Raw genomic sequence first — 1,153,433 nt, 5'->3', positions numbered from 1 at the left:
TAAATAAATACTTCAAATTTTTTCAGTTCTAATTTCTAATGTAGTTAATATACATAGATATAACCACATAAGTCCTTTAGGGCCCTCATAATTTTTAAAAGTATAAAAAGATTCTGGGGCTAAAAGTTTGAAAATGAGAGCCCCAGAGAGTGTCACAAGGATTCCATTTCATGTCTCTTTGAGATCTCTTCTTGACCCTGTGTGATTGATGTGCTCTCAGGAGCCCATCAATAAATGTTGAGTCACTTCACTTCCATTCACTCACTGTTTCTAACTGCCCATTGTTGTAAGCCTGAATGAATAAATGGATCTTGCTTTCACATCACTACCAGCTTCTATTTGTCCTGAATCCTCATTTCCCATTGATGATGCGTCAGGAGTAATAGCCGCTATTATGACAATTTAAGAGAATCATGTAAAAATCAATAAATGAGATCAGATTCAAAAATGCATCTATATCTCTGCAGAGCACTCTGTCTTGATAAAAGCCGAAATTAACTGGGGAGACAGTGCTGTTTCCCTGTGGTGTTGAGGGTTTTACATTATAAGAGGCAAGACTAAGAACATAAAAAACACTGGAATAAAGGTAGCAAAAGTTATGACTTGTTCTCCAACTCTGAACCAAATACTTGTGGAAAAGATTATAATGAATAATACCTTATCTTTAGGAGAAAAAATGTCTGATTTCTTTCTCTGCTTTGAAGCCTCTGATGAATTCTGGCTGTTTGCCCCACATTTTGATCTTTGGATAAGGATGGTGTCCTCCGGGCTCCTTTCCTTCTGAGGTCCACCAGGAATGTCTGTCTGAAGGCTTTCACTGGGATTTTATATTTAACACTTGGCAGGTAAATGATTTCAGAAAAAGTGTAAGCCTCCGCTCACATGTACGCTCTACGAGCCTCTGCGGAAGGACGGACTGGGCATGGAATCGAGCGGCGCCAGGGGCAAGAAATGACATTTACAGCAAGGACTCAGTGCAGGCTCCGCCCCTCACCTCCCTCCTGGACCATGCAGGCAGGTTCCAGCTGCTGCTCAGTGGGTTGGTTCAAAGGCAGCATTAGTCTGCCCTTTGGAAAGGGCACTGTCCTCTCTTGGCAACCGAACTGAGATGACCTCATTCTTTTCAGTTACAAATTTTGGCGGTTTTGATTCCATGTTATCAGTCAGAGGCCGTCGTTCCTTTCAAGTCCAAATCTAGCTTCTGCCAAATTTTGATGAAACAGAAGTCTTTCTTATTTCTTTTCAAATAGTGTTTTTTTTTAACGCATGCTCGTTTCAGATCGAATTAAAGTCAAGCTTAGTAGCAAAAAATGTTTGTTCTTCTTTGAATTTGTTTGTCAAAATCCTTTAAAGTGACACATACAGTAATCTTCCAAAAATTCTCCTTTCCTGCTCGCTTTTTATTTATAAAAAAATGGTATGTTTGTATCATTGTCATATATTAATTTTTCATTTTTTCCAAGCCCTTTTAAATGTATTTTTTAAAAATGCAATAAGGATGGTTAGTCAATCCTTTAACAGCTGAAAAAAATTATGCACAATTATATATGAAATACATGAGTGCCCTCTCTTGTCCACTTCAAAGTAAAACACTTTTAGTAAGGGTAATCAAAGAATTTTCTCTCTGTAGTGGCAGGAAACAAAGTCAGCCCCCTGTAATATAAGCTAAGTTATTTGTCTTCCTTTTTTGAAAATCCGATCTATAAATGCATGACATTTTCCATGAAGAAGAGTGAAACTTACTGGAAGAAAATGAATTTTAAAGTAAACACATTTTTTTATGAGAAGTTAAAACGCTAGCCTTTATTAGAAAACGGACACAAGTTTTCATTTTTCTTTCTTAATTTTCAGGGGCTATGCTGAATTCAAGTTAACCTGGCTTTTAAAACGAGTTTAATTTTTGGGGCGCCTGGGTGGCTCAGTGGGTTAAGGCCTCTGCCTTCGGCTCGAGTCATGGTCCCAGGGTCCTGGGATCAAGCCTCATATTGGGCTCTCTGCTCAGCATGGAGCCTGCTTCCTCCTCTCTCTGCCTGCCTCTCTGCCTACTTGTGATCTCTGTCTGTCAAATAAATAAATAAAATCTTAAAAAAAAAAAAAACGAGTTTAATTTTCCTTTTGACTGAAATGATTGCATAGTAAGTGAGTTCTAATTTCCCAGATGTTAAACCTGTAAACAGTTATATTCTGATTTTCACTTTTTTTTGTTTGTTTGTTTAAGCAACGGAAGAAAAGCAATAAATAAACTGATTGTTTGGAGCCAGTTATTTTTTATATTGCTGCTCAGTCATTAAGCTGCACAAAAAGACATGCTATGGTGCTATTACTTTTGAAAGAATATTTACTTCCCATTGCTATAGCCCTACTGTCTTCCCCAAGAAGTCAGTGAAGTGGACAAAACGTACATAGGTCTTTGTGCCTGGTATGGAAGGCCGACTTGGGGTAGAGATTTCAGGATAAAAGGATCTTAGATCAGAAGAAACTCAATGACCAGGACTAACATTCATTCTACACTCAGTGAGGGTAATGAGGAATGCTCTGCTGTACTTTCAAGAATGAAGCCATTTCAACGGCAGTTCCTTGGAAGTTTTGAGTAAGTGAAAAGAATATTGGGTGCTGCTTAGTTGCCTCCTAGAGCCTCAGATGAAATCGTTTTCACCATAAATTCTTTACATCCTATGAAACACATTTCCTGAAGGCATGAAGGGAAGTTGTATTTATTGGAGAGGTTTTCTGAAAGTGCAGCACAGCTTTCTAAATCTAAGAATCTAGACCCCTCTCAACTCCCACCCCACGCCCTGGTTTTGCACTCTCGTCAACTATGCCTGTTGCCAAACGAGGTATCGTAGCGCTACCACCGCCGTGAATGTTGTGATGACTTACAGCACGTTACAGAAAATCCTGCTGAGGATCAGATCTCCTCACACTGCGTTGAAGAAGAGAGTCCTTCAGGAGCTGGCCATAGTAGCCATTGGCAAGGTCCAGGATCACATATTCAAAGATGTCAGGACGTTCATTCCCTTCTAGAATAGGCTGCTAGTGTTGTTACCTGAGCCATTTCAATATTCCACTTCAAAGAAAAAGCCTGCCAACTATGGTAAGAGTGAGATCACCAGTAGGAGAGGTGAGCCTGCTCTTGTGCCATTATTAGGAAAATACACGAGGGTTACCTTCACAACTACGAGGGTTGTGACCAGGGTTATCTTCACAACTACCCTGGAAAGCAGAATCCGTGATCATCGCCATTTTACCCAGGTTGTTAAGTAAGTTCATCAGTTCATATGGAGAACTCCACTGGATGGAGCTAGGGTTTGACCTCAGCGGTCCAGTTCCAGTGTCTTTGCCATACCCCAGCTCATCTCACTGCACCAAGCTACCCTTTCAGGGTTCCATCCAAACACTACATCCTCACAAGGGCTTCCTCAATTCTCTTAGCAGAGCATCATGTCTCTCTTCTAAGCTCTCATAGCACTATCCTTGGTCTTCCTCTAATGCCAACTTGCATCTGGTGGTTTTATTGTTTATCCATTTATGTCTTTGCTCTCCAATTAAATTGTAAGATCATCAGGACAGTACCCAAATGCAATTCATTTTTGTATGAAAACACTTATAAATTGGGTTGGTGATTCACCAAACAGCATTTTAAATAAAGTTATTGGACTGATAAGATCTCATCAGTGTATCCATTCATTCTACTCATATTTATTAAGATCTAGTGATATGGCCAACCTGTTTCTAAGGGGTTACAGTGATTAATCAAACTGCAGAAGAACTTTTATGATATAACTCATGGATTAACTGTTCCAAGATTTCAAGTCACAGGTCTTCCATTAATGCACCTTTTTAATTAATGGTTAGTTATTAATAGAAAGGTAGTTTACTGATCAATCTTACAACATTATTGATAGAGTAACTCAGAGATTATTTATTTTATGTAGGGAGGTTTGTGGGGAGCATTTCAATATAAAACTTATAGGCAGTATATACAGAAAAAGTTAACAAATCATTTCTACAATATCAATGGACCAATAGTGCAAATAATATAGAATTATCTGATGTTAGGATATGGATAACCACTTGGAAATGAGCTTCAGATGATATTGTAAAAAATTGGCAGAAAGCATGCAGAAATCTGGAGCTCTTAGGAAAAAATGAACCAGGATCCAGTTGTGTTTCATTCATCCAGTAGATCAAATATCCTCCTCCATGGGTTCAATCTGACTGGGAATTTAACACTATTCCTCTCTGGGTGAGGCTTCCCTCCATCATCACTGAAGAACTCTCTTCAAGGTGCTATCCAGACCTGATACTGTTTATCAGATAAAATTAAACCAAATAGTCTCAAGTTGTTTTGAGTGTTGACAGATGAGATTTGGAAAATGACAATCTGTGGTCTATGAGAAATTAGTTATGTTGAGGTGATTATGACTGTGTGTGGTACACATTTTGATGTCTTCTGCTTGGCCCATCTCAATGGATAACTTCTAGCAAATTCAAATTTGCAAAACAAAATAATCTGACAACCTGTAAGGGTGGGAAAGGATGTTGGTTCATTTCCCTAAAGACTTATCTCATAGAGAAGCCATATATTATATGAAAAAGAAATATAATTCAACATTTCTCTGCCAGAAAAGGCAGCCAATTTTTTTTTTTATATTGTTCTGGGAAGAAAATGATCTTTCTGCAATTTCCATTTACTCCTTCCTACCAAGTCTAGAACTTGACTCTTTTGGAGATGGCGATGGTATTGCAACATTTTCAGGAAGTGAAACTTTAAAGTACAAACAAGTTTTATTGTGCAACCCCCCAGCCTCCCTCCTTTTTCTCAGTGGAGATCCATTGTTGTCTTTAGCTTCTCGGCTCTGGGTTTTGGCTTCCTGGTTACCTACATCCTCTGTTTCTCTCTTGTCTGACCCTTCACCGCAACACTGCGGTGTTCACAGTAATAACAGGTGGGCCAAAATGAGCTCATGCTGATTAACATAGAGCATGCAATTTCATAGGAATTTTATTATAATTGAGCAATAATTTTTGGATACCTATTTTTAAAATTTATCTGGAAAGCAAATTAGAGTATTTCCCCAAGGCTTCCAATGACATTATATGTTTTTCGGGATTCTTTTTCATGCTGGTACTCTAAGCTAATGAGCTCAATAGTCTTGGTAAGAAAAAAAGATGGAAGAGGTAGAAGTGCTTTAAAGTTATTTTTAGTCCAAATCTGGGTTTATCACTGTAGCAATGTATCCCTATTGTGCTACCTTAGGGCATCCAAAATAATCAGAGTGGAATGGATAGGAAACTAAATTGAGAACCAATAATCTCCTAAATACCTACATTATTTTACCCCCCACAACCCTCTTTCTATATTTCTTTCTATATTACAGGAAGGGTAAACAGTGAGTTCTCCCATTCAGTAGCTTATTGTAGATGACTTTCTTGTTCATTCTGTCCTGGATAGGTTACACATGGGGATGGCTATTGGGAAAGGTCTCAGGCTGGAGAGGTGAAAAAGAAATATTTATTTGCTCCTGTATATATATATATATCAACATATGCTTTACACATATCCTCTCATTCGATGCTCATAAGTAAGTCATGAGTCAGTTAATACTGCCTCTTATATATGAGCAAACCGAGTTTTTCAGAGGACGATGCATTCCAATCTACTGTCAATAATTTTTATCTGTTTAAATGCTACAATTCCAAGCAGAGATTTATGCAATACAAACAGTTGACTTCTCCATTCTTCCCTCTCCTCTGTTGCTCTCCCACATGCGTGCAAAGACACACTTGTGTTCATGCCTATGCTTAGAAAATTATAGACCTATACGCACAAGGCTCAGGAAAGCCAACTGTCCTGAAATGAAAGCGCAGTGAGGCATCTCAATTTGTAATCCTGAATAGAATAGATGAACTCTCAATGTGATCAATGATTAATGCCCCAAATGCTATTTCTTTGCCTCCCCCCCACTCTAGGTGATGTCCCGTTGTTCCTCACTTTTCAAGGAGCCATCCCTACCGCTCTCACACCACCAGTTCTTCTAATGTGTTGTCCCAGACAGGTTTGATGGTTTTCCTATGGCTTCTAATAATAAGTCAAGTCGAGCAGCCCTGGCCTTGGGAAATGACTGGTAACTCCCTCAACACAGTATTAGCTCCATCGATGACAGAACAGAACATTTCCTTTCTTTTCTTTGTTCATTTTGTGGCTTCTCCAGCAATCCAATGAGCTCCTTCTTTCCTAAATCACTTTCTGCTCAGCCACTTTTCAACGTTGTCTGTTTCAAATGGCACAGATCAAACAACACTAGATTGTTGTCAAGAGACAAAAAAGTTAAATCTCTTGGGGAGAAGGTAAAAATAGCTCTAACTAAATCCCTGATGGACTTTGGAGAAAACTAAAATATGCTCATTTTTCTTTCAAATTGACTGGCTGTCTTCATTCTTCATTCCTAGCATGACAATAAAGTCCATTATTATTATTGTTGTTATTGTCATTTTATTACTGTTAATCAATAGCATGGTGGTGCTTAGATAAAACAGGGCAACCTTCGTCAAACTTTTCCCCTTCTGGACGAAGACAAGCAAAACAGCATGCTTTGTCAGTATGGATTTTTCTCCACCAAGATAGTCCTCAGCTCCGTTCTATGTAAATGTTATTAAACTCCACATTAAACAGCATGTGTGTGTGGGTACTGTGCCCAGAAGTGCTTGACAGCTAATGAATAAACATAGAGTTTATTTCTAGCAAGTCTTTTTTAAGGATACGGTGCCTGAATACTTTTTTGGCAAAAAGACCCATTTATTTTGTTTAAAAAAACACATATGCTCACATGGAAACTCAAGTAAACCAGGCAGAGTGTCACTCCAATTCTTGAATCTATAAGGAAGTCTGATCATTTTGCCTGAAGAATGTCAGGGGGACTAAGTCCTATTCAGTTCAGAGAAAATGCTACTGCCCCACTTTCTGTTCCAATCCCACCGTTCAAGAGCCTGGTGTCACTTACCCATCTCAGGCACTCTCCAGAGAGCCTATCTCTTTTTCAAAACACAAGGACTTGTGAATACAAAGTTCAAAGGGCTTTCCAAAGCACAGTGAATTTAGCCCTTATTTGGAAAAAGAAACACAGTTTAAAAAAAAAAAAATCTAACAAAGACAGCAGGTACGCCCAATACAGAGCTTAGAGTTAGAATTTTCATCCCTTCTCTCTATGTGTGTAGGTATCTTTATTTGTATTACTTGTTGGCTTACCTTATTTTACTGCTTCATGAAACATATATGTGCCTAGATTGAAGAGTTTACCTTCTTTTAGCATGGTGGTGAAATAAAGGATTACTTTTTTTTTCTATCTCACTGCTACTGAATTTAGTCTCCACATTTCCCTAATTTATGTGGAGGGGTCTCAGGCAGTTGATAGCCAAAGATATTAGCACAGAAAACTACTTAATCTAAGTGTACAACATGAAGTTTATGCATTCAAATGGTGTATGGGGAGCTAATAAAACTCAAATGGAAAGTGTGATATAAATTTGCATCTATGCGGAATTCTTAAAAACCAAGACTACATCTAACCACACCATCGTGTGTCCTGGTTTACCAAAATGAGAGGAACTATTTTGGTAACAACTGCCTTTATGGATGGCTGAAACTTACATCACCCACCAAGTACAATGCAGCATTTGAGAGCCAAATCCCTGAAATGATGAGGACCTGCTCTGAAGGAAATCCAGGGCAGTCATGGCTGGTGACCGTTCCGTGGACAATGTCCTGGGCTCATCTTTGCATCATCCCCTTGGCACTGGACCTGTGATTAACAACCGGTCAGCCTGGGGCCTGTGTGCCTCTTAATGAACTCTGAGCTTTAGAACAAAGCTATCATTCTAAGGAGTAGTTTAGTGTGTTGTAATGAACTGAAGGAAGGCAGAAAGTAAAGGCAGGGAGACACAGGCACTCTGCTGGAAAGCACGGTCATTAAAAATAATGAGCAGTCTTTCACTTCCTTCTTTTTATTAACTTTCTGCAAAGGACAACCCAACATTTTATTATTTAGCACAGTCTCCACTTTTACAAATATCCGTTAGCAGATGGCTAAGAATGTTTCCACAACATGGTCCATAACACTTAGAACCACCCTGGAAAACACTCAGGGTCTTTTCCTTTCCCTTTTTCGTCCTGTACATCTTAGAACTGGCCTTTCCAATAACTGCCTCAAAGCTAAACCAAAATTTGCCATCGTCTCTACTTCTAAAAAAACCCACAAAGGTAGCATTTAGGGGGAGAGTTGAAAACAGGGGGCACAGACAAAGAAAAGGACTTCAAATGCTCATCCTAAAGTACTATTCGTTCCAAACTTCTCCTCCCATTGCCCCTGCAGTGCTCATTTATGTCTAGGAATCTCTATGATGGTGTTGACACTTAATTGCTGGCACTGTTTTGCATTCAGAATTCTGATAGGAGTAGAGAAGGCTGAATGAAGCGGGTGGTTGGTAAAAGGCCAGAATTTTAGTCTGGAAGAGATTTCTAGAATGAATTATGAAGCTAACTGCTCTGACTTAGTACTTTGTTCCCTTGGAGAACTGCTGCCTTAGTGCCAAATAGCAGAGCTGAACTCTGATCTTTTTCCCTTGTAGTTAATAACTTAAGCCAAGCTTGTGATCAAAGGGAAGGAAGCACAACAGCTGAGACCCAGGGAAATTGTTGGCTTGACCAGAAGTCTCTGTGACTTGTGGATCCAAGTGACCCAAGGTTTCTATTAAGCAGAGAGTGAGAGAGGAAGAAGTATTTGAATATCTATTATGTGTCAGACACGTGCAGGTGCTTTACTTATGCTATTTCACTTAGCCCACACACTCACCCCAAGGAATCGGCTCTTTCTTCCATGAGTGATATATAAAAAAGTTAGGAGCCACCCATCCATCCGTCCATCCGTCCATCTATCCAACAAATATTTATTGCAGAATATAACCATGTTCTAGGCATCATGCTGGATGCTGGGGATACAATGATAAATGAGACACAGTGCTTGCCTTCACTGAGCTCACAATTTAATGGATATGAAGGATAGTGTGCAAATATTCAGAAGCCTGATGAGCATTACAGAAGGGGCAGCAGGTACTTGAGCAGGTATAGAGAGTAGAGGATTTACTCAACTATTCAACATAGGATTATTGCAAGGCCATGAGAAGCACTGACATCGAAGTTTACTGAAAATGTTTATCTTGCTCTTCTGATGATCTATATCTGTGTTAATACATAGACATGTGACTATTGAATTCCATGTAATGGAGGGACTGAGTTTTTCATTTTATCTAATTTTAATTAATTTAATATTTAATTCTAATAGTGACAGAGGATTGGTAGCTACCATATTTGACAGCATAGAATTCCCAGGGGGCTGAGAGTATTCTTAAACTTGTCTCCTCTACCATTGTCTTTGGAGAGATTTTGGTATGAATCAGTCTAGGAAGCCTAAGGAATTTGTTTCTGTTGTAGTTATATTGAGACCCCTTCCAATTTACAGGAGGCTTCTATTTCTGGAGTGGCCCTGAGGAAGACATACAGCAGCTCTAGGAAACCAACTCTGATACAGACTCCAATTAGATTCAACCCCAAACAGACCTGGATGAGTTCTTACACCAAAGTATTCTACTAGGATTCGCCAATTTAGAGAAATAATTCCACATTGGGTCATTTAAAGCAAGAGCAGAGTCCCAGGTTACCCTGCAACCCATCAGATATGGTGGGTGTCCCAAGCTCTGCTTTAGTCTCAGTTAGAGGGAGAGATGAAAAGGCTGATCAACCTCTGGTTATCTCAGTGACGTAGAGAGGAAGACGATTTAAGTCTTCCGCAAGGTCAAGACCAGTAATTGTAGGAAATACCACACATGTGCACAAAAACGTAAACATAGGCACATATATACTCACAGGCAGGCACATATACACACTTGCCTTTGGGTGTTGGTGTCTCTCTCAGAGTTGGTGACATATGCCGGACACGGTCATTTCGTTGAGAGCGCTAATCAGGAACTCATGTGAAAGGGCGCTTTAAACCTAAATAGAAATGCAACTGAAAATGCTTTAGATCCTTTTGCCAAAGCACCTAACTTATTATCTGAGCTTACTTTAGGTTAAAAAGATGCTATCTATCAAGCAATAAATAAAATGAGTCCTGCCAGATACTTAATTATTTATAATAAAATTTATTACCTTGCTACTGACTTAAGCTCCCGTATTTGACAGAGCTTTTGGCTTCAGGGACATATTCTCTTAGCCCCAGACTACTTTTCAGAATAAACTACTGTCAGATATACTTCATACTGCCTCTTGGATGGAAAGAACTATTTGTCTTTCTCTACCGAATGCTATCTTCCCAGCCAGCCACTTGACCTCACACCCCCCACCACCCCCACTAACCGTGAGATGATGCACCGCGCTTCTGACATTACTGCACCTTAGTACTCACTCAGGCCATGACCGACAGACTACTGCCTCAGGCTTCCCATGCAATCTGGCAGCCACACCAAGAAGCAACAGGAATCAGAGTCACAATTATCTCTTGCTTTATTCTTACAGAGAGGAAAGGAGTCAGACCATTAAAAATATGATACATATTGTATTTTCGTAGGCTTGCTAGTTGCCAATTATCATCTCAGAAATTGGTCTTACGCAAGATTTCTTCATCAGTAAATTGGCTTGGTGCATGACTGACCTCAGATTATTTCATGAGATTGTAGCAATAAAAGCTTCCATTTATTGAAAGCCAATAATGTGCTAAGATGTTTATTACACACATTCATCATCATATTCAGTTTTTACAACAACCCGTAAAATAGGAACAATTATTCCAGTTTTTCAGGTGAAGGAATACCACATCCATGAGCCAACACAAATCGTGTAAGGTCACACAGCTTGGAAGTCACAAACCCATCCACTCCTGTCTAACTCTGTGCTCTTCTGTTGCATCAGCCTCTCTTCCCATGAGTAAGATCCTTGGGAGGAGAGAGGTAAAAATGAAAGGGACAGAGGCGGAGGGAAGGATGCCAAGTTAGCTCATTTCTTCAAGTTAGTAGAAAGTGATAAAATGTCTTTCAGTATATGTCTTTTACCTTTGCCTAGCACAAAGATGCCGCCTGGAGTTTGGTTTCGGCAACTGGGTAGGACATTGGCTGTTCACAGAGACTGGAAAACTTGGAGGAAGCAAATGGTGTGAGGGATAAAATGAGTTCTATTTAATTTCCAGAAGGCATCACTGTAATGCTTTCTTTTACCTTTACCAGGTAGATTGAGACAAGATCTTAACTCTGGTGATTTTATATGAATATTTTAGTGAATCAATCAGGTATTTCCATTTGGAAACCCCCCCCCCCCGCAAAATACAAGAAATGTTTATAATTATTTTTTTTTAAAGATTTTATTTATTTATCAGAGAGAGAGAAGGGGAGAGAGCGAGCACAGGCAGACAGAATGGCAGGCAGAGGCAGGCTCCCCGCTGAGCAAGGAGCCAGATGTGGGACTCGATCCCAGGACGCTGGGATCATGACCTGAGCCGAAGGCAGCTGCTTAACCAACTGAGCCACCCAGGCGTCCCTATAATTACTTTTATAATTAGCTCTATTTTGAAGTTTGCCAAAAGGTACATACTTCCAGTTATAAATAAATAAGTCATTGGGATGTAGTTTCTACCATTGTGTCTATAGTTTATAATACTGTATCGCATATATAAAAGTTGATAAAAGTGATGCCCTGGGTGGCTCAGTCAGTTAAGCATCTGCCTTCAGCTCAGGTCATGATCCCAGGGTCCTGAGATCAAGTCCCGAATCGGGCTCCCTCCTTACCAGGAAACTTCTTCTCCTTCTGCTTGCCATTCCCCCTGCTTGTGCTCTCCCTCTCCCTCTCTTTCTTTTTTTCTCCCTCTCTCTGACAAATAAATAAATAAAATATTTTTAAAAATAAATATAAAAGCTGCTAAGAAGGTAAATTTTAAAAGTCTTTATCACAGAAAAAGAATTTGCAACTATGTACAATGATAAATGTTACCTAGACTCGTGGTGATCTTTTGCAATATATACAAATATCAAATCTTTCTATTGTACACCTGAAACTAATAAATTTTTAAATGTCAATTACAAGACAACTAAAAGACTAGCTCTATTTTACCAATTGTAATAAAGGAAAACTGAAATCTTTGGAAATGTCATTTTCACTTTTTCAGACTCTCTAGAGTATTTTTTTAATACTCAATAAAATTCCTGAACATTTTTTTTAAGATTTATTTATTTATCTGAGAGAGTGTGTGCATGTAACTGTGTGAGTGGCCAGAGGAGGTGGGGGTGGGGAAGGAGAGCAGGAGGGAAAGAATCTCAAATAGACTTCCCACTGAGCACTGAGCCCAACTTAGGGCTCAATTGCAGGAGCCTGAGATCATGACCTGAGCCAAAATCAAGAGCTGGACACTTAACTGACTGAAACAGCCAGGCACCCCTGGCTGTTTTTGTGTTGGATCTCCTCAAAAAGGTACATAAAAGGAGCACCTGAGTGGCTCAGTGGGTTAAGCCTCTGCCTTCGGTTCAGGTCATGATCCCAGGGTCCTGGAATTGAGCCCCACAACGGGCTCGCTGCTCTGCTCTGCTCTCTCTGTCAAATAAATAAATAAATAAATAAATAAATAAATAAATAAAGGTACATAGAAGTTCTCAAGAAAATTCTTTCTTTTTAATGCACCTATATTCTTTAGACTCAAAGAAGATTATGATTTAGTAAAATCTCTCATTTAAAAATACAATGACTTATAAAGTCAGTTCTAGAAAACACAAGATCATAGCTACATTATTACAATGTAATAATTACAACACAGGTGGCAAGAAAGAGAATCATCTCCTTTGTGGGAAAAGGAATCAAATCTCTTAACCCAGTCCTGGAAGACAGTGTTTCCTTAACAGCCAAATATTGGGGTTGTGGGAAAGGCAATCTGGGCCAACACAGGCAAAAAAAACCCTTGAATTTTGGGGAGAACACCATCTGCCACATAATTTTATCTTCTCTAGGAATATGCACCTTAAGAGAAAAAAAAGTCACTTGGAAGCCTTAGGATCTGATCTTCCAGAAGTTTTGTTGAGTTTTATCAAGCTTGTTTTCTTTCTTATATTTAAAACTATCTTAGAACATCAGAAATTATAGCAAAACTTTAAAGGTAGATTGACTTTTCAAGTGACTACTCATCCTTTAAAACTATTCCAGATAGTATTTGATAATTATAAACTTAATTATCTACATATCTGATATTTTTATAGACCGAAGAAATGACAATTGGCTGAAGTCTTTATTTTTTTATTTTTTAAAGATTTTATTTATTTGCGAACACACGAGTGGGGGTGGGGGGGATGGCAAAGGGAGCAGCAGACTCCCTGCTGAGAAGGGAGGCCAGGCCCCTGACCTCAAAACCTGAGCCAGAGGCAGACATTTATCCACCTGAGCCACCCAAGCACCCCTGAAGTTTTTATTTTTTAATTAAGTATTTTAGCTTTCTGTAATACTATCCTCTCAAATTACATCATTTTTTTCCATATAAGTGCCTTGTCTTTGTAACTTTTCATGTACTCGGGAATTCTGCAAGTAAAAAGACATTCAGATACAAACTTAATTTGAATGTAAAGTATATCTTAACTAGTTTCTTTACCCAATAATTCAATGTCCCTCAGTGACTAGGAATACTGATTCTATTTAAAGATAATTATAAAATTGAAATAATTTAAAACCTGTATGACTTGGTCAATTTCTGCTGGCTAGTAATTATAAAAATTAAAAATATATATTTGTTAATGATAGTGGTGTAGATAAATTCCAATTTCCCTTCTGTACTTAGACTTAGCTGGTCGTGATTGTTTATGGAGTTTGATGATTTGTTGTTATTCTAATTGTGAAAGGAGTAGAGTATGCAAATTACTAGAAAAATCTCCTACTGACAAACTATGCAAATGGAATATCAGGTGACTGGATATATTCTTTTGTGTCATTAGTCAGCGGATTAAACTGTCTTAAAATGCAAACTGATAGGGCTGACCCCACCTTTCAAGCCTCCAAAGAATCATTTATGTTGTCAACAATGTAGCCAAGACAATAAATGCATATTCTGTGTGTTTCCTTTTAAAAGCCGGAAGGATTCTAGTTATCCTTGGGAAGACCCCATACTAGAGCTTATCTATAATAGTATTTATAATAATAGCATTAGAATCCCAAAGCCAAACCTGGGGAGAGTAAGCGGCTCACCATGCAGTGCAACCATAGATGAGTTTTCCAGACTATAGTTCTGAGGGCGTAGACCTGTAGGAACAGAAAGGGAAGGATCTCAAGCATTGTTTGTTTTCTTTTTTAACTTGGCTTTTCTACAGTCCTTCTTCTAAGATGCCATTTGTACATACAAATCACTTCAGTTTATTTTTAAAACCCACACAGGGAGATACTGTTTTGTTGTGGTTACATCCTAGTCCGTAGAGGCCTAAAGCCTCCCATTGTGAGAGGAAATGAAGCCTGGCTGATCTTTAAGAGGCCTGGATATACATGTGGCTCCTTTCATCTCAGGCTTGTAATTGCTGTGATTCAGCCCCAAGCCTATTTCCTAAGGTAGCCTACTGAGAAAATCCTCAGTATCTCACCCAAGATATATTAAAGAAGTTTGGTCCCACAAATGAAGCAAAGATGGCTTTTACGTTAACAAGCTAAAGGACCAAGTCACTTCCCTCCCTCATCTGAAGCCATCAGTTGTGCCAGTAAGCTGTGTTGCTGAAGTCATAGTCTCACTTAGAGAGCCAAGGCACTTTGATAAAACACAACAGGACATCAAGACGGATCAGATCCCAACGCTTCCAAACGAAAAAAAAAATTTTTTTTTGAAGGTACATGTACCTGGAGAAGGTTGCATTGTAGATTATGATCTCTCAGCAGTTCCCGTGTGCGGCCTGTGTTGGCCCAGAATGCCCTTCCCACAATCCTAGCACTTGCCTGCTAAGGAAATGCTTTTCTTCAAGCATTGGACCAAGAGTATCCTCAAATTTGAACCCCCTCTCCCAAAGGGTAAAGGATTGCCTTAAAGGATTGCCTTCCTTCTCACCACCGTTGTAGCAAGCAATTGTTACTGGGTGTGTTACTGTTCTGCATCCTGGACTCTAGATCAAATGAGACCATAAATTCCCCAAGGGCCTTAGAGTTCTTGGCCCCTTTGCATCCCTTGTGCACAGCACGTGCTAGCCCTGAATAGCTCTATCACGAACTGAGGAAGCATGGTCTGACCAAGTATTGAAATTTAGACACAGAGAATGAAGTCGTTCCAACGCTGATTCTAATGTCCTTGAGTGATGATCCATTTTTGGAAAACACTGTCCAGAGAGTACAGCTATGTCTGCCCCCAGTGGGACATTGAACCACTTCAAGAACTGCAGACGTTCCTTAGAAACAGAAGAGGAAACTGACAGCTAAAGAAAATGAACTGAAGAAGGAGGGAATGATATTATTAGACAAAAAAAGAGTAATGTGAAAAAAACATTTTTTTTTAAGTTTCATTTATTTATTTATTTACTTATTTCTTTATTGAGAGAGAGAAACAGTATAAGTGGGAGGGAGGGACAGAGAGAGGGAGAAGCAGACTCCTGCTGAGCAGGGAGCCCGACACAGGGCTGGATCCCAGGACCCTGGGATCATGATCTGAGTTAAAGACAGATGCTTAACCAGCTGAGTCATCCGGTGGCTCTAATGTAAAAAATCTTTATAAACTATCATTTTTACATTTACACTGTCATTTTTAGAATATCTGACAAGGCTAGCAGATTTCCCCACCTTCCTTTATTCCTTTTTTGGGGACTGCACCAGCAGATTGCCTAGAAAACAATGTTTTGGGTTATTTGGGAGAGACTATTCCATCTTTCTTTGTAGAAATATATTTTAAGAACCTACGTGGGACATTGCTACCTTATCCCACGTTCTCTCTAATGCCTATACTTGCCTGTAACTAAACATATCTAACAACTGGAAGTAAAAACTTAATATAGAAGCAATGGCTAAATCAAATACATTTGAGATCTTTCTTATTTTTGGAATAAACCAAGCTACAGATAACAGAAAATCCCTTACTAAGTTATACGAGTCATTGTGCTCGTAGATCATCAAAGCATTCTTTTTATTTTTTTTTTAAGATTCTTATTTATTTATTTGACAGACAGAGATCACAAATAGGCAGAGAGGCAGGCAGAGAAAGAGGGGGAAACAGGCTCCCTGCTGAGCAGAGAGCCTGTGGCGGGGCTCAATCCCAGGACTCTGGGATCATGACCTGAACTGAAGGCAGAGGCTTAACCCACTGAGCCACCCAGGCATCCCAATCTTCAAAACATTCTAATAATTCAAACCATTTGTTGAATTTTAGGAATTACTGGTGTGCTTTTTTGTTTGATGTCATTGTTACTAGTTCAATGATGCCCCTATCTGAACTACGACTGGACAGAGGGAGCTCGCCCCCACTGAACTGGTAACATTCAGTACCTACTGGCACCACGGTGCTACTGGTGCAGGGCTGGGCCCTCTGAATCTATATCCAGACACCTGACCCAACCAGCGTCTCTCACCAGTGTCTGCCCTGTTATGTGCCTTGCCGCCCTCATCAGCTCTGGGCCACTCAAGAGCAGCAGATGAGTGACATGGATGTTTCTGTCATTGGCCATCTCAGCCCACGCTGCAGCTGCCGAGAGTCACCCTCACCTGCAGGCACTAAACACCTGGGCTCAGTATCCTAAATCATTTGCCATCTGGCACGGAAGCCCTGTATGTCACTGCTCGTGTAGCCCATATGTTTGTAGAGGTGTTCAACCAGCCGAACAGCAGTACTGCCCAGAAGGCTCTGGTCTTCACAGGTACTAAATGATGAACATCTGGTTTTCTTAAGTTACCAAGTAATCATCTAGAGCCTGCCTAATAATTTCTAGAAATTCGGCTTTGACACTCATGAACATGAAATGAGAAGGCAACATAGACAACTACTTAAACTGTCTGATTTTCATGACTCAAATAAAAATGAGCGCTTAAGTACAAAGCAAGAACTAGCTATATTTTAATCTCATTTTGTCCTTCTATCATCTCTGTTTTGAGATATTATTATGATCATTTAAAGATGGAGAAACTGAAGCACAGAAAAGTGGACGAAATCACCCAACGACCCGTTCTCTGGAGAGTGAAACAACAGAATTAAAATCCTCATGATGCATCTTCAGAGTCTGTGCTTTTAAGCACTGGGTTCTACTGTCTTCCTAATAAGTAAAGTCATTTTCTCTAAATGATCAGCTTGGTGTGGTGAAATGCACCGAACTCTGGTCTGAGTTCTGGTCTCATCACTTACTGGTTGAAATTTTACCAAAGCTATTGCATCACTGTTAGCTTCCATTTTCTCTCTCTAAACTGAAAAAGCATAAAACCTTCCTTGAAACAGTTGTTATAAGATTAGAGAATAGAATACATAACATGATTCTATGGCACCTGGAACATAAGAAGTCTTTGATGAATATCAGTTCTGTGGTCTAAATGCAAGGCCTCTCGGTACTATGAAGGCAATTGGCCAGATCTGGTTCCCTGCCATAATTATAATGACAATCATCCTCTAACTATGACACATGCAAGTTTCACCACGTGGCACGCACTGTTCTTAATCTTTCACTTACATTGGTTCATCTGATCTCATTACCTTCAATATGCATGAGATGTTATTATCAGCACCCCCATTGTAAAGGTGCAAGAAATAGGAGCAAGAAAATGAAGAAATTTTCCCCAGGTCACCTACAGAGAGTGAGTGGTAGAACCTGGATTTTCACACAGACAGTCTGGCTCCAGAGTCTGCACTCTTAGCCATTCTGTTCACTCTTAGCATTTACTAGGGTTTCTATAAATATTTATAGAAAGAATGTGTAATTCCTAAAATTGCACAATTATTATTTCTCTTGTTAGCTTTATGCCTTCTAATCCCTACATAATATGGATCTTAATGGTAGGGTGCTATGATTTTTAACTCGAACTCATGAATTTATTTATTGGCCCCATAAGGATAACAGACTTTGATGAAGAGAGAGAAAATTACAAACAACAACAAATACAACTAAGAGATACTCACTTAAGAAGCTACAATAAGACACAAGATTCCAACTGTGGGTTCTAAATTTTCAGGAAATGAGGAAAATAAAGCACAAATCAGAAAATAATTGAATTGCCTTTCATCTTTTGGTCTGGATTGTCCCAGGAATGAATCAAATTATTGTAAATAATTTTAAAGTCTTCTGTGCATTTTACAAAAGGAAAATCTCCTTTGATAAAAAAAAAATGTTTTTGATTACTTCACTTAAGATTGTCCTATAACTGACTGGCAGTTTAGAATTTGTTTATACATCATTGTCCAAGTTAACCTTCTAAGAAATGTTAGATACAAATATTAATAAACTGAGTTCTTCCTAAACATAAAAACCCATTGTTTACCATGGTTCTTTAATCTCTGTTGGTATTTTTGAGAACTTACATAAAAAAGTGTAAGACCAAAACAAACTTCTAAATCTCTCCAATGATTTTTTTTAAAGATTTTATTTATTTATTTGACAGACAGAGATCACAAGTAGGCAGAAAAGCAGGCAGAGAGAGAGGAGGAAGCAGGCTCCCTGCTGAGCAGAGAGCCCGATGCAGGGCTCGATCCCAGCACCCTGGGACTATGACCCAAGCCGAAGGCTTGATCCCAGCACCCTGGGACTATGACCCAACCCAAAGGCACTATGACTCGATCCCAGCACCCTGGGACTTTAACCCACTGAGCCACCCAGGCGTCCCTCCAGTGATTTTTAAGAGATAAAGCTTCCTTGGTTAGATTTGTTTTTCTCCCCTTTATTATCAGTGAAATCATTCCATGCATTGAATTTGACACTAAATTTTTTCACATTTACTGTGTTGGGCGACCACAAACCTGACAAATGAGAGTTGATTACTATCCTTAATGGTGCTAAGAATTCCTTTCAGACCTAAGACGTTGTCTAATTGATCAAAGTCACATAACTAGTCATTTCTGAAGATAAGAGTCATCCAAAGGCCATCTCAACCCAATGCTGCAGGACTGGGTACTCCACACGTGTCTGAATGACAGACGATCCAAAAAGTGCTCTGTGGAAAAGGAAAGGATTTGAAGGCTGTCAAACCTCAACAAACTAATAACCCAGAATTTTGGCACACATCAATGTTAGAAGCAAAAGTTCTTCAGGAGAGATGTGGCAATGCTCATTTCTCTAGGTCCAATTGTAAACTCTTAGGTGAAAAATAACCATCTTGGACTAGTTTGAGAGTTAACAAATGAGAAATCAAGTTCAACCTATTTTGAGCTTCAGACATGCTTTTAAGTGGAAAATTCAGAAGTCATTTAGAAAGACAACCTACACACCAGTATGATCATGGGCTCTGAAGTCTGACCATCCTAGGATGAGTCTTGCCTCTTGCTTTATTAACTCTCTTCTTAGGTCTCCTCATCTTCAAAGGACTCCTATAAAAATTAAAAGAAGTAACACATGTAAAGTGCTGGATGCAGTGCCTGGCAGAAAACTCTCCAACCCTCCCCCAAACCTCCCATCTGTTAGCTGTTTGACGTTGGTCAAGTCCCATACTTCTTTATGCTTCAATTTCAATTCTTATGTAAAAATAGGAAATACAATAAAAATTTTAAGGGTTTGTTATAAGGGTTAGGAAACATACAAATTTCTGACATTTAGGAGGGACTTAATAAATGGTAATTGTGATTAGTATTAAGTCTCTATTACGCAACATATCCTATATATATGTATACAGTGTGCCATGTTTAAATTTTACTCTACAATTTTTAAAACAGCTCTTGCAAAGCTGAAGTGCAGCAGGGAAAAGTGAACTTGTACCTCTGCAGTCCTGATGTGAATTTGAATGAGGAAACTAGTTAAATAAATCCTGTTATTTTAGCTTTATTTTGTTTCAGAAGCAGTCAAAGTACAGTCCTAGCCTAGGAGTTGTTTTTGAAGGTCACTCATCCAAACGACTTCTTTAAAAGCACCTTCAAAAATTCCACATTATAGAAAAGGCACAAACCCCTCCTTTTGAGTTCTGAGTTAGTCAAGCAGAATACTTTATAATTGAAAAAGTAATTTTCTATATCTGTGTACATTGGATGTTCCTTTTGATTCTTTTGAATTCCTCTACTTGATTTTTGGCCCTTTGAACTATGGTTCAGTGGTGGAGTGATTCATGATTTTACTCCAACAAGGGATGACTTCTTGAAGTCTTTCTTACCTTTTCTTAGTTTTACTCCTGCTCAATGCAATACAGTTTGGTGATAAGCACCACCTGAGCATGATAAACTATTGTTTTTAAAGTTTGTTACTTTGTTGAAGACTATAGAAAAATAATAAAAATTTGACTTATAAAATTACCACCTATATTCTCCCCAAACTTAAGCAAACAAAACATGCAAACTGCAAGCTACTGTGGTTTCATTGTGAGCCCCTATGTAGACACAAGATGCTATAGTATATCCAGACCCTTCATCTTCATCCCAGAAGAGTGACACCAGTGTATTAAGTCCCCAGATCCATTTGGATTGGGCCTTCACTAATGGGTTTGAGTCACATGCTTATCCCTGAATTTGTGCTAGAAGGATGGCCTTTCTTGATTGATTAGGCCTAGGTTACAATCTTTCCCTTTACTGGTAAATGGGATTCATCAAAACACGTAGTCAGAGAGGGGACGAGAGTTGGATCCCTAAACCAAAATCACAGGTGACTGCCAGAGGAGTCAGCAATCAATGCCTATCATTAGACATTCATTCTATTTACAGAATCAGTTCAAGTTTCTCTCCCAAGACAAGAAGTTTAGTTCCTGAGGGCAGGGTTCCCATCCCAATCCTTGCACACAATAGGCATCAAAAGACTGCATTCCTGCAAGCTTTATTCCCCTTCGGTTTCTTCTCAGCTTGGGGGCAAACTGATTTTATAAGGGTAAGATCTTTTTGGTCTTACTGTCTTTCCAGTTCACACCAAGTAAAAGCCAAACTGACTGCAAATGATCCAAAGGGCACCACACTCAGGTCTCTCCATTACTTCTCCGCCCTCCTCTCCTATCTCTTATACAGGCTCTGCTCCAGCCAGTCTGGCCCCACGACAGCTCTTCCAAAAGGCCAGCTTCCGGTTTCCTTCTGCCTGGACTGTTCTTTCCTCAGATAGGCACGAGGCTCATTCCTTCTCAAATTCCCTTCAGCTAACACTTTCCTGGCCAGACCAGCCTTGTTCATAAATTTGTCCATAAACTCCCATTCCTTCTTCCCTGCTGCATTTTTTCCCCAGAGCCTTTATCACCACCTGAAACACCTACATTATTTATTATTTTTGTTGTTGTTCCCGTCACTAGAATATAAGTGCTGTGAGGTCAGGGGTTTCAGAGATTGTACTTCATGACTCTATCCATTGAGTATCCACTGAATGAACAGACAACATTCACGCATCCCCTGGTGCTCCAGGCCATGGGAAAAGTGAGGCTGGGGCACTCCTATCCTGTTCTTCAAGAGCACTTTCCCCATCACTCTGGTCTCCACAACATGGATGCACTTACCCTCACTCACTTGTATTTCCCTAATGCCTAGCACAGAGGACATGCTCAATAGATAAGTGAATAAAGTTGTGTGAATAACAAATGTTTTTTTTTTTTTTAAAGATTTTATTTATTTATTTGTAAGAGAGAGAGAGTGAGAGCGAGCACAGGCAGACAGAGTGGAAGGCAGAGTCAGAGGGAGAAGCAGGCTCCCTGCGGAGCAAGTAGCCCGATGTGGGACTCGATCCCAGGACGCTGGGATCATGACCTGAGCCGAAGGCAGCTGCTTAACCAACTGAGCCACCCAGGCGTCCCAATAACAAATGTTTTGAACGTGGCACTGACAGTGAATGCTTAGAGAGATTCGGGAAATCTTACATCATTCTGACTTGTCAGTTATCCCAGAGAGAATAGTAAATTCACATGAAAGCAAATTTTGTCATGTGACTGGGCTATTATATCATCCCTTTCATGAGCATAGGGCATAGGCCCTGATGAACATACTCAAAATCAAACCAAAGACTCACTCTTTTTCTAGCCATTCATGTTTCCTGTTTTTCCTCCAATGCCCTTGCTCCAACACATACACACACATACACACACACACACCGTGAAGCAGTTTGTCATCTAATACAGCATATTACAGCAATACATTCATTAAATGAGTACAGTGACAGGAACTATAAAACTTCTAAGTTTCTGTTGCATTCACAAAGTGTTCTGAGGAGCGGAATAAGAGGTAGAAGTCTGATCTAACATGAGAGAGAGAGTGGAAGGGAGGAGGGAAAGGCCCAGAGGCAATGTAGCTACATAGACTCCCACTTTGGCCCAGTAAACCAGGCTGGCCTCCAGCATGACTCAGTTTGAAGCCCCCTCAGAAGACTTGGCTGACATTACTTCCTGCCCCAGTCAGACTTGGCTCAAGAACTGGAACAGGCCAAAACCTGCTAAAGAGCCCATTAGTAGATCCAACAGGAACTGGGAGCAGGGAAAAAGGAAATAAGGCAAGAACTGAAACCTTCTGTTAAAACAACATCAATTCCCCATAAATGTCATCTTTTATCAACAGAGCTCACATTGAAGACTTGTGAAAGGCCTGAAGTTCTAAAAAGGATGATTTGTGCTCAACACTCTTCCATACCCGATATACCCAATATAAACCCCGGTTAATGTTAAATTTCGAACAATTATAAACCTGAAAGTCCTAGAACATCAAAAGTTGCCCAAAACACAGGGTCCAAAATAATCTGACACAGTTATTCTAGTACACCAAGACTAATTATGTGTAGTATAAGATATCTTGTTTGGACATTTGACTACATTTCTAGAGAAACAAATACATCTATAAGTGTCCAATGAACTGGGTCAGAGGCCACTGGAATTGCACTGAGAAACAAATGTAGATCACTCAGAACATCAGCTTTCAGTCCTGTTTTTAAAAACTTCTAGGTAAACATTGACTTTTCAAAAATTGCAGTGCTATCTTCCTAGAGTATTGGGAAACTTTTTGATTTTCTTGGATGATAATACTATCACTATACGTCAAAAAAAGACATCTTGAGATAATGAAGATAATTCATTTAATCCTCATGACAGCTCTATAGTGGAGGAGTGTTAACGTTATCCCCACATACGCAGCTGAGCAAACAGAGGCACAGGGGATGTAAGTAGCTGTCCTCACACAGACAACATCCTATAGAGCCAGGACTGAAACCCATACTGTCTGACTCCTAAGATCACAACATCAACCATCCCACTGTCCATCTTCTCAGTGAATAGCAGCCATTTTTAGTCATCACTGAATCCTTCTAGTGCACAGATTAAGAGATTCTTAAATCGAAAAGCCAAATATGCTGCTTAGGCATTCAAGGTATATCCTTCACCTTTTGAAAGGAGCTGAATCTCAGTAAGTCACTGCCTTGCTGGAAGCTTGTTGGGCCACCTGTAGGTCCTTCCCACATTCCCATTCTGCGATGATGATGATGTGCTACTTTTTGGTTTTTCTTGGTCTTGGCTCTTATTCATAGTTCACACCAATACATTTGTTCTATTTAGCTCTTGGATCTTTCTCTCATATCAGAAAAATGACTTTGCCTCACCTGTGTAATGTGACTTTTCTCTCAGAATATGCTTAGGGTCTTCTTCCCTCTGTTCTGCAGCTGGGATAAGACAATCTGGAGACATAGACTCAGTTAGAGTACTGACAATTCCATCAACCAATACCCAATATGCTAGAGTGTCTTACAGACACATTTTTTCCCTGGGCTGTGACCAAGAATATTTAAGTTTAGGAACATTCCAAATGAAGATTTTATAATAGTTTCTCAAAATGACTGAACTCATCCGTAGGCTCTTCTCAAATCTTCTGAAAAAGTGACAATTCTGTGCCAGCTATCCTTTGGCTGTTTAAGCTTAGCTGACTTGTAGACTAGAGATTTATGCAGATGCCACTGCCCTACCTCATTCTCAACCAGTCAGTGGCTTACTGGGGGTGATTAAATAGCCACCGCTGTCGGCTTTCTTTATGTCCCAGCTATGATTTTTACGAGTGGCGATGATTAGAGTTACAAAAAGGAGCCCGGATATCTCACTCAATAGTCGCTGTCCAGACTTAGCTAAAACTTGACAGACAATTATGATTTTGATTTTGGAATTAATTCAACAAATATCTGTTAAGCATAAATCATATACAAAGTAAGGTAGTAGGCTGTAAAAATATAAGAACAAACAACAACAATAATAATAATGGTTACTATTTTAATGTCTTATTATGCTAAGCTCTGTGCTGAGCACTAAAAATTTATTTCATTTGATTCCCATAACATTATAATTATATTACGATGATCCTATTACCTCATTCTATAATGAGGAAACTGAGGCACAGTAAAATAGCTTATCCAAAGTCACACAGCTAATACGTGAAGGAGCTAGAAGATTCTCTCCCCCAGCCCCTCCCCCCACTCATACACGCTCTCTCTTTCTCTCTCATATGCATGCTTTCTATCTCTCAAATAAATAAATAACTCTTAAAAGTAGTAAAAACAAATAAAAAATAAAGATCCCTCTCTGGTAGACACTCTTAATCTCCATCAGCGTGGGTGGGTTTGGCGGGTTCTTCTCCACAATGTCCAGAGTTCAGCTAAGCTAGTGGGGTAGCTCCACACTGAGCAGCATGGGAGCCATTGCTCCCTGGTTATCATAAGGCAGCAGAACTGATAGAAGCATCTGATCCATGACTATGTGACCTTGGATCTTTTATTATAACTTATGTTGACTAAGACCACAGAGTGAAGGAAACAATAGCTGTTGTTTGTTGTTCGTTTACCACGGTAGATGCTGTAGTGTAGCGTCACATGCTACTTCCCCTCATACCAGCATGTTACCATTGGAGCTTTCCACTGGACTGTCATCGTCCTGACTGAAAAGTTTCCCTAGGAGACAGGTGGCTATGGACTACGGGGCATTACTACTGGTAATGTTTTTATTTCTTTTCAGTTATTGGAGCTGTTGCCTACAGAGTTAAAGCCTAGAATCATGCATGGCCAGATACTAAAGAGTCTTCTTGCAGTTTAAGACTAAAGTCTTAAACTATATTTCATATCATTTTATTCCTAATGCTGGGCACCCTAACACAGTTTCTTCCCAAGGGCTAGCCACACATTTATACTAAGATTTAATAAAGTCTCTCTCTCTCTCCTCAACCAAACTTGAGTCATATTCCTCAGAGTCCCTTTTTGATTAGGTCTGAACTCTATGCTCTGTCTTTGGATGACTTAGGCCAGTTTTAACAAGAATCCTACTGGGGCAGTTTAATGATATCTAATCACTTTGGGTTACCTTCAGCAAGAATCCTGTCCTGCCAGGTGACCCAGGACCCCCCTTAGCTTTGGTATTCCCATCCACTGTCTCCTACCCCATACTTTGGTTATAAATCTCTACTTATCCTTGTCATATTCAGGGTTAAACCCAATCTCTCTTCCTTAATACAAAACTTCCTTGACAAAAATATTTCCTACCATCTTTAGCAAGTATCATGAACATTTTTTTGTTAACACTTTTTAATGCCTCTCTTCTGTTTCATTAAAAATATCTTTTGGAATCAACCACTTTTTGTGAATTTTTGATTAATTGTGACAGCTGTGCCATGTGTTTCTGCAGAATTTTAAGCTTCATACCATTACCTTTCCAAATGTTCTCAGAACCAAAAGAAGTTGATTTTTAAAAATATGGACTCAGTAGAATTATATCTAGCAAAGCTGCTTGGAATATTTTATAATTAATGGTTTGAAACCTGTCAAGTCCCAGAATTAAGCTTGCAAATAAACTCACAATGATTGTCAGTGTTCTTTGATAAAGAAGCTATACCCAACAGTGTAAAATAGATTTGGTCTGCAAGTAAGCTCAAAGTCAAGTAAAAGAGCTGAGCATCTTTAATTTGGAAAAGAAACATTAGGGCTGTGATCAACTTGTAAACTTATACCCTTTTTCCTAAACATAACATTGTTGTTAAAGTAGTTTTTAAATCTTCTTAAGAAATGTTCACATAGGGGCGCCTGGGTGGCTCCGTGGATTAAAGCCTCTGCCTTCGGCTCAGGTCATGATCCCAGGGTCCTGGGATCGAGCCCCGCATCTAGCCCTGCATCGGGCTTTCTGCTCCGCAGGGAGCCAGCTTCCTCCTGTCTCTCTGCCTAGTTGTGATTTCTCTCGGTCAAATAAATAAAATATTTAAAAAAAAAAAAGAAAGAAAAAGGAAAAGAAATGTTCACATAATAAAGATGTTGTTTTGAAAACTGCACTTCAATCCAGAAAGTGAGGCTATTGTAATCATACCAAAAAATAATATTTCCTTTCACTGGAATGGATTTTCATGTTTTCTTTTTACTATCTGAAAATACATGTTGGTGGGTTATAAAGGATGGACCAAACCAGGGATGGGAGAAGACCAGTGGATTGTTAACATTCCACTTTCCTGCCTTAATCTCCTTAATCTGATTGCTCAAATCACTCATACAAGGGTCCTAAACCACATTAAAATTACTACCTGGGGGGCATTTCTAACTACTAATGAGATAAACAGGATGTGTCGGTTGTCATTCTAAAAGGCTTACATGACTCAGCGAGGGCCTCTAGCAATAAGTTTACCAAACTGTTTTTAGACTTCAGGATCCTCTTCCACTTTCTCCTCCTCTTTTTCTTCAAGAACTTCAAGCATAGGAGCAGACTCATTCCATAGGAAATCTACCTAAAGTCTACTTTTAACCCTGGCATGAGGTTGACAGATCTCTCTTGCAAGGATATGATTTAATGGGTAATTCCAACTTTTACTATAGCGGATGTGAGTAGACTTTGTCCACGTGAGCAGAGGATGAAGAAAAAAAAAATTTTAAAGATTATGTTGCATAAATTCCTGAAACTATGATTTGATTTTCTATAATTATGAAAAAAATCAATCATCAAATATAAGTAATAAATAACCACCCATGTACCCACAACTGACATTTATCAAATATTGACATTTTTGCCTTAATCTTTCTTTTTTTTTTTTAAGATTTTATTTATTTATTTGACAGAGAGAGATCACAAGTAGGCAGAGAGCTAGGCAGAGAGAGAAGGGGAAGTAGGCTCCCCGCTGAGCAGAGAGCCCAATGCGGGGCTCATGACCTGAGCCAAAGGCAGCGGCTTAATCCACTGAGCCACCCAGGCGCCCCTGCCTTAATCTTTCAAAATCTTTTTTTTAAATAAAATATTTCAGATTGTTAAAGCTTAGAGTGTACCCTTTCCTCAGTTTACTTTCTTTCCTTCCTAGATGTAGCCACTGTCTTAAATTTGTAGCTAATTATGCCCATAAATATTTTATGCTTTCATCACAAATGATATATTCATTAACAATATGTTGTATCTTTTGTATGTTTTAAAAATTTCTATTCTGCATATGTAATCTTTGTATACTTAAAATTCCATGTCATATATATAATTTCAGTCGGTATGTTTTTAATGTTCCATATAGTTTCATACCAATTTCCCCCTGCTGATGGACATTTAGGTAGTTTCCAAATTATTCCTATTATACTAATTTGACTTTGATGCTTTCAAGTTGAAAACAATTTCTCAGAACACCAACATCAAACATGGCCATTCCATGATGGTGATGGATCAGAACACAAACTAGCAGTGTTTACTATGTAATCATGTCTGAATATAGACAAAAACATGAACACTGGTCCACAAAAATGACCAAACATCTCTCTCCAGCTAATATGACTGAAAGCTGCTTCTTTACCAATTACATCTTTAGACTCATCCTAGACCTCTCTCCCTCTAAATAAGATTTAATAAAATACATGATCATTCATTTGTCCCACTCCTATACAACTCAGAGTGGAGGCACACTTCTTAAGTCCTCTCCCAAACCACCTAAAACAAGGCTAAATTCATAAGTACTTTCTAGCCCCTCTTACTTGAGCACTTCCCTGTTCCCCAATGTGAGCATCATCTTTCATGAAACAAGTAAGAAACACAAATTATTCAAACTTAGGTGTGTATGTTCCTGGTGGCCCGTGGCTGGAGAGCATGGACACTAATGAGGCTGAACATCTTTTCGCACTTACATTGGTCAGAATATCCATCAGAGGTGTGAGTTGATTTTGACTCCAAGATAATCAGAGAGGCCAAAGCCTCTTGAGGGTCTCCTTTTGTTCTGCACCTTTTTTTTTTTTTCCCAAATTGTCTGTTTATGCCCTTTGACCATTTTTCTATTGCCTTATTTCTTCATTTTATTAATATTTATAGTTCCTTATATTTTCCAGATATAAAACCTTCATCGATTATACTGAAAATAAATATCTTTATTTAGTCATCCTTATTGATTTTTTTAATAGTGTATGATCTTTGTGACCCGAGAAATTCTTCCTTATATAAAGGTCATAAATATATTCTATTTTTCTTCTATTTCCAATACTGAAGCTTTGCCTTTTTTCAGTTTCACCATTATACTGTACTACAATTGATATTTGTGTATGGTAGAAGATAGTAATATGATTTCATTTTTTCCCAATCTGATAACCAAACTATTCTTTTTAAGTAGGCTCCACACCCAGTGTGGAGCCCAGTAAGGGGCCCAAACTCACGACCCTGAGATCAAGAGCTGAGCTGATATCAAGAGTCAGATGATTAACCAACTGTGCCACCCAGGTGCCCTGAATGAGAAACTATTCAATAAAATATATTGGATAATCTTTCCTTTCTCCATCCCCATACCTGACGCTTGCCAAGTTTCTAAAGATGTGTAAACCTTGTTCTTGAGTCTATCCTGTCCTATCATTTAGTTTATTAATATACATTAATTGATACTATTTTCATTATCATTGTGCCCTATCCTTTTCCTTCACAACACCTATAATTTGTAAGTAAGCATTTATGTCTAATGTCTAACTTCCTCATCAGACAGTACATTCCATATAGTACCCAACACAGAGTAGAGACTCAATATATATTTGTTGAATGAATGGATACATGAGTAAAAGAATAAATTAATATTAGAATAGAGCCATAATAAGAAGCCAAGTGATCTCACCTTCATCTGCCTGTGGCCTTCTGCATGTCCAGTTCTCAACTCTTCTAATTTGGGCAGATTATTGGGGTTCTACAGATATCTTCTTCATTTACTTCTTTTTGTTTTTGCTGTTCCACAGAAAGAAGAGTTCCAAATTTGTTCTTATTGCTTCATTTTTATTTCATCCCACCTGTATTTTTCAAACAGAGATACTTCAATTTTCATGCAGGTGAAGATTTTCTCATATTTTTCCTCTCATGCTCTTCGAAGTTTCCCCCAGTATTTGCAACAATTTCTTCCTATCATCATAATAACCTTTATAGTAATACAGTGAGTACTAGGGCCAGAGTCTGTTCCATATATACTCTAAGTATATTAGCTCATCTAACCCTTACAATATACCATGGGGTATGTTCTCTTATTATAAATGTTTAAAGAGGAGGGAAATAAGACACAGAGAATTGAAGTAGTTTACCTAAGGTAACCAAGCTACTGCATGGTTAAAACAAGATGTAAATCCAGGCAGTCTGGATGGGGGGAAGGAGAGAATTTAAGGTCTGTGTTTGTAACTTATTTTATATAGACATTGCTGATTCTATATTTTGAAAAGTATTTCTGATCATATTATTTTTATGAAGGTAATTTATTAATTACATAAGGGGGGTACTCAGGGGATGGTTCTTGCTTCGTACCTGGAAACTGTGGAGCTGGCCTCCCCAAGCCTGCACAGTCATGGTTTAAAATCCTACAGGAAGAAGCATCCTGCCTCTTTCAGAATCTCTCTATTAACAGTATCACACAAACACATGCACAGATATACATTACCTTTTCTTCTCTCCTCCGAATTACCTGTTTCCTTTGGAGTCAGATGTCCTCAAGTGTTCAACTGACAAGCTTCCTTTTCCTTTGCATGGGCTGAAAGATGGCAGGTGTAATCAGGAGAGGAGTCAGCAACCACCACTAACCCCCTTAACTTGCCCTCCCCTGTATAGGTTTTCATCTCTTTTAGAGGATATTTTTTAGGCTGCTGTTAAGGTCTTTGCAAGCATTAGAGTTGGGGTTGGAGTTTGTAGATAGTTTGTATTTAGTAATATCTTGTTTTCCAACAAATGTTAATAAGGATGTGGAGAAAGGGGAACCCTCTTAAACTGTTGGTGGGAATGCAAGCTGGTACAGCCACTCTGGAAAATGGTATCTTGAGGTTCCTCAAGAACTTAAAAATAGAGCTAACCTATGACCCAGCAATTGCACTACTAAGTATTTATCTCAATGATACAAATACAGTAATCCAAAAGCACCTGCACCCCAATGTTCATAGCAGTAATGTCCACGGTATCCAAATTGTGGAAAGATCTGAGATGTGCATCAACAGATGAATAGATAAAGAAGTTGTAGTAGAGATATATAATGGAATATTACTCAGCCATCAGAAAGGGGGAACACTAACCATTTATATTGATGTGGATGGAACTAGAGGATATTATGCTGAGCAAAATAAGTGAATCAGGAAAGACAATTATCATATGATTTCACTTATATGTGGAATATAAGAAACAGAGCCGAGGACTGTAGGGGAATAAAGGGAAAACAGAATGGGAAATCATCAAAGAGGGAGAAGAACCATGAGAGACATTTAACTACAGTAAACAAACTGAGGGTTGCTGGAAGGAGGGTGGGTAGGGGCATAGGTTAACTGGGTGATGAGCATTAAGGAGGGCACGTGATGTGATGAGCAACGGCTGTTATACGCAACCGATAATTTATTGAACACTACATCTGAAACTGATGGTGTATTAGTTGGCTAATTGAATTTAAATTTTAAAAAATAAAAATAAATAATATATTGTTTTCAAGCATACAGTCCCTTAATCAACTTATAGCTTCTCTTTCCTCCCATCATTGTCCCAACAGAAACAGTGGAGGTTCTATGACAAAGAATGAGTTCCCACTTGTTTGTGCTTCAGAAAGTTCTGAATCTCACACCTTTCTTTCAGTTGGGCCACTGATATCCCTGTGCTGTTATAGTCTTATTTTTTTAAGTGCATCTTTACTGTACTTTAATGAGGTTGAGGGGCTTGGTAAATTAAACACATATGCTCTATCTCATCTTCAACTGGTGATCGGAATAGAAATAACTTATAAAATCCTTGAGAAAGATCTCAAATTTTCTTAGATGTGTCACTAGATTTTTACAGGTATAGAAAAATTAATTTATAAATGAATATCCTAAACAAAATAGAGCCATCTACTATAACATAACTAGAAGTATGCCAAAGATCACAAACTAGGTAATGTTTTGCAGGAGTTTTTGTGACTTCCCACTTGCCTCTAAAACATTCTGCCACTTGCTTTCATTTGCTCATTTTATTTTGGAATTAATTCTCGAGGGTATTGTGAGTTCTTTTTTTTTTTTTCCAGAAAAAGTGAAACAAAGAATAAAATATTTTTCTAAAAATATACTAAGACAGCTGTGTATATTTTTAAAAAATCTGTCCACAGCCTTCAACATAACTAGTTCGATCTATCAACCTCAAGGCAAAGTACAGGAAATTATTTTTAACAACTTTTTTTTTTTTTTACTGGTTATAAAAGTAGTTCATGCTCATTATAGAAAATTGGTGAATATACACAAGCCAAAAAAAAAAAAAAAAATATCTCCTAATCCTAGCATTAGAATGAAGAATTTCTTGAATCTCTGCTTGACCTGTGACTTCTCAGTATGTTTAATAATGATACCAATAAATGTATCAAAAATTTTCTCATCTGGTCTTACTAATAATCAGTAAGTTACTTTCTCATAATCATACAGGAAGCTGCCCAAATGAAGACTTTAGAATTACTTTTCTTTTTCAAAAGCATAAGTTAGGCTCTAAAAGATTTGAAGAATAATTTTTTTTAAACATTCTCTCTCTGTCTCTGTCTCTCTCTTGATCAAAATAGGGATTCTTCAGCCATTTGGTAACTACTCTAAAAGTCAGCAAGTCCAAACCTGGTTTGTCTGTATTTTTCCTCTTTTTGTTTGTGAAAGTAAGATTTGAAAAATGCATGTGGGTTTTGAATCTCCTGCTGCGCCAGCCATGATTTCCCATAAAAGGGGGAACATTTATTTGTGTATATGAAGTCCTGGACAGCAGTACTTGGTCAGACGTGAGACAGATGTATGTGTGCACAGCTGTTTGTGTTTAAGGACAGAATACAGACATAAATAAGGTTAGATATCCTTGGATTGATGCTAGAATATTTTCATACACCATATTCAAAGGAATATCTGTCATAACTGAAAACAAGGGGAAATTTATCAGAAACAGAGCACAGACCCTTTCCCTAGAGCCAGGATAAACAAAACCAATATGGGCCTATCAAGCTAAGGTCTTGTAAAATAAACTTCATTGTACAAAAGAAAACCACCTTTTTTATTCATAAAAATATTGTCAGATATTAAAGTCAGATAGGACTGTCTTCTATGAAATGAAAGAGTAGAGCTAGATTTTTCTGGCTTGTCGGTCAGTATCAGCATTGCCATTATGTTTAAACTACTAACTCTAGAAAAGAATGCTTTGTGAAAGAAGGCTGTTGCTGTTTTTGCCAGTAAGCTTCTTTTCCTGAGACAGACTAGCAACATGTTTCTTTCCTATGAAAAAAAAAAAAAGTTTATTTTGAAACAAAACTGCCACTTCTATGGTATATTTCAATGCAAAATCATTCTCAGAATGATGTTTTTCTCTGCATGATACAAAAGGCACAGCATACAAATGACAAATCTGAGACCGAAGGTCACAGAGATTTTTAGAGAGTCTTAGAATTTGTCTTATAGCTATCATGACCCAGAAATTTGAGGTGTGCCTCAGGGGGAAAAAAAAAAGATAAGGGAGAATTTTGCTAATTGCTTTATTTATCTAAATTCTCTTTGGCCTAATCTAATTAAGAAAAATCATTCACATGATATGCTAGCTGGATAAAATAATTTGTCAAGCAAAATTTATTCAAATGAGTTTTTTTAATGGATGGTCTAAACAATACTCATTTTCACACTATATCTGCCAAGATTTTCACATCTCAAACCCTCCTTTTCCTCTACCCAGGTTTTCCCTGCAGAAAAATCCCATTAAAACTTCAGAGCAGGCCTTCAAAGTAACTATACACTTTGTTTAGAAGGTACTCTTGTTTTGATGAAAATCCTAAAACAATTCCTTTAAAGGGTTTGTTTAAAAGAATCCAAGACACAGAGATATCCACAAGACTGAAATGCTATACTTTATTTACATAAGTTTGGACTTTGAAGAAGTGTTTTGTTTTGTTTTCTTGTCAACCCAATAAATCATATTGAGAATCATGGGTGACTTACAATGTTCAAGAACCAAAGAAGACAACTTAGTCTGTCCTTTTAACCTCACTCTGATAACTTGGCCATTATTAGTTTAAGTCTTATGATGAAAACAGAGGACTAAAAAAGTAGAACTTGCTGTAGCAATCTTTGCCTGGACAATTAAGGCATTCCACACAGCATCTAAAAGTGGATACTTGCTGAACTGTTATAGGCCTTCAAAAATAGTAAAATCCCTTTGAGACATATCTATATCACTTGTATAACATAATTTTTAGAAGTACATATTTTGTGCTATTATATGTACAGAAAAATGCAATGGAAAAGCAATGAAAAGGGAACAAAATTATGGAGCAATGAAAAGTCCTCCCCCACGCCCCATAAACTTGAAACTAATACTTGAAGCAGTGTTAGAAAGAAGTTTATACTATAAAATAAGATGTGCTTTTTACTGCCAGAGATAAATGGTAGCATCATAATTTGGAGGGGGAAAAGGTTAACCTAAAGACTTAAATATTTCCAAGAGGAAGCTTTTAAATTATATTTTGTAAGATCTTCTTTAGAGTGTATGTTCATTTTCTGATTTGATAATTTTATTCTCTTGTTACTCAGAGTATTGTGTCAATAAGGACTGAAAGCTGCTAGCAGAGAAAGAAAATTTGCAAATTTACAAGGTCAAACACTATTTCAAGTCAAAAGAAAAATCATGCCATCTATGGTGATGCAAAGGATTTTTCTGGCACCTGCTTGGTGCCATGCCTGCCAGCATAACACTGACAACACCTGATGACAATGGCTTATTTGCTCGTCTGTCCTTACTCCACTTCCTTTGTACCATGAGCTCCACAAAGAAAGACAAGGCCATATCTCAAGTTATTCTTTTCATCCATACACTTGGACAATGTTGGTCTTGCAGATCAAAGAACCAGTTCTCTCACAGGGAAAATAAGAACAATATGTCACATTCGCCTGCTGGTGTCCCCACTTCCGAGTTTCCAGGTGGAGGCTCCTTCTTATCATTGGAGCATCATCACTCCATCTCGCTTCCACGGACATGTGTCATAAATAGACCCTCTTCTTCAGTCCCTCTCCCCATGAGCCCATGTCAACACACACACACACGTGCGCACATACGCATACACTCAGACACCATTTACTCTAAGATTCCTGAGTCATCTGGCAGAATACACTAGATTAGGCTCTGATTTCTCCCCACTGGGCCTGAGCAGCATCTCTGAAGCCCACCCATTGGTGCATTTGACTCTATCATAGAGTTTTTGTCAAGTGGCTGTTTTCCTGCCATGACCCATCAGTGGCTTGCCTATCCAGCTCCTGGCCAATGACATGTGAGTGTGGTAGAAAAGAGCGACCAAGAGCTGTGTCCACCTCATTTTAAATGAACTATCCCCAGCATGCAGAAAATTATGATATAATAAATATCTGTGTGTAATCACCACCAGTCCTATTAAATTTCATTATTTTGCCATATTTTCTTCTGATCTCTTTCCTTTTTAAAACACAGAATAGATATGGGTAAGCTCATCATGCCACCTGCCTAGAACCCATCTCAACCCCCCACCCATGACATATATGAAGGTCAACACTAATCCACATTTGGTGTGTATTATTCCCTTGCATGGCTCCGTACGTTTATTGGAACTGAATGCATCTGTAAACATTGTATAGCACTGACTTGTTTGTTTTATACAAATATATGTTTTATATTTTACATTGAATTCTACAACTTTTCTTTCAACATGGTATGTTTGTGATTTATAGATGTTGATTTTGACTTATCTCTATGTTTGTACTCAGAAGTATATAAATAATTTAGAACCTAAAATATGTTCTTTATAATGTTTATGCATTCTGGAAGGAATACATTCATTTTAAATAACTAAAATCTTTTTCCAAAATATTGCATATGACTTCAAAAGTACGCCTTGTTGCAAAACTGCCAAAATAAACTTCATGTTTGTCCATTTTGCTAGTAGACGAACAATTACTTTGTAGGAAATTTCCCCAAGAATGAACAAACAAGTTGACATATGACACTGAATGCTATACTTACTCCTTACTTGGTGTCTTTTTAAAATTTAATTTAATTTAACTTTATTTCATGTTATTTTTTTCTATTCTATTCTCTTCTTTTATTTTATCTGAGAGAGAGAATATGAGCTAGAGGTAAGAATAGAAGGAGAAGGAGAATCAGACTCCTCACTGAACAGGGACCCCCACCGGGAGCTTGATCCCATGACCTTGAGATCATGACCTGAGCTGAAGGCAGAGGCTTAACCAACTGAACCACCCAGATACACGTCGTTCCTTACTTGTAAGATACCAGGATTCTAGATAACTGCCACTACTCATCAGAATAATTTAGCAAAAAGTGTTTTCTTGAACAAAAATATTTTTTAAGCAAACAGGAATAAGAAAAACTAAATATATGCACATATATCTATCCTGTCAATATTTGGAGTGAAATCCATTGACAAAATTAATTTTTGAAATGCTATTTGATACTCAGAAAAATAAAATTATCTTACCTCAATCAATGTGAAAGAGTAAGTCTCGTATTATTTTTTTTACAAAAAAGGAGTACACTGCTTAGATTTCCTAAATCAGTTGTAAAACTTAGTAACCACAAGGGAGAGCCTTGAATGAAAAATCCATGGATTCATAGTTTTGTTCTTAAATTAGTGATGCAGTGATAGTAAAGAACCAAACATAAGAAGGAAGTAGTGGACAGAAGACAGAATGTTGAATCAACTGTTCTCTATGTTCCATTAACACATGTCTGAAAATTTACATGTTGTTGATTTTCAACCAATAGTTTTTCTTAACTTGGCTTAAAAGTTCCCTTTGACTTGTAATATATTATTAGCCTTGGAAAAAACAATAAAAGGTCCATCTTATTGAGCTTTTAATATATTCCAGACAGTATGTATGGTGTATATTGTATACACATAGTGTGTTATATGTAGAAATATAGTGTTATATATCAAATACTGCATAATTTTCTTCATAATTCAATAAGAAAGGTCTTTGTGGGATTTTTTGGTTTGGTTTTTTATTTTTGTTATTGTTGTTGCATCATTTTGCAGTTTGGGAAGTTGAAATTTAGAAAGGTGAAGAAAGTGGAACCAGGGTGAACCAACCAGTTAGTTGGGTATCTGCCTTCAGCACAGTTCATGATCCCAGGGTCTGGGGATAGAGCCCCACAGTGGGCTCCCTGCTCAGCTTTTCCTTCTCCCCTCTGCTCATGCTTTCTCTCTCTTGCTATCTCATTCCTCTCCTAAATACATAAAATCTTTAAGAAAAAAAAAAAAGGTGAAGAACATAGTCGTAAATATGTGTAATCCCACCTACTTTGAGAATCCTGGGTCCTTCTCCTTTCTACATGAGTTTTTTGGTAATAGATTTATCAATTTCTTCAAAAATGACTGTTAGGACTTTAAATAGGAATGCATTGAATCTATAGATTACTTTAAGGAAGATTGCCAAGTTAACAAAATTGAATCTTCCATTTTATTAAAATGATCTTACAATTCATGAAACAATCCCTCCATTTATTTAGGTCATCTTTATTTTATAAAGTTTATTTTTCAGTCTAGAGTTTCCATTTGGGTTTTTTTATGGTCTCCTTTTTTTTTTTTTTTTCTTCAACAGGATTTCCATTTCTCCATTGAGATTTTCATCCATTGAAAACATGTTTCTTTTTGTTTGTCTGTTTGTTGTTGTTGTTGTTGTTTACTTTATTGAGGACAGTTATATCACTTTTTAAAACCTTGTCCGATAGTTCTAACATTTAGTTCAGACTAATTTTTTTTCCTTTTGAAAATGTGTTTCTTTTTCTTGGTCTTGCATATTTTGGGTAATCTTGGATTTATCTGGATATTAATAATTGTAAATTGTGGAGATTCTGGATTCTGTTTTCTCTGATGAGCATTGCTTCTTCTGTTTTAGCGAGTAATTTTTTCCATTGGGCTTGAACTTCAAACCCTTCTGGATTTCTTGACTGGCCCCTCCAGTTTAGTTTAGACCTTCTGCCTTTAGCTGTGCTGCTTTGAGTCTACTTCATGCATATATGATTCAGAGGGGCAGAAATTTGAGCAGACAGAATTTGGGGATCCCATTTTTGGGATCCACCTGTGTGGATAAAACTTTATGGATGCATGATTCTAATTCAGCTGGCCAGGTCTAGGTCTTTCCATGTGGATCCCCACACCTCTCCCTGTATGCCCTGGATGGCACTTAGTCCTGGGTAAGAGCTATCTTAAAGAGAGCACCCTGTGTTCCCTCCTTTAAGCAGGATTCTCCACCAGGTCTGTCTTCTGCTTACTGCCCAGTAACTCTAGGTAATTATTTTATGTGTTACTTCCAGATGTTATAATTACTTCCTATAAATTTTTCTTTTCTTTTCCATCATTTCAAGAAATAAAACTCCCTACCTAAAAACTGATATTCTGAACTACAAAGATTTTATTGAATTTATGAATTCAACTTGGACATATTTGAAATGCTGTCTTTATCCCAATAGAAACAACTCCTTTAATTACTGGTGAGCCCAACATGACTAGACACTCTCAATTATTCAGTGCTGGTCATTCATGAACATCTAGATTCCAAGAATTCTCTGTTCCCATTATACCATGGTCTTTCCTTTTCACTATAGCCATTGACCTACAACATCAAATGGTAAAGTTGGAAGCAATAAACTCCTGGTCATTGCTTTCAATAAAAACAAATAGGAGAGATACTGGCCAGTTTTGACTCTAGTGAGATTTAAGAAATTCCACAGGACCTGGTTTCCCACACTACCCTTGATCCTCGTCCCTGTTAAGTGTACAGCCTGCTCTCCCAGGTACTACTTCAAATTAATTTTAATCTCTCTTTTTTTAGTTGGTCGATTCACGACATCACTCAATGCATATTTATTTTCTCAACTTTCACTTCTTCCCAGTTGTATCTTTTCTCTGCTATTTATCTCTATTTTCCAAGCTTACTTCACTTTTAATGCACCACCCACCAAGCCTGTAGCCTACCCCTGATAAAGCTTTTTAATTGAACAGTCCTTGTATTCTTCTTTCATTCTCAAATCCCTATAGGCTTGTGGCAGAGATAGGTTACAAAAACCTAAATTTCTTTCCTTCTTGACATTATCCATTTTCTCCCAAATAACTTGAAATAGTGTAAATATTTGCTAGGGATTTTATCCTAATACCCCAGGCAGTGAGACATCAGTGGTAAAACAAAACAAAACAAAACAAAACCCAAACAAAACAAACAAAGACCAGAAGGGACATGTCACAGGGAATTTTCTACACAACTTAATGACTAAAGGGAATCTTTATTTAATTAAAATTTTATATCTGTCTTATTTCCGCCCATAAACAACACTGAATTTCTCAGGGCTCTTATTTGCATTTTCCATTTCCTTTACGCTAATGATGTCTTGAATTCTTGGCTAGACCTCATCAGAAAAGTCATTTTCCCTTGAGTAGGAGTAGCAAATGAAGCATACCTCTTAGACATACTCGGCATTTCCCAAAAGCTTCAGAACAAAGGAGTCATTGCCAGGGCCATCATCAAGGGATGTTCAAAATCCCATAGGTCTAGACATCTAATCAGAGAAGACAAATAACCTGTCAATAATTGTGTTTTTAAATGTTTCGGTTTTTTTACCTGTAGGTTGAAAGAAAGATAACTTGCAGTTCTATATGAATCGAAAATAGTTCTGCAGTCATACTCCATGTGAGACACGGTTTAAGCACTTTACCAGTATTAGCTCAAATGTGGTGCATTCTATTATTATCCTCATTCTGTTATAGTTCAAAAACTTTTATAATATCATACACCTAGGTTTGGCAAAGCTGGGGTGTGAATCCTGGTATTAGCCTTTAGACGCTGTGTCTTTATACACTACACAACACCATGCTATCTTGGTTGGTGTCATTTATGTCCTAATAAAGAAGGACATATTGTTGTATCCAACAATACATGAAATAAAGATGCCAAGATAAAAGAAGGTACTCAAAAAATCTTGGACTATATACTTAAGTGTAAATGAATGGTAATACAGAATACGGAAAGAGGTAATGTAAGTATCAGATTGCACAGCATGAAATGGCCATTTTTATATCTCGAACTGTGCATATCAACCATTTCAAGTGGTTCAATTAAGTATTAAATCAGGACACTTGAAATAGATATTCAAAGGAAAAAAATGTAATACTAGTTTGGAATTAAAAACATGAACTGTTTTAGTATGATCTGGGAGTTAGTGAGATGTGGCTGGGTGAGAAGGCAGAAGTGAATTATTTTTAAAGGTCTGCCCTGTCAACAACATGGCACAGGAAAGTAAAACTGTGCTCAGGTTTTAGCTTAGGGAGGAGACACATAGCTGAGAACAAGAACGCCTTAGTGGTGATAGGCACTGAGTTAGTATCTTATTTTTGCAGAAAAGGGGAGAAATATGTGTTTGATTACAAGCATCAAAAAAGGAAGGGTGTTTCTGAAGAACTGACCTTCACTGCAGGCATGTAGCCAGAGTCTGGAGAACAGGCAGGTCAGGAAGGATGGTGGGTGTTCAGGACCCCACCCTTTGCAAAGCCCATTGGGAATGGCAAAAAGGAATTTCTCACACCTGGTCAGAGCCTCATTCTCTGTGGGTGGTATCATCCACAGCTGTAAATAATCTAAATATGCTAGTGTCTTTTATGAGCTGCCTCTGGTGGAACACAATGACATAAAAAAATTGTGACCTAAAGAAATTGCCCTACTTTGAACTCTAGGCAAAGCTGTAAACATTGCTGACATTTCTTGATGTCAATTAGATTGTATTTTCTAGCATTCTTTCTTAATTGGTTTTGACTGGACTGAGACATACTGATGACTACAGTATTCTTAGTAATTACATCTACAACTTTCCAAAAGTGTTCAAGAAAACAGAGCACACTACTAAAACTGCTTGAGATAAAAATTTAAGTATGACTTTAAAGCTTATGAACATGAATAGTTAGAAGAGAATTTGAGGTAAAGTCCAAATAACTCTATTTGTCTCTAATGTCCATTTGATTTCCCTTATCTATTGAACAGGATGCTGAGTTATTATGCATTCTATGCTTGTGCAGTGTTTGGAGTGCCCTTGAAGAGTTACAATTTCCTTTTTACTTTTTGTACAGAATTTGTGTTTAATCGCAACAAACACTTAGACCCAACTCCAGGATTACTGAAGAGGGAAATAGAGAATTCAAAAATGGTAAAAATATTATTTTTTTAAGTTTTTACTTTATTTATTTGTCAAAGAGAGAGAGCACAAGCAGGGGGAGTAGCAGACATAGGGACAAACAGACTTCCTACTGAACACGGAGCCCAATGTGGGACTCGGTCCCAGGACTCTGGGATCACGACCAGAGCCGAAGGCAAATGCCTAACTGACTTAGCCAACCAGGCATCCCAGGAAAATACTAATTTGAACACACTGTTTGATATGTTTATTCTAGCATGGCATACCAAATCTAATGAAAAGAGAGGGAAGTATATTAATAAACTCATATTAAAACAGAGTAAACAAGAAAGTTACTTGAATTAGGTGTAGTAATATGATTTATGAACTTCTGGGAAATGGGGACTAACTGAAATCTGCCATCGGCTACATGTCCATGAGGATGCTTGAAAAAGACAAAAAATATAAAGTATGTTAGAAAAAAAGTCATACCTACTGATAGGAGTCAAGTGGTCAGTGATCAATTTCCACTAAAAATGGATCAGGTTCAGAGAAGATAAATCATTCCATTAATGACAACGATCAAATATAGTTAACCCTTGAACAACATGGGAGTTGAGGCACCAACCTCCAACACAGCCAAAAATCTGGATATAATTTTGACTCTCCAAAATCTTTTTTTTTTTTTTTTAAGATTTTATTTATTTATTTGACAGAAAGAGATAGAGACAGTGAGAGAGGGAATACAAGCAGGGGGAGCAGGAGAGGGAGAAACAGGCATCCCACTCAGCAGAGAGCCTGATGTGGGGCTCAATCCCAGGACCCTGGGACCATGACCTGAGCCAAAGGCAGATGCTTAATGACAGACCCACCCAGGAGTCCCTACTCCCCAAAATCTTAATTACTAATAGCCTACTTATTGACTAGAAGCCTTACTGATAACAGAGGTGATTCACACATATATCTATCATCTACTGTATCCTTATAATAAAGCAAGCTAGAGAAAAAAATGTTAAGAAACCATAAGGAAGAAAAAGTACGTTTATAGTACTATACAGTATTGAAAAAAAGTCCATAAATAAGGGGACCTATGCAGTTCAAACCCATGTTGTTGAAGAGTCAACTGTACTTTGATACATTTAAGTGATAAATTATACTCTCTTCCTTATACTCTGGCTGTGATGTTAAAAGTATTAAGGAAATGACCCCCAGAAAAAAGAAAGAAGAAGGAAAAGAGACGATGAGGTCTGTTGAGTTGACACAGATGGAATTTTAGGTACTGGAATGGAGAGTAGCCGCTGACTGCAGACAATCTGAAGCCTGAATCCACTGAGGAATGTTCTGGGTTTTGAATTAAAAGTAAAAATTAAAATTAAAAGTAAAAATTAAAATTAAAAGTAAAAGTAAAAATTAAAATCTTTGTTTTACCCAGGATCTCAGTAAACCTTCTGGAATGTGCTAGAATTGTTCACATCAGCCACTTGCTTCTCATGAGCAGGCCAGTCTTCCGAAAAGTCCTATGTGAGAGAGATCAAGAAATAAAGCCTTTCATGAGAATTACAAAAGAAGCTCCTCTGTCTAGTGGAATCCTAATTCCTTGTCCGTGATATTCACATTCCACATCCTTTGTCATTAAAAACATTTCGCATCTTCTGTCCGCATCTTTCCATCAATAAGACCTGTCACCTCATTGTAACAAACGTGATACAGTTTAATGACAAGCAGAGTGGATGCCAGAATTAAATTCTAAATTAGCAAGTGGAAAAAAATGTTTGAATAGCTAAGTCAAATACACAGCACCATAAAGAGGGCAAAATTAAATCATATACGTTATTTGTATTGGGGAGGAAGATCCTTCTCTGCCACAGGGTCCTTCTAGCTGGACTTAGAATCAAATTGACATGAAAGAGATAAACAGGAGAAAATGAAATTTAATAGGCTAATGCCAAGGGACTCCACACAGACATGAGATTCCAAAGACAATGAGGCAACATGAACCTTTTATGGGTTATGGAGAGGGGCAGGGCTTGCAGACTCAAAAGGGAGAATGGCCATTAGCAGGAAGGTAAAAGGAAGTGTTTGGAAGAACAAAGGTTATCCTCTTATGCAGGTAAGTCCCTTAGGTAGAGGGGCCCCTCTTCCTGGTACAGGCTCTTGCTTCTCATATAAATTTAGGCCTTGAGGAAGAGGCAGAGAAGTTTTCCTGCATTTGTTGGGTTTTTATTACTTTTAATTCAAAATAATCATTGTGCCAAACGGGCACATTCTGAGTGTCTCATCCTGCAACCCCTCAACTGAAATAATTGTACTGATATAAATGAAAAATCAATTATTTTGCGACAAAGGAAACCTAGATGACATCAAAACAGTAGAGATTTTACTGATCACAAATCATAAATGCACTGATCATAAATCAATAAAATATAAAAAGGTAATGGGGAAACTTATTTATATAGAACTAGCTGGAAAGTAAGAATTACCTTTTTAAAGAAACTTTAAATCACAAACTAAACATTAAAATTTCAAAGCTAGATAGAGTAAAAAAAGTAACATCGTACCAAAATATAAGGTATAGCTAAAGCAGAAATACTTTCAAATTTAAAGAAGTTACATGGTGGGGCGCCTGGGTGGCTCAGTGGGTTAAGCCTCTGCCTTTGGCTCAGGTCACGATCCCAGGGTCCTGGGATCGAGCCCGCATCGGGCTCTCTGCTCAGCGGGGAGCCTGCTTCCCCCTCTCTTTCTGCCTGCCTCTCTGCCTACTTATGATCTCTGTCTGTCAAATAAATAAATAAAATCTTAAAAAAAAAAAAAGAAGTTACATGGTGTAAAATTAGAAAAAGACCACCAAAATTAACCAAAAGAAAATACATAAACAAAGTTAATTAAAAAAAGTTGGAAAAGCAAAAATAGAAAACAAAATATTTAAGAAAGTATAGATACACCCAAATTACATTATTTGAAAAGGCCAATAAGAAAACAATTCCTAGGAAGATTAATTAAGGGAAAAATACAGAAAGAAAAATGATACAAAGTTTAGAAATGAGAAGAGATATCATGCCATTGGTAACATAAGAATTAAAAAGAATGCTGTCTGCAAATTATGATAGGCATTTTCAAGACCCAGAGGAAACTGGTTTCTTTGCAAAAGATAAAAATTGACCCAAGAAGGAGTAGAATGCTTATATAAACTGATTATAAGAGAAGGGATTTACAATGTGTGGTAGATTCCTCACGTACCTAACATCCACACCCTGGCCATTGTGAATTTTTTCACCTTTTGACTTTAGGCTTGGCAACAAGACTGTCTTTAACCACTAACATGTGGGTGAAAGGAAAATATGACACCCTGAGCCTAGATACTCAGAGGCTGGAGGTGTTTCTGCTCTCTCTCTATTTGCCTCTGACACAGCCACAAAAAGAATATGGCCTCGCCAGCCATGTCTCTAGGGAGGATGTGAAGGACACATGAGACAGGGGAGCCAGCCAAACCCAGTAGACAGCAGTGATCGCCAGCCCCTGTGTAGATGAATAAGCAAGATCAGCTGGACTAAGCAGCGCCACCTCATATGACGTGCAGACCTCTGAGAAGAAAACACCGTGAAGTTTCCAAGTGTAGGCTTGGTGGACTCTGCGAGCATTGCTGAATGAAAGTGAACATGTACCAGTGCTATGCAAGTTCTTTCATCATAAAGGGCACAAGTACAAGGTTTCACAGAGGATTTTCCCTAATCTTAGATACAGATGATTTCAGGATAAATTGGATCTTTCCTAGAACACAGTAAAAGAATGTAAACTTTCTTAGTTCATTTTATCAAACCAGACCCCTTAATACCCAAAACTGCTATAGTAACAAAGAAAGAGGGAAAAAGAAAGAGGCAGGGCACCTGGGTGGCTCAGTGGGTTGGGCCACTGCCTTCAGCTGGGTCATTCTTTCAGCGTCCTGGGATTGGGTCCCGCATCGAGCTCTCTGCTCAGCAGGGAGCCTGCTTCCCTCCCTCTCTCTCTCTCTGCCTGCCTCTCTGCCTGCTTGTGATCTGTCTCTGCCAAATGAATTAAAAAAAAAAAAGAGGCAGACAGAGAGAAGAGGGGGAGGGAGGGACGGACAGAGAGAGAAAGAGAGTAAAGGAGAGAGAGAAAAAACAATAGGCCAATTTCATTTTCTAATACACAGCACAATTTATAAATACAATATTTGTTTTAAAAAATCTGATTAGTAACTGAAAAAATTAACATATTATGATGAAGAACGGTTAAGGAATATAACTTTAGTTCTATTTTTTCTCTCTTCTCCTGGTGTAAAAATCCTATGTTTATTCAGCTGACAGATGTTGTCCCATAGATTTTGAATGCTCTGTTCTCTTTGTTTCGATCTTTTCTGTCTTTGTGTTTCAGTTTGGGCGACATCTTTTACCCTGTCTTCAAGTTCACTAATGCTTTCCTTAGCTTGTTGAGTGTACTAATGGGCCATAACAAAGGCATTCTCCCTTTCTGTTACCATCCCTGTTACCCCTAGCACTTCTACTTGATTTTTTTCTTGATAAATGTACCGTGTGTGCTTGAAAAACAATGTGATCATGTTTTACATGTGTGCTAATTAAATCTTCTGTACTTTCTATATCCAACTGAGAAAGATGAGTTAAAGTCTCCCATAAGATTGTAAGTTTGTGTTATTTGTATTTTGAACCTATGCTCTTGGATACATACAGATTTATGATTGTGGTGTCTTTCTGCTGGAAGCTGTCATTATGAAATGTTCCTCTTAATCTCTAATAATGCTTTGTGCCTTCTAGTCTACATTTTCTCTGTTAAGTATAGACACACCAGCTTTCTTTGGTTCTTATTTGCATATTGTTTTTTCCCATCATTTTCTTCTTGAGCTTTTTTTGTACACTTATATTTAAGAGGTCTCTCGTAAGTTGCCAGTAATCATCTTTTGGTTCTCTATTCAGTCTGACAGTCTTTTTCTTTTCTTTTTCTTTTTTTTTTTTTTTTAAGTACTCTCTATACCCAGTGTGGGGCTTGAACTCATGCCCCCAAGATCAACTGTCTCATACTCTACCAACTGAGCCAGCCAGGCACCCCATGTCAATCTTATACTTTTTACTCAAGCTACTTAATCCCTTTGCAGGTGAACACATAGGTCTTCAGGGAAGGCCTTGTTGGCCTGCCGCAGGGAGCATTATCAGCAGAGAGCCTCTTGCCGTCAGCTCCCTTAGTGCCAGCCTAAGCTGCAGAGAAGCACTTGCCCCGAGTCCTTTTGCTTGCCCCTAGAACTTGCTTGAGCAAGTTCTAAAGGCTGGGGCCATTTCAATCCAACACTAGACAGGTCTGTTGGCAATATCTGCTCCAGCGCCCCCTATCAGTTGGCAGAGAATTTGTTGGGTCTGAATTTTATTCATCCTCTCCCCTTGCCCTATTCTCCTACCTGTGAGTCTCCCCTGTTCTTAAGCCATGATCTGTGATGGAAACTTGACAGATCTCTGTCACCTCAACCCTCTCTGTTGGACATAGAGCTCTCTTCTTCAGAGTTTCTAACCTCTGTGCAAAGGAGCTCAAATCTGTCAAATTTCTTGAAAGGGAAGGACTATGGAATGCTTTGAGATAGATCTGTGTTTCCTAAGTACCACAAAGTATAGTACAGTTATTCTACATACAAAGCTTGAATACTTAACTCCTGGCCTCCTGCATACAGCAGAATTCTGCAAATCTGTGGTGGGGGGAAAAACAGTGAATGTGAATCATCACATCAAACCCCTAAACCAGTACAAGTTTTGCTGATTTCTATTCTCCTAGCAGAGATTCTTTCTGCTTAGATAAGCCCAAAGTTCGCCTATGCCCATACTCAGAATCAGCAAAATCTCCAAGCAGGAAAAAAAAAAAAAAGTAAGGGACCATCTGCTTACCTGAGGAAGATTCTTTCTTTTTGGAATTCTAGTTGTTCGAATAATCTGTACTTATACAGCTTTCTGATGACTTCAGAAATAGGATTTTTTCCATTTTATTTTATTGTATTACTTTTCAGTTTTCCAGAATTCATTGTTTATGCACCACCCCCAGTGCTCCATGCAATACATGCCCTCCTTAATACCTGCCATGGGGCTTACCCAACCTACCAGCCACCTCCCCTCCAAAACCCTCAGTTTGTTTCTCCGAGTCCACAGTCTCTCATGGTTGCTCTCCCCCTCTGATTTCCCCCTACTCACTTCTCCTCTCCATCTCCCAATGTCCTCCGTGTTATTCCTTATGGTCCATAAGTAAGTGAAACCATATGATAATTGACTCTCTCTACTTGACTTATTTCACTCAGCATAATTTCCACCAGTCTCGTTCAGGTTGATACAAAGGTTGGGTATTCATCCTTTCTGATGGAGGCATAATACTCTATTGTATATATGGACCACATTTTCCTTATCCATTTTTCTGTTGAAGGGCATCTTGGCTCTTTCCACAGTTTGCCAACTATGGCCATTGCTGCTATGAACATCGGGGTACAGAGGGACCTTCTTTTCACTCTATCAGTATCCAGGGCTAAATACCCAGGAGTGCAATTGCAGGGTCACAGGGATGCTCTATTTTTAATGTCTTAAGGAATCTCCACACTGTTTTCCAAAGTGGCTGCACCAACTTGCATTCCCACCAGCAGTGTAAGAGGGTTCCCCTTTCTCCACATCCTCTCCAGCACATGCTGTTTACTGTCTTGTTAATTTTGGCCATTCTAACTGGTGTAAGGTGGTTCTCAATGTGGTTTTGATTTGAATCTCCCTGATGACTAATGATGATGAAAAATCATCCAGCTTCTCTAGTTGTTACAGTGGGGCTGTCGGTTTGCTGCGACCTCCCACAGCTGCTCAAATTGCAAGTCCCAGTTACTGATCAGTCTTAGTATCATCCTCTTCCTTCTCGATCCATTCCACTGCCAAGTCTCATTGGGTCTTTCTCCAAGGCTGCTTGAATATTGTCCTGTCTTTTTCTTTCTGGGGCCACCACTTTAGTTTGGTCTTTCCTGGATGGTTACCAATGACACCAGTTTCTCCTGCATGCCTCACAGGACTCTTCTGTACAGAAGCATTGTTCAATACAGACGTAATGATTTTGATTTCCAGCTAGAGTTTTGCCCTAAGACCTCTCTTGTTTTATCGTTCCTATTGCTCATGCTTCACTCAAACCAAACTGCTTAGGGTTCCATTACCATGCTCCACAAACTACCACTGTTTGCTCTTTGTCTGAGTTACTTTTTCTACTTGGCGAGTTATTTTATTTTTTTAAGATTTTATTTATTTATTTGACAGACAGAAATCACAAGTAGGCAGAGAGGCAGAAAGATAGGTGGAAGCAGGCTCCCCGCCGAGCAGAGAGCCGGATGTGGGACTTGATCCCAGGATCCTGGGATCATGATCTGAACCAAAGGCAGAGACTTTAACCCACTGAGCCACCCAGGTGCCCCCTTGGCGAGTTATTTTTAATCACTTCCCCTCTAAACATCTGCTTATAGAAATCCTCCCTGTGATTCAAGTGACTGTTTTAGTACTGCTTCGCCCATGAAATCTTCATTTATGCACCAACAAGTTCTCCTGATTTTGTCTTCCTATAAATCTTCCTTTTATCTAGTTTTAACTTGTTTCCCGGTGCTTACTAAATCTATCCTACCTTATATTTGTGTATCTCCATGACTAAAATGTAAAATTTCAAGGTTAGGGACATATTTGTACTACGTTTTATAAAATGCACGTTAATTAGGCACATTTTGCATAATGAAGAATAACTGGCATTTGTAAAGGAAAAAGAGAGTCTAGAAATAAGTTGCTGTCTAATTATATAGAGAGATTTTCTGATGTGGGAGCCCATTCCCCGTCTTTTTTCACTTTGTTTTTCACCTTATCTCTGTGATACTGGATGTGAGAAATATTGAGATTATTGGCAGTGGATGCTTGGACCAAGGTAAACCTGCTTGTCTTTCCTTTTAGCTTGATCACCTTCAAGCCATTGTTGGAGAGCAGCATGCTCTGGAACAAGTACAAAATATTGGTCTAAGCAGCATAATATGTTTGTCTTAATTTTAAAGTCAAAGTTGAAAAATTCAGTATTTGTCCGCAAAGTGCTTTCAGCACCTCAGAGGAGTAACATAATCCAAATACAAAGTGCCATTATGTTGTTATCTTCAGCTTCCCAGTTTATGAGGTCATGCCTATTACTCACGAAGTTGGATACTTCACATTTCTACAAATCCTTCCCAGAAATAGTCCCACCCTACATAAAACTGTTAAAAGTGAAGATCCTTGGTTTTAAAGTAAAAATAAATAAATGATGAAACCCGGTACAATGACCCATTAAACTCCACTCGGAACAAAGGAACATCAATGAGAAACTTTATAAATGAAGCAGAGAAACACTTACTTGTGCATCAGCTGAACTCCTTTGTCTATCGCCTGCAGAGTATCAACTGTCATGTTCTCTAAAACCGTGAGTTATGAGTTGCCAGCAAGTGCTTATCATTGCCTGTCATCAGCCTATGTGGACTTGGACTTGGGGGAAATAAGCACAAGGATCTCAAGCTTGAAATGATTAATAACATCGTTGAGAAAGATTACAAAAGGAGAATTCTTTCCTATCATTGCATAATTTGGTATAAGCTATGTTGGTTGTGTCTACATAAGAAAAAATAAAACTACTTAATTCAGCAATTTGGTTTAAAAATAGACAAAGAGATAATAGAAGCTATGCAGCCCATATTTAATAATGTAAATCATGTAAATAAAACAAGATATATGTTCCATATTTTGTATAATTTTAAACCAATTTCCTTTATCTCTAAACTCCAGGATTAAATGGAAAAGCAGCTGAGGGTGAACAGAAGGGTCAAGAGTGTGGACTTTAAAACAGGACGGCCTCCGTTCAAGTTCCCAGCTTAACAATTAGTTATGCAGCTTCAGCAAGTTAATTAGAATCAAGGCTTCTATTTACTGCTTACCTTGATTGGGGTGTTGGCTACTGGGTGTATACATTTATTAAAACCCATTTAACTGAACACTTAAGATCTGTGGATTTTATCTAATATAAATTTTATCTCAATTTAAAAAAAGTTAAAACTCAGCATTCCTGTAGGAAGGGAAAAATCGTAATAGTTATTACACATTTGTTGTATAGATTAAATAAGATAATGCATATAAAATGCCCCAGAAATCATAACTAGTATCATTTGAATAAGTGATCAAAATTTTTCAAGGTAAATATTCCCTTTTTTCCACTTTAAACAAATGAGGAAACAGTCTCAGAAATGTGCACTACCTTGCCAAAGATTTGAAGTTGAGCTTTAAATCCTGATCTGTTAAATGCCAAAGTCTTCTTCAGTCTAAAGGAAAATTAGGATGGGCTTTTTAAAGGAAGTTCGGCTGGAATGAATGAACAGTTAAGTGCAGATCCTATTCTTTTCTTGGAGCTGTCAAATGATTCAAATGTTTTAGTTAGAAATATTCTGTTCACAGAAAATTCAAATTTGAAAGTTTGCAATTGAAACCTTGTAACGGTATAATAGGGAGGGATGGTTACATTATGGAAGATGGAAACTTCCACCGTGCTTTCTGCTAGCTGCTAAGGGAATATTTTGTTGTTTCAAATATGTTTAGACTGGTGATTTTCAAGCTGACAGACTAATGGATGATCTTACAAAACAGATAAAGATACTTTGTGGATGTCTTCCTTCAGCATGGTGAAATATACACAAACAGGGAATTGGCTGCAAACATGTTGCTTTTATGGTTTGAATAAAAAGAAAGCCACCATGAACTATTATATTATTTGCCTAGGGGAACCTATTTCCAAGTGATATTTGTAGGTTATGAAATATTCACCTAAATTATGCCTGTATCAAATATTTCTATAAAAAATGTTCCCACATTTCTACTAAATCACAGTTGAATTTAGTTCCACTTTTTAGCTGATTACCTTTTGCCATATGAATGTGATCTTGAAAATTAAATAAATTTGAAACAAGTCATCAGCTTTGATTCAACGTAAATATTATAAATTCATTCATATCTTACAATTCATTCTGATTTTTGAAATTCTGACTTTTTAAAAAAAAGATTTTATTTATTTATTTGAGATAGAGAGAGAGAGAGAACAGAGAGGCAGGCAGAGAGAGGGGTAAGCAGGCTCTCTGCTGAACAGAGAGCCCGATGTGGGGCTCGATGTCAAGACCCTGAGATCATGACCTGAGCCGAAGGCGGAGGCTTAACCCACTGAGTCACCCAGGTGCGCCAAAATTCTGACATTTTAAAGAAATTATGTAAACAGTTTGACTATCTTTTGGAACCTCATGTAAAATACTTAAGTATCAGCATCTTCATATTAAAAAAGTCAATGTGTTTCTTTTATTCCCTCATTAAAGTAGGCTAGCAACCACATTCAGAAAAAAAAAAAAACACAAAAACAAATGTGCACTAAGTGTGCTTGGTGTACAAAGGCATCCTTAAAGAACTTTGAGTTTACCAAAGGGAAATAGAGTTTATCCTAAAGTGACTATAATAAAAATCAGTATTGAGGGCATCATTTAACCCAAGAGCAGTGGGAGCAAAGCAAGAAAGATATTTCTGAAAAATATTTTTCAGATTTGTTCTATATAGAGAAAGTTCAAGTTTGAAAAACTTACATTTAATTAATAATGTAAGGATATAGATTTGACAAAGGGTAATTCAGTGAGAGGAAGTAAAATAAGAAGAGACACAAGAATACAAGAGCAGAGACTCGAGAGCAGGAAGATTAATAGAATTGGTCTACACAGTTCAGGTAGTAGAGAAATGGGAGTTAAGTATTAGGATGGTTGCAAACAGATTGTGAAGGTCTGAGAATGCTCAAATACACAGGCTGGACTTTAGTTCTCCAGCCTGTGAAATCCTGGCGTTAACTTTGTTACATTCTCAGAGTGTGGTCTAGGGAACACTGGGGTCCTCCACGAGACTTTCAGAGAATCTACACGTCAAAATTATCTTCATTACAATACTAGGACTTTAATAGCCATTGTCACTCATCGTCTCACAAATTTACTGTCAAGTTTTCCACAAAGTGTGACATCACAAAAGATTGAATGCAGAAGTACATATAGGATCTAGGTGTCTTTTCTTAAGCCAGACATTACGGAGATTTATAAAAATATAAACACATACCATTCATCCCAATAATAACATTTTTAGAGAATATAGTTATTTTTCATAAAAACATTTATATTAACATGTAATGGTTTATTATAATTGACAATAAATATATTTTAAGTTGTCACTTCTACTAATTATATATATAATTATATGTATTTAATATATATTATATATTATATTATAACTATTATAATATATACTTATAATGTTATAATTATATTATTATATATAATTATATATATACACACATGCACACATATATCAGTAGATATATTGGTATCATATATGTCAGAAGATATAAACCCACATAAACCAACACTGTTTGGGGTCTTCACTAATCTTTAAGATTTTAAAGAGATCAACCCAAAAGGTAGGAGAACCATTGTCACAATAGTAATTTGACTTTGCTATAGACTCAATTGTGACCCCTAGTGGATACATCCAGCAATGGTAAGATAAATGGACTGATTCAATCACCAAAGTAAAAGGTCATCATTCGGAATTCCACCGCCAATTTTTCCTGAGACTTCATTCAAACTCTTCTATCAGGGGTACCAAATCCCTTTCAGCTAGATTGGCCAAGGCCAGGATCTCCCAAGATGCTTCAGGATCACCTGTGGAGCAGGCTTCAGAGCAGGAATCTTGGGTCTACCCCAGGACTCCCAACCAGCTCTTGGGGTAGACCCCCTCTCTGTTCTATCAAGAATTCCATATTATTCTTACAAACACTGCTGCTTAAGATTCTCATTTTAGTATATTTGTGGTGTACTTAAATTTACAAAGAGGTATCATAAAATGGTCATTAAAACTCATATGATATCAGACATTTCCACTCAGAATCTCAGTTATCACAGACTTAGGTGTTTTTGCCACCAGTAGGTAAGTTGTCAGGCAAAAACTGAGAACCTTGAAGTTTACAGGGCTTGTTCAGGGAATAACGAAGTACCCGTGCTGAGACCTTAATTCATCAAACACCACTCTGCCCTCAAGGAGCAGGAAGTGTGGGTTAAACCTGAAAATGTAAGATTTGCTTGTGAAAGGGAATCACTAGAGACTGCAAAAGCTAAAATATTACCACTGACCATTGACAGAAGAAGTTTACTGACTCCTGTTCCAGATCAGTGCTTTTTAAACTTCAACAAATTAATCTTCCAGGGATCTTGTTAAAATGCAGATTCGAGGGGCTCCTGGCTGGCTCAGTAGATTAAGCACCAGACGGACTCTTGGCTTTGGCTCAGGTCATGATCTCAGGGTCCTGAAATGGAGCCCCAGCTGGTCAGGCTCTGAGCGCAACAGGGAGTCTGTTTGAAGATTCTTCCCTTCTGCTCCTCCTCCCACTCATATGTGCATGTAATCCAACCCACCCCATACGTCTTTAAAAAAAAAAAAAAATAACCCGCAGATTCAGATTCAGTGGGTCTTGTGTCAAGATTCTTATTTCTAATTAGCTCTTAGGAGATGCTGCTGACTTAATGGTCCCAGCAGAAACGGTTTGAAATGCAGAACCATGGACCCCACTGCAGTCCCACTAAATCGGAAGCTGCATTTCACCAGGATCCACAGATGATTTTCATGCTCATCAATGATTACACCAGAAGCACTTCAAAAACAAAACAAAACAAAACAAAACAACAACAACAACAACAACAAAAAACGCATGGCTTTTGACTTCAGGCAAAAATGAATTGGAAACTCAGTCTCCCTTACTAGGTGTGGGATTATCAGCATGCAATTTCAAGCCCTCCAAGCCTCCTTTTCTTCATCTTTAAAGTGGGGACAAAAATACTTTCTCCATCCACTTTCTAACTGTTAGGAAAATCAAATGCGATCACAGAAACAATTTAGAAATAATAGCTAACACGTATTGAGGATTTACTCCATGGAAATCATAATGGTGAATAATTTACAAACAAATAGAGGTTCTGAGAGGTGAAACAACTTGTGCAAATTCGCATAACAAGCTAGAGAAAGGGCAGAACTGGTGTTCAGTTCCCGCCAATAGGTGCCTGCTCCTACACGCCTTATAATCATAATTGTGCCACCTTGAGGGTCCTCCAGCCCTATTCAAGTACCTGTATCAATGACTTGTCTTCTTTTTTTGCAAACATAGTCCACATCTCCCTGCATAAGTGAAATATATAATCTGGGCCACTAGGCAAAATGCTGCAAACTTGACTACACACACTTGACCTTCCCCAAAAGTCAAAAAGCGGTGGAGTAAATCAAAACTTGTCCTAACCCATGTTCGAACAACTTTGTTTAATTAGGTTCAAGCTTCCAGAAAACCAGGAATGGTCAACTCTTATGATGACTAAATCATATATTGAAGGAGATAGCAGTGTGCAAGTACCTCAATTATGTAGTTTCCTTGTCTTTAAAATCATCTTAGAGTATTATTCTCGGGACAGTTTTGGCACCAAAGCCTCCATCTGCTTATAATTTCCCGAGTGTTTTCATGGCTTTTTCAGTCCTTGCTGTTTGCTCAGCAGGAAGTCAAATTGCATGAATCATTTTCACCAGGCAGTCCCCATCTCTGCAACTCACTTTCATTTTTCCTTCCTGCCCTTCCGAGAGGGTCACAGCCCTGGAAACTTTCTTTGAAAGAACATTTTATAAAAGATGCAACAGCATCCTCTACTGACAGTGGTTCAAAGTGTCAACAAGGGGCACTAACTCACTTTAGTATTTCAGTGTAGTTTGGATCATTCTTTCTTTAGTGCATTTATTAGTAGTTTTTATTTTCTTATTTTATGGGGTTTTTGATTGAAAATGAAATTTTGGTATTTAATATTTTGAACCACTTTACTGAGGCATGACTCACATATGAAAAGTTGTATATATTCAATGTATGCAACTTGATTAGTTTGAAGATAAGTATACATCTAAGAGACCATCACCACAGACTACACCTTAAATATACCCATCATACCCAAAAGTCTCCTTCTGTCCTATTTATTATTATTATTGTCATTATTGATAGGAATACTTAACATAATATCTGCCCTCCTAGGAAATTTTTAAGTGCACAATATTGTTGTTGTTGTTGTTGTTTAAGATTTTATTTATTTATTTGACAGATAGAGATCACAAGTAAGCAGAGAGGCAGGCAGAGAGAGAGAGAAGCAGGCTCCCCGCTGAGCAGAGAGCCTGATGCAGGGCTCAATCCCAGGACCCTGGGATCATGACCTGAGCTGAAGGCAGAGGTTTAACCCACTGAGCCACCCAGGCACCCCTAAGTGCACAATATTGTTAACTATGAGCTCAATGCTGTATAAATTAATCCCTAGGATTTAGTCATCCTGCATACCTAAAACTTTGTACTCTTTTACTATTGCCTCCCCATTCCGCCTCCCCCACCAGCCCTTGGCAATCACCAGTTTACTGTCTGTTTCTATGACTACTTTAGATTCCTCATATAAGTAGCATCATGTAGTATTTGTCTTGTATCTGGCTTATATCATTTAACACAATGCCCTCCAGGTTTATCTGTATTGTTGCAAATAGCACGATGTCCTTCTTTTTCAAGATATTATAGAATAATATAATATTATTAATATTAATTTATTATTATAATAATAATATTCCACTGTATTATATACCACATCTTTTTTTTCCCCATTTATCTGTCAACATATGTTGGGGTTGCTTCTATATCTTAACTACTATGAATAACGTTGCAGTGAACCAGATGGCCTCCTCACTGGTGAATTCTACTAAATATTTAAAGAATTAATGCCCATCGTTCTCATACTCTTCAAAAAAAAAAAAAAGAGGAAACATTTTTAAACTCATTTTATGAAGCCAGTACCACCCTGCTATCCAACCCAGAAAAAGACACCACCAAAAAACTGCAGGCAAATATCCTTGATGAGTATGGATGCAAAATTCCTTAAGAAAATATTAGCTAATCAAATTTAACAGCCCATTAAAAGGGCCAAACACCATTATCAAGTGGGATTTATTCCTGGGATGCAAGAATAGTTCAATGTACACAAATCGGTCTGATACACCACAGTAACAGGAAGGTCAAATATCACTTGATCATTTCAAGAGATGCAGAAAAAGCACCCGGCAAAATTTAATACCCTTTCATGAAGCAAACGCTTAACAAATTGGGTATAGAAGGAACATACCTCAACACAATAAAATCTACATATGACAACCCCACAAATAACATCAGACTCAAAGGTAAACACTGAAAACTTTTCTTCTAAGATCTGAAACGAGGCACTCTCATCACTTCTATTCAGCATAGTCCTAGAGGTCATAGCAATTGTCAAGAAAATAGAAGATATCCAAATTGGAAAGGAAGAAGTAAAAGTATCCATTTGAAAATGACTTTTTATATATAGAAAATCCTAACTACTCCACCAAGAAAAGGCTAGAACTAATAAATCAATTCAGGAAAGTTGCAGGATACAAAAATCAACACAGAAAAGTAGCTCTGGAGCACCTGGGTGGCTCAGTGGGTTAAGCCTCTACCTTCGTAATGATCTCAGGGTCCTGGGATCGAGCCCTGCATTGGGATCTCTGCTCAGTGGAGAACCTGCTTCCTTTCCTCTCTCTCTGCCTGCCTCTCTGTGTGCTTGTGATCGCTGTCTGTCAAATAAATAAATAAAATCCTTAAAAAAAGAAGAAAAGTAGTTCTATTGCTATACACCAACAACAAACCATCTGAAAAGGAGAGTGCTTTTCAATAGTGAAATATAATGGTTTTCACCAGAATAGCATACCGATGGTTCTAAAAAGCATACAGTTCTCTCCAGATGGCTGAGTCTTGCTCCAGAACCTCAGGGCCCTGCACAGTGATTCTTCCACTAAGTCTTATTACATAATTCACATATATTCCCCAACCACTACAGGGTCTGTCGGATCACATGGCCCAAGTGGCACTGTTACCTGCCCAGCTTTCTCTACTCTGGGATCCATTCAGAGATCTCAGATGGTCACAGAACCCAGTGTAAGGACCAAAGTAAACTCACATAGCACCTACAGCATAATAAGTATGTAAGCAGTGTTTCTTGAATGAGAGAATCATTGAATAAATGACATGTTTTCAGAGTAGGAAATCTGAGGTCTACTTTTGAAACTTAATTATAGTTTAGACATTTCCCAGAGTTCCTTAAAAAGGTGCATTAGAATAGAATCTCAATAAAATAGGGCTCTGTCATCACAAATATGTGTTTAACTCAATAAAGAGAAACTATTTTTTTAAAGATTTTATTTATTTATTTATTTGACAGACAGAGATCACAAGTAGGCAGAGAGGCAGGCAGAGAGAGGTGGAAGCAGGCTCTCTGCTGACCAGAGAGCCTGATGTGGGGCTTGATCCCAGGACCCTGCGATCATGACCTGAGCTGAAGGCAGAGGCTTTAACCCACTGAGCCACCCAGGCACGCCAATAAAGAAAAACTATTTATAACCTTCTTGATAACAGTAGTAATAGTATAACCATTATTGTAGCACTTTATGAAGAACATTTATATTGAGTTTACATTTGATATGGATCCTCAAATGTAGCTATAGAAAAGCTATCTTTGGAACTGAAAAGATTGGCAGTGGGTATGTCCCTCTAATAATCTTCAGTTGGACATCATGTTTTTTATTTTTATTTTATTTTCTAAATTAAAAAAAAATTTTTAAAGATTTTACTTATTTGACAGAGATCCCAAGGAGGCAGAGAGGCAGGCAGAGAGAGAGAGGAGGAAGCAGGCCCCCCACCAAGCAGAGATCCCAATGCAGGGCTCCATCCCAGGAACCCAAGTAAACGACCTGAGCCAAAGGCAGAGGCTTAACCACTGAGCCACCTAGGTGCCCCTCGTGTTTTTTTAATTTTTAAATAAGACTCATGTATTTTTAACTTTGCTGCAATCTTTCAGAGACTCAGGCCTTTTATCTCGGCTAACTGTGAAACTCCTATCTCTATCCTCCAATTTATTTAAGAAAAAATATAAAAGACTCAAGAAAACCATGATGATCAAGAAAATAAATTTAACTATTTTGGTGGATTATGATTTGATATAAGCTTAGCATTAGAAACAGAGCTGTCTCTCTCTCTCAACACTGTTCAGAGAACTACCTCTAGCAACACCGGACACAGATTGATACTAAGTAGGCCTGTGTAGTAATCATTTTGTGTTTTGTCCCTCCCTGCTTCAGAAACTGATTCTGATTTACTCAAGACAAAAGAAAGTGTATCTGGTTGAAGCCAAGAAAAAGGGCCAAAATCACTCCAATAGTTGGTGTATTGAAGACTCACGGATGTAACGGCACAGCCCTGGTCTCCTCAGCTTGCTCTACCGATACAAAGTGCTCCCACTAAAGCTCCCACTGCTGTCTCTGGGCCTTGATGGTAGCCATTATCAATATCTCCATGTGTTACTACTCTGGATTCTACACTGCCTCTACTTCCTGGAGTCACTAACTTCTGACTAAACTCAGAGATGGTGCTTCTGATTGGTACAGTAAGAGTCATATGACTGAGTCTTAGCTGTAAGAAAGGTCAGGAAAGAAAATATCTGATATTCTCAGTCTCTACACAGGGAAACATTGTCCACCTGATAAAATGGGGGCATGCATGGAACATAGAAAAGTTAGTTTAGAGGCTATGCACCAAAATAAAGGATGACTGTCCCCCAGAGTCTGTCTCCAGCAAGATTTTAAGGTAAACTATCTTTTGCCACCTCATGACGGCACATGGGAGAAGAATGAGGCACAGACAAGTCAGCTGCAAGAGAAAGGGAGCAGGGGGTGACAGTAGAAAAGACTGTCACCCCAAACAATTTCTCAGTCCCATATTTATTAGAAAGTGGGTAACAACTGACAAGCCAGAGTAGGTTACGCATTACCATGAGTCTTGTAGATACGTAAGAAGAAAGGCAAAAATACGTCTGGTCACGTAGTACATGACCTACAGTGAGCAAGCTCGAACGAAAGGATTGTCTGACTAACTGCGGGTGCTCTCCGGGGAAGGGGAGATAATGGAGAAATGAAGCAGGCGGCTTCTGTCCTGAGTGGGCCGTGCATCCCCAGTGGCTCGGCTTCAAGGACGTCTCTTGTCCTCTCCCCCAGAGGCCTGTTGCCAGTACATGTTTTTCTCGAGGCTATATCTAAGCACGCTTGATAACTAGTATACTTTCTCGTAAGTTATATTTTCAGCAGTACGTTGTTCTGAGGGACAGTTACAATCTTTATTCTAGATTCTGGGCAACTTTCCTTTTCAGTTTCTTCCTCTCATATCTCACCTAAAATCCCAAGTCTAGGATTTGCCCTCCTTATACTCCAAAGACACAATACTTTTTATATATATATATATATATATATATATATATATATATATGTGTGTGTATATATATATTATATTGTTACATTGTTACAAGCCCTTCATTATATATATAAAATATATATAATATATAAAATATACTACTATATATTATTCTATATATATTATACTATATATAATATATATCACATATTATATATATTTTATGGTGAATCCTAACTAAAAAAGGAAACAGAAGAAAACACAGGCAAAAATACCTCTACTACTTATCTTATTAGAAGATTCTGAAAATCTATGTACCAAATTATATACTGCATGATAGCAGGAACTGTGTCTACTTGCATAACCGTTCTTAGCATAGTGTCTGGGCAGAGCTGGTTTCTATAAATATATGCATAATGGCTTCAGGAAATTTTTCTCTCCCTAATTAGACCACAAAGCTAGGCTCTGGAAAATTCAGTTCTTCCTGGCTAGCTATACCTTATTTAGAGACAGCAGAGAGGTATCCCATTATATGGCAAATGTGATATATTGGTAGTGGTTACTCATGGAACTATACCAAGGAGAATTTTGAGGATACATCCGGACTGATTAGTAGAAATGTCTTGATTAATGCTCACTCGGTATCCCCAGTAGAAGAATCCTGGCATACTTCCTGGTATCCACCATCTCTGGCATAGATATAGAGAGATTCTTATTGTTTTATATTTTATTAGCTCAAAGAAAAATAGGGTTTCTTCAAAAGACCCCTTTTATAAAATGATGGAAAGACAGAACCAAAAGGAAAAATGAATACTAGCATGGGATAGATAAGTGTCTCCCTCTGAAAGTAGTCTTTATGCTAATGTAAAAGAAGTTGACTACCTTCTGACTTGGCGGGCACTTTAACAGGCATCATCCTGAGATCATCCTTTTCTGTCATCCAGGTTGGATGAAGCTGCTGAGAAATCACTCAGCATTACCTTCTAAGATGGTGCTATAATAGGTTACACCGTTGCATTCATTATGTGGTATGTTGAAAGGGAATAGAAATCAGACAAGGGAAAAGAATAGATGAATAGGAGAAAGCGTAGAGTCAGAAGGGACAGGAACGGCAAGTGCTAAGTGAGACCAATCTAATCTACAAACTGGACTGTGGTAATGATTTCCAGAGTGAGGGGTGATGCCTAATTTAGAACAGGTCAGGAATACAAGCAGTGGCGTTGAGTAGTTGAAAAAAATCAGATTTGGGTCAGATTGCCCATGGAGATCTAACTAGAAACAACATATGAAGAAAAAAAAAAAGCCTCTCCACTACCCTGAGGCCTGAGGTTACCAAAGGACACCTACCACCTCCCTACACATGTTTGCGTATGAGCTGCGTCTGATTACAGAGATACAGAGAGAGAGGAACCCATTGTTGCACACACCCTTACATACACACCCATTGTTACAAGCCCTTCATTCTCAGGCAAAGCAATTTCCAGAAGATTTAAAAGACCAGTTCATTTCTCCTTTTGGGAAATAGACATTAAAGAGCAGGATAATTAAAAATAAAAATAAAAAAAAAAAACATTTCTTTTGAATTACAAAGCTAGTGTGCATGTTCAGGGAAAGGCACAGACTCAGAAAAGACCCGAGAAGACGTTAAATTTACAGGCAGGCTGATCCTTGGCACAGAGACAGCCTAGGTCAATCGAAATCAAAACAGAAAAAAAAATAAATAACAAACCCTGGGTAAAGAGGAGAATCTGATCACTAGAATTATCACATAATTTGAATGCCTAGTTTTCAACAACAACAAAAAAGTCATAAGACATACAAAAAGACATACAAAAAACATAGGATGGTATGGCCCATTCAAAGGAAAAAAATAAACCTATGAAATTGCCCCTGAAAAAGACCAGATGGTAGACCTACTAGATGAAGACTTTAGAATAGTTCTCTTAAAAATGCTCAAAGAGGGGTACCTGGGTGGCTCAGTGGGTTAAACGTCTTTTTGGCTCAGGTCAGGATCCTAGGGTCCTGGGATCAAGCCCCATGTCCCTGCTCAGTGGGGAGCTTGCTTCTCCCTTACCTGCTGCAACTACGCCCTGGTTGGGCTCTCTCTTTCTCTGTCAAATAAATAAATAAAATCTTCAGAAAAAAAAAATGCTCAAAGAACTAAAGGATAGAGGTGCCTGGGTGGCTCAGTGGGTTAAAGCCTCTGCCTCCAGCTCAGGTCATGATCCCAGGGTCCTGGGATCGAGCCCCGCATTGGGCTCTCTGCTCAGCAGGGAGCCTGCTTCCCTTCCTCTCTCTCTGCCTGCTTCTCTGCCTACTTGTGATCTCCATCTGCCAAATAAATAAATAAAATCTTAAAAAAAAAAAAAAGAACTAAAGGACCACACAAAGTCAAGAAAACAAAGTATAAACAAAATGGAAATATTATTAAAGAGAAAACCTGAAAAGAAATAAAAAAGAAATTTTAGAACTGAAATATACTATTTATGAAACCAAGTTCATTGGAGGGATTCAATGGTACGTTTGATTAGGCAGAAGAGTCTATGAACTTGGAGACAGGATAATTAAAATTGAGTCTGAAAAACAAAACAGAGACAAAAAACGTTAATGGATCCTAAAAGACCTGTGGGATGTCATCAAGTGGACCAACATATAGATTGTGGAATACCAGAAGGAGAAGAGAAAGTGGCAGAGAAATAAGGGCCAGAAAAATTCCCAAATTTGATGAAAGGCATTAAAAAAAACAAGCTCAATAAACTCCCAGGTGAATTAAAATGAGCCACACTGACATGCATTATAATCAAACTGTTCAAAGTTAAAATCAAAGAGATAATATCAAAAGTGGAAGAGAGAAGCAATTCATAATGTACAATAATCCTCAATAAGATTATGAGCAGATTTCTCATGAGAAGCTTTGGAAGCCAGAGGCAATGGACTGATGTATTCAAAGTGCTAAAAGAAAAAAGACCTGTCAGCCAAGAAGCTTACATCTGGCAAAAACTATCTTCTAAAGTAAGGGAGATTAAGACATTCTGAGATAAATGAAAGCTGAGGGAGCTTGCTACCATTAGACCTGCCTGCAAAAAACAAATGAAACGAAACAAGACAAAAAACTAACAGGACCCCTAAAAGTTGAAATAAAGACACTAGCTAGTAATTGAAAGCCATAGGAAGTGATAAAGATCTCAGTAAATGTAAATAAATGGTATATTATAAAAGCTAGTATTATTGTAAGAATGGTTTGTAATTCCACTTATTTTCTACATGATTTAAGGACCTACCACATAAAAACTAATTATCAGGTCATGTTTCAAGACACACAATGTAAAAAAAAAAGACACACAATGTATAAAGATGTAATTTTTTGACCTCAGTAACTGAAAGTAGTGGGAAGGAGCTATAAAAGAACAGGTTTTTGTATGTTATTTGAAGTTAAGCATAATTCAAATTAGAGTTATAACTTTAGGATGTTAAATTTAATCTTCATGGTAACTTCAAAGATAAGAGTTATAGAATACCACAAAAGAAAATGAGAAGAATTAAAATGTTCACTCCACAAAAAAAGAATCAACTGAATATAAAATACAACAGTAACACAGGAAATTAGGGACAAAAATGCTCTGAGGTATATCAAAAAAATAACAAATAAAAGAAGTCCTTATCAGTAATTATTCTAAATGTAAGTAGATTAAATTCTCCAGTCAAAAGACTGAGATTGGAAGAATAGATTAAAAAATATGTTGTCTTGTTTTCATGTCAACTACTATCTATAGTAGTTGATCTAGATCTACTATCATACTATATGAACTACTATATCATATTATATAACATATAGTATATGTAATATCATACTATATAACATATCATACTATATAACAACTACTATATAACATACTATATCATACTATATCAACTACTATCTATCTACTATCTAAAGAATCACTTTAGATCCAAAAACACCAATAGGTTGAAAGTGAAGTGATGGAAAAAGATATTTCATGGAAACAGTAATTAAAAAAAGAATAGAAGAGACTATACTAATGTCAGACAAAATGAATTTAAAGTAAAAAAGTATATGAGACCAAAAATGACATTAAAATTAATAAGAGCTTCAACAGAAAGACATAATAATTAGAAACATTTATGCACCTAATAACAGACCATTGGTATACATAAAGCACATACTGGCAAAATTGAAAGGAAAAATAAACATTTCTACAATAATAGCTGGAAATTTTAATACTCCACTCTCAATAATGGATAGAAAAACCAGAAAACAGACATACATGGAACATACTACCTAACAACAGAATATACATTCTTCTCAAGTGCACATGGGACACTTCGTAGCAAAGACAATGTGTTTAGGCCACATACTTAGTCTCACTATGTTTTAGAAGACATATACCATACAGAATGTCTTCTCTCACTACAATGAGATGGAGTTAGAAATCAAAAACAGAGATAAATTGGAAAACATAAATTTGTGGAAATTAAAACAATATACTCTTAAAGAACCAACGGAGAAAAGAAGAAATCAAAAGAAAAATTAGAAAATAATTTGAGATAAATGAAAATGAAAATAGGACATGCCAGAATTCATGGGAGGGAAATTTACACTTAAAACACTTACATTAAAAAAGAATATCAACAATTTATCTTTACAATTTACAAAACTAGAAAAAGTACAAATTAAAATTAAAACTAGCAGGAGGAATGAAATAAAGATCAGAGAACCAATACATAAAATAGGTCATAGAAAAACAGGGAAAAATCAATGAAGCAAAAGTTGCTTCTTCAAAAGTGTTAATGAAATTGAAAACCTTTAGCCAGATTAATGGGAAAAAAAGAGAAAGACTCAAATTACTAATATCAGAAATTAAAATGGAGACATTACTACCATTCTATAGAAATAAAAAGGATTATAAGAGAAAAATATGAACAACTGTGTGCCAACAAATTGGATAACCTAGATGAAGTGAACAAATTCTTAGAAACACAAAACCTTACCAAGACAGAGTCAAAAAGATATAGAAAATCTGATTAGACTTAAAACTAATAAGTAGATTGAATCAGTAATCAAACACAACTCAACAAGGAAAAGTCCCAGACCTGAGGACTTCTCTTGTGAATTCCACCAAACATTGAAAGGAGAACTAACACCAATCCTTCTCAAACTTTCCCCCAAAAATCAAGAAGGAGAGAGCTCTTCCTGACTCCTAATTCCCTCTTTGAAGCCAACACTGCTCTGATACTAAAGCCAAACAATAATGCTACAAGAAAACTATACACCAATAGCTTATAAACACTGATGCAGCCTTTTTGATAAGGACAAATATCCAGAATATACAGAGAATTCCTACAATTCAACAACAACAAAAAGCAAACAACCTAATTAAAATATGGGCAAAGTACTTGAATAGACATTTCTCCAAAGAAGATATACAAATGACCAATAATCACACAAAAATATTCAAAATTATTAGTCATTAGGGAAATACAAATCAAAACCACAAAGAAAACCACCATAGTCTACGGCTACTATCAAAAATAAATAAAGGTTGATGAAGAGAAATTGGATCCGTTTTGCACTGTTGATGGGATTATGAAATGGTACAACCACTATGGAAAAGGGTCCTCAAAAAATTAAACACAGAACTACCATATGAGCCATCAGTTGCCCTTCTAGGTATACACTAAAAAGAAATGAAAGCTGGGTCTCAAAGAAATATTTGTATACCCATGTCCATAGCAGGATTACTCACAACAGCTAAAACATGGAAGTAACCTAAGTGTCCATCAACAGATGAATGGATAAGCACAATGTGGTATATTCATGAAATGAAATATTTTTAGCCTTAAAAAAGGGAAGGATATTCTGACATGTGCTACAACATGAATGAAACTTGAATAGGGCATTATTAATTAACAGAGGGTGTTTCTGCTTTATCAGATGGAGAGTTGTGAAGATGGATGGTTGCACAAATATGAATATCCTGAATACTACTAAACTGTATATTTTTAAACAATTTTTTTAGATTTTATTTATTTATTTGACAGACAGAGATCATAAGTAGACAGACAAGCAGGCAGAGAGAGGAAGGGAAGCAGGCTTCCCATTGAGCAGAGAGCCCAATGTGGGGCTCGATCCCAGGACTCTGGGATCATGACCTGAGCCGAAGGCAGAGGCTTTAACCCACTGAGCTATCCAGGTGCCCCTAAACTGTACTGTATATATTTTTTTTAAATGGCTGAGGTAGGTGCCTGGGTGGCTCAGTTGGTTAAGCAACTGCCTTTGGCTCAGGTTATGAGCCAAAGGTCAATCCCGGAGTCCTGGGATTGAGTCCCGCATCGGGCTCCCAGCTCTGCAGGGAGTCTGCTTCTTCCTCTGACCTTTTCCCCTCTCATACTCTCCCTTTCTCTCTCTCTCTCAAATAAGTAAATACAATCTTTAAAAAAAAAATAGTTAAGGTGGTAAATATTATGTGTATTTTACCAAACAAAAATCTAAAGGAAAAAAAAAAAAACTTAAGTGCATGACCTAGTAATATTTTACAGATCAATATTTTCAGCAAAAAAGAGAAAAACACTATTAATAACTCAAATTTGTAGTTACAACCATGAAATTTGGAAAGATTGAGTGATTTTTCTCAATGTCACAGAGCATACATAACCAGAGCTGGAGTTTGACACCCACCCACTCAGAGTTGCCTTCTAGCCACTATAGTACTTTCAGAGCTATGTTCTCTATTTAAAATGAGAGGGTGAAGCTAATTTAATACATTCTACTATTTAAAACACATTCACAAACAATAGCTCACTTTATCTCATAATCTTTATGTTAGGAGAATAAGCAAGGCAATTTTTTCTTCTATCCATTTTACAATTCACAATATAGAGGTGTGTATCACATGCTTTGTTAGGAGATCCCACCCCTAGAAACGAGCAGAGCATATAAAAACTTAGGTCTTCACCGTGAAACACTGGGTATTAAACTGTGAAAGGAGTTTATCTTTGCTTTGTTTGCTAATTTGAACATTTTCTGTATAGTAAAAGTAGAAGAGTAGAGAGGTGATTACCCTTTCACAGAAATGTGTGTTTTGCTTACATTAAATACTTAATAGCTTTATCTATATAACAAAGAATAACTACCTACTAATGTACCAGACACAAATTATACATATAAACTTTTGGAGCTGAAAAGCACCTTAGAATTTATTTATTTCAAACCCCTCACTTTACAGCTGACCAAATAGGCCTAAAGTTTAATGTTACACTATTTACTAATATTATAGTCTAGAAAGTTGGGGTATTCCCCAACCTTTCATCCCATTTCAAGTCTCCTCTGTTTATATCTTAAAGATTCTCAAAAAAAAAAAAAAAAAAAAAAAAAACTATTGCATTCAAAAGCAAGTTCTTTATTTGCTCTTGGAGGCCAAGGAAGATTTTATGTCATTAAGAATGTTGTCAGATTAAAGTAGCAAAAAGAATATATGCACATTAATATAATGAAATAGATATGATATGGATAGAGGTATCACTGTTAAATTGTGTTAGGAATAACTCAAAGACAGCTTGCCCAGTGCATAGCAAGGATTTGCTCCTCAAGCTCTCCAGAAAATTGCAGGGGAATATCCATTTGACATTTTTTCTTTTTTCCACCAAGAAATAGTTAAAAGTGGCCAGCAGATGCCACTGTTGTCAGTTGTAAATAATTTTTACATTTCAAATAAAGGAGATGAGTCATTACAGAAAAAAAAAGAAATAGGTTAAGTAACAAAAATAAGCATGTTATCTTAAAAAAAAAAGTGACAAAAGCAATGCATAATGGAATCTTGTTGTTTGCCTTTAGTTAAGCACTTGGCAACTAAAAGACATGAACTAAACTATTGAAAAAAATTAAGGAAAACAGTCAGTCTTCTTTGTTTGAAAAAAATGCTTATGCTTAAAAATTAGAAGTTGCTGGGATGACCCATGTTGAATAATAACTATATCTAAGAGTAGAGATATATTGTATCCTGATGAGGGACAACAAAGAAATGTAAAATTAAAAAAAAAAAAAAAGAACTATTGTTACTTTGCATCCTAAAACAGTTTTGTGTTTATCAAACCTACACTCAGTTGTAAATGAGTTGTTACTGCAAATTTATTATCATGTTACTATCTTATATTTCCACCAATGTTTGTGGGTATTAAGTCTTTTTAAAATAATTTAAAACTTATAAATTAAGGCAGACTGACATAGTTTATTCCTTGAGGAAACAGTATTCATGGTGGCCAATCTTTACTTCTAGGATGATCTCACAAAATTCACAGTGGAGCCTGATTAAACTCTCTAGGAATAACTGTATTTTCCTGAACATATTCTTGGGACGCCCTTTCATCATTATTTTAAAATATCAATCACACTAAATATCTATAAATTATGGTTCATATAGATTTTCTCACATATTTTCATATGGAATTGAATTCTTGAGTATTTTAATTTCTTCACAGTGAAATATCAAATCTATACTGTAAAGTCAACACTCTGATAGCTGCTGTAAGGATTCAAAAATAGAACAAAGATAGTTTCTTGCCTTAAGCAAATAATAAGGTGGAGTGAAAGAAAGGCTTTGTGTTTGGACAGATCTGCACTTTGCTAAAGTTTCGGCCATCATATGAAATGATCTGTAAAATGGTGATGTTGCATACAGTTGTTGTAAAGACTGAATTAGTGTCTCTCAATATCTGGCACAAAATAGTAGATAGATAAGTGCTCATTTTTACTCAAATAACAATTTTGGAGAATGGGTAGGATGAGTGGTCAAAACCTTAATCATATACAAAGTAGCAAATAATAAGGGAGAAAAGGGAAAGAATATATGCAAAATTAAAATTAAAATATTCCAGGAACACCTGGGTGGTCAGTCAGCTAAGCATTCGACTCTTAGTTTCAGCTCAGGTTGTGATCTCTTAGTGAGGCCAAGGCCTGAGTTGGGTTCTGGGCTCAGCTGGGGGTGGGCGTAGTCTGTTTAAGACTCCCTTTCCTTCTGCCCTACCCCTGCCACTGTCTAACTCTGTCTTTCCTCTCTCTCACAAAGTAAATAAGTAAGTATTAATAAAATAAAGTAAAATAAATATTCTAGACAGAATAGCCCAGGAACTTTTATGGAGAAAGTCACATTGAGCTCATACTTGAGAGAAAATCAAGCATTTAAAGTGCAGAATAATGTGAGATAACTTCATTTAAGATAAAGAGTAGAATACGAGAGAAGAACCAATGTCGCATGGCACTCAACCCAATCATCATTTCTATTAGCAGATCCAAAATAGTGTATTTTAAAGTCTGTTTAGAAATTAAGTGGTGAAATTTCTGAATTTCATAACTATATGGTGGTTATTTTAGAGATTGCCTATTTTCTTAACAAATACCTGCTGAAGTATTATGGAATAAAAAGTCATGAGATAATCTCATCTCAAACTCTCAACTCAAATTCCCATCTCAAACTCTCAACTTACCAAGAATAAATAATATTGTGTATATGCATGACTGTGTGTATATACTAAAAGAGGAAGAATGATGGAGCAAATGTGGCAAAAGGTTAAAGATAAGTGAATCCAGTTAAAGGACATAGGGGGGCACCTGGGTGGCTCAGTGGGTTGAGCCACTGCCTTCGGCTCAGGTCATGATCTCAGGGTCCTAGGATCGAGTCCTGCATTGGGCTCTCTGCTTAGCAGGGAGCCTGCTTCCTCCTCCTCTCTCTCTGCCTGCCTCTCTGCCTACTTGTGATCGCTGTCTGTCAAATAAATAAATAAAATATTAAAAAAAAAGGACATATGGGAAGTATTTGTGCTATTCTTGCATTTGTACATCTTAAATTATGTCAACATTTATAGTTTATAAATTTACAGTTTAAAACTATGAAGATGAATTAAATACATTCAGGTAAATGAAAGCTAAGTTTGTGCCAGCAGACTAAAATTGTAAGAAATTATGGAGAACGTTCTTCAAGCTGGAGAGAAATTATAATAGAAAGAAACTCACATCTATATGAAAGAATAAAGAGCAGGAAGTAATAAATATTTGGATATATATAAAGATAATTTTATAATATTTATTTTAAAAGACACTTGGCTAAAACACAATTTTATTTAAAAATGCATTTTGGGTTTATAACATTCAAAGTAGATTATGATAGGTTAAGGATATATATTGGAGTTCCTGCACCAAGCACTAAAAGAAAGAAAAGGGGGGATACATAAAAAGAAATATAAAATTGAGTATGAAAATAATAAATTAATCCAAAAGGAAGGCAGAAAGGGAGGATTAATAGAAGAAAGAATGTATGAGACAAATAAAATAAGAAAATGGTAGACTTAAGTCCAACTATATTAATAGTTGACTTAAATGTAAATGGCCTTATACTCTTAAAGAAAAAACCAAATTTTCAAATTGGATTCAAAAATTTAAAAAGCGCAGGGGGAGGAGTCAAGATGGTGAAGAAGTAGCAGACTGAGACTACTTCAGCTAGCAGGAGATCAGCTAGATAGCTTATCTAAAGATTGCAAACACCTACAAATCCAAAGGCAGATCAAAGAGAAGAAGAAGAGCAATTCTAGAAACAGAAAATCAACTACTTTCTGAAAGGTAGGACTGGGGAGAAGTGAATCCAAAGAGAGGGGAAGACAGACTGCGGGGGGAGTGGCCAGCTTCTGGCAAGTGGCGGAGCAAAGGAGCACAAAATCAGGACTTTTAAAAGTCTGTTTCACGAGGGGCATTGCTCCAGAGGCTAAACCGGGGTGAAGCCCACGTGGGGTCAGCGTGACCTCAAGTCCCCCAGGGTTACAGAAGAATTGGGGGTGTCTGAGTGCTGCAGAGCTTACAGGTATTAGAAAGGGGAAGCCGGCTACAAAGACAGAGCCGACAGTGAGCTCCCAGCTCGGGGTTACCTTGGCCTGGTCGCAGGCTCAGTGAGCTCAGAGCACAGCCCGAGGTCAGGCAGACGGGAGTTATTGGGCGCTGTTCTCTGAGGGTGCACTTAAAAGTGGGGCCCTGGGCTCTCGGCTCCTCTGGGCGGGAGACTGGGAGACCACCATTTTCATTCCCATCCTCCGGAACTCTACAGAAAGCACTCAGGGAACAAAAGCTCCCGAAAGCAAACCCAAGTGGATTACTCAGCCTGGCCTCTGGTAAGGGCGGTGCAATTCCGCCTGGGCAAAGACACTTGAGAATCACTACACCAGGCCCCTCCCCCAGAAGATCAACAAGAAATCCAGCCAGGACCAAGTTCACCTATCAAGGAGTGCAGTCTCAATACCAAGGAGAGCAGCAGAATTCCAGAGGAGGAGAAAGCAAAGCATGGAACTCATGGCTTTCTCCCTGTGATTCCTTAGTCTTGTAGTTAATTTAATATTTTTTCGTTTTCATTTTTTTTCTCTTCTTCTGCTAAGTTTTATTTTAACTTTTACCCTTTTATTTTTTAACGTTTTTTAACTAGTTTATCTAATACATATTTTTAATACTTTTTCTTTATTCGTTTTCATTTTGTAGTTGCTTCTTTTCTTTCTTTCTTTTTTTATTTTTTCTCTTTCTGAACCTCTTTTTATCCCTTTTCTCCCCCCTCACAATTTGGGATCTCTTCTGATTTGGTTAAAGCATATTTTCCTGGGGTATTTGCCACCCTTTTAGTATTTTACTTGCTCCTTCATATATTCTTATCTGGACAAAATGACAAGGTGGAAAAATCCACCACAAAAAAAAAAAGAACAAGAGACAGTACCAAACGCTAGGGACCTAATCAATACAGACATTGGTAATATGTGAGATCTAGAGTTCAGAATGACAATTCTCAAGGTTCTAGCTGGGCTCGAAAAAGGCATGGAAGATATTAGAAAAACCCTCTCAGGAGACATAAAAGCCCTTTCTGGAGAAATAAAAGAACTAAAACCTAACCAAGTTGAAATTTAAAAAAAGCTATTAATGAGCTGCAATAAAAAATGGAGGCTCTCACTGCTAGGATAAATGAGGCAGAAGAAATAATTAGTGATATAGAAGACCAAATGACAGAGAATAAAGAAGCTGAGCAAAAGAGGGACAAACAGCTACTGGTCCACGAGGGGAGAATTCGAGAGATAAGTGACACCATAAGACGAAACAACATTAGAATAATTGGTATTCCAGAAGAAGAAGAAAGAGAGAGGGGAGCAGAAGGTATTCTGGAGAGAATTATTGGAGAGAATTTCCCCAATATGGCAAAGGGAATAAGCATCAAAATCCAGGAGGTGCAGAGAACCGCCCTCAAAATCAATAAAAATAGATCCACACCCCATCACATAATCGTAAAATTTACAAGTCTTACTGACAAAGAGAAAATCCTGAAAACAGTCCAGGAAAAGAAGTCTATAACATACAATGGTAAAAGTATTAGCTTGGCAGCAGACCTATCCACAGAGACCTGGCAGGCCAGAAAGAGATGGCACGATATATTCAGAGCACTAAACGAGAAAAACATGCAGCCAAGAATACTATATCCAGCTAGGCTATCATTGAAAATAGAAGGAGAGATTAAAAGCTTCCAAGACAAACAAAACCTGAAAGAATTTTCAAACACCAAACCAGTTCTATAGGAAATATTGAAAGGGGTCCTCTAGCAAAGAGAGCCTAAAAGTAGTAGATCAGAAAGGAACAGAGACAATATACAGTAACAGTCACCTTACAGGCAATACAATGGCACTAAATTCATATCTCTCAATAGTTACCCTGAATGTTAATGTGCTAAATGCCCCAATCAAAAGACACAGGGTATCAGAATGGATACAAAAAAAATAAAACCCATCTATATGTTGCCTACAAGAAACTCATTTTAAACCCGAAGACACATCCAGATTTAAAGTGAGGGGGTGGAAAAGAATTTACCATGCTAATGGACATCAGAAGAAAGCAGGAGTGGCAATCTAATCAGATCAATTAGATTTTAAGCCAAAGACTATAATAAGAAATGAGGAAGGACACTATATCATACTCAAAGGATCTGTCCAACAAGAAGATCTAACAATTTTAAATGTCTATGCCCCCAACATGGGAGCAGCCAACTATATAAACCAATTAATAACAAAATCAAAGAAACACATCAACAATAATACAATAATAGTAGGGGAATTTAACACTCCCCTCACTGAAATGGACAGATCATCCAAGCAAAAGATCAACAAGGAAATAAAGGCCTTAAATGACACACTGGATCAGATGGACATCACAGATATATTCAGAACATTTCATCCCAAAGCAACAGAATACACATTCTTCTATAGTGCACATGGAACATTCTCCAGAATAGATCACATCCTCAGTCCTAAATCAGGTCTCAACCAGTATCAAAAGATTGGGATCATTCCCTGCATATTTTCAGACTACAATGCTCTGAAGCTAGAACTCAATCACAAGAGGAAATTTGGAAAGAACCCAAATACATGGAGACTAAACAGCATCCTTCTAAAGAATGAGTGGGTCAACTGGGAAATTAAAGAAGAATTTAAAAAATTCATGGAAAAAATGATAATGAAAACACAACAGTTCAAAATCTGTGGGACACAGCAAAGGCAGCCCTGAGAGGAAAATATATAGTGGTGCAAGCCTTTCTCAAGAAACAAGAAAGGTCTCAGGTACACAACCTAACCCTACACCTAAAGGAGCTGGAGAAAGAAAAAGAAAGAAACCCTAAACTTAGCGGGAGAAGAGAAATCATAAAGATCAGAGCAGAAATCAATGAAATAGAAACAAAAAAAACCCCAATAGAACAAATCAACGAAACTAGGAGCTGGTTCTTTGAAAGAATTAATAAAATTGATAAGCCCCTTGCCAAACTTATCAAAAAGAAAAGAGAAAGGACCCAAATAAATAAAATCATGAGTGAAAGCGGAGAGATCACAACTAACACCAAAGAAATACAGACCATTATAAGAACATACTATGAGCAACTCTTTGCCAACAAATTTGACAATCTGGAAGAAATGGATGCATTCCTAGAGACATATAAACTACCACAACTGAACCAGGAAGAAATAGAAAGCCTGAACAGGCCCATAACCAGTAAGGAGATCGAAACAGTCATCAAAAATCTCCAAGCAAACAAAAACCCAGGGCCAGATGGCTTCCCAGGGGAGTTCTACCAAACATTTAAAGAAGAACTAATTCCTATTCTCCTGAAACTGTTCCAAAAAATAGAAATGGAAGGAAAACTTCCAAACTCATTTTATGAGGCCAGCATCACCTTGATCCCAAAACCAGACAAGGATCCCAACAAAAAAGAGAACTACAGACCAATATCCTTGATGAACACAGATGCTAAAATTCTCACCGAAATACTAGCCAATAGGATTCAACACTACATTAAAAGGATGATTCACCATGACCAAGTGGGATTTATTCCAGGGCTGCAAGGTTGGTTCAACATCTGCAAATCAGTCAATGTGATACAACACATCAATAAAAGAAAGAACAAGAACCATATGATACTCTCAATTGATGCTGAAAAAGCATTTGACAAAGTATAGCATCCCTTCCTGATCAAAACTCTCCAAAGTGTAGGGATAGGGGACACATACCTCAATATTCTTAAAGCCATCTATGAAAACCCACCGCAAATATCATTCTCAATGGAGAAAAACTGAAAGCTTTTCCGCTAAGGTCAGGAACACGGCAGGGATGTCCATTATCACCACTGCTATTCAACATAGTACTAGAAGTCCTAGCCTCAGCAATCAGACAACAAAAGGACATTAAAGGCATCCAAATCGGCAAAGAAGAAGTCAAACTATCACTCTTCGCAGATGATATGATACTCTATGTGTAAAACCCAAAAGACTCCACTCCAAAACTGCTAGAACTTGTACAGGAATTCAGTAAAGTGTCAGGATATAAAATCAGTGCACAGAAATCAGTTGCATTTCTCTACACGAACAACAAGACAGAAGAAAGAGAAATTAAGGATTCCATCCCATTTACAATTGCACCCAAACCCATAAGATACCTAGGAATAAACCTAACCAAAGAGGCAAAGAATGTATACTCAGAAAACTATAAAGTACTCATGAAAGAAATTGAGGAAGACACAAAGAAATGGGAAAATGTTCCATGCTCCTGGATTGGAAGAATAAATATTGTGAAAATGTCTATGCTACCTAAAGCAATCTACACATTTAATGCAATTCCTATCAAAGTACCATCCATATTTTTCAAAGAAATGGAACAAATAATTCTAAAATTTATATGGAACCAGAAAAGACCTCAAATAGCCAAAGGGATATTGAAAAAGAAAGCCAAAGTTGGTGGCATCACAATTCCGGACTTCAAGCTCTATTACAAAGCTGTCATCATCAAGACAGCATGGAACTGGCACAAAAACAGACACATAGATCAATGGAACAGAATAGAGAGCCCAGAAATAGACCATCAACTCTATGCTTAACTAATCTTCGAGAAAGCTGGAAAGAATGTCCAATGGAAAAAAGACAGCCTCTTCAATAAATGGTGTTGGGAAAATTGGACAGCCACATGCAGAAAAATGAAATTGGACCATTTCCTTACACCACACGTGAAAATAGACTCAAAATGGTTGAAGGATCTCGAGATCCTTCCTTCCTGAGAAAGGAATCCATCAAAAAACTTGAGGAGAACACAGGCAGCAACCTCTTCGACCTCAGTCGCAGCAACATCTTCCTAGGAACATTGCCAAAGGCAAGGGAAGCAAGGGCAAAAATGAATTATTGGGATTTCATAAAGATCAAAAGCTTTTGCACAGCAAAGGAAACAGTTAACAAAATCAAAAGACAACTGACAGAATGGGAGAAGATATTTGCAAACGACATATCAGATAAAGGGCTAGTGTCCAAAATCTATAAAGAACTTAGCAAACTCAACACCCAAAGAACAAATAATCCAATCAAGAAATGGGCAGAGGACATGAACAGATATTTCTGCAAAGAAGACATCCAGATGGCCAACAGACACATGAGAAAGTGCTCCACATCACTCGGCATCAGGGAAATACAAATCAAAACCACAATGAGATATTACCTCACACTGGTCGGAATGGCTAAAATTAACAAGTCAGGAAATGACAGATGCTGGCAAGGATGCGGAGAAAGGGGAACCCTCCTACACTGTTGGTGGGAATGCAAGCTGGTGTAACCACTCTGGAAAACAGCATGGGGGTTCCTCAAAATGTTGAAAATAGAACTACCCTATGACCCAGCAATTGTGCTACTGGGTATTTATCCTGAAGATATAAACGTAGTGATCCGAAGGGGCACTTGCACCCGAATGTTTATAACAGCAGTGTCTACAATAGCCAAACTATGGAAAGAATCTAGATGTCCATCAACAGATGAATGGATCAAGAAGATGTGGTATATATACACAATGGAATACTATGCAGCCATCAAAAGAAATGAAATCTTGCCATTTGCGACGAGGTGGATGGAACATGCTTAGCGAAATAAGTCAAGCGGAGAAAGGCAACTATCATATGATCTCCCTGATATGAGGAAGTGGTGATGCAACATGGAGGGTTAAGTGGGTAGGAGAAGAATGAATGAAACAAGATGGGATTGGGAGGGAGACAAACCATAAGTGACTCTTAATCTCACAAAACAAACTGAGGGTTGCTGGGGGGGAGATGGGGGAGGGTGGTTGGGTTATGGACATTGGGGAGGGTATGTGCTATGGTGAGTGCTGTGAAGTGTGTAAACCTGGCGATTCACAGACCTGTACCCTGGGGATAAAAATATATCATGTGTTTATAAAATAAAAAATTTTTTAAAAAATTTAAAAAGCGCAGAACAATTATAAGCCATTTATGAAAGACATTTTAAATATAAAGATATATATCGGTTAGGAATAAACGAGCGCAAGAGGTGTATCATGCAAATGCTAATTAAAAGAAAGCTGATGGAGATATTTCACTACCAATATACTTTAAGGGAAGGAGTATTATTAGAGATATATAGGAACATTTCATAAGGGGAAGAGTGTCAATTCATCAAAAAGGCATAACACTTATAAGCATATAGATACCTAATAATAGAAATTCTTAATTCGCGACAAAATTTGGCAGAACTAAAGGGACAATTATAGTTGAAGAATTTGACATTAATTATAATAGAACATCAATATTAGCATTATATTAGTAGAATAATAATGATTAGTACTATAGTTAAGAGTAATCAATATTACAATTAGAAAAAATCTCAATAATATAATTGACACAACAATTTTAAAAATTGTATCTCAATAATTGATACAGCAATGAGAAAAATAATACAGAAAAATTTGAACATTAGAATAAATTATGACATTGCTTTCTTAAATAAATCTGCCCCAAATTACTGCACAATATGCATTATTTGCTATTAAATCACAGCATCTCATAGAACTCTTCCACTCCCTTGTCAAATGCTATTTAGATGTTAAACGGGGAAAAAAAAAATTCAGAACATGTAATTGTGCTTGGCAACTAGGAGTTCATTGTGATTTTAGTGAAAGCAGTATCAATGAAATATTGAGAGTTGCAAGTCATGTTATCATGGACCAAGGCTTGAATGAAAGGTGAAGATGAAGAGACCATGAGGATAGCAGTTTCTCTAGGGAAGTTTCTCTCAGAAAATAAGAGGAAGAAGAGTGATTAGTGATGGGTGACAGGGGAGAGACATATTTTTGTTTTAAAATAGAAGAGGACCTAGTGTATCATGCTAAGTGAAATACTTCAGACAGAGAAAGACAAATACCATATGATTTCACTTATATGTGGAACCTAAGAAACAGAACAAACAAGCAGAAAGAGACTCATAAACACAGAGAACAAACTGTTGGTCCCCAGAGGGGAGGGAGATGGAGGGGAATGGGTAAAATATATTTTACAACTTCTAGTTATAAAATAAAGTCACAGGGTGAAAAATACAGTTTAGGAAATACAGTCAATAGTATTGTAATAAGATTATACGGTGACAGCTGGCGACTACACTTATCATGGCTAGCACTGTGTCATGTTTGGAACTGTGGAATCCCTATGGTGTGCACCTGAAACTAATAAAACACTGTACGTTAACTATACTTCAATAAATTAAAAAAATACAAAATAAAGTAAAATAGAGAACATTGAACACGGTGTTATTTTGGATGAAGAGAAGGAGCCAGTGGAGAGAGAAAGGAAGGGAAAGGGGAGAGAATAATCTCTGGGGAAAGGTTCTGGAGAATTCAGAGTGAAAAGAAATCAAGAGCAGAGGTTGGGGGACTGGCCTTCAGCATGAGCAGGGAAATCTTTCTCACTAAAGAGTGGGGAGAAGAGATAAAATACATGTAGAGAATGCTTCATCTTAAATAACAAACAAGTATAGAAAATTATTATACACTGCATATTAATATTTACAACTAATTTAAGGTAGAATCAAAAGCATGCTTTTTGATAAGAGATGCTTAAATGTTTTAAATTGCCTTCACATGAAATGCTTTACTCCCTCATGTTTCTTTCTTTCTTTCTTTCTTTTTTTTTTTTTTTTGGAAGTGAGGAGTGGGTGGGTGTATGAGAAGGATGGGGGAGAAGAGAGGCAAAGAGAATAAAAAATGGTCAAGCAATCCTCAGAAAAAGAAACCTAATAGCAAAATATATATAAAAGAATCCTCATCTGATCTAGTAATCAGATAAATATAAATACTCAAACAATGAAATACTATGTTATACCCCAGCAGATCAGATTTTTCGAAAATTCATGCATCATTGAAGATGTGAATATACTAAAAATTTTATACCTCACCAGTGGTAATTTAAATTGATTTTATTGCTTTGGATAGTATTTTGACAATTTCTGGGGAAGCTGAAGATGAAGGATAAAACATATTATTGTTTACCAGAATCTGCTCCCTCCCCTTAAGAGAGAATTCTACGTCTTCACCCAGTTCCCTGTGCCCAGCAATCCTCCCCTGTAGGAAGAGTATATTTCCCTGACCCAATGACTAGGATTTGGGTGTGTGATTTCATTTGGCCAATTGAATATGAGTATATATTCAAGGACATGAGTATTCCTGATCTAAACAGAAGCTTTCAAAAGCATCGCAAGTTTTTGTCAGCCTCCTACCCTTATTGCCTTTGCCATGAGAGGAGTATACAGCAGACACGAGCCACTTCCATTCCAACTGCAACAACTTGAATAAAAAATTCTTTGAATTTCTGGAGTGGCTTTAGGGTTATAGAATTTTTTGGTGAAGGATTCTTTTTTTTTTTTACATAAGGAAAATGAGAACAAAATGCTAATGTATCACACAAGTATGTTTATTATTTAAATGTTCATAAGCTTTTATGATGTTCATATGTTCAAATGTTCATAAGATTTTATAAATGAAAACACTTCTAGAAAATGCTACACATTTTGTATTAATGATTGTAACTGGTTTAAGGCACATAGTGCAAAATACTTCATTTCTGATACAGAGATCCCTAAATGCTTATCTAACCACATTGGCACAAAATTGCTTTAGTACCTTATATGGTACGACATATGTTTGAGGAAAAAAATGTTTGGGGAAAAAATAAATAATAATAGATGGGAAAAAACTTTGTGGGTGAAACCAGTTACTACTATTACTGGCAAAAATCTATTAGTAGATTCATTTTTTGGTTTACAGAGTAAGTTGCCATAGAAAAATACTGTCTATGATTCATTTTAAATCACATTATTATAAAATATACAAATTATTCACCTGAAAAAATCTCTTACTACCTGAGAACTTGCCCATGAATAGTTAATTTTTTTTTATGTTTTGGCTTAGAGAAACCTCAGATACAAAATAACTTGAGCATCTCTAATAAAAATTTTCCATATATAAACATAATTTTGTCTACCAAAAAAGGATTTTCAAAATTTCAAACATTCCCTTTACTTGATTAATAAAATACAGTACATAACTTTGAGAAAATAGATTTTTAAGAGTAAAATATACATATATGAGTTACAGAGACAGAATATAAACATTATAAAAACAATGTATTGCTCTTATAAGTACAATCAAATTAGAGGTAGGTGTTTTAAGTAAAATTCAACTATATCGTATCTTTTTCTGTGTTATATCTATAAATATTCATATTTAGTATTTAACCCAAGCATATATTTTTAACATAAAGTGTACTGCATTTTTAGGATGATTTTTTTTTATTAGAAGCACCATAACCCACAATTTAAAATTGAAAGAAATATAAAACAGGTATCTATGCTGTATCAGTAGAAAGTATAATGGCTATGTACTCTTTTGATGTAACTATGGATTTGCTATTTACCTGCCAGATTCAATAATGTTTCTAGGTGTTTTAAATAAATTCATTTTCCTAATTTTTACTTGCTCCATTTTAACAAGTAGAATAAATATTCACTGTACAGTACAATACTGAGTAATGATTTATATGTGTGTTTATAGGCATAATGTAACTGTGATCCAGTGCAAGCTATTTGTTAACAACAACATTATTTTGGCATAATTCATTCAAATATCTCTGTATATTATACCATAAATTATTTTGTCCTTTTAAAAAGTTCCTAACTAGAGTCATATATCTGTTAAGTTTATTTTGAAGGCTTTGGAAAAAGTAAGCAGTGATTTGATTCCCTGATGAGCACCCTGAAAAAAAAAAGCACAGCCATTTTGGAAATGGAAATCCCAGGAAGGGAGGAGTTCAGAAATGAGCACCAGTTATTTATAGATATTCCAAAGAATATCTCCTCATACTTCCCACTTCTGAATGTTCATACGACTTGAATTGGGAGACCAGTAGTCATGTGAGGAACACATTTCCCACAGAATCCTCCACATCTGCCGAAGACTTTGGTTCCATCCTGAAAATAGGAAGAGGCGGAAATACAGGAAAATTGGGCAAAAGCTGGTATCTGTGTACATAGGCAGAAAAAGCAAATGCTTTAAATCATACAGCAGAAATCATTAGCCAAAGTTTCCTATAACAATTACATTTGAGGTCAAAGATCATACCACTTCAGGATTAGTTGAAATTGGTGGTCATGGGAATCAGATAATCTGAGATTCAGATTAACTACTGATGATCATAAACCACATTATAATTTAGACAATTCATCTCAATCCACGTGTTTTTTCCTCCAGGTGTATTTGCTTCAGTGAGGTTGTTAACCTCTCCCAATTTGCTGTCCGATATTTATATGATTTTATAGAAGATTCTCATAGGCTAAATAAGAAATATACAAACTTGCCCTTAACTGTATACAAGTCATATTCTCCCTTGTTAACCTCAAGCATCTCATGGAAGCCTTAGAAACACAGCTTGAAGTATAGTTTGTGATAAAATGGGGGGAGAAAACTGGACTGAAAGCATTTGTAATTTGAATTGTAATTAGAAATTGTGATTAGAAAAGAACTAAGAAGGGAGTTTTCGGTTTTTGTGTGTGTGTGTGTTTGTTTTTGTTTTGTGGGTGGTTTTTTGTTTGTTTGTTTTGTTTTTTTAAGAAAAGCAAAGCTGTTCATTGAGGAATAAGTTGACAGAGACTGGTGAGAGGGGTGGGACAGAAATTCTCTCTTGATTCCTTTCCATCCTTGGTCCAAAAGTCAAAGGACTGAAGACAGTTTGATAGGATGAAGCAAAACCAGTCTGAGCTCCTATATGAGCTTCTGAAGAAAGGAAGGGGTTTTTTTTTGCTGTTGTTTGTTTGTTTGTTTTGGGGGGGGTTGTTTTGTTTTTAGTCTAAAGAGGGCAGGCAGAGAAGGAAACTCAGTTCCTAGAACATTTTGGGATAAAGAGTGTTTGAGATTAGGGACTTTTGAAGTTGCCTTTTCTTTCAGAAATTTTTCTTAGCTCTCAAGAATCTAAATAAAGACAGAAGAAGGGAATGGCAGCAAAAATTCCCCTTTATGTACATTGCTATTCCCAGATTGCTTAAGTAAAAACCTAATCTTGGTTAAATGTCCTGGCAAATGCAAAGAAGCTTGCATTTCCGTATGTAAACCTGGATTCCACCAATCATAGCTTCATACGAGGCCACAAGTTTCAGGAAATACTTTCACGTGCAATATTTTTGATCAAGGTAGACATTCTCAGTAGATTAAATAATTAATTAACCTTTAGAATGGAACTTAAATAGAAGTAAAAGGAGATTATACTAAATATTCATATCTACTGGTGACCTCTTTACAATTAACCAAAAAATATAGAAAAGCTGGATAAATAAGGTAAAAATATTTCTCTTTTACACAGAGACCTGCTCAGAATATACTTTAATTAACTTATTCATATTCTTATACCAAAAGGGATTAGACCACATATGCCAAGAGTTTAAAAATAGCTGTTTGCTCTAAAAGCTGACTTCTTACCCAAATGAGAGAAATAATAAAATTTGTAAATGCTTCATTAATTAAAACTTGGTTTTGTAGTCTTCAGAAATAGAATGTTTTAGTCTATGAATATCAGAAAATTGAATTTCATTACAAAAAATATTGATACAAGTATTAAAAAAAAAGTCACTTTTATCCCAAGAAAGAAAGACCATAAAACAGAAGGGGCAGGGGCCATGGATGGTACTGATTGATGAGCAACATAGGTGAGAATACTCAGAAAGTAGATCCTGATTTACTAGAGATAGAGTCAAGCTATCTGAGACACAGTCCCTGTGAGTAACAGGAGCCGTCTCAGGAGACACATGTGCAAGTACCCTATACTAACAAAATTACATGTGTCCTACCTGTAAAAGCCCAGTACGATGTTATCTGCATAAAGGCAGAGGAAAATATGCATATAACCATAAAACTAGTCCTGATTTTTATAGAAACTATGAAGAATATATGCCAAATGAAAAATGGCCACCCCATCACTAAATCAAGGCAGTGAGATAAATAAACCAAAAACCCACTCCTCACTATGAAACAGTAAAACTAACAAATCTTTAATAATTAAAATACAGCTAACAGCACCACCTCTTCTTGAAATACATGCATTTCAAGTCATTAGCTCTAAACTTGAGCTACATAGAATCTATATGCCCTAGTATTTAATATTTCTGGTTCAAATATTGGTAACCTATACATGAAGTTTATATGCAAATAAGGCCACATATATACATTAATCAAAATGACCCTGGTTTCATGATTTCAAAGATTACTATTATGCCCCATTATATGTAATATGCCTCATCTATGCAATAACTCATTAGGCATTAACTTTATAACTCTAAAGTTAAGATAAGGGACCTTTAATTCTAGTTCACAGCACAGAAGTATTTCAAACAAGCATGTTGGTCCAGCAGGACTTACTTGTGATCTGTGTATGATGACAGAGGCATAACTCCCCTGAGCAAGCCACTTTGCTGTGCTAGATATCTTCATTCCAGTTCCTGCCAAGTTAATGCTGAACTGTCCCTAGATTATAAACAAAACAAGACAGATGAAATTCATAAAATATTTAAGAATGCTCAAAAGAAACACCTGAATTTGAATTATATAAGAAAGGTCTGGGGTGCCTGGGTGGCTCAGTGGGTTAAAGCCTCTGCCTTCGGCTCAGGTCAGGTCATGATCTCAGGGTCCTGGGATCAAGCCCTACATTGGGCTCTCTGCTCAGCAGGGAGCCTGCATCCCTCTCTCTCTCTGCCTGCTTCTCTGCCTGCTTGTTATCTCTGTCAAATAAATAAATAAAATCTTAAAAAAAAAAAGAAAGGTCCCAAATTGGTTTTTAAGTGTCTTCCTTTAAAAAATGAAAAAAAAAATTTTTTTTTGAGAGAGGGAGAGAGTGTGAGCACAGAGAGGGACAGAGGGAGAGGGAGAGAGAATCTTATGCAGGCTCCATGCCCAGGGCAGAGCAGGAGGAAGGGCTCAGCCTCCTGACCCTGAGATCACGACCTGTGCCAAAATAAAGAGTCAGATGCTTAGCTGACTGAGCCACCAGGTGCCCAAAATGAAAGAATACTAATGTAACTTTACTCTAAAGGAAGTGGACCAGCTAATGTTTTTTTAAAAATTTATTACAGATATGTCTTCTCAATATGAGATACCTGAATCAATATCATATAATGTGATTTGTGTAAAAATAAATCCGTCTAACCCTAGGACTCTAGGCTTGACTGGCTACAGTTAGTGTTCCTAGAGCAGTAGGCAAGTCTTAATAGAAGGGGTGCTCATAGGGACTAGTACCAAACTTAACATTTCTCCAATTTCTATTTTTGACCCCTTCTTGTTCACTTCCCTGATAATAATTCCCCTGTTTAATGTATTTTCTAGAGTCTCCTGTCAATGTTCCATAAAGATATTACTTCTTAACCCCACACACAAAACTACGGAATGTATCATTTATTGTCCCAGCTATTGCATTCTTTTTAAAGTACACAGAAGTGTATATGGGATGTGTGATACCACATGATTTACACACAGTATGTGAGCCCCCTAGTGGCTTTATGATCTAATTCTTTTTAAGACACAAGAATCACTTTCATGTCAAAATATTTCAGACTATCTCTGTTAAAAATTAAACTTTAAATGTCTGTTCATTGAGAAAATGTGTGACTAAAATAGGTAAAATTCTGACACATTTATATGATCTTGCAGTACAGAATTACACACTGAAAAAATAATTAACAAATGCTAATTAAGCCTATTGCCAATGTTCAAACATACATAGATTCAGAGTGATAGCCTAAGCTTACATGAATCTTGAGGAAGACTGTGATAAAATATAAGGGATTACATTATATTATGTGAAAGAAAATATTACCTAGTCATGAAAGCAAAAGTGAAATAGATTTCAAATATATATATAGTAAATTTTACTATTGTTAAAACAATTATATATTGACTTAGTTTAATGCTAAGAAATCCAAGTTATTTCTTAACTAAAATCAAAATAAATTCAAATCCACTTATAGTACAATTTTAATATATGAAGAATTTTCCCTGTAAGAGAAATAATGGTTAGATAAATTCCAAATAAAAATTTCTTATTATATACATCATTTAATTATAAATTTAGAATATGACCTAGATGTTTCATTGCTATATTTTCAAAGTCCAGAATAGGGCTTGGGTACTCAGTGTTCTTGAATGAATTAAGTACAGCATTACAAATATTAAATTTTCATATTACATACACATAAATACACAAATACACATCTAAACCTTTCATACATTGTGATAATGAATAACATTAACACTAGAAACAATGGTATTTTGTATTGGTAAATACTTGAAAAATAATTTTAACTACTTCTCTAATACTTGATTAACAACCTGATACCAGTTTAGCATTGAATATCTTCATTGATGGGATTTTGATAGGGATTGTATTAAACGTGTAGATTGCTTTAGGTAGCACAGACATTTTCACAATATTTGTTCTTCCAATCCATGAGCATGGAACATTTTGCCATTTCTTTGTGTCTTCCTCCATTTGTTTCATGAGGACTTTATAGTTTTCTGAGTATATATGATTTGCCTCTTTGGTTAGGTTTATTCCTAAGTATCTTATGGTTTTGGGTGCAATTGTAATGTAAGGTAATTCTAATAAGAATTCCACTGGGAATTTTTGTAACTCTAGAGAACTGATTTTAAAATTTATATTAAAAGACAAAGAAATTAAAATAGTTGAAACTATTTTTAAAAAGAAAAAACTTGTAGGACTCACACTACCTTAATTTAGTGCTTATTAAAAAGCTATCATAACCAAGACACTGCTGTGAGAGGGAGGTAGATCAATGGAACAGAACAGTTCAGAAATAAACCTATATTAATAAGTCCACTTGGTTTTTGACAAAGGTAGAAAGTTAATTAAATGGAGAAACTACAGTCTTTTCAACAAATGGTTCTTAGACAATTGGATGTCTACATATAAAAACCATCAGACTTCACATGAAATTAATTCAAAATCAATCATAGGTCTATAAAACTATACATATTTTCAAAGGAAACATAGGAGAAAATCTTTGTAACTTGGAATTAGTCAAAGAGTTCTTCAGTATGAAACTAATTGCACAAGCCATATAGGAAAAAGATAATATATTATGTGTCATTAAAACTTAAGATTTTTGCTGTGTGAAAGATACTTAAAAGAAAGATACAGTTCATACCAGTAAAAAAACAATTTGCAGATGTCATATATAACAAAAGACTTGTATCCAGAATATGTAAAGAACTCTTAAAATTAAATAGTAGGAAATGAACAATCCAATACTTAAAATGAGCAAAAGACTCTAAAATACACTTCATCAAAATGGATATGCAGATGACCAATAAGCACATGAAATATATTTAACATCTTTAACCATTAGGGAAATGCAAATTAAAGCCACAGTAAAATTTCACAGAACATGGGGAGGGGAGAGAAAACTTGACAATCCTAAGTGCTAACAGGAAAGCAAAGACTGGAACTTAAATCTTCACTGGTGGGAATACAAAGCCACTAGAACTTACATATCTTCACTCTATAAAATGTTTTGGTAGTTTCTTATAAGTTAAACATATATGTGACCCTATAATCCCATTCATAGCATATTTATCCCAGAAAAATTAAAATGTATGTTCACATGAATACCTATACACAAATGTGCATATCAGGTCTGTTCATAAACTCCCAAACTTTAATCAACCCATATCTTCCAAAGAGTGAATGGACAAACTATAGGACAACTGTACAACATCTGTATGATGGAGTAATTTTCTCAGCAATAAAAAAGGAACAAATTGCTGACATCTGAAGCAACACAGATGAATGAATCTCAAAGGTGTTATGTTGAGTGAAGAAAGCCAATCTTCAAAGGTTATATACTGCATGATTCCATTCATATGACATTTCAGAAAAGACAAAACTATAGCACAGAGAAGATCTTGATCAGTGTTTACCAGGAGGTAGGTCCAAAGGAGAAACTGACTCCATGAATGGCATATGAGGGAACTGTCCTATATGCTAATTATGATGTTGATAAAATGAATCTGTACAGGAGAAAAGCAAGATGGTGAAGGACTAGGAGACCTAAATATCATCAGGTCCCAGGAGTTCTGCTGGATAGTTGTCAAACCATTCTGAACAGCTACAAACTCAACAAAAGAGAGAAGAGAAGAAGAGCAGCAATTCTACAAACAGAAAATTGACTACTTTCTGGAAGGTAGGACGTGCCAAGAAGTGAATCCAAAGCAACATTCGGGAAGATAGACCGTAGGGGGAGTGGCCAGTTCCTGACAAGTGAGAAAGCAGTGGAGCACAAAATCATAACTTTTAGAAGTTGGCTTCCCTAAGGGACCTCTCTCCAAAGGCTAAGTGGGTGGTGGAGCTCTCACGGGGACAGTGTGGTTTCAGGATCTGCAGGGTCACAAAAAGACCAAGGGTGTCTGAGTGTGGCTGAGCTCCTAGGTTTTAGAGCAGGGAAGCCAGCTGCAGAGATGGAGCAGAGGGCTTTTAGGTTGGGGTAAAATTAAACCATGATCCAGGTCACAATCGGGCCACTGCTCTTCGGGCAGGAACCCAACAAGCAGCAGATCTGGGGAGACTCACTTTTCTCCTCTGGGAGGAGCAATGCGGGAGCACACTGCAGGAATCAGCTGAGTTTGGAGACTCCAAATGGGGCTGGGCAGCAGAGATAGAAACATTCAGTCACAGGCCAGGTGAGCTCGGAGTTCGGCTGGAGACCAGGGAGATGGGAGGGATTGATTGCTTCTCTCTGAGGGTGCACTAAGGAGTGGGGTCCCCAAGCTCTTGGCTTCTATGGGCCAGAGAGTGGGAGGCCTCCATTTTCATTCCCGTCCTCCAAAACTACAGAAAGTATTCAGGGAACAAAATTCCGGAAACCAAAACCAAGCAGATTACATAGCCCGGCCCCTGCAAGGATAGTATAGTTCTGCCTCAAGCAAAGACATTTGAGAATCACTGCGGGGGAGGAGCCCAGACCCCTCCAGAAGATCAGCAAGACCATTCAGCCAAGACCAAGTTCACCAATCAATGAGAACTGCAGAATTCCAGATTTAGGGGAAAGCAACACATAGAACTCACGGCTTTTTTCCATGATCCTTAGTTTTTTAAAGTTAAATTTTTTAAATTTTATTTTTTTATTCTATTTTTTAAAAATTTTCTTCTCCTACTTTAATTTTTTTTTATTATTTTATCTTATCAATACCTTCTAAAAATCCCTTTATGTTTTCATTGTTATGGTCATATTTTATCCCTTCATTGTATTTAACCTTATTTTTTTGTATACATATAGGCTATTTTTTCTTTAAAATTTTGAGATACAATTTCTTCTAATAGATCAAATTATGCTCTAAATCTATCACATGGCTTTGTTCTCATCTCCAGCCTGATCACATTCTTTCCTTTTTTTAACCACCTTATCAATTCCTTTTTTAGAATATTTTATAATTTTCATTACAGTCATATTTCATCCCTTCATTGTGTTTACCCTTATTCTTGTATATGTATATAAGTTTTTCTTTCTTTAAAATTTTGGGAGGTAGTTTCTTCTAACAGACCAAAATTACACCCAAAACCAAGTGTGTGGCTCTGTTGTATTCACCAGCCTAATATAAATATATATATGTGTATATATATATATTTTTTTTTTTTTTCTCTTCCCCTTTCTTCTCCCCCTAGTTTAGGGTCTCTTCTGATTTGGTTAGTATATATTTTTCTGGGGTCACTGGTACCCTTTTAGTATTTTGTTCTCTCATTCATCTATTCTTATTTGGATAAAATGGAAAGGTGGAAATCTCACCAAAAAAAAAAAAGAAAAGAAAAGAAAAAGAAAAGAGGTAGTAGCAACAGCTGCGGACCATATCAATATGGACATTATAAATATCTTAGAACTAGAGTTCAGAATGACGATTATCAAGGTGCTAGCTGGGCTCAAAAAAACCCATGAAAGATATTAGAGAATCCCTAACAAAAAGAACTAAAATCTAAACAAGCTGAAATTAGAAAAGCTATTAATGAGGTGTAATAAAAAATGGAGGCTCTTGCTGCTAAAATAAATGAGGGAGAAGAGAGAATTAGTGATATAGAAGACCAAATGATGGAGAATAAAGAAGCTGAACAAAAGAGAGACGAGCAACTACTAGACCACAAGAGAAGAATTTGAGAGATAAGTGATACCATAAGACAAAATAATATTAGACTAATTGGGACTGCAGAAGAAGAAATAGAGAAAGGGGCAGAAGGTATATTGTAGCAAATTATTGTAGAGAATTTCCCCAATTTGGAGAAGGGAACAAGCATCAAAATCCAGGAGGCACAGAGAATTCACCTCAAAATCAATAAAAATAGGTATACACCCCATGATCTAATAGTAAAACTTACAAGTCTCAGTGACAAAGAGAAAATTTTGAAAGCAGCTTGGGACAAGAGGTCTGTAACATAAAATGGTAGAAATATTAGATTGCCAGTAGACCTATCAACAGAGACGTGGTAGGTCAGAAAGGACTGGCATGATATATTCAGAGCATTAAACAAGACTAATATGCAACCAAGAATACTATATCCACCTAGGTTGTCACTGAAAATAGGAGAGATAAAATGTTTCCAGGACAAACAAAAACTAAAAGAATTTGCAAACACAAAACTAGCCCTACAGGAAATATTGAAAGGGTGCCTGTAGGCAAAGAGAGAGCTTAAAAGTAGTAGAACAGAAAGGAACAGAGACAATATATAGTAACAGTCACCTGACAGGCAATACAATGGTACTAAATTCATATCTCTCAACAGTTACCCTCAATGTAAATGGCTAAATGGCCCAATCAAAAGACACAGGTTATCAGAATGGATAAAAAACAAACAAACAAACAAACAACAACAACAACAACAAAATCAATATGCGGTCTAGAAGAAACTCATTTTAGACCCAAAGCCACATCCAGATTGAAAGTGAGGGGTTGGAAAACAATATAGCATATTAATGGACATCAAAAGAAAGCTGGGGTGGCAATCCTCATATCAGATAAATTAGATTTTAAGCCAAAAATATAATAAGAGATGAGGAAGGGCACTATATCATACTCAAAGGGGCCATCCAACAAGATTTAACAATTTTAAATATCTATACCCCTAACGTAGCAACAGCCAACTATATAAACCAATTAATAACAAAATCAAAGAAACACATTGACAATAATACAACAATAGTAGGGGACGTTAACATCCATCATCCAAGCAAAACTTCCAAGATCATCCAAGCAAAACATCAATAAGGAAATAAAGGCTTTAAATGACACACTGGACCAGATGGACAACACAGATATGTTCAGAACATTCCATCCCAAAGCAACAGAATACACATTCTTCTCTAGTGCACATGGAACATTCTCCAGAATAGATCACATCCTGGGTCACAAATCAGGTCACAAACCATACTGAAAGATTGGGATCATTCCCTGCATATTTTCAGGCCACAAGGCTTTGAAACTAGAACTCAATCACAGAGAAAAGTTGGAAAGAACTCAAATACATGGAGGCTAAAGAGCATTCTTCTAAGAAGTAAGTTCTTTTCAGTTCAATCAGAAAATTAAAGAAGAATTGAAAAAAATTCATGGAATCAAATTAAAATGAAAACAGAACTATTCAAAAACTTTGAGATGCAGCAAATGTGACCTGAGAGGAAAGTATATAGTGATACAAGCCTTTCTCAAGAAACAAGAAAGGTTTCAAGTATACAAACTAACCCTACATCTAAAGGAGATGGAGAAAGAATAGCAAAGAAAGCCTAAACCCAGCATGAGAAGAGAAATCACAAAAATCAGAGCAGAAGTCAATGAAATAGCAGAGAAAATCAACGAAACTAGGAGCTGGTTCTTTGAAAGAATTAATAAGAATGATAAACCTCTGGCCAGACTTAACAAAAAGAAAAGAAAAAGGTCCCAAATTAATAACAACATGAATGAAAGAGGAGAGATAACAACTAACACCAAAGAAATACAAACAATTATAAGAACACAGTATGAGCAACTATATGGCACCAACTTCAACAATCTGAAAGAAATGGATGCATTCTTAGAGATGTATAAACGACCACAACTGAACCAGGAAGAGATAGAAAACCTGAACAGACTCATAACCAGAAAGGAGATTGAAGCAGTCATCAAAAATCTCCAAATAAACAAAAGCCCAGGGCTAGATGACTTCCCAGGGGAATTCTACCAAACATTTAAAGAACTAATTCCTATTCTCCTGAAACTGTTCCAACAAATAGAAATGGAAGGAAAACTTCCAAACTCATTTTATGATGCCAGCATCACCTTGATCCCAAAACCAGACAAAGACCCCATCAAAAAGAAGAATTACAGACCAATATCCTTGATGAGCACAGATGCAAAAATTCTCACCAAAATACTAGCCAATAGGATCCAACAGTACATTAAAAGGATGATTCACCACAACCAAGTGGGATTTATTCCAGGGCTGCAAGGTTGGTTCAACAACCACAAATCAATCAAGGTGACACAATACGTTAATAAAAGAAAGAACAAGAACCATATGATACTCTAAATACATGCTGAAAAAGCATTTGACAAAGTACAGGATCCTTTCTTGATCAAAACTCTTCACAGTGGAGGGATAGAGGGTACACACCTTAATATCATCAAAGCCATCTATGAAAAACCCACAATGAATATCATTCGCAAGGGGGAAAATCTGAGATCTTTTCCCCTAAAGTCAAGAACACTGCAGAGATGTGCACTATCACCACTGCTATTCAACATAGTACTAGAAGCCCTAGCCTCAGCAATCAGACAACAAAAAGAAATAAAAGGCATCCAAATTGGCAAAGAAGTCATCAAACTCTCACTCCTTGCAGGTGATATGATACTTTATGTGGAAAAACCAAAAGACTCCACTCCAAAGCTGCTAGAACTTGTACAGGAATTCAGTAAAGTGTCAGATTATAAAATCAAGGCCCAGAAATCAGTTGCATTTCAATATAACAACAGCAAGACAGAAGAAAGAGAAATTAAGGATTCAATCCCATTTACAATTGCACCCAAAACCATAAGATACCTAGGAATAAACCTAACCAAAGAGACAAATCATCTGTACTCAGAAAACTATAAAGTACTCATGAAAGAAATGGAGGAAGACACAAAGAAACGGGAAATGTTCCATGCTCATGGATTGGAAGAATAAATATTGTGAAAATGTCTATGCTACCTAAAGCAATCTACACGTTTAATGCAATCCCTATCAATATCCCATCAATTTTTTTCAAGAAATGGAACAAGTAATTTTAAAATTTATATGGAACCAGAAGAAACCTCAAGTAGCCAGAGCAATGTTGAAAAAGAAAACCAAAGTTGGTGGCATCCCAATTCCGGACTTCAAGCTCTATTACAAAGCTGTCATCATCAAGACAGTATGGTACTGGCACAAAAAAACAGACACACAGATCAATGGAACAGAACAGAGAGCCCAGAAATGCACCCTCAACACTATGGTCAACTAATCTTCTTTGACAAAGCAGGAAAGAATGTCCAATGGAAAAAAGACAGTCTCTTGAACAAATGGTGTTGGGAAGATTGGACAACCACAGGCAGAAAAATGAAACTGGACCATTTCCTTACACCTCACACAAAAACAGAATCCAAATGGATGAAAGACTTCAATGTGAGAAAGGAATCCATCCAAATCCTTGAGGAGAACACAGGCAGCAACCTCTTCAACCTCAGCAGCAGCAACTTCTTCCTAGGAACATCGCCAACGTCAAGGGAAACAAGGGCAACAATGAACTATTGGGACTTCATCAAGATCAAAAGCTTTTGCACAGCAAAGGAAACAGTCAACAAAACCAAAAGACAACTGACAGAATGGGAGAGGATATTTGCAAATGACATATCAGATAAAGGGCTAGTATCCAAAATCTATAATGAACTTATCAAACTCAACACCCAAACAAACGATCAACACCCAAACAAATGATCCAATCAAGAAATGGGCAGATGACATGAACAGACATTTCTGCAAAGAAGACATCCAGATGGCCAACAGACACATGAGAAAGTGCTCCACATCACTTGGCATCATGAAAGTACAAATCAAAACCGCAGTGAGATTATCAAATCACACTAGTAGAATGGCTAAAGTTAACAAGTCAGGAAATGAGAGATGCTGGCGAAGATGCAGAGAAAGAGTAACCCTCCTACACTGTTGGTGGGAAAGCAAGCTTGTGCAGTCACTATGAAAAACAGCATGGAGTTTCCTCAAAAAATTGAAAATAGAGCTACCCTACAACCCAGCAATTGCACTACTGGGTATTTACCCTAAAGGTACAAATGTAGCGATCCAAAGGATCACTTGTAACTGCATGTTTATAGCAGCAATGTCCACAAGAGCCATATATGAAATAGCCTAGATATCCATCAACAGGTGAATGGATAAAGAAGATATGGTGTGTGTGTGTGTGTGTGTGTGTGTGTGTGTGTGTATAAAAATGCTGTGCAGCCATCAAAAATTAAATCTTGCTATTTGCAACAACATAGGTAGAACTAGAGGGTATTACACTGAGCAAATAAAGTCTATCAGAGAAAGACAATTATCATATGATCTCTCTGATATGAGGAATTTGAGAAGCAGTGTGGGGGTTATAGGGGATAGGGAAGGAAAAAAAATGAAACAAGATGGAATTGCAGGGAGACAAACCATAAAAGACTCTTAACCTCATGAAACAAATTGAGGGTTGCTTGGTGGTGGGGCGGGGTTAGGGATAGCGTTGGTAGGTTACAGACATTGGGGAGGGTATGTGCTATGGTGAGTGTGATGAAATGTGTAAGCCTAATGATTCACAGACCTATAACATGGGACAAATAATACATTATATGTTATAAAAAAGAAAAACTGGAATTCAACACAAAAAATTAAATATTAAAAATGAAAAAATTATCTATACATATGTTAAAACTGCATACTAAAAAGGGCAATTTTTTCTGTATGTTACAAAAATTTTTTTTTAATTTGAATGGGTGTAACATTTTATTTGAAGAATAAATTTTTCAATTCCCTTGCAAATAAAACCCAACAACATGTTATATGTAAGGGACACACTTAAAGTGATTCATAAAGGCTAAAATTAAAAGGATGATCAAGAAAATACTCAAGGAAAATGAACATAAACAAAGAATAGGGGCAACAATCCTAAGAGACAGTAGAATTCAAGCCTTAAATCAGGAAAACATGACAAATCAGTACTAGAAACCATAATTTACAAAGAAGAAATAACATGTAAACATTATGAATTGCATAACACAGCAACTTTTATGAAGCAAAACCACAGGAGATGCAAGTAGACATAGGCAGAAACCCCCAATAGGAATTTTTAATACACTACTTTTAGTAACAAGACAGATCAAGCAGGGAAAAATAAGGAGAGGGATCATCTAAACAATATAATAAAAAAGGTAAACCTTATGGATATATATCCAACTCTACATTCTTATAGTAAGAAAATATATGTTCAAAACATTTAACTGGCTCTGAATATTCAAAATAATGCTGGCCATGATCTATTGACATTGGCTGAATGTGGTTATTTCTCTTATGTGATCAGTTTTAATCACAAAACGGCTGAAGAGATACATGATATGTTTTATTGTCAAATTTTTGTGGCTCTTTGAAAAGTACCAAACATTTTACTTTACTTCACTTTTGATGTATGTATTCTAAAGTCACATCACACTCCTTAACTTCATCTTATATTGCAATGTGGCAAAGTTTATTTTCCCTAAGGAGTGCCATATGTATCCATTCTCTTTTTAGCATTCATGTCCCAAAGTGCCCTGTCATATGCAATCACAGAGGATGTGGTTTTGATGAATCCCAAACAAAATAAGTTCTTTCTGTGACATCAAACATCTGGAGAGTATTCATGCAGATGTTGTATAACTTAACACAGGATCTGGTTTATATATTTGACGGAACATCTCTAAGAATACTAGACATTCTGTATTTTTGGTAACAGAAACCTCAGTCACTTGAATAGAGAATGAATATAGATGGGCAAAGTTCCTGTTGATAATACATACTTATCTATGCCCAATAACATCTAACTTGGGAAATAAAACTCTGCATTCCAGATATCTGGAGAGCTATGTGAGGGAGGCATCTCACCTTGATCAGTAGAGAGGAATATTTTATTACTGTACTGGTTCTTTCTGTGACTTTCTCAAGGATCTTAGGTAGGTTATTAACATATAATGTCTGTTTCTCCTAAGTATAAAGTGGGGTTACCTAGTTTATATCTTTCACAAGATATTATAGGGAGGAAAAGGGGTTACATTGAAACTGGAGAAAAGGATTTAGAAATTAATGGAAATAGCTCTCTTACCTTTTAAAACTCCAATTGTGCTAATACTTCTTATTCCAATTCCACACTCATCAAGAAATATTCTATTTATAGTAATTAATTTTTTATTATTTCCCCTTAGTAAAGTTAAACAAGATAAAAGTTTTGACTCCACTTGACAGGTATATGATTTACTTGAATATCAGCTCTCTTGTGAATTTTGTTGAGGTCTCACTGACAAGACCTTACTCAATTCAACATGTAATAAAAAGGACTGGATTCCCAGAACTTCACAACCTTTCCAAAGTAATGGCATCTCTGAGACCCTGTATCAGACTTTCACAACTCTAAGTGGCATTCTCAGTTTACTTCTCTCTAATCACATCAAGTATTTGATGAGAAGGCACAGGTTACAGGAAGGATGGGTTGCTGGACAAAGTTGATCAGTCTTGACATGGGTTGATCACTAAAGAATGAATACTCCCTACTTAATCTCTACTAAATCTCTATTTAAATGGAAGTGTTATTTTAAAAAATCCAAACCTGAGTAAAAATTTTGCTGAGAGGGACACATGGGTGGCTCAGTCAGTTAAACATTGAACTCCTGATTTTGGCTCAGGGCATGATCTTGGGCTGGTTGTACAATCAAGCCCCAAGTCTGGCTCTCAACATAGCAGGGAGTCAGCTTCTCTCCTTGTCTACCTTTCCCCTTCTTGTGCATGCTACTCTCTCTCTTTCTCTCTCTCTCAATCTCTCAATAAATAAATAAATAAATAAATCTTTTTAAAAAATTTGCTGAGAATGTTAAAAATTTTAGATTTCACATCCTTGATTTTAGAAGAGATGTCTGAAGAGACAATATTTAAGACTTCAGAGTTGATCAAGATAAGGACAGTCCTAAGAACATAATTGAATAAAAGGTGTGGGTCAGAGAGTCACATTCTGGGAAGAAGACCAATCATCTGACAGACCAATATGAGTGAGGTGGGAAAGGGGAAGAATGGACAGAGATAGAGCTAACCAGCTTCAAAGAGCAAATGATAACTTAAGACTTCCCTGCCGATTTACCTTTATAAATATAGCCAAGAGAGGAAACATTTCTGTTTGGCAACTTGAGGACCTCTATGGTCTCACTCTCCAGCAAAACAACCATAACTGGTAAAAATTATAAAATATAACAACTATTTAAGGTCTCTGAAAAAATATCCCAAGGTTATACAACAAATGGAAAACATTAATTCACAAAAATCTGTATCTAGGTAAAAAGAGTGTCTGTGGCATTTGAACCATGACCTGCCCTCTCCTCCTACCTCAGTAAGATGACAGTTTTACTCTTGATGGGAACACAAGATTCTATTTCCCTAGCTCCCTACTAGGGTTAGGTTTTCTCTTGGGAGGGAAAAACCCCCAGGAATTCTCATCTCACCCAGTTTACAGAAGCTCTATTACAAGCAAGAATAGCTGGGGCTCTGCCACTCAGTTCCTACTCATAGAACAGAAGATCTGCCCCAGGCATGGTAAGCTGAGAATGCAAGACTCAAATCATCCCCGTTCAAAATCACTGCTAAAGCGGAGGTTCTATGCAGAGAAGGGCAAGCCAAGAAGACCAGGGCCTACTGCTATGACTCAACATCCTGCTTAAAAAGTGGTAATGTTACTCTGAGAATTTGGCCCTATCCCTAGATCCACAGAATTGGTGCAATGTTTCTTCCTTAGAAGAGAGTCAAGATGTAAGGACAAAAATACCATAGCCTTTTCTAAGAGGTATGAGCTTATTTGAGAAAGAACATGGGAAAATTTCAAGCCTATAGATGTTATTGAAAATGAGATTTTAATGGTGTGCAGCTAAGAGGAAAGTGGTGACAACTCAATGAGAGCAAAAAACAAAATGGTAGATAAAACTGAATTTAACAGAGAGAATCAAGGAAAGAAACAGCTAAGAATGGCTCCTTTTGAGGTCTTACCTGACCTCAAAGAACCTGCAATACCACCCTGGCCAAAAGGCTCAAATTTAGTTGAATCAGACAATGGAGTAATTTACTCCTCCATGATGTTATTGAAAGAATAGAACAATCATCTAGCAATTAGGTGAAACTAAGAGCTGAACATGGTATCAGTAGATTCAGACCAACTTAAAAACTTAATGGGGAGTTGGGAAAGAGACAGAGATTCCAGCTAAAAACACCATCATTCCAGGAGGATCAGAGTGACTGTGTACATATCCAAGGCTGTGCCCTCCAAGGAGTGATATCAAAGACTACACAGGGAAAACAGAGGTCACTGAAATAGTCCAGCCAAGGAACTAAGCAAATAAATAAGCAAGCAAGAAACAAGACTTTGGTGGGAGGAGCTGAGATTTAGTGTCCATAGCTACTAAAATACATGATCTAAAATTCCCAGTTTTCAACAAAAAACTGAGATATGCAAAGAAACTGGAAAGGATGACTCAGATTTAGGGGGAAAAGGCATTAGAAACTGCCTGTGAGAGGTTTCAGATGTCTGGCTGAGCAGATAAAGACTTCAAAGCAGCTATTATAAATATGTTCAAAGAACTAAAGAAAACCATCTTTTAAAGAAAGGTATGATAATAATGTCTCATCAAATAGAAAATGTCAATATAGAGATAGCAGTTACATTTAGAAAAAGAAGAAAAGGACAATTTCAGAGCTGAAATGTACAATAACCAAAAAGACAAACGTCAGTAGAGGGGCTCAAACAGTAGATTGGAGCAGGCAGAAGAAAGAATTGAACAGATATCAATAATGAAGATGCAATCTGAAGAACAGAGAGAAAAAAGAAGGAAAATGAACGGAGCCTCAGATAAACAGAGAATTTAGGTGCAACCACTAAATGCACCAATGTATGCATAATGGGAATACCAGAAGGAAAGGAGAAAGGAGTAAAGGATATGTTTAAATAAATAATACCTGAAAAATTTCCAAATTTGGTGAAATACGTTAATCTACACTTCTAAGAAACTCAATAGATTTTAAGTTTGGCAGATACACAGAGATCCACATCCAAATATGTGATACTAAAGATAATGAAAGTCAAAGACAAAGAAAATCTGTACATATCAAGAGATAAATGACATAAGAACTCCAATAAGATAAATAGCTACCTTCCATGTTTTTATCTAAAATACAGAAGACAATGGGGTGATATATGTAAAGTACTGAAAAATGAAAACTGTAAGTTGAGAATTTTATAACAACCAAATCGATTTTTCAAGATGAAGGCATTTCCAAATAAACAAAACAGAGAAGATTTGTTTATTAATGGTCCCGTTTTACAAGATACGTTAAAGGAAGCTCTTCAAGCTGAAATCAAGTAATACCAATGGGTCAACCAGGAAATTAAAGAAAGATTGAAAAAATTCATGGAAACAAATGAAAATGAAAACATAACTTTTCAAAATCTTTGGGACACAGCAAAGGTGGTCCTGAGAGGAACGTACATAACAATACAAGCCTTTTTCATGAAATCAAGTAATACTAGACATTAATACAAAACTACCAAATAGTATTTATAAAGGTAATTTTGTAGATAATTATAAAAGATGCTGCAGTTGCACATTTCTTTTCCTTTCTTTCCATAACTTATTTTAAAACAATTGTATAAGCCAATAAATAAATGATTATATTAATGAACTGTAATGTTTATAAAGGTAATATATTTAATAATAATGACAAAAATGGAAGGCAGATGGAAGAAAAGCTGTTTGGGAGTAAGGAAAGGACACCAGCTAATAACTCAAAACCACAGGAAGAAAAGAACCCTAGAAATGTTAACTGTAAAAGTTCACATAAAAACCTATAAATACATAATTTCTCATTATTTCTCTCATATTTTCTAAAAACCATAAAATTATTATAAAAATGTATTGTGGGTTTGCTACATATGTAGATTGTATAACAAACATAACACCACAAAAGGAACAGGAAATAGAGCACATAAAGGAGAAAAGTTTCTATATTTAACTAGAATTAGGTAGTATAAATCTGAAACCAATTCTGATAAGTTAAGATGTATGTTGTAAACTCTCTAGCAGCAATTAAGAAAGCAATTAATGAAAATGCTTTCTTAATTTAGTTAAATTAAAAAAATAATGAAAAATTTATTAAGGAAATTAAAATGCTATATTCAAAAACATTCAGTTGATAAGAAAAGAAAGCAGTAAAGAAGAAATGGAGGATCAAAAACAACAGAAGACATACAGAAAACAAAGTAAAATGGCAAATATAAATCAAGACATATCAATATCATTAAACAACTCATCAAAGGCAGAGATCCAATGAAGTGCCCTCTATAGGAGATACTCTTAAGATCCAAAGATGTAAATAGGCTAAAAGTAAATGGGATAAAATCATATATCATGAATTATCCGTAAGCTGAGTGACCATTCTAATGTCAGATAAATTAGACTTCTAAAACAAACAAAAAAATGCTACTTCAGATAAAGAAGTACATTTTATAATGATAAAAGTATTGATATGTCATGAAATTATGACAACTATAATCATAACCATATATAAAAATTCCAAAGTAGGTAAATAAAACCCAAAGAAAGATTAAAGTGAGAAATAGACAATTCAATAATAATTGCAATGTTTCAGTGAATAGAACAGCTAGGCAGAAGATCAACAAGGAATGGAAAAGCTGAGCAATACTTCAAAACAATTGGGCCTGACAAACATCTATAGAATATTTCATCAACAACAGAATACACATTCTTTCCAAGCAATATTGAACATTTTCCAGAATAGCCATATGCTATGCCATAAGACAAGACTCAATGCATTTAAGAGTATGTATATAGAAAACAAAGTTGTATTTTTCAATCGCAATGGAAAGAACTCAGTGACAGAAGGAAATCTGGGAAATTCATAAATATGTAGGAATCAAACACTACACTGTCAAAGAACCAGTAAGTCAAAGAAGACCTCCCAGGTGATAATGGAAAATACTTTATGATGAATGAAAATGAACACACCACACACCAAAACTCAGAGGATGCAGCAAAATAAATACATAAAAGGAAATTTAAATCAGGAAATGCTTATATTAAAAGAGAAAAAAGACATATCAATAACCTGACCTTCCACCTTAAGACATTGGAAAAAGAGCAAATTAAATCTAAAGCAAGTATAAATAAAGAAATGATAAAGAATAGTCTGAAAATTGATTAAACAAATAAAAAATAGAGAAAAACAACAAAATCAAGAGTTGGTCTCTTTGTTCCTACGTATAACCCAGTGAAGCTAAAGCAGGAGGAATGAGAACATTTGAATAGACCAATTACTGGCAATAAAATGGAATCAATTAAAAACAAAAAAAAACAAAAAACAAAAAACCTTCCCCATAACAAAAGACCAGGACCAGGTAGCTTCACAGGTAAATTCTACCAATATTTTAAGAGTTAAATCCTACCAAATATTGAAAGAGTTAATACCAATTCTTCTCAAACTGTTCCAAAAAATACAAAAGGAAGGAAAGCTTCTAAGCTCATTCTATGAGGCCAGTATCACCCTGATACCAAAAACCAAATGGACAACAAATACACACACACACACACACAGAGAGAGAGAGAGAGAGAGAGAACAAACAATCAATATCTCTGATAAACACAGATGCAAAAATCCTCAACAAAATACTAGCAAACTGAATCCAACAATATGTTAAATAAAAATCATTCACCACAATCAAGTGGGATTTGTTCCCAGGATGCCATGGTGGCTCAATATTCATAAAATAATCAATGTGACACATCAACAAGAGAAAGGATAAAAACCATATGATTATTTTAATAGATGCAGAAAAAGCATTTGACAAAGTACAACATCCACTCATGATTAAAAAAAAAAAAACCCTCTGCAAATTAAGTCTTGAGGGAATATACTTCAACATAATAAAGACCTTATGTGAAAAATCCACAGCCAACATTATACTTAACAGTGAAAATAGAGCTTTTCCCTTAAGACCAGGAATACGACAAGGATGTCCATTCTCACGAAGTCCTAGCCACAGCAATCAGACAACAAAAAGAAATAAAGACATCCAAATTGGTAAGGAAGAAGCAAAACTCTCATTATTTGCAGATGATATGAGACTATAGAAAAGCCTAAATACCCTCCCAAAATATGCTAGAACTGGTAAATGAGTTCAGTAAAGTCATAGGATACAAAATCAATGTACAGAAACTGTTGCATTCCCATATACTAACAATGAAGCAGCAAAGGTGAAATTAAGAAAACAATTCCAATTATGAGTATACCAAAAAAACAATAGAATATCTAGGAATGAACTTAAGCAAAGAGGTAAAAGACCTAAATCCTGGAAACTATAAACATTGAAGACAATACACACTCAAGGGTTGGGAAAAGAAATATTGTTAAAATGTCTATACTACCCAAAGCAATCTACAGACCTAATGCAATCCCTATCAAAATACCAACAGTATTTTTCACAGAACTAGAACAATCTTAAAATTTGTATGAAACCACAAGAAATTTTGAATAGCCAAAGCAATCTTAAGAAAGAGAAACAGAACTGGAGGTATCACAATTCTAGACTTTAAGTTATATCATAAAGCTGTAGGAGTCATAACAGTATGATACTGATGCAAAAAATACATACATCACTAGAACAAAACAGAAAACCTAATTCATTCAGAAATGAACCCAAGATTATATGTTCAATTAATCTTTGACAGAAGAGGAATGGATATTCAATGGTAAAAAAGACAGTCTCTTCAACAAATGGTATTGGGGAGACAGGACAGCTACATGCAAAAGAGTGAAGCTGAACCACTTTCTTGCATCATACACAAAAATAAACTAAAAATGGATTAATTACCTAAATGTGAGACCTGAAACCATAAAAATCCTTGAAGAGAGCCTAGACAGTAGTTTCTCTGACACTGGCCATAGCAACATTTTTCTAGATATGTCTCCTAAGCCAAGAGGAAAAAAAAAAAAGCAAAAATAATTTATTGGGACTATATCAAAATAAAAAGATTCTGCACAGCATAGGAAATAGGAAATAGTCAAGAAAACTAAAAGGCAACCTACTGAATTGGAGAAGGTAATTGCAAATGATGTATCTGATAAAGGGTTAGTATCCAAATCTTAAAAAAAAAAAAAAAAGAACTTATATAGGGGCACCTGGGTGGCTCAGTCAGTTAAGTGTCTTTGGCTCAGGTCATGATGCCAGGGTCCGGGGATTGAGTTCTACATCTGGCTTCCTGCTCAGTGGGAAGTCTGCTTCTCTCTCTCCTCTGCCCCTCCCCGCTGCTCTTCTCTTTCTCAATTTCAAATAAATAAATTCTTAAAAAAAAAAAGAGAGAGAGAACATATAACACAACACCAAAAACTCCAAATAATCCAACTACAAAATGGGCAGAAGACATGAACAGACATTTCTCCGAAGAAGAGGTATAGATGGCCAACAGACACATGAAAAGATGCTAATCATCACTCATCATCAGGGAAATGCAAATCAAAACCATAATGACATATCACCTCATACCTGTCAGAATAGCTAAGATCAACAACAAAAGAAGAAACAGGTGCTGGTGTGAGGACATGGAGAGAAAGGAACCCTTGTGCACTGTTGGTGAAAAGTCAATCTGGTTCAACCATTATGGAAAACAATATGGAGTTTCCTCAAAAAATTAAAAAAAGAACCACCATATGATCCAGTAATCACCTTAGTATGTTTTTAATCCCTAAAATACTAAAAAATTAATTCAAAGGGATACATGCATCCCTATGTTTATTGTAGAATTATTTACGATAGCTAAATTACGGAAGCAGCCCAAATGTTCATCAAGAGATGAATGGATAGCTGGAGAGAGAGAAGATGGTGGAGGAGTAGCAGACTGAGATGACATAAGGTCTCAGGAGTTCAGCTAGACAGTTATCAAACCATTCAGAACACCTACAAACCCAACAGGAGATCGAAGAGAAGAGCAGCAATTCTAGAAACATAAAATCAACCACTTTCTGAAAGGTAGGAGATGTGGAGAAGTGCATCCAAAACGATGGGAAGATAGACCATGGGGGGCCAGGGGTCAGCTCCCAGCAAGCGGTGGAGCAATGAAGCACAACATTCGAACTTTTTAAAAGTCTGCTCCACTGAGGGACATTGCTCCAGAGGCTAAGCGGGGTGGAGCTCTCACAGAAACAGTGTGTTCTCAGGCCCCATGGGGTCACAGAAGGATCGGGGGTGTCTGAGTGTAGCAAAGCTCACAGGCATCAGGGTGGAGACCCCAGCTACAGAGATGGAGTGGAGGAGTGAGCTCTCAGCTCAAGGTTACCTTAAATCATGATCTGAGGCACAGTTAGACCACTGCTCTTCGAGCAAAGACCCCACAAGTGGCAGATCCAGGGAGACTCACCTTCCTTCTCTGGAGGCAGGAATCTGCTGGGTTTGGAGACTCCAAATGCGGCTGTGCACCAGAGACAGAAACGCACAGGCTAGGTGAGCTCAGAGCATGGCTGGAGGCCAGGAAGACAGGAGTGACTGACGGCTTTTCTCCAAAGGCACACTGAGGCATGCCACACCCTGAGGTCTGGGCTCCTCCCAGGCTGGAGATTGGGAGACTGCCATTATCATTCCCATCCTCCAGAGCTCTATGGAAAGCATTCAGGGAACAAAAGCTCCCCAGAGAGAACCTGAGCAGATTACTTAACCCTGCCCCAGGCAAGGGCAGGACACAATTCTGTGGGCAAAGACATTTGAGAATCACTACAACAGGCCCCTCCCCCAAAAGATCAGCAAGAAATCCAGCCAAGACCAAGATCACTGATCAAGGAGAACAGTGTAATTCCAGAGGAGGGGAAAGCAAAGCATAAAATTCATGGCTTCTTCCCCATGATTCTTTAGTCTTGCAAAGTTAATTAATTTATTTTATTTTATTTTTTCTTATTCTAATTTTTCTTAACTTTTCCTCTTTCTTCTTTTAACATTTTAACATTTTTTAACTGGTTTAACTTGACAATACCTTTCTATGAAAAATCTTTTTAAACCTTCATTATTATAGTCATATTTATGACTATTATAGTCATATTATATTACAGTCATATTTATTATAGTCATATTTTTATTTTATTTATTATATTTTTATTATACTCATATTTTATGACTTCATTGTATCTAATTTTATTTTTTGTATACATATGGGGTTTTTTCTTCTAGAAAAATTTGGGATACAATTACTTCTAATAGATCAAAATATAACCTAAATCTAGGACAGGGCTCTGTTCTAGTCTCTGGCTGAGCAAATTCTCTCTACTTCCTTTTTCCTTCTTTTTCCAACCAACTTATATAATCAATTGCTTTTTTAGTATTTTTTTTTATTTTCATCTTTACAGTCATATTCCATCCCTTCATCATGTTTAACCCTTATTTTTGTATATATATATAAGTTTTTCTTTCTTTAAAATTTCAGAAGCTATTTTCTTCTAAGAGACCAAAACAACCAAAATCAAGTGGGTGCCTCTGTTCTATCCACCAGTATAATATATATATATATATATTTTTTTTTTTTAATTAAAAAAATATTTTAACTTCTTTTTACCCCCTTTCTTCTCCTCCTGATTTGGGTTTTTTTCTGATTTGGTTAGCATACATTTTTCTGGGGTCTTTGCCACCCTTTTAGTATTTTATTCTCTTGTTCATATATTCTTATCTGGATAAAATGAAAAGGTGGAAAAACTCGCCACAAAAACAAAACAAAACAAACAAACAAACAAACAAAAAAAAAACAAGAGGCAATACCAAAGGCTAGGGACATAATCAGTATGGACAGTGGTAATATGTCAGATCTAGAGTTCAGAATGATGATTCTCAAGGTGCTATCTAGGCTCGAAAAAGACATGAAAGATATTAGAGAAACCATGTTTGGAGAAATAAAAGCCCTTTCTGGAGAAATAAAAGAACTAAAATATAACCAATCTGAAATAAAAAACCTATTAATGAGATACAATAAAAAAAGGAGGCTCTTACTGTTAGGATAAATGAAGGAGAAGAGAGAATTAGTGATATAGAAGACCAAATGATGGAGAATAAAAAAGCTAAGCTAAAAAGAGACAAACAACTACTGGACCACGAGGGGAAAATTCGAGAGATAAGTGATACCATAAGATGAAACAACATTAAAATAATTGGGTTTCCAGAAGAAGAGAGATGGGGGCAGAAGGTATATTGGAGCTAATTATTATAGAGAATTTTCCTAATATGGCAAATAGAATAAGCATCAAAATCCAGGAGGCACAGAGAACTCCCCTCAAAATCAGTAAGAGTAGGTCCATACCCAGTAATCTAACAGTAAAACTTACCAGTCTTAGTGACAAAGAGAAAATCCTGAAAGCAGCATGGGACAAGTCTGTAATGTACAACAGTAAAAATATTAGATTGACAGCAGACTTATCCACAGAGACCTGGCAGGCCAGAAAGAACTGGCATGATATATTCAGAGCATTAAATAAGAATAATATGCAACCAAGAATACTATATCCAGCTAGGCTGTCACTGAAAATAGAAGGAGAGATAAAAAGTTTCCAGGACAAACAAAAACTAAAAGAATTTGCAAACACCAAACCAGTCTTACAGGATATGTTGAAAGGGGTCCTCTAAGCAAAGAAAAAGCCTAAAAGTAGTAGACCAGAAAGGAACAGAGACAATATGCTGTAACAGTCACATTACAGGCAATATAATGGCACTAAATTAATATCTCTCAATAGTTACCCTGAATGTAAATTGGCTAAATGCCCCAATCAAAAAACACAAGGTATCAGAATGAATAAAAATACAAAACCTATCAATATATACTGTCTACAAGAAACTCATTTTAGACCCACCTCCAGATTTAAAGTGGCAGGGTGGAAAATAATTTACCATGCTAATGGACATCAAAAGAAAGCTGGGGTGGCAATCCTCATATCAGATAAATTAGATAAATATAATAAATATATAAATATTTATATATTTATATATAAATATATATTTATATATAATATATAATAAGAGATGAGGAAGGCACTATATCATACTCAAAGGGGCTGTCCAAAAAGAAGATCTAACAATTTTAAATATCTATGCCCCTAACATAGGAACAGCCAACTATAAAAACCAATTAATAACAAAATCAAAGAAGCACATTGACAATAATACAACAATAGTAGGGGACTTTGAAACCCCTCTCACTGAAATGGGCAGATCATCCAAGCAAAACATCAACAAGGAAATATAGGCCTTAAAGGACACACTGGACCAGATGGACATCACAAATATTTTCAGAACATTCCATCCCAAAGCAACAGAATGTACATTATTCTCTAGTGCACATGGAACATGCTCCAGAATAGATCACATCCTGGGTCATAAATCAGGTCGCAACCAGTATCAAAAGATTGGAATCATTCCCTGCATATTTTCAGATTATAATGCTCTGAAGCTAAAACTCAATCACAAGAGGAAATTTGGAAAGAACCCAAATACATGGAGGCTAAATAGCATCCTTCTAAAGAAAGAATGGGTCAACCAGGAAATTAAAGAAGAATTGAAAAAATGCATGGAAACAAATGATAATGAAAACACAACAGTTCAAATTCTGTGGGACACAGCAAAGGCAGTCCTAAAGAAAGGTCTCAAATATACAACCTAACCCTACACCTAAAGCAGCTGGAGAAAGAACAGCAAAGAAAGCCTAAACCCAGCAGGAGAAGAGAAATCATAAAGATCAGAGCAGAAATCAATGAAATAGAAACCAAAAGAACAGCAGAACAAATCAACGAAACTAGGAGCTGGTTCTTTGAAAGAATTAATAAGATTGATAAACCACTGGCTGGACTCATCAAAAAGAAAATAGAAAGGACCCAAATAAATAAAATCATGAATGAAAGAGGAGAGTCACAACCAACATCAAAGAAATACAAACAATTATAAGAACATAGTATGAGCAACTATAGGGCAGCAAATTCGACAATCTGAAAGAAATGGATGCATTCCTGGAGACGTATAACTACCACAACTGAACCAGGAAGAGATAGAAAACCTGAACAGACTCATAACCAGTAAGGAGATTGAAGCAGTCATCAAAAATCTCCCAATAAACAAGAGCCCAGGGCCAGATGTCTTCTCAGGGGAATTCTACCAAACATTTAAAGAAGAATTAATTCCTATTCTCCTGAAATTGTTCCAAAAAATAGAAATGGAAGGAGGACTCCCAAACTCATTTTATGAGGCCAGCATTACCTTGATCCCAAAACCAGACAAAGACCCCATCAAATAGAAGAATTACAGGGGCACCTGGGTGGCTTAGTGGGTTAAGGCCTTTCCCTTCAGCTCAGATCATGATTCCAGGGTCCTGGGATCGAGCCCTACATTGGCCTCTCCGCTCATGGGGAGGCTGCTTCCTCCTCTCTCTCTGCCTGCCTCTCTGCCTACCTGTGATCTGTATCTGTTGAATGGATGAATAGAATCTGAAGAAGAAGAAGAAGGAGGAGGAGGAGGAGGAGGAGAAGAAGAAGAAGAAGGAGAAGGAGGAGGAGAATTATTACAGACCAATATCCTTGATGAACACAGATGCAAAAATTCTCACCAAAATACTAGCCAATAGGATCCAACAGTACATTAAAAGGATGATTCACCACAACCAAGTGGGATTTATTCCAGGGCTGCAAGGTTGGTTCAACAACCACAAATCAATCAAGGTGACACAATACGTTAATAAAAGAAAGAACAAGAACCATATGATACTCTAAATACATGCTGAAAAAGCATTTGACAAAGTACAGGATCCTTTCTTGATCAAAACTCTTCACAGTGGAGGGATAGAGGGTACACACCTTAATATCATCAAAGCCATCTATGAAAAACCCACAATGAATATCATTCGCAAGGGGGAAAATCTGAGATCTTTTCCCCTAAAGTCAAGAACACTGCAGAGATGTGCACTATCACCACTGCTATTCAACATAGTACTAGAAGCCCTAGCCTCAGCAATCAGACAACAAAAAGAAATAAAAGGCATCCAAATTGGCAAAGAAGTCATCAAACTCTCACTCCTTGCAGGTGATATGATACTTTATGTGGAAAAACCAAAAGACTCCACTCCAAAGCTGCTAGAACTTGTACAGGAATTCAGTAAAGTGTCAGATTATAAAATCAAGGCCCAGAAATCAGTTGCATTTCAATATAACAACAGCAAGACAGAAGAAAGAGAAATTAAGGATTCAATCCCATTTACAATTGCACCCAAAACCATAAGATACCTAGGAATAAACCTAACCAAAGAGACAAATCATCTGTACTCAGAAAACTATAAAGTACTCATGAAAGAAATGGAGGAAGACACAAAGAAACGGGAAATGTTCCATGCTCATGGATTGGAAGAATAAATATTGTGAAAATGTCTATGCTACCTAAAGCAATCTACACGTTTAATGCAATCCCTATCAATATCCCATCAATTTTTTTCAAAGAAATGGAACAAGTAATTTTAAAATTTATATGGAACCAGAAGAAACCTCAAGTAGCCAGAGCAATGTTGAAAAAGAAAACCAAAGTTGGTGGCATCCCAATTCCGGACTTCAAGCTCTATTACAAAGCTGTCATCATCAAGACAGTATGGTACTGGCACAAAAACAGACACACAGATCAATGGAACAGAACAGAGAGCCCAGAAATGCACCCTCAACACTATGGTCAACTAATCTTTGACAAAGCAGGAAAGAATGTCCAATGGAAAAAAGACAGTCTCTTGAACAAATGGTGTTGGGAAGATTGGACAACCACAGGCAGAAAAATGAAACTGGACCATTTCCTTACACCTCACACAAAAACAGAATCCAAATGGATGAAAGACTTCAATGTGAGAAAGGAATCCATCCAAATCCTTGAGGAGAACACAGGCAGCAACCTCTTCAACCTCAGCAGCAGCAACTTCTTCCTAGGAACATCGCCAACGTCAAGGGAAACAAGGGCAACAATGAACTATTGGGACTTCATCAAGATCAAAAGCTTTTGCACAGCAAAGGAAACAGTCAACAAAACCAAAAGACAACTGACAGAATGGGAGAGGATATTTGCAAATGACATATCAGATAAAGGGCTAGTATCCAAAATCTATAATGAACTTATCAAACTCAACACCCAAACAAACGATCAACACCCAAACAAATGATCCAATCAAGAAATGGGCAGATGACATGAACAGACATTTCTGCAAAGAAGACATCCAGATGGCCAACAGACACATGAGAAAGTGCTCCACATTACTTGGCATCAGAGAAATACAAATCAAAACCACAATGAGATACCACTTCATGCCAATCAGAATGGCTAAAGTTAACAAGTCAGGAAATGAGAGATGCTGGCGAAGATGCAGAGAAAGAGTAACCCTCCTACACTGTTGGTGGGAAAGCAAGCTTGTGCAGTCACTATGAAAAACAGCATGGAGTTTCCTCAAAAAATTGAAAATAGAGCTACCCTACAACCCAGCAATTGCATTACTGGGTATTTACCCTAAAGATACAAATGTAGTGATCTGAAGGGGCGTGTGCACCCAAATGTTTATAGCAGCAATGTTTACAATAGTCAAACTATGGAAAGAACCTCGATGTCCATCAGCAGATGAATGGATAAAGAAGATGAGATATATATATATATACACATATATATGTATATATATATATCTCATGTGTGTGTATACACATACATATATATATATGTGTATATATATATACAATCATTTGATTGATTGTATATATATTTGACAAGATTTCATTTCTTTTGATGGCTGCATAGTATTCCATTGTGTGTGTATATATGTGTGTGTGTATACACTCACACACACACACAATGGAATACTATGCAGCCATCAAAAGAAATGAAATCTTGCCATTTGCAAAGACATGGATGGAACTAGACTGTATTATGCTGAGTGAAATAAGTCAATTGGAGAAAGACAACTATCATATGATCTCCCTGATATGAGGAAGTGGAGATGCAATGGGGAGGTGTTGGTGGGTAGGAAAAGAATAAATGAAACAAGATGGGATCGGGCGGGAGACAAACCATAAGAGACTTTTAATCTCACAAAGCAAACTGAAGGTTGCCGGGGGTGAGGGGGGTATGCAGAGGGTGGTGGGGTTATGGACATCAGGGAGGAAATGTGTTATGATGAATGGTGTGAAGTGTATAAGCGTGATGATTTACAGACCTGTACCCCTGGGGCTAACAATGAGACAAATGGATAAAGAGGAAGTTGTGTACATAAACATATAACACCGTGGAATATTATGCAGCCATAAAAAGAATAAACTCTTGTCATTTACAACAACATGGATAGATCCAGAGAGTATAATGCTGAGTGAAATAAGTCAGAAAGAAATTAATATGGTTTTATGCATATGTGGAATTTAAGAAACAAAGGAAAAAAGAAACAAACAGAAAAAGAGGCTTTTAACTATAGAGAACAAACTGATGGTTACCAGAGGGGAGTTCGGTGGGGACAATGGGTGAAATAGGTGATGGGAATTAAAGAAAACATTTCTCATCATGAACACTGGGTAATGTATAGAATTGTTGAATCACTATATTGTACACCTGAAAAATAATACTGTAAGTTAACTATACTGGAATTAAAATGTGATAAAAAGAAAAAGAAGAATTAATTCTTCACAAACTCTTCCAAGAAAGTAAAAGAGGAGGGAATACTTCCCAATTCACTTTATAAGGCTGACATTTCCCTGATATCAAAACTGGAATATGGACCTCACAAGAAAATGATTAGGTCAGTTGTCTTTTATGAAAATAGATGAGAAATTCCCAACAAATCAAGTCAAATCTAGCAACATATAAAAAGAATGATACTACCTGGCCAAATGGGATTTCTCCTAGGAATGCAAGGTTGTTTCAACATACAATAGTCAACCAGTGTGATACACCGTATCACTACAGTAATGGACAAGAGCCTCAGGATCACCTCAGCATATGCAGAAACATTTCAAAAACCAACACCCTTTCATGATAAAACCACTTAAATTAGGACTAGAAGGGCACTTCCTTAACTTGACTAAGGCATCTATAACATTCACAGCTAACACGCTTAATGATGGACTGAATGTTTTCCCCCTAAAACCAGGAATAAAACAAGTGTATCTACTCTCATCATTTTTTTTTTCTCTCATCACTTTAACATTGCTCTAGAAGTTTTAGACAGGGTAATGAGGCAAGATAAAGAAATAAACAGCATCCATATTGCCAAGGAGGAATTAAAACTATGTTTATTTGTAGATGACATCACAGTGTATATAGAAAGTCCCAAAGAATCCTGTAAAAAAAAAACTACTATAACTAATAAATTAGTTAAACAGGGTTTCAGGATACAAGACCAATTTATAAAAACTACAGGCAAAAATTAGTGATTTATTGGGTTCCACATCTGGGAGATTTTTTACTGGACAACTCTCTCTTGTCAGAAACCTTCTTTATCTTGAGCTGGAATCTGTTACTCTATTAATGCCTCCTGGAATAACACACTGACCTCATTCCTCTTTCATGGAGCTCTTTAAATAGTTAAAGATAGTTACCATAACTTCACATTCTTTTCTTAGTTACCTTCATTTTCCTTGTGTGACATGATTTAAATGCTCTTTTCCCCCCGCCCTGGTTTTTGCCTCCTACTCCTATATAGATTAAAAGTTACCCTTTTCAAACAGAAATTTAAAATATTTTGGTGTTAATATTATGTTTAGATACTTTATGATCATATGGGGTGGTTTAGAAATTACTCCACAATCTACATGAGTCATATTGAACTCATGATGGATGAATAAAACACCAAGGTCTTTTTCATATAACATCACCAGCTTCTATTTGCATTTCTGGACCTAAAATTTATAAATTCATTCCAGTTAATTTTTTTCTTATTCATTTGAGCCCATAGTTCTAATGCATTTGGTCTCCTTTAAGTATCTTTGTATAGTATAGAAAATGCCCTCTCTTTTCGACATAAGCATGACTTCTCTGTCACATGATGAAAATAGTGAATGGGAAATCCCAAGAGAGGGCTCTGGCAAACCATCAGCTACTTCTCTTGAGAATATCAATATTATAATTATTACTTCTTACACATGATGTTTCAATTAGTGATGAATCTTCCTAACCATGCCAAATTAATCTAGCTTACATGTCTCCATCTTATAATGCTGATGTTCACATAGACTTTATAAAATCTCTTGATGAGAGTAAATTTCTCCTAGAAAGCACACTCTATACTGGAAATCACAGAGATGGCCTAAAGGCTGTGTGCAGAGAATTCTGAAAATAAAATAAAGCAAGAGCAAAGTCATGGAAACACACTATTTCACAAATAACAGTTATTCTGACACTGGTATGGACTCAGACAGCTGATATAACCAATGCTAGCAGCCGTGTATGGAGGCCACATGCTTGTGATCCATTCCTTCACTTTGTTATGTACAACCATTTGTTTCCAGGGACCAGCTGGAGAGATTAAAAATGAAAATGCATGGTGGAAGGAAAAATAGGCTCTGAACAATTTGCAATCTGTGTTACTGCACCTTTCAAACAAACCTAAAATTGGCAGAGATGTTTTTCCCCCCAAAATTTATCTATAATCTTTGACATAAAATTCCATATAGGAAATTTACATTTTTCTATTTACTTATGCCTTTTGCAATATTCTGGTCAAGAAAATTCGGAGAAACAGTATCCATTTTTTTTCCACAGTGAGAGAAAAATAAACAAATATGAAATACCTGTGGGCATCTGGCAGCACTATAGCAATCTCCAGCTGTGGCAAATGGCACTGCTTTTCCAAATATTGTTTGGGCAAAAAGAAGATCTGTGACTAAAAAAAATAAATGAAACTTTTTAGCACTGAAGAGTTGCATATTTTCCAATCTTCACTGCAAAACATACAGTCTTTATATTATATTCTTAAATATATTTATATAATTAATTCTAAATTTTAAGTGAAAATGTTATGCAATTACAGTACACATCAGGTTTTTGATAAATGATTTTTAATACAAAAATGTTTATCTCAAAAGTTGCCCTATAAATCACAGGTACATGTATAAATTAATCGAGGTTTTAAGAAAATAAATACATTGTTATATTTTACATTATAGGGAATATCTAAAATAAAGTGGGGTCAGGAGCAAATTATAGAAGGAAAAACATTGAAGGTTAATATATCATGACAAAGCCACACATGAGTGCTTATAGACCATATATGTGATGTGTATATATGAATTCATTTAGGCAACTCAAAAACAAAAGCATCCAACTAAAATATTTGCTATTTTGATTTCTAATATTACTGCATTATATTGCTATTTTTTTTTGAACCTTACTTTTGCCAACATCATTAGCAAAATTTCCCAACTGGCAATAATGCTGGAGATTCTATATGAAGTATCAAAAATAGAGACATAGGCTCAAATACAGGTTGGAAGGAACCCTAAAAGTCAACTGGTCCATTAACTTATTCATGCTTGAATCAAATAATAATCTAACCAACAATCTTCTAGTCAGGGGCTCTCACCTCCGCTAATGTTGTTTCAAATCAATTCACCTTTCAACAAGACTGAAAGATCACTGCATGTCCCCATGATGACACCAGTTGCCTACAGGTAATCGTCAAAGGTAGCATTCCTAGAAATATCATATCACCAAGGACACATTTTCAAGACTAGGAGGCTTTCAGTTATGTGCCAGAGTCGCCTTGTACCAAATCCCGAGAACCAGCTGGGTGTGTCTCTTTCAACATCATGTACAAAAAGCTCGTGTTTATAGCTTGAAGTTGGCATGGTGAGGATATATATAACCAGGGACATTGGTAAATGCTATAAGTCAGACTTTGTCTCCTGGTTGTTAAATGCTGGTTGTTAAACAAGTATCCACACATCACTGCTTCCACTGGAATTTATGGATTAGGCTAAGGCAGAGCAGACAGAAATTTCAAGTCAAGCATCCTTTGCTACTATCTCCCCCATCATTACCTGGATACCCCACAGATAGCTCTAACTCAACACCCCCAAACTAAATGCATTATCTTTTTCTCCAAACTTATTTCCTCTGCTGTATTTCCATCTCACTGAACTATGTCACCATCCGCCCTGTTATTTTGGAAAACTTTCCAAATATTTTATGTTGCTAATCCCCATGTTCCTTCTGTCTGAAATCTAACAGAGTGTACCTCTTTAATATTCTCCCTATTCTGAACCATACCCCTATTTTAAGGCCACATCATTTTCTATCTGGATTATTATATTAACTTCTTAACTACGTTCGTGGATACCAAGTCTCGTCCTTCTGCTGAAACTTTCCCCCAGTGGTTCTCATAACTTATAAAATCAACTGTGTAGTTAGTACACATTGTTCTTAATGATCTGCTCTCTGGGAAATTCTTTAACAAGCTGTCATCTCCCAACCTTCATTTATGTTTAGAGAAAAATGGGCTTTTTATTTTTTTATTTTATTTTTATTTTTTGACTTTTAATTTTTTATTTTTTTATAAACATATATTTTTATCCCCAGGGGTACAGGTCTGTGAATGGGATTATGGGCTTTTTATTTTTTAATGTAACCAAGATGATTCACCTTTCCAGGCTTCTGTTCATGCTGGTCCCTTCTCCTGAAACTACTTTTCTCTACTTCAGTTAATTCAAATTTATCTTCAAGATTTCCTCAAGACAGTTTCTTGAGGAAAGTTAAAGACTTTTTACTCAACAAATATTTATTTAGAATCTATTTTGAATACGATATTATTTTAAGTACTCTAAGAACACATCAGTGGAAGGAGAAGAGGCTAATGGAATCTGAATCTTACCAGAGTGAGACAGGTAATAAAGTAAATATTACATTATATTAGGGGTGGTACTTGAAAAAAAAAACAGTTAAAAGAAAGAGAGAAGAAGGGATTTTAGGAGTGGAGAGTGTTACAATACTGAATTGTAGGAATACTACAATTTTAGTAGGCATAATAATCCAGGGGAAAATGGTGTGGATTCAGATGAAGGTGGTAGCAGTGAGGTAGTGAGAAAGTGATATTTGGTGTCACCTATAGATATTTTTAGATATTTAAGATATCTTATAGCTTAGACTGCCCCAACAAACCACCATGAGCTGTGGCTTAACCAACATAAATACATTTCCCTAACATCTGGAGTCTGGAAGGGGGAAATCACTGGGTCAGTATGGTCATGTTCTGGTGAGGGTTCTCTTCTGGCTTGCAGATGGTCATCCTCCTCACTGTGTCCTCTTTTGGCAGAGAGAGCTCTAGTGTCTTTTCCTCTTTTTATAAGGGCATTAATCCCATCATGAAAGTCCAACCTTCATGATCATACCTAAACCTAATTATCTCCCCATAGCCAAATATCATCACATTGGAGATTAGGGCTTTATCATATGAATGTTGGGAGACTTGATTCAGTCCATAGTAACATGTATGTTAGAGCTTCACCTCACAGAATTTGATGATGGACTGCATGTTGGTGTGAGAGAAATGGAGGAGCTAAGATGTTGCTAGATTTTAGCTGGAGTATCTAGATTATATATGCCATTTCTTGAAATAATAAAAATTTGAGATAGGGGGCGCCTGGGTGGCTCAGTGGGTTAGGCCGCTGCCTTCGGCTCAGGTCATGATCTCAGGGTCCTGGGATCGAGTCCCGCATTGGGCTTTCTGCTCAGCAGGGAGCCTGCTTCCCTCTCTCTCTCTCTGCCTGCCTCTCCATCTACTTGTGATTTCTCTCTGTCAAATAAAAAAAAAAATTAAAAAAAATTTTGAGATAGGAAGAGAGGCTATTGGAAGACATACTGAAAGTAGTTGGGGATTTATTGAATTTGATATGCCGATGAGACTTTCATGTGGATTTGCTAGTCAAGAGCTAGATATTGGAGTTTAGAGGAATAATCCAAATTGGAGATATATATTTGGGTACATCATTTGAAATCTGTAAGTAGAATGAGATTCCCAAAGGGATCACTGTGTCCCAAAGCTCTTCAACATTCAGTGTTATGGAAGATTAAGAGTAAACAGTCGAGCTGAGAAACCGTGAGAAAGACAGGAGAAAGTGGCCAGGACGGGAATCAAGTAAGATGAAAACCAAGTACCTGTCATTTGGATTTCGAGAAATGGAGGTAGAATCAGTAGTTTAAGAGGGAAAGGAAAGTTTGCTGAGGGAATGTTCTCGAATAGGTACGAAGTGATGAAACTGAAGCACGAAAGAGGGCAGCCTTAGGTGGGAGGGGAAATCGTTCACCCACAGTAAGCAGGAGAGAAGGAAAAGTCTATAGGTAAAAGTTTGGGAAGTTTGTAAATGGGGTGATGTGGTAGGTTGTGGAAAAGCTCTTCCTAGTTTTTATTTTCTCATGAGATAGGAAGCAAGATCATCAGCAATGAGTAGACAAAGTGGAAGTGTTGGAAATTTTAGAAATTTTAAACTAAAGGAGAAGATGTTAGGCATTTAAGGATGTGGGGGTGGAAATGAACTAGTGAAGGGCAACAGGATTACTCAAACAGCATGTAACTTAGTAGTAATGCGTTAAAGGGGAGATCAGTCAGAAGGGCAGTATATAGGGGGCCACACTCATGTTGCATGTTGCAACTGGATCACAGGGGAAATGTTTAATCAGGACTGGGTTTTCGTCATCCAAACTGGAAGAAAAAAAAGAGAGATCAGGGAGTTGAAAATGTATTGTATTGTATTGTATTGTATTGATTTGACATTGTATTCTCAGGGCCCAGCCAAATGCCAGGCAAATGGTAGAGTTGTTTGATAAAATGACGAAGGAAGTTGAGGGAAATTGGAAGGGGAGGTGAACCATGAGAGACTATGGGCTCTGAAAAACAATCTGAGGACTTTGAAAAGGTGGGGGGTGGGGGGTTGGGGGAACCAGGTGGTGGGTATTAGAGAGGGCACGGATTGCATGGAGCACTGGGTGTGGTGCAAATGAATACTGTTACGCTGAAAAGAAATTTTTAAAAAAGGTATATAACAGCTTAATAAACAGCAAATAAGTTACCAAGTTCCCCCTATGTACTTAGCAATATTACAACATACAGTATTAAATAACAACCAGCATTTACTGAGCATTTCCCATATGCAAGGCACTTACTAGGTATGTTACTAGTATTATCTTTTAATCCTCACCAAAAAGGAAAAAAAAGGAAACAAAGAAGAAAGGAAAAACACCTGAGAGGCAGCTTTTCACTTTATAGAGGAGGAAATTTGGGCTTAAAGATATATTTCCAAGGTCATGCAACTGGTAAATGGATGCGAAGAATTTACTCCCAGTCTAACTCCAGAGTCGTAAACATAACAGTGAAATGCTTCCCCAGTGCAGTAACAGTGGGTGTTCAGTAAATTATAATTCATCATCATGTGACTGTGATATAGAGATTATGTACTCATGCATTCTATGTCTCAATAATTATTTTGTTTCTTTCTATAGTCTATGCACCATACTAGGTACTGGTGATTCAATTGCAATTTAGAGTGTCTGCTTCCAAAATGAACTTCTTTGCCTTTTCCTATAGGTATGCAAGTTCTAGGATGGAAGGTTGCCTTATGTTCTGTGTATATTAGGTTCTGTAAATATGTTTTGATTTTACTAAATCTCTGAATTACTTCCTAGAAAGGCAGCAGGTACAGAAGCTGGGATCTGTGGGTGGGACTTTATCCCTCAACACCAATTACTAACTGTATGAATTCAGACAAGTCATTTAACTTTATAAGTACCTCTGAATTTCATCACTAGCAATAGTGTGAGGCAATTCTGCCTTAACTAGTACAGAATTATAAAAAAGATCAAATGAGACAATTTATGGGAAAATACTTGACAAATTGTGAGAAGAAATTAATGTTAGTTATTACCTTAAGCCCTGCAAAAGGCTTATACAATTATGTTGAGGATATTAACTTCCTTGTCCCTAATGTAATTGGGGATTTTAAGGTAGAGTCTTATATCTTAGAAGGGAAGCATCTTATCACTGTTTTTACGACTACATTTTTATTAAGGGTCCCCATGGCTCATGCTATTGCAAAGGAATTATGTACCTATTAAGATCTTTTTAAAAAATTAAGTAATTATTGCACAATGCTAGGCCCTTCTCTATACCCTGGCTATCACATATGTCAGAATATTGTTAGAATATCATTAGCAAATAGAGATTTTCTGTTTTAGAGATTTGGTACTTACTTTTATTTTTTCTTTTTTTTTTTTTTTTATTTTTTTTTTTTATTTATTTATTTGACAGAGAGAGATCACAAGTAGGCAGAGAGGCAGGCAGAGAGAGAGAGGAGGAAGCAGGCTCCCTGCTGAGCAGAGAGCCTGATGCGGGACTCGATCCCAGGACCCTGAGATCATGACCTGAGCCGAAGGCAGCGGCTTAACCCACTGAGCCACCCAGGCGCCCTATTTTTTCTTTTTAAAGATTGTATTTTTCAGAGAGCGAGAGAGAACAAGTAGGGAGAATGGCAGGCAGAGGGAGAAGCAGGCTCCCCACTGAGCAAGGAGCCCGATGTGGGACTCGATTCCAGGACCCTGGAATCATGACCCAAGCTAAAGGCAGACACTTAACGACTGAGCCACCCAGGTGTCCCAGCACTTACTTTTAATTTGCATGGAATTGAGATCAATTCTTATTTTGCTGAAAACAGTGTATCCAGCAGCCAGGTAGTCATTTTTACACACACAGTCTTGCCTCCTACTTCCATTAAAAGGGCATTCATATGGATTTTGTAGTCTGAAACAACATTAAAGTATTTTTAGTATTAGATGCAGTAATTCCCCCATCATGTAGATAAATAGTAAACTTCGGAAATGGGAAGATATACTCTTCAGTATTATAGTGTAAGTAAGTTAAATGAGAAAGAAGTTAAAGTCACTCAAGATTAATATATAGTTCTCAATGGGACGTTCAAGAATGGTTTATGGAAAAAAATTCACTATAGTTCTCCTAGTTTTTATTACTGGTATTAATTTCATTTCTATTAAAATATACCTAGCTCTGTTGTTCCACAGCTCACTGTCAGTATTCTTCTTAGTCAATCTCTGAGCACATGTTAATACTCAAGTCTTCAGTATTCAACAGGCATGGACAACTCCTGGCTTAGGTCCTACTATATCCACTTGCTCCTAAATTACTTGTCCCACTTATGAGATACTCAAGTGTCACTCTGAAAGCTGGAAGTTGTAATTCTCCTGATAGAACATAAAAATTCACAGATAAGCCAAAAAACCTCATACCTAACACCATACACTTCAGAAAAGTTGTCTTCTTCACCTTTGGCCAATGTTATATATTCCTTGGGGTTCACCAAGAGCATGTCAGCACAATAGATCTAAATGGAAAATGAAAACATTTAGAAAAGCTTTTTACAGTCAATAGCCAATGTTAAAATCAAATGCAGACTGTCTTCAAAATACCTTTATTATCCTTCCATTGATGTTAAGGTAATAGTCACCGTCCTTGGTAATGTTGTTTTTTACTTGGATTTCTTTGCAGCTTGTAAATGTTTTACCTTCAAGGACAAGTGAATACAACTTATTGACAATGAACAAATTACAAACAGATCATGAATTTAGCTCAATCACACAAATATTAATATACTTTGAAAAAACAAACATCTTGTTATGTGGAATGTATGACTGCTACAAATATTTATTTTCACATTTTAATTAAAACTCCCAAGGAACACTTAGGTATTAAGTAGATTTTTAAAGTCTATTACTTACAGTCATTGATGTAACATTTCTTTTGAGCATCTGGTTTTAAACGCTTTAAACATAAGTTACTGGACAAACCACTTTCAGCCATGCATTCTACTCTTCTCTCCATTGTCCCAGCTCCACAAGTCACTGAGCACTGTGAAGAGTACGGTTTGGCAGTGAAGTATGTAATGGATACTGGGATCATGACCTGAGTCGAAGGCAGATACCTAACTGACTGAGTCACCCAGGCATCCCTTCATATGCATTAATTAATTATTATTAATTAATAACCATGATTATTAGTAATGCACTAATTAATAATTATTGATTATTAAGACTACAGAGCTTTTATCATTGTTATATGCTAAGATTGCAAAGCAATATTCACTTGCTTTCTATCAAATTGGAAATGGAATATAGTGCCAATGACTTTCATTACTCACACATCAGATTTACTTCTTTAATTAACTAATAAATAGTTCTTAAGCATCTACTCAAAATGAAAGGCACTGTGCAAAACTCTCAGAGGAACAGAAATAAGTCATTAGTTACAGTCCCTGCTTATAAGAAGATTATAGCAAGCATAGAAAAAGAAATATTTATACAAGTATCTGATAGTGGTTTTTATAGACAAAAGGGGTAGGAGACAGCTCTGAGATCAAGTTAGATAGCAGATTACCAGGTATCCTACACCTAGAAAATCTTATTCAAAAGGCTTTCAGTTCATAATTACATACTGACCTTGCTCCATTTCCCCACTTTCCAAGTGGCCACATGCAAACAGCTCCTAAAATTGCATTTGTAAACCTGAGGGGAAGGCAGCACAGGGCATTCTCGATAGTCTATAGGCCAAAGTTGATGAAGCTTATATTTCTCAGTAGGCCGGATAGCAACGCAATATGTAATCCTTTGTCGGTAACTAAATCCACAGTTACCTGCACACTGAAAAATACACAATTATAAGGGAGAAAAAAAATGTTCTTAAACTTAACTAGGGCCTACTATTTGCCAGGTGCTTAATATATACTAAGCTATATACTCCGCACAATAATCTTATTTATCAGCTTAACTTGCAGATGAATAAACAAATGTTCAGAGGCATTAGGTAACATTTCCAGAGTTGAGCCAATAAATGGAAAGGATGCAGATTCATGCTTGACTGTCTATTTGTAGTGCCTATGTTTTTTGGTTCTGTTTTCCATTACACTGCTAAGAACAGTTTAATTGGATTGAAGCCTTATCTCCCAGTAGGCACAACTTCACAGAAATGGAACATATTAGGAGTTCTTACCTGAAATAAAGAATAGTTATTAGCCTTAACTTACTAGTAACTATATATAAGTTAACATACATTTATCTGAAAACCTACAATGTGATATATAATACCACTTGACTAAAATAAATAAGTGATGTAGACATAAAGATCCAAAAAAGGGAAAGCAGATGTTTGCTTCCGGCAATAATGGAGTGACAAGAAATAAGTTGCCTTCTAACCTGAAGCAATAAAAACATCTGGAAAAAATATAATAAACAATGACTTTTCAGACACTAGACATTAGGCAATGAAGTGATACTTGGGAGATGGAAATAAAAAAGTGATCCTATAACTGCTCTAGTCTGCTAGAAACACAAGGGGACAGCAGAGTTCTGACCAGTGCACACACATATGTGAAGACACCAAGTGAGGCCAAAGAATGAACCAACCAAAAGATAGGACTTACTGTATCTGGTACTCACATGGGACTAAATATTCCCTGCAGTCAGACTGGAAAACTTTATATACATGGGATAATAGGTAGAGTACTCAAAGGGGTCTTGACAGAGTAGAGGGGAAATAACCTTAGACCAAATAATGCACTGGTCTGACCTAACAAATCTTAGGAATAAGACAAGAAAAGATTACAGTGTTTCCACACAAAATAACTTCATTCTAGAATGAAGCTCATAATGTATACATAGGAATAAAAAATATCCAATAGCCAAAAAAAGTAAAATTCATGTCTAACATGCAATTAGCTGGCATGCAAAGAAGCAGGAAAATATAACCTATAATGAGAAAAAAAATCCACCTATCAACACAGACCAAGAGGGTGAGTGAAAACAACTAAGTAAGGACAAGTGAAAATTCTGTCCTCCAGAAAAGCAATGAGGAAACTGGCAAAATTTGTCAGAATTAACTTTCCCAGAGCCTTAAAAATTAACCAAAGGCTTGCAGCAATCCAGGAAGCATTTATTCAAGAAATAAGGTTAAATCTCAGGATGAAGAGGGAACTTTGTGGTGTTCCGACTTACTCTATACCCATTATCCCCTCTCTAGCTCCATAGTAGCCTTCAAAATGAATAGTCCTGCCAACATGGTGAAAACCTGCAGCCTGGCCACTACAAGAGAGGAGGAACTGGGTTGGACATCCTTCAAAGTCTCCTTCCCATAGAATTGTCATAATTTGAACTGCTTGGTGGTTTTTTAGAAGATCCTACTTGCAAGGCTGTCTTTATTCGACTTGACTTAGAGCTTGCTTGCACCAATGCTAAAAGCCTTTTCACTAGGGGTGTTTGTTGAACCCAATTAAAGGCCACTGTTTAACTTTGCAGCCTCCAGAGCAGGGATAACAGATGGAGCAAAAAATAGGATAGTCAAAAAAGCTTAAAAGGAAAATCTGGGAAATGAAATGTCTACAACAGCTTTGAAAAGCTCCAATATATTCATAGGAACTAAAAGTCTGTGGATATGCATAAGGTTGTGCACAAATCCAGGACTTCACACATGCTCAGGAAGCACCTGGGAAGAGCCTACACTCTCATCTCTGACTGACATCTAAGCTATGAACAAAAGCAGGACCTTAAGCTTATGGAAGAGTTGTCAACTCCCTGGCTGAGTGTTAAAGGTGCCTCCATTTACAGAGCTTCTTGGCAAAGGTTGGAGATTGTTTCTAGGTAGCTAAGGAAATCAGTATCGAATTATTAGCTCACAATTATATTAATCAAGCAAAACTTCAGTGACTACATGTGACAAAGGATACAGACTTTACAGTGAGTTAAAAAAAACTCACCAAACAAGCAAACAGCAATAACAATACATTCTGGGATGGAGAAAGAACAGAACTGTAACCAAGAGATTGAATTAATAATAATAATAATAATAATAATAATAATAAAAGTTCACACAAAGAAAAGCCCAGGACCACAGACTTTGTTGGTAAATTCCATCAAATGTTTGAATAGGAATTAGCATTAGCCTTTCTAAATCTCTTCCAAAAGAAAGAAGAGTAAGGGACACTTCCTAATTCATCCTACAAGGCCATTATATCCCTTATACCAAAACTAGGCAAAGATGTTACAAGAAAAGAAAACTCTTATGAATGTAAATATAAAAATCCTCAACAAAACACTATCAAAAAATTCCAGAAACTGGGGGGCCTGGGTGGCTCAGTGGGTTAAAGCCTCTGCCTTTGGCTCAGGTCATGATCTCAGGGTCTAGGATCGAGCCCCACATCGAGCTCTCTGCTCAGCAGGATGCCTGCTTCCCCCCCCCCCTCTCTCTGCCTGCTTCTCTGCCTACATGTGATCTCTGTCTGTCAAATAAATAAATAAAATCTTTTAAAAATTTCAGAAACAAATAAAAAGGGTTATGTACCATGACCAAGTAAGATTTATTTCAGGAGTAAAATAGGTAGGATTGTAAAATGGTGAAACAACTACGGAAAACATTTTTGAATTTCCTCAAAAAATTAAAGTTACCATAATACTCAGAAATTTTACTTCCAGGTATTTGCCCAAGAGAAATGAAAACATTCATTAAAAAAAAAAAAAACTTGTACACAAATGTTCTTTTTTTTTTTTAAAGATTTTATTTATTTATTTGACAGACAGATCACAAGTAGGCAGAGAAGCAGTCAGAGAGAAAGGAAGGGAAGCAGGCTCCCTGCTGAGCAGAGAGCCTGATGTGGGGCTCGATCCCAGGACCCTGAGATCATGACCTGAGCTGAAGGCAGAGGCTTTAACCCACTGAGCCAACCAGGTGCCCCCACAAATGTTCTTAATAACATTATTCAGAATACTCAGAAAGCCAATCAACACAAATATCCATCAACTGATGGATAAACAAAATGTAGCATATCTCTAAAATGGAATAGTATTCATCCATAAAAAGAAACGAATGATGGTTCTATACTATATCATGGATGAACATTAAAAATACCATGCTAAGTGAAAGAAGCCATATACAGGAGACCACATATTGTATGATCCAGTTTATATGAAATGCCCACAGCAGGAATATCCACAGATGCATAATAAAGGTTAAGTGGTTGTGTGGGGCTCAGGGGAAGAAAGCAATAAGGAGTGACTACTCATGTGTATGGAGTTTCTTCTTGAGGTGATAAAATGTTCTAGCATCAGATCATGGTGATCTAATGGTTCTACAGACCATCATGGTGATATAATGGTTGCACAAACTTAAGAGCACCCTAAAATTCTCTCAATCATAAATGCACATACATAGATGTTAGAATTAGCAGAGAAGGACACTAAAAAGTTATTACTAATTGTATATTCAAAAAGTAGAGACACGAAAGAACTAAAAAAAACTGAAATCAAAACTTCTAAAGAGAAATATGACACTGTCTGAGATTAAGAAAATTAGAGAGGATGGGAATTAATGGCAAATCAGATATCACAGAAGATTAGTGCACTGGAAGCTATCCATATACTGGAATATTATTTAATAATCAAAAGAAATAAGCTAATGATACATACTGCAACCTGACTGAATCTCAAAATACTTAAACTCATCAAAATAATTAGGAGCCACCTGAGTGGCTCAGTCGGTCAAGTGTCTGTCTACAGCTCAGGTCATGATTCCAGAGGTGGGGGACCAAGCCCTACATTGGACACCCTGCTTGGCAGGGAGTCTGCTTCTCCTCTGCCCCTCACCCTACTCAGGCTCTCTCTCTTTGTCTTTCTCGCAAATAAATAAATAAAATCTTCAAAAAAATAATCAGACAAAAAATAGTACATACGGTGTGATTTTGTTTATGCAAACTCCAGAAAATGCATAATATAGGGAGGGGTCCCTCACATAGCAAACAGATTAGCTGGCCTATAGTTTGAAGGGAGAGGGGAAGGAAGTATAAGGTAACACAAGGAAAATTTTGGGGCGGATGGGGATGCTCTTGATTTTGAATATAGAAGTGGTTTTATAGGCGTACGCACCCATCAAAACTTAGCAAGTTATATATACACTTTCAATATGTGTGGTGTATTGTTTGTCAGTTATACATCAAAACAGCTGTTTTTAAAAAGGAGGCAACTCCTCAGGGCCAGTCTGCCAAACTGTTCTGCTCATTGATTTCACACTTGCCCCAGCTGACGCTTCAGAACTGAACTAGAGTTTAACACACACGTTGCTATTACTGTCTCTGCACCATCCACCTGTCAGTGGTTCCATCCCCTAGACTGACAGGCATATCATTATCTGCCCCCATTTTCAAATTTTTTTTTTAAGATTTCATGTATTTATTTGAGAGACAGAGAGAGCGCAGAGACCAAGTGAGCAGAGGGGAGGGGCAGAGGGAAAAGCAGACTCCCTGCTGAGCAGGGAACCCCCCAAAGCGCCATCCCAGGCCTCCGGGATCATGACCTGAGCTGAAGGCAGATGTTTAACCATCTGAGCCACCCAGGTGCAGCCCCTCCACCCCCCTACCCCATATTCAAATTTAGACACAGTTTCAACTGCATCAAATTTGAAACTTGGTTGTTTTTTCCAGAAGCAACATTTCTCAACTTTCTTGGCCTTACCTGTGACGAGTCTCCTGTTACCACAATATACCTGCAGGAAGGGTTCTCACACTTTTTGATCGAAAGAGGTCTGGTTGAAGGATCACAGAAACTCTCATTCACTTGAATGTTTTGTGCATTGGTGCACTTCACTTGCCGATGTGTCTCTTTTTTGGTACATGACGATGAACACTAGAAGTGCAATGACAAAATGAACAACGCATTCTTTCAGGCAGTGTCTTTGATACCTTAGGGGTCAGTACTCACGTTCAGCCACTGTCCTGCCACCCACTGGTACTGGTCGCAGTCCTGCTGCCAACATTGCCGCTGAAAATAAGGCCGGGTGGATGGATCACACATTTCATCAGCCACCCTACCAATGCCTCGGAGTCGACAGTATACATCCCTTTGCTGAACTCCAGAGCCACAGGTCACAGAGCACTGCAGAGAGGCCCCCAAAATTGGAACAATTAGCTAACAAATATCGAATCATGTAAACACGACAAAATAGTGCCATAGCCTATTTTCTTGTTTCTTTTCAACATAGCCTGATATTACATCAGGCACTAGAGAGAAAATACATGCAATTAGTGTTTTTAAGAGTATGAAGCATCCATACAAATGTGCAAATAAATTTTCTTTATTTTGTAGTATCTACTCAAGCCTTACGGCAACTATTGACAGGTTACATGACAAGTTCTATCAATCAGTCGACAGTTATCCCAAAAGATAACTCTCTATTCTGACTTAAATGTGCTTAATAACTTTTAAACTCGCTGCACAAGGAAACTACTTGGCTACGTTGCTTTTAAACATCATTTAAATCCTTAGACTTTCTGTATCATCTCCCTCCAAGGAACAATAATTTCCAAGATTGTGTTATACTCGTCTTTATGCTTGCAGCACAAACTTTGTACAATTTGAGGATCCAAATATTTGCTAATCTGTTGATTCATGACTACCTTCCAATGGACAAGTGCTTGGGAAGCTGGTTGCATAAACTGTAAACATAGACCATCTTGTTGTCTTAGCCTCCCCAGGTCTCATTTTCCTGATGTGCACAAAGATGAGTCTGTATCATTTGTAAAATTTCATAGAACACTTCCATACAGGTATTCCTGGTAGCAGCTCTGCCTCTGACAAGCAGGGCTGAGGACCTGAGGCTCAGAGATGGTAAGTCACTTGCCTGAGCTCCTGCCTCTAGTTACAAGATGAAGGTCAGTTCTTTCTGATTTCAGACACTGAGCTGTCACTGTGCTCCCTGAGGTGGGTGGGGAAGGATTTGGTAACCTCTCAGAGCCTTCCCAGCTCTAGAATACAGTGTGCTATTATAAGAGAGCGTGGCTACAGCCAAGAGCTATGGTGCCAACACTAATAAAGTGTGGAGAATGCCCAGGGGTATTTATTTAATTTGTAAGTTTGGTTTTCTCTGCTGCTTGTGATTCCAGAAAGGATTGTAAGTCCTACTGAGGAATATCTATGGTCTCATCACTGTTTCCTGTGATACCATAAGGTCCATTGAGGCATCTGGGTGGCTCAGCTGGTTAATCATCTGATTCTTGATTTCTGCTCCAGTCATGATCTCAGGGTCGTGAGATGGAGCCCCACATCAGGCTCTGCACTGAACAGTGAGTCTGTTTGAAGATTCTCTTCTCTTTGCCCCTCCCCTCTTTGTTCTCCCTCTGTCTCTCTGACTCTCTTGAAAATAAATGAATAAATCTTAAAAAAAAAAAAAAATCGGGTCCTTCACCACGTTCTGAATTTCTGCAGGAGCTCAGAACAATGAATTTATTTTTCTACAACAATAAATGTATATCTGCAGAATAAGGATTTACCGTGAGTGAAAAAATATTTAGATCCCACAATAACTAAGAACTTGGTTCACCCTGTAGACTTGAAATCCTTCTACAAACTGTTGTACCATTTTACTCTAGATGCACTTGAAAGTTTAGAATTATAAACAGTATAAGCAGTGAGTATAAGCAGTAATCACTGTCTTAAAAGAGAACTTATATCTATTTTTTAACCTATGAAAAACAGTATTACCTACATAGCTTATACTTACCTTCGTCTAATGCTTAAGCAGTAGAATTTTGCCCCCATTGAGTGTTTTCACAAAAAACTCAGCTCCATGTGTGGAGAAAACAATAATTTAGTGTGTGTTTTATGCAGGGCATAATATTAAGTAGACTAAAATGTCTGGAGATAGTTTAGCTTATCTGAACCTCTTGTGAAAATATTTAGCCTATAGAATAAGGCTCTTGCAAATATTTTTCAGGGATAATTTCAGAAATATAAGCTATATTTGGAAAACTTCCTGCCTCTAAACCTGAAAAAAAAATTTCCTGGAAAAACACAATTCACAAAACATAGCTTAGCAAGAACTTCTAGCAGACAAATATAATTTTCTAAAATTCAATAAACCACAGTGTTTACTGATCCTCTGGCCATAGCACATGTTTAGAAAAATCTGCTGTGACCATGGGTAACTACTATTGTGGATCTCTTCCCTAAAAGGAAAAAAAAATGGATTACTGCTTGGAAGAAAACAAATAACTTTTTGTTTTTCAGTTTTCTTTTTTTAAGAGTATAAAAAAGTAAACTGATACAATTTTAGATTTGAACAAAAAAAGAGAACATATGGCTTAAATGAAATATTTCTTAACCCAATGTCATCAATAGTGCTAACTGCCAGATCCAACAAAAATGTTTCAAATCTTTTCTTAATTTCATGGACACATTCAGCAGCATTAACCTGCTTCTCTTTGCACCCTGTAAGTGCTCTGAACAGTTTCTCCTATGCATCAATTTTCTAAATCTGTTCTCCCTTTTTTTTTTTTTTAAGATTTTATTTATTTATTTGACAGACAGAGATCACAAGTAGGCAGAGAGTCAGGCAGAGAGAGAGAGGGGAGGAAGCAGGCTCCCTGCGGAGCAGAGAGCCCGATGCGGGGCTCGATCCTAGGACCCTGGGATCATGACCCAAGCCGAAGGCAGAAGCTTTAACCCACTGAGCCACCCAGATGCCCATAAATCTGTTCTTTTGATCTCGACATTTACATTTGCATGCGTTTGTAAAAATTTTTTATGTATTTACAGAAATTACATATGTTTTTTACATAGATACGTCAAGGGCACCTCAAATTCAATATTTCCAAAGTAGAATCTCTGCCTGGCCAGGTCCCCCTACAGTGGTGGATGCTGTGAAGACACAGTTACTCACTCCTTAGTTGAGTGGCTTACTAGCATGAATTCTCAAGGTACACCTCTAAGTCTAAAACATGTACCCTTATTTAACAGCTTCATAGAACTACATACTTATAAGCATGTTCTGTATCATCTTTCTTAAAAATCCAGATAGCTAATGTAAAGCACCAACACTGCATAATTTAATTCAGACAGGATAATCAGTCAAATATCCTATTTATATGTAATATGCTATAACACTGCAGAGACTGGCACCTAACAGACTGGACAGTGGAATTGGAGAAGGTGAATTTTAGCCAACCCACAGGTACTGTAGCCATTTTAGCTATTCAGAGCAGACTTAAAGAAATGTTAGAATGTGTGTTGCAAAAATAAGTTCACCAAACTGCTATTTTATAAGCCACTTAAAATGCAAATGGGAAGTGTTCTCTCTTTGTGCATTATTTATTAGTTCTTATTAAGATTTGGGTCTTGAGGGGCACCTGGGTGGCTCAGTCATTGGGCGTCTGCCTTCGGCTCAGGTCATGATCCCAGGTCCTGGGATCGAGCCCTGCATCAGGCTCCCTGTTCATCAGGGCACCTGCTTCTCCCTCTCCCTCTGCCACTCCCTCTGCTTGTGTTCCCTTTCCTGCTGTGTCTCTCTCTGTAAAATAAATAAATAAAATAAAATAAAAAAGATTTAGGTCTTGACATTGGGAGGGTATGTGATATGGTGAGTGTTGTGAAGTGTTTAAGCCTGATGATGCACAGACCTGTTCCCCTGGGGCTAATAATACATTATATGTTAATAAAAATAATTTTTAAAAAAGAAATTAATTCTAAAATTGTATGACAAAAATCATCATTCTTAATGGTTCAGCATCTTAAATTCTGGGGAGATCTAGATTAAATTCTAGACATAATTAAGGAAATGAAACCTATAAGATTAATATTTGAAACAAAAAGTCTGCATTTTAAGATCTTATATATTCTTCATGTTTTATATAATTTAGCCAATTAAAATAAGATGCTACTTTTTTTTTTACTTAAAAAAAGATTTTGGTCTTGATTTCCACATAGTAATTTGTAACTGTGGCTTATTTCAAGAGAGTCAATCGTGCAGCAGTAGTATTAGCAATATAGGGCATTTGGAGTTAGGAGTGACTTTAGGAATACATAACTTCAATTTCTCTTCAGTTTTGAAATTCCTTTTATAGCAATAGTAAACGAAGACCACCAAACCTACCCATTCTTTCCTACCCTCAATCCGCGTACATTCACTACATCCTGAAAGTGGTCATTCCATTTTTGGGTGACTCTAAGGTTAGTGAATACTCAGCTATTCTGAGCTTAAATATTCTTCTTTAAACGTTTACCCATTGTCCAGAATCTGTCCTCCTTCCCAACAGAGAGCAAATCCATATTCACTTTCATGGGAGAAAGTATGAAGGTATAAGGTCTAAAATCGTGGGAGCTGTTTTCTGACCAATAGGAGTTGACCAATAAAATCACAGATATGCCAGTCTAGCACTCTGACCTTATAAAGCTGCTGAGTCAAACTTAAAGCCAGTGACATAGCTTTGTTACAGAATGAGGAAATGTCTTGGAATTTAAGCCAGTAATCCTCAGGGCTTTTCCAACTTGCAGTAGGACACAATGGAACTGACAGAACAGTAGTAACCATTTGACTGTACTTCCCTTGAGATTTGGTAAATTTTTCAATGCTTTTCTTAAAGTGTGGGTCTTCTGGAATAGGCACTGCTCCAAAACTCTGAGCAGGATCTGTGCCAAAGATCTGAATGCTATCCATCATTAACGTAGCCTGATATGTTGCTAGTAATTTCAGCAACTACGTCATATATGATATGATCAACAAAACTCTGTTATGGTCCATAAGCTATAAAATCCATATATATCTTATACCCATACAACATACTTTTTAAAAATGTAAATAAGGTTGCAATGAATTCAGCACAACATAGAAATTATGTTCCCATCGAAGGCATTACTATGTGTGATGCAATGAGTCTATAACTGTTGCCTTTTAGGTGCCCTCATGAGAGTGGCAATATGTTGCTCAGGAAATATAAGGATGTATAATGATACTAATGAAATAATTACAATAGCAACTATACTAAGAAAAGCTCAAATGGACCTGTGTTCAAGTGCTTCGCCAACAAAACCCGCCCCCCGCCAAGACACACTTTTGGTCTATGACCTATACAAGCTACTTAGCCTCTTTAGCTGTTGTTTTCTTTTTTCCAAGCATTGTCGGGAGGTGACTGTCCCTCGTTGCTCCCTTCCTATTCTCATCTCTTCCCTTTTCTTGTATAGATAAAGTTATTTCTCCCTTGAAAAGTTTCTTTTTTTTTTTTTTAAGATTTTATTTATTTATTTGACAGACAAAAATCACAAGTAGGCCGAGAGGCAGGCAGAGAGGCTGGCAGAGAGGCAGGCAGAGAGGCAGGCAGAGAGAGAGGAGAAAGCAGGCTCCCTACTGAGCAGAGAGCCCGAGGTGGGGCTTGATCCCAGGACCCTGGGATCATGACCTGAGCCGAAGGCAGAGGCTTTAACCCACTGAACCACCAGGCACCCCAAAAAGTTTCTTGATACATGCCTTAAACCAGAGTAAGTCATCTCAGCCCACTCAGAGAAATCCATCAGAAAGAGAGGAGAAAGGAAGGGAGTGAACAGGCAGAAGAGAAATGCAAGAACAGAGTTGCTGGCACCAGTCAGAAGAGATTTGGAAGTATAGATTACTCAGTCCCAGAGCAAAAAAAGGACGTCCTCCCTGTGCTGGGGTTCCAGTCTGTCTCCAAAGCTAGAAACATCACTTAGGAAGAGAGAAGCAGCTCTGGGTTCTTAGTCAGTGGCTATGGGGACTCAATTAAGATTTATTATCTTTTAGGTTATAAGAGATATATACATATACATCAGAAATTTCTGAAAATAAGGAAATATGGATTTATGTATTTTGGAAATACAGAAAATATGGAATTATAGAAATAAAAAATCACTTAAAATATTAACATTTAGCATATAGTGTCAAAAATTTTTTTCAGGGGCTTTGGGAGAAGGGGGCACTAGCTAATAGATTTGTAAGATTTTGGAACTTCTGTCACCTTTGGTTCCAGCTCTGCTTTTAATCTAGTAGAAAGAAAATGATGGGCCTCTGAGAAGGGGAGCCAGGCAAGTGGTTGGTAGCAGGTGACTCTAGATTCCACAGGGTGGAGTGAGGTTCTCTAGGTCATCTTTCTAAGTTGTCCAGCAGATCTGTCATGATCAAGAGGAGGCAAGAATTCTGGACTTTTTCTTTTTTTTTTTTTTTCCTAAGCATAAAACTACATTTGGATGGTACTGAACTAAATAGATGGAGTATGAGAAAATGAGGACTCTAGCACCATGTTAGCCTTAAAAACCTGAATATAACGAGAGAAGCTAGTATTCCCATATAGGTAAAATTAAGTTTAAAAAGTAAACAAACCCTTTCTGGTTTCAGAGAGTGGAGGGAGGTGTTTTTTTTTTTTTTCTTTTTAAATGATTCTAGTATTTACTTTGCCTCTAAAGGTATACATCTGGAGGCAGAGGACAAATGGCCCTCTGTACCAATGTTTGTTTCTGTTTAACAGCAGTCACTACAATGCATTACTAAATCCTTTCATTGAAAAATGATATCAAATACCAATTAAGAGTGTTACTTCAAAACTCATTTGAGCACCTCTGTGGTCACAATTTTCTAAATGAGTCTTTCCATTTGAGGTATAATGTAAAATAGTAATAAAATGAAATAATTTTATAGTGAGTGATTATACTAAAGCAATGTTACAATTTATAAAGTCGGAACAAAGTAGCAACCAGTGATTATGTCGTAACTACCTCTGAAATTACACTTCTGCTGAATATATTATTAAATGTAGTGCAGTGACAGCCTGCAATTGTTAACCTCATGTGGGTACTTTTTATAGAATAAATCAAAAGCCAACGACTTCACAAATGGTCATTTGTTTCTGGCAGAGAGTTGAGGACTGTGTGGGTGTATGAAGCTAATTTCTATGACAAGGAAAACCAAGTCAAAGAGAAGAAAGCAGACTCTGTACAAAAGCATCTGTGTTTTTTATAGTCTTTGAATATTCATATCTGTATCTTAGAAACCCCTTAAACATGTTCATGCAAAGTCTTTTTTTTTTTTTTTTTTTTTTTTTTTTTTTTTTTTTTTTTTTTTTTTTTTTTTTGGTTTCCAGAGTTTGGCTTTATTTTGCAGTACAGAAATCATCTGGAGCCATCTGAGACAGACATCCCTGAAGCGGAGGCTCTGTCAAATCAATACTGCGTCGCAGCTTGGTCCGTTGAGGAAGCCACACCTGGGGTACATGCAAGTGAGTCTTATATAACTTCATACTTGGTGGTAAGCCAAGGCCAATTTGTTAGCACTGATGATTGATTCCCTGTTGTGCGGCTGGAGGTCAAGGGTCAGAAAGCGTCCCCTGTGAATACAGACCATAGCAGCAAGGGAATCCTGGGGAATCAATAGGAATCTGGTGGCCAAGAAGCAAAAAGCCTCTCCCACTTCCACACCCATTCCCCCTTGGTTCGGCTGATGTCAGAATTAGGAAGTCCTGCCACACGCTGGGTTCAGTGACTTTACAGTGTTTCACCCTTTGGGAGAAAACCACTTTTCACATCTTGGTCCAGATAAAATAAGGCAAACCCTGACCTGAAGCAAAAAATCACAATATGACAAATACATAAATTAAGAGTTGGAAAGTGTTTTTTGCAACTAAATCACAATATTCAAAATAAGAAGTGTTCAGCTAGATACTGAGTTAGGTGCTTAGTGAGCAAGTTATCCATCGTCCCTGAGATTTTGTGGCCTGAGACCATGCTGAAGAAGTAGGCATGGGTTAAGTTGTTGACTCACCAATCACAGAAGATAGTTAGACATACAAGGATATTTGAGTTATACTAGAGCTCACACTATATGCAAGTAAATAATGGCAAAAATACATATACAGGGGCCATTGTACACCTGGGAACAGATGATGGATTAGACTGGAATGTTTGCAAGGAGATTCAAGAGTTACTTTGAAAGAGAATTGGAAGAACCTGTTGAGTGACTGACTTCAAGGTCAAGAAAGAAAGAGAATGATGCAGTGTTTCTTTCTTAAATAACTTAGTAGGTAGTAGTGGCATTTATAAAATAAAATCAGTTAAAGAAAATCTTTTAAATCGTAGCCTTTTCTAAAGCCTGAAAAAATAATTTTATTACTTTACCAAAATTCAGTGTTGAAGCAAATTCTCGAGATATATGGGTTATTTTGGTGTGTATGGGATGAGAAACAAACATGTTTGCTCCCAGTTTTCAGCCAAATATGAAGCACTGTTCTCAGCCTGTGAACACTTGACAGAGGCTCTCTCTTCTACAGAGAAATCTGAGATGCTCAATTTGGCAGCATTTCCTTCAGTAACAATGACGTGCTGACACAGTGCCACGCAAAACTGATGCCCTGCCCCATGACTCTAACCTCACAGAGTAAATGATGATGACTTAGGAATTTAGGGGAACCCCACTTCTTCTGGCTCCTCTCTGAACCCCTATCTTTAACAGACATCGCTCCAACATCACACAGAAGCAAGGAAGCTGCATCAGCAGAAGAGAGGTTTTCTTTCCTTCTGAAAACTCTGCTCTTTAAGAAATGGCTAAGCCCATTGAGGTCCTGCTGAGAGCAGCCAGACCATTCTGTGAAGAGTCTGCCCCCATTGAAATCAGGCCCCCAGAAATCACTCTGGTGAAAATTTCCCACTTCATTTATAGCTTTTACCTCTTTGCTACTTCCCAATCTGGTCTTCATTTGACAACCATGATCACATGCATACAACCCCCAATTTAGATTTTGGGCTTAGTTCCCCGTGGATGCCAGGGTAGCTATCAGTCATCTTTCATTAACCAAGTTCTCATTCTGGATTTCATGTATATATTGGCTTTATTTTGGCTAAATCTTTCCAAGTCTGTCCACTCTAGCCTTAGACCAACTCAGGCTCCCTAGCTCTGATGTGTCCCTAACTCTTAAACAACTCTAGTTAAGATCCTGTTTAGAACCTACCAGTCCCTTCTCCAACATGTAACCTTTGTTCAAATCCAAGACTGTGGTTGGCAACAAGGCAGTCACTAAGCATATCATCATCTATACTTTACTTTTAGACTATCTGGAACAATATGATTATCAGTAACTCCCCATCCCTGATATTCAGTAAAAGAATTTTTTGAAAAGTTTACAGTCACTGGGGCACCTGGGTGGCTCAGTCATTAAGTGTCTGCCTTTGGCTCAGGTCATGATCCCAGGCTCCTGAGATGGAGCCCCATATCGGGCTCCCTGCTCAGCAGGAAGCCTGTTTCTCCCTCTCCCTCTGCCTGCCGCTCTGCTAACTTGTGCTCTCTCTCTATCTCTCTGTCAAATAAATAAATAAAGTATTTTTTTAAAAAGGGAAAAAAAGAAAAGTTCACAGTCACAGAAAAATCAACTAATTCATTATTAACTATAGACTTAGTAAACGTGTACTGTACATTAATTCAGAGCATAGCGCAAAAAATATATAACAGAATAAAACACATTTTAGTGGAGTAAAACCTTCAAGGTTATTGCAACAGACTTGAGATTTTCTTTTTACATGCAAAAATACGTTTATAATTATAAAACACATCTCATACCTCCTTCCATCTATTGGCTTTCCATGAAGGGCATCTGACAGATCTACAAGCTTTTTGAGTTCGAGGTTTCTGTAAGTGACTGCAGTATTTTTCTTCTATTTTTCCTTGGAACTGGTCAATGCAAAGCACCTCACGATACTTTAAACCTTTACCGCAAGAAGCTGAGCACTGGAAAATAAACAAATATGCTTAATTAATTTTATCTTGACTAATTTATCATCAAAATGTATAAAATGAAGAGTCGAAACATCATTGCTTTGATGTTTTCATTAAGATATATCTTGGGTTCCTCGGATTAGAATTTAAAATCTGTCCATCTGTCCTGGACCATCAGTGGATGTTGATACCATAAAGTATCCATTAATTCCATAAGTAGTACTGACTGTCTACAGTATAGCAAGTATTCTTCTAGTATAGAAATGTTTTTGATCTTTTAAAGGTAAAGACTATCTGAAGCTAACTCCTGTTATCACACATGATTTAATTTTAATTTTGCATGGTCACCACCTATTTTATTTTAACCCCATATTTCCCACACTGCACTTTGATTTAAAAAAATGCAATGATTTCTTTATGGAGAAAGAAGAAAAATTATTTTTAAGTGCAATTCAATTCAGTTTTTTTGTTTTGTTTTGTTTTGTTTTGTTTTTTATCAATCTGGGAAAAGGTCTCTCTATACTAGCAACCCTCTAATATACTCAGTTTTTTAAAAAAGGAAATTCTCGGGGCACCTGGGTGGCTCAGTGGGTTAAAGCCTCTGCCTTTGGCTCAGGTCATGATCTCAGAGTCCTGGGATGGAGCCCTGCATCATGCTCTCTGCTCAGCGGGGAACCTGCCTCCTCCTCTCTCTCTGCCTGCCTCTCTGCCTACTTGTGATCTCTCTCTCTGTGTCAAATAAATAAATAAAATCTTTTTTAAAAAAAGGAAATTCTCTGTAAAGGTATAAGTGAAGTAATAACTTGACTTCATTTTTCAGCCAGTTGCCATTTAATGAGTGAAGCCAGGACAATGTAGTGGGAAGAGCTTGAACTCTGGTATTGAATACCATGTCTGCGTCTTAATACTTGCACAACTCCAGGCACATTTCATTACCAGTCCGACTCCACTTCCCCATTTATAAAATGGAGATAGTAAGACCAGTATTACAGCAGATGAGATCAGATTGCAGATGAGATCAAGAATATGAAAGGTCAAATCCAGTCCCATTACAAGTGGTACATCCTCAGTAAATATTAGCTTCCTCTTCTACTGTTGTCCTTTGTATAGTCTCAGGATGTTGGAAATTTTCAATGTGATATATGTACCAAGGAAAAGTTAAGCAAAGACATGGATTCCAGACAACTCCTCTTGTACCTCTGAGACAGCTGTTCACATATGGTTTCATTTAGAAACATATACTGAGTTCAGAGAGCACAAGATAATATATTATACATTTTATCTATCAGTTCAAATAATATCTAATACAGACTATTAAATGCTTTAAATATTTCAAATAAAAAATAGTGGGGGTGTAATTTATCTTTTTATATTATCTGCAATACTGTATCTCATTTGTGTAGGTAATTAATTTAATAGTATCTTGATTATTAAGACTTATTACCATATCCCGAACGCTCTCTTTAACACAGTCTTACATGTCACTTAGAACATACTTAATTCTGTGAAAATCTCTAAGGGATTTTCATAATTTGTGCATTCTTTCCTGTTGACCTTCTCTTCTGGATCTACCCACTTGCTCTACTCTTCCTGACTTGAGTACTTTTCAGTTTCTTGTCTTCCCTGTCTATTTTTCAAAGAGTATGGTATGATTTATACCCAAAAAATCACATATTATTTAGTATCAGGCATATATCATCACAAAGTATATGTACATGTTCACACATGGAAATAATGCTTTTCCCCTTTGGTATATATTATTTTTTCTAATCTTTGTGATCTTTAGAACAGAAGAATATTCACTACTCTTCATGTCAGCCTCTTTTAAAAAGTAAGCATTACTGTGAATATTTAAGATAAACATAGGTGTTCTTATGGAAGATGTAAAAACATTTAGAATCTTATTCATTTTGTGATTATTGAGTTTCTACCATATGCCAAGAGTTGCAGATACAGATTCATTAAACATCTCTTGCTTTTGCCCTTGATTTATTCTCAAAGTACTTATAATTTAAATGACACATACCACCGATTAAATAAATAGCAAAGTAGAGCATAGATAATATTAAACCCAATAAAGATCAGGAAAAATACACACGACATAAGGACCATTAAAATAATACAATAAAAATTATGGATTTAAGGAATTCTGAAAAGTAGCCATTCTTTTCTGGGATGTTTGATAAGTACTCAAGGAGAAAGTGATATTTAAACTCCGTTTTGAAGAAGTGGGCTTGCTGATGGAAAAAATGGGTGGTCATATATTTGTTTAATATCTCTATATGGACATTGTCCACGTGTCTGTTTTGTAAAATTCTCAGAGTTCTAAGAGTGCCAAGAATCCAAGAATCACACAGTAAGTATGCAGTAAATTATTGATATTTCTGATAATAATGAGCAATTCATTTACAAAACTGTATAATACAAATAGGGGACACTGAAGATCTTCCTTTATAATTGAGCAATATATTTCCTCTCTGAGCAATATCTATGAAGGGAATGTAAACTCACACATTGTAGTACACTGTCAAAGTCAAGATTATTCTTCACAAGACTGAACAGTGTCTCCTACTCTAACTCAGCATCATCTTTCTCTTCTTCATTATTCCAATCTTTTACCAAGACTATTATTAAACATAATTTTAAACATTTTTTGGTTCCCAAACTGACAATGGCTCTCTATGATCTTTATTAGCAAATCAAAACTTATATTCTTCCTTGTTTTCTTGATCCACTAAATTTCAGTCAGCATATCTTTCTGACCTCATGTCTGTTACTTTTCAATATGCAGTGTTGCTCTACTTAGGCATTTCACGTTCACTCAATAAGAGCGCCTAATTTATGTTGTTTCCTTTTACCTCAACTAATCACTTCCCTAGGTGCTTTCTAAATGTGACTTATCCTTAAAGCTCTAAGTCAGTCCCATGTCTAAGGTAAATACATATCAATCTTTCACTTCTCTGAATTCTTCTGAGTCTCACTGTTTTTCTCACTTCATCATTTTCTACTTTTGTCACACACTTTATCTACCCAGACTTCTGGAGGTCAAGGACCTTTTAGAGATTACCCACATTACCCACAAAATGGCAGGTACAATAAATATTGGCTGATTAATTGATGTTGATCCTTATTGCAAGCAATTCTTATTTGTTTTTGTTAAAATCTAAAGTAATTTATTAAAACATTTAAAATTCCTTGAAATATATTTATTGCTTTATAAACACAAAGTTTCTCTAGGAAAGTTAGACAAAAAGTACAAAATCAAAGAACTGCAAAGTAAATTATGCCTGGTCACACTTTTAAAGCAGTGCTTCCTTTCCTTCTATTCTTTTGAAGAGGAGTAAATGCATTATTTTATCATGTTTGATGAGTTCCATGTGAGGATTTAAGTAAAAGAGAACATTTAGGCAAAGAATAATATTTTAGTTGGAATGAGGTAGTCATAAAGTAAGTAACTAGTGAAATGGTAGCCTCTTTCTCTCACACCACAATACACTCTGATTTGTAAAGATACCACAAAATAGCTCACTTGTTAGGATACTCAAACATGAGAATTTTTTTTCTTCTGGCACTCCAGGAATTTTTTTTCTTCTATTTTATATTCCGGATACTGTCCTACTCCCTTGAGATTTTATTAACACTATATAGTTTCCAACATTCTTGTCAAGAGAACTCTTAAAAATCACCCCTATTGTCCTTAGTTGACAAAGTCTTAAATTCTGAGATACGTTTTCCCGAGTACCATGAAATAGTAGATGTAGGATACAATCCACTTCAGAAGTAGCAACACCAAAAACAGATAACCTGAACTGACTATTCCTGTAAATTAGGTAAAGACAAATATCTATGTATGGAAAAGAAAACATGTGAAACAAATGGAGAATTTGCAAGCCCTAAAAATGCAATAGAATCTCCTTGGATGGCACTTTCAGTTCCAAGATGGAATTTTGGAATTAACCATTCTAATAGGATTAACCTGGAACAAGTCTATTTTTGTTTTTAAAGTTGTGCATAATTCCAGGATAAGATTACTTTTGATATTTGAGGTGTGATTATTTTGTTAAAAATATAACAGAAGAGCGAATTAATTGACAGTTTGTTAAAGATGTTGATTCTAGACACTAAAATTGTTAAAACCAAATAGAGCAATGAATTTTATTTAGCTCCAGTTCTAGGAAATGGAAAACATCACCATCAGATGCACAAAAAGGTACTCAACATCACTAATCATCAGGGAAATGCAAATCAAAACCACAATGAGCTATCACATCATACCTGTTAGGATTATCATCATCAAAAAAAGAAAAAAAAAGAGAGAGAGACAGAGAGAGAAATAATTACTCTGGTGTTGATGTAAAGAAAGGGAACCCTTGTGAACTGTTGCTGAGATTGTAAACTGTTACGACCACTATGGAAAATAGTACAGAGGATTGTCAAAAAATTAAAAATAGAACTACCATATGATCCAATCATTTCTTCTGAGAATTCACCCATAGGAAATGAAAACACAAACTTGAAAAGATATCTGCACCCCTACATTCATAGCAGCAATACTTACAAAAGCCAAGACACAGAAACAACGTAGGTCCATCAATGAATAAATGGATAAAGAAGCTGTGGTATATATATATAGATATATATACTATGGGATATTATTCTACCATAAACCTGGAGAAAATCCTATTTGCAACAACATAGATGGATCTCAGAGGAATTATGCTAAGTGAAATAAGTCAGAGAAAGATAAATACCATATGATCACACTTATATGTGGAGTCTTAAAAAAAGAAACAAGTTAGAGATCAGATTTGTGATTATCAGAGGTGGGTGGGGGAGGTGAATTGGAGAAAGGTGATCAAAGGTACACACTTCATAAGTACTAGGAATAGCATGACTACAGTGAACACTGCCATAATATATATAGGAGATTGTTGAGAGTAAATTCTAAGAGATCACAAGGAAGTTTTTTGGTTTTGTTTTTATCATATCTGTATGAGATGACAGATGCTAACCAAACTTATGTCAATGATCATTCATATGTCAAATCATTATGCTGTGTACCTTAAACTTACAGTTATGTATATCAATTATATCCAATAAAAGTGGAAAATATTAGATGAAGTGAATTTTTTCTTTATTTCTAGATATCACATCATCTGTTAGTTATCTGCTGAAAACGTAAGCACTCACAACCATGTGGCTGGGTGTCACATCTATCCAATTGTTCATTGTATGGTGATACTTGCTAATTTCCTCAAACAAGGAACTCTTATACTAGGTGACAAAAGTGTTCACATAATTTTTTTGTTTTAGGAAAGCTAAACACACAGAACTGCAATCATTACACATTACAAATCTAAATCCAGAAATCATTCTCTCAAGAGCAACTGGAGAAGCATCAAATTATAATGTACAAAATGGAGTGGTTTGATTTAAACACAATTATAGCTAAAATATAATCAGGTATTGGAGTGTCTCTTGAAATAATTTAAGAAAATTAGTTGTGTTTGCCTTTGCCTTAAGTGGCATTCCAAATAATCAATGAATTTCTCAATATAGGGACATGTATTATTTATCTTTAGTTTGATCTTTTTCAAAACTGAACTATGTCATGCTTCTGTAGTAAAGTTAAATTTTTTAATGGGAAATTTTGACCATAGCTATTTTTTTTAGGATTTTATTTATTTGACAGAGAGAGACATGGTGAGAGAGGGCAAGTAGGGGGAGTGGGAGAGAAAGAAGCAGGCTCCCCGCTAAGCAGGAAGCCCTAGATGCTGGGCTGGATCCCAGGACCCTGGGATCAGGGTCTTGCACCTAACTATTGCACCTAGCTATTTTGCAGGAGAATTTTTTTAATGCTTTGGTAATTATATGTTAAATGTCTTTATAACAGTATCACAAATCAAGATTTATCTATGAAATGGTATAAGAAAATGATAGTTTCAGATCAAGACAGACCATAAATTAGGTATTTTGTGGAGTAAATGACTTGTGCGCATCGATTCATGCATGTATGTTTTATCTATTCCTTTTGATTTTTAAGAAGCCTATAACATTCTCTAAATAAAATAAAGAGGCTGTCTCTGAACCCCAGGAACAGCATGGTTTTTGAAATCTTCATCAAGCCAGTAACACCTACATAGCTAAGAGAAGAGCCTAATTACAGTAAAATCTTAGATATGAGTTTTATACAATTACTCAGTAATTGGGAGCATGCCCCACATTGATGGAACCCTCTTTTAAATGGAGTTCTCCTCAGTTATTAAAGAAGTAAAACATTACTCTTAATCTCACAAAACAAACTGAGGGTTGCTGGGGGGAGAAGGGTTGGGAGAAGTGGGGTGGGGTTATGGACATTGGGGAGGGTATGTGCTATGGTGAGTGCTGTGAAGTGTGTAAACCTGGCGATTCACAGACCTGTACCCCTGGGGATAAAAATATATTATATGTTTATAAAAAAGAAAAAAGAATGGAAAAAAAGAAGTAAAACATTAACATAGTTAGAATAAATAGCCAGAATATACTAGAATAGGGTATTCCTGTGTTTAAAAAAAAAATTAACAAAATATGCATATTAAGAGTAGGATGTCAACTCTGCAAAATAGTACTGCTACTGTTCCTTTAATGCAATGCATATGTGCACTAAAAAGTAAGATACTAAATCTATCAACAGGGACCCTATTCATACTATTTCCTGAAAGATTATACCTTGAGTTTTAAAGTTAAATGGAGTTTGAAAATTCTTTTTAACCTGTTACAGACCTTCTTTGACTATGCAGCTTTAATAAACCAAGACAGCATTCGGTCCCCAAAATAATCACTACTGAAATAGTTCATACTCTATTTGCCTCTAATTTAAAATTTGCAACTTCAGACATATAGCATTTTTTAAAGTCAGATTCATTTGCAAAAATGTTTTGAGTCCCAACTTAAAGGACAAAGAAATGCATTATTAACAAACATATCTAGCAAGTTTTCTTTACATTCACATCATTGGTTAATAATAACATTTTAATTTCTATTTCATGTTCTAAAATACTATTTCTAAATATTTACATATATTGTATATATTTATATATTTATGTACATAATGAATTTATGGTTCAAAGCTAATAGGAGTATCTCATGGGTAATTAATTTGGTTAATTCAATTGGAAGTACTATTTAAAGATAATTTATTATAAGATAATTGTTAACATTTTCTAAATTATGACTTTGGAAAATTTTTGTGATTATTTTCACTTTCAAATATAAAACCTGAAGTAAAGTTGCAATAATTAATGCAGGTACTTCACAGAAATTTTCATTTACCATATATTATTTTCTATACACAAAATACTAGAAAATTAGAATGAAAAATCACCTCAGTGAAAGTTAACTAAAATACTCAATTATTGGATTAGTTTTCTTCAATAATAAGATTTGATGAACAATCACTACAAACATGCTAAAATTTATTTTGCTATGTGAAATAGTAAATGTAATTCTAATTCAAAATGTAAGCACTATCCATAGTAAAAGAAATAGGAAGATTTATCATTAGTTTAAGTCCTGTAATTTATTATTTTAGCTTTCTCATGGTATAGTATCATCGCTTCTTGGCCTTTTGGCTAAGACCAAGTGTAGTATATAATAGTGTAGTATAGTTTGGGGGTAATGAACATTTCAGACTTTTCTATAAAATCTGTTTAGCAAGTGGAACTCATCTAAAGAGTTCCTGTTTAGAGTTTTTATTGACTCATTGAGTAACATAAATCTTCGCAATCATAAGGTAACAGGATAAATGTTATTGTCAATATGAGGAATATAAATCTTGACTAATTTTGGTAATTCTTTAGGGGCCATTATTGTAAGTTTACTTTTTCTTAATGTCTTTATACAACTCACAACAACTGGGATGTTCCTTTCATAAGACCACATGACACATTCCATAATGAAAACCACCCTTGTCCCCTGGGAGCCTACATCCAGAATCATGAGCCTCTGCCTCCCCGGATAGAACAAAGTAGAAAACTGTTCAGTGCGAGTAGACCATAAAAAGGTTAAAAGATCATAATAACGACTAAAAAAGCATGCCTTTAAAAAAATAATGACTTTTGGGGCGCCTGGGTGGCTCAGTGGATTAAGCCGCTGCCTTCGGCTCAGGTCATGATCTCAGTGTCCTGGGATCGAGCCCCGCATCGGGCTCTTTGCTCAGCGGGAGCCTGCTTCTCTCTTTCTCTCTCTGCCTGACTCTCCACCCACTTGTGATCTCTCTCTCTGTCAAATAAATAAATAAAATCTTTAAAAAAAAATAATGACTTTTAAGGCATTGCTATAGTAACATTTACAAAATTCTTAAAATCAAGTGCCAGCGGAATAGCAGGATTTACCATTTCAGATTTCGCCAAGTGTTTTTGTGCTGGCTTTGTGAGTGAACAGAAATAAACCCAAGAAGCTTGCTTTCAAGTAGGGTTATAAAGGTCTGGAAAGGAATATACAAAGAGAATTCTCAGATGAGAAGTAAAAAAAGAGATCTGTGAACGCTTTCACAAGACAAAGTCAGAGTTGAAATCAAAAGAACAGTATCCATTGAACATATTTATATCTACTTATCATATGTAATAATAGCTGTGATGCAAGAATATTTTAGGGATTAATTTCTATGAATTTAAGCTAATTTCAGAATTATCTTAATTAGATTAAAAATAAATTCTTTGGGTCAAGTTTCAGGTGGGGTTTCACGGTTTTTACTTTTGGAAGTAGAGGACAGAATAAAAGAGCACAGGATTTGGAATCGGGCACCCACATTTTTTTTTTTTTTGGCTCAATTTTTTTTTTCATATAATTTTTTATTTTTTATAAACATATATTTTTTATCCCCAGGGGCACCCACATTTTAATCTCCGCTGTCACTGGTTGAGCAACCTTGGCCTAGGTACTTAACCTTGCTGATCTTCAGTTATCTCGTCCGAGACTGGCAATAATAAGACCTGCCTCAGGTAGTTGTGAGATTAAAGGATAACATATGAATAACCTAAAACAGTGCTTGACACAATTCTCTAAATGCATATTAATCTTCCATTCCCCTTTCTTTTTTCTTCCTCTCCTAGTCCTGAGGAAATATAAAATCGTGAAAATACAGTCAATGAAATGGCTTTCTCTATGAAACGCTTGAATGGAACATAGGGATTGTTCAAGGCTCATACATTCAGATTTCATTCAATGGTGAGATAGAAAGGTAATCACCCCAGTGGAATTCCAGTAAAAGTCTATCTTGTTCTCCATGGGGAAAAAAAAAATGTGCTTACCTAGATACTGAAAAACACATCAGGTACACTTAAATTATAGTCACAGTGGGCATAAGGAAGAGAAATTGGAAGGGAAGGCAAATAAACATCTGATTTGAAAAATTAACCAGTTTTGGGACGCCTGGGTGGCTCAGTTGGTTAAGCAGCTGCCTTCAGCTCAGGTCATGATCCCAGAGTCCTGGGATCGAGTCCCACATCAGGCTCCTTGCTTGGCAGGGAGCCTGCTTCTCCCTCTGCCTCTGCCTGCCACTCTGTCTGCCTGTGCTTGCTCTCTCTCCAAATCTTAAAATAAATAAATAAATTAATTAATTAATTAATTAAAATTAACCAGTTTTAGTTAAAAGTGGTGGAGTGACCACGTGTATTCATTTCCTCTTCATCATCTTTTTTCATCCTACAAAGTCAGAGTGAATCAAATACATTTCAATGACTTTGGAAGATCTAAAGAGGATAAAAGGAATGAAGAACACCAATGAGAAGGAAGACAAACTTGCACCGGCAGAGCCAAGAGGCTCCGCAACAGATGCAAGGGGGTGGGGGGAGCACAGCTCCTCTTCCACACATTAGCAAGATCTACAGCTTATTCTCTGCAGAAATTAAATGTGTGCATGGGGGAGCTTTTGAATTGGGAATGCTGAAGGAAAAGTTGTGGAATTCCACACATTGAACTCTTGACCCTTACTTAGTCTCTCTGCCCATATTATTGTTGCTTGCAGACAAGGCATTAGAGGGTCCTTCTCTGAGAAACTGGGTCTCCAAAAGAACAGACCTTCAAGTATTGACTTACAGGGAAAACCAGTTACTAAACTCTATGCAAATGCAGAGTTTCCAATTAATTCTCTAGTACCTTATTTTTAAATAATAATGAGCTGCAGAAAATCATCAACTTTTGAAGAAAATCTTTGGCAGGAAAAACAGAAAACCATTCCCACCATCACCTTAGAGAAAGGGTATGAAAGTTAAAGAGATAATCAAGAATCACTCCTCCAAAAACTGTAATTAATGTAAGAGAATAAATATTGTCTGATGAAATAAGAATAGGTTACTATGACCTCAAAACAATCAGAAGGCAAGAAAAAGCTTCTGATAATTAAAAACATAACTGAAATAACTCTGGAGATAGTTTAGATATTGACAGTTTCCCACTGAGTAAAACCAAATGACAAAGATAGGAGAATCTGAAGAGAATTAAAGGATCAATCCAAGAATCCCAATATCCAACTAGAATGAGTTCAGTAAAGAAAACCATTCCATAGAAATTATAAAAAAAAATTCTGAACACAAGTCTCCTTAATGAAAGGGCCTAAAAAATGACTAACAAACTGAATTTTCAACACACAAAGTTGCCTCATCATGAAATATTGGAATGATAGGGATAAGGATACCAAAAGCTTCAGCAGCATAGAGAGAAAGATAAGGGCACATAGCACAGCTTGGAATTCAGAATCACCAGACTTCTCAATAAGGAGGTCAAATGCTGGGAGATAATGTCTAAAACATTGCAGGGAAATTTTTTATTTCATTTATGTGGGATTTAAAAAACAAAACAAAGAAAAAAGATAAAAATGCAAAGAAAAAAAACCCCACACCAGACTTTTAAATACACAGAACAAAATGGTAGTTGCCGGAGGGGAAGTGAGTGGGAGACGGGTGTAAGAGACAAAGGGGGTTAAGAGGTACAAACTTCTAATTACAAAATAAGTCACAGAGAAGTATAGCACACTAATTCGAAAAGACGTATGCATCCGTATGTTTATTGCAGCATTATTTACAAGCCAAGATATGGAAGCAACCCAAGTGTCCATCCATAGATGAATGGATAAAGATGTTGTGTATATATACAATGGAATGTTACTCAGCTATAAAAATGAATGAGATCTTGCATTTGCAGCAACATGGATGAACCTAGAGGGTATAATGCTAAGTGCATTAAGTCAGACAGAAAGACAAATACCATATGATTACACTCATATGTGGAATTTATGAAGAAAGAAAAAGCAGACCCCCCCCAAAAAAAAACCCCACTCAAATACAGAGAATTGGTGGTTACCAGAAGGGCAGTGGGTGGGGAGATGTGTGAAATAGATAAAAAGGATTAAGAGAACACTTACTGTTAGGAGCACTGAGTAACGTATGGAATTACTGAATTATATTGCACACTGGAAACTAACACAACACTGTATGCTAATTATACTTCAATAAAAAATTATAGGAAAAAGTTGAGGGAAATTATTCTCAAACTAGAATTCTATAACCATTGAAATTATTAGTCAGATACGAGAATTGATTAAAGACCTTTCTGTGTTTGCAAGATGGAAAAATGTTTTCACCTGTTTCTTTTCTTTTTTTTTTTTTTAGGAAGATACATAAAAATGTTTGAGAGAGGAAATTTTGAAAAGAATTACCTGATGCAAGAAAATGCCACCAACATTGAAGATGAGTAAAAAGACTTCAATAGGATGAGAGAATGGGACAACAAGGTTAAGTTCATCCAGGCCAGATCAGAGAAGGAAGATTTTATTTTGGAGGTGTCTAGGAAAGAGGAAATATCTGGACATTTAAGAAAAAATGTTCAAGGAGATTTTACATACCTGTTTAGGCACCTGAGAGAAACACTAGTGGTTGGACACTTAAAAAACTAAGCAATATTTTAAATGAAGCTTTTAAAAAAATATTTATTTATTTGACAGAGAGAGATATAGTGAGAAAGAGAGGACACGAGCAGAGGGAGTGGCAGGCAGAGGGAGAGGGAGAAGCAGGCTCTCTGCTGAGTAAGGATTCCGATGTGGGACTCTATCCCAGAACCTGGGATCATGACCTGAACTGAAGGCAGATGCTTAACCCACTGAGCCACTCAGGTGCCCCTAAACAAAGCTATTATTAACTCCAGGAAAATTAAAGAGTTCTGTAAAAAGGAACAATGCACAACAGTATAGACACTGGCATAAGGAGCGCTATTATAACTGAAATTTATTTGGAAGATAGGGTTAGTGGCCTTATATAAGAGAATTAAAATCTCAACGTCTATTAAATGAAGCCAATAGGTAACATTATTTGATGCAACAAGAAATAGCAGGAAAAGCCTATTAATTGGAAATATGGAGGCAAATAGCAGAAAACGGAAGGATTTAAAGATTATTTCTGAGGTAGGAAAGACTGCAACAGGAGATAGCTTTTTCTTTATCAATATTTTAGCACCATCTCTTAACTATGTACATATGTCCCATCAATAAGACTATTCAAAAACTATAATCAATTATATTTCATTCATTAATGAAGATTAAGGTCAAACTGAAAAGTTGTCTTGAGACAACTAAGTCCACCCTAGGTCCACCTTGTCATGGAGGATGTTATTAGCTACTTTATGAAGACAAGTAAAGTATGCTTCCTGATTTACTTGTGACATAAAGTTGAGAGAACTTATTTAAAAGTCACATCTGGGATCTAAATAAAAACCTGAAACTAAAAAAATAGTCAGGCATGAGAATAAAAAGTAAGTGAGTTGAGGCTAGAATAAAAAGAAATAGAAGAGAAATCAAAGTTCTACACGCTGGCTTAAAAATATTATCTACTGCTAAGGATAAATAAAATGATTAATGACAGTATCACTTCTAGGTTTATACTGATGTAAGATCAGTATAAGAAAAACTGAGTGACTACTAAAAACAAATTTGATGCAATATCGAATATATTGGATGCAGCATTCGCACCAAGGATTGCAATATTCTTTACAACTAGACCATTTTGCTAACAAATGAAATTCTACATGTCACATTTGGAGAACAACAACAAAGGAGATTGGGATGGCTAAAGAATTAAAATAGATATATTTAACCAGGAACACAGAAGAACAGCTATCCTTAAGTAGTTGTCCTGTGAAGGAGGAATTTAATACATTCTTACTTCAGTGTACAGAATGAGAATTACAGGTGAATCTTTTCTACCTACTGGTTTTGGCTCAAAACAAAGAACAATTATATAGTTTTCCTGAAAAGAAATAGGCTACATTGTGCTGTGGTACAGTCTCCAATTTCAGAAAGATTTGCTAGGCATGGAAACTGTATACTTCAGTGGAGAAACTGAATTTATGCTTTGTGTAGGATATGAAAATTGAAGTTCTCTCCCAACTTTAAAGATGGGATACAGAAAAGAAAGAAAGAAAGGAAGAAAGAAAGAGGAAGGAAGGAAAGAAGGGAAAGACCACAGTGCTTTTCAAGTATTGTAAGAATCACAATTTAACTCTTTAGATATGTATTTAATAGGTTCACTTTAAAAAATTCTATTTGTTTCCTCAAATGAAAAAATGCAATCTTTTTTTTTTTTCCTTTAAAGAGAGAGCAAGCTTGGGTGTGGGGAGAGGGGCAGAAGGAAAGGGAGAAGGAGAGGGAGAGAGAGGAAGAGAGGGAGAGAGAGTGAGAGAGAATCTTAAGCAGGTTCCAAGCTCGGCATGGAGCCTGACGTGGGGTCCATCTCACAACACGGAGATCATGACCTGAGTCTAAATCAAGAGTCAGATGCTCAACCGAGTCACCCAACACCCTGAGAAAATGCAAATTTCTGCATACCTGTATTATGGGGGCATCTTTGGTAGAAGGCAAATAGGTCATTTCTTAATTCTTTAGAATTATAGGATACACCTCAGTTTTATATATTGTCCCTCTCTTATTATGACATCAGTTACCTGAATGAAATCCTGAAGTTAATACCAGGACTTCAAAATTTTAGTTTCTAAGAAAATAGGCTCCCCAAAGGAATCTGCCTTTTATTATCTTAATCACAGCTACAATTTTTCCAACCAATTTGTCTTTTAAAAAGTTCTCTAGAGCTTTCCTAAGCATTAAAAAGTATATAAAAAAATTCCCAATGTATAAGTGAGATTTACTCCCAAGTTTTCTCCATGCTTTGACTTACAAACTATAAAATATTCTCATAGCTTGAATGCCAAATTTGAAGACAATATTGAATTTCATAAAATGCAAAAAAATCTCCAAAAGCTTTCAATATAGACCATAATCTTAAATGACTTACTCTACCATATCTAAATAAAGGGAATAGCTTAACATAACAAAATTGAATATTGGGATGATTTTCCTGTATGAATTATATGGCAGGAAAAGCAGCTAGATTTTCTACCAAAATATACCCACACATTAAAGATGTTGAAGAATTGGGGCACCTGGGTGGCTCAGTGGGTTAAGCCGCTGCCTTCGGCTCAGGTCATGATCTCAGGGTCCTGGGATCGAGTCCCGCATTGGGCTCTCTGCTCAGCAGGGAGCCTGCTTCCTCCTCTCTCTCTCTGCCTGCCTCTCTGCCTACTTGTGATCTCTGTCTGTCAAATAAATAAATAAAATCTTTAAAAAAAAAAAAAAAAAGATGTTGAAGAATTATGAGAATTCTAAACTTAAGAACAGAAACCACATCTATGTTTACTGAACAAGTAAGTATATGCCATGTAGAATGAAACATGAGAAAATATATACAAAGATCTTTTAAATATGCAATATTTCATATGAATGAGATAGTGAATTTTGTTTTACAAAAATAACACAGAAAGGAAAGCTTCATGTAATAGAGATCTTTCTTCAAAATTGTTGTTGTTCTGATACTATGGGGTGCCCTGTGGATCAACAGAGATAAGGGTATCCTCCTGCATTTATCTAAAATTGAGATCTTGCCAATTTCAGCAAAGTAATGCTGGCATGGAGACAGTATTCCATATGAGCTACTGTTTTTTTTTCTTTTTTAAGGATTTTTTCTTTATTTATCTGACAGAGATCACAAGTAGGCAGAGAGGCAGGCAGAGAGAGAGGAGGAAGCAGGCTCCCAGCAGCGCAGAGAGCCCGATGTGGGGCTCTATCCCGGGACCCTGGGATCATGACCTGAGCCAAAGGCAGAAGCTTAACCCACTGAGCCACCCAGGTGCTCCTGAGCTACTGTTTTTGAGCCTGGTCCCCAACACTAAAGAAATGCTTGGGAGTGAGGAAGGAACCATGCCTGATTAATTTCCATACCACTAGGTGTGAAAGTCCTCCAAAAGCCCAGGAATCCACACTAGAGAACTTTCCCTCAGTTGGAAGAATGGGGATTCTCTTTGGTGGCAGAATAGGGCGTCTTTTTTTTTTTTTTTAAATTAATGTGGCAGTATAAATTGACTTTAAAAAAAAAGATTTTATTTATTTGGCAGAGAGTGATCACAATTAGGCAGAGAGGCAAGCAGAGAGAGAGAGGAGGAAGCAGGCTCCCCACTGAGCAGAGAGCCCGATGCGGGACTCCATCCCAGGACCCTGAGATCATGACCTGAGCTGAAGGCAGAGGCTTAACCCACTGAGCCACCCAGGCACCCCTATAAATTGACTTTTTATTCTTCCATTCTTCTAAAAATATAGTATACTACCATTTACAGAGCATAATCTACATTTTAATTCTTACACTATTTTTAATGGTATCCCAAATAGAATGTTATTAATCATAGAAAATGCTTTCTGGTTCTATCTATCAAATATTATATTTGGGTTTATGATAGATAAAATTAATTATAATGAAAAAAACTTCCATAAATATATATTTATACCCTGAAAAAAATGACAAGCTAGAAAGAGAAATGATTCTGCTTTGGACAAGCCTACTTCTGACAATTTTAATGACTATACCAAAGTTACATTCCACAGAAATCTGTTTGATAAAATAATTAATTATATTTTAGAACTAATTTATAGTAGTTGCTATTAAATAAGATCCCATTAAAATGAATTTGTCTCAAAAATAAATTATGACAATCATCTCCATTTCTTGTGATATGAGTACTGGTGTTATAAGTGATGAATCACTGAATTCTACAACTGAAATGAATATTACATTGTATATTAACTGGAATTGAAATAAAAATTTGAAAAGGAAAAAATAAAAACATTTATATCTGAAAAAACAAAAGGCATTTATATATGGCTAACTGTTTAGATTCTGTATAGTTCTTACATGTGACTCAAAGATTTTTATCTGATATTTTTAATTTAAATTTTCAAAGGGGGGGTACCTGGGTGGCTCAGTGGTTAAGCCTCTGCCTTCAGCTCAGATCATGGTGTTGGGGTCCTGGGATCGAGCCCCGCATTGGGCTCTCTGCTCAGTGGGGAACCTGCTTCCCTCCTCTCTCTCTGCCTGCCCCTCTGCCTACTTGTGATCTCTGTCTATCAAATAAATAAATAAAATCTTAAAAAAAATAAATTCTCAAAGGCTTTTTTCATATATAGATTATGTAATTACTAATTATTGTTAATAAATGTATGCATATTTCAAATCTTCATATTAAGAGCCAATTAAAATCAATATTTACCCTAAAATAATAATTTCAATTTGCTTCAATATTGTTTAGTTTGTTTGCTTTTTCATTGCTTTTGCTTACACTTGGTTCTTTCATACTCAGTCATTAAAATCTTTTCCAGATAGCAAGCAATAGCAGTCCATCTATCAGTATATTGAAGAGCAAGCTGAAAGATATATAAAATGCATGCTTTAAAAACAATAAAACAAAATCTCCGCCTTTCAAGTCAGGACACGGGATATTATGTCCAATATCTTCCATGTCCCTCTCACAATAGCACCCTTCTCCCCCTTTTTCAGGGACTACTGCAACCCTTAATTTTTATTAATTATATCCTTCCTTTTCTAATTTTAAAATTATGTTGTATCTGTAAGGTTTCAAACTAGAAAGGAAAACTACTATGAATATTATGAAATACGAGTTGTGTTACATGAATTAGTCATTACACAACTGTGGGAAGAGATAAGGAAGGAGAAGTGTAAAAAGGATTAGAAAAAAATAACCATGCCTAGTATTAACAAATCAGATCTGGCAGGATGCTAGGCAAGTCCAGCTACTACAGTGGAAGTACAAAGAGGCTTGGTGGAATATTCAAGGGAAGGTTATTGGCTCTTGGGGCTATTGCTTCATATGTAATATGCATGTAAGTTTCCTCCTCCATATCTACTAGTTGCAATATATATAAATCTTTTTTGAAAATATGTAATATTTCTTATCTCCTGACCCATTCCTATTGTTCTCCTCCATACCAAGTGCTTTAAGACTTCATTTATTTATTTGTCAGAGAGAGAAAGAGAGCGCACAAGAGTGCATAAGCAGTGGGAAGGGCAGGCGGAAGGAGAGGCAGACTCCCCGCTGAGCAGGGAGCCTGATGTGGGACTCGGGACTTGATCCCAGGATTCTGGGATCATGACCTGAGCAGATGTTTAACGGAGCCACCCAGGTGTCCCACAAAGTGCTTTGTAAATATCACTAACACATAATAGTTACTAGGTAAATATCTACGAAGTTTAACAAATGCACAAAGATTATAAATTCAAAAGCCTGATAATGTCAAGTATGGACAAGGATGTAAAACAATTGGAAGTCTCATTCAACCACCCTCACAAAACAGATAAGAAACCCAAACCTGTGCATACACTAAGATTCAACTTCTTTCTACATATTGACAAGATCTCCATGCAAAAAACACGTGAGAAATATTCTTAACAGCATTATTTTCAAGTCTCAAATTTAGAACAATACCAAATGTTTGTCAAGTGGTGAATCATATAAAACATATTTGCATACTCATAAGTCATATAATTGTATGTTCCCACCAGATTTGCAGTGACAAACTACAGTTACAACACGAATCTCACAGACGTAATATTGTGACTCTCAAATTATCTAAGTTCTATGTATATAAAGTTCAAAGTCTGGCAAACATCTATATTTATGTCTGAATAGGTATTACCCTTGGAGGGGGATAAGGACTATAATGGGGTACATGGGGGAATTTCTAGGGTGTTGATAGCCTTGGTTTGGGTGCTGACTACACAGATGTGTTCACTTTGGAAAATTCACTGAACTGTACCTTATTTTGCTGGATATCATATTTCCAAAAAATTTTACTTAAAAAAGTCCAGTTCAAATTAATTTTTCTTATACTAGAGTATAACTTGCTTGAGTAGATCTTGTTTCCAGTTGTTCAGTGTGTTATCAGCCTTATATACTACTTGGGTTTTTAGCTCCTTGAAGAAAGAGAATTATTGGATAAGTGATAGTAAGCAAAATACATCGAGCTTCTAGATAATGGCCCCTAATGCTAACCACCTTACCTACTGTTCCATTTAACTCTAAAAAAAAAAAAAGTCCTCTTTAGGTAGTCACTGTTTTTATTTCAAGAAAACAAATTCTTAGAAATATTAATTTGCCAAAGTTCCTTCCATGAACTCAAACCTAGGCATTCTACTTTAATATTTACTCTTAACCACAAGATCAAGGATAAACTTAATACGTATATTGCACAGACTTAGGAATTATGATCTTTCTCCAAATTCTTCTGGTAAGTGAAAGCCTACATTCACATTTCTCTTGGTAAAATAAAGATTATGCTCCCTTATGTGAGACTAGTTAGCGTAAAATCAGTTTATTCACCATCAAACTGTAGTTTGTAATCCTAGTACTCCAGATTAACTTTTGGACTCATTGTGCAAACATAATGAAACAAAATCTTCCATGATGACTTTTCTCAACTTTATTCTCTTGACTATAAAGCTCTTGATAGGATGTTCTCTTGTATATCTTTTCCTTCCATCTCCAAATGCCATTTCACCTCTTGACCAAAAACAGTCCCATCAATACCCCTCCTGGCTGCTTCTACTCAATAATTTGTGTTGTAACTAGAAATATGTGAATCACTGAATGGTCCCTAAAACATTACCCTTAACTTTAAGAAGAGCCCCCTTTGGACCCCCCAACTCTAGTCTGTCATTTTCAGTGTGCTCATACTTTATGAGAATTGCCTAATCATTTTCCTAAAACTCAGCTTTAACACCCACTTCAAAAATTTAATAGTTAATATATATATTCAGAATTTTTAAATTTTTAAAAAACTCTTAAGCATGATTCTTATTAATCCTCCTTGATATGACCCTGTCATAACTTTTTCAAGTTATTTAAATTTTAGTTAACATATAGTGTAACTTTAATTTCAGATACAGAATTTAGTGATTCAACACTTACAACACCCAGTGCTCATCAAAAGTGCCCTCCTTAATCCCCATCATCTATTTAACCCATCCCCTACCCACCTCCCTTCTGGTAACCATCTGTTTGTTTCCTATAGTTAAGAGTGTGTCTTGATTTTCATCTTTCTCCCCACTTCCCCCATGTTCATTCGTTTTCTTAAATTCCACAGGTGAGTGAAATCATATGGTATTTGTCTTTCTCTGACTGCCCAAGTTTTATTTCTAACCTTATGCCCACCTGGTGTCTCTCACAAACCAATCTATTAATCAAAATGAACCACTTTTTCCAGCCTCTGGTTTTGCTACAAAATGGTCTTCCACCCCAACTCAAGTTCTATCCACCAAGGCCCATGCAGCCTCCTCCATAAATCCTTTCAAGTTCAGGCAACTGAAGTATACTTTCTTGGGCTTTCCATGACATGTTTCTGCCTCATTACTTGTGTGTATATTTAATTTCCCCTGAACCGTGAATCCTTGGAGGACAATATGTCATTCTTATCTTTAGTTTTCTACCATTCCTAGCCCAGTGCCTGACATAGATAGGCTCTTAATGATCTCGAATGGACCAACGATTTTTTTTTTTTTTGAAGTTCAGTGGCTACCATTGCCTTCATAGTTATTTCCAAAGTCTGAGTTTTCCCAATTGCAAAATATCAAAAATCCAGGAAAATCATAAGTTCAGAATGGTCTTAGAGGATCACTTTAGAATTCAGCTGTGTAAAGAATTTATGTGATTTACCAAAAACTTCGCAATATTTCATTTAATTCTCATACCTATATGTATATCATAATATAGGAGACTTATTACAATGGTCATATTACACTCTGATGTGATAAAATACCTTCCTAAACATATTCTACTAGATTTAGGATTGAGATAAATTGGTGCAGGAATTTAAGAACCATCTTTTAAGAACACTCTTTTCTCAACTTTGTTCTCTTGATAACCAGAAAGCAGATGCTATCTATGAGAATCAATGAGTTAATTCCAATCTCCAGTTGTTTGACATTTTAGAGAACTAAACTTTTATACCTCATAGGAAACGATGAGGATCTAAGTCACCGTCTTTCAAAAGTCTTTCTCGGAGGTGGCAAGGTGATTCAGTGGAGCACCAACAACATTTCTTAAAAGAATTTGTTTATATTTTATCTAAAATGAGCTTCAACATAGAGGTTTATATGCTAACCTGACACATACTCATTAATGGTATCCTGACTTTCCCATCCCACTTTGTGTACCAACTGCCATTCATACATACCCACTTAGGAAGATAAATGGATCATAAGTATAGACTCAATAGTCTAACGAGTTACACAACAAATATTTTTAGTTTCAGGCTCAGCTTTGCTGGTTGTGTTCAAATGATCAAATGGGCTCATGAAGATGAATTGTTCATTTTTCCATTACAAAAAGGAGGCTTGTTCCAAATTTGATTCTTTCTATCAGTGTAATACCTAATACTTTAAAAAACAGACCGGTAATTTCTCCTTTAAAGGAGACACTTAAGAGTGGATGGGACAGCAATGATTTTTGGAAACTACTTTTTCTTAGAACATTTTAAAACTCTGGAAGTGTTTCTAGTATTATGTGATTTAGTTACCATAAACAATATGTCAACTATCAAAACTTTTAAATGTGTATTTTGAAAGTTTTGAGGCAAAATTTTGTTTAAATGGCTTCCAAATCTTTCAAAGTCTCATTGAGCTTTAACACTATTTGTTAAAATATATGTAAATATACAAAGTTATACAACACCAAAAAAAAACCTAAATAATTTGATTAAAAATGGACAGAGGACCATAATAGATATTTTTCCAAAGATGACACACAGAAGACCAACAGGCATATGAACAGATGTTCACTAGCACTAGCACTAGTCATAGTAATCATTTTTCAAAAAAATAAAAAGACCACCTTACATTTATCAAAAAGACAAGAAGTAAGTATTGGCAAGTGTATGGAGAAAAAGGAACTCTCGTCTACTGCTGGTGGGATGTAGCAAAACTGAAGCAGCCACTGTGGAAAACAGTTTGGGGGGCCTCAAGAAATTAAAAAGAGAACTACCATGGGGCTTGGTTATTCCACTACTAATATTTATTCCTCCCAAAATGAAAACACTAATTTGAAAGGCCTTTTGTACCTATATCTTTGTTGCAGAATTATTTACAATAACCCATATATAGAAGCAACCTAAGTGTCCACTGATAGATGGATATAGAAGAGGTGGTATATATACACAATGGAATACTACTCAGTCATAAAAAGGATGAGATCTTGCCATTTGTGACAACATGGAGGGACCAGATGGGTATCATGCTAAGTAAAATAAGTCAAGGACTAATAATGGTTTCACTTATACATGGAATCTTAAAAGTGAACTAACAGAAACAGACTTATAAGTATGGAGGACAAACTGGTGGTCACCTGTTGGGGGGGAGAGGCAAAATGGGTGAAGGGATGTGGGTAGAGGCTTCCAGTTATGGAATGAGTAAGTCACAGGAATGATAAGTACAGAGTAGGTAACAGTCAGTAGTACTGAAATAGCACTGTATGGTGACAGATAATAACTATACTCCTGGAGAGCATAGCATAGTGTAGAGAGCTTTAGAATCACTATGTTGTATACCGTAAACTAATGTAATATTGTGTGGCAACTATACAGCACTAAAGGAAAACACAGAATTCATTCTAGTAATTTTTAGGAAATGAACATCACGGGAAAATGGAAATTTGTCACACAAGTTTCAAATTTTTTTTTTTTGCATAATTGGTAACTGGATTTAAAAATCAGTTACTAACCTACAACAGGAACATCCCATGATAAACTTTTCTATATGGAGGTATGTATTTTCATGTGGTAATTTTTTTAGCTATGGAAGCTACTGAAATGACAAATTGGAATAAACCAGATTTGTAAACTGCTAGGACAGTGTTGAACCAAGATTTTCAAAACAAATGAAACATCATCCCATTTGTTTAAAAAAATTCAATTCTAGTCTAATTTAAAGTGTACTATTAGTTTCAGGTGTACACTGTAGTGATTCAACACTTCCACACCTCACCCAGTGCTCATCACAGCAAGTGCCCTCCTTGGTCCCCACCATCCTACCACTTTTTAAAAATGAGATTACTATCACAGTTCAGTAAGAAATTACTCATTAAAAATATTTCTTATTCTAATTCACATTTATATGTTTCATAAATCATATATTAGCTTGCAATGTCTAAATATAAAAAAGGTGACATGCTCAAAACATGTTACTGAGAAATGTTATCTATGATCAAGGGATTAGAAATCAACTATCTAGAAAGTGTCAGAGAGACTCTTTAACAAGAGTAATGCCAAAGTCTTTGTTGTTCCTGTGGTTATATAGGAACTAAAATGGTCTTCTCAGACTGCTGAAAGGTAACAGAAAAACTAGGGTATCTAAATGAGCTAATAATAATGCCTATATATCCTACATAAATAGGATCATCATGAAGTACAGAAATACTGTAGAACACTTGAGAATATGTGGCTATAAAACATCTAAAAATCTATTTCCTGAAATTCTTAAACATTCTCAAGCATTACATCTGGGAAAAGAGAATTACCATAGAAACATGTCCATTTTAATATAGATGTATAAAGAAAAACATGGCATAGCACCATTTCACATTGAGTTTTTTAGATTTGACATTCTAACTTCATTCAATATAACACACTCACAAGTCTCTTTTAGGATATCATCTGTAATATAGGATATTATCTATTTAATTTTTCCTAGGTTTTACATTTCAAACCTCCAAGGCCCATTTGTATCTCCAAAATTATTTTCATTCCATCATATATCTTGGTCCACATTCTTTTCGGTGAGACATGAAATCCACCTACACAAAGGAGGAAGATGCTGCAATTATGCACAAAACTATTCTAGCACAGGGACTGAGAACACCACTCATTTCTTGCTAGGTTATAATGGAATAGATTCTACTAGTTTGGCCCTTCTAGAAAAATCTACCAGCAGAATTATTGTGTTGTCAAGTACCATCCTCATTACTAATTCTTGGATAATTACAACCTATTAAGGTCCCAGGGCACAATGCCTAACATGTAGGAAAGGCTCACCTTTGGGAGAGTCAATGACTGTACTGTAGAAAGAGTAACAAATCAATGGAAACATGAGTTTGATACTTACTAATAAGGTGTGTGAAACTATGATAAACTAGGAATACGTTTCCAGCTTTCACTATGGTTATGTATAACTTTTCCAAACTGAAGAAAATTTATGACTATAAGTAGTTTCACTGAGTTCTACACTCCACAAAGATCTGACAGTTTCTTGAAAACATTTCCCTACACATGACCTTTCCCCTGGGCTGCTCCTGGTAGTAGGAGCAACAAAGTCAGGATCAAGTTTCTTCCTGAGTGCATTTCATCCTCAGTGAGAGCTATAGTGGAAGGAGGCTCCCACCACAGAGGTCAGCCCTTCAGTGTTCTTTTGTTACACAAAACTGTGAAGGTGACAAACTACGCATTTACTGGGTATATGTTGCTACCACATGCTCTTTGCTAAAAGAGCTTCTGTTTGTTGCAGTCCATTGCATCATATGAGAGATTTAGTATAGTGCCTACATAAATACATTTTAAAAAGAAACACTTGGGGGAAAGCACTAGAATCTAGAAGATTCAAGTATCAAACTTTAATTTTTTAAAATGAATCTTCTCATTTATGGAGGGAAAAAAATCCTTAATAGAAAAAATTTGCTCTTTAGTTCTCTGGGATCATCATTAACCCCAGACCACAAATGACTGCATTCTAGGTAGACCATAAAAGTAGGAAAACGAATCAGCTAAATGAGACTTAATGGGAAAATGGAGAAATTATTATAAGTTTACTTAAAGAGTGTTTGCTAGAACAGTTTGATTACATATGCAATGTTCCATAGTATATATGAGACAAGAGAAAAATAAAACTTTTACTCACCTTTTAAAGACTATCTTGGTCATGAGGTTTTACCTTACCAATAAATAAGTTTACATCATAAATTTTTATTGTTTATAAAATACAAATTTTTCTATTTTGTATTTAAAACTGATAGCTGAACAATAGATCTTATGTTTTTAATCACCAATGTTCCTAATGGATTTAAAACATAATGTTTAAATATTCAAATTATGAAAACATACACTATTCAGCAATTAAATGTTTAATAAGAAATTAATAGTTAGTTAATTTAAGAAAAATAGCACCAAGAGAAAAGAGGCATTCATTACAATACAGGATCTTTCCAGAGACTTAAAACATTTTAGGTATTGATCCAAGTAGTAAAAATACAACATACATATGAATTATGCAAAGCACAAAGTCACAATACATGTTATTAATAAACAAGGGTTAAAATACAGTCATTTCACATTGACTAATCACAAAAATACAGTCATTAAATTAACAGACATAGGTTAAGTTTTATTTCCTTAATCATGTTTATAAATTATTACAAGATTTTCCGCAAGATGGAGAAAATTTAAATGTATATTTACAACTTTCTTCCTAGCTACATTTTAATGATTTAACACTTTATAAATCTGCTTTAAAATGAAATGTTTGAGATGTCATGTTGTTCATATATGTATATGTATACATATATACACACATTTGTAATTTTCTAACCTAGTAAGTAGGATCTGCTGAAATTAAAGTTACCCTTGAAAGAACATTAATCTGATATGTTAATAAGAGGTATTCTGAAGTTTGGCTAATATATAGCAACACAAAGAGGTAAAAAGTTATATCTAGTTTTAACAAAAACAAAAACAAAACTTCAGATCCCTTAAACCCTTTTAATATAAAAGGCTAATTTAAGGAATAAAATTCTTTATATAGTAACAGAAATCCAGGCACTTTAATATATATGTACTTTATACCTATAAAAAGTGAATAAATAAGTTTGCAAAAACTCTGATATAAACATTGTGATTTTTAAAATTTCACCTTCAATTTACAAAAAAAAAAAAAAAAGACATTATAGTTCCTCACTAGTGCAAAGACTGAATTATTCAATGAACTCCTTTTGGAACAGGCATGGGTAAACAATGAAGAATTGTGTACTGCTATGTACTATTTTGTAACTGTGGTCATTTTCTTGGTTATTGGTTTTTGTGAGGTTGAAAAAGTTATCTATGCACAGAACTTTACTTAACACTCAGGTTTTTTTTTCACTTACAATATCATTTACATACAAAGAGCATGACACAAATATATCGAAATATAGTACTAGATATGTTCCAATACCATATATAAACATTGTGTGACACTGTACACCTTAAACGTACACATTGTTACATGCCAAGTATATCTCAAAACTTGAAAAACAAAAAAACTGTCTAAATACCCTAGTGAATATTTGGAGAAGGTTAATAGACATTGTAAGGTGTTTTAAAATATTAATTAAAAACACCTAAAATTGACCCCAAATGAATATTTGTAATGCTAAGAGTCTATAACTTTAAGTACATCTTATCCTAGATTTAAAAAGCATCATGATGTTTATTAAATAGAACAGGGGTCAGCAAACTTTTCCCGAAAGGGCCAAATAGTAAATATTTCAGGCTTTAAGGGCTAGTCTCTATTGCAATAATTGTTGTACCCAAAAGCAGCCATAGAAAATACTTTTAAAAATGTGATTACTGTGTTCCAATGAAACTTATTTACAAAAATAGACAATTGGCCAGATTTGGTTCATGGGCCATAGTCTGCTCACCCCTGAAATAGAAAATATGATTGAAATAATTTTAGGTATGTCAGTACCTAGCACAAATGCTTAATGCTTTGTGAATTAATGAAGTGATGAATGAGTAAAAAAATAAAACTTGGCTGTGCTCAGAAACAAATGTCATTACAATCTAATGCTCTAATTAACTGGTCAGGATGCTTCTTTCCTAATTGGGACAAAACTCCAAAAAAAAAGCAATCCATAGCCTTAGTAAGAACTAGGCTTGCAAACTAGAGCCAGAAAAATTCAAGACAATGTAACAGAGCTAGTAAAGAGAAAGTGAATTTTCAGTGTAAGATGGCTAACAAAAAAGGGTATCGTTCTATAGTTGAGTTCCTACTCAAATCTCTCCAATCAGACTGTAAACTCCATGGGAGTAAGAAGTAATTCTTTTTTTTTTTTAATTTCTGTATCACACTGCCTAGGATATACATGATCAATATTTTATTAAGTAAATATGTGAATGCTTTATGCTAAATATGTTTTTGTTAGTTCTAACAAAGCCATGCAACAATTTAAGATCCTCCTATAAAGTTATAATTTCCTTTTGTTTTAATATTAGTCACACTGACTATAGAGATCATTTCAGCCTGAACTAGAACTTGACTTACTCACCAAATAGCATGAGTTTGAAACTTAGGTTTAAATCACAATATAAAGCTTTGACGGGAAAGCAAACCAAATGCTGGCATCAGGGTTGGTTTTAAAGCCAGACTTATAACTATTTTCCAAATAAAGAACTGTTTAACCTTGTAAATTATAACTAGACATCCATTTTTCACCTGGATAAAGTGTACTTGGTTGTTTAGGATTTAAAATATCAAAAGTGACCAAAATGCTAACTTCAACATATTTATATATTAATTATTCTTCAAGGCCTGGATATTTGAAATATACTAAATAAATCAGTCATGAACAATACTTATGAATTTTGTTTATGGCTCCAGACAATAAATTAAAACATCCCCAAAACAAAGTAACTCCACACGGTGAAGAAATATTCATATAAATTACTATATAAATATTTTCCATGATGTATGTAACAAACTGTAAACAATTCACTTTAAATTTCTCTATCTTTTAATATTTTCACATTTCCAAACAAATACTAAGTTTAACAATGGTAAAAAAAAAAAAAAGTTTTAAAGAATGTTATTTGCTATAGGATCAGTTACTAGACGTTGACAGACAAAAGCCACATACAGTTATACACTTAAACAAGACACAGCCTTAATTTGCCATTGTAACAAGCACAGTGTTAACATTATATACATATGCATACAGTCAAACATTTACAATTAGAGGACAAGCCAAAGATGTACTGGAGGAAAATATTTCCATTAGAATAGTGCTATGGTTCAATATTCCTTATAAAAAATAAATACATATAAAACTATTATTTATATTACAGTACTTGAAATTGAATGCATTCTTCTTCCAAACTATCAACTTTAATACCACAAGACATGGTGGCCAGTAATCTGCTTAAAACATCAGAAGATAGCATGTACCACAATTTATAAACAAGCAGTTAAAGGAGGCACAGTAAAACAAAACAAATCAGACAAAATATAATAATACTATCGTACCGATTTCCATGGTCCCCGATGCCATGTCACCTCATCAGGGCAAGCATGCACATGACATTGTACCACACTAGGTGGCTTGTTTAAGATTTCACAGTTTTGCTCTTGCGACATTTGGCCATTGGGAAATTGACATATTACGAATCTCGACTTTATTCCTCCTCCACACGTTTGTGTACACTAAAAATAAGAAAATCCAAAACTATGTTGTTTTAAAGACAGTAATATATTGCTTTATTCAATGTTCAATACATAATGTATTAATGCTAGAATTTTCTTCCTGGTAAAAAAAGCTTTAGTTCTATTATAAAAAACAAACAAAAAAACAAAAACAAAAAACCTAGACAAATTTTTGAGGATTGGTATGTTTCAGTAAGATATCAAGGATCTGCAAAATAGACAAGTCAAATAAAACGGATTCGCTTAAGTAATAAGTATTAACTACATAATTTAGGATAGCCTATCAATAGATTACTGGGTAACCACGAAAGCTAGTAAGTTAAACCCAAATTTATAAACAGGGAAAGATGTTCAGTGTGTATTACATGAAAGCAGCATGTGGCAAAGCAGCCTTTGTAATATGAATCTATTTGTGGAATCCATACAAGACCGAAGTCTGGAAGGAAATGTATCAAAGGTTGAAAGTTCTTATCTTATCATAATTTTTCCTATCATTTCAATTTTTACAATGAGCATGCCTAATAAGCTCAGGAGTAAAAATGTCATTTTCATTTTAGAAACTGTCAAAGAACACTTTTTAAATGTACTTGGTATTCATTAGTACTTGGTCAGAAGTATATCTTTACACAATGATTTCCAAATGCTCTGTGAGAAAATATATTCTAAAAATCATTAAACAAAAATATTTGACTAAAGTAGTTGGTTTATTTTGTCCCTGTAAAGCCAATATAAATCTCTTATTCTTTCTCACGCATAATACAGGTGGAATTAATATTCATGAGAACTACTTTAAAAATGATCTTCAGGGCGCCTGGGTGGCTCAGTGGGTTAAGCCTCTGCCTTCAGCTCAGGTCATGATCTCAGGGTCTGGGATCGAGGCCCGCATCAGGCTCTCTGCTCAGTGGGGAGCCTGTTTCCCCCTCTCTCTCTGCCTGCCTCTCGGCCTACCTGTGACCTCTCTCTCTCTCAAATAAATAAATAAAATCTTTAAAAAAAAAAAAATGATCTTCAAATCCCCAGAGTCTAGAAGAATGCCAATTGAGAACTCTCTGCTTAGAAAATTTACCACGAGTGGCTCTGTAATAGGATATGAGGATGGTTATATATTAATCTAATTTTCTATCTTTATATCCACCAAATCTTCTAAGGAAAGAATAGACTAATTTTAAGAGAGGCATTAGCGGTCCATAGACATACTGGCTAGCATATTAGATTCTGTTAAAAAATCTGGAGTATTTCCTATTATGTAGGAGTGATTTATACCATGACGGTCTATTAAAAGAACAAGAATTTCCTGAAAATAAAACATTTCTGTGTAGTATCGTGAAGTAAGGTTATCCCAAGGAACAGTGTGAAGTACTTAACTTTGTCTTCAGAAATTCACCATTGCCCCAAGTTTAGAAAGCATGATGACTTACTTCTCCCCAGCTTCCGTAGTTCCACCGTGGACAAGGACCAGAGTCGCAGTGCTGGGTCTCTGGGGGCCTGGAAGCTGTATCACAGTAATGGGCACTCTGTCCATTTTCATCCTGACAGACCACAACCCGGTGCTGAAGACCTCCACCACAGCTGCTGGAGCACTGCCAAGGATAGAACACAGACTCTGGGTGCCGCGTCATGAAATTACATAGAGAAGAACATCAGGGTCTGGACTCAGATTCAAGCTCCCCCTTTTAACACTCCCCTCACTGGAATAATCTGAATTGAGAAGAATCTGCCCAAAACATTAGTGTATTAGAATTTGCTGATGAATGGTGGAATAGTAAAGTCTGCAAGGGCCAATGCAGCCCTGTCCTAAGGGTTAAGCAGAAAAGAATAAGAAAAAATGAAGTCTTAACTTTGATATTGTTTTTCTTTGTCTCAACTTTTATCTAAAGTAAGAGCTACACTTGTAACTTTTGTAGTTTCATGGTTTTACACCCACTTACTGCACTATTATAGTAATTTCTAGGTTTGTTTTTTAATAAACATTTGCAGTCTTAACCTCTTAAAAAATTCTTCTGTTTTGATTATAATGGGCTCTAACCAGATTGTTTTAAAGTGCATTCCTCTGTAATCATAATATCACATTAGTGTATACTTCAATAAGAACTCTGGGGACTTGTCATCTGCATCAAAAATCACTTAATCCTTTTAAGACTGAAACTATTGATCTTCAGATAAATTTAGCATTAAAAGTATTTGGTATCTGTTAAAAGGCTATAATCGAACAAAATCACAGAATTAATATAACTCAATAAAGACAACTTACTGATCCCCACGGTCCTGTTCTCCACTGGTTTCCTCTGATTGACGGATGGACCCCCTGATTTTGATGATCTTCTGGTTTGTGAGTCAATGGAAAATTTCTGCCTGGAAAATGACTCGGCTGCTCTGAGGAGCTTGGGAAGTGACTGTACATGGGTGGGCAGGCTGCCAGGTTACATTCTTGTTCTATCAAAGGGCGAACTGCTGGGTCACAGTAATTCTCATTAATTGGCTGATGGTAGCTGATGCATAAAACTTGTCGCGTTGTTTTCCCATGGCCACAGGAAGCTGAACACTGATCACAAATTTAGCCAACATTTATAATGTAATAAGTTACATTATGATACTAAATATCAATGACATTTCAACTTGTTCATTTTTTTTTTCTCATAAAAATACTTACAGGTGACCAATTCCCAGTTTGCCACTCCCCACAAGGGTTAAAACAAACAGATACTTCAGCAGGTCGGGGTAAATGGGCACAATGGGATTCGTCTGCTATTGCATCATAAGCATCGCGACAGCTTACGTAGCGCGCTTGGTTGCCTTGTCCACAAGACACAGAGCACTTAAAAAAAAAAAAAAAGTTTACCAAAGTCTTATATGGGACTTCTCTCTTCTAAAACATGAAGTCTCTTTAAAAATAAATAAATAAATAAATCCTATCGCTTGGTTTCACTTCTGAGTCAAATAAAGACAGAGCAACGAATGCCCCACTCAGTTCAGATCGTATATATGCCATGAGAATAAGATACTACTCAATTCATGGAGTACTAATTATTATTTGCTAAAAAGATTCAGGAAACACTTTGTGAGACAATCTTATTTTAAATAACTGTAAACATCTAACAGAGTCCCATAATTAAAATATTCAGAGAATATCTGAAGCTTACTAATATAGCTTCTATATAAGACAAAGCAAAGCATATACCCCAAATTAAAAGCTGATAAAAGCCCAACTTCACATCTACTCTGTATAACCACTTCTGATATAAATATTATTACCCGCATTTTGTAGATGAGAAAACAGACCTAGAAAACATCAATTTCTTGCCCAGAGACAAAAAGCTCTGGGTAAGTGCAGGATAGAGCAGCATTTAGCCATTAAATTACCTATTTCTGAACCTTATACCACTTCTCTGTTAAGCTACGTGGGAATGAATGCATAACATTAATTTGGCTAACCTGAAGCAATCATTTTGTTGATATGTAAAAACCTCCATAATACAAACACTGTAGTTTGTTGTTTTGTTTTTTTTTTTTTTAAAGATTTTATTTATCTTTTTGGGGGCGAGAGGGCACTAGGGTGGGTATGGGCAGAGGGAGATGATGAGGGCCAAGCACACTCCCCATTGAGTTGGGAGCCTGATGCAGGGCTCAATCCCAGTACCCCTAGATCATGACCTGAGCTGAAGTCAGACACCTAACCAACTGAGCCACCCAGGCACCCCCAAACACTGTCCTTCTTTTTTTTCTTTTTAATTTTTTATTTTTTATAAACATATATTTTTATCCCCAGAGGTACAGGTCTGTAAATCGCCAGGTTTACACACTTCACAGCACTCACCAAAGCATATACCCTCCCCAATGTCCATAACCCCACCCCCGTCTCCCAAACCCCCTCCCCCCAGCAACGTTCAGTTTGTTTTGTGAGATTAAGAGTCACTTATGGTTTGTCTCCCCCTCAATCCCATCTTCAAACACTGTACTTCTTAAAGGAATTCACTTACTGGGGTCCAGGAACCATGTCGCCACTGGGCAATTTTTCCTATGGGAACAGCTGGCAATGAGGTAGCCCCAATTTTAGGGATAACAGGGCAGGGTATGACCATACAGTCCTGTTCAAAAGAAAAATGCATCTCAAAACATCAATGAATTCATCACGCTGATTTATATTAAATTCTATACTTCATTTCTTCCACATGGCTAATTCAAGAAGAACTGCATAATTACAAATTAGTCAGGTAAGCATTTTAATTTTTCAGAAGTATAAGGTACTGTCAAGGGCTACAAATGGAGAGTACAGATCTGAATCCTAAGGTCTGGATCATTCTATCTGATGATTGAAAAGAAACAGTGCCATAGTCCTTCAAAAGTACCACTAAGCTGAAAAATCCTAGGGGTCCTCTAGAACACTACCCTCAGAAAGTTCATCACACCATAGTCACAACAGATACGATCCTTCTGCAGTGCAAAGAATGAAAACCACAAAGTTCAATGAGTGATTCAGTGGCAGGACTAAACAAATTAACAGAGCTGTGAAGCTGGCAACATTTTAAAAGAGGTAAATTCTCCAACATACACGTGCACAAACATGGAGAAATATGTATGAAATAAGTTCAATACACTGATCCTCCCGTAACAAATCTTTTTGTTCCTAATCAGGAAAAGTCCCTTACCTGTCTGTCACTTGGGCGGCTGGCCCCACGGCACACTCTGTCGTCTAACACAGCACTGAGGAGCTCACTGACACATTTAACAGCACGCATCTGATACCCACGTCCACACGTGGCCGTGCACTGCAAGGGTATAGGCATGTATCGAACACCGTTATCCAAAAATTGTATCAGCCTAATTTTCTAAATACAGTTAATATACTTTCAGACCTTTTTATTAGTTCTTTACATTGGATTCCATGCAAAATTAGCAAATGGAATCAATATACATTTGTTCCGATGTAGACAGATAATACCGAAGTTAAAATGGATAAGAGTTGTCATAACTTTAAGAAGTTATGTAAAAATGTGACTTGAGTCTTCATATTTAGGGAGCTAACATCATTTAGAGGGACTAAATACTTTTCAAAATCTACCTGGTGTATGTAGGTCTTTAAACATGCTAAGTACGTTTCAAAGAGAGGAAGAAGGAAGAGCATAAAGTTAAATGGAAGATGGGACAAGGTTTCCCGTCCACAGCGGCAACATCCATGGGTTAACCTGCTGTCCGCCTTCCTCCAGCCTGATCACTGCTCATCCTACAAATTCCTAGCTGCCTGGTTGGTGAAACTTCTAAACAATGCCGACTCTACATGCAATAACGCTTATTTAGACAAAGACCATGAAAACATTTATAGCTTAAACGAAGCTGAAAAATAAATATGCAGCATTTTGGTTAACACGTGAGTTCAAAAGCAAAGTTGAACTATTTACCCCAGCAAAATTAGCTGCACTGGTAAAATTTCACAGATCAGAGTTTACATTTCCAGAACTCCCCCCACCCCCCCGCAAAAAACCAACCCAAATTTAGCTGGCTCCATTAAGAAAGCGAACACACTGCAATTCTGGTGCTACTCGATAGAGATGAATTAAATCAGGAAAACCATTCTCATATACTCACAGAACCCCACGGTCCTACTTGCCAGGAAGCACATGCATGAAGCTCACACGGTCTCAGAGACTCAGGTTTGGTACTGGGATTACAGAGACCATGACTCAAGTGGTCTTCATTCAGCTGACACCACACTTGCCGCTGTTTTGTTCCTTTTCCACATGTAACAAGACACTGAAAGAACACAGCTGATCATTATTTTCAATCTTAGTCAATATTCAATCTTAGTCAATATAAATGCCTAAAAAAAGACACAGTAACCAAGTCACACATTAAAATGCCCATGAAATGGAAGACCATTCCTAACAGCATTTTCCCTTCAGTCCTTCAGAGATATTCACCAGGTAAAATCAGCCACCCCCAATTTGCTGCCCAAATCCCAGTGCAGCATCCATTTGTCCTAGAAACAAAGGTACAAAACTAACCTTAAGTATGTATCACAGGCTACTGTGGACACGGGGACTTTATGAAAATGGTTAGTGATTAACCACCAATCAATGTTATTGTTAGCCAGACAGCATAAACAATTGAAGAACAAACCATTAATTTGTTATTGCCTTGATAATACAGTTATTTTACAAAGCAAGAACAAATTCCTTTAGACTTCTTTAAAGTTTTAAGTTGCAAAGCTTTCCTATGAAACACTGTAATAGTTCTTAGCCTCATCTGTTCAATGTTACCTCACTCCACTCACTAGTAGCCCAACTGGGACAGGAAAATTCATTGCAATTCTCAGTTGTCACCCGTGGAAGCTCTTGGCATTCTCTGTTAGCAAGACGGTGGCCAAAGTTATTTATACAGTAAGATTCTCGAGACCGTTCCCCTCCTCCACAACTCCTGGAACACTGAAATGATGAAAACAAAAACCAGTGGTGACAAATGAAAAAAAAAAAAAAAAGATTTTAACAAGAATATACTTTAGAGTAACAATTATTTAACAAAAAGGGGGGGCAACTTTTTTTTTAAGATTTTATTTATTTATTTGACAGACAGAGATTACAAGTAGGCAGAGAGGCAGTCAGAGAGAGGAGGAAGCAGGCTCCCTGCTTAGCAGAGAGCCCGATGTGGGGCTCAATCCCAGGACCCTGGGATCATGACCTGAGCCAAAGGCAGAGGCTTTAACCCACTGAGCCACCCAGGCACCGGGGGGGGGGGGCAACTTTCCTTAAGCAATCAATACTGGTTATCTGTACCTGGGACCATTCTGAATAATGCCACCTTGTTAAGACACAGTCACCGTGGCAGGACTCTCGTGTGGCAGGTTTAAGTTGGTCACCACAATAGCGATCATCTACTAGAACAGTCTGTCCTTTATGAATGGAATACCGCATGCAGTGGACATCCAAGGACCTATAGCCTTGACCACAATGGGATGAACATTCACTTTTGCCAATGATGTGCCACCTAGAAAAAAAGATGTCATTACACTTAGGGATACCAACTCATGCGATTAAAAAAAAAAAAAGGATTCAGAGAAATTCATACATATGATTCAATTTTGAAAATTCTGTTAGAATTCATTGACAAGCCACTTGAAAATACTTGATGTATCATCAGATAAAAAATTCTGACAGAAGCCCAAACTTTCATTTTTACAGATGAGAAAATGATGCCCAGAGCTGTGTGTCCGCATGATATAAATGCTTGACTTCTGTTAGAAATCATTTTCCCCCCAAAATGAAATTCAACTTATTCTCCAAATATATAAAAATGGAGGTGGTCTGGTTTAAGCCAGAGATGGGAAGGCAGCACTGTACCTCACGACTTCACTCTGGCATCTGGTGGTGCTTTTGGAGGTATCCAAGGAACCCCAAGCTTTCCCAAAAGCCTTTAAAAACAACTGGTTTAGATCAAGATTACTTAAGTACTCAACAGCAGATTTAAAACTGGATATATCTGAATCACAATCAGGTAGTGTCTCTCTCTATACAACCACACTAAAGTTATTTCATGATCAGGAAATATCTGGGAATCTGACTGTATCAATAAGACCAAGTTTTAAAAGTTGGCAAACTAGGTTTTTGTAAAGCATATCACTTGTAATCTATTTTTAGACATTTTTTCAGAGAAAACTTTTTTTTCCTGCAAGTAAAAATCTGCTAGATTTAGCCAAATTATACCGATGTAGTGTAGCAATCTATCAGACAACACGAGTGCAACAGTTTAACAGAGCATAGAATTCAAAGTTTGTTTCAATTTCAATTCCCAACAGCATCTGGAGGATTTTACTGTGCTTCACTCCACAGCAATAAATGGATGTGACTTTTTCAAGCAGCTCTTTCACTATGCCTTCAAACAACAACATAAAAATATAAAAAAGATCTTCCCTGCTGAATGAGAGGTTCTGGCCATCCCTGAATGTTAATGATCACTCGCTGGAGAGGGTTGTTCTTAGCTTTGCTTTATGACCAATTCCTGCCCCCCCCACACACAACCCCCACCAAAAGACAGGAAATTTAAAAGTGATAGTTCCCTGCTCCAGAATCTAGGATGCTTCTTAATGTAATGGACAAAATATGGATAAGATTGAGAAACCAATTTACTAATTTGTTAATCCTCAAACTTCAAAAATTTATTGGTTTATAAGTTCAAGGGAATTACACAATTATTCTACAAAATTTACTGTTTCAGATCTTTAAACTATGGATTTTAAGATTAGAGTTTACCCGTATATTTTAGATTTGTTTCCATTTCTTACACAAAATTTTGAGGCCTATATACTGGTATTCATTAAATACTATAAAAAAATTTCAAGTCAGTTGCCAAGTTTCACAATAAATTAGTGAGCCTGAAATTTTATACTGGCAGGGACACAGGACAGACATTAATTACATGTCCAATCTGAGCAGGGATTGGACTAGATACTTTACATCTTATCTCACTTACTGATTTTGACCTGGTTACATTATACTTACACTGGTTACATGATACATTTTTCTTTTACCTTAGTTCACAGTCTGTATTGCACTTTTCAGTCACAAACAATGGAAGTGGTAGGTGGTCACATCTTTGATCAGACACTACCATGTGATCACTCTTCCGAATGCAGGTAATTTTTCTTCTGTGAAGACCTTGGCCAAAGTCAAATGAAAAGGGAGACAAACCATAAGTGACTCTTAATCTTACAAAACAAACTGAGAGTTGCTGGGGGGAGGGGGGTTGGGCGAAGGGGGGGTGGGGTTATGGACATTGGGGAGGATATGTGCTTTGGTGAGTGCTGATTCACAGACTTGTACCTCTGGGGATAAAAATACATGTTTATAAAAAAATAAAAAATTTAAAAAAAAAAAAAAAAGGAAGTTTCTTTAAGTAGATGTTCTAGAATTACTTAATTCTGCTAATAGCCTAAAGGATTCAGCTAAGAAAGTAAAAACATTCCAACACAGGATACAGGATACTACTAGCATATTCATTTAGTCAGGAATGACTGTCTGGAATAAGCAAGAGGCATCCTGAAAGACTGAGGAGTCTGCTTAGTAAAGAGACTTAGGGAGGGCAGGCCGGAGAGTGAATAGAAAGAAATTCATGAGAGCTACCTGGAGTCTTTAGTGGAGAACTGAGTGGTCAGGGTTGGCACTGATGCTGTGTAGTACATTATTAGTTCTTTGTTATTTGCTTCCCTTTTCCCCATAATAGGAGTGCCTCTCTCCACTTGCTACAATGTTACTATAACTTCCCCTGAAGGGAATATACTTCCCTGTTCTTTGACTTTGGGCTTATGCCAACCAACTGCAAAAGGGTGTGCCTCTTTCCGTATCTAAGCAGAAGCCCTAAAAGCCACTAAAAACTTCTGTACTCCTCACCTTCCCTTTCCCTCCTCTCTAAAACAGCCTTTCTCAGAAGAGGTTGATCTTTTAGCCTGGAATCATGAATGGAAAAGACCCAGAGTAAAAAGATAATTGGTGGTCAGGTTTGAGGGGGCAGGGCGGGGAAGGGATTTTTTAGAGCAGTGGAAGTATTCTGCATGATACTGTAATAGTAGATATGCACAATTACATATTTGTCAAAACCCACAGGATGTATAACACAAACGGTGAATCCTAAGGTAAACTATAGATTCTAGTTAATAATGCAACAAATGTAACAAATGCGCCTCACTCATTCAAGATGTTAAAAGGGAAACAGGAAGAGAGGGTGAAGGAGAGAATGTGTGAATTTTCTCTACCTTCTGCTCAGTTTTTCTATAAACCCCAAACTACTCTAAAAAATACTCTTATTTTTTTTTTTAATGACATGGATGCAGATACCAAGCTGAGAACAGTCATAGCCAATTAGCAGCTAAAACGTAGTAGGACCAGGAAATAAACCTTTGTCTTTCAAAGCCATTGAGATTTCCTGGTTGGCTGTATGCAGCATAACCACAGGGAAAGTAAAATTAAGAAGTGATTATAATGGGCCAGAGCAGACAGAACTTTCCACTTTCTGCCATGAGGAGACAGGAGAAAAGTTTAAGCAGTCAGTGACATGATCAAGTTTCTGTTTCATCAAAGTTCAACTGTATACTTTCAGTTAGCTAAATAAACATGAACGTGCGTGTTTACCTTTGCTCCTTCCTAAATATCATCTGAAAAAAACATAAGGGATTTTGAAAAGGAATAAACCTAAAAGAACAAAAAGAAAAAGGAAACGCAGTAGGCAAGAAAAGGAAATTCTGAATATGAAAAGTGGATGGAAATAACTAACAGAGCCAAGGAAGCTATAAACCTGCGGAGGAAACAAGTGAATAATAAACCATTCATGCCAAAGAATGCAAGAAAATCCCAGGGTTGAAAACACCAGGTTCAATGAAGAGATGAATGTGTAAAAGTAGGCCTGAAAAAATGGATAATGGATTGAAAAGTATTTAAGAATAATTAGAATTTTACCTTTCTAGTGGAGAATAGCACTATCCAATAGAATGTGAGCCATGTACATAATTTCACATTTTCTAGTAGTCATGTTAATAAACATAAGTGAAGCATTTCATTTAATGTGTTTAACCTCAAGTATCATTTTAGCCTATCAATATAAAAATTGATATTTTTTTCATACCAAGTTCTCAAAATCCATTGTACATTTCACATTTATACTACATTTCAATGGGCTAGCTATATTTGCTAGCAGCTACCATATTGGGCAGCAAAGCTCTAGAGGAACTGAACTTGAAGGCACAGACACAGCTCAGGGAAGTTGGGGAAGCATGGTTCCAAAAATAGGAGAATTAAGAAAAATTCTCCATACTGAATGATGAGAACCAGGCCTACTGGACTCTTTCCATTTCCCTCTGGCTCCTGGTTTTTATGGTTTTCAAGTCTCCCTGATGACCATTAGAAGATGATTAGATTCCTCTCTTGAGAGGCTCTTTAGCCCCCAAAAGATCAACTGACAATGACCTGTGGGGCTTCTCCTCCAATGATACATGAAAGAGCTACTGAATGATCCAATTACTTTTTTTTTTTAAAGATTTTATTTACTTATTTGACAGACAGAGATCACAAGTAGGCAGAGAGGCAGGCAGAGAGAGAAGAGGAAGCAGGCTCCCCACTGAGCAGAGAGCCTGATGTGCAGAGAGCCCGATGTGGGGCTCGAACCCAGGACCCTGGGATCATGACCTGAGATGAAGGAAGAGGCTTTAACCCACTGAGCCACCCAGGCACCCCCAATTACTCTTTAATGGGGTCCTACATGACTTGTCTGACCAACACAGAACTTTCAATCAGCATTTTAGGCTTAAATATAAACAAACAGTCAAGGATCAGCGGACATTTCAGGAACTTCACTAACACAACACAAGACCAAAATAAAAACAAAACAGAACTAAAATGAAGCAGATTATATCAGAAGAAAATTTAAAGACTATGATTAATACTGTCATAGACACAGATATTACACATCTATGAAACAAAAGCAAGGTGCCAGGAGTAAAAATGTTAATGTGAAGTCAGAAATTAGCAAATAGTGATCAGTCCAGGAGGCTGAATATCTAAAACATACAAATTTCAGAAAGATGTAAGAGAAAGTTCAATGTGAGGAAATTACTAAAGAAATCATAGGTAAAATTTCTCAAGTCAAAGAATCTGTTTCCAAATGTGAATGGCATCCTAATGACCTAGGAAAATAGATATCCAATATCAAGGCAAATTGTCCTGAAATTGTCCTAGAATTAAAGACAGGAGCTACAAAACTTCCACAATGGATAGTGTCATGTGGAAACACAGGAAACCAGAAAACAAGACTTTCAACCCTCTAAAGCACAATTATCTTAGAATTTATTACAAACTACTGATCAAATGTGAGAATAGAATAATGCCATTTTCAGATACGATAGGTCTCAAAAAGACTACTTCTCTGGAATATCCTGAGGGATATATTCCACCAGTGGGGGAAATAAAAAGAGGAATTCAGGGAAATCCAACACAGAAGAGAATCCCCAGAACAATACTGAAGGGGAAGTTCAAGATGACAGTCATGTACAAGAACTAAAAGCAACAAAACCAAACTAGAGCAAGAGAAAAGAGGGTCATATTAACAGTAGACTGATTAAAAAGTAAAGGAAAATTGAAACCAATAGATAATGCGCTTGAAAATACTATGATAAAATTTATAGCTCTCACAAAGTTGGGGAACTCATGGGGCACCTAGGTGGCTCAGTCTGTTAAGCATCTGCCTCCCTCCAGAGACACCATCCCAATGAAAACTTCTGTTGCCACGCAATCATTCTGAGCACCACTATCCCAACATCGCAGGACCAAGCCCATGTTGTTTTCTGAATGGGGCACCACAACTTCTTTGTGACCTTGGGGTCAGTTCGTTAGTCTGTCCCTCATATTCCCATCATGCATGGTCACTGCCTCTGGCTATCCACCTTATCTCAGCTCATTTCCATTCGGTCCTGAGCCCCCTCTCCTCTGGACCACTGCTCCCTTAATTCCCCAAACTTTTCTCCAGTCCCCCTGAGAACTACTTTCGATTGCACCAAACTTCTGTAGCTTCATATTCAATCTCTCACAAACTGCTCCAACTTTTCTGTGGTTCTCTCTGTGCAGGCCTGGAGCATTGCACTTACTACCCTATACCAAGAAAATCTATTCCTGCTGGTTTTATCCAGTAGAACTTACAACCTGAATGCAAAATTGGTGTCTTAATTCAAAACAAAGTAGTCCCTCAAACTTACTGATCTGAAAAATCTTACACAATTAAATATCCATAATCACAGTTCTTCCAAAGACTCTGGTCTCTTCATTTTCTTTCTCTGCTGTAAATTTCCCTGCTTTTCCACTTGCCACTATGCTCCTTTCAATTATTCAGGCTGACAGGACAAATGTATTTTCTTGTAGTCACAGAAGGAAAATACAAGAATGAAAGGAGTCAGATACCCCAACACTGAAAGGAAGAGATATGTTACTGGAAAGGTGTATGGAAGGGAGTGGGTGAGAGAACACTTCACTGGGAAACAGTAGATCTTAGTACCCCTTCTTCTGTGGTCTCAGTTACCTGCATCAGTCAAGGTCCAGAAAATGATCCACTCCCTAATGTACCATCTGAAGGTCAATAGAGCCTACAGCCTATCTCCGTCACAAAGCCTACTGAATTCACCACACTTCATCTCACCCTGTGGGCATCTTATCAGCTCACATCCTCACTCGAACGGTGAGGACAGGACAACAAACTGAGAGAGACCACACTCACAGACCTTTTATTAAGTACAGGTGACCCTTCAACAACATGGGTATGAACTGTGCAGGTCCACTCACACATGGTTTTCTGATAAATAAACTACAGTACCATAGATGTATTCTGTCTTCTGATTTAGGTATTTTTGTCCTTGAGCTTGCTATATTGTAAAACTACAGCACTGAATACATATAATGTAGAAAATATGTATTAACTGCCTATTATTGGTAAGGTTTCTAGTGAACAGTAGGCTATTAGTAGTTCAGTTCTTGGGGAATTTAAAGTTTATGCAATTATTAAAAAAAGGTTTTTTTATTTATTTGAGTGAGTGAGCGAGTGAGAGTGCATGAGCAGGGGGAGGTGCTGAGAAAGATTGAGAGGGAGAGAGAAACAGACTCCCCACTGAGCAGGGAGCCTGATACGGGGCTCCAACCCGGAACTCCGGGATCATGACCTGAGCCAAACACAGACACTTAACTGACTGAGCAACTCAGGCATTCCCATATGTGAAATTAATTTTAACTGCATGGGTGGGGGGTTGGTACTCCTAACTCCTATATTGTTCAAGAATCAGCTGTATATGGTTATAATTGTTTGATTTTATTATCAGTTATTGTTAATCTCTTCCTGTGCCTAATTTATAATCATAATACACATGTATAGGAAAAAACACAGTACATATGAGCTTCAAAAGCATCCACAGCTTCAGACAACTACTGGGGGTCTTGGAATGTATCCCCTGCCAATAAGCCGGGGGATGGGGTGTACAGATTATAAGTAAGAGAAACTTCTTCCAACTGCAAGAAAGAATGAGGAAAAAAAAAAAAAGCAGTAACTGAGAATGCTGGAAAGGGGAGAGAATAATGAGATTGTTAAGTATCAGAAACAATGACAGGGGGGAAACATAGAAGAAAAGGGTAGGAAATATTTTTATGTTGGTGTGGTGATGTGTGTGTGTGTGTGTGTGTAGACAGTTGGGGGACTCCACAGGCAGATACCCCCAAAAGTACTCCAAGTTATACCAGCACCCACACACAACATCAGTCTCTCTTACTTAATACCAGTGTACCTTGACACATCTTGGTACAATCTTGCCATGGACCATATGCATCCCATGTGAATAGGTCGCTCTTCTCCTCCACAGGGATACTGAAGGAATATCGCACATCAGGATTGTATAAATTACCCACACATAAAACCTCAACAGAAATACACAGGAGCATACAATTAATTCATAGAAAAGTATTCTTGAAAGACATCATTTTTATGATTAACAAATGCAAAGCCCTGAACCATCAGTTTACGAATAGGCTTAAAAGTAGGTCTTATTAATGACTCCTGAGAATTTACCTGCAAAACAACTTCTTCTTCCAGCCGATCAGTACTATTAATTCTTTCAACTGAGCTGTTTGAACCACTGTATTCAAAAATAGCTCCTTGTATGTGGATTTCTTTTTTTGACATACTTACAACAAAATTTCCATTCAAAAGAAAATTCCCTTGAGTATCAGATAATGCTGTAAAAGAACAGTACTCGTGAAATAATACAATAGTACAATCAATAATACGAAAAGTACTTTAACTTTTAAAATGCAAATCTTTTCTGAAATTAAAGTAAATGTAAATTATTTTTGAGGAAATAAATTGTATTTTACTATAATGTGTGATCTAATCCATATGAAGGGAAACTACAGCATGTCACCTAAAGATACTAAATTTACCCTATACTTTTCTGAGAATGTCATCTTTCAAGAGGCCTGCAGCTTCAGGAGAAACAGATAGGAAGAGAAAAAACATAAGTCACAGACCCAGAAGACATATCAGCTAAAGCAGTCCTGGTCATCGATGGTGAGGAAATGAATACCAGCCCAACGGCTGCAATATTCCAATATTCTCTTGGAAAAAATATACAAAGCTATGAAATTCTAGGGGTGAATATTCTAAGGAGCCATGCAATGACCATTCTATTCTTTCATATAAATGTCTGGATCTTTTTCATGGAGAGACACTCTGTCATTATTGACACACCCTGAATGACTGCTTTCCAGAATTTCCCAGACAGAAGGAAAGGTTTGTAAAGCATTCTTTTCATATTTGGGCCTAAGTGAAGTTCTTTAAGGCTAAAAGCTAATTTCTGAAAATAAACATAATGAAGCCTATACCTTAGAAGTCTATTATTAATTTTAGATAAAAAGAAAAGAATTTTATTCTAAATATGCATGCAACTTTAACTGAACATAACCTTTGGTTATTTAAAACACTCTTATGGGGAAAAACCAAATTTTCAGAATTTTGTTTAGTAATTTTAAAAGAAGATCCAGCATATAACTCAAGAGGAAACATGTACAGGAAGTCAGAGGACTTAAGCTCAGTATGAACTGAACTGCATGTTTGTTCAAGGGGCTCTTCTTGCCTTCTAAGAATTTACATCAACCACAGACCTCCATGAAATTGCACGAATCACATGTTGGTCGTTTACTAGAAATGTTTACCAAGGTAATTGTCATCTTCTGGTTTTCCAGAATAGCTGTGCTGAAGAATATCAATGTTTGTTGCTCCTGGGGGAATCTTGACAACAACATTATAACCTGCAATATAATTTTATACACGTTAACTTTCATAAGCTGATGGCCCAGAGGCTGTTTTGGCTGAATGACTAAAAACACTGAATAGCACAGACTTAATTTCATTTTATCTTTGAAAAATGATAGTGTTCACTCTTTTTGCATCTATGCATTACACTATTACTAAGGATTGAAGGAAAAATAGTTGTCTTAAAATACACAGTTTGGGGGCACCTGGGTGGCTCAGCGGGTTAAAGCCTCTGCCTTCGGCTCAGGTCATGATCCCAGGGTCCTGGGATTGAGCCCCTGCATTGAACTCTATGCTTGTCTGGAGCCTGCTTCCCCCTCTCTCTATGCCTGCCTCTCTGCCTACTTGTGATCTCTTTCTGTCAAATAAATAAAAACTGAAATCTTAAAAAAAAAAAAGAAATACACAGTTTGGGATCCTTAAGGTACAACCATTTTTTCTTCTAAAATTCTAGACTAGAATTGAGACAGAGTGAATATTATAGTTCCCAAGATATTTAGAACACATTCATTTTTTAAATTTTACACTAATACTTTTAGATTGTATACTTCCCACTGCGGGAAAAAAGAGAGGATTTCAAATATTATTCACCAATTCTGAAGATATCAAAATAGTTGCTCATTGTTCCATGTTTACACAGAGAGTCAGTGAACAGCAAAATAATGAAAGTAACATATTTTTAAGCTTTTAGCTTCCAGGGAAAGCAGAATTCCTATAGCTATCCCAAAATTTTACATGATTTTCAAAAGTCTACTAACAAATTGTCATGAGAAAAGTTAAGCATTTATGGGAAGGAAATGAAAACAATATTTCTATTTTATGAGACCAAATTCAACAACACTGGCGGTGCTCAGAAGATGAGGAAATACTTCATATTAAAAAAAAAAAAAAGAATGTTTTCCCTATACTACACTCATTACATAGTTTTCCAAATACTCTGATTTTTCAAGTCCACAATTTTGGTCTAGTGAGTATTCTAAGTTCCCTTTCCTTATTAGTTTTTCCTTCTATTTAATACATGAGTAAAAGGCGTTGCATGGGTTTTTCTTGTACACTAACTTTGATAAATATGGAATGAAATTAAAAGGAAGTTCTAAAAAAGATCAAATTTGTAGCTTTGATGTGAGGTTACCTTGTATGTTTTTAGAGTGCTTTATATCCATTTAAGGCATCAACATTTTGAATATAAAGTGATACATGGTCTTCTGATTCTGACTACACTATATGCACATTGGTTTTAAGTCATCAGTCTACAAGAATTTTATGATTTTTTTCACAATAAAATATTCCTACTATGTCCTATTTATGTCATCTCAGTTAAGGTTTTTGAAGAAAGCAATTCCTAGACCTTACAAATGTGAAAGACAAAGGCTACCACCAGGGGGCAGAAATGTGACAAATGCTACAAACAAATGAGTTCAGTATCTTTTTCCATTTGCAAACTGATTATTAATTCCTAATACAATTTTGGCAAGGTTATATATTTGATCCTAATTTGGCACATGTGGCTTCAAATAGAAAAAAATGTTTTTCAGTGACTAGAGCCCAAACTTTGATACATATGCCACTGGTTTTAACAAGGGATCAAATGTGTGTGGCTCTCATGAACTAATGAATCCTAACTATAAAAATCATGTCATGGCTAGCAACTAAGATTCTTAAGCATCACCAGAGTATAGATGTACTATACTTTTGATACAGATTAATATATAAATTCTGTGTTTGAAATTATACTGCTTTAATTGAAGCAATTCACACTAACTTAACTCTGTTCAAACTAAAAAATCTATTTTTCATTTTGCAAGAAAGCTTCTAAAGGGCTACATTTGTTACCATACAAAGCATAAGGTTTCCTAGAAAAGTCTCAGAAAACATCCACTATATTCTCATAAAATTTTTAAAGAAAAATGAAATCATGGCCAAATATAAGTTATAAATATAATCCAGATACTTCCTGAAAAACCAAACACAATAATCCCAAATCAACACTTGAATTAATGGTTTCTTCACCTTTAATCAACACTTGAATTAATGGTTTCTTCACCTTTAATCATGTTTAATATATCAATAAGAAACCCAGCAGATAAGATAGCTTATAGAAAAAAGTGGTTTAGGGACGCCTGGGTGGCTCAGCTGGTTAAGCGGCTGCCTTCGGCTCAGGTCATGATCCCAGCGTCCTGGGATCGAGTCCCGCATCAGGCTCCTTGCTCGGCGGGGAGCCTGCTTCTCCCTCTGCCTCTGCCTACCACTCTGTCTGCTTGTGCTCACTCTCGCTCCTCTCTCTCTCTCTGACAAATAAATAAATAAATAAAATCTTAAAAAAAAAGAAAGAAAGAAAGAAAGAAAAATGTGGTTTAAGTGATGAAAAGTAATTGAAAGCAAGTTTCCTGAAAAAATTATGAGTATTACATTTCAGGTTACAGGAACATCAATAAAGACACTATTAATTGGGGGGCTATTCAAACATCATTATTAAATAGCACTGGATTTACTCTAATAAACGCACCTACTGTATTTTCAAGAATCAGATTTGCTTTGAGCAGATGAACTCATTAATTCAAGGATACATCTTGTATAATCTTTTTATATTTAGGAATACAAAATATTTTGTTTTTTTATATGTAGGAAAGTTTTACTAATCATTTTGAACTAAGGGTACAGAAAAGGCAAAACAATAAACCATTATTATTCCTTCATTATATACTCCATTATGATATCAAAAAGAAGGGAAAATTGAAAACAAATACACAGCTTACCATAATGAGCACTATTGAAGACACCTGCCATTGTCCTGCATGAAGAATTATCCCCACCACACACTCCACATTTGTCTCTCTTTGCCTTAGAGTTTAACACATGATCACAGCCAGCTTGCTTCAAAATAACAATGATGATAATCAGTATTATAAAAGTGACTAACTATAAGTATGATGCTTTGACAAACTTTTCACAAATATTCTTTCGATTAATGGGAGCTTTGGTACAACAGGATTTTTCAGAATATCTACTGATTTTGTTGTACATGAACATTTTCACACACCTTCGCATCACACGGCTGAAAAAAGTGTTCTGCGAAGGGTTATCCACATACCCTCCTGTATCAAAACCACATGGGATGGCATTTAAAAAGGCAGATTCCCAGATTTTCTGAATTAAAAATCCTTGGAGGAAAAACTAGGAATCTGGGACACCTGGGAGGCTCAGGCGGTTAAGCGTCTGCCTTCAGCTCAGGTCATGATCCCAAGGTCCTGGGATCGAGCCCCAGTTTGGCTCCCTGCTCAGGGAGGAGTCTGCTTCTCCCTCTCCTCCCCTGCTCTCTCACTTATGTTCTTTCTCAAAGAAAATCTTTCAAAAAACAAAAAACAAAAAAACAAAAAGCTAGTAATCTGCATTGAAACAAATATGGACCACAATTCCTATGTCCACTGTCTATTTAAGCCATTCTTTAAAGAACTGTTAATCCAAAGAGACAAAAAGTACGATTGGGTAAGTAACATATTTAAAATAACTTCCAAAGATGTCTTTCATGATTTTGTAACTCGTGATTTTAGAACTCTGGGAATAAACGGAGTCCACTTGAAAATTTATTTCTCCAATACTAATAAACAGCCTAGTAAGTTGTGTTTATGTTAAGAATGAATAATTGGATAAAGGTTGACAGGGAACTGTTTGGTTCAGGGGTTTAAAAGAACAAGTGCAGTTCTCCATGCAGATATACTGCAGTAACTCTTAGCTCTTTAGAATACTTCTCTAGGGTGCCTGGGTGGCTCAGTGGGTTAAGCCGCTGCCTTCGGCTCAGGTCATGATCTCAGGGTCCTGGGATCGAGTCCCGCATCGGGCTCTCTGTTCAGCAGGGGCCTGCTTCCTTCCCTTCCCCTCTCTCTGCCTGCTGTGATCTCTGTCAAATAAATAAATAAAAATCTTAAAAAAAAAAAAAAGAATACTTCTCTAAAGTTTCATGATCAGGTGAGAAACTTTCATAAGCTTCAGTCTTTTATACACAAGGCAAATATTTCCAAAACGAATTTTAAGCTGATGTTTTCCAAAAGTAATAGGCATCTGTAAGTTCAGAAAACCACTGTTTTTCATTGTGTAGGATTCTGTGCTGTTAATTTACACAAAACTTTAATTTTTCAGGCCACTGAGTCCCCTTTTTCTAGTCTCTGGTTCCCTTTGAACACCTCATTGACCTTTGAATGCAAAGCATTTCATCACCAGATAGATGCTTGGCTAAGAGAAAATTGGTACCTTAACCCAAGGAATGAGTTCATAATATTCCATTCTTATTCTTTATACAGAATTCATTATCCTAGTTCTCAAACTCACCATTGTTAAGAGCACCTTCTGCAATGTGTGTGCTTTAATTCCAGGCTTCATCCGCTTCTCACCTAGAATCTGAAGTGGCTGACCTATATCTGATTCTCTCCTAACCCAGTATATTCTGAAGATTCTAACATGCAGATCAAATCACATCTCTCACTCAACTCCAAATCCTTCTAGAGACCTCCAGGACTTCAGAAAAAAGGTGCATTTAACAACTAGTCCCTATCCAACCAGTCCATGAGCATTCTCTGAACCATTTACACACTTCTCCATAGAACACTTCTTCCTCACTATTCCTATGCCACCTTGCTGATGACCCCATAGCCCTGCATTTGAATTGTTCATGTGTCTATCTCCCCTACAAATCTGTGACCACCTCTGTTTTTCCCTCTGCTACAGTCTTTCATCCAGGAGACTAGACAAGTAGCCAACATTTTAGTACGTGCTCAGTGAAGGTCTGAATATGCTCAGGAAGTTAAAGACAAGGATGAAAAGAGGGAGGAAGGAGGGGTGCCTGGGTGGCACAGTCAGTTAAGCACCTGACTCTTGGTTTCAGCTCAGGTCATGATCTCAGGTCATGAGATGGAGCCCAACATCAGAGTCCACATGGCATTCGCTTAGGTTTCTCTCTTCCTCTCCCTACCCCCTCTCAAATAAATAGATGTTATTTTTAAAAAGAGAGAGGGAGAAAGAAAGAAAAGAGGGAAGGGGTAATATCATCACTAACCAACAGGGAGAGGTCACCAGGGAAGGTCACATTTGAAGTAGCCAAAGGACTTTACAACCGTGTGTCCTAAGATTTTCTTTTTAAGAAGCTGATTCTCTGTATGCAAAACAAAATCAAGAAATTTATTTTAATGTTTCATGAATCACTCTTGATGACAGAGAGCTGCCTAGTAACAAGGTCTCCTGACCATATTCCTACCAAAAGGGTGACAGCCCCCAAGAGTACCGCAATGGGATTCACAGGCACGGATTCTGAGGTAACAGAAGTAATACGCGGTTAGAGAAAGAATATTCTGACAGGCACGTTAAACGCAAGTTTACTTACCCTACAGAGTCCTTGAACACAGATGTCATTAGTTTCGGTCCCACAAGGAGTACCATCAGCAACCCTATCCTTCAACTGGTAGAAGTTAGTGGTTCCGGCAACCCGACAATAGAGTTTACAGCGATCTTTTATGGCAACTGTAAGAAAAGGTTCAATTTGGGGTGTACAGTAAGACAGCTGTGTGTTCCTAAGTCTCAAGAAATTTTTCCATCAAAAAATATTCTAACTACTTACTCCCACTGTATTTTGGAAGCCACCTCACATTAGGGGAAAGACCATTGATGTTGAAATGTTTACCATCAAAATCAGAGCACTGCTTCTCTCGAAAGTCTTGCTTGCCTTTTGGACATGAATCAGTGTTACATGATCGAAATTTCATCCTGCGGCCCACACAGTACTTTCCTCCGTTTCTTGGCCTAGTCAAATTCATTACATTTTAAAGCACATCAGTACAATGTTCTTTCTGCCGTTTACTTCTAAAACTGTTCCATTCTGTCCCAGGATCCGGAAAACCACCTATGTCCCATTGATACTTTTTTTGTTTAACAGAAGTACGTTAAATGGTTCTTAAGCAATTCAATGGCTAATACACTGTAAAAATACTCATTTTCAGGTGGACGCTATGGCCTAGAGGGCAGCAATGATAACTTATTCATGACTTGGTTAACTCACAGGGAACTAATGATGGGATTTTGTTTCAAAATGTCAATTAGGGTTTGTTCATTTGGGGAGGTTAAAAAAAAAACAAAAACAAAAACAAAAAACCTAGTGAACCACAGATGATGAAGACAAGACCATGTTAAAGAAATATAAAGGCATCTTTGTTGTGTATATACCACTTATCACTCACTTCAAAGACTTTCATGGTATTAATTTCTATCCACCCATCTCTTTATTTCAACTTATGCTGGAAAATAAAAACTCTTATTGTTGGTATTTTTTAAATATAAAGACTTCAAGCATAATTCAGATGATCTGAAATTCAAATGAACTGTGTCATTTCAGAGTGTGTCCTGTCTAGGCATTAGGTTGCTGGGGGGAGGGGGATTGGGGGAAGGGGAGTGGGGTTATGGATTGGGGAGGGTATGTGCTATGGTGAGTGCTGTGAAGTGTGTAAACCTGTTGATTCACAGACCTGTACCCTGGGGGATAAAAATATATGTTTATAAAAAATTTTTAAAAAACTCTTTATGGCCTACCAATTTATGTATCATAACAATAGACAAAAGTCAAATAGACAAGTCAAAAGCTTATGGAATCCTACATCTTTGTGCTTCAGTACTTAGTCAAGTTAAACACACTGATGCATCTATAACATGAGAAGCAGAGAAAGAAACAATGACATGTCAAATTACATAAAACAGTAAAAAATGGGTAATGAAAATGTGTTTTTTTATGCAGAAGAGCCAAGACACAGTTAATGGAGCCAGGAATTCCAACGGAAACACAGTAAATAAAAAAATGCCATTACAGTACTGTCATTTTTACAACTCTTTCTCAAATTTACACTAAATCAGATTTTTTAAAAAAGAAAGTGATCCTATCTTAATTCAGATTCTAAAGATTAAGCTAGCTAATTTTTTTTTCAAGGATTGAATCTACTGAGATAAGGTAATATGGTTTAACATATTCCAGAAGTTAGTTCTAAGTCTCAGAAACTTACAGACTGACCTCCAGTTTAGAAGTGAATGAAACTGATGTTTACTTTCTGGTGCCTTGAGATAATCTTAATTTACAGTGACATAAAAAAGACATACTCGGGGCGATTACAGAGCCTGGTTGTGCTCTTGATTCCACCTCCACATGTTCTTGAACAAGAGCTGTATGGTCCCCATGGTCCCCATTCACCGTCTACAGGACGAGCTTCCATTTCTTTGTTTACGCACAGCCCATGGTGGCAATGCTTTAAAAACAAAAACATAAAGTGATTCGTATGTTCCCAGTTAGAATATCGGTAATTAGAATAGCATAAATATCCATAAAGAAAATGTACACAACTGAAAGCACAATATTAACCCAGAAATGTGATTCCTTTTGACCCTCTTATAAATATTTTCTGAATATTTGCTAAGTAACTATAAAAAGATTTGTGGAATCAAGAAAGAACAGGAAATTTCCTTGCCTTTGAGATTTTGAGTCCCATTGGCAGAGGGAAGACCTGTTGTATGGGGAAAGTGTAGTAAAATGAAAATTTAAGTGAATAATACAATATACATCTGTGATTCCGGTTTGCTATGCAAAGATATAGATCACTCTCCCACTCTTTAAGCTAACTTCTTACTTCATCTCATCCAAAGTCTCAATGATCACTTTCATATATTCATCAAGAAAATTGAAATGTACAAAAGAATCTGCTCACTATCTCCTAGTACTCCTGCTATTCCCCCACCTAACAGCACCTGTGCTCAGTACTCAGCCATCCCACCTGTTAGGATTCATGAAAAGTCAAAGACCCTAGGGAAAGTCAATCTCTCTACCTGTGCACATAATCCCAACCCCTCACTGCTCAACACAGCACTACAACAGTTCTCCGATCTTTCCTACATCATCACTGTTTCAGTCTCCACTAGATCAAAACTAACGAGAAGTGGTCCATGCACTGTTGCCCGTCATTGCAAAGAGTACAGAAGCTGAAAGTTAGCGCTTAGAAATGTTCATAGGATTTGATAGTAATTCCATGTTTATCAAAATTAATGTATTTTTTAAAAGATTTTATTTATTTATTTGACAGAGAGAGAGAGAGAGAGAGAGAAAGAGAGGTCACAGAGAGGCAGGCAGAGAGACACGGGGAGGCAGGCTCCACGCCCAGCAGAGAGCCCAATGAGGGGCTCGATCCCAGGCTCCTGAGATCACAACCTGAGCCGAAGCCAGAGGCCCAACCCACTGAGCCACCCACGGGCCCCTATCAAAATTAATTTAAAAGTTGGCTATAGTGCCATTGTATTACCTGTAAGGTGACTGTTACTGTATATGGTCTCTGTTCCTTTCTGATCTACCACTTGTAGGCTCTCTCTTTGCTTAGAGGACCCCTTTCAATATTTCCTATAGAGCTGGTTTGGTGTTTGCAAATTCTTTCAGTTTTTGTTTGTCCTGGAAGCTTTTAATCTCTCCTTCTATTTTCAATGATAGCCTAGCTGGATATAGTATTCTTGGCTGCATGTTTTTCTCGTTTAGTGCTCTGAAAATATCATGCCAGCTCTTTCTGGCCTGCCAGGTCTCTGTGGATAAGTCAGCTGCCAATCTAATATTTTTACCATTGTATGTTACAGACTTCTTTTCCCGGGCTGATATACACAATGGAATACTATGCAGCCATCAAAAGAAATGAAATCTTGCCATTTGCAACAACATGGATGGAACTAGAGTGTATCATGCTCAGTGAAATAAGTCAAGCAGAGAAAGACAACTCATATGATCTCCCTGATATGAGGAAGTGGTGATGCAACATGGGGGCTTAAGTGGGTAGGAGAAGAATCAATGAAACAAGATGGGATTGGGAGGGAGACAAACCATAAGTGACTCTTAATCTCACAAAAGAAACTGAGGGTTGCTGGGGGGAGGGGGGTTAGGAGAAGGGGGGTGGGGTTATGGACAATGGGGAGAGTATGTGCTTTGGTGAGTGCTGTGAAGTGTGTAAACCTGGTGATTCACAAACCTGTACCCCTGGGGATAAAAATATATGTTTATAAAAAATAAAAAATTTATTTATAAGTTGGCTTATATTTGTTCTCATGGTGGCAAAATACACAACATAAAATGTACCATCTTAACCGTTTTTAAGTGTACAGTTCAGTGGCATTAAAATGCATTCACACATTGTTGTCCAACCATCACCACTATCTATCCACGTAACTTTTCATCTTCTCCAACTGAAACTCTATACCCCTGAAACAATTAACTCCCCGCTCTCCCCTCCCTTGGCCCCCAGCCCCTGGCAACCACCATTCTACTTTCTGTTTGTAAGTACTAGACTACTCTAAATATCTAATTAAAATCATGCATTATATGGGGTGCCTGGGTGGCTCGGTTGTTAAGCGTCTGCCTTTGGCTCAGGTCATGATCCCAGTGTCCTGGGAACAAGCCAGGCATGGGACTCTCTGCTCAGCGGGGAGCCTGCTTCTCCCTCTGCCACACACTCTGCTTATGTTCCCTTTTTTGCTGTGTCTCTCTCTGTCAAATAAATATATAGAATCTTTAAAAAAATAAAATCATGCATCGTTTGTCTTTTTGGGGCTTATTTCCCGTATACAGCATAATGTCCTCAAAGCTCATCCATGCTGTAGCATGTGTCAGAATTCCCTTCTTTTTAAGGCTGAATAATATTCCATTCTATGTGTAGATCACTTTTTGTTTATTCATCCATCCATGGATGGCCACTTGGGTGTCTCCCACCTCCTGGCTATTGTGAATAATGCAGATATGAACAGGAGTGTGCAGAGATCTCTTCAAGACTCTGTTTTCTGTTCTTTGGGATATACAGCCAAATGTGGTATACTGCTGCATCAGATAATTCTATTTTTAATTTAAAGATCTGTCACACTGTTTTCCATAGAAAAATTTGGCTTACATTTTGAATGTCTTTTTTTCTTTTTGCTTTTCTAGTCATTGTTGACATTTTATAAAGGTATCAGTTTGAATTATTAGAAATTTGAAAAAAAGACTGGTCCTTTACTAGAGATAATTTGAGAAGTGCTCCACTAGATCATTCTCAATATACAAACATACTTATTTCCCCTCTTTATTTTCTAAACATTTATTTAGAGAGAGAGCATGTGCACAAACACAGGGAGGGGCAGAGGGAGAGAAATCCTCAAGCAGACTCTCCAGTAAGCACAGAAGTAGTGTGGGTTCTATCCCAGGACCATGAGACCATGACCTGATTTGAAATCAAGAGTAGGATGCTCAACTGACTGAGCCACCTAAGTGCCCCATCTCTGTTCTTTAAAAACGAAACTCTTAGATCTCCCTTTTCTCACTAGCTACTGTTCTGTTTCTCCTTGAAAGAGCTGTCTGCACCCATTGTCTAAGGCTCAATGCCTGTGCTCTCATGGTCCCACCCGCCATCTATCTGCTCTTGCGTACATCACCAATGGCCAGTTCTCAATCTTCTTCCTTGATTTAGCAGTATCATTCTTCCCCCCACCCCTTGGTTTCTAGGGCTCCACTTAATGCTAGAACATCCTGGGCTCAGATCTTGACTCATACATAAGCTGCTTATGCATCTTCATATGTCTAACAAACATTGTCTAACAAACATTGCGGACATTCACACCAAAACCCAAACTGCTGACCCCTCAAAATTCTGCTGAGTTGATTTGATTAAGCTAAAAACAGTCATCCTACCTCTAACGGTTCACATTTAATATGTTAGTAAGTGATCTAGTTCATTCAAAAACAAACCGACTGACTTTCAGTCATCACCCCAGTGATCCCAACTCTAGTGTAAGCCATCATCTTCTCTCGTCTCTATCACTGCCATACCTCTCTAAGTAGATCTGCTTCCAACTCGCCCCCTATAGTTTAGTCTCAACAGTTATCAGAACTTTTATTTCAAAAATTTACTAATTAGGTGACTCATCTGCTCAAATCCTTCAATTATTTCACTTCGAATAAATGCAGAGTTCTCACAATGGCTCACAACGCCCTACATGATACTCCTTCACTTACTTCCTACACATCTCTTTTCACCCCAGCCACAACGTCTTTCCTTGCTCTTCCTTGAACACTCCACCAATACCCAGGATTTAGGAGCTTACCTGGTGCTTTTGTCTGGAGCTCACTCCATAATAGCCTCCTTAGCTACTCCTCATTTTCTTTAAGACAGCTCATTAGGCAACTTCCAGTAAGACCTATTTTGACCACGATGTTTTAAATTGTAATCTGCCCTCTCCTACCACAAAACTTCCAGTCCTTTTCTGGCTCTATTTTTCTTGTTCACAGCACTTATCAGTAGTATTATATTGTTTGTAATACTGTAGTCTCCCCCTAAAATGTAAGCTCCATGAAGGCAGGATTTTTTTCTTTTTTGTTTACTGATATATCCTCATCACTTAGAATAGTGTCTGACATATAGTGGACCCTTGATAAGTGTTTGTTGAATGAATGAATCCTAAAACCGAGTTTATTAGCAGAAAAAATTATTTGTTTCTTCCATTAGAACAAATCATTCAAAATGAGAAAGTCATATTAAAAGTGAAAAGAAAAATCTCAGAATAGAATGTACTATGTGCATGTAAGCTCTGGGGGCACCTGCAGAAACATTTCAAATAATCCCTGAGCACTATTTCTGATAAATCCACAAATGAAAAGGATATAATGTTATATTGTTTACCATGTACTAAATTAAGTCAGTGTCAGGTAAATTTCATTGTATTTTCATGCAAATGGATTTACCTCCACTTTCAAGTATTTAAAAGATACTCTATGTAACACAGTCACAAAATAAAGGGACTAAAAGAGAGTGTTAAGGCAAAAAAGAAATAGGAATTTATTTAAAATTTCTCTTGAATAAAAGACCCACTGAATACTGAAAATGGCTAATGCATAGGAGCTCACTATTTTCAATTGTAATATGTTTTATTTAACTCAGTACATCTATTATTTCAACATGCAACTAATACAAAAAGCTAATGAAATATTTTACGTTCTTTTCTGGGAGTGCTAAGTCTTTAAAATTCAGGAGCTCACTATTTTCAATTAAAAAAAAATGAATTTATATCTACCTTGATCCCCACATGTTTTTACCCCAAATGCCATTTCTGCTTTTAACCTACACAAGCTTTAAAGAAGGTCCCAGTATCTCAACACATTTACCTTGAATTCCAACAAATCCAAGCTCTTCAAACCACCTCACTGGGGAATTATTCAAATGGCTAGTGAGCCAATGAAAAGATGCTCAAGATTGACGATAATCAGGATAATGCAAACTAAAACCACAACGATATTCCATTTTGCACCTAAAGGCTATTACTATGTTAAAAGATCAACAATATCAAAAATTGTCAAGAAATGCAGAGCAACTGGAACTTTCATACATTGACTGCGAGATGTATAAAATGATACACATATTAAAGATCAAACTCTAAAATTCAGTTGTAGCTTCCAACAATGAACAGAAGTCTGCTAGAATTCGGACCCTAACATAATTGGGCGCTCAACCATTTCAGAGTACTTCAGCTACAGCAAAAATTGCTAAAGTTCCAAACACAACTTCACTATTCAATTAATTTGTCATGTAAGCTATATTCACGGAAAACACACGCACTTCGATGGAACACATGAGAGACAAGGGTAGTAGCTGGTACAAATGTTTCAATTAACAGCTGGTGAAGCACAAGGTCAGCTAGGGAACCCAACTCAAGTTTCTACCTGTGAAGCTAACGAAGGAGACAGCACTAGCCACCCCATTCCCAAGCCAGGGGCTCGGCGAGCTGAGAAGGTGCGAACAGAAATATATTCAGTGCAGACAACACTGGATACCAAAGCCAAGGGAACTTGCCTTCATCCTGAAGCACCAAGTACAAGCTGACTTCATCCTTACACGTTTATTGTGGCGAACCCTATCACTAAGCAGATTTAGATTAATTCATGCTGATGCTAGAATGGTGAAAATGTAGGATGTTCAGGCAATTTTAGGGGTACATTTTAAGACACTGACAACCAATAAATATCTGAAGAAGCCACTTAAAATTATTAATTATACTTAATTGAATTTTATGGGCAAAAATGTATACAATGGTAACATCCTTCAATTTGGGGAAATTGCTGAAATGTTAGGACCTTTATGTTTATCCTTCTTGTTAACAAGTCTATAATATATTTAGATAACTATCCACATAGTTACCTATATATCTTAAACATTCACCTGCTAGATCATGGGTGGAAATAAAGGTAAAATCAAAAATTTAATTCCTTGACTGTGTACTACATCAAACCAACACAGCAACATTGATTCACTAGCAGAGCAAAAGCTGATGAAAAGTGAAGAGCGTTGAAATGCAGAGCAATTCTTATCCTTGGGTAATCTCCTAATACAAGACTCACCCTTGGGGAAAACCTACCATCCCAGGACCACAGTTTGTCCCATCTGCCAGTGGCATGTGCTGAGTGCGACAGCCCTTGTGAACTCCTTCTGCACTCGTGCACCAGAGACGTCTGCATTGCTTCTGCACAGCAACAGAAAGCAGACAAGAGTAAAAGAACACTACGACCATGGAACTGATTTAGTGCAATGCACTGGTTTATACATTCACCTTACAGAATTCATGGTTTCCTGTCAGAGCTAGAAATAATTGGCAAAAAAAAAAAAAAAAAACAACTTTAGAGGTAAACTGACGACTAGAACATAAACACATAAAATGGCAATGTTTCATTTTTAAGACTTTTTAGATTTTCATTATACATTGAACAATGGGAGAGAGAAACTGGAGTGGAAATATTCACAGTTATGGGAGACATTTTTTCTCTTTGCAAGACATTTTTCTAAAGGACTTTTTGTTGTTAAATGTTATTCACAAGGAGTTTCCAAAAGCCTCTTTTGATACGATGATAGAATGTATGAATAATGTGCATAGAAATACTGTATAATGTACACTGGTTTCCTACTTTGTGAATATAATGCATACTTTCAACTTTTGAACAAAGGGTTCTCAAGTTTTCACAAGAAGCAAAATCCACAGAGGTTCACAGGAGCTATACCCAAGATAATTCTCTTCTTCTTTCTGAATTTAAATTCAAAGTTTATTTAGTGTATAAGTCAGGTAAAAAAAGAAATGTATCTTTAACAAAAAAATTAAGTTAAATCTTCCCTCCTCCATACTGGATATTTAAGAGCCTAGTAACATTTTTTATTGTAAGTTTAAGATTTTAAAAACACTATTACTATGTGGAATGTGCTTTGCCTATCTCTGCACTCACTTTTTTGTTACATTCATTCATTCATTCATTCAGTGAGCATTTAGTTTGTGACACCTAGTTTGTGGCAGATCCTGAATTAAACCCTGGGGATACATATTTCAATGAGCGAATGAGGCTGCACTCCTGGTCCAATGATCTCATGACCTAGGAGTGTCTCTAACTTATGAAAAATCCTCAAAGTTATAAAGTAATAAGAGCTTAGTGATAACAGGCCCTAACTTTCATTTCTACAGATTCAAATCTATGTAAATTAAAATGTAGCATACTCTATTAGGTTTCTGGGGCCTTTAATATAACTCATTATCAAGACACTTAAATTTTCTCTCCCCACCCCCCAAATAGTTATTTGAATATATTTGAATATAAATATTTGAATGCCTTTAATTTTCAATAAACTCTTGGTGTCTATTTTTTAAATGAGAATACTTCACCCAGGATTTTGTGAGGGTTAATAAAGATAATTTTTAAGTACCTAACACAGTACATGGCATATAATAAGACTAGATAAATTTTAGTTTCCCCTTTTTTAACCCCTTTCTGGCAAAGAGCAAATTTCTCTAAGACTTACAAACTCCCAAGATACATTTAGCTCACCTTCTGTTCAAGAGAATAAATGCACATTTTTGAAATATATTCTAACTGGAACTTCAGAGTTTTCAAAAAAAGAAAAAGGGGGGGACAATTTTTCTTACCAAGTAGGGACATACTTGTGATCCAGGACCAAACATAAGTTCACATTGCTTGTTTACATCATATATTAATCCAGGAAGTTGTGAAGACAGATCATATATTCTTCCATTTGGTTTGTCAAGAAGGCATTCCCCATGACCAGTACTGTACCAAGGACCGAAAAGTATTGTGAATATATGTGGATGTAAGGTTCTTTATCACATTTACAGTGTCCTATACTTTCAAAAGGAGTATCACTGTTTTTTTCATAATTTAGAAACCAGTTCTTATCAAAGTCAGGAAGAAAAACCTTGCAATTCACAAAGGACTTTTAAGGTGTTTGTTCTCATTTGAGCCCCACAACTGTTTTGATGATACAATTCTTAAAAAGAACAATGACAAATTCATCATAATATAATTTATGAATCACTCTATACTTTTGATCTATTTTGTTGCCCAACAGTAATGCCTTCTATTTAATGCACAAATTGTCAAGATGTTAAAAAAAGGTTTTCATTTGAGAAAGTACACTATGAGTTCTAAACAACTAAACAAAGGAATTTCAGTAAGAGTTACGTTGTCTCCACTTTAAAGAGGTAGAGGTAGAGGTAGAGTTTACATTTTGGTTCTTCTGCTTCCCAGGATGTATATTAAACTTAACTTCTCTGAGCCTGAGTCTCCTTATCTATATTAACAGTGATACTATTCACCTTGCACGTTTCTATTAGAGTATTTGTATAAAGGACATAGAAAAGTGGTAAATAGCAGAGGAAATGTGTATTACTCCTAGTTTGTAATGCAGTAGCTAGTGTACGGAAACTGAAAATGTTCAACCATTCCAGCTGGTTTAAAAAAAGAAAAACCTGTTCCAAAAAAGTAGGAACAATTTGTAGCACTGTCATAATTTTAAAATTTAGAAATTTTTACTGGCTACACAGATATTAAGTTTTGACCAAAAATTAACATATAAACTTAAAAGAACCCTAACATGTATTTTTTTAAATTCCCATTGGAAAGAGTCCTATTAACTCCTTTCAAATATAAGCACATCCACTGATACTGTTAATCAGTATCACAGTTAGCCACTGAACAAAACTATATGCAGTCATGTATAGATCAGCAACTGTGTATTATGCTTTTAAATCAATGCCCCATACAAGGATAAGTAATCACTGATCATTTGGGGATGTATTTATGAATCTATATTCCAAACCATGGTTTCATTCATTCCCACAGTTCTCATAAGGAGAGGTAACTATAAACTGTCTAGATTGGAGATTATAAGATGCAAAAGAAATAAGTATTACATTAATAACAACAACAACAAAAAAATCCCCAGAAAGAGCTTGGCCTTGCCTTTTGGCAACTTTCAGTAATAAGGACAGAAACCCCCTTTAAGTAAAAGTGGGAAGTAAAGAAACCTGGTGCTAAATGGAGAGATGAGGCAAGAAAAATCTGGATCTACCTTCCTTCTTCAGACCTAAGAAAATCCTCCAAAAGACTATATAAACATATAGACTCCACATCTCACCAGCTATACAGAGCTTTTCGGAATGTGCATAGTTTGACTTCAGCTATTGTCTGTCCTTTAAAGACACCTCAATCATGAGCTACTCAAACTCCTCTTGATATATTATCCAGTATCTTCTGAAAAAATGCAAACATACACAAGGAAGCTGTGAATCTCAATAGGGCGCCCCTCAGAAAGGAGTGATCCTAACAGAGTGCCTAAACTGGGGGTGGGGGGGGGAGAAAAAAAGAAAAAGAGAAAGAAAGGAAGGAAGGAAGGAAGAGAAAAGAAAAAAGACAGCTAGCTCTGACCTGCCCCACTCCTAAAATACTTTACAAGTGAAACATGTAAACACGTATATAGAACTCTTTCCTTGTTTTTAAAAATGCATTTGTACCAAGTACACTTAAATTTAAACAGAAAAACTAAACAGAAATGGAACCACTTTAAAATAACATATAAATTCAAATTCTATAGTCTAATAAATGTCCCATTGTTTAACTACAGTAATATAATTTCAGACTTACTCTAGGAATTCAGTGATATATTTCTGACTACATTTTGACCAGGTCCAAGGACTTGTGTGGTAATTTAAAGTTGGAGCCATTACATGATATTGATGTTTAATTCCAGTTTCCTTACATTTAAAACTATCATCATGTGGAACGTTAAATCTAAAAATAAAAAAAAAAACACTTAAAATAAAGAATATGAAAATATGAATATATTAGTAACAGATCTCTTATTCCTATAAAGTAAAATACAGATAAATCCAATCACATCAAAATGTATACTCTTGACCCCTCCCATAAAGCATTATAAAACCGAGATTATCTTCATGTTTAGAAGCACATGATCTGAGAAACAGTCGATTATAACGTTGATCAGTAGCACAGTCTGCTGATTTGGTATGTGAGTCCAAACAACCAAAATATGTGGAGTCTGGCTCACCTCATCATGATACAGATACAGCGTTCACATAAACACTTGCAGGTTTCAGCATGCGTATCCTAAGAGATGTGTGTAGGTAGATTACATAAAATTGATACCACACTAGTTTGTGGATCACAGACAATTTACTACAGTATCAAAACTTCTTTAATCCCTATTTCCTTATCATTCTATAGTATCCATCTGTTTTACATGAAACAGCCTCAGGACTGTTTCTGGTCTATACTCAGTGATTATTGATTGAACTGGAATAACAAAAACGTTCCTAAAGGGCAACCAAATCTTCCTAAGAGCCATGCTATTAAATAATCAGCTGGAGAGCAGCACAGCCTATGCATTCTTTTGAGGACCTAAGTATGAACTTGTATTTAGAAGGAATGCCGAAACCACCTAGCTCAGCTCTTTGTCTGCTGAGATGTGTACTTAAAGATCAGTCTTTTAATTAAACTACTTACCCATATTCTAAAGACACCTAAACAGTTTTTCAGGAAGAAAATAGATGGCTAAGATGGCAGTCTTTGCAAGAACAGTTTTCCATTATTTAGTAGCCTTGGAAACCAGTGCTTTCCGGATGTTGTGCTAGGTATCTAGAGCCCTCAGGTAAGCTCCTGATTCTATTCTATTCCCATGTCAACAATTTGAGTGTGCCCCTTGCTAACAATCATGACACATAACTGTGCTCAAAGGGAACTGAAGATGCACTAGTTTCATAAAAATGATTTCCACTTGAAGTTATGCCTGCTGAATGCTCTTAATGAAGTAGGGCATGACCAGGAAAGAAAATATAGTCCAACTAACAGAGGAACTCTAGCTTCAATTCCTTATTAGCATATAAACAAGAAATCCCAGGGGTGCTGGGGGGTACACATATGGAATCCCTGTCAGAGGATGAGTTTGTAGGGGTTTCTAACTTTCCATGGGAGCTCTGAGGCTATCACAGGGAATCATGGCCTCCATTCTTAGAGCATAGAACCCCAGTAGAATTTTTAATAATGCAGGAACAGATAGAACCCCTCATTTTTACAAAAAACAAAAAAACCCAAAAATATTAAAAAAAAAAAAAAACAATCCAAACAACAACAACTATGAAGCTGGATAAATAACTTTAAAAAAATCTTTTAATGATTCAGAATTTCCCACATGCCACATTCTCTGCTGGGGCTCTGAGCTGTAAGAGCAAGAGGTGAGCTGGTATTACAAATATTACTGGGAGTTTCCCAGAACCAGAAGGCCCTGCGGGCCCTCCCATAAGATGGAAGAGGACAGTACCTGGTCATGTATGGGATAACAAGGGACAGAGGCCAGAAGAGCTTTTCATGTAATCCAATACAGTAAATGAAATAAAAGAATTCCCAAGTTCTAGTTCTTTGCTTAGTCTGTTCATCTGTGCAGCCTGTCTGACCTAACAGATCACAAAAGAGCCAGAGTTAGCATTTCAGGGATGAGAATTACACTAACAATATTTTTAAAGACATAAAGCTGCTAATTACTCAATTGAAGATGGAATTTTGGCATTCTGGGCAACGATTAAGAGAAAGCACATTACTGAGGCAGCAGAAGGTACTTACACATGCCCAAGCTCATGGGCTATGGTAAAGGCAGCACTGAGTCCATTTTCTTCACTAATAGAACAGCTCCGTAAAGGATCACACAGGGTACCTAATTCTGCTAAACCTGAAAAATTTCATGTTTTTATTTCAAAATGGGAAACATCAAATCATAAAGGACTAAATTTTTAAGATTTCTTTTATGTTGCGTTAGCCAGCATATTAGTTTCTGATGTCATGTTCAATGATTCATTAGTTGTGTATGACACCCAGTGCTCATCACACGGGCCCTCCTTAATGCCCATCACCTCCTTACCCCCTCCCCCTCCCCACCACCCTTCTTAACCCTCAATTTGTTTGACAGAGTCCAGAGTCTCTCATGGTTTGTCTCGCTCTCTGATTTCTTCCCCTTCAGTTTTCCCTTTGTTTCCCTTTGGTCCTCCATTTTATTCCTTATGTTCCACATATGAGTGAAACCATATGATAATTATCTTTCTCTGCTTGACTTATTTCACTTAGCATAATCCCCTCCAGTGCCATCCATGTCAGTGCAAGTGGTGGGTGTTCATCCTTTCTGATGGCTGAGTAATAGTCCATTGTATATATGGACCATATCTATAAAGAACTAAATTTTAAAGCATTTACTACTGGTGTTCCTCCTTAGAAAGGGAGGCAGAGTTGGCTGTTAGTATCACAAATATCTTCTAAGGTGGAAGAAAAAAGAACAGAATGATTTTTCTGCAGTTGAAAACTTTTTACCAATTCTTGGATTCTTTTACTGAAGAAAACAACCCTAAATATGGGGTGAATAATTGTTTAAAAAAAGGAAGAGAAGAAAAGTATTTGTTATAGGAAGGATGAAATTTTAGGCAACATTAGTGTGGATACTAGAAAAGGAAATAAATGTTTAAATTGGTAACAGAATATAGAAGAAAAGTATAAATTAATGAATTTGCTTTAATAAAGTTTGAGGCAGTATACAATTACGCACCTATAATTGAGTGATTATATGCTAAGTGCATAGAATAGCACCTGGCATCTAATATATGTTAAATAAAATGACTGACATTTAAAGGCACCCAATAATTTTTTAAAACTAGAATTTAATTTTTTTATAATTTTTATTTTTTTATAAACATATAATGTATTATTAGCCCCGGGGGTATAGGTCTGTGAATCGCCAGGTTTACACACTTCACAGCACTCATCATAGCACATACCCTCGCCAATGTCCATAACCCCACCCCCCTACCCCTACCCCTCTCCCCACCGCCACCCTCAGTTTGTTTTGTGACATTAAGAGTCTCTTATGGTTTGTCTCCCTCCTGATCCATCTTGTTTCATTTATTCTTTTCCTACCCCCCAAACCGCCCCCCCACGTTTCATCTCCACTTCCTCCTATCAGGGAGATTATATGATAAAGACACCCAATAATTTTGTCAATATTTTAGAAAATGTATCCTATTAAGATTTATTCACTTTTTAATATAAAGAATGTCATGTAATGTCATTGTGCTGCTGAAAGATAGAGTATGAACTGACCAGACAGCAAAGACAAAAATTACAGCTGATAGAGTCCTTAAAAACAATCCAGAATAAGACTTTGAAAATAAATGTTCTTTACAACAATCCACTGTCCGTCAACTCAGCTGGCATTCATTTACCTTGATAGCATAGTTTTTATTAGTATTATCCTTCAGTATTTTCTTATAAATTATCTGTTCTCCTAGGACAATTCCTTTCATAAAAAAGCAGAATTTTTCATATATAGCCAGTTGCTTACTGGAAAGTTCTTGGCATTTAGAAATTTCTTAATATAGAGCAGACCTGTATTAACTACTGTGCTTTAGCTCTATACTCCCCTGTATGCTTTCATTTGTAGAACTTAAAAGCCTGGACAATTTCCTAGCATTAAGGTAAATTTCCTAACAATGTTGCGCTTTAAAAAAATGTTGAACTGAGGAATCTAAAAATGCTGGAAAAGTTCAGACTAACAAGTTCAATCACCAACATTTTTTTATTCTAATAAATAAACAAACAAAAAAAAATCTGCTCTCTTTCTGAACCCACAGTCAAAGGGATGGCTTGGGCAAAGGTCCCCCCCAAAAACATTTTCTTAGTTAGAGTCAAGGCCAAAATTGAGCAAGGAAAAAAATAAGATTATTAAACAGTATGCTGTCCCAAGTATGAAAGAATTATTATTTTCCTAAAGTATGACTTCCTACTTATATGTACAATTTTTTTAGTCAATTTTGGTCAATTTTATATTTCTCTGTTAGTAGAACTTAAACTAAACACATTTTTCTTAAATATCTTGCTATTCCTATGCCTTCTTTAATATGTTTAATCTGTTAAATGGCTCAATTCCCAAATATTTATTTTCAGGATCACATAGATATTTCAAAAAAATATATTGACTATTATCACACAAACTTTATGTTTCATGCTTACAGATGAATATATTCCAAGCTAAATGTTTTAATCACATAACAGATCCATGGAAATATGTATTATATATGATTAGAGACCCAACTCAAAAATGCCCAAAAACAGGCAAGAACAACAAATCGAGTGAATATATAACTTTAGGGCACCAGGCAACTAACTGATGGTTTGTGCCTAAATTCACTAAAGCTGATATTGGGTTCTATACAATTGGTGGGTCAGAGAAGAATATAGCAGTATGGGCCCAAATCTGATACAGGTTCCCTATGTTTGGAAGTTCAAGAAACTTCAGAGAGTCACCCAATCTAGCCATTTTAAAGAATAAAAACCATTTTTCAACATATTTTGCAAAAAGGGTTCACAGATTGTGCAATGATATCTACAAGAGGTAATGCATAGCAAGATACCCAGTAATTTCACCACAGATTTCAAAGGGAAAATAAAATACTAATACTTGTGGTAACGTAAGTTGTGTAGCCTTGGATAAATTATTTATTCTCACCTATGAAACTTAAAGTTGCTCTTACTTCATAGGTTTGTTGTGAAGATTAAATGAGTTAAATCACATAAAACCTTGCCATAGTGTAAGATACACAGTAAGCACTCAGGTAGATCAGCTATTATTATCATTACCCTAATGAATGATTACAGGGGTACCTGGGTGTCTCACTCTGTTAAGCATCTGACTAACTTCAAAACGTTAAATTATTCATTAGCATTACATATTAATAGGTACATCAATATTATTAAAGATACAAATCTCAAAAGAAGACATACAAACAGCCAACAAATATAGGGAAAAAATGCTTTATATCACTAATCATCAGGGAAATGTACATCAATGCCACACTCCACACCTGTTAAAATCACTGTCATCAAAAAGAACAGAGATACGGGGCCCCTAGATGGTTCAGTCAGTTAAGCGCCTGACTGATTTTGGCTCAGGTCATGATCTCAGGGTTATGAGATCAAGTCCCATGTTGGACTCTGCTCTGGGCATGGAGCATGCTTAAGATTCTCTCTCTCCCTTTGCTCCTCCCTCGCTCTCCCTCCCCAGAGTGGGGGATATGCTTTCAGGGAAGGAAGAACAAAGCTGGAGGTTTCATAATCCCAGATTTCAAACTATAATACAAAACCACAGTAATCAAAAAACTATGGCATTGGTGTGCATGCGCAAGCGCGCACACACACACACACACATACACGAGACATGTAAATCAATAGAACAGGACAGAGCCCAGAAATAAACCCACACTCTTATGGGCAATGCATAAGGAGGCAAGAATATGAAATGGGGAAAAGATAGTGTCTTCAGTAAATGGTGCTAAGAAAACCAGAAAGCTACATGTAAAAGAATGAAACTGGACCACGTCCTTACACTATACACAAAAATTCAAAAAGGATTAAAGACCTAAATATGAAATTTGAAAACCATAAAACTCCTAAGTGAAAACATAGGCAATAATCTCTTAAATATTGGCTTTAGCAACATCTTTATGGACATGTCTCCTGAGGCAAGGGAAACAAAAGCAAAAGTAAACTATTGGGGCTACACCAAAATAAAGCTTTTGCTCAGCAAGGGACTCACCATTAGTAAAATGAAAAGGCAACCTCCTGAATAAGATATTTGCAAATGATATATCCAACAGGAATTAATTGCAAAAATATATAAAGTAGTTAACTCAAAAAACAATACAATAAAAAAATGGGCAGATGACCTGAATAGACACTTTTCCAAAGAAGACATAAAGATGACCAATAGATACATGAAAAATATGCTCACCATCACTAATCATCAGGGAAATGCAATTGAAAACCATAATGTAGTATCACCTCACACCTCAGTCCAAATGGCTGGTATCAAAAATACAAGAAATGATAGGAGTTGGCGAGAATGTGAAGAAAAGGGAACACTCATGCCTGGGCTGGGTGGAGTAGGAAGATCCTGAGCTTATTTCCTCCCACAGACACATCAAGGCTGCAGCTACATGCAGAGGATCTCCCTAACAAACGAAGACTATTGGAACAGCAATTCCAAAGCCAAAGATATTAAGAAAAAGCCATATTAAGAAGAGTAGGAGGGGTACCAATACAGGCTTACTGGGAATGAAATTCCTAGGAAGGCAACCCATTAGCAGGAGGCATATCACACACAGGTATAGGACTCCTCCCTGAGGAGTGAGGGTTTCAAGCACTGCATCAGCCACTCCCTCCACCTTGAAGATGTGCACCAGGAAGATGAGCCTCCTTGTCTGCTTTGAAAATCAGCAGGACTTAACTCCAGGAGAGCTATAGGGTGATAGAAAATGGAGACTCTGTTCTGAAAGGACCCCACGCAAACTCAATTACTCACTCTTAGACCCAACACAGAAGCAGCAGTTTGAAAAGCACCTGAGCCATACATGAAGGAAATTTTGTCTACCAACTTTAGAGCATGTGCCAAATGGGCAGGAATCTGTAGGAACTTTCTCCAGGAACAAAAGCTTTGGTGGGCAACATTTCATAGCCCTCCTTCAGTCTAGCTAGCCTAAACCTGGGAGGCACCAGCTCTGATACTCTCCATCTATCTTGCTGGCAACATCCATACCACATACACACACCCTCCCCCACATTTCACTGTGGACCTCATCCACTCACCCTGACAAGTACTCTCCCAAAGTGACTTCCATCCCACCAGTGGGCAGCCTTAAAGGTCCAGTGATCTTCCAAAGAGACCCCCATGCCAATGTAGGATGCCAGCCCTTTCCAACAGCATACCTACAACAGTTGGAACAACTGCACTGGGGTCTAACCATACTGACTCACACAATAAGTTCTTACTGGTTCTTACTTCTTACTAAGTTCTTACTTCTTCTTCTTCTTTTTTTTGGTTTGATAGCTGCGCTTATTTCTCATTCCTCTCACACAGCAGCGCAACCTGCATTGTGACCCAGTGACTAGGAGGTCTCCTTGTGGGTAGATACACTGAGGTTAGAGAGGTCGACGGTAAGCCAGTGGTCGTCAGAGTCCTTGACCGCTCATGTGTCTGATAGACAGGGCATTCGAATGTGTAGAGCTCGGCATCCGTCTGCTCAGAAGTATGTGCTTGGTTGGTAGATATCTTTGTTGGCAAGAAGTAGATTTCAGAAAACTGCAGCACAGCTCACGAGGTAGCGAGTCTTCTAGAACTTTCTATTCATGATTCCACCTTGCTCCCTCAATGAATAAACCAAAAATGTGCACTCCAACGTGTGTGCTGTCTGTTCCCTTAAAGGCTCTCCTGACGATGTTGAGTTTCTTTTGGATGATTATGGAGAACTCCTCGTCTTTGATGTCAGTGGCATCCGAGGCCACGTGTTGGGTAATGGTGAGGGTGTCTAGAGAGACTCCTTGGGACCGTCCATAGTCTTGAAGCACAGCAGTAAGAAAGGCTTGTGGAAAGAAGAAATCTGGGAGCCAGTATCTTGCAGGAAATCCTTCAAAGAAATCACGGTGTTCCTTGACAGGGTATCTGGGGGCTTGGGCAGATGATGGTGTGGAATGCTGCCAGGTTGTGATGAATTTCATATACCGATGATGTATCGCGGTGTAAGCCATTTTGGCCCAAGTATTGAAGAAATTCACTCGCTGGATGAGATCATTAACCCAGGAACTCAGTGCCTTACAGGACATGTAGGCATGTTTCTGCCACAGCGTAGGTACTCGCGTACTAAGGAAAGAGTTGTATATTTCCTCCAGTTCTTGGGTGATAATGATCTCCCCTTTTATGGCAAGTTGAAGGTCTTTCAAAGATTTATGCACAACCAGTAAGAACTTATCAGTAGGAACAGCAACAGGTTCCTATAAGACAACCATACCAGGGGCCAACCTATCCACTGTGTGCCTATAGTCCCAAGCCATCAAGCTATAGGCCAGCCTCTTCCACTGGTGACCCCCAGCAGTTGTAGACTAAACAGTAGGGTGCATGCACTTTACACAAAGGACACCACCAGAGTACCTAGTTCTATTAACCAGGGGGACTATACTTTTGGGATGCACAGGATGCCTTCTACAAAGGGACAATACTTTTAACACCAGCAGATGGAGCTGATCTACCTAATACACAAACACAGAAAGTCAGACAAAATGAAGAGACAGAATATTATCCAAGCAAGAGAACAAGACAAAACCTCAGGAAAAGAACAAAATGAAATGGAGATAAGCAATCTACCAGATAAAGAGTTCAAAGTAATGGTTACCAGACTTCAAAGTAGATGAACTCAGAACTTCAACAAAGAGATAAAAATATAAAAAGGAACCAGTCAAAACTGAAGAGTAACTAAAATGAAAAATACAGTAAAGGGATTCAACATATTAGAGGATGAAGAACAAATCAGCAATCTGGAAGACCGCGTAGTGAAAACCATCCAAGCTGAACAGCAAAAGAAAACAGAACTTAAAAACTGAGGATAGGTTAAGGGGCCTCTAAGAAAACATCAAGTGTATGAGTGCTTGCATTTTGGGGTCTCAGAAAGAGAAAGGGGCAGAAAACTTATTTGAAAGAAATAGCAGAAAACTTCCCTACCTGAGGAAGGAAACACATCCAGGTCCATGAAGCATGTAGCCTCAAACAAGATGAACCCAAAGAAGTCTACACACAAACACATACTAATTAAAATGTATAAAGTTAAAGAATCTTAAGAAGAACAAAAGAAAAACTACTTAACATACAAGGGGACATCCATTAAATTAACAGCTGACTTTTCAGCAAAAACTTTGCAGTCCAGAAGGGAATAGCATGATATAGTCAAAGCGCTGAATGAGAAAAAAAATCTACAACCAAGAATAACCTATACCAAGGAAGGTTATCATTTAGAATTGAAGGAGAGATAAAGAGTTACCCAGAACAAAAAAAATTCCATCACCACTAAACTGACCTTACAAAGTAGTAGTGCAATCACTTATAAAGCTGCTCTGAAGGTTAAAAGACAAAAGTTGTAAAATCAACTTGATCTATAGTTAAGGGATATACAAAATGAAAGATTAGAAAAATATGACCTCAAATACATAAAACATGGAGTGTGTGGGAATAAAATGCAGTGAGTTTAGAATGTCCTTGAATTTAAGAAACCAACTTAAAATACTTAAAATATATGTAGGGTGTTATATAGAAAACTCATAGTAACCATAAACCAAAAACGTATACTAGACAGACACACAAAATAGAGAAAGGAATCCAAGCATAACACTGAAAGTCATCAAATCACAGGTGAAGAGAGCAAGAAAGGAACAGAGAAGTACTACTACACGACTAAAAGAAGTTAACAAAATGGCAATAAGTACATACCTATCAAGAATTACCTTAAATGTAAATAGATTAAGTGCTCCAAAGACATTAGGTGACTGGTTAACAAATAAGACCTATTTATTTGTTGCCTACAAAAGACACTTCTGACCTAAAAACAAATACAGACTGAAAGTGAGGAGATGTAAAAACATATTCCATGCAACTGAAAGTTGTGGGGGTGGGGGGCCTAGGGTAGCAATACTTATGAGACAAAATAGGCTTTAAGACAAGGCCTAACTGAATGGGAAGCCATCAGAGAGAAAGATAAACCATAAGAGATTCTTAAGTATAGGAAACAAACTGAGGGTTGCTGGAGGGGAGTTGGGTAGGGAACAGGGTAATTGGAGATGGACATTAAGGAGAGGGCACATGAGGTGTGAGCACTGAATGTGTATATGCAACTGATAAATTATTGAGTACTACATCTGAAACTAATGACATACTATAAATTGGTTAACTGAATTTAAGTAGAGCAAAGACTAATAAAAGACAAAGAAGAATATTATATAATGATAAAGAGGTTGTTCTAACAAAAGGATATAATATTTGTAAATATCTGTGCACCCAACATGGGAACATCTAATACATAATGCAAATATTAACAGACTTAGAGGGAGAAACTGACAGTAATTTGTTAATAGGAGACTTCAACACACTACTTACATCAATGGATTGATCAGACAAAAAAAACAGTAAAAAAGCAGCTTTCAATGGCACATTAGACCAGATGGACCTAACAGATATACACAGAACATTACATACAAAACCAGAATATACATTCTTTTCAAGTGCACATGGTACATTCTGCAGGATATGTCATATGCTAAGGCACAAAACAAGTCTCAACGAATTTAGGGAGCCTGAAATCATAATCAAGCATCTTTTCTCAGCATAATGGTATGAACTACTGAACTAAATTACAAGAAAAAAATCTGGGAGAAAACATAAAAATGGGGGCACATAGGCAGCTCAGTCAGTTAAGTACCTGCTTTCAGCTCAGGTCCTGATCCCAGGGTCCTGAGCTTGAGTCCTGGGAACCTGCTTCTCCCTCTGCCTCTGCTTCTCTCACAGTCTTTCATGAATAAATAAATAAAATCTTTTAAAAACACAAACACATAAAAATGGAGGCTAATCAACACACTACTAACCAAACAAAACAATCAACAGGCCAAAGAAATAAAAATCAAAGTAAAAAATACATGGAGAAAAATGAAAACACAATGGTCGAAATTCTTTGGGACATAGCAAAAGCAGTTCTAAAACAGAAGTTCATAGCAATTCAGACCTATCACCTTATGAAAAAAGAAAAAAAAAGTCAAACTATCCAATCTTATACCTAAAAAACTAGAAAAGAACAAAGCCCAAAGTTATAAGGTATAAAATAAAAATCAGACTAAAAATAAATGAAATAGAGACAGAAAAATAGGAAAGGTTAATGAAACCAAGAGCTGGTTCTTTGAAAAGACAAATTTCATAAACCTTTAGCCAGACTTAGAAAAAAAGAGGACCGAATCAGAAATTCAAGAGAGGCTACAACCAATACCACAGATACACAAATGACTTGTAGAAACTACTACAAAAAGATTATAGACCATAAGCTCGATAACCTACATGAAAGGTATAAATCCCTAGAAACAAACCCACCAAGACTGAATCAGGAAGAAATAGAAAATTTGAATAGACCAATTACCATGATTAAAATAAGTAATCAAAAAACTCCCAAACAGAAGACAGGACCAGATGGCTTCACAGATGAAATTTATCAAATAATTTAAAGTTAACACCTATTTTTTATCAAACTATTCTGAACAAATTGAAGAAGGAGGAACACTTCCAAGTACATTCTATGAGACCACAATTACCCTAATATCAAAACCAAAGACACTACAAAAATAAATTACAGGCCAATATCCCTGATGAATATAGACAGAAAAATCCTCCACAAAATATTAGCAAACCAAATTTAACAATATATTAAAAAGAATCATTTACCACAAGTGGGATTTTTTTCCCAGAGATGTAAAGATGGATCAGTATCAACAAAACAATCTGATCTTAATAAAACAAAGGATAAAAACTAACTCGATCCATGCAGAAAATCATTTGGCAAAACTCAATATGCACTGATGACAGAAACTCAATAAATGGATATACAGGGAACGTACTGCATTATGTTCAAATATGCCACATATGACAAATCCACAGCCAATGTTACATTTAATGGTGAAAAACTGAAAGGTTTTCCTGTAAGATCAGGAAGAAGACAAGGATGTCCACTTTTATTCAACACAGTACTAGAATTCCTAGCCACGGCACTCAGTCATTTCAAGAAATAAAAGGCATCCAAACTGTAAGGAAAAAAATAAAAGTGCCACTATTTGAAGATGGCATGGTGTTATACACAGAAAACCCTAAGGACTCCACCAAAAAGTATTAGACTAACTGAATTTGATAATGTTGTGGATACAAAATTAACATCTAGAAATCTACTGTGTTTCTATACACTAACAGAGTAGCAGAGAAGTTGAGAAAATGATCCCATCTGTAATTGTAAGAAAAATAAAATACCTAGAAATACATTTAACCAAGAGGTGAAATTTAACAAGTAAACCTGTGTTTGAAAACTATAAAGCACCAATGAAACAAATTGAAGATGACACAAATGGAAACATATACTATGCTCATGATTCGACAAAATTAATATTGTTAAGATATCCATACTACCAAAAACAATCTATAGATTTGATGCAATGCCTATCAAAACATCAATATTTTTCATAGAACTAGAATAATCCTAAGATTTGTATGAAACCACAAAAGACCCCAAATAGCCAAAGCAGTCTTGAGGGGGAAAAAAAAAGGGGGGCAAGCTGAAGGTATCACACTCACAGATTTCAAACTCTACTCCAAAATTACAGTATTCAAAACAGTATGGTACTGGCACAAAAACAGACACATAGATCAATGGAACAGTAGAACTCTGAAGTAAACCCACACTTTTATGGCACATCTTTAACAAAATAAGGCAAGAATACATAACAGGGAAAGACAGTCTCTTCTATAAATGCTGTTGGGAAAACTGGTCATCTACATGCAAAAGAATGAAACCGCACCACTTTCGCACACCATATATACAATCTCAAAATGGAACAAAGAACTAAGTTTAAGACCTGAAGCTATAAAACTCTTAAAAGCAGTAAATTCTGGAATATCAATCAGTCCATTATTTTTTTTTTTTTTTGGATCTGTCTCCTTAGGCAAGGACAAGAAAAGCAAAAACAACTGGGGCTACATCAAAACTACAAAGCTTTTGCATAGTGAAAGCACCATGAATAAAATGAAAAGGCAACCTACTGAATGGAAGAAGATATTTGCAAATAGTACATGGAATCAATAAGGGGTTAATATCCAAAATATTTTTTTTAACTCCCTAAATAAATAAATAAATAAACTCCTACAAACAAAACAACAGTCCAGTTACGAATGGGCAGAGGACCTGAATAGACATTTTTCCAAAGACAACATACAAATGTCCAGACACCTGAAAAGATGCTCAGCATCACTAATCATTAGGGAAATGCAAATCAAAACCACAATGAGATATTACCTCACACTAGTCAAAAATGGCTAATATCAAAAAGACAAGAAATAAGTATTGGCAAAGATATAGAGAAAGGGGAACACTCATACACTGTCGGTGATCATGTAAATTGGTGCAGATACTATGGAATACAGTATGGAAGGGTTCCCTCAAAAAACTAAAAATAGCAATATCATGTGATCCACCAATTCCACTTTGGGGTATTTACCTGAAAACAAAAACACTAATTTGAAAAGATATATGCATTCCTATGTTCACAATAACCAAGATGTGGAAACAATCTGATTGCTAAGACCATTGATAGATGAATGGATAAAGATATGGTATGTATACATATGGAACCATATATGGTATACAATGGAACATTACTTGACCATGAAGAATGAAATCTTGCCATTTGTGACAACACAGATGAATCTAGAGTATATATATGTTAACTAAATCAGAGAAATACAAGTACCATTTGGTTTTACCTATATGTGGAACCTATAAAACAAATCAGCCAACCAATCTGATAAATACAGAGAACAACCTGGTAGTTGCCCATGAAGGTTGGGGGTAGGGGATGGGTGAAATAGGTGAAAGGCATTAAAAGGTACAAGCTTCCATTTATAAAATAAGTTACAGAAATGTGAAGTACAGCATATGGAATAAACTCAATAAAACTGTAATAACTATGATGATGTATAGTAACTATATAGTGAGCATTTCATAACAAATATTGAATCTCTATAGTGTACAACTAAAACTAATAATGTATGACATTTATACCTCAATTAAAAACAAGAAGCATTTTTTTAGGGCTCAAAAAACTAGTATTAAATCTTCTGCCAAGAACCTATGGCAGATATTTTTTTTTCTTGTCATAAGTATTGTATTTAATATTCTTTTAAAATTCTGCTTAGACATACAAAAAAGAAAAATAATAGGCTTTCACTATGAAAAGAACATGTGGTGAAAAAAATAGTTTACCAAAATTCTACACAAGGATTAAGATGTAGAATAGCATATTTACCTTTTTTTGCATATTTTTTTATTTTTTAAATTTCTTTTCAGTGTACCAGAATTCACTGTTTATGCACCACACCCAGTGCTCCATGCAATACATGCCCTCCATAATACCCACTACCAGGCCCACCCAACTTTTCACCCCCCACCCCTTCGAAACCCTGATTGTTTTTCAGAGTCCATAGTCTCTCATGGTTCATCTCCCCCTCCGATTTCCCTTAACTCCCTTCTCCTCTCCATCTCCCCATGTCCTCCATGTTATTTCTTATGCTCCACAAATAAGTGAAACCATATGATAATTGACTCTCTCTGCTTGACTTATTTCACTCAGCATAATCTCTTCCAGTCCCGTCCACGTTGCTACAAAATTTGGGTATTCATCCTTTCTGATGGAGGCATAATACTCCATAGTGTATATGGATCACATCTTCCTTATCCATTCATCCATTGAAGGGCATCTTGGTTCTTTCCACAGTTTGGCGACCATGGCCAATGCTGCTATGAACATTGGTGTACAGATGGCCCTTCTTTTCACTACATCTGTATCTTTGGGGTAAATATCCAGTAGTGAAATTGCAGGGTCAATTTATATTTCTTAAGGAATCTCCACACTGTTCTCCAAATTGGCTGCACCAACTTGCATTCCCACCAACAGTGGAAGAGGGTTCCCCTTTCTCCACATCCTCTCCAACACACATTGTTTCCTGTCTTGTTTATTTTGGCCATTCTAACTGGTGAAAGGTGGTATCTCAATGTGGTTTTGATTTGAATCTCCCTGATGGCTAGTGATGATGAACATTTTTTCATGTGTCTGATAGCCATTTGTATGTCTTCATTGGAGAACTGTTTGTTCAGGTCTTCTGCCCATTTATTGACATGATTATATTTTTTGTGTGTTGAGTTTGAGAAGTTCTTTATAGATCCTGGATATCAGCCTTTTGTCAGTACTGTCATTTGCAAATATCTTCTCCCATTCCGTGGGTTGCCTCTTTGTTTTGTTGACTGATTATTTTGCTGTGCAGAAGCTTTAGATCTTGATGAAGTCCCAAAAATTCATTTTTGCTTTTGTTTCCTTTGCCTTTGGAGACTTATCTTGAAAGAAGTTGCTGTGGCTGATATGGAAGAGGTGACTGCCTATATTCTCCTCTAGGGTTCTGATGGATTCCTGTCTCACACTGAGGTCTTTTATGCATTTCGACTTTATCTTTGTGTATGGTGTAAGAGAATGGTGGAGTTTCATTCTTCTACATATAGCTGTCCAATTTTCCCAGCACCATTTATTGAAGAGACTGTCTTTTTTCCACTGTATATTTTTTCCTGCTTGGTCGAAGATTATTTGACCACAGAGTTGAGGGTCCAAATCCGGGCTCTCTACTCTGTTCCACTGGTCTATGTGTCTGTTTTTATGCCAGTACCATCCTGTCTTGGTGATCACAGCTTTGTAGTAAAGCTGGAAATCAGGCAATGTGATGCCACCAGTTGTTTTGTTTCTCAACATTTTCTTTTTTTTTTTACTTTTAATTTTTTATTTTTTATAAACATATATTTTTATCCCCAGGGGTACAGGTCTGTGAATCACCAGGTTACACACTTCACAGCACTCACCAAAGCACATACCCTCCCCAATGTCCATAATCCCACCCCCTTCTCCCAAACCCCCTCCCCCCAGCAACCCTCAGTTTCTTTTGTGAGATTAAGTCACTTATGGTTTGTCTCCCTCCCAATCCCATCTTGTTTCATTTATTCTTCTCCTACCCACTTAAGCCCCCATGTTGCATCACCACTTCCTCATATCAGGGAGATCATATGATAGTTGTCTTTGTCTGCTTGACTTATTTCGCTAAGCATGATACGCTCTAGTTCCATCCATGTTGTCACAAATGGCAAGATTTCATTTCTTTTGATGGCTGCATAGTATTCCATTGTGTATATATACCACATCTTCTTGATCCATTCATCTGTGGATGGACATGTAGGTTCTTTCCATAGTTTGGCTATTGTGGACATTGCTGCTATAAACATTCAGGTGCACATGCTCCTTTGGATCACTACGTTTGTATCTTTAGGGTAAATACCCAATAGTGCAATTGCTGGGTCATAGGGCAGTTCTATTTTCAACATTTTGAGGAACCTCCATGCTGTTTTCCAGAGTGGCTGCACCAGCTTGCATTCCCACCAACAGTGTAGGAGGGTTCCCCTTTCTCCGCATCCTCGCCAGCATCTGTCATTTCCTGACTTGTTGATTTTAGCCATTCTGACTGGTGTGAGGTGATATCGCATTGTGGTTTTGATTTGTATTTCCCTGATGCCGAGTGATATGGAACACTTTTTCATGTGTCTCTTGGCCATCTGGATGTCTTCTTTGCAGAAATGTCTGTTCATGTCCTCTGCCCATTTCTTGATTGGATTATTTGTTCTTTGGGTGTTGAGTTTGCTAAGTTCTTTATATATTCTGGATACTAGTCCTTTATCTGATATGTCGTTTGCAAATATCCTCTCCCATTCTGTCAGTTGTCTTTTGATTTTGAAAACTGTTTCCTTTGCTGTACAAAAGCTTTTGATCTTGATGAAATCCCAATAGTTCATTTTTGCCCTTGCTTCCCGTGCCTTTGGCGTTGTTCCTAGGAAGATGTTGCTGTGGCTGAGGTCGAAGAGGTTGCTGCCTGTGTTCTCCTCAAGGATTTTGATGGATTCCTTTCGCACATTGAGGTCCTTCATCCATTTTGAGTCTATTTTTGTGTGTGGTGTAAGGAAATGGTCCAATTTCATTTTTCTGCATGTGGCTGTCCAATTTTCCCAGCACCATTTATTAAAGAGGCTGTCTTTTTTCCACTGGACATTCTTTCCTGCTTTGTCGAAGATTAGTTGACCATAAAGTTGAGGGTCTATCTGGGCTCTCTATTCTGTTCCATTGATCTATGTGTCTGTTTTTGTGCCAATACCATGCTGTCTTGATGATGACAGCTTTGTAATAGAGCTTGAAGTCCAGAATTGTGATGCCACCAACGTTGGCTTTCTTTTTCAATATCCCTTTGGCTATTCGAGGTCTTTTCTGGCTCCATATAAATTTTAGAATTATTTGTTCCATTTCTTTGAAAAAGATGGATGGTACTTTGATAGGAATTGCATTAAATGTGTAGATTGCTTTAGGTAGCATAGACATCTTCACAATATTTATTCTTCCAATCCGGGAGCATGGAACATTTTTCCATTTCTTTGTGCCTTCCTCAATTTCTTTAATGAGTAGGTTATAGTTTTCTGAGTATAGATTCTGTGTCTCTTTGGTTAGGTTTATTCCTAGGTATCTTATGGTTTTGGGTTCAACTGTAAATGGGATTGACTCCTTAATTTCTCTTTCTTCTGTCTTGCTGTTGGTGTAGAGAAATGCAACTGATTTCTGTGCATTGATTTTATATCCTGACACATTACTGAATTCCTGTATAAGTTCTAGCAGTTTTGGAGTGGAGTCTTTTGGGTTTTCCACATATAGTATCATATCATCTGCGAAGAGTGATAATTTGACTTCTTCTTTGCCGATTTGGATGCCTTTAATTTCCTTTTGTTGTCTGATTGCTGAGGCTAGGACCTCTAGTACTATGTTGAACAGCAGTGGTGATAATGGACATCCCTGCCATGTTCCTGACCTTAGCGGAAAAGCTTTCCCTTTTTCTCCATTGAGAATGATATTTGCGGTGGGTTTTTCATAGATGGCTTTGATGATATTGAGGTATGTGCCCTCTATCGCTACACTTTGAAGAGTTTTGATCAGGAAGGGATGCTGTACTTTGTCAAATGCTTTTTCAGCATCTATGGAGAGTATCATATGGTTCTTTTTCTTTCTTTTATTAATGTGTTGTATCACATTGATTGATTTGAGGATGTTGAACCAACCTTGCAGCCCAGGAATAAATCCCACTTGGTCGTGGTGAATCACCTTTTAATGTACTGTTGAATCCTATTGGCTAGTATTTTTGTGAGAATTTCTGCATCTGTGTTCATCAAGGATATTGGTCTGTAGTCCTCTTTTTTGATGGGATCCTTGTCTGGTTTTGGGATCAAGGTGATGCTGGCCTCATAAAATGAGTTTGGAAGTTTTCCTTCCATTTCTATTTTTTGGAACAGTTTCAGGAGAATAGGAATTAGTTCTTCTTTAAATGTTTGGTAGAATTCCCCCGGGAAGCTGTCTGGCCCTGGGCTTTTGTTTGTTTGGAGATTTTTAATGACTGTTTCAATCTCCTTACTGGTTATGGGTCTGTTCAGGCTTTCTATTTCTTCCTGGTTCAGTTGTGGTAGTTTATATGTTTCTAGGAATGCATCCATTTCTTCCAGATTGTCAAATTTATTGCCGTAGAGTTGCTCATAGTATGTTCTTATAATAGTTTGTATTTCTTTGGTGTTAGTTGTGATCTCTCCTCTTTCATTCATGATTTTATTTATTTGGGTCCTTTCTCTTTTCTTTTTGATAAGTCGGGCCAGGGGTTTATCAATTTTATTAATTCTTTCAAAGAACCAGCTCCTACTTTTGTTGATTTGTTCTATTGTTTTTTTGGTTTCTATTTCATTGATTTCTGCTCTGATCTTTATGATTTCTCTTCTCCTGCTGGGCTTAGGGTTTCTTTCTTGTTCTTTCTCCAGCTCCTTTAGATGTAGGGTTAGGTTGTGTACCTGAGACCTTTCTTGTTTCTTGAGAAAGGCTTGTACCGCTATATATTTTCCTCTCAGGACTGCCTTTGTTGTGTCCCACAGATTTTGAACCGTTGTATTTTCATTATCATTTGTTTCCATGATTTTTTTCAATTCTTCTTTAATTTCCCATTTGACCCATTCATTCTTTAGAAGGATGCTGTTTAGTCTCCATGTATTTGGGTTCTTTTCAAACTTCCTTTTGTGGTTGAGTTCTAGCTTTAGAGCATTGTGGTCTGAAAATATGCAGGGAATGATCCCAATCTTTTGATACCGGTTGAGTCCTGATTTAGGACCGAGGATGTGATCTATTCTGGAGAATGTTCCATGTGCACTAGAGAAGAATGTGTATTCTGTTGCTTTGGGATGAAATGTTCTGAATATATCTGTGATGTCCATCTGGTCCACTGTGTCGTTTAAGGCCTTTATTTCCTTGCTGATCTTTTGCTTGGATGATCTGTCCATTTCAGTGAGGGGAGTGTTAAAGTCCCCTACTATTATTGTATTATTGTTTATGTGTTTCTTTGATTTTGTTATTAATTGGTTTATATAGTTGGCTGCTCCCACGTTGGGGGCATAGATATTTAAAATTGTTAAGTCTTCTTGTTGGACAGACCCTTTGAGTATGATATAGTGTCCTTCCTCATCTCTTATTATAGTTTTTGGCTTAAAATCTAATTGATCTGATATAAGGATTGCCACTCCTGCTTTCTTCTGATGTCCATTAGCATGGTAAATTCTTTTCCATCCCCTCACTTTAAATCTGGAGGTGTCTTCGGGCTTAAAATGAGTTTCTTGGAGGCAACATATAGATGGGTTTTGTTTTTTTATCCATTCTGATAGCCTGTGTCTTTTGACAGGGGCATTTAGCCCATTGACATTCAGGGTAACTATTGAGAGATATGAATTTAGGGCCATTGTATTGCCTGTAAGGTGACTGTTACTGTATATGGTCTCTGTTCCTTTCTGATCTACCACTTGTAGGCTCTCTCTTTGCTTAGAGGACCCCTTTCAAGATTTCCTGTAGAGCTGGTTTGGTGTTTGCAAATTCTTTCAGTTGTTGTTTGTCCTGGAAGCTTTTAATCTCTCCTTCTATTTTCAATGATAGCCTAGCTGTATATAGTATTCTTGGCTGCATGTTTTTCTCGTTTAGTGCTCTGAAAATACCATGCCAGCTCTTTCTGGCCTGCCAGGTCTCTGTGGATAAGTCAGCTGCCAATCTAATATTTTTACCATTGTATGTTACAGACTTCTTTTCCCGGGCTGCTTTCAGGATTTTCTGTCACAGAGACTTGTAAATTTTACTATTAGGTGACGGGGTGTGGGCCTATTCTTATTGATTTTGAGGGGCGTTCTCTGAACCTCCTGAATTTTGATGCTCGTTCCCTTTGCCATATTGGGGAAATTCTCCCCAATAATTCTCTCCAGTATACCTTCTGCTCCCCTCTCTCTTTCTTCTTCTTCTGGAATCCCAATTATTCTAATGTTGTTCCGTCTTATGGTGTCACTTATCTCTCGAATTCTCCCCTCGTGGTCCAGTAGCTGTTTGTCCCTCTTTTGCTCAGCTTCTTTATTCTCTGTCATTTGGTCTTCTATATCACTAATTCTTTCTTCTGCCTTTATCCTAGCAGTGAGAGCCTCCATTTTTTATTGCACCTCATTAATAGCTTTTTTGATTTCAACTTGGTTAGATTTTAGTTCTTTTATTTCTCCAGAAAGGGCTTTTATATCTCTCGAGAGGGTTTCTCTCATATCTTCCATGCCTTTTTCGAGCCCGGCTAGAACCTTGAGAATTGTCATTCTGAACTCTAGATCTGACATATTACCAATGTCTGTATTGATTAGGTCCCTAGCCTTCGGTACTGCCTCTTGTTCTTTTTTTTGTGTTGAATTTTTCCGTCTTGTCATTTTGTCCAGATAAGAGTATATGAAGGGGCAAGTAAAATACTAAAAGGGTGGCAACAACCCCAGGAAAATATGCTTTAACCAAATTAGAAGAGATCCAAAATTGTGAGGGGGGAGAATGGGGATAAAAAGAGGTTCAAAAAGGAAGAAAGAAAGAAAAAGAAAAAAAAAAAGAAAAAAGAAAAAAAAAGAATTAAAAAAAAAAAGAAAACACCTTTCAGAAAGTGGTTGTTTTTCTGTTTCCAGAATTGCTGTTCTTCTTCTCTTCGATCTGCCGATGGATTTTCAGGGGTTTGCAATCTTTAGATAAGCTATCTAGCTGATCTCCGGCTAGCTGAAGTAGTCTCAGCCAGCTACTTCTCCGCCATCTTGACTCCTCCCCTCTCTTTTTCAACATTTTCTTAGCAATTCAGGGTCTTTTCTGATTCCATACAAATTTTAGGATTATTTGCTCCAGCTCTTTAAAAATACCGGTGGAATTTTGATTCGAATGGCATTAAAAGTATAGATTGCTCTAGGTATTATAGACACTTTAACAATGTTTATTCTTCTGATCCATGAGCATGGAATGGTCTTCCATCTTTTTGTGTCTTCTTCAATTTCTTCCATGAGTGTTCTATACTTCCTCAAGTACAGATCCTTTACCTCTTTGGTTAGGTTTATTCTCTGGTATCTTATGGTTCTTGGTTCTATAGTAAATGGAATCGATTCTCTAATTTTCTTTTCTGTGTTTTCATTGTTACTGTATAAGAAAGCAACTGATTTCTGTACACTGACTTTGTATCCTGCCACATTACTGAATTGCTGTATGAGTTCTAGTAGTTTGGGGGTGAAGTCTTTTGGGTTTTCCATATAAAGTGTCATGACAGACATTCTTAATGGTGTAACCTTATAAGTATTCCCTTTAAAATCCAAGGGGAAAGACTACTATCATCTCTTCAATATTTTACAGAGGTTTTTGACTTGCTGTAAGAAAAAAAGGATTGAAAGGAAGGACAACTGCCATAATTCAAATGATAATAATTGCCCACATTGAAAAAATAGATAAATTATGAAGTTTTGAGTGATGAATCAGGTGCCTGGAATTAAAATCAATAAATAAAACAGTCTATTGCATTTCTATCAATATTCTATGCCATTTACAATAAAAAAGTAACAAAATTTGTGTATGACTGGCCTAAAAGAAAACATGTGTTTTTGAAAGACATTGAAAAAGACCTACATAAGTGGACAGAGAATTATTTTATAAGGAATTGAAATGCTGATCTAAAAGAACAAAGGTCTAAGAATAGCCAAAATACTCTTGAGAAAAATAAGTTATATACTCTACCAATTAGTAGGATTTATTATAGGGCTATAAATATTAAAATACAATTGACTCTTGAACATGGGAATTAGGGACACCAACTCTGTGCAGTAGAAAATCTGCATATAACTTTTGCCTCCTAAAACTTTAACTACTAATGGCCTACTGCTGACCAGAATGACGAAAGAGTTACTAACACATTTTATGTATATATTATATATAGTATTCTTACAATAAAGCTAAAGAAAATGTTAAAAATCATAAATAATTTATAATACTGTACTAAGGAGGGAAAATCTATGTATTAATCTATATATAATCTATGTATAATTTGACTTATGCAGCTGTAAGTGTGTTGTTCAAGGTCAACTGGTAGTGTAGACTTAGTATATGGGCTAACTAGGAAAGTAATTGTCTAATGGAATGGAGGAATGATTTGCAGACTCTCTTACAAATATAAATTTTTTATGACACTGGAGATTCTAAGTTAAGGAGGTGAACTTTCAATGTGTGGTCCGAGGAAACTGGTTATCAAAATAGATTTCTTTTATCCAAAATGGTTTAGAAATTTAAAGGTGAAAGGACAAGTTTTTAAATGTTTAAGAAAACAGGATATGTTTAGACTTTGAGTTACAGAAGGTATTCTTAAAATATGAATTTGCTAGCCTATAATTATAAATTCAGTTCTTTTATACAATTTCACAAAGAATGAAACTAAGCAACAAATTATTGAGAGGTATTTGCCATACGTAGAAACCAAAATGGGTTTAGTATCATGAAGTTATAAATAATATCTAAAAAGCAGTAAGATAGTCCAACTTATTGGTATATGGCTTTTCATAATACCTTCTTACTGTATTTCTGTAGTGGTGTTATTTCTCTTCTCCCATTTGTGATTTATTTGTGTCCTTTTTGATAAGTCTTGCTAGGAGTTTATCAATTTTACTAATTTTTTCAAAGAAACAGCTCCTGGTTTTACTGATCTGTTCTATTTTGTTTGTTTGTTTGTTTGTTTCTGTATCATTTATTCTAAGTATTTACTTTCTTCTATTAACTCTATGGTTCATTGCTTTTCTAGCTCCTTTAGGTGTAAGGTTAGATTTATTTAAGATTATTCTAATCAGAACTACAATGAGATATCACCTCACACCTGTCAGAATGGCTAAAATTAAACAACACAGGAAACAACAGGTATTGGCAAGAACACAAATAAAGGGGAACATGTTTGCACTGCTGGTGGGAATGCAATCTGGTACAGCCACTCTAAAGAACAATATGGAAGTTCCTCAAAAAGTTAAAAATAGAACTATCCTAGGATCCAACAATTCCCCTACTAAGTATTTACCCAAAGGATATGAAAATACAAATTCAAAGGGATACATGTACCCCGATGTCTATAGGAGCATTATCTACAATAGCCAAATTATGGAAAGAGCCCAAATGTCCTTCGAATAATGAGTGGATAAAAAAGTTGTGGTGTGTGTGTGTGTGTATACAGGTAATGGAATAAAAAACAATGAAATCTTGCCATTTGCAATGACATGGATGGAGGTAGAGGGTATTGTGTTAGACAAAATAAATCAGAGCAAGCCAAATACCATATTATCTCACTCACATGTGGAATTTAAGAAACAAAACAAATAATCATGGGGCAGGGGGAAGGAAAACCAAGAAACAGATTTTTAACTATAGAAAGCAAACTGATGTTTAGCAGAGAGGAGGTGGACGGTGGGCTGGGCTGGGTTAAACAGCTGATAAGGATTAAGGAGGGCACTTGCTCACTTGCTGTGATGAGCACTGGATGATGTACGAAATTATTGTATCACTAAATTCTATACCTGCAACTAATATTACACTGTGTGTTAACTGTAATTTAAATGAAAACTTGGACAAAAAAAATAAAAATTAAAAAAATTAAAAGCACATGGAGGCTTAAGTGGGTAGAAGAAGAATAAATGAAACAAGATGGGATTGGGAGGGAGACAAACCATAAGTGACTCTTAATCTCACAAAACAAACTGAGGGTTGCCGGGGGGAGGGGGTTTGGGAGAAGGGGTTGGGATTATGGACATTGGGGAGGGCATGTGATTTGGGGAGTGCTGTGAAGTGTGTAAACCTGGTGATTCACATACCTGTACCCCTGGGGATAAAAATATATGTTTATAAAAAATTAAAAAATTAAAAAAAAAAAAAAAAAGAAAAGAAAAAAAAAATTAAAAGCAATAAGAAAATAACAAATACCATAGTGGAAAAATAAGTCCTATCTCTTTCATTCTTCAGAATAAAGGAAATATAAACAGCCAGCAGATATGAAAAGATGTTCAAACCCATTAATAATCATGGAACTGAAAATTACTACTGTAATGAAACACATTACATTTAGATTGGCAAAAATGATAAATCTGAAGATACCTTGTGTTGAGAAGGACAAAATCAAAAAGAATATTTATACATTATTGATAAAGATGTAAACTGGTACAGGCACTTTAAGATATACCAAAGTTGAGCATCAGCAAATTTTTTTTAATTTATTTTTTATTTATTTTCAGCAGAACAGTATTATTTTTTCACCACACCAAGTGCTCCATGCAATCCGTGCCCTCCATAATACCCACCACCTGGTACCCCGACTTTCCACCCCTCCCGCCCCTTCAAAACCCTCAGATTGTTTTTCAGAGTCCATAGTCTCTCATGGTTCACCTCCCCTTCCAATTTCCCCCAACTCCCTTCTCTTCTCTATCTCCCCACGTCCTCCATGCTATTTGTTATGCTCCACAAATAAGTGAAACCATAATTGACTCTCTCTGCTTGACTTATTTCACTCAGCATAATCTCTTCCAGTCCCGTCCATGTTGCTACAAAAGTTGGGTATTCGTCCTTTAATGACATAACAATTTCAATTGCAGGAATGTACCTTAGATTTTTTTTTCTTTTCCTTTTTTTTTTTTTTTTTTGACAGATGGAGATCACAAGTAGGCAGAGAAGCAGGCAGAGAGAGAGGGGGAAGCAGGCTCCCCGAAGAGCAGAGAGCCCGATGCAGGACTCGATCCCAGGACCCTGGGATCATGACCTGAGCCCAAGGCAGAGGCTTTAACCACTGAGCCACCCAGGCGCCCCTGTACCCTAGATTTTAAAGAGAAGTTCATTATGAAAACCTAGAATTGGCCTAACTATCCACTAATAGCATATAGATATGTAAACCGAAGATGAATATATATATAGGAGTGAAATTCCATGAACTATAACTACAACGCTCAAAAAGAAGCAACATCAGTTTCTTTTATGAACACATAGATATATAGAACTATTTTTCAATATGGATGAAAGGAACTGGAACATATAAAATTCATGTTATTGGCTACCTCTTGGAGACATGCAAAGGGAGAGAATAAGGACTTAGCAAAGGTCATATGACTATATTAAGTTTTGGTTCTTAACTGTGGTAGCAGATTTATGGCTATTCATTTTATCATTTTGCCTTAAATCTGCATATAGTTTATGTGTATCTAGTAATTGGTACAGCTCTTATTCTTTAAAATGTATTGAAGCAAAAGCTAATAATGACAATCATTAATCAAGACAATCAAAATAATTATAATGTAAAAGGAAAATAAACATTTTAAACAATTCAGTAAATTATATATTAAAGATTTCTTTGAGAGAGAAAGAACACACAAGCTGCGGGGAGGGGCAGAGAAAGTTTTAAGCAGACTCCATCTGTGCTGAGCGCAGAGCTGGCTGGAAGGCTCTATCTCACGACCCTGAGATCACAACCTGAGCCAAAACCAAGAGTCAGATGTTTAAGCAACTGTGCCACCCAGGCACCTCTATAAGTTATATTTAATTTGCAAAGTAACTTACCCAATGTGTCACATTTCTCTCTAGCTCCACAAATGTCTTCCCTTAAAACAAAAAATTTTGAAGCATTTTCAGAAAAATATTTTTACAAGTCAAAACAAAGATAAAGAAGCTTGATCTGTGATGTGATTATTACCACAAACTCATTTCTGAATCCAGGCCTTATTAAGCTCTCAATAATTTTAAACCTAGGATAACACACCATTTGTATATACCAATAAGCAATAAGCGTTTTATAAAGGTGTCTGCTGAAAAGAGTTGAAGCTTTAACCACGTTTAACAATAAACTTTCTAAGTGTTTACAAACACTGTTGGATGTGGTTAAAGCTTCAACTCTTTTCACCTCTGCCTTTACTTATCCTGTAGGTGTAATGTAGTTTATGCTTTTCTAGATGTTTCAACATCATTATAAGCTTCAGTTCTTATTCTCCACCACAGATAATATTCTCATATACTACCAATTTACTTATTTCTTTTTTTCTTCTGCATTACTTAGTCCCTAAGCATTCAATTTGACAGTTCTCTTGTCTTTCTTTACCGTATCCCTCTTCCAGTCTCCTTTGTCTACCTCCCATCTTTAATTCATTATCTTCAGTCTTTGTTGCTTGGCCTCTACTTGCAATCCAGAGAAGAACCATGGACTGATGATATAATATGGTGTATAAAATTACATCAATTCTGCTTCAGTTCTGAAATTTTACAGCTATTTTACATGGACTAAGTGTTTCACTTCAGAGTTCTAGAAAGCAGAGAATTCAGAGTCTGACCCCTAAGTGGAAGAATTATTTCCTTTTGTCAATCAACCAATCCTAAGATCTAAATATCCTGGTAGCCATCAGTGTTGCTGAAGCGAAGGGATGAATTAACAATATATAGTGGTGCTTGTAAAATGGACAATCATTTTATAATAGCAGGAGTTGTTTTCCTTAAGCAGGTTGAGAAAGACCCTTGTAAATGCAGTTTAGTAATTAAGACATGGATTGAACATCAAAACACAGATTTTTTTTTTAAGTACAAGAAGTCAAAAGTGGACAACCAATTACATTCAAAGCTCTTCTTTCCAAGTGATTAAAATATCAAGTGGGGAATGAACATAACTTATATTCAGTTCCATAATTATGTTCCTTTGCACTTATTTTTCATAATTCTGTCACTAAATAAGGAAATTATTTTGTTTGGGTCGATCCATTACTCAGCAACCTAACATTGCTAATTTCCTAAGGAATCAACTAGCATTCTGGTCTAAAAGAAAAATGTTTTCATACAATAGTATCTTTTCCAGTACAAGTTCTCATAGAACACCACAGTGTATTATTAACAAGAAGTAGTGATCATGCAGAAGAGAAAGGGTAAACAACTGCAGTGGGAAGGGTTATTTCTAAAATTGTACCTAGTGATAAGAACAGCAGTGTCATGGTGAGAAGGGTGAGCATCATCAAGAACATTCTGACTTTGTTGCCACAAACAGAAGTTACGCAATGTGGTAGCTGCATTGTAACTGATGACTGGTCCTTCCTATACAAAAAAAAAAAAAAAAAGAGCAATTCAATATTACATTAAAATATCCACAGCCTTTCTTTTTCTCCAGGCTTGGCAGCTTCCTTACAATTTATCAAACAGTATTTTCAGAAGCAAGTGAAGTGGCATATCTCCCTCATATTTATTCAAAAATGTTAGCAATACTTAAAACATAATTGAAAGGAGGTCTAATGAGATGTTTTCAATGTAACCATCCAATACTGAAGATTAAAAAACTTCTAAAAAACTGTATTTTAATTTCTTCAATGACAGGATTATAAAAGAGAATAACCTCATTGTTTTTAAACCTTAGGTTTTTAATGTTTTTATTATTGCCTTTCTTTTTATTTCCATCACAATATAAAAAGTTAATCTCACTCCTTTTCAAATCAAGTTTTTAAATGTAAATTTCAGAAGTATCTCATTTCTAATAACAATTTTGTGATCTATATATGTTACTAGGAGCTAACTACAATTAAAATTACTAACTTCAGGCCTGGTTCTTACCTGTTCATTATGAATTACAACTAATTTTACAATTACTATGTTGATAAGATTTCCAATACTTGAGTCCTTGTAGATTGCTGCAACCTGCAAGGAAAAAAATGTAGGATTATCTGCATTGTAGAATGTTGAACAGCATTGGAGTTCATTTCTAGTTCTTAATAGAATTGAACTTAATTATTAACATAATGTGTTATAAGAGAATATGTTCTATCTTGGTGTTAAAGTCTTTTTACATATGTTCTAGGATTTTCTAAGACAGTCCTTTAGATGTTGTAAATGTAAATTTTGATGTAGTAACTTCTAATTATATCACTTTTTTAAACTGTTAATTATATACACTTTAATTAAAAAGTGTAGGATAGGTGCCTAAATGAGTTGCTTCTTCTCAAATATTGACTGAAACCAGTCCTAGAACATCTATTCTGATTTAGCTGTGCATCAGAATCTCCTATGGACCTTTCCACAAACCCAGACACCTAGGCTAAATCTCTTATAAATTAAACAGAATCTCTGGGGTTGAGACCTCGGCATCAATTATCTTTTCAATTTCCCCAGTATTTTTTAATGATTCCAACGTGAACCTGACTTTGAGAACCAGTATCTTTAAACCTACTGAGATCAGCCCGTGGATCAGCAGTGTATGTATTCCCTAGAGCTGACTGAAATGCAGAGTTGCAACTACATCAAAAACTAATAATTTATTATATGTTGGCTAACTGAACATAATAAAAATAAAAATTTAAAATTTAAGAATCTAATAAAAAAAAAAAAAAAGACCTGCAGAATTACAGACCCCGCCCTGTACTAGTGAATCAATCAGTTTGCATTTTAACAAAGTCCTCATGTAACCTAAACACTAACGGCTTGGAAAATATTTTAGATGATTCAGCAGGAACTTCACTTCAATCTGTGTCACAGTCCATAATTTACATAACCATTATTCTCCATAAAAATATGTAAGTTTTACCTATTTTTCTGGTAGTTTTACCTACTATTTTCTACAATGGCTGCATATTTCCAATTCTGAGTGTGCTTATAATTTTAATGATTAGTACTACTGGAATCCATGGAAACAGATTCATCCAAAATCACATAAGAAACCCTAACAGAGGTCAGGTCACAGGTCATAACCTGGTCTATAATTATTCAAGACTGAAAAATGCAATTCTATGAGCCCCTCTACATAGGCTCAGTTTGTGATTCCTGGTTAAGGTGCTAATTCACTACATTCATCTCTTCTACTTGTAGCCATCCTAAAGGTTTTTACTGTAGTAGTGGTTTCTTCCACATTCAATGCCTCTGTCTTGCACTCCTTCAGAAACATAATCCCCTCAGGACCTGGCCTTAGTAACATTTTTCTTGATAGGTCTCCTCAGGCAAGGGGAAAAAAGCAAAGCTAAACTACAAGGACTACACCAAAATAAAAAGTTTTTGCACAACCAAGGATAAGAAAAGGCAAGCTACAGGGCGCCTGGGTGGCTCAGTGGGCTAAGCCTCTGCCTTTGGCTCAGGTCATGATCCCAGAGTCCTGGGATCGAGTCCCGCATCGGTCTCTCTGCTCGGCAGGGAGCCTGCTTCCTCCTCTGTCTCTCTCTCTCTCTACTTGTGATCTCTGTCAAATAAATAAATAAAACCTTAAAAATAAATAAATAAAAGGCAACGTACAAAATAAGACATTTGCAAATGATATATCCAATGGGGATTAGTATCAAAAATATATAAAGAACTTAAAATAAATGAAGTTTTATATAGATATATCTTAAAAACAATCCAATTAAAATAGAGCAGAGGCCCTGAATAGACCTCTTTCCAAAGATGACACACACTTTGCCAACAGACATATGAAAATTTGCTCAACATCACTGGCCAGTGAAATGCAAACCAAAACCACAAGATAATACTTTACACCTATCAGGAATGGTTAATATAAAAAACAAAACAAAACAAAACAATAACAAAAAAACCCAAAAACAAACAAACAAAAAAACAAAACAAGAAATAAGTGTTGGTGAGGAAGTGGAGAAAAAGGAACCCCTGTGCACCATGGATAGGAATGTAAAGAGGTTGCACCCACTATGGAAAATAGTAGGAAGGCTCCTCAAACAATAAAAACAGGAATATCATATGATCCAGTAATTCCAGTCCTGGGTATTTAGCCAAAGATAGCCCTAATTCAAAAAGTTATATGCACCCATATATTTATTACACAGCATTATTTACACTAGCCAAGATGCGGAAGCAATCTTAAGTGTCCACTGATACATGAACAGTTAAGACACAGTGTCTTTGTAACAAAGTATCACTCAGCCATAAGAATGAGATCTTGCCATTTGTGACAACACAGAGGAAACCTAGAGAGACAATGCTAAGTGAAATAAGTCAGACCAAAAAAAAGAGACAAATATGATTTCACTATACATGGAATCTAAAAAGCGAAACAAAGCATTAACAGACTCAAATACAAAGAGCAAACTGGTGCTTGCTGGAGGAGAGGGGATGGGGGATGGGCAAAATGGGTGAAAGAGAGTAGAAGGTACAAGTTTCCAGTTACAGAAGTCATGGGGATGAAAGGTACTGCATAGGGAATACAGTCTATGGCGCTGTAATAGCATTGGATGGTGACAAAAGGTAGCTAAACTGGTAGAGAGCATAGCATAACACAGAGCTGTCGAATCACTCAAATCACTGCTATATACTTTGTCAACAATATCTCAATTTCAAGTTTCTGAAACCTGGACTACCATCTTCTGGACACTACCCAAACCAAGATAAGCCATTGCTTGAGGAGATCCTACTTGTCTCATCTTTTGGATAAATATTCAGCATCTACGTCCTGCTTTGTTGGCTAGCAACTAACTGAGAGATAAGGAAGACATGGGCCCTGACCTTCTGGAGCTTAAAATTTGCTGGAAGTACTAGTAGTGGAGACCTCATTCCATCAGCCCAAGTGGTTTCAATATAATGAGTGACATACACGGCTGCTGCTGCTGCTTCTTTTGCGACATGGAGTACAACCAGAACCAGAGCCAAAAGCATCTCCAGAAATGCTGACACTGTGGGGTCAGCATGGGTTTCAACACACATTCTAGCACCTTTTCTGTGGTTTTAGCTGCACAGCCACAAATATTTACAGGTTGGTCTACCAACCGTGTTGCCTTCAGCTCTGGCAATAGCATTTTTTGGCAAAAGTGTTGGTCTTGGGAGAGGGGTTGAGAGTAAGTTAAGACAGGGACAATCAAATGGTTGGCAATTTCAAGCATTCAAGTCTGTTAACACTGCAGTATTGCTCACTTGAAAATGAGAGCTGTGGAAAGTTGTTGAGCTGATATTTTCCATGTTACTTTAAAAAAATACTTTTCTCCCATAGAAAACAAAGTATACACATACTCGTAACTACAGTTATCCTCTGATGCAGTGAATTTAAAAGTGGATGCTTTTCTAAGTCAAATTACAAAGTAAATAATACATCTCAAAGGTATGTGCAAAGGCTCTTTTCCCCCTTAAAAAACAAATGGTTGTAAAGACTTTTATGTCACAGGGAGCCATGTATTCCCAGTTACTCCACATAGAAAAAAGCTTAAGTATTATGAAGTATCTACACAGCTAATTTCTCTACTCATTGCCCCAAAGATGTTGACCAAAATTGACTATCCAGATATTTTAGTATCAGCTACAAAATATATAGTCTTAAAAATATTGAGTTTCAGAAGGAAACAGATACTGCACCTGAAAAGTAACAGATCTATAAGGAATATGCAGTAAATATATCTATAACGGAATATTACTCAACCATACAAAAGAATGAAATTTTGTCATTTATAATGACATGGATGAAGCTACAGAGTATTATGCTAAGTGAAATAGAACAATCAGATATAAATACCATATGATTTCACTCAAATGTGAAATTTAAGGAACAAAGTGGGGGCACCAAGAAACAGACTTTTCACCATAGAGAATAAACTGATGCTACATCCAGAGGGGAGGTAGGTGAGGGAATTAACGAGCACACTTGCTATAATGAGCACCAGGTGCTATATGGAAGTATTGAATCACTATATTGTAACACCTGAAACTAATATCACATTGTACATTAACTGGAATTTAAATAAAAACTTTAAAAAAAACCCTCATTCTGGGGCGCCTGGGTGGCTCAGTGGGTTAAGGCCTCTGTCTTCAGCTCAGGTCATGATCCCAGCGTCCTGGGATCGAGCCCCGCATCGGGCTCTCTGCTCTGCGGGGAGCCTGCTTCCTCCTCTCTCTCTGCCTGCCTCTCTGCCTAATTGTGATCTCTGTCTGTCAAATAAATAAAATCTTTAAAAAAAAAAAACCCTCATTCTTCCAGACATGGAAAATACAAAGGGCTCAACTTAATTCTTCACACACACCTTTCCCCCCAAAACCCTCAGATTAATATTTTGCTTTTATACTAAAATGGTATCCTGAATTAAGGTTATCCTATTTAATGGTATGAATTTCTTCTTGTATGTGCTGACCATCATCTATGTGCTCATATTCAATATATATATCTCTTTTACTATATTTGGATATTTATTAAGATGCAATGATGTAACAATTCAATTAAACGGAATTATGAAACAGGCAGATGAATGACCAAGGGGCCTGTTTCATTATTCAGAGGATTTTCTAATCGGCATGTACAACGTGTTTCTCTCATCCCCAAACCACCACCCCATATTAGATTGCCACAATGGTAGGATACCATGTTTGCTATTTCTCCATGAATACATTCATAAGTTTATTGGCTTTAGCTCTAACCATTGAATCTATCTCAGGGAATTTCAGCATTCTACCCTAAGTCCTTTTAATTAACTCTTGGTACAAAAATTGCTTTCAGAACCCTGATGTGTTTCATGACATTGCTCTACTATAGTCACTTGACCATGGCCCCAAAGAACTCTTAGGTTGTCAGGAGACCTTGGTTTTAGTTCTAGCTCTATTGCTAGTTACAAGGAAGCTTCTCAATTCAGGAATTTGGCCTATCTACTTTTTGTCTCAATACCTGCAACCATGTTGAGACACAGAACACCCTTGGTCACAATGCCCTAGTGCATTTAATTAGTATTTACCACACGCTATTTGGGGAGGAGTATGGAGAGCATTTGTTTTAAGGAACAAAATCATTCCACAGTTTGAGAAACGTTTAGTAAAAAAGTTAAGTAGGTATCTTCAGCATCTTGAGAAGTATTATTTCACACACATGCTTGAACATTTTTTCCCCTTCTTGCTATGGAGCATATCACAGTTCTAGTACTCCATTCCACAGACTACACCTTAGAAAACGTTAGACCAGATATCTAAGGTAACCTCTTGTTCTACAGAGCCATGCAATACTGATATATGTAACTATAATCACCACATGTTAGAGGGCTGCATTTTAGAATTTTTATTGTTCTAATTAAAATGTATTGAATCTTCTATTCTTTAAGCATTTGTTCCCCTAGCATATCAGGTTTATGTTTCTTTTACAGATAGATCTCACAAAACAGTAATTCACAGACATTTATCAAAACAGGTAGAAAAGAGGGAAACCTGGGTGGCTCAGTGGGTTAAAGCCTCAGGTCATGATTCCAGGGTCCTGGGATCGAGTCCCACATGGGGCTCTCTGCTCAGCAAGGAGTCTGCTTCCCCCCCACCACCACCCGTCCCTGTCCCTCTCTGCCTGCCTCTCCGCCTACTTGTATCTCTGTCTGTCAAATAAATAAATAAATCTGTTTTTAAAATAAGGTAGAGAAGAAATGGTATAAATTCTATTGTTTAAATGTTTCAAGCAAATTCTAGGCAAAATACACTTCATGCAAATCATGAAGTTACTATCACCATTAACTGACCAACTATTTTGAAGTAATCTGTATATAGAGCTTCAGCAAATGTACATATGATATGCTTACAGGCTATCTTCATTTTTATCATTTTAGCAATTTTTGAGATAACAGACATATTACTTTTAGATATTCAACAATGACTTGATAAATGTATGTATTGTGAAATGATCACCACAAAAAGTTAACATCTACCATATACAGTTATAATTTTTTTGTTATGAGAGCTTTTCAGATCTACTCTAAACTACTTTCAAATGTAAAATAATCACCATGTCAACCATTCACCATGCTGTGTGTTATACCCCTAGGACTTGTAACTGAAGTTTGTAGCTTTTGACCACTTTCACCTTCAAAATCACCTATATAAAACTGATTTTAACAAAGTGAAGAGATTTTGTTTATAAGGATCTCTACTCTTGTCACATCTTTTCACTTAAAGTTAGAAAATTACTTTATTACATTCCACTACATGCAAAGTATGTATGTGCAGAGAATTAAACTGAAACATAATAGGTCAACTATACTTCAATTTTAAAAAATTAAAATTAAATAATTAGAGCAGAGTTGAAGAAAGGAAAAGCAAACATTAATGGTCATACCTGAAATATAAAAAGTACATTATTACGTTTTTATTTTAGTATGGTTGAAAATTGTCTACCCTGAATTACATCAATGAAAGCAAGGATATTAAGTCAGTATGATGCAAGTGAGGGTTTTTGTTGATAGATGCCTCTAAGAGCAACTATATTTTAATAAACAGGGCTAATTCCTGATGATCATATGGTGCTCCTTAAATTTACATGATTAAATCTCTAAAAAGGTGAATATTACAAAGTCAAGCCTTTGTGAACCTCTGAACTAGTAAATATCTTCAAGGTCTATTAAATAAGTCACTGAATATCAAAGAGAGTCTGTTGAAGAAGGTAACTCCTCTAGTTGACAAATATGTTGGTAGTTTAACTATATGTAAATGCCATTTTAGTCAAATACTGTCACCCAAATTCTCTAAAGATAAATACTTTTGTATTATCTTTAGATAATAATTTTGTATTAAATACCTCAACATCTCTGAGCATTTAACATAAACTCATTTCATTAGATACGCTATACACAATTCTTTCCAGTTTTCATGCTGAAATCATTTTGAAGAAGATCATTATGCTATTTGTATAGCAACTCTAGTGAATTAAATCACACAACATTTCTGTATCACTGTACACATTTTGTTAAACTGTTGAGTAAAGAAACAGTTTAAGACAGTACAAATGTGTACTTTGTGCAGGACGGTTAAGAGTAGATAGTTCTGTAAATGGTGTATATAATCCATTTGGCTCAGTGTCGAAGCATTCAGCTATTCTCCCTATCTTATCTGGAGCCAACACACACAAACTTTTTGGTGACTTTGAACTTTTCTTTAAGTGGTTCACAATTATACTTCAAGTCTAAATCACATTTTCCTGTCTTTTTCCTAAATTACTATCACCAAGAACATTACCAATATCCTGTGTTTTTGTTTGAATAAATGCAGTTAAGACTTTCTTAAAAAACAGGAGAGAATGTGCAGGATCTCAAGGACTCCTTCCTCAACCCGAAACACCTGTGGATACTTACATGGAGACAGCATTCCTCTTACCTCTTCAGAGCAATTTTGGAAATGGAACTCATGAGTGGAGATAAAACAAGTTGAACTAGATTTGACCATCTCTACAAGGTGTGGCTAACGGTCCCGGTTTGCCTAGGACTATGGGGTTTCCAGGGACAGGAGTCTTAACACTAAAACTAGGAAAGTCCCAGGGGACACAAGGAGAGTTTGTCACTCTAGGTCACAATTTCCTTTCACGTGGTTTATATCTGCAAATATCGTTGTGATCATGGTTTTTCCTGTGAACAGTCTTTAACTTTTTATTTAAATTCCAGTAGTTATCATACAGTGTAAAATTAGTTACACATACGGTATAATCATAGTAATATTAGTTTCAGGTGTACATTGCAGTGATTCAACACTTCCATACAACAGGCAATGCTCATCACAAGTGCCCTCCTTAACACCCATCACCCGGTTCACCCATCCTTCCACCCACTTCCTCTCTAGTAATCAGCAGTTTGTTCTCTACAGTCAGGAGTGTTCCTTGGTTTGGCTCTTTATCCGTATCCTTATTTTTGTTTCTTAAATTCCATACATTCTTTTAATGAAAAAGAATGGAGAAAGCATTAAACTCAGTAATTTATAAATCATCTGAAATTTGACCTCTGAAGAGGAAAGAAAGCATATACAAAACCCAAACCACCTCAAAAGAGGGTAAATTTTTCCTCCTATCCATCTACATTGGGAACGCCTCCCTTTTTCCTGACCCTGCTGCGGTCTGTCTGCTTATGATTGAGAGCTCAATACAACCAGTTGACTAGATGACTTAACATCTCATCTTCAACTGAAATTGGCTCTCCTAGTGGAACTAAGAACCTAGAAAGCGTACACATTGGGCTACTGTTTCAAGCAATCTGAGAAGCTGATTTACTTTCTGTGAAGTCAAAAGGTCTGTTTTGCCCTTGACGAACTGTGGCTTTAAAACTCCCATGGGCAACTTCAGTAATCTCCAAGTTGTGTCACAGTATCTTCCAAACAGTAATTATATTGATTTTTATGTGAAATACAGGTAACAAAACTCTTCTGAGAATGCCATTATCACCAAAACTGCATGTAGCTGCATATTTTTTCCGATAAACATTCTTCCTATTTTCCTTTCCTCCTAGTTCATATTTGCACAGCACAGGTATCAAAGTTGCCCATCATTAAGCAGTCTTCACAATCTGTTGCATTTACAAAATCTAGTATTTTCCCCCTCAGTATCTCTACCCTCCTCCCCACAATTTTCTTAATGAATATTTCCTTTAACCATTTAAAATTACAAAGTTTACCCTCTACTGCTCCATATAATTGATTCAATTTCCTGCATTATCAACGAACATCCTCTGTGTCCGTGCTGTCATTAGAATCTCCTCATAATGAGCATGCCACACCCACATGTAGATAATTATACATCTAGAAAATTACACATCTAATTACTTCAGATTCAGAGGTAAAAGCATGTTATCAGGATAAATTTCTATGTATAGCTCTGTTTTCATTTTAAAAATTTCAAGTCAACAAGTGTCCATTTTGTACAATTTCAGAAATCATTTTGAATCATCTGTTTTTTTGGTCTACTTTACAATGACATGCATTCTGAAAAAAGTATTAATCACTTATTCATTCTATCTTTAACTATAAATGCCCACTTTGTACCAAATACTGTACTTAGACAACATAGGCTATTTATTCTTAGCACATATAATCATAAAAATTTAAGGTGAAATATTATATATAAGGAAAACAATAGGGTCTCAGTGTCTTCAAGTCAAAATGTACTTAAGTGGGCATTTCTAGCTAAGAAAACTTTACAATGGCCAATAGATGTATGCTGGCCAAGCTGTTCAATCAAGTGGGCCTGAATTCCCTACATGTTTACAGGTACTTCCAGCCATTGTGTGTATTCCAATACCCTAAATCTGTATAAATAAGTCACTATATAATTCATTAACTAAATCAGGAGACTCCTGAGCATGAAAGGTGGGTGCTTTTAGTAATTACTCCAAAACAGGCCTAAATCCAGAAATGTCCCAGACAACAGTTTAAGTAGGTGTTTGTATAGGATATATTTGTATAGATCCTTCACTAGGTCTAGAATTCTGTTCCATGGATACTGCCACCACCCCTGCTCAAAAGAGATGTTAATGTCAGATCAGTAACTCACAGCTACTGTGATCTTACATTCCAAATTTGCTAAAGAGGCTCTCTCTCAGTAATATCCTATCTTTTTATCCCCATAAATACATTTATAATTTGAAGTATCCTTTCTCCCAGGGGCACCTGGGTGGCTCAGTGGGTTAAAGCCTCTGCCTTCAGTTCAGGTCATGATCCCAGGATCCTGGGATCAAGCCCCACAACGGGCTCTCTGTTCAGCAGGGAGCCTGCTCCCCCCCCCACCTCCCCGCCTCGCTTGCCTCTCTGCCTACTTGTGATCTTTGTCTGTCAAATAAATAAATAAAATCTTTATATATATATATATATATATACATATATATATATATATAAAATATATATATATATATAAAATATATATATATATAAAATATATATATATATATAAAATTTCTCCCAATGAAAATGAAAACAATGGTCCAAAGTCTTTGTTATACAGCAAAAATGGTTCTAAGAAGGAAGTTTATAGCAATATATGCCTACCTCAAGAGGCAAGAAAAATGTCAAATGAACAATCTAACCTTAAACCTAAAGGAGCCAGAAAAAGAAACAAAACCCAAAACCAACAGAAAGAAGGAAATAATAAAGATTAGAGCATAAATATAGAATTATTTTTAAAAAAGCAGAAAAGATCAATAAAGCCAGGAGTTAGTTCTTTGAAGGATCCACAAAATTGATAATCCTCTAGCCAGACTCATCACAAAGAGGACTCAAAGTCCCAAATCTCACAAATGAATGAAATACCAACACCACAGAAATACTAACAGTTGTAAGAGATTATAAAAAATTATATACCAACAAATTGGATAACTTAAATGAATTCCTAAAAACACATAACCTACCAAAACCGAAGCAGGAATAGAAACTTTGAACAGAATGATTCCCAGCAATGAAACTGAATCAGTAATCAAAAAACTCCCATGGGTGCCTGGGTGGCTCAGTGGGTTAAAGCCTCTGTCTTCAGCTCAGGTCATGATCCCAGGGTCCTGGGATCGGGCTCTCTGCTCAGTGGAGAACCTGCTCCCCCCTCTCTCTCTGCCTGCCTCTCTGCCTACTTGTGATCTCTGTCAAATAAATTTAAAAATCTTAAAAAAAAAAAAACCAAAACCTCCCAATAAGCAAAAGTCCAGGATTAGAAGTCTTCATGGGTGAATTCCAAATATTTAGAGTTTATACCTATTCTCCTCAAACTATTCCGAAAATCAAAGAGGAAGGAAAACTTACAAATTCACTCTATGAGGTTTTCATCCTGATATCAAAACCAGATAAAGATACTACACAAAAAGAGAACTACAGACCAGTGTCTCTGATGAACATAGACGCAAAAATCCTCAACAAAATACTAGTAAGCGGAATCCAACAACAACAACAAAAATCATTCACCACAATCAAACAGGATTTACTCCCTGGATACAAGGGTGGTTCAATATTTGCACATCAATCAATGTGATACACCATATTAATAAGGATAAAAACTATATGATCACTTGAATACATCCATAAAAAGCATTTGACAAAGTAAAACATCCATTCATGATAACCAAAAAAACCCCACAAAAAACCTTAATAAAGTAGGTTTAGAGAAAACATACCTCAACATAAATAAAGGCCTTATATAAAAACCCACAGCTGGGACACCTGGGTGGTTCAGTTGGTTAAGCATCTCACTTCAGCTCAGGTCATGATCTCAGGGTCCTGGGATCAAGCCTGATGTTGGACTCCCCACTCAGTGGGAAGTCTACTTATCTCTCTCCCTCTGCCCCTCCCCATGCTTGTGTGCTCTCTCTCAAATAAATAAAATCTTAAAAAGAAAAAGAAAACCCAAAGCCAAAATCATACTTAATGGGAAAAACGAACTTTTCCTCTAAGATCAGGAACATGACAAGGGTATCACTTTCATTACCTTTATTCAACGTAGTACTGGATATCCTAGCCACAGAGATTAGACAACGAACAAAATAAGAGGCATCCAAATTGTTAAGAAGTAAAACTTTCACCACTTGCAGATGTGGTGATACTATACACAGAAAACTCTAAAGACTCCAAAATACTACTAGAACTGAAAAATGAACTCAGTAAAGTCACAGGATACAAAAATCAATGTACAGAAATGTGTTCCATTTGTATATACCAGTAATGAAGCAGCAGAAAGGAGAAATAAAAGAATCCCATTTACAAGTGTTCTAAAAACAAAATACCTAGGAAGCTTACCAAAGAGGTGAAAAGCTTATACTCTAAAAACTATAAAACATTGATGAAAATGTTTCAAGAATACCCAAAGAAATGCAAGGCATTCCATGCTCATGGGTTGGAAGAACATTGTTAAAATGTCAATACTACTCAAAGCAATCTACACATTTAATGCAATCCCTATCAAAATGCCAATGGCACTTTTCATAGAGCTAGAACAAGCATCCTAAAATTGTATGGAACCACAAAAGAATAACCAAAGCATCTTAAAAAGAAAAGCAAAGTTAAAGACATCATAATATCAGACTTCAGGTTATATTACAAACTTGTAGTAATTAAAGCATAAAATATAGACATGTCGATCAACTAAACAGAAAACCCAGAAATACATCCACAACTATATGGTCAATTAATCTTCAACAAAGCAGGAAAGAATGTCCAATGGGAATTTCTCCCATTTTTCCCAATGGGGAAAAAAAAACAGTCTCTACAAAAAATGGTGTTGGGAAAACTGGATGACTACATGCAAAAGAATGAAACTGGATCACTTTCTCACACCAAGCACAAATATAAATAATGGATTAAAGACCTCAACGTGAGACCTGAAACCATAAAAACCCTAGAAGAGAAAACAGAGGGCATTTCTCTGGCATCAGCCATAGCAACAGGGTTTTTTTGTTTGTTTGTTTGGTTGGTTGTTTTTTTTTTTTTTTTAGAGCTGTCTCCTAAAGCAAGGAAAATAAAAGCCAAAGTATACTATACACACACACACACACACAATACAAAGCTTCTAAAAAAACTTACAAAGCTTCTGCATAGCAAAGGAAACAACAAAATTAAAAAGCAACCTATGGAATGGGAGAAGATAATCTGCAAATGGCATATCCAGCATAAAGAACTGATACAACTCAATACCCTAAAAACAAATAATCCAATTTAAAAATTGGCAGAATATATGAAAAATATTTCTCAAAAGACATCCAGATGGCCAACACATGAAAAGATGCTCAACATCACTCATCATCAGGGAAATGCAAATCAAAACAAGGCGATATCACCTCATACCTGTCGGAATGGCTAAACTCAAAAACACAAGAAACAAGCGTTGGTGAGGATGTGGAGAAAAAGGAACCCTCTTGCACTGTTCATGGGAAGGCACACTGGTGTAGCCAATGTAAAAAATAGTGTGGAGGCTCCTCAAAAAGTTAATAGAACTACCCTACAATGCAGTAATCACACTACTGGGCATTTATCCAAAAATAGAAAATAAAAGTAATTTAAAGGGATACTTGCACCCCTGCTTACTGAAGCATTATTTACAATAGCCAGATTATAGAAGCAGCCCAAGAATCCACAGATAAACAAATGGATAAAGAAGAGGCAGTATATATACATATACAAATGGAATATTATTCAGACATAAAAAATGAAAACTTGCCATTTGCAACATCATGGATGGAGCTAGAGAGTATAATGCTAAGCAAAATAAGTCAGAGAAAGTATCATATGATCTCACTCACATGTTGAATTTAACAAAACAAGCAAGCAAAGGGAAAAAAAAAAAAAAGAAAAACCAAGAAACAGACCCTTAACAGTAGAAAACTGACAGTTACCAGAGGGGGAGGTGGAGGAAGCAGGTGATGGGGATCAAAGAGTACATTTATCAAGATGAACACTGATCAATGTATAAAATGGTTGAATCGCTATACTTATTTACCTGAAACTAATATAGCATTATATTAACTATGCTACAATTAAAAACTTAAAAAATAAATTATCATTTGCCCCAATTTCTGATTTGGTAAGTGTAACAGGAGCAAAATAGCATCCCCTTCCTTCCATGCAGAAATAAGAGGGTTTAAAAATCAGATTCAAGGGGCAAAAGATCAGTGCTACCAAGATCTTCCCTTTACCAAGGGATAGAAAGTATTCATGCAATGAATAATTCTTCAAGTATTTTCAGTAAGTGTTTTCAGAGATTTTCAATTAATGTGAAGAAAACATTAAATATCTTAGAAAGTTTAAATGACAGGTTTACTTACAATTGACATTAGAGTTAGTACATAGTGCTGCAGATTCTGTCCATGATGATGAACCATTTTGGCATCGGCTGTAACCATGACTTCTACATATCTTGGATAGGATAAGAAACGTTTTTTCCTGGAATGTAATGGGCTTCTTTCATCTTCCAAGGATTTATTTTTTGAAGGGTACCCTAGAGCCATTTCCTTCTTTACATTAAGATCTTCGGTCATATTGCTGTTGCGGTGAAGGGGTAAAGTGGTCTGCTTTATTTGACTTTCTAGGGGGAAAAGAGAATATAATGCAGAGCCATTAAATTAGATGGGACTAAAAATATTGCACAAAAATTTAATACATACACATCTGCTTCCAATGTGAGACACAAAGATAAAAAGAAGTTAAACAGTGTTATGCAGCAGTATTATGAGGATTACTATGCCTAGTAATAAAATGTTCATTTTCATAGATTGCCTTAAGAAAAACCAAACTCTAAGTCTTTTTTTTTTTTTTTAAGTTTTATTTATTTATTTGACAGAGATCACAAGTCAGCAGAAAGGCAGGCAGAGAGAGAGGGGGAAGCAAGCTCCCTGCTAAGCAGAGAGCCCGATGCGGGGCTCGACCCCAGGACCCCAACATCATGACCTGAGCTGAAGGCAGAGGCTTAACCCACTGAGCCATCCAGGTGCCCTAAGTCTTTTTTTTTTTTTTTTTTTTAAACAGCTATGGCGGTTCGAGTTCATTTATTAACCACTGTGTTCATTAAAAAAAAAAAAAAACAAGGAAAGTAGGTAAATTAGGCCCTCAAGCAATGATATTTCAACCCATTACAAAGTAATCACATTTTGAAGACAATATGGAGAAGCTTTTGTTAGACTTAAGTGAATATCACCATAGACAGAAAAATCAAACCATAGAACAATGGTGGCTTTTTGAATCCAGAAAGTTAAATGTAGATATAAATTTTATAATACTTGATTATATAAAATATCCAAAAACATGCTTATGTTTAAATACAGCATTCAAATTATTCAACATTAGAGATTATTACAGAGGCGATATTTAAGTCCTATGCATTTATAGAAACTAATTATTTGTGCTATTAGAAAAAAATTATAAGCTGCATAGGTGCTCATCCTATGTCCTGCTCCATTTTTTTCTCTCCTTTTTCTCTTTTTTTTCAGACAACTGTTTTGTGGAAGTGTTTTCAACGGAAGAGTACACCAAAGAATCAGTTAAGAAAAAAAATCAAAGGCCCTGGAAACTACTCAGACTTAGTTGTACTATAAAGATTAGACAAATATAAAACTATTACAAAAATAATTTTCTTTTAAGTAAGCAGCAACCTTATGCTTGTAAGAAACAAGAGCATTGTTTCCACAGATTCCCAAACCCTCCTACCTTTTAATATTACTGTGTACTTAGGTTTTAAAATTCACCTCAGTGGGAAATTCTGAATTTGGCAAACTGAGTGTATGGCCTTAAAATTTTGTCCTAAAATCTTTCTCCTGGGGTGACTCCACCACTAAAATATCCATGACCACTTAATAGATCTTGGAAAAGAGCTCAGACATAATTTATATATTACAAATTATATATATTATAATATATATTATACTCATTAAAATACAAATTAAAACACAATGAAACATTATATGCCCCCCCCAACAAAAAGGCTAAAATGAAAAATACTGGCAATGACATGGCATGGTAATAAAATGTGGGGTACCTGCACATCCCTATCCTGCTGATGACACTGAAAATTGGCATATTCAACTTGGAAAAAATTTTCCTAGGGCAGGAGGGAATTGGGATAGGTCATATAACTCAGTGCCAAAGAGATAAAATTGTTTACTTTTAAATACCAGACATAAGTATATATATAACTACTTAAATATAAGTGTATTACCAAAGAGAAACAGATACCCAGAATTTCCAATTTTAAAGGGAAAAAACCATTGTAAGTAAAGAAATATGGAAAAAGAATCAGAATGTCAGTATGAAACACAAACAACACCTAACACCTTCTGCTTACTGTCAGTCAAGTGCTCTTCTGGTAAATTTACTTATATTAATTCATTTAAACAGCACCATAAGAGATAGGTATTGTTAACTCCATATTACAGATGAGAAATCTGCAACATAGAGATTAAAAAACCCACAACCACAATTGATCACCAATGGAACTGCAAATAAAAACAAAAGAAACAAAACTAAATAGACCATTTATCATAATAGCGCATTCATCATAATAGCAGGGAACAGTTTAGATTTGCCTATCAAAAACAAAAGTTTCGCAGATATTAGGTCAATAAAATCCAGTCATATGTTAACTAGCACCACTGGGATTCAAATGCTGGGAATTTGGCTACAGAGTCAGTGGAGTACCACTTTTAGTATCACTAAAAGATACTGTTTGACAATGAAGGTTAAAGGGAAAAAAATCAGAATTTAGCAAATACAGCATTAGAGATGTCAAAAGTCTAATTTCTATCAGAAATGGAATGGGGGGAGCCTGGGTGGCTCAGTGGGTTAAGCCTCTGCCTTCAGCTCAGGTCATGATCTCAGGGTTCTGGGATTGAGCCCCCCAAGGGGCTCTCTGCTCAACAGGGAGCCTGCTTCCCCCTCTCTCTCTGCCTGCTCTATGCCTATTTGTAATCTCTGTCTGTCAAATAAATAAATAAAATATTTTTAAAAATTTAAAAAGAGAAGAAATGAAATAGGAATGTTCTATATAACACTTTGCCAAAACAAATGAATTCAGAAGAAATATAATTTCATACTCCATCAACACACAACAGTATGAATGCATACTGTTTAAAAAGTGAGAAAAATTAAATAGAACCTACTTCTTGGTGCTTTATAAACTCAATATACACTTTTATAAATACATATGGATATACAGAAAGCAAGTTGATGACCTACATGGGATTTAAAATGCTGGGTGCCTCAGATGAGCGGAGGCAGGTCAAAATGGAAGGGTGGGTAGGAATGGAATTATGTGACTGCATACAGGCTGCTGTCCAAGTCCTGCATTTCATGTTGATTCATAGATTTAAAAAAAAAAAAAGAATTTAATTAAAAAAATATAAAGACTGCATGCGCACAAAGCAGGGGGAGCAACAGGTGAGGAAGAAGCAGACACCCTACTGAGCAGGGAGCCCAATGCAGGACTCAATCCCAGGACCCTGGGATCCTGACCTGAGCCAAAGGCACATGCCCAATTGACTGAGCCACCCAGGTGCCCCAATTTTTAAATTAAATTCTTAAATAGTAATATACCAAACTAATAACTATTAAAATAAAACATCTCTCACTACTATCATGTACTATTGTTTTGGTAATACTACCTAAAGCAGTAAGACAATAAAATGAAATACACAATATGAATATTAGGAAGAAAGTTTTCACTGTTTATTTAGTATATAAATGGCTTTTATAACTAAAATCCCAAGAGACTCAATTTAAGACTTCTTAAACTAACCTCAACACACGAATAACTGAATGAGACATTATTCAGCTGTTAAAAAATGAATTAGTTCTGCATGTCTAATATAGAAGGATGTCCATGTGTTTTTAAGTAAAAAATTTAAGTGTCAATGATATGTACAGTATAATCTTATTTTTGTAGAAACTTCCAAGGATTCAAGTATTTAGCCATACAAATTTACATAATGAGACAAAAGGTATGTTAACTATACACCTCAAATTTCTAACACCTCAACATAGAAGGTGGATAGAATTATTTTATTCTTTCACATCTCTGTGTCCATTAAACTATTACAATAAACTTGTTTTATTGGAACTTTTAACCATGTTATACAAACAGCATCTACATGAAGGAAACAAAAGCGAAAATGAACTTTTGGGACTTCATCAAGATCAAAAGCTTCTGCACAGCAAAGGAAATAGTCAACAAAACAAAGAGGCAACCCATGGAATGGGAGAAGATATTGCAAATGACAGTACAGACAAAATGTTGATATCCAGGATCTATAAAGAACTCCTCAAACTCAACACATACAAAACAGATAATCACATCCAAAAATGGGCAGAAGATATGAACAGACACTTCTCCAATGAAGACATACAAATGGCTATCAGCCACATGAAAAAATGTTCATCATCACTAGCCATCAGGGAGATTCAAATTAAAACCACAATGAGATCCCATCTTACACCAGTTAGAATGGCCAAAATTAGCAAGATAGGAAACAACATGTGTTGGAGAGGATGTGGAGAAAGGGGAACCCTCTTACACTGTTGGTGGGAATGCAAGTTGGTGCAGCCACTTTAGAGAACAGTGTGGAGATTCCTTAAGAAATTAAAAATAGAGCTTCCCTATAACCCTGCAATTGCACTACGGGGTATTTACCCCAAAGATACAGATGTAGTGAAAAGAAGGGCCATATGTACCCCAATGTTCATAGCAGCGAGGGCCATAGTCGCCAAACTGTGTAAAGAACCAAGATGCCCTTCAATGGATGAACGGATAAGGAAGATGTGGTCCATATACTTTATGGAGTATTATGCCTCCATCAGAAAGGATGAATACCCAACTTTTGTAGCAACATGGACGGGACTGGAAGAGATTATGCTGGTGAAATCAGTCAAGCAGAGAGAATCAATTATCATATGGTTTCACTTATTTGTGGAGCATAACAAACAACATGGAGGAGGGCGATGGAGAGGAGAAGGGAGTTGGGGTAAATTGGAAGGGGAGGTGAACCATGAGAGACTATGGACTCTGAAAAACAATCTGAGGGGTTTGAAGGGGCGGGGGGTGGGAGGTTGGGGAAACCAGGTGGTGGGTATTAGGGAGGGCACATATTGCATGGAGCACTGGGTGTGGTGCAAAAACAATGAATACTGTTACACTGAAAAGAAAAAAAAAAGATATACTTACCATTCAAAAAAAAACAGCATCTACAAGTTTTACAGGCTAAAACACTTCGTCTCATTACATTTTGATATTCATAATCAAGCAGTGAAACAAATGATAACATGACCTTTCCAAATATCCAAATGGGTATTATTCAAAACTCCTTTGCCAATTACATCATCTTTATGAAATGCTTATTTTTATTTCTGTTCCAAGTCAAATGCTAAAATGATGTGCATCCTTTATTAATAGCAAGTGTATTAGGACCCAAAAATAATTTAAAGCAAATCATACCCATCAAATCAGGAACATCATGCAATGGATTATTTGCCCACTAGAACATAAAATATTTAACTATATCTGTAAATATAACACTTTTTTTTTTTTACAGTATAGTGTATTGCAGAATACAGGGAAATTGTTAAAAAATAATCCCTAACATAAACTACTAAAAAATTTACTGTTAAATATAAACTAGAAATGTAACTAGAAACCCATAATTCTACATAAACACCTTACTGGCACTTTGTATTCAAATTCTATAAAATAATTCATTTTCTTTTCCTATTCCTAGGTTTGCTCTATTAATATGAGTAACAACTTCCTCATATGCACAACTCTTGCCAAACCAAGCCCTTCCATTGAGTTCTTCCTGTCGTTGCCCCCTTTGTATCTGCTCACCAAGCTTTGCCATTTCTCCTTCAAAATTTTCCTTGTTTTGTTCCTACTGTCAACAGGGTCCATGTCTCTAAACTCTTCCAGGTCCTTCACACCTTAAAATATTAGAATCACAAATGCAAAAATAAAGTCTTCAAAAACGGCCCCACCACCTTCAATCCCTGTCCCACCCCTTTTATCCTTCATTCACATCCAAAAAATTCATTTTCAGGAGCATCTTATTTATCTCAAATTACCACTGATCCACATGACCATAAGTCCAAGCCCCTCCTCACAGCCGGCCACTAAACAATACTGTTTAGCACTACTGGCAAGCTATATAAACTCTTTAAACACTAAGAACACTATAGGGCAATAGGTTATGCCTTGTGTAAGTGCTCAAAAAAAAAAAAAATTGGGAAAAAGGATGGATAAAAAATTGGGGGAGAAAGGGAAGGAACACACTGAGAGGCAAAAGGTTTGTGAGACTGGAAATTCAAGGGTATGATTAACTCTAATTGTGATGTACAACAGCAGCAATTCAAAGCTGGAGAGATTGCTTTTGATTTGCCGGAGAGCAAGTGAAATATTCACTCTGGTCTCTACAGAGCTTAGAACTGATACTAATGCTCTGTGTTTGACCACATGAACAAATGTTCTACTTCTCCAATAGCATGTAACTGTTTTGAAAATGAGCATAAAAATCCAATGAGGCTTATTCTGGATTATCTGCATTTAAACCACTTGTTCAAGGGCCAAGAGGGTTCCCAGCTCAAATAATTCTGTGTGCCCTAAATAGTGATCATAGCAGATATTGTGAAATCTAACTTATTTCCTCAGGATTTAAACTTTTCTGGATTATATGTCCTATTGTGCCATGCTATGGAGTTTTGTTATTAATCCAACTATAAACAGTAATAAACCCAATAAGCACTAGTAAGAAGTATTATGTGAAGTGTACACTTCACGTAAGTTATCCCCTTTATTATTAATTCTGTAAGGTAGGTACTATTAGTATCCTCATTTTGTATGTGAAGAAAGGGGAACACAGGAAGGTTAAAGTCAACTGTTCAGGTAACAGGTAATAAAATATAATTCTGAAACATTTTTTAAAACATTAGTTTTCAATACAAAGACTCATGAAAATCTAGTCTCTACGATTTGTCAATTTTAGAAATCACCACTACCCTTATAGAATTACAGCACATAACTTATAAAGTATTTTATAAAGCTTTATTTCAAAGAGGTTCCCCAGTTAATTAGAACCCCACCTCCTAGTAACAAATGTGCAGATTATGGACTTGCCCATGACTGGCCGAAACTTGAAACATAAAAGAATCATTACATCACTAGTCCTCACTGCATCCCTGAATCAGTTTCAATTACAGTGCACATTTTTAAAACAGACATGTGACACAGGTTACACACAATTTCAGTAGCTACCAATCAGGTGGCATAACAAAGAAATGAATTCAGATTTCCTCAATATCAATTATTACATTAGAGTTCTAGATCACATGTCTCTTCAAAAGGTCATATGTGGTAATACATGTAGAATGCTAAGAATTTAGTAACCAGGGTCATAATGGAAAATGCTGTCTCCTACAGGACTAAAAGAGGAACTAGCTAGTCATATTCATGAAAATATGGGGTCTAGTCCTTCTTGAATTACAGAATCAGAGCTGAGTCAAAATTTGAATATAGTCATTTAGCTCTACCGTGCATAGACCTGGGACAGATCCAGAACTGTCCTTTCACTCTAGAGGCTCTGAAAGAAAAAAAGAACACTGGAAACCCCCAAATTATTCCCTATTAATCCCACACCCACCAAGAAATTCTAGTTCCTTCAGCTATGTTGGCTGACAGGACAAAGAGCACACAGGTCAAGCATTAGAGTAAATACCTTTTCTTCACCTACAGTCTCAAGAAGCCACCCCATGAGTTCACTCCAAAGATGTAGAAGACAGGTTTCCCTAACAAGCTGAATCAGGAGCTGAAAACAGGCACACATTCATTCATAAATTCCAAACCTTTAGGATTATTTTTCTTGGAAAGGAACATGCACCGGTGGTCTCTTTCGAGTTTTTGGCATCCCAATCTCTACACTCAAAGGGTATAGAAAAACTGTGTAACCCTTTGCCTTTTATGAGTGCTTTTTCTACAACTTCAAATCCTGTCCTTTATCAGAAATTCTAAGCCAAGTGGGACTAAGAAAAATAAGCCAAATGACACAAGTATAAAAATACAGAGGGACAACTATGCACGTGCCAATATGATATTCCAAACTCCTACCCTATGGCTTCTTGAAGGGATATTTGAAAATCATAGAAGTTAAATTTATACCCTAGCATCTGAAGATGCAAATAAAATAAAACGTTTCATTCCTTAAAGAAAAATCACTTATTCAGAACTCATGTTGAATACTGATCTCTAGTGTGTTTTTTTTTGCAAGTGTGGCTGAAGTTAGAATATAGCACAACACTAATAAGACTGACAAGAGTACAGAATTCTACCTTATTAATCTTATCTTCCTACTCAGATGAACCTTCACGCATATCCACTTACCATGTTTTGTTTTGTTTTTTTCTGAGAGAGAGGGTAAAGAGGAAGAGGGAGAAAGAATCCCAAGTAGGCTCCACACCCAACATGGAGCCCAATGTGGGGCTCAACCTCATGACCCTGAGGTCATGAACTGAGCTGAAATCAAGAGTCAGACACTTAACTGACTGAGCCACCTAACCACTCCACCACTTACCATGATTTAACACATACCCTATTAACTTTTGTCCAAACTTTAGAGCAGTTACTCTGGAACTACAAGATTTCCCACATTATTGGACAGTCGGCCTTGTGCCTGTGGAATCATTACAAAAATTCACTGAGGTCATTTTAAGTACTATTCTAATACCTCCCAAAATGCAGTTAAAGTGGGCATTTGCAAATATTATAACCTCTATTTGCTCTACCACAATTCAAGTGTTGGTATAATACTATTTTTCTACACTAGTACTAACTTGTTCAAAATATTTGAGTATTTCCTACTAGTTTGTCTTGAATTTTTTTATAATAAAGTTATAACTCATAAAAATCTAAAAGGTAATCTAACTTTATACTTTAACTCATTCTTGTCAAATGCTACTCTGGCCATTTTAATTTATTCTTCCTAGATCTGTCCTTCCTGAAATAGCTTTTGACTAAAAATAGAATTCTCATGTGAAATAGTCTTTTAATCTTTGATATTGCTTAAGGGTTTAAAAAAAAAAAAAAAAAACTAATGGTATTTTTCAAAGTAATTTTAACATTAAAAAACTTAGGTCTAATTAGAGCCAGACACTAAAAAGTATTAAAAAGTAAAACTCTGAAATCATAATAATACTTAATATCTGTATTACAGAATTAACTTTTATTCATATTGCTTTTGTCAGCTTTTACTAAGTCTATTAATTTTCATTGGTTCAGGGGACATCAAACTTTGAAGTCACTGATAAACTGAATTTTGATTTTCAAATAGGTATTTATTTCATGGTACATCTCAGAATTTAATCGATCACTGCATTTTAAAAAGAAGGTTTTTTTTTGTCAATCTTAACATCAGGATGTTAATCTAACATCTAGGTACATTTATATATATGCACAAAAAGTTGTAGACTGCAGACTAACAGGTCACCATGAGAGAGTTTTATCCTGTCAGTTTTCTGGCTCTCTTCCAAGAAAGAAAAGCCCAAGAAAGCAGCCTTCTTGGGGTAGGTCCAAAGGTCTGGATATTCTCCACATGAAACAGTGTATCTGTCGCCTGACCTGGCAATGGGCCCAAATCTTACTCCAGCAGTAATGATCTTCACAAAGAGTAGAACACAGGCGGGTACTGGCCAAGAGCATGGACCATGCTGGTGCAGTTTCCCCTGCATTTGTACTCATTGTGAGAACAGTCCAATCTCATGTCTCCAGGTCTTTAAATAGGGCAGCAATACTGAATCAGATTCTAATTGCAAATAATTAAAGTCTTTACTTTCTTTTCATGAGGAATTATCACATGGGTAAGCAGTAGAGAGCCAAAGATTAAAATGTACTTCACTAAGCATTTGCAATTAAATTGTGTTTTGGTAGACCAAAGGAAAACTGTAAAACAAGCTATATGGTTGATTAGTAATCTAAAACTATAGATAGAAAAATTTACATTTATTGCTCTCCACAAGTCTATTGAGTTATTTTCACTTTAGTCAGTACATCTGTAATATTAAGTGAACAAAACAAAAATGATGACATCCTTATATAGCTCACATACCATGGTCCATCATTTTAATCATTCCCTTCAATAGTTCATCTTCTTGCTTTCAGCGCAAGCGAAAAATTACAAACCAAAATGACTCATGAACACACATACAAAAATTCTAAAGAAATTACCAAATCCAGTATGGTAAAAACAAACTGCGTATCTAGTCAACTTTGTTCAAGAAATTCTAGCCAGTACAATAAAATAAAAGGTTGAAAGACTGGAAAGAAATAGCTGTCTACATGATTGTTCATGTACAAACCCAAATCATCAACAGATAAGCTATTAGAATATATGATCGAGGCTGCTGAATATTAAAAACAAAAATTGCCTGCATTTTTATGTAGAAAAAAATGAATTTTTAAAATTAAAAATCTCCCCCAATACTCACTGACAAAAAGAGACACAACAGAGGTGCCTGGGTGGCTCAGTGGGTTAAAGCCTCTGCCTTCGGCTCAGGTCACGAGCCCAGGGTCCTGGGATCAAGCCCCGCATCAGGCTCTCTGCTCAGTGGGGAGCCTGCTTCCTCCTCTCTCTCTCTGTGTGCCTCTCTGCCTACTTGTGATCTGTCTATCAAATAAATAAATAAATAACTTTTTTTAAAAAGACACACAACACCACTATAAAGATGTATAAACTATTACATGGGAAATAGAGGATATACCATTTGGATGGGTTAGAAGACACACTGTAAAGATATCCCTTCACCAAACTGATCTCTTGATCAATAAAATCCAAAATTCTTTTTCCTTTTGCAGAAACCAACAACCTGATTCTAAAATTTATATGCAAATACAAAGGGTAAATAACCAAGACAGTCTTGACCACATTAAGTGCTGCTTCTACCACATTTGAGAACTTAAGAGTTTGTTTTAAATATACTATCGTTGTAGCACAATGAATAGACCAACAGAAGTCCAAGATATGTCTGCATATAGGGATACTTTTCTGAAAAATTTGATACATTTTTAAAGTTCCTATGAAGTATCTGTTAACTTTAACAAGATAAAGTTTTTTTACTATTGCTTTTCAAAGATTTTTTTTTAAGTCCACTATTTTGGGATTTTGACAAAAGTAATAAATTAAACTTATTTTCAGATAGGTCTTTTTATTTAATGCTATATCTCTAAGTTTATCATAGGAGTTTTTTAATGAAGGTTTTCACAACAGGAGTAGTTCCCACCAAAGGCAGCCTAAAAATAATTCATCTAAGTCTCTTTATAATACTTAAGTTTAATTCATGCCAAGATTCTTGAATCCATTTCAATTAGCACATTTGAGGTCACCAATCATCTCTACTTTGCAAAATTCAATAATCAGTTTGAAATCTTCATATTCTTTAAATTCCTACCATTTTGCCAATTAATCTGTCCTACCTTTTTTTTTTATTGTATTTTAAAGATTTTATTTATTTATTTGTCAGAGAGCGAGCGAGAGCAAGCACAGGCAGACAGAGTGGAAGGCAGAGTCAGAGGGAGAAGCAGGCTCCCTGCGGAGCAAAGAGCCCAATGTGGGACTCGATCCCAGGATGCTGGGATCATGACCTGAGCCGAAGGCAGCTGCTTAACCAACTGAGCCACCCAGGCGTCCCTCTGTCCTACCTTTTTGAGAAGTCTTCACATGATTTGGGGGCACACATTCCTGTCCTCGTACTATCTTCCTGGCCTCTTAAATTTTCCTAGTTTAATACTCCCCTCCCCAAGTGCTGAACACCGGCTTGCCCCGCAGTTCAGTTCTTGGACTCTCTCCTCTGTATTCTAGTCTATTCCCTAGGTGCTTTCATCTAGCCTTAGAATATAGGACACTCTTAATTCCTGTTTTTTCAAGTCCAGACCCCCTTACCAACCTTCTAATTTACCTTGTCCTTGTCTCCTTCTGGACATCTAATTGATCACTCAAACCCAAAATATCCAAAAACCAACCAACCAAACAAACAAACAAAAACTCGTGATATTCGTTCCTAAACCTGTAGTTCCCACAGCCTTCCCCATTCTCAGTAAATGAAAACTCTATCCTTCCATTTGTTCAGGCAAAATTTAAAAAAAAGAAAGAAAGAAAGAAAAAGCCAAAACACTACTTAATCTGACCACTCTTACTTTCAACACTCACCCCCAACCCCAGTTGTCAGCTTGACCATCAAAATGTACACTGCATGAGGCTACTTCTAACTTTATGGCTACACTCTACATCCAAGACCTTATCATTGCTCAGCATAACAACTGCAGTATCCTAACCCTCCCTGCCTTTCCCTTGTTCTTCTGGTCTTGTTTCCATTTACCAATCTGTGTGATCCCTTTAAAATGTAGGCTGATCCAATCCCTCTCCTGTTCAAAATCTTTCCAGTATTAGAACAAAATCCTTATGATTTATAATGTCCTATAATGTGTTGGGGTGGATTCACCATGAACCAAAAACAGCTCAAACTTCTGGTCTCTTGCTTTAGAAAATCCCTTTCCAAGGCCTTGAAAAGAATCCTAGAGATCTTGCATTCCTAATTTTTCATCAAGCACCCCCCAATCTGTTTAGTCTTCAGGCCCCACAACGTGGATCCACCCATTAAGTACTCAGTCTAGCCTCCCACTACCTCTGTGACTTCATCCCCTACCACCTCCCTCCCTCCCATACTTGTACAGACTGGTTGTGGGACATGTTAAACAGGCCCCAGCACCTTTGTAGCTTCCGTGAAGGAGATACTCAATAAATATTTTACAAATGAAGGAACAAATGAATAAACAAATCCATGTTGGGGCAAGGTTGAGGTCTCAGCCTCCAAAGTTATTAATGCAAAACAAGAAAAGAATCTCCCCTTCGCTTTTTTCTTCACGTATACACGTGGAGCAGGGAAGACCTGCATAGGTCTTACCACGGCACTCCTCTTGCCTTCCTTCTGCTCCCAGCCCGCCAGGAGGTGGGAAACAGGACAGACTGTTGACCCTACACCATCGATTTTCTTCCCAGCTCAATGCTATGAACTGGGGGCTCCAGGACGAGTAGAGGATATACTAATGAGAATTCAGAAATTTCTATCTGCTGTTGCAAGATCAGATTTTGAAAACCATAACCTGAATATTACCCTTGGCCTTCCGGTTGGTGCTGTCCCATCCCTCAAATAAAATGCTGAGGAATGTGTGTCCCAAAAAGCCCAGGGAATTATCCCGATTTGCTAGAATAGACACACAATTACTGGATACAGCAATAGAAAAGGGAGTTAACGTAAAACTCTAACCAGTTTCACACTGTTACTGGTCCTTTCACATAGCCTGTATGTTAGTGACTAGTACCTTGGTCCTCCCTCCATTCCACTTCTCAGCACAAATGAAGTGTAGCTGTTGATCTACTAATGTCAAGAATATCCTTCATTCTGACTTCCCATGTCTCAGTTATCTCCTTTGGTAGTGCTCAACGTAGCTCAATTTTCCTAACAATAATCACAACTATTCACCTGTTGGTGCACATTCTTGTTTCCTCTACCCAGCATCTATTCCTCTAACAGTCCCCAGTTTCAATGTGGGTACCTAATCCTGCCCCTTCCCCTTACTCAGCCTGTGATTCCAGTTGCATCATCCTGACCCCACAAGCAGGGTGGGTCTGGCTGATTACAGCTCTGCTACCAGTAACAGCAAACGGTCCAGGCCAAGTCAGGTCAAGTAAAGTAACCAGACCCTATACCAGGACCTTAGTTTTAAATACTGGGGTCAAAGGACTCCCAGTACTCACTGGATAGCTGAGTTTAAAGCCCAAATCCCTTAACAAGGCTTAGATACCTTCATTAGCTTGTTCCTCCTTCCCTTCACAGCAGGATGTCATCTTGCCATCTCCTGATATCCCACACTTTACTACTTTTAGCTCCCGAAGTGGTTCAAGCACTGTCTCCTCTCCAGGCATTTGCACATGCTGTTGCTTCCAATTGGAATACTTTTTACCCTCTCTCTTTCTCTTGACCAACTCCTGCTCACTTTTGGGCCTCGGCTAAGAAGGTATTTTTTCAAGTAAGCCTTCTCTGACTTCCCCATCTGAATTACATCTTCGTATGAGGCCCCACATCATCTTCTGAATGAACCTCGTCTTACACACCTGACTGAGCAGAAAGGTTATTTGGGTACTAGTAATTCCTCACCTTTTTGTGCTGCAGTTATTACATATATAATGTATTAGTTCTGTGAAGAACGTAAAAAAGTGGAATAAAATGCCACCTTTTACTTTGAGAACAAACAAAATCTTTAAAAAGGTGGGACAGCAGAGGTATATAACAAATTTAAGAACAATGCAAGACAGTGTTAATTACACGCAGAACAATAGAGCCCCTAAATTGTGAGACATTCCATTGCTCGAGATTCCAGAGACCGCATTCTTAATCTTACAAAATTATAAGCAGGTACATAACCACAAGAAAGTAATTAAGATGCTAATTATAAAACAATTTAATAGCAATTTTCAATAAAGCAAGAGTCTAAGAATGTACTATTAGTGAAAGACCTAAAAATGAATGACTCCAATCACATTTTTAATCACATTTTTATTTGTATAAATGAAGAACATCCTAAGTATTTAAATCAACTATTTAGACTAAAGCAGGTTTTTTGTTTGTTTTGTTTTTATAAATTTGAAATGGTATGGAAGGAAAAGATTAAGGAAAAGATTAAGGCAAGAAACAAGCCAAAGGACATAGAAGGTGGTAGATCACTGGTAGATCACTGGCAAACACTGCCAGGAGGGATCTAGTTCAAGCAGGGGAGGCTGACATTGCTGTCAAGGGAAAACTCACAGGAACTTTACCTACCAAGTTGCACTTTACCAAGTTGGCTGGAAACCTTACCTAGGAATTTCAAAAACAGGAAGTACACTAATCTAGAGCCAAGATGGAAAAGTTCTTCATGGAGGTAGAACAGACAAACAAATGCACAGTATATTTCAAAGGGTTAATAGTCTCAGTCCCTCCTCAGCAGACTGATAATCAGATGAACCAGAATAGGTTATAGGAGTAAAAACAAAACGAAAACAAACGAAAGAAACTCTTAACCTCAGGAAACTGAGGGTTGCCGGAGGAGAGGAGGCTGGGAGGGACGGGGTGGCTGCGTGATGGACGCTGGGGAGGGTGTGTGCTACGGTGAGTGCTGTGAAGTGTGTAAGCCTGACGATTCACAGACCTGGACTCCTGAAACAAATAATACATTATACATTAATTAAAACCAAAATTTTTTAATAAAAAAAAAAAAGAACTAAAACCAGCAACAAATGAGAAGCTCTTATTTTACAAACCATGGAAGGAAATAAAATTCTAACTGATTTAAAGCACTTTGACACAATTATATTCAAGACACTGGCAGATCTTAGTCTCCAATTAGAGGACCATGAAAAGCATTTTTCATAATCTGTATTAGGCAGCTGTATTGCAGAAGATTAACAATTATCAAAACTTTAATGGGTCAAATTTCACAATCCAGGATTTTTCTTTGGGGATAAAACTTAAGAACATTACTAATAAGACTAAAAAATAACTACTTAAGAAAATATCCTAAGGTGTACAAAAGTTAACAAAGCAGAAGGGAGATGCGAATGGCTGAGGCAGATAATCTGTTATCCCAATATACTACTTCTCTAGATAATAGGACTTTAAAAGTAACACTTGCAGGGTGCCTGGGTGGCTCAGTGGGTTAAAGCCTCTGCTTTTGGCTCAGGTCATGGTCTCAGGGTCCTGGGATCGGCCCCGAATCGAACTCTCTGCTCAGAAGGGAACCTGCTTCCTCTCTCTCTCTCTCTCTGCCTGCCTCTCTGCCTACTAGTGATCTCTCTCTGTGTCAAATAAATCAATCTTTAAAAAAATTTTTTTTAAAAAGTAACACTTGCTAGGTTTCCATTATAGCAGGTGTTTCAATTTAAATAAATTTGGACCTCTCCACCACCCAAAAAAAGTCTTCTTTGGTGGGGATGGGTACAGATGGAAAGGGAGGTGGAAGAGAGTGGAGGCTTCAAGATTTAGATGTACTGAATCCAAGTGCCACTGAGACACCCAACAAAAGAGGAGGAATGGACAACTGTAGGCCCGAGATTTAATCTTAACAAGCTGGAGTTAATATTTAAAGGGTGTATCCTTTAATTAGGGAAGTAGAAAAAAAAATAATGAAGACTATTAAAAATGGTCTAAGATGGTTGCAACAAAAAGCACTTCTAAAAATTACTTAACTTAGAAGATGGGAGAGTAGTAACCAGCAAGAAGAGACATGGGAAGAAAGAAGCCAAGGTAGAAGCATATTGGGTCAGAGAAGCCAAAGGTATAGGACAAATACATGAAGAGTCAATCAATAGGTTGACTAAGCCTGGGTGGCTTAGTCAGTTGAGTGTCTGACTCTAGATTTAAGCTCACATCATGATTTCAGGGTTGTAAGACTGAGACCCACATCAGGCTCCATGCTCAGGGGGAAACCTGCTTGAGTCTCTCCCTCTGCCCCTCCCCCCACTCAGTACTCTCTCAAATCTAAAAAAGTCAATCAATAGTGAGAAATAGTCTCTAAAAATGCATTAATGGTGAGATTATTGCTTTTGCCAAGTAGGTCATAAGTCATCTTTGAGAGTAGTTTTAGTAAAGGGTGAGGAGAAGAGTGAGTTCTCTGTAGTTATTTATGGATTTAGAAGCTTGAGCTGACTCTTAAATAAAACACCATTAACAACACCATTTTAAGTTGACTCTTAAAAACACCATTAACAAGCTTATTAGCTCAAAATATTGGCCATGGTCAGAGACCTTGGCCAGAGATTTTATAAACAGGTGGCTAAGCAGCCAAACATAGCTCTTGTGTTTCTTCCCCATCCCCACCCCCCACACAAAAATCTTAGATTTTCAAATTATAAAAATACAAAAGATCTGGTAATACTGGTCCCACATTTCCTGTGCATCTTTTGTCAGAAACATGACTCTGTGTCCTGGAGTCTCCCGCAGTATCCTATTGACACCTCACTTTACTCATGTCCTGTAACTGCCTGGTCCCTACAGCTGTGAGCTACTGACACCTGACCTTTACTGAAACATTAAATTAACCATTTTCTACCTTCCCTAGGTTAAGACCCAAAAGGTAGGGTCTCAAAGCCAGTAGAATGCTTTCCTGGACTCCCAGCTTCCCAAGTCAATTGAGGCCCCCAAAGACGTCCATATTCCCCCCAACGGTTACGGATTATTTCCCATTTAAAGATTTAATCGGCATGTACATGAAATTTATTAGAATTCTCATATGTTCACAGGAATGTTATCCACATGGATTGCACACAGAACAAGCTATACCATCTCAAAGCTGAGGAAAAAGCTTTAAGGAAATTATCTTCAATTTACCCTTTTTAGTGCACTATACTTGGCATTCAAATCCTCTGCTGACAATTCAGCTGCTGTGACTCAGTCCCTTGGCCTTCAGTCTCTTCTCCTTCAAATCCAAAATTATCTTAAAAAAAAAAAAAAAAAAAGCTGCCCACTGAGCGATACCTTAAAAGATCATAGGAAGTCTCAGCTTTAAAACTGTCTCCTCCATGCCTGCAGGATAGCCTACAAAATCCAACAGTCCCTTCAGTTCCGCATCTGTGTGCCTGCGAGCCCTATCTCCCCTACTTCCCATGCTCTTCACAGCCGTCAGGACTCTGAGCATGGCCGTGCCATCGCCTCTTCTCTACAGGCCCGTTCTAACGTTTATGAGTTAAATAATTCCTGATTTGACCTTCAACTGCAGGACCAGACAGCGCAGTGCTTATGTCTGCCAACACACTCGTCTTCACAGGCACACTAAAACCATTAAAAATCATCCAACTACAAACCCCAGTAGGGTTTAGTTTCTGCCCAACAGAGGCTTTGGCCCCCTACCAACTTCCCACCCCTGCAGTAAAAAAGCCTTTTGCCTATTCCTTTCCCCACACTCCTTTCTGCCTCCTGACCAACCCAGATGCTTCCCCCCATGGCTTGTCATGGGGCAGGTCCCCATTGCTGGCAAATTATAAGCAAATGCTTTCAAAGGCAGTTATCTCCATGTCTGTCACGTTACCATCCTTGATCAAAACAAATCCTGGGTACCTTTTTAATGCAAGTCCCCCTCTAGGATCACCCTTTTTATTTTGCTTAGAAAATGCTTAGAAAGCCTTCAGGATGGAGATTAAGTGGTTTTAAATATCACCTCTTTGGTAAAAACCCAGAGCAGTTGTTCTCAGCCTCTTGAGCTGCATACAATATTGCTTCTAACACAGGGCAGCCTTGGTTGTTTTGTGATTTCTGTTCTTGTGCTCTTTTACACCCACTGGGCTTTGAGAACCTGAATGAAGTGAATCACTCAAGTCTTACCCAGTACAATCCTTTGCACATGTTAGGGACTCAAAGACCAAGAAAGAATAAATGTAGAAAAAACTAGGAAAAGCACAGAAACTTTAAAGCTGGCCAGCATCATCTAAAACCCATTGAATGACATTACATTTTCACTCATGTCAAGTCCCGTTTAATAGAACACGTGTTTTAGGTTCCTAACCCCATGACACGGAGACAAGAGGGACAGAGTTGCAGTGGAAGAAAGGGAGCAGGGCTTACTGGGTCTGAGAAACATAGACCTGGTCTGCTCTATTTTGAAGGATAAGCATTAAAACTATACTTCATATCCAGAAGATTTCTTCATTCCTGTGAACATTTTCAGAGGTTCCCCATTTTAAGGTTTTAGTTTTGTTAGGGTAGATGGTGGTAGTGTTGCAGGGCTGTGGAGGTTGTTTGCTCATTTTGTGGGTTCTGTGCTTTGCGATTTCTACTCAATTTTACTATGTCTGAGGTCCACCTGGGAGCCTGGTATTCACAGCAGCCAGGTTTGGTCACCAAATATAATTTGTATGACCTTGGGGCACATGGTGAAATCTGATGTTGAAAACAACCTAATTCATCAAGGCTGAAGCTGCTGTGAATGGCAACATTTTAGGGTCATAATGAATTAAGACGATCAACAGACGTATGGAAAAAATGATTTTTCCTTTTCCACTTAACCTTTTTGGTCCATATGCTAAATCTTTAAGCCAACCCATCTGGAGAGGTTCTCATGAATGTTCACCTATAGAATATAAGATCCTGCAAGTATTTCTGAATAGTGTGTGAATCAGGGAAGAAAAAGCCTTTGATAACATTTTACTAATTACATTCACAACTCTCCATTTTTACTAACAAAATGATGATTAGCAGCTAATTATTTAGGCCATTAATTGATTGCTTTGTGATTAAAGATATGTATGTTAATTATACTTAAAATTGAAGGCACTTTAAGAATTGAAAAGAATGGATACTGCCTTCAATGTTTCAGTAATTAAATGTTGTGGAAAAGTAGATTGTGATTAAAAAACAAAATTCTATCGCTTTCTATTTTTTGTGTGTTTTTTATAATAAATCTTTAGTATAAAATTTTTTTTAAACAAAAAGACTCTGGCTTTTCTTGTACCATTCTCCTTCTGATAATGAACACCGAGTGTGAATGCAAAACCCTGCATATCATTATGTGAAACATTTATGCATTCAGAGTGTCTACTTGGTGGTTTTCTTCTTAAGAAGCTAAACAATTCATTAAACAAGCTGCTCCCGAATGGTAGATCAGAACAAGCATAAGCTGCCTTCTGTAGAATTCTATTGTGAAGCTGTACCCATTTGTGTTTTCTTTGAAGCCATAAAAATGAAACCCTTATGCTCATATTAAAAGCATAAGAAAGGCATCTATTATGTCAATAGATTTAAAACACGGCCTTAGACACAGTGAGAACCACTCCAAAATGGCACTCTTATAATAGCAAAGGTTAAGAAGTGCATTCCCAGAGAAAACCTTCAAAGGCCTACATATCATTATATCCCAAAACAGATGGCATTGCAGCGTTGGGAACTATAGTTTATGGACACCTACAATATCAAATAAATCCTTTCTAATCCCACTCCTTTGTCTAGATTTTGTACTTTGATGATAACTGCAGGTGCCTTTCTCCATTCTTCAGAGAATGACAAGGATATGAAGATTCATGTACGTACATGGACACAACTCTTACTGGGACTTCAATGCACAAATATTTTACCAGCAACAGATTTATACTCTATAGATACCTAGGATTCCTACCTTCTAATCCATTATAAATCTTTAGTTTGAATTTTGTAGGAAAAAAAAATAAAAAATATACATCATGTTGGTAGAAGTAATAAACTCATAAAGGCCGTTTTACAAAACAACGTGGAATTCTCTACTATCTATGTGTATACTTAGGAGAACCTCAAACACAGTGGATGGGGACAAGAAAATTCACAGCAGCATTGTTTATAATAATGACAAACTGCAAATAACCCAAAAGTTGATCAATAGGAAAATGGTAGATGAACTGTAATGTACTCAATGCTGCAGAGCAATGAAGAATGAACTTCTGTACACACCAACGTAAACCTCAAACACAAGGCTAAGCAAGAGTGAGACAACTATAAAAGGGTTTCTTTACATTTAAAGCTGAAAGGGTACAAAACTGAACAACAGGTTATTGTGACTTAGCTTGTTCAATTATCTAAAATTCTGCTAAGAAAAAGCACACTAGTGTGACTAACCGACTGAAGTAAAAAGTTTAGGATTATTTGCTACAAATCTCATACCACATACGTTTTTGGATCTGAATTTAGTTTACAAAATTGCCTACAAACACTTCTAATGGGCCCTTATGGGTCAAGAAAATGTGTTTAAAATATCATACTTAAATATTTAAGGAAGATGTGTCAAATTGTAACTTATGGAAATACTAAAATAGTATAATTTTACCAGAAACCTTTACTTCATAGTTTACCTGAAACTTCACAAGGCTTGTGCGATTGCAGAAAATAATTGCTCTTTAATTCCTGTCTGTATATGAGATGTGGCTTGTTATGATCATCTTCATGTTCACTCCCATCTGCTTTCATTATAGGTTCTAAGAAATATTCACCATCATGTGCTTTAAAAGTTCCCATCTGAAAACAAAGAAAATAATTAACTTGGTCACCAAGGGAAAGCATGCAGTGCCACAGGTTAAAGTGAGCACACAGAAGCAGGACCTCCAGAAGTCTGTTCACTAAATGTCATCCACTGACTAGACCATTTCCTTTCCATGATTCCTTTCACGCTCTTGGGTATGGAGTCATGAAGCCTAGACAGTGTTCTAATAGAGAGGACTGGCATTCCAGGTATAAATAATGGCATAAGTAACGACATTGAAATGGCAAAAAATCTAGTACCTTCTAGTAATAAGAAAGTCTGTTTGGCTTGGTCTATATAAGGCGACGAGTGAGAAACAAAACTTAAGGTTGTCTAGGGTCAGATAAGAGATATTAAAGGTGATCAATTTAGAATTTGGAAGCAATGAGGAGCCAGTGAGGAGTTTTCACAAAGACCTACCTTCTGAATTCCAGAATCCACTATCTAACTTGCGTTTGAACATCTCCATTTACAAAACTAGTAGAATTCTCAACCTGAATACATCCAAAGCCAAACTCTTGATTTTCAGTCCAAACCACCCTATTTTTCAATGGTCCCTATGTCAGTAAATGGCAACAGTATTATTCCAATGGTTCAGGCCAAAAGATCTTAGAGAAATCAAGAATGGGCTCTTGTGCCCACACTAACATCCCACATTCAGTTCATCTGCAAATCCTGGTGGCTGAACCTTCAAGAAAACTGAAATCCAACCATTTCTGCCAAGTTTTACTACCACATCCATGATCTAACCTCACATTCTGTTTCCTGTGTGAACCAACAACCCTTTAGTCTAGTCTCTATGGAGGAGTCACAGTAATTTCTCAAGTCTAGATCATGTCACTCAAAAAACAAACAAGACTAAGTCATTCAGTAAAAGCCAAAGTCCTTACAATAGTCTATAATGTCCTGAGGTGCCCATCCCTTCCTCCACTGTCCTTCCAAACACACAGGTGACCAACAACTGTGACTTCTCCCACTTCCACCTTAGCTCATTCTAGAGCTCCTGGTGCCTCAGATATTTCTCAGATAGGACAAGGAAATGCCTACCTCAGGACTTCTGCACTTAAACTTCTGCTTCAAGCACTTCTCCCCATTGGCTCTTCTAGCACTTACTTCAGGTTTCTGCTCGACATTCATCACCCTGTATAAAATGTCACCCCACCTCCTAGATCTATCCCTTTTACCCAGTTTCATTTTTCTTCAAAGCACTTATCACTACCTCATATTTGTCTGATGCTCTCCACTAAAATATATGCTCCATTAGAGCAGAGCTTTTGCCTATACACTTCTTTGAATGCCTCTCATGCCTGCCACATACCAGATGTTGGTGTAAAATGTTAAATTAATGAATAAGACTAAGGATCAACTATTTTTAAAAAGACTATAAAAGTAGGAAGTTTAATTTAGTAATATTGTGTGTTCTAGATGGTAGCCAAAAAAAAAAAAAAAATACTAGCAGTTCTAAGATAAAGGCTGGAAATTTGAAGAGAAGTAACAGAACCTGATTTATAGTGACAGAAATGACATCTGTTGGAAGTGACAGATGACAAGATGCCAATGTCTGAGGAAAGCAGAAAGACAGAGACAGTGAGGGAGAATTTATGAGAGATAATTTTCTGGTAAAAATAGGATTTACCAAAATGACTCCAGAAATGTTAAAACTGCAGACAGACCCAATTCCAAGACCACTGATCATGTGTATTTCCATAAACTATGGTACAGCCATGCAGTAGACTATCCTGTGGTTACAAAGAATAAACATTCCATGTAGTGTACAAAAGATCTCCAATTATTTCTTGGATACTCTTCCAGTGAAAGTATTATAGCTTTGCCTAAAGGCTCTTAAGGATGCATTTTTCTTTTTTTAGCTTGGAAAGGAGCCTGGTAAGAAATTTGCTCTAGCATATCTAATTCTACCAGTTCCCGTTTTCCAACTATAACTAAAAATCACTTATTTTCAATATATAATGAAATTCTACCTCCTTGTGGTTTCCCAGGCAAAATAATTTCAATTATGCTTACCAATAACAAAGAGACTATTTTTGAAACCTGAGTAAACGAACCCATGGAAAAATTGCTTTCCACATTTTTTAAAAAGCATGCTGAAGGGAAATGTGATAGGATCTTGGTAAAAGATAGACACGAGGTGACTTATTACCTATCTAAATGCATCTACAAAACTACTTTGAATACAAAACTACTTTTCCCACACTATGCTGAAGATCTTGGAAATTTTTATATGCTTTTTGGATAAAAAAAAAGATCTAATAATGAGGGGTTTTTATCATAACACTCCAGTAAGACTACACAGGGGTCAAACTTGAATTCCCACATGGACAATGAGAATAGCTCTATCTGGAGTCTATCAGAACCTCCTTTTACATTGTGCTAGAACACTGTAGCCTGCTAAGAATATGGCCTTTATAACTGAAAGACTTTTCTTCAACAAGAACCTTATGTTTTAGAATACTTAATTTAAGAATAATTTGTCTTCAAAGTGACTCCTCTGTATTTATCAATGAAGAACTTGTGTTACTTCCATCATTTTTTCTATAATCTACCCCATTGCAGAGGACTTTCTGTTCAAGTAAAAGTATTATAGCTTTGCCTAAAGGCTCTTAAGGATGCATTTTTCTTTTTTTTTTTTAGCTTGGAAAAGAACCTGGTAAGAAATTTGAGGACTTAAAACAGGTGGTTCACAGAATTATATTTAGATGATGCCATATTTTTAGAAACCTATCTGCAGAGGGCCACTGCAATTTGATTCATGAGAAATGCCAATCAAATTCCAAACACTTTCTTTCGAGGACTATTAAAAGCAGCAAAAATAGTTTTCACTTGGGAAAGGGTTTTCTAGTGATTGGAGCAATGATCTATTTGCCGAGCTGTACTGAAAGGCAGTAAGTGATTATACATACAACTGGTTCCAATTTATTCTCATAATTCAAAATTTTTATGTTTCGAGTATTTTTATATATGTAATTGTTTTTCCAAAATGTGACTTCATATTGTGGCATTTATATATACTTTTTTCCAAATACATGGCAAACACATGTACTGTAACCACAACCAATAATGTACTCAGATTTCATTAGAGAAAAAATAAGTAAAATATATAAACTGTTTGGATGCTTTTCCCAAATCATTTACAGTTATCACATTAACATTGGCAACTACAACATTAAAAAATAATGTCTGAGTGAAGCAATTAGAGCCTCTACTGAGAATTTTACTAAAAAATTGCTCTCAGCAATTAATAAAATTGGATTTTAATTTCAGGGGTGGATCACCAGTAATTAAGTATTTCAGTCTTCATGGTGGTAGTTCTTCATTAGTCATATACTGAGAATCAGTTTAATCTTATTTATAATAGGAACCTGATCAGGAGTCCTGTATTTGCACTTACAGAAACTTGGGCCAGTCACTTCACATTGGATTCTCAATTCCATAACTTGTACAACAAAACAGAAATAAATCCACCCAATTTCTTGAGAAAAGCAATATGCTAAAATGTCAATGATTTTGAAATGGGATGAAAGATTCTCCCCCCAAAACACAGAGGTGACAACCACCCTTTTCCCCTTAGGTAGACTGTGATTATTATGTAATGAAAGATCATGAAGAGGAATGCAGAGTCATTTTTCTTTGGGATTTTCCATTTGATGCAGAAGGTTTTTCTCCCAGACAGTTTGTTATAACACCACTGATCAAGCCTAGGAAATAGCGTATTACACATAAGCACGCACTGAATGATCAACAGTATGAAGAATATCTAGTTGTTTCCACAAGCCTGAAGTAGAAAATTCTAAGGTTTTCAAGAAGAGGGGTCTTTTCCTCTAGCAGCATTCCTTATTCCCCTATCCATAGGACAACTCCGGATCTCCAGGAGGAAAGTGAGAGGAGGTAATAAAGAGAAAACGCACTGCCTGTACTTCCCCACCACCGCTCCCCGCTCCCCAAAGAGACCACTCTCACCAATCTTTGCTCATCAGGATCAGGAAAAGGACTGTGAAGTCATCCACCTAAGCCATAGGTAGCCAAGGGAGTCTGATGCAACTAGTGTCCCAGCAACATCAATAACAAGGAATAAATTCTGTAATATTTCTCTTTCATGAAGGCAGAGAGGTGTTTTTGAAGCTATAAGAACTCACTCAAAGTGGAGAGAATGGTCAACATTCTTGGGGACCTAGGGAGTGGTTCTCAGGACAGTCTGTCCGGATTTCTTTCTTTCTTTCTTTTTAAGATTTTATTTATTTATTTGACAGACAGAGATCACAAGAAGGCAGAGAGGCAGGTAGCAGGGGGTGGGGGGGGGGAAGCAGGCTCCCTGCTGGGCAGAGAGCCCAATGTGGGGCTCCATCCCAGGACCCTGGGATCATGACCGGAGCCAAAGGCAGAGGCTTTAACCCACTGAGCCGCCCAGGCGACCCCTCTCTCGATTCCTTACTGAAATATCTGGAGACATAAAACCTAAGATCATTAGAACAAGTAAGAACTTGAAAGAAATCATTCAGAACGGTTTTGTAGGTGCATAATGGAAATATTTTCATGATCTATTGTTGAATACTCTAAGTCAAGGTTACTTGAAAATATGTAGCATCTAGAAGGACATGTGCCTAGGACATACACCTGCCAGACCATGTCATATTTACAGCATGGTTTTTAGTTTCTTACAATTTACAATTAACATATGCACTCTTTGATTATTTAGGCAAATATTCTTCATTTTCATGTCTCCCATTGTGTTTTTTCCTAAAGTTCAGCATAAACTGTAGTTTTGTTCTACTTTAGTACAGCCGGACTTCTACTGAGCTTATCGGTGAGGTGAGAATCCACTATTTTGCTTTGCAGTAGGAGATTCTTAGCATTCAGATTTAACATAAATGCCTTTTAGACTTTGGCAACTCCTGCAGAAAACTAACTTGAAGCAATTAAGAAAACTCGATCTGCCATCAGAAGTCAACAAAGTTTTTGAGGTATTAAGTCGTCAAAGAAACCATAGGCTAAAGAAGCCTTGACTGCTTTAGTTGTAACATAATCCATAGACCCTCGGTTACCTCAACATTCCTGAAAACTGTCCCCATCCCCACTGCCAGAGAGCATCCTCCCAGAAGCTTAGATGAAGCCATGGAGAAAGATGGGCTAGACCCTCCCACAGAGCAGAACCAGAGGCCTTGGTGACTGGACTTCCCAGAAAGAGGAATCAAGGAAGGGAATCAAGGAACGCTCTTGCCATAGCAGTAGGTCTCCACAGCCCCTCTGCAGAAAAGGTCCAAGGTTGCTATAAATCAGTTACTAAGAGATGCCTCTTTTCATAGGAAGTTTAAGGTTAGGGTTGCAATCATGTTGTATATAGGGTTGGGGACAAGGACAGTGCCTCTGCGAGGTTGTCTCCTCGGAGACAAGATGACTATGGTGTGTGGGAAAAGAACAAATGGACATTCATGAATTAAAGGGCAGCCTGTCGTATAGACTGGTGGTGAACAACACTATCTATTCTCTCTTCTTCCTGCTCCATTACTTGCGCCTCATTTTCCAGCCTTTTGCATCTGGGTAGAACCAGGCCTCAGTATAATGTAAATGGAAGTAGTGTGTCACTTTTGGACTAAGGTAATCAAGAGCCAGCATAATTTCATGCTATTCCTGTGGTAATAAAGCATTCATGTAGCTCGTGAATATTCAAATGCCCTTATAATGACATTACTGTACCACCAGTATCTAACAGTGACTAGGATATAATAAATGCTTTCTAAGTATTTGTTGGAACATAATCCTTCTTCCCCTGAAGAGTAGTATGAATTGACCAGCTTGAGTATATTTTATAGAAAACAGGAAGTAGGAGCCAAACAATAAAGCTTCAGATAACAAGGTGCAATATAACCCCATATGAATGACACTGCTTGGATATCTGAGACTTAACCTATGCACAACTTTTCAGTATTTCAACTGAAATTGTGAAAATAATTTTCTTGCATTGCATGACTGATGTAAAGAACTAGTCTAATTACTTAGCACATTAAAAGCTGCTTTAGCTCATTCATCCATGTATCAAGCATTTCTATGTTCTGTACGGGGTGTTACAATTATCCCCACACTTAAAATCTATAAATAAGATAGAAGTATGAGCAGCCACAATTCAATATATGATGTATAAGGAATCATCCAGGAGTGGAACAAAAGGCAGGCCTGGTCAGCTCAGTTTAGAGAAGATCAGGGAAAAAGGAAAGGCTTAAAATTCGTGTAAAAGATGAAGAGGGTTTTTTTTTTGTTGTTTTGTTTGTTTGTTTTAAGATTTTATTTATTTATTTGACAGAGAGAGAAAGAGCACAAGTAGGCAGAGAGGCAGGCCGAGGGAAAGGGAAGCAGGCTCCCCACTTAACCAACGGAGCCACCCAGGTGCCCTGAATGATGAAGAGTTTAAGAGAAAGGACATTCTAGACAAAGTAAATATAAATCCAAAATATTATAATATATAAGCCTATTCTGGAACCAAACACATGTTTCTAGAATTAGCTCTTACTTGTCACCTGTTCTGTCATTATCTTTCTTGGTTAATGGTCACAGGATCACACAATCATTTAAGTAAGTCAAAAATCATTTTGATCTGCTTTTAGGGTCCAAAATTCTAATGGGCCTTCTACAAGGCTTCTACGAGGCTGTTAACTCCTGATGTGTTGAGTTATTTGTGTAGGCCTGGCTGTTCTATGCACTGGGGAAAGTTTAGCAACATCCGTTTCCTCTAGCCAGTATATGCTAAGAACATCTACCACACCCACCCCCAATTATGATCACCAAAATGGTCTCCAAATACCACCAAGAATCCCAAGGGACAATACTGTCACCAGGTGAGAACCTCTGGTCCACAGCAGCATAGCTTCCATAGGCACCCACTCTCCCCCTTCACTGCTGCAACCACTTTACTTCAAAGGCTTCTTCTTCCCTTCCCATGGTACACTAAAAGAGTGGTCCTTCCGGTGACTCTCAGTCACCTACTCCCTTCACAGTACTGCATTAAGGGAGGCCCCTCCCAGCACAGGAAACCAACCCACCATCCCAGCTCAAGCCTTGCTCTTTCACAGTGAGTCCAGGCCTTAATGTGAGGTCTGCCTTACCCTCCCCTCTCAACCCCCTCCCTTTTCCAGCTACACAGGGCCCTAAGGAATCCCCAACTTCCCATATCCACATGGAGTCATCCTTAAAGGTGCAGTTGAGAGGCCTACTTCCAGCACAGGTCTCAATGCCCTTATTCCTTCCTCAAAGTTCACACAGCACTTTCCATATTCCTCTTAACAGCATCCAATAGACTTCAAATGTCTGTGGGCCTGGTGTCAGTATGTGGTGGTCTTGAGAATGCTAAGCATAACTGGCCAAGGACCCCAACTATCAGGGTTTGAAATCCATCATGTTTTGCAGCCCAACCAGCTTACTCTCAAGTGCTACTCCCACTTAGTAGCGGAGTGTGACAATACTAAGGGTATCCTCATCCTTAGGCAGGAGACTCTTCTCCCAGCCCAATTTGGCTTGGGGTGAGCGTTCCTGAACCTTGCTTAGACTCCCCAGCAGCCTTGGATGCCTCTACCCAACATTCTCGTCCTCCCTGTTTCAAATTTCACCACTCTATTTTCTCTGGCATGGACACTCCTCCTAAATAAAATGCTTGCACACACAACCCCCTCTTGTCATCTGCTTCTTGGAGGACCTAGACTAACACCAGAATTTTAAGAAACATAAGAAATTCTTCCTTGTATTGGAGTACTTGGCGGAGTAGATGAATAACTAAGAGGTCCTTATGACTTTTTCCCAAAAAAAGTTATGAATCAGAATGGCCTATGTAATGACCTAGGGCTGTGCTAGTTGTGGGCAAATAGGAAGTTTAGAAAATTTTCCTACAGCAGACAAAAACCAGTAAAGATGCAGATAGGAAATAACCGTAGGGCAACTGAACAAGAAGTCACTAAACCAATTCAGTAATCAGAGCATCAGTGCCTGACGTGCTGCAGAATGGTTATGAGAAACTTCAAAAAAGGACACAGCACCATTCCACGTGACTGCATGAGAACACTGTATTAGCCAGATGCAATGTCTGGTTTTATGACATCTGGAAACGGTTTCGTTCAACCAAAAAGACTGCATTGCTTCAAATCCCACCAAGAAATAGTGAAGTTAACAGTCTAGGCAGTGGGGTTAGTCCCTGAGGGCCTTTGGAAGAAGAGAACCCACTGGGTAATAGGAGAAGAGGGTTAGTGGACACTGTTGGGAAAAGCCTCTAATTTATACATGCCATCCTGACAAGTATACACCCAAAATTCAGCTCAGAAAAATACTGACCTCTACATTGGCAACAGTGCTAACATTATGAGCAGATAGAGAAAAGGACCATGAAAACAAAGCTTAAAGTTGGATATAGAGGTATTAAGGCCTGAGAACTATACATTCTGTGAGAGTTGAAGCAATGGACTAAAAAAGTTAGGACTTACAGGTAACTTTAGGATTCAGTTCCAATTTCACATCTACTGTAGATTTTAAAAATGAATAAATCTGTTTAGACATGTTTGAATTATGTTATACTTATGAGAAATTAAACAGAAAAGCAGAAGTTATACACATATGAAACAAGACTTCTGGCAGACCCTTAGCCCCTTCTGGTTTTGGGCCCAAAACACTGAAAGCTACTAATCAAAGTTCAGTGATTTAGTGAAATATGTAAATACCAAGACTTCTAAGAATGGGAAAAAATAACTATAGAGAAATTAAAGTTTGCATACTTAGGGTTAAAGAAACACTAGCATTCCACTAAATCCAACTGATGTTGAGTGTCAATTTTTTAAAAATGGGTGCATAGAGATATTTCAAAAACGTTTTGGTTTTCATTCCCTTCCTCTAACATAGACATTCCTCAGTAGCCAGCAGAGAGAGGGCAGATGCTACCTGAAGTGGAAGATGGAAGAGGAACTGATCAACTAAACAAGATGTGGAAGGGGAACTTCGTGCATTTCCAGAAGAAAAGGGGCACAGGAGACATAAAAAACAGATGCCAAGATGTCCATGAGCCAACTTCTCCACTGAGGATGAAGATCCTAGAGGCAGAAGACATGCTAGTTTAAGGGAACTGCCAAGAGAAGTGCTTCAGCATGCTAAGTGGGTTTCAGGGAAGGGACCCTTTGCAAGGGACCCCCACAAAGTTAGAGGTGTGGCAGAATGTGGTCAAGGGAAGAACTAAGTCCCCCTTGACTTTCAAATACTACAGAGGGTTTCAGATCCTTAGAGGGTTCTAGAAGGTTACCAAGAGCATCACTATACCACCTTGCATGGTGAAGGTATGGCAGCAGAAGCAAAGTAACTGATAATGGCTGCACAACACAGCAGCAGCCAGATCACATAAGTGGTGTAGCCAGACCTCGCAGGGAGAGGCAGCACCGGTGAGAGCCCAGGACAGATGCCCAGGAGCCTCAACTGAGCAAAGGGGGCCACAAGTTCTTAGGCCTAGAATTCAGATAGAGCAACTGAAGGATCATCACTCTACCTTCCTCCCAAACAATGACCTCAGGACAAACACCACGGCTTGCTGGGGATCAGTTTTCATCAGTAGCCAATGTATGCTTGAATCTAGCAATGTAAGGGACAATAAATATTAACAGGAGAAAAAGAGGAATCACATCCTCATTTCAATATATTCAGGAAAAGTAAGTACAATTATATGCATTTATAATTAAAAACAAACAGAGCAGGAAAAAGAAACTAGGAAAAAAGAACTACTCTAAATTTTAAGTTTGGCTCTAATAGTCCTTCAGTAAATGTCAATCCTAATGTTAAATGGACTGGCAGAGGTCAAAGCTAGATCACGGTCACATACACGAAGTCAAACATCAGTCCGGAAGCAACAAAGAGCAGGGCTAGAAGATTAGCAATAGTAACTTCACAGGCATTATATCAAAGTTGATCTACAAACAATCCAGCTGGTCCAGATTGTTGATACAACAATTTTATCCAAATCTAAAGACTAATCTGAGACTGAGAAGAATTGCATATAATGACAAATGGACTGCAGAACCTACCAGAGGTTCAGCTATTTGAGAACACCATTATTCTAAAGGAAGTTAATGACTGATTCAGTAGCTAGAAGATACACAGTTATAAACATATAGTTAATATCAGTTCTGGTGGAAATATCAAAAGTGAGAAAGTCAAAGAAACGTCACTAATCTCATTAGTAATTTAGACTGCTGATTGGCCATGATCGCACTACTAAGATACTTAGATCCTGGTAATTGTTGTATTACTGGAAATTTTCTATCTCTACGATGATGGATGTCCTCAATGCAGCCTTACAAAGAAATTAAAACACATAGGTATAAAATAAATTTAAGATGTTCAGTCTGATAAGGGCAACAAATCTTTCAAAAGCAAAGTACATACATGAGTCAGATTAATAATGCATACCTTAGACAATTATATCCAAATTGTCACAGTAACAGGTGAGGATAAACTCCAGTCAAGACCTAAAAACCATTTCCAACTGTTTCTTGATTTCAAAAAGGGGACACTGAATAATTTGACCTACACCAGCAGTATGCATCAACATGAGTAGAAATATCACTAATAATGCTTTCCATCTGGAGTGTTTTTCCATGCCATGAAATACTAAATCAAGAAAACATTAACCATGACAAATTGTGGTAGTAAATCTAGGTTTTTCCAGACGAGCTAACCATTCTGAAAGGTTCTAGAAAATAATATTTTTCTTTCCTTTGATATAAGTGACTGTGTAAATACTAGTGTTTCTGCCATTCTGGTGTTGCACACTTTCTACATGTAACACAGCAGAGAGGAAGGAAATTGTTCAAGGCATTCCATGTAACTATAGCTCAAAGTAGCATGAAAAAAAAAAAAAGCAAGGAGACCTTCCAAATGTATTTAGTAACGACCCAAAACTCACACCAAGGAAGACCTCCTACATCAGTTCCTACATCAGTTAACTTAGAGGAAGCATTTCATTTGAATGTTAGAACCCAGTAACCAAACTCCTAGTTGTTTCTTCTTGAACAGGTCCTTAATCAGGAGTTAACGAAGTATCTAATTTAACTATTAAAACTGCGGGTTTCATAATCTTGGATGGCAAAGTGTTAGACCTATTTTCACTAACTTCTGATACTTAAGATTTCCTTTAATTATTACTGTAGGTAAAAAACCACAGACATTGTGTAAGTAAGTAACTAAGTAAGATACCTTTGTATCAGAGTTGACGTAGCTATCTGGAGAGTTTATACTCATTATCACTACCACAGTAAATAGACTCCTCCCCAACAGATCACTTAGTGCATTAATGAAGTAATCAAACCTTAAGTTGTAGTATTTGTAACATTTTGATTACTGTTAGTCCTTAACAGGAAGCAAATTAACATTTTACACATTTAAAATATGTTGAGAAATGTCTTAAGTGTCACCAGACTGAAGAAGTTTATGGTTAAGGAGGGGAAAAAAGATTAGAACCTCTGCCTTCAAGGGAGATGAACAAAACACAAAGAACCCACTATTTTATTTCATTTCCTCTCTCCACAGTAAGGTCCACCCCCACCCCTACACAAAATCTCCATTTTTTACTCCTGTCACTCCAATGAACATTTCTCACTTGCTGGCACCAGGTCCTCCCAGATACTGTCAGATATAGTGCCTTTTGAACAGGAGCCGATTCAGTCTCTGTGGCCATCCCCATACTATCAAGAAAGCCAGCTTTTTCCTTTTGAGATTTTCGTTTTACGTATATTCATTTACTCTAAATTCAAGGAACAGATTTAATTCAGGGGAGTCTGCTTAAGTAGTCAGGAGTTGGTGTGTCAGTGAAGTCAACTGACCTCCTGTTGAAAAAGGCACTTCACGTGTGGCACAGGCCCCATAGGACCACTCCCTGATTCACTCGCTCAAGATCTGACATTTTCAGGAGTCTCCCTGCCTTTGCACAGAGGGATCAGTTTTGCAGCAGGTAGACTACGGATCCTCCAAACCCCTCTCGCCATTGCAAGAAAGAGTGGCCTCCAGCTTGGGTTGATGGAGGTATTAATCCCTCTGATAACCCCACCCCAGCCCCATCTCTGGGGTCACCAACCATCACCTTGGAAAAACCCAACTGGCCAACTCCGTTAACACAACCTGTAACTGGATCCCAGGAAAAATGCCGAGGGGCCCGAGGGCACTTACCAGTCCTCCACAAAGGCTGAAGACCGCTGTGTGATCCTCCCGAGCATTGACCTGGCCTCGGTAGAAGCAGTGACGGAGATCTGGAGGCACCACGCCGCGCTCCGCCCCGCGCGCCGGGGCTCCCAGGTGCACCTCGGTGTAGCCAGCCGCCAGGAAAGCCGCGTCCGCGCTCAGGTTCAGCTGGAAGAGCTGCCCGTAGGCGCTGATCCGGTAGTGGGTCCTGAAAGGCGCGGGCTCCAGAGCCTCCGAGCTGCGCTTCCTCCGGCTGAAGTGGTGGCTCTGAGGGAACACTTCGCCAAACTCGTTGACCCGCGCGGGGGTCACCACTTCGTAGGAGACCAGCGTCCTTACCAGGGCTTCTACAACCAGAGAAACATGGCCACTGAGCTCCCCCTACGCGTTTCCAACTCCACGACCCCCAACTTCAACCAAACGCCCCGGAGGCGAGACGAATGCACACAAGCTGGCGAGAGCGCGCGCACACACATACACACACACGTGCTCGGCTTTCCCACATCCCGGACTTACTCCGACCTTCCCAAGCAAAGACCCTGACACGCACGGCCCAGAACAAGCCACCTCCTTCTCCCAAACCTCTTTGCTTCCCAGCCGCCAACCGGTGCGGTCCTGGCGCACGCGCCTCTCTGCCCCCACGCGCCCCCACCGCGTGGTCCGGGGAGCGAGAACCGACCCCGCGCGCGCGATTCCTCGAAACCCGGCGCAGCCGCAACCTCTCGGGGTGCATGGGGCTGGCTGAGCCCCGAGTCCCGCGAGCCCCTGCAGGACCAGGATCCTCACAACCGGGCTGAGTCACCCACCCCACTCCGCCCGCCTGTCCCACCCGGCCCCTCGCCCCCACCTCGCTGCTGGAGGCGTCCCGCAGTGACCCTACCTTGCCTGGGGTGGAAGTGAATTTCCCAAGACCTGGTGATGAAGAGCGAGAGCTGGTAGAGCAGCCCCGTCAGCCACCTGGCCACCCGCATGGTTCCACCCGGGGGATCCCAACCGGGGAGGCCAACCCGAGCCGCCGGCCGCCCAGCCCGGCTTCCCCGCGCTCCGCAGCCTCTCCTCCCTCTCGCCCGCCGTGCTCTGCGCCGGCCGCCGCGGCGCCTCAGCAGCCTCCGGAGCAGCAGTCCCGGCCCCGGGCCGGACTCTCTCGCCACACCGCCAGCCTCCGCTCCCTGAGCCGCTGCTTCATCGCACTGCAGCCCCACAGCTCCCGGCTCGCTCTCGGCAGCCTCGCTCCGCTCCCTGCGCCCGCACTGTCCTCAGACGCCTTCTCCCCAAGTCCGGATCAACGCGAGGAAGCAACACAACCTAGCAGGAACGGTGCCAATATAGCCACCCCAGGCCGGGCGAACGCGGGGGAGAGCCCGCCTCTAGGGGCCGGACCCGGCCAATCAGCAGGAGGCGCGGCCCGGGCTCGCCCTCCCGCGTGCAGCCCGCCCCCAACTCCGAGGAGTGCGGTCCCCGCGGGCTCCAGCGCTGGCAGAGCCGCGTGCTGTGCCTAATCCGAGGGCCAGCGGGACATCATTCCGGGACCTGGAAAACCCGAGACTGCTACAAGCTGTGCGAGGTCGAGGTCCAGACAGGTGATAGGTGTGTGAGGTTGTTAGTTCTTACAATGAAATGAAAAGCATCAGCTGGAAAGTTTCTGTTATTTATATTTCACGGTAATTTTAGACTTCTCAATCAAGCAAGATAAAATAAGCTACAGCGGGAAGTTTCTGTAGGCAGGGGATGACTCCAATGAAGCTGAATGACCAGGTCTCATTGGCGAGGACCCCTGAGTGTTCTAGGAGTTGCTGGGAGTTTAGGAGCATTGTAGGTGCGGAAGGGAATGTGAGGTTGTAATCAAGCAAGCACTTCTAGGGCTGAATTTCTGGCAGTTGTCTAAGGAAATTCGAGGTGAAAAGGATCTCAGTCTCCACGGTTCCTGTACTTGTGATTTTTTTCCCTTCCAATATTCATCTTTGTACTTATTTTCATATAAAGGGACCCCCAAATTATAGAAACGTCAAGCACCACAAAACTTGTATCTGCATGTCATTTTATGAGACTTTCTGCTGCAGTTTTGCAGTATTGTCTCTTTATGATATCCAAATGACTCCATGTATCCACAATTCTCTACGTCATCCTCAACAATGATTGTAGCGCTGGGTCCCATTATGTCACCTGGTGTCTGTTAAATTCCTTAAACCTCATTAGCAGCAGAAAGCAGTTGTCATTCCAGAACTACTTTCTCATTTCTCAAATTCACCTGTTTGACTTGCAGGTTCCATATTGTATGAAAACAAAGGACGAGGAAGAAATCAGATTGTCTTGAAATCCAACCAAGGGGGAGAAAAAACTGTGAAAGAAGAAGTAAAGGAATATACAGGTAAATCATCATAAGCACAAAGGAATAGACTCTCAATTTAGTTCCTGACTGCCCTTCCTCCTCTGAATTCTAAACAATAAAAATTCTGTTCGCTTTGAACTGACCTCTCAAGGCATGCCTCCTTACTTTTGTATCGTGCATTTCGTTCAATTGTTGTTCACCATGGATGTGAACAAATCTTGTTCGAGGAAGGAGAGTTTAATTTTACTTTTAGAAATTACCCAGCTCTGTGATGGTAATTCTTCCCCAATCACTCCTCTTTCTTTGTACCCCTTCCTCACAAGTGTCCTTTCTCCCATCACAGAATCATAGGTATCTAATTTCCCTCCTTAGTTAACATACTGTTCCTCTAAAAGAAAACAGACTTTACCCACACCTGTCTATTTAGTGGTTAACTTGAGTACATTGTAATTTAGAGTCATTTTAATTACATTGCAGCTCTAAGTGTATCTTTACACCAGGAGCCATGCTTTCCTTCATAAAAATAACAGAAAATAGAACTGCACCTGTGTAACTGGCTATCTACACAAGGAAGGCAAAATAAATACTTCATTTCCATTACTATTTGTCACTCAAAGTAGTTTTTGCAGTGGAATATTTGATTTTCAGCCTGTTCTAGTTTTTTGGAAATTCTGTTTTAAAAATAGGACTGTTTCACCTTTTATTAAAGAAATGGGGGCGCCTGGGTGGCTCAGTGCGTTAAGCCGCTGCCTTCCGCTCGGGTCATGATCTCAGGGTCCTGGGATCGAGTCCCGCGTCAGGCTCTCTGCTCAGCAGGGAGCCTGCTTCCCTCTCTCTCTCTGCCTGCCTCTCTGTCTACTTGTGATTTCTCTCTGTCAAATAAATAAATAAAATCTTTAAAAAAAAAAAAAAGAAAAAAAGAAATGGGAAGCTGTATGAGGTGCATATTCTATGGTATTATAATCTTTTTTAAAAATTTCATTTATTTATTTGACACAGAGAGAGAGAGCACAAGTAGGCAGAGAGAGGGCGGGGAGCAGGCTCCCTGTTGAGCAGAGAGCCCGATATGGGGCTCAATCCCAGGACCCTGGGATCATGACCTGAGCTGAAGGCAGAGGCTTTAACCCACTGAGCCACCCAGGTGCCCTGGTATTATAATCTTTACTATGCCCAGTCAAGAGTATTATTTCTCTCATTTTGTGGAAGATAAATGTTACATTTTCATATAGTATCTAAGTATTTGAGCTGGGTTTCCACAAATCCTTTCTGGTTTCAATGCCTTTTCAGTATATTAGGCTTAACTGTTATGATATTCATATTGTCTCTCTTCCTTCCCCCTTCTCTGCCAATGAAAATGCCATGAGTCAACTAATCTATGTCTTTTCAATCACACAATTTCCTCACATTGATAATTATAGCTACCACTTACGGAATCTCTTTGACATGTAGGTACTATACAAAGGACTTTAGAAAGATTGCCTTGTTTAATTTACACATTCCCTCCACAGAACTCAGAAATTAAGTAATTTACCCAGGTCACATATCAGGTTAGACTCAAATCCCCATAGTTTCAGATTCCATACTTTTTATAAGAAAATTATACTTTTCATACCAGCTCAATTCTGATGTATTGCAATTGTAACCAGCAACTCAGAAAATGAAAGCCATAGTTACATTAAATGTAATTTTGTTTGATTTGTAATTGTGACAATCATCATTATGAATATAAGCTATGCTGTGAGGTTGGCACAGTGTAGAGAAAATATTTTCAATCTTGCAAAGCAGAAATATTCTTACTATAAGCAAGATAGATCTTATTTTTATAACTAATTCTACCACAACCATCTGTGTAAAGTTCAACAATTTACCTAAACTCTATAAACCAATTGTAAAATAGAGGTAAAAATAGTAATCTCATGCAACTCTTATTGTGATTAAAAGAGATAATACAGGTTACACACTTGGCATGTTCATGCTGATTATGATTTTTATTACATTATAATATGGAACTGATGTTCATACCAAAAGGAACAGCTAATTGAATAGAAAGTGCTTTTCTAATACTGGTAGGTTGGAAGTAGGTAATCAGTCTTCACTGTGTACCTGAGACTGGGAGTTTCCTGAGAAGCAAGACTTTCTGTGCTAAAACTTGGGAAGTCCTGGGCAAACTGGGATGAACTGGTTGTACAAGTTTAGGTTTTTTCAACAGAAGCAGTTTTGGAGCTAGGTGGGTCTTTGTTTTAGGGGGAGGGGAGCTGCCCTATTCAATATAGAATATTTAGCAGCATCCCTGGTGTCTACTCACTCAGTGCCAATAGTCCCCCACCTCTGTTGTGACAACCCCAAACATTTCCAGACATTGTCAAATGTCCCCTGGGAGCAAAATTGACCTCTCTTGAGAGCCACTGACCTAATAGGGGGATAGAATTGGAAAATGATAAATGCACAGTAGTGGGTTTAGCAGGAAATCCCACAGATGCTGCTCCATTCTTAATTACAAATGGCCGGTTGCTAAGTAGAAATGCTATGTATTGTAGCAGGTATGGGAAGTTATCCATCATTATAATTAAAACAGTACAAGCTATAGTCATTATGTCAATTTTTTTAAAAGATTTTATTTATTTGACAGAGAGAGAGATCACAAGTAGGAAGAGAGGCAGGCGGGGCGGGTGGAGAGGGGGGTGGTAAGCAGGCTCCCTGTTGAGCAGAGAGCCCGAATCCAGGCTCGATCCCAGGCCTCTGAGACCACAACCTGAGTCAAAGGCAGAGGCTTAACCCACTGAGCGATCCAGGGGCCCTCGTTATGTCAATTTTTAAAGCATTGTTATTTCCAGGTATGCAGAGAAGAATCAAGCTCCTCTGCCCAAGCAATTATTATACTCTGTTCTAATTTTTTATGTAGCCTGCGTTCAGCACCAGATTGTAAAAGTCATGTGAGGAGAGACCACAAACAAGCTGTTTAAAGCAGTATCCCCAGCACTAAATGTGTCCTCTTAGAATAGAAAAAATGTTATTATTCATTATATAAATAAGTACTAATACTAAAATGTATATAACTTAAAAGAATAGGCAAAGTACCAGACAATCTTACTGTTTGCTTTTAATTAGGATATTTATACCATTAAATTTAATATTATAATTAACATATTTATATTTAAGTCTGTCATCCTGCTATTTATTTTCTAATTGTTCTATTCTTTTTTCTGCCTTCTTTTGGTTTAACTAAATGTGTTCTATCATCTCACTTAATCTGTGTTAGCTATAACTCTTTCCTTATTTGGTGGTTAATCTAGGATTTATAATATACATCTTTAACTCATCTCTGACTACCTTCTAGTATGCAAATTCAATTCCATCCCTTCCAACTTTGGTGCTGCTGTTGTCATCATACATTCAACTTCCGCATATATTACAAATCCCACTTTGCATTGATGTTATTTTTGTTTAAACAGCTATTTCCATCTGGTATCATTTTTGTTCTGCCTGAAAGGCTTTCTTTAACACTTCTTGTAGTGCAGGTTCTACTGGAGATGAGTTTTTTCTGTCTGTCTGTCTGCCTTTCTTTCCTTCTTAACCATGCTTCTTTTCTTTTTAATTTTTTTGTATTTTTCTAATTTAAATTCAATTAATTAGCATAGTATGTTATTAGTTTCAGAGGTAGAGTTTAGTGATTCATCAGTTTTACATAATACCAAGTGTTCATTATATCACATGCCCTCCTTAATGTCCATTACTCAGTTACTCATTCCCCCCACCTCCCTGTTTTAAGTTTATTTTTGAAAACTATTTTTTCTGGGTATAGAATTCTAGGTTGAAAGGGTTATTTTCCTTTTACATTTTGAAAGCTGTTGGTCTACTATCTTTTGCATTTTTATAACAAGAAATCAGTCTTCATCTTCTGTATATAAGATATCTTTTGTCATAACTGCTTTTAAGATTTTCTACACTAGTTTCCTTTAATTTATTTATGGTATATCTTAATGTGTGTGTTTTTTTTAATATTTCTTATGCTTGGAGTCCATGGAGTTTTGGGAGACTATGACTTTATTATTCTCATCAAATTTGAAAATTTGGGGTCATTATTTTTTCTTTTTTTCAGATTTTATTTAAATATGCTAGTGAATATATAATGCATTATTTTTTATAAAAATTATGTATTTTTTTATTTTTCAAATGTAAGTTTTTGTTCCCTCTCTTCTTCAAGGCTCCAGTTATGCATGCATGAGACAGCACACAGTTGTCCCATAACTCTCTGAAGCTCTGTTATTGCTTTAAATTCTCTTCTTCCTTTCTGTGTCTCAAATGGATAATTTTTACTGACATCGTCAAATTCACTATTCTTTTCTACTGCAATATATAATTTGTAATTAATTGTATTCGCATTATCTTTCATGTCACACACTGTCATTTTTATCTCTAAAACTTTAGTTTGGGAATTTTTGTATCTTACATGCCTCTACTTAATTTTTGAACATATGGAATGTAGTTATAATCATTCTTTTGATGTCTATTTTAAATATAGGTCAGAGGCACGTGGGTGGTTCAGTGGGTTAAAGCTGCTACCTTTAGTTCAGGTCATGATCCCAGGGTCCTGGGATCGAGCCCCACATCAGGCTCTGCTCTGCAGGGAGCCTGCTTCCTCTTCCTCTCTCTCTCTATCTCTCTCTCTTTGCCTGTCTCTCTGCCTACTTGTGATCTCTGTGAAATAAATAAATAAAACCTTTAAAAAAATAAAATAAAATAAAATATAGGTCAGTTCTCGGTCAGTTTTGATTAACTGATTTTTTCCCCCTCAGTATTGGTCATACTTTACTGCTTTAAAGCCTAATAATTTTAGATTGGATGAATTTTACCTTTGTGGATGCTGGATAGATTTGTGTTCCTACAAATCTTCTTCAGTTTTGAGCTGAGATGCAGTTAGATTTCTTAGAAATAGATCTTTCCTGTTCTTTCTTTTAAAATTTATTAAGCAAGGGGCACCTGGGTGGCTCATTGGGTTAAGCCACTGCCTTCGGCTCAGGTCATGATCCCAGAGTCCTGGGATCGAGTCCCGCATCGGGCTCTCTGCTCAGCAGTGAGCCTGCTTCCTCCTCTCTCTCTCTGCCTGCCTCTCTGCCTACTTGTGATCTCTCTCTGTCAAATATATAAATAAATTCTTTAAAAAAAATTTATTAAGCAAGAATGAAGCAATGTCAGTCTAAGCATAATTATTCCCCACTACCAAAGCAAGGCTGCTCTATGTACCTTACCCAATGCTCATTATTAGAGAGCTTTTCCAGTCTGGTTAGTGGAAATGGGCATGAATCCCATCCCTGTAAGAGCCAGAGGCAGAGTTACTTCTAACTCCATTGGGTTATTCTTTCCCTATTCTTGTGGAATTTTTTTCACATGTATGTGCACTAATTTTAAGGCTGAACTATTTCATATTATTTGAGTATAGTGAGAAAATCAACTTAAAAGGTGAATATTGCTGCACACATCAAGATGGTTTACCACTTCCTCCTGGAAATTTCTTTTAAGAAAAGAGAATTCCCAGATCATATACTGATCATGATAATCAAGGAAGGTAGAAGCCGCATAAAGGAAGTAAAGAAAATATTCAGAAAGGAGCAAGAGAGCTCAGCAGGAACACATGTCAAGTAACACAGGAAAAGAAAAAAACCAACTTTTTGAAGGTGAGTGGTTACCCTGTATTGTAAAAACTGTAGTCCTTGTGTGGAACATCAAAGGTTGTGTACATGAGCAGGTCCATTAGCAGAAGTCCTCCTGGGCCATGTTTGGTCCAGAGAAGCAGAGGAAGAAGGCTACGCAAATAATAGCAAAGAGGAGCCAGAGCTATAGGAAGCATCCTGTCTCTGTGACAGCAGAGAAAGAGAGTAGCTAGAAGGCTACTCTGTACATCTCAGACCAACAAATAGCAGGTCCAGGAAAATAAAGTGAATTCAAGGATGAGGTGGGTTGTTGTTTTTTTCTGTAAAGGATTATACACAATAAATGCAGTATATTATAAGAAAGAAATTGGGAAAGAGCATCAAACTTATCTACAGGTGAAGAAAACACACCAGAAAAATCTTGCAATGGAGCATATAAGAAGTGTGACCATTTTGTTTTAAATTATTTAAAAAAAGTGAAAAGATTACTTCTGAAGTCAGACCTAAATCAGAAGTATAGGAACCCAGGGAAGATACAGGAAGACAAAAGAAGAAATGAAGTATGATTAGCAGAATCCGAAAAAGAAATAGAGGAGGAAAAGAATCTTAACCAAATTGAAAACAGCATTAGAGAGAATGGACAGTGCGTGTGTAGGGGTAGGGAATATGGAAAAAATGGGAAAAGTGACCACATTGAAATGGAAATAAAGAGAGGAAAGAGGGAAGGAAGGATGGAAGGGAGGGAGGGAAGAACGTTTGGTGGATTTGGGAGAAAAAGAAGTAGAAACGATATGCATGAGAGAGCCACATACACATATTTGGAATATCCTGTGAAGAAAAAAGAATCAAACAAATAAACAGAACATGTATTAAAGTCATAATTCAAGAGTGACTTTGTTGAAATTAAAGACTCAAATCTGTGTATTATAAAGACACAATGAGTACAAAGAATTGACTGAGAATGGTCAACATCAAGACATTTCCTAGTAAAGCTATTGTGCTTTAAAATGAAGCTTTTGTTTCCGCTTTTTTCCCAGTGAAGCTAAATAAATGTTATTTATCGGCATAAAATAAGTAGGTTATATTTACATTTCTCCACTGCAACATTTTACATCAAATGATAAAGAAAGGAAATTCTTGATAGGTATACTCAAAGAAAGAAAATTTGAGACAAGGAGTGTATCCAGCCAAGCTGTCCCTTAAGTACATATTATAAACAAACTGTTTTAAATATGCGAGAACTCAAAGAATATTTTTCTGGTGACCAAAATGCAGCCAGCCAAAGAATGGGTGACTTATGGCAAAATAATGGAAAATGAGCTTTGAAGACTTTTAACTTAGAACTAAGACTGATATAAATGTTGAATAACAGAATGGAATGCAAATATTTAGAGTAAAATGAAAAAGAAAAAGAAATAAATGGCAGTTATAAATATATAACTATATATCACAGCAACTGCCTCATGTAGCACAAACTGAGTATTCTAAGAAGACAGGAAAGAACAGTTCAGTAGTAAGAGTTTTTTTTTTTTTAATTTTTTATTTTTTATAAACATGTATTTTTATCCCCAGGGGTACAGGTCGGTGAATCAGCACTCACCAAAGTACATACCCTCCCCAATGTCCATAACCCCACCCCCCTTCTCCCAACCCCCCTCCCCCCAGCAACCCTCAGTTTGTTTTGTAAGATTAAGAGTCACTTATGGTTTGTCTCCCTCCCAATCCCATCTTGTTTCATTGATTCTTCTCCTACCCACTTAAGCCCCCATGTTGCATCACCACTTCCTCATATCAGGGAGATCATATGATAATTGTCTTTCTCTGCTTGACTTATTTCGCTAAGCATGATATGCTCTAGTTCCACCCATGTTGTCGCAAATGGCAAGATTTCATTTCTTTTGATGGCTGCATAGTGTTCCATTGTGTATATATACCACTTCTTCTTTAATAGTAAGAGTTTTTAATTCACATCTATCAGTTCACAACAGAGTAAAAGGGCAAGAATGTAAGTGAGAAAACAGAAGACCTATATAATTTAACTAATAAAATAGTTCTGTCTTGAAAATATACCTTTTGTATAAATGTGTAACATTCATAAATCCCAAAAAATAAAAGTAGTCAGACAACATTCTCTGATCACAGTTTAATAAAACTAAAAAATAACAAAAGCAGAAAAATCAAAGTTTGTTATAGAGAAAGTTTTAAAAGTCTTGGGTCAAGTAGAAAAGTGGAAACATGTTGAAGAATTGGTTTAGAAAGTCAGCAATACTAAAAAGCTATATATCTGAACGTATGGGATAGAGATAGAAATTTTAGATCACTTTTTAAAAGGAATGAAAAATTAATTCAGCAAATAATTCAAATATTGGTAAAAGATAGTGGAATAAAGGAATTAATGAAGATACTAACAGAAATGAAAGAATTAGAAAACAACCTATAGGCCTTAAAATTACACTAAAGATAATATGTTTAACTTATCTTGATGGGAAAATTTGTCACAGGAGGAGGAAGATTCAAAGTCCATTTGAGAAGTGAATCTGTAATATGTGAAACTGAAAACAAAAAAAGATATTCACATTATCCTAAGGACAAACTTTTGTGATTTGTTTTGTTTTTCGTCATGGGTGGTGAGAGTGAATTTACAATGAAAAGAACTAGACATCTTATTTTCAGTTTATATAGCTGAAAGGAATACAAACATGAAAGGAATATATAGCTAAAAGTAAGTTTTATGATAGTACCAAAAAGTAATGAAATTAATAAATAATAACAAAAGCTGTGTGTGAAACGATGCATCACAGTAACAGTGATGGCATCCTTGGATAGTAGATCACAGCTAATGTCTGTTCTCCATATTTCTCTACAATGAGCACATATGCCATAAGTAAGAATAATTAAAATGTGATTTCCTACCTTAAAACATACCTAAAAATCAGTTCTAGAAGGATTGAAAATCAAAATGTAAAAGATAAAGTAATTGTGTTTTTAAAGAAAACAGGATAACATATCTATGGCCTTGGAGTAGGCAAAACTTTCTTTAGAAGAATATAAGTCAATCAAAAATGATAAACTGGATTGTAGTAAGATTAGGAAATTCTGTTCATCAAAAGACATTATTATTATTATTTGTTATTTATTAGAAGAATAAAAAATGTGGAAGAAATTATTTGCAGGGTTTCAGAGGGGAAGGGGTTGGGAGATGGGGTCACTGGGTGATGGGTATTAAGGAGGGCACATGTGATGATGAGCACTGGGTGCTAGACGCAACTAATGAATCACTGAACACTACATCAGCAACTAGTGATGTACTATATGGTGGCTAACTGAACATAATTTTTAAAATTTTTAAATAAAAACAAAAAATTATTTGGAAGTCATACATATATATCAAAGGATTAGTTTCTAAATAAGAATCATCTTGGAAAAATGAACTATTGGGATTTCATCAAGATCAAAAGCTTTTGCACAGCAAAGGAAACAGTTAACAAATCAAAAGACAACTGACAGACTGGGAGAAGATATTTGCAAACGACATATCAGATAAAGGACTAGTGTCCAGAATCTATAAAGAACTTAGCAAACTCAACACCCAAAGAACAAATAATCCAATCAAGAAATGGGCAGAGGACATGAACAGACATTTCTGCAAAGAAGACATCCGGATGGCCAACAGACACATGAAAAAGTGCTCCATATCACTCGGCATCAGGGAAATACAAATCAAAACCACAATGAGATATCACCTCACACCAGTCAGAATGGCTAAAATCAACAAGTCAGAAAATGACAGATGCTGGTGAGGATGCGGAGAAAGGGGAACCTTCCTACACTGTTGGTGGGAATGCAAGCTGGTGCAGCCACTCTGGAAAACAGCATGGAGGTTCCTCAAAATGTTGAAAATAGAACTGCCCTATGACCCAGCAATTGCACTACTGGGTATTTACCCTAAAGATACAAACGTAGTGATCCAAAGGGGCACGTGCACCCGAATGTTTATAGCAGCAATGTCCACAATAGCCAAACTATGGAAAGAACCTAGATGCCCATCAACAGATGAATGGATCAAGAAGATGTGGTATATATACACAATGGAATACTATGCAGCCATCAAAAGAAATGAAATCTTGCCATTTGCGACAACATGGATGGAACTAGAGCGTATCATGCTTAGCGAAATAAGTCAAGCAGAGAAAGACAACTATCATATGATCTCCCTGATATGAGGAAGTGGTGATGCAACATGGGGGCTTAAGTGGGTAGGAGAAGAATCAATGAAACAAGATGGGATCGGGAGGGAGACAAACCATAAGTGACTCTTAATCTCACAAAACAAACTGAGGGTTGCTGGGGGGAGGGGGTTTGGGAGAAGGGGGTGGGATTATGGACATGGGGGAGGGTATGTGCTTTGGTGAGTGCTGTGAAGTGTGTAAACCTGGTGATTCACAGACCTGTACCCCTGGGGATAAAAATATATGTTTATAAAAAATAAAAAATTTTTAAAAAAAGAATCATCTTGGAATGATGGTAAAATTAAGAAATTTTGAGGACACAATGAAGAGAGTAGGAAGTGTGAAGAAAATTATTCGTAATACATTTATCTGAAAAAAAATTTGTATCCAGGGCACATTAGAAAATCCTCCATCAAATCAGGAAAAGACAGATGACCAAATAGAAAAAGAGTCAAAAGACTTAAAAATATATTTGATAAAGGAAATTTTCAAAATAGTCCACGTAGGAAAATGCGTTCAACATGATTGGTTGAGAAGGAAATGCAAATAGAAAACACAGTGAGTGCTACCACACACCGGGAAAATGAATACACTTAAAGTACGGGGAAAAAATGAACAGAATCTATCAGATGGTAACGAGGACTGGGTATAACTGGTGCTCCCAGACATTGCAGGTGGAGGTACAAAGAGCTACCACCACTCCGGAAACAGCTAAGTATATAAATACTGTGCAACTCTTGAGCATATCTCCATAAGAAATGCATCCATAAGTTTGAAGAGAGAGATGTACCAGAATGTTCACATAAGCACTATCTCCGTAATAGTCAAAACCTGGAAACTACCCAAAAGCCAATCAATAGTACAACAGATCAGTGAATTGCGGTATATGTATACGATGGAATTCTCACCAGAATGAGAATATACAATTACAACAACAGGCAACAACACAAATGAATCTCATAAAAATAATTTTTATAGAAAGACCCAGATCCCCTGCCACACCCCCAAAAAGAGTACCTACTGCTTGATTCGATCTCTATGGAATATACAAGAGCAAGCAAAACTATTCAATGCCGTTAGAAGTCAAAATAGTGCCTAACCCTTAGGGTGGAGAGAATAGAGATTGAAATAAAAATGAATGGACTTCTAAGATGCTGGTAAAATTCTGTTTTTTGACCTGGGTTCTAGTTGTACAGGTAGATTTGGTCTGTGAAAGTTCATATATCTGCACTCTTATGATGTATATTTTCATATCATAATGCTATGTATCATTTATCTGATATATATGTAGATGTATAATACTATATTAAACATTTTAGTTAAAATATTTTACTATAGAGAAGACCTATGTGGAAAAACTTTAAAAGTATTTCAAGTAATTAAATATTAAAATAATATTTTGTAATTAAATATTAAAATAATCTTTTGAAGTAAATATTTAATTCCCCCCCCAGACCCACATTAACCCAATAACCAGAGCCTATAACTAGAATCTCATGAGCCAAAAATACCAGGAAAATTCTAACAATAAGTATCTTCCATGGCTATCTTCTGTCACTTAACCACATATTGAATTTTTCTTTTAAAAATAAAAAATTATTTGCAGGGGTGCCTGGGTGGCTCAGATGGATAAGTGACTGACTCTTGATTTTGGCTCAGGTCATGATCTCAGGGTGGCAAGTTCAAGCCCTACTTTGGGCTCTGTGCTTGGGAGGGGGGTACTGTTTCCTGAGATTCTCTCCCCCACTCTCTGCCCCTCCCCCTCTGGCTCTCTCTCTCTCTCTCTCTCTCTCTTCTCTCTCTCACTCAAATAAATAAGTCTTTAAAAAATGATAGAAATAAAAAATAAAAAAAGGAAAGAAAGAGGTATATATTTTCATCCAAAGAACATACTTGTATTTAATTAAAATACATTGCTAACCACATGATATTTAGCTCACAAGTTAGAAAAAGAAGAAAAGGAAGGATAGGAAAAGAAGGGAAGAGAGGGGAATAGAGTTCAATACATTTTTCTTGATTTTAAGGGATTCATGAATAATTCATTGGTTTTCTTTTGAACTATGTAGTGCTAAGTCTACTCAGGAGAGTGTAGAATTCTGATGAATTTAATCATCATTTTACATTTTATTTGTAACTTCTTGACCTTTTATATTATACTGCATTTTAAGGTCCATAACCTGTTGGTTGTTACAAATATTATAGGATTCCTTGATAGAAGTATTTTTCTGACATAGTGGATTCTCATTGAATATGCCAATTGACTTTCTATTCAGATGTTAACATTTCATGAAAATGAATTATAATTGGAAGAGTCAACTGCTCTAAAAGAAAATGAGTTTTTAAGAGTCAACTGCTCTAAAAGAAAATAAGTTTTTCTAAACACTGACACAATTTTTATCTGCTTAAAAAGTCTTTATATTAGAATAAACTGAGGTGTCTTGATTCTGAAAATTGGCCTTTTGGCCAAATACTCTTGAAAACCAGTTCTTGATAGTTTATGGTCTAAAATCCATATTAATAAAATGTTTTCTTCTAGGCAAGTACTTAATAAGGAATATATTTTGCATTTCATTTTGTTAACAAGATAAAATTCTAGAATCTATTAGGGATAAAAAGGTCAAAAGAATTATTACCATTTTTAAAAATTCTATGTTAAAGCAAAGATATGCTATACTTAGGAAAAACAAAAATAACTTTCTTTTAAGGTGTTAAATTGAAATAGTGTGGCATTTAACCAGTATAATTTTTTGCCAGGAGAAAATAAATGATAGATCAGAAAACACAGGAGCCAGTCTTGAAGCTGACTCCTTTGACATGATTGACTGCCAAATAAAAATGGAATATCACCAATATGAGGTGAAAATAAGGCAAGGAGCCTTTAGCATTCCAATGAAGGAAAGGATGGCATCACTCCCAGGGCTAAAGAAGAGAGTGCTCTCTCCAAGGTCCAGTTTGAATTACAAACCTCTGGAAGCAATGGGAGGAGCTAATAATACAGCAATGTTCTAGCTGGGAAGGTGCCTGGAAAGCCATCAGACTAACATGATGATGACTGAGTGGTTTAAATATAAGACTCGTGGTGTCTGCAAAGAGCCAAGTAAATGTCTGCACTCAGGAGAATATGACACCAAGCAAAAATTCATCCAGGCTTTTTCATTTCAATATATATTACCTCATTTCTCAAAAAAATATAATTATGTATTTTCTAGAACTACAGACTGCTTAGAGTGATTCTCAAGGACACTGTCACATCAAAGAACAAGTATGTCAAATACTTTAGTCTTGAGGTCTCAAAGTGTTTTCTTACCTAGTGACTGCAAAGACTGTACTGGATAGCTTCTGTAACCATTTACAAGCCTAACATTTTATTTGTCTGTAATTTTATAATTAAAGATAAAGTATAAAATAGCCAAGATGCACCTGAGAATGGAAGAAACGGTGGGGCGGAAGAAGGTCAACGTAAATACTGACTCTTCATTACAGTGGGAAGGCGGTAAAAATAGATGTTGCACTTTGGGATATAATACAGAAACTTGAAGAAATTTTTTATTCCTTAATGAAACAAGATAAGATTGGGAGTCAAAAGCTGAAACAAATATTCCGGCATCCAAAGGAGACCAGTGAAGCTCAGAGGAATTACATGTAGTCAACCAAGTTCCATAAACAGGGTAGAGAGAAAAATATGCATTGCACAGTTTATTTTGAGATGTTCTATAGAAACAAAATTTATTCAGATCCATCCTTTCATACTGCATATAAATATAGAAAGAATTTTTTTAAAGATTGTATTTATTTATTTGACAGAGAGAGAGAGATCACAAATAGGCAGAGCAGCAGACAGAGAGAGAAGGAAGCAGGATCCCTGCTGAGGAGAGAGCCCAATGCGGGGCTCCATCCCAGGACCCTGAGAGCATCACCTGAACTGAAGGCAGAGGCTTAACCCACTGAGCCACCCAGGTGCCCCGATAGAAAGAATTTTTAAAGTATTAAGGTGATGAAAACTGAAATGAACTCTTAACAGAAACACAATGTCTTCATGACTTCATATATGCACACAAGCAAACTGAGACCAATAATACATTTCATGTCAAGGGATGTAATTTTACAGAAAGCTAAAGTAAGAAAAACACCTTATGAAAAAAGTATAATTCTATAGAGTTTTCCAATTGTTTGCTTTTTCCTAATTCTATTTAAAAGTACAGGAAAAATGGTTGGAAACGTGTACATTTCAGAGCCCAATTATGAGCAATGTCAGTAAGTCACATTATCACTGTATTACCACATATTTTTTAACTCATTGCCCAATTTGCATACTTAATTTCAACTGAGTAGTGAATATATTCAAAACTTAAAATACCTCAAGGCCTCTATTGAGGATCTTAAAATGTTTTGCTAATATTCTGTAAGAAATTTTCAATCTGTTTTCAGGAAAAACACAGGTCCCTTTCACATAACATAGTAAAAACAAAATGTAGTTTTGTTGAATTAATATTATACACTTTTTTGAAACTATGAACATAATCTATTATCTATATCTCTATAATCACATAATCTGCTTGACTAAAATTATTCAACGTATATGATTAGAAGATGAAATGATTTTCAGTCTGACATAGCTAATTAAGCAAACTCTCAGGAATCTTTCTTCACCCACATGGTTTTAGAGAAATACATGTAAATCCTACCCTAAGTTTCTTTTCCCTATGAGATGATGCTAAGAATACGCAAAGATTGTGGAACCCAAATTAGAAACATTGCTGAAATGCAAATAATAAGTTATCATCCCTTAACATCATCTTTCTCCATTCTTCTTGAAGGAAACAAAAATTCTAGCAAGCACACCAAGCTGCACCCTATGGACTTGGAACTTTGAAAATACCTGGATATTCATTTCCTTGAAGAAATAGAAAATAAGAAATGGTAGGCTAATTTTCTTTTTTCTTTTTTCTTTTTTCAGAAACAGAGAGAGAGTGCGTGCCCGAGTGAAAGTGGGGGAGGGGCAGAGAGGGAGGGAGAGAGAATCGTGAGCAGCCTCCATGCCTAGTGCCAAGCCTGATGCAGAGCTCAATCTCATGACTCTGAGATCATGACCCGAGCTGAAATCAAGAATTTGACACAACTGACCAAGCTACCCAGGCGCCCTAATTATCTATTTTTGACAATGGTTTTCCAGGATCTGTATCAGCATTTATAACATTGAAATATTTATTAATAATTCTTATTAGCTCTTTGTCTCATTTAATGTAAGCTACAATGAAGGTAGGAGGAGCAGGGTGGGGACCCTGAGCTATGTGTGAAATCATCATGGAAACCACATCTATGACCAATCAGTGAGAACTGGTAGGCATGCGTCTCAATTATTATTACAAAGCCCCACATGTGAACTTATTTAAATCCTCTCTTCCGGGGATTAGTTTATTACAACTGGGATTGGAAACAAGTTTTAGGGTGGTTCATTTTAAGATAGTGTTTTAAAGAATCAGGACAGAAAATTGAGATTTATGAGCCCAAGCATTTCCAGAAGAACGGGAGTAGTCAACTAAGAGAGAGGGCCAAATAGAATGAGGAATGATAAATATGTTATCAGCATTCATGAAAAGGAAATCATTGATGACCTTGCTAGGGCCATTGGTATGAAACTGGAGTAGATGAAAGTGGAATAGAGGCTGAGGAGGCACAGACAGGGACCTCAGACATGCTTTCAAGTCACTGCATTAGGAAGAGAGAATGGTCTCTGAGAACTATGTGGTTGAAGAAGGGCTTGCGTTTTCTAAACTTTTTAAATTTAAGAGTGTCAGGAGACTATTTAAAACCTGGAGGGATGAAGCCGGTAGAGAGCAGGTAGTTAGGACTGAGAGGAGAAAGGGGACCAAAGATGGGATTCTGGGAAGTGGTGGATGGTTTGACCTAGGGAAGGAAGACATAACCATCTGGTAAGAGGGTGGGTTAGAATTCAATAAATACATCAGTGTGGAGGTAGGCAATTGAGGGACTTCTACGCTTAGACTTCAAGTTTCCCTGTGATGTAAGTAACTAAGTTACCTTCTAAAAAGGAAGGGCAGGACAGGGGTAAGAAGTTTGGGGTGAGTTGAGAAGGTTTGAAGGGTCTTGGTCCTGCTAAGGCCACGGATGGAGATAGAGAGGGAAATGTTACAGGGTGGCCCGGAAGTATGGAGAAGTCTCCTAAGGCTGGAGAAGTTTGGAGTGGTACTAGACTGCTGTTTAGGCCATTTTCCTCAACAGAACCCCATCACCTCATTAAAAAAAGATATTGAGAAAAATAAAACGGTGCTTCTAAGGATTCCTGAGATCATGCCACTTAATGGAAACTACATAGCTTTTGCCAGGCTTTAAGATAATTTAAAATTCATGAATATTGAAACTTCCAAGGGGACCCAAGATTTCTCATATTTCTAGGTAATATCATTGTCAGCCTCCTGAAGGCAGTGATCATATCTTTTTACATTATGTTCCAAGGACCTAACAGGGCCACCCATGTCGTAAACTTAATACATTTTGATAAATATGTATTGAAATCAGTGCTAAACACATGGATTTCTTCATCTGCTATGAAAATAAGGCATCGCCCACCTGTCTTCAGAACCAGAAGAAATCAGTACAAAGTCTAAGTATAAAGTAAGAAGAGCATAGACTACTTACAGGCAAATTGCATGTGGAAAGGCATACATGTACTTTCAATTTGCTATGTTCTCACAGGGATATGAAGTTTTTTAAAGATTTTATTTATCTATTTATTTTTAATTTGACAAAGAGAGAGAGATCACAAGTAGGCAGAGAGGCAGGCAGAGGGGGAGGAGGAAGTAGGCTCCCGGTGGAACAGAGAGCCGGATGTGGGGCTCGATCTGAGGACCTGGGATCATGACCTGAGCCGAAAACAAAGGCTTAACCCACTGAGCCACCCAGGCACCCCAGGAATATGAATTTAAAAGAGACCCAATTACACCTATGAAAAGATCGTTGTAGTTCATTAACGTATCCGGTAAGCAGCAGAAGGACTTAGTAGCCAAACAGAGGGCTGAGTTCAGGAAATGCAGTGAGCCCAAGTATAAATTTAACAGTCTTCATTGAGGGTCCATGAACTTCGTCATAAAACAAGAAATGAGAGTAGTTATTTACCATCAACAGTAATATTCTGGGGTGCTTACTATGTGCCACGTTCAGGGACCAGCACTTAGATGAATTTTCTAATCCTCACAACCACTCTTGGAGGCAAGTACTACTTGTGTACTCTGTTTGCATAAGGGGGAAGGATTCTTGGAGAGGGGGAATAACTAGCTAGAGATAGCAGATCACATCAGTGGCAGAGCTGATATAACTCCATTTCTCTGTCACCGGAGTCCACGCTCTTTCCCGAGCCGTCCTCCCATCCAGCGCAACGCCTTCGGTTGCCCAATATGGATACAGAGGCCCAGGGAATAAAGGGAGTATTCATGAACTTTCTTAATGTTCAAACCATAAACTGAACATAGGTGTCTTCATCCCTGGCCCAACAATCTCTTATCTATTCTTGAAAACTCTAAGTCCTGATACATGAATTCCTAGTGTTTGAAACTTAACTGCAATCCACTGACTTAATGAACAAAATTCATCCAGTTAAGTGACTGGACCCACTGTCCTTAATGCTTCTGACCAAACTGAATCTATTTTAATTCATTGATTACATAGAGAATATATTTTCAATTAAAATATTTGAGAAAAATTTTGTCTTAATACCCCTCACTATTCGCCCTCACTGTGATATGAAAGGAGCAAGAAGCAAAGGCCACTATAACAAGCTTTTGAGAGAATCCTCAAAATAGATAAAAATGACAGTAGCTAAATATGACTATGATAAAGCATTAATCTAAGCCCTTCAAATTTATTAATTCATCTAACACTCACAGAATCACACCACAGAATATGGGTACAATTAGCATCCGCCTTTTCCAGCTGGGAAACATGAAGTACAGAGAGGTCCTCTCACGCAGTTAGGAAGCGGCAGACTCCGTATTTGGATCTTGGCTTCCTAGATCCACAGCCCACACTCCTGCTGAGAACCTTCTCCTTTATATTTGCATTTACAAATATAAAAGAATGTTAAATAGGACTTTTCTAGTTGTTGTTGTTGTTGTTTTAATTTCAGCTGAGGCCCCAGATCCGAGGTTAATGGATAAAAAGTGCCATGTCTATGATCTAAAGGATACATCATCACGGGAATTTTTTTTTTTTAAGATTTTATTTATTTATTTGTCAGCGAGAGAGAGAGAGAGAGAGAGAGAGAGTGAGCACAGGCAGAGTGGCAGGCAGAGGCAGAGGGAGAGGCAGGCTCCCCGCCGAGCAAGGAGCCCAATGTGGGACTCGAACCCCGGACGCTGGGATCATGACCTGAGCCGAAGGCAGCTGCTTAACCAACTGAGCCACCCAGGTGTCCCATCATCACAGCACTTATTGATAGGTTTTCCAACTGTTCCAGAAACTGTCACCTCTTGAACAATCTATGGAAGATAAAGCTAGAGATTTATTAGAGAGACATTCCTTCTAGGGCAATTTGTAGGATGATTCCCTAGTGATAGAAGGCAAGGAGAAATCTTTAGATAGAATTGTGGGGTACCATATTCATAGGAAAGTCAATTGGCATCTCATTCCCCGACTAGATGCTTCCTCAACTGCATAAATTCCTTGGCTCATCCTAGGCTAATACAAGAGTGAAGTATGAAAGCCCCTGAGGGCATTAAATGAATTCCTGGAGATCGGAGCTTAGAATCTATGAATCTGACTCTCGCCTGGAGCAGCGTGGAGGTGGTGCGTGGCTACAGTTGCCTTTGTCTGCTAAGTGAGTAGAGAAAAGAGGGCAGTTGTGGAAGCGGCCAGCTTGTATTTCCAGAATTTTGCAGAAGTTGGTTGCATAGAGTTCTGATGGGCCAAGCAAATGTCATTGAAATAAGTCAGATTTTAGCCTAGGAGAGTCGTCTACCTAACCCCTGCTTGAGAAAGTTGTCTGATGGAGGAAGAAGACCCAGCAGGAAAAAACTGTTTGGGGGGCGGGGGGGGACGCCTGGGTGGCTCAGCGGGTTCAGTGTCCAAGTCTTGATTTTTGGCTCAGGTCATGATCTCGGGGTTATGAGATGGAGCCCTGTGTCAGGCTCAGCATGGAGCCAGCTTAAGATTCTCTCTCTTCCTCTCCCTCTACCCCAACCCCCACATCACTCTCTCTCCCTCTTTAAAAAAGAAAAGAAAAGAAAATGACTGCTTGGGGCCCACCTGTAGTTGAGAAGGGAGGTGAGAGGCCCAACAAGGACGCGTGTGGAATCGGTGTGCGCACAGGCACAGAGGAAGTGAAACCAACAAGACAGACGCGCCTGTGATGTGATGAAGGGTCAGCCTGAGCAGTGACCTTGAATGAATCACAGAATTAATTAGGAACTATAGAAACAACCTCTTGGGGCTGCCGGAAAACACTCTAAAAAGCCACAAGAAGCATATGTAAGTCACTTCATCAGGGAAAGGGGTTTGGATTTTCCTTTTGGCTCCTTATCACTCCTACATCCCAGCCCAGGAGACACTGCATGTCGAGGGTTAGAGACACTTAATAAATGCCTGTTGAATAAATAATGAACACTCTGGCATCTGTAGAGTCTCTCATTACCAGTCCTTGCAAAACTGCATGTCTAGCAATTCTCACTATATTCCTAATTGTTTTTTCCATCTTCTTTTGTATAATAGACATCTATATCTTCCTCGGCTAAACATGCCTCTTTTCCTTTCTTTCAGCAAATGTAACCTCTTCTTTTGCAAAACTGGTCCTCCCCTGCTTAAACTTTTTGACATCAGCAAGGCTGCCAGTCACAGGCACATGAACCAGGCTCAGCATTCAAAGAGTCCCATTGTTTTAGCAACAAGGATTGTGCAAAGGATTGGCACAAGACTCAAACCTGGTTAATCAGCATTATTCCACAGAAGTGTTACATACAGAAGCAGAAGAGAGGAAGCCTGTCTTTCCTTGGAGTCATGAAACTATCATGTTTTCAGCCCAAGAGCTGAAGCTACCAGCCACATTCACGGTCACATGGGAAAAGTCAGTTTGAAGGAGAGAATGGAAGCCAGCAAAGACCAGTTTGGGGTTACGTGTGTGTGTGTTCACGCACGAGAAAGACAGAGAGAAGCAGAGAGAAAAAGCACAAAAGTTTCATGAGGAAAGTAGTAATTACATTTTTCAGTTTAAATTTTATTAGCATTTTCATGCTGTTTAGAGAAAAATTATTTTCACAAATCAAGAGAAAACACAAACACACATAATAGAATACATACTGGGAAGACACCTGTGAATGTCGATCAACAAGGAGCTGATTCAGCCTCACCAGGCTTGCCTATTTGAGATTGTTTGTTTCAACTCTGTCACCGTGTGTGACACTAATGAAGACTCTTGCTTCATAGTCTCTGTGCTAGGAGCTGCATTGTTTTCTGTAACACTCTGGAGTCCTCCATAAATATTTAAAGCATGCCAAGCTTGTTATCTACAAAGGAGATTCTGGGCAAGAAGTGAGCTCAAAGCTCCCTTAGCCCATTAGAATGGGGTGAGAGAGTCATTATAAAATCATAAAGCTTTGTAACATGCAGGCTGACTTCTCCTTATTTTAGAAGTTGTTTTTGATTTTTCTCATATATCTTTCTCTGTGTATCCTGTTTCTGACTAGATGGTCTTGTTTAGTATTTCTAAAGGCGATCACCACACGGATTCTTAAAATCAAAGAACATAAGGCAGAGAGGGAGAAACTGTGGTTGAAAACTGAGCTAAGTCTCAAATGTTAAAGAAAAGTGAATCAAAATTGTCATGAAACACCAACAGATTTGAAAGTTGAATTATTCAAGGCGGCAAATTTTCTGGATTCCAGTACTGTGCTGCAAGAATTGGAAACAGATAACAGAGGCACTGTTATATATTTTTCACTTCTAACCCTCTGCTGCCACCACAAAGCACCCCAGTCTCTGTCCCCATTGCCAGTCGGCAAGAACCTTGCATGGAAAATAACTAAGCAAGTCCCTGGTTTTATTTTTCAGCGACAGACACACCTTAAGGTTTCTACAAAGAAGACATTCCATTTAAGTTGTAGCTAATCCATCTGTGTAATAATGTACCAGGTAAGACTTGCTTTTATCCCCCCTACACACACACACACACACACACACACAGTTAGGTATAATTGCAAATATAAAGACTGGATATAGTAAGGCAGATAGTTTTGGAAAATGTATAAAATTCCCATCATTTTTCTTCAACTTAAAATCTTTAAATTGACATTGCCCACAGTTAGGCTAAGATCACAGAAATGATAGACTCTCCAACTTTAACTTCATTTCAAAGTTTGATACCTCATAAGTCCATATATTTTTTTAAATAATTGCGACATCAACAAAAAAATTAAATGCTCTTTCAGAGACACTCTTCCTTTGTTTGTTTCTTTGTTTTTGTTTTTAATTTTCTACCCCTCACCTTAACAGTACGCATAAATAGGATTTATTTCTGACGTGAAGGCTGTCCTAGTCTCCGTGATTTGAAGAGTTCTGAGGAGAAGCCCTGCCCACATGCTTATTTTTCTTCTCCTCAAACTCGTTTGTATGAAGTCCCACATCTCTAGAAAGCCACAATCATGCTGTGGGGAAATTCCTGAAAGAGAGAGGAGGAGGAGAAAAGCTGCAGCGGGCCAGTCACTGCCTAGGAAAGGAACTATCATGGCAACACCCAGCAAAGGAATAACTAAGAGGTGTAATGTCAAAGCAGAGGGGGGATGTTCTTCAGACTCAAGCGATATAACATGAGAAAGCACTACTACAGAACCTGGCACACCAAGTTTTGTACAAGTATTTCCTTCCTTCCTCTCTGCCTTGCTGGTTCTCCGTGGAACAGAGAATAAGATTGACATGGGATACCACTCAGACCCCAAAAGATGCATAAATGTCCACATTTCCAACAACAGATTGGAGTTCAGTTAACTTGGTAGGTACCACGCATGCAGCAGACTTGTTCTAGACAATGCATGTCTAATAAAATAAGTTTGGAAGGACTAAAAGTTCCCACTATATCTCTCAGCTAAAATTACATACAGATGCTGCTCAGTGCCTGTATTAACTTGTAACTGTGAACAAATTATAAGGTTTTAAGATCACAGAAAGGTTTTTGAAGTTGAAAATGACCACCATTACAGACAAAATAACCTGTCACTTCTTTTAGAGTTCAGGAAAATAAAATGTTGGTAAGAAAATAAAACATTCTGGCTTCATGCCAGAACATAACATTACACTCTCTCATGTACTTCTAAAGTGCTTATCTTAAGTGTCAGCAAATGGCTGTTTGTTTAAATCCATCTCCCTTGAAAATATTTAAGGTCTTTTCGATTGACAATACAGAATGTCTGTTATGTATAAGATTATATGTTAACTTTGTTCTCAAAGAATAGTATCCAAACTTTTATTTCACCTGAATCAAACTCACTTTAGCTGTAAAACTCACCCACAAATCAAGGAAAGAAAAATACTTGATGTATTTTGAAAAAGGCAACAGCTGTCTATATTTTAATTCTGCAGTGTGATTGTCTTTTTCCTTGTTTTCATTGTTTGAGACAAACAGCATGCCAAATTTAGAATCTATGTATGATAAGTTAAAATTTCTGTCTACAGGCAGTATATCTTAAAATATCAAAAAATATATAAGTTCAGGGAAAAAGGCCTAATTATCATTTTATCCTGAAGTTTTTGAAAGTTCTCATCTAATCACAAAGAATAACTAAAACTGATAGGAAATTTTAAGGAGGTTGCTCTCATGCACACTGTGATTAATCAGAAAATATGTGGTATTAGCTCTCAAAGGGGGAAAAAACTAGTTCTCTTGAGATTTCTCATCTGCAGCTGTATTCTATAGAAGTCTAAAATTCATTGAAATGAATTGCCCCAAGGTTCAACCCAAACTTTTTCTTTGAAGGGCACGCTGAGGGTAAACGTTTGAGTCTAATTATTATGCCACTTCAAATACACTCTTTGGTCTGGATCGGTGAAACAGAGTCATCCGCGCATAGGTTCAGCCTCGCAAGCGTCTACCCTTCTGACCCTCCCTTAGTTCCTCTTCCTGCATGACACACTTTTCTGGCTTTTATTCTCCTTGCATCTTTCCAACTTGCATCTTTTCTTTTCAGAGAAAGAAAATTAATACGAAAGAAACTGAACCACAGTACTGAGTGCGTAGGCGTGCGGGCTAGCAAAGAGAATCTAGCACACACGGACTGGAAACTCTATTGTTTGCTTCAAATAATGACTATCAAATAATGATTAATTGTCAGTAGCAATAGAAGGCCTCCTAGGATATGCCAAGATGCCAGAAAATTTCAAGTCTGGGAGTACCTTCTGGAGCATAGCACTGATATACCACCTCCTTTAGCACGAGGATTATCATTTGATCATGGGTTAGCAGGTCTAATGCTTTTGGCTATTTGGGGGTTGTATTAATTGTTCTACAGGCCAGATCTGGGCTCTACTTTATCCTTAGAATCTGTGTGACCTTGAGCAATTCATGTAAATGACCTGTTCCAAATCCCTTGCCCCTCATTTGTAAAATAAGGAAGCTGGGCCAAATCAGTTTCTAGCCTATGAGTCAAAAACCCCTTTGGTGCCAGATAAACCAAATGTATAATGGAATATACACTACTATCTATATACTACAGTATATACTATACTACTATCACACAAACACATGTAATATAATGTCTTCAAATGTGTGCAGGTACTATCGCTGTGAGTAAAATACAAGCTCATGTAAAGAGCTTACGGAATTCAGAAAACCATTTTGTTACTTTGCATTTTTATTAATCATCCTATAGTAAAATCACAACTGCTATTATGGGAGCAGTCCCCCTAAAATGTTTGGTCACCTCTAAAATTCTAAAAATCCTTGGAAAACAAATTCCATGCAAAATTCTAGAAGAGCTACCGAAATTTTAAAATAGAGCTAGTGGGCCCCTCTCTGTTCCATGGCCTGTTTTCTGTCTCACTAGCCAAGGGTGACCATTACTATCTATGAGTATGGATTCTAACCAGAATGCCTTCAGATTCCAACTTAAGCTAGGCACACCAAAGACCTTGAAACATGTCTTTTTTCCTTCCCCAGAATTTCCCATGGAGATAGTCTAGCCTGTACCAACCCCAATGTTCTTCTTTGAATGCAAAACTTCAGTTGTGAAATTCCATATTAGAAAATAGTTTAGAGAGGCCACATGAAAAATTTCTATTCTTTCAGAATTTTTTAAAAAAGTAGCATTGGGGAAATAAAATACTTGTACAAAGTTAGTCCCAAAAAGATAGGAAAAGCTATTTTCTGTACCTATTGTGTTGCTTTAGACATGATGGATTTTCTCTTCTTCTTTTTTTTCTTTCATTAATCTTAAATTAAAATATATGTCTCCCAAATTGCCAAGTGGGCTAAAGTCCTTATCAGTGATAGCAACTGATTAATTATTAAGATAATGGATAATTCTTTCTTTGGTCTATTCATCTGTTGTCTTTATCTCTATTGTCTACATATCCTCATCACCCCCTCGGTGGACTTTTCTCAGGTTTCCGTGCTTCCCAAATCTCAGAGCTCTGGACCCCTCTCAGCAGTGTTCAGAATGCTAATGCTTACCTACTCTCTATATTCTGGTTTCTTCCAGATAGAATTCCCATGGTCCCAAACCACCACTTTCCCATCCCCGCTTGATTCCAATCCATTCCCTACTCAACTCTATTCTATTCTGCCATCAGAACTGTTTCTCTAGAATAGATTTACTTCCATTAATAACAGCACCCAAGTTTTTTTTTTTAACCTTCAATTACCAGCCTAGAAAGTTTTACAAGGTGAATATGAACCTGACTTTTTAAGCCTCATCTCCAACCAGCTGAATCTTATTATTATTTGAATGCACCATGATGTTTTTGTGGTGCTCCTTATTGTGTCTAGAATATTCTGTCTTCAAAGCCTCCTCACCCCTGTATCCTCTCCTGTCAAACTTTTATTTATTCTTCAAGATCCAGATTAAATATACCTCCTATATTTAGCTTTCTCTACTCCTTTTTCCATAACAGAATTGATTGAATCCTCTGTGAGACATTAACTAAATATGTGTGTGTGATATCATACTAGATACTGAAAATACAAACCTTTATCATGAGGCAAGTTCTGAGCTTCAGTGAGCAGACTAGTAAAGAATACAATCTGTAAAGAAATAAGTGCTATTTTTGTCAGTTCTAAGACAGAACTCTGTACCCAGTGCAACTGAGCACAAAGAAGAGAGTGGTGAGTTCTATCAGAGAGGAAGGGAAATGGATCAAGAAAGGCATTGGAGAGGAGATAATATTTGCTCTGAATCTTGAAAGAACACTAAATCCAGGGGATAAACAATGATCAAAGTCTATTCACTCATCCAGTTACCCATTCAACCAACATTTCTTGTGACCATGATATGTCAGGCACTGCTCTAGGTAATGAAAACATAAAGATAAAATAACTCTTTATTTTATAAAAGACAACAAGTGAATAAGCAACTATATCACAGAGGATTTCATTGATAGCCTCTAAAACAGCTCCCTGTGATAAGGAGAATGATTCCAACTTCATTCAATATTTGATTCCTGACAGCTTTCATGCCCTGACCTCCTCCCTTCCCTTTTGCTCCATAACAGGGCAAGGATGTAAGAAGCCTTGGCTCTATCATTAGTTTTCATGGAAAAGTTCAAACCATCCCAAATCCATTCCTGTGGGAATCCTCACTAAGGTTCCACTCTCCATCACAAGAAAAACCAAAGACACTGTCTTCTTCTCTCTTCTTCCAAGACATTCCAGACTGGCTTTGGGCCTGCCCTACTTTCTTTAGAAAGACCTACTATGTGAGTAATAAATATTTGTAAGCCATCTTGGTGCATGTGTGGTGTCATCTGTCTTAACACGTGAACCAGTTGCGAGCAGAGGTTTATTACCCTCCACGGGGCAACTACAAAATACCCCCAAGGATCCCAGCCTCCTAGTGTTTATGTTCTTGTGTAATCCCCTCCATTTGAATGTGGGCTGAGCATGACAAATAGAATATACAATAGACAAATAGAATATAAAAGTGACATATCCTATCACTTTTAAGTAATAGGAGTAAAGTAATCCTGTGCATTTAGATTACAAAGACTCTGGTTTCTTCCTTGCTTGTGCTATATTGCTGTCTTCCTCACTCTGATGGAAACCAGCTACCAAGTTTTGAGTTACCCTAGGAAGTCCACATATCAAGCAACTGAGGGAGGCCTGTGGTCAATAGTCAAGGAGGAATGGAGGCCCTCAGGACACCAGACTATATGAAACTGAACCTGCCAACAGCAATGTCAGTGAGTTCTGAAATGGACAGTCTCACAGTTGATCCTTCAGATGAGACCACTGCTTTGACCAGCAACTTGATTGTAACCATGTGAAAAATACTTGAAATAAAGGACCCAGTTAAGCTATGCCTGGATTTCTGGTCCACATAAAGTGTGATTTAATAAATTTTTATCATTCGGCAATAGCCAAACTATAGAAGGAACCTAGATGTCCATCAGCAAATGAATGGATAAAGAAGATGTGATTATATATATATATATATATATATCATGCAGCCATCAAAAAAACATGAAATCTTGCCATTTGCAATGATGTGGATGAAACTAGAAGGTATCGTGTTAAGGAAAATAAGTCAATAGAGAAAGACAATTATCATATGATCTCACTGATAGAGGAACTTGAGACACAAGAGATAGGATCACAGGGGAAGGGAGGGAAAAACGAAATCAGATGAAATCAGAGAGGGAGACAAACCATAAGAGACTCCTAATCTTGGGAAACAAACTGAGGGTCTCTGGAGTGGAGAGGGGCGGGAGGGATAGGACGACAGGATGATGGACATCGGGGAGGGTATATGTTGTAATGAGCACTGGGTAAAATATAAAACTGATGAATGACAGACTTGTACCCCTGAAACAAATAATATATTAGATGTCAATAAAAAACTAATAATAAATGTTTATCATTTTAAGGCATCGGGTTTCAGGGTAACTTGTTAAACATCATAGATAACTCATATAATGGAGTATGGCAGTGATAAAAATATGCGAAGATAGTGTGATACTTTGTGGGGGGTTGGTGAGGCATGGATGGCTAACCCAATCTGAACATCATGGTAAAGCACGGAGACTTCAGAATGACGAATTCATGAAATGCAGGTATTTAAAATAACTCAATGTGAGGGGTACCTGGGTGGCTCAGTGGGTTAGGCCTCTGCCTTCGGTTCAGGTCGTGATCTCATGGTCCTGGGATCGAGCCCCGCATCGGGCTTTCTACTCTGTGGGGAGTCTGCCTCCCCTTCCCCCCGCCCTCGCCTTCTCGCTTTCTCTGCCTGCCTCTCTGCTTGCTTGTGATCTCTGTCAAATAAATAAATAAAATCTTAAAAATAAAATAAAATAACTCAATGTGGCTAAACTAGAAAGTTGGAAGAGGGTTTGTCTCTGGCTGGGCCTGGAAAGATGTACTATAGCAGGATAGGAGAGTGTCTTGTAAGGCCATGTTAAGGGGCAAAAAGAAGTCATTAAAGAATTCTAAACAGTACAAAAACATGATCATATTTATGTAACCTGAGCCTGTGCTGTTTTCATCCTCAGATTCAGACATGTCTGGGCAGATTTTAAGGGCCAGTGGCCCAGGCCCTCAGTAACTGGCTCGCGTGAGTCGTCAAGAAATATCCTGGGAAATGAGTCAATCTTCAAGAAGCAAGGATTCCTAGGACCCTTAGAGTCAGTGAGAGAAGAGAAGTCATTCTAAACGCAGCAGTGTAGTATCTTTCACTCTGATTAGCCTTCGTTCCAGCCTCTGCGGATTTATGCTTGAGCCCCAAGAAGAAATAATTGTAGTCATAAGCAGGAAATCCAAAAGGACTATTTCACAAATTTCCCATGGGACTCAGATCCCAAGACAATACCATCAAATCAACAGCAGTGTAGTCAGTAGATTTGGCAGAAAGAAAAGTACTGGCTGCTTTGCAAGAACATTGGCATCTTAAATACTGGACACCAGCATTGGCAACAGCACCCCGGTAAGGACTCCAGATCTTCCAGGAGGCATTACTTTTTTTTTTTTTTTTTTGAGCTAGAACAAGAGAAAAGAAAAATAATGGACAACGACAACAACAGCAAAACAAAAACCTAGAAACAAAACAGAACTACTCTAGAGCACACATGAAACATCACTAGCCCCCTAGGTGCCCAAATCTGGAGAAGAATTTGAGGAAACTAGAGTTTCTTTGATCAGGATTGTGGGGGAAGGAGATTAAAAAAAGGAATAATGCTGTTTTTTATTAAACTTTATTCTTCAGAATAGTTTAGACTTACAGAAAAATTGAGTAGCTAGTACAATATTCCCAGATGCCCACTCCCTGCACTTTCCAAGATAATTGATATCTTACGTTACTGTGGAATATCTGTTTATAATTAATGAAACAATATTGATATGATAAATGCTATAGTTTATTCAGATATCCTTAGTGTTTATCTAGTGTCCCTTTTCTGCTCTAAGATTCCATTCAGGAGACCACATTACATTTAGTTGTCATGTGTCCTTAGTCTCTTGGCTGTGACATTACCTCAGACTTCCCTTATTTTCAATGACCTTGATAGTTTCAAGTATATTGTAGGATTCCCCGCTATTGGAATTCTCTGAGGTTTTTCTTTTCTTTTCTTTTCTTTTCTTTTTAACTTGTTTTTAAAATTTTTTTCTTGTTTTTAAAAATATTTTTTAGGGGCGACTGGGTGGCTCAGAGGGTTGGGCCTCTGCCTTCGGCTCTGGTCATGGTCTCAGGGTCCTGGGATTAAGCCCCACATCGGGCTCCCTGCTCGGTGGGGAGCCTGCTTCCCCCTCTCTGTCTGCCTTCCTCTCTGCCTACTTGTGATCTCTCTCTTTCTGTGTCAAATAAATACATAAAATATTTTTAAAAAATGAATATATAAAATCTAAAAAATAAAGTATTTTTTAAATTGAAATTCAATTAATTAACATATTATGTATTATTGGTTCCAGAGGTAGAGGTCAGTGATTCATCAGTCTTATATAACACCCAGTGCTCATTACATCATATGCCCTCCTTAATAACCATCACCCAGAGGCTCCATTCCTCCACCTTCATCCCTCCAGCAACCTTCAGTTTCTTTTCTAGAGTTAAGAGTCTCTTATAGTCTGTCTCCCTCTTGGTTTCCTCTTGTTTTATTTTTTCCTCTCTTCCTCTATGATCCACTGTTTTGTTTCTTAAATTCCACATATCAGTGAGATTATATGATGACTGTCTTTCTCTGATTGACTTATTTCATTTGGCATAATACCTTCTAGTTCTATCCATGTCATTGCAAATCGCAAGGTTTCATTTTTGATGGCTGAGTAGTATTCCATTCATTCCATTTATCCATTCATCTGTTAATGGACATCTCGGCTCTTCCCATAATGTGGCTATTGCAGACATTGCTGCTTTTCTCATCCTTTTTGAGGAACCTCCATATTTTCCAGAGAGGCTGCACCAGCTTGCATTCCCACCAATAGAGTAGGTGGATTCTCTCTGGGGTTTTTCATTCGATGAGACTGCATTGTAAGTTTGGGGGAGGAGAGGTACTATTTTGATATTGAAGTTATGCCCATTTTTACCTCTTCACTGCCTTGGCCTGGGAAATGTATAATGTATTACATTTATATTTTGGAAAGATCACTATGGCAGAGAAAATAGAGAGTGGGGACATTAAACCAAGCAGCACAACCAACTTAAAGATGCCTGCAATGATTCAGATAAGATACAATAAAGATTTGAGCTAAAGTAACTGTGGTCTGAAGACTGGATGGGAAAGATATAAGGTATGTTAAGAACTTAGAAATGACGAAACTCTAAAGCCAATTGTATGTGGATGGGAGGAATCTGCAAAATTGACTAGGAAGAAATGGTTCAATATGTGGAAGAAGAACCAGAAAGAGCAGAATACCTAAGGCAAAGGGGGGGAACATCTCAGGAATGTTGAAGTCTAATAAAGAGGGCCAACATGATCTTTGGACTTGGAAATTAACAGGGCTCTTAGGGGCAGCAGCATGATTAGAAGGTCTAGAAAGTGAATTGGATGAAAGGAAATAAAAAATAGTGAATGTCAACGTTACTAATTCTAAATATAAAGAAATGAATCATCAGGGTAGAAGTCAAGAGATACTGAGAATTAGGATGTTTAACGATATAAAAGACATGAGCGTATTTTTGCAGAAAATGATGTGGAAGAAACCAGTAAAAAAAGAGGGGGATTGAAAATATGGTAAAATGAAAAATTGGTCTGAGAGCAGATGAAAAGATGAGATCACGAATGATCAGAAGCTGCACACAGCAAGTATTTACCTCTCTGTTCCGGGCACTGGGGCCAGGCCTTGATACATTATTTGCATTAACCCTAACAACACTCTTGGGTGTTTGAGTGTTGCGATTATCCTCATTTTATGGATGAAGAAACTAAAGCATTCAGCAGTGTGAGTCAAGATTTGAACCCAGGAAGATCACCCCCACTTGCTTAATCACCGCTCTATCTTGCTTCTCCAAAGCGTGGGTGGTAGCCTGAAACAGCAGAAGAGGTATCTGTAATATGGAGGGAAAGCTACAAACGTGGGTGGCTCAGGGTGGTTGCATAACAAATATTTGCAGGATGAATGGAAGAATAACAGCGTGCAGATATAGATATGTAGCTATAGGGGCAGGGAGGTAAGGGAGGGCGCACTTCACAGTACTGCTTACATCACCATCTATGAATGTGTAACACTTCGTACATGAGTGGTAGAACACTTGTCTCATTCCATCACAATTCTGCATTTCACCTCCGTCTCCTCACTTACCTAAAATCTCGCTTCTCAGCAAGGAGAGAGGCTGGGGCTGACCTGCCCCTTGAATTCCTTAGACCAGAACTGGGAAAGGCTTCAGAAGGTGTCTGGGGCAAAGAAGGAGCCAAGTTCAATGAAAAGTTGAAATCCAAAAAGCTGAGAATCAAAGTTCCCCCAAAGAGATGGAAGTCGCAGAAACAGGTTTGGAATCCAGAGAGTAGAGGCAAGGATTTGAAATCCTGGAAGTTGATGGGGCGCCTGGGTGGCTCAGTGGGTTAAGCCCCTGCCTTCGGCTCAGGTCATGATCTCAGGGTCCTGGGACCGAGCCCCGCATCGGGTTCTCTGCTCAGCAGGGAGCCTGCTTCCTCCTCTCTCTCTGCCTGCCTCTCTGCCTACTTGTGATCTCTGTCTGTCAAATAAATAAATAAAATCTTTAAAAAAAGAAAAAAGAAAAAAAAAGAAATCCTGGAAGCTGAGAACCAGAGAGAGGCCTGGGAAAATGAGCTCAACAGGTGTCAAGTCTGAGTCTGACTTTCAGCTGCCAGTCACAGTGATGGATGGCCAAGCTGGCAAGTGTAAAGGGTTGTGAGGAGTCAATACCTCCAGGGACTGAACATCCTAGGGGCAGGGGATTTGTCTTTTTTTACCTACAATTACGTTCTTAGCGTCTGACACAGTGCCTCTCTATACTAGATAGAGAACATGTTAAAAATACTGAATAGGCCAGAACCCTTATCTATGGTTTGAACTAAAATCTTCAGAGTGATTAGTGACTCTTTAAATTATAACATCTGAATTTGAACTTGAGAATTATGCTATAATGTCATTTGAATTTGCAGTATGTCCCTACTTTATCATTGGACATGACTCACACATATAATACATAGTCTTATTTAAGATAATAAATGATTACCCTTCAAAGGGAACAATAATAGAAACACAATTCATAAATTGATTCATCATTCTTTCTAATTACAGTCATGGCATCCTCAAACATTTTTATTGGAGACATGTGCAACCCAGCTGCCTCTCTTTGGTGTTCCAGTTTCCCCAAGTTTACCAGTTAAATTTGATCAGGGAAGTAGAAACACTATGAATAACTGTAGTAAGTAAACTATTATAGGTATTGGGCCTTATGATATTTTGGGAGTTAATGAAAAAGAACAGAAGACCATTGGTTCTGCCTCTGGTGGTGGGCTCAAACTCACTATAGGTCAAGGTTCTGGTGATCTGCACATGAAGAGGGGATGTCTGAGGACAAACTGGTACCTGAAAGCCATGAATACTCTCGATCCCGCGTCGGTCTCTCACGATCTCCAAATGTGAGATGCAGATGGCCTGAAGAAAAGAGTCATCTTTTCTCCATAGGGCGGCATACCTGCCTTGTTCAGGACCCTAAAGAAGCTGCAGGAAGACATGGGGGAGCTGGAGACCCCAACAAACTGGGCCAACAGATTGGCTACAATGTACCAAGCTTCAAAGGTGCCTGAAACTCTTCAACCTTTGGATCATAGTTGCTGCTGCTTTACTTATGTCTCCCAAATTTTCCATAAATCTGTCCTTTGTCAACTGTAAACTAGAACTGTATAGAAAGGGGAAATCTGGGAGATGTAGCTTTTGATTAGCTGAGTTGATACAATATAAACAACCATATTAAGTAAGGCTTACATGCTCTGCAAATTTGTGTTTGCCCTTCACTCAGGATCTCCCCTGCTGCAAAGCTGTGCAGAATGCTTCCAGGTTGGGGGCAAAGTACTCACATCATCCTGTTTCCACTTGGAGGGTAGGAGCTAAGTCTCCGCTAAAACTGTGGACACCTGGGAGCGGTGGAAGTAGGACATAGCACTAGAAGTGACCAGGCCAACACACCTCCTTTTACTTCCACCCACCAACAGGAAAACTAGATGTCAATGTCACCTTCAGTTCCTAGAACAGCCACCCATAGGTCTAGAGAAAGGAGGAAGATTTCAGATTCTTACCTCCACATAGCTCCACATCCAGCTTCTATATCTGCCTATGTCTGCTCCTCCCTCCAAGCCATCAAGGGAACATGACAGTGGGAACACACATTCCTTCAGGGAGAAAACATCCCCCTGCACCTGTCAAGTGTGGTTTGGGCCCCATGGTCCAGACGACATAATAAATAACAGTGGTCAACCTAACACATTTCCAAAACCAGCTGAATGAGTCTTAAATAACACCCCTTGTGAGGTGCCAAGATGAAATCAAGTTAGTCTTGTGCAATGTGTAACCCGGTTATTTTGTTAGCTTTTCCTATAGTAAGATGAAGCAATCAGGTCTGACTTTGTTTCTGCTGCTCTCTACTCTCACGACTGTCTAACACCGATGTTTAGACAAAAAGAAAATTCTCTCTCTCTTCTCTCTTTCCTCTCTCTCTCACACACACACCTCCCAAGAATAATCAATGCTTTTAGATATTTGGCAGCCTGACATCAGACTTGGTTTGGGGAAAAGAGAGTTTGTGTCTTCAGTGTTGGATGATCTTGCTAAAAATTACCAAATATATATCACTAAATAGAACCTCTAATATCTCATCTGAAGCATTTGCGTTCAAATTCATGGCTGTGTCATGGTTTTCTTCCAAAAACAATAGGTCGGTATTTATCCTACACTGACAAAACTTAAGCTCCACTTCTGTGATTCCCACAGCCTCCATCACCAACCAAAGTCTCTTCCACCAGTGAACTGACAGTCCCACCTCTGGATAGAGAAAAGTTTGACTTTTAAAGAATCCTTCTCTAATTGAAAAAGTTAAAAAGTTCAACCAGACATTTCTTTGCCTACACAATGCACCTCCCCACAGTTGAATTAGCCTCTCAGAGCCTCAGTTTGTGAAACTGGGGTAATACCTTTCTTAAAAGGTTATTTCAAAAAATGAATGACATTTAATACAATGTTCCTGTGACACATACTTAGCATATATTAAGTACTCAGTAAATAGAAGCTATTATATATTATTCATAAAACTCGATTCACACATAAGTGTACATGTATGTGTACAAACATACATGTGTGTATGAATACATGACCTTATATATTATCTGTTACTTATATCAGGAGAAAATAATTACTCTTTCCATATTGAGCACATATGCAAAAAAAAAAGACTTATCTATATAGAAATGGGAAATGGAGTGAAAGAGGCAGAGAGATATTGGGTGAAGAAAAGTTCATGAAGTAAAACAGACACTCTCATTAAATTAACTTGCAAAATCTCATCCATAATCCAATTTCGAATCTACCAACAGATATTTTAGAAAGTCTATATGACGTCAAGTAAACTGAAATCAACTGCCCTTGACCTTTATTTCTACTATAGAAACAATTCTAAAGCTTTTGAGGACAGTGAGTTCTAACAATTTTCCAGAGGTTCTTGGAAGAACATATGGTTTTGTATTGTCTAATTTTTCACCATATTTTAATCTGTTAAATCATAACATGTGTTTACTATGCTTAAACACACAAAGTTGAAAGGATGTTAATTTTTCCTGGCATTTCATATGCTCCAAATGTTTTTTTATTGTTTTCCTAAAGAGGGCTATTTCAGTAGGGGGTGAATCTCTGTACTTACCATGTTTTTCTAATTTAGCAAATTAATACAAATAATAAATCATTTGACCCATATTGCTAATGAATTCCCTAATGTGCCCGTTACTCACCAAATAATTGCTGAGATCCTACTGTGTGCCAAGTATTGTTCTAGACCCTGGCTAAAGAGAAACAAGTCTCTAGGAGGCCCTGGGTGGTCAGTCAGTTCAGCATCCACCTTTGGCTCAGGTCATGATTCAGGGTCCTTGGATGGAGTCCTGCATTGGGCTCCCTGCTCAGCTGGGAATCTGCTTCTCTCTCCCTATGCCCCTTCCCACTGCTTGTTCTCTCTCTCTCTCAAATAAATAAGTAAAATCTTAAAAGAAAAAAAAAAAAAGAGGAAAAACATGTCTTAGTTTCTGATTCTAACAGATTTATTAAATCTACTGCGGGGGCAGGCATACATTTTTTCAATCACCATACAATGTGATCAGAAGTAAACACAAAACACTGTATGGTAAGAAAGGAAGTAATAAATATTCTGTATGCAAGGGAAAGAAAGAAATTAGAAAACAACAATATTGTGGAGGTGATATATTTTTTTTAATTTTTAATTTTTAACTTTTTATAAACATATATTTTTCATTGAGTATTAAAAGAGTGGCTCAGACAGAAATAGTCAAAGAGGATTTTAAGCCGAGAAAACACGATAAGCAGTATCAGGGAGAGCTGAAAGACCATGAAACTTGCTGCTTTAAGACAAGTGATGCCCTGGGGTGGAAGCATTAGCAACAGAAGCAAACAAACACACCAGGTAAACTTGGAAAGGCATTTGGAAGAATTTGGAGTTGGTCCTATCAGAACAGAACCCTTTAAAGGATTTATTTTCAAAATATTGGCTTGGGTCAAAAATTCAGAAAGTGAAAATCAAATGAAATGGTATAGAATGGATGTTTTCCTGTGTATATCTCTTCTTGAATGTTAGCCTGGGCACCACAATATTATACTAGGTTTCCAAACAATTTGGAGCCTGTTAAAAAGATCTGCTAATGAACTACATTAACAAAGGTACAAAGCCAAGAAATTTTAGCCGATAGAAGTCTGGGAGTAAGCTCAGAATGGAATACACCTTCTGGATGAAGATTCTCTTTCTCTGCCATTACACTGTGGAGAGATTTACACCTAAAAGATTCAGGAATATTCTTCCAGCTTATCCCTCATCAGTAATTATAAGCTATCTATAAAACAATGTTTTTAATGATTCAGTCCTATAAAAATATAAATAAATATTTTTAAATATATAAGAACAATATATTTCTTTGGCATGAGGGGTAACATCTGCACAGAAAAGACGGAAGAAACAAGGACTTATGATTTCAGAGAGGCCAGGGACTGATTCATTAGAACATGGCAGAAGAAAATTTGTATGTGGAGGTTTATGTTGTGATGCAACATATATGAATATATAACAAATAATCCCCAATAATATTTAAAACATCCCCAGAAACTAACACTCTCAAAAAAGAAGCAAGAGGATTGAAGGAAGGAATACAAGTCTCAAGTATATTGATTTTCAGGACGTTACCAAGTAGGGAGGAAAAGGAGCAGAAGAGATCATGAATTTTTCAAATTCCAATGTCAGGATTTCTGAGAGTTAAAATCAGAATAAGCTTTCATTAATTTCAGTTTTATAGAAAAAATCAAATCTATTTCAACTTAAAACTATTTACATCCATTGGATTCTACTAATTGTCATAAATACATTGCATGTAGTTGTTATTAGTCTGTACATTTGAACTTGTATTTTTATTCACTACTTCTCCATGTCCTTATATTCATGCACAGTCATTGCCAATGACTCTGATGTATTCTCATTAGGATCTCTAGTCAGACCAGGGAGGTGAGAAGGAATTTCTACCATCTTCAAATCAAAAATCACTAATGGAATTACATCTGAAAGTACACCAGACCAGGAATTAGGAGACTGTATTTTAGTCCCAGTTGTACTGTTAATAACCCAAGTAGCTTGTTGTGAATTATTTTACCTCCTTCAGACTTTACTTCCCCAAGTATAAAATGAAATGGTTATAAGGAAGATCTAGACATCTAGATAATGTTCACTCTTGGACTCATTTCTTTCCTTGTTATGTATCCATTCAACTGAACTTTGCTATTATTTATACTTATTTTTATGATATTTCTATTGATTTATTCTGCCTGTATCCGGTGCTAGAGATACAGCCTCTTGGGATATAATCGTAGTCCTTACTCTCCTGGAATTTATATAGTCATGATAGGAGACAAAGAATAAACCAAAAAGTAGGTGAGATAATTTCATATAGTTATAAAGCTGGTAATATGATTAAGAATATCTGATGAGAAACGGGGATTTAGTTTTCGTACATGTGTACAGATGGAAGTAAAATGCAGAATGTCCTTGGACCCATCGTTCATCATATTTGAAGGATGTTTCTCACAATTAAATTACCCACCAGTACAAACAGCAAAAATAAGACACTTACAGACATTTCACATATTGTTCTTTATAGATTTATGCTGCCCAATTTAGGCAAAATATCTTTTTTAATATAATTATAATCTGGAACATATACACAGAATATTAACATAGAAGTAAAAAGATACTAAAGGGAAAAGGAAATGAGAAAGGGGTCATTTAGCTGTCCCCTCTTGGGACACTACCACAGATCAGAAGGTGGATAATATTTGCCATGCCCAGAATGGCAACACAGAGGTAGAATCAAGAAGACTGTGAATCCCAGTTTTCTGTATATGATTTCCCCTGGATTATGGACATCTGTTTCAGTTGTTTTCTTTCATTAAATGACAAAAGCTTGGATACACATATCAAAGCTGAAGAAGGCTGCACCTCACACCTGGTCCTGTACAGATGCTGGAAACCTCTAAAACAAATTGACGAGGAAGAGAAGAAATAGCCAAATAGACTATAGATAATAAACTGCTTCTTCCCAAGACCATGAATTAAGACTTCATACTTTAACTAAACAGGAAACCCTTTTTCTTTCATTTCTTTTATTCTGAAATTGGCCTGGAAAAATAACACCCTTATCTACATGTCTAGGACCATTGCTGAGGTGGGGTTGGAAGGAGCCTCTGGAAATTACCTTTAATTTCTGTCTAAGAGAAAAATCTAACTGTGCCTCTAACTTTTCACAAGCAAACTAAGAGATCTCATTGGTTGACTCCCTTAAATTTACTCTGTTGAGTTAGGAAAAAACTTCCCCTCCCTCCCCCCAAAACCCCCAAAAAACCTACCAAGGAGGCTTTCAGGCTTCGGGATGAAGGACTTTCAGCAGGTTCCTGCCACCCTGGTAAGGGATAAATATAAGTGAGGCTAAGATCAGAAACTCCTTAATTCCTGAAATTTGCAGAACCCACTGGTAAAGCAGTAACTGCCCCATAAAACATTTTATACTCTGGCCAAGTTTCTTGATAATAGAATAGCCTTTGATTATCTTTTAGCAGAAAAGCGGGAAGTCTGTTGTGGCCAACGCCATCTGCTGTATCTGGATTAACACTTCTGGAGAAGCTGAAACTCAGTTACATAAAATCATTAAGCAAGCCGTTTGGCTTGAAAGGGTGACTCCTTCAATGGAGCCTTTCTTTGATTGGTTTGGGCCTTAGGGACCATGGCTCTAAAGTGCATTAAAACTTTGGGAATTATCCTGCTTATAGTTATCATAATAATATCCCTGGTGTGTTATTGATAGGGTCCGTGATCAAAGGAGTGAGACTGATACAAAGCAAAGGTCAAGCAAAGCTTTATTTCTTGCCAAGCATCGAGAATCAAACCCACGGGTAGGGGCTGCCTCTTACAGAGAGAGCAACCCCTCCCAGCCTCACAGACTAACTTTTATAGAGCAAAGGCCATGTGGTTTGAGCCTGGCCAAACATAGGTGGCCAATGAGATTGTAACACACAGAGAAAGTTGCATAGTCGCTAGGTCACACAAGGGTGGCCAATTGAATTGTACAATTCACTCTATAGTAGCCTATCACCTTGGTCAGAATTGGTACCCAAAAAGGCAGGGCCCACATTCTTTGGTAGTTAGGGAGATAGTATGTGCGCTTTACCTGGCCTGACTAGTCCTTGTATTCTGGGCTCTGTTATCAGGGCCTGGTTGACCATATTGTGCTGGTTTCCCAGACTTGCTTTTAAGTAAGTTCCGGGGGGAGGGAGGGGAGCAGGGTCAGTTTAAGTTTTACTGCATAAACAACAAAATCACTGTTTAATGGAGATGGAATCGCTCTGTCTAATAGGCTCTTACATTGTATCCTCTCAAAAGCTTCAAAATACAGATTTGAAGCCACTAACTACCAAGCTGATGATCTCCCTGAGACTGGAACAGAGGAGAAATAACAGGAAAGACTGACAGGATTGTGGCCTCAAGTTATGGCTGATGTGTATCAACAGGGATTAACAAAAAACCATCTTGGCCCGTGGCTACCCAGTAAAAGCTATGAGAACCACAGGGTAGCTGAGAGTGACAGTAATGCCTTAGATTTGTATTATACCTCTCAGTTAAATTGAGAGTCTGATCAAAAGCGGGGGAATTGTTAAGAAGAAAACTAAAGGTTTAAAATGGCATTGCTTAGCCCAAGCCACCAAACTCAACACTTAACTCAGTTGCAGTTTTAGCCTCCCCCAGAGATTAAGTCTTAACTGGTCAGCCAGAAATGTTCTGATCAGCACCAATCAGGTAATCTGTCATATGGGCCCCCTCCATCCCTCAAAGGAATACGAGGTAATCCAGCTGATAAAACCCTCTGCCCTTCCGCCTAAGGGAAGGTGACCTTGCCTGGAACAATCCTATCTTTTCTTTTGCTAATAAAATTCTTACTCTACCCTGTTCCCTATAAAAACATTCCATTCTATACAACTCTGCTGAGCTCCCTTCTACTTGCTAGGTGGGATGTTGCCCTATTCAGGTATCACTTAAAAACTCAATTAGATTATTAAAGAAAAAAAGAAAGAAAGAAAAAGAAAAAGAAAAAGGGGGGAAGAAGGGAGGAGGAGAATATGATGACTAGGAATCCCAGCTTTCCTTATAGGATTTCTCCTGGATTATGGACATCTATATTTCCTTTTTTTTTTTTTTCATTAAATGTAAAACCATTCTGCCTTTGTATTTCATACAAAGGACACAAAGACAAATTAATAATTTCTTCAAATCACATCACACCATGTACTGTGATGTGCATACAGAGTTTACAGGTGTGTTTAAAACTAAAACAATCTGTATATTCAAGAACAACCAAGCAGAGCTTTGTTAGAATTAATTCTGAAAGCACGCATGACACCATAGAGTGCCAATTTTTAAAGCAAATAACCAGACTCTGTTTTAAATCATAAAGTCAAGATATCCCTAAAGTCATTTTTATTTCAGCTGATTTGCTAAACAAGTCCTATATTTTCCAAACACATCAATAAGGTAGTTCTAAAAATACTATGCCAAATGGAGTAGAATTTAAAATAATAGACAAGTAGCTCAAATTATGGATGATAGAGGATGCCTTCTTCATTTGTTCACACAGAAGATTTGGAAAATAATGATCAATGTGCCGCATGCATACTCCCAGAATTTCAGAGAGGAGTGAATGAGGATCTTCCCTTTACAGAGATATCGTATTGAATAAAAAGCTTTTTTTTTTTTTTTTTTTTTTAAATAGACCACATTGTATCTCCTTTAAAACATGAATGGCTTGGCCCCAGAATGCTACTCAATGCCAGTTTAGGGCAGAACAGCTGCTTCCTCATCAAGGAGCTCTGGGCAGCGCAGTAAAATGGATGGAATCACTTGGCCTTAGCCAGACTGTAACAATGTAACTGCAGAAAAAATCTGCCCAACCTAAAAAGTAACAAAATTATCTAGTTCAAGTTCAGAACTAAAGATACTATCAGTATTTATTTAGATCTACAATTTCTCTTTCACAGTTGAATATTAAAGTATACATACCGAAACCGTTTTAGATAAGACTGGTTTATTCGTGTGGAAAATATTTTATTTCCAGAGAATACCCATTTTGCAATCTTTCAAAGTGGTAAACATTTAAGTGTTTCAAAGTAGTCAACAATGACCCACTTGACCCTGAAGAAACAAGGTAAGTAATTTTTAAAACAATTATTTGACAATTATAAATCCTCTCTGAAAAGAAAATAAAATTTCTTTGAAGATAAAAGGTTCTGGCCATACTAGGCATCCTGAGACATAAAAGGAAAATTTATCCCAACTTAAAACAAAACAAAACAAAAAACTGAGACAGAAGTGTCACCCTGGTGATGTCATAAGGAATATAGAGCATTGTTCTGTGTGCCATTATCCATATGGGCCCATGGCAAGTTTGGTACAACTGTGTCCTAACCCTCAAGCTTTAAAACATGACATTTGTGAGGAAGTCGGTTCTCTTTTCTTTCAGTCTTTTGCTCTTTGCTTGAGGTACACGGGCTGCAGCTGTTATGCCATGAACAAGAGGAATTGGCCTGGATTACTTACAAACTGGCTGTGCTGTTACCAAAGATTGTGAAGAGCTGTCCAGCTACAGAAATTTTATGAAATCGACTATGATTTGCTTACCCAGTGGATCCAGAATTAACTAGTACTCAGTTTTTAGATTAAATATGGGGCATGGGTTTATTTAGCAGACATTATTCACTTTTGCTTCCAATTTGAAAGAATGTCTTTTGCTTTAGTTGTCCTAAGATCTGCCACATTGATGTGAATGGTTATAATTTTATGTATGGCAATGATCCTTAGTCTGTGAAAGTAAGAGGCTACAGCGTATTCTTCCCAATTTGGAAGTAAAATAGGTAACAAGATGTCTTTCTATTTTTTTTTTTAAGATTTTATTTATTTATTTTTACAGACAGAGATCACAAGTAGGCAGAGAGGCAGGCAGAGAGAGAGAGAGGAGGAAGCAGGCTCCCCGCCAAGCAGAGAGCCCGATGCTCGATCCCAGGACTCTGGGATCATGACCTGAGCCGAAGGCAAAGGCTTTAACCTACTGAGCCACCCAGGCGCCCCACAAGATGTCTTTCTAATCCTAAAATCAAAACCTGTTTGTGGGCATGCTTTCAGAACAATAGCAGAGACCTGCCCTCTACCACTGCATTAAATTTACAGAGCAAACACACACTGAAAGTATTTCTAAAACATGAGAAAAATAAAATTTATTTTAACTCTCAGAGTATAATCACATATTTATTGATGGCTGCTGACACAGTGCATCTTTTCTTACTCCTAGCTCTTTTAAACTACTTTCCCTATCATTTCCCCATTTCTCCACTATCTTCTGAATTATTCTAAACAAACTGCTGATAAGGATTTAATACTAGCTCAGTTTATCTCCATGATTAACGTTCCCTGAAACAGCATTGTTGCTTTTAACTCATAGGCATACTCATTACTTTTAACATCAATTGTTGCTGTTGGTCAATAAATATGAACTGGTAACTTCTTACAAATGTTTTATGTCCTTAAAATATTTTTGTTAACTTTTTGAAAACACAGAAGCACCAATGGAGAATGAAAGAAGAATGAGTAAGCCCCAAGTGCTTGAGTAAAAAATGTCAACTTGCCTGATTGCTGCTTTGACACCTGCTACAGAAATGTTGTGAAGGCTAATGGGATAGCCGCCCACACATCACTAGTCTGGGATGGGAGACAAACCAGGTTCACCCTGTCTAGCCCTTCCAACTTTGATGCTGTTGTTTGTGAAGCTCCTGCTGTCTATACTTACAGAACAGGAGTCACGTGGTGTTCATTTAAGAGCACAATGGTTTTAAAAGAATCAAAGTATGCGTGAGCAAGGGGTCTATGTACCATATACAATCACAATATTTTGTTCTTCAACATGTGAAACATGTAAAATAAATCGCTATAGAAATAAAATGCGCATTTTTCTCCAGCTAGCCCATTAATGTTGGTATTCTGGATTTCCGCCTTCAGTCCTCATTAATTCTCAACCTTATACTCTCCATGGGGAGTAGCTTCTTTTTTCATGACTCCAGAGGTATCAATAGATGAATGATCTCCAAATCTATATTTTCAACCCAGTCTCCTCACTTGAGCTCCAGACCCATATATGTGCTAAATCTCCCACAACTGTCCTACTTAACATCTCCAAATCTGAATGAATCCTTCTCCCCATATGCTTTTCCTTTAGTGTACTCTGTCTAGTGAATGTCATCACCATCCACCCAGTTATCAGGAGCAAAACCGGAGAACCTGGTTTCCTCCTCTTCTTCACCTCTCCTGACATCACCAATTCTGGTCATCTGGTTCTTTTCCTATTGATCTCATGACTATCTCATTAGTACAAGCACCGGGGAGCCTTAGATCACAGGAAGTACTAGGTAGAGGCTCAGTACACTTTCAAAAACATGTCTTCACTGCTTGATCACCCAATTCATTAACGTACTTAATAGCTCTAGCATGGGTTTTTAACATTTCATATGTCATTTCTTTAGCAAACTTTCACACCCACCAGTCCATAGTTTTGATAAGAGACTTGCTGCATCACAGAATGACAGTAATCTAATCTACACTAAGCACTTTTGCTCTATTTACTGTAAGTCAGAGATGTATTTTATCAGATGGATCCTTTGGCTGTGGATTTCAGCTTCTTCTGGTTTCTCTGGCTGAGCAAAAATTTACTATAGAGTGCAAGAAGTAATGGGTGATGGACATAAGAGAGTGTTTGGGCATGTGTACTCTATTTTTTCCAGCATCATAAAGTCAGATTTATCTACTACATTCAATGGAGTTTTAGATCTGCCAGATTGTACACAATCTAGAGAAAACAGAAAAAAGAAGTTAATACCAACAAACTTAGTCCTTGTTTAAAATTACTTTTTAATATTTTATCTATGTATTTGACAGAGAGAGAGAGAGACAGAGAGTACAAGCAGGGGAAGCAACAGAGGGAGAAGGAGAAGGAGACCCCCTACTAAGCAGAGAGCCTGATGTGGGGCTTGACCTCAGGACCCTGGGATCATGACCTAAACTGAAGGCAACTTTTTTTTTTTTTTTGGCAGACAGAGATCACAAGTAGGCAGAGAGGCAGGCAGAGACAGAGAGATGGGGAAGCAGGCATCCCGATGTGTAGAGAGCCCGATGCAGGGCTCAATCCCAGGACCCAGGGATCATGACCTGAGCCAAAGGCAGAGGCTTTAACCCCCTGAGCCACCCAGGTGCCCCTGAAGGCAGCCTCTTAACTGACTGAGCCATGCAGGTTCCCCCAACAAACTTCATTGTATATCTACAAAATTTTACCTTGTTAGAGTGGACTCTGCATGTGTTATCTACTTCTTCAACACTCAAAATGTAGGTAGTGTGCACCTCATGTTAGCATTGATGTAATTCTGGATTTTTTAATCCTGTATATTTTTTAAAGATTTTTTTTAATTTGACAGAGAGAGATCACAAATAGGCAGAGAGGCAGGCAGAAAGAGAGAGAGGAGGAATCAGGCTCCCTGCCAAGCAGAGATAATTTTGTATTTTTTATCAAACTTCCATTGTTCACAATAGATATGTGCAAATCTAGTCCCAGATCTTGAGCCTATCTCCAGTCATAGCCAATAACTTTTTTTCTGGACTGTTTTTGACCTTTAACTTTGGTGGTGTTGGGGGAGCATCAGGGGAGAATTAAGTGGGTGGGATTAGATCAACCTCACATTCTTTTTATTTAGTCCCAAATGAAAGTGATATTTACACATAATTCAAATAGATAAACTGGCTCCTAGCCTACCAGAGACAGGTAACCTGATTAAATGTATTACATTTATTGTTACTCCAAGAGTGGTCTCTGGACCAGCTCTACTGACATAATTGGAAGCTTGTTAGAAATGCTGAATCTAGGGCTCCCACACAGACATAATGCATTGCAATTTATTTTTTAACAAGATCCCTCAATGATTCTATCACATTTTTAAGACAGAGAAGCACTACATTGAATTACATTAAGCAAAAGAATTGTATGAAACTGAAGGAAGATTGATCAATCATGGCAGTTTGAAGAGGAAAGTCTCAGGGAAAATGAGCAGAGTCTATCTCTGTACGGTTTAGGGGGAAGAAAGCCAGTCTTAAAGACATCCTTCCATAGGACTTCATCTATGCAAATACTGCCCTAAAAGGAATCTATGCCTGTCACTCAACCTGTCCTAAAGAGGTGGAATAATGAGGAATCATAAAACCATCTATGACCAAAAGACACCTATGGACCAAATAAACATACCCTCTAGCAATGATCAAGGCTCATAAATGCTCTATTCACTCTGTACGATTATTCTTATTTTAGAAAAACTCCTATTTCAGTCCTTTTATCCTTATGGATTCTGGAGAGTCACATTTGATAATCTAATGAATCTTCATTCTAGTTCTGAGCTCTAGTATTAGTTCAGATAAATCTTATACAGCTCTATCTGCCCATAGAACTTGTCATCTTGGCTATATAATAGGTTAGGAAAAACTCAAGCTTTGAACAAGTTATAATATTCAGACTTGGTTTCTTATTCTCTTGTTCTTCCTTCTTCTGCAGTGTGCTTTCTTCCTTTTTCATCTTCCCCCTTCCTTCCTCCCTCCCTACCTCCCTTCCTTCCTTTCTTCCTTCCCTCTAATTATTTCTAAGCCATAAATAATAGTATCCCATAAATAACTCTTTGTTGGAACCATTGTGTAATCTACATACTCAGGAAGTATAATATAAGAAATTCCCTTGTGCATTCTTCAAAATTGGCAACTAGTATCCTCAGAAAGCGTGACTGCAATTTTCCTTCTATCTGATGAGATGAGTTGGGATTAAGGAATGCCGAAGGGTTAGTATCGAGTGGTGGAATATCCATGGGCCAAAATCAGTGTAGGAGTTTTAAATAGGGCAAATCTTTGCTTTGGACTCAATGTCCATTCATAAGTAACAGTAGACCTTCTCTTTTGATGACCTAATGGTGGAAATTCCCTGCATCCTGGCCAGCAGTGTAGAAATGTTGCTTCAAGCAAGATTACTGATGACTTTCAGTTATATCACATAAGATTGCCTATGTAAAGAACTAGCTCAAATAAAAAAAAGAAAAAAAAAAAAGGAGGAGGTCACGTGTCTTGAGAGAGCAAGTAGTATATGAAAGAAAGAGCATTAAACTACAAGTTGGAGACTGAAAGCTAGTCCTGGTTTCCGAGAGGGTGTAGCAATAATAGATGAGTTCCCTCGTGTCTTGGGCCCTCATTTCTTCAACTATGAAATGAGAATATTGGATTAGATGATCTTTAATACCTCTTCCAACTCGAACATCCTTTGTTCTGTAATTCATCATGAAAATGACTTCAAAGAAAAAAATGAAAGTGGGGTTTAAATGAAGTAAATGAACAGAAACGGGAGGAACCTAAAGGAGAAGGAGGGGAGGGGCGGGATGAAACAGTTTCGAACTGTTTGATTTGCATAAATAGAGCTACTTCTTTATGAACAAATGAGATCGACTTAAGGGACAAATTTCTGCCAGGTTTGTAGTCTTCCAAGTATTCTCAATGAGGTGGTATTTTTCCATTGGCAGATAAGAATATCTTCTAGTAAGTAAGCTGAATTTCTGCTGTGAGCTTGGGACTCCACAGAATATAAAGTGTGTATTTTCAGGAGATGATGCGGACACCTAGGAAACCTTGATAGAGACGCAAGAGTTCTCTGTTCTGGTTCACAGGAGCTGCTTGGCAGCAAATCCACAAGCCTACTACTTGTCTTTTCTCATCCTTTCTATGTGAATGAGAGGAGCCAAGAGAATAGAACATATCAGCAAGAGCTCTGTTATTAACTCCAACCCAGGTGCTTAGACTTTGATAGAAAAATTAAGTTTTTAATTGTATAATCCCATTCTTGGAGTCTCAAAAGAATTAGAATTGAATGGGAAGGATGCCCCTCCTCCCTTTTTTCACTTTCAGTGTAATTAATTATTTTAGAAAAATTATTTCACAACGCTGATTTTAAAACTTTCCCTTTTAACTGCTCTTTCATTTCTGCAGAGCCTGAGCGACTCCCAAAGTTCAAAGATCACAGTTCTTTACAAGGCAGCTCAGTATAACATGATTGTGTTCACACAGAGCAATGAACGACAGTATTTCATGCTCTTTCAGAGTGGTAACGGTTGGCAGGGAAAATTCTTGGTAATCCTTTCCACAGCTGCAAAAAAAAAAAAAAGGCTCTGTGTATCATATCACTAGACCTCATGGCAATCCAAATGCACAATACCTTAACAAATCTACAAATCTACTCAAAAATTCAAGATGACTATAGCTTCACACGCTAACATGAAATGATCTTATTTACAGAAAGTGTGTATTAAAGTTGTTTGCAACCTTGCATGAAATATGCACTAAGTTTAACCAGTTTCATCGGACAGTAGTTTATTTGGCTAGGATACACAGTACTGTGTATTGCCAGGAAGACGGCTGTTTAATAAGCGGGAAAAAATGGAGCTCATAAATGTTTGTGGAGGACTGGAATGTTCTACACTACGACTAAATTTCAGTAATGTATTATTTAAAAATTATAACAACACTTTGGAATGTGAAGTGTCTGATGTATTGTGTACCATAAAAACTAAACACAAATACCCTCTGTTTTGAGACAAACCCAGTAGCTTCAGTCGGTCCATTGCCACGCAGAGGAGTTAGAAAACAACCAACAGGGAAAATTTCTCCAGAGTCAGCGTTAAAAGGAAATTATTCTGCCATAGCGTTTCTTCAGGATTAGATGTATTTCCAAATGCAAACCATCAGCCAAAAAATAACAACAAAAAATCTAGGGGAAAATTTCAAGTGACACAGAGAGCCTCAACTGGAATTCAAATTCAGTAAATACGCTGAGGGTAGGGGGATGGTTTCAGGGAGCAGCATAACCAGGTTTTCTTGGGTTAGGGCAGGAAATAGAGCATCTCGAAGCATGTCCCATTACTTAAATGCAGGAAAGTACTGACTGGAACAGCTGAGTTTTTTCAAAGCTTTTACCCTTCAGTTAGTCGGATAAAGTAACTTGTTCTAAAGCTAATTGTAGGCTTCTTTTAAATACAGTGTGAGGGGTCGCCAATTTATGATTCTCTTTTTCGTTTATTGCAAAGATAAAAGTGGGGTATGTGTGTCTATGTGTGTCTGTGTGAGTGTGTCTGTGTGTTTCAGTTGAAAGGCTTTTATAAGTTCATGTTCTATACTCCTGGTCTTCTTAGCAGAGATATATCTTTGTTTTATTGGTGTTTCTGGGTATTCCTCATTAAATACTTAAAGCTACATTATCTTAGTATGTGTTTTAAGTATGTTCACTCTTTGAAGCAACCTTCAACAGAGCTTAAACAGAAAAGACGGGTAATCTGCCCAACGATTTTATAGTCTAATAAAAAATGTTTTTATAAAAAGGCATTAAGAGCCTATTACTGCCACTGTAAGGCCAATGGAAGATAGACACGCAAAGATTAATGGTTCTTTTTTGTTTATTGCAAAGATAAAAGTGGTGTGTGTGTGGTGTCTGACCCTGGGATCATGACCTGAGCCAAAGGCAGACACTTAACTGACTGAGCCACCTAGGCACCCCACCTTTTCTAAAAGATTTTATTTATTTATTTCAGAGAGTGAGCGAGCTAGAAAGAGAGAGAGAGTGACCCATTCTTTTGATGAACATTTAGGCTGTTTCCAGTTTGGGGCATTTACAGATAAAGTTGCTATGAACAGTTATGGAAAGGTTTTTATATGGACATATGCTTCCTTTTTTATTGAGTGTAGTCTTAAGAATTAGAAGACCAGGTCAGTAAAGGGTGCCAAAGCAGGGAGACCTCTTCTCCCTCTCCCACTCCCCCTGCTGGTGTTTCCTTTCACGCTGTGTCTCTGTCTGTCAAGTAAATAAATAAAAACTTTTAAAACAAACATACAAACAAACAGATACATAACCAGGTTATATGGCATGTTTATGTTAATTTAAGGAAAGTGCCAAACAGTTTAAGTGTTCGTACCATTTTACACCTTCCGCTGCAGTAGACGAGAACTTCAGTTCTTACCAACACTTAATGTAGTCCATTTTTAAATATTAGACATTCTAATATGTGGGCTGTGGTATCTCATTGTGGTTTTAATTTGCATTTCTGTAATTAATAATAACTTGGAGCATTCTTCCATCTTCAATTATGTTGTTTCTCTCCTTATTTACTTGTGAAATTTCTTTCTATATGCTGATTACAATTCTTATCTGATACATGGGACAATAATTCCTAGCATTTCTAATTTAGTTTATAGCTTGCTTTTTGATTTTCTTAATTGTGTGTTTTGAAGAGCAAGTTTTGAATTGTGATTAAACCCAATGTATCAGTTTTTTTCCTTTATGACTCATGTTCTTGTGTTCTTTTTGTTGTTGTTGTTGTTAAAGATTTTATTTACTTATTTGACAGAGAGAGATCACAAGTAGGCAGGCGGAGGGGGTGGGAGCAGGCTCCCTGCTGAGCAAAGAGCCCAATGTGGGGCTCAATTCCAGAACCCTGAGATCATAACCTGAGACGAAGGCAGAGGCTCAACCCACTGAGTCACCCAGACGCCCCATGTTCTTGTGTTTTAATAAAGAAAGATTTGTCTTGGGGTGTGTGGGTGGCTCAGTGGGTTAAGCATCTTCCTTTGGCTCAGGTCATGATCCCATGGTCCTGGGACTGAACCCCCTCCCTGCTCAGCTTTCCCTTTGCTGCTCCCCCTGCTTGTGTTGCTCTCTCTCTCTCAGTCTGTCAATAAATAAATAAAATCTTTTTTAAAAAATTTGCATCGTCCACATTTTCTCCTATGTCTTCTAGAAATTTTATCATTTTAGATTTTGTATTTAGATTGTTTTTGAACTAATATTTATGTATGATGTATATAGTAAGGTTGATTATTTTTTTCCCATTCAGACAATCCAGCACCATTAGTTGAAAAGACTTTCCCATTGAATTGCCTTGGTACCTTTGTCATAAATCTACTGATTGTGTATATATATCTGTGTTTCTAGACATCTTGTTTAGTTCCATAGATCTTTCACTTCCATAGAAAGCTCTCTACCATGCCGAGTTTGAGAGACTATCATGAATGTATGTTGAATATTGTCAAAGACCTCTTCTGCATGTATTAAAGGATATTTTTTCCTTTTTCCCATTAATATAGTCAATTTTACTGATTTATTTTTTAATATTAGTCAATCTTGCATTCCTGGGAAAAGTTCTTTTTGATCATGATGTCTTATCCTTTTTATGTGTAATAGTAAGTCTAAAATTTAGTAGAATAAATCTTTCAACTTTATTGTTTAATTTATTATTGTTGCTTTGTTTATACTAGATCTTCTGCATGTGCATCGAAGCTTTAAGAAAAGTATGTCAATTTCTATTAAGCAGCATACTGCAATTTTTATGGGGATTGCATTGATTCTACTGATCAATTTGGGGATCTTAAGGATATTAGTCATGTTAAGAATGTTGAGTCTTCATTATATCTCTTCATTTGTGCAGCATTTCTTTAATTTCCCTCAGAAATGTTTGTAGTAGTCTTGGATATTTTCTTTTATGTTTATTCCTAAATATTTTATGGGATTTATTTTGGAGGGGGTTGATACTCAGAACAGATCTGTAGATTTTTAAAATTTTGGTTTTCAATTTTTGCTGCAAGTGTATAAGAATACAATGAACTTTTGTATATGAACCTCATATTCTGTGACACTGCTAAAAATTTGTTACTTCTAGTAATTTTCTACATAAATAAAGCATCTGTAAATAGGGAGAGTTTTACCTTTTTTCTTCTTTTTATGCATTTCATTTCTTATTTTCTTTTTTCAATGGCTAGCTCCTTAGTTCAAAATTGAAGAGAATGATAAAGGCAAGAAATATTCGTTTGCCTCCAGTGCCAAGAAAAATAATTCAATTTTTCACCATTAAATACGTTAGATGTAGGCTTTTTTGTTGATACCCTTTATTCATTTGAGAAAGCTCTCTACCATGCCGAGTTTGAGAGACTATCATGAATGTATGTTGAATATTATCAAAGACCTCTTCTGCATGTATTAAAGGATATTTTTTCCTTTTTCCCATTAATATAGTCAATTTTACTGATTTATTTTTTTAATATTAGTCAATCTTGCATTCCTGGGAAAAGTTCTTTTTGATCATGATGTCTTATCCTTTTTATGTGTTGTTGGACTTACTTTACTAACATTATTTAAGGATTTTTGTCTGTCTATTCAAAAACACATTAATTGCTTCCAAGTTTTGGCAATTATGAGTAAAGCTGTTATAAACATCCATAGGCATATTTTGTGTGCATAAATTTCTACTCCTTTAGGTAAATACCAAAAAGTGCAAGTGCTGGATTTTATGGTAAGAAAGTTGAGTATTACAAGAAACTGTCAAAACTGTCTTCCAAACTAGGGTGATTTTGCATTCCCACCAGAAGCAAATGAGTGTTTCTCCTGTTGCTCCACATTCTTGTCAGCATTTGGTGGTGTCAGTGTGCTGGATGTTGACCATTCTAGCAGATGTATAGAGGTATCTCATTCTTCTTTTAATTTGCAATTCCCAAATGACATATGATATTGAAAATCCTTTCATATACCTACTTGTCATCTATATATCTACTTTGGTAGTATCTATTCAGGTCTCTTGCCCATTTATAAATTGGGTTATTTTCTTATTGTTAAGTTGTAAGAGTTCTTTGTGTATTATGGATAACAGTCCTTTCTATTTCAAATGTGTCTTTAGCAAATATATTCTCTTAGTCTGTGGCCTATCTTACAATTCTCTTGATACTGCCTTTTGAAGAGCTGAAGTTTTAATTTTAATGAAGTCCAACTTATCGTTATTTCTTTCATGAATCATGTCTTTGGTGTTTATCTAAAAAGGCACCATCATACCTAAGGTCATCTAGATTTTCTTCTATGTTATGTTTTACAAGATTTATAGTTTTCTATTTTACATTTAGATTTATGATCTATTTGAGACAGTTTTTGTGAAGGGTGTAAGGTCTGTGTCTAGATTCACTTTTCCATGTGGATATCCAGTTATTCCAGCACAATTTGTTGAAAAGACCAACTGCTCCATTCCACTGCATTTTCTTCTTGGCCAAATATCAGTTGACTGTATTAGTGTAGATCTATGTGCTCACTATTCTGTTCCATTTATCTATTTGTTTATCCTTTCACCATCACTATGCTATCTTGATTATTACAGCTTTACAGTAAGTGATGAAGTTGGAAACTATCAGTCCTCAAGCTGGATATTCTGATTTTTTTGCCTTTCCATATAAATTTTAGAATCAATCAGTATATATCCACAAAATAATTTGCAGGTGTTTTGATTGGGTATATTGTGAATGTCAAGATCAAATTGGCAAGAACTGACATCTTGACAATGTTTGGTCTTCATATCCATGAACATGGAATATCTCTCTATTTCTTTAGTTGTCTGATATGTTTCATCAGAGTTTTGTAGTTTTTATAATATAGATCTTGTACATATTTTGTTAGATTTATACTTAAATATTTCACTTGGGGGATGTTAATGTAAATGTAATGTATTTTTTTTTTATCTCAAATTCCACTTGTTAATCTCTGGTATATAGGAAAGTGATTGACTTTTGTACATCAGCCTTGTATCCTACAATTCTGTTATAATTACTTATTAGTTCCAAAAGTTTTTTGTTTATCTGTTTGTTTATCGATTCTTTTGGACTTTCTATATCGATGATCATGAGCTGTATTCATCCCACCCCAATCTGAATAGATTTATTTCTTTTTTGTATCTTATTGTATTAGTTAGGACTTCCAGTATATACAGAAACATGATATAGTGTTAGAGGAAATTCTTGCTTTGTACCTGACCCTAGAAGGAATGATTTGAGTTTCTTTTTTTATTTATTTCTTTCTTTTTAAAAGATTTTACTTATTTATTTGACAGAGAGAGAGAGATCACAAGTAGGTGGAGAGGCAGGCAGAGAGAGAGGAGGAAGCAAGCTCCCTGCTGAGCAGAGAGCCTGACGTGGGCCTCAATCCCAGGACCCTGAGACCATGACCTGAGCTGAAGGCAGAGGCTTAACCCACTGAGCCACCAAGGCGCCCATATTAATATTAAGTACTTAATATTAAGTACAGTGTTAGCTATAGGTTTTGTTTTGGGCTTGGGTTTTTGCTTTTTTTATTTTTATTTTTTTTAGAGAGAGTGTGAATGGGTGCAGGGGAGGAGAGTAGGAGCAGAGGGAGAGTGAGAGAGACAAAATCTTAAGCAGATTCTGAGCCGAGTGTGGAGCCTGACATAGGGCTTGATCTCACAAACCTGAGATCACAACCCAAGCCTAAATCAAGAGTTGGATGCTTAACTTACTGAGCCACACAGGCACCAGAACTATAGAACTTTTTTTATGTAGATTTTTTTTTCAAGTTGAGGAAGTTCCCCTCTATTTCTATTTTGCTAACAATGTTTATATGATCCATTGTTGGATTTTACTAAATTCTTTTTTTACGTCTATTTATATAATCATGTGATTTTATCTTTTCAATCTGTTAATATGACAGATTCAATAAATGTATCTTCAAACGTTGAACCAGACTTTCATACCTGGGATAAATCACAACTTGCTTGTAGTATGTAATCCCTTTTACATATTATTGGATTCAATTTGCTATTATGTTATTGAGGAGTTTTGCACCTACATTTGTGAGATATATTGTTCTGTAGTTTTCTTCTCTTGTAATGTCCTTGTCTCTTTTGGTATTAGGGTAAGCTTGGCCTTGTAGAATGAGTTAGGAAGTACTCCTTCTGCTTCCATCCTCTGAAAGAGATTATAGAGACCTAGGACAATTTCTTCCCTAAATGTCTGATAGAATTCACCAGTGAACCTATCTGGGCCTGGTGCTTTCTCTTTTGGAAAGTTATTAATTATTGATTTGACTTATTTAATAGATACAGGTCCTATTCAGATTGTCTGTTTTTTCTTGTGTGAATTTTGGCAAGTTGCATCTTTCAAAAAATTGGTGTGTTTCAAGTAGGTTATTGAATCAGTGGGCATAGAGCTATTTTTATCATTTTAATGTCCATGAGCACTGTAGTGATGTCCCTTCTTTGACTTCTGATATTAGTTATTATGTTCCTTCTTTTTTTTTTTTCTTAGTCTAATAAGAGTTTTGCTAATCTTACCATCTTTTTAAAAGTACCAGCTTTTGGTTTCATTGATCTGTTTTCTACTGGTTTCCTGTTTTTAGTTTCATTGATTGCTTCTCTAATTGTTATTATTTCTTCTCTTCTGCTTATGCTGGATTTACTTTGCCCTTCTTTTTCTAGTTTTCTAAGGTGGAAACTTAGATTATTGATTTTAGATCTTTCTTTTTCTCTAACATATAAATTTGATGCTATTAATTTCCCTCTGAGCACTGGTTTCATTTACCCCACAAATTTGACAGGTTGTATTTTCATTTTCATTTAGTTCAAAATATATTTTATTTATTTCCCTTGAAATTTCCTTTTTGGCCCATGTGTTATTTAGAAGCATGGTGTTTTAGCTCCAAGTATTTGAGGATTTTCCTATGTTTCGGTTTTCGATTTCTTTATTAAACTCATTGAGATCTAAGAGCAGAAACTGCATGATTTTTATTCTTTAAATTTGTTAAGTGCTTTTAATGGCCCAGAATATAGTCTGTCTTGGTGAATGTTTCATGTGAGTTTGTAAAGAATGTATGTTCTGCTGTTGTTGGATTAAGTAGTCTATAGATGTTGGTAACATTCAGTTGATTGTATTATTGACTTCAACTATGTCCTTACTGATTTTCCACCTGGCGGGCATGTCTATATCTGACAGAGAGGTGTTCAAGTTTCCAACTGCAATAGTGGATTCATTTATTTTTCCTTGAAGTTCTATCAGTTTTTGTCTAATGTATTTTGATGCTCTGTTGTTAAGTACATAAGTTTCAAGTACAGTCATATCTTCTAGGATACTTGGCTTCCTAATTATTATGTAATTTCCCTCTTGATCCTTGATAACTGTTCTTGCTTTTAAGCTCTGTCTGAAATTAATATAATGACTTTCACTTTCTTTGGCTGATGTTAACATGCCATATCTTTCTTCATTCTTTACTTTTTTCCCCCCATTCTTTTAATTTATATGTATCTGTATTTAAAGAGGGTTTATTGCAGATAATATACTGTTGGATTGTGTTTTTTGATCCACTCTGACAGTCTCTGTCAGAGATCTCTTAATTGGTATCCTTAAACAATTGATGAATAAAATGATTAATGGCTGAGGCACCTGGGTGGCTCATTGGGTTAAGCCTCTGTTTTCAACTAAAGTCATGATCTCAGGGTCCTGGATCAAGCCCCATATTAGCTCCCTGCTCAGCAGGGAGTCTCCTTCTCCCTCTTCCTCTGAACCGCCCCCTGCTTGTGTACTCTCTTGGTCTCTCCTTCTTTGTCAAATAAATAAAAATCTTTACAAAATAATAAAGTGATTACTGGCAAATTTTAAATTTTTATTCATCTCAAGTATGTTTTTATTTTCTTATAAAACATGGTTATAATAGCTGCTCAAAGTCTTTGTCTAATAATTCCAATATCTTAGCATTTGCTAATTCTTTTCCCTTAACAATTGTCCACATTTTCTTTGTTAAATGGTGAATAGTTTTCAATTGTATACTAGACATTGTGAATGTTGTGTAGACTCTAGTTCCTGTTATAATCCTCTGGGGCATAATGATTTTTATTTAATAGGTGATCAACATGTTTAGGTTCAGACTATAAATTCTGTCTTGCCTTTTGTGGGTGGTGGTTCAAATCTCAGTTCAATTCTAAAAATACTTTGTCTGCTTGTTTCAGCCTATCCACAAAAAAAAAAAAAAAAAAGTGATGTTGAGATAGGATTATACACAAAATTAAGGGATCTTCTTTTCTGGCTCTCTTTGCTCTGAGAATCTCTCTTCACTCTATAGCCTGAAGAGGCTCTTTGCTGGTTTCTCTGCTAGAAAAGATAGGCTTTCTATTGACATTTTACTCTTCCATGTATTCACTGCTAACATGCTGCTCTGTGGCTTGGGCCTACCCTTGGGGAAAAGTGTAAGAGGAAAAATTGAAAATATATACTGTGCATTCACTTTTGATTCCCTTCCTCCAATATTTGTTTACTTTTCAGAGTCTTTAGGTCATCTTTATATATATAGATAAACCTAATTTGAAATTAGCAAGAAATATGGGCTATAGTCAGCCTACACTACCATGCTAGACCCTTATTATTTAAATCAGTGTTTCTCAAACTGTGGGTTTGACAATTTATGGATCATATAATCAGTTCAGTGGAAACAATCAACAAAACTAAAAGGCAGCTTACTGAATGGGAGAAGATATTTGCAAATGACATATATGATAAAGGGCTAGTATCTAAAATATATACAGAACTTATCAAACTCAACACTCAAAAAAACAAATAATCTAGTTAAGAAATGGGCATAAGATAGAACAGACATTTTTCCACAAAAGACCTCCAGATGGCTAACGGACACATGAAAAGAACCTCAACATCACTCATCATCAGGAAATACAAATCAAAACAATGATGAGATATCACCTCATACTTGTCAGAATGGTTTAAATTAACAACATAGGAAATAAGAGAAGCTGGCAAGGATGTGGAGATGGCCAAGGACGTTGGTGGAATGCAAACTGGTGCAGCCACTCTAGAAAACACTATGGAGGTTCCTCAAAACCTTCAAAAAAGAACTACCCAATGACACAGCAATTTCACTACTAGGTGTTTACCTAAAGGATACAAAAATACAGATTTGGAGCAGTACTGGCACCCCAATGTTTGTAAAAACATTATCAACAATAGCCAAACTGTGAAAAGAGCCCAAGTGCTCATTGACTGATGAATAGATAAAGAAGATGTGGGAGAGGAGTCAAGATGGCGGAGAAGTAGCAGGTGAGACTACATCAAGAGTCTTAGCTAGATAGCTTATCTAAAGATTGCAAACACCTACAAATCCAATGGGAGATCGAAGAGACGAAGAACAGCAATTCGAGAAACAGAAAATTAACTACTTTCTGAAAGGTAGGACCAGCGGAGAAGTGAATCCAAAGCAACGGGAAGATAGACCGAGGCGGGAGGGGCGGGCTCCCGGCAAGCGGCGGAGCAAGGGGAGCACAAAATCGGGACTTTTAAAAGTCTGTTCTGCTGACGGACATGGCTCCAGAAGTTAAACCGGGGTGAAGCCCACACAGGGTCAGCGTGGCCAAAGGGCCCTCAGGGTCACAGAAGGATCAGGGGTGTCTGAGTGTCGCAGAGCTTGCATGTATTAGAATGGGGAAGCCGGCTACAGAGGCAGAGCTGAGGAGTGAACTCTCAGCTCGGGGTTACCTTGAACTGATCACAGGCTCAGTGAGCTTGGAGCGCAGCCAGAGGCCAGGGAGAAGGGAGTAATTGGGCGCTATTCTCTGAGGGCACACTGAGAAGTGGGGCCCGGAGCTCTCGGCTCCTCTGGGCCAGAAACTAGGAGGCTGCCATTTTCATTCCCGTCCTCCGGAACTCTACAGAAAGTGCTCAGGGAACAAAATCTCCTGAAAGCAAACCCGAGCTGATTACTCAGCCTGGCTTTGGGTAAGGGTGGTGCAATTCCACCTGGGGCAAAGACACTTGAGAATCAATACAATAGGCCCCTCCCCCAGAAGATCAACAAGAAATCCAGCCAGGACCAAGTTCACCTACGAAGGAGTGCAGGTTCAATACCAAAAAGAGCAGCGGAATTCCAGAGGAGGAGAAAGCAAAGCACAGAACTCATGGCTTTCTCCCCATGATTCTTTAGTCTTGCAGATAATTTAATTTTTTTTCAATTTTTTTTCTTTTTCTACTAAATTTCTTTTAACTTTTACCTTTTTCTTTTTTAACGTTTTTTAACTAGTTTATCTAATATATATATTTTTTTTCTTTTTTATATTTTTTCTTTATTGTTTTCTTTTTTTAATTGTTTTTTTTTTTCTGAACCTCTTTTAATCCCCTTTCTCGCCCCCATGATTTGGGATCTCTTCTGATTTGGTTAAAGTATATTTTCCTGGGGTATTTGCCATCCTTTTAGTATTTTACTTCCTCCTTCATATACTCTTATATGGCCAAAATGACAAGGCAGAAAATGTCACCCCAAAAAGAAGAACAAGAGGCAGTACCAAAGGCTAGGGACCTAATCAATACAGACATTGGTAATATGTCAGATCTAGAGTTCTGAATGACGATTCTCAAGGTTCTAGCCAGACTAGAAAAAGACATGGAAGATATTATAGAAACCCTCTCGGGAGCTATAAAAGCCCTTTCTGGAGAAATAAAAGCACTAAAATCTAACCAAGTTGAAATTTAAAAAAAGCTATTAATGAGGTGCAATCAAAAATGGAGGCTCTCACTGCTAGGATAAATGAGGCAGAAGAAAGAATTAGCGATATAGAAAACCAAATGACAGAGAATAAAAAAGCTGAGCAAAAGAGGGACAAACAGCTACTGGACCACGAGGGGAGAATTCGAGAGATAAGTGACACCATAACATGAAACAACATTAGAATAATTGGGATTCCAGAAGAAGAAGAAAGAGAGGGGGGAGCAGAAGTTATATTGGAGAGAATTATTGGAGAAAATTTCCCCAATATGGCAAAAGGAACAAGCATCAAAATCCAGGAGGCGCAGAGAACCCCCCTCGTCCACACCCTGTCACCTAATAGTAAAATTTACAAGTCTTAGTGACAAAGAGAAAATCCTGAGAGCAGCCTGGGAAAAGAAGTCTATAACATACAATGGTAAAAATATTAGATTGGCAGCAGACTTATGCACAGAGACCTGGCAGGCCAGAAAGAGCTGGCATGATATATTCAGAGCACTAAACGAGAAAAACATGCAGCCAAGAATACTATATCCAGCTAGGCTATCATTGAAAATAGAAGGAGAGATAAAAAGCTTCCAGGACAAACAAAAACTGAAAGAATTTGCAAACACCAAACCAGCTCTAAAGTAAATATGGAAAGAGGTCCTCTAAGCAAAGGGAGAGCCTAAAAGTAGTAGATCAGAAAGGAATAGAGACAATATACAGTAACAGTCACCTTACAGGCAATACAATGGCACTAAATTCTTATCTCTCAATAGTTACCCTAAATGTTAATGAGCTAAATGTCCCAATCAAAAGACACAGGGTATCAGAATGGATAAAAAAACAAAACCCATCTATATGTTGCCTACAAAAAACTCATTTAAGACCTGAAGACACCTCCAGATTTAAAGTGAGGGGGTGGAAAAGAATTTACCATGCTAATGGACATCAAAAGAAAACAGGGGTGGCAATCCTTATATCAGATCAATTAGATTTTAAGCCAAAGACTATAATAAGAGATGAGGAAGGACACTATACCATACTCAAAGGGTCTGGCCAATAAGAAAATCTAACAATTTTAAATATCTATGCCCCTAACGTGGGAGCAGCCAACTATATAAACCAATTAATAACAAAATCTAAGAAGCACGTCAACAATAATACAATAATAGTAGGGGACTTTAACACTCCCCTCACTGAAATGGACAGATCATCCAAGCAAAATATCAACAAGGAAATAAAGGCCTTAAATGACACACTGGACCAGATGGACATCACAGATATATTCAGAACATTTCATCCCAAAGCAACAGAATACACATTCTCCTCTAGTGCACATGGAACATTCTCCAGAATAGATCACATCCTTGGTCCTAAATCAGGACTCAACCAGTATCAAAAGATTGGGATCATTCCCTGCATATTTTCAGAGCACAATGCTCTGAAGCTAGAACTCAACCACAAGAGGAAGTTTGGAAAGAACCCAAATACATGGAAACTAAACAGCATCCTTCTAAAGAAAGAATGGGTCAACCAGGAAATTAAAGAAGAATTGAAAAAATTCATGGAAACAAATGATAATGAAAACACAATGGTTCAAAATCTGTGGGACACAGCAAAGGCAGTCCTGAGAGGAAAATATATAGTGGTACAAGCCTTTTTCAAGAAACAAGAAAGGTCTCAAGTACACAACCTAAACCTACACCTAAAGGAGCTGGAGAAAGAACAAGAAAGAAACCCTAAACCCAGCAGGAGAAGAGAAATCGTAAAGATCAGAGCAGAGGGCGCCTGGGTGGCTCAGTGGGTTAAGCCGCTGCCTTCGGCTCAGGTCATGATCTCAGGGTCCTGGGATCAAGGCCCGCATCGGGCTCTCTGCTCACCAGGGAGCCTGCTTCCCTCTCTCTCTCTCTGCCTGCCTCTCCATCTACTTGTGATTTCTCTCTGTCAAATAAATAAATAAAATCTTTAAAAAAAAAAAAAAAAAAGATCAGAGCAGAAATCAATGAAATAGAAACAAAAAAAAATAAAGAAAGAAAAAGAAAAAAATCAATGAAACTAGGAGCTGGTTCTTTGAAAGAATTAATAAGATTGATAAACCCCTGGCCAGACTTATCAAAAAGAAAAGAGAAAGGACCCAAATAAATAAAATCATGAATGAAAGAGGAGAGATCACAACTAACACCAAAGAAATACAAACTATTATAAGAACATACTATGAGCAACTCTACGCAAACAAATTTGACAATCTGGAAGAAAAGGATGTATTCTTAGAGACATATAAACTACCACAACTGAACCAGGAAGAAATAGAAAGCCTGAACAGACCCATAACCAGTAAGGAGATTGAAACAGTCATTAAAAATCTCCAAACAAACAAAAGCCCAGGGCCAGACGGCTTCCCGGGGGAATTTTACCAAACATTTAAAGAAGAACTAATTCCTATTCTCCTGAAACTGTTCCAAAAAATAGAAATGGAAGGAAAACTTCCAAACTCATTTTATGAGGCCAGCCTCACCTTGATCCCCAAACCAGACAAGGATCCCATCAAAAAAGAGGACTACAGACCAATATCCTTGATGAACACAGATGCAGAAATTCTCACAAAAATACTAGCCAATAGGATTCAACAGTACATTCACCACGACCAAGTGGGATTTATTCCTGGGCTGCAAGGTTGGTTCAACATCCTCAAATCAATCAATGTGATACAACATATTAATAAAAGAAAGAACAAGAACCATATGATACTCTCCATAGATGCTGAAAAAGCATTTGACAAAGTACAGCATCCCTTCCTGATCAAAACTCTTCAAAGTGTAAGGATAGAGGGCACATACCTCAATTATTATCAAAGCCATCTATGAAAAACCCACTGCAAATATCATTCTCAATGGAGAAAAACTTGAAAGCTTTTCCTCTAAGGTCAGGAACACGGCAGGTATGTCCTTTATCACCACTGCTATTCAACATAGTACTAGAAGTCCTAGCCTCAGCAATCAGACAACAAAAGGAAATTAAAGGCATCCAAATCAGCAAAGAAGAAGTCAAACTGTCACTCTTTGGAGATGATATGATACTATATGTGGAAAACCAAAAGACTCCACTCCAAAACTGCTAGAACTTGTACAGGAATTCAGTAAAGTGTCAGGATATAAAATCAATGCACGGAAATCAGCTGCATTTCTCTATACCAACAACAAGACAGAAGAAAGAGAAATTAAGGAGTCAATCCCATTTACAATTGCACCCAAAACTATAAGATAACTAGGAATAAACCTAACCAAAGAAGCTAAGAATCTATACTCAGAAAACTATAAAGTACTCATGAAAGAAATTGAGGAAGACACAAAGAAATGGAAAAATGTTCCATGCTCCTGGATTGGAAGAAAAAATATTGTGAAAATGTCAATGCTACCTAAAGCAATCTACACATTTAATGCAATCCCTATCAAAATCCTATCATTTTTTTCAAAGAAATGGAACAAATAATCCTAAAATTTATATGGAACAGAAAAGACCTCAAATAGCCAAAGGAATACTGAAAAAGAAAGCCAAAGTTGGTGGCATCACAATTCCGGATTTCAAGCTCTATTACAAAGCGGTCATCATCAAGACAGCATGGTACTGGCACAAAAACAGACATATAGATCAATGGAACAGAATAGAGAGCGCAGAAATAGACCCTCAACTCTATGGTCAACTAATCTTTGACAAAGCAGGAAAGAATGTCCAATGGAAAAAAGACAGCCTCTTCAATAAATGGTGTTGGGAAAATTGGACAGCCACATGCAGAAAAATGAAACTGGACCATTTCCTTACACCACACATGAAAATAGACTCAAAATGGATGAAGGACCTCAATGTGAGAAAGGAATCCATCAAAACCCTTGAGGAGAACACAGGCAGCAACCTCTTCGACCTCAGCCACAGCAACATCTTCCTAGGAACATCACCAAAGGCAAGGGAAGCAAGGGCAAAATGAACTATTGGAATTTCATCAAGATCAAAAGCTTTTGCACAGCAAAGGAAACAGTTAACAAAACCAAAAGACAACTGACAGAATGGGAGAAGATATGTGCAAGCGACATATCAGATAAAGGGCTAGTGTCCAAAATCTATAAAGAACTTAGCAAATTGAACACCCAAAGAACAAATAATCCAATCAAGAAATGGGCAGAAGACATGAACAGACATTTCTGCAAAGAAGACATCCAGATGACCAACAGACAAAGTGCTCCACATCACTCGGCATCAGGGAAATACAAATCAAAACCACAATGAGATATCACCTCACACCAGTCAGAATGGCTAAAATTAACAAGTCAGGAAATGACAGATGCTGGCGAGGATGCGGAGAAAGGGGAACCCTCCTACACTGTTGGTGGGAATGCAAGCTGGAGCAACCACTGGTAAATAGCTGGTAAATAGCATGGAGGTTCCTCAAAATGTTGAAAATAGAACTACCCTATGATTGCACTACTGGGTATTTACCCTAAAGATACAAACGTAGTGATCCGAAGGGGCATGTGCACCCGAATGTTTATGGAAGCAATGTCCACAATAGCCAAACTATGGAAAGAACCTAGATGTCCATCAACAGATGAATGGATCAAGAAGATGTGGTATATATACACAATGGAATACTATGCAGCCATCAAAAGAAATGAAATCTTGCCATTTGCAACGATGTGGATGGAACTAGAGGGTATTATGCTTAATGAAATAAGTCAATCGGAGAAAGACAACTATCATATGATCTCCCTGATATGAGGAAGTGGAGATGCAACATTGGGGTTAAGGGGGTAGGAGAAGAATAAATGAAACAAGATGGTATTGGGAAGGAGACAAACCATAAGTGACTCTTAATCTCACAAAACAAATTGAGGGTTGCTGGGGGGAGGGGGTAAGGGAGAAGGAGGTGGGGTTATGGACATTGGGGAGGGTATGTGCTATGGTGAGTGCTGTGAAGTGTGTAAACCTGGTGATTCACAGACCTGTACCCCTGGGGATAAAAATATATGTTCATAAAAAATAAAAAATTTAAAAAGAAAAGAAAAAAAAAGAAGGGCCATCTGTACCCCAATGTTTATAGCAGCAATGGCCATGGTCACCAAACTGTGGAAAGAACCAAGATACCCTTCAACGGACGAATGGATAAGGAAGATGTGGTCCATATACACTATGGAGTATTATGCCTCCATCAGAAAGGATGAATACCCAACTTTTGTAGCAACATGGACGGGACTGGAAGAGATTATGCTGAGTGAAATAAGTTAAGCAGAGAGAGTCAATTATCATATGGTTTCACTTATTTATGGAGCATAACAAATATCATGGAGGACAAGGGGAGATGGAGAGGAGAAGGGAGTTGGGGGAAATTGGAAGGGGGAGAGGAACAATGAGAGAATATAGACTCTGAAAAACAATCTGAGGGTTTTGAAGGGGTGGCGGGTGGGAGGTTGGGGAAACAAGGTGGTGGGTATAGGGAGGGCACAGATTGCATGGAGCACTGGGTGTGGTGCAAAAACAATGAATACTGTTACACTGAAAATAAATAAATAAATGGGGGAAAAAAGATGTGGTATATATGTGATGGAATATTATTTGGCCATCAAAAAATGAAATCTTGTCAATTGCATAACATGGGTGGAGCTAGAATATATCCTACAAAGCAAAATAAGTCAGTCAGAGAAAGACAAATACTGTATGATTTCACTCATATGTGGAATTTAGGGGGAAAGCAGATGAATATGTGGGAAGGGGGAAAAAAGATAGAGGAAAGTAAACCACAAAATAATCTTAAGAATAGAGAATGAGCTGAGGGTTGATGGAGAGATGTGACAGTGCGATGAGCTAAAGAACTGGTGGGTTTTAAGGAGGGCACTTGTAATGATGAGTAGTGAGTATTATAGGCAAGGTGTGAGTCATTAAATTCTACTGAAGCCAATAATGCACTATATATTAACTAATTAGATTGATTGATTGATTTGTTTATTTAAGTTTTTATTTATTTGAGAGAGAGTGAACAAGTGGGGGAGCATTGGGAGAGGGATAAGCAGGCTCCCCACTGAGCAGGAAGCCAATCCCAGGACCCTGTTATGATGTTCTGAGCGAAAGGCAGACACTTAACTGACTGAGCCACCCAGGGCCCTGTTAACTAACTAGAATTTAAGTAGAAATTTGAAAAGAAAAAAACAAAAATTAATTAAGTGGATTGTTGCCTCACATTTTAAAAATTAAGTGTATTAGGGACTAGACTAGATTGTATCAGGTTGAATCACATATAATAAAAGTAAATTTTGTTATAACATTTTTACTTGATTTTAATTTATAAATACTTATTGAACATCTGCTATGTATCAAAGACTTTTCCATTATAGGAAATATAGTAGTGAATATAAAAGGTGGATTGGAGGAGGAAGATATTTTTAATTTAATAGTATATATTATACTAAAATAAGCAATTTGGTACTATATCACATGTTAGACAAATAAGAGGGGGAAAAAAGTCTGTCATTCTTGTCTAGTCTTGTGTGGACAGATTTTATGGGGACTCTTGTGAAAACGTGACCTCCTCTAATTTACCAGTTCACTGACATCCATGTGATGATATCTGTACCATATCAGAAATCTAAGGAATAGAAATCTGTATTTTCTAGGCAGTGATCAGTAGCAACATGAATGGGAAGCCAAATTAGAGCTAAGGGCCAACAAAAAAGTGATTATAGTGTGTGTTTTTTTCCAGAGCTTATATAAAAAAAACCTCCCCCCTCCAAAATGTACAGGTGGTTCATACAGATTGTTCATGAAGATGAAAATGCAGAGAGTTTACATCACATCAAGAATGGAAAGCTATAATCACTGTTGTTAAAAATTCTTCTACCATTCCACAATGAAGAATTTTCTGCTGACCACATTTATCTTTAAGCTGCAGGTCCCTGACATGGTGCCTGGGCCCTTTCTTTCCACAATCCCATATTCTATTTTCTGACAACCCCATCATCACATTCCTATTTATTTCTTATACAGGACAGTGTTGATTTTCCTGTCTTCAACTTCTTATTTTCAACTTCTTACCTCAGAGCTGATAGTACATCAACATTAAGACCCATTCCATGTATTACTCTACTTCCTTTTGATAGAAAGGGTTTTTTACTTCGTGTTTAGGTAAGGTCAAATTGGGGGTCTTGATTGGATAATACGAGTCCTATTTTTGACCCCTAAACTTGGGAAGGGAGTAAAGCAGGCCCATTTGCTTCATGTCCAAGTATCCCCCAGAAGTAGAGGCAGGAGGCTTCAAATGTCTCTAGCAACCTATTGGATAGCCAATAGCTAAGTGGACCAGGGAATTAAATATAATCATATATTTTTTTTCCTATTCTAAATTTTGTTGTAAATATGCTTATTATGAGTAGAAATGGTACTCACCTATTTCTGAGAGAGCACTAATATTGAGATAGAAATATACAGCACAGCTTCCCATTCCAACACAGAGAAGAGATCATTAACTGAATTGCTCCCTGTAACCCACTTCTTCCACTCTCAAAATTTTTCTCAACCCAGCCCTATGGCAGCTAGCTGCCCATCAATCCATAGTGAAACAAGAATTCTATTGCACTATTATTGGTCATGGCAAAAACATTCTCAGAAAGTTGTGGTTTTGCCAGTTTTTACAAATAAATTTGCATTCCCATAAAGATAATTGCTAACTGAAAAAATGTCCAATCTACTTCTTTCAAATTTCTGTAGGCATCATTTTCAGCCATAGAAAGAATTAACTAAACATATGTAGCTAGAGAAAAATGTATATTTAGACAAACACAAAGATTCCTTTTAAAGAACAAATATTTCTTTCTAGTCTATTTCTTCAAAAAAAAAGTACAGATCTGGAAGCAATTTAGTAAATTTACAGCATGTAAATGATAATTAACTTTAGACAGAAATCGTTTGTTTTCTTGAAATGAGGTAGATAAACTCAAGGGCAAGATCAGGTTCAAATCTTAATCCCAGAGTTAAGTGAGACAGAAAGAGACCTAGTATGCAATGCCAACTATAAGTACATGCTAGGCTGCTTGAATTGTTGTCTATGTCCACAGGACTATTTTGCAGTAATAAAATCTACACATTTATGGCTTTGACTACACAGAGATTTTATGAATGTGATTATTTTAATTCAATCTGTTCAGCATATTTTTATGAGAGGAATTAGAATTTATATACCTCAAGTTCCAAGCCTGAAAATGTAATATCAAATTCAATTAAAGTTTGTTAATATGAGTATTAGTGAATTTCCTTAATTAAAAATAACACTGATCATGGAGAAAAATGGATGAACTGAAGCCAGAATTAAAATTCTGTTTTAAAAAACAAAACAAGGGGTGCCTGGGTGGCTCAGTTGGTTAAGCGAATGCCTTCGGCTCAGGTCATGATCATGGAGTCCTGGGATCGAGTCCCAGATGGGGCTCCCTGCTCAGCAGGGAGTCTGCTTCTCCCATTGACCTCTCTCCTCTCATGCTCTCTCGCTCTCTCTTTCTCAAATAAATAAATAAAATCTTAAAAACCAAACCAAACCAAACAAAAACCTGTGCTTTAGAAAGTCCACTCTATTTAGACTCCCTCTGGGAGGATCTTCTGCTCACAGCTTTTGCTGAATGAATAGTAGACCTTCTGTCTCCCCTCTTTACCCCACAGATGGCTAGACAGGGTCAACAAGTAATTTTAAGGTAACACATAATTAGGTCCACCAGAAGTCTAGATCATTATTTTGTATAAAGTCTCTACACAGAAAGAGGATAGCCAAGCCGATCAAGCTTATCTTGGAAAGCTAAAAATAATAGATATGGCAGAAAATGCCAGTTGGTGGGGAGCTGTGCAGCTGGAAGGTCAGGTGGACCCAAAGGTTAGAACAGCCATTTTGGACCATGAGTAAGATAAGTAACCAAAGGTAAGTTTTGGGAGAGAGAGAAAACCTACAAAAGCATAGAGAAGGGGGCGCCTGGGTGGCTCAGTGGGTTAAAGCCTCTGCCTTCGGCTCGGGTCATGATCTCAGGGTCCTAGGGTCGAGCCCCGCATCGGGCTCTCTGCTGAGCAGGGAGCCTGATTCCTTTCCTCTCTCTCTCTGCCTGCCTCTCTGCCTGCTTGTGATCTCTGTCAAATGAATAGAATTTAAAAAAAAAAAAAAAAAAGGCTTCAACCTCATTTAAAAAAAAAATCATAAAGAAAAGCAGGTAACTGAGCAGCATCTAAATTTGAATAGTTTTATCTCTCTCCCTATCAAGCAGTCTGAGATCATTGACTTTTCTGGGGACATCTCTCAAGGATGAGGTTTTGAAAATTACGTCTGTGCAAAAACATACCTGTGTTAGATCAGGTTCAAGACATTTGTCACCACTGGGGACTGCATGACCACGTCATTCTGGGTGCTAAACATTCAGTGTTCCCAGGAGGCAGCTGCAGCCATCCATGGAGACATCATTCGGGCAACACTTTTCATTGTCCCTTTTCTATCATATTTTTATACTTATCCATCTCCTAAACTTAGAACTTGGCCAGGAGGGTGTCAAAAGTAAAATTCTTTTCTCCTTTTCTGGGCTTCCATCTTCTCATGTCCCCTTAACACATTGCCTTATCAGATAAACATCACCACACTCACTCTTTTCACTCAGCCCAAATACATCATTAAATCATTCCCACCTTAACTCTTATAGCACTGTGTCTTCCTAGTTAAGGCTTTTTTTTCCCTTCCCTTCTCAGCTGAAGCATTTTGTAAGCCTTTAGATGTGTCTGTATATCACAACTCTCATGTAAGTGAATGAATGCGTAAGCGGATGACTGCCAAATCTTTACCTCTAATCCATCTCTCTCTCTCTCTCATCTACTTAACATATATTTCTTACTCTCTACTAAACATCTCCATTTGGAGGTCTCACAGCATCTCAACTCCACATGCTCAAAACAGAATTATTTATCTTTATCTCCAAATCTTTGTTTTCATATCCCATATCTTATTTAATACCAACCTATCAACCATTCTCTCAATCTGGAAGTCTAGGAGTCATCCTAAAACAATCACCCAATTCCACACATTGCTTGCTAAGTCTTGTCAACTTCACCGTATTAATTAAACTCCACCAACTTTCTCCATGCCTTTTTTTCTACCTGCTGTAATCTTCAGTAATGCCCTCTGGCCTTGATCTGACTAGTGCAATGTTTTCTAACCTGGATCCCTCTGGTTCCTGCTTTATTCCTTTCCGAGCCATCCTTGAAACAGCCTTCAGGTGATCCTTGTTTGTCACTTTTCTACTAAAAATGATTCAGTGGTTCTCATTTGCATGACCTTCTGGATAGATTCCCTTCCTAGCTCAAGATTTTCATCTTTGGTTTCCAACATGCAGATTACGCTAAACCACTTAACATTACTCAAAATAACCCTTACTATTCCCTCTGCTAGAATTTGCTTTCCAATTTTATGTCCTTTACACTAACCAAGACTTAACCTAAAAGTTATCTCCTCACTGATGGTTTTCCTCATACTTTTTACCTCCCTCTCATTTCTTGTCTTAACACTATATAAATTACAATTAGGACTATAACCCTGAACACATTGTGTTGTAATCAATTACTATTTACCTGTCTCATGAAAGAGACTATAAGAACCTTAAAGATATATCTTTACTTAGTTTGAATGCCTGGTGTATAAGTGGAATTCAGTAAATAAGTGTGAAATTAATTGACCTTTCAATTTGTACTATTCTTATCCAAGGTTGACATTGATATTTTGTTACAGATTGAAATGTCTCCCCCTAAAATTCATATACTGAAGTTCTAATGCCTAGTACTTCAGAATGTGACCTCATTAGAGACTTTGTCTTTACAAGGGCAATCAAGTTCAAATGAGGTCATTGGGGTAGGCCCTAATCCAAAAAACTGGTGTCTTCATAAAAATTTGGCCAGAGCGACACAAATGGAGGCAAGATGATTTAGAGAGATTAGGGAGAAGATGGCGGCCATCTAGAAGCCAAGGTGGGAGGCCTGGAACAGCCCCTTTCCTCAAAGCCCCCTGAAGGAACCAACCCTGTAAATGTCTAGACTTTTTACTTGTAGCCTCCTCAGAACTGTGACACAATAAATTTCTGTTGTTGAAGCCATTTTGTTTGTGGTACTTGGTTTTGGCAGCTCTAGCAAATTAATACACATTGCAGTTCAGCAATTAATTTTTACACAAGTTTGTTTGCTTGTTTTTTATTTGCCATTTTCATTAAATCTTTACTTAAATCTCTTACCTTGACTCTGGACAACTTTCACTGGGCCTGGTGTTGCAATGTTTTATATTAAATATCTATCTTTGAATATCTTTCCAATGCAGTAAAATGCAAATACCTGTGTACTCTTGTTACACTTCTATAAAACTTCCAGCGGATCTTGGAAATACTTCATTAAATTTAAATTCATAACTATGTCACCAGAGGCTTACTTTGCATATTCTCTGGCTCTACTACTCTGCACCATATATTACCTTCCTCTTAGATATTTCTTCTCTAACTGGAGTTAGATCAATCAATATACCATATATAACTTCTTCTCTCTGGACTTACAAACTTTGTAATTCATTCATTTTTCACACCACTGATTGAAACCCTATAGGATTCAACAAATTTGTTCCAAGTGCTGAGGGCAATAAAAGTACAAAGACATCAAATGCAGTCCTTGAGCCACAAGAAGCATGAAATCCAGCATAAGAGACGGATTAAGTGTAGAAGATCTTGAAACTATGACACATATGTCCAAAGATGTTTGTAACCCTCAAATACCAGCATATAATCTCATCTCATAGCTAAAATGGCTAACATAAAATACAAGCATTGCAGGGTTCTTTTGACAATTAAATGAAATGAGGTATCACAGAAAGCAGCACTATTGCACAACGGTGTGTGGCTTCTGTGTTTTGTCTAGACTTTCTTACCTGTCTATGACTCACATCCGCACACTAGCCTTGAAGCACTGACAACACAAAATGATATCTCAGCAAATATTATGTGCCATGGAGTTTTAAGTCTTCTTGAAAATCCTCAGATGCCAAGAACTTACCCTATACAAATGGATACCATTTAAGTAGGAAGGAGGGGTTTAGAGGAAGGCACATTTACTTGAGTCAGAAGTCACCTGATTGAACAAATTAAACTGCTTATTTTTAACAGGAATTTCAGAACTTTTAATATGTGAATGTGAATTGTGAATATCTAAGAAGAGGTATAGTATTATAGAATTTTCTCAATTTATATAATAGAGAAGACCTTTTTTCGCTGATTGACAGAGGGGAACACTGCTGCTCATATAACTAAGCCTGGGAATTCTGGTTATCGAAACAAATTCTAAACTACTGAGCACAGAAACCTTCACAACTTCCTGTTTACGTTTTTGTTTTTGTTTTTAAGTAGGCCACACCCCCAGCGTGGAGCCCAGCACAGGTCTTAAACTCACAACCCTGAGAATGAGAATCAAATGCTTAACAAACTGAGCCCCTTAATCATCATCACCCTAACTTGTAACCTGTCCTGCATTTCCACAACTTCACATTTCTTGTCCATGACATTCAACTTGCTTGGTATACACTTTCCTCTTTCCCTACCTCCTCAACCACTCCCAGCTCACAACAGACTAGATCTCATCACTTCTTCACTCAATACACTGAAAAACACATACTTCTTCTTTTTTTTTTTCCTGAAAACTTCCTCTAATATCCAAATTTATTTCTTATTTCCTCTTCTAGACCCTAATTGAACTTTGAATCTGTCTACATTCTAGTACGTTTCATGGGTAGAAAACTATTAGTTTGTGGCTCTTTTCCTTACCATTTGCAACCTTCTCAGAGGCAAGAACCGAATAATTAAAGTTAAATAGTACAAATATATGGAATTAGGTTTTGACTACAAATTATTGACATCTGATCCAATGGGCAAGGGATATTAGAAAGCTCATAAATGTCTTACCAAACAGCTGGCAATAGGAAGGAGTTGAAGAGAGAAAGAAGCAATGAAAAAGATGACGAAATAAGAGAATTAAGAGAAGCCAAGGATTTGTGGCTCCATCAAAGCAGGTGCAGTAGGTACCAATATTAGAAAAATAAGGCACTTGGGGTCTGAAACATTATTTCCAGAGTTCAAGATTTAGAAGTGAAGGTACAAATGCAACAGACCTGTAGGAAGATTTGGAGAAGCCTCAGAAGCTAATCAGAGAAAATTACAGTAGAGGCAAATTCCAGCCTAATCCCAACTAGAATTCTTCAGGTTATCTACAGCTGGATGGGAAAAAATGGACATGTAAGTCACTGGAGTTGGTGAGATTTCAAAGTGAGAAAAGACTATACATAATCTGTGAACATGAGTAGATTGCAAGAAAGAAGTATATTATGATCTGAATGCTTAAATCACTATTCAAGGGAAGATACGGTCTTAGAAATCAATAGATGGTGTTGCTGATCAGAACAAGACTATAATATAAGGAAATGGCATAAACCTCAAAAAAAGACATACCCTGTGACCTTACTGAATTCACTTATCAATCTAGTAGGTTTTGGGGTTTTTTTTTGGTAGAGTCTTTTTTAAAAACGATTTTTATTATTACTTATTTATTTGAAAGAGAGAGAGATCACAAACAGTGGGGAGGAGCAGAGGGAGAGGGAGAAGAAGGCTCCCTGCTGAGCAGGGACCACCCCCGGAACAAAGCAGGACTCAGTCCCAGGACTCTGGAATTACGACCTGAGCCAAAGACAGACACTTAAGAGACTAAGCCACACAGGAGCCCCTTGGTGGAGTCTTTAAAGTTTTCTATAGATAGTATCATGTCATCTGCTAATAGTGAGTCTTACTTCTTCCTTACCAATTTGGATGACTTTTATTTCTTTGTGTTGTCTGATTGCTGTCACTATATTGAATAAAATTAGTGTATTTATTGATGGTGACAAGGAGAATGCTGTTTTCTTTTTTGGACCTGATGAGTTAGATAGAAAGAAAATAATTCAGTTTTGAAAACTTTCTCACTCAAGGAGACAAAAAGAGAGGCAATGGAAAGAACATGTGCAAAGAAACACAGTAAAATACTAGCAGGTTTGTGTGAGGGACAATGGCAGACTGACTTAGAAGAAGTTGAAAATAATTCATTATTCTGTATCAGAACAAGATTCACAGGTTAATATTTTGTGCCTATAAAAGTATGGTGCAGAATATCAAAGAAAGTATTCACTGGTTAATAATATTTGTTTATAGGGGCATCAGGGTGGCTCAGTTGGTTAAGCATCTGACTTCAGCTCAGGTCATGATCTTGGGCTTATGGGATGGAGCCCCACATCAGGCTCCGCACTTAGTGGGGAAGTCTGCTCCTTCCTCTTTCTCTCTGTGCTTCTGCCCCTCCCTCTGTTCGTGCTCTCTTCCTCTCTCAAATAAATAAATAAAATCTTTAAAAAGTATTAATATTTGTTTATAAGCTACTGAATTTTATAATGTTTTGAACCTGAAGTACTTGGATCCCTTAGAATATCTGATCTTATTTTTAAAAATCAGTTATAAAAAGCATTTAACTTTAAAAATAGAAATATCAGGGACACCTGGATGGCTCAGTTGGTTAAGTCACTGCCTTCGGCTCAGGTCATGATGCCAGGTCCTGGGATCGAGTCCCACATCGGGCTCCTTGCTCAGCAGGGAGCCTGCTTCTCTCTCTGCCTCTGCCTTCCAGAGCTCTCTCTCTCTCTCTCTCTCTCTGACAAGTAAATAAATAAATAAATAAAATCTTAAAAAAAAAAGAAATATCATATGATCCAATAATTCTACTACTGGATATTTACCCCCCCCAAAAGAAAAAAATTTATTTAAAAAGACATATATGCACCCCTATGTTTACTGCAGCATTATGTATAATAGCCAAGATACAGAAGCAACCCAAGTATTCATCCATAGATGAATGTATAAGGAGGTCATGGTGCAAACACATGCGCGCGCGCGCGCGCACACACACACACACTGGAATATTCAAAGCAATAAAAAATGATGAGACGTGAGCCATTTGTAACAACATGGACTCAACTGGGGGGTATTATGCTAAGTGAAATAAGTCATACTGAGAAAGACAAATACCATATGATCTCACTCATAGGTGGAATCTAAAATAAAACAAATGAATGTGCAAATAAAAAGTAGAATAAGAAAAAATAGAATCAGACCTATTAATACAGAGAACTGATGTTTGCAAGAGGGGAAAGAGATAGGGGGTTGGACAAAGTGGGTGAAGGGGAGTGGGAGATACAGGCCTCCAATTATGGAAGGAATAAGTCATGGGAATAAACTCAGCATTAGGAATATAGTCAATGATACTGTTATAGCACTGTATGGAGACAGATGGCAGTTGTACTTGCGATGAGCACAGAATAATGTAGAGAGATGTTGAGTCGCCACGGTGTACACGGAAATTAATGTAACCTGTTTGTCAACCTGACTCAAGTAAAAAAAAAAAATGTTTAAAGAGCACTTATCATAAATTTAGGAGGGACATTGAAAAATTGGGAAGTGTTCCTGGAAAATGTGATTAGAGTTGAAAAGATCCAGGAATCTATATAATACAAAAAGTGGTTTTGAAGTATGTATGTTTAACGTACAAAAGAAAGGTCTTAAAGGGAGCATAATATTAATTTTTCTGGGAGAGAAATTAGAATTCTGCAGATTCCCAGAAGGTAGAACAAGAATTGATTTGCAGTAGCCTCATTCCTGTAGGCAAATCATGACTTGATATAAAGAAAACCTCTTCACAAGTAGCACTGAATAACAAGTTGGCTGCCTTCTGAAGTAGCTCACGCCCCAAAGAGAGAATTTCTAACAAAACTGCCAAAATATGAGTACCTTATTGCTCATGATTCCTGCATTGGAAGATGTTTGGATTTGATAACTGCTAAGGTCCTTTCAAACTCAAGCTCTAGGCTTAATAGTAGTGCATGTTCAGAAATCTGTTTCACATTTTAAGCAAAATTAAATAAAGTCAAGGACTTTAAGGAGTAAAATCCATATTTTATAAACTCTATTTTATTTTAGTGAAATGTTTAAGAGGGTTGAAATATCAATACGTTTTGAAAAAAAAATACTTGGTTTTTAAAACAATGTTGTTGTTGTTGTTGTTGTTTTTAACCATTCCTGTCTCCTAAAAGAATGAAAAACATCAGCCACTGAGGTTTGGTAAGTAGATTTGGGGAGAATCAACTTATGATTCATTTAAATGAATTTAGAGGAGGTTGACTAAGGTTTTCATACTTTATGTCTAGACTAGAAGCTTTAAAACCACACCTGTGTCTTCCCAAGCCTCTGAGAAATTTTGTCTGGTAAGACAGTTTTGTATGAAGAATAAAAAAAAAAAAAAACCAACAACAACTCATCACTCACAATACCCACAACTATGAGTCTGGAGATTGGAGATGTAGAAAGCCATCATTGTGTTGGCAACCCGAGTGCTATTTACATATGAGGCCAGAAGATCTCCCAAAGAGCTTCAGCCTGTGTGCTGGTACAGAATGCATATTCCAGAAGTAGCTCAGGGAGGGGTTATTGTGGGAAAGAAAAAAAACAAAAACCAAAAATACTGTGAACCATCTGTTAGTTTCCACTCCATAAAATCTCACCACCCTTCCTCATAAATCAATTCCAGGGCCCTGATTTTCTTCTCCCCAGCCACTCCTCAGCATTTTGGATCCTGTCACTCTCCCCACTTAACATTTGAGAAGGAGGGATATCCCGGAAGTAATACTGAGTGCATTCATTGTGTTTTAAGATAAAATGCAATAAAGTTCTCTCAATTTATTTCATTAGGTACATCCTGATTTATTCGTTTACTGGAAAACTGTTCATTACAAGCTTGCCATGACATAGAAATTAATAAAATAATCCCTTCAGTAATTAAGAATGTTGGTAGTAATCTTTAAACTTTGATTTTTAGCAGTTTAACAGTTTCTCTTCATATCAAAGAAGTTGTATTGGTTCTCCTCAACATAGAACACAAAGGCTGAGCACTCTGGTTAAAACAGCAATAAGGGGTCTGAGCTCCACCTCCTCTGCCGCCCAGGGCCCTGTCTTTGAATGGCCCATTAGTTCCAGAGGCAGCTCTGTGACTTAACAGATGAGAAAGACATGGAAATAACTACATCAGCACAAGGCAGAAATTGAGAATATAGACAAAGGAAAGATTAAAACCTATTAGGAGTGTTTGGACAGATATCACGCAAGAATTGGCATTTGTACTGCACATGGAAAAGCAAACAGAGTTTTGACTGAAAATGTGAAAAGGAAAAGGTGGGAAGAATGTCAGTGAAGGGAGAATTGGCTCTTAGAAGCAGAAACGTGTTTTAAGAACAAGTCACAGAAGGCAGACTGTTGGGTTTTGGTGTCCTGACAGGTCTGTCTTTCTCCCTCATTCTAGAAGGATCCTTTGTCTGGGAACGTCACGTAGTACTGCACAGAGTAGGCTCACCGGCCTTACCTCTGTGTTAAATAAGCTTGCTGTCATGAGAGTAAAATGAGACAAGAATATTAAATACAGACAACGTTAATACAACCATACAAGGATATAGTACTAAAATGGCAAAGGTCATTCAGGTAATTATTTTAGGTTCCCCAGTTTCCTTTGCACATCCTTTTCCCATTTCTACTCTCATAGTAGTTGAAATTCCCCCCAACCTGATGAATCCAAGAGGATAAAAGATTTAACTAGATCACACACTACTCTGGAGCTTGTTGTCTCTTGTATAAAGTGAAGGGATTAGATTAAAAGGTCACAAATACACTCTCAAGTTAAAACACTTGGCTCTCTCTCATCCTTTCTCCTTTCCCTATTCCCTTTTGTTCTCTCTCCCTCATACATGCACAATAAAAACGACATACACATTTTAAACAATAATTTTAAAATAACAATTTTAAAAATTACTTTATTTTTAGGCTACTTTGACGTTTTTATCCAGAGGTATTTTGTCTCTAAGTGAATATTGTTACAGAATATGTGTATAGTCTACTGATTAACATAAAATCATTTCATGCATGCATCATTGTACACATCTGATGTGGCTAAAAAGAGTTGATAATATAAAATGATTAATGTCAAATATGGGCTCACATAACTATTAAACCTGGAAAGAGCATCAGAGATTGCTCTGAGAAAGTAAAGTCTAATACATTCATTATTTCAATGGCCTTTCTAAGGTTCATCAGAACTCTCATTGCCTCCAGGGTTCAGATTCAGAGCAATGTTTAGGTAGTCTCGGGACTTCATTCTACTGGACACTGATTCTCAACTCCCTTGAAGAGGTTCATCTATGGTGATCCTGAAAGTCCATGAGGGACTTGGAAGCTTTCAGAATTAGAATTAACCCAGCCCTCAGACAGACCACTTCCACCCAGAACTCTATCAGTCCAAGTACTCACTCTCCTGGTAGACTAGACCCCACATACTCACAAAAATTTCTGTTACATGCTACTTCTTAATGCTGGATGTTTGGAAGGAAGGTGAGAACTGAACTATGCAGAAGTGTGTGGACATGCTGATCTAGATGATTTATCTAATTCTAACTGAATTAGAAAAGTCCTGGAAGGTTGGCAAAGCATAGGGAATAATCAGGTGAAACAATCCATACAAACAGAATTCCAAACAACTTTGTATTTCACGCATGTGAGGACATTCATGTTCTCTCAAACATGTTAAGTGTTATTAACTCATTAAAATTATTTGGATAATATCATGATGGAAATAATAGATAAATCAATTGACCTAATTAATAGTAGTTGACCAGACTGTTATTATTACACAAGAAGACATAAAATAATCTACATTATCTTCTATCTATAATCTATATATTATATTATTATACAAGAAGACATAAGATAATCTATAGAAAATTTCATGAACTTCAGAAAAGCCTTATTTAGTAATGTCTGCACCACTGTAGAAGAGATCATATGAAATCGTCAAATCAGCAAATCTCAGTAGTCAAAATACTTGTGGATTTCTTAAGTTTTCTGACTCCGGGGGTTTTAACAAACTTTACCATACATTCTGACATTTTGTACATTGGTAATAATATATGTTCCTGGGAGAGAGATTTAAAGTTCACTAGAGCAAAACAAAGAGAGCCTTTCTAATCAAACAAACCACACTATAAACACACTCTTGAAATTAAGCTAAGTGAATTTTATAGAATTGTTGGATTAAACTAGCCTCTAATTATACCAGAACCAATAGTTCTGCAATGATTATATTACGGGTTTGTCAGCATTTCCTTTTAACTCCTTACATTTAGTAATTAATAACTTGATCAGGAAATTTTACTTTCAGCTAAGGCTTGATAAGGGAATGGCCATAATTTATTATGAAGTTCATAATAACCACCTCAACTAAAACACAGAAAGCCGGGGCGCCTGGGTGGCTCGGTGGGTTGGGCCGCTGCCTTCGGCTCGGGTCATGATTTCGGGGTCCTGGGATCGAGCCCCGCGTCGGGCTCTCTGCTCAGCGGGGAGCCTGCTTCCCTCTCTCTCTCTCTCTCTCTGCCTGCCTCTCTGCCTACTTGTGATCTCTGTCTGTCAAGTAAATAAGTAAAATCTTTAAAAAAAAAAAAAAAACACAGAAAGCCAAACAGACTTTTCTAGGGATTCAGCTTTTATACCTTTTTCAATGGTATTCATTTCAGATTTGTATTGGATAATTATAGGTTGGTAGTACCTGACACATGTCGTGCTCATGTGTTACTCCTATAAAATGAAGTTTAAACTAACATGAGAAATAAAGATTTTTCTAAGTTGTCTTTAACATTTTGTATACAGAAATGGTAAGTTAGTCACAGAGTAAAAATGTATTACATACACAGTGATTATAAGGAAAAACAGATGATTGGGGGGCCTGGTGGCTCAGTGGGTTAAGCCCCTGCCTTCAGCCCAGGTCATGATCTCAGAGTCCTGGGATCGAGCCCCACATCTGACTCCCTGCTCAGCAGGGAACCTGCTTCCTCCTCTCTGCCTGCTTCTCTGCCTACTTGTGATCTCTCTGTCAAATAAATAAATAAAATCTTTAAAGAAAAAAAAAGAAAAACAGATGATCGATTTCTTATTTCAAAGTCACAACTGATGCACTGTTTATTTGATGAAGAAATTAGCTTTGAAGCTTTTGTTGAAAAAACAACACAATCATTTGAAGAAGTCAACACGATATTTGAAACAGATTACTCTAATGTTTAAAGCAGAGCCAATTTTAGACTGTAAATGACAGAATTCTTTCAAACTGTTGTGGCTTTCTAGGAAATAGATTTTTTAATTGCCTGTGAATATATGAATAAATTACATATTCTCCCAGGGAACAATTAGAGTGAAGTATTAACTACATGTTTTAAACTGGCTTTAATAAGGATTAGATTAAATATTGAATAATGAAAGAATGGAACTATATCCAAAGGCAAGGGAAATTATTTTCAGCTTCTCTCCTTTAATGCCACCACGACAGAGAATGTCTTACAGTATGATATTACATACTGCCTTATAGAAATATTAACTGTCTTACAATCATATTTATACCATCCTACAGTAACATTAAGATAGTCACTTAAATATCTCCATCTTATAAATTTTGTGGTTAAATTTTAAACATGGCTTCCCTACGGTCTGAAACCATACAGTTAATTCAGACAATTGAGTGAACCTCCACAAATCATTCACGGAATGTCCCTGGTATATGGAAATGAGATACAGAGTCTGTGCTCTCTTCCCAATGTTTATCCAATGCTTCTTGATCATGTAGTTCAATTACTTTGCAATTTGGGGGATTAATTGAAGATGGTAAAGAGAAAGCCCCAGGAAGATATTGTAAAATACCCCATGCTAAAAAGATTATGTGGTTTAGGCTTGACAAATGTGAAGTGACATCTGCTGGGCTCTTTTGTAGAATCAGATAAAGGAACTGGTTCATCAAGATAAAAAAAAGAATCCTTACCAGGAACCAGCGAGAGGACCATCGTCTACAAAGAAGCAGGGCCAAGCAAAGGATTCACACATATTGCTCTCAGGAGATGAAAGGGAGTGGTTTTTAATTCATTTTATGTAGACCATAGATAAGAAATCTTCTAGATCAAAGCCTAGCAACATAATGGAAACTAGTTGAATACAACTAGGTCTAAAAACATCTGTCAAGGGTTTAATGTGCAAAAATGAAATACTGTGGTTGTACTAGATGATCTTTAGAGATTCTTTCAGCTCTATTGTATAATACTATATTATGAAACAAGAACTAAAAGAACCCTTAATGTCTCCCTTGATGCTGGCACTTTATAATAGTGGAAAAAAGTATAACTTGCCTAACCATGAGAAACTGGGTTATGGCAAATGGTTGGAATACAAATTTTTTAAATTATATGAGAATTTCCAATGCTATATTATTTTCAGGTAAGATTTCCTAAGCTTTAATGTTTAGATGTCTTAACTATCAAATAAATACTATTTTAATATTAATTGAGTCATTGAGTATATTAACGTTTGTTAACTAAATTTCGACTACTATGCTCTTATCTTTGTAATATGTTCCGTACTGCATTGCAATTGCCTTTTTACACATGTAGCAAGAAATCCTATCAGGGGCATTACCCACAAGACAAAAAGCTGGTAAATTTGTTTTGTGAAGACTGATTTGAGTGGTCTCCCATTGTGATGAAAGTGTTGGGTCCATGGTCCACATTATTCTAGACAAAAGATAAATAGCCTTAAAGAACAGATCGCCCTTTTTCTGTGGAGACTATTCTGTGGAGATATTGTGTGCACAATATCTCCTTTAGGTATATAAATGTTCACCTAGCAGTGTCATGGTCCTGTCTGAAGCATATAATTAAAGGTCTTTTGGTTTTGAGGGATTTTGTTTTTAAAGCTGTCCTACTCAAATGTGGAACAGTTAGTTACCTGTAAGGAAGCACCCCAGAATAGCTGTACAACTGAAGGACCCTGGAACTGTACTAGGGAAGAACTGGAGCCTTGGCGAGGGACAAATTGGACCTTTGGACTTGCTGCATAAAGTGCTGCAACGTGGGGATAACTTGGAGAATAGCATTTATGGCACATGAAGGGCAGAGTAAGAGTTACAAACGCAGAAGCTTCTAGATGCTAGACGAGTATTTTTCTTGAGTAATGGGCTCTTGTGGGCTCCCTCATATAACAGGGGCAGCTGATTATTTTTGCCATGAGGAAGTGCTTCCACCTAGAATTGCCAGGCTTTCTGATTTTTTTTTCCAGAAACACCCCAAAATTTTAATGTGAAAACTCTGTTTTTAAATGGAGCTTATGAGGGCACCTGGGTGGCTCACACAGTTGGGCATCTGATTTCTGCTCAGGGCATGATCCTGGCATCCTGGGCTCGAGCCCTGCATCAAGCTCCCTGCTCAGCAGGGAGTCTGCTTCTAGCTCTGCTCCTCGCCCCATACATGCTCTCTCTCCCTCACTCTCTCTCAAATAAATAAATAAAATCTTTTAAAAAAATAAAATAAAGGCACCTGGGTGGCTCAATGGGTTAAAGCCTCTGCCTTCAGCTCAGGTCATGATCCCAGGGTTCTGGGATTGAGCTCTGTATCAGGCTCTCTGCTCAGGGAGCCTGTTTCCCCTCCCTCTCCGCCTGCTTCTCTGCCTACTCGTGATCTCTGTCAAATAAATAAAAAATTAAATCTTAAAAATAAATGAATAAATAAGTAAATGAAGCCAATGAATTTATGAATTTTAAAAACACTACAAAGATCATAGAAAGCAAATCTATAGGAGTAGATTCAGCTCAGAGTGTTTTGCATGCAATCTCTAGTGCAAATTTAGCACATTTTGGTTACACATGGACTGTCTGCACAACTAGATTGTGACCTCCTGGAGAGAAGGACCTTGTCTTTAATGCACAAAAATATGCCCGGTACCATACCAGGTACTTAACGTGGAGTTTCAATCCACACAAAAGTATTTTCATACATAATATGTGGACACCACTAAACGGTTCACCTGTAGGGAAATTGCAAAAAAGAGTTTTTCGCTAGAAAGAACCCTCTGCTCTCCTGATTTCTGGAGCCCACGGGGTCCTATGGTTTTTTTTTGTTTGTTTGTTTTTTGGTTTTTTTGCTTATTTGGAGTCTTAGACCTAGGTTCAAGTCTGCTGCCCCAGCCAAAGTTTCTTTCTCACCCTATCTCTGTTCTTACCTTATCTTCATTCACACTCTCTGGTTATGGGAAGTGATGGGTTGTGGAACAGACAGACAACAGAGTCTCAGGGGAGGGGTTGGAGCTGAGGGCAATGACACTGCGCTGGGTGAGCCCGCCCTTAGCTTCTGTAGACTTAGAAATGGAAATAAAAATTCTTTTCCACAAGCTATTCCAGCAAACCATATAGTGCATGTTTGTAAGTCTGATATCAACTGTTAACGATTACCTCGCCTAGGGTCAGGCAGAGAAAGGAGGGAAAATGCCTAGAGATCTTGCCTGGCTCCAAAGTAAGTACAGCCTAAACAAACCATTATTAGAAATCTTTCCTTTCCTGGCTCCCTAGCAATGGACTCCACCTTGCAGTATGTAAATCTACTGGTCAAATTTTCAAACACATTTCCATATTAAATAAGAATGTCTGTAAAGTCTGCTGCTCATTAAAAGTTTTGGCTGCACTTAGAGTTTCCCATTACAATAGGCTACATTGAAATAAAAAGAAGAAATCCATTAACTTGAGGTACAATGATACTTCTTATCATCTCAGAAGTCTGTCTTTGGTGTTTTGGGTTCTTTTTTACCTATCACACTACACACTCTCCCTAAATAATACTCCTTACTCCTGGGGCTTCAGTTACTATATATATGCTCATGCCAACTATTTGAACCTCTGTCCCATAGACCAAACCACCTACTAGATCACCCTTGACCCACACATACTCACAAGGCTCACTTTTGTTCATTTGTCAGAATTCAGTTTGATAGCACTTTCTCTGATGAAACTTCTCTGACCTTCTAAGACTAGATTTGGTATCTTCCTGATGTAATTCTTTTTTATCGTTTATTCATTCCTATTGCAGAATTTCCCCCATGTGTCCATTCAAACAATCAATAATTATTAAATACTAGGTTCTTAGAAATATAAAGGTAAGCAAATGTATGCTGTGCAAAGAAGCAGTCTAGTGTAGAAGAAAAATAAATAAGCACCACAAAAAGGAAAAATTACAGTAAGAATAACTACTACAAAGACCAGCACATTGTGCATTGAGAGAATAAAATATGGGTATGAACTAGTCAGGGAATTAGAGAATAATAGAGAAGTCAGGGATTTGTTAACTGGACAAAAAGGAAAGAAATAATATTATTAGTAGATGGACCAATGTGTTGTGTTCTTAATAAGCTCCACTTTTACCTGCTGGCCTCTCCCATTACACTGGAAACTACTTGGGAGTAGGAACAGTACCTTATTCACAATTATATTGCCAATGTCTATAGAAGTGCCTGGCATATAGTAGATACTCGGTAAATATTTGTTAATTCTAGTCTAGTGAGTCCCCTGACAAAATTCTACAATAGTACTTTAGACCAGAATTTATTGAAGTGTTTCCACAAGTGACCTTCTGAACTCCACTCCAGATCTACTGAAACAGAATTTCTGTGGGTAAAGTATGAAGACATGCATTTTTGAAGCACTCCCTCAAATGGTGTTAAGTACCCTGTTTTTTGATATTTATTAGCCTAAGCCAAGAAAATGGCCACACCAGGCATCTAATTTAAATCAGGACCTTCTCCAATAGCTGAGAATCCAGACAAAAGGCTGAATTTCCTTGAAAAGGTTGGGCAGGTTGTCAACAGAGTCCCAATCATGGGGGCTACAGATTCCCAACAGAGTTCAATACCGAACAATGAAATGATAAGCCATGACTCCAATCATTAACAACACACTTTTACTGAGGACGTGCAACATAATACTCAGGCTCTATGCTGAATGATTTGTATGAACTATGTGCTCTTAAACCTCACAGCAACCCTATAACATAGCATTTTATTATCCCCAAATAACAGATAAGGAAACGGGCACAGGAATATTCACTAACTTGCCCAAGATCACACAATTAGTGAGGCAGAGTGTTACATAGTAAGGCAATCGGCTGTAATCCAGTAGCTGCAAACATAGAGAACCGTCCAACTACAGTTAAGCTTTGCTCGGGAAAACAGGAACCAGCAACAAAGGAGACCACCCTGAACTAGTAGACTCTCCTGATTATACCTGCATTCCTAGAGGGGGACCTACGCTAGCTCAGCTTGCAGAATCAAGGAAAGTGGAACAACATCTAAAGGGTCTGGTTTTCTGAACCCTTCCACGACAGCCGACAGCCCTGTAGCAGTCCTCTCTTTCAAGATGTGTCTCTCTGACTGCCTTTAACACTGACACTGATTGTCAACGATCTCCATGCGGCAGGAATCCAAAGGCTGCCTCCTCCAGATTCCTTACTATTGAACAGTTCCCTGAAGCAGGAAATCAGCTCCATTTGTCCTCTTCCTTCACTCCCCACACCCCTAGCAAAGGAAGCCCGTGTGTAGCCTCTTGGAGCTGAGACTCTTGATCCAGGAGAGAGAGCAAGAACCCAGGCCAAGACCAGATCTTTTCTGTGAGCAATATGTGTACACTTGCCAGATAAACAACTCAGAGTGAGGGTCTTGTGCCCCCAGAAGGCCTAGGTCTCTTCAATTCTTCCTTTCCCCACTCAGGTATTCCAGGAGTAAATCAGCAAAACTGCTGGTAAGCCCATTTACAACTGAGGGGAAAGGTTCCAGTCTCTCCTTCTTGCTACATCTTTAACCTTTTATAAGTGGTTATCTCACAACACTCCTTGATATCAAAGATTGGAAATAGCCCCTTCCTTTCAACCTCCCTTCATAGACACCACTTTCCCCAGAAGACTAATGATTCCTGTTCTCTCTTTGGACTAGCTTTACTTGATTTCCTAGAAGAGGAGGTGAAAATGGTTACTGGTGATAGGGTCAGCTTCCTAATTTAGTTAAGACCTGCAGGAGAGTGGATAACCCCAGCTTCTGAAAGCTCCTTGAATATAGGATATAGGGACTTTAGGGTTCTTTCTTCTTACCTTTCGACCTTCACAAAAGATCAAGAGAAACAGGAAACATCTCACTTGACATCCTGTTAGAAGAGTTTATCTTGTGAAAAGTGCCTCTCCATCTTATTATATTCCATTCTTTTTTTTTTTAAGATTTTATTTATTTATTTGACAGAGAGAGATCACAAGTAGGCAGAGAGGCAGGCAGAGAGAGAAGAAGGGAAGCAGCTCCCCGCTGAGCAGAGAGCCTGACGTGGGACTCGATCCCAGGACCCTGAGATCATGACCTGAGCCGAAGGCAGAGGCCTCAAACCACTGAGCCACCCAGGCACCCTATATTCCATTCTTTATCATTGTATGGGAGTCTAGAATTTTATGGTGATAAAGCAAATTGTATAAATTGATATTTTATATTCCCATCCTTATTTTCCCTTCATTTTCTAAATGCCAACCCAAGTATGATGATAGATATGTATTACTGGAGAAAAGTTGTACCAAATCTGTTATAGCCAGCAAAGAGCTCTAATTCACACCTGCAATGGGTTTAAATAATAGGCCACTTGCTTGTATTATTTTCACTCTTAATGAACATCAAGGGGGGAAATAGCTCTAATGAAATCAAGTCAAAATAAACAAGAATAAAGCCACTGGGAGTATGGCCTGAAACAGCATTCTATAGGTGGAATGCCTTGGCTTAAGAAAATTACCTCCCTCAAACTCACTTTTCCTTCAAAGTCACTCCTTATCCAGTGATTAATCTATATGGGTACAAGCTCCTTGCTCAAACTCAGAACCACCCTAGATCCAAACCTCCCCCAGGGTTGACTGAGGCCTGAAGAGTATTTGGATTAGATTTAAATAATCTCAGAAGCAATTATGGGAAATGGAACAATTAGATTATTTTTAATGATAAGCATTCTATATATGATTTATATAATCTGTTAGGTTTTTAAAATATTATCTGTGTGGGGACACCTGGGTGGCTCAGTGGGTTAAGCCTCTGCCTTCAGCTCAGGTCATGATCCCAGGGTCCTGGGATCGAGCCCCGCATCAGCGTCTCTGGTCAGCAGAGAACCTGCTTCCTCCTCTCTCTCGGCCTGTATCTCTGCCTACTTGTGATCTATGTCTGTCAAATAAATAAATAAATAAATAAATATCATCTGTCTGATTTTTTAAAAGAAGACATTGTATGGATGTATTCCATAAAATAAATAAGAGGATTCCCCCCGCTTTTATTTTTATTTTATTTCTTTTCAGTGTTCCAAGATTCATTGTTTATGCACCACACCTAGTGCTCCATGCAATACATGCCCTCCATAATACCCACTGCCAGGCTGAATTATTTATCGAAGGAAAAATCAGAACATGTAATACGGGCTCAGGAATAAGAGCAGACTCAGTAAACAGTTGCAGATCTATGGGAGGCCAAGACCCATTACAAAAAACCATTGAGAGATCACTATCTTTCTCTATCATTCGATCAAACACACAGTTAGGAAAACAGGCAAATACATTGGAATGATTTCTTTTTCTAGCAACATTTTGAGGAGATATGTAGGAAGTAAAATATGTTGTATTTAAACACCTTTCTACTTATCCATCGTAAACTTTTATTAACTCAGGCCAAGTAGATGCAATAGAGTTATTCCAAGGCACAATGAAAACAAATATTTGCAAGTAAAGGCATTGGAATAGCAACATATATAGTTGAATTTTCAGAAGATACATTATAAATTTGCCATTATATCATAGAGCAATTTTGTCCAGTATCCCAAGAAAAGGAAAAAATTTACTTCACTTATCTGTTAACTTCCAATGTTTAATAATTTCACATATAGACATAGTTGTATAAACTTATAATTGTACATACTTCTTGGATTTATGTTTAATTGGCATTATAAGAAAAGCTGATAATTAAACAACTTAAATATAATTTCCTGAAATAGTTTAGGTTTATTCTTACATCCTGGCGGTTGGAATGGCCTTTGGTCAGATGGCATTTTCTTCAAGCACCACCTAGAAATACTTTCTTTGCAAGGAATTGAATCTACCTATTAATTGCATCATTTAAATTTATTTCTCAATTTTTGGAAACAGTTTCCCTAATGTTTTTAAATGATTGTCACCTTTGTAGCACCTAGAGAAACACAAATACTTTCCTATAAAATGTGAAATTCTAACTTCAATACACATTTTAAAATGCAAAGAACCCCTAAAATTATGACTGCATTATTTTTTTTTAAGATTTTATTTATTTATTTGCCAAAGAGAGAGACAGCAAGAGAAAGAACACAAGCAGAAGGAATGGGAAAGGGAGAAGCAGGCTCCCGCTGAGCAGGGAGCCCAATGTGGGGTTCGATCCGAGGACCCTGGGATCATGACCTGAGCCGAAGGCAGATGCTTAATGACTGAGCCACCCAGGCGCCCTGCATTATCTATTTAATATTAATTTTAATGCCCAATTGTGCATTCATTATTCTAATTAAAATAATTTAATTAAGGTATGTTTTAAAAATATCATTGTATACTTTGGTTTTATTAAAATATAATGAACAGGTTGAACTCTACTTGCACTGCTTATACCTTTGTAATATTTATAATTTTTTATTAACATATAATGTATTATATGTTTCAGGGGTACAGGTCTGTAATTCATCAGTCCTACATAATACACAGCACTAAACATAAAACATACCCTCTCCAATGTCTGTCACCCAGGCACCCCATCCCTCCTACCCCCTCCCACTCCAGCCACCCTCAGTTTGTTTCCTGAGATTAATTCTCTTATGGTTTGTCTCCCTCTCTGGTTTCATCTTTTTCTCCCTCTCTTGTTTCATTTTTTCCCCTATGATCTGTCTTATTTCTCAAATTCAATCTTTACAAATGTTTAATTTCATTTTTCTAAGATTTTATTTATTCATGAGAGAGAGAGAGAGCACAATCAGGGGGAGAGATGGAGAGAAAGGGAGAAGCAGGCTCCCAGCGAGCAGGGGGCCCAGAAGTAGAACTTGATCCCAGGACCCAGCTGGATTCCAGGACCCTGGGATCATGACCTGAACTGAAAGCAGATGCTAAACTGACAGAGCCATCCAGGGACCCCAGTAAATGCTTAATTTCAAGTGAGACCAAAGGCTTGTTTCTTTAGCTTGAAAGTTAGAGAATACCAAAACAGTAACCAAAAACAATCCAAACTGGAGTTTATTATAACATCTGATATGTTACAATAAAAAAGAAGAGAACTAGTACATCATGGCAAAAAATAAGGGCTTTCACTAAACGGCTCTATGAATGTGGGCCATTTGCCTAAGTTCTAAACCTCAGATCTAAAGAGGCTCACAGTGGATGGTGAGATTAATCGAGATAATGTAAATAAAACATATAAAATCCCTGGTACAGAGTTAAGATTTAAAAAAATTTAACTATTACCAATATCTGCATTAAAAACACCTGAATTCCTGTTTCTATTGTGCGCTCTAAGTCCTAAGGACGTCTTCAAAGTCCTAGACTTGCATTTTCTTCATGAGTAATATGGGGCATTTTAATCCCTAAATAGTCTTCTGTTCAAGTTTGTTTTGAAGGCTAAATGAGATGGTATATATGAAAGTGCTATGCGAATCATGATGATCCTGTGTGTTCCCATGTGGAGACTGAAAGCTCACTGCCAGAAGCAAACTGTCCAAGGTCGCATTGCTAGCAGTACTAGGGCCTGGATGGGAAACCACATCTTCCGCTCCTGAACCCAGGATTCAGTTCATTTTTTTCATACAGCTGCCACTTATAAAGGTTTTAAGAACTTACTCAGCAGAGGCCAGGGTTGTCCCAGAGCCTGGGACAGGTTTAAGCCAAAAAAAGAAGGGAAGGATCCTCAGCTGCTAGGGTGAGAGGGCACCAGAGTCCAGGGTTAGGACAGTTAATATGCTAACCACTCCTTTTCTAATAATAGTCCTCCCAGTATATTGAATTCAAGGCTCTGAAATCAATCTTTGGCTTTCCCATCATCACTCCCACTTGTGTTTCCAAATCCCACTACTGCCTCCTCTAAAATGATTCCATTCTCCTCACTGCTTCCCATTCCCATTGCCACCTTTGATTGCGCTCTCTGGATCCGGGAAACAGCTTGGGGCTGGTATCTCCTCCCTGGGCCACGTCATCCTCAGCACTATTGTGAGCTGAATCTTACAGGAATACCACTTTTCAAATTCAAGAGAGCTGGGATTATTCGAGGGGGTGGGGGCCAGGAGCTGGCTTGCACCAGCTCAGCTAGCAAGAACAGACGGTGAGCCTATCTCTTCTCAACTCTGAATCCCCTGATGTTAATGTTGATGACTTCAAATTGGCTCTGGGGCGTGTATTTATATTACAGATCCCAGGGAATGCTATGAATCGGGACTTATTTTCCCCCCAGAGAGCCAGTTGTACAGGCTTTAGCAGCATGGATGATATCTGACATATTCACTCCTTACAGGGCTTATGGATGGTGTCGAGTGTAGAGCAGTGACCAAGGCTAAAGAATTAAGTCGCTCTCCTCCTCAAAAATCTGTATGTGCTGTTCACCACAATTCACAGTCTTACTCTGCTGCCTGACTTTCTAGACCTCCCTAATTTGGTCCTTCCCTAGGAAATCAAAACTGTTTTCACTCTTTCCACTTAAGCTGGTAAGACTCTTTCCACTTAAGCTGGTAAAGCCACCACCAGCACTGGAACAATCTTTGATAGTCTCTGCCTCAGCTCACACTCTTCCTCCCACCCGGAAAGCCAATCTCTCCTTCTACTCCTAGTTGATTAGCCCAGATCAAATTTCACATCTTCCCTCAGACTTCCCATCATTCTAAAATCTTCTGGTCTCTATATAGTTAGTCCATTCATTTGGCATTTAATTCTTTTGTATTCTTTCATTCCTGTTAGTTTGGTTTCTGAAGATACATAGCAAACCTCTTAAAGGTAATGTCTATTTTTTTTTTTTTTAATTTGTATTCCCCCTACTGAAAATCAGGTAATTTTCAGTAGAACTCAAAAAGCTCATCTAACCCAGTGGTTTCCAAATATTTTTCTGTGGTCTAGTATTGTTCCAATCCAAAACATTTTTCTCAGAGAAATTCTGGACGGCTCCTTTTGAGGCAGTTGCTGCACACCTCCTCCCCCACTGCCAAGCTCACGGTTCTCAGCGTAAGAACCCTTGAGCCTCCTTCATGCAGCCCTCATGGACCAGTCACCCCAACTGTAGGCAAAACCATGGGGCAATCACTGCTCAGACTTTCTCAGTTTTCCCAGAACATTTCAAATAAAATACCTTTTTTTTCTATTTTGATCAACATTCCTAAGTGAAATAGCATTTTTTAAACATTAATCTGTGAAAAAATAAATAGTATAGGAAAAAGCTATGAAAGGAAAGCTGTGGTTAAATAAGATCTACTTTGTGGTACATAATTAAATACAGACTCCCAAACTGACAACTATTTGTGGAAATAATTATATATAGGGATACTATAAGGCTTTATATTATAAATGTGTACATTTTAATAACATTTCCCTTCTCTATGTGTACATGCATGTGTATAAATGTCTTTTCATGGTAAGAACATTCTTCTACAATTAAGTCCTTCCTCCCTTTTTTGCTGTTAAAATGGTCATTTTTTATGAAATGATGAGGGTAGTAGAATATAGTTACTAATGGCTTACTTTACAAAATTTAAAAGTCGATAATAATTTTTTCCTATACTCACCCTCACCAAAACTTTAAATATGTGTGTGTGTATATATAAACATATATGTATATATTTGCATATATATACATATTTATGTATGTGCAGTAAAGGTTAACTCGGGCCTGGTTTGTCCAAACCCTGCATTCGAAGGGTCCTCCTTTGGCTCCTGGGAAATAACCTGTAAGCCCTGAAAATATCCTGCCTAACCAAGTGATCTTGTACACTTGGGCCTTGGACCACACCAGATACTTTCTGAAAAAAATGTGACTTATGGTAAGTGCCTATTTTCATTTGCCTAAGACCCTCAGCCATGCTGTCTGAATTTAACTTCTGGAATGGACAGCAGACTGAGTACCCAAGGTCAGTCACAAGGGCAGGCTCCATGACTTTCTGACTCCAAGACAATCTGACTAACCCCAGTACCAAGCCTGGACATCAAGGATCCCGTGTACTTCCTGGTTGGCCAGACGTGTTGTCCCATGTCCTCGCTGAGAGCATTAAGCCCTGCCTGCCGTCTGTGCAACCCCAATGGGAGAGCACAATGGAAAGCTTGAATCTTGTCTCTTCCAGTCTCCACCCTCTGCACCTTTTTCTGCTGCTGATTTTAGTTTGAGTTCTGTGAGTCCTTGTAGCAAATCAATCCCCAATACAACATATATGCGTATGTATGTATGTGTATACACACATTTCAATGGTCGTGAAATTCAAAAGCTTGATAAACACTGATCTCAATTCATCCTCCTTCATCCCCACCTTCACACCCTCTTGATTCTACCCTACCTCACCCACCTCATCTTCTACTTCCTTGTCTCCATTTAAAAATGAGGAAACATAGGACCAGGAAGATTAAGTCATTGTCAATACGACATATTTAACTTTAGATAATATAGTTATTATATTTATAATAATTTTAAATTAAATATAGTTAACATTTGTTGAATCCATACTAAGAGGCACTATTCTAAACACTTTTCTTTCTTTAACTCATTTAGTCTCCACAAAAATCTGAGGAGGGAGGAATCAATATTTCCATTTTTAAGTGAGAACTCTGAAGTGTTGGATGTTAGATTTGCCAGAGGACACCAGCAGGTAAAGAATTTGATCAGGATTTGAGTTGGTTATTCTACATCTAGACCTCAGTCCTTAACCAGTATGTTACAGTGTCTCAGTGAATGAGAAAATTACTCACTGCAATTACCTCCATCACATGTTCTGTTCACTTCCTTGGGGTTACTAGCATAGATTGTCTTCATCAATGCAGTCAGGCAGTCATTCAAAATTAATGACCCAGACCAAGGAATGTTGGCTTGTACAGCAGGACCAATGTATTTGGCCACATGTGCAATCTGCCATGTGTGCTATGTGAGGGGCACCTCCTGGAGATGTTCAATATGGTGGTCTTATACTGATTCTAACTGGTGGGGAATTAGGCACTCTGAGAAGTTAAAGGCCTAATTCAGGGCAAGACAAGGTTTGTGACAAGGGACTATTAATTCATCTGCAAATAAGGTTCTATTTAGTATACATTTGTTAAATGCTTATGGTGTGTTTGCCCAAGAATCTCAGAGGATCCAAAGAAACGATAATATTTCTGCCCTTAATACAATCTAATAAGGAAAATGCACCAGTGAGTTACACACTAATCATAAAGCAAAGAACTCACTATAAACACAGATTCTCCAGGTCATCGTTTTTTTACTTAAAATAATGTAATAAATGCAGCATCATTTACTGGGATGCCGCACAAGAAGCAGTTAATAACACAGATTTGAAGGTTTAAATTCCACCTCGATTCTAGAGGCTTTGTGACCTTGGTCATGTTTTTCAACCTCTCAGTTTCCTCATATGTAAAACGTGAATAATAATAATAACAGTATCTACCTCCTATGGGTGTTAGAAAGTTCAAAATGAGTTAACATTTTGGAAATGTTTGGCACAGGTTCTGATACATGGTAAGTGTGAGATAAGGGTCTATTAAGTATGTATTGTGGTGTTTAGAGATTTTTTTTTTTTAATTCTCAATGGTATGTCTTTCTTAACATATCTCTTGTATTAGAAGACTTTAATCAGTTTGTTGTTTAGGCTCATTTGGGGATGGGATGAAGGAATAAAAGAGAAGGGAAAATAATCTCTATTTATACCATTTCTGTTCCTCACCATCAATAAACGAAAATTTCTTCAGGATGGGGAGTGTCTGGTTCCAAGGAAACTAAACATACTGGACATTCCTCACCTCACAGAAGCAGCCACATGTGAACATTTTATAGACTCTTAACCGATAGGTGATGAAATTAAGGCCAAATTTAAGGGTTAGGTGGGAAAAGTCTTCAATTACAATTCAAATTCAAATGACCTCTACTGAATTAGATGATTTAAGACAAAAAAACCCTGGAAATTTCAGATACTCACAAATAACATAAATTCAGTTTGGTTTACTTAATAATCACCTTCTGTATTCCAAGCAGATGGACAGAATTAATCAAAATTCTAAAATGCAGTGTATTTAGATACCCTGCTTAGATAGATACAAATATTTTTAGAAATTTGCCTAGAGTTTAGTAGGAAAAAAAGCATTGAAACAAAAGAAAAACTTCTATACTCCTAACATTGCCCTTAATACCAATTATTTAACAGAGAAAATAAGAACCAAGATACACAAAAATTACTTATTCACCTCTGTAGTATTTAAAGGAGCAACTGACATTTAAATTGTTTAGGTAGTTATATGCATGTTATTCCATAATTATTTACTTTGCAAATAATACAGTAGCTATTTTAACTTTTCTTTTTATCTTTTACCCTATTGATTTACCCTATTCTTATAAAAGGAACTCAGATCTTAGCAATTCATTGACAATATCAAGTTCAATCATAATCTCCTCTCACCTTCAATATAAATCAAAGGTCAAATACGCATACTTTACTTTTGTCATGACTCTCTACTTGTTTTGAAATGACCCTTCTGAAATGTGATCCAAATGGCAAACTTCTGATCTCACCTGAAAGCAACAGAAAATTCTGTGATAAATTGTCCAAGTAATTTTTCAGAAATCTAAGCAAAATAGATAGCTTTATTTTTTTACAGTATCTATTAAAAAATGTAAGTCAAGAAAAAGTGATTCCATGATAGTATTCAAAGTATAAAATGAGTAAAATGGCTTATCCATTTTCTTCTTATACACATAGATTAAAAACAAAAAAATGGAATGATACAAATCACTTGGTTAACCCTAAAGAAAAAAGGAAAGGAGAGAAAAAGGGAAAACAAAACACAAAATATTTTAAAGATTTAAGCTAAATACAACAATAATTACCTTACTATAGAAGAAATACATACTTCAATTAAAATTCAAAGATTATTAGAATAGATAAAATAACAACTATATGTTTACAAGATACACATTAAAGCATAAATGCCCCAAAAGTTTTTTTTTTTAAGTAGACAGAAATATACCAGGCAACCATTATATATAAGAAGACAATATATTAGGCTATATCATACAGAATAAACTTTAAGGCAGAAGTGGTACTAAAGATAAAAAGAGACATCTCATTATGTGTCAGTCCACTAGAAAGATGTAAAATTCAAATCTGTATGCCCATAGTAATATAGTTTCAAATGCATAAAGCAAAATTTGAAAAAAAACAAAATTTGATGAACATAAAAATATGTGATTAGGATGGAAGATTTTAACACACTTCTCTCAGCAATTGACAGAACTAGAATACACACATGCAGTAAGGATGTAGATAATTTGAATAACACAATTATCAACATTGACCTAAATGATGCATGAAGAACATTGTACCCTAAACTTCAGAATACACATTGTTTTTAAGTGTACATAAAATATTTACCAAAATTGACAATATGCTAAGTAACAAAGCAAATCCAAACAAATTTTAAAATACTGATTTCATAGAAGTTCTATACTACAGTAGGATTAAGCTAGAAATCATTACCAAAAAACCATCTTTAAAAACCTCAAATATTTTGAAACTTAGGAAAACACTTTTTAAATAGCTAATGGGTTAAAAAAAATACATAAATTTGAAAATATTTTAAGTTAGATAATAATGAAAATATGGTATTTCAAAACTTGTGGGCTGCAAGTAGAACTATGCTTAAAGAAAAAATTATGTCCTTAAATGTTGATTATATCAGAAAAAATAAAGACTTAAAATAAATTATCTAAGTGTAAATCCTAGGAAGTTAGAAAAAACAGTAACAAGTTAAATCCAAAGAAAACTGAAGAACGGAAATACTAAAGAGCAGAAACCAATGAAATATAAACAACCCTATAATAGAAAAAAATCAACAAAGCCGAAAGTTTGTTCTTTGAAAAGACTAAGAAAATTTATAAATCTCTGTAAAGACTGACCAAGAAAAAAGTAAAAAATATACAAGTTACCAATATGAGGAATGATTTATAGTTTCTACTACTATTTGAAGATAATAAAAATTACTGAAAAATTTGTGCCAATTAATTTGAAATGTTAAGGAAAATTGACACATTTTTAGAAAACATAGCTTATCAACACAGAAAAAAACAGAAACTTTGAATTGTCCTGTTCATTAAATACATATTTCTACATCTATTAAATAAGCTGAATGATAATAAAAATCTTCCCAAAAGAAAAATCTAGTTACCAGTGGCTATTGGTGAATTTTAGCAAATAACTAAGAATCAATATTAATCTTATCCAAACTCATCCTCAGAAGAGGAAATAGGAAATACTTCCCAACTGGATGAAATCTGGTAAGGAAAAACAATAATAGATGTAGGTTTTCAAAATAGTTTAATTCCAACATCAATAAACTTCAGACATAAATACAGCTTTGTAACTCCTAGATATTCTTTTTATCTTGTCCTAATTTTAAACTTTAAACAGAGTTCAAAAAAAGAAGAAGAAGAAGAAGCTGCTTGTTTGTGTAACTTCATTTGTACTAATAAGATAAAGGAATTCAGGTATTCAATAAGTGTTTATTGATTACCCCTGTTCTCCCTTCTTTTTATCTTCTCTCCTGACAATGGGCTTTCCCCCACTACATACAAACATGCTCAATTGCCTCTTTTCCTCAAAACTTCTCCCTTAACCATGCAATTTCCTCTCTCACCCTACTGCCTTCCTTAAACCATCCAGCCTTAAAAAAAATTAATCCTGATCTAATTTTTCACTTCTCCTTTTGTCTATCAGCATCGACAATCTGATTGTCAACCATACCATTCCACCCAAACTACTTTTAGAAAGGTGACCAACGAACTCCAAACTGACAAATGCAATGTAATCTTCCTAGCCTTTATTTTACCAGAACTTTCTGCTGCATTAACCTGTTCACATGTACTGTTTCTCAAAACTAGTCCCTTGAAAACCTTGACAATAATCCCTTCTGGCTTTCCAATCATTATTTTTCTGCCTCTTTGGATCCTTCCTCCTCTGATCATTTCACATCTTTCCTTCATGGACCCAAGGGGTGTCCAGACTGTTTGAAGTACAGTTTCAAAACAGTGTTTCAGAAATATTTAAAGGGAATGCAGATTTACTGCTTATATATATGAGGGAGAACTACTTGAATATATTTCTAAATAGACACTATTCAGCTTTTTCACATAGGCAATATTTTTATTTAGCAAAATAATTTGCATATCCATAATTGCTGTGCTAAACCTTTGAAGAAACATTTTACTTTGTAAGTTGGTTGGATATCATCTACTCTTTTACTGCAAATTTGCTTATTACCAAAAATTTAAAGTCTAAATATAAAAGTAATATATGCTAGTATGTTATCAGAAATTCTGATTTAATTAATTTGCTTTAATCTGAATTAGTTAAAATTGCTTCTTATTGTACCTTCCACTGAAACACTTTATTTATTTATTTATTTTTATTAAAGATTTTTATTTATTTATTTGACAGACAGAGATCACAAGTAAGCAGAGAGGCAGGCAGAGAAAGAGAGGAGGAAGCAGGCTCCCTGCTTGAGCAGCGAGCCTGATGCAGGGCTCGATCCCAGGACCGAGATCATGACCTGAGCCAAAGACAGAGGCTTTAACCCACTGAGCCATCCAGGCGCCTCACTGAAACATTTTAAATGACCTGAAATGCATAATGAGTTGTATTACTATCCTTAAAATAAATAACAGTATTGAAAAGAGGAAAAGATCACCAAGGCTTCAACCTCATACACAAAACAGAACTTGGGATAGTTTCTTCCTGGAAGCAACTCACAATTAGCCCTTTCAACAGGTGAAGTAAGAATGTGGTTATCATCCCGACCAAATAGCCCAAGGCCTTTCCCTGGTTGTCCCTTTGTCCTAAATTAAACTACACACGAATATGCAAGCCAGTAATTACAGAGAAAGTACAGAATATTAACCACAAGAGTTCTGAGATGTTAAAAATTTATGACCTTTCGGGGTGCCTAGTGCATTCTAGTACATCACAAAATTGGAGAAAACCAACCAGGAAAATTCAGGAAATTTATTTTAAACTTCCAAGTCTTTCTAAAAATATTTTCTTTTCTTTAAAGATTTTCTCTCTCTCTGTCTCTCTGAGTTGGTTGGGGGACAGAGGGAGAGGGAGAAGCAGACTCCCTGCTAAGCCAAGCCCCCCCTCCCCCCGCTATATGGGGCTCCATCCCAGGTCCCTGAGCCAAAGGCAGCACTTAACCAACTGAGTCACCCAGGCGCCCCTCTAAAAATATTTTAAAGACATTGTCTGACAACAGAATATATTCTTTATTCTCTAGCTTATCTCTAGTGCTTATGTAAACCTCTCATCAAATAAATATGATTCACTAAGGAATGAAATTTTCTAAATAGGAAAAAATAACTTGGTGAATGGGAAAAACCTGTGTGGAAAGGTTATTCTACCTGAAAAGGAATAGTTCGGGATTTTAAATAAATGTTCATGTTTAAAGGATATAAAGTTATTAGATTGAAATAGACTCTGTAACTCCTTCATTGTATTTCAATTCATTCACCAACATGTGGCCATTCTTCTAAGTTCTGTCTTCCTATATAAAATGCCCAGCTGCCCTTTAGGTCACTCTGAAGGGGCTGTGAAAGGCAAATATGTGCCCTGGCATGTAACCTGATCCTAAGAAGGAGCTCACTAATCTCTATTCAGATAACTCTTCATAGAATGAAACATGTTGTAAAAATGCTGATACCTTCTTTGAAAGGGTCTGCATACTCATAGTTTCAAGACAGAATAAAGGAGGCCATAATAGTGCCTACAATGTCTGACTGAGGTAAATTTGAACATTTACAAGAGGTGTTTGGACTGTCTGTTTCCCATTAATGACAAAACAAAGCACAAGTGGCAGCTACTGACGTTGCCTCCCACCCACCTCCGTTCACCCCTTAACCGCAACAGATTGTTCTCTTAACTGACACAAACAGAAGTGCTCTGCCATGAAACCCTATCTTTTGACAACGACTTTCCTAGCAGAACCAGGGTAAGATGAATGAGACAGGAAAGAAAACGGAATCAGAGTATCATCTTACTAAGCCTCGTCTTGCCTTCCTTCCATCCGAGGTTTCTTCTCTGGGCCTCAGCACAGAAGAGAATGGCTAATGGCTCCTTTTCATACTCTTTCAACTCCCACACCTTTCTCCCTCCCCATCTTCCCAGTCATGGCTCCAGACCCTCTTCAAGGGAAATCTCTGTTTCCCATTAAAATCGACTTTCTTAGTTCTTAACTGCCAAAAATCTCAAGTTCTTCCAAAATGGCTACACTGAAGGAACAACTGTAATAAATTAACCCATTCTAATGGAGATGGATAGAAAAGCCTGAAACCACCCTCCACCCCACCCCCCAAAAGAATACATTCTGGCAATATTTTAGAATGGTAGAAGATATTTTTCTGGCCAAGTAAAAAAGGGGGAAAAAAATGAGGGGTTAGGTGAAATCTAATCTTCGCCTCCCTTTTTCTCCTCTTATAACACAACTTATATCTTATCTGTTAACTCCTAAGGTGGGCATGCTGTCATTGAAATGTCAAGTACCAGAATTTGGGACCCTGTCTGCAATTTGCTAGGTGTACTTCCAGGAACAAGTCATTAAACTTTAAGCCTTAGGCCCATCAATGGTAAATGAAGTTTATAAAAATATCTAACTCAAAGAATTACGGTACAAATCAGAATGGCTTTTTATATAAACCTGAAAAGCATAAAAATGAAAACTTTGGTTTTGCTATGTGAGAGTACTGTCAGAAATCCCACCAATTCCATTGCGTGACTTTAACTTACCAGTCATGATGGTATTTTTTTTCTAGTTTTAATCAATAAACAATCAGATTCTTCACTGCTACATTGTAAAATTTATTGCTGCTTTAGCTCATTACAGTAGATAATCTTTTCCCAATGAACTGTATGTGGTACATTCTTTTTGACAAATAACCAGGCAAGAATAACTAAATGTGAGACCTTGGTGTGTGGCCAACCTGTCATCACCGAAGCCGGGCTTGGCTTGTGTGAAGAGAAGATGGTTGAATTAACAGACAGTCCAGGAGCTGTAATACATTGTCTGTGTGCCAAGTAGGCAGCAAAGAAATTAAAGCTCAGTGGTATAACTAAGCATAGCTGTGGGAAACAAGGAAGAGGTGGAGCAGATCCGTCGATTTCCAGGAAAGCTATTACAAAAGAGGAGATTAACATTAAAGAAAAGGTTAGAGAGTCATGAGCGAGAAGGAAATCACAAACTGTGATCAAATCTCTTAAGTAGTGAAAATAGTGGTCCATGGTTAAGATATAGATCTAAGATATTGATTATGAAAAGACAGATGGCCACAAGTTGACCTTTACTGCAACACTTACCATCAAAGTATAATTATACATTTTATTCTAAAGCTTCTAAGAATCTTTTTCTCACTGAATATTAATCTATATTCCTTTGGCAATAAGAAAGTACAATGACTGGCTAGCTCAAGGTCACACAGTCCTAGGAAAATCTAAGAAACAGATTTCTTACAACCGTTTTTGATGTTTCTAAAGGAGATGAAGATAACTTTGTCTCTTTCAAACATCTCTCTTCTTTGGAACACACTCTTCACATTAATTTGGACATCTGTAATCATGTTATACGTTGCCTTTTATCTTTAAAAAAATCTATTATCAGAAAAATGTTCATTTTAAATGTCAAAATAGATGAAAATTTATTTTTGAAATAGGATCTCCTGTACTATTCTTTATTTCCATGATAAAATCACTTATCTTGAAGAGTCATGAACTCTTTTTATAAGAAAATAGTTCACGAGGATTCATGTCATCATCTGTGACCCGTTATCTTTCTGAAAACATGCTATAAATGGAATAATACACTGACAACATTGCTTTGACTAGACGGGATCATTTCAACTACTTTAAAAGGACATAAGGTATAGTGTAAGATTAATGAAAAATATGTGTGTGAATGAGCTTATTATATAGCCTTTTAAAATAAAAATTAGTTCACTGTTTAAACAAAATAAATTTTATTTTTATGATATTCTTCTCCCCAACAACTTCAATGTTAACAATCGTTGGTGTGAATTTCTTTTTATTTCAGACTTCAGGTAGATCTTTTAACTGAGACCCAAGGATCTCTTCTGCCTTTACTTTTGTTCTTTGAGCTATGAATACTGTCATACTTAAGGAAAATGGTCATGTTCTTTAACCACAGAAGTTTAGACTAATGGTTCAGGATAATAAATTAATGATTTACCAAAAATAGTGATTTTTTTCTCCCATATGTAAAAAAATACACCTCTTCAGATCTTGAAAATACATAATAGGGGTGTGGGGTGACTCAGTGGGTTAAAGCCTCTGCCTTTGGTCCCGGGGTCCTGGGATTGAGCCCCACATCAGGCGCTCTGCTCGGCGGGGAGCCTGCTTCCCTCTCTCTCTCTGCCTGCCTCTCTGCCTACTTGTGATCTCTGTCTGTCAAACAAATAAATAAATAATAAAATCTTTAAAAAAAAGAAAATACATAATAAATTTGCAGATGTTTCAGGGAGAGAATAAAGCTAGCCCAAGGGATGAAAATGTAGAACATCTGTGAGATATGGACATGATGAACTTGATGACACAGTTTTTTTAAAGAAATGGGATTAAGAACAAAGAAAATGAGTCATGATACCAACTACAGTAAACATGTATAATTCAAGAAATTCCAGGATATTAGAATAGTGGAAACGGGGCGCCTGGGTGGCTCAGTGGGTTAAGCCGCTGCCTTCGGCTCAGGTCATGATATCGGGGTCCCGGGATCGAGTCCCGCATCGGGCTCTCTGCTCAGCAGGGAGCCTGCTTCCTCCTCTCTCTCTCTCTGCCTCTCTGCCTACTTGTGATCTCTGTCTGTCAAATAAATAAATAAAAGCTTAAAAAAAAAATAGTGGAAACGTAGCCAGATAAAAAGAATGTTAGGCTGTAGTAAAGTTATTGTCCTCTTATGAGGTACAGATTTAAAAATACATCTTAAGGCCAAAGAGAAAAGAAGAAGCACAAACTGAAATTATATTATACATTGTTAAAATATAGCATATTTGAGATATAACCTTTCCTTTGTGATGATGACATAGAAAATTGTCAATAAAATATGGCAGAATAGATCAGATGTAGAAATTTCTAAAGATATTTTAATAGTAGTTATTTCACAATGATGACATTATATGTAACTTGTGTCTCTTTATTTTCCCAAGTTTTTTTCTAAAGTTCCTATACAATTTCTCATAATATACATAACTTCTAAAGTATAAGAGTAAAGTTGTCTGGGGGCAAAAGTTTGATAGTATAGGACATTTTTTTTTTAATAAATCAGTGTCTTCGCTAAATTTATTTTGATATCCAAATTTGAGAGCTAATATAACATTTTTCTGTGACTATAGAAGCTGGCCAATTTAAACATTGATTTATTCAGTTTATTCAGTAAATGTTTACTGAGCATGTACTATGTGCCAACTATTATTCTATGTGCTGGGATGCAAAGGTGAACAAATCAGTAGAGATTATATAATGGTGGCAAGAAAGAGATTCTGAACAAATGAGCAGGTCAAGTGTAGACAAGGGCTATGGAGAAATGTAAAGAGAATGACTTAATATGAAAAATATTTCACAGTAAAGAATAAAGACACAGTGAGCAAATGTATGCATATAAACTGTCCTGCTATATGAAGCAGATGAAGCAAATGGGGAAAGTATGCAAGAGACAATAATGTTTGAAATTGGATAACAAAATGGAAAAAAATACTTTACCTCAGATAATACACACAAATAGTCTCTAACAGAGTCTGGATATATTAATAATCTGAAATAGTATACAGATCAGTTGTGGGGAAAAATCTTCTTTCATATACTTTTTCAATAGCAACACATCTGTACAGAAGGATACCTGTACCGGGGCAGAGTTTATAATAGTGAAAAATGAGAAATAACTTAAACCTCTACAGAAAGGGGGATGGATAAAATGTGGTACACATTTAAGATGAATGCTGCAATAAAAATATATACGTCTGTAACTGCATCAATACATTTTATCCCAAAAACATTTTGAGTAAAAAGTAGCCAAACTGCTAAATGACCAGAATAGCTTGTTAACATTTTGTGGCTTACACACACCTCAAACAAACAAACAAACAAATGCCACACACTTTCTATAGATATATATCTAGACAGAGGTAAAAGTTTCTTGCAAGAACTAGAAGAATGACAAACTAAACATGGTAGTGACCTTTGGGGAATGTAAGGTGGGCCAGAATTGGCAAGAGAGGTCAAATGGGATTTTAACTTTATCTGTAACACCTTACATTCCAATTTAAACAGTCTATATATCCACACGTGTGGTAGGCTGGAAATGTCCCCCAAAGATATCAGAACCCATTAACGCCACCTTATAAGACAAAGACTTTACAGATATGATTAAATTAAGGATTTTGAGATGAGAAGATCATCCTGGATTATCTGGAGGAGTCCCAAAAGTAATCACAAGTTTGTCTACAAGAGAGGTTGAGGGAAATAGGACACAGACACACAGAGAAAGCAAAGTGAAGATGGGGCAGAGAGATTTGGAGATGCTGCCTGTGAAGACTGGGGTGATGAGCCACAGGCCAAGGAATGCCAGTATGCACCAGAAACCAGAAGTCAAGAAACAGAGCCTGTCCCTGCAAGTGTCATGGCCCAATGAAACTGATTTCTGACTAGATCCTCTAGAACAATGAAGGGATAAATTCTTGTTGTTTTAAGTCACCCAGTTTGTAGCAATTTGTTACAGCAGCCACAGGAAACTAATACTTCTGCTGCCTATATAGCCTTTTTCAAGAGTACACACAGGGAAAACATTGTTAACAACTATTAGCTCTAGATCATGGGTTGTGGGCAATTATTAATTTCTTTATTTTCTGAATATTTCTAATTTAAAAGAAAGGAAAAGGACAACAATAAATATCAGGACAAGGAAAAGGAAAAGGAGAGATATGCTCAGAAATTAAGAATTGGAGCAATTACACAGTTCTACTTTTAGAGCTACAATTTCTTGATTAGGTATTAACTATAGCATCTTTGTTTAAAGATTATATACTTCTCTAAAACAGACTGTCACTAATGCAAATGGCCACTCCCTTTAATTTGGTTCATACACAATTTCAAAGCCTTTGGTATCTCTAGAAGAAAATCTAGTTCTCTGGAATACTCTTGGATCTCTTGGTTATTTCCAACACCTTGGAATTAGCATTCCACCATTAACTCAGCTTGGCCTAGGGACTACCATATCACAGCAAGTCCTTAGTCTCTTACACAGAATCTAAGGCTTGGGTTAGGTGAATAATCACAAAGAAATGATCAGCGACTATCCACGTTTAGTCCATATTAGTAGTCCTAAAACTGGCTCATGCTTATCTGTGAGGATACACCACCTACACCGGTGGCTCTCTAGTTTTAGTTTTATTCTTGCAAAACAGGTCAGCCTCTTGACTTTGCATTTTGATACCACAACCACTTCTTTGCCTTTAAAAGAACAAACAAACCAAATTTATAGCGTTTTAGATGTTTCATTTAAGGATTTTGGAATACCAACTGTTCTATTGATCCTAAATTCTTTATTCAAGTATCCAAACACCTTAAATTATGAAGGGCATTTTCCACAGGAAGACAACTAATTACATTACCTTTAGTCTGGACATTTGATCAAGGAGTTTCCTGTTTCATTTGGACAGGAATTTCTATTTAGATTACCAGTCAGATAGATGACCTATCACCTTTTTAATCAAACTAACAACTCTTCAATCACGGTTACAATGAAATCAAAAGAAATACAGGAACATACATTTTATAGGTGGAAAAATGCAGGTCACAACTCAGTAGTGTGAACTGCTCTCAGTAAAAAGGTTCTCATTGTTCAACAAAATAACAAAGTAAATTATAAACCGCACTAAAATTCATTTCAAATGTAACTTTCATACCTACAGCAGTATGGTGCCTTTCTATAATTTAATTCACAACTTATATTAGATATAAAGATCCTTAAATACTCTTCTATGTTTATTAATTGATAACCCCTTACCTTTCTTTGGCCTCACTGATTCCTTTTTTCCCCCTGAGGTACTACATCTAGAAAATTTTATGCTCAGTATCAGATTACATAAATTATGTCTCTCTAGCAGTCCTCGTTAGAGTACAAGTACTCTTGTAGTCCCTGCCTTGCTAGACCAAGACAATAACTGTGAAAAAGTTCTTCCCTTCTTGAAGATTATCCCTAGACCCACACTGTGGGTCTGAGCTGTGAATTTGGTACAGGAGTGGCCTGCAGGTAGATAGGGTGGTAGAATGAGTCTAGCTTGGGTGATTTTCTAATGGTTTCAACACTCTAGTGTCAAGAGATAAGCCAAGAGTCTGTTTCCCTATCTCTTAGCCCTTAACTAATTCTTCATGCCAAGGATCCTGTGTCCTGGTTTTCACTGAAAGGTTGTTTAGAAATCCAGAGATGAAGTGTTTTCTTTTCTAGATGAAATGCTTTAAGTTGTTATTTAAATAAATATTGTTATCATCTAAGTAAAACAGTCATTCAGGTAATTCTTAGCTTTGAAAAAGAATTTAATTTTTAAAGACAAAAGCTCCTTCTTTTTTGTTAAAAAGCTGAACAGTTTTCTACTGTGTTTCCTTTTAAGTGGAGGCCTCTCAATAATGTCCAACCCTCAGTAATAAAACTCTGGGGTGAACCCATCAGCTCTGGGTACATCATTATTTTTCAGGATGATTGGTGATTAACAAATGCATTATATCATCAACTTGCATTTAGTAAGTGCCCAAATGAACATAATGTTATGTTGCATGCTGTATGAGGCAAGTTAAACAGACACAATCCCTACCCTCTAGAAGGAAATTATTCATATTTATCAGATAGCAGCATGAAGTAATCCATGGAGCATTGAATGAGAGCACTTTTTATTCATGAGAGTATCACTAACTGATAGATATCCTTTAGGTAACCACTAAAAAGCAAGAGCAAAAACCAGAGGAATTTTTACTCTTGTCTTTTGCCTATGTATTCAGATAATGACTCTAAATCTCTGCTTCATGTCGCTAAGGAACAATCTAGCCACCATAAAATAAATTCTAGGGAAATTTCCATTTCATCTATAATAAGCTGGTTTCATTCATTCCATAATAAGCTGGTTATTGCAGAGATTCCCAAAGAGTAGCAAACTTATATTACTTAAAAATAATTTTAGGTGGTACATGAAAGAACATTTTAATAGTAATGTATTTATAAATGTATATTAGAAGTGATTTATATATCACTCTAAATTTTCATTAAAAATTTTGATATAAAATTTCCTTTTAGATATATTTAGTTAATTTTTTTGATTGATTGATTGATTTTTTTAATGTTCAGTTAGCCACTGTATCGTACATCTTTGGTTTTTGGTGCAGTGTTCAATGATTCATTAATGGGTGTTACATGCAATTTTATATTTTTAAAAATGTATTAAATAACATGCAAATATGGAAACAGTCATTAAGTTAGAAAGGAAGAAAATGAACTTTGGGAAACACTGAGTATGAGCTTAACGTGGAAATAGAAAGATATATTTATACTTTAATAAATATAAAACACCAAAATAGTCTGGTGGGTTTTTCACATAAAATTCTTAAGTTGTGACATCCTGGGGTTTTTTTGTAGAATCATGACCATTAAACTACCATGTAAGAAACTATAAACACACCAACAAAACCTATCAAAACTATTCATCAAATCTTTTTTGAAGTTCTAACCTTTTTTTTTTTTTTAAGATTTCATTCATTTATTAGACAGAGAGAAAGATAGCAAGAGCAGGAACACAAGCGGGGGTGGGGGGAGAACAGGCCTCCCGAGAGGTATTGAGCCGGATGTGGGACTCAATCCCAGGACCCTGGGATCATGACCTGAGCTAAAGGCAGATGTTTAACAACTGAGCCACCCAGGAACCCCTTTTCATCAATTAACTCATACTTACATACCAATAAAACAGAAGCTATTCCAGTTACAGTAAATAAAATATAATAAAATACTCAGGAATAAATTTGGTTAAAGAAGTAGAATACTTGTGTACTAAAAACTAAAACTAGAAAACATCATTGAGACAAATTAAAGACCTAAAGCATAAAAAGATAGCTTTTGTTCATGGATTGGAAGACTTAATATATTGTCAAGATCCTATACTGGGTGTTGTTAAAGATGAAGAGAATTTGAACCCCCTATATTGCAGATAGAACTCTAAAAAGGTGCGACCACTTTAGAAAATAGTTTGGCAGTTTCTCAAAAAGTTAAATATAGAGTTACCATATAACCCAGCAATTCCACTCCTAGGTATATACCCAAGAAAACTGAAAGCATATGTCCACACAAACACTTGTAGATGAATATTACAGCAGCGTTATTCACAACAACAGAAAAGAGGAGAATGCCCAAATGTCCATCAACTAAGGAATGGGTAAACAAAAATATGGTATATCCATACAAATAGTATCCATCCATAAAAAGAAATAAAGTTCTGAAACATGACCCAACATGGAAACATGAAATCTTAAAAACATTATGCTAAATCAAAGAAGCCAGGCCAACAGGTCAATATATCAAATACTCAGGAAAAGGCAAATCCATAGAGACAGAAAGTAGGTTAGTTATTGCCAAGCCTGGAGTGAGGGAGAAATTGGGAATGAGGGCTAATGGATACAGGTTTCTTTGGGGAAATATTCTGGAATTTGACAGTAGCAATGATTGTGTAACTTCATGAATATACTTAAACCCCCTGAATTGTATACTTTAGAAGGATATAGTTTATCTCAATTTTCAAAAGTATATACTACTATATACTTTTGAAAAAAGATTTATTTATGGGGCACGTGGGTGGCTCAGTGGATTAAGCCTTTGCCTCCGGCTCAGATCACGATCTCGGGGTCCTGGGATCAGGCCCCACATCGGGCTCTCTGCTCAGCAGCGAGACTGCTTCCCCCTCTCTCTCTCTGCCTGCCTCTCTGCCTACTTGTGATCTCTCTCTCTTTCTGTCAAATAAATAAATAAAATCTTCTAAAAGAAAGATTTATTTTATAATCTTAAAGATTTATTTTATAAACAAAATCTTTTTTAAAAAGATTTATTTATTTATTTGACAGAGAGAGAGAGAGCATGAAAACACATGAGCAGCAGGAAGGTCAGAGGAAGAGAGAGAGAAAGAGAGAGAAAATCTCAAGCAGACTCCCCAGAGTCTGATGTGGGGTTCGATATCACAACCCTGACATTATGATCTAAGCTGAAGTGAAGAATCAGTTGCTTAACCAACTGAACTACCCAGGCACCCCAGTACTATATACTTTCTGAAAAGTGCCTGGAGTATACATAAAGGAGATTTATTTACATCCTAGAACATGTGCTGGAGGGACAGGGATCTTTAGAAGACACCACTTCTCTCCCCACCTCCATGGCCTAGATAGTCCAACACCTGTAGGAAAGAGCACAAGCTCCCTCCCACTACCAGGCTAACAGTGGGTGCCACCTCCTCCTCTACATTCTCCTACAAATCCAACCCACCCAACAGGAGTCCCTCCAAGCAGCTCCTGCTTTGTCTCAACCAATAAGCAGCCACTTAAAGAGACTGACTCCACTCCAAAGTGACTCCTGTTCTGGGTAGAGGAGAAGATAACCACACACAAAAGTACACTCTCAGTCCCAGCAGTGGAACCTTATATTTGGGAGGGAAGAGAGAGTCTCTTGCCAATCAGTGTGATGGTAACCCTGGCCGGCTTCTGGCCTGACTACTGGCCCTGCCCACTAACAAAAGCCTCTCAGGGGACAAGAGGAGAGCACCCTGCGGGGTGGTAGCTCTGCAGCCCCAGAAAATGGGCTGAAGGTCAGCACCTGGTTTGATTGCTGATATTGCCCAACTCCAAGCCCAAGGCAGCCCCAGACAGGCCTCTGAACAGCACAGGACCAAACCCAACCCACAACAGGCAAAGTGGACCACTGCAGCTAACTGGACAGAAGGCAAATGAGGCTCAGCCACAACAGTGCATACAATACACATAGGAGACCCCACCAAAGTGCCTGGTTCTGGTGAACAAAGGACACTGTGCTACAGGGCACACAGAGCCTTTTCTTCATAAGGCCACTATTTTCAAGGGGAGTCAATGTAGCCAATTTTCCTAACACAGAACACAAAGAGTCAGACAAAATGAGGAGACAAAGGCATATGTTCCAAATGAAAGAACAAGATAAAGGCACAGCAAAAGAGCTAAACGACATAAAGATAAGCAATATGCACCATAAAGAATTCAAAGTCATGGTCATTAAGATACCCACTGGACTTGAGAAAAGAGTAGAGGATCTCAGTGAGAGTTTCAACGAAGAGAAATCATAAAAAAAGAATCAATCAGAGATGAAAAGCTCAATAGCTGAAATTAATGTGAGTGTGGTTATAACCATATATATGATAGATAAAGGTTAATATGATAGATAAAAATTAATATCCTTAATATGTGGAGAATTCTTATATATCAGTAAATAAAAGTTGAACGTATCAGGGGGAGTAAATAATTTACCCAAAAAAGATACCTACATATGGAATACTTTATAAGTTCTCTCACTGGTAATTAAAGAATGCAATTTAAAAAGTGAAAAAAAAATTTAAATTATTTTGCCTGTAATACTGACAATGTTCTAAAATAACTAGCATCTGTCACTGGCAAGTGGCACTGTGGGCAGTAATGCATAATGGTTAAGATACTAAGTTGGGAACCAGATTGCCTGGATCCAAAACCCACCTCATATCACCTTTATGATCTTTGGCAAGTTAATATCTCTAAATCTTAGTTTCTACATCTATAAAACAGGACTAATACAACCCCATAAGGTTATTGTGAGGTGCGGATTAAATAGTGTCAAATGATTGGAGCAGCTCCTTGTGCATAGTGAGTGTCTACTAAATGTTATAATTTATATTTCCTGACCCTGCCCAGTGACATTATGTGCCACTGTATTGATCTACTAAATCATAATAAATACTTGGGCTTATTTTCCACTGCCTTGTATACACCAGTATAATGCATACTTAATTGCATAATACACATTAATATAATACATGGTATTTGCTGAAGTCCTATATTAACATAAAAAATAAGATAAATTTTAAAAAATAAATTCTCCGGTCATTATTCTTCTTTTGAAAATTTTCCTATTATTGCACAATTTTTTCCCTAAATGCACTTTAAAATCCCTTTTTTATCTTCAAATTCCAAAGCACAATTATCTGAAAATAAGGCTTAGAATTGTACTTGACTATAGATGAGTATGGACAGAAATGTCATCCTGATAATACTGAGTCTTCCTATACATGCATATCCTATTTCTTCTTATTTATTTTACCTTTTTATTCTCTCACATAAATACATTTAAGCACAATAGTAGAACTTTGTAATTTTATTCATAGAGGCCAGAAAAGAGAAAATTCTATGTGTGTGTGTGTGTGTGCATGCACATGTATATTTGTGTGTATATATGTATATATTCACATGTATTCATACATATACACAAACACAATGAATTTATAAAATAAATTCTATAGGAAATTCTAAAAACACATATTTCAATAATATGGGAATAAACATATCACTTCTAAAAATGACTCCATTAAATGGGGGGAAGATTTACTTAAAATATAATTATGAGTGTATTCAGCTAAAAATTAATCTCAACACTTTATAATTAAACTATGTATACTATTAACCTATCCAGTGTCAAGAAATTACTTGTTTATGAGCTTATGAGGAGCTTATGAGAAGTTCACAGAAGTTATATGTGGCTTAGATTTCATGGCATTTGGATTTCTACTTGAGATATTTTGTTCATATTGACCAATCAATATGTATAGGGTAAAAAAATATATGTATAGGGTGAATGGACACCATTTAACATGTTTCTTTACAAGATGAATGTTCTTCACTAATCATTTCCCTTCCAGAAAGAGACCTTCTGATCTCTTGTTAGAAAACAAAAGGGCAGCTTCTAACTTCTAGCACATGGACTGAAACAAGCTCCGTAGAAATAGTCTGAAGCCAGGGCCATACTGGCCCAACTTCTAATCCATAAGCCAGGGCTAATGCTTAGCCCTAGAAAGTCCATGTAGTCTAATTGGGGGAACGGGTGAAGTACGATACAATCAATGGCAAAACCTTAAAAAGTACATCTGAAACAATATGGTAGACCAACTAGAGGCTAAAGAAGATGTGGGTCCTTTCATATGGACAGGCCACCTCTGAAACCCCAAAACGGGCCATTTCAACATGATTACACTGTCATCTGTTTCATGGTTGTAAAGATATTTTGTACTCTGATTCTTAAAGAAACAGTCCTCCCATATTAGATAAACCTCAGGCCCCACAAAAACCTCAGTCCACTCCCGATCTTCACTCTTCTAAATATACTTTTTATGGCTTCCTTTTGGGGGAGGGGAAGCTATTGTTTCCACTAAACCTAAAGAAAACACATTCTCCTGTCTTTGTCAGCTCATTGCTCTTGGAAATCTGCATCCTGTCATCTCGTAAGCCGAAGGAAAGATGAAGAAAAGGATGAATAAATTCCAACTCATTTAAACTTCTTTTTTTTTTTTAAGATTTTATTTATTTATTTGAGAGAGAGAGAGAGAGAGATCACAAGTAGGCAGAGAGGCAGGCAGAGAGAGAGGGGGAACAGGCTCCCCGCTGAGCAGAGAGCCTGATGTGGGGTTCGATCCCAGGACCCTGAGATCATGACCTGAGCCGAAGGCAGAGGCTTAACCCACTGAGCCACCCAGGTGCCCCTCATTTACACTTCTAATTGAAAAGAGAAAAGAATAGTTTGGGAAGAAGGCTAATTTTATTGCACAGAATGCTAATGACCAATAGATAATACTTGTGCACTACAAACACATGTCGACATTATAAACTCCTGGCTGTGGAGGAAGAGACCAAGAAAGCCTCCCTTGTACTAAAACACAGCTGTTTCCAGAAGCAAAGAAAGGAAAGGAGTGGGCAGTAGATGCCTCAGACTGTCCCCAACGTTTTATTTTGGTTACATTTCCAAAGCAGGACTGATGAGAAAAATGCTAAGACTGATGAGGAAGCACGACTATTTATTAAATGACATATGCTTGAAATTCACCTTAGAGAATTCAATCTTTTCAAGTATAAAAGCACTAAAAAAGCCTTACGCATCCCTTCATAAAGTATAAACTGAGCAGTGTTTCTGGATGGGGGAAGACAGCATAGCATACTTCTCATATCTTGCAAATGAAGGTGCAAAAAGGGGAGAGAACTGTAGAAAACAAGTGATACAAATAAAGAAGCGAGAAATCAACAAACTTGAAACATTCTTGAACTGATTCTCTTTAAACTTACATAGAAGATAAGTTTCTGAACATTTCTTCTTCATTTTAAATTTATTTATGCACAACGTGCACATATGAAAGAAATCCAGTATCTAACACTGTTACATCCAGTAAGTATTGTGAAGATTTATTCTGCCACATGTTTATGCATTTCTATTCTCTTTGTTGCTAGCACAACTAGCCCCAACTCTCTGTTATATGATGCTCATCAGGATTTCTAGTTCATCTAGTTTGTTTCAATCAAGTGTCATGTCCTCTCCTTTATTTTAGCCACACTCAAAGCAATAATGTAAAAGTAGCAAAGTTCCCCTTTACTAAGGAGCTTTATTTTAATTTCAGATAATTTTGAGCAATTCATTTTCTTTACCTTTGATGTGGTTTGGTTAATAGACAATTAGAAGTTACTTATACTCTTACTATTTACTTATTGTTTCTTGCCTTATTCCAAGTGTATTTCAATTGTAAAGCTGAAGAGATGCATTGTATGTTTTAATATGTAAACACATTGTGATTTTTTAAAAAATATTTATTTATTCGACAGAGAGATAGAGAGCATGAGTAGGCAGAGTGGCAGGCAGAGAGAGAGGGAGAAGCAGACACCCCACCCAGCAGGTAGCCCGATGTGGGACTCGATCCCAGGACACTGAGCTAAAGGCTGCCACTTAACTGACTGAGACACCCAACGTGCCCCACATTGTGATTTTTATATTAAAAATTTACAATGACTGGTATTCTCCAATGACTAATCAAAGCAATTAAATATTTCAATCTTCGTTTTCAGAGCTTCCTGAACCTAAAATTCCTCACTTATGGTAGTAGAGAATCCTTACTGCTTTTCAACTGTTCTCTCCTTCTTCCATAATTAAGGACCTTCTGACATTGTAGTCAGACTCATGGATGTGCAGAAAATGAACTACATTTCCTAGTCTCCCTTGTAGCTTGAGGTGGCATATGACTGAATTCTAGTTAATAACATGTAAACAAAACCTTTCTTTAAGAATAGTTGCTCCCCCAGGGTGCCTTGGTGGCTCAGTGGGTTAAAGTCTCTGCCTTCGGATCAGGTCATGATCCTGGGGCCCTGGGATGGAGCCCCGCATCGGGCTCTCTGCTCAGTGGGGAGCCTGCTTCCCTCTCTCTCTGTCTCTGCCTGCCTCTCTGCCTACTTGTGATTTGTCTGTCATATAAATAAGTAAAATCTTAAAAAAAAAAAAGAGAGAGAGAGAATAGTTGCTCCCCCTACCCCAAAATAGCTGGCTCTCACCATTTAGTCCTTTCTAGGTCCATTTTTCCCTTCCTGACTTTTAGAATGGGGCTGGAGCAGCCAATCTGGATGACAACTAGACCTTGGAAATAGAAATCTGTGTGTTACAGAACAAGATAGCAGGAATATAGTTTCTGAGGGCTTTGTGGAACAGATCTCCCCTGAAGCTCTGCACTGTCCATTTTGGAATTTTACTTGAGATGTAAATAAATTGTTCTCTTATTGGAACCATTGTTATTTTGGATTTCTGTTACCAGTAACTGAATACTACCATGTCTAATGCATGATATTGCACCAGCTAATTTCCCTGGACTTTTGTGTTAAATACTAAGATTCTTCTCTAACACATATGTCCTATTTAAAAAAAAAATGTATTGAAAAACATTTTTGTACACCATTTACAAGCTTTATAATGGCAATGAATTGCTATTTATGTCTGGTATAAAATAATGCATACCTGAATTTACTACAGCTAGCTACAGAAAAAGCGGAAAACATTCTTGTTGGAAAAATTCCTTGGACCTCTTCTGGGAATATAAACTCTTCACATGACATTCTAATCAAGCTAAGTTTTTAAAATCTCTTTGCTATCAATTGGCCAATAATTTATCCCCATCATAACTTTTGAGAAAAGGAACCAGACAGGAGCCTGGTGTGAAAGTTCAGATACCTTGAGAAAATAAAAAATAATAGGGCAGTTTTTCATAGATGGATCCAAACTCTGGAAAAGTTAGGCTTCCTTGGGCTAATTTATGATCATGATAGAATTTTATCAATATGAATAAATGAAATAATGAGGTCCAAAATACATCATGAAAAATAAATAGTATGATTAGTTGAGCCATTCATTCATTTATTCAATGAACATTGATTGGGGCGCCTGGGTGGCTCAGTGGGTTGAGGCCTCTACCTTCGGCTTGGGTCATGATCCCAGGGTCCTAAGATCGAGCCCCGCATCGTGCTCTCTGCTCAGCGGGGAGCCTGCTTCCTCCTCTCTCTCTGCCTGCCTCTCAGCCTACTTGTAATCTCTGCCTGTCAAATAAATAAATAAAATCTTTTAAAAAAAATGACCATTGATTAAATTTCTTCTTTGTATTATTTCCCATGTTTATTTCTTCAAACACATAAATAAGATAACTCTCTGCTAGAACATTACATTCTTAAATGTAAGCTTGCTTCAACATTATAGTGGAAATTATTATAACTTACACTTTTTAATTGATAGCTAGAAATAAATCAGCTTTACAAAGAGCTGTTAAGCCTAAGGTAATAGTAGAGTGAGACTATTTAAACCATTTTGATTCATTTATCAAATGAAAATTTTAATAGTTGCACTATCACTTCATAATTGTAGATAATTTAATGTATTAACTCATTTAGCAAGTACGTTGACATGTGGGCACATACGTCTGATTGACTACTCAGTGTTATATTTTATTGAATTACAAATGTTGTGCAATTGAGTTAGACAATATTGCTTCCCTCACACATAATGTGCAAGTTGTAGAATGACTGACCAGGATATCTCACCAGAACTTAGATTGAAACAAGAAAGGCTGGCATCTGCAGGGGCAGAATGACGAATTCAACTATAAGAGAGTAAATAAATGTTAAGGCTGTGACTAAAGAAGACCTAAGTAGGCAAAGATCCAAGTTAAGAAAATTAACAAAGGCAGAATGGAGTTGATAAGCACCTTGGACCCTGATTAAAAGTCAGGTAGATCAGGCATCTAGAAAGACTTGAAACTATGCTAGAAAATTGAGACCAAAGATAAAATTCTGAGCAACACAATCCGGAAACTCCAGCCAAAGAATTTAGCAGTAAGGGCTCAGGTTCTGACAAGAAGTCTTACAGCAGGGGCACCTGGGTGGCTCAGTGGGTTAAAGCCTCTGCCTTCGGCTCAGGTCATGATCCCGGGGTCCTGGGATTGAGCCCCCAGTCGGCTCTCTGATCCGCAGGGAGCCTGCTTTCTCCCCTCTATCTGCCTGCCTCTCTGCCTACTTGTGATTTCTCTCTCTCTGTCAAATAAATAAAAAATCTTAAAAAAAAAAAAAAAAGAAGTCTTAGAGCAATAGGTGTAAGTAATCAACAGTAAAAATGGGGTTTAGTATTGAGTGAACCTAGAGCTCCCTAGATGTTCAGTCCAGGGCTAGAATTTTTCTCATAGCAAGAGTTTGGTGTGAAAATTCTGAAACACTTAGCTGAATGAAAATTTGAGAGAATAAAGAATAATATGAAACTTCTTTATATAGGGATCCAAACTCCAAAGATGTTAGACTTCCTTGAACTAATTTTTTGAGCATGATAGAGTTTTATCGATACAAGACCATAAATGTTGTCAAATTGGAATCCCTTAAAATTAAGAGGTGGGACAATCTAGTGGAGACCTTAATGTGACATTTTTACTTTGGTAGAATAAGTATTATTGACTAGTCTTGCATCTTCCCAAGGAAAATGCATAATTTTCATTATTATTGGAAACCTTAAATAAGACATTTGGTTTTAAATGTGAAAATATGGAAGCTTGCCCTTTAGACCCTGGGTCTGATAGCCAAATCCTAAGAGGGAAAACCCAAAAGGCTGACTCACCTTGAATCAAAACAGCCACTGTGGATGCTGCTATGAGAATGGCAATTAGAATACAGAGCTTCTGACATCCACATAGAGAGTGAGAGAAGCACAGGTCTTTTATGGACATCAAAACACACACTGATGCAAAAATCTGTTTATTTATCTTGATACAGGATTTTAGTCTACCTGAGTTTTCATAGAAATTTCTATATTACCCAAATGTTACCTTCTGAAATTCCATAATCTTTGAAACAAAATAGAATCCTAGTTTTTTATTTAGATTGATAAAAAGAGGCAGAGGTAGGGTTGGCTTTCAATCCACATATAGTTCAATAAATGAACTTTCATTAGTGATATATGTGTGATTACCAACAGATAAATTTCAACTCGTTCTGCCCTCATGAGCATGGAAGAATAGTAAACTTTGAACAAACAATAGATAAAGAGATAATACTATGTGAAAATCAAAGAACAAGATTTCCAAAAGAAAAAAAGAAAAAGAAATCTAAAGGAAAGGGATAAAATTACAAATGGGCTTTCCGTCAAGCTGTAAGTACTCCAGGCAATGAAGGATGATTGAAGACTTGAATTAAAAACAGATTCAACCAACAAGAAACATATTTTGTAAGGAAGGACAGATGTAATGGCTTGAGGGGAAGAAAGAAAGTAAGCAGTGGGGCAGGGAACATGAAAGAGTGACTCAGCTATGCAGTCACAGAAAGGTGATCAAGAGAAGATGAGGTTAGAAAGTACAAAATGAACAGAGACTGACTTCACAAGTCAAGCAGGAAATTTCAAATTAATTTTAGGGTTCACTTAGACATTGTCAAATGGTAGCTGATCCGTAATTAACCCTATCCTCTTCTTAAAATTCTTGAGATGGGAAGAAGGAAAGTTTGCAAGGAAATGAACAGGGAGAAATTCAAAAGAAATTAACAGCTGTCTACACGTAAGAAAGCCCCAGTAGGAAAAGATTTCAAGCAGGAGACAACTCATCAATCACCCAGCTTAGTACCATCCCTAGGCAAAGTACTGCACTGTGGAAGAATGGCCTTAGCTCCACCTCTTAAAACAGCTTCTCATGCTTAAAACAGCTTCTCATGCTAGCTCTTGGCTTCTTTGAGCAAAAGGATCTTTATTGGGGCGCCTGGGTGGCTCAGTGGGTTAAGCCGCTGCCTTTGGCTCAGGTCATGATCTCAGGGTCCTGGGATCGAGTCCCGCATCGGGCTCTCTGCTCAGCAGGGAGCCTGCTTCCTCCTCTCTCTCTCTCTGCCTGCCTCTCTGCCTACTTGTGATCTCTCTCTGTCAAATAAATAAATAAAATCTTTAAAAAAAAACTATATATAAAAAAAGGATCTTTATCTATAAAGTGAAATTAATGACATATATTAAACAGAATATTAGCAGGACTAAATCTAATAAATTGTGGTAAATTGCTATGTTAATGATATTCGTCATTATTGAAAAAAATAGGAGCAGACATTTATTTTAGAGTGTTTTTAATCAGGAGACGAAGTTACTTAGAGCAGTGGTCTTATGCCCCCAAAGAGAATTGTGAGGGAGCAGGAAGTCACCCAAGACAATCCAGCTAGGGAGCCCATGATTCCAAGATACTTGGCTATCCTGCCTTAGTCCCTGATTTCAGGGAATTTGTGATCTGGTTTAGGGGACTACATGTGGAATGCTAAATAATAAGGCAACAAAAAGACATTATCATAAAGGAACCCATGACCCCATATTAGATTAGTTTTAGAGACAGGGAGGTTTGTGCTGGAATGTTCTTAGAACACCTCCTAGAAGAGAAAAGACTTGAATAATGCTTATGAGGATTATTTGAACTCGATAATAAGAATGAGGAATAAGAATAGAAGAGAAAAGCAAAATAATGAGGCTTAAAAACTTAAAGCACAAATATCCAGAGTACTGTGCCCATTTATATTAAAGAATTAACTAAAAAATGTAATAGAAATGTTAAATGCTGCTTACATTTCATTGAAATGAAAGAAATTGGCTACAAATGATAATCTAGTTCTGACTACATTATTAGACTCTGACATATATAACTCTGACAACAATTCATTATTTATTATTTGAGGAATGGCTAAAATAAATAACTATGGGATACACCTACCAGAGACCAAAAATCAATGAAAGAAAATAGAAGCCAAAATAAACACAAAGATAATTTTGCTAAAGGAAGTATTTTTTTATTTAGACAAAAATAATATATCAGGAAATAACCTAGTTAAAAATTATTACTCCCTGACTTTTATGCTTATTTCATATTTAAGGTTTAATAAAATTATATTGCTTCAAAAATATAATTGTTTTCATTGACCTTGAAAGAAGTTAGGAAAAGAAAAATGTTATCTTAAGAATTTTTAATACTATTTGAAAAACTGTTAGACCTTATCACAACCCGGTTTTATGAAGTATAAAAATTGCATTGTATCCTCTCTATTTATTTGTGGGAACTTTGAAAACACTGAATTGAAACCCAAAGTAGAAACACAAATATAAATATGCAAGAGAAGAGGAATCTGTGCTTAAATTAAAATTAAGCTGACAAAAGGTGCTTTCAGGGAACACAGATCTAGAACAAATTCTCACTCTCTTCATCTGCATTCCTCTTCGTTGGTCTTTTGTCTCCTGCCAGAAGTGCCAAATGTGAATGCTAAGTCTGTTGTGCTAGAAGTGTGAGAATATTGTTCAGGTGGTCCTTGGGCAACTTTTGAGTAAGACCCTACCACATTATCACCAAAACATTTCTTCCATTAAAGCATTTCTTAGGAAAATGCAAATAGTATCTGGCAGGAATAATGCATTCCACTACTAAAACCATGATTAACATTTCATTATCAGCTTAGCTAACTATTTACCTAGTAGGATTTATCTCAAGGATTTATTTGAGGGAACGGGAAGTTAGGGAAGATTTTGGCATGGCTTACGTATTGTTTAGGATTCTTTAGTAACAAGCAATAGAAACCAAACCTTGCTGGCATAAGTCAAAAGAAAACAAAAAGACACGAGCAGCTTACAAGCCCTAAAGGAGAGCTGAGAACAAGGTTGGAAAAAGTGGAACCAGACAATCCCAGAAGGTCTTCTGACCCCTTGTGTCCACAACTGCTCAGATATAAACAACAGTCATTACTTCACTCAAGTGTCAATTCCCACAAGAGCAATCAATTTGCCATATTTAAGTAGCTTACCTTACTCTTGACAACACTGGGAAGATCAGAGGAAGCATTTAGAGGGAAGAATTTGTTTGGTTTCTGTAGGAGAAAACCAAGCACTTGGGTTTCCATCATGTCAGTACTGCACACAACAAAAAAGCTAATTTGAAAAGAACAAATCAGAGAGCCATTAGCAAAGGAATAGAATCTGGGCAGCCAAAAAAAAAAAAATCAAACATCAAATGGCTACAATACAGTCTTTATGAACAGTTCCCAAGTGAAGCAGCTGTGGACACCAAAAGGCAGTGTCCCAGAAAGAAATTAGAGCTTTAAATGCACATTGATTCAACACATAAAACATAAGTTATTAAAAACAAGTCGTCAATTACTGTTTGAGCAATAGCAAAAATGACTGAATATAGAACATTTTAACCACACACCAAAACCCAATAAAAATGTTATGTCAAATAAAAATAACAGCATTAACAAGAAATTTAATGGCTAGACTGAAAACTACAGTCGGGTAAGAGCACAGGTCCTGGAGTGACCCTGAATAAGCCTCTTAGTCTCAAATGATTCATGTAACTGTGTGTGCCACAAATACTGTTTTCATCCCACAGACAAGCCAAAATTCTTGACAGTGGCAGATGTAACATTTATAAGTTACTGCATAAACTTGAGGTACACATGGGGTCACTCCTCTTTTATTTTTCTAATTAATGGCTTAAACCTCATACTGTCTTTTTAGTATGAAGTTCAGGATCTCCCTTTGGGCTCCTCCTTTCTCCTTTCCAAAATCCCTCTCTAGCCAGTAGAAAAGAGGTTCATTCTGTCTTCTACATGAAGCAGAGAGAAGACTGGTTCTGCCTTTGCTTCTTTCCGTGACACAGCATTCCTGTTGAAAGCTGGTTCAAGAGAATGTCAGACTGAGCATGTCCACTGGTGACATGCACCCCTGTTCAGGCAGCCTCAGGTCATGAAGAGAACATGAGCTCACTCATCCAGGGATAAACCCTACAGAGATTGCCCCACACTTGGTTCCCAAGATTACACAGGGTTGTTTCCATTCTTTACCACATTAAAGACTAAAGACCCAGAACTACTCTCCTTTTTCCCTCGAGATTTGGAAGTGTTTTGCTTTTAAATCCTACAAACTCAAAAGTTCAGATCCCATCTTTTTCCCCCCATACAAGGAGTCTTCTCAAAAACTCTCCATCAGGAATGAAATCTTCAGTGTCTCCTAGGTATGACCAACCCCCACCCACCCCCACTTTTGGAAGAGTCTACTTTCAGTGTCTCTCCAATATGATTCACTGGGCTACGGGAAATTCCCCAACTAGTTGTTAGATAATCACTTTTGACTTCCCTATTCTTTGAAATCAAGTCTAAGCACAATTTGCTTTTTCCAACTGTAATGCCAAGGAATCCTATTCTGGAAGGACAACCTGTTAACTCATTTGTGTCAATTCTCTATTTGCTTCTCAATGCATACAGAAGAAAGTCCATGGCCTGTAAGGTCCCTACATGACCAGGCTCACAGTGTTCTGAAGCTTATCTCATACCAGGCAATCCATTGCCCCAGTGACACTAGCCTTCGCTTTCTTCCTTGAATATGCCACGCTCATGTCCTGCTCTTGCCTTGGACTTGGCACTCCCTTTGAAGGCTTTCCTATGACTCTTCTTTCTTTTTTTTTTTTTGGAAGAGTTTTCAGCCCTGTTTTTTATTTTTTATTCTTAATTAACATATAACGTATTATTTGTTTCAGGGGTATAGGTCTGTGATTCACCAGTCTTACACAATTCACAGTGCTCACCATAGCACATACCCTCTCCATTGTCCATCATCCAGCCACCCCATTCCTCCCATCCCCTCCACTCCAGCAACCCTCAGCAATTGCTCTACTGGGTATTTACGCCAAAGACACAAATGTAGTGATCTGAAGGGGTACATGCATCCCAATGTTTATAGCAGCAATGTCCATAATAGCCAAACTATGGAAAGAGCCTAGATGTCCATGCGTAGACAAATGGATAAAGAAGATGTGGTATATATATACAATGGAATATTATGTAGCCATCAAAAAAGAAATCCTGCCATTTGCAATGATAGGAATGGAACTAGAGGTTATTATGCAAAGTGATGTAAATTAACCAGAGAAAGACAATTATCATATGATCTCACTGATATATGGAATTTGAGAAACAACACAGACGGTCATGAGGGAAGAGAGGAAAAAATGAAATGGGATGAAACTAGGGATGGAGACTTTTAATCCTGTGACTCTTCAAATGGCTGGTCTAACTTCACTTCTTGGTTTCAGTGTTACTGCCTCAGAGTCCTCCCCTCAATTCCTTTGCTATAGTCTAATTCTATCAGTCAATTTATTTCTTCTGTAATATCTACCACTTTTTATGATTTATCTTTATTTTTGTCACCTCCTACCAGAAGTGTCCTTCTTCTTCTTCATTATTATTTGCAATTCCTAGAAGTTCCTGAAACTAGTAGGTAATCAATAAATATTTCTCAAATAAAATGAACTAATCATAAAAAGTATAGCTTTTTTTTTTTCTTAAGATTTTATTATCTATTTGACAGGCAGAGATCACAAGTAGGCAGAGAGGCAGGAAGAGAGAGGGGGAAGCAGGCTCCCTGCTGAGGGGACCCCGATGCAGGGCTCAATCCCGGGACCCCTGGGACCATGACCTGAGCTGAAGGCAGAGGCTTTAACCCACTGAGACACCCAGGCTCCCCCAACGTATAGCTTTTTTTAAAATATCTGTCTCTTTATCTGTAAAGATGGAGATAACACCTGTGCTGTGAGGATCAAATAAAAAAAGAGCTTATGAAAGCTCTCTGATATGGTACTATTACAAATGTATAATTATAGCTGTACATAATATATTAGAAATAGGGAACTGATAAATCTTTAAGCAGTCACCAGCCAGGCTGTGAGCTCCTCCAGGGCAGGAACTATATCTATTCCTCTTAATACCATGTATTCCATGCTTAGCTCAGTGTTGTCTGCCATGTAAATGAGTTTTTGTTGAATGAATGAATGAAGCAATAAATGAGCACAGCAACTCTTGGCCTCCAGCAAGACTTCCATCTAAAAAGAATAAACTTAGTTGTAGCCCTTAGCAAAGAATTGCATCAATATTATTGTGTTCTAGTCTTCATTTATTCATTCATAAGAATTACTGAGTGCCTACTATGTGCCAGACACTGTGCCAGATGCTGAAAATACAATGATGAAAACAAGCACATCAACCAACTAACAAATAATGTCCTTGCCCTCAGGGATCTCAAAGTATGATGAGATACTAGTCAAATAATCAGAGAAATAAATGTATATAGTTACAACTAAGATAAACGCAAGGGAATGCATTTGAATTACTTACAAAATTATTATGCATAACTATTTAAACCAGATGTAATAAAGTTCTCAGACAGAACATAGATTTTGGTTATTAAGGAAAATAATTTTTGAAGAGAGAGCTGGATCCAGGAATATGTTAAATAAATTTATATTTTTGGCTCAGGTTTATTAAATTAAATTAACTAAAGAATGATTCACATGTTCAATTATCTGTTTTCAGGGGAAATTTCCTCTAACTCACTTTATCTTTCATGTTTCACCCATTTCTGTTCACCTCACCAGCCTTGCCTCTCGCAGCCACCGATCTGTTTTCTGTATCTGTGAGCCTGATTTTTTTTCTTTTTGATTCCACATATAAAAGAGATCATATAGTTTGTCCTTCTCATGTCACTTAATTTCACTCAGCATAATGCCCTCAAGGTCCATCTATGTTGTTAAGTTGTTAAAAATGGCCAGAGTTCATTTTTTTTTATTGCTGAATAATATTCCATTGTATGCACATACCACAGTGTCTTCATTCATCTATTGGTGGACACTTAGATTATTTCTATTTCTTGGTTATTGTAAATAATGTTGCAAAAAAACATGAGAACGCATATATCTTTTCAAATTAGTATCTTCATTTTCCTCAGAAAAATACCCAGAAATTGGGTTGCATGATCACATGATCATTGGTAGTTCTATTTTTAATTTTTTGAGGAAACTCCATAGTGGCTGCACAAATGTGTATTCCCAAAAGAGTGCACAAGGGTTCCCTTTTCTCCATATCTTAGGGAACATTTGTTATTTCTTGTCTTTTTCATCATAACCATTCTAACAGATGAAAAGTGGTATTTCATTGTGATTTTGATTTGCATTTCCCTGAATAAACAATGTTGAGTATCTTTTTATGTACCTCTTGGCAATCTGTAGGTCTTCTTTAGAAAAGGTGTCTATTCAACCCTTCTGCTCATTTCTAAAGTCAGATTTTTCTTTTTTTGCTATTGAGTTGAGTTCTTTATATATTTTAGGTATTAGCCTCTTATCAGATACATTGGTTGCAAATATTTACTCCCATTTAGTGGTCGCCTTTTCATTTTGTTGATGGTTTCCATTGCTGTGCAGAAACTTTTGAGTATGCTGTAGCTCCACTTATTTATTTTTGCCTTTGGTGTCAGATTGAAAATATCACCACAAAGATCTTTGTCAAGGAGCATACCACCTATATATATATATATATATTTTTTTTTTTTTGGTTTTATGGTTTTAGGTTTTTAAGCCACTTTGAGTTAACTTTTGTATATAGTGCAAGATAGGGATTGATTTCATTCTTTTGCATGTGGCACTCAAGCATTCCCAACATCATTTACTGAAGAGACTTCCTTTTCCTCATTGTATATTCTTAGATCCTTTGTCATAGATTAATTGACTGTATGCACGGGTTTATTTCTGGGTTCTCTATTCCAACAAAAATATCTATTTATTTCTGTTTCATCACTCTGTGTCTGTTTTTATGCCAATACCACGCTGTCTTAATTAATATAGCTTTGTAATATACTTTAAAATCAGGGCATATGATGTTTCCAGCTTTGGTCTTTCTCAAGATCACTTTGGCCGTTCAGTTTTTTTTGTGGTTCCATTCAAATTTTAGGATAATTTGTTCAATTTCTTTGAAAAATTACATTAGAATTTTGATAGTGATCGCATTGGCTCTGTAGAGTGCTTTGGATAGTATGGACATAGCAGTGTTGATTCTTCCAATCCATGAGCATGATACATCTTTCCATTTATCTGTAGCTTCTTCCATTTCTTTCACTAACATTTTGTGGCTTCAATATACAGGCATTTCCTGTCCTTAGTTAAATTTATTCCTAGGTATTTCATTTTTTTTTAAGAATTTATTTATTTATTTGAGAGAGAGGGAGGATGGGAGGGGAAGGACCAGAGGGAGAGGGTGAAGCAGATTCCTTGCTGAGCAGGGAGCCAGATTCGGGGCTCAATCTCAGGACTCCTGGGACCATGACCTGAGCCAAAGGCAGATGCCTGACTGAGCCACCCAGGCACCCCAGTATTTCACTATTTGATCCAACTATAAATGAGTTGTTCATTTCTCTTTGTGATAGTCTATCAGCATACAGAAACACAACAGGTTTTTGCATATTAATGTATCCTGCAATTTTACAGAATTTACTTATTAGTTATACAGTTTTTTTATGGCATCTTTAGGGTTTTCTATGTATAATATTATGTCATCTGCAAATAGTGAAAGTTTTACTTCTTCTTCAACAATTTGGATGGCTTTTATTTCTTTTTGTTGTCTTCTATGGCTAGGACTTCCAGTACTATGTTGAATAAAAGTGGTAAAAGTAGACATTCTTGTCTTCTTCCCAATCTTGGAGAAGTTTTCAGCTTTTCACTATTGAGTATGGTTAGCTGTGGTTTGTAATATATGACCTTTATTATTTTGAGGCACATTACCTCAATACCCACTTTGTTGAGAATGGTATATGTGTTATATACCATTAACCAATGTGGTGTATCACATTAACTAACTTGCAGATGTTGAACTATCCTCTATATTCAACCATTAAATTTATGTGTTTTAAGTGAGCCTGTTGCATCCAGCATAAAGGCACAAATGTGATTTACTTTCTGAAAAAAAAAAAAAAAACTTTTCTGGAATTATGTCAATATAATCATTATATGACATATATTTAGTCTCATTTCTATCACAGATTTGTTTTTTAACTGACAGCTAGTTTCAAAAGCCGAGATGGAGCTAGACACGGAAGAGATTTACTAAGTGCAATGCCTGTGAAAGAGAAAGGTGAGAGGGAGCGAAAGAGGTCAGGAAAAAACTTCAGACTGTGAGACAAGTCTGAAACTTAAGAAAGAGGGGAAAGTAAGGACAGTTGGGTAGGAAGAGCCTCAGACTATAGTGCTACTCTGAAAACACTGTGGCTAGTCCTAAGTGGGAGCTTTAGGCAAAACTGCCCATTAGGAGAGTAACTCACTGGGCAGAAATGACCAGGCTCTAATACTCATGCCATGCTAAGTCACTGGCTGGAGTTGCAGAACAGAACATGTCCTTAGTTCCCCTGCTGGAGCACATCTTAAAGGTGTTACAGTTGAGGCCAAAGGTTAACTGGATACCTCAAGGCAGGGTCACTCTTGAGTGAGTAGCTGAGTGAAAGAGCTCCATGGCTGCCACACAGATTCTATGTTTTATTCAAGTATAATCTACACACAGCAAAATGTATAGATCTTAAGTATACACAGTCTAACAAGTTTTAACAAATTTAGAAATCCATTTACCCCATCCCAAATAAGATACAGAATATTTCCTTCACAAAGAAAAGTTCCCTCAAGCCCTTGGATCCAACCCCCCTTACTTCTGACCCCTGCTACTCGCTTCCCCTCAATACATACCAACCAAGGTAAGCACTGTCCTGATGTTTATTACTGTAGTTTATTTTGCTTGCTTTGAACTCCATCTAAATGGAATCATAGCACATTCTCTTGTTTTGTTTCTGGCTTCTCTCATGCAATACAATGTTTTTGATATGTACACATGCTGTTGCATGGATCTTAAAATTTTTATTCCATTGTATGAATATACCACCATTTCTTCACCCGGTTTTCCTTTATAGGCATTTGGGTTGTTTCTAATTATTGGCTATTATAAATGAAGTTACCGAAATGTTTTTGTATATAACATTTTGTAATTTTTTTTGTTGACATAGGTTTTCATCAATTTTTGATATATACTTAGAAGTGGGATTGCTGAGTCCTACAGTAGAGTATGTTTAAATTTATGAGAAACTGCTAGTTTTCCAAAGTATTTGTACAATTTCTCACACAAACAGCTGGCTGGGTTTTGATTGGCATTTAATCTACATACCAACTTCGGGTGAACTTATATCTAAACAATATTGTCTTTCAGGCCATGAAGATCATGTCTCCCTCCATCTTCTTAGGTTTTATTTATTTTTCTTTCAGAAATGTTTCATTGTTAATGGCATAGAGGACATTAAGTCTTTATTAAATATGTTTGTAAATATTTCATGTTTTTATGCTATTTTAAGTAGTATTAAGAATTTCCAATGTTCAATTATTCATTGCTGCTGCATAGAAACAATTTTGATTTTTATACCTTGACCATGTAGTCTGTGAACAGGATAAAACCTCTTATAAGTTCTAGCTGTTTGTTTTGGTCTACTGGTAGTTCACTTTGCATTTTCTATGTACACTATCAGACTGTCTTCCAAAGATAAAAAATAATTTTTCCCTGTCCAAACTTGATGTATTTAATTTCTTTTCTTTGATTTATTCCTGGACCTGGTGAGGACCTCTAATACATGAAGGAAATGGTGAGTGCAGATATCTTTTCTTTTTTTCTGATTCTAGGAGCAACTGTTTAATATTTCACCATTTTCTCTTCAGTATGGACCACACTTTCTTGCTTCATTGAATGTCTTACTTTTAAAAATTCTATTCCCAACATTGAGTATAAAGGACCAGTGTTGTTTATTTCCCAAACTGTGTAAGTTCTTTCCTTTTTTTGGCTGTTGCGGGGGAGGAGGGTAGGGAGGCTGTTTATTCAGATTCTTCCTAGGCTTTGAATTGATCTGAAGCTGGACCACAGCTTCAGTTAGGTTGAGTTTAACCACCCTCCAATATGGAAGCTCATATGGCTCTCTGCTAAGGTAGGAAGAACTCATTCATCCTAGTACTCAGTCTGTCAAGCCTTCTAGGCATCCAAGATGCTTTTGTAATTCCACAGAAAAGTATAATTTTTATTTTGTCTCAGATTTCTTGTTACCATAAATATGAAGATCTTTTGTTATCTTTTTGCATCTTAACCATTAAGATTGTATTTTATTATTTTCTTTGCATGCAGCCATGTGTGCATATAGGTGCTTAAATCTTCATATATTTGGAAGAGTTGAATCTTATTCTTATCTTTACTGTCCCTTATTGTATACTGCTCACCATCTTTTTTTTTTTTTTATTTAGTGCTTGTTTCAATTTCATCTTCATTTCTCTGATGGCTCTGCTTTTGTCTTCTGCATCCTTCTTGAAATTTGCTAGCTCAGATTTCTCCTCCTCTTTTCATCTATTATTTACCATGTTTTCTTTCTCCTTCCATTTCTATTTGTAAACTTCCTTTGTAGAAATTATTGCTTTTCCAAATCCCTATCAAATTACCATCTATTTATTTCAAAGAAATGGAACAAATAATCCAAAAATTTATATGGAACCAGAAAAGACCTCGAATAGCCAGAGGAATTTTGGAAAAGAAAACCAAAGTTGGTGGCATCACAATTCCAGATTTCAAGCTCTAGTAAAAAGCTGTAATTATCAAAACAGTATGGTACTGGCACAAAAACAGACACATAGATCAATAAAACAGAATAGAGAGCCCAGAAATGAATCCTCAACTCTATGGTCAACTAGTCTTCAACAAAGTGGGAAAGAATGTCCAATGGAAAAAAGACAGTCTCTTCAACAAACAGTGTTGGGAAAATTGGACAGCCACACACAGAAGAATGAAAGTGGACCATTTCTTTACAACACACACGCAAAAAGACTCCAAATGGATCAAAGACCTCAATGTGAGAAAGGAATCCATCAAAATCCTTGAGGAGAACACAGGCAGCAACCTCTTCAACCTCAGCCTCAGCAACTTCTTCTTAGAAACATCACCAAAGGCAAGGGAAGCAAGGGCAAAATGAACTATGGAGACTTCATCAAGATCAAAAGCTTTTGCACAGCAAAGGAAACAGTCAACAAAACCAAAAGACAACTGACAGAATGGGAGAAGATATGTGCAAACGACATATCAGATAAAGAGCTAGTATCCAAAATCTATAAAGAACTTATCAAACTCAACACCCAAAAAACAAATGATCCAATCAAGAAATGGGCAGAGGCCATAAACAGACATTCGTTCAAAGAAAGCATCCAGATGGCCAAAAGACACATGAGAAAGTGCTCCATATCTCTCAGCATCTGGAAAATACAAATCAAAACCACAGTGAGATATCACCTCATACCAGTCAGAATGGCTAAAATTAACAAGTCGGGAAAGATAGATGTTGGAGAGGATGCGGAGGAAGGGGAACCCTCCTACACAGTTGGTAGGAATGCAAGCTCATGCAACAACTCTGTAAAACAGTATGCAGGTTCCTCAAAAAGTTGAAAATAGAGCTACCCTGCAACCCAACAATTGCACTACTAGGTATTTAGTCTAAGGATACAAATGTAGTGATCCAAAGTGGCACATGCACCCAACAGTTTATAGCAGCAATGTCCACAATAGCCAAACTATGGAAAGAACCTAGTTGCCCATCAGTAGATGAATGGATAAAGATGTGGTATATATATATATATATATATATATATATATATATATATATATATACACACACACATATATATACACAATGGAATACTATGCAGCCATCAAAAGAAACAAAATCTTGCCATTTGCAATGATGTGGATGGAACATGGAGAGGGTATTATACTAAGCAAAATAAGTCAATCAGATAAAGACAATTACATGATCTCCTTGATATGAAGAATTTGAGAGACAGGTCTGGGGGTTGCAGGGGATTGGGAAGGAAAAAATGAAACAAGATGGGATTGGGAAGGAGACAAACCCTAAGAGGCTCTTAATCTCACGAAACAAACTGAGGGTTGCTTGGTGGTTGGGGGGGTAAGGATAGGGTGGCTGGGTCATGGACATTGGGGAGATAATGTGTTTTGGTGAGTTCTGTGAAATGTGTAAGCCTGATGATTCACAGACCTGTACCCCTGGGCACATAATACATTATATGTTAATTAAGAAAAAAAAAAAGAAATGATTGCTTTTCCAAAGAAAACTGTTAATCACATTTTTTTATTTTTTCTTTTTTCCTTTTCTTTTCTTTCTTTTTTAACGTAGACTCCATGTCCAGCTTGGAGTCCAATGCAGGGCTTGAATTCATGACTCTGAGTTCAAGAGTTGGACAGTTAAAAAACTGAGCCACCCAGGTGCCCCATAACTTTTATCTTCTTTATGGTCACCTTTTGGTGATCTGTTGATAAATTCTGCATCTCTCTTCCACACGTTTATCTTATAGTATCCTTGTATTGAGATTGTGCCTAACTTCCTTTATTACTCACTATTGCATGAGTTGAATTTTCTGGACCAGTTACTTGGTGGAGATGCGAGGTTAGGACCGAGAAACCAAGATATCTTTTGTGATTTATAACTCGAAGATTCTCCCTTCTACTTTCTGTAAATACAACACATCATTGTTTGCAATGCTTTGTTTAGCCCCAGACCAAGTTCAGAAGGGTTTTCCCACCACTTTGCTTACTCAATTTCTCAGACCCTTCCAAACAAGAGATATAAACTTTTTCTTCAGGGCAGGCCCTTTATCTTCAGAAAAAGATTTTTTTCTTTAATGTGTGTGCTTTTGAGATTTGCTATTATTGGACCCATTTGCTTTTTTTTTCCACTTCCTGCCATGCAACTTTTGTCCAGGTATCAGCTGCCCTTGGTAGCTCTTATATGTACTTTGTTTATTATATTGTTTGCAGATTTTTTTTTAAATGTTAACTTCCCTATTGCTTTTATATGATTTCCAGGACAAGGAGGAAAAAGTCCACTTGTACAACCTATTCATATTATAAGTGACCCAAAGGTATTTTAGCCAATACCTAAGTTTAGCTCCTATTTTATAAAGACTTATTGTTTTGTCTACTCTTTTGGATGACATTAAACCCAATTGTAAAAGCAGTAACCAATGACTTAAAATGTTAAGCTCTTGAATTTGTCTAATTAAATACATGTAGAATATTTCCCAATAGCTCCTATAAAGAGAAATCTTGTTCAACTGCAATTACTAGAGCAATTCAGCTAATGATAAAAATACTTTGATTTCTCATCTGGAAAGTGTACTTGATAAAACAAACATTCTAACACTCCAGAAACAGGGAAAATTGCAGGATAGCCCCTAGCTACTCTTAGAGCATAAGGACATGAAGAATACCTAGTAGAGTTGGATGACCTGGGAGGGGGTTATAAGTATAAAGATATATTTCACTGTGAAATTAGAATACACATTGAAGTTGAAGGGTGGCTCCTAGTGAGTTCTCTTTTGCAAACACTAGGCAACCATCAGGACAAAGGTCACAGAAGTATTTTATGAAACCAATGACTTACGACTTTTTGTGGCTATGGAACTGATCAAGTCAGTTGTCAAATGCAGAATGAGAGCACAGGGGCATGAACCAGAAGGAGAGAAAAGTAAAGGTAAAGGATAAGGAAATAAATAAGAGTGTTCATATTTAAGATATTAATGTTTTTTAATTTTTTTATTTTTCTAATGCATACTTAAAATGCAGGATGATTAAAGATAATGAGGAATATTCTCTTTGTCCTCTTCCCTAACTCCACCTGGTTCTATATAATGTAGTGTTGCCCAAACTTTTCCCCTCATATCTAGGAAATATCTATATCACACCAAAGAGACTGAAGAGAATTTAGGAGTATGAATTACTGAAAAAAATTTACCTTTCTTTTTATAAATATGATCATAAAATTAAATTAATCCAACCACTAGAGAAAATACTATTAAGTTAATATAAAGTTTCAAAATGAAGTATTTTCAAAATTTTAATGAGAAATTTGAGTTTGTTTCTCTGACCATAGTGTTTCAGTAATGGATTCTGAGTGTGAAATGGCTCTACACACTTCCTAGTCAAAACTTATGATTAAAAAGTAGTGCTTGTGACAGTGTCTAAAAAATAGCAAGTTTTAATTTTTTTTTTACAATCACTCAAAGTTTACAACACTTGACATTATGTTTGTAGAAGTTAGCAGCTCTTTTCTTTAAAAAATCAATATTAAATCTTTTTCATGATAATTTTTGTATTTTTGTCAAATTTTTTTTGTCAGGTATATCAAACTAATCATGAAAGCCTAATTTGTAGGACACATACTACAGCAATCACTACAGCAATCACCCTGCACTTAAGTTTGGATGTTACAGTTGTTTTTATTATTTTGGTGACTATTATAGATACTATATCACAAAATTCTAATTTATACAAGACTAAAGTTAATCAATATATTTACCCTTTTTTACAGATAACACAACAACCTTAGACCATTAACTAATTTTAGTTCCCTCCCAGGCTCTGTGTTTTACTATTCTCTTGTAACCCAGAAGGTATTAGAGACATTATCAATTTATAAAGTCAGGATATGTTTATATTTAAACCACATATTCACCACTTTTCTTGTTCATCACTCATTCCTCCATTTTAGGCTTTTGATTTTGGATCCTTTACCCTCTCTCGGAAGTGTTTTTTGTTCTTCTTCCTTTTTTTTTTTCCATTTTTTTTTGGTTTGGAATTCCCTCCAACCCACCGAGCCACTCAGGTGTCCCCTGGAATTCCTTCTAGTGAGTCAGTACTCAGTTGTAAACTTTCCCAGTTGTTTCAACATATTCCATCATTGCTCTGGACAATTAGCTGTCACTCTATTCACTTCTTGAGAATAATCTTTCCCTGGCTGCTTTTAAGAGTTTTCTTTTTATTATTGATGCTCTGCATATTCACTCTGATGTATCTCAATGTGGCTTTCTCTTTACTTACACTGCTTGGGATTCATTGGACTTCTTAAATCCATATTTTAGTATCTTACTAGTTTCACAAAATTCTCAGCCATTACCTATTCAAATGTTGCCTCTACCTTATTCTTTCTCCTTTCCTTCAGATGCCAGTGAAATGTATTTTAAAGTTTCTGTCTTCCATAACTCTGTATTTTTTTAAAATCTCATTTTTGCTCCATTCTGAATTCTTTTGAACTACTTTGGTTCACCAGTTTGCTTTTCAATTTTGTGTAATGCTATTAGACTACAAAGGGTTTTAAGTTTTGATTATTAAAATTTTCACTTCTAGAAAGTCTGTTGGTTCTTTTACAAATATGCTTAATTATTTTAGCTTCTAGTTCCTCACACACTTCCAAGCTCGTCTCTTACTTCTTTAAAAAGAATAAATATGAGACCCATGTCTAAAATTCTGAAGTCCTGCATGTCTTTTGTTTCTGTGGGCTCCCATTCATGATGCCTTGCTTTCTTCTGTGATTTGATGTTCACTGTCTTTGAACATTTACTCAAAACCTGGGATAAAGTGACTTCAAAAGAACACTTGTTTTGGCTTCTATGACATGACCAGAGTCACTCATTTTATTTCAAACCAAGTTCATGGCTTAAGGGTTTCTGGATTCTGTATGAAAAAAGATCTGGTTTCCAGCTCTGACTCCATGTTTTACCTTTCTCAAGTTTCTTACTTGTACTCAATCTCCATGTCCTCATCCGTAAAACAAAAATAGTAACAATACTTATTCTATAGGTATGTACTAACAAGTTGCAAAGTGCTTAGCAAATAGTGCTCTATTATTGACAGCTATTATCATGATGTCATTTAAAGTGAGTCTTTCCCCAATTTGCCTTAATGTCATAAAGAATTAGAAATGTAGGGGCGCCTGTGTGGCTCAGTCATTAAGCGTCTGCCTTCGGCTGAGGTCATGACCCCAATGTCTGGGACTGAGCCCCTCATTGGGCTCCCTGCTCGGCGAGAACCCTGCTTTTCGCCCTCCCACTTCCCCTGCTTGTGTTCCCTCTCTTGCTGTGTCTGTCTGTGTCAAATAAATAAATAAAATCTTAAAAAAAAAAAAGAATTAGAAATGTACAAGTCAATTCAGAGATAGGCAGGAATTAAATATCCACTAGTTAAGCAGATAACTGAGACATTTTACATCAGGAATCAACAGAGCAAAGTAGTTATCATCATGGGCTTTAAAATGAAGGGCTAGGTTAAACTCTCTTTGCAACTTGGAGTTAAGCTACTTAACCTCTTTAAGCCCTAGAAAATTCATTTGTAAAATGAGAACTGTTATACTGCTTGAGAGCTCGTTCTGAGCAATGAAATTCTAAAATGAATTTAGTATTTAAATAAAAAGTAGACATTTTTAGGTAGTAATGACCAAAATGAAACTATTTAAATTATTTTGGCAATTCTGTAAAAGTAGAAAAGCAATCTAATGAGACCCAAGTCTCTTAAACTTTCTGTGAGGGTAAGTAACTATTTTAGAACTTTCCTGAGATTTTTTTTAAAAATACTTTATATATTATAATACATATACTTAACAAATTAATGTACTAAGATATGTCTGTGGTATTCATTAGGCATTTTTAACCTATTACATGTTATATACCTATGGGTCCCTGAGATAGAAAGATTAATGCTTTGAATAGTTAGTTATAGATGAACCAGATAATTAGTCAAATAAGTATAATGCAATGTGACTACTGGGATAGTACAGACTTAGACAATTATTATAAGAACACAGATTTCACAGACAAGATATTTAACCTAAGCAGAAAAGACATTCTGCCAACAGGAATGGGAGGTTGAGATGTATAACATAGGAAAACTTCCTGTATTTGGGAAAGAGCCAACAGAGCTAAAACAAAAGGTATGTTTTATGGAGTAAATAGAAGATGACACTTCAAAGATAATCTGAAGTCATACTGTGCAGATATATATCTGCTATGTTTAGGGATATAGACTTATATTCCATAGATCCTGGGAAGCCACCGAAAGGCTAACTGGCCAAAACACAATGACAGGATCAGATTTCTACTTTTATAAGGTTAAATGACATTAGTACACAGGATGGACTCATCAGAATGAAGAATAGAGGCAGTTGGTTAGAAAATTATGACAATAATCAAAACTAGAGAGAATATGTATATAAAAAAACACAATCATCAAATACTTCACTATGAAATTAAAATTTTCTCTCTCAGTACCTTGGGAGAATGCTCTTTGAATTCAGATTTGGAATAACTGCTTCTCAAATTTTCTAAAATCATTTCTAAATAGGAAAAGTGCTTTGTTATTATTTACATACCATAAAAAATTTATTAGATTTACCTTAAGATTAATTTATTGAAAAAAATGAACCTAAATTACTTTCCTTTTGAAAATCAGATGCAAAAAAATCTATTGTACTATAACCTAAAACACTTAAAAAGGTTTTTTGTGTGTTTTTTTTAAATAGAAATAGTCTTCATCTTCTCTTTTTAGAAAAGAACACTAGTCCTTTATGACTAGGGGTGGGGGTGGAAACAATAGTCAGCTAAGATTAAAACCCTATTGTAGTGAAAAGTTCAGAATCCTGACCTAACTAATCTAAGAGAATGCCAGTAGGGCTCATCAGGAAAGGGTGACTTGGAATAAAAGCATAAAGAATTAAATCCCTAACCCTCTCCACTCCCCACCCCCATCCTGCTGCTCGAACACCCTCAGTTAAGGAGTGACCAGTTCTTTGATCTCTTCCCTTTAAAAACAACTAAATAGCTCTTGTTTTGACTCCATAATTAAATTTCTTTCTTGTAACCGGGATTTCATTTCTATATTGGTAACTGGGCATTTATTTAAAAAAATTGATAATGAAAGAGACAATTTAATATATCTTATATTTTATAATATTTTCCAAAATACCTCAATTCAAAAAATGTCATGGATGTCCTGGCTTCTTACCAGGAGTACAAGTTCTCTTTAGTAAGACAGGGTCTATGTACACAGGCAGAGTAAATTAGCTCCCGTCTCACAGCAGCTGAGAAAATGAATTGCCTAAGAAGATTAGAGTCATTTTCTTTACTTAAAGATATTCCTGACAACCCAAACTGAAATTACACAAGATTAACTCCATTAACACCATTTCCCATTCTTTAAAGTAGTAGCTTTCCAGAAAGCAGCATTTAGACCGAATAGTTCAAAGCATATTTTAAGAGCAGACCTCAAAACGCTTAGAAATGCTAATATAAGTAAGTATCACTGAAGGTTTCAGGATGAGCTGCTGAGAGGTCACGTAACATATTACTGGTCCGATGGCAAGCCATACGCGAAATGGAAAGAACTTGCTTGCTCTTCTCCTTGCCATTTAGTCTGCATATCTCTTTTGCAGATAACGAACATTTCGAATCAAATGTTATCTGAAAGAATATAACATGGCTAAAGCCCTCAATAGCAGAGATATTATTTGATTTATTCTGTCTTACCCCCGGTACCTTATAGAGTGCCTTTAGTTTAGGGGTACTCAAATATTTGTTGATTATTATGTCAGACATTTGGCATTGCTTGGTGACCTATCAAAAATAGGTAAAGCATGGGTGCCTGGGTGGCTCAGTGGGTTAAAGCCTCTGCCTTCGGCTTGGTCATGATCCCACAGTCCTGGGATCGAGCCCCGCATTGGGCTCTCTGCTCTGTGAGGAGCCTGTTCCTCCTTTCTCTGCCTGCTTGTGATCTCTGTCTGTCAAATAAACAAATAAAATCTTTTTAAAAAAATAGGTAAAGCAGAAGGGCTCATAAAAAACAGACTAAGACAATATCATAAGACCTCAAGTTATCCATAAGACATAACTCTTCCGAAACTGAAAGCAAAACCCACAGCACAGGCACTAAAACTTTTAAACTATTTGTATTAACTACCATTAGTGCCATTAAACACATAAGACATAAATTTCCTTCTGACAATATGCTGGCATGAGTCACCAGAAGATGCATTCTGAAAATAATGCCATCCTAAACCACTAATTCCCTCACCTTACCCTCTTTGAGCCTTAAGTATTCTTCAGGGCATTTTTTTTTTTTAATTTACTTATTCTTCAAGATTTTTACTTATTTATCTGAAAGACAGCGAGAGTGAGAGAGAGCATGAGCTGGGGAGGAAGGGGAGAGAAAGAGGCAGACTCCCTGATGAGCAGGGAGCCCTATGCAGGACTTGATTCCATGACTCTGGGATCATGACCCAAGCCGAAGGCAGACAGTTAATCAACGGAGCGACCCCGGAGCCCCTTCTTCAAGGTTTTTAATTGCAAAATTAATACACAAATATATTTTACTTAAAAATCCAAACACTTCAGAGGTAAATTAAGAAAAAAAACCAAGAAGTCCCCTTTCCCTTACTTCCATATCTTCCTCCAACCTCTTTTTCTATCCTTACTTTAATGCAAGGAAACTTCGCTGTTAACCTAGGGCTTCATTTTTTTTTTTTTTTGGTCTCCTAAAGGTAGTTCCCAGGTGGAAAATATTGAAAACACTGACCTAAATGATTCTTAATTTGAATGAATTGCTCAATTCCCAGATTTAGAAAGTTATTTCCATTTACAAAAATAAATAAATATAAAAGTGTACTGAATTATAATTATGCTAAGACAGAGTCAGATCAGATCTCAAGAGGAAGTCATTAACCATTCCAATGTAAAACTTTCATCATATAGCACAGTAGCTGATATAGAGAATTTAGGTGCTGGACACTATTGTTAGTGTTTTATGGGGTTTTCTAAAAAAGGAGCAACGCTCTCACTGTTCTTTTTCAATATTAATATTGTACCAGGTACCACCTAAAACGACCTCCTATGACCCGCAATAACTTTGTATATCAATATGATACAAGTCCCAAAGTATTCTGGAAAATATTTCAAATGATCAGGGAATTTCCTGATGGATCTCCGCTCCTTTCATTTTGGTCTCAGAATCTCAAATGGAACCTTGTTTCTCTCAAGACATGCTCCAATATGCCTATGAATCAGTGGAAAGTAATACTGAGTGAGTAAAAATGAAAGTCATTAACAAAAACTTGTTTTCAGAAAGCAAATATTAGGTAGATGAAAACAGTACTGATCTACAAAACATAATCAAGTTTAGCCACATACTATCTTGTTTGACCTTCGATATGTCAGTAAACCACTCAGATATTTTTCCATCTGCAAAATCAGGGAAAATACTACCTACCTAAAGCTTGGGTACATGGATTAAAATGAGAGAAGTGACAAAGTGCCGGTACCACAAACAATAAATGTTGAATTGAAACTTGCGTATGACTTTCAGTTTTGCCTAAGTCAAAAACATCAGTGTTTTTAGCTTAATAAAAAGACCTCAATTTGTTTTACCTTAGTAATCCTGAGGCACTAATGCTTAGTTTCAAAAGCAACCTTGAAAATTAAAACTAGGGGTGCCTGAGTGGCTCAGTGGGATAAACCCTCTGCCTTTGGCTCCGGTCATGGGCCCAGGGTCCTGGGATCGAGCCCCGCATCGGGCTCTCTGCTCGGCAGGCAGCCTGCTTCCTCCTCCTCTATCTCTGCCTGCTTCTCTACTTGTGATCTCTGTCTGTCAAATAAAAATAAAAATTAAAAAAAAATTAAAACTAATTCAAAGATTATCCTTCTGAAGGCCTGAAATGCCCAGGAAAACTGCAAAATGCTAGGGACTGGTCATCATATGGTCCAAAGTATATTCAAGGTCTAATGCTGAATAAAAATCAACATGTCAAATATTATAGGCATATAAAATAATTTTCCACATCAACAGTATCTGAATACATTTTATAGTGACTTGAAAAAAGTTTAGTGAGTCTGTCCTTATGTATGGCCCAGTATTAAATAGATAAGATATCTAAAATTATAGTGCCATCTACAGGCAAAGAAAATAATATCAATGATAGCACACTTTAATGCTTTCATATTTTCTAATTGCTACTCAATATTTAAGAGACATCTAGAATTGAATAATTTACATAATTCACTTTCTTTCTTTTTTTTTAAAGATTTTTTTTTTTTTTTTTTTTTTTATTTGAGAGAGAGACAGTGAGAGAGAGCATGAGCGAGGAGAAGGTCAGAGGGAAAAACAGACTCCCCGTGGAGCTGGGAGCCTGATGCGGGACTCGATCCCGGGACTCCGGGATCATGACCTGAGCCGAAAGCAGTTGTCCAACCAACTGAGCCACCCAGGTGTCCCCATAATTCACTTTCTGATTACATTTGCAGAATATAATTTAGTATATGAAATGGCACATTTTTTTCTAAATTTTTTTACTATGTAATATAGCATTTTATTTTCAATAAATATTAATGATAAAGGTAATTTTAAAAATCCAATGGTACTACAAAGTCCAATTTTTGTGTTCTGAGATTTATTATTAAAATATATAATGACAAAAAAGAAACTTATTTTCATATTTTTTTCTTTTCCTTTCCAAACTTGCATCTGTGGATACTTATTTAACAATAACTAAATAGCAGGTACTTTTCTAAGCTGCTTTACATCCGTGAACTTGGTAAATCCTCCCAATAATCCTATGAGGTAGGTACATTGCCATTCTCATTTCACAGATTTTGAAACCAAAGCACACAAAGCTTAAGGAACTTGTCTCAAGGCCACATGCCATGTGGCAGAGCCAAGGTTCAAACTTGGGGAGTTTTTCCACAGTAACTATGCTTTTAATCACTATGCCAAAGCGCCTCTCTTTGTAAAAGCTGCTGTCAGTGTGCATATATACTGCATTTGTAATATCTATGTTTATTTTTGAGCGGCAACACTTTCTCACATACCTAAACTTTTATCATCATTTTTAATAAGTACATATTTTGCTATCAAGTCAATACATCTCATTTTACTTACTTTGTTGTCTAATGCTGGACTTTCAAACTATTTATAATTTCTTTCATTTTATATAAAAATGTTGCAATGAGCAATTTTGCAGTGCATATGACTCTTCCTTCTTTTGAATTTTATTTCCTTATGCTACTATGCCCAAAACAGTTTCACTGACTTGAGTATATAAAAGTGCAACATTACTGACACGTAATACTCTATACTGCTTCTTTAATTTCATCATCATGTTATACCACCAGCATTGAAAGAATGATTGGCTCCTCCTGATCAATATATACCATCCCTCCCAAATTTAACTGATATAAAGTGGTTAAGGATGATTTATGATGTGGGACAAATAATTCAGTCTTCAAATGGGCAAAATTTTTTCTCCCTCTAGCAACATAGAAGGTGGAGACAAACCTCTTACTTGTTGCTTAGGAGGTTGTTGTTATCTTGATTCTTTAAGTAAGCCTCAAAAAGAATCAATAACATACCCAACATCACTAGCAAGTGTCAGAGCTGGAGTGTGAGCCCAGGTGTGTCTGACTCTAAAATCTATGTTTTAGGTAATAGGTAAAAATATCACAGAAAGTCAAGAGGGTCAACGTATACTGAGATAAAGAAATTGTATGAAAAATTTTATTTCAATCTTCACTGAAGATAAGTTATCTCATAAAGGGGTAAGCTACCCTGGGGTAGCTATCATAAACATAGGGATTATATTTCCCTAATGTGTTATTCTGATCAATAATTTCAAAAACAGAAAAGAATGATGATTATAATTAACAAAATGCTTCATTTCTCTTTCTCTCCAACCATATTACAATCTAGTTTCATCTACATTCTAAGCAAGGAGCTAGGGGATATAAACATTACTTCAAACATGTTTTTTTTCTTCCATGTTATCTTGCCATATTATTTGTTTTGAATAGTCAAGAAATATTATAAATTTTATAGCACAGAATAAACATCACTGATATATTAGATAATAGAAAAAACATAGGTTTTAGGATCTTAAATCCAGATCCTGCTGCTTACTAGCTATAAGTCCTCTAGAACATCAGCACCAAACTCCCACTTCAGCAGGATGTTTTATAATCACAGGAGATAAAAATTATAAGGCTCCTAGCACATGGAAGGTGCACAGGAAATTTTAGCTTCCTTCCTTTTAAAGAGTAACATATATATGGTTTTATCAAGGGTAGTGGTTCTAAAAGTCATGCTTCATTATCTCCCTCAGACAGACTGTTGCATAACATGAAGCGTCAAGATCGAAAGAGATCAAAAGAGATAAAGTTGCTTCATCAATGTGAGAACCTTCAGTTTTGACATCAGTATCATGTTCTTCCATTAGTTGGTATGAGACATTACGGGGATGTTTCAGTATCTGTCTATAGCATCCTGGAACATTGAGCTTCAGAGTCGGTACTTTAAACCTACATGTCTGTAGTCCATCTCTGCTAAGTACTTCCTGGTACCACTGCCCAACTTTGTTCTTCGGGTACTGAATATTGTATCCAAGCACTGGAAGAACCACCTGTGCAGAAGAAGGACAAAATTACATGAAACAGCCTTCAGAAAAATATATGATCATTGTATCACTAAGATTCGGTATGTAAGAAAATCACTGGGGCGCCTGGGTGGCTCGGTTGGTTAAGCGTCTCTCTTCAGTGCAGGTCATGATCTCAGGATCCTGGAGTCCCGTGTCAGGTTCCCTGCCCAGCAGGGAGCCTGCTTCTCCCAATCCCTCTGCCACTCCCCCTGCTTGTGCTCCCTCTCTCTCCCTCTCTTTCAAATAAATAAATAAAGCCTTAGAAACAATGAAAGAAAGAAAGGAAAGAAGGAAGGGAGGGGGAGGGAGGGAAGGAGGGACAGAATGAAAGAGAGAAAGAAACAGAGTAAGGGAGTTAGTCACTGATATATGATCATTATGTCTCAGGATATAAACAATACAATCAGCCTGAAACATGCTATTAAATTCTACACTACTTTGATTATTTTAAACGCTACCAGGCAAAGAAAAGAGCTAACTAAAATCAAGAAGGACTCACAACAACCAAGGTAACTAGCTCAAGTCAGATATTATTAGACAAATTATTGTTAATGTAGAAGAGAGGAAACAAGAGGTTTGGGTACATTTAATTAGCCGACAAAGATTTAATCTCAATGTAGTCATATAATCCTAAAAGCATATTGTTTCTATAACAAATAACCCCTACTGCTCAGTGACATAAATGGTATTTTGGTTGATAACTTTACGCTCTTCTTTCTTATTTAGAAACATGAGAGTGAACCAGTAGCACCAAATAGTGTTTTGCTCAGATCCTTATGAAAAGACACTACAGATTATAGGGCTTTCCTCCTTTGCTGATGATTTTAAACAATACCAAAAGGTAGTCAGAAAAGGGAACAAGGTAAAAAATTCAAATACAGACAACATGAGTGGATTTCAAACTCATTATGCTAATTGAGAGAAGCCAGACATAAAAGACCACAAACTATATGATTCCATTTATTTGACATTCTTTCAAGGGCAAAATGATCAGGGCAGAAAATGAATGAACCGCTCAGGAGTGGGGGCTGGAGCTGGGGGTGGGGGTTGACTAAAAAGGGGCACAGGGAAATTTTAGGGAAAGATGAAAATGTTCTTTATCTCAATTTCTCTGGTAGTCACAAGACTGTATGTTTATCAAAACTCTTAGAACAATAAACTGATAAGAGTGATTTTTCTTGTAAATAAATTCTACCTGAATTATAAAGTAGTTAAAAGAAAAAGGTGGGAGCAAAGAACTGATCAACATTTTGTCTTTTGGATACAGTATCTACATACAGATCTAAGCGATACCAATTTTTTTTTAAAGATTTTATTTATTTATTTGACAGAGAGAGATCACAAGCAGGCAGAGAGGCAGGCAGAGAGAGAGAGGGAAGCAGGGTCCCTGCTGAGCAGAGAGCCCAATGTGGGGCTCGATCTCAGGACCCTGAGATCATGACCTGAGCTGAAGGCAGAGGCTTAACCCACTGCGCCACCCAGGCGCCCTAAGCAATACTGATTTTTAAACAAATTTACCTGATGTATTGCATACGTGTCAGCTGATTCCTCTTCCTCAGTTACTAGATGAACCTATATTTTAAAAACATGACAAAAATATGGATGATTCATTGCCTCAATTTTCCCTGTTATGTATAATTTGACTCTTATGCTGAATAAACATATACCCAAACAAGATTATTTTCACAATTTGTTTCTAGACTACATAAAAATTAGAATGATACTTGCTGTTTGGGCCACTGAGAACTGAAGTTGGAGCACAAAGGGGGTGTAGAGTGACACCCCAAGGTGACATTTCCACCTCATCACCAGCAGCCTTTCCTAACTTACAAAACTGTTGAGCTGAATCAAAAATCTGCCTCTGGGAAACCGCCCCCCATCTCTGTCGCCAACAAGTGCCATAATGCTCTCTGAGAAGTGATTCTCGAAATCTGAAAATACTGAAAAACATGGTCAAGTACAGAAGACCATGTTTTGTGGTTAGAGAGCTCCCTCCAGGTTGATATCAACTTATTTTTTTAATTAGCAAACGTGCTTTCGGTATATGGCTATTTTCCAACTAGGAATTCATCTAACTTTTTAACTGACACATTTCTCTATCTTGTTCACAGAGAAGTTAAAAGAAAATCTACCAAGTTACCTGCAGTAAAGGTGTAACTGTTAGTCTAGTAAACCTATCAAGAATCAGATTAGTTTCCTAAAATTTTTAACTGTAGATGCACAACATTACATGCCCTATACACCATTTATTAGAAACTGTACTGTCTTTTCATTGTCATGTTTTAACATGTTGGGCCTGTAAGTCCTGCCTTTTCTATTTGCAGTGCTTAGTAATAAAGTATAAATGATTGGTCCCAAACTACATAAAGACTTTTTTTTTCTAATAGAAGGAAAGTTAGTAAGATATGAAGGAGAAAAAGTTCTCCTTTCTCCTACAGCTCCAAAAGAAAACAGATAAAGTTCTGATCACAAAACTGTCCTTGCAAATGTTACTTTGAACAAAGAAGTCTTATAAGACATGTATTTCAGAGCTTATTACCATGTCTTGGCAGAGACTTCTGAAAATCTGAATTAGGAATGGCTAACTTACTAAATAATGCGTAGCCCAGGTAATATTTAAACGAACATGATTTCTGGAATGTGTGAAAAAAAACATGATTTTTCACAATTTATCCAAAGGGAATCACTGACATCTCTTCCATTCACAAGGTAAAATAAGACCTATAATTCTGCTAGATTTCTTTTTAAAGTTTCATATTTTATCTCAGTTAAATGACCATTCTTAGTGATTTATGTTCCCCAAAATCACTTTCTTATCTAAATACTCATAAGCCACCCACTAAATGAAACAGTGAAGCAAACATTGGTCACTCTGGCTTGCTTAGTCATTACTCTCTTTTCCGATAGGAGCACCCTCATTTTCAGGGAGCTTCCCTCCTGGTTCTCCAACATGATTTGGGTGATATGGTTCCAGGGAGGATCCTTTGGAACATAGGCTTAGCCGATCACATACTCCAGTCCACAGGAAGTGGTCTTTCCTAGCCAGAGAGACTTAATTCCACGGCCTTTATTCCATTGGGAAGAAAAGTCCTCTTGTCTACAAGTTGTAAGAAATAAGCTTAGAGTTGCTCATAACCATCTTGCCAGCGAAAGAACAAGCCAGACCAAGAATGGCTCTAACAGAGGAAAATATAGTTGGTAGATGAAGAAAATAGAGACAGATTATTTAGGAGTTTGGATATAGCTGTGTCTGAATTAGTCAGAGTCTCCGTTTTGAGAGCCAATGAATTCCTGTCCACTTTCCTTTAAGTTGGTTGGAGGAAGATCTCCATTACTTAAAACCAAAACAAAAGCCAACCAATCAAACAAATAAACAAAAACCTTAATTCATACATCCAGACTTCTACCATTAATTCAGATAAAGCTCCCTTTACATGGAGTTCAGAGTCTATGTTTCTTCATTTTTGAAAAATTGGGCCATGTTCTCTCTCTAGATGCTAACACCTTTTATGTACTCCATGATTTCTCTGGTAGAGATCAACTCAGGCTAGGTCTTTTAATTCTGTTACCTGTGTCATGTAATCTGGGTCTTGATTTTCATTTCTATAAAACAGGAGTTAAAAAAGAGGGTCTCTAAGATCCTCTTCTCATGTAAAATTCAGTGACGTTATGATGTTACATATGAAAGCACTACTCCAATCCCTCCACATTTATAACATCTTTGTAAGACTAACTTGAGATAATGTTCTTTTTGCATTATATTACAAAATAAGCTTCTTTACTTGATTTATGGATTTTAGTTTTATTATTTAAATTGCTTAAACCCACAAAGATAAAAGTACTAGTTGGATAGAGAGGAAATGAAAGAATCAACTTATGTAATATAAATTGTTAAAAGGAAAAAAGCAAGCTCTGAAATTGCAATTATATAAAATCACATTTATATAAAAGAAATACACATATTACACACCCCATATACCATTATTATAAAAAATTGTATTCTTTTTCGTATTTTAAGTTCTGAGCTTTATCTAAGCCCTCTTTTTCTTTCCTCAGTGTTAGCTAATAGAATAAAAATATACTCTCCTATGTATTTATGGGAAAGCATAGAAAAGGTCTAGAAGGACACATGCCAAAAAACAGAGGTTAATTTCTTAGACACAGGAGAGAGAAAGACAGTAAGAGTGATGAGGAGATGACAGCTTCATATGTAAATTTTTGATTTTTCACTTTTAATGATACTATTTTGTGCATTACTTCTGTAATTGTTTAAAATATATTCTTTAGGGGCGCCTGGGTGGCTCAGTGGGTTAAGCCGCTGCCTTCGGCTCAGGTCATTATCCCAGGGTCCTGGGATCGAGCCCCGCATCGGGCTCTCTGCTCAGCAGGGAGCCTGCTTCCCTCTCTCTCTCTCTGCCTGCCTCTCCGTCTACTTGCGATTTCTGTCTGTCAAATAAATAAATAAAATCTTAAAAAAAAAAAAAAAAGACAGCCCTGGGCATAGAAGCAGATGATAAGTAAATACAAATAAAAATATAAAATGCATGCTTAGTTCTAAATTGTTTCTCAAATCAAGGCTTCTGAAAATTAATGTTCCCAGTGTGGTAACTACTCTTTGACAACTTTGATTAAATGACACTTACTTTACTATTTGGGAAATGTTCATCAATATCTTCATCCAAACAGACCAAATCACCCTCTACAACTCTTGATCCATAGGTTGCAAGTCTGTAAGATACTGCCTCATTCCAAATTTTGCTGCTATATGCATGAACGTAGAATATGCGCATTGAGTGGGGAAAAGAAAACCATGCCTGGATACAACCCTCCTCTGTCATGCCAAAGCGATGCAACGACTCCAACAGTGCTCTCTCCCGAACTTTGAACTCAGGCATCAAGGAAAGTGTGCCTTTAGCATCCTCTGAAATAAAGAGAAAATCAGTGAGTCAGCCACTTTCATTTACAGGCCAGTTATAAAGACTTTTATTATACCTGCTAAATGAGAGGTAATGAACTTTAATATGAAGATGACGTTTAGCACCAACTATAAACCTGGCTATACCTGAAGAGTTTTTCTGTCTAATAAAGGTCATTAATCATATGGTCCATTCTCCATTCACTTTCCCTGCTTTAAAAAAAAATAGCAGAAAGCACATTAGTATACCTACTTCAAAATGGAGATAAATTAACTTGTAATTATTCAGATTTCTTAAAAAACAAAACAAAACCACTAAATAAACCTCTGAGCCTACATATTTTTAAAGAGCTATTATGAACATTTATACAGAATCTTTTGAGTAAGAAATGGCTGAATCCATCAAGGATGCTAACAGGCCTTGCTAATGGGATGCTTTTTAAAATTAAACTAACGAACTCTAATGCAAAGATGCTTATTCAGGTAGGAATCCTCATTTTAATAAATGTACCAGGTGTTTCTTATGCTCACTCAAGTTTAGGAATCACTGTCATAAAGAAATTATATTCTTAGAATTCTAAATAGATAGAAACATGTAAGTCATTTTGAGAGTCAAACCCATGTGGATTGACTGTAGAACCCAAACTCATAACCATTTTCTTTGGTGCTTCCCAGGAAACATTCTGTATTTACACCATGATATTGAGCTAAAATGTCCAAAATGACTGGGCTGAATGGGCAACTAAACCAAAAACAGTGCACAAAGAATTAGATATAACAAATAAACTTTTATGTAGTTTGTTTTTAAGTCTCCTCTAGTTGTAGTGTATACTTTCATTGGTACCAGTGTAGAATTTGAAATTCTTAACTCCTCTGAGGATTTTTTTTTTAAAGATTTTATTTATTTGACAGACAGAGATCACAAGTAGACAGAGAGACAGTCAGAGAGAGAGGAGGAAGCAGGCTCCTCGCCAAGCAGAGAGTCCGAGGCAGGGCTTGATCCCAGGACCCAGGACCATGACCCGAGCCTAAGGCAAAGGCTTTAACCCACTGAGCCACCCAGGCACTCCTCCTCTGAGGATTTAGACCAAGAAAAACTAAGAAGCTATTTCTCCCCTCACTCCTACCCCCAAACAAGAGTTAAAAAAAGACAAAAGTCCTGGATATCTGACCAAAAATGAGTCTTTGACATGTAATAAAATTATTTAATGTGTAATATATTACAAGCTATTTCTTATCACATTTATGTAGCAAAGCAATAAATACCCTCCTGCTGACATAACATTTGTATTGTGTATTTGCATGACTATGTATAGGGTAAAGAAATTTTTAAATACCAGTTTGAAGAAAATATTTCTTTGCTCTATTTACAGGATCATCCAGATCTTCCGGTGTAAGAAATAATTTTATAGCCTCCACCTTTAAAAATCAAGCAAGCAAACATATGTTAAACAAAAATGACAAATTACTTACTTTTTTAAAAAGATACAAATTCTTGGATACCATAAGAGAATAGGCACTTAACAAATAATATTTGAAACTGTAATTTTATCTTCAAGCTTTCAAAAATTAAACAGCACCATATTTGGAAATATATCTGCACAAAGCAACTTCATACATAGGTTTAAAATATTATGGACTGGAAAAAGTATCTGTCATTTCCATAGTTCTACTTCTGTCATTCTTTACCTCTATCATCAAGCTTAGAATGCAAGTATGAAGGAATCATATAAAACTCAGACTTGACCAACATATATAACAAAAATAGGGAAGGAAGAAGGCATAGGGAAATGGTGATCCACTAATTTCATTTCTGTTCTCAAGTCTTGGAATTGTCTGATCTTACAAATAATTGCCAAAATCTTTTTTTTAATTGCCAATTGGGGTGCCTGGGTGGCTCAGTCAGTTAAGCATCTTTCTTTTTTTTTCTTTCTTTTTCTTTTTTCTTTCTTTCTTTTTCTTTCTTTCTTCTCAGAGAAAGTGAGCAAGCACAGGCAGACAGAGTGGCAGGCAGAGGCAGGGGAAGAAGCAGGCTCCCTGCCAAGCAAGGAGCCCAATGCAGTCCTCCATCCCAGGCCGCTGGGATCATGACCTGAGCCGAAGGTAGCCACTTAACCTACTGAGCCACCCAGGTGTCCCAAGCATCTGTCTTTAGCTCAGGTCATGAATTTGGGGTCCTGGGATCGAGCCCTGCGTCAGACTCTCTGCTCAGCCGGGAGTCTGCTTCTCTCTCTGTGCTCTCCCTCTTCTTTTACCCTCTCTCTCTCAAATAAATAAATAAAATCTTTAAGAAAAGAAAAAGAGGGGCACCTGAGTGGCTCAGTGGTTAGAGCCGCTACCTTTGGCTCAGGTCATGATCTTAGGGTCCTTGGATCGAGCCCCACATCTGGCTCTCTGTTCCATGGGGAGCCTGTTTCCTCCTCTCTCTCTCTCTGCCTGCTTCTCTGCCTACTTGTGATCTCTGTCTGTCATTTATTTATTTAAATAAAATCTTTTAAAAAAAATTTGCAAAAGAAAGAAAAAGAGTCATGGTTGTTTAAATTTTTATGGGGCACCTGAGTGGCTCAGTCAGTTAAATGTCTGCCTTCGGCTTACATCATGATATTAAGGTCCTGGGATCAAGCCCCACATTGGGTTCTCTGCTCAGCAGGGAGTCTGCTTTTCTCTCTCTATCTCTCTCTCTGCTCCTCTGCCCTGCTCATGCTCTCTCTCTCAAATAAAAAATAAATTGCCAACTTTAATATTTTCTTTTAAAAACTAAATAGATAAAAAGATGCTCCTTTTTTTAATGTCTCTATGAGGTCCTGTATCGTTATTATTATTATTATTATTATAGGTCTCCAGCACTATGATTTCTAAGTATATGTTTTAGAATAGGAAAGGATCTTAAGACAGATTATTCAACTTAAAATTATACTCAATCTTACAGTAGTCATTCATTCATTCAAATATATATTCAGAAGCTAATTCATTCAAATAAATATTGCTAAGCATCTACTATGTGCTAGGCACTGTGCACTGTACTAGGGTTAGAGTGTTGAGCAAGAGAGATATGATGTTTGTTTACTGGAAAAGACTGAATAAACAATAACAGTAAAATATACTAAAACCTAAGATGGGAAGTCCAAGAGGCTTTGAGGTCACAAGATAAGAAGAATTCAATTTTTCTTGGGAGTGGGATGAAAATTTAAATTGAGATGCAGAGAATGTACAAGTTGGGGCAGGGATGCTTCAAAGGAAAGAAAATATGGCTGTCGAGCTGTGGGGCCAGCCTCTAAGCTGGCCCCCAATGATCTCCACTGGCTGCTACTCATGCCTACCACAGTCCTCCCCCACACTTATCAGGGTGGGTCTGTGTGCCCATTAAGTGGGACAGAGCCGGAATAAAAATGTCACTTTCCAGATTACATTATAAAAGACATTGAGATTTATGTTATGGTCTTGTGGTCTCTCTCACTCTTCTGTGCTCCTGGACTCGTCTCTCAGAGAAGTCATTCCATGAGTAGCCCTATGCTGAGAAACTAAATCTTCCTGCCTACAACCATGGGAGTGTGCTTGAAAGCAGGTTCTCTATGCCCATTCAAGTCTCCAAAGACTACAGCCTGGTTGATAGTGTGACTGCACACCATGTGAGACCCTGATGCACCAACACCCAGTGAGGCTGCTCCCAGATGCCTCATCCTCAGGAACACTGAGACAGTAAATGTCTGTCAATGTAGGCCACTCAGTTTTGGAGTAGTGCGTTACACAGCAACAACTGATAACATTCTAGCAAACTTTACAAAAATGAGAAGCATGGAATATGAAGTTTAAAAGACAGAAGAGCTTTTGTTTAAATGTTATGAGAAACAGGAATTTTATACAATTTGATGTCATATTTTTGGAACTGTAGGGTGTTAAGTTTTCTCTAAATCCTCTATTAATTTTTTTTTTTTTAAGAATTTGGTGAGTGCTGGCCAATTCTCCATTAAGTCTCAAACAAGTAAGAAACACAGGGACACTGCATTCAGTTTGCTTTATTATAACGTGATACTAAAAATATAGTAGCGGCTCAAAAGTGTTCAATAATGTAGTATGTGGTATATGTATGTGTGTGTGTATATATGCATTTATATGATGGGTTAAGAAAGCAAAGGGCTGGCTTATGTAGTAAGTACAACCGACAAAACAAATCAGATCATAGTTTTATTTAAATTCATACCATTTTACTCTTCAGCAAAGCCAGTCCAATCTGGTCGGTGTGAACTTTCCTTCCCATCCCAAATCTCTGTGGTCCGTAGTAATTTACAAATCCTTTATTCTACAAATACAAGAAAACCAATTAATTAGAAGAATATTGTGGGGCGCCTGGGTGACTCAGTCAGTTAAGTGTCTGCCTTTGGCTCAGGTCATGATCCTGGGGCCCTGAGATCAAGTCCCACAGCCTTCTCCCTGCTCAGTGGGGAATCTGCTTCTCCCTCTCCCCGTACTTGTGCTCTCTCACATGCTTACTATCTCAAATAAATAAATAAATAAAATCTTAAAAAAAAAAACCTATATTGTTATGGATTGCATACCCATGTTCCCCCCAAAATTCATATGTTGAAATCTTAACCTCCAGTGAGATGATATTTAGAGGTGAGGACACTGACACATGACCTTTTTAATTAGGTCATGAGGATAGAGCTCTCATGAATGGAATTAGTTTCCTTATAAGAAAAGAACATGGAGCTAGCTCCCTCTCTTTCCATCACATGAGAATACAAGAAGAAGATAAGGCTGGTGCCCTGATCTCAGGCTTCCAGCCTCTAGCACTCTAAGAAATAAACTTCTGTTATTTAAAAGTCACCAAGTCTGGTTCTTTGTCATAGACCCAAAGTGACTACAACAAATAAGTATAATTACTGTGTCAGAATATGTAACCAAGTCTTTCTCTTCATATTTATTTTAATGAAAGAATATTATAATCACTGATACACACGTAAGAGCCAAATGGTCTGAAAAATGGTATAAAGTTAAAGAAAAGAAAGGAGAAAACCAAACAACTAAAAGATAGAAAATAAAACCAACAAAAAAGCTTTAAGAGTATGTCAGATTTCCATTCACATTACTGAAGGGATTGTGGGATGCAGGTCTTTCAGTGCTAAACCAGCGAAGTTCCAAAACAAACTGTTTACCTAGGACTGGATCTGATTTTTGCCCAGAAGCTCTTTCTGATTTTGAGATGCTTCTGCTGTCTGGTGAGGCTGGGAATAAGAAATAAATTTACTTCAAACCCAGCAAGTCTTGGTTCCTTTATACATAACAATTCATTTTTTAGTTATCTCAGTTTCTGAAGGCCTGGGCCAAGACAATGACATGGCATCACTTCCCCAGGAAGAGAAAATTGTAAATTACTCTGCAACCTTAAAGACACTGGTCAGGGGATAAACATGCTCTCACAAAGAAAACACTGGGTCCAGATCGTTTCTTGAAAGCTAAGAATTTTTCATGCTCACTTTATAAGTATTTCTCATAACAATTTTTATTTCAAATTTAGAAAAATAGTATCAAATAATACTCTAGAATAACCAAAAAAGCTTTGAGTACGTCTTCAAATTATTTAGGACTGGATATAACAAAAGTTACTAGAAGTCAAAGTTAAAACCCTCTAAAACAAAACTTCAAAGACTTTTTTTTTTTTTAAACTTCAAAGACTTCTTATTTGCAGAATTAAAGTTGGCTAAAGTTAAAATCATTCTTTTTTTTTTTTTTAAAGATTTTATTTATTTATTTATTTATTTGTCAGAGAGAGAGAGCGCGAGCGAGAGCGAGCACAGGCAGACAGAGTGGAAGACAGAGTCAGAGGGAGAAGCAGGCTCCCTGTGGAGCAAGGAGCTCGATATGGGACTCGATCCCAGGACGCTGGGATCATGACCTGAGCTGAAGGCAGCTGCTTAACCAACTGAGCCACCCAGGCGTCCCAAGTTAAAATCATTCTTAATGGAGATTTTATAATAGGCAGTTGTATATTCATAAATTCCAAATGAAAGATGGGCAATAAATGCTATCAGAATCCAGAGAAACTCTCTCTCCTTTGTTTAAGGAATATCATTTAATAACAATTTTTTGAGGGAGGAAAAAGTTTAGGTAGGTCTAGGAAAAAAGGATAAAAACCCATCATATAAAGAATATTCAATCACAAATAAACGTGAATTTTTTTTTTTTTTAAAGATTTTATTTATTTATTTGACAGAGAGAAATCACAAGTAGGCAGAGAGGCAGGCAGAGAGAGAGAGAGAGGAGGAAGCAGGCTCCCTGCTGAGCAGAGAGCCCGATGCGGGACTCGATCCCAGGACGCTGAGATCATGACCTGAGCCGAAGGCAGCGGCTTAACCACTGAGCCACCCAGGCGCCCCAAATAAACGTGAATTTAGAAAATCTTTCATTGGAAGTCATTTTCCTGACCATAGGCATAATAGTGATTTAAAAACCAGTTTTGCTTATTTGTTTTCCTTTGGAGAGGAATAAAATTGTGTAAAAATGTCTTTGTGGTCAAGATCTTAGATCAGTGTTTCTCAGCGTTAGCTGTAGAGTAAAGTCACCTAGGGAGTTTTTAAAAAATACTAATAACCAAAGCTGCATTCCCAAATGTTCCTATTTGATTGGTTTGGGGGTAGGGACTGACTGCTGAGATTGCCTAGAAGCACTCCAGATTGAGGATTACTAGTTTAGATCAGGGGTTGTCAGACTACTAACGGCCCAGAAGTCAAATGTGGCCAACACTTGTTTTTATAAATAAAGTTTTACTGGGACACAACCATGCTCGTTCATTTATGTATCGTCTATGGCTGCTTCCACACAAGGGCAGAAGAGTGATTGCAACAGAGGCCATATGCCTACAAAGCCAAAATTATTTATTATCTGGTTCTTTACAGAGAAAGCTTGCTAACCCATACATAGTCTAGATGATCAGACTGAAGGTTATGGCATATTGAGATGCCTGGAAAATGTCACTTTTATATTTTAAATAGTTATTATTGTAACATAATAAAATGTGTATGATTTACCATTTGTATGCATTGAAAAAAAATTCACAATTAGATTGAAAAGAAAAAAAAGATTGTGCATAATTCTGTTAAGTAATATAACTATTTAATTAACAAAAAGTTCTGGAAAAAAATCACTGAACAAAATTTCCTCCCAAATTAATCCCTTTGCCTAAAATACTATTCTAGGGGCGCCTGGGTGGCTCAGTGGGTTAAAGCCTCTGCCTTCAACTCAGGTCATGATCCCAGGGTCCTGGGATCGAGCCCGTATCAGGCTCTCTGCTCAGCAGGGAGCCTGCTTCCTCCTCTCTCTCTGCCTCCTTCTCTGCCTACTTGTGATCTCTGTCAAATGAATAAATAAAAAATCTAAAATAAATAAATAAATAAAATAAAATACTATTCCATATGGCACATGCTAAAAAAACAAACACACAAACAACAAAAAACACCTCTCTTCTTATGCAGATAGATTCCCCCCATAACTCTATTTTTAAAATTACATTAAAGTTTTGTTTTTTAATACAAAAAATGTACTAAGAAGAAAATTAATAATAAGCCAAAGTGCCCTAATTATAATTTTTTAAAAATAATGACATGCATATAAAAAGAAAAGATACAAAAGAAAAAAGTTTCCCTTTTTGTCTCAACATAAAGATAAGGCCTACAAAGATTTTCCTGTTACACTATTTTAAAATTGAGTTTTCTTACCTTAACATTTTCTATTGCCTCCAAAATTCTTTCTCTCAGGTTTGCAGAGTCATTTATTTGGCTTCTTAAATTTCTGATGATAATATCAAAGTGATTTCCTTTGAGCTGACCGAGTCTAAGGGAATCATCTACAGATCGAATATTAAACACATTCATTCTTTTCTTTTCAATTTCTTTTTCAATATTTTTCAACCTATAAATGATAAATCATATAGACTTGTTAAATATTACACTTAAAAATTAATATAAGGTTTAAATGACAGTTGCCAGACAACTACTTTTATCAGAACACTAAAATTTTTTTTGAAATTCAAAAGGTAATGCTATTTCAACAAATGTGCACTAAAAAAAAATTACTCTAGGATTATATTCACAAAGTTATTTTATGAACTGAACAATTCAATCATTTATAATCTGCCACTTCTCAAAGTTTCTGTATTAAAACTGCCTATTTTTCAGTATAAATTTAAGACGTAACATTATTTAGAAGATAATCATATTAAGGCAGAATGTGCTGCTCAATAAGCCCTTAATCAATTAATTACTATTGACAGGAGGTTAACATGCTCCTACTTAATATGCTCCTAGTGAGTTTTTAACCTCACATTTATTTATTTGATGCAATGAGAAAGTAAAGTTCTAGCTTATAAAGTAATGTCAGATTACCTTTCTGGAGTCACTTTTCTAACAACCATTGCTTGATAGGTGATGGCTTTCTTGTCTTTTAGGCCTGCATAACTAAAATCTGAAGGAATCACACCAAGTTTGATAGCTAAAAATCCAAGTGCTTCAAACATTTCCAGATTTTCTTTCCGTAGGGTAAAGGCTGAAACAAACAAAAATCCCAGATTATACACACACACACACACACAGAGCTACATCAACTACTTCTTAGTAGACTAATAGATCTAATAGATTAATATAATGAATCAAATTATTAATGTAGCCATTTTTTAACAAGATATAAAATTAGTGTTTTAGATTTCAGCAGTCATTTGAAAAATGCTAATTGGCTCAGAAAATACTTATTGAAAAAACATCTAAATTCCTTAATTTGGCATTTTTATCTGAACTCAGTCTCCCTTTTCAGTCTCTGCATGTATATGCTGTATGACACAGAGAATGTCTCAGAATCTGTGGGTGGATTTAGAGCCTTCCACAGCTTTGTACTTTCACACATTTGAATCCTCTGTTTAAAATGTGTTCCTTCCATTTTACTGGCCATACTTGTGTTTATTCTTCATGATCCAACAGCAGCAGCAGTTCTCCCTTAAGTTCTTCCCAGGTTCCCAAGACTGAATGCTCCTAAAGCAGGGATCATGTTTGTTGTCTCAACTGTTATACCCATAGCCTAACACACAGCAAATAATTGCTGAATGGATAAATAAACTCCACAAGGTTGATTACACAAACTTGCATGTCTCCACAAGTTGTCATTATCAATACCATGACACATGCCACCATGCATTATAATTTCTCTCTTTATGTTTGCTCACCCCATAAACTGGGAGCTTCAGGAGTTTCAGAGATAAAAATAGCATTTGCTTTGTGGTAGGTGTTTAAAAACAGCGTGGGAGTTAGATTGTGAAGGTAGGGAGAAGGAACAAGCCCAGTACCAACTACCACCAAAGAAATTCCTCAATATGCTGGCCTATATACCTGCCAGCATTGATAGTAACAAAATACCTCAAGTCACCGTTCACCGTATTTACTTATAAGATACATCAAACTACTGCCCTCTTCCCTCAAACCATGAAAACAAATGCAGGTTTTTTTTCTGTAACTGTCATCAGCAGCTACAAGGGTTTCCCTGAATAGTGAATACTCTAGGAAAGATGAACATTAAACATAAATGTGATTCAGGAAGTAGAAGGATGTGAAATGTATGTATATATCTATCCATCCATTTATGAATAAATAAAATAGCTAAACATAGTATCACATTTTAGAATATCATAAGTTGCTTAAAAGAATGGGGAAGATCTATATATTTATATCTTCATATGAATAATCTCTAAAAACACAAAAATAGTAGGTTAAAAAATATAGATAGTGCATATAATTTGTGGGAAAAGTAAAAATCTACAATGCGATGTATATTTTCAATGTTTTAATTTCTACAAGAAAAATATTTTAAACTTAAGTGTTTAAAAATTGTTAAAGTATAAACAAACAGCTATAACTTCTGAAGAATATTCAAGCACTATCCATTACTTTCTAGATTTATTTTTACTACCAGGGCCACTATTTTTTGTACTTTCATACAGCTCCCCAGATTTCTCCAAATGTTCTATTACAGCCATGATAAGTTAAATGCACATGATCTCTGTTATTCTTTTTTTTTTTTTTAGATAAACATATAATGTATTTTTATCCCCAGGGGTACAGGTCTGTGAATCGCCAGGTTTACACAATTCACAGCACTCACCATAGCACATACCCTCCCCAATGTCCATAATAAAACCCCTCCCCCCAGCAACCCTCAGTTTGTTTTGTGAGATTAAGAGTCACTTATGGTTTGTCTCCCTCCCAATCCCATCTTGTTTCATTTATTCTTCTCCTACCCCCCTTAATCTGTTATTCGTAAAGAACTGATAAAAGAGGTACAAGAAAGGAGACAATCATATAAGCTAATTCTGTGTGCAAAATCACAATTTGTTCTTTCCACTTTTGGGTATCCTAACCAAATAAATACAAATATAAACATCTGATTCCAGGACAGCTGTTTTTATGACTTACTTCAAATGAAATTTTTAAAAAATTTATTCATTTGAGAGAGATACAGAGAGAGACAGAGCACAAGAAGGGGGAGAGGCAGAGGGAGAGAGAGAAGCAGACTCCCTGCTGAGCAGGGAACCCAACATGGGGCTCAATCCCAGGACCTGGAGATCATGACCCAAGCCAAAGTCAGATGCTTAACCATCTGAGCCACCCAGGTGCCCCAATAAAATGAAATTAAAAGCCCATTCGTAAAATGTAGAGAAATTATAACCTCGAGATATTTCAGCTTTTTGTTTTAAGATTTAATCACAAACTTGAAATAAAATGATTTCAGAAGATGTGCTGGCTAAAGATATAATGGTCAATAAAATAAAAATGATCCTTGCCTTGGAAGCATTTAGTCTTAGGAGGCTGCAAACAATTTGAGGAAGTGTTGCTGTTCTAGGGGTTTGAAGAACGAAAAGAAGTATGGCAAACAATCAAAGCATTAAGATCAAAATATCAAATATTTCAGTATTGGTAGGATTTGTGGGACCCTATTATTTTATGGGGCCTATAATATCCTCCCTTTCCCAAATACATACCTGTGTAAAGGTGAGTTTTATTCTTTTGATTCAATCAAAACAAAAAATTCCAAAAGACTGAATGTAAGAACAGATATTAGAATCGAGCTGACTTTTATTAAGGCAGATATTAGAAAGATTTGCAGAATTGTAAAATAATACCTCTTGTCACTAATTTTTTAGTTGAAAAATATGGTTATTTTTCATGTTACTAGTAATAGGTTTCTTTAAACTAGTTCATTATTTTTAGATTTTTCTGGGGTTTTTAAATTGAAGTATAACTAACACACAATATTACTTTAGTTTCACATGTACAACATGGTGGTTCGACAATTTCTCTAGTTTAAAAGGTTAGAAATCAATAGGTCATAACCACACAAACAAAAGTTGTTTGGGGTATACAGTAACTTATAAGAGCTATACTCTTCAGGTGTCTGAGAACCAAATGTTTGAGAGTCAATTAAGAATAATGTGAAAAAATATAGTAGTCCCTCAAATATATCAAATCTGTGGAACTAGACAGAAGTCACTAAAATATCTTAAGAGTCAAAGAAATGTTAAGCAAGCTCAGCCATGCAGGAAGGAACCTCCAGATTGTCTGAAATTATATAATTTGTTGCTGGTTAGCTTCAGTGCATAAGGATTTTTTTTAATTTGGGATTATCTAGAACTTAGAATATTTAGGAGAATCAAATCCATGATTTTGGTATTTGTGTTAATAAATCTGTGTCTTATATATGTGGAATGTTTAAGAGAATGAGACTTACCTAATTCCGATTATAAATGCATATAAATTTATATAATTATAAATTATAAATGGAAATAAAATTATAAATTGATTTAAATTTGTCTTCTTACATTGAAATCTCACTAAGTTAGTAAATAACATGGGAATACACAGGAAAACTTAAAGGCCACCAAATTTATACTTTTAATTTATAAGATTTATAACGTTTTCTGATTACTTGGAAAAAGCGAAGTGCTTTAAAAAAAGAAAATGAATTATACTAAACTTTAAAATTCAATTTCCACTTGTAGCCATACTGGAATAATCAGTACTAGATACGACCTCCCATTATAAACAGATAGCTAGACAAAACATATGGAACACCTGTTTGTAGCCACTGGAGAACAGGCAGCACAGAACTATGATTCAAAAAGAAAAGGAAAACAGGAAGTGAGCCTAAAATACTGTGCGTTTTTGTTTGTTTTGCCTAGATAGTTTCTAGACCATAGCACAGGGAAAAAGAATCCAGGTAGAACACAGCATTTATGCTGAATTAAAAGGGTTACAGGTTAGAGCTCAGGAAGGCTGAGTGATCAGGAATCAATAGGGCAGAGTTCTAGATAAGATGAAGCTCTGTAGGCAGAAGTCCAGAAATCTGCATAGGTGATCCCTTGAGGTATCTGCTTATTAGTGATCTGCACATGCCTAAGATCAACTGCTATATACCATTTATCTAATATTGCATAATAAGTCACCCCAAACCTTAGTGGCTTATAATGTTCACTTATCCCTCACAGTGCCTGTGGGACAGGAATTCAAGAGCACCTTAGTTTGGTGGCTTGAGCTCAGGTTCTCCCACGAAGTTGCAGTTAGATGTTGCTGGGGCTATAGTTATTAAAAAGCCTGACAGGAGCTGGAGAATCTATTTCCAAAGGGACTCACTCTCATGGCTGACAAACGTGCTGGCTGCTGACCAGAGGCCTCAGTTCTCCAATGGACTGCCTGGATATCCTCACAGTATATTAGCCAGCTTACCCCACAGTGAGCAAGCCAAGAAATAGGCAAAAAGTAGAATGCTTTTTATGACCTAGCCTTAGATGTTACACACCATCACTTCTGCCATATTCTACTGGCCACAAAAGGCATTTGTGTGAATACCAGAAGAGCACTGAAAATCTACTTGGGATTGACAACAATGATCCATCTTCTGGCACTAATACTATTAGTTCCACTACACACACCCCAAATTCAAAATATACTCTCTTTCTGTCAAATAAATGTACTTAATACCATTAAACTGTACATTTAATAGTGGTTAAAATGGCAAATTCTGTTATGTATATTTTATTTATTTATTTATTTTTTTAAAGATTTTATTTATTTTTCAGAGACAGAGGGAGAGAGCGCAAGCGAGCACAGGCAGACAGAGAGGCAGGCAGAGGCAGAGGGAGAAGCAGGCTCCCTGCCGAGCAAGGAGCCCGATGTGGGACTCGATCCCAGGACGCTGGGATCATGACCTGAGCCGAAGGCAGCTGCTTAACCAACTGAGCCACCCAGGCGTCCCTGTTATGTATATTTTATAACAATAAAAATAAGTTTTTTTAAGTGTTCTACTTTTTAGATAGGTATATTTGTTAAGAATTTTTAAAAAATGTGTTATTTTGTTCTTACAAAAGGTTGGCCTGTGCAAAATATGGGCAAGGCATACTTTACCTTGGTCTTTTTCTTTGTTCTTAGACTTGTAGATACCCCAATATCTCCATACAATTCTCTGGTGAACCATCAATTCCTCCCCTTAATAAATCCACCAAATTATTCATAGTTTTTATAAAACTAATTTAAACTAATGCATAAAAAGTTTCCACAATTTTTTAGTTCAATAATTCAAATTAATACAGTGAGAATTTCAAGCAGTATAAAATCTATAACTGCTTAAATCCCTTATCAGCAACTCTCCTTTCCACATTGAAAGCTACTTTTGCTTTTCCTTCAAAATAGATTTATCTGTTACCATTTACTGCATGCCTCATGTGTCAAGTGCTGTACTAGCAGCTTTCTCATGAATAAGGCAAATCACACACCAGACAAAATTTCAGGACAGAAGACATCCACATTTGAATAATTATATATATTAAAATTTTTCATTAATTATTTCATTTAATAGTTAGAATATCATTGTGAATTTACCATTACCCCATTTTAAAAGTACAACCAAGGGCGCCTGGGTGGCTCAGTGGGTTAAGCCGCTGCCTTCGGCTCAGGTCCTGGCATCGAGTCCCGCATCGGGCTCTCTGCTCAGCAGGGAGCCTGCTTCCTTGTCTCTCTCTCTCTCTCTGCCTGCCTCTCTGCCTATTTGCGATCTCTCTCTGTCAAATAAATAAATAAATAATCTTTTAAAAAAATAAAAGTACAACCAAATGTTACAAATTATTAAGTTCCTTGCCCATGGTATTATTTTTTTTCATTTTTCCATTTGTGGAAATTAGTCTTAAAGAAATTAAAAAGTTCATAGACCTTTTTTATGAACTGAAGTCATAATATAAAATAAAACCCACAGAGATTCAAGGTCCAATCTCTTCATTTATACCAGAGTCCCTACATTATATAATCCTGTTTCTGTGCCTCATATAATCTGTGTGAATTTGTGTTGCTGCTTTTATCTTAAAAGCATTGCTATATAAGGCCAATATTTATGATGAACACAGAGGCAGAGATCCTGAACAATATCCTAGCAAGCCAAATCCAAAAAAAATTTGGAAAAAAAAATTATTCACCAATCAAGTGGGATTTATTCCTGGGTTGCAAGGATGGTTAAAAATTTGCAAACCAATCAATGTGATACATAACATCAATAAGAAAAACCATGTGATCATTTCAATAGACACAGAAAAAGCATTTGCCATAGTACAACATCCATTCATGATAAAAATCCTCAAAAAAGTACGTGTAGAAAGAACACACTTCAACACAAAAAAGGCCATATATGAAAAACCCCCAGCTAACTTCATTTTTCCCCTATTTTATTTTATTTTATTCCAGTGTTCCAAAATTCACTGTTTATGCACCACTCTAGTGCTCCAGGCAATACGTACCCTCCATAATACCCACCACCAGGCACACCCATTTTTTATGAGAAAGAACTGAGAGCCTTTTCTCTAAGGTCAGGTACGAGACAAGGATGTCCACTCTCACCACTTTTATTCAACATAGTACTAGAAGTCCCAGCCACAGCAATCAAAGATGGAAAGAAATAAAAGGCATCCAAATTAAGGAAAAAGTAAAACCTTCACTATTCGCAGATGGCATGATACTATACATAGAAAACCTGAAAGACTTTATCAAAAACCTGCTAGAACTCATAAATGGATTCACTGAAGTCACGGGATACAAAATCAATGCACAGACATCTGTAGCATTCCTACACACTAATAATGAAGCAGTAGAAAGAGAAATTAAGAAAACAATCTCACTGACAAGTGCACTAAATAATAAAATCTTAAAAAAAAAAAAAAAGATACCTGTGAATAAACCTAACCGAAGAGGTGAAAGACCTATATTCTGAAAACTATAAAATGCTTTCTTTCTGAAAGAAATTGAAGATGACACAGAGAGACAGAAAGACATCCTGTGTTCATGGACTATAAAAACAAACATTGTTAATATGTCTATACTACAAAGCAATCTGCACATTTAATGAAATCCCTATCAAGATATCAATAGCATTTTTCACAGAACTAATCCTAAAATTTGTATGGAACCACAAATGACCCTGAATAGCCAATACAATCTTGAAAAACAAAACTGGAGGCATCACAATTCCAGACTTCAAGTTATATTACAAAGCTGAAGCAATCAACCCAGTAGGGTACTGACACAAAAACAGACACATAGATCAATGGAATGGAAAAGAAAATCCAGAAATGAACCCACAATTATATGGTCAACTAATCTTCAACAAAGCAGGAAAGCATATCTAATGGGAAAAAGACAATCTCTTCAACAAGTGGTGTTGGGGAAACTGGACCACTTTGTTACACCATACACAAAAATAAATTCAAAATAGATGAAAGACCTAAATGTTAGACCTGGAAGCATAAAAATCCAGGAAAGAGCATAGGCAATAATTCTCTGACACCAACTGTAGCAACTTTTTTTGTAGATAGGTCCCCTCAGGTAAGGGAAACAAAAGCAAAAACAAACTACAGGCACTACACCATAATAAAAATCTTCTACACAGCAAAGGAAATAATCAAAAAACTAAAAGGTAACCTATAGAATTGGAGGAGATATTTGCAAATGATATATCTGATAAAGGTTTAGTATCCACAATATATAAACTCAACTTCCAGAAAAAGTTGTTGCTACAACTCAACATCCAGAAAACAAATAATCCAATTTAACAATGTGCAGAAGACACAAACAGACATTTCTCCAAAGAAGACAAACAGATGCCTGCCTGGGTTGCTCAGTCTGTTAAGCATCCAACTCTTGATCTCTGCTCAGGTGCTGGTCTCAAGGTCATGAGTTGAAGCCCTGCATTAGGCTCCAGCCTGGGTGTGGAAATTATTTTAAAAAAAATGGATTATGGACATTGGGGAAGGTATGTGCTATGGTGAGTGCTGTGAAATGTGTAAACCTGGCAATTCACAGACCTGGACCCCTAGGGCTAATAACACATTATATGTTAATAAAAAATTAAAAAGTTTTTTTTTTAAAAAGGGAAGGAAAAAGAAGAAGACAACATACAGCTGGCCAACAGACACATGAAAAGATGAAAGATGTTCACCATCACTTATCATCAGGGAAATGCAAATCAAAACTACAATGATATATCACCTCACACCTGTCAGAATAGCTGAAGTCAACAATACAAGAAACAACAGGTGTTGGCAAGCATGTGGAGAAAAAGGAACACTCTTGCACTATTAGAACAGCCACTGTGGAAAACAGTATGGAGTTTCCTCAGAGTTAAGAATAAAACTTCCCTATAATCCAGCAATCTCACTACTGGGTATTTACCCAAAGATTACAAAAATACTAATTCAAAGGGATACATGCACCTCTACATTTATAGCTGCAATATTTATGCTTCCAAGATATGGAAGCAACCCAAGTGTCCACTAATGGATTGATGAATGGATAAACAAGTTGCATATACATAAAATGGAATATTACTCAGCAGGAAAGAAAGAATGGAATCTTGCCATTTCCAATGACATGGATGGTGCTAGAATAATGCTAAGTGAAATAAGCCAATCAGAGAAAGACACATACCATATGATTTCATTCATATGTGGAATTTAAGAAACAAATGAGCAAAGGGGGAAAAACAGAGAGACAAATGAAGAAACACTCTTAACTATAGAGAACAAACTGCTGGTTACCAGAGGGAAGGTAGGTGACGGGGATGGGTGAAATACGTGATGGGAATTAAGGAGTACACTCGTCATGATGAGCATTGGGTGATTAAAATAAAAACTTAAAAAATAAATAAAATAATGCGTTTAACCAGGAAAAAAAATTAAAAAGCTTTGCTCTATCTATAAAACAAGACCATCTGAAACACTTCCTATTCTTCATGTAGGATACAGACCAATTAAACCTGATCAGCCAAACTTGTAGAGTAAGATTTCATCAGTTCCTTCCAGGCCTAAGGATTGAATATATCTGCTAAACAGTGATTTTCAAAATGTGGTCCCCGGGCTGAGCAGAAAAAGTGTCACCTTGGGCATTTCTGAAAGCCCTGCCCCAAACCTTATAAACCAGAAACTCTGAGAATACAGCTCAGAAATCTGTTTAACAAGCCCTTTTCGTGATTTTTAATGCATGTTAAAGCTTGAGAACCTCCTCTCTAAAAGAGTGACAAAGAAGGAGCTCCTTGAAAGGAGGTTCTCTGCCTTGCATGGTGAAGTTCATTTGTTTAGATAACAAGGTGTTCTCTTCACTTTCCCAAGCACAGCAGACATGCTCTACTTATCTGAGTATTTAATTTTAATTAAAATAACTTCTAAAAAATGAAATCAAGATTTATCTCCAATAAAACTTATTAAACACAAAATAACTCCTTCAACCTTGAAAATTTGTGACTATGCTAATTATAAGCATCTGTGCTAACCATACTTTGATCAATAAGGTTAATTCTTAAAATTAGTGTAATTCGGAAGGCTTTATCTTCCACTAAAAACCACACCCAAATATTTTTTCTGACACCCCTCTGGTTAAGTCTATTTAATTCATTTGAAATTATTAATCTTTCACACTATTTTAACTAACTTTATCAAAGAAAATGGTAATGACTTATTACATTACCTGTATATATAACTTTTTGATCCCGGCATTCAAAAAGAGACCTTTTCCTGTGCTTGTGTGTTTTTTCCCGAAATCTTACTGTAATCACTACATTTGGATTACCAGCATTATAACTAAGTTCGGGGAAAGATTTGGTTTCTACAAGGTTTCCAAACTTTTTGTTGATAAAATGATGGACTGCTTTTCTGTGGTCTTTGTTTGTATCAGGTTTAAAGGTAAATTTGGAATTTTCTTTCTTTGCATCCAAATATTTAAAGAAGTCCGATGCTTCTTCTTCAGATACCAAGTGACAGAGTTCCTTAAACTCAAGATTTGGTTTTACAACAATCTCACTGTTTCTACCAACAGTTATTAAAAAGGGGAATTTCTGCCTAATAGCACTATGCAAAATAGCCCTCTGGTTTTTGTCAAGGATTCTGCCCAGTGAGAATTCAGGAGATGATCCAATTAGCTCAGTTTTAGAATTCCACTTCTCTTTTATATCGCAGGCAAAGTGATTCAGTAATTCATTAGTTTTTTCATCTAACAAGTTGTCTAAAACGTGAACTTTTTCTTCTTCACTTTTGGAAGTTCCATCACTGATAGTATCTTCCTTTTCTGAAGGAGACTGATCATTGTGGTCATCATCAGAGCACCCAGTGAAAGTACTGAATTCTTGGTTCCTTCCCTCTTTAAAGGATAAATTTTGAAAATCAAGTTTTGTCTTTTTGGCAAAATTATTTGGCTCAGGTTGTATTTTACTAATCAGCTCATTGGTGGCCTTATTAACTAACTGTCCCTGTTCATCAATCTCTATAACAACAAAGTCACTTGGTAAGCTTTTTATAGTGCCATGAAATCCAACATGATCAGTAATGAAACGCAAGGAACTAAACCTGATCCTAAAATCTGTATCCTCTTCCATCCTTAAATAACAATGCCTACAAAAGAAACAAAGAGGCAGTCAGTTACCAGAAAGAAAAGTTATGGATAACAATAAAGAAATATACTTGTAGGATTTTTCTCTCTCCCTTTCAATCATGAGTCCCCTTAAAAGGCATTAGCAATTTATTTCTATATGTCATGTGTATTTTCACTCTTCTATACCAAGATGAATTAACAGGTAAACTTTTCTGTTATAAATGATGATTTGCAACTTCATTCTTCACCCACTCCAAGTTTCCATCTATATCCCGGATTGAAATGGATCAGTTTCAAGTTTACTTTAAAAATAACCACTTGTAGGCCCACAAAGAGACCAGAACATAGGACTGAAAGTTATTTGTCTAAATCCCATCCTTGAAAATTTCCAGCTAATTCCAGAGAATTTGTGGCTAGATTTATATATTAGGGGTTAGAGATGAGAGAAAGGACTAGAAGACAGGAAGAAATAGTCCAAATTGATAGATAAATGAAGTTCTAAAAACCAGCTTGCAACTTGATTATGCTTCAAAACACACTTAAATTAATCATGAGCCTTAAACTTTCTTGAAAACCTAGTTCCAGACTTTTACAGATACAAACTTTTGATGTTGATCCACAGGAAAATTCCAACTGTCCTATTGGCATCAGAGAGAACACTTCACAAATCTTAAGCAGTAGGTAAGAGAATAATCCTCTGAAAAAGCCTTTATTCACTCTTCACACAGCCTACAGTTACCATACCAGACAGTGCTATATCAAAGATAAAATACCCAGGGACCACATACTATTCACATACTAACGACCTCTCTAGGTAACTCATCATCTTCTGGACCTTCATCCCATTTCTAAAATGTATTCTACTAATCTGAACCAATTTAGTAAAGCGCCCCATGCATCGTGTCACATGGAAATCACAGCAAAGTCTCTATATCCTAATTTCCTAGACTACATAAGGATATATTTATTTTCCTCTGTTCCTTAATTTCCTGCATAGCCTCCTCAGTTTCTTGCCGTAACTGAAACCTAGTTATTTCCCCATGATGCTGCTTCTCTAGTCCTCTCAAGTGAAGGCTATTCTTCCTTTCACACCTACTTAACTTAGGACCTGGAGGAAGTAAATATTTTCTGTTTGCCAATTCTGCAAACTATTTCTCACTCCTTTACCTCCCCCAAATCCCAACGCCTTTGAAGTTCATGCGATCAGATCAGGCTTTGTCATCTGCTATCATCTTCTCTTTGGTCTCCAGACGACTCCTCTTCATTCACAGATGATTTTAACAACTCCCTCAATGTCTTCCCATCCAGCATGACTTCCATGTCCATCCATATGCATCATCTGTTTAACACCACAGTCCCTCTGTTCCTTGATCTCCACTTCAAGTCACTTTTACTTCATCTTGGTCATAACCTTGACTTTCTCAACACCAAAAATTACATCAAGTTTAAGCGTCTGGCTCTCTGATTACTCTTGCTGTCCTTCCATCATTTATCACTCCCATCTTAGAAATTCTTACATATTGTGAAGGTCTCGAATCTGCCTCTACTTAACTAGTCCACTATTGCCTATTTTCCACATGGCCAGAACGATAATTTGAAAGGTAAGTTAAATCATATCACAACCCTCTTTAAGACCTCTAATCATATTGATAATGAAATCTAAATTACTTACCTTGGCTTCCAGAGACCGCTAAGATTCTGGACTCTATCTGTTCTCCAAATTTATCTTGTACCCTTTCCCATTACGCACTATACTCCAATTACAATGGCTTTCTTCAATTCCTTGTGTTAACTGTTGCCGCTGATTAAATTTGTAATTCCTCAGTCACAACTCAGAAAGGTTGTCTCTGACTGATATAAAGGAACCAACGGATCACTTTCACTTATGATAACCAGAGAAAGCATAATACAAGGGACCATTTAAGTCCTCCAAACAATTCAAGACATAGAAATAAGGTAGAGACATATCCTAAGTACATACAAACCAAATATGCAATGTGTTAGGGAAAACTAAACAGCCCAGATACATGAACAATAGGAGGAAAAGTTTTGTAGTACAGTTCTGGAAAATACAGCTAGGATTAGAACCAAAATGCTAGACAGTGAATGCCCAACCAAGAACTTGGGATGTGTCAAGTGGTCAACATATAGCTACTGGAGGTGTTTGAGTAGAAAAAACGACACAGTCCAAAAAGACGTTACAGTAAGATGAATGACGGCACTGAGCAGATCAATGTGATGAAGTCCAAGAGCTGGAAAGCAGTCATCGAGAGCAGTTTTAGGACTGTCCTAGTAAAGAATAATGATGTACTCTTTCCCCAGTAGAAGGAAGAGGATATAAAGACCTTCTAAGCTACTGGGTTAGCTAGAACACCTTGGGAAGAACGTAATGTTCAGGGAATTACAACTGAGCATCTTAGTAATACAAAGAGTGGAACTGAGCTGGAGGGAGGCTAGAAGCCCACGTGGAGTTTAACACAAATAGGCAGTATTCCTAGACAGCAGACTTCTTGACGAGGGTGCGGGGCGGAGACGAGTGGCTGACCCAAAGTTGGGGAATTGTTGGTTGGGGGCAGATTCTGCGGAGATGTTAGAAAGGCAGCAGGTAGCGCTTTTCCCCTCCTGCTCTTCCTTCAAATGCCAACGCTCCACTGCAGTCAAGCCTATTGGCTTTCCGCCACCAAGTCGCAGAACTAGTCTCTGGCGGGGTTGCCTTCTGGCGCATCCAAAGTACCCCGAGCACAACCAGTGTCTCCACCTGCTTCTCCCTCCACAGCCCCCGCCTGCCCCAGCGCTGATACTAGCTCACGTCGCCTCCCTCTTTCGGGCAAAAAGTCGGGGGTCCCAAGGCTAATCTTGTCATTGCCCCGCACACAGCCCCTATGTAAAGCAAGAAGCTCTATGGGTCTACCTCGCGTCCAAGTTAAGGAATTCCTGGGCACAACGCTGCGCGCATGTCCGGAAGTTCTAAATTACTTCGTCTGCGACAGCGGCGTATTTAAAGGGGCAGGCTCCCACTTAAAGAGGAGCCTTACGCGAGACCTGGAATTTCTCCCGCTGCAGAGCCGCCTGGCGGCGTGCAGAGGAGGTACGGGGCGGGGACTGGGGCGGGGACTGGGGCGGGGACTAATATTTTGGGCCCACCCCGTTCCGGTGCTCTCGCAGGCCGGGGTTCTTCCGCAGCCGGCTGAGCGGGGGCGGTGCCCCGGCCGCCCTGGCGCCCCGCTACTGGGCAGGTAAGGAATTCCCGCCATGCGCGTCTTCCTCACTGGGCGTCCGCGGCCCGCGCTCGGGTCTCCATCCCGTGCCCCCGAGTTGTTGAAGGACGGTTTCGGAAGAAAAACCGCCTTCTGTCTTCAAAATGAGAAAAGTTAGGAAGTAGGGGGTGTGGGCACAGTTTGCTCCCGGGTGCGTTGGGTGGGTTCCCGCGAGGATCAGTTCATCCGACCTGAGGAGGAAGCCAGGGCTTGGAGAGGCGGCTCCGAGTCCTTCTGGGGCTCAGTCCCACCTCGCGTCAAGGTTTTTCGCAACTCCGGGGCGGTGTGTGGCGGGAACCGGTTGACGAAATGAATTTCTTGCCCTGAGAACCAGGAAGTAAGGCCGGCTCCGGGCCCAGATGCTCGTCGCGTGGAAGGCGTTCTGGGCCTCCGCGAGGTTGCGCGCCTCCGCGAGGTTGCGCGCCTCCGCGAGGTTGCGCGCCTCCGCGAGGTTGCGCGCCTCCGCGAGGTTGCGCGCCTCCGCGAGGTTGCGCGCCTCCGCGAGGTTGCGCGCCTCCGCGAGGTTCCGCGCAGCTTGTCACTCTGGCTTCCACGTTCCCGGAAATCGGAAAGTGGAGAGGGGGGTAAGGATCGGTCCGTACTTTGTCAGACGGGGAAAGCATTGCCCGACTGCCTGGAGCAGGAGAGACAGCACAGGGGTTATAAAGAGACCCTGAGAAAGGGAGAGATCATTTGGGAACCAGAGCTCTGTTCCTGCCCGAAAAAAAACCTGTCTGCCCCAGGAGCCCTAAAGAGGAGAGCATATTCAAGTCGGCCTTTTTCCTGTCTGGGGGTCATCCTGGAAAAGATCTATCAGAAAGTTCCTATGTCTTTTACGCTCTCATGCTGAACGTGCATTTGAAGTTTGCTTTCTACCTCTACCTCTCCAGGGCAAGCTCCTGATCTTGCGGGTCAGACCTGCTCCATCCACAGCCTTCTCCATCCAAGTACCTGTCCAGAATCGTTCAGGCCAGAAACCTTGGCGCAGCCTCCTCACCCTTCATTTCTGCACACGGGATTCTATTTGCTCTTCTCGGGAAACTGCCCAGCATCCTGGGACTGCCCCTTCCCTGCGACCGTTCTGGTCCAAGCCGCCAGCGCCTCCCGCCTGGATCGCTGGTGTCCTCTGCTATTGGTCTCTTCCTGTTTCTCTGCTTAGTCTAGTATCCTTTACTCCCAGCAGCAGCCCGGGTGTCTTTTCTAAGACCTGAGTATAGAGCATCTCTCTCCTATTCTGGAAGCCTCCGCCGTCTTCTCACTCAGCGGATACACAAAATCAATACAAAAGTTATAAAGCTTTAGGAGACCTGGTGCCTTACCGGTCTCATCTAATCTGCCACTTTCCTGCACCTTCCTCCCCAGACTTACTGTCTCCCTGCTGTTCTCAGCGAACCCACTTAAAGACTTTTATGTTTTTAGTATTCCTTTTACCGAAAACTTCGCCCACAGATATCCCAGTGTCTGACTTTCCCAGTTTTTTTAAAAAGATTTTATTTATTTATTTGACAAACAGAGATCACAAGTAGGCAGAGAGGCAGGCAGAGAGAGAGAAAGGGAAGCAGGCTCCCCGCTGAGCAGAGAGCCCTATGTGGGGCTCAATCCCAGGACCCTGAGATCATGTCCTGAGCCAAAGGCAGCGGCTTAACCCACTGAGCCACCCAGGCACTCAACTTTCCCAATTCTTGAGACCCCTAATCACAGGGGACTTTCACACTGAGGCTTTCTCTGACTACCCTGTTTTAAAGTGAAACTCCTCTGTTTATTTTTGTCCACTCCATTGGCATCATCTAGCCTAGTACAGAGTTTATTGGCTTATTGCCTGTCTTCGTGTATTAGAATATAAGTTCCATGAGTTCGGTTTTTCTTTTTTTCCTTGTTTTCCTAGTGCTTTATCTCCAAGAACTTGAATCAATATCCAGCACAAAGTGGACACTCAGTAAATATTTGATTTATTTCAATATTCAATATTTCAGAATATTGAAAAACAATGTTTTTATGTTTTTAATACATCCAAACATTATATATATATGAAAGATTTTATTTATTTATCTGACAGAGATTACAAGTAGGCAGAGAGAGAGAGGGAGGGGGAAGCAGGCTCACTGCTGAGCAGAGAGCCCAATGTGGGGCTCAAACCCAGGACCCTGAGATCATGACCTGAGCCAAAGGCAGAGGCTTTAACCCACTGAGCCACCCAGGCACCCCTATATATATTTTTAATATATCCAAAGCAAGGGCACCTGGGTGGCTCAGTCATTAAGTGTATGCCTTCAGCTTAGGTCCTGATCCCGGGGTTGAGCCCCACATTGGGCTCCCTGCTCTACTGGAAGCCTTCTTCTCCCTTTCCCACTCCTTCTGCTTGTGTTCCCTCTCACACTGTCTTTCTCTGTCAAATAAAATCTTGAAAAATATATATATATGTACATATACATATATATATATATATATATTCCAAAGCATTTTAAATTACTTAGAGTGAATTAAATCCATGCTTGAGAATTATGTATTATTTTTAATATACAGCATACCAACACATATCCTAGTTTGAAAAGGGCAGCCCTATGTAATTTAATAGGTCCAAAAGTGTCACCAGCTTTTGCCCATAATGCTGGTACTGAGTTGTCCAGAAATAAAGATAATGGTTATCTAGCATATTTCACTTAAGAAAGCATGGGAATGTGTATTTTAGGGAGGTTATAAATATATTAAAAATGCTGTGCTTAATAAAATAAGACTGCTGCTACCTGAAAAGCTTAACTATATTGTCAGACCTCTTATTTCTGCTCTGTCAGTAGCCCCTCACTGCTATTCTGAAAACTGAGCTTTAATACAAATCTGCACATTTCTTTTCTTTTAAAAAAAAATGTTATATAAGAATAAGTTTGCCATAAAATAATTATTCCAACATTTTTAAAAAATCACCTAATAAGTGATAGGCGCTTTGCATTTGTTGGTTTAAAATCTTACAGCAAGTCTTAGGTATTATCATCTCTGTTTTACAGATAAGAAAACAAGATCCAAGGAAATTCAGTTATTAAGTCTGGTCATAATGGGTTTGTGGAAGAGCTTCATTAGAACCCAGGCCCATGCAAATTCTTCCTCCCCTCTATACTCTCTTCCTCTGATCAGAGTGCTAATGAATCAGTCTTAAAACTTCATTAATTCATTTGACAAAAATCTTTTATTTCCCATTTGGGGCACAGTACTTTGTCTTTTTGAGAACATCTATATGAGTAAGAAGTATTGATTTCCACAAGGAAACATTTGTTTTAGTATATTTCTCAGTTATCATCTTATCTTTGTTCTTGTCTGAGTTGTCTTATTTGAAAATGTGAATGGTCACCATGAGAATTAATGGCATGAGAAAAGTCATAAAGATGTTTATTTATTTGTAAGCGATATATCTTTTTCTACTTATATTAATCCTAAGCACACTAATTTTTAAAATTTTAGTTAATTTTATTTTATTTTCAGTGTCCCGAAGTTCATTGTTTATGCACCACACCCAGTGTTCCATGCAGTACGTGCCCTTTATAATACCCACCACCAGGCTTACCCCTCCACTGTCCCCCTCCAAAACCCTCAGTTCGTTTCTCAGAGTCCACAGTCTCTTGTGGTTTGTCTCCCCCTCCAATTTCTCCCAACTCACTTCTCTTCTCCATGTCCCAGTGTCTTGAATGCTTTGAAAGAAGTGATACATTTCATTTTTTCTCTACAGTAACTTATTTTTTTTATTGAAAATGCAGAAAGCAAGTGAAAACAAAACTTTCCTAAAAATCACCATCAAGAGATAATCACTGTTAATGTTTTAGTGCATATTCTTCCAGATGTGTGTGTGTGACATATGAATGTGTGTTTAAAGTAAAATTTTAAATTCTGAGATTTAGAACTTACAGACATATATAGAGAGAGGAGTTGTCAGAGGCTTTCCTTTTTTTTTTTTTGTTTTTTTTTTTGGTAGCCCTATGCTGTCCCCTCTGCTAGAAATCTGTGTTTAGGAAAGGTACTGAATTTATTCCTGGTCCTAAGACAGACACTTTTTTTTAATTTATTTTTTATTTCCAGCATAACAGTATTCATTATTTTTGCACCACACCCAGTGCTCCATGCAATCCATGCCCTCTATAATACCCACCACCTGGTACCCCGACCTCCCACCGCCCGCCCCTTCAAAATCCTCAGATTGTTTTTCAGAGTCCATAGTCTCTCATGGTTCACCTCCCCTTCCAAATTCCCCAAACTCCCTTCTCCTCTCTAACTCCCCATGTCCTCCATGCTATTTGTTATGCTCCACAAATAAGTGAAACCATATGATAATTGACTCTCTGCTTGACTTATTTCACTCAGCATAATCTCTTCCAGTCCCTTCCATGTTGCTACAAAAGTTGGGTATTCGTACTTTCTGATGGAGGCATAATACTCCATAGTGTATATGGACCACATCTTCCTATCCATTCTTCCGTTGAAGGGCATCTTGGTTCTTTTCACATTCTTTTCACATTTTGGTGACCGTGGACATTGCTGCTATAAGCATTGGGGTACAGATGGCCCTTCTTTTCACTAAGACAGACTTTTTATTCTCAATTCTTTGTAATTTAGTTCTAGCCTTTAGGATTACCAAGCAGTCCTCCTTCTACTAGTTTTGTCAATCACATTGTACTTCTTAAAATGGAGAGAAATCTGAGTAAATAAAGAAAAATAATGTGAATGGAGCCACTGCAAAGTCTATAGGCAGATATAGTTTCTTAATTTAAAAAAAAAAAGTCTTTCTCTCACTCAACACAATATTTTAAGTAGTTACTAAAGCCCAATTTGGTTGGGTCTCTGCTTAGGAGAACACACCATCTAAAAGAGAAGGCAGACACATAAACAGTAAAATATGTTAATCATTATACTAGAAGAATGACTGGTGACAGTTTGGAGCAAAAGATATGACTCTCAGGGAAAGCCAACAGTGCCTTTTGCATTGAGCTTAAAGAAATCATAGGCATTTGCCCAGTGACCCTCAAGGTGATTGGGCAGTTCTTTTACCTAGCACTAGGTGACCTCACCTCCTGCTTCACCAAGAAAATAACATTGCGTGGGAGTTCTCCCTCTCCCTTCAAATATGTCTGTATCCAAACCCCTCTTTCTAGATTTGGAAGAAAAATTTTCCTTCAGTTCAGGGCTGACATCTTTACATATACTCTGTTCACTATCCCTTTTGTATCCTCAACCAAGCTTAACTCTTAAAACAAATCCTAAACCAGGAGTTTTAAGGGCGTGGTTGGGGTCCCCAAGTCTCTTTCAAGAGATTCATAGAGTCAAAATCACTTATGGGTAAAAGATTCATTCAGAGTACAGAATTCAGAGATTCATTCAGATTTTAATGAAACAAAGTTCATTGATACAGTTTCAGATTTCACATTGCAGCTGTTAGGAAATTCTCTTTTATCAAGTTTCACTATAGTGTCAAAGAGAAGTATCTACTACTTTGTGAAAAGAGTATTAAAATTCCATTTCCAACTCTATGGATTTTCTTCATATGTGTCATCCAAATCAGTATAATGCAGCAGAGTAAATGCAAAAACAAATATGAGAATCCAGCTGTCTTCTATTAAGCTGAATATTAAAGAGATTAGCAAAACTATAAAATAATGTCACTCTTCTTTTTATTTTGGAGAATGTAGTTATTTTTATCAAAATATATTATGTATGCTAACATGTAGTATATTCCTTATTTTTAATCAGTTAGTGAATAAGTAATTTTTAAATTTTTCAGTGTCAATTTCTAATAAGGTAATTATTTGTAGATATAACCAACATAAACAAAAGCTCTTTGGATTCTACAGAAATTTTTAATAGTGTAAAGGTCATTGAGACCAAATTTGAGAACTGATGCCTTCCCCCTCCTTCCCTTCAAAGCCATATTTCTTAGAAAATGCATTTTTACCATTCACTCACTGAGCCATTAAAAATTTTCTTAAGCCACCCACTTCCAAATCTAACACACTCGTCAGTGTTTATTGGACCTCTCTGGGTCTTATATACCAACCTATCCTCCTTTCTAGAAATCTCTGCTATGCTATTGTCCTAGTTTTCTTCTTACCTCCATGGTTCATCAGTACTTTTTTTTTTTTTAAGATTTATTTATTTATTGGGGCACCTGGGTTGCTCAGTGGGTTAAACCTTTGCCTTCAGCTCAGATCATGATCTCAGGGTCCTGGGATCGAGCCCCACATTGGGCTCTCTGCTCAGCAGGGACCCTGCTTCCCCCTCTCTGCAGGGAGCCTGCTTCTCCCTCTCTGCCTACTTGTGATCTCTCTGTCTCTCCCTGTTAAATAAATAAATAAGTAAATATATAAATATATTTTTAAAAAGATTTATTTATTTGACAGACAGAGATCAAACTCCTTGCCTGGGCGTAATCAATGTTCTTGGTGCTATTCCTACTGCCTGGAATTTCCTTTTAGGTTGATCCTCATTCCTTTTCACTCATCCTTCCAATCTCTCTCCCCACCCAGATCTGTCTTGATATGTTTCCTTCAGACTGCCTTGGCTCCATTCTTACTGGGCCTCCACAGCCTGCACACACCACTTGGAACATTTATCAGTCACTGTAATTATTCATATCCTCTGCTGGTCTGAGAAGCTTGAAAATAAAGATTTTTTTCTCTTTTCTGTAGCTCCCATCACTTAGTACAGAGCCTGACATACGTTGAACATATGAATAAATGAAAGGAAATGTCTTGTTTTTATATAGAAAAGAGAGTGACCTGAACAGTGCATTGAGTTATTAAAGTAGGGACCTATGGAATGAATTTTGGAGTCAGATATGAGTTCAAGTCCAGCTCTCATTTACTGTCTTTGTGAAGTAAAGATATTAAAATTGCCTTCATCAATGTAAGGACTAAGTGAAATATATGAATCACCTAGCATGGTACTCGACAACAAATTCATTCATTCTTAACTCTTAACAGCAATATTTAAAAGTCGCTAATCAGTAGTTATCTATTAACAAATGAAATGGAGACATGGAGCTTACAGTCTAAAGGGGGAAGCAGATAATAAATAAGCAAATAAATACATGATTACAATTACATTGTGCAGTGGTGAAAGATATTTGGGTTGAAGGCAGATAGACCTACTTAGATGTGGTGGTCAAAGAAGGCCAAAGAGAAGAGAATACAAATATGGAAGCCTACGATACAGGGTGACATTTTGGTTTTTTTACTCTTTTATAGCTTCTGAATTTTGTACCACAAAAATATATCCTTTACTCCAAAAATTAATTATGTTACATTTTAAAGATAAAAGTACAGAGGGAATAAGGAGAATAATTGACAGAAGAATATCTGAATCCCTGTCTTGATTAATTAGACGAAAGTTGCCACTTGCTGAGAATGAGAAGCATGGAGGTCAAATAAAACCACATGGAGAGAGGTAAAGGCATGAAACAGTCACTAAGGACAATGAGCAAAGGCAACAGGATTCACAGCAGTGTAGAAGGCTACATGGAAAGAGGGTCTCCATAAATTTGTGTTCATACCTTTCTGCTCAGCTATCTAATTCTCTATACCTATATTCAGCAGTGCCTGTGTACAAGTAGAATTGTGAAATGTATCCCTGGCTGTCACTCTCCAGGGTGGAGTGTCAAAAGAAAGAGGGGACTGAGGAAATAAAGGTTCTCTCTGGAGTGTAGTTAAGGTGGTAAACCACAGGGTTTGGCTTAGTAGGGAATGAATTATTATCAGACAGTTCTGTTGGACTCAAAGTGGTAGGAAAAGTTAGTTATTTACCATATCTTTTAGTTATTTCATTGTTTTACTTCTACCCAAGAGTGTTGGAAAATGTTTAAATAAATACTGATTGAGAAAAATATCTTTAATTGAAAAATAAATATTTTATGAATAGAATTGATTCCTGAATATCTTCTGAATTTTCAGGAATTTTCTGAAAAAGTGAATTTTTCACTTCTTTGTGTAAATTGCACTTCAGAAATATCAGAAAAATAATTCTTCAATTTATCATGGATAATTATAGGTGGAGAAAAAAAGTAAGACTAGATGACAATTAGACAAATAAACCACAATTTTAATTTCTTCTTAGAATATCAATTAGTTGGGGTGCCTGGATGGCTCAGTGGGTTAAAGCCTCTGCCTTCACTTTGGGTCATGGTCTCAGGGTCCTGGGATTGAGCCCCATGTCGGGCTCCCTGCTCGGCGGGGAGCCTTCTCCCCTCTTCTTCTGCTGCCTGCCTCTCTGCCTACTTGTGATCTCTGTCAAATAAATTAAAAAAAAAAAAAAGAATATCAATTAGTGTTCCTTTATTATGGTGTAATCAGTTGCCGACTTTTCACATATTGTAGCAAAATGTGATTTATAAGCTTACAGATGTCATCCCTAAAACTACCATAAAATTTTAATGAGAATTTTCTGTATTTTAGGAATAGAAGATGAACAAACCCATAACATCTTCCACATATGTGCGCTGCCTCAATCTTGGACTAATTAGGAAGCTGTCAGATTTTATTGATCCTCAAGAAGGATGGAAGAAGTTAGCGGTAGCTATTAAAAAACCATCTGGTGATGATAGATACAATCAGTTTCACATAAGGTAACGTATAAAATTCTCTTCCTTTTTAAATTCTTACATCACAGTCTAGAATGATTAATAGATATAAATATCATCTAATGTTGCAATTCAGAAAATAAAACTCAGGGGAAAATAATGCTAATAAGTAACCTCTTTTTTTCCATTTTTGCAATTTTTGGTTCTTTCTCCATTATGTCAGCTAGGCTAGTGTTGTGATCTTGAAAATAAGTTTTTGGGTTAGAATCAAGATTCCCACTTTTACTCTAGTTTTCTGTTTAGCAAGCTGAGAAATTTCCCTCAGCCTCACACTTGTCACATCCAGATTGAACATAAGGGTATTATAAGAATCTCTAGTAAAAATCTAAGTGTGTAAATTTCTACTTCCCTTGACAGTGTACTTCAAATTGACATTTTAAAGTTGCTTGTAAATATACACATCTGTGAACGGAAGCCTCAGATCTTAGTGAGGATTTTACAACACTGTCTTCAGATGATCTCATTTTCATCTCTGTTTACCTCTGCTTGATTTACTATAAAATGTGTGTACAGATTTTATTTTTGTCAGTGATTTCAACCCAAATTTCAGCCCCAAATTTGTGTTTGGATGTAAGAAGAAAAGACATTAATTTGTGATTTTCAGCATTAACCTGATAAAGATCCCAAAGCCTTAACTCCCATCTTAGTCCTTCCAGGAAACATTTCCTTATATGAAGGATAAACATCTTAAATTACTTGAAAGAAATTTAGGTTTCGGAATGCCTGTGTGGCTCAGTCCATTAAGCATCTGCCTTTGACTCGGGTCACGATGCCAGGATTCTGGGATCAAGTCCCATATTCAGCTTCTTGCTCAGCAGGGAGCCTGCTTTTCCCTCAGCCTGCTACTCCCCCTGCTACTTCCCCCTGTGTTCTCTCTCCCCTCTCTGTCTGACAAATAAATAAATAAAATCTTAAAAAGAGGCAGATTAAGTTGAAAGCAACTTTCAAAGATAATTTATTGATATTACTATTAAAAACTTTTAGAGAATAGCTGAGACAATGTTGGTGAGGAGAAAAAGCTCTTCTCTACAGAATAATGGTGGCAAATAATTATTGAAAGATTTATAAAAAGTTACCAATTTACAATCACCCATGCAAGACTCATCAGCGTCGCTAATACCACAAGATGAAAAGTTGTTGATGAACAAGATATGCACAGGATTTCGAAGAATTATTCACAGGTTACTTATGAATTATGAAGGGTAAAAGTACTTTTATAAAGAAAAAAAATCTGAAATACACCTCCTTAACTAAGTAATCAAAGTTTGGGTCACTGATAATGGCACAGACTGCATTATGTGGGTCTGGTACAGTACAGTGGGACGAACATGTCACCTAGGTAGTGTTTTTACCAAACATTTTTTTTTTAAGATTTTTTATTTATATATTTGACAGAGAGAGAGAGAAGGATCACAAGCAGGCAGAGAGGCAGACAGAGAGGGTGGGGGGAAGCAGGCTCCCTGCTGAGCAGAGAGACCAATTCGGGGCTCGATCCCAGGATCCTGGGATCATGACCCAAGCCAAAGGCAGAGGCTTAACCAACTGAGCCACCCAGGTGCCCCACTTACCAAATATTTTTAACCTGAATTTAATCATGAGAAAGTAGCCAGACAAGTCTAGACTATGAGACATTCTACAGGGTGTTTAGCTTATACTGTAACATGTATGCATGCACACACACACACACACACACACACACATACACACAGGGAGAGGGAGAAGGCAAGAATACAAGTGTGGCAAAGTGTTATCCACTGGCCAGTTGGTGTATCTAGGTGAAAGGGAAACAGTTTTTCATGGTATTATTCTTACAACTTTTCTGTAAGTTTGAAATTTTGCAACATAAAAAATTTGGAGGCAAAGCAGAAAAAAATTGTTAAGTTTTTAAACGTTACTTTTCAAACGAATTTTTGAAGAAGAATGAAAAACTAATCTGTTTTTCCTTTAATGTAATTGAAATATAGTAAGGATCAAAGGAATAATTCTCCAAGTTTATGCATAGTATTCTGTTTCATGAAGGAGAATGATTTATTAAAAAATCCTATGGCTAGCAGAGTCATAAAACAGGTAGGGAAGTAATTCAGTTTAGTAGGTTGAGAGCACACCCTTATGTCAAGTGAGACAGCTGAATTTGGATCTCAGTTTAAATACTGTGTTTTTGCTGTATGGCTATGGGCTGGTTACTTGACCTCTCCACACCTGGCTTTCTCATTAATAAATGAGTGTTGTATCCATAGTATCTTTGAGAATTAAATGAGTTCATGTGGGTGCATCCTGAGCAGGTACTCAGTAAGTATTCAGTGTATGTTAACTTACAGGATCATCACCTTCAGCATCTTTTCCCCTTCTGCCTATCTTCCTGGTTCTCTGTAATTCTTGCTAGTTTTTCTGCGGCCCCTCTCCTTTAATGCTGTAGGAGGTACTGTGGGCGAGGCGGGAGCATGGGGGAATAATTCCTATTTTCAGTGAAGTCTATTTCATACTAATTTTGGGGTTTTGTCACTTGCTTTTAAGGAGATTTGAAGCATTACTTCAAACTGGAAAAAGCCCCACTTGTGAATTACTGTTTGACTGGGGCACCACAAATTGTACAGTTGGTGATCTTGTGGATCTTTTGATTCAAAATGAGTTTTTTGCTGCAGCAAGTCTTTTGCTACCAGGTAAATGGAGTGTGAGTAGGACATCAACAACTAGGGTGGAAAGGCAAGTAGCAGAAATAGGAACATGTCTCCTTACTCTTACTTTTTTCTCCTGGTAGATGAGCCTTACATTTGAGACTGCTTTTCATTCTTTCCACGTTCCCTAACTCATACAAGCACCTTAGACATAAGGCACTGCAGACTTGCCACTAAGGAGATAGAGGCTTCATGATCGGGTCTGAGCCCACCATTCAAGTCAGGGAGTTTTGTGCCAGTAGGAAGTTTAGAAGGACGGAAATTAGTTTTTTGGGTTTTTGTGGGGGGTTTTTGTGATTTGTGGGGGTGTTTTGTTTGTTTGTTTTAGCTCTTTCTTTTTTTCACCCTCAACTTCTACTCCAATGGGATCTGTGACCATGATTTCCCTACGTTGTATTCTGTTGGGTCACTGTCTGGATGCCTTCCTCATAACCTTATTTTTTTCCTTTGATGCCATTTACACTAGTAGTTCTCACTGTTTTGTGTGTAGATTCCTGGCTTTATTCCAGACCTCATTATCAGAATTCTTGACTTGGGTTAAGGCCGATGTTTTTAAACAAACACTTCAGTGCTTCTGATATAGTTGGCTCGTATGTTTTTTTGAAAATACTACCTTACCTTCTCTATTCATCTTTATCCAAAACGTACAAGTTCTTACTAGGTAGCTTCTTGTGTGTGCTGTGAGAAAAGGAGGTTTAAGCTGTGGAAATGGGAATGACATCAAATGAACTGAGTTCCTAGTTTAACTTTTTCGTAAACACTTTTTCTTATGAGAGGACAATTTGTATCGTACTTCATTTGGCAGATGCTGTTCCCAAAACAGTTAATATACTACCTTCTAATGAAGCTGTAACAGTTCAGCAGAAACAGTTGCCTCTCTGTGGCAAAGACAGGACATTTGTGGTACCTGTGCAGAATCTTGAACAAAATTTTATGCCACCTGACTCCTCAAGTCCAGAAAATCCAAGTTTAGAAGGTAGTGATACACGTAAGTAACATTTGCAGTGCTTTCTGCTAGTGGGTTTGTCATTAAAACCAAAGTTGCTTTGAAATCAATCTCTCCTTTTTTGTGTGCACACTGGCCATAGCTTTTTTTTTTTTAAAGATGTTATTTATTTATTTGAGAGAGAGCACACAAGCCATGGGAGGGGCAGAGAGAGAGGAAGAAGCAGGCTCCCTGCTAAGCAAGAAGCCGACATGGGGCTCAATCCCAGGACTATGGGATCATGGCCTGAGCTGAAGGTAGACAGTTAAACGACTGAGCCACCCAGGTGCCCTGGTCATAGCTCTTCTGGGGGTTTTCTTTTTTTCTCTCCTGACTTACTAAGCACCATCATCATTGTATTAGTCAGTGTGTTATCAGTGAATACAGGCAATAGGACATACAAACAACTGCAAAAGTATGACAAATTGTATAAATATTTATATAACTTGAAAAGGTCATTTTAGGGGACCTGGATAGCTCAGTCAGTTAAGTGTCTGCCTTTGGCTCAGGTCATGAGCCCAGAATCCTGGGATCGAGTCCTGAATCAGGCTCCCTGCTCAGTGGGGAGTCTGCTTCTCTCTCTGCCTGCCACTCCCTCTGCTTGTGCTTTCTCTCTCTCTGTCAAATAAATAGATAAAATATTAAAAGCAAGCAAGCAAGAAAGGGTCATTTTATAAAGAAAATAAGTGACTAGAGTTTTGGGTGGAGGATCACCAGGCAGAATTTTCAAGATGAAGCTTAAATTTTTATTTTTAAAAGATAGCTGTACTCTCTCTTATCACACCTGATCCAAAGTTGTAAATATTTGCATATATATGAAATAATCATGTTGAAAAAATATTAAGGTTCTTAAAACCAATATCTTTTTTATCAAAGTAGTTTTTCCTTATTTTATTGACATTATAGGTTTTCACAATTTTTCATTTTATGAATTGAAGAATGTCACAAATAATTTTGATGAGAGACCCATTTCTCTCGGTGGCAACAAGATGGGAGAGGGAGGATTTGGAGTTGTATATAAAGGCTTCATGAACAACAAAACTGTAGCAGTGAAGAAACTTGCAGCGGTAAGTTATATGTTTAGGAGTAAAAAGAATTAAAGGAAAAGTTGCTTCCTGGTGTGCTATACTGTAAGTTTTAAATTAATCTTTGGGAAATATATTATTTCAGTGTGTGTTTTCTTTTAAACATCATTCTAAGCTGGTAGTTCTTAACACTTAAAAAACTGTTGAAAGCTATGGATCCTGTTTCTACAGAAATGTAGTTATAGGCATACACATATGAGTATACATATAATTCCAGAAGATTCACAAAATGAAGTTAAGAAGCCCCGTTCTACATAGTGCTTCATGCATAATCTAGATGAAAATGGGAAGATACTAAGAAAATTTTGTAAAAACAGCTTTCTTATGTTACTTTTCTCATTTAAAAATAAGCTTAAAAATATAATAAAAAAGATTTAAAAAATTCTTGTCTAAGTCCTTCATTCCCATTTCTCCTAGACTGTTCACTGTGTACTTGATTTGTTATATTATAATTCTGTTATTATATTCTAGAAATATCCATATAATATACATTTATATGATGAAGATAGTCACCTGTTATCATATATGTTACAAATATTTTGTAGATTTTATTTGTCTTTTTCCCTTCAAATTTGCTTATGTTTTCTGTTACAACAAATGTCTTCTTCAGAATGCTTCTCATATTATTTCATTTTGTTTCTATAGTAACTCAGTGAGGTTTTTATGGTTATATGGTTTATAAGGATTTTTTTCCTTCCACTAACTAGCCATGGGACTTTGAACAAATCATTCATATTTCTAGTTCTCAGTTATTCTATAAAATGGGGAAAAAAATGCCTTACATTTTAAAAGAAAGCAAGATCAGCCAGGCCATCTTTTGCACCTCCTGATAGCTTTAAGAGCTTTGAGGTTATTGTATTGTATTATATATTCTTTTATTTTTCAGATGGTTGACATTAGTACTGAAGAACTGAGACAGCAGTTTGATCAAGAAATAAAAGTTATGGCAAAGTAAGTTAATTTGACAACGTAGTAGAGTGGAAAAGAGCAGCTCAAGGAGTAGGAGACCTGGTTTCTCACCCAGAGTGTGCCATGAACTAGTGATATTTCCAGATATGTAGAATTAAACTAAAGGGTTTAAATGAGAGGAATTGAAGGAATTTTGATTCTACAAGTCTGTGACTACATATATTCACATGCCTGAAGCTTAAATCTCACTTGTTACTTTACATCAGAGCAAAGTTCCAAAGGATTTCAACTATCATCTTTGTGGCTCCCAGAATTCATGAGAAATAAGTTATAGAGGTACAAAAAAAATACAGAATTATTGGCCCTTAGATATATTAACAACCCTAAACCAGGAAAAATTTGTATGCCAGTATCCTTAGAAGACATGGATGTCTTAGAAGACATTGGCTGTCATCAGGAAGAGTGAGAGAAACAAATCAGGATTCTATTCTGATAATTGTAGTGCAGTGTATTTTATGTGTCTGGTCTCATTTAATTTCATAACAGTTATTATAACCTCCCCTACCTTTTTTTTTTCCCATGAGATTTAGAAAAATTAGCCAGTAAAAAATCAGCTCTGTTTTTCATATCCATATCCCTACAGAAATGTAGTTATGGACATACACATATGATGCCAGATCCTGAGCTTTTTTCTTTTTCGTTTTCTTAAATTTATTTATTTTTTACTCCTGAAATGTAATTGACATACAATGTTAATATTAGTTTCAGGTATAACATGCCAACTCAGCAGTTGTATGCATTACTCAGTGTTCACCACAATATGTATAGTCCCCATCTGTCACCTTACAACATTATTGATATGAATCCTGATGAAATTTACCAATTTTATACTCAATTACACTCACTGCTATAAATTACAAATTGTGATTGCTTAACCTCAAGATAGAAATAATAGACTGGAATTAATTCAGTCATAGTAAAAATAATGCACACTGATTAAAAAAAAAGAAAAGCCTCTTTCTTTTGGGATTTTTTTCCCCTGTCACTCTGCAATCCTAAAAGTAATTTGTTCAAAATAGAGAAATAATAAAAAGCGTTTCTTAAATATATCACTCAGAGTGAGCCATGGCTAATATTTTGAGGTACTTGCTTCATGATGTGTGTGTAGCTTTTTTCCCATGTCATTAAAAATAATTTTAAAACATTTTGTTAGTCTATTAGTTTTAATTTACATATATAATCTTATATGCTGAATTAATCATTCAGCATATATGATTATATTTTGTGAAACCAGTACTCTCCTAGTTTTGTTTCTAATTTTCAACATTACAAATTAAAGTTCCTTTAAATCTCCTTGTATATAAATCTTTAAATGCAACTCTGCTTATTTTATCAGGTAGAATGCTAAAGAATCACTGGTTCAGAACGCATGAACTTCTTAAAAACTTTCCAAGTACATGTCCAAATGGCCTTTTAAATAAATTATGGTAATTTACATGCCTATCAGCAATGTATTACAATTTAAATTTCACTGCTACTTTACCACCATTGAATATTCTTACTGTTTCTTAATAAGTACCAATTTCTGGATCTTACCAGCAGAATGACCCCAGCCAAGTTTCTTAACTATTAGTTTTCGTATCTATAAAATGGGATAATAATAGTGTGTACTTCATTAAGTTATTATGAGGATTAAATAAAACAGAGCAGGTAAATCACTTACCACAGTGCCTTCTATATAGTATGAACTCAGGAAATGTTACCTACTTGTTTTTAAAATGTGCCATTTAAAATAAATAAATAAAATGTGCCAGTTTGATGGAAAATAGAGTACTTATTTGTTTTAATTTGCACTTCTTAAAATATTTATGAGGATAGACTGATTTCAATTCTCATTTGAAATCATGAAATCCCAGAATTTTATATGATTTTATATCAACAAAGTGAGTAAGCACTTAGATGGAATGCATATCATGTTCGAAGTATATTTCTAGGCTCTTATCTATTTGCTCGTTCAATTCTCACAGCATCCTTGTTACATCATAGGGGTTATTATCCACATTTGGTGAAGTTGCTGAGGCTTGGTGAGATGTTAACTTATTAAGTGTTAATTTGGCCTATAAGTCAAATATCGGGGGGGGGCGGTGGCAAAGCTGAACTTTAAACTTAGGACTTTGCCCAGTTTTCTTTCTGCTCTACCACAAATACCTAAGGTTTTGTTATAGTTCAGCTCTCTTTAGTTTTATTCCTTTCAAGTAGATAAAACTCAAATTAGGTCATAAATAATAAGATATCATTAAAGATCAACAATATACAAATTAGATGTAGTTAGAGATCAAATGTCTATAAGTCAGTGCTTTGGATATGTTAGAAAATTCTTGAAAGGGTCATCATAGCAGTTTCAACAGACTTCTTGAAATCTTTCCTGTAAAGCTATCATTGAACATTGTACTACACAAAGGTAGTTATTAGGCCAATCCTTAACCAAACTATCACAAGTTTCAAAGCTCTAAATTATTGAACTTTAACTATAAAATAGAAACAGTAGGTGTCTGGCTGGCTCAGTTGCTCTAGAAGAGCATTAGATTCTTGACCTTAGGGTTGTGAGTTCAAACCTCATGCTGGGAGTAGAGATTACTTAAATAAATAAAATAGAAAAAGGATGTTTTTCTAATGTTGATCAGTATTGACAAAGAACTACAGAAAATTGTAAATGGCTACAATAAACAAATAAATGTTATAAACATATGTATCATAATATATATAGCATATCATTATTTTATTGTGCTTTTTTTCTGTTAAAGCTCTAAATTGAATAACCTCCAACCAACAGCTGAATATATGTATGTGTCATAATAATTTTGAGTGGCAAATTATTTGTCGTAGGTGTCAACATGAGAACTTAGTAGAACTGCTTGGTTTCTCAAGTGATGGAGATGACCTCTGCTTAGTCTATGTTTATATGCCCAATGGCTCATTGCTAGACAGGCTGTCTTGCTTGGTAAGATATTTGCTCATCAGATTGTTTGGCTTTCTGTTTATGTATTGGAATACTAATATTCACCTTGTTACAAAATTATTTAAACCACATTAATCTTAATATTTTTCTGCTCTTTGAAAATTATATGGTTGATAGATAAACAGCTGGGATTGCTATTCTATAAGGTGATAATCTTAAATACAAAATTACCAGTCAAGACAAATCTTTGGAGGTGCTCCTATATATTTTTATTGTCAAATAAGAAATGCTGACTCGGACTTGATCTTACTTAGAGATTATTTTTGGACAATTTTTAAAAATTACAATCCCAAATTCTCGGTGATATAATATCATTTTCAGTAGTTGCTTGGAAAAATGTTCTGTTATATATTTTCTATAGATTTTTTATCCTTTTTTTTAATGGGTTGGTTACTTCATAAGGATGATACTCCACCACTCCCTTGGCATATGAGATGCAAGATTGCTCAAGATGCAGCTAATGGCATCAGCTTTTTACATGAAAACCATCATATTCATAGAGACATTAAAAGGTAAATGCTGTTCTAAAAAATGTTTTTTGGAAAACCATCTTCGTAGAATAACTTGCTCTCATTCTTTCTATTCAAATTTCATATGCATGTCTTAACTTACAGTACTCCTTGAAAGCTCTTCTCATTAAAACATCTATAATCTCCTTTTTTCGAAACCCACGTAGCTATTTTTAGTATTCATCCTACATGATCTTTTTTTGAATAGCATGGCATTTTGTTTCTCTTGACTGCTTTTGCCTTGTCAAAATTATTTTCTGGATCACCACTGTTTTCTGAATCACTGTCATCCTTCATGGGTGCATTTCAATTTTCTTCTTGCATAAATAGCCAATATTAATTAAGCACCTACTATGTGCTAGGCACTGTAGATAATATAGTTAGCAAAAGTAGCACTTGTAGTGTTTGAAATCAATCAAATGATCACTAATAATAGAAAATTAATAAGGAGTATATAGTATTTAATGTACAGTATTAGTATAAACAAGAGTTTTCTGAGGAAGTGCTATTTTAGCAGAGATCCAAAGAATGAGTAGGAAATAAGTGGGCACAATTTGAAGGTAACTACAGAAGGTAGGGAGAAAATCATTTTAGACAGAATGGACTGCATTTTTAAGACCAGTATTGAGAGGGAACATGAAAGCATAGATAAATTTTTGGAAGTGAAATGAATACAGTATAACTGAAATGCAGAAATTAAAGGAATGATTGATATAAAATAAAATTATAGAAGTCAGCCTGAAACTAAACCTGTAGGATCTAATAGACTAATGTAAGGACTTTAGTTTTATTATAAATGTAATAAGATGCCACTGAAAAATTATAAGAAGAGATGTGGCATCGTGTTTAAGTTTGGAGAAGATCCCTTTGACTTGAGTGTAGAGAACAGTTGGTAGGAAGGGCTAGTTAGGAAGCTATTACAGAAGTTGTGGTGGTAGCAGTTCATTATCAAAAGAAGTGAACAGATTTGAGAGATTAAGATGGCAGGACTGGGTGCTGGGTGTCTCAGTCGGTTAAGCATCTACCTTCGGCTCAAGTCATGATCCCTGGGTCCTGGGATAAAGCCCCAAGCAGGGAGCCTGCTTCTTCCTCTCCTTCTGTCCCTCCCCCACTCATGCCCTCTCTCACTTGCTCAGCTCACTCTCTTTTGCTCTCACTCTCTTTCAAATAAATTTTTAAAATCTTGAAAAAAAAAATAAGATGTGAGGACGTGCTGATATCTTGGCTGCAGAAGGATCAGAAAGAGGGACATGTCAGGAATGACTCCTGGATTTCTAGCTTCCTGAATTGCATTCTGGGATGATTGTAGCATGATTCACTTACATAGAAAGCACTGGAAGAGGACTAGGTTGACGGTTGAGAATGTGAAATCTCTTTTGTACATGTTGTGTTTAAGATTCTTTTAAGATATGGAAGTGGAGGGGCACCTGGGTGACTCAGTGGGTTAGCCTCTGCCTTCAGCTCGCGTCGTGATCTTGGGGTCCTGGGATTGAGCCCCACATCCGGCTGTCTACTCAATGGTGGGCCTGCTTTCCCCTCTCTCTGCCTGCCTCCCTGCCTACTTGTGATATCTCTCTCTCTGTCAAATAAATAAATAAAATTTATAGAAGTAGAAATGTTAGTGTCATATACAGATATGGAGCTGAAAAAGTCTGAGCTAAAGATATAAATTTGTGAATTACATACAGTTGATAAGACCTATTATATGATTGTAGTCTCTTAAGGAGAGATAGAGATTAGGAAAAGTCCCAAGATTTAGTCCTAAGGAACTTTAAGACTTAATGGCCAAATAGAAGAGAATGATTTCAAAAAGGAATCTAAGAAAGTAGGCACAGAAAGGTCAGATGAGAACCTGGTATCTGTGAAAATGAGGAAAGAGAGTATTTCCCAAAACAGACTAGTCAAAAGAATGTCATTTGCTTTTTAGAGGTCAGGGTGAGGACTGAAAAATCACCATTTGGTTAGTGCTCTGAAGAGCATTAGTATCTTTACAGAGCACTACTTTCGCACAGAAACTGGGCAGAATTCAGGATGTATTTGAGGAGAGAGTGGGAGCTAGAGAACTGAAATGTGAGTGTAGACAAGTCTTTTATGGTATTTAGATAGTGAAGGGTGATTACTGGAAATACTGTGTCATTCAGGAAACTTCTTTTAAGATGGCAGAGACTAAAGTGTGCTTTTATGCCTATGGGAAAAGGAAGATGATAAAATAGAAGAGAGAAGTGAAATAATTTATGGAGTGAGGTTCTTGAGAACATAGGAAGGAGTCCAAGTAAAGGGATAAGCCATAGATGAGAGGACAGCACAGTCTCTCATCCCTTACATATTGGTGGATTTCCTCCTGTTATCACCTCCTGTCTCTTCTGTTCCCAGAAAGTGTTCTTGCTGACATTATATTGACTTCACCTGCTATCTATATGTGGGTGACATCAAATCTGTATCATCAGCCTCCGATCCTATATTTTTAATATCTTCAGACCAAAAACACCTTGTCTCTGTGTCCCACAGAAGCCTCTAAGTTAACATACCAGAAATCAAATTTTCTCTTCCAAACCGAAGTGTTCTTCCCATGTTCCCTTCCTGGTCAAATGAATCACTATTCCTCCTGTCTCCCAAGCTAAGGACTTTCTCATTCCCTGCATCATACTCATTACAAAGTTCATTGAATGTGCCTCAAAATTCTCAGTTCCTTTTTTTCTTCCAGTGTTCTTTCTTTATCCAGACTCTCACTATCTCTCACTTGCTTTAATACAAGCTTTCCTGGTCAGTCTTTACCTAGTCTGTTCCACTTCTCAACTATTCACTACTATACCACCAGATTATGTTTTTAAAAAATCAAGTCTAGGGGCACCTGGGAGGCTCAGTGGGTTAAGCGTCTGCCTTCAGCTCAGGCCATGATCCCAAAGGTTGTAGGATTGACCCCCAAGCCGAGCTTCTCACTCAGTGGGCAGTCTTCCTTCTCTCTCTTCCTCTGCCCCTTCCCTACTTGTGCATGCTCTCTCACACTCTCTCAAATAAATAAATAAAAATCTTCAAAAAAAAAAAAATATCAAGGGATGCCTGGGTGGCTCAGTGGGTTAAAGCCTCTGTCTTCGGCTCAGGTCATGATCCCGGGGTCCTGGGATCAAGCCCCGCATCAGGCTCTCTGCTCAGCAGGGAGCCTGCTTTCTCTCTCTCTCTCTCTCTCTCTCTCTACGCCTACCTCTCTGCCTACTTGTGATCTCTGTCTGTCAAATGAATAAATAAAAATCTTTTAAAAAAAAATCAAGTCTAATAGCACGAATTTCTTACTATGAAAACTTCTGCTGGCATCCTGCTCTCAGGATCAAGTTCATATTCTCTCCATGTTTTGTTGGCGCCAATTTCTTTCTTTTTTTTTTTTTAAGATTTTATTTCTTTATTTGACACAGAGAGAGATCACAAGCAGGCAGAGAGGGAGGCAGAGAGAGAGGGGGAAGCAGGTTCTCAGCTAAGCGGAGAGCCCGATGCAGGGCTCAATCCCAGGACCCTGAGATCATGACCTGAGCCAAAGGCAGAGGCTTAACCCATTGAGCCATCTAGGCACCCCTCACTGGCACCAGTTTCTTGAAATTGATCATATGTTTTTATGTTTTCATCACTCTGCACATGTTGCTCTATTTGCCTGAAATGGCTTTTATCCCCTCATTTAACCCTCACCTTGTAACAATTCTTCAAGGCTAAGCACACTGTTCACCCTCTCCTTAGAATTTTCTCCAGTTCTTACAGGCATGTGGTTGTTCCCTCAGTATTTTGTACCTAATATCACCGCTATGGAGTATTTATTGGATTTTTAAAAAATTAGTTATGAACCTTTTTCATAGATAAGGTTTGAAAATCCCTCCTCCATGCAAGACTGAGCTTAAATACTATTATACATAGTGATTCCTTGATAAAAATTTTATTGAATGCAACTATGCGTGTATGAGCAAATGCTTGTAGTGAATAAATGAAGACCTTTTAACCATGTTCTTTCCTCTTTGCAAGATTTCAGATAGTACCAAAAAAAAAAAAAAGAATAACACCTGAAACTAATATATTAACTGTTAACTGTTAACAGTACTGGAATTAAAATTAAAAACTTAAAAAGAAGAATAAAGAAATTAATAATTGAGACACTTTGGTTGGAAATTTGTTTTTAAGTGAGTTGAGAAATATTAGGAAAGGAATAAGAATGGTGCTTTAGGAGACCGAGGGAAATTTTCCCTGTGATAAATTACTTTGAAATAATGAAAATATCTCTCACTGATGTGGACAGTTTTATTTCATTTTTATTCTCCTAAAATTTTTCCTCAAGAAACAAAAAGGGAAAGAAAAAGATCTTTTCTTTCTTTAATCTGAAACTAGATTTATTTGTATGAATTTCAGGTTTTTATGATATGTATTATAAAATGGTATAATCTGTAACTATGTACATATGTTCTGTATGTATATAAATATGAACTGTTTGACTTGCTTGAAAAGAAAAATATTTTTTTTCTTTTCAGTGCAAATATATTACTAGATAAAGACTTCACAGCCAAAATATCTGACTTTGGGCTTGCACGGGCTTCTGAGAAGTTTTCCCAGACAGTCATGACTAGCAGAATTGTGGGAACAACAGCTTATATGGCACCTGAGGCTCTCCGAGGAGAAATAACACCCAAATCTGATATCTATAGCTTTGGTGTGGTGAGTTTCACATATGTATTTATTAAAAATAATCATTTTGGCTATAACTGTGAAATTGAATTAGAATATTTTGGAATACCTGTCTTGCTTAGCTTTCTGATATAAATGCACGTGTTGTTTACTTTAACCCTAGTTAAATGATAAAGTTATAAAAGCTTCTCCAAATCTGTGGAACTTTTAAAAATGGATTTCTGAAGTAACTACAAGAAATAACTTTTTTACTACACTATCCTCATGAAATAATATGAAGCTTACATAAAATTAGTGCATAAAACAGATGCCTGGGTGGCTCATTTGGTTAAGCATCTGCCTTTGGTTCACGTCATAATACGAGGGCCCCGGGATCAAGTCCCGCATGAGGCTCCCTGCTCACTGGGGAGCCTGTTTCTCTGTCTGCCATTCCCCCTGCTTGTGCACATGCTCTCTCTCTCTCTCTGACAAATAAATAAAAGTCTTTAAAAAAAAAATAAGTGCATAAAACAAACCATGTCATACAGCACACCTTTTAATGTCATATTTTTTTAATGAAATATTTTTTTAAATATTTATTTATTTATTTGACAGACAGAGATCACAAGTAGGCAGAGCGGCAGGCAGAGAGAGAGGGGGAAGGAGGCTCTCCACTGAGCAGAGGGCCTGTTTTAGGGCTCGATCCCAGGACCCTGGAATCATGACCCAAGCCGAAGGCAGAGGCTTTAACCCACTGAGCATCCAGGCATCCCTAAATGAAATATTTTTAAAGAGACATTCACTTTGACATTTTCTGATATACTGGTCTGTTCCGAATAACTTTTAAGATGGAGTGAGTGGGAGTGGTTGGAGAAATCAAGTTCTACTTCATCTTATTTTTGCGTATATGTTTCCTATATGGAAATTTAACTTCACAGCACTGTGAAAGTAAGGCACAGAATTGTAAGATATGCCTAAAATTTAGAAAATAATATATTCTAAAACCCAGAGAAAATTATTTTTGTGAAGAGTCCCCTGCAAGACAGGAGAAAGAATGTCCAGAACACATATTGAATGGAGCTGATTATTTAATAAGTTGCTAATAGAAAAGTACTGCTTGTGGGGATTGGTAGAACCCAAGGTTTCTGTGAAGGAGTGGTGGTGAGAAAGAACCAACTCATGTCCTTTCTGCTTTTTCTTTTTCTTTTTTTTTTTTTTTATATTTTATTTATTTGAGAGAGAGAGAGAGAATGAATGGGGGGAAGAGGGCAAAGGGGGAGAGAGAGAGGCTCTCAAGCAGACTCCCCACTGAGCAAGGAGCCCAGTACGCGGCTCCATCCCAGGACACCGAGATCATAATCGGAACTGAAACCAAGAGTTGAACACTTAATGGACTGAGCCACCCAGGTGTCCGGTCCTTCCTGCTTTAATGCCTAAAAGGCATAATGCATTGTATGGAAATGATTAATCAGATTTCATAATAAAGATCCATATTCTTCAATTTAAAGTTAATTTAAAAAGAAAACCATATTCTTTTCAAATGTTGTCTTGAGTATTATAGTAATTTACTTTTTTTGTCTTCATAGGTTTTATTAGAAATAATAACTGGACTTCCAGCTGTAGATGAACACCGTGAACCTCAGTTATTGGTAACTGAAAGATTTATTATTTTTTCCAGCCCTTTTCTCTTTGCATTTATAATCTAAATTTGTATGGGTAAATTTGGCATCTAGCAATGTCTTTTTCTATTGGCAATCTTTTCATTGACAATTATAAAGTGGCATATGGAAAGAGCATCACATATTTCTAATTTCAGCTCTGCCACGAAGTATTTGTGAAGCTTGGAAAAGTCACATATATTCTATGTGCTGGGTAAAACCGGAATAGAACTATATGACGTTTTTAGGTCTTCTATAGTATATTTTTATTTTGTTTACTTTCAGGGTGATTACTAACAGCTTTTAAGCTCAGAGAGGGTAAACAAAATGGCTTCCATTCAGATTTGTATCAGAATAGCTAGTAGAATTTTCTATTCATTTCCCTAATGGAATTTTATTTATAAAGTTATGATAGAAAAAAATTTCCTGTGTATTTATTAGGCACTCATTGGCAATTATATAAATAGACGAACTGAATGCTAAAACCATAAGAAAATTGCCTTACCTTTTTTTTTCCTATATAGTAAATTTTAAGAACCTGGAGGGTCTTTTTATAAAAATAAAAAATTTCAGAAACCTTTTATAATGTAAAGATTTCAGAAATATTTACTATCATGAAGGGGTGCCTGGTTGCCTCAGTGGGTTAAGGCCTCTGCCTTCAGCTCAGGTCATGATCCCAGCACCCTGGGATCGAGCCCGCATTGGGCTCTCTGATCAGCAGGGAGCCTGCATCCTCCTCTCTCTCTCTGCCTGCCTCTCTGCCTACTTGTGATCTCTGTCTATCAAATAAATAAATAAAATCTTTTTTTAAAAAAACTATTTACTATCATGAATAAGTTTTTCTTAAAACTAGTATAATAACTATGCTGACTTTATTCTAATTTATGTATTCTAATGAGGCAAACCAGTGAGACAAATTCAGATACTTATATGTATAACAGATTATTCCCCTAGAATGGAGATTAGAAAGTCAAAGGGTATGATATTGTTGCTCAAGGGATGGGTGCCATTTTTCACTTTAAGAAAAGCAATAAGTACGATATCTATATATTATAATATTGTTACTGGTGTCCCTTTCTAATAAATACATTATAAAATCTTCCATTGGGTTACCTGGGTGGCTCACTCAGTTAAGTGTCTGCCTTTGGCTCAGGTCATGACTGCAGGTTTCTGGGATCAAGCCACACATTGGGCTCCCTTATCAGAGGGGCTCCCGCTTCTCCCACTCTCTCTGCATATTGCTCCCCCTGCTCAGGCTCTGTCTTGCTCTCTGAAAGAAGGAAATAAATAATCTTAAAACAAAACACAACAAAAAACCTTCTGTGCTTCCCTGGATATGCATTAATGCAGTATTACTTGTTATATAACATTTCACATTGAAGTGTATTTATAGAACATAATATTATTGTGAAAGTTATTATTTGCATAATATCTGGATTTTTTTATAGTAGTACACAGTGATACTTTGTCCTCATCAAGAAATAAAGTTATCTGTCCCATTGGGTGTTGGGCATCAAGACAGAAGCGTGGGTTGTAGATAGAATTTTGGAGCCATTAGTGTCAGGCATAGATAAAGCTTTGGCTATAGATTGGATTATACAGAGAAAGTGTGTGCATTAAAAATACAGGAGGAGAGAGGGAAAGAAAAAGAACTCTGTTTTGTTCTACCTTGTAATTTTTTATATTTTTAAGCAAATCCACCTGTCTAAAGGTCTAAATCCTTTTTCCTGAGACTTATTCCACTTTTATTTATTTATTTTTTTAATTTTTTATTTTTTATAAACATATATTTTTATCCCCAGGGGTACAGGTCTGTGAATCACCAGGTTTACACACTTCACAGCACTCACCAAAGCACATACCCTCCCCAATGTCCATAATCCCAACCCCTTCTCCCAAACCTCCTCCCCCCAGCAACCCTCAGTTTGTTTTGTGAGATTAAGAGTCACTTATGGTTTGTCTCCCTCCCAATCCCATCTTGTTTCATTTATTCTTCTCCTACCCACTTAAGCCCCCATGTTGCATCACCACTTCCTCATATCAGGGAGATCATATGATAGTTGTCTTTCTCTGCTTGACTTATTTCACTAAGCATGATACGCTCTAGTTCCATCCATGTTGTCGCAAATGGCAAGATTTCATTTCTTTTGATGGCTGCATAGTATTCCATTGTGTGTATATACCACATCTTCTTGATCCATTCATCTGTTGATGGACATCTAGGTTCTTTGATATTTGCAAACGACTTATTCCACTTTTAAAATGTTATAAAAGCTTCAAACCTGTGGTTTGAGTAAGTATGAAATCCAGAAAAACACAGAATCCATCTCAGTCATAAGTTTTACACATGACCACATAATAGTGAAAAATCATAAAACCTTAGGGATGACTATACTCTTTCACTTATTCTTAACGTGTGAAAGCAGTAGGACTATAAACTAATAAGATATTATCACAAGTATAACCAAAAGGGAATGGCCCTTCAAAGAAGCTTTGTATCACTAGATTCTGCCATCACTCAAATGCTTTCAAAATACATTTGGAAGAGTTTCTGGAGAGTTTATAATTGACTTCATATCAATAGTCTTTTTCATATTAGTTTCCGAGGGTTGCTGTAAAAAAATTAACACAAACTGAGACTTAAAGGAACTGACATGTATTCTTTCATAGTTCTGGAAGTAAGAAGTCTTAAATCAAGGTGTTGTCAAGGTCCATCTGTATTCCCTCTAGAGGGTCTGGGGGAGACTCTTGCCTCTTCCAGCCTCTAGTGGCTGTTGGATTCCTTGACTTGAGGCCACCTCACTCCAATTTCTGCCTCTCTGGTCACGTTATCTTCCCTGTGTCTGTTTTCTTCTCATTCTGTCTCTTAGACAGATGCTAGTCATTGAATTTAGGGCCCATGTGGGTAATTTCAGATGACTTCATCTTAAAATGCTTAACTTCATTATATCTGCAATGACCTTTTCTCCAAGTAAAGTCATATTCATAGATTCTGGGGATTAGGACTTGGACATATTGATTTCAGGGCCACTGCTCAACCAACTACATCATCCTTATCCTCATCTTCATCCCACCACATAGTCCTTGCCTCTCTCCCTATATATTACTTTTTTATCATGGCCCTGTCCCCTTTTTTCCTTCTGTCTTTTTCACTTCTATTCAATAATTTGAGTACCTATAGAGAAGTTTGCCTATGCAGGGAGGAGGAGTCTGGGTCCAGAAATTGGAATTGCTCTATCAGGAGTACATCAGGAAGCAAATCACCCTAAAAATAAAAAATAAAAAATTTAAAAAGGGGAGCAAATCACCCTGAGCCCCTAGTAAATGTTGCTATTGGGAATATGAGAGCCCTTAACTCAGCAACATAAATACAAAAATTAGAAGGCAGATGGCTGATAGTATCTAAAAAGTGTATGTGTATGTGTCTATGTATGAATATATGTATAAATAAATAAGTAAATAGGGTTTCTCCTGTATATCATTAACTCTTACTAAGTTTATAAAAATAGATAGTAAAATGAATATATGTTATTAGGAAGTAGAATAAATAATTCCATTTACATTCTGATTTCTTTGACTTTTATTTGAAACTCCTGATGAAGTTTTAACATTTGTTTTGGGATGCCTGGGTGGCTCAGCCAGTTAGGTCAGGTCAGGTCATGATCCCAGGGTCCTGGAATCGAGTCCTGTGTCAGGCTCCTCACTCAGAAGGGAGCCTGCTTTTCCCTCTGCCTCGGCCTGCTGTTCCCTCTGCTTGTTCTCTGTCTCTCTCTCTCTTTCTGACAAATAAATAAAATAAAATCTTTTTAAACAATTTTGTTTTAAAGCTAGATATTAAAGAAGAAATTGAAGATGAAGAAAAGACAATTGAAGACTATGTTGATACAAAGATGAATGACACTGATCCTGCTTCCATTGAAGCTATGTACTGCATTGCTAGTCAATGCTTGCATGAAAAGAAAAACAAGAGACCAGACATTAAGAAGGTACTATTTTTTATATTTATTTAAAAAGTGAAGGAGGTAGGGTTCATCTTTTTTTTCTAAGTTTACATTGCAAACCAATTATTTAATACAGTTTTGTTTTGTTTTGTTTTTTGTCTTTCTTTTTGAAAGGTTCAACAGCTGCTACAAGACATGACAGCTTCTTAAAATTTTACTGGAATAAACTCTTGGGTTTTTTTGGTTTTTTTTGTATACACCTGTCTAAAACATTTTTTAAACTAAAATTTTGTTTTTGTAAACATTCTTTTTTACCTTTAACCAGGCAGCATGGAGCAGTTTAGTGGCTACTAAAGCTTATATAGAACCCCCAACAAATATACAAGCAAAAGTAGAGCCAGATATCAACCCTAAGCCCTAGCTTTTTAGTGTCACCCTCAGTCCTTGAGTAATCCCTCAGACCTCTCCTCGGAACCTCACCAAACATGGTTTCAAAACTACAGAATTAGCAACAAGGACGACTGGACCATAGGGTGAAAAGACCCTAGGCCAAAGCCCAGTTCTGCTGCTAATTTGCTGGAGCGCTTTGGGCAATCCCTTCATGGCTTTGAGCCTTGGTTTTTTTTTTTTTTTTTTTTTTTCTTACTGGTATCATTAGGCTAAGATCTGTTGTGCTTCCCTGACAGGTAGTCATGAAAATCAAATGAGGCAGCATATGTGCATGCACTTTGTAACATGTAAAGTGATATAAAATTTGAAGTTTATATACAATCCAATTATAGTCATTTGTTTATAGGATCATGTTCAGAGTGTGCTATTTTAAGTAATCATTCACCACTAACCAAACATGCCCTGATGTTACTTCCATGATGGTATGGTCAACATTAGATTATGTTACCTGGCAAAAATGAAGGAATTTTGCAGATGCTGTTAAGGTGCCTAATCTTCTGACTTTAAGTATCAACATAGAGACTCTGCTGGGTGGGGCTGACCTAATAAGGTGAGTTCTTATAAGAAGCCTGAGAGATTATCCCATGGGCCTTGAAGAAGTAAGCTACCATTTGTAAGAAGGCCACACTGGCTAAGCCCTCAGGATGGCCTTCTAGGCTGAGAGCTACCTTCCAGCTATTAGCCAGCAATAAAAAAAAACTAAGACTTGGGTTGTATAACCACAAGAAACTGAATTCTTCTAGAAAAAATAACTGTTTTTCTTCCCATATTTCTGACCTACTGGCTTGCTTGCTAGCCAACTAAAAATTTTAGATTTTCCTCAATATGTTCTATGATAATCAAGCAGGTAAAAGGAACAATTAAATGTTTTGCCTTACTTCTCTGATATATAATTAAGAGAAATATAAGGGCACATTTTAAAGTATTATTGCCATATCCACTTTTTGGTCCTATAGCTGTATAAAATGGCCATACATCTCAGGGATCTGTAGTCCTTTTTATTCACTTTTAAAACACAGCATATCTCAGAGATATGGACAGTTCAATTCCAGACCACCACAATAAATTGAGTATCACAATGAAGTGAGCCACATAAATTTTTTGGTTTGTCAATGCATATAAAACTTGTGTTTACACTACACTGTAGTCTATTAACTATGCCATAGCATATGTTTAAAAAAGTAATGTGCATACCTTAATTTAAAAATACTTTGCTACTAGAAAATGCTATCATCTGAGCTCACAGGGAGCTTTTTGCTGGTGAAGGGTCTCGCCTCCACATTGATGGCTGCTGACTGGTCAGGGCAGTGGTTGCTGAAGACTTGGGTGGCTGTGGCAACTTCTTAAAATGAAGTTTGTCCCATCAAGTGACTCTTCCTTTCACAATCTCCATGTAGCATGCAATGCTGCTTGATAGCATTTAGCTACAGTAGAACTTTTTTCAAAATTTGAGTCAGTCTTTTCATACCCTGCCACTCCTTTATCAACTAAGTTGATGCAGTATTCTAAATGTTATATTATTATTTCAACAATCTTCACAGCGTTTTCACCAGGAGTAGATTCCTTCTCAAGAAACTACTTTCTCTGCTCATCCCTATGAAGCAACTCTCGTTTGGTAAAGTTTTATCATGAGATTGCAGAAATTTAGTCACGACTTAAGACTCTACTTCTAATTCTAGTTTTCTTGCTCTTTCTACCACATCTGTAGTTACTTCCTCCACTGAAGTTTTAAACCCCCCAAAATCATCTATGAGTGTTGGAATCAACTTTCTTCCTATCAGCAATAAGACTGTTTCCCTTTCTTATCATTCATGTGTTCACTAGAGTAGAACTTTAAATTTCCTTCAAGAAATTATCCTTGGGGTGCCTGAGTGGCTCAGTGGGTTAAGCCTCTACCTTTGGTTCATATCATGATCTCAGGGTCCTGGGATTGAGCCCCACATCGGGCTCTCTGCTCAGGGGGAGCCTGCTTCCCCTTCTCTCTCTGCCTGCCTCTTTGCCTACTTGTGATCTCTCACTTTGTCAAATAAATATATAAAATCTTAAAAAAAAATTATTCTTTGCATTCACAACTTAGCTAACTGTTTGGTGCAAGAGTTCTAGCTTTTGGTCTGTATCAGCTTTTGACATGTCTTCCTCACTATACTTAATCATTTCTGTCCTTTGATTTAAAATGAAAGATGTGGGCGCCTGGGTGGCTCAGTGGGTCCTCTGCCTTCGGCTCAGGTCATGATCTCAGGGTCCTGGGATCGAGCCCCATATCGGGCTGTCTGCTTGGCGGGGAGCCTGCTTCCTCCTCTCTCTCTGTCTGCCTCTCTGCCTGCTTGTGATCTCTGTCTGTCAAATAAATAAATAAAATATTTTAAAAAAATAAAATAAAATGAAAGATGTGACACTTCCTTTCACCTGAACACTTAGAGGCCATTGTAGGGTTATTAATTTTATCATTGTGTCTCAGGGATTAGGGAGGCCCAAGGAGAAGAAGAGAGATAGGCAAACAGTAGGTCAGTAGAACAGTGAGAGCATACACAACATTTACCAATAAGTTCACCATCTTGTATGGGCACTGTACTTGGTGTTGGTGCCTCAAAACAATGACAATTGTAAAAGCAAAGGTCACTGACCACAGATCACCATAACAAATATGCTAATAACAGTTTGAAATATTTCAAGAATTACCAAAATGTGGCACAGAGACACAAAGTGAAGAAATTACTTTGGAAAAATGGTGCTGATAGACTTGTTCAACCCAGGGTTACCATAAATCTTCAGTTTATAAAAGCTGCAGGATCTGCAAAGTGAAATAAAATTATTTATGCCTATAAGTATGTATTTTATTTTTTCCACTTTACTGTGGTATCATTGACAAAATTATATATAAGTCAGGTGTTCAATGTGATGTTTTGATATATATGTATATATACATTGTGAAATGATTGCCACAAGCTAATTAACACAGTCAGCACTTCATGTAGTTACCTTTTTTGACTTTTTTGGTGTGGTGAGCACATTTAAGATCTATTTTCTTAACAAATTTCAGTATACAATACAGTATTATTAAGTATAGTCATCAACCTACACATGAGATCCCCAGAAGTTATCATTTCATAACTAAAAGTTTTTATTCTTTGACCAACCTCTGCCCCTACTTCTTTAACGTCTGTACTATGCCACTGTAAGAATGGACACGGATAGAAATGGCTTTTCAATCATTCAAATTCTAATGTCTAGAAATGATCAATATGGAGACAATAACAATGAATCTCCAAAATTAATGCTAATATTTCATTCCTTTAATGAAATTAGGAAAAAATTATCTCTTGAAATACTCTGACCTAAAACAATAATTAACAAATAAAATTTTTAAAAAACAAAATTAATTCAACAAATATTCATTGATTGTTTTCAATTGTCCAGACTCATAAAAGCAATGAACATATAATAACAAATAATACAAAGTCCTTGTTTTTTAGGAGTTTGTTCTCAGGAGAAAGTCTCTGTTAGATGGAGATGAGACACTGAGATGATAATTTACAAGTAAATAAAACAAAATCAGGTAGTGAGAAGTATAAAGGAAACATTAAAACTATATATTGTAATAGATTTCCTTGGCTAAGCGGCTTTAACAACACCCAAGCTCAAACAAACAAAACCTACCAGTGTATAGTCTCAGAAATGATAAGCCTGTATTGTAACTCAGAGAGGAAATAAAAAATCTAAACTGAATCAAGTTTTGTGTGTTTGTGTTATCAGAGCCCTTAGGTTAGCAATGATCCAAGAATAAGACTTTGTCACAAAATCTCTACTACTATCCTGGGGCAAGGAGTATTGTCTTTCAGATTATGTCAGGTGTTTTCCTTTACTAGGCTGTTTACGCATCAGGGTAATTTGTTGAAGATAGTTATTGAGGTTATCTAACTATATGTCTGCTTGCATTAACTCCATACTTATCTAGCAGTCTTTCCTTTTAATTTCCTTTTGATTTCCTGCCTGGATTTGCCTTTTGGAAGATAGTGTACAATGACAAAACTATTACAATCTACATACAGTTTCTGTTGCAGAATGTCTTTTATGATTAGTAAAATCACATTCTAGTTTATACTTAAGTCTTTTGAAAGTTTAGGTAGCATGAATTAAATCATTATTGATCATCTCAGGCTGACCTGCAATTCTGAAATTTAAACCTACGACTTTGAGTGACCCTTTCTCCTACTATAGCCATTCTATAAGCAGATGGTGTCTAAACCTCCTTTTAGAATTATAAAGTAGCAACAATCCAGCAATTATACTACTAGGTACCCAAAGAGTACAAAAATACTAATTCAAAGGAATACATGCTCCCCAATGTTTATAGCAGCATCACCTATAATAGACAAAATATGGCAACAGCCCAAAGTCTATCAACTGATGAACAGATAAAGAAGATGTGATATATATACAATGGAATATTACTCAGCCATCATAAAGAATGAGATCTTGCCATTTGCAACAATGTTGATAGAACCAGAGTATATTCACTAAAGCAAAATAAGTCAGAAAAACAAATACCATATGGATTTCACTCATATGTGGAATTTAAGAAACAGAGGAAAAGAAGAGAAAGAAGCAAACTAAGAAACAGAATCTTAAATGTAGAGTCTGTTAGGGAAGTGGATGGGAGGATGGCTTAAATAGGTGGTGGGGATTAAGGAGTGTACTTGTTTTGATGAGAACCAAGTGTTATATAAGTATGTTATTTAAGTGATGAATCATGCTTGTACACCCAAAACTAATATTACACTATGCTAAATAACTGGAATTTAATTAAAAATTTTTTTTAAATGTAACTAACATGGTGTAATTATTTTGCAATATATAAGTATATTAAATCACTACATTGTATACCTTAAAATTACACAATATTAAATGTCAACTATTTCTCAATAAAGCTGGAAAGGAAAGAATTTAAAAGTTAAGCAAAGACTGGATATGTAGTTCCTCCTCCCCTTTGTAAAATGTCTAAATAATGACAGAACTTTTGTTATAAAGTGAGGTATATCCCCATCACATATTTTAGAAGAAGATTAACACTCTTCTTTATAGTGACAACACAGTTTGACTATTACTAGTGAGTGGCCTTAAAAATATGTTGAAATGGGGTGCCCGGGTGGCTCAGTGGGTTAAGGCCTCTGCCTTTGGCTCAGATTATGATCCCAGGGTTGTGGGATTGAGCCCTGCATCGGGCTCTCTGCTCAGCGGGGCGCCTGCTTTCTCCTCTCTCTCTGCCTGCCTCTCTGCCAACTTGTGATCTCTGTCTGTCAAATAAATAAAATCGTTTTTAAAAGTTATTTTAAAAATGTGTTGAGGGGCACCTGGGTGGCTCAGTGGGTTAAGCCTCTGCCTTCAGCTCAGGTCATGATCCCAGGGGCCTGGGATTGAGTCCCGCATTGGGCTCTCTGCTCAGCAGGGAGCCTGCTTCTCCTCATCTCTCTCTCTGTCTGTCTCTCTGCCTATTTGTGATCTCTCTCTCTGTCAAATAAATAAATAAAATCTTTACAAAAAAAAAAATGTGTTGAAATGTTGACCAAGAGTTTAAAAAAAAAGTTAGTATCACTTCCATTAATGCCATTCTTTGGTCAAATACTTTTATTATTATTATTATTTTAAGAATTTTATTTATTTATTTGACTGAGAGAGATCACAAGTAGGCAGAGAGGCAGGCAGAGAGAGGAAGGGAAGCAGGCCCCTGCTGAGCAGAGAGCCCGATGCGGGACTCGATCCCAGGACCCTGAAATCATGACCTGAGCCGAAGGCAGTGGCTTAACCCACTAAGCCACCCAGGCGCCCCTGGTCAAATACTTTTAAATGAATTCATAAGTTAGTAGAGGAAACATGAAATAGCTTACTCTGTTAACCATACTAGGAAAACCTGCCATACCAAGATTTTATTTATTTGTTTGTTTGTTTATTGCCAATAAAGGTCAATGATAACATCTGCTGTTAAACATTTAGGGCTAGAAAATGACAAAGGAACTCCAAAAATGTGCCTCTCCATAAAAATAATGAAAAAGATGGCAAAAATTGTCAGAATTGACTTTTTTTCAGAACTAGGAAACAGCAACCCAACGAGAATTTACTCAAGAGAAAGGGCTGAATCTCAATAGGAATGACAAGTTTTGTGGCATTTTAACTTGTCCTATTATAATCCCTTATATCCCAGCCCAGTGGCAGCCTTGAAAAAAAAAAGCAGCCCTGCTTTCTGGTACCAGAGGGAGCAGAACAGAGCTGGAGCTCTTTCAAGGCCTCATTCTGAAAGAATTGTAATTGTTTGACCTCTCTTGTGGTTCCTCGGTTAGATGACATCCTAAGTCTTATCTTAATTTCACCTGACTAAAGCTCACTTAGTGCTAAAAGACTTTCTGTGGAATCGTTTGTCAAAAATGTTTACTGGCAAATGTTTTAATGACAGCTGCCTGAGGTGATGGATAACAGGATGTTTCAGTAGGCTAACTAAAAAGCTTAAGAAGAAAAGCTGATGAATAAGATGTTCATTATGGTTTTAAAAATCTCTAATATATTCCTGGGAACCTAGAAAACCATGCGCATGTGCAAGGTCATGCGCATGCTGAAAACAAAAAGACCTGAGAAATCCCTAAGCTCTCACTTCTGGCTGACCTTGTGGCTTTGTGCAAACAAGAAGTGAGGATTAAGACAGGGTCTAAACTGCCTGGTTTAGTGTGGAAGGTGCATCTTCACATGGATTCAGAGCCCTGGCCAATACTCTTCTATTGAGAGATTTATTGACTTTAGATGTTTAGGGAAATCTCTGTCTATTTAGTAGTGATGACTAAACTGAGTAGAGACATCAGTGACCACACATGCAAAAAATAGAGACTTTACAGAATTCATTTATTAAAGTCATTAATCAACAAAAACAATTAGCAACAATAAGTCTTGGGGAGGGAACAGAGTGATTTCCAGAGTTGCAACATTATATTATTTAAAATGAATGGTTTTCAACAAAAACATACCAGACATGCAGAGAAAAAGCAAATTTGGGCCTATACCCAGGAGAAAAAAAGTAGAAACTACCTGAGGAAGCCCAGATGTTTAAAGTACTAGAGAAAGATTTCTATCAGCTATTTTAAATATGTTCAAAGAACTAAAGGAAATCATGTCTAAAGAACCAAAGAAAAGTATAAGAATGTCTTACCAAATAGAGAATATCAATAAAAAATTTAAAGTATAAGAAGGGACCAAATAAAAATCCCAATGTTGTAAAGTACAATAACTAAAATGAAAATTCACTAGAAGAACTTATCAGCATATTTGAGCAGCACCACCTCCCCCCAAAATCAATAAACATGAAGATAAATCAATTAAGGAACAGAAAGAAAAGAGAACGAAGAGGCATGAGCAGATCTTTAGAGACCTATGGGACATTGTAAAGTTTACTAAGATACATGTAATGGGAGTCCTAAAAGGAGAGGTGAGAAAATGCTAGAAAGAATATTGGAAGAAAAAATGGAAAAAAATTTTCCAAATTTGATAAAAAATATTAATCCAGACATCCAAGAAATTAACAACTACAAGTAGGATAAACTCAAAGAGATTCACACCTTGACACATCATAATCAAGAGCAGGGAATCTTAAAAGCATATTAAAAAAATAGAAGTGACTCAGCAGGCACAAAGGATCCTCAATAAGATTACTAGATACATATTTACTATGGGTTAGGAAACCAGCTAATAAAACTTGTTAGAAAAGAATATAAAATAAAATTAAGGACTTTTTGTTCATGGATTTGATGTTAACAGTTTTGGTTACTTGGGTTTTTTAAAAAATTGTTATTGTTTTTAATTTTATTTTTTCTTTACCTGTGGATCCTCTTTATCCATTTTTTTCCACCACCTGTCCCATTTCTGGAAACCACGATCTGTTCTCTGTATCTCTGAACTTGCTGAGATATTTTTGTTTATTTTTTTAGAATCCACATGAAAGATTATATAGTATTTTACTTACTTTATTCTTTTTTTTTTTTTTAAGATTTTATTTATTTATTTGATCCAGAGAAACAGAGTGAGATTATAAGCAGGGGGAGCAGCAGGGAGAGAGAGAAGCAGACTTTTCACTGATCAGGGAGTCCAATTCAGAACTCTATCCCAGAACCCTGAGGTCATGACCTGAGCCAAAAGCAATGGCTTAACTAACTGAGCCACCTAGTCACCTGTATTTGACTTCCTTTATCCGACTTATTTCACTTAGCATAATACCCTCAAGTTCCACCTATGTTGTTGCAAATAGCAGGATTTCATTATTTTTTATGGCTGAATAATATTCCACTGTCTATATATATCACAACTTATTTATCTATTCATCCCTTAACGATCACTTAACTTGTTTCCATATTTTGACTATTGTAAATAATGCCACAGCCATCATGGAGATGCATTTTTGGTTTTTTGTTGTTGTTCTTTTTTTTTTTTTAAGTTGGTATTTTTGTTTTCTTCAGATAAATACCCAGAAAGGGAATTGCTGGATTATATTGTAGTTCTATTTTTAATTTTTTGAGGTATCTCCATACTGTTTTCCCTACTTCCACCAATTTACTTTGTCACCAACAGTGCATGAGGGTTCCTTTTTCTCCACCAACACTTATTCTATCTTGTTTTTTTTGATTCTTGCCATTCTTACTAGTTGAGGTGACATTTCATTGTGGTTTTCATTTGCATTTCTCTGATGATTAATGATGCTCAGCATTTTTCATGTACCTGTTGGCAATCTGTATGCCCTTTTTGGCCAAATTTTTATTCGTATCTTCTACCCATTTTTAAAATTTTTAGTTCCAGTGTAGTTAATATACAGTGTTAGATTTCTCAGCTATATAATATAAGTGGTCCAAAACTTCCATATATGACACAGTGCTCATCAAGATAAGCGTCCTCCTGAGAGCCTGGGTGGCTCAGTTGTTTAAGCAACTGCCTTCAGATTATCACCATGATCCTGGAGTCCAGGGATGGAGTCCCTCATCAGGCTCCCTGCTTGGTAGGGAGTCTGCTTCTCCCTCTGACCCTCCCCCATCTCATGCGCTCTCTCTCTTTCTCTCATTCTCTCTCTAATAAATAATTAAAATCCTTAAAAAAAAAAAAAAAGATAAGTGTCCTCTTTATCCCTGTCACCTTGTGCACCCACCCCCTCCACCCCTCTGGTAACCATATGTTTGTTCTCTTTAATTAAGAATCTATTTTTTGGTTTGTCTCTTTTTTCCCCTTTGTTCGCTGTTTTGTTTTTTAAATTTCACATATGAATGAAATCGTATAGTATTTGTTTTTCTCTAACTGGTTTATTTGGCTTAGCATTCTACTTTCTAGATCCATGTTGTAGGAGGCAAGATTTCATTTTTTTATGGCTGAATAATATTCCAGGGTGTGTATGCATGTGCCTGTGTCTATGTGAAATTATCTTTATCCACTCATGTCTATTCATATCTTCTGCCCATTTTTTAATTGTTTTGTTGTTTTGTTTTTGTTATTGATTATTTATGAGTTCTTTATACATTTTGGATATTAACCCCCTATCAGAAATGATTTTCAACTACTTTCTCCCAATTAAGAAGTTGCTTTTTCATTTTGTTGATGATTTCCTTTGCTGTACAAAAGCTTTTTCATATGATGTAGTTCTAATAGTTTGTTTTTGCTTTTGTTGCCTTTTTTTTTTTAATGTCAGATTCAAAATATCATCACCAATACCTATGTCAAGGAACTTAATACCTATATTTTCTTCTAGGAATTCTATAGTTTAAGGTCTTAATTTCAAGTCTTTGTTTTGAGTTAATTTTTGTATGTGGTGTAAAGTAGTTGAGTTCAGTTTTATTCTTTTGCATGTGACTGTCGAGTTTCCTCAACAACACTTATTGAAGAGACTGTCTTTTTCCCATTGTACATTCTGCTCTTATGTCATAAATTAATTGACCATATGTACATGGGTTTATTTCTGAGCATCTATTCTGTTGTAGTGATCTGTATGTCTGCTTTTGTGCCAATATCATACTATTTTGATTACTGTAACTCTGTAAAGTAGTTTGAAATCTGGGAGCATGATTCCTCCAGCTTTGTTCTATTCTCAAGATTGCTTTGGTGATGTGGGTTTCTGTCTTTCCATACAAGTTTTAAAATTATTTGTTCTATTTCCTTCAAAAAATGTCATCATTATTTGGGGGCACCTGGGTGGCTCAGTGGGTTAAAGCCTCTGCCTTCAGCTCAGTTTATGATCTCAGGGTCCTGGGATTGAGCCCCGCATCGGACTCTCTGCTCAGGAGGGAGCCTCCTTCCTCTCTCCCTCTCTGCTTGCCTCTCTGCCTACTTGTGATCTCTCTCTCTCTCTGTCAAATAAATAAAATATTTAAAAAAAAATTTTTAAATGTCATTATTTTAATAGTAATTTCATTAAATCTGTAGATTGCTTTGGACATTTTGGTTATTATAACAATATTGATTTCTCCAGTCCGTGAGCATGATATATCTTTCCATTTTTGTGTCTTCAATTTCTTTCACTATCATCTTGTAGTTTTCAATATATAGGTTTTCCCATCCTTTGTTAAATTTATTCCTGGATATTTTATTCTTTTTGATACAGTTGTAAATGGTATTATTTTCTTTACTGTCTTTCTGAGAGTTCATATCAGTGTATAGAAACACAAGAGATTTTTGTGTATTGATTTTGTATTTTCCTGCAACTTACTTATTTCACTTATTGATTCTCAGTTTTTTGCTGGAGTCTTTGGGGTTTGGGGTATATGTAATAGGTCGTCTGCAAATAGTGACAGTTTTACGTCTTTATTTCCAGTTTGGATGCCTTTTATTTCTTTTTCCTATCTAATTGCTCTAACTAGGACTTCCAATATTGTGTTGAATAGAAGTGGTGAGAGTGGCTATCTTTCTCATTTCCCTGATTTTAGAAGAAAGGCTTTCAACTTTTCACCGTGGAGTTGATGCTAGCTGTGGGTCTTTATACCCACTTTGTTGAGAGTTTTTATATGTTGGGAGTTTCCATCATTAACAGATGTTGAACGTTGTCAATTTTTTTTTCTGCATCTATCAAGATGATTTTTATTCTTACTTTTTTTAATGTAGTGTATCACATTCTCTGATTTGCAGATGTTGAACCATCTCTGCATGCCTGGAATAAATCCTACTTGACCAGTGTATGATCATTTTGATGCATTATTGAATTCAGTTTGTTAGTATTTATTGATGATTTTTATATCTTGTTCATCAGGGTTATTGACCTGAAATGTACTTTTTCTGTGGCATCCTTGTCTGGTTTTGGTATCAGGGTAATGCTAACATGAGTTTGGAAGAGTTCCTTTTAGGAAGAGGATGAGAGGGATTGGTATTAATTCTTTTTTCAATGTATGATAGAACTCATTAGTGAAACCATCTGGTCCTGGAGTTTTGTTTCATAGAAGGCTTTTGATTACTGGTTCAATCTCCTTACTAATAACTTACTCTTCAAATTTTCTATTTCATCATGATTGGTCTTGGTAGGTTATATGTTTCCAGAAATGTAGCCATTTCTTCTAAATTGTCCAATTTGTATGTGTATATTATTCATAATAGTCTCATGATTCTCTGTATTTCTGTGGAATCAGTTGTAACATCTCCTCTCTTATATCTGATATTATTTATTTGAGTTATCTCTCCTTTTTCTCCTCATGTGTCTGGCTAAAGTGTTGCCAATTTTATTTATCTTTTGAGAGAACCAGATTTGAGTTTCATGGGTCTTTTAATCTTTATTTCATTTATTTCTGCTCTTATCTTTGCTATTCCTTTCTTCTACTAACTTTGAGTGTCCATGGTTCTTCTCTTTCTAGTTCCTTAAGATGTAAAGTTCAGTTGTTTATTTGAGACTTTTCTTATTTCTTGAGATAGACATTTATACTATGAACTTCTCTCCTAGAACTGTTTTTGCTGCATCTCACAAATTTTTGTGTTATATTTCCATTTTCTTTTGTCTCAAGATATTTTTTTATCTTTTTATTTCTTCTTTGACCCATTCATTTTTCAGTGGCATGTTGCTTAATTTCTACATATTTGTGAATTTTTCAGTTTTCTTCATGTCATTAATTTCTAGTTTCATACTGTTGTAGTTGGAAAAGATACTTTATATGATTTCAGTCCTCTTACATTTATTAAGACTTATTTTATGGCCTAACATATAATCTATCTTAGGTTCTACATGCACTTGAGAAGAATGTGTACTATGATGCTTTTGGATAGAATGTTTTATATATATACATATATATAATCTGTTAAATTAATCTAGTATAATGTGTCATGTAAGGCTGATGTTTTCTTACTGATTTTCTGTCTGGATGATCTATCCATTGATGTAAATGGGGTATTAAAATTCCTTACTATTTTTGTGTTGCTGTCTATTTCTCCCTTTAGGTCTTTAGGTGCTTCTATGTTGGATGCATAAATATTTACAAATGTTATATCCTCCTGTTGGATTGTTGCTTTTATCATAGATAACATCCATCTTTATCTCTTATTACAGTCTTTGTTTTAAAGTGTATTTTATCTGATATAAGTAGATCTACCCCAGCTTTCTTTTGGCTTCCATTGACATGCAGTAAGTTTTGCCATCCTTTTACTTTCACTCTGTATGCATCCTTAGTCTAAAGTGATTTCTTGTAGGCAGTATATAGATGGGTCTTGTTTTTTTTGTTTTTGTTCTGCTTTTATCCACTCAGCCACTCTGTGTCTTATGATTGGAGAATTTATTTCATTTACACTTAAATTAATTACTGATAAGTGTGTACTTATTGACACTTTGCTAATTGCTTATTGTCTTCTTTTGTAGTTCCTCTCTGTTCCTTTCTTCTTCCTTTGCTCTTTTGTTTTTCTTTCATGGTTTGATGACTTTCTTTAGTGGTATACTTATTTTCCTTTCTCTTTATCTTTTGTGTATTTACTATAGGTTTTTGCTTTGTGGTTACAATGAGGCTTCCGTATAACAACTTGAAACAGTCTATTTGAAATTGAAAAAAACTTAAGTTGGATCCTATTCCCAAGCTCAGCATTTTGTAGCCTCCCTATCCTCCAATGTTTTCTGGTTCTATTTTTTGTTGCTTTTGTTGTGGTTTTCTGTTTTTGTTTTCAACATCTGTTGGTGTTCCATTTTATGTCTTTTTATCTTATATGTCTCAATTATTGCAATCATAGTTATTTTTTACTGCTTTTATCTTTTAAACTTCATACTAGGTTTCTAAGTGATAATTAATCCACTACCTTTATTATATATAAAACTTTCCAGTGAGATTTATTTTTTCATGTTTTCTTATTACTAATTAGTGCCCTTTCCCTTTTTTTTTTTTAAGAGTTTATTTATTTATTTGACAGAAAGAGACAGCAAGAGAGGGAACACAAGCAGGGGGAGTGGGAGAGGGAGAAGCAGGCTTCCTGCAGTGCAGGGAGCCTGATGCAGGGCTCCATCCCAGGACCCTGAAATCATGACCTGAGCTGAAGGCAGATGCTTAATGAATGAGCCACCCAGGCGCCCCTAAGTAGTGCACTTTCTTTTCAGCTTAAAGTTCCTTTAACATTTCTTATAATTCCAATTTAGTGGTAATGAACTCCTTTAGCTTTTGCTCATCTGAAAAACTCTCTCTCTGCTTCAGTTCTGAATGATAACTTTGCCAGATAGACTATTCTTGGTTGGAAGTTTGTGGGGTTTTTTTCTTCCAGCATTTTGAATATATTGTGCCACTCTTTTAGCCTGCAAAATCTCCGCTGGAAAACCTGCCTATACTCTTGTAGCTGTTCCCTTGTATGTAACAAGTTTTCTCTTGTTGGCTTTAACATTCTTTCTCTATCTTTGAATTTTGATATTTTAATTATAATGTGTCTTGGTATGGGTCTCTTTGGGATCGTCTTATTTAGAACTTTCTGGGCTTCTGGATCTGGATGTTTATTTCCTTTCCCAGGTTAGGGAAGTTTTCAGCCATTACTTTTTCAAACAATATTTCTTCCCCTTTCTCTCTTCTCTTTCTATGACTTCTGTAATGCAAATTATAGTCTGTTTGATGTTGTCCTATAAGCCCCTTAAGTTATCTTCACTTTTTTTTAAAGATTTTGTTTATTTATTTGACAGACAGAGATCACAAGTAGGCAGAGAAACAGGCAGAGAGAGAGAGGAGGAAGCAGGCTCCCTCCTGAGCAGAGAGCCCGATGTGGGGCTAGATCCCAGGATCCTGGGATCATGACCTAAGCTGAAGGCAGAGGCTTTAACCCACTGAGCCACCCAGGCACCCCTTATCTTCACCTTTTAAAACATTTTTTTCTTTTTGCTGCTCTGATTGCGTGAGTTCCACTGCCTTCTTTTTGAGTTGACCCATCTTTTCTTCTGCTTCATCTATTCTAGTATTGAATCCTTCTAGTGTATTTTTCAGTTTAATAATTGTATCATTCAGCTCTATGATTTCTGTTTTGTACTTTCTTATATTTTCCACCTCTTTGTTGAAATTGTCACTGTGTTCATCCACTCCACTCCCCAGTCTGGCAAGCATTGTTATGACTATTACTTTGAACTCTTTATGAGGCAAATTACTTATCTCTATTTAAGTTTTTTTTTCTCCAGATTTTATTGTTCTTTTATTTTGAACATATTCACCTGTTTCTTCATTTTGCTTAACCCTCTGTTGATTTCCTTTATTTTTAAATTTTATTTATTTATTTGACAGACAGAGATCACAAGTAGGCAGAGAGGCAGGCAGAGAGAGAGGGGTGGGGAAGAAGCAGGCTCCCTGCTGAGCAGAGAGCCCTATGCGGGACTTGATCCCAGGACCGTGAGATCAGGACCTGAGCCAAAGGCAGAGTCTTAACCCACTGAGCCACCCAGGTGCCCCATCTCTGTTGATTTCTAACAGTAGATGAAACAATCATCTCTCCCAGTCAAGGAGTGGACTTGTGTAGAAGCCTAACTTTGTCATTCAACCCTGACCCAACTCTTTGTCATCTCTCAAAACTTTGTGCTAATTCAATCAATCAGCCTATTATATTTTTAAAAGCTCCTAGTAATTGACAATGTGCCAGCACTTGTCAGTTTCCCTAAGAGGAACATCTCAGCATGTAGATTCAGGCTATTTGGAGGCCAGGCCCTCAGGCTGCAGCTTTTAAAAGTATGCAAATCTATATTGTATTATGGGACTATAGGTGTAAGTTCACTGCTTAGGCAATCTGGTAGTATCCCCTGGGCAGCAGTCATAAATACTGGGGCTCCAGAGGAGGGAATAATTTCTTTTCTCGGAGATAGTAGTGAGCTGGAGCAAGACAATAGGAAAGCACCAAGATTGTGTTCACAGCCAGTGTTCATTGAGAGCAGCTTTGTAGTTCACTATGTGTGTGATAAACCTGACTCCTGACCCTTAAAGTTCCGGATAAACAGAGGCCTCCTTCACAGAAAGACTGGGGAGTGTGCCTCAGTCTGCTTTCTGTGCAAATGTCCTGGGAATGGCAGCCTGCTAAGAACTATCTCTCCAGTTGCCACAGTTCCTTGGGACCCAGGACACAAGACCCCATGCTCAATCAGAGCTGGGCAATTAAGAGGCATCTCCTGGGTGCCAACTACAAAAACGAGAGCGCCAAACATGAAAACCAGATTTAAGATGGCAGCATAGGACCCTCCCATAGACACACTGAATCTGTAGCTAAATATGGAAAAATTTCCTCTTTAAAAAACCTAAAGGCTGTCTGAATGATGACTGCACATCAGGAAAATATGAAGAAAGGCATGTCAAAACAGGTGGGAGTGGTGGGAACACATCTCACTAAACACCCAACCCCAGCACAGAGATCCACAACCAGGAGAAAGCTCAAAACCCAGAGTTTCTCCGCAAAGAGCAAAGGGTTTGAATCCCCATCATGTACCTAACCTTTTAGGGCTTGTATCTTAGAGATGAGCCCCTGAAACATCTAGCTTTGGGAAAAAAAGTCTTATCCCTAGACTTAAAAAAGTCTTATCCCAGACTCATAGATTGTAGCAATCAGCAAGATAGCTTTTAATAGTCCTGTGCATCTGGACTCACCTAACCCAGAACTCAGCTCAAAGGCAGCCAGTTTTACCCACCCAGACTTAAAGTGAAGGTGGCTCACCTGCTTGTAATAAAGCTCTGGCCTGAAGGGCAAGTATCTAATTTAATACATCTTGGAGCCAGCTGGAACATTCTTCAGGGACAGAAACTGGTGGGCACCATCTTTATGCTTTCCCTTTTCTGTGCTTTAGAGCACCAGTATCCCCAGAAGGGGACTTTAACATGTGTGTGGTGCCCTGATCTTTGTGGCTGCTGCCCAGGATACATCTGTGAACTGCCTGGCTCTGGAGGCAGGGGAGCTTGTGTTCCTGGTCCTATGGTATTGTAATAATTGGTGTCATCCAGAAAAGAGCTCAAATCCTGTCTGGTGCCCTAATCTTTGTGGCTGTTACCAGGGGACACTTAAAGAGTAACTCAAAGCCATAGAAAGAAATACAAATTTTCTAGTAAATGCAATTACATAGGTAAATATAAAAGATATCATAAATGTATATTTTGTTTGTGACTTTTTTTCTCCTCTCTTATTTAAAAGAGAAGTACAGGGGCGCCTGGGTGGCTCAGTGAGTTGGGCCTCTGCCTTCGGCTCAGGTCATGATCCCAGGGGCCTGGGATCGAGTCCCGAATCGGGCTCTCTGCTCAGCAGGGAGCCTGCTTCTCCTCATCTCTCTCTCTCTGCCTACTTGTGATCTCTCGCTCTGTCAAATAAATAAATAAAATCTTTAAAAAAATAAAAGACAAGTACAGAGGTGCCTTGGTGGCTCAGTGGGTTAAGCCTCTGCCTTTGCCGTAATCTCAGGTCCTGGGATAGAGCCCCACTTTGGGCTCTCTGCTCAGTAGGGAGTCTGTTTCCCCCTCTCTCTCTCTGTCTGCTTCTCTGCCTACTTGTGATCTCTGTCAAATAAATAAATAAAATCTTTAAAAAGTAAGTACATAAATCAATAATTATAAATCTGTGTTGATGGTATCCCATGTATTAGGATGTAATTTGTATGACAATAATGGCACAAAGACGGGGACAGGGTACAGACCTATACAGAAACTATTGAAATTAAGTTGTAATTACTTAAACTAGATTTTTATAAGACGTTAATTGTAGTTCCCAGAGTACCAGTAAGAAAATAACTAAAAATATGGAAAAGAGATGATACGGAGATTAAAATACTACATGAAAATATATCTATTGGCAGGAATAGGGGAAATGACTATCAAAAATAAGATGACTTGTAGAAAAATAAATAACAAAATAACAGATGTAATTTCTACCTTCTTAGTAATTACATTAAATGTAAATGGATTAAACATTCCAACTAAATGGAAGCATTGGAAAATGAATAAAAATACATGATCCAACTGTATTCTGTCTAAAAAAGACTCACTTTATATGTAAAGATGTGAATAGGTTGAAAGTAAATGGACTTAAAAGATGTACCATGAAAACAGTAACGAAAAAAGCACTGGAGTTACTCTACTAATACCAGACAATATAGATTTTGAGGCTAAAGTTCTTACTGTAGACAAAGAACCTCTTTTTTGTAATGCTAAAAGAGTCAACCTATCAAGAAAATAGAACAATTATAAACAGATATGCACCTAACAACAGAATCTTAAAATACATGAAGCAAAACAGACACAATTGAGAAAGAAAATAAATAATTCAACAGTAATTGTTGGAGACTTTAATGCCAAACTTAATGGATAGAACAACTAGGTGAAAGATGACAAGGAAATAGGATACTTGAATAGCACTATAAATCAAATAGACCTCACAGGATCTATAGAACACTCCATCCAACAAAAGCAAGATATACATTCTTCTAAGCTGCACATGAATAATTCTCTAGGATAAACCATATGTTAGTCCATAAGAGAAGGGTATTATTTTCCTGCGGCTGGTGTAACAAAGTACACAATCTTGAAGACTTAAAACAATGGAAATTGCCTCAAAATTTTAGTGGCTAGAAGTCCAAAATCAGTATTGCTGAGCAAAATCAAGATGTGGAAATGGCTGCAACCCCTCTAAAATTTCTAGAGGAAAATCCATTTCTTGCTCCAGCATTGACAGGTTGCCAACATTTTTAGCTGGTGGCATTATCACTTCAATCTCTGCCTCCATCTTAACATTAGCTTCTGTTCTTAATTTTGTAGTCAAAGTTTTTCTGCCTCTCCTTATAAGGATACATGTTATTGTATTTAGGGCCCTCATAGATAATCCAGGATAATTTTCTGATCTCAAAATCCCTACTTTAGTCACATTTGCAAAGACCCACTTACCAAATAAAATAACATTTACCAATTCCAGTAAATAGGACAAGTCTCAATAAATTTCAAGGGACTGAAATTATACAAAGCTTATACTCCAGCCACAGAAGAATTAAATTAGAAATTAATTAGAAGAATTAAACAAGGAAATTTGGGAAATTCACAAATATGTATACATTAAACAACACATTCCTAAATATCTGATAAGTCAAGAAGAAATCACAAGACAAATTATAAAATGTTTTGAGATGAATGAAAATCACACAACAGGGGCACCTGGCTGGCTTAGTTGGTTGGGCATCTAACTCTCAATTTCAGCTTAGATCATGCTATCAGGGTTGTGAGATCAAGCTCTGTGTTGGGCTCCACTCTGGGCATGGAACCTACTTAGGATTCTCTCTCTCCCTTTATCTCTGCCAACCCCCCACAGCACACTTTCTCTCTCTGTGTGTTTAAAAACACACACAAAATAAAACTATGGGATGCAGCAAAAGCAGTGCCATGTGTAAGTAGAAAAATCCATATAAAAAGGATTATATACCAAAACCAAGTAGAATTTATCCTGGGAAGGCAAGGTTGGTTCAACATCTAAAAATCAGTAACTACTACACCATTTAAATAGAATAAGACAAAAACCACATGATTGATCTTATCAATAGATGCAGAAAAAGCATTTCACAACATTCAGTATTCTTTCATGATAAATTCACTCACAAATAAAGAATAGATGGTAACATCCTCAATCTGATAAAGCACATCTATTTAAAAAAAAAAAAAAAAACAGAAACAGAACATCATACTTAACGGTGAAAAACTGGAAGCTTTTCCTCTAAGATCAAGAACACAACAAGGATATCCACACTTGCCCTTTCTGTTCAATGTGGTACTGGAGGTTTTAGCTGGACTATCACACAAAACAAAAGAAGAAGTGGGGGAAGGGAGAGGAGGAGGATTGAAGGGGAAGAGAAAAGAAAGGAGGGAGGGAAAAGAAGGGAAAGGAAGAGAAGGAAAGAAAGGAATCCAGTCTGAAAAGAAAGTAAAACTACCTATTTGCTGATGACATGTCTCATTGATGGAAAACTCTAAGGAATCCACATGTGCAAAGGAGAAAAAAAAAAACCTAGTAGAGCTAATAAACAAATTTAGCACAGTTGCAGTATACAAGATCAACACATGAAGATGAGTTGTATTTCTATACATTAGCAATGAGCAATCTGAAGACAATTTCACTGATGATAGCATAAAAAATAAAATACTTAGGAATAAATTAATCAAAGAAGTATAAGATTGTACACTAAACTCTACAAATCATTGTTGAAGGAAATTAAAGACAAATGGAAAGACTATGTTTATGGATTGTAAGCATTAATGTTAAGATTGCGATATTTTCTAAATGATTTACAGATTCAGTACAATCCTTAGCAAGATTTCAGCTGGTTTCTTTGCAGCAAAGGACAAGTTGATCCTAAAATTCACTTGGAAATGTAAAGGAAAGAGAAAGCCAAAATAATCTTTAAAAAAGAAGATCAGAAAAGATTAAAAAAGAGGACTGATACTTCCGAATTCAAAACTTACTATAATACTACAGTAATCAAGACATTTAGCCAGTAATCAAGACAATGTGTTACTGGCATAAAGACAAATAATTGAGAAATTAACTCTTATATTTATGGTCAATTGATTTGCAAAGACCATTCAAAGGAAGAAAAAACAGTCATTTTAACAGATTGTGCTGGGACACCTGAACACCTACAAGCAAAAGAGTGAAGCTGGACCCCTACCTCACATCATATACCAAAATTAACTCAAAAATGAATGGAATAGGGGCACCTGGGCGGCTCAGTGGGTTAAAGCCTCTGCCTTCAGCTCAGGTCATAATCCCAGGGTCCTGGGATCGAGCCCCACATCAGGCTCTCTGCTTAGTGGGGAGCCTGCGTCCTCCTCTCTCTCTCTCTCTGCCTGCCTCTCTGCCTACTTGTGATCTCCGTCTATCAAATAAATAAATAAAATCTTTAAAAAAAAAGATACAAGAAGGTCTAGTTTTATGAAGGAAGTGAAAAGACAATCCATAGAGTGGTGTATTTGGGGGAAAAAAAGAATGGTGTATTTGAAAGTTATGTATGTAATAAGAATCTGTTTACCTAGAACATAGAAAGCACTCCTACAACTCAATTAAAAAAAAGTAACTCAATTGAAAAAGGAGTAAATGTGCTGCATAGAAGTTTCTTCAATATGTACAAATGGTCAATAAGCACACAAAAAGATGTTCACTACATGTACAGGCCTATTTATAGCTCCTTCCAGAAATGGCAACTAATCCCCAGAGAAATAGCAACCTCCAGATATTGGGTACATCTTTTTGGATTTCTATCTTTCCTAGATCTTGATCTATATATCTCTTGCTTACTTTGTGAGTACTCCGACGCCTTCAAGCCAAATTTTTCCCCTAGTTTATGTTAAAGGATAATTCAGATCAAATCTCCTTCTGAGGAAAACTAGGGGAAAAATTCTGCTTAAAGGCATCAGAGTACTCACAAGGTAGTCAAAACATTATTTATTATCTTTTTATTGAGGAAATCGATGCCCCCAAATGTTAAGTAACATCTTCCTAATGTTCATTGTATTAAATTGCAATTGTCAATTCTTCCTTACATACATGCCCTTTGCAATTTGGCTTTGCAATTTTTCTCATCAGGAGGTAGTTTATTTCCCAAGCTCTTAGATCGAGGATGGACTTGTAACTTGCTTTACTCAGGAGAATACACCAAAAGTGATGTTTGTAGCTCCTAGCCTGGGCCTTGAGAGTCCTTGGTATTACCCTCTCTCACTACACTGCCACTGCCATGACCCCAGATATATGAGAACGTGAGAGGTCAACCAACTGTGGACTTGTGGGAAATGATTGCTGTTGTTTTAAACCACTGAATATTGGGGGTAGTTTATGGTATGGCAGAATACATAACCAATTCAGTCCTTTAGCCAGTAAGTGGCATTACACATACATGCACACAAAGATATGACCCATGTTGTTTAATCCATATAGCTTGATATTGGAAATTAAGAAATCATTTAACCTGCATTCATAGCTTGCCTCTTCCCATTAAGCATCCAGGAACCACAGCCTGACTGAATCCTAGCAAATGCTGATGGTGGTAGAGCAGCACTGGCAGTTTAAGAGAGGCTGGTCTTGGCCTTTCCAGAGCAGTCTGCTGAATAGAGACCACCACTGGGGTGAGGGCAAGTTCCTTACTTGCTGCTCTGCAATGAGTTGCTACTAGTCTCTTGTGGCAGAAACCAGGGTGCAGAGGATGAGAGGCTCTCTTAGCGTCGGTGATGCTTGCTTTGGCCAGGATGCAGTGCTGAAAAAACCAGAGCCTTTGGGCTACCCCCACCACTGCTAGGATGCGCTCCTTTCCCCCACTGTCCCAGGAAAGGTAGAATCTTTCCTTCTTTTATTCATTCCACAAATAAAGTATCCACTGTCTTAGACACTGTTCTCAGCTATGTATGCTGAGGGTGCTACAGTGAATAAAGCCAAGTCCCTTCCCCCTTTGAGCTTGTACTTCAGTGGAGGAGACAAACTACACATGGATCAGGAACTCCTGAGTGCTTTGAGGAAAAGTAAGACAGGATTAAGGTGAGGACAGGGCGTACAATCTGATTTGGATGGCAGGGAAGACTTCTCTAAGGAGATGACACTTGAGTAGAGACCTGAGTGAAGTAGGAACCACAGGCAGATCCCGGATTAGTGATCCAGTGACGGGACAGTACTTTCAGTGCACCTGAGGCTGCAGCGTTCCCAGCCTGTCAGAGGTACAGCAGACAGCTGATGAACTGGAGCCAGCGGACCGAGGTGGAGAGAGCAGTGAACCACGTCATGCAGAATGGGCAACCAACAGTGAAGAACTAGATTTTATTCTGTATGAGATGTTACCTCTATTGATTACTGTATACCAGCACATAGTATTAAAGAAGTTTGTTGACTGAATGGGGAAAAGTATAATTGGTATCATAAGGCAAGCTGTACCCAGTCATGGCAACACATGACTCATTTATGAAATAAATGACAAAATAGGGTCCATCATTTTATCAAAATCTCTGTATATAAAGCCCCAGAGCCTATACTTTTTATTAAAAAGAACCTCTCTGGGCGCCTGGGTGGCTCAGTGGGTAAAGCCTCTGCCTTCCTCTTAGGTCATGATCTCAGGGTCCTGGAATCAAGCCAGGCATCCGGCTCTGCTCAGCAGGGAGCCTGCTTCCCCCCCCACCCCTTGCCTTTCTGCCTACTTGTGATCTCTGTGTCAAATAAATAAAATTTTTTTAAAAATTAAAAGAAAAAAGAAACTCATCCTTATAATGTATGGCCACGTATGCAAAGGATATATACCAAACTACAATATGTGTCTCAGGCACATTATAGTTCTGAATAGAAGTAATTTAAAGAACTTTTAACTCTAGTTAAGTTTCTAAAATAAGCACTTTCAAGGACTACTCCCCATCTTTTGTAATTTAGGCTTAGCAAAAGATCAGTCTGGTAGTGAATCCTACACGAGAGTGCATTCAGTATCTGTCGGATGAGTGCAAGTATCTGAAGAGTATAGCCTCAAGTTTGTTGGTCATCCTATTGTACAGGGGGGCTTTTATCACAGTAGTAACGGTAGAACTCATGGCATTTTCATTATTGCTGCAGCAGTAGGGAAGTTCTAATCTAAATGAAGCACAACTTGCCTAGGTTGCAAAATATTTAAAATCCTTGATTTAGATAGGGGAATTAGCAAATGCATACATCAATGAGATTTCTAGCCCATTACCAGATATTGCATTATGCAGAATTATCCAAACATTCAAAAAACCTTATGCTAGAAAACAACTTAAAACACAATTTAAAGAGAAAAAAATTTATTGCAATATAAAATGCACTTATAAAATGTCCACAGAAGGCATGTAATTCTTCACTGCTATATAAATTTACCTGGAATACTTTGATCACCTTCTATTGTTATGATGATGTCACCTAAAACATATTGTAAACAATGAGTTATACTCTATAACAAATGCATCACTGATTTTCAGCAATCTTGGTTTAATAATAATTAGTTTTAAGACTATATAATCACATCTATATTCTGGAATGTCCATTTACTTTCATGTAGTGTAGTAGAATTTAGACTATAATTGCACATGAATGGTACAGAAAAACATTCGCCACCAAATTATTTTATACCTTCATGACAGGTTTTACATTCTTTCAGATTGAAAATACAGGCTTCAGCTATTGTCTGCAACACAGCTCTAGGATTCTCACTGCAGTAATTTGTGTGTATGTGTGTCTATGTGGGCACCCATGGAACGGCTTAAAGTGTATCTTTAGTAAACAAGTGCAACATTACTGCCAATTACTTTGCATGTTTAAATATTATAGTCTGATTATTTGTAAACAAACAAAACCCCACACAAATACTCTTAACTCTAGAAAAAAAAATCCTGTCAACCCATTATTCTAATATGCTTTACTTGAACACACATTGAATTTTTGAAAGGTGCATATAGTACCTTAGATAATAAGGTATAAAAATGTGTTTCATATTTTATACTATGAAATGTGCATTTCTAATGTTTTATGCAGCATAAAGTTTTTAGATCAAGAAATTCTAAATTCTGGATCCCCACAGTTCATTTAGAAAACTCTCAAAGTTATGGCTCTTGCAGCAGGTTTATCAGATTTAACATGACCAAGTGTTCTATCTTCTTCCCTATTTCAAGTATCCAAAAAAAAAGGCTCAATTTATGTAGGTCGTAACTGAAAATGCAAAGCTTTAAACAGTTAAATGTGTTTTGAAATAAGATATAAATTGAAAAAGTTTCTTAAGTATTTAATTTATATTAGGCTTATAAGTATTAGGACTTTCAGATAATTTTATTAAATCTGAGTATTTCCTCAAAAATAATAAAGAACACAATTTGCCTATTAATATATAGTTCTGGGATTCTGCAGAAAAATCAATCTTGATGTTTAAGGCTTTTCAACATTGTTGACCTTAGTTTTGTTTTCTTTTTAATGATGTTAATTTAATATTCAATCTGAACATAAGTATTTAGCCTCAAACTACTTAAAATGAAATTACTTACTTCTGAAAAGAAAACTTCAAAGCACTAGAAAGAGAATTTACTAAAGCTGTTTAAATGTCTTTCAGTGTCATCAGAAATCCTGCAGTATAGAAAGTATCTGGTACCTTTAAGGATTCAGAATGAAGTGATCTTCTGAAATTCTAATGCCAGTTAAAAAAAACAAAAAAGTCAAATAGAAAAGACTGCTGCAATAAAGCACTGAATCTAAAAGTTGCAGACATGATCCCATCACCTGAGAGCTAAGAACTTCTTCTCAGAGTCAGCAACTTCTCATCTTTACCTAGGCACATTAAGTTCTCAACTGAGAAAATAATCCAACCTGGTCCTTAACATATTCATTAAGTAGCATGAATATTTTAAGGTCTTTCTCCCTTCAAGAAAAAAACTTGATGTCTCACTAAATAGTAGGAAGGAGTGTATCTTACTTTGAGTCGTTAGACTTTCTGGAATTGGCCCAACTGTATAAAATTTTAAGAAATGTGTAAAGTATGGAATCATTATTACTCTGTGAAAACATTGTGACAAAATTAAACATCACTATGTCGAACCCTTTTCTAGCATTAACTCAAAAATAGAAATCATGAGTCTTCTATAACCTTAATTTTAAAAACACACAGAAGTGAAAAGTGCTATTTTTCAAAAAGTACAATTTTTTCCCTACAATGTATCAACATGGAATGATTTCAGTTCTCCCATACTAAAAGCTGGACTTTTAAAAAACTAGTGTTGTAATGCTTAATATAATGATTTTAATCAGCAGTGGCTTCACTTTCAGCGGGACCCCTAATAAGTCTTCGAATTCCTCTTTTTCCTGCAGGACCTTTCGGTTTAGCAAAACTCTGCTTATGTGCATGCTGCTTTGGGTGTACTTCTTCATAAAGGAAGTCTGCTGTCAACTCATCCCCATTGTCTATTTCAATCTGTAAGAGATGGAATCAGTCAGGTGTGATCCTATATGAAAAAGACAATATTCAAAACTGAATACAAGCAAGGAGCCAGTTTTCAGGTGTGAAAGCTCACAAATACATACATAATACCCATTCTAGCAAGAGAAGAGAGTATCAAGGACCATATGTAAATAGTTTCACTTTCACCTTTGGGGGGGTGCACTAGTTGAATACATAATCAGCAATAATAATTTGCTAACTGGTTCCCTCTTTCTTCTCCTATTTAACTAATGTATAAGAAGCTACCACTATATTCTCAGGTTGTTCTGCTTTGGTACAGTATACATAATCAAGAAACCTTACTCATCGGCCCCTTTGTTACTTGAGTCACTTGAAATCTAAACAGGGCCAAATCTGGCCTGAATTTAGAATGTGTTTTACATTTTTAAAGGGATATAAACATAAAATAATAAAATAAACAAGAATATGTAACAAAGACCATATGTGGCATAGTGAAGCCTAGAATAATTTCTATCAGGTCTTCTAGTAGAAAAAGTCAGCCAATCCTTGCTAACCTTAAACTTAAAAAGCTTGAAGGGTTCAGTACCTAATATATTGGTAGTTTTAGGGACCTGTGTTTTTTTTTTTAAAGATTTTATTTATTTATTTGACAGAGAGAGATCACAGCAGGCAGAGAGGCAGGCAGAGAGAGGGGAAGGGAAGGAAGCAGGCCCCTGCTGAGCAGAGAGCCCGATGCGGGACTCGATCCCAGGACCCTGAGATCATGACCTGAGCCGAAGGCAGTGGCTTAACCCACTGAGCCACCCAGGCGCCCCAGGGACCTGTGTTTTAATGAGCTGAAGGCTCAAGAATAAACTGTATCTTTCCCCATGCCTCATTTGCATTTAAGAAAATAAATTTAATAAAATCAGTAGCATAGCTCCCCAAATTCAAATGTTTATGCCCATTCCCTCCTTTCTCAACAACTAGATTCTCATCCATCCATGATTCAGTTATAAATGGAGACTGCAGTTCCTTATTCATAGCAACTGTTGAGACAATCACAAGTATGTAGCACTAGCAGCACTGTCCAACAGAACTTGCTGCAATATGGAAATGTTCTCTAAATTCTGCACTGTCCAATACAGACAGTAGCCACTAGCCACAAGTAGCTAATGAACACCTGAAATGTGGCTATTGTGATTAAGAAACTGAATTTTAAATTTTACTTAATTTTAATTTAAATTTAAGTAGCCATAGTTGCTTATGGCTACATATTAGAGAGTACAGACCTATAAGGATACTGGAGAAATAACAGATCACCCTCAAGAACTTAGAGAAGACCCTAACGATTTATGATGAGAACAAGGAAAAAAATACATCCATTAATAAATCATAATACATCACAAACTACATGGAAAAGACAATAAAGATCAAAGAAAACCTGAAATTTAAAAATAGATAGGTAATTTTACCTTTCTAATGACATCCATTTGTAGTTGTCTTTCTACAATTTCTAGCAGAGGGCTCTTGCAGCTAGAATACAGCATCCGTTCTCTTATACTGCATGTGTATCCAGGCATCGAATAAATAAAAACTGTAAGTTAAAATAGTAAATACAATTAGCAATACATCAATTAAAGCAAATACTAAGCCTCACAGAACTGTAAGTCCTCTGAGCAAGAAGTGATAATACAGTGCTAAAAAATCAGTAAGCCAACTGAAAAAAACATGGTAAGACAATATATTATATACCTATGGACTCCAAATAGTCGCCTTCATGGGAATGTTTATACAGGAAGAAATGGTAACGTGCTGAATCCTTGGGAATCCTCTTTGGCAAATCTTTTAGTTCCGTATTTGTTGTGTTGGCCAAAATTATAATCTCATTTTTTATATCTATTTCCTGTCAATAAGAAATACATTCATTAAAACAGATACACAGCAATTTCAAATTTATAATTAAAAAAAAAAAAACCTGGGAAACTTACATAGGATTGACTTTTCATAATGAACACATTGTCGCATATTTTTAAGAAAATTAATTTAAAAAATCAGGACACAATTTTAAATCCATTAAAAATAAACCCTGTATAAGCCATGAGTCACCAGCAACAGCAGCCATTTCATAATAATCACCACGTATCTCTTACCAATTGCACATAGTTGAGCTGTCTGTTACTTAATTGTTCCAAAGCCTGAAAAGCTTCTCGAGAAATGGGAAATGCTACTCCTTGTAGTGTCTGATGCTTAGTGTCCACACCCACGTCAGTCTGTACCTAAGTATGACAAATTTAATTTAATGAAGTTTTAGCATTTAGCAGTCATACAGCAAAGATAAGAAAACCCAGTCTCTATCAAGTGCCATTCCACCCTATCCATTTTAATATAAGTAAAATTAACACTTTAAATACTATGAACTTAAAAAGCCAAGTAATTTTTCACATTTGTTCCTGTCTGCTAGCATTCTGTCAACATGCAGAGTGCATGACACATCTTTATGAAATGTTGGGAGTGAACACTTGAGTGAGTATGCAGTGTTAGTGGGGCTTTGAGGGGAGGTTGTTTCTATGTTTGGTTTGGCACATTTGCAATGAACTATGTAAGTTCCTGCAAGTGTCCTCAGATTACACCTTTAATTACAAAATTTTACTTGATAAAATTTATGAACAGTGTGGTATCTATACAATATGTACCAAACTTTACTTTGTTCTGTTAGACAAAATGCAACACAAACACCATGCATTGAATCGAAAGGAGTACGAACAGTATACAAAGACACAACACAGTTCAACAAATTATACTACTGCAGAAGTTCCAGACTTTGAGCTTTCATTACTAGAAGAGTACTTCAAGAAAGCTTTCAATGCACATGTTTTAAGACTTGTATACTCAAATGATAGCTAGTATAGGGTCTCATTTGCAGTGTTGCAACAGAAAGTCAAATAGAAATTTTACTTTAAAAAAAAAAACGAATGGAGATTCTACAGCATAAATGATACTGGATAATGAAAACATCATAAAACATATGCAAATGCATACCCCAATACGATCCTCTGGGTTCTGATTGCAAGGAATAAAACAAACTATCAAACTTAAAAAAAAAATCACATAAAAATCTTTACTCAAATAACTTGAGTTAAAATAATATAAAGATAGATCCTTGCTATCAGGTTAATATTAAATAATATTCAATCACTTTCCAGACTGATTCCTACTAGTTGGTTACTCAGACTAGGGAATAGTGATTTCTGCTACTTGTTCTTTCCTATAAAATTTCAGTAAAAATATAGTAGTTATTCTAACTTGTAACTAGAAGAGCTGCAGTAAACACATTAGAAATATGATAAACTCTAATACGGATGAAATTTATTGACTCTAACGTAACTGAGCTAAACAAGTACTCAAAAAACCATCTCCCATATATACATACGTATCCATGTAGTGTCCATTGAAGTTCATTTATAGAGCTTCTGGAAATACTAACTATCTCATAGGATTTACATTTTACTCTCTTTAGTCACCAAACAAAATAAGATGATAAAACAATAGAATATAACAAAACAAACCTGCTTCAGCAACTTCATTAGATAGAATTTTTTGCCCTAAATGGGTAACACACATTTTCCCCATTTATTTAGTATTTGAAGTACAAAGTTAAAAAAAAGTTGTACTTCAACAGGAAGATTAACTATTCTGATAACACACAAATATAGGAGAAAGCTACTTATGAAATTCATACAAATTTTAATATTTACTTTTAACTTTTTTCCTGAAAATACACTGAGCACATAGTCTTGTCTCTAAACTATACAGAATAAATGCAAGCTACCAGACTTACTTCTCTAGTTACCTCTATATCTATAATTAAAAATATCTTTTCAAACACTTAAAATCTTGCAAGAATATCAAAACTGTAATTTACCTCATTAATTTTAATCTGCCGTAATTCTTCCTCAGCTGCAGTCAAGGGGGCAGGAGAAGACTGTGACACCAAGTACTTTTTATAACCATTTAATGATACATCTTCCTGTAAACAGAAATGGATTGTTACTAGTTATTCCCTAGAATGGATTGTTACTAGTCATTGTTACTAGTTATTCCCTAGAAAATCTCCATGAAGTCACTCTAGGAAAAACAAAATTATTAATTTAACAGAAAAAAATTTTCTTGAAGATTTTATTTATTTATTTGACACAGAGAGAGACAGTGAGAGAGGGTACACAAGCAGGGAGAATGGGAGAGGAAGAAGCAGGCTTCCCACTTGAGCAGGGAGCCAGATGTGGGGCTTGATCCCAAGACCCAGGGATTATGACCGAGCTAAAGGCAGATGCTCAATGACTGAGCCACCCAGGCACCCCAGAAAATATTTTGATTAAAAAATAGTATCAAGAATTTTACTATTTCTTATTTTTCAAAAATTCTCTATTGTATAGGCTTCAAAAAATCTTAAGGGGGAGTATTTACTCATTTCCTAAAGTTTTCTAACTTAAATGGGTATGAGTGTGTTGGTGATGATGCCAGTCACATGATGAACTTGGTCATGTTCAAGTCTATAGGACAATTGTAATTAACATTCTGGGGAAATCTGCCTTATAACTATTCAATAATCAACACATTCAGATTCTGAATTCTTTATTATAATAATTTATATAATTTCTCTATAGTTACTCATAGAAAATGATTGTAGTTTTTTTTTTTTAAGGGTTTTTGATTTTTTTTTTCAAAGATTTTATTTATTTATTTATTTTATTTATTTGACAGACACAGATCACAAGTAGGCAGAGAGGCAGGCAGAAAGAGAGGAGGAAGCAGGCTCCCTGCGGAGCAGAGAGCCCGATGTGGGGCTCGATCCCAGGACCCTGGGATCATGCCCTGAGCCGAAGGCAGAGGCTTTAACCCACTGAGCTACAGTCAGGCGCCCCTGACTGTAGCTCTTATTTAAAAGAATAAAATATTCTAAAAAAAGTCTACTTTTTCATTGAAATTTTGTGATTTGAAAGCAGCAAAGGGAGAGGGAGAAGCAGAGTCCACACTGAGCAGGGAGCTGAGGTGGGGCTTGATCCCAGGACCCTGGGATCATGACCTGAACCACCCAGATACCCCACCATATAAATTTGCAACAAATTCTTAATCATAATTTAACTAATAAATCTCAAAAATATCTAAAAATTACCATCTCTTTCAAGGAGTCTCTCATTGTTCTGAGCCTGTTTCCCTATCCTTAAAATGAAAAGGTTGAACTAAATGGTTAAACTAGATGATCTCTAAGGTATAGTGTAGTTCCTAAAGACTAACGAAAGATATTCCAACCTATTTTAAAAGGATTAGTACATGTTTTAGTCAACTTGCTTATCATATGAAATACAGTAATATTTTCTCTTCTTTTTATATTTAAAGATTCATTAGTCTGATTTCCTATCAATTACCCATTCCTAGGAGTTCTTATATTCGTTTAATTGCAACATGTAGAATCCACATATATAAAAATATAAGTTTTATACCTTTACTGTTCCAAATACTTCATCTTTAATGTGGCCACCTCCAAACTCCTTTTTCAGAGTTGCTCTTGTTGCTGCATACAACATTTTCTGACGAACCTAGTAAGTTGTGAAAGTTTACTTAGCAGTTTATAGATGAAAACTATTACTACAAGAGAAAGTACTTTCTAAAGGTATTAAAATCTTCAAGCACAATAAACAAACTGTGATAAAGCTGAAGTATATGTGTATAAATAGCCATCATAAAACTTCATCTATTAAGGTAGATTTCAATTTATAGTAGGTTGTATTTTACAAAAAGTGGGAAAATAAATTTTTAAAAATTACTCACTTCTCAAAGTATACAATGAGTTCAAGAATTTAAAAAAAAAAACTACTTAAAATACTACTTTATAATATGAGGAACAAAACATCACTTGAAGTAACCTGGATACTGACACTTTACATTCTTAAACAGCTTAAGTAGTAACATCTGATCTTGCAAATATAGATCAGATGTTACTACTTAAGCTGTTTAAGAATCAAATGTTCATGGCACATGTATGGCATATACCATTCTATGAGGAACACAAAGATGAAAACTACTACATATAAACTCTTATTAAAGAATCTTATAGCAACTGTTGAAAACTATTAAAGGTAACTAACTGCCAACCAATAGAAATATTTTTATAATACTGAATCGTCAAATCCAGTACTCTGAAGCAGTCTGCTAACTTTCTTAAAAGAAATATTTGCGTGGATGCCTATCATTTGAATGGTAGCTATTAAGAATATTTACTATAATATTCAATTAGGTCTCAGAAGTATTCAAAGTATTAATGTCAGAGCATAGTCATTTATATATAATTGCTAAAGATATTTAAATTTAAAATCAGTAATAATTCTATTCATTTGAAAGGCAAGACTTCTGAATCTAAGTACATTATTCCTGATTCCACATTACCAATAGAAGGATTTTCTTCATGATCATTCCCTTCTATGGGAAATAACTATTGCTTCATAACTTTCTCTTGGCCTAGGAATATTTCAGGAAAAAAAAAAAAATTCTAGCATTTAATGTTAAACAAGTTACAAAAGAAATTACTTACATGAGAATGATCTGGAGACCAGGCAATGAATATCCATTCATATCCCTGGGCATTCTGAGAATCTAACCTGAATAATATATAGCACGGCTGTTTGTCCTCCAGTAGGGGTAAAACAAAGGAATCATAATCCTTATCCCAGGAATCTGAGGGCTGACTACATGATCCAATCACAAGTTTCTCTATGAAGAACAATTTTTAAAAGATACATGAAATGTTTTAAATGCCAAATGGTAATGAAGAAAAGAATAAGCTAATAATACAGTTATCTCTATTACTATTATTCACATCAAGGAGTTAAAGTAGGGGGCACCTGGATGGCTCAGACAGTTAAGCGGCTGCCTGGAGTGTGACAACGGCTGCCGGGTTGTGATCCCAGGTTCCTGGGCACTGCACCAGCCTCCCTGCTCAGGGAGAAGTCAGCTTCTCCTTCTGCCCCTCTCTCTACCCCCACCGCCCCACCGAATTGTGATCTCTTGCTCTTTCAAATAAATAAATAAAATCTTAAAGAAAAAAAAAAAACAGGAAAATTTTATGACTAGCATGGTTAAAATGTTAAAAAACACAAGAAACAAATGATAAAATTTTATCCATATTTTAAAATAGTTGAGTTGGACAGTTGAAGAATAGGTAATTATAGTCTATCTTCCAAAATGTTTATGCTGTAAGTTATCAACAAAATATGTATTATGTGTTATTGTTCAAAGGCAGAATTCCTGAAACACTGAAGTGTGCAATAAGAAATATTAAAACCATGTTTAGTGCTTACTTGGCCATGAAGCTACAAATAAAACATTTTGTCCAGAAGCATAAATTGGTGCAGCCATTTGGCAGAATCAAGTAAAACTGTGAATGTTCTCCACATAAAAAATCTTTTGCACGTACGTTCACTGCATTATATGAGAACAGTAGAAGCTGCAAGTAGCCAAAGTGTTCATCACTAAGAGAATGATGACAGAATATGTGATGAATTATATCTTATTATATTATATATTATTAAGTGAAACTTAAAAATAGTGAACTGTCGGGGCACCTGGGTGGCTCAGTGGGTTAAGCCTCTGCCTCCGGCTCAGGTCATGATCTCAGGGTCCTGGGATCAAGTCCCACATCAGGCTCTCTGCTCAGCAGGGAGCCTGCTTCCTCCTCTCTCTCTGCCTGCCTCTCTGCCTACTTGTGATCTCTCTCTGTCAAATAAATAAATAAAATCTTTAAAAAAAAAATAGTGAACTGTCAAAACTAATTACAAAAATAATGTTTAGAGAAAAAAAGACACAGAATAAGACATCAGTTTACATGAACTTAAAAACTCAAAACAGCACTATCTAGGGATACATATAAGAACTGCAGAAATGAAAATTCCTAATATAGTTGCCTCAGGAAGAGGAGGTCAGGAAGTGAAACACTTTAAATGGGGCGCCCTTATATCACAAAAATATTAAGTCTAAAAAAAGCTGAAGCAAATATGCTAAAACATTAGCAGTTATTAAGAGGAGATGGAAGTATTTGTTGTTTTATTTATTCTTTATAATTTCCTTATTTAAAAATTTTCCTTAAAACAAAAAGATCAGAAAATGATTTAGGAAAGAATATGATTTTCCTTCTGTAGTGATCCTAGTTAGACAAACTTTTCCATTTTAGTCACTTATCTAGTCAGTTAGGAAGTGATGGCTTTTAAAATTTAGTTCAATATTCCTAAAATAAGCTGCTTTACAGTATATGTTTATTCCTATTAAGTGTGGTAATATGTATTTACAACAACTGCATATTTTTCAAACTACTCTGGTATTTTTAATATATAAGTAGAAAATGAAAAGCAAATTAAGTTTACTTCCAGTTTGTAAAAGAACAAGTTATTCTTCCAAAGCAAAATTATCTCCAGGTATTTAAGAAATTAGACCAGTGGAATATTTTAAGATACTCATTTGTGAGAATATTAATTGTCCAAATTCAAATACAGCCAAATTAAAAGATTCTCCCACCCAATTTCCCTGGTACCGAATGATTTTGAAAGGATCAATTTACGGTTTGTTACATTCCTAGAACTTTGTCCCAAAAACAAGAAAGGGGGAATCATTTCTTCACCACAAACTGCAATCAAGTGGAAAAGACAGAAGCTTGAAATCCTTTGCTTCTACTTCAAAACTAACTTTACTGAGTAACAATTCTAAAGTAATGTTTTTGGGCAGATGGGGAGAGAATCACCTGTTTACTGATTTCCATTCCAGACGGAAGCATTAACATTAGAAATGGATTGTGGTTCAGAAACTGAGACAAAAAGTAAAAGAGGAAGATGTCACACTAAAAAAGCATCTTTCTGTTTCCCTGTCAAGTACAGAATTCAGAGGGTAGGTAGCGGCCGATGGGACATGACCAAATGTACAGGATCCACCTTATCTAAAGGCAAACTCTGAACTTGCTTCACATTAATTAATAGTTCCAATCCCTGACAATGTCTTAGGCATTTAAAAAATATAACATTCAATAATCTAAGGACAAACAGTATTTAAAAATGTGTAACTAACCATTTTCAATAGATATTTTTAGAAGTCTGTATTTTCCATTTCTTGCTCTGGCAAAGATATCTTTAACATCCTCACTTGCTGTGGAAAAAGATAAAGACAAGTAAACCCATGTTTTATACTCACGGATTAATACTTTCCAATGCTACTTAAATAAGGAGTAATGAATTGTAATATAAAAAAAATCCTGAGAGCATAGCATCCCCTTTCTATCAGTAATTTAAACTGTAAAACTTGAAGATGTTAACAGTGGACACTATACACAGCTAAGAAACAAATTAAAATAGCTTAAAAGTATATTAATACATTAATTCTGTTTTAGCTAGATAATTCCAAAGCAGAAATAATACTGGGAATTAAAGTATTAAAGTTAGGGGTGTCTGGGTGGCTCATTGGGTTAAAGCCTCTGCCTTCGGCTCAGGTCATGATCTCAGGGTCCTGGGATTGAGCCTGGCATCTGGCTCCCTGCTCGGCAGGGAGCCTGCTTCCCCCTCCCTCTCCGCCTGCCTCTCTGTCTACTTATGATCTGTCTGTCAAATAAATAAATAAAATCTTAAAAAAAAAAAGGAAAATATTAAAGTTATTCAAATCTAATAATGAACAAATTACAATTTTAAAAAACACCACTACTGCTTGGTTGAAAATTGTTGAAAACCTTTCATTCTCTTCTAGTCCAATTTCAAAATTATAATAAAGAAATTCATTTTTATATTTTCACATTAAAAACAACAGTAAGTATCAGATATCTTATCCCGATTAAAGAGAAAATCAATAAAATACATTCAAGCTTATACTTCTGGTAATACTCGTATTTCTCAAAAAGCTACAGTTCACTAAGCAAATACATATTTAATAACCCTCCTGTGCTTATTAAAGCTTCAATTTCATTCTGATTTCCCTCTTGGGTTGTACACAAGAACAAGAACCACTATTTAAGTAGTGATCGTTGTAAGACTCAAACATGAAAATCAGTAACATATTTAAATGTCAAACTAACTCGGACAAACAAAACAGTGTTTTTAGGTTTGAGAGTAGTTTGTTGTGTTTGTGTGTGCAGGGAGAGCGGTAGGGTGGTCAAAGACTCATAGGAACATGAGTAAATGTTCTTCGGGGGAAAAGATTCGTTGTCTATTAACAGGAAGAGCGTGGGCTTATATTAGCACTCGTTAAGTAATCGCGAGTAACCCCGGGATATATTATTTGATTCTGATGAGGTGAGCGCTTCCAGACTGCCCATTTTCAAAGCAGGAAATAATGGAGGTCAGATATAACTGCACATTGAACTGCCTTCACGGGATGACTGAGCCACAAAGACCAGACTTTTCAGTTCCCTGGGGAAGTACCTAAGAGAAAGATCAAAACACCCCGTACTCAGAATTTCTCAGAACATAAATTCCTGTTTCCACTTTGGAAGAAAATGCGGAAGAGTCTGGGAAGCACCTTCACTGGAAATGAAAAAGATTCCAAGATCGTTCGCTTTTTAATCAAAATCTTTAACAACCTCCTTCACAGAGTGAAAGGCAAATTCGCCCGTCTCTCTGCAGCAAGAGGAGCCCAGCCGGCTCCACGGTTCCAGGTCTCCCCTGCCGGATAAAAAGGGGGAAAGTTGGGCTACCATCAGGGGCGGTGGAAGGCACGCCCCCTTCACCCAGGTCTCCTCGGAAACCAATTTCCTTCGCTTCTGCGAAATTTCGGGTCAGTCTGTAACGTGGCGGCGGCCGGGCCGGGCTGGGAGGGACGCAGGCCGGGAGCGCCCGGGACCAGAAAGCTCGGAGAGGCGCAGAGGCCCGCCCGCCCGCGAGATCGGCTCCCTTCCCCCAGGCCCGACTCCAGCCCTGCTACTCCCGCAGCCCGCCCGGCTCACCCCGGGCCTCCCGGGAGCCCCTTCCCCGCGCGCCGCTCCGGGGGCCGTTACCTTGGATGCCGGTCTGATGGGACATGGCGGCGGCCGCGGGCTCCCGGCTCCGGCGCTAAATGCTGAGAGCGGCCCCGGCCGGCGCCTCCAGGAAGTGGCAGCTCCTCCGCCGGCCGAGGCGCGTCATCAGCCTGCGACCCGCGGCCGCCCCGCCCAGCTAGGCCGACCGCGTCCTCGCGCGGCCCTGCCGCCCCCGCGCCCCCCTCCCCCGCGCGCTCCACGGAGGTTTGCGAATGCATCCCCACCCCCGGAGCTCTTCCCCAGCTGTCTCAGGGGGTCCCTGCCCTGGCACTTGCCGCCGCTTCTCCGGTCCCTACCCCCGTGAGACCCCGCAGAGCCCACAGGTTGGCCCTGCTCTTTGCTGCCTGCCCCCCAGCGACCCTGTCGACTTCGCCGTTCGCTGGTTCAGCGAAAAGATGCTCAAAAATGTAAATGACCATTTTACTGAACATGTATTTTCAATTTTAAAAAGATGTGCACAGTATCTTTCTTGGTTCACTCTTCCGGTAATCTATACAATATAAAGGGTCACTCCTTTCCCCGTTTTTTAAAATGAGGATTAATGTATAGGTGGTCGCCCATCAAAATATCCCACACTTTTAAATTAATCTCAGACTGTTAACTTTTCTTTTTTTCAGTTGGGTCCATTAAGAAACCAAGTTTTCCTTTCTCTTCATTCCAAAAAGAGACAGACCTTAAAAGTGAGAAGGTTAGCTGATTTGAATACTCCTTTGGGGTCAATTTTATCCCTGAAAACTATGTTTGCCGCTGTACTTTAGAGTGGCCGTTTGTTCTTGAATTAAGTATTTATTCAGGATTCACTGGGATAAATTTGTAAGATAACAGCAGATATTATTAAAAATTCTTCCCCATTTCTGCTCTTAAGAACGTGTATTTTCCTCCTCTAAGGTAATTTTACACTTTTGTACTACTTTTCTACCACCCCCAGATTATAGTTCCCTAGGTAGAAAACTGGGTCTTTTGTTTTTAGGGACTTGAACTCACGAATATACAAAATTACAATCTGCTTATCAACAAATACTTTCTTCAACCAATAATAGAAATGCAAGTTAACAAAGTCACTCTTCAGATACAATGTATTTTTTGCTAGCCATTAACTATCAGGCTTGCAATTGTTTTTCTCTGCCAGGATCACAGAAAAGAAGATTGCTATGTTCTGTTCCTTGTTATCTAAACTTTGTTTCTCAAACAGATCATCATACTATGAAACAAGTAGAATTTAGTCTGAGTTTTGTAACTTATTTGGATTTAAGAAATCTAGATAGAGTTTCGTTTTAACCAAATTCTTACTGACACAACAGTTCTTTCTGATTTTCCAGTTTTGATTGCTTTGTTGAACAGAGATAAAATTGCAGAGTTCATCTTCAATTTTTTGACTGATTCACATCTTAGTGACTGGGGAAAATTGCCTAAGAAGTTGGCATTGCTCAAAAGTACTGATAAGAAAAAAATAATGGTCCCATGTGTATGCTTAGAAAAGACTGTGATGTGACTAGTGCTAAAGAATAGGAAAGTACAGTTAAGTTGGATAGGACCACCCTGGAATGCAACAGAAAATGCTTATTTTTTGGCAGTACAGTAGTTTGACTACTGCAAGGGCCTTGGTGCATTGTTTTTCAAAACAGCAGAGTTCCTCTGTACAAAACAGGAAATCTGAGAAGGGAAAATATTTGCTAAGCTATAAAAAGCATAGCCAAAATGATAATTTTTCCTGCTCATCAGTGCTTCTACATATATTTAAATAATTTCCTCTATTTAGCTATTTCTATGTATGTGCAAAGAAAATGGATTTTTAATGCTTTCATAGGATGTTTTATGAAAATATTTCTTGCCCATATTGACTATACACTTAAATTTCACTAATTTATTATGTATGATGTTTATTCCAGATGGGGTTAAAGTTTGGCATTGTACTAACTTTGTAGAAATAATATATTGAATCTATACAGTGCTAGCGCTGCATATATTTCACCTAAGTAGGCAAACAGATTGTGGTAGAAATCCTGTTCCTTTGGTTAATCTATCTTGCTTACATCTTTAATTTGATTGCAGTCATGACTTCTTGCCTTAACTTTTTTAAAAATTGTAATCAAATATATATAACAAAACTTATCATCTTAACTATTTTTTAAGTGTGCAGTTCAGTAGTGGTCAATACATTCACCTTGTGCAACCAGTCTCTAGAACTCTTTTCATTTTACAGAATTGAACCTCTGTGTGCATTAAACAACCCCCTCTTTCAATACAGCCCCCAGGTCCTGGCAAGCACCATTCCACTTTCTGTCTTTATGATTTTGACTACTCTTAGTACCACATGTAAATAGAATCATACAGCATTTGTGTGTGTGTGTGTGTGTGTGTGTGTGTGACTAGCTTATTTCACTTAGCATAATGTCCTCAAGATCTATCCATGTTGTAGCATGGACAATTTCCTTCCTTTTTAAGTTTGAATAATATTTCATTGTATGTATATACATGCCATATTTTGTTTATCTATTCATCTGTCAGTGGGCATCTGCATTGCTTCTACTTTTTGGCTATAGTAAATAATACTTCCATGAACATGAGTGTGCAAACATGTATTTGAGTCCCTGCTTTCACTTCTTTGTGACATATTTCAGAAGTGGAATTGCTAGATTATGTGGTAATTCTGTTTTAGCATTTTTGACGAAACTCCGTATTATTTTCCCTAAGAGTTACACCACTTTACATTCCCATCAATAGTGTACAAGGGTTCCAGTTTCTCTACATCCTTGCCAACAATTGTCATTTTCTGTTTTCACTTCATTTTCATTTATTTCATTTATTTTCATTTTCATTTATTTGTTGGGCATTTGTATATCTTTTTGGAGAAATGTCTAGTCAAGTTATTTGTCCATTTTAAAATTATGCTGTCTGTTGTTGAGTTGTAGGAGTACTTTATATATTCTAGATACTAACCCCTTATTGGATATATGATCTGCAAACATTTTTTCCCATTTTGTGGGTTTCTTTTTTTGAAAGATTTTATTTATTTATTCATGAGAGACAGAGCGGGGCGGGCAGAGGAGAAGCAGGGTCCATGTGGAGCAGGGAGCCCAATGATGTGGGACTTGATCCCAGGACCCTGGGATCATGACCTGAGTGGAAAGTAGATGCTTAATGGACTGAGCCATTAACCATTCTGTAGGTTTCTTTTTTATTTTGTTGATTGTATCCTTTGATGCACAGAAGTTTTTTGTGTGTGTGTGTTTTTAAGATTTTATTTATTTATTTGACAGAGAGACAGAGATCACAAGTAGGCAGAGGCAGGCAGAGAGAGAGGGGAAGCAGGCTCCCCACTGAGCAGAGAGCCTGGTTCGGGGCTGGATCCCAGGACCCTGAGATCATGACCTGAGCTGAAGGCAGAGGCTTAATCCACTGAGCCACCCCGGTGCCCCTGAGCACAGAAGTTTTAAATTTTGATGTAGTCCAGTACATCTTTTTAAAAATATTTGTTGCTTTGTTCTCCCTTTAACTTTGGAATATCTTTGCTAATCTTCTGAATATCTTCTAATATCTTCTAACTTTTCTTCCCTAAGCTTTCACTGCTTTATAAATGTCATCTATACTTTCTATTTACACTTTCTCACCTCTCACTCCTTAAATCCATGGTTTCCAAAGTGTGCTGAGGTGCCCCAGCCACAGTGACAATGCCTGGGGGATACTGTAAATTTTTTTAGGGAAACACAATACTGCTTGCCATCTTTCTGACAACACAAAATATTGGCATGAGATAGTTCAGTTTTAACGTTAGATAGCTCTTCATTCCTTTACATGGTATCATATCTTTGAAAAGCTGGATTTCTAGTAGTTGCTGTGATAAAAGTCAACAAGGGGTTGAAAATCAATGAGGAACAGGAAATGACAGCAGCTGGTGTCAATCTAATTCCAAATTTTAGGAAGTTGTGTAATGTGTGTTAGATACATGCATCCCATTAGCAATTGTGATTATTTAAAACTAAAATCAGGGATGCCTGGGTGGCTCAGTTAGTTCAGTGTCTGGCTTTGGCTCAGGTGATGATCCTGAGGTCCTGGGATGGAACCCACCGTTGGGTTCTCTGCTCAGTGGGGAGCCTGCTCCTCTCTCTCCCTCTGCCCCTACCCCTCACTCTCTCTTCCTCAAATAAATAAATAAAATCTTTAAGAAAAAAAGACTAAAATCAAATATATTTTTTTAATTTTTATGTATTACTTTTTCAAATAGCTACTAAGTTGCTAGTATGTAAATACTGAATGAGTTTTTTGGAATTAACTACTTAATGAACTGTTCAGTATTTCTTTTGACCTAGGAACACTAAAAAAAAAAAAAATTAGATACAAATGGACCCATAAACTAGGAAAGTTTGGGACCTTCTGCCTTACCACCTTTGCATGGGGCTTTATTCATATCACTATTGAAACTATTTTCCTTAAAATTACTTATTTATTTATTTGATGGACAGAGATCACAAGTAGGCAGAGAGGCAGGCAGAGAGAGAGAGGAGGAAGCAGGCTCCCCACTGAGCAGAGAGCCGGACGAGGGACTCGATCCGGGACTCTGGGATTATGAACTGAGCGTAAGGCAGAGGCTTTAACCCACTGAGCCGCCCAGGTGCCCTGAAACTATTTTCTTGAATGTGACCAGTGTCATCCTTCTTAATAACAAAATCAATTACATTTATTCTCAGATGTTTTATTAGCTTCCTGTGGTTGCTGTAACAAATTAGCACAAATTGGGTAGCTTCAAGTAACAGAAATTTATTCCTTCACCAATCTGGAACCCAGAATCCAAAACCAGGTATCTGCATAGCTCCCAACCATTCAAAGGCTTTAAAGAAGTCTCTTTCCTTATCTCTTCCAGCTTCTGGTAGTTGTTGGAACTCCTTGACTTCTGACTGTATTGTTTCAATCTCTGCCTCTTATGCACTTACCAAATCTCAGTTATTGCCCAAGCTAATTCCTTAAAATCAGTCTCTCTCTCTCTCTCTCTCTCTATCTCTGTCTGTCTCTCTCTCTCACCACACATACTTCCCACTGGCTCTATTTCTCTGGAGAATCCTGACTAACGCCCTTTAACTCCGTCCTTTCTTCTTCACCTCACTTTGTTAATGTATGTAAAAAATGAAGTCCTCACATCTTTAGCAAACTAGCCCTCCTCTAGACGTCAGTGTCTCTCTTATATGATATCACCACTTAAAAGCAGGCCCTTCTAATCTGTCACAAAACTGCCTCCAGACCTGGGGGGACTTGCTTATATTAACCACATTTCTGGTGTCAGATGTAAAAGTAACATAAATGATGATTAAAATACTTGATTTTAGAACCATGAGGTTCAACTCTTGTATATTCAATCTATACTCAGTAAATCACTCTTCTCAATTACTTAACAGAATTCAATGAAGTATTAAATCGAGTAGGCAACTAATGTTCCTTAAAATAAATTATTTCATCTACCCAGTTCCCTCACTTTTGCCTGTTTCAAATCTTCCTATTCAGCTCTCTTTTCTTTCTCTCTTTCTCTCTTTCTTCCTTCTTTCCTTCCTTCCTTCTTTGCTCTCTGTCTCACTCTTTCTTTCTTTCCTAAATCTTACAGATTCAACTGGTTTTGCTTCTGAAAGCAAAACCCTCCTTTAGGTTTCCTTCTTTGGTCTTGTTACTCTACTCTTCTTACCTTACCTTGTATTATTTTCTCTTTTGGCCCCACATTGACAAATCCATACTCAATTGTCAAGTTCATTTCTTGAAATCCTTTTCTCACTGGTAAGTCCCCTGCATGCTGACTCTCAAAGCCTCCCCACTGCCTACAGAAATTTGGTCCAAGTGATGTGGAGAACAAAGGCAAAAGAAAAAAAAAATGAAACTTCCTTAAAATTAACAGCCCATTGACAAGTACTTGAGACAAGCAGAGTGACCTTCCTCAAGGAGCTTTAGCCCTCCTCTATGTTAATACTTCGCTAGAGGCAAAAGGCAACCTTACCTTGACATTAGCCAGAGCTCCATGATCCTGTAAAAAATCCCTTTGGAAACTTCCTGTATCTCCATCACTCTAAAATATATGTTAGCAATTATATTGCAAGCAAATGGCCCATCGATATACATCTGAAGGGTCTCATGACTAAGGTTTGTTTTTTTGTTTTTGGCAGAGAGAGAGAGAGATCACAAGTAGGCAGAGCAACAGGCAGAGAGAAAGAGGGAATCAGGCTCCCTGCTGAGGAGAGAGCTCAATGGTGGGGCTTAATCGCAGGATCCAGAGATCATGACCTGAGCTGAAGGCAGAGACTTAACCAACTGAGCCATCCAGGTGTCTGCTCATGACTGAGCCACTTAGGCGCCCCCTCATGACTAAGGTTTTACTAGAAAGTAGTAAATGACCTTTTCCTAACAATAGCTAGCTACTCCACGTCCTGGAAACCTTAGAGACTTACTACCTCCCAACTTGAAAGTACATGCTATTACTACCCCAGTGCACCTCTTTCTGCCTACAGGCCTTATCCCTGTGTTTTAATAAAACCACCCCTTTTGGGTGCCTGGGTGGTTCAGTGGATTAAGCCGCTGCCTTCGGCTCAGGTCATGATCTCAGGGTCCTGGAATCGAGTCCCGCATCGGGCTCTCTGCTCAGCAGGGAGCCTGCTTCCCTCTCTCTCTCTCTCTCTCTCTGCTTGCCTCTTCTGTCTACGGTGATCTCTCTCTGTCAAATAAATAAATAGAATCTTTAAAAAAAAAAACAAACACCCCTTTTGCACTGGAGATGTCTTAAGAATTCTTCCTTGACTATGTTTATTCCTAAACCGCAACATTTCACATCATAAACTCCTCAGCTTGGCACCCAAGAGTCTCTGAAATGTCTTTCCCAATTGTGCCCAGTGCTTCAATCGAACTTACGCAATCACTCCTAAAAATGACACTAATACTGTCTTTATCATACCGTTTTCCTAATTTGGAAGACAAATCTCATTCTCCTAGCTATATCCCCAGGTCTTTTTCCGTGGTCTCTGCTTTTCAATCTTGAAGCCATCCTTTGGAACCACACTAACTTCCATGAAGCCTTTCCTCAGCCTCAATTATATATGAAATCTTATTTCTTCAAATGCCATTAGTATTTTGTGTGTCTATTTTAGCACCCCATTACTCTTTCTTGTGGTCACAGATGTACATAAACTTACCCCAGTCATCATATCAGACTAGGTAGTCCTTGATATCAGGGGCTTTTTTTTCCCCTCTTTTTGCATCTCATATGCATGTAGTACTCCTTCATTCATTTGTTCATTCATTCAAAACATTAAGTGTTCTGGAATTGGGGGTTTAATCATGATCATAGTGCTCTGAAAACATTTCTGGAATTTAAAAAGTCTTGATGATTTTGTTTTTCACGTGGGAATTGATGTTGTGAAGTCGCTCATCCTCTGTGAAACTGGGAAATGAGAGTACTGAATGGTTTTCCAAGAGTGCTTTTTTAAGTTACCAAATTGTATGATTCTTTGGTCATTAAAATGATGATATATTCACTCAGTAAAGCTACTGTTTGGGAATGCTGCTGATTTGTTTATGCAATTAAACTGAATTTCCTTTGAAGAATCTTCTTTAAAAAAAACTTTATTTTTATGGTAATTATGTTCTTAGAAGTGACTGCTCAAACACTTATTAAAATTGTATCCTCTAACCCTTGCCTCTTTCCTTAAAAATTAACTGATTTAACAGTGACACCTTACTTTTGGCCCTACCAACTGAAGTATTTTTATTTCCTATTATTTATATGTGCGCGTCCTTTGCTCCAGCCACAGATATTTGCCCACTTTTCCTCATCTGTTATGTCTCTGGTCAAAATTAAACATTTGTCAGAGCTGTCATAATAATATAACTTGTATGATGGTTTACAGTTTTCAGTGAATATATGTAGGTTTATTTGAGCACCAACACAATTTCATCTAAAAGGCTGAATGAAATATTAATCAGGTTTTTTATTTTTTAATTCTCAGAGATTTGGAAATTGAGGCATAGAGAGGGGAAGTCAACAAGTTTCAGGGCTACGACAAGTGTTTGTAAGAGACAGAAACCATTTAAGACAATGTATGCACATTACAGGATTTATTATAAGGGTACAGAAAAACTCGGGCACCTGGGTGGCTCAGTTGGTTAAGCAACTGCCTTCAGCTCAGGTCATGATCCTAGAGTCTTGGGATTGAGTCCCATGTCAGGCTTCCAGCTCCATGGGGAGTCTGTTTCTCCCTCTGACCGTCTCCCCTCTCATGCTATCTCTCGCACTCTCTCTCAAATAAATAAAGAAAATCATTTAAAAAAAAAAAAAAAAAAGAAAAAAAAAAAAAAAGAAAAAGAAACTCACAGATCCCAGGGGTCTGACATCATTTTTGCTTCCCTCTTTCTCTCTTCCTTTCTGAATGGGATCTTCCTACCTGTACAGTCAAATGGCAGAACGCGGCCACCATACACATCCCAAAGTGACAGTCACAGTTGAAGCCATTTGTGGAGATTCAGTAATTGTGTGTAAGTCTGAGTTCCAAATTCCTAGGAGAACATGTGATGTACCCCGCTGGCTCACATGTCAAATCATCTTTTTTTTTTTTTTTTAAGATTTTATTTATTTATTTGACAGACAGAGACCACAAGTAGGCTGAGAGGCAGGCAGAGAGAGAGGTGGAAGCAGGCTCCCTGCTGAGCAAAGAGCCCGACGCGGGGCTCAATCCCAAGACCCTGGGATCATGGCCTGAGCCAAAGGCTTTAACCCACTGAGCCACCCAGGCGCCCCTCAAATCATCTTTGATGGAAATGGCTGGTTCACCCAATATACACACTGCCCCAACAATGAAAGACAATAGCCACTGGAGGGAGATGGATCTTGGGTGTGGGAAACAGGCTTAGATTTCCTACTTTTTACAGTTTGGTGGAACTGGTTCTTAGAACCTAAGTTGTAAGTCACTAACTCTAACATACAGAGAGGCAGTTAAATAATGTAAATGAATGAAGCTGACAGGTGGGGATGGTGTCATCCAGAAAGAGCATAGGCTCCGTCTAAAGAGAGCTGCTACTACTCAACTGTAGCTTACAGATGCTCCTTGGGAATTTGGGCTCAGGATAAACCTTCCGATTTTCAGATAAACTCAGAATTGGGATTTTATGAAAATCTCTATATAAATTGATGGAAGTGAACCATTTCATTATACTTTGTGAGATAATTATATAATAAAGAGCTGTATTATTTGCTTTAGGCTTTCCTACAGGGTTTCTTCTGTAGGAAAATAAAGCCCTATTATAGGAGAAAAAGCCGCATAGAAGCTATATGACCATGAACTAAACTTTTTAACCTCTCTGGGCCTTAATTTTGTCTAATGTCAATACCAATGTCTCATGGTTATCATGGAAATCAAGTGAGATATGATTTTTTTAAATCTTTTTAACATGTGTTAGGTGCTCAATATATGTTAGGCTTCAAAACTGTTAGTTAGAATTAAATCCGAAATAATAAAGTGTGTTCAAAATTATATGTCGTTAGAAACAGAGCAAATAGACTGAATTTCCAAACATCAATAGCAACGATCTAAGGTTGGTTTCTTATATAGGTTCATAAAATCACAATGTCACTGTTAATGGCTATGTCTTATTTAACATTTTCTTAGAGTTATAAAGCATCAAATAAGAAAAATAATTCTTGGTCATTAAAAAATAAATATCAAACATTAAGCAATTTTTATATGAATGTGATTGTAATCTCCAGCAATCTGTAATAAACACCTGGCAAGATTGCTAAAATCTTTAACACAATAGGATGTATCACAGAAGATTCTTTCATTCCAATCAGGCTCTGTGGTGTTTGAATGAGTCACCAAAGAAAGAGAACCAAGAGTTTGGGTTAAAGATCAGTTCAAGCAAATAATATCTCTTTATTACTCTCTCCTGAGTGAAATCTGGGCTGAAGTCATCTTAATAAGTGATGTGCATTTTCTAATGAAGGATACAGGGAACACTGGGTTCAAAAGAGTTGTTGATAATGATAAAGATGCATATTGGAATAGAAGTGCAGGAAGGCACAAAGCAATCAGCTTTTTAATGTACTATTTATAATGGAATTTTCACCCTGGTTTGAAGAAGTGCCTTAGCAACAGAATCTTGAACCTCATTGTCATGATCTCTAAGGTCTTCGTTGTGGGTAGGATGGTTTAAATGGCTACTGGGGATATTTGCAAACCACTTTGAAAATAGACTATTCTCTCTTTTTTCTTGTTTCTTTGTCTTTTCTAGTGATGTTAATTAACACCTAAAAATCTCCTCTAACATTTAAATAGCATGTACAGAACAGCCTCCCTAGTACTAAGTCTACAATGGGGGGCAACTTCCTATGTCTTTTAAGTATTTTTATAGTCACAGCAGAGACACTCTAGCATTTCTACGTTATGGGAATTTAGGACTAGAATCTGCAACCTGATTGGAGAGCAGTGTGAAGGGAACTATGAAGCTTACAGAGCAAGGGGGTTTGTGCTTGTGTGTGTGTATGTGTGTGAAATAAATCTGAGAAAACCATTCACATCAAATAATTTGGAGAGCGGTCCAGCTGGAGCTAAACAAGTTTATGGAAGAGTTAAAAATCCCTTCATCCTCATCCTAAACTACCTTTTGGAGATGACTGGAAACTGTAGTCAAAGGGTTGAAATAAAAAATAGATTAACCTTTTACTAGGTTAGTACAAGTACTAACAAAGTCATAACAAAGGCTTTAGATTACAGGTTCAATATATGTGTTCTGTTTTTTAGAGGTAGGCTAGATTAGTGTGGTGACCTTTATTTAGGGACTTGCCAATAAAGGACTTCACTCTTACATTTTACACGTCAGTGATGGGAACAGTAGTACAATGAATCCCAGAAAAGGGATTGTTCAAAAGTCATTGAAATAATCATATTGGATCATATGTATTTATAATGCTTTAGTAAAGCTTTTGGTGAGATGGACAGGCACCACACAATATTCTTATTTCTTAACAAGAAAACAGATTTTATTTGCTGTGACAAAGTGCCCAGATAAAAATGGATAAAAATTTACATTTCTACCTGCCTTTCATCCAGATATGGCCATGTGATTAAGTTCTAGCCACTGAAATGGAAAAGCTGTTGAGTGAGTCTTCTGAAAGGTTTCTTAACCCAAGCTAGAGAGCAGCTGAGGACCCTCCTATTTCCTGTTAGAATGAGGATCGGATGGCTGGAGTTCCAGCTGCTGTCTTGGACCTCACACAGCCTTGATGGTAAAAGCCACAGGATAGTGGAAAAGAGAGATGAAGGGAATGTTGGTCCCTGTTCACTGTGGCTCTCTTCTACATGGCTCTCTTCTACCATGTCTGGTAGAAGAAAAATAACTTCCATCCTATTTAAGCTACTATTATTTCTAGTGTCTGCTACTAACAGCCAAATTTATTTCATAAGAGAGACATTTCACTCAGCAAAACTGTTGTATATAAATACATCTTATTACACAGCTCTTTAGTTCATAGAGAGAGCTTGGATAGCAGGTTTGTAAAACGAGAGATGTTGCATTCTTCAGATTGATTTGGTTCTTGAATTTTAGAAAGTAATTACAGAGAATTGGGACACAGGTTTAAAGGTGAACTGCAGTTGGTTGATATCGTACATTCCCTGTGTGTAACAAGCTAGACAGTGGCAAGGACACATTTTAATACCAGTAACGTGCACCCTGGATTTATTACAGTAAGTAGAAAGTGAAAATATACCAATGAGAGAAATGGCAAATTCTTACTTTTGTGCTACTCAATTGTTAGGTTGGCAAAGGTGTCACGAGTTACTCCAACCCTTCCATGTACTTTTCATTTCTACCTCCCAGTCTGTCATTCACCCTTGCACTTGGCACTTCTGATCAACCTTGGTAAACCAGTTGACTTTGATCCTATGACTACGCTGGGGTCTCTCATTAAGAAAAAATTGAGTCTGTCACTGCGGATCCCAGATTCAATTCCTTTTGGCTTCACTCTAGAATTCCTGTGCTTGGAGTCCCAACTCACAGACTCAGTGGGTCCATCCCAGTTGACCTCCCAGTAGTACCTTTATCAGCCTTCCGATGATGGTGGGGCTGTGTCATTCAGGTTTTCTGACCCGGTTTTCCTCTTTTACATTCACATCTTAATCCCCCTCTCTCTCTTTTTTCCTTTTCTCTGGAATAACATCACCGCTTATGTCTTCCCACTCTTGGTGTGTGTTGTGACCAGCCCATGTGGGTCTCATCATCCCATTTCCCTTGTCAGGGTTCATTTCCCTTCTGATCAAAGAAGCTCATTCCAAGGCCTCTTACTCATTGGTGCTATCAGAAAGATAGCACAGACCCAGTTAAATCACAGCTCACTTTCTCTGGCTATAGACTTGGTAAACTCCCATCGACTTTAACTTTGATTCTGTTCTTAAAGTTTGTTTTTCCTGCCCCCCCTTTCCCTTCCTCCTTTTCTTCCTAACTTCCTTCCTTCCTTCCCTCCTTCCCTTCCTTCCTCCCACCACCATGGTCAGTGCCCTGATATTGTCCTTCTAACTATGGCTCATTAACAGTAAGGTGGAGCAGAGGGGAGAGATCCCCAGGGGTTCTCTGGTCTATTCTTTCTATTGCCGCACATCTCAGATGTTTATCATGGAGCTGGAGTATAAGCTGGAAAGGATACAGATCTTTCTGTTCTACAGCTCAAGTCTAGAGTCAAAATACATTTGAGGTAATGGGTGATGTTAATGAGAAAAATAGCAGCTCAAAGTGAGGCAAATTACCCTTTTAAGAATTCAAAGTCTGCGTGCGTATGTGTATGGGAGGCTGTATTTCCCAAAGGGAAAAGCTCCAGGTTTTACTCTCCCTCTCTGGACTGCCTCTCTGTATGATGCTAAATGTAAGAGGGTAGAAGGGGAAAGAAAAGATGGTAGCTGTGGGGTCATCTTGGAGCAGCCCCATCAGCCCAGAACTGTTGTCGGCACTTCCTTATGTCCACTGGGTTGTCTCTTTCTGTTCTCCTTAGTGCCATCCTTCTAACATTAGAGTCATTCTGTGATTTTTCTGTGGCGTATCCAGACGGTCTCGCTCCATCCTGCTGGTGGTGGGCCCACCGCTCTGGGGAGATCGTTTTCTGCCTCCTACAGCAGCTCATTTGTCCAGGCTCTCACTCCTTCAGAACACTTGCCAGGTGACTGGAAGCCAATCTGGTAAACTAATTCACAGCAAGGTGTTCATTCATGGACTCGTCAAATATTTATCAAGTCTCTCAGCTCCTGGGCTTGGTGTGGATGACGGACCAAGGCCTCTGGGCTGCGTTATCATCTTGGGCTTTGGGGACAAAACAGTTCTGGGTTTGAAGTTTGCCCTGTCACTTGCTGAATATCATCCTGGACACATTTATTTCACCCTTCTGGAAATCTCAGTTTCCTCATCTGTGAAATGGGGACAATAATAATGCAGGAGTTTGGGGGTTTTAATGATAATTATATACAGGGGCTAGCTCCTAGAAGGTGTTAAATTAATAGTGACTATTATATTGTTGGTCACCCTTCCCATAGATCATTTATGGTGATCTTTAATGCCTCAACTTTGTAAATTGCCGCACCTTAACAATGAATCATTTTAAGTCTTATGATTGAGGCTGTGAGACGTTTAGGGGAGTCAGGGAAATCCTTGTCATTTCAGACGCTAGAATACACATATGGGCTGCCTGAGGAAGCGAAGCAGAGTGAATTGCTGAACACTTGGGAGAGATGTTCTGAGGATACGCAGAGGTACGTTTTCAAATCAGGCAGTCTGGCTATAAAATACCAGGAAACAGCACTGGCAGATGATGAAGCGAAAAGTAGGTCACTTGTTTGGAGTCAAGGTGTCAGGTAGCATACAAGGTGAAGAGCCCTGAGCCATAAACAGTAACAGGCTGTGAAAATTGCCGCAGGAGCCATAAAGCAAAGGGCTGCCCTCCCCGCACATGCCGGTGGCTAGTGCCGCTGGCTGGACAGCTGTCCGTCTGCCCCGCCCTTGCACACAGGCAGAACCACGCCGTCAGCCTTCTGCGGCCACATCTTGAACATAGAGGACAATGATAAATCAAGAGATACGTAACCGGTTATGTCCAAGGGCAGGAGGGCCCCGTGAGAGAAAGTGGGAGTACAGCTGTCCATGGATTTTGAACATGTGCTGTGCTTTTCAAATGTTTACGGCTTCAGATTTTAATGTGTCAAATTTCAGCAGGCCAACAAGAAACATCTGCTTGTTTGCAGAGCCTTTTGCATGGAAGAGACATTCCACTATTATAGGATGTTTGGGTGTCATAAGAATTTTTTTAAATACTGGGGCACCTGGGAGGCTCAGTGGGTTAAAGCCTCTGCCTTCGGCTCAGGTCATGATCCCAGGGTCCTGGGTTTGAACCCCGGGTCGGGCTCTCTGCTCAGCAGGGAGCCTGCTTCCTCCTCTCTTTCTACCTGCTTCTCTGATCTCTGTCTGTCAAATAAATAAATAAAATCTTAAAAAAATAGAATTTTTTTAAACACTGATTTTGTGTGCAAGACATAAAGGTCGTGAGCGGAAAGCCTGGGCTCCCACCTCAGCATATCTGCATTTGAGCAGAAACCTGGGCTAGTCAGCTTGTGGGGGGTGGGAAAGGTAGACAGACACTGCTGGCTTGGGAGGGACAGTGGCCAGTGATGTTGGCTCTGCTCCATCGCCCTCCATGTCACCCCCTCCTCTCCGCTCCACACTTCCTTCCCCTTTATTAATACTCGCCTCCTGCCCACTACCCTTACCAGCCCCAAACTCTGGAGAGATGGTTGAGATAAAAGAGCAGCTGAGCGAGCAGGGGTTTTGGTAAACCTGGAAACAAGGTGCAAAGAAAGAAAAATAGCCAGCCATCAGATGCCAGTGTTTCACTTCAGTTATCTGATCGAAGAATCCGCCAGGGTTCTTAAGCCTCTGAAATTAACTGCGTCATGATTATCACCTTTAAAAAAAGAATGACTTCCCCATATTTATTTAAGGAAATAAATATTCCTTAAAGTGCTATGTTAATATTGCCAAGGTTACTGAAAATAAACTACCTGAGTCCCAAACTATGATGTGATGCTAGTGTTATTTCCTCTGATATCTGATATAGATTTGTTTTATACAAAATGTTATAATTAAAATTTCATATGACCTAAAGTACATGACAAGTTTAGACTAAATTGAAGTTATTTGGAAAGCAGCATCTATGAAAGAACACAGAAATCTCCTAGCTGCCCTCACTCTTTCAACCGTTGAGGAGCATACTGGATTTTGCAGCCTTTGAGCAGATAAAGGGCTTTTCAAAAGCCCACATTTAAATAAATATAAATACTTGTTCTAATGTGTGCTCCTATTTAATAAGAATAAATGATGGGTTTGAAGAAAAATTCTTATGGTTTTCAACTGTAAGAAAAAACAATTTGGGTAGAAAATGTGCCTTTTCATCTACTCTTAGAAAAGTAAACGGGCGCCTGGGTGGCTCAGTGGATTAAGCCGCTGCCTTCGGCTCAGGTCATGATCTCAGGGTCCTGGGATCGAGTCCCGCATCGGGCTCTCTGCTCAGCAGGGAGCCTGCTTCCTCCTCTCTCTCTCTCTCTCTCTCTCTCTGCCTGCCTCTCTGCCTACTTGTGATTTCTCTCTGTCAAATAAATAAATAAAATCTTAAAAAAAAAAAAAAAGAAAGAAAAGTAATCTTCCTGGAATCTCCATCAAAGGCATTGACCTCATCTGAAAAGATAACAAGCTGGTTAGGGAATATATTCCTGTTAATAAGTCTTAAATTTATAAGACGTAATGACTGAATACAAAAATTCACCTTGGGAAAAGAATGAGGATGTTAGGAGATACTCCCCTTGTAGGACTGCAAAGAATGTGTACATTAATTTATTTCCATTTGGTGTCTTGACTTGACAAAAGAAAGATTTGAATTTATGGCTTTAGTGACTGGAATACTGGAAAGATTTTTATAAATTAAGAAAAGATTTTTATGAATTTAAAGAGCAAATAAGAAACGCTTCTACTACTTCTGAAAGCAGTGGAAACCATATATTTTGGGTCAACTGACAATGAGCTACATCATTCTTTTGACTTTTTTTTTTAAAGCACCTATATTTTTCAGACTATAAATTATGTTAACATGTGAGCACAGTTACCATAGAGTATTTCCAAAGGGGCAGTCTTCTTTGAAGGGACACAATTGTTCACATTGGTTGATTCCATCAGCGGCAATGCAGAATAAATAAAAATATACTTTTTCCCCTAAGCTCAGGCTCAGACTGTGAATTATTTTTTTATTCTCCACTAGCATAACATTTATTTATATCAGCTATATTAATGCAAGCATAAGAACTTTATTCTTTGGAGAGCTTAATTTCATAAACTAAATTTAGAGCCACTCAGTTTATCTCATGAGTGATGGTGCTATTTTGAAAAACAGGGATGCAAGGAGACTTGATGTCCAGTTTTGGCTTATCTTACTTGAAAATGTGTACTTAGTGATAAGAACAGGTGGATGCTTGCTCTTGCTTAGTAGCCTGAAAATATAAGGACAAAGGTTTCTCTTTTCAGGGATGCCTCTCTGGTGAGTGTGTAGGATCTTATGTGTACATTCACAGTGTTACTGGAGAAAAAAAAAAGGACATGGTGATTTTTTTTCTTCAAACACTCTAAAACTTGAAGATAAAACTCTATAAATAGATTCTCGTGCCTATCCATGTATGTATGATTGGTTTTAAGTGTTTGAGTGAAGTGAATTTCCTTTGGGGGATAGAAAGTACATAAAAGTAAGTGCTGACATATTCTTTCATTTTGTTAACTGGAAAATAAACTGAACTTTTTTACATAATTTTTTTAAAGATTTTATTTATTTATGTGACACAGAGAGAGAGAGCACAAGCAGAGGGAGAGGGAGAAGCAGGCTTCCTTCTGAGCAGGGAGCCCCATGTAAGTTTGCTTCCAGGACCCTGGGGTCACCGCCTGAGCCAAAGGCATATGCTTAACTGACTGAGCCACCTAGGCGCCCCTAAAATGAACTTTTAAAAAAAGATTTAATTCATTTATTTGAGAGCGAGTGAGAGTTCACAAATAGGGTGAAAACAGAGGGAAAAGCAGGCTTCCCCGATGAGTCCCAATGTGGGGCTTAATGTGGGGCTCTGGGATCTCGACCTGAGCAGAAGGCAGATACTCAGCCAACTGAGCCATCTAGGTATCCAATAAAAAGAACTTTGAAACAAATGTTTGTGTTCTTAATTTACAAGTGATCTGTACTTCTACCCTTTCACCCACCTGCTGTGGCCTTTTTAATTTTTAGCTGCTTACCTAAATCTTAACATTTTAATATCACTCTTATGGTCTCAGTTCAGATTTTGACATCTTTTTTAATGGAGCGAGAACTAGAGAATAGAAAAGGCTTGTGTGTGTATAATATTTTACAGGAGCCGCATACCTTCATAGCATCTCTCCACCTATTACTTACTTACTTCCATCACTTTCTTTTTCCTTCCTTGTCATTTGTGCTCTCAACTGGAAATAGCTCTTAGCATCACATCATTCTAGCAAAGCTGACGGGGTTTCCATAATTCTCTGTGATGTGCTGCATAAATTAAGAACACAGGGTTAACATGAACCCGAAGACCTGGAATTGTAGGGAGATAAACAACATGAGGTCACAGTGTACTGATTAAGTCATTAACTACATGGGGGGAGGAGGGGTTATTGAACCCTCGCTTGATTTTTCACCTAATAACTCACTTTCTGTGGAATAGTGTAGACACAGTCTGTGCCAAGCTTTTACTTGCTTTCTTGTTCCTTAGTCTTGCTAAAGGAAAAAAATAAATGTAGGGCACCTCTGCCTGTCTCTGAGTCTATGTATTGCAGGTTTTTCTGATTTTCAATTCTAAAGGTTGATTGGTGGTAGGCTCCACCGTAAGATGAACTTCCCTATCTTGTTTCTCAGAATAGTATTGCATTTCCCCTTATGATATTTCAGAAGGGGTGTCTGACCCAACGGCATTGATTTTCTCAATTATCATAGTCATGACTGGCTGGTTAAGTTGGAATATGCATCATTACAGCACGTATATATCATTATAGCACTTAACTCTGTAGGCTGATGCTGAATTCTGGAAAGAGTTGTAAAGCCATCCTCATCATTTTGTGGTCCTTTTCTCTACGGAAAAGATCTAAGCTTAGATTTCCCAGATAAAGACAGTTGAATAAATACGGTAAAATAAAATTAGAAGAAGGGGAAAAAAAGAAAAAGAAAAAGAAAACCTATGATTATCCACTGTGTAATTTTCAGATGTTCTAGCTCTGTAGTTCTCACCAGCATGTAATTAAAGGTGTATTTTCCAAATGGAATCAAGGCAGTGCTGTAGAAAAATATGAAGCAAACCTTCTTTATTCTGCAGACATGCGATTTCATACATCTCGCCCACTGTATTGTCCCCATCATCATAAGGGAGCAGGAGGAAGAGCCCTGCTCACTCCAAAATATAAGACAATTTTGTCTGGAACACAGAGACAAATAAATGAGTTAAATCTTCACCAAACTTGTCTCTCTATAAAAAGTACAAAGACACAAAATGAATAAAATTTGCATTCATTACCACTTGATATAAATTATTTAGAAGCATAAAATTTTAGAGATTAAATAGAATTATTTTTGTGTGTGTCCAATACTGTTATTTTTCATATGAAGAAATCTTGTACCTTAGTAAAACGACACAGGTACAGGCAGTGAAACTTAGGTGCCCAAAGAGAAGCCATGAAATCTTGAATATCAGTTTTATACCCACAGATGCCTGGAGCTCCTGAAGTTTATAAAAATGCATTGGGGCCCTGAAGGTTTAGAGATTAGTGAACTCATCAAAGATGATACAGATGGCCAATGGCAGAGCTGACTAAAACCAACCTTTCCTGATTCCTGTTTTCATTCTTTTTTTAATACTTCAAATGAGATTATTTTCAAGGCTCCCGAATTGTTAAATAATTGTGTCTCTTTGGGGAAGTAGAGGGATTTGGACCCCTTCTAGAAAGATATATTTTTACAGTATTTTATTGTATTCTGCACATTTCTAGAGTGTCCGCCATGAGGGCATAGAACACCCATTGGGTGAGCTAGCTGTGGGTGTGGCCATGTGGATGTGGGCCCATGATCTTGATTATCTTTTCTCATAGGAACAACTATAAAGAAGTCAAAAGTGATGGACCTCAGTACATTTTTATAAACTTCAGGAGATCTAGCCCCTTCTGGGTATGAAACTGATACTCAAGATTTCAGACTTCTCTGTCAGCACCCAACATTCAGTCCTTGTGCTTACGTGTATTTACTAAGGCATAAATGTGAGTCTGCTTCTATGAAATACCAGTTTCAGGAAAATACTTAGCTCTTGTGTGAGCCCAGATAACCACCCAACACCTGGACCAAAATAAGATTTTTCCTTCCTTCCTTCCTTCCTTCCTTCCTTCCTTCCTTCCTTCCTTCCTCCCCCCTATTTTAGGAAAAACATATTTGCTATCATTATAGTTTGGAATTAAGGAAATCTTTTTTTAAAAGATTTTATTTACTTATTTGACACATAGAGAGAGAAAGAGTGCACCCATGCAAGCAGGGAGAGCAGCAGAGGGAGAAGGAGAAGCAGATTCCACTCTGAGCAAGGAGCCTGACAAGGGGATCAATCCCAGGACCCTGGGGTCATTCACCTGAGCTGAAGGCAGACGTTTGACTGACTGAGCCACCAAGGCACTCCCGAAGAAATCGTCTTTAAATTCTCTGGATGTAGCTCACTTAAAGGTGATATACCTATTTTGGAACAAGGCATTTATACACAAAGAAACCTGTGGATGTACAGAGCAGAACACAAATTAATATAAAGTAAGTCACAAGTGAAATGCCATTAAAACAAGCACTATTTGTGATGGTAAAAGTTATTTTCATAGTGATCGTGTTATATCACCTGTTACACTTGTAAGTTTGTCCGTCTCTAGAGACCACTAGTCTCTAGGTAAAACTAGTGGTTCCATATTCTGTGTTCTCAAAGGGTGCTTATTCATTAGTGTCTATACTGTAGTATGACGACAGTATGTACCTGTCTTGTCTTTTTCTCCACAGGATGAGCAGGGATGATATTCTCCTAGTTGTTCCCATGGTGGACGGCAAATGATTGTTGAAAGGATGAATTAAATATTGCTTGGAGTAAGTGCCAATTCATTGAAATTTGAAAATATATATTTTTTTCTTTATAGAGAATTCTGCTTAATAGCAGTAATTCTAACAATATCGGAACTATTGTATAAACTGAATCCACATAATATGTTTACAAGATCCTGAGTAAAAGTTATGGACCCAGAAGGTGTGATGATATTTTTCTATTAAAATTGTGGTGAAGTGTAGGAATTTTATTGTAAAAATGTGAGGCCTTGAAGTGCCTGAGTGGCTTAGTCAGTTAAGTGTCAGCCTTGGGCTCAGACTTGGATCTCAGAGTCCTGGGATCCAGCCCCACATCCTGCTCCTTGCTCAGCAAGGAGCCTGCTTCTCCCTCTCCCTCTGCCTGCTGCTCTCCCTGCTTGTGTTCTCTCTCTCTCTCTGTCAAATAAATAAATAAAATATGTTTTTAAAAATGCGAGGCCTCGGGTGCCTGGGTGATTCAGTGGGTTAAAGCCTCTGCCTTCAGCTCAGGTCATGATCCCAGCACCCTGGGATCGAATCCCACATCAGGCTCTCTGCTCAGCAGGGGGTCTGCTTCCCTTCCTCACTGTCTGCCTGCCTCTCTGCCTACTTCCTACTTATGATCTCTGTCTGTCAAATAAATAAAATCTTTTTTTTTAATTTTATTTATTTATCGGGGGGGGTGGGGAGAGTGAGCACAGGCAGACAGAATGGCAGGCAGAGGCAGAGGGAGAAGCAGGCTCCCTGTCGAGCAAGGAGCCCGATGCGGGACTCGATCCCAGGACGCTGGGATCATGACCTGAGCCGAAGGCAGCTGCTTAACCAACTGAGCCAGCCAGGCGTCCCAAATAAATAAAATCTTTAAAAAAAAAAAAAAAAAAAAGTGAGGCCTTTCACTAGACCTCTACTTTCACTAGAATGAAACTTAAAGTTCTATTAAGAAGGAAACAGATGTGCCTGGATATATCAGGTGTGATCTTTCCACTATTTCATTTAATCCTCACTGTGGCCCAGAAGCTATGTACCATCAGCCAAACATTTCAGACAAGGTTATCTGCCTCGGAGCGCATAGCAAGGCAGGATTCATACCCAGGCATGTCTAACTCCAAAATGTCTACCTTCTTTCCAGGACACTACACATCTCTCAAGGTGAAAGAGAAGATGATCAAGAAAAGGATAACCACATTCTTTTAGGTAGGGCTGAAAACCATATTGCACAAAATTATGTGGGTTAAAATTTTTTTTTGCATGCTGAGAGTGAATTAATTGGAGTACCTTCCAAATCAGTCTAGGTGCTAGTTTCAGTTGTTTTCCAATTACTACAGATAAGAAACATTTTGCACCAGCTTTGCATTTTTAAGAGACAAATTACTTACATTCTAATATACATTCTCAGAGCACTAAAACACTAATAATAAATAGATGTGAATGTCTAACATTGATTTTTCAAAAATAGTGATCAACCCATTAGCTAAGGTTTGCGGATATAAGGGAAACCGAAGCAGTATGAGGAAGTTCGTTATTACAGGGAGGGGCTCGCTGCTCAAATTCCTCTCCTCAGGTAAACCCATGGAATTCACATTTAGAATCCTGCCCTCCACAGTCCTAGGGAAGCATTCTGGTCAAACAAGCCTGTGTGGCTCCCTCCCAAAAAAGGTGATTTCACTGAGGTGAGGAGCTTGCTGGAGCTCATTCTGGGGACTCTGGTGTCCAGTGGAGATGTGGCTGGGGAAGACACTAGCCCTGTAGAGAGAATGCAACAGGATGGGGATCTGTGCCTGAGAGGCACCTTGGCAGGGGGCGTGCTGCTCCAGGCTGCATCCATTCTCTGCATGTGCCCTGAGACATGGGCAACCCTGTCTCCAAGAAATGGGCTCTGGAACCGCAGGATAAATCCATCCAACAAAGTGGGGCCTGTCTCACATGGTTTCCCCACACTATGTGCCATGCTGAGGAGGACTTTGGGATTAATAAGAAAACCACAGACCCACGAGAGAGTCACTTATGCCAGGCTGAGCTACCGCACTGGGTCTTAATATTAACCCAATTGCAGTTTTCAACCTCCTTCAGAAATGTGGTCTTGGGTGGTCAGTCAGGAATTTTCTGGTCAGCACCAATGGGGTAATCTGTCACATGCTCCCTCTCAATACCCTCCCCCAAAGGAAGAGGAGGTTATCCACCAAGGAAGACCTCCCTGTCCTGCCCAGTAAGAAAAGATGACTATGCCTGGAACTATCCTTTTCTTTTGTTAAGAATTTCCTTGCTAAAAAGAGAGAGAGAGAGAGAGAAAGAAAGAATTTCCTTGCTTCACCTTCCTTCCTGTAAAAACCTTCCATTTTGTCTAACTCCTCAGAACTCCCTTCCACTTGCTAGGTGGGGTGCTACCTAATTCATGAATGGCTTAAAATAAAGCCAATTGGATCTTCAGATTTACTCAGCCAGATTTTTGTTCTTTAACAGGATCTGTGACAAGAGAGGCTGGTGTGGAAACTGGACATGAGGGAAGCTGAGACGATGAAGCCCTCTGGTAGTGCGCGTCGCTCAAATGCTTTCAGAGGCCATGGCGCAGTGGATAACCTAGAGATCTGCAAAGGGCCTAGTTGGAGCAGCCATTTTGCCATTCAAGAATGTAGGCCCAGCAAGGCCAGGTCTTCAAATTTTCATGAGAATTACACATTAAAATTGTTTTAAATCTGAAATGTACTGGTTTTAAAATATTTACAGCTAAATTAAAATTTTTCAGTCTTGAGAGAGTCTAAGAAAGTAATCCACAGGCCAAACTGCCCCCATCCTTCCTCCTCCCATTTGCAGGGAGTAGGACAGCTATTTGGGACTCTGGAGGGAAAGGGCTACCTCATTCCCTCTCAGAGATACCAATTTCATTGGCATGAGATGGGCCCCAAGCATTAGATTACCTTCCTGTGAAGTCTAGCTTGAACCCTACTGGGTGAGTGAGATGAAGTGATTAGATACGAGGTACCCTGGGCCATAGGTTTCCCTGGCTGCCTCTTCTACATTCTCCTTACACAAGGTTATCTGTAGAGTCATAACAGCAAAAATTCCCTCTACCTGCATTTCTCCAACTTAAATGTGTGTAAGAATCACTCAGGAGCTTATTAATAACCTGGAGGTTACTAAACCCCACTGAGGGAGATTCTGATTCAGTAAATGGATTCTGAGATTTGCTCTTAACACCCACCTTAGTTTACTGTAACACAGATGGTCTGGAGACCACACTTTGGAAACACTGACTCATCATGGATGCTGTGACTGGCACATCTGTTATTTCAGCTCTAGCTTCTTGCCTAAATTCTAGATCTGTGGTTATAACTACCTACTGTAGGGAAAGCTCTACCATCTTTACCTGGATATCCCAAACTTATCATTGTCTGAATCCAAAGTGTTGTTTTCCTTCAAAGCCTGCACACAGACTTCTACTTTTTATTTCACTGGAACACATCATTATCCATTTAATTGCCCAAGCCAGAAATCTGTGTTTGCAGCTATAGTGGGTGGGGACTAGCTTGGAGAATGTAGCAGGTACGAGCACGCCTTACCAAGTAGCTGCCTTTCTAGCCAAGTCTTCCCAGGTCTGTCTAGTTATTTTACCTTAGCTTTCTAAGTGGAATCCGGTTCTTCTGGGACAAACCAGTAATAACAGCAGCCTTATTTACTGAGGTTGACTGTATGTCAGGCACTCTTCTAAGCATTTCATATGCTTTAATTCAATTTTTCGTGCTGCCCTTGAATTCCCTGTTGTGTTTTGGCAGGTCAGTAGCCCCTAAACCTAGATCTTTCCCCTGCATTTCCATTTGCCACGGGGCCTCTGCTCTGATCAGAATCGATCATGCTGTCTTCCAGCAATGAAACCACCCATCCCACTGCAGACCCCAGGGTCCAAGACCCCTGCTATTGTTTTCTGCTCATGATTCCAGGGATATTGATGGTTGCCAGATTTGGAATCACATACAATATGTCTCCTTAGCTATGGTAGATAAGGTTGTTGCCTACCCTCAAACAATAGGGTGCTTCTGTCAGAAGGGCACTTGGCGATTGTCTAGTCCAATTTCCTTGCTTTATAGACTTAGAAACTGAGGCCTAGAGCCATGAAGTCATTGGTTAAAGGTAAGGGAAGACTGGGAGTTAGAGCTGGGGATCAAACCTGAGTGTTTTGTGTTCAAGTTTAATGCTGAAATGCAAGCCCCATACTAGTGGAGTGACATGATCCTGGCATTTTGGTCCGTGTATTTCCTGTATGTGCCTGCACCTACAATAGTGCCGAGGGTGCAGTAACTGTGAATAGCTATACACAGATGCATCAGTCTGGGGCTGGTTGGCAATGCAATGACCAGAATACCCTTTGGCATAAAGAACTGTGGTCATATTATAGGACGATAATGTTGAATGCAATACATATACTATTTAGAACCTCTACCGGAAATACGGTGGAGGCAATAGATGAAAGGTTGTGACAGCGAGACCTAACTTCATTATTCTACCCAAATGTACCATGAAAGAAGCTCACCTTGGCCACTCCTTCTAAAAATTTGACCCCTTTTTTTTTTTTTGAAGCAGTAATTCTACTTACTTTTCTTAAACCTCTCACCATCTCAGATTCTATCATTATGCATTCTGTGTTTACCATCTGTATACTCACTAGAATGATCTATGTGAGCAGGGGCTTTGTGTCTTTCATCACAATAAGGCCAGTACTTGGAAGTGTCTGACCCAGAAGAGCTTCCTGAAAATGATGGTTTTGCCTTTTGGAATGGAAGCTTCAATAACAGGCAACACCCTGGGATTCAGAGCCTGATGAACTCCCACAAAAGAAAACAAGATTAAGCACCCAGGGCAAGGCTGGAGTCTGGATGTGAGAGGTTTGGATAATACCATTCGAGGGGATATTTACCAAAAATATTCTTTATCGTTAAGTAAATGACTTCTCCACTGTATTTTTGACCCCATATCGAAGGAATAACCCACTACCATAAATAAAATTATAACATTTAGACAGGGGATACTTTCTTATTTATGAATATAAATGGAGTAGATTGAACCGTATCCCCCCCAAAAATTCATGTCTACCCAGAACTTCAGAATTTGATTTCATCTGGAAATAGGGTCTTTGTAGATACAACTAGGTAAGGGTCTTGGGATGAAATAATCCTGGATATGGGGTGCGTCCTAACTCCGATGACTGGTGTCTTTGTAAGAGAAGGGAGACGGAAGTTTGGACACACAGAGACATGGAAGAGAAGATGATGTGAAGGTGGAGGAAGAGATTGGAGTGAGGCATCTTTTTTTTTTTTTTAAAGGTTTTATTTATTTATTCGACAGACAGAGATCACACAAGTAAGCAGAGAGGCAGGGAGAGAGAAAGGAGGAAGCAGGCTCCTCGCTGAGCAGAGAGCCCAACTCAGGGCTCCATCCCAGGACCCTGGGATCATGACCTGAGCCGAAGGCAGAGGCTTTAACCCACTGAGCCACCCAGGCACCCCGGAATGAGGCATCTTTAAGCTGAGAACACCAGAAGCCACCAGAAGCTGGAAGAGGTAAGGAAGTCTTCTCTCCCAGAGCCCTTGGAGCATAGCCCTGCTGGCCCAGGGATTTCACACTTCTGACTCCCCAGAATTATAAGAAGTTAAGGATTTTAACCCTTAACACCTATGAGTGCTAACTTGGAGCATATGATGCTGTCTGTGAAACTCTGTTTTCTGAATGACATCCTAAAACTCAGAGGAGTTGGCCAGGCAGGCCTCCAAGCTGAGCAGCTACAGTGGAGGAGGCGACCCAGACACTGAAAGAAAGCATTCCAAGCCCCCCACCCCCATTTCTTCCTAAGAACCAGGGAAGTGGAAGGTGGGAGGACTTGCTCCTTCTAACCCATGAGGGAGGCCGGGGAACAGTCCTTCCAGTCTGTGGATGGGGGGGTGACTGTTTCTCATTTCATGGCTACATGAAAATATGACCGTTCTCTTCAAATTCAACAGGAAATCATTTTCATTTCTTATAATTTAAAATTCCTGGTGCCAAGTATTTCTCTGACCTTTCCTTTCCTTCTGCTTTAACCCGTCTCACTACCTCTCCCCACCCCACCCCCACCCTTTACTGCTAAAAAGGCTGGAATTGCTAAGTCCCTTCTCAACAGCTTGGCTTCCCCTACTTCCCCAAAAGACATATTTGACTGCCCCCTACCACGCGCTCCTGCGAAGGAACCTTAGCTTTTCTGCTCTTCCCCGCCTCAGCCTCTTCTCTTCAGCCCTTCGCCCTGCTTTCTCTGCTACCCTCTTCCCTGTCTTTTTCTCCTGCTTCAGCATTTCATTGTTGCAAACCTTCCAGGTAAGGAGCACTGTTCTGGGCTGTCACACTTGCCTGGAATTTCTCCTTTCTCCATTTGCTGCTTGTCTAAATTCTCCCTATCCTTCAGTGTTTGCCTCAAGCTTTTTCTTCCAACTGGTCTTCTCCAGTGACTCCTGAGGACACTTTTATTTCTCCTTTACACATTTCTATAGCCCTTATGGTCAGTAAAATGCATTTGGCCCCAATCATATGTCCCTTATATTACTATTTATGGTGATTAGAAGTCCTTTCTTGTCTGCTCATTTAGATCATGAGTTTCCTGAGGAAGCAGACACACTGTATTTGTCTTTGAAACCTCAGCACCTTGCAGAGCTTTGATGGTCTAGTTACTTTGGGTATGTTTATTGATTGGGCAGCGTATTTGGTACTTTTAAACGAAATCAGGAGCTCCAGGAAGCCAATATATTTTTGTGTTCCCTCGAATCGAGCCTCCTCCCTTTCGGCTGGGTGTATCAAACCAGTGTAAGTGAGTCTGTTGGAAACAGCTTGAAGAAGGAAAAAGACCATTTGTTTAAGAGAAACCAAGCAGGCAGAAAGGAAAGGTCAGTTCGAAACTGCCCAAAGGCAAATTTGCCATTTAAAACCAGCAGTCACTTTTTTTTTTTTTTAAAGACTTTTATTTGACAGACAGAGATCAGAAGCAGGCAGAGAGGCAGGCAGTGAGAGGAGGGAGCAGGCTCCCTGCTGAGCAGAGAGCCTGATGCGGGGCTTGATCCCAGGACCCTGAGATCATGACCTGAGCCGAAGGCAGAGGCTTTAACCCACTGAGCCACCCAGGCACCCCCAGCAGTCACATTCTTGTGAATGAAATCATCACTAGTTTCAAACCATCACTCCTCCCTGGGAGTGAGGCACTGGTCAGTTTTTAGGGTCTCTGTGTAAGAATGGGTTGTGAGACAGAGGAGAAAGCAAGAAGGAACTAAAGGGAGTGGGCAGTGAAACAGTTGCCCCTCTCTATCCTCCCGAGGAAGGGCTCTTTGAAGGGCTTATATTTATGCAGACTCCTTACAACTGTGTGTGAATCAGGGGTGATCTTGGCCACCAAGCAGGTGATGGCTCGACTTTTGCCATGACTGCTAACTCACCCTCTCTTTGCCTGACTTCTTTGCTTTAGAAACTGGACAGAAAAAGCTCTCAGTCCAGCCACTTACAGGATAAAGGGAAGGCTAGGGAACTTGGTCCTTTGGTGAAAGAAACTGTGGGACATGTAGAATATTAGCAAGGCAGAGATGAAATGAAGGCAATGATAGTAAAAAGAACACTTATGGAGAACTTAACATGGACAGACCAAATGTTAAAAGGGTAACACACATGATTTAATTTCTCTAACAACCTGTGAGGTGCACTACTAATGTACAGAGAGGTTCAGTAATTTGCTTACTATCGCGCTGACGCAAGGAATGTGGCTGAAACCAGGATTCCGGGGCTCAGGCTCTAACATTACAAGCAGTAGACATGCAATGAGCATATTTTCCCAAGAAAAATTCAGGACATGTGGACTAAAATATATTAGTGGAACCGGACATTTGCAATTAGGATTATTGAGGAAAATGCTGGCAATCAAGTTACTGGTTTTCAAATACCAGAAGATAACTATGTTCAAATTTCTATTCTTGAATCCTTGACAATAAGGAAATTATGCTGTTTATATTTGGAGTGTGCAATTAGCATCATCCTGATTGACCTATTGGAAGTTAAAAATAACTTTGCTTAGAGTCCACCAAATCACTGATGAAAGTGTTTCCTAATAGACTCGGTAGAGATTACTGATGCATCTGGCTATTGCTTGCTTTTGCCATTTAGAGAAGGATACAGTTTGGTCATAATCATCATTTTCCCCAATTTTTGAATTGTGAGCTTATATTTTTCTTTTTCAAAAACACAGAGGGTAACTGTATTACTAACCTACTGGGATACGTGAGACGAACACATATCATCTCAGGTGGTTACTTCTGATTTCTGCACATTGGTGTCAGATTTTATAAAGGAATTCTGCGTAAAGAAGACCCATGTTTAAGCCTGTCTGCAGGGCTGACAGGCAGGGTTGAGAGGGGGATCTGAGGTTTTGCCATCTCAATTTCTTCCTGAGGCTTCTATCTATACCATTTCTAACACTGTGGGCTAACACTAGAAAAATGGCTAATTTCTGTGAGTAAGCAATCCCTATCTGTGTACCAGACCAATAGATTTTGGCTCTGAGAAGTTTTCTTAGAACACTAATGGGATGAAAGAATAATTTTTATTGACCGCCTATTATGCACTTGAAACTGTATAGGTATCTTATACACATTAGGACATTTAAATCTCCCAACAGTTCTGTGTGGTTGTGACTGGGATGGAAAGAGATGGAGAATGAGGAGCACAATAGCCTAATCCTGAGTGGATCTGTCCTTGAACAGACCAAATGACCTGTGTTCGGCCTCATGTCTACATCCAGATCTAACATTTCACCACTTCAGGGGTGAAGAAAGGGAGATCTAGGGATTCTTACTGAAATGTTATAGGAGCTGTAGCTAGGGTTGTGATGGAACAGAATTCACACAAATAATCCCTGTTCTGGGTCTCCTAACTGTGAAACCCACATCCCTTTCCTGGTACATGGGGAGGGACTATAAGATAGAGCTAAACGTGGATTTGCAAGTTTTACTGCAGACCTTGATCCTTACTCCACCACTCTGGCTGGTCACGGGCTCTTGCATGAACTAGTCAGTCTTCATATGTCTCTTTCCTCGAAGGTACACATGGGAGTGATACTAGTAACTAGTATCTGTCTGTTGCAGATTCAACATTTGGATAGATGGAGTGGGACTCATAGAGGAGAAGCCTTCAAAAAGGTAAGCTTTTATCATTACATGCTATGGTGGCAAAGATTAAGTGTAGAGGCTGTTCCCCTGCCTGGTCTGTAAATAGGGCTGGACTGGAGATCCTGGTTGCCTCGCAAAGCAAAGGGCATAAGCTTCTTGGTCAGCGGTAAAAAGGGAGCATGGATGTTGAAGAAAAGCTTGATCATTTCAATATTCTGCCCTGAAGTGGTCCTGGAGGGTCATAGTCTTTAAATCTTGAGATCGCTCAACTAAGAGCAAAGAATAAGCATTGGTTGAGCTTATTCTAGAATTTATTGTTAAAGAAAGTGAGATCATATGTTAAGAAGACAGGGCTCCAAAGAGAGAGTAAACACCATGTAACTGAGGGCAGGCATTTCAGGTCTGATTAACTTAAGTTCATTCTAGTAGACACCACATAAGCCAACTGATTATGGGGGGAGCTCTCTTTCTCTCAACTAGACAGAAGAGAAGCTGCTGATTGACTTGTGCCCCTCCATCTTCTGAAATACATTATGTTTTACAGCCTTTCAGTGATGAGAAAGGGCCTTCTGTTTTGTTTTCTATTTTTGGGGGGTGGTGGTGGTGGTGGTGGTGAACAACCCATACACATCAGTATTATGCTGCATAATTTGTGAAGCTTTAATGTTTTCCAGTTTCAAATGACTGAAGACTCCTTACTTTAAATGAAGATATAAGGAAAATAAAGATATAAGGAAAATAAAATAAAGAATAAAAAGATTGCACATGGAGCCCAGGTGAGACAGTTACACAGTTCAATAATCCTTTGGAAAATACTCCTGATGATAATTATAAAAACACAGTAGACGCTTATAGTCTGGAATTAGTCTATTATTTCTTGAGCATTACTATAATTCACTACGCTAGGCATTGAGGGTGCAGTGGTGAGTAAGCTTTGTCTCTGCCTTCAAAGAGTTCATAGCTTAGTGGGAGAGAAAAAGACTGCAAAAAAGTACAGCCAATGTAAGAAGTATCATTGTAAAATGTGCAAAGGGCTTGCAAAGGAAACAGCTCTGTCTGGGAAAGCTTGTGAAAGGTTCACTAAGGAGAATGTCACGACACTAAGAGTTCCATAAGATGATCACAAACTATGACTGTCCTGTGGTTACCTGTGGTCATTCTTAGAAGCTAGAACAGATGTCGAAGCTAGTGAGAAGCCAGGCTGTGGTCTCCCAGTTATGCTTGTGGAGATTAGCTACACTGCAGGACTTGGGAGTGGCCCTCTCTGCCCCATCTCAAAATCTGCTGACATCTCAACTCTCCTCTGGCTACTCAGGGCATTCCTGAATCATGCTGCCATCCAGGAGAGAGGCTGTTTTTCTCCTCATAAGTTTGCTACTGTAGGCATATAGGGATGGTTCCATTTTCCATCTGACAATACCAACTAAGGCTCACTTCCAGTAGCACAGAGATCAGTATACTGGACAGCAGCTTTTAATATATTATAAGCAGCTGGTAAATTGAGGCAGCAGTTGTTATTAGGGGTGGAAGGAAACAAAGGACACACACACACACACACACACGACAGAAAAAAGGTTACATCAGGAGGACAGGAATTGGTCAAATATGGTGAAAGGTCTTCCTCTGCCATGCTGCAGATAAATCATTTCAGCACTACAGAATGCTAGGCTCCTGAGAGCTTCAAGCTTGGAAAATGCTAAAGATTGCACATATGTGTGCTTCCAGTGTAAGTGTGCATAAAGGTGTGTATGTATGAGTGTATGCATGTGCTTATATATATGTCTGTAGATATCTACACATGTGTGTACATATATTTGTCTATTTCTAAGTGTGTATGAATGTGTGCGTGCTTCTAGATGTGTGTGCTAATGTGAGTATATTTGCATAGGGGTGTGTGTGTGTGTGTGTGTGTGTGTGTCAGGCTGGGCAGGCTGGAAAGTAAGTGTAAGACTTCTCTCGTCCTCGCGGGCGGTCTCTTCCCACCCCACCTTCACACCACCAACTGATAAAAGCAGGAAGGATGCTCTATGACCCGAGACCACATTAGAAAGTTTGCAGTTCTTTTGAGGCTATTGCACTTGGGAACCTCATTGGTTCCCTGCAGGATGGTGGATTTTATAAGAAGTCTGCGGATTCCCCCAGGACGAAGGGACTGCTGCTGACACGCTAGGCGGTAGCCCGACCGCCCCCCACCCCACCTCCCCCGCCCCCACCTCCGCCGCTCCCCAAGTGGCCCCCAGCCTGCAGCCGCGGGCTCTGCAGAGGCGGGCCCGGCCGGGGCGGGCTCGGCTCGGCGCGCGCGGCCCGCGGGCTGGAGTGGGCCCGCGGCGCAGGCGGGAGGGGAGGGAGCGGGGAGGGCGGGGGCGGTGGGAGGCCATGCCTCCAGCTGCGGAGGCTGCCGAACAGCTGGAGCCATCGCGGTCACCTGCGCGGCGCCGTCGCCCTTGCGCTCCGGCTGCCGGGTCCGCGGCCGGCGCACTTTGCGGAGGGCGCCCGGCGTAGGCGGCGGCGAGTGTGGGCCGAGCCGGTATTTATAGCTCGGTGACAGCAGCGGCGGCAGCGACGCCGCCGGCCCGTCTCGCCGCGCTTCCCCAGCGAGGCCGCCGGCGCGGCGGAGGGCTGTGCTCGCCCGGGTCTCCGGTGTTGCGGACACCCCGTGCCCGCGCGGCCCCATCTGGTGAGTACGCGGGCCCGGGCGCTGGGCGCGCCTCCCCCGCCGCTCGGTCCCGCCGCAGCGGAGCCCTGCTCGCCCGGCTGCCTCATCGTCCCCGCGCGCGGGTGCGGAAGCGGCCGCGGCCCCCCGGCCCCCGATTTCCCCCCGCGCCTCTCCTCGGCTCCCGCGGGTGGCATGCGGCGAGGCAGGGTAAAGTGTCGCGGAGGGGGACGGACGCACCGACCCTTCTGCGCGGGGGCAGTCGAGACTGCTGGCTGGAAGGGGAAGGCTCGCGGTGAGGAACCCTCAAACTCCGGGGCTCCGAGGGGGTAAGGGACGTCGCCAGGACAGACCTTGAACTTTCCTCGCTTCACTGATTCCCGGGATGGGGACACCGTAAGAAGCCCCACGTATGGTTGGTTAACTAAATTAACAGGTTGCCGTTCAGGGGTGTTCGCCTTAAAAACAAAAAACCTAAAGAGAAAACTTGAGTGTTTACTAACTTTATCGTGACCAAATGAAGCTGTCGATTCCTATTTTTGAAAATGCCATAGGCCCGCAAGTGTGTTAGACCCATGTGGTAACACTTGGGCTGCCATTATTCATTCTACCCTCTGTGGAACAATGAACTCTGTGTGTGTGTGTGTGTGTGTGTGTGTGTGTGAGAGAGAGAGAGAGAGAGAGAGAGAGAGATGGTAGTAAACATCACATGCTTATTTAGTATTTACGTGCCTAATGAACCAAAAGAAAGAGTATGTTGAATACATGTATTTACCCCTAGTTATAAATGATATATTGTTTGAAATCCATTGAAGGACTTCTAGGAAGAAAAAAGTTCTTCCAATTTATTGAATATAAAGAGTAGTAGAATCTCTGTAAAAAAGTATTTTTGTTGTAGTGATTTTTTTTTTCCATGACATACTTTCTAACACCCCTTGCCCCCTCAATCTGAGTAGTTTTGAAGTAATTATGGATTTTGAAATTTTGGCTCAGGTATTTATCCCCACCCCCATTCTGCCTCCATATGATGATCCTTGTGCTCAGAAAGCAATACTTGTCTGTTTTATTTAATTTGTTCCTTTAAACTGCCAACCATTTAAGAAATAATTTCAAATACGAATGAATCTTATTTTATTCATTCATTGTTACTATCTTTGGTGTGTGTTTAGATTCTTTCTCATAAACAGGTATCACTGAAAAGGAGGTCTAAACATTTGTAAAGAATTCACTGGTGAATATTTTTCAACTTTATAACATGAAAGGGCTTATAAATACTTTGCCATTTTAATGAAAAGTCAACTAATGTCTTTGTTGGGAGAGAACCCCACCTTGCTTCAGCTTCTCTATTTTAAAAAATTGCATGGTTTAGTATTTTGTTATCCCAAAGACTGCAGGTTAAGAACAAAGGAAGAAAATCACTTAAAGGTTGAAACAATGTGAAGAGAAAGTCTGGGAAGTGATTTATGGATGAGATCTTCTAATTTAGCAAGGGTACCACAAATACCATCCTGGTATCTATGCAAAACCACTTATGGTGGTTTCATTGATTGACTTAAAAGGTTGCTTTTTATTTAAAAGGCTGTGTGTCTCTTGCATTGGACTAAAAGCAAGAAGTTCCAACTTTAATTCTGTTATTATTGTTATTTGTATTTTTAAAAACTGTATTAAGCATTCACATTATGTAAAATGTTATATGTTACCTCTTTATACATGCCTTTTCACCTAACATTTCAAGAAAATATAGCAAGACTTATCCTTATCTCAGGGCTAGTCCAGGCAAATATATATTTTGGTTCTCCATCTTTCTGCCTTTTGCAGACTTCAGTATCCCATTCCCAGAGTCTGTTCTTACTGGAATGGAATCATCGGTGTTTGTTGTTGTTGTTTTTCCTTACCCAGAGCTGGTCTGTTAGCGAACCATGATCCATACATTTTATTTTTTACATTTATTCATTCATCAGCAAGTATTTGTTGCGTGCCTACTAGGTGCAAGTCATCACTTAGTATGGAACTGCTTCCTCATGTACCTACTTCCTTCCCGCTGGAACTGCATTCTGTATTTTATACTTCTTAGTGTAGGGAACATAGTAGTTATTAAGAGTATTGACTTTGGGGTCATACAGAGATACTTACGCTGTTTTTGCCAGTTGGCAGCTATATGACCTTGGGCAGATTATAACCTTTCTGAGTCTCTGTTTCTTCACTGGTAAATCCAAAGGGTTGGTGTAAGGACTAATTGAGGTACTGAATGAAAAGTGCTGGCCTAATCCATACGAAGCACGGAAAAAATGTTAATTTTTATTGTGTTGTCCATGTCTGCCTCAGTGGTGTTCATCTCGGGAAATGGCAGGTCCATTCTGGCTTTTGTGAGGCCATGTCCACATCCAATCCATCACATAACTCTTGTCAGCTCTTCCTCTTATTTATTTATTTAAAAATTTTTATTTATTTATTTGTCAGAGAGAGAGAGACAGATTGCACAAGCAGAGGGACAGGCAGAAGCAGGCTCCCCACTGAGCAGGGAGCCCAATGTGGGGCTTGATCCCAGGACCCTAGGATCATGAGTGAGCTGAGGGCAGATGCGTAACCACCTGAGCCCCCCCAGGCAGCCCTCAGCTTTTCCATTTAAATCCATCTAGAAGTTCATACATTTCCAGCCATTACACAGAGTGGCCCCTCTGACCTGTAAGCCACATGTGCCACTCTCTTGGTTCCCATGTTGCACCCGGTGAGAGCCCTCATGCACACGATGGCCTTAGGACTGGATCCTGACAGGCCACATCACAATGGGATGTTCCCTTGTAGACCTGAGCTCCCTTCCTTCTCCCCTGCCTCTGTCCCTGTCCAGTCACAGTAGTTTCTTTGCTGTTCCTTAAATGCACTAACCTTGCACTCAGCCCAGGTCTTTGCAATTTTTTGTTCTCTGTGTCTGTCCCTCCCTACTTCCAGGTCTTTGTTCAAGAGTGAGGCCTTTGCTCAAGAGTGAGGCCTCTTCAAACTTCCCTCCCTCCTGATATTCCCTATTAACTTTCTTCATCAACTTATAATTTTCTAAAAATACTATGTATCTTTTTTTCCCCCTGTTTAATGTCTCTTTCCCTCAAAGAGAAAGTAAGATGCAAACAAGGGTGTTGTCTCTTGGTGACCCTCATGTATAGGCCGGTGCCTGGCAGAAATAAGCAATCGGTAAATATTGAACAAATGAATGATGAATGTTATCATGGATTTAACAAATCTGGACTATATCACTTTCTAAATATGAATTGGGTAGGTAGCTTAAGCTTTCTGAGCCTTATTTTCAATATTTGTAAAGTAAGGACAGCATTCATCCTTTACCTTGTTCAGTTGTAGTAAAAATCCCTTAACTCTGAGAATAACATATATATAATATCACCAGTCAATGTAATGTATAGTTGATATTACTTTCATGCTCATTTTTAATGGGAATGACAGTGACTCACTCGTATTTTAAATGGCCTTCGCAATAGGAAGTACCTGGAAGTGACCAGGCACTTTGCAATGACATCTCCAGTCTTCACTACAAAGCTCTGAGGGAAGTACTTTTATTGGAATTTTACTAGTGAAGAAATGCAATCTCAGAGAGCTTAGGGCTTTGCCCAGGATCACAGAGCTGGTAAGTCGCAGTCAGGTAGAACTGGACCATATTCCTCTCCCGACTCTAGGCTGCCTTCTGAAAAACAGATGTTCCTGATTCCTTTGAATCATTCTAATATCATCCTCATGGTGTGATTTTGCTCACTAAAAACACCAAGAGGTAAAATGTGATATAAATATAGGCAGCTATCTTTATTTATCTTTTAAGGAATTAGTGTGGAACAGTTTAAAGCTGTGTCTGCCCTTTTGACCTTCAGTTTTAAAAACAGTTATCTAGAGTGTCTTAGTGGCTCAGTAGGTTAAGTGTCTGCCTTGGGCTCAGGTCATGATCTCTGGGTCTTGGGATCAAGCCTCTCATATCAGGCTTCCTGCTGAGTAGGGAGTCTGCTTCTCTCTCTCTCTTTCTCCCTTTGCCCCTCCCCACTGCTCATTCTCTCTCTCAAATAAAATCTTAAAAAAAAAAAATTAAAAGTGATTATCCTAGGGATTAAATGAAATGATTGTAAAAAGTGTTCTGTGAACTGCAAAGAACTTTGCATATGGTCTATAATACTATACTAGAATTAGATAGTTGAAGAAATAGCCTTTAACTTTGTCTTCTGCTAATACAGCAAAAAACTGCCCAAAGTACAGCTGTTTGTGTTACAAAGTGCTTCCCACAAAAAGTAAAATACAGGAAGAATTATAAAAATTCTTTTTCAAAAAATTGGATTCAAGTTGCTTGAAATAAAGTCTACACACTTGGCATGGTCATCTTCAAAAAGCCCTTTAAATAAGAGCTAAGAGGGGTTAGAGATGAATTTTCAGACATAAATACTAAGGAGCTTCAAAAACTTTGGAGATTGATTGATTGATTGATTGATTTTATCTTAAGATAGTGCTCCACAGTGGAAGGGATCTGTTCATGGTATCTGGTTAGGTCTTTGTAGATGTTGAGACCTACATTAGCAGAACTGTGCATTCAGCATGCCCTGCTTGGCTAGTGGTAGTGTCTTTTGCATAGCACATTCATTCCTGAAGGACTTTCCATATGAATCCATACATTTTTTTAAAAATGTCAGTGATATACTTCATCTTGATCATACTTGGCATTATGTGAGAACTGTAGCCTGAGCCAGGGTCCCTGCTGAGAAAAATGAAATTCACCCTTCTGAAAGCCTTCAATATTTTCCTTTCCTTGTAAAGGCCCTAGTGAGTAATGGAGGCATGGTACTCTGTTTCAGTCAAATTATTATAGCACTCATTAGGGCATTTGTAGCCTAAGTCTAGGACCTGATTATCTTTTACTTAAAATGTTGAAGGTGCCTATAAATTTAATTTCCCCATGTTCATTATGCCTCATACCAATTTTTCATTTTCTAGGCTCACAGAGAAATTTTTCCCAAACTCTGCTCCAGGTGGTTGTATCACTCTTCAGTTCTGAAACTTTTCACTCTCTAATCTCTATTCAGTAAAACACAGAACAACAGGGGTGCCTGGGTGGCTCAGTGGGTTAAGCCTCTGCCTTCGGCTCAGGTCATGATCCCAAGGTCCATATCGGGCTCTCTGCTCAGCAGGGAGCCTGCTTCCCTTCCTCTTTCTCTGCCTGCCTCTGTGCCTGCTTGTGATCTCTGTCTGATAAATAAATAAACAAAATCTTTAAAAAAAAAAACCAGAATAACACTTTTGTATACTCTTCCTTGAATTGGCCCCAAATTATGCTTGCCTTTCAAAAGATACCTCAGAGGCTCTGTGTGCCAGCCCCCCAGGACTACAGATGTCACTGTCTACCAGAAAGTCTCTCCTCTGTCTTTGCTCAGTGTACTCCCATCCTTAGTAGCCTGATCTTTCCCCCCTTGTTCCTTTGCATTCCTCTCTATTCTGAGCCTTTTTTAACCAGCTGCGATGCAAGACTTGTAGTAAAATGTGTGGGGTTCCAACTCTCTACTATAAATATTAGTCCGTCTAGAGTTAGAAACCGTGACTGATGGCCTGTGGATTATCAGCGCATGTGTAAAATTCCAGCCCGTATCTTCTTCTTCCATCACTGCTATAATGGGGAGAAGCAGAGGCTTCCAAGATCTTGGTGGCAACATCTACCTAATGATGTCATTACTTAGAAGAGGAAAGTGGATGGGTGGATTAATCCAGCTCTCAAAGCATCAGTGCTCTCTGTAGGCATAGTTGGAAAATGGCAGAATGAGCCTCTGTGACGCGTTGCATAAGAACAATCAGATCAACTCAACGACTTGTGCTGATGCTCAGAGAAGAAGAACAAAACTCAAGCTATCCTGTCGTCAGTCACATAACCAGTTTTTTTCTGGGCATGTTTGCAAAGTCCACTGGAATAGTATTAGTAGACTCGTTTATCCTCGAGCACAGTCAGTCTTTTCTCTCAGGCATCTCTATTCTGACCGGGCATCTTTCTGACCGACATGTAACGGGCAAGGTTTTGGAATTTGTCTTTACATGGGAAGGTGTGGTGTAGAGCGTTAAAGCTACGTGACTTGGATTTGAATCCTGGCTCTGGCGCAGACTCATTTTGGTATTGGGTACAAATTACTACGCCCTAGGTTTCAGTTTCAAAAGTTGTAAAATAAGAGTATTTTTTTTCTTCATTGGGCTGCTATGAAATTTAATACAGTTTGTAAAGCTCATGAGCGTAGTGTCTGATATGTGGTAAATACTCCATAGATGTTAGCCCCAGTGATAATGGTGATAATGCAGAATGTGTGCTAAAATGAGATGTCGTCAGGTGGGAGCACATTGTGGCTGCTGGCTGAGTTAGCATGGCAGTTTTAGGGTCCCAGTGCTTTTCTCTTTTCCTGTGTTAGTGGAAGCTAATGGCAGGTTGCTCTGCCTTCTCATCTTGCCTGAACAGCGAGGAGGCTTTTCTTTCTAAGTGTACCATTCACAGCATCCAGTGGATGTTCATTGATTGCCCCCTTTGAGGCTGGCCCTGTGCTGTGACCCGGAAGTGAACAGCTCTTCCCTGAACAACTTATGACTTAGGAAAGGAAACACACAAAGAAACCCATAGTTTTCCTATCATATACTAAGTGCTAAGATAAATCACATTTAGTTAAGATAAAAACTCAGCTATGGTTGCAGAATTGAATTAAAAGCGTTTGCAGACTATCTTGTCCACTGTAGCACAGTCCATTTGAACAACCTCTGCCCTGGATTATAACACAAGATTCACCGAATGATCATATCGCTTCACGTGAATGCCAGAAGTGGAAACAGTGTTGGGATACCTGGTTCCTAAGGCCGAGATAACTAGGCAGGCTTAGGGTGACTTTGTGGATGAAATCAGAAAGTGGCGATAAGTAGAAGTTTTATTCAAGGTATAATGTGGGCTTTGAAATTTGGGACCCCCCCCCGGAAGATATCATGTCAGTTTTGGCAATATGAAGCAAGAATAAATATCAGGATGTGTGGCATAAAATTGAAGGGCCAGTAATTCAGCTAGTATCCAAGTCACTGAATCTGTTAGTAGAAATAAAGAACAGGCTACAAACCTGATGGGAAAGTTTTTATTGGAAGAAACATTTCTAGCTTTGTGCTATATTAGAGAGATCAAGGGCTAGGCATGAATTTGGATTCAAATGCTGGTTCTTCCGCTTACTGCATATGTGAATTAAATAAGCAGCCACTTTGTTTGCCTACATGTAATTTGTGATGGTAGCATTCATAACATTCCTGTGGGAAATCAGGTCTGTACAAGGGCAGGATTGTTGCTCAACACTGTAGTTGTCTCTCTTGAAAAATATAAATACTGAAGAGGAGCAGCTGTCTCCAAAATTTTTTGAATGTTCTAATTCAGTTTGGGCATGTGGACATTATGTAGCCCACAAAACAAGATTCTAACATTAAAAATAACAACAATAAAATAAGTATATGATAACCTTCCACAAAGCATTGATTAAAAAAAAAAAAATCAGGCTCTTACCAATTCAGTGTTCTAAATCCTGCTGCCTTGCTTGTGTGTGGGCGGGGGGAAGGGAGGTGGTGTGGCAATGGGGCAAGAGTTTCCCACTGGTAAGAGAAGCAACATAGAAACCTGTTTACTACTACTACTACTACTACTACTACTACTACTACTACTTCTTCTTCTTCTTCTTCTTTTTCGGGAGAAAGAGTGCATGTGGGGAGGGAGGCATGAGGAGAGGAAGAGGGAGAGAGAGAATCTTAAGCAGACTCTGGACTGACTGAGCATCACCATAGGGGTGGAGGAGGTGGGGGGGGCCTCCATTTCACTCTGAGATCTTGACCCGAGACAAAATCAAGAGTCAGTCACTTAACCACCCAGGCACCCTGAAACCTGTTAATTTCTTAAGTAATACTCCTATCCTGTCTCATGGGCATCTAGGAATTCCTTGCTTCAAGACTCATTGGCCTTGAGATGATTTCTATGTATTCTCTTGTGGTAGTGGTCTTTAGATATTTCTAAAAATGTTTCATGAAACTGAACTGACAACCCATTCTGGCATCCTTGCCTAATGAATATCATGAAAATGCGTGACGCTCGTTTTTGTTCTTTACCACTTTGCTGTCTTTGGTGTGAGAACCAACCACTGCTCTATTGGGTGATGAACCTCACATTAGGAAGAAAATTCTTCCTAGAGTCACCATTCCTAAGCTAGCTGAGTTATAGTTCCTGGGGACAGGTATTTCAGAGTATTCATGAAGATCACAAGGGACATGAAATTACTTAAAGGTAAATGAATCCAAGGCACAGTGATTCTTTGTTTTGCTGAGTTACACTGACCATCCTTTTGTGTATTTACATTGCTTTTCTAAAACAGTGAAGACAAGTCTTCATTAACTTAGATTGTGGGTTTAATTGATACTCATCTCCCTAGATTATTGGACAGGGACTGGGGGGCCTTGGAGCCCATTCTCAGGTCTTCCATTGACTTAGAGTTACTTCAGGCTTGTGGCTGGATCTTTGTGCCTTTAGCCATGTGTAAAATGAGAATATTTATCAATGGGAAATTTATTAGTATCCCAAAGTGCTTGGGATTTGTGAAGGGTTTTTCACTTACATATTTTTTTCCTGGGTTATAGAAGTATACAGAGTATACTGTTGATGTAGAGTTAATACAATCATCCCTGGAGAGGGATATGTCTGCAGAAAGCAGCCAAAGGATGACATCCCTGGGGCTGGGCCCTGGGTCTGCCTTCTAAGGCAGGGAAAATTCCTGGAGTTGACTGGGCTGCTGGACTTCAAGATGCTCAGATCAGAGCTCTCCTGCTGGCTGACTTTGGGCAAGTTACTAATCTGTGTGAGCCTCAGTTCCCTCCTTGTAAAATGAAATGATGGGAATGATAATGGTAGTATTTCAGAGGGTTGTTATGGTAAAAATGAGATAATGATTGATGTAGGCATCCAGAGCCTGGATGTCACATGCTGTAGGCTCTGTAAGCATCCTTTTTTTTTTTCTTTTCCTCCTAGTTTTAAACAAATTGAGAAAGAAGAAAAAAGAATTGGCAGACATCAGTGCAATTACCAATTTATTGTTATTTTTTAATCTCAGCTTTTATTTAGCTTTGTGGCTGCAAACAAAGAGGTATAGCTTAGTCTGAATACCAAAACTAAAACTCACTTTAGTTCACTAAAACTGAATGTCAGAATTGGGTAGACTTAGTAACTTAGCTTAGTCTGAGAATATATCCACCAGATTATTAAGGGATCCAAACTCTGAGGAGAAGGATATGGGCAGAGGAGAATGTTCATTTTTTGCTAATAGGTGCTCAATTTACTCCTACATTGCTTTCATTTTTGAGTGCCTTTATATTAAGATTATAACCTAACAATAGTTATTTAAAAGAGGAAATACATTGTTGTTGTTGTTTTTCTTTGCATTTCCTCCGGAGGTGACCTCTACAGGTCATCTCAGTCATCACCCCACTTTTGGACAGTGTTTTGCCTTCTCATTTCCCTTCTGGCCCTGTTCTTTTGTTCCTCTCCTACCCCACATCCCTATGTAGTCAGAGATATGATTGGATGGCGGCAAAGGGACAATATTTCTTTCCTCGATCTCACACTTGTCTTGGTGCATAAGTAGGTGCAGGTAGCATCTTTTTAAATATCTCCTTCTTGAGCTGTTATAAATCTGAACAGATAGGGGGTGGCTGGGTGGCTCAGTGGGTTAAGCCTCTGTGTTCGGCTCAGGTTATGGTCTCAGGGTCCTGGGATTGAGCCCCACATGGGGCTCTCTGCTCAGCGGGGAGCCTGTTTCCTTCTCTGTCTCTGCCTGCCTCTCTTCCTACTTGTGTTCTCTCTCTTTCTGTCAAATAAATAAATAATATATATATATATATTTTTAAATCTGAACAGATGATGGGTGGAGAAAGACTATTTGTTTTTCTGCTCTAACCCTATGTATCTTTTCTTCTACAGGTCAACAACGGATTTGAAGTTTTGAAGGATGGGTAAAGACTTTCGTTATTACTTCCAGCATCCCTGGTCTCGCATGATTGTGGCTTACTTAGTGATCTTCTTTAACTTCTTAATATTTGCGGAGGACCCGGTTTCTCATAGCCAAACAGAAGCCAATGTTATTGTTGTTGGAAACTGTTTTTCGTTTGTAACAAATAAATACCCTAGAGGAGTTGGCTGGAGAATTCTGAAGGTGCTTCTATGGCTACTGGCCATTCTCATAGGACTAATAGCTGGCAAATTTCTGTTCCATCAACGTTTGTTTGGTAAGTACCCATGAAATGTAATGTTGATAATTATTGAACTCTGTTCTTCAAGATAGAGCTCTGTTATATCTAAAGGCCAATTTAGGATGCATTTTAGTTTGCCCTCCAACCTTAATTTGCGTTGCCCTGTTGAAGCTAGGTTCTTCCGCTAGTCTCTGTTCAATGGTGTACTTTTCTATGGCCCAAGGAAAATTAGCATGACGTAAAATTAGTACTGGACCTATTTTCAAAAAATGGCTTTAGTGCTAAAATCAATGTGTGTGTAATCTTATTTAGAGAAGACATGAAAATAGCTCTTTTCCCTATATTATAAAGAGTTTGCCTTCATGTCACACCATGTTTTCATTAAAGTAACTTAACCATGGCTTGTATATTTACATTTGTTGTTTATTCTGGGAATTAGAATGGTAACTCTAACTTTTTACCCTCTGGGGTTTTTTTTGAACTTTGGTTTTAGGATGTTTATTTTGAGCCTATTCAACCACAGAACGTATAGTGCAGAATCCCTTGGTAGCATGCAATGGACAAAGACTATTAGTTTAAGCGAAGAAAGGTAATTTACTAGAAGGGATATTTCACAGAGACCAAGGATAGAATTCATTTTGATAATTGGGATAAATGGAACCTGGGGCTTGAATTCTTATTTTTTAATTTTTTTTAAAAAGAATTAATTAATTAATTAATTAATTTGACAGAGAGATCACAAGTAGGCAGAGAGAGAGGGGGAAGCAGGCTCCCTGCTAATCAGGGAGCCTGATTTGGGGGTGGGTGGGGGCTGCGGTGGCTTGATCCCAGGACCCTGGGATCATGACCTGAGCCAAAGGCAGAGGCTTTAACCCACTGACCCACCCAGGTGCCCCTGAGGCTTGAAATCTACCAGGATCTTCTTTTTCCCAGTTTCTCTAACTTACCTATTTTATTCTCTGTTCACACTGAATATCAGTTTACATCTTTTCAGAGAGACTGGCTTGACTCTCTTGGTCCCAAAGTTTAGACTCTTGGAAAAGAGGCTGATGTTGACCCAGGTTGAGTGTGTTTTCCGCCTTTCATCTAATTGATTTGGCCAGAAGATGGGTGATACTTATCCAACAAATATGCATTGATCACTTATTACATGCCAGAAATATTCTAGAGAGTGAATAAAAAACCAGGGTCTAGGGAAGCCTGGGTGGCTCAGTCAGTGAAGTGTCTGCCCTCAGCTCAGGCTATGATCCAAGGGTCCTGGGATGGCAGCAGGACTAGGGTCCTTGCTCAGCTAGAAGCCTGTTCTCCCTCTGTCTGCCTCTCCCCTTGCTTGTGCTCTCTTTCTCTCTCTTACAAATAAATAAAATCTTTAAAAACGTTCTTTAAAAAAAAAAAAAGCAGAGTCAGGGCACGGATTGCATGGAGCACTGAGTGTGGTACAAAAACAATGAATACTGTTATGCTGAAAAAAAAAAAAAAAAAAGCAGAGTCTATGCCCTCATAACAACTTACATCCCCCAGGATGGAGAAAGACACTAAAAACGTACAGTATGCAAAGAGGTGGTAAGTGCTGGGGGAGGGGGATGGTGGGAAAGAAAGTTTTATTTATTTATTTATTTTTTAAAAAGATTTTATTTATTTATTTGACAGAGAGAAATCACAAGTAGATGGAGAGGCAGGCAGACAGAGAGAGAGAGGGAAGCAGGCTCCCTGCTGAGCAGAGAGCCCGATGTAGGACTCGATTCCAGGACCCCGAGATCATGACCTGAGCTGAAGGCAGCGGCTTAACCCACTGAGCCACCCAGGCGCCCGGGAAAGAAAGTTTTAAATGCTGCTGGGCCAATTAGAGAACTTAGTAATAAAACATTATAAGATTATAAGATCACAGGTGAAACAGTGTGTGTATTTTCAATCTAGAAGCTTGGTTAGAAACAATGGTTTCTAGAAGCTTGGTTAGATGGCAATGGTTTAAGGAAAAAACAAATTAAAAACATAGATATACACACATAGTATTACTTATATGTTCTTTTAAATCTCTAGTCAAACTATGGCCATCTGTTTCTAGGACATAAATTTATAAAATGTACATATTTTATATGTATTATGTATGTACATAGTTTCAAGAAGTTTGGTGAGGAACCGAAAGGAAGTGGGAAATAGCTAAAAATGGAAGAAGGACCAAGGAAAGATTTTGTTGTTGGTGGTGGTGGTGCTGGTGTTGAGGAGTGAGGTTAATTGATCTGCTTGTCGTTTTGGGGGAAAGACATTGAAATGAAGATAAAGATATAGAAGGAGAGCTCTCTGAAGGTTTCTCTGCTTTATTTATTTTATGTTTTTTTAAAGATTTTATTTATTTGAGAGAGTGAGTGAGCGCACATGAGGGATGGGGAGGGGCAGAGGGAGAGGGAGAAGCAGGCTCCTCACTGAGGAAGGAGCCCATTTTAGGACCCTGAGATTAGGACCTGAGCCAAAGGCAGATGCTTAACTGACTGAGCCACCCACATGCCCTTCTCTGCTTTATTTATGACTTAGGACCCAGAAATAATGGCCTTAGTGAAGACAGGTGAGAGACCCCAGTTGCTCAGAGATTGTCATGAGAGGGATGAAGGTTTGTATTCTAATACGTACCTTGGCGGGAGGAGGAGTAGACAGGCAGGTGGTGATCTGATCATCTGTATCTCACTATGAAGAAGAGCTAAAGATAAAGGTGTTGGATGATGCAAGGGGTTTAAGAAAGTGGCTAAGGTTTGGAAGAGCCACCCTAGGGAGTGTAGATGCTAGCTGACTAGGGACAAAAAGAAGGGTTACTGATGATCACCGAGGGCTGTTGGGGTTGGCCACAATAAATTGGAATGACATCAGTCTGAACTGCTAAGCAGTTTTCTTTATGAGAGCTCAGTCACCTGGAACAGAATTCCAGAGTGATTCATCTGGGTGGGGACGGCTCAGGCTTGCAGTATTGGAAACAAAGGATAGAAAATAAATGGAGGGTTCTAATAAAAAAGGTATTGTTTTGATTAAAAGGGGTCTGGCTGGGCATGGAAAAGAGGTAAGGAAGATTGATGGTCTGGGAGGAGCCGGCAAGGACTGGAAGACTGGGTGATACTGCACAGGTGAAATGGAAGTAAGAAAAGGGCAGGGATTTATGGATGTGGTGCGATGCCATGTTGTACTGAAGGACAGCCATTCTTCAGTGGTGATTTCTAACTATGGTGTGGCCTTTATGAGTGCCAAGTAAAGTGCAGAGATAGGTCATGAGAGAGAGGGTATCTTGGAACTGGGTGTTAGTGAGGCCATCTACCAAACACTGAACAAGCATGGTGTTGTGCATGACATTGATAACGATGGGTGAGGTTAAGGTGAGGGTGAGCGGGGGAGGTTAGTTTCAAAAACTGGTTCAGGAGTGCTGGCAGACAAAACACTAGACGTCTGTTACGTCCAGCAGTGATGGTGGATGTGTTTGTGATCCATTCAGTAGATTTGCTCAGAGTAGAAAGGTAAGGCAAGCTTGGACAAAATATCCAGTTTAGAGAAAAGTTATCGACTTATATTAAGATTGGTCAAGAATCGTATGGTTAAGGTCATGGTATTAATAATAAGGGCAAATCATTTGATTCTGTAATTTCTACATTTTGTTAAGTTATTCTATTATAAAATCTAATATTTTATACTAAAATCACATCTCATTATTGGCTTATTTTTCAAATTCTCCTGTTGGTATAAATAATTCAGCCCTGAAAAAAATCACTCTGGATTTCAAATGTGTGTTGAGTACTAATTATTTTGAGGTAGTGCAAAAGTGTGTCCTTTTTTTTTTTTTCCTGCTTACCATAGGAAAGATTCTGTAATATAGTTAGCTTTATCACTTCTCTTTGGCAATTTCTTTTTTTTATTACTAAAAAATCTATGAAATTATATGGGTTATTAGAGAAGAAATGATAACCTTTTGCAAATCTTGGTGGTAAGTGAAAAAATAACTGGATTCCTGATTGAATTTTCTAGTGAAGTGCAAACTTGTCTTCTATCTCTCGTCATCTCCCTTCATGACCATTATGTCTTCCTTCATTCACAAAATGGTGATCATTTGCTCCTAATAGTTCTGCCCTTCTCCAATTAATTCTGGGTTTTGCTGCTGGAATAATTTTTCTACATGGCTAAATGGCTCCTATTACCTACAAAATAAAATCTAAACTCCTTTGATGGATAGCCAAAGCTCTTGATTTACTCCTGCCTGACTTCAAAACTGGTCTCTTGACATTCCACAGTTTTTGAATTATTTGCAGGTCCTCACACCTGCTGGGTTCTCTCATGCCTTTGTGTCTTTGTGTATGTACCCTGCTTCTTGCATCATGTTCAAGCCCCTTCTTGTTAACTTGGTTGATTTCTCTTTTTTTCTACATCCAAGTTTAAGCATTATCTCCTCTTTGACACTTTTCCTGACTCCCTTCTGTCAGATGTTGTCTTCTCTCCAGCTCCCACTGTGTTTACTTGCAACAAAGAATGTACAGCAGGGTACTCGGGAACTGACAGCCTTGCAGCGTTATGGAAAAGAATCCAAAATTTAATGCCAGCACAAACATTGTTTTATTGGCTTGGGGTGTGATTAATGTTTCCATCCTTGTTCCCAAATAACTAGCATTAATACATAATTTTTCTTTAAGAGGCCATATTTAAGCCTTTAACAGTTTGCAGGTGCATGCTTGTGGTGGGTGGTGGTGATGGTGTACTGGTGTGTATGTGGGGAGGGGTGAGATTGCTAATTGCAAGCACAGAAATTGCAAGCATGGAAATTGGAGTGGTTTACAAAATAATCGAAATCATTTTGTGAGATCAGCTAAACACCCTCTTTTTTGTTAATCCTCTGATGAAATGCCAAAAAAAAAGTGTTGAATAGAATGCCCCTCTTTCTTTCATTGCCCCTTTCATTTCATTAACTCGTGAGTCTTCCCTTACTTATGTTATTATGGAAAATCTCTTCCTGGTAGACTCCGGAAGGACAGTGTCTGGAAGGACAACATCTTATGGCCCAATTAGAGCATGCATGAGGAGCAGTGGTAAATCTGTGAGCACAGAATTTAATCTAGTTTGTTGGTTAATTTTATTTTTATGAGGCATAAATATTACAGTTTTGTGGCTATTGAGTTAACTGCATGAAATCTCCTCATGATTTATAATTTGTAATGTTAATTATCCCAAACAAAAATGGTGACTCTTGCAAATCAGAAATTGCATGTTATCAGGAACACAAATGATTAAATGCATTTTAGATTACCCCCTCTCACCTTTGCTGTATGATTGCAGTAATGTGAGAGGTTAGTTTTTCTACCTTAGCACTAAACCTTTTATGGTTTCAGGCTGATCAAAAATACCACATTTCCCAAATGTGGAAAATAATTTAGGAACACATGGGAAATCATAATGGATACATTTCAGAAAAATTTCTGTCGGTTTAACACTGAATCTTGTTGAGGTCAGAACTATATTTGGATTTATGAAAGTTGAATTCCACTGGAATAATCTCCCAGAGCCTCTCTCTTCCATTTGATGTAGATGATTTCCACTGTTTAAAAAAATAAGTATAATGCATCCTAGCCTTTTGGAAAATTATACGTTATACATTGGAGAAACCCATGAATAGAGAAATCCAAAGATTTCTGATGATAAGAGTTATATAAAGAAATAAGCTTACTCAAGAAATCCTTTTTATTTGAAATGATTTACAAAGACATATATGCTTAATACAATAGGAATAGAAAAGAAAGACCGCAGAAAAGAGAGAGAATTAAGTATGTTTTGATTTCATGAGGTGTTACCTGGTTGGTGTCAAGCTTTCTTGGAGCCTCGGCAAAAGAAGAACTGTGATCTGTTACATAGCTTTGGATAACAGAAATGGTGGAAATTGCACGTTTCACAAAGGAATCTTTCTTTGCACTAAATTTTGGAATTTCCTTGCTCTAAATTCTGGTAAAGGATTTCTTTTTTCTTTAGTTCGTAGGAGAGTCACTGACTAGTATAGTGGCAAAGACAGAAATAGATTTCACATTCTTGTATCTTAAAGCAAACTTTCATAAAAGTTTAGAGGTTAACTTTCAAGCATAAAAGCAATTCCATGATTTTTTATTTTCTATTTATTTATTCCCTGAAAGTAATTCTGTGAAGTGCAGAGTGACCAGAGTGTAAATATTGCCTTCCAGTGGGATAACTTTATCCGAGCATGAATCTTAGACCATCGAGATTGTGACAAATATATTTCTCAAACAAACCTCTCCTGCTATTTGTCTTCCCTATTTTCTTCTTATTTGCTAATTTGTGCAGAGATCCTCTGTTAGTTTCTTAACATGGATGGAGGGCAGGGGGCAGAGCTGAGAGGTATAGGATATGAAAATGATTCAGCACCTGTTAGCATTGCACACAAACAGACATATTTGTGTATACAATTATTTGTAAAATTGTTTCACTAATGTCTGGGTTCCTGGCTATACCAGAAGCCTCAGGAGGGCAGAGCTGATGTTGTGTTGCTTTTCGTTTAACCCTTGGTGCCTGAAACAATGCTGGAACACAGTAATATTTGATAAATTTGAATGAAAAATTAAATTAATCCTCTTTTGTCTTTTACATGTTGCCTTCTTACTGTAAGCTATTGAAGGGTATTCATTTGCTCATTCATAAAATATGAGACATGGTCTCTGCTCTCAAGGAGTTTAAAATCTGGTTAAAGGGACAGGATACATATGCATGAAAAATTAATTACTCTGATAATACAAGGAAGTGCCTATCAAGTATCTAATGAATAGTGCAGACTGTGAGAGCTATGGGAATTCAAGAAAGAGATCATGGTGGGCTGGGAAGGCAAAAGGCAACTTTGCTGCCAAAGTGGGATCTAAGCTGAGTCTGAAGCATGAGTGGGTTGGAAATAGATAGGATGCAAAGAATGCATTACAGATTTCAGGTCACGGGGTAGATGGTGTGAGTCGAAGAGATGAAAACAACTTAGCTTTTTTTGGAGTCAGGGAAAACAGAGGAAGTCATGCTCATTTTAAAGGGAGTGAAAAGTTTGCATTAGGAAGGAGCAGGAGAGGTAGTAGAACGGTGGGTCAAGGCTAAATTCTTCCTTGGGTCTTGAAGTACCAGTCTCATCCTTGGCAATTTATCTATTCCAGTGTGGTCTTTGAGTCAAGGAAAGCATTTGAACGAGATGGGAGATGATGACAAGATTCTCCTGAATCAGAATGAAGCAGAATCTAGTGGGAATTGGAGAGGGGCAGGTTAGGGCCCTAGAGTAGAAAGGAAAGGAGGAAGGTGTTTTTGGAGCCCCTTGCAGCCATTCGGGCTACTCTGGCCTAGGGTTGGGGCATTGGGCAGCAAGATGGGCTCATGCAGAACCTTGTGAAGCTTCAACGATTGATGGGATGGACATGGTGAGAGTAGGGTAAAGTACAGGTAATGAGATTGGGTGAGTGACTTAAGGGAGTGATTATTTTATTTAAAAAAAGAGAGAGAGAAGGGAGTTATTAGGAGAATATACTTAGAGGAGATAATACATTTAGGAAATGGTGGGATCAGGTAATGAGAACACGGGCAATGGACCATTTACCTTCAGAGGTGCTCAGAACAGGACAGGACATGTTTGCTGAACTGAATCCAGGCACACACCGTTTTTTTATCCAGACCCAGAGACCAGATGTTCTTCAGAATTCAGTGCTGTGCCTGTGTCTGGTAGCTGGCCCTATGGGGTTGAGGAATCACTCCCTTATCAAACACATTGTCAGAACCGTCCCTGGATATATACGTATTCAAATGAAGTGGTGCAAATAAATGAAGACTATAAACAGCCTCAACTCAGTATAGCTTAGGTTTTGCTGCTAAATGAATTGAGGTTTGGTCAGGTCTTGCCAAGGGATCAGTTACAAAGATCAGAATCTTTGGATTTCAGCATTTCAGAAACTGGATAATGGACGTATACTTGCGTATAAGCCACATTTCATATACATGTTTGGTGCCCCCAAATAGCCAGCTGCAGAGAAATCATGATGTTTTTAGAGACTTGTTATTAAAAAAAAAAAAAAAGAAAGAAAGAAAAGAAAAAGAATGGTTTGACTAATAACTAGACATCTATAAAAGAAGAATGCATGTTGAAGGGGGATTTTCCTTGTGTTGATATCATGAGAAATATTGATGAATTTGCTATTCTTTTGTGTACCTAGGTCTGTTTTAGTGTAAATAGGAAGTTCTGAATAAAACATTCTCAGTACATCCAGAAATTTGAAAAGACAAAATCTATGATTTTTTTCTTTATTTTTATTTTAGCAAAAAGGCCGTTTTCCATAAAATACCAAGTAACTCCACAATGTTCTGCCATTTAATGAATTGAATAAAGCTAAATGCTTGTTTTCTGTTGTCTTAGTTTTAAGCCTAATCTGAAATTCTTTTCTTTGTGTTTGAGCTATGCATATGACTTTATCATTTCAAAATAGAAAAGATTCAGACGTCCCAGAAAGTGTGGGCAAGATAGTCATGGTGATACACAGTATCAAAACATGAAGAAACAGATTTAATCATACATTTATGAAGGAAAAGCACTATTTTAATGTAATGGTATGAATGCCATTACATCGTATACCATTAATGGTATGATACAGCCTCCTTTGTGTTAATTTGGGATCTGAATATCTGAATAGTATAAATGGATCCTCAAATTTATCCTGATAGTTGATAGTACATTAAGAACATCGGTATTTATTACTGCTCAGGGTGATTTTAACAGCTGATTATTTTAAGTATTATACTCTCACATAAGGACTTCCTTTTGGAGGAATTACTTGAACAAATGCTGTATATGTAGCTAAATGCTACTTAGAATATCTGTAATTTTAAGGTCTTTAAAAAAGATTTTATTTATTTATTTATTTATTTGACAAACAAAGATCACAAGTAGGCAGAGAGGCAGGCAGAGAGAGGGGGGGAAGCAGGCTCCCCGCCAAGCAGAAAGCCCGATGCGGGGCTCCATCCCAGGACCTGAGATCATGACCCAAGCCAAAGGCAGAGGCTTTAACCCACTGAGCCACCCAGGTGCCCCTAATTTTAAGTTTTGTCTTCTCAAAATACCATATTTGATACTCATGATGGTCATTATTCAAATATTTATTACCATCTTCATTCTCAACCAGTGTATACCATGTGCCAGAACCTTCCTTTTTCTTCCACTTGAGTTGTCAACACATAATTCCTTTTTGAAAAGTAAAATAATTTTAGTCAGAAATAACTGCAGAATTCAAGGGAGAAAAAAATGTTATTCCAACACTTGAGAAAAATAATGAGAGAGAGCAAAAAGCAAAAGCTTTTGATATGAGAGGTTCAGAAAGGTAAGCTGGGAAATGATTGTTATTTAGCATTAAAATAATCCCCAGGGAACACCCTCTTCCCAGGTAGATTTGAGGTCTAAGAGTTGGTGAACTCAGTAGCCCTTTACCAAAAAACTGCTGCTGCTTTGCCACTCTCTCTTCCAGAGCAGGAAAGGAAGGCGGGACTGAAGTCCCAGGCTTGCGGCCATTTCCTCCCACACCTTATTAGGTGTCTTCATTAGTGTGTGGCACGGCCAGTTGCGCAATCATTAGCGCTAAAAGGCAACCAGCCACAGCTTTCCAGCTTTCAGTGCGATAGGATCGTCTGGCGGCTCTGGTTCCCGTAGGACAGAGGATGCAAACACTGTAAAAGGATACCTCAAGGACTTCCCTGAACTAACTCAGGTTGGAGCATTGTAATTAAGCTGTTATTAACCAGGTAGCTTTCTAGATACCTTTTACTGAGCTTGATGTAAAGGAATCCTCAGAGGCTCAGAAACCTTGCCTCACCAGCCCAGGTCATTGCCTCCATTTCCTCTTCTGATTTTCCACCTATGGGAGGTAAAAGTAGAAATTCCTCATGGAAGCGATTATCCAATGGGATGGCAGCAGGCAGAGTCCCCGCTCGTGGTGCTGAGAGAAACCACTTCACTGATGAATGAAATAGAAGTAGACTGTTGACCGCAGGCTAAACAGTATGTAGTCAATAGGGAAGCTAAGAGTGCTTGAGCCCTTGATTCATTTTAAACCATGTTGATAGAAGTGGCTTATTGTTCAAATAAAGGGTCAAAAGGCCTAGGTGGGAGAGGATTGTGATGAGAGGACACTGACCAAAGTTTTCTCTGATTCAACTTCCTCCTTCCTTCTTCCTTCCTTCCTTTTTAAGATTTCATTCATTTGACAAGGGAAAGTGGGGTGGGGTGACAGAACAAGCACAAGCTGGGGAAGCGGCAGGCAGGGGAGAAGCAGGGTTCCCACCGAGCAGGGAGCCTGATGTGGGGCATGACTTCAGCTGAAGGCAGATGCTCAACTGACTGAGCCACCCAGGCACTGCTCCCTGGTTTGATTTCATTTGTCTTTTATTAATTCCTAAAACTAGATTATTTCTTGAAGATAGTTTCACTGGGTTAAAGTATTGCTTGCACCACTTAGGAGGTATGATGAACTAACAGAGATATTAATAATTGCCTTCCTTGGGAGATCTAGATCCAAAGGGTACATGTTGGGAGTGGGAGAACGTACATCAGTTACTTCTGATGTAGTAACTGTGTTGCTGGTTGCTGTGCTGGATTCCAGATGAAGCAAGGAAAGAAAGGCCGTTAGAGACCCAGGGGTCCATGGGGAGAAGGGCGGGGGAGGTCAGGCTGGAATAAGAACATATAGCCTCTCCAAAGACAAACAATCTGTTTCCAGTAGTGGCCTTCAAGTTGTGTATTGCATTTTGAGTATTGGTGTTGGTCAAAGCAATTCTGCTGTTTTGATTTGTTTCTCTCATGACTGCGGCCCTGACTTATTGTTGATGGTTAGACAGAAATGTGCAGGGTTGATTTGCCTGGCTCCAAGGTCATAGCAATAGCCAGCAGGACAATTGGAACATAAACTGAAGCCTCCTGATTCCCAGACAGGCACCTTTTCAGCCATCCCAGATGGCAAGCTGGCAGCAGGGGAGCCTGGTCCGCCTCGGGACTGGGTTGTGCTAGGCCACTCCCTACAGCTTCGTTCCACTTTGTGATCGGGATTTTTATCTGGCACCATCTCCTGCCTGCCCAGCGCTCTCTTTTGGGTAAAGAGTGTCATTTTGTTGACCCTGCAAGCAGTTGTCTAGTTCCAGGACAAAGCCTGTCATTGCCACTGACCCAGAAGATGTCAGCCCAGCACTGTCTGCCCTTGCAGCCACTGGCGAGCCCACATTCTGTGTTGGGCTTTACTTCCCTCTGATTCAAGAGGAATGTGATTACACATCAACGCTTCCCCAGACTCCTTAAGATCCTTTGCATACCCTTGAGGATATGCCCACTGAAATGGATAGACCAGCTGAGAGTAGACAAGAGAATACACACAGAAACCTGAGGGAGCAGGTCCCCGGAGCCCAGGGAAGTTCATCTTTGCATGGTAAAGTTTTAAACTTTGTATTTCTGCTGCCTCAACATTCCTGAAAGCAGGCTGTGAGCGCCCCACCTAGGTGACCAGGTGGCCCAGTGTGAGAAGGCTGGCACAAGCTGCCCTCTTGCCCTCCTCCCCTCTGACCTAGAGACATTCAGACACACCAGTGACATCCTCTCACACCTTTGGCTTATGTACTTCTGACCCCCAATAAAGACACCTGCTTCCTCTTCTTACTCTCTTGGCTCCCCACCTGTTTGGTTGAGTCTGCTCCCTTGGCCCTCCACGGCTCCTCCCCCCCCCCCGCCCCCCCGCCCAGTGTGGCCCCCTACTGGCCTGCCGTGACTCTCTCCAATTAGTGAGGATAAGAAATGCCATTTTCCTGCCCCTCTCTTGTGTACACTCTGTGGCCAGGCCTGACTGACCATCTCATGAAAGTGTTAGGTCCCCCAATAATGGGTCCGTGATTAGAGGAGCAAGACTCATACAAAGCGAAGGTCAAGCAAAGCTTTATTTCACGCCAAGCATCAAGAATCAGACCGAATGTTTGGGGCTGCGCCTCTTACAGAGAGGCTGACACCTCTCTGCTTCTTTTAGCTTTTAAGGGCAAAGGCCATGTGGTTGGGCCTGGCCACACACAGGTGGCCAATGAGATTGTAACACACAGAGAAAGCTGCACAGTCATGCTCGGTCACACATAAGTGACCAATTGAATTATAATTTACCTTAGTAGATATTTGAACCAGCCTATCACCTTGGTCAGAATTGGCGCCCAAAAGGTGCCTAAAGGGCGGGGGCCCATACTCCTTGGTAGCTAGGGAGACAGTATGCGCCCCCCTCCCCACTAATTGGATGTCTCCACCTGGCCTGACCCACCCTTTATTTGGGCTTTGTTACCTGGGACTGGTTTTTGGGACTTGTTTTTAAGTAAGTACCTTGGGGGGGGGGGCAGGGACAGTTTAAGGGTTAAAACAACAAAGTTATTGTTTAACCGGATGGAAGCGCTCTGGCTAAATAGGTCCTTACAAAAGCATACAGAGCAGTGTTTCTTGCTGTTTCGTGACCTATCCCCTCTCTCTTTTATGTTCTTCTCAATGTATTCCTGTTTGAGCTGTGCCATCACTGACAAATACATTGAGTACCCATCATTTGCAAGGGACCGTGTTAGGCGCCATAAACTCTTGTCTTTCAGGAGCTTGTGGTGAGCTAAGATTAGACACACGTATGAAAATACAGCTGTAATAGGACTGTGATGTCAGCATATGATAACTGCCATGTAAGCAGGATGGACAGTTTATTCTGCAGGAGGCAAGAAGTCATTCCCAACAGAAATGGCCAAATGAAACCTCGTGGGAGTTCGTGAGAACTCTAGAACCTCACAGTGAGTGGATTTGGTGGGAGCATCCTTGTTATATTTTCAGCCAGTCTCCCGAGTACCATGGAACTCACCATATCCTAAGAAGTCTGGCTCTGATCACGGTTTCTGCAATAATGCTTGGTTCTGATCCTTAGCTGTGCCTTGCAGCTCCAGGAGAATTCCATTGGCAGGGGGAGGGCATTCCAAGCTGGAGAAATGTCAAGCACACAGTTGTAGGGAAGTAAAGGATGGCTGGTTTCGCGGTAGAGTGGGAGTGGGGCGGTTTCCTGCGTCGGGGGATTTGGGTCTTCTGGAGGCTGGAAACGGAAGCTTCAAGGCAAATCATGGAGGGTCATGAATTTCAGGTGCAGGAGCTTAACATTCTTTCTGAAGACAAGAGGAGGCCATGGACCATGTCCCTCTTTTTACATTTTAGATTTATGAAAGTAGTACAAGCTTGTTGTGAACAAAACAGAATAACAACAACAACAAAACAAACCACCCCCAGATTATATGAATGAAGTCAGAGAACTTAAAAGTTTTGGATCACAAGAGTGACAAAATCAAAATGGTATTGTAGGATGATGGATACAGGATGACCGGCTTTGAGATGGTGAGGGCCTCGATCCCTTGGGTACACCTGACCTCAAGGGATCGAGGCCCGATTTAGAAGTGTTATTGAGGATGGAGTGGAGGGGAAGGAAGGAAGCAGGGTGGTGAAGGGAGACCTGATAGTGCCAGCACACTCTTTTCTTTTTAAAATGAACATCTTCCTTTTAAGAATTCTGTTCCCTAAGTCCATTTCCATCATTTACTAAACAATAAGGCATATCAATCTATCTCTAAAATTAGAAACTTGAATTATGAGTAGATCATTTAACCTTCTTTTCCAAGTTTGCCAGAAGTAATGAATGTATTATGCTGGTTATTTATTACGCTAAGAGACTTTAAGAAAAAGCAGATTTATGTTCACAATTGTATACCTCAAGTTGCAAAGATATCGATGCCACTGAATTTCCTTTCTGAAGCTTAGTATTTGCCTGAACTTGTTCACTGTTTGGGACCACGCTCACTGACTTGTCTCAATTCATTTCCCAAGTAGAGGAGCCTCAGCACTATAGGACTTGATTTTGGTCAAGTGAAGGCTCCGTGGCTCCAGCATTGAAGAAAACAGAATCCCTGCCCTGACTGAGCTTACACTCTAGTGGGAATAGAAGGATAATAAGGAAATACGTGATTATATATTATGGCAGTGGGCAGTAAATGCTATGACAATGAATGAAGGAAGGAAGGAAACAGGAGGACTCTGGGGAGGCATCTGGGAAGTTGTGGGAATTTCCTCTGATAAGGGGACATTTGAGCAAAGACCTGAAGATGACGAAGGAGCAGATAGAGCAGCTTTCTGGGGGAAAACGAGAGAGAAACAAGTAGAAAATCCCCAAGACAAGAGTATATTTAGTGGTTGATGAACAGCAAAGAAGCCAGTGGCTGGAGCAGAGCGAACAGAAAAGAGAGTAGAGTGGAGATGGATGAGATAGCAGAATTATAGGCATTTTGTTGTAAAAAGCCCTTTCCTTGAAGTAAAGGGAATTAGTGAGAAACAAATTCTTCTGTGTAACTTTAAGAATGTAGTTCCTAGTACAGACATACCCCATTTCTAATTTAGTGAAACCCTTGAGCCCTGCTTCCTAGTTTACTCTGAGGTAAAGCACAGTGGATGATTTTCCTTCTGGCAGCTCCTTCGCTCTTCAGAACTCCCATTATGGCTCCTTTATGGGGTGCTCACTCCACCTGCCTCCCTCCAGTGGGATCTGGAAGTGAAGAAAGCTGCTTTTTATGGTGGGTGAGTTATTTGATCATTTTAAAGAGCCTCTACCCTGTGCCTGTCCCCCATCCCTGCCAGCAGAGCTAACTCTGGGATGGTATTTTTAGCAATGGGGGCGGGGAGCTGGCCTGTAGGCAGCAGTTGAGGGGGCGGTCCCAATTGTTTGTTTCTCAGGTTCTGACTCTCAGATTACCCCCATAGGGTAAGAAAAGCATCTTTCTCTAGGGATGAGTAAATGATCTGTCCATTGGAGGGGCAGGCGGGGGGGGGGGGGCTGTGTGTAGAGAGGGAGCTTGTGGACCTTCCTGGGTTATTTTTCTTCATTACTCCTGCCATGAGTCTGTTAATTTAGCCATGTGAAAAATGACCCTCTCCATTTATTTCTAGATTGTTCTCTGGCTTCTATTTAGAGCCTAAACAGATTACTGGATTCTATCCCCTCCACTGAATTTTGTGAACACAAGCGCTTACCAATCCAAGCGTTTAAATCAGGACAGAGAATGTACTTAACAGCTGAATTCTTGATGATAGATCCAATTGAATATGAAAGAAGAATATTTTTACTCTTCCTCAGAAAACTCAGCAGGGGGTGGAAGTAGAGCTTTAGATACAATACTCAAACAAGTCTAGATATTTCACCCTTAGATATACAAGAAAGGTTAATAAAATGGATGTTAGGCATTCATTTAAGAGGTATTTCAGGAACACCTGTTCTGTGGGAGGCCCACTTCTAGGCCTCGGGCGGGGATACAACAGTGAACAGTAAGAATGACAGCAATAACAAAGCACTAAAGGTTTTGCTCTCATAGGTTGTACATTCTGGTGGGGAAAATACAGACAATGCGGTCATTCACTCAGTCCATCAAATGTTTGTCTCACACATCTCTGGAACATAGTGGGATGGTACTTCCCGGTCTTGTGATTAGTTCTGGCTAGTTGGGTGTGAGCAGCGGTGATGTGTGGCATTTTTGAGCTGAAGTATTTAATTTGCACACGTAAGATCCTCTGGCTTCTTGTTCTCTTTTCCTCAGCCATCAGCAGTGCTCTCCCTAGTTGCGGCTGTGGTTGCCCGAGTTCCAGTGTGAAGGTGACGTGGAGTAGTTTCCTTACCCCACCCTTAGTGAACATGTAATTTGAGAAAGAGAGTAGACCTTTGTTGTTGAGATTTTGGAGTTGTCTGTCATTGTGGCATAACGTACCCTACTGAGAAAGAAATAAAAAAAACAAAAATAAGACATGATTTCAGATAATGGTATCTTCTGTGAAGAAACTGAGACAGGGACCTGTGACAGTCAATAGGACTGTGACAGAAAATGCCAGAGGTGGGGTGGGGTCAGTGTGGAGGCTTCTATAAATTGGGTAATCAGATTGGCTCCCTTTGAGGAGCTTATTGAGACTAACACCTGAATGATGAGAAGGAACTAGTCAGGTGAAAATCTGGAAGATGTGCCCTATAAATTGAAGGAATAGGAAATTAAAAATCCATGAGTGTTGAAAACATTTGGCACACTTGAGAAACATCAGGGGTGATTTTGGAACTTCTAACCAGAGAGGATGAAGAAGGAGGGTGAAATAGGAGTTACTGATGGAAGACTTGGTAGGTTGTGGTAAAGAAATTTTATTTTAAGAATAAAACACCCTAGCATTTTGAGCAGAGAAATTATATATGATTTAGGTTTTTATCGTGACTATTTGGGTTGCTCTGGGGGGGAAAAAAAAAGAAAATAAAAGAAATGGCTGTATGGAGAAAAGAGTGAAAGCAGGAATACTGACTCCTGACTGGTAATTGGGAGATAGCTGTGTTAGTCTTTGGTAGAGGATGTGGTGATTTGATTCAAGATGGCATCACTGGAGATGGAGAGAAGTTGGTGGAATCAGGATGCATTGTGAAGATTGATCCCATGGGATTGGATGATGATTTGGATATGGGTGATAAACAGAGATTTAAGGACATGTGTGTGTGTGTGTGTGTGTGTGTGTGTGCATGCACAACTAGGTGGATTATGTTGCTATTTATAAAGCACAGAGATTGGGGGAAGAAAAGATTTGGGGATTAAAAAAAACAGGTTTTTATTTTGTTCACATGGAGGTTGAAATGCCTGTCTATATGCCCATGCTTATTCAGTACAAGATAGGTATGTATGGGGTTCCAGTTCTAGTAATATGAGGTAACTTGTACCAAACTATTCTTTCTGTAGACAAAACTTAGAACCTTTTAGTTCCCTCCCCACAAATGAGACAATTGGCTGAAGGCATTGGAGAATGATCTAAAGAAAAAAGAAACCGGTTGGGGGTGGGTGGGGGAGAGATGGGCAGGAATTCAGCCCCGATAAAAGGGAGACATTCTGGTGACAGCTTTAACCCTGAGACCAGTCTTCAGCCCATGATGCTCGGGAGCAGCCGTAACTCCAGGAGAAAGTCAGTGCTCTTGATCTGTGGACTCAGAATATGGAGTTCAGGGCTGGCAAAGCTGTTGGAAGGTATTGAGGGAAATCTTGGAGATGACAGGGTCACCACAGAGTGGGGAGGTCCAAATTTTATGTATAAATTTAAGTCCTTGACTGGCTTTCAGTGGCACACTCTTGGGGGGAATTCAAGAAGCCCAGAAGAAGCACTAGGTGGAAGTTTTAAAGAGCTGAAAAAAATTTTAGTGGCTTTCTATTGAAATCCCAGACTGGCTGCCCTTTAGAAATAAAGACTATATCCTAGGGCTATGGAATTTGCCTCAGGCCTGAGGATAAAACCAACATAGAGACATTCTAACCAAGGATAAATTCAAGCCTACACAAGTTCAGAGTGTTTAGCAAATAATTTCAGTGTGTGGTAAAACAACAACAAAATAACACTTTCCAGGGGAAAGTAACAAAGTACAGTCTCTATAATGTATCATCCATGATGGCCAGTATAAAAACTATACATGCAAAAAGCCCACAGCAACAACAAAAGCAAACCCCCCCAAAAAACACCCCAGGACAATGTGACACAAATCCAGAAAAAAGTAGTTACACCTAGGTGATCCAGAAGTCAACTAGCAAACAAGGAATATATGTATATTTATTATTATTATTATTATTTATTAACATATAATGTATTATTAACTTCAGGGGTACAGGCTTGTGAGTCATCAGTCTTACACAATTCACAGTGCTTACCATAGCACATACCCTCCCCAGTGTCCATCACCCAGCCACCCTGTCCCTCTGTCCCCACCCCCCAGCAACCCTCAGTTTGTTTCCTGAGATTAAGAGTTGCTTATGGTTTGTCTCTCACAAACAAGGAATATTTGTTTATCATTTATTCATTTATTTAGAAAGATTTATTTATTTTAGAGAGCAAGAGGCTGAATGTGCAAACGGGAGTTGGAATGAGGGAGAGGGAGAGAATACTCAAGCAGACTCCCCACTGAGCATGGAGCCCAATATGGGGCTCTATCCCAGGACCCTGAGATCATGACCTGAGCCAAAATTAATAGTCGAAGCTTAACCCGCTGAGCCACTCAGGTGCCCTAACGGACAAGGACTATAAAGCAATGTTTGAATATTACTCAGGGACAAAAAAGGTAATACAAAGCAAGCCAAAAGTAGTTTCTTAGTTGAACTACTGAAAAATCAAAATAAGGAGATGATCTTGAAAGTAGCTAGAGAATAAAGTCACATTTCATACAGGAGGAATGATGATATGCATGATGGCCAACAACTTATCACAAACAATGGAGGTCAGAAAGTATCTTTAAAGTAGGGAAATAAAAATTTCAATCCAAAATTCTATACCCAGAAAACATGTTTTCAAAATGAAGGCAAACTGAAGCCATTTTTCAGATAAATAAGCAAGACACTTATCTCCAGTAGATCTGTACCAAAGGAAATCCTAAAAAAAAGTTTCTTCATCTAGAAAGCAGGGAAACCACAGAGATAGTCAAATCTATAAGAATGAATGAAGAGTACTAGGTCATAAGTATGGGGATACATTAAAAGACTACTTTTTCTGTCTTTTTAATTTCTTTAAAAAAAAACCTGAATACCTAAAGGAAAATTTGTATTGTTATATTGTGAGGCTTTATATCATAATGATATATATGACAACAAAAACACAAAGGATGGAGATAAGTGGAATTTTACTGCTGCAAGATCTGTGTTATACTAAATGACACAATATTAACCTTAAACTGTGATTAGTTAAGGAGACATGTTGCAATCTTTCAGATAATCACTAAAAAATAATACAAAGAAGACGGATGAGAAATCCAAATGCAAAGTAAGTTAGAATACTAAAAATATTCCATTATGCCAAAAGAAGGCAGGAAAATAGGATCAGAGTAACAGTATGGAGATGGGACAAAGGTAAAGCGAAGAGCAGAGTGGTGGATCTAAACCCAAACATCCCTATAATTAAATTATGTGCAAGAAATCTAAACATTTCAGTTAGAAGTCTGAGATTGTCAAACTGAATTAAAAATAGCTTCATCCAACATATACAGTTTATGAGCAATATACTTTAAAGACATAGAACAATTGAAATTAACCAGATGGAAAATAAATGTATCTTATAAGCAATTAGTGTAACAAAACTGGTGTGAATACCTTAATCTCAGACAAAATAACCAAGGTGGACATTTCAAAATAATGAAAGGGGCCAATTCATCTGGAAGATGTTAACAACTGTAAATACATACTTGCCTAACTATAGGGGTTCAGAGCAGCTGAAGCTAAAACTGACAGAATTAAAGAGAAGAAAAAATAAAGCCACAATCACAGTTTTATAATTCATCATTCATCTCTTAATAATTAATAGAACTAAATTAGAAAGAAAAATTAATAAAGATATAGATGATTTTGAAATTATCAACCACCTTGATTTGATAGTAACAGGATATTAAACCAAAAAACATTAGAATATACATTCTCTTGAAGTGGAACAGAGCATTCACTAAGATAGACCAAGCTTTATCCTCTAAGCAAAAGGAATCAAGAATTCATTTATAGTTGGACCATATATGGAATATAAAAAAAACTAAGTGAATTTGAAAGATAAATACATGCAGAGTGTGCTCTCTGACCATAAGGATTAAATTAGAAATAAAAAATAAATACACAACACACACACGAAATCTCCAATATTTGGAAATTTAAAAACACACTTTTAAATATCTAGGGGTCAAAGAAGAATTAACCAGAAAAATTAGAAAATATTTCTGCTGAATGATGATGAAGACATGTCAAAGTATATGGGATGTAGCAAAAGAAGTGCTTCTTATATTTTAAAAGCTTATATTAGAAAAGAAGAAAGGTTTTATTTATTTTTTTAACGATTTTTAAAATTTATTTGACAGACAGAGATCACAAGTAGGCAGAGAGGCAGGCAGAGAGAGAGGGAGAAGCAGGCTCCCCGCTAAGCAGAGAACCTGATGCGGGGCTCGGTCCCAGGACCCTGGGGTCATGACCTGAGCCGAAGGCAGAGGCTTTAACCCACTGAGCCACTCAGGCACCCTAGAAGAAAGGTTTAAATCATTGCTTTAAGTTCCCATCTTCAGGGGTTAGAAAAAGTAAAGCAAATTGAACCAAAAGTAAGTAGAAAGAAGGAAATAATAAAAAGCCAGGGAAAAAAAAAGAAAAAATATAGAGAAAATTAACAATTCCAAAGACTAATTTTTTTTTAGAAGATCAGTAATCTTGCTACTAAGATTGATCAAGAAGCAGAGAGAAAACACAAATCAAGAATGTTAAGAATTCAAGTGGGAATATTGCTATAGATCCTAAATAGGTAAAAGGTCTAGGGAATGTCAATTTATTTATGCCAGTAAATCCCCAAAACCCCAAAAAGAAATAAACATATTTCCTGATAGACCATGTGTTGAACAAAATTGACACAAGAAGAAATCATCTGAATAGCAATCTATATAAATAGAAATTGAATTTATTATCAAAAATTCTCTCTACAGTAAAATTTCCTGGCTTAATAAAATTCCATTTCTTGTGCTGTTGAGGACTTACAGGTGTTCTCTTCAAAAAGAGGGAAGCAATGATTTATTTATTTATTTAACATTTGTATAAGTAGTAGTATTTATTCTATGCCTGGCAGTGGTCCAGCTGCTTTACAGATAACTTATTTGTCCGACCTGTGTGGTATTAAGGACACAGAGAGATGAAGGAAAATTTCAGGAATGACCATTTCCTACAGTATATGCAATACATTCATCAGAACTGAATATTTCTGGCTGTTTTCTGCCCACTGGTGACACATATTTGTGGTCAGCCAGGAACATGCTTTCAAATGTGTACTCCGATGGCACAAACAATCAGTGTTTTATTCTCATTTTCTTTTTGCATGCAGAATAGAAAAACGATTGTTAAAAACCAGAAATAGGAGGCCCAGCTGGACTTTCTCTTCCGTGTTCTTGCCTCATCATTTTCTGCCTTTCTACCTCCTTCTGTGGGTTCCCTTTCAAGTCTACATGTTAAGTCTTATCTGCTCTTCAAATTTTACTTCTAAGTGTTATCTCCTGTTAACATGCCTTTGTATTAACTCTCCTCATCTCGCCTATCAGAAGGGTTTAGTAAACATTTCTTGAATGGATGCCTTGAATAGATTATGAATCAAGGCAGGTGTCTATTGTGTTAGTTGAAATGAAGAAGCTACTTCCTTGTTCAGTTTCATCCTCACTGGTATCATGGTTTTGTGGCTGCAAATGCACCCTGAATAAAATGTCGGTTGGCTGTCTGCACAATGGTGGCTAGCTAAATGTTTAATACAATGATGTTAGCTATTACAGAGCAATTTTGGGACACTTGAGACTAGATTGACTTGTTATTGATTTGATTTGGTCATTGATGTATGCCAACAAGAAGTTAATGTTTCATTAAAGATTAACTGGAGATACTTTTCCCAGGCATTAATGGGGGATCTTTTTCCCCCTGTGTTCAGAGTATAGTACTAGGCCCTATTGGGTCTGCGACAATTTATCCAGGTATTATTCTGATAGAAAAAACACCCAAGGGTGCCTGGGTGGCTCAGTTGGTTAGGCAACTGCCTTTGGCTCAGGTCATGATCCCGCATCGGGTTCCCAGCTCCATGGGGAGTCTGCTTCTCCCTCTGACCTTATCCCCTCTCATGCTCTCTCTCACTGTCTCTCTCAAATAAATAAATGGAATTTAAAAAAAGAAAAGAAAAGAAAAAAACCCCAAGCCTATCAGTTGAGAGCTTTTTGGGTCCTATCTTAATTCCTTGATTCCTTAGTTAACATACCGGTTAATTATGTAGTATGTGGTTGTACTTAATCTTAAATGAGAATTGCCCAAAGTTACCAGTGTGAATGAGTGTGGCAGTCCCTGCTATTTCGGAGAATGAGTTGTGACTAAGGCATTTCAAAACTCCCATCTTTAGAACCACCAGCTACCTACCTCAGCCATAGGCTCATCATTTTCCGTTTTTGGCTTATGTCCTGTGGTAATCAAGGATTGGCTTGGAAGCATATTGGCATAGACCCTTGTTATAACCACAAATACTATTCTAAAAATAAATGAAAAAAGTGTCTCTGCCTCTGACAGTAGAAAACCTATGACTAAGACATTGTGTCTGGCCAGTGTGGAACTCAGTGACACAGCAGGTACTAAGAATTAGAGAAATTATTTTTCGAACATACTTTCTTTTAGGCATCTAATTTGCTAACTCTAGCTGAGAATTCCAAATACTCTTCATCACAGAGTTTGTGTGTGTGTGTGTGTTTTTTTAATATTACCAGAGAATTAGCTTACTCAAGAATGGAAAATCATAAATCATTGTATGACGTACTTTATTGGAAGAGGTTGAGCATAATTCATTGACAATACCCCAGTTTAAAGGTAATTTTGAACCTTCCCATATTCTAGTTATGACATTTAAGATAGTGATGTGCTTCCCCACTATGCTATCAAGTAGTATGTCTTGCTCCATGATGCAAAGAAATTGTGTCATGAAATAAAATTTAGTCAGTCTTTGAATTCTCAGTATCCTTAATAGCACTATGCATTTCTATAATAACCACAGATTGTAGCCTACTTTTCTTCTCTTGATTCATTTTTGGCAAAGAGAAGAAAATAAATGATGATACAAAAAAGAGGTTTTACTACATCGGGAAATATCTTGAAATAGAACGTTATAAATCCAGAGTCTAAATGTAAGGGCCATAGTCAATGGAGATGTAGGAAAACCAGTATCAAAAATGTCACGGGAAAGAAAATTTGAGGAAGTGGGTACTCCTTAGAGATGAAAGTCTTAAGAAAGAAAGATGTTGCAAATAGTGAAAGAGTTGTTACATGTAGTGATAGTTACAAGAGAGACAACAGTCTGTAGTCAATACTGGCTTATATTTTATCCTTTTTATTGAAAGATAATCCTTTGTAGATTTGAATTCTCAAAATGTTATCCCACAGTTTAAAACTCAAAGAAAATCTTATTTTTCTTTTTAATTAGACTAGTACAGGCACACTTAACAAGTGCTATGCAGCACAGGGATTACTTAAAAAGTTAATTGAGAATCTACTTAAAACCGTTTAACATTTGAGAGTGTGTTTACATTTTACAAATAGATCTGAAATTCTGTTAACTCTAATGTATGATATAAAGGCATCAAGCTCATCCAACATGTTTGCATGTTTACAGCTCTAATGAAGCTCTTCATAATCATTTTTGATATTGAAATATAATAGAATACTGAATCTGCTGTTGTTTTTGCTTGCCATGGATATTAGGCAAGATCTGAGGCTTATGATGAGGCAGCATAACATTTGTTAATTTTATGCCATCATAAAAGAAAAAATCTTGCTCCCTTTTCAAAACATTAAAATTCTTTTTTAAAAAAAGATCTTATTTATTTATTTGACAGAGAGAGAGAGATCACAAGTAGGTAGAGAGGTAGGCAAAGAGAGAGAGGGGGAAGCAGGCTCCCCCGCTGAGCAGAGAGCCCGATGGCGGGACTTGATCCCAGGACTCTGAGATCATGACTCGAGCTGAAGGCAGTGGCTTAACTCACTGAGCCACCCAGGTGCCCCCCTTTTTAAAACTTTAAAGGCTTTTCCTTTCTTTACTGTTTTCACATATTTTTAGTATATCTTTTTTTTCCAGTTAGTTTTTACTTCTTTCCTTTTATTATCATTTACTCAGTTTCATTCTGAGGGCTTATTTCTTACCTTTTATAAGTTGATAGTTAAGTTTTTGCTATTTCATTTTTGTATCTTGCATTCTTTTTGTCCTTCCTTAAAGTCATCTGCTTATAGATGTTTTTACTCTCATTTCTTTGTATGCATCCAACCATCTTTTACTCATTTATCATTATAGCCAGTGAGTTATAACTGGTTTTACTGTAGCTTGCTTTGAATCTGAGCTGGAGAACCCATCTGTCTTTTCACTCACTATCCTCTGGTCTTCTCTTTGGACTCCCTTCTTTCTTGTCTTTATTTGACTCTTGTTTTCTTGTCCTAGTTCTCCCCACTTTGGTAATTGTTAGTATTTTTCTTTTTGGACTAGTAAAACTAAACTTTCTCATTTCATGACATTGTAGAAGGGAATGAAAATGGAGAGGACAGGAGAACATTCTGCTTTTTTCATCACAAAAATAGGAAGGAATTGGAACTTTGTCTCTTTTTTCATGGGTGAGAGGTCAAAAAGATTTAAAAACCATGTTGAATCCTGAAAGATGGTCTCATCTAGTCTGTTTTCCTCAATCTTTACTCGTTCTTTTTTGTTTTTAATCTATACAGGTTCTTGGATAGTTGATTCTGCATTCATAGTATTCTTTTAAATTTGACTCGTTCATTAGTTTAAGTCTTTTGTTAGCACTTGGCCCGCAGTAAATGCTCTGTTCACATCAGTCGAGTTGATTTGAGTTGCTGTTTAATGTACCATCTAAATATCTAAGTAACCATCTAAGGAATCATCTAAATAACACCCAACCTCTTGTTTCTGGAAGGATAATGGCGATATCAAATTGGAAGCCCATGGGATAGAATGAAGCCAGGTTGACCCTCTTGGGCTCCAGGTAGGAGTTATATTTTCTCACTAGTAAATAACATTTGATACCTGATAAGTTTTTTCTAGTTTCTCAAGTAATAGGAGAGCCCCAAGGGAACTGAATTGATTAATACAAACCGTTATTAATTCTTTTCAGTAAATAACAAGTTAGTTTCAACCATTTAGTAGATGTGAGTTGCCCCATATTATTTTACAAATGATGTGTTTTTAAAAAATGAAATACAAATAGTTTCTTCCCAGCACTAAAGAAATTAAGGGGGGAAATTATTTTCATTTTTTTTCCCCTAAAACCCAGGACAAGGGATTGAAAAGAGTGATGGGGGATGTGTATATGTGCATGCCTCTGTGTGTGTGCGTGTCTGGTGTGTGGGTGTGTGTATGTGTTAATATGAGTATGTAAAAGGCATCAGAGTCTGGCAGGGTAAGAGGATCAGTGAAAAGGGGGTGCCTGAGCTATACTGGGAACTGGCTGTATTTCCCAGCTCCAGAAGCTACATGTCTTTTGCTATTCTGGGTGCTCAGAACTCTGGACCAAATTTACAAGTTCTTCTGAGAATTTGGAGATCCACGTCTGAGCTTTTGAGATATGTTACTGGTTTATGCCTTCAGTAGCTCAGCAATTCATCTTGGCTTATATGTTTATTTCCATTCTAAAAGTCATGCAGGATCATGTCCAATAAATTTTCTTTCATAAATTAATTTCTCAATCTCTTGATTATTTTCTTTGCCCTTTTCCCTGTCTGTGACTTTGGCTGGATTGATCATCAAGCTGCTTAAAATTCAAAGAATCTAATTTGGAACAGGGCCTAGAACAAAAACACATTGGGCTTGCTTTATTTATTGTTGAAGTGAAGAATGACAAATTATCACTCTGTTACTGGGTTTGGCTAACAATACGCAAGGGAAAAAAAAAAATCTGAGGAACTTTTGCCTGGCCTTTATGTTCTGCTTTTTTCTCTTCTGCATTATCTATTACTTACTATTTATTTTTTTTTCCAGAAAGATCTGGGTCCACAAGTCCGATCCACTGCGTAACTGGAAAACCCTGGATTTAGTTAGTCCCATATGGAATAATTTGAACAGCTGAAGCTTTTAGTCTGCTCAAACTTGAATACCTTGTGAGAGTAGTTTTGATTGAGTAAAATTGATTGAGTAAAATACTCATTATGTCAGATTTCCTCTCCCTCTCCAAGACGACACGGGAAGGGGGATAGTCGAGGAGTGTGCCTTTTATGGTCTGCATGGTATCCAGTGGCTCATCCTGTCTCCGTGGCTTTGTCCTTTTCATTCTGATTGTTTGTCTTGTTGGCATTTATGGTGAAGATTAGCAGCTAATATCACTCATAACTTGGTTTCCTTTATTTTAGGAGGCAGGGTGGCGTTCCCTGGCTCATCTGGCCTCGGTTCTCTTACAGAGTCATCAGTTGTCGTCTCCTACCTGCAGTGTCCCATCTTCTCTCCCATGGCTGACTTCTGCCAGCACTGAGCACTCAACTTGGTTTCCTTTGGCATTGTTCTGTCATCTCTAGGATCATTCAGGAATTTAGCTGATTTTCAGGATGTGCTTTTCAAGGACTACAAAATGGAAAACAAGAAGATGGAGGAGGCATACTTGTTTCTTACCACTTCTGCCTGAAAGTAGCATATATTCTTCTTCTTTTCTGTGGGTGAGAATATTGGAAACTTAAGATCTGAATCTCAATCTTTTACATTGATTCTGCTCAGTAACCTTAGGCAGTTTATGGTACTTTTACAATATACTGGACATGATAATATCTCAGATGCTTGTTAGGAAGATTAAGTTGTATAATTTCAATTGTTTTTTGAGCCACTGACCTGCCCTCTTCATCTCTTAAAACTCCTCCTACTTTTCCTGTGTCCCCTGTTCTCCTGCCCACTTAGACACCTAGAACACTTTTCATTAAGGTACTCCTTTTTAAAAACAATATGCTTAGTGTAGTGCCTAGTATATACATATACAATTAATACCTATACTTCTCTTGTTTGCTGAATAAACATTGGACAAACAAAAATAAAAATGAAGAAAATTATAATTAATCTTACTAGAGAGAAATAACTTATTAGCATTTTGGCATATTCTTTTTTTTCATTATTCTCATCTTTGAAATTATTTTCCAGGGTGCCTGGGTGGCTCAGTGGGTTATAGCCTCTGCCTTCGGCTCAGGTCATGGTCCTGGTGTTGTGGGATTGAGCCCTACGTCGGGCTCTCTGCTCAGCGGGGAGTCTGCTTCCTCCTCTCTCTCTTTCTGCCTGCCTCTCTGCCTACTTGTGATCTCTGTCAAATAAATAAATGGAATATTTAAAAAAAATTATTTTCCAAAGTATTTAACAAACCCAGTTAGATATTTTCTTTCTTTCTTATTTAGCAATAGTTTATAAGCATCTTTCCTTGACATTAAATATATATTTTCATAATTTTAATACTTAAAAATGCTCAATTCTAGCATAGGCTTAGTGTTCTGCTGTGTCAAAAATAAGTTGATCATTTTCTTGAATTTTTGGATGATTCTTATTTTCCCCTTTATAATAATATGTTTCAAATAATATCCACATACATAAAAAATCTGTTTGCTCCATTATTTTTTTGGAAAAAATTGCTAGAATTGGGATTTCTGAGTCAAAGGATATGCAAATTTTTGACTTGCTATTTATTGCCAATTTGTTTATGAACTTTGATTTTCGAATTGAAGAAATACTAATTTCTTTAAAAGCAGCCATAATCTTTGACCCATTAATTGGGAGAATCTATCTTACAGAAATGAAAGTGGTTTTATATAAACATATATGTAAATATTTATAGGGCTTTACTTGGGGTTCCAAACCCAATTCCAATGTGTGGGGCAGAAGATTTCCTCCCACCAGCAAGCAATTCTTTGGACACCAGCTGGGTGTCCTACCACTCAACTCCATTCTGATAGTGTCTAGCCCAATGTGGTGTTAGATTCCACAGGTTAAGGGTTCAGTCCTAGGAGACTGTGCTCTGCCCCCATCCACTTGGGATGTCAGTGGCAAACCCAAGTCATTACCTGTGATTCTAACTAACTGGCAGTAAATCAGAAGTTTCCATGATCCCCACCTTGGGTTCAATTAATTTGCTAGAACAGCTCACAGAACTCACAGAAACATTTTACTTAGTAGATTACTAGTTTATTATAAGAGGATGCAACTCAGGGATAGCCAGAAAGAAGAGATTTGTAGCAAGGCATGAGGAAAGGATGTTGCCCAATGTGGAAGCTCTTTAAACCCAATCCTTTTGGATTCTTATGGAAGCTTCATTACACAGACATGATTGATTAAATCATTGGCCTTGGGTGATTGAACTCCACCCTGAGGTGGGGGAGTGAGGCCAGTGAAGTGGGACTGAAAGTTTCCATTCTCGAATCCCTTGGTTGGCTTCTCCACAACCAGATCCCCCCCCCTTTTTTTTTGTTTTTTTGTTTTTTAAGGTGGAATCTAAACATTACTTTATTAACATAACAAAAACACCTTTATTGATCTCAACACTTCAACATTTCAAGGATTGTAGGAGCTCTATGCCAGAAACAGGAACAAAGACCAAGTATATGTCTTATTATAAATTACAGTATCATAGACTTGTAGCATCAGATAGCTGAGATCAATGTGAATGATCAAAAATAATTAAAATTTTGGATATATGTGGATCATGCATTCTATTTAATATTTGTCACCATTAGAAATATGTCTTTTGACTCTGGTGATATTTATGAGGCTATGTCGAAAGTACAAATTGCAGAATAATGTGCAGGGTATGATTCTGTTCCTGTAAAATGAAAAAGCAAAAAATACACACACACATATATGATCACGCTTTGTTTTGTATTGTAAGGGCCTGTTCAGCCAGAGTGGCCCACCCTGGTTGAACTGCCATTTTGTTGTAAAACTTAAATTGACACACCCCCTCCCAACTTATTTAAAAGCAAGTCTGGGAAACCAGTCCCAGGTAACAAAAGTCCAAATACAAGGGTGGGTCAGGCCAGGTGGAGGTATTCAATCATTGGGGGTGCACACTGTCTCCTAGCTACCAAGGAGTATGGGCGCCGCCCTTTGGGCACCTTTTGGGTGCCAATTCTGGAGTAGGTGATAGGCTGGTTTGAATGTCTACTAGGGTAGATTGTAATTCAGCTGGTTGCCTAGCATCACTGTGGAGTTTCCTGTGTGTGTTATAATCTCATTGGCCACCTGTGCGTGGCCAGGCCCAACCACATCACATGGCCTTTGCTCTATAAAAGTTAGTCTGGAAAGCAGGGAGGGGTCGTCCTCTTTGTAGGGGTGGCCCCGACTGGTCAGTTTGATAGTCGGTTTGATTCCTGATGCCTGGTGCGAAATAAAGCTTTGTTTGACTTTCGCTTTGTATCGGTCTCGCTCCTTTAATCATGGACCCATTATTGGGGTACCCAATTTTGGGGGGACCCAACAGTATGTATTTTTTTGTTTGGATATCGAACGAGTTGTGAAAGGATATATTATGGTTTTGAAACTGTATCTTAGACACTAAATATGAATAGACTTTTGTATTGTTTCACATGCTACAATGGAGAAGTTTTTTTTTTTTTTTAAAGTTAATAAAACTAGAGGGAAAAACCCCATTGCCCTTAAAAATCGCTTTAACTTTACTGCAAACTGTTTTCCTAAACTGAAAGTCTTCCTGTAGTCTCCAGAGGAATTTCAGGGCTTTGAAGACAGTGTGCCCTGAAGTCAAGATGACTTTTATAGTTAACATAATTGATATATTATTTTACACAAGGTAACAGCTAAGCTATTGGGATTTCTTCAGTTATTCAGAGGTAATCACTCTCAGAAAGGCTGCTGAAAATACAGTCAACTCATATCCTGGCCTGCTTCATGTCAAACAACTGATTTTTTTAGAAGAAGGAATAGAGGTTGAAATAGTAAAAGTGTATCAATTTAGGAAATTGCTTTCAGAAGTATTCTATTATTTTCAGTAGATAAAAGGAAGGAACAACTAAAAATATAGAATCAAATAGGGTGGAAATAATAGGATATAGCTAAATGTGTGCTCTTGGTAACTCACTAGATTTATGGAGATTTTGATTGAAATTTGCTTTCTTAAGGCAGTGAGTATTAAAAGGGGGAAAAAACCCCCTCTGTATGTCTTAGACATTTGAAAACCTGGTAGCACAATGCAAAAATCATTTTAAAATGAGAAATTTTAGTAATTTAAGAAACTAAAGTAACTACTTTATTTAGGAAGGTAAAATCTGTTATTGCTCATGGTAAGATCTTGATGGTTGAAAGGCTCTGAACAGAGATGATGACACAGTAACTTAAATATAGTAGGTGATCAGTTTATAAATATGAACTAATGATATTTTGAAAATATTGAAAAGACTTCCTAGGAAGCCGTGCTTATACTTGAATAACCAATAAACAAAACATATTTGAGTTAAATTATATAAGCTAATCATAAATGCTTATCATAATGCTGACATGTAAGTAAGTTTGTCAAACATTTACTAGATCAAGGATCTGAACACTATAATGTTAATATTATTTCAAAATGGTTATATTTTAGATGCAGGTATAGTTTATCCGAAGCATCTACTGAAATTATTCTAGTCCTGTAAGAGTCTCCGAATCGAAACTTTACTATAATTTCAGCATGTTAGGAATAAGTGTCGATGCTCACATGTGGAATTTAAGAAACAAAACAGATTAATACAGGGGAAGGGAAGGGAGAATAAAATAAGATGAAAACAGGGAAGCAAACCATAAGGGACTCTTAATCATAGGAAACGAACTGAGGGTTGCTGGAGAGGAGGTGGGTGGGGGATAGGGTAACTGGGTGACGGGCATTAAGGAGGGCACTTGCTGCAATGAACACTGGGTGTTATATAAGACTGATGAATCACTAAATTCTACTCCTGAAACTAATAATTCAATATATATATATGAATTAAATTGAATTTGTTTTTTCTTTTTTTGAACTAAATTGAATTTAAATAAATATTATAAAATAAACAGTATTTGACATCATGTAGGAAAAAGAATAAGTTAATAAGGCATTGTACTTTTCTAAAACTTTACAGGCAATTTTAAAAAACATTTTATTTAATGTCAATGATATTGAATGTTGAAATATAAATGAAAAATGTCCATGATGGTTATTGGAGATCACCCTATTTTTCAGTATATAATTCTCTTGCTTCCCACTGGTGAGGTCAGTGGGAGTCCCATATCACTCCAAAGCTGACTTTTCCAAGCTGTCCTAGTGAGGATCCCAAAGTGTAAATAAATATGGTTTTGTTACTGTGCGCGGTGAGCATATCAGTGTGTATTAGCTGAGAAAGGTGCAGAGAGGTGCAGCTCCTGCAACATTCTCCTTTTGGGTCTGATGTGGGCTGTGGCTTCTCTGCAGAGTTTGGATTCTAAGTCATCATCTTGTACCCACTTGCTGTGAGGGCCCTGACTCCTATCTGTAGCTTTCATCGGTGTGTATTTTATCAGTATGAACAGTTGAAAACATTCATGTATTCAAGTTATATAACTCCGCAAACTGTTAATTTGTTTCTGTTGCCTTTGGCGTAATCTATCCCCAGGCCTTTCTGTGTTATCTTGAATAATTGAGAGCCTGCACACAGAGCCACATTACTACAGAAGTGGCTGCTAAGCTTCCAAGAGGCTCCCTTCACTTGAGCAAGATGGAAAGTGATTCCAGCTGGGTAAGAAAAAAAAATACATGAAGACTGTAATAGACCCTTAGGAAGGCAATCTGTTTCCACCAAGACAGAAGAATGATTCATATGTAAGAAATATAAATGAAAGTTTTCTTTGAGTCATTAAGGGTGTCTGTAATATTTTTATATTTTTCTAGTAGAATTCCCCTCCCTTATTTCTTTATCTTTCATTAGGAGATTTTCTGAGTCTTAGGCTTCTCATTTATAAAATGAAATAATAATACCTGCTTTCAATTTTGCCATTTTTTGAGGATAGAATAGTTAAGGGGTTTTGAAGTTTCCTATAAATCATAAATGTATATGACATTCTAAGACATTATTTTCTTTCTTCATTTTTTTTTTACCTTTTCATTAATTTTTATAACTTGAACTACATACTATTAAGGAAACAGAACAATATCTAACCAACCATGTTACGTGGTTAGAGGACTTACTGTGAATTCTTACTAACTTGAATTTTTATCCCTTTCATTTTTCCTATGGAGGAAAAAAAAAAAATCAGCCTCTCAGTTACTCATATCCAGTTTCAATTGTCTTGCAGAATTAAGTAGGTGAGGCTTTGCTGAAGTGTGGGAAACACTAGGAATTACTGCTGAATGCCAGCTCCTTCTGGGTGTGTGATTCCTAAAGAAAAAGTAATGTTGCCCAGTTTCAGTCAGTGGTGCCATGGAGTGGAACTGGGTGCAGGGGTCCCCGAAACCTGGCCCGCAGACCCGGGGACAATGCTTTTCTCCAGCCGTTTTCCACCTAGCCAGAGTGGTGTGACCTCTGGCCGCCACAGTTTCTCAAAGGGATTGCATTTCACATCTCTCATAAACACATCTTGTAAAAGAAACAAGGTTGTCTTTTAAACTTTTGCTCCTGCTTGACAAGAAAAATAAAACCCAGCCTCCTTTCAGGGCCTTCTGGTTTAGTGAGAGATCAAGCCTTTTATTTTTGTGTAGAATGCTTTTGTATCAATTTCTTGTTTTTCATGTAGAAATTCAATATATTATGAAGAAGGTCAGGATTGATAAATAGGCCATTTATGCTTTTGCTCTCTGTGGTTCTGAAAGTTCTAACTTGCAGAATTGGTTAAATAGAGAATTCTAAAACCCAGAATGATGAGATGCTGATTAAATTCACTTTTTAAATGCTTTTTGAGAAAATCATAGAGGTGACATGTACCATCCTTTTTATATATGTGAGAGTTGCAACCTTGGGTCTATTTATACTTTCATATATATTTTATGCTTGCCTCTGTCAGTTACAGGTATTATTAAATAAGGCTGGATTTATTTTGTATCAATAGGTAACTCTTCAGTTCAAAGATTATTGAGATGAAGAGAATTTAAACCATTTTTTTTCATCTGACTCATAGCAAAAACAATTTGTGTATTCTTTTGTGTCATTGGTAAGCATAATAAAAAAATCCTCTCACATTTTTGCTTGTATATGTTATGTGACCTAAGAAATATAGGCAGAATATTTAGGTTTTTTTTTAATCAGAAAAAGTTTGGTGCTAGGTGAAATAGGTTAGATTTCTCTAGACATGCATTGGCCAATATAATAGCCATTAGCCATATGTGGCTCTTAAGCACTTGAAATGAAGCGAGTGTGACTGAGATGTGTTGGATGTCTAAAATGCACACCAAAATGAATACAAAGAAAAAAAATGTAAAATAGTTTACTAATTTAATATTTTGCTAATAATATTTATAGTGACTACATCTGGAGATATTTTGGAGATATTGATTAAGTAAGATATATTATTAAAATCCATTTCAGTTTTTCTTTAACTTTTTTTTTAAAAGATTTTATTTATTTATTTGATAGAGAGAGAGAGATCACAAGCAGGCAGAGAGACGGGGGTATGGGGGTGGGAACCAGGCTCCCAGCTGAGCAGAGAGGCCCATGTGAGGCTCCATCCCAGGACCCTGGGATCATGACCTGAGCCGAGGGCAGAGGCTTAACCCACTGAGCCACCCAGGTGCCCCTTTCTTTAACTTTTTAATGTGACTTCTGGAACATTTGAAATTATAGATGAGACTCTAATTATGTTTCTGTTGATCAGGTTACCTTACCCCTGATTTTGAGAGCAGTTTATAGATGTTTGCACCTTATAGAAGCATTCATTTTCATTGTCTCACAAATTTTATTAGAATTACTTCAAGAGCTTGCTCATTTCTTAGAAGTTTCATTTGTACAGAGGTAATCTTAAATTCACTTTGGCTCAGTGAACACAAACGCATAGTTTAGCCATGTATAGAGGGGAAGCTTTTCTTCCTAGGGATAGAGCACCGTCTTGTGGAATGTGCTGAATATAGCACTTTATTTAAATTCAGTGATATGTGGGAGATTTTAAGATCTGAGAACAGGCAAACTATTTGTTTCACATATTTAAAGAAGAAAACGAAGACTCACAATAAAGACGTTCACTTCTCCACTCTCATAACCAGAGCTCATATCAATTATGGAAAGTATTTTTCTTAGTTAGGCGATGCTGAGGTTGAAATAGTATAAGAAGACCATTTTGATTTGGTGTGCTTTTTAAAAATACAAAGGTCTCATTCAAGTTTTTGGACAGTTTTTCTTTCTCCTTGAATGTCTAACTAAGGTTTTTTGTAATTCATTATAAAAAGAAGAAGAGTTCTATATTTTTGCCCCTTTCCTATGTAAAATTTGAGTGTGTTTAAATTATTGAGTCCATACAAATAAGCTTCATTGGATAAATGAGGAAAAAAGATAGATCAACAGTCATATTACATTTTCTCAAGAACTGATTTTATTTATTCTGGAGTCATGCATTTTAAAAAGGGAAACATTTTTGACAGAGCTTGGTTTATGTATTTCTTGCTTTTGTGTGTGTGTGTGTGTGTGTACATACAAAGGTTAGATATACAGTTCAGTATCTCCTTACCACCATATTTCATTTCTAAGCCTGACAAAAATAACTCCCAAATTACTGAGATCTCAATACTGATGACAGAACAGACTTCTTGTGATCTGGAATTTTAGTAATCAATTTCAGCAAAACGTTTAGTAATCAATTCCAGCAAAAGATATAAGCCAACATCCAGCCAATCAGCTAAACAAAATTCTCCAAAGCAATTACTGCCTTTTTCAGGCTGGTTTAAGAAAGAGTAGTTACAGGGCACTTGGGTGGCTCAGTGGTTAAGCCTCTGTCTTCAGTTCAGGTCATGATCCTAGGGTCCTGGGCTGGAGCCTCACAATAGGTTCTGTGCTCAGCAGGGAGCCTGCTTATCCCTCCCCGCTCCCACTGCTTGTGCTCCTTCTCTGGCTGTGTGTGTGTGTGTGTGTGTATGTGTGTGTGTGTGAAATAAATAAATAATCTTAAAAAAAGGAAAAAGAGTAGTTATGAGAATGGTTATAAGGGAATGGATCAGTTGAATTTCCATTTCACATGGAGACTCTGGCAACCCATTTCTAAAATTCTGTGGCTTTATCTCTATTACCTTCCTTGGAATCCAGCAATAATATAGAAGATAATTCTGATTATGAAAATGTAATACAGATTCCAGGACAAAACAAATAAAACTAAGGAGTTAGCCATCCAAATCTGTCCTAAGAAAGGAAACATGGTACGATTAGCCTCTTCCATTAGTAAAAGGAGCTCAAATATACCCATACTGGCAGCAAAGAGCGAAAATAATTGTATAATTCTTATGAAAACATTATTAGTCTATTGCTCATTAGTTAAAAGGCTTTTATGAGTTTCTGTGGGGAGTTTCAGATAGCTATTTAATATTACATTGTATTATTGCTAATTATTTATTAGATAAACAGATTCTGAATAGTCTTAAAAAATCCATTCAAACCCACTTTCCCAAAAAGTCATTTTGAAAAATTTACAATATTCGTTTTAAGGATAACTATTGCTCAGTTCTCTCTAGCATTTCCAGAAATCGATGCTAGTTTCACTGCCTCTAGTAAAGGCTTCTGTTGATGAGATGATGAGTGATCTTGACCCTGTGTCCTCCCTGAGAGACAGCCATTTCTTTTGGTAGGGAAGTATCTATTCCAGTGGAATCTTCCAAACCACCACCTCAGCCATCTCCCATATTCTTGCTCCACTCCTACTGTTTCACTTTTCCTATCCCATCCCATTTCTGAAGGCAAAGCAGTGAGCCAGAAAACACGTCATGGATTAGCCGCAAACATAGTCACTTGAGAGCAGGGTGGCCCCATGGCCTCTTTTTGGTGGGAACAATTCAGCTTTGTGTGTACTGGTCCTACTCAAGCCTGGCTCTAAAAGCACATTGTCCGAGATCAAGGTGCCCCACACCCAGGTAGGCTTGTTGTCAACACATGAGCTTCAAGAAGGATAGGATGCAACTTCCCTCCCTACTGTTCCTTTGCTCTTAATAGAGATTAGGGGGCCTTACCTGTTTTCCATGAGGGGTTGAATGGCTGCATCTGAGGTCCATCTCTCCCAAAGCAGCAATCAGCACTAATCCTTGAGACAAAGCTAGACTCCATTACTCAAGAGGAGATTTCTAGGAGAAAATGTTATTTCATGTCTTGTAAATAGCCATTACCTCGGGGAGGGTAATGATTAGTACAGGCTAAGCATAAAGAATATGCTTTTCTTCCTGCTGTATTTCCTGCAGTGCACACAAAACTGATTAAAACAAATTATTATGGGTTGTGATAATGGCATCCTGAAAGATTAAACAGCCAGAGGGCAGACTTTGGTGGCAAATATAGGGGCTTTTATAGGAAATTAGCCAAATATGATCTTTAAGAAGGCACACCAAGAGTCTTTGGGTTTGATCTGTTTTGTGGCCATGCCTTTCAGCCAGTGCACATGTGGGATTCCAGAACAGGGGCCCCTTCTGTAGGAGAGACAAGCCCTCTGACTCCAGCAACTCTGATGTGCTTGTCACCACCATGCCTGGAGGGCAGGAAGGGGCAGCAGAAGTTAAACTTACTAGGGGTCAGAGTGAGGGTGGGGGTTTCTCCAATACCCAGGAAAAGACCAATGTACTCACAGACGACAGTGATGAGAAAACAGACTCCGCGGACTAGGTATGGAAGCAAAGAGGGTGTGGAATTGCAGATTAGATAGTCCTCTTGGAGATGAGACCATTTTTTTGCAGCCAAGGTCATTTCAGGTGTTGTGGGCTCCTTCTCTCTGCTCTGCACTGCAGACTCTGGTCCCTAAGATGGTTCTGTGTGTCTTTGGATGGCTGGGATGCCAAAGGTAGCCTCTATTTGGAGCCAGCCTATGGAAGAAGAGTAAAGCGGAAGAGATCCTATAGTATAATATGACAGCCTAGATCTAGCAGAAATGCTAAGTTCAAATACTGGTTCTGCCACTTAATAGATGTGTAGCTTTGAACAATTTGCTTCCTTTCTCGGCATCACCAGTTTGATGTCTGCCAAAGAGACATGATTCCTATCTCAGAGTTTAGTTTTGAGGATTCAGTAAAATATAAAACTCTTCATACCTGGTGTGTTGTAAATGCTCAGTGAGTGCTAAGTTCCTATTATATATGAGATTCTATATGGTATGAGGAATACTTTCTCATACCTTACTGATCATCCATTAGCCATACAGCTATTTTATAATTACATGGAATTTGTTACTAGGAGTCTGCACCATCAGTGCAAATGAACGGCTGCTATGGGAAGGCCATTCTAAACTCCTGTCCCATTGATAATGAATGGAGAGAAGGGCAGTGCTGTTTGTTGAGCTCTTACCATGTACTTTTTTATACATCACCTTGGGTTATTATTACAAGAAGCTAATAAGATAGGTATTATTATCTTTTACTTAATTACGAAGAAACTGAAGGTTAAAGAATTTAAAGTTGCCCAAGCTCATGTAATAATTAATTGTGGAACTGGAATATTTTTGTTTAAAAGCAGGGTTTATGTTTTCTCTCATTTCATTTTTTTTAATTAAAAAATTGGGGGGTTATCCTATAATAACAACCTTGCTGAAATTGTGAAAATAGCAATACATAGATCCATTTACATTTTAATCTTAGAACAACAGGTAAATCTTTCACCTCCCAAGCAACCACTGGACTATGGCTGCTTTGGGTAGGGGCATGACCTTGGGTGAGGCAACTTTCTTCAGAAAAAGGCCACTCTTGAGAGGGCTGAAAGCTGTCAGCTGGTAACCTTCGCAGCAGCTTGGGACGTAAGTCCACCTGCCTTGAAGGGGAGGATCTGGGATGTGTAGCCCAGCATCTGTGACACCTTCTGTGATATGTAATTCAGAAAAAGGAGGAAAGTAATGTTTAATGTAGGAATATAAACCGAGTTTCAGTGTTCTATTTTCAAAGCTGTTAAAAAATAAACTGAAGCTTAATTTTTGGTGTTACCCTTTCAAATACTAGCAGTTCTCTTTGCAACTTCTACACAAAATTGACTGTTTCCACACTTTGGTTTGGATTCTAAGACCACTACTGACAACCTGTCAATAAATCTCACCCTATGTAATGGAAAGTACCTTTTCTCTCCTAGTGCAAGTGAAGATCTGTTTGTAGGTACAGCCATTGTAGGTGGGGTTAAGATAAAAGTAGAGTATTGTTTTGCTTTTGCATCAGATTTTAGGCCTAGAGATAAGGAATTTATCTAGGGTTTATTTTCTTATGAGTACTATTAAAGAAGGTGTTGATTCAGTTCAGTTCAACTAGGTATCATGTTATATATATATTCTAAAGGTATTTAAAAATTTTTTAAAAAGATTTTATTTATTTATTCACACAGAGAGAGAGATCACAAGTAGGCAGAGAGGCAGGCGGGGGGCGGGGGGAGGAAGCAGGCTCCCTGCTGAGCAGAGAGCCCGATTCGGGACTCAAACCCAGGACCCTGGGATCATGACCTGAGCTGAAGGCAGAGGCTTTAACCCACTGAGCCACCCAGGCACCCAGTATTTTAAAATTTTTTGACTTTTTTTAATCTAAAGAAGAAATCTGGGTGGGAAGACAGTGCTTTATCTTTGTTAATCTTTTATTAATTATCTAATGATTTCCCCAGAGAGGTGATCATGGACATTGCCTCTTCTTTTCAAAGACCATCTTCTTCCACACCTTCTACCCTTGTACTTTACTGAGAGAAATGAGGTAATCATATTTGGTGTCTCTCCGTTCTGTCTTTCATACTTCAAGACTTGTCTGTTTTTCCTGTGATCTTTCTTCTTTCCTGACCATGTGTTGAGTATTTGCTGAGTGCATACCATGTGTTAGGTAGTCTTTTCTGTGCTGGGAACAGGCTAGTGAGTGAATCACAAATGTCCCTGCCCTCATTGAGTTTATATTCTTTATCTTATTTCTATTCTTAAGTCTATCTCCCAGTGTTTTCTTTCAAAAATACCTCTTGAATCTTCAAGATTTCCATCTGATTTTCCAAAATATACTCATAGCCACTTCTTCTAGTGTAATTTTCTTATAACCAGACTACCCATACTCTCTTACTGTTTTCCATCATTGTTTAAGAGTAGGCTACATTTAGTGTCTCATCTTCCTTAGTTCTCCTTTATTCTTTAACCTTTTATAACCTAATGTCTTACCTTAAAAGTTTTTAAAAGTTAAGCTTTGGAAAATACACTCACATAATTATCTCTTTTGGCTTCAACTGCTACCATCCTATGTCTCTCTTGGACATTGCAGTAGCCTTTTTGCTAATTGCTCTCTTTGGCAATAATTAACTCAGTCTTTAAATCCATCTCATAAACTATTAGTAAAATATCTCTTATGTTGGGAGGTCCCCAAGACCAACCCCAGTTTTGATGATTCACCAGGAAGGCTCCCAAGACTCAGCATACATTAGTAGTCAGTGGATGTGACTATGTTGAAAGGATATAAAGCAAAATCAATAAAGGGAAAATGTACAGGCGCAGGGAGCCAGATGCAGGGCTTGATCCGAGTACCCTAGGATCATGACCTTAGCCAAAGGCAGATGCTTAATGACAGCCACCCAGGCGCCCCTGCGGGATGTAGTACTGATACCTTACTCTTACCTTGAACACATTTTTTATCTTGAACACATCTTATTCCCACTAAAAATTTCTCAAAATTTTCTCTTATATGCTTCATATTTTAATCAACCCAACTCTTTCACCATTAGTTAAATATGATAGATTTTCTCACCTCTGTAATTTACTTTATGCTCATGTCTCTTTATGAAAAATAATACAGTTTATCTATCCTTTTGCATCCAAATGTTATCTGTTCTTTGAAACTCCCTTTCCATGAATTCTTCCCTATTTTTTTACTTTGGAACTAATTTCTCTTTTCTGGCTCCACATATTTCACTTCCCTGTTGCTACCTGAAAATCTAACCCCAAACTTTGTGGCTTAAAATACCAATTTTACTTTACTCATGATTTTGTGGGTCATGAATTCAGGAAGGGCTCAGCCACATAGTTCACTGGATATGCTGTCAACTCGAGTAGCTGACTGGAGGGTCGGTTTCTAAGATGACTTCTTCTCTTACAAGTTTGGCACCTCAGTGCTTCTTGGCCTTTTTTCCTATCCACATGGTACCTTGTCCTTCAGGGCTTTGGTTTCTCACAGCATGACAGCCTCTAATACAAAGGCTGAGGGCTCCAAGAGAACAAGATGGAGGCTGCCGGTCCTCTTAGAGGTTAGGTCTGGAACTGGCGTACTGTTACTTTCATTGTAGTCTGTTGGCCATCGTATTCAAAGGCCAGCCCAAATGCAAGGAAGTGAGGGAAAAGGTTTTATTCCTTGTCAAGAGAATGACAGGGGCACACAAAGAGAAAAGGAATTAATGGCAGCCATCTTGGAAATAGCTATCACACCAGGGTACTTTACTCAAATTTCTATTTTCATAGTGTTCCTTCGTATTATATGTATTTATGTAGATACCTAACATCCCTTATTAGATTATAGGTTCTTTATGGGAGGGAATAATTACTGGTTCATCTTTGTATCCCCAGTTTCTAATTGACTCTCTTATACATCACTGATTTTCAATGTCTGCTTCTGGAATAGAATTTACATGGCAATATTTGTAGAAAATATATGCCAAGATGAAAAAATTACTCAGTGCAACAAATCATTATTGACTACCTACTAACTTCAATAGAATGAGTAATTGTAAGGATTGAATATTTCTTACATTTGAATAGTTTCATAGTTTACAGAGAAATTAAAGTCATTTAACATTTACTGGGCAAAGTTCCTTGATGCATACTGTGGGGGATACAAAAATTAATAACACCATTTTTAACACACATTTTAAAATTTGGTTCTCATAGCAGCCGTCCAAGATGCTGGAGAGAATTTGCCAGCTTCGTATTACAGATGAGGAATAATTGAGGGAGCTTTTGACATATCTGTACCTATAATTTACTCTCTATTTCCAAGGCAGTAATACTGTTCTGGTCCAATGTTGAGGTCCAATGCTTAGTTTATGACCAGTGTCCTTCGTAATATGGTCATGAACTTACATTACACTAAACTTCCATTTATACCTCTTACTACTCTTCAAGTATTAGATATACTTGTCTTATGAACAGACCCCATTCTCATAATTTTGCTGATACTTCCCCTTATTTATTTATACTTATTAATATTTAATGTTAAAATATTAGTATTTATTGAGGTGCTGCTTTGTGGCTGATACTCTACTAGGCACTAGAGTTACAGAGGCGAGTAGAGAATATTTCATACCCTCAGGCGCTCTCAGCCTAGCAGCAGAGACAGTGTCTTCTAAGTGGGGTCTTAACACCTCTGTCCCTCTTTTTTTCCCCATTTCTTGCTGAAATGGGGGAAATCCTACTCATTTTCAGAGGTTGGCAAAAATGTCCCCTTCTCTACAAATGCATTTTTATTCCTTCTGGTCACTTATCATTTTTATACGGTAGTTTTCATATTGTTCATAGTTAGTAATTATATAGTTGTCCTCAAGTTCTTTGGTCTCCTACGCCACTGATATTTAGGAAAAAACAAAACTTAAGTTCAATCTAGTTTCAAAACCTCCATGCTTTGAAAAACTGATTAAATTATAACAGACACTTTTAGGTTGCTTGAAACAAACTTCTTTTTTTTTTTTTTTTTTTTGCCCCAGTCCATCCCTCTCACATAGGCTTTCGGAATTCTGTCTCAGTCTGTTGCCTCCGCTCAAGCTTGGCGGCCATGATCACACCCTGTGACTGACTCCTACTGCAGTTGATTAGCCTCAGAATGTGTGCATGATCCATGGGACATCAACTCGTTAGCTGAACCACAGCTGATCAGCTTGTCAGATTCTTGACTGAGTTTCTATTAAGACAGGAAAGTTTCAGTTTGTGGTGGTTTTTTTGTTTAGTCCTGTAAATTGTTTTTGAGTCAGGCAACCATATTGGTTTGTGTACAAGGAGACGAAACTACTCAGGAGAAAAATTGAAAATGAGATTCATTTCGTAGACTCTGAGAGGGTGGCTTTGGTCTGAGTTGCTTCTCACTTGAACATCCTGTAAGACTGAACTTCACGTTCATTCATGAGATTGCCTTTCAGGTTATTAAATAAATCCTCCCTCCCTTGACTATTCTTTTGTAACTTAAAGTGCTTTGATCAAAACATTGCCAGATTCAGTCTTCTCTCAGTTAACATCTTCCTCAGTCTCTTACTGCATTTTTTGGGAAAAGATTTATCTATTTATTTATTTATTTGACAGAGAGAGAGAGATCACAAGTAGGCAAAGAGGCAGGTAGAGGGGGTGGAGGAAGCAGGCTCCCTGCTGAGCAGAGAGCCCGATGTGGGGCTCGATTCCAGGACCCTGGGATCATGACCTGAGCCTGAGGCAGAGGCTTAACCCACTGAACTACCCAGACATCCTTCTCACTGCATTTTTAAATTACTGCACAGAACTGTATTGTAGAAATGTTTGCTTTCCTTAGCTTTTAAGGCACAAATTATTCTATCTCCCCTCTAACTCGACAGCTCTTCGTGTGCTTGCCTTTCTTTTTAACCTAATAAATACGGGCATATCCTGAGGTTTTGCTCTTAACCTGTTTCCTTTGTCCACACTTTCTTGTCCTTTTCTATTCCCAGTGTATCAGCTGTCATCTCTATGAAGGCAACCTATCAAATATACTTCACACACACACACATACTTCATAATGAAGCTTTGAATTTTCTCCTAAACTGTTTGCCGAATCAGTATCTGAAGCTTAACAAGTCGAAACAGAATCTTTATCTTTCCCTCCAGATGAGTTAATATAACTACTAGATAATATTTGAAGTACTTCCTCACTCTTCACCTAACGAATCTGAGTCCTCATGACTTTTTAATTTCCTTTTAATGGTGTTATTTTTCTCTTAGTACTATAGCTGTAATTTTTAAAATACCCTTCTAGGTATTTGAACATCAAGCTGGGCTTTCAGGATATATTGATTAATAATAGGTTGTACCTGAGCAATAATGGATAATAATAGACCCTACTTGAACCCCATATTTCTAGACCCGGCCTAGGTCTGGCTGTGGGATGGGAAGCCCTTCTCATCTCAACTGTAATCCGCTGTAGCTACCTAGGAGAGAGGAAAATAGTGACACCAGAGTCCTAAGAGTGAGTTGATCTTGTTGGCCTAATGTAGTGTCCCCTTAAACAGTTTTCTGTGGGCGAGAGCTCCATGTGATGTTGGTGTTGGATGACTGACTTCACAATGTCCAGCACAGTGGTTAGTTGTACTCTAAGAGACCGCTCCTCTCACATGATACTGTTCTTGAAATTCAACGCCTGAACTGATTTGGTAGCATTTGCAATAGAACCAGTGAGTTTGATGAGATCTGCAGAAAGTAGGATTGGCTTTAAGGTGAAAGTGGCCTTAAAAGTAGTTGGAAAATAACCTTTCTGACTGATTTCCGAACACCTGGATTCTTACTTGAGCCAAAGAAGAGAGCAGTCAGCTTCCACTTGGCATGGGCTACTATTATTAGCCAGTGGTTGTTTGTCTAATATATGTGATATGCAGATAACCAAGCATTGTTGTAAGATCAAAAAGATTTGAGAATGAACCCCTGCCCTCTCCCAAGAGTGCTTTAGACTGTTGAGAATTCATACACACTCTGATTCAACCACGTAGAGCAGCTGATGATTTTATGGTTTTGTTTAGACTCATATTGCTTGAGGTCTGGTCCTGAATATATTTAATTAAGAAATCTAAAATACTTCCGTTGGCTTAAACTGAAGGCATCCAATAGCAATGATCCTTGTAAGACAGGAAGTAAAAGTTGGGTTTTCTGGAGCACAGTTTACTGAATATCTTTGCTGATGGTTTCTCAACTTGGACCATCATGGAAATTTATGATCATAATTTGTGAAAAATTCTGAATTGTTTTCTGGACTGTCAGAGAGATAAACTTATTTTCAGTAGATGTTTGGGGATTTTATTGCGTGCCATGTAAAACGCTGGTAGTCCACATATACATTTTAAAGTAGCAATGCTAAGCAGCCTTATTTCTTGATCATTCTGAATAAACAGTAATTTACCACATTGTGAATTCAGCATGTAGGAATTATGTGGGGAAATACTTTTGTATTTTCTTAACAAGCTAATTCAATTAGCAGAAGATATAGATATTTGAAATTCATTTTAGATATGTTTGCCCCACATTTAATTGTTTTTGAAGTGAGGATGTATAAAAAAAAACCTCTCAGCAACTATAAAAAGAACTACTATTTATTGACCACTTGTTCAGTGCCCAGCACAGTGCAAGGTACTTTGCATATATTCCATTTAATTGTGCTCTCTCTCTTTTTTTTTTTAAGATTTTATTTATTTATTTGACAAGAGATCACAAGTAGGCAGAGAGGCAGGCAGAGAGAGAGAGAGGAGGAAGTAGGCTCCCCTTTGAGCAGAGAGCCCAATGCAGGGCTCTATCCCAGGACCCTAAGATCATGACCTGAGCTGAAGGCAGAGGCTTTAACCCACTGAGCCACCCAGGCGTCCCTTAATTGAATTAGCAGAATCCTTAGACAGAGGAGTGTTTCAGAAAGTAAATGAGTTTCAGAGTCAGTCACAGCTGTATTTGCCATCACATAGGTATGTCACCTTGTACAAACTGCTTTTATCTCTGAAGAGGTTTGTCATAAGGATTCATATATATTCATTTTGTCCTCATAGGTAAATTAATATAAAGGTAGTCAACATTGGTAAGCATTTAGTAAGGGTTTATACTAATTCTTTCTTGTTGAACTGATTGGGTATGAGTTGAAGGTGAGTTTGTATTTTGCAATTTGGAGCATACCTACAGTTTTCTCAGTCTATTCTCAAAGTGTCTGATTCTTTTAATTGCAAGAAAAAATCTTCTGTCGGGACTAGACAGCTGGAGATTACTGCAGCATATTACATTTGAATAGGGTAATTAAATACAGTGTTTTTGGGTTTTGGTGTATTTGTTTGTTTACTTGCTAGCTTTTTCCTTAAGAAAAGGAAATCAGCTTAGAAACCTGCTGGGGCAATATTCTGGGGAGAGGAGCAGGCACCAGGCAGAGGTAAAGAGATGGTAGCATTAAGCACATCTCTTTTGAGAAATCATCACTGTTGGTTAACTAAGACATTAAAAGTGTTATACGTTATTATACTTGAAGGTACCCTCATGCTTTAAAATTATTTTACATCCTAATTCTTTTTTTAAGGTTATTTTAAAAGCAACAAACACATGCTTAGTCTAGAACATTTAGAAAGCATAGGACCAAATAAAAAACATAGAGCTAGAGATGGAGATAGAGATAGTGGTAGAGAGAAAGATTCGAAAAGGAAAATTCTGCCATTCCACCACTCTTGACAAATCAGAACACAATTTTGTTTCTGTATTCTTCCCATTTTGTTAAGTATTCTAAGATAACATAATTCGTTACATGGTTTCCCATCATATAGATACACTAAAATTTATTGAATCCATTCTGGAAGCTGGAGCTAGACATGCCCTTGAGTAGAAGAGGTTGCAGATGGATGGGATGGGCTGTGGGACCAAGACCAGCTACAGATTTGGGGAGGGAAATCCATTCAGTAAGGTAGTCTGGGGTATACATAGAGCATATGTAATAGTTTTTATCAAGACAGAGACCCAGGCAGAGAAGGAAGTGAGCAAGGGACCCAGTTAACTGTATCTAGAGGATCAGCTGAAGCTTGGTTTCAGGAACAAGGCAGAAGCCTGGTTATTAAGACGTTGCCAAAGAGTTAGTTATCAGAGTTGGACTAATAACAAGGTTGACTCGCTGTCTGGGTGCTCCATATTGAGCTAAAGTTCCCCTCTCATGAAAATGCTATTGGTCCAGGGCCTGTGATAAGACTGGATATCCAGGAGAGATTAAGTGGCTTCCACTGCGGAGAAAGAAGGTGTAGAGGTATGAAGGAATTGAAATCAGACAGATCACAATAGTGTCACCCAAAGGTAACTATCAATGTTTCAGAAGTTGGAGGGATATATAGTGACGCAGAGGAGCCAGTCCTAGATTTAGTGCTATCTAACACTTCCATTAAATTGATAAATTAGAGAACAAACCTTAATTACTCAAGTGATATTAAATAAAAATAGTAGCTTGCACTTTGGGAAATAAAATTTTAACATTATTGTGAAAAACTTGGTAAATGATTAAAACCCGGTGGTAGCTTAGAAAAGACAAATGCACAAAAGTACTTTTAAATAGAAAAACAAATGCTACAAATAAATTATTTCTACTAAATTGCAGACCAAAGGATTGAAAATCTTTATTTTCTGGTTGACCTTTTCTGGAAATCTCATGAGATATTGATGGCATTTTAAAACTGTGACATTAGTAATGTTATTCTTGCCAGTTTTCAAGTCTCCTGAAATTTGCTTGATTTTGTGGACTCCAGTTACATTTAGAACAAGAATAAAATATTTATCAGACCTCTCTTGGTGCTACTTGGCAGATCCTTTTCAGGTTAAGTATTGTATTTTTTTGGCTGCAAGTCAAGGAAAATGGATACCATGAAATTATGAAAAAAGAAAATTTGGTTTCTCCAGTGCTGGATGGGAAAAGGTCACTAAGCATTACTAATTACTGCTTTTGCTGGTGTTTTAATAAGACCTTTTCCAAGAAATTGAGGGTTGCTGGGGGGAGGGGGGTTGGGAGAAGGGGGGTGGGGTTATGGACATTGGGGAGGGTATGTGCTTTGGTGAGTGCTGATTCACAGACCTGTACCCCTGGGGATAAAAATACATGTTTATAAAAAATAAAAAATTAAAAAAAAAAAGAAATTGAGTTTCGAGGACATGAGGTCAGTTGAGTACAAGAGAGAATTATTGACTATGGAATAGAGAAAAATTCAAATTAGCTAAAAAGACATTGGAGTGAGTCATCCCACTTTTCTGAAATGGGACTATCAATGAGGCAGAAAATTTTATTATAATGATTTTCATGTGTTACATTAATAATCCCTATTCATCATGTGTTACACTGATAACCTATATTCAATCTCATTTAAAATTGTTATCTTATTTGAAAACTATAATCCATTGAAGTTGGCTAGTTCTTCTTTAGATAAAGACAAGATGAAGAGGTTGTGATAAGGGAACATTTACAGCCTGAGATGTGGGCTTTTGAGGACCCTGGACATTAGAGAAAGATGTAAAAATGTCAATGTAACTGTACTTAAAAAAAAAGGTCTCTGCCAGTGGCTCTTTTTCTTGGAGCTAACTCTGGGCAAGGAATGCTCTTTATCTGGCAGGTCACCTCAGCCTGGGCCATTTATCTGCCTAGCCATGGTTATCTAGTTATCTGACCTCCTGGAACAGGAATCCTGTCCTTTCTCATCTTCCTACACCAAGAGTGCTTAATGCTGCCTCAATGACTCCTTTATGTACTCAAATACCATCATTCTGATGTCTTAACTTTTTCTTCCACAAAATGAAAGAAAGTCCCATTCTTAACTTTCGTCACTATCATATTTAACGATTGTGCATTCAGAGTATTGTGTTCTATCTAAATGAAAATGTGGTCATTTTGCCAGGTAGTATAATTTAAGAAAAGAAGCCCTTTTTTTTTTGTTGTTGTTGTTAAGATCAGTTTGCCTTAGAAACTTGGCATCTTCAGAGACTAAAATTTTTTTTTTTAATCTTTTCAAAGTCATAAGATAAACCAGATTCTTTAAGTAGCTCACCTAAAGAAATTTTATTTCTTAACAAATTTTTACTTGTAAAATCCTTCCTGATATTAGTGACTTAAATTAAAAAAAAAAGATTTTATTTATTTATTTGACAGAGAAACAGATCACACGTAGGCAGAGAGGCAGGCAGAAAGGGTGGGGGAAGCAGGCTCCCTGCTGAGCAGAGAGCCCGATGTGGGCCTCGATCCCAGGACCCTGGGATCATGACCTGAGCCGAAGGCAGAGGCTTTAACCCACTGAGCCACCCAGGTGCCCCTAGTGACTTAAATTTTATCTTCATCTTTCAAATGGGAATTTCTTAGTACTTGCCACTATGTCGAATGTGAGCAGTTTCTTAAAAGATTCTACTCTTATGTGAGTAGAATGAGCATTGAAATTAGGGAAAAACTCATGACTTAGTAAAGTATTGGAAACTGTTCCTTTCTTATGTGAGTAGAATGAGCATTGAAATTAGGGAAAAATTCATGACTTAGTAAGGCATTAATTCTTCCTAATCCAAACAGCAGAGCTGACTGGGTTTGAATCACAAGATTTCGTTGACATAGATCTGATTTGGGGTTGCTGAGTCTCTAGAACCTGAAGAAAAATCTCTACCCAGTCCCCAAGGAAGCGTTTGCATTTCAGTTTGATCTGCATATGTTCAACTATGCCCAACTTCAGTCCTGAAGATTGCATGAAGGCATTAGATGGCCTCTAGCAAAAATGTTAAAGTCTTATTTCGATATCACCAATTCTAGAGTCCTCACCTTCCCTTTCATAGGTGAATCTTTCTCCTGAGTTCTCTGCCAGCTCTTTTGTATCTACCGATCTTTTGTATCACCCCAGATGAGTGCCTTGGCTTCCATCTCAACAACCCTCTACCTATCTGAAAGAGGAAGAAAAAACAATTCTATAACTAATATTCTCTGTACCCAACAAAAATAACTTCTTTATATCATCATACTGAGCAGACTAGTCCCTTACTGTTACAGTGTCTTCATTCCAAAATAAAATTTGCTCCAACATTTGCATATTAAAAGGTCTTTTTGAGTGTGTGTTTTTGTTCTTGAGATTTCTTATCTCGTAAGTTTTGCCGAGAAAACTTTGAGATGGCAGCTCTGGTTGAAAGGCATTAGGTGATTTTCTTAGTGCTCAAGCTAGAATACTTGAAGATTCCTTGTTCATTCTTTTATCCGCAGTATTCAGCCATTTGAGTTGTTGAGGCACATGGTGGAGGGCTGGTGGGTAGTCTTGATGGGGAAAGGAGAGCAGAAGGTAATTTCCTTTCTCTTCCAGCGAAACCCTACGGATCAAGACTTTCTTCCACTATATTTTCCATTCCATTCCATTAACTGTTAATTTGTGCATGCTTTATAAACCACTTATAATTTTAAAATCTTATTTGTGTGTGTAAAGGATAATGTCAGAAAACTCCATGTCTGGGCTCTTCGATGTGTACCGTACATGTATTAGAAATAACCTGAAGTGTTCAGATTAGAGGAGAATGACGACTGATTTACTCATGTCATTTAGGAACATTATTGAGGCCTGGGCCAAGAAATTCTTTTTCCATGAACTCCTGATTTGGCTCTGGCAACCCCTTATAGTTTATAGAAAGTAAGTAAACTTAGTGCTGAGCCTGTTTACATTATTTTTCATGACTTCCATCTTATCTTATGACCTTGTGCTCCCAAATTCCCCAAATTTTTGTTTTGCTTTTGCTTAGAACAATGAATCAACGTTTAGTTTTTGGAATTGTCAAATACCTAATATCATTATTCTTTACTCTATTTTTTTATGTTTTGGTTATGATGAGTATGTTCATTTTTACCAAATATTTTTACCAGCGTGCTAAACACGATGCTCTATTTTGCTATTAATAGTTTTCCACCTGAACATTATTTTCTCTATGACATACTTTTAAACTTCTATTTTATTTTGTATTTTATTTCTATTACTTTTATTCATAGTTAAGTAATACATGTTAGATGAATTGAATTGTTTAAAAAAAGACGGTAGAATGGAAACTCCATGAGGGCAGGGATTTTTGTCTCCTCTTAGCACTTACAAGAGTACTGGGTACATGGTAGGCACTCAATGAATATCTGTTCAAGGAATGAGGAAAATAAACTGTGATTTTTTTTCCTCCACCTTGGTTAATAATTATCCTTAAGGTACTAGTGCTTGTATTGTGCTTTTCCTTGTGATTTTCAATTAATGAACAGCCTGTAATCTATTGTAAGTCCTCCAAGAAAATTAGTCTCATTATTTTATGTATATGTTTATTTTAACCAAAATAAACTTCACAATTTGAGTATTTTTCTATCGTATTTTTCTGCCATGTTTTTAGATGACTTTAAAATTGAAGGCTCTTCTCCAAAGACTTGTCATCATTGACATTATTCACAGAAAGTGTCCTAGGCTTTGAAACATTCCAAAGGAAAAACCCCCCAAAAATGTTTTGAGCAACTAGGAATGTTTCGAAAATTGAAAGCTCCAACTCAGTGGTTCTTAACCTCATTGAGGCCAACAGTCCTTCTGAGAATTTGGTAGCTATCAAACATCTGACCCTGCCAAATGCGCATACCTACATATAACCCATCACGTTCACTTTAAGAGATTTATAGGCCCCTGAAAGCTTGTTCATGAACTGTCTGTGGTTCTCGGGCTCCAGTTAGGAAACCTGACTTTAAAGGCATACCCTCTACCCTTTAAATCCTTGAGTTCAGGGTCCAGATCTGGTTGATCCTCTGCTACAAGAAAGTGCTTTATATTTAATAAATATCGATCAAGTGAAACGATGTGTAGTAGTAAAAATGTCATATTGTTTAATGGTTTTATTTTAAACTTTTTACTGTCCACATATTCACATAGGTTGATAAAATTTGTGTTAGGTATCTATCCTGACACATTGTGTTATAAAGAACCTAACTGTGCCCAAACGGAAGGGAGCAAACAGAGTATTTTGATAGGAGGTTGGGGCTATCTTAATGACATTTGCAGGGGAGCTGGACACAGGAGAAAGGAGCTGCAGCAAGTAGAGGTAAATCTGATCCTGTGCAACTGTCATTCTGTTTAAACCCAATATGTTGTTCTCTGGGTTTGAGTCATTCCAATCATTGCCACTGGGTGACATGTTGCCATTATAGCTTTCACTATATTCTTTCTAGAAAATCAGTACAAATTGGATTTATGCAAGGCACAGAATCACACCATATATTTTAATAAAAGAATAAAGGAAAATGTTGGCATCTCCTTTTAATTAAACACTTCTTTCACTTCCATCATGACAAAAGAAAAATAATTATTTACTTAGAGAAATACAGTTGAGAGCAGCAGTATTACTAGTGACTGAATATTAAATGTATCTTGTCAAGTAGGACAAAAGGTATCATGGGCTTTTCTGTTTATATTAATGCATTTCAGGAGACTTAATTCTCCCATATGTTTTTGGGATGTTAGATATAAATAATCCAAGATGTAAAAAGCAGAAGTGCTTTTTCTGGGGCGCCTTGGTGGCTCAGTGGTTTAAGCCTCTGCCTTCAGCTCAGGTCATGATCTCAGGGTCCTGGGATCGAGCCCCACATCGGGCTCTCTGCTCAGCGGGGAGCCTGCTTCCCCTCTCTCTCTGCCTGCCTCTCTTCTACTTGTGATCTCTGTCTATCAAATAAATAAATAAAAATCTTAAAAAAAAAAAAAAAGAAGTGCTTTTTCCTTTCCTTATTTTCTTTGATGTATTCTAGTGTAGACAAAGGATCATAGGAAAGGCTCTGGCCAAATGTAGTCAGTTAAGTGCAAGCCCTGATCTACAGCCTGATGTGTAATCAGTGTGTGAGGGGCCAGGGGACATTGAGGGTGGTTGGGGAAAGGATGGGTTTGAAGCGCTTGCTGCTAGGGACATTTATCCATGGAGAACAAATTGTGTTAGTAAACTTGGTCTTCTGCTTTGGTTTTGCTTCTCTCCGTCATACTTCCTCCCCCTCTTAGACCTGCAGGTCTCCAAAGAATCTTAGGGCCAATGACCAATCCTCATTTTCCCTCTGGATTATGAGCTCATTTTTTTTCTTCCTTATCTGTGCTCTAAGTCTAACGTGGTGATTGGATGAACTAATTCCTTCATTTCACAAATATTTGTCGAACTCCTACTGTGTGCCAAGCCCTGTGCTAGAAATTCAGTGGAGAACAACACAGACACAGTTCCTGTCATTGGAGAAAGAAAGAGAGAAGGGGAAAATCCAGGAGTGTTTACTGCATATATGGTGTCCTTATGTGGAGGAGGAGGTGAGGGAAAGGAAAGATACTTCTTTGGGATGGGAGGAGATAACCACATTTCACTGTTGCTACTGCAGACATTGCTCCTTTCTTTCCCTCAGCTCTATGCTAAGTAAGCTCTCCTTTTTGGTCCAGAGGAGACTGCTATGGCCATTATGGTCAATAATGGTGGGAAGAGGGTGAAGATGGGTAAATACATGGATAAATACATGGCCACTGCTAACTCATTTCCTCTCCCCGGCTGTATTTTGGGCAACCTGATAATGCTTGTCTCTATGGCCATCAGAAGAGGAGAAGCTTAGAGGGAGAAAAATGCAAGGGAGAGAGGGAGGGATTTCCTGTTCCAACCCTTTGGTCTTCACTGCTAAATGTTCTCAGTGACTTCATGCCTTCCTCTTGGTTTTCTTAAAAAAAAAAAAAAAATACTGCTTAATTATTAAGCTAAGACAAGAATGTTATGTAGAGTTTAGAAGATGTGGTAAGGTTCAAAAAAGAAAAAATTCTCTTGTAAGTCTGCCATCTTGAGTCTACTGCTGTTACTATTTTGATGTTTTCATATAAATATATATTTAAAAATATGAACTTATACTCTCTATTCAATATTTATTATGATTCTCCACCCTCCAGTACATTAAGTATCATTTATAAATACATCTTATGGCTGCATGATTTTATCACTTTATTTTATCATGATATTTGGTTGAACATTTAGGATGTTCACAGTATGCTGCCTTTATCTTGCTGTCTACTTCACTCTGATATGAACATCTTAGTCTGTAAATCTTTCTACACTGTCAGAAAAACAAATACAGCCAACTGTCATTGAGTTACTACTGCCAGAATATGCAGCTGCTGGGTCTAGATGGTGCTCGAGATCTTTCTAGCTCCTGGGGCTAAAAAAATAGACAGTTATCTCTTGGCAACTTTTCTACTGCGTTACTAGACTCATCTATTCCCTAGCATCGAAGCAGCTAACTCATAAGCCAGGTAGATTTACTGAAGAGCTCTGGCTCTTTCTGATTTCTTGTTGGCCTGACATAGATCTAAGCTTCTCCGCTGTTACAGTCTCAGTGTTAGAGGCTGCTCCCCATTGGTGCTCCTCCCTCGGTCCATCCTTCTCTCCTGTGACAGAGCCACGTCAAGGTCTCACCTTCTTAGAACACCCTTCAAATTCTATGAAATCCTTTAGTTAAGAACTAATGTGCCCAATTGTGGGTATGATGGGTTGCATGCAGAGATCAAATCTGAATTATTGATATGGTGATAAAATAATAGTATTTCACCTTGAGCACATAACATGTCATTCACTTGAGTAAGTGATTTATATAAATCACAACATGATCCTAACAACAGTCCTATGATATGGTAATGTTATTACCCTCATTTGATAGGTAGAAACCCAGGCAAGGAAGGGCTACATAGCTGCCTGTAGGTCACCCCAATGGGCAGTGGTTAAACCAGGATATAACCTTAGTTGCCTGTCTCCTGAGCCCTCACCCTGATCATCATGCATAGCATAAACATATGGCCATAGTCATTAGCTTAATTTCTTTTTATGTTCCTGGGCTAATATAAAACCAGGGAGGTTTTGTAATTCTCACCTGAATTTTCAAACCAGTTGTTAAATTTATTTCTAATGTTAGGTTTCTTTTGATTTTTATCAGGCAAAAAGAAAGATAAAGGTTTATAAACTTATAGAATGTTGAAGCTGGAGTAATCTCAGCGATGCCCTTGTGCTATCATTTAGTTGTGTAGACTTAGGTTGTAATTTTAGACCTTGCCTGCCTGGTTGAGGTTGATTTAGATTTCTGTTCTGATCTCTATTCCAGTTGCCTGGCCTGTGGCAATGAGTCATCCATGCGGGTTTGTGAGATTGATATCTCCGTGTTCTTCTCTGGTGAATAGGGGGGATCCTTCAGTTTCTATTCCTGCCCCTCCAGATTACTCTTATCATCAAGGACAGAGCCTGTGATAGAACATAACTGTCAGACATACTCACATTATTTGACAAAAATACTGTCTACATGCTACCGTAGGACTCTCAGCACAGTGCCGTGATTATGGCTGTTTAGAGGGACATCTTTCTGCCTGAACGTTGCTTTCTTTCTTTCTTTCTTAAAAAAAAAAATTAGTGACAGTGCCCTTTTTTTTATGCCTGCTCTGTCTGGTCTAGTCCGATTAAAGCTCATGGTGATTTTTGTGTCATCAGCCATCATATTTTTTTGTTCCACTTGTAGAACATCTCTTGCAAAGATGTTGAATACTTCTTTTTTTACTCCTTTTTTAACTTGTCACCAAATTGTTAACAGAGGTTAACAGCAAAGCTTTTCAGTGTTGCATCTGAAAATCACTGCCTAAACAAAAGGTTATTTCACCCTGTTAATCCTTTTGGATAGCTTTGTATAGCTTAGTAGTTCATTAATTAATTGGAAGCTACTTCTGATTTTATTTTTCAAGATAAATGCTTCCTGGGCTCTAGACCCTTTCCTTGGGATTTTTTCCTTTCCTTTCCTTTTCCTTTTTTTTTTTTTTTAAAGATCTTTGTTTGTTTGTTTATTTATTTATATAGAGCACGAGCAGGGGGAGGCGCAAAGGAAGAGGGAGTGGGAATCTGAAACAGACTGCACACTGAGCATGGAGCGCGACATGGGGCTCGATCCCACCCCCCGAGACCATGATCTGAGATGAGACCAAAATTCTAACATTCAACCTACTGAGCCATCCATGCGTTCCCCACCCTCCACCTTTCTTTTTTTTAAAGTTTTTTTTTTTTTTTAAATTTATTTGAAAGACAAAAATCACAAGTAGGCAGAGAGGCAGGTGGAAGTGTTGAGGGGGGCAGAGCAGGCTCCTCACTGAGCAGAGAGCCCGATTCGGGGCTCTATTCCAGGACCCTGAGATCATGACCTGAGCCGAAGGCAGAGGCTTAACCTGCTGAGCCACCCAGGCGCCCTTCTTTCTTTTTTAAAAACTAATTTGAAGTTTGCCTGATACAAGTGGGTCTTGTTGCCTTTGACTCCATGCCTGCCTTCAAACACTGGGAGTCATCCTATCTTCTAAACTGAGTTCCCTCACTGTCTGCAGTACCTAACACTCAAAACTACTTTAACTTTTTCACCATGTTTCTGAAAGCACTTCCTCAGTCACAATTGACCACCCACACACCACATCCTTGTTTCTTCTTTATTCTGCTTAGCTTTTATACTATTTAATATTGTTAAACTGTCCTTTGCTCGATATTTTCTTATTTGATTTCCATGATAAACATTATTTACTGTATCTCTCTGTTCTCTCTCTCTCTCTTTTTTCTTTTTCTTTTCTTTCTTTTTTTTTTTTTTTCCCTTGGTCTTATTTTACTAGTTCTTTAACTTCCAGTTTCCTACAATTATTAAGTAAGCTGCATGATGGCTGCTTCTATCATTTAAAAATCTCAGTGTGTGTCTCTAGCCCTCTTCATTCCCTTCTTCTCTTGCTTTATGCTTCTTTTGTTGACTTTACTAATTCTCAAGATTTCACGGATTAGCTCTGGACTGACGCAGGTGAGTTTATATCTCCAGGTCCATTATATCACTCATAATATTCCATGTCTTCTAGGACCTCTCCATTCCGATATTTCCCTGGAACTCCAGATTCAATCGCAGAGTCCTTCCTCCAAAGCATCCCTCACCCCAACAGTCTCTGCCTCTTCCTCTTTTCTGTTGCTGCCATTACTATTGTCCGATTTCCTGAGCATGAAACTGAAGCTGTTCTCGGCCTGTCCCTCCCTTATACTCAACAGGCTATCAGTTACTAAATTTTACAGATTTTACCCTTTAACTGTCTTTGTACCCCTTCTCCCCTTGTTTTCCATCATGCCAGTTTAAAGCTAGACCATTTAAGCCATTGGGCTATTTGAGCAGCATTTAAAGGTTTATTCTTTACAATGTAGATAACTTCGTGTAAGTTTATTTTCTTTTTTTAAAGATTTATTTAATTATTTATTTGAGAAAGAGAGAGAGCAAGAGCATGAGCATGAGTGGGAGGAGGGGCACAGGGAGAGAATCTTCAAGCAGACTCCCTCACTGAGTGTGGAGCCCCACGTGGGACTGGATCCCACGTCCATGAGTTCATGACCAAGGGTTGGACGCTGAACCCACCCAGCCACCCAAGCACTCCTGTGTTAAGTTTATTTTCTAAAGCGTAATTCAGAGAATGCCTCTTCATGGCTGTTACCTGGTCCCCCAGATGCCTACTCTCATGCTCACCATGACCTTTCTTTCTCAACTCTACTGTAGATAGTTCTAAATCTTTGTTTCTCCAGATTTCCAACACTAGAGCATCTCTTGTCAGCAGGGCAGAAAAAAAGTGCAATAGAGTCTTTCTATTGGATCTAACCAGTAAGCCAAATATGTCACATAAACTTCAGCTTCTTTCAACACACTTGCCTAGTCTCTCCTTTTCCTTGGTCTCATGCAATGGATGCTCTTGGTAAGAAGGAACATGAAGTTAGAGATTGGAGCAGTAACTTAATTGTCTGTAAAGGTTGATTATGAATTCCAGTTATTTCTAATTCTTTGTTGGAACTAAAGGACATATTAGAAAATAGGACATCCCTGAAGCCTTCCTAATAGTGATGGAGAGTAGTGCTCCTGGATGGGAAATTAACATGCAGGCAAATCTAGTCCTCATTTGTGCTTTTGGTTTAACTATACTTAATGACGGAAATGTGTGATTTTTGTAAGGCAGAGGCATTACAACAGAGAGATACATGGGGTGAATTTATGTTAGCATGACATTTTCTTATTATTGTGTTCTACTTCATCTAGAAATAACCTTTGCATTGAGGTTTCCGTGTTCAGGCCATGCTACTTTGTTAACCTGACCTTTGCCTCATTTTCTTGCATCTTTTTGTCGTAAGTTCCAACAATCTAGGTAGTTTGCATGAGTATAAAAGTTGGGACACATGAAAGTGTCTGGATGGTTGTATTTTGTCTTTTTTGTGGAATGTCCAGTTATTTTCATCAGTGATGTTTTTAAGTCTTGGCAGGACCAATAAGAAGCACCCCTCTTCTCTGCACAAGTTCTACATAAATAAAGAAATGAGATAGAAGTGAAGTTTATGGAGACCAAAATACTATCTCTATTCTGAAAGAATATGTACTGGAGAATGTGGCTTGTATCTACAGGCAAAGGAACACCTTTGTACTAAAAGCCATAATTAAATGGGCTTCCTTAGCCTCAAGCAATACTGCTCTGACACGCCTCCCCCTGAGGAGCAGAGCAGAATTTAGAATGCCCTCCAGGAGAGACTTGATCTCTAGAGAAAAAGTGCTAAACCACACACACCAATTTTCTTCAAAATGATCAGTCACATAAGTCTCTTCTCCCCTGCAAGTGGAGAAAGGTTCTGGATAACATAACTGATGGAGCATTCCCTGTTTTCTGAAAGGAAACAACCCGGATTAGGGAATAAACATTCCCCCCAACAGTGTTAATCCTCTTGTGATTATTTGATGATTAGAAAAATGGTATGATCAGTTATAATGGATTTATCCCATCATATTTAATATAAGGAACAGTTGACATTTCAGTTAATGCTTTGTATTTAACAGCTGTCTAAAAAAATTTTTTTCTCATGTATTTGTTGTGCAAGCTAGGGTGGTAGCTGGTCACACATAGGCAGTTTTATAAATATGACACTGATCCCCAATGTGCCCCTGCAGTAGGTATCACTGTTTTATCTGTTAATGATAAACCATAGTAGCATCCAGACTGTTACAATAATATTCACCACCAACACATCATAAGTTATGACTTCCCCCAGGCACTGGCAGATAACTATTTCTAAAACAGTACAAGAGCACAATTCAAATGAGATTATATCTGGAATGATTTTCCTGCTGATCCCTCTGAAGTTCCTGGTTTGCATACTTGAATAAATAAAAACTTACAATTTTTCTGTCATGATGACAAGCTAGTATACTCTAAAAGTCATCAATTTCATTTTGCATCATAGTTACACGACAATGGATAACAACTGAGGATAGACAGTTCTTTGAATTAAAAGTATTGAGGAATATACCAATATTCTAATGACAGATTTTTCATGCTTTCTTCACAGAAAAGTAAATATCAGTAATATTCAACAGTAAGTCACAGAGAAATATAGTTCTGATGGAAAAATAATTTATACTGTATAAATATTAGATACTAGATTATAGCAATCAAGGGACACCTGGATGGCTCCGGTGGTTAAGCCTCCAACTCTTGATTTCCGCTCAGGTTGTGATCTCAGGGTTGTGAGATGGAGCCTTACATCAGGATCTGAGCTGGGCTAGAAGCCTGCTTAAGATTGTCTCTCTCCTTCTGCCCCTGCTGCATACCTCTCTCACTCTCTCTCTCCCCCTTCCTTTCAAAGAAATAAATAAATAAATGCCATTGAAAACTATGTTATGTTAATCTTTAAGGAAACACTTATAATATAGCCTAGGACACCATAATACTATATAATTGTATTTCACTTTATTTATTTTTTAAAAATAAAGGGGAGGAACAGAGGGAGAGGTAGAAGCAGGCTCCTGCTGAGCAGGGAGCCCAACTCAGGGCTTCATCCCAGGACCCCAGGATCACAACCTGAGCTGGAAGGCAGATGCTTAACTGACTGAGCCACCCATGCACCATATAAGTGTCTTTTAAATAGACACATAAGTGTCCTTTTATATAATAGACATAGAAGTGTCTTTTAAATAAGAACTAAATAAAATAGAGGATTTGGTTAAGAGTAGCAATTCAAGCATTCTAATGGGTTTTGTATTTTTATCTCTTTTCTGTAAATACAGTTTGTTGGCCATCCAGAGTATGTTGTGGTTCCTTATTTGTTTTGCTTGTTTATTCTTTCTATATCTGAGCTAAGTTATATGTTTTAGTAGATTAAAACACAGAAGCAATATTGCCTGCGTGCTTACAGATGAAAGAACTCTAACATCTAAATTACGATGTACTATTATTCATTTACTATTATTCATTTAGTTTGCATAGACACCAATCATCTAAAATAACTCCTGTATCCATTGTTTTATGAGTAATATAGGCATCAAAACTCTGACCAAAATGATATAAAATATGGGGAAAATATGATGCATATGTGAATTATAGTAGAGATCAAAGGAAAATATCATTAGTGACATTTACTACACAAAGTTTGCCCTTTGAAATTTTTCAGTTATTTCAAAGGCTTTCATGCTGTGAAAGGTAATTTTCACAAAGGCTCTTTTGCTCTGTCATCATAATGTCAAACATCTTATTAAGGTAAAGTAAGTATTTATACTATGAATATTTTACTTTATTTCTATTTTGTCACTGATCTTTTCTCTAAATATCATATATCATGTTAGATTTTGTTATTTCCATGGCTCATTCTATTGGCTTTCAGAATAATTACAGAGCCTAGCGTTATTTATTGCTATTTAACAAACTATCCCAAAATTCAGAGGCTTAAAATAAGCATAAGTGTTTGTGATCTCACAAAGTTTTTCTGGGTGAGGAATTTGGAAGCAACTGAAGCAGTTCTGCCTTGGGATCTCTCATGAGGTTAATGTCAATATATTAGGTAAGACTACAGTCATGTATAGACTTGACCAGAAGGTTCTCTTCCAAGATGGCTCTCTCAAACGGGATGGCAAGCCGGTGCTAGCTGTTGACTGGACCCTCAATTCCTCACCATGGAGATTCTTCCATAGGGTAACTTAATTGCCCCAAGTCATGACAGCTGATTCCCCCTAGAATGAGCAATTCAAGAGAGAGAGAACAAAGTGGAAACTGCAATGCCTTTCAAAACCAGGCCTTGGCAGTCACTCTTCACCTATATTATATTGGTCATGTAGACCAGTTGTAATTCACTGTGGGAGTTTACCACATGTGGGATGACTAGCAAGAGGTGAGACTTGGTAGGGGCCATCTTGGAGATTAACTACCATACTTTATAAAGGCTTAAGCTGCTAAAATAATAATGAACTCTATGAAATCATTCATACTTCAGCTTGTACTTATTTTCACCTAAAAGTGGGAAAAAAAATCTTTTTTGCTCCTCTGAATTATGTATTTTATTCCTAAATATCCAAAGGGTATGTTCCTATGTCTTGTAAGTCTTAAGGCCTGGATCCATGGGCTGGGCTTCACTGTTATATGTATCATTGTGTGCTTTGGATACAATACTGCTTTGCCTATTTTATTTTATACCCAGCCAGAATACTTTAAGAAAGTAAATTATTGAAAATATTGGAAACTTTTTCTTTCAATTCATCAAACCTGTCTAAATCCCAGCTTTAGGTGTAAACCAGCCACCTGCCACATATGCAAAACACAGTGCATGTTGAATATGTATCCCCAGTACTTTCAGCAGTCATGTAAATAATACGTGTGGAAAAGATAATGAAGTTATAAAATTGTCAATCTTAGAGACTCATTAAATGTATGTTTATAAAAACATATTATGTCTAGAACTTAGTTTCATATATGTTGGATTTATTCAATGCCAGCACGTTAAGGAACCTTTGCTACTTCATTGGAGTAATTCGGTTCAAAACTGGCAGTGTGAAGTTCTTACCAAAACTCAGTAGAAGCACCCAGGGAGCTTTAGTTTTTAAACACTTACTGGCATATCCCTCTCATTTATGGATAATTGATTTTTTTCCAACATTTTACGTAAAGTGCTATATAACTTGATTCAACACTCTTTTCCCCACTTTCAGCTGGATTGATTCTTCTAAACTCTTCTTGTATAGAAATTCAGAACTGCAATGCTTAAGTTGTTTTGAGAAATATTTTCATAAGCAATGAATTTCAGGGTGAGAAAAAATGAATCACATCTGAATTTCAGGTTCAAGTAAACATAATTCTAGTACATGTTAGTGTCTTCCTTTTTCTTCATTAGTCAAAGATTTCTCTACTTGATAAAACAGTTTTTTTATGTTGTTTATAGTCTATATTTTATTTTTACCTTCAATTCAATTTATATTTTTGCTCTTACCATCTTTCTTTTGCATTCTGTGAGTTTATTCTCTTGTTCTTCTTCTTAAGTCTGGTATTTCCTTTTATTCAGACTTTCTTTTGTAGTGGCATTGGAATTAGCAGTTTTTTTTAGATGGGAGATGCTGATTGAATTTCGTTCATTTGTTTTTTCCTTTCATCTTTCTATCCCTCTTGTACACTTCCATTTAGTGTGTAAGTCATGCATTCAATGGCCACTCCCTTAGTGGCTACCCTTGTGATTTTACTATGCATATTTAAAAATCTAGCATGTCTCCAGCTAACCAGTGTCTTAATTACTTCCCAAATTCCTTAGAACATTTTAACTAGATCAACCTCCTCTTACTTATATGAAATTGTTGTTCAGTATTCTAGTTCTTTTTTAACCCACAAAGTAGACATTCACATTTTTATTATTTTATACAAGTGATATTTGTTTAGATTTGATAATGTTGATCAATTTCTTTTCTCACCATTCTTTTTTGTCTCAGGTATATCTATAGAGGTCATTTCTGGAGTCAGGTTTATTTTCCTTGAAGTGCAACCTGTAGAAGGTTTTTAAATAAAAGTATATAGAGGATATACTCTCTCAATTTTTATGCTTTAAAAATTCTTAAAAATCTTTGTGATGGGGGGGGTGGGAGGTCAGGGTACCAGGTGGTGAGTATTATAAAGGGCACGGATTGCATGGAGCACTGGGTGTGGTGAAAAAATAATGAATACTGTTTTTCTGAAAATAAAAAAAAAATCTTTGTGACAGTTGTCTTTTAAGTGGAATATTTAGTCTATTTTCACTTATTAATTACCAATATATTTGTGTTTAAATCTAGCATTTTGTTTTGTGCTAGCTTTTGGTTTGCCTTATCTTTCCTAAGTTATTTTTTTCCTCCTCTTTGCTTTTCTTTGGATAAATTATTATTTATTTAAATTATATAATTTAATATATTTATATAATTAAAATAATTGTATAATAATTAATATATTATATAAGGATAAATTATTAATATTTATATGTATATTTTCATTCTATTGCTTTGTCAGTTATACATATTTTTATTCTTTTAGTGATTATCCTGGAAAGTAAAACACATAACTGACTTACTGTAGTTTATCTTTAATTAATATTGCCAACAATTTACAAGAACTTTACAGCTTTTAACTCTGACTTTTGCTATCTTTTGATCTATTTAAGTTTAAATTCCATGTGTTTTAAATCCTAAAAGATAGTATTATTTTATCTTAATTTTAAGTAACTCTTGGGAGGTATAATTGACATACTATATATATTTAACTATATATAGTTTTATTTATATATGACTATATAGTTTTATAAACTTTGACATATGTACCCATCTGTTGCCACAATCAAGATAAAAGTTTCTGCATGAGCTTTAGTAATCCCTTTCTCCCATCCCTTCACACATTTAGGCAATTACTGTTCTGTTTAGTTTGCATTTTCTAGAAATTTACATAACTGGAATCACATAGTATGTACATATGTAACTTCTATTAAATCTGTGGTTATTAATTTCTGTTATTTTTCAGGTCTAGATATTCCAGTTGATTTTCAAAAATAGTGTTTGGTTCTTTGGTAAAATTCATAATCTCATCTATTTTTTGGACCATATTAATTATAGTTATTTTGACTTCTGTGTCTTAGAACTGCAGTATGTTCATCATCAATGAGTCTGTTTATATTTTTTTCCCCCTCTTGGTTTTTAGTAACTTCTCTTGTCTTGTTTCCTTCTATGCCTTCTTCTTTTTTTTTTTAACTTAAATATCAGAAATAATATGTGAAAACCTTTAGAGGTTCATGATGATCTTCCCTAGGGAAAGTTTAATTTTCTCCTGGTAAGCAGATAAAAATGGGCTTCAGGCTTTCTTTGGGTTGGTCTGTTTCTGGTTTGTCCTTACTTCTAGGGTATAGTCCTTCATGTGTCATAACTGATACCACAGACTTTGCTCACAGTTCTTCTACTACTTCCTGATTTCCATTTTTTGTTTCCTAAGAATCATGAGACTGCTAAAATCTATACTTATTTTTATTCTCTTATCAGCTGTTCTTTGCTTGGTTTGAACTCTAACCTACATAGTTTAGGTGTCAGCAAATGCTCTGTGGGGAATTATGTTAGATGTTTGGGCTCATTTTTGGGGTTTCCCTTTTTCTGATATTTTGATATTTGATTATTCATGTCTTTTTTATATTGGAAACCTTGAATTTGAATTTCTGTCTGTCTGACCCACTCGGACTGCCTCAAACTCTAAGTCACGGTTTTCCATGTGGTCCCTGTGTCCCACAATGAAAATCAGCAAATCTTCCTAGGGAAAAAGCAGCTCATTTAGTGCATTTTTCTTCCTTCAAGGATCTTTTTTTTTTTTTTTTAAAGATTTTATTTATTTATTTGACAGAAATCACAAGTAGATGGAGAGGCAGGCAGAGAGAGAGAGAGGGAAGCAGGCTCCCCGCTGAGCAGAGAGCCCGACGCGGGACTCGATCCCAGGACCCGGAGATCATGACCTGAGCTGAAGGCAGCGGCTTAACCCACTGAGCCACCCAGGTGCCCCTACCTTCAAGGATCTTGACCCTTTAAATCTTGGCTGCCTTGTTTGCTCTTTGATGCCTTCAAACAGTTGCCTTCATTATATTGGATATTTGCTCTAGGAACATAATTCTAGGTTGATTGTACTTTTAAGCCCTGTTTTATGGCATGCTTTGTTACTGTGGGGAAGTAGTCTGTCAGTATGAATGTTGCTTTGAAGTAATCTGACTTCACTGCCTGATTTTAAGATCTTTTCTTTATTTTTTAACACAAGTGAGGCCTACATTTACCCCAGCTCGCTTCCTGGAGAGAGTTTCCCGACTTCCATGCAGGAAGGAAGACATCAGACAGAGGCTGGCATTTCTGTGGGTTGAGGAGACAGAGTTGGGTGTGTGGAGAGGCTGAGGCAGAACTCAGAGCAGGTACTAGAGAGGAGAGCAGAGCACAGAGAAGTAATTCCAGAGACCAGCAGATACGCCTTCAGTCTTCAAGTGACGTATGATCAACACATGCATATAAGGGAACCACAATAGTGAGGGAAAGAACTATGCAAAAAGGAGAATGGGGAAAGGGCACTGATGTTCACACAGGCCCTGAGATAGTCTGTGTGCTTACCAAGCAGAGAAGCAAAACCTTGCCCTTTCTGGTGCCTCAGATAGAATACTCAGAAGCAGGGTAGTGGGGCTACATTAGCGTTACACTAGGCTTCTCTGATACTGCCTAACCGGGCACTATTTTATATGATTCCATTTTCTCTATTTCCTTAGTATATCAGCTAGCATTTAAAAATATATTTAGTCATTGTCCTAGAGTTTGTAGTATATATTTACGACTAATTCAATCCACTTTCAAATAACACTATATTACTTTATAGGTAGGGTGCTTTGTAATAACAAAGTAATCCTAATTGTTTCTCCTGTCCCTCTGCCATTGCTGTCCTTCATGTCATATATACATATATACATACAGAAGCATATATATATGCTTCTTGAGATATAGACATACTTGAATACACTGTTGCTATTATTATTTTGAACAGACTTATCTGTTAGATCAATTAAAAGAGAAAAAAAGCTTTTATTTTAACTTCACTTCTTTTGTCTTTGATACTCATCCTTTCTTGTGTAGTTCTGAGTTTCTGACCTATAGTTATTCCTCTTCTCCAAAGAACTTCTTTTAACATGTCTTTTTTCCTTTAAAAAAAAAAAAAAGATTTATTTATTTATGTTAGAGAGAGAGAGCACACGAGCAGGGGGAGGGGGCAGAAGAAGAGGGGAGAGAGAATCTCAAACAGACTCACTGCTGAGGGCAGAGCCTGATGTGGGGCTGGATCTTATGACCCTGACCTCATGGCCTGAGCTGAAATCAAGAGCTGGATGCTTACCTGAATGAGCTACTACCCAGGCACCCCTTCTTTAAACATTTCTTGCAAGGCTGGACTACTGACAACAAATTCCATTAGTTTTTACTTGTTTGAGAAAGTCTTTATTTCTTCTTTACTTTTAATGGATAGTTTCACAAAGTATAGAATTCTACGTTAGTGAATTTTTTCTCTCAACATTTAAAATCTTTCCCTCCACTGTCTTTTTGCTTCCATGTTTTTTGAGAAGTTAGATGTAGTTCTTATCACTCACTGTTCCTCAAAATGGAAGGTTTTCCCTCTGGTTCTTCAAGGTTTTTTTTCTTTGTCTTTGATTTTCTGTAGCTTGAAAATGATATACCTAAATGGAGAATTTTGTTTTGTTCTGCATTTATGCTGCTCACTGTTTCTTGAGCTTCTCAGATCTGTTATTTGATATTGAACATTAGGGAAATTCTCTGTCACTATTTTTCAAATATTTCTCCTGTTCCTTTTTCTTTTTCTTCTTCTAGTCTTTGTGTTACACATATGTTATATCTTTTCTAGTTGTCCCATAGACTTTGTATATTCTCTTCTACCTTGTTTGGTCTTTTTTCTCTTTAATTTTCACTTTTAGAGATTTCTGTTGAGATGTCTTTAAGTTCAGGGATTCTTTCTTCATCATGTTTAGCCTACTAGTAAGCCCATCAAAGCATTCTTAATTTCTGTTGCAGTGTTTGTCTCCCACATTTCTTTTTGCTTCTTTCTTAGGAAATCCATCTCTCTGCTTACATTTCCTACCTGTTCTTGCATGCTATCTACTTTATCCATTAGAGCCCTTGGCTTATTAATCATTGTTTTAAATTCCTGGTCTGATAATTCTAACATCATTGCTATGTCAGTTTCCAGTGCTTGCTTTGCCTCTTCAAATGCTGTTTTTTGTTTTCCTTTTAATATTCTTTGTATTTTTGGACAACTAAACGTGAGGTACCAGGTAAGGGGAATGCTTTAGCAATGTGGTAGTGAGGAAGGTGGGGGGTGGAGAAGAAGTGTTCCATAGTCCTATGCTTAGGTCTCAGTCTTTAGTGAAACTATACTTCTGGATTATGAACTTCAGAAGTACTTCTTAATACCTCTTTGCCACTTTAATTGGGAGAGGATGGCTAGAGTAGGCTGACATTTTCATCCAGGTCAGAAACCTTGAGAGAGAACCTCAGCAGGTTTCTCCAGTGTTTACTGTAGGATCTTGGTTGAGCTTCTAGAGGTAAAAATTACAAAAATATAAGGCCTCTATGACTGTGTCTTCCTGGAAGTTTTTAGCTTCTACACTGAGCCTCTAGCAATTTGTTTATTACAGTTCAAGTTTTCCTACCGCAGCACTGATTCCCAAGGCAATTTTCACTTGCGAGTTTCTGCTCTGGTAAGCTCCTTCTTTTTGCCTGTCTGTCTCTCCAGTCTTGAGGGGCAGTAGTCTGCCCTGTATCCTCATCTCTCTTATAGGTCCTAGGAGAGTTGTTCATTTTAAAATCTCCTCAGCTTGGTACTTGTTATTAGGATGAAGTGGTGATTTCCACGTGTCTTACATATGGAAGTGGAAACCTGTTATGAATTTTTAATATCTTTCTTCAGTAAGTTTAAAAATGGAATGGGAAGAGAAAATAGCAAGTTTGCAAGTACAAGACACCAGTCTGAAAGAGTCAGAGGACTTATGGGAAACTATGAATGAAAACCAAGTTCAAAATAGAAAGGAAGAGTCAAGGAGATCTGGATACATGAAAGCAAATAATAGAAATATTAAAATTTTCACCTCTGGCCTGGTTTTGCTTTCCTAGCATTTATGGTTGTGGGAGGACCAGATTCTCTTGTACCCTCTACTCCATATCTGATCAGGAGCTAGTGTCCAGTCCCGTGGACAGTTATCTGTGATTGATTACAATTGCTTCAAACCATGGATCAGCCAATAGGAGATTAGTCTTGCCAATTCAGTGTTTCCTTTTTACATGGATTAATAGAATGCCTGAAATTAAATGAAAACTTATTTTAGAAATCTATTATTGATTTTCAAAACTGATATCAATATAATGATGACAAAAATTTGTTAATAATAGTGATTATGTTAATATTTTTAAGAATAGGGAGCTACATTTTCTATCCCATTGCTCATTTGAAGTACAAATTGTGATAATAACTACATCCTCTAAGATTTCAGAACGTATTTTATAAATTTTTTCTTTTTTGATGGGTTTGGATCTTAAAAATGCTATTCAGGGTGATTTCACCTGTACAAGTCTGGAAGATATAAAACAAGTTGACTTCATTACAATTAAAGAATTTTATAATATTCAATATGTATATATATTATTAGCTATTTTTTCCTTAATAGGAAAAGTCATAGATAATAATAAATGAATACTTTACTTTCATTTTGGGATCATACTTTTTCATCTTGAGCAATAATAAGCAATTTAGGTCAGTTAATTCTAAGAATGTTCTAAAGGAAAAAGCCATGTTATTACAGTAAAATATTTCAACTCAATAAAATGGAAAGTTTATTACTTTTATTTTCTGTGGAGAATTATTTATGTCAACATGTGTTTATTTAGTAGATATATATTTTACTAAAAGTTTGTAATACATACACTTCTGAAGTTGACGTTACATTCTAGGGATGAAAACACTATTATTTATGCTGGGTATCTAACTAACCATAGTCTTATTATTTTTTATTTTTTTTAGAACCTCTTTTGAATTACATATTATAATACATACTTGCAGTATTCTATGGGATTATATTTTAATTCTTAATATTTGGTTCTTTCAAATTCAGTGATAACAAACATTTTATGTGTAAGTTCCTACTCTTAATGTGAAGAAAAAGCATCTATTCAACGTTTTTTAAATTCTCTTTGTACACTGAATAACAAGACTTGATCTGAATATTAGTAGAATGGCATCCTTAGGGTACAAAAGTTTTATGATCTTGTACTTCATATAATGCTACATTTGTTTAAGTAGAACATCTTTTCCCCCTGATGATATTCTGGTGTGTTTTGTTAGGTAATTTTCTTTCTTGATGTTCCATCCATGGATTGTCTTATTTTAGTTATTTTTATTCTGTTGCCATTTTTCAATTAGCAAATTGTAAAAAAAAAAATTCATATCATGTCATGTTCCTATAAACTAGAAATTAACACACATCACACGTGGATATTTCCTATACTTATTTTATTCTGATTGGAAGTGAAGTTCAGTTAATATTGAAATGCTCTGATCCAGTTTCCTTTTATCCTTTATTGTCTTATTCTAGACATAAGAAATGATTTACATCATTGTCAAGTGTTCTCATAAAAAGAGTTAAATATTAACTTGGCCTTTAAGGAATCTTATCAGCGTGTTACTTTATTTATTTATCTATTCTCACTAGAGAGGCATACGATGATAGAGGAAACATACGATGATAGAGGAAACATAAGGAGCAACATTTTCTCTTTTTCTTTCAGGAGGTAAGGATTTCCCTTTTTAATTTAAAGTATTTTGAGGGAGCAGACTACAGTAATCTCTCACTGACTAAACAAAACCTACAACCCTAGAGTTGGACAGGATCTTAAAAGTCATGTAATCCAACCCTTTAAACTATACCTGGCTAGTGGCCATTCTTTCTTGTCTGCACTGGAGGGAACTTATTACTTCTTGAAAGAGTACTTCCTATAAATTCTTTCTGGCTATGACTCTAATGAAAATTACTATTTAGAAGAGATCATCTCTGACCTGCTTGTTAAGGCCCGTAGGAAATGGAGGAGTTAGTCAACAGCTGGAGAAGGTAGAGTATTCCAGGCAGAGGTTCAGCATGAGCATAAGAAGCTGAAATCTGTTCGGTGTTGATGGAACTAGAGTGGAGAGTAGGTGATGGTGAGAAAGGAGAGGAAAACTTGGGTCAAATCAAGCAACGCCCTCTATACCACACTGAGGAGCTTGAATTACAATGGGGGAACGATGACCATTGATTTTAAGTGAAGGAACAATGTGACCACAGTTGCATTTCAGTTAGATCTATTAGCTGTATGGAGGTTGGATAGGGAATGGAAAAGGTTGGAGTGAGGAAGACCAGTTATGTTGTTGTAATATTCCCAAAGGGATGTAATGAGAACCCAAATTATGAGAGAAGGGTATGGTTATAAGACCATAAAATAATGTGACTACTGATCAAAATGGCAGGTGTGCAGGAAAAAAAGACCAAGAATGGAATTTATCTTAAGTAACACTGAAAATCACAAGATGGTAAACTCAGAAATAGGATTGGATTTAGGGATAGAAAGGGTCAGATTGGAGGTAGGGGTGGAGATTTGGAATACATTTTTGTATACTAAGTTTGAATTGGCACTAGAGCTTTCCAGGGGAGAGTGAGCAGGTGACTCCATCTGAAGCTTCAGAGGAACAGTTTATGCTGGAGATATCAGATATTAAACCCACAACAGTGGATGACATCATGTAGTGATACAAGAAAGGTGAAAACTGAGGATGGACCATGGGGAACATCATCATTTATGGGACAAGTAGAGGAAGAGATGCCCAAAAAGGTGACTGAGAATAATCAGGAAAGTAGAAAAAGAATAAGGAATATTTGGTATTCAAGAAGCCAAGGAAGTTAGTGTCAAAATGGACAAGCATGAACAAGTGCTCTGTCAGATGCAAACAAGATGTCCTGTAAGTTAACAGGCAATATGTTTCTACTGGATTTAGCAATGTGGGAAACAATTTAACACTTTAACACTTGCCAGAACAATTTCAGTAGAATCTTTGCATTGCAAGTGAGATCTCCGGGAGTGGGCATGATGTGTATTATTTTTCTCAAAATCTGGAATACAAGGGAGGAAAAATGGATGACAGTTCAAGAACATGGGGTCAAGAAAGCACTGCTTTTAGGATGGTCTTAAGAGGCTTTAGAGGCAGAGGGAAGAGAACCAGGAGAGAGAGAGAGAGAGATTCGAAATACAAAGGAGAGAAAGGAAGGCTGATGGACCAAGGCCCCCAAAGTGGGAAGGGTATGGTTTTAAGAAGACACCAGTAGGTCCTTTTGTGAGATGAGCATTGCGTCCTCTGAGAAACAAGGGAAGGAAGTGAGGATAGATAAGCAGATGCATGTGAGTGACCAGGAAGTTGAAGGAAATCATGTTTGGTGGCATCAGTATTTCCTTGTAGTTGGGCCAAGGTCATATTCTGAGAGTGAAAGAGGCTTAGTAGGGGCTATGAGATAAAATTTGAAATGGATGCTGGGAAGAATAGGGAAGAGATCGACAAGTACACGGGAAACTATTAATGTGCAGTACCGCAGTAGCTGCTGAAATTGGCATCATGATTATGTAGTGGTTTAGTAATCTACTCTTTTAACTTTTTTTCACAGTTTACTGAAATCAGAGAAAGCAAACTATAGTGTTGAATCAGTTGGGGTTTTGCAGGGCAAGCATAAGACAAATATGGGGTGCTCAGGAAGGGAGGGTGTTGAGGAAACAGAGTTAGATAGGGAAAGAGAACTTTCATGCTAAATAGAAAGAAGTAGAGCTCAGGAGGTGGCTAATAGATAGCAAGAAAATGTGGAGGAGGTGAAGGTCAAAGAACTGGTGGGTTCCATGTGGCACAGAGGGTGGGTTTGATTGCCGGATCTGCAGAGATACACGACTTTGGCCATATGGTAGAATGTGTTTAGTTTTTTTTTTTGTTCATTTGTACACTGTTGCTGTATATGGTATTGTGTCCCTTCATTATTTAGCAATTGGACAAATATTTATCTAAGACATGCTATCTGCCAGTGCCATGGTATACCAGTAGGGAAGAAGACAAATATGGTCCTCACTGTGTTGCAGTTATGGATGAATGTGGCACACGCAAGTAGACAATGAATTATACAAAGTCTTGGGTGTTAGGTGTTCTGAGGTTGAGCTGTGTGAGCTGTGTGAGCTTGCCAACAAGCTATATTTTCCCCCGCATTTTACTTGCAGAATTTTCCTTTTGGAAAATGTATACCCTTTCTTGTGGGCAGGTCTTAATTTTCCTTCTAGAATCTGTCCATCAGAATTTAATTTAATGCAGATATTTTACGATATAGTCTGCTGAGTACTAAGGATATAAAGAAAGACTAGGAAATAAAGATTCTATTCTCCCTTTTTTGCCTTCTGGGCCTTTGATCCATTGGTCATCTTATATCTGATAAGGTAATCTCTAGAATATATAATGAGTGCATCTTAATTTAATTTCTCACTCATATAAAGCCGAAACATAGCAGGTATCTTTGTTCTAAGCAGTGACTCAAGGACCAGGGATCTTCCGTCTATGGTTCTGCCATTTTCAACAACATTTGCCGTACTTGATTTACATTTGTGCATCAATGTAGTACTAGGTAATTAACTTAACCTGACTCTAACAATTAGCATATGACATAGACTTTGCTAATCAGTGCTTGTCCTAACTGTGCCAATAGTGATTGGTTCAGAACCCAAATAAGCTCAATGAGGGTGAATCATATAACTTTCCTTAGAACTAGTGGGGCAGAAGCATTACGTTTTCCTCCCTGGACAAAGATGAAAACATATTACTCAGGATTGCTATAGTCATCTTGGGACTACAGAAGGTATGTCTGAACATGTTGGAGGAGCTGGCTATGACGGGAAATGGAGATAAATCCAACCTTGGTTATATTGTTTGAGTGCTGGATCAAACCTTGCTTGAAGTCATTTTGTTTCTTTAGTTAAAGTAAATCTACATTATCTTCTGAACATATATGTTTAGGAGGAGTTTTTTTTTCAAGGAGCAAACATGTTCATTAGAAAATATGAGAAGGCAGTAAATAAAGACTCCTTATAATTTAAGCTGGTTTTTAGTTTTTGTCTTTTCTCTTCTCTTCCTTTCCCTCCTCCCCCTCCCTTCCTCCCTCCCCTCTGTTTATTCTTTCCTTCCTCCCTTCCTTCCCTCTCTGTTATTTGCAACAAAGAGCCTTCGTAATGGCATGCGAATGCCTGCTATTCCAACTTTGACCACTTTTGACCTCAACAAATTAAAAATTTTAATGAGTTGTAGATTACATATTTGTCTTACATTTGTATCCATTACATGCATGCAAATATACATTGTACATAGGGCTGGCCACATCATATATAGGAGATTTTGGAGCAGGAGCTTTAATGGATAGTGGTATTAATTTCAGTTTAAAGTTCTCTTGAGGAAAGTGCCACCTTCATTAGTCTTTTTATATTTCCTGGTCAGGGTCTTATGTGGTAATGCCACAGTTTTTCCTCTATATTATATAAATCTTGCTCTGATTCCTCTTACCAAGGTGAGCAGAGAGTATAATACCAGTAATTTATCACCTTACCTTATTTTTTAATCAGTAAAGTTTCAAATAGTCCTAAGACTATAGGGGTCCTGGAAACAAATCTATCAGTCTGTATATACCTGTTAACCTGCTTCTTCTAATGCTGCCTGGGTGATGGTCTTTGGCCCACTCTTTGGCACTATGGTATACTGTTTAAGATGGTGCTGGTTTGCAACCTTGGGAATTTCTCAAATAAAATCTGACACCTGTCCCAACGCATGGAGGGCAAAGAGAGACCGAAGAAGGAGTCAGGCACCTTCCAGTTGGGAGGTGGCAGTTTTAATAACAAGAGTACACACACAAGGCATGCCTTCAGTGGTCACAAGGCAAGTAAATCTCTATACTTGTCCACCACAGTCTTAAAAATTCATATAGAGGCCTCAACTGAGTTCAGTTGCTTATACCATCTACACAGTTTTCTTTCCTTTTTTTTTTTAAGATTTATATTTATTTATTTGACAGAGAGGGACACTGTGAGAGAGGGAAAATAGTGGGAGAGGGAGAAGCTGGCTTCCCACTGAGCAGGAACCCGATGTGGGGCTTGATCCCAGGACCCCAGGATCATGACCTGAGCTAAAGGCAGACACTTAATGACTGAGTCACCCAGGTACCCCTCCCCTCCCGCCAGTCTGGACAGTTTCAACAATTCATTGCTCTCTCAAGATTGTGCCATTAAAATCAGCTCCCACCCTGGGAATGGTGGGGAGAACGTGCATTCCAACAACAGGAGAAAGGATCAGGAGCCTCTGAATGCTTAGGTTGGCTTGAGGGTCACTTGGGGATCATGTTCTCTCGATGACCCCCTCCAACAGCTAGCTGTGTCCTGCCCAGGTTGTTGTGTTCCTAATGGAAGTTGGTGATCACCCCCACTGGTCATAGCCCTTAGGGTTAGGGTTAGGGTTAGGATTAGGGTTAGGATTAGCTAGCGCTCAGTGTCCTTACCGGACTTGGAATGCCATGAGCCTTGATGCTGGCTTTCACCAGCATCCATGAAATTAAATCCAAATGAGGTTCTCTCACCTTGGAGGCCTAAAATCTGGTATTCTCTCTGAATCTAGAAGTCCTTGCTCTAATGAACCCCTTTCTTTAACAAATTCCCAGGAGTAGGTCTGCCCCTATCTCTTGTGTGAAAGCACAGACACTTCTACATCTTTTCCTCTGGGATTGTTTATTTCTTTATTTTAGGCCTCCTCATGAGAACCACACCTGAGCAAAAGGTACCCAGAACATAGGACAAAAGTCTGGTTGTGAAGTAGAAAGGAAATATTTCTTTTTATTTTGCCAATGAGAACACGTGGCAAAAATCCCCCAAGAAACCAAACAGTTTCCCCCTAATTCTCCCTATTACACTTGCCTTTTATTTTTTTTTTTAATTTTCCACTACATATGTGTGGTCATTATATATTTTTTAATATGTTTTTAGATCATTAATCTTGTTGGAATTTTATAACATGTTATTGGCCTTAAAGCCCCTGTATATCTAGGAAAGATTCCGAGATTTTCGGGCCCATCACTTGACTTGAACCAGCATTTGTAACAGCCAGTCCCTGTGTCTTCTGACACCTCTACAGGCTTGCGTACTGTCTTACTGCTTCTGCCTGTTCTAAGATTCATTTTCCAATTACCTTGACCTTATCAAATGTGATCATCCCTACAATCCAAGATACATTTTACTAACATAAATATACACTTATATTCACAAACATATCTATGATTAAAATAAAAGTCACTTATGACCTTGTCAGGAATGTATGCACCTTCTCAGCAATGCCCTTTTTCTCTTGTTGACCTATAAGGACTGTCTCCCCTTATTTACTGAAACTCCTCTAAGGGAAAGTGTGATAAAAATTCTGAATTTTGTGGGGCGCCTGGGTGGCTCAGTGGGTTAAGCCTTTGCCTTCGGCTCAGGTCATGATCTCAGGGTCCTGGGATCAAGGCCTGCATCCGGCTCTCTGCTCATCAGGGAGCCTGCTTCCTCCTCTCTCTCTGCCTGCTTCTCTGCCTACTTGTGATCTCTGTCTGTCAAATAAATAAATAAAATCTTTAAAAAAATTCTGAAGGGCGCCTGGGTTAAGCTGCTGCCTTCGGCTCAGGTCATGATCCCGGGGTCCTGGGATCGAGTCCCATATCGGGCTCTCTGCTCAGCAGGGAGCCTGCTTCCTCCTCTCTCCCTCTCTGCCTGCCTCTCTGTCTGCTTGTGATCTCTCTCTGTCAAATAAATAAATAAAATCTTAAAATAAAATAAAATAAAAAAATAAAAAAATTTTGAATTCTGTGACCTACAGAAAAGGTGGCATGTAATTTATTACCCAAACCAGAATACTAAGAAAGGAAGGGGACCTTATTAATAATTATGTCAGGACAACAGTCATAAGCCACTGTTGTCCCAGGCAGACCAAATGTACAGTCATACTACAGGGCAAAGACAGCCCATTTTTGTGTGACATCTTTAGGTAACGCGGAGGTTCCTGATTTGATTAGCTTGCAAGAGAAGTCACTTAGGCCAGCAGCCAACTGATGGCAATCTATGTCTATGTGTTTCAAGCAATAGGATGGACACTCAGTGAGTTAACCTTGAAGGAAGTTATGGAGAATTTTCATAATGTGATTTGACTGAACACTGGAGCCACACCAGTTCTGTCCTTCATATATGGCAGCACTTTTATTATGCGTTGCAAGTGAATTTCAGGCCATGTTAACCTGCCATTTTGTTCTAATGACTCTAATGACTGAAATTAGTGCCAGACAATGAGCTTAGCAATGACAGCATAAATGGTACTGTCACAGTTCCCTTTTTACTAACTTTGTGTTATTTCAGCCAGTGCATAGTTAATCTACTATGTTTTATTTGCAAAGCACTCCTCAATCGCCAGCATTATGATTTGACTTTTAAAGTACATCCATTAGTAATTTTTTTGACATATGCATATGTTGAGAAGGAAATTCACATTTAAATTTCCAAGGAACTCTAATTGCTGATCTTTGCTGTTCTTCAGTCTAAACTGCTGAATTAAATAAATCTTAGTTTGAAGCTGAAAGGACGTGCAGCTAAGGGAACCTTGAACAAAGACAGCCCCCGAGTCTAAAATAAGATCACCTTTTCATCAATCACCCAAACAATGATGGACTTCAAACACCTTCCTGCCTTGCTCTCAGCTGTATCTCTAGAGTACCTAGGACCATGGCTCACATATCATCAGAACACATCCAATATTTTGCTCAACAATGAATAATATTCTTTACAGTATGAGATTTATGGCATGAGATTTTTTACTCTCAGGTATCCTGTGCTTAATATTTGTTTATCACATTCTTGACAATGTACAGTGTGGAGACTTGCAGATCTCTGGTTTTACATAACTGTTAATTCAGTTAATCAGCAAGTTCTGTAAAGTTGTAATTTGCTCTGCTAGCGTTGTTTGCTTCAACAGGAGAGCTTTCCACATTCTTCTTCGAGTTAAAATTAACACTCCCCCTGACTTTCAGATTTGCCCTTTGCTTCTCTTGCACAGGCCAAGAAACCAGATGATGTAACCAAATCTCCTTTTCTTCCCCCATTCTATTTAAAATTTTGGCTAGGGTAATGTTTCTGGTTTCCAAATGAAACCTTAAGTGCTATTTTTTTTTTTTAAGATTTTATTTATTATTTGACAGAGAGCACAGTAGGCAGAGAGGCAGGCAGAGAGAGGAAGGGAAGCAGGCTCCCTGCTGAGCAGACAGCCAGATGCGGGGCTCCATCCCAGGACCCTGGGATCATGATGTGAGCTGAAGGCAGAGGCTTTAATCCACTGAGCCACCCAGACACCCCCTAAAGTGCTATTTTAATAAAAGTGAGGTACAAGAAAAACTTAGTAATTAAATCTTAAAAGATTTCTCTCTATCCTCAGTAGCCTACATGAGAGCTACTGTCTATCCCTAGAGAGACAATTTCCAGATGGAAATATGTATGTCTTTTTCATAAATTTGACATATCATGAATAAAAAGGGAATATTTTCTCTAGTGAGAAATTCTATCATAGGATTTCAGGCTTACTTTATTTTAACTGTAGTTTATATATGTGTATCATCTCCCTTATCATTACTTAGATAACTTTCTCAGGAATGGGAATAAGCCTACTAGACAAAGTTGATCTTAGAAGAAGCCAGGGTGACCTATGTTCATTTGTTTCTTACTCCCACCATTTGTCATCTTTCTTACCTTTCAGGACAGTAATGCTCTCATTTCTCTTCTCTCCTGTAAATCAAGAAATGTTTCTGCATTAATTCTGATATTAGTAATATTTTAGTATTCCTCTATACACATTTTCCCTCCTTGAAATATTTGCATTTTAACGTTCTTTCTAATCCTAGCATTTATCTATGTAAAGGGAATTGTAGGCATCAGGGTGGAAATAACCTTTTGCTGGGAGCCACACCAAGCTCTGTAATGTGTACATGCTGCCCCCTCCCCAACCCTTCAACCCACACACTTGTGCACAGACCTGTATGCAGGTGTGGGTGTTTTAGCTGAGGGTAAGGCTGTGTTTGGATCTTATGACAGACAGTGGATTTTTCCTTCTAAGTTTCCACGTACCTTCAACAATTGGGTCTGCCTTGGTTTTGTTTTCTGGTCCCTACTGGGAGCGGGCTTATGGAGACAAAAGGGAATTATGTGGAACTTACGCAATGTCTTTACCATTTGCCCGAAGTAGTTTCAGGATGCCGGGAACCAAAGACACATTAGTGAAACAGGAAGCAGCAGGGGGCCATGCCCTAATTCCTCTTGTTCTCAGTGCAGCATCATGAATGATCTCTGGACTATCCTAACTCATGTTGGTATTATTTGCTCCAGGATGATATGGAGGCTGTCTTGGATTTCATTCATGATCACTTATTGACAAAGGACCAGAAAGGACATTAATAGAGTCGTTTGACCCACCAAGGTAATTCTGTGGCAAAGAGCTCAGAATATAGCAAGATAAGAGAGAGTCCGTAAAAGAAAGCAAAGCTGTGTAAATCGTGAGTCATGATGGACACTGATTTCTAATAATATCTTATATTGCAGGTCAGTTGCTCCGTTTAAAAATGTTTCGAGAGGATCATGGCTCATGGATGACAATGTTCTTCAGCACAATTCTGTTTCTCTTCATATTTTCTCACATATACAACACGATTCTTCTAATGGATGGGAACATGGGGTAGGTTATCTTTCCCCTTTCTACTGTGGTGAGTGTTATGTTTGAAACTCGTAAAAATTCAAAGAGAATTTTTTAGTTTGTAGTAGCCTTACTCTTCACAAATATTCTACTGTAAATAAAGAATGATCTGTGCATTTTTCTTCCCTGAGACATTGAGAGTCTTTTCTCTAAGGAGCCTTATAGTGTTCTGTGTGATACTTATCTTGTGTTCCTTCTACTTGAGGACTTCTCTGTGGGGTCGTTTGAGACAGGTGATAATTTCAGTACAGTCCCAGAGAGTGTGAGAATCAGAAAATCTTATTGACTTGTCTTACAGTTAGTAAAGCTGGCCTAAGATGAAGGTCTCTAGATTTGCAATCCCATTGTTCTGCAATGCCTGGTTAAATGAAGGTGTTTGATACTGGTGGCATTTTTTTCTTTTTTAACTCTCTTGACAGTTCCAACAGAGAGACCATTGTTATAAATGGGTCATTTTAAAAGTGGGCCACCCTGTATTAAATCCAGGGTTGTGATCTATACTTATCAAATCACTAATCAAATCACCATGGCATGAAGAGGTGCTAACAAGGAGATTGTGGATTTTTTCTTTTCTTTCTTTCTTTTTTTTTTTTTTTTTGTTTGTTTAGTAACTTTCTTGGTTTGCTCTTGATAAGTTTTAAGAACAGACTACAAGGAGAATGGCTTAGCTTATAGCACTAAGAATTAGATTTCTGGCAAGAATAAACCACTGTAGATATTGCTGTGTACTGATATAGTTTCTAAGGAATGTTTCCATCTATTCTCCCCAATAGATTGGAAAGCTAGGTAATACCATTTTCTTCTAAATGTAGACGAGGCAAGATTGTCGGTCAGGTCTGGAGTGCAGTTGTTTCGATGTTGTGTATAGATTTTAGCCAGCACTGTTCACTGCTGAGAGGGATAGCTCAATTAACATTTTATTGTTTTTCCCCACCATTAAAGAAAATAAATAGTAGAGGGATAAATTCAGGCATGTGATATTTAGATCAAATGTTCAGGCTTTGAGAAGTTACTGACGTGCTTTATTTGTGATTATTTCTTACATTTCAAATAATGCCATTTACTGCGTCACTTTTTAAATGGTGGAGTCACAGACCCTAACCCAGGCCAGTCAGGAGAAGCCTCAGCCTTAGTGCAGTGCCTGTAGTAATAGAATGGGTAACGGTCCTCTTGGAATTACCCAACACAACTGGAAGTCTGTCAGAGAGGCGTTGTGCACTCAGCACTGGGGCCAGAAGGGCAAGGGACCCATAAAAAACTTGCATTTTTAAAGAACTTGCTTAAAATATTACTTAAAAATAGTATATGAAATATTGGTTCTGCTTGGAAGTTGACTTCCTTTCTCATTCTTTTTTTATTCTTTATATTTGTTGTTGTATGGAGTTACTGAGGTCTTTGCTAACTGGAAGTATTTATTCTGAGAAAGAAGCAGATTTAAAAGTAATAAATTATTGCAATAATAGGTAATCCCTGGCACACTATAAAGCACTCAATAGCTAATAATCAAACCAGTCTTACAGAGGATCTTAAGCACTCAGTACCAGTACTCAGTTAATCCTCACAGTGAGCCCGAGCAATAGGTATTTTTATTACCTTCATTTTACAGATCAGGAAACTGAGGACCAGAGATGGTCTGTCTCTTGTGTAGAGTGACATTATAATTCGGTCTCTATTTTAGACATTAAACAAGGAGTTGAGCGATTAAGTAGTGAATTCTGGTAATACCTCCTGCTCTCAGGCTGGCATAGAGTTGATTGCTGATTGATTCTGATACTCAATCACTGTGAGTGTATTAGTCTTTCTTTGTATTTTTAATCTTTCAAGCTGTGTTTGAAAATGGAAAGAAGTAGGAGGTATATGCAGGAAATCAGAGAATTTATGTGTGTCTGTCTTAACTAAAATTGAAAGTGATTCTTTTTTATTTTCAGACTGAACATAGTATTCCATGTTCTTACTAACTCTTGAATTCTTCCCCAATATGTCTCAGCCTTGTTCAGTAGAATCTTTTCCTGAGAGGACATTTTAATGGGGTCACTTTTTAATTTTTAATCCAAAGCAAGGGACAAGTGGTTTAGTTCTACTAATAAAAATATTACATTATCATTTATAAAAGATATATTACCAGCTCTAATGACACGCGCCATTAACTAGTAAGTACTTTAAGTAGGGATGTAAATTGGAGGAAAATCAGGTGTTAGAGAAAATGAATACAGCTGTGCTTTAGGGGTTCTTAGGAAACACCCTGTTACCTGAAGCATTTCCTCTCCTTTGTATGGCAGGGAGTGAGTGATGGAGCCAGAGGCTGTGGATAGAATAGGCATGTGGCTATTATGACTGACTAGTGTCCTGACTGTGGATTGCTGGTGGTGGAGGTGGAGGAGAATCCTGCAATCCTGCATTCTTTTTTTTTTTTTTTTAAGGATTTTATTTATTTATTTGACAGGGGCACAGTGAAAGAGGGAACACGAACAGAGGGAACAGGAGAGGGAGAAGAAGGCTTCAGGCTAAGCAGGGAGCCCAACTTGGGGCTTGATCCCAGGACCCTAGGATCGTGACCTGAGCTGAAGGCAGACGCTTAAACGACTGAGCCAACCAGGCACCCCAGAATCCTGGGTTCTTTACAACGAATTTGATTGGCATCGACGATTCCAATGTGTCCTGTTTGTGGCTCTTTTAGGATTTCAAAGAGGATTCCCTAGTATGATTTGCTTTTTTCCCCCTTTCCCCCCCAATTTTAGGATTGGTTGTAAATTTAGGTTCAGCTAAGAGTACTTTGAGCCCTCCTTATAGAGAACAAAACCGCTAGATTTGTCTGACTGAACCTCAAGAGTTTTAGCCAGAACTGACTTGATAAGAGTCAAGTTGGCTGCTCCTGGTGTTCTCATTGGAGTGACAAACATGCAGCCATTTTCTTCCACAGTGATGGGATTCTTGGTTAAAAATGATTCTGGGGCGCCTGGCTGACTCAGGGGGTTAAGCCTCTGCCTTTGGCTCAGGTCATGATCTCAGGGTCCTGGGATCAAGCCCCACATCGGGCTCTTTGCTCAGCAGGGAGCCTGCTTCCCCCCGCCCCCCTCTGCCTGCCTCTCAGCCTATTTGTGATCTTTCTCTCTGTCAAATAAATAAAATCTTTAAAAAAAAAAATTCTAAATGACTCCCTCCACCCCCAGGTTTTTTGTTTTTGTTTTTGTTTTTAAATTTCCTTCCTATTCAGCTAAGCATCTTTTTTTTTTTTTTTAAGATTTTATTTATTTATTTGACAGACAGAGATTACGTAGGCAGAGAGGCAGGCAGAGAGAGAAAGAAGCAGGCTCCTCACAGCAGAGAGCAGAGAGCCCGATGTCAGGCTCAATCCCAGGGATCATGACCCGAGCTGAAGGCAGAGGCTTTAACCCATTGAGCCACCCAGGCGCTCCTCAGCAAGGTATCTTAAGGCCAATCTTGTTTTTTTTTTAAAGATTATTTATTTATTTATTTGACAGACAGATCACAAGTAGGCAGAGAGGCAGGCAGAGAGAGAAAGAAGCAGGCTCCCTGCCAAAGCAGAGAGCCTGATGCGGGACTCAATCCCAGGACCCCGGTATCATGACCTGAGCAGAAAGCAGAGGCTTTAATCCACTGAGCCACCCAGGCGCCCCTCTTAAGGCCAATCTATTGTTAAATCTGTTTGGCAGAAATAAAGAGAGGTATGCTTCAGAGTCCATGGTGTGGTCTTTACTGACCCGACACTGAACAAGTCATATAGGGCTGGGAAGAGTTTCTACCGCAAGTATCATCTTTCTGAAGAACTTCTTGGTCATGGAATTTTCACAGCATTCATAGTATAAAGCCCTAATTTAGGAAAGGTTTTCCTGGCCTTCTCAAATATCTCAATTCCCCAAAGAATAATATGTGTAATGTATAAAGAATGAAATGGTAGGAAAGCAAAGCGTATAGGCTCTGGTTATGTTTGTAAAACGATTCTGAAAAGAGCCACTTGATGGCAGCAGAGGGCATGTTTTCAGGCAAATCTGCCTCAGCCCTGTCGCTGAGAGACTTGCTCCTTTTGAAGAGACTATTGTTCCTTTTGAATTTCGGAAACTTGGGTTGAAATGCATGCCTTCCTAATTGTTAATGGACTTTTTGAAGAATTCTACCTAGTGAGCTCTATAATAAGCACTTATGATGCTTGGCCTCTTTTTATGTTCTTAAACAAGTTTAAATAAGAGTATATATAAACACATATATGCACACATACATATCTGTGTGCTTATGGACTTATTCTGGTATTACAAGGATAAATATTGTATTTAGCATGGAGGAAATTAGACACTTGACAGACATAAAATTTCCTCGTGAACTGGAATAAGTTTCCAAAGAGTACATGCTATTTAGGACAGAATATGAAGAATCTGAGGTTTTCCAAGGTTAATGAAAAAGAAAGTTTTATTTTTCCTAATACACAGCTTTTTCCAGAGAAGTGTTACAAATATTAATTAATACATCAATATGTGTTAGGTATTGCAGAGGAAGAAATTGAGAAATGAGACAAAGTGATTCAGGCAATTTTGAAAATAAGTATTAGTATTCATATTAAGAACCTGCAAAAAAGATGAAGGTACAAATTAGGTGATGGGGTAATGAAAATGGAATGGATTGTCTCTCTCTTCTGTTTTTTTTCTGATCAGTTTTAGTAAGTAAGAACTTCTGTGGAGCACACATTAAATTTCTGGGTGTGGTGAGTCTGTTATAAGTGAGTATGCTGTAAGAGTATGCTATAAGTGGCTTAGGGAAGGTGATAGGAAGGAATATTTAAAATAGACCCTTTCTAGGGATGCATGGGTGGCACAGTCAGTTAAGCGTTTGCCTTTGGCTCAGGTCATGATCCCAGGGTCCTGGAATCAAGTCCCACAATTGGGCTCCTTGCTCAGCGGGGAGCCTGCTTCTCCCTCTGCCTGCTGATCCCCCTGCTTGTGCTCTCTCTCTCCGACAAATAAAAAAAACTACAAAATAAAATAAAATGCAACACAACATGACGCTTTCCATGGGGCACTTGGGTGGCTCAGTCTCTTAAGCGTCTGCCTTCAGCTTAGGTCATGATCCCCAAGTCCTGGGATCAAACCCTCCCTTGGACTCCCGGCTCAGTGGGGAGTCTGCTTCTCTCTCTCTCCCTGTCCCTCTCCCCTTCCCCCTGCTGTGCTTTCTTCCTCTCTCTCTGAAATGAATAAAATCTTAAAAAAATAAAATGGATACTTTCCTACAATCTAAAATGCCTGGCTTTTATGTACAGAGGGGGGCAGCAAAACCAAGCAAAGATGAATGGGAAAAATAAACAAGCAAGAGACTGGCATAGACTTGTCCATAGGCTGGATGAAATTGTTCAGGCTCTATTGCTTCCTCAGGTGTGTGTGCACAGCTGCCCTAGACCTTACCCCCTGTACGCTTGCTTATCCTCATTTTTACTGTTACTCTGGGCCATCCGTGCGTCTACGTGTTCTCTCAGAAAAGACTCTGGTTTATAGTTTCAGTTTCTGTTGCCAGAGGTAGAGGTTCCAGCCCATTATTTTTCCCAAAGCTGAGTTACACTTTGATGGAAAATTTCAGGGTGAAATTTCACTCCAGGCAGTACTTTTTTCTTTCCTAAGTTCACTATTTTTAAAACCTGCAATAATGCTTTCAGATTCCTTACTCAAACTTTTTTTTTTCTCTCTCTCTTTTTAGTCAGTACTAATCTAGAGGTAACAGCCCTGGTGCATGCTTTTTTTTTTTTCTTTTCTGTTAAAAAGCCATGATCTTCACTTGCTACTGCTCTTGAAGTACAAACTTGGTTGACCTGCTACTGTTGTTTACACTGGTAGCTTCATGCTGAGGAAGGAATGTTTTGCGTGTGTGTTTCTTTGATTTTAAAGGTGCTAAATGTATTTCGGGAAATGGCAAGAAAAAATCCAAATAGTCTTTAGTCATGTTCAGCTATATAGTTTCTGTGTGGCGTAAAATAACAAAATTATTGGTGTCCAAAATTATCCACTGTAGTGGATATAAACTGTAGTAAATGAAACACGAACCATATTATTTTTCCAAGGGATGAGCATATAGGGATGGGGAAAGGAAGGAGGCCCTGGGCAGGATTCAGAAGCTGGGGTGGGGAGAAAGCTTGGCTTAAGTATTCAGGAAGCCAGCAAGTACTTGAGTAGATAGCTGAAAAGCTTGATTGGCTGCTAATACAAGGCTGAATGCAAATTCTGCTGGAGTGGTGCTTTAAATAATTTGTTGGCTTCGTTCTTAATTAGGCTAAACATTGACTTGCTTGTAGGATTAATTCACAATAATAGCACAATTAATTACTAAGGCTGGGAGTAAGGGACCGAGCTGGTTGCTGAGAATGGGCTAGTGAGAAGAAAAGCTGGAAATGAATGGCTGGGTTTGGTCAAGGGGGATTACCTGTGGGGTGCTGGAGGGAGGGAGGTTTGGTGAGGAGAGGGAGGGAGGGTAGGGGAGGAGGGGGACGGTCAGGGCAAAGACGACGGACACTTGTTCAGCCAGAAGCCATGTAGCCATAGGGCCTCGTTGCTGCTTTTTAAACATTTTTTTATTTTTAAAAATTATTTTAATTCAATTAATTAACATATAATGTGTAATTAGTTTCAGAGGTTCATGTCTGTGATTCATCAGTCTTCTCTAACACCCAGTGTTCATGACATCACACGCCCTCCTCAATGCCCACCACCCAGTTACCCCGTCCCCTACTCCTCCCCTCCAGCAGCCCTCCGTTTGTTTCCTAAGAGTCTCTTATGGTTTGTTTCCATCTCTGGTTTCATCTTATTTTAGTGTGTTGCTTTTGATACTATTGGTTTTACATTACTTGGTTTTGATACTATAAAGGTCAAGTAGCACAGTCCACTCAAGTTATCACAAGTTTACTGTTAGTGTAGTCTGAATCGATGACGTTTTAAAACATTAATGAAAAACGCAATCGATGTTGCATCCTTGTTACTGTGCGGGAATGCATTATTATCTGTCCAGAATCAACATTGTTTTGACACACTTGAGAGGAGTGTGTTCGGTGATCATTGTTTTTAGTTATTTCAACTCCCTCATTAAATAGCTTATCAACTTGTTACGGTGGGGACAAAATTCCAAACCGGAAATCAGAATATCTGGATTTTAGCTCCATCTCAGCCACTTACTGGCAAAAATAACTTGGAAAAGTTAGACTGTTTTCTCATTTTTTTAAAAAGATTTTATTTATTTGACACAGAGAGATCACAAGCAAGCAGAGAGGCAGGCAGAGAGAGAGAGAGAGAAAGAGAGAGAGAGAGAAGCAGGTTCCCTGCCAAGCAGAGAGCCTGATGCGGGGCTCGATCCCAGGACCCTGAGATCATGACCGGAACCAAAGGCAGAGGCTTTAACCCACGGAGCCACCCAGGCACCCCAGTTTTCTCATTTTTAAGATGAGTTGTTACAGGGTTGTTCCTAGGTTTACTATTATCGACCTCATCTTCATTATTATTAATCTTGGGGAAATGCATGCTTCTAAGGTGAAGAAACAAACTAACTTTAATCTCGTTTGCCATTGGCTTTGTTTTATATGGAAGGCAATGTGACATAGTAGCAATAGCATGCACTTTCGTCCTGACACTCTTGCTGTATGACCCTAGGTAAGCTTCACTTTCTGAGACTCCCACATGTAAAATGGGGATATTAGTACTATCTTAGGGTTGCTGAGGCAATCAAAGAAGACAAAGAATGCATAGCAGTTGGCAAGGTGCCCACCGTATTGTGAGCTCCCAGTGTTAGTTGCTTTTATAATAATAGAATATGTTTTAGTTTCTCAAGGACTTGAGCTCTCAATAAATATTAATTGTTGTAATAATAGCAGTAAGTACTTTGGTCAATATAATGAAATGAAATAATTTATGTCAATGATGTTATTAGATTACTATCATACAACTAGGATAATGGTTATCATATTTTATGCAAAATGCCTGAGTAAATGCTTAGCACCAGTAGGTCTTCAGTAAATGTTAATTTCTTAAGCCATAATACATAATACATAGTCTTAAGTATACTTGAATCATGGAGTCAAATTAGTATATGGAATACACAGCACCCGGTTCAAATGCTATGAATGCATCTTTATGAATATACATAAACTGTGGCTTATTTTTCATCAACGAAAAGCAAATACAGAGAGCTAATATATTTCATCAGGATTCAGAAGAGGAAATCAGACATAATATTAAGTTACCAAATGATTATTTGCTAAGTTTGATTTTTTTGAGAAGAGGCAACATTCGGTGGAATTATGGATAATATCATGGGACTTCATGACATGGCGGTCATGCCTGTGGGCCTGGGTGTGAGTATCTGTTATTTAGAGACTATATAATAATGAACATCTTTAATTTCCATCTCAATTTCATTTTCCTAGTGGTGAATGTGTAGGAAATAATTACTTTCCAGGCATGAAAAGTTGATATATATGATAGCCTGAAGCTTAAGGTTTATCACAAGTTATATAGTTTAATTTAATAAATTAATAAGAGAGACCCAGCGTGAGCTGAGAATGTGACGTTTCTATGACCAGTCATACTCTTTGTAACCTATTAACCCCATTGTTATTTTTGATGGACTGATGAAAATCATTGAACAGAACTCTGTGCACGAGGCCTTCCATCATCCCGAAGGTTTCCTGTCACGGTAACGTCCCTTGCAGTGCCTAGTGTACGTACATCGCTCCTGCTGCTCTGGCAGGAGTGTCCGGCACTTCCTTGAGTCTTGCCTCAGGGCAGGAGGATGATGCCTTTCTTGAGGGTAGATATAAGTGACTTGCTTGTGTTTTCGGCATGGAGAAAATCACATTGGAACGGGTTAACTTTCTTTTTTTTTTTTTAAAGATTTATTTATTTATTTATTTGAAAGAGTGTGAGAGCTAGAGAGATCACAGTGGGAGAGGAAGAAGCAGGCTCCCTGCTGAGTCAGTAGCCCCACACCGGGCTCCATCCTGGGCCTTGAGGATCATGATCTAAGCTGAAGGCATACGCTTAACTAACTGAGCCACCCTAGTGCCCTGGAACTAGTTATTTTTCTGTTTCAGTTTCCTTTAGGCTGTTGCCAGTGTACACTCTACTTTTATTTTTTTCCCTAGAGTAGCAATGCACATGAAATACTTGAAAATGTTAGTTACAAAAGACATAGAAGAGCATAATATTTAAGTAACATATTAAATGAACACCCTTACCTAATTGAAAAAAAATCTTACAATAAAGATTGATAAAATATACAAAAAATATGAAGACAGAAAAGGGTATTGGGTTTTGACTTATATTTTATAGACTACATAGTTTAATTCTTTTTTCCTAAAATGCATATTTTAAAAGATTTAGTGGGATGGTTCTCAGGCTTTTTATGCAAAGTGTAAGATGTTCAGCATCCTGTGTAATAGCAGAAAATATTTATCAGATATAAAATACTTCGGGCGCCTGGGTGGCTCAGTGGTTAAGCCGCTGCCTTCGGCTCAGGTCATGATCTCAGAGTCCTGGGATCGAGTCCCGCATCGGGCTCTCTGCTCAGCAGGGAGCCTGCTTCCTCCTCTCTCTCTCTCTGCCTGCCTCTCTGCCTGCTTGTGATTTCTCTCTGTCAAATAAATAAAATAAAAATCTTTAAAAAAAAAAAAAAAAAAAAAAAATAAAATACTTCTATTCTTTTAGGAAAAAAGTCAATAGACCTCTTTGCTTCAAGGTCATCCATATACTACCTAAATATGCACTTTATTTTTAACTTATTATAAAATATTATTATTGGCAAGGATAAAATACACCAGTGATATATGTAATGAATAATGTTATTATTCAATATATTGTTATGCATATATATATAATGTCTGCTGTTAGATACTTAAGTGTATTTCTTAATTAAGCCATTTTACTTTTATTAGAGAATTTGATGTGTAAACTTAAAGCTAAGCATCTAAAATAAATCACTGAGGAGAAAGCTATAAATAACTACACAGAGATAAGTTTTAACAGTATGCATATATTGAACCTTACAGTGACATCTTAATTGAATATGTGGATATATGTAAAACTGATAAGTAATCAGGATTTCATAGGTCTTAAGTGAGCAACAGGTGTGATGTCTCTGTTGGGATGTTAAGTTAATACAAGGCTCAGCAAAAGGTGGAGAGCTAAACTACAGAAAGTCAGCTTCTTAGACAATTTAACTATCTGGAGAGGATGGCTTTGATTATCACTTCACTACATCATTGAGGGAAGGTTCGTTTCAGGTCAGTTTATGAAAATTCAATGACCTAAATAAATTAGTAAAGAAGCTTGACTTGTGCACCCATTTGGGGGAATTGCTTCTAGAGAATTTACTTTACAGGCTTTGGGAGGGTTTTTAATTAAAATTCACAATAGCCCTTTCTCCTTTTCTTTCTTAGGAACAAGGTCTCAGAGCCAGAACCATTGACACTGCTGATCTGTTTGAGATTGACTTTCTTGATTAAAAAAAAAAAGAAAGAAAGAAAGAAAATTTTCCAAGTACCTACTTTGGGCACTGATTAGCAGTTACAGTTTAAAAACTCATCTCCTTGAGCTCAAACAAGCTACTCAAACAAGTAACCAGAGCTGGTTCAGGAAGCCAGTCACAGGCAGACGTTTGTCATAGCCAGACAATCATGATGATGGGTTACGAAGATGAGGGCAGAATCTAGGGCAAGGAGATCCAAGACAAGGTTGACAACCTGGCGTTGCCTTTCATGGGTAGAGACTAAACTCATAGATTACTTAAGAATCAGCAAAAAGAGCTAAAGTCAGAAGTTTTGGAGAATATAATGAACACGGCGGATCTTCTTCCCAGCCTCCTAAATCTTGTGTACAAGGCAAGGGAGTTTATGGACTCTATGTTAAGAGTCACTAGAGTTGGTATCTCAAAATCAGAACATGAAGTGGGAGGCTTCAATGATAAGATCTTAAAACTAAGATATACTAGTCAGGATAGGTAAGCGTATGTCTTAGTAACAAACAAATCCGAAAATTTCAGTGGCTTAAAACAGCAAAATTTATTTTTCAGTCACACTACATTTCGCTGTGAGTCAGCTTAGAAGGCTTCACTTCAGCCTCCTCATTCTGAGACCATAACTGAAATAGTGGCTACATTACAATATTGCTAGTTACTCCCTGGGTCTCAGGGGAGTAATTCAGCATTCTGCCTAGAAGTGATCAACTTCTGTTCACAACTTTGATGAGAATGAATTATTTGGCCACAACCAAGCACGAAGGAGCTGGGAACTGCATTCATCACAGGTACCTAGAATAACACTACTGACTACCACATGCGACCACTCCCACCTCAACTAGGAAGTGTGTTTCTTCCTATGAATGGGATATATAAGATGATATTTACAAAATCACTGTAACTGATGTGACTGAAAAGGAATGCATGAATTTCACATGAAAATCTAAGTCTTATTCAGGTATATACAATGATGATATCAGATGGCCTATCAGGTCATTAAATGGGCAATAATGGATCAGAGGAGAAATCTGTTTGATAACAAGAAGGAATGGTTTCAAGGTATCATTGGATTGATTGGTAGCTAGCAGGCACTGGTTCAGTTCTTGTGTACCTCTAGTATACATTCTGATTTGGTGAATACATCCATTCTTAAGCATCCATTGGTGCTTCTCATGCCATGTCTGTTCTCAACACTGTTCTCAGGAATGTCAACCCTAATTATTAGAAATAAATGAGTTAGTGAGTTGAGGAGAAAAGATACAGGTCAGTGGGGCCTTATGAAGATACAGGTAAATTTATAATAAGTCAGAGGAATTATGAAATGTTTTGGCTTCTCCTGTCTACAAAATTAAGATCAGTCAAGAGCATATTTGGAATTTGATCAATTAGAGTAAAGGATCCAACTGAGGCTGAACTTATGCACTCCTCCTAGTTGCTCTGGCAACAGGCCCCCTTTCCATGTTAGTAATATAATAATGTGAGTGAAGAAATAATTGGAGGTAGAGAAATGTGTTCAAGTCAACTCGTACTTCTGGGAGAGTTAGGGAGGAGTTTGCTGAAGGCAAAGGATGAGGTCATGAGAGGGGAAGAATTTGAATTAAAAAAGAAAAAAATAATAATTAAATTGAGCCTCAGCCTGAAAGCTTCTGGGCATAGCACTGCACATAGCAATGTTTCTTCCCTGACTTTGGTTGAAGGCAGAGTAGATAGTAAATCACATGGTTGCATATCTATGTTATCTCTTCCATTGTAGCCCAGGAAACACACTGCATTGGGAGACTGTGACTGTATAATTGGCTTGGATTGGAGCCATCTGCTCTGCGGATTGCTCTGCCTGCTCTTACAGCTAGCCAGGACGTTCTCATTTGCCCTGAAGGGTCAAGAGGGAGTCAAAACAGCCTTGCCCATATTTTTCCTGGGAGTTTAGCTTATTTGTTTTTAATGTCCTTAGGTATATTTTATCCTTGCCAAATACATCTTTCAAATTCTGCTCAACAGTCTGAGCCTTTTCTGCTTTTATTAAATACATGTGAAATTTGCACCACTGCTTGGAGAATGGAGAGATTGGGAAGGGTTAGCAATGGGCACTTCCTCGTTCAGGACCGCTTTGTCCTCCTCTGAACCCTTTCCACTAGCAAAAGAAGAGGATACAAGTTTCTCTCTCGATTCCACTCCCTGTAGCTTCCAAAACAAATCCCCCCAAAGCCAGAGTAGAAATAAAGAGGAAAACCACAAAGTAGCACCTAAAATAGGATGATTTTGTAATTCATTGTCGAGACCAGGACCCTTCTGAGAATGAAAAGGAGTGCTATTAATGATAGGAGACAAGGCATAAACTGTTATGTCCTGAGCTATTTGAAACATATGGTTGCCCCACCTGAAATAAGTGGGAGAAAGTAGAGAGACTGTGAAGGAAAGAGGATCACCTGGGCATCTGGAAGAAAGACTTGGCCTTGATGCACACGGGTGATTCCTGGACAGTTGTAACTTGTAGCCAAGTGCCGTCTCTAATAGGACCATGAGATTGTTTTAAGATAAAGGATCTCTTTGTCCTTCTTTCAGGAATGACTTGTATCAGGTTCGACTAGAAGAATGAGTTCCTAGGCCAAAAACAAAGTTTTCCATCCTCAGGAAAGGGCTTCATGATTGACCAGAGAGCGGTTAAGGTCTGACTGACCAAAGAAATTCCATTTTCTGCTATTGTTTTAGAAATTTAAAGTAAGTTTCATTTGCTTAAGGCCAACCTATCAAGCTCCACTGTTTTCAGTTCAGATCCCAATTGGAGTAAAGAGGAATCCCTGTCATCGGAGAAAATGACTATAACTGTCTGTAGCGGGCAGCCTCTGAGATGGTCCCGATGTCCCTGCATCTGAGTTTCAGGCTCTTGTGCTCCTTTCTCCTTGAGTGTAGGTTGAACCAAGTAGTTAGCTTTTAATGAATTAAATATAGTAAAGTGATGGGCTATTATTTCTTTTCTTCCTTTCTTTTTTTCTTTCTTTCTTTCTTTTTTTTTTTTTTTTTGAGAGAGAACATGAGAGAGAAAGTGAGAGCGAGTGCATGTGCAAGTGAGGGGGTGGTCAGAGGGAGAGGGAGAGGATCCTCAGCAGACTCCATGCCCATTGCTGAGCCCAATGCTCAGATTTATCTGAGATCATGACTTGAACTGAAATCAAGAGTCAGATGTTCAAACTGACTGAGCCACCCAGGTGCCTCAGTGGAGGTTGATTATTTTTTTCTTTTTCTTTCTTTCTTCTTTCTTTTTTTTTATTTTTTAAAGACTTTTATTTATTTATTTGACAGAGAGATAGAGATCACAAGTAGGCAGAGAGGCAGGCAGAGGGAGAGGGAGAGCAGGCTCCCTTGCTGGTCAGAAGCCCACTATGTGGCTCTATCCCAGGACCCTGGGATCATGACTCAAGCCGAAGGCAACTGCCTAACTGACTGAGCTACGCAGGAGCCCCTATTATTTCTGAGATTAAACTTTTGTCTTGCTTCCCTTTTCTTCTGTTTCTGTCTCTCTCTCTGTGTGTATTTCTCTCTCTCTCTCTCTCAGAGTCCTTACTCTGGGGGAAGCAAATTTACCACACCAAGAGTAGTCTTATGGAGAGATCCATGTGGCAAGAAACTGTCTCCACACAATAGCCTACAAGGGCTTGAGGTCTGCCAGCAGTCATGTGAATGAGTTTGCTAGCAGGTCCTTCCCAAATCAAGCCTCAGGGAGACTGTAGCCTCTCCCCATATGGTGATTGTAGCCTGTGACCTGACCTCTGAGCCAGGGTATACCATTCAGATACCTGACCCACAGAAACTGTGAGATAATAAATGTTTGCTGTTATAAACTGCTACATTTTGAGATAATTTATTCCTTAGCAGTAAATAATTAATGTACTGTATTTAAATAATGGGTTCTATGTGATGAAAAGCTCAGAAAGAAAAATTCACACATACAGACACACCCAGAATGGCCACAAAACAAATTCCTTTTGTATGCTTTGTAGGAGTTTTTCTTTTTCTTTTTTTTTTTTTAAAGATTTTATTTATTTATTTGACAGACACAGATCACAAGTAGGCAGAGAGGCAGGCAGAGAGAGAGGAGAAAGCAGGGTCCCCATGGAGCAGAGAGCCCGGGGGCTTGATCCCCAGACCCTGGGATCATGACCTGAGCTGAAAGCAGAGGCTTTAATCCACTGAGCCGCCCAGGCGCCCCTGTAGGAGTTTTTCTTTTGCTCTTCTCCATTTTTTGCATGAATTTTATTTTTTGCTCCATGTTTTTTTGTATATTTGTTTTTTTGTTTTTTAATCTTTCATGTTGATGTCCATGTTGTTGGTGAGGAAACTTTAAAGCCTAGAAAATATTAACAAGTAATCAGCAGAGAGCCCAGGCTTAGAGACCATATATTGTATTATACAATGGATATTTGAAGAAAGCATTCCTGGCCTTTCTTATGAAAACCAGGAGATTTTCCTGTGGGTTTTCATAAAGAAGACTCTCTAAAATGTAGAGAACAACATCCTTAAAGACATTCCTAACAAATCCTAGCAGTGTATGTAACATGAATTTTAATGAGCTGTTCCTAGTCTGTCAATGTTGTTTTTATTTCTAGTCTTAATGACTAATCTAACTGTAGGTAAGGCACCCAAGTTAAACTTAGTAATTTTTGAGGAGAATGTCTTGTATATACGCCCTTTTTAACAACAGCAAGTATGACACCAAAGGCATCTGTCAAATTTCTTCTGCAGATCGTTTGTTGTCTTTTAAGGATGGTTTAAATTTCTGCCTTGTGACCAGAGAAAACAGTTGGTCAGTAGTGTCTTAATTTTTTTAGGTATAGAATTCTATGAATTTTTTTCCTTAAATCAAATTTTTTTTTTTTTTTAAGTATTTGTTACAGGAAAGGTAAATATTTCGCTTGGTGAACCTGCTGAAGGGAGATTATGTTCAGACAACTTCTCATACTCTTTTGACTATAGGGGTAGCTAAAATGCTGTTTGACTTTTCAGTTTCTTTCTTTAGCACAGTACAGATTCTAGAGTCATCAGATTATAGGTGCCATATACCACTTCAATTTAGGAATAATGGTGTAATGCTCTTTTAGTTAGTCATGAGAAAGTACTTGTATTTGAAACTATTTCCAGACTTGGCAGTTTTTACTGTCGCTTGCACATGGGCAAATAATTCTTACTAAAATCACTTAACACTTCCTCATGAGCCGTGTATGATACACTGATTTATGTGTATATCCTTTTGGTAGGAAATGAGCTGGAATTTTATTTCAGGAAGAATTATCTAGAAAGTGGAAATGTAAAAAGATAGGATAAAATCCTCTCAGCGTGTAATGTCACAACATCTCTAATCAAAGAAAGCATAACAGAGCCATAGGAATATCCTTTTACTTTGCAGAATGAAGCAAAAATTCCCTTTAATGTTTCAAAAGAGGGTAGAAGCAAAATATTCTTTGTGATAGATGTCTGTTAGTGTGCAGTGCAGATTTGTTATTCTCTCTTTAAAAATTAATTTTGGACCACACCTGCGTCCTCATATCAAATCCTTGGAGCCATCTGACTCTCACCTTGTACTTCTTTCATTTTGTCATCTAGCAACGTGGCTCTCTCTCTCACTAAGAGGCTTTAGCACCTGTTTCCGTCTTACTCTTTGCCACAAGTCTTGACATGAGTCCATGTGGGTCCCAAATCCGCTTGGTCACCTCTGATCTCCTTGTCAGACGACAAATGGATACCTGTCAGTCTTTGTGTGACTTGACCTCTCCCTCCAGCACTTGGCACTTGGCACTTACCACCATTCCTCCCTTCTTGAAATGCTCCTCTGTTCTTGGTTTCTAATTCCATACATGTCCCACCTCTCTTTATTCTCTTGTCCCACGGTCCTGCTCTTCAGTGTTCTTCTGGCTGTCGTCACTTAGGTTTCTAATCAGATTTTCTTATTCTATGCAGCCTCCTAGTGGGAGACCCACCTTCTTGGCTTAAATGACTATTTTTGCATGGGCAGTTCTAAAATGTGTCTATGTATCCTCAATTTTTCTTCTGTGTTTCATGTCATGCTAATGTATGTAAATATCTGTAAATATCTGAGTGTTCAACAATACTCAAGCAACATAAATCTGCAGTTGAACTCATTGCACTCCGCACGGCCCAGCCCCGCTAGCCTCCTCTGTTCCATGCCAGTGAATGGCGCTGTTACCAACCAGCAGCTAAGGCCAGACACTTTGATATTGTTTGTTCTTTCCTTCCTTCCCTTATCTCATACACACAGCAGATCACAAAGTCTCTTTGATTCTACCTGCGAAGGATTTCTCAAATCCATCTACTTAGGCCTGGCCTCACAGCTCCTCTCCTGTTGTTTCTTCCTTGGATTTCTGCGGCAGCTGCCCCTTCGCCTTCATTCTCCACACTGTGGTGATTCCTCTAAAATACAGATGGCCCTGCTTACCAGTCGGCGGTGGATTGTCAATGGCTTCCTAATAAAGCCCAAGTTCTTCCCATGGTTTATAAGGCTCTACATAATGTTGCTCCACTTACCTTGTTATTCTGCTCTTTTGTTCCCTTTGCCAAAAAACTAAGCTCCATCCAAAGTGAACTTCTTTCATGGATTTGCTTTCTCACCCCTGGGTCTTCAAATAAATCCCTCTACCCCACCGCCACTCCCTCTTCCCATTGCTTATCCCCTGGCTAACTCATAGTTCTTCTGGTCTCTGCTTAGCTGCCACTTCCTCTGGGGAAACTTCCCTCATAGTTCAAGGTTAGGAAAAATGCTCTTTGTATATATTCCTGTAATCTCAGGCACCGTCCACATTGTTACATCACCATATTGCATTGTAATTGCCTTTTTACATATATATATATATATATATATATATATATATATTTTTTTTTTTTTTTTTTTAAGATTTCATTTATTTGTTTGAGAGAGAGTGAGTGTGAGAGAGCACAAGTGATGGAGAGGGAGAAGTAGGCTGTGGGTGGAGCAGGGAGCCTAATGTGGAGCTGGATTCCAGGACCCTGGGATCATGACTGGAGCCAGAGTAAGACACTTAACTGACTGAGCCACCCAGGCGACTCTAAGGGTGACATTTTAAGTGATACTGCAGGGAACCGACCGAATTAACATAATCTTAATTGCCTAAATGGCAACCAGAGATGAATAACTACATGCAGGAAAATCTGGCAATATTTCAGTAGTGTGGTACCACTGCAGGTACCCTCAAAAAGGAAGGCTACTACCCACACCACACATTAGTTAGCTGTGTATTTTGAATGACTTTTCCTGGAGTGATGTTATCTACAGAGCTGCCGTGTTTACTGCCCATGTTTTATTAATTTGTTCTTTAGCTTGGGTCAGCCTTTCAAAACTTTTCAGCTCGCTCATCATACTTGTCAGCATTTCTCTGCTACGGGGAGTTTACAAAGAGGATGAAAATATAAAGCGACTCTACAGCCGGAAGTTGTTACTCCGAGTGAGAGTGGTGGATGCATGCTCTTTGGACAACATGGAGGTATTTTTTTTATTTCCCACCAGTGCCTTAACATCTACAGTCTGAAGGTGCCAGGTATCGACTTGGCTGGGCAGAATAAGTTTTCCATGTTGGTTCCTCTGTTGCTTTAGCTCCCTGGGTGGGTGAGCATTCCATTGGCCTACCCAAGGTTCAAACCCCAAGTGCATCAGATAGCCACGGCTGGCTCTCCTCACTCCAGCACTGCAGAAGAACCTCTAACTGGCGGGAAGGTGATGCAGCCCTTTCAGTCATGATGCGCTGTTGTTGTTGTTAATTTACTTTTCTCCACAGACGTGCCACTTAGCACATTAAAAAGTGGTACTTCGGAGTGTATTTACGACTCCAGTGAAACGAGACTAGCTGCCCCTTCGCAGTGGCGCGGAAGTTAGAAGTGTCCTGAGCTTCCTGCTGAAGGGCTTGGCCTTCAGGTGACCCTGGGTCCTTGGTTTGAGATTAGTTTCCGAGATGGTATTGTTCATACTGAGATACATCTTTGGGTGCCTACGTTTTTTAAAGGAACCCACAGGTGAACTTCTTTCCCTATTCCTAAATCAAGTTTATGACTCATTTTTATACACCCAATTTTAGTAACTTCCTTCTATTTTATGTAGTGAAGTTTTGCTTGAGTAATGAGACATCTGAGAGGCTACCGAGACCGTTTTACATATTTTTTGGGGTCAGTTTAGGTACATTAAAAAATTTCTTATGGATATCACCAGAACTGTACATGACTTAGTCTTTCCATAGGACCATCCTAGTTGTCAGGCAGAAGAAAGACAGGCTGGATTCAATTGAATGAAGTATCTTTTACGGTATCCTTCAATCATTTGACTTAACCACAGTTGGAAGAGAAGAGGTTCCTTCTGTTGTCATGCTCTGGAGAGATTTGTCTATGTTGTTCTACCTGTTTTTTTTTTTTTTAAAGATTTTATTTATTTATTTGACAGAGAGAGAGCACAAGTAGGCAGAGAGGCAGGCAGAGAGAGAGAGAGGAGGAAGCAGGCTCCCTGCTGAGCAGAGAGCCCGATGAAGGACTCGATCCCAGGACCCTGAAATCATGACCTAAGCCGAAGGCAGCGGCTTAACCCACTGAGCCACCCAGGTGCCCCTCTACCTAATTTTTAACAGAGCTGTGATATCTCACTGTCTTTTGATCTCAGCGTCTAGAGAAGCCCTGATCGTGCATCATTATTTGAGCTCCAGTATTAGAGACTTTAAGTAAAGTTCAGAACTTTAAAATTTGATTTTATTTAGAAGACTTTGCATTTTATAAGAGAATATTGACATTACTGTTTACTTAAAATGAAAGAACATGTAGCTGGGAATTATTCTTTGAAAAGTAAGTTTTGTGGGGGGCTTGCTCTACTTCTGAGTTCTTGATTCTTTATCATATTTTCAAATGAGTGCTTAGTAATGATTAAATGCACATTAGTCTGACCTATATCTGATAGTGGAAGAATGCTCCTTTCTGTTGACTTTGAAGAACACAATTTCTGTTCTTGTTTCTCATTGTCTTCATAATCTACTAACCAAGATGAGCAAAGTTTACGATCTATCCTTTTATTTTACTTTACCTTGCTCTAGGTATACATTTTTGTTGTATTTTCTTCCAGTGATTATGTATTTAATATTATCCCCTCAACTTTGCTACAACATGGAAATAGATCTTTTTATTAAAAATCATAAAGTAGATAATTACATATTTTTCTCTTCATATCCTGCCCCCAGCCTTATAGAATTATAATTGACAAAAATTGTATATGTTTAAGGTGTACAATGTGGTGATTTGATAAATGTAAACACTGTGAAATGATTACCACAATCAAGCTAATTAAAGTATCTATGATCTCACATAGCTACCTTTTGTATGCATGTGCGCCCCCTTGTGTCTGGTAAGATCTACTCGCAGCAAATTTTAAGGATACAATACTACTTATTGTTAACTATAATCACATTGCTGTAGGTTAGATCTCTGGACCACATTCCTCTTGCATAACTGAAACTTTGTACTCTTTAATCAACATTTCACCCTTTATCCCTCCCCTAGCCCCTGGTTCTACTTTCTGCTTCTATGAGTTCAACTTTTTAAATTCCTCATGTAAGTGAGATCATGTGGTATTTGTCTTACTGTGCCTGACTTATTTCCCTTATCATTATTTCTTCAAAATTAATCCATGTTGTTACATATGACAAGATTTTCTTCTTTTTAAAGTCTGAATGATATTCTGTTCTATACATATCTCTATCTCTTTATCTACTCGCCACATTTTCTTTATCCATTTAAACTTTGATAGACATTTAGTTTGTTTCCATATTATCTTGGCTACTGTGAATAATGCTGCCATGAATATGAGAGCATAGATATCTCTTTGAGATGATGATTTCTTTCCTTTTGGGTATATACCTGGACACAGGATTACTGGATCATATGGTACTTCTATTTTTAATCTTTTGAGGAACTTGCATACTGTTTTCCATGATCGTTGTACCAATTTACATTCCTACTAATAGTGTACAAGCATTCCCTTTTCTCCACATCATGGCCTCTACTTGTTATCTCTTGTCTTTTTGATGACAGCTATTCTAACAGGTGTGGAGTGATATCACATTGTGGTTTTGAGTTACATTTCCCTGATGATTAGTGATGTTGAACATTTTTTAAATACTTGTTGACCATTTGTATGTCTTCTTTTGAGATTTGTATCCTTAGTAATATTGACATGTCTGTTAATGTGTAATGCTAATGAATAATTTAACTTTTTGAGGGTTAGTCTTATGAAAATGTTGGCGGCTATCTAAAGCTCAGGAGGGTCAAGGAGGTATTAAGAACCAGGATAATGCATAGAACCCATCAAAATCAAAATGCTGTTTAGATTTCACCCTCAACTACTGGACAGCAAATGAATTTGTTGCTGCCTCACAAACGCCCTGCCTTGAGCTACTGCTTGTCTGCTTTGTAACTCATCTTTCCTGTGACCTAGTTCTTAGACTGGTTTTTGTCTTTAAGTTGTCACTATAAAATCTCTAACTGGGCTATGTCCATTATTCCTTTTATTAATCTCAAATCCTATCTTTATTTTTTACTGTATTGAAGGGTATGGTCAGGAAGATAAATTATATTTGCTAGGGGAAAAGTAAAACTAGTTCTCTGTGTCCTTGACTGTACGTATTTGTAGTTGTTTTGAGATCAGACAAACTCTGCTTTAGAGTCCTGTCTCTGCCACTTTTTTAACTCTCTCGTCTGAGGCTATAAGAATTACAGATAATACCTATCAAGACCTTACTATTTGCCTACTACTGTTATATGATATATGTACATCATTTTACTTATTTCTTATGCAAATTTTAGGAAGAGAGACCACTGACAGTGGTTAAGTATTTTGCCAACTGTCCACTGGCTGATAGATGAGGCAGTTGGAATTCAGATGCTGGCTTGATGACTCCACAGAACCTACACTTTTACCTACATTGAGTTTTTCCACATATAAAGTGAAAATGGTAATACCTACTTTATAGAATGAGTTTGGTGTGTAATTAATATAGTTTGTGGAAAATGTATTTTTTTTTTTTAATCAGCCTTTGGGGTACATGGGTGGCTCCCTCGGTTAAGTGTTCGAGTCTTGATTTCGGCTCATATCTGATCTCAGGGTCACAAGTTCAAGCCTGGTGTTGGGCTCCACTCTCATTGTGGAGCCTCCTTTAAAAATAAAAATCAACCTTTATACACCAGATGTTAGCAGACTCTCAGGGTACATTGCATTCTCTGTTAAACAAGGAATATTTTTGCCAGAAACCCAGTGCCTCTGGGATAGCAATTCATTTTTTTATACTGAAGAAAAGCAGAGAGTGTTATGGTTTTAGGATACCATGAAGAAGAACCTGTTAAAAAGACCAAGAGCCAGATGACCCTTAGCAGCCTCTAATGGTATGGCACTGGGCTCAAGATCACCCCTGGCCTATCCGCCGCCAGTCAGTGAAGCAGCTCCAAGAGCACCTGGGTGGCTCAACTGGTTAAACATCTGACTTTGGCTCAGGTCATGATCCTAGGGTCCTGGGATGGAGACCCACATCAGATGCTTAGCAGGGAGCCTGTTTCTCCCTCCTGGGCTGCCCCTCCGCCAGCTCATGCTCTCTGTTTCTCCCTCTCAAATAAATGAATAAAATCTAAAAAAAAAAAAAAAAAAAAAAAAAAAGAAGCAGTAGCAGCTCCATACACTAGAGTGGTGGATTGAAAATAACAAGAGTAGAGTTAGGGATAACTCTAAATCATACTCTTAGATTTTACCAGAAAAATATAGGTTGTATTCTTAATAGAAGTTTGTTTAGTAAGGGCTTTTAAAGTTTTAGCTGACTGAAGGCTAAATGGGAATCTCTAATGTGTCATGAGTGCTAAAAGAGCTAATGCCATTATAAAAAGTGTTTTCCAAAATAAGGAAGGGAATGGTACTGCTTTGTAGTATCAGACCAGGTCTAAGATATTTCGATCACTTCCCAGTCCATATGCTAAAAGCTTCATTGGCTGTCTGCTTGCATTTGGCGGCCAGACCTCACTGATAAAGGGTTTTCTGACTCTTTTATGGGAGGAACTGTTAAATCTGGGTTTTAGCCTAGGGAATGTTATCACTATTTTCAAATACTTGAAGAGCTGTCATGTACAATTGGGAGTAGCCTTAATCTGTGTAGTGCCGGAGGACAGAAAAGAGAAAAGATGAATGGATCACAGTTATAGAGAATCAGTCTGGGCTTTACGTAAGAGCTGTTTAACTACTGAAACCGTCTGAAATTAAAGTAACTCTTTTGTCAGTATAGCTGCGAGTCCGTTTCCTGCCATTAACGTGTTCAAGGACCTACCAGAAAAAAAACACTTGTTAGGGAAAATATAGGAGACATTCCTGCTTTGGGTGACTGCTTAAACCTGATGACTTCTAATGTCTCTTCCAAGCCCCAAATTCTTTAATATTACCAAAAAAAAAAAAGACATAAATGTTTGTGATAAAGCAAAATACTACCCCCTAAAATGAAATCTAAAGAGAAAAACGGGTTCTACTACAGAAATTACCTTTACAAGAGATACTAAATTTTTTATTGTATAAGCAAATTAAATATGCTTTTCATCTCTCAATAGGAAGGTGAATTTATTATTTTAGGAGAAGGCAACAAATGTCAGGAAGACTGGATATTGGGTCAGCCTAAGTGGTTTCCCTTAGGAATAGAGTAGTGGAAGTCAGATTATCAGAAGGGTGAGTGTGAGTGTGAATGAAGGCATCTAGGCACATGGTTGAATGTTCAGTCACATCAGGTTCTAATGTTTCCATCTGCATGAAAGGGAGGTGTCAGCTGGGCAAACTCATCTTACGCATTGACTTGACAGGTCCTGTCTTTACCAGGTACAGAAAAAGATGGGTCTGACCAAGAACACACACTCTTGTTTTCTAGCCTTTTGCCCTCTAATTAAACACATCGAAATGCATCTTGGATCAAGTTATAGTTAAATCCAGTAGTCTTGTAGTTAATTATTTTAAGACACTTTTATTTTTGTTTATATGTATATTTTATTGCCCAAATTTCTCATGAAGTCCCTTATAACCCATACTTCAAAAAATTCCCTCTTTGGATCATGTTTCTCTGTAAATTAAGGTATCCAGGAAAATCAGTGATAGTCTTTTTAAATGGAAAGTGAACCTATTATAACTTCATTTTTTCTATGTTACCAGAATTATTTTATCTACTTCCCTATATACGCTTGAAAAGTTTTTGAGATGGTATCTTAATATTTTCCCTTTGCTCACACTGGGGATAGGTCTCCATTTCCTTTTAAAAATCATTTGCCTTTTTCTTCAAGAAAAATTACAACCCAGTTGCTCACACAGTCTGTCTAGGGAGTAACCTGAGAATAAAATATTCTTTGTTAATATCAATTAATTAATAAAGTTAGTTTTATTTAATTAAATATTTAAAATTTTGATTCAAATATAAAAATTTTTATTTAATTAAATATTTATTAATAATATTTATTTATTAAATATTTATTTAATTAAAATTTTTATTTAATTAAATATTTAAAATTTAATTTAAATTTAAAAATAATTAAAGTTGAATTTAATTAATTAATTAATTAAACTTCTTTGTTAATATTGTCAGAAAAGGGAGATTATTTTTGCATTAGACATAGATATATATTGCTTAAGAGCTCAGTCATCAAGGACTTGAGCTACATGAATTTCCTGGAAAAAGTCCCTTGACTCCTATTTCCCCTGATGAGGGATTTCCTTAATCTGCCTCTTTGCAAACAGATTAACAAATTATATTAATGTTTTACTACAAGGTTGAAGATAACCACGCAGTTGGAAGAGCTACATAGTACATCACCCCAAAATTTAGTGGCTTAAAGCCAACCTACTTAGTGGCTCAAAAACACTGTAGAACATCGCTTTTATTTGCTCCTGGATCTGTGGGTCAGCAGTTGAGGCTGGGTTGGCTGAGTATTCTTTAGCCCCTCTTATGGGGCCATAGTCTGACATGCCTGATGATGGTCTAACTCACGTGTTTGTCTGTTGGTTCCTGCTGTCAGATGGACCACAAGGGCCCAGCAGGCTTGTACAGGTTTGTTGACATGGTGGCAGGGTTCCCAAAGTCACAAGCAGGAGTTCCCAGCAGCAGGAAGGCAAGCCCAACGCACAAGCAGTTTTTAAACTGCTGCGTGTGTCACAAGTTTGTTTATAACGCATCTGCAAACATGTCACAAGGTGATGAGAAGCATGACCTGACCAGCCCTAGATGCAGGCACCTCTGATAAATGAAGAGTCATTACTATGGCCAGCTCTCATATCTGTGTCTGTGTTTAATTCTTTGATACATTTAATTTTGTTTTTGGTCAACGTAATATGAGCATAGACTCTAAATAAAAGGAAAAGAGTGGTGTGGACAGAAAGTGAAAGACCCGCGGATCCCCTTACCCAAGAATCCAACACTGCCACTGGATGCAAACAGCAAGAGGTTTATTGTCACGCAGGTACCGGCGGGTGGTCGGTAGCTCCGGTTAACCGAACACACCGACCGGAGTGAAGCGGGGTCTTTTATAGGAAGGTACAAACAAGTTTTGGGTGGGGCGCAACTGATTGGTGGACAGTTTGAACTTTTGAAAAAGGCATACTTGGGTTTTGCTGATTGGCTCTGAGGACCCGCGCGCGAAGAGAGAGGCGGGAAGGGGGAACAGGCTGATTGGTTCTGAGGGCCCGCGCGCGGGAGGAGAGAGGCGGGAAGGGGGAACAAGAAGGGGGAAGGTAGGAATGCCATCATGGCGTCCCTATTATTTCTATAAGCCAAGCAGTTACAGAAGGGCAAGAGAGCAATTAATCCCACAATTAATAACCTAATCTTATACCTAAAAGCCAGCGGTTCACAGAAAAGCAAACAAGCGGTTAGTTATCCTATCTATCTTCTAGGGGAGGGGACTTTCCAGGACAGGGGTCTTTCAAAAGGAATTACATACACTGAGAGCTCTGGATGTGAAGAACTTCACAAATGTCATCTGATTTAACTTTGTAAACTTGGAGTGAAAAGACTGAGAGGCAGGGAGAGTAAGCAATCTGTCCAAGGCCACAGTTAGTAGGTCACACTCTAAGCTAATAAGGATCTCAAAAGCATACAAGAAAAGAAAGAAAGAAAGAATGGGGTAGATAATATCAGTAATGGTACATATGAATTAAGGATCAGCACTGTATTTATTTTTATGTGGTGGTTCACAATGCATAAATAAGATTCTTGCAATGGATTTTTTTTTTTTTTTAAAGGCTGCAAGTCACTCCATTACCCATAGGACCTCCCACAAGCTAGTGAAATCAGAATGCTCATAACCAGAGGGTATTGAAAACATACCACTATTTTCCTGCTTCTGATTTATCTGAAAGGTGTACCTTGACTACTGTATTACATTGACATAGTGTTTTAATCAGGTGCTGAGCACCTGACCTTTTCCACCGCAGTTAATCTCTTTTTATCAGCATCTACTAACATTTCTTTGGGACTTAAAGAAAATCATGACCTTAGGAAAGATTTGGTATTCTGGGGTGGAAGAGATTAGAACATAAATTTCCCTTATTGATAGACCCTTTTAGAAACTAATAAAGAGCAAAAGAGGCACCTGAACAGTTTGGATGTAATGCCATGGGTTTGAGCGAAGTATTTGTTACTCAGATTTTGTGTCTGAAAGAGGGAAGGGGAAAGCATTCTGGTCACAATCTATCACTATTTCTTTGTTATTCTTATTTATCTTCAATCATGCAAAATGAAGCGTTCCTTTTAAAATCAGCCCACACACTGTCAGGTCTTGTTTTATTTGGAAAGTGGAACCTTTCTGTAAAATCATGGAGGAGAAAAACTTTTAAGGAAATATCAACAAAGTAGGAGCTGAAATAAATTCCTACCTGACGACTTTATGTGAAGCTTTTCCCTTTGAGATTTTTTTTTTCATACTCACCCAACATGAATAAAGATTTCAAATTAATAAACTGGGAATCATTTGATAGAAAACAACAGGAGGAAAATGTCCATAAATTCCTACAAATCTCAGCACGCAAGGAATTCACACAGTAACTTGAAATTCTCAAGAGTGTCTTATAGATTGATTAGAGAATTTTTAAAGCAAGTCGTCTTCTATGCTCACCAAGTATGAGCTGAAAAGTTATTTTAAAGTCATTTTACTGCAAGGAAAACAGCAGGATTCTGCTAGAACCCAAACGCGGGTTAAATTGCAATGAAACGTTGAAAATTATGAGGTCAAAGCTATATACTTACATAAAAATAACTTTTGGGTGAAGAAAAGATGGTATGATTTTTCTAAAATATGACATATTCCAACGAAACACCAAAAGGCAAATTGGCCAAGTTATTTGTCATGATCTATTTTGATAATTGCCCCCAATTTAAGAAATGATAATGAAGACTGTAACCCTTTAGATCATGATAGTTAATCATGATAGTTTTTTATTTTAAAAGTGCTCATGGATGTGCCATGGTGGCAGTCCGTTAAGTGTCAGACTCTTGGTTTTGGCTCAGGTCATGACCTCTGGGTTCTGTCAGGCTCTGCACTCAATGGGGAGTCTGCTTAAGATTCTTACTCCCTCTTCTGTTGCCCCTCATTCCCTCAGATAAATAATTCTTTAAAAAAATTAAAAAGTGCTAGTGAAATGTAATTGTGGTGTTATTATTTTTTACTGATTTTATTTTCAAATATTGTTTTGTATATAGAGTATTGTTTTGAAAGGAAAGCTGTAGCAACAGCAGTCAGTCTATAATTAACTCCAGATATACTTAAAAAAAATCAAGATGTTAGTAAACAAATGATAGAAACTGAAAGGGAAGGTAATTACAAGAAGGTAACTTTGAAATGAATCAAGATGAACTGAGTCTGAAATCCCAACAAGCTTCCTTGGGGCCACACTGATTGCTGACGTAGGAGGCCCATGCTGGAAGATACACCCCATCAGTGAGAGATCCGGAGAAGACATCTCAAACTCAAAGTTCTGTACTTTGTCCGTTTGGTAGCATTTTGCCAACAAAACATTATAATTCCATTACCCTGAATTCCAAGTTGCTGTCCCACTTCTTGTTTTAAGTTGTTATTTTGGGGTCACAAATTTTATTAGAAAAGAATAGAAGCCTTTGAATAAATACTTATTTTAACGGGATCTGAGATGTAATACATCAAGAAAAATGACATTTGATTAAAATGGAGAAAATGACTATAAAATTCTTTTTCACTTTATATATGTAATATGTATTACATATTAATTATACGCAGTAATTGTTTAAGTGTTATTTTGTTTAATGTTCATTGCTAATGTTAAAATGTTAGATGCTTAAAGCAACATTGGTTCATTATAGAAAATTTTAAAATACAAAAACAAAGAAGAAATAAAAATAATCTACAATAGATCTAATCGTGATTAACTTTTTGGGGTAAATACACTCAAGATTATTTTCTTTTTCTTTTGCCTTCTCTTTTTGAATGATGGCATAGCATGATGTAGAACTAGCAGTAACACTCATGTTCCTTTGGCACTTTGAAGATGTTATTCTGATGTCCTATTGCATCTATTGCTACTGATGTCTTCCTAATTTCATAATTTTTCTTCTTTTCTAGACAATGATGCTTTCCCCTTCATCTCTGCTTTTAAGATCTCTGTGTTTTGAAGTTCCACATTTCATTACGATATGCCTAACTGGGGATTTCTTTTCATTTATCTTGCTTAGGATTTGGGGGGATTCCCAAATTTTAAAATTAACATCTTTTGTGAATTTGGGGAAATTCTCAACTATTATTTCTTTAGATACTGACTTTTCCTTAGTTCCATACTGTCATTTCTGGAATTTCAGTACAATATAAATTTTACCAATTCATCTCATTCTCTTTTGCTCTTAACTTCTCATTCTACATCGTTTTGTTTCTCTGTGCTGTATTATGTATTATCCACAGGTGTTTCCCAGGTCACTCATTCTCTATCAAAACTCTGAACTGAACTCCTGCCATTTAATCTATCTGTTGAATTATAACTTCAGCTGGTATTCATCATTTCTTTAAGTTTTGTTTTATTTCATTTTGTTGTCAAGTCAGCCTTTTTCATCCTTCTGTGCTATTTGTGGGCTTAATTATGTTACTCCTAAATTCATGTATTTAAGTCCTAACCCCCAGTACCTCAGAAAGTGACTGTATGTGAGAACCGGGCTTTTAAAGAGGTAATTAAGGTAAAATGAGGTCATATGGTAAAATAAGGTAAAATGAGGTCGTAAGGTAAAATGAGGTCAATCCAGTATGACTGGTGTCTTTACAAGAAAAGGAGATTAGGACACCAACTGCGACCACAGGGAGTTGACTATGTGAATACAAAAGATGGCCACCTGTCGTCAAGAAGAGAGGTCTTAAAAGAAACCAAACCTTGGACTTTGAGCCTCCAGAATTGCTAAAAAAGAAATGTGGTTTAAGCCACCCATTCTGGGGTATTTGTTATGGCAGCCCTAGAAAGTGAATATACATGCTAGGATATTTTGGTTTTTGTATGGTTTCTGTTCATTTTAAAATCTCTTACTATTTTGAACATATTGTGATCTACTTCTAGTTCTTCATTTTCATTGTCTTGTATGGCCTGTACATTTGTGAACTGATCTCTCAGTGAGGCTTTTAGTTAGTGTCTCTCTCTTCCTCCATAAAGTGTTCCTATTTTTATTTGTAGGATTCTGAGTAGAAAAGATTTTAAAAGGGGATTTTTAATAACCAGGACTATATTTGAGTCCTTTTTTTCCTAGGAGACTCAGTGGCTAAATTTTCTCTTTTTTTAAATAAAAAAATCTTTATTGTGGTTAAGAACATTTGACATGAAATCTAATCTCGTAGATTTCTTAAGGGTACAATACATTATTGTTGGCTACAAATACTGTGTTGCATGGCAGATTTCTAGAGCTCATTCATCTTGCTAACTGAAAGTTGATGCTCATTGATTAGCCACTCCCCATAGTCCCTGGCAACCACTGTTCCACTCTTTGATGCTATGAATGTAGCTATTTTAAATATCTCATATAAGTGGAATCCTCAGTATTTGTCTTTCTGTGCCTGACTTATTATATTTACTATAATCTTTAATGTTCATCTGTATTGTTGCATATTGCAGAATTTCCTTCTTTTAAAAGGCTGAATAGTGTTTTATTGCATGTATATACCATACTTCTTTATCTCTTCATCAATTGATGAGCATTTAGGATGCTTCCACATTGTGGTGATTGTGAATAGTGCTACAATGCACGTCAAGGGCTAATATCTTTTCAAGATGCTGATTTCAACTCTTTTGGATAAATATCCAGAAGTGGGATTGCTGGATCATATGGTAGTTTTATTTTTAATATTTTTGAAGAACCTCTGTACTTTTCCACAGTGGCTGCACCATTTTGCATTCCCACCAACAATGAGCAAGTGTTCCGGTTTCTCCACATCTTTGTCTGCACCTGGTTTTATTTTATTTATTGATTTATTTTTGCCATCCTGACGCCTGAGAGATAATCTCTCATTTTGCTTTCGATTTTCATTTCCTTGATAACTAGTGAGGTTGAACATTTCTTTATATATCTGTTGGCCATTATATGTCTTTCTGGGGGGAAATATCTGGTCACATCTTTTGCACCTTTAAAAAAACTGAGTTAGTAGTTGCTTTACTATTGGGTTGTAAGAGTTCCTCATATTTTTTTGGAGATTAACTCTTTATCAGATATATGGTTTGCAAATATTTTCTCCCACTCCACAGTCTGCCTTTTCATTCTGCTGATTGTTTCCTGTGCTGTGCAGATTTTTAGTTTGATGTAGTCCCATTTGTTTATTTTTGTATTTGTTGCCTGTACTTCTGCTGTCATGTTCATGAAATCATTGCCAAGACTAATATAATGGTTTTTCCTCTGTTTTCATCCAGGAGTTTTAGAGTTTCAGGTATAATGTTTGAGTTTAATTCATCTGAGTTGATTTTTGTTTGTGGTATAAGATAAGGGTCCAGTTTCATTCTTTTGCATGTAGATATCCCCAACACCATTTGTTGAAAACACTATCCTTTCCACATTATGTAATCATAGCACACTTGTCAAAGGTCATTTGACTATATATGCATGGATTTGTTTTGGGACTCTCTATTCTGTTATTGGTCTATGTGTCTGTCTTTACACCAGTACCATACTGTTTTATTTATTATTTTTTTTATTAAAAGATTTTATTTGTTTATTTAAGAGAGAGAGCATGAGCAAGGACTGTTTTAATTACTATAGCTTTGTAATGGAAGTTTGATGCCTCTAGCTTTACTTTTTTCCCTTAAGATGGATTTGGCTATTTATGGTCTTTTGTGGTTTCTTATGAATTTTAGAATTTTTTTCTATTTTTCTAAAAAAATGCCTTTAGCATTTTGATAGGGGTTGCATTAAATCTGTAAGTTATTTTGGGTAGCGTGAACATTTTAATAGTACTAGTCTTCCAGTTCATGAACAGGGATATCTTTCTGTTTGTTTATATCTTGTTTCATTCCTTTCATCAGTATTTTGTGGCTTTCAGTATGTAAGTCTTTCACTACCTTAGTTAATTTTATTTATATGTATCTTATTCTTCTTGATGCTATCATAAATGATATTGTTTTCCTAATTTCCTTTTCAGATAGTCAATTTTAGTGTATAATAATGCAACTGATTTCTATATGTTGATTTTATATCCTGCTGCTTTACTGAATTTATTTATTCTGACAGTATTTTTAATGAAGTCTTTAGGGTTTTCTACATACAAATTATGTTATGTGCAAATAGGAACAATTTTACTTCTTTTACAATTTAGATACCTTTTATTATTTTTTTCTTACATAATTGCTCCATATAGGACTTCCAGTACTAGGTGAAATAGAAGTGGTGAGAGTGGGCATTTTTGCCTTTTTCTTAATGTTAAAGGGAAAGCTTTTGAGTAAGATGTTATTTGTAGGCTTTCCTTTTTTCTTTTTTTTTTTCTTTTAAATGTTGTATTATTTATTTGACACAGAGAGAGAGAGAGAGAGAGCACAAGCAGGCAGAGCAGCAGGCAGAGCAGGGAGCCTGACGCGGGGCTTGATCCCAGGACCCTGGGGTCATGACACGAGCCAAAGGCAGCCGCTTAACCAACTGAGCCACGCGGGCACCCCGTGTCAGTTTTTCATATATGACCATTGTTACGTTTAGGTAATCCCTTCTATTCCTAGTTTGTTCAGAGTTTTTATCATGAAAGGGTATTTAGTTTTGTCAAATACTCCTTATTTTGCACCTTTTGAGATAATCGTGTGATTTTTTTTTTTCATCCCTTATTTTGTTAATGTGGTATATCACATTCTTGGTTGGCAGGTTTTTTTTTTTTTTGTTTGTTTCCTGTAGTACTTTGAATATACATATATTAACCCATTACCTTCTGTTCTGCAGGGTTTCTGTTGAAAAATTTACTGATAGTGTTATAGTGGTTCCATTGTATGTAATAAGTCACTTTCCTCTTGCTGCTTCCAAAGTTCTCTCTTTGTATTTGACTTTTGACAATTTGATCATAAATGTCTTAGTGTGAATTTATTTGGGTTTATCTTTTTTGGGGTTCCATTGAGCTTCCTGGATCTATATGTCTCTTTCCTTCTCTAGACTTGAGATGTTTTCAATGATTATTACTTTGAATAAACTTTCCAGTCCTTTCTCTTTCTTCACTTTCTGGGACTCCATAATATGTAAAACATCGACTTGTTGGTATCCTATATGTCCCTTAAACTTATTTCATTCTTTTTTGGTTTCTTTTTCTCCTTTGAATTATTTCTAATGACATATATTTGAGTTTTCTAAATCTTCTTTTTCTTCTAGTTTGTTGTTGAATTTTTCTGGTGAATTCTGTGGTTCAGAGTTTGTGTTCTCAGTTCCATGATTTCTGCTCGGCATTTTAAAAAATTCTATCTCTTTGTTGAGATTGTCACTTTGTTAATTTTTTTTTTATCTTGACCACAGTGATTATTACAATTATTTTGAATTCTCTGTTAGGTAAATCATATAACTCCTTTTTCTTTAAGGTTGGTTTCTGGAGATGTTTCTTGTTCCTTTGTAATATCTTTGCCTGATTCCTCATTTTTCTTGATGTCTTTGTTGGTGTCTGTAGTAGACAAAGTATGTACCCCTCCCCTCCCAAGGCTTCACAGAGGAGCCTTGTACAGAAATGATCTCCACCAGTCAGCCTGGCCAGAGATTCAGGGCCTCTGCCCTTGACCTATCAGAACTGTGAAAACTAGTAAGATAGAAGCTAATTCTTTAGGCATCCCTGGAGAAGTTGGGGTACTAGATACATGGGTCAACTCTTTCTTTGTCCAAGAGTGATCAAAGAGCTGGGATTTTTCATCCACTAATTGTGTTGAGCAAAGGTAGGATTTATGGTGTCTATCAGCCCACACTGTCACCTTCATTTTCCTTGAGGCTACTAGACTGTCAGACTTAGTCAGAGCTTCAAGGTTGGTAAGACAGATGATAATTCTTTGTGTGGTCCTAGAGAAGTTGGGTCATTAGGCATACAGAACAACTATTTTCCTTCTCAAGGGGAAACTTAGCTGGGATTTTTCATCCACCTATTCTATGCTAAGCAGCAGGGAGGAACTATGGTGTCTACCAGCCCAAGTTAACATCTCTGTTTTCCCCTGGGTGGCTAATTTGTGCTGGACCAGTCAGAGCTCCAATTCAAGACAGAAACCGTTTCTTTGGGGAACCCTTGCTGGACGCATGAACCAATCCCTTTCCTCCCCTGAGTCAAACTTGAGGTTAGAGAGTCTCTGATCATATGGATGGGGACTCTGGCAAGAGGGTGTTTCAGTTCTCCCTACTGTCTTCAGTGAATCTGGTTTCTCATTCTCCCGGCACCCTGAAACCTTTCATTTCATTTCTGGATTTCTCACAAAGGGAATTTTTTCTGTGAATTGTTGCTGAATTGGTATGTTTGTTGGGGGAAGGAGGGTTCAGGGCTTCCTTCTCTGCCTTTTACTGGTGTTACTCTCCTGTTTTCTAGTTGGTTTGTGTCTTGGGAGTCTTGTGTGCCCTAGATGGGTTTTTAAAAAACAATCCAATGTATAAAATTGAATCTCATTTTTTGGAATCTCATTTTAATTTATATTATTATATGTACCAATGAATTAGAACTTTTATATGTATATCAACAATCTGCATTTCTTCTGTTGTAAAGTTAGGGCGAGGGTTTACAGTCATCTCCTGGAAACAAAAAATGAGTGCATTTTTCAGCCTACATTCTGTTCTGATGATTCAGTGTTATCTATTTCTGAGCTCTGTTATATCTGCAAGTTATAAGTCTTTCTTGGCCTCCTCCAGAAAGTTGAAAATTAATATTCATTTCTATATTTGTCAGGAAAACACATGAGGGTTTGAAGGTGGAATGGAATCTTGTTTTCAACTCTGTTTAATACCTACAGTTAATCATAGAAAAGCACTAATTTTAGTTTGTCAGGATATTGTTACCATATACTAATTTTGTAACAAGTAAAATAATATACTCCTTTTTTGTTGAAACTTTTTTGGAATCTTAGATTAAGCCTTAGGAAAGAAACTAGTGCTATGGAAATCACAGACACTTGAACACATTGTGGTAGAAAAGTTTTGGTTAAATATCTTCTTATAAAAGGATAAAATAAGATACTTTGTGACAGAGGTCTTTCCAGAAGGAGCATGAGATTCACCTGTAGATTTAAAAAAATATATGAGATGCTTGGCACCATCTGCAAAAAAGGGATTTACATAAGTATATTTGTGTTACTTAATCCATATTTTAGAACTCCTCACAAGATATAGAAGATTGTGATTTATAAAATTTTGCTTATATAAAATGCATATATATTATAAATATATAATATATTTGTAACACACAATTTTCAAATTTTAATGACTAAAATTTGGCAGTGTCATAATTTGTTTTACACTAACATTATAGTGTTTTGTTTGTTGTGGTTTTTCTTTAGGAAACCAGTTTTTAAATTGCTTCAAATTCGAATGGAGGCATTTAGACTTGAGGAAACATGATAGATTATATACTGCACTAGAGGTTCTAGAAAAGATTGCACCAAATATTTAACAATGGCTACCCATGGGAATTGCACGAGGGATAGGTTAATTGGAGGTTTCTCTAAATGATAACTGGTATTTTTCAAAGCTATTACAAGTATGTATTTTAGTGTTTGCTAAATATAACACATGAATGAAAAACCACTGCTTTGTAATTACAAGCAACTTTTTTTTTTTTCCCCCCAAATGGAATTTCTCAGCTGGAGATGGGAAATAGATATCACCTTAGGACCCAACTCCAGTTGATAGGTAGTGACTGTGTGGGTGCAGTGTTTTAAATAGGATTCAAAGACCCTCTCTATGCTCAGTGGGGAATATCACTTTTCAAAAAATGATGTTTACAGTAGTCAAGGTGAACAGGAGGGGTAGCACCAGTATTGGGTGTTTATTGACCCTTCTCAAGGTGCTAATAAGATAGCGCATGCTACACCCACTTTGTTATTATCTGGTCATCATAAAATGTTTAAAAAATAGATTCACACATAGGAACAACCTTATTCCTTTTAGCTATCTTTTCATGTTTCTGGGACAGGTTTTTAGAACTTGTTACTCTTGGGGATATATTTCTATTTTTCATTGTTTTCTAGTCACTGCTCTTGCACAGAACTTACTAGAATGGGAATTAGGCCAACCAGCAGTTTTACACTTATGCCTTCCTGATAACTCACTTGTATTTGACATTTAGTTTTGGTTTCACAGATGTGAGACCTAGAATCTCCTTACTGCTACATTGTCTTTAACTGCAGTGTCAGTCAGCATTCTACAGTTTAGTCTGCCCAGGGCTGATTTCTCCTTCTTTCAACAACCATTGATATCTGTGAAAGTAGCTCGGATGTAGAAGATTCCAATCCCACAGGTGACCTCTTTTAATTTGGAAATATTTATTTTCCTGAACAATTTTCCTCTCTATCAAGGGATTCTGTACTTAGCTTCTTAAGCCTTCTAGAATGGCAAAGCCCTTTTTAGTGAATTCCAGCTCCATAGAACCTGTTCTTCTATTCCCCTAATTATTATTCATATTTATTATTGTTTGAGTTTAAGCCTAAGATTTCAAACAAAAATATGGAATATTTCACCCTAATTTAGAAGCCTAGATTTTAAAATCTCTCTTATCTTCAGGATCAGCGGCCTTTTCTGAATCCTAAAGAAGGAGATTTTTAAATTTCTGTGTTATTTCGACATACCTTAAATACAATACATTTGAATCGGACAATGGTTGTATTACATACTTGCTCTCAGATAGCATTTTAGGCTGTATCTCCAAAAGGGGAAACCTGCCCTTTGGTAAGATTTAAACTAGTACATAAATCAGAGCCTGGGGATGTGGATGCTGATGTGCCTTAGGAAATATTAATTATAAGAAAATTGATTAAAAAAATTCTTAAAGGTAGTTCTTGGAGTAGAAGGTGTTATAGCAGTGGACCATTATCCCTCAGTCTAGACCGCTAGTATTCCTGTTAGCTCTTAGCCTGCTGCCTGCTTTAAGCCCACATGAGAAATGTGGATGAACATAGGTATCGAGGGTCAAGTGAATCTAACATCTTTTTTCTTGCAGTTTCAGAAATTAGACTTTAAACCATTTTATTATCCGAAAATGACTTCAAGGTAACTCCACATTTCTTTTTAAAATGCTATCATGAGATATTTCATTATCCTCTGGAGCTTTAGAAGATGAATTTTAGCCTTACTGGCTTTTAATCTAAAAGGCAAGAACATTTAGAAAATGATCCTGTATTTAAATGTTTTTATACCTCACACTCTAAAAGTTTTTGTATAGTTTATGATATCACAGTCCATTCCTCTGAAGTGTACACACTAATAGGATTTGCATGCATCTTTAATTCATTAAAATTTAGTATTTAATGTGGTGGATCTTTGATCCAAGGATCTCAAAACATCTTGCCTGTCTCTATTAGCTCATTATTTTTTCAGTATATCCCTGTGAGGTAGTTGTTAAGTATTATTCCATATTTTACAAATGGGGTACAAATGAAACTGAGAAAGGCTTAAGGGACTTGCTTCAAGTCCCAGAGCAAGTTAATAGCAGAAAAGGAATAAAGGCATAGTCCTCTGGCTCCAGAGATTTTCAGCCTTTCCTCAGAATATATCCCTAATTCTACTCTAAAATGTTACATTGTCCATGAAAATTAGCATATTATTACATGCCCAGTGCCTTCAGAAATTAAAATGGACCTAAGAGGAATTTAATGAAATATCTCTTTCTCTCTATTACACTTCGATTAGGTTTCTGGGGAAATATGTGTGATCGAAGTGTCCTTACTGCTCATAAGTAGGTGTTTCTTTTTGTCCAGTCACATAAGGAATGTTGAAAGAGGGGATCAGAATTGTGGTTGTAAGTGTGGTTGAGATTAGCGGTGATTTCCTTACTGATAGAGAATTTTGCAAGCTCAGAGATTTTTCCGTTAATTAGCAGGTTGTTCATCCTTCAGTCACCGAATAATAAAGTCATGAGATGTTAATGTTATGAGGGACCTTAGGGTTTTCTGCGAGCTTCCACAAAATGTAGGACTTTGCTGCAAAGTATGCTTGGCGAGTCATCACATTATGCTTGAGTGCTTTGGGAGATGGAAAGGTATCTACAAGAATCTTTATCCCCCTGGTGGATGATTATAATAACAAATCCACGAGTATTTATTGAGCCTTATATTTATACTTGGTATACATTTCAAAAAATATAAGATAAGGAAAGAAATCTAAGATAATGTCCCTGACTTTGAAAACCTTGGCCAAGTTAATTTCTATACCTCAGTTTCCTCATCTTATAAAGAGGAATTGACTTGTTTTGAGGATTCCATGAGTCAGGTGTAAAGCATTTAGGAGAGAGCCCACTATGTAGTAAGTGCTCAGTGAATGTCCGTTCTTATTACCTACAGACAAGATGAGAGAGAGAGAGAGAGAAAGAAAGAGAAAGGGAGAGGGGGAGAGAGAGTGCTTATCATTCTGCTGCCTCATTTTGTTCTTCACCCCACGGCCTTCAATCAGCCCATCTTCATTTCTCATCTGAAATACTGCTGCAGCCTCCAACATGGTCTCCCTGTTTCCAGTCTCAGCCTTTGCAATCCATTTTTCCATGTTGAAGCAAAGGAGAACTTGAAGTCTGAGCATGTTAATCACGATCTTAAAATTTATTGCTCTTTACATACTCCAGTATGAGCCAATTTATGAGACTGACAACACCCTTGGTGATCCAGCCCCTGACTGCTTTTTCAGGCTTATTTATAGTATGGCCGTCCTTTGACTTATAATCCACATTCTGAAACTAGACAAATGTGCCAGCTCCCCACGGTGTCTCAGGCCTGCATATCTCCCCGTCTGACCTGAGCGCCATCCTACTTCCCATTATCTGACCCTGTTCACTTCCTTTCCTCAGCCTTTCTTCTACTCATCTGTCATGGTTCAGTTTATACACCTCCTCCAAGAAGTCACTTTGATCCCTAAAGTGCTCTCAGTGACTTTTATTCCTACCTTCCTATTTACCACATAAAATTACAATAATACTTTTGACTCTCTCCACCTCAAAATGAAAAGCCTTGAGATCAGGGACTATATCGTATTGGTCTTTCCCTAGAGTCTAATTCTTAACACATGATAAGTAATAAATGTGTGTTGAATGAACAGCAACAGACAACAATGCAGAATAACTTTCAATAATTGGCTTCAGACAAAGAGTGTAATTAAAGTTACAGAAAGGAGAGGTCATCCCTGACTGTGTAGGCAGAGAGAGAATCAGAAATGGTGGCCTTTGAGCTAGACAGTCTTTTTCTTGATCTTCTTGAAATAAAGGTATTCTGGAAAAACTCTAGGGCATCAATCAGTCCAACTGTAGCTTTTGTGCCAGAATGTAATCCCAACTCAGCCACTTTCTTGCTGTAAGATATTCTACATCTGTAGAATGGATATTATAATAATACCTATCTCTGTACTATATACCTCAGCTAAGTGAACTAAACTTCAACTCTTTCAAGGGGTAGATTAAGCATATATAAGCTGTTTTCATCAACCCAGTGACTGGGAGCACATATATTTGGGGCATAAACACTAGAACCTTGTGTTGAGGGTTCAGGATTGAGTGGAAAGCCCTTGAGAAGTTGGAAGGATGAAGGGTCTGAGGAGAAAACAGAAAGGAAATGAAAAATTATTCACTATATTATCAGTCTTAGGGAGCAGATACAGAATTCTGCAAATGAAATTCTTTTTAAAATGTCTGTAGTTAGGAGTGCCTGGGTGGCACAGCTCATTCAGCATCCGATTCTTGGTTTCAGCTCAGGTTGTGATCTCAGGGTTGTGAGATCGAGTCCTGTGACAGTCTCTGTGCTCAGTGCGGAGTCTGCTTGGGATTCTTTCTCCCTCTCCCTCTGCCCCTCCTGCTTGCATGTGTGAGCTCTCTCTCTGTCTCAGATAAAGAAATATTTAAAAAATAAATAAAATGTGTGTAGTTAAGACATTTTTTTCTTTTAAAACTCTAGTTTTATCATGAGAATGTTGCTTTTACTGTGACAATGTTTTATGACAATGAAGATGTGGATGTGGAATATATTCTTAATTCCAGTATACTTGGGACCAACCTGGGTCTACTGGGTGGCCTGTGAATATCTTCTGGGAATTATCCATGGTTCTGTTACCTGTGATAAATGCTTTAAATATTTTATGCATTTTCTTACAATGATTTTAGTCTATGCACTCTAAAGTTGAGTTTGTACTCTATATACAATTTTTATCCATTTTCACTTAAATTTTTATAAACATTATTTCAAGTGGTTTAAAAAATGCCAGTTTACTGGACATCTATGGGATTTTCTGCCCAGGATCATCCTTTCCACTGTCCTGTCTTCCACTGTCTACATGGTTCCTACAGGAGCATTCATGTTCTTACTTAACCATATCTCATGTGTTGCCCCAGAAGAGAGCAGTTGGCCAAACTTAGCTAACTGAACTGCTTCCCGAGAAAAATTTTGAACGGGGGATCTCTCTGACAGCTGAAGCAGGGAGCTTTCATTGGCTGGCCCTATTTGTAGGTCTTAGTAAGAACAAAGAAATTGAAAGTGCTGAGAGCAGATATGAGAGTCAGAAAAAACAAAAAACAAAAAAACAAAAAACCCAACCCTGTCGGTATCTGTAATTCCATTTGTTCTTGAAACCCAGCTTTATCTCTAGCTCCTTGTGACTTGTGTTTCACCTTTCTTTGGATGCCTTGAGCTAGTAAATTCTCTTTCTGTTGAAGCTCATTTGAGTTGGGTTTCTGTTGTTTTTTTGTGAAATCATCTGCCTAGTTTATTAATCTTGGTAGATTACAGATGAGAGAACTGGGGCCCAGAGAGATTAAATAAGCTGGAAAATGGTAGAACTGTGATGGAGACCAGAAATATTTGACTCCAAAGCCTGCCCACTCACCATTAGAATTCACACTCCTGGAACACGAGTTTTCTGGGACTTCTCTTTTCATGTGCTTCTCTCCAACAAAAATAGCCAGAGCAGGAGAAATGAGGCAGAGCCACCTGGTTCTTTTAGTTTTAATTTAGTTTAGCTTTTGTCTTTCTTTAGTATACTGACAGAGAACTGAATATGAAACAGTAAAGAGATCTTCTTCCTGCCTTTGAGTTTCTGGGTTTCTGCTTGAAGATTCCCACTTCCTATACTCCGTGCATACCCTGCCCATAAAACCCATAAAACTCCTTTGATTGGGACTAGTTATCCACTCCTTTGTTAAAGATGCCTGTATTCTTACTTTTTTCTTTGTGTTTCTCCATTGCTCTCATTGTCCTCAAGTTTTCTAGAGAATGCTTACACGGAAACTGCTGTCTCATTACGATCGTCATCACTGCCATCATCACGGACAATATTGACCGAGTGACTGTGATGGACCTGGCATGGGTTAGGCATTTGATACTTATCTCATTTAATTTTTACTAGAAGGCTTTGTAGGTGCTTCTATTACTACTTGTTGTATTGATGTCACTATTGTCCCATTTTCCCTATGAAGAGACTGAGCCTTAGAGAGATTACTTTTTTAAGGTCACATACCTGGTAATGGTGCAACCCAGATTGGCATCCAGTTCTCTTCCCATGGCCTGTGCTCATACCCACTCTAATGGTACTCCTTGCAATGGATTCTGGGATAACCATGAGGCAAGAGAGGAAGACGAGACGGCTGTACTCTTATTAGTGCTGGGGCTGACTGCTAGGCCAGAAGGTTCAGCATGCAGGTCTGTGTTTAAAGGGTTGTGAAATCCAGTAGGTAAGACACAATCTCTGGCAAAAATCCAGCTCAGCTGGGGCAACATACAGGTCATTTTGCAGGTATGATGGTCAAGCGTATGACTTAAATTCCTGCTTGGGAGTTACAGAGACAAGGTCACCCAGACCTTGGCAGAGGGAAAAGTGAGGACGGTGAAGATTGTCCTGGTTCCAGCCAAGAGTATAGCGTCAGGACAGATCTTTAGGGTCAGCCAAGGAAATAAAGAGATACATTAAAAAGATTTATTGTTAGGAATTGGCTCATGTGATTATGAGGATGAGAAGTTCCATGATCTACTTAATGTCTGTGAGCTAAAGAACTAGGAAAGCCTAGTGGCATAAATTCCATCCCAGTCCAAAGGCCTGAGAACAAGGAGAACCCAAAGTAGAAGTCCCAGTCCAATGGCAGGAGAGGACCGCTCTCCTGTTCCAGTCAGTTTGGAGATCAGTCCCCTTCCTCTGCCTTTTTGTTCAGGCCCTCAACCGTTTGAGTGATGTCCACTCTCACTGGGGAGGACCGTCTGCTTTACTCAATCCACCAATCCGAATGCTAATCTTGTTTAGAAACAACCTCACACACATATCCAGAAATGATGTTGAATGTGAGCATCCTAGGATCCATTTAAGCTGACACATAAAATTAACCATCACATAGGCCAAGCCCCAGGTATTACAAAGACAAATTTCAGAGTGTACCAGCTAATGAGCAAGACCAAAAATTTGGAGATTAGTTAATTTCTTCTTAACCTCCTGCTTGCTGAATGACTTTTAGCAAATTCTTTTACCTCGCTAAGCCTGCATTCCCTTATCTACAATACAAGGACAACATCTATCTTATTAGAGCTGAAATGAACGAATAATTTATATCCAATGGCATATTATTTGAAACATTAAGATAAAAATTCTTTGGCTTAAAGAAGGAAGGAGAGTAAGAAGGGAAATATATCAGTCAGGTTCTCTATAGAAGCAGAATCAGTATGGTGGTAGAATATTAGTATCAATATCAATATCTCTATGTATCAATCAAGAAATTGGCTCATGTGATGGTGGGGGTGGCAAGTTTGAAATCTGTAGAGCAGGCTGGTGAACCGGAAGCTCTGTGGGCAAGGGACTGATTTGTTGTCATGAAATAGAATTTATTCTTCCTGAGGTAAACCACAGTTTTGCTTTACTTTAAAGGTCTTGGCAGTGATTACACAGGGCCCCCACATATTACTGAGACTAATTTACTTAAAGTCAACCGGTTGTAGATGATAATGACATCTACAAAATCCCTTCAGGGCAATACCTAGGTGAGTCTTGGAATAACTAAGCACTACGGCACAGCCAGGTGGCCATGTAAGACTAACTATCGCTGGAGGTAAGAGGCGAGACACCTGCTGATGACTGCCTCTGCTCACATCTTTATTTCAAACTAGAATTGTTGGACAGTCCATTTCTGTTGTCAAAGCCACCGGCTTGTGGTTCTTTGTTGTGCTGGCCCCAGGAAACGAATCCAGTCTGTTGTTGATGATTTCAGGTGTGTTTTATTCCACTCGAATGACAGGAAAGGAAAGCAGGGGTTTTCCCCTGTTTTGTTCCCAGGCATCTAAAGTAGTTCTCAACACGTGATAGGCACTCAGTATTTGCTTAGAGCATCAGTGAATGAATAATTGCACATCAGTGACATCCTTGTTACCTGTATCAGGTGTATATTATGGTCTTCTTGTCAAAGATGAGGAAACTGATACCTAAGATTGGGCTGCTCAGAATCATTGCAGAATTTGAACCCAGGTTTTCTGAATTCTGTCTCCGATTAAGGTCAGTGTCTGATCTGTAACAGTGGCTCTCAAACATTAGTGGGTGCCAGAATCACCTGGAAGACATGATTTCACTTGTGGAATTTAAGAAACAAAACAGATGTACATGGGGGAGAAAGAGAGAGAGGCAAACCATAACCACAGAGAACAAACTGGGGGTTGCTGGAGGGGAGGTGGGTGGTGGAGGCTATGGGTTAAATGGGTGATGACCATTAAGGAGTATACTTGTAATGTGCACTCAGTATTGTATGTAAGTGATGAATCATGCAATTCTACTACTGAAACTAATACTATGTTAACTAACTGGAATTTAAATAAAAACTTAAAAAAAGAAAAAAAAAAAGCAATCACCCACTCTTCAAAAAAAAGAAAGAAAGAAAGAGAGAGAGAGAAAGGAATGACCTGGAAGACTTGTGAAGACCCAGATATTGTGATCAAAAAGTTTTGGGGTATAGGCCGAGAATGCCTAATGAATTTCCAGGTGATGACTTTGCTGCTGTTTCTGGAATAACACTTTGAAAACCAGTGTGCTCTGTATACTACAGCTACCTTCCTAACCCTAGATTACTTGGTAAGTGTAAATAGCTCTCTGCATGATCAAACGCTCTGTGACACCACCCAATTCCTTGTGGATCTTTCAAAACCTCATGGTTAATAATCCAGTATAGCAATGAAAATGGATCCTTGTATTTCCATTTCTTGCTTACTACTATTTTTCCCCCCTTTAATGTTGTGCTTTTATGTTCATCCTCTTCTTTTCTTATTTTCTTTGTTCTTCCTCCTCTGAACTTTCTTTATAATCTCCATTTGTTTCATTGCGGTTCCCCCCTCCAATGTTCTGTGATATTCTGCGAAAAATATGTGAAAATAACAATTTAATTAAGCTTAAGGTAAATTACCTTGTATCCAGCCTGAGAACAGCACAAAGCCTGCCATAATTCCTATTATTAACTTCACTTTGGAGGCTTTGATTGTTGAGGGGCATCTGAGAAACCTTAGAAACTCAGTCCAGAAAAAACGAAAAAAAAAAAAAAAACATTGGGTAACTGCAGTAATAGTGTATAAATCAGAGATTTGAGATTTCGGACACAGATGATGAATTTACCATGGAAGGAATTTTTTTTTTCCCCTGGATGTTATTACGAGTATTACTGACCATGAGATCTACCCAGGATAATGCATCAACTAGCACAGGGGAAGCTGTACTTCAAAAAAATGTAGAAAATTCAAATCAGAAAAAGCTGTCTTAAATCACTCATTATTGTACCCATACTGATGTTCTTAATGAAGAAAGAGGAAAAACCAAAGAAAGACTTGAGTGATTCCTTGAAGAACATACTTTTGCATCATTAATAATTGTACAGTGATTAAATTTTGATTTTTAATGCATACATTCATCTCACAATACAGAAGTTTTTGCTCAGAGGAATTTTTTGGCTTGTGTTGAAATGACACTTATCGCCGCTAGAGGGCGCTGTGGACAAACATTTGAGATCTCTATTGGAGCTCTAATGTGTCTGAATTTAGTTGTACAGGAAGTCCCCTATTACACCTATATACTGATCCAAAATCTTGTTTTCAAAATACTTACTTGGAATTCAAAATGCATTTTTCTCAGAGAAATAGAATAAGTAGCAGTATGTTCCTAAGTTTACCTCCATTATTTGCTATATAGAAGTAAACGACAAAAGCAAAAAGCCCCAATAAAAATTGAGCAACTCATTTAGATATAATGGGATTTAGAAATCTGAATGTAGAGGCTATTTTGGGGGGACTGGGGGGACACCTTTAATTCACAGAAGCCTACTAGCTTGAAAATATTGCCAAGTTGCAATCTCCACTTCTTCAAAAACAACAGTGAAAGGAAAACACTCCGTGATGAACGCTCTAGTCGTAAGCATCAGCCCTTTCCTCCCAGCTCCCTTGTGTTGTGGATGGGGTGGAGCAGACGGGGCTCTGCCTCCCGCTAAAGCCTGCCTGGCTGCTTTGCTTTCTGATGACCACTCCCTCTGGCCAGTTCTGCTTCCCTGCGTACTTGCTGCTCAACAGCATTCCTTGCTTTTCCTTTATCTTAAAAGGCAGCCAGATGCCCATCCAGCTGTGTCCTGTGAAAGCATTTTCTCCTGGTTCCACGCTAGCAAGGGTGATTTCTTTTCTCATCAATCTCCCCAGATCTAGTTTTGGGAATTCACTAGGCTCCCTCCCCAGTTGGGAACAGGACTAACCCCGTGGCTGCTGCTGCCCCTCTGTCCCCCTGCCTTACGAATGGTTGGCCTTTTCTCCTTTGCTTCTCAACTTCTTTCCTCCAAACTTAATGGCTGTTTTTGGAATATCCAATTTTTTTTTTCTTCCTCTAGGGCTTTCAACTACATTAGTTTACATTTCAATCAATGGGCATTTTGAACTAAACAGGAAACAAAACATGATTTAACGGTGAATTTCTCATCCTAATGACTCACCACCCTGTTCCTTTTCTCTTTAGCTAAGGTTGAAATGAGTTTTCTTTCCTCTTTGCAGAGCTAATGGGGAGGCAGGTGGAGGTGAATGGTGACCCAAATGTCAGAAGGTGTGTGCATGAGAGAGGACTGTCGACCAGAGGGGCTCTTTCTTTCTGGGTGATGAAAAGTAGTGGGTGTGCACCCTGAAACCACAGACCACCCTCATAATTTAGGTTGTATCCGTATCACCTCCGGGGGGGCTTGTCAAAAATGCAGATTCCTGCACATGTGAAGTGAGACCCAGGAAAGAGCATTTTTTTAATTAATTAATTAATTTTTAAGATTTTGTTTATTTGTTTGTCAGAGGGAGAGAGAGAGAGAGAGCATGAGCAGGGGAAGGGCCAGAGGGAGAAGCAGATTCCCTGCCGAGCAAGGAAACAGACGCAGGACTCGATCTCAGGACCTGGGAGCATAACCTCAGCTAAAGGCAGTCACCCAACCAACTGAGCCACCCAGGTGTCCCCAGGGAAGAGCATTTTCAATGAGCATCCAGTGTATAGAGGTATAGAATCACCAAATTATACACCTGAAATTAATGTAACATTGTGTGTCAACTATACTCAAATTTCAAACACACAAATAAACATCCTTGATGGTTCTGATGAGGACACACATTGGGAAATTACCCAACAGGTCCTCCATCCTCAGGCCTCCTGCCAGGTGAATATGTTCAGATCTTAGAATGTATCTTTTGTTTATGGGTTTTTGTTTTAAGGCAGCAAATGTGTCATTATCACCAAGGAGGCAGGACAAGGTATTTAGTTGGTTTGTTTGGTGAGGTTATAAAAAAATGTTAGTAAAGATGGACTTTGATTTGATCTGCCTGTTGAGAAGTATATATGTAGTATTTCCACCGACACTTTTCACAAAAGAGGAAAGCATTATTCATGAAACCTTCTGTGTGTGTGTTTTTTAGGTAATAAATAATTGAAAGTAAAAGTTGGCATCAATATGCCATGTCAAGCTTTTCTTTTCTTTCTTTCTTTCTTTTTTTTTTAAGGGTAATGAGGAGACAGATGGCATTTTTTTTGATAGACGCCAAAAAAAAAAAAAAAAAAACCACAAAAAAAAAAAACTCCCAAATCTCACAGTTGTGGAAGCAAATCTTATATAATTTCCAAAAACAGAGCTTGGATCCTTCTGCCCTTCCTCTCTAGCTTAGGACAGTCACTCACAGGGGAAGTAGATGTGTATGTTCTGATTGTCATTGGATTGGTTAAGTAGAGGGATTTCTGGTTAAAACCAGAGATTTCTAAGTATGCAGAAAATAAACGTGTGAAAAATGAAAACCAACTGTGCCCAGCTGATTAGTAGTGGCTACATTTCAAATACGCAGGGGTTCAAATGGGTAATAGGGACTACACTAACCTACCCTGTTACACACTTCAAAATATTTCATCATTTCAGGGCTTCTAGCCTTTCATGACAGCAAGAGGAACATTGTTACTTCAACAGAATGACGACATTAATTTTGGAAAGATAAAGCAAGTTCTTCAATATGTGTTTTGGCTAGACAAATGATGGCAAGAAAAATCTCCCTGATGCATCATTTTTAAGTCGATTATTGGAAGGACAGAGCTTTGATTTTTTTTTCAATGTTCTTTTTAACATCTGACAAGTCGAAGTGCTTCTCTCTGCATAAGTCACATACTAATTAGTAATTAACCACCGTTATTTAATTAGACTATCTGGTTGGTGGATCGTGCATTAATCACTCCCAATTTGGTGTACTCCGGCTGCTCGTGGTGACTGGGCCACGCTGCTGGGGTTCGTTTCCTGCTGTGTGATGCAGCTGTGCCCAGACAAAACCTTTTTCTGCTTTTGTCTTCAGTTTAGACCAGAACCATTAAAATGTGTGGAATTTGACTCACTCAACTAGACTTCCAAAATGGTTTCAGAAGGCAAAAATGAGTCTTTGCCAACGGAATAAAAGAACTCTTTTGTTCAAGAGATTCATTATATTTTCTTCTTCTTTCCTGAGCTTTGGATTTTCTCTTAGATCATTTGAAAATGATACGCATGCCTTAAAGGAAAAGTCAAAGTTGTATCTTAGACCTACTGAATTTGCAGAAACTATGAGGATCTATGCAATAAAAGCTCAAACTCTCAACACTTTTTTAAAGCTTTTGGTGAACATTGTCTATTAGATGAAATATATTTGAAAGCATTTTAGCCAGAAATAACCACAGGTAATTTAGAGATAGTTGTTTTAATAAAAAAATTAACGTGTCTTAGATTATGAAACTAAACCTTTTTGGCTTTTATTTTACCAGCTGTTACATAAATGGGAAATTCTGCTATTAAGAATTCGTCAAACTGCAAAATGCATCTTGAACAACTCTTAGTATCTTTTTAAAAATTTAATTGCAGTGTAATTGACATGTGATATCCTATTCGTTTCAGGTGTGCATTATAATGACTTGAAATTTTTGTATAATATGAAATGATCATCACAATAAGTTTAGTTACCATCTGCTGCCATAGAATGTTAGAACAATATTATTGACTATAGTCCCTACAATGTACAAGAAATCCTCGTGACTTATTTGTTTCATAACTGGAAGTTTATATTCCCACTCTGGTAATCAGCAGTTTGTTTCTTATCCAGGAAGTGCTCTTGATAATTAAGTCTCCACTCTTAAAGTTGCCTTTAACTGTAAGTAGACTTCATCTAAGTCAGTGGTTCTTAGCTCTGGACAGAGCTCAGGGAAGATGATTTATATAATCCAGATTGCCTATGGAGTTTGTTGCTTGTTTAATTGTGTTTCTGTATGAAAGACTGTTGTTTGTGGTAGGGCTTTTATGATAAAGGGCGGCCATATTTTGAACACAGAATTTGAGGCAAGCTCACTTGGCGTGACCAGATTCCTCTTTTCCCCGGAATGTGAAATAGGCGAAAACCTGAGGCAGAGATCATCTTAGGCAAATCTGGAGGGCAATCATGCTTTCCTGAATAACTGGACAAAAATAGTTCCCTTTGTGGGAAGTCCATTCTATTTCCCAAGCATCCTCACCGACAGCTGTTCTGAAAGGGAGACAGTCTAGAAACTGAGGCTTCTGAGAGGGGGTTGGCTCACTTAAATTTGCACAGTAAGTAAATGCTGGAATTAGGGCCAGAACTCAGATCTTTTGCTACCTGGTCCCAGGTTCTCTGCACCATAATTCTCTCCTCCTCCTCCTCATCTTCCTCGTCATCCTCTCCCCCGCCCTTCTGGATAAAGGTGTTTAGACAAAGGAGTTGAACTTTAATGTGGCCATTATTTCATAAACTTACTTTTTGATTAATTTTCATTTCTTTAAAATCGCAGGCTAATCATTCAGCCCAAATTGGATTATAAGCTTCTCATAGTTTAAATGTAGTTTATACCTAGATTATCCATACATGTGTGGAAAGTCTTTCCTTTACCTTCAGAACTATCGAAAGACGGAATTATCTCTCTGGAATGTTTGGAAGTGTTTTAATAAAGGCTCTATGAACGTGAATCATGAATCCCCCAAAACTGCTTTGACCTTTCCCATACAATGTATAATAATCCCTAACTTCAGAAGACAAAAAAAAGCTGCTTTGAACAGAATGAGGGGTCTGATTGTTGACACATTGTGATAGAATCTGATTGGTGATAATTCTTCCCTTACCACTCTGTAGCAGTAATGGCATTTCCTTAGAAATTTCTAGTTATTAAGTAAGCATATTAAAAAGAAATTAGGAATTACGAATAGACTGGAATTAAAGAATTCTAGGCCTTTGGTCAAATCCATTGAGCAGCTCTATGATATCTCTGATAAGAGAAACAGCTTAACTCTTTCAATGAAAATAGTAAGGTTCTGTGTTAGCTGTATCCAGATATCATGATCAGTGAGTCCCTATTCACTCAATTTTTCACATCTGTTATATCACATCAACCCCAATCTGACAAGAATCAGCATTTTCAAAGAACATGTGGTGTTACTCTTCATACTGTCCACCTTCTATATGTTCTTCTCTTGGTCAAAAACCAGTGTGATGGATTTGCCAAGTGATAGGACAGTATACTAGAACTCAGGAATTCATTTTGAACAGAAGACTCTGCGTGTCCAGTCTGTCACTGGCTGCCACCGAGCACTGTAACTTTGGGACATCATTTTGCCCGTCGTTCAGATCGATGGAACTGGCCTAACATTGCCATTATGCTTTTCAACCATAAAGTTTTGTGTAAATATTTAAATAAATATGCTGAAAAGTCTGCACTCACACCAAGGCTCTGAATGTTTATTTAAATCGAGGACTAGGGAGTTTTCACTTAAACTCCAGCCATTTTACAGACATCCTTGGTGTTCTCAATAATCAGGGTATTTTATGGATAAGTTAAGGATTTTCACAGTTTGCCAGCAAACTATGTAGCAACTAGAACTCAACCCACAATCTCTGCTCTGTTTGGGAGGATGCTGAAAACAGAATGGAGGCTACAATAGATAGAAGTGACAAAATCCAAAATTGTTCTTACTTTACCCATCAGTTTGTTAAACAAAGAATGCATGTTCTGATTTCTCTTGCCAGCTGAGTTTGGAAATAGAAGCCATAAACTTGCAAAACCCAGCCATTTATTACCTTCTTCTCTGCTACTCGTAGTCAGAAATCAGGGCAGAACCTATCAGCTTATTTGTTAAAAGTGTCAACAGGAGAGAAACTCATGTATTTATTATTCTGTTCTACTGCATACGTCATCTGATGTTGTCTTTAGATTGGAGATTAGTATATTGTGATGTAAATGGACCAAGCAGCTGTGTATTAGCTTACGGTGGCTCCTCTGATGTTCACTTCTTCATAGCAGGCTGGATAGTTAGCTGGCACCAAACTGAATTCTTACACATTCAGTTTCTCTATATATAGTTCAAATAAGGCTATGTTTAGCCATTTAGTGCCTGCCTACTTTACATAGCCATGAAACAGCTAACCATATATAAGACAGACTCCGGGTATGGAAGACCCCAAGCTCTCCTGCCCTTGGAGCCCTCTGGGCCTGAGACTGCCTCTTTGCTGCTGAGCAACATCACCAAAACACATGAGCCACCTTTCCAGTTTCTCCTTCTGCCTCCGAAGGTATCTCCCTGTTCCCCTTCTGAGTGGCGTTGTGGGCCGCTGGCTCTGGAAGTCTGTTGTTTGGGAGGAACTTCCCCTCTTATGTAATTCTTAGTGCCATCCAGTGAAGCTTGTTTTGTGTTACTGCCTCTTGTAGCCCTGCCTTGTCCTTGATCAACCCGCAGTTATCAGGCTTACCACATATGCCTGATAAATACGTGCAAGTGCATGTTTTTAAAATAATCAACCCCGTAGGTTTGCTTTAGACTGGACATGGAGAAAATAAATCTATAAATGGTGTGTTAGTAATTGTTGTTCCTTCATGATGTGAAATAGTAATTTGGTTGCCTTTTTTTTTTTTTTAATGTGAGCAATAAAGGCAGCATGATACGGTGAAATAGCAAAGGAGTTAAAATCAGAGACCTTGAGTTTGGGCCTTGGCTATTTATTGCCATGTGACCTTGGGCAGGTTACTTAGCCACCCTGAAGTTCAGTTTCAGAGCTACAAAATAGTGATAATACTACTTACAGTTCTTTTTACTGACCTCACTACAATGTAGAGGTGACAGGACGTAGAACAATTTGGTGAATTGTTTTTTAACATGTTATTTATTTATTTTAGAGAGAGAGAGTGATAGAGTACAGTGGGGAGAGGCAGTGAGAGAAGGAGAGAGAAACTCAAGTCGACTCTACACTGAGCTTGGATCCCAACACGGGGCTCGATCTCATAACCATGAGATCACCACCGGAGCTGAAACGAAGAGTTGGCTGTTAACCAATCGTGCCACCCAGCTGCCCCAAATAAGTTGGTGAGTTCTAAAGCACAGTATAACTGAGAGGGTAGACTATCTTCAAGCTCTGGTCTTACTACTTAGGTAAGCTGAGGAACCTCTCTGAACCTCGTTTTATCATCAAAAGAGGGTAAAAGTATGACTTGTTTCATAGGGTTGCTCTGAGGCTCAAAATAATTCTCCTTCAAATGTTTCTAGTGCACATAGACATACATATTATATATGTGCTTCAGTGAAAAATGAAGTATAAGAATCAGAGAAGTCCTTCATGAGGATTGTGAGCATATTACAGAGGCAAGTTGTTTAGAAGTGGGTGATATACATTTTAAAAAATCCATTAGAACTCTGGGCAATAATTCTTCATTTATGTGAAAAACAACTCTGAAATGTGAATAGTGTGAAATGTTAGAAGGGAATAGTGGAGCATAAAAATACTCTCAAATGATCAAAGTAATTCTCCTATGTTCCATTCTCATGGTTCATATCTATATATTTTTTGCAGCTATTATACTCAAACCACAAAGATATTACTCAAGTATGGAGATGGGTTTAAAAAAAAACGAGACTTCTTGTTTTAATTTAATTTCCAGACAATGAATTACATCAATGAGGTCTGGCATCTAATAAAAAACTACAAATAGAGGAAGCAGATTAATTATCAGACTACAGTTCAGTGGCTCCAGCGTGATGCTGAATGCTTTTTCTCATGTTGGACTGACGAACCCAGTCCTCTTAATGGAAAAAAAGCAGTGACTGTACTTGAACAACAATAAGGTGACTTAGTCTTCTAAAAACCGTTCACAGGAGGACAGGAAGCCCTTTTCAGAACACTAGCATGGTAATGTGGGATCTGAATACACAATGAACTGTTGACTTTGGCTCTTTGTGAGCCAGTACGTAATATTGCTAAGTACAGCTATAAGGAGATGTATGCAATTGGTCTGGTGCACCTAATTAAGAGGGTTATAGCAAAGACTGCAGCTGAAATGAACAAGCCAATTGGTGCATCTACTTAGACTCTGTGCTGAGCAACAGAAATGTCTTTGATAGAAAATTCAGTCGAATAAAAATAAGGTGACCTGGACCATGTAGGGGATAAAAATATTATTGCTGGCTAGACAGATGTGAAAGACAGCACTCTTCAACCTTACGGTGTTTATTCTGGTGATGAATGGTGTAGAGAGCACGGATTGGCCCCATGTACTGATGAGAAGAAAATTATTAGGGAACAAGAACAAGGAGATTATTTAATGTCTCCTTCTATGACGGAGATAGCCATGCTATACATCTTTTGGGGGGAAAACCAAGGATCCAGCTGAATACATGAAAAGAAGGAAGGAAAAGAGGGAGGGAGGAAGGAAACAACAAGTGAGAACAAGTTAAGGGATTGTGATGTTTGAGAGACAAATGTATTGCCTTTGTCCGTTCCTAAATATAGAAAGGATCACTTAGCTTAGGGACTAGATTTCCAGTTACAACCGAAAGGCGATCGAGGGGATCCACCACTTACATAATAGGGCTCACCACACAGTACTTAAATGAGTAAATGACCTCAGGCAAATACCTTGACTTTACTAGGCTCTAGTTGCCTCTTGGATAAAATGGAGATCATAACATTTGAATGGTTGTTTTAAGGAGTAGATGTGGCAGTCAGTGCCTGTAAGGAGTTAACATACAGTGAAGACTCAGTTTTTACCCTCCTGCTCTTCCTCCTCCTCCTCCTCAAATAATAAAGCAGAAGGCAAGTTGGACAGGTCCAGTCCAGGAGCTCTGGGCTGCTGTAAGCCAGGGGTATGCAGCTCTGTGAGTTCATGCAGTACTGAGTTTCATTTAAGGAGTTACCTAAAATCTAGATTTGCTTAGCTTTCCATACATATTCATACTCATCAGCCTTCTCCTTCTGCTAGCACAGAAATAGACGGGGTTTAGACTTTAACTTGTGGATAGTTAGGAAAATAAACTATACGGGTAAATGAAATGGAGAAACGAGTAAATGTTAAGATTGCATTCATTCCATTTAAAGGTAGAAAACAAGAATGCAGAGAGAAATCCCTCTTCTTCCTTTGCTCCATTGATTGCTGTTGAAAGGACTTTTCATGAGTTTGGGAACACGTAGTAATAAAATGCTGGGACAATTTGTGAATTCAGATGTTTTATTTTAGGAAGGAAATGTTGCTGGCTGCCTTTTGGAACATCTCATTTTTTATTCCACTAAACTGGTATTAAAGAGTCTTCTTTCTTTGAGAAAACGAGTATTTCTAGAGAGGGTTTCTGAAGTTTCAATATGATCACAGATGGTATTTCAAATCTTCCATCAATTGCATATGTGATAGAAGTCCAGATTTAGACTCATTACACAGCTACAATTCTTGGCAAAGAATTTATGAAATTTAGGTCCAGTCAAAGGAATATCCACCCCCTCCTGAAACCATGTGTATATCCCTTTGGAGGAAATTTCAGATGGTCCAGGTTACTTTTCCTTTCCTTTCGAGGATGACTCTGAGAGTGGTTACTTTAGATATCCACACAAATCAGTGTGGGACCAATAAGCTTTTCTTATGCATTAACATGCATAATAAAACATATTGACTAATTTAAGGTGACCCTACTGTTGTGTGAATTATCACTACATGGTCTTGTGATTATTCTCTTCCACTCAAATGAGACTAGCTTTCTCCTTGGCTTTCTCTTCACTATGGCTGTTTTCTTGATGTCTGCAGTGATATTATTTTGTTTGAATCATGTCCGTATGTCCAAAACAATGGCATAGGCTGTTCCGATTTTATACCCCTGCTGCTTTGATACCCTGCTGCTATATTCCACCTCCCCCAACCCCACCTCCTGCTGTCTCTTGAATTCCTTGTAAATTTAGACTATGATTAAAACCTGGGCACCCGCTTCATGACTGAGCACATGCTGTCCCATATGCCTCTGTTGCTTTTCCTGAGGTCCCCCACATGTCTCTGCTGATGTGTCACCTTCTCAGAGAGACGTCCCCTGATGTGTTTACATCCAAAAACACTCCACCTGCTACTATTATTTCTTATTTAAACACTGTGGATTTTTTTCATAGCACTTATCAAAATTTATACTTATTTATTATATATTTTACTTCTGTTCTTATCTATTTCTTCTGTGTACTCAGGAGGAGAGACACCATGTCTACCTGGAACGTCTTTGTATCTCTAGATCCTTGATTGGAAAATGCATATTCAATTATGGTCTTGGCCTTTTATTTGAGATAATTTAAAACTTACAAGGAAGTTGCAAAAATAGTACAAAAAACTGTCGACTATCTAGATTTACTATTAACACCTTTGCCATATTTCTACCATTATTTTCTTTTTGTATAGACACATTATTATGTAGTTACCCTTAAATACATTAGTTGTATTTTCTAGAAATGTCTCCCTCAAGGACATTTTTTTTTTATAGATGCAAGACAGTTATAAAGATCAAAACATTTAACATTGATCTGATACTCACGGTTAATCTACAGTCCACATTAAAATTTTGACGACAGCACCATTACTGTCTGTCATAGCCATGGTTTTACCATTTCAAGATGCAGTGAAGGATCACACATTGCATTTAGTTGTCACATTGCTGTAGTCTTCCTTTAACATCAAACCATTCCTTAGCCTTCTATGACCTTGACATTTTTAAAGAGGATAGGTCAGTAATAAAATAGAGGATCCCTCAATTTGGATTTATATGATGTTTCCTCATGAGTGGGTTCAGAGAGGACATTTTTGTCAGGAATACTATCTGAGAGATGTTTCCTTCTCACTGCTTCACTTGGAGAGGAAGACACATCATGTCGAATCATCACATTTTAGTTTAGTTTCATCTTTCTTTTGAGAACATTTAAATTCTACTTTCCTAGCAAATTTCAATGATATGTATGTTTTCAATAATGGTCTCTATGTTTTTTTACATTGGATCCTCAGACTTTATTCATCTAGCTGAAAGCTTGTACCAGCTCCCAGCCCCTAGAAACCACTGTTCTCTTTTCTGTTCCTGTGAGTTTGACATATTTTTGTTTGTTTGTTTGTTTTTTAAGATTCTATATATGTAATGGAACCACACAGTATCTGTTTTTCTCCATCTGGTCTATCACACTTCAGTCAAATTTCTTAACAGCGACTGAATGGATAGTAGAGAGTTACATTCTAGGACTTTAGACCTATTGCTTGATCATTAGTCTGCCGTACAGGTGGTATTAATGAAACCGTTTGCATACACAGGTGACTTACACAGGAATTCAGATCTTCAGAGCGCTTCTGTTAAGTTTAGATGTTATACATGCTTACCTTCTCTCTATATATATTTGGATCATAAACTTGCTATTTATTAGCAATAAGCAGTTTGATAAGATATAGATTGTTGTTTTGTTAAGGTATTATAATATTTGTATCATTCCAATATCTGCAGCACAAGCATGAGGTGAATGAATAAGTGAATGAATGAATGAATCAATCAATCAGTGTTCAAATTTAGTGTGACTCTTTAACACAGCAGTATTGAAAGCTGATCCTTTGATTACCTGCATGATATGTTCTTGACAGGACCATAATATATCACAGTGGTAAAGCCTTCTCCCTTAGCTATGGATGAAATAACTGAGGTCCAGGATTGTGAGTGGTTTGCCAAACCTCACAGACATGGTATGGTTGAGATCCACATTTGTTTTTATTTTTATTTTACTTATTTATTTTAAAAAAATTTATTTATTTATTTGAGAGAGAGACAGTGAGAGAGAGCATGAACGAGGAGAAGGTCAGAGGGAGAAGCAGACTCCCCATGGAGCTGGGAGCCCGATGCGGGACTCGATCCTGGGACTCCAGGATCATGACCTCAGCTGAAGCAGTCGTCCAACCAACGAGCCACCCAGGTGCCCCCACATTTGTTTTTAATAATGGTCTTAGATTTGGGGGTTATTCTCCTAAGGTTTTCAACAGAAAGAATTTTGTAAATATAGAGCATATTTTGATGTTAACTTCTGGGTTTCCTGTTTCTCCTTCAAGGATGACTGAGTAGAAGTTAATAAAAATGCTTTTAATGTAATTCTCCTTGATTGGTGACGGGTCATGGACTAGATAGGACTCTGCCAAACGGATGTTACTCATCTCACCTCCAGCTTAAAGATGTTGATGATTTTCTCAGGAAGGAATCAAAGACCATTAGTGGATTTTGATGTTTACTTCAGTTCATTTGGAGACAGGGTGTATTCTGTTTTTGTGATTTTTTTTTTTTAAGATTTTATTTATTTACTTGACAGGCAGAGATCACAAGTAGGCAGGGAGGCAGGCAGAGAGAGAGGGAGAGGACTGCTCCCTGCCCAGCACAGAGCCCAATGTGGGGTGTGATCCCAGGACTCTGAGATCGTGACCCGAGCCAAAAGCAGAGGCTCTAACCCACTGAGCCACTCAGGCGCCCCTGTTTTTTCTGATTCTTGTCCACTTTGTCAGCAGCAAAGATAAGGTGTCACTATTATACATTCATTTCCTGAGGCTGTTAATTTCTTAGTGTACTGTGTGCATTTCTGAGAACCTCAACAAAAGAAAGATGAAAAAGATTTGGAAATAGAGAATTCTTTCTTTCTTTAGAAATAGGTTATGCTTCAGAGAGACAGATATTGTATCTGAAAAATCCTCCTGCCATAGACATCTAGAAATGCTGGATAAAATACAATAGACCTCCTCCACCTTGGTAGCTGAGACCATAAGAAAATAAGGGAAATTTACAGAAGCCAAACAATGAGGAGGGAATATTGAAAATAGAGTAGTAAGGAGTGCTGCCCTTGCTTTTAGTGGCCTCACAGGTAAATCAGTAACATTTAGCCTTGCAGGTTTTAGCATTGGTATTAGACATAAGTAGTAGACATAAATAGTATTAAATAATAGTTGTTAAATTAATTCAAATACGTTAAAATTTGTATGTGACTTTAATACAATTAAGCCCATGGTTATTGCTCCTCCAGTCATGTTAGAATTATGCAAATGCATAATTTGCAATTCTTGGTAGCTCTGTTTAGACTGTGGGCTTGGATTTAATGGTATTGCTAAGAGGATGGGCTCACATTATATTTTAGTGGTTGAAAACCTACTAGAGCTCATCCACTCAATGAACCAAACTCAAATGAAATTAAAAAAATAAAATTTCAAAACAAATGGTTATTTTAAACATTTTGGAAGCCCAAACTCTCTAGGAAGATAATGATATATCCTAAAGATTTTATTTATTTATTTGACAGACAGAGATCACAAGTAGGCAGAGAGAGAGAAGGGGAAGCAGGCTCCCTGTTGAGCAGAGAGCCTGATGCAGGGCTCGATCCCAGGACCCTGAGATCATGACCTGAGCCGAAGGCAGAGGCTTTAACCCACTGCACCACCCAGGCACCCCGATATGTCCTTTTTTTTTTTTTTTTTAAAGATTTTATTTATTTATTTGACAGAGAGAGATCACAAGTAGACAGAGAGGCAGACAGAGAGAGAGAGAGAGGGAAGCAGGCTCCCCGCTGAGCAGAGAGCCCGATGCGGGCCTCGATCCCAGGACCCTGAGATCATGACCTGAGCCGAAGGCAGCGGCTTAACCCACTGAGCCACCCAGGCGCCCCGGATATGTCCTTTTTAATAGTAAGGATGCACACCCAGTAACTCTCCGGGTGTTTGGAAAAGTCTGCGTTTTCTCAGTTTTCTCACCTGTAAAAACAAAGGAGTTGAGTAGATGAATGCTCGTGTATTTTCTGATTATAACTTCATTCATTTATAAAAATTTAGTATTTATTGAATGTTTACTTTATGCCCAGTGCATGGGCATCTGTAGATTAATAAGATACTGTTCCTACACTTAAGAAACATATAATCTAGTGAGGGAAACAAGCAAATAATTCAGGCAGTGTTATATTTAACCAAAAATATACATAGAATGGACTGATTAAAGAACCTTAGAGCTGGAAGAGCAGTTCGGAGACTTACTAACTAGAGTCTAGACTTTGCCCTGAGTACTGATTCTTCCCATTTGTTGCTGTTCCCTTCATTTAGCATACTACATTAAAATAGACTCCTTCCAGGGCGCCTGCGTGGCTCAGCAGGTTAAAGCCTCTGCCTTCAGCTCAGGTCATGATCCCAGGGTCCTGGTATCAAGCCCTGTGTCAGGCTCCCTGCTTGGTGGGGGGCCTGCTTCCTCCTCTCTCTCTGCCTGCCTCTCTGTCTACTTGTGATCTCTGTCAAATAAATAAATAAAATCTCTTAAAAAAATAAAATAGACTCCTTCCTTAAAGTCCATATTCTTTATTGTTATACTCAGTCTGGCTTGGATTTTAGATCGATTTTTACTTGCTGACATGCTATGGTGTTAAGGCTTTGCCATTAGCTAAATAGGCTATGCTTGATAACAAATTCTGAGGGGGACACCCGGGTGAGAGTAGGACCATGCAGTCCCTCTGTGTCATCGTCATTTGATAACAGAGTAAAACAACTGGAATCACACTAGAAGGGGAAGGAGGGCAGCTATGGGATCTACTTCTTTGTGTGTTTTACCAAATGAAAGATATGGCAGGTGTTTTATGACACCATGGGAGAACGTGTCCCAGTCCCTCACACTGTTTTCTAGCTCTTTGCTTTCTGTGGTTTAGCTCTGTGCTGTTCTACCCAGGTTTTGGGGTGCTAATAATGCAGTAGAAAGTTTCTAGATCATAGGGAATCATTACAGTTCCCAGAGATGATCATCTCACCACAGCAAAAATACCCTCACCCAAATTGTTATGTATGCTACCCTTTTTAAAGTATCTCTCCCTCTCTCTTTCTATAGATATATACACACACACACACACATATATGTAATAAATTATTTCTATTTATATATAGAAATATATATTATATATAAATATATAAAATATATATTATAGATATAAATTTACACATTATATTATGTAAATAATATATGTGTACATTTGTGTATATATGTGTATATTTTATATGTATATAAAATTATATACATATAAATTTATATCTATAACTATATATTATATATTATATACATATATAAAATGAAATTTGTCATGGAGAAAGGAATATATACAATATTTGTAAGTTTTCATTATGATTCTTTTCATTATAATGAAAGGATCAACACTCTATCCACCACTCAACTTAAGCAAAAGGACATTAGCAGTACCTTGAGACCCTCCCGGGGTATCTCGTGATCTCCTCCTTCAGCCTCCCTCCAGCGGAAACTCCTATAATGAATTTTGTGTTTATAACCCCTGTTTTTCTTTCTGTTTTATCACATATCCACGCATCTTAATGAGTATATTATTTAGTTTTGCATTTCTGGAAATTAATATAAATCGAGCCACACTCACATAATGTACATTTCCAAGACTTGCTTTTTCTCATTCAACTTTATTTTTCTGAAATGTATCAGTGTTGTTTATGACTAAGGTTTCCTCACTTTCACTGTTGTGTTCTATTGAAGGAAAATACCACAAATAATTTATCCTTTCTGTTCTTAGTGGAAATTTTGGTTATTTGCAGTTTTTTGCCATCTCAAACACCATGGCTGAGACCATTCTTGTATATGTCTCTTTGTCTACATATGTGCAGAAAACAAATATAATTAGGGGTCCAATTGCTGGTTTATAGGTTATATGCATATTCACTTTGTTAGTTAATGTCACATTATTCTCCTATATACTGCAGATCAGTTCTTACTTATTCATATTCTTTCCAAGAATTGTAAATTGTTGCCAGTCTGGTAGGTGTCATAATATAGTTTCTCATTATAGTTTTGATTTTAATTTCCTTGAGGATAGATCAGGTTGACTATCTTTTCATATGCTTATTGATCTTTCATATTCCTCTTCTGTGGAAGTCATATTCATGTCTTTTTTCCCTCCTTGAGTTCTTTTTATTTTCTTATTAAATTTTTATGAGTTCTTCAAATGCTTTGGATTTAATCTCTTTTCCTAAGTAGATGTGTCATGAATGATTTTTCTAAATTTGTGTCTTCTTAGACCTTTCCTTATAAAACGTTTGAAACATATAAAGTAGAGAGAATTGCACCTTGATCCTCAGGTACCCGTTGTCTGGCTACAACTCTATCACTTTCCTGTACTTGTGGTTCCTCTTGTTTCTGCTGTATCTCTACCCACTGGACCATGACACCAAACCCTGAGCAAATCTCAGTCTCATAGAATTTCACTGTAGCCTGTTTTTCACTTTGTTGGGTTTTTTTTTTTTTAATGAATACAAATTCTTAATTTTAACATAATTGAATTTTATCAACCTTTTTCCTCCATGGATTGCGTGTTTATGTTTCTTGTGTAAGAAATCCTTCTGTAGGGGGGCGCCTGGGTGGCTCAGTGGGTTAAGCCACTGCCTTCGGCTCGGGTCATGATCTCAGGGTCCTGGGATCGAGTCCCACATCGGGCTCTCTGCTTAGTGGGGAGCCTGCTTTCTCCTCTCTCTCTCTCTCTGCCTGCCTCTCTGCCTACTTGTGATCTCTCTCTGTCAAATAAATAAATAAAATATTAAAAAAAAAAAAAAAAAAAAAAAGAAATCCTTCTGTAGGGACGCCTGAGTGGCTCAATTGGTTCAGTGTCTGCCTTAGGCTCAGGTCATGATCCCAGGGTCCTGGGATTGAGTCCGGGCTCCTTGCTCAGCAGGGAGGCTGCTTCTCCCTCTGCCTGCCTCTCCCCTAGCTTGTGCTCTCTCTTTCCACCAAATAAATAAATAAAATCGTAAAATAAAAGAAATGCTTCTATAAACTGAGATCATGAAGATACTATCGTTTTTCTTCTAAATCTCTTAAAGCTTTGTTTTTTCACGTTGAAATTCTTATTCCATTTGAAATTAGTTTTCTTGCATGATGTGATATATAGATCCAATTTTGTGTTTTGTTTTGTTTTTCAGTAAGGATAACCTTTGTCTAGTGACTAGCCATACTAGGCCTTATCTTTAGGGGACCAGTCTTTAATACCATCTTTGGTGTTTATCAATTTCCCAAATTAGTGAGAATTTGTTTCTGGACTCTGTTCTATCCCTGTGCTAACCATATTATCTGAATTACTATAACTTTATAATGAATTAGTATTAATAAAGTTGGAGCTCTCAACTTTGCTCTTCTTCAGGAGTCTTGACAATTCTTGGACCTTTGCTCTTTCTTGTAAATTTTAGAATTAGAATTAGATGACCAAGTTCTATCAAAAACATCTGATATTTTGACTGGCACTACAACCCATGCACTACAACCCATGTATGAATAAACTTGTGGTTAAGTTATGTCTTTCAAATTTTGAGGTTGTAGTACATGTGTGTGTTCTACTTTTCCAGTCATTTGTTTTTTCCGGTCTTTAATCTGGTCTCTAATCAAGTTTCTTCTTCTCAGTGAGGTGTTTCCTTTCCACCCTACTTAAAATTATAACCCAACCTTCCCTGGAAACACTTATTTTCATCCCATAGTATTTAACCCATATTACATATTGTTTCTCCTTGATATAATGTAAATGACAGCGTATTTTTATCTGTTTGGTTTCTTCCTGGAATAGTGCCTGGCACATAGTAGGTACTTAGTAAATTAATTTTTATAATTGTTTTCATAAAGATCTTTTACATCTTTTGATTTATTCCCTGGCTCAGTGATGTGCTGGTAATGCTTAACAATAGGTCTCTGGGGAAGAAAGGTAGGGGAATAATTCATAGAGTTTGTTCATATCCATGATGTAAAGTCTTCTGTTAGGGCCAATTCTAGGCTACAGTGTGAATGCAGAGTTGGAAGGGATGTGGAGTGGCACACCATTGTATGGTATTTCCACCAAACAAACAACAATGGATGTAAATAAACTCAAGAACATAATTAATTATAAAATGTAATAACATAGTTAGATATTTTATTGTTAGTTCATATAATTTAATTTTTAATAATGGTTGTATTTAACACTCGGCTTGCATAATTCTTGAGAATTTAACAATGAACTCTTGTAAACTATACAAGCCAGCTCTAACATACCATTGTCTAAGGTTCTTTATATTTTGTGTGATTGTTCTCAACATCTTTTCTTGCTTTTTAAAATTAAGTTTTCCGACAATTTCTTGCTAGTTATAGGAATGCAATTAAATTTCATTTAATGTTCTTATATCTGGCAAACTGGCTAAAATCTGTTCACAGTTTGAATAATTTATATGTACACTCCTCCAGGTTTCTTTGTAGACCAATCCTATTGTCTGTAAATAATGACAGTTTTATTTCCTCATTTCCAGTCCTTATAGATCTTATATCTTATTGCTATGTTATTGCATTGATGTGAACCTCCAGTATAATACTGAATTTTAGTGGTAATGGAAGGCAGTCTTGTCTTAATTCTGATTTTCAATGAATGTTTTTAGATTTTTTTAATATATTCTTTGTTGGACAAAAGTTTTATTCATAGAAAAGAAGTTGTTTCTTCTTTCATATCATAAGTTTTATGATATGATTATTCTGTATCTATTGAGATGATCATAATATGATATAACAAAAATGTTCAACTTATCAGGAAATATTTTGTCACATACCTAATAACATGGTATCAAAATATAGAAAACAATGATTAACAAAAGTAAGATGAGAAATGGAAAAACAAGTATACAGAAAAAATAAATGTATGTGAACAAAATAATTAGCTATTTGATCTACTGGAAGAACACGTGCTCTATTTAATAATGTAAGAATAATAGTATTTGGGGTGCGGGCAGGCAGGGAGGGGCAGAGGGAGAGAAAATCTTAAGCAGGCTCCATGCCCAGCATGGAGTCCGAGTCTGGGTTCAGTCTTGATGCGATCATGACTTGAGTTGAAATCAAGAGTTGAAAGCGTAGCCAACTGAACCATCCAAGGATGGATACATAGTATCCTTAAGCCCCCATGGAACATTTACAAAAATTGGCCATTTAATAGGTTGGCTATAAAGTAAGTCTTAGAAAATTTCACAGAGTCTATATTATGCAACAATGTTCTCTGACCATAATTACTACCCCTGAGTAATGCCTTCATATTTACATTTCATTTCACTGAATCTCCTTTCAGATATGTATAATTTGCCCTCCATCTTAGCCATTTTTTTCACATTTAATTATAGTTTTCAGTTCCTAAAATTTTATTAGTTTTTTGAGGGGAAGGGAAATCTGCCAGGATTTAATCATTTATTTTTAATAATCTCTTAAAACCTTTTAAACATTTTTCTTCAATATTTATTATTTATATTTATTATATTTATTATTTATTGTTAAGCATGGTTATTTAAATCAGATTATATCCTCAATACAATGTCGGCAGTCTTAATTTTGTTGTTCTGTTATTTCTGTATTTTGACTGCTTATTTCTTCATGTCCTTGTAATATATACACTTGAACTTAGAGTTCATGGAACTCTATTTGCACAATTCTTTGACATTTGCATCTAGAGAGAAATGAGAAATGACTTTGCTTTATCTCTCACTGTAGCCACTAGCAAGCTTGAATTACTTGATATTAGTGTCTTAGCTTGGGTTTTTTTGACCCCACAAACATTGTGAATTCAGTCCCCAAATCTTTCCCTTCCATCTATATTCAAGATCTTCCGCAAGGTGTATTTTATTTTCCAGTTCATTATTTTCTAGAGGGCACCGCGTTTTCAAAATTCTTGCTTTGTTCAGGAGTCTATAGTTTTACAAGCTAATTTTCATAGTCCGTAAGCTTTGTCTCTTACATGATTATAGACTGTAAAACTCAACATGCTAGATCTCAGAGAAAATTCCCAAATTGATCAAGGTATACCATTCATTTATTATATTACTGGATATGGTTGGCTGATGTTTGGTGTAGGATTTTTGCATTTATGACTGCAGGTGACACTGACCTCTAGTATTTCCTTTTTTTGCACCAGTTTCTTGTCAGAATTTAGTATTAAGGTTATGCTGACCTAAAATAAGTTGAGAAAAGTTATTTCTTTATCTTTTCTCTGGAAGTGTTTATATAAAGTTGGCTTTATTTATTTTTTTCTTTGAATATTTGGTGGTATTTTTCAATGAAACTATATGGGCTTAAACTTTTGTTGGGAAATTTTTTAAATTACAAATTTAATTTCTTTAGTAGTTGTAAGACTATTGATTTTTTTCCCTGATATCAGTTTTGTTGTATTATTCTCAAAATATATTAATTTTATTATAATTTCAAATTCATTATCATAAATGTTATAATACTTTCCTATAATTTTAATATGTGCAGATTTTAGAATAATGTCCCTTTTTATTCCTAGCATTATTACTTTTGCTCTCCCTCTTTTATTCTTGATTGTTTTTTCGAAGGGATTATCAATTTTTTTAAAGATTTTATTCATTTTATTTGACAGACAGAGATCACAAGCAGGCAGAGAGGCAGGCAGAGAGAGGAAGGAAAGCAGGCTCCCCGCTGAGCAGAGAGCCCGATATGGGGTTCAATCCCAGGACCCTGGGATCATGACCTGAGCTGAAGGCAGAGGATTTAACCCACTGAGCCACCCAGGCACCCCATCAATTCTTTTTAAAAATTTTAATAATATGTTTTATTTAATGCAATGTATTCAAAATATTCTTTTCAACAATCAAGAAAAACTTAACTAATGAAATTTTTAAATTATTTTTTTCATATTAAGTCTTCAAAATTAGCAGAGCCATTTCTTTATCTCTCTCTCTCTTTTTAATTAATGTGTAATGTATTATTTACCCCAGGGGTACAGGTCTGTGATTCATCCGTCTTACACAATTCATAACACTCACCATAGCACACACCCTCCCCAGTGTCTAAAGACCTTAGAGCTTTGTTGGTACTCTTAATTTTTCTTTGTTTTCTGTTTTTTTAATTTATACTCTCATATTCATTACTTTTCTCTTACCACTTTCTTCACATTTATTTCACTGTTTTGTAACTTTGAGGTAAATATTAAACTCATTAATTTTCAGCTTTTTTCTTTTCTATTACATTAAAGATGATACATATTATACATTTCTATAATAGCTTTAGCTGAATCTGACAAATTTTGGTATGTATGTCACTTACAATTTTTTTTTTTAATTATGGATCAACACTTTTTCTATTACAGAAAATAGAGGGCAAAAAGAGAGGCCATAACTAAATGAACTGTAAATATTTCAGAGCATGTCCCAACTCCTAGCAAGGTAGTGTGCTCATGGGCTGAGAAAATTTTTAGCCAATTGGCCAACAGTGTGAAGTGTATTTGTCATACTAGCTGTCAATGGCTGTGAACATATTAACATTTAGAGCATAGGAAATGTAAATCACACAGCATTCATGGTATTTCTTTCATGAAAAAGAAAACTTTCAGAAACAGATAGCATTATAACAAATCAGTACTTAGTAAGAATGGTGTTTAATGCTCTAATGATATTCGTCACTTATATTCTGTGCAGCTCTCAGCACATTTTGGATGTTTGCATCCAAATGGCTGGTATTAGAAAATGTGAATTAGACAATGGGCAAGTGCATCCTAGTTTTTTATTAGGTTTTTAATTTTAATTCCAGTATAATTAACATATACAATATTGTATTAGTTTCAGGTGTAGAACATAGTGATTCTACAATTCTTTTTTTTTTTCAACAAAAACATTTTTTACTTGAAGCAGATTTCAGAATACATGGTTCTTATAAGATATATTTAAAAAATTCCATCCAAGAAAAATAGAATACACATTTTGGTCAAGTAAACACAGAGGAATTCCCCTCGTTAAATCACATAAAAAGAGACATAACATGGGGTGCCTGGGTGGCTCAGTGGGTTAAAGCCTCTGCCTTCGGCTCAGGTCATGATCCCAGGGTCCTGGGATCGAGCCCCGCATCGCATAGGGCTCTTTGCTCAGCAGGGAGCCTGCTTCCCTTTCTCTCTCTGTACCTGCCTCTGCCTACTTGTGATCTCTGTCTGTCAAATAAAATAAATAAAATCTTTAAAAAAAAAGAGACATAACAAATATTGCAAATTTGAGAAGACTGAAATCATACCTAGTATATTTTTCAACCACAATGGTACAAAACTAAAGATCAACAATAAAATAAAGCTGAAAAATCTACAAGGTAAATATTAAATATTCAATATGTAAATATTAAACAACACTATTACACAAGAAATGGACCAAAGAAGAAACCAAACAACAAATCAAAGTAAGTCTCAAAAGAAAAAGGAAACACAATATTCCAAAACCTTTGAGATGCAACAAAAGCAGATGTTAGAGTGAAATTTATGCTATAAATGTTTCTATTAAGAAAAAAAGTTCAAATAAACAACATTACACCACAAGAAATTAGAAAAAGAAGAAACCCAGCTGAAATTTAGTAGAGGTAGAAAATAACAAAGAAAAATCAGAAATAAGTAGAATAGACAGAATAAACAATAGCATAACATTAGAAGCAATGGCCAGTTCTTCCAAATAAATAAATAAAATTGGCAATGCTTTAATTATATTGACTAAGGAAAAAAAGAAGACTCAAAAACCAAAATGAGAAATGGAAGAGAAAACAATACAATAGATAACCACAGAAATACACAGTATGTTAACAGATTACTATAAATAATTATATTCTAGCAAATCAGATAATTAGGGGGAAAAACACCGATAATTCCTAAAACTCACAAATTACCAAGATTGAATCATGAATCTTGAATCTAAAAAATAGGAAATCTTCTTAGGCCAGCAAGAGGAACAAAAGTTGAATTAAGAATCACAAGTTGCCCAGCACAGAAAAGCCTAATTTATTGAATTCTACCAAATGTTTTTAAAAATAATTAGTGACAGTCTTTATCAAAATCTTACAAATAATGCAATAGAGGGAACACATTCAAAATTGTTCTGAGACCAGTATTACCCTGACACCAAAACAGGACAAAAACAATGCATAACAGAAAGTCTAGTTTGTCCAATATAAATATTGTTACTCCAGCTTTCTTTTGACATCCGTTTGTGTGATAAGTATTTCTCTACCCCCTCACTTTCAATCTGCAGGTGTCTTCAGGTCTAAAGTGAGCCTCTTGTAGGCAACATATATATGGGTCTTGTTTTTTTAATCCATTCTGACACCTATTTCCTTATTTATGTCCTTATATGTGGTAAGTTACATGCGAGCACAGCAGACAAGTTTATGCGTATTCATGCCTAAGATAATGACAATTTTTCATGAATTGGATATAAATATTTTGATGAGTATTTTTCTGTTTTAAATGATTCATCAAAACATTGTGTTCAAAAATTATATGGCATACAAAGTATTATTTAGACCATGAAAAACATAAAACTGAAACAAAATTTATTTTAAGGAATTCAAACCACTAAAAAACCATAATATTGGGGCACCTGGGTATCCCAGCCGGTTAATCCTCTGCGTTCAGCTCAGGTCATGATCTCAGGGTCCTGAGATCGAGTCCTGCATCAGGCTCTCTGCTCGGCAGGGAGCCTGCTTCCCCGCTCTCTCTGCCTATTTGTGATCTCTCTCTCTGTCAAATAAATAAATAAAATCTTTAAAATAAAAATAAATAATAAAAAAACATAATATCAAATGTTTGATCATTAGTGCCCTTCAAATAAAAGGCTGAGTTAATGGCTTTTCAACTATGGAAGGAAAGGCCAGAGGAATTAACTTCAGATTTTGCCACCTTGCAGACAACTTTTCCAGGGTGAATAATGACTGATGCTCAGTGAGTAATAGAGTTTTATTTTATTTGACAAATTTTATAGAAAAGTTAACAATATAGTAAATACTTGATCAATCGGGGGATGGAGGGACTGATAAGGTAAAAAAAAATCGATCAGTGATTCTCAGTTCTATCGCAGAATGAGAGGGAGTGACAGGAGTGGGATTAGAGGGGAGGGTCGTGGGGTCACGGGAAACCTCAGAATCCAGCAAAGGGACAAAGCTTTCGGGTGTTGGGGATTCCAGACCACAGCCTTTGTCCACTATGGGGAACTTTCCCAATGGCAGAGCTTCCAGAGCAGGTGGTAACTTAGTGTCGTTAGCAGCTTGTAGGCACTGAGAGATCTGTCCGAGCATTTTGTATCTGTTTGTGTCTCTCTGAATTTGATTCTGTCTTTTTCAAGTCTTCCAAAAATCAAACATTGATGAAACCAGTATATTTTGAAGAACTCGTTAGGTACGTGATCACAAGGAACTTTCAGGGTGGTAAGAACCATTCAGACATCTATTGCTGATACAGTTCCAAAGAGTGATTTTTTAAAAAAAGAATTTATTTATTTATTTGACAGAGATCACAAGAAGGCAGAGAAGCAGGCAGAGAGAGAAAGGGAAGCAGGCTTCCTGATGAGCAGAGAGCCCGATGTGGGGCTCAATCCCAGGACCCTGGGATCATGACCTGAGCAGAAGGCAGAGGCTTTAACCCACTGAGCCACCCAGGTGCTCCTAAAGAGTGATTTTTTAAGCCATTTTTATCTGTCACCATTTGTTTCACAAAGGATGGCTCATATTCCTTTGAGTTAAGAATTTACATTGGTAAAGACCGAAGATTTAATCTTACTGACAGCCCTGAGGACATTCAAGGGCAATATCACCCTGTCCCAGGAAGTTTAGGACTGAGAGCGATGGCACGTATTAAGGATATTCAAATTGCAACTTCTTCCAAATGAAAATTTATTATTTCATTATTCCTGAGGCTTCATTTATTACGGTCCTTGGGATTTGAGATAATTGAAGACAACAACAATAATCCTTTTATGTGTTATATACTGTGGAGTCCTTCGTTTTGAAGGATTCCCGAGTGTGTCTCAGACTTCATGTAAAGTTCAGGGAGGGGCGCTCAGGAATGGTGAAGGAAATGTACATGGACAGACACAGAGATGCCCTTGATGTCCTGAGGGGAACTTGCAGTCTCAAAATAAGGTAAATCTTGTGGAACGTCAGAGGGATAGCAGACTCTCTCCCCAGCTCACTGTAGCCACCGTAATTTGGTGCTGAAGGGAAGATAATGATAATAATGATGATGAGGACAATAATAATAGATAATATCGACATCTGTCCTAATGAGCAACAGTAGCAAAGTCTACGCTATGTATATAGGCAAGAAATGTCAGACTTCCTTTCATTTCTCAAGAATAAATGAATAATGAAATATGTTTAAAGCCTGGAGGTATATCATTAAAAATTTTTGTAAAACTAGGATCTGGTAGAACTAATGTTGTAAGAGTAAAATTGTACATTGTGCATTCTTTCACTAAATATTTACCCACCCATCAAGTGGTACATCAGGTCATCATTTAGAGACTCTGTTTAGATTTGCTGTGATCAAGTTGTTTGATCATGGAGATCATAGCATCTTGACAGAGGAGTTAAGGTGCATAAAATGGTAACCTGAGTGGGGATGATGGTGAGATAGGGGTGGAGACAGTGTGGAGGCAACAGTCCCCAAATGACTGTGTTCCACATGCATCCTACTTATTAGTCAGTTACTGGAGAAGCCAATGAACCTGACCATATAGTAGCAACTTTAAAAGGAATCGTATGTACTTAACCATCATTATACATTTTGTCTATATATATTTATGTTTATTATTATTATTATTTTTAAAGATTTATTTATTTATTTATTTGACAGAAAGAGATCACAAGTAGACAGAGAGGCAGGCAAACAGAGAGAGAGAGAGAGAGAGAAGCAGGCTCCCTGCTGAGCAAAGAGCCTGATGCGGGACTTGATCCCAGGACCCTGAGATCATGACCTGAGCCTAAGGTAGCAGCTTAACCCACTGAGCCACCCAGGTGCCCTATTATTATTATTATTAGTGAGAGAGGGAGGAAGGGGCAGGTGGAAAGACTGAGAGAGAGAGAATTTGAGAGCAGGCTCCATGCCCAATGAGGAGCTGGATGGAGGGGGCAATCTCACAACGCTGAGATCATGACCTGAGCCAAAACCAAGAGTTGGATCCCCAAAGCAACACAGCTACCCTGGCACCCCCTGTCAATGTGTTTTTAAAAATCTACACTCAGTCGGCAAGTCAACATGATGCATTAATTAAGCGTGCCATCTCTGCTGTCTAAAACTGAAAGATCTGGATTCAGATACCGGCTGTACTCCTAACAGATGTGCATTGTGGTCAGTTACTTCAGTTACCTGAGTTTCCGTTTTCTATCAAATACTAAGGTGATAATGATAGTATCTAGCGTTCATAGTTACCAGGTGGGTTAATTATGTGTGGCACATAATAAAACTCAATAAATATTAACAGTGCTGCTAAAGGTCTGGGAAGATACTAATGATTAGTTTTCTTTGGAATATCGTAGGTGTTTTTTTTTTTCAACAGTTCTATGGGACTGGTTCACCCCTTCCCGCCCTTTTTAGTAAAATAGGGACTATGTCTGATGCCATTTCTGGCATCTTTTAGGTGAAAAATAAATTCATTTGATTACTTCCAGTCCTCCCTGAAGTAGCCTCAGTCCAGGGCTGGGCAATAACCAACCTCCCAGTGTGCTGAAGGCCCCTTTCCTCCTGATCAGGCTGCTTCAGACAGGCCTTAGGAAAGAGCCATGGATGGCCTTCTGTTTCTCCTCCTGTTTCCTAATTTTCTAGGCTGGCTCTGGCTCCTTCACTGAAGCAGGGAGGTAGGAGCAGGAAATTCGTAATTGACTGTAACTGCCGTGATCAGCTCCATTGGGTCTCTTCTGGCCATTGTGGATGCTTCTGTGAGTTCTCTGGAGTCCCTCATGTAGCATTGCTGGGAACATCTCCCCTGTAGCTCTTTTGATGTGGGCTAATGAAGTCTCTTCTAACTGGTTACTGGTTACTGTTCCACCATCATTCCCCCACATGCTTCTGGTGTCCCCACTCTGTCCCAAGTTTGCTCTTGGCCAGACACTAAGACCGTTTCTGCTCATCTTCTCAAACGTGGCTCGTGTCTTATCCAGGGGAAGAAGTCACATACCCATCAGCTCAACACATTGTGCTATTGTGGCCTGTCCACAGGGCAGGGACCTCTCTTGGCAGGCTGTCAGATCAGGTAGCCTGACAGAGTCACTTCCTCTTTAAATCTCTCCAATGTAGGCCACACCTCAGCCCTAGTGAACCGCCTTAGTTCTAGGAGACAACATGAGTCTCTCTGATGCCGCTGTCCCTGTTCCAGGAACATCACTCTCTGACCCAGGGGACTAGCAAGAGTTTAATCCTCAGCCTTGTCTCTCAGTCTCTCCCTGCCTCCCCCGATAGATGCGTGCATCCAGGTCAGGGTTGCAACAGAGGATCTTTAGAAGGTCTCTGGAACAGTCTCTGATACCACGTGGGTTGTTTTTTTTTTTTTTTTTTTTATAATTCAGTTCTGACACTGTCCAAGTTAGCACAGGCCCCGCAGGCTAAGGGTCTCAGTCCCCCTGACCGTCCTCATTTCAGATGCCAGCTGTAAGCCCTGGCTTCCGGTGCTGCTGGCACTCTGTCCTACCTGCCTACAAAGTCAGGAGTTTTCACAGTCCTTCAGGTTTGAAAATTCAGGAAAATGACAGAAAACTCAGGAAAGCACTACACTTACGAAGCCAATTTTCTCAGGAAACAAACGCTCAAACAGATTGATAGTTAGGCCAGAGTGTGGGCGAGTCCTGAGACCAGAGCATCCATGCGCTCCCCAAGGCAGGCCGCTTACGCAGTGCATCAGGACGTTCCCCAGCCCGGGAAGGGCTCCAAGCCTCACTGCGGAGAGTTACTATCCAAAGTTCTCGTTCTTGTTTTTCCTTAGGCATGCTTGAGCAGCTCGTTGGCCACGTTACTGAAAGTCATCTCTAGTCCCCTACCCTTCCCTGGAGGTTGTGGATTGTTGGGCTGAAAATTCTAACCCTCTAATCACACGGTTGGTTTCTCTGGCAACCAGCCTTTCCATCATGAAGCTGTCTAGCTGCACTGCCCAGCCCCCCTCCTGTCCCCAGGATTAATTTTGCTATTATAAACTCTGATATGGTCCAAATGGACATTTATGAAAAACAAGGACTTGGGAAATCCAAGGGTTTTTGAAGTTCTGTATCAGGAAGCTGGGACAAAAATCAAAGAAATATATTTTGGGGGCTCATGGGTGACTCAGTCAGTAAGTGTCTGTCTTTGGCTCAGGTCATGGTCCCAGGGTCCTGGGATCAAGCCCCGCATCAGGCTCCCTGCTCAGCAGGAAGCCTGCTTCTCCCTCTCCCACTCCCGTTGCTTGTGTTCCCTCTCTTGCTTTGTCTCCCTCTGTCAAATAAATAGAGAAATCTTAAAAAAAAATACTTTTTAAAAAATATACCACCACCTTGGATCTTAGGAGTGGTTGGTACCTGTTGTCTCGACCCCAGCCAAAAATGAGACAGAAGGACTCTCAATTCACATCCAGTTACATGAAATGTTATTTATTTCAAAATCAGTGTTATTTTATTTGTTTGTTTATTAAAGATTTTATTTATTTATTGGAGAGAGATTGAGAGAGTACTAACAGGGGAAGTGGCAGGCAGAAAGAGAAGCAGGCTCCCCACTGAGCAAGGAGCCTGGTGCAAGACTCAATCCAGGCCCCTGTGAGATGACTTGAGCTGAAGGCAGATGCTTAATCGACTGAGCCACCCAGGCACACTCAATGTTAGTTTAGATAGGACAAGTAAGGCCTTTAAATTTGGGTGGGATAACTTTATTAGTTTTATTATTATTATTCTTAAAAAATTTTATTTATTTATTTGACAGACAGTGATCACAAGCAGGCAGAAAGGCAAGCAGAGAGAGAGGAGGAAGCAGGCTCCCCACCGAGGGGAGAGCCTGCCTCGGGGGGCTCGATCCCAGGATCCTGGGATCATGACCTGAGCCGGAGGCAGAGGCTTTAATCCACTGAGACACCCAGGCATCCCTAGTCTTATTATTTTTAAAAACTTTATTTATTTGACAGAGAGAATACAAGCAGGCAGAGCAGCAAAAGGAGAGAGAGAAGCAGGCTCCCCACTGAGCAGGGAGCCTGATGTGAGGCTCGATCCCAGGACTCTGGGATCACAACCTGAGCTGAAGGCAGTTGCGTAACCAACTGAGCCACCCGGGGCAATGTTCTTGCAATTTTTTTCACCAAGTTAGGTAATTAGAAGTGAAAGGCAATGATGCATATCAAAGAACTTGTTGAAAAATTGCATCCCTGATAACTAGTGACATATTTTTAATATTTGCTATAAACCTCATGAAGGTCTTGCTTTTGGTGAGCTGATTTGAATGGAGGTCCCCTGAATACCAAAGCCTTGAGAGTAATGACATATATTGAGAAAGAGATTTTCCTACTTTGAAAGCTTTGTATTTAGAAAGAATATGTGCCTATAAATCTTAATTGAGGATTGGAAAGGAATAATTTATCTGGTAATTTGTAAATTTTCAAAGATGTCTGAAGGAATTAAAATGCTTTGAATTTGAAGAACATCTTGAGGTCATATTGAAACTTCTGGGAAGTCTGTTCTTTTCCATAATCTGAAAATCAATTTTCTTGCAAATCTCCCTGAATATATGAACAATCGGTTCTGAAGTTCAACTGAACTGTGTCAAAGGGTTGGTTATGATAATTGCAAAAGCTGCATGGAGAGGTTATCTTAAAAGCCATATGGAATATTTCAAAAACGATGTCTAAAAATAAAATTTGAAAACTTTGAAATTCTTTACAATGTTTTAAATATCAGAAGTAACGTGTTGTCACTTGGAGCATAACGTTTCCTTAGCTTTTAGGGTTATGAGTTAGGTTGTGCAATGATTGATGCTTTCTTTATAAAGAGCAATTTAGGTTGTTGAAGTAGACTTTCCCTAATCCCCCCAAAATGCCCGTGCCCCGAAATACCAGCATAGTATGCAGCCTAGCCACAGCCATAAGCTAACTGTAAGATCTTTATCAGAGAGTTCCTTTTTTATAATAGGTGGACAATTAGATGATTTAAATTCAAACCGTTAACATAGGAAACAATTTAGAATAAGGAAAGTATAAATCTGCTGTAGGAACTCTATTGAAAAAAGTTGTTAGGGAGATTTTTATCTTGTAAAAGTTAAGTAGAGACAGGAAAATTTGCATTAGACAAAATTTGCAATAAGTAAAAAAATTTGTAATCTACTGATATTTTAGATTAATAACATTTTTCATGAAAATAAATACACACTTTGGTGAAGAGTAAATATTTACTGTTGGGAACAGCAATCCGGTCTCAGTGATGCTGTTATCCTTAATGCTTATCTTCTACCACATGCCTAAAATCATTTTGATTGTAACAAAAATCATATAAGTTAATTGTAGAAAATTTAAAAAATATATATGGCTAGTCAAAAATCAACCTTAGGGGGAAAATTGTGAATAAAGCATGGACTCTGGAACAGAAGGCTTGAGTTCAATTTCTGGCATGTCCACCTACTAGCTGTGTGACATCAGGTGGGTTTGCTTCCCTCTCTATGCCTTGATTTTCCTCATTTTGTAAAGTGGTAATAATAATGCCTTTATTATAGGATTAGTATGAAGTTTAAATTAGTCAATACTTTTAAAGTGCTTAGAACAGTGTCTGAAACATATTGTGTGCTGTATAAATGTATTTTATTTTATTTTTTAGAAAGATCTATTTATTTATTGAGGGGGGGATGGACAAAGGGAGGGGCAGAGGGGAAAGGGAGAGAAAAAAAAATCTCAAGTGAATTCCTTGCTTAGCATGGAGCCTGATACAGAGCTTGATCTCATGACCCTGAGATCAGACCTGAGCTGAAATCAAGAGTTGATGCTTTACCAACTGAGTTACCCAGGTGCCCCATTATTTTTATTTTTAAAATGTATTTTAAATAAGATAGAAACATACCCTTAAAAAAAAAGATATTATTTATTGATTTGAGAGAGTACGAGCAGGGCAGAGGGGCAGAGGGAGAGGGAGAGGGAGGGGCAGACTTCCCACTGAGCGGGGAGCTGATGCGGTACTCAATTCCAGGACCCTGGGGTCATGACCTGAGCTGAAGGTAGACACTTAACTGACTGAGCCACCCCGGTGTCCTAAACACATCCTCTTTAAGCAAAAGTTTTGTTCTATTGTACATTTTGTTCCTGATTTTTTCATGTCTGTTATAATCATTTTTTTAAATGTCTGTAATATACAATTTTTTTTCAAAAGCTTTGGACAATTTATTGTTTTTTTAAATTTGTTGTTTTTAATCCAAAATTATATGTTATTATACTTTTAGCTTGTTTTTAGCTTTTATTTTTTAAAAGAAAGTCATAATATAATTCATATATATATAAATCCACAGAAGTCATAAGTTTAGGATAAATTGTGAGAAGTGGAATTATAAGATCTATACATGTACACACATTTGTAAGCATTTATTTTTATAAGATAAGAAATTGCTTTTTCTAGCATCCTACTAATTTTCTTCCTAGGATCAGTAAATGAGGATATTGCCACCTTTTTTCAAACCTCTGTTCTCGAACTACTTATTTATACTATATTGGGAAAGGTGGTCCTAATCTCATCTGTCAAGTTAACATTTTAGCTTATATTTTAATCTCTTTCCTAGAGATTGTTTTGAGGTCTTCATTATACTTCCCTGTACAGAGCTGGAAAGAATTCTGTAATGTTAGTAATAATTACAAAGGTTAGGATACAGCTTTGAGAAAGTGTGCAGCAACTTTAGCAGGTAGCAGGAACTTGAACTTGACTGTCTCTTTCACATTTTAACGTAAATGATACTTCAAAAAAAAAACTGTGGAAAAGTGGGTGACACAGTAGGAAAAACGAATAATAAGTTGTCTTTCAACCTGATAACAACAACTGAAACTATGTGTCAGGCACTATGCTAAGTGATATGTTGTATTTACCTTTTAATGCATGTGTGTATGTATGTGTGTGCATTTCACATATATATTTTATATAATTTCCAAGGCTTCATAATAACTTATGGGGCAAGCTATAATATTATCCCAATTATACAGAGAAACGGAGGCACAGAAAAGCTTGATAACATGCTCATATTTCCATAACCCAAGGTGGTAGAGCCTCAGTTTAAACCCAGGCATCCGGCTTCGGACCCTGTGCTCCACACTTTGCCTTTTCAGATGCCTTAATCCAGGAAATCAGAGAAGGAAACTGCCTATTTTGGGTGAGAGGAGAATTTCCTTCAGAAAGTGGAGCTTTCAAACGGACCCTGGGTCACTGTTTCAAGGATTGAGAAATAGCCGGCACATTTAGGTCAGGCTTAATGAGTTGAGTGTGAAGTAAAGAAGGTTTGGGTTCCTCTTAAGGCTGGCAGGAGCTGTTCTGCAGAGCAGACGTGAGCAGGCGCCTACGTGCACAGCGAGGAAATGGATGAAAAAGCTCCGATCAAAGCCAGTCTCACGCCTATGGGCTATCGCTGACTCTGGAGGAAAGCCAGACAGCTTGACCCTACTTGTGCCTAGGACTTTTTGAAGGAAATTACTTTAAATAACGGCTATCTTCCATTTATGTAGCTTAAAGCATTGTAGGTTGCTACTCTTTAATCTAAGGTGGTGGCTGTGTTTCATGACTCCCTGCTCACATCAGAAGAGCAAGTTGTACATCTAAATTACTGAGTTGGCTGGGGTGTCTGGGTGGTTCAGTCTGTTAAGTGTCTGTCTTTGGCTCAGGTCATGATCCCAGGGTCCTGAGATTGAGTCCTGCATCAGGCTCCCTGCTCAGGGGGAGTCTGCTTCTCTATCTGCTCACCACCACCTCCCCTACCACCCTGATCATTCTCATTCTCTCTTGCAAAAATAAAAAAATAATTTTTTAATTAAAAAAGTAAATTACCAAGTTGGTTATGAGTGTTTTCTGAGTGAATCATTTGTTCAGCAACAATACCCCATTCTCAAGGAACTTCTAGTGGGAGGCAAATAATACACAAACACGCAAGACAGACTAGGAATAAATGCTGTGAGGGGATAATGGCAATATGATTGAGTAACTGTTTTCTGAATCTCCCCCAAACTGCAAGTGTATACCGCTTATGTCCCCGAAACAGAATAAAAGATTTCCCCCCTAAATTAGCATGTCCAGGTATATAATGTCACAAATGTTCTGAGAGGAGATTTGCCATAAAAAGTTAAAGCTATAACTAAATATTTTTGATAAAAATATAGACAGTATGTGGCCAGCTAATAGATTAAAAAAACTAAGGAGTTGTCTCAAAAAATCAACATAAGTTATATGGTAGCATACTTTTCCTGCAATATAAATTATTGAGGACAGCTTAAAGAACACAGTTCAAAGTGCGTAGAGATCTAGATTCTGGCCTTAATTCTGACACTGATGAACTGTGTGGTTGTGGGGGGAACCGTATACTTCTTTGTTCCTTGACTTACCTATCTAGAAACAGAAATACAAAGTATATGTCAGGATAAAATCAGATAACAAAACTTGACTACAACTGATTTGTTTTGCATTAAGTGGTGTCTTTATTTTAAGCAGCAGTGCCTGAATCTGGTCTATCTCATGCCCAAACAGGCTTCGATTCACAAAAATCAGAATTTCACCAGTTTTTCCAATTTTATTTAACTGAGGTTATTCCATGTAAAAATCAATCATTGCTGAAACATTTCTTTTATTCCAGTTGGGTTGATAAGAAGCCATTTGAGAGCAGCTGTGTTTCATTATTTATTTTTATTCAATATTTAATTTGGACAAAACCAACACTACAGAGATGTGGGAAATAGAGATGCTCTTTTCTGAAACAATCATCATACTTGTTATTGACATCAGATAGTGGGCAATTTAACTTGCTCAAAATAATATATTAGCCAAGAAGCTCAGCACACTCTATTCAAAAATGAAAGCTCACTTATACAACAAGAGATAGTCAAATCATTATGACAAAATCTGAAACCTGTATTTTCTCGCTGAACATGATCTTCTGTAATCACAATAGAAAGCTATTTCACCAGGTGCTACCCAGGAAGGCACTGGTAGGTGATATTACCTGGATCAGTTTTTCTTTGCTGTGAATGCCAATGAAATCATTTTCTTGGGTTTCTGTATTTTTCTGCAGTATCTATTTAAGGATGAACTGAACACTGCTTCTTACTTTCAGGATACTTCTTCTTCAACATTGTCTAAAGCAGGTAAAAAATTCATATATGGAAGAAGTAAAAGTTGTCATGGTGATTCAAAAAAAAACACACACATAGATACATTCATTCTGAATAGTGTTTCTTCTTTGGCAGGCAAGTGGTTTCTGTAATGTATATATAATTATTGCAGTGAACCGAGGGGTGGATATGAAGCAAGTGTAACCTGAGCTCTGTAGGCTCATATGGCTTCTGCTGTTAAACCCTGTCTGCAGCTCTTTTGTTCACTGTATTGTCAACATATTTTGTACGTTCTCCTCTGTAAACTTTCAGATCAGAGAAACCAACTCTATGAATCAAAGGAGGAAAGGATACATCCTAGTTACTCAAAGCAGCTACAATTTAGAACGGAATTAGAATGACAGAGACATTTACAAGAAAATGGGTGTATGACAACCACCTTCTTGTCCCTTGATCAAAATCTCTTTAAAAGAAAATGTATGGGGGTGCCTGGGTGGCTCAGTGGGTTAAGCTGCTGCCTTCGGCTCAGGTAATGATCTCAGGGTCTTAGGATCGAGTCCCGCATCGGGCTCTCTGCTCAGCAGGGAGCCTGCTTCCTCCTCTCTCTCTCTGCCTGCCTCTCTGCCTACTTGTGATCTCTCTCTGTCAAATAAATAAATAAAATCTTTTTTTTTAAAAAAAGAAAGAAAATGTATGACTAAATAACTGTGAAAGAATTCCATTGATGTATTTATTTATCTAGCAAATTCCCCATTGTTATAAGGAGAGAAGCTCAGTTTCTGAGAGGATTCTGCAACTATTGTGTTGGCAAATGATTTGCTGTGGTTTAAGAACAGGTGGTAACCTCACTCTTTCTTTATGGGGAGGTCCCTACTTTAAAAAAAAAAGGTGTAAATGGGTTATGGCATCCATTTTGTAAGTAATTTACAAAAGTTTGCACTATTTTACCTCTTGTCACATTGAAGAAATAAGGCATAATTTTCATTTTGTCAGCAAATCACTGGATGACAGGCAAGTGCCTACATAGTGTATACGGCAACATTCTCTAATGGACTGCGGGTCCCACGTGAGAACTTGCAGTGTGCTCATTAAAATTACAGCAACAGAAAAAGCAGAATAAATTGCCACCAAGTATTTGACTATGACATTTATATGTATTTCTTCTTGACATGCCTATGGGCATGTCACTGTAAATTGTCCATGAGGATTGTAGTGACAGCTTTATGGACTAAAATTAGAGACCTAGCCTCTCACTTGGCTAAATGTGACAGCCTAAATAAGAAGAACATAGTGAAAATAGCTTATGTGTAGCTGCATAATTCTGTTATGACACATTTTAGGCCTAGACTATCCCAAGTACCTTGGGAACTTGAAACAAAAAATGAGGAAGTGAGTGTCATCAAAAGATTTCCAAATATGATAAATGTGAAGGCTTCTAGCCCTGGGACGATCACACATGAAACAACAGCATCTCCCTGTTAGGAATAATGTGAGGATCAGTGAAAGCTCCTAGCCCAGACACTAGGGTACATGAGAGGTTTCGCAGATACTGAATTTCTCCTTCTCTTCTACAATTGCCCCTCTTTTTCCTTTGCAAACCCTGGAAGGAAACTCACGTGACGTGCAAAGGGGTGACGTCAACAATAAGCACTACAAACATTCAGAAGGAAAGTTTGCAGCAACTGAAGAACTCAGGGATAGTTGGAACTTGACCCAGTTTATGAAGAAACTTGGAACTTAGATGCAGTTAGGGAAAGGCAGAGTATTCTAGGCAGGCAGGCCTGCAGGAGCAAAGGTGGGCTGCAGGAGTTCAGTTTCTGAGCTCTGATGGAGGAACAGTTGAGGTTGGAGGCTGATTATAGAGAGCTTCACCGTGATGTGCCCAGGACACTGAGGACTTCATTTCTCAGGCACTAGGGAGGTTTGTTGAGTAATTTTGCTTTCTAGGATAATGGCAACATTGACAGAAAAAAGTTTGTCAGGAGGATCAGTTTTCAGAGATAAGACAATGATTTATTTTTAGACATAATGGAGATTTCAAGAGAAAAGGGATATACAGAAGCATAGGAGAAAGATTGGGGCTATACATGTCAGAGCCCTAGAGTTGTAAGTTTTCAGAGAGCGAGCGAGTGACAGAGTCATGCACACACAGACACACACACACACACAGACAGACAGAAGGCAAGGAGGATGATGTTGAAGCAGAGAAAGTGCAAATTTTTTTTTTTTTTTGACAGAGATCACAAGTAGGCAGAGAGGCAGGCAGAGAGAGAGGAGGAAGCAGGCTCCCTGCTGAGCAGAGAGCCCGATGTGGGGCTCGATCCCAGGACCCTGTGATCATGACCTGAGCCGAAGGCAGCGGCTTAACCCACTGAGCCACCCAGGCACCCCGAAAGTGCAAATTTTTAACTAACTTTGACATATGCTCACATTTAGCAGGTTGGAAGAGGCAAAAACTGTAAAAGATAGAGGAAAAAGAATGGGCACTGAGGAAAAAGGAGAGAATAGCAGAGAAGATTGTCACATGTGCTGGGGGAGGAGGGACTCATTCATCTATGAGGTTCCATCACTGTGTGGTGGATTTAACTCACTTTATTTTCATAACCAACTCAATGAAATGCTATCACACTTTCTGGCATGGAGAGGGAGGTGTTGGTTATTAAATGGGTTGTGTAGCTTTTAACTGGCACAGTTGGATTTGAACCAAGGATTATCTAGCTTCAGGCTCTGCCTTATGATGATATCCCCAAGCCAAGAGTTCAAACAGTAAGGTTTACAATGGCTCCAACAAAGACACACACAGAAAGAAAATTAGACAAAACCATTGGCTTTGGTAATGAAGAGATCTTTGTTGAAGTTCAAGAAAGTTGAGTTGAAATAATTCATTGCAGGGAATTAAGGAGAAGTTTGTAGTTAGAAACCAGAGACAGAGGATATATTCTCTGGAGAAATTGGGCAATGCAAAAGAGAAATATGATGGTGGACCTTTGGTGTCTGGGGTCAGAGGAGGTTTTGGGAATGGTACGGAGAGCATTTTAGAACTTTTCTGAAAAAGTGTTAAGAGAAAGCTACTGGAAGTTAACTAGGCTATGTTTTATATTAAAGCAAAAACATTTACTTTGCAAGATAAATGAGGGAGAAGGAGGAAAGCCTGGTCTCAGCACTTTCCAGTGGGAGGATTTCCAAGATATAGTGGCTGAGGTCAAGGAGAGAAACTGAGGAAGAGATGTGTTTAATGCAGATTCTTCTGAGTGAAAACCTATGCTTTGTGTGACATGACACCTGTTACCCTCACACGTTTCAGCAAAACTACAGAATCCAAGATTACTTGGTATGTTTAGTTTTCTTGCAAGATTTATATCAATTTTGGTGAAGTACTGAAACAGTCATCTCCTAAAGAGAAGAGTCCATATTCAGGAGCATTTAATTTGTCGTGCTTGTTTTATATTGCTTTAAGAGAAGATTACTTGAGTTAGTAGAGCAGGGGAGCAGCAGGGAGTTAGACAGATAGAGACTGAAGGTGCGGTACAAGATTAGGTAGACTCAAAAAATAAGGTTTTTGGTCGTGAATAAGAGGTTGTCCTCTTTTTCTCAGAGGACAGGGAAGAAGAGAGAGAAGCTTGGGAATCATGGAGAACTATTTTAAAGTGAAGTGGTGATTGTGCCTAGGAGAATATGGGGAGAGACACTCAAGACGAGAAGTTATGCCAAGATGATCCCCATCATCTCTTCTGTGTCAGGGGGAGAGTGTCATTTACTTGGATGAGGAAGTCAGGTTGAATGTATGCCTTGGGGAAGGAGAATGTTTTGGCCCATCCAACTGAACAGATGATTAGAATGATTGCCAAGCAGCAGAGAAAGATAGTTTTGAAGGCCATTGCATTACTTTTACACACTTTTCTATCAGTGTTGCCATTTGGAGTAGAAGTGAATAAAGTCTAGGGATATATTTAGGTGGGAAGGACTACATGCTCCGCCTCAAATTATATCAGGAGTGTCATTGCCAACTTTGTATAAAAGAAGTGGTTAGGTATATGCTAGTTTTCTTTAAAAAGGAAGACCCACTGGGACACCTTGGGGCAGTTGGTTGAGTGTCTGACTCTTGGTTTCAACTCTAGTCATGATCTCATGGTCCTGAGGTGGAGGCTTCTGTTGGGCTTTGTGCTCAGCATGGAACCTGCTTGAGATTTTCTCTCCCTCTCCCTCTACCCTTCCCGCTCATGCTCACTCTGTCTTTGTCTCTCTCTTCCTAAAATAAATAATCTAAAAAAAAAAAAAAAAAGGGATATTAATTAAATTTATATGTCTTAGGACATCTAGTTAAAGTATCTGTAGAGGTGTCCATGTCATCTTATGACATCTCCATGTTTGTACCCCACAGATTCTACCCACTGTGGAATTATCCAAATGCGAGTAGTATCTATTAATGAGTTCAGTGTTTTGCTTGGGATGGGCTGTCTTAGATGTGTTTTGTGGCATTTCTCTACCTTTTGTCCTTTGTAAGTTGAACTTCCACGTTTTAAGTTCTCCCATGGTGGGAATAGGCATGGGAGCCATGGCTTTAACCAGTTGGTCCTCATCTGCCCTAAACCACAGCTGGACTGGATAGAGGAGGCCCTGACACAGGACAGCTAAGCTATACTGAGGGACGCAGGACCCAAGGCCTGTCAAGAAAAGATGAACTAAACCAATAGGATTCTCCCTCTGGGGAATCTTATTTGATAAATGAGAAGACAAAAAACTGCAAGTTGGTTACTCAGATGGAAAGGATGTCTTGAAGTCTACTTGTGGCCATAATAGCAGCATAATCATGATTCCAGGTCCAGATTCTAAAAGGGCCTGAAGATGTAATCCTAAAAACAGAATCTTAACAGTTTGTTCTTAAAGCACATTGACCCTGGCTGGCCGAAGGAGCCTCATGGGGTCTTCTCCCTGGAACAGTCATGCCAGTTTGCTGGAACTGAAATAGCACCATCCTTTTTCTTGCAGAAGGTGCTCAGAAAACTCATAAAGAGACAGTAAGACTGAAAACACAGTTTTCAAGAATCTTTTGTCCTCTTTTTTACTGAAACACAAATAAGTGTCTATTAGTATTTCATCAATACAGAATTCCTTGCATTATGAAGCAAGAAGAAACTTTTAGGACTATGAAAGAATGCTGTAGAGCCATTAAATCCCTCATTGACAGTTTGTATTTTCTCCATAACCTTGAATATTTTATTAGCAATGCCAGTTTGCTTTTCAAAGTGCAATCTTATTGCTTAAAGTAACCTCCAATATGTTTGCCAGTTGAAAAAGTTTCTGTGTGGTTAAGTAGGACACAGATTTGTCAATCCTGGTTTTGCTTCTTTACTCTGCATTGTTCTTACTCCATTTCATCCTTAGAAGATGTAATAAAGCCAATTAAAATTATATGCGATTTTCTGACGTTATAAAAGATGCATGACTCCGAGGGAGAAAAGTGGCCAAAGGTGGTTGCTACAGACAACCAACGAAGAGGCTATAAATTAATGGGCTTGCTCCTTTTAAATATGTCATTAATCAGGTGGAAGGAGGTAAATTCAAACTATTTCTCAGAAGAAAATCTCTTCTCATTGTAGGGAGATTCTAAATGTATTTGTATGCCGAGGTGAATTTATGGGCCTCTTCAGGGGATCTCCTTGAAGGGATTCCTGAGAAACAATTCTAGAAAGAGACCTATGTCTTCCTGGCTCAAAAAAGAAAACCACAGAGCATGATATGGTTCTTTAAAACAAGAGACCACAAACTTCTGGAGTTGAGCCAAAATTAAGTAGGTCATGGAGGAGAAGGTTTCTCCTGAAAGCCATCAGAACAGTGTGAATCTATTCTGATATTATTTCTGTTTTATTTTCAAAATGTTTAAAGAGTGTCTGCTTAAATACAGATGTTTAAGTTAAACCTTAGTTATTGGCATAATAGATATGTTTTTAACTGGAAAAAGGTTTGTGAGCTCATGCTAATTTAATATTTCAGCAAGGTTTAAGGCTTGCAATTTAGACCAAAAACCAATTCATGATTCTTCCACTTACTGGTGATAAAGTTACTTGGATTGCAGGCATATTTTGTTAAGTGGCTCTTGGAAGAAGAAATGTGCATGTTCTGTCAGTCTGCTAGTGAGGATTTCTCTACCGTGTTTTGTAGTATCATTTGTATAATGACTCAGGTGATAAGTCTCTTTATGATCACTTTTTTTTTTAATTTTCCATTTATTTATTTGACAGAGAGAGATCACAAGTAGGCAGAGAGGCAGGCAGAGAGAGAGAGAGAGGGAAGCAGGCTCCCCGCCGAGCAGAGAGCCTGATGTGGGACTCGATCCCAGGACCCTGAGATCATGACCCGAGCCGAAGGCAGCGGCTTAACACACTGAGCCACCCAGGTGCCCCTCGCTTTTTTTTTTAAACAGAGTTTTTCTCCTGAATAATATAATTACCAATGTGATATGATAAGCTACTATTTTTCTTACTGGTTTTAAGCAGTAAGAAGCTTATGCTTAATTTACCACTCGTTTATAATAGCCCTTTTGTTTTCTTTTTGTAAGATGACCTGCAAAAGTAAAGATGAAATTAATATTATCAGAGTAAACTATGAACTCTATGAAGAGGTTTCGGCTATCTCAACACTCTCCTCAGTGTCAAGGACAGTTCCTAGAACATATTTAGAGTTCCATACATATTTCTTGAAAAATTGGATAAATAGAGCACTGAGAAATGTATATGTGATTATAGGATTATGTTTTTATTTTGGAAAAAGTAAAACCCCACCCAATCCCAAATTTTATTTGGTAAAAATCTATGTAAAGTGGTCAGAGTAAAGGGTTTTATAAAAAGTGCTGCATGCAAGTACCTTGGTAGGCAAGAAGGGGAGGAGGTCATATGGAGAGCAACAGAAATGAGATAATGAAGGTGTCTCACTCCTGTGCAGATCAACAAATGCACTTGAAACCCATCCAGATGGAGCAGGGGTTTACTTTAATGTCACGCTTAGAATGTGGTTCCTCTTTCCATGTTAATGATGTTATGAACCTCGCATGCAAATGATGTAAATAGTGGATAAGCTTGGAGATTCAAAGAGGATCTTGGGGGAGGGTCAGGTGAGGAGTCTGGCAGGGGTTCAGGGGATAACTACATGAGATCATGGGGACTGGCCTTAGCTTTCTTTCTTTCCTTTTTGTCATTTTTTAAAATCAAATTTAATTACCAACATATAGGACATACTTAGTTTCAGATGTAGTGTTCAATAATTTATCCATTGTGTTGGTCTTAGCTTTAGCAGTGTGAGTGTCCCCAGGCATTTTCTGGACCTGTTTGTAGAGTTGCTGAATTTCCTGCTGACTTGGTGAGCCAGAGGAAACAAGCTAAATGTTTTGAGTTACCTGTGTCACCTGTTCTCTTTTGAAGCCACTGCTAATTGGAGGAAACCCCAGGCCTTGAAGAAAAATGGCCTTTTTTACTTGGTAGGGACTTTCGTAAATTGACATAGGTGTCTACTATGGTGGCAGCCAGTTGTCACTGTTAATTATTTTTCTGGATTCTTACCAAGGAGTCTGAGCCCACACAAAGAGCTTAGGATAAAGTAGAAAGAGGAATAACCATTAAAGTGTTTATTCTTCATGACTTTTAATTATATTTATTTATGTAATGGTTTGCTGTGTGTGTGTCTTGTTTAAAAAGTACCTCAAATCCCTTTTGAAAGTTGTCATGGCATAATCTTTTTTTAAAATGTTGATCTTTTTACAGTTCAGAAAAGTATAAAGCCTCAAGTGTTAAGTCAGTTTTTTGGGTGAAGCCTATAGTTTGCAGGAAATATAGGGATTCATACTAATTTTAAGATTTTAAAAATTTGAGAGGGAGAGCACACGTGCATGAGCATGAGTCGGGGGAGGGGTAGAGGCAGAGGGAGAAGGGGAGAGAGAATCTCCAGCAGACTCCCCACTGAGCTCAGAGCTGACCCTAGGTCCATCCCATGACCCTGAGATCTGGACCTGAGCTGAAACCAAGTGTTGGACTGTTAGGAAACCTGGACTGGATCCTGACAGAAGAACCAAGTGGCACTCGTTGGAATATGTTGGAGGTTGAGAGGTTTATTTAACACCAGCATGCTCAGAGGAGAGAGGTCTCCCAAGGTCTGAGTCTTGAGCACAAGCAGGGAGGGTAATTTCTATTTCTGCATACTTGGTACTTTTGGCACACGCAGGAAATGGGGTAGGAAAGAAGAACCCAGAAGGGCTTTGAGACAGGGACTGGGATTCCCTTGCTGGTTTGGCTGGCCATCTTAGAGTACAGTTTTTCCCTTATCACTCCCCACTTTGATGCCCCTTTAAACACCTAGTTTAGAGGGCATCACCATCATCTACAATGGGCCAATAGCGCTGCTAATCAGGCTAATATCTGGATGGCGGCTTGCCTGGTGACAGTATTTTCTATGAACTTAGCAATCCATGTTTAAGGTCCCTAAGGTTGTCCAATAATCAATAACAATAAAAAGTTTCTGGGAGAAAGTCCAATCAGAAGGGGCAGAGGCATAAAGTCTGACTCCTGAGATGAGAGATATCGTGCTGATGATAGCCAAGGACCAGGGTGAACAGATAGATGCCCATCAGTCAGTGGGGTCTCACTGAAGGTGGAGCTGGAGTGGGTCCGTAGGGTCTGGTTGGGTTTTCCACTGGTGTGATTTCTCATCCGACTGGTGAGCTTTCTTTACTCTAAAGTGGTGGACCCATGGGGTGACACCTGAGACCTTGAGGGCAGCAGGGGTGGTTAGAACAACAGTGTGAGGCCCTGTCCACTGTGGTTTGAGGGCGTCCTTTCTAAAGCTTCCTAGGAGATGAGCCTTAGAGTTTTTCCCAGGGCTTGGAGGTGTTGGAACACTTCTAAGTTTTCAGTCTGTTCAAGGTCTCCTCCAAGACTGCTTATTATGGGGGTGGCCTGCCATAGAGCCTTTGCGGTGAATTATAGCTACGACAATCTTTTAAATCCAGTAGACTAGAATAAACAAGATCAATGACCTCCAACAGTTACGCTCGATAGAAGTATGATGTTCAGGTCCAGCATCAGGGTAGTTGGGTTTTAAGTTTGACAGGTTTTAGGTGTGATTTTAAGCACTGCGTGGTATTTAATAAGGCTGCTCCCAACATCTACTGGGAGCCTCTGGTCTCTTCTCTAGCTCAGGTTAACATTATTCAAGGAATTTGACATCCACAAAGGTGTGTTATTGAAACATAATTTTTCCTCTACAATGACCCTCATTTGCAGAGATAGCCAAATAAGACAGATTTGTTTGAAAAACAAGTCCAGTTTTAACAAATGGCATAATTATTTACATAAGCTCAGCAAGAGTGATCATACAGATCTTTTAGAATCTGCTTTCTTGGAACTTTCATAAGGGATCTTTATGTCAAACTTTATCAGCCTCTCCAGACCAGACGCCAAGCCAGGTACTTGCCATCAGACATGCCTGCAATACCTATAGATTTGGGTGGCTTTCTCTTCATGAGGCCCCCAATATGCCCTCAGGCCCTGCACCTACAGGAAGTGTCATTCTTTACTCACCTGGTGAGGCTGCTGGGAACTCTGTAAGCAAGATATCAGGCCGGCATTTCCAAGGGGCTTTATGGCTCCACGTTTCATAAAGTCAACCTTAGTTCCTTAGAGCTGTCTGGTCATATCTGAGTCTACGAATGTCTCTCAAATAAGACATTCCAGTCAAAGCCTTGGTAAAATAACCAATGATTTCAATGGTGTCCCATTACAAGGCGAATAGATTCTTATTGTATTTATGCAAATAAGTATGATTGCCAGAGAAGAAAGAATACTTACTGAGAGCTTTTGAATGTCAGAGGGTTCAGGTAGAGAGAAAAGTTAAATGTTTCAATTTGTCCAGAAATGAATACTTAAAGTTTTGCTTAGTTAGTCCTGGAAATTTTTACTCATTTCAGTTTTGATCTTAAAGATACTGATACCAGTTTTTGTCCTAAAAGTCTTTTACATGAACTTCCTTGAAGATGAAACTCATTTTGTAAGAAAATAAGAACAATTGTAAATGACAAAAACTCAGAAGATACTCCCACTGATCCAGTAAGAGAGTTCACCACGATAGGATTGATAAGGAAACTTAGTTACTCTTCGACTCACAACACTCCCATAGTTAGAACATTGAGTGATGATCTTGTATTAGTACATTAAAACTTCAGGAACTGCACATAGTTAAAGCACACACCCAAATGAAACCCAGGGGTTATCATTTGTTTAACAGTACTTCCGGAGTGATTTAGCATACCCGATAAAAGGCCTAATAAGTTAAGAAGACAGTCACTTACATTTTAAATCTTGGGAAGTCTGTTAAAGAAAGTTTTAGAAAGTTTTAAAGCACATGCCTAAATAGGGATGTTGAAGACCCGATAAAGGCAAAACACAGAAACTGGTTTTTCTGGGCAGGCAGAGAGGAAACAACTATTTGCATTTTCTTATCAAGGGCAGACCAACAGTTGAAGAACACTTGTCTTTTTGAACAAAGAGAAAGCACACTTTTAATCTTATACCAATGTACTTTAAAATCCGTTCATTTCAATTTTGGTCTGTCCGGAGTGCATCTAAATTCCATTCCAAAGTTTTCCCTCCATAAACCTTCTACAACTTTTTTTTGCATTCAGATTTTGTCCCAAGCCAGTTCTTTTATCTTTCTTAAATGTCTCCTACTTTTCCACATACAGAGTTGTTTCCCTTGTTTTCATCAGTCTTAGTTACAGTTAGCAGAATTCTGCACTCTTAGAAACAGTCTTCAGTGAGGACTAAGTAGTAACCAATCGTGAGCTGTTATACCAGAATTCTTTAGATGGCAAATATATGAATTGTTTAAGCATGCTCTCTCCGTTACCCCACCTAGGCTCTACCTGTGAGACCTCTTAAGAGGTCTCTGGGAAGTGACCAGTTTTCTCTTCCACCCTGACCTGTGGGCCTGACTGTGTCCTGGGGCCCCAGGCCTTACTGGAATTGACATCGGGACCAGGACCTCACCTGCCAAATTTCCTTTGAGTCTGGCGGGAACAGCGGAGCGGGGCTGGTCTGAGGCGACGGAGCAGGAGACTGCCAAAAATGATGGCGCACCCTCTCCCTTATGATCCCTAGTTCCGTCACCACCCAGCTCTTGCCCCAAACCGGTGGCAACAATGGGTCAGTGTGGTTGGGTTTCCCGGTCAGGGAACCAGATGTTCTGGAACCTGGACTGGATCCTGATAGAAGAACCAAGCGGCACTCGGAGACCTTGGAGGATAGGAGGTTTATTGAACACCGGCAGGCTCAGAGGAGAATGGTCTCCCAAGGTCTGAGCCCCAAGCACAAGCAGGGACGGTAATTTATACCCTTCTACTTCCGCATACTTGGTACTTCCCGCGTACACCTGTGCACAGAGAAACGGGGTAGGGAAGAAGAACCCGGAAGGGCTTTGAGACAGGGACTGGAATTCCCTTGCTGGTTAGGTCAGCTGTCTTAAAGTACAGTTTTTCCCTTACTAGCACACTTAACTAACTGAGCCCCCAAGGGATCTCATACTAATTTTAAAAAGTTACAGGTAAGTAAAGGAGTGTTGGGGTGGGGGAATTTTTGTAGTTTGATATAGGTTAGAAGAAAGATCTCACCAAAAGGTAACATTTCAGCAAAAAACTGGCAGAAGAAAGGGAGTGAGCCTGGCAAATATCTAGAGGGAGGAAACTTATAAGCTGAGGAAAGAGTAAAGAGAAAAAGCTTGAGACAGGAATGTGTCCGGTGTGTTGGGTCAAAACCAAAGCACGGGCCAGGTCAGAGAAAGATGGCAGGAGATGAGGTCAGGGAGTTCACAAGAGGCAGGTTGCATCAGGCTTTTTTGGTCCAGGGAAGACAGACAGCCCTTACCCTGAGTAAGGTTGGTGTCATTGGGAAAGTTTTGAAGTGAAGGAGGGACATGATCAAACTTAAGTTGTAAAAAGGATTATTCCGGCTTCTGTCATTATTTCAGTTAGGAACACAGGGGCGGCAAGCAACAGAATCTCTGACAGTAGTTTGCAGGAATCAGAATTGTTTTTTCTTATGTCTGCTTATGATGGAGGTGGTTTCTGGGGTCAGTGTTACCGTGATACCATCACAGACCTAAGCTGTTTCTTTGTTTCCCACCATCCTTCCCTTGTTGGCTTTTCTCTCTTGTGTTTTTTACCTCTTGGTTAGAGGGTGGCTGGCTGCTGTAGCTCCAGGGATCACATCTTTGTTCAAGGCAGAAAGAAAGACAGAAAGGCAACAAACACTTCACCGTATCTACTTGGAAAGATTTACCTGCATGTAACAGGCCATTTGTGCTTGTAAGAAAAAAGGAGTTAAAATGTTTGCTTTCTTAGCTCTCACTTAAGGGGCAGGAAGAGGAGTGGGGGTGGGTGCTGGCCTAGTAAACCTAAATGTCTGGGAGTTATGATTCCTTCCATCTGTGCAGCTTTTTCAATATACTAGGCTTTCAGGTACATTTTCTCATTTGGGTCCTCTAATGAGCCTTTGGAAGGCAGCAAGGAAAGAATAGCTCCATTTTTGAGTTAAGAAGCCCAGAGAAGTAACCTCCTCACAGGTACTTTCATCACAGGGCAGAGACTACAGCAGCTGCCACTTTCATTTATTATTTCCTGGCACCTAACTTGAGACTCATATGAAAAGTCTGGATTCTCTCCCTAGCAGATACATTATTACCATTTGCATCGGCCTCCTTTAGCAATTGAGAGGCTACTGGAAGGCCTCTGCTTTCTCAAGGGCTTGGAGACTGATTACATTGTTCCTTTTATTTTTCTGGTTCTCTTGAGTTCTGAGCTGCTGGAGGCAATGCAGGAAGCCAGAGTAAAGAAAAGCATTTTTTCTTCTGGGGAGGGAAAGAGGCAGAGTCATCCTACTGGCTTTGGATCTAGTGGGGAGAGTTGCTGAAAATCCATGGTAGAATGTTGCAGAAACATTTAAAATGTGTCAAGAAAGTATATTTTCCTTAGTTTTGCGGATTGCATAATTATTTTATCAAGATCAGAGTTGCCCTTTGCTTTGGTCTAAACCTGTGGCTCTCTACCTACGATTTGCTTAAAGCTGGGTTTCCAAGTAGCTCTGAGAAGCAGAACAGCTGCGCTCCGTGCCAGGCAGGCATTTTTTCCCCCTCCTCTCTCCGAGTGGATGCAGCTGGGAGACGCTTGTGTTGCTTTTTCAGATCCATTTCATGTCCAGGTGCACATTCACCATTCCCTTTCACAAGACTGATGTTTTATCCCGGAGACCTTGGAACCCAAATAATTAATGACCCAAGGCTCCAACTGGGCTATGAAAGAACACAGAGAGGCCCTAAGTTGAGGCAAAAAAGGAATAAGAATGTAAAACATGATGAGGAATGGGAACTTTAAGTTACTTAGGATGCTGGGAACATAAAACTATATTTAATCTTTTCAACAATGTGTATGGGATGTTATTACTGTTTTATTACTAGTCCTGCATGTCAGATCCATAAAGGGAAATTTAGAGATAATTAAATTACTTAACGTTATAACCACTAAGCAGCAAAATCCAGGATTTTGATCCAAGCATATTCTAGTTACCCAGGTACTGAAAGCTTTCTGTAGTGTCCTGCATGCTCTAGTAAAACTAGGGAAAAATCAGTAAAGGTGATGATATGCTAGGTGGTCTCAGGGACTGCATTCAAAAATGTGTCAGATGTGTCATATACATGGGATCTGTTCTGGGCTAGGGCAAGGTCAGAGTGGTTGGTTCTCAAATTTCTGTGTGCTTAAAAAAAATCATTTAAGGATTTTCTTTTAAAATTTAGGTTCCTGGGGGTGCCTGGGTGGCTCAGTGGGTTGAGCCTCTGCCTTCAGCTCAGGTCATGATCTCAGGGTCCTGGGATCCAGCCCCACATCGGGCTCTCTGCTCAGCAGGGAGCCTGCTTCCTCCTCTCTCTCTGCCTGCCTCTCTGCCTACTTGTGATCTCTCTCTCTCTGTCAAATAAATAAATAAATAAATAATCTTAAAAACAAAAATTTAGGTTCCTGGCCTCCAGCCCAGAGGTTCTGAATACATAGGGTTGAGGCAGATTCTGGGAATCTGCATTTTAGTAAGCATCTCGATGAGTTTGATGCAGGTTTCTGCAAGTGAAATTTTGGGAAATATTGCTCAAAATTGAAATTCAAGAGTCAGTACTGCACCAGGCGTTCAGGAAGCTTCTGGCTTCACATGCAGGGGTTGGTGGAAAACGGATTGATGCACCATTCATGACTGATGATGAACAGATTTTCTCTAATGGAGACTTTTGCCATTTATTTCAATTTGGCATTTAGAACTTAGAGATGACATAGAATACGAGCAGCCCCCTTTCTAGGTAAGAATACAGAAATTAAAAAAAAAAAAGGTGGGAGATGTACAGCATGCTTTATTTACTTTTCCCCCTTACTTTGATTCTGTAATTTTTTATTTCCCTCACACAGCCAGACACACTAGAAGAGATTCTCCGAGGAGGCTAAAAATACTGCTCTTGTCACTACAGACTTCCCATCCCCATTGCTTGCTTGCTTGCTGAATTCTTAGTAGAGAGGACGTCTTTTGTCTTTTGCCTCTTGTCTCTTTCTGACAAGAATTAGGTTCTTGTACTACTTTTGTAATCGGGTCTTGCCTCTCTGGCCAAACCCACCCAATCTACAGTGAGGCCAAATGTTCCGGTTTCCTGGTTGTCATGCAGTTGGGCTCAGGCTGAGCAGGAGTTTTGTTTTAAACAGGGAGCTCAACCTGCAGAGGAAAAGAGCAAAACAAAGGACCCAAGGCTATAGTCCTGAATATAAGTTTGTTCCTTTGTTCAGCAACTGTTTGAATGGCTCTTGTTTGTAAGATGCAGGCCAGGTGCTGAGCTGATAAATAATTTGTGATTAAAAGAATTGATTTAGAAAATCACATTGCTTTGGTTTTCTGTTGAAAACCTTAAAAAAAATTTTTTTTTAAAGATTTTATTTATTTATCTGACAGAGAGCGAGAGAGCGAATGAAACAGTGGGAGAGGGAGCTGCAGGCCTCCCGCTGAGGAGGGAGCCTGATGCCAGACTTGATCCTACCACCCCAGCATCCAGGGTTCACGACCTGAGCCAAAAGCAGCTGCTTAAGGACTGAGCTACCCAGGCACCTTTCTGTTGAAAACCTTTAAAATTTTCTATGTTATAAGCTTACTTAAATATAGGAATAAATAAATCTTTTTGAGCATCTACTATGCCTAGTGCCTGGAAAACGATAATTTTCAGGCTCGGTAAAGAAATTAACGGAGTGGGAGCATGGACTTCAGTCAGGCTGACCGAGGGCCACATCTTGCTTCTGTTTCCTTTCAGCAGGGTAAATCAATTCAGGCAAGCTACTTTCCTCCTCTGAGCTTCATTTTTAGAAAAACCTATAAAGTATAATTTAAATGATCTTTTTAAAGCTTGAATAACTAAAGAATTTTAAGCATTTGGCACACATTTCATATTTAATACATTTCAATTAATATTATTATTGAGGTTTATTTTCTTAAGATTTTATTTATTTGAGAGCAAGGGAGAGAACAAGCCAAGGGGAAAGGTAGAGAGAGAAGCAGACTCCCCGACAAGCAGGGAGCCCAATGCGGGGCTCAATCCCAGGACTCTGGGATCCTGACCTGAGCACAAGGCAGAGGCTTAACCGACTGGGCCACCCAGGTGCCCCAATATTATTATTGAGGCTTCTCGGTTGGCCTGAAGGGCCTGTAGTACAGTGGGGGACACAGATACATCCCTATTTAAAAGCACACTGGAAGAGGGAGCATGGTGAGCCTCAGGTGAGTCAGAACAGCAGAAGTGCCATGGGCAGCTAAGCCAGGAGAGGTATTGGGAAGGAACCCCTCGGAAGAGCCAGGGCTGAAGATAAGGTATAGACGTGAGATGAGATCGCCCTCTGACTGTGCTTGCAAACTGATCTGCAGGGTTTCGTGCTCTATTTTGGGCTACCCAAGTCAAGAAATGTTGAAAATGGAAGTGGCAGAAGAAAAAGGACAATGATTTCTGTAAGGGAAAAGTTAAAGGATATTTGATTATTTAATCTAGGAACATTGTTTGGAATGTTTTTAGTCCTTGAGCCATTTCAGAAAGGCAAAAAAAAAAAGATATATAGATACAGACACACATGCAAAGTAATGAAACTGAGAGTTTGTGTTTTTTATTTTTATTTTTATCTTATTTTTTAAAAGATACTATTCACACATTTATCAGGGAAAGAGAGCACAAGCAGGGGGGAGCAGCAGGCAGAGGGAGAAACCAGCTCCCTGCTGAGCAGGTAGTCCAATGCAAGACTCAATCCCAGGACCCTAGGATCATGACATAAGCCAAAGGCAACTGCTTAATGGACTGAACCACTGAGGTGCCCTGGATTTTGTGTTTTTTTTTGTTTTTTGTTTTTTGGTTTTTTTTTAAAGGTTTTATTTATTTATTTGACAGAGAGAGATCACAAGTAGCCAGAGAGGCAGGCAGAGAGAGAGGAGGAAGCAGGCTCCCCGCTGAACAGAGAGCCCGATGTGGGGCTCGATCCCAGGACCCTGAGATCATGACCTGAGCTGAAGGCAGAGGCTTAACCCACTGAGCCACCCAGGCACCCTGGATTTTGTGTTTTTAATTTTTATTGTCTTTACATGTCTAACAGGGGGGTTACAGGAAGTAAGTGTTGATTATACACGAATGAATGAGTTATATGTGAATGAATGTCATTTTCCTGTTTTCTAACTGGTTTTGCAATGTCACAAACAAAAGCAATTTTTGTTAAAAAAAAAAAAACAAAACTTCCCTGAGTGGGAGGACTGGTAACTTTTGAAGTTTTGCTAGTTGCATTATTGTTATGGTGATTATAAATCTATCTTTTAGAATGGGGCACTTTTGAGAATAAAAAGGGATTATTATTATTATTTTTTTTTAGATTTATTTGAGATAGAGAGAGAGAAAGAAAGCATAAGAAAGGGTAGGGTTAGAGAGAGAAGCAGACTCCCTGCTGAGCAGGGAGTTTGATGCGGGTCTTGATCCTGGGACTCCAGGATCATGACCTGAGCCAAAGGCAGTCGCTTAACCAATTGAGCCACCCAGGCACCCTGGGATTCTTTATTAGTAAACTGAAACAACAGATGTTTACCTGGGTTGTTCTGAGTAAATAGGGACAAAATGGGGCAGTCTGATTATAGTTTTTATTTATCAAATACCTATCACTAGTTATTTCTTAGATAATATTGAAAATAAATTCAAAGCTTACAAAGTCTCAATCATGCAAACACTACAAGAAAAGTGTTTAAGAGAAAGAAATGAAAATTAATATTTATTGAATGCTTATTTGCTAGACTTAATCTCTCAATCAGATATAAAGCTCAGAGAGATATGTAAATTCATCAGTTTCATTGCTGGTAAGTAATAGATATAAACGAGGCTTTAATTTCAGATCCGTCTGACCTGGGACTTCATTAGGACATATATTGACAGTTGTGGTCCAAAGCAGAAAGATATTTCATAACCATGTTTAAGTAAAAGTTGTTATTCTTAGAAAAATTCATAGTGCCTCAGAAACAGCAGGAGAATTTCAGAGGAAGAGGCAAGATTAGACCTTTCCAAGGTTGGACTCTCTCTTCCTGGAATCCTTAAGAATATGGGAACATTCCTTACTTTGAGGTAATTTAGGAAATAAAAATTGGAAAGGGATAAGAACTGTTATTTATGTACACTAATGCATTATTTTCCCTAGTCTCTCTTCTTCACTCCAAAGCTCCATTCAATTTTCTCGGAAATTGAGTGTTTTCAACCGACTTTTGCCTTGTGCTTTTCTATGATATTACATGATGACTTCTTAAGCTGGTTCAGTGGTAACCTATCTGTAAGAGGCTAGACCTGCGTTACTTTGTGATTGCCATCTTGAACTTGAGCTATGCTCTTCCCTTAGGTTTGGCCAAGACCAGGTACGTGTAAAGGATAATGGGGATATTGCATGGGGAATAGAGGAGCTGGTGACCTTGAATGTAGGAGCATAGTGCTGGCTGGAATCAGACCTCTGTTTTCAAATATGATTCAGGAGTGCAGTAGCTGTGTGGCCTCAGCTTCTTCACTTCACTTGTCTGGCTTCCTGGACCTGTGACCTGTTTAGTTACACCAGGACCCTGCCCTTGGTTTAATGCTCTTGTGGTACCTATCTTGACCTTTGTAATATTTTTGGAACAAGGAGCCCCACATATTCATTTCATACTAGGTCTAGCAAATTACGTAGCAGGACTTGTTCTAAGCCTTCTTCATTTGGCAAATAGGGATAGTAATATTTTCTTCATCTTTGGGCACACAGGATTCTGCTTGGAAAGGATATGCCAATGGGAAGGTAGAGTTAGGCAGTGAGCTTAATCTAGACTGGCTCATTCTTTAGAAAGGAAGGTTGAACTTGGCTGATTCATGGTGCCCACCTCTCACAATGTTGTTGACTTAGCTACCTGTAGACCTGTGCCATGGGATGGGAAGAGGGAAAATCAAAGTGCTCTTTTTAATGAGAATATCTAGGAGACATTAGAAGGATAAGGCAGCCTTGTATGGAACCATGGTCATGCAGTGTGGCATGAAGATAGGGGAGAGGGTTCCTCTACTTCAGCAAAGCTGAGATTTGCTACCACAGTGTTGGTGCTGATATTAACACCATAGCCTGGAAGACTCACATTGGTCAAGTGCGGGTGGCAGTGCCAAGAGTGGTGGTCAGTGAGGTTCCTTTTTAAGTTGTGAGGGACCCAGAGAATCGAGCAGCAGATTGAACCACTCCCACTACCACCACAAAAATGAACTCACATCATTGTGGGAGGAAAACAAGGCCAATGATGAATGCCAGGTGGTTTCTCAGGTACCGTATTAAAAACTCATGTGAGAAATTTCCTGCCCTCTCAGAGAGAGTTGGAATGGAATTTGTAAGGGGAATGATAACAGAGAAAGGTGGGTTGTTGATAAAATTAGGTAAGACCTGTCTCACATAATGAGATAGTGTAGTTACCTCAACATATTAGCTTCTTTTACTCTTACTAATTAGGAGAAGAAATGGATTTCAGTAATATATAAAGCAACATAACATTCAAAAAAATTATCACACCAAAGGGAAGGAAAAAACAGAACTTAATAAAAATGTTACTAATTCAGGGCGCCTGGGTGGCTCAGTGGGTTGAGCCTCTGCCTTCGGCTCAGGTCATGGTCTCGGCATCCTGGGATCGAGCACCACATTGGGCTTTCTGCTCAGCAGGGAGCCTGCTTCCTCCTCTCTCTCTACCTGCCTCTCTGCCTACTCGTGATCTCTCTCTCTCTGTCAAATAAATAAATAAAATCTTTTAAAAAATGTTACTAATTCATCCCTTCTTTATAAAAAATAATAACGGATTCTTACTGCGATGTTGACAGTTTTTTATTCCTTGCTCACACCTCTCAACTCATGAAATTGAAGGCTTGTTAGTATGCAAATGAAGTATCCTGTTCATGATCCTACATTTATACTGTAGATTTGAATATGGATAGCAAATCAGCACATATCTTCAATTACCCAGAGCTCTTGCATATTTGAGTATTTGGTGTCCACAAGAACATGTTAATTTCTCATTATTCATGGATGGAAGTAGTTGTCCCTTTCGTGGTTGAACTTTGGTGTCATAAAGCCCTTTGAGAGCAGGGAGGAATTAAGAACTGATGGAAGGTTTACTGTAGCAAGTTGCAAGATAGCCCAATGGGAGAGACAAAGACAATGGAAACAAAATCAAACCCACTACCCATATCAGGGAGCTGTGGAGGTAAGGATAGGACTTAAACCATTGATTTGACAGTTTTGGCAAGGTATTAAAAAAAAAAAAGAAGAAAAGAGAAACTAAGAAGCAGATTTCATAGTCTTTATGCCCGCCACAGAGAAGAATTATGCCATTTAACAAGTACTTTGCCCAGGTGTTTTTGCTCCTACCAGCTGGCAACTACAGAATGTAGTACTGTCTTATCCTCACCAGGAGACATTACAACAAGTTCCCGGGGAGTTAACAAATAGAAAATATCCAGGCCTGCTCAGCAGGAATGAAGCTTTAATATTCTTAACCTGCTGAAGGCAGTGGAAAGTGTTCATTAGAACAGTTGCTCAAATGAGTCACATTTATATTGCTTTTCTACCCTGTATTTCTTTCCTGGATCCTACATGGAGGCTGACATTTCCACAGGTGCAACTTGCTGCAAACAGGTCAAGAACTCTGCTCTGAAGTTTAGCAGAATTTAGAGAGCTCTGTTTTCCTTTAACGTTTGAGCCGTCTTAGTTTATAGTCTATGTGAGAATATTTACCACAAAGACCTGTGGGTTTTTTGCTTACTTTTGAACAATCCGAGCTACATTTATTTCTTAGGAAACATAAACAATGGCTTGAACTCTACATTTTCTGGTCCTTTACGTGACCACACGGATAGAATAGCAGACCTCAGCCCTGAGCGTGGTTAATTCCCTGCATCTTTATGTTGATCTGAAAAGAATGACTCCTGGAAGATTTCATTTTGAAATACCATCTGCTAAATTGCTAAATTATGTTTTAAGCTTTTCCTTTTAAATGAAGGGTTACTTTCTAAGAACAACTTAGAAGCATTTAGATAATTTCTCTCACAGTTGTGACCTTGAGAAAGAGGCAGGATATTTCTGCTTCGTGATTTTGGCAGAGTCCTTTAAACTAAACAAATGATTTCAACAGCATAATTTTATTATTCCATTTGCTGCCAGTTCCAGGTTCCCCATACCTACCTTCTATTTTGTTATTCATAGAAAATCTTTTCTTTTCAAAGACATAGCTTTAGAAATTCTCGGATACTGAAATATGTTGTTGTACTTATATTACACAAACTCAAAGAGAAACTTGAGGGAGAAAACACTATTTCCTTGACGTTTCGTATAAGCAAGTGACTCAAAAGAAATGTAAAACCGGGAGACAATTCAGAAAGGAAAATTACAGGAATTAAATAATCGTAACTTCTGTGTTGACAAAAACTCAGAAAAAGAGAATGTAATGATCCAAAATGTTTAATTTTAATCATTGGAGCTCCATTTATTTAAAAGACATTTTCGTATTATTGGCACTTTATTTTTCAATGAATGTTTTGCAGGAGCAGAGCATGTGCCATTTATCCATACATATTTAAGGTCTCACAGAAATATCTAATATCTTGTAGTAGTTACTAAAATCATATGAAATAATTTAAATTGGATGAGCTAGCTGAGAATAGATGTCACGCAACACACATGAAATAGCCCTTTAACATTCTAGGGAAGGCAGCTCTCCTCGGCCGGCTATTCCATTTCAGCACCACTTTCGACACACAGCTGTCTCCCCCATGTGGATCATTCAGCAGATGAGAGATCGTGGACAACTCAGGGGCCGATGCACAATTGCAGGAACCAAGGGAAGGTACTCTGGACTCAACTTGCAATATATTGGCTTTTACTTGTTTAAATTCCAGTGTTTAAAGGTACATCAAGATATTTTGGTTAAGGCAGATCTGATGAACTCTACATAAGCTTTTATGAGAGCAAGCGGAAACATAGGACAAAAGTCTTCATCCTCAGAGAGGTTCTTTTTAAAAGGAATTCAAATTAAATGGAATAAGCGAGTTTTTCTCTAAGTATATTGAGGTTTGGTGATTCTGTCCAAAACACCATCTTAGAACCCTGAAAACCATTTTTTTTAATATTATGCATAAAAACTGTACTTTTTTAGAAAGAGACTTTTCTAAAAGAATATATTCTAAGCTGAGTTCAGTAAACTATGGCTCATGGGCCAAATCCTGTTTATTTGGTATGGTCCATGAGTTACCAACGATTGTCACATTTTTTGTTAAGGTTAACCTTTGTTGAATACTTATCCAGACCAGGTGCTACATGTCTTAACTCATTTCATCTTCACTATACTCTAATGAGGTTGGCATTGTTACACTCCCCATTTATCATCCAGGAAACTGAAACAGAGAGATCCAGGGTCACCCAACTAATAAGTGTCAGAGCCAGGATATGGGCAGTTTGACTCCATAATCCATGCTTTCAGCCAGCATCCTCTATTGCTTCTGAAACATGAACTCCTCAATGAGCCATTTATGTCCTTCTCCTACTTGCTTTATCCTTATTCCCTAGCAGCTCTCTCCAAATGTCTTTGGCTTCAAACAAATGAAACTCTTTTCCAGTCTTCTAATCTTTGCAGGCTGTGGATTGTCTGTAGGGTTTGTCCCTCTGACCAGACAGCTTTTCTCCCACCTCTGCCTTTCTAAATCCTGTCCACCCGTCAAGAACCAGTCTTTACCAGTAATAACCAACTAGAAGATAAGATGCTACTTATAGTAACACCCAAACTTATAGCTACCAGTTAAACAAAGAAGACTTTACAGAACCATAGGTGAAAAGTTGAGCAAATAGACAAATACATTTGCATTTTTATTTATTTATTTTTTAAAGATTTTATTTATTTATTTGACAGAGAAATCACAAGTAGGCAGAGAAGCAGGCTGAGAGAGAGAAAGGGAAACAGGCCCCCTGCTGAGCAGAGAGCCCGATGCGGGACTCGATCCCAGGACCCTGAGATCATGACCTGAGCTGAAGGCAGCGGCTTAACCCACTGAGCCACCCAGGTGCCCCAACATTTGCATTTTTAAAGGGAAAACACAAAAGAAAAATATACTGTGACTTGTGAAGATTATATGAAATGTAGATTTCAGTCTGCATAAATCATTGTTGAAACAGCCGTGCTCCTACATTTATGTATCGTCTGTTACGTATGGCTGCGTTTAGGCTGCAGTAGCAAGGTAGCATTGTTGAAACAGAGATTATCCAGCCTGCAAGGCTTTGAGTATTTACTACCTGCCCCTTTGCAGGAAATGTTTGAGAATTTCTGTTCCAAATTGCTTCATTTCTGATTTTGATCTATGATTGCACAATGAAAAAGTGAAGTTTTTGTAGTTAAACTAGATTTTTAAAACTTTTTTTTAAAAGATTTTATTTATTTATTTGACACAGAGAGAAAGATCGCAAGTAGGCAAAGCAGCAGGCAGAGGGAGAGAGGAGGAAGCGGGCTCCCTGCCGAGCAGAGAGCCCTATGCAGGGCTCGATCCCAGGACCCTGAGATCATGACCTGAGCTGAAGGCAGAGGCTTAACCCACTGAGCCACCCAGGTGCCCTAAACTAGATTTTATGTCATAGTTACTTGTGTACTAATGTTATGAACATATAATCGTAAAAGGTATGGTGTTATTTTGCCTTGGCATTTGCATGGCATGCAGAAGGTTCCCAATAAATATTTTCTGAAGAAATAGATGAATATATGGACACTGAAAGCTGAAAAATATCAGTGTTAAAAGAATAAGCCATTTTAGTCATGTACGTTTTCTTCTGATTTAGTTGAAACTAGTTTTGAAGACTTGTTTAATTTAGTAATATTTGTCATGTCCCTGAAGTAATTTATTGCCATAAATTTGAAAACAATACATTTGTGGAATCACAAATTTGTGTCTGACTTAACTCAGCTAAATGTAATCCTAATTAGATGTGTGGTGTTCTAGTATTTCATGTTCCCAGTTCATTTTTTATGGCTCCTTTGTGCCATGCAGTATTAAAAATATATGCAAATCTCTATGATTATTCACACTGAGAAGCAGAAGCTTCTGTGATCGGTAATCATCCATTTACACATAAAGAAATTGATTTGTAGAGAATCAATAATTAGATGGCTTTGGAATATAAATCTGATATTTCTGCTGTAGAATGGCTTTCTTCTGATTGACTCTTCTTTAAGTTCTGAGTCTAAGACTTCTGTGATTATTGATTATAATTGTTTTTAAGTTTAATGACTGCCTTGGGACTTCTTTTGAGACTGGAATAAGTCCAAAATGCAAAACTTCTGACTGAGTTAGTAAACAAATAAATCTAATCTCATCAAGCAGGTTCTTTCCTGGAAGCTGTGTAAATTAGAAACACAGTGTCTCACAATTCCATTAATAGAATCGCATCAACATAATTTAATAAGTCACATATACAACATTAAGGTTTCAGAGCCAAGGCCCGCATTACTGTGAAAGGGAGTCAGTCATAGAGGTCTTAATGTGAGAAACTTAGAAACTGAATAAATAGGGGTAGCAGAAAAAATTTTCTGGATAAAGAATATTAAAATATCATTTAACTTCTTTTTATGAAATTTTAAACTGTGTATTTGAGATATAAGATCATCTGAGCAAAAATGACCATAACTACTTGTGCATATGTAAAATAGAACAGTTTTCTTAGATTAGACATTAGTTCCATATTAATCTTTGTTTATACCATTGGATATAAAATCATAATTGTAATCATGCTGATTACAAGCATGGGTTCTATGGTAATGTAGAAAACTTGAGTAAGAGTTAGAAAAGGATTTAACAATTAAAATTTTTTAGGGGTGTCTTAATCCAAATTCAACATTGTTTCACTAGGAATATGTAAAACTTAACTTGACACTACTGATCACTTTAATGACTGCCTTGTGTATGAAGAAAGTATTTTTTTTTTAAAGATTTTATTTATTTAATTGACAGAGAGGGAACACAAGCCAGAGGGAGTGGAGCAGGTGCTTCCTGCTGAGCAGATGCTTGGGGTGCCTGGGAGGCTCAGTAGTTAAAGGTCTACCTTCCGCTCAGGTCATGATCCAAAGGTCCTGAGCTCCAGCCCCACAATGGGCTCCCTGCTCAGTGGGAACCCTGCTTCTCCCTCTCCTACTCGCCCTGCATGTATTCTCTCTCTCTCTCTCTGTCACTGTCTCTCCCTCTCTGTCAAGTAAATAAATAAATCTTTTAAAAAAAAAAAAGGCAGATGCTTACCAACTGAGCTACCCTTATTTTCTGTAAGTCCTATAGTTAGTGTTTCCAATAGGTTATCCTGTTCCAAGTCAAATCTGTCTATAAAGATACGGCCATAGAACAGATACTATACAATATTTTTCTTATAAACCAAGTAGTAAATATCCTGTTACCTTTCTTCCAGTGGCTTTTCACATTACATATAATCAATAGAATATAACTAGGGAAAATGTGCTACATAAAAAGGGTACTTCTAAAAAGGATGTAAAGGAGAAAAACTGGAAATAATTAAATCATGAAGTAATAACTATGTAACATGATTTTACATGCAACTCTTTAAAGACATTTAAATATAGCAATTTACAATTACACAATCATGCAGGTAACATGCACGTGTGTTATAAAGCACAACAATATATCATATATTACTACCCAAATCAAGAATGAGAACACTATTAATAGTATCATCTTGGACCCCTTCAGTGATAGCAATTATTTTTAATTGTTTTCATGATCTCTATGCCTTAATTTTAAAAGTTTTATGTATCATAAGCCCTTCCCCCATATTGCTTAATATTGGTTATCTTTGAAATTCTCTTATTTGTTTTATTCATCTCTGCTACTCTCTCTGGCTGTACTTCATTTATTTTTCCCTGTGATAAAATATCCCATTGTGTGCACATACCACAGATTATTTATCTATTGTCCTATCATTATACATTTGAGCAATTTCCAGTTTTTCTCCCTATTTTTTACTGTGCTGCTATGAATATTAGTGTAAACATCTCTGATGCACATTTACAAATATTTTTTAGGGCATATAATGAAGAGTAGATTTCCAAGATCATAGTTTATATGAATGTTCGACTTTACCATATAATGATATATGCTTTTTAAAAATGTTTAGACTAATTTGCTCTGTAACTAGCAACATTCCATTTGATCCATATCCTCACTAGCATTTCATATTGTCAGAGTGCTTAATTTGTGCCAGTCTTCCGGGGCAAATTGATTTCATTGTAATCTTAATTTTCATTTCCCTGATTACTAATGAGGGTGAACATCTTTTTTCAATTGAGCTATAGTTGACATCTGTGTTACATTAGTTTCAGATGTACAACATATATGCACAACTCTATGCATTATGCTACACTCACCACAAGTGTAACTACCATTCATCATACGACACTATTGACTTACCATCAACTATATACTCTATGTTTTCATCTCTATAACTTATTCATTCCATAAGTGGAAGTCTGTGGTTCCCACTACTCTTTACCTATTTTGCCCATTCCCCACCCCCTTCCCTCTGGCAATCCGTAGTTCATTGTCTGTATTCGTGGACCTGTTTCTGCTGTTTTTATTTGTTCATTTCAATTTTAGATGCCACATATTAGTGAAATTATATGATACTGCCTCTCTCGCACTTATTTCACTTAGCATAATACCTTCTAGGTCCATCCATGTTGTCTCAAATGCCAAGCTCTCATTCTTTTTTATGGGTGAGTAATATTCCATTACATATTATAGACATTATATATATAGCATGTTGTCTTTGTCCATTCATCTATCCATAGACACTTAGGTTGCGTTCATAACTTAGCTATTGTAAATAATGCAGTAAACACAGTTGCATATTTCTTTTTTGTTAGTAGATTATTAAAAAAAGTTTTTATTTAAATTCCAGTTAGTTAATACATGGTGTAATATTAGTTTCAGGTGTACAATATAGTGATTCAACACTTCCATACTTCCATACGTTACCCAGTTCTTATCACAAGTGCCTCCTTAATCTCTATTGCCTATTTAACCCATTCCCCCACCCACCTCCCTGCTGGGAACCATCAATTTGTTCTCTATAGTTAAGAGTCTATTTCTTGGTTTGCATCTCTTTCTTTTCTTCCCCTTTGTTCATTTGTTTTGTTTCTTAAATTCCATATATGAGTGAAATCATATGGTATTTGTCCTTCTCTGGCTTATTTCACTTAGTGTAGTACTCTCTACACTCCAGTTCCACTCATGTTGTTGCAAATGGCAAGATTTCATTCTTTTTTATGGCTGAGTAATACTCTGTTTTATATAAATATAAATATAAAAATAAATATATATATATTTATTTGGAGAAAGGGGAACTCTCTTGCACTGTTGGTGGGAATGCAAACTAAATTAGTAGTTTTGTTCTCCAGTAGTGGACTTACTGGGCCATATAGTACTTTTATTTTTAACTTTTTGAGGAACCTCCATACTATTTTCCACAGTGGTTGCACCAACTTTACATTCCCAGCAACAGTTCTTTTTCTTTACATATTGACTGAAACTTGTTATTTTTTTGCTTTATAAAACTATTTGTCCTATAAAATGATTTATATATTTATATATAAACTATATATAAACATAATATATACTATACATCGTATTTATATATCACATATAAATATATAATTAAATATATAAATATAAAAAAACTATTTCTATATAAACTATATATATATGTATATATGATAGCTAGAAATATGTTTCAGTTTTTTAGACCTAGAACTAAGAGAGGTCTTTTATCCTAAAGACTTTCAGTTCTAATATATCTATTATTGGGATAAGTTGAGTGCCAAACTTGTCCCTGACACTCTCATTTCATATTAATTAATTATCATTTATATTGTACTTTGACAGGTCTTTCAATATCTATAGAATTTAAAAGTTTGGTATAACTAGTTAAACCATTCCTACCACATCTGCAGGTTTTATTTTTTTTAAGCCCTTGTCAGTAGTATATAATTATGCTGTTGTCAGTGGTAACATAATATCAATATAAAAGCTACTTAAACATCATTATTCTAATTATTTAAAATACAACTTTTAAATCCAATTGTGCCCTAAAGTGATATTTGAGCTGTAAGAAGAGACTGTATTATTTGAAGCATGAGCTTTCCCTGTTAGGTGTCTTTCATTCTTTCTTTCATCCATGCAGAAAAGGTCACTATCTGGGTATAATTAGTCACTTCACCTTTTCTACCTGGTGAGACAGCCTGAATTCCCAAGACCTGTCCTTTTCAGGGCTCCTCACTGGTTTCAGGCCCCCACGCTAGGCCTAATTTACTCATCAACTTCATATGTTTACAGGGGCAGAACAGGGACTGTGTTGGATTCCGTGCTGAATATGTTCTTGGACGCTTGCTTCCTGTGTAAGAGAGGACTCTGTGCTGTTGGTATCATCAGACATTTAAACCAACACTCCCTAGACTGGGTGAAAGTCCTTCTTAAGTTCAGTAAGGAAACTTCATATGGGAGAACTTTGAGACCTTTGGTTTTCTGTACCATCTAGTCTTAGCAGACTTTCTGAAATTTATCTTCAGCTAGGATGCTCTGAGGATATAATGATACCAGTCTGACATACAGTAAATGGTCATTAAATGTTACCAATGAAGAAAATAACTTTGATTCTTTTTGTTACAGACTTTTACAAATTTGGCATATATCATGTTTGGCTATTAATTCATAAGGCTTTCTAACTAAACTTCTATTTTAAATGTAAGGAAAGCTCTCGTTTTATAGTTTTTTGGGTGGCTACTGTTGTACTTGTTTTATTTCCCATAATTAGCTGAAAACTAATTTGATAGGGACCCTGTCTCATTTATCTACGTAGTACCTCAGAAAGTGCTTAACATATAATAATTGCTCAATAAATATTGTTTTGGTTGAATTAGTAAGTAACCTAGGGCATGTTTATGTTGAAATCATAGATTAAAGAAATATAGTTGGCCAGTAAAACACAATATGTATTCATTTGGACTTATAAATAAAACCCATGAAGCCATTATCATTTCAAGGTGGCTAGTGGTTCTGGGGACTCTGTTATAACCACTTTATCTGGTTCACTGTCCCCAGGTTATCTTGGAGAGCTTGTTGTGAGTACACATTCAAAAGTAGATCACCTTCAGCTCTCCCTACAGGGTTCAGAAGGCCATTCTCAAACATGCAGAAAATAGATTGAAAAAAAAAATTAGGGGAAAGTGAAATGCTATTTTCTTACCTGTGAATGATAGTTGCTAATAGTAAATCTTAGCCTTTGTATATTACCTCATTAAATCTGTACAATTTTGAGATTATACATTTCCCTTCTTCCTGAAAGAGAGAAGTGATCTTTATTCCCCCGCCTAGCTATTCCTGAATATAATAAACATTATAAAATGTATAAAAAGGAGAAAGAGAAGAAATAAAATAGAGCTCCTTCTAAAATAGTAAATGTGGGGCGCATGTGGCTCAGTGGGTTAAGTGTCTGCCTTCAGCTCAGGTCACAATCTTGGGATCCTGGGATGGAGCCCCGCATCAGGCTGTCTGCTCATCAGGGGATCTGCTTCCTCCCTCCACCTCTGCCTGCCTCTCTGTCTACTTGTGATCTCTTTCTCCTTGTCAAATAAATAAGTAACATCTTTAAAAAAAAAATAGTGAATGCTTCTAGAGGCAGAGGTTTCAGATAGAGAAAAAGAGAGGGAGAAATATGAAAATTTCCCAAAAGCCATTATAGCATGCCCTTATTCTTAGCCTTTTTCTTTGTCAGGATTAATTTTACTAAAAGTGGCTTTTTTCTAGTCTTTTCTTTGGATCCTAAAATGATCTCTCAACTTATTCTGTAGTATGGAGTTTTAAGTTGCATAATTTTTTTTGCCTTTACCAAGGTTTTCTGCTGTAAGTCATGTAAGAACAATTTATTCCCAGCTATCAGTTTTAACAGAGCATGACCTGGAAAACTAACAATGGAAAATGGAGCTATTTTCTGCCATAGATTTTATTTCAGTAGGATATTGAATGTTTAAAATGCTTTGGCTCAGGAGTCCTAGCTATCGCTTCCAGCTTTTGATTCCTGCCTACATCCTCTTTCGGTCCTATTTTCTATTCCAGAGCTAGGTTTGGGTTCCAGACTGGCTTCAGACTCAGATTCCATTCAGATCCAGACCTAGCTGACTCCCTCTGCTTCTGGCTCAAATCTCAAACAAAAATCTGTCTGGATCGATCAGAGATTCAGACGGTTAAAGGCCACTTACAAGCAGTGGTCCTGTATCTTTGAGATTTTTGTGAATTCTCACAATATTAAACAAAACAGTGAAGCCCAATTTTAAAAGGTTTTCATTTTTTTTCATTATAATGCATGAACGTAGTATATGAGGCCAAACAATGCTTATGGGTTATTATTACAACAATCAGGGTAAACTCGCAAGTCTTGTTTCCCAAGGCCAACAAACTTTTATTTCATTTTTATTAAATTAATATTTATTATTATTATGGCTTTATAAATAATACTGATTGCTGACACAGATGTATTCCCCTAATTCTTTTTAGCTTTTTCTGTGCCACACAGAACATTTAAGTTCTACATTATGTCTAACTATATTACTAATTTTACCCAAAAAAGCTCAGTGAGAATTTCAGTCAACATATTGTAGTTCTCTATATAATACTCTAATGTTCACTATTTCAAGGTTTGTTTTTTTTTTAAGATTTTTATTTATTTATTTATTTGACAGACAGAGATCACAAGTAGGCAGAGAGGCAGGCAGAGAGAGAGGAAGGGAAGCAGGCTCCCTGCTGAACAGAGAGCCCGATGCGGGACTCAATCCCAGGACCCTGGGATCATGACCGGAGCCGAAGGCAGAGGCTTTAACCCACTGAGCCACCCAGGTGCCCCTATTTCAAGGTTTTTTGAGCAAGAAATGTGTTGGGACTTTTCTCATGTGTACCTTACAGCAATATGCTCAACAAAAGTACTCAATAACCACCTTAATTGATACGACAGAAGTTGAAATGTTTTTCTTTTCCACTTGTATTATTATTGTTATTATTTTAAGATTTTATTTGAGAGAGAGAGAGCATGAGAGGTGAGAAGGTCAGAGGGAGAAGCAGACTCCCCATGGAGCTGGGACCCTGATGTGGGACTCGATCCTGGGACTCTGGGATCATGACCTGAGCCAAAGGCAGTCGCTTAACCAACTGAGCCACCCAGGTGCCCCCACTTGTATTATTTTTAAACTTGCAAGTGTGTAACATTAAAAGATAAGCACCCAAGTGTGTATCATTTAAAAATATTTCTCTCTGCTTCTATAATCTACACATATACTTACCAAAGGAACAAATGATGCATGCTTTATTTGCTTAAAAAATGCATTTAAGGAGATCTACACTTATATGATAAAACAGTAGTTCTCAAGTGTTTTGCTATCTGGACCACTTTACACTCTTAGCAATTATCAAGGACCCCAAAGATTTACATTGGAAAATTCAAGAAAACCTCAATGAGCACAAGCGCACAATTCTACCAGCTGATGCAGTGATGACATCATCATACATCACTCAGCCTCTGAAAAAACTCCTCTGTACACTTGAGTTAATCAGAGGGAAAAATCAAACAGCAGGTGATTTTTGTTATAAAAATAATTTTGTTGTTGCAGAACTAAAAAGTTCTCCATCCCTCCAGGGCATCCAGACATCACTTTAGGAACTGCTGTATAAAACATGAAGTTGTAATAAAATGAAATATGTGTAGAGTTGCTCGAAGTTCACAATATGGTTTCACATATGTTTTCTATTCGATGGCCCTGATAACGCTTTGAGTTTATGATTATGTCATTTTATAGGTAGGAAAAAAATATACTCAGGGAAATTAAGTGATTGGATCAAGGGAACTCCACTAGTAAAATTAAACTCAAACCTTCTGATGACAAAGCCCATGATTTTTATATTATAACCTATTCCTCCATACCTGCCCAACCTGAAAGTTCTCCATGAAACCAGGTTAGTCAAGCAAAATCTAGTTTCCTCTCAGCCTCCAGGGTACATGATTGGTTTGAATGACAACTGAGATCTCCATTTACCCTTTGCATGGTGCTGTGGAGTCCAATCCAGTTCTGAAAGTTGAATGTGGTACCAGGGGAATCTGCGTCTTGGAGGTCACTCTTAGTTGGATCCTTGGTCATTGTGATCTACCTATCATGAACTCTCTAATTCTGCCTTGGAATGGGGCTTTATTCTTTGGCAAAGCATGGTGGACCCAGATGGTTTGCAGCTGGAGTGGACCACTCAGGGTGCTGGATACCTGGACAGACTTGCCAAGCCTCTCCTAGGGCAAATCGTTACCCCCAGCGCTAGACTAAAATGGCCAATAGCCAGGAGCAAAAATATCAGATATCGTTTGCCTGGGAGCTGGCTCTAGTGTATTTATCTCTTTGGAGGACTGTACTTTCTGTACTGTCTTTAAGCTTTAACCTTTGGGCAAATCAAAATGATAGCCTGTATACCCTGTAAATCAAAAAGGACAGGGTCAAAGACCATTCTTTATCTCTGTTCCTGCTCAGAGCTTTGATTCTTCAAGTATTAAACATGAAGAAAATGTGGATTACAGGTGTAAGGGACACAAGTATGTGGTGTGTTAAGAAACTATAAATAACAAAGGTAAATTTTCTTTGAAATGAATGGAAAGGGAAGATGAATTTATAAAGATGAATAAAAAGCTCTTTGACTATCTTCTTTGCCCTGCAGTAAACTGATCTAAGTTAAATGCAGTAGAAGGATGGCTTTATTGAGATAAAAAAATGGTAATATTTGGAAATGGTATCTTTCATTGTTTTACTTCTCTGATAAAAGCAAAACAAAGCCAACAAAAGAATAGCCATCACAACAGAGCTCTCGTCTGACTGAAGAGAAAGTCTTCATTCCTTCATTTGGTGTTTAAGGTGCTTTTTCATTCTGTATCCAGATCAAGACTACCATTTCTATGGGATTCGGAAAACCGTCGCTCCTACCACCTTATGCCAAGTTGGCCTCCACGGATTTCCAGCTCTGCACTTCTGCTCATATGGTCCTTTTCTTTGCATAGCAATTTCTCCTTTAGCTTTCCTTGAGTGGGGGTTGGTGAAACTTTTCAGTAATGACAGTAAATGTTTTAGGTTCGGTGGTCCAGAAGGTTTTAAAAATCTTAAAAAAAAGAAAAAAAAACAAATAAATGGTATCTATTCAGATATTCATATATTTGTAATTGAGTTCAGTATTTTTTAAGGACCAGAAAAACACTGAACTATTTTACTTCCATTCCCTTGCTGTTTTGGTTCTATACTAATTCTTTTTTTAAAAAAGATTTTATTTATTTTATTTTATTTATTTGACAGACAGAGATCACAAGTAGGCAGAGAGGCAGACAGAGAGAGAAGAGGAAGCAGGCTCCCCGCTGAGCAGAGAGCCTGATGTGGGGCTCGATCCCAGGACCCTGGGATCATGACCTGAGCCAAAGGCAGAGGCTTTAACCCACTGAGCCACCCAGGTGCCCCTCTATACTAATTCTTGATGTTGTGTTTGTGTGTTGGCTCTTCGCTACGTGCAGGCATCAGCCCACGCTGGGATGTAGAGCATTACATCTCCATGTTAAGATATATTAAAGATCAGGATAAATGCTTTAATGTGTATCCTCAGAAAAGGTTTTATGAGTTATTTGTTGACAGAATGGTTATGATGAGATCTTTTACTTAGCCTGCCAACACAGAACTCATTTCTTAGGAGAACAAAGTACTGTAGGTTGGCCTCCTGATAGAAAGCCTGCTGAGTTTTACCATTTAATAAAATAGAGTACACAGTGTAATTTGTACAATGTCAGACTTCAAAGAACAATTTATAACAATAATGTTTCTATTTACAGCCTGCCACTAAGGAAGGGACAATAAAATGTCAGGTTTGACAATGTCCACTGATTGATATTAAGGTCAGAAGGGCAAACATTTGTTTCCAGCATTGCAGTCAGTAGGCACAATAGAGGGCAGAATACAATCAACTTTGCATTCTCTTCAAGATTCAAGGCTTTGGGAAGGATAGCAGTCTAGATGTTATATTTACTCGAGAGAAACTGGAGTAGAAAAACAGAAACACCCCAAAATTCCACGTTGCCTGTTGTTTTTCTTCCCCCACGCCCCCCTTCTTTCTGTTCGCCTGGAAAAAATTCTGATAAGTGCAGTTGAGTCATCAGATTTTATTCGTGCTGTGTTGTAACCACCTATTTGGCTATGTTAGCTCTTCTTGCAAATACTACACCCGCATTTTCTGGTGACATAGATGGGGTCTGAGAAGATTAATTATAAGCCATGAGATTTGTAGAACTGACAAGGGAGCGCAGAACAGTCCCTGGTGACGCAGGGAGAGACTCAGCTCAGATGCCTCCTCTTGGAATATGAATTAGTATGATTCACAGGTACAGAGAGTGGTTATGCTGATCACAGTGAAGAATCTGATATGCGCCAGCTGTTTATCTTTATAATAAAATAACACAGAGCTAAATATAGAAATACATCCTTCTTGTGCCTGTGTTTGGGATTAAAGGCTGCACTTTGTGTAGGCATTTATTACATTTTAGATTCTTTACATGTTGATGAAGTCATAGGGTTTCCAAAAGTATATTTCTCACTCTCACCTGTCAAGATGTTGCGTTCTCAAAGCAAACTGGTGAGCTGCTGAGCTCTGTACCGGGGACTGTGGACCAGATACCAAGCAGGGCGTGAGACCTAGAACTGGGGGTTTTCCTGGAACTTGTGATGTGGGATGAGAGCAACTTGCCTAGGAGGTGGAGGGTGATGTGCGTTAATGCTTCCTTATGTCGATACTATTACTTTATGGTTATCTAGGGGACACCCAGGGAAATTGAACTAGCATCACCTCTCGCCCCACACATGGGAGTGTGATGGTGCTGATGGAACAGGAGGGGGATTTGGGGCAGGAAAGTTCCTTTGAAGCAGTGGCATTTTAATGGCAATCTGAAGGACAATAAAAAATGAGACCGAGATGGGGGTGAGCAGGGAGGGCAAGTGCTATGGGGAGAGGGAGACTGTCTGTGAAATTTCCAGATGAGTGTAACTAAATTCTGGATCTGCAGGAACACTGGGAGGGCTTGCAGCTGGATGAGGCTAAACTGGTTTTTGTTTGTTTGTTTGTTTTTTGTTTTTTTAAAGAAAGAATAACGCAACACAATTTCTCACATTATTCAAGTTAAATTACATATCCCCAGCTCCCTGCAGCATAAAGCCAACGACTCTTTCCTTTCTCACTTTGGCATTTCTAATTATGATCACTTTTGTTCTATCCCATTTTTAAAATTAATACCATAATTGTATAGCATTTTTAAGTTTATAAAATGTTTACATATATTTACAAATGTTCTCTCATTCAGAAGAATCACAAAATCCAGGATACTTCTCATAGGGGATAGAGTTTGTCAGCATAAATCTCAAAGTTTTGTTTTAGGCTAATTCTAATGTTTGCAATAAAATCAGGCATTAACAGAAATCATTTTTGATTTCCAAACCAACCATAGGAAGTTCCTTTTTTTTTTTTTTTTTTTTTCTGGGAAGGTATAAATCAGCCTTGTCACTGGGAATTACCTTTTATCTCTGAGTATGATCTTTTCAGAAATGCCATTTCTTTGGCGATTGATTTTACCTGTTGGCTATTCGTCTATCTTCTTTGGAGAAAAATATATTCAAGTTCTTTATCTATTTCCCCTGAGTTTTATAGATATAATAGATATGTAACATTGTGTAAATTAAGGCATCCAACATATTGTTTTGATACACTTATATTAAAAAATGATTACCACTATAACATTAGAGTTGGCCCATTTTTTAAATCAGATTATTTTTTTGCTATTGAACTGTAGGAGTTCCTTTTATATCTTGAATGGTAGCTCCTTCTGAGCGATGCAGTTTCCCATTTTGTCAGTTGCCTTTTCAGCTTATTGACTGCTCACTTTGCAGAAACTTTTTAGTTTGACGTAGTTTCCATTTTCTATTTTTGTTTTCGTTGCTGGTGCTTTTAAATGTCATATTCAAGAAATCATTGCCAAAACCAATGTTATGAAGATTTTTTTTCCCCCTGTGTTTCTTCTAAGAACTTTACAGTTTCAGATCTTACATTTAAGAGTTAGTCCATTTTGAGTTGATGTTTATGTTTAGTGTTTTGTTTCTTTTTTAAGACTTTATTTAGTTAGTTGACAGAGAGATAGAGAGCAGAAGTAGGGAAGCAGCAGGGAGAAGGGGAAGCAGGCTCCTGCCCAGCAGGGAGCCTGATGCAGGGCTCTGTTCCAGGACTCTGGGATCAAGACCTGAGCTGAAGGCAGAGGCTTAACCCACCGAGCCACCCAGGTGCCGCAATGTTTATGCACAGTGTTAAGATAAGGGTCCAATTTTTTTCTCTCTCGTTTTTTCTCTCTCCCTTCCTTTCTTTCCCCTTCCTTCCCTTTTCCTTTTCTTCCTCTCTCTCTCTCTCTCTCTCTCTTTCCTTCTTTCTTTCCCTCTCTCTCTTTTTCATGCAGTTATCCAGTTTTCCTAACACCATTTGTTGAAGAGACTACTACCCTTTGCCTATTATGTATTCTTGGCACCCTTGTTGAAAATCAGTTGGCCATATATGTGGATTTATTTCTGGGTTCTCTATTCTGTTCCATTTGTCTGTGTATCTATCTGCTTTATGCCAGTGCCATACTATGAATCTACAGTGAGATATCACCTCATACCAGTTAGAGGGCCATTATCAAAAAACAAAAAAATCTTAAGTGTTGATCAGTATGTGAAAAAATTGGGACCCTTGTGCACTATTGATGGAAATGCAAAATGGTGCAGCTGCTGTGGAAAACAGTATGGAAGTTTCTCAAAAAATTAAAAATAGAATTACCATATGATCCAGCAATATACTTCTGGATATATATCTTAAAAAATTGAAATCAGGGGTGCCTGAGTGGCTCAGTTGGTTAAGTATCCATCTTTGGCTCAGGTCATGATCTCAGGATCCTGGGATCAAGACCTACATTGGGCTCTCCACTCAGCTGAGAGCCTACTTCCTTCTCTCTCTCTGCCTACTGTGATTGCTGTCTCTCTGTCAAATAAATAAATAAAATCTTTTTAAAAAATCGAAATCAGGATCGCCAAGAGATTACTTGTACTCTCATGGTCATTGTGGAATTAGCCACAACAGCCAAGATGTGGAAGCAAAGTAAATGTTCGTGATGGATGAAATGGATAAAGAAAACAGGGCGTATACATACAACGGCATATTATTCAGCCTTAAAAAATAGGAAATCCTATTGTAGGCACAACATGGATGGACCTTGAGAGCATTATGCCAAGTGAAATAAGCTAGCCGAGGAAGGATAAATACTGCATGATTCCAATAATCAAACCCATAGAAGAAGAAAATAAAATGATGACTGCCAGAGGCTGGGGGAGGGGAAAATGGGAGTTGGTATTCAGTAGGTACAAAATTTCAGTTATGCAGGAAGAAAAGGTATTAGAGATCTGCTGTAGAACATGTGCTTCCAGTTAATGATAATGTACTGCCCACTGAAAGATTCGTTAATGTGCTCTATAATAATATGCTATATAAAATGCTGTATAATAACAAAGAAGAAATGTCACTTATTACTTTATCTTGAGACAGAGCCATCTGAGGGACAGAAAGGTGGAACACGTGTGAGAGAATTGATTCTTCTTGAAAGAAAGCATAGAGACTGGATGACCACTTAAGTTTCCTCCAGCTACGGGTTTCTGTGACATAACAATAGCTCTGTTTGAAGAACTATTAACTGGTTTGCATTACCAGGGTGCATGATTTAGGAATGTTGTTGTTAGTAGAAGGATGACTTAGTAATGTTAATTTACTAACAGAGTGGATTAAAGTACGAATGGTGGTCTTTAAAAAGCTTATGGCTAAAAAAAATCAAGGAGAAAGAAAAGCAAAGCATAGAAGGCTCTACTTTCACTGTGTCACTTATGATATATTGCAGTCCTTGTTTGATACATGACTGTAATAAAGCATTGCCATTCAATTAGAGTAAGTTAACTTTAAAATTAATATTGTGCCTATGCTTGATTCCATTTAAAGAGCTGGAGAAAGGAAAGAGGATTTGGAACCATTCACTATGTATTAGCTTCAATGACAGAATATAAATCATAGTAAGTCATGGGCCTCTGTCCAGTTCTGATCTCTGCGAGGTGTAGGTCAATGTCAAACTTTCAAAGTGTGTGCCTCAGTTAGAATGGCATGCATTTCATAATTAGATGGAGGTGAGTAGAATGGATTGGAGGTTGTAATCTGGACCTTTGGAAATGTTTTGACAGTTTACTCAGGAGCCTGCATTTCTTCATAGTAATGGCTCCTAAATTTTTATTTTGGCTGGCTTGCTAAATATATAGAAAACCCTAGGAGGAGTGATGAAGGAAATGCATCAGTGAAAAATATTAAAAAATTGTCTTCAACATTTCTAGCACAAGGAACAAGTCCAGATGGTTGATAAAAGAGCATAAATCAATTGATAGGAACATCATTTTAATTTTTTCTTTCCTGTTTGATATTTAAGTCTTCCCATTCCTGGTATGAAGATACATCAAGAATTCTGTTACTGGGGCGCCTGGGTGGCTCAGTGGGTTGAGTGACTGCCTTTGGCTCAGGTCATGATCTCAGCATCCTGGGATCGAGCCCCACATTGGGCTCTCTGCACAGCGGGAAGCCTGCTTCCTCCTCTCTCTCTCTCTCTCTTTCTCTCTGCCTGCCTCTCTGCCTACTTGTGCTCTCTCCCTCTCTGTCAAATAAATAAATAAAATCTTAAAAAAAAAAAGGTTTCTGTTACTACTAAGAAAACCTATTTGGGGGCATCCATGTCGATCTTTCTCAAAATTCACTCATTATCAATTAATGAACAGAACAAATGAGGGTAATAACATACACCTGTGTATAGGTGAATTGGTGTGGGGGGTTACTCAACTAAAGAGAGAAGGAAGAAAAAGAATTAAAATTTCAAAAGTTTCTATTGCGTGCCCAGGACTGTTAGACACCTAATTTATATGCAACTAATAAATGTTGTTTGTTTGAAGGTATGTGACATTGTTTCATAACTACATACCATGCCGTTTTTAAAAATTATTTTTAAAAAATTTTCAAAAGATTTTATTTATTTGTTTGACAGAAAGAGAGATCACAAGTAGGCAGAGAGAGATGGTGAAGTAGGCTCCCTAGCAAGCAAAGAACCGTATGTGGGGCTCAATCCCAGTCGTGATCTGAACCTAAGGCAGAGGGGTAACCCACTGAGCCACCCTGCCACCCCACCACTGCAGTTTAAGATCAACCTTGTGATCTTACAGGCCAGTTAATTAATTACTGAATTGCCATGCTGATTAATTTTTTTTTTTTTGTAGAGGGTGGGGTCAAGGCAAAAAACACATTGTTCTGGTATTAAGGGATTCACTACACTACTACAGTTTATTCTTTCTGCTTCTGTAATGTGATAAGCAGTATAAAGAAAAGAGCATTTGTCTGTGTTATATATAAATATGTCCCCCCATGCAACAAATTTTGCACAAAGATACACCAGCATTTTAATGAGAATCTGATCTTGAGGCATTAACATTTTTATTTGTCTTATTTAGTTTAATATTTCTACATTTTTTGGCTTTTTGTGTGTGAAATCTTCAAAACAGACATTTCCTTTGCAGTAACATTGAGAAAAATAAGTAAATTCATTCAGTGTCAAGGATTGGGAAGTCATCTTGCATGAAGTTCATGTTGAAGATGGTTTTGAATGAGGGGATAGGTGATTTGTAGATAGAGATGTGTTGGGACTATGTAGAGGTATGTTGGATAGTGAGGGAGAAATATAAATTATTTTTTGTAAGCACCATGGAATGGAGGTTGCACAGTGAGTATGTCATTACAAGAGTGAAAAAGAGAAATGAAAGTGGGCTTTTAGATTCAAAAGAAGACTGAAGAGAAAAAGTCATGGAGATGAGGAAAGAGAGAAGAAAAGGCTCAATTCACAGTTGTCATTTACTTTCAGTTTAGGGATTAATTTCCATGAGTCAGAGAAGGCTTCTACATCCTCACCAGTGGCTAAATTGGAATTATATCAACTAGAAATAAAATAATCTGGAGTAGGTAAAAATGATTGGGGACAGTTCAAATGTACATCCATAATGAATTTTGAAATAAGGACTAGAAGACATCCCTCCTGAGATTCCATGTTTAATATATTAGAGCAGAGATGGGTAAAGTCAGCTTTAGGATAAAATGGCCCCTGGGCCAGCAGGTTCTATAATAACCTGATTGAATATTCATGCATTTGAAAATAGAATATGCATTGGTCAGCTTTGCAAACAAAGAAAAAGATGAGTTGAGTTCATTCAGCCAACAGATATATATTGAATATCTACCAGGTACCAAACATGGGTCACAGTAATGAACAAGATAGACAATATCTGTGACCCCCTCAGAGAATTTACAGTCCCAGAGGTAAATGTTGGCATGATGTGGCTGCACATTGCCTAGGAGAGAGAATATGAGTGAAACCATTTTTCATTGCCCAGAGCATCTCTCCTTTGAAGATAGAGGCAGCAGCTATTTTTGTTATTATTAAAGAATTGCATCAACTAGCTAATGTCTCTTTCTTAGCCCATTCTAACCATACAAGTTTCTGATCATAATTTGGATTCTCAGATGTGGCTGCCTATTGGGAAAGAAAAATACTCTAGTCAGGTGAGTATGAGGACTTTGGTCCTTGTGATGTTTATGTTTCTCTTTTTAAATATGGCCATTAGCTTTCCATGTTTTAAATCAGTCTACTATGAGTCCATCCCTAGAGGGATGGATTCCTTCCCAGAATGCTGTCAAAATCAGGTTTTCCAGTCTCTAAGGCTAGACACCAGATCCTATACCACCATCACTCTCTGAGTCCCTTGAGAGGCAGCCATCTCAGCCTCTTGGTGACAACAGAGTCTCTGGTTATTCTTGTTCTGTCTTAAATTTTCTGGAGGGAATGTATCTTATTCAATTCCTTCAAAGAACATTGAGCATGGATCTTAGAGATGCCGCTTTTACGGCAGTGGTGGAACAGACAAGCTGTTCTTTTTTTGGTTCCTCATGGTCATTCCCTATGTCATTCCTTGATCTCATTCTATCCCAGACACCTTCTGCCTCAGGCAGGGCTGGCAAAGGGCCAGCCCATCATCTACTGGGATAGCTTTTTACTGTTGAGGGAAGGAAGCAGTCTCATGATGTGTTAATTTGCTTTTGACATCTGGTTCTAGTCCATCTGTTCAGAAGTCTGCTCCTAATAGTTGGGTTACTGGCAAGGCCATTCTCAGGCCTAAAAACAATAACAAAAAGTCACTTTTCTAAAGAGACCTTAAGAAGAGCAGTAGCTACTGATTCTCTAACAAAATCAGTCTTCTTTTGGTATCAGCATTTCTCTTTTCTTATTTTTAATAATGCTTCAGCACAAAATACTTAAATAGGTTTCTGACTGATGATTAATAATCTATTTTTACCATTGCCCTATGCAGGTCCCAGGGAAATTTTGCTTTTCATGCCCCAAATGGAATTACAGTTCACAGTGGATTTGGTTGAAGAGATTAGTATTTTTTTTTAATTTAGAGTAGAAATGGCAAAGTCATAGAGTGAACATTTTCCTTAGGATGCTGTAAGTGCTTGGGCATGTAGTTGCTTAATTACTTTGCCATCACTTAGGTTTGCAAAAAACAAACAGACAATGACAAAACAAAATGCCTAAAACTTGACAACAGTGTTTTCATTTTGTTTTCAAATTAACAGAACAACCCTGTTTCCAGATAAAATGTGGTGAACCTGATAAAATTAGAGATAGTGTAACTAAAGTCTGGATGGACAGGGGAGTTGGGGAGAGTCCTAGCTTAGAACTTCATAAAATGCAGTTTCGAAATCTTGAGGTTCAGATTCCAGTGTCAAATGTTATTGCTGAAGAGGAGAATGAGGAAGAAACAATGACTGTTTTGCCATATTCATATGGAAGAACAGTTTGTGCAAATGAAAAACGTCCACCAAGACAAACTGGATATTAGTAAAAAGGCTAAAATGGGCCTAGAAGGCCCAGGAAACTGGGAGCCTTGTGGCAGTGGGGACATTAAGAACAATGACCTGGGGCGCCTGGGTGGCTCAGTGGGTTAAGCCACTGCCTTCGGCTCAGGTCATGATCTCAGGGTCCTGGGACGGAGCCCCACATCGGGCTCTCTGCTCAGCAGGGAGCCTGCTTCCCTCTCTCTCTTTGCCTGCCTCTGTGTCTACTTGTGATCTCTCTCTATCAAATAAATAAATAAAATCTTTAAAAAAAAAAAAAAAGAACAATGACCTGATACCGTCTTGATGGGAACACTATTACAGATTGCAGAACATCAAAATCAGCCCGAAAAAAGGTTTTATGAGGTGTTTAAAATTGTGTTAATATTTGAGTGATTCTTCTTTGGTGAAGGAATCAGGTGTATCCGAACTCCGGAGATGGTGACAAAGTTTAATTCAATTCATTTATTGCCTACAGTGAGCCAAACACAGGGCCAGGAACTTTTTATAATATATTGTGTACTGAAAATAGTGCTGAAGCTAAAAACGAAAACTATGGGTTATTTCATGCCCCATAAACATGCCCGATAGAAATCACTAGCATTCCATTACCCGCTAATATGCGAGACAATGATAAATAGTGACCGATATTGTTAGAATTGGGATTTATTCTTCCTATTGGTAATACCTATTATTTTCTTTTCCGTGGATTGTACACATAGAGAGTTTGGACTATATATACATATCTTTGCATGCAGAGACCAACAAATTCCATTTAAATATTCTAATTGTCTCCTAAATACTACACATAATAATGTTTAGAGACTTCATATCATGGGAATATTTAATGCCAGATTCACTCTCTTTTTAGCTAAGGCTCACTCATTGCCAAGTGCCCATGTGTTTTCACCCATAAAAGTGTAATGCTTGATGGTACTTTGCTCTTATTCTGCTTATTCTGTTCGAAGTATAACATCCTCCAATGCAAAACTCCTCTGCCTCTTCAATTTCCTTCAAATTTATCTCATTCTTCACCATCACCATAAAACTTCTAGACGGAGGAGTTTTTATCTGTGGATATTTAATTCTCAATGCACTGCAGTTTGTCTTCTGCTCCCAGTGCTTTGGAAGGGCAGCTCTGATAGCATCATCCATCGTGAGTGACCAAGCACTGATTCTGGGGCTTCTTTGCAGTCCTCTGTTGCTGCTTGTGCACTCTTGAGGGGTGGGTGCCATTTGCTGCAGGGGACACTTTTCCCATTCACCCTTCTAGCTTCTTCCTTTCCACCTCTTTCACAGGCTCCGCTTCCTCTGTTCTTTAATGGCCCCTGAATGTGGACCCAAATCTTCCATTTTCATAGCTTTTGCCTCAGTTTGGAACTCATCACCTCTTACCTGGTCCATTCAAAGGAACTCTCAATATTTTCACATATTCTTTTTTTTTTTTTTAAGATTTTATTTATTTATTTGACAGAGATCACAAGCATGCAGAGAGGCAGGCAGAGAGAGAGGAAGGGAAGCAGATTCCCTGATGAGCAGAGATCCTGATGCGGGGCTCAATCCTAGGACCCTGGGATCATGACCTGAGGGAAGGCAGAGGCTTAACCCACTGAGCCACCCAGGCACCGATATTTTCACATATTCTTGAGTGTAAACTTCTCCCACACACTCCAGATCACACTATATACTATGGCCAGAGTATTCACCCATGGAAACAAGCCTGATCCTGCTCTTGATTGCTTAAAACATCCCTTGCCCAATAGATACAATTTAAAAATTCTTGTCATGACACATGAGCACCTTCAGAGTCTGGCTTCCATTTTTTTTTCCTGCCTCATGTCCCTCCTGTGTCCTCTCTGCACCAAGCGGGCCAGCTGCCTCTTAACAGGGGCTGCTGTCCACCTGCATGTTTTTTTCCTCTTGTCTAGAGGTTTCCAACAGGTTTAATCTCATTATGTCCCCCCCATCATGCTACAACAGAGGTAACTGCAACGTCTGTATTAAGGGGAGACTGAAGTTCAAAGCAAATAAGGCCGGTGTCACTGCTGAACCTCCCGCAAGCATAAGATGATCTATACACGTGCATCGTGGTTCTTGATATTAGATCACTCTGAGGTGGGCTCGGGGGATTTGCAGAGATGCTCAGGAAACCGGTAAAGATAATTAAAAGTTTAGAAAATTAGAATCATGAAAAAACAGAGAAAGGAAGGATTATTCATCCAGGAGAAGAAAAAGCCTGAGGGGAGTTATAAGCAAGAAAAATGATTTCTTAGAGGATAGACTCAGACCATCCTCCATTAATATTGAGAAGAAAACACAGCAAAGCATGTAGGATTTATATTTGCCATAAGGAACATTTCCCAGATAAGGGATTGACTATCTAGAATAGTTTATTCATGAAACTTTCAAAATTTATCTATAGATCTAAAAAGATATATTTTCTTCTGTCTAGCCAATTTAGGTATGGAGCGGCCTGAATGCAGAGAAGTAAATTGGGTGATTTCTTGCCATCCTGTTTTTCTCAGTGTGTCAGTCTATCTTTCAGTGGCTCTTTTTGCCTCTATTCATCTCTCTGAATGTCTCTCTCTGGCTTTTCATCTCTTGGTCTCACTATTCCTGTTTCTCTCTCTGTTTTTCTTTCTCCTTGTTCTCTCCTCTTTGTCTCAGCAGACTCCCACGCTTCTGCCCCATCCTCCTGGCCCCAATATGCTGTGTAAATGAAAGCTTTGCTTTCAGTCCAAATTACTGCAATTCTACCTTTCTTTTCTCTAGTTCATTGGATCTTTTGGTTGGCATTGCAACTATCTGGGATTAGAGGCAGGTGTCTAATTCTATAACGAGTTGAGGACAGAAAGGTTCAGTGATCACTTCCTTTTTTTTTTTTTTTTAAGGATTTATTTATTTATTTGTCAGAGAGCGTGAGCACAGGCAGAGTGGCAGGCAGAGGCAGAGGGAGAAGCAGGCTCCCTGCTGAGCAAAAGCACGATGTGGGACTCGATCATGACCTGATCCGAAGGCAGACGCTTAACCAACTGAGCCACCCAGGTGTCCCAGTGATCACTTCCTTTAATATTATTATTTTCTGGGATCATCGTTCTCCTGCAGTACAATTTCCTCAGCACATGCTATATACTGTTGCTTTTGAGGAGAATTTTTCCTATGATTTGTGGACAACACGTTTTCCCGGAGAAATGTGAAGTTCCTTCATTACTGGATATGAGCAGTGCAAGCAAAAGGATGTTCACCAGTAGCACGGTTCTGAGGAGTGAGGAGCCCCGCAGAGTGCCCTGCCCACCTTTGAGGGATACCTTTGCAGTTTCCATTTCTGACCATTGAGTTTAGTCTATTATAGTTTGTTTGTATAGTATCTTCCTATTTACCTGTGCACGTCCCCCCCTTTCTCCTGTTGCTGGTGGCAGCCATGTTTGTCTTTCATTACCATTGTTTCAAATTTCTCCTCTGTGATGTTTCTTTCTTCTTTTCATTTCTTTTTAATTTTCAGCCTTTTGGGCAGGTTTCATTTTTATTTTTGTGGTGACAGGGTATTCATGGATGCAGCCTACCCTAGCATCCTATCACTTGGCAGGCAGTGGGATCCCACCTGCTGCTGGAATCAACACAGACATGAGGTGACGGATGTTAGAGTTTGTATTATTTGTAAGAAAGTAATTTGGTTGAACCGATGCAACCATATTTTTTGTCTTCCTGAGCAGGTATAGTATATCACCCTTAACTTTTTTTTTGTTTAAAGTTTGTATTTATTTATTGGAGAGAGAGAAAGCATGCATGAGCAGAGGGAGAGAGAGAAGCAGACTCCCTGCTGAGCAGGGAGTCCCATATGAGGCTCCATCCCAGAGCCCTGAGGTCATGACCTGAGTTAAAGGTAGATGCTCAGCTGACTGAACCATCCAGGTGCCCTCATCCTTAACTTTTTATCTGGTGGTTACTAGATTTCCGCTGAAGCATTTTAAAAGATAACAGGTAATTTAATTTTGTTTCTTATTTTTTTTCACTAACTCGCATGTCATAGTTGAAGAGAACAATCTAGCGTCCATTATCATGAGTTCATTATGACCCACCAAACACCAGCACCTCAACTTTGCTCTATAAATTCTACTAAGAAGTGTAAAATTGGCATTTCACTTGGGGGGCACAGGAGAGGGAATCAAGGTAAGAGAAAGGACCAGTGGTCACTATAAGGGGAATATGGAGTTGTCCACTTATAAATGTTTACCCTTCCCTACCATTCCAGCAGGGGCTATACTAAATGGAAACTGCCTTGGAAAGCTTATTTGGAACTGAGTATAAGTAATCTTTCTGTAAATTAGACTCATTACTTAGTATATTGCCTGTGATAGCAAAATAAAGTCGCTTAAGGGGTGCCTGGGTGACTCAGTCGGTTGAGCGGCCTACTCTTGATTTCAGCTCAGGTCATGATCTCAGGGTTGTGAGACTGAGCTCCGTATCAGGCTCCCCGCTCAGTGCAGAGTCTGCTTGAGATTCTCTCCCTCTGCTCCACCCCACCCCCACTCTCGTGCACTCTCTCTCAAAATAAATAAAAAATTAATTATTTAATTAATTAAGTCTTTTTTTTTTTAGATTTTTTTTTATTTATTCATTTGACAGATAGAGATCATAAATAGGCAGAGAGGCAGACAGAGAAAGAGGAGGAAGTAGGCTCCCAGCCGAGCAGAGAGCTGGATGTGGGGCTCGATCCTAGGACCCTGGGATCATGACCTGAGCTGAAGGCAGAGGCTTTAACCCACTGAGCCACCCAGACACCCCAAGTCATTTAAATCATAGCTTTGAGTTCCCTCCTCTCATTTTCTTCCTTTATTATTATTTTCTTTAGTTATTTTGAGCACAGTCAATACAGTCACACTTATATTGTTTAAAAGTCTTTAATTAAGAGGCACATAGGGTTTTTTTTTTGGTTGTTGTTCTGTCACAAATATTTACTAAGCCCATGCCATTTGTGAGGCTCTAACTAATTACCTGCTCTATTAATTCATTTCAGCCTCACTAAGTATTTTTTATGTGGACTAAAAGCTGAGTTCTAATTGTCATGTACAGTGAGTATGTATTGCCTTGGCTTTTGAGATTGCTTAGTCTCTTCCATAGAAATGTAGTCTTTCCTCCGGCAGAGTTTATACAGTACTTGTTATTCTGAAATCTTTTTTCTTTTTTGTGCTATTTTACTACTAACATTGAATTCATAATCTAAGGGATCTTCCTTCAGATGGCAAACGGGATGAATAATTGCTTGGCTGTCCGTCAGTGAAGTTAATGATGGTATAATACAACAGCAACAATGGCTGCACCAGACATTTATTGAGTATTTTTTAGGGGTCAGGCAAGAAAAGTTGAATAAACTTTCCCCAAACTGTAGGGCAAGGATTTGAACCTGGGTTTGCATGACATGGTGTTCAGAATGTTAACAGCTACAAAAAATTAATAAGATAAATTCAAGAAATAGATTAGAAATGTTTATAATTCAGAAAATATCAGAAATTCAAAAACTCTTAGGACATCTGCCAATTTATAGTCTCTTTAAGAAAAATTAATATTAAAATTAAAGTTAACCTTTATAAAAACTGTCTTCTCTACTTTGCAGACAGATGGCTATCTATGAAACATGTTTTCCCCATGTTTTGGAGAAGTAGTATGCAATCATTGTAGGATGGGGTTTCCAAAAGTTGCTTATGCCTGATGCTGGATCAATTTAATAATATGGCAAAAGAACCATTAAGGCTTCTGACCTGGCTTTTAGGGATCAAATAGTGCCTTTTGATATTTTTTTAATGGTTTATGAATGTCATTACTATATTGTACTATTTTTTTATTAACATATAATGTAGTATTTGTTTCAAGGGTACAGGTCTGTGAATCATCAGTCTTACACAATTCTCAACACTCACCATAGCACATACTGTCCCCAATGTCCATCACCAGGCAACCCTATGCCTCCCAACCCCCCTCCCTTCCAGCAACCCTCAGTTTGTTTCCTGAGATTAAGAGTCTCTTATGGTTTGTTTCCTTCTCTGGTTTCATCTTGTTTCATTTTTTCCTCCCTTCCCCTAAGATCATCTGTCCTGTTTCTCAATTCTTCATATTCATGAGATCATATGATAATTGTCTTTCTCTGATTGACTTACTTTGCTCTGCATAATACCCTCTAGCTCCATCCACATCATTGCAAATGGCAAGATTTCATTTCTTTCGATGGCTGCATAGTATTCCATTGTATATACACATAACACTTCTTCTTTATCCATTCATCTATTGATGGACATCTAGGCTCTTCCCATAGTTTGGCTATTGTGGACATTGCAGCTATAAACATCAAGGTGCACATGCCCCTTCGGATCACTACATTTATATCTTTAGGGTAAATAACCAGTAGTGTGACTGCTGGGTCATAGGGTAGCTCTATTTTTAACTTTTGGAGGAAACCCCATACTATTTTCCAGGTTGGCTGCACCAGCTTGCATTCCCACCAACAAATAATATAGGAGGTTTCCCCTTTCTCCGTATCCTCACCAACATCTGATGTTATCTGACTGGTTGATTTTAGCCATTCTGACTGGTATGAGGTGGTATCTCACTGTAGTTTTGATTTGTATTTCCCTAATGCCAAGTGATGTTGAGTAATTTTTCATGTGTCTGTTGGCCATCTGGATGTCTTCTTTGCAGAAATGTTTGTTTATGTCTTCTGCCCATTTCTAGATTGGGTCATTTGTTCTTTGGATGTTGAGTTTGTTAAGTTCTTTATAGATTTTGGATCCTAGCCCTTTATCTGATATGTCATTTGCAAATATCTTCTCCCATTCTGTCAGTTGTCTTTCAGTTTTGTTGACTGTTTCCTTTGCTGTGCAAAAGCTTTTGATCTTGATGAAGTCCCAATAGTTCATTTTTGCCCTTGTTTCCCTTGCCTTTGGTGATGTTACTAGGAAAAAGTTGCTACAGCTGAAGTCGAAGAGGTTGCTACCTGTGTTCTCCTCAAGGATTTTGATGGATTCCTGTCTCACGTTGAGGCCTTTCATCCATTTTGAGTCTAACTTTCTGTGTGGTATAAGGAAATGGTCAAGTTTCATTCTTCTGTGGGTGACTGTCCAATTTTCCCAACACCGTTTGTTGAAGAGACTGTCTTTTTTCCATTGGACATTCTTTCTTGCTTAGTCAAAGATTAGTTGACCCTAGAGTTGCAGGTCCATTTCTTGGCTCTCTATTCTGTTCCATTGATCTATGTGTCTGTTTTTGTGCCAATACTATACTATCTTTGATGATTACAGCTTTGTAATAGAGTTGAAGTCTGGAATTGTGATGCCTCCAGCTTTGGTTTTCTTTTTCAACATTTCTCTGGCTATACAGGGTCTTTTCTGATTCCATATAAATTTTTTAAGATTATTTTTTCTTTGAAAAAAGTTGATGGTATTTTGATAGGGATTGCATTAAGTGTGTAGATTGCTCTAGGTAGCATACACATTTTCACAGTATTTGTTCTTCCAATCCATGAGCATGGAACATTTTTCCATTTCTTTATGTCTTCCTCCATTTCCTTCATGAGAACTCTATCGTTTTCTGAGTACAGATTCTTTGCCTCTTTGGTTAGATTTGTTCATTGGATTTATGGTTTGGTTTGTTGTTTTTCATTCTGATGCCTTTATTTATTTGCAGTAAAATAAATAAAATCTTCTTAACAGTTTAGAATAGACTGACCCTTCTTTCACAGATATGCTGAACTATGATCAGTGTACCCTTCGAATAGATTTGAAAAGGGACAGTTACTTATTCAATAAATACTTGTGCCAAAGGAAATGTGTATTTAGTCAAACTATTGTAAAGAAAAATGCCAACTCTCACTTCTGTGTTTCCTTCTTATACCTATGCATAATGGCAGCCAGGAATGAGGTCATTGCTGGTACTGCAAGTAAGTGGCCAGGGAAATTATACTGCATTGTAGCAAAATATAAACTATAGTTCAGTGGCTCACCTCTGCATTTAGGTCTGTATTTTAGCATAGTAATGGGTGAATGGTCAGACTCAGGGGTACTGAACCCAGACCTCAAGGGAACTTTCTCTGTACAGCCTGGAGTAGTTAGTTGCACATATGCCTAAATCAGGCCTAGCAATCTGCTTGACCAAAGAAACCATTCCCACATCCACTTCCGGTTTGCAAAGTAGCCTCTGGAAAGTAATTTTTTCTCTCTGCTTTGTTTTCCTCATCTGGTCAGCGAGGTTAATTGTACGGAGCGCTAACCTCCATCTCAGCAGTTCTCTGAGATTAATAAAGTGATATTCACTGAGCATCATAGATGTTGAAAAGTCACTGCCTGAGTTTTATAGAAGTATAAGGGGTAGAGGTGAGGAACACTTTATTCTTCTGTATACTTAGGTAATCAACACTACTGTTTTTTATAAAAAGGCTGCTACTCCCAGATTTCCTACATATGGACTCTGTATTCTAGACATGCTAGTTTATTGATTATATAAAAGAATCTGAACCTAGCCATGGATAAAACATGTATATAGTCTTCAATTCACTGTAGAATTTTCTTTTAAAAACTTTATTCTGAATGGATTTTCAGAACAAGCCCATAAATCACATATTTTCTTGCCTTAAAGAGCTATATACATAAACTGTTGCAGGGTTGGCAAATATCTAGCGTATGTGTTACCCACGCCTTGTTCTGCACACAGAGCAAACATTGCTGATTCATTATAATCCTCTTCTCTCTTGAGTAAAGACAAAACCTCAGACTTCTCCACAACCCAGCGTCTCAGGCAGCTATCACCAATCAGTTGGTGGGCATGAATTCAATAAATTAAATCCTCTGTCATTCCTGAGCAACTCCGCTTTCTGATTTACAGATAAAGAATCCTAAGTCCTGATATTCTATATATGTTTTTTAACTGAAGTCATGCAGCTTGTTCTTTTGGGTGTCATATAAACTAAAACCCAGATGGACATGTTCCCACTCCAGTTTCATTCTGTGACACCTGGCTGTTTTTTTTTTTGAGTCTATAATTTTTGAGTCTGGCTGCGTTCATCATATTCTATATATTCTTCATATTTCTCATTGAATTTCATTGAATTGATTCTCATTGAATCTCGTGCATTTCATCATTGATTAAGTAATATTTATTGAGCAACTACTATGCCTGAGTTACTATCCCCTCTGCCAAGCAACTTAGAGTTACATAGAAAAAGCAAATCATGTATGGAAATAGCTATGCGCGCTAGTATTTGCCTCTATTCAACCACTGAATGTTGTGGCTGAGGTCAGGTGTGATCTAAATAACATATATATTGCAGTTCTTAATTTTTTTTTTAAAGATTTTATTTATTTATTTGACAGATAGAGATCACAGAGAAGCAGGCAGAGAGAGAGAGAGGAAGGGAAACAGGCTCCCTGCAGAGCAGAGAGCCCGATGCGGGGCTCGATTCCAGGACCCCGAGACCACGACCCGAGCTGAAGGCAGAGGCCCAACCCACTGAGCCACCCAGGCGCTCCCAGTTCTTAATTTTTTACTCCACTTAACCATTTTCTACTATCAATCATTTCCTCTTTCTTGAATTTCTTATTATATTCCATTTTCTTGAGTTTCTTGTTGTCTTTCATTATAATAGTCTCCTGAATTCCGCCCCCCCCATCTCTGGAGCTGTTCTCTTTTTAAACGGGGTGTTTTTATTTTTCCTTCTTCCGATTCCTTTGTGGTCCACGTTTTTCATATTCTGACCTTTTTTTTCCTCTTTGTGAATTTTACCTGCTTTCATAACTGCAAACTGCAAACTTCACCTCGAACCTAAGCATTCTCGCATCTTCATCCCACCCCTGGTATCGACCCATATATTCCCCTCCTTGCTGGATGTGTCTGTAGTGTCCGTCCCACAGGCACATAGATCTCAACTTTTCCTAAACCCGAATGTATTTTCTTCAAATCTGCTCCTCTTCACGTTTTCCCTAGTTAGGTGAATGGCGTCACCACCCACTCAGTTGCTGCAGTAGAAATACAGGAGTTTCTCTGGACTCCGCCATCCTTTTTCTTCCTGCCCTCATCTTAGGAGGAGAAAATTCTGTCGTCCTCCTCTTTTAGTTAGTAACTTTGACTGTGTCTTCACCTCCTTGTCGCTGTGGCTGGTTCCTTCGTCAAGGCCTTGTCTTTCACCTGACTCCTCACGTAGTGTCCTAACTGGTCTAACTTCATCTCCTGTGGCCCTATCAATCAAGTCTCCATGCTTCTGTCAGCTTCATTTTAATAAAACACAAACTGCACATCTGACACACCAGCCTGGGATCGCTGAAAGCTCCCCTTGACACTCAGGATTACACGTGATCCCTTTCCCCATCCAGGAACTTCCTGCCTCCATCTCCGGCTTTGTCCCCCATCACTCTGATCCTGTCCATCAATTAACCCCTCAGTGTTGGGCTTCATTTTCAGAGGATTTTGAGCCCCCAAATGCATCACAGTCTCTCGCCTTGCTATTCTTGCATATATTGTTTCTTCTACCCGAAATTCCCACGACTCCTCTTATCTTTGCTAAAATAACTCATCCATTACATTTTCGATTCTGATGCCATTTCCACAGTGAAGCCTTCCTTGCTCCACGGTATACTTTTAAGAAGAAGTTGTCACATTTTCTGCGTGGCATTGTACTTGTCTTCTTTTATCATTACCTCTGTGTCTCCATGCCTTTCACTACTCATAGCACACATTGATTGAATCAATTGTGCCCTGATTGGCTCTGTCCCCAGGGTCTACCCATTCTACCCTAGAGCCTCTGGACACACTGTGTTATAGTTCCTCTGCTGGACTTTGTCAGTGCTTTGGCAAGTGGTGAATAAAACGCAGTACTTTGATCCTGAAGTCATCAGGGATTTTGAGATGAAACTAGGATGTATCTTTCTTTGGCTTAGTGAAGGAGAGAGAAACAAGAGAATTATAGAATGACCTCATACTTATTTTAGAGAACCATTTTAATAACATCTATGCTGGGCAGGTAAGTTGTCTGTGTTTTCATCTCTGTAGTCAGCCATTACTGTTCACTTTACCATGATATATGTCAGAATGATAGTATTTGACTCTTCAAGTCAAAATCTGTTCATCAGCAACACTCCCTACTGTATCTATGTGTTCTAGATTTATTGGAATGTGCCAATTATCAGTTCTCTTATCTGCACATCATTTTAAAATGTATTTTTATAAACCATAGTCTATCCAGTTATCTGTCATCCCTGTAATCTTCTGCTACATTTTATCCTTACACACGTAATTGCTTTATTTAGAAAATATGTATTAAAATATGTAAGGAGGAAATTGTAGCACTTGTTCCTGAGTGATGGAATGGTCAGATGACCTTGCTCCTCCAATTTTTAATGCTTCTCATATTTTATTTTATTTTAAAATTTTATTTTATTTAAATTCAATTAATTAACATATAATGTATTATCAGAGGTAGAGTTTAGCGATTCATCAGTCGCACATAACGCCCAGTGCTCATTATATCACGTGCCCGTAAATGTCCATCACCCAGTTACCCCATCCCTCCAGCCCCCTCCCCTCCAGCAACCCTGAGTTTGTTTCCTATAGTTAAGAATCTCTTATGGTTTGTCTCCCTAATTCTGTCGTATTTTATTTTTCCCTCCCTTCCCCTGTGACCCTCTGCTTTCTTTCTTAACTTCCACATAGGAGTGAAATCATATGATAATTGTCTTTCTCTAATTGACTCATTTCACTTAATGCTTTTCATATTCCAATGGCGAACAGTTTTTTTTTTAACTTTTAACATTTAAAATTTTTTTAAAAGGGGAAAAAAGCAATAAAATAAAAGGAATGCATGTTTATAGAAAATAATAGAATTTCCTATTCAGGCCAGGCCTTTTCTCATTGACTAATGACCCAGATTTCTGTTTAAGAGAATGCCATTAATTTATTTAACGAACAAAGTTTATGAAGTGCCCCAGTTCAACTAAAAGGGAAAATACTGTGGTTGATGAGACAGAAAAACCCATCTCGGCTTTAGAAGGGAGGGGATGTGGAAAAGGAAGAGGAAGTGATATTAGAGCATTCTTTCAAAAGGCGAGCAAGCACCAATTGCTGAAGAAGCTAGAGGAAGGTATCCAGGCACTGGAAACTGGATCGCACAGAACCACACACACATCGAGAAGCTCGGGGTGCTCGGGTTGCCTGACCATTGCTTACATGTGTGACATGGAGAAGGGGAAAAAGATTGCATGCCGTGTTGTTTGTTGATTCATAGATTTTCAGAGGAATTGGTAAAAGGAAGTAAAACGTTGTTTTTCTTAGTTAGCTCTTCAAATCTATGTAATAGCTGATTTCACTGCAATTAGTCCAAGTGACAGTTTTTCCTTAGTCTTTATTTCCCAGGTATCAGGATTGTTTTGTTTCTCTGAACTTGTCACAGTTTTTTTTTTAATATTTTTTATTTTTTATAAACATATATTTTTATCCCCAGGGGTACAGGTCTGTGAATCACCAGGTTTACACACTTCACAGCACTCACCAAAGCACATACCCTCCCCAATGTCCATAATCCCACCCCCTTCTCCCAAACCTAAAGCAATCTACACATTTAATGCAATTCCTATCAAAGTACCATCCATCTTTTTCAAAGAAATGGAACAAATAATTCTAAAATTTATATGGAACCAGAAAAGACCTCGAATAGCCAAAGGGATATTGAAAAAGAAAGCCAACGTTGGTGGCATCACAATTCCGGACTTCAAGCTCTATTACAAAGCTGTCATCATCAAGACAGCATGGTACTGGCACAAAAACAGACCCATAGATCAATGGAACAAAATAGAGAGCCCAGAAATAGACCCTCAACTCTAAGGTCAACTAATCTTCGACAAAGCAGGAAAGAATGTCCAATGGAAAAAAGACAGCCTCTTCAATAAGTGGTGCTGGGAAAATTGGACAGCCACATGCAGAAAAATGAAATTGGACCATTTCCTTACACCACACACGAAAATAGACTCAAAATGGATGAAGGACCTCAATGTGCGAAAGGAATCCATCAAAATCCTTGAGGAGAACACAGGCAGCAACCTCTTCGACCTCAGCCGCAGCAACATCTTCCTAGGAACAACGCCAAAGGCAAGGTGAACTTGTCACAGTTTATTTGTATGACACCCATTAGACAAATCTTGGTACATCTTTGTGTTGTCATAAGTAGTTTTATCTCCATCTGTGATTTTAAAAACACAGTCCTTGCATTTGATTCTTCCTGTCTCAGGCACCATTTGGGAATTATGATGCCACCATTAACAAAGAGACTTTCCTAAATAACCTGAAGTCGTAGTAAGCGGCTCATTGTCGCTCGCAAACCATGTTCCACAGTGGGATACTTGGGGGACGCTGTCTCCGGAGTGCACAAGCGCAGTTTGGGGAGGGTGATGTGGGCTTATTATGCTCCACTTTGAATGCGGTGTGTGCCAGCCACATCACCTTATGATTACAGCTCATTTCAACCAGAAGGTCTCTAAATAAATTCTGGTTTTGTTAATCAACAAAGGTATAATTATGTCATCATCTGCTGTAGGCTTTTAAATCAATGATTCTGAAGCAGATTGTTCTTTGATATTTCCATCACTTTTTCATGAGCTTGCCTAGGGAATGTGGGTAGTTAAAAGTTGAGCAACCTGGGCTGACTTCTGATGCCTCCTGATGGCAGGATGTTTATGGTTTTTCTGGATGAGATTGACTGTTGATCTGGGGAGAACCCCATCTAATGAGTAAATGAGGACCCTCTTTTGGAAGTCTGGAGGCTGTGAATATTTCTTTTTCATGAGCCCCAGCTTTGACCAGTCCTCATCTATTCAAATGTACTTAATTGTGTCATTTTGGTGTGTATAATTCTCAGAGTGCTTATGATTCTTAGAGCACATTCTGCTTCCCATAGCACATTCTGCTTTTTAGAGGTCCTTTGTAGTGACTTCTGAGACCCTCTGTGGCTCACTATGGCAACTCTTGCCCCTAATTGCCTTCCAGACACCAGGGGCGGTGTGTGTCAGCTTTAGCTGCCACAGTGGTTCCTAAATTTGGCCGTGTGCTAGCATCACCAGGGGGTTTAAAAGAATACTGATGCCTGTGCCCCACACCAGCTTAAGTCAGAATCTTTTGGGAAGGGGACCAGGCAATGGTGTGTCTTAAAAGATCCCCCCCGCCTCAACACTAAGTTGAGTGCGTCTACTAAGGAACCAAGATTGAGATGAGCAGAGTGTGGATCAGGACTGAGGTTGGGCAGGACGTGCTCACCTTTGGGCAATGGGGAATGGGGTTGAGGTGTCTGGGAAGCTGTCTTGAGGAAGGAGGGAATGGAAATTCTAATAGACTCCTTCAAGGAAGTAGCCATCTAGACAGAGGGGTAGAGTCTGTCTACCCCTGGAGGGCTTGAAGAGAGGAAACTCAGAGCAGGGGGTAGAACATGGGGCCTAGAAGGGCTGCCATGTCATTCCCTTATGCCCTGGAGCAGGCAGAGCCACACTGTGAACAGATTAGGATGGGGAAAAAAGGGACAACTCAGCTAAATAGACAACAAAAACTCCAAATTAGTACACGTTTAGTTCTCCTGCTCACTGTCTTCTGTTCTCATGTTGAACACTGCTGATTTGGACATGGATTGTTGGACAAACCAAGGCCACTGAAAACCTCATTAGAGCAATGTTAAGTAAAAGGCTCCGTCTCCCTGGTTTTCCTCCCGCTGTGCATTCATACCTTGACTGTAACAACCAGGTATTTTTCAGTAGGCTCAGACACCATGGTGTATCCAGAGGCCTCCCTTAGGCCTGCTCTTCTGTCCATTTTCAGCACTGCTGGTACTCCCTTGCTCCAGCTCCAGGACCTGGATGAAAAGCTAACTATGCCTGTAACCCGAGGGTCTGCTTTTCAGCTCAGGAGCTGCTACCAGCTTCCCTCGTGCCTGCCTCTGGACATTGTCTGATTCTGTACCCTGGTGCCCACGTTTCTATTCGGTTATCTCCCTGGATTTGGTGTTTGGATTTTTTTTTTCATCTGGCTGAGCTGCTCTAAATAAGCCTCAGATATCTGCAGAGGCTCAGAGTTGGGATCCCAGTTCACACTCTGATTGCTCAGGTCCCCCTCCTGGCTTCTGGTTGCTGGAACATGTACATGCAGCCATTGTTGAGAAGTCCAGGGTTGTGTCCCCATCCCCATCTCCTGCCCTGTAACACACATCTGTTCACAAGTAATGAGTCACCACAATTAAAGATCTTATTAAGGTGTCTAAGAGTACATTTTTGAATTCGAGTGAACCTAAACTTTGTATTGAATATATGCATTTCTGTCTATAGACTGAGCATTAATATGCACAATACTCAGTTTGGTTTGATAGCAACTTCCAGTTCTTCCTCACACATATGGTTAAGAAGGCTGTGTTCCGGGGCGCCTGGGTGGCTCAGTGGGTTGAGCCGCTGCCTTCGGCTCAGGTCATGATCTCAGGGTCCTGGGATCGAGTCCCGCATTGGGCTCTCTGCTCAGCGGGGAGCCTGCTTCCCTCTCTCTCTCTGCCTGCCTCTTCATCTACTTGTGATTTCTCTCTGTTAAATAAATAAAATATATATATAAAAAAAAGAAGGTTGTGTTCCTCCAGAATGCAGAATTTCTCTCCCTTTCTCTTCAGGTTCAGCAAGTGTTCACTCCCCACCTACAGCATCAAGTGCTTCCTTAAATCCTTCTACCTGTGTTTATGTAATTTCTTGAAGCTATCAGGATTCCAGAGATAGTTTCTGATCTTCAAAGTTCTGGCTGCTGATGGTTTCATCTGTTGTCAAACATTGTGCAGTGCTTCTCACAAGCCGATTACGGCTTAGGACAGGCAGTGTGCTAGCTCCAGGCTTTGCAAGGGATGGTCTCTACAAAGGAGAGTCTATTTTTAATGAAAAAAAAAAAGGGTCATTTGATAAAAATATCCAGTCAAACCATGATCTCTTCATTCAGGAGGAGTTAAAAGTGAATACTTTGGGGCTTCAAAGGAGTGCTTCTTTGGTTGGATGTGGATTTACCTGTTAACATTTGGCTGTAAAAATAATGGCAGGAAGTTGATGTTTGACAGCAAAAATAATTCTAGTGTAAGTAAGAACTTCAGAAAAGAGCCAGAAGAAAAAGAGAGCTTACAGAGCCTTGTGTTGAATCAACAAAACAAATCTCATTACAGACGAAGGTACCAGGTATGGATTCATGGAAATGGAATTAAAACTTCAGAAGTGCTGTAAAATCCCACAGTTTGAATTATAGAATATTAAGGTACAGCTAAATCAGTATTGACTTCTGAATTAGACTATTGATGAGAAGCATCAACTGTATTTGATGAGGAACTATTTTGCATGTTGTGATGTGTATGTGAGTGCATGTGTGTGTGTTTGTGTGTGTGTGTGTAGGAAAGTGGAGCAAAGTTACAGGAATTCTGTGTTAAATTCTAAAATTAGAACTGTAGGGATTTGTAAATGTTGTATTAGATTCTGATGAGAGCTGCATGTTTTGAGGTAAAAGCAAGTCTATCTTTAAATGTCAGTCAGGAGTTCGGCTTCTGTGATGGTTTGTTTTACTTGTCAATCTGCCTGGCTGTAGGTTCTAGCTGTTTAATCAAACACCAATCTAGAGGTTACTGTGAAGGTCTTTTGAGATGTGGTTAACATCTAAAATCAGTTGACTTTAAGTAAAGGAGCTTGCTGTTGTTCTTATGGGTGGATCCCATCTGATCAGTTGAAAAGACTGCAGAGCAAAAACAGGTTTATTGGAGAGAGAAAAAGTATATATATATTCTTCCTAAAGACTGCAAGATCAGCTCCTGTCCAAGAAATTCCAGCCTGCCAGCCTATCCAGCAGCCTGCAGACCTGCCAGGCCTCGCTGTTGCATAAACCCATTTCTTGAAAGAAATCTCTTTATTTACGTGTATGTGTGTGCATCTCTCTGTCTACCTGTCTGTCTACCTATCCATCATCTCCTACTGGTTCTGTTTCTCTGGGGAACCCTCACTGACAACAGCTTCCTAAATGGAAAGTGTTTTGAAAATGTCACATGGATAATATCCAAGAAGATGCTGGGATAGAGTGGGGTCTGTTGTTGTGATGCTCCCATTTCCGTGATGTTTTACAAAACCGACCTCGTTGAGGCTGTGCACAGCCGCTGTCTGCCCCCCCCCCGCCCTCCCCTGGCCTCCCTTGTTGCTGCTCCCTTTCACATGCATGATACCTTCAGCCCTCTTTGCCTTTGTGCGTCGGTTGCCTTCTACTTCAAACACGTTTTCTCTCCTCTGTCCCTTGTCTGTGAAGCCTGCCGTTGTCCCTGCCCCCCTGTTCACACCAGAAGACCCAGGGGGCTCTCATCTCTGCCTGTCCTCTCCTTTAGAGCATTGGCCACATCGGGCTCCCTTGATTGGTTTGTGTGTCTTTTTTCATTTGCTAAATGGTAGTTGCCACGTTTTATTCATCTTTGCATTCCCGGCACCTAGCACCGTTCCTGGCATAGAGGAGGTGTTCAATCAATATTGTTGAAAGACTGAATAAATAGCTCACCCTCGCCTTCAAGTTAGGGTGCTGATGACTGGGAGGTTTCTTAAGAGGCTGTTCTTTTAAGGGCTTTGTATATTCCTTGGACTTGAGGCTCCTAAAGAGAAACTCCCAAACAGACCTTTAATTCATACCCAAGGCTATGCTCTCAGTATTTGGTGGTGGAGGTGGAGTTGGTGGTGTGGGGGATGACATATATGCTGAGCAGATTTAAGCCTATCCTGCAGAAACCTCTGGCATCACATGTTGGTGGTATGAATGCTTCACACACTCAGAATTCAGTTTGGGGCCAATTGATTTTAACCTTTCTAATGAACGGCTGTTCCTAGTCTCCCTTTCGAGGTTTTATCCATCCAGTTGGTCTTAAACTTGGTGCCTTTTCTAGTACCCTGTGGGGTCACTGGGATCCATTTTAAGTACCAGCCATAGAGAAAGCTGCGCCACAGGGTTCGTCTACTGTACCTGTGTCTTGCTGCCACACAGTGTCGCTGTTGAAGTTTGTACCTATATAGTTGCCTGCCTGTCCAGCAGGGGTGCCCTCCCTGGCCCAGACCATGCATAGGCCAGGAGCATGTCCCTTTCTCCAGAATGGCTGGCTTCAGAAGAACTCCTACCAGTCAGACTGAAACCAGCTCTCCTACCCGTGCTGCTGAGTGCACAGGCCCATGTTGGCTGCTTGGCCACCCACTTTCCTTACAGTTTTGTTTGGAGGTCTCATCATTCTTCCTTACCACTGGGTCTGACCTCAGGTCTTGCTGACAAGCCTCTACACTCCCCTGCCCTGGGGACCAGCTGTGCATGTCAGGAGGCTTGGAGAGCTTTGCTAGAGTCACAGAAGTTTTTTACACTCCCACTTCCCTTGCCCAGCTATGTTCTTGTCTTAACCCAGGGAGCCACTGGGGGATTACCTGAGTGATTCTTCGTGCATCCAAGGGAACAACTGCTGTGAGGTGACTTTCTGCTTCACGCCTTGAAATAAATGAAGCAGATAGAAATTTTTATGGGACTTCCAAATGACACTTGATTTAGTCTCTACCCTGTCAAGCATTTTGTATATAAAAATGGTAGTCTTTGCACTGGGTGAGGCAGTATCATCACTTGCGTAAAGAGATACCAAGAAGCATGAGTAGGTAAGAAGCAGAAAGATGTTTAAAGATGTTAAAGATTCAATAGCTCATGGAAGCAACTCAAGCCATCTAAATTCCAAATGCGAATTGTCCATAGGCTTTAAAACAGGGCTAAATTACATTATAGGCCCTCTGTGCCCTTCACTACATCATTAATTTTCAGCTTCCTCTTTTATTATTCCTTTACATTGTCCTTGTTCAAGCCAGGCTCTTTCACTAATTGCACTGCTCTAACACACACGGCTTGATCACCCTTCGGGCGTCTTCTGCTGTTCCTCTGCTCCCTTTTGCGGCACCCTCTAATCCACGTTATGGATGCTGGGCTGATTTTTTGCTATCCCAGTGTTTCTCCTAGAAGAGGACAGTAATGAAGGGCGCATAGGTGGCCCAGTTGGTAAAGTGTCTGACTCTTGATTTTGGCTCAAGTCACGGTCTCAGGGCTGTGAGGTCAAGTCCCACATCAGGCTCCTCACTGGGTATAGAGTCTGCTTAAGATTCTCCCTTTTCTTCTCCCTTCCTAAATTAATTAATTAATTAATTAACTAAGCTATAATTTAAAAAAATGACAGTAGTAGCTACCATTTTTTTTTAATTTTTAGAATTTATTTTTCACCTTTGCTTATGTTTAGTATCTACCTGGCAAAATAAGTATGAAAAAATTGCCGTAAGTACAAATCATGCTTCTTTAGACATATGGGAAGCTTTGTAAGACTTCGGTCTATTTCTAGAAAAAATGAAGATGAATTGATTTTAGTTAAAAAGTAATAATTCATTACACCTTAAAGTAGTTATATATTAGTGGTGTTGTAATTGAGCATGTGCTTTGGATAGTGTCCTTTGTTTCCAAAGTTAACAAAAATAATAATAAAATTCTGTTTCATCAGGATATTTAGTTGAGTTACCCTTTTTGAATCTTTGAATCACTTCTTGAATCTCTGATCATTTTTTTTAAATTTTTTTATTTTTTATAGCTACCATTTTTTAAAAAGTTTTTGTTTTGTTTGTTTGTTTGTTTTGAGAGAGAGAAATAGAGCATGGAGGGGAAGGGGCAAAGGGAGAGGAGAAGCAGGTTCCCCATTGAGCCGGGAGTCCTAGCCCTGAGGAGGAAGCCTGATGTGGGGTTTAGTCGCAGGACCCTGGGATCATGACCTGAGCCAAAGGCAGATGCTTAACCAAGTGAGCCACTGAAGCACCCCAAGAGCCACCATTTCTTATGTCTCTTCTATAATAATGATTATTTTTGTCATTTAAAAAATACAGAAATAACATACCTACACAAAAGTATATAGGACACATATGTACAGCTTAATTTTTGCATAGTGAGTTGTTATAGGTATTTTTACATGAACACCCGTGTTCTCACCATTCACGTTAAGCACCAGTGACCTGTAGCTGTCTTTCCTGATGATAAACCCCTCTATCCTGCCCTCCCTCCAGTGTAACCACTCTCTCACTTTGATACCCTTCACTCTTGCTCGTAATACCTCCCCAGTGACTACAGTTTAGCTTTGCTGTTTGTGAGCTTCATATACTTGTAACCATACAGTATGCTCTCCTTTTTGTTTGGCTTCATTTATGTCATGGTTTCTGAGATCCATCCAGGCTTTGTATCAGAGTGGTTTGTTTTCATTGTTGAATAGTCTCTATTGTATGATAAAGCCATGATATATTTATCTTTTCTTCTGTTGATAGATATTCAGGCTGTTTCCAGTTTGAGGCTCTTATAAATAACAATGCTATAAACATCTCCGCACATCTCTCTTGGTGCCCGTGTATACATCAGGGCCTGGAATTTTCCAGTGGGAAAGTTTCTAATTATAAATTCAATTTCGTGGATAGGTATAGATTGATTTTTTAGTGCTTTTTGTTCCTATGTACCTTTTGGTAATTCATAAGTGTTTTTCTAGAAATTTGCTTTTATCTAAATTTTTAAAATATACGCTCACTCTCTTTAATCTCTGCAGGTTCTGTAATGATGCCCCTTTATCATTTCTGATGTTGGTGCCTTCTTTCTTGGAATTTTTTTTTTAAGATTTTATTTATGTTTTTGACAGAGATCACAAGTAGGCTGAGAGGCAGGTAGAGAGAGAAGAGGAAGTAGGCTCCCCACTGAGCAGAGAGTCTGATGTGAGGCTCGATCCCAGGACCTTGAGATCATGACCTGAAGGCAGAGGCTTTAACCTAGGGAGCCACACAGGCACTCCCTTTCTTGGAATTTTGATCATTCTTGTTAGAGAGTAGTCAATTTTAGGTCTTTTCACAGGACCAACTTTGCTTATCCTCTCTATATTGTATATTTCTGTTTTCTTACTGTTTGTTTAATTAAATTCTATTTTTCTTTTGTTTTTTTTTTCCCTCTCTAATTTGAGGAAGACTTTTAATTCATTAGTTTATTTAGCAGTTCTTCTTTTCTAATATATTAAAATTAAACATTTAAGCATTGTTTTAGTTGTATCTCACAATATTTTCATTACTATCCAGTTCAAAATATTTTCCGTTTCCCACTGAGATTTCTGTTTTCACTCACATGTGATTTGGACACGTGTCTCTTGGTTTCCAAATATCTGGGGGTTGTCAAGTTGTGTTTTTATTATTGATTTCTAATGTAGTTATATTATGGTCAAAGACTATCCTATGTAAGACTCAGTCATTTAAAAGTTTTTGAGACTTGCTTTGTGGCATTGTTTATGGTCAATATTTCTAAATGTTCCTGTTGTATTAAAATAATGTACATTCTGTAGTTGTGTTAGTCTTTTATGTATATCCATTAGATAGAATTGGCTAATTCTCTCATTAAAATCCTTTATGTCCTTACTGATTTTTTTTTTTGTCTGATGATGTCATTGGTTATTGAGAGAAATATGTCAACATCTCCTATTATATATGTGAATTTGTCTACTTTTTCTTACCCCTTTTCAAATTATTATAAGTTTCTCTATTGTATGGGCACATCGTATCTTCCTGATGAGATGAACCTTTTGTTATTAGTAAGATTCCCTTTTAATCCATAATAGTATGTTTTGCCTTTAAAATTTGATATAATCAGTTATACTAGCTATACATTTTACATAAATAATAGCTATATATTTCTTTTTGTTATTGTTTGCATGCTATCTTTTTCAACTTAATTTTTTTTTACTATCTTACTTTCAACCTTTAAGTAGCCTTAGTTTTAGATTTCTTTTTTATGACAGCATATATTTAAATTTTGACTTTGGCAGTATGAAAAATATCTTTATTCTATCCTCACACTTTCCCTCCACTTGTCCCTCTACTTTCTGCATTGTCTTTTCCCTCTGGGTGCCTCATTTTTGTTTAGTTTTGACCTTTTTTTTTCTTGCTGGAGATTTTTCTCAAATATATGGCTATGTCCAATCTCTGCTCATTTTTAAGAGGGGACAAGAAGAAGATGATTAGAAAGTCTCTGTGCACAGATAAGCTTAAGACAGGAAATTCTTGAGGAAGGGGGTTGTCATTGGTGAGTATTTAGTAATTCACTGGGAGACCTCAATTGTTAATAAGGTTTTGGGGGAGGGCAAGGCTGATCTTTGAGTTTTCAACCCAGACAAACAGCATTGTGGGTAATGGGACTCACAGATATATAATTTATAATGTTATATGCAATGTATAAAATACAAATATTAATTATAATATTATATACAAACTTATATTTTTACAGCTCCTATTTTTAACTAAAGTATATAACTCTTTGCCTGAATTTCTGCAGATAGCATATGTCTATCTTCAGTAGGTGGGGTGAAAGTCATTTTCCGGTTTTATTGGCTGAGGGATGGTACCTGGTAATCTAACTCCTCATGCAGGATTTCTAGCTTCTGTTTTCAGTTCTGTCCTTCCCTCTCTCCCCTTCTGAATCACTGAGCCTTCTGTTCTTGAGTATTGTTGAGGTTCAGATGCAGAATTTAGCTCCCTTCTTAATGCACATCCCAGAAGGATTTAATCATATAGAAAAAGTTAAAACTATGTTCATTGCCATTCCTTAATTGTCTTTCCAAAATTTTATTAAATTTTCTTTTCTGTCATCTCTTTTTCTACTCTGCAGATTTGATTCTTTTATTCCTAGACAGTACCTTCTGGAGAGGGGAAAGCTATCTTCTCACATGTAACCCTGCCTCTGGACTGCTGTGATGTGGGGCACCAAAGGAGGCCCCTGGGAAATAAGGTCTTAAGTTAGATGTCCCTGTTGAAGCAGGGACATCTGGTTCAAGGACAATGGGCAGGTGTTGAAATGGAGGGAATCATTATAAACAAAGCACAACATATTTTATTCCTCGCCCTATCTGAATCCAAAGGTATGAGGCTATTGTACATGAACAAATGAAAGTTAAAAGAGGTATTTCTCCATCACCTCTGTGGTTAATTGAGGTTGTAAGGAATCAGCTGCACTGTGGATATTGGCGTCTGATGGCACAGGCATAGTGTAGTAATGTGCATGTATTGGTGATTGACCTCAAAATTGGTGAAAGTGACATAGGTCACCGTAATAGAACCTGCAGCAATATCTTCCTTGCCATTGGCACAGTAATCAGTATCTTTGGACTTTGGCACACTGTGACAACATGCATTGCAGTAGCAGACACTTGGGTAGGCATCAGTAGAAGAGAGGATATCTTTGGAACCATCTTCAGCAGTATTAATTTTAAAATAGCACCATGATAGCTGAAAGTACTAGTTTCAGAAGCACAGATTCAACTTTCTGCAAACTCACTGAATTATTTGGGAGGAACTTGATGGGCCTAAAATGTTCACAAGGTGGGTGGAAATTTGGCTTTATTTCTACCCTCCCCCCCACAGGCTTTATTTCCATCCTCCCCCCCACGAAGCTATCGAGATGTCAGCCTCGTGGTTTCGGCTGAGGGTTACCCATAGGAAGAGGTGTGAGTGCTGGGTCACAGTTCCCCCCAGTATCCTCACAGCTTCGAACGTCTCTCCCCATAGGCTTGAGGTGCCTGACTTGAGTCTTGACAGAATGTGCAGCAATTCCTCCTCCAGCAAGGGGGCCCCAGGCAGCTGGGTGGGGAGCCTCCCCGTCCATGGGAGACCACCACGAGGCCATGCCTTATCCCATCCCTCTAGTTCCAGTTGAGTGCATAGCTTGTACAGCACACATTGCAAAGCAGAGCATGAAATTCTTTATTGTGAAATCAAATGAAGCTATATAATTAACAAAATTGCAGAGCAAATTTATGGAGCAATAAGAATCATGTCATTTCTAATTTGAAGGGCATTTGATAATACATAGGCATTGTTAGGATAAAGAAATGCCCATGGGCTCAGCTCTTCCACAGAGGGTCTGAGTGTGGAGCTGGCTATGGGTGAAAGGTGTGTGCCCTTTAGCATCCGAGAGTACTGGACACCTGGAAAATTTGTGAATCCCAACTCTGCCACCCCACGTCATTCATACCATTGGCAAACTCACTTCCAAGGCTCCCCCTAACAAGTTCCTGTGAAACTCTCTCCAGCTCTTTATTTTACACCAAGTCAGGTTGGCTTCATTGGATCTTTTTGTTACCTTCTGTTGACACCTTGTAGCAGCCCTATAAAAACCTTTGATATGTCAGAAATGTAGCCTCCACTCTCTCTAAGCTACACTTTATCCATCTTTATTTTGTCTTTTGTCAACACTTTCTATTTCAAAATCAGGTTCCTTTTAGGCCAACAAGCTAAGAGATGTCACCTTTTTATCTAGCTTTTTATCTATGAACCACACAGCTTCTCCCCCATTTATTGTCAGTTGTTTGACACTCTCCTAGTGTGCCCCGCATCTCATGAAATGGAGACACATTCTAACAGATTGGTTTTATCTAGAGCCTGTGTGCCCATTTTTTACCTGGTGCTATTCAAAAATCCAGCACAGTTATGAATTTTGTATGTGTGAATCATACACTGAGATTTAAACTGAAGTCTCCCTGTTGTCTTAGGCAGTGGGGTAGAGAGTGGGTGCAATGCATTTATCCTTGCTCTTCTTAGGAGTCTTTTGAAAATGAGTATCAGTTTTTCAGCTACTGGTGACTCTTTTTTTTCTAGCCAGTTTAATGGCTTCCCTTTCTCAAAGGTTTTATAAGATTCTTGTATTGTTTAAATTGAACTAAAGATTCAAAAGTACATTTTTAGGCTGGCAAATGATTTTTTTTTTCCCTTGGCAAATGATTACAACTCTTTTCATTGCAGTGAGTGAAAACTCAATCCAGTGAGCTTAGGAACAATGATGGGAGGCAGTAATTACTAGAAATTAACAGGAGGTATCTCATGGAATCTCATGGTTTGTGGAAAATGGTGGAATTAGACCCCCTCACCTATGGTCTGTTATCTTTCTTTTTTCCTCCTTTGAGTGAATCAATGTACCTCTATCTTCTGTCTGTCTCAATCCCTACTTCTCTCTTTCTGCAGACTTGAGTTTCCCAGTGCACAGGACAGAATGTGGACACATTCCTTCCCCCCCATCCCCTCCGCAGTCAACCTTGTAGATAAAGATTTCTGTCCTTTTATCTTTGAATCTTGGTTCTTAATTACCAGAAAAGGAAAAAAAAATAGGCCACTGTCAGAGTTGGATATTATTGTATACATGTGTCCATAGGCTTACTCCTGGAACCCTGACTGAGAAAGCGTGGTTGTAGGAGAGAAGAAATTATTAGACAAGAAATACTGGATGATAATGTAGAAAGTGACCACTTAGCTCTGAGGTGCTATTCCTTTCCCTCGGAAAATTATGAGCTTATATGTATCAGGCCCATGGTCTAGCATATAGTGAGACATCAGTAATTTTTTGTTTAGTGAGTAAATGAAAAGAAATAAGGTAGATGCTTATCTAATATAAATTCACATGCTGCAAGAAGGGTTCTTGGTTGGGAAAATAGCCCCCACCCCCTTTTCTATACCTAGAGCCTTAAAATGTCTTCAACAAGAATGGGAAATAGATGATTGGGAAATAGTGTTATGTAGCCAGCTATGGGGAAGAGAATGAGAAGTGGTTGAATTCACAACCAAAAAAGGAGGAGGAGAAAGAGAAGGAGAAGGGGAGGAGGAGAGGGAGGGGAAAGAGAAGAGAAAGGAAAATAATTATTATACTATCAAAGCTATTATGCTTTGAATTTGAAAATTTTGTAGGGAGTAGAAAGACAGTCTCATTTTTCATGTTTATTTTATTACACACAGTGGAAAAATTATAGTTTCTGCCAAAAGTTAATTATTGTATTTATGTCCCAGTGTTTTCATTCCATTATTTCTTATCTATTTTGACCTTTTAACAGCCCTGAACACTTACCTTCATTGAAAAACATCCATTAAAATTGAACTTGCTTTTGGTTCTTCTTTGAGCAGCATCAGAATCTTAGCAGAATTTATAAGTTATTTTATGCCTCCCTAATTAGTTTGGAAGGAAGCATCATTATGTAGGATAAATTAATTAATGCCATTCTGGCTCAGCTTGTAATTCACTTTACAATTCAGATATATTTTATCTGAATAGTTATAAACACATTGAATGTTATTTAATATTTAAATGTGATCAAGTTAGATATGAAATTAATTTTAAGTAATATGTGGCTCTCTGGATTCCCATGAGGATTTTTTTGACGTTCTTTTAACAAAAAGTTCAGGACTTTACATTTTTATTCTTCCTGTTGTTTTTCCAGTGACTTTGGTAAAGGTGCATTAAGTGTCTTGGCTGTGTTTAATTCATTAAAAGTAGAAGATAAGCCCATTTTGGGCATCCAATTTGATTGCATATTCCTGGAGTATTTGTGAAAGTGAGGGAAAAAAAGTGAAGTAAGATTAAAAAAAAACTTGGAGTATAACCACAAAAATTCTGTAACTTTAAAATTAGTTTTGAGACTTTATTATTTTATAGTCTGGTAAACTTCTAAATTTTGACTTCAAAGAAGAAACAACAAATGTAGCTTGGCAGTATCCATTTGAAGGGCAGTGAGACAAATTTGTTTTCTTTTTTCAGATGAATAAAGTAAGTGTATTTTCCTATATAGCTCTTGTATTTTTTGGGCCAGCAAATTGGTACAAAAAGCTACATATCAATATCTAGTCTCATTTAAAAGGATTCTTTTATTTATTTACTTACTATAGTTTGCCATCTTTCTGTTAAATTTTTATTGAGGTATATTTGATACATATTAGTGTCAGGTGTGCAACATAATGATGTGATATTTGTATATACTGCAAAATGATGACCACAATAAGCTTAGTTAACATTTATCACCATATATAGTTATAATTTTTTTTTCTTGTGATGAGAATTTTTAAGGTCTACACTCTTGGAGTGTCTAGGTGGCTCAGTGGGTTGAGCATCTGCCTTTGGCTCAGGTCATGATCCCTGGCTCCTGTGTTGGGGTTGAGGTTCCTGCTCAGTGGAGAGTCTGCTTTTTCCTCTCCCCCTCTAGCTCCTCCTACCCCCCCTCCCCCTGCCCCTTGTGCTCTCTTGCTCTCTCAAATAAATAAAATCTTTTTTTAAAAAAAGATCCATACTCTTAGTAACTTTCAAATATCCAATTCAGTATTATTAAGTATAGTTACCATACTGTATGTTACAACTCCATAGCTTATTTATTTTTTATATATTTTTTAAAATTTTAATTCTGGTATAATTAACAGAGTGTTATATTAGTTTCAGGTGTACAATATAGTGATTCAGGAATTCTATACATTACTCAGGGTCCATCATGATAAGTATATTCTTTAATCCCCATCATGTATTTCACCCAGCTCCCTCCACCTTCCTTTCCTCTGGTAACTATCAGTCTGTTCTTTATATTTAAAAGTCTTTTATCTGGTTCGTCTCTTCTTTCTTTGCTCATTTGTTTTGTTTCTTAAATTCCACATATAAGTGAAATTATATGGTGTTTGTCTTTCTCTGACTGATTTATTTTTTTTAATTTATTATACTCTCTGGATCCATCAGTGTTTTCACAAATGGCAAGATTTCATGCTTTGTTGTGGCTTAGTAATATTCCACATCTTCTTTGTCCATTCATCTATGAATGGACACTTGGGCTATTTCCTGAATTTGGCCATTGTAGATACTGTTACATTAAACATAGTTTGTGCATGTATTTTTTTTTTGAACTAGTGTTTTCATATTCTTTGAATAAATGTCCAGTAGTGGAATTACTGGATCAGGTGGTAATTCCATTTTTAATTTAAAAGGATTCTTTTAAATAATAAGATTCTATAGATAGCATACAGAGATTTTATAGTGTTTTGCTTGGGCTCCTGGGTGGCTCAATGGGTTAAGCCGCTGCCTTCGGCTCAGGTCATGATCTCAGGGTCCTGGGATCAAGTCCCGCATCGGGCTCTCTGCTCATCAGGGAGCCTGCTTCCTCCTCTCCTCTCTCTGCCTGCCTCTCTGCCTACTTGTGATCTCTCTCTGTCAAATTAAAAAAAAAAATCTTCTTAGTGTTTTGCTTTTTTTCACTATTAGTCAACTAAATTACATTCAAATTAATTTACAATGTGTAATTGCAGAAAGTCAAGGATGTATTCTTCATTTTGATTTGATTATATTCTTGCCTCTAGATTTTTATTCTAGAAGAGGTAATAAAAATGATACAATGATATTCTATTCTTTATTAGAACATCATAATTACATAGCCTACTCATCTTTGATATTTCTTTTTGGTTTATGTTATATTACAGATTCTTTCTTTTTAATCTTTTATCCTTTTGTCCTCTTCTTAGTTTGGCACTGGTGTCAGATGATCTAAATAATTATAAATGAACCAATTGACCACTTAATTCATTTAAGTATCTACTACAATCCTAAGTTGTATTATAAGCTGGGAAAAAATTTACCTGCTTGCCCAAACGAAACATGTTCTTTTAAAAAAAAAAAATATTTTATTTATTTGAAAGATAGAGATGACAAGTAGGCAGAGAAGCAGGCAGAGAGAGCGGGGAAAGCAGGCTCCTTGTTGAACAGAGAGCTCAATGTGGGACTTAGTCCCAGGACCCTGGGATCATGAGCTGAGCCAAAGGCAGAGGCTTAACCTACTGAGCCACCCAGGCGCCCAATGAAACATGATCTTTATCCTTGATGAGCTAAGTCTTGTGGGAGACAGGGGCAATGGGAGAAAATCATTAAAATTCTTGAGGAAGGTGATTTGATACTGATATATATTGAAAGTGTTATGGTAATACTAGGGAAGGGGTGGTTTTCAGGGGTAATGGCAGGAGATTTCTCAGTGGCCAGGTTGAGTTAGTGATCTCAGTCCAGAACAAAGAGGATGGCATTCTAAACAAAGAACACTGAACACAAAGATAATAAGGTTAAAAAAAAAAAAAGATACTAAGGCACATTATAGAGTAGTGGGGTGTTTGATTTCATGGTGAGGTAGGGGATCGAATAAAATGAGGTTGTGACAGAGAAACTTGTCTGAAGGAAAGCCTGGCTTGGAAGAGTGGAGAGTCTTCTTACCCATGCTCTACTCAGGACTGTTTTATTTCACAAAGTGGGAGCCAGTAGGCTAGAGGTCCGCCATGTTTTATATGCCTATAATGAAATTGTGCTAGAAACTTTACGTTCTTATCTCAAAAATGTAAGAATCTTAATCTTCAGGAGAACTGTGTGCGAAATTGATGTTTTCATCCCCACTCTACAGATAAGGGAATGAGTTGGTCATTTCTCCTGGGTCATAAAGTGGGAGGGGTAGTTTGCAAACCCAGGAATTTCTGGTTCTAGGACTCCTTCTTTTGGTATAATGTTTTCCTTGCCCAGGGGTCACTACAGTGGCAATACACAGTCTGAAATAAGAGGAAGACAGTCACAGAGAAATAGGAGGCCATTGCTTTAATTTAGATTACAGAGGTTTTTGAAGAAGATTAAGATGTTGGTAGTAGTGATGACAGGAAAAACAACATAGATTTGAGAGCCTTTCAGAAGTAATCTTAGTGATTAATCAAATGTTAGGAGTAAAGAAGGGGAATTGCTGATATCCTGAGGTTTCTATACTGAGTACAGATGAGTTTCACTGAATGGGCTGAAGCAAAGCAAGGGATGAAAGGATTGGTTGATGTATGGAGAATTTATTCACAGGCAGGGTGAGTTTGTTCAGTGAAAATGCCATCTGCAATCTTCTTATGCATGTCTTTCTTATAAAAATGAGAAGGTATATATGGCTGAAGTTGGGAAGTTTGAAATAGTATTTTATCTGTAAGTGTTGTTAGGTTCAGATGTGATTTTAATTATTCCAGGCTAGTTGTAATCATCGTCTGCAGGATTTTGACATTCCAATGCATCTTGCTTCATAAGTTCATACCCCAGGTCTTTCCTGGAAGGTTCATACACATGTATTGAGTTCTGTCAAAGCCTTTCAATAAGGAAGAACTAAGAAGTTTGAGCAAAAATACTAAAATGTGGTTATTTAGATAATAGTTCACTAAATGACTCGATTAAAGGCTGTTAATCATTTCATCACAAACAGAAAAAGATTGGGAAAATATTAATATAATAAATCTAGGTTTAATTCCTGGTGCTCTGTAGTGACAAATTTTTTTCCTCAATGTCGTTAAGAGTACTTAAAATTTTTGCTTTAGTTTCATTGTGTTTAATGCAGGACTGTACTCCTGTAAGTCAACTCCTTATCCATGATTTACTTGTGTATGAAGCCCCCAATCTTGTTTATGTTGCCCAAACGTGGCTGGGAGAGACAGCTGTGACATTATGAATCCAGCTGGCCACAGATGGATCTTTAGTGAAGCATGACTCCATATTGGTTTGGTGATCTATGTTTACTGCCTCCTGTTAAACTTTCAGAGACTCAACTCCTAAATCACCTGGCATTGACTACATTCACGTACACATAAGTAATAGATTGAAGTGAACTGGAACTTTTGTTGCTAGTGATCAAGTCTGTCACCTATAAGATCAATTTACTAGATTATAATTTTATGGACTGTTTAGCTCACGTTAGAATCCGATTAGTTTATGCCCATTTAGCACATGGTTTTCACCAGGTACAATAGTCTTGATAGCTTTTCAGGCTGTTTTGATAATGATGAACATTTCCAAGACCCTGTATGCTGAAGTCTCCACACATCTGTTACGGATTTGACAGTTAAACTCGAGATCTCAAGAAAAAATAAAAACCAAAGTCACAGCCTGTAAAGAAATTCATTTAGAATTTTTAAAGAAGGTATCAAAGATTGATATTGACCAGGAAGGCTGGTAGAACTGCAAGATTTTCTAGATCTATTCATAGTGGAAATAATTATCTAAAATAGAAAACAAACAAAAGATGTATGAATAGTTGAAATAATTAGCTAAAACTCAAAACAAAACTAAAACATTAATAGTGCCTCTAGCAAATAACATTTAATTCTAAATCACTCCCCAAAACATTGGGTATGATGCTGCACAACAACTGGCTAACATTGCTGGTATAAATGTATGCCCCCTCTGTCCTTTATAGCCAGAACAGACACTATTGTTAGTGTTAATGGGTAGGCAAATCAATGAACTAGCACTTGCAAATTTTGGTGACAGGTTGCATATTTGTAATTCTGTATGTTTGTCTAAAGCAGGAAAAGTTGGAATACCTACTACCTTTTATATATCACTCTTCACTTTTATATTCATAAAGTTATTTCATAAATTGTCTATGCTATCTCATCTTCATTGTTATCATAGCATTCAGTACTCACCACATGCCCACAGTTCAAATCTTAGTTTACTATGGTTTCTGTGATTTAATATACATAGATCTATCCATACCATATAGAAAACAATATGAATAACTTGGTTTGCTTTGTTAATTCATACAGTAAGCCAATGTTTATTGATCACATACTATATGCAGAAAGTGCTCTAAGTGCTAGGGAAATCAACAGTGAAAAGAATGGCCAAAATAGCTCCCTGTCCTCCTGGAGCTTATTATCTACTTTTAGACACTGTTTTTTGTGGGGAGCCATCCAGCAGATGCAAGGAGTCACGTAGACGGGAGTGCCTGAAGGTTGAGGAACTGAGAATGATTAGTCTAGGAGGATGCGCTCGTGGCTGACGCACACAGCACCAGGAGCCAAGAGATAAACGCATGATCACCGCTAGAGAACAATAGAGTCCTGTATGGTTACATAAGGGTCCACAAGGACACTGCGTGCACGGCTTTATGATTGGCCAAATAGGGGGGCGAGAACGGGTGAACTTCATGGATAAATACTGCTGTAAGTGCTTGGTGCGGCGCGGCCGCCATTAGCATTAGTACATTAGTATTAGTAATAAAAGAAGTTTGCCACTCACCTCGTCTGCGGGTCGTTCTTGCGGGCCGAGAGCGACAGTTTTTCCTCTTGATTTTTGGTAGTATGGCCCTGTTTCTTGACATCCTAGTAATATTTCATTGAATGATGTTTGGTATATATAAGAATGTGTAGAGGATCTAGATGATATTTTATTCTTCTGGAAAATGTTCATTCTTTCCTCTGTTAGGTGGGATGAACAGAAGCTGATCACCTTAATGCAGTCATGGGATGGAGTGGGTAAGGACTGATTCAGTTTCAGTACGGACCCATCCATCTCTGGTTTTCTCTCGCTTCCTACCCTTCTGTGTGTTCTCTTGGGCCATTCCTTCTGGCGGGCTCTGAAATTATCAGTAGTCCTCTCAACATGGTGAAATTGCCAAACTTCTGCTATGCTTCTCAGAGACTCTCTGCTTAGTCTCTTGGCCCCCCACACCCCCCAAACATAATTCATAATTTGGCAAATGTCTTGAAAGTAACCCCAGCTGTGTATCATGCTTCATTCCACACCCCTCGAAGATGAGGATCTCAGCTCCTTAAGTTCCTAATGTTTGTCTCTCCAGTTTGCTGAAACAGCCCCTGCCCCGGCAAAGCCCAGATTCTCATCCGCTTGCCTTGCATGCAGATTGCATGCAGCTGAAGTCCCCAGAGAAAATAGAACTAACTTTTCCACAATTCCCTCCAGTCTGGTATCTTGAATTTTTTCTAGTTCTTATGGCTTAATCAGCTCTCAGGTTGTTTTAAGCAAATTTTGAGGGGCAATTTCTGTATTTTATTTATATGTTTTAGTTGTTCTTGGCTGGATCATTAATCTCTTGCAAACTTATCCATTTTATCCCTGTTTTTAGGTACTGAAATTAGAGAATGAGGTCTTCTTTTAGACATATCTATGTTACCACAAGGACGGTACCCTGCAATTTCCATCCTAGCTCAAGGTATTCCAGAACTAATTGGCAAAGTAGGCAGGTGGGGATGTGTCATTGAACACATCCTTCAAAATGTCACTGAAAGAGCTGGACAGTTACTAGAGCTAATACTCTGAAGTATGCTGAGTTCACTGCCCAAGAACTGTTCACCAGTAGTGATACTGAAGGGAGTAAGACCAAGCTGTCCAAGTTAACTTAGGGGCTTTCACATGGAGGCTACTCAGATTGGTGAGCTCGGTGGGAGTCCAATACGTGAGGGTAGCTCTTATGAGCTGCAGCTTCTGCATGCTACTCTTGATTCTGTTATGAATTATCCTTAAAGGAAATAATTCTCCATCTTCATAGTCTACTAAAATACTGGGAAGTAGATATTCTTTGTGTTTGTTTGTATGTTTTTATATCTCACTAACCCTTGTAGGAAGAAGATATAGAGAGCATAGTAGTTAAGTGTCTGAATTTGGGAGTCAATCAAATTTAGATTCAAGCCTTCTCCATTTACTAGATGCTTGACCTTGAGAAAATTGCAAAAACTCTCCAACGCCTCAATGCCTTATCTGTGAAGCAGGAATAATGATACATCTCATTGCACTGACATGAAAGCTCTTGGAGACATTGTACTTAAAAGTGCTTATAATGATCTCTGGAATGTTGTAAACCAGCAGTTTATGGTAGCTATAATTATTTTAGTTATTATGGAAACCTATGGAATAGAGACTCAGAATTTTGAGGTGAGAGCTTAGGATTTTTATAAAGATCTTCTAAGGTAGGTGAATGAAGCTTGTGCAAAAAAAATTTTTCTAAGAGTTCATAAGTTTATTTTTGTTAGTAAGTTAAACTACTTAAATATTTGTTTATTTTATGGATAACAAAACTATAAGAAAGAACTCCAGGAAAAAAACAACTGAATTGGGATGATTTACCTCTCAGTGACTTCAAAAAAGTATTTCTTCGTAGTTTCACTAAATAACAAACATAGCATTTTCAACTGTATTTTGTATTAAATTTTATACTAAATTTGTATTAATTTTGTATTGATCTAAGAAGAATCAAGGTTAACTAATAGTCTAAATTGTACAGGTGTTATCACGTTTAAGAAAAGGAACAAAATTCAACGTAAAAAAATTTGAGTGAAAAATACTTGGAGAGAGAGAAAGAGAGAAAGAAATTTGATTCCTAATTACCATTCATTAGTTATGTGGTATTGATTGGGCAACTTAAGTGATCTCCCTGTATCCCAGTTTTCCTGGAAAAATTGTACAATGAGAAAATAATACTAGGATTTTCTTGAATATCAAATGAGGGAAAGGAAATGAACATTACATGGAATAAGCATAGTCTTGTTCTTGTATTTAATGATCAATTGTGCCTTTGAATCTCTCTTTGGGTCATGAAGACCATGAAGCAGAAGAATTTGTGACATAAAAAGAGATGATATTAAATCTGGTTATTGGTATTTAATAATTTAAACCACATGTTTTTGAATGAAATTTTACATTTCTTTATTGTGTGGAAATTTTCTCAAATGAACATTTTTTTGACCATCGTTCAGGTATAATATTATATCCAAAGCCTAGTCCCAGTACCTCTTCAATGGTTCTGAGTCAACAGAACTGGAGGAAAAACAAGCTTTTCTCTTCCCTTTCAAGTTACTCTGATACAGGAATTGTTTCCACTCTCTGCATACCTGAGTGAGCATGAAATGATGCCGTTACTGAGTATTTCTGTTTGATTTTTCAAAAACTGTTGTCAGTCTTACAACTTGAAAATGAAATGCACTTGGTAATTGGTATAGCCACAGTCAGTCTTCAGATCTAATTGGAACTGACCCAGACACCCTCAGAAGTCTTCCTAGCCTTTCAGATCTGTAAGCATATGTGATGCGACAAAGGCAGGAGAGCATGTTGAAAGGGGGGGAAGTCCCTTTGCGTGTTGTTGAACCAGAAGTCTTTGATACGGCTCTCTCAGTCTGGACAATGTCTTGTGTGTTTGTTTCCACAGAGCATATATCATTACAGACTATATGGGCATCCGAAATGAAAGTTTCATGAAATTAGCTGCAGTAGGGACCTGGATGGGGGACTTTGTCACAGCCTGGATGGTAAGAAATTTTGACTTCACCCATTTCAAACATTTGATGGAAGAAAATGTTCATAATGTTGGATAGACACTGCTTTTGATGGGTTTAGAGTAAAAGAGTTACTTCTCTCTTGAGTGGAATAAATTCACGAGTACAGATAAATTTAGAGATTATTTGCAATATCTGTTTACCTTAGGGGGAAAAATTCATGCAATTATCATATTAATGATGGCTGCCCACCAGGAAATATTTGTTTATGACATAAATACCTGTGTATCTATCTGTATACATATGAGCATACCAACATACACACATTAATGACATTAACAGAAACTTCCTTGTGATGTTCTAAATAATTTTGTGAAGATTGTTGTTTTTGACCTGTGCAAGTTTCAGGTAAGGAATATTGTCTGGCCTGTCTCAGAAGACCATATGAAAGATTTTTAACAGCTGTTGTTATTTTTAAAAATTTCTTTTTCACAACACATCTTTTACAATTTTATTCATATTGTTTTATTTTTATTTAATTTTTTGATTTGAATACTGGTGACACCCAGTTAACATTAGTTTCAGGTATACAATATAATGAATCATCATCTCTGTACGTTATGCTATGCTCACCACAAGCGTAGTTAGGGCTTTTCAAATAGTTTTCTACATTTATTTTCCTCATTGAACCTACAAAATTAACTTTGCATTGCTAGTATTTATTATTTTAAGCCTACAACAAATAGACAAACCATATTTCATGCTGAGCTCATCTGCCAAGAGAGTAACTTCCTGTTTCATTTAACATTTTTGGTGGGGCACCGGGGTGGCTCTGTGGGTTAAGCATCTGCCTTCAGCTCAGGTCATGATTCCAGTGTCCTGGGATCGAGCCCTGCATCAGGCTCCCTGCTCAATGGGGAGCTTGCTTCTCCCCTGCCTGCCATTCCTCCTGCTTGCGCTCTCTCTCTGTGTCAAATAAGTAAAATCTTTAAAGCATTTTTTAAATTCAGGTATAGTTAACACAGTGTTATATTAGTTTCAGGTGTGCAATGTAGTGACTCCACAGTTTTATACATTTCTCAGTGCTCATCAAGATAAATGTATTCTTAATCTCCTTTGTCTGTTTCACCCCCCACCCACCCACCTACCTCTCCTCCAGCAACCACCAATTCTTTCTCTGTATTTAAGGGTCTGCTTTCTTTTTTTTTTTTTTTTTTTTTTTTTTTTTTTTTTTAAAGATTTTATTTATTTATTTTTCAGAGGGAGAGCGAGAGCAAGCACAGGCAGACAGAGTGGAAGGCAGAGTCAGAGGGAGAAGCAGGCTCCCCGTGGAGCAAGGAGCCCGATGTGGGACTCGATCCCAGGACGCTGGGATCATGACCTGAGCCGAAGGCAGCTGCTTAACCAACTGAGCCACCCAGGTGTCCCAAGGGTCTGCTTTCTTGTTTGTCTGTTTGTTTGCTTTTGTTTTTATTTCAAGCTTTTATTTAAATTCGAGTTAGTTAACATACAGTGTAATTTAGTTTCAGGAGTGGGGTGCCTGGGTGGCTCAGTGGGTTAAAGCCTCTGCCTTTGGCTCAGATCATGATCTCAGGGTCCTGGGATTGAGCCCTGCCTCAGGCTCTCTGCTCAGCAGGGAGCCTGCTTCTCCCTCTCTCTCTGCCTCTCTGCCTATTTGTGATCAGACTGTCAAATAAATAAATAGAATCTTTAAAAATATATATATTAGTTTCAGGAGTAGAATTTAGTTGTTCATCACTTACATCTCACACCCAGTGCTCATCACAAGTGCCCTCCTTAATGTCCATCACCCATTTAGTGCCCCCCGCCACATCACCTCCATCAATCCTCAGTTTGTTCTCTGTATTAAAGGTCTGGGTTTTTATTTGTCTCTTTTTGTTTCTTAAATTACACATGTGAATGAAATCTTATGATTTGTCTTTCTCTATCTGACTTACTTTGCTTAGCATTATATCCTCTAGGTCCATTGATGTTTTTGCAAATGACAAGATTTTATTCTTTTTTATGGCTGAGTAATATTCCATGGTATATACATGCCATGTCTTCTTTACCCCCAAAAAACCAAAACACTCATTCAAAAAGATGTATGCACTTCTATGTTTATTGCAGTGTTATTTATAATAGCCAAGATATGGGAGTAACCCATGTGTCCATTAACAGATGCGTACCTCTGTTTTAACCATTGGATTAATGAAGTACAATATGTAGCTTGAAAGTTCTAGGTCCTATGAGTTTATAAGAGAATCTCAGAGTACAAAGAGCATAACTCTCATAAAAATGGAACATGTTAACCTTTGTTGACACCTCTCATAGGTGTAGTTAATCATAATTGGCGTTATTCATCTTCACTTGAAAATGAGAGGACCTACCAAAGCTGAGGGTGCCCTACCTAAACAAGACTTGCAGGGACATGCCCCTATAAATAGTGTCCCAAGGAACAATTGTTGCAACTGTTACTGCCCTTTCTGTGGATAGCTTTGTCTTACCTGTGGATACTTTTGTGTCTTACCTAGAACAAATGTTTTCAGGAGACAGGAAACAGTTATATCTTTCCTGCTACTACTGTGATCATCCTCTAAAAATATTAAGGAACTACCAAGGGGTTTTTATAGCTCATTTTTGAGCCCCCTCCCATACCTGTTCAGTTTTAGAATGTTAATAGAACAAAGTACCAAATGGATCCCATTCCATTAACTTTAAAATCTAGTTTTGAAAACTGATTTATTTTATTTGTAATCAACTAGATAATAAACCAAACGTCAGGGAACATGGCTGACTCAGTAGGTAGTACGTGCGACTTTTGATCTCAGGGTTGTGAGTTTAAGCCTTATGTTGGACACAGAGCTTATTTAAAAAAAATGCAAAAAATTCTTCAGAAAAAAAAAAAAAGCCAGATATTAAGAGCAGGCTGCCTCATGTCACAAATTTCTGTTTCCATTGGGAAAAACTATTTAGAAGGAAAACTATGTCCCTTCTAAAACTATTTCCCTTTTAGAAGAGAAAGTAGAAGGAAAACTTTAAACATGTGATTTCCATGAAATATAATGTGATACCTTTTGAAAAATTTCTGCACTAACTGGGATTGTGATATTCTTTTTTACTGCATTTTATGGTGAATCTGCTTAATAAAATGGGAAAGAGAATTTAGAAATTTGGATTCTCTGACCTTGTTACATCTGGCTTGATCTTCCACAAATAATAATGCAATCCACTGAGCCCCAGTTTGCACATTTCTTTAAGGGGGCTAATAGTTGTTATCCATGTTATAGGTTTTCTATGAAGATGAAGTATGTGGTCCCGTGATGCTGGCAGTGCGAGGGAGATATAAGTGCTTTATTGCAGCTGTTCATGTTTTTCCCAGCTTATCCTGGGCCTTTGGTCCAGTTTCTAGACCAAGGTCTGGAGTTTTCTCCAGTCACCCGTGTTAGAACACACTAAGGCAATATGATCCATTACTTCCTGACTTCCATGCAACTCTGCGCCTGATCAAAGTCAGGGGAGAAGTACCAGACCAGCAAGCCCTAGGACCTTACGCTACAGTTTTCAGGCTTAAGTCCACCATTTGATCCAGAAATTATTTTCTTTCCTGTGACGACATCATTATTTGTTTGTGGCCCAATTCTATCTAAACCCTCCCCAGACTTTCCCTCAAGACAGTGTTTCTAATACCATATGTGGCTCTGCCCCTATTTATTAGTTTTATTTTTTTAATTGGGATTTTTTTTTTCTTTTGAATTATAAGGTGGGGTCCAATTTCTAGGACAGCCTTGAGAGGAAAACGCCTGGGGCACCTTCGACCAAAGACCTTTACCTTTTCTAACTGGATTTCTACTGTGGACTCACCTGCCCTACTCTTGTGGCTTAGCAGAATACAAATAATTCCACAGTTCACCTGTGGCTTTTCTCTCCCTCTGAGGTCTGGCTGACCTTCATAGTTTTTCCTAAATCTACTACTGTAATGCCTTCTATTTTTGCTAGCTAACCTGGTAACTTTTTACCTTTTTCAATGCTGTAGATTACTGTGATCAATACTTCCAGTACCACCGAGGTAGGACAGGACTAAGAATCAAGAAAACTGTGTTTGAGGTTTAACCCAGCAGTGTGATCTTAAGTCACTTCACCTTCTGGGGCCTCCCATGTTTTTCTTTCTGTAAACGGAGAGAGAATCAATCCAAAGTCCTTTGCTGCTTATGTTATATGAAATATTGACCTTTCCCTGTTAGACACAGAGATAGAAATGGCAAAAGAAACACAGTGCCCTTCTGATTTGAAAGTACAGTCACACAGGGAGGCTTCCCAGAGCACATCATTTCTATTCCCATTTTTATTCACCGACTAGGTGGTAAGTTTCCATATAAATATTTATATGTCTACATATGTGTGCATTGATAACATTTTAAAAAATAATAGTTTTCCTCATGAGAGGAGTCTGAGGAGCTTTGACCTTCATTTGTCTATAGAATTCTCATCATGAAGTGAATATCAATGATGAAGGTGACTGTCATGGAAAGTAAGTGACTATTTACATTTCCAATAAAAGTGTGCCTTTTAATGTATTTCTGAAATGGAGAATTTTTCTTTTATGGAAATAGTTCAGAACTTCCCCATGGTTTTAAAAGGCATACTGGGATTGATACATTCCCCAGGCATAGCTGATCTCAACTAGTCTCACAACTGTCTTTGCCCCTCACACTACAGAGCATCAGACTCTACTAGGTTCAATTTCCTGGGCCATCCTGACTATTCTTATCTCTGCGGGATGCTTCATGCAGAGGACCAAAAAACAAAAAACAAACAAACAAAAAAAAAACATTATCAGGGTTAAAGTTACTTTTTTTTGTCAAATAGATTTTTAAAAAAAAAAACTTAGTAAAAAGTAATACTTAAAGTGGTGGGTGGTATCCTTCAGCACTGAGCTGTCCATTCATGTCGACAGGAGCAGAGAAGAGCTCTGTCATGAAATTTGCCCACACTCTGTCATTGAACAAGGAACAGAGGTGTTGGCCCGTCCCATAGCACATTTCTCTCGTTTTACCATCCCTCCTTCAGAAGGGGTCACAGGCTCTACTCAGGTCTAAGATGACAGGTGAGGCTGAGGACATCAAGATGGCGTTTGCTTCTCCTTCTCATTTACTATCAGAAGGAAAAATCACTTCCTGTCTCTCTATACCTTTTCCCCAGTTCCTGCTTCTTCCTGCTCTAGTGGCTATTCTGTTACAGCTATAAAAGGTAACCTGGCTTATGATAGTGATAGGGATATCAGAGTCCGGGTTTGAGGTTCATGGTTGTGGGTGGGGGAGGAAGGGTACACATGAGGTGAAGTTGAATTGTGACCTAAAGATGATGATAATATGATAAAAACTGAAGTCATAAAGCATTTTTTCATCATAAAACCAAATATGATATATATCAAATCCTAATACTCATGGGATCTTAGTTAGCCTCAACATATTTTTGAAAGGATTATCTGTGGACTTCTGTGCATGTGTGTGTGCTACTACTAGCTAAGCTTCCACCATAAAGAGATGTCATTCATAGAAAAAAACAATTTCATTGTTTGCCAGTTGGATTTACCTTTCTTTCACATTTTTTATAGTGACCATTTCTTTAAAAACTGTGTATGATTTTAAGAGACTTTATTTTTCCTTTTTGAAATTCAGAGTTCCATTAGAGCTAGACAAATGTAGTCAATATGTTCATGTGGAAATGCCTTTAGATTGATAAAATATAGCCCTGGTAGATTATAACAAGAAATAAAATTTTAATATTTGCTTAATTTTCTCTATTGAATCTCTCAAGAATATAATTTTTAGAGAAAGAAAGCATTTTTTTAAGATTTTATTTATTTACTTGACAGAGATCATAAGTAGGCATAGAGGTAAGCAGAGAGAGAGGAAGAAGCAGGCTCCCCACGGAGCAGAGAGCCCGATGCGGGGCTCGACCCCAGAACCCTGGGACCATGACCTGAGCCAAAGACAGAGGCTTTAACCCACTGAGCCACTTAGGTGCCCCAAGAAAGAAAGCATTTTTAAAGATATATTTCACCCTTCTATTTTAATTTGCCTGTTTCCTGTGTAAATACTGTATGATCCCTCTAAATATTTGATTTTGATTTTGCCTTCCTATTTTTCACACGTTTTCTATGTCTTCAGAGATTGTGTAATTCATATTTATATTGTTATTACCTTTGTTCCAAAAGACTGTTAATTTAAGAGGTAAAGCTGATTGGAAACTTCCTGAGGGAACTTCCAGCACCACTTGTGGCACTCACCACAGTACCTGGTGTGAAATAGATGCTTTAGAAATCTTCACTGAAGAATAAAGAGGTCCTAAGAGTACATATGCATTAAGCTCCATTTCTTTTTTCTTGTTTCCTTCTTGCTCCCTTTTGTGACCCAGTGTCATGAAATGGACACTCTAGAATGCTGAAAAGGTGGAGGGAGAACTAGATAGTTCAGAGTCTTCCCATGCCCCTGCCCCTCTAAGCTTGCTAAGCCTATTTCCATAGCCAGGAGGACATATGCTTATAAACACCCTTGGATGGAAGTAATAGATTGTTAGCGTCATTATCCCCAAATTATGATGTATTCTTTGGGTCTAAAGGGTGTTCGTAGATAACATGAAGATGGAGTTCCAGAGATCTTGCCAGAGGGTTCCTTAGTGGTCATAACTGCTGTCAGTGGTATAGTTTTGCTCCTGGCTCTGGGGATGGAAGGAAGCTAGGTTGAGATATATCCCTTCAGCCACTTAAGCAGAGAGCCATTACCACATAAGACAGAAATTGGTTAGACTTCAGTGGACAGAGGCAGAAAAATTAAAGAATAGTGTATGCTTGAGAATAATTTCTACTCCTGAATTAGTATTTATTTATAAATCTGGAATAGAATAGAGGGAGAGAATGTTTCTGCAGCTCTGAGAGTAAAATATTCCTTCTGACTTAAAGTTAGAAAATATGAAATAACATTTTAAATTATATATACATACTAACTTAAAATCTGGCAAGAGTTTGTGTTGGTGTCCTGTGCTCATTGCTTATTTTTTATTACTATTTCATGCTCACTATGGTAGGGTTGTGATTATCTCTGTTATTTTCATATCACCAAATTAATAATAGTTTATTTAGTTTAATATTGTCTATTATACACCTTCCCTTATTTTGTGGACTGCTGTGCAGATGTGAACATTGTCAGTGAACAATAGTTTATAGTATAACTGACATCATATCTAGCTTATTTTTCTGTCTGGAATTGAGCTTGGCAATTCATATTATGATCAATGCCAGTTTTCTAATTATTTCTCTTCCACTTATATCAAAATGGCGGAGTAAAAAGCACAATTGAATTGATTTAGTATCTGAAATAAGGTAGCAATAAAAGCTCTGCTGAATTTAAATAATGGAAAAGGATTTATACCATGATAGACAGACTAGAAGGATCAGAGTTAGCAAACTCATTGAGCAAGTATATATGACAAACAGAAGGACACAAATGAGATATTTAACCACTGGAGCTGGACTCAAGAACTTGACATTACTCTGAGTTTTTATCATTTGCTCTTTTTCTCTGCCTGTTTGTTGGAGCTAGTTCATGACCTCAGTTATCTCTATGATTGGTTAACCACATATTTGATAAGTCTATAGTTTTCATTTCATTATTTTGTATAGTGCAAGCATAAACTGGATCAATAATTTAATGAGGTCATAATTTATTCTATCTAGAAAGATTCTGTGCTGAATGAGAATCCCAATAAAAGAGCATGCATCACAGATCTGGGGGCACAAGATTTGTTGAGGAAGAGTGCTTCAGAGAACCCTGTAGGGAGATGAGAGAAGCAGGAGAGAGGTGGGTAAGGAGGCAAGGGAAGGTGTGGTCAATATGGTTGCAGAGAAAATCTCCCTTTGGCCTAGTACACTGGGTGGGTGTTATGTTCTTGGGGAATGGAGTGTACCAGTAGTGCAGAGAATCTGGGAAGGGCATCAACACAGACAAACCCAAAGGACAGTAGATTTAATAGTATTTGTAACTGTCAAAAATCATTGCCAGTTCATTTGGCCATTTGATCGAAACAGACAGCATAAGAGGAGAATTATTTTTTATATTTCCTTTTTATCCATTAGAAAATTTAGAACCAAATATGGTCATTTTACTTTTGCACGTATAAATATTTTAATGTCTCTATAAATATTTTAGCATTGTGTTTCATGTTCCTTCAAAATAATAAGTTCTCACTAAAAAATTAATAAGACAGGAGAGTCTAACCTATTTTCAGAGAGCATCACAAATGGTGATCAAGAATCTTTTAATTTTCAGGACCCTTGGATTTTTAAAGTATTAACACTCTGGCAGGAAATAAAGAATTTCTGAGCGAAATAGGTTGTAGCACAGAGATGTTTAAGAATAGGAGCACAAATTTGGGCTCTCCTCCAACTCTTCTAAATTCAATGTCTATAGGAAATTCCATAATATGTTATAGGTATATTATATGTAATTTATATTCATTTATTAAAAATTTATGGACTATTTTATTCTAAGCATGAAAGGCGTCTATGGAAGTGTACTGAATTGAACTGCAGTAAGATAGGAAGACATGATGGCCATCACTCACAGAGACGTTCCCATAGAGGCAGGACACGTTCCCTGTTCATCTTTCCCATTCCCAATGCAGTTTCAGCATCTTTCTGTTCCATTATGCTTTATTTCTATTACTTGGTTTATACTTCCTCGAGGCGGGTGAGGAAAAAAGGGTTGTCCACACATTCTTTATGATTTTCCTAACATAATACTCAACACTTTTAAAGCACCATTGATCATTTTCCTGAAGTTTAAATAAAAGCCAGGAAACATTGGTATTTATTTTTCCTTTGGAAGTCATTGTACAATGAAATGAATATTGTTTGCTAATATCAGCATCGATTAGAATCTCAGAAAAGAAGCTATGTACTTTTTGTTTTTTGGTAAAAGTGATTTTATAAGTAGTCGGATTAGTTCCCTTATAATTTTTTAAAAACTTTTATGTAGTGCCTCTTCTTGTGGGCTATTGCTATTTCTGTGTGTTCGTGGGCATGTGTGTAAGTTTTCAGTTAGTTTCCAAAGTCTTCAATGTTTTCAACTACTATAGTATCCTGCCAAGCTGAATAATCTTCTTAGGAATATTTAATCACAGATCTTAATAAGATGTGGAATATAGACAGAGAGTTTGTTTCATACTTTTCCCCCAGTGTGTCAGTAAAATTTGTTGAATTTTGTCATTAGTTTGGGCAAGGGGAGTGTGTCTCTTTTTAGGTGCTAAGTGATAGTACATCACATCCCGGCCAAACTGTTACTTTAAAATTTTAGAAAACTCAGCTATTTATTCCTATTTGCTTTTGACCAATATAGGTAATTGAAAGCATCTTATTTCTGGGACTAGAAGAAAACAAAAGAATAGCTTTGTATTATGCTATCATTAAGAGAGATACTGTAGGAACACCTGGGTGGCTCAGTTGGTTAGGAGTCTGCATTAGGCTCGGGTCATGATCTCACAGTCCTTGGGATCAAGCCCTACATCTGCTCAGTGGGGAATCTGCTTCTCCCTTTCATTTTCCCTCTGCGCACGCGCGCTCTCTCTCTCTCTCAAATAAATAAATAAAAGAGAGTGCAGTTCTTGGTTATTTAAGCGCAAAGTTTTGTTTATATGAAATTGCTATCCTTTAGCAATTGTTTGCCCCAAGGATTTTTAGAGCAGTAAAGATTTTTATATTCACAGTGTATGTTGCATTTGTAGTTAAATGTTCTATAAACATCAAAAAGAAATTTATAGCAATGAAGCGCCTAGTACTTACATTTCATTGCTTTAAGGAAATTATTACATCATGTTTCAAGAAATTGAAGTATTTAAGTGAGCGGGGCAATATTTTGATAATGAATGGTTAAGTAAAATCATGTTTGGCATATATTCTTCTCTGTGCTTACATATCTGAAGGCTGATTTGGGAAAACAAATAAACAAACAAACAAACAAACTCCCTTTTTGCCCTGGCTGGCAAAATATGTTAGGTTTATCCCAGACCTGGGCCTGGCTCCCTCCAGTATCCTTCTCTAGTCTCTCTAGTTGCTCACTGAACGTCTTTAGTAGCTTGGTGAACATGGTGTATTGCACAAGGTAAGTAGTCAATCAAACATACGATGGTAATGGCACTGAAAAGCTAGGCAGAATATCAAATAGATGCCTTTGACATTTCCAAACATATCAAATACAACCGATGACTAGGTCCACATCAGTAGTTTCTTTTAATACTCTAGCCCAGAGCTCACTGAAAGAAAGTTAGGACACTGCATGTGCCAACTTAAAAATTCCAAATTGTTCTTGACTTCTAAGCAGAGGATATATGAGAAATAATGCCTAAATGAGTCAGGCGCTTGAGATGAAATAGGGAACCTGGAGAGAAGCCATCTGTTTTCACTGAAAAGAATAGCACCTCTCATAAAGGTTTTAAAATACATCATAAAAGATACCGTGAAACTGTAGCTATTGAAGAAAAATGAAACCTAATAATTTTCAAGTTCTGACTACTTTTTTCTTTGACTTGTGTTATAATTATCCTAATTTCTATTTGGCATTTTCAGTTTCAACTAGAGATGATAGAATCAATAGAGGATTTTTGGCAAATCTGAGTGTAGATTTTAAAAAATGCTTTTTATTTTGCTTCAGCAAAAAATTAGCAAAATGAACAAATTTTCTGCCTAAGTAGGTGCTAGATATCGAAACTCATTCCTTCATTCATTGAATGAATATTTGTTTATATAGTGACCTTACAGTTTATGATAAGAGTTTATTATTCAGTTCTTCTGAGTATTAAAAAAGGATTAAATATAATTAAAATTGTAAAATTGTTGAAATTTATTTACTAATCAGATTGATTTTATTATATTGATACAGATAAAAATATCTTTTTCAAGACCATTTAAAATTCATTTTTTTCTAAAATATGAAAATAATATATATCCATGTATATTAAAACAAATTTTTTAAAAAATTATTTTGATTTTATGAACACTTAAAAAGCGAGCATACTAATTATTCTTGGTACCTGTTAATATACTGTAGGTTTTTAGCCTTATAAGGTAATGTCATTGGTATCTGTCTGAAAATGTTGACACTTCCAATTGACTATGTCTGGAGATCATAATATTTTTGAGAAAATACTTTCTTTAGTCTCAAAGGACCTCTGAAGCTCATAGCATATTCTATTAAAATGGGAGATTGTACAAATTCATTTCAGTACGATTTTAGTCCAGATACTTCCTCAGATACCATCTTTTTGCTTCCATTCAAATGACTTTTTTTTCCACAAACTTATTTTCTACATAATACAACTCATCAAGTAAGCTGTCTCTGTCATTTTTTAATATTTTACCCAATTTTGACGCTACAAAGTTACAGACCTATAGGTCCAGGATCCTTCTGAGGGTCTCACTCACATACCCATGAAATCTATTCACTTAATAAATAACAGAGCAAGCTCCTACAGAATAACAACAGATACATGAGAGATAAACATTATGACACATTAAATAAGGTAAAAACGGTTATAGTATCATTGCATTTAAAGTAACCCTCCTCTTCCTGAGGGAACCTCCTTCAGGCCTTGCCTCAACCAGCCCCTCACAAGACTCACCGGGCTGGCAGAGGCTCGTGCTGAGCCGTATGGAGTTGCTGTCCTACATCCTTTGGTCTACTCATGTCTTCCCAAATTGCTTTCAGCAGCCTAAGTCATCTTTGTGAGGTTTTAATGAGTGACAGTAGCTTTCTGTGTTCAAGTGGCATAAATAATAAATACTGGAGTTGCAAATTCAAATGCCCTGAGGGCCAAACCCGCCTAGTAAAAGTGTGAAACATCTGGCCTGAGATAAAAGGTGTATATGGGGTGCAGGGGGCAGCTGTGTTGAATCAGAGAGTCTATTCCCTATGAAGAGGTATCCAGATTCATTTGATTAAAAAAAAAAAAAAAGAAAGAAAGAAAGAAAGAAAAATACCAGGAACGTGAAATAGGTTGTACTTTCAGCACTAACTCTGCTCACTGGTCCTGTGTTTTCATGCTTCATAAACAGGGAGCATTCAGCTGGACACTGACACTGGTCAGGAATGTGGAAAGGTCAGTGTGAGGACCGTACCTGGGGCACTTGCTGTTCTGGAATATCTGCATCACACCTCCTAAACCTGTGTGTCCTCTGCAGGGTTGGTCCTCCCTGTTTGTTACAACCTCTGACACGCCGGGGAGCCCGTGCTCTAATCACAGCTGTTAGGACAACCAGAGTCCTTGTTCCGCTTCGGCCGTATTCCACCCAAACAGTTAAAGAAAGCGCAAGGGGGAAAAAACAAAAAACAAAACAAAACAAAAAACACACACACACAAAAACCCTCCAAAACCAAAAACAAACCCAAAACACCTCACCCTGTTTTCATAACACTTTCTGGAGTGTTAACGATGAGCTCGTTATTGCAGGCAGGTTGGCCACAGCCAGCGTGGGTGCAGAGAGCCCTAACACTCATGCTGTATTTGTTGACTGACTGGCTGGCTGTGCTTTTTCATCGGGAAATGATGTGCGGATGAAGACTTAATGACCACGTGTGTGGAAATCTTTTTTTTTTTTTTTTAAAGATTTTTTTGTTTATGTATTTGACAGAGATCACAAACAGGCAGAGAGAGAGGGGGAAGCAGGCTCCCCGCTGAGCAGAGAGCCTGATGAGGGGCTCGATCCCAGGACCCTGAGATCATGACCTGAGCCAAAGGCAGAGGCTTAACCCACGGAGCCACCCAGGCGCCCCTGTGTGTGGAAATCTTAAACGAATATAAGTATCATTAAAGCGCCAGTGTGTATTGAGCTCTTAGTTTCTTTATAGGCACAATGAACCAAACTTATTACTTAGTGGGTTTCCCCCACTTGCTTTCCTGAATTTCATAAGGCATTTCCCCCCGAAATTTGGTTTTTTTAAATTATTTAATTATTTATTATTTATTAACATAATGTATTAATAGCCCCAGGGGTACAGGTCTGTGAATTGCCAGGTTTACACACTTCACAGCACTCACCATAGCACATACCCTTCCCCAATGTCCATAACCCCACCACCCTCTCCCGACCCCCCTCCCTCCCTGGCAACCCTCAGTTTGTTTTGTGACATTAAGAGTCTCTTATGGTTTGGTTCCCTCCTGATCCCATCTTGTTTCATTTTTTACTTCCCTACCCCCTAACCCCCCCCCCACATTGCCTCTCAAATTCGTCATATCAGGGAGATCATATGACAATTGTCTTTCTCTGATTGATTTATTTCGCTAAGCATACTACCCTCTAGTTCCATCCACGTCTTTGCAAATGTCATGATTTATTTTCTTTTGATGGTTGCATAGTATTCCACTGTATATGTATACCACATCTTCTTTATCCATTCTTCTTTTGATGGATATCTAGGTTCCCAAATTCGTTTTTGCATTGGAATGACCCAGGGAGGTTCACAAACAACTGTGCCAGACTCCCATCTGGCTTGTTTGGAGCCTGGGTGTTGGAATTTTTGGAAGGTTTACAGAGCTTCTAATACACGGGCAAGTTTGGGACCATTTCTCTCAGGTGGTTTTAGGAAGTTAAGCTTGGGAATATTTTGATGTATGTTATGGGGTCAGAAGCATCCAGTATCAAAGCTGAAGGCAAATCCCGGGGAGGAATCTTTTGGCGCTGGGAGACTGCACACAAAAAGAAGCAGGAATGAAGGCAAAGAAGGATGAAAGGGGGCCTGGCTTCCGCAGGACTTGCGCACGGCACCGGGGCCAGGCAAGTGTTCAGTAAAGTTTCCCTTGGCCCCAGTGCCAAGTCCAGAACCTACGTTAGGTTCCTTACAGAGCATCTGACTGTGGCTTTCTTCTAATACTTAACAACAGATTCCGCTGAAAGAATGCCAGCCTTGCTATAAAGCTGACCGCTTTATGACTGGGCCTGGGCTCTAATTATGCAGTTAAATGCCTCTCCCATTATCCGGACAAGTAAGTCCTCCCCTCCTTCTAGCTCATAATGCAGAGAACGGCTTATCATTTTGCCTATTTGAATATAGTGTCATTTCCATAGACTTCCTTCCAGCCAGCCATCCCTCCCACCAGCAAGCGTCCCTCTCCCCCAGTTTTCCATGTGCTTTAACTGGATTCTTTCCCTCTCATTGAATGTTAGTAAGTATTGCCATTCGCCCAGGGGGTGGCTTACTTTTCATAATTACTACTTAGACAATACGGTTGTGAACTGCTGTGAGATAAAAGATAGAGCATGTGTAATTATGACTATTAATATTGTTAGTGTTACTTAATTTAAAAAATTACAGTGTTGCATAAATGGGAACATCTTAAAATACAGTTTGCCATTTGCATTTTCTGAATGAAGAATTTTTACTAATTTTAACATCTTTTTATTTTCATTATGCTGTCATTCCCACATAAATATGAACTAACACCAAGATTTTATATTCACTATTTTTCATAGCAAACTCTTTAGGTGAGGTTGTTTTTTTTTTTTTTTAAATGAGGCTTTTTTTTTTTTTTTTAAATGAGGTCAGTTTTAAGTAGGTCACTCTAAATTATAAATATCCCTGATGTTAATGTTATGTCATTTGCCAGAATTTTCACTGCTTATATGTTAAGTGATGAAAAATTATGTTAAGTAAGAAGAATTCTCAATGAAAAGTTGTATTATTTAAGGAAAACGTACATGTCAACTATGCTTCCCAAAAGATGACTAGACCTTCTTGAGTGTATAAATAATAGCACCTATTTACTAAAATATGTCTAAAAAGTAGTGTTGAAAAATGCTGAATCTTAAAATCTTGACACGAAGTAGGTAAATTTGAGTTTTTAAATGCTGTTCAACTTTGTCTCAAAATTTTTCCCTTCTGATGGACACTGAGTTCCAAATATTATTAAAGTTTCTCTACCACTATTTGAGGCAAAAATAAGACCCGAATTTCAATAGTTTTCTCACCAGATGCTTTTAGTCCTATTTATTTTAGTAAAGTCCAAGAGACAGATGTGGGTGAAGGACTAATTTTTTATTCTCTAAAATAGATTGTATGCAGGAAAACATGAAGGGGGTAGAATTTGGGCTAAAGACAGCATTCAGGATGCTGACTTGGGAGCAGATGAGTGAAGATGACATTTTCCTAGTCAATGACAATTATCAGGAGTCTCTCATCTGCTTTTCCTGCTGCGTTTTCACAAGTTCATTGACTTGTCTATGAAAGTAAAGCTTGGAGTCAATTAAGGTACGACAACAAAGGAATTCAATAGCAAACCCAGGTAATCATAAGATAAGGTAAATGTAAATTTTAATTTGGAAGTTTGAGAAAATAGCTGCACAAGAACAACAACTTTTGATGTGAAGTGGATCTTGACAGAAGCTCAGATCCCTGATATTTCAGTCCTGTTCATTTGTCAACATAAAGGCGAGATAGAGTCTTATGGGATTAGGCATACTCTGTGGCTAAAAATATAGTCTGACATTTCTTGAATGCTCTTGACAAGACTCCACATAAAATTATATTAGTATTCTTTCCAACCAAGAGAAGATTTTTAAGGGAGGCTGTGTTCTTTTATTCAAATTCAAATTTAATCCTTGGTTGCCATGGCATCCTAAAAAAATTAATCATATATTGTTGCATTTTAAATGTTGGGTATAGGGTGTTTTAGTAGAGATGGAAAACAATAAACCTTAGAAATGTTCTTGTAAAAATTAAATTGCATTTTGGAACTTTTAAAAAAAGTAACAAGGCCTACCAAAAGCCAATTACAGAGATCCCACACAATAGGAAAAGTGATCATTGACCATGCTGTCAATAGCTGTCAGTGTCTGCCCTGCTCTTTGGCACCCTCGCTGTGGTGCAGCTGGCTGACAGATTGTAGCTAATGTGCAAGTGGAGAAGAAAGGTGGTGTGGAGGACCAAGGGTCGCATAATACAAGATGCCAGCAGCCTGAGAGACTGGAGTATTGCATGTGTGTGACGTGTGTGACGGCTGGTGCCAGTCAGAGGGAGGGATCTGCAGAAAAATCCTGTGGTCACTGGGATGATTGGGATGGGGGGGCGGGTAAATGGAAAACACTGAATGGAGTGAGAATTGGATGGAATTGTGTAGGTCCTGGGATGACACTTGAGCATTAGAATGGCAAGTGAAAATCATTGTTCGTCACCAAATACCGTAGCTAGAGTAATGGAAGGCTGGTACCTGTAGAGCTCCAGAAAGTTAAGTGCTTCTTTTCCGATGCAATGTCTGTGACTGCCTAAACATCCCCCTGCCTTCCCTTTTCCTTCCCTTCGAGAAACATCCTTTGCCAGCTTCTTGGACTTTAGCTCTTGCTCTGTTTACTTGCAGGAAAAACAGACTGCAGTGTCCAATCATATTATTTACTCTTTAAAACATTTTAAAAAACAAAACAAAACAAAACAAAAAACAACTGCAGATGGTTTTGTTCTCCAAAACAAACGCAAAGGTGCAAATGGTTAATCAGGCTGAAACAGAGAGCTGCGCTTTTGAAAGCTTACCACATGCCAGCCCTACTTTTGAGGTTAGCATTTTTTTTTTTCCTGAAGTGTGGGTCCATAATTTTTAATGAAGGCTTTGCCCACTCATGCTTGAAATTCATGGGTGTAATGTGCAGCCAGATAATAACAAGATTTGGTGTCAAACTGTGAGGCATATAATTTCTGCATGCCTGTGAATTAGCACTTGATACCCTAAAATATATTTCCTGTTCTCTCTGAACATAGCGGTCAGAGTAAAAACGCTGACAAAATTGTTATTAATTGCTTTGTAGCGTTGTTGGAATCATCAACATAATGAACTTAATTGGGATGGTTCTTGAGGTACTGAAAGTAACTTGAAAAAGGAATCGAAGTTATCAGGTGCCTGGTGAGAAACAAAGTGCTGATGTGGAAATGACAGAGCGGGCACAGAAACAAATGGAAGCAATTTAGGGTAATGCTTCTCTCCACCCAGGCTCCTAGTTGCAAATCAGAGAGCAGATGAAAGCACCAAAGCCCTGGCTAAAGGAAGGCAGGGAGAAGTGGCAGATTGTAAATTAGCAGGACCCTTCCACTAACCTGGAAACAACATGGCGTTTCCGGAAGAGTGTTCCAAGGATAAAAATAAGTACGGAGAATGTGTAGATGTCCAAGCTACCCCCTGGAGGATGGCTCACGCATTCGTAAGCAGCGTTAACTCTTTTGAATCTCCAGATCAATTAAGTGGCAATTTACTGAGCATCTGAATTACTTTGCTTGTGTATTCAGTAAATTACATATGTGTTTAGAAATACATATATGCATAAACATATACTTATTTATATAATTCGTATATAGAAAAGTATATATAAAAATCCAGGTTTTTCCACTTTTCCCTCTCCTTTTAAAATTTTTATTTTTAAAAGACTTTATTTGAGAAAGAAAGAGAGCATGAGTTTAGGGGAGGAACAGAAGGAGAGGGAGAAGCAGGCTCTCTGCTGAGCAGAGTGTCCCAATGATGGGAAGGAGAAGCTCCATCCCAGGCCCTGAGACCATGACCTGAGTTGAAGGCAGACGCTTAATTGACTGAACCACCCAGATGCTCCTCAAAAATTTTGTTTTAAAAAACAAATACTAAAAGGAAATGATTGGTTACTGTGCAAAATAATCCATCTATGAAGCTTATTTAAGAAAGAATACTATCGGTTTTATTTAAAAGTTTGAATTGTACATGACTTTCTAGGAAAACAACTATTGAATAATGTTGAATTTCATTATACTGTTGTGAAAATTGAGTAATATTGGTAATTTAAAGAAATTATTTTGGCTGACATATTAACATTAATATATAAAATTTATTGACCTCGCATGCCAAAACCTTTTCTAAATGTTTTTAATCTATTCATTTATTTAGACCCAGTGCAGTTAGATGTATTTTCTATTATTCCCATTTTATAGTTGGAGAAACAGAGGCATTGTTTACCATTGGGTAATGGGATTATTATGGATATGGGGTAACACTTCAATATTTAACACCAAAAATAGATTTTTTCCCTACTTAATATTTAATATAAATGCACCTTACTTAGTCCCTGGAAGTTGGTGACTGTAACTATGTGTTGTAAAAACATTTCTGAAGTTTGTTGCATGTGTCCCTATCTGAATAAACAAAAATGTAAGTTAATCTTTTACTTATTGTGAAAATTACCATGAAAATGATACTGAATTTGCCTAGAGCTGGGTTCAAATTTCAGTTCTGTTACTTAAGAATTATATGACCTGAAACTTGGTTTCTGTATTAGTAAGTGAGTTTCTACTTACCTCTTTGTGAATTACTTAGCATGAAATGTGGATTATGGTAGGCTATCATAAATGCTAGCCATCATTATTATTTTTATTGCTCCCATTTCCTTAAAAAGAAAGTGAAGCTAATGGGATAATGTCTCCTTTATAGTGGCTTTGTAAATTAAATCAATAGTAGAGTTGTGTAGGCTGATAGTCTAAACGTGTATGTGTGCGTGACACATCTTACACAATGCTTAGTAGTTAACATTCAATAAGCACATAGATTAAATGAGTTAATGCAGTCAGAGCACTTAGAAAAATGCCTGGCACACGGAAGCTTTTGTTATATGATACAACTATTATGATGACTAGGTATCATTTAGTTTCCATTCTTTCCTTTGTTGTGCTGTTTCAGTTATTCCTTATTCTTGCTGATTTATGGCTATGGTAGATGTATTCATTTATTAATTTGTATTAACCGCCCCCTTGTGCCAGGTGATGTGTTAGATCCTGATCACCAAGATCCATAATTCAGGAAGGTGAGGGAAGTGGTGAGATCTGCTACACGTGTTGGTCTGAGGCATCTGTGTAACACCGGGGTAGAGGAATATAGTCCCCGGTTGGATGTGGAAATTCAGTTGGGCTCCATACAATGATTTGGGAATCATCAGAATTTATCTATTACTTGAGACTACTAAAGAGAGCTTAAAAAATAAGGGTATGCTGTATTGGTGTTCTAGAAAACATAGACATTCTAGAGAACTACATGTAAAAATAACTAAAAAATGGGGTGCCTCAGTGGCTCAGTGGGTTAAAGCCTCTGCCTTCAGAGTCCTGGGATCTAGCCCCACATCTGGCTCTCTGCTCTGCAGTGAGCCTGCTTCTCCTTCTCTCTCTCTGCCTGCCTCTCTGCCTACTTGTGATCTCTGACTGTCAAATAAATAAATAAAATCTTAAAAAAAATAAACCTAAAAAATGAAATTGACAATGAGTAGTCAAAGTCATAAGAAGGGAACCGCGGCAACTTTGGGTGCTGCATGTGGACAGGGCATTTGTGGTCCACCCCGACCTTCAAATGCCCATTTACTTCTATTGAGTTGATACTGTGTTTTTTCTATAGGCATTCATACAAACTTTGGGGTGCATGCTGCTGCCTGGTCCTGTTCCCCACTTCTAGGATTCCTCTGAATGAAGCAATCTGAATTCTTTCCAGGAGTGGCAGTTGGCATCCTGCCCTCAGGTTGCATTTTTTCTCCTTTCCCAGAACTGAATGGTGTTGGACAAAAGAACTCATCTCTGATCTTTTCCATTACAACTCTTCCCTCCTCCGTCATTCTACCTGTCTCTTAGCTCTTCGGGATCTGACCAAATGCACACCCATGAACTGGCTGCTTGGGCTGCCTTATTCCAGAAGCATAGGTTGCCAAAACTTGACTGCTTTCACAAGTTGCCACTGCATCTTCTCCTTTTCTTCTTTACAAATGTACTTGTTTACGACAGCATGAAGTTCCAGTGATTGAATATCTGAATGAGGTTATGATAGTTCCCAAACGGAATGAAGACCCATCATGCAATGGCCCGTGCACTCGTTCCCCTGAAAATATTTCTGATATTACCTTGTCTCCATTTTATAAAGATAGACTAATGTGCATTGAGTTGTGTGGCCTTCTACCTGGGTGTTACATACTTCCCTTTCTCAAAATTAATTACCGACTCAAAGATAAGGATCCAAATAGCTTCTTCCAAGTGATTTTGGACCCTAGGAAAATTTTCACTGAAAAATCTACACTGATCAGTGTATTTTGACTAGTCAGCAGAATTGGGTAAATCCTACAATAATAGCTCGTGGAGCAAAGACCCTTCCTAGCCAAGCTCAGCCCTCTTTCTTTGGTTCACTTGAATGTCTGTTGAATAAGGCATTTGCCACTTGATGAAATGCGCTGGAAGACTTTAGCAATGGCATGCTGCAAAGCTCACATATTTATTCTTTAGAAGAAAGAGAACAATTTAGTAAATTCATAATGTTAGCATTTTAACAGAAATCGAGATACCAGCCACATTTAAGAAATAAGATTAAAATTCTTCAGCAGTGAGAGTTCATTTTTAAATAGCTCACAAAATCTTTTCATATACTCCTAATAACTTCTGCCTGCAAGACAATTTCATGACATAACATTTAGAGACATAGAGGACTTAAAAATTCTCTAAAATCTTTTTTTTTTTTTCAAGACGATTTCTACATTTATCTAGCAGTAGTGCAGAGTTTCTGTCTTTAGTTAAGACTGCATTTCTGAAATGATCTGTTATTGAAGTTACAAAAAGATAATAGAATCAGCCAGTAAATAAATTCTTATCTTTGCATGCTTTGCCTTTGAAGCAATAGGTAAATTTGTGACACTTTGAAAGTACTAAAAAGATTCTTGATACTCATCAGTTTTATTTGTGAGAATTTATAGCTTTGAACATGAAATGAGAAAAACTGGCCATATTTTACTTAAGCCAGAATGTTAATTGGAAAAACTATTTCATGGACTCCTCCCAGAATGGAATAGGAAATGGTTAGCATCATCCAGTTGTAGTAATTTCAAGCATTGTTGGTTGTCATTGATTAGCCCATATTCGGAAGATTTCTAGGCAGCATCCTGATTACTTTCTATGTTTGAAGACAAAGATATCTAATCTAGTGGCATTTTGAATTACTGAATCCAGTCATCATAATATGCCAAGTCAACCAGATTTTTTCTTTAATATTCTCTTGTCGTTTGGCATCAAGCCCTAAATTGGAACAACTTCTTGTTTTTCCCCCTTCTCAGACAGAGGGATCCCAAGTTATTGAACTGGCTCCCAGGGATACTGAGGGCATGGGGCAGGAGCTGGAGAGGGATTGGGCATAATGTCTTCTCTATCCCCAGTGGTCCTTGAATGAGTGGAATACACACAATGGAATGAGAGAGATCAGAGAGATAGGACTAAAGGGCCAAAATATAAACCAGAGCCATGGAACCAGACCACTCTGAGAGACTGGACAAAAATCCTGTCAAAAGCCACAGGATGGAAATACAGAGAAAGAGTTTTGAAATGAAGAGAATAACCTAGGAACATGCCTTAATTTCTAAAGCATAATGGGGGGATTTTTGAATTAGGGGGCTGCCAATCTTAGATTTGTTGGGGTGGACAGTTGAAGCAGAAGATATGAACACAGTCACCCTGTCAATATTCTGAGAATTGCTTAAACCATGGTTGGATGGTATATTTTAACCATATTCATAGTTAGTAGCACTAACACCTGTAGTTGAAAGAAAGGAAATAAATTGAGGGTCGCCTGGGTGGCTTAGTGGGTTAAGCCTCTACCTTCAGTTCAGGTTACAATCTCAGGGTCCTGGGATTGAGCCCTGCATTGGACGCTCTGCTTAGCAGAAAACCTGCTTCCCCCTCCCTCTCCCTACCTGTGGTCTCTCTCTCTCTGTGTCAAATAAATAAATAAAATCTTTTTTTAAAAAGCACTAATCTATAGAAATAAATGTCTTTAGGAAGAATAAACATTCTGTGGAAGTAATTTTGGTGGAAGAGATGAAGTTTCACATTGTGCTCAGACCAGTTAGGCCAAAATCAACCTGAATTTCTTGACAATGAACAGTCTTTGGGGGAGAGCCAGCCTGAGCATTAAAAATGTTTGTAGTTTAGCAAGTTCAGTTTTTATCGGGTGAATTACAGAAGACTGCTCTGTCTCTAAATGGATGAATCAAAATTTCTAAAATAAACATGTTTTACTTCTTAAGTGGTCATGCTGCTATAAGCCTTGCAGTTAAAAGATTATATTTATTAGCCCTCTAGTCAAACTCTTATGTTAACACAAATTTAACCATTTTGCAAAATCTTTCCCATTGGATGAATAAGAGAAATTTCAGCACAGAATTCTCTAAATGCTCTGTCTTTGAAATTAGCCTCCCTACCTGAATTTACAAGGCTTCTTATCAAATATGAAAATAGTTTAAAATATAACCAGAGACTGTCAAGATTTAAAGCCTGTAATTTTTTGTTCCAAGCTAGTATTGTAGGTAGCCCACTGCAGCTCCAACTAAATGTTTGTTGAATGCATGCTTTTTTAAAATAAAGATTGTCATATCTCTCGTAAGCTTTTTGCATCTTTCTTCTACTTCAGTTTCCCAGAAGTTTGGGATCCATACAATAAAGTAGCTCCTGCAGTACTTTTTTTTTCCCTGCATGTATTTTTGTCTAAAATTACATGCAGTCGAGTGTATTTTATTGTGCTAGGTATTCCTTTGTGCATATCATAGTGAATATCTCCATAGGTGGTTCTCTGGTCAAATTCTTGAGCATAACGATACTGAGTGCATTGCAGTCCTTTCGGATGTATAGAACTTTTCTGACAAATTCAGGTTTTCAGATGCCTAGGCACACCCCTCTTGGCCCAATGGTATTTGAGATTGGAAGTGTAGACAAAATATAAACTGAGGAATTGAATTATCGGGGCTCTGATTTTCAGCTCTGCCACTTCTGATCTGTGGGGCACTGAGTAAGTTAAACAGCTTCGTTGAGTCTTAGTTTCTTCCCCAGAAGAGTAATGAAAATGACATATCCATGTACATGTTTCAGAGCTTGCCTTACATAATACAGGCCTGGTCTGTGTAATACAGATGTATAGCTCAGAGCCTTGCACAGTCAGAACTAAAATAAAGTTATTTACTCTTGAAAGTTCCAAACAGTTCTTTTATTTCCCAAATTCTTATATTAAGTTAGCCCAGGTTAAAAAAAGAAGAAAAAGAAAAATTTTAGACCCTGCAGAGTTGATGATCTGCCTTGGGGAAATTACTCCTTATGGCTATTTTCCCCCCAAAACATTTTATTTGTATAAGAGACATATGGGTGTTATTGAACTAATGGAAAAGAAAAAAGAAACATTCACTCCTTGTGCCCACCACCCCGAGAAAACCATTGTTAGCACCTTATTTATTTTTTTAAAGAATTTCATGCATTTGTACATTATTATAATTACATTTCAACATTATTTTCTAAATTCCATCAGTTAGCATAATAACATGAGCATTTACTCATTGTTGTTAAAATCCTTTCAATGGCTGCATTATTACTCTGTGTGATTGTAAAGTAGTTCAATTAACCATTCTTTCATTATTAAGCACTAAGGCTCTTCCTACTGTTGTATTATTCTAAATAAGAATGTCTATAAGAAATGAAACTTTTTTACTTTTTTCAAATTATTTTCTTGGTAAAAAATTCCTCAAATTAGACCTTTGGAACCAAAAACTATGTATTTTATTTTTTTTTATTGTGATGTTATATATGCAAGATAAAATTTAACATTTTAACCATTTTAAAAAATATTTTATTTATTTATTTGACACAGAGAGACACAGCGAGAGAGGAAATACAAGCAGAGCAAGTGGGAGAGGGAGAAGCAGGCTTACTGCTGAGCAGGGAGCCTAATGCAGGGCTTGATCCCAGGGCCCTGGGATCATGCCTGAGCTGAAGACAGACGCTTAATTACTGAGCCACATAGGCGCCCCCATTTTAACCGTTGTTAAGTGTATGGTTCAGTGACATTAATCATTCGTAGTCTTGTAGAACTACCACTAATCTCCACAACGTCTTCATCTTTCCAAAATGAAACTCTATATCCATTAAATAATATCTTCCCATTGTCTCCTCCACCCAGCGCCTGGCAAGCACCATTCTAATTTCTGTTTCTAGCAATTTTTAAAAAATATTTTATTTATTCATTTGAGAGGTAGAGAGAGACAATGAAAGTGAGAGAGCATGAGAGTAGAGAGGTCAGTGGGAGAAGTAGACTTCCTGCTGAGCAGGGAGCCCGATGTGGGACTCGATCCCAGGACCCTGGTACCATGACCTGAGCCGAAGGCAGTTGCTTAACCAACTGAGCCACCCAGGCGCTCCTGTCTCTATCAATTTGACTACTCTAAATATTTAGTATAAGAGGAACCATACTTTTTTTTTTATTACTAGCTTTTTAGTACTAGCACGATGTCCTCATGGTTCATTCCTGTGGTAGCGTGTGCCAGAATTTTCCTCCTTTTCAAGGCCAAATAATATTCCATGGTGTGTATATACCACATGTTGTGGAGACATTTCATCCATCAATGGATATTTGGATTGTTTCCACTTTTTGGCTATTATGAATATGCATCTATGAGTATTGACATACAAATCCTTCTTCCAGTTTCTGCTTTTAGTTCTTTTTCCAGAAGTAGAATTACTAGATCATATGGCAATTCTGTTTTGTTTTTTGAGTCACAGCTGTACTGTTTTCTACAGTGGACATGCTATTTTACTTCCCACTAGGAATTCACAAAGGTTCCATTCTCACCAGAAGTTTTTATTTTCACTTGTTGTTGTTAGTGAATGTTATCCTATTGCACGTGAAAAGATATTTCTTGTGGTTTTTATTTTCTTTTCCCTAATGATTAGTGATGTTGAATGTCTTTCCTGTGCTTATTGGCCATCTGTAGATCTTATTTGGAGAAATGTCTGTTTAAGTCCTTTGACCATTTTTAATCATATCGTTTGTCTTTATATATTATGGATATCAAATATATGAGTTGAAAATATTCGCTCCCATTCATGGGTTGCCTTTTCTCTGTTGACAGTGTCCTTTGATACACAAAATCTTCATTTTGATGAATTCTTGTTTATCTGTTTTTATTTTTGTTACCTGTGCTTTAGATGTCATATCCAAGAAATCACTGCCAAAGCCAATGTCACAAAGATTTTCCACATGTTTTCCAGTAAAAGTTTTATAATTTTAGTTCTTCTGTGTTTAGTCTTTGATCCATCATGAGTTCACTTTTTTTCTTAATGCGTGAACTTTTATATATATTATAAGCTAAAGGGTCCAACTTCATTCTTTCATATAAAGTTTTACCAATACTATTTGTTGAAAACACTCTTTTCTGTGTTGCATGGTCTTGGCACCCTTGCTGAATGAAAATCATTTGACCATATAGGTGAAGGTTTATTTCTAAATTATTTATTCTATTCTGTCAGTCTCTGTTTCTTTATGGCAGTACCACACTGTTTTAATTATTGCAGCTTTGTACTAATTTTTGAAATCAGGGAATGTGAGACCTCCAGCTTTATCTTTCTTCTTAAGGTAAACTTTTTTTTTTTTTAAGCCTGAATTTTCTATGTAGATATATGCACATTCATTTTAGGCCAGCTAAGTCTAAAGAACCAAGTAAGTTTTTTTCTTTACTTTCTGAAGGGAGAACAAGAGAATTTTATATCTGGATGGATCAATGCTCTCTTTTCCCTGTGACTTAATTTAAGTTTTAAACTTTTTCTTTTGAAATAATTTTGGACTGATAAAATAGTTGCAAAAATAATACAGAGGGTTTTTTTTGTACCCTCCAGACTCCTTCTCCTAATGTTAATGTCTTATATAACCATAATTCAATTAAGTGAACCAGAAAGTTGATGCTGGCATAATACTATTAGCTAAATATAGACCTTATTCAAATTGCATCAGTTTTTCTGCCAATGTCTTTTTCTGTCTCAAGATCTGATCTGCAATCCCACATTTTCTCTTCATAATTGGTAAAAATCTTGGGAGGAAATAACTTTGAGACCACACAAATATACTATTTTTCCTCAAGCTATTGCCCACTAATTTTAGCATTCATTAGTGGATCTTGCCTAAAAGAGTAGTTACCATGGTTTTGCCCATTGATGACTTTTGCATTTCTCTCATTCCTTCTACGTTTATTGATAAACCTCTTTTAAAAGGAAGTCCTATCCTTCCTTCCTCATTTATTTATTTAAACATATTTTCAATCCTTTTAATACAGTTAAATCAATTCCTACTTTATTTCTCCTGGGTTAAGCTTTTTAACAATAGTATTTAATATTATAATGAAAATGTTTTGTTTGTTTAGTGGGCCAACATGTCACCTCAGGAGACTGTTGCTGACTACCTTAAGTTAGAATCCCCCAATTCCTCTCTATTTTACAAACTGAGAACTGTGATAGAGTTTATCATAGGGATGATAACTTAGAGAGGATAGTCACAGACAGCATTCTGAGACAGTAGCATTTTTGCTGAGACCAGGAGTAAGGAGCCAGGCAAAGAAAAAGTGGAGGGAAGATTGTTTCTGTAGAGGGAATAGTATACTCAAAGTCCTGAGACAGCTAAGAGGTTGATATTCAGGAAACTCAAGGGAGGCCAGTAGTGCATAGAGGGCAAGGCAAAGACGCTAGGGAGATGAGGCAGCTTCTCAGGTACTTGGACAGTAAGATGTTAACATATCTTTTGAGAGAACATAATTTAACCCAGAACACTGTCTCTCTATATATATTGTTTTACTTTTGCGCACCTACCTGTATGGTAGTCTTTTGGGTAATTTTCAAAATCTTTCTTATGGTTAAATGTCCCCTTTTATTTTTTTTTATTTTTATTTTTTTAAAGATTTATTTATTTATTTATTTGACAGAGATCACAAGTAGGCAGAGAGGCAGACAGAGAGAGAGAGAGGAGGAAGCAGGCTCCCTGCTGAGCAGAGAGCCCGATGCGGGACTCGATCCCAGGACCCTGAGATCATGACCTGAGCCGAAGGCAGCGGCTTAACCCACTGAGCCACCCAGGTGCCCCAAATGTCCCCTTTTAAAGCAGCTTGTTCTTCTTTTATCAATGTGATACTTTCATGTATTTTGTTTAGGATATAAATTAGAGTCGTTTTCATAATGGATTTTTAGAGTTGGGACCATTTGCCATATGTTCAGTTTGAACTGCTTTGTTTTGAGTTAGAATGTGTGTTTTTTCATCCATTTGTGAAATGTGTATAATTTCATGATTTTTATTTGACATTTATTCTTTGATTGACCAGGACACTAGGATTTTTCCTGTTATCATTGATAATTAATTAATTAATTTATTTAATATTTTTCTGTTTTTATTTAAATTCCAGTTATTTAAGATACAATGTAATATTAGCTTCAGGTGTACAATATAGTGATTCAGCATTTCCATATAATACCATATAATACCAGATGCTCATCACAAGTACCCTCCTTAATCCCTATTACCTATTTCACCCATCCCCACACCCACCTTCGCTCTGGTAACCATCAGTTTGTTCTCTATAGTTAAGAGTCTGTTCTTGGTTTGCATCTCTCTCTCTCTCTCTTTTTTTCCCCTTATTTGATCATTTGTTCTGTTTCTTAAATTCCACACAGAAGTGAAATCATATAGTATTTGTATTTCTCTGACTGACTTATGTTTCTTAGGATAATACTGTCTAGTTCCATTCATGTCATTGCAAATGGCAAGATTTCATTCTTTTCATGTCTGAGTAATATTCCATGGTGTCTGTGTGTATATATATCCTTTTTACCTACTCATCAGTTGATGGACACTTGGGCTGTTGCCATAATTTACCTATTATAGACAACACTAGTATAAACATCACGGTGCAAGAGTGGTTCAATATTTGCACATCAATTGGCATTTATTTATAGTGGTAAAAGAAATGTTTAATGTTCAAGAAAATTCAGAAAGGTTCAGAGAGCAAACTATTTTCTATATATCTATGACTCACTTCTAACATTTGGTTTATTTACTTTCAGAATTTTGTCCCTGCAAATATTTTGACGATATAAATTGGATCTCTGTATACAATTCACAGAATCTCATTTTTCTTGACATTATGATCTCAGCATGTTATTGAACACAGTTTGTAAATATTTTTAGACTGCCAAATATATCAGCGTGTGGATATACTTTAATAAAGGAGTCAGAAAATGATGACCCACAGGCTAAATCCAGCCTACTTTTTGTTTTTATAAATAAAGTTTTATTGGAACACAGCCACACATTTGTTTGCCTATTGTGTGTGGCTGCTTTTATGCTACACTGGCAGAGTTGAGAAGTTGTGACAGAGACTGTATAGACCAAAAACCTTAAAATATTTATTATCCAATTCTTTCCAGAACAAGTCTGTCAAACTCTGCTCTAATACACTCCACTGTTCCTTGAGTTTGAGCTTTAGGTAGTTGACTTTGCTTTAATATATAATATGGCAATACAATTTTGTTTATTGTAGTTTTTCTTTATCTTGAGCTTTCTTAGACCAAAGTTTGAATGCCCTTAGGGTAGTCATTCATTCATTCATGTATTCATTCATTTCTTCCTTCATTCAAGAAAAATATTGAAATAGGGCTGTGTTAGTTTCTGGGAATACACTTATGAACAAGATACATGTGGCTCTTCCCTTCATGGAGTTTACAATTAGGTAAGGACAAGAAATATATTAAAATATATAAAAACAAATATATTAAAATATATGCTAAGCATTTTGATAAACATTTGATAGACATTTTGATAAGCATTATATTTAATGAGATTATCACATTAAGTAAAGAATGAATGAAGAATGAAAATCAGTCAGTGGTTTGAGGAGTGGCATTGGCAGCAGGAACCATAGAGTCTCCTGGAGAAGGAACAGAATTTTTTTTTTTTAAAGATCTTATTTATTTATTTGTGTGTGTGTGAGAGAGAGAGAGCACAAGCAGGCAGAGTTGCAGGCAAAGGAGAGAAGCAGGCTCCCTGCTGAACAAGGAGCCCAATGTGGGACTTAATCCCAGGACCCTGGGATTATGACCTGAGCCGAAGGCAGTGGCTTAACCAGCTTAACTGACTGAGCCACCCAGGCATCCCAAAGGAACAGAATGTTTGAAGATTTAATGAGGAAAAGACTCAGAGAAGTATAAGGACCATAAAGTCATACAGTTCTGGCTAAAAGAGTCATAAGGGGGAAATAGAGCTAGAGAAGTTGAAGGGTTTTAAAGATTTTTTTTTTTAAACCATGGTAAATATTTTAAATTCTAAGGGTATAAGAAACTACTAAAGCAGATTTGCCCATTACTTGGACTGGAAAATGGGGAATGTTTTGGTGAAGGTAAAGAGTTGATGCAGAAATACCCATTAAGAGTTCAGGCCAGAGAAGATGGAGCTCATACCAAGCTTGATTGTGGTGGTTCTGGTGGAGACAGAAAGAAGGGAAGATTATCTGAGATATTTTGGAGGTTAGATTGGCAAGATTTTCTGCTAATTAGTAGGTGGGCTTGTGAAGCTGGGTAGACTTCAGTGTCATTCGCTGAGATGGGAAGCATTGGAGAAGGAGTTTGTTGGGAGTGGGGATACTGAACTTGAGATGACTGAAATGTGCACAAAAATAAATGTCAAATGAGAGGTGAGATGGACCAGCTCAGGCCTGATGACCCATAGCTCAGGCAAGAGTGCAGTGTTGATACATATTCTGACATCTGTGGCTGACAGATGATCAGAGACATTGTGGGTGTCAGTGAGTTCACCTGAACATAGATTGTAATGTGACGTGAAAATGATGGCCTGGGATAAAGGTCCAAGGAATGCCACCACGTTTGTCAGACAGAGGAACTAGAGCAATAAACGGTAGATTAATAAGGATTGACAACACCAGTGGGAGCAAATCAGAAGAATAATATTCATCAAGTGGCAGGGAATTGTAAAAAGGAAGGAGTGGCCAACAGAGACAAATGCTGCTGAGAATCATGCAAGCAAAATAGTAGAAACGTGATTATTGGTTTGATTGACATGAATGGTCTTTAGTACATGTACAAAATGAGTTCAGTAGCGTTACAATACAGAAATGATTTGGAGGTAGCTGGGTTAAATCAGAAGTTGAAGATAAAGAATAGCGAGTGTAGATTATTTAAGAGGTTTGTGAAATATAGATAAGGTAGAAGCTCAAGGGAGAGATATGGCTAAGGAGAGGTTTTTGTTTGTTTGTTTTGTTTTGTTTTTGTCTGTTTGATTTTTAAGAAAAAAAAAGCTTAATCTTTTACATGTTTCAAATTGTCTTCTCAAACATTGTTACTAATATTTGCTTCTACCATTGATATATGAAAGTGCTTGCCTCACTCAGGGCTAACTAGAATAGAACATTACCATTTGTAGTAGAATTTAAGTTCTTCTGGAGCAGGGCTTTTTAAAAATCTCTTTTGTTTTTCTCATACCCAGTGAACAGTGCTCAGCAAATAGCAGGTGCTCAGCATATCTGTGGAATGGACAAACAAGTGAAGAAATTACACTTCTTTGTTAAATTGTGATGTGTACCCACTTAAGCCCCCATGTTGCAACACCACTTCCTCATATCAGGGAGATCATATGATAGTTGTCTTTCTCCGCCTGACTTATTTCGCTAAGCATGATACGCTCTAGTTCCATCCATGTTGTCGCAAATGGCAAGATTTAAAAAAAAAAATAAAAAATTATATTAAAAAAAAAATTGTGATGTGTAAATGGTATCTCATTATTCCTGAAGTGTGGAAGTCTTTATTAACTAGTAATCTCAAAACAAACAAACAAACAAACAAACAAAAAACAACACATATACACTAGTAATCTCATGCATGGAGATCCCCGTTAAGCTAAGAACTCCTCAGTCGAAAGAGCTATGATTTGTTAATTCATGGGTCTCCGTCACCTTGTACACTTTAGCATTTTGTAGACTCCCACATGTCTTCGTATGGAATATTGATGCCTTACATATGGGGGAAAGAAGATAACTCAAGTAGCTTAAGCTAGAGTCCTAGAAACACTGGGCAGAGAGCTTGTTTCCAGCTCTTTAAATTTGGATCTACTAAACCAAAAGGAATTGTTTTTTATTTTGAAAGTCATCCTGAACATGTCTGGGTGGCTCAGTCAGTTAAGAGTCTGACTCTTGGTTTCTGCTCAGGTCATCATCTCAGGGTGGTGAGATCCAGCTCTGTGTGGGACTCCAAACTCAGTGCAGGGTCTTCTTAAGATTCTCTCCCTCTCCCCCACCCCTTCACCCTCGCTCTCGCTCTCTCTCTTTCTAAAATAAATAGATAAGTCTTTAATAGATAAATATATAATAGTGCATGAAGATTATAATCTGGTGGTCTTCACTTTACTGTGGCCATTCCATTGTCTGCATTATGAGGTTACCCCAGTACTGGAATTCCAGCTGGTAGTAGAGAGAATGCTGTGTAATGGTCTCAAGATAATTAATATACTGCTCTCAGAATTTTATAGAACAACACAGGAAGAGAATGACAAAGTTAGGAATATAGGAAAATAACAACTCAGGACTGGTGCATTGTGATAGAAAACTAGCTCAGAAAAAAAAAGGGGCAAAGCTTTGTGCAACTTGTAAAACACTTAATATAGTTCTGTTACTCATGTTGACAAACTGCTATCCTAGCTGCAGATCATCTCAGATTAACAAACACTAGGCTACAAACTATGAAAGAGATACAAGTGACATTTTCAGCATAAAGCTCCAGACCATTGCTTACGAGTTTCTTGTAGGGGCGTTCTATTTATAGTGCAACGCAGACCAGTTTAGGCGAGAAACGCTGCTTTAAAACAGAAAGATGCACACCTATTGGGGGCTAAATGGTCAAATACTGAAATCTGCAAACTTGGCTAGATGAAAAATTAGGCCAGGCAAAATATTATTGAATATTGATCTTCTTTTTCTTCTTTACACAAAAGATATACTGGTATAGCTTATTTTAGGCTCAATGCAAAATGAAAAATCTCTTTGCAGTCTTATCACCTGACTTTTAAGAGCAATCTACTCTTTTACACACATAATCACAAACCTGGACTGTAATTGAGATAGTGTTTATTTATTTATAGTATATTTGTGTTCTGTCTCTGCTGTGGCTTTGCTTCTTCAGGAAGTGTGAAGCAGAGTGTTAAAGATTTAATTATGGTGGTGAGGTGGGTATGATCAGGCTACAATCCCTCACATTTCATCTTTTTCTTAGCTCTCTGTCTCACCTGATTCACCATGCCTTAGGAAAGTGATTAATAATTCAGTCTTCACAGCTTATAACATGGGGATTGATTAGGGTATGAATTGATTAAAATTTATAACTACAAATCATCCATTTAATTACTTTCTCAGTTTTGAAAAATAATGGAATGATTATCTTATTAATTTCAATGATCACTGAATTGTTCTCTCTACCAGCTTTGCCCTAGAATGGGCTTGGACAGCTGCAATGGTGGAGATCTTATTACCTCCTGAGAAAGTCCATTCCGGCTCTTGAAAAGTCTATTTGAAAGTTTTTCCTGGTAGTGACCCAAAATCACTTCTCTTGAGCTTATATTTTGTGGTTTGTTGTTCCAGACATTGCACCCATATAAGCTATTATGTATTTGTGAAGATACATAACATAATTCATGTAAATATCTTCTTCTTGGGCTATGCCTCTATAGCTTAAGTCATTTCTCAATTGATTTCTTCAATCTCCCAGTCATTATTTTATTGCTATTTCTCTTAAAATGTAGATTCCAAAGGAGAATTCATTACTCTGACTTTGGCCTGATCAACACAGAAAAGAGCTATGTTATGATTTCTTATGTTTTAGTTACATTATTAATTTAGCCCAAAATTATATGTGTTTTTTATAATCACATCAATTTATTGATCCAAGTGGAATGTACTGACAACTATCCTTTTTCAAATAAGCTAAGCCATACCTCTCCCATTCTGTATCTAATTTATTTACTGGCTATGATGATAGAAATTAACCTTATTTGATTTTTTTAATTTAACCTTATTCAATCTTAACCTTATTTCATCTTAACTTCTAAGATCCAGCCTATTTCTGCATTCTTTTAATATTTACTTTCTTTACATTCTTTTAATATATATTTTTATCTTCTTGTCTCATCTAGTCTACTTATCTCTGCCAGTTTCCTGCTACCTGCAGGTTTGAAGCTCAGAACTCTATATCGCCCAATTCATTGACTGATATATTAAACCTCAGCATTCCCACTAGGTGAGCATCATTTCATTAATCACACTCTTTGGATAAGGTCATGCAACCAATTTCAAATCTGTAAATATCATGTTGCAGGTAAGAGCAGGGAGCAGGGGTTGAAAAGTCAGAAACAGTAGACACACAATTCCTGAACCTACCCCATAAAAGATTTAATATTGTCATTACCCTTGCTAAATTCCGCAATTTTCGTTTTCTTACCTTTAAAAGGATTTAACATCTGCCTCTCAGAGTCTGGGAAGCATTTTAGATGAAACGGAATGCGAAGTTGCTCAGCATAATGCCTGGCACATAATCAATACGCAGTTAATACTGGCTATCGTCCCCATGGTGTTATTTAGGTAAAACACTAGAGGAAATAACAGCCTCAAGATTTTGGGGCTGTACAGCCGTCTGATGTGGACTGTTCTGGTTGACAGGTAGCTTCTTTCCATGTTGTGAAACAGAGACCCAGGCTCTATTTATCTGGGAGCTCAGCCAAGACTAAAAACTCTCAGTGTCTTTTTTATTTATGTGGAAGAACATGAACGAAGGGTAGAGAAGGCTTATCCACTTCATAACCACCATCTCTGAGAAGTGACGTGACATCCACTCACATTCCATGGAGCCTCACCAGGCTGCAAGGAGCTGCTCAGGAAGTGTGGTCCCGGCTGGGTAGCCACTTCCCAGAGTAAGCTCAGTACTTGGGAAATGAGAACACACACACTGTTCACCACCTCTGCCACAGTTGTCATTGTCATTGTCATCAATATTCCCTCATTAAACCATATGTGGTTCATGTCCTTCCGTCTTGTCAGCAACAATGACAAAGAACTGTCTCACATTTCACCATGTCCTCTCTACATGCTAAAAGGTTTTGAAGCATCATAAAATTATAATAAAATTATTATGTAATAATGTATACAATAATACTATAATAAAATTATAATAAAAACCCAGAAAAGAGCCTGATAGATAATTCAGGCATATACTCCCTGATAGGCTTGGAGTTTTCTTGAACTTCAGCAACTGGCTGAAGGTCTCTCATAGCCTGGGTGTAGTGACAGGCAAAAGGATGACAATTTGGCCAGTGGCACCTCCATCTTATGCACAGAGAGAAGTTCATTTGCTGTATAGTTGAACAAAAACCCCAAGTCCTTTTTAATCCAGATTGTTCATTTAAAGTAACTTCCTAGGGGTGCCTGGGTTGCTCAGTGATCTGAGCGTCCAGCTCTTGGTTTTGGCTTAGGTCATGATCTCATGGGTCATGGGATGGAGCCCCTCATTGGGCTCCATGCTCAGCCAGAGAGATTCTCTCTCTCCTTCTCTCTCTGCCCCTCTCCCTTCTCGCTCTGTCGCTCTCTCTCATATAAGTCAATATTTAAAAAAATAAAATAAAAGACTTCTAGATCTATTAGTTGCCTTTCCTATCTTAGTATATACCTTTAATTCTTTTCCCATTTTAGGATATTAAAATTCTTCCACAGGCATCATCATAACCATTTATAACTATCAACTCTTTTCTTATGTTTTTTCATACATATATATATATATATTCATTCATATAGGTTATAGAACACTCAGAAATGTGCAAAAAAAAAAAAAAAAGCAAATCACTTCCAATAATCCTTAGCTAGAGATAATAGTTTACATTTTAGTGCATTTCTAATATCTTTCCCATTAATTGTTATTATTAATGACTATATTACATTATTTGGGGAGTATATACATATACCTTTGTTCATTCAGGCATTCCTATTATTGGATACATGTCCATATGATTGTTGCATGTGCCCCAGTACCCTTTGGTGCAATCTTGCCTACTTATTCACTTTGCATAATTGTTCATTGAGGGTACTTATATTAGGTGATGTGAAACTGAGCATGATTCATTGTAAGGCACTGAAATATAACTAAAGGCTTGTGCTTAAGATGTTTTTGCCTGGTGCCTGGTGCCTGGTGCCCCAAACATTGTCTCTATAATTGTTTTGATGTAAACATAAGTTGAATGGCCCTCCCTGGGGATTGCTATGCTGAAAACTTTACTAAGGGTTAAAAATAAGATCAAAGGCATGCCAGATAAGGAATAAAGTCACAAAGAATTAACATATAACCGAGTAGTGTGCTCAGAGAAGGGAGAAGGAAGGTGGTGCGGGGCTGGCCTATCTGTTTGGATTTGCTCTTGGCACATAGGGAGTGAGCCTCCTTTGACAGAATACCCTCCTTCTCAGTGGGTTCTGTTCACTGCCTAACTATTTCCTTCACACTCAGCAAAATCCTTCTAAGCCCAAGACCTAAAGCATGCATCCTTGTGATGGGTGGAATTCTACAAGTGCCCACCTGCCAGGTGTCCTGGTTATTCAGTCAAACACTAATGAGGTTCTGCTTGAAAGAACTTTCCCAGTGAAATGAAAGTTAGTAATCACCTGACCTTAAAAAAGGGAAGTTGATGTTTGGTTATATGGGTGGCTCCAGTGTAATCACATGAATCTCTAAAAGCGACATAAAAAGGGCAGGAGAGTCGTTCAGGAAGATGTAGTAGGAGAGGCAATGCAGAAGGAGAACTCAGAGAAATTTAAAGCCTGAGAAGGGAGACCCTTCCTTCGGGACGCTTTCCTTGATTTGGTTCATCATGGAGTGGATGACCCTGCCCTGGGCCGCCATAACCGCACCTCTAGCATTGAATTCATACACTATTCATCATTGATTTATTTGTTTGTGTTCCTCTTCAAAAGGCTTAAATAAGACTTTTGATAACAGTTCCCATCTTGTCTGGCTTTGCATCTTCGGTGACTGTTACAGTGCCTGGCACGTATCGTCATGCAAAACAGATTGCTGACCCGATGATTGAAGGAGCAGTGGTTCCCAGGCAGAGGTCATTAGCTAGACCAAAATGTTTAATCACAAAAATTGGATAACTGTTTCCTTTTTGCCAATTTAAAAAAATATATTTTATTTATTTATTTGACAGAGAGAGAGAAATCACAAGTAGGCAGAGAGGCAGGCAAAGAGAGAGAGGAGAAGCAGGCTCCCCACTGAGCAGAGACCCCAATGCGGGGCTCGATCCCAGGACCCTGAGACCATGACCTGAGCCGAAGGCAGAGGCTTAACACTCTGAGCCACCCAGGGGCCCCTCCTTTTTGATAATTTATAGAGAAGGTACAGTGATTAAAGTCTTCCAATTTTAAGTTGGATCCTAATAAACTATTTTTCAGACTTTGACCACTGGCTTTTGCTTGCCCTCTGGGAAGAGCTAATTCAAAAGACCACAAGAGAAAATAATTATCAACAATTCAAAAACTTAGGAAAGAAAAGGCAATCAATGTTGCTCTAAAAGGATTATTTTTTTCATGAACTCATGTTTGTAGTTGTAAATTCATATATATAACTTAGTCCTGTATTACTAGTTGGTAAAATTATTTCTAGTTAACATGACACAAATATTGCACTGGATATTATTTTAGATTTCATCATGACTTCTTTGCACTCTATTTTCTGAATCAGGGTAAAGGATTTGTGTTCTGTGAATTCATGGATTTGGGTTATTTGTTTAATGGTTTGCCCACTTTTGTCTAACATGATGCACAGCAGAAAAAAAATCTGGCTAATGTTTGAGATAAAGAGGTTCATTAGATCTCATATTTGTTCCCAGACCTACCTAATACATGTGTATGAGCTCCTGCTTTCTTACAGTGTTATTATTAGTGAATTTTCTCACATACCACCTACCACTTGCTCTAAGACAAAGCAGCACTTTTATAACAGTTCACTAGAATGTTCTGCTGTAGTCTGAGACAAGAAGTGATACATATCCAACAGGAACTCCTAAGGGCATTTCAGCAGGCAGAATGCAGAAAGATTAGCAGATGATTTGACTAGAATCTCTGCCAAAACCTCCACTTTTGTGAAAAGGCCCTTTGGGAGTCATGATAATGAGGTGTGGTTAGAATTTTGACATCTGCTTTTGTAGATATCTTGGGAAGCCATATCCCTTCCCATACCAATCCTGATAGCTGAGTCAAGGAACCCCTGTCGACTTGCCTTCCCACTGAACCTTATGCCTCAGTGAAAGTAATCAGAGCATTTTATCCTTCAGAGATGTAGGGTTGGCAAGCCAAGAAAGGTTAGTCGAGAGAAAATGGTATCCTTCCCTCTCCAACTTGTTTGTTTAATTGATAACCAACTTTGTGAATTCTCTCTGAGTTGTGAGATGCACATGGAAACACAGATTGCGGGAGGCAAGCACATGTGAATTGCTTACCGCCAAACCCCCATATGTTGTGTCATTTTCCTGTGGAATGAGGTAGGTAAAAATGAGAATGATTTACTATCATAATAGCCCATTTTAGTAAGGAACATATGTTTTAAAAAACCCAGTGGTATTCAGAACTCTGCTCAGTTTAACATAATTTCAAGTAGCCACATTTTATGTCTAAAAGGTCTCATTTTCTAGAAGGGCTACCTTAACATTCTTCACTGTATAATGATTTTGAGGAAGAAAACCAAAAGGAATGAAAGTCATAAATTTGTTTAAAAATTAGATAATAAGGGCACTAGAAAAGCAAAATTCATTTCACCTCTAATCTCCCAAGGCATCGTTACTCTGTGCATCTGCGCTCAATGGTTTGGAAGCACATTAAATTTTCAGTTCATGAGAGTGTAGTTGGTGGTGGTTCTTGGGTGAACTGAAGGAGTCACCCTATTTTTAAGCACGCCTAACTTACTCCTCAGGAGGGATTTGAACACTGAGAGAACCTGGGAGGGCATATAAAATAATCTTATACTAAGCAAGCAGTGATTTTATATTTAGACACGCTCCTTATTTAATTCTCAAGGCAGTCACATTTTCTAGTACATATTAGTTTCTTGCACAGATGGACTCCCACTAGGGACACTTCTTAGGACTATTTAATGTATATGCACTTTTTTTTTTTAAATTGTATCCAGACTTTCATATTTGCATATTTAGTTCCCCTGTATCAGTCTATTGCAGATAGACAGAGGTAAGTAGGGAAAAAACAAGATCATCACGATCTTTATTATTTTCTTCCATACCTGTGATCTATGTTTGTCACAGCAGAATTCTTAGTTTCCTATTTAAAAAAAAAAAAAAAACGTATACTATTTTATGGTATATCCTATAAGACTAATTTTGACTGTGTAGTTTTTATATGATGTCCTTTATAATGAATGATGTTTGCTTAATATTCATTTGTTCATTCAATCATTTATAAAATATTTGAAAGTCTCTGGAGGGCAACAGCAATATATTTTTAGTGCTTGGCATTTAGGAGTGTTTTTCTGAATTGATACTATATAGCAAAGACAGTGTCTGAGAGATGGAATTCAGATTGAATACAGTGGGAGCTGTAACGTGGAGGAACTTGTGGTCTAAAAGGGGAGTGGATATGCTATGCTTGTGCTGGGTCCTGAGTTGTAACCCTAAAGATACAAACATAGTGATCCAAAGGGGCACGTGCACCCGAATGTTTATAGCAGCAATGTCCACAATAGCCAAACTATGGAAAGAATCTAGATGTCCATCAACAGATGAATGGATCAAGAAGATGTGGTATATATACACAATGGAATACTATGCAGCCATCAAAAGAAATGAAATCTTGCCATTTGCGACAACATGGATAGAACTAGAGCGTATCATGCTTAGCGAAACAAGTCAAGCAGAGAAAGACAACTATCATATGATCTCCCTGATATGAGGAAGTGGTGATGCAACATGGGGGCTTAAGTGGGTAGGAGAAGAATCAATGAAACAAGATGGGATTGGGAGGGAGACAAACCATAAGTGACTCTTAATCTCACAAAACAAACTGAGGGTTGCTGGGGGGAGGGGGTTTGGGAGAAGGGGGTGGGATTATGGACATTGGGGAGGGTATGTGCTTTGGTGAGTGCTGTGAAGTGTGTAAACCTGGTGATTCACAGACCTGTACCCCTGGGGATAAAAATAGATGTTTATAAAAAATAAAAAATTAAAAAAAAAAAAAGAACAGAATCAAGCAGAGAAGTGGGCAGCTTCTCAATCAAAGTAGTGTGTACTAATATTTGAGGATCAATCATCTGCCTTTAAATAACCCCATTTGACCACTGGTATTTGTTTTCGGAGACGGCTGCTTCATGTAAGGGGTATGATATACAAGTATTGAGCAGAGATACCCTGTGTAAGATCCTCACTGACTCATACGGGGCTCTAACCAATGATTTACTTAGCATCGATCTGTCTATCCACAAGGTGTAGGGAAGAATCAATATAGCCAACTTTCTATTTCAAGAGGCAACTGATGAAATTAAATCCTTTTTTTAGGTGGATCTGAGAATGGCTTAAGAGATGAAGTGAAAGAATCCAGCCTGGAATCTGGGGGGAGAAGATGTACATAAAACCTCCTCCAGGACACATTCAAAAGGGGGCTGTATAGAATCCAGTAAAATAGTTCGGGAAACCTTATGAGGAAGGAAGGCATCTAGCCAGGCTTTCAGGTTTCCATTAAATCACCTGGCTGATGTGAGCTACTTATATCTCCCTATCGGATTTTACTTACTCCTGATTTGGGTTTATAGGCCTGCAGCTCTGCTTCCTATTTTAATGACTCTGATCATCTTCCATTTGAACATCAAGTAAATGACTTTGGCTTTGCTTTTCTGTTTACCCTTTGCTGCTAATCCTGATTGATTTTTCCTTATTGTTTTTCGTACCATTTCAGTCTTACTACATCTTATTGATTAAAGGATTCAAAGGCCCCTTAACTCGGTAAAGAGAATAAGAGAGTATTGGCAGATGACAGGGGTTTCTAGAACAACTCAGCCCTACTGTGCCATTCCTGGGGGCCAGAGGGCTAAAGAACTCCTCATCAGGCTTGGCCAATTACTTCTTGACTCTTGTCTTCAAGGTCAGTGGTTAAATAGAGGGGACCAGTAGACATTAGGGACGAGCCTCCTTCCTCCTGCTGCTCTGTTTTGTCCGTAGCATCTCCCACCTGCTGTCCATTTCGCTCAAATGTCACCTTCTCAATGAAGCCTGTTGTTACCACCTCAGGTACAATTGCAGCCGTCCCTGTGTTTTGCTACTCCCTCCCCCTGGCTGTCCCATCTGTCTTGCCATGTTCAATTTTTTGTCTTTTTTCCATGTCATTTATTATCTTATAACATACTGTGTAACTTATGTATTACATTTACTCTTCTTCCATGAGCATGTAGATACCGTAATTTTTACTTGTTTTCATTGGTGTAGCCCAAGAATCTAGAATTGTGCTTTAGCACATCGATCATTCTTAATAGATGTTTATTGACTACACGAGTGAATGACTCTCACGTCCACTTCATTGCCATAATTAGGAAAGGACTTACGTTATTCTTAATATTTATTTCAAATATCTATTTTCTGGGTATCTTTGATCAAGTGTATTGCAGAAAATGGTATTTCTCTGTACAGTATCAAAGGATTAGTTATCACTGTGAAAAAAATGAAGACCTGTGAGAATGGCTTTGATGGGCTAGAGATGCTAAGAGAATGTTAGATTTGCTTGTGTGTAATCTAGTCTGGGAAATAAAAATGTTTATCTCAGCCTCATGTTATCATCAACATGAATTTTATTAACTTGTTTGTGATGTACAAAAGGATGTGATGGCATGGAATAACTGAAAAGAAAAAGAAAAGAACATCGTCTTGCTGTTCTTGCACACCAACAAAATTCTCAGTAACTTGTAATGCTTATGGATCTTTTGTGCAAAGGCGGGAGGGAAAAAGGTTCAGGAACCCTAAACAGGCAAAGAGAAGCAATGATCTACTGCTAGTCTTCAACACTTAAGGAAAGAACTTAGAAGTGCTGTCAAAATTAACTTGTCTGCATCATTATAAGGGAATATAGAAGTGATTTTAGAAAAATTAGATTTATTTTATAAATAAAAATCCCAAGTTTAAATTATTCCTTCTGAATTCTTGGAAACTATGTGCTAGCTGAGTTGGCTCCAAATGTGTGAAATTCTGGAGTTGCCTGTTTTTAAGAGAATAGCAACCAGGCATGATTATTTGACAGGAGGTTCACAGGCCTATTCCAAAAGCTGATTAAATCCCTCAATTAAATGAGAGATGACAAATAGGACCAGCTGTAGACTGAGGACTGGTCCACATCAGCTGTGCATGCAGCATGAACCGTAGAAGTGTCCATCTAGGGAAAGTAATAGTAACAAAAGTGGCCAGTCAAAATAAAACATTTAATAAAATAAGACTCTCTGCTTTTATGATGACCTAACACACTAAAAATATAACATTGAAAACACTAAGATTTTGGAAAAAGCAACTTTGGATTTGGAGAGTGGTTAATTTTACATGGAATGTTCTTGTTGATTTTCCTATGCTATTAAGCCACATGAATATCAAGCAAAAATAATGGCTCTTCAAATCATGATTCTCAGTGAAGGGTATGTGGTAAATCACTTATAGGACATCGGAAAAAATACCAGCTCCTGGGCTCTCCTTCAGGCAAGTGGGATCCCATATCCTGTGGTGAGGCTCAGCAGCTGTCAGAGGCATATAATTCAGGTGGTTCTGAGGCCTGTTGCTAGCATCTAATTACTAAAGAAAGGAATATATGGCACAGGAAACAGATGACAACTAATTGTTTCAATTAAACACTCCTGAGATGTATAGCTCTTTTTTTTTTTTTAATTTATTTGACAGAGAGAGAGAGACATCATAAGTAGGCAGAAAGGCAGGCAGAGGGGGAGGGGGAAGCAGGCTCCCCACAGAGCAGAGAGCCTGATGTGGGGCTGGATCCCAGGACCCTGAGATCAGGACCCGAGCTGAAGGCCTAACCCACTGAGCCACCCAGGCGCCCCTGTATAGCTCTTTAGTTACAATTCTAAAATCTCAGAAGCTTTAAAAAACAACAACAACAACAAACCAAAAAACCAAACAGCAGAAGATTTTATAATTCCCTTGTGGCAGAACCTGCCCTGCCCTTATTCAGTTTTTGGCAAAACCCTATCTGAACTGACACAAGGTTCTTTGTGCTCTTTGTTTAATCTGACAAGTGTGACAAGTGATGTATTTGTTACAGAAGCATGAATATGTTTTATTATGGAGGTGTTATCTCCATAATAAAAAAACTATAATGTACTATTATGTTCTGCATCTAGAATCTGTAGAATTCTAAATCCCCCATCTGGCTCCAGTAGATTTTGGATGAGAGATAGTAGAGACAGAGACAGTAGACCTGTAGTAATGGCTTCAATTGACATTTTGGTCCTGTTCTGCATCAAACTGATTTGAGTACATTCTACTGCCCTGTTTCTAGATTCCTTGAGGGCAGAATCTTGATATGCTCATTTTATACAATAATAACCTTACATATTGGATCATCTAAAATAATATCTCCCCAGGTCTGTTACAAGATGCACCAGAACCAATAGGATATATGGATATATAGAGATAGGTAAGAGAAATATTAATGGGAATTGGCCTGCACTATTATGGAAGCTGAGAAAGCCAGCAAGCCTGAAAAGCTGGTGGTATAATTCAGTCCACCTCTGAAAGCCTAAGAACTAGAGAGGGTGTCAAGTTCAAATCCAAAAGGCTGAGAATGGAGTGGGAATGTTTAATGTCCAAATACCTGCAAACCAGAAGCACCAATGTCCAAGGACAAAAAATTCCAGATGAAGCAAAAAAAAAGCAAAGCTGCCCTTCTTCTACCTTTTAATTCTATTTGGGGCCTCCAGCATGGATGATACCCAACAGTTCATGGGCAATATTCTTAATTCAGTCTACCAATTCTAATGATACTCTCTTCTGAAAACACCCTATAGACTTACTCATAAATAATGCCTTTAGCCCAGCCAAGTTGACACATAAAATGAACCATCAGAAAGCCCATAACAGTGTGGTGAGGAACATAGGATTTACCATCCCAAATAGAAGGTGAACAGTCTGAGGCAAGTCAATGAATAGAGCCTAGTGGAAGGCCAGAGAGTTAGTTCTCAGTATTTAGTAAATGGAACATGGCTTTCAAGTGAGTTAAACTAATAACCTAATTTTTTTCTATAAGTGAAGGAATATATCAGTGTGTTGTGGTTAAAAACGCTTTAAAAAGGAAAATATTGGGGCACCTGGGTGGCTCAGTCGTTAAGCATCTGCCTTCGGCTCAGGTCATGATCCTGGGGTCCTGGGATCGAGCCCCACATTGGGTTTCCTGTTCGGCGGGAAGCCTGCTTCTCCCTCTCCCACTCCTCCTGCTGTATTCCCTCTCTTGCTGTGTCTCTCTCTGTCAAATAAATAAATACAATCTTAAAAAAAAAAGGAAAATATTTAATCAATAAATATAAACTATAAAAACAACTTTGAAACCAATGACCAAACATGAAAGAGTCAAGGAATGCACATTTTATTTATGGTTTTATAATTAGAGTCTGCTTTAAGCATAAAGATAAATGTATAAGGTAAGATTTATACTGAATTTTGATTCTAAAGCATTGCTTCCTAATTTTCCAGATTTAACACAGCAATCACCCTCATTTTTAACAAACATTGCTCGAATAGCAAATACTCAGTCTTAGAGGAGTAGACCAGTAGAGGGAGCACATTTGGGAGAGAAGAACACAGGATGATCGCATGTTAACTTCATTTCCTCTCCAGCTATGGGGCCTTCAGCAACAGAGCCAGGGGACCTCACAGAGCACCCAAGAAGGTTCCCTACCCCCAAAGCTTGGCTTCCTGCTTACTGCTCTGACTGCGTAGTCTTTCAGATCATATGAGATGCCCAGTGTTTCCAGTATTTTTATAAGAGAATTGTCGTTTTCCAAGCACAAGTGTACTTGAGGAAAAGGATTAGGAACACAATGATCTGGGAGGGGCACTTGGGTGGTGCAGCTGGTTAAGCATCCGACTCTTGGTTTGGGCTCAGGTCATGATTTCAGGGTCTTGAGATCAAGCCCCATGTCATGCTCTGGGCTCAGTACTTGTTATGCGTAAGTTTCTTTTTCCCTCTCCCCCTTCCCTTCCACCCTCCCTCCCACCAATTCTCTCTCTCTCAGATAAATAAATAAATCTTTAAAAATAAAAAATAAAAAAGAATACAGTGACCTAGTTTGGCCATAGTGCTGCATTGCTCTGTATAAGACATGAAACTTATCTGTGTCTGCTTTCTTCACCATTTGTTAAATGAAGATTGTCAATCTTGTCCAACACAGAATTACTACGGGTATGTAGGAACTGATGTTTCTAAGAGTGCTTTGATAATTATTGTATATTCCATGTAGTGAAGTATCGGTTGAATGCATTGAGTGAATGAAATATGTCTTCACCAAAAAATTCTGAAAATAGATTATGAATTGCAAGTTGGAGTAAAACATCATACATATTAATGAAGTAGACACACAGTGCACTGGCCAAGAGTGTGGACTTTGGAATCAGGCAAGTCTGCATTTAGTTTGCACCCTGGCTCTACCATCCTGGCTCTACCTCAGACCAGTGATCAAAGCGCCTCCAAACTATGTGCTCCTGTTCTATAAAACCAGTAACATGATAATGCCTAGATTTTGGAGAAAAAACACATTAATTGGTTGTCAGTAAAAACATGTTAAGCTCCCAAAGATAGGAAGTGAAAAGTTGATTATCCTTTCTCTGCTTCTGGTTAATTAAAAGTGGAAACGAGGTATGTGTGGGAAGGGGAGGCATTTCTCAAGGGCAACCAGATTCTGTATGTGCAGATTTAAAAACAAACCAGAGAATCTAGGGGGTTTACTAGGCTGTGCACATTTGAAAATTATCAAATATCTTTATTCTTTCTAGAATTAAGTATTTCTAGACACTAATCATGCCTTCCTAGGGACAATGATGAAAACTTGAATTCATTGTTAACGCATTGTGTTCTCTACAATGCTAGAGTGGGGGTGACAGAAATAACTGGGAATGTTGTAAACTAGGAAAAGTCAACAGCAACCAGTATACCACCTCCCAGTCCAAAATACCTTGGCTATATAATTAAAAAAAAAATCCAACAGATAATAAAAAATAGCAATCTTCTAAAAACCATGATCTTTTTTAGGGAAGTAAAGAATATCTTGATATCAAAAACTGAATGTGACTCAAACCCATAGTAAGGAGTGGGACTTGACAGGATTCAGGGCATCTGCCGGTGTTTAGTCCCCTAAAACTCTTGTTTTATTCTTGTGTGAGAGAAAGGAGACAAAATTGAGGGCCCAGATAAGATGTGTGGTCAGATCATAAATAGTAAACATAAAGCCAGAAACCCTGAAAAGCTACATTCTCGGTGAGAATGCTTAATGGGAAAAAATTGCCCAAATAGGGAAGCACTTTAGAAACTTGGTTATCTCGTCATGAGGCTTTGGAGAGAAGGGGAAATGAAGTCTCCCCCTGAGAATTTTAGCCATAAGGTGTACTTCAAGTGGGTGGAAGGCCCCCAACTCTCACTACCTGCAGGTTTTTTAAAAGCCTACATTAAGAATTTATTTTAAAGTGATCCCAAGTTAGACGTTTCCTTATGCCCTTCACAGAACCAAGCATAAATTCTCTCTGGAGGAGCACATTAACAAATCAGTCCTTAAAACATCTCCACAAATCAAATGCCAATAAACATAATTGCATAACAAAAGAAAAATTACAAAACACACAAGAAACAAGTATCATGAGTAACAGCAGTAAATATAACTGGTAGAATTAGACTACTACAAAGATTTCCGTTTTTAGAATTATCCAGGTAGAAGATAAAATATTTTCAAATAATATATTCAAATAAAGAAAGAGGGGAATTGAAAATGTAAGTGAGGAATGAAAGAATGGGTTATTTGAAAATGATCCTCTAAGGAACTTTCAGAAATAAAACTATATAATGATTAAAAGGAAGAATTTAGTTGTTGGGGTGAAGAGCATATTAGAGAATTTAGTAAACTCTAAAATACACCTGAAATACATATTCCGAGACTGATAGGGAAATAGAAAGTAACTAAAAGAATGTAAGAGACATGAAGTGAGCGGTTACACTGCTCATCTCATCAAAGTTCCAGAAGGTGAAAATAGGATGGGAGAGAAGCAATATTTGAAGGGGGGGGGGGGAGGCTTAGAATTTTCCTTCACTGTTGAAATGCATGAATCTTCATCTTCCAAAATCACAATAAATTCAGAATAGGAAAAAAAAATCATACCTAGACAAATGCGGTGAAACTACATATTATCAAAGGAAAAATAAATTCAAAGGTAACAAGAGAACAAAACAAGAGATGAGAGTTCATTTCTAACTAGTAACAGTGGAGGTCAGGAGAATAATATATTCCATTCTCTAAAAGAAAGTCATCTTGTTAAAGTACACCCCATGAAACCTCTTTTGCAATGATAAGAGCCAAGTCTCAATTTTCTGAAAAGTAAAACAAATTTTATCGCGAACAGACCCTCACAGAAGAAAACTTTTCACAGCAACATTATTTAAAAAAAAAAAAAAGGCAATCTGAGATTCAAGAAGGGATTTGTGAACAAAAAATGTTTCATATGTTCTTAAATACAAGCAAAAATTAACTAAATTAAACAGTAACCATCATGATTTCTTTGTTAAACATAAGTAAGTGTTAATAAAAGCCAGATGGATCTAAAATTCTGGAAAAATGTATATAAGTTGGGAAGGGTTGATGAAAATTCAGTCACTGATTTCTTTGAATTGTTTGGGAGTAGAGTGATGGTATTAAATCAGTAGATTTTACTAATTTATGTGTGCAGAGGAAAATTCCTAAGGCAGTTTCCTAGGGAATAAAATGAAGATTTTAGCATCCAAAACAATAGAGAAGAGAGGAATGAAATAGCAAATAAAAAGTCAATCAATATGAAAGGAGGCAAAATTGAAAGAAAAAAAAGATTCAGCAACAGAAGATATAAAATGAAGAGGTAGAAATAAATTATTTTGGCAAGCACAATTATTGTAACCTTCCTGTCAGAGGACAAAGATGGAGAGATTAGCTTAAAGTAATTCCATCTCTGTGCTTTGCATTAGTTTTCTATTGCTATGTAACAAATTACCACAAACGGAGCTTAAAACAAGACCCACTGAAGTCAGAAATCCATGTGGGCTGCACTGGGTTTTCTGCTTCAGATCTCTTAAGTGAAATCAAAGTACTGGCTCTTATGTGGACTGTGTGGGGAAGAACACACTTCCAGGCTCATTCAGCTTGTTGGCAGAATTCAACATTCAAAAATGTTCCTTTTGTTTATAGGGCAGAGGTCCCTATTTCCTTGCCCCAGCCACTCTCAGATCCCTTCAAGTAAGGGGTGGGGGGTAAACCTAGAAGAGGAGGCTACCCCTTGCAATGAATCTCACTCATGTTTCAAATCTGTCTGATTAATTCTGCTACTTTTAAACAGCTCACACGACTAAATTTGGTCCATAATATTCTTTTTGTGGGTGCCCGGGTGGCTTAGTCAGTTAAGCATCTGCCTTTGGCTCAGGTTATGATCCTAGGGGCCTGGGATCCAATTCCTGGAATCCAGTCTACTTCTCCCTCTGCCTCTCTCTCTCTGTCTCTCATGAATAAATAAATAAAATCTTTTTAAAAATAGAGTTATTTTTGCCATAAAACATAATCATGGGAGTATAGCTCATGATAGGCATGGGTTCTGCCCAGATCTAAAAGGGAAGCCATTACACAAGGCCAGGGATGATTGGGGATCATTCTTTGAATTCTGCTTATCACATGCTGTTTTCAGGAGTCACGTCCAAAACAGAAAGAGAAATTTTAAAAGTAAAAGAATGAGAAACATAGACTAGGGCAACAGTATCCAAATAAAATTGATCTAGTTACATTGCTGTGAAGCAAAATGGATTTTGGCATGGGAGGAATAAAACATTTTTAAGGTTAAAGAGAGTTACTAAATTACGATGAAAAAACTTAGTTCACCAGGAAGGTGTATAACAATTTTAAACTTCATGTATCCTGTAATAAACCTTCAAATTTATAAAGGATAAATGGACAGAACTTGATATTTGGTAAATCCACCACCATAGTGTTTAGGTTAAAAAAGAAGAAGTCCTGAAAATGAATAGGTAAACATTCAGCATTAAGAACTTAGGAGGAAAAAAAAAAAAATCCAGGAAAATCCATCAGAGTAAAGAAGAAAATGAAGATAGCAGAAATTGTTATAAGAGGATTAAAATATTTAAAAAATTTGGAAAGCCTAATAAAATTGACAAAACTTTGTAAGATTAACCAAGATTAAAAGATAGAAGTTATAAATAAATCATAAGAAAAATGAAAAAGAAATTATCAATGAAAATGCAATGGAGATCGAAGATATAACTATATGCTTCACTCTAGATAAAGCTCAGAAAAATGAGCAAAAAGCATACTGTATTATTATCTTTACAAATACACAAATGAGTGATATATATATATCACTAATCAAAATTTTATTGTGCTTATGATTATATCCAGATTTAACCAGAAAGAAAAATAAGGGAATGGGAATTCTAAATATAAGATTTAGAGTTGTGGTTACCTCTCGTGGGGATAGATGGGGTAATCTGACTGCAGGCAATTAACAGAGGGCTTAAAGCGTTTGCTTTGTTCTCATTTTTTTCCAAGTTAGGTAATGGGAACATGCTCTACCATTTACTTTTCTTCTTTATTCCTTACATATACATTATGTGCCCTTTGGTATATATAACATCTTAAAGAATTTTAATGAATATGTAGCTACATCTGATATATTAACAAACAACAAAAAAGTTTAATTAAAATGCCCTCGGTTTAATTTTTAAAGCACATGCCTGATCTAAAATCAATATTTTACTTGTATTTGAAATGAAAATATGAAGTTTTATTTTTAGACACTCAGTGCATAATAAGTAGGATTTCTTATTGGAAAGATACACATTCAGGTTATTGCTTTCAAATTTCTAAGCTTGTTATTATGTCACCCAAATACTCAGTGCATAACATTGTAATTATGTGTCTTCAGGCAACAGTAGAACATAAAGTAATGCTTGCTTGAACTTAAAAGCCATGTTACTTGGTGGTTGCCTTACTTTATTATCTTTCAGATTCTGAAAGCGGAACACAGTTGCTTATGTCAGGTGGACGATTATCATCCTTTTCTTTGACTTACTAACAGTAGGAATGGCAACCCAGTTGAACTTCTTTTCATTCCACTGGCCTATCTAGCTTTGTCTTTGTTACCCTGTAGAGTCGTCTGAAACATTTTTCAGAAATGGTGTTATATAAGCAGTATGGTGGGCTTCATAGTGATGCTGAGTCTGGGAGACTGAGCTGCCTCTTTTGACTATCAGTAAGACAAGCATGTAGTAGGCATTTCACTCAGAAAACTGAAATGCTAGAATCCTTAAGCGGAGATTGAGTTTCCTTTTGAGGAATGTTTGCTCTTAATGTGTTCCAAGGGCTCCTTGGTGGATAATGGTCCTTTTAATCACATTTCTAAAAACATCCTTTATTTATCTCCCTATTGGTTCGCCCTCCATTCATATATCCTGTCACAAAGCCTTCAAATTATGGTACATTTTTATAATTAATTTCTCTAGTACCAATCACTTACTTACCTTAACAAGACAGAGAAGGTATGCATGCCGAAAACTACTCATTCTTTCAAGCCACAAGCCAAAAATAAATGCTCAGCAGTGTAATACTGGGCTACCGTCATTTGGTAATTTGGCCACCCATAAAGAATAGCATGTCAGAAGGGGGTATAAATATTTTTCTGCTGGCTTTTTGCTCAGCAAAATCAGTAATCTCATTCTTTCTATTTATTCTAAATTATAATTCAATGTGGTGGAAAACAAATTGTGCGGGGGGATGTCGTAGTTATTTTGCATTTGTTAACACACTATTTGAAACTCTGCAGACCTTGCCTGGGAAAGTACTTTTTGATTGTGTATATTTCTGTATTCAGGTGATTCAGGTGTCTTTTTCTAAATGCTTCTATATTCTGAGACATGCCCAATTTCCTTACTTAATAATAAAACAGTCCAGGACTCATTGTAAATCAGTAGGGATCCAGCAATAAGGAGCAATACATCACAAAGGCAGTGCAGGCTATCATTGGAGATAATAAGCAGGTGCATTAATATTCATGCTTTATGAAACCCTGGTTGTGCTTCTAAAAAGCTGTAGAATATATTCCGGGTTTAATGTTCACTAGTAGATGTTTGCCAGTGATTTTCAGATACTTCTTGTAGCAATCCATTCAAGGCATACCTAGGTAATTTAGAAAACTTCCTCCATGGTTTCCATTTATTTAATTGCATACTCAGCTAATGTTTCTTACTGAGTGTGCATAATCCTTTCTGTTTGGACCTTGGGTCTTTCTTTGTCTCAGTGGGAGGTGCTGTTGTGTGAGACTGATTGTATATGCATGCCTGTGTATGTGGTATAATGTGTGTGTTGGGGGTTGGGAGTCAGCGAAAGGGAACAAGCTACATGCATTGCCCTCTACAGCATAATACCTCCCTAGTGGGGAAGAAATCCAATTTATATTTGTTTTTACATAGACTGACCTAAGACAGGGGATAAGAAAATAATGCTGTGCTCCAGGGATGCAAAGGTACCAATGCGTAAGGGTTCACAGGCTGGGCACTGCGCAACTCCTAAGGCTGCCATACACCATCCTCCTCTATATGGAAGTGTACTACTTTCCAGTCTTTATGTGATTCATATGTGTCCTTATTTGATTCATCTATAAATACATTTACAATAAAGCAGATATACATGTGGATAATGTAAGTATGCATCTTAGGCTTAATATTTCTCTTGTTTGAAATTATATTTAGTTTCTTTATTCTTCCAGGAGTTGACAAAGGCCATCTCTACCTCTTCTTAGAATCTTAACTACACATGCCTGTGTCTTCCTACCTTTCCAGGCAATGAAGGGATGGGCTTGGGAGGAGCAGGAATACTCTACCATCCGTGTACTCCTCCTCCACCTCCTCATCCTGTCACCACTACCACCACCATACCTGTTAGCATCATCATCACCACTAACCGCTAGAGAGGCTTTAAATGCAGAATGAGGGAAGAGCTACTTGGAGTGTGCTATTTATCTGAGCCCCCCCCCCCCCGGTCTGTTCTCTATTCTGTGCTCCTCCTGATTCCTGTTTGTTCACTCATTCATCCATTTATCGTTTGATTCATCATCTCATTCAGTAAATGTTGACTGAGAGCTTGCAGTATATCAGATATAAAGCTAAATGACAGGGACAGAGTGTGAACAAAATGGACAGGATACCTGCCATCTTGGAGCTTATACTCTGGAAGTGAGTGAATTAGCAGGCTTAATTCAGCTAGATCTTTTGCATTTTAAAGAATCCCACTTTATGTTCAGGGCATAGTTGCTAAACTTGGGATCTTTTACTTTCTCCCTATTCTATATGAAGAATTTATACAATATCAGCTTCTGTCTTAGGTAATATCAGCCTTTCCTTTGGGAAAGACAATCTAAAACAAGGTTAATTACAAACTGATTTTGATGCATGGATCTAGAGTTTCAAGAATACGAATCTCTCAATTCCTTCATTCCAGCAGGCCTTTTTGCATTGCTGTTTGGCAATAGAACATATTTGCATTAGAAGATGCCAAGATTCTATAAGAAAAAGGTAGGATCCCCAAAAAGATGAGTTTAAAAAAAAGAAAATCCGCAAGAAGCTTTGCTTATGACCATATGTTGGGTTTGTTACTGTGTGACCATTCCGAAAAAGTAGGATGGCTCTTCCATCCCAAATTTGTTTAGATGTTAAGAATGAAGATGTCCCATTTGCACCAAGAAGATGTGAAAAGATTTATTCCTCACATAGGTAAGGTTCTGGGGAGAGCATGGTAGATTCAGAAAGAGATTCAGAAATCCCTAAGTCAGGTACAGAGATTGACTTGGGTTTTTATTGTGGATGTTGGGTGGGGCCAGGCTGAGGGTTCCTGTGCAGGGTTTGAACTTTCTGCTGGTACAAAGGAAGGAGCTCCAGGATTTTCTTATCAGCTTTCTCAGGTGTGGGACAGAAGGGGAAGAAGGGGCGGTGAGACTTAAAAGCTGTTAGCAGTTGAAAATTTCAACAACAAAAAAAAAATGGAGCTTCATAAATAGAGAACAAACTAGTGATTGCCAGAAGGGAGTGAGGTGGGCGATAGGCAAAATAAGTAAAAAGATTAATAAGTACAGACTTTTAGTTATAAAAAGGTCATGGGAATGAGAAGTACAGCATAGGGAATATAGTCAATATTGTAATGACTTTGTTATAACTTTACACGCGGTAACGACACTTTTTGTGGGAAGCATTTTGTAATGGTACGCTTGTCAAATCATGATGTTGGAACTAATATATTATATGTCAACCGTACTTCATTTAAGAAGAAAAAAATTTAAAAAGAAAAAACCCTATAGCCAAAAAGAATGGAGTCATACTTCCTATAATTATGATAATGTTGGAAGGCGTTTGGAAAATAGAGCTGCAGTGTGGATACGGACTTTTTATTAATCTGCTTTGGAGCGAAGAAGCGAAGTGAACAACGGGAAGAAGTGGTGGAGCCCTGCTCACCGTCTTGCCCTCCCCCCCAGCTCAAGTGCGTCGTTGGCTTGTGACCCATGGCTCATAACCCTTCGCCAGCGCTCATGCTCTTCATAGCGATAAACGGTCTCTCCTCTTGGCCTGGGTATGTAAAGAGGCGCGCATTTCGATGTTGGCTTTGGCTGTTGGTAAATGAATGTATTCTGAACCATAATTTTGGGAAGGAGCAAAACTCTTCAAACATAAAGCCTGCTTTTACAAATTAAAAGAACTTTGTCATTTTCTACCTTGTCCCTAATGAAACCCCTGAGGGAGTGTCAAAGCACAAACCAGAATATGGGTTTGGTTGGTATTGAAAACTTGGTGTTAATTGCCTATTTGTACTTGGTAAGTGCCCAGTACTGGCTAATAATTCTATCTAAATAATTTTTCTGTCATGTACCTGTGTATGTCTCAATGATATTCAAATGACAGTGGCCTCAGCAAAGTCAGGAAAAGAATACTGCGGCAAGGGGCAGTATGTCACTAATAGTCTCAATTAACTTTCTTCTCTTCCTTTTTTTTTAAATTAATTTATTTATTTGAAAGAGAAAGCGAGAGAGAGAGAGAGAGAGCACAAGTAGGGGGAGCCGCAGAGGGAGAAACAGGCTCCCCGCTGAGCAGGGAGCCCGACACAGGGCTTCATCTGTGGACCCTGGGATCATGACCTCAGCCGAAGACAGATGCTTAACCTACTGAGTCACCGAGGTGCCCCTCAATTAACATTCTTAAATGGACAAGGAACTAAAAAACAAAGATATCTTGGTCATGATAACAGTTATACAAGGACCTTTATCCAAGTGTTTAAAAAGTAATTATAGAAATGCATGAAAATCATCTGTTGCTGATGGCACATTTTGCTGTAATTTTCATGAGACAGAAGACATCATCAAATTTGAAAACCATTATGCCTATTATATTTAGGAGACGAAAATTCTACCTACTAAATACCCTTAGAGAATACTTAACATTCCACTGGCTAAATACTTTTCACATCTCACTTATATACTAAATATAGGTAGCCAGATAACCTAATTAAATTTTATATTATGACATATGTTGAATATAAAGCAAAACTTTCCTTCAAATCCTCTCAGAAAATCTGAAACAGCCTTATGTTCAAATTCCTGCAAATTTTATATTATGTTTAATTATTTTATTTTTAACAAAGTTGTATTTGGAAAAGACAGTCTAAAACAAGGTTAATTATAAAAGGTTAATGATTTTGAATGTTGTTCAGGTCATTTGATAGGTAATAACTTAAAAAAGAGACAATATCACAGATGTAATAATTTTTGATGATATGCCCTCAAAATTGCCAAATATATGTGTCACACAAATAAGCCATTTAGTAATCATTTCATATTAGCAATATGGACTTTTCATTTTAGAGTAGGAAGATTTTGGCAACCAACCAAAAGAACATGGAGTGTAAGAGTCAGAGATGCTAACTTTATCTTAAATAAGAGTAAATCATATCTTTAACTCTGAAGCATGATTTGTGATTACAGAGTGCCAAATGTAGTGACTGTCAACTAAGTTTCAAGACAATGTGAAGAGAAGATATGGTGTCTACTGATCTCGGGCAAAATTGGCAAAGGACAGTTCTCCAACGCAGGTGGCACTCCCTCAGAGGCCTGGAGCAATAGGGGTGGGGAGTGATGATTGAGGGCCCTGCCCTGCCCCCAACATGAACCTCTTGCAAAATGCTAGTCCAGAAAAACTCACATCATTCACCTGGTAATCAATTCCAAAGAAAACAGCACGAGAATTTTGTCTCTAAAAACAATAGAGGAAGAAAATAACAAGAACACTTCACCAGAGAAATGGTACTGTGAACCAGAGGAAAATTATGATAAAAACAAAACAAAACAAAACACTACAGTGAATCAAAAAAATTGGTGAAGTCATTGTCTTCAAAAGCAGTAATACAAGAATTCAGAGAAGATGCTGTGAGACAATAGAAGATGAAATGAGATGGTAGGCTCAGGATAGAAATGCAGAAGAAAGAAAATTAGAGAGATGTCAAATTGGACTTTCTGCAAGCATTAATTGACACACTGAAAATCACAGTAGGGGACATGAGTGAGTGAGGGAAATTAAAAGTTAGAAAGGGGGAGCCTGGGTGACCTAGTTGATTAAGTGTCTGCCTTTGGCTCAGGTCATGATCCCAGGGTCCTGGGCTTGAGTCCCACATCGGGCTCCCTGCTTCTTCTTCCTCTCATCCCTGCTCATGCTCTTCTCTTTAGATCTCCCTCTCTCAAATAAATAAATAAATGTTTTTTTAAAAAGTTGGAAAAGGAACACAGAGAAAACCAGTATCTGCAGAATTATTCTTCTAAAGAATAGAACTAAAAAATGGAAAAGAAAAATAATAGTTAAAGATTTTTTTTTAAGATTTTATTTATGTATTTGACAGACAGAGATCATAAGTAGGCAGAGAGGCACAGAGAGAGAGAGGAGGAAGCAGGCCCCCTGCTGAGCAGGTAGCCTGCCATGGGGCTCGATCCCAGGATGCTGGGATCATGACCTGAGCTGAAAGCAGTTGCTTAACCCACTGAGCCACCCAGGCACCCATAGTTAAAGATTCTTAAAAGACTTAACAGAGTAAGAAAGACTTGAATCTTTAGACTGAATGGGCTAATTGTGCCTGGAAAAGTGACAGACCACAATTAATAAACAGCAAAATTACTGCACTTAAGATAGAAAAAGGTTAACTGGACATCTAAGCAATGAAAATTGCTTATAAAATTCATGTATAAAGATGAAAAAAAAGGCCAGTTTTCAGGTTTTTTTTCAGATTTCTCCATGGCATCACCATGGTATTAATAAAGAGAGTCATGCCTTTAATTCTAAGGTTAAAAATAAAGTGATTCATTAATTTTATACTCAGGCTAATTATTAGTTAAATATAAGAAATTAAACAGTTGTTTGTAATCTATGTTATTCTCATGACCCTTCCTGAAGAATATGTTGTAGAACAAAGTGTAAGCATTGGAAGCAGTGGAAAAACTCCAGCAGAAGTACTAGAAAAGATCATTGAGTCTATTTAATTGTTGGACCAGGTTAAAAGAAATGTCTAGTTTCTGATTATAAACCCGAACATAGGAGAAGTCCCAGACCCCAACAATGCAGAAATGATGTATAGTGTAAGAAAGTACAGTATTCTGATATTCTCATTTTTATAGATGAGGGAAGAAGATACCATTTAAAGATGATGAGTAAAATAGGATATGAGGTACTCAAAGAGTCAAAAAGTTAATGGTAAAATAACGTAAGTATAATAAGGTGACTGAGGGTAAGAAGGCAGAGGGAGAAGTAGAAGCTCATCTGTGAATAAAAATCTAAATAAATAATGCATACGTTAGGTGAAGTTTAATTATAAAGGTAATTAGAACAATATAGAAACATTTATATTTTAGTGGAATGCACATAGTAAATGTATGGTGAGAGAAGAAAAAACAAATTATTTATCTATTCTAAATTAAAATTTATTTTTTATTAATTATAGTCTAGAAGGGTTTCTTTGATCTTTAATACTTATTTTCAATTTTATGAACAATTTCAGGGTTGTCTTAAAATTTAAGAAAACTTCTGTCAAGTTTCTTGCATATGTGACCTGAAGGATTTAGAAGAATTTTCCAGAGACTAGCTCTGGCTCTGTAGTTGAAACCATAGCTATATCTGTACTGATATATGATGATGTTCAAGATATATTGTTAAATAGAAAGAAGTTGCTGGCTCAGTCATTAAGCACCTGCCTTCGGCTCGGGTCATGATCCCGGGGTCCTGGGGTCGAGCCCCACATCAGGCTCCCTGCTCAGTGGCAATCCTGCTTCTCCCTCTTCTGCTCCCCCTGCTTGTGTTCCCTCTCTCAGTGTCAAGTAAATAAAATATTTAAAAAAATATATCCTGCTTCTCCCTCTCCCGCTCCCCCTGCTTGTGTTCCCCCTCTCAAGTAAATAAATAAAACCTTTAAAAAAAAAAAAAGAAAAGTTGCAAAATACCATGCAAAATTATATGTATGTGTTTGCGCATCAGTATCCTTACTGTGTGTGCTAGTGTATTAAGAGAGTTGCACTTATTTCTCTTAAATGATTCTCTGCTCCACAACAACAATCTCAAGGGTGGCACCATGCAGCCACAGTCATCGTCACTGTGTTATGACCTTTTCTCTCTTATTAGATCAATATCTCTCATTAACATCAGATGCTTAACATAACGCTATATCAAATGAGACTATAGATACAGTATGTAGTGCCCGTATGTGAGTAGTCTATAATTAGGCCAAGAATATAAAATGGGCAACACTGGAGAATGATACAGATGGCAGTCAGCACTCAGTTACGTCCCACGCATCCTCTGGGAAACCTTCTCAGATTATTGCAACCTTTGGCAATAGGTTTGATTTTTCACAACCATTTCAGGCTGTGACATATTTTAACATCATGCTGTATCTTTATCATTTTCTAAGAGTTCAGTACATGAAAATCTGGTCTTTATGGATGAGATGAGACTGACCATCAAGCCCTTTGACTGTAAATCCAATTATGTAACACAGTCCTGTGAAGCAAAGTGATTAGGTAGAAGTTCTAGATAACAGCAAAACACCAATAATTCTTAGAACACCTGCTCACATCTGTTGTGTGTCCATACATGATGAATAATGATGAATACGAAATGGAGGTACAGAGAGGTTAATTACTTTGTCCCAAATGGAAAAATAGTAAGAAACAAAACTCGAAGTCATCCAGGCAGGCTGGCTTCAGAGCTGGTGCCCGGGAGAGTCCGTTAAGTGTGTGACCCTGGATGGGTTATTTCATCTCGCTGATTTCTCTTTCTCCATTGGTGGATGGTGGAAAATAATGACTCACTTTGTAAAATCACTATGACAATTGTTAAGAAAAGTACCTCTGGGAGCTTTGTAATCCATGAAGTTCTCTGGCAAATGTATGCTATTACTGTTGTCATTGCTGCCTTTGTGCTTCCATTTTCCCCCACGTCACATCAGCTCAAGTCATGAGGGAGCAAAGTTTCCACTTAGATTCTTGTAGAGATAAATTGCTTTTGCAGTCACTTACTGACTTTTAAATCTCAACATTCATGTTCTTACTCAGATTGCACAATATACCTATGCCCTAGAACAGCTTATATTTTACTGAAAAAATCACCCGACAAGATGTAATATAATCAGGCTATAATGAAGTTCTGGATTTTGTGCACATACTCCCTAGGCAGGAAGGGGAAAGGCAAGGACTATGGCACTCAGAGAGTTAAACAAATTTCTCCCAGTTTAGAAAGAAAGACCTGGGATTTTGAATTCTAGTTATCCTCCTGTGGGAGAAGCATCAACAAGTTTCATATTGTATTTATGCTACACAGCAACCTTTGTGCATGGTCTTTAGTCCTGCCTTCCTGCATCTTTTCCCACAAAGACTGTCCTTGACCAACACCAGAAATGAATTTGATTTCTCTAATGCAGAAGGTAATTGGATTTTTCTTTATTGAATGCATCCCTTTAATGACTATCTCTGCTCCTGCCAATTTAGCTGCAAGTGACCTGACATTGATCTGATGATGTGACTTAAAATAAAGAGTTGGAACTGGAGGTGAAAAAGACCAGCTGTCTGGAATTAGGAAAAAAGAAAGAAAGGAAAAGTGTGCTGCTTTTTTTGTTTGTTTTTGCCTCATCTTGCCATTTTCCCGAGAAAATCCTTTATCCTTGAATGTCATTTTTACAAAACATGCTGCTGTAATAATTGGTCATACAGCAGCAGATTGCCTTCTTCTAGAAAATATAATAAGTATTTCCCAGAAAGTGCCCTGGAGAAAACATTGAAAATTGAATAAAATCCACCCAGTAATCATTCTGTTCCTTGGAAATATTTATTACCATGTAGACTGTTTCTGGAACAGGGTAAATATTGCTGAACAGAATTAATTAAATCTTTTAGGAAGCTGGTGAAACATGAAATATTTATTTAAGTATTTATTTACTTAACCTTGAGGTTTTGTAAAAATAAAGCTTGACACAAGAGTTGCTATTGAAGAAAGTTACAAAGGAGTAGTGGATGAAACTGTTGTTTGGAAGAATAACAATTCCTTTCTCAAGGGAAGTTATGATTTAAAACACTTTTTATACCCAAGAATATATGGAATTTAAATTTTTCTACTTTTGCCTTGTTTCACTTTTTAGTAACAGCGTAACTCACTTGATTCATGCTTAATTTTTATTATATCATCTTCCCTTTGTTCTGACAATATCATGAATTTTCTTTGATCAATGATACAATGCATGGGCGTTAGAGTGAGAAAATAAACACTTGTAAAATTAAATTGTGAAGAAGAAAATAAATGAGAAAGTCATAAATTTCTTCCTAAAAAGGAGTGAAATCAATGTTTTTCCCTTTTGAATTTTTAATGTTAGTTGTACACATAATTATCAATATAATTAACAATTTCAAGAAATTAATTGAGTTTGTACTATAACCATTTGTGACATTTGTTGAATTTGAAGTTTCAAAGCCACATCACACAAAATTATTATAAGACCTATGTTAGAGCTGGTATAAATCTGCAGTGTTACTTGGTGAAGAGCAGTGAACTTCCTTTGGTTTTCATCAACCAAGAGAAACATGGGAGCTCCAGACTAAGATATTATGTTGAGAAAGAATATAAAGAAGAATTAAGAGTGAGTGTTTCCTGGAGACTGGGCTCCTTAACCTCTGCTCAGACTGCATTTTAAATGAGCATGTTGAAGCCCTGGCATATTTCCAGAGGCCATTTCTGGGCTGCTGTGTAGCACAACAAAATGGGCTTGCTTGAGAATTGATGTGCCTTCCACAGAAAGTCCAGTAGGATTGAAGGGGTCATTGATCCAGAAAGACTCCCCACTGAATAAAAATCTTTCATCATAAATGATTAAATTTCACCCATTGCGAGTCAGGCCATTGTTGGAAGTTATACTTAAGTGCAATATTAACACCTTAAGAGCAAGAGAGAGGTATATTTTAATGGATGTAAGAATTCTTCCTTACTCAATTCTCTAAGGAAGGAGAATTCTTCCTTACTCAATTTATACTCATTCTGTATAAATTTTCTTAATTTTGAATTGGCTTTGGTTGTTTGAATGTGAACATTATTAAATGCAAATCCAATTAGTAACACTATTTTCTTCTCTTGAAGAAAAGAAAAAAGTGTATGTGTGTGATTGTATGTACCCATATCCAAATACATTTTCTTTTATGAGAAGAAAGAAGGAAATTCATTCTGCATCCCATCAGGCTTTTAAAAATGATTTTATAATAGGTTACCTATTTATGATACTTTGGACATTTTTTGAAACCATTAGTATGGGATGTGGCCAATGAGCAATTTATTTTGTTTATGCATTTTCAAAAATAAGCATTTATATAAAATCATTTTGTCATTTATTCTTTAAGCAAATATTATAAAAGAACCTTAGACATTGAAAGGGATATAGAGACAAATATTCACCTTCAAGGATTTTAAAGCCTAGTAGAGAGAACAAATGTACCTAATAAATAAAAAGTTGAAAGCAGTGAGCCACATAGAAGGAGGGATCCAGAGCTATGGTTGGAGGGGACAGTGAAGACATCACAGTGTGTGATGGTGATGTGACTTTGTCTAGACCTCAGAAGATGGGCAGAATCTGTGCATCTGAGAGAGAGGTAGAATATTTTTGGAAGAAATAGAACTGCAAATGGTGTGGAGGTGGGGGAATGCTAAGCTATTAAAACAAATAGTTTATAAAACTGGGTCAAGTCCCATACCTCACACCATAGAAAGAAAAAATGGAGAGAAGGGAAGACAATATTTTGACTAGCAATTTAGGTAAAAATCTAGACTGAGAAAGAAATTTTGGATTTTGGAGTTTTGAATTTAGACAATAAATACCAATAACTATGGTATTTTATTATTTATGTTTTATTTCTATGAAGAGGTCAATAGTATCTTAAAGATGCCTTCTTATATAAGGTAATCTTGATTGATGTTTTTAAAAAAATCTCAGTAGTTGACATGTTGAATCATCTTAAATATGCTCATTCATTATGTAAAGTCAAATGAAAAAACTAAAATTAAAACTAATTAAAAACTGGGGCGCCTGGGTGGCTCAGTGGGTTAAGCCGCTGCCTTCGGCTCAGGTCGTGATCTCAGGGTCCTGGGATCGAGCCCCGCATCGGGCTCTCTGCTCAGCAGGGAGCCTGCTTCCTCCTCTCTCTCTGCCTACCTCTCTGCCTGCTTGTGATCTCTCTCTGTAAAATAAATAAATAAAATCTTTAAAAAAAAAAAAAAAAAAAAAAAAAAACTAATTAAAAACTAAAATTTTTAATTGAAAGAAGTCTATTCTTAATTTTATCTCTGCATATAGTCTAGCATTAAACTACAAACATTTTATTCTCAATAAAGTGCAAATTATATGAATATTTAAACCTACATGTAGGATTTCTGAAAGTGCTAAATAAGTTTGTTTTGTTGCTTCAGGTCACTGATATGATGCTTCAGGACAAACCTTACCCTGATTGGGGAAAATCCGCAAGAGCTTTCTGGAAGAAAGGAAATGTTAGGATCATTTTATTCTGGTAAGAAATTGTTTCATTTATTGATTTTTGCCTTGCATGATTCATAAAAGACTTGAGTTGGACGTAGTTTTTTTTTTTTTTAAAGATACACAGAATTCTGTGTAGAGAGGCATTTCCCGTGGATACTGTGTTCCATTAAGATGATTAAAACCATCATGCTGCTGATTATATGAATTACTTTCTGCTTACACATTGTTGCATATACACATTTACAAGAGATACATTTGCTAATATAGTAATACATATTTTACCAGAGGTAAGTAGGTTTTTGATTCAGCAAAAACAAGCTGTAATTTTCGTCAATGAAATCTGCTATAAAAATGTCTCCAGTAAATTCTAAATTTCCAGTATATTTGACAGGATGTAATTTTGCTTTGAAGGAGTTACACAGAGAGGAAACCTCTTTACAAATCACATCTGGCTCATTGGCATTTCTTCTTTATGTAATTTCTTTTAGCTCTCCAGCCCAATCATTGCAATTAAAAAATAATCCATGTCTTATAGAACTTTATTTTTCATCGAGTCACCGTTATTTATGTGTATTTGAACAAGTTTAGACAGAAAAGATACGAATAAGGAGTCAGCAAGAAGGGCACTTTGCATGGCTGGGTGATACTGCCCAACTACAGAGTCAACCAGAAGTATGAAAAGGTGTGTACTAATGCCCAGAGGGGCTGGGGTTGATGATAACTTGTGCCGGTTACATTCCATCCTGTTTCCCTGCCTTTTGAAATGATAGAAAAAATATTTTGTTTGTTCTTGGATTTAATTCTGGGCCTTGACTTCTTTTTTCCTGTACAAGCTACAGAAGTCAGGGGGCAGAATATACACTCTAAGCTATCTTTGTGGTTTAACACTGTAATTAAATTTTGGTAGAGTTATACGGCATTTTGAACTCAATTCTTAGAAGGTAAACAAAAGTAGATTTCAAGTAGTGTTGTAAAAATGAGTATGATTTTGTGGATGTTTATTTATACCTTGTCTCTATGAGTCAAGTGTGGCTTATTTTTATGGCGCATTTAACCTTCATATTCTTTTTTCCCTGCGTGTCATCTCCCCATGAAGCTTGTCTGAATAATATACAATATAATAATTATAGAAAATATTTATTGAGGATATGTTTTGCTGCAGGCACTATGCTAAGTATTTAACATTCTATTTATTTATTCATTTAATCCTGACAACCTTGTAAGGTAGGCACTGTTATTGGGAGCATAGGTCTCTATCTCCAGAGACCCAGTGTTTAATCATTACACGAGACTACCTCTAGAACAAAGGATACATCAGTGTGCAAATTTCCACATGATTAACCTTACTCCTGTTTTAGGTTATGGTGCTATATTGAGAATACGAGATTCTGGGCAGTGATTCCACCCTATAGAATTCTCTATAGAGGTTGTAGGAATCACAATTTTAAAAAAGGTAGATGTTAATATTAAAAGCACTTATGAACTATCTTGAAACAATATTAACTTACTATGGTTACATAAATTTTATTTTGAATAATGCATCTTCAAAGGCAGCCTGCTGATTATTGTTCAGTATGGAAAGTTACTCAGGTCACATTTGTACTATTTGTGAAAGTGAGCCATGTCTATAGTAATCTGAAGGCCCTCTGATTTTTGTCATTAGCTACTCTTAATTGCAATTGCTGATTCAGTGGAGAGGAATCCATACTGGATTTTTCCTTAAGCATCTTAGTGTGTGTTCCTTGAACATTATTACTCAGGTCTACCATCCCTTTTATATAAATGGGCTTATTTTTGACCTATGTGATAACATCATTCCAAATGATGACCTAAAGAATATTTTAAGTATTATAAGAATAATTTAATTAGCCACTGGCAAATAGATAATATGCTTGAATGTAGAACAATTCAATTCAAAAAATTCACACTTATCCTTGTAGTCATTTTTTTGGTAAGTTATCGATTATTAATAATATGGGAGATGGTTTTTCATTGTTATATTTCAAAAGTAGTATTTCAAATCAGGGAGAACATAAAATAACTGGAGGAAAATTTAAATGCTACTCTAAAAATATTTTTCCTATTTTATCCATTTCTATACAGTTAGATTAACTTGTCAACAGTTCTCAGGGTTTTAAAAAAGGAAAATCTGATGCAAAAAGTTGAATATGGAAATTATGTGGGAAGCAACACAATTTTCTGTTTTGTTCATACTTTTTGGTTAAAAGAGATTTAGCAAGTATAAAGGGCATTTGTTTTCTTAGCTCTAAGAGATAACGTACAGAAATCATTGGCAAGGTTTCAGATGAAACAAAAGATAGTATTTACACAGTATGTGTTACTCAGTCAAAAAAGTGCTGTTTTCTTTTGGTGTTGCCCCAGTTAAGGGAAGAGAGATTAGTGTGAAAAACGTATGCTGGAGAAGAAATTTTGCAAAGAAAAGCTTTCTTAAGTTGCAGTGTGATTCTGTGTAGCAGTTTCAACAGTACAACATGCAATTTTGTTCTAGTAAACTTACCTTTTACCAACGTGTAGCTGCTTTAACTCACATGTGTCTGTCAGGAACTATTTCCCTTGCAACTGTGTGGCTGAGTTCTTCCCTGATTCCTGTGACAGATGTCTCTATATTGAAGAAAATGGTTCTTACTTCTATCTCTAATTGTGCCAAGATAACGCTGCTATAACACATGGGCTTTTTATGCTGGGGGTGAGACTAAATTGTCTTTGTATATGAAAATACTAAATGGGGGCACCTGGGTGGCTCAGTCGGTTAAGCGGTTAAGCCTTTGGCTCAGGTCATGATTCTAGGGTCCAGCGGTCAGGTGGACAGCCTCCTTCTCCCTCTCTTCCCTGCTCCTGCTCTCTCTCACTGTCTCTCAAATAAGTAAATAAAATCTTTAAAAAATGAAATGAAAATACTAAATGGAAGAGGGAAGAATATTTATAGAACTTCCCTTCTGAAATCACTCTCCCAGCCCTTTTGATAATTAAGAAGAATAAAGACCTAAGAATTTAAACTCTAGGTTAATTCCATATGCTGTTTCTGTTTTCTAGAGGGGCCCTGAAAAACATTTCCACTCTCTTGTATCTGGAGCCAATATATACATAAACAAAGATATAAAAAAGTGAGAAATATGCACCTGAAACTCACATAACATTGTGTATGAACTATACTCAATAAAAAAATTAAAATATATTAAAATCAAGTAATATGTTTATACTAGCTTCTATTTCCTCATTTTATTTATTCCTTTGTGGCACAGTTTGTATGCTTTTTATGGGAAGCATCTTGGGATAATATTTCCCAGCAACTTAACTTTAAAAAGAAAATTAGGGAGACACTACTCTGTGATTAGTAGACCAATAGGTAAAAGGAGAGATTGGGAAATCTGGGGTTCATTTGGGCTTCACAAATACTCCAGTTCTTTTTTATTTTTAAGATTTTATTTATTTATTTGACAGACAGAGATCACAAGTAGTCAGAGAGGTAGGTGGAGAGAGAGGAGGAAGCAGGCTCCCTGCCGAGCAGAGAGCCCGATTCAGGGCTCGATCTCAGAACTCTGGGATCATGACCAGCCAAAGGCAGAGGCTTTAACCCATTGAGCCACCCAGGCGCTCCCACAAATACTCCAGTTCTTTGCCTTCCAGACACAGGAGAGGATTGCACTTTTCTGCCGACCCCCCGTCCCAACCATATCACTTGCTTTGACCAATTAAAGTGTGAGTGAAAGTGGCATATGTCACAGCTAGGTAGAAACTTTCTTCTTTTTCTTCTTTCTTGTATTCTTCTTCTTTTTTTTTAATTTTTAATTTTTTTTATAAACATATAATATACTTTTATCCCCAGGGGTACAGGTCTGAGAATTGCCAGGTTTACGCACTTCACAGCACTCACCAAAGCACATACCCTCCCCAATGTCCATAACCCTATACCCCTTCTCCAAACCCCCCTCCCCAGCAACCCTCAGTTTGTTTTGTGAGATTAAGAGTCACTTACGGTTTGTCTCCCTCCCAGTCTCATCTTGTCTTCTTCTTAAGTAGGCTCTAGGCTTAGCATGGAGCCCAATGGAGGGCTTGAACCCATGACTATGAATTCAAGAGTCAGGTCTTAACTAACTGAGCCACCCAAGCACACTTAGGTAGCATTTAATTGACAAAGAAAAGCACAAAGGGAGCTCTTTTGTCAGTAGCAAAAATGGAAGTCTACATCTAGTTGGAGCCCTCATCATTTAGGGAACCAAGCGTAAGCCAAGAATTCTTAACAACACCGTGGTCATATAGTGTGAGAAATAATCTTTTGCAAATATTAAGCCCCTGAGATGTGGGGATTGTTTGAAACTGAATCCTGCTGTGTACAGAAATTGATCCTAGGAGCAGAGTGTTGCCATAACAGAAGGCTGGAATTTTTATCTTAAGGGCTGGACAGCAAATGGCAAACAAACAAAACAGAACCACTGATGATAGAAGCTGGAAAAATGATAACCCAGTTGTTAAAGTGGCAAACATTTGTTAACACTGTGGTCTGCAATTACTTCAATGCTCTAGGAGAACCTGATAATGATTTTTAAAATCATTTAATGGTTTAAAAATTATTTTTTAAATGATTAATGATTTTTAAAGATTTTATTTATTTTATCAGAGAGATGGAGAGAGACCACAAGTAGACAAAGAGTCAGGCAGAGGGAGAGGGAGAAGCAGGCTCTCCGCCGAGCAGGGAGCCCGAGGCCGGGCTCGATCCCAGGATCCTGGGATCATGACCCAAGCCAAAGGCAGCTGCTCAACCGCCTGAGCCACCCAGGCACCCCTATATTTTAAAAGCTACTTTATCTAGTGCTATAATGGTTTGGGTGGACATCTCTTCATCATGACTATTGTAATCCTTACCTGGGAAACAAATGTAGCCACTGCTATGTGTCCTGTTTTGAAGATCACAGTCATTAGTAAAGTCTAACAAAATTGTTTAGCTTTCACCAGACAAGGGCTAATCAAGAAATGATTATTATCTTAATATACATGGTCTGGGAAAGTCACATGATAATCGCCAAATGACAATCAAATAGAGTAAAGTAATAAAAAAGACCTAAGAATCAGGGGAAAGGTCAGTCAGAAAGGATTTAGCAATAGCTCTCTAGTATCCGAGTACAGGGATTCCTGGTATGATGACTGCAAGTTTCTTTTCTTTGTTCTTCAAAAGGAATGTGTTTTGTTATTCTGTGTGATCCTTTTCAGCTCTGCCATGTTATTTTCTATCATAAGATTAAAATATTGAAGAGAGAGTAATTCTGTTTGCTTTGCTCCAGAGGGCAGAATAGGGACTGCTATAGTTTGAATGTTTGTGTCCTTCCAAAATTCATATTTTGAAACCTTAATGCCCAAATGATGGTACTAGAAGGTGATGTCTTTGGAAGGTGCTTGAGTCATGAGGGTAGATTCTTCATGAATGGGATTAGTGCCTTTATAATAAAGGTTCCAGAGAGATTCCTAGCGCCCCCCCCCCATCATATAAAGACAGAGGAAATGTTGGCTGTGAACCAAGAAGAGGACCTCACCAAATGAAACCGTGCTGGTGCCTTGACTTTAAACTTCCCAGCCTCCAGAACTGTGAGAGATTCATGTCTGTTCTTTTTAAGACAGCTAGTCTATGGTATCTGTTGTAGCAGCCCAAGCAGACTAGGATATAGGCTAATGAACGTAAGTCACGTGGATGTAGATTTAGATTCATGTCTGAAAGAATTCATGTCTGGAAGAATGGGAGCCTCTCAATGCTAAGTTAACTTGCCTGATGATATGCTGGATTTCCTGTCAGTAGAAGTATTTCAGCAAAAACTACCCTATCCATTAGGGATACAGTAGAAGGATTTTCACATTCAATGAGGAAAAAAAGTAAATCACTTCTCAATTTTCATCCAACTTAAAGATCCTATGACTCTACATGCTTAACTAGAAAAGTATTACTCTTTTTTGGCTTTATAATGAGAGGGTACTAATTTTAATTTACTATGCTCTGTATAATTCCATCATAGTTATGAGGAAAAATTTTACATCAGACAATAATTCATGAAAGGTTCTGGGGCAACTATAGTATGCAAAACTTTTTGCCTCACTTCCCAAATAATAAATTAGCCTGTGTCTTTTCTCTGGATGAATTTTGTCTTGTAGCCTTCAGCTTTCCTTTCATTTCAACATGTCTTGTGAAACGGTTGTCTATATTTAATTAAAAACTGCCTCTGTAACTGAGAAAAAGCAGGACATTTCTAGCCTAAATCAGGCAACTGTACCTATTGAACCAGTCACCTTAATTTTAAACACAACACAAAGTTAACAGTCTCCATTTAAGTCTGGCTTCTAAGCAGAGAGATACAAGTTTTCTGCTTCTGGATAAAAAGGTGATTGATGTTGCATTACTGTCTTGTCACATTACTGTCATATTATTTGGACGTTTTTCATTTAAAAAGTAAATTCTCTGTTTATGCCTGAAAGTTTTAGCTCTTAGACATCTATTTATATCTGGACATTACACAGTCCCATGCCCCTCCAGACTTAATTGTGCTGAATTAAGAGCAAGTCTGTTTTTATTAACTTATTTAAATCAATACTTATTAAGTGCTGAATGCAATGTGCAATAGCAGTTAGAAGCACAAACTCTAGAGCCAGCTGCCTAACTTTCAATCCCGGCTTTCCTACTTCCTATTGTGTATTAGTCATTATTTTGTTTTAACTGGTGTTATGAGTGCTGTTACTCAGCACCAGGTGCTCTCCGTGGTGCTGAGAACACAATTCTGAAAGAAAATAAGGACTCTTGACAGCATAATTTTCTGTCTGATGAGAAATACAGGGTGTGAGGGGGCAGGCAATGCCAGCTGTGGGTGTGGGTGCTGTGATGTGGGGCTTAGAGAGCTCCAGGGATGATTTTGTAAAGGAGCTAGAGCCTAAGTGTAATCCTAGGATCAGCAGGCCTCAGATGGGAGGAAACGGTGATTGGATATGGGAGTGAGGCAAAAGGAAAATTCAAGTGTAGCTTTGAGTATTTAGGCTTGAGCAACTGAACAGATGGTGATACTGTTCACTGAGATAGGACCTTGTGGTAGGGGAGTAAGTCTTGGTGGGGGCGTAATAAGCCGAGATTTGCATGTTGAGCTTGATACACTAATTGGGATATCTTATAGAATATAGTCAGTGGTATTGTAATAGCATTGTATGGTAACAGATGGTAGCTATGCTTGTGGTGGGCATAGAATAATGTTGTGCATTTGCCGAATCACTATGTAGTATACATGAAACCAATGTAACATTGTGTGTAAACTCTACTTCAACTAGAGGAGAGAGAGAGAGAGATACTTAGTAGAGAGTTCTTTGTATGGATCTGAACATGAAGACTGAGGGATTGAGATTCAAGACAGAAATATTACTAAAATTTGTGTTTCAATTTATATTTTCACTCTCACCTAGATATTGTTATCTACATGTATCTGTATTGAAAGATACATGTGAATTGAAAGAATGTGAATTGATGTTGAATAAGAATAAAAGATCTGTGATATAACCTGTAGAGCTCTTTTATCTGGGAACAGGCAGAAGAAGGATCCATAAAGAAGACAGAGAAAGAGAGGACAGAAAGAATGAAAAATAGGGAAAGTATGTATTAGAGAGGCCAGGATAAGATCAAAATACAGAGTATCTATAGGATTTTGCTGGTGACCTCCACAAGAATGGTTTTCTGGAATGTTTCCAGACATGTACTGGGTTGAGCTGTGATTAGAAGAGGAGGAAGTAGTACAGGGGTTATTGTCAGGAGGCAAGAGAGAAGATTGGAGGGATGTCTGTATATTTAGAAATGAATATATTCCTTATGAAAAAAATTAAATATTTGCTGGTTTGCTGTTTACTGGTTTGTCTTGTTCAGAGCATATTCCTTTTTAGAAGAGAGCTCATTTCAAATTATTGTCTGCACAGATATTGAACTAGAGCCTCTTAAATTAAATTAATTCTGTGGTAAAAATTTACCATGTATGTAATTTTCATTCTTTAGTTGAATAAATAGTTCATAAGGTTTTAAATTAAAATTCCTCTAAAATTTTAAAAGAACTGTACTAAAGTCAAAATGATGATTAAATTCTCTACATATTTTTACCTATATCACATTTCTTTACTGTGTATTTAAATTCAATTTAGCTAAAATACAATGTATTATTGGTTTCAGAGGTAGAATTTAGTGATTCATCAGTTTCACGTAATACCCAGTTCTCATTACATCAAGTACCTTCCTTAAGTCCCATCACCCAATTACCCCCATCCCCTCACCCTCCACCCCTCCAGTAACCCTCAGTTTATTCCCTAAAGTTAAAGAGTCTCTCATGGTTTGCCTCCCTCTCTGTTTTTATCTTATTTTATTTTTCCTTCCCTTCCCCTATGTTCATCTGTTTTGTTTCTTAAATTCACATATGAGTGAAATCATATTGCACTTGTCTTTCTCTGACTGACTTATTTCACTTAGCATAATACTCTCTAGTTCCATCCATGTCATTGCACATGGCAAGATTTCATTTTCTTTATGGCTGAGTAATATTCCATTGTATACAAATATCACATCTTCTTTATCCATTCATCTGTTGATGAACATCTGGGCTCTTTCACTCATTTGAGTATTGTAGACATTGCTGTTATCAACATTGGTGTGCATGTGCCTCTTCAGATTACTACACTTGTATCTTTGGAGTATATAATTAATAGTGCAATTGCTGGGTCATAGGGTAGCATTATTTTTAACTTTTTGAGGAACCTCCATGCTGTTTTCCAGAGTGGCTGTACCATCTTGCATTCCCATCAGCAGCGTAAGAGGGTTCCCCTTTTTCCGCATCCTCACCAACATCTGTTTTTTCCTGACTTGTTAATTTTAGCCATTTTGACCAGTGTGAGGTGGTATCTCATTGTGGTTTTGATTTGTATTTCCCTGATTCTGAGTGATGTTGAGCATTTTTTCATGGGTCTGTTGGTCATTTGCATGTCTTCTTTGGAGGGATGTCTGTTCATATCTTCTGCCCATTTCTTGACTGGGTTTTTTCTTTTGCGTGTATGTGATTTTGGATGCTGAGTTTGATAAGTTCTTTGTAGATATCACAGTTCTTGAGAGCAGGAATAACATCTTACTTATTGTTTTCCTAGGACTTAACACAATATCTGACACACAATAAGCATTAAGTACATTCTTGTTGAATTAATTACTTTGGTGAGGACCTTCAAAACTGGCATACTCCACCATATTTCTGAAAAATTCTTCAGATAAAAGACTTCATTAATGATGCAACATGGGTGCTTAAGTGGGTAGGAGAAGAATCAATGAAACAAGATGGGATTGGGAGGGAGACAAACCATAAGTGACTCTTAATCTTACAAAACAAACTGAGGGTTGCTGGGGGGAGGGAGGTTGGGAGAAGGGGGGGTGGGGTTATGGACATTGGGGAGGGTATGTGCTTTCGTGAGTGCTGTGAAGTGTGTAAACCTGGCGATTCACAGACCTGTACCCCTGGGGATAAAAATACATGTTTATTAAAAAATAAATAAATTAATTAAAAAAAAGACTTCATTAAAACATTGAAACAGTAATTAAGTATTTTAACTTTATGATCAACTGATGCTTTACAAGAAAATATATAATGCTTATGAGTTATTTTTTTCTGAAAATTTTTAAGAAATATTAATTTCAATACTTCAAAAATCATTTTGGTTTCAAATCACATGCGTTCTCTATAACTAGAAAGTCAATTAAAACACTGTGAGCTGTGTAACTGCAGTGACACAATATCAGCCCCAACTGACCATGAAGGTTTTTATCTTAGGATCTTCTCCTTATTTCTTAAAGGTAAGTGAGGTTTAAGGAAAAAGAATTAAATAAGTTGGTCTTAAATTGCTTAATAGGACCTCTCTATGATAGAGCTTTATTCCAATTGCTAAGACCTGAAATAGTAACATTGAGCCCAAGAGTAATCCTTGGATTTATGAATTTTTGAAAGAAAATTGCCCTTCAATAAAGGCTTAGAAAGACTGTATAGTTTTTCTTTGTAACAAGAATTGGTTGGATAGTTATTCCTCTTTAGTCTTAAATCTGCTGGTTGAATGGAGTACTCCCGTGAGCCATACAGCCTAAGTCATACTTATTAAGTTTCTAAAGTGTAGGTCATGATTCCAAAACACTCCCTTGAGTTTGCACATAATAGTATAAATGCGTAAAATTAAACTGGAAACAATAAATTCTAGAGGAAAGTAGGCAGCATTTAACCAAGTATAGTGACTTCGACTCATTTGTGAGAATCTCTGCCTGTCTTCATTTTTTCTCACGAAGCATGGGGCTCCCCCATCTCTAGTAGACTAAAAATGCAAGTCTTCCATAGTAACAAAACTCCAGATATCCTACAACTTGATCTGTTAGAAAGCCCAGACATTGGGTCCCTGGGTGGCTCAGTTGGTTAAGTTATCTGCCTGTGGGTCAGGTCATGATCTCAAGGTCCTGTGACTGAGTCCTGTGTTGGGCTCACTGCTTGGTGGGGAGTCTGCTTCTCTCTCTGCCTCTGTCCCTCCCCCCTGCTTGTGATCTCTCTCTCTCTCCCTCTCACTTTCTCAAATAAATATAAAACCTTAAAAAAAAAAAAAAAGAAAAGAGAAAAAATCCCAGACATTTTCATTCTTGCAGTTTCCTCACATCTTCCAGGATCCATTGGTGGTGTAGTTTGAAGTATTTGTCTTCATTCTGCAAATATTTATAAAGTGGCCACAATGCATATGTCTCAGAATAAAATGCTGCTACGATCATGTATTTTGATGGCATAGAAACCCTCCTTTAAAAAAAAAAGTGTTTTTGTGTGTGTGCTTTGATCAAAACCTGCCTAGTAGAATTAAGATTTTTTATTCAGGTCATAATTATATCAGAATAGCTATCATTCTTTACTTAAATCACTCTAGTTAAAATTGGCTATCACCTTTTTGCATAATGACTGAGGAGCAACAAAGTCTCAGTGTCACCAAGGTGTAGCTGGTTGTTTAGAACCCATGATTCACTGTGGTTCATATCTGCTTCCAAGATTGGCCACCCACAACCTTAAATTTGTGGTACACTCGTCACTGTTGGAAGCTCGCATCTGATTGGTTTTTGAACCAGAATTGCCAGTAAATAATACTCTCATGATCTCTGCAGGACAATTCTGTCACCATACTCAAGTGGAAGTGAGTCATTGTTTATTTTGTGAGCCATTGATCAAAATGAAGGGAGATGAAGACTCCAGGAGAGGACTCATCCAAGACAAGTTGAGGATTGTGACAGTTCTCATGAATGTGTGGTTTCTTTCAGGGACCAGACCACTACTGCTGTTGGTAGCCCTGTCTACTATAATCTCCACCAGCAGTGCTGGTTCCATAATGCCAGCTCTTACTTTCAGAATATCCTGTTCTTACCTTCTCCCCCCAACCCCCGCCACCCCTGGCCAAAGACCCTTGTACTTTCTCTCTTTTTAGAAGAAGGGATGGATTGAAGATTGAAATGTTTTGATGTTTGTTTTTAGTGCCCAAAAGAAGCTATAAAACTCAACATCTAAAAAACAAATAATCCAATTAAAAAATGGGCAGATGACATGAATAGACATTTTTCTAAAGAAGACATCCAGAAGGCTGGATGCTCAACATCACTCTCATCAGGGAAATACAAATCAAAATTACGTAGCAAACTGAATCCAATAATACATTTTAAAAAATCATTCACCACAATCAAGTGGGATTTATTCCTGGGATGCAAGGGCGGTTCAATATTTGCAAAGCCATCCATGTGATATATCACATCAACAAAAAAGGATAAAAAACAATCATCTCAATCGATGCAGAAAAAACATTTGGCAAAGTACAACATCCAGTCAGGATAAAAACACTCAAAGTAGGTTTAGAGGGAACATGCATCAACATAATAAAGGCTATATATATATATATATATATATATATATATATATATATAAAATCCCACAGCTAACATCATACACATTGGTATAAAACTGAGAACTTTTCCCCCAAGGTTAGGAACAAAACAAAGGTGTCCTCTCTCACCACTTTCATTCAACATAGTACTGGAACAAAATTTTCAGTTGAAACTAATATATGGACAGTGTTCATTTAGAGTCAGAATGACTCTTGTATTTCTTAAGCCACATGTCAGAAAATGGAACAGAGTCCTCAAGAGGTAAAATAGGAATTTATAGGTAGGAGACGTGTGTTACATAAAATATATGTTATTGACTGAATGTTGCCTGCCCAAAATTCATATTTTAAAACCTAATCCCCATTGTAATGCTGTTTGGAGGGGTGCCTTTGAGAGGTGATTAGGTCATGAGAGTGGACCTCCCATATTGATGCTCTTACAAAAGAAGCACCGAAGAGCTCCTTCACCCCTTCCACCCCATAAGGACACAGTGAGAAGACAGCTGGCAGTGAACCAGAAAGCAGGCTCTCACCAGATACTGAATCTTCCGGTGCCTTGATCTTGGATTTCCGAGACTCCAGAACTGAGAAAAATAAAAGTCTGTTGTTTATAAGGTACCCAGTCTGTGGCATTTTATTATAGCAGCCCAAACAGCCCAAGACAGCACTTTCAGCAAAAATAATACTTTAAATATTCTACTGATTTGATCTACAAATCTAATATTTTATTTTGAAATGTTTCCAACTTACAAAGATGTTGTAAGACTAGTACAAAGAATTCCCATAGACCTTTTATCTATGTTCCCCAACTGACAAATTTTTAAGACATTTGCTTTAGTCATTCTCTCTCTCTCTCTCTCTCTCTCATTTACTATACAATTAGATAAGTATAGTGTATCAATATTAATTTCCTGATTCTGATAATTGGTCTGTAGTCATGTGAGATAATGCCCTTCTTTTAGGAAAGAATAAAGATTTCATTGTATCCCCTAACTCTTTTTTTTAGGAAAGAGTAAATACTTTGTTGTATTTTCTAAAAAAGGGCATTTTGTTACATAAACAGTCCAATTGTCACAATCAGGAGATTAATATTGCTATAATACTTTTTTTAAAAAGATTTTATTTGTTTATTTGACAGATCACAAGTAGGCAAAGAGGCAGTCAGAGAGAGCCCACTGAGCCACCCAGGCATCCATTATTGCTATAATACTTTAATTTACAGCCTTATTCAAAGCTTGTTCATTGTCTCAAAATGTTCTTAATGGGACAAATAACAAAAAAGACAAAAAATAAAAATAATTTTGTTTTGTTTTCATTTGATTCAGTACTCAGAAGCATTTGTGTTTGGTTTTGAGGCTTCTTTAATCTAGAACAGAAAAGTTACCTTTCGTGAAGGCCTTTTCAAGATATGTAGTCTTTTGCAGGTACTAAAATAAACTCTTTTCATTCAATGATGAAGATTTCTTAAAACTCTTCCAAGATTTCATGAGCCTTAGACAACACATCAATCATATAGGATGAATATTTTCCTATAATACAGGCATTTAGGAACTGAAGATATTCTTAGCATAACACATTTTCAATTTGACTCAGTGAACTTTTGAAAAGTAAATGTTGCGCTCTCCCAATCTTCTTTAAACCTGTCCTTCTATTTGTTTTATCTAGTTCAGAATCAGAAATACTCTAAACCAGCATTCAGTAAGCTCCAAAAATAGACTCCACTGGGCTAGAATTGCAGAGGATGGAGTAAACCTGTGTCATGGTCCCAGCTCCCAAGAACCATGCAAATGAGTTGGGCAAGTTAAACTCACATAAATACAATGAATGGCAGATATTCTAGGATGGTTAGTGAACAAAGATTAAATTGTCTCCTACTGACCATGAGTTCCATGTGGAAATGGGACATTTCCAAAAAGGATTAGGGTAGTCATGGAAGCATTCATAGAGGAAGTTGGATTTCAAGGCCCTTGAAGGAAGGAGAGGCCAAAAAGAAGCACAGAGAAGCAGAACCAGGACCCTCAGGAGACGGCAGGTCCAGCAAGAAGCAACAAGAGTACTCTTACAGGAAGACTCCAACAGCTTGTGTTTTCAGGTCCAGTGGGTACCTGACAACAAGAAATCCCTTTCCTAGATATTAAGCATCTTACCACAGGGCTGAGTTTCAAAGTAGGAATTGCCCACAGTTCTTAGAGTCACTGGGGTTCTGAGCAAGTGGGTTACATATAAAGACTTACCTGCTTTTGAGGTAACTGCCAAAAGCCTGCTGATCATAACCAGGCTCAGACTCAGAACTAAACAAGTGATAGTGTCCGCCGAATGGGATTCAGCTAGAACTGAGGCAAAGATACATTAAGTCCCCTTATCTCCAACAAGAAACAAAAATTGACAGGTTAGGTTCTTCTTTCCAGCAATGCCCCAATAAAGTCTGCATTTTCGTGGTTTTCTTACCACACTTTCTATGATGACTTGTAGGAAGAGATGATGTTTTGTTTTGCTCAGTATTCCCAGGTATTAGTAGCTATTTAGTAAGTATTTAATAAATATTTGTTCAATTGCTGGTGCCAGAGTAAATGAATATAATCTTTGAACAAAAAGAAATTGAGGATACATAAATATCATAAGCACACAGATATTCTATATACAGGTCTGTAATCTTCTACTATCTCCTCACATCAGGCATCTGAACAATTTTGGGGACTTCTTACCTTTTTCTATTTGTTGCTCTGCCTGATTCTTTGTGGTTCAGGCCACCTTATTTCTGGTTATAATGGAGTCCTTTGTGAATATGGTGCAATGCTAGAGTTATCTTTCCAGGATAGGTCTGAGTTGCTGACACACTATGGTGATCAATCCAGGATTGATTCCACTCTCCAAGTACCTATTACTGTACCCAAAGTATTAGATACGAACAATATGGGAGCCTAACCTACATGTAAGGATTAGCACTAGCTTCGAGTCCTTTCTCTGTGATACTCAGCCATATTATTTTTCAGTCATTGCCTCACTATTGAAATAACCCTATGATTCTATTCCATAATGACTACTGTTTATTGAGTACTCTCTGTGTGCTAAGGACTGGGCCCTTCACAGTCCTTGTTTTATTTAATCCATACTGCCAAGGTAATCATTATTATCTGCATTTTAGAGATGAAAGCCTGTGGCTGAAAGCAATTGCATAGCTGGTGAACAACAGAGCTGGAATTTGGGGGGTGGGGGGCAGGCTGATTTCAGAGCCTGCACCATACTGCACAGAGTGACCTCATTTATTCCAAGATTTTAAGACACATAATACATTTAACAATGATTAGTTTTATTTCTCACATATATATTTGCTGTAATCCTTTTTCCGCCTTGCAAATGGATTTGGGTTGACTAAAGAAAGACATAAAGTGCAAAAATCCTTTGACTATAACTACTTATGTTCTAATATCCTTATATTATTGGCAAAAAAATTGAAACAAAGTCAGTTCAGTGACCTACCCAAGGTCACAAAATTAATTAATGTCTCTATGGCAATGAATACTCAGGGCTCTTGGCTCCTGGTTTAATATTCTTTCTACTGTATACATTGCCTCTCTATATTCTTTTTAAAAAATCAATAGAATTCAAACTAAAAGAATTTGCTGATGATTGGATATGTTGAGATAACAGCTCTTGTAAGCCAATAGCAATGATCAGAACATTCTGTGTAGTTTAAATTGATGTAATTGTATATCATTTTCTCTCAATTACAGGAATTAGGCAAGAAAAAGATGTACAGTATATAGTTTAATATGCCAATAAAGCATGATGTATTAACAGAACCTTCACTTAAGTTCTCATATGAAAAGCCAGTTGCTATTTTTCTTGTTTTATCTTCAGAAATTTCAAGGACTTGATTTCTTTAAAACATATTTGCAAGCTGAGAATAAAGATTACAGTTGATGTCCTAAAAGCTGGCACTAACAACCACAACAAAACCCCAGCGTTTTACCTGGGGACACTAGAACTGAAAAAAATATTAAGTATTACAGTTAGTCAAAGAAGGACTCTACTCCTGGGAAAACAGTGAGTTCAACATTCTTGCAGAAAATATCTGTCAGAGAGAGAATATTCCAGCATTGATTGTAAGAATAGATTAGGTGATACCTAAAGTCTTTGCATTCTAAAATTCTGTGATTCTGGATAGACTATTTTCTTGTCTAAGGTTATCTATGTGTTTGGACAAGGCATGAATTGCTCAGAATAATGAATAAAGCAACTCAAATTAACATCCTATGGAAATGTAAGTTTGAGCATGTTGATTTTATGGAATGCTATCCAGACATTAGGAGCTGTGCTTTGGCAGGATATTTAATGACATGAGAGATGGAAGAAAAAAAATACATTGATCTAAGTAACTTTGGGAAGCAGTGTTTTGACTGGGAGTTGAAAGACTGAAAACAAAGGCAACGAGACATAAACAATTGTATTGTAGTTGGTAAAATTATTTCTCAGGAGGCTATAGGTTAGCAGTTCTGAGTCTACTATATATATATATATATATATATATATATATATATATATATACTGGGTTGATCAATGAATAAATGAATGCAGGGGGGAGTGGAAGCCAGGTTTCTCACTGTGGGAAGGGAGGATACAGATAACCAGGGAGGTGGGGCTAGCTCCAGTGAACAATGTGGTAGTAGATTAGAGTCAGAAATATCAACATAAACTCATGTTTAGCTTAAGATGGAGACAAATGGGTATTAACATAATTTTAGATATTGCATATATGTAGGTTGGAATACATACACATATTTCCTAGTTTTGTGTGTTGAGAAGGCTTAGACAGAATGACAGTGTGGTAGTGGGAGCCCAAATCTTGGTTTCTAATGTTGTTCTTCAATAAAAGGAACCCAGGTACTTGGGACGGATAACTGATTCTAGGTCTGGGGCAAAGAATAGAGAAAATGATCCTGGGATATGTTGTTATACCAGAAAGTAAAGAAGTGTTCAAAAACCAAATGATGGCAGCATGTCACTCAATAGTCAACCTGAAAGAGCGCCCAGTGGTCAAACTTTGAATAATTTGGTCAGCAACAAAATAAATGAAATAGTACTAGATTATAACTCATAGTATCAAATAAATATCTATGAGTCCACCCTGAGAGAAGGAAATGACTGAATAGAGAAGAAGAAAGAAAGCTCCTGTAGAAGAATTCTAAATAATTTATATAGATACTCCTCTCTTCAAGATAGTGAAACTCAACTCCTTAACTCCTCATTTCTTGAGGAAGAATATGGACTAAATTTTGTGACTTGCTCTCAAAGAATAGGAAGTAATACAATAGTATGGAAAGGAGGTTAAAAAAAAAAAAAAGGAACATTATATTGGAGAAATCTGGCAAATGTCCTTCCAGCTGTGTGTTCAAACTTAACGTCATCAGTGATAAGTCATGTTGCTAGCATGTAGATTAAGACCCCATACATCTATAAAATGCTATTATTATATGAACATTTTATATCTACTTGGGCTCAATTTATGAAATACTGTATTCTCAATATACTGGGAAGAGAGAACAAAAAGCCATCTATTCAAATCCTTTTCTAACAGCTTGACGGGTTTTCTCCCAAATTTTTTAGTAAACTCCAGTTACTTAGCAGAGGATATTTTGTTGTTGCTCACACCCAGATAGACCTCAAAGTTGCAGCAACACATCCTTTCTATGGCCAGTGCTCTAGCCTTATAATGAGATTCTAACTCTGGATTTTCCTGTTTTATTTCCTGACACATTCCTATTTCAATGTAGCGGTATCTCAAATATTTTTACATATAGTTACATAATATATATTTTATATGTGTATTATATACATTTAAACACAGAGATATAATATATAGCAGACATGCAAACAACTTAGAACATACTGTGTTCTGTCACTGATCATGTCTTCCTTACTTTTAGCTACCAGGATTTGGAAGTGTGGAAGATCATCACCAAATTTTAAATGAGGTCTGTGAGGTTTTGGGTATAAAAGGTCACTTTTGGAGGACTTAATCTTTTGAAGGTGTCTATTTTGGGTTCATATTGGGCTTTTTAGATTTCCCCTCTGCCATCTGTTCTCTTGACTCTCTTGATAATGATGGAAGAGAGGAAACTGTCTTTGCCGATTTCCATGTGGAGTGGCTGGTTCAGCCTTATCTGTGGACAGTGATAGCTGAAGTGCAGTTGACCCTCTCTGACGTTTTAAGTCCTATTCTGATTATGAATTTCATTTGTACGCCCTCCTCTTTCCCCGCTTGAGCCTCAACAGGCCCTTTTTGATGATTCCAGGCCTGTGCTATTGGGAGCTGGTTTAATCTCTTGCATCTAGCTGCAATCCTCCACAAATGCCCTAAAGCCTTGACATCATTCTTTTGTAGAAAGACCTGCCACCTCCCCTGTGTTCCAGCCAGAGAAGCCCTGATATGCTTCAGGAACTTCATGTTTATCTAGTCATTTTTACACGTTACCACTGTCCCCTTAAATTGATTGTCTGCTTCCTCTTGCCAGTTGGCCATGTCCTTTCAGAAGATGAGGACTTCCTGAGAAGCGATCCCATCACTCTAGCTGTCAGCACAACTACCCCAAATCTTACTTTGGACTATTTATAAATCTTGGTGTTCACACTCGTCTTTTTTGGTAAATGTTTTTCCCCCATCCCCTAGCCCTTATAGCTTCCCTTCTTTCTTAAGGAGAACCTCATTATGATTCCATGTGTATCTGCTTTTGCCTTGGCTTTTCTTATACACACATGCGCACACACACGTACAACACCCATGTATGTGCACACACACAGGCACACTTAGTAGCACATAAGCTTCCCCACTATACTTACACATGCATGTGCATGCGAGCTTATTGAATGGATCACAATCCTTGATACTTTGAATATTGATCCATGTGAGATCATCTTTTATCTATACATCTCTTAGACTTTATAGATTTCAGTCATTGTTAATCTGCCTGAGAATCCACAGAATACAAATACTTTAAATTGTTTTGTTCCATATACCCCAAATCTACATATTCATTGATAGTCCTTCTCTACCCCCTTTATCCACACTAAGACCAGTACAAAGGGGAGCCACGAATGAATCATGATTTCTTAAAACTATATATTGTTTATCGAAGTCTTAATCTGAAAAGGAATTAGCTTTGGCAAAATCTCAAGTGTCTGAAAGCACGGGAAGTAGGATTTGGAATTTACTGGGAGGTTCATTTTTGCCAATGAAACTCTAGACAAATAATCGTGATCCCCCAATTCTTTTTATTGTGAAGCCAGTCTTGCCTCTAAATATTCTTTTTGTAACCAAACCATGCCAGAGGCAATGCAACTTGCTATGATAAATCAATGAGTGCAGCTGTCATTGTAGGGCAAATGGAGAATTTCAAAAAAGCTCTATAACTTTGTTCTCCCCGGGCCCACTTCATTTCTGTCTTTCTTGGTCCTCCTCTTATCACATCTCCCAAAGCTGTCTTCCGGAAGCTTGAAGCAGAGCAGCCACCTATACAACCGACCTTACAATTTCTCCTACGTTCCTAACGTTGGAATGCTGAGCTCAGTGCTCCAAGATAGGCATGATTTATTAATATTTGTAGCTTTGGTAAGGTAGAGGCACTACATGCTGTCTTTTGTTCATATAGGATTTTCATGTGTCTTTTTGTGGAGTGGTAAATGTGGGGTAGGGAAGGGAACAACATCTCTATGTCAGAGGAAATACTGTGTATGTTTAATCCAATTGAGAAAGAACACGCTACTTTAGGTTTCCCCTCACACTTCAAAAATACGGCTGGCTGGGATTTTCTTGTAATATACCATGAAGTAACTTAGTACTTAATGAAATGAAATTTGAGTATCACGGAGAGGAAATAAACAACAGGCCAAAAACCTGCCACGAAACTACATTAAAATGTACTTGGCGTACGTTTGAATTACCCCAGTTGCATTGCAAAAATAGTGCATTGATAGAGTTGCTGGAATTAAAAGAACAGAATGTTGCCAAGGTTGAAACTATCAAAGACAATTTAGTGTGTGCTTTTTTTGGTCCCCTGTGAATAAATGAGCTGATTTTTCCCCTTTTGGCATAAGACGCTAAGATGATACAGATATAGATATAGATATATCATATCGTTTTCAACTAGATCCTAATTTTGCATCTATATTATATGCACACTTATTTGTTTCCATTAAGGCAATTTTAATATATATACCTTTTTTGCTGACTTTACCATGGTATAACTTTTCTATGCAAAATATTACAGTGTTAACCTCAGGTCTCTGGGGTTAATGAATTGGACACTGAGCATCAATTCTTTTCTTTTCTTTCTTTTTTTTTTTTAAGATTTTATTTATTTATTTGACAGACAGAGATCACAAGTAGGCAGAGAGGCAGGCAGAGAGAGAAAGCAGGTCCCTGCTGGGCAGAGAGCCTGATGCGGGGCTCCATCCCAGGACCCTGGGATTATGACCTGAGCTGAAGGCAGAGGCTTTAACCCACTGAGCCATCCAGGCACCCCCCTGAGCATCATTTCTTGTTGTGAGTCTGCCCTTGCTATAGAAGACTCCAGTTAAGCTTTCCTTGATAATTTGCATTTTAGGGATGTTCTTTAATAAAATTGTACCCACCGTGAGTTAAAGTTACTAGACTGGTTTAGGGGAAAAAGGAAGGATAGTAACATCTTTGAGATTCACTACTAAAATTGCTGCTTTAAATATATTGTCATACCTAACTTTTATAAAACCCAATGAGCTATTATATACAGGAAGAAATAGGGGCTTACCTAACTACTATTATAAAAGCAGTTTTAAACACTCATACACATCTGTTTTACCTCTTCATACTGCTTAAAGATTCTACATTTACCTAACACTCTAAATGTTTAGTGAAAGAAAAAGAAAAAAAACCCCAAACCCCAATGTGGCCTCCTGTAGGAAGCACCCACCAACAGTGCATAAAGGTTTTTATCCTTTGGGGGAACTACCCCAATTACCTGAAGTTATATATATATGTATATATAACTCTCTCTATATATACGTATAAAATTAATACACATATTGATAGAGCAATATTTATAATGTACATTATTTATAATACATGATAAATGTATAAATATAATACAAATTTCATATACATGTTAAGAACTGAATATGATCTCCCAGACTTCGTATATTGAATTTCTGACCCCCTAGTACCTCAAAATGTGAATATACTTGGAATTAGGGTCGTTTATGAGGTAATTAAATTAAATTTAGGTCATTAGTGTAGGGCATAATTCCCAATATGATTAATGTCCTAATTAGAAGAAGAAATGAAGACACAGACACATACAGAGGGAAAGTCATGTGATGACCCAGGGAGAAGACAAAGGAGAGAGGCCTCAGAAGAAATCATCTCTGCCAGTACCTTGGTCTGGGACTTCTAGCCTCCAGATTTAAGAGAAAATTTTTTTGTTTTTTAAACCACCCACTCAATGCTACTTTGTTATGGCAGCTCTAGCCAACGAATATACTCATATAATATAACAAAATTCAGTGCAACTAATCTCAACCCCCAAATAATTAATGTTTTTTTATAATAAAGAGTTATTTTGACATTATTCTTAGTAATATATTTTTGGATATGTCTCCATGTCTCCTCAGGCAAGGAAACCAAAAGCAAAAATAGACAAATGGGACTATATCAAACTAAAAAGCTTTTGCACAGTGGAAAAACCATCAACAAAATGAAAAGGCAACTTACTGAGTGGAAGAAGATTCTTGCAAATAATATATCCAATAAGGAACTGATATTTAAAATATATGAAGAAAACATACAATTCAATAAAAGAAAACCAATTAAGAAATAGGCATAGGACCTAAATAGACATTTTTCCAATTTTAGTATATACACTGCCAAAGTGAGCACTAAATAGACATTTTTCCAAAAAAAAAATACTGATCACCAACAGAACATGAATAGATAGCATCACTAGTTATCAGGGAAAGGCAAAGCAGCCACAATGAGATGTCACCTCATACCCATCAGAATGGCTGTTATCAAAAAGATGAAAAATAAGAAGGTTATTGGGAGAAGAAGGAACACTTTTGTACTGGTAGTGGGTATGTAAGTTGGTGGAGCCATTATGGAAAATAGTATGGGGATTCCTCAAAAAATTAAAAATAGAAATACCATATGGTCCAGCAATTCTACTTCTGGGAATTTATCAAAGAAAACAAAAACAATAATTTGAAAAGATATGTGTACCCTTATTTTCACTGAAGCACTATTTACAATAGCCAAGATATGGAAACAAACTAAGTATCTACTGATAGATGAATGGATTAAAAAAATGTGGCCTAGTGGTGAGTATTAAAGAGGGCATGTATTGCATGGACCACTGAGTGTGGTGCATTAACAATGAATTTTAGAACACTGAAAAAAAATCTAAAAAATGTAGGGGGGAGGTGAGTGTAATGGAATATTACTTGGCCATAAAAAATGAAATCTTTCCATTTGCAACAACATGGGTGGATGTGAGGTCATTATATTAAATGGAGGAAGTCAGACAGAGAAAGACAAATGTCATGCCATTTCACTTATATGTAGAATCTAAATAAAACCACACAAATGAACAAACAAAATAGAAACATTCATACATACAGAGAAGTCTGGTGGTTGCTAGAGTGATCGGGAGTGGAAGGATGGGCAAAATAGATAAAGAGGATTAAGAAGTACATACTTCTATTTATAGAATAAATAAGTATGGGTATGTAATGCACAGCACAAGGAATATAGTCAATAATCGTGTAATAGCTTTGTATGGTGACAGATGGTAACTAGACCTAATTATGATGATAATTTTACAATGTATGAAAGTATCAAATCACTATTCTGTATACCTGAAACTAGTATTATAGGTCAATTATAATTCAATAAAGAAGAAAAATAATAATAGTTAAATATTACAATGTGTGGTACCATGGATTTTACAAAGGCAATTGCTAGGACCTGGATACCTTTAGTTCTTTACATGTTAGAACAAATATCCCACATATTCAATATTTGCATTACATAGTTGATTTGTAGAAACATGACCCTGGGGGCACTTTATTATTTGCAGCCATGAAAGAAAAGATTCAATCATGTTTAGTCTGTTGCACTTACATGAAAACAAGAACTGTATTATTAGATTTTAGAAATATTTGCAAAGTTGGAAGAAAATGGGCTTTCAAGTTAGCTAGAAATTCTGTTTACTCAAACAGCTTTTACTGTCTAATCATATGTTAAGATGGAGCAGACTTGTCTGAAAACATACCTCATACTTTTATATTTGGACAATACTAATTTACATACTCTGCATTTCCAGTGTGCTTTATGATCTATAAAGGATCTCTTCGAATACTGTTTCCTATTCTGTGAAGACTTCCTGGGCTCTGCCAGTAGATTCAGCATCATTTGATATCATGTCACTCAGCTCTCCTGTTATAGCTTGACCTGCACTGTAATGTAGTGTGTTTACTTATACCTTAATCTTCTCAAAGGCAGCAACTAAGCCTATTCCATTCCCAGGACCCAGCAGCTCCTGGAACACAGCAGGTGTCCAGTCAATGTTTGTGTACCTTCTTATGCTGTGCCTTCCCAGAATAATATTTTTAGAGCTGAAGAACCAGATCCAGAAGGTTTAATTGACAAGTAGGCCTAGGTAGAGATACAAAACCTGGAAGTTCTTGTGAGGGAGGAGGTGATACAGCCGTGTTGGTGGAAAGTTAGAGGCTAGAGTATCTTAGGTGTTGACATTTTGTTTTCATGGAGATGGAAAGCCATGAACAGTTTTAAGCAGATACATGATATGATTTCATTTACATTTTTAAAGATTGCTCTGTCTGCTGAAGGAAGCATGGAGACTAATTAGGAGGACATTGGAATCTCCCATGAGAAAGGTTTGTGGCATGGACTTTCATGAAAACAGATGAGTTGAAAAGATACAGAATTCCCTGCCTCTCTGCCTACTTCTGCCTACTTGTGATTTCTCTCTCTGTCAAATAAATAAATAAATAAATAATCTTTTAGAAAAGGGGGGTGGGTGCCTGGGTGGCTCAGTGGGTTAAGCCTCTGCCTTCAGCTCAGGTCATGATCCCAGTGTCCTGGGATCGAGCCCCACATCAGGCTCTCTGCTCCGCAGGGAACCTGCTTCTCCCTCTCTATCTGCCTGCCTGTCTGCCTACTTCTGCCTCTTGTGATTTCTCTTTCTATCAAATAAATAAATAAAAGATCTTAAAAAAAAAAAAAGGAAAAGATGTAGGTTGATTCTACATATATTTTTGGAGGAAAACACATAGAATTTGTTGATGTCTTGGACATGATGGGGTTATTGTCTAAGGTGACAAATAGTTATTTATTACCTGTTGTGTGTTGGTCACTACTTTAGAAACTGTACATATATGAGAAAAAACAGGTAAGGTGCCTCCTGTCAGGACCTGCAGTTACATTCTAATGGGGTTTTACAGCTGAAAACAAACAAAAAGCCCATGATGATTTTTACCATAAAGAAGATAAAGCACAGTGGTAACCCAAAGGGGACATTTTAAATTGTGTGGCCAGGGAAATGCCTATGGGTACTTAATTAGAGAGCTGAATGACAAGGAACTGGTCATAGGAAGTTGTAGGAGAAAGGGTTACATGCAGGGAAAGTGGTTAATGCAAAAGCCCTGAGGTGGGAACAAGCTTGACATGTTCCAAGAATACAAACAAAACCTGTGTAGCTTGTAGGAAGTGAACAAATTGGAAGGTCACTTGAGATTAAGTAGATCCTAGAGGCAGAGTGTGCAAGCTGTTGTGTAGAACCACCAGAAGGACTGTAGTGGGAAGCCATTATGAAATTATAGTCTGTTTTTAAAAGTATTGGCTCTAGTGAGTGTGTAAATGGATTACAGAAAGACAATTTGAAAAACAATGATCTGGGTAAGACATGGTGTTGGCTTGGGCCAAAATGGTATTCTTAGAGGTGGAGATGTACACATAGATTCAGATTATGCCTTGAAGGGAAAAATGGAAGAGTAAGAGATAGAGATGATCAAAGATGACTTATAACTTGGGGACTTGATCACCTAGAATTGGAATATTGGCAGAGGAGTAAGTATGGAGATGAGAATCAAGGGTTCTCTTTGGACAGGTGTCTGTTAAACACCCAAATTATTATGTCAAATAGGCTGATTATCAGAGAAAGAAAGGGGGGGGAAGGTATGACTTCCAAAGGTTCTAGTTTGAGCAATGAAATATTAAATGTTAAGTTGAGATGCCTATTAAGCATAATATTAAAGATACTAGTGAAACATCCTCAGTTAATTAAGATTGTTTACTGTTAGACAAATCAATACCAAACCAAACGAAAACCCAACTGTATATATGAGAAAGTAAACTCATACGGCCATGACTTCCCATTGGTTTAGAGATTATCACAGTTCCTAGTACATGGCTGCTTGTGAGGGTCATGTGCTCACTGAGCCCAGATGGATGTACAAACTAGAGGGAAAAACACAGAGCATAGGTCATGCACAATGCACAGAGATTCTGAGGTAACTCACTTCTGAGCCTCCATTTTCCACCTTTATATAAACCATCTCTTGACTGCCTCTACTCCCTTAGAGCTTTTCCCTCAAATTTCCATCTTTGCTTTGTAAATCTGGTGAAGACAATAGATAAGCCACATTTCCACTGATTCCACTGTTTAAGATACCCTTTGGGAACCATAATTAAAGCCCTTAACACTTAACAAGTGTTAGCTTTAAATACATCGGAAGAAAATTTCTTGTAAATTACATGTGTAGACTTTAGGGAAAAAGGTTATTCTTTATTCCAAAACTTTTAATATATAACTACATTCAACACATAAATCAACAGAAATATTTACTTATTAAAATAACATAAGTCAAGTTAACTTTACGCTTAAAAAAAATCCTTTGTTCTTGGGGAAGGTATGTGCTATGGTGAGTGCTGTGAAGTGTGTAAACCTGGCGATTCACAGACCTGTACCTCTGGGGATAATAATACATTATATGTTAATAAAAAATTAAAAAAAAATTTTTTAAAAAGAAAAAATCCTTTGTTCAATTTTGTAAGCTATTTAACTCTGTAGCCACAGTTCTGATATATTTGCTAATAGTTGAATTCCTATACGTTATCTAAAAATATTCTATTATCCTTATTACAGATTCAGATTCAGTTTCACAGCCCTTGTTATGACCTGAGTTGGGTATTTTTATATTATCTCACTTAACCAGCACATGGGCTCTGTGAAGTGGTATTGTTACCCAGCTTTGTGCGTGAGGAAACCAGCTGGGAGTGGTTCACGACTTGCTCAGTATCATGTAGCTCATGAGTGGAGGAGCTGACACCCATTCCCTTCTCTCTCTTTTTTTTAAATATTTTATTTATTTATTTGATAGAGAGTGAGAGAGAGAATTACAGGGGAGAAGGTCAGAGGGAGAAGCAGACTCCTCATGGAGCTGGGAACCTGATGCGGGACTCGATCCCGGGATTCCAGGATCATGACCTGAGCCAAAGGCAGTCGCTTAACCAACTGGGCCACCCAGGTGCCCACCCATTCCCTTCTCTTAAATCATGGCCAAGTTAGTTTGCTTTAAAAGTTAATTTTGCCACCTTGCCCTACTACAGTATTTACTTTTGCAGCTTGCTGTTTATGCCATTGACTGAATCACATGTTATGACTTTACAGAAATGGTTCCTTTTATTCACTAAAAATTTCATATCTCCAGAACATAAAGTGTAAAGCAAATGATGGCTCCGAATTCTCATCTCCATTGTGGCTTTGACCTGAGCTTCCAATTTATGGAAGTTTCATGAACAGCAGGGTCCCTGTTATGCTCATGTATTCTCAGTGCCCAGAACAACATATACTAAATAAATACATACCAGATGAATGATAAACCTGTATTCTTTATTGGATATTTCATCTTGACTGTCCCAGAAACTCCCAAAAGCAACTCATTATTTTCCCCGCAATTCTGCTCTTTCCTCCAAGTCCCGAAAATTCTTCCTTTTCATAAATGTGGAATCTGTTACTTGCTCTCCTCTCTGCTTTCTCCCAGTTCAGACTGTCATCCTCTCTCTCCTAAAATACCACAACAGCTGCTAACTTACCTTCCAGCCAGCATTCTTGTCCCATCTTATCCCATTCTTCACTCAAAAGCCAGAATAAAATGCCTACCTCATTTAAAAAGTCTTTCGATGTTTCCCCCTTGATATGGTTCTTATGGTAACTACCAAAAATTTAAATAGAATTTCAAAGTCAATATTAAGAAACTTCTGCTTGGCTCGTTAGCTTCATCCCTCATGACTTCCCACCCATAACTCGCTTGACACTCTTTGCTCTAGCCTTAAAGAATGTCTTTGATTCCTGCATGGCCTGACACTATCACCTGCCTGTCGGTATTCAAATTTTACCTGCTCTGCCTGGAGCATTTAAGTTTTTTGTTTTGTTTTGTTTTGTTTTGTTTTTTAAGGTGGCTCAGTCGGTTAAGTATTCCACTCTTGATTTCAGCTCAGGTCATGAGATCTAACCTCAAGCCCTGCCCCCCATCCCCTGCCCCCAGTCTGTGAGCTCAGCATGGAGTCTGCTTAAGATTCCTTCTCTCTTGGAAGAAGTCAAGATGGCGGAAAAGTAGCAGGCTGAGGCTATATCAGGTAGCAGGAGATCAGCTAGATAGCTTATCTAAACATTGCAAACACCTACAAATCCAACGGGAGATCAAAGAGAGGAAGAACAGGAATTCTAAAAACAGAAAATCGGCCACTTTCTGAAAGGTAGGACTGGCAGAGAAGTGAATCCAAATCGACGGGAAGATAGACCGTGGTTGGGGGAGGGCCCAGCTCTCGGCAAGTGGCGGAGCAACTGAGCACAGAATGGGGACTTTTAAAAGTCTGTTCTGCAGAGGGGCATCATTTCAGAGGCAAAACCGGGGTGAAACCCACGCGGGGTCAGCGTGGCCCCAGATCTCGCAGGGTCACAGAAGGATCAGGGATGTCTGAGTGTCACAGAACTTGCAGGTATTAGAATGGGGAAGCTGGCTACAGAGACAGAGCCGAGGAGTAAGCTCTCAGGTCGGGGTTACCTTGAACCAGTCACAGACTGGGTGAGCTCCAAGCGCAGCTGGCGGCCAGGGAGACGGGAGTTATTGGGCACTATTCTCTGAGGGCACACTGAGGAGTGGGGCCCCGGGCTCTCGGGTCCTCTGGGCCAGAGATTGGGAGGCCGCCATTTTCATTCCCATTGACCAGAACTCTATGGAAAGTGTTCAGGGAACAAAAGTTCCTGAAAGCAAACCCAAGCAGATTATTCAACCCGGCCCCAGTAAGGGTGGTGCAATTCCGCCTGGGGCAAAGAAACTTGAGAATCACTACAACAGGCCCCTCCCCCAGAAGATCAACAAGAAATCCAGCCAGGACCAAGTTCATCTACCAAGAAGTGCAGGTTTAATACCAAGGAGAGCAGTGGAATGCCAGAGGAGGAGAAAGCAAGGCACTGAACTCATGGCTTTCTCCCCATGATTCATTAGTCTTGCAGTTAGTTTAATTTGATTTTTTTTAATTCTTTTTCAATTTTTTAAAAATCTTTTTCTTCTGCTAATTTTTTTAACTTTTTCCCTTTTCTTTTTTAACGTTTTTAAACTAGTTTATCTAAAATATATATTTTTTCTTTATTCGTTTTTTTAAAAATTGTTTCTTTTTTTTTCCTGAAGCTCTTTTTATCCCCTTTCTCCCCCCCACAATTTGGGGTCTCTTCTGATTTGGTTAAAGCATATTTTCCTGGGGTCTTTGCCACCCTTTTAGTATTTTACTTGCTCCTTCATATACTCTTATCTGGACAAAATGACAAAGTGGAAAAATTCACCACGAAAAAAAGAACAAGAGACAGTACCAAAGGCTAGGGACCTAATCAATACAGACATTGGTAATATGTCAGATCTAGAGTTCAGAATGACAATTCTCAAGGTTCTAGCCGGGCTCGAAAAAGGCATGGAAGATATTAGAGAAACCCTCTCCAGAGAGATAAAAGCCCTTTCTGGAGAACTAAAAGAACTAAAATCTAACCAAGTTGAAATAAAAAAAGCTATTAATGAGGTGCAATAAAAAAATGGAGGCTCTCACTGCTAGGATAAATGAGGCAGAAGAAAGAATTAACAATATAGAAGACTAAATGACAGAGAATAAAGAAGCTGAGCAAAAGAGGGACAAACAGGTACTGGACCACAAGGGGAGAATTCAAGAGATAAGTGACACCATAAGACGAAACAACATTAGAATAATTGCGATTCCAGAAGAAGAAGACAGAGAGAGGGGAGCAGAAGGTATATTGGAGAGAATTTCTCTTAATATGGCAAAGGCAACAAGCATCAAAATCCAGGAGGCACAGAGAATCCCCCTCAAAATCAACAAGAATAGGTCCACACCCCATCACCTAATAGTAAAATTTACAAGTCTTAGTGACAAAGAGAAAATCCTGAAAGCAGCCCAGGAAAACAAGTCTGTAACATACAATTGTAAAAATATTAGATTGGCAGCAGACTTATCCACAGAGACCTGGCAGGCCAGAAAGAACTGGCATGATATATTCAGAGCACTAAACGAGAAAAACATGCAGCCAAGGATACTATATCCAGCTAGGATATCATTGAAAATAGAAGGAAAGATTAAAAGCTTCCAGGACAAACAAAAACTGAAAGAATTTGCAAACACCAAACCAGCTCTACAGGAAACATTGAAAGGGGTTCTCTAAGCAAAGAGAGAGCCTAAAAGTAGTAGATCAGAAAGGACCAGAGACAATATACAGTAACAGTCACCTCACAGGCAATACAATGGCACTAAATTCATATGTCTCAATAGTTACCCTGAATGTAAATGGGCTAATTGCCCCAATGAAAAGACACAGGGTATCAGAATGGATAAAAAAGACAAAACCCATCTATATGTTGCCTACAAGAAACTCATTTTAGACCTGAAGACACCTCCAGATTTTAAAGTGAGGGGGTGGAAAACAGTTTACCATGCTAATGGACATCAGAAGAAAGCAGGGGTGGCAATCCTTATAGCAGATCAATTAGATTTTAAGCCAAAGACTATAATAAGAGATGAGGAAGGACACTATATCATACTCAAAGGATCTGTCCAACAAGAAGATCTAACAATTTTAAATGTCTATGCCCCCAACGTGGGAGCAGCCAACTATATAAACCAATTAATAACAGAATCAAAGAAACACATCAACAATAATACAATAATAGTAGGGGACTTTAACACTCCCCTCACTGAAATGGACATATCATCCAGGCAAAAGATCAACAAGGAAATAAAGGCCTTAAATGACACACTGGACCAGATGGACATCACAGATCTATTCAGCACATTCCATCCCAAAGCAACAGAATACACATTCTTCTCTGGTGCACATGGAACATTCTCCAGAGTAGATCACATCCTGGGTCCTAAATCAGGTCTCAATGGTACCAAAAGATTGGGATCATTCCCTGCATATTTTCAGACCACAATGCTCTGAAGCTAGAACTCAATCTCAAGAGGAAATTTGGAAAGAACCCAAATATATGGAGACTAAACAGCATCCTTCTAAAGAATGAATGGGTCAACCAGGAAATTAAAGAAGAATTGAAAAAATTCATGGAAGCAAATGATAATGAAAACATAACAGATCAAAATCTGTGGGATACAGCAAAGGCAGTCCTGAGAGGAAAATATATAGTGGTACAAGCCTTTCTCAAGAAATAAGAAAGGTCTCAAGTACACAACCTAACCCTACAACTAAAGGAGCTGGAGAAAGAACAAGAAAGAAACCCTAAACCCAGTAGGAGAAGAGAAATTATAAATATCAGAGTGGAAATCAATGAAAAAGAAACCAAAAAAACACAATAGAACAAATCAATGAAAGTAGGAGCTGATTCTTTGAAAGAATTAATAAGATTGATAAACCCATGGCCAGGCTTATCAAAAAAGAAAAGAGAAAGGACCTAAATAAATAAAATCATGAATGAAAGAGGAGAGATCACACTAACACCAAAGAAATACAAACAATTATAAGAACATACTATGAGCAACTCTATGCCAACAAATTTGACAATCTGGAAGAAATGGATGCATTCCTAGAGACATATAAACTACCACAACTGAATCAGGAAGAAATAGAAAACCTGAACAGACCCATAACCGGTAAGGAGATTGAAACAGTTATCAAAAATCTCCAAACAAACAAAAGCCCAGGACCAGACGGCTTCCCGTGGGAATTCTACCAAACATTTAAAGAAGAACTAATTCCTATTCTCCTGAAACTGTACCAAAAAATAGAAATGGAAGGAAAACTTCCAAACTCATTTTAAGAGGCCAGCATCACCTTGATCCCAAAACCAGACAAGGATCCCAACAAAAAAGAGAACTACAGACCAATATCCTTGATGAACACAGATGCGAAAATTCTCACCAAAACACTAGCCAATAGGATTCAACAGTACACTAAAAGGATTATTCACCACGACCAAGTGGGATTTATTCCAGGGCTGCAAGGTTGGTTCAACATCTGCGAATCAATCAATGTGATTCAATATATTAATAAAAGAAAGAACAAGAACCATGTGATACTCTCAATAGATGCTGAAAAAGCATTTGACAAAGTACAGCATCCCTTCCTGATTAAAACTCTTCAAAGTGTAGGGATAGAGGGCACATACCTCAATATCATCAAAGCCATCTATGAAAAACCCACTGCAAATATCATTCTCAATGGAGAAAAACTGAAAGCTTTTCCACTAAGGTCAGGAACACGGCAGGGATGTCCATTATCACCACTGCTATTCAAAATAGTACTAGAAGTCGTAGCCTCAGCAAAAGGAAATTAAAGGCATCCTAATCGGCAAAGAAGAAGTCAAACTATCACTCTTCACAGATGATATGATACTATATGTGGAAAACCCAAAAGACTCCACTCCAAAACTGCTAGAACTTATACAGGAATTTAGCAAAGTGTCAGGATATAATGTCAATGCACAGAAATCAGTTGCATTTCTCTACACCAAAAACAAGACAGAAGAAAGAGAAATTAAGGAGTCCATCCCATTTACAATTGCACCCCAAACCATAAGATACCTAGGAATAAACCTAACCAAAGAGGTTAAGAATCTGTACTCAGAAAACTATAAAGTACTCATGAAAGAAATTGAGGAAGACACAAAGAAATGGAAAAATGTTCCATGCTCCTGGATTGGAAGAATAAATATTGTGAAAATGTCTATGCTACCTAAAGCAATCTACACATTTAATGCAATTCCTCTAAAAATACCATCCTTTTTTTTTTTTTTCAAAGAAATGGAACAAATATCCCTAAGATTTATGTGGAAGCAGAAAAGACCTTGAATAGCCAAAGTAATATTGAAAAAGAAAGCCAAAGTTGATGGCATCAAAATTCTGGACTTCAAGCTCTATTACAAAGCTGTCATCATCAAGACAGCATGGTACTGGCACAAAAACAGACCCATAGAACAATGGAACAGAATAGAGAGCCCAGAAATAGACCCTCAACTCTATGGTCAACTAATCTTCGACAAAGCAGGAAAGAATGTCCAATGGAAAAAGGACAGCCTCTTCAATAAATGGTGTTGGGAAAATTGGACAGCCACATGCAGAAAAATGAAATTGGACCATTTCCTTACAGCACACACAAAAATAGACTCAAAATGGATAAAGGACCTCAATGTGAGAAAGGAATCCATCAAAATCCTTGAGGAGAACACAGGCAGCAATCTCTTCGACCTCAGCCGCAGCAACATCTTCCTAGGAACATCGCCAAAGGCAAGGGAAGCAAGGACAAAAATGAACTATTGGGATTTCCTCAAGATCAAAAGCTTTTGCACAGCAAAGGAAACATTTAACAAAACCAAAAGACAATGGACAGAATGGGAAATGATATTTGCAAATGACATATCAGATAAAGGGCTAGTGTCCAAAATCTATAAAGAACTTAGCAAACTCAACACCCAAAGAACAAACAATCCAGTCAAGAAATGGACAGAAGACATGAACAGACATTTCTGCAAAGAAGACATCCAGATGGCCAACAGACACATGAAAAAGTGCTCCACATCACTCGGCATCAGGGAAATACAAATCAAAACAACAATGAGATATCACCTCACACCAGTCAGAATGGCTAAAATGAACAAGTCAGGAGCTGACAGATGCTGGCAAGGGTGTGGAGAAAGGAGAACCCTCCTACACTGTTGGTAGGAATGCAAGCTGGTGCAACTACTCTGGAAAACAGCTTGGAGGTTCATCAAAATTTTGAAAATAGAACTGCCCTATGACCCAGCAATTGCACTACTGGGTATTTACCCTAAAGCTACACACTTAGTGATCCGAAGGGGCATGTGCACCCAAATGTTTATAGCAGCGATGTCCACAATAGCCAAACTATGGAAAGAACCTAGATATCCATCAACAGATGAATGGATACAGAAGAAGTGGTATATATACACAATGGAATACTATGCAGCCGTCAAAAGAAATGAAATCTTGCCATTTGTGATGACGTGTATGGAACTAGAGGGTATCATGCTTAGAGAAATAAGTCAATCAGAGAAAGACAACTATCATATGATCTCCCTGGTATGAGAAAGTGGAGATGCAACATGGGGGGTTGGGGGTAGGAGAAGAATGAATGAAACAAGATGGGATTGGGAGGGAGACAAACCATAAGCGACTCTTAATCTCACAAAACAAACTGAGGGTTGCTGGGGGGAGGGGGTTTGGGAGAGGGTGGTGGGTTTATGGATATTGGCAAGGGTATGTGCTATGGTGAGTGCTGTGAAGTGTGTAGACCTGGTGATTCACAGATCTGTACCCCTGGGGAGAAAAATACATTATATGTTTATAAAAAAATAAAAAAAAAGAAAAATTTAAAAAAGTAAAAAGATTCTTTCTCTCTCTGCCTCTACCCCCATATACTCTAATATATAAATAAATAAATTAATAATAAATAAATAAATAAATAAAACCTTAAAAAATTTTTTTAGATTGTGAAATAAAACAGAAGAGAAAGAGACTTAAACATCATATATTATATAATGAGTAATTATAAGATGAAAACCTGTGTATCTTCCATTAAGTCAAGAAAGAAAATCCCACCAACATCCCTGATGCCTTCCAATGTCTGCTTTACATTCTACCTTTCCCATCTTTCCACCATGGCCAAGCTAACCACTATTCAGACTTTGTGGTGATTTTTTCCTTGCTTTTCTGAATAGTCTTACCAATTTTACATGAATTATTAAACAATGTGTTTTAGTTCTTCCTCTTTTAAAAATTGAGATAATTATACTCTGTATTTCCTTCTTTCTGTCCCAGTTGTGTTTGCAAGGTTTACACATGCCGTAATGAGTATCTCTAATCATATCAGTGTATCAGCTTCCCCAATGAAAGTGGCATTTTGACTGTAATTTTACTGAAACTATAGATCAATTTGTCAATGATTTACATTTTAACAATTTGAATTTGCCAAATTTTGAATATGGATATGTTTCCCTTTATTTAGCTCTTCCTTAATGTTTCTCAATGAATTTTATAATTTTCCTAATAGGTGTGCTATTTGATATATTACTAGGCACTTGGCATTTGGGGATACTATTGCAAATTATAATCTTTTTTATCATTTCATTTTATAACTTTTGCTAGTACATAAAAATAAAAAAAGACTTTATATGTTGATCTTGTATCAGCAAGCTTAGCTTAGTCATTCTCCTACTAATATTTGTGATTTACATACAGTCTGAGTTTAATTACTAATCATATTTCCTGTCAATAATTGCAGTTTTATTTTTACTTTTTTCAGTTCTTATGCATTTTATGTTCTTTTTTTTTTTCCTCACTGTGATGGCTGAAACCATCAATCAACACTTAAGTAGAAGTAAGGAGAGTTAAGTTGTTTCTGATTTCATAATATCTTTTTTAAGCGTGATATTTGCAGTGGGTTTATTTGTAGTTTGTCTTTATAAGCTTAATAACTTTCTTTCCATCCTTAGTTTGCTTAGAGAGTTTTATTATGTATGGGTGTTGAATTTTATAAAATGATTCTCTTCCTCTGTGGAGATAATTATACAATCATATATTTCAACTAATTCAGTGATAACATTAATTGGTCTTTTATTTTTTTTTTCAATCCTCAGGTGTACAGAATTAGATTAATTACAATTCTTGATTCAGGACACTATCTCTAGTTCATGCATGCTCACATTATGTATCGCTCAGTTATTTTAGTTAGCTATTTTTAATACCATATTAAGTATGTGTCTCACTATCATGAAAAGCAATAGCTTTATCACTAATAATAACTGACATTTACTCACATGGCCAGCTTCCATTTCATTCCTGCCTACCCTAGCAAAAGTAATTCTGTGTCTTTCATTTTCTTTTTCTTTTTTTTTAAACATTTATTATATTTTTCTTTTTTATTTGTATTTGTGAAAAGGATAGCATGGTGGCATTTACCTTTTCACATAATATTATATTGCTGAAATTTACCCATGTTACCCATGAACTTATAATTCATTTGTTTTGACTACTACCTAGAATTTAGGTGTGAATATAACACAATTGTGTGAATATAACACAATTTATTTGTTTATTCTCACTTTAGAACATTTGGGATGCTTCCAAGTTTTTGTCATTATTAACAAGTTTTTATGAACATTCTTATGTGTTGATTAATTTGCTTAATATTAAAATAACCTGCATAATCTGGCATCAACAACTTAGAAATGCCTTTACTTTTCCTGTGGTGCTGGATTCAATTGCTAATATTTCTTTAGATTTTTGTGAAGGTTTCTAAAGGCATCTAGGTTAATATGCAATATTAGTCTGCATTTTTTTTTCTTACACTTCCCTTTCTGTATATATTCAGGTTATGATGGCAACATAGACTAAATTAGGAATTGCATACTCTTTTTCTGTTTTCAGGAAGCATTTGTATAAAACTGGAATTACTTATTTACTGAGTTTGGCAGAACTCAATGAAGACATTTGAATTTAGAGATTTTTCTGTGAGAATATTTTCTTTTAATAAATGATTCATTTTCTTTAGTTGTAATAGGATGATTTATAGTCACATTTTAATTTTTTTCATTTTATTTTATTTTATTTCATTTCAGTGTTCCAGAATTCATTGTTTATGCACTACACCCAGTGCTCCATGCAATACCCACCACCAGGCTCACCCAACCTCCCACCCCTTCCTCTCCAAAACCCTCAGTTTATTTCTGAGTCCACAGTCTGTCATGGTTCATGTCCCCATCTGATTTCCCCCAACTCATTTCTCCTATCCAACTCCCAGTGTCCTCTCTGTTACTCCTTATGCTCTATAAGTAAGAGAAACCATATGATAATTGACTCTCTCTCTGCTTGACTTATTTCACTCAGCATAATCTCCTCCAGTCCCATCCAAGTTAATACAAAAGTTGGGCATTCATCCTTTCTGATGGAGGCATGATACTCCATTGTATATATGGACCATATCTTCTTTATCCATTAGTCTGATGAAGAGCTTCTTGGTTCTTTCCACAGTTTGGCAATTGTGGCCATTGCTTCTATGAACATTGGAGTACATATGGCCGTTCTTTTCGCTACATCAGTATCTTTGGGGTAAATACCTAGTAGTGCAGTTGCAAGGTTATAGGGAAGCTCTATTTTTAATTTCTTAAGGAATCTCCACACAGTCTTCCAAAGTGGCTGCACCCACTTGCATTCCCACCAACAGTGTAAGAGGGTTTCCCTTTCTCCCCATCCTCTCCAACACTTGTTGTTCATTGTCTTGTTAATTTTGGCTATTCTAACTGGTGTAAGGTGGTATCTCAGTGGGGTTTTGATTTGAATCTCCCTGATGGCTAGTGATGATGAACATTTTTTCATGTGCCTGTTAGCTACTTGTATGTCTTCCTTGGAGAAGTGTCTGTCTGTTCATGTCTTCTGCCCATTTTTTGACATGAGTATCTGTTTTGTATGTGTTGAGTTTGAGTTCTTTATAGATCTTGGATATCAGCCCTTTGTCTGTACTGTCATTTGTGAATATCTTCTCCCATTCCATGGGTTACCTCTTTTGGGTTTTCCATATAAACTATCATGTCGTCTGTGAAGAGAGAGAGTTTGACTTCTTCATTGCCAATTTGAATACCTTTTATTTATTTTTGTTGTCTGATTGCTTTTGCTAGGACTCTAGTACTATGCTGAACCCCATTTTAATTTTTATCTTAAGTTGTTTTGGTAAATTATAGCTTTCTTAGCATTTATCCAGTTTTTTCTGTGTTTTTAAAAAATTTGTTTTAAGATTTTATTTAGTTGTGTGTGTGTGAGAGAGAGAGAATGAGCTAGAGAGAGTATGAGCAAGGATAGGGGCAGAAGAAGAGGCAGACTCTCTGCTGAGCAGAGAGCCCAACTCAGGACTCCATCCTGGGACTTTGGGATCATGACTCAAGCTGAAGGCAGATGCTTAACTAACTGAGGCACCCAGGTGCCCTGTGTTTTCAGATTTATTGGTATAAATTTATTCTCAGTCTTCTCTTGGTATCTTTAAAATCTTCAGGGTTTGGGTGCCTGGGTGGCTCAGTGGGTTAAAGCCTCTGCCTTCAGCTCAGGTCATGGTCTCAGGATCCTGGGATCAAGCCCCGCATCAGGCTCTCTGCTCAGCAGGAGCCTGCTTCCCTTCCTCTCTCTCTGCCTGCCTCTCTACCTTCTTGTGATCTCTGTCAAATAAATAAATAAAATCTTTAAAAAAAAAATCTTGATGGTTTATAGCCCTGGTTCATTTTTCATTCCTGAGATTAGTGCTTTTTTCTTTATCTTTCTTTATAGTTTTTCAATTTTATTTAGTCTTTTTGAACTGTGTTGATCCTCTCAATTGTAATTTCTTTTGTTGAATTCTGTTTGTATTTTTTCATTGTTTTCTGTACCTTGCTTAAATATGTATTTGGTATTTTGCAAATATATATTCTTTAGATCAAGTTTATTCATTGTTCAGTTCTTCCATACTTTTGCTGATATTTTTGTCTCCTTATTTCAATTACTAAGAGCCAATATGTAGTTACATTTAAAAAATGATTATAGAGTCTATTTCCTTGTATTGTGCTAATAATTCATTTTAATATTTTGAGGAAATTTTAATGGTGCATATAATCTTTACATTATTATATATGTATGTTATATATAGGTTTACACCATATATATGTGGTATTATATAGCGGTTTTCTATTTCTGGAAATGCTGTTTGCCTTTACAATTTGCTTTTCTCATAATAGTATAGAAACAACTGGTCTCTTATATTGTCATAGATACATTTTTTCCCCATTTGTTTCCTTTCAAGAATTTAGTATCTTTATGTTTTAGATGCCTCTTTTAAGTGCACATAAATTTTTAAGAACACATCTAAACTTTTCTTTTTGAGTAGAGCATTCGATTCATGAACATTTAATGTAAATGCTGATAAATTTATATCAGCTGATAAATGCTGATATAAATAATTTACATTAACCATCTAAATTTGTGCTTTAATTTTTACCCTTATTGCCTTTTTTGGTTGTATCAGTATTTTTTCACCATTTATTTTCCCCCGTAATTATGGAAGTTATAAACTCAGCTTTAACAGAGTGTTACTATAAGAATTTTAAGAAATACATCCTTATCAACATCTAATATTCGTATCTTTACTCTTCCCCATTTGCTTTATTTTCTTTATTCTTATCATCAATTAAGTGATTTTATTATGTTAAATTCTTCATATTTCCAGTTATTTAGTTCTCTTTTTTTAATTAAGATTTTCTTTTATTTTAATTCCATTATAGTTAACACAGTGTTACATCAGTTTTAGGTGTACAGCATAGTGATTCAACAGTTCTATACATTACCCAGTGCTCAGTAGGATAAGTGCACTCTTTAATCCCCATTACCTGTTTCACCCATTCCGCAAACCCAATTCCCCTCTGGTAGCCATCAGTTTGTTCTCTATAGTTAAGAGTCTCTTGGTTTGTCTCTGCCACTGTTTTGGTGTTTTTTTTTTTTCTTTCCCTTCCTGTGCTCATTTGTTTTGTTTCTTAAATTCCACATATGATGTGGTATTTATATTTCTCTGACTGATTTCACTTAGCTCTCTTTAATCTGTTCATACCATTTTTACTTTCAGTCATTTTTTTTTAAAGATTTTATTTATTTGACAGAGAGAAATCACAAGTAGATGGAGAGGCAGGCAGAGAGAGAGAGGGAAGCAGACTCCCTGCTGAGCAGAGAGCCCGATGCGGGGCTTGATCCCAGGACCCTGAGATCATGACCCAAGCCAAAGGCAGCGGCTTAACCCACTGAGCCACCCAGGCGCCCTCAGTCATTATTTTTATTTATAGAATATCTATTTGATTTTTTTCCCCAAATGTGCCTTGTCATTTAAATAATTGTTTTGCTCCCTCTTGTAATTTTAAAACTTGAGATTTATTTTTTTACTTTTATTTCTTAGAACATAATAAACATAGTTGTTTAATGGCCTATGTCTGATAATTCTAATATTTTAATATTTTGAGAGACTGTGTTGTTTCTGCTGATTCTCACTCTTAATATCTTATTTCCTTGCATATCCTGGGCATCGCTAGCTCTATAATAGGCAGTTTGTATATGAAAATACATTATAGAAATAATTTGAGACTTAAGGTGATGGTTTTATTCTTCAGAGTGATTTTGTTTGTTTCTTCTGCTGTGTGCTTCCAACTTTCTCAGTACAATTCAAGCCTTCATGTATCATAAACTACCCAGAATGAAGTAATAAATCTGGGATAAGAGTTCATGCAAAGGCTATTTTTTTGAAAGTTGACCCTGTCATAAGAGTGTGGCCTTTCATGTGCCAAACTTAATGCCAGGGCTGATTTAGCAGGGTCCCCCCACTTTTGGGGGACTGAGCTTTCATCTTGAATCACCAACTGCTCAAGGTTTTCAATTCAGAATTCACTGGCAGACTTCTTCTAAGCAATACCATCTTTACCTAATTCTGAAACCTGAAAGTACATCTGCCTAGAACAGTCACTCTTCATCTGCTTAATTTTTCTTACTCCTTAGGACTCGGTTTAGACATTTTTCTAGTAAAGCCTTCCTAAGACTTCAGATATTGTCTAACTGGCTTTCTTTGCTCTCATAGACTCTTCTTCCTCTATTATAGCACACATTCTACATTGTAATTTATACTTGCTTATCTACACCCATTGGTTGACAAGCTCCTTGAAGACAGGAACTATAATGATTTTTTATCATTTAATCATTATCCAGTACAATTCATGGCATACAGTAGACATTAAATAGGTATCTGATGAATAAATGAATGAACATTCTATAACCTCAGGAAACAGACGAAACAATACAAGTTGAAAATAAGGTCATGCATTTTAAATATACTCATACAGAAATATTATTTCTGTATATATTGAAACTCTATCAAACAAAACAGTAATGTCTGCAGATGTTTATAGAACGCTGATGTATGCTGAATGCTATACTGTAAATAGGGCACTGAAACTTATTTACGGGCTGGTGAGACAAAAACCAGCCTTGAATGTAATTCTTTATATATGGTCATGGGTTTTACTTCACCAGTGGAACATGCTTAAACTTTCACATTGCTTTAAAAAATAAAAGTGAAGAAATTACAGATAAGAAGCAATGTGTATGTTTTGTTGCATAGCAGTTTTAAGAGAGGTTCAAAGAAGTGGAGGACGAGCAAGAGGGTTAAGGGAGTATATCTGCAAAGAATGTAAGTGCTTAAGGTGGGGAGTCTTAAATAGATTATTGTGTCTCAAATTGCCAATATAGTTGTACATAATAGTAACACTCAATAAGCATTTATAGAAGAGAGACAGGAAAGAAGGAGAGAAGGAGGAAGCAAGCAAGCAATGGGTTTCCTTTTTCTTAGATCTAGGCTTTTAATACATATATAACTATAAAAACTCAACCCGATTACAACTCTGTTCTCAGCAGTCAGTCTTATAATAGCTAAAGACAGAAGTATGATTTCCTACTTATCTCTGAAATTCGATCCTGGATCCTACTGACATATTCAACGGGTTTCAATTTGATTAGACTATCTTTTAAGACAGGTGCACTCAACTGATCATTGTACAGCACATGCAATCTTATTTCTGAATCATTCTTTTATCCCAGATACTGTGTTTCTTTTAATTCTGTCTGAAGCTAGATTATTTTGATAGTCCAAATTGAGCTGAATATCAGAAACATCTACATTAATATAGGCCTCCCATTTTTTAACACTAGTGTAGGATTTTAAATTTGCCCCTGTTAAATGTATTTCCTTATTTATTTCTAGTTTTAGACTATTTTTTCCAGCTTGCTGTGATCTTCTTGAGTCATAATTTTTGTCATTCAAATTTTATATTTCTCAACCTTTTATTAGCCACAAATTTTATAGGCAAATTTTCTTAATGTGTTTTTCTTTAAATAGTCAATAAAATGAACAGAGTAAGATTGAACACAGACCTGGCAACCTGCCACTGTTTCTCTCCCCCATACCTCCAGGCAGGCATCATGGCTCTTGCTATTTATTACTTTTGGGGAATGGCAATTCAACAAGCTACAACTCTACCTCTAAACATAAGAAATTCTCAGCAGTTTTTATCAGATACACTGAAATTAAGATGCTCCCTGAAACAGCATTACTCTCACTTATCAAAATTAAACTCCTCATCAGAACAGGAATTGTTAATTTGTATGACTTCTTCTTGAAACCATTTTGGCTCTTAGTGATTTCCATACTTACCCTAATAGTCCTAATCTGTTCAGTAATCCATTATAGAAGTTTTCCAGTTGGTGGCATTAAATTTATCAGCATATTGTCTTCAAAGGTATAAAATGTGACTTTGGAAATTGAAACATTTGATACTCTTCACACTTTAAGTTTTTTTTTTTTCCCCTCCATAAGTTTATCATAGCAAGTCAACAACATCAGTAGAGCTTATCTTCCAGATGTTTAATAACTTAGGATATATCCATACACAGACACACACACACACGTGCACGCACAGGTGTACATGTACACACTTGGAACTGAGGACAAATATAAAAGAGATAGTTGCTCTTTTACACTTTGGCTCTGCAGGTGTCTGAGATAGAACTTCACATGCCTTTGTCAAAATTTTAGTTTTAAAGATTGCTATCAATTCACAAAAGACATAAACCAAGTAGACACTGATAATTTCCGCTTTCCATCTGATAAAACAACATTCTTTCATTTTATTTAAATAGTATATTGAAATTATTTTGAATGGGAAATGCATTCATGTGAAGGAAATTCAACTTAAGGGAAAATATCTATTGTGGGCAAAAATGAATCCTCCTCTATATTAGGATCATGTTTAACTAAGAATAGCAGAGCTTGAAAAGTATGCAGGTGTGGGTGGTCACAGGCTATATCATGGCTGTATGATTTGCAGAATCCCACCTTCCTTAGATAATTTGCTGCACTGCTGTTTTTGGCGTTCTAACTCATAGGCCAAGATAGATGTTGGAAATCCAGTTTGAATCTTCACATTCCAGCCTATGGGAAGGAGGAAAGGAGTAATTAAGAATATCCGTCTCTCTTCTTTTGAATACGCTTCCCAGAAGTTGCACATATGACTTACCTTTAATGGCCCAAATCTAGCTGTATGGCTACTCTTGCTTTGGCTGCCAAGTGTTTGTATCTCTATGGAAGAAGGCGGGGTGGGGGGGACAGATTATAACAAATGATGGCTTTTGCTAGCCTCTCCTCCCGTCATCTCCCACTCAGTTCCCCTCCCCAGAAACTAGTGCTATGTTTTGTATCATTTCAGACATGATATGTGTGTATATTTATGTACTCATGTGTATATTTTATTGCTTTTTATTTATTCAAATATTATGGAACCGTATTATAGACACTATTCTGCACAATCCTTTCTTTTTTCATTTTATTTTATTTCTTTTCAGTGTTCCAAAATGTATTGTTTATGTACCACACCCAGTGCTCCATGCAATATGCGCCCTCCATAATACCCACCACCAGGCTCACCCATGCCCCCATCCCCCCCAAAACCCTGTTTGTTGTACAATTCTTTTTTTTTTTTAAATAATGTATTTGGAGATCTTTCCTCATTGCACAGGTGAACTATAATTTATGTAGCCACTCTCTTATTGTTACACATTTACTTGTTTTCAACTGTTTACAGTGAACATTTTTTTACATGTATTATTTCACATCTGTATGAAGCTGAGTCTATGTTGTAATTATTGGGTAAAAGGGAATGTGTATTTTTAATGTTGATAGGTGTTAATAAATTGCTTTTCTTTTAAGTTGTACCAAATTGTACTATCACTAGTAATGCATGGGATTATTTCATGACTTCTTTTATCAGACACATTTACCAATAGAATATATTATCAACGTTTTCAGTCCTTGCTTTTGATAGATTAAAAAAGTGGTGATTGTTTGTAGTCTTGGTTTGTATTTTTCTCATTCTGGGTAATATTGATAATTTTTTTAATTTGGCAATGATGGGCTTTTTTCTTTTTGGCATGCAAAGTATTTTATTTTTATGTAGTTGAACTTACTGATCTTTGTGTTTGTGGCTTCCAGGATTTGTATTATAATTAGAAATTTTCTTCTTCTCTGAGATTATTGGGGGGGGGGGACCCAAACCGGTTTGTTTAGTGTTTTTGTCTTCCTCTGGTAGTTTTATGACTTCATTTCTTTGTGTTTAAGCCTTTGATTTATCTAAAATTTCTTTTGCTTTAGAGTGTAAGGTAAATCTCCCACCTTTTTTCTTTAAGTTGGAAATCTCGTCTTATCATCACTTGTTAAATGTGCCATCATTTTTTCCACAAACTTGAAATGCCATAATCATCAAATACTAATCTCTAGACTTTTTAGTTTTCCTTAGTGATGCATAGTTTTCATCCTCTACCAGTACTAAATTGTTTTAGTTACTGAAATTTTGTAATACATTTTAGTATCTGGAATAATTGTCCCCACTCTTTTTTTCTTTCATTTTCAGAAGTTTTTGGCTATTTATTTGAATTGTATTTATTTTGGAGGGAGGAGACTAAATTGTCCTGTGCTCATTTCTCTGTGTTTGCACTATTGATTTATTTATTTTCAAGTTTTTGTTTAAGTTCTAATTAGTTAACACATGCAGTAAAATTGGTTTCAGGTACAGAATTTAGTGAATCATCACTTAAAACCGTCAGTGCTCTTCACAAGCGAATTTATGTTACTTAAAAAATTCTGTTGACATTTTTGTTAAGCTCAAATTCTCTTCTTTTTTTCCCGATTTGCATTCTGCTGTTTATTTTTATGTTATTTTTTCAAATTCTCTTACCAGCAGTTCTATCTCTTCCTTGATGTCTTGCTTCACAAATAGTATAGAAGTCCCCTGCCTTTTGTATTTCTTTAATATTTTTCTCAAGTCTCACCTAATCATGTTTTTCTGATTGATTCTAGATAATTTCAGAAATTAAAAGTGTTTAATATTCTCGTGACCATCTTTGGTTTGGAATCCATCTTGTATCTTTTTGTCCATTATCTTTTCAATGATGGTGTTATTGGATTTAGTTCAGATTAGAACTAACATCTTCACAAAAGTATATAGAATATACAGAAATGGGCTTCTAGGTATATCTTCTATGACCTAAGGTCAGGCTTAATTGATCGTAAAGCTATGCCTGAGAAACCCTTGAGAACACTCAATGAGTTATTATAATCTAAGAGTTTACATCTTTCTCAGGTTTAAGAAGAGTAGATTAAATATAATTATGAATGAAACCAAGCCATTTATTCTTTAAATTTAATTATTTAAGGAAAACAGTTTTGGGGGAAACTAAGAAAGAACTGCTGAGAAATCTGGATGGTGTAGTAAGAGGATTAATGATGGTTCATTAAATAGAATTATTTAAGTCTATCAAATAGATATTAGAATAATTAATTATGTTAATAATTAATTAAGTGGACATTAGAATAATTGATAGAGGAAAAAAGGTGGTAGGATCGGGAAAACAGGACTCCCAGTAATCTCAAATTAACTTTCATTCTTAAATGGGTAGTGACCAGTACAATGTACATAGAATTCATCTAACTCTGTATGTGCAGAGTCTAAACAAGTATTAATGCATCCTTTTGTAGAGACTGCCTTTACTCATTCTATATTAGGCTGGAACATTAATAATTTCGAGAGGTGTCTGGGTGGCTCAGTCGGCTAAGTGTCTGCCTTTAGCTCAGGTCATGATCTCAGAGTCCTGGGATCAAGCCCCGCATCGGACTCCCTGCTCAGTGGAGAGCTGCTTCTACTTCTCCTCCCCTCCGTCCTTCTCCCATCTCCTCTCTGTTTCTCTTTCTCAAATAAATAAGAAAATCTTAAAAAAAAAAAAAAAAAAGAGTCATAATTTGATCACAGTCAGTAGAGTAACAAAGAAGTAAAGAAATGTGAGAATTATCAGGTCAGTTTCCCAAGCTGAATCACATTAAGTTATCTATCTATCTATCTATCTATCTATCTATGTAATAGTCTCATTATTTAGTTATATTTTATCTTAACGATCTATGTATGAACATAGAAGTTTTACTTTGGTTTTAGGGTAATGTATACTTCACCATTTTAAGACTGTTTGTAAAGGATCTTAAGAAATATTTAGCTTCCCCCCCACCTTGAGTAGAACTAAATAATAAGATATTCTGAGTTTTAGCCTTCTGTAAAAGAATGCGAGAAATTTATGTTTTCTTACGATAAATACATTTATCGTATGAAGAAGAGCTGGAAGCTGCCAGAATAAGATATTAATATATCCATAATGTTTATTCTCTTAAAAAAAAAACAGCTGGCTGTCACATTGAAAAAATCTATTTGTGCTGCTTTTTTCCAGCTTCTGTAACTTAGTTTGCTGCACACTGTGTTTTAAAAAGCCAATTCAGATAAGACATTTAGTGTCATCATTTAGACATGCCATTTTCTCCTGCTACAAGAAATTTAAGTGACAGCAATATAGTTTGAACAATTTCTGAAAACGCACTTTTTCTTTTTAATCTATACACAAACTCAATTAGTGTTCAGGTCAGTAAGTGGGAAGGCATTTATAGAATCAATCATTTTGGGTTAAGGAGTAGACACCCTGCAAGCTTACTAATGGAATGGAAATAATGCCCTGGAACCTCTCCAAACAGTAACAGTCTCAATGGAGCAATTAAATATGTATGAAGAATGTTTGCTGAGAAGTTCAAACACATCAACCTGGGGTTTATATTTTTGGTTTAATTTATTCAGCACCTTCCAGTGAGCTTATGCTTGTTGGTCTAAAAACATTTCTGGGCCTTGGGTCCACTGCACTCTACACAGAGCATTTACTGACAATTACTCAGACACAGGGTTGCTTTTAACCATCTCAAGAAGTACAGGGGAAAGAGGGAGAATGGGAGTTTGGAATTAGCATTGAGGTAGCCAACACTGCCTCATTAATAAATTCGGCACTACTAAGAGTATGTCAGACAGTCTTCAGCCCATTTAATGGAAAGTATCAGCATTAGCAAACTCCCATGTCTCCTCACAGCAGTGGTATTTAGATCCTCAAATTACAATTCACTTAAGTTATTGCTATCATCTGTATCTTTAGATCATTACTTTTTCCTCACAAAGAGAAGTCTATGTGGTAGTGACTAGCTACACTTTTTAGGCCATTAGCGAAAAATGGAGCTATTATAATATTACTGATTAAATCAACTATAAAAGAGTGCTTTGGTAAAAAGAGTTTTTTGCAGAGGGGGGGAGGGATGGGGTGGGAGGGTGGGTGATTTCTTTCGTAAGTGTAAAATAAATGAACACACGTTGGATGCCAAATTTTACAAAAAGTATTTTTGGGGAAAAAGAAAAGCACAACAGAATGAGGAGGTAAGATTTTCTTCTATGCTCTAATCTCCTATTAATGACAGAAAACATAAAGACATCTAATAGAGGTGGTTTTCTGTCTGTTTTTCTGGGGGTTTGCATTTAAGCATTTGTGGGACACTTCTCATTATCTCTCAGAGAACACACTTACTCAGTATTATTGTAGGCTGAAGTCTGCGGGAGATGGAATTCTCAAACAACTAGAATCTATATAATGTGCAAAATACCCGAAGAGGGTCAAGATTTTGAGAGGGCTCTCAGTGACATGATTGCACTGGTAGATGTCCCAACACTTCCCCCATTACATCTAATCTCATCCTAGGAAGCAGTGGCGTTATGGGGCTGAGAGCCGGTACTCCGGAGTGAATGACAATTCTGATGGATGCACTACAAAACCCAGGCATTCATCTTTGAAATAGATTTACAACATTATTAAAGGAAAAGGCTGAAGCATCACCATAATTTAACTGGATATAAAATGAAAACAGGCCTTCTCAAATGGAAACCTGAAATCCCAGGGAGGCATTTAAAAGGTGGTTACTGACAGATCTGTCATGGCCAATTTATGAGCTGTGAAAGCTCCGTGCTTTCAAAGCTTCCTTCAGGACACCGGCATTTAAGGCTCATAAGGCCATCGGTTGGATGCTCTCCTTATCCTGAGGAAATCCTGAGGGTGGTTGTAAGATGATAGATTTAGCTCCCCAGAGACCTGGCATTTAATCGTCTGTGATAGCAACATGAGGCCAGGTGTGGTTTGACCAGTGTCCCAGATCACCGAGGAAACGTTTTACAGCTCACTCCTTCAGAGGGAAGGTAGAATTTTAAAAACTATATATTACTTTGTAATGTTGGTCACAGAATAATTGGAAAGAATGAGTAATCTCATTAGCTGACCCCGGACATACCAGCAGTCCTAATGGATCTTCTAGGTGGCCGCAGGAAATGGTACTCGGGTCAAGCGCAAATTTCTGAGGCTACAAACAAGTAGATAAAGTAAAGCGCCCAGCAGTATTAGGGTTCTGCAATGCCGGTTGGGTTAGATCACTCTCCAAGACATTCACTCTCAGCAGTAATACCCTAACTTCACCCTCATCGCTCCTGCTTCTAGCCTCTTCAATTACAGGAAAGAAAGGAAAAGGTAATAACCAACAGGCTTCTCGGCATAGTGCTTGGAGCTTTAGAGCATCTGGCCCAACCCCCATTTCCTGTTTTCCATCCCTCAGCATATGTAAACTCCATGTGACCCACCTTAGTCTTCTCCTAAGTCCACAAACTTAGTTCGCATTCCTCTCGGGTGACTTAAGCCATGTTCCAACCTGGCCGAGATGGCCTTCGTCCCTTTACCACCTATTCAACTTCAACCGTATCCAAAGATTCAGCTTAAATGCCATTTTTTATGAAGTCCTTCCCCATCCCTATTATATATTCAGGATTCCGTCTCTTTGTTTTCCCATTGCATGGTTTATTCTTATGTGATAGAATTATTTCCTCCTATTGGAGTTTGAGGTTTGCATGGACTTGATTTACACCCAGGGTGGAATCCGTTTCCCAGCTAAATGACCTGGAGCACCCTGTTTAACCCGCCGAGCCTCAGGATTTTTTTTTTCCTCCGCAGGGTTGTGGGAAGCACCTAACAGTGTCTGACACAAAATAGGTAATTAAAATGCATTCAAGAAACGTCAGGCCCACCGTCCAAAAAAAAAAAAGTCATTGTTCTTCAACAAAATGAGAACAATAAAGATTAAGAAGTAAGATTTTGTTGTTGTTTATAGTAATTACTCAGCAAAAAGAAAAAGGGGGAGGAGGAGGAGAGGGAGAAAGAAGGAAAAAAAGTAATTCTCTCTAATTAACCCTCTAAAAACATTACTGATGTGTGAAATACAAATGTCTAAGAACCAGTGCATTTTTTGAACTTATGTTTTAAAATGAAATGTGTCTAACACTACTTTCTTACTTTTTATAAAACTCCCTGTCAAAACACAGGCAAGGAATAAACAAGTGAGAATGTTTTTGGTTGTTTTTATTGAGATATAATTGACATAACATTATGTAAATTTGAGGTAGACAGTGCATTGGTTGGATATATTTGTATATTGCAATATGGTTACTTTTTCAAATGGTTAATCCGTTATTAATGAAAAGGATATGTGTCTTGGGGCACCTGGGTGGCTCAGTGGGTTAAAGCCTCTGCCTTTGGCTCAGGTCATGATCCCAGGGTCCTGGGATGGAGCCCGGCATCGGGCTCTCTGCTCATCGGGAAACCTGCTTCCTCCCCTTTCTCTCTGCCTACTTGTGAACTCTGTCAAATAAATAAAAATCTTTAAAAAAAAAAAAAAAAGGGATATGTGTCTTTTGGGGGAGGATTTATTTGACCTGATTTATTTTTTCTAATTATGCAGTTAAAATTAAAACATTCTGGTATTGGCCTGAGAATCAAAAGGCAGAACAAAGTATCAAGCAGATAGTGCTGAATTTTTAAAATTTATTTTATTTTTTTTCAGTATAACAGAATTCATTGTTTATGCACCACACCCAGTGCTCCATGCAATACGCACCCTCCATAATACCCACCATGAGGCTCATTTGTCTGTTGAAGGGCATCTTGGTTCTTTCCACAGTCTGGCGACTGTGGCCATTGTTCCTAAGAACAGTGGGGTACAGATGGCCCTTCTTTTCACTACATCAGTGTCTTTGGGGTAAATACCCAGTAGTGCACTATTTGGAGAGGATGTTCAGGATAATCAACTTAAAATGTGGGCTCCTATGATTTATGCAAAGTTCACCCTGCCCTAAGGACATATCTCAAGGTGCTAAGTGGCCGTCCATGGAACACTCTGAAGCCAGCACCGTGAGCATTTCAAGAGGTGGAGAAAAAGCTGGAAATGGGGGACGAGCCAGATGCTCTGTTAAACACTGTGCTAAAGAGGCCTGCAGGTTTTTTTCCCTATGAATAATGAGGCAGGGGTTGGTGATGGTGGGGTGGGGATAGATTTACAGGAGCCTCCCCAAATTGAAAGCTCTAAAGGCAGAGTTGCTGATTTTCAGATGTTAGTTGTAAAGAGCTGCTATTCCCACAGGCAAATCTAAGTGGTCTGCTCCAGGAGATTAAAGACCGGGAATGCTTGATTGGCTTGATGGAATCCACAGGCAAATTGGTATTCCCTAGGTGCTTGTATGCTTACTTCATGCCTTTCTCATGGCATCTCTCTGAGGCTGATGTTGTTATTTACATGGTGCACTTAGAAATTTGGGGCATAGAGAGATTAGGTAATTTGTTTAAGGCCACCCACTAGTAAGTAGAAGATCCACAGATACCAGGTGTGACCTCAGAACGTGCACAAAAGCCACCATGCTCTTATACACACACCTCCAATACACACAAACACACAGAAAAAAATCAAAGAAACATCACAGAAGCATGAAAAAAGATCTTCTTGTCAATAGAGGAGCTTGGAAAAATATGTTTTTTGAAAAAAGTCACGTTTGACTCTCATTTCTTCCCATTTTCCCCATTTGATTGAAAAAAAAAAAAGGCAGGCTGAGGAACTCAAAGCAATAATAAGCACTATGAAATACTATGAAACAAAGAAAAAGAAATGTAGATGAAAGTGGCATACGAATAGGGTCATCTGGGTGTCTCAGTCGGTTGCCTTTGAGTAGTTGACTCTTGGTTTCAGGTCAGGTCATGATCTCGGGGTCCTGGGATCGAGCCTCCACCATTGTCCATCAGGTTCCACACTCAGCCCAGAATCTGAGATATTCTCTCTCCTTCTCTCTCTGCCCCTGCCTGCTCTCACGTGCTTTTTCTTTCTCTCTCTCAAATAAATGAATTAATCTTTAAAATAAAATGATATTTGACTGAATAATTAAGTACAGTCAGAACTGTAACAGATTTCTAATCATAAAAGGGAAAAGAATCACAAATGGAAACATTGATATATTGACTACATAATATATATGTGCATATTCTTTTTTTAAAAGATTTTATGTATTATTTATTTGACAGAGAGATAGAAAGAGAGCACAAGTAGGCAGAGCAGCAGGCAGAGGAAGAGGGGAGAAACAGGCTCTCCACTGATGTGGGGCTCCATCCCAAGTCGTTGGGATCAAGACCTGAGCCGAGGGCAGCTGCTTAACTGACTGAGCCACCCAGGCACCCCATACACATATATTCTTGATAGAAAAATTACAAAAATTTATTGAAGGGCACGCTAGGAAAATATTTCTTATCAATCAGTATGAAAAGGAGAAGATTAATATTCTCAGTAGGGAATTAGCTAGAAAAACACGGAAAATAGACAAGATTATAAAAGTGCATATAAATGACTACTAGACTAATAAAATTAACAAGTTCATTACTGATCATAAAGAGTCAAATGAAAACTACAAAATACTATTTTCACCTGTCAAATTGGCCTGGATTTTAAACCCTTCTGTTGGGTAATGAGAATAGACATTCTCATACGCTGCTATGACTATGACTGTAATTCGAGTCAATATTCAAAGAAATAAATTTTATCTATAGAAATTACTCATAAAGTAGTCATATGCTTTTTTTTTTTTTTTTGGTAATTCTTCTGCTTCTAGGAGTATGGCTTATGAAAGTACTAGATGCTGTGTAAGATCTAGAATGCCCTAAGATATTAGAAACAACTCCGTGTCAGATAATAAATCCAAATAGGTTAAATAAATTTGTGTTGTGGAATATTACAGGGCTATTTGAGATAGTGTTTTTGAAGGATATTAAAGTTTTCTGATAACTCATCATAATTTAACTAGTTAAGTGAAAAAGCAAAATACAAACTTAGACATGGCAGAAGCAGTTTCATAACATACACAAGCCACACACTTGAACATACATATGCAAACATGCCTAGCTATGGAGAAAATACTGTAATGAAATACAACCAAAGAATAGAAAATGCTGGTAGGAAAATTGTCAAATTACCATAGGAGTAATTTTATTTTCTACATACTTCTCCTTAATTTTCTATGAACATTTAAAAAGTAATTTTGAAATGGGGGCACCAAGGTGGCTCAGTCTGTTAAGTGTCTGCCTTCAGCTCAGGTCATGATACCCCCAGTCCTGGGATCCAGCCCCACATCAGGCTCCCTGCTCAGTGGGAGCTCTCCCTCTACTCCTGCTGGTGTGCTCTCTCACTCACTCTCTCTCAAATAAGTAAAATCTTTAAAAAAAATTTTGAAATGGAAAAGAAGTTTTGAAAAACAACCCTCTCCTATTTCAGAGTAAGGCAACATCACTATACACTGATGAAAGCCATGGATTGTTGGTCTGTGAAGTGAGTGGTTAGTCACCTGATCTAGTATATGTACTGCCGAAGCGAGCACTAGTCACCTGATTTAGAGAGCCAATCCAGACAAGCCCTTAGATCCCTAAGGGCATTTTATGGAATTATTTATATCAGTAATTTTTTTAAAAGATTTTATTTATTTATTTGACAGAGAAAGATTGCAAGTAGGCAGAGAGGCAGGCAGAGAGAAAGAGAGGGAAGCAGGCTCCCTGCTGAACAGAGACCCTCCCCTCCCCATGTGGGGCTCCATCCCAGGACCCTGAGATCATGACCTGAGCTGAAGGCAGAGGCTTAACCCATTAAGCCACCCAGGTGTCCTTGGAATTATTTATATCAGTAATTTTTAATTCCAGTTATATTACCAGAAACACTAGTTAGGGACATCATTTGTGGTCAGCAGTTTTGGAAAAACTTTTTATTTTTAAATATACACACATTCACACATACTATATGTACACACATCTATACATACATAAACACTTACAAAGATGTATATATAATTTGTATTTACCTAAACATATATGAATTTTATATGTAAAGGTATATACATGTATAATAATGTCAAACATATTTTAAAAGGAATAGAACAATTTTCCTGAATGTTTTATTACATTTCTGTCTTTTTAAAAATTGTAACCATATGTAGCCCATAGTACTTAAAGCTCTGTTGGTCAGATACATGAAATTTCATCACTATACTTAAACTGGTTGGTATTGAATGTGGGCCTAAAATGTCATGTTTTAACCTTTTAGATATGAAAAAGTGAAGAAATATTCAATCACATATTTCAATAAAGCTAAATTTCATTTTCAGCCTCAACTCATTATGATTTGATCAGAATCACAGATGAAATTACTCTTATAAATAATACATGGGTATTTCATCTGGATTTTGATGTAGATTTATACAATGTGGAATTTTACTGCCTTATATTACTATGCATTCTTGGATTTTATACCGAAAGTTATGGCCAGTAATAATATAATGCATTAGAATTTAGCATGATGTCATGAATCCCCAAAAGAATTTACAGATACAATTAAAAGTATAAAATAACATGAGCTTTTATTTTAATTGATTCCTGCTTCTGAAAATGCCATTTTTGTGATAATAAAAGAAATGTTTCTATTTTTTTTTTAAAGAAATGTTTCTATTAAAAAATCAATGCCTTTGAAGAATTTTCATTATCTTAAAAAATTCACAATTGTTTCTACATGCTATTGATTGTACCAGTCCCAGTATGTGATGATAATTTGTTTGGTGTTCAGCCTTTCTCAAAAGGGTTTACAGCTTGGACATTATTTAGATAAATAGCCCATTCTACTCCTAGTCCCTACCCTTCTCCAGGCCTATAAATGGTTCCCTGCTGCCCCGAGCAAAGGACCTCTATCCAAAACCTTTCCTCGCATAAAGGAGAAAGGATTCATGAGATACGTATTATACACCAGATGCTTCTGCATATGCTACTTCACTGGATCCTCAAATAGCCCATAGAGTAGGCCACATCACGGGCAAAGAAAAGAGACGCAAATAGAGGATACTGCACACCAGTGAGAATTTTTGTCTTTCCCAAATCAGTGACTCCAACCCAGAGACCACATGACCCATGTTTCTACTGGGTGAGAAAAACGTATCACTCAGGAGAAACTTTTCTATTTCTCCAGAACAGAGAGATAATGGGAAATAAGGAGAAAATCCATAAGAAAATATGGTGTTTCTATTTTAAATAGAGTATGTACTGTGCACATATATTCTGGGATTAAGCCAAAATTATTTCTGCCACGATTGTTCCCATCTCATTGCTGTTCAGTAATAACTGTTAGTTTTCATAGTCTTTTTTAGAACAGCTTCAACCCTGTTTTTTTATAATAAGCAGATTCAGAAAACCTGGAGATTATTTAGATTTGCTACTTCTATGGAAAGATAAAACATAATTGGAAATGGAGAAATGTTGCTCAAAGGGAACAAAGATTCAGTTATGAAGAAGGAATAAATGCTTTGGAGGAATGTCTGAAGCACAGCATGATGACCAGGGTTAATGATATTGTTTCGTATAACTGAAATTTTCCAAGAGGACAGATCTTTTTAGAAATTTTTAAAAGTTTTTAATTTAAAGTTTTAATTTAGTTTTTAATTTAAAGTTTTAAAATTTAATTTAAAGTGTTAATATACAGTGTTATATTGGTTTCAGGTGTACATTATAGTGATTCAGCCCTTCCATACAGCTCCCAGTGCTAATCACAAGTCCTCTCCTTAATCCCCATCTCCTGTTTTCACCCAGCTCCGCACACACTTCCCCTCTGGTAAGCATTGTTTGTCCTCTACACTTAAGAGTCTGTGTCTTGTTTCTCTCACTCTCCCCCACTCTTTTCCCCTTTCCTCCTTTCTTTCTCCCTTAAATTCCACATATGAGTGAAATCATATGGTATCTGTCTTCCTCTGACTTATTTCTCTTAGCATTTATACTCTCTAGCTCCATCCATGCCATTGCAAATGGCAAGATTTCATTCTTTTTATAGCTGAATAATATTCATATTCATACACATACATATATATGTATATATATTTGTGTGTGTGTGTGTATATGTATATATATATGTACACACCACATCTTCTTTCTCCATTCATCAGTTGATGGACACTTGATCTGCTTCCATTTCTTGGGTATTGTGAATAGTGCTGGTATAAACATAGCAGAGCGTGTATCCCTTTGAATTTGTGTTTTTGTATTCATTAGGTAAATGCTCAGTAATGCAATTGCTGGATTGTAAGGTAGTTCTATTTTTAACTTTTTAAGGAAATTCCATACTGTTTTGCACATAGGCTACATTATTCTCGTTCCCACAACAGTGCATGAGTAATCCCTTTTTCTCCACATCTTCACCAACACCTATAGTTTTCTGAGTTTTTGATTTTAGCCATTTTGACAGGTGTGAAGTGTTACCTCATTGTGGTTTTGATTTGCATTTCCCTGATGCTGAGTGATGTTGAGCATCTCTTCATGTGTCTCTGAGCCATCTGGATGTCTTTGGAGGAATGTCTGTTCACGTCTTCTGCCCATTTTTTAATTAGATGTTTTTTTGGTGTTGAGTTTGGTCAGTTCTTTATATATTTGTATATATTTGGGATACTAACCCTTTATCAGTTATATCATTTGTAAATGTCTTCTCCCATTTTGTAGGTTGTCTTTGGTTTTGTTGACTGTTTCCTTTGTAGTGCAGCAACTTTTTATTTTGATGTAGTCCCAATAGTTTATTTTTGCTTTTGTTTCCCTTGCCTCAGGAGACCTATCTAGAAAATAGTCACTATGGCTCATGTCGCAGAAGTTGCTGCTGGTGTTCTAGAAAGTAGATCTTATATGTTCTCAACAAATACACATAAAAAGATAACTATGTGAAGTAATGGATATGTTAATTAGTTTGATTGTGGTAATCATTTCACAATGTGTATGTATATCAAGACATCACATTGTACACCCCAAATATAAGTAATTTGTCAACTATACCTCAGTAAAATTGAAAAAAATTTTAAAAAATTAATAAATTACACTATATATAAAAAATAATTTGGAATATTACTTTTTCATGACAGAAACATAATTGCCTTTTTTCTAGGAATTGTCTTATCTCTTAGTTTCAAATTCAACTCCATAGGTACAAAACATCAAGGAGGCATTTATGAACAAGATACATCTGTGGCATAAATATTTTATGCTAGACAATACAAACCCTTACAAAGCATAAGAGAATCCCACTACTCATTTCATTAGGTTGTAAGTGTATGTGTTCATATTCTTGCTTTCACTTAGTTTTCATTACCTTTGGCAATAACTCTCTATAATATGTGAACACACATGTCCTCCCTGAATAATGGCTGTCCTATTTCTTTCAATAGTTTGAAAGACTTGAAGCTCATATGGCTGATTATGAAGTTTAATTCACTTATGAAAAAAAAATTTTCCTTCTTCCCTGATGACATATGGTGTGTATTCTAGGGAAATATTTTTAACATTAAAACATCACCAGGGGAAAAAAAAGATTAGAGTGTTTTGACATTTCTTTTATTTAAACCCTTACAGGAGAAAAAAAATCAACCTTGTTAGATGAAAGAATCTATATTTATTCAAACTCTTTTGAAGAAACATTAAAGATGGGTTCAAAACATTTGTAATTACATTTTACCTTGGAAAGCTTTTCATAATTCAACAGTCAAGGTTTCTTTTAAGGCTTCTCAATGGAGAAGATAGATTTCCTTGGGAATCACGTCTAAAACTAAGAGTATCAGCAAATGTGTAATAGTGGCTGTGCCCCAAGCTCCTGGAACACTGAGATGAATATTCAACAATTAGCCCACTCATCCAAATCTTTCTTCAGGATGCATTTTCCAGGGAGGGAGCCACCAGCTTCCTCTGGCTACTGAGCAGGTAGACTATGACTAGTCTGAACTGAGATGCTCAGTAAATGTAAACTACACAGCAGATTTCAAGGATTTAGTAAGAGAAAAAAGAACATGAAATACCATAAGTTCATATCGCTCATATGTTATAATGATAATATTTTAGATATATGGGGCTGAATATATTATTTAAATGAAATTATTTTCACTTCTTAAAAATGTGACTACTAGAGAGTTCAATTTTACATATGTGGCTCCAATGTATGATGTATGTTCTATTTCCATCTTTGTGTATAAAACATTTTAAAAATGTGCTTCACTTTTCATAGTGGCGCCCATTGTTCCCTATAATGTTTCCAAGTCATTGTTTTTTACATAGTTACCTGTCAGGTGGAGCTGCTTTCTTAATAGACTGAGCTGGTTCTCAGTGGTGAGGTGCCCAGCCTGGTCTTAAGTGCTCTAGCTACATATTACAGCAACTGCAATATGAAACCGTACAGTGTGCTAGGTGAGTTAGGTAAATTATCTCATGTACCCTTGACAACATGCCGTGATGTAGTTATTGGAACACAGTAACTACATCACGTAGCTGTAGTCGTAGTTGTGTAGTTACAGGTTTAAGATTATGAAACTGAATCTCAGATGGCTGGAGTGACTATGTGGCTGAGTCAGGATTCTAAAGAGTTTTGTCCATGTTTTTTTTCACTCTGCAACTTCCTTTCTTCTATCTCAAGGCTTTCTAAGAAATCCGTCAAGATACTGACTTCTAGTAAGGAGTGATATCAAAGTATACTGATCTTTGGGGGTGATACGATTCCCAAATTAGAATGATAATTCATGATGGGGATGATTGTGGATAATAGTTAAACGTAAGATTTCTTCAAGCTCAGGTGCTCTACAATCACTTTGCCATTAAAGAGGTATCTTAAGGACCCATACATCATGGCATTTACTGAAATGGGCACTTTAGATATTTCTGTGCACACTTATCGTTACGATGATCACATAACAACACTGGCAATATTTAAAAAATAGCATTGCCCTCTTGGAACTAAAATTATTTCTTTGAATTAGAAAAAACCCATTTGAAACTAAATATATATACTAAAAACTCGTTATTAAATTGTTTATATCCTGAACCATATTTAGTACCAGTAATATTTGATGAGTTGAACAATGAAATCCATTACTCTATGAAATAGTGTTTTTTAGGAATGAAGTTTCTTCTTTTGAAAAACTACCATGCGAATGATTAAGGAAGTACGTGATATTTGAGGACATTTAAAACATTATGTTGAAACCTACACTGACTAGGTAATGCTGATTTGTTCCAGTGGCCAACATTGGCTGTGGGCATCTTTCCCTATTATTCCCAAGCTAAGGTGGGAACTAGTGGTTGCCATAGTTCCTTCTATGACACATAGCTGTTCTGTCCAGAAGCCACCAAAATAATCCCACAAATATCCGTGAGTTAGAGAAAGGTCACAAACTTGTCCTTGAGAAGTTGTGCAAGATTGTGCCTGATAGGTTCATTTCTGATCTTCTGACTTGTCTCCTGGTTTTTCTTGGTCCTGCCTCTGTCATCCGGTGCACATGTGTAAGGACTCCTTTAATATTAGTTGAGAAACCAGGTGATTTCAAAAGAAGTTGTATCTAAAGGTTACTGTAATTCATACTTACCAAAAAATAAATTTCTGGTAATAAAGAACTTTCCACTTTTTAGGCATTTTCTGATATCCTTTATCTTTAAGCCACTGGCCATATCATTTATTATTATCACCTATCGTAAATGCAAAAACAAAAAATGTGGATAGTATCTGTTACTTAGTATTGGAGGAAAATACTATTCAGAGTGAAATTATTTTAAACCTGCCTGCTTTGATGATTATGATTTGCCATGACAACATGTACTTCAGGCTATGTAAGTTCAGAAGAAAAAGACAAATATCTCTTCATGGGTAGAGATTAGTTTGGTTTGATTTTGTTATTTTAAAGCATCTTCTATCCCTCCTGACCCCCCACTAGTTTTGCAGTGAGAATCCATATGTAAATCATAGATCCTGGCAGCGGGAGGAGAGGCAGATGGGCTTAAATCTTGAGGTTAAGCATCTTAATCAGACTCCACAAGTAAAAAGAGGGAGAAAAAAATTTTAACAAGCTGCTTTAAAAATGTTCTAGTTTGTAATTAGGAATTGCATATTAGACTTTCTATAGCATATTTGTTCTTCTACTAGTATCTCCATTAATTGAACAAATGGGATTCATAATTTGTCTTAGAATTTTCATGTATTTTTTTTAACAATAAGTATATAGAAGTGACAGGAATGTACAGGTCAATCTAAAAAATATCAATTAAAAAAGCAAAACTACTAATGATCATTTATGGAGCACCTCTTATGTTATAGGCAGTTTGCATAATAGAAGGGGAAGATATTATCTCTCTCTCACAGACGAAGATGCTAAGGCTCAAAGAAGGTTAATTACTTGCTTATTATTATAGAATTAGTAAATGGCAGAGTTGCCTGAATGGCATAGGTGTGCCTAACTCAAGAATTAATCTTCCATGCTGTTTGATTCAAAATAGCAAGCTGTAATGTGGAAGAAAGTGCAAAAAACCTGCCGTTTTTATGTATATATTAGCACCCAAACTCTGATTTTTGGCAGAATAGCCTTTTGGTATCAGTTAGGATTTGTTTGTTTGGTACTGCATTTACTAAAAAGTTTATGTTTTTTTTAAAAAAATCTTGATGTCACAGGTGCTTAAGAGTAGTACTGTTATGGGGAGAAGTCGTATTTTAAGAAAAAGGCTTAAGGAAGCAGCCAGACTTAATACTAGAAAGACAGATGGAAGGTACTGCGGTGTTCAGTAAGTCCTGTCGTTGATATTGTGACATTCAGCTGCTAGAGAAAACCATTGTTTTTTCAGTTGAGTGGTGAATTGAGAAGTAGGAGTTTGAGAAACCTTGACATGTGCTAGCATTTTGAATGGAGTTTGGAACAAAGCATTAGAACAAAACTCAATTAAAAGCAAGTCAGAAAGCTTCTGCAGATGAAGTTCTGGAGTAGCTCTTTCTTTGCGTTGCACCCTGTAAAATTCATCTGACTTTAATTCTCTATTGATTTTGGTACAAATGACAAGATAATGGCCTTTGTTCAGATTTGGAAAATTACCCTTTTAATGAAATGGAATGTAAACAGCCGATGTTTTTGCTATTAAAAGAAAATCTATGTGGGCTTTATGTAAAAGAGAAACCTGTAAGGATTACCATAGGTGTGAGCCAAATTCTCCAGTGTTTTTCTTCAACATTTTTATGCAAAAAATAAGCACTGTTAAAAGGAGAAAAAAGTGTTATACTGATTATATTCAACATTCTAAAATTTAAATAGTACCACAGTTTTTTAGTATAAACACACACTATGCAATATGTGTGTATGTATGTATGTGTATTACAGTTTCTAGAAATTTATGAATGTGTATATATATTCATTTGTTTCAGGAAACTATAATATAGAAACAAAAAGAAACTTGCTTTCCTTTGGCAGGGAGTAGAAAGCTGGACTGGGGAGTTATAATGTGACCAGGAATCTTTTGTTCATTCAGTGTAGAATCAGAAGAACAGAGAAATCTGTTCCTTCCTATTGATTCCACCAATGCACATATTTGAGGGAAATAAAGGAGGTGTCTTGTTTGAGGTACAAAAGAAATTGTTCAATGTGAATACCTTCATAGGAAGCCACCAGAGTAAAATTTTCACATGGTTTGTGTTCCATATTGTATAATTTTATGGCAGTTAAATTAATATGATATACCACTATTTTCATGGCATGATATCCATTTTTATATTGCTGTCTTACTAAATGAAGCAATTACCTTTAAGAATGGAAGCTAGGTAGAAAAAGTCTCTTGACCAAAATTGTGTTAATCCCTGCTCTATTTTTTATGTAATGATTCCTTATTGAAATTATGCTTTTTATAAGGCTTTGTCACAGAGAGGGAGTAGCATTTATAACTTCACACTTTAAATAAGCTGGTGTTTGAAATAGATAACACATTCATTTGGGAAAGTTAATGATATGTAAAATAAATAGAGAGTTGCTTTTACCTATAACCTAAAGCTTTTTTTCTTAAAAAGATTGTTTTTAAGTTTCTATTTAAATCCCAGTTAGTTAACCTACAGTATAATATTAGTTTCAGGTATACGATACAGTGACTAAACACTTCCATACAGCACCCCATGCTCATCACAAGTGCCCTCCTTAATCCCCATCACCTATTTCACCCATCACCCCACCCACCTCCCCTCTAATAACCATTATTTTGTTCTCTTCAGTTAAGAGTCTGATTCTTAGCTCGGTCCCTATTAAGCATCTGCTTTCAGCTCAGGTCGTGGTCCAGAGTCCTGAGATCTAGCCCAACATCGGGCTTCCTGCTCAGTGGAAAGCCTGCTTTTCCCCTCCCTCTCCCTCTGCTGCTCCCCCTGCTTGTGCTCGCCCCCTCTCTCTGTGTCAAATAAATAAATAAATCTTCTTTTAAAAAGTCTGTTTTTTGGTTTGCCTCCCTCTCGCTTTTATCCCCTTTGTTTTGTTTCTAAAATTTCACTCCCAAATGAGTGAAATCATATGGTATTTGTCTTTTTCTGACTGACTTCACTTAGCATAATACTCTGTAGCTCCATCTGAGCCATTGTAAATGGCAAGATTTCATTCTTTTTTATGGCTGAGCAATACTCATTATATATATTATATACCTCTTCTTTATTCATTAGGCGAAGGACAACTGTTTCCCTAATTTGGCTATTGTAAACAATGCTACTATAAACCTTGGGTGCATACCCCATCTAAGTAGTACTTTTTGTATTTCTTGGGTAGATGCCTAGTAGTGCAATTGCTGGATCATAGAGTAGTTCTATTTCAACTTTTTGAGGACTCTCCATATGATCTCCCACAGTGACTTCACCAGTTGGCATTCCCACCAACAGTGCAAGAGGGTTCCCTTTTCTCCTCATCCTCAGCAACACCTGTGGTTTATTGTTTCATTGATATTAGCCCTTCTGACCAGTGTGAGGTGATATCTCATTGCAGTTTTGATTTGCATTTCTCTAATAATGAGTGATGTTCAGCATCTTTTCATGTGTCTGGTGGCCATCTGTATGTCTTCTTTGGGAAAATATCTATTCATGTCCTCTGCACATTTTTTAATTGGATTATTCCTTTTAAAAACCTAATGTTTCCTGTATATTTGTTTAATACAATTCCTTATGCCGCTTAGAAAAACATGGATTCTGTTCTGCATTTATGATTTTAACCATTTCTTGCATGATGTAGCACCTTTAAACCATCTTCATAAGAAGTTGTCCTTAGAGATAATTAGCCATCTAATTGACCTGCCATCAGTGATGCTGTACTTCCCTTGGAAATATTTGTCATTTTCTCTCTCATATGGAAAAACATTACTGTACATGAAAAGTGTAAATAGAAAATGCACATATTCCTATACCCGCTAAAACAAAATAGAATAATCAAGCCATATTCTTTTAGTCCCTAATTTATTTCAGTGAAGGTGCATTTATATCCTGGGGGATCACATTAACATTTTCAAAGTAATGGAATTGTTTAATGTTTTACAACAATTCAACTCAATGATTAGAATCCCTGTTCTAGGCTGTAAAATGTTGGCTACTCAATTTCATGGCTTTCCAATGAATTTAAAGAGTCCTTAGTACACCTGCAAATATGTTCAGATTACCTACCTAACAATATCTGTGTCGGTGTGTGTGTGTATGTGTGTGTGGTAAAACCCTCAGTTTAACAGGTGAATAGGAGATAACCTATTTTTTTCTGAATACATTTTTTTCATGTGTTTATTTGTTCATTATTTTAATCTCTGTTGTCTACCTAAAAAAACTCCCACTAATTGGAAATTCCAAATCCTTTCTCAGTGTGCTCTTTTACCTCCTTGATTTTTTAAAAATATTTTATTTACTTATTAGAGAGAGAGAGAGAGCGAGAGAGAGAACAGACATGCACACTAGCAGGGGGATGGGAAAAGGGAGAGGGAGGGAGAGACTCTCAAGCAGACTCCCTGCTGAGTATGGAACCCAACATGGGGCTTGATCTCATGACCCTAAGATCATGACCTGAGCTGAAATCAAGAGTTGGGCTTTTGATCAACTGAACCACACAGGCACCCCACATTCTTGATTTTACAATTATTAATCAAGCTTCACCTTATGGCACTTATTTTCCTCATCAAGCCCAAATATGAACATTGTGCTGTTATTTTCAGAATGATCTATCAGCAGTGCTCTCTCTCTGAGTATGTGTTCATCTTAACTCTATGGATCGAAAGACACTGGAGACAGTGTTCCTGAAAGGAAGGTACATGTTGGGGGAGGTCGTTTAGAAAGCTACTGAGAGATCCCTTAACAAGAATGACATGGTTGGGAAATGTAAAAGGAGGCATAAGGAGAGCGGAGATGTCCCACCTAACTGCTGCAAGGGAAGAACATGACAGCATGCGCAATCCTTGTTATTTAAATAGCACGTGCATTTATGTGTATCAGAAGGACCCAACTACTCAGAGAACCAAAGAAATTGTATAAAACAGATGTTTTGCTAGATACCACAAAACCAACAAAGAAGAGAAAAATACGAAGATGTGGTTTGACTACATAAAAATAATGTTGAATTTCATCATGTATATGGATGCTTGCTAAGAGAACCAAAATAAATAATAACAATAACTAGTATACACTGAAGCTAGTCACATTTTAAGCATTCTATAAACATTGCCACATTTAATCCTCCCAACAACCTTACTGAGTTCCAGTTAGATAATGTAAGTTGTCCCCGAAGTGACAGACTGGAATTAGAAACCAGGCAGTATGACTCCAGAATGTGTGCTATGGGGATAGTAGATGATAAACAAATGAAAAACAAAGAAGCAAAAGAAAAATATCAGCTGTTTAAAGATTGCTTGTTGAGAAATAAAATAGAAAGATAGGAAAAAGGGCATAGGTGACTATTTTTGACTAGGAGTTGGGAGAACCCTTCCCTGAGGTTTAAGCTGAGCACTGTTTGACAAGAAGTCTGCAAGGCACCGATGAGAACAGCAGATGCAAAGGCCATATGGCAGGAATGGGCTTAGAGGGAACCAGGAACAAAGGAAAAGCCAGATCAAAAATGATTGGAGGGGGGACTCTCAGGTTTTTTTTACATTGATCTCTATGTCTGTCCTTAATGCTATCAGTCCTTTGCATATGCATATGAAATTTAGGATCAGCTTGTCAATTCTGCCAACCACAGCTGGAGTTTTGATGGGGATTGCATTGAATATGTATATTAATTTGAGGAGTATTTTTATTTTGACAATACTGTCTTTCAGTCTATGAGCATGAAATGCCTTATGTTCATTTAGGTCTTCTTTAATTTTTTCCAGCAATGTTTTGTAGTTTTCAGAGCACAAGTCTTGGACTTGTAAACTTTATTCCTATTTTATTCTTTTTGATGCTATAATAAGTGACATTTTTCTTAATTTCGTTTTCAAATTGTTTATTGCTAGTGTATAGAAAAACAATTGAGTTTTGTATGGTGATCTTATATCCTGCAGCCTTGCTGAATCATTAGTTCTAATAATTGTCTAAGTGTATGCGTATGCTTGTGTTCCTTCAAACTTCTATGTAAAAGATCATATCATTTATAAATAAAGGGTTTTATTTCTTGCTTTCCAGTTTGGATTCCTTTTGTTCATTTCTCCTGCCTAATTACCTAGTTAGAATCTAGTACAGTGTTGAATATGTTTTAAGAGTGGTCATTCTTGTCTTTTTTTCTGCTATTAATAAGAAAGTTTTCAGTTTTCATCATTAAGTATGATTATAGGTATGGGGTTTTTCATAGATAGCTTTTATCAGTTAAGGAAGTTTCCTTCTGTTGTTTGAATGTTTTCTTCATGAAATGGTGTTGAGTTTTGAAGTTGGTTTTGCCAAATGATTTTTCTCTATTAAGATGATAATGTGATTTCTTGGGGTCCAGTTTTCTGTTAACATGGTACATTATATGGACATTTTTACATGTTAAACAAATTTTTACATTCTTGGGATAAGTTCTATTTGATCATTGTATATTGTCTTTTCTATGTTGCTGGATTCTGTTAGCTAATATTTCTCTCAGGCTTTTTTCATGTATATTCTTAAGAAATGTGGTCTTATAATTTTCTGTGGTCTTGATATTTTTGTTTGATTTTGATATTAGAGTAGGCCAGCTTCATGGAATAAGTTGTGATGTATTCCCTTCCCTTATATATTTGAAGTAGAGTGTAAAGGATTGATATTAATTTTTTTCCTTTCAGTATTGGGAAGATTGTACTAGTAAAGTCATCTGGACATGAGCTTTCTTTGTGGAGAATTTTTAATTACTAATTCCATCTCTTTACTTGTTATAGGTATATTTAGATTTTTTAAAAGATTTTATTTATTTATTTGACAGAGACCACAAGTAGGTAGAGAGACAGGCAGAGAGAGAGGAGGAAGCAGGCTCCCTGCTGTGCAGAGAGCCCCATGTGGAGCTCGATCCTAGGACCCTGAGACCATGACCTGAGCCAAAGGCAGAGGCTTTACCCCACTGAGCCACCCAGGTGCTCCTATTATAGATTTTTTTTAAAGATTTTATTTATTTATTTGACAGAGAAAGAGATTACAAGTAGGCAAAGAGGCCGTCAGAGAGAGGGGGAAGCAGGCTCCCTGCTGTGCAGAGAGCCTGATGTGGGGCTCTACCCCAGGACCCTGAGATCATGACCCGAGCCAAAGGCAGAGGCTTAACCCACTGAGCCACCCTGGCACCCCTCTGTTTACCTTTTCTATAGCCTCTTGATTGAGTTTCAAAGGTTGTGTTTTTCTAGGAAGATGTCCATTTCATCTAGGTTATCTGTTTCCTTGGTATTTTAGTTGTTTAGAGCATTCCCTTATAATCTTTTGTGTTTCGGAAAGGTCAGTACTAATGTCTCCTTTTTCATTATTAATTTTAGTAATTTGAGTCTTCATTTTTTTCAATCTTGGTCAATCTAGTTCAAGATTTATAAATTTTATTGATCCTTTCAAAAACATCAGTTTTTTATTTTGTTAGTTTTCTATATTGTTTTTCTACTCTCGGTTTATTTCTGTTCTGATCTTTATTATTTCTGTTGAGCAAACTGGCATCTGTTGCTTATCACCAGCAACTTATCACCACAACTGCCTATTATCAGTAGAAGTCTGTCTACTGTCTACTGCTTCTTGGTATCAGAGTTGCTAAGGAAAATACATTGTAGTGAAGTAGAGTACTCACATTCAGGAGACAGAGTGAGATCAGCTTCAGTAGTGGGCTTAGGTCTTCTCTTCCCCTCTATCGCCAGTCGGTTCCTCCCAGCAGCTTTTGGCCTCCATGCACCCATCCTGTGCTCTAGAAAGAAAGACTCTGTCCCCTCACTTCAGGGAACAGATATAATAATGGGGCTGGACAAAAAAAGTGGAGTTGGACAGATGTCATATTACACACATGCTTAATAAGAACAAAGGGTCTGAAACAGGTAAGATATTCCCATACAGGAGCTGTAGTCCCACAAAGACTCCTCGTAAGAAGTGTTCCAGGCCCAAGGCCCATTTTTATGCAGTTGTGTGGGGGTCTGTGGGATTCAGAAGACTGCATGCACAGGAAAGTCATTCCCAACAATTTAATTTGTTATGGGCTTTGGTTCTAGCTTGCTTTTCTTCTTACTTCTTAAGATGTAAGGTTAAGTTACTTATTTGAGATCTTCTTTTTCAATGTAACTATTTACAGCTCTTTCTCTCCAAACAGAGCATCCCATACATTTTGATTTACTGTGCTTTTGTTTCATTCACTTAAAAATATTTTCTAATTTCCTTGCAATTTATTCTTTGACAGATTGGTGTTTAGGAGTATATTGTTTAATTTCCACATATTTGTGATTTTCCCAAATTTCCTTTTCCATTGTAGTCAGACAACACACTTATTTCAAATCTTAAATTTATTGAGGTTTGGGGACACCTGGGTGGCTCAGTCGGTTAAGTGTATGTCTTTGGCTCAGGCCATGATCCAAGGCTCCTGGGATGGAGTCCCATGTCCAGATGAATCCCGTGTCGGGCTCCTTGCTTATCAGGGAGGCTGATTCTCCCTCTACCTGCTGTTTCCCCTGCTTGGTGCTCTCTCTTTCTCTCTCCCTCTCCCTCTCTCTCTCTCTCTCTGATAAATCAATTGATCAGTTAATCAATCTTTAAATTTATTGAAGCATGGTTTATGGCTTAACATATGGTCTGTTCTGCAGAATGTTTTAGTTGTACTTGAAAATATTGCATATTCTGCTTTGGTTAGGTGGAGTATTCTAAACATGTCTGTTAAGTCCCTTTAATTTGTAGTATTGTTCAAGTCTTCTATTTGCTTCTATTGTTCAATTCACTGTTGAAAGTGGGGTATTGACGTTTCCAAGTATTGTTGTTGAATTATCTATTTCTCCTTTTAATTCTATCAGTTTGTTGTATTTTGTGGCTCTCTTAGGTTTTGTCTTGTTCTGTTTTATAAAGATTTTATTTATTTATTTGACAGACAGAGATCACAAGTAGACAGAGAGGCAGGCAGAGAGAGAGGAAGCAGGCTCCCTGCTGAGCAGAGAGCCCGATGCTGGTCTCAATCCCAGGACCCTGAGCTGAAGGCAGAGGCTCAACCCACTGAGCCTAAAGATTTATAAAGATTTATAAATTTTATTGATCCTTTCAAAAACATCAGTTTTTTATTTTGTTAGTTTTCTATATTGTTTTTCTACTCTCGGTTTATTTCTGTTCTGATCTTTATTATTTCTGTTGAGCAAACTGGCATCTGTTGCTTATCACCAGCAACTTATCACCACAACTGCCTATTATCAGTAGAAGTCTGTCTACTGTCTACTGCTTCTTGGTATCAGAGTTGCTAAGGAAAATACATTGTAGTGAAGTAGAGTACTCAGAGTTTATAGTTGTATACATTCTTGATGTTTTGGCCCTTTTATCATTATACAATCTATTTCTCTTAAGATCTATTTGTCTGATATTAATATAGTCACTCCAACTCTCTTTGGGTTACATTTTGCCTGATGTATCTTTTTTCATACTTTTACTTTCAAACTATTTATGTCTTAGAATCTAAAGTGCTTCTCTTGTAGGTACTATATATATTTTAAAATCCATTCTGTCATCCTCTGCCTTTGATTTTTAGTATTTAATCTGTTTATGTTTAATGTAATCAGAAATATGGTAGGAATTATGTCTGCTATTTTGCTAATTGTTTTCTACATGTAGTACGTGTTTTTGTACCTGTATTTTTCCATAATTACCTTCTTTTACGTTATATATATATATATATATATATTCTAGTGTACCGTTTAAATTCTCTTACTTACTAAATTCTCTTAAAAGTCATTTTAATAGTCATTTCCCTGGCAGTTACAACCGACATTCTAACTTAAAGCAATCTAGCTTGGATTAATACAAACTTAATTATCTTTCATGTAGAAGAATTTTTAATTTTAATGAAGTGAAACTTATTAATTCTTTTTTTCATAGATTGTGCCTTTGGTCTTTCACCTAAAATCTTATTAAAAAAAAGAGGGGGGCACCTGGGTGGCTCAGTGGGTTAAGCCTCTGCCTTTGGCTCAAGTCATGATCTCAGGGTCCTGGGATGGAACCCCACATTGGGCTCTCTGCCTACTTTTATTTTTCTTTTCTTTCTTTCTTTCTTTTTCTTATTTTTTTTTTTTAGCATTTAGGCTTATAGTACATTTTGAATTAATTTTTTGTTTTCACAAAAATGTCCTCACAGCCTATGTTTTCAGCATAAGGCCACTGTCTAGATTTTTTGTTGTCATTGTATGTGAATGCCCATTTATTCTGACATCATCTTAAAAAGACTATATATTCTCCATTGGATTGTCTTTGGTCCTTTGTTGAAGATCATCTGACTATATTTATGTGGGTCTATTTCTGGGCTATTTTGTTCCATTAATCTACTAGTCTAAGTCATTCACTAATACCACACTATCTTCATTATTATAACTTTATAGAAGACTTGAATTTAGGTAGTGTCAGTTATCTAATTTTATTCCTCTTTATCTTGTTGGCTTTTCTGAATCTTTTCACATTCTATAATAAACTCTTGAATCAGTTTGTTGATATACACAAAGTATCTTGCTGGAATTTTGATTAGGATTTTGTTGAACCTATTAATCAATGTGGATAAAACTCCCACCTCAACAATATTGATTCTTTCTATTCATGAACATGAAATATTTTTCCATTTATTAGATCTCATTTTTTTCTTTCATCTCTGTAGTTTTCCTCATATAGCTTTTGTACATACTGTATACATTTTGATAGAATTGTGCTTCAATAGGAATGTTTACTTTGTACTCACTATTATCCATTTAAATGTTTGTGGTGCCTGGGCTGCCTGTGTGGTGCAGTTAGTTGAGCCTCTGACTCTTGGTTTCAGCTCAGGTTGTGATCTCAGGGTAGTGATCTCAGGGTCCTGGGATTGAGCCCTGTGCTCTCTCTCCCTCTCTCTCTCTCAAATAAATAAATAAATCTTAAAAAAATAAATGTTTGTGGTATTTTATCATTAAGAAAGATTATGTAGATATTTTATCTATTTGTGTTTGGTACTTCTATGTGATATTTAATATATACAATTTCTATATTTAGTATATTTAATAACAGGTTGTTAGAGGAAGATGTTAAGTTGCATTCAAGTACTTTTTTGCTCTGCATGAAGATATTCTTTATCCTTTGGCCTGTTCATCAATGAAGATCCAGGGAAGAAATCAGGCCCCATTTTTTTTCTTAATTATGCAAAATATCATATATATGGAAGAATTCATTAGATATATATAGCTATGTATTATAGCTGTTATATATACAGTGCAATAACCAGGTCAAGATAAAGACATACATAGGGGCGCCTGGGTGGCTCAGTGGGTTAAAGCCTCTGCCTTCGGCTTGGGTCATGATTCCAGGGTCCTGGGATTGAGCCCCACATTGGGCTCTCTGCTCAGTAGGGAGCCTGCTTCCTCCTCTCTCTCTCTCTGCCTGTCTCTCTGCCTACTTGTGATCTGTATTTGTCAAATAAATAAATAAAATATTAGAAAAAAGATAAAGACATACATAAGATAGGGACCCCCAAAAAATTCTAAGTCGTAGTTCTTTGCTTCCTTAAGGTAACCAGAATTTATGCTTTATCTTAATAATTTACTTGGATTTCTTTATAGCCTTACCAACCACACATGCATTCTTAAATAATATATTATGGATTACCAATTTTTGAATTTTACATAAACATACACTGTTTTATATCTTGCTTTTTTTAGTCAACAATATATTTGTGAATTTCTTCCATGTTGTTAGTTTACCTGTAGGTTATTCATTTTCATTACTGTAAATATTTCTTTGGATTAGTACAAGGCAATTGATATATCCATTGTATTAGTGTTATTTCCAGCATTTTTGTTGTTAACATGATCAGTGATGCTGTAAATGTTCTAGTGTGCATTATTAGAGCTTCTCCAGAACATATATCCAAAAGTGGCTTGTTGTGTAGGTGTGCCATCAATTTTGTTACATAATACTAAACAGTTTTCCAAACTGGTTGTAACAGTTTAAACACCTAACTTTCAGCTGGTGATAATGTTCCTCATCAATACTTGGTATTGTCAGAGACTTTTGTCAAATTAATCGGTGTGTGGAGATATTTATTTGGTGGCTTAAATTTTAATTTAAGAACTCTAATGGTATGAGCATCATTTCATATTGAAATTGGCCATAGATTTTTTTTTTTTTTACTATCTTTATCAGATTCATTAATTACATTCGGAAATGTTATCTTATGTCATACAATAATAATTTTAGGGAGGTCTGATATCTAAGACAAGTTTTCTTATGTCTCTAATTGTATGGCTTTTAAAGGAGGGGGGCTTGTAGGTTTGTTTTGTGATTTTTTTAAATTACCGTATAAGTAATACATGAACATGACAAAAACAAAAACTCAAGTAACAATGAAACATGTAAAATGAAAAACAAATTATTACTATTCCAGAAGGACCCCTTAAAACTCTTCCTGCATTTAGTTCTGTTTTTTGTAATCCTAAATAATTTCAGTACTCTAATTTCTTTATTTATAAGTTTAAACAGTAACTCTTAACTACAAACTATCAAAGATGGGAAATTTACTCTCTTAAACTACTTCTGTTGCCTCTCCCAGACTGTTCTTTGCAGCCTTAACTTTTGTTTCTTCTAACTCTTACTTTAAATAATAACCCTATATTTCTTTTACCTCTTCTCCCTCACCGTCCAAACTACCAGCTATATTATTTTTACATTTTTGAGGTTATTACTAAGTATACATTCTATTCTTGGAATTGTATTTGCCTTCCACATTTCATCTATTGATATAGCACAATATTTGTAAACTCATGAATGGTTTTTAAATCATATGTTATATTTTTTTAAATTGAATTCAATAAGGAATCAAATAAAAATAAGGATTTACAATGCAGTTAAGGTGATGACATTAAATTTGGTCGAGTGGAAAAGCATGTAACCAGTGCCAAGGTCAGATAGATTTTTTTTTGCTTTCATATTCAATCAGTGTCCAGAGTCAAGGATAGCAAGAGAAGAGAATGAAGTGAAACCTACTAACCTATTTTCACTGAATTTCCCTTCCTCCTTTTAAACATGCCATCTCCTTGCTTGGAGCATCTCTAGAATGTCAGGGTAATGAAGGCCTCTCTACTGAACATTAGTGTGCTCTGAACACACAAATGAACTGAACACAGTACAGTACACAATTCTGAACACAGAACAGTATACAAATGTACTGAACACATTGTGTGTGCCTGCTCCTGCTCCCTTCGCTCTGTGTCACATAGGCGAAATCTAGTATCTTTTTCATGAAATTCATCCAAATCTCTATCTCATTGGTGCCTGCGTGGCTGTTGGTTAAGTGTCTGCCTTATGCTTGAGTCATGATCCCAGTGTTCTGGGATCAAATCCTGCATCGGGCCCCTTGCTCAGCAGGAAGTCTGCTTCTCCCTCAGTCTCCCTCTGCTGTGCTCCTGTTCTCTCTCTCTGACAAATAAATAAATAAACCCTTTAAAAAAAAAACCCTCTATCTCATATTCTCATTGCGATTATAGACTTATTTCCTTTTATAGCTCCTCAGTAAAACATTAATAGTATTTGGAGTGGTTAACAAAAATATTCATCATCTTAAAGTAAAAGGTTTTTAATCTTTCAATATTCAGAAAACTGTCTAAAAACTTAATTTGGCTGGGATTTAATATTTACTTAAAACCCTTTCATGCATCCCTACAAACGAGGCTTTTACTAGAAAAATTAAAAATCGAATGTTTTCCCTAACAAGTATGCACACTTAAGAATTTGAGATTTGGCATAAGCATGAATAGGGGTCTAAACATGGCTTATTTTGAAAAGCAGAAATGGATTAAGGCTATTGTAAAAGATAGATTCAGAGGCCTTTTAGGAGCAAGAGTAATACAGTTAAATACCAAGAAGTAGGAATTTTTTTAAAAAACTATTTTTCTTCGGTTTTCTTTTCACATTATTTTCTTCTCTATATATATTACACTATTTTTCAGATAAGCTTCAATTCCAGGGCAGGCTTCCCCAGGTCCCCCTCTTACACACATTTCACTTCCCCTTAGTAATAGCCCTGCTGGGGTCTAGTAGGGGAATTATATAGAAAGAAAGAGTCTCTTCCAACCAATATCAACATTATAGCCTCTCCTATCCCATAATGAGCAATTTGAACCACTATCACAAAGGTGAGAAACATCGATGTTTTGTTATTTCTTTTGAAGGTTCCCATCCAATATTACTATAATAAAACTTAGCAGACTCACACCTTGTTAATCAAGCATGCATTTAAGTTCATGTGGCATCACCAATGTCAGAGGAATTGTGCACCAAAAAAGGGTTTAAAAATCTTACAATGAAAATGAGGAAAAAGAGGATGCAGTCTTTGACCTTCTAAAATCCCTAAACTGGAAAGAAAGGCAAATGTGACTCAGAGACCCTATTCTCAGTTAAGGAAGCAGGGGAAGTTAGTGAGCTGGGTGACTAAACTCTAGGAATGAGGCAACAACTGGGTTAATTTCCAACTTTGAACTGAGTTTGACTCATCTAAATTTTATATTAAAAAACAAAACCCTCTGCTGGAATACTACCTAACAGAGACTGGCAACACCCAGATCTTTTAAATGTTCTCAAAATTAATTTTAATATGATAATTTTTGAAAACAACTTCACTCAGGTGATGGGTGATATTCTCTAAGTCCCCATTGTCACCAGCTCAGATATTTCTGTGCCAGCACCAGCTCACACCCAGTGTCTGAGTGGGTGGTCTTTTTATCATTTAGTGCTACCAAACAAAACAGAGAAAAGGATAACCAATAATAAATCAGTTTGTGTGTTTTTTACACATCACCTCTAATTAAAAAAAAAAGATATTAGTCTTATAATTTGAAAGAAAATGTCCCCAAATACTTATGAGTGATCAAATTTGTAGTAACTTTATTGTTGAATGCTTGTTGAATACTTTGGAGAAAGAAAACTAAAAGATGACTGAATTATTGTCTTTGAAATGCAATAACCTCGGGCACCGTGGGAGGCTCAGTCAGTTAAGCGTTTGCTTTCAGCTCAGGTCATGATCCCAGGGTCATGATCTGGGATTTGGCCCCCAGTGGGGTCCCTGCTGAGCAGGGAGGCTACTTCTCCCTTTGTCCCTTCCTCCTGCTCATGATCTCTCTCAAATAAATAAGTAAAACCTTTAAAATAAATAAACATAACATTATTTCAAATGTTCAGTGTTATTTCACATACATTACTTTATTCAATCCTCACAACATCATAGATAGGTAAGTCATAATAACAGTTTTCCAAATAAGCTAAGAGCTTAGCATTGGCGTCAGAGAGAGTTGAACTTACATCTAAGTCCTGTATTTAATAGCTTTGTGATCTTGGACAGGTAAATAATCTTTCAAAGTCTATATTCCTTATGCAAAATGAAGCAATTAATGTTATTTATCTCATAGGATTGGTTTGAGAATTGAGTGTATGAATGTAATAATGTAATTATAACCCCCTGATATATTTTAATTATCATCATCACCTATTTCTTTTTCATTGTCTCGTAGTCATTATCATTATTTCAGAGATCAAGAAATTGAGCCTGAGAGAGTAACTGTCTTTTCCAAGTACACATGAGTAAGTAGTATGAGCCACAACTAGAGACCAGTTCCTTTCTTTCTTTTGACAAGGTCTTCTTTTTAAATATATGAAGAGTTTTTCTCAATGAATAGATTTTGACTCATAATCTTCTAGGGCTATGGTAGTTAAATTTATCTAAGAGAAATTACATCTGGGTATTAGGTGGCATTTAAATACGCTTGGATGCACTTTCAAAGTGTCATTCTTTCTTGTTGAATTTTAAGAAAAGACATAGGCGCAGCCTTCCCTGTATAATTATTTATGCACGTGGAGACAAGTAGCTGGAGCAAATTTTCTTTTAAGGCTAATTTTGGTTTTCTAATTCAGTGAGCATTTTCCGGTGAATAGACATTCCACAGAAGCCTAGGTTTATTTTCCAGTTTGGATGGATAATGATTTTAGTTGATCTTAATTATCTTAGATATCAAGAGCTAAACATTTTTTTTTTATAGCTGGCTTGGAAATCTTTCCAATAAGCAATTATTTTAAGGTCCCAAGAATTCTTAGTTTCTAGACCTATATTATTTTTCTGTTGCTGCATAACAAATTACCACAAACTTAGTATCTACCCCCCACTTATTGCCTTAAAGTTCTGTAAGTCAGACATCTGCCAAGATATGGCTAGATTCACTGCTCAGGCTTAAATCAAGTTGCCAGCTGGCTGCATTCTCATCTGGAGCATAGGGCCATTTCCCAAACTCCTTCTGTTGTTGACAGAATTTAGTTCCTTATAGCTACGGGACTGAGGTTCCCATTTTCTTGCTGTGTCTGTCGGGATTGCTCTCAGCTACTAGAGATGCCTCATATTCTTGTCCCCTAACCCCCTCCATGTCAGCAATAGAAAACCTCCCTCTCACATTTCATATCTCGTCAACTGTCTCTACTTCTCCCAACCAAAGAAAACTCTGCTTTTAAAGTGTTTCCATGATTAGGTTGGGTCCACCCAGATAATATCCCTTTTGAGTAACCCAAGGTCAATTTAGTAATCTTAATTAAATCTTCAAAATTTTTTCTTGAAATATAAGAGAACATAATCACAAGAGAGATATCTTAACATAGCCATAGGTTCGGCCCAATCCCATGGGGAGAAGATTATACGGGGCAAGAATCATTGGCCACCATCTTAGAATTTTACCTACCATAAGAGCCTGAGGATGTAGGACAAATAAACATAGGCTTCTGAAGCTATCTGAATATCTGTCTCATCTCATCAACTTTTGTTCTCAAACCAACTCTCTCCCCAACTTTCTCTTCCCATAATTGTCCTCCAAGTTCAGCATAAATTTCATTAACTTTACTTTGAAATATATTTTGTATGTTTTCTCTGCATGCTTATAATTTAGTTATAGCCATATTATCCATGCATTACTGCAATAATCTATTTTCTACTCTTTCTTGATCTGAGCTCTTGTGTCTTTCCAGGACTGAAACCATCCTGCAAAACTATGTCTATGAAGGATATACTAATTTAAGGACAATCAATAGGGTTTCTTTTCTATAGCATCAAATCAAACCTTTATTGGAAACTTTTAAGGCCATTAACAATATGGTCTCACCTATAAACCACCAGCCTTATTTCTGCTTCCTACCCAACCCATATTCCCTATTTTTTGCCCTATCTAGACTGGTTTCTGCATTGCCTCACAATACATTATGATTCCTAACAGTTTTTTCCTCTACCTAAGATGATCCTTTGTCTTGAACTTTTTTTTCTCTTCCCTCAAGGCAAGAAGTAATTCTAGTGCCACCTTAAGACTTTTCTTTATTCCTGATTATAGTTTGATATATGATATATGATAGCCTTCTCTCCTTCATTAGATTAGAGCTTATTTCCCTAACTGTGTTATAAAGTACTCAAGGGTAGATATATTCGTATCTTAGAATTTTATGCTGATATGTACTTGTCCCTCAAAATATACATCCTGATTACTTTTTCTTAATAAAGAAATGATTAAGTCAAAGTCAAAATCTATTACTGAGATATATATGTCTACAAAACAAGTGGATTTAAAGTGGCTGCTCTCTGTTCATAAAACATACCAGAAAATTGGAGCATTAAATATCTTTGCTTGAGATATTTAGGTAAACTCCAGTGACACTGCCAATTACTTGGCTCATTGCCACCAAGTGGTTTTAAACTGAATTATATAAATAATGCCTCAATTTTCTCTTTTTTTGCTAATAGAGATCCTAGGAGCAGAACACACATTAGGTCCATATCTCAGTTTACAGAAAAATATCTGAAATTATATTTACATCCAATTTTGCAATTTTCAGAAGACTCTTGTTTTGAAGAAAGGAATGCCTTTAACAATAGTCCATCTTTAATCTTTATCTCCTAAAACCTCCATGTGGTATTTGTAATTTTTGGCCATCAATTCATTATTGAAATTATCTTTCTCTCTGGCTTCTATAATATTGTTTTCTTCTGGATCTCTTTATATATCACTTCATATATCTCTGGCCTTACCAGTCTCCATCCTTCTCTAGATACACCATAAAAATAGGTGATTTTCAAGATTCTGTTCTTGATATTCCTATTATCTTTTTCATTTTTATGTTTTTACCTGAAAAATCATATTCATCTCTGTGATTTTAACAGTTACTTATATTTTAACATTCACTTGTAATTCAGAATGTGACTTTTCTTTGGCTCAGATTCCTATCCCCAACTATAGATATCCTGTAGCCTCTTCAACTCAACGGTGTGTTTGAAACAGAATTCATAATATTTCATTTCTGCTTTCTTTCATATTTCTCACTTCAGTTAATGGCATCACAGTCCTCTTAGTCACACAGTTTAGAAACTGCAAACATCTGCCACTTTTCCCCCATGCTTCACTACCCACGCACCGCCATTTCCACATTGTTTCAAATTGGTCTTTTGCCTACAATATTCTTTCCACTGTAGAAACCTGTTCATCTTTTGGGTCTAATTTCATTAACCCTCCCAGCTTCTTTGCACACCTGAAAATGATTCCATATTCCTGCAGACTTCCATAGCATCATGGTTCGTAACTTTGGATATAATTGTCTCATATATATAAGCATCCTTCAACTTGCAACAAATTCCTTTAAGGCAGATTGTTCCTCTGTCCCTTCAATTTAGCTCTGTGCCTTTGGCACAATAAATGCTCAACACTTGTTTCTGAAATTCTCTGTGTCCCTGCATGCATTACAATATAACTTTCTTATTCAAAAGACAATAACCTTTTCTCAATCTTATACATTACCTGAAGTAGCATTTTCTGTCAAGGGACTTTCTAAATTCTTGATGAAACTACACTCTCTCTGTAGCTTCAAAATTCTTCAGCGGGTTGACCAGATAATGTTGATGATCTGCTTTGTAATGCTGGTAATTAACTACTAATTAAATTAAATTTACAAGTCAGTCCTTTGTTCACTAGTGCTGGCATGTTCTTCCCGTTTTTGAGAGAGGCAGTGTTTTGTTTTTTTTCCAGTTTGTCCTGAATTATTCTTATAAATGAAAGATTCTTCACAAATTTCTAAGAGAAACTAACGATGTATCTGCAGTAATAAAACTTTAGATAATTTTCAAAATCCCTTCCTTTAGAATTCAAGACTGAAGTATGTCTCTTATCAGTCTTAATACTAATATTTTGATCTTCCATTGTGACATGACATTACTTCCTTTAAATATTTTTGTACAACTTTAGGGAATTTTTCTGTTCCTATTTTCTATTTTCATCTTCTTTCATAAGGAAAGCATTTTATGTTCATAATATCTGCTTTTCTAATCATTATATCACATGTTTATGATAATTGGAAAGATTTTTTTTCTTCCAAGGGTACTTGTAGAGAGTTCTGGAAGCATTCCTCCCAATGGACAGTCTCCTGATGATATATCCTTTTTCAGAGATATTTGAGATGATGCTCAAAATATAGTCAGGCCTTGGTTTTGACTTATGTAAACATCTTAGCTTCAACAAAGTCACAAAATTTTACTCAAACCTTTATATTAACCTCATATCTAAATACATCCTATTTTTAAAACCAAAGAAAGCATACTTTCATCCTGCTCATCCCTACTTGACAAGACCCTAGTCTGTCTTATTTTTTTAAACCAAATCTAACAACAGGAGAAGATACAAGTTGACATGTTAAGTTTAACATTTCTGCTTTGTATTTGTAAAAGTCAAAATACACTTGGAGTATCATAGCTATCATTTTATTTTTCATTAGCCAATAGTGAGTGTCATTCTTCCTGGCATTAGCTGTAGTTGATGTGTCTATATCTGTAGTCTTACCTTTATTATCATTTTCATTACTGAACTGGTAGTAATATTTTATACCCAGGGCAACAATTACTAAAGTATGTCTCATATGTTGTCCTCTATTAAACTGATGAATGATTTCATATGTATAAGATAATTCACTAGTAAGAAAAAATTGCACTAGTGATTTGCTAAGAGACACAGAAGATTAACATGCCCATTTGGTTTATCCATCCTAATTTTTGTTTGTTTGTTTGTTGGGTTTTTTTGGTATTGCATTGGCTTCTTTCTTTAGAAGCTCCACAAACACTGGAAGAAATGCTATCAATTGCAGTAACATTTGGGCTTGGTGAAGGGTGAGGAACAAACATTATCTCCTCCAGGTTAAATAAATTCACTTATTTATTCAATTGTATTTTAAGGGTCAATAATATGCCAGTCCTTGGTATAAGTAGTAAACAATACATCCCATATCCTCCACTTTATAGTCTGCTTAATATTATTTTCCTAAAACATATGTTCTACTCAACACCTTAAAGTGCCTTAAAGTATGAGGCACAAATGTCTTCTCCTGAACAAGACTACCTATGCTTTATATCAATAGCATACTTTCAAGTACCTCTGGGTAAACTGACATCACTCAGACATAAGTAGAAGAATTCAAGCCACTAAAAAAACATGTCCACCTCTTATAACTAGATGACTGATCCCCAGGATCCTGCTTAAACTGCAGTGATTTGACATTGGAGAAATCCAAGGGGCATTGTTTATATTATTTAGGCTGTCAGGACACTGCGCACATAAATTAAAATCTGCATGGCCAAATTCTCCAACCCAGATCCATCTTTTTCAGGCTACTTCTTTCTTGGCCTTTCAGGAACAAGAGTTGCTAGATTATTGCTCATCTCTATCTGTTGGCACTTTCTGAGCTCCTGTTGTGGTCAGAATCAGGGCACTTCTCTTCATAGAATAACAGAGAGATATGAAGATAAATAATACATAAATATTTGGCTTAATGGACAATGTTAGAATCTAATAATTTCCTTTGCAGACTCCAGATCCCAACAAAAACAAGTTGAGTTGGGACGCCTAGGTGGCTCAGTTGGTTAAGCAGCTGCCTTCGGTTCAGGTCATGATCCCGGCGTCCTGGGATCGAGTCCCACATCGGGTTCCTTGCTTGGCAGGAAGCCTGCTTCTCCCTCTGCCTCTGCCTGCCACTCTGTCTGCCTGTGCTTGTTCTCGCTTCTATCTCTATGACAAATAAATAAATAAAATCTTAAAAAAAAACAAAAACAAGTTGAGTTAATAACTGCATCTCCTTTTTCAGGGATTCTATCTTAACAAATATGTTCAGTTTGGCCAAGAATGGACAGTGACACTTACTTTAAAAAAGCCATATGGAGACTCTGTGCTCTTTTACTAGGTCACTTAGCACACTTTACATTTGTATTCTTTGGTGCTTCCTGACCTCAAGAATAGGAGACCAGAAGGACACTAAACCATTCATTTCCTTATCAACTTCCTAAAGAGAAAACTTCACTTCATTGCTTGGCTGCAGTTGTGAGTAAACTTACACATTTCAGGATGGGAACTGGCCTGAGGATCCAAGTGGTGATGGTCTCATATCATTGCAGGGGTGGGGTGCCTGGGTGGCACAGTTGGTTAAGTGCCTGACTCTTGGCTCAGTCTTGGCTCAATCTTGGCTCAGTCATGCAATCTCAGAAGGGTGATATGGAACCCCACGTCGGGCTCCATGCTCAGAGTGGAGTCTGCTTCAGGTTCTCTTCTTTCTCCCTCTGTCCCTCCTACTCATGCATTCTCTCTCTCTCTCTCTCTCCCTCTGTCTAAAATAAATAAATCTGTTAAAAAAAAAGAGAGAAATTGCACTGGCAACATTGATAATTAAAACAAGCAAAATGAAAGGCATTGGCATTCTCTCATGGCCATCTGTGACTTCTTTGTGCTGGTACTTAGTGTTCAGAGGGGAACTGGATGTTTGAATTGGCTCTCAGTTTTGCATGAAAAGTGAAGAAAAGCATTTTTCTACTAATACCTGCTTGTATTTTTTCTCTCTAAACAATGTGGTTAGAAGTATAATATTAAATCATTTTAAATTCCATTTCTATGCCACATTTCATTTCATATATTTAACACCTTGAAATATAATACCTTAATTGTGACATTACATTTACTATCTTGAGCCAAGCATTCTTTTTTTGTAGTGGTAACCTTAAACCTTTAATTTTTAATAGGATTCCCAGATTTTTATTTTGCTATGAGAAATAATGAAACATGATCTGACTTGTTTTAGTTAAGTTTCAAGATTTTGTAAAAAGAAATAGAAGTGATTTTTATTTCCTTTTAGATGTTACCATAATTGTGCAGTATGATCAAAAATGCATGTAATATTCATGACCAGAATAAAAGATTATAAACATTTTAGGGTATGAATATAACAAATATATTAAAACACAGAAATCATAATTATGTTGAATCACATGTAATGCTATCTTTAGTAGTATAAAACATGGTCAAATTTTGACAAGTTTATTTGGCTCAACGTATATTAGGAGATTTTCTATATTCCTGCTGCCTAGTTTTATTAAGATAAAATTGTGTGATAGTAACTCTAAGTGTATTAGACCTTAGAAGCATATGTAAGTCCTTCTCTGTTTTCACTTAATGCCAGCTTTCAGGCTATTTGACTATGCAATAAGTGTATCTTAAAATGGTTATGAATAGAAGAAGGAAAATAATATTAACTAATTTAGTTACTTAAAATCAAAGTTCAGTAATTTTAAAAACCCAGAAATTATGGTGAAGAAGTCGTTAGGACTATGAGTTAAACCACGTTTGGGGGATTATCTGTATTTACTTACACGTTCTACTCTGTCTCTTATCACCCAATATAATGGATATTTAAGTAGGATGTAAAAAGAGTATGTTTTCAGATAAGATCAAGATGATATTATATTTTTAGAATATAGCTAAAGAAAGAAAGTGCTTTGCTATAGGCTGAGTCCTTCTCAGGCTCAGTAGTTGGTCATCACAGTTGTCACCGGCAGTCTGTGTGACATGAGCAAATCCTTTAACCTCTGTGGAAACATTTTTTTTGGTGCACTTTACCAATGACTCTTAGTGTACACACAAAATTTATACTTCCTTGCCAATAATTTGGTGGTTCCCAGGAGCCCACTCAGAGGCTGGGAACCATTGGATTACAAAAGCTCTGTTAACCCTTCTTGGTTTCACATTCTAACTATTCTTTTGTTGCTGCTGTAAGAGTTGTTTGTTTGTTTATTTGTTTGTTTTATTAATTTATTTTTAGAGAGAGAGTGTAAGAGAGAGGACAAGTGGGAGAGGCAGAGGGAGAAAGAGACAGAATCTCAATCAGGCACCTCCCTGAGCAGGGAGTCCAATGCTAGGCTTGATATCATGACCTTGAGATGATGATCTGATCTGAAATCAAGAGCCAGATGCTTAACCAACTCCATCACCCAGCTCCCCCTACTTTTTAAAAGACTCTTATCAATCTAAAAGGAATCAACAATTGAGGAAAAGCAAACAAACTAGAAATCTGAAAACATGAAATTGAGACTAACCACTCAAGCTGATAATTATGTATGAGTTCTTTTCATTTGACTGGTAGCCAGAAACCAGAGACAGTGAAATTGATGAGCCAGTGTGTCCTACTGGTGTTGGCTGTAGTGTGAAAGGAAATAATCCAGATAATTGTTTAATTGGATGCTACTTAAAAGAGAAGCTGGAACTCCCCAAGAATCATGGTCCAGAGTAAACATCTTTTCAATCATATTGGTTAAATAAAAACCCAAGGATGTTGTATTGATGGCCAGCATTTTTGAGGTTCAATACTGAAAATATTCCTTTTAAATATTCCCTGCCAGTTCTTGTCAGGCTCTGTCAGTTTTACTTTTCAATGTTAAGTATTTTTGGATGATAATTTTCCAATATTTTACTTGTAGTGGAAAAAGAAAATAAATCAAATCCTTAGCTACACAGTTACAGAAGGATAATATTCAAGAGCTTCCTATGAGAGGCAATTCATACGAAGGTGACACAGATCATCATAAGACAGCCTGGATGAGAATCATTTTATATCATTTATATTTTACATTTTGTTACTTATAAAGTCTGTAACCCAGGTGAACTTTCTGTGACTCAGTTTCTGCACTTGTAAATTGGGGGTGGTGATAATAGGGTTGTAGTAAGGATTATACAAGTTAATTTGTGTAAAGTGCTTATACCAATGCCTGGCAATTATAAGTGGCACAAAATGCGAATAATGTTTGCTACCATTACTGTTTCTTTTGTAGCAGTTTCACATAAAAAAAAAAGTGTTTTTGTATATTCTAACTGAGTCATGACTCTTTTTAAAACTGGTGTTCTGACTGAATTATCACGGAATGGTAAAGTCTACAAGTCTTCTTTACCAGAAGCGACTGAGAAAAACAAACCATGTGCAATACATTTCCTTCTATAGCTCTATCTAGAGAGGGGGCTAAATATAATTTTGGAGGTGGAACAACCAATTAATGTATTTCAGTCACTCTTTTTCCTTTCTTTTTTCCAATTGCTTGAGACTTTATTTTAAGGGCTCTTTCTCTGAGCTGTATGCCTTCATATTTAATGATTGCTATTTTAATTCTTTTCATAGTAGTAAATATTAAATATCAGGCAGAATACTTCCTTTAATTTCTATTTGGAGTAATAAAATATTACCAGTAACTTTTTCCTTGATATCTGTAGCAATACTCTATCAAAGCAGAAGTACTTCATAAAGCCAGGAAAACTTCTATGAAAAGTGCTTAGAGTATTATATATTGGATAATTGAAAATATATCAAATAAAACAAATATCCAAGAGATGAACTTGGGAAGCTTTCACACAACGGGCATGATAAATTTGAAGTACCAAAAAGTTTTAATGATTAATTTTAATGATTGTATTCACAATGAGATTATTAGCATGAATAAGAATAACTCTTTTGTAAATCTTGAAAGAGGTGAGGTTTCCGATAGCTTAGCAAACACTTATTCCAAACTTCCAGATTTTGACACCTAAAAATGTGCCTTTGAATATTTAATTTTACATTATCAGTTTATATATTTAGACTAATGGAGTAACTAATTAAGACTAATTAGAGTATGAACTCCAGTGTAATCAACTGTCCTCACAAAATGAGATCCAGGTATATCTCAGGAAAAGTACAGGGGTGATATTAAAAAATATTAAACTGTAGATTTCTGGAGAAGGTGGTGGAGTAGGAGGATCCTAAGCTCAGTTCATCTTATGGATATAACTAGATAACACCCACCTCAGTGTGTGTAACCCAGAAAATGACCTGAAGACTGGCAGAACAGACTCCACAACTAAATATAGAGAAGAAGCCACATCAGAGAGGTTAGAAAGGGTGGAGATGTGGTCTGGGGCCAAAGGGACCTGCATAATTATCCCTAAGAGGGAGTGACACAAGGACATGGTGAAGGGAGAGGAGCAGATGCTCACACCAAGCACCCCAAGCACCAGGGATCCAACTGGGGAAGAAAAATTTCTATAACATTTGTCTTTGAAAATCAGAGGGGCCTAACAATCAGTAGGACTTAAGATCTGGAACATTAAAAATCAGTGGGCTAGGCTCTGGGAGGACAAGGAGGGCAGAGTCCCCACCTATAAAGAGACAGCACAACAAACAGTCCTGCTGAGATATAGCAGAGCCTGGGGTACACAGGCAGGGGATTTATTTACTAGTCTCAGAGCATGTTCTGGAAGGACAGGGATCTTTGGGAGACTCCTCTAGGAAAAAAAGAACTGTTAGGCACCATTTCCTTCCATGGTCCCCCAGCCTAGATATATGGACACTTTCAAGAACCAGCACAAAGCAATACTCTCCACCTAGCTTGCTAATAGTGCCTACCACCCATGCTCACATCTGTGGATCTGACCCCTCTAACCCAGTTGGCCTAGCAGGAGTTTACCCTGATGGCTGCAGGTCCCCTTGCTCAGTAGATGAGGATGGACTTTGGTGGCACCACATGTTATGCCTCCTCCAACATGCCTTTGGTCACAGCCCATTCAAACTGATGCCACAAGATTGGCAGTAGGCAAACAGCCCCCCAAAAGCCAATACCACTCCAAAGTCTCCTACCACCAGGAGAGGAGAAAATAACCACACATATTAATCTAACTATAGGCCCTTCCACCAGTGAAAGTTTCTCAAAGGACAGCACAGGTAAAGCACCCTGTAGTTCAGTGCTACTGCATTTCTGGCAAATGCTTGATCTGACTTAACTCCAGCCCAACGCTGGCCCACTAAAAACACAGAGACCCAACCCTGTCCACAATAGACAAAGCCATTGCAGATGAATGGATTGAAGGCAGATGTGGCTCAGCTAAAACAGTAGGGCCCATGCAGCATGCACAGAGGATTCCCCTGAAGTTCTAGGTTCTGGTGAACAAGGGAAACTGCACAGCAGGGCAAGACCTCTTCCTCATAAGGCCACTAAACTCAAGTGCAGGAGATATAGCTGACTGCTAACACACAGAATCAGACAGAGTGTTAGACAATATGAGGAGACAGAGGAATGTGTCTCAAATGAAAGGACAGGACAGAATCACAGCAAAAGAGCTAGACAAAATGGAAATAAATAGTAATAAAGTAATGGTCATAAAGATATTTGCTGGATTTGAGAAAAGAATGGAAGACCTCATTGAGATCTTCAACAAAGAGATAAAAAACATAAAAAAAAAATTTTTTTAAAAAGAGATAGAAAATATCAAAAAGAACCAGTCGCAGATGAAAGACTCAGTAACTGAAATTAAAAATACATTACATAGAATAAATAGTAAGCTAGAGCAAAAGAATGGATCAGTGACCTTGAGGACAGAGTAATAAAAAGAAATCAAGTTGAACAAGAAAGACAAAAAATAATAACAAATGAAAATAGACTTAGGGAACTCAACAACACTATCAGGTGTAATAACATTTGAATTATAAGAAACTAGAAGAAAAAGAGAAAGTAGGAAGCAGAAAATTTATTTGAAGAGATAATAGCCAAAAAGTTCACAAATCTAGGGAAGGAAACAGATATCTAAATCCAGGAGACACAGAGAGCCACCAAAAGAATCAGCCCAAGAAGGCCCAATACCAATAGTCATTAAGATGACAAAAGGTAGTGAGCAATAGAGAATTTTAAAAGCAGCAGGAGAAAAAAAAAAAAAAGTCACATACAAAGGAAACCCCATAAAGTTTTCAGCTGATTTTTCAGCAAAAACTTTGTAGGACAGATGGGAATGGCATCATATACTCAAAGTGTTGAGAGGGAAAAACCTGTTACCAAGAATAGTCTATCCAACAATGCCATCATTCAGAATAGAAGGAAAGATAAAGAATTACCCAAACAAAAGTTAAAGGAATTAATGAGCACCAAATCTGACCTACAAGAAATATTAAATATTTGTCTGTCAAATAAATAAATAAAATCTTTAAAAAAAAACACAGAAAAGTAGGAAATACTAAAGCATTTGAATTAAGTATATCTATAAAAATCAGTCAAGAGAATCACAAAATAAAAGGATGTAAAATAGTACACATTATACCTAAACATGGAGGGGAGAGGAGTAAAGAATGAGTTCAAATTTAAGTGACCCTCAATTTAATATAGGCTTCTAGATGCATAAGATTTTATATATAAACCTAATGGTAGCCACAAATTAAAAAACAACAATATGATAGATATGCAAAAAATGAAGAGAAAGGAATCTAAGTATATCACCAAAGAAAGCCAGCAAACTGTGAGAGAAGAGAACAAGAGAAGGAAGGAACAGAGAAGAAGTACAAAAACAGGTAATGAAATGCACTAAGTACATACCCATCAATAGTTACTTTGAATGTGAATGACCTAAGTGTTCTAAACAAAAGACATTGGTAATGGAATGGATAAAAAAGCAAAAACTATCCATAAGCTGCCTACAAGGCAATGCGGATTGAAAATGAGAGAAGGAAAATAATTTATCATGCAAATGAAAGTCAAACTTCACTATTTGCAGATGACATGATACTATATAAGGAAAACTTTAATAACTTCACCAAAACACTACCAGAACTGATAAATGAGTTCAGTAAGCTCGCAGGATACAAAATAAATATATAGAAATCTGTTGCATTTTTGCACTAATAATGAAGAGGCAACAGGGAAATTAAGAAAATCTCATTTACAAATGTACCAAAAATTAAAATACTTAGGAATAAACTTAACCAAGGAAGTGAAAGACCTATACTCTGAAAACTATAAAACACTGAAAAAAGAAATTGAAGAGAACACAAAAATTAGAAAGATATTCCATGCTCATGGATTGGAAGAACAAATATCGTTAAAATGACCATACTACCCAAAGCAATGTACAGACAGATTTAATGCAATCCTTATCAAAATACTAACAGCATCTTTCACAGAATAAGAACAAAGAGTCCCAAAATTTATATGGAACTACAGAAGACCCCAAATAGCCAAAACAATCTTGTAAAAGAACAAAATGGGAGGTGTCACAATCCCAGATATCAAGATACACTACAATATTATTGTAATCAAAATAGTATGGTACTGGCACAAAAAAAATGACACATAAATCAATGGAACACAATAGAGAGCCCAGAAATAAACCCAAGATTATATGGTCAATTAATCTTGGGCAAAGGAGGCAAGTATTTGCAATGGAAAAAAGAGAAGTCTCTTCAACAATTGGTGTTGGGAAAAACGGGAGAGCTACATGGAAAAGAATGAAACTGGACTACTTTCTTATACCATATACAAAAATAAACTCAAAACGGATTAAAGACCTAAATGTGAGACCTTAAGTCATAAAAATTCTAGAAGAGAGCACAGGCAGTAACTTCTCTGACATTGACTATAGGAACATTTTTCTGGATATGTCTCCTGAGGCAAGGAAAACAAAAGCAAAAATATGCTGTTGGGACTACATAAAAATAAACAGCTTTTCCACAGCAAAGGAAATAATCAACAAAACTAAAAGACAACCTATTGAGTGGGAAAAGATATTTACAAATGACATATCTGATAAAGGATTAGTATCCAGAATATATAAAGAACTGATAAAATTCAACACTAAAACCCCCCAAATAATCTAATTATAAATGGGCAGAAGAAATGAAAAGACATTTCTCCAAAGAAGACATACAGATGGGTAACATGCATGAAGAGAGGCTAGACATCACTCATCTCAGGGAAGTGCAAATCAAAACGACAATGAGCTGTCACCTCATTCTTGTCAGAATGGCTAAAATAAAAAATTCAAGAAACAACAAATGTTGATGAGGATATGGAGAAAAAGGAACCCTGGCTCACTGTTGGTGGAAGTGAAAGCTGGTACAGTGAACGTGGAAAACAGTATGGACAGTCCTCAAAAAAATTAAAAATAGAATTTCCATATGATCCATGATTACTTGTTATTTACCCTAAGAATACAAAAACACTAATTCCAAAAATATGTGCACCTCTGTGTTTATTGCAGCATTATTTACAATAGCCAAATCGCAGAAGCAACCCAAATGTCCACTGATCGATGAATGGATAAAGAAGAGGTGGTTTATACCTATACAATGGAACATTACTTAGTCATTATAAAAACAAAACAAAACAAAACCCTTGCCATTAGAAACAACATTTATGGATATAGACAGTGTAATGCTAAGTGAAATGTCAGTGAGAGAAAGATACATACCATAAGATTTCACTTGTGGAATTTTAAAAACAAAACAAATAAAATAGAGACAAACCAAAAAAGAGACTCTAAACTAGAACAAACTGATGGTTATCAGAGGGGAGATCAGTGGGGGAATGGGTGAAATAGGTGAAGGGGATTAAGAAGACAGGTATCATGATGAGCACTGCATAAAGTATAGAATTGTTGAATAGCTATAATGTACACCTGAAACTAACATAACCCTGTATAGTCACTATAGTGGAATTTAAAAAAAAAAAAAAAAAAGAGGCAGATCCAACTGGAATGTCTTTCTGGGCACTTATTCCTTTCACAATGTCTGATCCTTGGATGAAATTCTGGTCATAGAGAAGCCATCTCATCCTCATAAAGGTGAAAGTCTTATTAAGAAGAGAGGAGAAGGATGATAAAAGGAGCATTGTTCTGACTGATAACTATTGGGCCAATATATGCTATTCAGAGATATCTTATTTCATGAAATATATAAACTTTTTACTTAGGAGAAAGACAAAAAACAAAAAACAAAAACAAAAACAAATTGACTTAACCTGGAGAGAAATTTGTTTAAAATCCCTTTATTCTTATGTTTTAACATATAGTATTTGCTATTTCTTTCTACTGAATTATAATAGTTATTTAGGATTCCTCCCATGCTTAATTAACCCATTTGGATTTCTGGAAATGATCAAAGGTATTCTAAATGGTAGCTGAGATGATCTGTAATTTATATTTTGGAGATCATGTGTGAAATTCTTTTGATAGTTTGCAATTTAATAAAATTAGTAAATTGTATTAGAAATTTTTACTTTTCAAAAAAATTTTAGATATATCTTTACTATTTAAGGGGGGGTGGGTAATCTAAGAGGGGGTCCATTATTTTCATTCTATCAAAGTATAACTTGTAACAAAATAAGTTGTGAAAAGGAAACTCAGTATTTAGGTTTAGAAATCTGCTTTGTTCAACTTAAAAGAGATGGTCTAGGGTGGTCCATATTACTCTTTTTGTATCAATTATTATCAGACATCAGAGGGCAAAAACAGTTAATTTCCAAAATGGGTTTGTGTTCTTCTAAGGTGTTATTTCACTTCCATATTTTTTTTTCCATTTTTTCTTCTCTCTTTTTTAATTTCCTTTTTTCCACTTTCCTTTTCTTCTTCTTTTTTTCCTTCCTTTCTTTCCTTCCTTCCTTCCTTCCTTCTTTCCTTTCTTTCAATAAAGATTATTTTTGAAATAATTACTCTTTTTTATTTTCTCCTTTACAATTCAAACATGATCAGGTATGTTCAGGGCGGCATAGCCATGGACTTCTCATTATAGTTCCAAACAATATCCAGATACCAAGATAGCTCTGCAAGCAGAAGCTAAACTACATTATAGGCAATTCTCTGGCAGATTAAATTTTTGCACTTTCATTTACTTTTCACATTACACATTTCAGATTTACTTTGAATGTCAATATTAAAGACTAATTTGAGGAGCTCCTGGATGGCTTAGTTAAGCATCTGCCTTTGGCTTAGATCATGATCCCAGGGTCCTGAGATGGAGTCCCACGGTGGGCTCTCTGCTCAGCAGTGAACCTGTTTCTCCTTCCGCCTTCTGCTTCCCCTGCTTGTGCTCTCTCTGCCAAATACATAAATAAAATCTTTTAAAAAATAAAGAATAAAGCCTAATTTAAGGACCTGATTTTTATAAAAATCTTAATTGTTACAACTCCCAAAAACATTCGTTGACTTCCATATGATATAATTATATAAGATTGTATGGGGGTTAGAAAGATAAGAGATAATGTTGGGCCTCTAGTATCTTATAACAAGGAATGGGTAATCAAACATGGTATGACCTGGACAGGTCACTAGGTCATCTATGACCCAAGACCTATGAGGAGAAATGGCTACACTGTTGGCATGTAAGAGTGTTCCATGGAACTCCTCAGGCTGTGAGGATTATGATGGGATTGGTCTAACTAACCCTTTCTTTTATAGGACAATAATAGAATTCTAAGACTCAACTTAGTCACTCACCATCTGCGTTATGCTCTTACATAGGCATGTCTGCTACCTTCAGTAAATTAGGCACATGTAATGAGAGCTACACACCAGTGTTCTCTTGGGGACACATATTGCACTAGCCAAGGCCATTTGTAATATTGTTGTGGATAATTATTTGTTCTATAATCATTATCTTAATGTTCTTACGGGAAAATCTTGGGGTGGATGTTATCATACCTTTTTTTCATTGCTTTTGGAAGAAAGCACTTCATTTACTTCTTTGTTCGCCTTCATTTTGGCGAACATGCCTTGGCAAAGGGTACTTGGCAAAGGGTACTTGGCAAAGGGTACTTGGCAAAGGGTAGGGCACTGGATTCAGCACAGATCGCATGCAGTCTTCCCTGTCTACGTCATTAGGTCTAATGTTCTTTAATGAACGTCTTGTTCCTTGCAGGACTGTTCTCTTTACTCTGACTTCTGTGGTGGTACTTGTCATTACAACGGACTGGATCAGCTGGGATAAGCTGAATCGAGGTTTTTTGCCCAGCGATGAAGTTTCCAGAGCATTCCTGGCCTCTTTTATCTTGGTCTTTGACCTCCTTATTGTAATGCAGGTAAGTGTTTTCATGTTTCCCTTCTCTCCCTAAAGCCGCTCTATGCTTTGTTACCAATATAACTAACGCTGTATGTATATACAGTGAAAACTCCACAAAGCTAAAGAAGTGCAGAGTTTACAGTTGCTATTGATGGGGTCTTCTCTGGCCATGGTTTCATCAGTTTTACTGGGAGGATATGCCAGCTGGGCTTTTATGAAAGGAGCACCAAAAATCCATTGTATGAACACTGCAAGGTGGGCCCTGAGAAACCGTACAGCATGGTGATGTTTTCTGCCAAGGCTTCAAAACAAGGCAGAACAACAACAAAAAACCCTGTCATTTAGTAAATGAAAAGCTACAGAGATGAGCATGATATAAAGCCAGCAAAGCAGGGATAAGCAATTGCCAGAGCAACTCAGGGTTTTATAGCAGTTGAAATGGAATGATGTAAAAATGCTTTTTCTGGTTATGGAAATTATCACTTTCTTTCGGTACTCACTAGGGATCATTCCATTTTCATGTAAACAATATTTCTGCCCTGCTCAGCACCAGACTGTTTGTACAATAGCATTCCTCTAACCACTGCTACTTGGGTGATCTGCCATGGATGCTTTGGGGTCTTAGGACCCCCAAATGGAGGAATGTTCCTTTGTATGAGGCTGAAAGAAACATTAACTATTTCTTGGCACTTTATCTCGTTCATTAAATGTCCATTCATTGGCTAGACTTCTTATTGGTTTTAGGAAGCAATTTGGGGTTTTCCCCTCTGAGGCATTGTAAGTTACCAGGACAAAGGCCACAGTCGCTGATGGGAAGGTAAACACTGTTGTGTTCCAAATTTATGTGAGATTTCACAAGATGACAGATTGGTTTTCTCATTTCTAGAGGCAAAGAAGTGATATTCTTAGTATCTTAAAAGAGAATAACAGTTTTGTTTTGGTTTTGTTTTGTTTTTTTTTGCTATATAATATAGCCCAGGCATTACGTTCAAGATGGTTCCTAGAGTATATTGCTATTTTAGTGGATAACAATTTAAAATATGTTATCAACTTAAAACATTATATGAAATTGAATGTTTGTCTCACCTAAAAATTGATTTTTTAAAAAATTTTCTGTGGGCTAGTTTAGCATAGTGGACAAATTAAGAAAGCATGGTAGTTTCCATATCTGTCTCTTACTTGCTATACGATGTCCTCTGGATACTCATAAAATCAAATTTGAAACACTAATGCAATAATGCATGATGCATTACTTGTTTAGAGGCTGTTCTTATCTTCTTTCATCTAATACTCCTAAATGATACACTTCCTGGCATGACGTAACTGCTTTGGTCAAATGGCCTAGTCAAAGGTATTAGTAGCCAAATAGACCATCGTCTTTTAGATTTTTTTTTTTAATTTGTATATGTGAGAGAATACATTTCCTGACTTTGTAGCACTGTCTGTCACCTTCTACCCTCTTTTACATCGTTTTAATTATTGTTCCAATAAGGTCACTAAAATCAGAGACTCGAGAGGGAAAATGTAACATTGCAATTTACAGGTGTTATGGACTCAGTCAAAAAGTACTTAGTAAAGAGGGCTAGAAGAAAGGAAGGATAGTCAGGATTTATGCAGGCAGAGTCAGCAGGACTGGGAAGGGGAAGGCGTTCTAGATGAAAGAAGGGACATGAACATGTGGAGTCAGTCAAGTGCTCAAGTGTTCAGAGAGTAGCTCGAGCACCGAGTGACTGAAAACAGAGTTCGTGCTGAGGAATGTATCAGTTTGGACCATTTTGGCTGCAAGTAACAAATAACCCTGCCAAGCTAGCTCTATCAAAGGGAGAATATATCACTGCAATGTAAGGATGTCCTACAGAATTAAACAGGAGGGACGCAGTTCCTTTTTAGGGACACATGAAAGCAGAGACCAAAGTGTACCAGGGAACCTCGACCTAGCTTTTGTTCTCCTTCTCCCCACTCCCCCACCCCCGCCGCTTGTTTTTTTTTTAACTTCTGTTTCGTTTTCTTCTCTTATTCTAAAGCAGGATTTTGAGCTTCCCAGTTCACATGGAAGAAAGTGGCTACAGCCAGCACCTCAGAGGGAGACCACTCTCTAGTTGTCAGGCTTAATTTCACATTCCTGGGTAAAGTACTGCAAGGACTAGATCACACCCACCAGTGAAATGACTGGGCGTGAGTCCACGGAAGAGCAGAGAGACACTGGGCCTTAAAAGCCAAATTAGTTGATGTCTAATATGAGGAAGAGTCCAAAAGGAGGCCCAAGAGGTAGGGCCCTTAACTCTTTTCCTCTGTCCTTCAGTACTGAGTCAGCTGGCCAGGCCAGTAGATTTCTCTTTTGCTCTGTCTCTTGTAGCATAATCCTTTCTTCTCATTTCTCTACTTCTATTCGGTTCTGACTCTCCTCTACAACTGTAAAATAACCTCCTGTGGATACTTCTGCTTCCAGAGGTCCCCTTGTCCCATATGCTCTATGAGGCTCAGCCTCATAAACTTCCAATCTCAAATGCCATTCTGTCCATGCCTCTTCTCAGCCACAGTGACTCCACATTGTCTAAGGATAAAGTACAGACCCCAAGAGTGTGCACTCAGTGCCTCCCTGATCTGGCTCTGGCTGTTTCCTTTCTCACCTGTCTCCTAGGTTCTAGCTCTACCACAGACCAAAGGGCTTGTTGTTTGGCTTCTGACCACAGCACACTTACTCCAGATGTCTTTTTCTCTCCAAATGTGTTTCCTTCTGCTCTGTTCACCTAGACCCTGCCATTGAGCACCGTGCCAGTTCCCTCTCATGAAAACCTTGTAATCACTTCCTCCGTGGAATTCCTGCAGCACCTTTTACCTGGACTACAAATCACTACGTCACTTTTTTCCTGCTCTGTGGAGCAGGAACTGTAGCTTATAACTATATATCCCTGGAGTCTCCCTACCAGAGTCTCACATGGGCAGCAGTATGCCCAGAGTAATAACTGCTTGCTGAGGATAAAGAAGTGACATTTGAACACTGAGTCTCATGCAAACTCTGTCCCCCTTTGGGAGCATCATGTTGAAATTTTGGGAACTAGTGCATGAGCATTTAAGAAAGAGAATGAATTTTGGGAAGCAGAGCCTTGGAAGATATATATGTTCAAGATATTTAAAAATATTTAATACAAATATCCTAACAAGTCCAAAACCAACTAAAATGTGATCTGCTTTACTCCAGATTCACATATTTCAGACAAAAGAAAAATAGAAAAGTAGAAAAATTAGTGGAAATGGAGGGAATAATTTTATTAAAAGATTTTTTTCTCATTAGACTTATTTAAGTGACTTAAAAGCAATAGACTTTTCTAAAACTAGAAAAATTCGACTTACACTATCAAAAGATATTTAGTTTGGGGTTAAAAAAGAAAATAAACCTTTAGAAAATGACACTACTTCTGTAAAGATTTTACCCTAACATAGTAGGTCAATTCTGAAAACTTGTAGAAAAAGTATAGTTATTTTTATGACTATTAAGTAGGATTTTTCTATATTTATCATAAAAATCATTTGTTGTATCACATTTTTCTGTAGTCTTAGTAAAACCACTAGAACTAAAGCATAAATAGATGCTAGTAAAATATAGTATGTGACTCATATAAATCACACATTTCTACAGAACATGAGAATTGTAAAAATTCTTCTCTCTGAGGAAATCTTATCTCAAATTCTGTTTAATATTTATAATTTTGCCTTTGATTTTTTATTCCTTTAGTTCATTGCATAAGTACCTAATTTGCAGTTATGTCCCATCCATTGATCTCTCGTTAGATTGAAGAAAAGATATACCTAAATTATGTAATAGTTAAAAATGTAATGTACTGTAATCAAAGGAAAAAAAAAGGTGTCCTAGGAGTCCACCTACTCAAAAGAGAGAGAGAGAGAGGAAGAGGTCAGTGTAGACAGAATAGTAGGACAAAACTTCAAAGAAGAGATGACAGTAGAAGGATAGGCAGCTGACGTTTGAAAAGACAAAACAAAAAGACAATTTTCTCCAGCAAAGAGTAGTGTTATAATCATCATAGTAAGAATTTAGTTTTGATACATTACGTTCAGAAAAAATTGGTGAATTCTATTTTTTATTTTTTGAGGAACCTCTGTACTGTTTTCCAGAGTGGCTGCACCAGTTTGCATTCCCACCAACAGTGCATGAGGGTTCCTTTTTTTTCCACACCCTCACCAACACTTGTTATTCCTTGTCTTTTTTATTCTATCCATTCTAATAGGTGTAAGGTGATATCTTACTGTGGCTTTGATTCACATTTCCCTGATGATTATTGAAATTAAAAATAGAAATATCATATCCGATAATTCCACTATAGGTATTTACCCAAAGAGAATAAAAACACTAATTTGAAACAATCTACATACTTCTATGTTTATTGCAACATTATTTACAATATCCAAGATATGGAAGAACCCCAATGTCTAACTATAGATGAATGGATAAAGAATGTGTGTTGTATTTCACGGACTGTTACTCAGCCATGAAAACCAAATGAGTGCTTGCCATTGCAACATCTTGAATAGACTTAAGTGAAATAAGTCAGACAGAGAAAGACAAATATCCTATGATTTCATTTTATATATAGAATCTGAGAAACAAAACTAAGGGGAAAAAACCAAAAAGTAGAATTAGACCTGCAAATACAGAGAACAAGCTGATGGTTTCAGAAAGGAGGAGATGGAGATGGGCAAAATGGATGAAGCAGAGGGGACGATACAGCCTTCCAGTTATAAAATAAGTAAGTAACAGGAATAAAAAGAACAGCATAGGTAAATATATTCCATATTGTAATAACATTGTATGGTGACAAATGGTAGCTATACTTGTGATGAGAATAGTATAATGTAGAGAGTTGTTGAATCACTATGTTGTATACCTGAAAGTAATGTAACATTGTGTGTCAACTGTACTCAAGTTAAAAAAAAAATAGCCAAACCCATAGAAACAAAGAGTAGAATGGTGGTTGCCAGGTGTTGAGGGAAATAGGGAGAGGTTGATAAAAAGGTACAAACTTTCAGGTATGAGTAAGTTCAGAGGATGTAATGTACAGTATGGTGACTGTAATTAAAGATACTGTCTTGCATCCTTGCAGTTTACTAAGAGAATACATATTAAGCATTCTCATGAAAAAAGTAACTACATGAGGTAATGGAAATGTTGATTAACTTGATGGTGAGACTCATTTCAGAATGTACATATATAAAATCATCATATTGTACAGTTTAAGTACATTCTAATTTTATCAATTTCACCTTAATAAAATTGGAAAAATACTGTTTAAAGAATGACATAAAAAAGTAAACAAAACATTTACAAATTCATTCCTACTGTACATCACATCAGGTGCTGGAGACTCAGGACAGAGGGAAAGGAAAAAAAGATTAATGATACAGTCCACAGGAGTTTGTTATCACAAAGGAATTCATAATCTAATAGAATAAATATGAGTAGAAAAGATATTTTAGGAAAACTGTCTTTAGAAGAACTTTTTATTGAGGTAAAAAGCAAATATTACTACTTTTGTCACTTTTAAAATTCATCTCCCCTACCCTCCTAAGATTTAGTTGCTGTTATGAAGGCTTTAAAATAAAGGAACTTCGTCTTGATAACATAAAGAACATTAAAAAATTAAAAAAAAAAAGAACATTCTGTGCTTTTTAACTAGATAGGAAGAAAGAGAATGAGAGAAGAAAGAGAAGGACTAGTTGGGGGGTTTGGGGAAGGGGAGCTAGGGAGGAGGAGAGATGTGGAGCCAGAAAGATGGGTATAAGTGGGGATAACTTGAGGACCCAGTAAAATTCTCCAGTGTGGATGGATGGGTAGAGAGAGGTGCAATTAATCAATGGTAATGATCATGGAGATTGATCAAGGGTTATATCTCTTGTTAAGTTTCCATGCAGTCTTTGTCTCTCCTAAATATTTTACATAATTAAACCCTAGGGGATTAGTGCAGGGAATATTAAAAGCTGTTGAGTTTTACAACTGGATCAGTGTAGTCTAGCATTAAGATAGCATCTGCTGAACAGAGTGCCCAGGAGGCAGAGGAAGCTGTGAGAAGCTAAGTTTCTGGGAATTTATAGGTAAGTACAGAAAGGTGTGTCCTTGAACCTCTTCTCTTTAGCATCCTCTCCTCTAGAAAGTTTCTCCTCATCACCTACTGTTATGTGTGCCTTTTAGATTTATGTATACAAATAGGTACATAATATAAAACATACATATATAGTATCAGCTTCATGTGCTTCAAGGAGATGAAAGAAGTTTTCTAGAAGAGAGACTTTTAAAGAGAAGAAGAAGTTTCAAGGATTGTATTTTGGTGAATCCTCACACTGTTGATAAATCTTTTCAATACTTCTCTTTCTTGTAATTTACCTACTTACCTGTCTAGTACCTTCATATTTATTTACTTACATATTTCCAGTAACATGTGAGCTGCTCAAGGAGAAAAACATGTTTTTTCAATTTTTTCACTCCCACAGCTAGCCCTTGTTCAATGCATTACAGTTTTACCATATTTTTTGAATGAAAGAATAAATAAATGAATGATTGCAGCATTATTTTTTTTATCAGTGTTTTTAATTTTTTTTTTAAGATTTTATTTATTAATTTGATAGAGAGAGATCACAAGCCTGCAGAGAGGCAGGCAGCGAGAGAGGAGGAAGCAGGCTCCCTGCTGAGCAGAGAGTCCGATGCGGGGCTCGATCCCAGGACCCTGAGATCATGACCTGAGCCGAAGGCAGTGGCTTAACCCACTGAGCCACCCAGGCGCCCCAGATTGCAGCATTATTTCAGAAAAACCAAATAACATGAGATTTTTCAAGAAGCAAAATATTTACCAACAGCAGGAGAATGAGCCATCAATAATATTAGATTAGGTCATTTTCACTGAATTATGATTTTACTATAATTAAATATCCAAATAAAAATCTCAATGAATTGTTCAGTTAAGTGTTAAAAAGGACTCTTTGGTCTAGTTGAAAAGCACTTAGAGAAAAGCGATATTTCCTGAAAAGTAATTCCTAATGCACTGAAAAAATAATTATGAAAATTGCATCCTAAAAACATTTCACCTTGTAACATCCAAAATGTGTTTGTTTTTTGTTTCATGCATGGTTCTCAAAAGTAGGTCAACTAGTTTAATAGAAGACATGATGACTTTTGGCAGACTTTATTTTAAAACTCCAATCACCTGACTTTAGTTGGGCACTGCTTTTGAGGTCATAGCTATTGAAAGTGGAATCAGTCACTTTAGAACATAGGGCAGAGCAACAAGCATGAACCTATTTTAATTAAATAGCAATGGTATTTTGACAAGTTGGCATATATTTTCTGGATAAGCTGTTCTGACTGATTTTATTTATAAGCTACTTAGAAGGAAAGGGCTGTTTAAATGTCTGGCCACCGGTTTTAATATGGTCTTCAGTTTGGGAATACTTTATCTAACTTTTTCCAAAGTATTTTAAACACTTTTTTGCAATTATTTTCCATCTCCATTTTTCTTACTCAAGGGTTACACTCCTCCTTGAAAACAAGTAATGGCAATCTCTGTTGTCAGTCCCACATGATACCATGGAATAATTGGCTTAGATATTAAGCTATACCTGGATTAACCATAAATGCTTACTGTCTTCATGATATGTGCCTAAGAGGCTGAATCTTTGTTTTATTTACTGTCAACATTTTGTACTAATGACATCACTGACCTAGTGGGAAGACAGATAATCCAAGGGGAATCTCAATATATTATTATTTTTTAAAGATTTTATTTATTTATTTGACAGAGACAGTGAGTGAGAAAGGGAACACAAGCAGTTGGAGAGGGACAAGGTTTCCCATAGGCTTCCTGCTGCTCAGGGAGACCAGTGTGGGGCTCAATCCCAGGACACTGGGATCATGACCTGAACCAAAGGCAGACGCTTAAAGACTGAGCCACCTAGGCTCCCCCAATATATTATTTATTGGTAGTCCCCATGACTAACCTCCAAGGAGTAGAAAGACTTCTTATGGTAAGTCATGTCCACATAGTGTGGGGGAGTCCAGCTAAATGGGCAGTCTTCAGGAGGTACCAGAGAACAGTTCTTAGCAGGTGACCTATGGTGTTAAGAAAATTTGGCAGAAGGTAAAAGATAAACTGGAAGCACAGGGGTTACCAGGCAGACAAATTTTAGAATCCAGTCATGGGTACTGGAGGGACAAACACACTCTCTTGAAAATGAAGCTAATAGTCTTGTTAACATATGATATAGATCACAGTTTTGAAACAGGCAGCAAGTTCTATGAAGGATTATTGTGAGTACGAGAGATCACTCAAGTCTTTAAGGATAATTTGGGAAGAATTTAGCTTGAAGGAATTATAAGATTTGGTTAAGCAAGTGGAAAATAGAGACATTCAAGTTTCATCCCAGTATAAATGCTTCAGTCCCTGAGGTATTTTTTTAAAGAGAGATAGAACATGATTAAAAAACTGGCAAAAGATAAATTCTATACTGTTGCACATGAGCAGTAATTTTTTCAAAGCCACGTGGAAGCAGCAAAATATAACTCCTTCAAATTCATATTTTTCTAATGGATGCCTCATTGTCCTCAGGTGCTATGGAATTATCAGTACTTGATCATCACCCCGAAAGAACATTCCAGCCCTAACCCTTACGCCCATCTTTGCATGTGTATCATGGTTGGCCCTGGAAGTCATTATGTAGCAGTTACCACTTGTCATTGTACCACTTGTGTCTGATTAAAAAGTACAATGTTGAAGACATACATTCCACCATCTTACCAGGCTTCCAGCACCTCTGGGGCAGTTTTCAAACTCAGAGTGTGGTTATACCTCAGATCAGAGTTGTATAGGTGACTATATATATATGTATATATATATATGTATATGCTAATATGTGTGTTTTATATATATATAGCATATATACTATGTATAGTATATATGCTAAATATAACCGACAGACATTCATGTCAAATATCCTGTTCCCAGATGAGATGGGCTAATACTCTGTAGCTATTTTTTTTTTTAAGATTTATTTACTTATTTGAGAGAGAGACAGGGGGAGAGGGAGACAGAAACTCTTAACAGCAGTGGGACTGTGGTTAAGTCACTTTATCTCTAGGTATCCATACTGTCATCTATAGCATGACAATGTTTCATATCCCATATTACAGGATGTTTATGACAGGCAAATTAAAAATGCAGTTGAAAGATGATATTTTCATATACCTAAATTACATTATTTAGATAGAATGAAACAGATTAATTTAGTTGGAAAAAGTCTCAGGGTTATGCTTTGAATTACAACGAATCATTCAGGATTGTTTTGATTTTAGCTAAGGAAAAATTTAATAATGTGATAATGGAGTCTGCATAACAACGTGCTGCAGCAATGATCTGCAAAGACAGATACACATTACGGGAGTGATTCCCACCCTTACCTGATGAGAACAATCACCAGTACTCTTACAAAGATGTGAATTCTCTGGCTACAGGAACACTGTCAGAAGTTTCTGGTTTAGTAAGTGTGCAGTGTTGCCTGGGAATTACTAGGCATAACAGATGATTCTTGGGACCATGCATTAGAGTCAACTGTATGCTGGTTAAAAATGCAGATTCTTGGGTCTTCCTTTTAGATCTAGACATATTAGAATCATTAGGGAATTTGAGTTGTGAGTATTCATCTTTATTTAGCCCAAATGCAATTTCTCTGAAACTCTCTATTCTAAGGTAATATGCTGGTAACAAGTGAATGTTATTACCTTGATTCAGATGGCTATAGATAAGAGAACCCCAACAAAATTACAAATTGCCAGATGGTACTGGGAAATTATTATAGTTGATGATGTTTGGGGAATTGTTCAGAATTATGCATTGTCCTATAAAATGACATCATTCCTGTGGTGAGTATAGTGAAAGCTAAACAATTAAAACCAAACACATACCTGCTGCCTTTTTCTCTAATTTTTGATGAAAATATATTTTATAAATATCTCTTTGCAGAAAAATGTCTTTATGTCTGAGATGCTCATTTGAATAAGATCTAAAATATAAGAATATCATGAAACCAACGAGGTCTCTGTTTTAGAATGATGATTTTATACATAAAAAGAATGTGTCTGGGAAAAACTTAAAATCAGTTATTTATAATCTTTGTCATTTTGTCACATTCCTTCTGAAGGTGATGCCAAGATATTAACCTTTTTAAAAAAGATTTTATTTATTTATTTGAGGGAGAGAGAGCACAAGAAAGGGGAGCAGCAGGCAGAGGGAGAGGCAAACTCCCCTATGAGCAGCGAGCTTGACTTGGGACTGGATCCCAGCACCCTGAGATCATGAGCTCAGCCGAAGGCGGATGCTTAACCGGCTGAGCCACCCAGGTGCCCCGTCCTCTTTTTGTTGTTGTTAAGGAATAGAATAGAATAGTAGATCTGTATACAAAATGAAAAACTCAGAGACCTAAGAGAGTATGCCTGTCCATGAAGTAGGACAGTAGGAGCCAGGGGTCAGAAGGATTGTTAGTTGGGGAGAAAAAAAGAAAAAGACAGAGAGGTGACAGCAGCCACCACTAACAGAACTTGAAAGAAAGAGAGAGAGTGTGTGTTTTATTTTGTTTTGTTGAAATTTTTTTCTCTATCATATGCAATGTTATATTCTACATGCAACTTCCTAACAAAATTTCAATTAAAAAATTCTCCAATCCTTTTGGCATTATTTTCCTTTAGTCCTATCCTCCTTGTTTGATTCAAGATGGTTTTCTGGACAAGGTCATTCTGGACATCTGCCCTATTCTCCCTTATCTTTTCATCTGCTGTCATGGCTTCTAGCCTTCCTTGTAGGCTGGTGTTTCTCAAGTCCAAATGCTTCTTCTGAATTTTTCACCTGGATATCTAATTGCCAAGTGGCTATTTCCGCCTAGACATTCCATGGCTTCTCTGGTTCATCGTTTTTAAAACCAATCTATCATGATGTTTCTAAAAAATAAAAAAATAAAAAAATTTTTTAAATTGCCAATAAAAAAATAAATAAATAATAATTTAAAAAAAAAAAAACAATCTATCATGACTTTAATCCTCTCAATCACTCAAGCCAAAAACCTGGGTCATCTCCCGGATTTCTCTCTCTCATCTGTCTTGCAGTCCATTGCCAGGCTTATACATTCTTCTAAGTATCTCTTAAACCTGTTCCTCCTTTAGAACCTAATACATTCAACTTAATTCAGGCTACCATCAGCTTTTACTTATATGAGTATAATACCTTTTCTCTTTAGTCTTACATCATTTGTCCAGAGTAATCTTTTTAACATGAAAATTTAATCCTCAAAATTCTTCAGATAGAAATTCCTTTGCATGCCTTACTAGCCCTGCTGTTATCTAGCCTGTGGCTATCTGCTGGCTTTCTCCTGGCCATCGTCCTCCATTCTTTCCCCTACTTCTCCCCCTTACATCTCAAATTAAAATTAAAATTCTGAAATACCTGTTGGTTACTCAAGTCATAATGACTTTCTTCATGGTGTAGGCCATTGCACTGGCAATAAATGGGTTTCTCATCAATGTGTGTGCTTGGCTCTCCTCAGCCATCCTTCAGCATTCAGCTTAAATGCTCCCCTTTCTGTGAAGCCTCACGGCCTCTCTCAGACAAACTTTAGTGCTCCTTTTCCTACATGTTCATAACGATGTTTATAAATGTCCATTATGGTTTTTCCCCCACTACTTTGCATTTGTTTGTTCAAAGTATATAACCATCTTACTGAAAAGTTGTAAGTCTTGGAATCGTTCAGGTCAAATGCAGAGAATATTCAACAGATTTTGGCTAAACTTAGACCAGCACCTGGACCCGTATGTGACAGGTTATTGGGACCCCATAATTGTATTTCACATGAAAGATTTTATAAGAGTCCCAAACAGGAACAATTTTATTTTTTTACACTGAGGGATCCATGTACTTATATGAGCTACTTATTAAAAATTTCCTACATGAGAATCATATTTATATTGATCAGACATTGGCAAGTTTGCTTTTAGAGGCCTTATTTAAGATCCTGTTGACATTAGACAACTTACGAATTAAATTTGGGATAGGCTGTCTAAATGTTTGTCATCGAATTCAGTTTTCTTTGTATTTTGCAAAGCACAAGCATCATAAACCCAGAGCAGAGTCTTTGTTCTGAGTCGTCCTTATCTTTCCCTGAGCCTCATTTTTGCTGAAGTAAATTCTCCTCGTTGAAACTGGTGTCCTCCATGACTGCTGTTAGTGTGCTTCTTTCAGACTGCTGCCACAGAGGTTCAAAGAGTGGTCAAATTTGGAGCTAGGATTGCTCCTCCTTGTACTGTGAAATGGGTAAGAAAATTCTGATTTCAGAGTCCTGAGGAAGAGATTCTGAGCATGGCAGACTCTGTTGTATTTTTCTTAATACCTGGAAAAAGGAAAAAAGAAAGAATATTACGACAGAGCTTTGACTTGCCTTGTCACCACCTACTAAGAGAGATGAGGACTCTCCCCCAGAGGTATTTCCTTCTTAAAGGAAGGACAGAGGACCATAATCACTGACTTCACATTAGGAATTAAAAATTCTATTATTATGGGTAAGACTGAATGGATAAGATTTTAAAAGCCAATAATCTTAAGTTCAGTCATATAGAGTTTGTGATGCTTTATTAATTTATAAAAATAACAACCATCTATTTCTAACTGCAAACTACCCAATAATAACACTAGCATGTAACAGGTCTTGATAGAGAATCACTCAAAGGTTTGAGCTGAGTAGCAGATGTGCCTTTAAGTATATATTTACTCTGTTTTTAGAATAAAATAATAAAAAGTTATAGTTTCTTTTGATGAAGAGAAGAAGAATATTTGTAGGGCTTACCAGTATAAATGAAAGAACATAAAACAGGGATTATCTCAAAATGAGATTTTCCACCTGGAAAAATCTCTAGCCATATGACCTGGGGAGATAATGAACTAAAACAAGGACATAATGTGATTAGAATAAAATGAGTGATTTATATCAGACAAGCCTTGTCATAGAGAAGACACAGAAGTTATCATTCTTCAGCGTGGTCTAGACGTTAGTTCTGTCTGAGTTTGCATAGTTAGACTTTCTGAAATGTTTTCTATTTGACCTCTAGGGTTCTCAATTCAATGTGTATTTTGTGAGATTGACCCAGTGAGTCAAACACTTAAATGAATAATGGAACTTTAAAAAAAAAAATTATTGATTCCCAGAGTTATGGTGTGTTAGGCACCCTCACTATATCTGTTGAAATTCATGGGAGGCTGCATTTCGCTGAGAAAACAGCTTTCTTTTTTTTTTTTTAATAAAGATTTTATTTATTTATTTGACAGACAGAGATGACAAGTAGGCAGAGAGGTAGACCGAGAGAGAGGAGGAAACAGGCTCCTTGTTGAGCAGAGAGCCCGATGCGGGTCTTGATCCCAGGACCCTGGGATCATGACCCTAGCTGAAGGCAGAGGCTTTAACCCATTGTGCCACTGAGGGGCCCCAGAAAACAGCTTTCTGGTCCCTCATCTCTCAGAATAAATCTGATATGATTTTGAGTGTCTTAGAAAATTATTCCCAAATCTGAATAGACTGTAACTTGCTTATAAGGTCAGAAAGAATAGATCATCACCACCAAACTTGAAGGGCAAGGGCCAGTGTAAATATTTTTCTTTTGAAATGTGTTTTCAAGCTATGATCTATGAAAGGAACTTGCAAATGTAACTGGGGTACAACTATAGTCCCATGATGCACAGGAACCTATAGGGACATATTCGTTAGAGTCAACCTGCCAGAAAATTGTGACAATATAAACATCCCCAGCAATGACTAAAAACACCTGCTGTGGTCGGGAGAATAATGCCCCCCCCAAAAAATACCCACATCCAAATCCCTGGAACCTGTAAATATAGGAAAGTGACATGGCAAAGGGAAATTAAGGTTGTTAGTTAGTTGACCCTAAAATATACAGATTATCCTGGGTTATCCAGGAGGACCTGATGTAATTATAAGAGTTTTTAAGAGAGGAATGGAAGGGCAGAGGCAGACAAAGAGGTAGCAGCATGACTAGGCTGGCTTTGAAGGCAGACCAAGAGAACTGTAAGTCTAGAAGTGTAGGTGACATCCAGAATCACAAAATGGAAAGAGAAACAGATTCTGTCTTTGAGCTCCAGAAGGAATGCCAGCCACCCTGCCACCACCTTGATTTTAGTTCAGTGAGACTCACTTTGAACACCTGACCTCTAGAACTAAGTTAAAAAATTCATATCGGGGACGCCTGGGTGGCTCAGTTGGTTGGACGACTGCCTTCGGCTCAGGTCATGATCCTGGAGTCCCGGGATCGAGTCCCGCATCGGACTCCCAGCTCCATGGGGAGTCTGCTTCTCTCTCTGACCTTCTCCTCATTCATGTTCTCTCTCACTGTCTCTCAAGTAAATAAATAAAATCTTTAAAAAATAAAATTCATATCGTCAAAAAAAAATTCATATCGTCTAAGGCGGTGGTAATTTGTTACAGTAGTAACAAATTAAGTTGGTGGTAATTTGTTACAGCAGTAACAGGAAACAAATACATCCAAGTTTCTCCACATCTTTGTTTACATGGGATATTATTGAGCTTTATATCTTCTCTAGCCCAACAGTCAAAAATATGTTATTGGTTGTGGTGTCTGGGTGGCTCCATCAGTTGAGTGTCTGCCTTTGGCTTGGTCATGATCTCAGGGTCCTGGGATGGAGCCCCACAGGCTCAGTACTCAGCAGGGAGTCTGCTTGTCTTTCTGCCCCTCCCTCACTGATAAATAAATAAAATCTTTAAAGATATATCCAATTGGTCTTTAATTTTTCATGATTTGTTAAGTTGAGTTTATTTCCTTCTGCTAGATCCTTGATGAATATTAAAATTTTATTATGAACATCCATCTTATGGACTGAACCTATTTCATTATTGAAGTTCTAGGTTTTTTGTTTTTGTTTTTTCCTTATCACTTTGACCATTAAGTATCATTTTTGCTCTTGGTGTTTAACACATTAAGAAAAGAACTTACAAAGTTTTTACCAGGAGTTTATGGTGACTTCTTATAGAAATAAAACAGCTTTTCAACATTGCTAGAGATTATCACAAGCTTTCTTTTTAGTATGTTTTCAGCTTTAAACTATTAATGTGTAAGGGGCTATTTAGCCAGAGCGATTCCATCTCGGCTGAACAGCCATTTTGTAGTTTATGCAGTAAAACTTAAACTGACTCTGCACCACCCTCCCAGGGGACTTACTTAAAAGCAAGTCTGGGAAACCAGTCCCAGGTAACAGAGCCCAAATACAAGGGCAGGTCAGGCCAGATGGAGACATCCAATCAGTGGATGCACGCATACTGTCTCCCTAGCTACCAAAGAGTGTGGGCCCTGCCTTTTGGGCGCTTTGGGGTACCAATTCTGACCAAGGTGATAGGCTAGTTCAAATGGCTACTATGTGGTGAATTGTAATTCAATTGGGTCCCCATGTGTGACCTAGCATGACTGTGCAGCTTTCTCTGTGTGTTACAATCTCATTGGCCACCTGTGTATGGCCAGGCTCAACCACATGGCCTTTGCCCTTTACAAGTTAGTCTGTAAGGCTGGGAGTGGTTGCCCTCTCTGTAAGAGGCAGCCCTGAACAGTCAATTTGATTCTTTTTTTTTTTTTTAAATTTTTAATTTTTTATAAACATATACTATATTTTTATCCCCAGGTCAGTTTGATTCTTGATGCTTGGAGCGAAATAAAGCTTTGCTTGACCTTCGCTTTGTATCAGTCTTGCTCCTTTGATCACAGACCTAACAAATGGAATAAACTATGAGAATAGGCTTCTTACCTTGACCCATTCTTAGATCGCTAGAGTATATTGCACTTTGTGATAGTTCATTGTTGTTTAATAAACTGCTGAATTCAGTTTTGCATGTATATTTATGAAAGAGATGCATTCATCCTTTTTCTCCTGCTCATTTGCATCATGGTTATGTTAGTCCTAGAAATGAATGGAAAGCCTCCGTCTTTGCTGTGCTCTGTAATCATTTCAATGTATAGGAGCTATTTGTGGAACACTCTGCATGCTCCATGCCTTGTTACACATCCTCTTTCCCTACCCCATTTTATACTATGTCAGTAAATTCAAAGGTATTTAGAAAGAAAAGGAAAATAATTATATCACCTCAAACTGCTATTTTGAGGTTGCAACTCCCCTCATCTCTTAAAATCAGGTTTGTTTTTTTTTTTTTTTTTTTTTTTTTTTTGGATCTGGAAACCATTTCTCTAATTGTAGATGGAAAGGGAGGAAGATACAAGAAAGGCTGTCCTTGGAGAATAAGCACCAGAGATTCTGACTGCCTTCCATTTCATTAGATTTCCTTTTTTATAATGTTTTATTGTTATTACTATTACCATCATTATGATTATGCCTTATACGAAACCCGTTTACACCATACCAAATTATAAATATATTGCTTATTCACCTTTTATGATATCAGCTTGGACTGTGTTAACACAAATATCCAAGATAAAAGAAGTAATACCCCCATGTCACTCTGTATTGAACAGAACATTTAAGCAGAATTGTGTTGAGTTTAGATTATCACATTAAAAATGCACTGGCTTTCTAAATTACAAAAGCATTACAAGTTCTCCCAAAAACAAATTGGAAAGTGCAGAACAGAAGGAAGAATAAAGATTATTTACAGTGTGATAATCCAGATAAATTCATCAGTACATATGAACTTTATGCACATAATTGCATATGTATTTTTGCAAAACCAGAATTATCCTCTATATCATTACTGTTTTATTTCCTGCTTTTTCACTTCTCAGTATAGTATTAAATAAAGTTTTTCATGTCATGAAATACTCTTTCACAAGGTTATTTTAGTGAATGTGTTATACTTTAATCTGTGATGTGATTATGGTATAACATTACCTGCCCATAGAACATTGTGAAATATTTGTTCCATTTTATTACTATTTATGGTGCTGCAATGACCATGATACAATGATTATTTTCTTGAGATGAATTCCCAGAAGTTGAACTGATAACTTAAAAGGGTTGTGCATTATAATGACTTCTCATATACTTAGCCAAATTTCCCTCTAGAGGTTGTTTTATATATCATTCCACAGTAAGTATAGGAAAGTGACCATTCCCCTTACCAGCAAAGAATCTTGGATTTGCCTTAATAGTTTCCAATTTGATTAGCTAAAAAACTATTTCATTTTGATATGCATTTCTTTAAATACACATAACCATAATCACTAGCTCAACAACTTTTTCAAAATTTGCATTTCTTTTTGGCTTTTAGCAAGATAATACAGAGTAGTACATTATGCAAGCATCTCAGGGGCTGGGAGGTTCTGCATAGCATAGTAGCATAGCAAACTATAAACAAGTCATCGTGTGCAGTGAGTCAATGACTATCCACACTAAATGGGACACACAGAAACCATCAGTATTCTTTCTCATATCAGGTTTTCATCACCAAATTAGTGCAGGTCAGATTAGGTTTTGCTGCTGTATGAATACTAGAAAAGTCTTATTTTCAGAGCTCTCCTACTTTAAAATTGAGGACAAGCGATGGTGGACAAGTGGTGAGGTTGGTAACTGTTTTTCTTAAGTCTGTTGGCTGTTTATACTTACTCCTTTTGTGAATTGGTTTTTCATATCCTTCACTCAATTTTTTATTAGGATGTTTAATATTTTCCTCATTGGCTTGCAGTAGTTCTTTGCACAGTGAATATACTCTCTCTCTTCCTGTTACAGATGTTATAAACATTTGTTCTGAGTTTTATTTGTTACTAAGATTTTTTATTACAGCTGTTGTCAAACTTGAGTCTTCCAAAGAGTAACTGTGTGTGTGTGTGTGTGTGTGTGTATGGAGTAGCTGTGCATGTGTGCATGCTTGGGTATCTACCTGCCTGTTTCATGCAAAGTCCTGAACGCTGTCCTTGGAACATTTGATATAAAAGGTCATGGTAGCTATCACCAGTCATCATACCGATGGCAGCTAACTCTTGTGAGCAGAGTATAACATATAGACTTGTCTAGTCACTATATTATACACATGGTGTTATATACTTTATTGTGTATTGAAACTAATAGAACATTGTGCATCAACTGTACGTCAAAAAAACAAATATACGTTCTAATATATATAGTGGTAATGGTTGCATCACTTTGGAGTAAATTAAAAACCATGAAGTTTACAATTTGAGTGTGTGAATTCTATCTCAATAAAGCTGCTAACAGAAAACAAAAAGGTCTAGGTAGAATTCTGAAATCTGAATTTTCTTAGAAAGCCCAAATGTGATTCTAATTCAGGTCATCTGAGATTCACATTTTGGCTTATGGTGGGTTTTTATTTAACATGTAGTTGTTTTGATTTATCTGGTAAAACCTCTCTGTCTGTCCTTTGTGATTTCTGTCTTTTATGTTAAGCTGGGGATACTTGTTTCGAAAGAGGCATTGAAAAACTGGAGAGCATGTACGAAGGCCAACAAACAATGTCCAGAGACCCAGAAAGAATGACAAAGGAATGATGGAGGAAAGGGGCATGTTTAGCATAAAGCCTAGACTTTGAGGAGGAATGTGCTAGCTCTCGTCCTCCTCCGTCAAGTGGAAAGACAATGCAACTATTCTACTTTGCTCCAGAAAGCTGAACTGGGAACACTGTGATGAAATTCAGAGCATCACATGCATCTTCCACGTGAAGTTTCCTTTATAAAACATATCTGATCATGACACTTCTCAGTTTGGAATCCTTTGTGGCTTTTGTTGTCTTTAGGCAAACGCTCCATGTCCTGTGAGGTCGCTCACAATCCAAGCCTCATTTGGCAGCCCCCCTCCCTCCACACTTCTCACCTGATGTGCTACCCAAGTGAATAGCTTCTTACCTCTCAAAAATGCAACAAGTTCACGCATTTTTCCTCCTTCTCAGTCCTATGGGCTGAACCATATGTTGAGCTCTGGTCAGGGAGTCCTTGCAAGTCTGTTTCTGTCATGATCCTCTCTCTCAAATGTCACCAATGGAACCTTATCCAGAAAATAAGTCACTGAAAAGCCCGATGATGTATTTATATGCATTTATATATAGCAATACCTAGTTAATATTTATTAGTCATAGGCAAGGTCCTAGGGCCACAAAGATGAGTAAAATATACATCTTCTCTTCTAAGAGCTTCAACATCTCAGAAAAGACAAATTAATGAAAATTAAGTGGGAAAGTTTAGTGAATATTTAAAAATTGGAGAGGGGATCAGAACTACATAATTCGCATTTCAGTGGTTATGGAAATTCGGGTGAATTTATAATGCATTCAGACATAAAACTATATTTAAGAGGATAAATAAAAGGAAAAGAATTTAACTTGCCGGAGTTACATAGAGGAGTAGCAGCATTGTTTTCTGAACCGAATGCATAATTTTTGCCAAGATGATTAAGTGGAAAATGTTTATGTTTCCGTTGAAAATTTGATTGGTGTTATACAACATGTTAACTGAAAGACATGCTCATTTTTACTTGGTTAGGAATCCTGAAAATTCAATAAAGTGGCTGTATGTTTTTGCATAACAAAAGGGAACACACGTTCCTGAATGTCTCTGGATAATGAGCCTGTTCCGTATTTTAGCATCTGCTATATTTATATTTCACTGCAGTCATTAGCGGTTACTTTTCCCTTCCACTGTCTAGAAAGAAGACATTTTTTTTCCTTTTTGTTACACTCCCATTTGAAGGAGGAGTTGTGTTTTTTTCCAGTAGCACATGATTCAAGTGTATTGCATTTGGAGTCATTCCTTTCAGACCCCAGTGTGCCATGCAGCTGGAGTTCTGGGTCAGGAAGAACCCGATAGCTGCCTAGGTCAGAAGCCCCCAGTATTTTAGTCCCATCCCCCACCACTCCCAGGGCAGACTAGCGAGCTGTCACGGAATGCCCGTTAAGGAAAATGCATTCCTCAACATCACACACACAGCAAGTGAAATGGCCAGACCTAGGCCCGAACTTGTGTGACAGGTTACAAATGTGTTTTTCTCTGTGGAGCAGTGAGTCAGCTAAGTAATTTCTAAATAGTACACTTGTCATCCAAGGGCAGTTTGACGTTATCTCTAGGTGATCAGAACTCTGCGCTTTTTCTCGTGGTGATTAATAACAGTTTTATTTTCTCCCTGTGGAACATCAAGAGTGTTGATACTAATTGTATTAGCTAAGGCTGATTTCCTTTGCAAGATCTAAAACAGTGCACAATCCATGAGGCTGAGCTCCTTGAAGGAACGAGCCATCATATTTATCTTAGTATCACCACCGTTTGGCCAGCATGTTGCAGCAAGAGTTTCCATAAATGTGCACTGAGTTGAATTAACTTCATTTACCATGGATGGATTTCAGCACTAATAACGTTCTCAGTTCTATTTAGGGTTTGAAGCTTTAAGAAGCAGTGCATTTCATTCTGCCCGTAAGTAAACAATTCCATGAAAGATATATTAGCTCTTCTAGTCCATTCATTCCGCTACTTTTGGAAAACTGTTGTCACTGACTAGACACTGCAACAAATTCTAGCCAGGCAGAGCAAAAGTTGTAATTTATAACTAAACGATGTCTTTGGCCGGGATGTGGGCCAATTTTTCCCAATGTTCACCTTAAATATTTCCAACAAATTTTTTTCTAAAGAATTCTAGAATCTTCCTGTAGCAGAAAGGTCTTCTCATTTCCAGGCAAGTCAGAGACCCTTAAAACTCCCGCTGAAGTGAGGTAAAGGGAAGGTCAGAAATAGTTGTCAAAAGATAGAGTATACAAATAAAAATGTCTTCTGCTCTATCAGTGACATCTCATGTCAGTGACTCTTGAAATTAGGTGAGTTGCTTAAGGAATTTAGGGAACTGATATAATGTCAGAAATAAGAAAACATCCCTTGATATCTCAAGACAAAATTGTATGTCTAGAATCTTAGCCTCCACAGATCTACCACAGGGGCCACTGAAGGGGGAGGCAGAAGCCATAAAAAGGGGAGTGAATGGAACAGAACTGTCCATCTCAATGAGAACACCTTTCATTTCATTGCAGGGTCCTATAAAATATTTCTCAGAATTCCGCTGTTGAAAATCTTTTGAATGCTACACTTCTGGAACAGTGGCACAAATATAATACTAAATTACATAGGAAGAAGTGTAAGGGTTCTGAGAATTGAACTGCAAACATACAGAATAGCAGCTTAGTAGCAATAGGCAGGAAACACCTTATTTGTCCATATGACTGCCAGAAACACACCCCCCAAAACAAACAAAAACCCAAAACTAGTGAGAACTTGGGTGTATTAAAAGAAACACAGAATTTAAGATATTGGAGATGATCATTCATCTCTAGTCTAATCTGATCAGTTCTACTTACCTAAAACTTTTCAGAAAGATGCACATAATTTTCAGGTGAAATTGTCCAGTATAGTGAGGAGTGATAAAAAATTTGGAAAAAAAGCTCTCAAAGGACTTAAGAGAATTACCCTAGAATACTAAAACATTGGTATAAAACAGAGGTTTTGTGTTGAGGGACAAGGCCTTGAACTTTATTAGGAGGTGAAAATGAAGTTTTCAGAGTTTAGATCATGAGAAAAAGGACAGAGAAACTCATGATAGATATGAGTCATATTTGTTTATATATATTAACCTATGATATATATATATTACTGTGATGAAATGTAGAGAACATAAAATTTACCATTTTAACCATTTTTAAGTATAGCTGACCCTTGACCAACATGGAGGGTGGGGGGTTAGGAGCACTGACCGTCTGCGGCCTCAATCCACAGATAACTCTGACTCCCCCAGACTACTAGCTGGAAACTTGAGCGATCACTTTGCTGCAGTACACAAGTTACTGGAGGCGCAGACTGCTCACACAAAGATGATCAGTGTCATAAGGCATTTTAAGTGTATACTTGCAACATCCGTTCACCCCAAAGGCAATAATACGTAGCTATAAATTTTATCTTCATTTTTTAAATTCAGTTAATTAACACATAATGTGTTATTAGTTTCATAGGTAGAGTTCAGTGATTCATCAATCTTAATATAACTCCCAGAGCTCATTACATCACGTGCCCTCTTTAATGCCCATTGCCCAGCTACCCCATCCCCCAGCGCCCTCCCTCCAGCAACCCTCAGTTTGTTTCCTATGATCAAGTGTCTCACAGCTTGTCTCCCGCTCTGACAGTGTGTAGTATATGCTATGGTTAATTTATGCAGTTATGATTTAATACTGCCTCTTTATACTTGTTCTCATTGCTCTCAACTGTGAATGGTGCCGTGTACAGTCTGTGTCTGTGTGTGTATGTTTTGATAAATTTTAAGTTTTTATAATAGATTTATGTATATTTTATGGTAGTAAGTGATAAAACAGACTAGTATCTACATATATTTTATGGATTATAACATACCTAACTTTTTCTTAATGTTCTTGATATTTCTAGGATATATAATTCATCTGTGCATTCTTTCAAATTGTCGCATATCTCAAAAATTTTTCCAATATATTTATTTTTTAAAATCTGCATACAACTGGACCTGCACAGCTCAAGCCTGTCAGCTGTGTCCAGGGCTATGGCATTAAGGCCATTCAGATTGTTTTGCAATTGACAAAGACTCTGTCTTTGACCAGACCTTAGGCCTCTCTGAGTGCTCCTCTTGACTCGGCCTCCCTCTTGGGCCTTGTCCTCTAGGCTCCTTAGCTCAGTTGTGGCAAAACCCTACTAAGTCGGTTTAGAGAGCCTGCCCCACACCCTTGATATCTGATCACTTTGACCTGCCTTCCGCAGGAGTCCTGTTAAGTTGATGTAGTATGAATTGATCTTTGATGTGTCCTCTTAATAAGATCCCACCCACCCACCAACCCACTCCCTCACCCCCACCACTCTGCTTGTTAACAATAAGTCCCCAGTTTTCTTCCCTTATTCAGATTTGAGCTCGCTCGCTCTCCTTTGTTGCTATGGTGTTGACACCCGTTGCCATTGTCCTGAATAAAGTCTTCTTACCATTTTAACAAGAAGGCAGTTGGGGGAAATTGGAGGAGGAGATGAACCATGAGAGACTGTGGACTCTGAGAACAAACTGAGGGTTTTGGAGGGGAAGGAGGTGGAAGGTTGGGTGAGCCTGGTGGTGGGTATTAAGGAGGGCATGTATTGCATGGAGCACTGGGGGTGGTGCATAAACAATGAATTCTGGAACACTGAAAAGAAATTTTAAAAATAAATAAAAATTTAGTAAATAAATAAATATACCCTAAAAAAACCCAAATGCTATTGTGATTTTAACAAGTTTTTTTTTCTTAATATAATTATCACCACCATCCATCTCCAGAATTTTTCATCTTGAAGAACAAAACACCTCTGTACTCAGTAAACAAAAGCTCCCTATTCCCCCCCTCTCCCCAGGCCCCTGACAACAAACATTTTACATCTGTTTCTGGGAATTTGACCACCCCATCTACCTCGCTTAAGTAGAATCATGTGGTACGATCCTTTTTGTGGCTGACTTATATACCACCTAGCACAGTATGTTCAGGTTTCATCCATGTTGTAGCATGACAGAAATTCCTTCCTTTTTAAGACTGAATAATATTCCAACCATGTGAATATACCCATTTTGTTCATCTACTCATCTGTCAATGGTCACTTGGGTTGCTCGCACCTTGCCGCTATTGTGAATAACACTGCTATGAACATGGAGCTACCAGTACATGTCTGAGTGTGTGCTTTCAGTCCTCTTGTGTATATACAAAAGGAGAATTGCCAGATCATATGGTAACTCTGCTTTTAACTTTTTGAGAAACTATCATACAATTTTTCTTAGTGACGGCACCATTTTACAACACCAATCATGTACAAGGTTTGCAATTTCCTACATTCTCCCCAACACTTGTTATTTTTTGAGTTTTTTAGATCACACCCATCCTAATGGATATGAAGTGGTACCTCATTATTTTTTTGCTCTTATTGTCTTAATGATGAGTCATACTTGTTTTGTTTTTGTTTTTGTTTTTGAAGTATGAACTTTTTATATTAGTTGAAAGAAAGCCTTTATTTCTGACTGAGTTATTTGGAGCTCTGCCTCCTAATAACTACAGGAGCCCTGTAACCTCCTAAATTCCCATGCTGTAAGGTAGCTTTTCCGATAGAAGTACAATATGAACCACATATATAATTTTAAGTTTTATAGTAGCCACATTTAAAAGAAAAAGAAATAAGTAAAATTAGTTTTAGCATTTTATTTAATATAATATATCAAAATAGTATCATTTTAACTTATAATCAATATCAAAATTTTAAGGGGGTATTTATATTCTTGTTTCATACTAAATTGTTACTGTGCATTTTCTGCTTATAGCACATCTCAGTTCTGACTATCCACATTTCAAGGGCTCAATAGTTATAACCATGTTAGATGGGTCTAAGATCTTGATTGTGATTAATCACTCAACAATGCTATAAGAAATCTTAAGGCAAAAATAGCCAATCATTATTACATAATTTACTGAAATCCTGGTAGCTTATGAGTGGATGAGGACATTTTGCTGCCATGCCACCATCCACCTACTGGCCACATGTATACAGACACCATACATGGAAAGACACTTCCTTATGGGTAGCAGCATCAAGAGGGTCCCACCATTTTGTTACATTTTACTCTAAGGTGATAGTATTGTTTTATACTATTTTACATTTTTTAAAAACTTACAGTATTTCAGCTAAACTAGAAGTGATAAAACATTGTTTGGATAGTCTGTGAGCCTCACCACAAATGCTTTGATTCTCCACCAACCAATATATATGAATAAAGTTTGGAATCACACCATTCATGAATTGGTCAGTTTCTATATGGGTGACCACTTGAATAGTTGATAATGGCCTTTAAATTAGCTGTATTATTTCTCCTATCAGGATGCTTTAAAACATTTTTTTCTTCTTTTTTTTTTCCCCCATCAGATGGGGAATCACATAAGTAGTACCATTTAAATACTTTGATCATCTAACTGTCTTTTTAATCTCCTCAGAAGCCAAGGCACTGTAATATAAACAAAGCCTGATGGGTGCAAATCAGAAATTGTCACATGAGATATTAGATCCTCTGAGATCCTTGTCTGCTTTAATAACAGTGACGTTTCATAAGCCAAGAGTCATCTTCAGCTCCAGCCTATCGCTAATAACCATAAGTTCAAGCTCATTTCAGTGTTTCTTAGAGTTTCCTATTTATTCATCTCTGTAGAGCTTGCATGCTGAAGAGGTAAAGAACTTTCAAAAAATTAAGAAGGAAACCCTTGTCAGGTTAAGCTTAAACGTTGACAGCTTGAATCACAGGGTAATTGTTCATGAATTAGTGATGCAGTGAGCTTCATTGAAATTTAATGGACAGTATTGATCTTTCTAAGCTTACCATAGAATTTAACCATTTTTAATTGCTCAGAGTGTCAGATACCCCCTTTTTGCACTGGATTTCCCCTTCCAACTATGAAGTAGCTACCGGGGGACTAAATCCTTGCCTGGTGTCACTCTAGTTAGTCCCTCAGGGCACCAAGCTTCCTGGCAGTCCTCAGTGACACTTGCTAACCCACTGACTGATGGGAAAAGTTGAATTCTTATCACCGTGAGCACATGGATTCTACCTATGATGCCAAAAATAAATTTAGCTAATTAAAATAATAAATATTTATTCAATAATTATGTGAATGGATGCCAAATGCCAACTCTGAGCTAGAGGCATCACATTTATTAATTAATTTATCACATAAGTCAGGCGTGTTTAAATGGAATAGCCATTTTTCCATTATATGTGTGTAAACAGAGGCCCAGAGAAGACGTGTCTTGACAGTGTCACGTAACAGCTCTGGCACACTGGATACATTATGTAACAGGGCCTCAGTTTTCCCTATTTGTGCGATGGGAGCAATAACACTGGCGCTAAGTGTTGCTGTACAAAATAAATTACATAGTGTTTTATTTTAATCTTACTTTATTCTTTTCACTTTGCAGGAATGGAATGAGTTTGTGCAAAGCATTTCACTTTTGATTAGAAGGTGAAAAAATCTTCGCTTAGATTAATGAAGCCAGTCTTCACTGAGTTAGAGCAGATTGCCCTGTATCAGACAAAAAACTGGGCCAAATGAAACAAAACTAAACTAAACTAAAAAACCTAAATAGGCTTATTTAAGGTTAACTTTAAGTATTTTACAATATGACCACTGATAAAAGTGTTCCATAGATCGTGTTGTAATCTAAATTAAAAGTTATAACATTATTAATGTTTGAAGTTTTTAAGCACTCACATAATCCTATGACATTCTTTTAGGCAGAACCAACTTTCAGCTAGGGGCTTATAAAAACGAATTAAATGAACTGCACACATACATAAAAATATTGAATCATATCTGCTATGGAAGTACTAATATTCAGTTTAGAAGATTTTAATTTCTAGTCAACCGTGTGTGTGTGTGTGTACATTTTAACATGTACCAGAAGATTTAAAATATCTAAAATATCTGTAAGTTTGAAATATCTTTAACTTTAAAATAATTTTATATAAAAACTACACTTATTCAGTTGCAACTGATATGAAGAGATTTAAATTTTCTTTTTTTTTTTTAAATATTTTATTTATTTATTTGAGAGAGAAATAGTGAGAGAGAGCATGAGCGAGGAAAAGGTCAGAGAGAGAAGCAGACTCCCCATGGAGCTGGGAGCCTGGTGCGGGACTCGATCCCAGGAATCCAGGATCATGACCTGAGCCGAAGGCAGTCGTCCAACCAACTGAGCCACCCAGGCATCCCTTTTTTTTTTAAATTAATTATTTGAGAGAGAGAGCAGAGAGAACAGAAAGAACATGTACAGGGGTAAGGGCAGGCAGAGGGAGAAGCAGGCTCCCCTCTGAGCAGCAAGCCTTACCCGGGACTTGATTCCAGGACCCTGGGATCAGGACCTGAGCCAAAGGCAGACACTTAACCGACTGAGCCACCCAGGCATCCTGAGATTTAAGATGGCTTTGTCCATAGACAGTTTCTTATCACATTACATATTTTTATTTCAACTGATAAGAGTGAAAGACTATTTAGAGAGTGTTTCTTAATATTCCAAACTAATAAACCACAACTGTGTTGTCCAAACTGCCCAGACAACTGGCACATCTCTCACTTCTCTGACACTGCAGTGTTCTTCCCAGAAGTGTCTTGAATCAGCCACTAAATGTTTCTTGCTTCAGATTGTATGATATAAATGTAATTGATTTCATAAGTACTTCTTGAATACCAACAATATACCAAGCTCTAGGCATGAAATATGGTGGAGAGAAATGGCATTACCCTTTTGGAACCTAGATCTGGTGGCAGAAGCAGATATTAATCAATGAATCATAGAAAAATAAACAAGTACAGGATGTGGTGATTTGTCTTATGGAGAAGTACAGGGACATATGAGAACATTGAAAGGGGGACCTGGCATAGTCCAGGGAGCTTGGTTAGATATCCCTTCTCTGACCAATCAACCAGAGGGGGATGGAGGGAAAGAACTCGGGCGTTGAATACATATAAGCTTTAGTTTCAAATCTGCCTTCTGAGGTAAGATGCCTGTTCTGAGGTAAGCTGTTGTAGCTCTCTGAAATCTAAGTTTCCTGACTTATAAAAGAACTTTATTGTATTTACTTCAATAGACTTCTGAAAGACTATAAAATAGATTTGTTAGTGACTGGCACATTCTGTGTATTTAGCAAATAATATTGTCCTTTCTCTATATTGCTCCTTTGATGACAAACTTTGACTTAATGCTAATAACATTGCATTTTCTTCTTAAGTATTGTTCCAAATTCTACCCAGGTCAAAGAAAAGTAATTATAATATAGAATTGTATCTGCTGTACAAATACTGATATTCAATTTAGGGCATTTTATTTCTAGTCAAGTGTTTGACCAGTAATGTAATTAAGGGAATGGATTCATTGACTTTGGGAAAATAGCATGTGTTATGCTTAGCATTAGCTTGGCTGAGTAAAGCCATGTGATTTAATGGAAAATGTACAAAACTAAGAGTTGAGAGTATGTGATTGTAACTGTGCTTAAAAAGTTATGGTGCACCTCTGGGCCTCATAAGAATCCTAAATCCCTTTTAGCTCAGTCATTTGGGGAAGCTGGAAAATGAGGTTAGTGCCCATTACACACGGTTGACTTTTATTCTTTCTGGTATTCATAGCTTAAGGGCCACCTCCTTTGAGAAAACTGCCCCGACTCCCTGAAAGTTGGGTTATGTGTTAGTCCCCTGGGCACCATTAAAAAAGAACCCTGCAACTCTTCGTCAAATGTCTGTGCATAGGATTTGCTGTACTCTGATCTCCATGAGGAGTGACACAGTGTCCACCTCACTCCTCAGCCCTTGGCCTGGTGCCTGACACTTAATAATACTATTTAGGGAATATGTGGTTCATCATCTAAGACAGAAAAAGACCAGTTACGTTCTCACCACTGTTCTGAAAAAGCATGTAGACTGAACTTCCACTGGGAGGACTTCCTTTAATTAAGGAAGGAGAGCAGTACTAAAACACAAACCAAAAAACCCAAAACATATCAGAAGGGCATCATAAAATGATCTATTGTCTATAAACTCTTCAGGACACCAGAGATGGTCATGGGAGATTTTGAGGTTTTGAAGGCTAGAAGGGAGTTCATTACGTGAGAAGGGAACAGACACAACAATGGGGAACATTATGAGTTAGATATGGAACAGAGTGTGGATTGGGACTTGGAAAGAGTAACGGAGTCCATGTGGTTTGCCATGGGAACTCACACTAGGTAGTCCTGGTAGGACTAAAGTCAGACTGTGGAGGTCCTTAAAAAGCAAGAGGAGTGTAGACTTGATGAGGTTGAAAATGTGAAGAAATTGGTGGTGTTGAACATGAAACCCACATGCTCAGAATACAGTTCCTAGAAATTTAGGAGAGATTGTAGCAAATGAACAGAGTATGAAAGAGTTAAGTCTCTGAACGAAATCATTTTATATTTAATGTTTTAAATTTCTTTTTTTCTTTATTTTTAAAATTTTTTTAATTTAAAATTTTTCTCACCATAGCACATATTCACCCCAATGTCCGTCACCAGCCACCCCATCCCTTGCCCCTCCCTCCCCTCCAGCAAACCCTCAGTTTGTTTCCTGAGATTAAGAGTCTCTATGGTTTGTCTACCTCTCTGGTTTCATTTTGTTTCATTTTTCCCTCCTTTCCTCTATGATCCTCTGTCTCATTTCTCAAATTCAGTGAGATCATGTGATAATTGTCTTTCTCTGATTGACTTATTTTGCTCAGCATAATGCCCTCTAGTTCTATCCATGTCATTGCAAATGGCAAGATTTTGGGTTTTGATGGCTGCATTATATGTGCGTATACACACACGCACACACACACACATCTTCTTTATCTATTCATTTGTAGATGGACATCTAGGTTCTTTCCATAGTTTGGCTATTGTGGACATTGCTGCTATAAACATTCGGGTGCACATGCCCCTTCGGATCACTACATTTGTATCTTTAGGGTAAATACCCAGTAGTGTGATTGATGGATCATAGGGTAGTTCTATTTTCAACTTTTTGAGGAACCTCCATACTGGATTCCATTTCTTTTTTTTTTTTTTTTAAGATTTTATTTATTATTTATTTGACAGACAGAGATCAAAAGTAGGCATAAAGGCAGGCAGAGAGAGAGGAAGGGAAGCAGGCTCCCTGCTGAGGAGAGAGCCAAATTGGGGCTCTATCCCAGAATCCTGGGATCATGACCTGAGCCTAAGACAGAGGCTTTAACCCACTGAGTCACCCACACACTCCCTGTTTTCCATTTCTAACCCATGCTCATTTCTTCTATCTCATTGCTCACCAGAACAGTTCAACCAGGAAGGTTAGTATTCACAGAGGTAGAAGAAGGTGCTCCAAGAATTTAAATGGTGTGTTCAGTGTCAACTAGTTCATTAATGACAGAGCCAGAATTAAAGGGTTCAGTTCCTGAATTTCAAATCTCGATTGTTAAAATTAAAACTAAAATTTATCAAGTGGTAACAATAGTTCAGAGTTTTTTTTTAGTATATTGTTTAAGAACAATATATCATAATCCTGTTGAAAAGATATAGATTTTTGTGGATGAGGGTGTTTTGCTTTTGGGTTAAAAATATATGCATGTTTGTAAACCTACACACTAGCATTAATGAAAAGCATTAGTCAGATTTTTCTGGATAAATTGAAGTTCATAATACCCGTGTGTCATAATACTCTAACAGTAATATGTGTTCATTCAGCTTTTGTGTCAAAAACCAGAAGCAATGCTTGACATTCAAACTGCATACTATATGCAATAAAAGGAAAATATTCGAAGAGATAGAACAAGAAATTGAGATTTATTAGAGAGGCTGGTTTTTCTACAAAAGAGACATGATATGTATTCTGTAAATAGAGCAAACTTAGACTATGGCAGTTAACTTGTTTCACTTGGTTTTTTGAGTGCTGTTGGTTGATTCATACTCTTCCATAGAATAATATATGTGATCATTTATTGCTAAATGCTTCTGGAGGATGCTGTGTAGCATGGAGTTCAAGAAGACAGATTCTAAGGTCAGATTTGCTGGAGTAAAATCTTGGTCCTTCCATTAACTAATTTGTTATCTTATGCATGTTTCTTAACCTCTGTAAGTCTTACTGTCTTTGTCTAGAAAATGTGGATAATAATAACTAAGTGAAATTTATCTATGATTCTTTTAAAGTAGGGAAGGTTAAATAAGTGATTTGATGGCAAAGAATAAAATGTTTGCATGCTAGCAAAACCACCATTTTGGATATATCTTATACAAAGATACAGACATACATTTCCTTTTTGCCATGAAATACTAATTTATATTCTAGAACATGTCTAATCCATTAAGGCTCTAACTCTTCACTACAGAGGTGTTAGCATTAGGTTTACAGGAAAATAGAATGCAAGCATTTATGACATTTTACTGATTTTTAGTGGCCTCTGGTGATTAATGGAGCTTTATTGGAAACCAGAAACAAGTAATTCCTGGATTCCTGGTTTTATATTTTAAAGCAATTCATTAGGCATTGAGAAAATGCCTGAAATTACATTTTAAAAGCTTTTATTTTTAAACCAAAGATTTTTTTCCAAATAAACTCTTTATCTAAGACATGTTATCAGTCAGAGTAAGTACTTTTTAATGTTTAAATCTTGAATTTTCTTCTTTGCTCTTCCTCTCCTCTAGTGCTATAATCTGCATCTGTTACAAAGTTATTGCTCAGAACAATGAGAGTAAACCTCAAATAGGACACATTGTTGGCTGATAAGGGTGGGATTATGAAGTCAGACACGGAAAAAGCTAAACTGACCTTTTAAAATATTATTTGAACCTCAGTGACTTCAGTAACTTCTATTCCTTTCTGCTGTGCATAGTATTTCTTTGCAGTTGGTAACTTACAGGAAAAACCTGGTGGCGTCTAGCTGGGCAAGAACGTGGCAGAGCAGCTGTAAGGGTATAAAGAGATCCCAGGAGAGGAGGGGGTGATCCTGCGTCCAGTGAGTCATGTCCTACGTCCTTCAGAGACATCCCCTGCTGTAGACTGAACTCCTGATTACATTCTTTCTAAACAGAGGATCAATCATACAGATGTCTGAGAAGAAAACTAAAGAATGTGTCTTCTACTGAGCAGAGGACAGCCAGCCTTGCAAGAGATCCTTAGGGGTCAGTTTACAGCTTTTGTAATCCATTCTGACAGACACACTTCAGCCGCAGATAATCTCCTCGCCCGTGGATGCACTGAATGCATCAGTTCTATTTCCCTTTGGTCCTAAATGATTGTTAAATTACTTGTTAGTCTAGCTTGTAATTAGTAGTGTTTTAGACTTGATGAAATAAGGCATTTTTCTTACCAAGAGGGATTGAGGTTGGATTGACTCCATGGCAATTCTCTCAATCTCTGTCCATATAGATAGATAGATAGATAATACATAGAGATATAATAGCATGTATTATATTATGTATATTATATTCAATATTATATATTCAATATTACTGGTATTTTAAATTTCCTTAAATTATTCATGTATATGAATATGCTCCATGTGTATACATACCCCAATCACCATGACTTTTTTTGAACCTGACACTTCTACATTTAAATGCATATGCAAAATTAGTCATAAACAGCTGAGCCAGATATTAATATATAGAGTATACTATATATATTATAGTATTTATACAATATACTCTATACCATACATTATACACACACCACACACACACACAAATATTAGAGGATACTATATATGTGTGTGCCTCTGTGCGTGTGTATATACACAGACATATATTATACACATATGCATTCAAAGTATTTTGGCATTAATTGAATTAAGGGATCCAAAATACTTTGGGCAAAAATGTATCAATCAAATATTGATAAAAGTAAGTGTAGTCTTAACAGTTTTTCTTTTCTCTGCAAACCATAGAACAGAGAAAGCAGCAGTGAATGATTCTGAACCATTGAGTTATGGTATGGAATGATGACTGAATATTTAAGTAGAAGGAGAAGCACTATTTCTGAATTTCAAGAATATTGTAGGCTTTATAGAAGACCTGAAGTTTGCAAAACTTGTCTCTAAAATATTTTTGTGAGAGGTATTTTTTTCTAAGTTCATTAAAAAAGAATTTTTTTTGAAAGCAGATCTTGACCTTCTAGGCAATTGATGAATTATTGGAGAAGTTTAACACAATGTCCTTATTTAAATTAAGGTAAAGATATTTGGGATAAGTATGAGTATAATTTGGAGATTCAGAGCTGACTGAAGATTTCACACACAAAAAAATGCTCTCAAAAAGTCAATGTTAGTCTATAAAGTGATTTCTAAAGCTTTTATTTTCAGTCCTGTCCTGTTTAACTTTTTCATTTTTAACAATTACATAAATTGTATTGTGATCAAACTTAAACATATAGCAAAGATGGAAGGTATAGACAATACACTGAATAACAAAAACTCTAGGCTATGTCTAAGAAGATGCAGTGTGACAGAAATAAAGTGTGGGTCCTAGTCTCTAAACAGACACACATACACACACAGATGGTGAGAATCAGCCTAAAACTAACATGTACAAAATATTTTTTTAAATAGTAGGTGAATGGTGGTTGTCCATTGACTATAAATTTGCTATTAGAGCAGGAAGCCAAGGAAACTGAAGAGGAAAAAAAAAAAAACACATAAAATTAGAACTGAAAAGAGTAAGCAACCATGGCTTTGGAGGAAATTAAGGGAAAATTTCAAAAGCATTTTGGAAACATTATGAAATATATTTGTGTACACAAACACATTTCAAAAGCTAACAATGTTGATGCTGAAATATTAGAATTCTCAATACATTCTCTTTCAACTTAGAAACAAGATAAGGGTGTTCTATCCAAGTTGACTACAGATCTCAGAAACCATTCTAGCTAGTTTAACTAGGAAGGGCCATAGGGGAGAATTGATTATGAGATTGTTGAAAGTTTCTGGAGCAGGGTATGGGCTTAGCTTCCAGGTACATCTCCTAATTAGCTGCCCTCCCCCACCCGCCTCCTGTGATCATGAAACCAGGGAACCTAGCAGCCACTGCCCCAACTACTAGCTCCCACGGCCAAACCATCTCAGCTCTGACCTAGAGTAACAGAATGAATGCCCTTCCTCCTGCTTCTCTTTAAAACTGGGAATTTAGCAGCTCTGGCTGGCTGAGAAAACCCACAACTTCTATGATGATGCTCCCGGTTTGTAGAATCAACAGATCAGAGGCACAGCCTCTTGCCTCACGTCCTCCCTCCAAAGAACACAAGGAGGTACCTGCTTTGTGTGAGCTAGATTACAGGAGCAGTCAAACTTGAAGGAAACCTGGAAGACGCCTTGATTTTCCAGCTCTAGCAAGCCAGAGGCCATTCTAAAAGGAAAATGAAATGGCTGTGATTGAAGTTATCTAAGACATCTGCCATCTTATTACCCCAGTGCTCTGGAAGAAGCAGCCGGTGGAGTTAAACAAATCTAAAGTAGGAAGCAAAATTACCATATTTGCAGCCAATATGGTCATACTTAAGAAAGCAAGAGAATCAGCACAAACATTATTATAAAAAATAGGTTTCAGAAAGATACCTGGTTTAAAAATTAATATATATATATATATGTAACTAATTAGAAAATACAATGAAAGAAGTCATTCTGTTTACAAAAACAATGATAAAACAGATGTACCAGTGACATAAAGGAAGAAAAATATGTAGGTTTAATGTAAAAAAGCCCTTGAAATTTCCTACTAGAGTATATAAGAAAAAAAACAGATATAAAGACATACTTTGCTTTAAGTAGGAAAATTCAGTATTACCAATATTTTAATTTCCCTAAATTAATGTATATGAATATCTATGTATCATATATTCTATGTATATATATATATACATAGAATGTTTCTATGTATCGAATATATATCGAAATCAACATGACTTTGTTTGAACCTGACAATTCTACACTTAAATCCATACACAAAATTACTTATGAGTATCTGAGCCAGATAGTAAAATATATCATGAAGCCACAACTAAAATAGTTTCTGCATTAAGAAGAAATAGAAGTTCACTGGTTTAGGGTCGAGATCCAAAATGCATCTAAAATACATATAGAAATAATTTAATGTGGATGCCTGGGCAGCTCAGTGGGTCAAGCATCTGCCTTCAGCTCGGGTCAGGATCCCAGGTTCCTGGAATTGAGTCTGGGGGTGGGGGTGGGGCGCTGCTCAGTGGGGAGTCTGCTTCTCTTTCTGCCCCTCCCCCCTGCTTGTGTGGAGACTCTCTCTCTCTCTCAAAAAGAAATATATAAAGTCTTTTTTAAAAAAGAAATAATATGCTGTAAAATGAGGGTGGCATTTCATATCAGTGGAGAAAGGACATTATTCAATAACTATTGAGAGAACTGGCTATGCATTTGGGGAAAAAAATGAAGTTGAATCACAACCTAATTACTTACACCAGAATCAGTTCTAGATGAAGCAAATATAAGAAGGTGAAAAATGAGTAAAGAATATGAAGAGACCGTTGATAAATATAAATGAGTAATAGACTTATCAAAGGAGGTTCAACCTTACGTATAATTTAAGAAAAACCAAAGTAAAAATGTTATCATTTTTTTTTTTTTAACTATCAAGTCTAAATGCTGTAAGACTGTCTATAAACACTGTGATGTGGCTGTGCTCTCTACTCTTCTGGAAAGGTTAGCCAGCATCACCACAGCTGTTTTCAGTAACATCTGGGAGCCTACCTGCTCCCTTTGTAACCAGTTTCTAGCTATAGACATCCTTTCCTGTTAAAAATGTATGAGACTTGAGAAAGAAACTTCTCAGCCTTTCATCTCTATCCATCTAATTACTTAACTATACACATATAGACTTTGTTTTCAGAAAAAATGCCTACTAATTGCCTTTGCAAGAGCTGGGTGGGTGGTGGTGATGGAGGACAGGAAAGAATTGGTTGTGGCATTATAGGCATCTATCTGCCTAGAGGCATGTTTGAATTTCTGACCATGTGGACATTTTCATATTTTAAAAGAAGTATAGTAGAACAGAGTTGGTGTTAGTCATGCTCTGCCTTGAGGTGGTGAACTGGTCCTGGGATTGGGTTCAGATGTAGGTCCTACCTCCTGAGAGAGCTCTGTGAACCGGCTAGAACATGTTAGGAGAAATAGCTGTGGCATGAAGGGTATTTGCAACCACATCAGAACAAGCACCTGAATGGGATATATCAGTGGATAAAGAGGATCAAAATTATAGCAGTATCCACAGTAAGAATCTGGAAAAGGTATTAAAACATTGGCTCCGAGCTCAAGGGATACGACTGAATCAAGGAGGACATTAAAGAAAATCACTTGGAAAAAAGGGAAAAGGAAATCATTTGCGATTGAGGAAAGAAGGGAATGCTAAGCAGCAGGTCTCCAGGGAGGCTGCCATGGGCAAGGAGTGAATTCTTTCTTCGAGAGAGCTGTTCCAAACTCAGACTGTTGTCAGGTTGCATAAGGGAAATGAAGATAGAGATTAAGCTCAGGGCTTCGTAGAGGCTATTGTAATCCTTACTTGTACTCACTGTTCTGAAGAGTCCGCAGATATTTGAAAAGACAAAAAAAGAATAGTTCTATATGATTTTAAAAAAAAAAATTTAAATAGGTTGTAAAGTCAGCCACCGACTTTCTTTAGAACTATCCTGGGGTCCAACCAAAGCTAATCATTTGTCACTTCTAAAGGCCACAGGACCACTTTTTATTACCTTTTCGATTTGGCTTTGCGCTCAGCTTTTTTCTAAAGGTTAGCCGGATTTACCACATCTCAGCTTCCAGGAAAACCTAGGGAATCACTCCCCTCTGGATTCCAGGCAACTGTTTCTAGATTGCAAGACTAGAAGTGACCTTGGGATGAAGGTGGTAAAGCAACTTTGATCTGACCTTTCCTTTCTGCAGTCCTGAAAGTGAATGTTTAATACCCCTGGGAAGATTTCTGGCCTCCATTCCAAACAATTACTGAACTAATCTAAATTACACAAACACAGACCATTTATCAAGGTCAGCCTGCAACGATTTGCATATCTAGGCAAAGTGTTCCCAGTACAGAGGGTGAACTGAGGATAAATAAAGCAGAAAAGAGGTGCTGATTAGTCAAAAAAAAAAAAAAAAGACTCATTAACTATCTAACAATGGGAGAGTTTGCAAGTCAGTTAACTGAACAGTTATTGTTTTAGTAATACAAGATAAAAAGGCGTTTTTCTTCTTTTGTAATGACTCACCTAAGAACAGACCCCTTTGTAAATGACATCTGACAAAGGATTTTAGCATTTCCGTTGACAAATAAGGTTAGGAGTGGAGGGAAAGAGGCCTTGCCAGCCTGGTGGAAGGGATGATGGAGAGAAGACTTCCAGCCCCGAGACCAGATCCAACCCGCCCCTTCAGGCCTCATTTCCTAACAGTAAGCATATTTGCAGTAAGCAAATACCCTAAAACTTAGGGGCCCCCAAAAGACTGCCCTCCCACTCCACATACTCAACTGAAAGATTTCTATCAAAAGTGAGTATCAAATAAGCCTGTGCCCCAAAGGGAAATAATGTATGATTCCACTCACATGAGGTACCTGGAGTAATCAAATTCATAGAGACAAAAAGTAGAATCGTGGTTGCCAGGGGCTAGGGGGAGGAGAGTGGGGAGATGTTGTTTTATTGGGGACAGAGTTTTAGATCCAGCGGATGAACAACGTTCTGGAGATGGATGGTAATGAGGTTGTACAACAATGTGTATTGTTAACTTACTGCACTTTACTGTAAATTGTTACTTACTGCAACTGAACTATATACGTAAAACCGGTTAAGATAGTAAATTTTGCTCCACAACTTAAAATAAGCAAAAAAGTTAAGATCAATAACATATTTATAAAGAAGTAACTATTACAGTGATCATCTGAAAAAATGCACAGTTTTGGGGGTGCCAGGTGGCTCAGTTGGTTAAGTGATTGCCTTTGGCCCAGGTCATGATCCTCGGGTCCTGGAATCAAGCCCCAAATCAGGCTCCCCCAGCTCTTCAGGGACTCTGCTTCTACCTCTCCCTCTGTCTGCCACTCCACCTGCTTGTGCTCTCTCTGTCTGTCAAATAAATAAATAAAACCTTTGAAAAAAAAAAAAAAACTAGCGTATAGTAGGGGCTTCTGAGTTGCTTAGTTGGTAAACTGCCTGCCTTCGGCTCAGGTCATGATCCCAGGGTCCTGGGATTGAGCCCCATGTCAGGCTCCCTGCTCAGCTGATAGTCTGCTTCTCCCTCTCCCTCTGACCCTCCTCTGCTCATTCTTTCTCTCTTTCTCAAATAAATAAATAGTGTTTTTAAAAATCCCCAATTTTGTATCTGCCATATGACAGTCTCCTCTAGAATATTATTTTTAGTCAAAGAAGCTTGACATTAGGTTTATCATCCTTGACTATGTTTGCCAAAGTCAACCAGGAAGTCAGGGCCGTACCCACAGGTCACGAGTTCAGAGGACTGGATGGGGTCAGGCAAGGGAGGGCAGCTTGAAGGGGTAAAGGTGTTTGCCTTGGTCCACGCTGAACAGAAGAGTGATGAGGGGGGTAAATATTAAAGTAGATCTTATAATAGTAGGTCTTAATAAAGTGGTCTAATAATAGAAGTAAGTAGGAAGAAGCAGGCTTGCATTAAAAAAAAAAAAAAACAAAACCACACTACAACATTGCGGAACTATGGATAACTTATTAATGCTACCTGAGAACTATAAATTATGATGAAAACCAAATGTCTACTGCTTTGCATATTTTTAATAAGAGAAGCACAGCACAATTTTCACATCCTCAAAGGAAAGCCAACCAGGAGTATGTTCTTTACTGAGTAAAGAGCAAAAGAGTTCCCACCAGCTTCATAGGCAAGCAACCAATGCTGTCACACAGGCTTCCACACTCAGAAGGGCCCTGCACTTGGGTTCTCTTGAAATCTCTAATGCTTTTTGAACAATGTCTCACTTTGTGCTGAGTCCCGCAAATTATGTAGCCAGACCTACTGACATTAGTCAGAACATCAAACTACTGCCTAGGTTAAAATACGAGGACAAAATAAGGAGGTGGATTTGATAGCCGAATGTGGGCAGATAAGGTATATTTTAAAAAGGACCTGGGGTTGATACTGACCACCCAGAGGGTAGGAACCTGGTGGAATCGAAGAAGGAACCTAGATAGGGCAATGTGTGGTATTATATGAATATGGGACTCAAAGTGTGACTGTGGGTAAACTGCTAGGGAGAGAGTTCTGTGGTCAGCCGGTGTCACTACACCATCTTGAAATTGCATATGCACATTATTTCTACCTTTCTACTCATGCCATCATTGCTGAATGGAGGAGATCCTGCTTTAAAAAAAGCCAAGGTTCTGTCTCCTATTCCCGAGCAAGTTGGCTTAGGATTGCAGGGTCTCCCATACCTCCCACCTGGATGTCTTATTGCTTAGGGGTAAACCCAGAGAGAAGTGCATTAGACCAGTCATGAGGCATTAGACCAGAGAGTTCAGATAACTGGATATTGGAAAGGGGAATGGGATTTCTGAGCTGCAGACAGGACTTAGGGGCAGAAGGGAGAGAGTAGGGCTCCCTCGGTGGGATGGCATGATACAAAGGAAGATCAATCCGCTGTGTAAGAAGGACTATTGTCTCAGCAGAATTATCTGAGCTAAGGTGTCTGGAGGGAATCTCGGGGGAATTCTGTTAGTTCTGAATTTTGGTTCACTTCTCTGGGGCCCAGTGAATATTCTTTTTGGTCTCTTTTAGGGGAAAGAGCAGCACCCTGATGGCAGGGTGAGCTGAATTCAGTGCCTGGAATTGTCATGTAGTAGATAGGACACCTTAAGTAGGTTACCTTACCTTTCTGAGCTGAGTTTACATTTCCTCGTGTTATAAGACAGATAAAACATTCATTCATATTGTTACTGTGAAGATTAAATACGCTAAGTATAGAGCACAAAATAGATCCTGACTGACTCCTATCCATTAATAATAACATCAGTTTTATGATTATTATTCAGATAGCGAGAACTAAAGACCTATCAAACAAAGGAGCACAGATGTCTATAGGAGTTAAGGTGAACAGAAAGATAATTGCTATTCGTTTATACAGTCAACATATCATTATTTATTTATTTTCAGGTTGTTATTTTCTGTGGACAGATGTAATTAATTATGCATTTTAAGACTGAAAATATATCTAAATAGTAGCCTTACTACTGTTAGGTGCTCTTTTATATGGCAATGCAAATAAGATGACAATTAGGACAATGTAACTTCTCCTCCACTAAGATTATTCATTTCTTTTCTAGAGAAACAGAGTATTTTATAACTAAAGGGGACCATACAGATCATCTACTAATGTTTTTTCTTTACCAAGTGAAGAAATTGAGATCTGTGAAACTGTCTTTTCAAGTATTGGATCATTTTTCTCTAAAATTTTATCAGTTCAATGAAAATAGAATTATTTTATTTTTTCATTTGTTATCTTTAAATAAGTTAACTGAAATCATTTCTATGTAAGTCTTAGCTAGGAAACAAGACTTCTCTTATTTGTTCCTACTGCTCTCCTCTTATTATGCTCCTGAAATGATTATTTTGGACAAATGCTTGGTAGCACATTTCATTTATCAATGGCATGCTGCTTTAGTAATGGTGTGTATCACTTGCAATATTCTACAAATGCGGATCTAAATGAATTTACCTGCACAGCATTTCATTCCTGCATAGTAATGCCTAGTCTGTGTCTGTCATTCATAAAACAGATAAGCAGGGTTGTCTGTCATCTTCCTTCAAAATAGAGTGTAGTCATTCAGAATCTCTGCTCCAAAGTACACAGACAACATGGAGTACACAAAATGCACATGGGTCTGTCTTCCTTTCTCCTTTCTCTCTGTCCGTCTCTCTTCATTGTCCCTCTGTCTATCTCTCTTCTTTGTCCATCTCTCTCCCTATCTGTCTCTCCCTTTGTCCATCTCTCTCTCTTTCTCTCTGTCCATCTCTCCCTTGGTCTATCTCACGCTCTTGCTCTCTTCTTCCTCATAATAGGAAAAGTACTTAGTCTCTCTGTCTCCTAGACTCTTGCACACACTGCGCTCACTCGGTGGTTGGAGGCAGCAGGACGTGCTCAGTTCCTTGTTTCACAGACAGCGTCACTTTAGCATACGTTGCTGGATTGTTCCTCGTGTCAGATGCAGCCTGACCAATTCCCTTCAGAACACAACTTGAATCAACAGAGTGATTTCAGAGTCGAGTGCTTACTCTGTAGTTGACAATCTCTATGGATTTTAACGGATGAGCTTTCCAGTGCAGGCGAAAAGATGCCATAGGCCAAGTATAAGCAAATTCTTCAGCTCACTGAAGAGGCATAATGGTGGTCCCTTTGCAAATGGTTGTATGAAGTAAGCAGATCATTGAAAAGAATGCCCCTCTGAGGTATACCATGCGAGAAGAGATCATCTTTCAGTGCCACTGAATCAATGCTTTTTTTCTGAGAAGGACAGTGATTTGCTATTTGTTTAGATAATTCACTCTAATTTATTTATAAATCTTCTCCATCTTGATTTTATCCAGCTGTCTTCGTAGACACATATGCACACACAAATTATTAAAAAAGGGACTTTTCTTTCATTGTGTAATCTTGCAATTAAATCATTACTACCTATTTCATGATCTTTATTCCATGGCAAATAGTCTTCTAAATTAAAAGTTTGAAATTTTTCCCACAGGTAACAGATTCTGGAAGGATTTCAAAAACCATATATTTTAAACCTCTACTTAGGCTACAAAGATGTAGAAATAAATTTGAGCTCCAGAAAATTCACAGCCCGTGATAGAACCATAAAAATCTCAGGTGTGTTCCCAAGAATACTCTTCAGTTACTTAAGGACACTTAAGGACACTTAAGTTTTAAATATTTATAAACAAAAAAAAGTTTAGTTTCTGTGAATTATTCCTACCTTTCAATATAACCTCATAGTTTTGATGGTATTTGTGTGTTCTGTTATTAAGGAAGATCTCTTACATTATAAATCTCAAATTTTCCATATATGAACACAACAGAGTTGTGGAGACACAATCACTGAGATAATTGGCTAATTTTCTTATATTTAGCTCTGTTCCCAGAAGAATTTAAGGTGGTAGCAATCTTCAATTAAGATACTTAGTTCCGGGGCGCCTGGGTGGCTCAGTGGGTTAAGCCACTGCCTTCGGCTCAGGTCATGATCTCAGGGTCCTGGGATCGAGTCCCGCATCGGGCTCTCTGCTCAGCAGGGAGCCTGCTTCCTCCTCTCTCTCTCTCTGCCTGCCTCCCTGCCTACTTGTGATCTCTCTCTGTCAAATAAATAAATAAAATCTTTAAAAAAAAAAAAGATACTTAGTTCCCTCTTAGGGAACTTGCATTTTGCTTAATAATAAAGGTGATTATTTTCTCTTTTTTTTTTCCTCTATTTTTAAAAATTTCTATTCTATTTCTCTATTTTTAAAAATGTTAATTCCATTGTAGTTAACATAGAATGTCATATTCGTTTCGGGTGTTCAATATAGTGAATAATCAGTTCCATATATGACTAAGTGCTTAGTGAGGTAAATGTCCTTTTAATTTCACCCATTCACCACCTACTTTCCCTCTGGTCACCATCTGTTTGTTCTCTGCAGTTAATTTTTTATTTTTTATAAACATTAGATGTCCATCAACAGATGAATGGATCAAGAAGATGTTCTCTGCAGTTAAGATTCTGTTTTTCTGTTTCTCTCTTTTATTTTCTTTTTTTTTTCCTTTCTTTTCATTGATTTGATTTCTTAAATTCCACATATGCGTGAAATCATACGGTATTTGTCTTTCTCTGACAGGCTTATTTTGTTTAGTGTCATATTCTCTAGATTGACTCATGTTATTGCAAATGGCAAGATTTCATTCTTTTTTTATGACCAAATAATATTTCATTGTGTATATAGAAACACACACACACACACATACACATACACACCACCTCTTCTTTATTTATCTATTAGTAGACATTTGGTCTGTTTCCACACTTTGGCTATTGTAAATAATGCTGCAATAAAGATAGGGGTACATATGTCCCTTCAATTTACTGTTTTCATATTCTTTGGGTAACTCAGTAGTATGATTCCTAGATCATAAAGCGATTCCACTTTTTAACTATATATAAACTATACTGTATATAAACTATACTGTTTCCCACAGTGACTACACTGGCTTACATTTCCACCATCTGTGCATGAGGGTTCCCATTTTTCCACATCCTCACCAACACTTGTTGTTTCTTAAGTTTTTGATTTTAGCCATTCTGACAGATGTGAGGTTATAAAGCATTGTGACTTTGATTTACATTTCCCTGGTGATGACTGATGTTGAGCATCTTTTCATGTGTCTGTTGGCCACCTGGATGTCTTCTTTGGAGAAATGTCTGTTCGTGTCTTCTGCCCATTTCTTGATTAGATTATTTGTTCTTTGGGTGTGGAGTTTAATAAGTTCTTTATAGATTTTGGATAGTAGCCCTTTATCAGATATGTCATTTGCAGAAATCTTCTCCCATTCAGTAGGTGTCTCTTTGTTTTGTTGATTGTTTCCTTTTATTTTGATACAGTCCCAATAATTTATTTTTGCTCTTGTTTCCCTTGTCTCAGAAGACGTATCTAGAGAGAAGTTGCTAGGGCCAATGTCTGAGAAATTACTTCCTGTGCTCTTTTCTAGAATTTTTATGGTTTCAGGTCTCACATTTAGGTCTTTAATGCATTTTGAGTTTATTTTTGTGTATGGTGTAAGAAAGTAGTCTTGTTTCATTCTTTTGCATGTAGTTGTCAAACAGGTGATTTTCTTATAAGAGTTAGCAATCGTGGGATCAAAGTGAGAAGACAATTGTTTTTATTTTTACTTTTTTTTAAAAGATTTGTTTATTTATTTGACAGACAGAGATCTGTCAGAGAGAGGCAGAGAGGCAGGCAGAGAGAGAGGAAGGGAAGCAGCGCCCCCCCACCCCACCCCGAGCAGAGAGCCTGATGCAGGGCTCCATCCCAGGACCCTGGGATCATGACCTGAGCCAAAGGCAGAGGCTTTAACCCACTGAGCCACCCAGGCGCCCTGAGAAGACAATGTTTTTAAAAAGTCAGATAAACAGCCAAAGACCATTAACATCCTCTACCATCAGAATTTTTCCTGTAAATTTTTCTTTACTCAGCCTTATAGCAATGGTTTCAGATTAGGCTACCATTAGAATTTCCTGAGCTTTTAAGAAACTCTGAGTCTCACTATAGAGCAGTTGAATTAATCCTGACTCATGGAACTCCATGAGTCAGGAGTGAGCACCATGACTTAGAGGGGTTTGTTTATGCTTTAGTAAGAGTGTACACAAATAATGACCATACAGTCATGGAAAGTACTTGACCTATCTTCCAGATGGACTCCTACCTGGGCATTGTGATTAAAAAAAGAAGAGGAAACTTTGGGAGTAGACTGTGTTTCACTTCAAGAGGCTATAGAAACTGTTTTTTTACTGAGATTATCTTAACAGCAACACTATTTAACACAAAGAACACCACTGAGGCCAACTTTAAAACAGAACAGATCAGATGAGTTCTTAGTGCCTCGGAGGTGATGGCATTAATTACTACAATTTCAGTATTGTACACCTGAAACTAATATCATACTGCATGTTAACTATAGTAGAATTAGAATAAAATACAATAAAATAAAAATATTACTGTAGTTTTAGAAACTTAAAAAACTTTGTTTTTGTTTGTCTTTGGATTAGGAACAGGGGCATTTGTAACTTTGGGCTGATGGCCAGAGTATCAACTCAGGATCAAGAAAACCCCAAGGCACAGATGGGAGATTGAGGGTAAAGACTTGGGGCCAAAAGAATGGAGCTCTTCTCCCACCAGCATTTATATTTTTTTCTATAAAATGGACTTTTTTCTTAGCCTTCAGAAGTATTGCTTTTGTTAGAAAGCTGATTCCTTTTTACCCTAGTCTGTATCTCCAGCTTTAGAGTTCTGGTTCAGTGAAATAATAAAGCAATGTTCTTTATTAGAAGTCTTTTCCAGTCACAGTGAGTACTGAAATGACATTATTATTATTATTGCTGCTGCTGCTGTTGTTGTTATTTTATTATTAATTAAGCATGGACTTTTAACAGAGATCCGCTGGTATAGGAGTCTGAACAAACTGCATTTTTGCTCCTCTTAAAATATTACAGACTGATATCAATGATACATCTTATCATTTTCAAAGCCTTAGATCATAAATTATGATGGAATGTATAGTGTAGCTTCAAACTTTTACAAACCTATGTTTAATTTTTTTCTGTGAAAGTTAATAGATATAGATCAATTTAACACATTTTGGGGGGTTTCTGTTACACAAATTATTTTCTGTTATTTAAACAAATAATAAGGAAATTTCTTCATTACAACCACATTATTAAGAGAAATACTTGTTTTTTCTTTCTACTTTTTCAGTAAAAGATGAATGAGGTAATTATTTTAACATCTACAAGAACTTGAATCAAGTTGAGTGTTCTAGCAGAATTCTTAATGGAGGAAATTAGGCCTCCCTAGTGCATGTTGGTTTAAACAGCGCAAGCTGCTCCTTTCTGAGCGCTGGTGCCGTCCCTCCATTATGAATCACAGCGTGGCCATTGACATTCCTGTCAGATCAACTTCAGAGTGCTGCTTGCTGGTCTGTGTCACTCCATGTGAGAACACAGTCTGGAGTCTGCATGTTTGGTTCCTGGAGAAATGCTGAACATTCTTCTGGAAGTAGCATCCTCCTCTCCCCGAGGGCTTAATCTGTCAATTTTTCCTAGTTTAGAAAAATGCAGCTGCCTCATGGAATAGATTCTCTCACTTTCTCACTCACTCACCCATTCTTCCAACAGTGTCTGTATTCTCTTACTGTGTTCTCAACACGATATCAGGTGCTAAGAACATAATAGATGAACAGACATAGTATCTGCCTTAAAGTTATTACAATCTAGTGGAGGAGAAAGACAAAGTCAAGCTTGCCATGTGCAGAGTACACCTCATTCAGCCAGGAAAACAAAGATGCCTTCTTGGCATCCCAAGAAGGTCACGAGGATCTCTTCAACTGTCTATGGAAGGATGAAATACAGGATGGGTAGAGAAAGCCAGTCAGTGGGTTCTGTTTTTCCCTGACCTAGTCCTTATCTAAAACATATGCCCCTATCATTGATATTTTTGTTAAAATTCTCAAAATTATTTTCTGTCTCCTATAAAAACAGTTTATTGCTGGGACTAGCCTATCTTCCTTAGGAAAGACATGCCTGGCACTGGTTTTTTATGCATTCAAGTCCTGTAAGTAAAATCTGATTCTGATACAAAAACCGGATTTGAGTTGCACAGAAAAAAAATTAATTCTCTATAGCTTTTTAATTTCTTTATAGCTTTTTAATAAAATTTTTAAGTTTACATCAAACTCTTGCACTTGTCAAAATCCAAGTGAGTTATAGCAATTAGAATGAAGTTTAGAGCATTTTTGACAACTTATCCCAAGTGATGTCTGAAAACTGAACTGCTTTTAAGGTGACAATCCTGTTCTCTACACAGCATTGGCATTGGTAGATATATCGCCGTGGCACAAAGAAGCTGAAATTGCATTTCCCAGCAACTGCCCTCAGTAAAGCCTTTTCTGCATTGGGGTCAGATAGGAGACTGGTGAACAGATTTATCTTCCTTTCATTTTTATTCACTTTTCTTGCCTTTTTCTCTCTTGTTTCTTCTTCAAGGAAGACATACATGCATGGTAATGACAAGAGTTGTAAAAATATTTTTTTCACTGAAAAGTGCTTTTAATTTAGGAGACAGTTTTTAGTAGTATTAAGCTGTAAAGATAATTAGTCATAGGAAGAAATTTTTATGTTTTCTCAATTCTTTTGAAAATTCCATGCAGAACCATAATCATTGGGAAAAGAATGCAACAGAATTAATCTGGCCAGCATACTTATATAATTTTATTAGTATTAAAAATAATAAAATCAGCAGACCCAAAGTAAATGGATATATGGTGCTGTTTTATTATTATTTCCAAAGGCTGAGGTAACTAAAATTTCATGCATGATGTCGTAAAAATTAAATGGGGCACAATAATTTGAAAGATGAGTTTTTTTCTTATACAAGTTGGCTTTTTCAGCTCCATGTACTTGTTTAGAAATCACTCTCTCTCCTGGTTGATATTACTTTAGAATGATCAAATTTCTGTTTGAATTTAATAGTGACACAGTGTTTTGAATTTTTCAGAATGAAAGTCTGAGACATAAAGAGCTTTAGTTCTGTTTGATTTGACTATTCCTTTTCATTGGCTTTTGAAAGTTTTGTAGACTTTGTTCTGGTTAGTCTAACTCGAGGTATATGGCATTACCCATAATCACCCAATCTGTATTGAACTTGGAGTCGGATATAATCAAACACGTATGGAGAGCCCTGGAAGATTGGTCTGTCAAGATTCCATTTGCATGATGGAAAGAGGAATATTTTGGGAAATAATCCATCCTACAGGAATAGAATGTTGACATAGAGAAGCTTCATAGAAGTAGCCTATATATAACACCAGAAGACCGAGGTATCTAGAACAGAAAGAATGAGGATAGATCATCCTTGTACCAGACCCAGAGGGGAAGCAGAACTAGAAACCTCTTCAGCAGCAGTTAGCTGGGGGCAAAACCAGCAGCTGTAACAGAGGAGGGAAAGGTTAATGAGAATCCTCGGTGGCTTTCCAGTATGTTCCTAGCAGGCTCATGGACATTGTCCTCTGTAGTCAATATCTGTTGTGAGTCAGAAACGAAAAAAAATAAAGGAAAAGGCAGATACTACTTGGTAAAGAGAGAACTGAGTTTATGTGCATTTGTGATACCCACTTGTTACTTCCCAGTGTATGTGTGGGGTGTATGCGTGGCGTGACAAGGCAATTTTTTAAGATTAAGAGGTCCTGAAATGCCTCAAGTTTTACTCTTCTTCTAGAGGTTATCTGAGGGAAGATAAATTTATGTGCTAGGATAAGACAAGAATGACAAATTATAAGATTAAATATAAAACAGATAAACAAGAAGAGTGGCATTTATTAAACCACACCTAAACTATACATAAATGCAAAATTATAAAGAGCATAACGCAGTTAAATTAAGTTCCTTGCATTCATTTAACATTTATGTTATTATCTTTTGAATGAATTCATGGTGTCAATAGCATCTTAGGAAGAAATAACAGAATTTTTAAAAAGAGGGCGGGGCACCTGGGTGGCTCAGTTAAGTGTCTGACTCTTGATTTCAGTTCCGGTCGTGACTTCAGGGTTGTGGTATCAAGCCCCGAATCTGGCTCCATTGGGAGTCTGTTCCTCCTCCCCCTGCGTACTTGCTGTCTCTCTATCTGCCAAATAAATAAATAAAATCCTAAAGAAGAAAAAGGAAAAAGAGTAAGAGGAATTACAGTAGTGCCTCACTGAGTATTCTACTGAGTTACTCTAAACTGTTTTGTTCTATTTATGTTATTTGGAGTATTTTTTCCAGTGTATTTCCAGCTCTGACTTCCTTTCTAAGCTATAGATAAGCTTCCAGTTGTCTTCTGGACATCGACTCTTCAGGGTCCTACAGAAACCTCATCCTTAACAGTCAGAACTTATTTCATTGCCTTACCATTCTCCTTAAAATTGTTCTCCCTCCTATATTTTGTTGTTGTGGCTATGGTTGTATTTCATGATGTCACTATCCATTCAGCTCTCCAGTGAGGAAAATAGATTCACCTTTTGCTTCTCCCACACTTTGGTTCTCATATCCAATATACTAATTGGATTATGTCTTGCCTAGACTTTTGCAATAGCTTCTTAACACAAGACCCTCCCCACTCTAGCCAAAAATCTACCTACATTATTATTATAGCTATATTCCTGAAGATAGATCTGTTCATGCTGTTCATTAGCCCCCAAATCTCTGTTGGGCCCATTGCATGTGGCAGAAAGTCCAGTCTTTTAAGCATTGAACATAAAGCTCTCACACTTTGGCCTCTCAGTCTCATCCCTTCCACTCAGATGCAGCCACAGTAAACTCCCCTTTCCCTGCCCATTTGGATCTATTCCTATGTTCTTTAATGGTTTCTTCAGTTGGCAAAATCTCAGCCAGCCAGTCTTAGTCTTCTTTTCTTTTCTTTCTTTTTTTTTTTTATTAACATATAATGTATTTGTTTCAGGGATACAGGTCTGTGAATCATCAATCTTACTCAATTCACAGCACTCACCATAGACATACCTCCCCAATGTCCATCACCCAGCTACCCTATCCCTCTCCCTTACCCCAGCAGCCCTCAGTTTGTTTCCTGAGATTGAGAGTCTCTTACGGTCATCTTTGCAACAGAGAACAAAATCACTCTCTCTGGGAAGCCTTCTTGAATGTTCTCAGCCAGGATTACTCTTTTCCTGATTTCTGTCCCTTGACACTTTACTCCCTACCTGCAACATAGCACGTACTATATTTATGATAATTTATCTCTCGATGTCCATGTCTCCATTATACTGTGAGATGCTCTAGGACACAGAAGTGTCATAATCTTTGTGTCCCCAGAACCTTGCAGGGCATTGACACAGTGGCTACAGAGTAAGTGTGACTGACTTGACTGAATGAAAAAGGATAGTGGAATGACTGAGGACACATAGTGTCAGAAAGCAAAAGGACATGAGGACAGAGTGTGGCTAAATGTAAAATAGAACATTCTAAGTGTCAGAGCTTTTTTAGGAAGTAGCAAAATAACTTCTCTAGAAATGCTCACAGAGTAGTTGACCACTTGTCAGAAGCTGGACAAAGGGTTCATGTATAAGATAATTCAGTCAGAAATGAGTATGCTTATAGGTATAAAACCCCTTAGGTCACCTTAGGATTTCTAGTAATCAGTAATATCTACCTTTTAACACTGGCTTTTTATTTCCCATAAATAATTGGGAATGTATTCAGATGGAAGTAAACAGAGAAAGGAGGAGTGATATATCAAATAGATATAAATGACTACCATAATTTTTAGAATATTGCACATTAAACCGCAAATACCCTGTTTCTAAGATTGAGAACCCCTGGGGATTTGCATGGCGGTACTCTCCAGTATAGGGCGCAAATTCCTCCCGCTCTGGGAATCCTGACTTCTAGTTTGGCATTAAGGGACATTGCCCAGCCTGTACTTGGAGTTAGTCCAACCCTGTCTGCGTCTGCTAAAATGTAACTCTAATATCCTCTGGGCTTTATAATAACATAAATAATAATAATGCATTGTTTTTATATAGCACCCACCTCTAAGGAGCAGAAAGTGTTGCATGGACATTATCTTATTAAATCTCACAGCACACTGGGGTCATTGAGAGAACACAGGTGATATTATATCCCTTTTGAACCCAGAGCTGAAATGGAATTACTTCAACCAAAAGTAAATAAAAGTAAGATTGAATAAAAGCAAGATTTATAAGAGGATATAAGGTTAGAGTTTAAAGGAAAAAATTGACTATGTTGGAATTAAAGAGAGATAAAAAGCCCCCCCAAAAAAAGAACTTGCTCAGAAATGGAAAAGTGACTGGAGTGTGCATATAAATATTTGTATGTACAAAAATAATATATGAATACTTCAGAAATTTGAAAAGCAAGAGATTTTTAACCATCTGTAATTTTACACCATAACAGAACAAATTTGGTGTATTATCTCCATGTCTTTTGCTAGCTTTTATTTTGTTTTGTTTATGGTGTGTCTGCTCTTCCACTTGAATTGTAGTGCATATTCAATTCTGTATTATGTATTTTTTGCTTAACAATGTATCATAAAGTTTGCATAATTATAATTCTGAGGAGTTATATAATTTTCTGTGGAATGATATACCATAATTTGCTTCCTTCTTCTATCACAGGGTTGTTTCCACTTTTTCACCTCAATAAATAACAATACAGTGAAATCTATCTTTATGCCTAGGATTTTTCATTTTATAAATTATTTCCTTAGCACAGAAGATTTTCGGATGTAGAATTATCAGATTAATATGGATGTGTAAGTACATTAAATCATGACTGTATAAACATGCTCCCAAATCAACATGTAAATGAGAAAAAGAAATAATAAGAAAATAACTTTATCTAAAGACCAACTGTATTTAGAGGTTGCTAGAGCAGCTCTTAAAGAGCAAAAAAGCAAACAATTTTTTTGTCTATGAAACAACTGGCTTGCTCTTATTTTCCATCACATTTTCATTTAATTCAATTACTTTGACAGTGTGAAGCCAGATAAAAAAGAAAAAGTTGAATCTAAGAGAAAACACAAATTCGTATCAGATGTGGAAAAGCAGATTTGCTTAAACAGCATATAATTTCTCTGCCCTCTTAATTTTAATGTACATGGTTGAATGTTCTTATAATTAAGAAAGTGTGTGTGTGTGTGTGTGTGTGTGTGTGTGTGTATAACAATACTTGAAGTCCTGTTCAAGAAGGTAATGAAGTTTTCTTATTATTTATAGAGGCATTGGGGAAAATGGTATGTGCATAACTATTTTCTGTGGTGAATTGTTATATGGTTATCTGATTATGCCATAGTCATTTACCAAAGTAATTACTTCAAGAGTCAAGGATAAAAAATATTGGCTTTGGTTAAAGTAAACATTAAAAAATATTGATGTGTGATGTAAATACTGACCAAGGAAACTACCTGGCTAATGTTACTCCAAATGGCATTCACTCTAAATGATAACTAGAGTTTGAAGTCAATAGTAGCTTAAATATGAAAAGACATGCAGCCTTAACCATCAACTTAGGAATCTTGAGGATTTAATCACTTTTCTCAATAATATTCTTGCTGATCTTAGGTCAAATGCCCATTTGTATCTGTTTTATGGTGGAAAGCCATGTTGCAAATTGCCTCAGGGTAAAGTGGGACACACAAAAAAACGTTTTTGCTAGCTCCCAGAAATTTTGCAAACCATTCCCATTTTTATTGTTGAGCAGTGGTATTTAGATGATATGCATTGAGCATTGTGGCAGTTCTTTAGGTTGCATTTTCTATATTACTACATATTCAGTAAGCAGGGCCTATCTTGGGGAAATAGGACTGAAGTCAAAATGTTGTAAGAAAAGTCGATCTGTGAAAGATGATCTTTAGATAACCTAAACCTAGATAAACCAAAGTTACTGGGACAAGTTCATTTGTTCTGTGTTTAAAACCAACAACTCCACAAATTATAGCAAAGACAAGCAGTGGATATGATTATCTCCTATTCCTACAGCAGGGTGATGACCTACATACTCTTAACAGCCTGTGGTCACTGTAAAACTCACAGTTTGAATGAGGGACTACTTTTCCAGTAGGTCCATGGGAACCTGCCGTATGCCTGTGTTACTGTCCTTCCACATTACCCTTTAGGTACTGTTTAACTGTTTACCTCTTCTGTTAAAGGGTAAGTTTCTTGGAAGCAGGAAGTGTTTAGTATTCACGGCCTTGTACAATTTCTGGCAGATTGTAAGCACTTAGTAAATATTGATGAATAATCAAACAATTTTTTTTGGTTTTTTGTTTTTGTTTTTTTCTTCCTACTATGTATTCAGCATTGTGTCAAGGACTGGGTATACCTTTAAGGAGCATATAATCATGATGTAAATGTGAAAAGTTGATGAGCACCACGCAGTAGTTTGTCACTGAGCTATAACAGAAGAGTCTTTGGTGCTAGCACTGAGGAAAAAAGCCAGAAAGAGATACATATACCAAAACTGTGACACCGTGTTGTTTAAGTGATTGACGGGTGGGCATGATCATACAAGTTAATCCAGAAGTACCCAAGTCTGCTTCCACCATTATTTGATGCTTGTCCAATTTAATTACTCAGCTATAAGCTCCAAGAAGTCCGGGTGTACTTGAGTTTTTTCACCATTGTATTCCTAGGGCCTAGAAGAATACATGAAGGAGATAATTGAGTACTTGCTTCACTCAGTAGTCTCTGGTGTGTGATTGGATCATTCCCACCCACAGTTGTCAGCTCAGGTGTTAACCTCTACCAAGATACCTCCTCAAGTGCCCCCTCTGTTATTCTTTCTCAATCCCTAATTTACTTCTTTAGCAACAATTATTACCACTAATTTAGCTTATTAATTCTTTTATCTTTGTTCCCAGTAGATGAAAGCTACTTGATGGTGGCGACTCTCTGTTGATCTAGTTTGGCCCCTGTGGCATCCGTAGCATGTATCACAGCACCTGGTCCTTTCACTGAAGAGGTTCTATCCTTATAAAGAGATCTTTGCTAATCTATCTAAACCAGTCATCCTGGTTTATTTTTTTTACTACTAATCATTTTTCTGACATTAGTCTGATTATATTTTTATCCTACATTCAAGCTGTGAACGCCACAAAGGCAGAGCCTGGAATCTGATCTACCGGGTTCACTGAGATATCGCCAATGCTTAGAAGAGGGACTGACACCAACAAATGTTGAGTCTACAGATTTTTAGCAAATAAAAGACAATAGCTTAAAAAGGAAAGACAAGATAAGTTTTCTTTGAAAAAGGTAAAGAAATTAGCTATTAGCCAGGAAGCCAAAACAGGTATTAGTTTAGAAATGTTGGTGATAGAAGCAACATCTAGTTTCAGTGGAAAATTCTAACTGGAGATCAGGGTAGTTGAGGGTATGAAGAAGAAACAAAATAACAATTGTGGGCAAACATCTCTATGTAGTTCAGTAGTTTCTTTTGGGGCTTGATGGCAGAGACACAAGAAACTGTGGTTAAACCAAGACAGTAAAAGTCATTTTGAACAAGGACAATGTAAATTCCTACTCACCTTCATGAGTGCAGCAGAAAGAACACTGGGTGTATATGGGGCTGGACAGAGCCTATAAGTGGCTCCTACTCTTTCACTTATTAGCTGTATTATAGTGGGCAAGTCAAGCACCTTCTCTGCACCCCAGTTTCCACAATGGCAAAATGGAGAAAATAAAAAGTCCCTCGTAAATTTTTTAAAAATAAAATAAGGAAATGTATGTAAACCGCTATGCTTGGTACAGAGATTATTTCATTTAGCTCACTGAATGGTGGCTGTTGTCATAACTGTTCATCAGTTATAGCACCTGGGGAGAGATGTGGCAAGCAGAATATTTAGTAATATTAATAAATGGAAATTTATTTCCTTTCACTGAAATAACTTTAGAGGACATCTCTTTATTTTGGATTATCACATGAGTAACCTACTGACCATGCTATATACTTGTCAATGAGGGCATGCTGAATGATAAACTATTGACTTGAAAGAGAAAAATTCTTAAAAATTGTTAATTATAATATTCTTTCATATCGTATGTCATCAAGGCTTGGGAAGTACAAATGAAGAAATCTTTCACTGATTCTGAATTAAGTGGCATTACTTGCAGGTGCTTTTCATGAAAATAGCTTAACATTGTTCATACGTACTCTTCCCAAGAAAGAGATGTAAAGAAGTACCCATTTCTGGCCAAGACAATCAGGTATCTGAATTAAAAGGCAAATGATATGTGATTAGTAGAAATTTTTAGTCTGTATATCACTGTTAAAGAGTGCACTTACTATTTAAAAGAGAAATGCAGTATTAAAAGTATAGATATCTGAGTTAGAACTGGGATGGAATTTAGTCAGCAAATCACTGCTTTATAAAACAATTTGGAAACTTTATTCAGAAAATTAATTTCTGAACATAGTCTATCACCTGAATGGTTTCATAATGATGTTTATTTGCCAATTTCTTCTCTAGTGAGAGGTAATGAATCAAGTGTACTTGGGTTTATATAAGAAAAATAACATATTAATTGATTTATGTATATATGCTGCACATATCCATAAAGGAAAGCCTTTGGCAACTGGCAAATGTAATAATTTCACATTTACCTATGACTCACCAAGTATAATCCAATGCTTGAAGGCAAAATCTTATGTTTTTATGTTTAGTTTCTATGATTGCTTTCAGATAGCTTTTCTGTGCATTAAAAGTCAATTTTCAGAACCATAGGCTTACCAATTTTTATGAATAAAAATTTTATGAGATATTACCCTGAGGTAGCATATAATCATTTTCTGATAATTTTTAACACCTTCCCAAAGTCCACTGTTACTTTGTTTCCATATATGCTTGAGGATATTGCTTGGAACATTTCTAAATATGACACATTTCATTAGAAATCTGACGTATTACACAGAGATATGAAGCTCCAACCTCATAATGTTACAATGTACTTGCTAATATTGATTACACTGGCATTCTATTTAAGATCGAATATGAAAAAGGGCTTTGAATAAAATTACTAATAATGTTATATTTATGGAAATTGTGTCATCTTCTACTGATCATAATTGTGAACAAGAAGAATTAGTCCATGAAGTAAGGGGTTCCCAGTAACACAGTAACTTGAAACAGTTCATTGATGCACAGAACAAGGAAAACTTGTTATAAAAGAGTTTGTGAGATTGCTATGCAAAAATACATATATTATCCTTATAGTTCTCATTCCGGTGTTTCAGCTCTGCCTCATCACCTACATAGTATAAAAGTTTATCATTTAATGATATGCGCAGTCACAATATGTAAGGAGCACAAATCTTACCTTCATACAAGTTCCAAAGGAACATAAAAGTTGTCTTTTTAGGAAGTTGCAAAGTTTGATAGCCATCACTAGTGGGCACTAAATCATCCCCCAATCCATCCTGTTTTCCCATGCAGTGATATAGGAGTCTGCCATCAGAGTGCCTAAGCACTGAAAAATAGCTGTGAATAATAGCCTCAGGTGAGAAAACTGAAGTGCAGAGAGGTTGGGGAGATAGTATTCATTACTAGAAATATTCTAAGTTTAGAGCCAAATCTATGCATTGGCAATAAAAATTCTAAGATGGTCATAAACCATCTAGAGTTAAATGCGCATCTCAGCCTGCACACTTTGCAGGCTTTGTCAATGACTTGCAGGGTAAACATAGACCCACCACCATGCCTTTACTTTGCCATGGAAGTTAGGTAACAAAATAATTCTTGGAAAATATTATTTCAAGATAAGCAGCAACATACCATTAAAAGGAAACTTTTCATTACAAATATAAGTTAGCATGAAACAGGAACACATATTAGCATGACAGTTGGCTTTTAGGTGGGAAGACAATTGTGACATTAGAGCCTGATGGGGAAAAAAGGCATGGAAAAGTTTGATATGCTGTACAAAAATGTCTTTGGGGTCAGACTGACCTAGGTACAAATCATTTTGGTGTCAACCGAGCAGTATTGGGCAAGCTACTTGACTGTTTTCTGATCCTCAGTTTACTTCCATGTAAAATGAGAAAAAGCCCACCTACCATATATATTTGTAGGTGGTTCAGAGTGGATCAGATACTTGACATAACATAAGCTCATGACCAATGTTGGTTTGTGTAGTCTGAACAGAATATGAAAATTTAGTTGATCTCAACAGGTGTTTTCTTTCTCCTAAATTAAGAGTTTTCAATTAAGGGGATGTAATGAAAGATAATTCACAAGTTACTGATTAAATTATATCTGTCTCTCTCTCTACCATTAATCCATTGGGTAACATGGGTGGAGTCTTGCAACCTCTCTGCCTCTCATTGCCTATAACTGTAAAAGAGAAAGGTTAGCCTATTTCTTTATTACTGCCATTTGATATATTTTGAGAATAGATGCTTTGCATATAGTGGGCATTGAATAAGTGCTGAATTAGCTGAATAATAGTGTGATGCCATTCTATGGGGGACTTGAGTGGGCTAGTGAGAACTTCTGCAAGAAATGTAGACTTAACATTCTCTCTGTAAGTGCTATGTGAAATCTACAGGCCAAGTCCACTATCACCACCCCTGCGTTCTCTGGATGGATTATGTCAATAAAAAGGCAGGCAAGCACTAACATGCATATAAGTCTTCTTTACCCTAGCATATAAACCTCCAAAAGGACCCCAAGGGGGAGAATACCTCCCCCATAGATAGTTAACAAGGAAAACGAGGTATTTTAGGTTTTTCTTGGGCATTGACCTTTGGACTAACAATAGTTTCCAAAACCTTGTTCAATTCACAGAGGGTATAACTCTCCAATAACATTCTTTCCATCCCCCTACCCTGCCCCTACATACCTTGTTTTCCCAGTCTTTGCCCTCTTACTTGAAGGTTGATCATTTGTCTCTAGAACTCAGAGGATGAATCTTCTTGACCTAAAACTCATTGAAGAAAGGCCTGAAAAGTCCAACAGTTCAAATCCATTGCTCTAAAGGGTTTTCTTTCAGTTCCGTTTATCTCTGGGTGGTCCAGGGGGTCAGAGGCAGAGACTCTGTGATTGCTCCAAAATCTGAAGTCTTTACTGAAAGGTAAAATGGGAGAAAACCACACTGGGTATAGAGCAGCAAGGATCCAACTTCTTGTCTCTCAAACCCTGCTGCATTCTAGACACAATGAACTTGGCCCAGTGTCGCATTGTTTTGTTCTGTTCTTCAGGAAAACATCTATTTCAACTTTACAAACAGTGATGGTCATAATATTTACCAACTGGCGCAGCAGAAGTACTGACCAGTCAGAGTAGACATCAGCTTACAAACAACCAGAATACCCATATTGGTGGATACCAGATTTTAACATCATCTTTAAACATAAAAAGGGTATTTTAGGTCTCAGATTCCCTTATTCTACCAAAATTCAATTTATGTTACACTAAAAAAAATTTATTTGAGATTAGTGTAATTATAGTTTCTTAGCAGTTACTGATTTTTTTTCCTGTTCTCACTAATAATTCCTCATAAGAGTTCTGTAGGGTTGCCTCTACTTCTCACCCCCTATTTGCTTTTGAACAGACTCCAGTCAGGCTTTTGTCCACAATATCATCTTCCTCTGGAGCTCAGAGGTCCTGTCATGATCAACAACCCTGTAGTTACTTTTCAGTCTTCCCACTTGATATTTTAGGTTCATTCAACAGAATTAATCACTACTTCCTTCTTGAAACGCTTTCCACCTGGCTTCTAGGATTCTAGGAGGCCATTTTCTCTTGTTTTTCTTTTTTTTTTTTTTAAGATTTTATTTATTTATTTGACAGACAGAGATCACAAGTAGGCGGAGAGGCAGGCAGAGAGAGAGGAAGGGAAGTAAGGCTCCCTGCCGAGCAGAGAGCCCAATGTGGGGCTCGATCCCAGGACCCTGGGACCATGACCTGAACCAAAGGCAGAGGCTTTAACCCACTGAGCCACCCAGGTGCCCCTCTCTTGTTTTTCTTGTCATGTATGCCATTCCTTTTCATTTTTCTTTACTGGCCTCTCCTCTTCCAACTTCTGAATGGTGGAGTGCCTCAGTGATAAGTCCCTGGCAAGTATCCTCTTCTCCTGGCTTCGTATACTCTCTTTCGAGGTGATTTTATTCAGTTCTGTGGCTTTAGGTCAGTGCACTGCTGAGTCCCACATCTATATCTCCAGTTTTTGCCTCTCCCATAAGCTCCCAACTATCTACACAATACCCCCATTTGGATTTCTAATAGTAGCATGTCCTGAATAAATCTCTGGATTTCTTACCCACTTCCCTATCTTCTACAGGTGTATCAGTTCCTCAATCTTTCCCCACCCAGTGAATGCTACTGGTTTTTCTCACAACTGGTAAATTCATGTTTAGTTGGTAATACCTTTAAAATACCTGTTGATCTGAATACTGGATCACACTCGTTTACCCACCATCAACTCACAGCTAAACTATTGCTCTGGTGTCCTAACTGGTATTTATTCATCCAATAGCCAGCCCACCACATTCCACATCACTCAAATGCCTACCAACCACCCTACGCTTGCTGTTTCTTGAGCACACCCATCTCATTTCCCCCTTAGGGTCTTTGCATTTGCTGCTGGTTCTAGCTGATCAGCTTCTCCTTCAGAACTTTGCAGGACTTCTTCTTTCATACCAATCAGTACTCTATACAAATGTCACCCTCAACAGAGAACGAACTGAGTCGCTTGATGGAGGGAGGCTAGTGAGGAATGGGCTAAATGGGTGATGTGTATTAAAGAGGGCACTTGTTGTGGTGAGTATTGGGTGTTGTATATAAGTGATGAGTCACTGAATTCTACTTCTGAAGCCAATATTGGATTATATGTTAACTGAAAAAATTAAAACAAAAACAAAAACCAAAAAACAAAAGTCTTCCTTGAAGAAGTTTCCTTTTGACTAACTAAACTAGTTAACACCCACCCCGAACTCACCATTCTTCATCCCCCAACCCTGCTGGATTTCCTTCAGAGTACTGATTAACTATTTGACATCACATTATAATGCAACTTGCTGATTGACAGGTCTCCCAACTAGAATGTATGCTCTGTTAGACATTCCTGACAAAAAAGGAATAATAATCATAGAAATGAACCCATTGCAAGAAATCCTACCAGTAATTTACCTTAACCGCCCACCTGATATTTAGATCAACTTCACACTCTCTATTTGTGAAGTGAACATTTTTATATTGAGTTACATTTACCCACTGATCTCCACTATTACTATTTTTTTTGCACAGAGAAAAATGACCTCAATAATAAATAAAAATTTTACCAAGGACAGTAATATCCTATTCCTTTGACAGCATGCAATTAATTTTTCTCTATAGCCCATAGAAAGAATTAGTCATTCAGACAACTGCATGTGACCATTGCTGGCAGCTTGCACAGAGTCAGAACAGATATTGGAGCGGTGACATTTTGTACCAAATGTGCAAATACAATAAAGCACAGAGTAAGCAAAGGGCTATGTGCTATTGAACTGCAGCCAGTATCTGAAAAATAACATGAAAGTGTGTTGTCTAAGAACTTCCACTAGATTTCTGTCTTCCCTTACAAGGAGAAAAGGAGTTATTAGGAGCTCTCCTTTAAGTAAAATAATACGCCAATCTATTATGTAGTGAATATTCATTGTTCTTAAGAAGTGCAAAGCAAGTCATGTTCTTTGGTAACTGATGGAAGATTTCATCCAAAAGGACTTATTACGAGTTATAACAATGTGCTTCTTTAGACCATGTGCTAACTTTGGTTATCAGCAAGTTGTCTAGGCAAGGGGTTTGGTTCTTTCCATCCCCCCACAGAGGAGTCTCTAAGAAGTCAAGTACTCTCTCTTGTGTACTGGTGAACTCTATTGCTCTAGTGAGGGATATTGATTTCCCATTATTCCTAGATGCCACATGATGCATTTCTAGTAGCTGTAAACAGTTGCAAGACTGATTTTTATTTTGTTCTTCATCACACCAGTCTGCCAAAGCCAGACCTCTGTTAATGAGGCCCCATGCATTTCATCAAACACCCTTCCATCTTGGTGCTTTAAGGCTTTCAAAGGGTATAGACTTAATAAAGCTTTGGAAAACTAACTGCTGTTTTGCCAGAACCTCATAGTAGAGCCCTTTAAAAGTAACAAAAACTATACTTACTTCTCAAATCTACTCTGGGATTGACTTATTTACCTTTTCTACCTGCATTAAACCACCATTTCATCTCACTGAAGTGTGTTGGCTTTAAAATTAGCCTGGAAAATTCTTATTGGCCTTTGGAAGTAAGGAAGATCATCGATGAAGAAAATACATTAAATAACAAAATAGGCCCTTAGGATAAATTAGATTGTTTGGGCAACACTTTGAGAGTTAATTGGTATCTTTGAATATACAAAAACACATGAAAGAGTCAAGTTCTTTAAACATTTTAAGTAAGGGTCTACAGTCTGACTTGGGATTTGTTCTAGCGATGAATGAGATCTGCCATCTCCATCTACTGCTTGTTGACAAAAGCTTACTTCAACCAGAAAGCCAAGATTTTTCCTTAAAGATTTTAAATTTTTAAAAATTTTTTAAATAGCATATAAATTTTTAAAATAGCCTCCTGAAAGAAAACTTCAAAATGTTATAGAATTCATTTGCCCTTGAGGGGAAAAATAGTAACTATTAAGAGAAAATGAAGGAAAAACATATAAGAAAAAGGTATTTGTCAAAGGGCATCTGAGTAACCTTCTGGTATTTCACTTTTGTTCATCACCCACCATGGGAAATGACCCTCTATCCTGTTTTGTTTAATCACATGTTGGTTTATATCAGTTTTTTGGTTCTTGGACTAGATTGGATGTGTCTCATGAGTTTCTTTAATTTACTAAATATAAATACGATAACTTAAAAGAGTATCTTGGATCATCGCAACAAGCATTTTTGGTAACTCCCCAAACATTAACTCATCTCATAATATGTACATTTGACAACTTTCTTTCTGTAATTATCCACTGTCTCCCGTCTTCTGGGATTTTTGGCAAATGGTTTAATCTTTGGGTTACCCTCCATATGACTGAACTATACCTAGTTTATAGGGAAAGAAAAACAACCAATTTTTTGTTCATAATAATGAGTCTCAGATTGATGTGTAATATTATTCACAAAAACGGGTACTTCTTGTGTTGCCTCTGTTTACCTAAATCCATTCTGTGTTATCATTTACATGAAGCCAAAAAGGGGACTCTTGTGCATGTTTAACTTTCAGAGAGTTACATTCATCAGTTCAACAAATTTTTGAATTCTCACTAGATGCTAAGCACTATTTCAGGTCTGGGCAATAGACCAGTGAACAAAGAGGGGGAAACTTCTGTAAGCTCCCTAGAGCTTATGTTCCAATGGGAGAGGCAGGCATGGAAAAAACAAATAAGCAAAATTTACTATATGTCAGTGTTTTCAGGGATTTAGTCAGCTACTCAACCAAGTGATACCACAGCAATTTTGCCAATTAGAAGAACGATAGAATTGAAAGAAATCAGACACCTGAGATTCTTTTTTTTTTTTTAATTTATACCAACTGCTTTTTATTATCGAGTTTCAGAAACCTTTCACAAGATGGTAAAAAAAAAAAAAAAAAGTGGAGGGGACTTTACAACCACAGCTAATGTTATTTTTTTCCATTGTTCCCAGTCAGCTCCAAACCCATTGTGTGCAAAGCCCATTTTTCCATGCATCTAAATGATAGATACAGGCTATGAAATTCTTTATTCTATTTGTAGCAGCTTACGCAGGTGCAGCCAAACACAAAGCTTCAGGACAAATTGTACACAAACTTTACAATGTGGGATTTGGATTTAAAATATGAAACATAAAATCTACACAAAACTGATAAAAATCAAGCATGGATACCAGGACTGAAACTTATAACCCATGTGTGAAAGGGAGTCTTATTTCCTTTCAAGTGCTTTATTCTGCTACAGAACAGTCAAAATGAAGATGTAAAGCTTTGTGGTTAGTTTAAATTATACACTCTGTAGATACTATACCAATTTTTAAAGTTACACATAGACCAACAGATGTCCATCAGTTCATCTGGACTGACCAGACACTCCAGCTGGATCGCTGAAAGCAAACCGGGCAAATGTGGAAAGAAAATCCACCTGTGCAATTTGTTTGCAGAGTTTACTGATGGGCACATTGCACTCCTGGCCCATGATGGCTGCTGCTTTCTTCATCAGAGCTATCATTATAGGCTTCACGCCTCTGACCACCTCCCGAGCCCCAAGTGCTATCAAATTCTTGAAGCTCTACCTCCTCTGTGTCTCCAATTATGTTTGGAACTTCTGGTCTAGATGGCAGAAGATCTTCTAGTTCAGAAAGCTTGTCTGGGTTGATCCAGTTGTTTTCAGGAAACTGCACATCAAACTTTATGTAAAGATCACCTTTTTCAAAGGGATTACGATACTGTGGCATTCCTTCCCCTCGAGCTACACGGACACAACAATTACTTTTCCAGGGGGGTATTTTACCACAATCTGACGTCCATCAAGGTGCTTAAATGTGAACTGAAATCCACACAGTGCTTCAACAAGTCCTATTTTATATGTCATGTGCAAATCATTCCCATCTCTCTGGAACACCTCATGTTCCTTCTCTTGTAGCAAAAGTACAATGTCTCCTGGTTCCACTCCTGGGGCCTGATCTGCTTCCCCAGTGAATGTAATTCTCTGTCCATGTTTCATGCCTTTGTCTACATGGACTTCAAGAATCTTGACTTTTTTACAGCGGTCCTTTTCATTAATTACCTCTCCTTCTCCATTACAATCAGAACACACAGACTGCATCTGTTGTACCATTCCTGGAGCCAGCTGTCTGATCATGATGCGTACACCTCGACCTCGACAAGCACTGCACTTCTGAACAGCTCCATACTTTCCGCCTTGGCCACTGCATGCACTACAGAGTGCATTCTTGCTAAGTTGTAGTTTGGTTGTCTTGCCATTATACAGATCTTCTAAAGACACTTTAAGTGGATGCATCATGTCTTCTCCTCTTCTTCTGCCATTTCGACTTCTACTCTGATTGCCCGTGAAGCCGAACAATCCCCCACCAAAAATGTGAGAGAAAATATCATCCATGCCACCACCTCCACCGCTACCTTCCCGAAGACCTTGTTCTCCATATCTGTCATATAATTCACGCTTCTCAGGATTTGACAGTACTTCATATGCAAAACTGATTTCTTTGAATTTGTCACCAGCATTTGGATTCTTATCAGGATGGTATTCCTTGGCTAACTTTCTGTATGCCTTCTTTAGCTCGTTCTCGCTGGCGCCGGGCAGGACGCCCAGGATGTCGTACAGCTTGGTGTCGGCCACGTTTGCCATGGCGGCCGGCAGGGCAGCGCTTAGGAAAGTAAGCGACGGAGCAGACGGAGCGCAGCCAGGCCCACAGCGGCGTCCGACACCTGAGATTCTTAATAAGAAACCATAATATCGCCCAGACAGGAGTACAATTCTAGAGGCCACCATGGCTCCTAAAATCCTATTGCTGGGATGCTTGCTAACATAGAAAAGCTAAGGACATTTACCAGCTGGGGAAATTTTTGGTCAACTGATATTCTGATATTCATGGGACTAAATCTGTTTTTGAAATAGGAGAAACAGAGATTAACAAACAGAAAACAGAGCATATCTGTAGTTTGCTTTTGAAAGCATTTTAAGCTAAATCTAATGCTTCTAAAGAGGAGATATATAACTTACTCCATTGAAAACTGTTGCTACTTTTTATTAACATTTAAAAATCTATAGTCAGTTCTATTCTAAATGGTTATCAATACTCCAGTAAAATCTAACCTAATCTATCTCTTAATTTCCTAAAAAAGCAGGTGACCAATATTTGCCCCCCCCCACAAAATATAACTTTTGTCCTGATACTGTGGCTTTAGTTTTGTGGGGTAGAGCAATCAGTGTTATCACATTTTTATCCTCTAGCACTTTTCTATATAGAAATGAGGTCTCTTCATTTGATTTGGAAAATTGAATGCTAGTTGGGGAATTCAAAACATTGTTGGTTTCAAGCTTGAGTTCCTCCGCATAGTACCAACTTCTTTTTCTTGGCCCCAAGGTATGCGTCTCAATGAGAAAACATGAGGGAATGGTGAATCCAGCATATCCCGAGACCATTTTGCCTATATACTGAATGCTGCCTTAAAATTCTGTCCAAATGTGGTCCATGAATGATAGGGCTGCATTTGGACAGAATCAGATTTGGACGCCTTAGTCCAAATTACATGTGTCCAAATGCGATTTTTATTGCTATAGGCAGAGTAAGCCATAGTATATAAGAAATAAGCTTAGATATATACCATGGCACTGCTCATTTATACTGATATAGGAAATATGCCCATCTGAATGTAAATTAACTATTTCTTATATGAAGCAATATACAAAGTTGGAAGTCTGTTCATCACCATGAACTGAGGAGAACTGGAGTAGCATGTTATACTATGATACTATGACCTGATATGCTGAAATAATTCTCACCTCACTGAACCACAAATGTGACAGACTTCTATAGTGATTGTTAGATTTAATAACAGAAAGAAGGCCACTTTGAATTACTAAATATTGATAACATTTCTTGAAGAACAAAATAAATGCACATTTCATAATAGGCACAGTATTAACTTATATCTACTGTGATCTTAGTAGCTAAACACATCTTGCCTTGTCATTCTCTTAACATTTTGATCTTGTTCAAAATACATATTTTACATTTATGCAGCAGGAAAGAAAGCCATGATTCTCATGACATTTGTATCCAAGCTTTTCACCGGGACCTGGAACCAGCTTTACATGTGATTCTGAAAACAGACCCATCTGCTTCCTCTGCTTCATTCGTAGGATAAACTTGACCTTGGGATCATGTGGGGAAACCAGCCATGGTTGTTGGCCATTTCCCTGTCTCTTTCCTCTGTCTCCAGCCCCTGCTCACTGCTGTCCAAGCATTATCTCATCTTCCCAAGGAGCCTGTGAAGTTACTATATTTAACCCCAATTTTTAGATGAAGAGTCTGACACCTAGGGAGATTCAGAACTCCATCCCCTTCCCCTTTTACCTCCTTTAAGTAAATACTTGGGGTGTCATCAGCCTCAGATACCCCTGTCCATGAAGACAAGCTTTGCACTTCCTGCAAATGGAAGCATTTATTATTAGCATTCCAATCTAAGCCAAGTGTGGTCAGAGTTTACACTAACCCAATAATGAGTCTGGAGAAGTATGCAGAGTAGGAATTGAAGTACTAACACTGGACTAACAGAGAGAGAAGGAGGGGGACAGGGAGTCCAAGACTAAGGAAAACCAAAATATGGTGATTATAAAAAAATAATGTAGAACGATAACTCTAAGAGAATGTAGTGTCTTTTTTTTTATTATTATTAATCCTCTCTCCAAAAACTTTTCTTACTAGACACCAGCTACTTCTATCACAGATTCCCCCAAACTCCCTAAACTGATGACCTCTTTAACAGGGAAAAAAATAAGAAAAAAAAGTAACACCGTTCTCCAGATAAGGAGCAAGACTTTCTCTTCTCATTTGCCTGCACTCTATTTCCTTAATTCATCTTTCTTTCTCCAACTATAGGTGGGAAATCATTGAGGAACTATTTTTTCGTGAATCAAGTTTTTATCTCATTCTATGAGAAATCTCTAGAGATCACTTTCAAACTAAAACCAATTTCATACCTAGTAGAAAAATTTCATTTCATGGAATAAAAAGCTAAATGAGAGTAGTCCAAGAATATATTTCCAAAAAGAAGGAACACTAAGTATATTTGCCCAATTACTACCAAGAAGTATTCTCTTTTGTAAACCAAGAAATAAAAAAAGAGAATTGCTCTGTTGGTAATGCTTTGTGTTATCTAGGGCAAGTGAAAGATACTCTGGTTATCAGTCCTTTTATGTGTCAAGCATAATTTTTCATGGGAGATGTCAGTTATATTTTAACAAAAGACCAAATTCAATTCCAATTCTTTTTTTTTTAAATTTTATTTATTTATTTGACAGAGAGAGATCACAAGTAGGCAGAGAGGCAGGCAGAGAGAGAGAGGCAAGCAGGCTCCCCGCTGAGCAGAGAGCCCAATATGGGACTCGATCTCAGGACCCTGAGACCATGACCTGAGCCGAAGGCAGAGGCTTAAGCCACTGAGCCACTCAGGTGCCCCCAATTCCAATTCTCTTACCAAGAATATTTCAAGTAACATAAGAAGAACAAGGTATTGATGAAAAATAAAAGAAAATGCATTTTTATTTTTTTTATTTTTAAAGATTCTATTATTTATTTGATAGAGATTACAAATAGTCAGAGAGGCAGGCAGAGAGAAAGGAGGAAGCAGGCTCCCTGCTGAGCAGAGAGCCCAATGCGGGACTCGATCCCAGGACCCTGGGATCATGACCTGAGCTAAAGGCAGAGGCTTTAACCCACTGAGACACCTAGGCGCCCCAAGGAAAATGCATTTTTTAAAAATGCAATAATTTACGAGTATTACTGCCAATTTATTTCCTACTAATATTTTAAATCAAAATGTTCTAAATTATCCAGCTTATGTTTTGAGTTTTCTGAATTTTCCAAATTACATGTCTAATTTACTGCTGAGGTCTGAAAAACAAGGAGAGGTGAGACCAACTAGTTATCTGCAATAGAAAAAGATGATGTGGTATCATTTCATTTTTCTTTTTGTGTCTTTAAGAATTTCTTATTAGCAGTTTGGAATGATCCATAGATCATGAAATTAACAGACATTGAAAAGTTACCTGGTTACTTTCATAGGTTCCTTTCCTCTGAAACCTATTCCCCCTTGGTCAGAATTCTCAGCAGATAGGGTAGTGGTGAGGTGCCAACGTGGCCCAATGGATTATGTCTCTGACTCTTGATTTCCACTCAGGTCATGATCTCTGGGTCATGAGATCAAGTCCGTGTTGGGCTTCTTGCTGGGCAAAGGGCCTGCTTGAGATTCTCTTCCTCTCCCTCTGCCCCCGCCGTCCCCCCACCTGCTTTCTCTCTCTCTCAAAAAACGAAAAAAAAAAAAAAGTAAATAATTAATAAATAAGGGAAATGGAATGGACATGGACACTCCTATGATGTTCAGGCACTTTATCATTGGCACATCTGTATCAGCTGAATATACAGAAGTCTTGGAGAAACTTACTTTTTAAATTGAAATAATATATTGAAATCTGAAATTCGTATTTCATCACTTTTTCAATAATTTTTTAAAAGAAGTTCACTAAATATAGGACTGATAATTTTTAGTGATTATTTAGTTATTAAAAGCAGAAATAAGTGTATTAATGCCTGTGGATCCACCACAAATGTTTTTTCATATTTAGTCTTTTTTTTTTTTTTCTTTACATGCTAGCTGTGAACTTTGGTGCTGTACCCAAAAGTGAAGAGCGGATGAGACACCTAAAAATATCCTCATTTGCAACTGTTTCCCTTCCTTATGAGAAGGAGGGTCATCCCTCCTGATCTTGCCTTATAACAAGAAAATAACTAAGACAATTTGGGAATTAATTCATTGTTCATCTCTCATGCTAGCATGTCAGGCCCTCCATCATTTTGGTTCAAATTGATGCTAAATTACAAGAGAACAGAACAGGAGTCTTTGGCATTTTTCCACTCCATGTAGTTACTAGCAGAGATGATTAATAAAAGTCCCTTGGATATGACTTGAGAAACTTAAGTGAATTAGACTCTCTTTACTTTGTCTTCTTACACAAAACACAATATTATGGGGTTCATATTTTTTAAAGGTAGTGAAACAAAATATAACCGAATTACCACATATTATAAAATATGGATCACTTCCTTCTTATAAAAATTTAAGATCAGTTTTCCAGAATGAAAGAGATAAACACGTATAGATGCAAATCAATTCTATATTGGTTTCTTACTACAACATTAAAGAGAAAATCTGAGGATGTAAGTTATGACTTAATTTTGATTTTGATGCACACAACTACCGAATGTACATAAAATAACCATCACAGAATGAAACAGATACATCTAACAGCTTGCTGCATTTAAATGATTTTAAAATAAGTGCTTATAAAAAGTCAATTTTGGTATTTTGCTGCTTAGGAATGAAACAAATCACAAATATGTCTTTATGTTGATCTTCTTTGACAGGACTGGGAATTCCCACATTTTATGGGAGATGTTGATGTAAATCTTCCTGGATTACACACTCCCCACATGCAGTTCAAGATTCCTTTCTTCCAAAAGATCTTCAAGGAGGAATATCGTATTCACATAACAGGTATGCTGTAACTTTATTTTTTTTTAAGATTTTATTTATTTGACAGAGATCACAAGAAGGCAGAGAGGCAGGCAGAGAGAGAGAGAGAGGGAATCAGGCTCCCCGCTGAGCAGAGAGCCCGATGTGGGGCTTGATTCCAGGACCCCTCAATTCCTGCTGAGATTGGAAGAGTGGTACCCTAGAGTACCAATCAGACCCTATGCCTTTAGGGGTTAGGCCACTTCTCATTTGATCAAAACCTCCTTCTGTGGCAGAGCTCATGTTTCTCTCGGGTATGTCTCTTGCAGATCCTCAGACTGGTGAGGATCTTTCATTTGCAGAGATGCCCTTTTTTTGAAATGGCTCTGATATGATTTATCATAATATTCCTTCATGACATCTCAGTCATTCTCATCTGAAAAAGGTCTTCCTAAAGTTATGTTTTATACCTTTTTTCCCCTAACCAGAAGCAGACAGCCAAACGATCACATAAAGGATGGTGTTAGTTCCCAAGCTGTTCAAATGCACGAAGTGAATGTGTGCATGTGTTGTGTGTGTGTGTGTGTGTGTGTGTGTGTTAAGGACAATGGCTTAGGATCCCACACCTGCTAAAATAAAAACTGCTGAAGAAATCTGTGCTTACCCTACCGTCTGTGCTGCTGAGTAAAAATAGCCCAAGCACAGAAAACGTGAACATCTGAGTCCTGCAAAAAACCTTTGCTTCCCAACTTGAAGGCTGGTTTTCGCTTTGAGCATGAAGCGACCTTCCTAAATTGGAGAATGAGCTCATGAATAGGGAAGATGCAGCAGGTTTCTTTTCCTATTTAAAATGAATGAGACCCATCTATTAAATTCACTGGGTAAATCAATCAATTTGAGTTCAGGTCACATAGTGTGGTTTCAGAGTCCCCACTTAATCTCTGAAGCATGCTACCCTCTCGGACTTCTCAAACAGCTCTCACACACATGGCATCATCGTATCCCTCTGGGTGGGCTTTTGCCTGGACCATCTGTTCCTGCAATCAGCTCTTGTCCCAGGCCATCATGGCACTAATATTGTCTCTGAATGAATATCGGAACCCTCGTCAAAAATATACTGCTGCAGTGCACAGTATCAGGTTAAAGGGGGGCTGAATATTCCTATTCTGAATATTCAGAATAGGAACGCATTGGTAAGAAGAAAAAAAAAAAAACCCAAGCTATTAAAAATATTTAATTTGGGGCTATTTGGCAGGGCTTAGTCATATATGCTATCATTTATGGATAGGGACAGGTTCAGGTTCTGTGGTGCCCAGAGTTTACCCAAGTTGGAATGCTCTAAGAATATAAAAGCAAAATTATGACTAAAAATTATTTTAAGTGCCTTGGAAGAAGGACATGCTTACAGGAGTCCTTAAAGCTTCAGGGTAATTAGCTTTGAGATAAAGCCTCCTATGCAGTTGAGCTAAAACCTTTATTCTTACAAGTATTGTTTTCTAGAAACTTAAAAGGAAGAAGACTGGCTAAGTTCTTGTAATGGAGACTGCACATTAATAAAGTGTGTGAGAAGGTGGAAATATATTGTAGTTAAGGTTTTGATGCAGTGTTTGCCAAATGATGCTGATAATTATATCATTCAAGATACGTATCTATAGATTACACATGTTTGGGCCTGATTCCTAATAGCTCCAACTCAAGAAGTCTGGGCAGAGGCCAGGGAATGGGACTTTGGAAGAGCGCTCCCAGGTGATGGTTATTGGAAACTGCTCCTTGGTGCTGGAGAGCCACAGGGGAAGCCAATAGAGTACAGTGGGGCCATGGGGTGAAGAGTTCCACCATAAACAATTTAAACCCCATTTTGTGGTAGGATGATTGTGTGCCTCTCCAAATCCGTGTTAAAAAATTCTAGGAAAATGGTGGCAGGTTTGGAGGCTGAAGAAAGTCTGGACTGTTCCTCTCTCATTTTGTTCTGTTACTCTCTTAAGTCTGTTAATCCCTGAATATGTGGCTGGGGACACCCTCCAGTAGCAGCTAGTCTCCTGTGAATGGCCTCTTTATCTGACTTTGTAAGATAGTTGTTTCTGAGGAAACCTAGATAAAATTTCCAAAAGCATGGTACATGTTGCACTGTAATATGCTCAGTTGTCAGTAGCCTACAAATTTCCAAGTCACTTACAAACTCTGAACAAACTAACTTGACCAGCTCCTCCAAGTTCTGCTGCTTTTTGTGTGGAAACTCAATGCTTTTCTTGATGAGTAAATATAGTATTATCACTGGGTTATTAAGCATGAAACTCTTTATATTCATCAGTGGTTCTCAAATTTTAGTGTGTAGGAGAATCACCTGGAGAGTTTGTTAAAAAGATCCATTAGCCTCATCTCCAGAGCTGGATGCCTGAGATAGGAGGTGCAGCCTGGAGGCTGTGATCCAGGCTTCTCTTAAATGTTGCCAGTTGATGCCTCTGCATGCTTCCAGAGGACCTCTCTTTGAGAAACACTGCTGATGAGAAATACTTTCTACAGTCAAAATTCCTCTCATCCCAGCTTTTATGTTCATATGCAACTCAAAAATCAGAAGCCACAGGACAGAATGAAAATTCAAATAGAAATGAGGTGTTAGTGAGAAAGGCACAAGATAGAGTCCTGCTAGGAGATGGAAAGTCAGAGCTGGGACCAAGAAAAGAGGTCCCAAAGCAGAGTATTTCGGGAAGCATCTGGGTGACCACAGAGGAAGCCAGAGTCAGGGGTAGGAAGAGATCCTGTGGATCCCCAGACAGCTCCAACTGTCGCTTTCTCTGCCTGGGTTTGTTCTGTACTAGAAGGGTCTGTGCAAAGACTGGTAGGGCTTCCCCAATTCAAAATGGCCCCACCATGGCCTCAACTATCATTCCTCTGTGTTCTGGAAATAATAGTTCTGTGCATGCTGAGAAAATGGAAAATGGTGCCTGGATTTTAGCTCCAACACTGACTGTTGGTATGGCCCTTGTCAAGCTTCTTAACCTCTTAGAGGCTCAGTTCTCTCATCTGTTAAATGGGAACAGTAAGGTACTTGACCATGGGGTTGTGAAATTTAATATGTACAAGGCACTTAAAACACTGCCATTTGGTAAGCACTAGGTAAACTCTCACTACTTTTACCTGAAGCTTTTGCTCTCAGAGTCCTTCCAGAGTTTGTTTTCCTATTTAATTCAAAAATATTAGGTAGCCTAAGAAGGGGCTCTTTTATTATTTATCCACTATTCTGAATTCTCTACTGTTATCTACTGAGTCAAGAAGAAGGCTAAGAAAGGAAAAAAAAAAATCTCTCTTCCAGTGAAGAGCGCTGTATGTAGAGGGTTATCTGACACTGATGAGTTCCCATTGACATTTTAAAAATATTTAGGATTTGCGTATTTTCTAATCCTGATTCCATGCTAGTTTTATTTATGCATTTCAGAAATGACTTGAATTGTTGCATCTGTTTAGCTCATCTGGATCCCCCTTGACAGATGGTTTGCTGCAGTGTGTATGAGCTTTCATTTTATAAGCTGGGTTGCAGCTTATAAAAATAAATCATCTCTATCCAAGGGTGTGTTAAAATATTTTTTTTCTGGGAATTTTGACTTCAGTAACAAAGGGGATAAATTGTTAATGATTAGGTCACATCGGTGCTTTTAGCCCAAGCTCATTGTTCTTCTCTTAAACATAAATGCTAAATGTAACCATGTAATTATCTCCTCTGGCCTCTTCCCTTTTACCTATAAGGTGAGTGCAAGAATGGATTCAAAATGTGATGTACTAAGTCTCTGGAGGCGAGAGAGGAATGGCCTCTCAATTCACTCTCGGAAGCTCCTCTGAGTCCTATTAATGCCAATCCCGGTGGAAGCTCTGCCATCTGTCATCCCAGCCAGACAAAGGAAGTGTCCCATTGGTGGCCATCATCTGAGTAAATTAGGAGGGGGTTGGGGGAAAGGCCAGAAGGAAGGCCTGTGCATCTGTGAGGAGAGAACTCACACTGTTGGCACGATGATGCCCACGGGAACCCTTTCGGCAAAAATGGAAAATGTAGAAGTAAACAAACCTCCATTGCGTCTGTGTTCTATTTCAGTTTCCTGAGTGGTGTGAGGACACAGGTGCTTTACAATGGCAAGAGTGTGGAAAATAATGAATAAAACCCTCCGTTTTATTTTCATAGGTGTATGATTTCTGGCAAATGAGTTCCCAGAGATTGTTTTTTAAAGAGCTCTCCTGTGCCAGTCGGATCGTGGGAAGTGCTGGGGAGGGCAGACCAGTGGTTCATCCAGAATATTCTGTCCGACAAAATTAACAAGGGGCTTGTTAAACAGGGAAGTATGATGCATCCTGCTCACTGTGACAATCTCCAAAGATCATGAATTTATCCAAAGTACACAAAGACCTCTTGCTTTTCTCTCAGTTGTGAATTTTTCTAAACCTTTCCTGAAGCAGTTTCTATTTTCAACACATTTATACAGCTCTAAGAGTTAACTATGTTTATTTCTACACGAAGCAGCAATTCCCCATATTTGATTTGTCCAGAACTATTCTTCTTCAAGGCCATGGATGCTTTGCCTGAAGGCTGTCAGCCCTTTCTGTCCCTGGTCTGTCATGTACAACACTGAGGTGTCCTGTCTTCATTTGTGCATATAAGAGTATTTTTGTTATAAAACTCACACTCTTCAGGAGTAGTCTTTACAGCTAGAAGAAAGACTTGAAATATATAATGAATTACAATCTTTAAGATATGAACATTTTCTATTCCAAATTTTCCAGATTATATCTGATTTTAGCAGTATCCTAAAATTCACCAGGTCACTGTGACACATTTGATTTGGAACACTATAACTTCTTATTTGTCTGGACACATTATCTCAGCATTTGCCTATTGGTTAATGGACATTTTCTGCATTAATACGATCTGGGGAATACAGAAATAAACAAGATACAATTCCTAATCTCAAGAAAGTCAGAGTCTAACAGCATAATCACCTAATTCAGTATAATCCCATGGCTTTCCCCTCTCCTTGTATCATCGCCAGTTTCTACCCCTACTCATCATGTTGGATTATGTCCCACTTAAGAAATGACAATGACAAGAGAGGCACTTAGAGGAGGTATATTCATTTGCTTTTAAGTCTTAAGATGAAGCTTTACTAACTCAAATAGCTCCTATTAATTCATAAATTTTTTAGTAAGTATCTTCAATTTACTAAATGTTCTCCTTATGACCCAAGCACTAATGTGGCTTCCAGATATCCCTAAATTACCTAGGGGTTACTTGAAGAGATGCTAACTTGGTGAGCCCTGTTTTCACTGCTCATGTCTGGAATGAAAAGACATTGAATATGGCCAAGAAGCCTGTTAGAGCAAACGGTTATTTCTGTAATTATCTAACATTTATCTATTTCAAGGATGTGTTTGCTTGCGGTCCCATAATGAATATTAAAAGGCTTTGTGTATTAAAAGATACATTTCATGTATCTGCAACAGAGGCCAGAGTCTGGCCAAGCGGTGGCACTAATTCAGTAGGAAGGTGCCCACAGCACAATTCAATCTCAATGCTAACTGGCAACCCTACTGGGTTAAATAAAATTATAACTGCAAATCTGAATAATGAGAGGCTTCTTATATGATGGGACTATCAGTACTTTATACTCTTTTATCCTTAGTTGAAAAAATTATATTTTCCCCCAAATTGTTGTCATTTCCTATGCTAAGTGATGGTGATATTTAAAGAAGAATCCTTTTAAAACCAACTAGCCCAGGATCTATAATCTCCCACAATGTAAAAACATAAAATTACCATTATAATATCATTTTTGACAATCAATAGGATTCATTAAAGGCACAAAATACAAGAGAGAGGTAATCCCACCAACACCATGCAGTGATTTCTCATTAAGGGAGACAGTGAGCTATTTCAACAAGGAGATTAATAGAAATAATGTATGGATTCTTACCCTCCCTTCTTGCTGATTTACATTATGCTATGTAGTTGAAACAACAGGAGGAAATGCAAAATCTCTCCTGTGATTAATGCTGAAATACTAAACCTCTTGTTATGGTTGATTGTACATTCACAACAACACACTGGGGAAATGGCAAGAGAGCATTTCTGTTCTTTTCCTTTTTGTGTCTGATATCCGTTCCATGTGGGTTGTTTCAGGGACTCAAAATTATTTTTTATGGAAAACAGTGTTTCTCAGAATATACAATTTTTAAAGGAAAGCTTTCTCTGCATGAAAATTGTGTATTCCATCTTTTTTGCCCTAATGGTGAGATTTCCTGGCTCACCATAAAACGTTAAGTTTTAGGTGATGTTTATCTCACTGGATTCACCAAAGAGATTTTTAGGGCTGGGGAGAAACCTGAAAGATCGATAGCTCAAACCCCTCACTTGATAAACGAGAACAGTGACACTGAGTTGTCTCCCATGATTTCGCTTTCCAGTTTGCCACATCTCATAGGGCAAAAGTAATTTTTTAAAGAGGAGAAAGCATTACAAAATTAACAGAACACTGTGTGGAAAAATAGAAGGAAGGATATTAGCTAAAGATGAACATCATTCCTCTGTGCAAATGCATAAACGGGCCAGCAGTTTATGTCATGTGGGCTAGAAACAATCAAAAAGTAAGAAGAGCCATTTCTTCCGCATTTTACTAGCTTCAAGTTTCAGCTGACTAGCTTTGACAGGGGAGTGGGAGGGGTATAGACAGTGCCTCATCCACAGAAGAAAAGAAATAGGATGTCAGTAGCGAACGTGCCTAACTCTGTCCTCTCCCCTCTGCACTTTCCACCCTGACCTGGCCTTGTCTGTGGAGGGGACACTATTGAAGACACTATTACCTGTACTTTAGCTTCAAAATCTATGTATATAATAAATGACCTATTCTCAGGATCATTCTCCTGCAAGTTGTAGACAAATTACCAATTGCTAAGAATTTTCTTTCTTTCTTTTTTTTTTTTTTTAAGATTTTATCTATTTATTTGACAGAGAGAGATCACAAGTAGGCAGAGAGGTAGGCAGAGAGAGGGGGGGAAGCAGGCTCCCCGCCGAGCAGAGAGCCCAATGCGGGGCTCAATCCCAGGACCCTGAGGCCACGAACCAAGCTGAAAGAGAGGCTCAGCCCACTGAGCCACCCAAGCGCCCCTGCTAAGAATTTTCAATGTGTTAAATGTGCTGATTCACAAAGCATGTTTACATGTAACTACACGCTGTGTCCTCTTAGATAACTGGTTCAGTTATATCTATCCAGCAATGTCAGTGCTCAGTGATTCCTGCTATTTTATCCAAAGTGAGACACTTGATCACTTTTAGGATATATCTTTGTTATACGTATGGTGACTAACACAACAATTAAAAAAAAAAAAAAAAACCTTACATGTTCTTCTCTCCCTATCACCAAGATCCTATATTAACTGAAGACACAGAAGAAATAAATTAAAGAAATAATACTTTTTTGGGCAAACTTCATATATTTTAGAGAACTTATTCAAATGTAACTTCTCATTTTATCCTCACAATCATCCTTTGAGGTAGTTATGTTGATATTATTCTCTATTTCACTGCATAAAAAATTGAATTCACATAGCTAATAGGGGTATAAGGATTTGGGGGAAGAGGACAGAATCATAGAACGAGAAGTCATCTGGTTCAGTTTCCTCAATTTGAAAATAAAACTACTGAGGTCTGGAGAGGTTGAACAGGTAACTCAAGGTTGTATTATTTAACTTGAGTGTCAGGATGAGATTCATCTGCTGATTTCTAGTCTGCAGTTTTTTGTGACTGTGATTCTCCCTCTCCCAGATCGGTAAAGATGTGTCAGAGAGGGGAGAAGATACCCAATAACTGACGTCCAGCAACACTTTTTAAATTTGCTCTTCTTCCATCTCATCTAAATATCCAGACTCCAGGTCATGTGAGAATAACATAAAGTGACTCTTTAGTGTTAACATGTAGTGGTCAAACTCACTCAGCACCATTCAACTTGTGGGAGGAAAATAATACATAAAGTTTGAGGAAGAGGTCCTCCTATCCTCAGGGTTTCTTTTTAATTTATTCAGTGTACATTCACTGCAGTTCTTATACTCTGATTTTCTTTTTTCCTTGTCTGTCAACATTCTCTAAGCATCTGTTCCCACCAGAACAGCACCTTACTCCAAGCTCACTGAGCATTCCTTTCTTCTCCCTGATTCTGTGATGCTGCTTATCACGGTTTCTGATACCGGGTTACCCTAGATACAGGGACCCCTTTATGAGGGACTGCCCTATTCATGAGTTAATAAAAGTGACCTAGAGAGTACGGGTTTCTCCGAGGGACCTTTGTGAGTCAGGAAGGCGATGGTCGGTCATACAGATTCAAGGACAGTCTGGCTTCACAGCACATGCAGTTTATAGCAAGATGAAAAGTATGAATCTCCTGCAACAGGGAAGCACCTGAAGCCCTCTCTCAGGTTGCTTTCCATCATGGAAGCTACCAACTCTTACCTCCTTAAGACTGGATGGGAATCTCAGAACTTTTTCAATTCACTTGTCTCTCGTTCCTCTCCTGCTTTCTCTTCCTACAGTATTCTCCATTATTTTCTCTCTCTCCTTTCACCCCGTTCATATCACCTCATCTTTTCCCATATGCTGTTTTATCTGCAGCATAATAAAAATGCAAACTGAAAGAAATGCACTATTTTCCAGACTGTTCTCTATCCTTTTCTTTCAGGGACCAAATGAATTGCTACTCCCTCCAAAATCCTTCCTGCAGATACTTCGACGGCCCTCAGTTTTTATTCCGTTTCCCCAACATCTTTGGTGTTTATAGTTCATATCACTCACCTGGCACCTCTTCACTGTGGCCTCTTTTTATCATTTATCTGTTGATGCTCTGTTCTGTTTCCCCAACAAGACTATGAATTCTTCCCTGGAAGGCAGAAAGGTTTGTGCTCAGCAGCTACTAAGGCATCCCACAACAGAGACTAATATGAGCACAATAAATGTTCGATAATGATGCTCTCCTTTATGTTTGACTGAATTTCTCTGGCTTGAGCATTCTTTACTTCTTTTATGGTTGATGCTTAGTAAGAGTCTGTTTTAGTTTTGGATATGACTCCAGGAGAGCAGGAGTGGTTAGAACTTAACAGTGCCAGATGTTATAGTTTATCATATATGGAAACAACATTCCCAGTGTTTCAACTTACCTTCTAGAGAGATATGTGAAATAAATCATGCCAGCAAGAGTTTCCTCTACAAAGATTGTAATAATTGTAGGGTTGACAATTTCAGGACAGGCAGAGTCATAATTTCCAGTCAGCGAGTTTACATAAATTCTCCTGATGAAGAAGAATGGTACCTTCCCAAGCAAATGCATTATCATGGCTTAGGCAAGGCTTTGATGTTAATAATAGTAACAATTACTGAGTTTCTTTTATGTACCAGGCACTCTGTTTAGCATCTAATAATCTTACAAAATACTAACACTAATAGCTTTAATAAGTATAGTATTTTCTGCATGTAAATAAACTGAGGTTTAGGAAATTTAAACAACTAACCCAAGATCACAAAACTAGTAAATTTTGGAGCCAGGATTAAAACTCTTCAGTTTTGTATATAGTAGCAATGTAAATGTGTAAAAATGATGATAAAACACTTTCCTAAACTCTTCACAAAGTTATATTTTTATATAGCTATACATTGTTAGAATACATATTGCAGAATTCATTTTTACCATTCTTGGTTTAAGAAGTTTGCCCAAGATTCTCTCTCTCTCGTTTGAATACAAAATAAAATAATTTTGACATTATATATATACATACATATATGTATATATGTATATGTATGTATGTATATATATGTATGTATGTATATATATATATATATATATATATAATATTTATAACTAAGCTTTTAGAACCTGTTATATGTATCACCTAATTTGCTATAGCAAACCTCTGAGGTGAGTACTACTATGTTATGATACACTTGATACTGTAAAGTTTGCAATAAATTGTGTTTATAAGAAAAATTATGATGGAATCTAGTATCCCTTGAAAGTTTCCCCACAGTCTTTTCATTTGCAGATGTAAATTTATTTTAAAATTCATCATCATTAGATAATATGTCTCTAAACAATGTCTTATTTGTATGAAAATTTTAAATACAACAAAGAAATTATAGTAGTTTAACAACCTCTCCCAATCCTGTCTTCTAAAGCAGTTTGTCAGCTTCGGTTGTATTTATATGTCTGATAAATGGATTCTGTTCAATGAGAATTTAATGTAATTATTTTAAAGTCTTGAATGCTCAAGAATTATTGATCTGAATCACATCAACTAATGGTTTAATCAACAGGTCACCTACAAACAACAATGTGAATTCAATTGATATATTTGCAGTATTTGCACTGTAAAATGATTTATTTTTTGCCTACACATAATTATAAAACTGTAAGAGATGTTCAATCATATGTTAGACTTGTCTGTGAAAGTCATTAGAACTTTGTTTTTAAACATTAACTGAAATGTTCTAGAGAATAATCTATATGGAATCAAATTTGAGTATAGCTGTGGTGCCTATCAAACAAGGAGGCTTAATCTAGTTAGTGTATGTAGCATCAATTATTGACTCTAGGTCCCACAGTCACATTTTCATGTGTCTAGAATACAATCAGGAAATATCTTTTGCCAATTCACTTAATGGCACCATAGCCATCTTGAAAAATTGCTAACAGGCCTAAAATGTTAACAATTTATACTTGTATGCCATTGTCTCCATTTTATTGGAGAAAGCCCTATTGCAATTTTATAGGTCTTTGACTAATATGAAGTATTTCTTTTTCTTTTTTTAATGCAGGTAAATGGTTTAACTATGGAATTATCTTTCTTGTCTTGATTTTGGATCTTAATATGTGGAAGAACCAGATATTTTATAAGCCTCACGAATATGGACAGTACATTGGCCCAGGGCAGAAGATATATACAGTGAAAGACTCAGAAAGTTTAAAGGATTTGAACAGAACCAAACTTTCATGGGAATGGAGGTCCAATCACACTAACCCTCAGACTAATAAGACATATGTTGAGGGAGATATGTTCTTACACAGCAGGTTCATAGGGGCTAGCCTTGATGTCAAGTGTCTAGCTTTTGTTCCAAGTTTGATAGCTTTTGTGTGGTTTGGATTCTTCATTTGGTTCTTTGGACGGTTTCTGAAAAATGAGCAAGGCATGGAGAATCAAGACAAAACTTACACTCGCATGAAAAGAAAATCACCATCAGAACATAGCAAGGACATGGGATTCACTCGAGAAAACACACAGGCCTCAGTGGAAGACCCACTGAATGACCCTCCCTTGGTCTGCATCAGGTCCGACTTCAACGAGATTGTCTACAAGTCTTCCCAGCTCACGTCAGAAAACTTAAGCTCGCACTTGAATGAATCTACCAGTGCAACAGAAGCTGATCCAGACCCAACGACTTCGAAAAGTACACCTACGAACTAGATTCACTTACTTGGAAATAGCACAAAAAGCAACCTTGAGTATAACTTTAAAAAAGTTAGTCTTTCCTTTTGTAAATGTAAAGTTTACGTAGTGTTAGGTGAAGAAACACAAACAATGCCACAACGGTGCTCAACATGCTTTTTCTAGGACTCATTGTTTTCTATTTGTATTATAATACACGTGCCTACTTATATCTAACAGTCCTCTAGAGATTGCTTTTCACAATTGCACAAGCTATTTACTGACTTTACAGCATAGTAGAAGATTAGCTGATTACCCGTGTATCTGATGTTCAACCATAGTGGTGCCTTGAGACAATAAACTGTTTTTAACTGTACCAGAACTGAAGTGTCGAACAGTCCTCAAACCTACTTCACATGGGGTTTTTTGTATACAATTACTTTGATCTACACTTGATGTCTTAGCAGAAAACAGATATAGCCAAGACATGGCTTAGGAAGTATCTCTTGTTTCCTATTCAGCAGTGGAGTTTGTGACTTTGACAGTGGGATTGCATAGAGGCCTGGTGATTACCTTTGAATTTGTTTTGGCTATCTGCCAAATACAAATACTGATTCAAAATTCAGTACTAGGAGAACGATAATCCAGCATGGGTCACTAGTTGTGAAATGTGGCTTTCTCCAACCAGTAATTGCAATTAGATGATAATACCTAATTATGTTTTCCTAATTAAAGATAAATTGCTACTTGATTAAAAATCCTGCCCTTCACCTATGAGAACAAAGGTTAAGAGGCACAGTTGGGTGAACTCTCAAATTTATTGGCATTTACACAAAGCACTAGAAAACCAAGGAACTAAAGTTTTAATCATGTGAGGGTTGTACAGCCTACTATCTACAATATTTGTACATCTTTCTGTAAATATGGCTCTGGACAAGGAAAATTGAAAAACATATGCCAACCCTGAATAAGGGAACTCCTCTAAAAGTCATGCAGCAGAACCTTGTGAGGTAGAAAAAGATGTGCATGAAACAATCTATTCAGTAGCTTGTTTTGTGTGTGCATTTTTTGTTTTTTTTTTAAGAATTAAACATCATACATTAATAAATACAAATTATATATCAGTAATTATGTGATGTAGTTTTTTGTTTGTAATAAAGGGATTCACTTGTATCTTAGTTTAACAGTGGCTCACTTAATTTTTTTTTTAACTTGATGCCAGTTGAGTTAAAAAATGGAATATACCCAATGTGCTTTTAATTTTGTTCCATAAATTGTGATTACATGTTCATGAGTGGTTAAGGGGAGAACATTTTAAGGCAAAATTATTTTTCTGTCATATACTGACATAGCTGTGTTTTGTCTCTATGATTTTTAAAATACCTGTTTTGATCTGCTTTTAAGCTTGCAGCATGCTGAATTTAGCATGCATAACAGAAATATGCATTTATCTGTCACTTGAGAGCCAGCTTTAATAAACATCTTCCTACAACTGTTTACTAAGCAATTGGAACCATGCCCCTGCTGTTTCTTTTACCTTTAATAGCCATGCCTGGTGCTGCTTAGAATCATAAATATCTCTGACACTAAAGATGCAGAGCTCAAGCTCAGCATGGTAACCTTTTGACCACACTGTCCCAAGAAACTTACCATGCTATTGCTTATATATGGTAACATTGGGCATTACCAAATTTGCATAGTATAAAACATTCAACTATTTTTTTAAATTTTATTTATTTGACAGAGAGAAAGAGAGCAAGATCACAAGTAGGCAGAGAGGCAGGCAGATGGGCAGGGAAAAGTAGGCTCCCTGCTGAGCAGAGATTCCTCATGTCGGACTCAGTCCCAGGACCCTGAGACCATGACCTGAGCCAAAGGCAGAGGCTTAACCCACTGAGCCACCCAGGTGCCCCAAAACATTCAACTTTTGACTCTAGGACAAGTAAATAATACCACCTAGGACTCTCTCTCTATGTATTTTATTCTTAAAGTCTTGTGGAATGTAGAAGGAAGTATTTAGAAAGCAGGTGTCCATAATCAGTATGCAGTCCTTATAAAAATACTAAAAATTTTTAGGTGGGTATTAAGGAAAAAGTGGTTCAATGATATAATCTAATTAGCAGAAAATGGGGGAAAAAAACCCTAGAGCATTATGCTTTTATGTTTCTAGGGATTGACTAGAAAAGCTGGCTATCAGCTGATATGAAAATATATCATTAAAGTTTCCCTAAGTTTTAGTAAAAAATAGAATAATTTGCAGTAAAGGCATTTTTTTCCAGCAATGGAATTTTAATGGCATTTAATTGCATTTAAACAAGATCCAAATCTTTGATGGCTTCCAGTAGTTATGTATACCAATCTTGACATATTTATCTACCCATGGGCCTCCTTCCTTCTTTTGGATAACACGTCACATCAGCACTTATACCAGCTATGGACAAGCAAATAAAATGAAATGAAAGTCAAAACCACATGTACTTATATTTAGTCTTGAATCTTGAGTCATATTCCAACAGACTATGATGCTACAGAGCTTTTTGAATACTAGACCTTTTGGACTATCAAGGGCATTACCGAAAAAAAGTGTAGTAACCCAGGAAATGAAGAGTTAACAAAAGGATTAAAAAATCACTAATCACAGATTCTAAGAAAGCATAACAAATGTGATGCCTTAATTGCACTGATGCTTAAGGACTATAAACAATTACATTTCTACTGTTCAATAATTACAGTATTTTCTTTCAAGCAGTATAGAATTTGCACTAATTTGACACAGTTTTAGTATCCTACATTATAGAGTACTTTATTAGTAGTTTAAATGGAAAATTAAATAAACACTATGAATTTATGCCTGATAATATATGCCTAGACATAAATCTCATCACCACATGCCTGTTTACATTATATAACCATACTTAGTCATTTCATACTCTCCCCATGCTGGCCACTTACATGCTTGCTTATCTTTTAGCACAGCTAAGATCACCAGTGAATCCTATTAGAAATGTTAAGAATTATTTCTTTTGTCCAAAGAGTCAGCCAGGCACAAAATCTCCTTACTTTTATAGCATCAGATTTCACAACAAATAATTCCCACAAGCGCTACTTGTTGACAGGACAATGTCAAAGAAGTTGTGCAACACAGACGCTCAGAGTTGAGGATGGGGAGTCAATACCACTGTCCCATCTCACAACTGGATCCCCTAAGCAATTTTGGTACATTATTTGCCTACCCTGTGGATCCCCAACATAACCCAATATGAAACTTGGGAAAGGTAAAGCTAATAAATTACCCTTAGCAGTCTGTCCCTGTCACCTAAGACCTCAGCACCCCATCATTGCTTATCACTGTCTTCACTCTGAACTGATCCCTATTTTAAATTAAAACTCTTGGCTTTGCAGCCACAATCTGGGTATTGTGCTTTTATTGGTTTCTTCCTGCTCAGACTGTGATGGCTCACTACTCTATCCAGCCTGACTTCTTCCAGCTTTGCCCCTCATAATTCAACTCTAACCTATATTAGCTATCCCTGCCATTAAATGGGGAGAGCAGGTCAATCAGTTTTGCAACAGGCAAACTGGCACTTTTTTCATTTATCCAAATTTTTATTTTTAAACATATTTATGTGCATAGGGTTATGATTAATGGGAACTGATATAGATAAGAGAATCAAGGCCATAAACATTTGGCTTACTACCACTGAGACTGGACTAGAACTGAATTATAATCAGAACTAGAGAAGTTTAGATGTGGTATTTATTGCTCACAAGTCACTCTTGTTGAAGCTAAGTGGAAAAAGAGGTACATATTTATAATGGAAAGAGGTTAGGCAGATGGTAGAACATATAATGCAAGCCGCTGCCATGGAGTCTTAGAAATAGAAAATGGCAGTATGAGTGTGAATGGGGTTTAAAACCATGGGCAGAGGATGAAGGCCTATGGATCTTTAGCATAAAGTTATTGTGAGTCCAAAACTCCTACCTAATGGGAGTCCTAACAGGACTCAAGAACAGATGTTCAACATATCTGAGGGGGTTACACAAAAAGGTTGGCTGGTTGATTGGTTTCTCAAACATTCTAGCACTCACATTGCTCTGTGTCTGCCCCAAGGAGAATGGTGAGACCTAGGAGAAGGGACATGGGGCCCATGAAGCAAAGAACAGAGGTAGGTATGGGTGGGGAGGGCAACATGAGAAGACAAGACAAAAACCAACATGTAACATTCATAAAAACTGGAACATCCTTGAGGGAAGAACAAAGGTGGGGGCAAAGTCTTTAAACATTTTATCAGCATATAAAAGCTGACATAAACAAAAATGTCTTCTAGATGCTATGATAGACATTCTGAACAATTTCAATGAGAAACAAAATTAGTGTTATTCCTAATTTAATATGTGTAATATACCACAGGTATAGAGTGTCCCATGATTCATTGTTTGTGTATAACACCCAGTGCTCCATGTAATACATATCCTCCTTAATACTCATCACCGGGCTAACCCAATGCAGCACCCTCAACCCCTCTAAAACTCAGTTTGATTCCTGGAATCCATAGTCTCTCATGGTTTCTCTCCCCTTCTGATTTCCCCCCTTCCATTTTCCCCTTCCTTCTCCTAAAGTCCTCCATGCTTCCTTATGTTCAACAAATAAGTGAAACCATATCATAATCATCTTTCTCTGACTTATTTCACATAGGATAATCTCCTCCAGTTCCATCCATGTTGATGCAAATGGTGGGTATTCAACCTTTCTGATGGCTGAGGAATATTCCATTGTATATATGGACCACATTCATCTGTTGAAGAGCACATCAGTTCTTTCCACAGGTAGGATATTGTGGACATAGCTACTATGAACATTGGGTGCATATGGCCCTTCTTTTTAATACATCTTTATCTTTGGGGTGAATACTCAGTAGTGCAATTGCTGAGTCATAGAATAGATCTATTTTTAATATCTTGAGGAACCTTCACACCCTTTTCCAAAGTGGCTGTACAAACTTGCATTACCACCAACAGTATAAGAGGATTCCCCTTTCTCCACAACCTCTACAATGTTTGTTGTTTCTTGTCAATTTTTGCCATTCTAACTGGTGTAAGGTGGTATCTCAATGTCGGTTTGATTTGAATTTCCCTGATGGCTAATAATGTTGAACATTTTTCATGTGTCTCTTAGCCATTTGTATGTCTTCTTTGGAGAAAAGTCTGTTCATGTCTTCTGCCCATTTTTTGACGTGATTATCAGTTTTTTGGGTGTTGAGTTTGAGGAGTTCTTTATGGATTTTGGATATATCAGCCCTAGTGTCATTTGTGAATAGCTTCTCTCATTCTGTGGGTTGCCTCTTTGTTTTGTTGATTGTTTCCTTTGCTGTGCAGAAGCTTTTGATCTTGATGAAGTCCCCAAAATTCATTTCACTTTTGTTTCCTTTGCCTTTGGAGACCTTGAAAGAACTTCTTGAAAGAAGTTGCTGTGGCCAATGTCGAAGAGGTTACTGCCCATGCTCTCCTCTAGGATTTGGATGGATTCCTGTCTCACATTGAGGTCTTTCATCCATTTTGAGTTTATCTCTGTCTATGATGTAAGAGAATGGTCGAGTTTCATTCTTCTATACCTAGCTGTCCAATTTTAAATCCCAACACCATTTATCGAAGAGACTGTCTTTTTTCCACTGGATATTTTTTCCTGCTTTGTTGAAGATTTTTGACCAGAGAATTGAGGGTCCATACTGGGCTCTCTACTCTGTTCTATTGGTCTATGTGTCTGTTTGGGTACCATGTACCAGTACCATGGTGTCTTGGTGACCACAGCTTTGTAATAAATATTGAAATCGGGCAACGTGACGCCCCCAGCTTTGTTTTTCTCTTTCAACATTTCCTTAGCGATTTGGGGTCTTCTCTGGTTCCATATGAATTTTAGGATTGTTTGTTCCAGCATTGCTATGGTACTGAAAGTGTAGATTGCTCTGGGCAGTATAGATATGTTAACAATGTTTATTCTTCTGATCCATGAGCATGGAATACTTTTCCATCTTTTTTGTCTTCTTCAGTTTCTTTCATGAGTGTTCTGTAGTTTCTCAAGTACAGATCCTTTGCCTTTTTGGTTAGGTTTATTCCCAGGTATCTTATGGTTCTTGGTGCTATAGTAAATGGAATCAGTTTTCTAATTTCCCCTTCTATAGTTTCATTGTTAGTATATAAGAAAGCAACTGATTTCTGTGCACTGATTTTGTTTCCTGCCACATTAGTGAATTGCTGTATGAGCTCTAGTAATTTAGGGGTGGAGTCTTTTGGGTTTTCTATATAAAGTATCATGTCATCTGCAAAGAGAGAGAGTTTGATGACGACTTTGCCAATTCGAATACCTTTTATTTCTTTTTGTTTTCTGATTGCTATTGCTAGGATTTCTAGTACTATGTTGAACAATAGTGGTGAGAGTGGGCATCCCTGTTGTGTTCCTGATCTTAAAAGGCTCTCAGCTTTCCCCCATTGAGAATAATATTTGCTGTGGGCTCTTCATAGATGGATTTTATGAAATTGAGGAATGTTCCCTCTACCCCTACACTCTTAAAGAGTTTTAATCTGGAAAGCATGCTGTATTTTGTCAATTGTTCTGCAACAATTGAGAGAACCTTGTGGTTCTTGTCTCTTCTCTTATTTATGTGTTCTATCATATTGATTCATTTGTGAATGTTGAACCTTGCAGCCCAGGGATAAATCCCACCTGGTCGTGTTGAATAATTCTTTTAATATACTGTTGGAGCCTATTAGTTAGGATCTTGTTGAGAATTTTGGCATCCATATTCATCAGGGATATTGGCCTGAAATTCCCCTTTTTGATGGGGTCTTTGCCTAATTTTGGGATTAAGATAATGCTGGCCTCATCAAATGAATTTGGAAGTTTTCCTTCTATTTTTTGAAACAGCTTCGGCAGAATAGGTATTATTTTTTCTCTGAATGGTTGGTAGAATTTCCCAGGGAATCCATAAGGTCCTGGACTTTTATTTTTTGGGAGGTTGTTGATCACTGCTTTAGTCTCCTTACTGGTTATTGGTCTATTCAGGTTGTCAATTTATTCCTGTGTTAGTCTTGTAGTTTATAGGTTTCCAGGAAGGCATCCATTTCTTCCAGGTTGCTTAATTTACTGGCACATAGTTGTTGATAATAATTCCTAATTATTGTTTCTATTTCCTTGGTGTTAGTCGTGATTTCTCCCCTTTCATTCATAATTTTATTGATTTGGGTCCTTTCTCTTTTCTTTTGGATAAATCTGCCAGTGGTTTATTGATCTTAGTAATTCTTTCAAAGAACAAGCTTCTAGGGATGCCTGTGTGGCTCAGTAGGTTAAGCTGCTGCCTTCAGCTCAGGTCATGATCCCTGGGTCCTGGGATCAAGTTCCACATCGGGATCCTTGCTCATCAGGGAGCCTGCTTCTCTCTCTGCTTCTGCCTGCCACTCTGCCTGCTTGTGCTCTCTCTCTCTCTCTCTCTCTCTGATAAATAAATAAATAAAAATCTTCAAAAAAAAAAAAAAGCAAGCTTCCAGTTTCATTGATCTGCTCTACTGTATTTCTGGTTTCTAATTCATTGGTCTCTTCTGTAATCTTAATTATCTCTCTTCTTCTGCATGTCTTTGGCTTCATTTGTGGCTTTTTCTCCAGTTCTTTAAGGTGTAAAGTTAGTTGATGAATTCAGGATTTTTCTATTTTTTTGAGTGAGGCCTGGATGGCTATGTATTTCCTCCCTAGGACCACCTTTGCTGTATCCCATAGGTTTTGGGACCAATGTGTTTTTGTTCTCATTGGTTTTCATGAATTGTTTAAGTTGTTCTTTGATTTCTTAGTTGGCCCAAACATTCTTAAGCAGGATGGTCTTTAGCTTCCAAGTGTTTGAATTTCTTCCATGTTTTTTCTTGTGATTGAGTTCCAGTTTCAAAGCATTATGGTCTGAGAATATACAGGGAATAATCTCAATCTTTTGGTATCGGTTGAGACCTGATTTGTGACCCAGTATATGGTCTATTCTGGAGAAAGTTCCATGTGTGTTTGAGAAGAATGACTATTCTGTTGTTTTAGGGTGGAATGATGCAGTGTGTCATTCAAACGTCTTGTTTCTTTGTTAATTTTCTGCTTAGATATCTGTCTATTGTTGAGAGTGGAGTGTTTAGGTCTCCTACTATCAGCATGTTATTAACAATACTTCTCTTTATTTTGGTTAACAATTGGCTTATGTAGCTGGCTGCTCCCATGCTGGGGGCAGTTATTTATAATTGTTAGATCCTCTTGTTGGATAGAACCTTTAGCTATGATATAATGCCCTTCTGTATCTCTAACTACAGTCTTTGGCTTAAAATCTAATATTTCTGATATAAGAATTGCTACCCCAACTCTCTTTTGAGGTCCACTGGCATGAAAAATTGTTCTTAATCCTTTTACTTTCAGACTGGATGTATCCTTAGGTTCAAAATGAGTCTCTTGCAGACAGAATATGGATGGGTCATGTCTTTTTATCCAATCTGTAACCCTGTGCCATTTAGGTCATTCCTGTTTAGAGTGATTACTGAAAGATATGATTTTATTGCCATCATGTTGCTTGTGAAGTCTTTGTTTCTATAAATGTTCTCTGTAAATTTCTGTTCTATATCACTCTTGGGGTCTTTCACCTTTTAAAGGACTCCTCCCCCTCAATATTTCTTCCAGGGCCTGCTTGGTGGTCACATACTCTTTCAGTTTCTACTGGTCTTGGAAGCTTCTTGTCCCTCCATCCATTCTGACTGATAGCCTGCTGGATAAAGTATCCTTGGCTGCATGTTCTTCTCATTTAGTACCCTTAATAGGACTTGTCAATCCTTTCTGGCTTGCCAGGTCTCTGCAGACAGGTCTGATGTTATTCTGAGGTTCCTCCCTCTGTATGTAAGAAATCTCTTCCCCCTTGCACTTTCAAGATTGTTTCCTTGGATCTAAGATTTGCAAATTGTGTCATCGCATCAGTCTGTTCTCATTGATCTTGGGAGGGGTCCTCTCTGCCTCTTGGACATGAATGCTCGCTTCCTTCCCCAGATTAGGAAAATTCTCAGCTACTATTTGTTCAAATATATCTTCTAGACTTCTCTCTCTCCACAGCCTCATGGATCCCAAGAATTCTGGTTTGCAACCTTTCATTGAGTCACTAATCTCTCTCAGTTTGATTCCTTGGGTTTTAATTTGGTTTTCCCATGCCACCTCAATTTCCTTCTTCTCTATCATCTTATCCTCTATATCACTAATTCGTTCTTCTGCGTCGTTTACACTAGCAGTCAGAGCATCCAGTTTAGACTGTATTTCATTCATAGCATTTACAATTTCAGCCTGATTAGATCTCATTTCTGTCCTTAGAGATTCTATATTGTCATTAATATTGCCTAGATATCACCTTGATAATTGCTACTCTGAAGTCCATTTCTGACATCTTGGTTATATCCATAACCACTCATTCTGTGGCAGAGGCCACAGCCGCTGAATCTTTCCTTTGTTGGGCATTCCTCCTCTTAATCATTCTGTTGAGGGATGGTTAAGGGAAGGTAAAGAATCCAAATTATTGATGGCAACCCAAGCATGATGCACTTGTTTTATAGGGGCCTTAGGGTTGTTGGCCTCTTGTTCTTCCAGCCTGTCCTCTAGGGGATGGGCCTGCCATGTTGTTACTCAGGCAACCCTATTTGGGCATTTTGTCCTGCTCCGTGAGGGGGGGGGGGAATGGGCTCAGTGAAAACCGGTTTGGGGGGTTTTTGTTTTCTGGTGGCTTTCCCAGGCAGCTTTCCACTTCTCTTCCTAGAGTCAGAGCAGAAGTGACCATTTGCAAACCTCTGTCTCAGAACAGAGAGATCACTGTTTGTTCTTCACTGAGCTCCCCAGGCCACAGTGTCTCCACTTCTGTCTGTGCTACTGAAACTGCAGCATCCTGGGTTGTGTGTCTCATGGCAGGACTCCCAGCCCTCGCTTCCAGGTCTGGGCACATCTTTGTCCTTTGTGCTTCTAAAACTGCAAGCTGCCAGTTTGCACGTGTGCCCCCTAGCTCCAGGTTTCAGCCTTGAGGGGCTGCCCTAAAGTACTTTCCCCACTGCTATTAGTCTGCGAGTCTGTGCCCAGTCCCCAATGTGGGAGGCTTTTGTGGTCTGGCACAGGATCCTGGAGGCTCCCTCCCTCTTCTGTTATCTTCTGATATCTGCCTGCAGAATCATGGTTCCCTGCTTCATACCCCAAGACCACCGCTGGAGATATTCTGTTTGTAGAGATCCAAATATATCTCCTTATATCTCAGGCTGATTTTGTGGGTGTTCAGGATGGTCTGGTAGATATCCAACTCAATTTAGGGGACCATCTCAATCCCAGGACCCTGGGATCATGACCTGAACTAAAGGCAGACGATTAATGGCTGAGCCACCCAGGTGCCCCTAAATTATCACATTTAATTCTCACATTAACCACTGAAGGTAAATATGGTTAATTTTACTTAACAGATGAGAAAAACTAAGATGCAGATAGGTTTATTAATTTGTCCATGGTCAAAAGGCTGGCAAATAGACTTAAGATTTGAACTTAGGGTGCCTGGGTGGCTCAGTGGGTTAAGCCGCTGCCTTCAGCTCAGATCATGATCTCAGGGTCCTGGGATCGAGTCCCGCATCGGGTTCTCTGCTCCGCGGGGAGCCTGCTTCCTCCTCTCTCTCTCTCTCTGCCTGCCTCTCTGCCTACTTGTGATCTCTCTGTGTCAAATGAATAAATAAAATCTTTAAAAAAAAAAAGATTTGAACTTAGATTTATTTAATTCCAAAGCCCCATTAATTCCCATTATAATCTTCATTAAGATCCATTCAAACTATAGTATCCCTTTCAAACAGGATCTTTTGGTGAGGATGATCTGAAGAACATTGTAAAACTGTTCAGATGCTTGATTTCTAGTAACTCTTATCTCTCAAGAATATGAGCCAAATAATTTCTAACAGGTGTCTGGATGGAATTTACAAGTTATATCTTATGACTGAAACAGATAAGGTTGAATTAAATGACAGAGCATTCAGTTCATTGCCAAGTGTTCTGATTTAAACTACATTTATAAACCCACAACACAGATTTTTCCTGACACAATTTCTAGCATTGGAATTGGTTTATTTCATGACTTCACTTTTCCTGGGGGAGGGGAAAGAACTGATCTCTTTTGAACACACCCCAGGTAAATGTCAAGGTGGGGGATAGGTAAGAATATTCAAACAAGGAAAAAAATGATTTGTTAATGGATAGATTGATTTTTAAAGCATAATTTGAATAGGGGCTCTAGAAATGACTATATTTTGAAGAAACCATCCAAATTTTATTATTTTTTAAAAACCATCATCAAGGTGAGCAAACTGTATTGTGATAGGACAAGCACTGATTCTGTAAACATGTCCCTTGAACACTATAAACCTTAGTTTCTTATCCTCCAAACAGTAATATGTCACAGAGTTTTGAAGAGGGTGAACTAAAACTCTATGTGGAAGAATTATTAAAACTGCAGTGATTTGTGCAGATCTGAGGTAATATCACAGGTGTGGACACCCATCCCCTCAGTGTCCACCTTTCAAAGGAACCTACTTGGTTTGCCTTCAGCATCAGCTCTGAGCTGATGCTACCATTGAACACGGTTAGGCTATTTGCTCCCAATTTTCTCTCTTCTGAGCTCTACAAACTACAATGTTAACACATTTCACTTTTAACAGGAGTTCAGATTCCTTAGTTTAAAGCAAGTGGCTAAATTGTCTGAAATCAATGGTGGTAATCCCTTGGAGATGCTGGGCCAAACTTTTTCCTCAAGGTTTTCTCTGCTCTAGCGTTCTTAAATTATTTCTTTCCTTTTATATTGCTTTGGCAGCTTCTCTTATCGGGACTCTCTCATTGTGCCAGTAATCCACCACCTTTCAAAAATCCTGAAGTGTCTTCAGCATTTCAAAGAAAGCCGACAGGCACACCTGAGCCCTGCACTTCTAGATCTTCCCAGCTGTATTTGGATGCAGTCAAGAAAGCCACTTTTAAATCAGGGTGTCACTCCAGTCTTGACTTTTAGGAAGAATCCTACCTTCCTATACCATGGAATCCAGGCAACACCTCAGCCATATCATGGTCATTTCAACAATGACATATTAAAACAGTATTGTGGTTTTCCATTCAGAGTAGAGACTAATTTGCTTTGAATACCTTATTTTATCTGGATAGTCCAGGTGACTTCAACCTAACCACACAGGAAAATGTTTGCACTAAAAAATAGTCACTCTTGACTGAACCAAAATGTGTAAGGTGAGACAAAGAGCAATAATCAATTCAGGAAAGATAACTCTAACAATCACTATTCATATTTTATAATGATTAAATTACTATAAAATTGCCTTTGAACAAATTAAAATGTTCTTGAATTTGAAGAGCAATATTTAGAGTTTTCAATATGCCAGAAAACTGGGAGATTCTGTCAATTGCATATCCAGTGGTCTCTTTCCGGTGGCGACAGACTGTATCCACTTTGTGTCTCATCAGTCTACTCTCCTGTCATTATTACTGCCATGAAGAAATCTCCTCATCTCTTCCCAGGATAACTGCAGTGTGGTCTTAACTGATCTTCCTGACTTTCACCTGTATCCAATGCAATCCATTTTCTATATTTTTATCAGAACAGTCTCTCTAGGGTCTAAATCTGAACGTGTAACTTTCAGTTACCACTTATTGCTCACCAGTGGTGTTTTATTTTTTTGTTTAAAGATTTTATTTATTTATTTGAGAGAGAGAGGGAGAGCATGAGTAGGGTGAGGGGTGGAGGGAGAAGTAGACTCCCAACTGATCAGGGAGCCTGATGGACATGGGGCTTGATCCTGGGACCCTGGGACGATGACCTGAGCCGAAGGCAGATGTTTAATCAAATGAGCCACCCAGGCGTCCCTCACCAGTATTTGTAATAATATTGTCTACTACTTCAAATTCCCAGTAGCTTTACAATAAAATTTCTTTACTTGCTCATGTTGCAATTAAATTGGGCATCCCTTGGGTGGCTTTCCATACAGTAACTTGAGGTTTCAGACATATTCCATTTAAGTGGGTCCTTGACTCTGGGATCTTGGTCTTCTGTATATCCAGCTGGCTGATGAGAAAGGAAAGAAGGTGAGGAAGATCCTATAGGAAGTTTTAGGAACATATATGGAATTGACATATATCACTTTTGCATTCTCCTGGGCAAAATTCTGTTGCAGGGTCTAATTGCAAATGATGGCAGAAAATGTCATTCAGCTCTGTGCACATAAAGGACAGGGAACAATTTGGGGAATTTCTAGTCAGGGAAGTATTTACAAAATATATACCTAATCAGGTCTCACACCTGGAAGTTCCAGCTCAGTGGTTTGAGGGTGGAACTAAAGCTGAGCTGAGTTTTGATTCTTCTTGGCGATTTCCTAACAAACATCAATCCTGATAAAATTCTGAATCCTGTCTCATACTTAAGACCCTCTGACTTTTTTTCTGCTTTTTTTCCCCCATGTCCAATGGGTCTAATCACCAAGCCATGTTTAACTACTCACTGCTCTTCTAATGAGCTACTACACCATTTCAGTCTTCTGTTCTGAATCCCCCTTTTCTGCCATGATCCCCAGGATAAACTCAAGTAGCACCTCTTTTAATAAGTCTTTCTTCACGTTCCACAGTAGAACTCACTGCTCCTCTACTGTGTGCCTATATGACCTACATTTTATCTATTCTCATATCTTTAACATTCTATTCCTCTATATATTTACATGTCTGTATCTTTTATTAGACAACAATGTCCTTGATTCTGCCTATAAGGACAACTTGAGGTTGTGAGAGGAATTATACATTAATTGCATCATACTTTCTAACTCAATAAAATTTAAATGAATATGTATATAAAGAGTGAGCCAATGTATTTAGAATTGTCTCATTTATGTAGCATGACATGCTCAAATTCTCTGATCTCTGCCATGATGAACATTGTAGGGGAATGCCCTGTGACAAATCGGTTAAGTTAGGTAGGAAACAGGATCATAACTTACATTCTGTATAGGGAATGAAGAAAATATTAATCGGGGTTCTCCACAGGGTCAGAACCAATAGGATGTGTAGATACAGATATAGGAGATGCAAATATATATAGATATAGATGAAGGTTTATTATGAGGAAATGTCTCATGAGATAATGGAGGCAAAGAAGTTCCACATCTGTCCTCTGCAAACTATAAACTCAGGAAATTCAGTCTTAGTCTGAAGGCCTAGAAACCAAGGGAGCCAATGATATAAATGACAATCCAAGGACTGAAGAAAATGACATTTCCCAGCTCAACAGTGAGGCAGGGGAAAAAGGACCAAATTCCACCTTCCTTTGCCTTTTGTCCTTTTCAGGCCTTCAGTGGATCGGATGATACACAATCATATTGGGAGGGCAGTCTATTTTACTGAGCTCACTAATTCCCATGCAAATCTCATGCAGAAACAAGCTCCCCAAGACATACACAGATATACTGTTTAATCTGGATACCCATAGCCCACTCAAGTTGAAATATAATACTAACCATTGACAAGGGGTATGGATAGAAAATTTTTAAAAAATCTCATTAAAAAGAAAGGCCACAATCGAGCCAGAAAAAATGTATCCAAATTCTTCCTCAAGTATGAGAGTCTCAAGACAGGTACTAAGAGCCAAACCAGCACAAAGCATGAGAGATAATTTTAAGAGAGGAGCAAATCAGAGTGGCAGCTGGAAGTCCACCAGTCTCATTCCTGAGAAGGGATGTTATATCCTTGCCCAACTGTTCAGCTACTTCTACTACATATTTGCATTGACTGGGTAGACAGTTACATAATCACGGATTGTGTATCCTGAGATACCAGACTTTCAGGAAAAAAAAAAAATACTACTTCATTCTACATAATTTTGTGAGGTTGCAGCTCTACGAGGGACGACTCCAAGTGCTCAGTGAATCCACAGGCAAGACTGAACAGAGTGAAGAGAGATGATGCAACTGCTTTGCAAGATTTTACGTGTTTTCTGAAAGCCAAAATTGGAAAATAAACACAAGTCAGGAACTCTAAAATTCAAATACTGTGATTATAGCTGTACTTCTGTAACTTGTATCTCTGCATTCCTTAGAAGCCTATTTACACATTGAAAACATCAATTATTCCTCCCATTTGAACTACATAGTTCTTGTAATCAATTGCTTTGAGTCAATGTTTAGAATTATTCATGAAAGAGTTATATTTTAATGGCATTTGATGAGAACCAGCAGCAGCATCCATTAATTTGATTAGTTTTGTATGGGCTGAAAGAGAAAGCTGGCACACAGCCCTAAGTGAATCAATAGTGTGGGATCTAAGTGTGAGTATCCAAGCCAGCTTCACCAGCCTGGAATCCAGCACAGAATGGTGACTGAGGGGGAGGGCAAAAATGAGGGAAGACATGTCTCCTGTCCTCTCCACCTCCTTGCCTGTTTGTCATCAGTCAATCTTACCTCAAGGCAGTCTAGTAAGCTATTTTCCCACTCCTCCCACCCTCAGCCCTACTCTCTGCTGATCCTTTCTGAAGGGAAGAACAGAGACATCTTTTTTTTTTTTTTGAAACCTAAGTTTTTAAATATTCATCACAGCCCAAGCCCCAAAACAGAAGTAATAAATCTGGACATTGAGGAAACCAGGAACCAGGGCCAAAGATTTAATTTCTCTGTATGGTTCATCCACTTGAAAAGGTCAAGGAATAGCTGTCCAAGAAGGAAGAAAATGCTCTTTATCCAAGTGATCCAGTGGGAGGAGTGGGGTGGGGGAGATAGCAGACACTGCTGAGCTGTCAAGGTACTATCATGGTTCCAGAGGAACCTGATGAATTTGAAGCAATAAACATTCCTAGGGGAGGCCCAAAGGAGGAGCACAGTGACAGCCGAGCTGAGGAATTGAGGAATTTGTATTTTGTGGGCCACTGGGCCTCCATTTAAGTAGTGTGGGATTCAGGGCAGGATCCCAATAGAGAAGGACTGCAGACAAGAGACCAAGGTGTATTGTAGCCCCGCCCACCAGACACACCATATGGGGCAAAGTAACAGGTAAATACCCACCAAACTCCACAAACAGGAACAAATCTTACTACTAAGAGACTTTGCTGGATTTTGGTAGAGGTCACTGGTGACTAAACAAAGCTGAACCTACAGATATAATAATGTTCTTATGTTCCCCCCAGGCCCCCCAAAAAGAAAAGAATTGAAATAATGACAGAAAACAATGCCTTGCTAAGGCAGGAAAGATAGCATTTGCTTTTACAACAGGATACTTTCAAAAGACAAAACAAAACAAAAGCAAGCACAGAAATCATTTCAGTACTTCCCATAACATAATTAAATGGTTATTTGTGTGAACATATGTTTAAAGTATATTTCTTTCTCTAGTTCTATAGGCTCACTCCTATCTCTCTGCTCCTCCTCTCAGATGGGAGAGGTGGCCAGATGTCTGACTGTTGACCACAATGAGGACTCTGTATTTTCTTCCAAATATAATGAGAAACTTCTGAAGAATTTTAAGTAGGAAATGGTACCATTAGATATAGTGTATTTCTAAAAAAAAAAAAAAAAATCACTGACCAAAAAAAATAGATGTCAAGACCACATCAATACAGTAAGATAATTAAATCAATTTAGCTTTGACTTTGGTGTCTTTAGGTCCCCTCTCCACAACTGGACAAAATTACTCACCATTTGCTTGAATGAGGATGACACACAAAACAGGCCCTGTTTCAACTGGGGTTTTAGTTTTGTGTGCTCACTGGAGGTAATAGGGAAATGGTGGCAAATGTGGGTGGGGCCATCCAATACAAGGACCTCAGTAAAGGCTTCTATAACTCAGATCTTTGTGTGGACTGAAAGATTATCTGCAAATCTGCAGATATCAATTCATATAATGAAGTGAAATAGGTACTGTTCTTTAGAAGTTAACCTAAGCCTAGATATAAGGAAATAGGTATGTCTGGGTTTACATATACAGTTGACATATAAAAAGTAGAAAGGTATTCCTGTGTTTCAGTTCCAGATCTGGGCCACTGCCTTAAAACAAAACAAACAAAACAAAACAAAAACTTACTTCCGTAAATATTTATTAAAAAAAAAACAAATCAGCAACAATACCAACAATACCAAAAAGTACCAATACTTCATGACTTGTGGTGAATGTGAGTGTGAAGATGTGCTTCCCAGATCACCTGCGAAGGACCTGCTGCCCAGCCGCAGGGGACATAGTCAGAGGTCACCTCCAGCTCTCAGCACCTCAGAGTCAACCTCAGCTACAAAAAGCTAAACTGCCCAGGGACACACCTTTCTTGGAGCAACACAAACACATTATGTTCTATCTTAATCAGGAAAGAGTATCGAAAACCATTTATATTCACATGGATCAAACAAAAATATTTGTTTATAGTGTTTTCCAGGAGTATCTTTATATCAAAACACAGTCCAAAGAAATCCAGATCATCTGGGCATCCTACAGAATGTAACACTTATTCATTTTATCAATGAAACTGTGTTTATAGGGGCCAAGGAGCAAGAAATGGCTAGCATACAGAAGATCTTGGTAAGAAATATGTGTCCCATAGGGTAGGATATGGGCGCTGAAAAAATTCAGAGGCTCGACATAGTCATACATTGTCGGACTCCGGTAGGTTTTGTGGGCCGACAGGCACGAGGAGAGCGTCCGGGCCAGCCGGTAGCTCCCCTTGGGGCTGAGCGGGATGGCGAGTGTCGCGAGTCCAGGCGCATTAACGAACCACACCAGACTCGGGGGATCTGTCGAAGCAGGATCTCACTTTATTGAGCGGGGTTGCAGCTTATATTGGGTAGGGGATGGGAAATGAGGTCAGCGGGGAGAGAGCCTATGGCGTTTGGTTACGTAGTCAGTAACTGGGTAGGGTGTGTTGGGCGAGAGGAGGAAATATCAGAGATAGGCGGAACCGAAACCGCCACGTTGGCGCCAGTACTGCCACGGTGGCGCCTTTTCTAGCCGGAAGAGAAGGCAGGCCAGCGCCATCTTTGCTATGCCCAACAATACATTTTTTAGGGATCCATTGGCTAAGAACATACTGAAACTTCCCCTCCAAATTAATGTATCTTGCACAACCTACCATAGAAAAGGGAAACATGATGATGAACTGGCTACATTCCACATATAAGTATGCAGCTCCTGGCCATATAGCAGGCAATTAAAAGGATCCAAGCCTAGAACAGTAGAGGACTCTGTAGCAGGTCCAACAGGAGGGGCAAGCAATTCTGCCACCATGTGGACCATAATAAAGACCCTATAGTCTTATTGAAGGTATCAGTGGTGAGAAAAGATACTGAGTGGAGTTTGTGACATGCCCCACTGAGAGGATCTTAACCCAAGCCCCTTTGTTTCTGGAGCAAGACTACGCCCTCTGCAGCAGAGAATTATACTGTTTTTTGTTTGTTTGTTTTTGTTTTTGTTTTTTTTTTATTAAATTGATTTATTTATTTTCAGAAAAAACAGTATTCCTTATTTTTTCACCACACCCAGTGCTCCATGCAATCCGTGCCCTCTATAATAACCACCACCTGTTACCCCGACCTCCCACCCCTCCACCACTTCAAACCCCTCAGATTGTTTTTCAGAGTCTATAGTCTCTCATGATTCACCTCCCCTTCCAATTTACCCCAACTCCCTTTTCCTCTCTAACACCCCTTGTTCTCCATGATATTTGTTATGCTCCACAAATAAGTGAAACCATATGATAATTAACTCTCTCTGCTTGACTTATTTCACTAAGCATAATCTCTTCCAGTCCCATCCATGTTGCTACAAAAGTTGGGTATTCATCCTTTCTGATGGAGGCATAATACTCTTTGAAAAACAGCCCCTGACATGATACTAGTCCCTGGCAGAGATGGGTCACCTCACTGTGCTGTGCCACATGACCATGTAACTCAATTGCTCCTTATGGGCTGGGTGCTGTCAATCCCAGTCATAAGGACAGGCAGGTCGAGGAATAGTTCATTGTTAGATTAAAGTTGTACATCTTGTATCAAGCATAAGTAGGACCAGAGAGCACACATAAGCTACATGATTAGGTAGGCCAGATCTCCCCATGACATCTACTATGGACTGAATGGACTAAAACTATGTTGAAGCCTAACCTCCGTTATGATGGTACGCCTATGTTGAAGCATAACCTCCGTTATGATGGGGATTTGTGGAGGTGATTAAAATGAAGTTTATATGGGATTTGGGGAATGGAGCCCCTATGAGGGAATATGCGCCTTTATGAGATAAAAAATCCAGAGCTCCATTTCTCTGCCATCTGAAGATCTTAAGAGAAGAACTAGAAACTAACCCTCACCACATATCAGATATGCTGGCACCTTGTTCTTAGACCTCCTGGCCTCCAGAAATGTGAGAAATAAATATTTGTTGCTGAAGCTAACCAGTCTACGTTTGCTTGTTATAGCAGCCTGTACTAAGATAGTATCCATCTCTACTATAATAGTATACGTCCTCTTACTCATACCTTTGAACAGATAGCAGATACCAAATGAATGAGTAATAGAGAAGGAAAAACAACAAAATAAGCTTGGTTTATGGATGGCTTGGCTTGGTATATGAGTATCAGCTGAAAGTGGACAGCAACTCTACTATGGCTCATTCAGGGATGGCCTTAAAAACATCGGAAAGAGAAATTCTTCCTAATGGTCAGTGCTTTGGTTGGTTTACCTGGTTATATACCTTGTGTGGAAAGAAAAGTTACGCAAGGTTGGAATATATATGGACTTACAGATTGCGGCAAGTGGCCTGGTAGGCTAGACAGAGGTTGTAGGGCATATGAATGTACATGAGAGTCATGAACACAAAGTGTGAAGGTCTTTGTGTCATGTCCATGCTCATTACACAAGAGGAATTAACTAGGTAGACAAAATGACTCAGCAGTTGATGTCAGTCTCTACCACTGGACGCTCTAGGCAAAACAACAACAACAACAAAAATACGACATATTCTGCCTTTGCTTTCTATGTTCTTGTGTTTCTGTTTTCAGGGAATTGCTGAGGCTGATGAGTCATCATGGCCAAAAAATTAAGTAGGAATATACAAGAACAGGCAGGCTGAATTGGCAGCCTCTACATGAAGAAACCAGAGCTACCCACTGAAAACACATCATGTTGTAAAGGATGTTTTGTCTATCATAATCCAGAGAGATTTTTCAGCAAAATCAGTTAACTTATGCTCGTTAAGACAGCAAAAACAATCTGTCAACCTGACCCTCTCCGCCATCTTTCTGTGAGCCTTGGGGCTGTCCAAAAGCTATGGGGAGACTTGCCTGCCTGACAGCTGATTAGTAGACTACTTCAGTGAGCTGTGCCATGAATAGGAATTTTTAAATAAGCGAGTAAGCTCTTTCCCCATTGTGTCTAGGTGCTATAAGACATCCTAAGGATATTGGGATACTTTTAAAAAGATCACATTAATTAAGAAATACTGGATCAGATGTCTTCTTGCATCTAAAAACATGTTTACTACAGCATCTTGAGACCAAAAAGCCAAATATACAAGATTAGCAGAGGAACAAAGAAAACAGATCCACAAACACAGTCCTGTTTTCACTGCACTATTAATATTACCCTTGTTAAACAGATACAGAAAAAATCTGATCATCCATGACAGGTGGGAATTCTTTTATCCTAGAATCATAAGGGCTGATGTGGCAGTAGGTGGATATTCCTTACTTGGTGATTAGGCAAACCCTCCTCATAGGTACCTCTTCCAGTGTGGTCATTTGAAGAAATGACAAGCAATACTTCCACGGGAACCAAATCTGATACTGAATTTTCTCCAAAGGTAGATGAGGGAGAACCCACCAGGGCATGCTTTCTGAGGTTTTCTTTTCCAAGTAGTATATTATGGGGCTTTTATTTTGTTTTGCAAAACAAAGTTCCACACCAAAACAGTCACACTAAAACCAAAGACTGGCATAGACACTTTATCATTCCAAGATTCCAAGAATCTATTAAAGACAAGGCTTGTGTGAGTGCGTGTCCCCTCCCCTCCAGGAGGGAAACATTTTAGTACATGTGCTAAGAAGATGACTGGGGTTTCTGAATATACAATGTTTCATGGGCAAGATAGTAACAGATTAAATGTAATGATATTCTTGCATATGCTGCCATGAAACATGTCTGATTAATAGGATTATTGGTCCCTCGATGGCAAAAAAGAAAAAAACAAACAAACACAAATGTAGATAAAGTTCTTTATCTTAAATAGCACCTTCAATAAATATATACCAAATGGATGAATAATAAATGGATGGATGGATGGATGGATAAATACAATGTAAGTGGTGTGTCAGTTTTACCTAATATATGTTTATCCCTTTTATCTTTCCAACTAATTTCTTAAAACTTGCTTGCTCCTATTATCTAGAATCCAGTAACACCTCCCTGAGGTATTCTCTCTTCAACTATTACCCCTAAAGACTGCTCCATGTGCACTGAGAGAAATGGCAAACCTGCCTAGTCCATTATCCTTATTCTCCCTCATTGCCATATTTCTTCACTGGTTGCTGTTGGAATTGGTTCCTCTTAGCCACAGGGGTTATTGCACACTGCTGAGATGACCCTTAAGAATGTATAGTTCTTGGGGTGTCTGGGTGGCTCAGTGGGTCAAGCCTCTCTCTGCCTTCAGCTCAGGTCATGATCTCAGGGTCCTGGGATCAAGCCCCGCATCAGGCTCTCTGCTCGGCGGGGGGCCTGCATTTTCCCCAACCCCCCTGCCTGCCTCTCTGCCTACTTGTGATCTCTGTCAAACAAATAAATAAAATCTTAAAAAAAAAAAAAAAAAAAAAATGTATAGTCCTTAAAAGAAGAAGCTTCAAGAGAAATATCCCATCCTTAAATTCCCAAGATAAAAATCTTTTGGCCATTGTCTATAGAAAGCATATAATGCAGTGGGCAAGGTGCTGGGTCCTCAGAATCCTCTAGCCTTGGCATCACAATGGACTGCAAACAGCCCTGCCTCCAAAGCATTTTTTACCTCAGTGTTGAGTCTAGACTCTCTATTTATGTATTGTTGACACCTCCTTAAGGCCCTTGTTCTTTCCTACCAAATGATTAGCGAAAATCAGGAATTCATCATAGATTTTCCGATAATACTGAATCTCAAAAAAGGTGATAGAGGATCCCCCTCCCCCCAGGAGGCTTCTTATCCCCATACTTACTATCCTCTACATTTCAAGATGCATTGAGAAGAACTTCCCTTGTCAGGCTACCAAGTGTAGTCCCTCTTCCTCAAGGGAAATCAGCCTTACCTTCATACAACTAAGAACTCTTCCACCAACTTACCTAAACACAGAAGGCCTGCTGCAAGGTAAACTGATGCATTTACCCAAAATAGAAAATGCAGAAGCTAGCTCCTTACTACAATAATTTTGAATTCACTCTCACCCAATACTGCACTGGCAATGATAATAGTTAACATGTACGCAAGTACTTTACTGTGTGCCAGGCCCTTTGTTAAGCCCTTCACTTGCATCAGGTCATTTGAACCCCACATAATCTCTATGATAAACACAGTTACTATTTCCACATAACAAATTAAGAAACTGAGATCAAGAGCAGTTCAGGAACTTGGACAACTTTGAAGAACCAGTAAGGGAGATTCAAATGAGAGGCAACTAATTTATAGATAAATAAATCATCTAGATACATAAATTATACATATATATGGATGCATAAATATATGTATAGATACAAAAATACATCTAATTGATAGACACATGAATGATACATGTATATGCTATATACCTATACTTCATATAAGCGGTAGGGTGGGAAGATAGCAGGAGGCATGGAAGGGAGAGGTCAGAGAGAGGATTCTAGTGCAGTCAGCTCATTCTGTCTTTTTGCCTATGCCATTGTGGTCTTTTGTCATGGCTCTACAAACCGTAATTATTTTTCATACTTTCCTCCCTCCCCATAAAGAATTTCATAAAATTTTATGTGAGGAAGTCTTGGCCTCACTGAATCAAATTTGATTACAAAAATCTTGTATGCTTCTATTTTTTTTGTAGAATTCTGTGAGACCTAACACACTTAAAATTCATACATGTTGGAATGTGATGTGTCTTTGGCCAGTCTTTTCTCTGATGTGATCTTACCTTTTTATTCCTTTGAAAACCCAATTTTCTCAAATGCAGATCCCAAGAAAAAAGGCTAGCAAAAAACTGCTTTTAGCTTGTGCTATATGCTTCTCTTGGTAGAGGATTTTACCTGATACCAAAGAAAAGCAATAAAAAAAAAAAAGTAAATTTGAAAAGAGATTGTTTTTAATGATCAAAAATTATGGACAGCTATAGGTTTTATAGAATGTTAGGATTTACATAAGCAAATTATTCTTCTTTCCTCAAAACCATTCCTGTCCTCATATTCCAGATCTTGGTGTCACAATATATGAAATTTACTTTAAAATACTTCAGTGTGGACAGTGTGATGCAAATGTATGTTTGCTTAAAGTACCTTCCAGGGCAGTAAGTTGTCCTGATATAAACTGTCATCTCTTGGGTGGTCATCTAGAAGTTAATTTTAGATCAGAAAGGCCACAACTCCAAAGTATCTTTTATAGTGTTCTAGCTATGCTGATCTCTGATTTGATGTTACTATATTATATAATGAATGCCGGAAATGAGCTTTCATTGGTGAAAATAATAATATTTAAGTTATGAGGATATTGTAATGACTTTTCCCATTTTTGCAGAAACCCAGAATAAAAGCCTAGCAAATCCTGTGTCCCATACTCTTAGAGAGGGCACTGGAGACTTAATCCCTAGAGGACCCTCAGGGTCCAGCCACTGGATCAGAGGATTCTGACGGTTACTAGAAAGGTGACCACATCCTGCCTCTAAAACAGTGTTTAACTTGCCTCAGATAGGCATTTCATACAAGTTGTAGTAAGTCACCTACGAGAGGAGAGAGAGATGGGCTATCATTAAGATTACAAGAGAAGTTGTATGTGCCATTTTATGCCTGCTTAGAAAATGTCTAAGTGTCTAAGTGTGTGGCAGAATTTAAGATCTGCTTTCATTATAACACTTTACCCTTACTGCATAATTAACAGCTAACCTTCATCGTCTCAATATTTAAAGAATACATTTATCTGTAAAGGTACCTAAAGGGGGTACTTCATCAAATTGGGATGGAATTAAACTAAGTATCAGTTACAAAAAGGGATCTGGAAATCCAAACAGATTTGGAGATTAAAAAAAAGAACAAAAAAAAAGGAAAACAAATGGGTCCAAAAGGAAGTCTCAAGAGGTAATTTAAGAATATTTTGAACTACGCAAAAATGAAAGTTGAACTCATTCAAAAAATTTTCTTTAGAATTTTTTTAAAGATTTTATTTATTTATTTAATAGAGATTACAAGTACGCAGAGAAGTAGGCAGAGAGAGAGGGGCGAAACAGGCTTCCTGCTGAGCAGAGAGCCCAACTCGGGGCTCGATCCCAGGACCCTGGGATCATGACCTGAGCTGAAGGCAGAGGCTTTAACCCACTGAGCCACCCAGGTGCCCCTAATTAAAAATTTTAGTAATGCAGCATAAGCAGTGCTTGAGGGAAATTTGTGGCATTAAATGCATATATATGAGAAGAAGGATCATCTAAAATCAATCATCTAAACTTTCTTAAGAAACTACAGAAGGAAGATCAATTTAGACATAAAGCAAAAAGAAAGGATAACAAAAATAAAACAGACATTAATGATAATGCAAATGGGAAATTAATAGGCAAGCCAATAAAAACCAAATGCTGGTTCTTTGAAAAGAACAATAAAATTGATAAACTTCCAGTTAGACTAGCCAAGAAAAAATTAGAAAAGACATAAATCACCACTGTTGGATATGAAAGAGGAATCATCATTACTACAATCGTGGATATCAAAAGGATAATAAAGGAACATTATGAACAATATTATGCCCATAAATTTGATAACATAGATAAGGTCGACTAAGTCTTTAAAGAAACAAACTGCCTAAGTCACACAAGGGTAAATAAATAATTTTAATGGGCTCATATCTGTTAAAGAAACTGAGCCAATAATTAAAAACCTTCCAAAACAGAAAGCACCAGGCCCAGATGGTTTTAATAGTGAATTCTACCAAAAATCAAGAAAGAAATTTTATCAATTCTCTACAGTATTCATCCAGAAAACAGAAGCCAAGGAAACTTTCATATTCTTTTCCCCATGAGGCCAGCATTACTGCCAAAATGCCAAAACCAATTTTAAGACATTAAAAATAGGAGACAAACCATAAGTGACTCTTAATCTTACAAAACAAACTGAGGGTTGCTGGGGGGAGGGGGGTTGGGAGAAGGGGGGCTGGGGTTATGGACATTGGGAGGGTATGCGCTTTGGTGAGTGCTGTGAAGTGTGTAAACCTGGCGATTCACAGACCTGTACCCCTGGGGATAAAAATACATGTTTATTAAAAAAAATAATAATAATAAATAAATAAATAGGAAAACTACAAATTACAGACCAGTATTTTTCATGAACAGAGATGCAAACAATATTAGCAAGTCAACTCCAATAATGTACACAAAGAATTATACACTATGAACAAGTGGGATTTGTCCCAGGTATGCAATGCTGATTCAACATTAGAAAATGAAACAATGTAATCTGCCACACTAATAGGCCTAAGGAAAACATCATGGCATCATATCAGTTGATGCAAAAAAAGCACTTGACAAAATCCAATGTTTGTTCATGGTTAAAACTCTCAGCAAATGAGGATTAGAGAGGAATTTCCTCAACCTGACAGAATATTTACAAGAAAATCTACAGGTAAAATCATACTTAATCTTAAGAAACAAGAGGCTTTTGCCCTAAGATTAAGAACAAGATGAGCATGTCCCCTCTCCCTACTTCTATTCAACATCATAGTGGAAGCTCTTGCTAGTGCAGTAAGATAAGAAATGGAAATTAAATCTATAAAATCTGAGAAATTAAATTTTGTTTGCAGATAACATAATTATCCCAAAAGACTTGATTAAAAAAAACAAAACAACAACAAAAAAAAACTGCTCCTAGAACAAATAACCATTTTTAACAAGGTTGAAGGATAATCAGTCAATATGTAAAAGTCAGTTGTTTTTCTATATAACAGTAATAAACACTTGGAATTTAAAATAAAAATCACACTATCATTTACAACAGCTCCTGGAAAATGAAATACTAAGGTATATGGAAAATTTTAGAATTTTAAATCTTAAAAAAATATGTCAAGGATCTACACATAGAAAACTACAAATCTCTGATAAAAGAACCAAAGAAGATATAAGTAAATGAAGCAATATCCCATAGATATTGCTAAGATGTCAGTTCTTCCCAACTTGATACACAGATCCAAATTAATTTTAATCAAAATCTCAGCAATCTATTTTATGAATATTAACAAAATGATTCTTAAGTTTGTGTGGAGAGACAAAAGAATTAAAATAGCATCATAATACTGAATAGGAAGAAAAAATTTGGAAGACTTCAAGTTACTGAACTGCAAGACTTACTACAAAGCTTTTTTGGCTAATCATGATGTCATAGTAGTTGAAAGACAGACACATGGATCAATGTAACAGAGTAGAGACCCCAGAAATAACCCCCCCCAAAAGCCAACTGATCTTTGAGAAAGGAGCTAAGGGAATTCAATTCGATAGTCTTTTCAACAAATAGTGCTGGAAAATTTTGACATTCATATGCAAAAAAATGAATCTAGACCCAACCCATACACTATTTATAGAAGACAACTCAAAATGGATCGTAGACCTATATGTAAAGCTTCTTGAAGAAAACAGGAAAAAATCTAGGTGACCTTGGGTTTGGCAATAATTTTTTAAACACTAATGCTAAAAATATAATCCATGAAAGAAAAAAGTAGTGAGAGTTTGTTAAAATTAAAAACTTCTGGGGGCGCCTGGGTGGCTCAGTGGGTTAAAGCCTCTGCTTTCGGCTCAGGTCATGATCCCAGGGTCCTGGGATTGAGCCCCACATCGGGCTCTCTGCTCATCAGGGAGCCTGCTTCCACTTCTTTCTCTGCCTGCCTCTCTGCCTACTTGTGATCTCTGTCTGTCAAATAAATAAATAAAATATTAAAAAAAAAAAAAAAAATTCTCCACTGTGAAATACATTGTTAAGAGTGAAAAGCCATAGACAGAAAAAAAAAATCTGCAAAACACAAATCTATCAAAAGACTGGTATCAAAATATACAAAGAACTCTTAAAATTCAAAAATAACAAACAACTGACTTAAAAATGGACAAAACATCTCAGCAGACACCTGATATACACCTACATAACTGTATATATCTAGAAGATAAACACATGGCAAACAACTTATGAAAAGGTGCTTAGCATTGTTTTTCATTAGGGAATTAAAAATTAAAACAACTGTGAGATAACACTTACATATCTATTATAATGGTTAAAACTCAAAAGTATAATACCAAATGCTAAGGATGAGGAGCAACAGAAACTCTCATTCATTACTGGTGGGAATGCACAATAGTACAGCCTCTTGGGAAGACAGTTTAGCAATTTCTTATAGAACTAAACATAGTCTTACCATATGTTCCAGACATCACATTGCTAGCTATTTATCCAACTGATTTGAAAACTTAGATCCACACAAAAACCTATACACAGATATTTATAGCACTTTTATTTGTAATTCCAACAACTGGAAGCAACTAAGATATCCTCAATAGGTGAATGTACAAACAATCTGTGGTGTATTCATGGAGTATGCGTTATAAAAATCTATGATAAAAATAAATGAGCTACATGTCACCAAAAACATATGGATGAATCTTAAGTGCATACTGATAAGTGAAAGAAGATGGTCTGAAAAGGCCACATACTGTATGATTCAAACGTTTTTAATACTTGACATTTTGGGACAAAGTAAAATTATAGAGATGGTAAAAGATCAGTGACTGCCAAGGATTCAAATAAGGGTGGAGAAATGAATAGGCAAAGCACAGGAGATTTTTAGGGCAGTGGAACTATTCTGTATGATACTGTAATGATGGATATATGACACTATGTACTTGTCAAAACCCACAGAATTTTACAGCATAAAGAGTGAATCTTAATGTATGCAAATTTAAAAATATATTATTTAGGCATTTGGGAGATCCCAAGAAAGAATATAGACTGTGACAGGAGAATATAATTATATTAAAATATATGAAACAACCTCACTGAAAGGGGTGATGGGGAAATGTGCTACCGTAAATAACTTTGGTAATGGAATTGCATATAAACATTGTATCCTACAAGTTTAGGGTTTCAACAAATTTGATACAGCTATACATATATATTGGAATAAAACAATCAAGTAAATAGATGGCAGATGGTATAAGCTAGGTTACTCTCTACTGGAGTGGGAATTTACAAATAAGCAAGGGAAAGAGGCTAGAATGATCCATATACTAATAGGTTAGAATTGGAGAGAGCCGTATGCATTCAGTTTAATTTAATATAGTTACTGAAGGTAACATACAGAAATATTTATATATATAAATATTTATATAATAATATAATAGTAATATGTATTATATTATAAATAATATAATAGTATATATAATTTATAATTTTATATATAATTTATATATAATTTTATAATATAATTTATATAATTTTATAATATGATTCATATAATAAATATATATATTAAATATATATATATACATATTTCTGTATCTATATAGAAAAAATATATATGTGGGTAAGTATACATACATACATATCTTGGCTCTGTCAACTGAGGACCTAACTAAATGATGCCCCAGTAACAGTAAGCATGCTTAGTACCTAAGTCATGATTTTTAATACCATTCTCTTATAAAAGGAACTAAGTCTCCTTAGTAAAATGGCTGGTTCTAGGACTGCAGGCAGAAAATATACAAGATTAGCCTGGAGCATCTGGTAGTATCAGAAAATAACGAAGTGCTCAAAAACAAACAAACAACAGTAAACACACACACACACACACACACACACACACATTGATGAGGTATGTCAAAATGACACACAGCCAACTGAAAAACCTCCCAAATGGCTAAAGCTGGAACAATGCAAGCAAAATAATAATAATATATTAATAGTAATAATAAAGAAGTATTGAATTATAGCCCAAAGCATTAAATCTATGAATCCATGCTGATAGAAATAAATAACTGAATGACTCAGTAAAAGGGGGGAGAAGGAAAAACAAAACTACCATGAAAAGGAATTTACAATAATTTATGTAGACACTCCACTTTAAGGAAAGGAGGAGCATAACTCCTCACTCCTTCAATGTGGGCTGTATATAGAAACTTCCTTCTAAAGATTATAGCATGGAAAGGAAGAAAAAAAAAAAAAGGTAACTTAACAGTGGTGAAAGTTGACAAAACTTACCCAGCCTGGTGATCAAGATCAACATAAGCAGTCATAAAGCTTGTGAGAGGATATGCCCTTGATATGATATGATGAAAATGATGCTTCATCTCTGTGGTCTTCCTTTCCAGACCTATAATGGCACTTTAACCATGAGAAAAACATCAGACAAATTCCAATAGAGGGGAACTCTATCCAATCAGTATTCCTCCAAATTACCAAGGTCATCAAAAATAAGGTGAAGTCTGAGGAAATGCCACAGCCAAGATGAGCCTAAGAAGACAAGACAACTAAATGTAATGTGGTTTCCTGAATCAGAAAAGGGACATTAGATAAAAATGAAGGAAATCTGAATCAGTATGGATGTTAGTTGATAACATACTGATACTGGTTCATTAATTATAGCAAATATACAATACTAATGCAATATGTTAATAATAGAAAAAACTTTGTACAGGAAGGTATATGGCAACTCTGTGTTTTTTGCTCAATTTTTCTGTAAATCTAAAACTGCTCTACAAAATAAAGTCTATTGGGGTGCCTGGGTGGCTCAGTGGATTAAAGCCTCTGCCTTCAGCTCAAGTCATGATCCCAGGGTCCTGGAATCAAGCCTCTCTGCTCAGCAGGGAGCCTGCTTCCTCCCCCCCCCCAGCCCCCTGCCTCTCTGCCTACTTGTGATCTCTCTCTGTCAAATAAATAAATGAAATATTAAAAAACAAAAACAAAATAAAGTCTATTAAGCAAAAAATGTGAGTGGCTCAGTTGTTAAGCCTCTGCCTTCAGCTCAGGTCATGATACCAGAGTCCTGGGATCAAGCCCCGATTCAAGCTCCCTGCTCAGCGGGCAGCCTGTTTCTCCCTCTCCCACTTCTCCTGCTTGTGTTCCCTCTCTCGCTGTCTCTCTCTGTCAAATAAATAAATAAAATAAAATTTTAAAAAATAAAAAAAAATGGGATACACACACACACACGTACACATACACGCAATGGATTATTATTCAGCCTTATAAAAGAAGGAAATGCTGCTACTTCCAACAACATGGATGAAACTTGAGGGCATTATGCTAAATAAGGTAAATCAGACGGAGAAAGACAAATACTTTATGATCTCACTTAGATGTGGAATCTCAAGAAGCCAAACTCATTGAAACAAAGGACCTAATGGTGGTTCTTAGGTGTGGTACATAAGGGATAGGGAAAATGGATGAGGGTGGTCAAAGGGTACAAACCCACTAGGTATAAGACAAAGTCCTGGGGATGTAATACACAGCACGATGACAGTAGTTAACATACTGTACCATGTATTTGAAAGTTGCTAAGAGAGTAGATTTTAGAAGTTCATAACCACTAAAGAGAAATTGTAACTACACAAGCTGATGGATGTATTAGCTAATCTTATTGTGTTAATCATTTCACAATATATACATATATAAAATCACTACATTGCACAACTTAAATTTACACAATGTTATATGTCAATCATATCCCAATAAAACTGAAAAAATTTTTAAATAAAAAGATTTTAAATAAATAGAAATTAAAACTTCCAGCAGCCTAAAAGTAATAGAATCATGTTTCCACAGATATAGTTCACTTAGACCTAACATTTCTCCTGCTAGTCATTTAGCTCATATAAAAATAAATACTTATTTGATAAAATGCATTGCTCACATTATTATAATTTGTAATTATACATCATCTTTTATGCAAGATCTCAAAGGATTTTACAATTAAAAAGTACCTGCAGGACACATGGGTGGCTCAGTCCATGAAGTGGCTGATTCTTCATTTTGGCTCATAATCTGAGGGTCGTAAGACCCTGAGTGGAGCTCCACACTCAGCATGGAATCTGCTTAGGATTCTCTCTCTCTCTCTCTCTAAAATAAATAAATGAATTTTTTTAAAAAGCCTACTTGTAATCTCTAAGTGTATAGTTTAATGATATATGCCATTGTAAGTAAATTAATAATAAAAGAAAAGTAAAAAGTAAACACGCTCAGCTCACTCTGTATGCAACACAAATTAGGGCTCACTCTGATGACAGTCATCATGATGAACATTGAAACTTTCAGAAATAGTAAATGGCCCTGACCACTTCCATTTCCTGAGACTTCTGGATATTAAGAAATAAAGACAGACCAAAATAGAGCTACTCAAAATTATGTGGTCCAAAATATTTGTCTTCTAGTTCTTAAACAAAATGCTGCAAATAGAAAAATACACATATTCAGTACATATGGTCAATATAAATGTCCTGTTTATCAGATAGTGATGGACTTTCTAGTAATTTGTAGTGAACCACCATATAACTATAAAGCTATATGATGAATACCTTCTCCCACACTTCTTGGTTTTATTCTCTGACCATATATAATAATAATCGCCCCTAACACTCACTGAACGCTTACTATGTTCCACCTATTAAAACCTTCCCAATAGCTGTGAGCTAGATATAGATATTACTATAATCTCATTTCACAGGTAAGGAAATTAAGGCATGGAGAGATGACAGCGTCCTCCAGGTGTCACAGCTGGCAAGGGTGGACCTGGGATCTGAACCTGGTGGTCTGTGTGTATAACCTCATAGTTCACAGACCTCTGCCTCTATGCAGGTGGGTAAAATCATCCGGGAAGAATGAGGATGGGTCAAAAATTAGGGCTTTTTTGGGGCATGTCAGATCCCCATCCCTCCGACCAGCACAGTTTCTGGAGAGTAGGCCCATCTAGTGGGACCACCTAAAGGAGTGGAGGCACTCCTCTGTCCCAGCACCCTGCATCTGTCTCCAGAGAAAATGCTATTTGGATTTGCTCTCAGTGGCCACATGAATAATTCACATCTGTGACCTAGTGTGGAAGCTGGTGTGAGCTATTTCTTTCTACCTAGCAACTCCAGGAGACCTATAAATTCGGTTCAAGACCTCTTGCGGCACAGCCCTCTGGTGAGATGCACTCAGTGAGGATGATCTGATGCGAGTTATGCAAATACCACTCCTCTAGGATGACTGTGCCAGGGAGCCAAACGTCAAATTCCCTTCCTGGCAAGAGACCTGGCCATCGCCTGTTCCTGAGACTCTTGGCTCAGGTTACTGTCAGTCTGCCCTCGCCTTCAACTAGCCCATTGACAAATGCTGCTTCCCAATTACCACACTGTTTATTAAGAAGCTTCATTAAACTCTTAAGACAGAACTAAAAGAATTGGGCCTTTTACAGGAAGAAAAAAGTATTCCAGTAGCTTTTATTTGGGGAGAACAATATGATTTTCTCTCTCTTTTTTTAAAAAAAAGATTTTATTTATTGATTTGAGAGGGTGAGAGGGTGACAGAGTGGTGAGTGGGGGTGGGGTGGAGGGTAGAGGGTAAGGAGTAGCAGACTCTCCTGCTGAACAGGCAGCCCAAAGTGTGGCTCAACCCCAGGACCCTGGGATCATGACCTGAGTTGAAGGCAGAGGCTTAACCGACTGAGCCATCCAGGCACCCAAATAACATGATTTTCTATATTAAAAAATAAGCAAATACAAGAAAATCCCAGCAGTTTCACTCACATAGTAAAACAACCTACTATCTCCATTGCTAACATGACTTTTACTTTCATTTTAGCTGTGAAAGACATATTGCTGCTTCTGAGTTATGTGATGGTAGACAATCTACTTAACTTGGTACTTTGGTTTCCTCATCTACAGAAATGGATTAATAACATATACCTCATAGAATTATCGTGAAATTTAGTAAGTTTATACAAGCAATTACTGTGGCCACCTTGATTATTACCCATGTGGAACTGAAGTCAAGCAATTTACTCGAGACAGATTATTCAAATGAATTTCTAACTATATGTATATTGTTCAGGCCAGTTCATTTTGTGCCTCCTTATCATCTATGCCCTTTTTACTGATGATCCCTAATTCTACTTTTCCAAAATGTCTTTCCTGAACTGTAGATTTGAATATGTAACTATCTACTAAATATATACATGTGGACCCCAAAAGCACTTCATATTTAGTGTATTTAAAATTTTCCCATAGATCTTCCTATTATATTAATAATTTAATTTAAAAATGTTTTTTATAAAGTATGGAGTGTGTTTTAAGTTTTAAAGTTTTAAACAGTTGTACAAGCTAATTCTAATCTACTTCCTTAGGGGGGTTTAGTTAGTATTTGAAGTACCTCCTAAGAAATCAAGCTCCAAGGATGGTTACTAAACATCTGAATTTCCATTATCAAAATCTAAGACCCTAGAGTATGTAATTAGCCTAAGGGATACTGCAACCTTTAAAATTGTTTTTAATCACTAAAGAAATGAATGTGTAAGAAAGATGACCCATTAGAAATGTTCTACACTCTCCACTATCCTTCCACAAACATGAAATGAGAATCCAACAAGAGCCTGAGGCTAGCCAGCCAATGTTTCTGCATTCCCCCAGTCCACAAACCACTTTGTAACCTAACCAGTCTAGATGCTTCTCTCAGAAAGTCCCAGAATCTTTCCCCTGAGCCTTTTCTACAAGGTGCTAGTTGGGTGACTGGTATAAAGTATGGTACTGTTTTTGTGCCTTCTTGCTAATTGTGTTTGGACTTTGGGCCTGAGTAGAATTTGGCCTAAAACTTGCTTTCAGGATAAGATGCCATCTGGTAGCAATGTTGTGGGGAAGAGAAAGCACAGACAACTCCCACCTCGGCTCCATCAGAGGCTACCATGTTTACCAAATACTCTGGCATCTTCTGATTTGTCAAATTGGCTTTAGAGGAGCGCCTGGGTGGCTCAGTGGGTTAAGCCTCTGCCTTTGGCTCAGGTCATGATCTCACGGTCCTGGGATTGAGCCCCACATCAGGCTCTCTGCTCAGTAGGGAGCCTGCTTCCCCCTCTCTCTCTGCCTGCCTCTCTGTCTACTTGTGATCTCTCTATCAAATAAATAAATAAAATCTTTTTTTAAAAAGGAAATGATATATGTCACTTCTTTAAAAAAATTTTGGCTTTAGAGCAATTTGCATCAATTTTCTATTTGATGGCTGGCCCTACAGTTCACCTGCTCAAGTCATAAATGTAGGAGTGATTCTAGATTACTTGCTTTCCTTGAGCTCACTTATCTAGTGAGTCCACATACTTACAGTCTATCCAGCACATATCTTCAACTACATCCTCATTCTTATTCTTGGAACTCTAGAAGCACTTTCCAACTTCCCTTCCTCCTCATCTTGTCATACCTTCCAACACATCCACATTATAGTCACACTAGTGTATTCACACATGTAACCTTATTCTACTGCCTAAAAGCTTTCAAAGGTTTGGATTATCAACATGGTAAATAAAGTTTAAATACTTTGCTGAAATCCATCATTTTGTCTTCTGCCTTGGACAGTATCTATTCTGGTCAGAGCTCACTGTTACTTTCTAGACTTGGAGAACCCCATGTCATTCATTTCTGTATCATCAACACTCAGAAAATGGAGAATGTTCAGTGCACATTTGCTAGAAGAAGGAGAATCACAGTAGTTGCTTGAATAACTATTTAAAATGAAACTGAATATAACAGCTGACATTTCTTGAGTAATTACTATGTGCCAGAGACTATTCATGAGCTCTTCACATAAATTAATTCATTCAGTTCTCACAAGAACAATATAAGGTAGTATTATAATTATGCCATTTTTACAAAAGTGAACACTGAAGCACAGAGAGGTTAAATAACTAGCCCCAAACCACACAGCTTATAATCCACAGAACCAGGACTCAAACTGAAGCAGTCAGGCCCCAGAGGTACTATATCTAACCATTACACTCTGCAGTCTCTGAGATGGATGAAACTGTTGGTTAACAGAATTTTGAATCAGATACTTTACAATTCTGCACCTCATGTTCATCTGTAAAAGGAAGGTAATTGTGCCTGGCTCATAGCACCACTGTGAGGACCAGATGAGATAATCCTATGCATCTCACTTATACTTGAGTGACTTAGGATGTGGCAATATGCTCTTCCCTCTGGAATGTTCCTCCAGATGCCCACATGGTCAGCTCTCTCTTTACCTGCAAGTTTTTGCTCAGATGCCACTTTCTCAGTAAGTCCAAACCCAAGAATCCTATTTTATTTTTTAATTTATTAAATTTTTAAATTTTTTAAAAAGTTTGTTGTTTTGACAGAGATCACAAATAGGCAGAGAGGCAGACGGGGTGGGGCGTAGAGGGGCTGGCTCCCTGCTGAGCAGAGAGCCTGACACAGGACTCGATCCCAGGACCCTGAGATCATGACCTGAGCTGAAGGCAGAGGTTTAACCCACTGAGCCACCCAGGCACCACCCCCAAAGTATCCTATTTTAAATGACTGCTCTCACTCTCTACAATCTTGATTCTTATCCTTCTCTATTCTGTTCCTCTTTCCATACCACCTAGCATCTTCTAGCATACTATATAGTTTACTTAATTACTGTGTGTTATTCGTTGTCTGTCTTTCCTAGCTGAACTATAAATCCCCTAAGGGCAGGTATTTTTATCTGGTTTATTCAGAGATTTAGCCAAACTTCCTAGAACAGTGACTAGTTTGGAGAGGCACTCAATCAATATTTCTTGAATAAATGAAATTTCTTTTCCTTCCCCTCTTTTCATAAATGTTAGCCCCATTTCATCCCCCCAAACTCACTTACCCTTCATTTACTCAAGGAAACCTTCTCTGGCAAGCTCATTACACCCCTAATCCAAAACTATGGTCCCCTTGTACATTTTCTCCCTAGCACTAAGTACAAATTTATCAATGTTTATGTTTGTGAGTACTTGATTAATGTGTGTTTTCCCAGAAGATGATAATGTATGTGAAGATGGGAACTGCTTTGCTTACTATTTTATCCCCAGGCCAAGCACAGTGGCTGGTACGTGATAGACTTTAAATGTGAACTGACAGTGAATGACTCAATACAGAAGTAAATACCCACTTCATTTCAGTCTGCAAGAAATGGGTAAGTGCCATATGAACTCCTCATATGGATATGTTATTGCCATATGCCACTTGAATATACTTTGCAAGTTTGCCTGCTTATAATGGTTAATTTTATGTGTCAACTCAACTGGGACATTGGGTATCCAGATATTTGGTCAAATACCGTTCTGGGTATTTCTGGGAGAGTATTTTTGGATGAGATTAACATTTAAATTGGTAAGCTGAGTAAAACAGATTGCCCATCCTAATGCTGGGGGGCTCATTCAGTTCATTGAAGGACAAAATTGAATATACCTGGTTCTTAGGCCTTTGGACCCAGACGATACCCACACTGTCAGTTCTACTAGGTCTCTATGTTTTTGACTGCAGATCCTGGGACTTGTGAGCCTCCATAATATTGTGCCAATTTCTTATACTAAATATCTTTTTGGTTCTGTTTCTCTGAGGAACCCTGACTAATACAACTATTTTATCTGGTTTCATACTCACAATCTTGGAGTACAAGTAGTACAGATGGTTTTATGTGAAATCACACATCTTCAATATGGCCAAACCAGAAATAGAAACCAAGTCTTCTGACTCTACAAAGTCCTTTTAGTTTCAGGGTAATATACTACCTGCTAGCAAGACTCTTGAATGGCCATTATAAAGGCCTTGTCTTTTTCAAATGTGCTTCTGCTGCGATATTTCTCTATAATCAGATCCTAGAGACCTCCTGAATGATATCTTTTAATTAAAAGTGTGTGTATATGTATATAATTTGAATTTTGTGGACATAAAAATGCAAAATAGTATTTCAGTAGTCACTGCAGGAATGAGTGAGGAAAAAATAGTCATGTATGTGTACCTGTATAGGTCAAATTTAACCCTGAAAATGTGAAATGTATAGCAGATTTTGAAAGCAAATTTGTTAAACTCTCAATCAACAGATTACAAAAATGTCACCTCCTATATGAAGCCTTATGTGATGGTTAATTTTATGTGTCAACTTCACTGGTCTATGAGAGGCCCAGATAACCGGCGAAGCACTATTTATGGGAATGTCTGTGAGCATTTCTAGAAGAGATTAGCATTTGGATGGTACACTAAGGAGAGAAGATCACCTTTAACAATGTGGGTGGATATTGCCAGTCCAATAAGGGTCTGACTAGAACAAAAAAGGCGAAGAAAGGGTGAATTTTCTCTGTCTGAGCTTGGATATCAATCTCCTCCTACCCTGAGTCATTGGCACTTGGGCCTGTAGAGTTGGCAAGACTTACACCATCAGCTTTCTTGGGCTTCCCGCTTCCAGACAGCACATCACCTAGACTTCTTGGCCTCCATAATCACATGAGCCAATTCCTATAATAAATAAACAAACAAAAAATAAATTCTATTTGCTCTGTTTCTCTGGAGAACCTTGACTTATATACTTAATCAATGTGCTCCCCAGAAAAAGCCACTTCTTTTGCTCTTATGGAAAAATACAATTCTCTTATATGAATTATCATATACTATTGCAATGACTTCTTTACCTGACCTTCTCTCCCCTAAACTGAGGGTTTGGTTTGGTTTGGTTTTGTCTTGTTTTTATTTGCTTGTTCATTTTTGTGGGGTTTTGTTTGTTTTGTTTTGTTTTACTTTGGTTTTTTTTTTTTTTTTTTTTGAAAGCAGGGATAATCTCAAGCCCTGAACATAGTACCCACCGAATTCTAGTTGTTCTTTAGTCTCATGTACATCCACCAAATGCCCTGTTGCCCCTCTTCCAATCAAAGCACTTTGCCTTCCTTTTCAAGGAACATTCAGAGAAAATTTTAAAAAGAAGATATTTATCAGCCTCAACATTTTCTGACCTCCAACTGACACCACCTTAACCAAAAATAACTAGACATTTGTCACTTTTTCTTGTTTCCTTGATGACATTGAGGTGAAAGGGGCACAGTTCCTTGACCTTGCCCCGGAAAGCTGACAGAAGGAAAATGCCTACCAATCCACAACCACCCAAGTTTATGCTAAAAACTTCCTCTAGTGCCGTTCAGGAAGAGAAGATTTCTGATGAATTTCTGCTGCCCAATTCATGCACAGAGAAATAAAGAACAGCAGCCAGTGTAATTAGCAAGCAGATCTTCCAGCAACAGGATTTACACCTGGACATAAACATGTTCATTGAGGTTAGGATGAAGATTTGCTAAGGCAAATGCTTTTTGAAAAACTGTAAAGCTAATGATCTTGCACTGACAGCATAACCTTGAGCTTACTGCCAAATAGAATGCCAAGTGTAAACACTTAATGGAAAAAAACAGGCGATGATAATGGTCTTTCTTGTGACCCCCAGATGAGTGACTCTTTGAGTGCTTTAGAGGTCAGTAGAAATACTTCTCTATTTGCTGCTAATTTTTCATGCAGTTTTATGTATTTTATGATCTGACTAGATACGGATGAGAAGCACTTCATCAATCAGTGCAAGATGTAATAATTGCTTCTCTTCCTCCAATTTCTTATCCCTAGAAGTGGAAATAATCATCCCTTAGCTGCAGTAGGGGCCAGCTATTATTTTAAAATATTGATGAGGGACATAGGTAAAATCATTAGGGCTCATTCTATGGATTAGGGACATTTATAGAATTTATCATGTATCAGAGTGGGGAACTGAAGCCCTGTGAAGGTAGATGAACACACACTACCCATCATCTGAAGTTCCAGTAACCAAACTTCTCTGTTAACTGGAAGAATTGCACTGCAGAAGAAACACAGGATATAGAAAGGACTTGAGAATGAATTCTGTTCTCCAACCTCAAACAGACAAACCACTCTGAACTCCCATTTGCCTTATCTCAAAAAAAGGTGGATAATAATTTAGGGATTTTAGAATTGTTATGAGGATAAAATGAGTATACATGAAACTGATTTGTACAGTGTCTGGAACAAAGAGGTCAATAAATTTTATGGAGCAAATGGGAAACAAGAAGCATCTATCCATGTTTTAAATTAAACAATATCCATATTATAAGTTTTTCTTCCTTTCCTCTTTGCTTCCGCAACATCCAATTCCTTCCCCACATTGAGGGAACTCTCCTTTTGCATACATGTAATGAAATGACCACTTTAATTATTACAGAAGCCAAAATGGGAAAATAAACTCTCTATTTACATCCAGAAAATGAGTAACAGACATATATCTATATATTTCAGTTATTTTTTATATTTTTGTTATTCCCTGCATATTCCCCAATATCATAAGCTTCATAAGGGAAAGCATTTTTTTTCACTAGTATATCCCCAGAACCCTACTTAAGATGCAAAAAGATGATTAATAAATGCATGTTAAATGAATTTGACATTTCTATTCAAAATATTGAATCATGAACAAATAATGCAAAAATTAAGAAAGACTTAAAATTCACTCTAACTGGTAGACAACACCAATCTAAATGTTCAGTGGAGGCACTCAGCAGAGATAATGTCAGCGGAGCCACTGAGCACTAGCAGAGGAGGCATCATGACAGACTCTTCTTGACTTCCAGCCTCCGGAGCCCTGTTTGTTCCTGCCTGCTTTCCAAGACTACCTTTGCAGATTCCCCTTAATCTTGTGAGCTTCTCAATAGTTTTCTATAAATTCATTTATTGATTAAAATAGGTCTGGTTTCTGTTGTTTGCTACCATGTGACTAATACTGAATTTGTTTATTTGGTGCCTAGAGAACAGGAGTTGCTAAGATCAGTTAGTGGCAACATTAAGACAGATTCAATCCCAATTTGATGGTGTCACATATGAATTAGCCACTTGTGTGCTTAATCATCAACTAAATGACTAGGATGACAATTAGCTGCATTAGATCCATGCTCCTCTAACTCTAATAACCACAAATTCAACTATCACATAGACATCACTGTTGAATACCTGTGAACAATGCCTAGAATCAGAGAGAATTCTTCACTTTAAAAAGGTAACGCTAGATAAGACTTTTCTTTAGACCATAAAAAGCACTAAGGAAAAAATTATTTAAACTTCTATTTTTTAAAATATAATTTTAAGAAATGAAAAACCAAGCAACAATGGGAGAAAATTTCTAAAAAACTACTTCTATCAAGAATATATAAACATGTATCAAAATAAATGCATATAAATATAAAGAATATGTGAAAATTCTTACAACTCAAAGATAAACAAGCAAATCATTTTTTTTAATGAGCAAAAGACTGTAATAGAACTTTACAAAAGAAAATATAAGAATAGCAGTAAGTACATGAAAAGATATTCATTATTAGTCATCAGGGAAATGCAAAATAAACTCCCATAGGTTTCTGATGAGAGCATAAATCATACAACCACTTTCAAAAACATGGTTTCAATTTTTACAAAGATAAACAATATTTACTATAAAACCTACCTCTTCTACTCTTAGGCATTTACACAAAAACAATAAAAGAATATGTCTGCAAAATAATACACTTAACTATTCACTGCAGCTATATCCAAAGTAGCCCAAACTGGAAACAGCCAAATGGTCTGTCAACAGGAGAATGGATAAACAAATTTTAGTATATTTGATGGAATACTACTCAGCAATAAAAAAGAAACTACTGATACATGAAACATGGATGAATTTCAAACATTTAGTGGAGTGAAATATATCAAACTCAAGAATTTGTACCACAGACGGGGAGGAGCAAGATGGCAGAGGAGTAGGAGACCTAAATATCATCAGATCCCAGAATATCATCAGATAACCAGCTAGATAGTTATCAAACCATTCTGAACACCTACAAACTCAACAAGAAATCAAAGAGAAGATCAGCAGCACTTCTAGGAACAGAAAAACCATCAGTTTCTGGAAGGTAGGACCTGCGGAGAAGTGAATCTGAGGCTATATATGGGAAGAGAGACCATGGGGGGAGGGGTTGGCTCCTGGCAAGTGGTAGAGAAGCGGAGCACAAAAATCAGAACTTTTAGAAGTTTGCTTCACTGTGGGACATCACTTCATAGGATAAGTGGGTGGAGGTTAATGGGTGGAGCCCTCATGGGGACAATGTGGTCTCAGGACCTGTGGGGTCACAAAAAGACCAGGGGTGTCTGAATGTGGCAGAGCTCCCAGGTATTGGAGCAGGCAAGCTGGCTACAGAAATGGAGCCAAGGAGTGGGCTCTCAGCTCGGAGTTACCTTAAACTGTGATCCAAGGCACATTCAGGCTACTGCTCTTCCAGCAGGAAACACAAAAGTGGCAGATCTGGGGAGATCCCCTCCTTCCTCCTCTGTGAGGATTGCCATGGGAGCACACTGCAGGAATCTGCTGGGTTTGGAGTATCCAAATGGGCCTATATGCCAGAGACAGAAACACTCAGTCACAGGTCGGGTGAGCATGGAGTGCAGTCAGAGACCAAGGAGACAGGAGGAATTGACTGCTTTTCTCTGAAGGCGCATTGAGGTGTGGGGCCCTGAGGTCTTGGTTCCTTTGGGGCAGAGACTGGTAGGCCACCATTTTCATTCTCATCCTCCAAAGCTGTACAGAAAGCATTCAGGGAACAAAAGCTACTGCGAGCAGATTGCTTAGCCTGGCTCTGGCAATGGCAGAGCAATTCCACCTCGGGCAAAGACATTTGAGACATTTGAGAATCACTGCAACAGGCCCTCCCGCAGAAGAATAACAAGAACATCCAGCCAAGACCAAGTTCACCAATCAATGAGAACTGTGGAACTCCAGAGCTAGGGGAAAGCAACACATGAAATTCATGTCTTTTTCGCCATGATTCTTTAGTCTTTCAAAGTTAAAATTTTTTTTATGTTATTTCTTCTTATTCTATTTTAAAAATTCTTCCTCTTTCTTATTTTAATGTTTCTTTTTTTTTAAATATAATTTTTTATTTTTTATAAACATATATTTTTATCCCCAGGGGTACAGGTCTGTGAATCACCAGGTTTACACACTTCACACCACTCACCAAAGCACATACCCTCCCCAATGTCCATAATCCCACCCCCTTCTCCCAAACCCCCTCCCCCCAGCAACCCTCAGTTTGTTTTGTGAGATTAAGAGTCACTTATGGTTTGTCTCCCTCCCAATCCCATCTTGTTTCATTGATTCTTCTCCTACCCACTTAAGCCCCCATGTTGCATCACCACTTCCTCATATCAGGGAGATCATATGATAGTTGTCTTTCTCTGCTTGACTTATTTCGCTAAGCATGATACGCTCTAGTTCCATCCATGTTGTCGCAAATGGCAAGATTTCATTTCTTTTGATGGCTGCATAGTATTCCATTGTGTATATATACCACATCTTCTTGATCCATTCATCTGTTGATGGACATCTAGGTTCTTTCCATAGTTTGGCTATTGTGGACATTGCTGCTATAAACATTCGAGTACACGTGCCCCTTTGGATCACTACGTTTGTATCTTTAGGGTAAATGCCCAATAGTGCAATTGCTGGGTCATAGGGCAGTTCTATTTTCAACATTTTGAGGAACCTCCATGCTGTTTTCCAGAGAGGTTGCACCAGCTTGCATTCCCACCAACAGTGTAGGAGGGTTCCCCTTTCTCCGCATCCTCGCCAGCATCTGTCATTTCCTGACTTGTTGATTTTAGCCATTCTGACTGGTGTGAGGTGATATCGCATTGTGGTTTTGATTTGTATTTCCCTGATGCCGGGTGATATGGAGCACATTTTCATGTGTCTGTTGGCCATCTGGATGTCTTCTTTGCAGAAATGTCTGCTCATGTCCTCTGCCCATTTCTTGATTGGATTATTTGTTCTTTGGGTGTTGAGTTTGCTAAGTTCTTTATAGATTCTGGACACTAGTGTCCTTTATCTGATATGTCGTTTGCAAATATCATCTCCCATTCTGTCAGTTGTCTTTTGATTTTGTGAACTGTTTCCTTTGCTGTGCAAAAGCTTTTGTTCTTGATGAAATCCCAATAGTTCATTTTTGCCCTTGCTTCCCTTGCCTTTGGCGTTGTTCCTAGGAAGATGTTGCTGCGGCTGAGGTCAAAGAGGTTGCTGCCTGTGTTCTCCTCAAGGATTTTGATGGATTCCATTCTCACATTGAGGTCCTTCATCCATTTTGAGTCTATTTTTGTGTGTGGTGTAAGGAAATGGTCCAATTTCATTTTTCTGCATGTGGCTGTCCAATTTTCCCAGCACCATTTATTGAAGAGGCTGTCTTTTTTCCATTGGACATTCTTTCCTGCTTTGTCGAAGATTAGTTGACCATAGAGTTGAGAGTCTATTTCTGGGCTCTCTATTCTGTTCCATTGATCTATGTGTCTGTTTTTGTGCCAGTACCATGCTGTCTTGATGATGACAGCTTTGTAATAGAGCTTGAAGTCCGGGATTGTGATGCCACCAACGTTGGCTTTCTTTTTCAATATCCCTTTAGCTATTCGAGGTCTTTTCTGGTTCCATATAAATTTTAGAATTATTTGTTCCATTTCTTTGAAAAAGATGGATGGTACTTTGATAGGAATTGCATTAAATGTGTAGATTGCTTTAGGTAGCATAGACATTTTCACAATATTTATTCTTCCAATCCAGGAGCATGGAACATTTTTCCATTTCTTTGTGTCTTCCTCAATTTCTTTCATGAGTACTTTATACTTTTCTGAGTATAGATTCTGTGTCTCTTTGGTTAGGTTTATTCCTAGGTATCTTATGGTTTGGGGTGCAATTGTAAATGGGATTGACTCCTTAATTTCCCTTTCTTCTGTCTTGCTGTTGGTGTAGAGAAATGCAACTGATTTCTGTGCATTGATTTTATATCCTGATACTTTACTGAATTCCTGTATAAGTTCTAGCAGTTTTGGAGTGGAGTCTTTTGGGTTTTCCACATATAGTATCATATCATCTGCGAAGAGTGATAATTTGACTTCTTCTTTGCCGATTTGGATGCCTTTAATTTCCTTTTGTTGTCTGATTGCTGAGGCTAGGACCTCTAGTACAATGTTGAATAGCAGTGGTGATAATGGACATCCCTGCCGTGTTCCTGACCTTAGTGGAAAAGCTTTCAGTTTTTCTCCATTGAGAATGATATTTGCGGTGGGTTTTTCATAGATGGCTTTGATGATATTGAGGTATGTGCCCTCTATCCCTACACTTTGAAGAGTTTTGATCAGGAAGGGATGCTGTACTTTGTCAAATGCTTTTTCAGCATCTATTGAGAGTATCATATGGTTCTTGTTCTTACTTTTATTGATGTGTTGTATCACATTGACTGATTTGCGGATGTTGAACCAACCTTGCAGCCCTGGAATAAATCCCACTTGGTCGTGGTGAATAATCTTTTTAATGTACTGTTGAATCCTATTGGCTAGTATTTTGTTGAGTATTTTCGCATCTGTGTTCATCAAGGATATTGGTCTATAGCTCTCTGTTTTGGTGGGATCCTTGTCTGGTTTGGGGATCAAGGTGATGGTGGCCTCATAAAATGAGTTTGGAAGTTTTCCTTCCATTTCTATTTTTTGGAACAGTTTTAGGAGAATGGGAATTAGTTCTTCTTTAAATGTTTGGTAGAATTCCCCCGGGAAGCCGTCTGGCCCTGGGCTTTTGTTTGTTTGGAGATTTTTAATGACTGTTTCAATCTCCTTACTGGTTATGGGTCTGTTCAGGCTTTCTATTTCTTCCTGGTTCAGTTGTGGTAGTTTATATGTTTCTAGGAATGCATCCATTTCTTCCAGATTGTCAAATTTATTGGCGTAGAGTTGCTCATAGTATGTTCTTATAATAGTTTGTATTTCTTTGGTGTTAGTTGTGATCTCTCCTCTTTCATTCATGATTTTATTTATTTGAGTCCTTTCTCTTTTCTTTTTGATAAGTCGGGCCAGGGGTTTATCAATTTTATTAATTCTTTCAAAGAACCAGCTCCTACTTTCGTTGATTTGTTCTATTGTTTTTTTGGTTTCTATTTCATTGATTTCTGCTCTGATCTTTATGATTTCTCTTCTCCTGCTAGGCTTAAGGTTTCTTTCTTGTTCTTTCTCCAGCTCCTTTAGGTGTAGGGTTAGATTGTGTACCTGAGACCTTTCTTGTTTCTTGAGAAAGGCTTGTACCGCTATATATTTTCCTCTCAGGACTGCCTTTGTTGTGTCCCACAGATTTTGAGCCGTTGTATTTTCATTATCATTTGTTTCCATGATTTTTTTCAATTCTTCTTTAATTTCCCGGTTGACCCATTCATTCTTTAGAAGGATGCTGTTTAGTCTCCATGTATTTTGGTTCTTTTCAAACTTCTTTTGTGGTTGAGTTCTAGCTTTAGAGCATTGTGGTCTGAAAATATGCAGGGAATGATCCCAATCTTTTGATACCGGTTGAGTCCTGATTTAGGACCCAGGATGTGATCTATTCTGGAGAATGTTCCATGTGCACTAGAGAAGAATGTGTATTCTGTTGCTTTGGGATGAAATGTTCTGAATATATCTGTAATGTCCATTTGGTCCAGTGTGTCGTTTAAGGCCTTTATTTCCTTGCTGATCTTTTGCTTGGATGATCTGTCCATTTCAGTGAGGGGAGTGTTAAAGTCCCCTACTATGATTGTATTATTGTTGATGTGTTTCTTTGATTTTGTTATTAATTGGTTTATATAGTTGGCTGCTCCCACGTTGGGGGCATAGATATTTAAAATCGTTAAATCTTCTTGTTGGACAGACCCTTTGAGTATGATATAGTGTCCTTCCTCATCTCTTATTATAGTCTTTGGCTTAAAATCTAATTGATCTGATATAAGGATTGCCACTCCTGCTTTCTTCTGATGTCCATTAGCATGGTAAATTCTTTTCCACCCCCTCACTTTAAATCTGGAGGTGTCTTCGGGTTTAAAATGAGTTTCTTGGAGGCAACATATAGATGGGTTTTGTTTTTTTATCCATTCTGATACCCTGTGTCTTTTGACAGGGGCATTTAGCCCATTAACATTCAGGGTAACTATTGAGAGATATGAATTTAGTGCCATTGTTTTGCCTGTAAGGTGACTGTTACTGTATATGGTCTCTGTTCCTTTCTGATCTACCACTTGTAGGCTCTCTCTTTGCTTAGAGGACCCCTTTCAAGATTTCCTGTAGAGCTGGTTTGGTGTTTGCAAATTCTTTTAGTTGTTGTTTGTCCTGAAAGCTTTTAATCTCTCCTTCTATTTTCAATGATAGCCTAGCTGGATATAGTATTCTGGGCTGCATGTTTTTCTCATTTAGTGCTCTGAAAATATCATGCCAGCTCTTTCTGGCCTGCCAGGTCTCTGTGGATAAGTCAGCTGCCAATCTAATATTTTTACCATTGTATGTTACAGACTTCTTTTCCCGGGCTGCTTTCAGGATTTTCTCTTTGTCACTGAGACTTGTAAATTTTACTATTAGGTGATGGGGTGTGGGCCTATTCTTATTGATTTTGAGGGGTGTTCTCTGAACCTCCTGAATCTTGATGCTCGTTCCCTTTGCCATATTGGGGAAATTCTCCCCAATAATTCTCTCTAGTATACCTTCTGCTCCCCTCTCTCTTTCTTCTTCTCTGGAATCCCAATTATTCTAATGTTGTTTCGTCTTATGGTGTCACTTATCTCTCGAATTCTCCCCTCGTGGTCCAGTATCTGTTTGTCCCTCTTTTGCTCAGCTTCTTTATTCTCTGTCATTTGGTCTTCTATATCACTAATTCTTTCTTCTGCCTCATTTATCCTAGCAGTGAGAGCCTCCATTTTTGATTGCACCTCATTAATAGCTTTTTTGATTTCAACTTGGTTAGATTTTAGTTCTTTTATTTCTCCAGAAACGGCTTTTATATCTCCTGAGAGGGTTTCTCTAATATCTTCCATGCCTTTTTTGAGCCCGGCTAGAACCTTGAGAATTGTCATTCTGAATTCTAGATCTGACATATTACCAATGTCTGTATTGATTAGGTCCCTAGCCTTCGGTACTGCCTCTTGTTCTTTTTTTTGTGTTGAATTTTTCCGTCTTGTCATTTTGTCCAGAGAAGAGTATATGAGGGGGCAAGTAAAATACTAAAAGGGTGGCAACAACCCCAGGAAAATATGCTTTAACCAAATTAGAAGAGATCCCAAATCGTGAGGGGGGAGAAAGGGGATAAAAAGAGGTTCAAAAAGGAAGAAAGAAAAAAAAGAAAAAAGAAAAAAAAAAGAAAAGAATTTTAAAAAAAAAGAAAACACCTAAGAAAAATATAAAAAAGAAAAAATATATGTATTAGATTAACTAGTAAAAAATTGTTAAAAAAAGAAAAAGGTAACAGTTAAAAAAAAATTTTACCTGAAGGCGAGAAAAAAAAAAACAAAAAATGAAAAAGAAAAAAATTAAATTAACCGCAAGACTAAAAAAAATCACAGGGCAAAAGCCATGAGTTCCGTGCTTTGCTTTCTCCTCCTCTAGAATTCTGCTGCTCTCCTTGGTATTGAAACCGCACTCTTTGGTAGGTGAACTTGGTCTTGGCTGGATTTCTTGTTGATCTTGGGGTAGGGGCCTGTTGTAGTGATTCTCAAGTGTCTTTGCCCCAGGCGGAATTGCACCGCTCTTACCGGGGGCCGGGGTGAGTAATCCGCTTGGGTTTGCTTTCAGGAGCTTTTGTTCCCTAAGCGCTTTCTGTAGAGTTCCGGAGGACGGGAATACAAATGGCGGCCTCCTGGTCTCCCGCCCTGAGGAGCTGAGAGCCCAGGGCCGCACTCCTCAGTGCGCGCTCAGAGAACCGCGCCCAGTTACTCCCGTCTGCCTGACCTCCGGCCGCGCTCCGAGCTCACCGAGCCTGCGACCGGTTCAAGGTCACCCTGAGCTGCGAGCTTACTGTCGGCTCTGTCTCTGTAGCCGGCTTTCCCGTTCCAATACCCGCAAGCTCTGCGACACTCAGACACCCCCGATCCTTCTGTGACCCTGTGGGACCTGAGGCCACGCTGACCCTGCGTGGGCTTTGCCCCGGGTAGCCTCTGGAGCGATGTCCCTCAGCGGAACAGACTTTTAAAAGTCCTGATTTTGTGCACGGTTGCTCCGCCGCTTGCCGGGAGCCGGCCCCTCCCCCCGGGGTCTATCTTCCCGTCGCTTTGGATTCACTTCTCTGCCGGTCCTACCTTTCAGAAAGTGGTTGTTTTCTGTTTCCAGAATTGCTGTTCTTCTTCTCTTCGATCTGCCGATGGATTTTCAGGTGTTTGCAATCTTTAGATAAGCTATCTAGCTGATCTCCGGCTAGCTGAAGTAGTCTCGGCCTGCTACTTCTCCGCCATCTTGACTCCTCCCCCCTATTTTAATGTTTCTTAACTATTTTATCTTATCAGTACCTTTAAAAAATCTTTTGAAATTTTCATTATTATAGTCATATTCTATCCTTTCACTATATTTAACCTTATTTTTTGTGTACATATAGATTTTTTCTTTCTTCAAAATTCTGCAATACAGTTTCTTCTAATAGGTAAAATATACCCTAAATCTAGTGTACAACTTTGTTCTAATCTCCAGCCTGATCACGTTCTTTCCTCTTCTTTTTTTTCCAACCAATTTTTTATCTTTTCAATTCCTTTTTTAGAATCTTTTTAAATTTTCAATTTTACAGTATTATTCCATCCCTTCATTGTATTTACCCTTATTTTTGTATATATATGTTTTTCTTTCTTTAAAATTTTGGGAGGTAGTTTCTTCTAACAGACCAAAATACACCCAAAATCAAGTGTGTGGCTCTGTTCTATTCACCAGTCTAATATATATGTATGCATGTGTATGTGTGTGTGTGTGGGGGGGTGTATATATATATATTTTTATTTTTTAATTTTCTTCCCCCTTTCGTCTCCCCCTGGTTTCAGGTCTGTTCTGATCTGGTTAGTGTATATTTCTGGGGTTGTTGCTACCCTTTTAGTCTTTTGTTCTCTCATTCATCTATTCTTATCTGGATAAAATTACAAGGTAGAAAAACTCACCACAAAAGAAAGAACAAGAGGCAGCACCAATGGCTAGGGATCTAATCAATATAGATATTGGTAATATGTCAGAAGTAGAGTTCAGAATGATGATTATCAAGGTGCTAGGTGGGCTCAAAAAAAGCATGGAAGATACTAGAGAATCCCTTTCTGGAGAAATAAAAGAACAAAAATCTAACCAAGTTGAAATTTAAAAAACTATTAATGAGGTGCAATAAAATGGAGACTCTTACTGCTAGGATAAATGAGGAGAAGAGAGAACTAGTGATATAGAAGACTGAATGATGGAGAATAAAGAAGCTGAGCAAAAGAGAGACAAACAACTACTGGACCATGAGGGGATAATTTGAGAGATAAGTGATACCATTAGATGAAACAAAATTAGAATAACTGGGATCCCAGAAGAAGAAAGAGTGAGGGGGCAGAAGGTGGATTGGAGCAAATTATAGCAGAGCATTTCCATAATCTGGTAAAGGGAACAAGCATCAAAATCCAGGAGGCACAGAGAACTTCCCCTCAAAATCAATAAAAATAGGTCCACACCTCGTCACCTAATAGTAAAACTTACAAGTCTCAGTGACAAAAAAAAAAAAAAAAGCAGCTTGGGACAAGAGGTTTGTAACATATGATGGTAGAGATATTACACTGGCAGCAAACCTACCCACAGAGACATGGCAGGCCAGAAAGGACTAGCATGATATATTCAGAGCACTAACTGGGACAAACAAAAACTAAAAGAATTTGCAAACACCAAACCAGCCCTACAGGAAATATTGCAAGGGGTCCTCTAAGCAAAGAGAGAACCTAAAAGTAAAAGTAAAAGAGCCTAAAAGTAAAGTGAGGGGTAGAAAACAATTTACCATGCTAACGGACATCAAAGGAAAGCTGGGGTGGCAATCCTATTATCAGATAAATTAGATTTTAATCCAAAGGCTATAATAAGAGATGAGGAAGGATACTACATCATACTTAAATGGTCTATCCAACAAGAAGATCTAAAAAATTTAAATATCTATGCTCCTAACATGGGAGCAGCCAATTATATAAACCCATTAATAACAAAATCAAAGAAACACATCAACAATAATACAATAATAGTAGGGGACTTTAACATCCCCCTTACTGAAATAAACAGATCATCTAAGCAAAAGATCAACAAGGAAATAAAGGCCGATGATGAGATACTTTATGTGGAAAATCCAAAAGGCTCCATCCCAAAACTTCTAGAACTCATAGGGTTTCAGTAGTGTCAGGATATAAAATCAATGCACAGAAATCAGTTGCATTTCTATACACCAACAGCAAGACAGAAGAAAAAGAAATTAAGGAGTTGATCCCATTTACAATTGCACCCAAAACCATAAAATACCTAGGAATAAACCTAACCAAAGAGGCAAAGAATCTGTACTCAGAAAACTATAAAGTACTCATAAAAGAAATGGAGGAAAACACAAAGAAATGGAAAAATGTTCCATGCTCCTGGATTGGAAGAACAAATATTGAGAAAATGTCTATGCTACCTAAAGCAATCTACACATTTAATGCAACCCCTATCAAAATACCGTCAATTTTTTCAAAGAAAGGAAACAAATAATCCTAAAATTTATATGGAACCACTAAAGACCCCAAATAGCCAGAGGAATGTTGAAAAACAAAACCAAAGTGGGCGACATCACAATTCTAGACTTCAAGCTCTATTATAAAGTTGTAATCAAGATAGTATGGTACTGGCACAAAAACAGACACAAAGATCAATGGAACAGAATAGAGAGCCCAGAAATGGACCCAGAACTTTAGGGTCAACTAATCTTCAACAAAGCAGGAAAAAATGTCCAATGGAAAAAAGACACTTTCTTCAACAAATGGTGTTGGGAAAACAGGACAGCCACATGCAGAATAAAAGTGGACCATTTCCTTACATCACACACAAAGTTAGACTCAAAATGGATGAAAGGTCTCAATGTGAGACAGGAATCCATCAAAATCCTTGAGGAGAACACAGGCAGCAACCTCTCTGACTTCAGCCGCAGCAATTTCTTCCTAGAAACATACCAAAGATAAGGGAAACAAGGGCAGAAATGAACTATTGGGACTTCAACAAGATCGAAATCTTTTGCACAGCAAAGGAAACAGTCAACAAAACCAAAAGACAACTGACAGAATGGGAGAAGATATTTGCAAATGATGTATTAGATAAAGGGCTAGTATCCAAAATCTATAAAGAACTTATGAAACTCAACACCCAAAGATCAAATAATCTTATCAAGAAATGGGCAGAAGACTTGAACAGACATTTTTGCAAAGAGGACATCCAAATGGCCAACAGACACATGAAAAAGTGCTCAACATCCAACGGCATCAGGGCAATACAAATCAAAACCACAGTGAGGGGCACCTGGGTGGCTCAGTGGGTTAAGCCTATGCCTTTGGCTCAGGTCATGATCTCAGGGTCCTAGGATCAAGCCCCACATCTGCCTAGTTGTGATCTCTCTCTGACAAATAAATAATAAATAAATTTTTTTTTAAATCTTTTAAAAAAAAAAAAAAACCGCAGTGAGATACCACTTCACACTAGTCAGAATGGCTAAAATGAACAAGTCAGGAGATGATGGGTGTTGGCAAGGATGCAGAGAAAAGGGAACCCTTCTAAACCATTGGTGGAAATGCAAGCTTGTGCAGCCACTCTGGAAAACAGTATGAAGTTCCTCAAAAAGTTGAAAATAGAGCTACCCTACAACCCAGCAATCATACTACTGGTTATTTACCCTAAAGATACAAATGTGATCTGAAGGGGCATGTGCACCTTAATGTTTATAGCAGCAATGTCCACAATAGCCAAACTATGGAAAGAACCTAGATGTCCATCAACGGATGAATGGATAAAGAGGAGGTGATATATATATACAATGGAATACTATGCAGCCAACAAAAAATTAAATCTTACCATTTGCAATGATTTGGATGGAACTAGAGGGTATTATGTTAAGTGAAATAAGTCAATCAGAGAAAGATAATTACCATATGATCTCTCTGATATAAGGAAATTGAAGGGGGTCGTGGGTGGTAGGGAGGAAAAAAAATGAAACAAGATGGGATCAGGAGGGGGACAAGAGACTCTTAATCTTAGGAAACAAAGTGCGGGTTGCTGGGGGGTGGGAGGAAGTGATAGGCTGGCTGGGTGATGGACACTGGGGATGGTATGTGCTATGGTGAGTGCTGTGAATTGTGTAGGACTGATGATTCACAAACCTCTACCCCTGAAGCAAATAATACATTATATATTAATTAAAAATAAATTAATTTTTAAAAAAATAATTTGTACTACAAGATTTATTCTAGCCTAGAATTGGCAAAATTATCTCTAGGGATGGAAGCCAGATTAGTCATTGCCTGATGCAGAAATTGGTGGGGCGAGTGGGACTCACTGCAAAAGGCACAGCAGAAATCTCTATGATGATGGAAATAGTCTGTATCTTGATTGGATTAGTGGTGAGATAAGTTATACATTTGTCAATCTCAAACTCCAAGTTTATAGTGCATGTATTTTATGAAATGTAAATTATACCTCAATAAGGATGATAAAACAGAAGATTGATAATTTGAGTACACAAAGCATGAGGCATCTGATAGAAAGTTAAACAGAAATAAAGAAAGGAAAAATTATTTTCACCTGGAGAAGTTAGACAAATCCTCATGGAAGAAATAGGGTTTGTAGTGGAGGTTTGGGGTCTAGATGGCATTTCAATAAAGATAGAGGGAGGAGCACAGACACAGTGGGTAAATCTGGTGGCAAAGAATCAGATATGGCTGGAGTGCATGTTGCATTCATTCATTAATACAGCATTTTTTGAATTATTTTATTGATGGCCTGTTATAACCAGACACTACCTTCATAGACAAAGTCTCTACTTTTATCAAGCTTACATTCTCATATGGAGAGACATATGAAAAAGAAATACACTTAGAATATATCAGTCCTGCAAGATAAAGCTGGGTAAAGTGGAGAGGGAGTCCAGGGACGGGGGATGGGATAGACAAGACAATCAGCAAAGGTCTCTCTGAAAGGGTGACCTTTGAGCAGAATCACGAATAAAGTGCACTGTAGAAATCTGGAGAAATCACACCGTAGACAGAAGGAATAGTTAATGTAAAGTTAATGCAAAGGCCTTAACAACGGAACCTATTTGTTCGTTCACAACCCTCTCAGAAGCTTTCCTGCTATAATCTGAAACCAGCTCTCTGACATGGAGCAGAGGGAGGGATCTAAGGAAGAGATAGGCCATTCCAGGTTGGTAGCTTATTTAAAAATAAGAAAGGCAACTTACATACGAGGTTTGTCTTAGGTGGCAAAAAGGCAAGTGGAACTCCCCTTTACCTGCCTGCCACATCCTAAAAGTTTTTTTTTTTTTTTCAAAGATCTTATTTATTTATTTGACAGACAGAGATCACAGGAAGGCAGAGAAGCAAGCAGAGAGAGAGGAGGAAGCAGGCTCTCTGCTGAGCAGAGAGCCCGATGCGGGACTCAATCCCAGGACCCTGGGATCATGACCTGAGCCAAAGGCAGAGGCTTTAACCCACTGAGCCACCCAGGCACCCCCACATCCTAAAAGTTTATAAAGAGGCCTTAACTGGGTTTAGTCCCGTATACTGTGCAGGTGTTTTCAATACCACATCATTACCTCAAGCTATGTCCTCAAAGCAGAATCTGGGAGCAGGAAAAGAAAGCAAGAACCCACATTCCAAGGGCAGGGGAAGGACTGAGGAGACTGGGTGCAGCTCACGGGTCAATCAGCTGTCACATCTCTCCAGTGACCTCTCCCAATACCAGTATATTTGAGAGCCTTCCAGGAGCAAGGAAAGATGAGATTTAGTGGTTCCAGGGCAGCAACAAGGGGGAGCATGTCAAGAAATCTGGAAAATAACAGCAATTGTAGGGGAGAAGCAGAATTCATAGGGCTTCTCATTACTGCATAATACAAACTAGCTGGATCTCATTAAACTTTGATTTTTGATTCAACAGTTCTGGAGATAGGGCCTGAGATTTTGCATTTCTTACAAGCTCACAGATAATACAATGCTTGCTGGTTCACAGATCATTTTTTTTTTTTTAGATTTTATTTATTTATTTGACAGAGAGAGAGAGATCACAAGTAGGCAGAGAGAGGGGGGAAAGCAGGCTTCCTGCTGAGCAGAGAGCCCGATGTGGAGCTCTATCCCAGGACCCTGAGACCATGACCAGAGGCTTAACCCACTGAGCCACCCAGGCACTCCCACAGCTCACTTTTTAAGTAGAAAGAGGGCAGGACATCAGAGGATACTTTAAGTAGTAGCATCATCTGCCACTGTCTCTAGGGTATCAAAGGCAGAGCTGAGGAAAATAGAAAGCTATTTAAGTACATTCAAGAGATCACAATGATTTGGACTAGAATGGCTATGGAGGAGGTTACCAGAATGGTTGAATTTTTTTATATATCTTAGAAATGAAGCCAAAAGGACTTTTGCTGACAAACTAAATTTGTCGTGTGGCTGTAAGAAAGTGGTCAAGGAAGACTCCAAGGATTTGGTCCCAGCACAAGAAGTATTATATGAATCTATAGTTCATCAGGAAAAAGGGCCAAAGTTGAGATAAAAATTCAGAGGCAGCAAAGATAGAGATGACACCTCATGCCACAAGAAGAGGTGAGATAATGGAGTGTAGAGGCATGGCCTGCCCTGAGCAGGATGTACACTGAAGTTTAGAAGTCAGGAGATAAGGTAGAACAAATATATACCAGTGAGGTATGAGCATCAAGAGTGGCATCCCAGAAGCCATATCAATGATAGTTTTTCAAGTAAAAAGTGTTCAGTTTGTAGACTCTACCAAGTGGTTGAGTAAGATGGAGACTGAGAATGGTCCCTGGATGTAGCAAAGTCATGGCCACAAGTGACGTTGACAAGTGTTTTTTTGCTTGTTTGTTTGTTTTGTTTTGTTTTGTTTTGTTTTCCCTGGAATGACTATGAAAGCATGATTAAACTGAGTTTTAAAATGGAGAAAGGAGGGAGTGGAAATAGTGAGTTTCCTATAGAAATTCCACTCTTTAGTGGAGCTCTGGTATAAGGGAGAGCAGAAAATAAAATACGGCTGGAATGGAAAGGAGGGTCCCAGGAAGAACTTTTTATGATGGGAATTATTATTACATGCTATGTGTTGATAGACATAACTTAGGAGAGAGAAAGATAATAGATAATTGCTGAGTTAGGTCCTTGAAGAGGTGAGAGAGTGGATCATTCAGAACACAAGTGGAGAGTGGCCTCAGAGTCAGTAACAGCTGGGAGGGCCAAGGATATGGCTTTAGATATAGTTGAAGTAGGTAGATAGGGTGTGAGCTTATGGATATTCTCATTGTTTCAGTGTTTTCAATAAAAGAAAAAGCAAGGTTATCAGCTAAGAGAGAAGAAAAAGTGCTAGAGGTCTGAGAGAGAGGATAAGTGGTGACATAATCATCTCGGAGGATGGGAGAAAGCGGTTACTGGGGAAATGTTACCAGATTGGCAGGCAACACATAGGTCAGTTTTGTATTTCAAGGGAGAAAAGTCAACGTGATCTTGTCTTTTTTCCAGCCCGGCACATAAACTTTTCAATTGTAGACTGAGAATAAGCAGAGAGTTGGAGTGAAACAGGTTCCTGCCAGACAGATATGATGCAGAGAGAGAAAGACACAGGAGACAAGAGTATATGAAAAGAAAAATTAAAGTGATGGGATATGGAATCTAATCATGTAAGAAGGAGAGAGAAAACATAAAAAACTGAGAGATCATGTAAAAGTGATCATTTGGATTGCACATCTCCGTGAATACAGTCACAGAGGTTTTGAAATTTAGATAACGGAGAAAGCTGAGTGAGGAGACTAAAATCAGAAAGAAGGGTTGAAACTCATATTATGAAGGTTGTGCAGTTATCACATTAACGTGTCCCAGGATTTTCTATGAGAGAGTGTGTGGCTTAAGTTCTGATGAAGATGCAACCATTGCACAAGAGGAGGTTAAGGAACTGAAAGGCGAAGTTATTGGAGGGATCATTTATATGAACCCCGACACTTAGGACTAGCTGTAGAAAACTTTCTTCTGTTTGATTGAGAATTTCCCAGTCTTAGCAGTGAAAGTCTTGTCCAGGGTTGTACAGATGTAAAGAAGAAGAAGAACTGGTTAAGAAACAGCAGCAAAGAGCAAGAAGGACACTTAATCTTTCCTTTGTCTGAGAGCACTTCACAGGAAGTAGTAACTTGAGGGGAAACCTCAATCAGAGCATGAAGGTCAAGTGAATATTCAGAGATGAGGATGACCATGGAAGGTGTTGGTAATTTGATGAGGATTGACCATGAGCATGAAGCAGAATAATTTAACAAGATGGGGCTAGAAATGTGGATAAAGACAATCAAGGAAAACCAAAAATTAAGGAGTTATGTTTTAAAGCAGTGTAAGGGAATATGAAATAAAATTCAAAATCAATCATTTAAAAAAAGTTTAAAAAATTAAAGAGTCAATTGTTATAGAGGATTTTGGAAAATAATTAAAGAGGTGCCATTTAAAAATGACCATAGACACAGGAGATTATCCCACAGCAGAGTTCATTCTTAACTTAAAGAAAAAGGCATTATTTCTTAAACTATTGCCATCTTTAGGGGAAAAAGATGAAAAGCTCTTTAATTTCCCTTACTATTAAATCTGATAACTTGAGTCCAAAAAATTTAAACTAATATTATATCTATAGATATAGAGGAATTAAGCAATTAATTTTCTTTCCTTCTAAGAGGGTCATGTGTTTGGGAGGTAGTAATACAAAATGTGTTTATCTTCAAACATGTTTATCATGAAAGGGGTAGGTAAGTAAATAATTCAACACAAAATGCACATGTGCATTCCAGGTTTACATGTTAATACATACTCGAAGGACACTTGCCTAACTTTTTCATTTTGGTTTATCTTTCCTTCTATTTCTCAAAATAAATTCAAGGTTTTCTTATGTTCAGGCATTCAAGACCATACATTTTCTGAATATAAGTTAATACCTGTAAGTTTCATGTGATGTGTTCTTCTAATTCTTGCTTTCTAATTGGTATATCCACAAACAACTTTTATTTTCTCCAAGAGTTATTTAGGAGAATGCGTCTTAATACCCAGAGAGGTAAAGTCGTTTTTCAGCTCTCTTTTTTTTTATTCTGAGTAGGAAAAAAAAAAAAAAAAAAAACCAACCTAAAAATATAGTAGTCTTTCAAAATGTTTAGAATCATGGCTGATTTTGTAAATATTCCCATCTATATAACAAAACATGAATATGTTCTTTCAAAGGCATAATCTCTGCTGATTGAATTATTCTAAACTACAGTTCCTACTTACTTTTGGTTTATGATATGTCTAGTTTTCAAAGAGCTATATTAAAATCTCCCATTATAGCTATATTTTTATATTTTCTATGAACCTCTAATGAAAGTTTTTTTTAAAATTTGGTTGCCATCCTGTTGTTGCATATGATATACTGTTTTATCTTTGTAAACTCTGTATTTATTTAAAATATCTTTCCTGTTTAGGGCTTTTAGCCTTAAAATCTTCCTTAGCTAATATTGATATTATCAGTGTTAACTCTCCTTATATTATTTTATTTTTCATATTTTATTACTTTGTCTTTAGGGTATTTCCTATAAGCAGGATATTCCTAGGTATATTTTTTAACCCAGGTGACTACTCATGTTTTCAAATGAAATAGATGAGCCTAGTCCCATCCATCGTAACAAGAGCAGCATGCTCTCCTTTCAAGGGCAGCTATCTGGAGTGAGGCAGAATCTAGAGTATTAGTGTCCTATTTCTGTAAGAAATTACCACAAACTTGATGACTTTAAAAAAACAAACAAACACATGTTTATTATCTTAGAGTTCTGTTGGTTAAAAGCCTGACACAGACTTCAAAGTCCAAAATCAAGGTGTCAGTGGTGTTGTATTCCTTTCTGGAGGCTCTACAGAAGAATCTGATTCCTTACTTACATTCCAGTTTCTACAGGACTCTGACATTCCTTGGCTCATGGCCCCTTACTTCTTCAAAGCCAGCAATGTTGCATATTTCTAGCCATTTGTCTGTGTAAGGGCCTGCTTAGCCAGAGTGAGTCATTTTGTTGTTTATGCAGTAAACTTAGATTAACCCTGCTCCCCCACCCCCTGAGGAACTTACTTAGAAACAAGTCTGGGAAACCAGTAAAATATGACTGACCAGCCCCATAACAGAGTCCATATACCAGGATGTGTCAGGTCAGGGGGGGGTAACAGAGCCCAGAATAAAAGGATGAGTCAAGCCAGGTGGAAACATCCAATCAGGAAAGCACCTCTCTAACCACCCAAGAATGTGGGCCCTGCCTTTTGCGTGCCAATTCTGACCAGAGTGATAGGCTAGTTCAAATAGCTACTATAGGGTGAATTATAATTCAGTTGGCCACCTGTGTGTGGCCAGGCTCAACCACATGGCCTTTACTTTATAAAAGTTAGTCTGTGAGGCTGGGAGGGGTTGCCTCTTTGCAAGACACGGCCCTAGCCAGTCAGTTTGATACTCGATGCTTGGCACGAAATAAAGCTTTGCTTGACCTTCGCTTTGTATCAGTCTCACTCCTTTGACCATGGACCCAACATTGGGGGCTCTTCTGCAATCAAATGACGAGAACTAAGCCAGCATCAGAATTTCTGGGAAAAGCCTCTGGAGGTAAGACCACAAGGCCCATTCTTTTAGTTCCTGTCTGTCTGTCTAGTTGCAGAGCTCCAGGGTAAAGCCCACCGGAGAGAAGCTAGATGCAGCACTGCTCTCCAGGGCTGGAGTGGATGCAGGGACGCCTCATCACTCCAGGGGGAGGGGATCACCAGGGGGTATGGGCCCTTCCAGGTGGTCAGGGGACCTGCTGGGGGTGCGAATCCCCCCAGGCAGTCAGGGGACCAAGAAAATCTTCACCAGCAGGTGTTTGCAGGGAACTGAGAAAATCCCCACCGGCCGCTGTGATTGTCTTTGTCTTATCTTTTATTGTCTGTTGTGTTTAAAGAAATGGGGCAAGCAGAGAGTAAGGGGACTCTGACTTTTATCTCTCTGTTCCTCCTAATAGATGTGGGGCTTCTCCCTTACTCATTTCTTGTGTTAATGACTATAACTGGAGACAACTGTGGTTAGTCTAACTCAAGACAGAGACTTTAAGGAACATTCCCAAGCAGCTGCCAAAACCACCTTTGTTCAGGGAAAGTCCTTGCCTTCTCTGGCCCGATGTGGACTGCCTAGCCCCTCCCCCTTGCTGGCGGGAAAGCATGGCATCTGCTCCTCTCTTGGAGCTGATGAGCTCTAAAACTGGGAACCCTTTCTCTGCCTTCTAGCATCACTTTGTTCTTCTGTCTCCCCCTTCTGTTTCTGCACCAACTTGGGTGTGACCTGCATAACTGGCCTCTAGACCATCCTCGGTGCTTCCTGCACCATGGCTCCTTCTCTCCTCACTGTCGGGAAACAAGAAGAGCACCTCCTGGACCTTACATCTCCCACTCCGGATCTTCCCACCCATGTCTCAGGTAAACATTTGAAGTGGAGTGGGCCCAGGTGGAACGTAAATCAGTATTTGATCTAAATTAAGTTTTTGGTTTAATTAAGATAAACATGTTTTTGAAGTTACAGCAGTAAATGTGAAACTTCAATCAAAGTTTACTTAAGGTCAAATAAGCTTGTGTTATTTGTGTTGAAATCTATTAGCAAAGAGATGACTGAACTGGTGGTTAATTGTCTGTCTCAAAGTTTTAATGGGTAATTGTTAAAGTAGCTTTCAAAGTCTTTGGTAACCTAAAACTTTAAAGTTTTGGTTGGATGACAAATGGAATTAAATTATGGACATCTAGGTCTTAACCAAAAAGGATAAAATGCTAATTCATTAATTACTGGATGTAGGTTTGTGCTTTTGACTTGTTACTGCAAAGAAACTAAGAATATTTAAATCTTTTGGTAAACATGTTTTATGCTTAACTGATTGATAAATTTGCCATCTAAGGAATTCTGTTGTAACAGCTCACAATTGGTTTATATTTAGTCTTCACCAGAGATTACGGTGTTTCTAAGAGTAAAATATTCTTCTAAGTGTAACTAATACTGATGGAATTAAGGGAAACAACTCTGTATGTAGGAAGTAGGAGATATGTAAGAAAGAGATAAGGAATGGGAATACATTTTGTTAAAAGTAAGAGAAGGTAATTTTGTCCTAAATGAAATAGTTGTTTGGAAGAAAATGACTTGGGACAAAACCTGAATGTAAAGGAAAATTATAGAAGGTTTGTGAAGGAAAATCTTCAGGAGAAAAATAAAATTTTAGATATGGTCAGGATGGACTAAGAAAAAAAAAGAGAGAGAGAGAAAAAGACCAGATGCCTAATCCTGTTTGAATAAGAAAAGAAAGAAAAACAGCCCCCAAGATGATTTAGCACTCTCCTGACATACCTCCACATAGATTATAGTTCCAAGTGAAAGGGCCATTTGGCCTTGAGAGATTGGGAAAGCGCCCTGGCCTTGAGAGACTGCAAAAACACCCTGTTACCATCCTCCATTGCCTGTACCCATAGAAACTCACTCTTAACCCTGTCGGGTACTCAGTCTTTGGGAATGAGCCCACTGAGTCCGCTAGCATTAATAAAGCTGTGTTCTCCCATCTCTCTGTGTGCCATCTGGGTTTCCTTGGTCACCTCAGATTTTCCACAACATTTGATTCCCTGACCGGGAATCCCAACTGGGCTGGCCCTTTGTGCCACCAGTGTGAGACAGGAGACAGGCCGTGGAGGGCAAATGGAGCACCTGCCCTAGGGTTTAGGTATGCCTCGCTGATTTCAGCGGACCCAAGTCTGGGCCCTCCTGGACAGCTGCAGCTCACCTCCACCCTGCTGAACCAATAATAGAAGGCCAGGGACAATTGACTGAATCCGCCCGTGGACCAGGAAAGCCCCAGGGCCACTGTCTGAGCCAAACCCATTCGTAAAGAATGGAAGGGGAGACTGATCACCTCCCATTAGCCAAGGATACCCGGGGGGTGGGGTGTCTGACCTGTTTGAATCTGAAGAGTGCCTGTGTGAATCTGTCTGTATGGCTCCACCGCTTCAGCTACAGAGTCTGAGTGGGCTGCACCCTGAGTCTCGCGGGACATCATAGGGCATAACGGTCATCTACTCCATGGAGTAGTCTGGTCCGGGTCTTATATGCACAGACCTTAGCTAAGACGCTCCTAAGTTGCTGCGAGGGACATGAGCAGGACAGTATCTGTAAGATCCCCCTCCCTTCTGCCTGCAACATCATTCACAATAGGAGGGAAACCCAGTAAACTATTTTAAGACTGCATGCTTAAGAATTTAAAAAAAGGAAAGACACTGGTATAGAAATGCTGGTTTTCTCTCTGTTTAAAAGGGCAAAGTTTTCTTAGGTTAATTGATCTGTTATGGTTTTCTCTTTGCCTGCCCAGAAAACCCAGTTTCTATGTTTTGTTTTATCAGGTGTTTAACATCCCTAATTATGTTTAGGCATGTGTTTTAAAACTTTCTAAGCTTTTAGCAATTGTTGACAAGATTTAAATTGTAAATGAGATCTCTTGACTCATAAGGCTTTTCCTTGGTATACTACGTTACTCAGTAAGTACTGCTAGACCAATAATATACTTTGGGTTACATTTGGGTAAGTGCTGTAACTACTCTAAGGGTTCTATACATTTCCTAAAGTTTTAATGTTTTGATAGGGTCATCACCTGGTAATTTAACCATATCTACTCTGAGTTCTTGTCAGTAATTGTTTTAATTCTCTTGTAAAATGAATTCCACCTTAAAGAAAATTCATATGGGAAACTTTCAGGACAAATACATCTTTGATATGTTGAAATCCTGGAACTGAAATGGGTAAAAATTTCCAGAAGTAGAAACTGCATTCGGACTAAGCCAAAATTAGTAACATGGGACTAGATAAACTAAAAGATTGTAATGTTGTGTCTCTTAATGTTTTGTCTTATTTTAAACATTACTAGTTCTGTAATGTTTACTCTTCCAGACTAGGGAAACTTTTTCTTAAGTTATCCATAACTTACAGAGATGTAAAAGTTTTCATTTGTAAACAAATCAAGGCATTCAACTTTTCTATCTAAACCCTCTGAAACTCAAAAGTTCTCAGCAAATATTCTTTCTTTCATGGCAATCAGTCATTTGCATAAGCTCAATAAAAATCTGTTCTCCTTGTAAAAGGACATCATTGGAAACACTGGTTATTTTACCAAGGCTTTGACTGGAAGTCATATTTGAAAAAGACTCAGATATGACCAGACAGCTTAAAGGAACTAAGGTTGACTTTATAAAACCTGGAGCCCTAAAGCCCTTTGGAACTGTTGGCCTGATACCTTGCTTACAGGGTTCCCAGCAGCCTCACCAGGTGAGTAAAGAGTGTCACTTCCTGGCAGGTGCAGGGACCTCAGGATACTTTGGGTACTTCAGGAAGAGGAATTCACCCAAATCTGACAGGTATTGCAGCATGTCTGATGGCAAGTATGTGCCTTGGCTTCTGGCCTGGGAGGCTACTAAAAGTTCAACCTAGAGATTCCTTATAAGAAGTTCCAGCAAAGCAGATTATAAAAGATCTATATGATCACTCACTCTTCTTACTGAGCTTATGTAAATAATTAGGCCAAGTTTGTTAAAACTGGACTTGTTTTTCAAATGAATTAGTCCTGATTTGGCTATCTCTGGAAATGAGGTTTATTTTAGAGAGAAAAAAATATGCTTTAGTAACACACCTTTATGGATGTTAAATTCTAGATTTGGTTGTCTTTAAATGTCTGTTTACCTAAACTAGACAACTTGAGATAAACTTCAGAGAAGTTGTATGATAGCTTGTTTAGACAATCCTGCCTTGCCAGTCAGTCAGCCCCAGATATAAGGAGGGATCTTCAGAAAATTGAAGAATTTTAAGGGAAAAACATGACTGAGTTAGTGGGAATAGCAGAAATAGCCTCTGAGGACTATGAGTCATACTTGTGAGGGACAAGAGCTCTCTTACAGAGTCTGTAGGAAAAAGTTATCAGGTGTCAGCAAACAAACAAACAAACAAACAAAAAGCACAGCTTTTTCAGAGCCACACCACTTATTTGGCTTTGACCTCCATGACGGAGTGCATTCACTGTCTAAGTCCAGGAAACAGGTGATCACCTGATACCCCCACCCCACCATGCCCCAACAAGTGAGAGAGTTTCTTGGGACAGTGGGCCACTACAGGCCATGGGCTCTAACTAGAAACTACATTGTACCTACAGAGCCCACAGCTCCGGACAAGTAGAAAAAATGAACTGGACTCTTAAAAAGACCTTGACAGAGCTAATTCTGGAGACTGGCGGTGGATGGGTGGATCTCCTTCCTATCACCCTCCTCAGGGCATGATGTACATCCTACTTAAACAAAGTGACCCCATTTGAAATAATGTTTGGGAAACACCCCACCTGCTCTGCCCTCGGTAGTTGCCCTACCAAAAATGACTGATCAGTCTGTACTCCAGTCACTGCAGGCATTGCAGTCTGTCTAACCCATGCAGGGATCCAAACTGCCCACACTGAGATGGAGACAGAGGTGGAACCACGTCCTTACCAACCCGGGGACTTGGTTTGGATGTGCTGCTGCCAAGTGGAAAACTTGGAGCCTCACTGGAAGGGACCATTTACTGTCATCCTGACCACCCCCATGGCAGTAAAAGTAGAAGGCATCAAGGCCTGGATTCACGTGGGTCACATCAAACGAGCTGAGGACAAGGACACCCCCCAGAGATGGAAGCCGTTGCCGATGGACCCCGCCGATTGTGGACTAAAGCTAAGACTCAAAAGACTATAAGTTCATTGTTGCTCCTATTGTTACCTGTTGTGTAAGAGCTGAGTCACCTCATAAGACAGAAAAGTATAGGTGAAAAATTAGATGAATGGAATTGGGAGAAGTGGAAAAGGTTATACAAAGCGGTGAATGGCCAACTCATCAGCCAACTGTGCAATTTAATGTAACCTTATGCCAACTGGCACCCATTAATCCCTGTTTAGATGTCTTACAATTTTACATGTGCCCTAACACTGGGCTTCCCCAATGCGGTGGGGGGAAGGGCCTGGGGGCTCACCAGAGTACTATTGTGCACAATAGGGATACTATAAAAATCTGTTCAACTGGTCTCCATGGATGACTTCCCAATTATCAGCAATTGCAGGCCCCCTGGTTTTATGATTACTAATGTTACTTTTTGGCCCCTGCATTATAAACGCCGTAACGTCATTTGTACAAAAGAAAATTAGAGTGATAAAAATGTTATCATACTTGCTCAATATAACCCCTTACAACAGAAGAACATAGAACTGGTTGAAAAGTCAAGGATTTGACTAATATCCAAAGAAAAGGGGGGAATGTAAGGGCCTACTTAGCCAGAGCGAGTAATTTTGTTGTTTATGCAGTAAACTTAGATTAACCCTGCTCCTCCACCCCCCGAGGAACTTACTTAGAAACAAGTCTGGGAAACCAGTAAAATATGACTGACCAGCCCCTGATAACAGAGCCCATATACCAGGATGTGTCAAGACAGGGGAAGGTAACAGAGCCCAGAATACAAGGATGAGTCAAACCAGGTGGAGACATCCAATCAGGAAACACACCTCCCTAACCACCCAAGAATGTGGGCCCTGCCTTTTGTGTGCCAATTCTGACCAGAGTGATAGGCTAGTTCAAATAACTACTATAGGGTGAATTGTAATTCAGTTGGCCACCTGTGTGTGGCCAGGCTCAACTATATGGCCTTTACTCTATAAAAGTTAGTCTGTGAGGCTGGAAGGGGTTGCCTCTTTGCAAGACACGGTCCTGGCCAGTCAGTTTGATTCTCGATGCTTGGCGTGAAATAAAGCTTTGCTTGACCTTCGCTTTGTATCAGTCTCGCTCTTTTGACCATGGACCCAACAGTGTGTATTTAAACTTCCCACTGATCATACCTGAGAAAGTTTTGTGGAAAGGAATTCATATGCTTAAATTGGGCCCACCCAGGTAATCTAGAATAATTTTCACACTTCAAGGTTTATAACTTAATCCCATTTGCAAATTCCTTTTTGCCATGAGACATTGCACATTCATAGATTCCAGGGATTAGGACACAGACATCTTTGAGGACCCATTGTTTTCCCCACCACATACTCCCCACCCCCATCAAATTCCTCGGGCTTGTCCTGATTGCAGTGTATCCCATCTTTTTAATGATCATTATTTAGCATTCTCCTAATGTTAATTTAAATTTAACTATGCAAAATGCAGAACTATTCACTTATAAGGAGTGGCTATCTTTTTACACTTCTCCTACCTTGAAATTCCTATTCTGATTCATTTATTATGTTTATTCTTGAGTGTTAGAGTATTAATGTGGCACAGTCTTTGAATTTACTATCAAATATCTTTCTTCCTAACCACGGGAGAATATCATGCCCAGATAAGGGATTCCTAGGCTGGAGTCTTTTCTTCTCAACAGTCTGCAGGTTTTATTCTAGTATGTCTAATTTTATTGCTGCTACTGAGAAGTCTGATACAAAACTGTTTATCCTGGGGCACCTGAGTGGCTCAGTGGGTTAAAGCCTCTGCCTTCAGCTCGGGTCATGATCTCAGGGTCCTGGGATGGAGCCCCACATAGGGCACTCTGCTCAGCAGGGAGCCTGCTTCCCACCCCCCCCCCCCCCCCACCCCCACCGGCCTGCCTCTCTGCCTGCTTGTGATCTCTGTCAAATAAATAAATGAAATCTTTTAAAAAAAAAGAAAAACTGTTTATCCTTTGGAAGCAATTTTCATTCATATTGGAAACTTAGGAGTTTTTCTCTTATTCTTAAGTGTTCAGAAATTTCACAAACATGTGTAGGAATTTGTGATCTTTTATTTTCAGTCATTCCTTTCTGGATCTCAATAAGCCTCTCTAGTCTGCAAATTCAAGAAATTCTTTAACTCAGGTAAATTTTCCTCTACTTTTCATTTCTTATAGTCTCTTGTCTATATATTCCTTTTAGCTCTTCTGGAATTGCCACTGTGTGTAAGTTGGGTCCTATAGCTCTATCTTCAAGTTTTTCATGCGTTCCTGATTTTTTAATGCATTTTTATTTTTCCTCTTTATTTTGAAATATTTCTTCTGCTTAATCTTTTGACCTTCCATTTTGGGTTTCAGTAGTGAAAATTCTTTTCTTTAATTCATTTGGTAAATATTTTAAGTTGAAAGTCAGTCCTTTGAGGAACTCAATTGAATGTCCTTAAGGATTGTAGTTTTCCTTAGAGGTGTTTTCATATTGTGCTGTGCACACATAGGTTTATTTACGGTGGGACTCAGGGGCTCAGTACTTCTGGTACTCTTTGAGCAGCAGCTTCCCTCCCTGTGTGCTGTTGAGTGTATAGCAGTTTCATTGCTATGGGCTAATATGGAAAGTTGTCAGCTCTCTGTGGGGCCAGGAAAAACACTCTGCTCCATTGTCTGTGAAGGTGTTAAGTCTACTAGTCTTGAGCTTCAGGGTAGAAGGAGCTCAGCCCACAAGGGAATTCCCAGGGAGTGCCTCTAAAAACAAGAATCTCATCATGACAAGAACAATCAAGCTGAATGGTACCACTGCTATTTTATTTTTGAGTCTATGAATCTCTATGGGACAATCTCAATCCAGAATCCCAATTTTCTCTCTCTAAAATGGAAACAAGTTTCCTGAGAGAAGGAAAATTATGTATGTGGAATGCAAAAATAAAGTTAAATGCCATGTAAAAAACATGTGTAATTGATAGAGTTAATATGTTTCCATATCTTCCTCTTCTTCACAGATTAAAACTCAAGAAACATTTAATAATCTTCAGTTTGAGCCAGGTAAAGCTATGAACTTTCATATATATTCATTTATTTTATTTTCATAAAAAGACCCATGAGCAGGTATCATTCTTTAGGGTTAAAAATGTTGCTCAGAGAGATTAATAAGCTTTAACAAAATCCTGCAAAGTTGTAGAATCAGAATTCACACTCATATCTTTTGATTCCAGGTCCAATGTGGTTTCCACTATTCCAAAGATTTTCCATTATAATGCAACACTATGTCCTCAGGCTTTACGGAATGTCGACTCAAGAACTGTCCATTCTAACAGCATTTACAGGGAGGCCTGGATGGCTCAGTCAGTTCAGTGTCTGCCTTTGGCTGGGGTCATGATCCTGGGTACAGAGTCCTGCATCAGGCTACTTGCTCAGCAAGAAGTCTGCTACTCTCTCTGCCTGCTCTGCTTGCCACTCCCCCTGCTTGAGCTTTCTCTCTCTCTCTCTCTCCCTCAAATAAAGAAATAAAAATCTAAAAAAAAAAAAAAAAAAGAAAAAAAATGAAAAGAAAGAAAGAAAGAAAAGAAAAAAATTCTAATAGTATTTATGTATCCTTTGCAAGTCATATCCTCTCTTATTTAATGACTCATGCTGTAAGTTCATTCTTGAATTTAGTTTATAGAAAAAGCTTCTCTATTGACAAATTTAAATGTTTTCTTCTGTCAGAAAGTCAGTGCTTCATAACTCTCACATCTCTTTTCTTTACGGAATTTTAATTCACCAAAATTAAGAACTAATCATGGTAATCAAATTATCCTGAGTACCTAGTAACACTGGATCCCTTTATGTCTGAAATTTAAAGTGCTGTCTTCTGTTTATAACTTTTTTCCTTGAAAGCATCATTTTGAACGATAATTTAGAATACATAAATGCAGCAAGTCCACAATGAATAAAAATGAGTTTCAACTTTGTGCATTTTTTTACAGATATTTTAAGGTATTCTAAGCCCAAAGAGTTAGAGAACAGTTGGGTTAGCCAAATAACCTGGGGCAATTTGGGACATGGATAAGGAGTAAGACAAAGAGATAGCTAAACTGATTTTCTTAAGAAATTAAAGAAAATATGGACTTTGAGGAAAGATGGCAGAGTAGGAAGATCCTAAGTTCATCTCCTTTCACAGATACAACTAGATAATGCTCACGTCAGTGTAAGTAAACCACAAAATGACCCAAAGGTTTATAGACTGACTCTCCATAGCTATAAGTAGAGAAGAGGCCACATCAAAGAGTGTAGGAAGGACAGAGACAGGGTCAGGAACTAAAGGGACTTGTGGGACTGCCTGGGGAGGAAGGAATGCTACAGGCACAGAGAAGGGAGAGAAATAGATGCTCACATCAGAAACCTTAAGGAACCTGCATGGGGAAGATGAATCCCCAAAATATCTGGCTTTTAAAAAACAAGAGATTAATTTTATGACTTCTTACAATCAGCAGGGCTTAACAATTAGAACTTTAAAAATCACGAGGCTGGGCTCTGGGAGATCCAGAATGATAGGAAATGGAGTCCCCAACCTTAAAAGGAAAGCTTCCAAATTTGTTCTACAAGGCCAGTGTTACCCTGATACCAAAACCAAATATATTACTACGAAAAAAAAGAGAACTAGGGGCAGTATCTCTCATGAACACAGATACAAAAACCCTCAACAAAATATTAGCAAACTGAATCCAAACGCAAATTTAAAAAAATCATTCACCATGATCAAGTGGGATTTATATTCCAGAAGTGAAGTGTGGTTCAATATCTGTAATTCAATCAACATGATATATCACATCAATAAGAGAAAGGATAAAAATCATGATTGTTTCTATAGATGTAGAAAAAGCATTTGACAAAGTACAACATTCATTCATGATAAAAATCCTCAACAAAGTAGGTTTAGAGTTAACATACTGCAACAAAATAAAGGCCATATCTGAAAAACCCACAGCTAACATCATACTCGATGGTGAAAAACAGAGTTTTTCTGCTAAGATAAAAAATAAGACAAGGATGTTAATTCTCAACACTTATATTCAACGTAGTACTACAAGTCTTAGCTGCAGCAATCAGACAAGAAAAAAAAATACGCATTCAAATTGGTAAGAAAAAAATTCAACTTTCATTATTTGCAGATGACATGGTACTACATACAGAAAACCCTAAAAACTCCACCAAAAAAAAATCTACTGGCACTGATAAGTGAATCTGGTAAGGCTGCAGGATACAGGGGCACCTGGGTGGCTTAGTGGGTTAAACCTCTATGGTCTCAGGGTCCTGGGATCGAGCCCCACATCAGGCTCTCTGTTTAGCAGGGAGGCTACTTCCCCCTCTCTCTCTGCCTGCCCCTCTGCCTACTTGTGATCGCGCTCTCCGTCAAATAAATAAACGAAAATCTTAAAAAAAAAAAAAAAGGCTGCAGGATACAAAATCAATATACAGAAATATGTTGCATTTTATACACTAATAATGTACAGAAATAGAAATTAAGAAAACAATCCCATTTATTATTGCACCAAAAGTAATAAAATACCTAGAAATAAACTTAATCAAGGAGGTGAAAGACCTATACTCTGAAAACTAGATAGCACTGATAAAAGAAACTGAAGATGACACAAAGGAATGGAAAGACATTCCATGCTCATAGATTGGATGAACAAAAATTGTTAACATGTCCATCCCTGCCCAAGCAATCTATAGATTTAATGCAATCCTTATGAAAATACTAACAGCATTTTTCATAGAACTAGAACAAATGATCCTAGAATTTGTACGGAACCACAAAAAAACCTGAATAGCCAAAACAATCTTAAAAAAGAGGAACAAAACTGGAAGTATCACAATCCCAGAGATGAAAATATACTACAAAGCTGCAGTAACCAAAATAGTGGTATGGGAGCAAAAATGGACATATAGATCAAAAGAACAGAAGGAAATACCCCAGAAATAAATCTGAGTTTAATGGTCAATTAATCTTTGACAAAGGAGCCAAGAATATGCAATGAGAAAAAAAGAGTCTCTTCAACAAATGGTGTTGGGAAAACTGGACAGCTACATGCAAAAGAATGAGATGGGACCACCTTCTCACACCATACATAAATATTAACACAAAATGGATTAAAGACCTAAATGTGAGACCTGAAACCATAAAAATCTTGGAAGACAGCATAGGCAGTAATTCCTCTAACATCAGCCATAGCAACAGTTTTTAGATATGTCTCCTGAGGCAAGGGAAACAAAAGCAAAAATTAACTATTGGGACTACATCAAAATTTTTAGGTGCAAAGAAAGGAAACAATCAACCTCCTAACTGTAAGAAGATGTTTGCAAAGGACTTATCTAATAAACAGTTAGTATCCAAAACATAAAAAGAACTTATACAACTCAACACCAAAAAGCAAAAAAATAAAAAATAAAAAAATAAAAAATGAGCAGAAAACACGAACAGACATTTCTCCAAAGAAGACATGCACATGCTTAACAGACACATGAAAAGATGATCAACATCGCTCCTCATCTGGGAACTGCAAATCAAAACCACAATGAAATAACACCTCACACCTGTTAGAATGACTAAATTCAAAAACTCAAGAAACAACAAGGGTTGGTGAGAATGTGGAGAAAAAGGAACCTTCATGCATTATTGGTGGGAATGCAAACTGCTGCAGCCACTACAGAAGGCGATATAAAGGTTCCTCAAAAAATTAGAAATAGAACTACCTATGATCCAGGAATCTTAATACTGGGTATTTAGTCAAAGAATGTGAAAACCCTAATTTGAAAAGATATATGCACCCTTATGTTTATTGCAGCATTATTTATCATAGCCAAACTGAAAGTAGCCCAAATGTCCTTCAGTAGAAGAATGAATAAAGAAGAGGTTATATACATATCATGGTGTGTGTGTATATATATATATATATACACACACACACATAAAATGAAATATTATTCAGCCATAAAAAAGAATGCAATCTTGCCATTTGCAACAATATGGATGGAGCTAGACAATATAATGCTATGTGAAATAAGTCAGTCAGAGAAAGATAAACAGCATATGACTTCACTCATATGTAGAATTTAAGAAACAAAACAATTAATAAAGGAAAAACAAGAGATAAACCAAAAAACAGAGTCCTAACTATAGAGAACAAACTGATGGTTACCAGAGGGGAAGTGGATGGAGGGATACATGAAATAGGTGAAGGGAATTAAGAGTACACTGGTCGTGATGAGTAGTGAGTAATGTACAGAATTTTTGAATCATTATATTGTACACCCAAAACTAACACTGTATGTTAACTATACTGGAATTAAAATTTAACAAAAAAGTAAGGAAAATGTGGAAGGACTGGAAATAAGTCAAAGAAAAAGACAAGGAAGAGACTGAATGTGAGGGAAATCAGTATGGCAAACTCTGGGAATGTAGACCTTAGGTAGAACAGATGGCCAGCAAAAATCCGTTAGGGAACCTCACACACATGTCCAGTCTAATAACCCTTGATGCAAAGCTTAGGAACTGACACAGGGTGTGCACTCTCCAGTTGACCTCTTTTAACTTCTCCTCAGATGCTGTCCCTAGACTTATATACCCTTGGCCTTTTTACTACTGGAATCCTATCAAGACAGCTATAGCCCAGCTACCATCCACAGCATCCACCAAGAATATGGCAACTCATGCCTCACTGCCTCTGCTCCCTCTTGCCTTCTCTTTTATCCCTGCAAACACAGGCTGTTCTTTCTTCTAGTTTACCTTGAGGCTTTTCCAAACACAAAGCAAGTAGCCATTAACATATACCTCCAACTTCAGATGATGGCTTGTTCAGCTCCCCCAAGAACTCTCTTATGGTATTTTGTTGGTCCTCAAGACCCACAATTCTACAGTTCTGATGATTTCCATCTAGAGAATAAAATCCCTCTCTGTATACAGCCCCAACTTTAACTGAAAATTTGGCTAAGGCCCTTTTCTTTCTTCAAGTAGAGGACAGGAGTGGTCCATAGTGAAGGAAGGAGAGAATACAATCATTCCCTCTGTTATTTTACAACTAATTCTTCAATTCTTGTTTCGAATCGGCAGGAATGTTTCATAAGGATTCATGGTCACAGAATAGTTCTTCTCCCTTTAAGTATATTCAGCATGGATGTCTCAGCACTTCTCATTAGACTTTGGGGGGAAACGATCACCCACTGTCTTCACAAGCCCCATTTATCAAACTGTTTCCTTGAGAACAGACTCTGAGACTCTGAGACTTGCCTATAGGAGGGTATCATAGAGTGTATTGCAGATCTACACCTGTGAGGGTTGAGTGAAGCTAGACTGGACACAGGGAGATGTTAAACTGTGAAAAAGCTGCAACAAAACTCACCCAATCCTAAAGGGAGCACTGGGGAGGGCACTTTAGGGTTGCCCCAGACTGGACGAAGGCTTTGAACACTGCAGGAAAGCGACACAGTTTTGGGGAAGGACGGGCAGTAGTGATAGAAGAATAAGTTACTAATCAGTTCAATACAGTCATGATCTTTTTGCCCATTTATCTTTGACTCACCTTTTTCAATGACAATTTGCCATGTCATTCCACATATTTTTTTACTGCAGAAAACAAAAAATTTATTTGCTCAAGTGAATGCCACACTGACTTCCTTAAACCTTAGAGTTACAAATGGAAAAGAAGTGGTCAAAGGTGACATCAAAGTCAGAAGAGATCATTAGTCAATGGCCATGTTTTCCAAATCATTAGGGATATCATTCAATCTAACAGACACAACCAAAGGGTACACTTCCCTTGACCATCACAGAAACTTTGAATTTATTACCTCTGCTTTTTCTAATTAGACCTCTGGAGACCTGAACAAATAACACAATCAATTGGAACTTGGAGTGGAAACTAGTTCTCAAAGGGCAGTATTGCATTTTCTGTCAAGGGCTACTCATTATTCCTAATTTAAAAATCTACACCCCATTTGCAATGTCTGCATTGGCATAGACTACACCAAAGAAATGAGGTTCACTGAAACTTAACTATTTTTCCCCATAGTATATCTAATACATATTCACTTTAAAAGGTAATCTTACTCAAATGATTTCCAGTACTGGTACTTTATATTTAAATTGCAAGAATGCTTTCAAATCTATTATGTGATTTGGGGCAAATCACTTTCCTTCTCATTGTCTTACTTTTTTGTATTATAAGAGGCAGGGAGAGGCAGGAAAATTAATAACTATTCTATGAAAATCAGATTTGTTCTAAAGATGAAATGAGTTAAAACAAGCAATCAAACATTAAATTATTCAAATGTACAGTGATTTTCTCAAAGACAGCATTGTATGATATAGAAATTTTCAAACTGATTATGCATTGGGAGTATTTATAGTATTTATTTATTATTATTATTATGTGTTAGTCACCATACTGTACATCATTAGTTTTTTATGTAGTGGTCTATGATTCATTGTTTGTGTATAATACCCAGTGCTCCAAGCAATACATGCCTTCCTTAATACCCATCATCAGGCCCACCAAAGCCCCCCACCCCTCTCCCCTCTAAAACCCTCAGTTTGTTTCCCGGAGTCCATAGTCTTTCAAGTCTTTCATGGTTTTTCTCCTCCTCTGATTTATCACCCTTCATTTTTTCCTTGCTTCTCCTAATGTCCTCCATGCTATTCCAAAAATAAGTGAAACCATATGATAACTGACTTTCTCTGCTTGACTTATTTCACTTAGCATAATCTCCTCCAGTTCCATCCATGTTGATGCAAAAGTTGGGTATTCATCCTATAGTATTTATTTAAAATGAAATTACTGGGCAATATTACAAAAAATTCTGATTCAGTAGCTCTGGGATAGGGCCCCAGAAATCAGCATTTCTAACAAGTACCAAGAAAACTGAGATGGAAGTGGTTCAGAGTCACATACGCAAAAATACTTAGAGTAGCATAATTATGGTGACCATGTTCCCTTCCTCATTCTGCTGGTGACTAGCATATGGCCATGGCCAATGTCACTCAATGGTCTTCAGCCTCGGTCTTATCACATGTTCATCTGTGATTAAAAGGATATTATTTTAAAACAATGTATTAAGAAACAAAAAAGATATTCTTTATAAGATGCAAATTACTCTGTAAATAAAGATATTCTTTATAAGATGCAAATGACCGCACTCCTTAGAGAAAGGAAGTTTAGTGGGAATGAGCAGAGATGTGGTTAAAATGATACAGCTCTGCAAAGTTTAAGCGAAAGACAGACACTAAGGAAATATGCATGGTACTCTTCTTGTAAAGGTGAAAATGAATAGTGACGCAAAGAACTCAAGTCTGGTTCTTCTGAAACCCACTGACTCTCAGTGGTGTTCATTTTAATGACATTTTGGATCATACTATTACTATTTCTGGATAGGAGTTACAATTTTTAATAAGGATGCATCTTAACCATAAGTGACATAAAAAAAGAGTTTTTCCTCCAAGGCAATTTTCTAGTAGAATGTTCTTGATTTTAGGAAGTAGCAATAGCTCTATATCCACTAAAATATACACATGAATTAATGATGCTCAAGTGCGCAAAGTGGCTTCCAGGCTTTGATTAAATCAATTCTACAGTATTCCTTTCTCTAACAATCAACAAAATCAAGGTGGTTACAATTCGGGCTCCCTTAACAGGTACTTAAAATGAAAAAGAGACATACTAACCTTGTGGAAAGTGTTAAGATTTCTCTTTCTTCACTCATCACCATCACGTGGCTGCAGGTGATGAACAGCTTTTCTTTACTTAGGCAGTCTTAATATTTATTAAGCACATTCTTCTATAGAAATCTCTATGGAATTCAACTTGGCTGGAAAGCGTAGTTATATATACATTCATGGCACACTCAGGAAGAACTTAAAGCACCACTAGATCTAACCTTGAGAAGTTCTGCAAGACTGCCAATTGCTGCTTGTAAACTATACAGCTTGAAATAGGAAAAACATGTATTTTCCTGTCAGGAAGATGCAAAGCTTCAGTGAAACTCTTCCTGGGCTTATCCATCTCACTGCTGTTAAAAATAAGCTATTGATTTTCCTCACACCATACAATCTGTTGAAGAAAACTAGCAGAGGTACATGCCCAGTAAGAAGTAGGCTAAGGTTATTATGCTAGAAAAATGAGATGTTGGAAAAGTTTTGACAACATGTAGAACTAATTAATAAGCACTGCTCAGAATGCAAAGCAAGCTACCAGTATATGAAACCTTTAAAGGTTTGTATCTCAAATCTCTTCTTAAGTTATTCTGTCATTAAGCCCAAACCTGGACTAGCATGCTAACTATTAATAGTGCCTCCTCTGCAAATAAATGACATCCTTGAAGACATATTCTTCCAGAAAACCACTGAAGACAGTTGGATCATTTCAGGGGCACTAACGTATTACTCATTATAAGAAAACAGTATCATGAGACAGAAGAAAAATAAAGTAAATATAAAGTGACTTTTGGGCCTAAAAATATCACATTAAAAATTGGATCATTATCTTTCTCTTCACCCAAATCAGGAAAATCTCTATATATCAAAAATCCAAAGGTACCTTAAACAGTTATTTTACTGTGAGTTTGGAGACAGTGGGGGCACAAGGCAGCTCTTCTCTGTAGCCCATGATGAATTTGTTCTGTAAGGCAATGAAGGGTGGATTGCCCATTTGTATTTCCTGCTGTAGAGTAGTAGGGACACAGCAGCTTCACTAGCAAATCGAAACAGTGAACATCTGGAGTGGAAACACCTCAGGGGTGTCTGATGACACTGCTCATCTCTGCCCTCTGTGGTAGTAATCATTATGTCAGTGAAGAAGAGGACAGAGTAGCCAAGAAATATTTCTCAAAGGCTCTTGGAATGATATGGATGACTCTTGGAATTAAGGTGATCTGTTAGGAACGGAGAACTGATTCTACTGTTGGAATTTTAATTTTCAGTTCCAGGCTGGTGTATCAGGCATCACATTCCTAGTGTATAACTTCAGTCTTCACTGGTACTTAGGTCCTCAGTCTTAGTACTATGTGGCTGCTAAATGAATAGGCTCTCATATTCTATCTCCTATGATGACTACTCTAATAATACTATATAATGCTTTAAAGTGTTCAAAGCCAACTCCTCCAAGTGACTCAAGAGTGAGAATAAAGTTTGGGTTCTAGGGAGAGTTCAGGGAACCTAGAAGGACAGAGTCATGGACTTCCACTTTAATCCTTGGTTCTAAATCAGACTGAGAAATTCAGTGCTTTCAAGCAAGCATCTCCAGCTCTCAGTATTTGCTGATAATTTTACTTAGTTTCCCCCCACTATCCCAGAGTACCCTCAGGAACCCAAGAGAAGGAAGAGAAAAATTCAATGATATACAAATCAGCATTGATGGAACCCTTTCTTCCAACATTGCATCAGGCCTGGCCCCTGCAAAACCTTAAAAAGTTCATTCTTGAAGAACCAGCAGAAGGAAACTGCAACCAACTTCAGAGCAGTCTCAAAAGGAGCCTCACTAGCTCTTATCCTTATTTTATAGAAGTGATATAATTGTATATGCAAAAATAACCTTTCCTTAATGTTCATACATTACAACAAGTATCCAACAAAACATTTTTAAATTATCACATTAAAAAGAAAAATAAGGGACACCTGGGTGGCTCATTTGGTTGGACGACTGCCTTCGGCTCAGGTCATGATCCTGGAGTCCCGGGATCGAGTCCCGCATCGGACTCCCAGCTCCATGGGAAGTCTGCTTCTCTCTCTGACCTTCTCCTCATTCATGCTCTCTCTCACTGTCTCTCTCTCAAGTAAATAAATAAAATCTTTAAAAAAATAAATAAAATAAAATAAAAATAAAAAATAAAAAGAAAAATAAAAAATACACGTTTTCACTAATTGGAAGGGGGTAGTGAAAATTGTTACATACTATTTTTGTTCAAGGAAGAGGGGTACAGTATCCAAGCTTACAATTTTCTCCATATTCTCTTAGTATTTACCATCTTACAGATAAGAATATTAAAAATAAAAGCTACTTCACAACCAATAATGCTAAAACCAGGCTTCTATCCCCAGAATTATCTTCCTCATTTTGAGGGGGAGGGCCATTTTGGAATTCTAATCTGACTCCCACTCAAACTCTTTACCCTCAATGAATATGACTATCAAGCATTGAGTTGCTCTCCTCTGAAATTGCTATTGTTTTCATTTTTTGAACTAAACATCAGAATATCAATTGACCTTTCAGTTCTATGAATCTATAAATACATTCTTATTTTATAGCAAGGATTTCATCTTAGTCCAATCTATGTCTAGTGCTGACATTCTGATATGTCTGGAGTACTTTGGTATGGCCCTGACCCGTCTATTTTCACAGGGTCTGAGAAGCCTCCTGGGAAAGTGTTCATCTACAGGGAAGAAGGTAGCAGGTATGACATACTTACAACAAAAGCTTTATCACTGAAAGAGAATGAGAATTTTGAGTACAACATAGTAGCTGTCACGAAAATCCATCTCCAGCCTGAATGCATGTCCAGAAAGAGCAAAAATGATCTAAAAACCCAAAGAGCAGTTTCACATAAGAGCACCAGAAATGGTCTATAAGCAGCACTTCTTGGGGACCCCTCCAACAAATTATAACATGAAGGGAAGAGAAGAGTTCTACCTCCTGACCATTTCCCTGCTATGGGCTTAAATGCTTTGGCAATGATGCCTGTGGGAGCAGTGGCAGAGCTTACTAGTACATTATGGTGCACAAAGGGATCTTTGGAACCTAATGCAGAAATAGTAGAATCCCAATGGGGCACAATTATTCACAAGAATACTTAAGACAGCCCTTTGAGTTTCCTAGAAATACTTGGTTGTGAATATTGCAGGACCTGGGGAACTTGAATCCATAAGTGGGTACAAGAACCAATGAAATTTATTTAAAGATTTTATTTATTTACTTATTTATTTAGTTAGTTAGTTAATTTGAGAGAGAGAGAGATTGCACATGTGCCTCTGGAAACAGGGTAGCCTGGGCAGAGGGGTCCGAGAGGCAGATTGGGAGGGAGAAGGACAAGCAGTCTGCATGCTGAGCCTGAGCACAGAGCCTGGCTCAGGGCTTGATCATGACCTGAGCTGAAAAATCAAGAGTAACTTGCCTAACAGACTGAGCCACCCAGGAGGCCCCAAATTTACTTATAACTTCTCTATTTGTTTTTATCATCATAAATAAGATATTATAACTTTATAAATAATAACTTCCTTCCAAGCTTGAGATGCCTTGAAAATGCAGACTAGATTTTACCCTGCTTCGGCTTCTGTCATTTGAGTATACAGGACTATGAAGGATGGAATGGGGATGAGAGAGGACCTTTAAGTAGGCAGCACATTCCTGTGCCACTGCTGGTCTGCAAACTCAGCAGCTTCCTGGGTGAAATCTGAAACTGGACCTGAACACAGAAGGCAAAGAGACCACAGAAAGAAACAAGCCATTCCAGATTAGTAGCTTGCAGGTTCCATGAGCAACAGACTTCCCGTGGGTGGCCACAAGAGGAGTAGATCTCCACACCTGCCTGCCAAAATCTTAAAGTTTATACAGAGATGGTAACTGGGTTCTGTCATGTATTCAGTCCAGATGGTCTGAAAAACATCTTGTTTTCTCAAGGTTGTGTCCTTAAAAATGATTACGACTGTGAGAATGGTGGGCAGACTGTACGTTTCAAAGATGGAAAGATGAAAAGTCTCTGATTGCCTGTGTCCAAATCACAAGTCAACAGTTCATGTCTCCTAGATGACCTCCTCCAACAAGATAAAGTCCTACCTAAGGTTATTTAATAACAATGTAGTTGTAATTGATGCAATTATATGCAGCTGCCTATATCCACTACTTGTCAATGCAATTCTAGAGTTCTATCACATCTGCCAGTTCCTATGCCTAGTTTTTCTACTAGGGTTTTAGCCAATTGTAGAAATGAGAGTAAAATGTAAATGACTGTAAAGCAATAGACAGAAGCCTAATTCAAAATATTCCATCTCCTGCTAATCTATTACCAAGTAAATCAGTCGACATATTTATTTTTTATTGCTTCTCTAAGGGAAAATGATACAATCTTAGAACGTCTCTGGTATTTTTATATATGTTATGTATATATTTGTATAATATAGACATATATATAGTGTACATACATGAAAAATTATATATTTAGCTTATATGTACATATTTAAATATAGTTTATTTATATATACATGCACATATATTTTAATAAGTGTTTTAAATCATATGCTCCATTTTCTATATCAGCTCTTCAATAGCTAACTATATATGACGCCTCAGAAATCTTTCCCTGCAATATTTATTGTCAGGTTTTTGGGGTTTTTTGTTGTTGTTGTTGTTTTTACTGAGTGAGCCACTTTTGTCCCAGGTTAATGGGAACCTATTGTCCTAATGATTATTTTTTAAATTCATAGATCTATCAAGTTAGGAAATGTTATCATTTTCAGAAAGGTTAGACAAAAAGATACAGAAATCATGTGTTATTAAAGGAAATGGCTTTGGGTATTTCAAAAATAAAATAATGCTTAGTTCTGGGCATTTACACAAGTACAAATGTAAAATTCTATTGGGCAAAGTGACCTTAGTTCGCCATAGGTACATTAACCAAAATCACAAGTCAAAGTTTCATCTAGATTGTGTGACCCTTTTCGTCCAAGTTCATGGGAAAAGCATTAGCTAAGGACCCAGGTCATACAGGAGACATAAAAAGTAGTTTTGACCTAGTGCCAAAAATAAACATTTGCAGGCAAAATTAGACAGTGAGAGGACCATTTAAAATATTTTGAGTTTTTTGGATTGGGTTTCAGAGGGTTCTGTGTTTGGAGAGCAGTACTGGTGAGCATTTAAGTTTATCTAACATAGAGATGCTGGTGTTCTCTTAGTCTCTGAAGATAGAGAACAGAGCATGGAATGGAGAGGGAAAGAGAGTATTTTCAGGCAGACCAGATTCTCCCATATGTTCATGTGGCATAATCATGACATATTTAATAACTATTTTGCTCTATAAGTTTTTGGCACATAAAATAGGTTAATATTGGCAAATGCATTGTAATACTAGCAAGTCCATGACTTAGCAACTATTGAACTGGAGTCTGATTATTTGCTTTTCTGAGACCTAGTTTCCCATCTGCAAAACGGAAAAAATAGTTACTCTCCCAATATCTTTGAATTATGAGGATAAATGAGAAAATGTTTATTCAAGTTCTGTAAGAAGGTAAAATATTCTTGGTGAAAATTATTTAGCAAACATTTGATTAGTGTGTCCCCACACAAAAATAAAGGTCCAGGACCCATTGCAAAGTAGCAGTTAGGAAGGAAATGAGAGAGGGAAGTAGATGGAAAGAGAGGAAAAAAGAAGGAAGGAAGCAAGAAAGGGAGGAAAGGAAAAAGAGTAAATCAGCTCATCTAGTAGGGCGGTTTACGAACATGTTTTGAATATGTTTTCTCTCAAAAACAAAAACAGATGAAGCGGAATTTAGTCAAGTTGGTTCTTATAAATAGGCATACTGCTATCCACTAATAAAGGCCCAATTTGAAAGCTGAAGCTAAATAAAACATAAGAAAATTCTATTAATTCATTTGTCATTAGTTTAGAATTTTTAAAACAAGCAGAGGAAAAGCTAGTTTATAGCTTTATTTTAGTCTCTGTGAATAGATCATACTAAGAAAATTAATAATAAATACAAATAAGGTTCAGGTGGGAAAGAAGTTTAAACCTCTTGAGAATAAACTTTTCAAGATGCCCTCAGGCCCATTAGCAATATCATTTACATATAAATAATTGATGCCTAATTATGAATCATTTTTATCTGTTCAAAGGTAGATCCCAAAGGGCTGCTGGTAAGCAGTGCTTTGTTTGACTAGTTCCAATTATTGTATTAATCAAAATTTAATTGGACAACCAAACTCAGTTTCAATTACTTAATTAATTAACTAACATAAAAGAAAACCGACAGTAAAAACAGTACAATTTTACAATTAAGACTACTAATATCAGATTAGCTCTGTCAAGGAATGTAAAGTATCACGGTGTTAATGCAGTTGTTTTCATGTTTATTATTTACCTTCTATTGATTTCACTTACTTACATAACTTACTTTTATATTTTGGCCCTTCAATTCTCAAATCTTTCACATTTTGTGTGAAATCCTCCAACTTCCTGTTCTCTGTCAAATCACAAGATTGACCTGTTTGTCTTTAGTTTCCACATCCAAGCTCAAGGTGAGTATATTCAACCAGCTTATTCATGAATATTTGAACTTCAAGATGCACTGCTCTGGTCTAGTGATTTACAATGGAGAGACAGAGACATTGTGACTTCCTGATGATAGCCCTGGTTTTCAGATAGAAGAACTCACATGAGGAATGTGATTTGTTTCCACAGCATTTTCCTAGCCTATTTAACTTTCCAATTCTCCTTCATACTTAGAAAATGTGCTTGGCCTACAATGTCGCTTTACTTGAGAGCATTAGGGATTCCTGGAAAGGATCTAGAGAGTATGTAAGGCAAGTAGATTTGAAAATTTTCAGTTCTTTCTTGGCTTTTAATTAAAGCTTCTGATCTTTTAAAATGGTGGGAATAGTGTTGTGTTGTATCTGTGGCCTCGTTATCAACAGCTGCTAATTCATCTGAGCAGAAGTCTCACTGTGATATTTTGCTTTGGTCATGGAGGGAAGAGGGGTTAAGTAAGAGAAAGGGATTCTCATCCAGGTACTAGGTGCTCAACACTGGGAAGAGAAGTGGTGGAGTGGAAACTGGGACTCAGAGTGACCTTCCATTGCAGTTTCTGGACCACCACTATCCCAACCAGTACAGCAGAAAACTCTGCTACCATAATGTCAACTCATTCTTGCCCCCTTCTCATATTCACTGCCCCAGCATATGGTCACTTCTTGTTGCCATGAAGCTCTAATTTGAGGACCCATTCCAAATGTGTCTGTGCAGTAGAACAAATAAAAAAACTCTCAAGTGAGTGTTAGAAAGTTTGGGAAAGTTTTTAGAGGAAAAGTACATCATGCAGTTGCTGGGAGTGCACACCACACTAGGAGAACAGGCTTTCTTTTTCAACTTTTGCTGCCCCCTCCCAGCATCCTTTATCACACGTGATACAGCTCAGGGTTCTGATAAATGTTTGATGAAGTAATGCATAAATAATCTTAAAGTCACCACAGAAAGAATCCTTGTCCCTAGGGTCAGATTTGCCAGGCCACAGCGTTCTATTTCTCTCTTTTGTCTGTTCACAAATCTTGTTGTCAAGGGGAGTCTCTGTGGAAACTGCTTGAGTTACCACATTGTTAGCTCTTACATTTTATCACAACCAAGATGAGAACAGATTCACAGGGAATTAAGACTGACTTGCATGAAAGTTTAAATGTATTCTGTATCAGTCTGAAACTGAGAAGGCATTTGGCTGAACTCTGGAGGTATAGAATCTGATATTTCATTAACATTTCCTGTTACCCAGCACTAAGGCAACAACCCAGGATTCCTGCTATGGTTAATTTAAAATCTGCCAAAGCCAATGGTCACTCTTTTAAATTTAGAAAAAAAGCATTAAGTCAGTTCAACATTGTGATTTTCAAGACTTTAGCATCCAGTAATGATGAAGCAGGTAATTTGGACCAGCACTGAGGACTGTCACTGCAGGCAACTAGGAAATATGAACACAAGATAAAGCTTGAAGACTCGGAGAGATGACAAGCAATGAAGAATTTAAGGCCAAGACTGGAGAGAGAAAGAGACTCCTCCCTTAATGGTTGGTTTTGCCCTGAGGACATTTGCTGATCCTGGTGAGGCAGCTAGAGACTAAACAGAATTTTCATAACCTTAAAGAGGTAGGGAGCTACAGATGGAGTTTGGTAAACCAACTGTGTGTTGGTCCTGACCCCAAAATGCTATACCTGAGGAGAAAGGATGACGTAGAAGTGTATCAGTCTCTCTCTGACTATAGTCTGATTTCAAATTATCCAGATCCCCAGAAAATCTTAATATAAAATTGGATTAAAATGATCCCTGAATGCTGATGTTCCCAGGTACATGTAGAAGCAAATAAAAATTGTCCTGGAGGAATATATTATTTATTGTTTTATGCTTCAAATTATTTCTAGAAGAGTTTTTTTAAACTAAAGTCATGCCAAGTCAGTGAAATAACAAAACCCGCAAGGGAATAAGACATGACAAACTAACAGAAAAGAATAGACAACAGGAACATCTACAGGCTCAGATGGTATATGGTAATTACCGAATACCTTGGATTTTTTTAAAAAGTAATTTAATATTAATTTCATTTCAACAGTCATTGAGTATACTCAATGTCTTGAGTATACTCAGTCACTGAGTATACTCAAACACTACTATAGAGAAATTGAAGAACATAAATACCAAGAGGACACAGTTCCTATTTTCGGAGAATTTACAGTGATTATACAAAATGTATATGCATTTTTTTCATCTTTTATTTAGTAAGTACCTTTGTGGAGGGACTATTAGTCCCTAAGGAATAAAAAAAAAGGAAGAGAAAAAGAAAAAGGCCGTTTCTATTCCCATTAAGCTTCCATGCAAGTGTGGGAGAGAGACATTTGTCAAGGAGTGTCAATAATAAGTGTAAAACCAGCCTGTACTTCTCTAAAAAGAGAGACAAATACTGCTAAAGGTAAATATTAGAAATAGGGAGAACTGATTGAGGTGAGAGAGGAGGAAGCTCTCCTGAGAAAGTGATGATTGGGCTGTGGAAAAGGGCAGAATTTCACTGGTTTTATTTCTAAAACGACAACTTAAGTACATGTCTCCTTAACTTAAAACCTTTAGCAATTCTGCATCCACTATAAGGTCTGTGTAACAGGCTTCTTGAATGGACCGAATCAGACGGTACAACCGATTTTCGGTTCAGATACAGAAACCAATCCAGTCCAGTCTGAATTAGAACTTTAGCTTAGCGTCCAATTCACAGCAAGGGTGTCCTGCAATAAGGACGGGGATGGGGAACATTGTCATGTTCTTCTATTTTCCTGATTTCTCCTTATGCTGTTGCTTTATTTTAAGGACTTGGACTAGTGAAAAGGGACAAAGAAGAAAAATGGAGAACAGTCATTGAATCAGATATGGGGATATATAATTTTCTGAACCACCAATAAGCATCTAAACGCTGGTTCTCTTGTGAAGCACATTTTTGTGGACTCTTTGGAGGTATCCCCACATTGTACTATTCGTGCAGTGGAATAAATATTCTCTGATGAGCCTGCTGTGAACCATTCCACACTCCTACCAACAGCTGTTGCCCCAGTAACAACCCACTGTGCCTTTTATTTTTTTAATTAACATATAATGTATTATTTGCTTCAGGGGAACAGGTCTGTGAATCATCAGTCTTACACAATTACAGCACTCACCATAGCACATACCCTCTGTGTCTTATCCCTGTGGCAACCTGACCCTTGGCGGTCATCTGTGAGGCACATTTGGCTACAATGATGCTGAGAGTGGACACTGTCTTGATGGTCCCTTCACTCCCACTCTTGGTGCCTGCATAAGAAGCTCTGCCCAGCTTCTTACCTTAAGGATTCTCTGGTCAGGAAATATATACAGCCTCTAGGACTGTGTATGCTTCCCAAGGATTCTCCCCACAATGGCAGTTCCACTGGAAGGGTTAGCAAGCTTCTGTGGCTGAATGAGCATCAATATAGCGATGAAATGCTGGCCTCTTTGCTTTGCATATTCTCAGCCTCTCTGATGGTCTCTCATTCAGTCATTCTCTGTCTCTCTGGGGAAGGAAGGAAGAAATGAAAAGTAGAGATCCTCGAAGTCTGAGATTCACCACCTCTATCAATTATCTCTTCAACAAAGTGAGTTCTTATACAAACCAGAAAGAGGGCTGGAGAAAAGAGAAGGCCTACTTTGGACTCATTTAATAAGATCTAAGATCTAATGAGGTTCTGTCACTCCTATTAAAAGTAATTGCCCTTAATTTGGGGGCATTAGACAAATTCAGAGAGAACAAGAATTACATTCGACATCCAGTCATATCAGATTTTCTAGTTATGACTCAAGAAACTCATAATACTACTCCTGAAGACCTCTCCCATCACTCCCCACACTTCCACATGCCACGTATTCTCGACAACTTGAAATATCTCAAATATGGCTTGCTTTTCCACGCTTCCCCTATACTATTGCCACCTCTGCTTGAAGTCTGTATTATTTCTTTCTATGTATCTATCATGGTAATATTAAACTGAAGAATAGTTATTGAATTCAGTCAAAACTTATTGACTATCTCCTAAGACATGAGAATTTCTGCCCTATTGGAGTTTCAAATTTCATTCCCAATAGTCTAGGAACTCCATGAGGGCAGAAGATGTATCTTATTTACTGCACATTTCTAGATATAAACTCTTAAACACTCTTAAGTACTGAATGGTAAGTGAATGAGCTAGTGAAGCAGATGTTGTAAAAGGAAGGATATATATGTAAAGCAAGGACGGTGGGAACACAAAAGAGAAAGGGATTCCTACTAAAAGCATTAGGGAGGCCTTTTAGAGAAATTATTTCTTCTAGGTTTTGAAGGAAGGTGCTATGGGTGGAATTATGTTCCCTAAAGAAATTATGTTGAAGTTCTAACCTCCAGCACCTCAAAATGTGTTATTTAGCTATGGGGTCATCACAGATGTAATTAGTTAAGATGAGGCCATACTGGAGTATGAACACCAAATCACTATTACTGATGTCCTTTTGAAAAGACAGAATTTGGACGCAGGCAGGCTTACAGGGAAAACACCATGTAAAGATGAAGGCAGAAATCAGGGCAAAGCCACAGAGGCTAAGAAACACCAAAGAGAGCTGGTAGACCACCAGAGCCTAGGAAAAGAGACATGGAACAGATTCTTCCTTAGGTACCTCAGAAGAAATTAACCCTGAGGACACTTGATTTTAGTCATGTAGTCTCTAAAACTGTGAGACAACAAATTTCTGTCATTAAGACACCTGGTTTATGATATTTTTTTACAGCACCCCTAGCAAACTAATACAGAGGGGAAAGACTTAATCAGGTAAATATAGAGATACATAATACACCTTGAACAAAACCTAGAGTGGAAAGATAGCTGAGTGTATCATGGAGCAGTTGATAGTCCTCAGGAGTGGAATGGATGTTGCATAGGACAGGGGGGCAAATACACGGCAGAAGTGAAGATTCTATCAGAAGTCTGGAGCCCAGCTCGTGGAAGATTTTGAATATCATGCTGAAAAGCTTAGGATTTTTTTTTTTTAAGATAATAGGGACATTTTACACATTTTGAATTGGAGAGGCTCTTAGTCATGACTCATTCATTCATTTAATCAACAAGTACTGAATGACTAAAACATTTTTCTAGGCATTAAGGATACAGTAGGAGAGAGACAATAAATGTATAAAACAAACAAGTACATGTCAGATTAAGATAACCGTTGTGGAGGGAAAAGACAGGGTAATAAGTGGGGGAAAGTATAGATATAGCAAGTAATGTTATCAATTGAAGAAAAATAAAACAGGATGAGGAGACAGTTCCATAGAGAAGAAGGGGTACATAGAGAAGGACATTATTTGAGGGGTGGTCAGGGGAGGTGTCTCTGATAAGTGGCATCTGAGATCAGCAGGAAGTAGGGAGCAAGCTGGGTGGCATTCAGAATATTAGCAGTCCTAGCCCCAGGAATAGGGGTGGGAGTAGTTGGTATTTTTTTAATGGTGTTTGAGAGAACAAGGGAGCCACTGCAGCTGTTATGCCACGAGCAGAGTGGAGAGCTGGAAGTCAGAGAGTTTGGGAGGAAATGAGAGATAACAGGAAGTAATGATGAGCAATAATAAGCGTTTGCAAAATACTTGGTTCTTTTCTCCTGGGATTGCACCTGAAAAGGTATGGCCATCCCAAACTGACCACTGTGAATACAGTAAAGACCCAGAGGTACAGTGCCTGCCCTGGAGTGGTCAAGGAGTTGTGCCCCCACTCTACGTGCTACTGCACAGCCATAAGCATACCCAAAGAAAGGGAGGGTCTGATGACATATCCAGCTTTTCCAGGGAACAAAAGCAATTTCAATATTGCTGGGTATGTGGATAGTGCTTCTCAATGTAAATGCTGGGTTTTTCACCTCAGAAAAATGATGAATTATTGAAAAGCATTCAGCTTGATTCTTTTTTTCCTGCAATACATATTTTCTTAAAGCATTTAAAGCATAGAACCCAGGAAACTTTGCCAAATTTTATGTATAGAAAATGTTCTTAACATCTTAAAAGTCAAGTCAACAATAGAGATGACTGAATATTTACATAATTAGAAAGCTTGCTCAGAATTTAAATAAATCATTATAGGCACTGTCCCTGAGGAAAGCCCAAAAGCCCCACCTAGGTCCAAATTAATGCAAAGGGAAGAATGGCACCAAATAACATACCAAACTGCAGCTGTCAGAATTACTCAGACCTCAGTCAATAACCTGGCCAATTTTAAATTACAGAAAAGCTGTACTTTGTAGGTATCCATGCCTATCACTCAATTAACATTTACAAACAAAAATGAATTCTCACAGCTCTTTGGTGAGGCTTGAAATATTTTACTTTTTTCTATTTGAAGGAAAAGAAATTTGCAAGAGTCACTTCAAAGATTTTTTTTTTTTTTTAATGATTGCATAAAAATCCAGGATAAAGCAGAAAATTGAACTTGGTCCTGTGCTCTGGTTGAGAGGACAATACTCATTTCCAACTTTCTGGAGGTTTACATTCTAGCCATTGTGTGAAGACTGACAAACCTTATCTAAATTGCCATTTTTCAAAGGCTTGCTGCAAATGTGGGAGGGGAAAATTGTTGCCCTCCCAACTCTCACCCTTACATAAATAGAACACAGTCTCATTAGGATTTAATTTTAGATTCATTGGAAAGGACTCGAGTCTCACCTCCGAAGTTTTTATCTAACCAGACATAAAATATACCTATGGGGAATTAGAAAACATTTTTGGAAAAAAAAATGAAAAAAAAAAACAAAAAGAAACCCAACAACTGTAAATACTGCTTGGGTCTAAAGTCAGCTTCTCTTTTTCTTTTCGTTATTCTCTTAAATAGGAAAAGCAAATAGTTCTAAACTCTTCATGACCATCTCTCTCTTCTACCTGGAAGCAGAATTTATCAGTTTGAATTAGAAAGATGGTACAATTGGGAAGGATCTTACAGTTTATCTTGTTTAACCCCTTCACTTTAAGGAGCACTGCCCAAGGGACTAAATCACTTGCTCTAGGAAAAAAAGCATGGCCCTGAAATGGAATACAATTTGAGATCCAGATTTGAAGCCTTTGTTTCAAAATGAAAAATTTAAGCTCTTAGGGACTGAGCCAAACTTCAGAACCCCAGTTCTGGCTTGCTACAGTATCACAATCTGCATAAAGCAGGATAATAATGCCTCCAAAAGATCAGGTTGAAAATGTGCTTGGAATGGAAGTACTTAATAAATGTTAGCTATTATTATTATTAAGAAATAGTTTTCAGCTGCCTGTGAACATGAGACCACTCTTACATGCCTCCATATTTATGATATAAATATCCTCCAAAGCTTAGAGCCTTGACAAGAACAACTGCTTAACTATAAAGCCACTCAGAGATTTAAAAACACTGAGAATATAAGGTAATATCCAACTCCATCATCCTTTACTGACACTAAAATAAAAATACCTGACATCTCAGCCAGCCTTTGCTGGACTATCTGAAGGGTACATGCAATTGTGGTTAGATTATGTAGCCAAGAGCTTTGCCAGGGAATTAGGCAACTCACCATGTGCATGCTCAGGAAATCTGGATGGAACTGTTCCTCAGCTTTCATCGAGGCTGTGGTCTGAACTGGATGTAAGGTAAAGCCTGATGTATACAAACACGGCAAATATTGCACCCTATTCTTCAATTCTTGCTGAATTATGTCCAATGTAGGATCCCTGGCTGCAGAAGGAGGAAGAAGGAAGAAAAGGGAGCCTCTTCCTCATTCTGGACATCCTTCCTCCTTTCCATTCTTTAGATTTTGGGTGGTTTTCCCCTTTCACAGCATACATCAAGACATTTATTAGGTGGGGCACCTGAGTGGCTCAGTGGGTTGAGCCTCTGCCTTCAGCTCGGGTCATGATCCCAGCTCAGCTCAGGTCCTGGGATCAAGCCCCACGTTGGGCTCTCTGCTCAGCAGGGAGCCTGCTTGCCCCTCTGTCTTTGCCTGCCTTTCTGCCTAATTGTGATCTGTCAAATAAATAAATAAAATCTTTAAAAAATAAAAAAGACATTTATTAAGTATTCATGGACTAAGAGTCTGTCCCTGTGCAAGACTATGAATGCAATAAGAACAGAAAACCACGTTTGCTCTTTCTCCACGTCTAGCATGATGCCTGACAGAGAGCAGACCTCCAGGAAATGTTGAATAAATGAATGCATACATGCCTTCTCTCTGCTGAGAATAAATGGAGTAGGTTCCGATCCTCTCTTAGCAGACAAGGAATGGAAGTGAATTGGAGGAAAGTGAACTAATACTTATCAGGTATCCCTATTGTTTTGTGCATTTTTACATGCTACTTGAGGAAAGTAGTACTTCACAAAAGGCAGGCAAGAAAATAAAGACCAGCTGCTTGTCTGACTAACAGCCACGTGCATTCCACTTCAAGTACATTAAATTTGTTTCCTGCTTACTTTTCCTACTGTTCATCTGGGAGTGCTCAAATTTGGAGTCATTTTAGTTAAGTACTAATTAACCAATTAGTAACTGTCAACTCCCCCACCCCCCGCCGCCTTTTTGAAGCTCTCCAAGACTCACGGCTTCTTTTCTGTTAAGTTTCTGTCTAGGAACTGGCTTATGTACAGAGAAATCCTATCTTTGTAAATGAAATACATGTAGAAAATTCTTCCTGTTTTCTCCTACTTCCTAAAATCACAGGCCCTTGACCATGTCCCAAGGTCCTTGTCCCTCTTGAAGGTGATAGTATTTGCTCACCTCAAAATCCTACCTACCTCATCAAGAGGAAAAAATAAAGGTCTGGCTAGACTGTTTAAAGAAATAAGAGTTGGAGAGGAAGAAACACAATTTATAGTTTCTGTTCTGTTTATATTTTATGATACATTTATTGTGCTGATAATCATAAACTTAACTCAAAAATGACTGAGCTGAAATAAAAGTGGCTGCAGCCACTGAGGGGAGCAGAGAGCAGAGTACCTGTTTGAAGTATCCCATTTCTTGGCTCACACCAGACAGATCAGCATTCTAGAGACTCTGCCACCTATTAGTTCTATAACACTGAACAAGTTATATAACTTCATTTGTAAAATAAGGATAATAACTGTGGCAATTAAATTAGATAATGCATATAAATTCCTTTTCACAGTGCCTGGTACATAGCTAAATTCCAAAGAAAAAGCTCTTATAAGTATTCATTCAACAAATACTGAGCATTGCTTACAGCAGGCATAATATTCAATGCTGGGGACACACTTTTTCTTCTTTAGATTTTAAGGCCATTAAGGCATAGAGTTATTTTGAGAATGAAGTACTCTCATCATTGAGATTATTTCCCATATGTGTATTTACCATATAAAGCTCCCATCTCCACCTTTGGACAGGACTCACAGGACTCACAGACAAACTGGAGTTTGAACTAGATTAACCAGTCAATCTAGGAGTGTAGAAAGTCTGATGGATTCATCAGGATAAAGTGAAATTAGGCCAGAGCAATACCTAAATAAAATGGGAAACTGTTGACTATTCACAATAGTTTCTTTGGCTATCTAACATACAAACACCATTCTGATTATGGAGACTCCCTCACAGACTAAAAGTTCAGGATCTTCCACTGGGCAAATAGAAGGAGTCAGATACTCTCTCTCCTCACCCTCCAGCAACTGGCATGTGACTTGGTCTACAACAGTCAGATGCTCTCACCTTGGCCTTTGAATCTTGAAAGAACTGGGAAAAAAGACAAGGACAATTGGCATTACATTTCCAGAAGCAGGGTTGTGAGTCTGATGAAGGCTGTCTGGAGTGTCCATAATGATGGCAGCTATACAAAAGCTCTAGCTGGACTGACCTGTGACTGGGCCAGGCTGTGTTTTTTGCCATCAGGGCTTCTTGATTCTGGCCTGTTTTCAAAGCCTGGTTCTTGTTCTTTTCAAGGATTCTGTAAGATCCCAATCAATTTGTGCTTAAGGTGGCTAAAGCTGATTTCTGTTACTTATAACCCCAAATCCCAACTGAAACACTCTCTTTCTTTCCTTTGACTGAGTACACGAAACAGATAACTCGTGGCACCTCTGCTCTAATCTGAAGCTGAGGAACACTGCCTTTCCCATCAGCAGTGTGCACTTAACTGGCTGCAGGAGATGCTTCTGAAGAATGCTGGGAGAAAGAAAAGATAGACTAGGGATATTGGATATTTCCTAAGACCTACCTTGATGTCTTTTAGACCATGAGTTCAGAGCAGTTAATTTTATGTTCATGTCAGCTCTGATGACTTTGGCCCACAAACATGACTCTCCTCAAAAACACACACACTCCCACACCAGGAAAGGTCTCCAGGAAATACTTTACTTAGTTATTAATACATTTAGATCTTAAAGTATAATAAATAAAGATGAAAACTTAAATTATATAAATTGATAGCAAGTGAAAACCATTGGTAGACGCCATATTTTAATTTTTACAGCCTTAATCTTTATTCTACTCTATATAATGGAGGAACACCAGACTATGAATTTTAATCCCTCAAAGGCATAGGTCAGTCCCTTTTGTTTTTTTTAACCTTTTTTTTTCTTAAAGATTTTATTCATTTACCTGACAGAGAGAGATCACAAGTAGGCAGAGAGGCAGGCAGAGAGAGAGAGGAGGAAGCAGGCTCCCCGCTAAGCAGAGAGCCTGATGCAGGGCTTGATCTCAGGACCCTGGCTTTAACCCACTGAGCCACCCAGCCGCCCCTAGGTCAGTGCCTTTTAAGAGTGATAGGGTGAGAGAGCTGAAGGGCTCTATGCAGCCTACTCAGCCTGCTCTTTGTGAACCATTATATCCTCAAGAGATTTCCATAAGTGCCTGTGAGAGAGAACATAGCTTAAACCTTATCAGCTATCCCATCCATTCTCAAAGAGGTAGTATGTTGTGAGGGAAACAGAGTTGAGTATTTATAATACAATCTAAGTTCAGTTACTGCCCCAACTTCCATCAGATAAAGAGGTTTTCTCATCCATATCTAAAGGTCACCTGTAGCTTCAGTTTTATCAGTGACCATTCAATACTTGAGCAGTTGAAATTAAGAACAGGGCTCAGAAAAGGAGTTACGAAACAGAGAGGGGAAGAGAAATGAGGACATTGGTGAAGAGAAAGAGTGTCAGTGTGCTGCCTAGCAGAGCAGAGGCAGGCAGGAAGTGTTTGGAGAATGGAACTAAGCCCAAACAGAAAAGCTGGGAAATGGCATTTTCAATTTTAGTTCTCACCTACTTCCTGTCCTCAGTGGGAAGATTTCCTGGGCCATGTTGCTTGAGTAGAAGTGTGGCTGAAACTGGAACTGTACCATTTCAATCCTTTATCCTAAGGAGGTTCCAAATAAGCTCGTGGGCTTCTCTGAGCCCAACTTGACCACATGAGATAAACTGGAAAGGAAGGACAGGCAGACTGACATGGTGTGCATCCAGGCTCTCCCACTGAAAAGATGAAAGAATCTTAGCAAGTTATATATGTTCCCTAAAGCTTTAGTTTCCTCATCTGTAATAAAAGGATAATTACACACCCTTGTTAAGCTGTGAAGAGTAACGATATTTTCTTTACACTGCCTGGTGTTGCAAAGAGAGCAATCAGCAGCCAACATTATTATAATCACTGCTATTTCTATCCTTAACTATTGTCACATCTGTCTTGAGGAACCATGAGAGGCCTTGTGATAGCAACCTTTAGAACTGATTTGTGGATACGGACCTACATCACATGGAGAAGTTACATGAAAAGGACTTCTTAGTATTCTTAGTATTCTTAGTATTATGGTGTGAAGACATTTTCAGAAGGGTTGACTAGTCTTCAAATTGTATGCAGGAAGTGCATCCTGAAAGAATGCTCCAGCTCACCTCTAAAGACAGGTGTGTACCACTGTGTGGTGTTACATAGGTTACTTTCCTAACACAGACCCAGGAGAAATGAAGAGATTCTTTTAAAGTGTTTTGTGGGAGATATTAAATGAGATAGCATCTGAGAGACACTTAGAAGGTTTCTGGAGGCAAGGCTACATGAATGCAGTCTCCTTCCACTCCTGAGCAAATCTAAGCTGTTTAATTCTTCAGCTCCACGCAGCTGCTGGAACCTACTGGCAAGTAGATATAAGTGAAGCCTTGAATTCTGCTGGGTTCTGAGGAAGAAACTGCAGGGGGCTTCCTCTCCTGTGCCTGGGCAAGTAATCAGTTAACAGCATTGAGCCCAAGGGTCAGAACTCCAACTGGTAAACATAGGCAAGATCTATGCACAGATCTGTAGGGCATGGCCAGGGCCAATCTTGTATTACTAGAAAAGTACAAATGGAACTTCCAAATGAACAAGGAGAAAAAGATGGAATGAATAGCAAATTAAATAAAACAGCAATAATTTTTAAAAGAAATAAAGCATATGGCTTTTATGGTATTGAGGTATGTTCCCTCTATCCCTACACTGCAGAGACAACGTGGATGAACTAGAGGGTATGATGCCAAGCGAAATAAGTCAATCAGAGAAAGACAATTATCATATGGTTTCATTCATATGTGGAAGTTAAGAAACAAGACAGAGGATCATAGGGGGAGGGAGGGAAGAATGAAATCAGACAAAATTAGAGAGGGAGACAAACCATAAAAGACACTTACAATAGGAAACAGAGGGTTGATGGAGGGGACGGGGATTGGGGGATTGGCATTAAGGAGGGCACATGATGTGATGAGCTCTGTGTGTTATAATAACTCTACATTTGATAGATAGAGTATAACAGAGTATAATAAATAGAGTATATTAACTCTACATTTAAAACAAAAAAAAAGGAATAAAGCAAACTGTGAGATAAAATAACCAATAAACTTAAAAGGAAGGTATAAAATTGGTACATTATTTATTATGCTATGTAAGTGAAGGATTTAAAGAAACAGATTGTATTGAAAGCAAAACAAAAAAGATTTTTATATTATTTATGGGTAATCTGTGCAAAATAAAGTACTAATAAAATTATTTTATAAGAAAGGAGACAGACAGGCAAAGAAACACCAAGAAAATGCAAACCAAAAGAAAGCAGAAAGAGCAATATTAAAATCACTCAAATGGGATTTAAGGTGAAAGGCACTAAAAAGGTGAAAGAAGAACATTATCATGGAGTTCCAGCAGGAAAGGATTAAGAGAATGGAGTAAATGCAATATCTGGATAGATGACAGGACTTTTCTAAAACCAAGGAAAAGATTGATACCTTATTCACTTATTACCTATATCTATAGCACTTATTCAAGAATTTTAGGAATCCCGTAAGTAGTAAACCATATCACACCAAAACTACTTAAAAACAAAGACAAGACAGAAGCATTTAGCCAGACAGAACCCTATTTTGGCTGTCTTAATACAGCAGAACAGTGACAGTTGGCAGAAGACAATGGAATGGTATCCTTCACAAAAGAAAATAACCAAAAAATGGGAGGTGAGAGAGAATGAAGATTAAAAGTTCTAAGGTTGTAATATTGCTAGGGGGGAAGTGGGAAAAAGTTATCATTGTTATGCTATAATGAGTTTCCTCACTGGAGATAAAAGGAAAAAACAAGTGCCTGCTGCTTACTAGGAATATATATTAGACCTAAGATTGAAAACACAACGTAGGAAAAAGATCTGCAACACAAACCCTTCAACAACAGTGAGGGGATGCCCATCAGACAATGTGAAATTGTAAGGAAAGGGGCATTACTAAAGATGAGGAGAGGGTCGCCTGGGTGGCTCAGTGGGTTGAGCCGCTGCCTTCGCATCGGTCATGGTCTCGGGGTCCTGGGATGGAGCCCCACATAGGGCTCTCTGCTCAGCAGGGAGCCTGCTTTTCCCTCTCTCTCTGCCTCCTGCTTTGCCTACCTATGATCTCTCCCTCTCTGTCAAATAAATAAATAAAAATCTTTAAATTAAAAAAAAAATAAAATAAAAAATGAGGAGAGACATTCCGTAAGGACAGGTATTAATCTACCAGTAATATATAATAATGCTAAGTGTATATGAATCTGTAATAATGTTAGGACACACCACTGCAATTCCTGGTAGAGAACTTGGCTGGACCCCACTAAATAGGAACTTTGGATGGAAGCAGGGTCAGGATTAGGGTATGGAAATTTACTGCTAGAGGTCTCTGGTCCCCTATGCCCCTAACATGAGTTATTTTGATATCTGGGAAGTGGCTAAAGTTTACTATTATTGTGTTGATAGTTTTCAAACTGTAGTTAGAAACCTAGAGTGGAGGCTAAGAAACCCTGGGTGCTGACCTATACTAGGTAGCAAAATTTTAAAATGTAATCAAATCCTCTGATTTCTGGTGAAAAATATGGCTCAAGGTTAAGGAGATTTACACAAAGATATCATCCTTGTCTTACTTACTTACCAACTTACAAACTTACATTCTGGGGATGACCAATCTATAAAAGTAACAAAAATACAAGGTTATGATAAATGTTATAAGAAAGCAGAAGTGGGTACCTGGGTGACTCAGTGGGTTAAGCATCTATATTTGTCTTGGGTCATGATCCCAGGGCCCTAGGATGGAGCCCCACATGGGCTCCCTGCTCAGCAGGAAGTGTATTTCTCCCCTTCTCTTTGCCCCTCCCCACCACTCATGTTCTCTAATAAATAAATAAAATCTTAAAACGACAAAAAAAAAAAAAAGAGGGGTGCCTGGGTGGCTCAGTTGGTTATGCAACTGCTTTTGGCTCAGGTCATGATCCTGGAGTCCCAGGATCAAGTCCCACATTGGGCTACATACTCAACAGGGAGTCTGCTTCTCCCTCAGACCCTCCCCCTTCTCATTCTCTCTCTCGCTCTCTCAATAAGTAAATAAAATCTTTAATAATAAAAAAAAAAAGACTGGAGAAGCAAAAGTATATAGAGCTTAGGATGCTAATTATCATAAAGAGTTACAAACAAAGGCAAAGCTAAAGTATGAAAAAATAAATTCAAAGCTTCTAATTCCAATGCCAGGTGAAAGAAACCCAGGATTTTATTACACATCCAGTGTTGGAACCACCATGAGGTTAAAATGCAGTAACATCAAATCTCCATGGGTCTATTAGTCAGGGCATCACACACCCTTGATCCTTGCATTTAAGTACAGTTGGAGATCTATTCTGTAAGTAATGGCTTAACAAAAGAAATACACAGAAGATCAAAATGTAAAAAGTGGGAAAGTCTCTGTGAGTCCCTCACTTCATGCAGCTTTCCAAGGGAATGGTCTTGCTTGGTGGAGGAGTCAGTTTCTACATTCTCTGCTGAGCCTTCAGGACGTGTGCATCTCTTTAGAGGAGATGAAGACACAGTTCTCCCACTGCCTTCAGAGCACTGCCATGGTGAGTCATCCCAAAAAAAAGCCCCAAAAAGAATGCAGTTGAGACAAGCTGCAGCTTCCCAAATAGCATCTTACAAGCCCCTCCATGTAAAAACTGCAGAGCAGAAATCTAAAGAAAGTACAGGAGAGCCCAGAAAATAACTGATAGAATAATTATTCTACTTAATTACCATGGTACCTGATGTAAACTAGGCTCAATGACCCCAATAGCTCCCTTTTTCCATCTATCTGAATATCAATCAAGCCAACAGCTCTCAGTTTAAGACGTAGCATTATTTCCTGCAGAAATGGTAAGCCAACCAGAAGTAGTAATTGTTTGTACAAGTTATGTCCAGTATTAGATCAAAACAAAACTAAGTTCTTTGTAGTATAACTTCTTAATTCTGAATAATATTCTTTGCTTGCCCAGGGAGGACAGAGATTTGGGTGAAGAATCAGAAAAGACTGTCAATGTTTATTGTATATCCAGGTGTCTATGGAAGGAAGAATGAATTAAAAAATTGGCTTAGTCACCCCAGCAAGATAGTTTCAAAGCCATGGGATCTGGTATTATCTGTGCCCTGACAAATTGAGGACATACTCTATGCCAGGCACTGACAATCTACTGGGGATAGAACTATGAACAAAACAAAGTTCCTAATCTCAGAAACTTAACTTCTAGTTGAGAACACACAATAATTATAAACTGTAATATATAGTATGTTGGGAGAGGACCAATACCATAAAGAAGGAATAAAGTGGCGTATGAGATTGGGAGTGTCAGAGAGTAAGGGAATTGCTATTTTTCTATGTAGGTGGTCAGAAAAGGCCCTAGTCCCAAAGTGATATCAGAGCAGAAACATGAGGAAATGAGAGAACAAGGCGGCATGCTCCCTGGAGGACCCGCAGGGGACCAGAAATCCGCAGAGGGCCCAGTAAGTGAAAATGAAGTGAAACATGCTCAGCATGTCAGTGACCAGCCGGGAGGCCCCTCTGACTTCGGGGGCTAGCCAGGGCAGCAGTGAAGGGGCCAAACAGTAAGGATTGGTAAGAGATAATGTCAGAAAAGGAGTGGGAGATGGAAGATCACAAAAAGTCTTATCGTCCATGGTAGGAACTTTAGCTCCTCTCTTGAATGAATCCTTTGGAGGACTGTGAATGCAGCAGTGCCTTACATTTTAAAATGACCATCCAAATTGCCCTATGGAAGTTAGACAAAAGTGGGACAAAAGTTGAAGTTGGGAGACCAGAAATGTTTAAGGATATTGCAACAATCCCAGCAAGAGGTGATGGTAGCTTAATACCACATTAATGACAATGCACTGTGGGCACTCAACAGAAATGGGATGAGCCTCCACTCATACTTTAGTGCAGTTGTCAAGACTGATATCCAACCACTTGCGTGCACATGCGTGCACACACACACACATACACATACACACACATGTCCCCCCAAAGGGACATGAAAGGTTTATTATTCATACAACATGGCTTTTTGGAAAGAACAGGACACGCCTCCTAAGATTGCCCCAAAATGGCCCGAGAGAGCAGTAAAAGAGGCACTTTGGGGTTCTGTGGTGCTTAGTAAGTGGGGCTATATGGAGAGTTTCCACACTGTTTGAACCTACCACTGGTGTCCAAGATAGGAGCACTTGGGGCTTTCTCATCAGCTTTCATGGATATGGGGCAGAAAGGGTGAGGTAACAGTGAGGCTTAAAAACTGTAAACAAGGGGCACCTGGGTGGCTCAGTGGGTTAAGCCGCTGCCTTCGGCTCAGGTCATGATCTCAGGGTCCTGGGATCGAGTCCCGCATCGGGCTCTCTGCTTGGCAGGGAGCCTGCTTCCCTCTCTCTCTTTCTCTCTGCCTGCCTCTCCATCAACTTGTGATCTCTCTCTGTCAAATAAATGAATAAAATCTTTAAAAAAAAAAAACAAAAAAACAAAAAAACAAAAAAAAAAACTGTAAACAAATACCCAAAATGGAGTCAGATTCTTCATTACGTAATGGTAGAAATGTTAAAAAAATGATCAGATTCTGGAATTATCTTTAGGACTGAGGTGTTAATATTTACACCTGGAATGAAACTTGGGGTATCAGCATTAGACAGAAGTTAGGGATGATTCCCACTCTCACTATATTTTGGCAAACACAAATTTTAAAAAACTAAAAAATCAATAATAAAGTTGCATTATTTGTTCATGTGGTTTTCCCTCCTATCTCTATATTGGAGGTTTTGTTTAAATATAAAGACCATATCCTTTATTTCTCTTTAATCTTCTTTCACCTCCCCAATCACTTTTTCTGGAAATCAGGACAATGTTCTGCAAGCAGGAATATTAAAAAATATGTATTTGTTGAAAAGATTTACAATGATATATTATTAGAGTATTATGTTGACTTAAAACTACATGCTACCTTGCTTAGCACTCAAGTCAAACACTGACTTTAGATGATATTCTCTTAAATATTCCAAATTAAAAACTGGAATTTCATATCATTATTTATCACAGATATACTTAAATAACCAGAGTACAGTAAAGAATCTTTTACTTACAACTTTTATTTCAAAAGTGACCTTTTATTATTTTATAGCTAATTAAGGAGGCAGCTGTGTTATAATAAAAACGTCCTAAAATAGGAACCTAGAATTCTTGGTTTTATTCCCATTTTTGCCATAAAGCAGGGAAATGTGTGGTCCTAGATATATCAGCTCTCTTTTCTGAACCTCATCAGTAAAATGAGGAAGCCGGATTCAATAATTCCCAGGGTTATTCTTCCAGTGACACTATGTAAGTGCTGACAGCAAATGTGAAAGTTTCAAGAACACCTGAACAATTGCATGGATTCACACAATTAATTGGAACAAAACCCTTCACCTTTGTCTTGTCATGTACAAGTGAAATGGTTTTATGGTTGGAGAAATGCAGAGGAAACATGTCGTTCCCAAGTTAGAATATTTTATGAGAACTATTTTTAAATGTTTTTTAATGACCACGTATGTCTCATAGAAAATAAGAAAAATACTGAACAGTATAGAGAATATTTAATGAAAATTAACAGAATGGATTGGGTTCTACATTCCTGATCTCTTGAGATTTAGAAGGAATAAACTCAATAAACCTATGTTATTAGAATTTAACTTTCAAATGCTTTACAAACCTATAGTCAAGTGTTTTACAGGTCATTCTTTTTTTTTTTTATTTTATTTATTTATTTGACAGAGATACAAGTAGGCAAAGAGGCAGGCAGAGAGAGAGAGGGAAGCAGGCTCCCTGCTGAGCAGAGAGCCCAATGCAGGGCTCCATCCCAGGACCCTAGGATCATGACCTGAGCCGAAGACAGAGGCTTTAACCCACTAAGCCATTCAGAAGCCCACAGGTTATTCTTTTAAAACAAATGCAAACTACCCAAAATCATGTTGGCCCTAGATTATTAATCTCAAATATAGAAGTATTATTCAATATAAAACTGTCAAAGTTATGACTGTAGGTTAGATATCCCCTATCAAAAGAAAAGAAAATTTTACATGTAATTTTAAAAAATAAGTTCAAGTTTGGAAAACTATGGCTAAAAATCATATGAAGCTGTAATTCAACCTTGTCCTTTTGACAACTAAGGATGAGCTTTCAGAACTGATATAAACTCATTTAGAAAACAAAGTTCTGGGGTTCCTGGGTGGCTCAGTGGGTTAAAGCCTCTGCCTTCAGCTCAGGTCATGATCCTAGGGTCCTGGGATCAAGCCCCACATCGGGCTCTCTTCTCAGCAGGGAATCTGCTTTCCTCCTCTCTCTCTGCTTACTTGTGTCTGTCAAAAAAAATAAATAAAAATTAAAAAAAAAAAAGAAAAGAAAAAAAACAAAGTTCTGTTTCAGAGACAGTACCACTCACTTCCGTGGAAATTGCTCTCTTAAATATCTCCAGTGGTCATGTGCTGTATCCAATTCTCTGTTCTATGAAAAGAATCTCAACCTTCATTTTGCTCAATGCCTGACAAATTTGTAATTACTTTTGTAATTCAGTTTCCAATTCAAGACCTATTATGTCTTACATTTTAGCTGTTCTTCATGGACCTATCTGTGGTAATACAAAAAGGCCATGGCTGCTCATCTTTGTATGCCTAGAATCTTGCACAGTTCTTAGCATGTGAGAGGATTTCAGCAAATGTTTGCTGTACTAATCAATGGGTTCCATCTAAAATCAGTGATTGGAAACTTAACCAGTAAAATAAAATCTAGTCATTTGCTAAGTGATTTAAATTTAGTGATTGGAAACACTAAGTGGGTTTATAGAAGAGCTACTTCAATATTTACTAAAATGGAAGATATTTTTGCCTAAGAGAAAAGACTGGGAAATTTTCAGCAAATCTGGGCACAGAAATGGCATGTCTCATGGAATTAGGAAAGAATCAGTGCAGGCTGGAAGACATGTTAGAGACAGGGGAGTATCAGTCCTGTATTATGGCTAGGAGTTTCAGTAGTTTTATATAATATTCTTAGAAAAAAAAGAGATCCCATGCTATTTGTATTTTATTCTTCTTCAGTTTTATCTACCTTAGAATCACTGGCAATTCTTAAAAATTCCAACTTCAACTGTGCTTAAGGTTAATAAATTAGGATTTTTTTTTCTATTTTTGGATCACAGTTTAAAGAGTGAATAGCAACAATGACAATGGAAGTGAGGGAACCCTAGGGGATAGATACAGGTGCCAGACTGTCATGGAGTTAAGACAAAATATTGCTTGGAAATCCATGTCCTAGAGCTGCCCTCTGTTCAAACCTTGGGAATTCCATAGTTTATTATAAGGATCACCAAGTGGGGCTGACACTAATGAAATAAAATTTTCCCATAGCAGAGCTTATCTCAGTTTGTGTAATAACCTACCTCTTCTTACAGCTCTTATATCTTCATGGCCACCACCAATCACCAGCACTACCAACATTTCTGGGGCCAACCTTGACCTTAAGCAAGAGGGATGTTCATACTAGCCCAGAACTCTGAGGTTCAATTTTAAGTCACATAATGAAAATCTAACTCTAAATGTGACTATTAATTTTGATAGCTTAGATTTTGTTCAATGCTGTGTTCTAAGACATAGATTCTACTTCAGCACCCAGTTAATTGTTAAGGGACCTGGAAAACCAAAGTATTGCAATGCTAGGTTTGGCTTTCTGATGGAAGGTAGCAGTGTTTCTAGGACATAACTCAAGGGAATGACAGTGGATAAATTCACTCAGAGCAACATCTAAGGCAGAAACATCACAGAGAGGCCTTCCCAGTTGGCAAAGGATAGAAGTAAGAATCATGGTATTCAGAGATTTAGGTTGGCAAGCAAAATTCCTAAGTATTTGGGTTCTATGCTTGTTTCTAAACCTTGGACACTTTTTTGGTTGGTTTGTTTGTTTTTGCCTGAAGATACCATTCTAGCCCTGAGGCAAGACAAGACTCTGGAAGCTTTACCTTCATAAGAAGCAATAAATAACTCCTTTAGACCTGTATTAGGCTAATTCATTATTCAAGAGATCTTTATTGCGTATTTATTGAATTCCTTATATAAGTGATTGCTAGACACTGTGGTAGGCATTGTGATAGTAGCATTAAAAAAAAAAAAAAAAAAAAAAGCAAAATTGTCTGCCCTTTTGGAGTTTATATTCTTATGGCTTTCTTTCTTCATCTAGTGCATGCATGATACCAGCCCTCCCAGAAAGAGTCCGTGGTTGCAGCCTAAGGCTAGTCTCCACCTACAGGAGTAGGGGTTAAAGGGCTTACTGTGATCCCTGGTCCTTTGATGTGTGTGTGTTGTGTTGGGGGGAAGGGTGGAGTTGAGTAGCTGTGGGCAATTATATTTGCTGTCCAAATATCAATCAAGGAAACTCAATAGAATCTTGATGCCTTTAATGAATCTTCCTATGAACACATTCCTATACGATAAGAAAATAGATTCCTAAGAGGTACAAATGATGCTGGTCTAGAACTGCCTACTGTAAAATGCTATTGTTGATGTCATATTTTTTATTAGTCAAAGCTTAAAGAAACAAACATTTTGGGTTTTTTTTTTTTTTTTTTAAGCAGAAACTGACATGATGCAGAGAATTAGATGCTTGCAGAATACCTGGAAGTTGTAGAAGTAGTAGTTCCCTTTTGGGCCTTCAGGAACAGTCCTAGACAATAGATCATCACTGGAACTATGCCAGGAAGAAGGGGCACCACTACTGCCTCTGAAACTGCCACTGTTCCACACAGAAAACCGGATGATGGACATTGAAATATTATGTGAGAAAACCCATGAACACAATCATGCTTGAGAGAAGAAACAAACAATGAGCTGGGGTTGGGTTGGGGGGCGTATGAGGGGGGGCACATAGGGGGATTGAGCAGAGAAAGATGGCTTACACTTTGCTTTTGCTTTCTAAATTTTCTGCAAGTGCATCTAAATAGTGAAATTATTTTTCAGTGAAATTATTCTAAATAGTGAAATAATAGTGAAATTATTTTTAGCTGTAAGAGAATCTAAGAAGACAAAATGGAGGCTGAGTGATCCAATTCATAATATCTAACATACTGCTTAACCTCCAAGGTAAATCTATGAAAGAAAACTCCTGGGTCTTCACCATACCTAATGAATCAGTTTCTGGGCACAAAAACTGACATATTAACAAACACTTATCCTGAGTGAATCTCATGCTTAGGAACATTTGGGAAACAATTAGAATGATCAGAATGAGATCTTGGATATGTAGTCATGTTATGCATATTCAGAAATTATTTTTTAATAAGGATTTTTTTAAAAGAATATTAAGCCATGCTTATATATAATTTAATTGGAAGAACATGACTATACTCTGAATCGGAAAGTGAAATGCTTATCACCTTAGGTGATTGTTCACTTTACATGCCAAATGGAAAAAAGAAATCTCTGCTCAGTGTTTTGTTCTCTCTACTTCCTCATGTAATTGGGACAAATATTGACAGTTTGGTGGCTGCATTTTATTACAGGAGTTTGCCTAGTGCTTTCAGGGGATATTTCAAAGTAATGTCCCATGCAAACCTCCAAATTTATTCTTTTCTAGTTTGTAAGCAAGGAAGAACAGTTTAGCATCATCCCAAAGAAAGAGAAATTTCTCATTTAGGAGAGCAAAAATGCATTTTCTTTCTTCATCTAAGCAACAACTTCCATTAAACAAATGATTGCATGCGGCTTCTGATGATTTATTGATTTAAATGTATTAAATTGCTCAATTCAAAAATAAGCGGGTATTTATAATTTGAAGTGAAACATCAAATCAAACCTTGCATATAACCCTGCTCACAGTGCCTTCCTTAAACAATGTTGGCTGGATTAATGAAAGATGAATTCCCTGTGCTGATTTACTTTGCTAAAATAATGACTCTGTAGCCATTTCCTAAAGCAACTTAAGTATTTCCCAGAAATAGTCATGGTTTCTGAGGTTTCTTTAAATGTGAACTTCAATCATATAATTAAGAGATTGTTTCAGCCATAGTAACACTGGCTGGTCTAACAAACAACTCACAAATCTTAGTGGCTTACCACAATAAAGGGTGATTTCTCATTCATGTCATGATCCAGTTGAGGATTCAGTGGTGAGCATTCCACATTAGTGATTAGGAATCCAGCCTCCTTGCAACTAATGACTCTACCATTTTCAAAACAGGGTCAGAAAATATTCTCTGTAAAGTGTCAGACATTAAATATTTTAGGCTTTGCCAGTCAAGAGGAAAAATTGAAGATATTATCTAGATTAATTATATAACAAGAGAGAAAACAAATTTCAACAAGTGTTATTTTGGTGAAATTCAAAATACAGTAACTAAGTACATACGTAAAATTCTTAGTAATACAAGTCTACTAATAAAAAAAATTATTTTGTTGGGGGTTATACTTTTGCTTAATGGAGGTTTAAAATCAGTTTCCCTATTATCAAAATGTTGCAAATGTTTATCAATTAATGCTGAACTGTAATGAGATTTGTTTTCTTATTTCATCCTCTCACATGGATAAGTTTTGCCAATGCAGATATCCATCCATGAATATTTTATTTTAATTGACCATTATCTACTTTTAGAAGGCATTTTCAGGATACTATCACATTTTTCTCTTGCCTTTAACCTGTCATTGCACAGAAGACTAATCATGTGTGATGAAGATCAGAAGGAAGCTCCTCAATTGAATGATTATATGGATTTTGAAATACGGAAATTTCTTTTGCATTTTCCTGGAGATACCAAAAAACATTGTAGGAATAGTAGTTTGAGCTGGTAAAACACATCACTGCAAATTTCTGTGGGATTGGAGATTTGGGCATTTTGTCTGTTTCAAATTTTTATTTAAATTCTAGTTAGTTAACATATTGGTTTCAGGAGTAGAATTTAGTGATTCATCACTTACATATAACAGTGCTCAACACAAGTGACCTCCTTAACACCCACCACCCATTTAGCCCATCCCCTGCTCCCCTCCCCTCCATCAACCCTCAGCTTGTTTTCTATAATTAAGGGTCTCCTAAGATTTGCTTTCTTCTTTTTCCCCCTTCCCCTGTGTTCATCTGTTTTGTTTCTTAAATTCCATATATAAGTGAAATCATTTGGTATTTGTCTTTGTTTGACTGACTTATTTCACTTAGCATAATACACTCTAGCTCTATCCATATCACTGCAAATGGGAAGATTTCATTCATTTTGATGGCTGAGTAATAGTCCATTTCTTTATCCATTCATTAGTTGATGGACATTTGGGTTCTTCCCATAATTTGGCTATTGCTGATAATGCTGCTATAAATATTGGGGTACATGTGCCCCTTTGGGTCAGTATATTTGTATCCTCTGGATAAATACCTAGTAGTGCATTTGCTAGATCTCAGAGTAGTTCTCACTTTTTGAGAAACTCCATACCACTTCCCAGAGTGGCTACACCCGTCTGCATTCCCATCAACAGGGAAAGAGGGTTCCCCTCTCTCTGCATCCTCAGCAACATCTGTTCTTTCTCATGCTGTTTTTCATTTTAGCCATTCTGACAACTGTTAGGTGGGTCTCTCATTGTGGTTTTCATTTGTATTTCCCTGATGATGAGTGATAGATATTGAGCATCTTTTCATGTTTTTTGGCCATCTGGCTGGCTTTTTGGGAAAAATGTCTACTCATGTCTTCTGCCATTCCCTAATTTGATTATTTGTTTTCTGGGTATTGGTTTTGGTAAGTTATTTATGGATTTTGGATACTAACCCTTTACTAGATATGTCATTTACAAATATCTTCTCCCATTTCATAGGCTATCTTTCAGTTTTATTGATAGTTCTTTTGCTGTGCAGAAGCTTTTTATCTTGATTAAGTCCCAATAGTTCATTTTTGCTTTTGTTTCCCTTGCCTCAGAAGACACATCTAGTAAGAAGCTGCTATAGCTTATGTCAAAGAGGTTGCTGCCTGTGTTCTCCTCTAGGATTTTGTTGGTTTTCTGTCTCACTTTAGGTCTTTCATCCATTTTGATTTATTTTTGTGTATGTGTAACAAAGTGGTGCAGTTTCATTATTCTCCAGTTTTCCCAACACCATTTGTTGCAGGGACAGTCTTCTTCCCGTTACATATTCTTTCCTGCTTTGTCAAAGATTAGTTGACTATACAGTTGTGGGTTCATTTATGGATTTTCTGTCTCATTGATCTGTGTGTTGTTTAGTGCCAGTACCATACTGTCTTGATGACTATAATTTGTAATAATGCAGTCTAAAATGGAAATTTTGATTTTTGTTTTAAATTTATAGCACAGAAAGTACATAAAACAGCTTGATATCACTTGTGACTCAAACAACATTAGTTGTTATAGAAATGACTTTATGCAGTGTTTTCCACATATAAAGGCCACTTTGCCTTGAAATTTATGTTGAATTCATTAAACATTATCAATACTATAGAAAAGTTGACTTCTGGGATGCCTGGGTGACTCAGTTGGTTAAGTGTCTGTCTTCAGCTCAGGTGGATCTCAGTGTCCACCTGCATCAGACTCCTTGCTCAGCAGAGAGTCTGCTTCTCCCTCTCCATCCACCCCCTCCTTGTGTTCTTTCCCAAATAAATAAATAAATAGTCTTTAAAAAAAAAAAAAAAGGAAGCTGACTTCCAAAGTTATTCAGTATTTCATAACAGTGGCTGAGTACAGCTTTCCTTGTTCAGAAAATTTTCCACCTTTGACTCTATTGTTTTGACAATACTAAACTGAACACTGCTAAACCGTCAAACTGCTATAGAAGGGCAGGTCAGGATATCCAGCTTCTGTTGTTTATAAAAATTCATGAAGCTGATGATGGATAGATCCATGAGATCAAATGAAGTACATTGTTGGCACTTCTGTTCTAATAACACATGATAGATTCAAATATTTTCTGCAAAATCCCTGCTCATGAATAACATAATGAACAACCAAGGGCTTTAAATACCTCATTTTTTTCACTGCTTTTGTGAATTCGTCCAACTTAGCTTCTCTCCATTCCATACATACTTTTACCATATCAGTTGTAATACATCTTAGCAGATACCACTTCAGATTGTGCTAATGTTTTCCAGTGTCTTCGGAAATGTGTTCACCTGCGGTTTGTCCACTCAGATGATTCAGTAACTTTAAACTTGGCAACAAATAAACAACTGAGTAGCAAAGGTAACATTTACTCTTCAACAACCAAAATAAACCACTTAAAATTATATGCCTTATTTTTTTAGTCAACTATCAATGTTGTTCCCAATATCCTCAATGATATGAGCAACTATTCTCATGAGAAGCATAATAGTTTTGAATTCATTTTCTCTGGACACACTTCTTCAGCTTCTAAAACACAATTTAGTTAACTACATCAGTAAATAGCTCTCTTTGTGTGGCTAGCAAATGAGCCACAGGGAAATTTACTTAGGTTTTTAGCCTCATTGTTTTTGTTTTACTTTTGTGAAGTGTATGTAATAAGATACTTTGTTTTTTATTTTATTTTTCTGGACATCGCTTTCCGGTCACTTGGAAATATTTTAATGTGTCTAGGAACATCGATGCATATTGCATTTTTTTCTTTTTGCTGCTCTAACAAAACAGCATAAACTTAGTAACTTAACACATCATGAATTGATTATCTTACATTCTTGGAGGTTAGAAATCTAAAGGGAGTCTTACTGAGATAAAATCAAGGTGTTGGTGGGGCTGTGTTCCTTCTGGAAGATGGAGTGGACAGTCTGTTTCCCTGTCTTTCCTAGCCTCTGCAGGATTCCTGAATTCCTTGGCTCATGGTCCCCAGCCAGCAATCTCATGACTCCAATTTCTGCTTTCATCGTCCCACCACTTCTAAGTTTGACTGTCCTGCTTCCTTTTTTGTAAGGGCCACTGTGGTTACATTAGGACCACTAGGTTAATAATTGTCCTAATGTCTTCCTGGAATGGTAAGATTCTGAACCAAACAGTTAGAACTATAGGTTGCCGTTATGGGGGATTTTTAATGAAATAGTTTAAAATATTCCTTATATTCCTAATATGAAGGGTGATTTTATGTCGTGGTTTTATAAATTGTTTTATAAAATGGAAAGTGTTCCTAATGGTGTTTCAATATTTGTCCTGATACAAAGTAAGTTATTACTTTGCACTAGCTGGCTTGGCCACTGAAAGAATACTACTGTATTGCCAGGGAAACAATCTTATTTCTTTAGATAACAAAGTTACATTTTACCAACTTCTTTGCTTCTGTTCATTGATTTCTAATTGAGTTTATGGCTCAGGCTGGGAATTGAGAAGTTATTTGTAGTAGGATAGGTAAACCAGCATATTATATAAAATGCACTGGGTTTAAAAACCACTTTGTTTAAAAAAAAATTTTAAATCCCTCTTTACAAACACTAAAGTAAAAAATGTGTCTTTCTGGGTTGTAAACAAGTGATAGCAGTAGTAGAGTATTATATAGTGAATGTTAAATAAAAGCCCAAATGTTAAATAAAAGCACATTCTTCCCAAATGTGCAGAAAAATAGAATTTGGTTAATCTGTGGACTCATCTTTATTTTTGTGCTTAATACTTTTAAAGATAAGATTCCTGGAATAGATTAGTATATTCTGCTAAAGACTTACAGTGATCCATTTTGCTTACACTGTTGTATCACAAAGGACTCATCCAGGAACCATGACCTGCCAGTGTGAGTATATATTTACAGAAACAAAAGAAACAAAACATCCATTGGGATATAAGGTAGCAGTCACAAACTGAAGACTGCAGGTCACTGAGGTGCATACCCTGATTCTAAAAGTTGGTTACAATGGGGGGCACCTGGGTGGCTCAGATGGTTAAAGCTTCTCCCTTAGGCTCAGGTCATGATCTCAGGGTCCTGGAATCGAGCTCCACATCCAGCTCTCTGCTCAGTGGGAGCCTGTGTTGGTTACAGTGGGTCTTACTGCTTTTGTGAAATGATTTATTCAGACTGCTGCACTCTTCATTTGATGTAATGAAATGCCATTAACCTACTTATTTGTAAATAAAGTTCTGTATCTAGATTAATTTTTTTTTAATTTCTCTCCCTCTCAAGATCCTTAATTTCATTGCATCTATAAAATCCTTTTTGACATGTAAAGTAACATCCACAGGTTTGAGAAATGAGGATGTGCAAATCTTTGGGGGAGGAGGAGGTATTCTTTTGCCTACCACAGCTAGGTTATTGTATAAAAACACAGTTCTTTGCCAGCTAATTTGATAACAGAATAATCCTCACTCCATTTTGCCTTAAAAGTATACCATTTGAAGTTCATTTTTCTCTTCATTTCTTGTTTTGACTTAATGAGTTTGCACTAAAAGTAAAAAATTGAAATGTCATAGCACTCAAAGTGCTGTCCAGATTTATCTCCATCACTGTAGTGTACACTGCACTGAGTCAACAGGGTGCAGCAATGAGACTGTCACACATACGGTCTCTGTTGCAACTAGTCAAGTCTGCCACTGAAATGCAAAAGCAGACATAGACGATATGGAAGTGAACGTGAACATGGATGTGTTCCAATAAAATTTTATGATATTTCAATTCAAATTTTATATAACTTTGAATGCTGTGAAATATTCTTATCCTTTTTTGTTTTTTTTTTTTTTTTTGTTTTTTTAATAGTAAGATGCCATTTCAGTTCATGGCTTGTACAAAAGTAGTCAGTGAGCCAGATTTGGCCTGTGGGCTGTGGTTTTCTAACTTTCTCCTAGGTTCTCAGAATCCTCTATTGCAGGAGCTTATGTGGGGTGTGTCTGGTATTATACTACTTTATTTCTGCCCAAATTCCATTATCCAGAACTCAATTACCTGGCCATATCTAATCAGGCTGGGAAAGGTACTTCTTCTGTGAGTCCAAGACAGGGGAACACTGATAGTGGTGATTAGCATTTCTACGACAGCCTGCTGTTTTCAGTAACCATGTTATCCTCTTTTTCCACATATAGATTACACTCACTTCTAAAGTTCATTTCAAAGTCCAGAGTCTCAGATAATGCATGTTCTTTCCAATATAGCAGATATAGTTCCTCAGAGCCCTGTAACCTATGAACTTAGTATCTGTCCCTGGCATCCACCATAATAAATAGTTCCATATGGAAAAAGTTAAAAAGCAAATATAATAGTTATTGGTCAGGGGTAATGCAGCTAGGTAAACATTATGAACGCTCCCAACCTTGAGAACAGCAGAAGAACCAAGACTTCTTTCCCGAGCCTGCTCTTAGTAAGGAAGTCTTGCACATTATTCTCTCCAGCCCTTTGACTCTACCCTTTGCAAGGTTCTTCCTTATGCTCCTAGGCATAGCTGAAGTGTGTTGTGCCTTCCTTGGGGATGCAGAGCTGACAGCCCACTGTCTTTCTAGAGACTATTTTAATGCTTTCTAATTACAAACTCCCTTGGAGTACCCTCATGGTTTTATGTGCCATGCAATTTCCTCATGAACAATGCTTAAAATTTATTTGCTTGCAATATGTACCATGTGCCTACAACCACATCCAAAGATGCTTTCCAGACATTGGTCTCAAATCAGCTTGATTTTACCAATTCCTCTACTTGTTTTTTCTTAATAGTGGCTAGAAAGGGCTATTCATGTGATGTCTGCTGAAAGTCTTTGTCACTTTGTTCAACAGAAGTTTTCTGGTTACTCAAGAACTTTCCCAATCACATCCCTTACTGTTTGGGACCTAGAGGCTACAGACATTTCCAACCCTTTAATGGCCACATTTTTAGTTTTAGTTTTTTTTTTTTTTTCTTTGTTTCTTCTATTCTCTCTCACTTTTACTTGCAAAGTGAAGTGAGAGAGAACTAAGAACTAAGAACTAAGAACTAAGTGAGAGAAGTGAGAGAGAACTAAGAACTAAGAACTAAGTCTAGGAAAGAGTTGGCCACTTTTACTTGCAAAGTGGCCAACTCTTTCCTAGGCTTAGTTCTTTCTTGTAATACTTGCCCAGTGCAGACAACACTAGTGAGGAGGATACACTATTACTAACACTGCACTACTAACATTATTTTTTAACCTATTTCATTAGAGGTATCTAGCAATAAGCACATGGTCTACCTACCAAATTATTCCTGGCAACAGATTGTGGTAAACATCTTTTTCATTACATAACACTTTCCTAATTTTCAGTCTGCTGACCACCTTCCTACTGCTAAGCCACAGTGTTTAATTTCCCCTGGAAAATATAGGTATTAGTCAGCCTAAGTGCTGCAGCAAACAACTTAAAATCTCAGTAGCTTAAAATAATTAAGTTTTATTTTTCTTTCATGCCATGATCTGATTTGGTATTCACTGGGCAGCTGTCTGTGCAGTCATTCAGACTCTAGTGTTTGGGAGGAGATCTGAGTGAACAATTTAAGATTCCAAACCTAAAGATTCTGAAAAGACACTACAAGGAATGACACAGGAATTTATGTATAAGAGAGGCATTTAAACAATTTAGGAAAAAGTAAACCAAATTATTAGATCCTGATGAGGAACAAGAGTGGCTGGATGCCAAGTTGCAGAGAACGGGCCAAAGCTTTTAACTATCTCCTCAGATTCTCCTATAACTAGTATTAAGAAAGGCCAATCAGCTGACCTGTTTATATTGGCCTCAGGAGTAGAATTCAAAAGGAAACCAGAGTGATGTAGCCCTCACCCTCCCAAGAGCATCGTAGCAGGAATTGAGCAGGACCTAGGGAGGGAGAGTATCAACTCTAAATGTAGGAGCGGTCACTCCTTTCTTGTACTGATCATTATGCTCAGTGTAACCTTGGAAGTTGGTTTAAAAGTTAGGAACAACCTTTTGTTTTCTTTTGGAACTCACAAACTTACTTATATAAGGTTTCTTGTGTATTTAGTTCTACGGTGAACTTTCTTGGTTTAATTCATTTCCCCCAAGTCGTGTGTGTGTGTGGTTTAATTCATTTCCCCCAAGTCGTGTGTGTGTGTGTGGTTTAATTCATTTCCCCCAAGTCGTGTGTGTGTGTGTGTGTGGTTTAATTCATTTCCCCCAAGTCGTGTGTGTGTTTTCTCCGCCCTGGGGCCACTCTCACTCACCTCTTGGCGGTGGCCGTGAATGGCCTCCCTGTGTCGGGGAGGGTCCTTGGCTGTGCGGGGTGTGGCACCAGGCCCTCCAAGGTTCCCCGGGGCGCTCCAGGTAGTCCCTCGCGCGTCCGAGGCCCAGCAGCAGCTGTTTCCGGTTCCCGGCGGCCTCCGGGTCACGGAGCGGCCCCCGGGTCACGGAGCAGGTGGAGGAGGAAAGGGAGGAGCTCGTAAAGCAGGCACGGCCATCCCCTCCGCGGGCCGGGCCTCTTGTTACCACGCACACCTGCACACGGGGGTGGGAGATTTCGTGGTAGGCGGAGGCGGGGACGCCGCTCTGGGCCGCCTGAGGCTGACCGTCGTGCGGCGGCAAACTGTGTGTGCCCCGGCTCTAGCTTTCCGGAAACGCCAGATCTTCCGACCAACACGCGTGCGCGCTCCGCAGGGTTTTGACTAGCACCGTGAGGCGCAGGCGCATGCGCCCACTGGCCTTCGTCCCGCCAAAGCTCGGGATGCTCTATGTTTGCCCAGGCGGCACCCCCTCCCCACCCCCTCCACCAAAGCCCTGGGCTCTGTTCTGCTTTGCCACCTTATGGGGGATGATTGGTGGAGGTGACGCACCTTTGGTGAGAAAGTCTTTGCTGGTCTTTGAAGATGGGGTTTCCTCAGGGGTACCATCCACTCAGCAGTGGCCACCCATGCAACTATGGTTGGGTGAGGGCAGAGCCCCTCTCCTTCGCAGGAGGGGTCCAGAGGCCCTGGCAGTGGGGCTGAGAGCTACTCGTAAAAATAGTAATAACAGGGATGCCTGGGTGGCTCAGTTGGTTAAGCAGCTGCCTTCGGCTCAGGTCATGATCCCAGCGTCCAGGGATTGAGTCCCACGTCGGGCTCCTGCTCAGCAGGGAGCCTGCTTCTGCCTGCCATTCTGTCTGCCTGTGCTCGCTCTCCCCCCCCCCCCGATAAATAAATAAAATCTTTAAAAAAAAAAATAGTAATAACAAGAACAACAACAACAAAGCGCTGTGTAGGGATATATACTTTTTTTTTTTTTTTTTTAGAAAGGGACCCTCACTAAAATTCAGTCAGTTAAGTGATAGAACAGGGATGTGTGACCTCCGGTCCAACGCATTCTTGGTTTTTAAACAACTTTCAGATCGTTCAGAGTATTTAGGAGAATTTTGGATAACTGGTCTTGATACCCCTCTAATAACCATAAGACACATATCTTTGAGGACATAGACTAAAAAACAAATGCCTGCAAAGCCTGGCTTTTCTGTGAATTGGAGTAAAGGCTTGAGGTCCAATATTGTCCCACCAGGATGAAGAATGGACCACTTTAGAGGACAGTAGAGACAAGTGGCTGTAAATCGATGATATTTTCTGAGAGTTGGATATAAGGACATAAATGGTTGATTTGCTACAAAGGAAGCAAATTATGATGCTATTTCTATTTTAGGTTTTATGAAATCTAAATCTATTCCTTTCTTACAGTTTTGGTGGTAGGAATCAGGTTGTTTTGCAATCTTGCTCAAACTTTTCTGAATTAATGCCTTATATTTCTTTGCAGAGCTTTGGCTAAAGAAACACTCAGGAGACCTTCCTCTGAACCAGATATAATGTATCCAAAGCAGCTAGGACAAGACTGGACTTCCCAGATCCCTGGTGAGCCAGATTTTGCAGCTGCCTCCAGGCTCTGCAGGAAAATTTATGTGTTTGAATAATAATGTATGCAAGGGGCTCTGGAAGAGAAATGTAGAGAATATGACATTTATCCACTAATGGGTAAGGATTGACTCATTTTTGGAATCTGAATAAATGAATATCTCCTAGGAAGAAAATTCAACAGGTTAATTGGTAGCAAACTAGTGGTTTAGGTTGCTATTACTGGCTTTTTGTAAAACAACAACAAAAAAATTACTGGTGAAGTCCGACCAGCCTCTTTGGAGAATAATAATATTACAAAAATAGGTAATTCTTATTGCATACTTACATTATGTTAAACACTGTATTAAGTACTCATGAATAACCATGAACTCCTTACAAAAGCCCTACAAGGTAGGCAACATTGTTAATTCCATTATATAGGAGAGCATACTTAGCCTTCCAGTCCTGTAGAAGATATCTAAGCCAGCCTCTCTGGGTTCTGAAGTGGCAAATCTGTGCAGCCCCAGGGATTAGGGATATACTCACGTTCCTCTACATCTCATATAAAAGAAAATCCTAGGTGCTGGGTTTGGTTGGCTCTGTCCTTTATGCCTGCTGAACCCTGAGATTCCATTTCTGGAGACTTATGGTCTTAATATGTACAGCATTAAGACATTTACAGATGTTTAGAAAAGCAGAGGCTTTTCTGTGGATATGGCCCCTCAGCTTTAATTGGTTTAGGGTGAACAGGCTGAAGGTTTGGGGGCCAATGGAAGAGGAGGGCAAATTTCACTGGATTGGGCAGGAAGGCTACGTGTAGATTGAGAATTTGCAAATGTAGGTCTCCCTCAGACTGGATTTCCTAAAATGCTTTTTGGATTTTGATCATTAATTTCCTCTATGTTTACATATAAGAAATAGAACTAAAAGTCTATTTAGGGCAACAAAATTCTTGAACACCCAATAGGCTTTGTACGTTGCTGTTGGAGGTTCCCCATGGTATCTATAACAGAGGTTGACAAACTATGGCCTGTGGGCCAAATATGACCTGCCACTGACTTCTGCCAATGTAATTTTATTGGAACAGAGCTATATTCATTCATTTTATATTTTATATGCAAAATTCAGTATTTATATATTAGGTCTACAATAGCAGAGTTGAGTAGTTAAAACAGAGGATGTATGCCTAAAATACTTTCTGGCCCATAGGTGGGGCTTTGGACTCAAACCCACTTTTCACCAACTCTCTGGACCCCATGTGAACTTCTTTTTTTCCCTCCTTTAGTCTAAGACCTGAGTTAGAAGCCAGCTATAGGCACAATCAGCCCCAAGATGGAGAGACAAGAACCTCCCCATTTCACCTCCTTCCACAGGCACAGCAAGTCCTCAGATAAACACAGAACAACTTCTAAAAGAAATCCAGAAAAGAGCTGAGCAAATCCTGCACCTGCATCATTCACACTGAAAAAGATAGGAAAGGCTGAAATACACTCACCATAAACCTCACCCATGCCAGTGCCATGTAGTTAAGAGGAAGTCCCAACTCCCACTTCCTCCCTGAGGAGCAAAAGAACTGGTCTGCACATCAACCACCCCAACTTTTAAGACTCCCACCTGAGGGATAGATACTCCAAACACTTAGCTCTGAAAATGAATGGGGCTTATATGCATTAAAACAGAAAACTTCTCAAGAGGACTCACTGAGGCTATCTACCCAAAGCTCAGAACAGAGTGAGCAGGCCGATTGCCCTTCTCCCAGTCTTTCATGGAAAGAGGCCTATTTGCATATGTTAGAAGCTACTGTTTCAGGATCTTTCTTCTAATTTAACATGCATCTAGTGACTGTCCTCCTTCCTTGAGACCAGAAAAAACAGTGGACATCACCTCTGCCCTGTCCCTTGAGCCCACCCCAAATTGTCAATATATTCCTGGAAGAAACTCACACACATCTGGCACCCCCACATTTGTGACTGCCACCCAAGGGACAGATGCCTAGATCATCTGACTCTGAGAGCCAATGGGGATTACATTCCTGTATCCCCACAGGACTGTAGCAAACAAAGAAACAATTTTTTTGTTGTTGTTTAGTTTTGTTTTTAATATTTTACTTATTTATTTGACTGAGAGAAAGATCACAGGTAGGCAGAGAGGCAAGCCTAGAGAGGAGGGAAACAGGCTCCCTGCTAACAGGCTCCATCTGAGGACCCTCAGATCATGACCTGAGCCAAAGGCAGAGGCTTTGATGAGGGAGCAGGAGGCTGGCTGAGGACAAAGCAAGAGCTGGCGCCTTGCACCCCCCCCCCCTTCATCCGCTCCCCTCCATAGGTGTAGCATTCCTCAGGCACCCCTGACTGCCATAAAATGATAAATAGTTAACTTGCTGAGATCACAATCCTGCAAGACAGGAGTCTCCCTTGGTTTGCAAATGTCCTTGAGATTACAACAAAGAAGTTACCTTATCAATAGCCCAATTTCCAAAGACACAGAACTCAGTTCCTCAAGCCTAATGTCACCCTCCCCTCCATAAAAAACCGAAGGAGGCGGAGGTAGAAGGAAAAGTAAATAAAGTTAAATTTCTTCTAAACCTAAATCTCATTAACAAGGATGCTTGATAGCAGGAATGTAACATTCCACCAGACTTCCAATTGTCTTTACTTGATAGCAACTAAGCCTTCAATATCCTGATAGTATTCTTTGCCCCAATAGCCCTTCTGAACACCCCTTTGTCCTCACCTACCCAACTCCTGTGTATATAACCAACCACTCCTAACAACCCGGGGCAGCAGCTCTTCCTGCCCACGGGTCCTGTCCCCGTGCTTTAATAAACCATCATTTTGCACCAATGATGTCTTAAGAATTCTTTCTTTAGTCATCGGCTCCGAACCTCCTCACCCCACCGAACCTGACTTAGGTTCTGGGACTTCATCAGCTTAACCCACTGAACCACCCAGATACCACAAAGAAACAAGTCTTAACCAGCTATCCTCCCAGGATTCAGCAGAGAAGGAGCAGACAGAGATGCCCATCTCCCATTCTTTCTCTGAAAGAGGACTATTTGCATACTTCAAAAGCTTCTCCCTTAGAGTCAGGATTCTAGTTTAGCATTCACTAAGGGGATGACTGTGATCCTCCCCAGAGATGAGAAAAGTCTATGGAACTTCTATATCTCTCCCCTGTCCTTTTCCTCTGGCCCACTCCAAGGGTCAGTATCTCTTTGGAAGGAACCTGGACACTTGTCTGGTACCCCTGTTTTTGTGACTACCATTTAGGTAACAGGCTTTTGGATCACCTAGCTCTTATAGCCAAAATAGCTTGGATTTACATGTCTCACAGACTGTAGCAAAGAAAGACACAGTTAATAACAGGTCCAAGACCACCCAACCTCCCAAAAAGGAAAACATCAGGAAATAGAGGGCCTCTCAGGTGATTTCTACCAAACATTAAAAAAAAAAAAAATCGATCCTTTTCAAACTCTTCCAAAATATAGTAAGGACGACTTCTCAACTCATTTTATGAGGCGAGCACTATCCTGATACAACATCAGGAAAAGACAGTACAGAAAGGAAAATTACAAGCTAATATCCCTGATGAACATAGATACAAAAATCTTCAACACAGTATTAACAAACCAGATTCAAAAGTACCTTACAAGGACCACACACCATGATCGAGTTGGCTTTTTTTTTCCCCCCTCAGGGAAGCAAAGGATGGTTCAACATACACAAACCAATCAGTGCGATACCCCACATTAATAAAATGAAGGGTAAAAACCATATGATTGGGCACCTGGGTGGCTCAGTTGGTTGAGCAACTGTCTTCAGCTCATGTCATGATTCCGGAGTTCTGGGATCGAGTCCCGCATCAGGCTCCCAGCTCCACGGGGAGTCTGCTTCTCCCTCTGACCTTCCCCCCTCTCATGCTCTCTCTCACTGTCCTCTCTCAAATAAATAAATAAAAATCTTAAAAAAAAAAAAGACACATAAAACCTATGATCATGTTAAATGGTGCAGAGAATTCATTTGACAAAATTCAATGTCCATTCATAATAAAAACTTTCAACAAACTGGATATGGAAGGAATATATCTCAATATAATAAGGGCCATATAGGATAAGCCCACAGCTAACATCATATTTCATGATGAAAAGCTGAACACTTTTCCTCTGGATCAGGACCCAAAGAAGGATGTCCACTCTTGCCACTTTTATTCAACATAGTATTGGACGGCCTATCTAGAGCAGTTAGACAAGAAAAAGAAATAAAAGATATCTAAACTGGAAATGAAAAAGTAAAATTGTTTCTGTCTCTTATCTATAAACTCCAAAGATTCCACCAAAAAACTGTTAGAACTAATAAGTGAATTCAGTAAAATTTCATGATAAAAAATCAATATGCAAAAATTAATTATGTTTCTATACCCTAACAATGAACTATCAGAAAGAGTAATTAAGAAAATAATATCATAATCACATCAAAAAGAGTAAAATACCTAGAAATAAATTTAACCAAGGGGATGAAACACCTATACATTGAAAACTCTAAGACTTTAGTGAAAGAAATCAAAGATGAACATAAATGAAAAGATATTCCATGCTCATGGATTAGAAAAATTAACATTGTTAAAATGTCCACACTACCCAAAGCAGTATACAGAATCAATGCAATTCCTATCAAAATTCCACTGACATTTTTTATGGAAATTGAAGAAACAATCCAAAAACTATAGGAACCACAAAACCCCACACATAGCCAAAACAGTCTAGAGAAAGAACTGGAAGCATCACACTCCTTTTTTCAAGCTATATTACAAAGCTGTGGAAATGAAAACAGTATGGTATAGACATAAAAACAGAGAGTAGAAAAGTGGTTGGCAGGGCTGTGGAAGGGGGGAAATAGGGAAAGGTCGGTCAAAGGGTACAAACTTTCATAAGATGAATAAGGTCTGGGCGCCTGGGTGGCTCAGTGGGTTAAGCCATTGTCTTTGGCTCAGGTCATGATCTCAGGGTCCTGGGATCGAGTCCCGCATCAGGCTCTCTGCTCAGCAGGGAGCCTGCTTCCCTCTCTCTCTCTCTGCCTGCCTCTCTGCCTACTTGTGATCTCTCTCTGTCAAATAAATAAATAAAATCTTTAAAAAAAAAAGATGAATAAGGTCTGAAGATATAATATGTTAACATGGTGACTAAGTTGATGATACTGTAATGTGTAATTGAAATTTCCTAAGAGAATAGGACTTAAAAGTTCTCACCGAATATATACAAATATATGTATATATTTTATATATGAAATATATTAATATATTAAATTTATATTACATTAATATGATGATGAATGTGTAATTAACCAGATGGCAGGACTCTTTTCAAACATATGTCTAACTATCCTGATGTATACTTCAAATATAGTATAATTTTGTTTGTTAGTTATACTTCAATAGCTTGCTGGAAAAAATCTACAGCATAAAAATATTAATAGGGATTCTATTCTACACTAGTGACTGTACTGTGTAGAATTTTAAAAAATGAGTAAGACATGAATCCTGCCTTCAGATATGTTCTGTAGCATGAACAAATTAATGCAAGTGAGAGGTAATCAGGAGTAGGAGGAGGATGAAAACATCTTACTGGAAATGGATCAAGAGAATAAGGATTTAACATCTGATCTCAATTTTTCCAGACAAATGATGTTTGTTAAGAAGAAAAGTAAAAGCTCTCCTACCTTATGGAAATAAAGCATATGAAAGGAAGAATTGAGGGGCGCCTTAGTGGCTCAGTTGGTTAGGCGTCTGCCTTCCACTCAGGTCATGATCTAGGGGATCCTAGGAGCTCCCTGCTCCCAGTCTGCTTCTTCCTCTGCCTTTCACCCCTGCTCCTGCTCTTTCCCTCTCTATCTCAAATAAATAAATAATCTTTAAAAGAGGAAAAAAAAAGGAAGAATTGGAAAAAGGAGAAGTTACCAGCTAAGAGGCTTCCACAGTATTCATTGCTTCCATTACTCAGTCCCATCCCTACTATCCTGCTGCTGCACCCAAGTTAACAGCAAAGAGTCGAAGGCTTGGGGCAGACCGCTTTTATGGTCTTTTCCCCCTCAGGGTAATGTCAGTGATGTTATCAAACAGAAAAAGTTAATCCCATGGAGAGTAACTTTTTTAAAATAAGTAACTTTTAAGGGGCACCTGGGTGGCTCAGTGGGTTAAAGCCGCTGACCTTAGCTCAGGCCATGGCTCCCAGAGTTCTGGAATCTAGCCCCATATTGGGTTCTTTGCTCGGCAGGGAGCCTGCTTCCTTCTGTCTCTCTGCCTACTTGTGATCTCTGTCTGTCAAATAAATAAATAAAATCTTTTTAAAAAAAGTAATTTTTAAAAAACACTTCATGTATTTTTTAAAACAGTTCATGTTTGCTAAAAATTTAAAAAAAAAAAAGCAGTTTTCCATAAAGGGGAAAAAAAAGGTAAAAACAAAACTCGGAGTTGGTTAACATATGTCACAAACAGAACAAAAACGAATGTTCAGAAAACATGGGTCAAATGTGCCAGTTGCAAAAACTCTTGTCATTATTGTTAATCATCACTTAATGAGGTTTGCTACTATGTCCTGCTCTATGTCAAGTGAGAATTTAACCAACGTGATACAATTCTGTTTCTGTTGTCTTGACTTTGCAGTCAAAATGATTCAAATTACGAAAATAAAAGTTGTTTTATTCATAGCAAGGCACAGTTATCTTCCTTTGGCATATCATTTAGAATGATGAGATGATGCACGAAGTCCTACACTGAGAAATGTATTTACTATGGACGAAAAGCCCAAATTACTAGAAAAATTCAATTTGCAGTGGGAAATACATGCTACTGGATTCTTTATGGAATAGTAATATGCCATCAAATAGAATCCGATTTTACACAGCATTGACTATGCTGTTAGAAAGATGATTCTGTAAACACATTTGGGAGAATGCAATTTGAATATAAATGTTCTCTTAGTTAGCATTCTGAAGTTTTTATGAATTTCAAATATATCAAAAGAGATCAGTTGGTGAATTTGGAGAAAATTTTTATTCTTTGTAAGATAGAAAAGTCCAGTGAAGGAGCCCCAGTTTATGTTCTCATTTTCTTAACCAAGTGTGTCTTTGGCTAAAGAAATTTCTCCTGGAGCGGAAGCCTTGAACAGACACTTTTCTGAAGAAGATATACAAATGGGGCGCCTGGGTGGCTCGGTATGTTAATCCTCTGCCTTCGGCTCAAGTCACAGTCTCAGGGTCCGGGGATGGAGCCCTGCATCAGGCTCTCTGCTCAGCCGGGAGCCTGCTTACCCCTCTCTCTCTGCCTGCATCTCTGCCTGCCTGTGATCTCTGTCTGTCAAATAAATAAATAAAATCTTAAAAAAAAAAAAAAAGCCACCAGACGTATGAAAAAAATGCTCCACATCACTAGGGAAATAAAAGTCAAAACCACAATGAGATACCACTTTACACCAGTTAGAATAGCAAAAATTAATGAGACAGGAAACAACAAATGTTGATGAGGATATGGAAAAAGGGGAAACCTCTTACATTGTTGGTGAGAACGCAAGCTGGTATAGCCACTCTGGAAAACAGTGTGGAGATTCCTGAAGATGTTAAAAATAGAGCTACCCAACAATGCAGCAATTGCACTACTAGACATTTACCCCAAAGATACAGATGTAGTGAAAAGAAGGAGCATATGCCCCCCAATGTTCATAGCAGCAATGTCCACAATAGCCCAACTATGGAAGGAGCTGAGATGCCCTTCAACAGATGAATGGATAAAGATGTGATTCATATATACATGAAATATTACTCAGCCATCAGAATGGATGAATACCCGGGGCTCCTGGGTGGCTCAGTGGGTTAAGCTGCTGCCTTCGGCTCAGGTCATGATCTCAGAGTCCTGGGATCGAGCCCCGCGTCGGGCTCTCTGCTCCGCGGGGAGACTGCTTCCCTTCCTCTCTTTCTGCCTGCCTCTCTGCCTACTTGTGATCTCTGTCTGTCAAATAAATGAGTAAAATCTTGAAAGAAAGAAAGAAAAAGAAAGAAAGAAAGAAAGAAAGAAAGGAAGGATGAATACCCACCATTTGCATCAACATGGATGGAACTGGAGGAGATTATGCTAAGTGAAATAAGTCAAGAAGAAAAAGACAAATTTCGTTTTCAGTATGTGGAACATAACGAATAGTGTGGAGAACAACAGGGAAGGGAGAGAAAACTAAATGGGAAGAAGTCAGAGAGGGAGACAAACCATGAGAGACTCTGGACCCTGGGAAACAAACTGAGGGTTACAAAATAGAGGGAGGTGGGGGGATGGAGTAACCAGGTGATGGATATTAAGGAGGGCATGTGTGGTGATGAGCACTGGATATTGAATGCTACATCAAAAACAATGATACACTATTGTTATGAACACCACAACAAAAACAAATGATGTACTATTTGTTGGCTAACTGAACATAATAATAATTTAAAAAAGAAATTTCTCCTGGAATGTGTTGTTTGACTTAAATTGGAGAAATTATGATAGTAGAAGTAGAGGGTTCTAGAAGAGTATTTGAAGAGGAGCTTGTCAGTATGGCCCAGTGAGTAGAAATAGGACCAACATCATGTAAATTAATTTGAAATTTAAAGAAAATAGATTTCAGCTGATGTTCAGAAGAAAAATAGAATATTTTAAAAATTGAATGCGTGGTTTCTGGAGGTGGTGATTATCCCATTGATGCATGTGTACAAGGAGCTAATTGCAATATAATAATCCAATGAAATATAAGAGGTTATAAAAATAACCATCTATGATAACATACTGAAATTCTTTACAATAAAAATTAAAATAAACTAAAAATAACATTGAGGAAGGCATTGAAAAATATGTCAAAGGATTTCTAACAATTAAACATGGCTATCTAATTCTAACTTACAAGAAAAATATCAAAGCACAAGAGTTATATGAACAAGAACATAAGGAAAAAATGACTGTACTACCTACACTTAACCTTATAGTTATTTAAGGAAATTCAAATTAAAATAGTAATGTATTATTTTACACCTATAAAAGTAGTGAAGGACTAAAATTAAATTGGTAAGGTAGGATAGATTCATTTTAAAATTATCCTATATGGCCAGTGGAATTGTTCATTGGTACGGACTTTAGACAAACAATAAAATAAGCAAACCACATCATTAGAATTGTTCATAACTTGCTTCATTAAATATACTCCTGATCATACAGGCTACGGATAACTTACATGGTATTAATTATAGTAGCATCTATAATTATAAAAAAGTTAGAAGGAAATAAACTACATTTCTAACATATCAATGAAATATTTAGAGGTTATTAACGTTTTATGAACATTTAATAATATAAAATTGTTTACAATAAAATGCCACACCAAAGGCAGAAAATGATACTGTGACTCAGCAATGTAAAATATATAAGCATGTAAGCAGAGAGCAAACAAAAATAAAAACAACAGCAAAGGTGATGAGATCATCTTGGTTTTTTTTTTCTTACTATTTGTGTTTAGAGGAGTTGTATTGTATTTAAATAAATTATTAGAAAAAGAAACCTTTTAGGCTACATGTAATTGTTTATTTTTTAGTATATATGCTGCCAAAGAAAGCACACTACATATAGTTGTCTAAAGCCTAACTTCCACAAATCTTATGACTTCCATATGTATCTGTCAAAAATTAAATGGCTTACACACATGCAAAACAGATAATCACATCAAAAAATGGGCAGAAGACATGAACACATACTTCTCCAAAGAAGACATACAAATGGCTAAATAGACACGTGAAAAAATGTTCATCATCATTAGCAATCAGGGAGATTCAAATCAAAACCACATTGAGATACCACCTTACATCAGTTAGAATGGCCAAAATTAACAAAACAGTAAACAACGTGTGTTCGAGAGGATATGGAGAAAGGGGAACCCTCTTAAACTGTTGGTGGGAATGCAAGTTGGTGCAGTCACTTTGGAAAACAGTGTGGAGATTCCTCAAAAAATTAAAAATAGAGCTACCCTATGACCCTGCAATTGCACTACTGGGTATTTACCCCCAAAATACAGATGTAGTGAAAAGAAGGGCCATCTGTACCCTAGTGTTCATAGCAAGAAAGGCCACAGTTGCCAAACTGTGGAAAGAGCCAAGATGCCCTTCAATGGATGAGTGGATAAAGAAGATATGGTCCATATATACAATGGAGTTTTATGCCTCCTTCAGAAAGGATGAATGCCTAACTTTTGTATCAACATGGATGGGACTGGAAGAGATTATGCTGAGTGAAATAAGTCAAGCAGAGAGAGTCAATTATCCTATGGTTTCACTTACTTGTGGAGCATAAGGTATAACAATGAGGACATTGGGAGATGGAGAGGAGAAGTGGGTTTGGGAAATCAGAGGGGGAGACCAACCATGAGAGACTGTGGACTCTGAGAAATAAACTGAGGGTTTTGGAGGGGTAGGGGGTGGGGGGTTGGGTGAGCCTGGTGGTGGGTATTATGGAGGGCACGTATTGCATGGAGCACTGGGTGAGGTGCAAAAACAATGAATTTTGGAACACTGAAAAGAAATAAATTAAGTTAAATGAAAAAAATTAAATGGCTTAGTTTGAGGAATAGAAATGTAAATTCTATTTAAGTAAATTAATCTGTAAATTCGTTTATCTGAATGCCAGCAATAGACAACATTATTTAAAGTATCTGGAGTATATAGAAGTAATGATAAACAAATATTGCCAACACAGTTATGTACCCTGTATATTTGGCACTTCTTTTCTACCTCTCAGAGACAACCACTATCCTAATTTGATGTTTATCATTCCCATTCACTTTAAAAATACTTTGTGCATAGATATATTCTTACACAATACACAGTTTTGAATATTTTAAAATTTTGTATAAATACTGTGTGTTATGTGTGCATTTTCTGCATTTTGATTTTTCTACACATTGTTTCTGAGATTCATCCATGTCATTATATGTAGTTCTTATTCATTTTCATGTTCTAAAGTATTCCAAAATATAAACATTGTGCATTTTGTTTATCATTCTTCTACTGATTTACATTAGAATGGTTCCTAGAATTTTGTTATTGCAGATAATACTACTACAAATATCTGTTACACGTCTTTTTATACATGTGTGTGAAATTTTCCATTGAGTGGTACCATTCCAATAGAACTTTCTTTAATGTTAGAACTATTATTGTGCTGTCCAGTATAGTAGACTATACAATAGTCATAGAGTGGCTATTGAGCACTTGAAATGTGTTCATGAAACTGAGGAAGTGAACTTTAATTTAATTTAATTTAATTAATTTAAATTTAAATAGCCACAAATGACTAGTGGCTACTGTATTGGACAGTACAGCTCTAGATCACATACTTCAGAGTACATGCTGGATCATAAGGGGTGTATATCATCAACTTCAGGTATTGCAAAAAGGTTTGGAGATGTGTATAATGTATGCTGCCACTGCTAGTGTGCAGGAGCTCCTGTTGTTTCATATTCATATCAATGGTTGTAGCTATCCTACCTTTTTACTTTTTGAAAGAGAGAGCAAGAAAGACCACATGCACATGTGTGACCAAAGGGGAGGAGCCCAGGGAGAGGGAGAGAGAGAGAATCTTAAGCAGACACCATACCCAGTGTGGTGCCCCATACAGGGTCAACCTCATGACCCTGAGATCATGACCTGAGCTGAAATCAAGAGTCAGTCACTTAACTAATTGAGCCACCCAGCTGCCCCATGTGCTATCCTTACTTTTTTTGGGGGGGGGGTGGTTATTTTTAAATTTTAAAAAAAATTTTTTATAAACATATAATGTATTTTTAGCCCCAGGAGTACAGGTCTGTGAATCGCCAGGTTTATACACTTCACAGCACTCACCGTAGCACACACCCCTGCCAATGTCCATAACCCCACCACCCTCCCCTTATACAGGAGCAACCCTACCCCCAACAACATTAAGTTTGTTCTGCGAGATTAAGAGCCTCTTATGGTTTGTGTCCCTCCCGATCCCATCTTGTTTCATATATTCTTTCCCTACCCTCCAAACCCCCCACGTTGCATCTCCACTTCCTCATATCAGGGAGATCATATGATAGTTGTCTTTCTATGATTGACTTATTTTGCTAAGCATAATACCCTTTAGTTCCATCCAGGTCACTGCAAATGGCAAGATTTCATTTCTTTTGATGGCTACATAGTGTTCCTTTGTATATATATACCACATCTTCTTTATCCATTCATCTGTTGATGGACATCTAGATTCTTTCCATAGCCATTCTATTCATTCATTCATTTTTTAGCCATTCTGACTGGTGTGAGGTGGTATCTCATTGTAGTTTTCATTTGTATTTCCCTGATGCCAAGAGATATGGAGCACTTTTTCATGTCTCTGTTGGCCATCTGGATGTCTTCTTTGCAGAAATGTCTGTTCATGTCCTCTGCCCATTTCTTGATTGGATTATTTGATCTTTGGGTGTTGAGTTTGTTAAACTCTTTATAGATTTTTGGATACTAGCCCTTTATTTGATATATCATTTGTAAATATTTTCTCCCATTCTGTCAGTTGTCTTTTGGTTTTGTTAACTGTTTCCTTTGCTGTGCAAAAGCTTTTGATCTTGATGAAATTCCAATACTTCATTGTTGCCTTTGCTTCCCTTGCCTTTGGCGATGTTCCTAGGAAGAAGTTGCTGCGGCTGAGGTGGAAGAGGTTGCTGCCTGTGTTCTCCTCAAGGATTTGGATAGATTAATTTCTCACATTGAGGTCCTTCATCCATTTTGAGTCTATTTTCATGTATGGTGTAAGGAAATGGTTCAATTTCATTTTTCTGCAACAATTTTCCCAACACCATTTGTTGAAGAGGCATTTTTTCCATTGGACATTCTTTCCTGCTTTGTCAAAGATTAGTTGACCATAGAGTTGAGGGTCTATTTCTGGGCTCTCTATTCTGTTCCATTGATCTATGTGTCTGTTTTTGTGCCAGTACCTCACTGTCTAGATGATGACCACTTTGTAATAGAGCTTGAAGTCCGGAATTGTGATGCCACCAACTTTGGCTTTCTGTTTCAATATTCCTTTGGCTATTTGAGGTCTTTTCTGGTTCCATATAAATTTTAGGATTATTTGTTCCATTTCTTTGAAAAAAAAATGGATGGTATTTTGATAGAGATTACATTAAACGTGTAGATTGCTTTAGGTAGCATAGACATTTTCACAATATTTATTCTTCCAATCCAGGAGCATGGAATATTTTTATATTTCTTTGTGTCTTCCTCAGTTTCTTTCATGAGTACTTTATAGTTTTCTGAGTATAGATTCTTTGCCTTTTTGTTTAGGTTAATTCCTAGGTATCTTATGATTTTGGGTGTAATTGTAAATGGGATTGACTCCTTAATTTCTCTTTCCTCTGTCTTGTTGTTGGTGAAAGAAATGCAACTGATTTCTGTGCATTGATTTTATATCCTGACACTTTACTGAATTCCTGTATAAGTTCTAGCAGTTTTATAGTGGAGTCGTTCGGGTTTTCCACAGATAGTATCATATCATCTGCAAAGAGCTAGAGTTTGACTTCTTTGCTGATTTGGATGCCTTTAATTTCTTTTTGTTGTCTGATTGCTGAGGCTAGGACTTCAGGTACTACATTGAATAGCAGTGGTGATAATGGACATCCCTGCCGTGTTCCTGACCGTAGCGGAAAAGCGTTTAGTTTTTCTCCATTGAGAATGATATTTGCGGGGGGTTTTCCATAGATGGCTTTGATAATATTGAGGTATGTGCCCTCTATCCTTACACTTTGAAGAGTTTTGATCAGGAAGGGATGCAGTACTTTGTCAGATTCTTTATCAGCATCTATTGAGAGTATCATATGGTTCTTCTTCTTTCTTTTATTAATGTGTTGTATCACATTGATTGATTTGCAGATGTTGAACCAACCCTTGCAGCCTGAAATAAATCCCACTTGGTCGCAGTGAATCATCCTTTTAATGTTCTGTTGGATTCTACTGGCTAGTACTTTGGTGAGAATTTTTGCATCTGTGTTCATCAAGGATATTGGTCTGTAGTTCTCTTTTTTGATGGGATCCTTGTCTGGTTTGGGGATCAAAGTGATGCTGGCCTCATAAAATGAGTTTGGAAGTTTTCCTGCTGTTTTTATTTTTTGAAACAGTTTCAGGAGAATAGGAATTAATTCTTCTTTAAATGTTTGGTAGAATTCCCCTGGGAAGCTGTCTGGCTCTGGGCTTTTGTTTGTTTGGAGATTTTTGAAAACCATTTCAATCTCCTTACTGGTTATGGGTCTGTTCAGGTTTTCTATTTCTTCCTGGTTCAGTTGTGGTAGTTTATATGTCTCTAGGAATGCATCCATTTCTTCCAGATTATCAAATTTGTTGGCGTAGAGTTGCTCATAGTATGTTCTTAATAATTGTTTGTGTTTCTTTGGTGTTGGTTGTGATCTCTCCTCTTTCATTCTTGATTTTATTTATTTGGGTCCTTTCTCTTTTCATTTTGATAAGTCTGGCCAGGGGTTTATCAATCTCATTAATTCTTTCAAAGAATCAGTTCCTAGTTTCGTTGATTTGTTCTATTGTTTTTTTGTTTGTTTGTTTCTATTTCATTGATTTCTGCTCTGATCTTTATTATTTCTCCTCTCCTGCTGGGTTTAGGTTTTCTTTGTTGTTCTTTCTCCAGGTCCTTTAGGAGAACCTCTTGTAGGGTTAGGTTGTGTATTTGAGACCTTTTTTGTTTCTTGAGAAAGGTTTGTATCACTATATATTTTCCTCTCAGGACTGCCCTTGCTGTGTGCCACAGATTTTGAACAGTTGTGTTTTCATTATCATTTGTTTCCATGAATTTTTTCAATTCTTCTTTAATTTCCTGGTTGATCCATTCATTCTTTAGAAGAATGCTGTTTAGTCTCCATGGATTTGGGTTCTTTCCAAATTTCCTCCTGTGATTGAGTTCTACCTTCAGAGCATTGTGGTCTGAAAATATGCAAGGAATGATCCCAATCTTTTGATACTGGTTGAGACCTGATTTATGACCCAGGATGTGATCTATTCTGGAGAATGTTCCATGTGCACTAGAGAAGAATGTGTATTCTGTTGCTTTGGGATGGAATGTTCTGAATAGATCTGTGATGTCCATCTGGTCCAATGTGTCATTTAAGGCCTTTATTTCCTTGTTGATCTTTTGCTTGGATGATCTGTCCATTTCAGTGAGGGGAGTGTTAAAGTTCCCTACTATTACTGTGTTATTGTTGATGTGTTTCTTTGATTTTGTTATTAATTGGTTTATATAGTTGGCTGTTCCAACATTGGGGCATAAATATTTAGAATTGTTAGAGCTTCTTGTTAGACAGACCCTTTGAGTATGACATGGTGACCTTACTCATCTCTTATTATAGTCTTTGGCTTAAAATCTAATTGATCTTATATAAGAATTGCCACTCCAGCTTTCTTCTGATGTCCATGTGCATGGTAAATTCTTTTCCACCCTCTCACTTTAAATCTGGAGGTGTCTTCGGGTCTAAAATGAGTTTCTTGTGGGCAGACTATTGATGGGTTTTGTTTTTTATCCATTCTGATACCCTGTGTCTTCTGGTTGGGGCATTTAGCTCATTTACATTCAGGGTAACTACTGAGAGATATGAATTTAGTGCCATTGTATTGCCTGTAAAGTGACTATTACTGTATATTGTCTCTGTTCCTTTCTGATCTACTTTTAGGATTTCTCTTTGCTTAGAGGACCCCTTACAATATTTCCAGTAGAGCTGGTTTGGTGTTTGCAAATTCTTTCAGTCTTTGTTTGTCCTGGAAGCTTTTTATCTCTCTTTCTATTTTCAATGATAGCCTAGCTGGATATAGTATTCTTAGCTGCATGTTTTTCTTGTTTAGTGCTTTGAATATATCATGCCAGTTCTTTCTGGCCTGCCAGGTCTCTGTGGATAAGTCCGCTGCTGATCTAGTATTTTTAACATTGTAGGTTACAGACTTCTTTTCCTGGGCTGCTTTTAGGATTTTCTCTTTGTCACTAAGACTTGTAAATTTTACTATTAGGTGATAGGGTGTTGGCCTATTCTTATTGATTTTGAGGGGGTGTTCTCTGCACCTCCTGGATTTTGATGCTTGTTCCCTTTGCCATATTGGGGAAATTCTCTACAATAATTCTCTCCAATAGACCTTCTGCTCCCCTCTCTCTTTCTTCTTCTTCTGGAATCCCAATTATTCTAATGTTGTTTCATCTTATGGTGTCACTTATCTCTCAAATTCTCCCCTCATGGTACAGTATATGTTTTTCTCTCTTTTTCTCAGCTTCTTTATCCTCTGTCATTTGGTCTTCTATAACACTAATTCTTTCTTCTCCCTCATTTATCCTCCGTTTTTGATTGCACCTCATTAATAGCTTTTTTGAGTTCAACTTGGTTAGAGTTTAGTTCTTTTATTTCTCCAGAAAGGGCTTTTATCTCTCTGGAGAGGGTTTATCTAATATCTTCCATGCCTTTTTTGAGCCCGGCTAGAACCTTGAGAATAGTCATTCTGAACTCTAGATCTGACATATTACCAATGTCCATATCGATTAGGTCTGTAACCTTCAGCACTGCCTCTTGTTCTTTTTTTTTTTTTTTTTTTGTGGTGAGTTTTTCTGCCTTGTCATTTTGTCCAGATAAGAATATATGAAGGAGCAAATAAAATAATAAAAGGGTGGCAAAGATCCCAGGAAAATGTGCTTTAACCAAATCAGAAGAAACCCCAAATCACGGGGGGGTTGGGGGGGGAGAAGGGTGATAAAAGGAAGTTCAGAAAAAAAATTAGAAAAAGAAAACAAATTAAAAAAATATATAAAAAAGAAAAAAATATATATATTATTAGAGTGGTGACTAGAACATGGTCACCCACTTAATCTGGGGAGTATTTTGGTCTCTTAGAAGAAACTACCTCCCAAAATGTTAAAGAATGAAAAACATATATAAGGGTAAACACAATAAAGGGATGGAATATGCCTATAAAGATGAAAAAAAATTTAATGTCTAAAAAAGTAGTTGATAAAGTAAGTTGGTTGGGAGAATAAAGAAAAAGAAAGTGGAGAGAATTTGCTCAGGCTGGAGACTAGAACAAGCCCGGAGCTAGATTTAGGGTATATTTTGATCTATTAGAAGAAGTTGTACTCCAAATTTTTTAGAAGAAAAAACCCTATGTGTATACAAAAAATAAAGTTAGATACATCGAAGGATAAAATATGACTATAATAATGAAGGTGTAAAAAAGATTATTTTTTTATGAAAGGTATTGTTAAGATAAACTAGTTAAAAATGTTAAAAGAGGAAAGGGTAAAAGCTAAAAAAAAATTGGCAGAAGAAAAAAATGAAAAAAAATTGATTAACTTCAAGACTAAAGAATCATGGGGGGAAAGCCATGAATTCCATGCTTTGCTTTCTCCTCCTCTGGAATTCCACTCTTCTCCTTTGTAAGTGAACTTGGTCTTGGCTGGATTTCTTGTTGATCTTCTGGGGTAGGGACCTGTTGTAGTGATTCTCAAGTGTCTTTGCCCCAGGTGGAATTGCACTGCTCTTATCAGGGGCCAGGCTAAGTAATACACTCGGGTTCGCTTTCGGGAGCTTTTGTTCCCCGAATGCTTTCTGTAGAGTTCTGGAGGACAGGAATGAAAATGGCAGCCTCCCAATCTCTGGCCCAGAGGAGCCGAGAGCTCGGGGTCCCACTCCTCAGTGTGCCTTCAGAGAAAAGTGCTCAATCACTCCTGTCTCCCTGGCCTCTGGCTGAGCTTGAAGAAAAGTGCTCAATCACTCACATCTCCCTGGCCTCCAGCTACGCTCCAAGCTCACCCAGCCTATGACCAAGCATCTCTGTCTCTGGCACACAGCTCTGCCTGGAGTCTCTGAACCCCACAGATTCCTGAGCTCCCCCAGGGGGTATCTCCCTGGTTCTTGTGGGGACCTCACTCAGAGTAGTAGCCTGATTAGGGTTCAGGGTAACCCCGAGTTGAGAGCTCACTCCTCGGCTCTGTCTCTGTAGCCGGTTTCCCCACCCTAATACCTGTTAGCTTTGGGACACTCAGACACCCCCTTCCTCCTGTGACCCCACAGGACCTGGGACCATGCTGACCCTGCGTGTGCTTCACTCCATTGTTCCACCACTTGCCCGGAGCCGGCCTCTCCCCCCATGGTCTATCTTCCCATTGCTTTGGATTCATTTCTCTGCCGGTCCTACTTTTCAGAAAGTGGTTGATTTTCTGTTTCTAGAATTGCTGCTCTTCTCTTCGATCTCCTGTTGGATTTGTAGGTGTTCACAATGGTTTGATAAGCTATCTAGCTGATCTCCTGCTACCTGATGTCATCTCAGTTTGCTACTTCTCCGCCAAATTGACTCCTCCCGCTATCCTTACTTTTTAACTTTATCAAATTTTTATTGAATTTTGTTATTTGGTTTTAATATAAACTTACCTAATTACTAGGGAATCCAAGGAGATTTTCCTATTTATTAGTAATTTGGGGGTTTCCTTTCTTGTGAAATACCTATGTGTGTCTTCTGTTCATTTTCCTTGGATACTTTGTACTTTTCTTCTTTTTAGGAGTGTGTGTGTGTGTGTGCTCTGGTTACCAGTCCTTTGTGATTATATATAATGCCAATATTTTTTCCAGTATATGGCCTATCTTTTCATTGATTTAAAGTAACATAATTTAACTATAAATTTATGATAGATGTCTTTTGAATCTATTTTAAAATATTCTGAGGTCAAAGGCATTCGCCTAAAATTTCATTTGTGTTGCTTTCTATATTAGGTCTTTAATCACCATGGAGTTAATTTGTATGCAATAAGGATATGTTTTTGTTCTTCTGTTGCCAATTTCCACAGGCTTACATCTGCAGTGTAACCTCTGTCATACATCAAGTATCCATAAGAGTTTGGGGTGTTTTCTGAGGTCTTGATGCTATTATATACATCCTTCACCTATCTTATTTATTTTTATAGTAATACTCTTAATTTCTAGAGATTTATACTCTCTTGACATATTGTAGAACAAGTCTCTCCTACCCTTAAAATATTCTTGGCCATTTAAGGCACTTGGGTGTCTTAGTCTGTTGAATGTGAAACTGTTGATTTCAGCTCAGGTCATGATCTCGGGGGCCTGGGATTGAGCCCCACATAAGTTTTTGTGCTCCTCAGCAGGGAGTCTGCTTGAGATTTTCTCTCTCCCTTTTTTCCCTGCCCCTCCCCTCCCCAACTTGTGCACATGCTCCCTCTCTCAGAAATAAATAAATAAATAAATAAATAAATAAATAAATGTATGTTACATTTCAAAACCATTTTCTTGGCCACTCATTTTTCTGTGACAGCTTAGGGTCAACTAAAAAGAGCTGGTTTGTTTGTTGTTTTTTTTTTTATATATTTTTTTTCTCATTAGAACTGTTGGGGAGAATTGTCCATTTAAAGATATTTAAGTTTCCTATCCATTTTTTCATTCAGTTGGATCTTCTTTAATTTTAAATTCCATTGGTTCTCACTTCTCACCCTTGTCGTTACCATCCTAGTCCAAATCATTACCATCTTGTCTGAAATTCTTCACTATGAACACACCTCCTGCTTCCACACTTAGCACATCTCACCCTTCCTGCAACTCCCCTATCTATTCTCCACACAGGAGCAAAAGTGATCCTTTTAACTGTCAGCCCAATTATTTCACAGCTATGCTCAAAATTCTCTTAATAACTCCCATCTCCTTAAGAATAAAATACAAATCTCCAACCTTGGCCCAGGTGGATCTATGTGATCTAGTCACCAGTCACTCTGACCTCATCTTCTGAATCAGCTCGGTTGCTCCTCTCGAGACATATATAAGCATGCACCATCTTAGATGAGTCCACACAGTTCTCCCTGTCTGTAATTCTCTCCCTTCAGGAACACAGATGGCTCATCCCCCCCCTTACTCCAAGTATTTGCTCCAATGTCACTTTACACAGAGAGGACTTCTGCACACCATATCTTAACTATCACCCCTATCCACTTCACGACCCCAACCCAGCTTAATTTTTCTTCATAGCACTTATCCCCACCTGACATAGCATCTATGTATTTGTTAATGTTCTCCCCTCACCATTAGAATGTGAATTCCATAAGAAGGCAATATGCCCGTGAATGCTTATGTTCTGTACATACTTTATCTACTGTGATGCTGCTCTGTGTGCTCCTGCTCTTTAGTGCTCGGACTCTCCACACAATGCCTAGAATAGTGTCTGATATATGGTGGGCCATCTACAATTATTTGTTCAGTGTGGTTTTTATCTTCTCCATAAGGCCATGCATCTCTTTCGGTAGACTTATTCCTGGATTCTTTATATATTTTTTGGAAAATTACATTTTCTGGTTTTTTTTTCTACTTACAGTTGTGTGTTTGTAAAAGAGAAAAAAATTATTCAAAAATAAACTGGGTATCATTTCAACTTCTGCATATAGTCACACTTAATCCAAAGTAGGGTTTTTTTGTTTGTTGTTGTTTTGTTTGTTTTTAAAGCACCTAGCACTAGAGATAATTGGGAGAACATGTTCTAAATAGTATTTTGGTGGTGACGATAACATATTTATGCCATTTTTCATTCAAAATAAAGAATTTCAGAATCTGCTGTGTAACCAATCCCTACAAAAGATTTGATTTAATCACAAAACAAAGACCAAAGGTTTGAAGGAAGTAGTCCCAGCCTCCTGGCAAATACAAGGTATACATAGGAAATTGCAACTCAGATGATTTTACTCAAAACTCCTCCAATGGGGCGCCTGGGTGGCTCAGTGGGTTAAGCCGCTGCCTTCGGCTCAGGTCATGATCTCAGGGTCCTGGGATCGAGTCCCGCATCGGGCTCTCTGCTCGGCAGGGAGCCTGCTTCCTCCTCTCTCTGCCTCCTCTCTCTGCCTGCCTCTCTGCCTACTTGTGATCTCTCTCTGTCAAATAAATAAATAAAATCTTAAAAAAAAAAAAAAACTCCTCCAATGGTTCTATTCTTTGTCACTTTATTTCATCACAGATCCAGAATCACTATAGCTTAAGGCGCTCTACCTTTCTACCTGCAGGTCTATTAAGTAAGGGCAATTACTCTGCAAAGAGGTGACAATTCCTTTATGGAAGATATTGAACTCTAGGGCAGAAAACAGTGCATCAATAATGAAAGGTCAGTATGAACACAATGAGCCAACTTCAGAGCAACAAAGGGACTGCCGAGGGTGAGTGTCCAGGCACCTCCGTGAATAAAGTGTATATAGAGCATGAGCATTCACTTATTGCCTTCAGGTATCCTTTTGGCAAGAATCTCTCTGAGATCAATTTACTATTGGACCACTAACACTCTACATTTTAAAATATAAAGACAAAACACCTTGTTCTAAAAAAAAGTTGGTCTCATCAATGCTTAAGTGCTAGGTCAACAGTACTACAGCCCCACACAGGTCTGTGGGATCTGCTAACCTGCAGAGGAACTCCAAACTAGTCAGCAACATGGAGCTTTGATAGATGTGGTAACGCTTAGTGAACCGCAGCTGATATTATTCTATTCAGTACATGTAACCTCAGCTTTGTGAAACTGAATAACTTCTGCTACTCTGATAGTCGGAGTATTGATTGCTGTTTTAGAGAGCTTTGATATACCATTCATTTTTTTAAAGGCAATTATAAGGTATTTCAACTTTGGCTATAGATAACCAAGTTAGTGGGAGGATGAAAGAGTTCCATGATATTGCAGTATAATCGAACAAACCTGTGGCTCTCTTTACCAGCATATAAGGCAAAGGGAAAAAGCAAAATGGCAATCTTCTGAAAAAGGAGATAAATAATAAGGATTGCCATACGTTACTTCCCAAAGGATTGCATTTAAATATTCTTGTGCTTTTCTTCTCAGAAAAGGGAATATAAGGGAAATGTAAAAACAAAAATTGTCACCAAGAGTTGCTCTTAAAAGAGCCAAGTACCCCCAAAGTAAATTCATGCTTCTTCTAAATTCATGGAAAGTTCTCACTTTCTTATACTATCGGCATAATTCAACGACGGCATTTTGCCAATTATTTCCAGAGTAAGAAGTAGGGCATTAACCACCTCTTTTTCAAGGAACAAAGTTCTTAAGAAGCAATTGATTACTGCTTGTTGAGGTAAATAGTAATTCTCCTGGGATCTACATTTTATGGTATAAACCTTGAAGGGAAAAAATTCAATCTGAACACATTCATTGCTTTAATAGTCCTTGGAAGAACATAATCTTATTTTTCCTTCTTTTCAGTGTTATAAGAGTTTTCATTCATTTAGCAGTCTATAGAAACCAGGGGTCTTCAAACCACCCAACTCCTCAGAGCCCTACAAAGGTTTATAACAAATTGGGAATATACAATTCCAGCCTTGCTTCTTCTTCCAAAAGTCATAAAATATCTAAATGATGCATATATATGAGTATATAGATGGAGATGTTCTGTGATGCATATATATGAGTATATGGATGGAGATGTTCTGTGTATATACATTACACACATACCTGCATGCACACACTTTCCTTACTCTCCTCATTAATGCAAATAAAATACATTTTTCCAGGAAGATTTAGTATGAAATCCAAAATACATATAACAAAAAAAAATCACATGGAAATAACTTCAAATTAATATCTTCTTGGAGACTAAATTATTATTTACCATATTCAATAATAGAAAAAAAAAACCTTTGTGCTCTGTTGAAATTTTAGATATAAAAAGGCTGCAGAAAAAATAATTTATGATAAATCCAGGGAATATGGAGAGATACTTGAATTCACACATTCAATAAATATTACACATGCCAAAGCATTAAGACATTTATAAATTATCCTTTAGCTCAGCGAGTGTAAGATTGTTTCCATAGCAATGGTGCAGGGATAGTGAAAAGCCACTTTAACATTTCTATAGTTTGGTCATATACTGTCCATTTCCATTTTCCTCTTTAAACTAAAAGTCTCTAGGCAGCTAAAATTTAATTTGATAATTTTTGTATTTGCTTTTTGCCCTAATGCAAAACATATAGATAGGGCAATAATGGATTACATGTCCTTTATTGGGGCTTCAATCTTTTACTTTTTTTTCCTCTTGAGATTCTAGTATATCGACAAATTTAACAGGTAATGTCATAATCCCTCCTAACATTGGGATTCTTTAATTTTTTATATCAAAATGTGAAGGACCAATTCTTGAAGACATTCCCAACCCTCATATACTCCCTTCCTTGTGGGTATCAGTCAGAGTCCTGGCAGGAAAGAGGCGGCACACACAAGCTGGCTAATTAAAGAGAGTTTAACAAAGGGACCATTTATAGAGATGTGATAGGAAATAGGGAAATCAACAAGAAATGGGGCAGGGCAGGTACCTCCTGAGGAGAAAAGAGCCATAGTTGTGACTGTCCCTAAGCTGGAAGAAGCAAATAGAAGAAATTATCAGAACCTGGAGAAATCAGACGGGGCCATGGGTCAGGAGATGGAGCGCTTAGTGAGGTGACACCACTAATCACGGCAGTGCTCTGGCAGAATGGGAGCCAGCAGCAAAACAAAAACAAAACAAAAAACCCTCCAAAATTTAACTCTTTCTGATATCTTGCAAGCAGCTCCCACTGGTAAAACCAAGATAGAATCCAAAGGACAAGGGAACCCATTAATATGGTCCATATAGATCAGCTCCCAGGATACAGACAGGGTAGAAAATGTGATTGAGAGGTTCTCAAGAGGCAGAATGAAGGTATCCATCACACTTCCCACTTAGACCTATAATTTAGTGAAAATCACATTTCAATTTGGAAATAGCATGGTAGGAGTTTTTCATCAGCAGAACTAGGAAACAGTTTGTATGTTGAGGCATCTGTGGGGAAAGGAACACATTAAACAAGACACTTGGACACGTTATAAGGTAAGAGAAATATTTATTTAATTTTGCACAAGAACGAGCTTATACTGAACAAATCCAACCAAATAATATTAAGTGCAGTAAAACAAGGAAATAGGGATGACTTTTCCTGTTAGAAAATATTAAGTAACCATGCCTGTGCATTATTTTATCATTACAATAACTTGTTTCAGATTTCTTTTCAGAGTGTATACTGTACATAACAGGTTATAGCTTCTTTGCTTTGCTTCTGAAAATATAATTCATTCACTGCCTTGCATTTTATTTTCAGCAGTGAGGAACCTAACTGATTCGTGAAGATTCTGATCTAGAGAGAAATTTTCTGCACCAGTGAAGCTAGAGGCTTTCAAAGCTCTGATGGGCTCAGGCTTTATATCCAGGGGTCATGATGTCATGGTGTGTATTCTACACCCATTCTTCTACCACAGTGATGTCAGACACAGTAGAAGCAGAATTCTGGTCTCGTTTTGCCCCAAGAATTTTCCTTTAGTGATTTTCTCAAGCTTCACAAATTTCATAATTGAATGTTCACTCAGCTATTAACAAAGCTGCACTTAGCTGCCCACAAATCATCCACTTTAAGTTTTAACTTTTTTTTTTTGGTCTTTTTAATGAAAGAACATTCTTTAAACAGAAATCTCCCGTGAGACAGTTAACTTCACAGTTCCTGAAGGCACTGTGGGTCCACTGAGCAACAGATGTGGCCATTCTAGAGAAGAAAAAAGGGGAAAGAAAAGGATGGTATAAGCTGTTCAGCCATTAGTGAATACTCACACTTACTGATTGGTGCACGTAAATCTGACCAGGCCTTGTTATTTAGGCACCCCTGCAAGTTCAACAGCCCAGTTAATTCTCATGTCTCGACTTCTGCAGGACCAATTATGTCCAGTTATTTGTGGCAAATCATAGACTAGCTTTATTTACCACACGGCAACTTCTTAGATCACACTTGTTCTCTCAATTATTCATCCACAAAATATGTATTGAGTTTATTGAGCCCTAGGTATATTGATGAATAAGCAGACATGGTCACTACCCTCAGAGGGCAGGGGTTAATTTGGGGTGGGAGGCAGAAAGCTAATAAACACCAAGAGAACATGTCAAAAATTGTGAAAGCTGCTAGAAGAGAAATAAACTAGGTGGCGTCAGGACTGGCTGGGGCACCTGGGTGGCTCAGTCAGTTAAGCATCTGTCTTCCTCTCAGGTCATGATCCCAGGATCCTGGGATTGATTCCCATAATGGGCTCCCTGCTCAGTGGGGAGTCTGCTTCTCCCTTGGTCCCTCCCCCTGCTCCTGCTCTCCCTCTCTCTGTCATAAAAATAAATAAATAAAATCTTTAAATAATAATATAAACTGGCTATTTAGATTGGTGGTCAGGGTAGACTTTTCTGTAGATGTGATATTTAAACCAACACCACAAGGCAATGTGAGAGGGTCAGCCAAAAGCAAGGTGAACAGAATGAGTAAAGGCTTTGAAGTGAAAATCGTTTCATTTATTTAAGAAGCTGAAAAAAGGTCTGGGTGAGAATTTTGAGTTGGTAAAGAAGACAGTGTAGAGATAAAGTAGCGTATTATACTTTATGACAAAATTAAAAGTGTCTGTTTTATAACACAAAAAGATTTTAATACTTTAATCTTCTTTGAAGTATACCAAATGAGGAGAAAACTAGTCCAATTCCAAGAAGAATATAATCAATTTAAGCCAATACTCTTCTGTTCTTAATTTTTATGAAGCAGAGTTCTTATTATGACAGCAAGAGAAAGTCTCAACATCTCCTGGATCTCTTGTGGCATATTAAAGCTTTGTCATCACACTCAAAGACAGGTTTTCTAACCATGACCATTACATCATCTTTCCTAGTCCAGGGACATGCTGATATAAGGGATGTACCAGTTCCTGAGAGAATCAGTTCCTCAAGGAGAAAGTGAGGGAATTTCTGGAGCTTTCTACCAGTTAGTATGTGAAGCCAGCATTAGATTCCTATAGGTGGAAAAATCATTACTATGGTTCCCATGAGTATGTTTTAGAAAGGGACTGTGTATTTTCCCAAATCTTCCAGGTATGTTTTTCTTATTCCATATCCATATTTTCTGTAACAATAAGATAGATGCTGTATAAATCATATAGCATTGGAAACTCCTCAATTAGGGAAACACAGTTCATACAAGAACAAAAATATCCTACTGGAGATCATTTTAGTAATGGCATGGTTGCTTACATAAAACTAACCTTCCCACAGATAACTATAAAGGGTCTGGACAAAATAGAAAAAAAAAAAAATAACTATTTGAAAGCAATAGATAGTGACCAAAAGCAGTCAGACGCTGGAAAGGTTTCAATTTGTAAAAGGGAAATGTGTTGTGTGAGATTTATTTTTACTCGCCATTTCCCCTTAGGGCACTCTGTAGTCAGTGCAGCTTAGGCTAACTATAACTCAGGCAGAAAGACACAATCTGATAGGACTCAGACAGCAGAGGACAACTTTTAGAGCTGCCAGGGTGGTTATAAATTCAGAGGGAAATATCTAGAAAGGAGGGAGTGAATCAGCATATAAAGTCCTCTCAAACCCTTGGCTGGTCTTTGAATTAGAGGAGACTAAAGAGATAATGAGTTATAGATTGAAGGTTGAAAGATTAAGGCAGAGATTTCAAATGGTGCTTACTGTGGGTAGCAGTGTTTAAAATCTGTGTCCTTCCAAGTTAGGAAGGATTGATAAAAAAAAAAAAAATAAAATTCAGGCTTTTCAGTGAAAGCTCAAAAGGAGTAAAACAATGTCTCAAGATTAAGAGACTCACCCTAGAAACAGGGGTAAATCTGGAACAGACCTACTTAACCAGAGTAAAGGGAAGCTTTCTTAAGTGCAAGGTGATAGGCCAGTAATTTGCAACCTGCTACAACAAACATAGTCTTCAGAAGAAGCTAACAGAACATAGGATCTATGTCATATATCATCCATAGTATCTGATAAACCATAAAAAAGTATTAGATATCACAAAAAAAGCAAGAAAATGTGACTCCTAGTCAAGAGAAAAAGTAGTGAATAGAAATGACTCAAAGATAATTCAGATGGAATAATTAGCAGACAAGAACTGGAAAGTATCCATTTTAAATATGTTTGAAGTTTAAAAAAAAAAGAAAAAAGGTAGATCTCAGGAAATAAAACTATAAATAGAATTAAGTGGAAATTTTGGAATGAAAATTTGCAGTATTTGAAATGAAAAATTCATTGGATTGGTTTAACAGCAGATTAGACATGGCAGAAGGAACAGTCAGCAAACTTATCACAAAAAATAGAAATTATCAAATCCAAAACAGCAAGAAAAAAGACTGATATAAAAATTAAGCTTCAGTGACCTTCAGGATAGTATTAAGACATATAACATATGAGTAATCATAGTCCCAGAAGAAGAGGTGGGAGAAAATTCCAGAGAAAATATTTGAAGAAACCATGGTCAAAATTTTCTCAAATTTCTTGGGTAACAAAACAAAACCAACACCCCCCCGCCCCAGCTTACATACTTAAAAATAAGCCCAGCAAATACCTAAGAATAAAGTCATACAAAATATCACATATAAGTGTATCACAGCCAAACTTCTAAAAATAAAAAATAAGAGAATTGTAAAAGGAAATAGAGGGGGGAAAATACACATTTTCTGCTTAGGAACAAAAATACAAATAGCTGAATCCTCATCAGAAATGGAGGCATTAAAACAACAGAGAATCATCCTTAAAGTCCTGGGAACAAATCTGTGAGTCCAGAATGCTATATTTAATAAAGGTATCCTTTAAAAATAAAGGTAATTTCAGATAAATGGAAGTTGAGATATCTGTTAACCAATGGATCTATAATATGGAAAGTGCTAAGGAAGTTAAAGCTGAAGGGAAGTGACACCAGATGGAGTCTCAAATATGTGAAAAGAAATGAACATTAGAAATGGTGACTATATGGATAAATTTGAAATATAGCATTTCTTCTTCCTTTAACTTCCTTAAGAGATATTTGGCTCATTAAAGCAAAAAATAATAACAAGGAATTTTAGGGTGTATGGCTTACATAGTTATAAAATATATGACTATTATAGCTCAAAAACTAAGGGGGATGGAATTCTATTATGCTTAAGTTCTTATTATTTATGTGAAGTAGTTTAATATTAAATCTTATTATACTATAATAAATTAATGCTATATATTGTAATCTCTAGGTCAGCAACTAAAATAATAATACAAAAGGTTATAGTTAAAAAATCCAGAAGAAAATTAAATTTAAATAATACAGGAAGTTAATAAATAAAAAGGAGGAAGAAATGGAAGAATAGGAATATGAAAAAATAGGACAAAAACAAAACAAATGGCAAAATGGTAGCCCTATATCTACCAATGCCAAAAAATTACATTAAATATAAACAGACTAAACACTTCAATTAAAAGACAGATTGTCATACTGGATAACAAAATAAGAATGAAGTATATACATGATCTACAAAACATGCAGTTTAAATATAAAACCATAGATGGTTTGAAAGTAGATGGATCAAAACAAAATGAGTATCTGGAAAAACCTGACTTCAAGTCTAGAAGCCTTGCTAGACAAAAGGAGAGCATTACATAATGATAAAATGGTTAATTTACCAGAAGACATGAAAGAGTATGTCCTGGTGATTCCATTTATATGAAATTTTAAAAAGGCAAAATAAGTCTACTACAATGAAATCAAATTGAAGTTTACTATGGTAAGTTGGTATTGCCTGGAAGGGGGAACAAAAAGATACTCATTTGGGTGTTGGAAATAGTCTATATTTTGATTTATAAGACCCATCAAATTTTATATATATATACATTTATATAAATGTATATATATATGAAATAACTATTAATTTCACTATATTTGATATAACCTTGATAAAAACTAAAATAAAAGGAGTTCCACTGAAACTTAGTCTGATTACTAGGAATAGTAACAATCTACTATTATAATAAATTATAAAAATTAGTTACTTTTACATAGTACAAAGTAAGTTTCCTTAACATCCTGTTATTTCTGGCTATATTTATTCTATATTTTAAAATTTAAAAAAAAAGTCATTGTCACTATTTTTGTGCTAAACTCAAATCAAGATTAGAAGACAGCTGGCTTTTAATTTTCAGTTAATATATTTATATATAATACAAGTATAATATATATTAAAGTTATTTATGTTATTAATGTTATTTATGTAAATTTAGCTTTTATTCATTTATTAATCATTTATTGTATAATTAATATATTAATCTGCTTACAAATTATATAGATTATAAGTAGATGTATATATAATTAATATATGTTTACACATCCCACTACCATCAGTATTTTAGTATGTCTTTAAAGATTTTTTATTTATTTATTTGACAGAGAGACATCACAAGTAGGCAGAGGCAGGCAGAGAGAGAGAGAGGAGGAAGCAGGCTCCCTGCTGAGCAGAGAGCCCGATGCGGGACTCGATCCCAGGACCCTGAGATCATGACCTGAGCCAAAGAAAGTGGCTTAACCCACTGAGCCACCCAGGCGCCCTTAGTATGTCTTTATAGAATTTTTTTTCATACTGTTTTATTGTCAACTTTTTTCCAATTAAAGTATATGTAATTACATATTGTATTTTTTAAAATATTTTATTTATTTATTTGACAGAGATCACAAGTAGGCAGAGAGGCAAGCAGAGAGAAAGAGGAGGAAGCAGGCTCCCTGCTGAGCAGAGAGCCTGATGCAGGGCTTGATCCCAGGACCCTGAGATCATGACCTGAATTGAAGGCAGAGGCTTTAACCCACTGAGCCACCCAGGTGCCCCTACATATTGTATTTTTAGCTTGGGTTTTATTTTAAGCCATTTTTTTTCAATGGCTGAATAATATATAATTATATATGTTACATAATTATAGTATAATATGATATATTGCAACATAAAGAGTTACCAGAACTTTTTGAACTTTTTTCTATTTTTGGGTACCTTGGTTTCTTCCTTGATTTTTTTTTTTAAATTTTATTTAATTATTTGACATACAGAGATCACAAGTAGGCAGAGAGGCAGGCAGAGAGAGAAGGGGAAGCAGGCTCCCTGCTGAGCAGAGAGCCCAATGCAGGACTCGATTCCAGGACTTTGGGATCATGACCTGAGGCGAAGGCAGAGGCTTTAACCCACTGAGCCACCCAAGCACCTATCTTCCTTGATTTTATATGACAAATAATATTGAGGTGAATATTGTCATGCATATAGCACCTTCCCCTTCCATATTTTAGAGTATTTCTTTAGGTTATATTCTCAGACCTAGGATT

General features: G+C 37.5%; 7 protein-coding genes, 2 long non-coding RNA genes and 1 pseudogene across 23 annotated transcripts in view; 4 read left to right on the top strand and 6 right to left on the bottom strand.

Annotated features, from left to right (window-relative positions):
- Positions 1-30,008: 30,008 nt before the first annotated feature.
- Positions 30,009-39,097, bottom strand: LOC101670281. Its single transcript, XR_001181698.2, has 2 exons — positions 39,008-39,097; positions 30,009-30,074 (listed from the first exon to the last, which is right to left on the bottom strand). It is a non-coding gene; the product is annotated as an uncharacterized LOC101670281 (long non-coding RNA).
- A 39,327-nt stretch (positions 39,098-78,424) lies between these two features.
- Positions 78,425-271,923, bottom strand: ADAMTS20 (ADAM metallopeptidase with thrombospondin type 1 motif 20). Of its 2 annotated transcripts, none has more exons than XM_004765562.2 (39): positions 271,490-271,923; positions 270,598-270,956; positions 258,236-258,398; positions 237,641-237,900; positions 223,764-223,847; positions 223,129-223,253; positions 221,742-221,782; positions 197,649-197,754; positions 195,657-195,803; positions 193,643-193,784; positions 192,095-192,199; positions 185,792-185,937; positions 184,269-184,450; positions 184,035-184,171; positions 181,417-181,534; positions 178,561-178,656; positions 177,419-177,585; positions 177,138-177,267; positions 171,360-171,486; positions 169,609-169,819; positions 169,096-169,260; positions 168,425-168,589; positions 167,488-167,607; positions 166,819-166,926; positions 165,492-165,656; positions 165,093-165,383; positions 164,260-164,421; positions 162,665-162,841; positions 134,823-134,990; positions 125,198-125,371; positions 124,952-125,122; positions 119,897-120,097; positions 119,180-119,309; positions 118,871-118,965; positions 118,691-118,785; positions 118,054-118,187; positions 112,192-112,283; positions 82,425-82,529; positions 78,425-79,987 (listed from the first exon to the last, which is right to left on the bottom strand). In XM_004765562.2, exons 1-39 carry the CDS (start codon positions 271,578-271,580, stop codon positions 79,898-79,900), a joined length of 5,745 nt encoding a protein of 1,914 aa, XP_004765619.1. In that variant the 5' UTR covers positions 271,581-271,923; the 3' UTR covers positions 78,425-79,897. The 2 variants fall into 2 exon arrangements, with proteins under 2 accessions (XP_004765619.1, XP_044929077.1); XM_045073142.1 differs by having other exon boundaries at positions 184,332-184,450.
- On the top strand, positions 142,569-142,708 carry LOC123390095 (annotated as a pseudogene).
- A 138,927-nt stretch (positions 271,924-410,850) lies between the features above and the next one.
- Positions 410,851-438,676, bottom strand: PUS7L (pseudouridine synthase 7 like). 5 transcript variants are annotated; one of them, XM_004765565.3, is made up of 10 exons: positions 438,539-438,601; positions 437,300-437,478; positions 434,728-435,647; positions 425,074-425,233; positions 424,408-424,600; positions 420,894-420,992; positions 418,030-418,111; positions 416,421-416,698; positions 413,296-413,349; positions 410,851-411,762 (listed from the first exon to the last, which is right to left on the bottom strand). In XM_004765565.3, exons 3-10 carry the CDS (start codon positions 435,629-435,631, stop codon positions 411,436-411,438), a joined length of 2,097 nt encoding a protein of 698 aa, XP_004765622.1. In that variant the 5' UTR covers positions 435,632-435,647; positions 437,300-437,478; positions 438,539-438,601; the 3' UTR covers positions 410,851-411,435. The 5 variants fall into 5 exon arrangements, with proteins under 5 accessions (XP_004765622.1, XP_004765621.1, XP_004765624.1 ...); XM_004765564.3 differs by having other exon boundaries at positions 437,300-438,676; XM_004765567.3 differs by lacking the exon at positions 437,300-437,478 and having other exon boundaries at positions 438,539-438,676.
- An 83-nt stretch (positions 438,677-438,759) lies between these two features.
- On the top strand, positions 438,760-468,053 carry IRAK4 (interleukin 1 receptor associated kinase 4). Of its 4 annotated transcripts, XM_045072970.1 has the most exons (13): positions 438,779-438,863; positions 439,775-440,019; positions 447,311-447,480; positions 450,010-450,155; positions 450,976-451,158; positions 452,062-452,222; positions 453,127-453,191; positions 456,036-456,150; positions 456,571-456,680; positions 461,183-461,366; positions 462,902-462,964; positions 466,801-466,959; positions 467,089-468,053. In XM_045072970.1, exons 3-13 carry the CDS (start codon positions 447,320-447,322, stop codon positions 467,122-467,124), a joined length of 1,383 nt encoding a protein of 460 aa, XP_044928905.1. In that variant the 5' UTR covers positions 438,779-438,863; positions 439,775-440,019; positions 447,311-447,319; the 3' UTR covers positions 467,125-468,053. The 4 variants fall into 4 exon arrangements, with proteins under 4 accessions (XP_004765620.1, XP_044928905.1, XP_012918479.1 ...); XM_004765563.3 differs by lacking the exon at positions 439,775-440,019 and having other exon boundaries at positions 438,760-438,863; XM_013063025.2 differs by lacking the exons at positions 438,779-438,863; positions 439,775-440,019 and adding an exon at positions 439,385-439,468.
- Positions 468,054-490,578: 22,525 nt separating this feature from the next.
- On the bottom strand, positions 490,579-503,872 carry TWF1 (twinfilin actin binding protein 1). The gene is made up of 9 exons (XM_004765571.3): positions 503,736-503,872; positions 501,824-501,901; positions 499,305-499,483; positions 498,217-498,312; positions 496,638-496,742; positions 494,866-494,991; positions 494,468-494,618; positions 494,188-494,309; positions 490,579-492,745 (listed from the first exon to the last, which is right to left on the bottom strand). Exons 1-9 carry the CDS (start codon positions 503,758-503,760, stop codon positions 492,575-492,577), a joined length of 1,053 nt encoding a protein of 350 aa, XP_004765628.1. The 5' UTR covers positions 503,761-503,872; the 3' UTR covers positions 490,579-492,574.
- A 19,981-nt stretch (positions 503,873-523,853) lies between these two features.
- LOC106007133 lies at positions 523,854-526,598 on the top strand. Its single transcript, XR_001181700.2, has 3 exons — positions 523,854-523,956; positions 525,059-525,123; positions 526,390-526,598. It is a non-coding gene; the product is annotated as an uncharacterized LOC106007133 (long non-coding RNA).
- Positions 526,599-535,449: 8,851 nt separating this feature from the next.
- On the top strand, positions 535,450-1,010,454 carry TMEM117 (transmembrane protein 117). 2 transcript variants are annotated; one of them, XM_045073001.1, is made up of 9 exons: positions 535,450-535,770; positions 539,235-539,380; positions 545,747-546,051; positions 623,028-623,160; positions 777,874-777,973; positions 839,145-839,242; positions 929,589-929,748; positions 997,798-997,927; positions 1,008,723-1,010,454. In XM_045073001.1, the coding sequence occupies exons 3-9, from the start codon at positions 545,775-545,777 to the stop codon at positions 1,009,367-1,009,369; spliced, it is 1,545 nt and encodes a 514-aa protein (XP_044928936.1). In that variant the 5' UTR covers positions 535,450-535,770; positions 539,235-539,380; positions 545,747-545,774; the 3' UTR covers positions 1,009,370-1,010,454. The 2 variants fall into 2 exon arrangements, with proteins under 2 accessions (XP_044928936.1, XP_044928935.1); XM_045073000.1 differs by lacking the exon at positions 539,235-539,380.
- Positions 991,356-993,060, bottom strand: LOC123389956 (dnaJ homolog subfamily A member 2-like). Its single transcript, XM_045073002.1, is given in 2 exon segments — positions 991,356-992,108; positions 992,111-993,060. Coding segments are annotated over 2 exon segments (1,203 nt in total). The 5' UTR covers positions 992,997-993,060; the 3' UTR covers positions 991,356-991,791.
- Positions 1,010,455-1,147,122: 136,668 nt separating the features above from the next.
- Positions 1,147,123-1,153,433, bottom strand: part of NELL2 (neural EGFL like 2) — a 399,234-nt gene continuing 392,923 nt past the window's right edge. For all 6 annotated transcript variants that reach the window (XM_013063029.2, XM_013063030.2, XM_013063032.2 and 3 more), the window contains one exon: positions 1,147,123-1,147,832. In XM_013063029.2, the coding sequence (XP_012918483.1) occupies positions 1,147,782-1,147,832 (51 nt within the window). In that variant the 3' untranslated portion in view covers positions 1,147,123-1,147,781. The remainder of the gene's footprint in view (positions 1,147,833-1,153,433) is intronic.

The sequence above is a fragment of the Mustela putorius genome, unplaced genomic scaffold (genome assembly GCF_011764305.1).
Source record: "Mustela putorius furo isolate JIRA1106 unplaced genomic scaffold, ASM1176430v1.1 tig00537227_pilon_pilon_pilon, whole genome shotgun sequence".
Classification (NCBI taxonomy): domain Eukaryota; kingdom Metazoa; phylum Chordata; class Mammalia; order Carnivora; family Mustelidae; genus Mustela; species Mustela putorius.
Note: the sequence above shows the minus strand (reverse complement) of the source record. Positions and strands in the feature narration are given on the sequence as shown.

What these genes read in the sequence shown, in the direction of transcription:
- PUS7L (XM_004765564.3), bottom strand. Translation starts at nt 435,631, where the DNA reads ATGGAAGAGGATACAGATTTTAGGATCAGGTTTAGTTCCTTGCGTTTC. An exon ending in AGAAAAGTGACTCCAGAAAG is followed by an intron (nt 424,601 to 425,073) that starts GTAATCTGACAT and finishes TATCATTTATAG; the next exon opens with GTTGAAAAATATTGAAAAAG. An exon ending in ACACGTATGCAATACATCAG is followed by an intron (nt 411,763 to 413,295) that starts GTAAATTTGTTT and finishes TCTTCTGCACAG; the next exon opens with GTGGTTCTTCCAGTGCTTGG.
- TMEM117 (XM_045073000.1), top strand. Translation starts at nt 545,775, where the DNA reads ATGGGTAAAGACTTTCGTTATTACTTCCAGCATCCCTGGTCTCGCATG. An exon ending in ACTTTGTCACAGCCTGGATG is followed by an intron (nt 777,974 to 839,144) that starts GTAAGAAATTTT and finishes TTGTTGCTTCAG; the next exon opens with GTCACTGATATGATGCTTCA. An exon ending in ATATCGTATTCACATAACAG is followed by an intron (nt 997,928 to 1,008,722) that starts GTATGCTGTAAC and finishes TTTTTAATGCAG; the next exon opens with GTAAATGGTTTAACTATGGA.
- IRAK4 (XM_004765563.3), top strand. Translation starts at nt 447,320, where the DNA reads ATGAACAAACCCATAACATCTTCCACATATGTGCGCTGCCTCAATCTT. An exon ending in AGCAAGTCTTTTGCTACCAG is followed by an intron (nt 450,156 to 450,975) that starts GTAAATGGAGTG and finishes TTCATTTGGCAG; the next exon opens with ATGCTGTTCCCAAAACAGTT. An exon ending in TAGACAGGCTGTCTTGCTTG is followed by an intron (nt 456,151 to 456,570) that starts GTAAGATATTTG and finishes TTACTTCATAAG; the next exon opens with GATGATACTCCACCACTCCC.
- ADAMTS20 (XM_004765562.2), bottom strand. Translation starts at nt 271,580, where the DNA reads ATGCGGGTGGCCAGGTGGCTGACGGGGCTGCTCTACCAGCTCTCGCTC. An exon ending in GCCGCCCAAGTGACAGACAG is followed by an intron (nt 166,927 to 167,487) that starts GTAAGGGACTTT and finishes TCTTTTGAACAG; the next exon opens with GACTGTATGGTCATACCCTG. An exon ending in ACTACGGAAGCTGGGGAGAA is followed by an intron (nt 162,842 to 164,259) that starts GTAAGTCATCAT and finishes TCTTATTTTTAG; the next exon opens with TGTACACAAACGTGTGGAGG.
- TWF1 (XM_004765571.3), bottom strand. Translation starts at nt 503,760, where the DNA reads ATGTCCCATCAGACCGGCATCCAAG. An exon ending in AAAAATATCTATTGAAAATG is followed by an intron (nt 499,484 to 501,823) that starts GTTAGTTACACA and finishes TGTTCTTCATAG; the next exon opens with AGAAACTTGTGATTGGATCA. An exon ending in AGCTCAACTATGTGCAATTG is followed by an intron (nt 494,619 to 494,865) that starts GTAAGAGATACG and finishes TCTTATTGACAG; the next exon opens with GAAATAGATATAAAAAATGA.